General features: G+C 45.4%; 8 protein-coding genes and 4 long non-coding RNA genes across 46 annotated transcripts; 7 read left to right on the top strand and 5 right to left on the bottom strand.

Annotated features, from left to right (window-relative positions):
- Nucleotides 1-28,810: 28,810 nt before the first annotated feature.
- LOC122463024 lies at nt 28,811-35,645 on the bottom strand. Its single transcript, XR_006285971.1, has 3 exons — nt 35,127-35,645; nt 32,622-32,696; nt 28,811-32,186 (listed from the first exon to the last, which is right to left on the bottom strand). It is a non-coding gene; the product is annotated as an uncharacterized LOC122463024 (long non-coding RNA).
- A 107-nt stretch (nt 35,646-35,752) lies between these two features.
- On the top strand, nt 35,753-41,045 carry XBP1 (X-box binding protein 1). Of its 2 annotated transcripts, XM_043529300.1 has the most exons (5): nt 35,753-36,420; nt 36,508-36,604; nt 36,749-36,877; nt 37,662-37,825; nt 39,883-41,045. In XM_043529300.1, the coding sequence occupies exons 1-5, from the start codon at nt 35,885-35,887 to the stop codon at nt 40,070-40,072; spliced, it is 1,116 nt and encodes a 371-aa protein (XP_043385235.1). In that variant the 5' UTR covers nt 35,753-35,884; the 3' UTR covers nt 40,073-41,045. The 2 variants fall into 2 exon arrangements, with proteins under 2 accessions (XP_043385235.1, XP_043385234.1); XM_043529299.1 differs by having other exon boundaries at nt 35,841-36,420; nt 36,508-36,877.
- On the bottom strand, nt 36,294-47,450 carry LOC122463025. The gene is made up of 2 exons (XR_006285973.1): nt 46,475-47,450; nt 36,294-37,927 (listed from the first exon to the last, which is right to left on the bottom strand). It is a non-coding gene; the product is annotated as an uncharacterized LOC122463025 (long non-coding RNA).
- Nucleotides 47,451-52,234: 4,784 nt separating this feature from the next.
- CCDC117 (coiled-coil domain containing 117) lies at nt 52,235-66,018 on the bottom strand. The gene is made up of 6 exons (XM_007058356.4): nt 65,839-66,018; nt 63,827-64,191; nt 59,089-59,139; nt 58,417-58,647; nt 56,159-56,296; nt 52,235-55,448 (listed from the first exon to the last, which is right to left on the bottom strand). Exons 1-6 carry the CDS (start codon nt 65,980-65,982, stop codon nt 55,193-55,195), a joined length of 1,185 nt encoding a protein of 394 aa, XP_007058418.2. The 5' UTR covers nt 65,983-66,018; the 3' UTR covers nt 52,235-55,192.
- Nucleotides 66,019-68,187: 2,169 nt separating this feature from the next.
- Nucleotides 68,188-95,334, top strand: LOC102938834 (solute carrier family 2, facilitated glucose transporter member 11). Its single transcript, XM_043529459.1, has 13 exons — nt 68,188-68,818; nt 69,148-69,238; nt 72,076-72,174; nt 74,340-74,500; nt 76,929-77,053; nt 80,535-80,664; nt 82,058-82,206; nt 87,496-87,683; nt 88,645-88,755; nt 88,865-88,966; nt 91,352-91,427; nt 92,739-92,866; nt 94,703-95,334. The coding sequence occupies exons 2-13, from the start codon at nt 69,194-69,196 to the stop codon at nt 94,874-94,876; spliced, it is 1,488 nt and encodes a 495-aa protein (XP_043385394.1). The 5' UTR covers nt 68,188-68,818; nt 69,148-69,193; the 3' UTR covers nt 94,877-95,334.
- A 2,349-nt stretch (nt 95,335-97,683) lies between these two features.
- Nucleotides 97,684-108,758, bottom strand: HSCB (HscB mitochondrial iron-sulfur cluster cochaperone). 5 transcript variants are annotated; one of them, XR_005222434.2, is made up of 7 exons: nt 108,532-108,758; nt 108,199-108,295; nt 106,255-106,344; nt 105,303-105,447; nt 101,824-101,871; nt 101,121-101,270; nt 97,684-98,141 (listed from the first exon to the last, which is right to left on the bottom strand). XR_005222434.2 is itself a non-coding variant. In XM_037879287.2 (6 exons), the coding sequence occupies exons 1-6, from the start codon at nt 108,756-108,758 to the stop codon at nt 98,125-98,127; spliced, it is 624 nt and encodes a 207-aa protein (XP_037735215.1). In that variant the 3' UTR covers nt 97,684-98,124. The 5 variants fall into 5 exon arrangements, 3 of the variants coding, with proteins under 3 accessions (XP_037735215.1, XP_027676591.1, XP_027676592.1); XR_003564279.3 differs by having other exon boundaries at nt 97,684-98,128; XM_037879287.2 differs by lacking the exon at nt 101,121-101,270.
- A 21-nt stretch (nt 108,759-108,779) lies between these two features.
- Nucleotides 108,780-162,208, top strand: CHEK2 (checkpoint kinase 2). 18 transcript variants are annotated; one of them, XM_037879278.2, is made up of 18 exons: nt 108,848-108,910; nt 110,769-110,880; nt 111,533-111,787; nt 114,002-114,126; nt 121,800-121,947; nt 133,189-133,279; nt 137,433-137,541; nt 139,074-139,127; nt 140,452-140,513; nt 141,363-141,462; nt 144,586-144,672; nt 145,485-145,648; nt 146,891-147,006; nt 152,553-152,638; nt 158,384-158,464; nt 161,314-161,400; nt 161,530-161,652; nt 161,980-162,208. In XM_037879278.2, the coding sequence occupies exons 3-17, from the start codon at nt 111,538-111,540 to the stop codon at nt 161,623-161,625; spliced, it is 1,656 nt and encodes a 551-aa protein (XP_037735206.1). In that variant the 5' UTR covers nt 108,848-108,910; nt 110,769-110,880; nt 111,533-111,537; the 3' UTR covers nt 161,626-161,652; nt 161,980-162,208. The 18 variants fall into 18 exon arrangements, 14 of the variants coding, with proteins under 14 accessions (XP_037735209.1, XP_043385389.1, XP_037735206.1 ...); XM_043529452.1 differs by having other exon boundaries at nt 108,864-108,990; XM_037879279.2 differs by lacking the exon at nt 108,848-108,910 and adding an exon at nt 109,042-109,388.
- Nucleotides 162,209-167,572: 5,364 nt separating this feature from the next.
- Nucleotides 167,573-663,632, top strand: TTC28 (tetratricopeptide repeat domain 28). Of its 3 annotated transcripts, XM_037878986.2 has the most exons (23): nt 167,573-167,816; nt 201,022-201,300; nt 480,250-480,397; nt 487,306-487,578; nt 490,680-490,810; nt 558,695-559,202; nt 580,012-581,353; nt 583,052-583,575; nt 585,942-586,051; nt 586,454-586,583; nt 588,840-589,058; nt 592,925-593,090; nt 612,686-612,826; nt 623,913-624,057; nt 638,843-639,022; nt 642,641-643,361; nt 645,527-645,651; nt 647,163-647,394; nt 647,874-647,950; nt 650,964-650,987; nt 652,411-652,540; nt 654,728-654,835; nt 656,513-663,632. In XM_037878986.2, exons 1-23 carry the CDS (start codon nt 167,721-167,723, stop codon nt 658,132-658,134), a joined length of 7,431 nt encoding a protein of 2,476 aa, XP_037734914.1. In that variant the 5' UTR covers nt 167,573-167,720; the 3' UTR covers nt 658,135-663,632. The 3 variants fall into 3 exon arrangements, with proteins under 3 accessions (XP_037734914.1, XP_043385386.1, XP_037734915.1); XM_043529451.1 differs by lacking the exon at nt 650,964-650,987; XM_037878987.2 differs by lacking the exons at nt 167,573-167,816; nt 201,022-201,300 and adding an exon at nt 342,510-343,356.
- On the bottom strand, nt 602,411-689,614 carry LOC119563792. Of its 5 annotated transcripts, XR_005222403.1 has the most exons (8): nt 689,408-689,614; nt 688,532-688,643; nt 675,102-675,190; nt 666,475-666,612; nt 628,269-628,517; nt 627,467-627,568; nt 620,143-620,231; nt 602,411-602,645 (listed from the first exon to the last, which is right to left on the bottom strand). It is a non-coding gene; the product is annotated as an uncharacterized LOC119563792 (long non-coding RNA). The 5 variants fall into 5 exon arrangements; XR_005222404.2 differs by lacking the exon at nt 628,269-628,517 and having other exon boundaries at nt 688,770-689,614; XR_005222400.1 differs by lacking the exon at nt 628,269-628,517.
- A 1,522-nt stretch (nt 689,615-691,136) lies between these two features.
- PITPNB (phosphatidylinositol transfer protein beta) lies at nt 691,137-769,941 on the top strand. Of its 4 annotated transcripts, none has more exons than XM_037878502.2 (12): nt 691,137-691,262; nt 700,052-700,082; nt 701,085-701,230; nt 706,079-706,170; nt 706,973-706,980; nt 710,264-710,338; nt 711,617-711,700; nt 742,686-742,763; nt 755,723-755,833; nt 762,499-762,621; nt 767,030-767,088; nt 768,044-768,182. In XM_037878502.2, the coding sequence occupies exons 1-11, from the start codon at nt 691,243-691,245 to the stop codon at nt 767,075-767,077; spliced, it is 816 nt and encodes a 271-aa protein (XP_037734430.1). In that variant the 5' UTR covers nt 691,137-691,242; the 3' UTR covers nt 767,078-767,088; nt 768,044-768,182. The 4 variants fall into 4 exon arrangements, with proteins under 4 accessions (XP_037734430.1, XP_037734429.1, XP_037734428.1 ...); XM_037878501.2 differs by having other exon boundaries at nt 767,030-767,115; nt 768,044-768,107; XM_037878500.2 differs by lacking the exon at nt 767,030-767,088 and having other exon boundaries at nt 768,044-769,941.
- A 44,312-nt stretch (nt 769,942-814,253) lies between these two features.
- Nucleotides 814,254-1,004,423, top strand: MN1 (MN1 proto-oncogene, transcriptional regulator). 4 transcript variants are annotated; one of them, XR_006285993.1, is made up of 3 exons: nt 814,254-818,608; nt 853,131-853,206; nt 857,641-857,769. XR_006285993.1 is itself a non-coding variant. In XM_043529376.1 (3 exons), the coding sequence occupies exons 1-3, from the start codon at nt 815,275-815,277 to the stop codon at nt 857,823-857,825; spliced, it is 3,618 nt and encodes a 1,205-aa protein (XP_043385311.1). In that variant the 5' UTR covers nt 814,254-815,274; the 3' UTR covers nt 857,826-863,684. The 4 variants fall into 4 exon arrangements, 3 of the variants coding, with proteins under 3 accessions (XP_043385311.1, XP_043385312.1, XP_027676597.2); XM_043529376.1 differs by lacking the exon at nt 853,131-853,206 and adding an exon at nt 830,324-830,422 and having other exon boundaries at nt 857,641-863,684; XM_043529377.1 differs by lacking the exons at nt 853,131-853,206; nt 857,641-857,769 and adding an exon at nt 1,001,716-1,004,423.
- LOC122463035 lies at nt 950,950-972,887 on the top strand. The gene is made up of 3 exons (XR_006285994.1): nt 950,950-951,102; nt 965,640-965,642; nt 972,810-972,887. It is a non-coding gene; the product is annotated as an uncharacterized LOC122463035 (long non-coding RNA).
- Nucleotides 1,004,424-1,026,036: the final 21,613 nt, after the last annotated feature.

The raw sequence follows: 1,026,036 nt of genomic DNA, 5'->3' as shown, positions 1-1,026,036 counted from the left end.
TCTGGGACACCACCCTGAGAAAAGAGTTAGGTAACAGCCAACCCAATTGGGAAGTCTTTTCTATACAGCAAAATAATGAATGTTAGCTGATTACAAGATCACCATGTGACAGCCTAGGCCACTGACACTCATGGTACATCATGACCTGCTATGGTTATTAACTATATCAAACATGTTGAATGTGGAACACAAGCCACATTTAGAACCAATTATGCCACTACCTACTTAGAAGCTCTTAACCAAGGAAGCAATTGCCAAGACGGTGATCTAAGCCCTGAGGTAAGTGGGGAAGTGGGATACCGGGAGGAAACACAAGGAGGATGGTGCGGGGGGGGGGGGGGGGGGGCACCTGATTCATACTGAGAAAGCAGGGCAATCAGCTAGTTATCTTAGGTGCATGTACGTGAACGCCAGAAGCCTGGGAAACAAGCAGGAAGAATTGGAAGTCCTGGCACAGTCAAAGACATATGATGTGATTGGAATAACAGAGACTTGGTGGGGTAGCTCACATGACTGGAGCACTGTCATGGATGGGTAAAGGGAGGAAAGTTGGGGGAGTTGCACTGTGTGTAAGAGAGCAGCATGATTGCGCAGAGCTCCAGTATGAAACTGGAGAAAAGCCTGTTGAGAGTCTTTGGGTTAAGTTTAGAAGCGAGAGCAACAAGGGTGATGTCACAGTGGGCATGAGCTATAGACCACCAGACCAAAAGGAAGAGGTAGACAAGGCTTTCTTTGGACAATTAACTGAAGTTTCCAGAACTCATGCCCTGGTTCTAAGGGGGACTTCAATCACCCTGACATCTGCTGGGAGAGCAATGTAATAATCCACATTCACAAGGGAGCCAAATTAAGGTTGCATGGCAACCTTGATTCTGATATTTCCTAACTTTTGAGTACTTGATAGTGTAACCTTAATTTGCATACGTGTAATTAGATGAGTTTTTTAGATTGTATTGCATCCTTCTGCCACCCCTCACCCCTTTAGTCTATGTTGCCTACTTTAACTGTAAGATCGTCAGGGCAGGGAACAGTCCTATCTAATGCAAGTTGCACAGTTAAGAAGCACTTCAGTTTGCATCACTTAAGAGCCAACCAGTACCAGCTACCATTGATTTTAATGGGTTAAGTTCCCACACCCCACTTTAGAAATTTACCCATAATGTTCCAAGTAGACACACAGGCAGCAACGTTTATAGTTAAGAATAAACACTGTCTGTGACATGGTGCCCAGGAGTTTATGTACATCCTGGCATATTTGTGCTGCAGTATCCAACAATAATGCTAGAAGAGTTCGAGTCTCAGCTCAAAATTAAACAGGAAACTGAGATGATTAGTATCATTTCATATCAATACTGATAATGTGAATAAGTTTAAGTTCTGTGGAAAGCTGCAGTAAATCTTAAATCAGGGGTGGCCAACCTGAGCCTGAGAAGGAGCCAGAATTTACCAATGTACATTGCCAAAGAGCCACAGTAATATATCAGCAGCCCCCCATCCACTCCCCAGCCCCTAGTGCCTCCCTTCTGCCGGCAGCCCCCAACAATCAGCACCTACTCCCCCTGCCCACCGCAATCAGCTGTTTCACAGGAGGCTGGGGGAGAGGGAGGAGGAGCAAGGGCATGGCAGGCTAAGGGGCAGGGGCCTTGAGGGAAGGGGTGGAGTGGGGGCAGGGCTTGGGGCAGAGCAGGGGGTTGAGCAGTGAACACCCCCCAGCACATTGGAAAGTTAGCATCCATAGCTCCAGCCCCAGAATTAGTGCCTAGGTAAGGAGCCGCATGTTAACCTCTGAAGAGCCGCATGCAGCTCCAGAGCCACAGGTTGGCCACCCCACCTTAGATAAAATAAATACAAATGCCTTCTTGTGGGGGCATGGATCAACATTCATATTACACTCCCTGTCAGGACCTAGCCCTTGCCAGGGAAGCTAATGACCCAACCAGTGGAACAAATTCGGTGATGAATTCTGGTCAAATGCCACCTGAGGCATGTTGCGCATATGCTAAAAAGAAGAAGAAGGCCGCCTTGTTAAGAGAAGAGGGGGCAACATGTAAGAACTCTTGGAGCTTGTCTATACTTACGGCTAGATTGGCACTGCTCCGATTGATGCAGCAGTGCTGATTTAGCGGGTCTGGTGAAGACCTGCAAAGTTGATGGTAGAGCGCTCTCCCATTGACGTCTGTACTCCAGCTCCCCGCAAGGTGGAAGTTAAGTCAGCAGGAGAGTGTTTCCGTTGACACAGCACTGTGTAGACACTGCTGCAAGTTGATCTAAGTTATCTCTACTTCAGTTATGTAACTTAGGTCGACTTACAGTGTTAATGTAGACCAACCCTTAGTAAGTAGCGCTAGACAGAGAGAAAACAGTTACTCACCTTTCATAACTTCTTTGAGATGTGTTGCATGTGTCCATTACCCTGGGCACATGTCTCATGCACCTGTGCTGGAGAGTTTTCCTTAGCAATACCACAGGGGCAGTGTGCCCTGGTGCTCCTCACCAAGGTTACCTAGGATGGGGCTGCCCCAAACCCCTTCAGTTCCTGCGTGTGGACCCTTGGCCCATGTAATGGATATGGACATCGCAATGAACAGTTACAAAAGGTGAGTAACCATTCTCTCGGCTTTAAGTGATTACATACATAAGAACGGCCATGCTGGGTCAGACCAAAGGTCCATCTAGCCCAGTATTCTGTCATCCGACCGTGACCAATGCCATGTGCCCCAGAGGGAATGAACAGGTAATCATCAGGTGATCCATCCTCTCTTGCCCATTCCCAGTTTCTGGCAAACAGAGGCTAGGGACACCTGTTACACTAGGTGACACCCAACCCAAGCCGTTTCCAGTGGAGGAGGGGCTAGGAATCTCGTCTGAAGAGAGACTGCAGAATTCTTTCCTCATATTAGCATCTTCCCCAATGTGTTAGTAACCATATAACATCTAGCAAAGATGTGACCCTTGGAACATGTTGCTGCTTTGCAACAAACACCATGGATGCTGAGTGAGCTCTGGTTGAATGTGCAGACCACAACTTTTCCAGAGGGAGGGTAACACTCTTGTCATTGCAACACACGATGCAGCTGATAATCCAGTTGGGCAGCTGTTGTGCTGGTACGGAATGCCCCCTCATTCAATCTGCCTATGAGACAAATAGTTAGGAAGAGACCCAAACAGGGTTTGTTCTGTCTAGATAAAGAGGTAGGATTCAGCTAATGACCAGAGTAATACAGCCAGAGTAATACGTTTTTGTTTGTCTTTGTGAGCGTGTGGCTTAGTCAGAACTGGTGAATGTACAGACTGGCTGAGATGCAAAATCAGATACTGCTTGGAGAGGAACTCAGAATGCTGCCAAGCTCTACCTTTCAGAAAAAAACAATGTATAGAGAGTCCATTACTAGGGCATGCAGTTCTTCTGTGCCCTTCATGGATGGGATGGCTACTACAGATACCACTTTTGCTGAAAGATGTGACCATGAGTAGGAGTTGGATCCAAAGCAGCTGATAACACGAAATGCAAATCCCATTGTGGGGCAAGGTCCCTAATAAGTGGAATCTGGAAGTCATTGGATTAGGGAAAACGAGCTCCCTGTGATCGGAGAGTGGATTGCTGAGATTGTGCCCAAGTGTACTGTGATGGAGCCGACCACCAGACCTGATTTTTTAGATGTAACAAGTCCAAGATCTTTTGATTTACGACCTGCATAGGTGACACCATGGCTAGTTCCCCAGAAAGAGAGCCATTTTTACTTACTAAGTTAAGTAGCCCTTGTGGAGGGCTGCTTCTGAATGATGTATTTCCTCAGGATCTAGTGACCAAGGAACCAGGCTATGAGGTTCAGATGCAACACCCATCTGTGATCTTGCAATCTCAGGTCCTTGCCCGGAGGCGGAGGAAGAGGCTCCTTGACTGATAGCTAGCAGAAGTCCAAATACCACTGTTGTTTTCCCTGGCTTCAGAAGTGGTGTCAAGGAGCTGAAAGGCATGCTTTGCCTTCAGTACCAGAGGGGCTAGCCTCTGCAGATGAAGAGGCTTGCATGGAGGACTGTGATGATGTGGAAGCTTTCCCTTTCTTTGGCTTCACAGGCCCAAGCAGCTCTAAGCACTTACGTCTCTTCAAGGACTGTATTGCCCTAGTGAAGGGGATCTCCTTTCCTGGCTTTCTGGGAAGGCCAGAGAGTACTTCTGGCCAGGAATGAACTCCCTCCAACTGACTGCAATGGTCCCAGTACCAGGGAAAGGGCAATCTCTGTAAGGATATATCTGAGGTGTTCTTAGTGTCTGGTCAGCAAATTGGACACTGGGTCCTGACATAGCCATAGGTGCCGACTCCATGGGTGCTCCAGGGCTGGAGTACCGATGGGGAAAAATTGGTGGGTGCTCTGCACCCACCGGCAGCTCTCCACTCCGTCTCCCCGCCCCAGCTCACCTCCACTCCTCCTCCCCTGAGTACACCGCATCCCGCTTCTCCCCCTAGCTCCCAGTGCTTGCCGCCACAAAACAGCGCTGGGAGGAGGGGGAACATGGCTTCCATTCCCTGTTGCCCATTCCTAGCTTTTGCAAACAGAGGCTAGGGACAACATCCCTGCCCATCCTAGCTAATAGCCATAGATGGACCTATCCTCCATGAACTTATCTAGTTCTTTTTTGAACCCTGTTATAGTCTTGGCCTCCACAACATCCTCTGGCAAAGAGTTCCACGGTTCAAAATTAGCAAATCACATTCCACATTGAGGACTATGGAAATGTCTAGTTAGCATTTTTAAAAACAAAATAATTTGCTTGCAATGTAGTATAACCATATTGGTCCCAGGATATGAGAGACACAAGGTGGGTGAAGTAATATCTTTTGTTGGACCAAATTCTGTTGGTGAAAAAGACAAACTTTCTAGCTTACACAGAGCTCTTCTTCAGGTCACTTTGTTATTCCAAGCACAAAAACTCAAGACTTCTTTTGTTTCCCCTATCTACATAATGTAAATGCAGTTCATATTTCTTTAGCCTTTCCAGAAAGTTGCCTTTATATTGACAGACTATATTCATTACCCTATATTTCTCCAGTACATGGAAATATGAAAATGTATACTACATAAAGATGAAGTCTAGTAGCTGATATTGTGGCAAACAAACTTATTTCTAAAGGTGTAGCACATTTTTTCTCAAATGATTTCTAACAAAAAAAACTTGTTAAAAGAACACACAAGCCTTTCTGTGCTTCCTGACAATCTACTATTATACTGACATGATGTTATTTTAAATTCTCAATTTTACAATAATTAGAACATTATATTTTATCAAGACTCCAGAGAAGGAGTAAGACTTTCACTCTGATTGCAGTTTTAATTTAAATGTAATAGACTTTTGCAGCACATCACCCTAAAATTGACCATGATAAAGGAAATAAGGAAAGTTGTTGCCAAACTTGACTATGAACCAGGTTAAAAATTCTTCTAGATTCAAGGGAATCTGGAATTTCCATTTGCTCGTGCTTAACTATCGACTCAGTCAAACCTTGCAGGGCTAGTTCATCTCTTTGCAGAAAGAAGAAAATCTGGTACTAGAGGCTGCTCAGATAACAAGGAAAAGCAGTTATTATTCTGGTCTATAACATGACATGTTCCAAACCATCAGCTTGCCCAGTGAGCATCAGTTAGACCAGCGCTACTGATTGCAAGGAGGTTTGGTACTTCAGAATATGGCAACCAGCTCCCCCTGCTGGTCAGCAGTACGTTTGTATATGCTGCTCACAAAGGCTCAAGTGCGCTCATAGGTTGTATGGCATAAGTGGTGTTGAGATTGTTTCTCCTTCTATCACCTGGCATTAAGACGTGAGCTCCCCACTATGTTGCTATCTTAGTCCTGAAGCAGCAGAGGAATTCAGAAACAAAGTGATCAAGGGCATTGGAAGTGACAAGATTGAGAACTTAATCAGCTATTCAAGCAGGCCTTGAAAAGTCCCACTTGCCACTGGTGAGGTGAACTTCCCCTGGTGAGTCTAGAGTAGGGGTGGGCAAACATTTTGTCCTGAGGGCCACATCTGGGTATGGAAATTGTATGGTGGGCCATGAATTCTCACAAAATTGGGGGTTGGGGTGCAGGATGGTGTGAGGGCTGGGGCTAGGGGTTGGGGGTACAGGAGCGTGTTCTGGGCTGGGATCGAGGGGTTTGGAGGGAGGGATGGGGATCAGGGCTGGGGTAGGGGGTTGAGGTGCAGGAGGGGATCAGGGTGCAAGCTCCGGGCAGTGCTTACCTCAAGCGTCTCCCAGAAGCAGCAGCATGTCCCCCCTCCAGCTCCTATAGGGAGGCGCGGCCAGGTGGTTCGGTGCACCGCCCTGTCCACAGGTGCCACCCCTGCAGCTCCCATGGGCCACAGTTCCCGGCCAATGGGAGCTGTGGGGGGGCAGCATGCGTAGCCCCTTGGCTGTCCCTACGTGTAGGAGCCAGAGCGGGGACATGCCACTGCTTCTGGGAGCCGTGTGAAGCATGGCAAGCCCCCGACCCCACTCCCCGGTGGAAGCTCGAGGGCCGGATGTGGCCCCCGGGCCGTAGTTTGCCCGCCCGGGCCATAGTTTGCTCGCCCCAGTCTAGTGGTTGATTCTATCAGCTTCTAAAGAACCTTCATTTTTTAGTATAAAGCTACATTTCTGGCCTCTACAGTTCTGAAGTAAGCCTTCCAAAGGGGAGAATGTCTCTGTCTCTTTGTTTAGACATGTAGACAGTCTATGATTTTAGAAATAAGCTCTTCCTGGTGGTATTGCAAGGACAGAGGGTTAGTTACCAGTCTTGATAAGAACATAAGAATAGCTGTACTGGGTGAGACTAATGGTCCATCTCGCCCAGCACCCTGTCTTCCAGCAGCGGCCAGTGCCAGGTGCTTCAGAGGGAATAAACAGAACAAGACAATTACTGAGTGATCCATCCAGTCCCTGGCCGTGAGAGGTTAGGGACACTCAGAGCATGGTGTTGTGTCCCTGACCATCTTGGCCAATAGCTATTTTGAACCCAGTTATACTTTTGGCCTTCACAACATCCCTTGGCAACAAGTTCCACATGTTGATTGTGTGTTGTATGATGAAGCACTTCCTTTAGTTTTAAGCCTGCTGCCTAACGTTTCATTGGGTGACTTCTAGTTCTTGCGTAAAGGAGTAAACAACACTTCCTTATGCACTTTCTCTACACCATTCATGATTTTATACACTATCACATCTCCCTTTAATAGCCATTTTTTTATAAAAGTTATTCCACAGATGTGGAGCCAAAAGAACAGTACAGACTTTACTCATTCTGCACAGTGTGCGTACATAGGAATCCTTATCCCCACGAGTGAAATGTAGCCACTCTTGGGGAAGAACATGGTACTTTAACTGCCACATATCAGCACTGCATAGCACAGTTTAATCTGGAAGAGGGAATTTAGTTTGGCAAAATGCAATTCCTCAAACTGGAATTTCAGCAGGTTAATTAGGCTAAGACCCAGTTTCCTGTGAAAAATACCATAAGATCTATTGGCCAGGCTCTCAATTTTAGGAGATGTTTGAACATTCATCACACTATCAAAAGACACCATTATCTGGGCCCTTGGGATCCATTTTAAGGTGTTGACCAGAATTACAGTACACTTGAGAGAAGTTCTGCAACATCCTTGAGTGATTTTATGCTACAGCAACCTTTATTCCAGCACCCCCAGTTAGACAAGCAGGCAGTGGTTCCTCTCTAGTAAGTGCATTTTCTGCCCCACAAGGAATAATCACATTGGAAACCCATAGAAAATGAAATCCTAGAAGTGGATCATTGAGTGAATCTACACTTACATATATCTAATAGCATCCCCTCATGTTCTGGTGCATAGGAAGAGTCCTAAGAAGCACAAAAAGGAACAGCTTGAGGCTCAGCAGTCAAGAACTTAGTCATTTGGACAAATTAAATTGAAGTGGTCTTCAATAAACAAGTGAAGGTGGTCAATAGACAAATATAAATTTTAGCACAAGCATTTATAGTGTCTAACTGGCATTAAGCATCTACCATATGCCTGGAACTGCAGACTCCATATACCAAGTCCAAGATCCTGTTTGGGGTGCGATAAATCTTAAGGTCAACTCTGCTTGTGCATCCTGTGCATGCTCCCAGTCTCTCCATCTTTAAGAAAAAAAAGTAGTATTTCTTACTATACTGTGGAGACCTTGAGCCCGAAGCCATTCACAGAGATTCAGATAGAAATACTCACCTCTCTCTCTCTCATGCCAGACCTGCAACATAGGACCACACTTTTGCACACTACCATTGCAACACCTGTTGGCCTCCTAAAAAGAGTTGTACCCAACCCAGGAGGGCCGAAGACACCAGGCAGAATTCTTCATTTTCCCTTCATTCCCCTGGTGTGTGGGATTACTTACACAGAATCTGGGATGGCTTGCAGCAGCCACTCAGCTACATTAAAGTATTAGTAAAGAAATCCCTGTAGTTTCTACAGTACAGAAAGAGCCTTTGCAATGGATAGTACTAGAATCATGTTAGATATTAGGCTACATCTGCACTATACACCACTGGCGGCAGTGCGTAGCGTCCATGTAGCTACATGTCACGACAAAAAGCAGGCTGCTTCCACACTGCCAGAGCCTTTCACTGACATGCTGCACAAGGGAGGCAGCAAGGGAGCCGAACCTTTCCCACTGCCCCCTCTCTGCCAGAGCCAGTCACTGACAGGTACAGCTACGAATCAGTATGGGCACAGCCTGCTTTTCACTGCTCAGCCTTTCCCAGCTGCCTTCCCCCTTTGCAGGGAAAGGCTCCAGCAGGTGGATAGTCAGCAAGACACTACGCTGTGAAAATTAGCAGAGAAGTTGGTGAGGCCCAGCTTGGGCAAATAGAGAGCATGTAGGGTATATGCTCATATACACCCCCCAACACATACTTTACTTCTCTAAGCCAAGCCTCACCAGCTACACTGCTACCTAGACCTACTGCTGAAAGAAGCATGCAGTAGAGATGAACCTTTACATTAAACACAACTTTGTCACACAGAACAGGCAGAGTTGCTTCCCAGTTGGTGCAGATTGTGAAAAGTGACAATTTTTGGCTGGGGTCAGGGTACAGAGCAGTTGGAATGTGGTCAGCTCACTGTAAGATGTTGGGCAATCAGCTATGCACTCTGGACAGCTTTAAATCTTAATCTGTGTATTTATTATGCACTCATCACCATAGTATCTGAGCTCAAAGTAGCTTCAGATACCAAGGAAAGATTTCCAAAAACCCAGACCCTCTATGAAGCATTAAGATTGGAAGGAGAGGGGACAGGTGTAGCACAGCTAGGGGGTAGCACAGCTTCACCAAGGGTTCTTCCTGGACTGGTTTAACCTGTTCCTTCCCGCTCTTTAAAGAAAGAACTAAATGGGCTTCATTAGGAGCCTTTTTGTTCTTTTAAATGTTCAGAGCTAAAAGTCAGTTGTGATGGGGCAGTGTTTCTGCCCAGCCTGGAAAGAGCTGAAAATTACTAAGAGACTGATGTGCAGAGGTCGAGGCAGGTGACTGACAGTTGGCTGGTGAATGAGCAGATGGTGAGGCAGCAAGCAGAGTAAGTGGCTGGCAGGGCGGCCAGGTGGCTCAGCGAGCGGCTGGCGGAGAGGCGCAGCGAACGGCCAGTAGGGTGGCTGGCAGAGAGAGGCCATGGAGCGAGTAAGGTGCCTCATTACTTTCACCCAGGGTGGGAGGTGAACTCTGAATCTGCACTGACCAAGGACAGCAACTGAGAATGGGTTGCAGCGAAGGGATGGGCACGTTAAAGGGACTTTTACGTTGCTGGACTTAAGAATCTGAGGGGAAAAGGACACTGCCCAACTTACGTGGGGGTAGGTCTTTTGCTCATGGTTTATGTTTATGAATCCTGTTTGCTGTGTTTTCCCAAATTAACACTTTTAATTACTTCCCTCCTTTTATTAAAAGTTTCTTTTCTACACTCAGACTGTGCTTGCGAGTGGGGAAGTATTGCCTATCAGAGGTGCCCGGGGTGGTGTGTAATTTTCCCAGGTTACTGGGTGGGGGCTCGAGTCAGTTCTATGTTGTATGGATGGAAAGGAACCCCTAGATATTGAACCCAGCCCTGGTTGCTGCTGGCGCCACCTGGCAGAAGGGTTACACTCATGCAGCCCATGCTGCCATGTCCTCACTTCTGTTTTTAGTGAGCTAGATGGACCACAGCCATTGAGAGTACGTCTCTGTGACCTGTTAATCACACCCTGGCTGCAGGATGATGTACCTTCTGAAGGTTATGAATCTAGCCTAGCCATCTTCTTTCTGCAGCAATTCAGGGAGCTGAGCCAGAGGAACTGATTAAACAGACTGAAGACAAGTCTCCAGGGCACTTGTGAGCAGTGGTGCCCCATTCTAGGTGAGGAACTAGGGAGACAAATGCCTTAGAGAAATCTAATGTTAAGTCAGCCACACCAGCAATATCCTCCAAAAATAATAAAGATTGTCTGATAAGACCTATTCTCCATAAAATCCTACTGACTGGCAATAATTATGTTACAATCCTTACATTCTTTATTGGTGGCATTCCCATATCAGCCATTCAATGATTTTTCCCAGAATCAATGTCAAGCCAATTGGTTATAAATACTTGGGTCATTCCAGTTATTCTTCTTTTTAAATATTGATACATTAGCTTTTTTCCAGTCTTCTGGAACCTCCTCAGTATTCGAGATGTGTTAAATTTCACCCTCAATAGCTAAACGTTTTTAAAGAACTGGCCAAAGAACTGTGAGATGCAGTTATCTGGTCCTGGAGATTCAAAGCTAACTTTAGTAGTTACTGTTTAATAGCCTCCCAAATTACTGTTGCCATGCGAACGTCAGATTGCTGAATCATTGAGTTAACCCTCTTGCTGCTAGACAGACAAAGGTTTCAGTGCTGCTGTTTCCACTGAGCTTTCTGTGAAATTCAGGAGTAGTGACGAACTTGGGCTTCTGTGAAGCAGAAATGAATGCAATTAATCACCTACTCTGTAATAGACAAGAGTGGGTCTGAACAACAATCAACAATGGGAGACATGGAGAGTGAGAACTCAACTACTTTCAATTCTCTATTAGAGAGAAAGTTTACAGTCTAGGTTTAATCCGATTCCTCTAGTAAAAACAAGCCAAACTGCTGTAGTTTCCCAGGAAAAAGATAATTACATGTGTGAAAGAGAATGATCAGTGTTACTTATTCTATGTCATTAGCCCACCAGTTCTGGGAATTCTACTTCCTAGCTCAATTCTCAGCTGGAAAGACAGCAGCTGAAGATGCCAGGGTGCAAGAAAAAGTGAGACAACCACTCTTGCCCCCCAAATAGGTAATTCAATGCAGTAATAGTGTCTAAAAGGAGGTTTCAGTCTCTGTATCCCACAGCCCTTGTCCTTTAATCTCAGGATGACAGCAAGGAGGACCAATTTGTACCAACTATGGTGCAGACATCTGTCCACTAAGAAGTAATCCTTCCAGCCTGGAAATTCAGGTCACATACAGTAAGGGGCAGCAAATGGCCATCATGTGGGATGGCTTTTCACCACCACCAGCCTGGCCTGGCCTCAGACCAACAGGTGAGAGATTAAAGTCTCTGTGTTCCACTAACTTTTCTGAGCAACCCAGTCCTCCACACTAAGGTCTCCAGTCTTCACTTTAAATGAAGCAGGACCTGTAGTGTAATCCCTACATACAGCATCCTAGAAATCTCTTCAATGGGGAAGCCAAATGTCAACAGATTAAGCATAGCAAGGTCAATGGTCAGCACCTACCCCCAGAAGCTCTTTGTTTTCTTGGCAAGACTTGGAGACTAGCTTCTCTAATTTAAAACAGAAATACTGCTGATGCGACTGTGATTATTTTGGTGGTTTATCATTGGGATGGCTGAATCGCCTTATCACTTGACAAATGAAATCCACAGTAAGAGATTATAGCTGCAGCCACTAACAGTGTTGGAGCTCAGTGTGTCAGCAACTGCATTTTAACCCCCAAATTTCAGATGTTCTCTAGTTACCACCAGTGTTTGATTCGTGATGTGTAGAAGACTGGGCTTACTGCAGATGCATGCCGTCGTGGTTGGGTAGGGTGTACCAGCACATTCGTCTCCAGCACCCCTTGCCAACAGTTGTGCTAGTTCTGTGATGAGCCACTTCTTCTCATGACTCAGCCCTCCAGAGTCCAGCCAGGTCATGTTTTAGTTCCACACACCTTTCAGGGTACTCCACTCCCAAGTTTACATAAAACAATGCCTGAAGTTCCAGTGTCTTCCGCTTCTCTGGCTAGGGGTTATTAGGACCCATAGATCCTCAGCCAGGATCTTCAGTGTAGACCATTCAAAGAACTCTCAAGGGCCCACAGCCTCCTTCTGCAGGGTTTCCTACTGGGACTCAGCCTGATGCCTGCAAAATTCCTTCTTGCTTTTATTTCAGAGATCTGCCTCACAGAGCTTCCTCCCTGGAAACTCCCTCCTCAGGGGCTGCCACAGGAGCCTACCCTTCCTACCGCGCCTCTCCACAGTCCCCCAAACTTCAATCCAAGCACCCCTTAAGCTTTACTATTACTGCCTTTTGTGCTTCATTGCCTCTAGCTCCTCACAACTCAAGAAAACATGCCTATCATCCTAGACTTTGCAGCCCCTAGCCTCCCAAACTTCTTTCAAGCTCAGGACCCACTAGCTCTGATATCAAGCCTCTCTCACACAGGTTTCTTCCCTACCTCTTTTTCCACTGCCTTGTGCTTCTTCTTTCATGAAGACCCAGTTGGGTTTGATCACCAGTAATGCCTAACACCCCTCCAGGTGCCACAGTGTGGCCTAACTGGGCTCAGGCTCCTGTTAACCCTGATTAACCAGTGTGGTGTTTATACACCCACCCCATCAAATGACATTTCTAGGGGGAAGAAGGCATGCCACAGGACTGCACACCCAGCTGAACAGGGTGCCTCAACATATTCAGAAATGGTCATGCAAACGCCAGAAAAAATATACAGAGAAGGGGGAAAGCCATTCCATGGCTGGGGGCGTTACTGAGCTCATGTTGGAAAAGGAAATACTTTCCTAAGTGAGTGAGCAACTCTAATTTTACAAGGATGGAATATGCCATTAAAATACTGCATCCCACATTAAACCGCAGATTTCCATTCAGTTCTGGTGTCTCTTTGCATCTCCTTCCTGGTGAGGAACAGTAGGGATCACCATTCACTTACATGAGCTAAAGCCTTTTTGTACTGCCACACTCCTGTTATTGTTCTGTCTATAGTCTTTCTAATAGCGTTACTGCTACACGTTATGGAAGTGGAAGTGCCTTAGTCCAAGAGGAAATTGGGTGACTTGCCTGTGTTATGTTTTATGCTTGTTTGTTATTATTATTATTCCTGATTATTATCAGCACTGCAGTGGCACACGGACATACTGATCAAGATCTGTGCTATGGTTGTGTTGGCCACTGTACGAACGTGAAAGAAAAGATGGTTCCCTGCCCCAAAGCTTTTATGGACATTGATCTGAGTCCAAATGAGTCAAGTAGCAGCAGTGCCTACAGAGATGAGATTCACATTATGGACAAGGCATAGGAATATGTGCAGTGGGCTGCACCGCACACACCCTCATGTGTTAGGACCACCATAGTACTGAGTGGTGGAATAAAATACACACTGTCACATGTTCTGTTTATACCACCCCAAGGGGAAGCTGAGGATGTCCTAAGTTTCAACAGGGGCATCAGATTCCACTGTGGGCCATAGCACTGCCTGGATCTCTGGAGCACTGTGTGCTTTGGCCCCATTCCTGACAAGCCTATTTTGTGCATAGCCGCACCCCATCTCCTAAGGCTTGTGAGGGATTCCCAGAAGACAACTTTACAATGTCGTCTACCAGGACTGAGCTGGAGGAATCTTCCCCCAGACAGTTACAGGGCTTTTCGTGCCCATGTACACCACCCCAGCACTTTTACCCAGCATAAAAGAGCTTGTGATTGGAGGGTGCTGGGGGGAGCAGTGTTCAGGATCTTACCTTTGCTTCTTCATTACCACAGAGAGAATTCAGTGACTTCCGTGTCTGATATTGGGATGTAGTGCTCTCATGCCACACAATGAAGCTTGTACTTGTAATCCACAGAGAATCATAGCAATGTAAGGCTGTAAGTGTTAGATTGGAGCCTTATAGTTAAATATATGTAACAGAAACAACGTGGGCAAAGTCTGCATAAGGAATACCAGGAGATATATTGCTTAGAAGCTTTTGTTTAAAAGTTATTCGCAGTATTTCAACTATATGTTTTCTGTGCATTACATATTTGTTTTACTAAGAAACTGTATTTTAGTCTCTCTTTGGAGTTGACTGGGAAGTACTAACACCTACGAATCAGCATTTTATGTACATAGCCCAGAGGGTAATTCTGTGTCATACTTTCTGAAAAATCTGAAAAGGGAAAACACTGAGCTTCAGCAAAGACTTAAGCTGAGGTGCAGAAGAAAGGAGAGTGTACGAGCATTGTACATAACATTGCCATCCCTCTGCCCTGTTATTCATGATGATTTGGAGGTCATTCTGAGACTTCATACTGCTGTTACTTTCCAATTTGAAAAATCAGGTAGTGTATCCAAAAGTATCCACTCCCTACAGTTACTAGATGCTGTGCTGGTTAGGGTTGTAGGAGTTCCTGAGCAGACATCGACAGATGACTGTAAGGATTTGATAGTTGAGGGAGGGTGGTGGGTCTGTCACCAGGGGTGGGTGCCTGTGAGTTTATCTTTGTAGCATGTATTCAAATCAAATTTGTGCTCCATCCAGATAACAGAACATCTGGAAATACCAAGGAGCTGCACAGAAAATCTGCCAAACTTGCGCAGTGGTCTCCTCTGATACCAACTCAAAGTTGAGCAGAGAGAGAAGAACCTTCCCCCTCTACCTTTCAGATGACATTAGAAGGGAACCAACAGCCCTGGTTCACTTTCAGATGGGCCCTGGTATCTACAAATTCAAATCTCACATAGTCTGTAGGAAGAGTGCATTCTAGGGCACAAGTGCTCAAGGCCTAGCTATTCCAAAGGTAAAAGAAAATGTTATTCCTCCTCCTAACAACCCGTATTGGTAGAAAAGATACTTTTCTGAATAGAGTCAGGCCCATGCACACACCCATTTTTTGACCACCGATGTGCTAGGTGTAAAACTGATAGCCTTCATCTTTTCAGACATGTTTCACAATGGGACTGGGCCATGTCACTGAGTACTGATCAAGAAGCCCATTCTGAGAATCAGTGAGTGCTTAATGAGTTTCAGATTTTGAAATAGCATGAACAATTTTAGCTTTTGGCATCTTCAGATATATTTGCTTTAAAAACTCAAATAGTGTCATCATTTCTGCATATTTCCACTTTCTGGAGAGATACATCCCACAGGGAGATCTCAGCATGTACTTAGGGACATCAACCACTAGATGTCCTCATACCTCTTCAAAAACTCTGCAGTATTTCTGTGCATTAATGTTCCACATTTCACAATAAAAACTAGAACTGACCAAATAGTGGAAAAAACTTCCACAAATATTCATTTGCATTAAAACAATTATCTCTTCCCATGAGCCTTTCATTTTAAAGCATTCAAGCTTTAGTAGTGCAAATACTCACTGCAAACCAAATGTTATGACAAGTATCCTTCAGTGTTTGCTAAAAGCAATTTTTCAGTTCTATAGTCAATTGTAATGTTCTAAATTTGAAATTCATACTGCATTGATCAGTCACTGTTAAAAACAATTAATTTAGATTTAGATATAACACTAAGCATCCTCCAAGATGGCTTAATGTGCCTTGCCATTACATAAAATCACGAATCAGAAATAAATACATTAGGCTGTGTCTACACTAGAGCGCTTACAATGGCATGGCTGTACCGATGCAGATGCGCTGCTATAAGATCTCTTGGGTAGCTGCTCTATGCTGGTGGTAGAGAGCTCTCCCCTTGACATGATTAAATCACCTCCCACCAATCTAGTGCTGTGCACCCCTAGTGACAGACCCACAACCCTCCCTCAATTGCTTAAGCCAGCAAAACTTATGTCGCTCGGGGGGAGGTTTTTTCACACCTCTGAGCGACATAAGTTTTGCCAACATAAGTGGTAGTGTAGACATGGTCTCATTCTTACCTATCTTCAAATACAAACAGTAATTACCCCACAATATCCCAAACTATGCCCTGTCCCTCTCACCTAGCCCTTCTTAAAGCCAAAACTAGGCTAACTAACAAACACTGAATACTGAATATTCAGGATGAATTGTTCACAAGCTATTTGTGTAAGAAAAACAGTATGTGAATGATTTTGGATCTATAGTTTCAGGGCTTCCCTGCACTGTACCGTGTGCAGTCATTTAAATCTGTGCCCAAGTGCTACAATTGTGTTTTGGGAGCATTTCACAGCCACTTTGCACAGATTTATTTGACTACACAAGGTGATGGGGAACAGTCAACATGGATTCACCAAGGGCAAGTCACACCTGACCAAATGGATTGCCTTCTATGATGAGATAACTGGCTCTGTTGAAGGTTAAAGAATGGTGGTGACTATTTTCAGTTGGAATGCCCGTAGCCTAATAGCATATGGACAGGAATTATTAAATTAAATTATTAAATGAAAAATATTATTGATATGAAAACAAAGCATGAGATAATATGCGTACAAGAGACTTGGCTAACAGAAAAACTAGATAATAAAATCCCACCATGTGGTGTAAAGAAACAGGAAAGGATGAGGTGTCTGCATCTTCATGAAGGAGAACCCTGAACTATCTTGAAGTAGAGATTAAAAAGCTAAATATCAAATATAATGTTACTGAGATACTGATGCAAAACAATTCTTGCATCCTTAAGACTTTATAATGTTTATAACCCATGCAAGAAACTAGAGGGGATGGACCTGAAAGAATTAATTACAGATGTCACATGCCCATTCATTATCTGTGCTGATCTGAATAGTTACAACAGATTGTGGGAAAGTAAGAAAAATGATAAAAATGGAAAATGTTTAGAGTAGGGATAGTCAATTATTTTTTGTCAAGGTCCAAATTTCTTGGTCAAGGTCTAGTCAAGGTCCAGACTCCAGAGAAAATAAATACAAACATAACAATCATCATCATAATAAGTAAATAAAAAGATTTTGGGGTCCGTTCAAAACGTCTGGCGGTTCGGATTCGGCCCATTGACTACCACTGGTTTAGAGCAATTCTTTGAAGAGAATAATTTAGTAATATTAAATGATAGAACCCCGGCCAGGTTCAATATAGCTGACAGAAGTGTCACATGCTTGGCTCTGGGAATAGCTTCTAGTACCATAGCAAGTAAATGCAGCTGGGAAAATTACAGAGAGGAGGGAATGGGTAGTGACCACATCCTGACGTTAATTACATATCAAGGAAAAGGAAATATCAAAGATGAGGATAATATCTCTACTTGGAATCTAAGAAAAGCAATTGGAAGCTCGTTAGAAATGAAAATGTGGAATATGTGAATGAGCAACGTGTAAATGACGATATTGAGGAATTCTGTCATAATGCTACTAAGGGAATCATAAATGCAGCCAGCCTAGCTATTCCTAGGATACCAACATCACTTAGAGATAGGCAAAGGGTACCATGGTGGAATAAGGAATGTGAAGTGGTAATCAGGGAAAGGAATAAGGCATATAAGACAGCAAAAAATTCCTTACCTAGCAAGGATTTAATGAAATATTTTTAAAAAATGAAAAAAAGACAGTTGCACAAAGGACTATAAAAAGGGCAAAAAGAGAAATCTGGAGAACATATTGCAGGAAAGTCAATAAAGATGCCAATACTGTAGAGCAGGGGTAGGCAACATGAGCTGATTTTCAGTGGCACTCACACTGCCCGGGTCGTGGCCAACCATCCAGGGGGCTCTGCATTTTAATTTAATTTTAAATGAAGCTTCTTAAACATTTTAAAAACCTTATTTACTTTACATAAAACAATAGTTTAGTTATATATTAAAGACTTATAGAAAGAGACCTTCTAAAAACGTTAAAATGTATTACTGGCACGTGAAACCTTAAATTAGAGTGAATAAATGAAGACTTGGCACACCACTTCTGAAAGGTTGCCGACCCCAAAATCTGTAATTTTCCCAGCTGCATTTGCTGTACAGGTATATAAACAACTTAGGAAAATAAATGGAATATAGAGTAAGACCTACATGATACCAAGCCATGCATTTACAAGTCATGATATAATAAGCACCAGCAAAGAAAAAGTAGAAATTCTGGCCACCATGTTTTAAAAAATCTGTAATGATGAGGATAGAGGACAGAAATCTGGGATAGGAAAAGAACATTAATTATGGAGAATTATGAGATGATGAAGAGATGGAAGAAGGATGTAGATAAGATTTTAAATGAAAACTTTAGTATGAGAGTATGTTTTAAAATAAATGAATAAATAATATATAGAGGTGAGAAATAACAGACCTCAACTTTATTGTCCCTCTGCAAATTTGTGTACACAGAGTCAATCCCTTACCTCTCTCTAAAAGTGCAAAGTTTCAAAAAGTTCAATGAATAGAAGATTGTTCGGGGCGGAATAGATCTGGACAAGGAGAAGTCTGGAGATAAATGTGAGAAGGGAGGGACAGGCAGTAGAAACAAAAGTGAAACTGTTTGAGCAGCATACTCCAGTAATCTTGAGTTCTTTCTGAGTGTAGCCTTCATTGATTCGAGAACTACCATACCATTCTCTCACTAGAAGGGAAAACCTATAATGGCAGCAGGCCGTAAAAGAGACCCAGTTTGGGAATATTTTAATGAAGTTCCTCTATCTGTGGGTAAGACAGGCATGTGTGCAAAATGCAGACAGTGCTACAAATAAATGCAAGGCCTGGTTGCCCGAATGAAACAACATTGTGAGAAGTGTTCCTTCTCAGGAGGAAGCCTTGTTGATAGGGGGGAAATGGTAGATATGGTATATCTTGACTTTAGTAAAGCTTTTCATATTGTTTCACATGACCTTCTCATAAACAAACTAGGGAAATGCAACCTAGATGGAGCTACTATAAGGTGGGTGCAAAACTAGTTGGAAAACCGATCGCAGAGAGTAGTTTTCAGTAGTTCACAGTCATGCTTGAAGGGCATAATGAGTGGGGCCACGCAGGGATCGGTTCTGTTCAATATCTTCATCAATGATTTAGATAATGGTATAGACAGTACACTTATTAAGTTTGCAGACGACACCAAGCTGGGAGGGGTTGCAAGTGCTTTGGAGGATAAGATTAAAATTCAAAATGAATTGGACAAACTGGAGAAATGGTCTGAAGTAAAGAGGATTAAATTAAATAAGGACAAATGCAAAGCACTCCATTTAGGAAGGAACAATCAGTTGCATGCATACAAAATGGGAAATGACTGCCTAGGAAGGAGGACTACAGAAAGGGATCTGGGGGTCATACTGGACCACAAACTAAATATGAGTCAACATTGTAACACTTCTGCAAAAAAAGAGAACATCATTCTGGGATGTATTAATAGGAGTGCTGTAAGCAAGACACAAGAAGTAATTCTTCTGCTCTATTCCGCTCTGATTAGGCCTCAACTGGAGTATTGTGTCTAGTTCTGGGCGCCACATTTCAGGAAAGATGTGGACAAATTAGAGAAAGTCCAGAGAAAAGCAACAAAAATGATTAAAGGTCTAGAAAACATGGTCTATGAAGGAAGATTGAAAAAAATTGGGTTTGTTTAGTCTGGAGAAGAGAAGACTGAGAGGGGATATGATAACAGTTTTCAAGTACATAAAAGGTTGTTACAAGGAGGAGGGAGAAAAATTGTTCTTCTTAACCTCTGAGGATAGGACAAGAAGCAGTGGGCTTAAATTGCAGCAAGAGAGGTTTAGGTTAGACATCAGAAAAAACTTCCTAACTGTCAGGGTGGTTAAGCACTGGAATAAATTGCCTAGGGAGGTTGTGGAATCTCCATCATTGGAGATTTTTAAGAGCAGGTTAGACAACCCCTGTCAGGGATGATCTAGAAAATGGTTAGTCCTGCCATGAGTGCAGGGAATTGGACTAGATGACCACTCGAGGTCTCTTCTAGGCCTATGATTCTGTGAAAAAAGCTCTGAAATGCTTAAACACCTAAGTGAAGGAAGCTTGAGGGTGATACTAAAATTATATAATAGTGTATGGAGAAAAGGTGAAATACCTAAGGATTGGACACATGCCATTAGTTTCCCAGTGAAGAAACCGAGTAGTTGAACCTAAGCCCTGAGACATACATACCAATTGCCCTCACAGCACGTTAGGTAAAACCATGGAAAGAATGGTAGCAGAGAGATGAATAGCACACCTGGAAAGACATATGTTCATAGATGGAACGCAAAGCGGATTCAGAAGGGGTAGGAGTATGATTGACCACATTGTTAGGATAGAGACAGAACTACAAAAAAGCACGAGAACCAAAGGATTCATGATAGTAACCTTCCTGGACATAGAAAAAGCCTATGGAGTGGTATGGAGAGAGGGACTACTTCATAAAGTGGCCTCAATGGGTAACGTAGGAAGAATGTTCGGACGGTAAGGGCCTTCTAAAGCAAAATAACTATACAAGTCCAAATAGAAAAAGCTTTTTAGAACATATATTCAATTGCAAATGGAACGCCACAGGGAAGTGTAATTAGCCCAACCCTCTTTAATATCATGATAAATGACCTCTCTAAGGAAAGGAGTACAGGAATATGGATCACATTTTTTGCTGACAACTTGCCAAATGGGCCCAAAGCAAAAATTTTGAAAGTGCTGCCAAAAGAATCAATGATGCACTTAAGAGAAATGCAGAATGGGGAAACAGGTGGGATTTCAAATTCTCCACAGTCTTCAGATTCTAAGGGAATGATCTTCACAACAAGGAAAATCCAAAATGCTGTGAAGTTATATCGATATGACCAGCAGATAAATACAATGAACATTTTTGAATTTTTAGGTGTGATATTTGATAATAAGCTCACTTGGAGGCACCATATTGAAAATATTAAAGATGAGTGCAAAGGTAGAATTAACTTACGTTAAAGTATCTCTTGAACATCCTGGGCAGTGGATAAGAAAACAGTGGTAATGCTCCCCGAGTGCTAATTAGGCCTATTATTGTGTATGGATGCTAGGCATTTCGGCCAGCAAGGAACACAGATCTGAGAAAACTAGACTATGTCCAAGCATAAGCATTGTATACCATATGTGGTGCCTTCATTACTACACCTCTGTGTGTGTTATACATAGCAGCCACTGAAATGCCTATCACTCTTATAAGAAAGCTCTCTGACTTAACCTTTTGGGCCAAAGTACTAGGTAACAGCAAATATGACAACACAAAGCTAATATATAATGACTGCTAGAAATTAAGTGGAGACTGGGTAGAACAAAAACTCAAAATTCCCTATATAAGTAGAGTACAGAAGTGGATAAAGGCTCTTAATGCAAAGACAGGACTGAAAAAGACCCAAATCTATAGCTATGGGAAAATACTCTGTTACTGGAAAACCATCCCCCTGTGATAGACATGGAATTATATAGTGAAATAAATAAGAGAAGAATGATAAATCTACAAGATGTAGCAAATAAATATATTTGTGATAAGTGGAGACACTATTGCCAATTATCTACAAACAGCCCCAAAGAGGAAGGAACAGGAAGAGTGGGAACAGCTTTCTGCGGGCCCTCACTTGGACTCAAGAAAGCCAGAAGGCTACTAACTTTGTATCCGTCTTTACAGTTGAGCTAACAGGGATTATACTAGCAATAAACTGGGTTTTAGATGTGCAGTCAGTTGCAGTGGCCATCCTGTCTGACTCCTTATCAGGACTGCAGGCAATTTACAGTCCTGGAAAGTCTGACAGCAGAAGTGATGTTCTTAATGAAATATTACTGCTAACAACCAAACTGGCTCAATTGGGTATAACAATAACTATAATTCTGAATATATTTGTTATCAATATAAATGTCCAGCTCTGGTCTGAGTCTTGTTAAATTCCATCTACACACAAAGAAAAACCTGCAGCTGGCCTGTGCCAGCCAAGTCGGACTTGTAGGGCTTGGGCTGCGAGGCTGTTTCATTGCTGTGTAGACGCTCGGGCTGTAGCCCAAGCTCTGGGACCCTCCAACCTCGCAGGGCCCTAGAGCCCAGGGTCCTAGAGCCCAGGGTCCAGCCTGCCTGAGCCCATAAGTCTACATGGCAATAAAACAGCCCCGCAGCCGTAGCCCTGTGAGCCCAAGTCGGCTGGCATGGGCCAGCCATGGGTGTCTAGCTGCTGTGTAGACAAACGATAGTAAGAGCATGGATCCAGGTGCACGTAGGGATAGCAGGGAACACATTGTCAGACAAACAGGCAAAAAGTGCTATTAATCATGAACAAATTGACTTAGGGATCCTCTTAAGCAAACAGAAATTTAATCAACTAATAAAAAATGAACTAAAAAAGGAATGACCAGAACTGTGGGCAAATTAAAGGAAGGGGAAAAAATTCCAAGAAGTATGCCCAACAGCTGATAATGTTGATATAATATAAGGCCCTGACAGGGAGAGCCAAGTGGCTCTATTTAGAATTCTAACAGCATTGTGAATTAACGGAAAATTTTTTTCTAATTAGCAAACATAAAGATGGATTATCCATAACATATAAGGTCCAGGAAATAACAGATCATATCCTTTGAGACTGTAAAAACTGTACCAATGAAAGGAGGTGTTTATATAGGAAACTCGGAGGCCTTGAAGTAACTACATTTTGTAGGCCTTGCATGAACAATGGAAGAAAAGGGAAGTAAGGAAGCAGAGATTAACAATAGACAAAGCATGAATTCACAAGTGGCCTTGTAAATAATATGTAGCTAGTAAATAAAAAAAATAGTAAGAAGAGTAATGTGTGTAGTAGGAAGTGGGCCTGAAACATAAGCCCATGTATCAGAGGCCTGGTATGAGGCCTGAGACCTGGGCTAAAGTAGTCAAAACTTTGTGATATAAAGCAAAGTTAAGTTGTGAGCAAGAGGCAGGCCCTGCTCACAGAATCTGGCAAGAACAGGACTGATACTGCAGAAACCCACATTCCTACGTAGTGCTAGGCATAAGAATATAAATGCAAACACATTCCAGAAAGGTGGTACCAGAACACCCCGATACCAAACACATTCCCCAAAGATAACAGGAACATGCTGCCCCATCTTAAGGATAAGGTCAGGATGACAGCATGATGAATAAAGATGTGTTGATCGAACCTACAGGTACAAGGCAATGGATGGCACCCTAATACATCAGAGGGTGGCACCCTTATACGTCAGGGGCGATACGTAATTTGTTTGTATTGTGTATAAAAATGTACCTGAGAGGGAGTGTCTGTGCCCAGCCGAGGGGACAGTGGAAAGTCCTGCCACTGACTGAGCTGCGTCCATTGTCACGGGCATACATGTGCTAGTGTAACTGTAGACATTGATCTGGGGAGCGAGGACCATGCTTTGCTGACAATAAACCTGACCAAGTGCCTTCGCATCTTCACAGATTTTGTGGTCATTTGGCAGTTCGCTCTAGATCTCCTATGCCAGCTGTCTGCGCACACAAGGAGAACACACACACAGCCGAACATCTGATGACAATGTGCTAGTAGCTTCTTACTGTTTTTTTATCTACTAGCTACATATTATTTACAAGACCGCTTATGAATTCATGCTTCGTCCATTGTTAACCTTTGCTTCTTTACTTCTCTTTTCTGCAAAGTAATGCACATTGGAAAACATAATCCCAACTATACATATAGAATAATGGGGTCTAAATTAGCTGTTACCACTCAAGAAAGGGATCTTGGAGTCATTGTGGATAGTTATCTGAAAACATCCACTTGATGTGCAGCAGCAGTCAAAAAAAAGCGAACAGAATGTTGGGAACCATTAAAAAAGGGATAGATGATAAGACAGAAAATATCATATTACCACTATATAAATCCATGGTACTCCCACATCTTGAATACTCCGTGCAGATGTGGTCACCCCATCTCAAAAGATATACTGGAATTGGAAAAGGGCAACAAAAATTATTAGGGGTATGGAATGGCTTCCGTATGAGGAGAGATTAATAAAATTGGGACTTTTCATCTTGGAAAAGAGATGACTAAGGGGGGATAGCAAAGAGGTCTATAAAATCATGACTGGCATAAAGAAAGTAAATAAGGAAGTGTTATTTACTCCTTCTCATAACACAAGAACTAGGGGGTCACCAAATGAAGTTAATAGGCAGCAGGTTTAAAATAAACAAAAGTGAAATATTTTTTCACACACCGCAGTCAGTCTGTGGAACGCTTTGCCAGAGGATTTTGTGAAGCCCAAGACAATAACAGGGTTCAAAAAAGAACTAGATACGTTCATGGAGGATAGCTTCATCAATGGCTATTAGCCAGGATGGGCAGGGATGGTGTCCCTAGCCTCTGTTTGTGCTAGGAATGGGCGATAGGAGATGGATCACTTGATCCATCTTTAAAAAAGGGAAGGAGGAGGATCCAGGGAACTACAGGCCAATCAGCCTCACCTCGGTCCCTGGAAAAATCATGGAGCAGGTCCTCAAGGAATCAATTCTGAAGCACGTAGAGGAGAGGAAAGTGATCAGGAACAGTCAGCATAGATTCACCAAGGGCAAGTCATGCCTGACTAACCTAATTGCCTTGTATGATGAGATAACTGGCTCTGTGGATGAGGGGAAAGCAGTGGACATGTTATTCCTTCACTTTAGGAAAGCTTTTGATATGGTCTCCCACAGTATTCTTGCCAGCAAGTTAAAGAAGTATGGGCTGGATGAATGGACTATAAGGTGGATAGAAAGCTGGCTAGATCATCGGGCTCAACAGATAGTGATCAATGGCTCCATGTCTAGTTGGCAGACAGTATCAAGCAGAGTGCCCCAAGGGTCGGTCCTGGGGCCAGTTTTGTTCAATATCTTCATTAATGATCTAGAGGATGGTGTGGATTGCACCCTCAGCAAATTTGCAGATGACACTAAACTGGGAGGAGTGGTAGATACGCTGGAGGGTAGGGATAGGACACAGAGAGACCCAGACAAATTAGACGATTCGGCCAAAAGAAATCTGATGAGGTTCAACAAGTACAAGTGCAGAGTCCTGCACTTAGGACGGAAGAATTCCATGCACCGCTACAGACTAGGGACCGAATGGCTAGGCAGCAGTTCTGCAGAAAAGGACCTAGGGGTTACAGTGGACGAGAAGCTGGATATGAGTCAACAGTGTGCCCTTGTTGCCAAGAAGGCAAATGGCATTTTAGGCTGTATAAGCAGGAGTGTTGCCCTGGGACATGATCGTCGCCCTCTATTCGGCATTGGTGAGGCCTCATCTGGAGTACTGTGTCCAGTGTTGGGCCCCACACGACAAGAAGGATGTGGAAAAATTGGAAAGCGTCCAGCAGAGGGCACCAAAAATGATTAGGGGCTGCAGCACATGATTTATGAGGAGAGGCTGAGGGAACTGGGATTGTTTAGTCTGCAGAAGGGAAAAATGAGGGGGGATTTGATAGCTACCTGAAAGGGGGTTCCAAAGAGGATAGATCTAGTAGCAGATGACAGAACGAGGAGTAATGGTCTCAAGTTGCAGTGGGGGAGGTTTAGGTTGGATATTAGGAAAAACTTTTTCACTAGGAGGGTAGTGAAGCACTGGAATGCGTTACCTAGGGAGGTGGTAGAATCTCCTTCCTTAGAGGTTTTTAAGGTCAGGCTTGACAAAGCCCTGGCTGAGATGATTTAGTTGGGGATTGGTCCTGCTTTGAGCAGGGGGTTGGACTAGATGACCTCCTGAGGTCCCTTCCAACTCTGATATTCTATGATTATCTGTTCTGTTCATTCCCTCTGGGGTACCTGGCATTGGCCACTGTCGGAAGACAGGATACTGGGCTAGATGTATGGGTGGCTGGCGAACCAGCTGTTGAGGGAGGCTAACCCCTTGCCCCTCACCTTCTGCCTGAGGTATTTTAAACAAATATCTATAGAAATGTGGCTGACCAAAATAAAATAATTAAAAGAGATGGAATGACTTACTGCCTGCGTTCAATTAACTACTGAAGTGTTCAAGCAAGATTGGCCAAATGGAATTAATGGATTAAAAAAAAATGATGTAACTTTTCTAAAAAATATATATACCTAGTACATTTACTGTGATTTATAATCTGTACTGTCTCAACGCTGCTGTCTTCCTTTATTCATTGTATTTGACATCCCCTCTTTTAATACTTACAACAGAAAATTATTTTACTGACTATAAGTCTGTTAATTTGTAATAAAAAGTTAGTAACTAAATTATGTCAGTAGAGTCTGAACGATTTAATTCTTGGAAGAAAAGAGGCAAATGCCAGTTAAACACCAAGCCACCTGCCAAAGCAATGGCAAGAGGGGATAAAATTGTCCAACACAGGGCAGGGCTTAACATCTTTAAAACCAGAGTTTCTGGATTTCCTCTTCCCAGAACTCCAATAAAAACAGAAACTTTCTGTGAAGTGCCCATCTCTAGCAGGCACTCCTCACTCAGCAGGGGCTCCAGTCTGAATAACTTGCATGTTTCCTCTCTCTTCCTAAGCACTGGCAGGACGCACAGTTTGTTTAATTAGTATAGGCAGAGCTCCAGTTCTGCCTGACTATTCACACAAGCAATGTCATGAAGACCTGGTGCAGCTAAAAGCTAACAAAGTGACTGGAATGAAGCCATCACAAAATATGCAGAGTAGTTTTGTACCTTCCTGAGCACACAGACCACTATATCTGTTGTCCGTAACCCTCATAGTGAGTTTTCAGCACAACAAAATCCAGTAGGGGGGAGGGGGCAAGGAAGACATTACTGACACTAACTGAGTTTTAAGGATCTCTCATCTCTGAACCATTGTTTTGCAAGTTGCATGTGCTAGTTTGAGGCAAAATCTCCTTTGCTTTTTCCTAATACTTTGCCTTTTTTTCCCCTTTGCTTTCACTGTTAATCTCTCAACAGAGCAGGATTCTGGCTAAGAGACGCAGGAGAGAGCATCCAAATGGGGGAATATAATTGAGCTGTTTCAAACAGTGAAACCAGGACTCCCATGGGCTTCCAACAGTGAAAGAGATTTTCCAAATGTGGAAAGTGGTTTGGAAGTGAGAGGAGGAATTTATGCTCACAACCTGGCATTGTTCCAGGAAAAAGCTGGCTGTTACCAACAGGAGGTGGATCACCAAGCCTTCATAAGTACATACATTTACCTCCCATATAAAGGAGAGGTTCCTGTTCTCAACCAGGATATGCAAACAAGGAAACTTACTGGAATGAGACTGCTGGGCCCCTGGGATTTCAACAACTGGCTGTTTTCCCAAGAGAGCTGGTTCAACCTGCTGAATATTTGGACAGAAGCCAGCCTACACACTGACAACTCCCTGTGACCGAAAGCATCGGGTTTGGCCTGTCCCGTGTCACCTCAGTGTGTTCCATATGCAGTGGGGGGCCCTTCAGGTAGGAAAGGGGAGCTTTGCCAGCCCTATTTGGCCCCCAACACTGTGTGATCTTTACCAGTTGCTGTAAACTAGCTCCAAGTGGCACCTCTACACTGTCATTTTTGCCTGTTCACATTCAGATGTCGCTAGTCTCCATTGTTTGTGTGGCGGTAGATAAACTATGTCTGAGCAGATCTTTCTGCTTTCTCCGGAGGTTGCTCTATACCACATATAATAGCACTCTGGAAACCTGATTATAACACAACTCCATTTTGTAGTTTAGATGGGACTTTTACCATGTTCCTGAGAAATGCTAAAGCTTTGGACAGTCCAAAAGCTAGCCCAGGTGAGCCCTAAATCTTGCGTATGCAGCAGTTTTGCCTGAGCCACCTTTGCTCTGCATTGTGGTGTAATGGAAATCCTGCCAGGGAAGCACAACCATTTTGCATACAAATCTGTTTACATGAAAAATGTTTGCAGAACTTTCCAGTAAGCTCTTGGATCATACTGAAGCAGCACAACAGCTGGACCACACCTATTAATTCGTTCATACAGCTATCTTTCCAAACTTGTGAAATGAGGATGGTGGGAGCCATGTCCCTTGATGTGCTGTGGCTATAGAGAGTGAATAGAGCATTTTACTCTGTGTGTGGGAGTTCAGCCTCCCACCTAAAAGAACACAAGGCCTCTTCTGGGAAGAGACTACCAGAGCAAGAGAATATTTGTCAGTTTCTTTACAATGAAATACTTGAATTTCAGCATAAAAGGGATAGGCTTTGCCTTTATAATATGCATTCCATGGATAGAGGGGTTTATTTTCAGCATGGTGCCACAAAGTTCCATACTTGGACTGGTGGTTGTTTACTATATTCATGTTATCTGGGAAAATAGGTAAGCTGTGAGGTGGCAAATTTTGAAGATGACACAAAATTACTAAGGTTAGTCAAGACTTAGGGTACGTCTTCACTACCCACCGGATCGGCAAGCAGCAATCGATCCAGCAGGGATCCATTTATCGTATCTAGTCTAGACACAATAAATCGACCCCCGAGCCCTCTCCCGTTGACTCCTGTACTCCAGCACCGCGAGAGGCGCAGGCGGAGTCGACAGGGGAGCAGCAGCAGTCGACTCATTGTGGTGAAGACACCACAGTAAGTCGATCTAAGTACGTCGACTTCAGCTACGTTATTCACGTAGCTGAAGTTGTGTAACTTAGATCGATCCCCCCCCCCAGAGTAGACCAGGGCTAAGAAGACTGAAAAACTTCAGAGGGACCTAACAAAGCAAGGTGAATGGGCTACACAATGGCAAATAAAAATTAAAGGAGAAAAATGCAAGGTAATGTACATTGGGAGGAATATTTTGAACTCTTAATGTACATTACTTGGTTCTAAATTGCCACACAATTACAATCACAAAAGGAGACGGGCATGACTGTGGACAGTGCAAGGAAGTCTGCTGTTCAATATGCAGTAGCAGTCAAAAAAGCAAACAAACAAAATGTTAGAGTGCTTTAATGAATGGGACTGGAAATAGTGAAATATTACACCATTATATAAATCAATGGGACATCCTCACCTGGAGCTCAGGCCAGTAATGCGTTGAGCACCCTGGCCACAATGCAGCAAAGCACTCAAGCACCTGCTTACCTGTAAATGTGTGAGGAGTCCCACTGAAGTCAGTGGTTAAAGCTAAGCATAAATTGAGTACTTTGCCAGATTGGAGCCAGAGCACTCAGCACCTTGAAGAGTACAGTGCCTGGAATACTGTGTTTGCTTTGGGCCACTCTGTTTTGAATCAGATAGAGGAGAACCAGAGAAATCTTAGCAAAGGTTCAGAGATGGAGGATGAAAATTATAAGGGACCTGGAAACAATTATACCTGGAGATAGTGTGACAAGATTGGGACAGTTTGGTTTAGTGAAAGATGAATACGAGGAGACATGACAAATATATAAAACAATGACTGGTATAGAGAAGATAAATAAGGTACTCCTATTTACCCGTCTCATAACCAGGGATCCTAGAAATCTGTTTGCCATAGAAAAAAGCAAAATTTGTTTTTTTACAGAGAATCTGTAGTTTTTACATTTTGTGGAAAAAATAAAAACATATAAAGTAGAACCCCTTGCCACCAACATACACGCAGAATATGGGATATAGACACTTCAGCCCCGGGTGGCAGGGGTCCAGCTGACAGCCCCACATGGTGGGGCTCCCGCTGTCAGATTTCATTTTAATCATGGAAAAACGTGGATTTTTATGTTTTTTTAATCAGAGAATTTTGGGATTTTTATCACAAAAAAATAGGATCCCTGCTCATAACACAGGAAAAAAGGGGACATTAAAAGAAACTGAAATGCAACAAATTTAAAACTGATCAAAGGAAATGATTTTTTACATAAAATATACTTCACCTTTGGAACTTACTGTCAGTGGGTGACACTGAGGCCAAGAACTTAAAGTGAACATCCACAGTTCCATTAGACAGCTGCCATGGTTCAGGGCTAGCTGCATCTTTGTCCCCTTTCTGGGCTCTGAGTGCACCCCTCAGTGTCAGGCCTTAAGGCTTTACCTCTACTGGGGAGGAATTAAAAAATTCTCCTTCTCTTCGGGCCCTGGGCTTGAGTAGCCTGCATATCAACTCTGCTGACCCAGCTGGTCTGACTGGGTTCAGAATGTGCGGTTTTTTTTCCTTCAGGAGCATGTGACCAGTGGTGTCTATGGTGACCAGATGCATGTTTTTCTTACCTAAAGATCTGTAATAATTATTTATATTACAGTAGTGCACAGAATCCCTAGTCCTGGATCAGGACCCCATTGTCTTAGACGTGATACCAACACTGTCCAGAAAGGCAGTGTCTGTCCAAAGAGCTTACTATCTAAGACAACAGAGAATAGGTGGATATAGACAGATAAGGGAGTACAAAGAAACAATGAGACAGTATTGGTCAGCATGATAGGCAATGGCCTCAGCATAACAGCAACTTAACCATAATCAAGTTTTTTGTAGGCATCATGGAAAAGGGAAGTTTTGAGGAGGGTTTTGAAAGAGGATAATCAGTTACCATCCTGTGAGGGTGACTAGGCAAGTCTAATTTCTTCAGACACCACCCCCCCCAGCAGCAACCTGTGTCAGTTTGGTCCCCGCAAAAACCTCCCTCCAAGAGTACACCGCCCCCCTTCTTCCCCTCCCCCGCTTTTGAAAGAGAATCCCCTTTTACATGGCTAGAGTCCTTTTGATCTTCTGGTTCCCAGGCCTTTTCTAGTCCTGGCATTCTCTCAAGTGTTTGCTGAAAAATGGCTTATCTTGAGCTATTCTTTTCCCCTTCCTGCTTGTTTTCTTTACAGTCCCCCCATTAAACTAAACCAATATATTCATTCAGTAAACATCCCAATAAACAGGTCAACATACAGTTTTCATACATTATTACAGGGCAGCTCCCCTTTCATCCAGAGCCGCCCAGAGGATTCAGGGGGCCTGGGGTCTTTGGCGGCGGGGGTCCTTCTGCTCCAGACGTGTTCGGCGGCACTGAAGGACCCGCTGCTGAAGTGCGGCCAAAAACTCTCGTGGGGGCCCCTGCGGGGCCCGGGCTTGGGGCAAATTGCCCCACTTGCCGCCCCCCCTCCCCGGGCGGCCCTGCTTTCATCACAACAGAATTTTACAAAATGTAGATGGAATATGCCCTCTCATTTCAGGCATAAAATAATCGTTAACAGACGGGTAAGGAAGAAACTTCTCTATGGGCAGGTTATTCCACAATTGTCCACTGGGAGGTTTCTTGAATCTTCCCGTGAGCCCTCAGGTACTGGCCATTGTCAGAGACAAGATGCTGGACGGGATGGACCATTGGTCTGATCTGGCAATGCATGTTTCTGTTTCTTCTTTCAATGTGTGTTTGAAGAGAGGTGCTTGGAGAACTGTGTCTCCTAGTGGTGGGGCTTTGCTGTCCAAGATGAATTCACTGTGTCTTGAGATGAATTGACAGAGCTGTGCGAGTACCTCAAAACTAGACACACATGGAATTCTGCAAATCAAGAGTTAGATGCATTTTGGCAGAGCAGTGGGTGGGCCTTGTTTCAAGAACACCAAGAAGTGCTGTAAATCAAGAATGGCTGAAGCTTACCTACTGTCTTCCAATACCATGCTGTTCTCTTGCCAGTGCTATCAGTCCCTAACTCTGATGAGAACACAGTTACAGTCATCTTATTGACCTCCCAGCTCTGATATGGAATGTTTGGGCCATGATACTACAATTTTAAAATTATGGGAGATAAAAAATGCAATTAAAATAAAAAACAAAATAACTAAGTGTTTAGGCCTGAAACCCAACCAAGTCTCGGAATATCAGAGACATTCTTACTATCCCTCTGACCAGCTCAAACAGACGTGGGAATGCACAAGCTGTTCAGCTGGACTGAGGCCCGAAGCCACTGTCCATATCATCCTGGATACAGGTTGAGCAAACAGGCTCTTTTCTCAGACAATGCCCTTAAATTCAGATGGATTATTAAAAGTTATGCATCTTCCACCCCCTCTCTTCCACTTCTTTCTCACTGCCCGCTTTTCTCTTCTCTCTTCCCCTTCCACTGCTCTCTCCTCTTCTCATGCCACATTCTACTTGTCTATTTCCTCCCACGGCCACCCCTTATAGTAAACAAACCTTCACTCTCCCCACCTTCCTTAAACAAACTGTTGTTTCCTTTTGATACAGTGGCCACCTGGAACACAGCAAATAAGGGACATATCATTAGGAAAAAATGGCTTAATCCATGGCAAAGATTGTATCGCCTTGTCGAGGCTCGGAAATTTTTGCTAAGATAGCCTATGTTGTGGAGCTGAACTAGTGATAACAGGCAAGAGCAATGGTGGGAGAAAACTAGTGTAGATAAGGTGCTGGCAGCTGCCAACTTTCTAAACGTCATGTTGTGTAAAACCTGCTCTAAGCAGGGCAGTGGAATAAACGGCATTTGCCACCTGGAACCTTGTCTGCACTAGCAACCCTGCAAGTGCCATGGGGAGGGGTGCTGTACTGGTGTTTGCAACGGTGAGAAAATTTTGCCAAATAAAAAACCAGTGAAGAGACAGCCAGAGAGGAAAAAGACAAGGGGTGGTGCAAATCTGAATTAACCCTGAACTCCTGCAATAAAACCTACCTGGAGATTCTGTGATTCATCAGTTCAAGACTGAGCTTCTGGTGAACTTTTGTTTCTCACTCTTTCACTCTGGTCCTGCAACATAGCCATATAATTATTAGAGACTGTACACGCAGTGGGAGCTACTAGAGTATTTAAAAAAATTGAGTGCATATTTCCTAGGTCAGGCTTCTCCACATCCTGGCTGGTCTCAGTGGTAAGATTACAAGCAATCAACAAGAACCAAATATATAATTTACTGTGTAAGGGGTTTATTCAGGGTCACAGGGTGTAAGCATTCGGGGGAGTCTGTACAAACTTATGAATTCTGGTTGATATTATAAAGTTGTTATGAAACTTCTGTATGATGAAAGGCCTTTCTGTGTATCCTCCTCTTCTGACAAGCTTTAAGCATGTATCACCCATTGTTAAAGACTATCAGCACCTGAACAGGTCTTACCTGAGGAGAACAAAAGAGCATGCTGGGGAAACCTGTTCCCTCCACTTTTTCTGGGGATTGAGAGAGTAGGAAGTTACCAAGAAGGACAAAGTAAAGTGAAGAAATGACAAAAGCAGAAGGTTATAAAAGTGCTCACGGGGGAAGACTCAGAGAAACACACTGGAAGTTTGGGCAGCGAAGGGGAAGGGAATGAACTAGCCATGGTCAGAGGAAGCGTGTTTGGGGAGAAGGCTCTGTGCCAGAACCTTTGCTAGGCACTGCAAAGGAAGGATCCTGGATAGCCCCAGATTACTCTGACCCCAACCCAAAGAATGCTCTGGAGTGTGAAAAAACTGATACAGGGAACTGCGTGTAGGGTTGTTTATTGTTGGATAGATCTGTGTATTTTTTGTGCTATTAAAGAATGGTGATTCAGAATCTGGTGCCAGTCTGTCTGTTTGTGTTCAGCATTTACACCTACCACGTGCCCTCTTGAAGAAGTAAACCAGAAGGCTCACTTGTGGGTAAAGTTCTGGGACAGGGTGTGTTTTATGCTACAGGGAGGGAATCTGAGGGCCTAGCACTAGTTCCCTGGACTGGGCTGTGGGCTATGTGGTTGAAACACTCAAAAGCAGGTGACAGAGTGTACTCAGAGGCCCTAAGATAGGGACAGTGTAGGGACTCTGTTCAGAGTGTAGAGGCTTAAAATACAGGAGATCCAGCAGCTGGGTTGCCTCACAACAGTCTGGTGAGAGGTCAGGAGAGGGTACTCAACTGCTGTTGTGACAGGTGGCATATTTTGCATCATTATTCACTAACGGGTGTCAAAGTCAATGAAAAATAAATGCCAGAGTCAGAAAAGCCCCATACAACTTGGTTTGCTTTAGTTTGTATACCACTTCAAAAGTTTTGCATTTCTGTTCTCGCCCTCACTAGCTACAAATGTAGAACAGAAAATCTTTGAAAATAAAAGCCACTCAGGAAGATTAAACAAGCTCGTGGTCCAAAACCTGAGTTAATTACTCTGGTTGTATGCAGGCAAAAAGCCCATTGGCTCAGATTCTGAACTGCATCCAATTTGTATGTAATGCAGCTCATCAGGTGAGTGTGGCAAAGGTGGCTGGTTGTACTACACACATCTGTGGCCCCTGGATTCCGAGGCCAGAGAAAATCAGTACAGCCTCAAGGCTGCTCTAGTTTACACCCAGCTGCCTGAGGCACCAAAGAACTATTCTGGCTGCTGGCTATAACTGGAATGCAAATGTGCTCTGGCTATGCTCCATTTTTCCTGGTCATACCCTGTATGGTGACAGGGCTGAGAGGATTAACTGCTTGCTGTACATCTCCTTGGGATTCCCTTTGCCTGGGAATTCTCCTGTCATAGATGGGGATCCTAGTTTTCCAGCCACATTACAAAGCAGCCAGAGCACTGGTAGGGAATAGGTCAGGATCTGGCCAGTTGATTCTATAGGAGTTTTGATTAAGTCATGACTTCAGGATTTGACTTAATTAACAGCTGAAGTCACCTACAAGACAGCCACTAATATTAGTCTGGACTTTTATTTGAAAATAGCATGGTGTGATGAAACAGGATTTTTTTGGAATGTATTTTAGGAATCTTAGGCATGCCTCAGTTTCCCTCTGTATGTTGCACTGCTACCCAATGGGTGCAAAAGGGTAACACTACTCCTGGAATAGCACAGTGTGTATGTGTGTGTGTGTGTATCCACCCTCACTGTCTGGTTGAATTAACAGTCATTAAAAAAAGTGCCTGAAACAGGCCTAAATCAGCAGAGGTCCAGCAAGACAAAGAGATGTCCCAATGACTGAGCAATCAACATCTAATAGCAGGAAACCCCAGCAAGCAAGACTTGTGAACTGAGTTGGGGAACAAGGTGGCAGATGACTGGAATAAAGCTGGAAGTCTTGGAGAGACTCAGGAGCCAGGACTAGGGAAACAAGTGGGGGACAAGAGAGAGCCAGAGCTCAACACAGCTTGGCTGGCTCATCATGACACTGGTTTGACCAGGATGGACTAACCCAAGGACTTTCAGATTCCGTATGTCAGGTGACTAATAAATAGTTACCTGCTTTGAAAAGGCTGCCTGTATCGCTGTAAATACTCCTTGAGAGTGTGGCACCGTGACAGGGCACAGTACAAGCTTCCTGCAGGAGTCTGGCTTGGCGGGATTCTCTGCAAGCAGCCAAAGAGAGATGGGGATAGCAGGTACTGAAGGCCCAGTCTCAGAGTCCTGGAGCCCATGGACCCGCCCCTGTGTGGGTCTCTTGGGCCTGGCACACTCAGGGGGTCACTCCCAGGAGTGTGATTGCAACAGACCATACCCTGTGGCTCTATGACACAACAAAACTATTAATTATATTAAGATTATTTAGTAAAGTTTCCAGCACGATTGCCAAAGCCTCAACCATCCAGAATGACAAGACTTGCTGTTAACAATGTTGCCTGTCTCTCAGACCGATCTTTCTTCTGACCTTATCACTCTGTTCAGCTGGCTCCAGCAAAGCTTGCTTTCGGGACCGGCAATCACAGGAGCCTCCCACCGCTCCCTCCCAGCCCTTTATCATCTAGAACAGCCTCCCTGCGCCTGTCACCCCAGCTCTCTCCCTCCCATATCAGATAGTCCCGCTTTCCCATGTCTCTGCAATGGCCTTGTTTACGATGTGCTCTGGCTGGGGCTTGTGGCTAGGAAGGACGCTGTGCCATGTAAAGACACGGGATCGCCCGTGTTGACGTGCGGGGAGCCCGGGGTGCGCGGCCAGGACTTTGCGAGGCTCGCGCACAGCGCACGGTTTGCGCGCACAGCACAGGCAGCATGAGGAGCTGATGCAACAAGGCGGAGGCCGCCGCAGGAGGCGGGCGGCTCAGCAGCGCGTGCGCGCGAAGCCGGGCCGCGGGGACGACTCTCGCCGGCCGCTGGGGCACGGCACTCGGCGGCTCCGCTCCCCCGCCCTCGGTCTGACGCAATGCATCTGCGCTCTGCCCCTTGTCACGGGCCAATCGCATGCTCCTCGGTGCTTGGCGTCGGACAGCACTGGCCAATGGGGCCGAGCCACGCTGGCAGAACGCGGGCGGAGCGGGCGGAACGCGGGGCGCCCAGCGTTCGGCCAGTGGAACGTCGGCGGCGCCAGCGTTCGCAGCAGCTCCGCGCCCGCCATGGCGGCGCTGCCCGGTTCCGCGGCCCCGCGGCTGCTCCTCATCCCCGGCCAAGCAGCCGAGCCCCTGGGCGCCGCAGCCAGCCGGCCCCTCTCCGTGGCGCTCCCGGTGGGGGGCCCGCGCTCCCCCAGCCCGGAGCCCCAGCCGCCGGCCCGCAAGCGGCAGCGGCTCACTCACCTGAGTCCGGAGGAGAAGGCGCTGCGCAGGTGAGCGGGGCCGCTGGGGCGCCGCGGGGTGGGGCCGGGGGCGTCTCCGCCGGGGCCGGGGCTCAGGGCTGCGCTGTCTCCCCGCAGGAAGCTGAAGAACCGCGTAGCGGCGCAGAGCGCCCGGGACAGGAAGAAGGCGCGGATGAGCGAGCTGGAGCAGCAGGTCTTGGAGCTGGAGCAGGAGGTAGGGCTCGGGGGGCTCGGGCCGGCCGGCTGCGGAGGGCAGGGAGCCCTGCGCCGCAGGGCTGTAAAGCACATTGCAGGCGGGGGGGAACGGAGCTGGCTGCTGCGGCCTGCTCCGCTGAGGTCGCCTGTGGGCTTCTTTCAGAACCAGAATCTCCTGCTAGAAAACCAGCTCCTGCGGGAGAAGACCCAGGGGCTCGCCGTGCAGAACCAAGAGCTGCGCTATCGGCTGGGGCTAGATGCGCCGGAGACGGAGGAGGAGAGAGCGCCCGAGGTGAGTGTCTGCCCCAATCCCACGCAGGGAACGGGCAGATGAGTCTGCTGGCAGTTCCTTGGTGCCTGAGACCGGCCAGCACCAGATACTTCAGTGGAAGGTGTAAGAAACTCGCAGTGAGTGAGGTGGGATGATCTGCCCTTGTACTAGGTTTCATCAAGAGGTAACAGATGGGCTTCACAGCCTGAAGCATTTGAGGCTTAATATCCTTCCAAAATCGTTAATTTGATTGCTGCATAGGGATGGGGGGGCTTCTCTTATCTCCACTGAGGGCTTTAAGTGGCTGCTGGCTGGCACCTTGGAAAAAACCCAGCAGCATTCAAAGAGTTAATTCAGAACCCTCTCAAATCTACATCTCATGCTGGTCTCGGTGTAACCTGCTTTTTATCCTTGCATGCATAGTAGCATTAAATCCAGCCACAAGAGCTGGTGGTGAATAACCAGTATGTGGTACAAAGGGAAAACAATGGGCTGGCAAGGTCAGCCGCCTTCAGAAGATGGTCGTGGATCCAGTGTACTATTAATGGATGTCTCAGACTGAAGTTAAATATACAGTGGTGTATTTAACATGAGTCTTCAACGGTCGTCTCACTTCCAGTCTCTGCAGCGCTGTTCCTTGTTTTGGCTGCTAGCCAAGTGAGGTTGAGATTCAGGCAACAGACTGCCAAAGGATGGTTGCATGATGACACTCAGTATCGTACCCTTGCAATAATGGGAAGAACTTCAAACAGGTGGTTTAGCAGTCAAAATAATATTGGATAATTAGGCTTCTCTTCTTATACAGGTGGTGATGGAATCACAGGTGGATGAAATCAGGATGGTGACCGGGTCCGCTGAGTCCGCAGCACTCAGACTACGTGTTCCTCTGCAGCAGGTGCAGGCCCAGCAGTCACCCCTCCTGACAGTCTCCACATGGATGCTGATGGCATTGACTCTTCAGACTCTGAGGTGAGCAGCCATTCCATGTTTACAAATCATGAGTTTTTGAAAGAATTACAGCCCAGTGTCTCCAATTCATCAGCTATGGTACTAGGGGCATTAGAATTTGAGCTGTAACACACCAACAATGTAGTTCAGATAAGCTGGCATATTTCAAAGGCCCAGATGCTCTCAGATACATTTGTGCTTGTGAATCTTGGGCAGAACTACTGACCTACAAGCTGTGTCCAATAAGTCAAAGACAGGCGGGTGAGGTAATATCTTTTAGTGGATCAACTTCTGTTGGTGAGAGAGACAAGCTTTCAAGTTCTGAAGACGACGTCTATGTAAATTTGAAAGCTTGTCTCTTGCCAACAGAAGTTGGTCCATTAAAAGATATCGCCTCCCCCACCTTGTCTCTCAATATTCTGGGACCAACACTGCATATTAGGTATTCTAAGAGACCATTCAACAGGAAGTGGCCTATTAATGCTCCTGTGGTCATAGGACAAAAACAGGACTATAAATGAAGCGGAAGTTCATTATTTTGAAGGCAGTTAAATAGCGTACCTTATTGTTCCCATAAACATTATCATTCAACTTTTTGCAACATGAAGAATAGACCCCTAGAAATGTAGGACCTTGAGAAATTATCTAGTCCCCTGCACTGAGGCAGGATTTAAGGATATCTAGAACATCCCTGACAGGCTTGTCTAATCTGTTCTTAAAAAATCTCTTAACAGGGATTCTGTGACCTCCCTTGGAAGCCTAGTCCAGTGCTTAATTGTCTTTATAGTTAGATAGCTAACCTAGGGGTTTGTCTACAGTAGCAATTTTGGCGGTCAGGGATGTGAAAAAACACATCTCTGACTGACCTAAGTTTCACCAACAAAAGTGCCGGTGTGGCTAGCACTATGTTGGCAAGAGATGCTCTCCATTGATACAGCTATTGCAGCTCATTGAGGGTGGTTTCATTATGCCAGTGGGAAAGCTCTTTTCCACTGGCATAAAGCAGCTACACAGGAGACCTTGCAGCGCTGCTGCTGTAAGGTCTGTAGTGTAGACATAGTCTAATCTGCAGCCCAGGAGATTAGACTGTTACTACTTGTTCTACCTTCAATGGATATGGAGAACAATTATCTTGTCCTCTATAACCCTTAACATAATTACTTACCTTCTCCCTACTCAGTCTTTTCTGGAGACTAAACATGTGCAGTTTTTTAACCTTTCCTCATAGGTGAGGTTTTATCACTTCTGTTGCTCTTCTGAACATTCTTCAGTTTGTCCAGATCGCGGCTAAAGTGTGGCACCCAGACCTGGACTCAGTACTCCAGCCAAGGTCTCACCTGTGCTTAAGAGAGCAGGACACTTGCTTCATATCTTGCATAGTATACTCCTGTTAATACACCCCCAAATATGAGCCTTGTTTACAGCTGCATCACATGTTGGCTCATTTTCAGTTTTGTGTGCATGTAAAAACCCTGAAAACATGCAATCCTTCAAAGCAAATGCTGTATTTCTACTGTAGCTTTGGACAGGTTTTAAATAGCCTAATACTGTGAAGTCTACTAATTACTGTTCAACTGCTGTCTGTATCCCAGAGTCAGATACAAGGACATGAGACAGCTAAAAGCCAAGGAACAAACAGGTTGATACTGATAACCTTGTGGTCATGGAAACTACTGCTCAGGCTAGTACCTGGTGCTGACTCTTTATTTCCAGATTTTGCCTTTGTTTGTTGGCTCTACAGAGATTGTAGGCAAAGAGTTTTTTGTTCGAATAGTACCCCCCACTTGATCTTGAGTGGGCCCCATTAGGGGTACTGTAATGCAAATCAGTAATGTAGAGAACAGTCTAATGGTGCCAGTCAAGCTCCTGGAAGGGTTAATGGACTAGAAAGCTCAGAGTTAAGTAAATGAGCATATCAAAGTACATATGCCATTCCCACTTGTGCTGCCTTTCAGTACTGATCAGGTCTTCAGGTCCTATTGAGCTTAACCTACTTGAGGTTGGTTTCAAGGGTAGGTTTGGTTTGTGTACAGTAGTTTGCATGTTCCTTTTAAAATGGTGGGTTTTGTATTCTGCAGTCTGATCTCCTGTTGGGCATTCTGGACAGCCTGGACCCAGACATGTTCCTCCGGTATGGTAATTCGGAGTCATCGTGCTTGGAAGAGCTGGAGGAAGAAATCTGTGGAAAAGAATCAGATTCCTTACCAGCCTCCCCCACTCCCTCTGTGGGGTCCTCATCAGCCAAGTTGGAGGCCATTAATGAACTGATCCGGTTTGACCATGTGTACACCAAGCCCCTGATCTTTGAGATCCCTGCTAAAATGGGCAGCCAAGCTGATATGTTAATGAAAATAGAGGAAGCATCTCTCTCTCCCTCAGAAGACAAGGACCTCCCTGAGTCCCCAGTCTCAGTGAAAGAGGAACCTATAGATAATTTTTTGCCTGAGCTGGGTATCTCAAACCTGCTCTCATCTGATCACAGCCTTGAGACCTCTTGCTGTCTGTTGGATGCACGTAGTGACTCTGGATATGAAGGATCCCCTTCTCCCTTCAGTGATCTGCCCTCTCCACTGAGCACAGACCATTCTTGGGAAGATACTTTTGCCAATGAACTTTTTCCCCAGTTGATCAGTGTCTGATTTATTCATTAGTGTTGCATCTCTCTTCTGTGGAGCAACACTTTACAATCTATGCAGGGTAGTAAGAACCATCTCCCCTTTTTCTTAAGCCAGGAGTAAAGTAGATGGCTATTTCTTAAAGAACATTACTCTTTAAAGTGTTTTCACCAAAGCCAGTATTTTGCTAATTTGTGCCCATCTCAGACTCAGAATACAACTGGGTATAATAGTGCCCTTTGTACCACTACTTTCTCTTGGAAAGGAAATGGTTAATCTCCCTTATCAGAGACCAAAAGTAATATCCTCAAAGAAATAAGTGCTCTTGTACCTAAACTGTACCTTGCCCAATTTGGGCAAACCCTCAGTACCTAGGAGAAATTTACTTTGGGGTAGTGGGAGGAGTTTAAGTCCTTGGCACAGCAATAGCCTGCTTAGGCAGTAGGGCTATGTTTCCCTCCATGTACAGACAGTTGGCTCAACATAAGATTAAAAATCTCTTGTAAATTTTACATAACTTACTATGTAAATGCTTATGAAAGTTTTCTATTGCTACTTAGTTTCAGTGATTTGCTTTCTCCATTTAATATTTAAAAGTACCTGTGCAATTAAAAAAGTGCAATGAAGATGTTCTCTCTACTTCCATTTTAAAATAACAGCTGGGGGAGAAGATCTCTGCTTCTGTGTCAACCTCATACTGCTTACATGGTAAAAGGATGGGTGTTGTAATGGTTCCTGTATTGTACAGACATGAAATGGCTTGTTTCAGTGCTTCTTTGCAACAGCTCAGTACAGCTGTGGAACAAAACTGGTTACAAGACCATCTTTGGTCTGATCAGCTATCAAAGCCTTACATGGGTAGGAGCATGCTACATGTGATTGAGAGTAGCCATGCTGCTGTTGAGAGCAGAGACCTTAAAGGGTTCGTCTACACTTAAAACACTAGTGTACATCTAAAATGAAGGGGTATAAATGAGCTATTACCCCTCAAAGAAATCTTATGCATTATGGATAATTGAAAACATCCACTCAATATGCAGTGGCAGTCAAAAAAGCTAACACTAGTGAGAATCAGTGGAAAAGAGAACACAACATATCACAGTGCCTTTATATAAATCCATGGTACACTTACATCTTGAACACTTGTGGAGAGCTAGTTGCCCCATCTCAAAAAAGATGAGAGATTTGGAAAAGGTACAGAAAAGGGCAAAAATGATAAGGGATATGGAACAGCTTCTATCTGAGGAGAGATTAAGTAGACTGGGACTTTTCAGCGTGGAAAAGAGACAACTAAGGAGGGGATATGATAGAGGTCTATAAAATCATGATAGGTGCAGAGAAAGTAAATAAGTGTTAGTTACTTTTCATAACAAGAACTAGAGATCACCAAATGAAATTAATAGGTTTAAAACAAACCAAAGGAAGTATTTCTTCACACAATGCACTCACCATCTGAAACTCTTCACCAGAGGATGTTGTGAAGGCCAAGACTATAACAGGGTTCCAAAAAGATAAGTTCATGGAGGATAGGTCTATCAATAGCTCTTAGCCCAGATAAGCAGGGATAGTGCCCATAGCCTGTTTCCCAGAAGCTGGGAATGGGTGACAGGGGATGGATTACTTGCTAATTGCCTGTTTTGTTCATTCTCTCTGAAGCACCTGGCATTGGCCACTGTCAGAAGACAGGTTTCAGAGTAGCAGCTGTGTTAGTCTGTATTCACAAAAAGAAAAGGAGTACTAGTGGCACCTTAGAGACTAACCAATTTGAGCATAAGCTCAAATCACTGAATGCATCCAATGAAGTGAGCTGTAGCTCACGAAAGCTTATGCTCAAATAAATTGGTTAGTCTCTAAGGTGCCACTAGTACTCCTTTTCTTTTTGTCAGAAGACAGGATACTGGGCTAGATAGATCTTTGGTCTGATCCAGTATGGCTAGTCTTTTGTTAATGCTTCAGTATAGACACTACTACTGCCCTCAGGAGCCATTCTCCTGGTGGTATAAGTAATCCACCTCCCTGAGAGATGGTAGGTAGGTTGATGGAAGAATTCCTAGAGATTAGGTTGGTTTAATTATGCTGCTCAGGGCTGTGGATTTTTCACACCCCTGAGCCATGTAGCTGGGCTAACTTAGCCTTTGGGTAGAGACCAGGTCATTGTAAATTCCACATGCAAACTACTACAGGGTAGAGTAGGTAAGGCTAACAATAGCCAAAGCTGCTTTATACTAGAAAAATTACTGGAGAGCAAAGCAGTTTAGATGAACCTGATCTAAAGCCTCTAGGTTATGTCTACACTTAACACCTAATAATGGCACAGCTGCAGGAGTGTATGCAAATGGGAGGGGGTGGCTGAAGGTAGTCCACCTCCCTAAGTAGTAGTAACTAGGTCAATGGAAGAATGCTTCTGTCAAACTAGTGCTGTCTACAGCATAGCTGTCTCTCTCCAGGGGTGTGGATTTTTCACACCACTGAAACACAGCTGTGCTGATGTAAGTTTTCAGTGTAGACCAGCCCTAAGTAACAAATCATTACAAAACAATGCCTTCAGCTTGCCATTCCACCTGAGGAAGGGTTTCTTGTGACTTCTATTTTTGCATAATGAGTGCAAGAGCTCCTGTTAGGGTTCTGGGAGGTGCACCTGCCCATGATGAACAGACCCTCCCTCAGCCTATGGGGAGGATCCATTGAGTCCAGGACTCAACTAATTACAGGGGACAGCAGAAAAAAAACCCACAAAGACAGGTGTGAGGATCAATAGTAGGGAACCTGAAGGCAACACTGAGCAGAAAACCCCAGGCAGCAAGCCCTGCTCCTCAATGGTGTCAAGGGAGGCAGCAGATGCCACCCAGAGGAACTCTGCCCAGATATGTGAACGGAGAGAGGAACGGAAATAGGCCCCACCATTGCAGAGAACCCCCTCAGCCACCATCGTCTCCCTGCTGTTACAGATAGCCATGTTGGCCATCACTAGGAGGAGGTCCCGTGACTTTGTAAGGCCAGGAGCTGAGAGGCAGAGATGCTTCTCATTCAGAGATACTCCACCCTGAAAACTTATATAGACATAGCTGTTTCTCTCAAGTGTGGAAAAATCTACACCCTGTATAGACAAGGACATGCTATCCTAACCACACTTACTGTTTACAGTGCTAGGTTGATGGAATAATTCTGCTGACCTAGCTACTTCTCCTTGGGGCAGGGGATTACCTACTGTGACAGGAGAAACGCTCCTGTTGCTGTAGTGAATTACTACACTGAAGTGCTACAGTGATGCAGCTACAGCACTGAAGATGTGCAGTGTAGAAATAGCTCTAACTCACTGAGGGTCTCTTGCAGAGCCATCGATTTACAACCTGATAGAAGAAGAAGAAAACTTCCTGACACTAGCTTAATTATCCATCAACCACAGCACCATTTCTCAAATGGGACCACAGCCTCCTGGGCTATGAAAAGTGATATTTGTATGTTTGTTAATGTCACTTCTCATTGCTTTCCACTGAGCTAGCAAATTTGCTGCTGTGAAAAGTGATATTAACAAACATACAAATATCACTTTTCACAGAAGCAGACTTGCTAGCTGGCAAGTCTTAGAAAAAGAAACAAAAGACAAGAACATGTAAAGCATCTTATTTGTGTTCCTATTCTGTTTAGGTCCAGTAAAGAATAGAGATAATAAAAATAATGTATAGTTGAGTCTACAAAAAACCCTACATAAATTACAATGATTTAGGCATATATGTGTATATTTATTTTTCCTAAAAGTTTATTCTGTATTTTAGGAAAAATTGTCAGAATGGCCACTAGCAAGAGTTGGTGGCCATACTCTGAGGCTACCAAAAAATTTGTGAGAACGCTTGCACTAGAGTGCTCTTGCTAGGAGCCTCCTGTATTTGAGAGAGATTTGGTCTTCTCTGATTTCTCTCCTCCTCTAGCAAGGAGGAAGTCACTAAATCTTTTAATAAACCAATAAGTACATTCAAACAATTTCTCCTATTTAAGGGAGAAAACTTCATACCATATCCAAGCACTTCTGTTTCAAACTCAAATCAGCTGTAGACAATACAGTGTTAAACACTGTAAAGAATGAGTCCATGCCTATTAATTTTATAAGCACATATTTACTGAAGTTCAATTTTTTTTGTTCTGAGCTATTTCTGCAGGAATAAGTGTGGGTGCAGTACTATACATAAACTCCTATTCTAATACAAAGATGTGTCTTAAGAGATGAGTGGGAAATTGAGCTAATCAACCCTCATGTAGCTTCTGTTACATGGTGAGCATGAATAGGTGGGAGGGCAACCCTATAATCCGCAGCCATGAAGAAAAGCAGGGAGGAGTAGGCTTGACATTCATTAGAGGGACAGGAAGCTTTCCAAGCTTGGATAAAGGGAGACAAGTCAAATTTGTGAGTGAGAGTTGATAGTTGAATCCATGCAAGAAGATGAGGTGTAGGAGAAGACCAGGAGCACCCAACATAATCGGGAAACCACACACACAAAAAAAGAGGAATATTGATAAGCATGAGCAGCAGTGGCTGCAGGAGTGCTTACAAAAAAAAATTGTAAACACTGAAAAGAAGAGCTTGGAGGAGGATAAAGCTTTAGTTTTGCAAATGTTTACAGGGAGCTCCTCCCAACCATGAGGGGCAGCAAGGGAGAAAGCACAAAAGGTGTGCTTGTTTGAAATTTTAACAAGTAGGCAGAGGTTGCTATCACAGGCCAATCAGAGACAGGAGTCAACATCTTGATACTGAAAGATAAATGATAGGCCTTGAAAGCGAAGACAAGTAGCTTATGTTTGATATGATAGAGGAGAGATGCAAAAAGAGGCGTGACAGTTCAGACACTGAGCTGTGCTGCATCCTGAATGGATATGAGCAGGGGAAGGTTACATTTGTGAAGGCGAGAGAGAAGGATGCTGTAGTCATCAAGATGAGAGCTTGCACCTCCTTCTCTCCACAGCCATTAGAAATCACATATCCCCGTGTCCCCACTGCTGTAGGAGTTCCCTAAACTGGTAGATGTGGCATATACAACATCAGTCACACCATAGGGTTAACAGTTGCAGCTATTTTAAATATTATTTCACGTATGTCAAAAAGAACACATTAAACACTCAAATCCTTCAGACTAGGGGATGGGGAGAGAAAAAAAAATCAGATCTTAAAATGTGACTGTAGATAGAGAATCATTACATGAGGGACATGGGGGCCCCAGCAATAAAATAGAAGGGTTGCTATGGACAGGTTTTCACATTCAAGGTAAGTTTTAACATCTGTAGGTTTAAAAAAAACCCAAACAAAAACAAAAGACACCCCACAGAACAGACAATTTTGTGAGTATGTCAGAAGGGCAGAATTCCCCCCAACAAAATGGACCTTCAGATCTTCTCAACAGACAACCCCTTCCTCCCTCAGACTCTGTCCTTTCAAAATGTACGCCCACAGATCCTAGGCTTGAGGCCAAAAGATTATGTCTATGCAGAAGTATCCACTACCTGAAAGTTGCACATGTGAAGTCCCTAGAATTCTGTACGTTGTCCAGAAAAGTACAATAAGATCAAGAATAGCTCACTGAGGCCATGCAGCCCAACCCACTGCTCTTGTGGCCATGGTCCCCTTCCTGCACAGATGTGTATATGAAAAACACCTGGCCTTTGAAGGGCTGTTTGAACTGAAATACTAGACCATATAACTGATGTCACTATGCTGCTTGCTGCTCAGTTGCTGAATTAGTCACATGCACTTTGCACATTTGATAGGGAGAGTAGCATTCACTTCTTGGAAAGTATTATACAATTGTGACAGTCTCATTATATCCTGAACATCCTTATAACATGAGGTATAGAAAAGTTGAGTGAAAATGCCCCTCCCCTACACAGTTGCAGCAAAGGATTTCCAGCAAGGACTAGAGCTGTTAGTTGCTGTTACCATCTGGAGCTCTCACCATTTCACTCTAGTGACAGCTCTCATTTTAGGTAGAGCTTTTTGTGGTAAACAATACTCCCCTTTACTTACAATAGCATCTTGAGTGAGCTAAAATACTTAAGTTTCACTCACGTGATTTAGCTGAGAAGTTGCATTTCCTATGCATCTGCAGTGGCTCATGACCAGATGAGACACTAAATAAAAGCATAGGACACAATGGAAAAGTCTTAATTGTCTTAGACACCTTACTAGAAAGCAAGGCATTTATTTTTTGAACAAATTACCACAGCACAGCTAACTGCCAAAAATGAGAAAAAGAAGTTTTAAGCTGAGCCCTTTAGCTATCTGAACAGCTGCCATAGTCTAACATGCCTCCTACAAAGAAAGCCTGTCCATCCTCCCTCAGAAAATTGATGCCCCTACCTGTAGAAACCTGCTCACCCTACTCCCAGACACAATTTAGTATAGTTACCAACCTCTGCTACAGAGCCTCTCATAAGGGAGAGTCCAGGGTGGTCTGCCTTGGCTCCTGTTTACTTACTACCCTCTCCTTGTGTTCAGATTAGCTCCAGCACCCAGATTTAGCTGCATTACATATCACTTGTGATGCTACCTGGAAGCCTTCAGGATGAAAGACATTACAGCAGTGTACAGTATTATTTTCTAAGTTATTAGGCCAACTTTCCCCAGACTTCTCCTCTCCAGTCTCTTACAAGTGTTTATGTCAGGGCTGCTGTAGGGGACATGGAAATCCTGGTGTTTCCCTATGAAATCTGAGCAGCTACTGTAATAAGATGGCAAGAGGCAGTTACAGGAAGGCATGAAACGGGTGTGTCTTAAAGCACATATAGAACGCAGTAGCTTAAACATACACGTCTGAACAACATGCACTCATCTAAAGGGCTAAGTTCCTTCTTCTCCAGAGACTGGATCTACACTAATTAGCCATGTTAGGGAAGGTTAAGCCAGGTTCTCTGCAAAGCAGCTAAAAATTAGAGGGAAACCTGCTTCCACTCAGCTCCGTTCAGTTAACGCAGTAACTTTCTCACAGGGCACACGGAGGCAGTCTATTTCGAGAATTTCAAGCAGTTTTCCCATGGTTTATCTAGCACTGGTACAACTTCACCAGTGCTAGCAAGAATCATAGAATATCAGGGTTGGAAGGGACCTCAGGAGGTCATCTAGTCCAACCCCCTGCTCAAAGCAGGACCGATCCCCAACTAAATCATCCCAGCCAGGGCTTTGTCAAGCCTGGCCTTAAAAACTTCTAGGGAAGGAGATTCCACCACCTCCCTAGGTAACGCATTCCAGTGTTTCACCACCCTCATAGTGAAAAAGTTTTTCCTAATGTCCAACCTAAATCTCCCCCACTGCAACTTGAGACCATTACTCCTTGTTCTGTCATCTGCTACCACTGAGAACAGTCTAGAGCCATCCTCTTTGGAGCCCCCTTTCAGGTAGTTGGAAGAAGCTATCAAATCCCCCCTCATTCTTCTCTTCTGCAGAGTAAACATCCCCAGTTCGCTCAGCCTCTCCTCATAAGTCATGTGTTCCAGTCCCCTAATCATTTTTGTTGCCCTCCGCTGGACTCTTTCCAATTTTTCCACATCCTTGTTGTAGTGTGGGGCCCAAAACTGGACACAGTACTCCAGATGAGGCCTCACCAATGTCGAATAGAGGGGAACAATTCGAGTGACCAGTGACGTGGACCAGTTGACCTTTTTAAAACCATTTTATAATCAGTGGGCCTGGCACCACACTGGGAGGTGATGTTCAACAGATTATCCACCATGATCCTCAAGGTCTTTTTAGAGTTACTGCTTCCCAGGATGGGATCCTGAAAATATAGCCTACCTACTTTGTTCCTAGATACATACATTTAGCCATATTAAAATGCTTATTGTTTATGCCCATCTTGCAAAGCAATCCAAATAGCTATCACCCTGTCTAATTCACCACTCCCTCAGTCTTTCGGTCATCAGCAAACATCCTAACTCTATCTTCTCCTCTTTCTGCGATATCAGGATGCTACTGTTCAGTGTCACATACCCATAACACGCAGCCAAGAAACACTGCACTACACCAGCAGAGCAGAGATTTACAGCAGATCCAAGGATTCAATAAGAGAAAGACAACACAAAACAGGGAGCCTCTGTTTCTGCCACTGGATTCCAGAGGGGAGACCGAGAAATGCAGTTGGCCTGATGAGAATTGGTCCAACTTCCATGCACAGAAAATAGTCTCTGTCCACTATATTAAAGAGTTACATTTGCTGAGACAAAAAACACAAAGCAAGCACCTGCTATCTCTCACATCCATGGCGGTGAGCAGGGCTTGAATCTTCGTGAACAGCATCTTTAGAGAAGCATGAACACACCTGAGTCTCAAGAGATGGGTCAGGTCATCATAGGCTAAAGACTTCATATACAAATTTTCAGCCCTTCATATACAAATTCTCAGGCAAAAGCACAGCTGCAAAATCCAGTATTTCAATCAATTCCTATAGACAAAACTCAACAGAAATATTTACTGAGACCATATCTACTTCTGTATCACGCATAGTGCAACGGAGCCCTGATTCTGACCGAGGCCTCTGCATTCTATCATAATATTCAATATACTATATGGTGCTAGAGGTAGGAAATTATAACAAGAAAAGGAGTACTTGTGGCACCTTACAGACTAACCAATTTATCTGAGCATAAGCTTCCGTGAGCTACAGCTCACTTCATCGGATCCGATGAAGTGAGCTGTAGCTCACGGAAGCTTATGCTCAAATAAATTGGTTAGTCTCTAAGGTGCCACAAGTACTCCTTTTCTTGTTGCAAATACAGACTAACATGGCTGTTACTCTGAAACCATAACAGAAAGTGGACTGTTTTCAACTGTAACAGCCCTCCTGCTGTAACAGCCCAATTAATCACAAGAAAATACAGCAATTTTATATCTGGGCTACTAAATAAGGGTAAAGGAAGGAAGTGAACATTTGGGCTGGACATCAGGAATGAGTTTCTTAACAATAATGCCCACTGCTTTAGGAGACAGTTTTGCAAGGGAAGCAGCTGAAACCCTGACACTGGCAAATTTAATCCTGCATTAGAGAGCCTTCAGGAATGTTGTGCAGAATTTGACAACGGTTAGGCTGCTGATGTGCGGACACCAGTGCCTATCACGCTGACCAATATTGTCACACATTTCCTTGTATGCTCCCATCTGTCTGCGTCCATCTGCTGTCTCTTGTCTTTTGCTTAGAATGTAAACTTTTTGGGGAAGGGACAGCCTAGCACAGTAGGGTTCTGGTCCATGACTAGGGCTTGTAGACCCTATGTTAATACATACAGCAACAATCCTGAATTAACAAGGAAAGAGACTGATGTTAGATCTTTACTATGCTCCTACAGAGAACCATGTACAAACATAGTATTGAATGGACTTTACAGAGGTCATACAAGACCCAATGGAGCACATCATCCTTCACATCTTCTAATCAGAAATTTATGTTTACACTGTTATATTTTACCTTCATAGCAGGTTACCTCAGTATCTCAACTGCTGAATAACTCTCCTGAAGGCATTATTTACCAACCAATAAAAGTGCTAGCAACAGCACTATCCAGTGTCCAGCTTCCAGCAGTGTGTGTTCAAGTGGTAGTGCTTTGTTTGTGAGACAAGCAAAACGGCCGTTTCATGTTAATTTCTTACTGACAAAATAGTGAACATTTTAAAAACAGATCTATGGGACTAAAAGGATAGTCTCTCCCTCTAGAGGAAGATTTCCGTTGGGTTGCGCCCTTGGGCTGTGAGCTTTCAAAAGAAAGGCCTCATTTTATTTAGCACAGCAGGCTAAAAGTTCATAGTGAGAAGCATTCCCCATGTCGTGCACCCCTCAGTTTTGCTACCACGAACATTTTATGCAATATTTTTTTCAAATGTCATGGGTTCTATTAGAGTTGCCCTGGAATCTAAGACAAGGTTGAACTGGAGGTTACCACCACCTACTGGGGCCTTATTCATGAAAAGTGTGTTTGATTCTTCCAAAGCATTGGATATTGGATGACATCCTCCTGGGGATCCACTTAACTTTACCTTCTGTGCTGGTATTTCTTCTCTTGGCCTCAGCCATTAGGGGAGCTGGTGAAGCGACATGGATAAGCCAGCCATACATAAATGAGAACCAACCCCAGATCTCCTTTACATCAAATGTAAATGGCACCATCACCCAGCATTCTGAGTGCCTAACATCTGCATCTGGATAAAGCTGAACCCAGGCAGCATTGGTGGGAAGAAGGAAACTGAAGAATATACCTCCTCCGTAACATCCTCCATTGCAACAACTATTATGACTGTTAGATCAGTCTGCAGCCTTGGAGGACATTTGGACTCCCCAGTGCTACTGCAAGACCACATAGCAGGAAGTCCACTTTCATCTGCCTCTGACCAGAAGACACTGCCCCATCCTACTGGGCACAAATCTAGCCACACAGCAAACCACATGTGACACCTCCAGGCTTTATTAGTGCAATTCCCATCTAGGAGTAAAGCCACGTGCCTACAAGCTCCATCTGATACAAAACAGTTGTCCATATACTTAGTAACACATCACCTCAGTGCTCAGCTCTTTGTGCTGGCTCCCTACTGACCACAGAGTCCAGTTAAGGAAACAATCTGCCCTCTCCATGGGATTGGCTCCAGGTACATGAGAGATCGCCTCTCCCTCCATAACCATGACCTCTTATGACAGCTATGCTCCATTAGAACACTGGAACCATCAACTCAGCAAAGGGAGGCTTGCAAGCTATGCATGAAGCTGAATAGGATGAGATACTGGCTTTGTAGTACTGCTTTTTTAATATAATATTTAAATGCAATATAGTGTGTACTATATTTTAATTTTGTCATTGTCACACCTAGCCACCTGTGCATGCTTATGAAGTTTAAGATGGACAGCACTACTAATTCAATTAAAGTATTGCAAATCAAGACTGGGACTGATTACTACTGAAACCAAAAGAACCACCTTGGCTGCTGCAAGCCCTGCTCAGAAGGATACCAGGCAAAGATGGCTGCCCCTAGGCTTTCACAGAAACACGATGGGTGAAAATGAAAAGGCAGACAGGAAACAGAATCAACACTATGACTTGTCAAAATGGCAGGCAGAAACCTTGTAGAATTATAGTGGGACGAACAACAGAGCTGGTGCAACTCTACAATACCTGCACCTTCAGCCTACGTTAATATGGAAGCAGTCTGAACTGATCCAGTCTATGGGGAAGGTCTTCAAACTTACCTGGATCTGGCGCAATTGTTCTGATACTGGGAATGGCTGCCAGACATTAGAAGCACTTGTGTATGGACATGAAGTGTATTGCAAGTGATCCACGTTTGACCTAGTTTGGAGGAACATTAATATTCTTTAATGTAGATGGGTCTAGTCGATGCAAAACATGGACAAATCACTTAATCACTATACTTCATGTTTCCACATCTGTAAAATGGAAATAATATTGACCATGCTCATGGGGATGCCTGCTTAATGTTTGCTGAAGTGATTGAAGGCCTTTAGATGGACAGTGCTAGAAAAGGGTAAAGTATTATTTCCTCTCACATCCCCAGTGAGAAGTTATTATAGATTAACTATGAAACTTGTGTTATTAATCCCATTTCCAACTCTTTTTCCCTATACCTTGAACACAACAAAGGGGCAGAAGGGAGGATTTCAGTGTCTCAAGTGGAACTCCTATTTAGGCTGCACAATGAGCTACAGAGGCACGAGGCTACTTTACCCTAATTTCTGCACAGAAAGGCCTCTTTCAAAACCAACTGAACTCCACCTGTCTAGCTTTCCATCTTAATTTCTGGTGTGTTTTACAGCAAGAACATCGCACAGCAATCTAAAAAACATTAAAAATTTTATTGAAAAACGATGACATACAAATGGTGATTTGGTCCCAACAGAAAACAGACCAGAATGAGATTTTTCATATTTCAAAATAAAACATCCAGCAAGAATTTTCCCAGAACTGCACCATTTGTGCCATCTCACTTGACATGCAGAACTAACCAAAAAAACTTTTAAGAAAGCTAACAATAGACTGAACTGTAACAACTGCAGCCACCCACACCTGCAGCCACCCACACGTTTTCTTAAAGCAAATTTCAGTTTAATTAGCATTTCATTTAGTTTCCGGATGGGAAGCAGTTTTCCCTTTCCCTCATCAGTACAGAAAGAGCTTTGAACTGTTTCCCCTTAATACAAAACAGAAAAGATGTCTGAAAACCAAATTAGATGTTTGCTAATAAAAGCTGAACTGCTTTAGAGATAAAGTCATCCACTGGCTTAGGCCAATGAACACATGGCCAATAATCCACTGAGAAATCTCAATTCAAGTGGTAGAGTAGGATTAGGGCTCAGTGGAAATTGCATCAGCAAAGAATGTAAGTAGTAAATATACATCTGAATAGCAACCTTTGGCACACATGTGACATGCAAAGGAGTTAAGACTATAAATAGACACAGTATCTACACATTTTTTCCTTTAGAAGTTCAGATGAAAAAACAAGTTTTTAAAAATCAAGTAATATTTTTAAGAGGAAAAAAAGAGCCCTACTTGGATTTCACACTTAACAGCTTTCTAACATCCTCCATGTTCCTCTGTACCATAATTTTAAGTATTGACAAGATGGTTCCATTAAACATATGAACGTTTCCTTCTTCTCATTCAGTTAATTTAGGACCAGAGCCATCAAATAAGCGCAATCTGAACTTTGAACCTTTTCCAAAGTCATACAAGCTTGGAGCAGGTATCTGTTTGGAAGCACTGCAACACCTTCTAACCTCACAAAGTGGACGTCGTCGTCTTCCCTCCAGCATCCCACTGTTTTCATTATTTTACACACAGTAACACTGCAGCCTCTTAGATGCTGTAGAATTTAAGTCTGTTTAGTAGGTTAACGACATTCACATGAGATGTTTTACATACTAATATAAGAGGTTTTCACCAACCTCACATAAAAAGTTAGATACAAGAGCAGAGGAAAGCTGCACACATTTGCCCAGTAAAGAAATCAAGGTTTCAGATGTCAAGTTATACAACGGTTTCCAGCCTACTTCAATGCTGGTTCAAAATTCAGAATAATTTTTAACATGTACTTCTTAAACATTTTGTTTAAATATTAAACATTAAAGCTCTTCCAGAATCTTGGGCAAGAAGAGGATAGAAAACTGAGTTAACAGCTGACAGAAATGGAACTTCTCTACCTACCCCCAAAGGCCCATGTCAGAAAGAATGTCTCCTCTCTTATAAAATGCCACTGCCAGCCAAAGGAGCAGAAATGCTGACCGCAAATTAAAGTTTTGATTTTAAAATGCATATGATGGGTTTTTAACTAGAAGAATGTCTCACCACATAAACTATTAAGGTATTGTGCTAAGCAAAGAAGTGTAGATAGTTGCTTTTCCAATAAATCTAAAGCTGCTTTGCTGAGGAGCCATTGCATGGGCTTCCTTCTAGTATGGGGGAAGTCAAGGAAAACAGATTGGGAATTACCATCCTAATACCACCTTTATCCAGAAGAGTATTTTCATGAGAACCTCAGTTCAGATGTCTTCAAGGAAACCTTGAGACTGACTCTTCATTGACTGAGAAGATTACATGGTTTACTGAATACTGATAAATTTTTGTACTATTTTCTAATAAGTAGCTAACTGGATTCCTTTCCTGCAGTATCATTAGCTGGAATAAATTCCTGCAGTATAAATTAATAATCCAGATGCAATCTGAAACTCCAGAAAAACAGAGAATAGTTTTAATGACACAAGTGTTTCTGGTTTACATAAACCACTAAGTCCAGGTTTACTTAGACACAAATTCTGCTCACTTTATAATGCAAGTAGTCCCATCAAAGTTTGAAATTAGTCATGTAGGATTTGGCCCTTACTGAGACATTTACCCAAAGCTCAGTTAAAGCAGCGCCTCTATATCTGATTCACAAATTATCATTTATCAAGATTAAAATCAAAAGGTGTCAGTGAATTCAGCACCAGCAATGTCACAAACATTACCAAGGGCAATGTCTGGCTTTCCAATCTGATGCATACTAAGGGAGAACTGCCACAAAAGATAAAATGCCAAACCAATCAGCTGAAAACATCCTCTAGGCTTCTGCTTTACTAGCTCAGAGAAAACTGAACATTTTTAACTGGCCCTTAGGCAAAATTTAGTAACCAGCTTCCAACTGAGTCACTGATTTAACTTTCTACCAAAACTAGACCATATGAGTCTAGTGTTGAGTTATAACTTCTCACCCCCATCACACTGCAGCACAGATAATTTCTATATTTACATTTTAAGGTCAAGCCAAGTAGATGGAGGGATTGTTTTTCTTCCTGTGACTAATCAGAGATATCTTCTCCTTTCAGCACATTTGAGTAGCCTCTCATGAAGCTAACAGACTGAGCCAAGCATATGCCCCAAAGTCTGAATGGCTCACCAAGTATAAGTGGGGGGTCTGAACCACTGTTACATTCAATCTCTGCATTTTACTCTTTACAAAGGCAATTAAGAGGACAGGCCCAATAAGCCATTTGGAGAACCTCTACCTTGCTCAAAAGGCCACTGAACTTCTTGTAAAAGATGCTGCTTTTAACAGCCTATAAAGCTTCTCTTCAATATCCTAAAGTTGCGACTGCCCAACTCCAGATTCTTCTGGTTGTTACCAGAAAACAAAACAAAACAAAAACAAAAAAAACCAACAACTTCAGGTCCACACCTCATACCTGGAAGGTAGAGGGAGTAAAAATCAGCCACAGAAACCTTCAGAAATTCACCATTTCAGCCTGAAATCTGGCTTCTATAATTCCATCTCCTCTTCTACACATCCAGATGTTCCCAAGCTACTATATAGACCTGGAGACATCACAGTTTGTTGTGCTTCAGAGAATGTTTCAGTTTGTGACTGAAAGGCGGCTCCAAGAGTTGATTGCTTAGCCTGGCACCCTTCTGTCCCCTGCTGCTTGTAGTTTTTAGCAACAGAAACAGATTTCAGTTTGTCTGTGAGGAATTCAGGGAGAGGTTTCCAGAGCACCAGCTCCATGGAGGGACGGCTCCTAGAAGGGATGGAGTCTTAGTTTAATCAAAGCTCTCAATCACAGCTGTGACAAATGAAAACCACCTAATTTCATCATCCACTTAAGTCACTGTCTGTGCAGAAGTGTCCCCCCAAAGCACATGCACTAGTGCTTTCTCCGAACTTCTGGAGAAAGTTCAATTCCTCCCCTTGGGAGATTATTTCACAGCTAACAGGAAGTTTTCCTTATTTTCAACATAAGTTTCCCCTCTCTTAAGTTCATTCCATTACTCTCAATTCTAGCCCAATGTACAACATGAAATAATTCTTCTCTCCCACTGCACCAGCCATGAAGCTCACTATGGTTCACGACACTATGAGACCTTTCCCTTGATATGGAAACTTACATATATGAACAACAGCAGGCTATAAGGTTAGTGAAATTGAGAGAGTATATAACATTATGTATTATAGGGACCATAAATCAGAGTTTTTAGTCTATATGAATTCAGCATTCTTCTGTAAATTGCAAGTACTCTATGTTTAGCAATTACATATAATACCCTGCTATACAATATAGTACTGTACATCACACACATTATCAAAGAGTCTTCCAACAGTAATGCTATAAAAAATTACAGTGAAATCAACTCTTGCTCAAACAGAGGAGAGATGGACTCTGTAGGCAAACCCCTTTTCCCCATTTGGGTACGTTATCTGTGTAGCTCCAACATTTCCTCAAGAACTTACATGGACTCTATTATTTTTTTTGTCAGGACTTGATCAAAATCCCTCCTCAGTCCCTTTTGAAGAGTATCAGACAGGACAAGGGTGGGCAGATTGCTAGTATTCGCATCGGCATGAACATCTTCATCTTCATCAATTATCCTAAGAATGGAGGCAGGAAAGGGGGAAATAATACATCTTATTATTGACCATATCACTGACAAATATGTATACCTACTGCTAATTGAAATCCCATTCAGGGGAGAGTATGCAGTTCAACCACACAATATAGAGTTAAGCCACAATTTCATCTTCTCAGCTCCCTGTAGTTCAGCGTCAAAAATTATTTTCAGCCTCTCTGAAAGGTTCTGAATTTTGGTGACCCCATGCTACAGCTGCTCAGAGTACTCATTAGAATGACCCAAAGCTTTACCACTTAGGATGCACTGCAAAAATTGCATTTTTGGTAAAGCTCTTGTATATAAATTTCTAAGAATATCCACAAATGTACCCCAGCAGAGCAACTGAAATCCTAGAAAAGGGCAAACAGAAAAATCCTGTATGTAGTCCACTATGGACCTCACAGTGCAGATCCAGACAGCTGTTACAAAAGTCAGATCTCACATCACAGACTAATCGATCTGAAGGTGTAACTCACTGCTACAAAACTTTGTTAACACTGATTTAAGGTTGACCTGCAGCACTGTGTACCCTTTCAGAACACTGAGTGCACCTATATTTAAGCTACTGAAATCCAAAAACATACTGTCTTGTGGGCTGAAGTATCATTTTAAAGTGTTCACTGTAGTTTCTGCAATGCTTATTTTTCTGTATGAGATGGGGGGATACCAACTTTGAAGTTTACTGTGACTGATTTAAAAAAAAAAAAAACAAAAACCTATGACTACATTTTTTTTAGACCCTTTTTCACAAGAGCTACAGCACTTTGAAGGATGAAACTGATAAGTGTGAATCCTTGGTTTGTGTAGACTGGATGAATTACAGAAATTTCAATTTTGTTTTCTGTATTTATTTTTCCAAGATCATCATAAAGTTTGTTACTCTTTTGACTGACAACAGTATCCTGGTGCTGCATTAGTTGACCTTATACCAGTCCTTAAAATAAGGCCTTCTATTATGAATGTGTTTCCTGATGCTCAACAGCTCCTTTCACAAGAGTCCCAGCCAGAAAGGATGGATGGTCCACTGGCTAGCATATTAGCCTAGGACTTGGGAGACCCCAGGTTCAACTCTCAGCTCTGGGGCAAATCACTTACGTCTCTCTGTGCCTCAGTTCCACATCTGTAAAATGGAGACAATATCACCTCCCTCCCTGTGTCATGAGAATAAATACATTAAAGACAGATGTTCAAATACTACAACAGGGGCCACGGATGTAAGATAGATGGTGAGAAACAGTGGGACTATTTCCTGAACATGTGGCATAGTTAAATTACCTTTATGCTACTTCTTACTAGTATCATTCATTCAATCTTTCCTCTCTTAATTTATGCTATTTTCCTTGACAATACTTAAGTAAAATCTGAGCATGCATATGGATTTTAGAACACTGAAATACTAGATCTCAAACCAGAAGCTTTGCTCTAAGGGCAAATCTTCCAGAAGGAGCCCCTAGGTAATGCAGGCAGAAAGAATGCATAACACATTCTCAGCAAGCTGCCAAGGGCAGGACTTTAACTTGTAGTACATAGGTGTTGCTCAGATGCAATGGCTACAGGACATCACCCTGAGTTTCCCAGTGACCATGTCAGGCTGCCTGCAAAAATTCCGGCTTGCAACTTTCTCTAGCTTGTGCAACATCGTAAATTTATCTTTAACCCTGAATAACTGTAATACTGTATCCCCAAATGGGCAGTGGGTGCCGGACACTAGCTGAAATCAATCCTGACTCCATAACACCAATTCAGAGAGGATAAGAGGCATAGTTTGAGCTCCCCGTGTGTCAAAATAAAGTTAACTGAAAAATGTTGATATTTTTTGTTTTTGGGGGGACTTTATCTTGAGAATGCCTTGCTCACAATTACCTCAAATTTGGACCAATCACTGTATCTCAGATTCTCATGAGGTTATGACAATCCAAGTCACCATGTGGATTTCAGAGCACTTCAAAAAAAATCAGTTGTTAAACAGTAAGCTAGTCTCGACCCTACTTACAGTGGTGCTGTCACCCCACTACAATAAACTCAGTTATCCCTTAGATGATGCCTATGAATAAAGGGAAAGCTAGGAAAAAACCCACTCTACTCAATCCCTGCGTTTACCTGTCCTCAATTTCCTGAAGCTTCCTGCGGGCAACCTCGCACTGATGTTCCCCCATTGTCTGATCCATATCTTCACAGGGAATTTCTAACAAGCCAGCTTCATGAAGACTACCAATGCACTGCCTTGCTACCTCCCCAGCTGCCTGCTGACCTGCACAGAGAATCTCTTCAGTGCTGGGATTCGGAGAGTAGTGCACAGTTTCAATCAGTCTCTTCTTCTTCACAGGGCAACTAGGAAACAAAGCAAATTTATAGTTGGCAACAGAGAAATCTCTGACACTGTAAAAAGCTATTAAGATCTCTGTCTGTCAAACCTATTTCTACAGAGCTGCATACTTTGTCTGTTGAGAAAGACTTCACTTCCAATGTACAAGAAGAAATTTTAACTCCTCATAAATACAAAAATGCCTTTTCAAGAAAATCAGAATCACACACTCAGTTAGATTTGTATTATACACACTGGAGTGGATTCAAGGTTTCTGTTTATGTTCAGGAAAGAACAAATTGAGAAAGGTTCCAAACAGCAGTAGTATTGGGAAAGATTCCCTCACCCAAGCACAGTGCAATCTTTTGAGCTCTACCCTGGATCATGCATCATTCACCTCCCTCCACCACACAGGACACAGAGCGAATCAGGCTAAAAGCAGATCACTGAAGACAAGTTAAACTTACCCATCCACCTCTTCCTCTAGTTTATGCTTCTTTCCACAGCGAACAGAAACTCTGGAAAGGGAGAATGAACAGTTATTTGACTAGCAACAGTGTTTTACACCTTTGGATAGAATTGAGCATGATCAAGAAAATTAAAGCACATGTTTCTGGTGGGCGATGTTCCATGGCTTTCAGTGTGCAGGTCACCTTGATATAATCAGATGAGGGGAAAAAGAGAGCCAAAGATGCATTAATCTAGAAACATATCTGTTAACTAAAAAGAAGACAGTTGGAGTATAAAGGGAAGCAGTTTACCTTCGCTCATCTCTCCTTGAAATTAGTTACCTGAATATAATTGAAATAGGGCAACATTTGGATCTGGTAACTAGTCTCAACCATGATGGCCAAAGTAGAAGGCAAGTTCAGATAAGTGTGAAGCATGACATTCTAAACATTACACATGTATTTTTGCTCCCAAAAATAAAGACAGAACACTCTAAAACAGGGTTTGCTCAGTTGCCTTTTACTGATTTCCATGACAGTTTCTTTCCTGTACTGTGTTTGTGGGGGAAGGTGGGAAAGAAATAGATGTATTTCTCCTGAAGCATTGCTGTTTCTTGAAGTGAGTGCTTAATTATCATAGAATCATAGATGAGGGTTGGAAGAGACCTCAGGAGGTCATCTAGTCCAACCCGCTGCTCAAAGCAGGACCAACCCCAACTAAAACATCCTAGCCAGTGCTTTGTCAAGCAGGGCCTTAAAAACCTTTAAGGATGGAGATTCCACCACCTCCTAGGTAACCCATTCCAATGCTTCACCACCCTCCTAGTGAACTAGTGTTTCTTAATATCCAACCTAGACCTCCCACACTGCAACTTGAGACCATTGCTCCTTGTTCTGTCATCTGCCACCACTGAGAACAGCCAAGCTCCATCCTCTTTGGAACGCCCCTTCAGGTAGTTGAAGGCTGCTATCAAATCCCCCCTCACTCTTCTCTTCTGCAGACTAAATAAGCCTAGTTCTCTCAGACTCTCCTCATAAAATCATGTGCCCCAGCCCTCTGATCATTTTCCTTGCCCTCTGCTGGACTCTCCGCAGTTTGTCCACATCCTTTCTGTAGTGGGGGGCCCAAAACTGGACGCAATACTCCAGATGTGGCCTCACCAGTGCCAAATAGACGGGAATAATCACTTCCCTCAATCTGCTGGCAATGTGCCTAATAACACAGCCCAATATGCCGTTAGCCTTCTTGGCAACAAGGGCACACTGTTGATTCATATCCAGCTTCTCATCCCCTGCAATCCCCAGGTCCTTTTCTGCAGAACTGCCGCTTAGCCAGCCAGTCCCCAGCCTGTAGCAGTGCATGGGATTCTTCCGTACTAAGTGCAGGACTCTGCACTTGTCCTTGCTGAATCTCATCAGATTTCTTTTGGCCCAATCCTCCAATTTGTCTAGGTCACTCTAGACCCTATCCCTCCCTCCAGCGTATCTACCTCTCCCCCGCAGCTTAGTGCGATCCGAGAACTTGCTGAGGGTGCAATCCATCCCATCATCCAGATCATTAATGAAGATGTTGGGAAAAAAATAGCCCCAGGACTGACCCCTCAGGCACTCCGCTTGATACCGGCTGCCAACTAGACATCAAGCCATTGATCACTACCCGTTGAGCCCAACAACCTAGCCAGCTTTCTGTCCACTTTATCGTCCATTCATCCAATCCATACTACTTTAACTTGCTGGCAAGAATACTGTGGGAGGCCGTATCTAAAGCTTTGCTAAAGTCAAGATATATCATGTCCACCGCTTTCCCTTCATCCACAGAACCAGTAATCTCATCATAGAAGGCGATTAGATTAGTCAGGCATGACCTTCCCTTGGTGAATCCATGCTGACTGTTCCTGATCACTTCCCTCTCATGTAAGTGCTTCAGGATTGACTCTTTGAGGACCTGCTCCATGATTTTTCTGGGGACTGAGGTGAAGCTGACCGGTCTGTAGTTCCCCAGACTCTCCTCCTTCCTTTTTTTAAAGATGGGCACTGTATTTGCCTTTTTCCAATTGTGAAGCTTTAGTCTCTTAACATGGTTTAATAGCACATTAATCAAACTAATCACACAAACAGAATAATCAAAAATCTGCAGTGTAATACTGGAAAAAGGCTAATGTAGTGCCCATCTTTAAAAGGGAAGAAGGAGGATCCTGGGAACTACAGGCCAGTCAGCCTCACCTCAGTCCCCAGAAAAATCATGGAGCAGGTCCTCAAAGAGTCAATCCTGAAGCACTTACATGAGAGGAAAGTGATCAGGAACAGTCAGCATGGATTCACCAAGGGAAGGTCATGCCTGACTAATCTAATCGCCTTCTATGATGAGATTACTGGTTCTGTGGATGAAGGGAAAGCAGTGGATGTATTGTTTCTTGACTTTAGCAAAGCTTTTGACACGGTCTCCCACAGTATTCTTGTCAGCAAGTTAAAGAAGTATGGGCCGGATGAATGCACTATAAGGTGGGTAGAAAGTTGGCTAGATTGTCGGGCTCAACGGGTAGTGATCAATGGCTCCGTGTCTAATTGGCAGCCAGTATCAAGTGGAGTGCCCCAGGGGTCGGTCCTGGGGCCGGTTTTGTTCAATATCTTCATAAATGATCTGGAGGATGGTGTGGATTGCACCCTCAGCAAATTTGCGGATGATACTAAACTAGGAGGAGTGGTAGATACGCTGGAGGGCAGGGATAGGATACAGAGGGACCTAGACAAATTGGAGGATTGGGCCAAAAGAAATCTGATGAGGTTCAATAAGGATAAGTGCAAGGTCCTGCACTTAGGACGGAAGAACCCAACGCACCGCTACAGACTAGGGACCGAATGGCTAGGCAGCAGTTCTGCGGAAAAGGACCTAGGGGTGACAGTGGACGAGAAGCTGGATATGAGTCAGCAGTGTGCCCTTGTTGCCAAGAAGGCCAATGGCATTTTGGGATGTATAAGTAGGGGCACAGCGAGCAGATCGAGGGACATAATCGTTCCCCTCTATTCGACATTGGTGAGGCCTCATCTGGAGTACTGTGTCCAGTTTTGGGCCCCACACTACAAGAAGGATGTGGATAAATTGGAGAGCGTCCAGCAAAGGGCAACAAAAATGATTAGGGGTCTGGAACACATGACTTATGAGGAGAGGCTGAGGGAACTGGGATTGTTTAGTCTGCAGAAGAGAAGAATGAGGGGGGATTTGATAGCTACTTTCAACTACCTGAGAGGTGGTTCCAGAGAGGATGGTTCTAGACTATTCTCAGTGGTAAAAGAGGACAGGACAAGGAGTAATGGTCTCAAGTTGCAGTGGGGGAGGTTTAGGTTGGATATTAGGAAAAACTTTTTCACCAAGAGGGTGGTGAAACACTGGAATGTGTTACCTAGGGAGGTAGTAGAATCTCCTTCCTTAGAAGTTTTTAAGGTCAGGCTTGACAAAGCCCTGGCTGGGATGATTTAATTGGGGATTGGTCCTGCTTTGAGCAGGGGGTTGGACTAGATGACCTCCTGAGGTCCCTTCCAACCCTGATATTCTATGATCTGGATACACACACTTTTCATCCACATTAAAAAAAGAATACAGCCGTCTTCTTTTGTATGGCATTTGAGAAGCAACGGGCTGGGATTATAATTCAATGTTAAGATTTTAAAGCCATTCTAATGCTTTTAGAGTATCTTGGTGGATATCTCTGTACCACCACTGTAAGCATGAATGGGGAATTGTTCTGTGATGCATCGCAGGGTTTGTAGCTCAACATGTGGTTGAGTGCAGTCCACTGCCTACAGGGAAGGCAAAATCTTGGGACTTTAAGGACTTCCTGGTCATAAAACAATGGCAATAATGGCTCATACCTTACTTCAAATAGGCCCATCACTGCAAAATACGCAGCTCAACATTGAGGGCTTATCCATCACAAAGTGCGATTACACCACAATGATCTTTCAGATTAAAAACACCAATGTCCTTGTGCTACAATAAACACACCTGGCGAGCAAAGACCACCAAGCAAACAGAAAAAGCAGTAAAAACGTTGATAGGTTTCAGAGTAGCAGTCGTGAGCTACAGCTCACTTCATCAGCTGCATTCAGTGGAAAATACAGTGAGGCGATTTATATACACATAGGACATGAAAAAATGGGTGTTATGTCGATCTGTTTGCATTTGGAAAGGAAGATGATGTCTGTCTGTATCTGTACGAGTTTTTTCATGAAGTTGATAGATTTCCACTCCATACAGCTAAATGCAGTGCCTTGCATAATGACAGGTTTCAGAGTAGCAGCCGTGTTAGTCTGTATTCACAAAAAGAAAAGGTGTACTAGTGGCACCTTAGAGACTAACCAATTTATTTGAGCATAAGCTTTCGTGAGCTACAGCTCACTTCATCAGATGCATTCAGTGGAAAATACAGTGAGGAGATTTATATACACACAGGACATGAAAAAATGGGTGTACAGACTAACACAGCTGCTACTCTGAAACCTGTCATTATGCAAGGCACTGCATTTAGCCGTATGGAGTGGAAATCTATCAACTTCATGAAAAAACTCGTACAGATACAGACAGACATCATCTTCCTTTCCAAATGCAAACAGATGGACATAACTTTTCTTTTTAGTAAAAACATTATAGCTTTTAAATCAAGCCCACATTTCAGCATCCAATTATGACATTCAGAAAAATACACTATAGATAAGAGATGCTGTCCCCCACCTTCCCCTTGTTTATTTTTGTACTTACTGAGTGCAACTCTGCCGTTGCAATAAGACTGGTGGGTTTTCAGTGTTTGTGAAAGAAACTGTTGCAATAGTCAAGCCCTCATTATAGCTTCCAGTTGCAGCTAGGGAGGCAAGGTCCAGGTTACTTTGCAAGTATGAGCTGCTGAGGTCAGAGCCTTCTACTACATTATTTCTGTTCCCTGCCGTAACCACCATGGTTTGTTGGGGATATTCATGACCAACAGCTCCAGGCTGAGATTCAGTCTGTATGATTCTAGGTTGGAAGGTACTGTCAGGAAGAGTTGCTGGAGCCTGAGGAAACTCCACAGAAGGAACAGGAGGAACTCCTTGAAAGGATCTGCCCAGGGTTGTCATTTTCATCTGTACCTGGGGGAAAAGACAAACCAACCCAGAACAGAGTGACTATAAGCAAACATGCCACATAAGCATCAGTGAGGAAAAGGCCAGGTCTATATTAGAGGTTTTGCTGGCATGGTCTTGTTGGTTAGGGTGTGCTTTTGTCTTAATAATAAAATTATGTCAGTAAGAACCCTAGTGTGGATGCAGTTATACAGGAAAACAGTTCTTTTGCTGGTATCATTTACTAGTTTCTCCAACAAACTAAGGTTATGTCTACACTTAAAATGCGACAATTGCACAGCTGCAGTTGTGCCACTTTATCACTTCAGTGCAGATACTTGCTACAGAAACAGGAGGGGTTCGCCAATTGCTGTGATCCATCCTCAGAGGTGGAAGCTAGATCAAGGGAAGAATTCTTCTGTTGACCTAGTGGTGCCTACAACAGAGGTTAAGTCTGCTTAACTATGGTTACATCTACACCACGCAGCTGTGCCGCTGCAGCCATGCCACTAAAAGATGCACAGTGTAGCCACTGTTTGCCAGCAGGAGACAGCTCTCCTGCCGACAAAAATCTTCCACCCACAATGAACCGTGTTAGCATTGTCAGCAGGAGCAACAAAGCACTGTTCACACCAGTGCTTGTCCTAGACAAAACTTCTGTCTTTTGGGCAGGGGTTGTTGTGTGTGTTTGTTTTTTTAAACACCTCTGAAGGACAAAAGTTTTGTCTTTCAATTGCCAGTGTAGGCAAAGCCTAAGGGTATGTCTACACTGGCACCTCATCAGCAAAACTTTTGTAGTTCAGGGGTGTTAAAAAAATACCCCCCCGAATGACAAAAGTTTTACCAACGAAAAGCGCGTGTGTGGACAGTGCTTTGTCAGCGGGAGCACTCTCCTGCCAACAGAGCTGCTGCCACTCGCGGGGGGTGGAAGTTTTCTGTCGGCAGGAAAACTCTCTCCTGGCAACCAACAGCAGCTACGCTGCAGGGCGTTTAGCGGCACAGCTGTGTCGCTAAAAGCTGCGTAGCGCAGCCAGAGGGTACGTCTTCACTACTCAGCGCCAAAGCGCTGCCCCCCCGCGCTTCAAGGTGGCTGTGGGGTCGCGGCACCGGCGTTGGGAGAAGCGCTCCCAGCGCCCCCAACCCGCCCTGCCTTCCCACGCGGGGAGCAGCCGCCAGCGCCCCGTCCGCACCCCGCTTGACAGCGCTGACGCTCGCAGCGCTCGGGGGGAGCTCTCGCACCCCCCCCCCCGAGCGCGAAATTTTCAGCCCTCTCCCGTGCCAGCGCGGACGAGGCCGAATTCTCCCAGGCGCGGGGACTCTTCACGCCCCGCAAAAACGCAGCCCCGCGAGGAAACCGTCCCCGCGGCGCGGCCCGAAGCGACGCCGGCAGGAGCATCTTCTGCCGGCATAACGGAGTGGACGCCAGGCTCCAGGGCGGCGCGGACCGGAGGGACCCCGGCGGAGGCGTAAAGCCAGCCGCGGGGTCCAGCGGTAACGGACCCAGACACGCGCCGGCGCCCCCGGGCCGACCCCGCGCCGCGGGGACAGACCAGGCGCCCCGGAGCGCGGCAGGCCGCCGCTGCGCCCCCGCTCCAGGGTCCCGCGCCCCCTCAGAAGCACCCGCGGGACTAAAATAGCCCCTGAGGGAGGCCGCTCCCCGGGCCGCGCACCAACCTCCAGGCCGGCGCCGGGGCGGACCGGGCCCCTCAGCCGCGCTCCCTTCCAGGCCTTTCTCCGCGCCCGGAGACGACGCGCAGCGGCCGCGGGACGCTGGGAATCGTAGTTCCGGTGGGAGGGGTAAGGCCGAAGCTGGGGCATGCTGGGAGTTGTAGTTCCAGGGTCTGTATGCGCACGCGTGTGCATACTGGGGCATGCTGGGAGTCGTAGTTCCGGTGGGAGGGGTACGGCCGAAGCTGGGGCATGCTGGGAGTTGTAGTTCCAGGGTCTGTATGCGCACGCATGTCAATACTGGGGCATGCTGGGAGTTGTAGTTCTGGTGGGAGGGGTAAGGCCGAAGCTGGGGCATGCTGGGACTTGTAGCTCCAGGGTCTGTATGCGCACGCATGTGCATACTGGAGCATGCTGGGAGTCGTAGTTCCGGTGGGAGGGGTAAGGCCGAACCTGGGGCATGCTGGGGGTTGTAGTTCCAGGGTCTGTATTCGCACGATTGTCTCTACTGGGGCATGCTGGGAGTTGTAGTTCTGGTGGGAGGGGTAAGGCCGAAGCTGGGGCATGCTGGGACTTGTAGCTCCAGGGTGTGTATGCGCACACATGTGCATACTGGGGCATGCTGGGAGTTGGGGGGGCCATCCTTAGGATTTATGGGACCCTACGCAGTGTTATTAAACTGGTGCCCCACACCCTATGGCAGCCTGGGCCCACAGCCTGGGGGAAGGGGAGGGATGAGGCAGCAAAGGATACCGAGCGGCCCGGCCCACCTCACGGTGGCAGAGAGTCACAGTTCCCTGCAGAGACCCCCAAACCCTCTCCCTCATGCAGAATACACTGCGCCGGCGCATTCAGCTCTGTGAATACGGCCCCTGCCTGTAGCCAGACAGCCAGCCCCCCCCCTCAGACCAGCATTGCTGGAAACACACGTAACAGGGCACTCAACATAAATTCCAGCACAGCCTTTGAAGCTGTGAGAAGCACAGGTGTGCTGCGACAATGTGCCTCTGGGAACGTATACAACGATTAGGCTCACAGCAGGCAGAGGCGCTGTGACAGACATGGCTCTTAGCCCCTACTAAAACAGCATGATGCACACACACCAACATCCTAGGTGGGAAAATATTTACCCTGATAAAAGAAGTGTCCAGTAGTCGAAACTTATTGTTTCTCCCTTGCAAGTGTGAACTACTCTTGCGAGAGCTGGCGTCACCCCGACAGACCAGCCCCAATTTAGCATAGAAAGGAGAAAGAGAATAAAGGAGTACAGAGGTATAAGTAGGGGACCTACAGCACCATGATTTTTGAGTGCTTTTCACTATCTATCTGCTGGTCAGATAAGTGACAGCCTCCCAAGGCTTCTGCAGCTAAGAGGGTCCCTAAGCCTTGTCCCTTATTCGTCTTTCCGCGGAATTGAGTGACCGATCCTGGCTTGGCACCGCTGGAATCGAGAGATGCAAGGAGGGTAAGAAGCACCCACACCTGATCTCCTATCTTTAGTGTACACATATTTTGAAATAGAGCTCTATACTTTGTTTTCTTTCTCTTTCTTTGGGATTGTGGCTTCAGTTTGTAACTTGTTTGTGTGTGTAACATCTCTACATTTAAATAAGTAGGCACTAGCAATTTTGTAACCACATGATTAGAATCTAGTTTAATAAATTTTGGTAACCATTGTGCATAAGCCTGACTTGTTTCTCTGGTTTACTGTAAAGCAGCCAACACAATTAAAGAACCTCAGCCGTTTTGGCTAGAAAGCCTGGCCATTAGGTGAGAGTACTAAGAGCCTAGCGTTGAGTTGTGTCGCCTCCACGGGGCAAACTCTTGGGGCACCTGTCAGTCAATCCTGACTGCCCGCTGCGAAGGAGCTCTGAGCTCTAGCAGTTAAAGTCACGGGTGGTTAGGACCTTGGGGCATCCGTCAGCCTAGCCCGGGCTGCCCGCCGCGAAGGGACAGTGCGTCCTAGCGGTTAAAGTCACGGATGGTATAAAACGGGCATAGCTGGCACCTCACCAAACATCCCTGGCCATCGGCTAACACTGCCTAAGGAGACTGCAGTGCGCTGGGTGTGCGGGAGCCGACGCTCTTACCTGCTGTCATAGGCAGTTGGTGACGCTGCCGCTTGGGGAGGCTAGTCCCCAGCCCACCTCTTCTGCCTGTGGCCCCGCCCCTACTCCACCCCTGCTGTGCCTCAGGCCCCGTCCCCACTCTGCCCAGACCCCGCCTTCTTCCCACTGTCTCCCTCCTCTCTTCCCTCCCCATCCCTGATCACCCCCTTCCAGCCAAATCCCTGAACCCAAATGAAGCAAATGACATTTGAAAAAAACACTCGTCTGCAATTTCTTTCTAAAGAAAATATGCTCCCCACTGCATGCTAGAAGGTGGAGACTGGACATGCAGAGGGTACCTAATTAAAAGCACTAAACTTGGGAATAAAAAATGTCAGTCACAGGTTTTTTTATGTACCCTGAAGTTTGTACATTCACTCAAAATGTTCAGTCTCCAGTGACCTTCTTATATACATGACAAAATGGTAAAGGAAATACTGGTCTGTTGAGTGATGAATCTCACCATCCTCCAGCATGGCTAAGAAACCTCTCAGCAAAGTTGCTTGGGGACAATAAAATAAATAGTTAAATATATTCCTTATTATTTTGAGCTTTTATCCCATACTTTGTAAGCTTCCAGTATTTACAGAAGCTGATAGTAATTAATTCTCCCTCAGAGCTGGTGCCATGCGTTAGTTCAGATCTGGCTCAGTTGTTCTGGGCAGTGTGTTAAATCCTAGTCAGATGAGAAGCTCAGTGCTTCCTACTTGTGCCTGAAGGGCCAGCAGATTAAAGAGTTGTGTTTAGGGACAAGGTCTTCTGGTTTCACACACTGTTTAATTTTATTAACTCCACTCTTCAATCTATAATCAATGGAATGCAGTAAGCAAACTATTACAGGATCATGGACAGTGGGAGACTTGACAGCAAATCACAAGGTAACTGTCCTTTTGCTTTCTTTAGTGGCCAAAATATTGCCCATAACTAAAAGACAGCTAATGTGCATGTTTCCCTGAGTGACTGAAATGAAGGGATTTTTCACAGTTTAATGTCAAAAGGTTTATTGAGAGAGCTCTTCAAACTGTGACTTTATGAGAGAGTTGAATATTTCTGTCACAAAAAAAACTGTTCCAAAGGGAAGAAGCTGGAGTGCCAGAGCTGGAATAAAGAATCTCAATTTTCTTACATTAGCACTAATAGCAAATAATAATAATAATAATTAATAATAACTTCAATGTATATGGCATCTCTCATTCTTGTACTGTAGCTTGTTAAAGTTTGCAAGGGAAATCTAATCCAGCCTAATACTAAGAATGGAGTGCCAGCTTCTGCTGAAAGGTCCTAGAAGCCCCAGCAAGGTAAGCAGAATTATCCTTACCAGTAAAGATGCCTGCGGGGTATGGAGTTTTGTAACTTTACCAATGATTTTCAAATGAAACTTTCTCCAGTTATTTTGTGCTGTACCTTTAAATCAGAATCTCTCAAAGGAAATAATTAGGCTTATAAGGAAATGGATTTGAGACTTTTCCCGCACATAAAGGGAGGTTGTCATGGAACTTTTCCGGAACCTTTCCTTAGCCCCACCATGAAGTTAAATGGAACAGTCTTTTGATTAGTGTCATGTTTCTAAATGGATGTAATAATGTCACAAAATGTCATGGCTGGGCAGCTCACTGAGCAAGTACAGATATGGTTCCAACTTTGAAGAACATAGCTCTAAACAACATGACATAGCAAGTGAAAATGATAGACAGAGATGGGCAGAAATGGGAAAGGAAGGACAATAATCAGATCACACAGTTACTTAGTATGACGTGTGTGTATCTTAATGATTTTGTTACTTTTTTTTAAAGAATGGAGCCCTGCACTCATGTGGTGTTTAACCTTGCCTCGAATACCAGATGTTCCCTGAGGGATCTTTTCAGAAAGAAAAATCAGAACTGAAATAGGAGTCTCAGTGCAGATTATAAGAAGGATTCAACCCAAAATGTAACAGTTTTAGTTCAAATTAAATAAGGCAATGAATATGCTTCCATAACAATAAAATAATAATTCTTATCAGTTTGTCTGTAGAGTTTAAAGTACACAAAAGGTTAAAATCCCTGTTTTACAGATGGTAAACTGAGGCACGGGGTGGTTTAAATGGTTTACTCAGGTCACACAAGGAGTCAGTACCAGAGCTGGGAATAGAACCTATGAGTTCTGTCTCCTATTTCCATACCAGACCTGTTGAACTGCACTGTTCCTCAGTGATGCTGCATTTGTGGATGGCTTGGTCTGCATAACTATTATTATTTGTTGTTTATTCAGCATCAACTATTCAGTACTTAATTTCTTTGTGTCCATATGCTGTAGGTCCAGAACAGTGACCCTATGGCTGTGGTAGGTGCTAACAGAAACCTTTTTGCCTTAGGGTGAATACAGCGTTCTTAGCATTGTAAAGACTTGTCGTGCTCATAAGAAGAATGTGGGGACATTTCTAAGAGTAGAAGCCAGTAATGAGTTAATTCCATCAAATGATTAATTATAAAAATAATAATTCTGTACAATTACAAGTAAGAAATCATGAGACAAGAGCAACAGTTGGTGGTTGTTGTCTGATTTGCCTGCAGCACTGTGCGAATCACATGGAGGTGACACGTAACTGTTGAAAGTGGGGGGAGAGGCACAATTTAAAGGTTTGGCCACCCTCCTGAAAAGCTCACCTCACCGCCCTCACGGGCAGGCCCTTCCCCTTCCCCTCAGTCTTCCCTCCCTGAAAGCAGTAGTCCTTCCCTGCAGCACCCAGCTGTTGCTCTTGCCTCTCACCCGGCCTCCGAGATCATTTTATTGGCTCAGCTCCGCCAGCTGCCATGTGGGCTCGGTGGCACCATGTGACCAGCTCTGAGTCAACAGGAAACCCGGGAGCCCCTGGAGGCTGGGTGGTTTCCAGCCTGGCTTCCAAAGTCCCCCTGGCTGGGGCTCCTGTGCATTAGCCACCCCATGGCCCTGTTTATATCCCCTTTGTGAGTCCTGAACAAACACCAGGGCAGGTGCCTGGTCCCATGGGTTGGCAGTGATCCCATGGTGGGCCCAACCCTGCAAGCCTTGGGCAAGTGCGGAATTTGCCCCACACGCATGGGCCCCATTGTCGCTTGTCAGTCAGCGCCAGCATGAGCTGAGGCTGCAAAGGGGGAGGACAAAGGGGGAGCAGCTTGCGATTGCTGGCATCTCTGCTTTGAAATAAACTACTGTGCACTCATGTTTTTAATCCCCTCCCTGCAAAAAAAGAAATAAAAATATAAACCCTGGCAGAAATCTGGGGGGTGGCATGTGGCCCTGTGTGTCCACCCCCACACATCACGTCTGAATATGGGCCATAGTGGGCAACCGCCCTGTCTTCAGCACTCTTAGTTGCTATTAGTAATGACCTTTTTTCCAGCTGTGAAAAGAGAAGAGCAAGAGGCAACAGAACAATTCTGCATATGGTCAGAGGAAGGCACAGTTCTAAAACCACTGCTTCTCATTAACAATAAAAGTATAGAAACACCCTGCAATGCCTGGTGAGAATCTGTTTGCACAGAACTGCCTCCTGGTTCACAGTGACAGAACAGGGGCCTTATTTCTGCCTCTGCATTTCAGTGCAAGAGAAAATCCTCTGGACCATGGGTTGATCTTTCATGGCTCTATGCCCCCTTGTTGGTTTTTAGTATATATAGTTAATGTTAATCCGTTAATAGTTAAAAGCCATTCACCTCCATTAGATATGTTAGAACCTATGTCACTAGACATGCCTTTGTGAGAACCTAGGCGTTGTATCAGCTTAGGCAGTCACATGCCCTCAAAGTACCAAGCAAAGCTGCTGTTCTGTTTCCTGGTTGCAACTTAGGAGATGTATGCAACTGTTTGGTGTTACTGAAAGGCAGCGTGTGTTACCATCTCTGCTCCAGTTTCACTGAAGCTGTTCCTGCATTGTGCTTAACATCACACGGAGATGAGAGTAGCAGCCATGTTAGTCTGTATTCGCAAAAAGAAAAGGAGGACTTGTGGCACCTTAGAGACTAACCAATTTATTTGAGCATAAGCTTTCATGAGCTACACCTACAGCTCACGAAAGCTTAGTCTCTAAGGTGCCATAAGTCCTCCTTTTCTGTTTCCTAATAGTCTAGGCTCCATCATGTCTCATGCCCTGGTTACTCTTTGTTTCTTTCTATAGCTGCCCAGCTGGACACTGTTTCTGGCTGTTTGTGCTGTCGGAATTGGAGGGACATTTCAATATGGATATAATGTTTCCATTATCAATGCACCCACTGTGGTAAGGCACCATCTTTACTGTTCCCATTCTTGTACATTTTAGTCCCCGTACTGTTCCACTGATGTCAATGGCAAAACTCACATTGACTTCCGTGGGAGCAGGCGACCTTTCATTTGTAGGATTTTGGATGACTCTCTGAGTTTCCAAGCGAGTTTCCAGTGCGTTTGTGTTTCAGTTACATATAACATTGATTTGGTCCATGTCTGATCAATTCAGCAGAGAGTGCCAACTGACAAGTTATCAGAGGGACATAATCCTCCTTGGAGGACTCAAGGGAAGGACCTAGATGATAAAATAAATCTTTTCACCCTTTAACTTCTGTGTCTGGCTTAGCACAAAGTGTTACGGACAGGATCATGGCAGCTGATAGAAAAAAACATTTTTAGGGGGGGGTCAAGAAATTTTGCATTTCTTTATACCTGAAAATGTCCCTCAAAAGCTGTCACCCAACTTTTAGCTTCTGCGCCTGCTCTTAGTGGTCTTGAGTGTCCTGCATATTTACAGTAGAGGACCCAGAGAGAATTGGGGTAGAATGGCCCTGTGAAAAAGATGGGTGTGCATTTCTGCTAACAGCAGACTGATCTGCCAATTAAACTTGCAGCTTTCCTTTGTTACAACATTTAGTGCTCTTAGTATGGTTAAAATATACTAACCATGAACAGATAAGTTGTATGCTGGAAAGAGAGCAGGGGGTGAGAAAATAGTGCTGTTTGTCTGCTCTTTGGATTTTTTGCTGACCAGAAAGTATGATGCACGCTGATTCCAGAGACTCTGAAAGTGAAATCTGCAGTCATTTCACGGTGTTAGGTGCTGACTTCCCCTCTACCTGGGGGGTGCTTGACCTCCTCCCTCAATCCCAGACCCTCACCCCACCCCCCTCTTCCCACCCTTGCTCTGCCCCCACTCCACCCTTTCCCCCAAGGCCACACCCCCACCCGCCTCTTCCCACCCCCTCCCCCCAGAGCACACCCTGTCCCCACTCTTCCCCCTCCTTCCCAGCGCCTCCTGCACGCCGCAGAACAGCTGATCTACAGCAGGCGGGAGGTGATGGAAGAGAGGGGGAAAACTTGATCAGCAGGGCTGCCGGCAGGGGGGACGTGCTGGCTACTGGGAGGTGGTAAGCACCCGCTAATTTTTTTCTGTGTGTGCTCCAGCCCTGCAGCACCCACAGAGTCGACGCCTATGATTTGGGGCATCTAGGATTTTTATTTGGACTGAGACATGGATAGTGGTAAAACGCTATAAGCCACTAAAAACAGGGACTTAGAATGAAATTTCCATTGGATTCACTCAGTGGGTGTGTAGGTTAACAGTTTACAAATAAATGAAAGGTGTATGTCCCAAGGAAGGAGGAAGAATACTTAGGGTGGCTTAAGACAGCATTACTATGAGTCCTGGGATCAAATTAAGAAAAAGAAAATTTAGGCTGATTATCAGGATCAATTTCCTAACAGTGAGATTATTGAGTTGTGGAAGAGTCACCCCTGGGAAGTGACTTTCAAAACTAAACTGGCTAAAAGACTAAAAAGGGAACAAGCCTGCATTGGCTTCTTGGGAGATGAACTGTATGTGACCTAACAGGTCTTTTCCACCTTAGCTACCATCAGTCCAACTAGTCTGGAGCTTCTTGACAGACTCAGTTAATAAAAACCCACGAGTAACTTTCCAAGACTAGTATCACATCTCTTGTCTGAGTAGCGCAGAAATCCTGTCCTACTCTGAGATCTACATTAAGGGGGGGATTTTGAAAAGAGCACAAGTGATTTAGGAGCATGAATCCCACTGAGAGTCACACCCACCCCACCCAGCCACACCCCTTCATTCAGAAGGATGTGAAAGCTCTTTATTAACTTTATATGGAAGGATCATTCATCCATTACTTAAAGGCAGTCGCCCCTGAGATAAAGCATGACAGCAACACTGCACACAACAGTCTTTTTGAAGTAGGGAAACTATGTTTTGGCTGTATGAGTGAGTCAGGATTCTGCTAATTTGCAACTAGTTAGTAGCATTTTTGTGTAACACAGCTCTTCCGGGAATGGCTGATATTCAGTAAGATGTTTCCCCTTACACATGTTGGCTCTGAGGATGGGATCTCAAGCATTTGGGCTAAGTGATCAATTGTTTATTGAGATGCAAGTTGATTCACCACTCTGTATTTTCAGCACATCCACAAATTCCTAAATGAAACTTGGAGCAGTCGCTATCAGACAGAACTGAATCCAAGCTTGCTGACTCTCCTCTGGTCTGTCATTGCTTCCATATTTTCCCTTGGAGGTCTGTGTGGAGCTCACATTGGAGGCAGCGTGGCGATTAGACTAGGCAGGTGAGTTAAGCACATCAATGGAAGGTTTGGCAGCAAATCCTGTTTTCTTTTCCTTTTTTGTGACTGAAAAGTGATAAAATCAAATAGAGAAAGAGCTCAGAAGGAAACATGCTTCATCCAGAAGACTCTTCCAGTTATTTAACTAGAAAGAGAAATCAGTATTAGCTAATAAGGAATGGGAACTTCTACAGTATCCCTGGGACATGATCTCCAGGCTGGCCTCCAGTCACATGAACTTGGAAGAAGAGCTCTGAATTACAACCCGCCCGTCCAGTTCTTCTGATCAAACCCTTCTTTGTCAATATCAAATCAGGTCCCTTTATATTTAAGCATATGTGCACTCCATGCAGCATAAAACACATACAGTCATAGAGAAGATAGACATTGTAGGCGTGCGTATACGCACCCTGTATAGATATACAACCTGCACACTAGTATACACATGCTGCCAGGGTTGGCCCTAGGTGTCCTGATGGCCAGGGTGGAAAACACCCTCTCCCTCTCCCGCCCCCCACATCCCTGCCTGTCTGAGGAGGGAAAAAAGGAGTAGGACAACAGGGATGTGGTGCCCAGGATGGCTGGCAAGCTTTATTTGTGTTGGGCTTTTCAAAGCAGCAGCTGAGGCAGCAGGCACCAGAGCAAGGAACAGTGCCCCATGTTCTGAGAAAGGAGTCTTCTGTGAACATGACTGGGCCAAGGCTGGTGGCTGACTGGGACCAGGACCTAGAGTCCAGCTCTTACATTCTTCTGCCAGCCTCTTAATAAATAACAGTGGAACACAGGTTGCCACAATCCCTCCTGCCCCACAACAGCACATGGCCCAGGGCACATGGCCCACCCCTACCCCACTAGCATCCCCACTCCATTCCCTCCCAGTCTACTGCAGTCCCAGAGCTGTGCTTTCTGCCAAGACCCCAACCCACAGGGGCACTTTGCACAGCGAGAGCTGGGGAATAGGGGCAGAACAGTGTGTGGAAGGGAATGCAGGAACTCTGATTTCCCAGTGTGGTCAACTCAAAGAAGAGGCTGCTGGTGGGAGCCAGACCCACTAAATGAGAGCAGCTGGAGTTGTCTTTCAGATACCTCTCTCCCAGGGCTAGGCAGGGGCTGGAGCCAGGCCCAGCCTGGAGGTTCTGTATCATCTGCTCCCTTCTCTCCCATCCCCAGGGATTTGGTGCTCCCTGAATGTTGTATTAACCAAAGGTGCTAACATAACCCAGTCACTGTCCAACACTAAACAGTGTTAAACAAGGTCCAGGAGTGGTATAGAGAGACCTCAGTCTGCTTAGTACAATGGCAAACGTACCATTAAACATCCCTTTAACCTTTTATTAAAGATACAGAAAAAAAGGAAAAACAGTTAAAACATTTGAAATGTAAAGTATTAAGTAAGGGTTTCATTTTAACAACATCCCTTGTCCCTTTCCATTTAGCTGGAGACAGTTTTAGAAGGGAAAAACCCTTGTCTAACAGTCTCTTAGATGGTATCAAAGACAGTGATACCTGTCCTTTGGGGAAAGAGAAGAGGTTAGTTGATATGGGCTGGAGCTGCTGTTAAAGTGTGATTCTGTCTCATCTCAGTGGGTGCTGGGATTCAGCTGGAGCTGGTAGCAGTGGCAATGTGAACTGGGTCCCTCTCTCTGGCCCGAGATGGTCAGGGCATCCCTCAAGATTAGTATGAAGAAGGTCTGCTGCCAGGAGATGGTGGGGGTGGCAGCTATGATGGGAAGCTCTATCCAGTAGCCTCCATCTGTTCTTCCTTATTTTCCCCACAAAGTCTCTTTCTTTAAGGACCCAAAAAGGACTGATGGGTGCAACAGCCCCTTCCCTTATCTTTTTTACACCAATTAGGCCTAAAATCCAACAAACCAGTTTTGGTTAATTAATTTTCAGTTCCATGTCTTCGGTTTTTGCCAAGCATGATTTCAACATAGTCCTTAAACCATATCAGTAGGCCTTTCTGTTTAGACTAATTGAGTTTTTCTGTCTGCTTTTTGTACCTTTTCCCACCGTTTGTTATTATAGGGTTTTTTGACATCTTATGAACTTTTACATATTTTTGTAGTTGAGCTCACTGTTAGAGAGTAAATGTATAGCCCCAGTTATCACAACACTGCCCAGGGCGGGCACGCTGATCACCTGTCCTTTGAGCCAGTCCTGCATGCTGCAAAGAATTCATATACTTTACAGGTATTCCATAAGCACCTTGCATGCAAATAAAGAAACATACTCCATGTGCATGAGTGAGATCACATACACACACATTATTAGGCATGTCTGTTTTTAAATATAAAGTAGGCAGGCATCAGGTCTCCCAATTTCCAGTGAGTACTGTATTGTTGAAATGCAAAGCCTTTTCTCGGTACTATTGTAAGGCATTTTTCTTATAACAGTATGTTTCTGTGACCTTTGTTATTTTTACTTTTAGAAAAGGAGCTCTTCTGGTGAACAATTTCATAGCGATACTGGCCTCCATTTTAATGGGGATCAGTTTTCCAACAGGATTGTTTGAGTTATTGATGGTTGGCAGGTTTTTGATTGGCGTAAACACAGGTAAATGCATTTCTCTTCTTCTTGCCTTTAATAAATTATGGTGAATGGTATTAGAACATATAATTATTATTATTAATGATAATCCTTTAGATACTGCTGTAAATTTACATGTTGCTTTACAGACTTGGAGACAGGGATGTTCCCCTACAATTGTAATGTAAATGCTACTAAATTAAAACAATATAGACTATCACTACTACAATCTTGTTTCTAGTCTTCTAGACTTTTTGCCCAGTAATCCCTTTTCTATTAAAATCCAGTGCCTAGCACAACCCTACTGCTATGGTATTGGCCTGGGTGTAATATGAACTCATTATACTGGTAATAATGGCAAAGAGAACTGTGTCAGATGGACAATATCCTGGACAAACCTTGTGGATTTAAGATAAGTTAAACCTTACTGAATTAAATCTAATTCAGTAAGGTTTAACTTAACACCTTTGGGGTCCACTGTATTAAAAATGCATGTTGTGTATGGAACTTTATGTAACTCCTCTAGGTGGAAGGGGTGCCAGTGTAATTCCTTTGGCCCCTTTGAAGCCACTTCCTGGATAGGTTTATACATACTACTTCAAACTGGATTCTCCAGGGACCAACAAAGAAAGAAAGGGTTTTTGGATAAATATCCTGGTTTTAGACAGGCTCAGGGCTTTCTTCCTGATCTAGCAAATGCATAGGACTCCTGGTCCATGGATGGCCCCAATACTTACAGAAGAGTTGGAAGGACTGGTCTACTCAGACCCTGTAAAACTCAGTGCTCGTTTTGAACTGAAGTTGTGATGAACCTGGAATCACAAGGAAACCCCTTGGCTAGGATGTTGAAGAACTTCTTCTGCCAGAGCCCATGTTAGGGTTGGGGTGATCTCTAGTAAGCTTATTAGCATGCATGTAGGTTCGTTTATAGTTTTTAAAAAGTTTTCTCTGTAGTCCTCTTACCTTAAGAATAAAAGAGGCTTGCATATCGAAGAGCTGTGTGATAACTCTAACTGGGCAGTCACACTATTCTCTATCTCTGAAGAGAAAGCAAGCAGGCCTGCTGGAGCAGTCTGTCTCTGCTGGGAATAACACAGTGCAGGCAAGGAACTGGTCAGCCTGGAGACATCCCAGTTAGAAAGGAGAGAGGCTGTGTCTCCACCCAAAAGAGGTGGCAGCCAGGTGAGCCAGTAGCCAGAGAGCGGGAGCCATTGCTGAACCACAGAGGGGAAATATGGGTGCAGTTGCCCTGGACTGTGACAAGAAACACTTCTGTTCTGACATACAGGGTGTCAAAGTTCCTCCCCCACTCTGAACACTAGGGTACAGATGTGGGGACCTGCATGAAAACCTCCTAAGCTTATCTTTATCAGCTTAGGTCAAAACCTCCCCAAGGTACAAAATATTCCACCCTTTGTCCTTGGATTGGCCGCTACCACCACCAAACAAATACTGGTTACTGGGGAAGAGCTGTTTGGAAACGTCTTTCCCCCCAAATACTTCCCAAAACCTTGCACCCCACTTCCTGGACAAGGTTTGGTAAAAAGCCTCACCAATTTGCCTAGGTGACTACAGACCCAGACCTTTGGATCTTAAGAACAATGAACAATCCTCCCAACACTTACACCCCCCCTTTCCTGGGAAATGTTGGATAAAAAGCCTCACCAATTTGCATAGGTGACCACAGACCCAAACCCTTGGATCTGAGAACAATGAAAAAGCATTCAGTTTTCTTACAAGAAGACTTTTAATAGAAACAGGAGTAAATAGAAGTAAAGAAATCCCCTCTGTAAAATCAGGATGGTAGATACCTTACAGGGTAATTAGATTCAAAACACAGAGAATCCCTCTAGGCAAAACCTTAAGTTACAAAAAAGATACACAGACAGAAATAGTTATTCTATTCAGCACAATTCTTTTCTCAGCCATTTAAAGAAATCATAATCTAACGCATACCTAGCTAGATTACTTACTAAAAGTTCTAAGACTCCATTCCTGTTCTGTCCCCAGCAAAGCCAGCATAAAAACAGACACACAGACCCTTTGTTTCTCTCCCTCCTCCCAGCTTTTGAAAGTATCTTGTCTCCTCATTGGTCATTTTGGTCAGGTGCCAGCGAGGTTACCTTTAGCTTCTTAACCCTTTACAAGTGAGAGGAGTTTTCCTCTGGCCAGGAGGGATTTCAAAGGGGTTTACCCTTCCCTTTATATTTATGACACAGGGAGTGATGATTTAAACAATAGTATTGGCAATGGGATCCCTAGCTCAAAAAAAAAAAAAAAAAAATCAGCAACAGATTGTGAGGAGAAAGGGAAGATGTAAGGGTGGCTGAGAAAGGAATAGAACAGGCTGGGTAGATTCTCGCGGCAGTAGCATAGAGGCAGAAGAACAAGGAGAGGAAAAACTCAGACAAGATCAGGGCAAGGCACCTGTGTCAGGAAATAGCGTGAGAGTTAAGGGGCTAATCTACACTACTGTGCAACATCAGTGCAGCTGCACCAATGCAGCTGTGCCTCTGTAGCACGTCAGGTGAAGACATGCTATGCTGATGGGGGAGTGCTCTCCTGTTGGCATAATTACGCCACCTCAACGAGAGGCGGAAGCTATGTGGATGGGAGAGCGTTTCCTGCCAACATAGTGCGGTGTGGACAGCGCTTTAAATTGATGTCAGTTACGGTGCTTGGGGTGTGTGTGTGTGTCATTTTCACACCCCTGAGCGATGTAACTTACATCAACCTAAGATGTAGTATGCATCCGATGAAGTGAGCTGTAGCTCACGAAAGCTTATGCTCAAACAAATTTGTTAGTCTCTAAGGTGCCACAAGGCCTCCTTTTCTTTTTGCGAATACAGACTAACACGGCTGCTACTCTGAAACCTACGTTGTAGTGTAGACAAGCCCAAGATGAGGTGATATCTAATAAAACATTCACCCACCTTGTCTCTCTCATATCCTGGAACTGACACAGCTACAACAACACTACAAACAGGAAACAGTGTGATAGGCAAAATACCTCATCATATGTTGCAGCCTACTGCGGAAGACATGTCATGGTAGCACAAAGAAAAGAAGTACTTGTGGCACCTTACAGACTAACCAATTTATTTGAGCATAGGCTTTCGTGAGCTACAGCTCACTAAGTCATCCTAGGGATCATGGGACACTCCCGCTAATGTGTGTTCCATGACTCACTGTCTTGGCAGCAAAGAATTTGGTCCCACATATTCAACAGTAAAATAGATCAGAATGCTTTAAGTGATTCACAGGCCCTTTGAAGTTTTAGGGATGACTAAAATGGGCAATTACAAAGTGTCAAGAAGCCAGCACAAGCTAATGTTCTGCTAAGGGGGTGTCAAAGCTAAACACATTCCCCTGATACTCACTGTCCAAGTAGAACATGATAACAGGACAAAGTGCCTTGGACACAGGTCCATACAGAATGTCATTTACCAAGTCAAAAGCTAATAATGTTTAATTTATAACAGGAAAATGTTTCCTCTTCTATCTATAGGTATTGGCATCTGTGTGCAACCACTCTATATAGGGGAGGTTGCCCCAAAACATCTCCGAGGTGCTATGGCCATGGGCAGTTCCATATTTTTGACTGGAGGAATTCTGACAGGACAAATAATTGGTCTAAGGTTAGAAATATAGTCCTTTAGTGCCTTGAAATTACCAACTTCTAAAAGGTAACCAAACTCAGTAGTCACCTGCATTAGTCACCCAGCTTCTTCCAGTGGCTGTCTCTGTAGGGGGAAAGGGGTAAAATCCCTCCCATACTCCCATTGATCAGCTAACTACTAGGTGACTTACATCATGCATCCATCCAGCTGTAGAGTATCCATGTGGAATCATTCTCTCTTTACCTGAGTCAGCCATAGCGACAGCTGTAAATTAGATACATTTATATGCTGAGATGATATTTCTGCAAGTGTCTAGCTGGAGCTTTAGCGCAAAACAATACAAGTGAGCTGAAACATGCAATTTAAAAGGGTGGGACTGAGAGTAAAGGAATATTTGTTTATATGACATCCTGATAGAACCAGCAGGACCTGCACGTTAGAACATAAGAGCGGCCATACTGGGTCAGACCAAAGGTCCATCTAGCCCAGTATCCTGTCTTCCTACAGTGGCCAATGCCAGATGCCCCAAAGGGGATGAACAGAACACGTAATCATCAAGTGATCTATCCCTTGTCACCCATTCCCAACTTCTGGCAAACAGAGCGTAGGGACACAGAACCTGATCTGAGGATAATAAAATTAAAAATTTATTTCATTAAGTTTAACAAAGGCTTCCAGCGGTCATATCAGCCTCTGCTGGCTCCAGTACTCTGCATAATAGCACAATGTCTGCTGCTTCTCCCTTCTAGTACCCAGAACCTTCTGAAGTCTCCTTTCCTTTACCTTATCCCCAACTCTTGACCTCCTCTTCCCTCAGTGACCACTGTAGGTATGAAGTGTCATCAGTGCTTTCCTATACCAATACTACACAGTTAAAAGGATCACAAGGGTAAGGTGGCCACTTTTAAGAATTTGTCCTTCTAGCTTAGTCTGTTAACATTTTTAAAGCAGCTATCAATATTTTAAATCCCACTGCATTTTTAACAAGTTTACATTGCCCAAAATACATCATGATGCAGGTCCCAGACATAAGCTGAATGAATTCTTCATGTTTTTACTTGTTCTAAATTTAATTTCACATTATTGGCAGGTCCTGGCTTGGCAGGTCCTGGAGGCTGAGGTCGTTAGAAACAGTGCAACATAGACAACAGCAGGGCAAGTTTCCCCTGTTGATGTGTCCCAACGCTTAGTGGGTAGTACCTAGTTTAGGGGTGAAGAGGTAGTTAATTCTCCCTATGCCATTAATTCTCTTGCCTCTCTGTTGACGCTGACAAGAAATGGGTGACTTTTGAAACAGGGAGACCTTTCACCTAGGAACTAGACTATTTTTGATAGGATCAGTATCTCATTTCTAGCAGAGCACTGAAAGGCCACTAGCAGATACTTACTTTTATTTTTGTTTTTCACTCAGGGAATTACTTGGTGGAGAAAAGTATTGGCCTTTCTTGCTCTCCAGCAGCTGTTTCCCTGCATTAGCCCAACTATTCTTTCTCCCTTGGTTTCCTGAAAGTCCCAGGTATCTTCTTATTGACAGAGGGGATGAGATGAAATGCACCAAGGGTAAGTTACAGCACTTATTCTCTCCTCCTGTCCCTAGGAAACCACAAGATTAACATAGATCGCGCCTCTCTCTTCTCTTCATCTCCCCTGTACAAGTCCCATCTCCCTTCCCTCTCTCAAGGGACTCCTAAAACCCGATAGCTCATGTTCCTTTCCCAGCAGGCTCACAGCCCTGACACTGCTGGCTCACCTGACCTCATCTACCTGCTCACATCCCCCTGGCTATAGGTCATTTCCCTCTGAGCTCCGTGCTAGTTTCTTTGGGCCTATATCCTGACCACTGTCCCTTGCAGGAGGGGTTGGGCACTGCCTGGGCGAGGGGTTGAGCATTGCCGTGGCAAGGGGTTAGGAACTAGCAGGAAGGAGAGGCAGGTGGTGTCTGTCGTACAGGCCATCAAAAGAAATGGGTTCATGGCAGGACCGGTGTTGCCAACTCTTCCAGGTGGGAATTGGCTGGAGCCTGTCTGTGATGATCTGAGAAGCAATCCTTTGCATTTCAGCTGGCCTGGGGGAAAATCCGTTTGATTGTCTGTCTGCCTTCCCCGCCTGCCTGCCTCCTGGGGAGGAGCAGCCAGTCAGAGCTGCTGCAAGAAGCAGGCAGAGCTCTCCCCTCACCTCAGGAGCAGAGAAGACATTTTGGGTTAGGGGAGGGAGCAACTTATGCCATTACCACTTGAGGGGAGGGAGGAGCAGAAAGAGCTAAGCAGTTCACAACAGCTCCGCTTTCTCCTCCTCTCTCTCCCACTGTGAATAATGGGTCACTCTGCTCCCTGTTCCTCTCCCTCCCATCCTGGAGAGAGGGTAAAGGACCTCTCGAGCTGCCCCGTTAGGCCTGGATAGGGGGAGAAGAGGACCATACCCCAGCTGCCAACCCCTCTCCTGAGAGACAGGAGTGAAGAACTGCAAGAGCTGCAAGAGGAGAAGAGGTGGGAGGGTGAATAATTGCAGGCTGGGGTAAGTGGGCAGATGTATAGATCACAGAATTAATTAATTTGAATGTTTGGGTTTAGGAAGAATTTGGATCTCTGTGCCATCAGGCTGCCAGTGAGAGCTCTTGCAGCAGGTGACAAAATCACTGTATTCAATTATTTGGACAGTTGGCACACCCATATAATGGGGGTGAGCATGGGGAATTAGAAATTCAAAAGACAGACCACAACCCACAATATATACTTCAAAGTCTTATGATTTTGGGCTAGTCTAATGGTTTTTAAACTTTTGGGGTTGGTAGTACTTCAAGAACACTCAGGATTTACTGCAAGCATGATCGCCAATATGGCCTGTTACTTCTTATTCAGCCAACTGTGGAACATTATAAACTTTAAGAAATGGTCATTCCACAAACCAAAAAAAACCATGGGAGGGCTTGTCTATTGCTATAAGAGTTAATATGGGGGAAATTAATTCCTGAGAGCTGGTTGCTTCTTCTGGCCATCCCAAGAAAAGAAAAGGAATGTGATAGCGGGTTGAAGCAAAGCCTCCAGTTTTAAACTGTTTGGATGTTTATCATCTGGAGAACCATGTGGTGCTCCTGGCCCAGATATGGACTGGTCACAGAGCTTTCTTCTGAGCAAGATACACACTAGATGTATTCATTATAAGATCCTTTAATGCTCTGCCAGGTATGGCTGAGGTTAGCTTAAATAAGATATTTTACACACTGTGTCACCTAGTGGCTGAACGGTATGATCCATTTTGGCATTCCATTACACCTCCAGTCTTGGTTACCTTTTAAATACCTTTTTTTCTGTTGACATCTCATGTATGAGAGAAATATGGGGTCTCAGAATTATTAGCCATAGCTCTTTTCAAGTAGGAAGTACCCTATTCTCCTTAAAAAGAACAGGAGTACGTGTGGCACCTTAGAGACGAACAAATTTATTAGAGCATAAGCTTTCTTGGGCTACAGCTCACTTCATCGGATGCATAGAATGAAACATATAGTAAGAAGATATATATATACATATACACATACACACACATATATACAGAGAACATGAAAAGGTAGAGTAAGAGGCTAATTAAGATGAGCTATTATCAGCAGGAGAAAAAAACTTTTGTAGTGATAATCAAGATGGCCCATTTAGACAGTTGACAAGAAGGTGTGAGGATACTTAACATGAGGAAATAGATTCAATATGTGTAATGACCCAGACACTCCCAGACTCTATTCAAACCCAAGTTAATGGTATCTAGTTTGCATATTAATTCAAGCTCAGCAGTTTCTCGTTGGAGTCTGTTTTTGAAGCTTTTCTGTTGCAAAATTGCCACCTTTAAATCTGTCACTGAGTGGCCAGAGAGGCTGAAGTGTTCTCCTACTGGTTTTTGAATGTTATGATTCCTGATGTCAGATTTGTGTCCCTTTATTCTTTTGCGTAGAGACTGTCCAGTTTGGCCAATGTACATGGCAGAAGGGCATTCCTGGCACATGATGGCATATATCACATTGGTAGATGTGCAGGTGAACAAGCCCCTGATGGCGTGGCTAATCTGATTAGGTCCTATGATGGTGCCACTTGAATAAATATGTGGACAGAGTTGGCATTGGGCTTTGAAACTGCTGAGCTTGAATTAATATGCAAACTAGATACCATTAACTTGGGTTTGAATAGAGACTGGGAGTGGCTGGGTCATTACACATATTGAATCTATTTCCCCATGTTAAGTATCCTCACACCTTCTTGTCAACTGTCTAAATGGACCATCTTGATTATCACCACAAAAGTGTTTTTTCTCCTGCTAATAATAGCTCATCTTAATTAATTAGCCTCTTACTCTACCTTTTCATGTTCTCTGTATGTATGTGTATCTATCTAATCTATCTATCTATTGTGACAAAGTTCCTGCTCTACCTTGGTGGGTCTTGCGTTTATTGGTGGATTTGCTCGCCTTGGTGCTTCACGGCAGCCCTCAGCTTGGCCGTTTTTTCTGAACCCACAGCCCAGGTCCACTCCTCCTGTGTCTGACCAGGAGTTGGGAGGATTTGGGGGGAATCCGGGCCCGCCCTCTACTCCAGGTTCCAGCCCAGGGCCCTGTGGAAGGAAGCTGTCTAGAGTGCCTCCTGGAACAGCTGTGTGACAGCTACAACTCTCTGGGCTACTTCCCCATGGCCTCCTCCCGACACCTTCTTTATCCTCACCACAGGACCTTCCTCCTGGTGTCTGACAATGCTTGTACACCTCAGTCCTCCAACAGTCCGCGGTCTCACTCTCAGCTCCTAGTGCCTCTTGCTCCCAGCTCCTCACACGCGCACCACAAACTGAAGTGAGCTCCTTTTTAAAACCCAGGAGCCCTGATTAGCCTTCCTTAATTGATTCTAGCAGCTTCTTGATTGGCTGCAGGTGTTCTAATCAGCTTGTCTTAATTGTCTCTAGAAGGTTCCTGATTGTTCTGGAACCTTCCCGTTTACCTTACCCAGGGAAAAGGGGCCTACTTAGCCTGGGGCTAATATATCTGCCTTCTATTACTCTCCTATAGCCATCTGGCCCAACCCTGTCACACTATATATATATATATCTTCTTACTATATGTTCCATTCTATGCATCCAATGAAGTGGGCTGTAGCCCACGAAAGCTTATGCTCAAATAAATTTGTTAGTCTCTAAGGTGCCACAAGTACTCCTGTTCTTTTTGCGGATACAGACTAACACGGTTGCTACTCTGAAACCTATTCTCCTTGTTGTTCAAATTCCAAAAAGTGATGGAGTCCTAATGCAACAGGTGCCAAGTGTCCCACGAAAGTGCAGGTGAAGTCCACACATCATAACACAAACTTGACACAAAAACAATGAGGATACTGGTGGCACCTTAAAGGCTAACAAATTTATTTGGGCATAAGCTTTCGTGGGTAAAAAACCCACTTCTTTAGATGGAAGGAGTGAAAATTACAGATACAGGCATAAATATATATTGGCACATGAAGAGAAGGGAGTAACCTTACAAGTGGAGAACCAATGTTGAAGGCAAAAAGCAAATGCCGCTCGTTGAGGGTGGAAGATTTTTTGTCGCCAGGAGAGCCGACAAACAGCGGCTACACTGAGTGACTTTTAGTGGCACAGCTGTAGTGATACAGCTATGTTGCTAAAAGCTGTGTAGTGTAGACATAGCCTGATCTGGATCTGGATCTTCAGTTTAAAATGATAAAAGAGAAGCAAGGAACAAAAGATTACATTCCATCAGCCTTTTGTTCCTGTTCTGGGATCAGATGAAGACCTTTGGATTTGAGAATATGCTCTGTGGAGAAAGTCTGGGATATACACCTGAACACACTTAAAACTGCCTTCACTAAACAAAGACACTCCACCAAAGAAGTAGATTACATTATGGAACAGGCCACCTGAATATCCCGAGAGAACCTGCTTCAATATAGAAATAAAACCCCCTCTGACCACACACCCCAGTAGTCACCTACCACCTCTCGCTGGAACCCATACAGGGAATCGTCAAACAACTACGACCCATACTTGATGGGGACCTCATCATGAAAGAAGCCTTTCCTGAACCCCCATTTCTGGCCTTCAAACAAGCCCCCAACCTCTCCAGCTCAACATCAGAAGCAAGCTTCCCACAGACCAGGACACACCAACTCAAAGCATCACCAGACTTTGCCAGAACAACAGATGCAAAATGCGCAGACATACCTCCACTGCTGCCATGATCAACACTGCATACAACACACCATTCAAGATCCATGGATCCTACACATGCCTATCACAACCTCCTCCAGTGCACTAAATGCCTCAATAACAACTGTGTGGGTGAAACCAGACAAGCACTACATTCTCAAAAGAGCTCACACAGGAAAATGTCTCTGTCTCTTTACTTTAGTCCATTAAACATATTCCATTGGCACAACATAACAATTGGCATAACAAGAGATGTGATGTACTCAGTACTTCCCTTTCAGCTATTTAGAACCTCCCCACCCCCCTTTTTTTTCAATCACAGATTGATGTGGGAGCCTAATGTTTCTATTAGGAAAACACTTTAAAATATGGGTTATGCTCCTTGTGTAAATAGTTTAATTAAGTCTCTCTCCATCTCCCCCACAAAAAAAAAAAAAAAAATTCAAAAAGAAAAATGGACACCAACCTCCACCAAACAGCCCCCCCACCCCCCGCCAAAATAAGGTAATGGCTTGTCTCCCCGCTTCCCTTGAAAATCACAGTTTCTGCTCAGATCCCTGCAAAGGTCAGCTCACAGAGGAGAGTAGATGGATTTTCAGAGGCTAAGGTCGTTTTGGAGGTATGGTGAGGCATACGGAGATATCGTGTCATTTTTTCTTATTAGCTTTGAAGCGTTTTCATGGGCCCTTGCACTATCACGAGGAGATGGAAGATATAGAGAGAGAACGTTTTGCCTTAAACGGGGAGAAACCCAAGAAACCATGGCAACTATTTGGTGATCGCAGTGTAAAGTGGCAGCTCATTACGGTGATTGTGATGACTATGGGCCAGCAGCTCAGTGGGATAAATGCTGTAAGTGAATTCCTCACTATTCAGAAGCCAAACAATTTGTTTTAAAGTTTTGCGTGTCTAATTTCCATCTGGCTTTGATCTTCGTTAAAAACAGGGAACTCTGATATAGGAGCTATGGAGAGCACGGGGTATAGGAGAAGAGAGAGGATCTTTATTTTACTGATGGTGATAGGGAAAAGCCTGATTCAACTGAAAATAGCAGGAAATATTAATGCCAAATTTGGATGATAGAGTAGAAGTTTGTTTTGCTTTGTTTTTTAACTCTCTCTACCCAAAGCCAGCATAATATGTAGGTTTCCTGGAGCAAGAGCCCTACTACTGCTTGTCTTTATGTCTTTGGCATTTGACAAAATGATTAAAGCTCCATCATCCCCTCTCATGTTGCATAAACAGCAAAACTTAAGTTACTACATCTTGCTTCACTTTTCATGACTGAACCTCTCCTGTTTCTTTTTTCCCTTGGACAAATTACTTTTGGGTTTGGTTTTATGTTTTTGTTTTTTTTAAAGTTGAGGTTTACTTCTAGTGCTAGGTTAACACAGTAAGGGGAACCCATTTGCCTCTTGAAGCAGGGTTGGAGTTCAGATTCCAGAATAAGCAGGGCTCCCACTAGGTCTCTGAACTAATGTGCCTTAGCCCTGGTCTCACTCCAACTCTGTGTGGAAGTGCAGGCTGCACACTTTATGTGATCTTTCACACACACTAGAATGTATCATAGCTCAGGCAAACTCTTTCTTATATTGTTCACAAGATAATGTTCAGACTATCAGATTTGTTTTTGTTAGCAGTAAATTTACCTAGAGATTGAATTATAGATTTCCCTTTTTGTTTTCATGGTTTTAGTAAGTTATAGGATGCAATTTACTCAAAGGCTGCTTAGCGTATTAGCCTAATTCTTCCTCTTACTGATGATTTCACTGCTCAAGCACATTGGCACAGCTCTGTTGATATTTTCTTGTAGATTTACTTCTATGCAAGTTACATTTTTAAACAAGCTGGGATCCCTGCAGAAAAAATTCCATACGTTACTCTGGGCACGGGAGCTTGTGAATGCCTTACAGCCCTCACTTGCGTAAGTGATAAATTCTACTTCTACCATACCTGTTGTTTTTATTATAGAAAGAGAGAGATGTGGGAATGTGGCATCAGTGTTAACTGAGAAAGTGATATTCTGTCCACAGGGTTTGCTGATTGACTACATGGGAAGAAGACTGCTCATCATTGGAGGATACACCCTGATGAGCTTTTGGTGCATAGTGTTAACATTCTCCCTGACGTATCAGGTATTAAGAAGCGCTCATGTGGACCGTGAAATGCAATACTGTTTGTTTGAAAATTTGTGAGATTATAGAGCAGCAGAGCTTTTAACGTTGGAGAACATCCTCTCTTGGCAGTCAGAGAAGGAGCAAGAGTTGCACAGTTTAAACAACAATGTAGGTCATGACCAAACTTTTAAAAAAATTGTTGTGTCTCAGCTTGAGCACCGAAAAATCGCTAAAGGTGCCCGATTATCAGAAAGAGCTCTGTTCCTACTCTTTGAAGATCAGACCTTTCTTAGGTGTTTCAGATTGGGCATTCAAAAACCAAGGAATGCAAAATCACTAGTCACTTTTGAAATATTGGCCAAAAGCTCATGGGGTCCTGACATCTTATTACTCTATAGCAGTCCTTCAGAAAACATTCAATTTACAGCTGTGAAGTTGCTATTTCATACATATTATCCTTGTTCTGACTTACATTGATTAACAGCCAATAACCTCTGATTGCACTGACTGCAGGATTCCCAAGAGTTCTGAATTTGTTTCTGGCACCTGATAGCGTATTTGCAAATAATATCATAATGATATCATGCAAGATTTGGTCCTGAGTCTAAATTCTGGAGCTCTGTGTCTAATGCTGGTAGGATTAAATAATGACAAAATATACTTTCTAACTTTAAATTAATAATAATCCCCAGATAAAATACTATCTAAAGAAAAACTTAAGTTTGAGAGTCCATTTCAGTCACTTAACTGTAAATGTCCTGTACAAATATTGTAGTTATAGAAAGAAATACTAAAAAGCCAACCAAATCAGATTTATGTTTAAATTTACAAGAAACTACGATACTTGTAAGTATGGAAGTTCACAGCTAAGGTACTTATACTGCCTTAATTCTGCCCCTGTAAAGATAGCCTCCAATCTTCCCTTCCTTGCTAGTGTTCTATCAAAAATACATGCAACACAAAATTGGTTTTATACAGCTAAATTCATTTATATGTCTCTGATAAGTGTGCTGCTTCACTATGACCCTAACCTTTGTGTTTTTAATGTAAATAAATGTTATTTCATTATTCGGGCCTAGAAAGTTTGTACACATTACTTATGTATTTAATGACACTTAGATAATAGACTGGCCCATGGGACTACAGGGCTCCACTGTGGGAGGCTAAACAGTGATAAAACTATATTAAAGTTAAACTAGTAATAATACAAAAAGAACAGGAGTACTCGTGGCACCTTAGAGACTAACAAATTTATTAGAGCATAAGTTTTCATAGGCTACAGCCCACTTCATCGGATACATAGAATGGAACATATAGTAAATATATATTATATACATACAGACACACACACACACATATACACACACACAGATCAGTTGGAAGTTGCCATACAAACTGTGAAAGGCTAATTAGTTAAGATGAGCTATTATCAGCAGGAGAAAAAAAACTTTTGTAGTGATAATCAAGATGGCCCATTTAGACAGTTTACAAGAAGGTGTGAGGATACTTAACATGGGGAAATAGATTCAATATGTGTAATGACCCAGACACTCCCAGTCTCTATTCAAACCCAAGTTAATGGTATTTAGTTTGCATATTAATTCAAGCTCAGCAGTTTCTCGTTGGAGTCTGTTTTTGAAGCTTTTCTGTTGCAAAATTGCCACCTTTAAATCTGTTACTGAGTGGCCAGAGAGGCTGAAGTGTTCTCCTACTGGTTTTTGAATGTTATGATTCCTGATGTCAGATTTGTGTCCCTTTATTCTTTTGCGTAGAGACTGTCCAGTTTGGCCAATGTACATGAAAGCTTATCCTCTAATAAATTTGTTAGTCTCTAAGGTGCTACAAGTACTCCTGTTCTTTTTGTGGATACAGACTAACACGGCTGCTACTCTGAAACCTAGTAATAATACAGAATTTTACTTTGATTTTACAGACTTAAAGGACAGTTTTGCATCTACTAATTATAAATATTACTAACAATGGGGACTCAAGCACTATTAAGTATTTGTGAAATTGATTGACTAGTGTATTTTATTGCTTTAAAAGCAATAACAAGAAGAAATTGGCTATTACTAGCAATTAATGGTTGATAGTGACTAAATGGAATTTGATCAGTTTACAACAAAATATGGCAAGCTGTGGGATTTGAAACATTTTTTTCATTTATACACTGTAGTATACTAAGAAGCAGGGATTAATTTAAATACACATGACTTTCTCATTCTTCGAAGACACTTGTTTGATTTATTGAAAGCTAATTATTATCTGAGTCAGTAACCAATTTTGTGTTATTTATTCAGAAAGTCATTTATGGGTTCAAATGCTAAACACTTGACTTTATGCCAAATGTTAAGACATGATGACTGAAATCTGAACTAAATACTTTTCATGCTCTTTTTTCAGGAGCTGTACCCCTGGGTGCCTTATTTGAGCATGGCATCTATATTTGCTTTCATCCTGAGCTTTGGGTTAGGTCCAGGTATTGCACATTCGTGAACTTTTGTTTATAAAATTGCCTAAAATGTATCTCTAAAATAGTGCCAATATTGTCTGTAGTGTAAGCAAGACAGCTAATACTTCCCATAGGGATGCTGATGCTCCGGCTAAGACAACCCAAATGCACAGAATGGCATAGGATGATATGACCAATACAGTGCATTCCTTCTCTGTATGCTCTCTTCAAGGCCATGAAGTGGCCTTCATTCTGGTATCTTTGATGCACCCAAACCATATAGAAAGCAAGTATGCAGTACTGTGGAAAGGGATCAGAAAGTCATAGAGGATCACAAGCTACATATGAGTCAACAGTGTAACACTTGAAAAAACAAAAACTAAAAAGAAAAAATCATTCTGGGATATAGCAGCAGGCATGTTGTAAGCAAGACACGAGAAGTAATTCTTATGCTCTATTCCACACTGATTAGGCCTCAACTGCAGTAGTGTATCCAGTTCTGAATGCCCCATTTCAAGAAAGACGTGGCTAAATTGGAGAAAGTCCAGAGAAGAGCAACAAAAATGACTGAAGGTCTAGAAACATGACCTAAGAAGGAAGATTAAAAAATTGGATTTGTTTAGTCTGGTGAAGAAAAGACTGAGGGGGACATGATAACAGTTTTCAAGTACATAAAAAGTTATTACAAGGAGAAGGGAGAAAATTTGTTTTTGTTGTCCTCGCCTCAGAGGTTAAGAAGCAATGGGCTTAAATTGCAGCAAGGGAGGTTTAGGTTGGATATTAGGAAAAAATTCCTAACTGTCAGGGTAGTTAAGCACTGGAATAAATGGCCTAGGGAGGTTGTAGAATCTACATCACTGGAGATTTTTAAGAGCAGGTTAGACAACCACCTGTCAGGGATGGTCTAGATAATACTTAGCCCTGCCTTGAGTGCAGGGGTCTGGACTAGATGACCTCTCAAAGTCCCCTCCAGTCTTATCATTCTATGAGGCTTGTTGTCATTGTACTTTTAATGGGCCCTTACTCACGCTAAGTTGTACCTTACTCCCTGAGCAGTTCCATTGAAATCAATAAGACTACTTCTGTAAAAGGGTACACCTTACTCTGAATAGGGGTTATCAGAATCTGGACCAAAAAAAGTGTCCAAAAATAAAATAAATAAAAAAAAAATTTGGTTAACAAAAAGGATTTATATATAGATCTATCTATATCTTTTACATCCAGGTCAGCTAATGGCACATTCAAAAGCAACTATTTTCTTTTGTTTTTGCTTGAAACTTTCCCTGAAAATGCACACTTACCCTAAGAATCTGTTCTGTTTCTGAAATTGATCCCCAGGTGGTATAACAAATACATTGACTGCTGAATTATTTACCCAGTCTTCACGTCCTGCTGCTTACATGATAGGAGGATCTGTTAGTTGGCTGAGTTTCTTCACAATAGGAATGCTCTTCCCCTTTATAGTGGTACGTATCCATTACATATACTATCTTCTCTCAGTTGCCTCATGTTCACTTGACTTCTTGCAGAGAAATTTTCCTAGACACAGAAATTGCTCTTCTTTATACAATAAAGAACTTAGTGCTTAGATTAAGATAAGTGAAAACTCTCCTTCAACAAAGGTATTATTAGAGTCAGTCACTCTTACTAGGCAAGTTTATTTTAGATATCTACAAATAATACAAAAACACACAATAGAAGACAATAAAGTCAGACTGCATATGGAGGACTAATCTCCAGGTTAGGTTTATGATGAGAAAAAATTGAAGTATAAAGAATTCTCACCAAGTTCAGAGATTCATAGGTCACATCTCCTGTCAGCATCTCTTGTTATTGCTTAGTTTGTTAGATCAGAAAGAGGTAGCCTCTGTAACAAATGATTTACTTCTTATTTGAGGCCAAACCACATTTGTCCAAACTCAGTTGAGGACAATCACTTACAATGGAAAATATCTTTGGTCAAGAGATATTATTTTAGTGAAGACAATACATGTTGCCAAATTCCATTTCTAGTCTAATCATTTCAGTTACTCTACTTGCTCTTGCAAAGAAATTCAGTATATAGAGACACTACTGAAAAGGGATACTGCCTACTGAACTGAGAAACTCTTTTGCGTACAACCCTAAAAAATATCAAATAATTGACGTGTTCTCAGAATAAGTATTTACATGGGGTGGACTCTATGAAGTTACCTAGGTGCCTTGTTTATAGGAGGGAGTGATGGTGGTATCCACATTATAGCTTTTAGACCACTGGTTAGAGTACTCACCTGGAATTTGGGAGAGCCAGGTTGAGTTCCCCCTTCTGTAGCAGTGGGGGAGGGAAGGTCTTTCACACCACCTCTAAGGAGAGTATGCTAACCATTGAGCTACCAGAAAGTCTGATGGGGGGTGGGTGGGTCCTCAGACACTTCTGTTGAAGCTGTTCCACTGTGGATAAATAAGGAGTCATTGCAGCAGGGGGACATGACATAGGGTCTCCTACCTCCTAGGTGGGTGCCTGAACCCACTGGACTAGAGAGTCATTCTTTCACATTCTCGCCCAGTCACTGTTTCATTATTTAATCCACAGTGGAACAGTTTCAACAGAAGGGACCAAGAGACCGTTACCTCAAAATATCCTGGTTTCAGAGTAGCAGCCGTGTTAGTCTGTATCCGCAAAAAGAAAAGGAGTACTTGTGGCACCTTAGAGACTAACACATGTATTTGAGCATAAGCTTTCGTGAGCTACAGCTCACTTCGTCGGATGCATGCCTTTTTCAAAATATCCTGTAGCTCAGTGGTTAGCGCATTCTCCTGAAATGTAGGAAACTCCTGTTCAAATCCTCTCTTCCTCCATCCAGGGAAGGGTAAGTTGAATCTAAGTTCTCCCCCATCCCAGCTAAGTTCTCTAACCAGTGCGCTAAATGTTATAACATGGGCACCACTTCCTACTCCTCATTTTGTGCAGAGCAAGGCAGGCACCCAATTCATTTCCTATGTAAGTATGTAGGCTCTTAAGCCAGGAGAGGGGTTCCTGTTGTGGACTGCTAGTAGAGCTAAGCACCTCCCTGCAGATTTGAAGTGTTCTAAAATAAAAAACCACCAACTCTACTATTGTTTTATAGCTGATCATTTCAGCTAATGATACAACAAAGAGATAGGGAACAGATGGAGCTTCAGTTTACCCTTTTACTTAAAACCTAGATTTGGCACGGTTAGTGTCTGACAATAGAATCTGAGTTAGTATTTTCTAAACTTAACTAGGTATTATTTACTATGATTTTTTTATTAATCTCCAACATCCTGTATTTTGTTTTTAGAATGGACTGAAGCAGTATTGCTTTGTGGTGTTTTTACTGGAAAGCTTATTGGTTGCCAGTTTCCTCTTCTTTGTCATTCCTGAGACAAAAAACAAATCTTTTCTGGAAATCAAACAAGAATTTCAACACCTTAATTTCAGAGGAAGAATCAAAGAGAAGGAAGCAGAACTATAATGTGAAAGAAGGCAGCTCTGCAATTAATTTCAGAGTGCACTTCACATCTCACAGGTGTAAGGCAGCCACATTAATGGAAATTATACACATATGATCCCATATAGTATATAAAAATGTTAAGAACTGTATTCAAAGGCAGCTTATTATATCATTAGGTGAAACTTATTTAAAAGGTAGACTAATCTTGCTGGAATGTCAAAATACTGTATTTTATGTACACATACAGTAGTGCCTACGAAAAAGACTCAATTCAATAAAAATGTTGAGACATTTGGCTAATGTACACATGCAGAAACAGTGCTGATTACCTGCTCTCATGGGAGTACAGACTTCATTGGGGGATTGCTCCAAACATTCAATGTGAATCCATGGCATGCCTCATACTCTCACCATATCAGGTGTCAATATGAAGAATTTAGGAGACAGCGATGGGGTTGGAGCATCACTTCTTGAAATAAAATGTAGCTATTACTTTAATGTGATATTAGAATGCTGAACATTTAAGAATGGCCACATTGAATGCAAAACCTACTGCTAATTGAAATATCCTAGTTCAGCGGTTCTCAAACTTCATTACAGTATGATCCCCTTCTGAGAAAAAAATTACTACATGACTCCAGGAGGGGGGACCGAAGACTGAACCTGCCCAAGCCCCACCGTCCCGGGGGGGGCAAAGCTGAAGCTCAAGGGCTTCTGCCCTTGGGCAGAGGACATGTAATTTTAGCCCGGGGCAGCGGGGCTTGGGCTTCAGACTTGCTGGAGCTCAGGGCCAACACCAGCCTTGGTGACCCCATTAAAATGGGGTCACGACCCACTTTGGGGTTGCACTGCAATTTGAGAACCCCTGTTCTAGTTACTACATAAAAACACTCCTCCTCCTGCCATCAAGACTAATTCCTCTGAAAGGCCTCAGCCTATCTGAGGCTTCTCCTACACAGTCCTATTTCTGGTTTCAGAGTAACAGCCGTGTTAGTCTGTATTCGCAAAAAGAAAAGGAGTACTTGTGGCACCTTAGTCTCTAAGGTGCCACAAGTACTCCAGTCCTATTTCTGTGACAGCACAAAATGGACACAAGCAATGAATCCCATTGGAATGAAGGCAGTAGGTAAGAAACTATATATATGATTCATGATAAAATGTATTACAAGGACCGAATGGCACTGGGGATCAGGATATAACTGGCCTCCCTGAAATTAGTGGTTGAAATCCAGCCTCTATTAGAAAAAAGAAAATCAGAAACTACCGTAACAGATACTTGGTGACCTGTGTGAAAATAATTTGAGTCTCACTGAGTCTGGCTCCTGGTAGATGAAAATACCCGGTCACAAAAAGACAATAAATGGTATCTACAGCAGAGATGCCTAAATTCAACTTGTGATAGAAACTGAACACTTCTCTCATTCCCTAGAGATGGGTCATTCCAAGACAGGACTGGGGAACACTGACACCACAGGAAGACCATGTATAGCAGGGGTAGTTAATTATTTTTATCAAGATCCAAATTTCTTGGTCAAGGTCCAGACTCCAGGAAAGAAAATAATAATAGAAACAATAATAAAAAGATTTTGGGGTCCATTCAAAAGAATCTGGTGGTCCAGATTTGGCCCGCAGTCTACCTATTGACTACCCCGATGTATAGCTTCAATTGTCAATACTGTACCTGTAGTGTGGAAGAGTCCTCTGTTTAATCACCAGGGCTGTCCAGCCAGCACTTTGAATCAAAAGTGAACTCACATTTTAAATTTCCCTTAAAACTGAAACACCAAAGGTCTTAATTTATTACAGCATTTACATTCCCCTTTGATTGTTTTGTTTCCTCACCTTATAAGGATCTATTACAGAAGCTGTAACTTATGTGCTCTCTGGTGGTTTCCGACTGATGCTACCACTGGTGCAGTTCCACAAGTGATATAATAGCAGGAGCACTGCTGTAGAGATGTCAGCATTTTAACCATTCTTGTCTAGATCTACTCAGAACATGCTTAGATGACATGATGATTAAAACAGCATAGGCACTGGGGTTCTTCTCTACATAGACCTAAAGAGTAAAATCAATGGGAAGTTTTAGGGAAAAAGGCTAACAGACAAAGCCACAGTGTTCTTACTGCTTGTCATGAAGTTATTCTAATGATTTAATCATTTGTTTTTACAATATACAGATAAATTAATTTCTACTCTAGATATCTCCTGCTGCACTGTCATGAACTCATCTCTTGTGTGAAATAAGGTCCTATCTGGTTTAGATTCTCAAAAAAAGGCTAAATATCTCTCTCCCTGTTTGTTCAGTGCACAGCTAGAGCTGGCCAAGAATTTAGTTTAAGCATTACAAGGCAACATACAAAGTACACTCAAGTCTCCAGTTTTGCTTACTCCTTTCAACTGCCTCACCAACACACAGTGATGTGAAAGGAAATAAGGGCAGCTTTGAGCAGGAGACTTTGATAAGGTTCTTCTTGCTAGGTTCATGCAAAAGTAAGATATTAAACACATCCTGATCAAAGTGATAGTAAACAAGGTAAGAGCGACTATCACACTGGTTGAAGGAGGCAAATGCGTTCCCACCCTGAATAATCTCTGCCCTCAGTACAACTGAGAAAGTTGTTACCATCTGTCTCCAGGTCCTGCAAGAAACTCTCCAGTGAGCAATGTTTGCTAAAACTTTTCCTATAAACAAGCACCATTTTCCCCATGGCTGTAAGCGTTTGGTAAGGAGTTGGGAAAATCCACCAAAGTGGGCATTCAGGCCTTACTTAGGCAACACTTTTTGATGTCAGTGCAGCATCGGGCCCTGACTAAATCCCAATAGCAACAGTGATCTGCATACTCATTTATTGTCCACTAGGGATAGGTAGCTATACACTTTGGGATACAGAATATATAAGTGTTGACAGTAAGGAGCGTGGCCACAAAGGTAGCAGTTGGAATTCAGGAGTACAGGATCATTATTGCCAGCAACATTCCACTTCCAAGACTTCAAACTAATGACACTGGGTGGTACTTGGATGTCTTTTACACAGCTCTTCTGTTTCCGTAGGTAAGTAAGGACCGAAAAAATCAAGAGGCACACAATGGTTGTGCTGCTTTTAGTTCCTTAATCAGAAACTACAAATCACTACTTTAATCAAAAGTGGATCGGGTCTTAATGGCAAAGAATGTGATATCAGGAAGGATTCTTCTTGCTCTTCACCTTGTCCTCCAAGTTTTCAAAATATTTCATTTTGGCTAGAAGTTTCTTGGCTTCTTGAAGATCATCTGAAATAAAGAACTAAAGTTTATATTAGGATGGAGTCTGTTTCATCTTAGAAATTTAATTTAAAACATTTTGTTGTTGTAAAATGGCCATATCAATAACAGAACTAAACGTGAATTTAAAAAACTCAAATACCACGAGTACCACAGTAAAGCTTATGTTGTAATAGTGGAGGCCTCAGTCAGGATCGGGCGCCCCTTGCAATAGGCACTCTATAAAACAAATATAAGAAATGGGCTTGCCCCAAAAGCTTACAATCTAAAAAGACAAGGTGTACAAAGAATGGGGAAAAAGACATGCAACAACAGTGCCCTCCAATTACTTCTCTGAGAAGCACCAACAAAAAAAAACCCCAGTGGACCATTAGGCATCAAACTGTAAGACTGGCATCAGAGGCGTGCTTGGACTATTTCCATTACAACTATATGACACAGACATAACAGGAGTAAGACCCAGCAGCCTAGCTAGGAACCACTGCTACAACAAAGACTGGCTCCATCCCACCACCACTGCCAGAAGGGCTCTGCCTGTAAAAGGAGCTCTTTCAGACAGCACTGGAGCATGCCTTCAGGCTCTGTATTTCTTTTTAAGTGGTGTTAATATTAAATCCTTCAACATAAAGGATCCACTAATATGTTGTAGTTAAAGCAATTTCATCCACAGATATGAGGCCAGCAGGGCAGGTAATCATTACAGTAGGAAACCCTTAGTAAGGTACCTATGTTTGTGGGAGGGAGGCTGGTTATGGGGGATTGTGGAATTAGAAATATGGGCAGCCTCTAAGAGACCAAGAAAGATTGTAATGTTGAGGGAATCTTAAAATTGAGACAGGGTAGATGAAAGGGTTTGTACCCTGGGGTCAGTGAGGGCCCTGAGATAAGGAGGATCTTAAATTCCTCTTTCCACTGATTCCATGGCAGTGAGACTGGCAGAGTAGGGATCCAGAGACCACAGAAGTAGATGACTGAGTTCTGGCACAGCTTTTACCAGTTAGATGTTTGGTATATCATGAACCAAGGACGGTCAGTAGGGAGAAAGCGTGGCAGTGCTGATTGCATCCCACCTGAACTATAGGAAGTCTTCACCAAACTGGATCTGACAGAGCAAGTGTCAATTTAGCATGCAAGCCCCAGATGGGATTAAGGTGGGACTGATTTTAGTGTACCACTGGATCTGCTGCACTGTCAAGTCCCTTTGTAAGGGGACTACATGCCTCAGCCTGGTGGCAATGGAAATAGAGGGAAGGATTCAAATCACAATCTTCATGTGGATGATGAATCTTCTGAGGTGGTCAGGAGATCCTGGACATCATGAAAGCCATGGGGCTATCAAAGGTAGTTACTGGATCAACTCTCAGAAGTGGCCACTCTTTGGACCTGTTTTTTGGAGTGGGACTGCAAGTTATGCAATTGAATCTTAAACTAGCATCATGGACCAATAGTTACTGCCTATGGTTTGAGGTTGGGGCTCATTTCTCCTGTCAGGGTGAGAGACCTCTTTGAATGGTCTGCCTTGACTGATTAATGGAACTAGAAGGGTTCCAGAGAGTCTTGTTCCATTGTTAGGCCACAATTGTGATGATTAGGGAAGACAATACTTCTAGGTGCCCTCTTTGCTAGTTTCATTCTCACAGTTACCCTGATTTACTGAGGACCTGAAACAAATTAAGCAAGAGGAAGACAGCTAGAGTGCCAGTGTTGGAAATCTCATGCAGAGGCTCAACAGCTGTTTCATGAAGGTTTGGGAAGTAAAGAAAGAGTTATTTTCTTCTACCAAAGCATCTGCAAAATCTTGGACAGCAGGTTTATTCTAGGTTATAGATAGTCTGTTAAATCAGGACAGTCTGAATTCAGTGGCTGGTCTGACTCCCTCCTGTTGAGGAAATTTGTTGTTTTACAGACCAAATTGATCAGATTACGGATGGGGTGTCTGATTTCCTGGTGACAGAACAAGGGCATCATCTTGGCTGGTAGTTTCAGGCAGTAGTTTCAGGCAGTGATTCTCACTGAGGTACTGAAGATGGTGAGAGATTTTTCTTGCAGGCATTGTTTTGGCTCCACATACTTCCTTGCAGGTGATGTGAGGCAAACCTGCAGCCAAACCAGGGCTACTCACTCAGCTGTCCCTCCCACAGAGCTGCACTGAGTCATCACTCAGGCATGTGGCAACATTGCAGTGAATTACCTTTCCCACAGAACCTGCAGTTACTCAGCCATCCCTGAGCAGAGCCTGGGTCAGCTGACCCCCAGGCTCACGTATTTCTCCATCCCCCCCAGAGCTGCAAATCACTCTGTGCAACAGCATTACCCAGTTAGGAACACTGCTACTGCTTCACAGTGTATCAGACTCTCTAGACTCCCACCCCGCTCTTGACCACTTCTTACCCTGTCTCCTCGCCCCCTCCTACCTGATTCTGAACCAACTGGCTTTGACCTCTGTCATATACCTGCACTCCAGCTACAGACCTGTTTTACTTATCTATAGACACTGATTCCTGTTCTGACCCTGGCTGTCCCCAGATCTCAGTTCCAGCACTACCCTTGGCCCAGTGCCAACCCTACGTCCAGCTTTGTCGTCTGCTCTAAGCAGTAGGCCTGACTACCGGGAAGCAGCGCCTGACGGGTGGAGACCAGTGGGGAAATAGTGGGTCCTTTGTTTGCCTCTCTGTGAGGGCAGAGCGCATCCTGCTTAGAAGGAAGCATTAGTGCACACTGCTCAAAAAGTCATCAAGTGACACTGACAATCTAGTTAAATTATTGACCTGTATCCCATGTTAGGTAAGATTGTGGAGAAGGCTGTGGTGAGACATGGCTCACACGATCTAGAATGCTTTTGATCTCTTCAACACTTTGCCAAGGCCAGGTCTGTACTCGCATTGCGGAGACTGCAGTGATTGATTATCTTCTCCAGGAGATGAACGAACATCAGATGTTCACGCTGGTGGTATTCGATCTGTCAGCTGCCTATGATACCATTAATCATAAGATGTCTCACCAGCAGGCCCTAGCAGGAGTGGAGAAGGCTGCTCTTCAGTGGCTTTGTTCTTTTTTCTGGGAAAGATCTCACTGTGTAGTTGGCAATTGCTTCTCTTCCCGAAGTGCTGTTAATTGTGGGGTCCCAAAGGGTACCATTTTGTCACCCTGCCTGCATTCAAGACATATATGGGGCTGTTAGGAGAGTTAGCCAGGAGGCATGGGATGCAGCATTGTCAGTATTCTCTCATTTGACTCAGAGAATGTAGTTCACTGCCACAGCCAGTGTCTAAAATTGGGGTATGGATGAGAGTAAGATGGCCGAGACTTAACCCAGACAATAAAGACATGCCAACTGTGAGTTGAAGGAAAAGAGGTGGCGATGACAGTGGAGGTAATTTCAGTCCTTTTCACGGAAGGTGTACAACTGCCATTAGGGTTTCATCTCACATGGAGCTACATCATAAAACTATTCAGAGACAAGCTGGTGCAAAACACAGCAGCCTGCTCACTGAGCAGGTCATCTTGCTAGAAGCTTGATACCAGTACTCTGGGATCTATACTGGCTTGCCCATCAGTTTCTGGAAGTTTTTTATTTTTAAAGGCAGTGAATGATACTTTAATTCTTAGTTCACTAAATACTTTATACCAAAACATGCTGTTTTTAGCACTCATTACTCTGACATTATAGCAGTAAAAATTCAAGAAGTAACTGAGATCACTACCTCTTTCAAAAGCTTTGCTCACATCCTTGGTCAATTCTTCTCGTTTAACTGTAAAAACCAAAAAATACATAGTCTTATTCAAAGCTGTATATACGCTCACTGAGCACTTTCAGTAACATTGCCTTATGGCTTCATGCTGAGTCAATACAGAGACTAATGTCATCACGAACTTTAAGGGCTAGTAGCTTGGTTAAAAATTCAGCTTCCACTCTGAATTTTATTTTACCCTTTCACAATACTGACTGTTGCTATTATTTCTTGCAGCCAGAATCATTAACTCTGCAGAATGAAAGTGTGAAAATACTTCACCATTGAACTGATGGTTGGCCACTACCTAGAACACATTAATGGACAAAGTAGGCAGGATGAGAAGACACTCTTACAGCACTCTCCCAAATACACGGTTACCATACTTTAAATTTTGTGGGTGAAAGTGTAAGGCTCTTCAAACCAAATACTTTGCTACATTTTCTCCATATTAACATGCTCTACCATAAAGTGATTAAAAACCTTCTTTGAAACTGGTCACAGTGTTGTTATAGTATATATGTTCTCTTGTCATGGTGACTAGCATTAATATTTAGAGAAAAGTTTACTGAGTGACTCCGGCCCCTCTGAGCAGAGGACCTTTCACAGCTCCCTACTATGTTCCATATCATGCTAGATATCCTCTCCTTTGTTCAGTAGATGAGACTTGCTGGACTCAAACTCTACATCTTCATTTCATCAGATTGCACTGGTGTCCCCTGTGGACAGCTGAAGTTCAGACTGTTCATCACTATGTAACCTTTCAATTTATTAACTATCCTTTTGAACCATCATCCACCTAGTACTTCTCCACAGTTGACAAGCCCTCAAACTTTCAGTGCTTGCTGGAGTTCAGTGAACGTTTCTCTGTCACAGAGTGATAGATTGTCAAGCCAGAAAAGACTCCCAAGATTTTCCAGTTTGAGCTCTTGCATCACACAGCACTGCTCCCCACACCATTTTCCTACATGTCTTCTCTAAGCTCTCCTTACATAGATATTAAGGTCAGAAGGGACCATTATGATCATCTAGTCTGACCTCCTGCACAATGCAGGCCACAGAATCTCACTCACCCACTCCTCCGATAAGCCTCTCACCTATGTCTGAGCTTATTGAAGTCCTCAAATCATGGTTTAAAGACTTCAAGGAGCAGAGAATCCTCCACCAAATGACCTGTGCCCCATGCTACAGAGGAAGGCGAAAAACCTCCAGGGCCTCTTCCAATCTGCCCTGGAGGAAAATTCCTTCCCGACCCCAAATATGGCGATCAGCTGAACCCTGAGCATATGGGCAAGACTCACCAGCCAGATACCCGGGAAAGAATTCTCTGTAGTAACTCAGATCCCACCACATCCAACATCCCATCACAGGCCATTGGGCCTATTTACTATGAATATTTAAAGATCAATTAATTGATCTTTGGGCTTCTGCGTTGCTCCACTATCTCTTTGGAGCCAAGAATTACTTCCCCCATCAGTCTTAACACTTTCTCAATCTCCACGCTGAATACTTCCTTCACACTAACCCATTACTCTTTATCCTGACAACTTCAAACACTGAATAATATATTTCTCTTTATAGGCAACATGACCTCAAACATGTTTAAACCATTATTCAAAAGCTACATGCACATTTTCTTATTGCCAAACTAGTGAGAAGCTTGCTATATAGATTATAACAGGCACTAGATACATTTCCTGTTAGTAAGATTTTGTTAATGATATTGCACGTATGGAATTTTGCTGTAAAAAGAACAGAACAGAAAAAATATTTGCTTTGAAAAGGTAGCCTTTATAACAAGCTGTGGCCACACCTGCATCGGACTAGTAAAGCTGAACTAATAAAGTCCTTTTTAGATTGCTTATAAAAAGGAACTCTGTTTTTCAGGGGCACCTTGGCAAGCAGTGTAAGTTATCTAGTTTAAAGTTTGGGTGGAGAAAATGCAAGTGGTTTTGCAGCTCAATCTACCAGCACAAACTGGTATCCAGACCCCCATGACAATCGCTAGTACACTATGTATACACATTCATCTGGGACAGGAGAACTGAGAGGTCAATTAAAAAAGAGAAGTGGTAATGATATTTACGTTCTCTGTAGACAAACAGGAAAATTGCTTAATTAAAAAAAAATTATCCACTAGTTAAGAGAAAATTGGCACAATGAAAGGACAAAAGAGAAATTGGAGATTAGGCACTAGACACTACGTTGGTCAAACCGATATACTGTTCCTCTTCCTTTTTTTAAAAAAAGAGGAACCCGAAAGGAGTCCTATTTCATAGATACCGGGGGAGCAGTCACACAATGCTGAATGTATATAAGCAGAATTCCTAAGGCAGATAAAGTATGAAGTCCACATACATGACAATAGAAACCTTCAGTGGAAATGAAGGTTGAGGGGGAAGGAACACACTTCTAAAAGCAAGCTTGAGTTGATTGTCTGTTTTGCTGGGATGCCCTCTTGTGTTTATAGCTTTTGCAGGCCTCAGTGGGTTTGCATACCATAGCTGAACATAGAAAGATAAATACTGATCAGGTAAGGGGACAAGTGAACAACTATAGTGGTAAGTGTTAGATTAAGAACACAGAGGTGTGTATATGTGCAGGGGATGCAAAACAGAAGGACAGAATGATAGAGGATCTAAAGCAATCAGAATAAAAACAAGGACATGGACTAAAGTTTGTCCTATTCAACATAATGATGAAAAACATAGGAAAATGTGGAAAAGCTATTTTCTTAACTTCCTCCTGTCACAGAGCTGGCCCTTTAAGGGGCATTACGGACCAGCCTACCTGGGATAGCCTACCTGTGATAGAGAGAATGAGCCAACTCAAACCCATCTGGAACCAACTAGATCCCTGGATGACTGACTGGCCATTTATTAATAAGCTTGATAAAGGGTTCCTAGACACAGTATCTCCCAGGAGAGCTCTCTAGAACAAGGAGCCTGGATGGTGTGCTTCTAGAGACAGAAGCAGCAGGACAGAAGCCCAGGGGCTGCAGGTGGCTGGAAAAAAGTGGCTGCAGATAAGTGCTGCAGAAGATTAAGGTAGAGACTGAATTGGACCCAGAGAACCACAGGGCCAAAGAAGGGCTGTGCACCCTTGGGCCCAAGTGGAGAGATCGCAGGCTGGACTAAGAAATACAGTCCCCACGGGGGAGGGCTGTGCAAACCCTGCACTCAAAAGGAGCGACTTATTTCAAGTATATTTAAATTTAATAAAGTAGAACCTTAACATGGGAATTTTGCTTTAGACCCTTTTGAACTGTGTGGTGTTCTTAGGGGGCCCTGGGCAGGGAGCACTTACAGTGCCATGCTCAGGCAGCAGGAGGTGCTATGGGGCAGTCCTTCCCACATTACATCACCTTAATTAGAGAGACTAGCCTTCTGTCACATTATAGAAAATACAACATTGTAACTTATTCCTGTACATTAGACAAGTCTAGACTTCACCTTCAATGAAACTTTCAATCTCTTCTATTTTAGCCTCATTATTAGGTTCTGCCAGTGTCTCATTGATTTCCATGATTTCCTTGAGGAACTCCACATCTATGTCACTGTCTGTCCCTTTTGCCAGTTCCACTCCATTCAGCTCCAGCTGGTGAAGAAGAAAACAATGGGCTCACAGTATCTGCTGCTGCCAGGCCTGTATTTCAATCCCAACCACTTTCCAAAATATCAAGTCACTAAGAGTTTATCAGGAAAAACTCCCTGTGTATACATGCTCCAAAATTAGCAGTTGGCTAATGCACAAAGGGGCATTGGGAGCGGTTAGGGGCAAGGCTTAAAGTAAGTATAGAAGGTACATCTTTGCTCAGAGATAAGTATTCTGTTGGATGGGTGACAGACTATTCGTCCATGTCTACACTGCCACTTATGCTGGCAAAGTGTATGTGGCTCAGGGGTATAAAAAAAAACCCACCCCTCTGAGTGACATAAGTTTTGCCGGCATAAGTGGTAGTTTGCACAGCAATAGGTCAGTGGGAGAGCTTCTCCTGCCAATGTAGTTACTGCTGCTTGCTGGGGGTTGTTTAACATGTTGACAGGAGAACTCTCTTCTGTCAGCTTAGAGCGGCTACACGAGAGATCTTACAGTGGCACACCAGAATTGGTACAGCTATGTTGCTGTAAGGTCTCTAGTATAGACATAGCCTTAGTGAGATTACAGTGATAAAAATAATAAAAGAAAAAAGTTATTCCATAGTAAAGATGCTAACTAGGTGGGACAGAGGAACTCTTTGGCCTTCTTCAGTCTCAAATATTCCTGTTTCCTCTTGTGAAAGTATATAAATGGTGGAAAAACAGTAGAGGAGGTACACAGGATTTGGTTCTTTATACTGTAACAAACTACAGTCATCTCTGCATGTTTATGGTGCGATTCTACAGTATATATTAGACACCTTACTAGGTACAATCCACGTCTCAAGGGACTTAGAAGGGTTTGGTAGGCTCTGTTAACCAAGGAAGAGTGTTGTTCAGAAAAGTCCCGCTCTTTCTGTCAACAGAAGATCCAGAAATATCTTTATTACACAGAATTACCATATTTACAATAAAAGCCATATCATGCCATTTAGTCAGCAGTAAAGAAATAAAATTACTATACAAACAGTACACTTCAGTGCAACCTTTAATTGCAATAAAATCTCTACCAAAACATTTAAGGAAGCCAAAAGAATTAAACGGTTATGGACCTAGATAAGAATGCTGCGTACATTAGAAATACCCAGTGAATACCAGCACTTTATTGGTTCAAAATCTGTTACCTCTGTGATCAAAGTTTAAATTTTTTCGTTATTTTTAAATGCAGGACATCAATTGCTTTTCTTCAGCTAGACTAGCAGTTCTCAACCAGGTGTCTGGGGCCCTCTGGAGGGCTGCAAGCAGGTTTTAGGGGGTCTGCCAAGCAGGGCCAGCATTAGACTCGCTGGGGCCCAGGGCAGAAAACAGAGGCATTAGACTCACGGGGGCCCCTATGATGTGGGGCCCTAGGCAATTCCCTGCTTGCTACCCTCTAGCACTGGCCCTGGCTTTTATATGCAAAAAAGCAGTTGTTGTGGCACAGGTGGGCTGGTGTGTTTTTATAACATGTTGGGGTGGCCTCAGGAAAAAAAAAAAAAATTGTTGAGAACCTCTGAGCTAGACTAACTTCTAATTCGACCTCTTAAATCTCACACTAAGCATGTCTGGGAATAGTCTGTCTTTGCAGAAGATGCTTCCAAACAACCAAACCAAAGTTTTCCAAAAAGGGGATCCAAACTCAAAAACTGTAACTTGGGACTCCTAGGGTATGTCTACGTACTCCATGGCAGTGAGCTTCCCAGCCCTGGTTGACACTTGGATCAGCAGGGCTTGAACTGGTGTTTTAAAAATAGCTCTGGACAATGCTTTGAAGTTGTGGCTCAAGTGCTGAAGCTAGGGAGCGGGGTGGGCTTCAGAGCCTGAGCCACAACATGAAAGTGCTGTCTATACAGACATTTTTAGAGTGCTAACCCGAGTCTATAAACCCAGGCTGGGAGACTTGCTGCTGTGGGCTGTGTAAACATACTCCTGGAAGTATGTATTCTCACCACAGTTGAAAATCTGGCCCCTGGAATCTCAGAGGAGGTCAGACATCCAAAAATGGAGAGAATTAATTAATGGAAGTGTTTTGAAAATTTGAAAACCTTAGGTTCTGGTGGCTGGGTGGACCCAAAAGAAACACCATGTCAGAGGAACAGGGGAAGACTACATAATGACATTGATTAACCGTAATAAGTACACTTTATATCCTCCTAACATCACTGATATAAGCCTCAAGCACTGGGAAAGTGAGAGAATGGGTGCAGATAGCCTGGGGGTGTGAAGGGCTTCCTCCTCTTCCCCAAATTTTAGGGATTGTATTAATAAAGGAAATTGAGTTTGGAATAGAAGCTTGTTTATCTCACTTTATTAGAAGTGGACAAACTCAGTTAGGGACAAAAGTACTTTTTAAAGTGACATTCAACAGCGACTTTTAAAAAAAACTCTAGTCCCTCCAAATAAAAAAGGTCTCTCTCTACTTCAAGTGAAAATCATTCCATTTCATAGGCAGAGAACTTGCAGTGCAAACTCGGAATGTATATGAAGCTTCTGAGCAAGTCGGGGCAGTGATTAGAGAACCCTGGGCTCCACCTCCCACCCCTGTACTCAGTCCATGCAGATGCACAGATTTGGGAGCTGGTTCCCAAATAAATGCACTTGTTGAGCTGCCAATGAGTTGTCACCATGCCCCTTCCTGGGTGACTTTCACTGGAAAAGGTGACAACTCTCCTACACCAAGGCCTGTGCCTGGAGGCCCAAGAGCAAGTCTTCATCACCCCGAACTCCTAACCTGGGGTCTCTGGCTGAAGTAATCAGGGTGCAGGGAGCGTTGCAAGCTCCGGAATCGCTGCTGCAGCTGCTGCACATTGATGCTGAATGAGCGATCGCTGGGGAGAGAGGAGGGAAAGCATGAGAGCGACAGCTAACCAACTACTGTCCCCAACCCCCGAACTCCCTCGAGCCCTAACCTCCGCACCCCCAGCTGCAGCCTCCGAGGCCCTCCGCTGGTTCTCAGCCCCGCTCCGGCCTCCCAGCCCTTCCCCCACCCTCACACTCCCCTCAAGCCCTAACCTCCGAGGCCCTCCCCGGTTCTCAGCCCCGCTCCGGCCTCCCACCCCCTCACCAGTCCATCAGGCGGAAGAGGTCAGGCTGGGACTCCGGCGGCTGCAGGGCCTGGCAGGCCGGACAGAAGCGAGGCAGCCCCCCGGGAGCGGGGAGAGCGATACCACAACTCCAGCAGCGTGGGGCGGGGAGCGAGCCGGCCTCCGCACTACGCGGCCGAGAAGAGGCGGCTGGAGCCCGAGAACCCCACAGCGCCCTGCAGAGCTGACCCCTCCACACAACCCACATCGGGCCGGAACTACAACTCCCAGCAGCCCCCGCGAGACCAACTAAAGCCGGATTGGCTGAGTTTATAAGAAGACTCGCGCGGGGCGCATGCGCAGTGAGCAGCGCGCTCGGGCTCGGAGTCGGGTCAGCCTTCATTCAGTCCGCGCGCGCGGGTGAGTCCGGGTCTCAGGTTCGCGTGGGGCTCAGCCCCCCTGCGCGAGCCCGCCCCGCCCCGCGGAGTCCGCGCGCGCCGGTAGGCCCGGCCCCGGCCTGCCCCCGCCGCGCCGCACGCTCGAGCGTCGGGGCCGGGCCGGGCCGTCTGAGCGGGGCACCCCCCGGCGCCGCCTCCTCCGCGCGGCGGACTGGCGCCGGCTGCGCCGGTCTTTGTTCCGTGGCGGCCGCAGGCCCGGCCCTCAGGGAGCGCTCCAGCGGGTCCCGCGCAGCAAGGCGCGAGGAGACGGGCGCTGGGCGGCGGGGGGGGGTCTCTGTCACCCCACCCCGCAGTGACGTAGCTCCCTGCCAGCGGCTGCAGGTGCCTGACCCAAGCTGCCCGCGCTGTGGGGCGGGGCACGTTACCCCTCCTGTCCGGAAGGCATTTCTCTGCGGGGAAGCCGGGGAGTCTGCGTGTGACGTGAATTCTGCGCCCAGCAGGTGACATGAACTGCCTCTCGTGGCGCCTGCAGCCTTGCGTTTCTCTGCCAGAGTTGGGGCCTTTGCACTAGTGTCCTTGTTGTGTTTCCATTTAGGTAATAGTCTCTTGTCTCCCCATAACAGAGGTGGGCAAACTACGGCCCGCGGGCCACATCCGGCCCATGGGACCGTCCTGCCCGGCCCCCAAGCTCCTGGCCGGGGAGGCTAGCCTCTGGCCCCTCCCCCCCCCCCGCGGCCACGCCGCTGTGTGGGCAGCACTCAGGGCGGCAGGGCTGCCCACTCATGCAGGGCAGCGAGGCAGCGTGTCTGGCTCCGGCCAGGCGGCGTGGCGGCATGGTAAGGGGGTTGGGGCCGGGGGTTTGGATAAGTGGCAGGGGGGCCCCGTAGGGCAGTCTGGGGACATGGAGCAGGGGGTGGTTGGATAGGGCAGTAGTTCTGGGGGGGGCATCAGGGCAGCGGGAGGGGTTAGATAGGGGGTGAGGTCGCGGGGGAGGGTTAGGGGCGGGGGTCCTGGGAGCGGGCAGTCAGGGGACAAGGAGTGGGAGGGGGGTTGGATGGGTCAGGGGTTTTGAGGGGGTCAGGCATGGGGGGGGAAGTGGGAGAGGGCGGATAGGGGGCGGGGCCAGGCTGTTTCGGGAGGCACAGCCTTCCCTACCCAGCCTTCCATACAGTTTTCATAGATTCATAGATATTAAGGTCAGAAGGGACTATTATGATCATCTAGTCTGACCTGCACAACTCAGGCCACAGAATCTCACACGCCCACTCCTGTGAAAAACCTCTCACCTATGTCTGAGCTATTGAAGTCCTCAAATCATGGTTTAAAGACTTCAAGGAGCAGAGAATTCTCCAGCAAGTGACCCATACCCCATGCTGTAGAGGAAGGCGAAAAACCTCCAGGGCCTCTTCCAATCTGCCCTGGAGGAAAATTCCTTCCCGACCCCAAATATGGCGATCAGCTGAACCCTGAGCATATGGGCAAGATTCACCAGCCAGATACCCAGGAAAGAATTCTCTGTAGTAACTCAGATCCCACCCCATCCAACATCCCCGATGTTTTGCACCCCGATGTGGCCCTCGGGCCAAAATGTTGCCCACCCTGCCCCATAACTATCTGTTTTAGTGGCTTCTACAGCACCTATCACAACAGTCCCCAAAATGCTCTCTGTCTCTGTTGGGTTAAAGCATCTTTTACTTTCCGTCCTATGCTCTAGTCTAGTGTTTACAGTACATTGTGAAAGCCTCAGCTGCATCTCAGATGGGGGCTAAGCAATTGCTGCTGGAATGATCAGTAATGTGGAGAAGTGCTTTGGGATCTCTTTAGCTGAAATGTACTATGGAAATACATGATCATTATCATCTTCATTAACTACTTTGCAGGTTATTTTGTGCTCTGATGCCTATTTCTTGCGCATGTGTAGCAGCTGATTTTATAAGCTTCATGTCATTGTGTACCTGTGTAGAGTATCTGCAATCAAGGTTGAGACTTTAGGTTTGTATCCAAAGCTAAGGCAAAAACAAAACAAACAACCTCTCTTGGGCTGTCCAGCATTTTATCAGAGTAGTAAGTAGTATAAAATGAAGTTTGTTTTTTTTAAAATAAACTGTCACCACAGACTGTCCCCTTTTTCAAGAATGGTACCAATAATGGGAAGGGATGGCATCAGAAGTTTTCTATAATATTGAATGTTTGTTTGCTCAGGATTTTCTACTTGTAGCATTCTTTTTGCCAACTTGAATCATTTTCTAATTGTCTCTTTCTGTTTGGAGAGCTATTGTTGTTGTTGTAGGACTGGATAATTGCTGTGTGTTATACAAATGCATATGAAATCCGTGCCCTGAAGGGCTTACCCAAAAGTCAGGTATTGTGGTTTAACTACTGCTGTACAACCAGCAGAGGGAGTGTTACACGCTTTTTTGTTTTGTTTGGTAAATTCTTGTTCAATTGAAGTGGATTACAAAAAAAATAGAGCAAACTGAACATTATCCACAAGCCTGCTGAGTTCTTTAGGCCAGAAATTTCACCTTGAAAACTACTACGTCTGTTTTAATTGTATTTAAATATTTGTCAGCTGAATTAGTTTTGGTGATGAGAAATCCTATACAATATAAAGTAATCTCTTTTTTAAACTTTGGTTCTGAAGCCAAGATGTCTCGGGAGACTGGAAGTGAATCCCAGCAATCTCAAGGTGCCCAGCAGTCTCAGAGTGGTACAAGTTCTTCGTCCAGTGGATCACAGAGTGCCAGTCAGTCTTCTTCCAGTTCTGGGACCCTCAGTTCTTTAGACACAGTTCCTACTCAGGAACTTCCTTCAATTCCTGAGGATCAGGAACCTGAAGAAATTGTTCCTCAGCCATGGGGTCGACTCTTTGCACTTGGAAAGGGTTTCTGCAATTATGGTATGTATATACCATAGTGGGTTCTCTCAAGCCAATGTGTGTAATAGGACAAAAATCCTGAAGAAGTTTAATAAAATGGAATATTTCACTTTTGAATTAATGGTAAAGTATAATTGATGGTGTGATTGCAGCTTTTGTTTGGATTTTTGGAGGGAGTGTATATTTGGTAAGTAATGTTGCCGCCATAGGGAACAAAGGTATACAGCATCTACCGATCTGGAGGAAGAATTCTTTCAAGAATTCTCCTTTACTGCTTCCCTATTTGCCTGGCTAAGAGTTTGTACTATTGAATGTTAGTATAGCCATATATTTGTAGAATTTGACCCCAGAGCAGAATGAGACAAACTCTTTTAAACTCTTGTTTAAAAACTCTTGTCTCATTACTGAACCCAGGGTGGGAAAAAGAATAATGACATTTCTAAGAATAATTTGATGCCTAGATGCATGCCATTTATCTGCTAGAACTAAAAAAAGATGTTTTAATCTGTGTGACTCAGTAACAGTTTGTATGCTCTTCCTGGTCTTAGGCAGAGCAAGTCAAGTGCAGATGAACATACATAGCTAGCAGACATACTGTGAGAGCAGTGCTTTTACCATGATCTCATGCCAGTCTGCTGTATTGATGTGGAGCAGATAGACCTTAAAGCCATAGCAGGCTTCACTTGCTTGTTAGCGATCTGCCATTATGTTTTCCTTCGTTAATAATGCACAATTATCTTATTTTTAAAATAGATAAATAGGAGAATAAATTTATAACAGTTCTGTCACAGTTCTATCAGGCAGTGTCTGCATTTTTCTTGTGGTAACTGTGATTCCTCTTAAAAAGGGATATGAAAAATTACCATGTCTATTATCTCAGAGTCGATACAAAAATATTTTCTTTTATATCAGAATCTAGCTAGGAGTTGCCTAATGAATTTGAAATTCTACCTCCCTTCTAGCTGCTGGAAGGGAAAAGATGCATTCTGTTTCTAGTCTCCTCCCCAAAATCTCCTAGCTGTTGTTAAGGAGAAGGGTTTCCACTATTTTACACATTGTTCAGCTATCTGGGTGCTGTGGGGGGCAGGGGAATGGGTCTCTTACTGTCACTCTTCCCCAGCCTTCGATTTTTGAAACTTCTCTAGTGGATTGATCATTCCATTACAATACTGAATTTGAGTACCTCTGCTATTGCTCAAAGTTCTCCCAAGCACCAGCAATCTAAAATTAATCTTATTCTAGACAATTTCACAGCTGTCCATCAGTGCAACTGACCAGAGCTGTGTTTATCTTACATTGCTGTTGCCTGACAAAGTTGTGAGCAACAGCAGAAGCCTTGGAGCTACCTGCAGAAATGGGGACATCATATAAAACTAGATTCATGTTTGAAAAATTATTATTACAATTATAAGGGCTAGAAACTTAAAGGGACACCCTCAACGTAAAATGTAGTAAATCTTTTTTAAAAAAAACTAAATAGTTTCAAGCATTACAACTGACCCTGAGCCTCCCTGACCATTTGCTTTTTCTATTTTTAAAAAAAACCTTTGCATCTTCCCTGTAGGTTGTGTGAAAGACTCACAGAAATTACTAAACTTTAAGCCCCGATCCTGCAAACAATTATGCACATGAGTGATCCCAATGTAGTTACTTACATAAGTAAAACTAAGCATGTTTGTAAGGATTGAAGCATCATTTGGGACTGTAACATCCCTAGATTTTTGAGAACCTTTTAACTGCTACATCTAGACATTATTTTTTCTTGTTGCTGCAGTTTTGTTTATTACTGATCATTGCTCTAGATAGTAATGTTTTGGTTCTTAAATTAGCTTTTCACCATTTAAAAATTAACTATGATTACGCATAGTTTATTTTAAAGGGGTCTGGTTCTTTACGCGTATGCATGTGAATTCTGGTGTTGCTCAACTAGAATTTGTAATTTTTGGAGTAAGACAGTTTTTATTTTGCTTCACATTTTCATTCTTATACATGAAATGTTAATGTGAGTCATGTTAAAAGGGACAGAAGTGGGGGCAGGAAACAACTGTCTTTTATCTTTATTTAGAAATAAAGAAGTAGCACAGGGTTCAGGCAGTGTCTGATGAATCTTGCTTTGTCTCCTGTTCCAAGTGCTATAATTTGGTACCATTTTGCAGTGGTAGGTCTAATTTACTGGAATTTTGTGTTCTCTCTCTCTCTCTCTCTCTTCCTCCCTCCTTGTCCCCCCAATCCCAGACTGCGTGAATGACGAGTGTTGGTTTGGCAGAGACAGAAGCTGTGATTATAGCTTTGCTAAGCTAGGGTTGACCGAGACAGGCTTATACCAAAACTACAGCAAGAAGCACTTCCGAATCTTCAGGGTAGGTGCTAAAAAGGCCGTTTACCCTTTTCCCTCTGTCCTGTAAAGAAGGAAACTGGATTAACTGAAAAATTCTAAATCAAAGCTTCACTGCTTTTAAGACAAGGTGGATTGATTTAAATCAGCAGCCAGGAAGCCTTGATTTAAATAATAAATTAGAATCTTACTTTGCATATACATTTATTTTCTTAAAGACAAGTTGGTTCTCATTGGTTGGTAACCATTAAAACATACTGATTAGCAACTAAATATAGCTTTTACACTAAATGTAGTACCAGGAGGATGTACTATATTTATCCACATTTATTTAGACAGTTATATAGTGTAACATACATTTATTTGTGTTCTTAATTTTTACATTTTTTTTATTCTGTTAGAAATGGTGAATGGCACATTTCTTATTAGTAGGTGATTTTAATTTTTATTTGTGATTCGTGTCAAGCTCTATTTGGATGGAAACTGGAATTCAATTAAAAATGAGCAAAACCAGCATAACTAATTTACAGGTCTTAAACTGTAACTGTAAATGGAGAATAGTAATTGAGTGGAGTGTTTCCAATGGGGTCCCACATGGATCAGTTATTGGTCCTACACTGTGTAATAACCTAGAAGCAAACATAAAATAGTCACTGGTAAAGTTTGCAGATGAGACAAAAGTTGGGAGAGGTAGTGAAGTAGACAGACAGGTCACTGATTCAGAGTGACCGAGATCTCTTGGTAAACTGGGAGCAAGAAAACATCTAGAAACAAAGAATGTAGGCCATACTTACAGTGTGTGGGCCTCTATCCTGAGAATCAGTGACTCTGAAAAAGATTTGAGCGAGGTGATGGATAATTAGCTGTACATGAGCTCCCAATATGAATACTGCAGCCAAAAGAACTAATGGTATCCTAGGATGCATAAACAGGGGTATCTTGAATAGGAGTAGATAGGTTATTTTACCTCTGTATTTGGCATTGGTGTTACTGCTGCTGAAATACTGTGTCCAGTTCGGGTGCCCACAATTCAAGAAGGATGCTGATAAATTGCAGAGGGTTCAAGGAAGAGCCATGAGAGGGATGAAAAGAGCGCAATCTCTTAAGCTTAACAAAGAGAAGATTAAGGGGTGACTTGAAAAATCTATAAGTACCTAATGGGTTCTTCAGTCTAGCAGAGAAAGGTGTAACATGATCCAGTGGCTGGAAGCTAAAGCGACTCAAATTCAGACTAGAAATAAGGTGTAAATTTTTAACAGTGAGAATAATTAATGATTGGAACAATTTACCCAGGATTGGGGCTGATTCTTCATCACTGAGAATTTTATATCAAGATTGGATGATTTCCTGAAAGATATATTATTTTAGGGAAGCTCTATGCTCTGTGTTATACAAGAGGTCAGACTAGATGATTATAATGGTCCCTTCTTGCCACAGAATCTATGAATGTTTTTTGTTGGTTAAATAAAACTACCTTAAATGTGCTCGATACACAAGAAGATGTAAAAGGTGTCAAAACATGTTTGGCATTTAGAAGCAACTGATTTATTAAATAAAAGAAGTGTATATATAGTTAATGAATCTGTGATGGTTTCTGGTCACTATGTATTTCAAGATTTTAGAACGATTAGATTTCATCCCCTCACTTAGTTTTTATACATAGATTGGAAGAGGAAAACAAGCTTTCCTGCTTTTTCAACTCCCAATCATTTTCTTATCTTTGAATGAACTAGTCATTGATCTGAATAAGCTGAAAAAACTGAAATGAAGAAAATATCCTCTCTGCACATGTAGAAGAGGCTACTGCTGTCAAAAGCTGTTTAGCACTTCAGAAAATTCTGGTTTCAGATGCTTAGCCAGTGACTTTTAGCAGTTCAGAGATTTGACTTTCTATAAAACTTTGGGAGTAAACATGTACTGCTTAATATTTTTTCATTTAATTTACATGATTTTAATAGATTATAGTAAATGTAGGCCTTAACGTCGGTTGTCATAATTTAAAATTTAGTTTTAAATAGGTTTATTTTTTAAAAAGAATGTAGTTAATTTAACTAAAAATTGGTTGTTGTTTTTCTTTTTTTAAAAATCACTGATTTTTATCCACCCTGTTTTCAAAGACTTGAGTCATAGACTTTAAGGCTAGAAGGGACCACTAGGTTATTTAGTCCGACCACCTGTACAGCAGAGACCACTGGTAGCACTCAGCATCCACATACTGAATTCAACAACCAAAATTAGACCAAACTATTACAGCCTCCAGGAGACTAAACTGTTATGTGCCAAATGCAGAGAACAGGGATGCCACAGGTCTCAAACACAGGACTATGGGGCTGCTGAAAGCATGATCTTTTTCCTCTACATCACTGAGCTGCAAGGGGAGATGAGGGAACTGCTGCTAAAACCCCACCACCAAAAGTTACACCCACTGAGTGCACAGGGACAGATGACTAACAGAACATTGCTGATTGGATACCACTCGCTATAAAGTTTGCTCTTCCTGTCCCATCTCTTCTCTGAGCAACATGCCTACTGACTAGTTGCCAGGCCTGTTGCTACGCAGATCTCTGAGACCAAGTCTCTGCTTCCTTGCCTGGTTTCTACTCCTTATTCCTGCTACCATGCCTCATCCCTGCTACCTACCGTGTCTCCTCCCTGCTCCTCTTACCAGATCTGGTTCTTGATTCCTACTTCCTCACTCAGACCCCAATTGCTGACTCCAGCTTTGACCCTTGGCGTAAAGTTTGGCTCTGACTCTGGCTTGACCCTTGGTGTGACCATAGTTTACTCCTGGCTCCAACCACTAGGTCAGAGAGCCCACATTAAGGGCCCTGACAAAGAGGGACTGTAGTGTACCAGTAATGAGGCTGTTGCAACAGCAGAGAAATGATTAAATGAGCTATATAACCACCATCCACACATACTGCAGAGGGAGGCAAAATATCCTCAGGGTCACTGCCAATCTGACCTGGGGGAAAATTCCTTCCCTGCCCCCACATATGGCGATAAGTTAGACCCTGAGCATGTGAGCAAGAACCAGCCAGCTAAGCAACTGAGAGAGAGAGAATGCTTGGTTCCACTTCAGAGCCTGGCCTACCCCGCTAAGTGTCCCATCTCCAGCCATATCCATCTCAGAGGCTTCAGAGGAAGGAAATTAATAAAAAAACAACAAACCCTCCCAGGATATCATCCCAGTAGCTCTTCTCTGGACCTTTCCTAGTTGAGTCTTTCTTGAACATGGGTGACCAAATGAGGTCTTACCAATGTCTTGTACAGTGGTACTAATACTTCTCTATCTCTACTGGAAATACCTCACCTAAAAAATTGTAGGATCACCTTTGCCTTATTCACAGCTGGTAGCAGTTCATAGTTATCCTGTGATCGACCCACACACCCAGGTCTCTCTCCTCTCTCACTTCCAATTTAGGAGCTCCCAGTTTATTGCAGAAATTCTCATTATTAGACTCTAAGTACGTGACCTTGCACTTTGTAGTATTTGAATTTTATTCCATTCCTGTCACTCCAGTCTTCAAGGTCAGCCAGATCTTCCTGTATAATAATCTGATCCTCATCTGTACTGACAATGCCTCCCAATTTTGTATTATCATCATATTTAATTAGCACACTCTTACTTTTTGTGCCAAGGTGTTTATTAAAGATATTGAATAACGTTGGTCCCAAGATCAGTCTTTTAGGAACTTTGCTATTAACCTCTTTCCAGTCCAATAATTCACCTTTCAGCACAACCCAATGTCTTCTCCCCTTTAGCCACTTCCTTATCCACCGTATAATGCTTATACTGATCCCCGTCTTCCCTAGTTTAAGTATTAATTGCCCATGTGGTACTGTGTCAAATGCTTTAGTGAAGTTCAAGTATGTTAGATCTACTGCATTTACCTTATCTAAAAATTCAGTTATTTTCTCAAAGGAGGAAATTAGTTAATCTGGCATGATCTACCTCTGTTAATCCATTTTGCGTTACATCCCCATTACATTTACTTCTATGAATTTAATGATCCTTTCCTTCACAATTTGCTCTAAAATCTTGCAAACCACAGGTCAGACTAACTGGTCTGTAACTGGCTGAATCACAATTTTTGTTTTGGCCTTTTCTTAAATATAGCCTGACATTAGCTATTCTCCAGTCATATGGTACTACCCCCTGAATAGATAGATTTATTAAAAATCCTTACTACTGGACTTGACATCTCATATGCCAGCTCTTTCAATATTCTGGGATGGAAATTATCCAGTCCCTCTGATTTGAGCACAAGTTTTTCTTCCACATCAGATGTGGTAATTTCCATTTCTAGTCACTCATTTCCATCAGCCATACTGCCTTCATGCCCATTCTATATTATCATTGTTATGGAGAGCTGAGGTAAAATATTCATTTAGTTTTTTGGTCATACCTAAATTATCTTTTAATCTCTTTCCCATCCACACTGCATAGCAGCCCAACTTCATTCTTCCTTAATGTCTTTTTAGTTATATAACTAAAAAACCTCTTTATTATTTATTTTAATTTCCTTGGCAAGAGCTAATTCAGCCTGACTTTTAGCAATTCTCATTTTATTCCATTTTCTGACCTCCATGATGTAACTTTCTTTACTAATCAACTCCATTCTTCATTCTCTATATGCTCTCTGCTTATTCCTAATAACCTTTTTAGGTAGATATTCATCCAGCTGGGTCTGAGCCTTTCCCTACAAGTATTTTCCCCTTTCTTGGGAAATTTCAAATAGTTTTTGTCTAGTTGATTTGAAGAAATTCCAAGCCGCTTCCTGCATTTTTAAGTCTTTGAGCTCTTTGGTCCAGCTGACTTCTTAAACTAGTTCCCTTAATTTCCCAAACTTTGCCCTTTTGAAATCAAAAACCGTAGTTGATGATCTGGTTTTGATTATCCTTCTATTTAATTTAAACTGAATCAGCTTGTGATCACACGATCCAAGGTTATTTCCTACGATCAGCTCTTCTATGATGTCCTTACTGCTTACAAAAATCTAGTCTTAAATTGTTGGTTCCATGACAATTTGGTGAAGAAAACTGGCATCTGTCAAACCCAGGAATAAATGGGCCCCAGCAGTATTAATAGCATTTATTCTCTATCTGTATCCGGGAGGGTAGTCTCCCATTATGCCACAATTCCCAACAGTATTTATCTCTTTAATAATATTAAAGAGATAATTATCCATGTCTGAGTCTGACCTGGGGATCTCTTGTTTTGATTTTAAGGGCTAAAAAAGGTTAAAGATGTTTAACTTTTTTATTGTGTAACATTAAAACAGTGACACTTAGTTGTTTTTGTTTTTTAACAGAGGCCTTGGTGTTACTTGGTTTCTTGGCAAACACTTAAAAGTATTAATTTTAAAACTGAAAGTTTATTGATTTAAACACAGAAAAAACTAAAATTAAAATGTGCATTTATATTGAAACTGAAATTGAATGATTATGCAAAACAAACTTAATTTTTTTACAAAATATGATTTTTTATATTTAACCCTTTTCCATCAAAAAAGGGTAATTTTACTTTCAGTTATGATGTGTGAAGAGTATTTACTTCTCCTGTTTCTAAGAAATAGACACAAGGTGGTGGGGAGAGAGATGATAGAAAAGGTGGGGGAAATTCAGCTTTGTTGATGTTTTTGGAACACTGAACGGTTATGAATGAATGCTTTGTTTGGCAGGTTGACCATGACACCTGTTTCTTGGATCCTAGTTCACATTCTGGTCATGAACATCATCTGATTGGGTTTTTCTCCTTAGGGCAGGATTGTGGTCATCTCAACTGCCTGTGCTGATGCAGTGCAGCTGATTTCAGGATTTGATGAAAAGCCAAGAGAATGAGAGATAGGATAGGAGGAAGGAAAGGGGACAAAGTAACACAAAAGGAAAGGAGGCGGAACAGAATCTTGCATGCCTCTGCGGTTCTGGCAATTAGGTATCCACACAGATAGGCTGAGGGCTGGATGTCATGATGATATGATGATTTTTAGGACTTTCAAGTGAAAAATAAAAGTTTCTTGAGCAAGGCCTAATGGCCTTCCTCTCATGCTGAGTCTTTCAGTCTGGTCTGCTCCTTCTCTCTTGGGGTCAGAGAAGATGAGATGAGTGGGAATGCAAGGTGGGACAGGAGAGTGATTTCTCCCCTCCCCCAAAGTCTCTTTTAAGAACTCCCAAAGAGGGAAAAATGGGCTTCATAGTTCATCCCCCTTATTATTTTGTTCACCAGCTAGGCCTAATATTTGCCACACTAATTTTAGTTAGTTCATTTCTGGCTTTACATTTTCTTTTTTTTTTTTACTAAACATGATTTTAACAGTTTTTAAACTATATTAGTAGGCCTTTTTTTGTTTGGACGAATTTAGTTTTTGTGTATTTTTTTGCACTTATTCATAACAATTATTATTAAAAACAACTTGACCTATTTTCTTTTAACATTTGTTGTTATAGGTTGTAACATTTGGTGAACTTTCACTTACTTTTTACTGTTGAACTTAAAGTAAATTTTTAGGCCCAATAATCACATCAGATCTATAGCAGGTCCCTAACACTATCCCCACAGAACCTCTTTTACAATCCTTCCCCAAAGTGATTTTGACCCAAACAGGTTCTGTTTTGTCTGTAGCATAGCTTTGTATTTCTTTCCAATTTACTGCATCGTTGATGTACAAACACTGCCCCTGCACCTTTACCTTTATTCCTGTCTCTTCTAAACAGCAGATACCTTTCAATAACTATATTCCAGTAATGAGTGCTATTCCGCCATGTTTCTATGATCCTTATAATGTCTTGTTTGACCTCCTGCACCAGTAGTTCCAGTTCCTCCATTTTATTGCCTAGACTCTTTTCATTTGTGTACAAGCATTTCAGTTGTTTCCCCCAGGCCTCTCCACTTATCAGTCATGACAGCCTTCGTGCCAGAAGATAAATATCCTAGGTACTTGACTGGAGATCATCTGTTGAGAAGAGTCTTCTTTCCCTAGATGCCTCCCAATGGTTAATCATCCCAAAACCTGCCTTGTAGCTCCAATCCTTGAGCCCTCAGTTGATCTTCATTATGTTGTCATGCCATCACCCTCCTTCTCTAGGGATGAAAAGTATTCCACGGAAAATCATCTGAGCTTCCACATCTGTAAATGTCTTAGCCAGCTGAGTGTAGTCGTCTTTGATCCAGTCCGATGGAAATCTAGCAGTGTCATTCATCCTGACATGCAGAACAGTCATTGGATTTTTCCCTGCTCCCTTGAGGTCCTCTCCAGTCTCGCATCCACTCTTGTATCCTTGCTTCTGCCAGACAGCACACTCTTCTGTTCTCTCGATCTGGTCTGGTAACAGGCTTGTCAGTTCTTCTGAGTATGGAGTCCCTGATCATGTAGACCGTCCTGGTGTTGATATGAATCTGTTTTATGTTCTCTCTCGCAGTCCCATGTACATCATCTTCACTTTTCCTTAGACTCCAGTCCCTGGCTGTCTCCATCATCTCTTCCTCTCTTCTGCAGGGACTGGCTTCCTTTCTTTTTTTCTTCATCACCAGTTGACAGTGTTGCCAAATACATTGTTCAAAACCATTTTCATGATGTATTATTTCCTGAATTAAGGAAAATAAATTGTGTTAAATTCTGATACGGTTCATTACAGCTTCTTGATAAAAGCCATCTTCCTGTATTGTTACCTTTTTTTTTTTTTTTTTTTTTTTAGGAAATGGGACCAAGAAACTCCTATGTTGCCTACATTGAGGACCACAGTGCAAATGGGACTTTTCTAAATAAAGAGCTTATTGGGAAAGGGAAAAGGCTCCCATTGACTCACAATTCTGAAATTGCACTGTCTGTACAGACTAACAAAGGTAAAATAAAGTACAAAGATAGATGCTATTTAAAATCAAGTTTTCTTAAAATTGTGCTCCTTCTAAATGCTTTAGAGAGAAAATAATAGATGGAAACCTTGGATAAAGGTAATATTTTATATTTTCCCACTACTTTTTATACACAAAATCTTGAAGATTGTATTACACACCTGAAATTAGTAGATTTTAAAAAGGGAGTTAAAAGTATTTGCAGGTATTACATTTGATCCTGGGTCCCACCGCCAAAGTTTGTGCTTTTAAAATCACATTTTAAAAAATGCTTTTCTCTCAGTTGTTAAACAGGGAAAACTGATTTACTGTACAGGAGAAGTTGTGAATATGTCTGTGCACATGGCAGCATCTTATGTACGAAGGAAACAAACTGAAAAATTAGAGTGAGGATTTTTGTTGTAGCAGTACCATGAATGCATGATTCACACTCTTGGGTTTTAGATCTGTAGCATGAGACTGACGGGTCTCTCCTTGTATTTTTACTCTTGAGTACAGTGGTAATAGATTATGAAGAAGTGTTGGGATTTGTCATGCTGGAGAATTGTTGTGGAGCAGATGACATTGAAGATGTTACTATTACGGAAGTTCTCTTTCAATAATGAGATCACCTTGTTAATCAAAAGTATTCTTTCAAGTGTTTGCATTTGTCCATTTTACTGTAGGTGTGTCTGCGCCCCATGTACAGGTGTTGGTGATATTTTTTCCTCCGTAGTACCCGTTGGGATGGCTGGTGTGCCCTCAGTCGCCACACACCACTGCCTGCTGGTATAAGAGGGTGGAACCACCATGACTTCCCTTCCAGTTCCTTGCCACCAGTGATGGTGATTCAGACTGGTTAACTTAAGTGCTTTCCTCACGCCTTTTCTGTATATAGATCAGGGGTGGGCAAACTTTTTGGCCCAAGGGCCACATTGGGGTTGCAAAACTATATGGAGGGCTGGGTAGGGAAGGCTGTGCCTCCTCAAACAGCCTGGCCCCCACCCCCTATCTGCCCCCTTCCACTTCCCGCCCCCTGAATGCCCCCCTCAGAATCCCTGACCCATCGAACCCCCCCGCTCCTTGTCCCCTTACTGCCCCTTCCTGGGACACCCGCCCCAACTGCCCCCTGGGACCCCACCCCCTATCCAAGCCCCTCTTCTTCCTGTCCCCTATCCACACCCCCGACCCCTGACAGACTCCCTGGAACTCCCACACCCTATCCAACCCCCCCCGTTCCCCGTCCCCTGACTGCCCCCCCTGCTCCCTGATGGCCCCCCCCCCGAACCCCTGAACCATACAACTGTCCCCTGACTGCCGCCCCGGGACCCCCCGCTCCCCGCCCCCTTACCATGCTGAAGCTAACCACACCACCGCGCTGCCCGGCAAGAGCGGCGGGTAACAGTGGTGGGCCAGAGCGCTGGTGGCAAGGCGTGCTGAGGCTTTGGGGGAGGGAGAACAGCGGGGGAGGGGCCGGGGACTAGCCTCGCCGGCTGGGAGCTCAGGGGCTGGGCAGGATGGTCCCGCGGGCCATAGTTTGCCCTCCTCTGACATAGATCCTGTTTACTAATTTGTCAGTTATAGTTAGTGTAAGACAATTTTTAGTACTAGGTTGCTGCTTTTGGTCTCTCTTGACACTTTCTATCTTGTGATACGGCTACTGGAATGATGCGGTGTTCACCGGGTTTTAAGTCCTGCTGCACCTCTGTGAAACCCATGTCAGTCAGTGACCCACACAGAAATGTTTGGGGGAATCCCATGCTAGTGACAATGTCACATCTGCAAAGGGTTCAAGCTCTGCTTGAAAAAAGATAAAGTGACGAGGCTTAAGTGCTTGCTTATGGATGCAGCACTTTGACCCCTGTCAGAGTCATCACGTGGGGTGAGTGCCCCATATACATTTACTTCAGTCTGGAGCATTTTGCTGGAGATGTCTGCGGCTCCTTGGGATTGTTCTCGAGCACCAAAGGAAATGCTTAGGCCTTCTTCTGGTTTGGTGCCTCGCTTGCCTGTGTCGGTACCCTGACGGAACCAGAAACCGGAAGAAGCGTTTGGGGGATAAATCCCCTCCAGAAATGCTTAATGCTTCTGAAGAGGGGATTGCTGCCTCTGAAGCCTGTGCCAGACATTTCCCCTGAAAGACATTTATGGCGCCAACAGAAGGTGCCGATCGCAGCAACCCTGGAGGCATATGCAGCCACAAGAGACTTGCTTAGCTTCTTGGTACTGCCTGTGGTTCATACCTTGCCTCATTGAGATTGTGTGATGCTGCTACCCAAGCCTCCACAGAAATCCATGTTGTCTAGAGAAAAGCCTCCCATGAGTTCCCTGGTACTGCTGTCCTTGGGCTCAGACTACGTTTTACTAGTCCATTCTGGATTTGCACCTCCACTGTCAGAAGCATCTGACTCTTTTCCTTGGACTCAGAGGTGAGGCCCTCTGTATCCCACCCAGGATGGGGAACATACCTCCCATCAGAGTCGTTGGGACCATGGGCCATGCACTGGGATCCTTCTAAAGGTCAATGGCCCAGGCAAGGGTGGGACTTGGGCCCGTATCGATGGTCATTCTGGACACCCTGGGATGTCCCCCCAGCTAGAACCTCCCGTGAAGCATCTTGCTCGCTGACATGGAGAGTGCACCAGAAGTATTGGTACCAGAAGCACCATTTCCTGGTACCGAGTAGCCAGAAGCCACTCAGGCACCCCCCTGCCACTAGTCACAGACCAATCACCACCTCAGATGTCTGTTTCATCCTTGTCACCTGACGAGGCTGTTGAGTGGTTAAGTGACACTGCCAAAGGACCACAGAGCTCATCAAGATCTTTTAAAAATAGCAACCCCTGTACTTGACATTCAGGCAGAAGAGGTGCGTGAAAGCTCTCACAAGTTGTTGGACATCCTGGTATCAGCGACAGCATCACGGTGCAGCTATGAAACCATCATGTTGCCAGTCAAGGTCCTTAGGCAGGCCCCCTCCTCCTGGGACCTCACAGCAAAATGAGCTGAGAGGAGGTGCTTTGTCTCCTGTAAGGGGTATGAACATTTTTATTCTCATCCCCACTCCGTGATCTCTTGTGGCAGCTGCCAATGAGTGGGATAGAGAAGCTTCTGTGCCATAAAGGAAAGACTCAAAGAAGCTGGATCTGTTTGGTCGTAAATTTTATTCTTCAGGAAGCCTGCAACTCAGGATTGCAAATCAACAAACTGAGTCAACATGACTTCGCCCTCTGGGAGATAATGATGAAATTTAAAGACAAACTATTTGAGGACTGCAGACAAGAGTTTGCAATAATGGCTGAAGAGAGTACTGGTGGCTAGGACTGCCCTGCAGGACAGTTGGGATCACGCAGACTCAGCTGCTCGAATCATGGTGTTGGCTGTCACTGTAAAAAGGTGTTTGTGGTTCCAGTTGTCTGGGCTACCTCTAGACTATCCAGTACTGTACTTTCGAAGGTCCCTCCATCTTTTCAGAGAAAACAGACAACAGGCTTCATAACCTTAAGGATTCCAGGGCAACACTCAATCTCTTGGAGTCTATGCTCAGGCAGCAAAAAGAAAGCAGTGTCGCCCACAGTAGCTATACAGAGTGCAGGGGTTTGCTCCCCAATCCCAAGATCCACAAAGGAAAAAGGACAGAAGTTATAAGAGACACCCTCCACCACTCTCCTCTTCAGCATCAGTGGGCTTATCTCATCCAGCTGTCTCACCCAGTCATTTTGATGGGTTTGTCAAGGACAGTGTACCTGTTACCATAGCCCCATCTGTTTCCCATTGTTTGATACTAATCGCTTATCCCAGTAAGTGCTTGGGTTCACATATGTAAGACCTACCAGTCTGAAAGCCTGGTGGAACTGTGGTATGCCATCCAGTTCAGTTCTACCCCCTTCCCACCCTCTTCCTATCCCTCTTCAGGGACTATTCTCATGAGATTGCCCTTCAACAGGGTGTCTAATCTCTTCAGGCAGGGGCATAGAGGAAGTGCCGTTGTACCTCAGGGGTAAGGGTTTCTATTCCTGCTACTTCCTGATCCACTAGACAAAAAGGGTCTCAGGCCTATTTTAGATCTAAGGGAGTTGAACAAATTCCTGAAGAAAATAAAATTCCGCATGGTTACCCTAGCTTAAATTATTCCTTCCCTGGAGCGGCGGGACTGGTACACTGCCTTCAACTTACTTAAAGGATGTTTATTTCCATGTCGCAATATGCCACCACCACGAGAATTATCTCAGATTCATGGGGAATGGCTGCTATTATCAGTCACAGTGCTTCCATTAGGTCTGTCAGCTGCTCCTCGAATGTTCATGAAGTACATGGGAGTCATAGCAGCTCACCTGTGAAAATTAGGTGTCCATGCGTACCCATGGTTGGACAACTGGTTGATCGGAGGTCAGTCTGAGGCTAAAGTCCTTTCCAGCATATCAACTGTCCTGTCCATGTTCGATGCACTGGGGCTCCTACTAAATCGAGACAAATCAGTCCTAAAACTGGAACAGACAATAAAATTCATTGGAGAAATCTTAGGCCCCGTCTACACTGGCAAGTTTCTGCGCAGTAAAGCGGCTTTCTGTGCTTTAACTCCCGAGGTGTACACACTGCCAAGCCATTTAGTGCGCAGAAACTGCGCAGCTGTAGTGCTCTTAAAAAACCCACCTCGATGAGAGGCGTAGAGCTTTCTGCACTGGGGCTACAGCGCTGCGGTGCCAGTGTAGACACGGTGGTCAACTTACAGCTCTGCGATTGGCCTCCGGGAGGTGTCCCACAATACCTGTTCTCACCTCTCTGGTTATCTGTTTGAACTCTACTGCCCTGCCCTCAGGTGACCAGCCATCATCCCCACTCTGTACATTCCTTTGCAAATTTGAAAGTCCCCTTCCTGTTTGTTTGGTGATGTGTGCAGTGGTCTCCGCACATCTTTCCAGGTGGCCATTCCTCCTCCACGCACCAGGTGATCCCCCGCTTGGAGCAATGCTGAGCTGCTGGACCTCATCGGCATTTAGGGAGAGGAAGCTGTGCAGTCCCAGCTGCGCTACAGCCGTAGGAATTATGATACCTACAGACAGATTTCACGATGCATGATAGAAGGGGGCCATGGCCGGGACACACTGTAGTGTAGGGTAAAAGTGAAGGAGCTGTGGAATACCTACCACAAGGCGTGGGAGGCTGCGCCCATGAGCTGCTGGCTCCACAGTGCTTGGACAAAGAGGGGGAGGGCTCCGATGCCAGAGATGCATGCAGTCAGGAGCACTTTTCTACCCCGGAGGAGCCTAGCCAGTCACAGCAGTCGGATCTTGGCGAAGCACAAACAGAAGAGGAGGCCGCTGGTAAGTGGATCTGATTTTGAGAATTGCTGAAGCGATTGGTTGGGTGCAGGAGGGTAGCAGAAAGCAGGCTTGTCTCCCACCGCATGCCTATTCTGCGTGGTGGAACAGGCTGTTGATAGACTTCCTCGCTTCACTGAAATCTCCCTCAGATATATCTATATCTACAGCATACGCTGTCATAGAATCATAGAATATCAGGGTTGGAAGGGACCTCAGGAGATCATCTAGTCCAACCCCCTGCTCAAAGCAGGACCAATCCCCAACTAAATCATCCCAGCCAGGGCTTTGTCAAGCCTGACCTTAAAAACTTCTAAGGAAGGAGATTCCACCACCTCCCTAGATAATGCATTCCAGTGTTTCACCACCCTTCTAGTGAAAAAGTTTTTCCTAATATCCAACCTAAACCACCCCCACTGCAACTTGAGACCATTACTCCTCGTTCTGTCATCCGCTACCACTGAGAACAATCTAGATCCATTCTCTTTGGAACCCCCTTCCAGGTAGTTGAAAGCAGCTATCAAATCCCCCCTCAGTCTTCTCTTCCGCAGACTAAACAATCCAAGTTCCCTCAGCCTCTCCTCATAAGTCATGTGTTCCAGACCTCTAATCATTTTTGTTGCCCTCTGTTGGACGTTTTCCAATTTTCCACATCCTTCTTGTAGTGTGGGGCCCAAAACTGGACCCAGTACTCCAGATGAGGCCTCACCAATGTAGAACAGAGGGGAACGATCACGTCCCTCGATCTGCTGGCAATGCCCCTACTTATACATCCCAAAATGCCATTGGCCTTCTTGTCAACAAGGGCCCACTGTTGACTCATATCCAGCTTCTCGTCCAATGTAACCCCTAGGTCCTTTTCTGCAGAACTGCTGCCTAGCCCTTCGGTCCCTAGTCTGTAGCGGTGCATGGGATTCTTCCGTCCTAAGTGCAGGACTCTGCACTTGTCCTTGTTGAACCTCATCAGATTTCTTTTGGCCCAATCCTCCAATTTGTCTAGGGCCCTCTGTATCCTACCCCTACCCTCCAGTGTATCTGTCTCTCCTCCCAGTTTAGTGTCATCTGCAAACTTGCTGAGGGTGCAATCCACACCATCCTCCAGATCATTTATGAAGATATTGAACAAAACCGGCCCCAGGACCGACCCTTGGGGCACTCCACTTGATACCGGCTGCCAACTAGACATGGAGCCATTGATCACTACCCGTTGAGCCCGACAATCTAGCCAACTTTCTATCCGCCTTATAGTCCATTCATCCAGCCCATATTTCTTTAACTTGCTGGCAAGAATACTGTGGGAGACAGTGTCAAAAGCTTTCCTAAAGTCAAGGAACAACACGTCCACTGCTTTCCCCTCATCCACAGAGCCAGTTATCTCGTCATAGAAGGCAATTAGATTAGTCAGGCATGACTTGCCCTTGGTGAATCCATGCTGACTGTTCCTGATCACTTTCCTCTCCTCTAAGTGCTTCAGAATTGATTCCTTGAGGACCTGCTCCATGATTTTTCCAGGGACTGAGGTGAGGCTGACTGGCCTGTAGTTCCCAGGATCCTCCTTCTTCTCTTTTTTAAAGATGGGCACTACATTAGCCTTTTTCCAGTCGTCCGGGACTTCCCCTGATGGCCATGAGTTTTCAAAGATAATGGCCAATGGCTCTGCAATCACATCCGCCAACTCCTTTAGCGCTCTCGGATGCAGCGCATCCGTCCCCATGGACTTGTGCTCATCCAGTTTTTCTAAATAGTCCCGAACCACTTCTTTCTCCACAGAGGGCTGGTCACCTCCTCCCCATGCTGTGCTGCCCAGTGCAGCAGTCTGGGAGTGGACCTTGTTCGTGAAGACAGAGGCAAAAAAAGCATTGAGTACATTAGCTTTTTCCACATCCTCTGTCACTAGGTTGCCTCCCTCATTCAGTAAGGGGCCCACACTTTCCTTGACTTTCTTCTTGTTGCTAACATACCTGAAGAAACCCTTCTTGTTACTCTTAACATCTCTTGCTAGCTGCAACTCCAGATGTGATTTGGCCTTCCTGATTTCACTCCTGCATGCTCGAGCAATATTTTTATACTCTTCCTTGGTCATTTGTCCAATCTTCCACCTCTTGTAAGCTTCTTTTTTGTGGTCAAGATCAGCAAGGATTTCACTGTGAAGCCAAGCTGGTCGTCTGCCATATTTACTATTCTTCCTACACATCGGGATGGTTTGTCCCTGTAACCTCAATAAGTATTCTTTAAAATACAGCCAGCTCTCCTGGACTCCTTTCCCCCTCATGTTATTCTCCCAGGGGATCCTGCCCATCAGTTCCGTGTGGGAGTCCAAGTCTGCTTTTCTGAAGTCCAGAGTCCGTATTCTGCTGCTCTCCTTTCTTCCCTGTGTCAGGATCCTGAACTCGACCATCTCATGGTCACTGCCTCCCAGATTCCCATCCACTTTTGCTTCCCCTACTAATTCTTCCCGGTTTGTGAGCAGCAGGTCAAGAAGAGCTCTGCCCCTAGTTGGTTCCTCCAGCACTTGCACCAGGAAATTGTCCGCTACACTTTCCAAAAACTTCCTGGATTGTTTGTGCACCGCTGTATTGCTCTCCCAGCAGATATCAGGGTGATTGAAGTCTCCCATGAGAACCAGGGCCTGCGATCTAGTAACTTCTGTGAGTTGCCGGGAGAAAGCCTCATCCACCTCATCCCCCTGGTCCAGTGGTCTATAGTAGACTCCCACCACGACATCACCCTTGTTGCTCACACTTCTAAACTTAATCCAGAGACTCTCAGGTTTTTCTGCAGTTTCATACTTGAGCTCTGAGCAGTCATACTGCTCCCTTACATACAATGCAACTCCCCCACGTTTTCTGCCCTGCCTGTCCTTCCTGAACAGTTTATATCCATCCATGACAGTAGTCCAGTCATGTGAGTTATCCCACCAAGTCTCTGTTCACATCACCAAGTCCAATCACATTATAATTCTTTGACTGTGCCAGGACTTCCAGTTCTCCCTGCTTATTTCCCAGGCTTCTTGCATTTGTGTATAGGCACTTGAGATAAGTCGCTGATCGTCCCTCTTTCTCAGTATGAGGCAGGAGCCCTCCCCTCTCGCGCGCTTCTGCTCGTGTTTCCTCCTGGTATCCCACTTCCCCACTTACCTCAGGACTTTGGTTTCCTTCCCCCGGTGAATTTAGTTTAAAGTCCTCCTCACTAGGTTAGCCAGTCTGCTTGCGAAGATGCTCTTCCCTCTCTTTGTTAGGTGGAGCCCGTCTCTGCCTAGCACTCCTCCTCCTTCTTGGAACACCATCCCATGGTCAAAGAATCCAAAGCCTTCTCTCCAACACCACCTGCGTAGCCATTTGTTGACTTCCACGATTCGACGGTCTCTACCCAGGCCTTTTCCTTCCACAGCAGTACACCGCTGCCTCGGTCTTCTCGGTCAAATGGCACCATATACCTACGTAGTTTAGCATGCCAGATTACACCTCAGAAAGCTGCAGGCATGGCTAGCATCAGTGCATTCCCCAAGTTGCCACCATTTAGAGAAAATGGTTTGAATGCCAACATTAGTTTTGTCATCTCTAGATTGGTGGGTGGACCCTCTAAAAGTTTGCGTGGGGGATTCCCTTTCTTCCCCCACTACCAACTCTCATTCTCATCACAGATGTGTCTCTTCTGGGTTGGGGAGCTCATATGGGGTCCCTGCAGATTTAAGGTCTTTGATCATTTCAAGATTTAGAGACTCTCATAAACATCAGGGTGTTAAGAGTGGTACATTTAGCCTGTGTGGCCTCCCTCCCCCACATAGTGGGGGAAAAAAATTAATTCTGACTGTTGGATGGGTCATGTTTATGTAAACAGGAGGGGCAGGAAGTAGTTTGCCTCGGAGAGTTCTGTTTAGACAACTTAGTTCATTTCAGAGCTTATTACCTTCCAAAGAAACAGACCACGTTAGCAGATTAGCTGAGCAGATCCTTCTGCAATCAGCATCGGTGGTCACTACATGCATATGTGGTCAGGTCCATCTTCCAACTCTGGGGGACTCCCAAGTGAACAGGGAATGTCAGCAGCTCTGTTCCCAAGGGAGACTCAGCCCAGGCTTGTTGACAGATGCCTTTCTTCTGTCCTGGAAGAAGTCTCTCCTGTGTGCTTTCCCTCTGATTCCTTTCCTTGCCTTTTCTTGCCTTTCCTTGCCTTCCCTTCCCAGAGACCTCTTAAAGTGAAACAAGACCATGCTCACCTCTTCCTTATAGCACCAGTGTTTCCTTATTAATACTGGTACTTGACCCTGATATCATTGTTGGTCACGCTGCCCATTGGGTCCAGATGTAATTTCCCAGGACCATGAGCGCCTGCTTCATCCCAGTTCAGCAGCATGGATGCTTTTATGGCTGACACCCTTTAAAAAGTCCTTCTCAAACGATATTCAGAAAGTGCTGTTGAATAGCATAAAACCCTCAACTAAGAGCACTTTCCTGGTGTGAAGTGGAAGCACTTCTCCACCTGGTGTTGTGCGAAAGGCGCATTTCCCTAGCGGGCACCCTTGGGCCTCATGCTGGACTGTCTACTACTCTGTCTACTACAGAGTTTGCTATTAGCTCAGTAAAGATGCATCTAGTGGCTAATTCAGCCCTCAATGTCTTGGTGGATGATAGATCCCTTGTTTCACACACCATCATCACCCAATTCCTACTGTGCTTGGTCAGATTATACCTCCCCATTCAAGACCACATCCTTCCTTGGGATCTGAACTTAATTCTAGCAAAATTCATTGGGAACCCCACTTTGAGCCCCTGGCAGCTTACTCCCTCTTCCACCTTTCCATGAAGGTAGCATTTCTCGTGGCAATTAACTCAGCCAGAAGGGTGGGAGGGTTGAGAGCTCAGGTGTCAGAGCCCCCCTACGGTTTTCCATAAGGAGAAGATATATCTCTATCCTCATCCAAAACTTCTCACGAAAGTAGTCTCTAATTTTCATGTTAACCAAGCAATCTGCTTGCCCATGTTCCTTCCAAAACTCCATGCACATAGGAATGAGGAAAAGCTTCACTCCTTGGATGCAAGAAGGGCTTTAGCTTTCTACCTGGACTGGACTAAATCTTTTAGATCCTCTATGCAGTGGTTTGTAGCAGTTGCAAACAGAGCTAAGGGCTAACCAGTTTCTGCTCAGAAAATCCCATTTTGGATCTCTTCAAGTATTCGTTTATGCTACCTACTGGCTAATACAATCCCTCCAGCTAGTGTATTGGCGCATTCTACCAAAGCGCAGGCACCTTCTGCAGCTTTCTTGATGCAACTGCAGATTGTAGACATTTGTAAAGCAGCCTCTTGGTCTTCAGTCCACACTTTTACTTCTCATTATGCCATTTCCTGTCAGTCCAGAGACAATGCCATTTTCGGATGGATGGTCTTACACTCTCTGTTCAGGTAGACTCCTAACCCACCTCCATGTGTGTTTGATTGTGTTACCTACAGTGGAATGGACGTGTGCAATCACTCGAAGAAAAAAAAATATTACTTACTGTTCTGTCACTGTTGCTCTTTGAGATGGGTTGCATATGTGCATTCCACATTGGAGTCTGTCCAGTATGAAGGAACTGAGAGGGGTTGGGGTGGCTCTGCCCTTTTATACCAGCATGCAGTAGCGTGTGGCGACAGAGGGCGCTCCAGCAACTCTGACTGGTGCCACTGAGGGACAAAAATCTCCAACATCTGTGCATGGGGCATGCATGTATCTACGGTGGAATGTACATGTGTGACACATCTTAGACGACAGCAGTTTCAAAAAGGTAGGTACCCTTTTTTTAATATAATTTTTTGTTTCAGTTATATGTTTACTTCTAACGTACAGCACTCTCTTAATTGTTGAATATTAAAATTTAGGAATAGTGGTCACTCCTTGTAACAAAATCTTTAGAGTTAGTAACAAAAATTATCTCCACTCATCTTCCCAGTGTTTGTATTTTCTGATCTTATGGTGGATGATCAGTCGGGGTATCCCAGAGAATTCAGAGAGAAATATATCATGTCAAAGACTTTGGGAAGGTAAGCACCATACTTACTAAAATATTTAGGACTTATTTTCCTTCAGTTCTGTGTGAATGGTATTTGAACTGTAACTAGTATTAACTGTTTGCTATTATTTTAGTACTGTTTCAATAATGCTATCCTAGGCACTGTGGTAATAGAAACAAAAACATGTTGCTTTACAGACTAATAAAAGATGAAGGTCCAGATTCTCTCATCCTCCTCCAGCCACTTTTGCCACTTAGGTGAAATCTGGCCTTAACTGGCCAGCTGAGAATTCTCTCAGTGTAGGGCAGTTTTCACCTGGCATATATCAGTGTAAGTATCTCCTTTGCCAGCAGCCCCACCATAACCTGGCAAAATGGGCAGGAGTTGGGTGGAGCACACCTGAATTGTGTCAATTCACAACTTGTGTATTTTCCATTAGAGGAGATCATAGCTGGTTAGCATAGCCTCTAAGATGCTCTGACTTAGATTAGTAGATCAATGCTGGTGCTTAGGCAGAAGGTATTATGCTATATATTATAAACCTGGATGCTAATACTGTTATACAGGGGAGTCAGACTATGTGATCACAATGGTCCCTCTGACTTTCTAATAAATTAATAATATACTGTGAGAATCAAGGAGGTGTAACTTGCTTCCTAATGCACTCAGCTCAGGGAGTGTCTCTGTGCAGGAGAGAATCTGGGTGTGGACCTGTGTCCTGCTGTGTTTACATTAAGATTAGTGTATGAAGGAAATGGGCAAGCACTGGCTAAATATGTGTGTGGGGAGAAACTGAAGACAAGATAATGTGGTTACTGAGGTGATTCTGATTTTTTTTTTTTTTTTTAATCTGTCCTTCACTGTAGTTTCCTTCTGCTTTCCAGGGAGCACTTGTGTATGCAAATAAAGCTGTTAAAAGGAGGAGGTAGGATTTGAAGGCCTTGTTGAAGAAGTTTGTTTTGCGGAGAGTATTTGAAAAATTTTAGGATCAGTGCTGGACAGTAGTTTACATTCTGTAGTGTTCTCCCTCGTAGAATTTTTCTGAGGTGTTAATAGGACAAACTAATTTTTCACTGCAAAGTGTTCTTACTCCTTAATGCAAAGTCCTTTTTTCAGTTGCCTGTCTTGTAAGTGGTTAGTTACTGCCTATTTGAAATATGGTACCCCTGAAAGTAAGCTCCCAACGCTGTCTGTAAAATAAGTCTTCTGTTCTGAATGTCCAAGGGTGAAATAGGTAGCTAACAGCACTCGTGGTAAATCTGAAATTTAGCAGATTTGTTCATTCATTCCCAATCTACATGGCTTTGACATCTCTTATTCCGCTGCTGGGCCATCAGAGTACGGGCTCCTCAGATTGCTGGGATTATAGCTGTCCATTTGCTGGTTTCAGCTCTGAATGATGAAAACAGTTAAAACTGGAACTCTGAATTATGGCACACAGGTAGACCTATTTTCCTTAAAACAGCCAGGTTTGGTCCTCATGCTTCTAATTGACTTGGGTTTAAAACATACTTTTAATTGTGAAACTCAAATATATGATTGGGTACTCACAGTTCTTCGAGTGCTTGCTCATGTCGATTCCATTCTAGGTATGTGCATGCCCACGTGCGTGGTCGTTGGAGATTTTTGCCTTAGCGGTATCCGTAGGGCCAATTGTGATGCCTTCTGGAATGTCGCATTAATGCAGCGGTATATCAGGCGTTGTCTGTCCTACTCCTTCTCAGTTCCTTCTTATTGCCCGTGGTGGTTAGTTGGAGTGCCTTTCTTGCTTAACAAGAGCTAGTGTTTTTTTCTCCTACAAACTTTGTGCCTTAGGGCCATTTATAAATAGTTTGTATAGTGTTAGTTAAGTAGTTGTTAAGTGTAGTTGTTAGGGGCTGAAAAGAGGTATCTTGTTCTGGCCAAAGGGTCACAAGCAGGGTCACACCTCCTTGACACCCAAGAACAAAGAGGCCAAAAAGCTTGATCTCTTTGGGAGAAAAATTTATTAGACTACCAGCTTACAATTTCGGGTGATGAATCAAGTACTGTTGGGCAGATATAATTTTCATCTTTGGGATGGCCTCAAAAAGTTTCAGGAATCCCTCCTGCAGGGTTTGGTTCCAAGTAATAACAGACAGAACAAAGTAAATTACCAAACAAAATAAAATAAAACACGCAAGTCTAAGCCTAATACAGTAGGAAACTAAATTAAAATAAATCTCACCCTCAGAGATGTTCCAATAAGCTTCTTTGACAGACTGGCCGCCTTCTAGTCTGGGTCCAGCAATCACTCATACCTGCATAGCTACTGTCCTTTGTTCCAGTTTCTTTCAGTTATCCTTTGGGGTGGAGAGGCTATCTTTTGAGCCAGCTGAAGAAAAAATGGAGGGGTTTCCCAGGGGTTTATGTAATCTCTCTCTTGTGGGTGGAAACCCCTCTATCCCCCTGTGTAGAATTACAGCTACATGATGGAGTTTCGGAGTCACGTGGGCAAGTCACATGTCCATGCTTGACTCAGTTCTTTACAGGTCAATGCCATTGTCCACATGCTAGTTTGAATGTTCCCAGGAAAGTTCAGATGTGCACTGGCGTCTATCAAGGTCCATTGTTAGCCAAGTACTCCCAATTACTTGAATAGCCCCTTCCCACTATGTTGACCAGATTTGCCTTAGGTGCTTCCTACAGCGAACACTTTAAATACAAGCATAGAGCCAACACTCATAACTTCAGATATAAAAATGATACATGTATACGAATAGGATGAGTACATTCAGTAGAACATAACCTTTGAAAAGATACGTTACATGGAGAATGTAGCATAAAACATTCCATTTGTCATATTTACATTCATAAGCATATTTCTGTAAAGCATTATGGGGTGCAACGGCACACACTAACACCAGTTCAACACATAGAGTTTATTGGAGCAGTTCTTGACTGCACGTGGGCCAGGGCCTTTCTCCTGGAAACACGTTTTCAGGCCATGTCGGACCTGATTTCTCACGTAAGGAGCCATCCGCTCACCATGGCCCCCACCTGCCTGCGATTGATGGGCCACATGGCCGCGTGCATGTACATGGTCATCCCTGCTCGACTTCATCTTCAGCCTCTGCAAGCGTGGCTGGTCTTGGTCTATATCCCCAGCAGGCACCTCCTGTCTCTCTGGCGGAGTTGTCGGCAATTAGGAACTGAAAGGGCATAGGGCTGGCAGTGCCGGTTATACCAACGCATGAGCGCAGCACTCCAGAGCATGCCACGGCTGGCCCTATGGAAGCCGCTAAGGCAAAAATCTCCTACGATCACACACATGAGTGCGCACATACCTAGAATGGAAGAGACATGAGCAACATATCTCGAAGAACAACAGTTACGAAAGGTAGGTAACTGTTTTTTTAGGAACAGAAAGTCAGGTTTGAAATAGTTTGCTGGCAGTCATGTTACTTTCTGAATCAGTATCCCTCTTCTACCCCATGGTTGCAAGCAGGGGGAAGAACTGAAGGTCAGAGTGTAACCCCTTGTGGGACATCACTATTTGGGTCCTCAAGCAAAAAAGAGAGAAATGGTGACCTGATTTTTTTTTATATAAAATGCCTTTAAAGTGGAATTTTCCCCCAAAGTCTTTGTAGGTCGTAGAAGAGCAGCAAAGTGAAAACAGAAGTCTGAGTGGATTTGTATGGATTTCCTCATATAATCTCATAATCAAAAATAAATGTGTTGCTATATGTACTGCTCAGTGTTGTGCAACCTTGTGGTGCAGGACTTTATGTATTATAACGTCCTTTTGCCACTGGGCTATATGAATGGGGGCTGGGTGGGCTTTGTGAGCTTAAGTCAAAACCGTAGAGATACATTTTGAGAGTTTGTTGTTGTGTTTTTAGCCATTTGTGCAGCTGAAATGGCAACAGTGCTTGTCCTCTGTATTCTCTTAATAGCTTTCAGTTTGGAGTTTTGGTTGTAATTTGATTTCTGTATTAGAAGATTGGTGGCTACCAGCATCTATCCTAATCTAATGTGCCTACTACCTATGTGTCTAAATACTGCACACCCAGTCGGCTGCATTCAGCGGGTTAGGAGACAGCAGCATTCTAATCACATGTAATACTCAAGTAGCAAACAAGTTCTGTGTTTGATCTATTTTTATTTGTCACCAACATATTGAAAAGTGCTTGCAAGCTTTAACATAACTAAATTTTTATATTAGTGGTGCCTGTGGAGAGGTTAAGTTGGCATTTGAGAGGACCACGTGTAACAAAGTTGCTGTAAAGATAATCAATAAACGGAGATTTATAACAAGCGCTGTGAGTGACACAGTAAGTATCTATTTTTCAGCTATCTTGCAGTGATTCTGAAGTATTTGGTAATCCTTTGTGAACATTATAAATGTTTATTGCTATAATTTAAGGTTTTCTGGATTCAGATGTATTTTTGTAATGTGTGAAGTTTTGTGTATATTTATATTTAAAAAAATAAATCAAACCACAGCATTTGTAAGAAATTAAGTGTATTAAACAATTAAGATTAGTTAATAGTTTAGGGCAAATGGTCTTGGTGTTAAATATGGCTAGATGCAGACTCCTTTTGTTACCTCTCCTCTGAGATGGAAGGATCCTTCACATCTTGTTGGGACAGACTATAGTGAGTTTTTCCAGAGATAGCCTGAGATCCAAAAGTATCTTAAATCAAAGCTTATTTAGACAATCAAGAAAAGCTCCAGTTAACTCCACGATAAATGTTACAAGAAATATGCACAGGTCTAAGGATCTCTCGCTCTCGTAAGCCCAAATCCTGAAAGTGTCAGAAGAGGGGGATTGGAAAAAAAAAATCCACTTCCAGAGTTCTGTGCCTGCAGTTCCTTTCAGGCTAATTATTTCATCCCTCTCTCCCTTACGTGGTGCATCTCAGACCAGCAACAGCTGTCAGTTTCCTTCCTCGCTTTGTTGATGTTTCCAGGTGCTTATTATCTTACTAGCTAAGAAGATACCCTTTGTATTTGCATCTTGACAATAAGATTTGTACAACTATGCTATTCTGGAAACATTTCTCTGGTACGAGAATAGCCAGTTAGCTATCATGTTTATTCCCCCGCCCCCGCTGGTAATAGCTCACCTTACCCGATCACTCTTGTTACAGTGTGTATGGTAACACCCATTGTTTCGTGTTCTCTATGTATATAAATCTCCCCACTGTATTTTCCACTGAATGCATCCGATGAAGTGAGCTGGAGCTAACAAAAGCTTATGCTCAAATAAATGTGTTAGTCTCTAAGGTGCCACAAGTACTCCTTTTCTTTTTTTGATTCTGTTGCATTTATAGTTACATTTTTCTTTGTATAAACCTTGGTCATTTACTTGTTAAGGGCTCCTTGATTATGGGGTATGTACAAAGAAGAACTCAGTGGACTATATCTCCCATGATGTACCAAGAGGTGAGACCGTGTTGCATTGTGAAAGATGTAGTCTAACCAGGGAGCCCAACCACACAGGAGAATGGGAGCCTTAGGCACCCGAACTATAACTCCCATGAGATGTACTGTGGCAGCATTTCAGAATAAATTTGTTTTAGTTTGGGGCCAAAATGTTAGATTTTTTGTTTTTTCGTCAAATACATCAAAATTTCCCATGGAAGATTTCAAGTTAAGGAATTCTTTTTCCATTTTTGTTGAAATTTTCAGCAGGAGATTTTTTTTTTCTGATGAGCTCTGCTATTTACATTGTAGCCACCTTAAAATTGTTAGGATGGAGCAAATGTATGTTGTGTTTTCATAGGTACATTGCTGCAAAAGTCCATTTATAAACAGTATTACTGCTTGTTCTCTCTGACACTTCAGTTCTCTTTTAAATAGGATCCAGCTTTTAATGTTAATACAGAAATTGAGATTTTGAAGAAAATAAATCATGTGAGTATAGTCTTAAAATCTGATTTATCTTTTAATGTATATTCTGATTTTCTTGCTTGCTCATCTTCTTTTGAGGTTTCTATAGTCTGGTAACTAATGCTTCAGTTACAGTTAGGAGGAACAGCTGCTTAATTTTAATTTTGTCTTTTCCTGATTGGGTAGCAATGGTCACTTATTTTGCCTATTGTAGATAAGGTTACAAAGCACTTTCTGTTCTACCCCATATCTTTATATGCTTGTTGTAACTATTCCAAAACTTGCATCTTTGAAATTGAAATTTGGATTGAAATTTTCTTTACTTGGTCTCTGTTTGAACCACTGATCAGAAAATAAGACTTTCCTTGATACATCTTTCTGTGAATATTGCTAGATGGCCAAGCTTGCTGACCTAGCTTTGGCCTCGACCAAATCTCCACAGAACCACGTGTTTGAAACTGCTTCGGGTCAGAGACCCTAATCCATGGTACTCAAATTTTTCTTTTTTCTTTTTTCTTTTTTTTTTTTGTTCTTGTCAAGGTCCAGACTCCAGAGGAAATAATACCCCCCCCCCCCCCAAAAAAAAATGGATAAGTAAATAAAAACATTTTGGGGTCCATTCAAAAACGTCTGGTGGTCCAGATTAGGCCCATGGTGCACCTATTGACTACCCTTGTCTAGTCAATCAGAACATCCAGTGTGGGAATCTTCAGATCTGAGTTAATTCGATAACACTGTTTGAAACTTTCCATTGACTTAAATAATAAACCCCACAAAAGTAGTACACTTCCAAATATCTTAGACACACCATCAATTTGAAATTGAGTAAATGTAATAGAAAAAAATTAAGTCTTACACCTGCTCCTGAATTCCTTTAGCAATTTTAGTGGATTTACTAAATTTTACCCTTTTTCCTGTTTTTTTTTTTTAAATTCTCTCTCCCTTTTGCTGTATGTCAACCCTTCACAAAAGGGGAACTCAAGTACAGTGGAATAGTATAATTGATTAGACAGAATGCATTGGCAGAGCAGTGTGGGAGCTCATCATAAGAATAACAAGGGGGTTTCAGATTGTAATTGAGGTTCATCGAGAGAAATGTTTTTGGGGAAAACTTCCATGGCACATGTCTGCACTAAGCAGACAACTTGTCACATTAGTCTCACTACGATTAATATAAAATTCACTTGCATTTTTTTAAAAAGAGAAACCTATATCATCATAGTGTCCTGCCACGTATACTTTGGATTGTGCACCATTCTGAAATTATTTTCTTGGGTAATATTTTCTTGTAATATTAGTTTTCATAAAATGATTGTGTTGTTTTGTTGTTTCCTTCCTCTTTTGCTAGCCCTGCTTAATCAAGATAAAAAACTTCTTTGATGCAGAAGATTATTATATTGTTTTGGAATTGTAAGTAATTTGCATTCAGTTTGTTCCAGAGTAAATGTTTTACTGCCATAAATAAAATAATATAATTTTAATAACTTGAACCTGACTTTATGATGATCTCAGATGCTGTCCAAACCCTTGGTAAAACTGGGGGTTAGGATAGACAGGAAAGTCATTCTTTTGGAGCTGCAGAGGCACTCCACTCCGGCAGGATTCTCTGCCCTGTCATCCTGATCAATTGCAGCTGATGTGGTGGATCACATAAGTAGAGAGAGTCTCAAAAAGAGCACAGGCCTGGATTATTGAGAGCTTTATTGTTCGAGGTCTGCTTCTTAACCTGGATCTGGAACTTGTTGGGGAGCCAGAGAAGGGTAAGTGGGTGGCCAGATGATGAGCCAGTTGCAGTTTCTGCATGGCCTTCACGGTCAGTCCCAGGTAGTACAATCTGAAGATGATGAGAGCATGGATTGCTGTAGCTGCAGGTTTGTGTGATAAGAAGGGTGAAGTCTCCTGGCTACCCAAAGAGGATAGAAGGTGTTCCAAGGCTTTGTGCTACATTGACAAGCAATGGCCAGATGGTCTTTTAGGAGATGAACTTCCTTGTAATAGTGCTTCTGCTTTCCTGTTAACATCACCTCCATCTTTTCTGGATTTAGTTTCAGCTAGCTCAAGACCAATTTATTTTTACTGTGCAGGTCAAGTTTAAGAATTTATACACACGTGCCCAATGAATGCGTTTCAGAAAATGAATATACTTTACTTTTCATTGGGGTCTCTTCTTTTAGAGAAGCTTTTCAGTCTCAGGCTTTCCCAGTGAGGTCTAACTTCTGAAACTAGTATATTGAATCTCTTTCTGTATTTCTGTTTCAGGATGGAAGGAGGAGAGTTATATGACAGAGTGTCGAGATCAACGAAGATGAAAGAAGCTACCTGCAAGCTCTATTTTTATCAGATGTTGTTGGCTGTAAAGGTAAATATTCCTGAATGTGTATAAAGAAAAATATGATTTTTCTCTGACTGTGCAATCAGTGCATCCGATGAAGTGAGCTGCAGCTCACGAAAGCTTATGCTCAAATAAATTTGTTAGTCTCTAAGTGCCACAAGTCCTATTTTTCTTTACTTCTATCATTTGTGCTTGCATGTATTTTTACAGCAGTAAATGAAATCTTCTTCTTATTCATAGAAGAGATTTAGGCCAGCGTTCCTTTAGCTGCTACGCTAACCAACCTGGAAAGGATCCATTCTCTTCCACAGGGGTTTTAATCTGGCCCTCAAGTTCCCACTGGGGAGCGGGATCTGGTGCTTGCCCCACTCTGGCGCTTCAGCCGGCGAGCAGGGTCGTGGGCTGTTCCACGCAGCTCCCGGAAGCAGCGGTATGGCCCCCCTCAGGCTCCTATGCGTAGAGGTAGCCAGGGGACTCCGCTCTGCACGCTGCCCCCACCCCAAGCACCGTCAGACCCCACCCCCAGAAACCTCCCCCAGCTGCAGGAAGCTCAGCATCCTCTCCTGCTTCTGGCCCCCATTGCTCCTCAGCTGCGGAGGGAGGGGTCACTGTATGGGGCGACTGCTCCCCCATCCACCCAACCTCTGTGCATCTGGACCTCCCATGCCCAGACACCCCGGCCAGGGCTCACCCTGTACACCCAGATATCCCCCCTAGCCATCCAAACCCCACCTCACTGAACCTCAACCCCTGCATCTGGAGCTCCCCTGCCTCCGGACCCCAACCCCTGCAGCCACCCCACCCCACACTGAGCTCCCTGCTCTCAAACCCCCACCCTGATGAGCCCCACCCCCTGCACCACCCTGAGTCCCCACCCCCAGACCCCCACACCACTGACCCCCAACTAGCTGCAACCCAGACTCCCACCAAGCCCCACTCTCCCAGCACCCAGACCCCTCCACTGAGCCCCAACTGTATTCACCTGGAAGCCCCTGCAAAGTCCCATTGCCCCTGTACCTGGAACCCCCCAAATGAGCCTCTGTGCATCCAGATCGCGCCCCCCCCAACACCTGAGACTCCCCCACTGAGCTGTCTGCACCCAGATTGTCTCCCACAGAATCCTCTCACTCCACACCTGGATCTTCCCCCCACTGAGCCCCTTCACACTTGGATCCTTCCTGGTTGAGTCTGCCTGCCCCACATGTGGTGCTCCTGGCACAGAGGGGCAGGGCCCCAGGGTATTTCTTGGGCAGGTCCAGGCCTTGTGCTGTATCAGGGTCGAGTACATCCTCACCACTCAATCTGTGTACCAGGGGTGGAGGGTGGGGAGGCTGCAGGGTGATCTCCCACCTGCATACGGCCAGTGGCCAGTGCTCCCCACTGCCATGCTGGAGCCTCTGCATTTATTTATTGACAAATAAAGCTTGCAGAATATTGCAGGCTTTTAAAATATGTGCAGAATTTTTAATTTTTTGGTGCAGAATGCCCTCAGGAGTAACAGACTGGACCCCTGTCTCAGTCTGGACTCACCCCTGCCTTTCCCTTCAGGTTGGTTTCTTTGTCCCCTCAGGTACTTTCAGCAGTCTTTCTTCTTGGATAGGCAAAAGAGGAGAGTCTGGAATGCCTTCCCTCCCAGCCTTAAATAGAATTTACATAAGGTGGGAAGCCTTTTGGTTCCTAAACTTGACCACCTCCTCCTGCCAGTGGAAAATTACTAGAAGTCCAAGATAGTGTATTAGGTGATCAGACCACCTGATCTAATAGTGTCACAGTTATGTCCCAGGACGCCTCCCAGGAGGGGGAAAGATTAGTATAATCACAGTCTTGTTGTTCCTTCCTAGTGGACCATCAAATCTGATGGCCTTTCATCTGGTGGGTGTCTTCCCAATACATACCCAGCTGTAATTGTTACACAGTCCATATTGCTAACTTTAGATACAGAAATGATGCATGCATACAAATCGGATAATCACATTCAATATATAATAACCTGAAGTACAAACAGTTATGTCATATCCATATCATAATAATATTTCCATAAAGAATATGGAGTATAATGTCACACCCCCACTATATAAATTGTTCCAACACCACTGCGTAGTGGTGTTTGCCTTGGCAAACTAAGGCAGGGAAATGTACTTAATTTAAGAGGGTTTGAACACAGAAAAAGAGATTGGCTCTTAACATCAAAAAAGAGATCAAGGACCAAAATTCCTTAGTGTCATCATGAAGAATCTGTTTTGATAATGTGGCATATGGATGAACTGCAGGGAAGGCACAGCTTTCCTGTTCTACATAGTCTACCTGTGGAGATTAGAAGCTGCTGTGTAGCATCTGACAAATATTTTAAATCTTTTTTCAGAGTAGCAGCCATGTTAGTCTGTATTCGCAAAAAGAAAAGGAGTACTTGTGGCACCTTAGAGACTAACACATTTATTTGAGCATAAGCTTTCCTGAGCTCCAGCTCACTTCATCGGATGCATTCAGTGGAAAATACAGTGGGGAGATTTATATACATAGAGAACATGAAACAATGGGTGTTACCATACACACTGTAACGAGAGTGATCACTTAAGGTGAGCTATTACCAGCAGGAGAGCGGCGGGGAAAAAAACCTTTTGTAGTGATAATCAAGGTGGGCCATTTCCAGCAGTTGACAAGAACATGGAATAACACTCTGCTTCTCTTACGTATGTCAGTAGTCTTAATCATGGAGTCATGACCAACAAGAACATTCTAGTCGACTGCTGGAAATGGCCCACCTTGATTATCACTACAAAAGGTATCTCCCCCCTGCTCTCCTGCTGGTAATAGCTCACCTTAAGTGATCTCTCTTGTTACAGTGTGTATGGTAACACCCATTGTTTCATGTTCTCTATGTATATAAATCTCCCTACTGTATTTTCCACTGAATGCATCCGATGAAGTGAGCTGTAGCTCACGAAAGCTTATGCTCAAATAAATTGGTTAGTCTCTAAGGTGCCACTAGTACTCCTTTTCTTTTAAAATCTTTTTGTGAACCATATAGCTTCAAATACACACTTTTCAAATGAATCTGTTTTTTACTTGCATCATCATCATTGGAAAGACTTGGAAGTTCACATTTTAATGCATGCATTCTGTGTTTTGTGTGTGTGTTTGTTTGCATAGTATCTTCATGAAAATGGTATTATACATCGGGATCTAAAGCCAGAGAATGTGCTACTTTCATCTTCTGAAGAAACTTGTCTTATAAAGGTGAGGAAGAAACTTCTATATCTGCATTTTTTTTCTTTTATTTTGATGTTCTTTATTCAAAACTTTGGAATGTTCTTCAGCAATTCTTCTCTAAATATTAAATTCCAACACACAAAAAAATTAACATGGCATTAAGATTGCTGACGCGCATTCCTAAATAATAGAGGCTAAAAATACAGGAAATCTTGAGTTAAGGTTCTTTCACAAACTTTAGAAATCACTTCCTCTCTCTTGAATATTTCAATCAATACATACACAAAAGTATGAATAAGAATTTTCGCATTTAATATTTCACATAGTAATGAATGGAATAACACTCTGCTTCACTTGTGTATGTCAGTAGTCTTAATCATGGAGTCATGACCAACATTACGATAATTATCCATGCTGTTTGGTGTCTTGCTGTGTTTTTGCCTGAGAGACTTAAGTATTGAGTAGGTTTGGAGATTGAACCATTCCTGTACATGAAATAGGCTCTCCAGGGTAGCCATGAATGCATAGTGCTGCTACTTATGCTTTTCCTCCATCTGGGGATAAATAGAATACTTCAAACTGGTGTTCAATCCAACACTCTTTGCTAGCACTAAAACTCAAACCTCTTTGTCCCAACCCCCCCACAAAATGAGTCTCTTGTCCTGCTGAGTTTTCTGCTGAAGTCCTCTGCTGGGTAGAACTTAGTACATAGTTGTGTACTGGCAAAATGCCTTGGAAATTAGAGCCATAAATCTCTCTCCTGATACTTGCTAACTAGTATAGTGTATTCTAGTATGTGTTAAAATAAAAACTGACTTACTGTTATTCTCATAAACAAGATTACAGATTTTGGACAATCCAAGATTCTTGGAGAATCATCACTAATGAGAACATTATGTGGTACTCCCACGTATCTCGCCCCTGAAGTTCTCAATTCACTTGGGACAGCTGGGTATAGCCGTGCTGTGGACTGCTGGAGTTTAGGAGTTATTCTTTTTGTATGGTAAGAAACTTCATGGCTGACAGTTCAATTGAACAGTCATACATGAGTGGAGGTCTTAGGCCTTTATTTAAGTACGTTTGCTAATGAGTATGTGTGTCCCATTTTCAATCCTGGAACAGATGTTGTGAAATGCATATTCGCATTAAGGTGGATAGAAAGTTGGCTAGATTGTCGGGCTCTACGGGTAGTGATCAATGGCTCCATGTCTAGTTAGCAGCCGGTATCAAGTGGAGTGCCCCAAGGGTCGGTTTTGTTCAATATCTTCATAAATGATCTGGAGGATGGTGTGGATTGCACCCTCAGCAAGTTTGCAGATGACACTAAACTGGGAGGAGAGGTAGATACACTGGAGCGTAGGGATAGGATACAGAGGGCCCTAGACAAATCAGAGGATTGGGCCAAAAGAAATCTGATGAGGTTCAACAAGGACAAGCGCAGAGTTCTGCACTTAGGACGGAAGAATCCCATGCACCACTACAGACTAGGGACCGAATGGCTAGGCAGCAGTTCTGCAGAAAAGGACCTAGGGGTTACAGTGGACGAGAAGCTGGATATGAGTCAACAGTGTGCCCTTGTTGGCAAGAAGGCCAATGGCATTTTGGGATGTATAAGTAGGGGCATTGCCAGCAGATCGAGGGACGTGATCGTTCTCCTCTATTCGACATTGTTGAGGCCTCATCTGGAGTACTGTGTCCAGTTTTGGGCCCCACACTACAAAAAGGATGTGGAAAAATTGGAAAGAGTCCAGCGGAGGGCAACAAAAATGATTAGGGGACTGGAACACATGACTTATGAGGAGAGGCTGAGGGAACTGGGATTGTTTAGTCTGCGGAAGAGAAGAATGAGGGGAGATTTGATAGCTGCTTTCAACTACCTGGAAGGGGGGTTCCAAAGAGGATGGCTCTAGACTGTTCTCAGTGGTAGCAGATGACAGAACAAGGAGTAATGGTCTCAAGTTGCAGTGGGGGAGGTTTTTCACTAGCAGGATGGTGAAGCACTGGAATGCGTTACCTAGGGAGGTGGTGGAAAATCCTTCCTTTGAGGTTTTTAAGGTCAGGCTTGACAAAGTCCTGGCTGGGATGATTTAGTTGGGGATTGGTCCTGCTTTGAGCAGGGAGTTGGATTAGATGACCTCTTGAGGTCCCTTCGAACCCTGATATTCTGTGATTCTACAACAGTCAGTCTTTCAACTGCTGTAGCAAAAGCTGCATTATCCATTATATTTGTTTCTCTTTTATTTAGCCTGTGTGGATATCCACCATTCAATGAACAAAATACTCAGCTATGTCTGAAAGATCAGATTACCCGTGGAGAATATACATTTATTCCAAGAGAATGGAAGCATGTATCGGATATGGGTATGTTTACATTACAATGGCTGTAGAAGTATTTTGCTGACCCTCTAAAGTTTCCTTTGTGCCTTAATTGGTATCTTTGGGTACGTCTACATTTCAGCTGGGAGGTGTGAATCCCAGTTCTCAGAGACACCTGCACTAGCTCTGCTTCAGCTAGTGCACTAAAAATAGTAGCATTGCTGAAGTAGCACCAGCATTGGCTTGGGCTTGTTGCCCAAGTATGTACCCAGGGATCCGCGCTTGCTGATCAATTGAGGTGGGTAGCCTTAATTGATAAGAGCCCACCTTAATTGATTAGTCTCATTAGAGTTGGTATGGCAACACCCATTTTTTCTTGTTCTTTGTGTCTGTCTGTCTGTCTGTCTATCTATCTATCTATCTATCTATCTACTGTATTATCCACTGCATGCATCCGATGAAGTGGGTTTTAGCCCACGAAAGCTTATGCCCAAATAAATTTTAGTTTCTAAGGGTATGTCTACACTATGAAATTAGGTTGACTTTATAGAAGTCGGTTTTTTAGAAATCGTTTTTATATCGTTGATTGTGTGTGTCCCCACACAAAATGCTCTAAGTGCATTAACTCGGCGGACTGCTTCCACAGTACCGAGGCTAGCGTCGACTTCCGGAGCGTTGCATTGTGGGTAGCTATCCCACAGTTCCCACAGTCTCTGCCGCCCATTGGAATTCTGGGTTGAGATCCCAATGCCTAATGGGGCGAAAACATTGTCGTGGATGGTTCTGGGTACGTGTCGTCAGCCCCGCCCTCCCTCCCGCCCTCCATGAAAGCAACGGCAGACAATCGTTTCGCGCCTTTTTTCCTGGCTTACCTGTGCAGACACCATACCACGGGAAACATGGAGCCCGCTCAGCTCACTGTCACCATGTGTCTCCTGGGTGCTGGCAGACGCGGTACTGCATTACTACACAACAGCAGCTCATTGCCTTGTGGCAGCAGACGGTGCAATAGGCCTGATAACCATTGTCATTATGTCCTAGGTGCTCTTGGCCACCTCGGTGAGGTCGGTCAGGAGCGCCTGGGGAGACATGGGCACAGGGACATAAATAGAAATGAGTCAACCAGGTCATTCTCTTTAGTCCTGCTGTAAGTCGTATTACACGTCTTCTGCTGAGCAGCCAGGAGATGGGGATGGCTAGCAGTCCTACTGCACCGTCTACTGCCAGCCTAAGATGTAAAAAATAGATGGAGTGGATCAAAACAAGAAATAGATGAGATTTGTTTTGTATTAATTTGCTCCTCCCTCTCTCTCTCTCCCTCCCTCCCTCCATGAAATCAACGGCCGACAATTGTTTCGGTGAGGTCTGTTGGGGCACCTTGAAAAGTTTAATGGAGATTCAGTCCTGCCTGGAGGGGGAGGGATAGCTCAGTGGGTTGAGCATTGGCATGCTAAACCCAGGGTTTTGAGTTCAATTCTTGAGGGGGCCATTCTGTGTGACAGTTGTTTTTGTTTCTCCTTGATGTAAAGCCACCCCCTTTATTGATTTTAATTCCCTGTAAGCCAACCCTGTAAGCCATGTTGTCAGTCTCCCCTCCCTCCGTCAGAGCAATGGCAGACAACCGTTCTGTGCCTTTTTTCCGTGCAGACGCCATCCCACGGCAAGCATGGAGCCCGCTTAGATCACTTTGGCAATTATGAGCACATTAAACACCACGCGCATTATTCAGCAGCACCAGAACCTGCCAAAGCGAAACCGGGCGAGTAGGCGACGTCAGCGCAGTAACGAGAGTGATGAGGACATGGACACAGACTTCTGTCAAAGAACGGGCCTTGGCAATGTGGGCATCATGGTGCTAATGGGGCAGGTTCATGCTGTGGAATGCCGATTCTGGGCTCGGGAAACAAGCACAGACTGGTGGGACTGCATAGTGTTGCAGGTCTGGGACGATTCCCAGTGGCTGCGAAACTTTCACATGCGTAAGGGCACTTTCATGGAACTTCGTGACTTGCTTTCCCCTGCCCTGAAGCACAAGAATACCAAGATGAGAGCAGCCCTCACAGTTGAGAAGTGAGTGGCAATAGCCCTGTGGAAGCTTGCAGTGCCAGACAGCTACCGGTCAGTTGGGAATCAATTTGGAGTTGGCAAATCTACTGTGGGGGCTGCTGTGATGCAAGTAGCCAACGCAATCAAGCTGTTATCAAGGGTAGTGAGTCTGGGAAATGTGCAGGTCATAGCGGATGGCTTTGCTGCAATGGGATTCCCTAACTGTGGTGGGGCCATAGAGGGAACCCATATCCCTATCTTGGCACCGGAGCACCAAGGCAGCGAGTACATAAACCGCAAGGGGTACTTTTCAGTGGTGCTGCAATCGCTGGTGGATCACAAGGGACGTTTCAACAACATCAACGTGGGATGGCCGGGAAAGGTACATGACGCTCGCATCTTCAGGAACTCTGGTCTGTTTCAAAAGCTGCAGGAAGGGACTTTCTTCCCAGACCAGAAAATAACTGTTGGGGAGGTTGAAATGCCAGTAGTTATCCTTGGGGACCCAGCCTACCCCTTAATGCCATGGCTCATGATGCCATACACAGGCAGCCTGGACAGTAGTCAGGAGCTGTTCAACTACAGGCTGAGCAAGTGCAAAATGGTGGTAGAATGTGCATTTGGGTGTTTAAAAGCGCGCTGGCGCAGTTTACTGACTCGCTTAGACCTCAGCGAAACCAATATTCCCATTGTTGTTACTGCTTGCTGTGCGCTCCACAATATCTGTGAGAGTAAGGGGGAGATGTTTATGGCGGGGTGGGAGGTTGAGGCAAATCGCCTGGCCGCTGGTTACGCGCAGCCATACACCAGGGCGGTTAGAAGAGCACAGGAGGACGCGGTGCTCATCAGAGAAGCTTTGAAAACCAGTTTCATGACTGGACAGGCTACAGTGTGAAAGTTCTGTTTGTTTCTCCTTGATGAAACACCTCCCCCCCCCCCCCCTTGGTTCACTCTACTTCCCTGTAAGCTAAGCACCCTCCCCTCCCCCCTTCGATTACCACTTGCAGAGGCAATGAAGTCATTGTTGCTTCACATTCATGCATTCATTATTAATTCATCACACAAATACGGGGATAATTGCCAAGGTAGCCCGAGAGGGGTGGGGGAGGAGGGAAGGACAAGGCCACAATGCACTTTAAAACTTAAAAGCTTAAAAAAATTAAAACTTATTGAATGCCAGCCTTCTGTTGCTTGGGCAATCCTCTGGGATGGAGTGGCTGGGTGGCCAGAGGCTCCCCCACTGCATTCTTGGGCATCTGGGTGAGGAGGCTATGGAACTTGGGAAGGAGGGCGGTTGGTTACACAGGGGCTGTAGAGGCGGTCTGTGCTCCTGCTGCCTTTCCTGCAGCTCAACCATATGCTGGAGTATATTAATTTGATCCTCCAGCAGCCTCAGCATTGAATCCTGTCTCCTCTCATCACGCTGCTGCCACCTATCCTGTTCAGCCTGCCACCTCTCCTCGCGTTCATGTTGTGCTTTCCTGCACTCTGACATTGTCTGCCTCCATGCATTCGTCTGTGCTCTGTCAGTGTGGGAGGACAGCATGAGGTCAGAGAACATTTAATCGCAACTGCGTGTTTTTCGCCTTCTAATCTTCGCTAGCCTCCGGGAAGGAGAAGATCCTGTGATCCTTGAAACACATGCAGCTGGTGGAAGGAAAAAAAGGGACAGTGGTATTTAAAAAGACACATTTTATAGAACAATGGGTACACTCTTTCATGGTAAACCTTGCTGTTAACATTACATACATAGCACATATGCTTTCGTTACAAGGTTGCATTTTGCCTCCCCGCACCGCGTGGCTAACCCCTCCCACCGCCACATGGCTAACAGTGGGGAACATTTCTGTTCAGCCACAGGCAAACAGCCCAGCAGGAATGGGCACCTCTGAATGTCCCCTTAAGAAAAGCACCCTATTTCAACCAGGTGACCATGAATGATATCACTCTCCTGAGGATTACACAGAGAGATAAAGAACGGATGTTGTTTGAATGCCAGCAAACATACGCTGCAATGCTTTTTTCTGTAATGATTCCCAATTACGTGCTACTTGCCTGGTGTGGTAAAGTGTCCTACCATGGTGGATGGAATAAGGCTGCCCTCCCCAGAAACCTTTTGCAAAGGCTTTGGGAGTACATCCAGGAGAGCTTTATGGAGATGTCAGTGGAGGATTTCCGCTCCATCCCCAGATACGTAAACAGACTTTTCCACTAGCTGTACTGGCCGTGAATGCTAGGGCAAATTAATCATTAAACACGCTTGCTTTTAAACCATGTATACTATTTAAAAAGGTACACTCACTAGAGGTCCCTTCTCCGCCTGGCGGGTCCGGGAGGCAGCTTTGAGTGGGTTTGGGGAGTACTGGGTCCAGGTCCAGGGTGAGAAACAGTTCCTGGCTGTCGGGAAAACCGGTTTCTCCGCTTGCTTGCTGTGAGCTATCTTCAGCTTCCTCCTCATCATCTTCCTCGTCCCCAAAACCTGCTTCCGTGTTGCCTCCCACTCCATTGACGGAGTCAAAGCACAGGGTTGGGGTAGTGGTGGCTGCACCCCCTAAAATGGCATGTAGCTAATCATAGAAGCGTCATGTTTGAGGCTCTGACCCGGAGTGTCTGTTTGCCTCTCTGGTTTTTTGGTAGGCTTGCCTCAGCTCCTTAACTTTCACGCGGCACTGCTTCGGGTCCCTGTTATGGCCTCTGTCCTTCATGCCCTGGGAGATTTTTACAGATGTTTTGGCATTTCGAAAACTAGAATGGAGTTCTGATAGCACGGATTCGTCTCCCCATACAGAGATCCGAACGGGAGGTACGGGATCTGTCCATGCTGGAGCTCTTTTGCGATTCTGGGACTCCATCATTGTCACCTCGGTTGATGAGCTCTGCATGTCCACCTCTGCTGATGAGCTGTGCACTCACCTGCAGCTTACCACGCTGGTCAAACAGGAAATGAGATTCAAAAGTTCGCAGGCCTTTTCCTGTCTACCTGGCCAGTGCATCTGAGTTGAGAGTGCTGTCCAGAGTGGTCACAATGGAGCACTCCGGGATAGTTCCCGGAGGCCAATACCATCAAATTGCGTCCACAGTACCCCAGATTTGACCCGGCAAGGCCGATTTCAGCGCTAATCCCCTTGTCAGGGGTGGAGTAAAGAAATTGATTTTAAGAGCCCTTTAAGTTGGAAAAAAAGGGCTTCATCGTGTGGACAGATGCAGGGTTAAATCGATTTAATGCTGCTAAATTTGACCTCAACTCCTAGTGTAGACCAGGCCTAAAGTGCCACAAGTACTCCTCGTTCTTTGTACTCAGAACAGTCTTTTAACAGTGAATGTGTGAAATAGCTTACAAAGCAGGAGGTGTTTACTTGTTAATGGAAGAAAACACTTTTGCTAACCCTGAACTTCCAGGCTCTAAAGTGAAATATTTGGATTTATTTTATTAATGTACATCACAATCCTTTGTACTGCCTTAAACACATTGGATAATTTATTTTAAAGTTATGGAGTCATTAGATTATTGGCGTTATGCCAATCACCTTATTTTATTATTTTAGCTTTGGATCTTGTGAAGAAGCTGTTAGTAGTGGATCCAAATAAACGTCTTACAACGGAAAAAGCCTTAGAACATCCCTGGCTTCAGGTATGTGTTGAATCATGTATTTAAAGTACAGTACAGCAACAACATTCTGGGAGGGGTACTGCCTATTTATCGTGTGGCATATATAAGACTTCATTCACAAGGAACATTACGGCTAGTTAGACTAGCTGTATAAGGTGGCTTAGAACAGTCTCTCTCACGGCTTAAAAGCTCTTTCTTAATGAAAATGCAACAATTGTTCAGCGGTTTAACTTTTCAAGACATTACCAATGTCTGAAGAGGAGTGAGCCAGTAGTTGCCCAGCAGGAGAGTATGCTCCACCCGTCAGAGCGTGGAGTGGGGCAGGGGATGGGTAACTGCTAAGGTCATTAGAGGATCTGTGCAACATGTCAGATCCTTGCTTGAATGGAGCACACAGTGTGGAGGGGGTTCCTTTTGTGACTTCATTGTCATAAGACCAACTATGGTGCTTGGAATTGGAAAATTCCTACTCTGCATTCTTCTGGGTTCACTCACTATTCTGTATCTCGCAGTCCTGTCAATCTCCTGGAGTGGATTAACTGAGTACAGATTTACATTTTAGGTTTTAGTTCTGTGCAGTTTATTTAAACACTGCTTGGTGGGTTCTAAAAACCACTGATGGTGGACATAATGGGAAAGGAGGCAATAAATTACAAGGGATAAAAAATAAGTGGGAGTGGCATTATAGACGAGATGAGAATTTGAGACGTTTCAAAGTGTAGTCAGTTGAATCTCTTAAAATTCTGGTTGTATTTCTCCTCTGGGGAGGGCTCTGATTGCCACACTGTAATTTTAGTGAGACTGACAGGCACACTGGTCAGAAAAGAGTTTATAAGAATATCACAGCTGAAAAATGGTGCTTTGGGTTAATGGTCATAATGGGACAGTGAATTCATACGCTATCTTTGCCAAGACACAAATACCAAGCCATTTTTTAATTGACAGATGTGGTCTGGGGTGTTGTCCTGGAAAAGCAATGCTTTGGCCAAAAGGAAATCTGACAGATTATTCAGCATTTAATAGACCATACACATTTGCATCACAGTAGAGTTCTTTGGTGATAACTTGGAAACAGAGTTTTGTATGCAGGATTTTAATCTTGGCTCACTTCACAACTAGCAGAGGAAAGCTGCTTTCATCTGACAAAAATATAGGGGGCAGGAATACTTTACTTTAAGATGGGACTGCTATGGTTTCTACCCTCCACCCACCAAAATCCAAATGTCAGTCAATCCCTATTTTTAGAAATATTTCCTTACATGGCTGGCTGCCATCTTATACGAGTTGTTTGCAGGTGATGTACCCCTGGCTGCTCTGAAGGCCAGCATCCCAAATGTTCAGTTCTAGATGTCAGGCCACTTGAACACCACCAGAGGAGCCACTTGAGCTCCTGTAACTGTGTGCAGTGAGGAGCTGATGGCCCTCCACTCTCTCTGCCATTGTCTGTAAGTATTGTTTTTAAAAACTAGCATAGAAGCAGCATGATGGATGCGTGCATCAGATATACAGATGATGTCTATCAGGCCACAAGAGTTTGAAATGTCTTAGTATTTTTAGCTCCTTAGAGAAATGTTCAGCTATTAATAATAATTCAACCCCTCTGTCCAAATTTTCATTTCTGAACACTACATTTTTTAACCAGTAAGACCACCAATTTAGGGTTGAAATATTTCTCCTGATGTTTAATCTAAAATTAACCGTTTTTTTTTTTTTTTTTTTTAAACTCCAATGGTCTGCTCAAGACATGGAGCAGAGAGAGCAGCATTCAAGATAGGTTTTATAGTGTCCACTTTTTTTACCTGGGCTCTATCAGGCTTTGTATTCTAGTTTCAAGAAACTAATATTAACAAAATGGATATTAAGCAAGAGATTTCCAAAAGTTCAAATGGCAGTTAGCTACTATTTGTGTCTCTGAAAATCTTACTCTAAAATGCACGGTGACCTATTCTGTATCAGTTTTTCGTGGGTGATCCAGGTTTGATATGAATAAGGCCCATATGCTCCACAATTTTACATGGTCAAAGCTGATTAAATGATGCTGCAGGCCCAGTTTTAGCTCAGCTAGTACTAGTTGAGTATTCTGTGATCCATTGAGGAATGAAAAGATGGGAGAATAGCAATAATATTTTGTTCTTACTTGTGATGCACACAGTAACCAGCTGACCAAAATTCATCATTCTGCTGGTACAGAGACCACAGGATTCTATGGAGGATTGTGCAGACAAATTCACTGCACAGTTACTGTTGCAGTCCTCACAGAATGTTGTCCTTGGAAATTTGTTTGTGTGTGTGCGTGTGCGCGTGCTAGCCCATGTCTTCCTGGAAGTGATGGACACAAGTCTTGCCTAAGGAATAAAGAGCTCCCAAAGGACTAGCCACATATTTGACCTAATATCTGGGTTTGCTCTGAGTATACTGTGTCTGTTATTTGCAAAGCTTATGTTGCATGGTTTCACCATCACATCATACAGTTCCATTCAAGGTATAGTCCACACCTGTATTATCACTGGAGTAGTTTTTCTTGTAGCCCTGGACGCTGCTGAACTCAGTGTGTGCCTGTCCTCCTCCACTGGTCATGAGATATGTGTCTAATCCCACTTCCATCTGTTAGGATATAGATATTCAGACCTGTCTATAAAGGCCTATACTCTTAAGAATTTAGGTGTATTCTTATCACTTGGCCAGTTATAGAGGTATAAAAGAAAGAATCAAAATCACTGTCTGCCGGTGTAAGGTCCTTCTCTTACTGTGGCAGTCTGAGACCCTGTTCTTAGGCTAAGGCCTTTGGCTAAGCAGCAGAGGCAGCCATAAGCTGGGAAGCAAACGGTCACATCCTCACATTCCAAACTAGTCACATTGAAAGAAGGTGCTATTGGGTTGTTAGGAATATGGTCCTGTCCTATCACCTCCAGAGAAAGGGAACTGCCTAGAAGATGTAAAAGGAAACTTAGTTTGATAGCATCCTGTCTAGCAAGAACTCACTTATCAATAGCTGGGGTGTGAAATCCTCATTTCTGTGTTTGTTCTATCACTGTCGTCCCCATTTCCTTATTGTTTGTCTGTATAATGTCTGTCTGGTTCTGTGATTGTTTCTGTCTGCTGTATAATTAATTTTGCTGGGTATAAACTAATTAAGGTGGTTGGGATATAATTGGTTAAATAATCATGTTACAATATGTTAGGATTGGTTAGTTAAATTTCAGGAAAATGATTGGTTAAGGTATAGCTAAGCAGAACTCAAGTTTTACTATATAGTCTGCAGTCAATCAGGAAGTGTGTGTGTGTGTGTGGATGGGGGGGAAATGGGAACAGGGAATGGGGGTGGGAAATTGGAATCATGTTTTGCTAAGGGGTGGGGAATGGGAACAGGGACACAGGTAAGGCTCTGTGGTGTCAGAGCTGGGAAGGGGGACACTAAGGAAAGAAACTGGAATCATGCTTGCTGGAAGTTCACCCCAATAAACATCGAATTGTTTGCGCCTTTGGACTTCGAGTATTGTTGCTCTCTGTTCATGCGAGAAGGACCAGGGAAGTAAGTGGGTGAAGGAATAAGCCCTCTAACACTATCCACAGAGTAATTCGTCTCATTAACGGAGATCTGCTTTTCAGATGCTTGTGGAGTTGTCTTGTAGTAGTTTGAGTCATAACTACAAGGTGGGAATTAAACCAGGGGTTCTCAAATGTATTTGTAGTCTGGGTCATATATTAATAGAGAGATTGCCTGCTTGGACACCACCCCTCACATTAATGACTGTGGACCACCTCTCTTTCCATTTGCCATTGCAAGGTATATCTATGCAGCTACAGCAATAGCTTCCCTGGCAAATAACACTTAGACATTACTTGATGTGTTTTTATTTTTTTAATGTGTGGAGTGCCCTGTCCTCTTTTGGGAAAAGTTAATCATGTTATTTTTGCTGCTTTTTTAAATATAATCTCCCATCAGTTCTGTTTCTTTCTCTCCTTCTGCTCGTACTGCATTTCCACTTGTGCTAGTCTCCCCATTTCCATTGCACGTGTTTCCCAGCCATTTGCTTCCTTTCTCTGGCTGTTGACTGGTTCCTCTTTCCTCCCCTCTTCCTCTTATGCAGCAAACCCTGGCCTAGTGAAAGCAGCAAGATTGGCTTCTTCTCCTTGCTTCCAGCCACTTTTACAGGCAGTGAGGAACCTGGATACCTGTAGCAGGAGCTGAGAACCAGGAGAACAGTATCCTGTGACCAATCAGCCTGTCCACAGACCACCACCATATGCTTCATGGTTCACAGTTTGGGAATTACCCTATGAGCAAATTGTGTCTCCAGTGGGGGATTGGGTAGGCAGAATCCTATACCCCGTATTACTTAATGTGTGTGTGTGTATATATATGATGCATCGCGGCTAGATGGTTTCTAAATATAAGGCAGAGTTTCATAAGCAAGTTTCCTTTGTGGCTTGCTTGTTCAGGGGATTTGTTGGAAGCACTGAGTCAGGTTAAGAACTTCCTTAGCTCTTGACAACACTCTTTCCATGGCATCCCCCTGTGTCAGACATAGTACAAAACTGTATTTTCCCATTATGCTATGACCATCTTACAATGGCATCATGTGCCCTTTGTAGGTATGAGACTTGTTTACTGTAATTCCCTTTTAGCAAGCTGTTTTCCTCATCGTTTGCAGCTTGTTTAAAATGCAACAGTGTATTTGAGCTGCTGTGATCATATTGCATGTGCCTTGACTTTTGTATATTGGGTCTCTAAAGTCATTGGCCTTGAGTTTTCAGTCTTGATTTTTAAAGCTTTTAATGGTGTAGGTTCATTAGCAGCTTCCATATCTTCATCCTGACTGACATCTCTGTCCAAACACCACATGCCTTTGCTGTAGTGGCCTCTAGGGTATGAACTTTGCCTCTCAACCCCTCTTTCCCAACTTCTAAATGACACTTAAAAAAAAAAAAATCCCTAAAAATGCATGGTCACTCCAATGCATGGTCACTCCTTGTTAACCCCCCACCCTTTTTTTAACCTTCCTTCTCTTTGTTCATTCATCACTGACTCTGCTTACTCCATTCCCTTTTTTTCTTTAAAGTTTTAATATGGTAGTTCTTAAAGTCTTAGGCAGCTTTCAGAGTGTCTGTTTTTATTGTTCTTTGGTGCCCCAGTCACTTCTGTGTGGTGTATGATGAATCAGTAAATATGTTATAGCAGAAACATATAAATAATTACAGGTTTCAGAGTAGCAGCTGTGTTAGTCTGTATTCGCAAAAAGAAAAGGAGTACTTGTGGCACCTTAGAGACTAACAAATTTTTTTGAGCATAAGCTTTCGTGAGCTACAGCTCACTTCATCGGATGCATTCTGATGAAGTGAGCTGTAGCTCACGAAAGCTTATGCTCAAATAAATTTGTTAGTCTCTAAGGTGCCACAAGTACTCTTTTTCTTTTTATATAAATAATTGTAAGACTTGGTATATTTTCCTGCACCCTTCATAAAGAATGTTACTTTTGAAAGCTCCCTTCAAATTGAAGCTTTTAATTCCCTCTCCCACCATCACAGGCTGAAGAGGGTTGAATGGAGTCTCTCAATACCTTTCCCAACTAACTTTTGTAGGAATTACTACTAAGTGTGCAGCCTTTCAGCATTCCCAGCCCCAGGGAGACTGGTCCTGGGAACCTAATTTGAGGAACACATGGTAGTGCAACGCCCTAACCACAGGACTCACCTAACCAGCCATATCTTAGACTTTTTTCCCCCAAACATTCCATGTAACTAAATGTTTATAATTTTTCACAGGATGAAAATATGAAGAGCACATTTCAAGAGCTACTCTCACAAACAAGAGTCTCTATGCATCCACCACAGACATCAAGACTGGTATGTTTTTTGCTTTGTTGTTTTTTAGTTTGCATTTAAAAACACGCTGAGTAGGTGTTACCCTGAGTAGGTCACAGCTGAGAGTGCCAGATTCAGGACAAACTACTGAAAAATAGGGCAGACTCACCACAAACTGGTGGTTATTATATCATTAGATTATACCAATGCAGTAGCAAAAATAAATTTCTGTCCCCCTGCACTGGTTAACAAGAAGTCAAAAATGAAGTCTCCTTAAGCATTCAGGCCTTTGTCTCACCACCCAGACACTGGACTCTGACAAGTGGTTACTGAAAACCAATTTAATCAAACATAGGGTCTTTCCAGTCTCAAGAAATTGGGTCAATATATAACTCAGATCTTACCCAATAATCACGCCGCTGCTAATCCTTTAACTAAAATCTAAAGGTTTATTAAGAAAAGCCAAGAGTTAAAATGGTTAATAGATCATATGCATACAATAATTGCAGTGTTCTTATATCAGGTTTGTAGAAGTGATGTTATAGACGGGGGCGGCCAAATTTACTGAATGCCGGAGCCGCATACGACAATCTTCAGAAGTTGGAGAGCCAAGGCACGCTTGCTGGGGCTCAGGTCTTCAGCCACGCGGGAGGTACCTGCTGGAACTCGGGGCTTCAGCCCTGCTCCAGCTGAAGCCCCAAGCCTTGGCAGGCACCCCGCCGCCTCCTCCCCTCCCACCGATTTTTGCCAAGGTTTGCTGGCCCTGCTAGGTCACCTGGTGCTGCCAGGTCCCCTTCCTGCATGGCAGCTACTGGCGCTGGCAAGCTGGGAGCTGTGGCCATGGGAAGAGGGAGTGGCCACAGCTGGGAGCTACAGGGAAAGCCACTGCTTTTGCTGATGCATCTCCCTGAGGAGCTAAAGCAGTGGAAGCTCCCTGCAGCTGTTTGCTGCTGTCTCTCCACGTGGAGCTAACACCTGGGAGCTACAGGGAGGGGCCGTTGAGGGTAAGAGGGGGTGGGTGTCTGGGGGGCGTGACTCAAGCTGTTGGGGAGGGGGAGTGAGAATCTTTAAACTGTACCCCCACACTCTCAGCAGGCACCAGTCATCTCTGGCAGAAGCTCCTAGCCCCACCACCCTGCCTCAGGGTAGAAGCCCTGAGCCTCCCTCCCTTCCCCCCCAGTCTGGTAGGTGGAGAATGGGGGTGTGGGGGGGCTCCATGAACCTCACTTCAACTGTAAAAGAGCTGCATGTGGCTCGCAAGCTGGCTTGAAAAGTCTCTCTGGTAACTTCCAAAAAATTGGAAGATCCTCAGTCCATTGTTCAATATCCTCCTTTTAGTTGTAAAACCACAGTCCAGAGAATCAGAGCAGGAAAGAGGCAAAATGGAGTCATCTCAGGGATCTTTTCTTTGCCCTTTGCCATGTGCCTGGAAATTTTCTGTTTCAAACAAAGCTCACAGCTCAGTTTGTGGAAAGTTACTGGCACAAAATGGAGTCCAGGATCACATGAGCATATCATCTGTTGTTACAATGCTTGATGACTCTCAGGGGCAGCCATTGCCCATATCCGTGCTGAGGTGTCCACAGGAAGATCTTCCTGGGTATAATGAGTTTCTTCTGTGGCCCATTATGAAAGCTAAGTGTATTTAATGGGCCATCAAACTTGAATAGTCCATTCACAATGTGCTGGCTAAACTGGATGTAAACTACCTTGTTGATGTTACCCCAGGAACAAACACATTTGAGATACAGATATATAGCCTATGTCCATAGCTTCAGATACAATGATGATACATGGATTTAAACAGGATAACTTTATTTGGAAAATCATAACTTTTCCATTGACACCTTACAAAATATACTTCGTACAAAATCTGTTGCAATTGTCTAACAGTGGCAATAAATATCATTGACATAAATGGTCATATTTCAATCATGCAGTATCACAGTAGGAATAAAATGAAATTTATATGCAGAGAAATTGAGATTAGAAAGAAATCCATTTATAGTAGTAAAAATTGATTTTGAATATTTATCCTGCAGAAACTTATAATTTCAAGCTAGTGTGGCGGGGAGGGATAGCTCAGTGGTTTAAGCATTGGCCTGCTAAACCCGGGGTTGTGAGTTCAATCCTTGAGGGGGCCATTTAGGGATCTGGGGCAAAAATTGGGGATTGGTTCTGCTTTGAGCAGGGGGTTGGACTAGATGAGCTCCTGAGGTCCCTTCCAACCTGATATTCTATGATTACACCCCTGCATGCTCTGTGATTATGTAGCACTGTGCTGGTTAGCTCTGTCAGTTACTATACCTTTTACCAGTAGAATCAGTAGGTATCATCAAAGCACTTAAGTATGTGGTTAATTCTAAGTGCATAAATTGTCCCAGTAGACTTCAATAGGAATATTCTTGTGCTTAAAATGAACCATATGCTTGAGTATATTTGATCATCAGAGCTTTAAAGACCCAGATACTTAATATCCTAGGAAGAACTGACATTAACTGAAGGCTGGAGATTGTGTGCAGGGTTGTCACTGTAAGATGGAAAGAAGGAAAGATAAGAGTAAGATTGGGGAGCTGGGTGCTTCCTTGTATTTTATTTTACCTTTTTGAGGGGAAAGAATGGAGAGAGAGAAGGGATTAAGAGCAGCTGTCTGATGTTAGGTTTCAGAGTAGCAGCTGTGTTAGTCTGTATCCGCAAAAAGAAAAGGAGTACTTGTGGCACCTTAGAGACTAACAAATTTATTTGAGCATAAGCTTTCGTGAGCTACAGTTCACTTCATCGGATGTGTCCACATGCATCCGATGAAGTGAGCTGTAGCTCACGAAAGCTTATGCTCAAATAAATTTGTTAGTCTCTAAGGTGCCACAAGTACTTTTTGTCTGATGTTATAGGATCATATATGCTTGCTGATTGGGGAGGCCATTGCCAGTTCCCACTGTCTTGCGGATAACGTAAGGATCATCCCATCCTTAAAACAGGTAGCTATTTCTGCATCATTGCTGTAAATAAATCCAGCTCAGATGCCTTGTTTGTAATCAGAACTTTTAAAATGTTCTTAAATTGTTTATCACATTTAGTTTAAGTCTGAAAGAAATTATTTGTTGCAGTTCCTTGATCAGATTTTTTGTGCATCATCCCTCAGAGTGTTCATCTGGTTGGTGTCAGTCCAGGAAAAATTGACACATGAGGGGGCTTTGATGTAACCAGGACAAATAAAACTGACAACAAATGTGAGTTTACTAAATGACAGATGATCAAGAAAGAGGGAGAACTAGTCATATTAATTTTGTGAAGTGACAGGCAACCTGATAAATTGTTTTAAGGATTGGTAATGGTGAGAGTGCAGATGATGATGACTGAATCTTTTTCCATGGTTGATTGTGTTTTTGCTCTCAGTTGTCATATGGGAGGCAGCAAAGAGAGTTTTCTTAAACATCTTGAACTCACAGTAGGCATGATAGTTGGGCTCTGCCTCCATTCTGAACATATATTAAAATTAAAGGTGTTAGGTATTTGTGTTTGACTTGCATAGACATGCTCCTGCCTCTTTCTTTTAGCCAACCACAACCAGAAAACGTCCCCATGAAAAGGAAGAGGAATCTGGCTCTTCTAAGCATGCTGTTCCTTCTACATCATTTCAGGAAAAAAAGTGAAGGAAAGTAAACTTACTTGAATTGCTGTTTTTGTCTATCGATTATACAGATTTTTATAAGAAACGTTTTTCTCTTAATAATGGAATAATTGTTCTGTACTAATAATTGATAAATAAAAATAACTTTGTAAGAATGGAGTGACTCACTGAGTTGGACAACAGCTTGTGGGGATTCCCATACATACAAGGTAAAATACCAAGCAAACTACCACCTGCCCTCAAACTTCTTTCTGGGGCAAAGTTATCAAGAGGGTGATGGCAGGCCAACTCCATAAGCAATGGGACCCTCCCTGGTAGTTTGGACCTCTGCCATTCTGGTTTCATAGTGCTGGAATGGCACAGAGATGGTATTCACAACACTAATGGATTACCTCAGGGCTCAGAAGTGAAATATACTTGCTGATGTTGCTGGACTTTCTCAACCATTGACACCATTTCATCATAAGGAAATGCCCTATGGGAACCCATAACAGGAATTTGCTTCAAGGTGATTCAGTCATTCAAATGATCCCAGAGCATGTGATGAACAGCTGATCCTCTTCCCCCACAGGCCGTTACCTGAAATGTACCACAGGTATCAAATTTTATTTTGCACTTATATGAAGCTGCTGGTAGAGACTGAGATGGTATGGGCTTCAGAAACAATTAGATGGTAAATTCTGGGTGACAGGCTCCATGGCTTTCTGTTTCTGTAAACTGCCTGGTATGCTTTCAGCTGCTGTAAAAACAAATGATGCCATCAATATATCGTTGGCATCTAGTTCTGTCTCCTTCTCAACAAATGTTTACATTATTTACCTTAGAAAGGGGATGAATAAGAAGGGACATTATAAAAGTATATAAAATATTTAATATATAGAGAAGTAGGTAATGAGAAGTTCTTTGAGTGCTTGCTCATGTCCACTCCACGTTAGATGTGCGTGTGCTGCATGCACCATCACCAGAGATTTTTTCCTTCAGTGGTCTCCGTGAGGCTGGTCCCGCACCCCCTTGGCTCCTTCTTACCACCCAGGACGGTTGATGAAACAACTTATCTTGCTTTGGCAAGGTGATCATTCAGTGGTTTTTCCTGTTGTTCTCTAGTTTAGTTACATTCAGTTTTAATTTCTAGTAGTAGTGTACATAGTGTAGATATTTTTAATTTATATAACTAGACCCCCTCTCTTAGCTTAGAGGGGTTCCTTTCACCCTTGGGGCGGGACATACCCCAGTCTCTGGACTTCAAACCTTGTGCCTCTTGTGCGAAGTCTATGCTGCTGAGAGACCCACACTGCAGCTGTCTGAAGTGCCCGGGAGAAGCTCACGTACAAGAGTGTTGCCAAATCTTCAGCAACTACAAGTCCTTGTACAAAAAAGGACAGGGAGGCTAGACTAAGCGCTGTCCTAATGGAAGCTGCTCTTAGGTCGGCATCAGAGTCAAGCCGGTCGGACTTGGCACTGAGCACCTCGGCTTTGGTACGAATCTTCCCTCAGGCACTGTGTTTCTTGGTACTGGAGAGAGGGAACAGTACGAAGAAAGAAACACAAGAAATAAGGGTCAGAGGGGGGCACTCCCCGGTACCAAGGAAGGACAAACAAGGGGAATACAGCAGAGTACAACCTGTGTTGGGCCACTCCTCCATTCCTGTTCTGCTAGTGCCACATTGACTCCTCCCTGCTTGCAGGTGCTGATAAGTCCACTGCAGGACCATCCTCCAACTCTGGGAAGACATCATGGAACAAGTAGGATCGCATTGCCTTCCACCCGGGAGGCCTTTGCAGCTGCCAGGGACCTGATGACATTCCTGGTTCCTCCGACCCCAATGGGACAACTACTGGCTCTGATGAGCATGAGCAGAAGGGAGCACATTGCCTCAAGCTGATACCCAGCACTGGGCCCTTCGGTGCTGACTAGAGGAAAAACAGCCCTTCTGTCATCAGTGAAATCTTCCCAGCTCTTCACCAGGGTCTCCTTAAGAGGACTAGTCCTCAGAGTTGGAGGTGGACCCCACCACACAACCAAGGGGTCGTCGCCAATACCCATCCTATGTTCCACTAGATCTTGGTGTGGGCCCTCCCCCTGGCACTGGCCCAGAGGTAAGTGGCCGATGCAGGTCCAGTGGCCAGTCGAATTTCCATGGGGTTTTAGCCCGATACCAGAACCACCACCCAGCTGTTTCTACTAGGTGATGTCCGAGAGGAGGGCTCCTCCACTGCACCGTCCAGCTGACCCAGTAGCAAGCCTGGTACTGACATGCAGGACTTAGGCCTACGTGATATCTTTGGGGCTGAAGAAGAGGAGGAAGGCCCCCCGCACTGGTACAGGCCTCTTCCTCCTCCTCCTACCCTGATGAAGCTGTCTCGGGACCAAGCAGCTTGGTGCCTCAGGACAACTTTAGAGCTCATCAGGAGCTATTCAAAAGGGTAGCTTCTAACCTGGGGCTAGAGGTGGAGGTTCTTAGAGTCCTCACATAGCCTTATTGACATTTTGGCTACAGTGGTCCTGTCAAAGGTGGCCTTACCCCTCAATGAGGTTGTTATGGGTCCAGTCAGGTCCCTATTGCAGACCCCATTCTCTCTCCCTCCCTCCCACCTCAAGGGCAGAGAAAAACTACTAAGTGTCTGCCAAGGGGTATGAATACCTGTACTTCCACCCTCCTCTCAGATCCCTTATCGTCACAGTGGCCAATGAGAGGGACAGCCATGGAGAGCTAGGTGTGACCCTGAAGCAAAAGGACTTAAAGAAGCCATACCTGTTCTGTAGGCAGATTGGGTTATAGCTTCGCATTTCCAACCAAGAAGCCTTGCTTGGGAGGTATGATTACAACATTTGGGACTTCATGGCAAAGTTTAAAGACTTACTGCCATAAGACTCCAGGCAAGAGTTTTCTGCCCTAATGGAGGAAGGGAAGACCATAGCCTGAGCCTCCCTCCAAGTGGCCCAGGATGCAGCTGATGTGGCAGCCAGAACAATGGCTTTGGCCATGGTTATGAGTAAATGTTACTGGCTCCAATCCTTGGGGTTGCCACCTGAGGTCCAACAGTTCACCCATGATCTTTCCTTTGAGGGTACCACCTCCTCCTTGGAGCAGATGGACTCAAAGCTCCATGGTCTGAAGGACCTCAGAGCTACCCTCACACCCCTGGATCTCTAATCTCTGGAACCTTTGAGGAAGCATATCAGGCCTCAACAGCCAACCCACTTCTTGGCTTCTCTGCCCTGCCAGGAGCTGTTTAAAAAACAGAGCAGGGGTTACAAGCACAGGCAACCGCTCCCCTCCACTTCAACCTCACTATTGGGTTCACACAGGTATCTGAGAGGCTCCAAACAAAATGTTTGAGGGTACACCCGAGAGCATTATTAATTCCTGCACTGGATCCTGCCCCATTTTTGTTTTCAGACCATTTTTCCTACGTCAGCCCAGTGTGGTCCCTCATCACCTCGGACTGCTGAATGCTGAGTACAGCAGAGGAAGGTTACACCCTTCAGGTTTCTTCCTCCCACCTGCCACCCTGTCCCTTGTCAGGGACCTTTCTCACAAGCAACTTCTAGTCCATGAGGCACAAGCCCTCCTTCAGGTTGGGACTGTGGAGGTGATGCCCCAGAATGGGAGAGGGGAGGAGATTTTACTCTCATTATTTCCTAATCCCGAAAGCCAGAGGGGCTCTCTGACCCATCCTAGACCTGCACTGCCTCAACAATTATTTCAAAAAACTGAGGTTCTGCATGGTTTCCCTGGTCTCTATTTCCTCTCTGGATACAGGAGACTGGTACACCACCCTCGACTTCAAAAATCCCTATTTCCACATCTCCATCTTCCAGGGCCACAGAAGGTTCCTCAGATTTATCATAAACCAGACTCATTACCAGTTCACTGTCCTGCCCTTGGACTGTCAGCAGGCCCTTGGGTTTTCACAAAATGCATGGACTTTGTGTTCATAGTTCTCGCTCCCCTTGACTGGTGGAGGGATTCCTGAGTGGTGGCTGCAGGTGTTCCCTTTGTCGCCTCCAAGCCTTCAGTATCCCAAATTTCAGATGCACCTGATCTAGGTTGGGGGACTCACCTTGGAATGCTGGGCCTGTTGGAATGCTTTCCTTGCACATAAACTTCAGCCCCAGAGGGCAGGGCTTGGGCTATCAGCCCTGCGTGGTGGGGCTCCAGCTTCTGTGGTTTATGTATTGCCCATGTCCTGGCTGTGACTTTTGCTAAAACTACCTCTGCTAAAATCTTAGCCTTGCTTATGATAGATAGCATCACACTAGGACTTCTGTTGTGTTAGTTATGGGAGTCAAAACCCAAACCTGATAACTGGATGTACAAAGAGGAATATCAAGTAAGATGGAGGTGATACTAGTGTATATGATGGTGAGGAAGCACTGCTGTGTTCATGCCTCACAAACGATATTGAAAAAAGTGGAAAGAGAATCTACAAAAAGGACTTGTCATCTGGACAATACTTCCCCTGAGAGACTAAGGCCTGGATGAGACCAGGAAATTAGGTCACTGTAACTACATTGTTCAAAAATCCACACCCCTGAGTGACAGGGTTAAATCAGCCTAACCCCTGCTGTAGACAGTGCTCGGCTGATGGGAGAATTCTCAGCTCCTGCATCTCAGGTAGGTGGAGTAGCTAAGCCAACAGGAGAGCCCCTCCCATTGGCAGAGGCCAGTTGGTGCCAATTTACTGAGGCGCTGGAGCGGCCTAGCTGCGGCGGTGCCAGCTGTAGCAGTTTACTGGTAGACAAGCCCTAAGTCTTGCATAGCCCTGTTGGTCCGAAGCTAGGAGAGAGAAGGCGGTTGAGGTAATGTCTCTGGGTGAGAGAGAGAGAAGCTTTCAAGCTATGCCCAGTTCTTCTTGAGGTCTGAGGTAATCAGAGCACCCTTCTCCACCCGAGGAAGAGTTCCCTGTAGCTGGAAAGCTTCTCTCTCTCTCTCACCAACAGAAGTTCGTCCAAAAAGGATATTACCTCAACCACCTTCTCTCGCCTGGGCGAGGTAGTTTAAGGGGGTTTAGGGAAGAGGTGACCGACGCAGTGCCTGTAAGTACCGTCAAAGAAAGAAGACAAGTCCTAAATCTTTGAAAGAGCAGCCGCTATCACCACAACCTACAAGGGCTGAAAAACCATCCGTCAACTTCAGCGTCGAGGATACAATTTGTGTCTAGCATCCGTGTGTCATTCGCCCCAGGACCAGCTCCAGGGCCGTAGTAAATGTCCCCTCGCTTGGCATCTTTGAGCCGAGTCGTCCCCAAACTATGCTCTTGTTCGCCCGCCCAAGGGGCGAGAGGCGCTGGCCGCGGCCGGTCCTGCTGCCTGACGAGTCTCTCGGCGGTACCGGCCGCGGCCAGCGGCGCCGGGCGGGAGTTCACCCAACCGGCGCCCGAGTTCGGGACGCGGCGCCGCCTGCCCGCGGCCGAGCCCCGCAGCATGACGCTGGTGCCGCGATGCCCTCGGGGGGTCGCGGTCGAGCGTGTGGAAGGGGCGGAGCGAGCCCAGGGTCCGGCGCGAGCCCAGCCCTGGGGGCGGGGCTGGGGCAGCGCGGGTCCCACAGCAGCCGGAGCCCGGATCATGGCGCCGGGGGCTGGGGAGCCGGAGTGGGAGCAGCCCGGCCCGGAGTACGGGGCGGCGGCGGCCCCCTGAGGAGGAGGAGCCGGAGCTCGAGCTCCATGGAGCAACAGGCGCCGCCGCCTGCCCCGCCGGGGGCCGCAACTGGGGGCTGGGCTCGTAAGCGGCAGCAGCGGCAGGACCTGGAGCCTCCCCGAGTAAGTTGTAGGCGGGCCGGGGCCGTGTGGCGGGGGTCCCGTGTTGGGAAGTGGAGGGCCCCGGCCAGGAGTAACTCCTCTGTCTCCTCAGCAGGCGGGAGCGGACCCCCCTGCCCCAGCCGCGCGCTCCTTTTCCCCCCCGCCGGCCGCCCCCGCCCACCCCCCCGCCACGCGCTCCTTTTCCCCCTCGCCGGCCGCCCCCCCCCAGTCGCGCGCTCCTTTTCCCCCTCACCGGCCGCCCCCGCCCCCAGTCGCGCGCTCCTTTTCCCCCTCACCGGCCGGGAGCGACCCCCCGCGCCCCCCCCCCAGTCGCGCGCTCCTTTTTCCCCTCACCGGCCGCCCCCGCCCCCCCCCCACCCCAGTCGCGCGCTCCTTTTCCCCCTCACCGGCCGCCTCCAGTCGCGCGCTCCTTTTCCCCCTCACTGGCCGCCCCCGCCCCCCCCAGTCGCGCGCTCCTTTTCCCCCTCACCGGCTGGGAGCCACCCCCGCCCCCCACCCCCGTCGCGCGCTCCTTTTCCCCCTCACCGGCCCCCCCCAGTCGCGCGCTCCTTTTCCCCCTCACTGGCCGCCCCCGCCCCCCCCAGTCGCGCGCTCCTTTTCCCCCTCACCGGCAGGGAGCGACCCCCCTCCTTATCTCCCTGGTTGATCAGCCCTGGTTCCCTGAAGCCCAGAGCTGGGACTGGGGAGGGAGGAACTTGGGGGAACAGAGGTGGGGAGGGGGCTGCAGAGTGATGGGTGCAGTTGTGGGCCTCCCGTTGTGGGCAGCGTGATAATAGGGGGTTTACTGTTCTTGCCCCATAACAGTTGGGTAGCAGGGAAATGGCTCATTTCCAGCTCCGCAGGCATACACAGTCACTGCTCTGGCTACAGATGTCGTTTTTATGCCCTTAGCACAGTATTAGGTGTGATGAAAAATACCTTGGATGGGTCTTGTCTACACTAGAAGTTCGAGCACGTGGGTAGAGCATGTTTACACTCAGCCACTTGTGCCAGTGTATTGTGTCCACACAGAATTAAGTAAAGTTGCATTGGCAAAAAATGTGTCTCAATGTTCTCCATGCTGCTTTGAGGCACGTGATCTTGTGGGAAAGTGCTATTGTGTATTGTGGGGCAATCACTGAGTGTTGTGGGATACCCACACCTGTCTTTGGGAATTGTGGGCACTTGAGTCAGGTCTCCACTACCGGTGGTTGATTTAGTGGGTCTAGTAAAGACCTGCCAAATTGACAGCAGATTGCTCTACAGTCAACCCCTGTACTCTACCCCTGACCAGAAGAGTAAGGTAAGTCGATTTCTCCTGTCAGCCCCCTGTGGTGTAGGCCCTGCAGTAACTCATGTCCACTCCAGCTACGTTATTCACATAGCTGGAGTTTTGTAGCATAGGTTTACTTACTGTGGTAGTGTAGACATAGCCTTGGAGTAAAATAATAATCCTTACTTCTTACCTCGTGCTTTTCATGAGTAGATCTCAAAGCAGACTGTCCAAATGTCCTTAACATGTTTTCTGTAGCAGTCGTGATTCTTGGTGATCCCACCTAGCCTTTATTTCCCTGGCAAGCTGGACAGAAGCATGGAAAGGTTTAACTATCACCTAAGCAGTTGCCAAATTAACATGGGGTGGCCTTCGGAGACTGAAGGGCAGATAGAGATGTCCCATGACAAGGCTCAATCTCAGCAAGGAAAATGTTCTCAAAGTTAGTGCTCTGTGCTGTGCAGTGCATAATATCTGTGAGATCATGTTGCCAGGATGGGTATGTGAGGAGTACAGGAGGCTGTCTGCTGAATTCAAATAGCTTGAAAGTAGTCTGGTTAACGGTGTCACTGCCAATACAGTTTGCGTGAGAGAAGCTTTGTAAACTTACTTTGACAGTGGGCAATAATGTGACTATTTCTATGGGATCATTAGTCCAGTAACCTGTGTTTCAATAGACTTGGATTAATAAATTTTAAGGGATATTGTATTGAAATATGTAAAATAGTGTATGTATGTGAGCAACAGTAAAATAACTGCTGATGTATTTCCAGATTGAGCAAAGGCGATTGCTTCTGTAGTATACATGGACTGCTGACTATATAAATACTCATTTTTTTAAATTGAGGTGGGGAGAGCCTTTCTGGCTATATGAATTACTCTCTTGCATTGCAGGCAGTTCTGTAATGCTGGAAAGCACAATAAAAATGCACCAACTTTCACACAGCATTTACTTCATTAACACAGTATGTCCAGCATCACAATAAAGAGGCAGTAACTTTTAAAAATACTTGGACTATACTAGCTATGGTATGCAGTTACTTATACAAAGTGCCATGTGCACACTGGATGCCAATGCATCACAGTTAACAAACAGTACATGTAATGAAAGCAGTTCCCTTTGTTCCCTGCGCTTTTGTCCATTGGAGTAGGGTACAGAGGGAACTAATGTAATAGGGGATGTATAATCCTTGTGAATAATCTGTAAGGGTTATACTTTGGTGTAGGGTGAATGCTGAAGTTATGTCCTTGGTGTCTCCTGGTCAACACTTGGTTCAAGAGCTGGGTCTGCTGCTTCAGTAGCCGCAGCGTGGCTCTCTGTACTTCTCTGTCCTTTCTGAACTACTCCAGCAGCTGTTCATGCCGGTCCCTTGCATTTCTCTTGGAGTCCTCCACATTCTTGGAGAACATGTCCTTTTTGTACTTCCAATTGGCCCTAGTAGTGCTTAACAAGTTTTAGTGAGGCTCTCCTCAAGATTCTTCCCATTAAAGTTGTGGATAAATGCATGGATGTGCTGTTGAGTAAAGGCAGATGATTTCATATGTATTGGAAGAAAGGATAGATAGGTGGATGCCTCCTATCATCTTTTCCTAGCCAATGTAAAAACACAGGCATGCATTTACTAAGAGTTACAGGAGCATATCAACCTACGTTATGATTAGGGCCTTACCAAATTCATGGTTCCCTTTGGTCAATTTCACGGCCACAGGGTCTTAAAATTGGTCAATTTCACGATTTCAGATGTTTACATCTGAAATTTCATGGTGGTGTAACTGTGGGGGTCCTGATCTAAAAGGGGATTGGGGGTGGGGCCCAATGCTGCTGTTTCAGGATTGCCAGACTCACTTCTGTGCTGTGGAGTTTCCTGCAGCTGGAAGAGGCTCTCAGAGGTGGAGACAGGTCCGATCTTCCCAGCCTGGCTCCTAGCTGCTAGTCAGGGCCAGTTGTGGATTAACACATAGGCCCGTGCCCAGGGGCCCTGGACAATTTGAAAAATGGGTGTCCAAGCCTTGGCAAGAGCCATGGGGTGGAAGCCCCAAGCCCCAGCAGGCGCTGCGGAGGCTGAAGCCCCAAGCCCAGACAGGATCCGGGAAAACCGAGAAGTCTGCTAAGATTCGTGATGTGACGGAGAGACTGCCGAGACTCATCAAGCCCTCGGATCGCTACCCCTTCCTGCTTCTCCACGTGGGCACCAATGATACTGCCAAGAATGACCTTGAGCGGATCACTGCAGACTACGTGGCTCTGGGAAGAAGGATAAAGGAGTTTGAGGCGCAAGTGGTGTTCTCGTCCATCCTCCCCGTGGAAGGAAAAGGACGGGGCAGGGACCGTCGGATCGTGGAAGTCAACGAATGGCTACGCAGGTGGTGTCGGAGAGAAGGCTTTGGATTATTTGACCATGGGATGGTGTTCCATGAAGGAGGAGTGCTGGGCAGAGATGAGCTCCATCTTACGAAGAGAGGGAAGAGCATCTTTGCGAGCAGGCTGGCTAATCTAGTGAGGAGGGCTTTAAACTAGGTTCACCGGGCGAAGGAGACCAAAGCCCTGAGGTAAGTGGGAAAGCGGGATACCGGGAGGAAACACAGGCAGGAACGTCTGTGAGGGGCGGGCTCTTGCCTCATACTGAGAAGGAGGGGCGATCAGCAGGTTATCTCAAGTGCTTGTATACAAATGCACAAAGCCTTGGAAACAAGCAGGGAGAACTGGAGGTCCTGGTGATGTCAAGGAGTTATGATGTCATTGGAATAACAGAGACTTGGTGGGATAACTCACATGACTGGAGTACTGTCATGGATGGATATAAACTGTTCAGGAAGGACAGGCAGGGCAGAAAAGGTGGGGGAGTAGCACTGTATGTAAGGGAGCAGTATGACTGCTCAGAGCTCCGGTATGAAACTGCAGAAAAACCTGAGTGTCTATGGATTAAGTTTAGAAATGTGAGCAACAAGAGTGATGTAGTGGTGGGAGTCTGCTATAGACCACCGGACCAGGGGGATGAGGTGGATGAGGCTTTCTTCCGGCAACTCGCAGAAGCTACTAGATCGCACGCCCTGGTTCTCATAGGTGACTTTAATTTTCCTGATATTTGCTGGGAGAGCAATACAGCGGTGCATAGACAATCCAGGAAGTTTTTGGAAAGCGTAGGGGACAATTTCCTGGTGCAAGTGCTAGACGAGCCAACTAGGGGGGGAGCTTTTCTTGACCTGCTGCTCACAAACAGGGAAGAATTAGTGGGGGAAGCAAAAGTGGACGGGAATCTGGGAGGAAGTGACCATGAGTTGGTTGAGTTCAGGATCCTGACGCAGGGAAGAAAGGTAAGCAGCAGGATACGGACCCTGGACTTCAGGAAAGCAGACTTCGACTCCCTCAGGGAGCGGATGGGTAGGATCCCCTGGGGGACTAACATGAAAGGGAAAGGAGTCCAAGAGAGCTGGCTGTATTTCAAGGAATCCCTGTTGAGGTTACAGGGACAAACCATCCCGATGAGTCGAAAGAATAGTAAATATGGCAGGCGACCAGCTTGGCTTAACGGTGAAATCCTAGCAGATCTTAAACATAAAAAAGAAGCTTACAAGAAGTGGAAGGTTGGACATATGACCAGGGAAGAGTATAAAAATATTGCTCGGGCATGTAGGAATGAAATCAGGAGGGCCAAATCGCACCTGGAGCTGCAGCTAGCAAGAGATGTCAAGAGTAACAAGAAGGGTTTCTTCAGGTATGTTGGCAACAAGAAGAAAGCCAAGGAAAGTGTGGGCCCCTTACTGAATGAGGGAGGCAACCTAGTGACAGAGGATGTGGAAAAAGCTAATGCACTCAATGCTTTTTTTGCCTCTGTCTTCACTAACAAGGACAGCTCCCAGACTGCTGCGCTGGGCATCACAACATGGGGAATAGGTGGCCAGCCCTCTGTGGAGAAAGAGGTGGTTAGGGACTATTTAGAAAAGCTGGACGTGCACAAGTCTATGGGGCAGGACGAGTTGCATCCGAGAGTGCTAAAGGAATTGGCGGATGTGATTGCAGAGCCATTGGCCATTATCTTTGAAAACTCGTGGCGAACGGGGGAAGTCCCAGATGACTGGAAAAAGGCTAATGTAGTGCCAATCTTTTAAAAAGGGAAGGAGGAGGATCCTGGGAACTACAGGCCAGTCAGCCTCACCTCAGTCCCCGGAAAAATCATGGAGCAGGTCCTCAAGGAATAAATCCTGAAGCACTTACACGAGAGGAAAATGATCAGGAACAGTCAGCATGGATTCACCAAGGGTAGGTCATGCCTGACTAATCTAATCGCCTTCTATGATGAGATTACTGATTCTGTGGATGAAGGGAAAGCAGTGGATGTATTGTTTCTTGACTTAGCAAAGCTTTTGACACGGTCTCCCACAGTATTCTTGTCAGCAAGTTAAAGAAGTATGGGCTGGACAAATGCACTATAAGGTGGGTAGAAAGTTGGCTAGATTGTCGGGCTCAACGGGTAGTGATCAATGGCTCCATGTCTAGTTGGCAGCCGGTGTCAAGTGGAGTGCCCCAGGGGTCGGTCCTGGGGCCGGTTTTGTTTAATATCTTCATAAATGATCTGGAGGATGGTGTGGATTGCACTCTCAGCAAATTTGCGCATGATACTAAACTGGGAGGAGTGGTAGATACGCTGGAGGGGAGGGATAGGATACAGAGGGACCTAGACAAATTGAAGGATTGGGCCAAAAGAAACCTGATGCGGTTCAATAAGGATAAGTGCAGGGTCCTGCACTTAGGACGGAAGAACCCAATGCACAGCTACAGACTAGGGACCGAATGGCTAGGCAGCAGTTCTGCGGAAAAGGACCTAGGGGTTACAGTGGACGAGAAGCTGGATATGAGTCAGCAGTGTGCCCTTGTTGCCAAGAAGGCCAATGGCATTTTGGGATGTATAAGTAGGGGCATAGCGAGCAGATCGAGGGACGTGATCGTTCCCCTCTATTCGACATTGGTGAGGCCTCATCTGGAGTACTGTGTCCAGTTGTGGGCCCACACTACAAGAAGGACATGGATAAATTGGAGAGAGTCCAGCGAAGGGCAACAAAAATGATTAGGGGTCTGGAACACATGACTTATGAGGAGAGGCTGAGGGAACTGGGATTGTTTAGTCTGCGGAAGAGAAGAATGAGGGGGGATTTGATAGCTGCTTTCAACTACCTGAGAGATGGTTCCAGAGAGGATGGTTCTAGACTATTCTCAGTGGTAGCAGATGACAGAACAAGGAGTAATGGTCTCAAGTTGCAGTGGGGGAGGTTTAGGTTGGATATTAGGAAAAACTTTTTCACCAAGAGGGTGGTGAAACACTGGAATGCATTACCTAGGGAGGTGGTAGAATCTCCTTCCTTGGAAGTTTTTAAGGTCAGGCTTGACAAAGCCTTGGCTGGGATGATTTGATTGGGGATTGGTCCTGCTTTGAGCAGGGGGTTGGACTAGATGACCACCTGAGGTCCCTTCCAACCCTGATATTCTATGATTCTATGATTCTAAGGGGGGCAGAAGCCCCGCGCCTGGGTGGCCCAGAGCCCACACAGGAGCCGTGGGGGTGGGGGCAACAGCCCTGAGCCCAGGCAGGAGCCACGGGGGGAAGAGGAGGCGGAAGCCTGGAGCTCAGGCAGGAGCTGTGGAAGGCAAAAGCTCCGAGTCCCAGCTGGAGTCACAGGGGGTGGCAGTCCCCAGCCCAGGTCCCTGAGATGGGTCAGGAGCTGAGTGGTGGGGGCAGAAGCCCCGAGCCTGGGCAGGAACCACGAGGTGGCATCCGTGAGCCTGGCAAGAGCTGCGGGAGCTGAAGCTGGGAGGGTGGGGGGAGGGTCCTGGCTGGAGCCCAGGTGCCCCCAGCCCTGGCAAGAACCACTGGTGGGAGATGGGGGCAGTAGCCCAGAGCCTGGGCAGGTGCCACAGGGGCTTGGGAGGAGGGAGCAGCAGCTGGCAGGAGCCATGGGGGGGGCGGCAGCCCCCAGCCTTGCCCCCCCCCCCCAAGCCCTGGCAAGAGCCACAGGGGGCAGAAGCCCGGAGCCCAGCTCTGGGGCTGCTGCAGTGCAGAAACCCTCACTTCTGTGCTGCCTGGGGAGGTGGGTCTAATCTCCCTCTGATAACAGCCGTGCAGGGGAAGGACAAGTCCTGTCTCTTCCCCCCGCCCCCAGCCCCGGCTGATTTGGAGGAGATCAGATTTCACGGGGAAGGGCTTATTTCACAGTCTGTGACATGTTTTTTACGGCCGTGAAATTGGTAGGCCTTTAATTATGATTTATTATTGGAGCTCTAATCATCACTTGCATCTATCAGTCTCCCTTCTCTAAGGATGAAACATGTCAGAGCGAGACACTCAGAGTGTGTCTGGGGGGTCTTGCAAGATATCTATCTGTTCCTTGTTTACAGCCATCTCACTGTATTTTGCCTTGTCATCCCCTTCCTGACCCATGAAGAGCTCCTTCTTCTTGTCTGCCCTCCAAGGGGGCCTTTCTCCTCCATTTACAGGACACCGTGTCCAAGGTGGCTACAGGTGTGGTGGTCCCTGATGAATATTATAAAAGGCATAGGTCATGCAGGCAGCTCCACAAGTCATGTTTTTCTCCTTCACCTTTCAGTAGCCCTGCTTCATCTCCTTTTTCTTGGAATGGCACTGGGATTCCTTTCTTGAATATCTGAGTTTTGCCATCTGCTTGGCAAAGTCACTATAAATATTCTTTTTCCTACTATAGCTGTTCCTTCACTTGCTCCTCTTCCCGTAGTGCATGGAAACCAAGCACCTTTTTCCTGGACCAGGTTGGTAGCATGAGACCAAGAGCAGGGACCATAGGGTTGCCAATCCTCCAGGATTGTCCTGGAGTCTCCAGGAGTTAAAGATGAATCTTTAATTAAAGACTGTCATGTTTTGAAACCTCCAGGAATACATCCAAACCAAACTGGCAACCCTCTCAAGGAACCATACTTTCAGTGAAAAGGCAGCGGGTAATGGGACAGATGTAGCTATGAACACTGCGCTAGACATTTAAAAGTGAGATGGCCCTCTAGTCATTTTGGCCCCTGGGCAGAAGAGTTCAAAAGTGCTGGCAGGCAGGTCATTCCTGAAGGGAGTGTTGTATTGTGGAATTACGGTTGGAATACTTATGCCAATACAGGTATGTATGCACCCACATTCGGCCTTGATAGAAATATACTGGCAGGGAGCTTATGTCGTTCGGAAAATGGAGATGATGATGCCAGAAAAAGTGGAAGGTTTTGTCAGTAGGAGGCAAAATACAGTGTGGATATCCATCAGGCTATGTTGAAAAAAGGAATGTTTTGTCAGCACAGCTTTCTAGTGTAGACCATTCTTCAGACTGAATTATCGAGTCATCCACCAATGTGTGACATGCTTGTCTGCCTGTCTTTGGCACATTGTTTAGATGCCATGTTTATATCTCAGCCCAGGTACCATAATTAAATTCAGGACTTCATATTCCTTCCAGTCCACATTGACTCTCCCACTGATGTCCGTGAGAGGTTTGCATGGATACGAAGGGGATAATATAGCCTTCTGGTAATAACTAAACTTGTATTTATTAATTATTTATCCCATGCCTTATTGTCACATTCACTATTGTTCAGTGACAAAATCCTTTTCTGCCTTTTGTTTCTCATCCTTCCCAGTCTTCCTTTCTACATATCTCAGTCTTCTCTGTTTATTCCTACCTCTTTTTTTCCTTTTGTATTTTCTTCTCTGAAGTAACCTTCAGTCCCCACATTTGAAGGGCTTTAGTCTCAGTCCCTTTCATGTTCCATCCGCTAAAATGATCAGCTGTGGAATAGTTAATGAGGACACTGAATTGATGACACTGACGCTGACACTGAATTGAGATTTAAAGATTTAGAGTTGATTAACTGTTTACCAATGGCATATCAGAGTTGATCTATCTTAGGGCTTGGCTATGTGTTGGGGTATTGGGCTCTTCAGGGTCTGATTTCTAAAATTCATTAACATGTTGCACATTAATTGGTCCATGTAAACCCTGCTGGTGCTCGCTAAGCATTTCCTAGTTTGTTTTATCGCAGTGCAGTTTTGTCTTTTATGTTCCGGCTCATAAATGCTTACACATTAACTCTGTTTTAAGCACTAAACAAATAGTTTTATATAAATTACTATTATTTTGACAAGTTTGTGCATGAGACAGTGGATCTAACCGAAATGCATTTCTAAATCAGAAATCTGATGCATTGAAAGCTGTGCAGTTACAAAATGTATATTCTTCTTCGAGTGATTGCTCATGTGTATTCCACAATAGGTGTGCGTGCTTGCCATGTGCACTGGTGCTGGAAGTTTCTCCCCTAGTAGTAGCCATGGGGGGGAGCGCCCCCCATGTTCCCTGGAGTGGCGCCTGCCTGGCGCGGTATAAGGGGAGCTGCACGCTCCTCCCACCCTCAGTTCCTTCTTGCCGCCAGTGAATGTGCATTGGAACTGCTCTGCTCCAGCTTTGCTGTAGCTCGTCTCCAGAACTGTTCATTCGTTCAGTGTTAGTACCCGTAGTTAGTTAGCTGTTTAGTTAATTTAGTTAGTCAGTGAGCCCGGGCTGGGACATGCCCCGTGCCCTGGGTTTTAAGTCGTGTGACTCTTGTAGGCGTTCTATGCCAAGAAGTGACCCGCACACAGGCTGTTTGGTAGAAACCCATATCAGCGAATGGTGCAAGATTTGCAAGTTGTTTAAGCCTCGGACCAAAAGAGAAAGGGATATTAAGTTCCTGGCCACCCTGGCTCTGGCACGCCGCTCCGAACCGGCACCGCGGTGTTGGTATGCGGTGACCCTCTGGTGCCATCAACCAGTCGGCACCATTCCTCATCCACTGGGCACGCCAAGAGGGCCAGGGAGACTCCCTCTTTACAGCATCACTAAGAGAAGTCTGGGACGGAGGCTAGGCCTATGTCGGGCACTCCTCGATCCCCACCGGGCCCCAGGCCTTCGACTCGCATTGAGTGGAGTAGCCTGGCCCCTTCGGAACAGGCCTGTCTGGATGCTACTCACGCCTGAAGCCCTCCAGGTGTCCCGGGACGTTATGTCCGTGCTGGTGCCCGGAGCGCCGCTTATGTCAGCCCCATGCTCCAGAGGCAAGCTGCCGCTGGGATCTCTGCAGTCACCTCCTGCTCAGTACTGGTCTCGGTCAAGGGAACATTCCCGACACCGTTCACCACCCAGCGACCTCTCGGGTCAGAGTCCATGTGGATTGCCCTTGACGCTGACCAGACTGTCTGGCTGAGTTTGGTCCGGCCGGGACTCTCAGCACCGCTCATCCTCAAAGAGCAAATATTGATGGGACCGCGATGGGCATTGCCAACAGTCCTTGTCTCGGAGAGGGTACCGCAGTCGGTCACAGCATGGTCGTCGGTGCCGTTCCCTCTCGGAGTCCCGCTCCAAGTCTCCGCCAAGACATCGCAGCCCCGGGCATCGATTGCTGGCACCTTGCAGTTGCAGGTCTGCCTGTTGAGGCCGTTCACGGAGCAGCGGTTACCGTCGGCACCAGTCCTGAACGTCGAGATCGTGGCATCGCCGCTCCTCCTGGTCCAGAGACAGCAGCAGCTCTTATGCCAGCCCAGTCTCCGTTCGTAGCCGTCCTTCGATGGGCCAGGCCAGCCAACCCGAACAGCCGGCGCCACAGCAGGTGCAGTGGCACCAAGCATCGTGGCCGGCCCAATGGTACCAGTGGGCACTGTGGCCTCCCACACAGCCCCTGGTGGAAGCTTGCTTGGTGGCTGGAACTTTGGAAGCACCATTGGCCTCCCTCTCCAGACCCCCGAGAAAGTAGTCGGTGGGACATACGTCCTCGGCACCGTGCCTGGAGTCCGACCAGGTGGTGGACCCTCCGGTGCCTGCCGACACCCAGAGCACTGCACCGGCCTCCTCTCCCCGCCAGGAGGAGACGATTGCGGCCCCGCTCCCCTCCGCCCTGCAGGAGGACTTCAGGGCCCACCAAGAACTCTTAAAGAGCATGGCAGCAAGCCTCCACCTCCAAGCAGAGGAGGTGGAGGAGCCCGCAGGCTCCCTGTTTAACGTGTTGTCCCCATTGGCACTGGGTAGGGTGATCTTGCCTCTCCATGAAGGGGTGGCTAAGATTTCAAATGCACTGTGGCAAACACTGGCCTCGTTGGTCCCCATCTCTAAAAAGGCGAACACAAGTACTTTGTACCCACTAAGGGGCATGAGGACTTGTATACCTACCCGGTGCCCAACTCCTTGGTGGTTGAGTCGGTCAACCGCAGGGAACGTCTGGGTCAGCCAGCCCCAACCCCAAAGAACAAAGACTCTCAGAGACTGGACTCCCTGCCCTAGTTTGAGGACTGCCTCCAGGAGCGCAATAGCAAGGAGTTCAAGGCGCTAGTGGAGGAAGGGGCAGCGGCCGCTAGGGGGTCCCAGCAGAGAGATGGGTGTCATGGCTCCTGCTCTCTGGGCTGTCCAGCAAGGCGTAGTCTTCCATGCAGGATCTCCCGTTTGACGGGAAAGCTCTGTTTGCAAAGGAAACAGGTACAAGGCTGCATGGCATGAAAGACTCCCGCACGACCCTCCAGACTCTGGGCCTCTATGTCCTGGCTCCGGCAAAACCTAAGTTCAAGCCATAGCAGGCTCCCACCCAGGCCACCCTCCCGAAGTATGAGGCCGCCTACGAGAAGCAGCGGGACTATAAGAGATGCCCTCAGAGGCAGTCTCTGCCTGCCCCCAGGCTAGGTCCTCCAAATGCTAGGACCCCAGGCTAGGACCTCCGGAATGGTCGCAGCTAACCTCGGACAGATGGGTGCTCAACACCATCTTCTGGGGTTACATCCTCCAGTTTACTTCCTCCCCGCCCAACCAACCCCACCCCCGTCCTTCTTGGGGGACCCCTCGCACTAAGCTCTGCTCAAGCAGGAGATGGGGTGGCTCCTAGGACTAGGAGATAGAGACGATGTCCGAGGAGTTCATGGGCAAGGGGTATTACTCCCATTATTTCCTTATCTCGAAGTCCAAAGGGGGGCTCAGGCCCATCCTGGACCTGCAAGATCTGAACCAGTACATGGTGAAACTCAAGTTCCGCATGGTCTCCCTGGCCTCCTCCATCCCCTCCCTGGATCCCGGGGACTGGTCTGCTGCCCTCGATCTACAGGACGCGTACTTCCACATCCACATATTCGAGGGGCACAGGCGCTTCCTCCATTTCGTGGTGGGACAGAATAATTACCAATTCATGGTCCTTCTGTTTGGTCTGTCCACTGCCCCCAGGGTGGTTACAAAATGCATGTCGGTAGTAGTGGCCTACCTTAGACGGTGGGGGGTCCAGATATTTCCCTATCTGGCCAATTCGCTTGCCAAGGGCACCTCCCGGTCACAGGTGAGGGATCATGTGGCCCTCCTCCTGTCCACGTGCACCGCCTTGGGCCTGTTGGTAAACAACACCAAGTCCACGTTAGTCCCGGTCCAACGCATAGAGTTTATTGGGGCACTCCTGGATGCAGTGTCGGCCAGGGCCTCTCTCTCCCACCAGACAGATTCGAGACTCTGAAAGGTCTCATCGACTCAGTCACAAGGATCCCGGTGACAACAGCCAGGGTTTGCCTGCAACTCCTGGGTCACATGTCTGTGTGCATGTATGTGGTCCATCACACCAGACTCAGGATGAGGCCTCTCCAGCTCTGGTTGTTCTCAAAGTTCTTCCAGGCCACGGACAGGATGGACAAGGTCCTCACCGAGCATGACTCTGGGATCACCTCCCTACGGTGGTGGTCCTCCCCAAACAACATGCTCCAAGGGGTTCCGTTCAGGGTCAGCGCCCTGTCATTGGAGCTGGTGTCCGATGCGTCGGACCTGGGTTGGGGGGCCCATGTGGGGAACTTTCAGACCTCAAGACCTGACCCTACATATAAATGTCAAGGAGCTCAGGGCGGTGCGGCTGGCATGTATGGCCTTCCACTCGCACCTGGAGGGAAAGGTAGTCAGGGTGCTCACGGACAACACGGCCTCGATGTTCTATATCAACAGGTAAGGCAGGGCCCGATCCTCTGTCCTCTGCCACGAAGCCCTCAGGCTGTGGGACTTCTGTATAGTCCATGACATCCACCTGAAGGCCTTCCACCTACGGGTGCCCGGAATGAGAGGGCGGATCGCTTGAGCAGGGACTTTTCCTCGCAACACGAGTGGTCCCTCCACCCGGAAGTGGCCCGCCTGCTCTTCCAAAGGTGGGGAACTCCCCAGGTGGACCTATTTGCGACTCGGCAGAACCGGCGATGCCCCTGGTTCTGCTCCGGGGGGGGCGTGGAGAGGGGCGCTATCTCCAATGCCTTTCTCCTGTCCTGGTCAGGCCGGCTTCTTTACGCTTTTCCCCCGTTCCCTCTAATCAGCAGGGTCCTGAAGAAGATAAAGATGTACAAAGGCCTGGCTTGGCCCAGGTAGGATTGGTATGGGACCCTCACGGGCCTGGCGGTAGCTCCACCGTGGCCGTTGCTGCTCCGCCCAGATCTGCTCTCTTAGGACCAGGGCCGCCTCCTGCATCCCAACCTAGCGGTGCTTCACCTCATGGCGAGGCTGCTCAGTGGTTAGGCGGAGAGGAAAGGACATGCTCAGAACAGGTTCAGTGCGTCCTCCTCGAAAGTAGATGGCCCTCCACTCGCCACGCTTATTTGGCGAAGTGGTCCTGGTTTTCTAGGTGGGTAGCAGACCAGGGTGTCTCCCCGGTGGCTGCCCCAATCCAGCTTATCCTTGATTACCTCCTCCACCTGAGGGCCCAGGGCCTGGCGCCTTAATCAGTCACGGTGCACCTGGCAGCCATATCAGCCTTCCATTCACCAGTGCAAGGACACACGGTATTTTCCCATGCTTTGACTGGCCCGTTTGAACCGTTGGCCGTGTGCTCCTGGTCTCACCTCTTGTGGAAGGTGGCCTTCCTGGTTGCAATCACGTCGGCCAGGCGAATCTCGGAGTTCAGGGCCCTGATCTCTGAGCCGCCGTACATGGTCTTTCATAAGGACAAGGTCCAGCTCCTCCCACACCCCGCGTTCCTCCCAAAGGTGGTCTCTGCCTACCACATGGGTCAGGACATTTTTCTACCGGTGCTCTGCTCCAAGCTTCACGCGTCCAGTGAGGAGCGCTGTCTCCACTCCACTCCGCTCGATGTGCGGTGGTCTCTGGCTTTCTTTCTCAAGCGGACCAAGTCATTCAGAAAGTCCTCGCAACTGTTCATCACCTCGGCGGAGAACGTGAGGAGCCAGCTGATTTCCACTCAGTGGCTTTCCAATCGGATCACTTTGTGCCTCTGTTCCTGTTATGAGCTGGCGGGTGTCCCACCGCCACCCATCGTGAGGGCACGCTCGATTCGGGCGCAGGCCTCATTGGCTGCCTTCGTGGCCCACATCCGCATCCAGGATATTTGTAGGGCCGCCACTCAGTTCACACATTCACCTCGCACTATGCGGTCGTCCCCCAAACCAGGGATTACACTGGGTTCGGCAGGGCTGTCCTCCGTCCTGGGAACTTGTGAACTCCTACCCGCCTCCAACATATATAACTTGGAATTACCTATTGTGGAATACACATGAGCAATCACTCGAAGAAGAAAAGCCAGTTACCTTTTCCGTAACTGGTGTTCTTCGAGATGTGTTGCTCATATCTATTCCACATCCCATCCTCCTTCCCCTCTGTCGGAGTTGTGTGGCAAGAAGGAACTGAGGGTGGGGGGAGCGTGCAGCTCCCCTTATACCGCGCCAGGCAGGCGCCACTCCTGGGGTCATGGGGGGTGCTCCCTCCTACGGGTACTGTTAGGGGAAAAACTTCTGGCACTGGTGCCTGTGGCGAGCACACACACCTATTGTGGAATAGACATGAGCAACACATCTTGAAGAACACCAGTTATGGAACAGGTAGCTGTCTTTTAGTAGCTAAAATAAGGTTCTTCTATCACCCTAGTGTTTGCATCTTATTAAAAATAAATCTGTATAGAAAATGAAATGAAAAGAACCCTTCCAGCCCCCACTGCAGCCTGAGCCCAGAAGTCTACACAGCAGTGAAACTGCCTCGGAGCCTGAGTTGGATGATATGGGCCGGCTGCGGATTTTTCTTTCCTGTGTAGACATATCCTTAGTGTGTGGCAGGCCAGTGTGAGATAGATTTACATTCCTACTTGGTGCAAACTGTATTTGTGTAGAGAAGCCTTAAAAATAAAGGTTTTCCCATAACTTACTTCACATTGCTCAAGCCTATCAATTATTTTCAGTAATTAAATTTGAAACTAAATATATTAACAATCAGGCATTGCTTATGTGACCTAAGTTGTGTTTTTGAATATAGCTGAATTAAAAGAAGATTATTGTCTGAAAAGAGATGGTAAAAATGACTCCGAACTCAACTCTTGCTCCCTGTATGTGATGAGTTATAGTTGCTCACTTTAGTATTAAAAGTAGGATTTTACTGGTGTGTTTTTTTTTTTTTTTTTTTTTTACTGATGATTGTTGTTGCACAGGAATAACTAGATAGAGGGACTGCACAGATGTTACTAAGTGTAGAATTTGGTCGGCATAACCTTTATTTTTCATGATGCATCAGCCAGAAAAAAACTCCGCTTGAGCCTTGCAGGCTGTTGCTGGAGTTTTAAACATCATATTATTTAACCTTATTCAGAGTGTGTCTAATTGACACGGTACTTACAGAAACAGGTTTAAGGTTTTGGCCTGTGTACACTAGAACTCCCAGCATTATTAACACAAGTGGAACTGAACTGATGCAGATAAAGACTTAGCAGCGTTGATTTGTTGCATGTGTTTGACTTGTATCTTGTGATTTATATGTTTGCACTCTGTTCTTTAGGAATTAAATTTGAATTCTCTATTTCCAGAGCTGGAAGTTCAGTACTACTTACCATTTTGATGTAGCTACTTAGATGTTTCTATTATCTCTGTATTAGGGCTGGTCAAAAATCAGAAATTCCATCCCACAGGATATTCCAATCCTGCAACAATTTTTTGTCCTGGATTGCCCTGAAAGACTGACACTTTTTGTATAATAGAATGTTCCAAAACTGCATTTTTCTGGAAATGTTTGAGAGTTTCCTTTTGATGCTTCTGATTGAAATAAAACATTTTGACATCCCTGAATCAAAACATTCTATTTTGATATGTTGGCTCCTGAGCCAGAACAAGGGCTCATCTACGCTGGGAACTTATATCAGCATAGCTATATCTCTCAGGAGTATGAAAAATCCACATCTGAGAGATGTAGCTGTGTTGACTTAACTCCTAGTGTTCATAGTGCTAGGTCAATGGAAAAAATTTTCTGTCACCCTAGCTACCACTTCTCGGGCAGGTGGATTACCTACTCCAGTGGGAGAACCCCTTCTGTTGGCATAGGTACTGTCTATGCTGAACCACTGCAGCAGTGCAGCTGTAGCAGTTCAAGTGTAGACATACCCTAAGGCTATATCTACACTACGAAATTAGGTCGAATTTATAGAAGTGGTTTTGTAGAATGCATTTTTATACAGTCGATTGTGTGTCCCCCCACACAAATGCTCTAAGTGCATTTAGTCGACATTTAGTTGGCGGATTGCGTCCACCAGTACTGAGGCAACCGTCGACTTCCGGAGCGTTGCACTGTGGGTAGCTATCCCACAGTTCCTACAGTCTCCGCCACCCATTTGAATTCTGGGTAGAAATCCTAATGCCTGATGGGGCAAAAACATTGTCACGGGTGGTTCTGGGTACATATTGTCGGGCAACCCCTTCCCTCCCTCCGTGAAAGCAATGGCAGACAATCGTTGCACGCCTTTTTTCCTGGGTTTCCTGTGCAGACGCCATACCACGGCAAGCATGGAGCCCGCTCAGCTAACAGTCACTGTATGTCTCCTGGGTGCTGGCAGATGTGGTACTGCATTGCTACACAGCAGCAGCTCATTGCCTTTTGGCAGCAGACAGTGCAGTATGACTGGTAGCCATCATCGCCGTACTCCAGGGTGCTCTTTTAGCCGACCTTGGTGAGGTCGGTCAGGGGCGTCTGGGCAAACATGGGAGTGACTCAGCCAGGTCATTTCCCTTTTAAGTTTCGTCTCATGGCAATTCAGTCTTGCCGGCAGTCCTAATGCACCGTCTTCAAATGAGGAGCCCGGAGATGATGATGGCCAGCAGTCGTACTGCACCGTCTGCTGCCAGAAAGATGTATAAAGATAGATGAAGTGGATCAAAACAAGAAATAGACCAGATTTGTTTTGTATTCATTTTCTCCTCCCTCCCTCCCTCCACCCATGAAATCAAGGGCCTGCTTAAACCCAGGGTTTTGAGTTCTATCCTTGAGGGGGCCATTCTGTTTCTCCTTGATGCAAAGCCACCCCCTTTGTTGATTTTAATTCCCTGTAAGCCAACCCTGTAAGCCATGTTGTCGGTCGCCCTCTCCCTCTGTCAGAGCAATGGCAGACAATCGTTTCACGCCTTTTTTCAGCGCAGATGCCATAGCACTGGGAACATGGAGCCCGCTCAGATCACTGTGGCAATTATGAGCACCATAAACACCGCATGCGTTATCCAACAGAATATGCAGAATCATAACCTCCAAGAAAAGCAAAACCAGGAGAGAAGGAGGCGACTGTAGTGCAGTGATGAGAGTGTTGAGGACATGGACATAGACTTTTCACAAAGTACGGGCCCCTGCAATGTGCACATCATGGTGTCAACTGGGCAGGTTCATGGTGTGGAACGCCGATTCTGGGCCCGGGAAACAAGCACAGACTGGTGGGACCGCATATTGTTACAGGTCTGGGACGATTCCCAGTGGCTTCGAAACTTTCGCGTGTGTAAGGGCACTTTCATGGAACTTTGTGACTTGCTTTCCCCTGCCCTGAAGCACAAGAATACCAAGATGAGAGCAGCCCTCAATTAAGAAGCGAGTGGCAATAGCCCTGTGGAAGCTTGCAATGTCACATAGCTACTGGTCAGTCGGAAATTAATTTGGAGTGGCCAAATCTACTGTGGGGGCTGCTGTGATGCAAGTAGCCAACGCAATCAAAGATCAGCTGATATCAAGGGTAGTGAGTCTGGGAAATGTGCAGGTCATAGCGGATGGCTTTGCTGCAATGGGATTCCCTAACTGTGGTGGGGCCATAGACGGAACCCATATCCCTATCTTGCCACTGGAGCACCAAGGCGGCGAGTACATAAACCGCAAGGGGTACGTTTCAGTGGTGCTGCAAGAATTGGTGGATCACAAGGGACGTTTCACCATCATCAACGTGGGATGGCCGGGAAAGGTACATGACGCTCGCATCTTCAGGAACTCTGGTCTGTTTCAACAGCTGCAGCAAGGGACTTACTTCCCAGACCAGAAAATAACGTTGGGGAGGTTGAAATGCCTATAGTTATCCTTGGGGACTCAGCCTACCCCTTAATACCATGGCTCATGAAGCCATACACAGGCACCCTGGACAGTAGTCAGGAGCTGTTCAACTATAGGCTGAGCAAGTGCAGAATGGTGGTAGAATGTGCATTTGGGTGTTTAAAAACGCGCTGGCGCAGTTTACTGACTTGCGTAGACCTCAGCGAAATCAATATTCCTATTGTTATTACTGCTTGCTGTGCACTCCACAATATCTGTGAGAGTAAGGGGGAGATGTTTATGGCGGGGTGGGAGGTTGAGGCAAATCGCCTGGCCACTGGTTACGCGCAGCCAGACACCAGGGCGGTTAGAAGAGGACAGGAGGCGCGGTGCTCATCAGAGGATCTTTGAAAACCAGTTTCAGGAATGGCCAGGCTATGGTGTGAAAGTTCTGTTTGTTTCTCTTTGATGAGGAAACCCTCCCCTGCCCCCTGATTTCACTCTACTTCCCTGTAAGCTAAGCACCCTCCCCTCCCCCTTTGATCACCGCTTGCAGAGGCAATAAAGTCATGTTGCTTCACATTCATGCATTCTTTATTAATTCATCACACAAATAGGGGGATAACTGCCAAGGTAGCCCAGAAGGGGTGGTGGAGGAGGGAGGCACCGCGTGGGGTGGTGGAGGAGGAAAGTACAAGGCCACACAACACTTTAAAACTTATTGAATGCCAGCCTTCTGTTGCTTGGGCAATCCTCTGGGATGGAGTGGCTGGGTGGCTGGAGGCCCCCCCACCACGTTCTTGGGCGTCTGGGTGAGGAGGCTATGGAACTTGGGAAGGATGGCAGTTGGTTACACAGGGGCTGTAGAGGCGGTCTGTGCTCCTGCTGCCTTTCCTGCAGCTCAACCATACGCTGGAGCATATGAGTTTCATCCTCCAGCAGCCTGAGCATTGGCTCCTGCCTCCTTTCAGCAAGCTGATGCCACCTACCATCTTCAGCCTGCCACCTCTCCTCACGGTCATATTGTGTTTTCCTGCACTCTGAGATTGTCTGCCTCCACGCAATTCTCTGGGATGATGGCTTCACCCCTCCCCCCGCCACGTGGCTAACAGCAGGGAACATTTTTGTTCAGCCACAGACAAACAGCCCAGCAGGAATGGGCACCTCTGAATGTCCGCTTACTAAAACCACCCTATTTGAACCAGGTGACCAGGAATGATATCACTCTCCTAAGGGTAACACAGAGAGATAAAGAACAGATGCTTGAATGCCAGCAAACACCGGCACCATACCCTGCAATGCTTTGTTCTGCCATGATTCCCGATTACATGCTATTGACCTGACGTGGTAAAGTGTCCTACCATGGAGGACGGAATAAGGCTGCCCTCCCCAGAAACCTTTTGCAAAGGCTTTGGGAGTACATCCAGGAGAGCTTTATGGAGATGTCCCTGGAGGATTTCCCCTCCATCCCCAGACACGTTAACAGACTTTTCCAGTAGCTGTACTGGCCGCGAATGCCAGGGCAAATTAATCATTAAACACGCTTGCTTTTAAACCACGTATAATATTTACAAAGGTACACTCACCAGAGGTCTCTTCTCCGCCTGGTGGGTCCAGGAACCCGCCTTGGGTGGGCTTGGGGGGTACTGGGTCCAGGTCCAGTGTGAGAAACAGATCCTGGCTGTTGGGGAAACCGGTTTCTTTGCTTCCTTGGTGTGAGCTATCTACAACCTCCTCCTCATCATCATTTTCCTCGCCCCCAAAACCCACTTCTGTGTTGCATCCCGCTCCTTGGACGGAGTCAAGCACAGGGTTGGGGTAGTGGTGGCTGCACCCCCTAGAATGGCATGCAGCTCATCATAGAAGTGGCATGTCTGAGGCTGTGAACCAGAGTGGCCGTTTGCCTCTCTGGTTTTTTGGTAGGCTTGCCTGAGCTTAATTTTCACGTGGCACTGCTTCGGGTCCCTGTTATGGTCTCTGTCCTTCATGCCATTGGAGATTTTTTTCAAATATTTTGGGATTTCATCTTTTCGAACGGAGTTCTGCCAGCATGGATTTGTCTCCCCATACAGCGATCAGATCCCGTACCTCCCGTTCGGTCCATGCTGGAGCTCTTCGGCGATTCTGGGACTGCATGGTCTCCTATGATGATGAGCTCTGCATGGTGACCTGTGCAGGTGAGCTCACCACACTAGCCAAACAGGAAATGACATTCAAAAGTTCACGGGCCTTTTCCTGTCTACCTGGCCAGTGCATCCGAGTTGAGAGCGCTGTCCAGAGCGGTCACAACTGAGCACTCTGGGATAGCTCCTGGAGGCCAATACCGTCGAATTGCGTCCACAGGACCCCAAATTTGACCCGGCCAGGCCGATTTCAGCGCTAATCCCCTTATTGGGGGTGGAGTAAAGAAATCGATTTTAAGAGCCCCTTAAGTCTGGAAAAAAAGGGCTTCGTCGTGTGGATGGGTGCAGGGTTAAATCAAGATAATGCTGCTAAATTCGACCTAAACTTGTGGTGTAGACCAGGCCTAAACCTTACGGGATGTACGGTGGTCATGTGACAGCCCTGATGCGTCACAGCCGCTCAATCAGAGGAAACACCTCGAGATACAGAGCAGCCAGAGAGTTTGGCCGAAGAGGATACTGCGGGGCATGAGGCCCTATGGTAGCTCAGGCAAACAAAGATTAATAATGAACTGATCTGAAATTAGACATTAGATTCAGTTCAACAGATCAAAAACATTTCAAGTCAGCCTGACATGAAACAAAATGTTACTTTGATTTTTAGAAAATCCAGTTTCTGCATCTCCAAAATATGGTGACAGAAGATTCCCACTCTACTCTAGTATGTGCTCTCCCATAGACACGTTAGGAATAGAAAGCTAAATTTTGTTGGTTCTGATTTTTAATCCATTAGGGAAGAAGTTACATTTACAAATGAGCTTCCCAATCTGAAAATCCAGTTTCAAAATGTTTTTTTCTTTCAAAGCAGTACAGGCCTGTAATTTATGGGTAGGGCTTTCTGTTTTAGGTATTTCTTCTGATTTAAGGTATTTATATTTTTAGGTAAATCACAGTTTATATTTTTAGGTGTAGAAATAGATTTTCATGAGCATCAAAAAATCCCTCATTGAACTTATATGTATAAAGAAGCACTACTTCCAACACCTTATGCATTTTGGGAACGAGCTTGAAGTGAGCATGTGGTGTCTTTAAGATCTGGTAGGTCCTATTCTCAAGACAGAAAAAGGGTAACTTTCGGGTATTTTGGTATATATTTTATTAAAAGCTGTCCTGTTCGCTTATGAAAACCTACCTGTTTTGGAGATATGGTGACATGCTGTCTGTATAATATTTTATAATAATTTTCTAAGAAGAAATCCAGATTAAAGCAATTGCTGTTCTTCATTTGAGCAGATGCCACAGTGGGCTGGGAAATAGAGCTAGGATTTCATATTGTTAAACATACAGTTTCAATGGCTTGTCACCTCTTGCTACGCTATTCCTGTAAAAACTCATACTCTGATTGGGTGAAGGATGTGTGTGGCTTGGCAAGATTTGATATCTGCTCAGAAGTGGAGAACTGGCTGTAGAACATGTATTGGCTGTAAGGCCTATGGAAGTTATTGGGAGGGACTCCAGATTCTTTGTTTGTTCTTGGACTTTTGTCCCAGGCACTTTCTTTTAAAAAACAATAACCCTCCAGAGTTTGGAATAGGAAAACACAAGACTTTTTATAAAAGCAGACCTTTCCAATTTAGGCGAAGAAATGAAAACGTTAGATAAATCTAGTAATAATGTTGGAGAGGAAACTGTACAGTATGATATATTGCAGAGTTATTCTTCAGAGAGTGCAACTTTCAATTATATATTTGAGTTGTTTTTGGTAACATATATTTAGAGTGAGTAAATGTCACTGTACTGTTTTTCAGTGTCCTTCTGTAATGCTAGTTTTCCCTGTTTGGCTTTTTCCTTTCATGTCATGTTTTTTCTGATATTTTAATGAGTATCTTAGGAAGTATTTCAGTAGATGTAAAATATACAACCCCCCTACATGGCATTCTTAAGGTATTAAGATCTTTTTTGTGGAAGTGAAGAGGTTAAAGAAAGGGTTTTGACAGTCTTTCAGATTTAATTATGGACTTGCCACCAAAATTTGATCTATAGAGGGGGTATTTGTTTAAACTACTGTATTATAGTTGCATTTGAGGTGGCTTATGGACAAAAGGTTCAGTTCTCAGGTATGTGATTCAAAGTTCTTAGAGAAATTGAGCATTCTGTCTATGCAGTGTTTCCAGATTCCTGTATCATGTCTGTTTCTTGTTATCCTCTGCTTTTTGTTTAATTGGATTTGCTATATTATCTCTTGTCATTTGTGTTGCTGGATTTCCAGGGGAACCTGCTCCCTGGTAGGAATTTTTCTAAGGCTGCATTCTCCTCTGAAAGTCAAACCTTTCTGCCTTTAAACACACTCTTACTTTAGTATATCTTCCACTTTGTTAAATATTCTGTATACATAAAATCCTACTTTGAGTACTTGACTTTAGAAGCTAAACATTCTTCTAACATAGTTTTGTGTGCTTGTAATGCCTAGGTTTTTTTCTTTCTTTTTTTTTTTTAAGTATGAGCAAATTGTGCAAAAGTAACAATTCCTTCCCCCATCCTGAATCATTAGCAATGTTTGACCCTGCATTTCAGCATAGATGACTCCTACTACTTAAGGTCAGGACTAACATTAGCTGGTGGCAGGAGAAGGCTGTTTTCCCAGAGGTGGGAATGGGTTGCTGGGTCGATGTTTCAGTGGAAGTTGGGGAAGCTCCTGCCCCATGTGTTCCATCTAGAGGGGGAATTGCCTGCTGGCTCCATGTGCTGGATTCACGGGGTGGTGGTGGTGGTGAGCCTGGGCCGCCTCTCTCTTCTTCTCCTCCTCCTCCTCCTCCTCCTCCTCCTCTTGCCCACAGCCCTGGAGTTTGGGGAGCTCCTGCTCTTTGCTATGCCTTATTCTGACTCTTTTCTCTACCTCAACCTCTGCTCTGACAGTTCCCAGTTGTTCCCAATACAGTCTGCTGGTGGTGGTGCTGAAGGTTTGGCACTGGCATGTGCCTGACCTTAGAAGCTCATTGATTTTTTTTTTTTTTTTCCTTGTTGCCACACTTTTTCTGAGTAATGCAAGTGAGAGAAGGGAAATAGAATTTTTTAACAGTTTCTATTTTAGCTAGATTTGAATAGAAAAGCATTTCTGTAGACAATGGAGAAGTGAGAACTTCTCAAGGTTACAAGAATCCTTTTAATAGAAAGTATTGGGTGGCATAAATATAGGGATTGCTACCAGCTCCCCCCATAGTGACTGTAAAGAACGCTATCTGCAAATAGTAAAAAGGAATGGTTTTGTAATGAATACTTGTGTGTTGTTGCAGTACCTCTGATGGTTGTAATAATGCCCTCTTGTTCATGGTTTGGGTATCAGAACTACTCAGCTTTGCTCTGTGGTTCTCTCATGTACCTGATGACATTCTGCTGCCATCCGTAGTTCACCTAACAGCAGGGATTAAATTTTAACATGTACCAGAGTCTATCATAATAGTTTCCTTTATCATGAATCTAATTTTTTTCTTATGATTATTCAGCTTTACAGTATATTAAATACAGAACCTATGATATATGGACTGGAAGTCAGGATGCCTGGATTCTCTTTCTTGCTGTGTTACTGACTCACTTTTGTGATCTTGGGAAAAAGTAGGCATCTCTGTGCCTCGCTTTTTTCTGTTGTCAGACGCCACCACTGTGGTGCTCTGCTCTATCCAATGTTGATAACAGTCGGCTTTGTGCTTGTGTTCCCTCTGTGTGCTGCCCTGGCTCTGCGCAGATAGCTGACACAGCAGACCCTGAGAGAACCCCCAATGACCACAGACTCCAGTAAGGTACAAAGGCACCTGGCCAGGTTTATTGTCAAATGAAACAGTAGCTCCCTTGATCAGATGTCTACAGTTCTGCTCGTACATATGTGCTCCCTGACAATGGACACAGCTCAGTCAGTGGCGGGACACTCCACTGCCCCCTAGGCCAGACAAAGACACCGCTCCAGGGATGCATCTTATCCACAGGTACAAACAAGTTACACATCACTCCTAACGTATTGATGTGCAACCCCTCTACACAGTAAGGTGCAGCCTCTCACCTTGAACATGTTGGTTCGAACAAAACAACTCTTATCCATCATATTACCCTTTTGCCCCTGTCTTTGGGATGGGTCAGCTTGTTCCTTGTTATGAATGTGGAATGTCCAAGTATCGGAGTGTTCTGATATCTCTAGTGTCCAGTACCTTTTGGCTCACAGCTTAACTTTGCTTTATGTTAGCAAAGTCTTGACCATTACTTTAGTTCAGGCCTTAGGCCTCATATCAGGCCTCTGATATAAGGGTTTATGTTTCAGGGTCTCATCTTACTACATGAGTCTAATGATACTTGCCTCTCTAACAGGATGATTGTTGTCCTTAATGTTTTAATAGTTTGTTGAGGTCCTTTGGATAAAAGGTTGCTCTGTAAATGCAAAACATTGTTAATTAAGATTAATTTCTTTTGGGTGTGTCTGAGATTTCTCTACTTTCTCTGGAGGGAAGGACAGAATTAAATGGCTGCTGAAATCTGTGATCAAAACCAAGGTTTCAATTTGAGTTGCTGTGGCATACCTAATGATAAATAATGGCTACTGATCTGTAGGTACAATTTGTATTTTGCTTTTTGAATGCCTTAAACTTCCTGAGGTTTAGCCTGATGAAGTCTGCAGTGCCTGATTTCCTGTGCTGGAGGAATACTGAGCAACTTTGTAATAGGTTAACAAGGATGCTCCAAAGCAAATAGTCCTCTGATACTAAATGCATCTGTCCTCCTTGTTGTGGTTGGATGGAGGTGATGAGAATGAAAGTGGTATATGCTGTGAATTGTGCAGAGCTGAAGATGGTTTCTTCAGAGTAATCCTATTAAGCTTTGAATGAAATCTAGTTGTCATTTCACAGCTGGCCACAGTTCTCTGCTGAAAACAATTTTAACGCTTATAATTGGGAGCTTGCTAAAATACAGCTGTTATAAATGTCTTGGCAGGTGTGTGGGGCTTTAATTTTTTTAATTGAACACTATTTTAGTTGAAGAGGAATTCTGGAACTCCCAATCTGTTACCACTTAAGGTCAAATGATCACAGATGTGGAATTTCACTGACCTACGTTGTTTCATCACCTCTCTCCCCACCTTTCTCTGTAACAAACCAGAGAATGACACTTCTTATTTAAGAGAACACCGTTAAAGAGACAATTGAGAAATAGATGTAGCTTGTCTGAAATCTTGTGCCCTTTGAGATTGTTTGTATTATGACCAGAGTTAGAGTGAAGCCAGGGCCCACCATGGCTAAGTCTCAGTACTGCTTCACATTTAGTCAGGTTAAACAGAGTGGGGGCCCTCCTCCCCTCTTCATTCAAGCAGCTGATTTGCTTCCTTGATGATGTATGCTGTATGCTTAATGATGGAATCGGGCCTGAAGAATACACCCAGGCTTTCTGCTGATAAACCCAGATCCTGTGTTTTTTACTCTAAGGAGTGTCTCTCTGTTTATTGCCTGTGACTAGTCGATAAGATGTTATGGATTCTCTTTCAAACTACATTGCTCTTTCTCTCTCTCTCTCTCACCCCCCACCACATGTGATAAGAATCCACAGTATTTAGCAAGATAGAATGGATTCAGTTCCTTAGAGGGGAAGGTCAGTGCAAAAGATTGTCTGTGATATTACAGTTGCAATGGAGTAGTTAAAGAAAGCTACTTTTGTAGTTCTTCAAAAACAGAAACCCTGCTGTATGCATTTGCTGTACTACAGTAGATCTGTCTTGTCTGAACAAACAAGCAAAAAACCTAATCTTTTTCTGGTCAGAGAGAATGAATGTAGTATAACAAATGTCAAGGTGAAGGGAAATATGCAGTGGGTGTCTGGGAGGTGCCAAAAAAAACCAACCCCTTTTCTGCATAGTATGTGGAAAATCTTGGACAGCAGGTTTGTTTCGGGTTGTAGACCCAGACAGTCTTAGCAGGTCTGACTCCTTCCTGTTGAGGAAATTTCTTTTGTTTTGCAGACAGGATTTCAGGTTAAGGATAAGCTCTCTGCTTCCCCGGTGGCAGAACATGGTCTTGAGGGAATAAGGGCCTCGTCTTGTATGCTAGAGTTTCAGGCAGTGATTCTCACTGAGGTAATGAAAATGGTGAGAGAGCTTTTGGATCTGTTTCCTTCTTGGTGGAGGCCAGTGTGGAATATTGGGTCCCTTGTTTGCCCCTCAATAAGGGCAGGCTACCTCTTCTTTAGAAAGAAGAATTAGCACATGCTTTGTTCAAGCAGTCATCACTTGACACTTAAGAATGTAGTTAATTATTGACCAGTCTCACATTGTCCATTCATTGTAAGATTTTGGAGAAGGCTGTGGTAAGGCCATGCTCACAGCCTCCTGAATGCCTTTGATCTCCTTGACCTTTATTAGTGTGGGTATAGGCCGGGCTTTGGCAGAGAGAGACTGCAATAGTCAGTCTCCTCTGGGTGATGGATGAAGGTCAGGTGTCCCTGCTGGTGATATTAGATCTGTCAGCTGCCTATGATACCACTGATCATGAGGTGTTGCTGACTTGCCAGTGGACCCTGGTAGGTGTGGAGAAGGCTTCCCTTTTATTACTCCGCTCTTTTTTTTCAGAGAGGTAGAGCAGCAGATAGTCATGAGCAATTGCTCTTCTTCTCAAAGGGCTGTCAATTGTGCAGTCCCACAGGGTGACATTCTATTACCTCTCCTGTTAAAGGTGTAGATGGGGCTGTTAGGAGTGATAGAAAGGAGGCATGGAATGCAGTGTTGTCTGTATCCTGACAACCATCTGTGTGTCTTTGTCTCATTCGACTTGGATAATCCATTTTAGAGCCTCAGCCAGAGTCTGGCTGAAATTGGGACATGGATAAGAGTGAGCTGGCTGCAGTGCAACCCAGACAAAAATGACGTGATGATGTGGATTGGGGAAGCAGCTGGAGGAAATGGTAGAGGTAACATCAGTCCCTTTGAGGGAGTATGTCCGCTTTTAGTAGGTTTTTTTTCGTAAGGGGGGTTTAGCGGCCCCCTCCCAGCTGCTGTATGATGATCACATTGCAACTATGGCCCAGTCAGCCTTTTACCACCTCTGTTTGGCTAGGAAGTCATGACCCTTCCTTTTGAATGCAGACCTTGCCACTATCTGGAAAAGCCACAGTGACTCATTTGGTTTTTGGAAAAGAAACCACCTATAAAAAAAATTTAAATTAATCTGAAAACAGGTGTATAAACTGAAAAATATAGATCAGTTTTTGGGCCTTCAAGCATTTCTCCAGGACTTTAGTCTGCTTATTCCATGTATTTAGTAACATTAATAAAGTTGTCATCAGTAATTTTGGACTTGCTTCCTTTTTCCAGAGCTGCTGTATGTGATGTTTTCTAATGGTAAATTGCAGCCCCTCTGTTCAGCTGGTAGCAATTATCCCAGTCAAAGTTCTCTGCATTCACTGTGGATTTCAGTGGGAGGGTTCCTTGTGTTTGGAACTGCAGGCTATGGGAAGTGAACATTGCTTAATGCACTTGGGAAGGAGCTGCTGGTGCATATTTTAGACAGAAGTTGTTCTGGAGTATCAAGTAATCTTTCATGTTAAGACATCAGTATTTTTAAGGGAATGCTTGACCTGTCTTTGGGGTTGATGGTAGCCTCTGCTGGAGTGATGAATGTTGGTCCTGGGTCATTTTTGTGAAATGGCAAAGAGGCTATAGTAAGCAGTAGTCAGTGGCTAGATGAACTGGGAGATTTTCTCCCTTGTGCTTCTTGAGGTTAACAATGTCTTAGTGAAGATGCATTTCTCTGGCTGTTGCAGATCTGGCAGATGAATGTGTCATGTTCTGTGGATGGTAAAAGAGGTAATTGGTGGGTTTGGGGACTATTAACTGCTTAATTCCAATCTCTGGGACAAGGGTTACCTTCATGAACATGTTGGTAGTGTTCCACTGGTTTTGAATTGTGAACCTCCCTCCCCTTACATCATCCTTAGGTGTATCAGAACTACAAGATAATGTGGTTTATTGTGAGAGCACTCAGAAGTTCTGATGGATTTCAGTTTGGTGTGAGGACATCCTTGCTCTGCTCTTAAACAGGTGAAGGGTAATTGTTTGTCTTCAGAATACATGCAACTTGGCCATATTTTTGTCTTAAAATTAAGCAGCGTGTTGCTCTTTTCTCCTTGTAATTGGTTTTTAGTTAATGGGGAATATTTCCAGAAAAATACAATTTATTTGAATTATGTTCAAAAATTTTCTCTTGATTATGTCTAACTGAGGAAGTCACTTGTCCAGTGACACCTCCATATATCCAAACCCTCACTTAAAGAAGTGCCTGATTTTTCCCAAAGGTTTATATAAAGATGATCAATGAGAACAGTTCAGATACCGACACTTCATTTTGTCCTGTGCAGAGCAACACTTCATGCTCAACTGTGAATTGTTGGTGGGACGGGGAGACCCCAGCTTGTAAATTGGGAAAAAAGGAAGAGAATGTATTAATGTTTTCTTGAACTTGCAGTTTGGGTATGTCTCTATGGCAGCAGCCCCAGGCAGCCAGTACATTGATTAAATGTAGCTAATGTTACCATACAAAAAACAATCTATCTATGATTCATGTTGGAATTTGTTAATACAGGGCTAATCCCATCCACCAAAGCCCGAAAAACAGTTCCCATCCGTCTTTAATGCTGAGATTTGACACTAGCCCAGAGGAAAATAATGTGATTTTCCTTCGAGTGATTGTGTGCATATACGTACTGCTGCAGTTACTGCACCAGATTGACTGTGGCTCTGGTAACGGATGCACGTACCAAAGGCTGGGGGCCCCATCTTGTTCAACTGCAGGTCAACTCTTTGGTCACCCCAAGAAGTTATACTCCATATTAATGTGATAGAGCTTTGATGTGTGTGTCAGGCCTGTGACACCCCAAGTTTTATGCACAAGGTAGCTTTCCATCAGAACCAAATTATTGATCTTCTAGTCGTCTTCTTGAAACCCCATTCTTTCAAAGCTGAAGAAAGACTTCATAGCTTAGATGTTCATGGAGATTTGACCACCTTCTTCAACTGCACTAGATTCTTCGGAGGCTCTCCCAGGCTTTTTGTAGCCTGTGCTGAGACGGTTAGAGGTCAATCAGTGTCAGCTCAGAGAATTTCACATTGGGTTTTTTTGAGTACATTAAGCTATGCTAAAGTCTCTCCTCTACTGAGAAAAATGGCTCACTTCACCAGGGCTCAGTACACTTTCATCAGCTTTTCTGAGCAATATTCTGATAGCAGATACTGCAAAGTAGTAACATGGTCACGTGTACATATCTTTTCCACACATTATGTCATCACTCATGCCTCTTGTGATGATGCCAGCTTTGGCAAGTCAGTGTTACAGTCTCTGTTCAGATGACCAGAAGCCCCTCCACCTGTAAGGGAACTGCTGATGAATCACCTGCAGTGGAATATATGTGTGCACAATTACTCAAAGGAGAAAAAAGTGGTTACTTATCTAGATTCATAGATTCCAAGGTCAGAAGGGACTATTGTGATCTAGTCTGACGTCCTGTATAACACAGGCCATAGAATTGCCCCAAAATAATTCCTAGAGCAGATCTTTTAGAAAAAACATCCAATCTTGATTTAATAATTGTCAGTGATGGCGACTCCACTCTCTGTACAGCACGCATTGTTCTTAGAGATGTGTTGTGCACATAAACGTTCCATGACCCTCCCCCTTCCTTACTACTTCAGACATTATGTACAGTGGTGCAAAGGAAAGGAGAGGGAGGCAGCAGACTCATCCCTTGTATGCCATCATCTGAGAGTGCATGAGCCCCTGCTCTCCTCCTCCTATCTACTGATACTGCTGGCAAATATCTGACTTGGGTGTGCATACACCTGCTGTGGAATGTATATGTGCTGTGACAGGGTCGGGCCAGATGGCTACAGGAGAGTGATTTTGTGTGTGTGTTAAAAAGCATTGAGTTTTTATTAATCCATTTTAAATAGGTTTTAAGACAGTCCTCAGTTGGGAAGATATTTTAGCCCCAGGTTAAGCAGGGCCCTTTTCCCTGGATAAGGTAATAAGGGCAGTTCCAGAACAATCAGGAACTTGCTGGAACCAAATAAGGCAGACAGGCTAATTAGGACACCTGGAGCTGATTAAGAAGCTGCTAGAATCAATTAAGGCAGGCTAATCAGGGCACCTGGTTTAAAAAGGACCTCACTTCAGTCAGTGAGGGGCACGCAAGGAGCTGAGTGAGAGGGTGTGCTGCTGGAGGACTGAGGAGTACAAACGCTGTCTGGCGTCAGGAGGAAGGTCTTGTGGTCAGGATACAGAAGCTGTTGGGAGGAGGCCATGGGGAAGTAGTCAAGGGAGTTGTAGCTGTCACACAGGTGTTACATGAAACACTGTAGACATCAGTGATCCACAGGGCCCTGGGCTGGAACCTGGAGTAGAGGGTGGGCCCTGGGTTCCCCTCATCCCCCCAGCTCCCTATTGGATACAGTAGGAGTTGACCTGGACTGTGGGTCCCACCAGAGGGGAAAGTCCCTGGCCTGCCCCTCGACCCACTAGGTGGACCGGAAGAGACTGTGGGGTTTGTTCTCCTTCCTTTTCCCTATGCTGGCCAGTGATGAGGTTAGCTGAGTGAACAGCAGGTTTGAGCCACTAGCAAAAGTGGCCAAACTGAGATCTCTGAGGCAAGCAAATCTGCCAATAAGCGCAGGACCCACCAAGGCAGAGGAGGAACTTTGTCACAGTGCACAACAGATCTCTAGGAACAATGCTTACTGTACAGGTAAGTAACTGTTTTCCCTAGGTGGACTGCTTTGAAATAGGGTCGTTCAACACTTTGTTTTACAGCTTTTGAGTCAGTGTTGAGACAGAACTATATGAAAATAATGCAAATAAAAACAATGAGGAAGGTTTGTCTGTTCACAGATTAATGGGTGGTGTTAGTTCATGTTCTGGATGATGACTTTCAAAATGTCTGTTAAAAAACAAAGTTGTTGAGTTTTTGTCTCTGTTCTCAAGGCACCTCTGACCCCTTTGTGGCCTTCTTGAAGGCACTTACATCTCTATTCCACAACACTTTCCGAAGAGTGGGGATTTAGGCTGCATTTCACTGTGATTATCTGAGCAGGTCTGAGTTTAGTTCAACACCTGCAGCTTTGCTCTTTCTCAGGAATCATCACAGGGTTAACCAGTGACCAGCCAGCATTCATAAAGTATTCAGAACAAAAGCAGGGAAAATATATCTTGAAAAAAAATAAACAGCTCACATGAATGTCTTAGTTTACCAGGCAGTCATCCATCTTTTTGGCAAGGATTTTGGCGAGTTTCAAAGTCCTTCAGGCCCTTTCTGCTGGGCCTATTCCTCTTGGTCACAGCATCATGACAATCTTTTATCATGTGAGAGTGGTGTCCCTTTCTGTATCAGCCTGGTCAGTTTATACAGTTTTCCTTTCTTTGGTTGTCGGTTTCTTGAGCTTGGTTAAATGAGCAGATGAAGTTTTCCCTGTGGGGATGAGGCTTCTCCATTGAGATTTGCATTGATTACGCCCCCCTCCACTCTCACGCCCAGTGACTTCAGTTCCTGCAGGCAATTCCTATAACTCCCCCTTAGAATACCTCTCCCATACAGATACATATAACATTTATACAATTGATACAATAGTCTCTGAATATTCCATGTGTGCATAATGTCTGTTACAAAGTTATCAACACATAAAATAGCCTTTCGAATGAGAAACTACTGCTTGCTTTGCATCCTTAGAGGCTTATAATTGAAAGACGCTAAACAGTGTAATTGCAGACTTCTACTTCTGTGCTTTCCGATACTGTCAGACCTTCGTGAGAGCAGGGAGTCTACAGCACTAGCGAACAAGTCAACAGGATGATTCTTTAGGGTGTGTCCCCAGTAAATCCTGGTCCACCCTCACTCTCAAACTTCTCTTGACATGGTGTGGACCCTTCATAGGCATTAACTTGTGTACATCTGCTCGCCAACCTCTCTGTACGAGTATGCCCACATATTCACACTTGCTTAATGACATCTCAACACATCTTCACACACATACTTGTGTTTGTTGACCCATCTACCAAACCCATTGATTTACCAACCTCTCCCAATCTGCAAACCACTTCTCTTCCACTCTAACCAGGGAATGTGCTTGAAATGATAGTCAAGTAGGACAGCTGTATTTAAACAAAAACTCAATGAGCATGTGGAGTTCAGTAAGTTACAAGGATGTATTAACTAGTCTTATATCTGGAGGAGGTAGTCATCTTTCTAGGAGATCATGAAGACATTGTTTGCTGATCATGCTTCATGGGAACGTTTTTTGTTACCTCTGGTACAAAAAATGTACAAAATGACCAATAAATAACAAATTTAAAAATTGGAAGAAGTTCTCATTCCCTGTCCCAAATTTTAAATTGCTAAAATGTTAATGGTATTATTTTCTATTATACTGTTTCTTCTACTTCTAAAATCTTTAATAAAACGATATGAAAGTGAGTAATCAGTACTTTTGGTTAATAACTTTTTCTGTCTGTAGATTCCTCTCTTTGGATCAAAATCTTTTGGAGGAAGAAGCCCCGATGGCCCCATGTTGAGCAAGGCTGAGTTTGTTGAGAAAGTTCGTCAGAGTAACCAGGCCTGTCATGATGGTGATTTTCATACAGCTATTATGCTGTACAATGAAGCCCTGGGAGTTGACCCTCAGAATTGCATCCTGTACAGTAACCGATCTGCAGCGTACATGAAAATCCAGAAGTACGACAAGGCACTGGATGATGCAATCAAAGCACGACTCCTGAATCCTAAATGGCCAAAGGTAGGAAACCCCATTTCCCTTCTGGTGAGAGACTTTCTATGGGAGTTGCAGCTCCTGCAGTATTATTATGGCTGTAATTATTTTGTTATAATGGAGATGGACATAAATCATTCTTTACTTACAGTTCACTTTGGCGGGGGCTCTGGAGAATAGAAATTTTTCTGTGTTAAAAGCTACTTGACTTATTTGAGTTTCCTGTTAAGAGTTAAACTATTTTCTGTGTAAACAGACGTTGGCCTATTTTTCCTCAGCTTGCCTGGCAAGGATTCTTTTTTGCTGATCCTTGTGAAGATTTTGGATTCAGCCTTTTAAACAAATGTCATTCATGGTGTGTGAAGATCAGACATCTCTCTTAACATTTACACTAATAAACATTCAGCAGCAGCTAGAAGTATCTTGCTCTGAAAGCCTCAGAGAACAGTGTGCAGAATGGAACATACTGTATAGAGATTGTTGGTAACAGGGTATTAGAGTAGAAAACGAAGGACTTCAGCTTAGGTCACCACCTCCTGCTTTTCTTAAAATTTAGTTTTTCTAGAGCTGTTCTGTTTGGTGTATGTTCTTGATAATTTTTTAAGAAATTCCATATGTCCCAACGTCCTCAGTAAGACCTGACAAGCAATGGAAAGGTATGACCGTACATGTTGATCTGTCATAGAAAGGGTAAATAGATGCCCTTCTATAAAATAGGGACTCCCAGAGATAGCACTGCATTTATTTAATGGTGTTGCCTGACAGTGGGTTTCTATTGTGTTCCATTGAGAGAAAGCATTATGTTGTATTTTTCATAGATCACTCTAGTGTTGACTTTCCTGAATCTCACCCTTCAGCATTCCTTCTGTTTTTACAATGTGTGGTGTGATATTTTGGCTGCTTTTCTTCATGTTCAGGTCCAGGGATCTTCAAGTTGGGTTTCCAGTCTCCAGGGAGATTGGGGGCAGATGCTGACTTGGCTGAGTGCTAAGCTGCACTAAGTGGCCAGTTCTGCCTTCACAGCTGCACAGGAAGATTCCTGTCCCTGATATCTTTGAAGCACTCGGTTCCAATGTCTTTCCATTCAAAAATACTCTTTCTGAAGCTGGAAATTTCTCCTATTGAAGTACCTTTCTTCAGTTAATCCTGTCCATGTGTTGGTGCAGAACCGAGTTTTCTGAGCCTTTGCAGGAGCTGATCTCCATGCTGCAGGCTCAATTTAAAATAAACATGACATATACCTAAAAAGGGGAAGCAAAGCTCCTCTCTGACGAGAGCTTTGCCTTTTCCGCACCCCAGGGATGAGAGTTCACACCAGGCAGAAAGCAGGATGTTGCTCTTAGAGGTAAGGATGGGCCTTCTGCAAGTGGTCCTGGATTAGTTGCTGTGAAGCTCCTGCTGCTTCTAAAACTCCTTAGACATCCTACTGCTAACTGGTGCACTCATCTGCTTGTCCTAGGTCTTGAGGAATGGCAGGGGCTGCAACTTCTAGGTGACTTTGGGGATGGGGGAACTGGGCTCAGCAGGTCAGTTCTCACAGATGCAGCCTGCATAGTAATGTCATTCATGCATCAGTCTTCAGTCAGTGTGCACTCCGTAACATCATTTTGAGGGGTGGGTTAGCCTGCCTTTCTTGTGGGACCCCTTCCCCGCATCTGTTTCCCATAATTGGGAATGGATCCCCAGCTGTTGAAAATTGAAGGCTTGTGTCTAAGACAAGATAACCTTGTTTTCTGCCTTGGGCAACTCAAGTTGCCCTTTTACTTTGGTCATTAATTCAACTCCTCTCTGAACCCCTTGTAGGGCAAATGCCTAAAGCCTCAGCCGGGCCAGTGCACTCCCTCTCCATGGAGGAAAGGTTTCTAGTACAGCCAGACTAAGAGGCAGGTTTGGTAAAACATTAGTGGAGATATTCTCCTAAGATCTGCCCACTCATGATGCCAAAAGGAAAGAACACTTTCAGTAGACCTGATGAAGATGATGAGGATGGTATAGGTCAACGTTTCTCAAATGTGGCCACCGTGGCCGAATGCAGCCAACAGGGGGTTTTCGTGCGGCCACGACCGCCTCCTAGGTGGTGATGGGTGGGGCATAGCATTGGCCCTTCCCCATTCTTCCTTTTGCTCCTGGATGCACCATCCTGCACCACCTCTGGAGCGAGGTGAGGTGCAACGCTGCAGGAGCCAGGTGAGTTCTTGACCCACGTTGAGGAGAGGGGGTTTGTGCAACAGGCTCCAGGGGCAGGACTTCAGGAGCCTGGCCGTGCAGCCCTGGCCTCCAACCATGGGGCTGTGGGTATTGACCCTCGTTCTCTCCCTCTGGCTCTGGCTATGCAGCCATAGTCTCCAGCTGCGGGGCTTCAGCCTCTGGCCCCTGGTTCCAGCTGTGTGGCAGCAGGCGCTGGCTCCTGTCTGCAGTCCCGGGCTCCAGCCACGCAGTGTCAGGCAATAGCCACAGGCACCAAACCCCAGCTGCAGGGCAGCAGGCTCAAACCAGATGCCAACCCCTGGCTCTGGCCGCAGGGCAGCAAGTTCTGACCCCCAGCTCCGGTCGTAGAGTTTCAGTTGGCCTCTGGCCCCCAGTTCTGGCCGTGTGGTGGCGGGTGCTGGCCCCGGGCTCCAGCAACGCGACCCTAGCCCATGGTTCTGATCTCCTGCCCCAGCTGCATGGCAGCAGGTGCTGACTCACAGCTCTGTTCTCAGGCTCCGGCCATATGGTGGCAGGAGCTGACTCATACGGCCAACCCCTGGCTGCTGGCTCCAAGCATGGAGTGGTGGGTGCTGGCTTCAGCCACACACTCCTGGGCTCTGGCATCCAGCTCCTTGCTCTGGCCGTGCAGTGGTAGGCACTAGCTCTGGGTGTTGCCCACAGCTCCGGCTGTGTGGCAGGAGGCTCTGATCCCTGGCTCCAGCCACGCAGTTCCTGTCCCCAGCTCCGGGTTCTGGCCACTGGCACTGAGCCCTGGCCCTGGCCACATGGCAGCAGACACCAGGCCTTGGCTCTGGCCATGCCACAGTGGGGCTCATCACCCACCCCCATCGCCCCCGGCCCCTGCTGCCTTCCTGGCCTCGAATCCATCCCACCATCACCTCTAGCCCCTGCTGCCTCTCCCTTCGGTCCCCCCCATCCAGTGTTTACTGGGTCCTGGGGCTTGCTGTGAAAAGTGGTATTAACGAACATGCAAGTATCACTTTTCACAGCAGACTTACTAGCTATCTGTGAAAGGTGATACTTGTTTGTATGTTAATATCACTTACCACTTTTCATAGCCTTCCAGGTAGCAATTAAGTGTGCTGTGATATTAACAAATATACAAATATCACTTTTCACAGCAAGTCCCAGGACCCACTAAACTCTGGATGGGTGGGCCGAAGGGGGAGACAGCATTATTTTTATTGAGTCTGCCAAAGACCCCTAAAAATATACATTACAATGATTTGGATGTGAATCTCCATATTTAATTGATTCTGTGGGGGTCGGACTACATGACCTCCTGAGGTCTCTTCCAACCCTAATCTTCTGTGATTCTATGATTGTAGTTATGAGAGCCTTCCAACCTGGGGGTCCTGCTGCCTGGAGTAGCTTGCCTGAATCACTCCACTTTGTTAATTTTCAGTATCATTCTAGATCTTATCTCAGAACACCTTTTCTCCCCTGCCTCTTCCTCTGTTGTTTTTACTGGAATATAATTCACCATATTATTTGCACCACTTGGTTCTGTAATTTATACCATGTACCACATCCTGCATTAGTAAGGAGAATTCTGCTTTGACAGGGAGATGGACTAGAAATTCATAGGTCTCTTCCATTACTAACTTCTGTCTTGTATTAATGAATACTATAAAACATTTTGGACAGTTTCAGGCGCTATGTAAAATAAAGTTGTAAGTGATCTCCAAGTTTCCAGTTCGTTCAATTGTATAAATGCTCGGAGGCACGGAGTATAAAAGCCAGTACATTTTTGGATAGTTTTGTTTTTTGTTACTGAGAAATCTGGTAACGATTTACAGTGGAGCCCACTTAAATGAATAGTTATGGAAGGACCTCGTAAAAGAATATTTTTCACATGCCAATCACAGACAGAAATACAGTGAGACCTTTGAAATGAGTCTCTGGTAAAGGAATAGACCTGTGCATCAAAGGGAAAATAAACTAAAAGGGAATAGGAAATTCACTAGCTTAAAAGATTAGCTCTGTTACCTGAAGGCATCTTTCTGCGTTATCAAATCAGAGTCTATTAAATGCAAAGAAACCCCTATATTAATGCAATGTTAAAGTTGCATAGTTAAACAAAAATAAAAAATGTAGGCAGTAACAGGAGACAACGTGTCACAGTAGATATGGCATTGGACTGGAACTTGGGAGACTTTTCTGTTCTAATCCCAGCTCTCCCACTCTGTGACCTTGGGCAAGCCATTCCTATTTTCTGTGCCTCCAGTTATCACCTTTTTGCAGGTGGAAAATGGTGCTTACCTCCTTTGTAAAGTGATTTGAGACCTGCATGCGAAAAAAACTATATAAGAGCTAGATGTTGGTACTATTACTATGTTGTTTGTTCCTGCCATTTTGGATAAATTTGAAAAGAACCATCTTGTTTATATTATAAAATGTACACTTGCTTGCAAAGCCCAACAGATCTTTGTTGAGATAAGAAATGAAACAGTCAGAGGAACTTCTCCAGGCTTTCCTGCACAAAGTTGGTCCTTTTCCTGAACCCCCACTTACTCTTATTCTTCCCAGAGTGGTAGCCACTATGAGCAGCATCCCCCAGTGGTCTAGTTTGGAACTATATTTGGTTTAACTTTCCTCTTGACAAAGCACTCAGTTTTACAGTGGATTAAATTTGCCTCTATGCGTCTTGTCAATTCTCGTGATTTTTTTCATGAGTGATGGAATTTTGGCCAGGGCTGGAGCCAATTTTGCAGTGATGAGAAGCTCCAGCCTTCTAGCAAATTTCAGCCCTAGAAAGAAAATCCCCTCTGATTGGTTGTTTGTGCCACTTTCCCACCTCGTGGTGTAGAGCAGCCAAGAAGCAGGCAGAGCTCTCTTCCCATTCCCTCTGCAACCCAACATCATTCTCACAGAAGAGGAAGAGGGAACAGAAAGATCCCAGCAGCTCAGAATGGCTCTATTCGCCCTCCCCCTTTGATCAGGGAGAGCTCCTCTGTGCTACCCCCAGCCCACCCTCAACGTGCAAAGGGAAGTGAAGAACCTCTGGTGCTGCCCCCCTTCCCTTAAAGCTGGAAGGGGAAGAACGGGACACTGCTGCAGCTCCTGGCCAGGTTGGTAGAGGCTCATGAAGAACCCCAGATGGAGCAGATGTGAGGCTCTGGGGCTAGAACTGATGAGAGGCTGGGGTGGGGGGACAGGACTGATTTTGGAGGTTGGGGGAACAGAATTAATTGCTGGGCAGGGGATGGACACATATGGGGATGAGAGCTCCTGCAGCAGGGGTCAAAATCACCTTCCCAATAAATTTAGGAGGTTGGTCAATGTTAATTGTCTCTCACACATACTGTGGATGGGTAGGAGGAATTAAAAATCAAAGCAGACCAAAAAAACACAATATAACATATTCTTTAAAAATCTCATGATTTTTGGATTAATTTCATTATTTCTCTGGGCTTCATTCATGATTTTTGAACCTTTTAGAGTTGGCAGTACTGCTTGTAGGATATGACTATCACGCTATAAATAAAGACTAATACGAAAAAGGCCTCATTCTTCTGTGGCCCTACCTTGGCAGCATGTTAATTGTGCTGTTTTCCTGTAAACAGTCTCAATCAACTCAAGATACAAACCAAATTTAAAGACATTCCTAGCTGTTCATTCTGAACTGTAGTTTATATTGGAGAGTTTATAGTTCAATCAGAAGCATTTCTCTTCTTGAGACAGAATTCCGGTATGCTAGTGGCCTGGTAGGAAAGCACACTTTTTCTCACAAAAAAACAAAAAACAAACTTTTTCCTGTTTTGGTGAATTTTGTTTCAGTGGAAATTTTCTGACCAGCTTTAATGCTTCCCTCCCACTCTAATTTGCAATTAGCACAAATTTCCATATCAAATGTGCCTCTGTCATAACCTCCTCCTGTGCTAGTCCTGAAGCAACATGTCTCAGGTAACTTGCGGAATGACTCTTCCTCCTCCTCCTTCCATCCCTACGCTACCTAGGGTGAGCCTGTGCAGTCAGCCATTCTCATGGTAGAGAGCTAATGAATGACCCCTATCTCCAGCTGATCCTGAACTCAGCCTGTCCCATGTTATAAAGCATTGAAATAACTCCCTTCTCACTGGCTGTTTGTGTGGATTTGAACCTTCTTGCTTTGGAGCACTATGGAATTATCTGTCCCATGTTAGAGCCACAGAATAACCCCTTTGCAAATGACTGCAGGCTTTGAAGCCAAGAATTGAGGAAGATTCAAAGAAGGATTGGCTATTTCTATGGAAAAAAGAAATATCTTAGAATTGTAGTTTACTGCTAACAAATTTTGGAAGGGAGATAAAACCTTATGCTTCAGGGCCTAAGCCAGAGGTGGGCAAACTACAGCCCGCAGGTCACATCCGGCCTGCGGGATCCTCCTGCCCGGCCCCTGAGCTCCTAGCCTAGGAGGCTAGCCCCGGCCCCTCCCCCACTGTACCCCTTTCCCCCGCAGCCTCAGCTCACTGGGCTGCTGGCGCAGTGCTCTGGGCGGGGGCTGCAGAGCCCGGCCTGACCCGTTGCTCTGTTCTGCACGGTGGTGTGGCTGTAGCGCCGCCAGCCACCTGCGTGGCAGGGAGCAGGGGGTGTTGGATAGAGAGCAGGTGAGTTTGAGGGGGTGGATAGGAGTCGGGGTGGTCAGAGGGTGGGAAATGGGGGTTGAATGGAGGCATGGGTCCCGGAAGGGCAGTCAGGAAGGAGAGGGGGTTTCGATGGGGCGGTGGGGGTTAGTCAGGGGCATGGGTTCCTGGGATGGTCAGGGGACAGGGAGCAGGGGTGGTTGGATGGGGCAGGGGTCCTGGGGGGCAGTCAGGAATGAGAGGGGGGGTTGGATGAGGAGGTGGGGGGCAGTCGGGTGGGAGGTCTGGGGGCGGTCAGGGGACAGGGAGCAGGGGGTGGTGGATGGGGAAGAAGTCCCCTGGGGGCCGTTAGGGGACAGGGAACGGGGGGTCATATGGGGTAGGAATCCCGGGGGGGGAGGGGCTGCAAGGGGCCAATCCGATAGGGATTGGGGGCTGGGCCATGCCTGGCTGTTTGGGGAGGCACAGCCTCCCTTAACCGGCCCCCCCATACAATTTTGGACACCCGATGTAGCCCTCAGGCCAAAAAGTTTGCCCGCCCCTGGCCTAAGCCACCCTCTAACTATTAGAGACCAGAATGAGACCTAATATGGGGAGGCAAATTGTCCCGTATCTACCTACTGCAGCGTTTCTTAAACCTTTCTCTAAAGTATCTGGTGCTGGCCTCAGTTGGAAACTGTATTGGAATAAATGGATAACGGGTCTGAGCCAGTATGGCAATTGTTCCTCTGTTTCTGTATGCGAGGATTTAAGATTTTCAGTGTTCACTTGACATAGTGCGCAGTGGATAAAAGAATATGAAATAAACACATTCACAGTGCAATTCTATTTGCTGACTAGACAGCTCGATCAACAAAGTAAACACAGTGGCTGTTTTAAGCCATGATTATCCTGGATGGAGATCTGATGAAAATGTCTCAGCAGGACAATTTCCTTGTCTTTTAAAAAAGCTGCCATCATGCAACACAGTAATTGAGATAATGAAAATCCCCAGCTGAATTTTTTTTTTCACCCTCTGCATTATGTTTTGCTGCTGGCTATGTATTTTTCTCATTCTCCTGCACAGGAATCTCTTTGGCCTAAATTGTTGGTCCAGCAGAAATTGTTTCAGATTAGATTGGCTTTAGATGATTTTGCGAGTATTGCCAAACTCTGCTTTGTCCATGTTTGGCTGCTGGACAATGACAGTTTTGAGTGTTGGCTTATAAAACATATTTGTACCTACGAAACTGATGTGATGTCCAAGAGCTGCCGAAGGCATCTTCCTTTGTTGTTTGTGTCTGTTCTGTGTCTTGAATCTTTGTCAGTTTTGCTGAGGTGAAGCAGTCACTATGGATGCTGAATCTGACTATGGAAGTATTTACCTGCAGTAATACTTTGTTTTAGCACCACAGTAATCTCTAGACATTTCTGCCTTGCAGTTATTCCTCAATTCTGTATTTGGTCATTCCTCTGTACGTGCCCTACTTCATGTCCTTATTTCTTCTCCATTTTCTCCAGTTTATTACTGTTTTAATTTTATCATCCAAAACATTTTATTTCTTTGCACAACTCTTGCCATTTCTATTTGGCTTGTTAAGTAATGGGGCTCTTCCCCTATGTGTTTGGGGTTGGAGCAAATTTATCAGCTGTCCAAGACCATAGTCATACTCATGTCTGTTTTAGAATACAAAAAGAAACAAAATCTGACTTTCCGTTATTTTTAATCTAGAAGCTTGTCCAAAGTTTTGTTCTTTATTCCTGACAAAGTCTCTGTACCTTTCTCTTGAGTAGAACATTCCCCCCAAAGGCATGTTTATCATTGTACAGGTCTGACAAAAACAGGCACCAATATGACTGTATTCAAAATGTCAATTAAAAATATACAGTCTAATAAAAATGGAACTTAAAATGTAAAATCTTTACGAAACCAGTTATTTTCATTTCGTATACAGAAAAGTCTGTGTCATGTTACACTTCTTAAAATTAGTGGTTATTAATTCTATTATCTGTGAACTACCAGCGTAAGCAAGGATAGGGGGCTAGTGTCCCCTTAAAAGTGAGTCTGTCCACATCTAAAATGTGTTGACCAAGTTTTGCTCGCTTCTGATACTACACATTGGAGTGCTGAAGCTAGCTATTTTCAGTGGTCTAACAAGAGCAGCAGTCTTAGCCTCATTAACATAGGTCATGGCATAAAATAAACACTAATTATCTGTAATGACTTTAGTACTGACAATAGAATACTTACTTAAGCGTATTTAATATGCTGTGCTCTGAGAGTCTCTGGGCTGAGCTGTACTTTGTATATTTCCTCTCTGGAGTTTCCCTGAAATGGTGGTGAAATCTACACTGAAGGAAAGGGATTTTGTTGTTTGCAGTGGCTGGGGCTCTTGGGTCTTTTTTTTCCTCCTTTATGGAGGAAGCACAGAGGAGCCTTTGTTGTTTATTTGAAAGGCAAACACACAAGTGAATTTTCTCATTACCCCATCTTGCTGACAGCTATTCTCCAGGCCAAGGATGAAGTGAGACTTCTACCAGGTCAGCGAGGTTTTGTTCTCTTTGTTTTATCATCTTTCACTTATTTTTTTCTAGAAAAATATTCTCCAAAAATGTTGGTCTGAGTGATATCAGTCTGTGTTTCGTTGGGAACTGGAGGACTGCTAGGTGGAATTGGCGTACTTTCTCAATTACGTCTGATTGCTTATGAGGGATATGAATCTGAAAGAAATTATTTGTAAACCATAGTTTGGGGACTACTTAACTAGTTCTGTGTTCTGAGAATGCCATAAATTTCAGAATGGATTTTACAATTTAATATAATCTAGAAAAAGCACAGTATGTCTCACTGTTTTTTTGTTAATGTAAACAAGATTCTGATAAGCTGTCCCTGATCATATACTGTACTGATTACAATCATCTTGCTTCGTTGTGAGATTCATTTTCAATGTGGTATCAGTCTGATAATAAGATGATGGGCACCATGAAAAACCTAATATATATGTTGTATATGTCACAACATAAAATATAGTGTTATATCCCATATCAACATTCTTTTCTTTAAATCTTTGCTCAATTCACCAGTGTATAGGAGTGGAATTTTTCCTTGTGTTCAGTGGCAGAACACACACATCCTTTTGGGAAATTAGAAGCTTAGGTTTTCTTTAGAGTCAAAGCAATTCCATTAATTAGCCAGTACGGGGAGCTTTATGAGTTGTAGAGGTAGTATTGTGTTTTTTAGGAACTGAGGGTTTTTTTTACCTACACAGTATTTAGTTTCCATGTATCTGGGGAGCACAAATCCAAATAGCGTTCAAATCCAAGTTTTTCTGATACATTCTTTACCACAAGCATCTAAAACAGTTGCAGAGAATACAGAAAAATGCTTTGACCTGAGTAGTGTTTGATATCTCTCCCTATCCCCTTCAGGAACTGATTAAAATGAAGCTTGGAGGTAAGTAAAGCTGTTTTTTATATGTAATTATTTGCTATTTTAAAGTTTTCTTGTAGATTGTTTCTAGTTTGGGATCTTGAGTTGATTTTAAAATGATTTTTTAGAGTTTTCCTGTGAGTGCATTGGTATGAGCCCTTTATCCAAAGCTTGTAAAATTTGAGCAGAACTCCATTAGAGTAACATTTTGTCACTTTTCTTTCCTTTCTTTACCGGGATTACTGGAGATGACTGTATTCTCCAAATGAGTTCTTGTTTGGCTGTGTACATGTCGATCCAAGTCGTTTTTTGAAAGTTACAAAAAGGCTCCACTGATTCCTAGGATCATTAACAAAAACCCAACAGCCTCTTTAGTGGTGGAAATTTGAGGCTGAGGACTTCGCAGAGTGGTCCAAAGACATGAATTCCCTTTCTGTTTTCAGCATGACTTTCTTGTAAATTCCTGCTTTAACAGACTCTCTTCATCCTTCACTGACATGGAATAAGGTGCTGCACAAACTTGCACTTCAATAACTGGAAGAGAGTTGAAAGTCAATAGGCCAATTAATGTTACAGATTGGTATAATTCACCTTGAAATACTCCAGGTTTTGAGCAATTATTATGGGAGTACACAGTATATCGTACCAATACGTAGTACTTGTTATAATTTGAGTCTCCGAGGTTGAGTTTTAGTACCTGCTATTTTTTTGTTTAAATATTTATTGTTGGGATGCTAATCAGAAATACAAGGACAATAAAAGTACAACAGAGAGCATAGTATTAGGGGAACTAAGCTGTATTTTGGGAATTCCCTTAAGGAAGATTGGAACAAGAGTAAGAGTTGGATTTTAATTTCCTTTCCTCTATATTTGATTTACAGTTTTTCCAATTCTTTAGAAACTATTAGTTCCTGTGTCCTGTGTTGCCTTTCAACCCCAAGACTGGGTGCTTGAAACCGTCTGAATGTAAATAAAAGGAGTATTCCACTGGTGATTCTAATTGTCAGCTAAACAGTCTCCTTTCTCAGTTCCTGGTAGTAATTCTTAATTCTCAAATTGAATAGAAGTTACTCTCTAGTGCAGTCATGCTTAATTTTGCACAATTTAAATTTTGATCTTAGGCCTGGTCTACACCCAAAACTTAGGTCGACCTAGCTATATCACTTAGGGCAGTAAAAAATTTCACTCCTTGTACAATGTAATTAGGTCAACCTAACCCCCACAGTAGGTACACCTAGGCTGATTTAAGAATTCTTCTGTCAACCTAGCTAGCGTCTCTGGGGTGGATTTACTACAGTGATGGAAAAATACCTTCCATTGTTGTTGTCTGCGCTGCAGTGGCATAGCTTCAGCTGTAGTGTAACATTTGGATCTAAAACACAGATCAGGAACTAATTGTCAAGCCATAATAGATTAACATAACTCTGTAAAACTACCATAAATATAATAAACGCTTGAAAAAAAGTTATTTTTTCACTAATCCAAAGGAAAATTATTCATGAGGACCGTGTAGTGACCCTGAGAGGTGTGTGCATTAGAGCTTAGCCTCTCTAGATCTTCCGCAGTAATCTATATTGCAGGAATAAAACCTCTTGATGACAGTAAGATTGACTTGATAGTGTGTCTAGCAGAGAAATTAAACTATGAATTTGACCCATTTGAGAGAGGACATTTCCAGAAATATTGTGTGTAATCATGTACAATTATAATGTATTAATCAGTGGGACCCTGGTTGCTCAGCAGATTCACATTATGCAACTTCGGAAGATAATATAGAAAACTAGTAAAGAGCATTTTTTGTGTGTGTTTTTAAGCTAGCATTTGGCACTTAAGACTATCTAGGCATATCTAAATTTAGTTACAGATATGGGCGAACTATTGGTTAGATTTTTAACCATAAGTTTTTGGAGTGTGACTCTAGAAATATGAGGGTAATAAAAGTACAACAGGTAAACTTTGTATTTATGTAGTTAGCATTGCATATTCACGTTCTACAGAATCAAACTTTTTTTTGTTTAAAAAAAGTTTATATCCCTGATTTTAAAATTAAGTTTTCAAATATGAAGCCACCGTAAATCAAAGCAGGTTTGTCTTCCAGAGTCTGCAGACAGCGTGTAACAATGGCTTTCATAGAATCATAGAATATCAGGCTTGGAAGGGACCTCAGGAGGTCATCTAGTCCAACTCCCTGCTCAAAGAAGGACCAATCCCCAATCAAATCATCCCAGCCAGGGCTTTGTCAAGCCTGACCTTAAAAACTTCCAAGGAAGGAGATTCTACCACCTCCCTAGGTAACACATTCCAGTGTTTCACCACCCTCCTAGCGAAAAAGTTTTTCCTAATATCCAACCTAAACCTCCCCCACTGCAACTTGAGACCATTACTCCTTGTCCTGTCCTCTTCTACCACTGAGAATAGTCTAGAACCATCCTCTCTGGAACCACCTCTCAGGTAGTTGAAAGCAGCTATCAAATCCCCCCTCATTCTTCTCTTCCGCAGACTAAACAATCCCAGTTCCCTCAGCCTCTCCTCATAAGTCATGTGTTCCAGACCCCTAATCATTTTCGTTGCCCTTCGCTGGACTCTCTCCAATTTATCCACGTCCTTCTTGTAGTGTGGGGCCCAAAAGTGGACACAGTACTCCAGATGAGGCTTCACCAATGTGGAATAGAGGGGAACGATCACGTCCCTCGATCTGCTCGCTATGCCCCTACTTATACATCCCAAAATGCCATTGGCCTTCTTGGCAACAAGGGCACACTGCTGACTCATATCCAGCTTCTCGTCCACTGTAACCCTAGGTCCTTTTCCGCGGAACTGCTGCCTAGCCATTCGGTCCCTAGTCTGTAGCTGTGCATTGGGTTCTTCCGTCCTAAGTGCAGGACCCTGCACTTATCCTTATTGAACTTCATCAGGTTTCTTTTGGCCCAATCCTCCAATTTGTCTAGGTCCCTCTGTATCCTATCCCTGCCCTCCAGCGTATCTACCACTCCTCCCAGTTTAGTATCATCCGCAAATTTGCTGAGAGTGCAATCCACACCATCCTCCAGATCATTTATGAAGATATTGAACAAAACCGACCCCAGGACCGACCCCGGGGCACTCCACTTGACACCGCCTGCCAACTAGACATGGAGCCATTGATCACTACCCGTTGAGCCCGACAATCTAGCCAACTTTCTACCCACCTTATAGTGCATTCATCCAGCCCATACTTCTTTAACTTGCTGACAAGTTTTGGCAAGGTATGGACTCCTCTGGCTCATTAATCTCATAGAGATGTTAAATCCAAAGCCTAACAATGACACCATATGTCACTGACTATTTTATTACTGAGCATTCTATCAGATGGCCTTGGGAATGGGGTGTAAGTGATGCTCCATGGTGCAGGAGAATTGTGAGTTGCTCCAGGGAAGGAAATGCAGAGGGAAGAAAAGCAGTAAGAGAAACGGGAAGGAAGAGAGAAACAAATATCAGAAATGGCAGTGGTCCTAAAAGTGAAAATACTTGATCTCCTGAGCAAGGCTGAATGTGACTTAACAAGGTGGATGGATCCAGCATCCTTATCCCCAGACTCTTCACCTCAGAGCTTGGTTTTTGGATGGGCATCTTCACTAGAGCAAGAAAGTTCATCAGCAGTACAAGGCATCTTCTTGAGTAACAGAAAAGAGTTCACAAGGTGATCCTGTGGGGTCAAGTGGAAGTGGTTCACTTCAGGGGCCCAAGAGAGGGGTCTTGCCCTTGAAGATGTGGACAGTCTCTTCTTTTGGACTATCTCCTCTCCCTGAAGATGTTAGGCCTCGCTCTCAACTCCATCAAGGTGCACATACTTGCTATCACTCTCTTCCACCCCCGAGTGGAAGGGCACTCTGTCTTTACTCACCCATTGACTACCAGGTTATGGAAAGGCCTCCTACGAATTTATCCTCCCATTCAATCGATTGCTTCCAAATGGGACCTCCACCATGTCCTCATGATGTTGATGAAGTCACCCTTCAAGCCTCTGGCCTTACACTCCCTGTCTGTCCTCTCCTTGCAGGTTGCCTTTCTGGCAGCTATTACTTCCATGAGAAGGATAAGTGAAGTGGGCACCATGATGGCAGATCCCCCATTTACCACATTCCATAAGAACAAAGTTACCCTGCGCTTGCACCCCAAGTTCCTAGCAAAGATTGTATCACATTTTCATCTCAAGCAACCCATACACTTAGCTGCTTTCTTTCCAAAGCCTCACGCCTCAGTGGAGGAACAGCGCTTTCACTCCCTCAGCATCCACAGGGTCTTGGCCTTCTACCTGCAGAGAATGAGACCATTCAGGAAGTCCCCCAGACTGTTTATTGCTATAGCTGAAAGGATTAAAGGGCAAGCTGTTTTCACTCAGAGGATTTCTAAGTGGGTTTCAGGGTGCATTACATTTTATCAGTTATCTGGGCTGTCTCCACCCCATGGGATACGAGCAGTGATGAGCTGCCAAAATCTTAACAACCGGTTCCCTCCTCACCCCATGAGGGGGTTGTTGCCTACCCCCACCCCCCAGGACCCCTGCCCCATCCAACCCCTTCCCCTGTCCCCTGACTACCCACAGAACTGGGCAGGAGGGTCTCGTGGGCTACCGTAGTGGGTGCCCACCCCACCCCTAAGAGCCAGAGGCATCTGCCGGGGGGGGCGAGGTGGGGAGTCCTGGAGGTGCTTACCTGGAGCAGCTCCCAGGAAGTATCTGGCAGGTCCCTCTGGCTCTTAGGGGCGGGGGAATGGCCGCTCCCCCACTGATCACATCAAAAGTGGCGCTTTAGGCACTGACTCCCTGGGTGCTTCGGGGCTGGAGCACCCACAGGGAAAATTTGGTGGGTGCAGAGCACCCACCGGCAGCTCCCCATCCCGCGCCTGGCCCCAGATCACCTCACCTCTGCTCCTCCTCCTCTGCTGAACGCGCTGCCCCGCTCTGCTTCTCCACCCCCTCCGCGGCTTCCCGCGAATCAGCTGTTCAGCGGGAAGCTGGGGCAGGCTGAGAAGCAGGTGGCGGCTTCCCGCCTCAGGCAAAGGGTGGCAGAGGTGAGCTGGGGCAGGGAGTGGTTCTCCTGTGGCCCCCCCTCCCCCCCGGGTTACCTGCTTCAGCACGGGCGGCCCTCCTCGCGCCCCCATCCCAGCTCACCTCCAGGGCCTGAGCGGGAAGCTGCTGCCCGCTTCTCAGCCTGCCCCAGCTGAGGGGGCGGAGAAGCAGAGCGGGGCGGAGCAGAGCGGAGGTGAGCTTGGGGCCAGGGGTGGGGCGGGGAGCTGCCAGTGGGTGCTCTACACCCACCAAATTTTCCCCTTGGGTGCTCCAGGCCTGGAGCACCCATGGAGTTGGCGCCTAAGGCACCACTTTTGGCTGGTTAAATTTAGAAGCCCTTTTGGAACCGGTTGTCCCTCCCAGAACAACCGGTTCTAAAAGGGCTTCTAAATTTAACAACTGGTTCTAGCAAACTGGTGCGAACTGGCTCCAGCTCACCACTGGATATGAGCCCACTCCACAAGAGCTTAAGCATCAAATATGGCCACGCTTCACGAAATGCTTTTTACGGACATATGTAAGGTGGACATGTGGCAATCGGTACATACCTTCTCTTTCTATTGAGCCTTGGTGCGAGACTCTGCGACAGATGCCTCATTCGGTGTGGTTGTTTTCTGCTCCACAGTTCCATCATCTTCCTCACACCCTCCTCTTACCTAGGTACTACTTGTTAATCACCCTCAGTGGAATACAGTAGTAGGGACCATCACTTGAAGAGGCGGAGGTTACTTACCTGTAACTGGAGGTTCTTTGAGATGTGTGATCCCTATCTCTATTCCAGTCCCGCCCTCCTTCCCGTCTGCTGCAGCTGAGAAGGAACTGAGGGTGTGGTTGGTCTGCCCTTTATTGCCTCAGACAAAACCCTGAGAAGGAGCAAAGGCGCATGCACGGACCAACGGGAACTACTGCTTTCAAAATCTCCAGCTCCGGGTGCATGGCACATGATGAGACTTTCAAGGACACAGTAGAGAAGTCCCACCCCCAATCTGACAGCTTCTGTGCTGTTGAGGAGGATGAAAATTTTGGGGAAGGAGTACATGAAGTTGGAGTGGAGGGAAATGACCACATTGTTGGGACCCTTCTTCTAGTTGATGTCATAGTATCCTCTCGCACTGAGGTTCTCTCTCCGGGGGTGAGATCCCTGTTGTTAGGAAGAGCCAGGTAATAGTTATCGGGGATTCAATTATTAGAAACATAGGTAGTGGGTTTGTAATGACTGGGAGAAGTGCATGGTGAATTGCCTGCTGGGTGCGAAGGCTGCAGACCTCTCAAGACATCTAGACAGACTTGCAGGCAGTGCTAGGATGAAGACGATGGTTGTGGTACATATATGTACCAGTGAGGCAGGGAAAGGTAGAAGAGAGGTCCTGGAGATAAAACTTAGGCTGCTAGGTAAGAAATTAAATGCCCGCAATCTTTTTTGCAATCATACATGCTGCGTTCAGTGCAATAAACTGGATAGTAATAAGTATACAGTTATGCTTCAGGACATCTACCCATCTCTAACTAATAGAGGTCCAAAAGAGATTTTCTCTATGGGCAGTTTAATTCATAACTGCTTGCTGCAAGGTATTTTGCACCTCCCTCTGAAATATCTGATAAAAGTTAGTGTTAGAGACAGCATACTGATCTTGGTGGACCACTAATCTCATCCGGCATGGCAATTCCAATGTTCCTTCATTCACATTTTAACATGCATTGGGATGAAGGCATAAACTATTTGTAAGATGATCAGACATAATACTTTTGCTATATTAAACATTACTTTGCAATTCAGAGTAGCTGAAATTCACCCAGATACAGACACTTCAGTGTGTGTTGGGACATTGTTCATAGCGCTCTCTCTCGCTCTCTTTTTTTGGGGGGTGGTGGTGGTGTGTTTTTGAGCAGGAGGTGTATTTTATCTCTTCAGGAAGAAATCTTCCTTTGACCTCGAAGGGCTGCTGAAGGCACGTGACTGGATTGCTGTTCTTGTGAAATCCGCTAAATGCGTATGAATAATTTGCAAATTAATTATAAAAAAGTTTAACTGGACAGACTAGTTTATGCTTCCCATGCCAAAATGTATCTTGCCTGTTGTGATGCACAGAATCTTCATGGCATTAGCACGCCCTCTTCTGTTAGTATTGGTGATTGCGCTGTAACCAATGGCTAATTCTTATGGCTGTGCACATTGGTTTGTGTGGCAATATTATTCTTGAGATTGTACCATTTTGAAGGCAGGTTCCAGTCCCACATCTTGTACACAGGTACAGTACCTGGCTTGTACCTAAATAGAGGTCTGCCAAATGTGCTGCTTACCTAAATTCTCTGAATCCTTCTGCAGAAATAAAAATAGAAACCTCCTGATTACTGACTTGAGCAGTGGTCTGGCCCATGTGGGAGCTGTTCTGGTACCTTGCAACTTCCAGAATTTGTCACAGTAACTTCCCTGATTTTTTGGATGTCAGCAATGAGTATTTGCTGTGGCAGAATCTGCCAATAGTTCTGTGTATGTAGTGGTGGTCTGGTATTTCCAGCTTGAAGGGGGGGCCCTATGAAAGGGGTTAAGTTTGTAAGAGGAATACATTCAAAATGATGATTGTGAGTGGTGCGTGTGATGTAAGTAGCAACCCCCACCTAGCAGGTGACTGTCGGATAGACACTTAAAATGACAACGTTGTAGTTTTTTTAAAAAAAAAAATCTTGTTAATGTGTAGGGATTATTTTAAGACACTTAAGATTTCAGGGAAGCATATTTTTAATGCACACAAAGAAACATGTAGTACAGGAGCTACAAAAAGATGATACAGGAGACTGACCTAAATGTAGTTGTCATGGTTTCTTGTTAATATACATTTTAAAATTCCTCAGGAGATCTAGATGTGAGAGGTCAGACTAAGCCTGTTGTCTGGATAGTCTGTGCTTTCCAGGTTCCTGAATGTACACAAGGGGCAGAGGATGCTGGCACCAAAAGAACTGTTAGTATATTCAGAGTAACAGCCGTGTTAGTCTGTATTCGCAAAAAGAAAAGGAGTACTTGTGGCACCTTAGAGACTAACCAATTTATTTGAGCATAAGCTTTCGTGAGCTACAGCTCACTTCATCGGATGCAGCTGTAGCTCACGAAAGCTTATGCTCAAATAAACTGATTAGTCTCTAAGGTGCCACAAGTACTCCTTTTCTTTTTGTTAGTATATTATTCATTTTGCACTTTTATTTACCGTTATATACACAAGGTGCTAGCAGAAAATGCTATTCCAGCCATGATCAAGCAAAATCTCCCAACCACAAAGGTGTCTTCTACCCTTGATATGTACCAGTGCAAAAAATCTTTTCTAAAAGCTTTTAGTGGAGAAGCAACAGCCCTGGGTGTATATATGGATAATAGAGAAAGTGGCTCTAGCTGTGGGTAACAGCCCAGGAGGCTTAGAGGTGTCTGTTGTTGGCTGCGTGCGTGTATTCTCTCTGTGCTCTCCCAGTTCTGCTCAGATAGCTGACACAACAGATATTGAATGGCCCAAGAAGACCACAGACTTGGTTCAGTGGCAAAGCTGCTCCGTCAGGTTTATTGGCAACAAAGTAAGGTCCTAGCATCCTATATGTGTTCGTTACAATGGACTTGGCTCAGTGAACAGTGGGACTTTCTGTTCCCCTCCCAAGGCTGCACAAAGACACCCACTCTGTGGCCCCTCTTTTATACACTGATGCAAACAAATTAGGTATTGCCCTCCTGACGTGGTTAGTTACCACTCTTTACCTTATACCTGTTGGTACAGTCAAAACATCTCTCCCCATCACCCTGACCTTATCTTTAAGAGGTGTCAGTGTGTCCATGTGTCATCTTCAGGGAGTGTGTTTACACCATAACCTTGTATCAGGGTGTTCTGGTGCCACCCTTTTGGAATGTGTTTACCTGAATACTTAGTGCCTAGGAGTGCTTGTGTTTTTGCAGTGCCAGCCCTGTTCTTGCCAAGTTCATGTATCAGATAGCGAACCTGCAAGCAGACATCTGCTTTGTAATAGGGCCTGACTTTTTGCTCATAGCTTGACTCTTGCTAATTTGGATTTGTCTCAGCATGGGGTGACTTTAGGTCTTACACCAGGCCCCTTTTACCAGGCTTCATGTCTCAGGCTCTCTCTTTCTACTACAAGAGGTAATGGAATATTAGTGTAAAGGGTTTGTTTTGAAATTTCGTGAGCCTCTTCCTAAAAAGATTTTTTAAAATAAAGGTCACTGCATGTTTCCATCACTGCATGGTTCTAAGGACACTAGCATATAATTAAGTACATGCAGCACAGTGAGAATAGACACTACGACTGATGTATACTATGGTACATAATTAGATCAGTTGGGGGAGACTTGCACGTGTATCTCTGGAGGAAAAATGTAGCCTTCAGTCTTTTGGTTTCCACCCTCATTTTATCATCCACCATTCTTGTTGCCTCAGTCTGAGTGATATTTAGCTGGATTATAGCTGGGCTGAAGCGTGTGGGGAAGTGAGGTGATTTGGTGTGATGGATCCTTTTGAAGAATATGGAGTCTTTTAGTTTTTAATGCAGTTACTCAGATTTTACAGAGAAGTTCATTTTAAAATGCCAGTTCTGTTCCTTCAAAGGGTAATTTGTGAGTTTCTTGATGCTGAAAAGTTAATCAGTAGTTAGTATCTGAGTGCCTGGGAAGTTATAGTGCTTATAGTTTATCTCTGGAGATACTTAACTGTCATTAATGTTCAGTAATGATTCTTAAAACCTCACTGGGATTTTTTAAAATACTTCAATATTCAAGTGAAACCACCCTGCTAAATTTGCATATAGAACTATAAACCCTACTATGATTACTAGGGCCTTCAGAGGTAGTATTTTATATTGGTCTTGGTGCTGAGGAGCCTATTGTTCCTGACCTTAGCACAGTGTTTTGTGACATTTGGTGTTCTAGATAGAAGAAAGGAATTTCCCTCACCTCCACTGGCACTGGAGAAATAGGGATATCTGTGTTGATTTACTGAGGGGTATTTGCTGTAGGAAAGTACACAACACCATTTCAGCAGAGGATATGGAGGCACTTACGGAAGTTGAAGGGAAACTACTTGGTCTTTCAGTCAAGGTATTTACATCTCCCATTTTGAAGTAGGGAGAACAATAATGAATGGAGAGATTTAATCCAGAGCCAGAACACTGAAATGAAAAAGTGAAAAACAGAAGGCCACTTCCTTCTCTGGATCCATTAATTTCAATGGAACTGTACCAACTTCCCCCAGCCGAGGATCTGGCTCATAGTTTCTGCAGCTTTCTCACTACTGTGTGTGAGTATGAACCCTGCCAGCAACCTAAAATGGATTGGCCCCTGTTTGCTCAGAGAGGGAGGAAAGGAGGGTGTGAAAGTCTTTCTGAATAATCTGTTTAGAAGAAGCCTCTCACTCTTTCCAGTGATCTTCCTTACACACAGAGGGTATGTTCATGCTGCAGTGTGAGCCCAGGCTAAGTAGAACTTGAGTTAGCAGACCATGGGTTTGTTAACCTAGGACTTGAGCATTTACACTCATTTGTAACCCTGGGTTAGGAATTGTTGAACCCTGACTCCAACATCTATACTGCATTGTGTGAGCCCAAGTCCAACCACCCATATCCCGGACTTTCTAGCGCTCTCCCAAAAGACGGCTGCTCTAGTCCTTTGTTCGTGTGCAGTGTGAGAAAACTTGACTGTCCACCAAACTTGACTGTCCAAAGGACAAAGAAAGGGGGCTCTTGGGATTGTGAAATACTTCAGGTGGACTCCCAGAGCACAACTCCAGCAGGGCTACATCTATACTACAAAGTAATAGGGCTTGCACTCTTGGTCCCATCTTGACTCAGGCTTGGAACTTCTACCCTCCTGGGGTTGGGACCCTGGGTCTGATCCCTGGGTTAGTGATATTTGTGTGTAGACGGAAGTGGGGGATTAGGCTTGAGCCTCAGTTCAAACCCTGGCCTTACTTTGCTGTACAGACATTCCCTTATTCACCAGAAATAATATTGGAAAAAGCATGCTTTGTGTTGGACTTGTTTTTCTCAGGCAGTACTAGCTCATATAAGCCTTCAGGAGGCAGTATTGTACCAAATAGTTTATATGTTTGTACGCATTAAAGAGACACTGTAAATCTGTTCCACATCCACCTGTTCGTGATTAGTTGTGTAATTTATAATGTTCAGAAATTACGGTTGTCAAGCATTAAAAAAATTAATCGTGCAATTAATAATAGAATACCATTTATTTAAATATTTTTGGATGTTTTCTGCATTTTCAAATATATTTATTTCAATTACAACACAGAATACAAAATGTACAGTGCTCACTTTATATTTATTTTTGATTACAAATATTTGTACTGTAAAAAACAAAAGAAATAGTGTATTTCGATTCACCTAATACAAGTGCTGTTGTGCAATCTCTTTATCATGAAAGTTGAACTTACAAATGTAGAATTATGTACAAAAAATAACTGCATTCAAAAATAAAACAATGTAAAACTTTAGAGCCTACAAGTCCACTCAGTCCTACTTCAGCCAATTGCTTAGAGAAACAAGTTTGGTTACAATTTGCAGGAGATAATGCTGCCCACGTCTTGTATACAATGTCACCTGAAAGTGAGAACAGGCGTTCGCATGGCACTGTTGTAACTGGTGTTGCAAGATATTTACATGCCAGATGTGCTAAAGATTCATATGTCCCTTCATGCTTCAGCCACCATCCCAGAGGACATGCGTCCATGCTGATGATGGCTTCTGCTCAATAACGATACAAAGCAGAGCGGACCAATGCATGTTCATTTTCATCATCTGAGTCAGATGCTACCAGCAGAACGTTGATTTTCTTTTTTGGTGGTTTGGGTTCTGTAGTTTCTGCATCGGAGTGTTGCTCTTTTGCAACTTCTGAAAGCATGCTCCACGCCTCGTCACTCTCAGATTTTGGAAGATGCTTCAGATTCTTAAACCTTGGGTCGAGTGCTGTATCTATCCTTAGAAATCTCACATTGGTACTTTTCTTTGCGTTTTGTCAAATCTGCTGTGAAAGTGTTCTTAAAATGAACATGTGCTGGGTCATCATCCGAGAGTGCTATAACATGAAATATATGGCAGAATGCGGGTAAAACAGAAAGGAGACATACAATTCTCCCCCAAGGAGTTTAGTCACAAATTTAATTAAAAAAATGTGTTAATGAGCATCGTCTGCATGGAAGCATGTCCACTGGCATGGTGGCCGAAGCATGAAGAGGCATATGAATGTTTAGCATATCTGGCATGTAAATACCTTGCAACACCGGCTACAAAAGTGCCATGTGAAAGCCTGTTCTCACTTGCAGGTGACATTGTAAATAAGAAGCAGTCAGCCGTATCTCCCATAAATGTAAACAAACTTGTTTGTATTAGCAGTTGGCTGAACAAGAAATTGGACTGAATAGACTTGTAGGCTCTAAAGTTTTACATTGTTTTGTCTTGGAGTGCAGTTATGTAACAAAAAAAAATCTACATTTGTAAGTTACACTTTCACAATAGAGATTGCGGTACTGTGCTTGTATTAGGTGAACTGAAAAATACTATATTATTTTTACAGTGCAAATATTTGTAATAAAAAATAAAAATAAAAAATAATATAAAGTTAGAAACTTTGTATTCTGTGTTGTAATAGAAATCAATATATTTGAAAAGGTAGAAAAACATCCAAAAATATTTAATACGTTTCTGTTGGTGTTCTATTGTTTAACAGTGCAGTTAATCACAATTAATTTTTTAAATCGCCGTTAACTCACGCGATTAACTCAAAAAAATTAACTGCAATGAATCGACAGCCCTAGCAGAAATTCATTTTTAGTACTGATCTCTGTTCTCTAATGTCAATAATGTGTCCACCCATCCTTTGAGCTCCCATCTTTTGAGAATATAATTTGATCCTGCAAGCATCAAAGCTCCAAATGTAAGCATCAAAGCTCCCAAGTTCCTTCACTCTTTTCCCTCCTCCAGCTGATGTTGTTACAACACAGAGAATGCTGAGCTGATGATGGGGTGGTGATCTCTTGATCTGAGAGGCAGCACTTCAAACTACATGGGATATAGGGATTAAGTGTGGCTACAGTAATAGGTATCTCAAACACATGCATCTGATATATGCCATATCCAAAATGCTTAAGGAAAGGAAGAGCCGTGTCTGGATAAATTGGAGAGAGCAGAAAGATAATGCTTAACTTCCTGTCTGAAAAATGCATTTGTTTCATTGCTACTAACAATACCTGGCAACACCTGACAATCACGTTCCCTGGAGTGAACTAGCTGTTGTGCTTGGCAGCATTTTAAATCAACATGTTTGTCTTCGGGCAGGTAATTTAACCCATCAGTTTCTTCATCTGTAAAATGGTCAATATATGATTTTGAATGCCCTAGGGTTGTCTTCCCTTAATTGAGTGGACTAATACTAAGCACCTGTAGCTTCTTACCCTGTGAGGATACAATTAGTAAGTGAGAGCTCCTGATATTGGTGTGCATCCCCAATGAAAAGCATCATGTACTCACAAAAACAGTTACTGTCTCAGTTCAGGGCAACTGCACCTGTATTCTCCCTCTGTGATTCAGCAAGGGCACCCATTCGAGGCTTCTGGCTCCCCAGCCATTGCCTCTCTTGGGTGGAGAATTTTCTCTCTCTCTCTCCTGACTGGACTATTTCCAGGTGGCCCAGCTTCCTAACTATAGTATGAATGCACCAGTATCTGCCCTTTGCTTTCTCTTTCAGAGGAAGCACATTTTATTCATAAGATGAAAACAGTACAGAGAGAACTTTGATGAGACTTTCCGGGACACAGTAGAACGGTCCCATCCCCAGTCTAACAGCCGCTGTGCTGTTGAGGAGGATGAAAGTCTCAGGGAAGGAGAACATCCAACTGAAGCAGAGGGGAATGATCCTATAGTTGGGACCTTCCTTCCAGATGATGTTGTGGTATTCTCTCGCACTGAGGATACCTCTCCAGGGGAGGGATCTCCAGTTACTAGGAAGAGTCAGGTATTAGCAATGGGCAATTCGACCATTAGAAACATAGATAGCTAGGTTTGCGATGACCGGGAGAACTGGATGGTGACTTGCCTGCCTGGTGCGAAGGTAGCGGATCTCTCGAGACAACTTGATAGACTTATGTGTAGTGCTGGGGAGGAGCCGGTGGTCGTGGTACATGTAGGTACCAATGACATAGGGAAGGGTAGGCGAGAGGTCCAGAAGGCCAAATTTAGGCTGCTAGGCAAGAGACTGAAGTCCAGGACCTCTATGGTAGAATTCTCTGAAATGCTTCCAGTTTCATGTGCAGGGCCAGTTAGACAGGCAGAACTGCAGGGTCTCAATATGTGGATGAGATGATCGTGTTGGGAGGAGGGGTTTAGATTTATTAGGAACTGGGGAAACTTTTGGGAAGGGGGGAGCCTATACAGGAAGGATGGGCCCCACCTAAACCAGAGTGGAACCAGGTTGCTTGCATTTAAAATTACAAAGATTGTAGAGGTTTCAGAGTAGCAGCCGTGTTAGTCTTTATCCGCAAAAAGAAAAGGAGTACTTGTGGCACCTTAGAGACTGTTTTGTTAGTCTCTAAGGTGCCACAAGTGCTCCTTTTCTTTCTTTAAAGGTTGTAGAGCAGTTTTTAAACTAAGGGCTGGGGGAAAGCCGACAGGAGCAGAGGAGCACATGGTTTGGACAGAGACATCCCTTAGGGGAGGATCTATTAATGGAGATTCTCTATGTCCTAGTAAGGAGGATAGGATGGAAAATGATAAAATACACCTAGGATCTGATGAGAAACAAGTCAAGTGGAAAAAAAGTCCCATTCAATTACATTATGTAAGGGCAGACAGCTAAACAGTGACAATTTTTTGAAGTGCTTATATATCAGTGCTAGAAGCCCAAATAATAAGATGGTTGAAATAGAGTGCCTCATATTAAATGAGGATATTAATATAATAGGCATCACAGAAACTTGATGGAATGAGGATAATCAACGGGACACAGTAATACCAGGGTACGAAATATATCGGAAGGACAGAACAGGTCATGTTGGTGGGGGAGTGGCACTATATGTGAAAGAAAGCATAGAATCAAATGAAGTAAAAATCTTAAATGAACCAAACTGTGCCACAGAATCTCTATGGATAGTAATTCCATGGTCGAATAAGAATATAGCTGTAGGGATATATTACCGACCATCTGACCAGGATGGTAATAGTGACTGTGAAAAGCTCAGGGAGATTAGAGAGGCTATTAAAATAAAAAACTCAATAATAGTGGGGGATTTCAACTATCCCCATATTGACTGGGTACATGTCATCTCAGGATGGGATGCAGAGATAGTTTCTTGACACCTTAAATGACTGCTTCTTGGAGCAGCTAGTCTGGGAACCTAGAGGAGAGGCAGTTCTTGATTTAGTCCTAAATTGAGCACAGGATCTGGTCCAAGAGATGAATGTAGCTGGACTGCTTGGTAATAGTGACCATAATATAATTAAATTTAACATCCCTGTGGTGGGGAAGACACCACAGCAGCCCAACACTGTAGCATTTAATTTCAGAAAGGGGAATGACACAAAAATGAGGTGAGTTAAACAGAAATTAAAAGGTACAGCACCAAAGGTGAAATCCCTGCAAACTGGATGGAAACTTTTTAAAGACACCATAATAGAGTTTCAACTTAAATATATACCCCAAATTAAAAAACGTAGTAAGAGAATCAAAAAAAGTGCCACTGTGGCTAAACAACGAAGTAGAAGAAGCAGTGAGAGGCAAAAAGGCATCCTTTAAAAAGTGGACGTTAAATCCTAGTGAGGAAAATAGAAAGGAGCATAAACTTTGACAAATCAAGTGTAAAAATATAATTAGGAAAGCCAAAAAAGAATTTGAGGAACAGCTAGCCAAAGACTCAAAAAGTAATAGCAAAATTTTTTTTTTAAGTACATCAGAAGCAGGAAGTCTGCTAAACAACCAGTGGGGCTACTGGATGATGGAGATGCTAAAGGAGCACTCAAGAGCAATAAGACCATTGTGGAGAAACTAAATGAATTCTTTGTATTGGTCTTCACAGCTGAGGATGTGAGGGAGATTCCCAAACCTAAGCCATTCTTTTTAGGTGACAAATCTGAGGAACTGTCCCAGATTGAAGTGTCATTAGAGGTGGTTTTGGAACAGATTGATAAACTAAACTGTAATAAGTCACCAGGACCAGATGGTATTCATCCAAGAGTTCTGAAGGAACTCAAATGTGAAATTGCAGAATTACTACCTGTAGTCTGTAACTTGTCATTTCAATCAGCTTCTGTACCAAATGACTGGAGGATAGCTAATGTGATGCCAATTTTTAAAAAGGCCTCCAGAAGTGGTCCCGGCAATTACAGGCTTCTAAGACTGACTTTAGTACTGGGCATACTGGTTGGAACTATATTCAAGAATAAAATTGTCAGACACATAGATGAACATAATTTGTTGGGGAAGAGTCACCATGGTTTTTGTAAAGGGAAATCATGCCTCACCAATCTACTAGAATTTTTTGAGGGTGTCAATGAGCATGGGGACAAGGGGGATCCAGTGGATATAGTGTACTTAGATTTTCAAAGAGCCTTTGACAAGGTCCCTCAAAGGCTCTTAAGCAAAGTAAGCTGTCATGGGATAAGAGGAAAGGTTCTCTCATGGATTGGTAACTGGTTAAAAGATGGGAAACAAAGGGTAGGAATAAACGGTCAGTTTTCAGAATGAAGAGAGGTAAATCACGGTGTCCCTCAGGGGTATGTCCTGGAACCAGTCCTATTCAACATATTCATAAATGATCTGGAAAAGGGGTAAACAGTGAGGTGGCAAAATTTGCAGATGGCACAAAATTGCTCACGATAGTTAAGTCCCAGGCAGACTGCGAAGAGCTACAAAAGGATCACTTAAAACTGGGTGACTGGGCAACAAAACGGCAGATGAAATTAAATGTTGATAAATTCAAAGTAATGCACATTGGAAAACGTAATCCCAACTATACATATAAAATGGGGTCTAAATTAGCTGTTACCACTCAAGAAAGAGATCTTGGCATCACTGTGGATAGTTCTCTGAACACATCCACTCAATGTGCAGCGGCAGTCAAAAAAAAAAACAAAAAACGAAGAGAATGTTGGGAATCATTAAGAAAGGGAGAGATAATAAGACAGAAATATCATATTGCCTCCATATAAATCCATAGTACACCCACATCTTGAATACTGCGTGCAGATGTGGTAACCCCATCTTTAAAAAGATATATTGACACTGGAAAAGGTTCAGAAAAGGGCAACAAAAAATATTAGGGGTATTGAACGGCTTCCGTATGAGGAGAAATTAATAAGGGAATTTTCAGCTTGGAAAAGAGACAACTAAGTGGGGAAGGGGGATATGATTGAGATCTATAAAAATCATGACTGGTATGGAGAAAGTAAATATGGAAGTGTCATAGAATCATAGAATATCAGGGTTGGAAGGGACCTCAGGAGGTCATCTAGTCCAATCCCCTGCTCAAAGCAGGACCAATCCCCAATTAAATCATCCCAGCCAGGGCTTTGTCAAGCCTGACCTTAAAAACTTCTAAGGAAGGAGATTCTACCACCTCCCTAGGTAACACATTCCAGTGTTTCACCACCTTCCTAGTGAAAAAGTTTTTCCTAATATCCAACCTAAACCTCCCCCACTGCAACTTGAGACCATTACTCCTTGTCCTGTCATCTTCTACCACTGAGAATAGTCTAGAACCATCCTCTTTGGAACCACCTCTCAGGTAGTTGAAAGCAGCTATCAAATCCCCCCTCATTCTTCTCTTCTGCAGACTAAACAATCCCAGTTCCCTCAGCCTCTCCTCGTAAGTCATGTGTTCCAGACCCCTAATCATTTTTGTTGCCCTTCGCTGGACTCTCTCCAATTTCTCCACATCCTTCTTGTAGTGTGGGGCCCAAAACTGGACACAGTACTCCAGATGAGGCCTCACCAATGTCGAATAGAGGGGAACGATCACGTCCCTCGATCTGCTGGCTATGCCCCTACTTATACATCCCAAAATGCCATTGGCCTTCTTGGCAACAAGGGCAGACTGTTGACTCATATCCAGCTTCTCGTCTACTGTCACCTCTAGGTCCTTTTCCGCGGAACTGCTGCCTAGCCATTCGGTCCCTAGTCTGTAGCGGTGCATTGGATTCTTCCGTCCTAAGTGCAGGACCCTGCACTTATCCTTGTTGAACCTCATCAGATTTCTTTTGGCCCAATCCTCCAATTTGTCTAGGTCCCTCTGTATCCTATCCCTACCTGCCACCGTATCTACCACTCCTCCTAGTTTAGTATCATCCGCAAATTTGCTGAGAGTGTAATCCACACCATCCTCCAGATCATTTATGAAGATATTGAACAAAACCGGCCCCAGGACCGACCCTTGGGGCACTCCACTTGATACCGGCTGCCAACTAGACATGGAGCCATTGATCACTATCCGTTGAGCCCGACAATCTAGCCAACTTTCTACCCACCTTATAGTGCATTCGTCCAGCCCATACTTCTTTAACTTGCTGACAAGAATACTGTGGGAGACCGTGTCAAAAGCTTTGCTAAAGTCAAGAAACAGTACATCCACTGCTTTCCCTTCATCCACAGAACCAGTAATCTCATCATAGAAGGCGATTAGATTAGTCAGGCATGACCTTCCCTTGGTGAATCCATGCTGACTGTTCCTGATCACTTTTGTTTCGTGTAAGTGCTTCAGGATAGATTCCTTGAGGACCTGCTCCATGATTTTTCCGGGGACTGAGGTGAGGCTGACTGGCCTGTAGTTCCCAGGATCCTCCTTCTTCTCTTTTTTAAAGATTGGTACTACATTAGCCTTTTTCCAGTCATCCAGGACTTCCCCCGTTCGCCACGAGTTTTCAAAGATAATGGCCAATGGCTCTGCAATCACAGCCGCCAATTCCTTTAGCACTCTCGGATGCAACGCCTCCGGCCCCATGGACTTGTGCACGTCCAGCTTTTCTAAATAGTCCCTAACCACCTCTTTCTCCACAGAGGGCTGGCCACCTATTCCCCATGCTGTGTTGCCCAGCGCAGCAGTCTGGGAGCTGGCCTTGTTCGTGAAGACAGAGGCAAAGAAAGCACTGAGTACAATAGCTTTTTCCACATCCTCTTTCACTAGATTGCCTCCCTCATTCAGTAAGGGGCCCACACTTTCCTTGGCTTTCTTCTTGCTGCCAACATACCTGAAGAAAACCTGAAGAAAGTGTTATTTCCTCTTTCTCATAAAACAAGAAGTAGGGGTCACCAAATGAAATTAATAGGCAGCAGGTTTAAAACAAACAAAAGGAAGTATTTCTTCACACAACGCACAATCAACCTGTGGAACCCCTTGCCAGAGGATGTTGTGAAGGCCAAGACTATAACCGGGTTTAAAAAACAAAACAGACAACTAGATAAATTCATGGAGCATAGGTCCATCAATGGCAGTTAGCCAGGATGGGCAGGAATGGTGTCCCTAGCCTCTGTTTGCCATAAGTTGGAAATGGGTGACAGGGGATGGATCACTTGATGATTACCTGTTCTGTTCATTTCCTCTGGGGCACCTGGTATTGGCCACTGTTGGAAGACAGGATACTGGGCTAGATGGACCTTTGGTCTGACCCAGTATGGCCGTTCTTATGTTCTTAAAACATATTAAAAACAATAAAATAATCATGCATGCTAATAAGCTTACCAGAGATCACCCCAGCTCCATCATGAGCTCTGGCAGGTGAGCAGTCCTTCAAGCCCCACCCAGGGGTTGTCCTGTGGATTTAAGTTAATAACTTCCTTTGCTTAGAACAACATGAAATGGTTAGCTGACCCTTTATATAGTTTAGCCATCTTTGATCTTGAGTTTCCAGGAGCAGGTAGTCATTAGACAATGGGTTTTTCTCCCCAAGGCATAGCTTCAAAAGGTCTTCCAAGTATCTTGTAGGAAACCCACTTCACACGTATTGTCCCAAGCAGTTCTTTGAAGTTCATAATGCTTCCCAGAGATGCATTAATCATGTCTTCCTCCTAAAGAAGTTCCATATAGTCCCCGCAATAATACATAAACATTTGCATATTTAATACAATGGACTCCTAATACTTAATTCAGTTAGGTTTAAATTAATTCAGTGAAGTTTATCCAAGATATTGTCATATCTGTCAGTTACTTTTCACAGAAATATTTTAAATAGTGCAGGAGCCCATAGATGCAAAAGTTTGGAATGAGGGCACTTCCCTTGGCATTGTGTAATTAATTCAAGAAGGAACCATCTTCTCTGCAAAATGAACCCCTAGTGACATTACCCAGCAATGTGAAAAGCTAAAACTGACAGTGCTCTTAGAGAACATGGAGTAGTGGTCTCAAGTTGCAGTGGGGGAGGTTTAGGTTAGATGTTAGGAAAAACTTTCACTAGGAAGTTGGTGAAGCACTGGAATGGGTTACCTAGGGAGGTGGTGGAATCTCCTTCCTTAGAGGTTTTTAAGCTCAGGCTTGACAAAGCCCTGGCTGGGATGTTTTATTTGGGGATTGGTCCTGCTCGAGCAGGGGGTTGGACTAGATGACCTCCTGAGGTCCCTTTCAACCCTGATATTCTCTGATTCTAAAATAAGAATGGTCAGACTGGGTCAGACCAAAGGGCCATCAAGCCCGGTATCCTGTCCTCTGACAGTGCCCAATGGCAGGTGCCCCAAAGGGAATGAACAGACAGGTTATCATCAAGTGATCCATGCCCTGTTACCCAAACCCAGCTTCTAGCAAACAGAGGCTAGGGACACTAGAGATGATTCCAAGTTCCCAAACACTGCTAGAAACAAAACTGAGGAGATGCTCTGGATTCTCGTAGATCCTTTACACAGGAGGTGTTAAGATATTGTGGAAATAACCTGTAAGAGGACCTAGAAAACATTACTAAACTCAAATTTTTTCACCAGTATTTTGCATCAATACTCAGGGTATCTACACTACAGTGGCGGTGCTTAAGCTGTGCTAGCGTAGCGTAGGTGCTTGCTTTATCGACAGAGAGGTTTTTCCATTGATGTGGATCATTCACCTCTCTGAGAGGAAGTAGCTAGGTTGATGGGAAAATCTTCCTATTCCTAAATCTAGCCATGTTTATACCAGGGATTAGGTCAATTTAACTGTGGAGTTCAGAGTGTGATTTTTTTCACAGTCTTGAGTGACATAGCTAGGTCAGTCTAAGTTTTAGGGGTAGACCAGGCCTCAGGTATGTGTGGGGGTGGTGTGAGATAACACTTGCCAGGGCCGTAACCAGGCCAGGATGAGCAGGCCAGCCACCCAGAGTACAAAGCCAAGAGGGCAGAAAAATGCGTTGGTATGGGGGACATGCAGGGTCACGGGCCCCCCCAGATTTCTGCCTTCTATTTAGCCCACAGGTTTTCAAACTGTGGCCCTACGGGGGCACGGCCCACAGCTTGAAAACCATCACGTCCTACCAGGAACTGGCAAATCAAAAGCTGATGGGAGCCGCCCAGCCTGCTGAGGCACCTTGCTTTCTGTGCTGTGGGAGCCTGGCAGACCTCCTTGCCCTGCTCCCCAAGCTGGGCGGCCGCCTCTGCATAGTTGGGCAGCACAGCTCTGAGCTGTGCCCTTGATGGGCTCTTGCCTCTCCCTAAAGGAGCCCGGCATCTGTCAGAAATGCCCCTGGAGCCCGGCTGCCATGAAATGCTCCCCAAGGCTCTCTGCAGCAGCAGAGCCAAGAGTACCAAGGCAACGGCATGTCCCACAGTTTGAAAACCTCTGTTCTAAATGGAAGGCAGAAATTTGAGGGGAAGGGGCACGTGATCCCCTACGTCCTCTCTAGGGGGTGCTGATTTGCTTGTTCACCCTGGGCTAGAATGCCTTGTTACAGCTCTGGTGGTTGTAGTAGCTGAGGTGTGATTAATCCATTTTAATAAACTTTTCACAGCCTTGAGTGACTTAGCTAGGTCAATGTAGGTTTTAGGTGCACACCAGGCCTCCGGTGTGTGTAGCAGGGAGGGATGGTGTGTGTGTGTGCGTGCGCGCATGCGCAAAGTGAGATGTGAAGAAGCTAGGTAGCAGTTGCCAGGGCCATAACCAGGGCGAGGTGAGCGGGCCAGCTCACCCACCTGGTGAGCGGGCCAGCCAGGGTACAAAGCTGAGGGGGCAGAAAAATGGGGTAGTGAGGGGGTCCCCCATCCTCCCCCGATTTCTGCCCTCCATTTAGTGCACAGGGTTTCAAACTGTGGAGCGCAGAGAGGCAAGGAGAGAGTTTAGAGAAATTGTAAAGGAAGAAGTGACAAGATTTGGGCTTGAAAGGGATACAGATTTTGAAAATGCAGTATCTGATGGATGGAACTATAACTAGTTAAATCCAGATCCTAATATTGATAGAGAATTGTGACCAAAGGATTGACTTTTGTGATTTTTATTTCTTCCTAATGAAACTTTGTGTCAGTTATGAAAGCATTTACCTTGTATTGGGAGTTAAGTAGCATTCCTTTGACTGTGAGAAGAATAATTGCATCTGTTGAAACTTGGTCCTGGACACTTGCTAAGCCATTGTTGTCAGCAGGTATGCTAATCAGTACAGGATTGGCCTGAAACAGTTCGTTCTAGTTTACTTTCTCTAAATGTATCTGTCTCAAACATGCTTGCCAATATTTACTGATTTTAACACCTACCCTTTTGGTGAGCAGGCAGGGTTTGTAGCTTGTATGACAGAAGTCAAGAATTCTAATTTCTAATTGTCGGTTACAATGGGAGCTACAGAAGACTGCTGGGAGTGGACTGGGTGAGGCTGTGTAAAGGACTGTATCAAATTTGAACTGAGCTTTTGTTCTTCTTGAGAGATGAAGCCCAGTTTCCTCTTAAAAAAACAAAACAAAACAAAAAAAAACAAAAACCAGGCACTAACTAAACAAGCAAAATCTCCCTGGCTTCCGACATGACCTGGAAGCCAGAGGGTTGGAACTCTGCCTCATGTAGAGTCAATGAAGAACAGTTGTTTTAACTTTTGGGTGCAGAGGGTCTTTTTTGTGGAAGATGCATGAACCTGCACGTACTGGCAAATACTCACCAGCAACTACACACCACACAACAAAAACACTAACCCAGGAACCTATCCCTGCAAGAAACCCCGTTGCCAACTCTGTCCAAATGTCTGTTCAAGGGACACAATTGTAGGACCTAACCACATCAGCCACACCATCAGAGGCTCGTTCACCTGCACATCTACCAATGTGATATATGCCATCATGTACCAGCAATGCCCCTCTGCCATGTACATTGGCCAAACGGACAGTGTCTATGCAAAAGAATAAATGGACACAAATCAGACGTCAAGAATTATAACATTCAAAAACCAGTCGGAAAACACTTCAAACTCCCTGGACACTCAATAACAGACTTAAAAGTGGCAATTCTTCAACAAAAAACTTCAAAAACAGACTCCAGCGAGAAACTGCAGAACTGGAATTAATTTGCAAACTGGACACCATCAAATTAGGCTTGAATAAAGACTGGGAGTGGATGGGTCACTACAAGAACTAAAAAAACCTAATTTCCCCATGCTAATTTGCCCCTACTGTTACTCACATCTTCTTGTTCACTTTTTGAAAAGAGCCACCCTGATTACCACTACAAAAGTGATTTTTCATCCTGTTGATAATAGCCCACTTTAATTGAATTGTCTCGACCCTCCACTTGGTATGGCAACTCCCATTTTTTCATGTACTGCTATATATATATCTTCCTACTGTATTTTCCACTTCATGCATCTGATGAAGTGGGTTTTAGCCCACGAAAGCTTATGCCCAAATAAATTTGTTAGTTTATAAGGTGCCACAAGTACTTCTCGTTGTTTTTGCTGATACAGACTAACACGGCTACCACTCCGATACTGGCACATGGTGCCCTAATTCTGTTGCTTATCTGAAGCAAAACGTTGTTCTTTTTGATCTCTGTAATGACCTCCTTTCTAACTCTGTATAACTGCTGTCTTAATTGTTTCCAAGGGATATCAGGCACAACACAGCATTTGTTTCATTGTAGGTCTGAATTCTGAAGTATTTGGCATAGGAAATTCAGTGCATGGAACTATTCCAGGCATGGTAAAAATGTAAAGTAAGGGGGAGGGGCTTATAAAACTCATCCTACCTGCTGGGTTTTATACCCATGCCCTCACTCCTTGCTTCACCCAGCTATAACCTATGAGGAGGTAACAAAACACATGTGCTTATAAAGGGCACTTAAAAGGATGTTCTGAGTTTATGAAAAGGAGAGGTTGTATTTTCACCAACCTATTTTCTAAATCCATCTGAAGGGAGTTTCCTTCACAGCCTTTAGGCTCCAGGAGTCAAGCTCAGATAAGAATTTAAACCCAAATAGTTTGCAGAGGAGCCTAGTGGAAGAGAACAGCTTGATTCTGCTGTTTGATGTAAAGAAAATGAGTGAGACGTTTCTAAATCCTGCTGTTTGCTTCATCTCTTGTGACATGTTTGTGTGCTCTTAAACAGCACCACTTCTGTGGTAGGTGAAGTAATTCTTGGATACACACAATGCACAGTATAGTACGGGTGGGCAAACTTTTTGGCCCGAGGGCCACATCTTGGTATGGAAATTGTATGGTGGGCCATGAATGCACACGAAATTGGGGGTTGGGGTGCAGGAGGGGATGAGGGCTCCAGCTGGGGATGCAGGCTCTGGGGTGGGGCCAGAAATGAGGAGTTCAGGGTGCAGAAGGGGGCTCCAGGCTGGGTCAGCGGGTTGGGATATGATAGGAGGGTGGGGGCTCCAGCTGGGGGTGCAGGCTCTGGGGTGGACTGGCGATGAGGGGCTGGGGGTGCAGGAGGGTGCTCTGTGCTGGGACCAAGGGGTTCAGAGGGTGGGAGGGGGATCAGGGTTGGGGCATGGGAGAGGGTCAGGGTGCAGGCTCCGGGGAGCACTTACCTCAAGCAGCTCCCAGATGCGGCAGCATGTCCCCCTTCTGGCTCCTATGCAGAGGCACAGCCAGGCAGCTCTGCATACTGCCTCATCCACAGGTGCTGCCCTTGCAGCTCCCATTGGCCAATGGGAGCTGTCGGGGCGGCACTTGGGGCAGGGGCAACATGCGGAGCCTCCTGGCTGCCCCTTTGCACAGGAGCCAGAGCAGGGGCATGCCTCTGCTTCCGGGAGCTGTGCGGAGCCACGGCACACGTGGAGCAGGGCAAGCCCCGGACCCCCCTCCCCAGTGGGAGCTCGAGGGCTAGATTAAAATGTCTGAAGGGCCAGTTGTGGCCCCCAGGCTGTAGTTTGCCCACCCCTGTCATAGTACATAAAGCATTTCACATCCTTCCAGATAAGATGTCCCCTTTACGTGCAAGATTAAATTAATACTAGACATGATGGCACCTGAGCCAATTTTTCTGGGCCCTGGCACAGAAATAGGGAACAAACGATCTTTTTGTGCACTTACTATATATTCTGCCAATTAGAAAATTCCAGGCATCTGTTCTGTGTTCATGGATTTAATTTTCTGTAGGCATATTCGAAACTTGGGGTCTGCCATTTTCACCCAGAATGTTACCTCCATCTCATGTTTTCACTCAGCGGTTATGGGGTTAGAAGCTGCTCAGTGGCAGTGTTAATCTGCTGTTTGCACTGAGCAAAAATTCGTTCAGGCTATGAGGGCAGTAATCTCTTTCTTACGTTTGCACAAAGCGCTCTGGACTTGTTGCACAATCTCCACTCTGCCCCTAATGATGAATATTGGTGTAATTTCAGTGATGATGTTAGGGAATAATAGGAATACAGATATTAAAATGAGAAGACAATAATATTGTTGTTCTATAAAACACTATTTGCACTCTCCCTAAGAGAAAATGCAAACTTTTCTAATCCCCCCCCCCATTGTCTTTCTCTGTTGTCGGTTTTGTTCACTATATACATAAGGATGCAGACTCAATGATCTTGAATACCTCATAATTTATTAATGCTGTGATTTTCTTTAATCTCTTGGTACGAGTGTTTGAGGACCAAAGCTGCTTAATACAATTTAGCAAATTATGCCTTTAAAGAGAGAGTAAAGTTAGCTACAAGAGAAACAAAATACATCCACTAAAAACTTAGAAACAAAGAGGATGTAAGAAGGGATTGTGGTGATTTTATGAAACTGTTTATTCTGCAGATGGTGGAAATCTTTTGTTCCCAAAACTGTCCAATTCCTCGGTAACAACCTACCTCTCAGTTAAACAGCACCTTTTCCAAAGAAAGGTGATGAGGTGAGTGGGTTTCTTTTATGTGGAGGGGACCTCACCATGTGTTTGTACCCATATGTGTTTTTTAAAATATTTCATCCAGAATCTGAGTAAAATGACTCCCGTTTCGCATCACACGCATACATTTTTTTCCCCTAGTAATCACCTTTCCAGTGTTCTCTTGCTTCCTTCTACACCTTCTCTTGCTAAAAATGGGACTTTGTAAGTTGAGAAGAATGCTGAAAAGAACTGCACAGAAGGGAGGGGTGGGCGGGCATTGAGCCATAAGGCAGCTGGGTATCTGAAATGGAGTAGGTTTTTTGTGTGTGTGTTGTCATGTAGCTATAGGGAATGCTAAAGAATTGCTTACACTGGTATTTTGTTAAACAACTCCAGCTGCTGATCATGTGACCAGTCTTTTGCGCAAGAAGGGGGCATTTGCACTGCCTCTTGTACTTCTACTGACACCTCACCTGAAATGTACCCCCATATGCTGTAGGGAACCCATGTTAAACTGATTGTTCTTGAGATCTATAGAGAAACTATAATCTCTAATTACACACACAAACTTTTGAGCAAAGAATGTGACTTGACCACATAACTATTTTTTAAGAATAGGACTCTTGTTTTTAATTTGATGAGCAGCAAACTTTCCAGTTCTGTCCTTCTCTTTACAATCTGTATTTAATTTGTTCGAAAGATGCATTCCAGTTTCTGAGACAAAACTGTTTAATGGACTTTTTTGGCTTTGCTAGAGCTTCAGTTGGGATGGGTTACCCTGAAACTGAGCATGTTCACTCTTATATCTTTCCATCTTCTCCTTCTCATTTGCATGTAAATTTACTTCTTAAGATATGTTTTTAGACAGTGGCTCCACCTTTCTTCCTTCCCTCCCAGTAATCCATTTTTACAGCTGGTGGTCGCAAGTTGCGAACTGTACCAATGGGAGCATCATCCATGTGGTATTCTGCTAAAAATAGAATAGAGGAATTCTCTGCATCTTGGACCATTTAGTCTGTTTACTTCAATTTTGTGAATGTCGCTTAATGTATTCTTGGTTCCCTTTTAGGGTTGGAGCTCCAGATTAATGGTGGTTTCTGCTTCCAGGACCTTGTTTCTTTCTTACTCTTACCTTCTAGAGCAGTGTTAGAATTTAATACTGAGTTGCTGTCTGTCTTAGGTAATTACATGGCATTCTTTACCATAGTATCTAAGTGCCTCACAATCTTCTGTGTTTTCCTCCTAACACCACCGCTGTGAGGCAGGGCAGGTCTGTTACTCCCATTTTACAGATGGGAGCTGAGGCACAGTGTGTCTTAAAGGACATTTCCAAGGTCATACAGGTAGTCGGTCAGAGTTGGGAATTGAGCCCAGGCCTCCTGAGTGCAAGGCTAATGCCTAACCATTGGATCATCCTTCCTGTCTGTCCGTCTTTCTATATGTGTGTTTTAAATAATGATTATTGCTGCAGTATCTTGATAGCCTTACAGAATGATATTGTCCCAGCATGCAGTCTAAATATGGGCGTTCTGTAGCATCCTCCTGCTTTCCCTGGACCAGAAAAGGTGAGGGTTGTACTTTCGTTAGGGGAAAACTATAGTGAAGAGCTATCTATGATCCTTTTTTTTTTCTTCCAGCGCCCCTGTTGACTCCAGAATTTGGCTGAGAGTAAGGTGATGAAAGGGTACAGTGCAGTTGTGTTAAATATTACACTATAACTGCTGTCTTAAAAAGTCAAATACTGATAAAATGCCTTTCATTTCCTGCACCTTGCAAAACAAATTCACAATAACTATGCGAGTTCTAAGAAGCCCTGCAGAAGAATCCAGCCCTTAGAGCAGACAGAGGGAGTAGAATGTATGTTCTCAGCAAGAAGCTGTTCCATTTTGAGAAAAAAGGTCACCCGAATTGAGCTTGAAAACCCTCACTGATACACTCAAGTTTTTTAATACAACATCAACACAAAACATCACAGCACTTTCTTCAAACCTTTGTTTGTCTTCCCTGCAGCTTCTGGAGAATACTCGCTGACACTTGGCAGATGGAAGATTTGACATGTTTCTGGTGGAACTGTATTGCAGTTGATATAATCTGAAGTGCATTTCTCTTCTGGAAACGCACTCTTCTTTACTCAGCAAATCTTGTCCGTGTATATTCAGAATTAGATCTTTTTATTTTCCAGTAACAAGAATGTGTATTGCTTTTTATTCCTGGTGGTCTTGGAGAACCCCCTTCATCAGCATTGGTGGTGGTGGTGTGTGAAAAGGAAAAGGACCTGCTTGGCTCTCGGAAGCCAGGCTCAATCTGCAGGGCTGTTAGAAAAAAAGAAATCTTTGTGTGTGTCATCAAACTTGGTGCCCCAGGATGCCATTTTTGTCACTTTTCAGAAGAGAACTCTACTGTAGGCTCTTAGGGTTATCTGAGGACTCTGCCTACTTGGTTTTGTACCTATCTTCAGAAATCAAAGCATGTGCTGTTATCTCTTTTCCCTCTGAGGGGTGGCAGTTAAGATTTCTGCTCAGCTTCAGTATCTTTTCTCTTCCTTTATTTGTTTTCCAGTTTATTGACTTTTAAAGACCAGACATTTATTTATCCTTTTTCTCATCACAGGAGGATTGAGTTCCCTCATCTTGGGGATTATTTTCCTTATTAACATCATCACAGTGGTCCTTGAGAGTCTAATAATGAAGCACTCTTCAGAATTATCATGAGCGAATGCACACATGAGAGGGCGCTGTGCCCTCAGTCATCTTTAAGTTGCCAATTTTAGTAGCAACTTTTAGCACGACATAGATTTGGATGTTTCTAGCAATTACTTGGTTTTCAAAGCACCAGTATCTACTGTATAGTTACCTTCCTCCCCGTTCTTAGCTGAGACTCTGAGACTGACTTTTGTTTGCTAGTTCTTAACTGAGCTGGCTCTGAGACTTTTAGTCCTTAGTAGTGTTGCTGGGGTCTGTTGTTACAAATAGGATATGCCTTATGCATGCTATCTGATACTGTTGGGTTAAAACTATTTATTTCAAAATTTGTTTTGTTTTGCATTCTTATTCAGTCTGCTAAAATTATTTTGCTGCTGTGTTTCTGCAATCTGCTGTGGTTATAAGTAGAACTTTTGCTGTCTTTGGAGTCCTAATGCCCACTGTTTGCAATGTATCACTGTTTCTTTCCTTCTGCTTTTACACCACTCGCTGATTTTAGTAACTGAACCACAAAGAAGCCTATCCCATATTCTCTTTCCTACCACTGCTTTATAAGTTCGGTGACAGGTATATTATATAATCCTAGCTGTAGGGAGAACATTCTCCTGGAATATTGTGTTCTGATCCTCTGTGGACCAGAAATGCAGTTAAGGGTAGTAGAAAAGCTGCAGAAGGAACACTGCTGCCATCATGAGGAATAATCTAAGGGCTTATCTATGTGATTGGGGATTTTTAAGAGCAGGTTGGACAAACCTGTCAGGGATGGTCTAGATAATACTTAGTCCTGCCTTGAGTGCAGGGGACTGGACTAGATGACCTCTTGAGGTCCCTTCCAGTTCTATGATTCTATGATACTTTAGTCTGCACTAGAGGTGTATAAATTTAGTGTGTGACACACTAGTGTGAACTAAGGATGCCTATGTGGATTCTGCTGGCACTCACTGAAAGTTATCCAATACGTGTTAATGTAGGACTGTTTGAAAAGGGACTACATTAACACTCACTAGCAACTTATAGTGCTTGCCGGCATGGTCCACATTGGGCTAGTTTGTCTGACATGCTTGTGCAGACTAAAAGGTACACTATTTTGGTGCAGACTAAAGCACCGTTTAGACCAACTCTTAGGCTATGTCTACGCTACAGCTTATGTTGGCATAACTTATGTCACTCAGTGGTGTGAATAAACCACTCCCCTGCATCTCATAAATTACACTGACACAGGCACCAATGTGGACAACCTCCTCTGTCGCAGAGGTGGTTTTATTATGCTGATGGGAGCGCTCTCTCTTGTCAGCATACAGCGTCTTCACCAGACATGCCACAGCACTGTATGTTTAGACAAGCCCTAAGACATTGCAAGGTTAGAGGGCTGCAGTGAGATTTGCTGTATGGAGACCTTCTTACAGGTGGCTACAATGCAATAAGGAGTGAGAGAGATTCCAAGAGGTTGGGCTTGGAGTCCTGTGTAATAAATAAATAGGTAAGCGTGCTGGAACACTGAGCTCTTGCAGGCACATTTGTAATTTCTTGTTCAGGTGGACAGTTTAGTAACACATGAAGGTATCTCTGGACTCCTTGGGATTCTTATCTCCTTTTTGAGTTGTCAAATATTAAGAACCCACCCTATTTGTCAGTCTAGTCTCTAGGGTAATTGCTGAAATGGAAACGGTCTCTAAATAGAGTAAAATGATAGAGAATCATAGAATATCAGGGTTGGAGGGGACCTCAGGAGGTCATCTAGTCCGACCCCCTGCTCAAAGCAGGACCAATCCCCAACTAAACCATCCCAGCCAGGGTTTTGTCAAGCCTGACCTTAAAAACCTCAAAGGAAGGAGATTCCACCACCTCCCTACGTAACCCATTCCAGTGCTTCATCAACTCAACCTGAGACTGAGAAACAAACTGTGGGGGGGTACATTTACTGAAAAAGCGGTGGAAAATGATCCTGATTAGGAGTTTAATAGTGAAAGTTGTGTGTAATTTGTGCAGCCCATTGCACTGAATTAGTATTTCAAATGTTTTTTAGCCATGGCCATGTCGTTTTCTCAGTTCTACACCATATCAGCCTCATGGAAGCCATGTGCCTGACTTAATTTTCTCATGTTGTTGGCCTTTCAGAGCTCTCCAATAGTTTAGTTAAAGAACAGTATTCCTCCCCTTCCCCTTCCCCCCCCCCGCCTCACTTCTCTATAATTAAGTAGGATCCACAGTGAAGATAATAAAGTAAAGCTTGGAAATGCAACACTTTACACAGATAATTACTGCATTAAATACAGAAATTGTTCTGAGCCGAAAAATGTGATCACACTTCAAATTAGCATTAAATGAATAGCAAAAATTTTGTGGCTAATATCATTACTAATTAAATCTGTTATTCTCTCCAAGTGGATGTTCACCTTCAGTTTCTAGACAGAGCTAATCTCCAGATGCTCAGCCTGTAACCAGAACTGTTACACAAAGTAATGGAGTGGATTCTTCATACTCTACTCCTGGGGGAATTCTGCACCAAAAAATTAAAAATTCTGTTCACAATATTTTTAAAATTCTGCATATTTTATTTGTCAAAATAACACAATATAATCACTCCAGTTTCAATTATTTTGGTAATTTATTTTGAAGTACTTGGCAGCAAGTATGTCTGTAACAATACAGACAACAAAAACAATGTAGGAAATATTTTTTGACAAATAGATTCCTTTCTAAGCATATTAATACAGAACTTTGAATAATAATTCATTTAAACTACAAAGCAGAAACGTATTTCCTGCACTCCTCGGAAGCCGTGCAAAAGTTTTGGGGAGTCAGGGTTAACAGAGGACCTGAGGGAGAGGGAAGTCATCTTTGGAGTGAACTTGGAGAGCTGTTGGGTGTGGGTGGGAAAAGTATGGAAAAGGTTTATTTTTGGGGGGAGCGATTATTAGGGAGTTGGGGAGCATCCCCCATGCAGACCCTGGCTGTGACCCCTAGCATCTCCCATTCAGTAATTCACACCTGCCCCTGTCCCCGTGAGGTCCTGCACCCCCACTTCCATTCAGCCCTGGCTCAGTGCTGTCACTCCACCAGCTCCTGTGCCCCTGCCCCAGTCTGTCTCCCCCCACTAGCCCTTCTGAACCCCAGTCTGTCACCCCGCAGCAGCCCAGTGTGTTCCTTGCTCTGACCACCCTCCCCATCCCGAGCCTCCTCATCTGGCCCCAGGGGCAAGGGTGCTATGGAAAACGTAGCCTCTCCTCCTTCCTTTCTGCAGCTGGCTGCTCTGGTCCTGGCTGCCCTCTCTTTTGGTGCCACAGCAGCCCTTGGTGGGCAAAAGGTATAACTGTAGCACCTTTCTGGCAGATGTATTTTTTGCAGAGAAAATATAATCTGTGGGGGGCATGAATTCTGTGCCTGCATAGTGGCGCAGAATTCCCCCAGGAGTAATGTTCATTAAAGTTTTTCAAGATTTGGCTTCAGCAAAAAAACCAGCAGACTTAAGCAAAGAGTCTTATGGTTTTGGCATCAAGTATTAGGAGCTAAATGCTTTACTCTTACTGAGGCTGCCTTCTGTGGTGCATGCCTTTTTACCAGATCATTCATATATCATGGCCTTTCCTATTCAATGCTCTCTCATTTGCTGTGATGGGCAAATTAGGTAGTCTGCTCTGTTCTGCAGTACAGATGGAAAGAATGTGCCAACACATCTGTTAGTGACTGTGTTTAAGTGAGATTAATCCCTAAATTATGAAACTCTTTGACCAATATGATGCGTTCTGCTCTACAGTGAACAACAGAGATTCATGTTGCTTTTCTTTTCTGGATTTCAGCTAGTTCTGTACTTTTTTCTCTCTTACCTGTTTTACTTGCTCTGAGAAGTTACGTAACTTAACCTCTCTAGAAATTAATGAAGGGTTATAATAAAATCCAAAACATGAAATGCAAGATTTGTAAGATATTTAGTGCAGTTATTTTTATAATCTCTCATGGCACTTCCGGAAGTTTAGCTGTGGCACTCAAATTCTTAGACTGCATGTTCATAGATTCCAATGCCTGAAGGGATCATTGTGATAATCTAGTCTGACTTCTGCTGTAGTACAGGCCACACAACTTCCCCAAAATAATTCCTAGAGCAGGGGTCGGCAACCTTTCAGAAGTAGTGTGCCAAGTCTTCATTTATTCGCTCTATTTTAAGGTTTCACGTGCCAGTAATACATTTTAACATTTTTAGGTCTCTTTCTATAAATCTATAATATATAACTAAACTATTGTTGTATGTAAAGTAAATAAGGTTTTTAAAATGTTTAAGAAGCTTCATTTAAAATTAAATTAAAATGCAGAGCCCCCCGGACCGGTGGCCAGGATCCAGGCAGTGTGAGTGCCACTGAAAATCCGCTCCTGTGCAGCTTCTGGCACGCATGCCATAGGTTGCCTAACCCTGTCCTAGAGTATATCTTTTAGAAAAACATCCACTCTTGCATTAAAAATAGTCAGTGATGGAGGGTGTACAAGGACACTTGGTAAATTATTCCAGTGATTATTTACACTCACTGTCAAAATTTATGCCTTATATCCTGTCTGAATTTGTCTAGCTTCAGCTGCCAACCATTGGAGCGTGCAACATCTTCCTCTGCTAGATTGAAGAGCCCATTGTTAAACATTTGTTCCCTAGGTAGGTACTCATAGATTGTAGTCAAATCACCCCTTAACCTTCTCTTTGTTAAACTGAATAGATTGATCTCCTTGAGTCTATCACTATAATGCTTGTTTTCTAATCCTTTAATAATTCTTGTGGCTCTTCTCTGAACCCTCTCCAATTTATCAACATCCTTCTTGCATTGTGAGCACCAGAAATGGACAGAGTATTCCAGAAGCAATTGTGCCAGTGCCAAATATAGAGGTAAATTAACCTCTCTATTCCTACTCTAGAATCCTCTGTTTATGCATCCAAGGATTGCCTTAGCTGTTTTGGCCACAGCCTCACACTGGGAGCTCATGTTCAGTTGATTATTCACAATGAACCCCAGATCTTTTTCAGAGTCACATCTTCTCAGGATGGAGTCCCGCATTACGTAAATATTATTTGTTTCTAAACGTATATGTTGCATTTAACCACATTAAAGTGCATATTGTTTGCTTGCGCTAGGCTTGCCAAGTGATCCATATCTCTCTGTATCAGTGACCTGTCCTCTTCATTATTTACTACTCCTCCAGTTTTTGTGTTATCTGCAAACTTTCAATTATTTTTTTTCTTCCAGGACATTAATACAAATGTTACATAGCATAGGACCATGAACTGATTCCTGCGGGACCCCACTAGGAAAACACCCTTCATTGATGATTCTCTGTTTACATTTTGAGACCTATCATTTAATGTGTGCCATGCTAATTTAATATATTTATAGTTTTTTAATGAAAATGTCATGGGGCACCAAGTCAAATGCCTTATAGAAGTCTAAGTATGTTACCAGCACTATTACCTTTATCAGCCAGGCTTATATTTTTTGTCGGTTTGTGTGTGTAAAGTGAAATCAATGTTGATCAATACTTCCCATGAAAATCTAATCCTTCCAAGCCTAGAGTGTGTCAAAACATATAATCAAGGCTTCCTTTTTGATATTATTCCAGTATGTCAGAATTATCTCACCAATCACTGTATGTGATAGACTTCCTTAGTATTCTTTTGGGGCACCAGGAAGAGTCTTATTCTACATGCCTAGTATGCCAATGGATTAAAATTGTTATCCATTTTCTTCTAGTAGAAGTAGTGGAGCATAGTCACATGTAGACAGACCTTTCCTCACTTCACCTCTCCTCGTGCTGGAGAAGTTTCTTTGTTTAGATAATTGTTTAAACTCTGACAGCATTTCCCCCCCACATTGCTTATGGACTACTTTACAAATATACACAGAGCCCGAACTGCACCTGATGGGAACATAGAGGATACATACTTTGATATGGCCTATGTGAGTGGAAGCTGCTTCCATTTGTTAACCAGAAAGAAGCCATCTTGTAATACTGCAGAGAACCATATAGTAAGCAAATACACTACGTATATAACTATCCACCCTCCATTCAGAAAGATAAAGGATATTACATTTTTTGCCAGTGGTTACATTCTCTGTGTTAGGTTTCAGAGTAACAGCCATGTTAGTCTGTATTCGCAAAAAGAAAAGGAGTACTTGTGGCACCTTAGAGACTAACCAATTTATTTGAGCATAAGCTTTCGTGAGCTACAGCTCACTTCATCGGATGCATACTGTGGAAAATACAGAAGATGTGTTACCAGCAGGAGAGTGGGGTGGGGGGAGAGAAAACCTTTTGTAGTGATAAACATCCATTTTTTCATGGTCTGTGTGTATAAAAACATCTTCTGTATTTTCCACAGTATGCATCCGATGAAGTGAGCTGTAGCTCATGAAAGCTTATGCTCAAATAAATTGGTTAGTCTCTAAGGTGCCACAAGTACTCCTTTTCTTTTTTCTCTGTGTTAGTCACTCTGGAGACACTGTTACAGGCTTATGGTTGAAGTTCAGGTTAATTGCTTACTGCTCTAATTCTTGTATTACAATTTATTTCTTATCAGTTAAACAAAATAATTCAAGATCCAGCTTCCCTTCTTCTTTCCTTGTGAGGATGCTATATTTTGGGAGACTGTCTCTTGCAAGCAGTATATTTGATACATTCAAGACCTCTGATGTGATAGATCCTTTTCTGATTCAACCAGGCATATAATGAGGTGCAAATGAAATCCCCTTTTTGCCTTTTTTACACTTGATCCAGAAAATCTGGCTCAAGTAAGATACCAAACAGAGAAGCACTTTCAGAGTTCACAAAAGGCATAGGCAGAATTTTTGAGGACTGCAGAGAGGGTGAGGGAGAATACTTAGTAGTTACAGCTAAATTTAGTAGTAGATAGTAGAGTCCTTTGTGGAAAAAATTTCTTATACCTGGAAACTGTAGTGTCAGTGCTTTATTAATTCCTAGCTAACTAATTTGGAGTAATTATTCTTCTGTATGATAGATGCATGCTAATAATAAGTTACCAAACATGTAGTCTACCTTTTCAGTTCAGTCTAAAGGTTCAGGTCCTAACTCCTCGTTTTGCATGTGTCAGTAACAGTTGGAGAACAATGTAACTGTTGTTGGCTGTTGGAACCCAGTACAGAAGGTGTGGTGTGTGCATGTGATGGGGGTCTTAAAAGCCTAGATAGCAGATGGATGACTTCTGGAATACCAGCGTGCAGCTAAGTTTAGCATCTCACAGTAAATTTAAAAGAGAGAACAAGAAATAGCTAATGATTCTTTGCTGCTGAAATCTTGTCTCATTACATACATATTTATTTGTCTCTTGCTAACATGCCTTTCTTTATTTAGTGTCTCCTTAAAAGCAATTTATTCATTAGAAACCACTGGTCTCCTTCTTCAGTTCCTTTGATTCAGATGCTCACAGGATGATATTGGGTCAGAGGAGAGGGCCTGCTCTAGAGAGAATGCACACCTGCCTGCTGCAGCAAGCTGCTCTTATACTTGCAAAATGGTCCTTTCAGAGTATGTACAATGTACCCGACATAAGAACGGCCATACTGGATCATAACAATGGTCCATCTAGCCCAGTATCCTGTCTTCTGACAGTGCCGATGTCCGCTGTTTCAGAGGGAATGAACAGAACAGGCAATCATGGAGTGATCCATCCCCTGTTGTCCATTCCCAACTTCTGGCAAACAGGCTAGGGACATTCAGAGCATTGTGTTGCATCCCTGACCATCCTGGCTAATAGCCATTGATGACCCTCGTGTCCACACCTTTCATGGGCTAGGAGTCTGCACAATGAGGAAGAGCTTCAGTTTTGTTTTGCTTTGAGAGTTACAACACTCAAACATTGCCTGAAATTTGTAAAAATTGCCATATATAGCAAGTGCCTTTTTGTGAAGAACGGAGGCCATGCTCTTTGTCCCCAGCTTTGTCCACCAAAATACAAGTTTGCCCAGGATGCCATTTTACCTAAGGCCGTCCCTGCATAAGACCTACAAATGTTCTAAATTCTGTGCCATTGGTAAAATGGATATGGCATGCTTTCTCCTACTTGAAAGCAGGATTAACTTTTTGAATGATGGTGTCACTCTGCTGCTGCATGGTGTTCTGGGGAAATTCTGGCCCTGCAGGAGAAGTGATTTGGAAGGGAGAGTATGAGAAGATCATTATTTAAATAGAAGTTTGCATGTGCTTTGATCCCAGATTGAAAGGGAATGGTGTTTTTTTGTTTTGTTTTTTCCAATACAAGCCGCATCTGAAAGGGGTTACTCAGATAGACTTGATATAGGAAGTTCTGGTTTTGACATCATGCAGATGGAAGTAAAAAGCCTGTTTTAAACATAAGCCTCTTAATTTAAAACTGTATTTGGGAGACTTTATAGTAGAACTTACTCCCTAAGACAGAAAAGAAAATTGAAATTTGCTCTGAGAAATGAGGGTCTATGTATTTTTTCTGATGTGAGTGATAGCAAAATAGAGAAGCAGCAGAAGCAGTCCTGTCAATTCAAGGCAATGCTTTGAAAGTCTAAGAAAATGAGCATTTTAACCCCCTCTTTCACTTATTTGTGTGTTGTCTAGGGTAGATAAAAATCACTATCTAGAATAAAATGCTTTTTTTGTGCGTTTTTAATTGAATTTCAATTTCTGTCCAAATATAGCTTGCCAAAGTCATGAGTAAAAAAATTAATAATCTAATAAATAAGAAACACATCAGTCAATATTTTCTAACATAATAAAAAAGGTAAAAATTAAGAATTTGAATAAATATATAAGCTACATCATTGCTTAAATAAATATGTATAGATATAGCATATCCTCCTAGTTAGCACAAAGTACCAAATTCAATGTAAAAGCTATATTTAGTTACAAATCAACATGTTTTATCAACCATTGAGAACCAACCTTGCTTTAGGAAAATAACGAAAGTACAAATGCAAAACAAGATTAAAACTGATGATTTAAATCAAGGTTTTTTGCTTGCTGATTTATATTAGTGATTTAAATCCGTTCATCTTGTGGTGTCTGTATGAAGCCTGGTACGTTATCAGGTGCTGGGAGAGCGGGGACAAGGGATATAATAGAACTCATTTTTGAATGGCAGTTTGATTCAGTGAGGTTGAATTCTGGTCCAAGATGCGTTTCCAGAATGATCAGCTCTGTTTTCTGTTTGAATAGTCTATGGACAGCACCATCACTGGTCCCAAATGTGGGGGTGAACTGGGCAGTTTAACAATTCAGCTCAAGCAACAGACTTAGCCATTTGCTAGAATCAAAGGGCAAATTTACAGTTCTCCACTCACCTAGACTGGTTTGACTACTGCAACAAGCTGTATCTGTAGTCATCAGTGAGTACCATATAGAAAGTCAGATGGTACGTTGTGTGGGAGCCTGTTTTCTAACCCTTATGAGGAATTGAGGACAGCTCACCTCAGTGCTCCAATAACTAAATTTGATCTTAGTCTAATACTAGATTCAAATTTAGTGATCTTGACTTATATGTTGTTCAATATATTGGGCCTTGAATATATGAGAAATTACTTCTCTCTGTGTCTGTGATCTGCCACATCAGTTGCTATATTCAGGGTGAAACTCATAAGGAGTTGGGGCCTTCCCATGATTCTGGAGTGTCCATCCATGAGATGGTAGAACAACCCCAGATCTCACCGCTTATAGAATAAAATACTAGGCCCATCTGTTTATATTTGCTTTCCCACACAAAAACTGCTTTGAAAAAAGGAAGATGATGGGGTTTGGGGGGGCGGAGGGGCGGAGTAGAGAACAAAAATGCAAAACTAAGTTATCCTGTTCACTTCTGGACAGACCACAAAAGTAAGAGAAGATTAGTTTTTCAGACTGAATTTTCAAGACTGCTTAAATGTCATCTGAATTAAAAGCCTCCTTTCGCTCTGTAATAGAAAAATAATTTGCATTATCCAGCTGCTATATCAATTATATTTTAAATAATATAAAGTATTATGTTAAACATCTATTTAACTGTCTCGTTGATGCTAAATGATGTCATTTGGGTCCCTTACTGTAGAGTATTGTCCAGACTGTGTCTGAGGATTTATTGGAGCAACTAGATTGATGGATGGATGCTAATCCTGCCCCCTGGTTTCCCTGTGCAGAAAGGTATGAGACTTGGGAGCAGAGGGACAGTATAGACTATTGTGATAGACAGCTGAATGACCAATATGGGTGGAGATCTTCTCATTTTCAATCTCTAGAGGTCAAAGTCTGCTACGTATTTATTTATTTTTCTCCAGAAGCCAGGTGTTGGATCCAGAAGTTGTACAGTTGAGGAGTAGAGTGTCCTCGTGCTGGCAAGGCGATTGCTGTAATGGTTCTGATTTTCCAGAATAACACCAAGAGCATGAGTTACGGTCCCATTATATAAATGTGAATTATGTAGATTGCCTAGAGTGTGGGCAGATCTATGTGTGCACATGTGTTGGGAGTGAATGAATTTGCACCAACCCAGGCCTGAAGCACTAACTGAAAAAATGGAGGCCAGCACTAATAAAACTTGAGCTGCAGTGGAATCATTCACAACATTTTGATTGCTTCTCTAGTTTATGATGTGAACTAATTACCTTAATTAAAAGGCACATTTTAAGCTCTCATTAGAAAAGTACATTATTTGCATGCAGTTCTGTTTTATGAGTCTTTCGAGCATCCCTGAGCTGTTCTATCGGGTCTCTCTGTATTGGGAGTGCAAGCTGCTGCTGCCTGACCATGAAAAGAACTGTCCCTTGTGTTCTCTAGGGCCAAGGGCACATCAGGGATAATAGTAGCTGAGGGGCCTTAGGGTCCCTGGAGTATTTTTTCTGTTGAGATGTTGCTTTCAAGATTGTTTTTAGAAACACAAATGTGTAAAACCAGATTCTATAATCTGAACTCACTTTACAGACTCTGTTTGGGCCCCCAGTTATTGCCAGGTGTCTTGTAAAATTGGTTCACTTCACTTGTGATCTATTGAGCTGTGCACCTGGGTTCTGGAGGGTGGGATTGAGTCTTCTATCTTCTATATTGGCTCCATGCTCTATACTTGCTGAACAGTCCATGTGAGTGACCATTACAAACGAGATACTGGGATGTTCTAATGGCTCGGTGTGAACATCCCATTTGGAATTCCGATCTGAATGCTGCCATGTTTTGTGAATGTAATATAAAATTTGATAGTGTTAGTAATGTTATGGTTACTGCTTATCATATCTGAAGTGATTCAGTTAAATGAACTGTGCAAAATGCATTTTGTTTGGGTTTTTTTTACAATGTACAAATCCAGTCAGTTAAAGAACAGACAAAATAAGGAGGTTGGAGTGTGAAGATCTTATCTTATTTCTGGGATTGACACAGCAATGAGATGTCAACCCTCAATTTAATTTTACTCATTAAAACAAACACACTATTGCTTCCCCCTCAACCCCCTTTATCTGTTGGCTGTGCCTGATGATCAGACATGACACTTCCTAGTTCTTCTTCGAGGTGGGTGCTCCACGGTAGGTGTTGGTGTGCCCCTGCGCCGTTGGTCAGAGATTTTTACAGCAGTACCCGTATTGGCTGCCCATGCACGGAGCCTACCTCACATACCAGTCTTGTCTTAATAGTGCGCATGTGCGGCCGAACTCCTCAGTTTCTTCTCTACCGTCCCTGGCCGGAGTCGGACCTACAGCAGACTTATTAAAACTTTTTCTCTTATGCATTCTACATCCTTTTTCCCCTTACTTTAGCACTCTAGTTACTAGATAAGTTCATCCCTTTAAAAAATAAATAAATAAATAAAAATTTGTTCCCGCTTGTTCCTCCAGCCGATGCTAATATGCCTGGCTACCCAGGATTTAAGCGGTGCACTACGGCAGGGGTGCCATCCCTATGTCAGATGGTCACTCCCAGTGTATAAAATGCCTAGGGGAATCCCTCATTCCTCAAAAATGTGCCCATTGTTCCAAATTAAAATCCAGGGCATGTAAAGATAGAGAACTCCGCCTGAAAATGATTCTTGGGCAGAAGTCACTCGGACCTGCTTCTGACCCAGGTATGGGCTGCTCAGTGAACCGCAGCCCTCCCACCTCCAAAAAGGACAAAAAAAGAAAATGCCTGCCTCCCTCATCCAGAAGGGAAACATTGCAAGCAAAAAGGTTGCTGAGCAGGTCTATTTCTTCTATGCAGACCTTTTCTCAACTCGGCGCCTTTGATATGCCGGTTCCCCTGGCATCGCGCTAATCCCACCTCTGGCTGCGGTGACAGCACAAGCTCCTGGTGCCGAAGCTTCAGGCTTCAAGTTGCCTGCCTCTCTCATGGCACCGTCTGGCACAGCAATGGACATGGTGCCAGCACAGAGGACCTTGCTGGAACAGACCCGGGCTACGCTTACCTTCCCGGCACCACTGATCTCAGCGCATGCATTGAGCGCTATGGTGCAGAGAACGTTGATGCTGAATGAACCTCCAGCACCGCAGGCACTCCTAACAGAGAGTTTATCTCACACAGGCTCTCTGGCACTGCAGTTCATTCATTCACTGTACCTACAGGTGTCACCTAAGCTACAGTTACCTCTATTTGACACCTATTTTTCTCCGGACATTTGCATGCAGTCTGGATACTTGTCTCCAGCTGTATCTCACTTTTCTAGTGATGAGGAAGCCATAGTGCAGGGAGACTTTTCACCATACCAGTTCTCCCAGTCACAGAGCCAAATCAGCACTGGTCACAGAAAATCTATGTCTTTGTTCATCAAAGACCTCCCTCCCTGGTATACAAAACCCATAGATGGCACCACCTATGCCTTTCTCCGGTCCGTGGCAATACGGGGTCCATGAGTACCATATAAGTGATTCCACTATGATTGCCAAGATGCCAAAAATAGGAGTAATGCCACCTCACCACCACCAGTGCATATGGCTACGAATGAGACACAACAACAAGCTGTTACTCCACATGTCGATGAACATGCTACATATGCTTCCCCAACCCTTGTGGAGCCCATATCCACACAGGATGAGGCTATATTGCCTCCCCACCAACATTGTTGGATGATTTCTTAAAATTTCAAGACCTCTTCAAAAGAGTCGATAATGAGTTGAGGATTAATCTGGAGGAAGTTTTCTGAAAACCAGCATGAGTTGACTAACATCCTGCAACCTTCCTCCACGTCCAAGATTGCCTTACCTATAAATTCAGCCATTATGGATCCTGCCAAAACCATATGGCAGACACCAGCTACTAGCAGACCTACCTGTAAGCGAGCTAACTGGAAATATTTTATTCCTTCCAAAGGGTCTGAGTTCCTTTTTACTCACCCATAGCCAAACTCATTGGTGGTAGAGGTAGCTAACCAAAAGAACAAACACCAGTTCCCAGGTGTACCCCAACTGATGAAGACAGTAAAAGGCTGGACCTGCTTGGTTGTAAAGTATATGCTTTGTCCACATTGCAATTCTGGATATCTAATTATGTGGCCGTTCTGGCAAAATATGACCACAGAAATTATGAGAAACTCATGGACTTTATTGATGACATTCCAGAGGGGGGGAAAAAACAACAACAACAACAAAAACCCATCCGTTTAAAGCCATAGTCTCTGACGGAAAGATCATCTCCCGAACCGCACTACAAGCTGCGCTTGATGTTGCTAACACAGTTACGAGGTCCACTGCTACAGCAGTCGTGATGCGTTGAGCTTCACGGCTTTCATCGTCGTCTTTTCCTTGCGAGGTTCAGAATGCCATAGATTTTCACCATCAAAAGGGAGATCTTCTATTTGCCAGTACCACCAACGATGTGCTTCACTCCATGAAGGACTCAAGAATGACATTACAGTCTCTCCATATCCAAACCCCTGCAAACAGGAAGAGACAGTGTAGATACCAACCTTATCAACTTCCATGCTATCCAACGTATACTCAACAAAGTCATAGACCATATGAACAGCAACGTCTGTGACCAAGATATCAATGTCGCCGCACCAGTTCATTGGCTCCATGTCAACCCCCTCCCACTAATAAGCAAATTTGTAGATGTGACCGATGGTATAGAAAACATCATCCCTACTTCAATGCACATTTTCCTCCGCCCCATCCCTTTTCAGGGACCCCTCTCACAAACAACTGGTCCACTAAGAGGTGCATCATCTCCTCCAATTAGGAGCAGTACAACCAGCGCCTGACCAACACAGAGGAAAAGGGTTCTACTCCCATTACTTTTTAACACAAAAGAAAACTGGGGGATGGCGACCCATTCTCGACCTCAGATGCCTCAATAAATTCGTTAAATAAAATGAAAAAAAAAATTGGTGACTCTTGCAACCATAATTCCAGCACTGGAGCAGGGAGACTGGATTTTCAGCCCTCCACCTGTAGGATGCTTATGTTCCTGTGACCATACATCTTTCCCACAGACGTTTTATTTGCTTCGTTCTGGGCTCACTAGACTACCAGTACAGGGTCCTACCTTTCGGCCTCTAAACTGTGCCTCATGTCTTTTCCAAACTCCTTGCAGTCATCTCAGAAGGCAGAGAATCATAATTTTTACTTACCTCGACAACTGCCTTTTCAAAGCCAGGACCCTCCAAGAAGTCATTCAATCCACACCACAGACAGTCCAATGTTTCCATGCTCTTGGGCTGCGAATGAACAAAGAAAATCTTCACTCACTCCCACCCAACAACTGGAGTTCATAGCAACGGATTTCGACTCATGCAAAAGAATAGTATCTCTCCCACTCCACCTTTTTAACGCTATCAACCGTTTCATTCCCAAGCTGTGCAACAGTCCACAAGTGGCTGCACGAGCTTGCCTAGAACTCCGAGGCACGTGGCCTCTTGCAGTTTTGTAGTCAGGAATGCTCACCTCTTCATGAGGTGTTTCCAAAGCTGGATTCTGCTGTCTACAGACCGAATGTCCATGGTCTGAACAAATTTTTATACATACCTCCAAGAGTCTAGGACTCTCTCCACTGGTGGACATTGCCTCACAATCTTTGCTACGAGTCCCCTTTCTACAGGACGTCCCATTGGTTGTCTTAATTACAGACACATCCCTTACGGTATAGGGAGTACACATGCCCCAATACACTACGCAGGGTCTTTTTTCTCCTGCTGAGACGTCCCTTCACATCAACGTCTAGAACTCTGAGCAATACGCAGTGCCTGCCTCCAATTTCTCCTTTCATACAAAACCAACATGTCAGGATAATGACTGACAACATTGCTTACATCTTCTATGTAAACAGGCAGGGGCGTGATCCCACTCCCTTTATACAGAAGCGATGAAACTATGGAATTGGTGTCTCAGACACAATGTCTGAATATCAGCTGCATACTTAACTGGCTTTCTCAATACCACCGTGATGACTTCAGCAGAAGATTTCCCATAGACCACGAATGGGAACTAAACAAGGATACAGTACTAGAGATATTCCACACATGGGGATACCCAACCACAGACCTTTTTGCAACTGCAGCAAACAAGAAATGCCCAAGATTTTGTTCCAGAGCGGGACTAGGCAAACACTCCTCGAGGGATGCATTCATGTTCCCATGGAACACCGAGCTAATGTATGCATTTCCCCGATACCACTCATACACAAATTATTGATAAAAATACGAACACACCAAGCCAGGGTCATAATGATAGTCCCACATGGCCCAGACAGGCATGATACCTTTCCTTACCAAGATGTCACTTTCTGCACCCATCCCACTACCCTCTGCCCGAATCTCTTGTCCCAACAAGAGGGTCTACTACTGCACCCCAGTTTAACCATGTTACACCTCAAGGTTTGGCTCCTTCATGGTTCTCTCATGCTGAGCCAACTTGTTTGGAGCAGGTTCAAAATGTACTCCTTCATAGCACAACAAATTCTACATGCACCACCTGCCTTTATAACTGGACAAGATTTACACACTGATGGGCTGTCACAAACACCACTCCTTTTTTCTGTGCCTTTCCCGCTAATCCTCGACTATCTATTAGAGATTAAATTATCTGGACTCTCCCTGAGTCCCATCAAACTCTACTTGGCCACAATTATGATGTTCTCTGATGCCATCGATGTTAGGACTATCTTTGCTTATCCCATTACTAATTTCTTAAGGGACCCCAAACCCTATACCCACACATCAAACAGCCTAATCCATCTTGGGACCTCCTGTTAGTCTTAACGTGCCTAACCCAAAACCATTTGAACCATTAGCCACATGTTCCCTCCTACATCTGTCTATGAAAACTGTGTTTCTGGTAGTGATTGCCTGTGTGAGACGCACAGGAGAAATTGCAGCACTCGTGGCAGATCTGCCATGCACCATATTTTTAAGAACAAAGTTACCCTACGGTTACTACCCAAAATTCCGCGAAGGTGCACTCCTCTTTCCATGTCAATGAGCCTATCCATCTCCCTACCTTTTCCAAAACCACATGCGAATTCCTTTGAATCTGCGATGTACACTTTGGACGTGCGCAGAGCTTTGTCCTTCTACTTCGACAGGACTAAAACCTTTAGGTGTTCCGACAAGCTATTCGTCCCCATTGCAGAACGCTCTAAGGGCTCATTTATCTCTAACCACTGACTTTCCAACTGGATCTCGAGTTGCATTTGTCTTTGTTATCAACTACAAAATGTGACTCCTCCTACCTTTATCAGGACTCTCTCCACCAGATCCATGACAGCCTCAGTGGCCTTTCTACATAACATCCCCCTTTAAGGATGTTTCCAGAGCTGCCATTTGGGCTTTTGAAAATACGTTTGCAAAACATGCTCTTACGCAGGGACCCATCACCAATATGCGTGTGGGCAGAGCTGTTCGGATCTAGAAGGAATGCAGTAGATAGAAGTTCCTACCTTCTTGAGAGATACTGCTTTTCAGTCACCTACAGTGGAGCATCCACAGGGACACCTCTCGAAGAAAAAGAGGAGGTTACTCACCTGTGCAGTAACTGACGTTCTTCGAGATGAGTGTCCCTGTGCGTGCTCCACTCCCCACTCTCCTTCCCTCTACTTTGGAGCTGGGCGGCCTCCGTTGTACAGAAGGAACTGAGGAGTTCGGCTGCGCATGCGCACTATTAAGACAAGACTGGTATGTGAGGCAGGCTTCGCGCATGTGCGGCCAATACGGGTACTGCTATAAAAATCTCCGGCCAACGGCGCAGGGGCGCACCAACCCCTACAGCGGAGCACCCACAGGAACACTCATCTCGAAGAACGTCAGTTATTGCACAGGTGAGTAACCTCCTCTTTTAAGGTCTTGGCATGTTGGCTAATATTTGTCATGTTTGTAGTGTCTCATGCACAAGAAATTGTTATGAATCCATTGAAACTTTCCAATAACATCATTGTACCATTAAGTATAATATAGAAATACAATCTTTTGTGATCCTTCCTTTCTCTTTGATTCTTTACTTAAAACTATTTTTTTTTAAGTGAGATAAGTTACAGGAGCAAAATATCACACCTAACATAAATTCCTGGCTGTGCCAGTAGAAAGGGAATTGATGAGCAATAGACAATAATAGGGTTCAAAGGAACAGGTATAGGGATCACCGCCTGTTCGTGGCGTTGCTGTTCTGAGTACCATTCTAGTGCAGTTCTTTTGAGGGAGAGGAATTTTTAAGGGTGATGTGTATTGTAGAAGGAACACCACGGTACTGCTAACATGCTCCTCCCTATTCTGCTTTTTCATCTTTGGTGTATCTGGCTTAGGACTCCTTTACTGAGGAATGCATTTCGCATGTTTGCATGAAGAAACATGAAAACAGTTCCTACTAAGTATCCATAGTCTCACCAAATAATCCGTTGTTACCAAGTTCTGGGTTGTAGTAAGCCCTCCCTGTAGTTGAGGAATTAAAATGTAATCTCTATTTTTATGAATAGGCCATAATTGCTTCAGTATAAAAGATTAGTATCGAATTTCCAGGCATGTTGTACATGACTGTGAACATCTTGGACGCTGTGTCGGATCTTTGCTTTCACATTGTGTAAAATCAGTGATTTGAAGATTGAAATCAAAGGCTTGAAAACAGCCATCCATTATCACCAAATACAAGGCAGTTTAATTCAGCTTCAGTTAAGTATAGATTTCAGAAGCTGTGATTTTTCTCAGAAGCAGCCAGTCATAGAGATTCTTTTTCTTGGGAATATTTAAGAAAAATATGCTGTTCTTTTCCCAAACCTAGTGACTGTTAGAGCAAGAGGTGATCTAATATATAGAAACCCATGCTTGCGCTTGTGGAGACAGACCTTTGTCCCTAGGGAACAAACCCTTTTCAGTTAAAGGAGGAAGATTTCAGTGCAAAGCTGGTGTAAAAGTTTCTCTCATTCTAAGTGTTTCTGGTAGATTTTGGAGATTCAGTCCCTATTTTGTCATTCTGGGGTGCTAGCTAATGTAGAACAGATCCATCTTAAGTGTGTCTGTTTGAGAAGCCTGCGCTCACCAACCATAACTGATGCCCTATTGTACTCTGTGGTGCCTTCAGCTGTGCAGTATGTTAAGAAAGCCTGCCTGTTATAACACTCAGTGTGGTCAGCTGTTAGTCGGCATTAATGTTTCAGCTATCATCTATGACAGAGTCATCATGTTGGCGCAACTTGCTTCTTCACCTTTGATCACACTTGTTAACACTAATGTATCAGAAGCAGAATGCTTGGATACAAAATTAACAGGCACATGCAACTGGTCAAAACACGAACGTTATATTACAGATGGAGATGAGATTGGGAAACTGAATGAAGTCAGATTGTTCAAATTATTGTCACGCTGTCTGCAGTGGCTCACGACAGTGGGTGCCAACCTCAGGGCAGACTGTCAGGAAGCAGGGCAGAGACCCCCAAACTGTTATTACTATAATTAAGGCTGCGAGTTTGCCATGGAAGTCACGGATTCCATGACTTTCTGTGACTTTTGCTGCAGCCAGTGCGCCTGGCTCAGGGGCAGCTTAGGCAGCCCCTGCGTCAGGCGCACTGGCCGCTGCTGGGGAAGTCTCCCCCCACCCCTGCAGAAGAGTTTGGGTTTGGGAGGGGACAGGGGATTGGAGCACAGGGAGGGGTGAGGCGGATGGTGCTTACCTGGGTGGGGGTGGGGGGTTCCTTATCTATAATTACTATATATTTCTCCAACTCAGTGACAAGTGAGAACTCCTAAAGCACAATAACAGTCTTACCATGGAGTCACAGACAGTGCCTTTGGGTATTTCAGTCTATCTTGCCACCTAGGCAAGCTGGACATAGTAATAGTTGGTTGTTACTCACCAAAGATCACAACATATTCAGGTTGCTGCCAGTCCCAAGAGACCAGTCACTCACCCCAGGTCAATTCAGACCTTTGATCTCACACCAAAGACAATGCACATAGCCAATCCAATGGTAAACTATCTAAGGATTTATTGACTAAGAAAATAAATGAGAGAGTAGTTACAAGGTTAAAGCAGGCAAGCATATATACACAAAGTAGTTCGTTTATAGTTCGAAAAGGTGACAGAGTTGTAGTAATCTATCAGTTCTGGATATCTTTTAGGGCTAAGCCAAGTTGACCCTGGGGATCTGTTTTTTTTTTCCATAACTCTGGCCGTGTGAGAGTCCAAATAGTAAACGAGATGAAAAATTTTCTTGTCAGGTATTTTTATTTCTTTATTCCTGAATTCGAGCTGGTGGGATGAGCCCTCTTGCATGTAGCCTCTTCATGGATATAAAGGGGCAATTAACAGAGTCTTTGTTTTGTGATGTTTCTAATGGCCCATTTAGTTCGGATTGGCCTTCTTAATGGCCAGGAGACAATCCCTCCTGACTGGTTCACGGTTTCAGAGCAAACATTTTTTATAGTTAGAAAGCAATAACTTAAATATTATAGCGTCTGATAAAGGTATAAGTGAGATTAATGCATGCAGCGCCTTACAAGCATTTTCATAAAGTCTGAACACTAATCACATTATTATAAGTCCAATACCCATCTTAACCATACAAACACACAGGTGAAACAGGCTGATTTCCAGCAATGAATTTGTCAGTGCTCAGCAGAGGCTTAAAGCCTTGGCAAGAGCTGGCACCTGGTCAGCTAGTGTCACAGTTATGTACACAAACTGTGTGTGACTGTGTTTGTGAAGGCAACTCCCTTAGCGGTATGAGATGAAGGAAATGCTAAAGACGTGACTATTAAAACCCATGAAACAAATTAATTTTCTTTTATATAAAGGCCTGGCCACAAGGGTAAACCATAGGATGTCTCTGTGTAATAAGCCACCCTGAATAATGTAGGGGAATATAAAAAATGAGGCTAGTACAATTAGATCAGCTTTCTCCACCATATTTTCAAAGTGTTGCACCAGGTCTTTTTCTATGGCAGATGTGTTCATTTGTTGGGAAACAGAGCCTGTGCTTGCTTGTTAAATATTGCCCACCGACTCTGAGCATGTTCTTCTCAATCAGTATCATAGAATATCAGGGTTAGAAGGGACCTCAGGAGGTCATCTAGTCCAACCCCCTGCTCAAAGCAGGACCAATCCCCAACTGAATCATCCCAGCCAGGGCTTTGTCAAGCCTGACCTTAAAAACCTCTAAGGAAGGAGATTCCACCACCTCCCTAGGTAACCCATTCCAGTGTTTCACCACTCTCCTAATGAAAAAGTTTTTCCTAATATCCAACTTAAACCTCCCCCACTGCAACTTGAGACCATTACTCCTTGTTCTGTCATCTGCTACCACTGAGAACAGTGTAGATCCATCCTCTTTGGAACCCCCTTTCAGGTAGTTGAAAGTAGCTATCAAATCCCCCCTCAGTCTTCTCTTCTGCAGACTAAACAATCCCAGTTCCCTCAGCCTCTCCTCATAAATCATGTGCTCCAGCCCTCTAAACATTTTTGTTGCCCTCCGCTGGACTCTTTCCAATTTTTCCACGTCCTTCTTGCGGTGTGGGGTCCAAAACTGGACACACTACTCCAGATGAGGCCTCACCAATGCCAAATAGAGGGGAACGATCACATCCCTCGATCTGGCAGTGCTCCTGCTTATACAGCCTAAAATGCCGTTAGCCTTCTTGGCAACAAGGGCACACTGTTGACTCATATCCAGCTTCTCATCCACTGTAACCCCTAGGTCCTTTTCTGCAGAACTGCTGCCTAACCACTTGGTCCCTAGTCTGTAGCAGTGCATTGGATTCTTCTGTCCTAAGTGCAGGACTCTGCACTTGTCCTTTTTGAACCTCGTCAGATTTCTTTTGGCCCAGTCCTCTAATTTGTCTAGGTCCCTCTGAATCCTATCCCTACCCTCTAAGGTATCTACCACTCTTCCCAGTTTAGTGTCGTCTACAAACTTGCTGAGAGTGCCGTCCACCCCATGGCCAAATGAAGTGACCTGAGTTGTGGAGAACTGGAACATGCCATATGGAATTTGTACTGCAATTTTATAAGAGACTTTGGGACTGGTATCACAGCGAAGTAACAGTGGTCTTTCAAGAGAACTGTTTCCTGGGAAAAGTCTGGTAAATAGCTTTCTCCAGAAATGCTTAGATTTATTAAACAAGATACATCATGGAGGATAGGTTCATCAATGGCTATTAGCCAGGATGGGCAGGGATGGTGTCCCTAGCCTCTGTTTGCCGGAAGCTGGGAGTTGGCGACGCCGGATGGATCACTTGATGATTCCCTGTTCTGTTCATTCCCTCTGGGGCATCTGGTATTGGCCACTGTCGGAAGACAGGATACTGGGCTAGATGGACCTTTTGTCTGACCCAGAATGGCCTTTCTTATGTTCTTATATATCTTTTAAGCCATATATAATTAACTCGTGGAACTTGCTGTTGCAGTGTATTTTCATGTTCAGTTAAACTTCAAAAAAGAATTCAACAGAAGACAGAACAGCATCTGCATTAGGTATAAAAATTACAGGGGCTATCAATCTTCATGCCTCTGGCCATGAATTTTATCACCAGCTGGCTTCATCCCCTAGAAACTTAGAATATCAGGGTTGGAAGGGACCTCAGGAGGTCATCTAGTCCAACCCCCTGCTCAAAGCAGGACCAATCCCCAGTTTTTTGCTCCAGATCCCTACATGGCCCCCTCAAGGATTGAACTCACAACCCTGGGTTTAGCAGGCCAATGCTCAAACCCCTGAGCTATCAGTCCCCCGATGGTGTAGTATTTCAAAATTAGATGCATCCTGGATGGTTTACACCTTTCTCTGAAGCATCCTACATTTTTTGCTGTCTGAGACAGCATACTAAAGTGGAAGGACCATTGATCTGTTCTGGTACAGCAGTTTCTATACTCTTACGGTATGTAAATTATCATCTTTGGTCATACCTTCTTAATTCAGATCAGTATGCAAAATCCATTTGTCTTGAAGCACCATCCTAAAGAGAAAAAATGCTAGTGGCACATCTGATCTGACATAATCTCCCTTTTCATTCTTACAGGGCACCTACTTTTTCCCTAGCATTTATCCATTTCTGAGAGCCAAGACCTGTGAGCTAGGGCTGTGCTTTCTCTCCTATTGGGTGTCTAGGATGATACTGTCCTTTCTGGTTTCTGTGTATTCTTTGATCAAATTCTGCATTGCAGAGGAGGGCTCCTGGTGATACTCTTGTAAATGTAACCTTCAAACTCCCTTATATATCTCACAAGCATGTGCTTTTTGCAGCTCTCAAATAACAAGTAATTCCACATTCAAGCTTCTCACTTTTCATTCTCTTTTCCTTTTCATTGCTTGGGTTGCTCAGTTTGATCTTGATATTCCTGATGGAATGGGCATTACCCCGATTGAAGGATTGGAGGGCCCATTAGCACTTTAGATTAACAGTAGTTTTTCTGAGTACTCTCCCAGGTCTTTGGAGACATGTGGGGCTTCAAGGTCCCCAATTCCTCTAAATCTTAGCTAGGAAAATGTTGTATTAGGCTGTGTCTACACTATAGCATATGTTAGCATAACTTATGTCGCTCGGGTGTGAAAAAACCACCTCCCTGAGTGACATAAGTTTCACTGACAGAAGTGCTCTTGTGCACAGCGCTGTCAGTGGGAGAGCTTCTCCTATCAACATATAGCTTCTGCCGTTTGCAGAGGTGGTTTTATTATGCTGATGGGAAAGCTCTCTTCTCTCGGCATAAAGCATCTTCACCAGACGCACTGCAGTGGCACAGGTGTTCCGGTACAGCTGCAGCACTGTCCATATAGACATGGCCCTATGTTCACTCCAGGGAATTTGAATGTTCCACATGTTCGTATTTATTTTCTGCTGATCTGTTTTTGTTAACTTACCTTCCTTTCTGAATGTGCTCAAGGAAGTTCCTTTTTGTCATGAATAGTATGGCTATAAAATGCATGCAACCATATTTCAGGGAGTAAATGTTTCATGACTCTAGCACATGGATATTAAAGAAAAAATGAGAACTTCCGGGATTTGGTTGCACTATAAAAGTGTGCCAAGGAATAATGGGGGGGGGGGGAGGGATAGCTCAGTGGTTTGAGCATTGGCCTGCTAAACCCAGGGTTGTGAGTTCAGTCCTTGAGGGGGCCATTTAGGGATTTGGGGCAAAAATTGGGGATTGGTTCTGCTTTAGCAGGGGGTTGGACTAGATGACCTCCTGAGGTCCCTTCCAACCCTGATGTTCTGTGATTCTATGATTCTGTGACTGTTTGGAAAGGGGACAGCTAGCTACAGCACTGAACCCAGGAGAGCAGAAAATGCTTGTGCTTTACTTTCTTGTAAGTATGACCTACATTCTTTGTTCCTAGATACACACCTAAGTATAAATGTATACTAAAATGCATATTGTTTCCTTGCGTCCAGTTTACTAAGCAATCCAGATTGCTCCGTATCAGTGACCTGTTCTCTTAGAATCCTAGAATCATAGAATATCAGGGTTGGAAGGGACCTCAGGAGGTCATCTAGTCCAACCCCCTGCTCAAACCAGGACCAATTCCCATTTTTTGCCCCAGATCCCTAAATGGCCCCCTCAAGGATTGAACTCACAACCCTGGGTTTAGCTCTTCATTATTTACCACTCACTCAATTTTTGTGTCATCTGCAAACTTTTTCAGTGATGCTTTCATGTATTCTTCCAGGTCATTGATCAAAAATTTTAAATAGTATAGCACTGCAGCACCACCACCCCGCCCCCGGAAACAAACCCATTTGATGATGATTCGGCTGGCAAGCATTTGATCCATGTAATGTATGCCATTTTAATTCTATATCATTCTAATTTATTTAATTAACATTTCATATGGTATCCAGTCAAATGCTTAGTAGAAATTTAAGTATATTACATCAGCACTATTACCTTTATCAACCAAATTTGTAATCTCATCACAAAATTTGATAGGATCTATTTTCTATAAACCGATGTTGCTTGGCATTAACTATATTACCATCCTTTAATTCTTTATTAATCCAGTTACATATCAGCTGTTCCATTCTCTTGTCCAGGACCTAAGTCAGACTGACAGGCCTAAAATTAACTGTCATGATGTTTACCCTTTTTAAAATATTGGCACGTTAGCTTTTGTCCAGTCTTCTGGATCTTCCACAGTGTTCCAAGACTTATTGAAAATCAAATTTAAGGTCCAGTGAGCTCCTCGGCCAGCTCTTTTAAAACTCTTGAATGGAAGTCATTCAGACCTGCTGATTTTAAAATGCCCAACTTTAGTAGCTGCTGTTTAACATCCTCCTGTGATACTACTGCAACGGAATGAGTGTTATCATGTGATACGACTACATCATCTGTTTTTCCAAAACACAGAAGAGAAATATTTATTGAACACTTTTTCCTTTTCTGCATTATTATTGATAATTCTACCATTTACCTCTAGTAATAGACCAATACCATTGTTAGAATTATTTTAGTTCCTAAAATACTTTAAAAACTGCTTCATATTGTCCTTAACTCTGCTGGCTATAGATTTCTTTATGTACCTTGGCTTTCCCTTATCAGTTTTCAGTGATTCCTAGCTTCTGATTTATATTCATTACATTCAACTTCCCCTTTCTTCTATTAGTTATAAATTTTTTATTTTGTATAGCTGCCTTCTCTTCTCTAAATCAGGTAATTTTTTAACCTGTATGTGACCTTCCTCAATTGAGAGATTGTAACTTTTGGGCATCTATAAAGCATGAAATTTGTATATTAGTGGTCTGAACTTTATTTTGTTTGCACGTTATAAATATGATCAAGTCATGATCACTTGTACCATTAATTTTTAGTTCTGTGATCAGTTCCCCATTAAACTGTCAGGACACGGTCTAATCTAGAATTCCCCAGTGTTGGTTGCAATTCTTTTTGAGTTAGGAAATTGCCATATATAATATTTAGAAATTCCAAGGATGTTTTTAATACTGGCACTTCGAGACCTTCAGCACAGCTCACTCGGGTTGAAGACTTCCATGATTATACAGGCTTTTTTCTTACGTTACAGGTGTGTAAGGAGCCAGCCATTCTGTTCCCTAGTGTGATTTGGTGTTCTGTAGCATGTACCCCCTCTGTGTTTTTCTCTTAGGACATTGATTTATAAACATTCCAGATCATTTTCATCTGACTTATCAGTGACTCGGAAACAGATAATGGCATTTTTGATGGAGTACTGCTCCTCTTCCCCTTTTGTCCACTTGATCCTTCCGAAATAGGTTATAACCATTGATTCGAACATTCCAGTCATGAGATGCATCCCACCAGGTTTCAGTAATACCACTGAGATCGAATTTATGCCCATAAATGAGCAATTCTCGCTCCTCATATTTGTTGTCCAGGCTTATAACATTGATATATAGGCAATTAAAGAATTTCTTCTCTTCATGCCCTTTGGTTTCTTGATTAATTTTGTTCTCAGCATCTTGATTTCTGTACTTAGTGTTCATAACTTCCCTCTTTTTACCCTCCCCTTTTGTTATTAGTTTAACAGTCTCCAGACTACTCTAGCTAGCCTATCCCTCTGAGAGTGGTTCCCCTTCTACTGAGGCAGTGACCATCCAAATTATACAGCTCCATCTCCAAAGAAAGTTGGCTAATGTTCCACAAAACCAAAACACTCCATCACTTATGTGGCCGATGGCACACTTCCTAAACTTTCAGCCTTCTGTTGTCCTTTGCTTATGGGACAAGAAGGATCTCAGAGAAGATGGATCATTCTTCTTCTTCAGCACACTTCTAAATCATCTATTGTCTGTGAGCTATCCTGCAACACAGAATAATTTGGGCTGATATGCGCCATCATCAATGGATTCTTGCCTGCTGACTTCAGAAGACTCTCATGTCTTGGCTCAAGGAAAATGGTACACATCCTGTTGTCTGCCTGTTCCTGGCAGCATGTTCTTTCAATTCTTTTGAGTATTGAATCTCCAGCCGGATAATCTGTCTTCCGAGGATGGTTGGAGATCTCTTTGTGAGCAAGCTTGGTTTTCTTACAAGTGGCCCCAAATTGCCACCCCCAGCAGTGTCCCGAACATCTCTCTATTTCCTCAGACCATTTGGATCTTGAGAGAGACCTTCCACATTTTCCGTGTTGAGGATCTGGTCTTGACTGGAAACTTCTAATGGTGTAGAGTTCATTCCGGTCCTCTTCTTCCTTGTGGCCACCATCTGCCCATTCTCATCTGTCTCCAGCCATGGAGACTGCTGCTGTGACCTATAGCTTCTTGTGGTTACAAACTGCCAGGCTCCCTCCTGTGACTTCTTCTCTAACTGGTTCCTTTGTGGACATTTCCAATCTTCCTTGAATCTGAGGTACTGATGTTGCCTGAACCTGGCATTCTAGGATCTCCTCAGCTTCTCTGATTCTCAGTAGCATCGCTACTTGTCCCTCCAATCCAAGAAACTTTTCTTCCAGCGCAGCTGCCAGCTTGCACTTCATACACAGGAAGTTCTTTTTTGGCTTGAGGCAGGAAAGAAAACATGGCACATCCATTACAGGTAAACACCACTGTTCCATTGATGGCCATTGTGGAATTGCATGTAGAGCTGATCCTGGAAGGAAAGCATCTCTCATTTCCTTTCCAGACTCCCTCAGAAACTCTTCTGTTAGTTGCTCCTTTTTGCAGCTCTCAAGTTTGCCTAGCAAGTGACTTTTTATACAGTCGCCCCATGAAGCTCACCACCGCTGCACCGCTCACCACCAGGGAGTGATTAACCTCTGAGACTTCAAACCGTGAGATTGATCAAAACTCCAAGGGTCAGAGCCATATGACTCTTAGCAAGGCACCAATAAACAAAGCTGTCTCAGCTGCTTACTCAGGGGCCCATGGCCCAGCTACATGTACACTACATAGCATGATTTGGACACCAGATACGTTCAATTCTGCAGTGCAGCTGTTGGCTGGAAAGCTTGCATATGGCATGCTTCCTTGGTAATAAGGGAGTGTTGGCAGGGGCAGAGATGATTGTTTCTGACCTAGAAAGATGTAATTAGCACATACTTATCAGGAAAAAAGTAACAGAACCAGTGACACCCAAATAGTCCATGATTTTATAATCTAAATGCATTTTCTCTTGTATCTCTCTAGCTGGAAGAAATAGTTGGAAAGGTCTTACTATAAAAGAACTTGTCCTTTATTTCAGTTGGGAGAGTAGATGGACATGTTGAACTCCTGGTATCTAGCCACCTGGACTTCTGGATACCTCTCACCATCTGGCTAAGCATCTGCTGCATGAGGAGGAGCAGCCTGGAAATGGGGAAGAGTATAGGCCATACAAGTATGAAGCAGACTCGCAAAAAGCAGCTGTTAGCCTTAGTTTGGGTATTGACAAGAGCCAGTGATGGAAAAGAAGCTCTAAAAAGCTAGGGTTGTGTGGGGAGAATCTATTTTGTGGCCAGTTTTGTGAACTATATGTCAATTGAAACATTAAACAAGCTCTTGTTTTTATTAGTAAAGGAGATAGAGTAAATAAAATTGAGGCAGGCGATTCAGCCCCAACAGCCAAATGGCTGTCTGTGGGTCAGTGACAGGCTATTGACTTACCTACTACTGTTGAAAGAAGAAAAGGAGTACTTGTGGCACCTTAGAGACTAACAAATCTATTTGAGCACAAGCTTTCGTGAGCTACAGCTCACTTCATTGGATGCATTCAGTGGAAAAATACTACTACTGTTGGTTGCTCTCAGCAGTATATTTCCAGCAAAGGAGCTGTGAATTTCAGCAAGAATGGGGCACACACAATGTTTAAGGGAATGCAGAATATACCAAGATACATCAAGTCTGACAGTCATGATTTTTGTCAAGTTGCACAAGTTACTGAGAAGGATATTTAGGGTTAAGACACAAGGAATTACATGACAGCTGAACAGACTGCAGATAGTACCCCTGCTAGTGGAATGAGTGGAGTATGTAAAGTTGGGGATTCTCAGGGCTCCAAAAGGGGAAGGCAATTGATCCCCTAATCCTTGGGAATAAAAATTTAGAACTATATTATACATGATCATCTGCATTCCTAAAAAAGCCCACAAAGGTATACTTACTGGAGGGGATCTTTAATGGGCTAGATTTAAGGTGTGTTCTAAACACTTTTGCTTTTCACTCTCAGTTTGAGGCTTCTAGTCCTTTTGATGTTACAGACATATTTGGAAAGGAATTACTTGTTTTTTTCCAGTCTGAATCATAGTTATGCCTGTCTGCTTGACAATTTGTCTTCAATATGGATGCCTATCATTAAAAAATTTTCTGCCATGTTGCTATAGAAGATATACTTGCTCTCTGCAATTTAAACTCAATGCATTATTACTATGTAAAATTCATTTCCATGAGATACTGCTGAGGCCTTGAGTTTATCATGATTCAAAAAGGATTGAACTCTTATGTGGATACTAAGAGCTTCTGCAGCTGCATTTGTACAACAAAAATTATAATGGACAAATTGATGCTTCAGGGCATAAGACATCCATTAACTTCTGCTCCTGTCCACTGGTAAAAAAAAGGATAACAGACTAGATGGGCCACTGGTCTGCTCTGGTAGCTAATTTCCATGTTCCTAATAATATATCACTTCAAGTCTTTGGATATACTTTTTGTGTTAAAGTGTAACATTTCAATGTATTTGAAGTAGAATCCCCAACTGTTCCTCTGAAAGGTCCATAGCAGTTGGTTGTGCCAATTTTTGTAATGCGTGCACAAACTCTCCAATGCTTGTCAGGGGAAGCTGGGGCTATTGGCGTGAATGAAGGGGTGAAAATAGTGATGTATTTAGGCACACTGGAGGTGACAGCGTACTGGGGAGGGAATGCATTTCCATTTTGCCTATCTATCTTGCGAAAGTTATTTACAATTTTGTACTTGGTAAATGTTGACCTTGTCTGGCTCTCCTGAAATATCCATGTCTCAAGCACACTGAGAACATAGTCACTGGGATACATTTGAATGGGTTTCCTCTTTTCAAGGCAATTTGCCTTGCTAAGTTAGCGAACTTTTCATACCTGTCACCCTCCTCTGACATACTTGGCTCACATGCTGGTTCTTGCAGCTCACACTCATTGTAAGGGTCTGATAGGTTTATTTGAATTACTATAGCAAAGTGCAATTTCTGAAGGTTGACGAACATCCAAACCTAGCTGGCTTGATGAGATAAAAGCTTTCTCAATTTTGATCACAATGTTATCGTTTGTGTTCCTTCTCTAAGGCCATGTTTTAAAACTGTGCTTTGCATTTCAATGAATTATTCAGTTTTTAAGACTACCATTTCTGCTTCTGCCTCTCTGCTCACTGTAGACTTTAAATGTATAGCCTGTGTACACCCTGAGCCAGTCAGTCTTGCAAACTGTGCCTGTCTGCCTTTGATGTCATCCTCCCCCTTACAGTTGGAATAGGAATAAACAGGAGGCCAGCCCCATTTTTTGCTGTCTGAGATTGCAATCCCTTGTGGTTATATAGGAAAAGAATATTCCAGTAGCAACTATACTGAGCTGTTCAGAATTGATCCCATGGTGTAATATCTTGAGACGTGTTTAAAAAATAATTAATTGATTTTTCACTGTTCATGAATATTTCCTATTAATGACCTGATTACAGATTTCCCCTAATAGACACAAGACCAATGTGAATCATCCCTTAAATCCAATTATTAGAAATAAATTGAGTTTGGGAAAGAAGGTCATGGCTAATTTGTGTGCTTGTGTGACAGTTCAGGCCAGTCCCGAATGTTAACCCTTAGGCTGTCTTTAGCCTTTGGCAGAAGATGCCTGGCAAAGTGCATTTGGCTAGGTCATGGAGAGCTTAAATTTCCTTTTTTCCATCTATGCATTCATGTTCAGGAATTGACAGTATGGTCCATAATAGTAAAGCCTGGAAATAGCATATATATGACTCTGCTACTGGCTTCTATCAGCAGCTTAGCTAGGATCACATCTATTCATCCAGTGGCCTGTGACAACACAATAGGAGAAAATTAGTGTACTTTCATCTCATTTATCTCTGCCATGGGATGCAATAGCTGAGAGTTGTAAACACATTGCTTGGTAAGTATGTCTGAGTATGATTTCAGTAGTGGCAATCATTACATGGCAACTTTCATAAAAGGCACTTATGAGAAGCTGTCTGGTTTACATCTTGGGCTTGCTCATTCACTGCTGGCTACTGAAGAAACTTCCATATTTTTAGACAGCCAAAAGTCTCAACTGAAGCTACCAGTCAGGTGACTGTAACCATTTAATAATTGGCAGAGCCAGATGGGCCAGTCAATTGAATAACTTTTACCCTTTGGCCCAAACTTAGGGTTTGTATGTAGTATTCCATAAACCTTATTTACGGGTAAGAAAATCTCTTATCACACCACAAGTGGCCTCTAACATGGACGTCATCAGCATTTTTAGACGCTTTCGAAGAGCTCCTTTCTGGGCTGCAACTTACCGACCACATTAAGGGCCAAAGAGACTTTTTTTGACCAGAGTTAGGAGGGATGGAGATCCTGGATGAAGGTAGTCACCCTTCTTTCCACCCCCCCCAAAATAATCCAATTATCTACATTTCAGCTACCCCTCCCTGCAGTGGAGATGGACTGAGTCATGGATCTAGTCAGTGCCTCCCTGTATTAGCAGGAGGGGTTGGCACAGGATTGATAGAACTCTACACTGGTGTGGATATGTGTGTGCTGCTCTGCATACTAGACTGTGTAGAGTGTGCTGGGACTGTCACTCACAACCCCTCCAACTTGCATCTGCTTTTTGATTCTCAGGTTCCTTTTTTGAGTAATGTCCCTGTGGTTGCTCCACTTCAGATGTGCATATGCCCCATGCACCTTTGATTGGAGACTTTTGGCAGTAGTGCCTGTTTGGTCTGCGCATGTGCCCCAGTTAGCCTCATGTTCCATACTGAGGATATATAGGGTGGTGACTGATGAACTGCTCTCATTTCCTTCTCAACTGCCTCAGCTTGAAACGGAGCAACTTGCTGTGCCCAGTTCTAGCTAGCTTGCTCGTACACTTTCATGTTAGAAAAGAACCTTTATTTGGTTGGTTGGTTGGTGTTTTTTTAATTTTATCAAGTGTACTTCTTGTTTTTGTGCAGAGTATGGGAAGGATTTTTTTCTGAGAGACACTCTCTCTCTCTCTACTGACCCTGATTCTCCTCCCCATTCCTGAGGGGGGAAGGGTGGTTCTTTGAAGGAATTTTATTTTCCCTCAGGATATGCCTAAAACTCCTTGACTTAAACATCGAACATCATATAACCTGTTGGCATTCTATCCCACTTAGCAACTAGTTGTCTCCATTGTTCAGGGGATGTGCATGTCCTGTTTTTTTCTGGGTAGCCCCGCCCCTAATCTGGGCTTTGCTTTGATAACACTAATTATGGAAAGCTTAACTCTTCTCCAGAACAGCGAGAGCAATTTCAAGCTATCATCATGGCAGGACAACTGGTGGTGAAGACTTCATTACAAACAGCCTTGAATGCAGCCGACACAACTGTGTGATCTGTGTCAACAGAGATTGTTGTGCACAGTGCATCCTGGCTGCAATCAGGATTACTGAGAGAGAGATCCACAACATTGTCTAAGATCTCTCTTTCAACAGTTCTAAGTTGTTTAGAGATTCCATCAATGAATCCTTCCATTCCCTCAAGGGATACTCTTCAGTCGCCTAGTATTTACACACCTGTAAATAAGAGAAAATTCAGCGGGTCACAAGAGTTCTTGACTAATTTAATTTCTGACTTATAGACCATCAGAACATCCCAAAAAGAATCCATGCTTCCACAAAAAGAGACCCTTTACCTCCACAATGGTGACTTTGCAATCCTCTTCACCAAGCAAGTGTTATTTTGGATGCTTCGTTCAAGGATTGTGAACACTTTTACCAATCAGAACTACAGATGCATTCCCCTGTCTGCCTTCACCTACCTTTTGGGGATCATCTCTCCTATTTCTGAAGATCCTGGGAACAGGTAACTGTGGACAGATGCATCCTGGAAGTTGTAACACTGGGCTACACCATGCAGTTTACCTCCATCTTTCCCCCCCAATTCCCCATCCCTTTTCTGGGACCCATCTCATGAACATCTAAAACAAAAAGTTCTATCCCTTCTTCACTTAGGAGCCAGAGAACCAGTACCCTCCCCTATACAGAGGAAGGCGGTTCTATTCAGAGTACTTCTTAGTTCCCAAAAAGAGAGGTGGATGAAGAATGTTCTTGGACCTCAGACTGCCAAATACTTTTATCAAAACTCAGAAGTTCAGGATGGTGATATTTACAGATATAATACCATCTCTGGATCTGGGGGACTAGTTTGTAGCCCTGGTCCTCCAAGATGCTTAGTTTCATGTCCTGTTGCAGCCAATTCACAATAGGTTTCTACGCTTCACAGTCAGGCAGGAGCACATTCAATACCATGTGCTTCCCTTTGGACTCTTTACCCCACCCCCAGAGTTCTTACAAACGTTTTCGCAGTGGTAGCCTCTCACTATGGCAATGAGGAGTGGTTGTCTTTCCCTACCTTGACAGTTGGCTTCTGAAGGCCCCCATGAATGTTGAAATTCAGTCTGTACTCAGGAAGGCCAAAATCCTATTCAACGTGCTAAAACACTCAACAGGGAGAAGTCAACTTTCAGTGCCTATTCAACAAATAGAGTGTATTGGGGCCATGCTCGATACCGTGACCTCCAGATCTTACTTTCTAAGGAACAGGTTTATCAAACTAACAAACCTCATTTCACAAGTTCAGATGAACCCACAAACAATGGCCAGAATATATTTACAACTCCTGGGCCATATGACAGCCTGTACCTTTCTAACTGCACATCAGGTTACCTCTTCACTGATTCCAGTGATATCTGAAAACTGTTTATATTCCCAACAAACAGTCTCGTCAAGCTAGTGGTGTTCGCTTGACCAGGTCTATGTTCTCTGGATTGATGGAAGGACAAAGACGGTGTGTAAGGCGATTCCCCTTTATCCCATCACCCCCCATTGCCACTATAGTGACAGACACATCTCATATAGGTTGGGGAATGCACCATCAAAGACATACTGCACAAGGGAAATGGACCACTCAAGATCTATACTCCATGTACACGTTTTGGAGCTCAGAGAGGTCAGATATGCCTGTAAACATTTCCTACCTATTATCAAAGGTCACTCCATCACAATAATGACAAACAGAGCCACAAATATTACATAAATTGCCAGGGAGGAGCAAGTTCCCCCTTCTGTTGTGTAGAGGCATTGATTCCTCATCTTGGCCATCCTGAATATGACAACTGATGATTTGAGCAGATACTTTTGCCAGGATCATGAATGGGAAATTGACAGTTTTGCTCTGAGGTATTGTGTAACTGGGGTTCTCAGAAAATGCATCTCTTTGCCGATGCTGCCACAACGACCACCAGGAACTAAAAATTTTGCTCAAGAGGGGGCCTGGTCACTACTCTCTGAGCTATGCTTTCCTTGTTCTTGGTTGAGAGATCTCATAGATGCCTCTTTTCCGTCACCATTGCTTCTCAAAGTTTTAAACAAAATCAAAGAGAACAGAGCCAAAATCGTACTAGTTATACCAACATGGCCAAAACAAATATGGTTTCCCCTCTCTAATTTGCCTTTCGTTTCACCTACATGTCTATCTTCTGGTGATACCCAACCTGTTAACCAAGATTAAAGGAAAGTTCTTCACCCCAAGTTGGTGACTTGCATCTCAAAACTTGGCACTTAGCCTCTACTCCTCAGAGCCATCTACCTTCTCTCGGAAAGTGCAGGATGTCTTGCATAACAGGAGAAAAGCATAAACTAGGAAGAAATACCTGCAAAAGTGGAAGAGGTTCCACAGCTGGTGTTCTCAATGACACCTGTTCCATGTTGACTGCCCCTAATCTGGGATAATAAATTATCTTTTGAGTTTGAGAACCTCAGGCCTTTTTTTTTTTAGTTCTGTTAAAGTTCATTTAGTGGTCATTATAGCCTTCCATTCCCTAACTGAGGGGTTTTCAGTGTTTGCTCATATCACTATTTCCTGTTTCATCAAGGATTTGTCAAACCTTTTTCATCATGTCAGGGAACCTACCTCTCTATGGGATTTAAATTTAATCCTCAAAACGCTGATGAAACCTCCTTTTGAGTTACTGATGAGAGTCGTCTTGCACTTGTCTATGAAAACTTCATTTTTTGTGGCTATCAACTCTACTAAGAGAATTGGCGAGTTGGGGGCCTTAATGGCTGATCCTATTTACACCATCTTTTATAAGGTCAGTGTACCTCTTGGGCCACTTAGGCTTTCTGCCTAAGGTATCTTTGGAATTCCATTTCAAACAAGGCATTCAGCTACCAGTTTTCTGCCCTAAACCTCATCAGGCTAGAGAAGAGGCTTCTTTTCACACTCTAGATATCAGGAAAGCATTGGCTTTTTGCTTGGAAGGGACTGAATCCTTCAGAGCAGTGCTACTCTAAGTGGTGGTCCGTGGACCGGAACAGCTGCCGGTGTGCGCGCACATGGAAAGAAAAATTGCCGGTCCCCCACATCAGATAGCTTGAGAAGCACTGCTTTAGAGCATCTTCTAGCTTTGTTTCTGTCTTGGTCAGAGAAAAAGGAGCCTCCATTTCAACTCAGACTTCTCAGATGGGTGTCTGCTTGCATTATCTCTTGCTACAAGGCTGTTCAGATCCAATATCTTCCTTAGGTTTGTAAATAATGAGTTCTTTTGATTATTTATTGATTGGGACATCAACTGGTTAAGTTCAAGTTTGTTTTGTTAATTAGAGTAGACCTCTAAGATCAAACAGAACAGGCTAACTCACCAGTTCTGGGGTAACAGTTTGTCATTCACCCTGTTCTGAGTTGCGGCAGTTTCAATGGATATTTATAGCTAAGGTATTTATCTCACATTACAACTTGCAGTTTTAACTACATAGCTGAGCATCAGTCAGTTAACAGGTGGACAGCTACGTTTCCATTATCCTCCAAATTTTCAGCTACAAGGAATCAAAACAGCTATAAGACTACTTTGAAGACTTGTTTTGAACCAATGTTAAACAATCATTTTTAAATGTCCTATTCCGTCATATCTGCCTGTTCATTGTTTTTTCCTTTTATAATCTTATCTACTTATCCCTTTCTTGTAGTTTCCATTACAATTTATAAATTGTTATTCGGGTTGGTTAGCCAATCGTATTTTACCTAGCAATCACATATGAGATTCTGCTCATTTGGGGTAGCCTGTGAGAAATCACCAACACAACACAACCTTAGCCTGGACCAGTCCACACAAGAGATCCACTTCCTGGACACTACGGTGCTAATAAGTGATGGTCACATAAACACCACCCTATACCGGAAACCTACTGACCGCTATTCCTACCTACATGCCTCCAGCTTTCACCCAGACCACACCACACGATCCATCGTCTACAGCCAAGGTCTACGATACAACCGCATTTGCTCCATCCCCTCAGACAGAGACAAACACCTACAAGATCTCTATCAAGCATTCTTACAACTACAATACCCACCTGCTGAAGTGAAGAAACAGATTGACAGAGCCAGAAGAGTACCCAGAAGTCACCTACTACAGGACAGGCCCAACAAAGAAAATAACAGAACGCCACTAGCCGTCACCTTCAGCCCCCAACTAAAACCTCTCCAACGCATCATCAAGGATCTACAACCTATCCTGAAGGACGACCCAGGAACCTATCCTTGCAACAAAGCCCGTTGCCAACTGTGCCCACATATCTATTCAGCGGACACCATCACAGGGCCTAATCACATCAGCCACACTATCAGAGGCTCGTTCACCTGCACATCCACCAATGTGATATATGCCATCACGTGCCAGCAATGCCCCTCTGCCATGTACATTGGTCAAACTGGACAGTCTCTACGTAAAAGAATAAATGGACACAACTCAGACGTCAAGAATTATAACATTCATAAACCAGTCGGAGAACACTTCAATCTCTCTGGTCACGCGATTACAGACCTAAAAGTTGCGATATTACAATAGAAAAACTTCAAAACCAGACTCCAACGAGAGACTGCTGAATTGGAAGTAATTTGCAAATTGGATACAATTAACTTAGGCTTGAATAGAGACCGGGAGTGGATGTCTCTCCCTGTTCCTGTTCCTGTTAACTGCTGGAAATGGCCCACCTTGATTATCACTACAAAAGGTTTTCTTTCCCCCTCCTTCCCCCCCCCCCCCCCCCCCCCCCCCGCTCTCCTGCTGGTATTAGCTCATCTTAAGTGATCACTCTCCTTACAGTGTGTATGATAACACCCATTGTTTCATGTTCTCTGTGTATATAAATCTCCCCACTGTATTTTCCACTGAATGCATCCGATGGAGTGAGCTGTAGCTCACGAGAGCTTATGCTCGAATAAATTTGTTAGTCTCTAAGGTGCCACAAAAGTACTCCTTTTCTTTCAACACAACACTGAAACTTCACTTCTTATTAAAACAATTTATTCTGAAAAGAGAATAATAATAATAAACCTTTTGAATACCTTCTGAATACTTAGCAAAACTCAGCAGGTAGGTCTGCCTTGGCTTAGTTATAAAATAATAAAAGGTAATATGCAGCATGTCTAGAAAGCAGTTTCCACTCTCTGGGTATGTCTAGACTGGGATAAGAGATGTTTTTTAACAAACATGTTAACTGACGTGTCTGAACTAAACATGTTTTAAAACCTTAGTGTCAAAGGGTCAGGTTATATTTTAACATGTGCTCACCCAGGGTTCACCTCAACCAGCTAGCACATGTTGAAATATGACTTGCCCCTTCTACATTAGGGTTTTAAAACATGTTTAGTTAATTTGTGTCAGCTAACATGTTTGTTAAAAATCATCTCTTACCCTAGTTTAGACATACCTTCTGACCCTTTGTTTTGTCAGATGCCATCCATCAGCAGTTCATTTCCCTTCCTTGTCTCCCAGATATCTTCAGGCAGTACCTGTAGACCTCTTTTTCAAGCACCAGGCCCATATGCAGTCACTTGATGCGCATAGGAGATTTGAGTTCATTATCATATCCAGTACTTTTCACAAAAGGTGTTTATCCCCATGTCCTGGTTCATTATTCTGTCAGAGAGCTCCCACTCTGTGTCCTACCTTACCCTCCCCTGCCCCCAAATAGTCCCTGAAAGGTAGATGCAGGATAGATATATACATCTGCAGTCTTCTATCCTTAAGGTGATTGTCCATTGTGGGGAGAAGTCTTTAGAAATGCTAGTTAGTCTTCTTTCTAATACTACTTTCCTGACCACACAGCTAGCTCTTGGTCTGCTAAGTGGCATCCGTGCAAAATGTTTTTGTATTTATAAATGCAGCTTATAGGATTCCATAATTCTGCTCTGTATTAAATACAATTTTTTGACTAACACAGACTCACTGTTACGTTTACTGTTTCAGCGATAGTACTATTTCGCAACTGTGAGGCACATGGCTCTGGAAGGTTAGTGAAGGGCACCAGCGTTTTTTTTAGGTCCTCCTTAAAGAGGAGTCATGGCAAACTGTGACAATAAAAAATGCAGTTATTCTTATTCTCCCCATTTTGCCAGTTTTAAGGACAGGACATGTCTGTCTGATTAACTTCTTAGTAAATGCCTGTGGGTGTGTTGTGCAATGCCCAGGTAGTGCTGCTGGGTCGTGCTGGTAATATTTCTGGATTATACCTGGCACAGGCACTGACTTTTGTTTTTCCCAGTGGATGCTCTGCCCCTTCCCGGTGCCCTCCCAGCCTGCCGCTCGCTCCTCCCTCATCTCTGCCCCCTTCCTTTCTCAGCACTTCCAGCCAGCCACTTGCTGATGGGCGGCCAGCCCTGGGACCGGAACCAGTGTAGCTACTGAGTCCAGAGCACCCCCTAGTTTTTTTCCTTGAGTGCTTGAGCCCTGGAGCACCCATGGAGTCAGCACCTATGATTAAGGTTATGAGTTTGTTACGGAAGTCACGGATTCCGTGACTTCTGTGACTTCTGCAGCAGCCGGTGCGCCTGGCTTAGGGGCAGTTCAGGCAGCCCCTGTGCCAGGCACACCATCTGCTTCTGGGGCAGTCTCAGGCCCCCGCTCCCTCCCCCCAGCAGCAGAGTTGGAGTGTGGGAGTGGGTAGGGGTTTGGGGCACAGGATGGGGTGAGGCGGGCTCTGGGCAGCGCTTATGTTGGGGGGCTCCCCAGAAGTGGCAACATCCCCCTTGCTCAGCTGCTAGGTGGAGGTGTGGCCAGGCCGTTCTGCGCACTGCCTCTGCCCAGGGGACCACCCCCGCAGCTCCTGCGGCCAATGGGGAAATGTACTCAGAGTGTCATAGCTAAATGCAAGATGGAGCAGGTAAGGAGTTAACAAGTGTTTAAAGAGACCGTTTAAGGTGAAGTGGACAATTAACACCTCTACAGTCATAGGTCAAAGGAGGATTAGTGGGCTACTGATTGTTTTAATAAGCCATAAATAATGAGTCTTTATTAAGTCCATGGTTTTTGACATCTAACAGAGTTATGAATTTGAGTTCCCGGGCTTGTCTTTTGAAGGTGTTGTGCAGGTTTCTTTGAGGTTGAGGACTGAGATGTCAGATATGGAGTGATTGTTTAGAGAAAAGAGCTCACCCACAGGTGATTTGGTGTTTTTTGTTTTTTATTGTTTTTCTTTGTGACTTCATTCAAGAGCGTAGTGATTGTCTCATTTACATACATAGTTATTGTTGGAGTGTTTAATACACTGGATGAGGTACACCACATGTTGTGGTAGGGCTATGAAGGACTCCTGGATCTTGAAAGGTGTGTTGTGGGGGGTGTTGATCATCTCTGCAGTGGAGATATGTTTGCAGATTTTACATCTTTTGTTCTGACAGGGCCTGGTGCTGCTTTGAATTGATGTGTCCTGGTCTGAGGGATGGCTTGGTTCTGGTGACGAGCTGGTGAGGTTGGGTTTGTTTGAAGGCCAGGAAAAAGGCTTCAGGAAAAATTTATTTCAGGATGTGGTCCCCATCAAGTGTGAATTGTAATTGTTTAATGATACCCTGTATGGTCTCCAGGGTGGTTGGCAGGTGACAATTAGAGGTGTGCGGTTGGAGCCGGGGGGGGAGAACCTTTTGTAGTGATAATCAAGGTGAGCCATTTCCAGCAGTTGACAAGAATGTGTGAGGAACAGTACGGGGGTGGGAAACATGGGGAAATAGTTTTACTTTGTGTAATGACACATCCACTCCCAGTCTTTATTCAAGCCTGTAATCGAGTTTGGCCAAACAGGACAGACTCTATGTAAAAGAATAAATGGACACAAATCAGACGTCAAGAATTATGACATTCAAAAACCAGTCGGAGAACACTTCAATCTCTTTGGTCACTCGATTACAGACCTAAAAGTGGCAATTCTTCAACAAAAAAACTTCAAAAACAGACTCCAATGAAAGACTGCTGAATTGGAATTAATTTGCAAACTGGATACAATTAATTTAGGCTTGAATAAAGACTGGGAGTGGATGTGTCATTACAGAAAGTAAAACTATTTACCCATGTTTATACTCCCCCCCCTCCCCCTCGGCCCCCCACTGTTCCTCAGACGTTCTTGTCAACTGCTGGAAATGGCCCACCTTGATTATCACTACAAAAGGTTTTTCCCCCACCCGCTCTCCTGCTGGTAATAGCTCACCTTACCTGATCACTCTTGTTACAGTGTGTATGGTAACACCCATTGTTTCGTGTTCTGTGTGTATATAAATCTCCCAACTGTATTTTCCACTGCATACATCCGATGAAGTGAGCTGTAGCTCACGAAAGCTTATGCTCAAATAAACTTGTTAGTCTCTAAGGTGCCACAGGTACTCCTTTTCTTTTTGATTAATTCATGTAAATTGAAAGTCCATTTTTTTGTGGAAAGATTTGCTAAAGAAGATTGCAAGTCTTTCAGACAGTGCAGAAAAGTGGAGAAGTTTGTATTTTCCTGGGAAGATTGGCAAAGTTATGTGCTTTAGTCACTCGAACATCCTCATTCCTGTGTTCTCTGCTATGAGGATTGATCCACCTGGGAAGTTAAACTGATATCTGGAAACACTTCATTAGCCAGGAAAGCAGTTTTAAATTGGATCACTATTTCTAGAAATACAAGTGGAATCATGGGAGAAATGCATTTATGAGTTGTGTGCAGTCTGTTAAGCCAAAACACTCGCCAATTTGTGATACATTTAACGTATAGCCTCGGTCATATTCCTGCTAGTGACCTTGGGGTGACCCCATCCTGACGGTTGGTTGGCTCTTTGTGTGTTGCTTTTAAAACCTTTTTGTGTGAGAGAGGAAAACTGAATTTTCCATCTTGAACTTAAATCTGTTGCAATTAATTTTCACCATATGAATTTCATTAAAGTTGACAATGCAGTCTGCTGGAATGGAATCTGACCTACAAACTGTATGATGTTTGTTGGCACTGGAGGATTGGCTGTTGGGAAATGTTACTGCTTAGTTTCTCTTTCTGCTACTTGCCAGTTTGTAACTGCTGCATACCTATTCCTATGGACTAGTTCCTCCTTTCGATCCAAACTCATGAATCCAATAAAATGAATATGAAACAGAGAACTGATTTCGGTACACTGCAGCAACAGATGCTTCAGCATATCTGTGTGGGAATAGGGGAGAGTGTTTGATGAGAGAGGCAACCTTAAATAACTGTTATAAATAGAGTTAATTTTTAATTTACATAATTTAGTAATGTGAGAGATGGTGGTAGTGAAGTGCTTGGTGCTTTGTAATGGGGCCGCTGCCACTCCTGGAGTTCAGGGTCTCTTCCCCTTCCCAAAATTACTCCTGGGGGAATTATGTGCTACTGCATGTGTGCATAATTAATGAGCTGCACATACTTTTATTTTTTTGCATAGAAAAAAGCTTCTGCTGAAATGTTGCTGCAGTTCTGCCTTTTGCCCACCAGAGGGTACTGTGGTGCAAGAACAGGAGCAGCTCCCAGCAGAAAATAACTCCTGCAGTTCCACCTTTTGTCCACCAGAGGGTGCTGGGATGATAGAACACAGCAGCAGCTCCCTGCCAGCAAGGGAAGAGAAAGAGCCTGCCTTCTTCACAGCGCCTGTCAGGCTGGGTCGGGAGACAGGCAGCATGGGGTGCTGGCGGGGGGGCATACAGAGGCTCATAACGGCCAGTTGGGGAGGACAGACTGGGGCAGGGGCTGAATGGGAGTGGAGGCACAGGGCAGAGGGAGGTGCAGGGCCACATAGTGATGGGGGAGAAGGTGCAGAGTTACATAGGTGCAGGAGTGGCTGGGTGGGGGTACAGAGACACATGGGGATGGGGGAGGGGGTACAGAGCTGCATGGGGATGGGGAGGGGTGCAGGACCACATGGGGATGGGGGGAGGGGGTATCTGAGTGGGGGTAGAGGGACACATGGGGGTGCAGGAAAACATGGACAGGGGCAGATGTGCCTGACTGAATGGGAGAGGCTAGGGGTCAGCCAGGATCTGCATGGGGGAATCTCCCTAACAATCCCTGCCCTCCCCACCCACACCCCCCCAAAAAAGAAACCTGTTCCATACTTTTCCCACCCGTACCCAATAATCCTTCAAGTTCACACCCAGGCTCCTTCCCAGCAATTTACTTCCCTCTCCCTCAGCTCCTTCATTACCCCAGACTCCCCCAAGCCTTTGCACTGCTTCTGAGGGGTGTGGGAAATACAGTTCTGTATTGTAGTTTAAATGAATTATTACTCAGATTTCTGTATTAATATGCCTACTAAGGAATCTATTTTGTTGTCTGTATTTTTACAGACATACTTGCTGACAGGTATTTTGAAATAAATGACCAAAAATAATTGAAACTGGTATGAGTATATTGTGTTGTTTTGACAAATAAAATATACAGAATTTTAAAATACTGTGTGCAGAATTTTTAATTTTTTGTTGCAGAATTTTAATTTTTTTTGGCACAGAATTCCCCCAGGGGTACAAAATAGAAGGAAATACATTCCAGTCCCAGCTTCCATGGCATTGCTGAGAGGGAAACAAGACAAGCACAGGGTAGCCTCTTTTGCTGAAGTGTCCAGAACAAACCATATTTACTGCATTTATAGCCCTTGGGAGCTAGAAGAGTTCTCAATCAGGCAGGTGGTTTCCCAGTTTTAACTTGCTCTCCAGTCTGGGCTTGGTTCAGGAACAAGGGAGCAGTTGTTTCCCCTTTGTAGGAACCTGCCTAACCATTCCTGCTGGAAGCTTCTGATTGATTTTGTCTCACTGTCACAGCTGCGGGCTGCATCTCCCAACAGCCCAGCAAGACACAGCTGTCAGCTCCTCTTCCAAGCCTCGCAGATCCAGCAGTCTTTATAGACTAAACTTCTTCCCTTGGCCCAGTGAAGGGGTTTAACTTCTTCCTGGTTCAGTCGGAGACAGGGCATATGCACTCTTGCGCATGCTTTTATGGGTAGATGCCGAAACCTGGGTAGATTCGAAACCGAATCTGTCTGTCTGCAGATTCTGCACTGTTGCTTCTGCACTGTGTGTTTGGTATTAAAAATAAATGCCCGAAAGAAGATGGCAACCTGATGGCACACAACAGTGTGTACGTGCCCTAACATGCTAGAGATGGGAATTCATGCACAGATGTGGGGCCTAGCATGTCAAAATATGGCCCTTTGCAATTCCTGGGTTACTGTTTCCCTTGGTCTTCAGGAGGGAGTGGTATACGAAAAAGATATATGTACAGTGGGGTATATTAAAAGCCAGAATCTGGTAAAGAAGAATGCACTTTCCAAGAAATGACAATTGTAACATCATGAGGCACTGCTCAGAGAGGAGTTAAGAAAGGCCTTTATCTGAGTAGCAGGGGAAGATAAACTCAAGAGAGAAAATAGGCTCATTAATAAAGAAGTTGGATTGTTGGTGGGGTCTGCAGGTCTCACAATTTTAAGGCAAAGGAGGAGTTAAAAGTGTGCTGTGAATAAAGGGGAAAGGGTGTGTCCAATGTAGAGAATTTCTGTGAATCTGTATGCTGGGCAATGTTGACAGACAGGATAAAGTAAAGGTAATTTAGGAAAGATTTTCAAACTGTTACTTGGAGTGGATGGGGAAGTTAGATTTGGTATGAGTGGGAGAGAATAAAATACACTGGATGAAACATTAAATAACCTTTTTTTCCTGCAAAAGCCTTTAGTTTGGAACTTGGCCCTCTTCCCCATGGGGACTCTGAAGCTCTGTTTTGGTGGTCTGTACTGTAGGGGCTGAGCTTTGGCAAACACAGAGATGCATGATGTCATTGAATGCATAACATATGCACGGAGGGCTTGTAAATGCTGTTCACACTGCAGTGTACAGCCAGATGTATGTGTTGGAACATGCTTTCAGAAATGGAAAAATAATCTTTATGAAGATACAAAGAAATGAAGTAAGAATATCCTGTATAGAGCCTGGTCAGATCCACAGTACCTGCCAAGTATGAATATTCTCTGCAAGGTTTCTCACTCCCTAAACCTTCAGGTTTCCGCTCTTTAGTTGGCGCCTGGGAGCAGTCCATTCAGAAGACCTTATTCAGCATGTTTTTTCTGTGGCTGAGAGATGAGATCTGAGGAAAAAAACTAATTTTGTCCATAAAAACATAACTGGAGCTTTTTATTGAATGATTTACAGCAGGTGGGAGGCATATGAATCCATTCTGTCTGTTTGCCACATTTTCTCTTTTCCTCTCCTAATATAAATGTGTCACAAAATTATCACAGCAGAGGCTTCTGGTGCCAGCCATTGTTCCAGTTACTAATGTACAGAGGTGGACTGTCTGGTCCCATTGCAAAACTGCCTGATTGCAGAGGTTGTATGAATGTCTTATTTCATAGTACTCCATGTGGAATAAAAGCAAATGTGGGTTTACTAATCTCTTTACATGTGGGTGAAAATACAATTCCTGTATTTTGGACAGGCCCAACAAAGATAATAACAGAACGCCACTAGCCATCACCTTGAGCCCCCAACTAAAACCTCTCCAACGCATCATCAAGGATCTACAACCTATCCTGAAGGACGACCCATCACTCTCACAAATCTTGGGAGACAGCCTACAGACAGCCCCCCAACCTGAAGCAAATACTCACCAGCAACCACACACCACACAACAGAACCACTAACCCAGGAACCTATCCTTGCAACAAAGCCTGTTACCAACTGTGTCCACATATCTATTCAGAGAACACCATCATGGGGCCTAATCACATCAGCCACACTGTCAGAGGCTCATTCACCTGCACATCTACCAATGTGATATATGCCATCATGTGCCAGCAATGCCCCTCTGCCATGTACATTGGTCAAACTGGACAGTCTCTACGTAAAAGAATAAATGGACATAAATCAGATGTCAAGAATTATAACATTCATAAACCAGTCGGAGAACACTTCAGTCTCTCTGGTCACTCGATCTCAGACCTAAAGGTCACAATATTAGAACAAAAAGACTTCAAAAACAGACTCCAGCGAGAGACTGCTGAATTGGAATTAATTTGCAAACTGGATACAATTAACTTAGGCTTGAATAGAGACTGTGAGTGGATGTGTCATTACACAAAGTAAAACTATTTCCCCGTGTTTATTTTCCCCACCCCCCACTGCTCCTTGGACGTTCCTGTTAACTGCTGGAAATGGCCCACCTTGATCATCACTACAAAAGGTTTTCTCCCTGCCCCGCTCTCCTGCTGGTAATAGCTCATCTTAAGTGATCACAGGAGGGATAGCTCAGTGGTTTGAGCATTGGCCTGCTAAACCTAGGGTTGTGAGTTCAATCCTTGAGGGGGCCATTTGGGGATCTGGGGCAAAAATTGGGGATTGGTCCTGCTTTGAGCAGGGGGTTGGATTAGATGACCTCCTGAGGTCCCTTCCAACCCTGATATTCTATGATTCTATGTCTCCTTACAGTGTGTATGATAACACCCATTTTTTCATGTTCTGTGTGTATATAAATCTCCTCACTGTATTTTTCCACTGAATGCATCTGATGAAGTGAGCTGTAGCTCACGAAAGCTTATGCTCAAATAAATTGGTTAGTCTCTAAGGTGCCACTAGTACTCCTTTTCTTTTTGCGAATTCCTGTCCTGAATTTTCAAAGTCTTCCAGGTCTGTAGGAGTGTTGGGCAGTGTGCATGTCCATCTGATATCTCTTATACAAGGGGTTAACTCCAGCTTCACATTCCCCCTCCCCTTGCACAGGCTCTCAGGGGAATGGGCTGCTAGAAGCAGAATGCCTGTGAAAAGGCAAGGCTTCCCTACCCAGCTGCTAAGGGTTGGGTGAACTCCAGGCTGGGGGGGTCTTTTAGTTATATATGTTTTTGCTTATTGTAATTTGTTTTTGATGTTCACTGATGAATTGCTGCTGCTGAAAAATTCTTGCTGATTAATGCTGTTCATTCCTGCTGAATCACCCTTCTCCTCTCCTAGTCACGCAGCTAAAACCCCATGCTGGTGTCTTCTGAAGTATGATTAGGTCATACTCTTATAATGGTAACTTAAAAGAATCTGTAAAGCAACCTCACTGGCTTCCTTCAACCCCTTCTCCCCCTTTTAAATCTCTCCTCAGATGTAGTACCTGCAGAAAAAAACCGAACACAGGTTAGGCACATGTGGAGCTATGACTACTGCTTATCATGCTATTAATAATTATCATTGTTACCTTGTGCTTTCCCCTCTGTTAATTCTTAAAAACAATCCACCTGTTGTCTCTTGTCTTATACTTAATCTCTTTGGGGTAAGAGCCATCTTTTTGCTCTGTGTTTGAACACTCGGTAGCACAGTGGGCCTCCATGCACTTCTGCAGTATAAATAATAATCAGAGCCTGATGGTGTTTTTGGAAATCCGAAGAGACCACAACTGGAGCATAAAATGGGATGATGGTTTGTGAAATCAGATAACAAAAGAGGCAAATAGCTTAGTATGATTTTAATAAAGAAATCGCAGCCACTTAGGTTATCATCTGCAATTGTGCTAACTCAGATAAAAATTACAAACGCTCTCAGTCCTTCTATTTTAAGGCATAAAGCAATCACCAGCGCACTCAGGAAGGATTTTTTTCTTCCATATGCAGGATTACACGATTTGCCATGTCTATTTGTTTTTTCTCCTTCCTTTGAAGCATTATATGCTAAGCTGCTGGAGACAGGGTAGTAAAGTAGGCTACAGACCATTGTTTGATCTGTAACACAGGAGGTAGTTTACCAGACTGCACGGACCATTAGCTTAATCCATTGTGGCAGAGAGGCTAAACTGGTCTTGTAGGGTGTGGTAGGAGGAACGATACTGGACGAAGTGAACAACTTGTCTGATTTGATTTGGTGATTCCAGTGTTCCTCTGACTGCATTCCGTGGCTTTATTTTTCAGTCAAGACTCTGTTAGAGAAGCAAATAATTTGAGAAAAATCCTTGAGCATTAGTAACACTGCTTTGGAATAGGACTCTGTTATACTTTCATCTGTCTCCCCTGCAGATCTTACGGCTAAATCACTACACAAATGAGCAGATCAGTCAGATGGTATTTATTGAAAAGTTACACCAAGTTTCTTTCAGGTAGCTCTATGAGCTTGTTGGGAGCACTTCCACCTATAGCAAACTACTTACACAACTCTACCATGGGGTCCATCTTTCATAATAAACCCTTGGGAAACGGTTGAAACAAGCGGGTATTTATTTTTATGCAGAGTTGCTCTTCACAGATATGAAGTGTTTTATGAATACCTATTGGTGACTTTCAGTCACAATATACAGTTCTGTTCTTAGCTGTGTTGTGATATGCACTTTGTGTGTGATTCAGATATACCTAATCCTATTTGTAAGGTAACTAAATTATAAAAAGATACTTTCAAGTAATGTAAACAATCTCACCTAAAACTGCATATATTGAGAAAAGTAAAGTTATGGGTTAGTCTTCATCCCTCTCTCCCCACCTTAATCTATGGATTGCAGGTCATTGTGACAGTATAAAATACCCCTTTCTGCTGACACTCTTCAGTACCCAAGCACATTGGGGTGAGGATTTACAGGACATTTCACTCCCCTTTTTGAGTTCCCTGGATAGCTCTGGATGTTGCTGGACTGTCCAACGTGGTTTGTGAAGGGATGTCCTATATCCTAGCTTATGAGAATTTGGATCATTTAAAAAATTTATAATATGGAAACTGAAAGGGGTTTTTTGAACCTGGGATGGTCTGTTATGTAAGTGGGCACTCACCAGTTGTGATCTTGTTTGTCAGCGCAAGTGGAACTTGTTTGTCAATGCAGTATTAGAGTCCCAAGTAGGTTTGCTCCAGGCTCTGAAACTCTGGAGATTAGATTGACCATTTAAAAAATAATTACTCCTTTCATACAAAAGTATTATTCATCCTGAAGCAGTGAGCACACGATGTGAGCCATTGGCAGTAAGACTTCAGTTCAAAAAGATGGAGCCAGTTGGGCCTTGGCTGAAAATGAAAAACAAAATCTCTATTAGTGAAACCCCACAAGTTTAGAATTCACTAGGGTAGAGGACTTGGAGAGGAGAGCCTGTAGTTTATTGGAGAGAGGATAAGAGAGCCTTGATTTGTAATAGCAGAGCTAAAAATCTCTGGAAGGTTTTTTTTAAGACACATCTTCTTTAAATCCAGCAGTCCAAGGAGATGATGTTGCAATAAACAATTCTTAGCAGTTGGAAAAATCGTAATGCAATTGATACTCTTCCAAGAACCTGTATCTAACTTAGGATGCACTGGAAGAAGGAGGTTGTTATTGCATTAAAATATCAATGTAGATGTTCGCGATCATTGTTGCCTATTGTGTCCTGAGGCAACAAAAGAGTATTAAAAATAAATCCCACTCCTGTTTTCATTCCATTCCCTTAATGGTTTGTTCTATATATTTCTCCATCCAGGAGAAGGATTTATCTTTTGAGTTTTTTTATTTGTTTGTTTTTGTTAGCCAACAGCAGGTTCATGTGCACAGGCTGATTCCCTTAGCGTTAGCAGACAACATGTAGACCAGCCTGCTGAATAAGGACAAGCAGAGACTTCTGCTCCATCGCATACCCGCAGCTTTATAAGACTGAGATTTGGCAAGTTTTCAAGGACCTTTGGTAAATTACATCAACAACAAATACATTTAAAAAAAATACATATTCCATTCCATTCCATTCCACTTGGAAAATGTAGACTAGGATCCATTCGTCACTGCAAAATATATATAGGCCAGCAGCATTTGAATTAATATTACATTAGAATTGCAGAGACTTGGGAAACCTTTTAGTACATTTTCAAAACTGACAGCCTTAAAACTTAAAGGGAACGATACATGCTGTCTGTTCAAAGCCAAAACTTAATGGGGTTAGATTTATATTTATTGCATTCACAACGAGTAGGTAAAGGGATTTGGGGGGAATTATGTTTTCTCACATTTCTGAGAACAGTTGTAACAGTTAAAGGCAAGTAAATATGAAAATAGCCTTTTTCCTGTCTACTCTGAGCATTATCAGCCCTTTCTGATTCACCACCCATAAACTTGTTACACATCTCCCTAAGTTGTTCAGCATCAGATACTTGAACATAGGATGTGAAATAGGATGTGAAATGTGCCAGATATGGTGTCCTCCAATATTTTTATATAGAAATCCCTTGTGCTGCTCAAACATAGCTGCTACCACTGGCCTAGTTTTCTTTAAGTTCTTTCACAGCTTTATGTTTCAAGGCAACATTCTAATCAGCAGTTTTAAAGTGGGTTTTGAGATGTAATCACATAGGGGTCTGTATATTTTAAAGCAAATTCAACTGAGGCTAACTTTGATCAAAGACCTTGAGCATGGTTGTAAGTGTCAAAGTATAAACGCAAACCTAATGAAACAGTCAAACTATTTGTCCGCCATCCAACGCCAGGCAGCGGCTCACAGAACTAATGCCTTGTTTTCCAGACCATTTTTCTCTGACCACTTTCGTTTGATGGAATGGTCAATGAAGGCAGCATTTAGTATTGATTAAGAAATTTCTGACTCAGAGCCACGCTTGTGGAAGATGTGTGAAACCCTCAATCATTATTACTATTGAAAGTTCTGGGAGTGTAGATATTAGGTAGTGCAGGGCAGCCTCTCTGATTCATACCTGCTATAGGTCTTGATGCAACCAGTTGAGTTCAAGTGAAATGGGTATGTGTCTTTTGCCAGATTAAGTGAAAGATGATTCTGAGACTACTGAATCATAGAATCGTAGGTCTGGAAGGGACCTCGAGGTCTTCTAGTTCAGTCCTCTGCACTCAAGGCAGGACTAAATATTATCTAGACCAGGGTAGTCAATAGGGTCTGTGGGACAAATCCAGACCGCCATATGCTTTTGAACGGACCCCAGAATCTTTTTGTTTACTTATTTATTAAGGCTACGTTTTAGTCATGGGTATTTTTAGTAATAGTCACGGACATGTCACGGGCAGTAAACAAAAATTCATGGCCCATGATCTGTCCATGACTTTTACTATATACCCCTGACTAAAACTTGGGCGGGGGGGGGGGGATGGCTCGGGGGGGCAGCCTGGGTGCTCGGGGGAGGGGAGTGGCTAGGGGGCATCACAGGGGGTTGTAGGTGATTGGGGATGGGCAGGCTCCCTACCTGGCTTCTGAGCTCCACATGCTGCCTCCACTCCACCCCAAGCCCTGGTTCTGCAGCTCCCATTGGCTGGGAACCATGGCCAATAGGAGCTGCGGGGGAGGTGTTTGCCACAGAGGCAACACGTAGAGCTAGGAGCTGAGGGAGGGGAGTTCCTGTCTCCCTTCTGGAGAGCCCGCCCTAGGTAAGCACAGCCCTGAGGGCCCCCCCTCCCAAACTCCTGTTGTTGTGGCAGGGGGGAAGACTGCCCCAGCAGTAGCCGGTGTGACTGGCCCAGGGGCTGCCTGAGCTGCTCAGGTGGCCCCCCAGCCAGGCACACCAGCTGCTGCGGAAGTCACAGAGGAATCCATGACCTCCGTGACAAACATGGAGCCTTACTTATTATCATTATTATTATTTTTTATTTTCTTCTCTAGAGTCTGGACCTGCACTATACCTTGATCAAGAAATTTGGACCTTGACAAAAAATTGACTACCCCTGATCTAGACCATTCCTGATAGGTGTTTGTCTAACCTGCTCTTAAAAATCTCTGGTGATGGAAATTCCACAATCTCCCTAGGCAATTTATTCCAGTGGTTAGCTACTCTGACAGGAAGTTTTTTCTAATGTCCAACCTAAACCATCCTGACTGCAATTTTAGCCCATTGCGTCTTGTCCTCTCCTTAGAGATTAATGAGAACATTTTTTCTCCTTCCTCCTTATAACAACCTTTTATGTACTTGAAAACTATTATCATGTCCCCTCCATCTTCTCTTCTCTAAACTAAACAAACCCAGTTTTTTCAATCTTTCCTCACAGGTCCTGTTTTCTAGACCTTTAAATATTTTTGTTGCTATTCTCTGCACTTTCTCCAGTTTGCCCACATATTTCCTGAAATGTAGCACCCAGAACTGGACACAATACTTCAGTTGAGGCCTAATCAGCGTGAAGTAGAGTGAAAGAAATACTTCTCGTGTCTTGCTTGCAACACTACTTCTAATATAACCCAGAATGATGTTTGGGTTTTTTTGCAACAGTGTTATACTGTTGACTCATATTTAGCTTGTGATCCACTATGATCCCCAGATCCCTTTCCGAGTAGTCCTTCCTAAGCAGTCATTTCCCATTTTGTATGAGTGTAATTGATTGTTCCTTCCCAAATGGAATACTTTGCATTTGTCCATATTGAATTTCATCCTGTTTACTTCAGACCATTTCTCCAGATCATTTTGAATTATCATCCTATCCCCCAAAGCACTTGCAACCCCCTCAGCTTGGTATCACCTGCAAACTTTATAAGTGTACTCTCTAGGCCATTATCTAAATCATTGGTGAAGATACTGAACAGAACAGGACCCAAAACTGATCCCTGCGGGACCCCACTAATTATGGCCTTCCAGCATGACTGTGAACCACTGATAACTACTCTCTGGGAATGGTTTTCCAACCAGTTATGCACCCACCTTATAGTAGCTCCATCTAGGTTGTATTTCCCTAGCTTGTTTATGAGAAAGTCATGCAAGTATCAAAAGCCGTATTAAAATCAAGATATACCACATCTACCACTTCCCCCTCATCCACAAGGCTTGTTACCCTGTCAAAGAAAGCTATTAGGTTGGTTTGACATGATTTGTTCTTGACAAATCCATGCTGACTGTTACTTATCACCTTATTATCTTCTAGGTGTCTGCAAATTGATTGCTTAATTATTTGCTCGATTATCTTTCCGGGTACAGAAGTTAAGCTGACTGGTGTGTAATTCCCTGGGTTGTCCTTATTTCCCTTTTTACAGATGAGTACTATATTTGCCCTTTTCCAGTCCTCTGGAATCTCTCCTGACTTCCATGACTTTTCAGAGAAAACCACTAATGGCTCTAATATCTTCTCAGTCAGCTCTTTGAGTATTCTAGGATGTATTTCATCAGGCCCTGGTGACTTGAAGACATCTAACTTGTCTAAGTAATTTTTAACTTGTTCTTTCCCTATTTTAGCTTCTGATCCTACTTCATTTTCTCTGGAGTCTGGACCTTCACTACACCTTGATCAAGAAATTTGGACCAATTGCTACTAAACGTTTTGAAAAGTAAAACAAAAACGTTGTTTAGCATTCTGCCATTTTCATGTTTTCTATTATTGTTTCCCGCTCCCCCTCTTGTTGAGTAACAGGCCTACCCTGTCCCTGGTAGTCTTCTTGCTTCGAATGTTTTCTTGTTACCCTTTATGTCGTATCTAGTTTAATCTCTTTTTGGGCCTTGGACTTTCTAATTTTGTCCCTACATATTTGTGTTATTTGTTTATATTCATCCTTTGTAGTTTGATGTAGTTTCCACTTTTTGAAAGCTTCTTTTTTTTTTGTTTTTTTTTTTTTTGAGTTTCAGGTCATTGAAGATCTCCTGGTTAAGCCAGGAAGGTCTCTTGCCATATTTCCTTTCTTTCCTACGCATTGGGATAGTTTGCTCTTGTGCCCTTAATAATGTCTCTCTGAAAAACTGCCAAATCTCTTGAACAGTTTTTCTATTTTGACTTGCATCCCATGGGATCTTATCTACCAATTCCCTGGGTTTACTAAAGTCTGCCTGCTTGAAATCCATTCTTTATGGTGCTGTTTTCCCTTCTACCATTCCTTAGAGTCATGAACTCTATCATTTTGTGATCACTTTCAGATTCTCAAGCAGTTCCTCCCTATTTGTCAAAATCAAATCTGGAACACCCTCTCCCCGAGTAGCTTTCTCCACCTTCTAAAATAAAATAAAATAAATTGTTTCCACTACATTCCAATAACTTGGGTGATCTGTGCCCTGCTGTATTATTTTCCCAACAGATGTCTTGGTAGTTGAAATCCCCCATGACCACCATGTTCTGTACTTTGGATGATTTTTTTACTTGTTTAAAAAAAGCCTCATCAACCTCTTGGACTCAAGTTTTCAGGTTACCTGATTCTGTTACTATTTAGTAACAATTTTTCAAACTGAATAACCCCTTTGCATTGATGGCTGGATAGGAGGGAGTCAGATTTCCAATTCAGGACATATTACAGTATTTGGTTTATCTAGGTTTTCGTATTGACACCCCTCTGAGGTTACTTACCCATCTGACACCTAAAAGAAAAGGAGTTCTTGTGACACCTTAGAGACTAACATATTTATTTGAGCATAAGCATCCGATGAAGTGAGCTGTAGCTCACGAAAGCTTATGCTTAAATAAATTGGTTAGTCTCTAAGGTGCCACAAGTACTCCTTTTCTTTTTGCGAATACAGACTAACACGGCTGCTACTCTGAAATCTGACACCTATTTGTCACCAAAAGAGGTGACCAGGTGTACCTGATGATACCTGTTATGAGGTTTTGATACAGGACTGAGTCATGAGAGGATGAAGTCTATGAGAGGTAAAGGGAGTCAGCACTCTCAGAATTGGCCTGCGAACCATGTAGACAAGTGGTCACGGCACATGGATTAGTTAATAGTATAGTCCCTGACAAGGAAACTACAAGTTGAACAGCAACTCTAGGCGAATCCTGCAGCGTGTTGGACTTCTAGGTGCAGACCCTCAGTTGGTGTATATTATCATAGCTCCATTGACTTCAATGGAGCTATGCCAGTTAACAGCACCTTAAGACCTGCCCCTTAGGGTATGTCTACTCTGCAAAGAAAAGATGTGTTGTTAATTTAGGACAAACTTGGATTGACACCGCTGCAGCACTTCTGGTGAAGATGCTCTAAGCCAACAAGAGAGAGCTCTCCTGTCAGCTTAATAACTCCATCTCCATGAAGTGGTAGCTATGTCGGCGGGAAAGCCTGTCCCGCCAGCATAGCACTATCTACGCAGGGAGTTAAGGTCAGTATATCTACTTTTCTCAGTGGTGTGGATTTTTTACACCCCTGAGCAACATAGTTATACTGAAGTAAGTGTGTAGTGTAGACCTGGTGTCAGGTTAGCAAACTTGGATTAAAATAGCAGTGAAGACATGGCAACTTGGCTTTTAACTCAGGGTTAGTAGGACATATTAAAACCTATAGGGGAGTTTGGTGTTGAATTTATGTTGCTAACCTGAGATAAAGCTGGGTTGCCATATCTTCACTGTTCTTTTTACCTGAGATAGCTAATGCAGGTTAGCTAACCCAAGTTAAAGAACATACCTATTTTTTTACAGTAATGTAGACATACCCTTAGTATTGTGTCCTATTTTAAAATAAGGTTAGTTCAGATACAGCAGTAGTAATCCCAGTGTTCTCCCCACAGACAATGCAATAATGGGGGAATTGTTCTGTGCTAGAGGCAACATCTCTTTCTGGAGAAAATTTATTTAAATAATCTGTCAAAGGATCTCATTGGCTGAGCATCCCTAGGTGCTTTGTCATTGTACAGAGATTCAATTTATTCTTTGCTCCCGTGCCTTCCTGTAATGCTGTAGCAGAAAACAGGACTGCTGTATAGCTTCAACATGTTGTGGTTTGGGGAAAAGATGATACTGAATACAGATGAATTGTGTCACATATCTTATTCATATATTCCCATCTGAATATGCAAACAGACACAAACCACATTCCTCCTCCACTTTCTTATAAAAAGTTCAGCAGTAGAACTGCCTATCATTGTAAATCAGTAAGAGAAGACTCCTTTGAGAATTATAAGTGCCGTTCCTGACTGTTATATTATCCTTTGTTGAATACCTCAAGGGCTCAGGAACAGGATAGATGTTGTAATATGCTTGTGTTTCCACAGTGTGGAAGACAAATTTTGAATAGAGAAAACAGATCTTTTGCAATACAACAGTTTTATTGTGCAGCCTTTTCAGAGTGTGAGAGAGTGTTCTGAATAAATCTTAGATTTCATTAAAGTTAGAACATGTACACCTATGGTCTGAAGCATTAGGTGAAGCTTAATATGCAGATTGAGCTGCAACTATGCGCAACTCCCTCCCCCATTTTGTGTTGCAGAGGACCCCTTGTGAGCTTCCGAAGAGCCACTATTTAAAATAGTTTGGATTGTGTTTTAGTTTGTGTTTGTAGGCCTTTTTCAGATGGACTATCTCAGGGTAGTGTGCCCACCTTTTAAAACAGGCTGAAACTTCCATAACTAATCAGCAAAAGAGAACATACACTAGGTAAGAACTGAAATGGCTGTCTTGGTGGCTGAGCATCAGTGATGCAAGTGAAAGGAAGATTTGCTTCTCTGTAAAATTCTTGTTTTCATCCAATACTGTGATTTTGCTTTGCTGGAAATTACCTTCTTTTCTGGAGAGTTGTCATTTATCCATCCTTACTGCACTTGGGTTGCTTTTTGTAAACCTTCACAGCTGGGTTTAAAAGACTGATGAAGAGGATTCTAATGATTATTTTTTAGAAATTTGCTATTGGTGTATTGAGCTATGGCCAAGCTGCCATGGATTCAGAGACACTTATTTTGTGCTAATTAATTAACATGTAATAGCAGAAAGGAGAGAACAGCATTTCTTTGCATGCTTTATGATATATAGAAACTCTACATCCACATGCCCATGACCTGCAATTGGTGAAGAAGCAAACAAACCTGTGACCTTTGCATAACAGTAGAAAAAATTGCAATTCAAAGATTACATGAACATGACAATTTAAGAGAAACTTTGCTTAAAAAAAAAAACCTTTTCCTCTGCTGACGCCCTGTTTGTTCCAGGCACCCTTCAACAAGTGTTAGTGTGAATATCCCATAGATTTCTCCAGATTATGAGAACTAGGACCAGATCTGTGGGATCCATTTCTTGTATTTGTTTTTGTCATGGCTTCTCTGAGACTCTTCTCTCCAGCTGGATTCTTCACTAAGATGCACAACTGTAGTACAAGAAAGGGCCATGATTTGGCCAAACACTTGCTATACTTGACAGAAGTGCTGGATTTGTGTGGAGAGAAGATTTATTTTGATTCTTCAAGGTGTGGGGGTAAAAGAATAGAATTAAAACTTTAGTCCTACAATACTGAAGTAGCCAAAGTCAATGAGTGCCACTTGTGTTAGCTACCTAGAGACCATTTTTTGCCCCCTAGCAGTAAACTTGATGTCTGGTTTCAGTAGATTGCTGCTGTTAGCAATGACTGAGTAAGAACGGCATACTGGCAATTCTGAACATTCTGGCGTACAAACAAACATCCCAATTAGCACTAAAATTAGTTTCCAAATTCTGATATCCTGTGACTTTTGTTGCAGTTTTTGTTGATTATTGACACAATTAAAGAAGAAAAGACACCCTGAAAAACTTGTTGGAATCTTGCCATTCAGAACAATAGAAATTAGAGATATAAAATAAGTAGGTAATTTGCTTAACAGATCACATAGATAATTGTTCTGCACCTGGAATACTGTGGCCGGTTCTGGGCACCATGTACCAGAAATATATTGGCAAACTATAGGGAGTTCAGAGGAGAGCAACAAAAATTATCAGGCGGCTGAAGGGATTGTCTCACAAGGGAAGCTTGAAAGAACTAATGTATGGCTTGACTCAGAGAGCAATGGATGGGATGGAGATTAAGAGTCTGCAAGTACTTAAAGGGTCCCCATGAAATATCTTCTACCAAGGATTAGTTTGGTACATGGAGGTTGTGACACTGAGTACCTCAAAGTAGCGCCCTGGAACCCCCGTATTCACATCTGTCATATAATTATGATATATTTTGTACAAATTATGCCTTGTGAGGTATCATTTTAAAAGTCTTGATCTGTTGAACATTAATATCCTGTTGGATTGTATGTGCTATGATTAAGACTACGTTTTAGTCACGGGTATTTTCAGTAAAAGTCACCAACAGGTCACGGGCAGCAAAGATTCACGGCCTGTGACCTGTCCATGACCTCTCCATGACTTTTACTATATACCCCTGACTAAAACTTGGGGCGGGGGGGTGCAACAGGTGCTGTGGATGCTTGAGGTGGGGGGTGCATTGGTGGGGATGGGGCAGGCTCCCTACTCGGCTCCTGAGCTCCATGTGTTGCCTCTGCTCCGTCCCAAGCCCTAGTTATGCAGCTCCCATTGGCTGGGAACTGCGGCCAGTAGAAGCTGCGGGGGTGTTGCCTGCCGGCCGAGGCAGCATGTGGAGCTAGGAGCTGAAGGAGGGGAGTTCCTATTTCCATTCCAGGGAGCCTGCTTTAGGTAAGAACCGCACTGAGTTCCCCCCCACAAAATCCTGCTGCTTGGAAGGGGAGGGGGGCATTAAACTGCCCCAGCAGCAGCCAGGCTCAGGCAGTCCCCCAGCCAGGCACACCAGCTGCTACAGAAGTCACGGATTCCATGACCTCCGTGACAAAACACGGAGCCTTAGCTATGATTGTATGTCAAGTTATGAAACATTGGTATATGTCAGGTTTCAGAGTAGCAGCCTTGTTAGTCTGTATCCGCAAAAAGAAAAGGAGTACTTGTGGCACCTTAGAGACTAACATATTTATTTGAGCATAAGCTGAATGCATCTGAGAAAGTGAGCTATAGCTCGCGAAAGCTTATGCTCAAATAAATTTGTTAGTCTCTAAGGTGCCACAAGTACTCCTTATTGCTGTATGGGTTATTGAGATGTATTGTGAAGCTGGGATTGAGAGGGTGGCGAACTACTTAATGAACGTACGCTGGCCAGACTTCTGACCATTGCCAGGCGGTACAGCTCTGGGGTGCAAAGTTGGGGAGCTCGGGGGAATTGTTTGGATCCTCCCTGTTGATGGTTCATGAGTGGCTGGGAAATTATTCATGTAACACAGTTGGGTGCGTCCCTGCCTGTGGATGTCTGTGTAACTGTAGTGCCTATCAGAGGTTTGTAGCTTGACATCAGCATCATAGGGTGAGAGGCAGCCCAGGTTGGTGGGTTTGAAGGGCTTCAGGGGCCCCACAGTCCAGATTGCATCCCAGGAACTCTGCCACAGAGGTATAACTAGGAAGAAGTGGATGAAATTAGAAAAAGGAACATGTATGCTGAGAATTAGGAAAATCTTCCTGGCTGTGAGATCTATTGGACTGTGTAACAGTCTCACGAGCGACCTGTTGAGAGTTGTATTATTGGAATGGAACATATGAGCCAAAGGGTGTTACTTGAGTCACTGTCCAATATTAAACTGTGTTAAACAAGGTCCAGGGGTTGGTATACAGAGTCCTCTGCCTGCTTAGTATCATGGCAAACACAGCATTAAAGTTCTTTAGACCTTTTATTGAAGATACAGAAAAGAAGGAAAAACAGATAAAGTATTCAATGCTATCAAAATGGTAATAACTGTCCTTTTGGGGGAAAAGAAAAGAAATTAGTTGAGATGGGCTGGAGCTGCTGCTGCTGTTCGTCTGATCCTGTTTCATCCTGAATGTGCTGGGATTCAGCTGGAGCTGGTAGCGGTGGTGATATGATCTGTTTCCCTCTCTCTGGCCCTGTCTGGTCAGGACCTCTCTCAGGATTAGGATGATGGAGACCTGGGATCCCAGGAGATGGTGAGGGTGTTTGCCATCATGGCAAAGCTTGCTCCAGTTGCCTCCACCTGTTCTTCTCTAACCCTCCGCGCCGCGCCCCCCCCCCCGAAGTCTCTTTCACATAGGGAATGGTGGGAGGAATAGCTCATCCCCTCATTATTTTGTCCACCAGTTATGCCTAATATCAGGCACACCAATTTGGGTTCTTTCGTTTCCGGTTCCACATCATGTGCTTTTACTAAGCATGATTTCAACACAGTCCTTGAGTTATATCAACAAGGCCTTTTTTGTTTGGACTAACTTAGTCTCTGTCTTGTTCTCTTGCACTTGTTTATAACATTGATTACTGACCTACTTTCCATCACCATTTGTTGTTATAGGTTCTTGTAACATCTTATGAACTTTCATATATTTGTTACAATTGAGTTTACAGTTAGAATAAATTTGTAGGATCAGTTATCACAACAGAGCCCCATTCCTTGGGACTTTTGAACTTGACCAGACAAAACTATAGTGAATGAACAATCGGGATCAGTCCTGGACTAGCCCCAAGGAAATGGACTTGATGATGTAACATGTCTCTCTGACCTCTTATTTCTGTGGTTCTAATCGAAGGGTATTGTCTAGAATATAATCATATTCCTGACTATAACAACATAGTGGTTCATGAATACAGCATCATGAGATGCCTGGACTTACATATTGATGAGTCTCTGCTTGCTCCTGACTTTTGTATAATTTCCATTTGGGCCCCTCCCTGCTTACTCTCTGATAGTTTTTCTTTAGAAGGTCACATTGAAATGTAAACCGGGAAAGTAGATGATTTATGATTCTGAATGTATTAATATTTGATATGATGATTTTCTAAGCACCCTGTAAATGGTTAAACTTGAAGAAGTACTAATGAAGAATTACAGAGTTATTTGTTTGACTTCGCCACTCGGGGCTCTCGGCAAATGAGACTATTCATCTCACTGTGCATCCAGTCGCATTTCTTACAGGAAATTAATTAATGCAGTTTGTCTTCCCCCGGTATCTCTGATTATTCTCCTTTTGTTATCCACTCACTATCCCACTTAGCTTTTCTTCCCCAGTAGGTTCCTTTTTTCAACTTCCTGTGTTTCTGAAATGCTGATAAGTAAAAGCAATTTTCCTCTATTTTGTAGTTTCACTTGTTTTTGTACAATTGCCTGTGTCTTCTTCCAGCTAGCTGAAGAATTCCACAGGCTGCATTCTCCTGTCCTTTAGTGATGTATTCAGTTTTCTTTCTTTTCCTTTGTTTTTTTTTCTTCTCAAGATAGGTTACTGTTGCATGCACTCAAACAGGATTACATGCCAATAATATGGCTCAGTTCTTTTAATTTATTATATCTGTGAATTTGTTTCTAAATGTCTTCCCGCCAGTTTAAATGTGTCTGGAATGTGCATCTTGTTTATGAGTGAGTGTGTGTGTGTATAATTTTTTTTTTCTTTCCAAATTTTATTTGGGAAAAGATTGTCATTTCAAGGCTGTGGAAGTTGCTTAGGAGCTGGGCTGTTGTTCACAGTTTCTTTGAATGTTTTTATTATTATTATTTCCACAATAAGATTGGCTCTCTTTAAAGGTACAGCAGCTGTCTGCTTTGCTTCTTGGTCTTGATTGCATACATTTCAGTAGAAAGCCTTTTTTTATCACCATTTGTTCCAGGAGGCAGTTGCTGCAGCCCTACAGACCCAGCAAAGTATCAACTTGAGAAGAATAGGATCGTTACTGATTACACGCTGTGCTATTTGTGTGTAGGGAAATTTAGAATCACTACTGGACACAGCAGGAAGAATTGACATGAGTATATTTAAAGTTTATTGAATGGGAGCAGGCATGGGGAAAAGAGGGATGGCAGTGGGATTAATCAGGATTTTAGGGATATATAAACAACCTTTTATATCAGTCAAAAGATCAGTTAAGAAACAGTAGCAGAAATAATTAACCTGACTCCAGTGTTCTTGGATTTAGACTTTTTCAAAAGGTGCAAAAGATATTCTGAGTTCATCAAACCTAGAATATACATTAGTGCAGTTTTGTGACCCTTTTCCTGCTGACAGGTTTCAGAGTAACAGCCGTGTTAGTCTGCATTCGTAAAAAGAAAAGGAGTACTTGTGGCACCTTAGAGACTAACCAGTTTATTTGAGCATGAGTACTCCTTTTCTTTTTCCTGCTGAGGTTATCAGCTGGTGCTACTCAGAGAGCTTGTTGATGCCTTGGGCATGGAATTATTGAGAATAGGTTGGTGTTACCTACTAGGTAAATACAGACCGCCATATTTCTTCTAAGTGTGGTATGGATGTTTCATTCTAGCTTGTTCAGTAGATGAGCCTTGGTGGCATTGGGTTTCATTGAGAAGTTGGCCTTCTGAAACATAGGCTATGTCTACACTGGAGTGGAAGGTGTAATTTCCAGCTTGGGTAGAGAGATCCATGCTAATTCTGATTGAGCTAGCTTGCTGAAAATAGTGGTATAGCCGTGGCTGCACAGATGGCAGGACAGGATTGTACTCGGGATGGCGAGCCTCTCTGAAACCCTACGTACATACTCAGACCAGCTAGCTCATCCTGCCACCTGTGTAGCTGTGTCTATACTGCTATTTTTAAAACGCTCACTCTGATTTAACTCGTGTGGGTTGGTCTATGCCTCCAGGCCATGTGTAGACATAGACTTTTTGTGGTAAGAAGGCAGCACTGGTGGATTTTCTCTGAGTCTTTCTGTTCAGAGTGACTGCAAAAGCCACTCCTAATCATACGGTGCATATAATGCAATATGTGTAAAGGCATACACTAATAGATACTTCAATTATTTAATGTTGCATTGCTTGACTATAGAAATTCAGAAAGAACTTCACCTTGTTGGAACCCGATGGTTTTTCCTGCTAGGATACATGACTCCGGTATTTAAAATAAAAGGCAGAAAAAGCAGCTTCTGGTTCCAGTGTGACAGGTCTGGGGATATAGTATAGTAAGACTGTGCAGTAAATTTTGTTCAGTAAGACACAGAGTAGTTGAATATCCCTATACAGAAACTAAGGATCATAGCCCATCTAAAAATAAGCTTATTTGGGGAGATGAACTTCAGCTGTATAAGTAGTTAGAAAAACAAATTCTGAATTACAGTTCAGGCATTTCTTTGCCTTCTGCTTGAGTGCCTTTTTGCTGAAAGAGACTTAATTGTGACAATGGACTGTGAGGGTGAAACCTAGTGGCAGAGACAACAAGGCAGCTTGACAATAGAAACTGAACTTTAAGACATAGATACAAAATGGGAAAGTGTTTAACAATAAGCACTTTACATCTGTCAAATTAACATTTTATTTCAATCATAAACATAAAAGTTCTTCTGCTGGCCCCAGCGTGGGGCATCTGGACTGGGAATCAAAGCCATATCTCCGACCTGGTAGTACACAGTATTAACCCTTAAGCACATGAATTGACACTCTTCCTCGCCAACCATCTCATTTTTGCTAAACCATAATGCAAGAGATCAGGAATCAAGCCTGTGGCGCTTGCATGACAATGCAAAACAATAGCCGCAGTCTTCTGAAGAGATAGAGACCCAAAGACTGAAACAGGGAGGGTAATGCTGGGTTGCAGTCTTTTTATTTCTTTAAAAAAAAAAAAGTCTTGGGAGGGATGATCACTGGTGGGGGTTAGTGTGGGGACATAGCCATGTCTTTGACAGTAGTCAGTATTAGATGCTTCAGAGGAAGGTGCAAGAAACTCCATAATAGACAATAGGGTACGTTTCTGGTTTGGAATAAATCTCTAAGTGTAATTTGTTTTGTATTCTGAATACTTGGGTTTGTCATTGCTACCATTTGCCTGTCGGGGATGAATTCTGCACTGGGCTCTCTTATGTTACTTCTCTGAGCTCTTCCTTCATTAATTTCTCAGTACAACTCTCCCATTTCACGTGAGACTCTCCTCTGCTGTCTAATGTTGTAACTGCTTTTTTTTGAGTGGGCAAGGACGCAATAGCATTGTACGTGTACTTAAACAAATCTTACTGGCTATGACACTTTTTAGTAAATTAATGGAATTCCATCATTGGGTAATGAAGGAGAAAGCACTTCTGTGAAACCCCTGGAGCCTTCAGCACTAGTTCTGGGCAGTGATCCTATATCCTTGTCAGTGAGAGACTTTAGCATTGGCTGGTGGGGTATACCCAGAGCACTTTGGGGGTAATGGAAAATGCAGTGCATGTTCTTGGGAGGTGTGCTGAGTGCTTTGGGGTGATAGAGAACATGGTGCTGCCTCTGGGCAGAAGTCCCAGCAGTTTAATGGATTTCATAGAATCAGAGAAGATTAGGGTTGGAAGAGACCTCAGGAGGTCATCTAGTCCAACCCGCTGCTCAAAGCAGGACCAACCCCAAATAAATCATCCCAGCCAGGGCTTTGTCAACGCGAGGGCCTTAAAAATCTCTAAGGATGGAGATTCCACCACTTCGCTAGGTAATCCATTCCAGTGCTTCACCACCCTCTTAGTGAAATAGTGTTTCCTAATATCCAATCTAGACCTCCTCCACTGTAACTTGAGACCATTGCTCCTTGTTCTGTCATCTGCCACCACTGAGAACAGCCTCACTCAATCCTCTTTGGAACCCCCCTTCAGGTAGTTGAAGGCTGCTATCAGATCTCCCCTCCCTCTTCTCTTCTGCAGACTAAACAAGCCCAGTTCCCTCAGCCTCTCCTCGTAAGTCATGTGCCCCAGCCCCCTGATCATTTTCGTTGCCCTCTGCTGGATTCTCTCCAATTTGTCCACATCCTTTCTATAGTTGCGGTCCCAAAACTGGACGCAATACTCCAGATGTGGCCTCACCAATGCCAAATAGAGGGGAATAATTACTTGCCTTGATCTGCTGGCAATGCTCCTACTAATGCAGCCTAGTATGCCGTTAGTCTTTTTGGCAACGAGGGCACACTGCTGACTCTCACCCAGCTTCTCATCCCCTGTAATCCCCAGGTCCTTTTCTACAGAACTGCTGCTTAGCCAGTTGGTCCCCAGCCTGTAGCGGTGCATGGGATTCTTCTGTCCTAAGCGCAGGACTCTATATGTGCCCTTGTTGAACCTCATCAGATTTCTTTTGGCCCAATCCTCCAATTTGTCTAGGTTCAATGATACTATCTCTACCCTCCAGCATATCTGCCTCTCCCCCCTGCTTAGTGTCATCTGCAAACTTGCTGAGGGTGCAATTAATCCCATCATCCAGATCATTAATAAAGATATTGAACAAAACTGGCCCCAGGACCGACCCCGGGGCACTCTGCTTGATACCGGCTGCCAACTAGACATCAAGCCGTTGATTACTACTTGTTGAGCCCAACAATCTAGCCAGCTTTCTATCCACCTTATAGTCCATTCATCCAATCCATACTTTTTTAACTTGCTGACAGGAATACTGTGGGAGAGACCGTATCAAAAGCTTTGCTAAAGTCTAGATATATCACGTCCACTGCTTTCCCCATATCCACAGAGCTAGTTATCGCATCATAGAAGGCAATCAGGTTGATCAGGCATGACTTGACCTTGGTGAATCCATGTTGACTGTTCCTGATCACCTTCCTCTCCTCCAAGTGCTTCAAAATGGTTTCCTTGAGGACCTGCTACCAGTGGTGAGCTGGAGCCGGTTCACACTAGTTCGCTGGAACCGATTGTTAAATTTAGAAGTCCTTTTAGCCCTTTTAGCAGGCGGCGGCTTCGCACTCAGGCCCAGGGAGGCGGAGCTGAGGGGAGCTGGGGCGGGTGGAGGGGGGGCGCAGCAGGTAACTCCGGGGGGAGGTGTGCGCCTCCACCTCCCTGGGCCTGAGCGCGAAGCCGCCACCTGCTTCTCAGCCCTCCCAGGCTTCCCACGCGAACAGCTGATTTGTGGGAAGGTGGGGGGAGAAGCAGAGCAGGGCGGAGCATAACTCTGGGGCGGAGGTGGAGCAGAGGTGAGCTGGGGCCGGGCTTGGGGCGGGGAGCTGCCGGTGGGTGCTCTGCACCCACCAAATTTTCTCCACGGAGTCGGTTGCTCCCCCCGTTCCCCCCCTTAGCTTCACTACCCCGCCCCTAGGAGCCAGAGGGACCTGCCGGATGCTTCCCAGGAGTGGTCCCAGGTAAGCCCCGCCGGGACTCCCCACCTCACCCCCCGGCAGGTCCCTCTGGCTCTTAGGGGTGGGGCGAGGTGGGCAGGCACCCACTATGGTGGCCCATGAGACCTTCCTGCCCGGTTCCAGGGATAGTCAGGGGACAGGGGTGGATGGGGCAGGGGTCCCAAGGTTGCATCAAGGAACGCAGGGGGTTGGATGGGGCAGGAGTCCTGGGGGGGTGGGGGTGGGTCACGACCCCCTCGTGGGGTGAGGAGGGAACTGGTTGTTAAGATTTTGGCAGCTCATCACTGCCCGCTACGTGATTTTTCCAGGGACTGAGGTGAGGCTGACAGGTCTGTAGTTTCCAATCGTCTTTGGAAGATAATGGCCAATGGCTCTGCAATCACGTCAGCCAATTCCCTCAGCATCCTCAGATGCATTAGATCTGTATTTGTTTAATGTTCTCTGGGCATATTCCTAAAAATGCAGTGCATGTTTGAGAAGCCATCACTGTGCTTTAGTGAGTCTTGTTGCAGACTCATTTGAGGCTCTGCTGCCAGAAAAGTGGCGCACCGATGGAGCTGTGCAGGGCTTCATATAATGGGCTATTGCCAGAGGAGTTCTTGTTAGCAACAGTTTGAGTATTGTTTTGATCAATGTAATTTGAATGGAACTATACCTCACTTTATCCAAATGCAAATCCTTGCTTGGAATGACAAATCCCATGTAGATTTTTTGGGCAGTCACACAGAATTCAGCATTCTTACACAGTTTTTGCTACCCCGTTAAATTTATTTTGAATCATATACTTAATAGTGAGCCATAAACCCAGTTTCTCTCTCCAGTGATCACAGGATAACTATATGTTATGCAATTCCTATGACTCAGCATTGCTAGAGAATCCTAATGCAGTCATGAGAAATACTTTGGAAGGGACCTTGCTCCTAGTACCATGGAATGAGCTGTCAGTAGGAGAGCAGGGTATAAGCAAACTAAGACTTGAGAATCATGTAAAACTTTCCTGTTTTTGAGTGCATGGCAACCTCTAGGCACAACATAGAACTCACAAGTTCAAACAAGTAAAAATGGCAAATTCTCTCATACGCTTATCCTTGTAGAAGTTACAATAGCCCACCTGTCCAATAGATGTATGATCTGTGCTGTATATGAACTTGCTGTTCATTTACAGCCAGTAGTGAGGATGATAAATTGGTTGTTTCAATAGAATTTGAATCCTACATACTTAGTCAAAGTAACCTGTTCTCTTTACTTCAAGTCCTTAGAAAATGCAAGGAAACTACATTAGTAAGAGCTTTAGAAGTACCTATGATTCAGTTTTACTTCTCTTATTTGCTTGTGTTGATAGATGTGTGTACAACAGGGTATCCAGTCCTTATTTTATTTAAGCACTAAGAGTGTGCTTCTATCCACCTGCTTCAATTGTGTCATGAACACTTTGTAACCCAAAGGTCTAAAGAAGAAAGATTCTGAGTCGTGTCAGAAGCATACAGAGCAGATTGAACTGGATTTCAGAAATTCAGAGTGCACTAGTGTTCCCAGTGACCCCCTGAAAAAGATGCCAGTCCAAAGTGCAGCAGATGGATCTTGCTTGCCAATTTACTGACGTTATTAAGACATAAAACTGAAAGGGAACTCCTGGGTCATTGAGCACAGTCCCCTGTTGTTGCAGGCCACAACATCATATATACTTTTTTATAAATTTATTAAGCTGCATCTTAAAACCAGTTAGGTTTCTGGCCCTCACTACTCCTATTGGAAGGCTGTTCAAGAACCTCCGTCCTTGGATGGTTAGAAACCTTCTTCTAATTTTCAGCCTAAATTTTTTCATGGCCAGTTTGTACCTATTTGCTGTTATGCCAACATTGTTCTTTAGTTTAAACAGTTCTTTTCTCTCCCTAGTGTTTACCCCCTGCTCTATTGATAGAGCAGTCACATCCCCTCTCAGTCTTCATTTTGCTAGGCTAAGCAAGCAGACTTTTTGGGCTCCCCTTATAAGATAGGTTCTCCATTCCCCTGAACATCCTAGTAGCCCTTCTCTGGACCTATTCTAACTTGAATTTCTTGAACCTGGGTGACCAGAATTGTAAGTATTCCAGATGAGGTCTTATCAGTGCTTCGTACAATGTTTCACTATATCTACTGGTAATACTTCTCCTGATGCAGCCTAGAAACACGTGCCCTTTTTGTGGTTGAATCACATTGGTGGCTCATAGTCACCCTGTGATTGACTTATACACCCAGTTCTTTCACCACCTTGGTCGTTTCCAATTTATGAACCCCCAGCTTATAGCAGAAAGTCTTATTAGTTACCTTGGTGAATGACCTTGCACTTTGTACTATTAAATTTCATCGTATACCTGTTATTCCTGTCTTGTATAATATTCCATCTTCCTCTGTATTGATGTCTCCCAACTTCGTGTCATTAGCAAATTTCATTAGCACCCTCCTACTTTTTGTGCCAAGGTCATTAATTAAAATATTAAATAAGGTTGGACCCTAGACCAATCCAAGGAAGACAAGTTTGGTTTTCAAAAACTTGAGTTTTATCCAGGTAGCAAAATGCAAATGTCATCTATAAATACATTCCCTTATGTTTTCTAGACATTAAATAATGAAACTAGCAGTTGGAAGAGCTTCTGGGTTGCAGAAAGTTTCACACCGAAGCTCACTATGTGCCGTCTCTGCTTTTGCTGTTAGAGGACTCAGCCAGCTTTCTTTTAACTGGTATTACACAGATGGTGGTTGGTCCACTTGCAGCAGTGCCTAGTGCCATTTGAAGGTCCCTTTCTGTCGCAGGTATTCTGAGACTGGTGTGCCCTTAAGCAATACATTTGACTTATGAGGAGAGGCTGAGGGAACTGGGATTGTTTAGTCTGCGGAAGAGGAGAATGAGGGGGGATTTGATAGCTGCTTTCAACTACCTGAAAGGGGGTTCCAAAGAGGATGGATCTAGGCTGTTCTCAGTGGTAGCTGATGACAGAATAAGGAGTAATGGTCTCAAGTTGCAGTGGGGGAGGTTTAGATTGGATATTAGGAAAAACTTTTTCACTATGAGGGTGGTGAAACACTGGAATGCGTTACCTAGGGAGGTGGTGGAATCTCCTTCCTTAGAAGTTTTTAAGGGCAGGCTTGACAAAGCCCTGGCTGGGATGATTTAGTTGGGGATTGGTCCTGCTTTGAGCAGGGGGTTGGACTAGATGACCTCCTGAGGTCCCTTCCAACCCTGATATTCTATGATTCTATGTGCCCAGTGGTATTGTTTGTTAAATCTGCATTTGATTATAGAGAGTGGCAGCGTTCCCTACATTTAGGTTGCCTAACTCTTTCCGATATAAAAAATACTTCTGACCTTTTTTGAAGTGCTCCAACACCTCCCTACTTTCAGACAGTACAGTTACTCCTGCATTGTAACCATATGTTAAGTGTCCACTAGTAGCTGGTCCCAACTTTCTCGTGCTGCCATCTAATCTAGTTAGTCCTAGTTAGTCCTAATCTAGTTAGCTCAAGTAGTAGAGGTCTGTGCTTAGGGTTCAAACCAAATCATGCTGGTGCATGATTGGTGTAGAGGGATTATTATAGTTGCATGTAATGGGTCTTTAAGATTGTATCAAAAGGGATATGGAATAAAGGTTACATGGATTTAAATCTGAGATCTACTAATTTTTGAGTGTTCTGAGTTTGCCACAAAACAACTTTTATTTTTATGTAATCTTACCTAAATAATGAAAAATGTAATGTATAATAATCAGAAAGGAGAGAATCAAATATACTTAATATTACGCCTGGGCTGAGCTACACACTCTCGTTAGAATTATACAGATTTCCTTAGCTGGCTGTTGGATTTTCAGGCTCTGGAACTGTTAGGGATCTTTAACTCTCCTTGATGTTTTCCTATAGATGGTGTTTTTATTGTTTATTAAACAATACATTTGTCAATAGACAAATATTCAGAGGGGAATAATCTATAGCGCTCAGATTTTCCACTTCAGTCCTCAGTTAAGGTTGCAGGGGAGAGGGGAAGGGGGTGAGTTGGGAGAAACAAATCATTAGATAAATCTTACTCTTAATTAAGGTACCTCCTGCTTCCCCTCAGGCCAAGATACAGATGATCCAGAAAATAAACACCATCTTTCAAAGAAAGCCTCATGTTAACCAGTGCATATAATCTAAAACAGTTTTTAAAAGTGTGTTTCATAGAAGTATGAAATTCAAAAGGAAGAATGTCCTGGCTTATATTGGGATTATATGAAGTAATGACTGCAGAAAAGTATTTGTAAATCCATGATATCAGACTAAACTAATTAGTAGTCTTGTGGAATGACATTTTCATTTCATCCCTATCAACCTCTTCTCTTCACCCCTACCCCCCACCTCACAATTCCAGCTGATGTGGTATCCAGTAAAAAATTCACTTCATCATTGTCCAAGAAAATATATTTTCCCCAGCCAATTTAACATTTTTCCTGGAGAAAAACACTGCTACCTCAACCTCAGTCAAAACAGAACTAAGTTTTCAGTAACACTCTCTGTTTTCTTCTTTGGTAAGTTTCCTATGTCAAATACAGGAATGTGAGAACACTCAGTCCTAAATATGTTGCTTTTCTTTGTTTTGATGAATTTTCAATAAGAACTGATTAAATGTTAAACGAGAGTATAAGAATTTGCGTATGCTTCCTGATTTGGGTTCTTAATAGTTTGTCCAGGGATTCTTGTTAGTTTTGTGTATTTCTAATAGTAGAAAACCTTTTCTTCTAAGGCAGTCTCAATTGTAACCTGGACATAATCAGTCATTTCTGGCAAAGTAGGTGTTCTACAATCGTGAGAATTTTTAAATTAAATTTCAGGTTGTTCCTTCAGCATCTTAACTCTCTTTATCTAGCACCCAGTTGTCCTTGTAAGGGGCAGAAAAATGACTTTGTACAATTATTTGCCTGTAAAATGTTTAGTATTTAGTTTGTAGTTCCTCTATACAGAAATAAAAGGAAAAGGAGTACTTGTGGCACCTTAGAGACACACAAATTTATTTGAGCATAAGCTTTCGTGAGCTACAGCTCACTTCATCGGATGCAAGCATGATGAAGTGAGCTGTAGCTCACAAAAGCTTATGCTCAAATAAATTTGTGTGTCTCTAAGGTGCCACAAGTACTCCTTTTCTTTTTGCGGATACAGACTAACACGGCTGCTCCTATGAAACCTATACAGAAGTAGTGTCCGCTTCTGTAAGTCTGGCTGTGTATGTATCAAGCTTAATTTCTGGAGCCCTGTGTGCAAGGGGTTGCAAGGCAATTGTATGTGTCACTCTTTGCTTTTCACCCGTGTCTGCTGTGAATGGGAGCTGGCATCTGAGGTTACACTTAATTTTGGGTTAGAATGGCATTTCCAGGACATTGACATGTTGCTTTGCTACATTTTGTTACAGGGCTGTCGATTTAATCACAGTTAATTCCTACAATTAACTCAAAAAAATTAATCACGATTTTAAAAAGTAATCATGATTAATCGCACTGTTAAACAACAGAATACAAATTGAAATCTATTAAATATATTGGATGTTTTTCTACATTTTCAAATATCTCTTCAGTTACAACACAGAATATAAAGTGTACAGTTCTCACTTTATATTGTTTTTTATTACAGATATTTGCACTGTAAAATGATAAATAAAAGAAATAGTATTTTTCAATTAACCTCATAAAAGTACTGTAGTTCAATCTCTTTATCATGAAAGTGCAACTTACAAATGTATTTATTTGGTTACATAACTGCACTCAAAAACAAACAATGTAAAACTTTTGAGCCTACAAGTCCACTCAGTCCTACTTCTTGTTCAGCCAATCGCTAAGAGAAACAAGTTTGTTTACATTTACAGGAGATAATGCTGCCCACTTCTTAATTACAGTGTCACCTCAAAGTAAGAACAGGCGTTCGCATGGCACTATTGTAGCTGGCATCGCAAGATATTTACGTGCCAGATGCACTAAAGATTCATATGCCTCTTCATGCTTTGGCCGTTGTTCCAGAGAACATACTTCATACTGATGATGCTCGTTTAAAAAAAATATGCGTTACTTAACATTTGTGACTGAACTCCTTGGGGGAGAATTGTATGTCTCCTCTATTTTACCCACATTCTACCATATATTTCATGTTAAAGCAGTCTCAGATGATGACCCAGCACATGTTGTTCATTTTAAGAACACTTTCACTTCAAATCTGACAAAATGTAAAGAAGATACCAATGTGAAATTTCTAAAAATAGCTACAGCACTCAACCTAGGGTTTAAGAATCTGAAATGCCTTCCAAAATCTGGTTTCAGTATGAATCTGATGAAGTGAGCTGTAGCTCACGAAAGCTTATGCTCAAATAAATTGGTTAGTCTCTAAGGTGCCACAAGTACTCCTTTTCTTTTTCCAAAATCTGAGAGAGATGAGGTGTGGAGCATGCTTTTAGAAGTCGTAAAAGAGCAACACACTCTGATGAGGAAACCACAGAACCAAACCACCAAAAAAGAAAATCAACCTTCTGCTGGTGGCATCTGACTCAGATGATGAAAATGAACATGCATCATTCCACTCTGCTTCGGATCATTATCAGGCAGAACCTGTCATCAGCATGGATGCATGTATTCTGGAATGGTGGTTGAAGCATCAAGGGACATATGAATCTTTAGCACATCTGGCATGTAAATATCTTCAACACCAGTTACAACAGTGCCATGTGAATGCCTGTTCTCATTTTCAGGTGACATTGTAAACAAGAAGCAGGCAGCATTATCTGTTGCAAATGTAACCAAACTTGTTTGTCTGAGCATTTGGCTGAACAAGAAGTAGGACTGAGTGGACTTGTAGGCTCTAAAGTTTTACGTTGTTTTATTTTTGAATGTAGGGTTTTTTTGTACATGATTTAACATTTGTAAATTCAACTTTCATGATAGAGATTGCACTACAGTACTTGTATTAGGTGAATTGAAAAATACAATTTCTTTTGTTTTTTACAGTGCAAATATTTGTAATAAAAATAAATATGTGAGCACTGTACACTTTGTATTCTGTCAGGTTTCAGAGTAGGAGCCATGTTAGTCTGTATTCGCAAAAAGAAAAGGAGTACTTGTGGCACCTTAGAGACTAACAAATTTATTTGTGTTCTGTGTTGTAACTGAAATCAATATATTTGAAAATGTAGAAAACACCCAAAAATATTTAAATAAATGGTAGTCTATTGTTTAACAGCGCGATTAATCATGATTAATTTTTAAAATTGTCTGATTAATCACGATTAATTCTTTAAATTGCTTGACAGCCCTACTTGTTACCCAACCATTCTCAACTCCAACAAACAGAGTGGACAGAAAGAAGAGGAACATGGAGAGCGAAGAGAAATCTAAGGTTTTGTAAAGCATGTTAGGATCATTTTAAAAAGGTTTTTTTTATTAAAGAGTAATCTCGTAGGGCTACATTCTGAGAGGTAGAGCACCTGCAACTCCCCTTGACTTCTCAGTTGCTCAGAATACCTTAGGATATGGCCCAAGGAATGCAGTAAAACCGCAGTTTTCTGCAGTAATTACCCACATGAGAGAAAATAATGTATTTCTCATTGGTGTCTTGTATTGCATTATGTTATGCAATTACTTGAAAATAGGTCTGACAGTAAATTAAATATACTTTACATGTTACATTGGCCAGAACAACATATTTAAAATCTATAATGTCAACCATTGAAAAATGAGCTCTAGCAAGGTAGAAACAAGCATTTGAGAGCAGGCACCAGTGCTTAATTTGTGCCAGGGCTTGCCAGGGCTGAGTTCTGATACCTCTAGGCTTGGCAGTTCATGGCACTGGCACCTCTGGGCTTGCTGTGTCAGTTGTGAAAGTAAAAAAAATTCCTTCAGCCTTGGCACCTTTTTCATTACAAATTAAGCACTGGCAGGCACTTGCATAACACTATTTGGAAGTAGAAGAGAGCACCATGTGTTAGCAGTACAGTGTCAGGGCAGAGAATAGAATGGCATGCAGGACAGTAATTACTTTCTTGGGAGAGCAGCTGGTGTCAAACTGGTTGCGCCATGATTGACAAACAGCAAGTTGTATAATTGAAGAGTACAGCCATTAACCTCTCCATCATCGTGCTGTATTGTCTGACTCATAGCTTTGGGAGGAGAGACCTGCTGAATCTGAATGTCATGGATCAGTCTGTAAACTCCACTTTTATTCAGGTTAAAATGACATTTCAATTCTTCTAACACTTGACATAATGTGACTTAATCTCTCTTCCTGCCTGTTGCTCCCATCTCTGCATCCACCAGGGATCTACTCAGTTGGTCTTGGATATAACCAAGGTTTCTAGATACTATATTTAGATTTGGATCGTTTAAGACCCTATGGGAGTTAGATGCCCAACTCCCATGTAATGTAATGGGTGTTGAGCATCCAACTTTCACAGGCTCTTTTGAAAATCACAGCCTTATTCAATGACCCTCCAATATTATATATGGATGTCAGGGTGTGTGTGTGTGATAATATGTATGAATGCTAGTATATTTTGAATCTCTTTGATTGATCATATATTTGCTGAACTATCCAGGTAAATTCACTGGATAGTACATAGGTTCTCAGTACTTTGTTATTTTTATGATGCTAAGCAGAAGTTACGTCCTTGCAGGCACTGACTAGAGGGAATGTTGTTGTATGTCTGATATCTGTATCCATCTGCAGTTGGTGTCTGTTGCTTACAGGGTGTCTGCAGCCTTCAGGATTCCCACAAAATGATCCATGGGCTGAAGGAATGTATGCTTTTCTGTTTTTGACGACATCTGTTTTCATTCTTAAATGTATATTTTTAAAGAAATGGCAATGGTTCTAGCCCTTAAAGCACAAGTCTTGTAGTATGGCTGGGGTTGCTTGGCAACCAGAAAAAGAGCAGGGAGGAGGGGAGAACCAGAAGCTTCGGAATGAATTAACAAAAGCACCTGCTGTGGAGACATGTGATGTGGGTCGGGGGAATCACACCCCACCATAGGCCTGCAGCAGCCAGGGATGATTCCTGAAGTATTAGATGGAGACTGTGACAGAATCACAATTTTCTTCTGATTTAGCCACAATAGTAAAAACTAATTATTTCTAGAGTTCTCCTTTGTGAATCCCCCCCCACGTCCCTGACAGTGCTCCCCATTTGTTCTCTGCTTTCAGTCCTTGTTGATGGCTCCACAGTGTAGCTGCCAGTTTTTTGGAGCCAATCAATGTTGGTGTTTAATTGGCTAGAAGCATGTTACGGGTCACACGATGCTTTCCCTTTCCCACGTTGCTCACTGCATAGGGAGCAGGAGAACTGGGATGGGAATTGAAGCTAATTCTTCCTCAGGCTTTTAACTTAATCACCTAAACTTATGTGGTAGGAAAGATCATATTGAAAACTGAGCTTCACAATAGCATTCTGACATTGCATTAAAGCAGTTCCTTTCCAATAGTTGGAAATCAAAGTCAGCAAACGAGAATTTGTGGACATTAATTCTATTTTAAGGGCAGAAAACCCAAATTCTTGTGTAACCCTTCTGCCCGTCAGAGTTGGCAGCAACAAGGGCCGGGTTCAGTATCTAGGGGTTCCATTCCAATAACACAATGCAAAACCGACTCGAGGCCCCACCCAGTGATCTGGGACAAATATATACCACCCCCACTGGGCTGAGTGGTAGTAAGTGTAGCAAAGCATTTTAATAACAGAGAGAAACAATGTGGCATTATGTTGGGGAAACACCACCAACAGAATTCCTAACACAACCCATGAGCAAAAAACCCACCCCAAGCAAATTGGGGCATTTCCTTTCCCTTTGATTCTTGAGTCCAGCAACCCAAAGTCCCAAAAGTCCAACACCCCAAAAGTCTCTGTCCCTGGTCAGTGCAGCCCCAGAGTTCAAAAGTTTATCTGCAGAGTTTTACCTTCCAACCTGGGTGGAGATGGGGGGGGGGGGAATTAAGGGGCACCTTACGTGGTCCAAAGCCGATTGCCCCACCTCTCCATGGGGCTCCGCTCCGCTCCACTCCACCAGCCGTCCCACGAATTGCTCCGCTCTGCCAGCCGCCCCCATGAGCTGCTCCAGGCATCCCACAAACTGCTCTGCTCTGCCAGCCGTCCCGCGAACTGCTCCGCAATATATCTTCAGGCTCCCCCACTACTTAACACAACACTCAGTGATTTCAGCTCTTAGTAAGTTTAGCTCTTTTGTGATTTCAGCTTGTAGTAGGCGAGCCCCAGTGCTGGTGCACCATTGGCCCAAAGTGAATTCAGCTCAGCAGCCTGTAACTAGATTCCTAATGGAATCAAAACTAGCTCTGATATTCCACAGTGGAGAGAAGAGGAAGTGCAATTAGCATGTAAGGCTCTCACTGTGGGGGCCCATACCCCAGGTATTAATACCTATCCCCAGCTTCTCTCCATTCAGTGGGTTTTGGAACCCATGACCCTTGCCTAGCGAGTGCTGCTTTGTTGATGGTGAGTCCCTCCATCATAACAAAAGGCCAAGTACAGTTCCACTGTCCTTGATTCACATAATCAGGATAATAACAGTTTATTCCTGCCCCAATAACAGAGAAACTAGGACTCCTACAGCAACCAAAGTGACCATCTAGGCAGGGTGGGTGTGCCTATGCAAATGAGATCAGCCCCTGAAGTTCTTTTCCACAACCCACCATGACTCGCCACCAGATGTCAGGGTAGAGCTCATCCTGACTCTGCTTACACTTGTTTGAAAAGCAAAATCTCTTACTATTAGGTATCTCTGTTCTCACACGTCTTGATCAGCCTACACGTGTCTCCCTAGCAGCAGAAAAGTGTGCGCATCCTGGAAATATGTGGGAAGAGGAGCCTCAACTGATTACAAATATCATAGCATCCTAATAAATATTGACATGAGGTGAGAAAACCGCCCAAGAGGGCATGGCATAACCACTTGTTTTTACTAAACTGAATTACGACAGACGTTCCCACTAGCTTCTTTTCTGGGGAAAATATCAGACTGAGTGAGATGATCCTGAAGGAGGACAGCTGATTGGGAATGAGGCACAAGTCTGGACTGCCTGGGGTTTCTTCCTGCTTAAGCAGAGTCTAGATTGAACAGTTTCAATCATGTATTTTATTTTGATGATATTGTGTCCTTGGTTGGCATTATAGCAGTGACTTGAACTGAATCTGCTTCAGTTATTGGCCTTAGAGATTGACACAGGCCAGGGCCATCCCAAAAAAGACTTGTTACAATTGCATGCTCTGCAGTATGCTTTACTTATTATCGTTCCCTTTCCTCTAATCTCTGACTGCTTGTCTGTCTATCTTTAGATTGTTAGCTCCTTGGAGAAGGGCCCATCCTCCTTGAATGTTTGGAAAGGGCTGGACATACAGTGGGCACAAGCACTAATAAACAATAATACAGAAGTTGTAGCATTGGCAGCCAGACCTCGCCCAGCAACCATTGCAGCACAGGGCAGGGTCTCACCAAGTGAGATGGCCTATCAGGCTGAAGAGGGGAGTGTCCTTTTGGGACCTGGCGCAATCAGACAGAGAGAGGAGAAGGCTGGCTCAACTCTTCTCCTGCAAGATGCTGGGCTTGCCTGTCTGTGTACAACTGACAGGATCACTTGGTGATATGCATGGATCCTCTCCCGGTTCTCATTTCAGAGCTGGGGAGGTGCCAGCTGCCCAATTGTTGGGATTTGAATGGATGGATTGGTGTGAGAGGGTGCTAGATGTAGCACCTTGGTCACTGAAGTTGTTGCAGCACTGGGAAGATGGCAGGCTTAACTGAAGTTAATTAACCAGTTTCCACTGGGGATTACTGACATTTGGGTGGCAATTGCTGGTCTAATGAGGCAATTGATTCAGTAATTAGGAGGATATATTTGGGAGGAACTGGGAAGTAAATAGGTGGGCTCAATGAGTGAGCCAGGAAGAGGAGAGGAAGGTGTGTGGAAGTTTACCTATGGTTGTATATCTACGGTTCCTTCTGTTATGCTTCAAAACTGAAGATTAAAAGCACACATGGGAAAAGGGGAACAGCTTATGTGTAACCCTGGCTCTGCGACCACAAGAACAGGCAAGGCAGCAGTGCTCACAGAGTAGGCAGACATGCCACTCTCGCGAATTGATTGTTGCGAGAGTTGCGACTTCTGAGTCAAAAAGCCTCACTCGCGATCTCCTGATAGAACTCTCAAAATTTCAGGGTTTTTTTCTCAGCAGCAGTATATTCCTGAAATGGGTTTCCAGCCAAACAGGAGTTACCCCACCCTAAACAAAGGAATGTGATTTCTTCAGGAGGCAGTTACTTTCAAAGTACTTTGAAAGACCATGAGAATTCATTTACCTATCAGATAAACAAAGCTATCAAGCTAAAACATGGGGGGGAAGAGAAACTTCATCTGAGATATAAAGAAGGGAGTAAGGGCCAAACCTCAAATAAGCAACTGAATCAACTGGGGAAAAAAAAAATCCTGACATTTGAGAGCTCTAAAAGTGATGTTTAATTTTACTTAGAAATCCTGTCAACTGCTCCAGGAGTGGATGGGGCTCCAGCTGTCAGTCCTGGGCGGCTGCTCCCCTGTCTGCCTGGGAAGTGAGAGGGGGTCCCTCGCTGCAGCCCCCCCAGGCCTGCGGAGGGTGAAGAACTCTAAGGAGCAGGCGTGAGGCTGGTGAGGGTTGACGGGGTGGGAGGGCTGTATTGATGGGTTCTGAGCAGATGGGTTGGTGGTGGGAAGGTGAACTGAGGGCGGTAGGGGTGGATGGGGAATGAACTGGTGGGTGGTGATAGTGCTCCAGGGGACTGAACTGAACTGAACTCCAGGGGACTGGTGGGAGGCTGAATTGAGAGGGGTTAGATGGGGACAGAACTGATGGCGGTCTGCGGGACAAGATTAATTATTGGAAAGGAGATGGACAGATGTGGGACTGAGAGCTCCTGCACCAGGGCCAAAATCCCCTTATCTACTACATGTGAGAAGTGGACAATACAATTGTCACATGCACACACCTGGGGATGGGCAGGGGGAGCTAAAAAAAATCAAGAGACTGACCTAAAATCACAATATAATCTGTTTTAAAAAGTGATGATTGCTGGGACAATCTCGTGATTTTTGATCTCTTGAAGTTGGCCTTACTAGGGTAGGTGAAGGGACACCCTGTGACAACAGGGCAGCAGGTAAGGGTTTGCCTGCCAGCTCCTGAAATGTCATCTGGACTTCTGGAGCAGCAGGGGGTGATAGAAATCACTAAAGGAGAATTTGGAGAAGCAGTCTGCCCAAGTGAGATCAGAAACCCCAAGGGGATTCTTGTTCGGAAATCTTTTCCAAAGAGATTGCTTTTGAACCACATCTTGATTAGATTAAACGTGTCTCCATAGCAGCAGTGAGAGAGCTTGCTGTGGAATGGGAGGGGACGGTCACAATCAGAGGCAGGTTCCAGAACAATATATTTTCTTTTCAGAATCATAAAAGGTCAACGAAATAGCTGAAACTTCTTAAACTAATAACAGGGTCACAATTTAAATCTACAAAACAATCACTTTCCCTGGTAAGACACAGTTATTTAAGGCCTCAAATGAAAACAAAAGTTACAATACATTTTCTTTCCAGTGAACCACAGGAATGAACATGTTGTGCCTGTGAATTATTTATGTAATCGTCTCACAGCAACATTATATTTAAATAATGTAACACTCTGGATGCAAACAGTCACCAGCCAGGAAATTCTGATTTACAACTCAAACCTCCATCCTTAAGCTGCCTTATCTGCAGTCCTCACAACCCCTGTTCTAAGGCACAGTATATATGCAGCAGTGCTTTTGCTATATAAAAAGGAGCTATGCCCCTTTATTTTATTTGTATGTATGTTATTTTAATTTTATTTTAATTTTTGCCACCTCTCTTCCCCAGCTCTGTGCTGCTTGTCCCTGCTAGGACTTTGGTTGTCTCTTGTTTTATCCAGGGTAGTTCTGTTCCCCTCTCCCTGTTCCTCTCCCCTCCCGCTCCCCCAATATCTATATTCCTACTCCATGGCCACAGAGGACTGGATGGCACTCCCTTTGGAATCTGCAAATGAAGGCTTAAGGGGTCCTTTGCATTCAATGTGAGGTTCCCTCCTCTGTGGGCTGAGTCCACTCAGCCTGAGTCCTGTAAATTCTTTCTCCTGTGTTCATTCTGTCTCCTGCAGAGTATGGTTCACTGGTGCATCCTGGATGTAGTGTTTTTAAACTGCTCTTTGTCTGAAGTACTTGCACATTCTTGACAAATCACTCATTCTTTCTGTGCCTCAGTTCCCTATCTGTGAATTGGGTGTAATAATACTTACTTCTCCCATGTTTTCTATCTTATCCACTTAGACTGAAAGCTTTTTGTGGCAATGACTGCTTCTTACTCTTTGTATGTATAGCTCATAGCCCAGTGGGGTCCCCGCTTCAGATATGGGCAGTAGGTACTACCATAGTACTTCTATATAAATAAAATAATAATAAAGTAATTTGTCAGTTAAATTTCTTCCTGTGAAAAATTTAAAACTAGCCTGAAGGAAGCACTAAAACTGACAGTAGGGAAGCCAAGGTGGGTGGGAAGGGAGCCCAATAGGACCTAATGGGCATGCTTTTGTAATTTAAGGAAAAAAAGCTACACCTTTAGGAAGGTTCCTAGAGATCCAGAATTTGCTCCATGAAAATGGTAGTTTATTAAGTGTTTTGTGTTCATAAAGATGCCTAAAATGAAAAGAGTGCCCTGGAAATAAGGGGACACATTGGCACAGACATCACGGTCTGCGTCAAACTTCCCTATTGGCCCTAGTAGGGCTCTGGGCTGATAGCTCAGACTTTCCTCCTCTGATGGAGTTTATGCTTCTTGTGGCATTAGTATGTTATGCATGCAGAATTCCATAGTCACTGCAAGATCCCATAGAAGGAGAAACTGGAGTGAAGCTCAGGTTTCAGTAATTAGCATGTGTGGCAAGTAAATGCCTGAAACCCAGGAGAGGAGGGAAGGGATTTTTGTTTCAAGTCTGGGATATTTGACAGTTTTCCCAGTATGAAAGCTCCTCTCCAGAAGTCCTGAGAGGGATGAACTTGTAAACACAGAGCTCTTGTTCTGGGGTTACCAAAGGGGAGGTTCATATGATGGTGGTAATGAGGCATTGTCCATATCTGTAAGGCTGGAGAATCTGCACATTGACAGGGCTTCCTGGTTAGTTTGCTGTTTCTCTCTAATCTTCCTTTTTATGTGTAAAGAATGGAGTTTGCCTACTCTTTGGGATTCTGTAAATATGAAGAGTCTGATATTTAGAATGAAGTTTCAATTGCAACTGAGATGATAGCTGGGTAGTGGGAGCCCCACCGTACTACAGAAGGATGGGAGGGGCTCTGCACCCTTTTCTTCCTTGGTGTTAAAGGGGTTGGGGAAGTTCTCCCATTCAGGATTTCAAAGGGTGGAGTGTAATAACCACATGGTAGGTGCCTTTTTTTTTTTTTTTTTTTTTTTACCTAGTGAACATTAAATGAATAACATGTCATCATGAGAGTCGATCCTTTTTAAAGGAGAAAAAATAGGAGTGGAAGGTGGAGATAGATCTCTTGAAACTGAGGTCCCTGCTGGGAACCAGCCACAAGAACCCCTACTCTCCTTACACTTACACTGAGCAGCTCAGCAGGCAGGATGTAGCTATCTGAACTTGCTTTCTGGTAAGGGACGTGTTGAAATGTGACTGACAGTCAAGAGGTAACACTGCAGCCTTCACAATGAGCAGATTGTGTATCACTCTCTTTCCACGGGTTTCTTTTCACCTCATCATGTTAGACTGCTCTCTCACTTTCCGTTGCTGAAGCATAATGGCTTTAGCAGCATCATGAGTGAGATTTCAGCACACTATTTTATTTGCCTTGTATAAAAATTCATCCCTGCTCCCTGTATTTTGCCACTTCTATTGCATTGACAGTTTTCCATATATGCAAAGGTAGTCCTGGCCTATTGGATTTTCCTTTTCTATTTTGTTCCCTGCACTAATAGGCCAAGCGGAACCAGGTACTAATGCTGTAGACCAACGGTTCTCAAACTGTGGGTCGGGACCCCGAAGTGGGTAGTGACCCTGTTTTAATGGGGTCGCCAGGGCTGGTGTTAGACTTGCTGGGGCCTGAGGCATCAGCCCTGGGTGGTGGGGTTTGGGCTGCTTCAAGCTTCGGTCTCCCCCCTGGGGTAATTTTTGTTGTCAGAAGGGGGTCGCGGTGTAATGAAGTTCGAGAACCACTGTTGTAAGCCTACCACTCCTCATAATGGGTAGGTCCATGCTTCTCAGAGATTGAAACTTTTTTCTGGATCCACATTTGGCTGACAGAGCTAACGTACAAAGTCGAGGGTGTTGGCGGCAGAGCCTTCTCATCATTAGGCCCAAGTCTCTTGATGGTAAGCTCATAGGAAATCAGGAATAGTCCTACAGAATGAGAGCAGGGCATGTGCAGAGGAAGAAACCCAGGATTAATTATGAGGAGAATGGGAAAGAGACTAGACAGTTCTGTTTTCTATAATCCTTGTACAGCCTCTAGATATTATTGTCAAAAGCACTTAAAATATTGAGAGATATCACCAATGTTTTCCTTGCCAATTTGTGAATCCAAAACATATCTGAAGTCTTCACCTGGACTGGGCTGAGAACCCAAGGACATTGTAAATTATATTGCACACATTAATTAAGAAATAATAGTCTGGTGTTTAAGGCACTGGTCTGGCACTCAGGAGGTTCTCAGCTCCATTACAAACTCCCTATTTGACCAAAACCAAGCCACTTCCTGTCTCTATGTCTCAGTTTCCCACTCAATAGAATGGGTACAATAATACTCCCTTTCTCTCATCCTTTTTTATTTTGTCTACTTAGACTGAAAACTCTCTGGGAAGGGAGTCTCAGTATATTTATGCACAATATCTAGCATAATGTGGGTCCAGTCTCACAAAAAAATGAAACCGCAGTAGGTCATAACAAACTATGGAACTTTTAGGAAGTGGTAACAGGGTCGATACAGCCAATTAGTGTGTGGCAAGTTAGAGTACTCTAGATGTACAGCCCAGTTTTCCATGCGCTAACCATCCATGCAGATGTGCCCCGAGTCTCTTCCTGTATGTTCCCATAATGTAGCAAAAATATTTAATGGGGATGCTGTTAGTTAGACAAGTCCTGAGAGTGAACTGAGATACACTGCACAAGAAGTAATTTCTCTCTTCCCCGGCCTCCCTCCCGTGCTCTCTAATAATTGTCTCAAGTGACCCTTTTCTCTTGGTCAGGTTTTTGGCTTGTCAAGCTGGTCATATGTATTTTCATCCAGAACCTCTTTAGTTGCCACCATGATCCCCAGGTTTTCTCTCTAGCAACATGATTTTGCATCCTGTAGCTTGGAGATGCTAGGGTGTTGTTCACCACTGCATACTGAGGATAACATCTCTGCAGTATGCCTGTTGCCTGCAGAATGGTGCAGCAGGAGTTCTGGGGGGTCTCCAGCCCCTTTTTGCACTAGCTGCTAACTCAGTATATTAAAATAATATTTTTGATTTACTGATGTATATATTTTATAGAGAAAAAATCTTTGCTTTCTTTTCTTCCCACTCACAGGGCCTGTTTGCTAATCAAACTATTTAAAATTATTTGATTTCCAAAGGGAATGTATTCACATTTGAATGACTAAAACTCAAGGCACTATACCCAGATGATATCCCTGAAGAACAAAGCCTGGCCTGAGACTGTGGGGGAGAAGCATGGAGCTCTGTGTCCCATGCCCTGTACCAGGCACAGGTGAGATGGCTGTGCACCAGTTCATTCCAAGTTCTAGCTAAGGCTTTAGTGGCTGAGAGGGGATTTTCTATCACAATAAGATTAACCCTAGTCCTGTATTAACCTATTTGATCATTTCACAGTACAACTGAATAATCTGTAATTAGCTACAGGCACCTGCAGCCCGGAGATAATCCTGCTTGTGTGACTGCTTACCTCCCTTGTCCCTCCCAGCCCACCAATCCATTTGCTAGTGATAAATGCTGCAAACACTTTCCTTATCTCCAGTTCAGGGCACTCTGCATCTCTTTGAACTCAATGACACTACAACTCCCTAATTAGTGTTAAGCGGGCAGTTTTTTCTCACCCTTCCCTCCTGTCAGATGTGGAATTTTCCAGATAAGCATATCATCATTTTTCAAAGCCCCATCCCTGGTTTTTCAGGCTGGATTAGACCATTGAGAAAAGAGATTTTTCTGCTTGACTAAACAAAGTATTTTCTGGTTTCAGAGTAGCAGCTGTGTTAGTCTGTATCCGCAAAAAGAACAGGAGTATTTGTGGCACCTTAGAGACTAACACATTTATTTGAGCATAAGCTTTCGTGGGCTACAGCCCACTTCATCGGATGCATAGAATGGAACATAGAGTAAGAAGATATATATACACACACATACAGAGAATATGAAAATGGGGAATAAGAGGCTAATTAATTAAGATGAGCTATTATCAGCAGGAGGAAAATTTTGTAGTGATAATCAAGATGGCCCATTTAGACAGTTGACAAGGTTTGAGGATACTTAACATGGGGAAATAGATTCAATATGTGGAATGACCCAGCCACTCCCAGTCTCTCTTCAAACCCAAGTTAATGGTATCTAGTTTGCATATTAATTCAAGCTCAGCAGTTTCTCGTTGAAGTCTGTTTTTGAAGCTTTTCCGTTGCAAAATTGCCACCTTTAAGTCTGTTACTGAGTAGTCAGAGAGGTTGAAGTGTTCTCCTACCGGTTTCTGAATGTTATGATTCCTGATGTCAAATTTGCGTATGCATCCGATGAAGTGAGCTGTAGCTCACGAAAGCTTATGCTCAAATAAATTGGTTAGTCTCTAAGGTGCCACAAGTACTCCTTTTCTTTTTGCGAATAAAGACTAACACGGCTGTTACTCTGAAACCTGTCCATTTATTGTTTTGCGTAGAGACTGTCCGGTTTTGCCAATGTACAAGTATTTTTTGAAGTAATTTTCAGTCTTTTGAAGTGAGTCTGCTGCTAAAATACATACCCCTGGTAAACTAATGATAGTCATGATCCACCCCAGTACAGAACAGTCAACCTTTATCAGAAAGGGAGCAGGTCATATGTGTGCCAGCAGCAAGAGGCAACAGGAGCTAAAGGCAGGTGGGCTAAATTTAACAGAAAAGGAAGGAAAAAGTATAATTTGTGAGAATTTTGTAAAAGGGCCTGAATCGCCATCCTCTTCTTCCTTTTTTCTGTCTCGTTCACCCTCTCTGATGCTACAAGTGGTCACACGCGCACTGATCCACACGTCAAGACAACACTGAATGACCCCAGAAAACGTACTTTCTATTTAGTAGCTCTGTCTTCCCAACTAACAGCCTCTGACTCTGCCTTTCTCTTTGATTTCCTTTAAGTAAATTATCCCATGATGTGATTTGCATTATGCAATTGCAGTTAAGCTCTTGGCTGGTGTAAGCAGAGTCCAGCCACTATTTCTCATGTTGCTAGGTTTTCTTGTGCTACTAGTTTGCTTCAGTGAGAACTCTGACAGCACTTCTTGAGAGGTGCATCCTTTTGTCTAGTGTGTTTAAGCAAATGCCCCAGGCCAGTTACCTTGAAACTCCCTTTTTACTTCTCATCAGAGGCCACAAATTCATTTTCCTTGTCTCTGGGAATCCTCATTAACAGTCTAATTTTAAAATAATCTCACGTAAAGATTGTTTTTCTGATTATTTCTTTAAAAATTGAGGGGAAATAGGCAGGCAAAATAAAATGGGTTGTAAAAAGTTGAAAGGGACGTTAGTAACTACTCTTGAAATAATTCTTAAGTTTCCTATTTTTCTCTTCTTAAAATCCCCAGGTGAACTGGATAGCCTAACCTCTCTTTAGCAACATTCCTTGTAATTATTTTAAAATCAAGTACAGGTGAAATGTCTTAGTTTGATAGGTCTGGAGACAAGCCCTCTGTTTATCAAGGGGGAAAACTAAGACTTCTCCCAGTCTTCCCCCTCCCCACCTTAGCCAGCCCAAGGAGGGACCGAGGGGTGGCGGGTGACCCCCTGCCTTCAGGGAGGCTAACCTGCCTGCCCTGTGCCTTCCGCTTGCACCCTCCATGGCTCGCCCGCCCCAGACACCCTGAGCAAGTGGCTGGCCTGTTCCAGCTGCACAAGATGGCTTGAGCCCAGGCCACTGGCTGGCCCCAGTGCCAGATCGAACCGCTGGCTTGACCCCCGGGCTGGCCCGACCCCCGGATCGAGCTGCTGGCCCAACCCCCGGATCGAGCTGCTGGCCCAACCCCCGGATCGAGCTGCTGGCCCAACCCCCAGGTCGAGCTGCTGGCCCGAGCCACCCATGGCAGCCCTGGCCACTGGAAGGCCCAAGCTCCAAGCTGCTGCTGGAGCTGAGCCCCCACTGGCTTCAGGGGATTGGGGGAGGGAGATGGGGCTTCAGGGTGGAACATGGGTGGGGCCACGGCCTGGGTTAGAGGAGGCTTAGCCTGCCCTGGCCTTTGATACCCGCTGCCCATGGAGGGACCATCATGTGCAGGTGGGCGGAGAGTGTAGCTTCCATGCCCATTCAGTTCTGTTTCATAGTACAGATTGCAAGGAAGGGGGTCAATTATGCCTTGTCTGGAGAAATTATCCTGGCATAAAGTCACTTTTATTTTGGAATAGCATGTCCACGGGGTGGGGAGTTATTCCATGATAGCTGTAGCAGAATAGTTATTCATAGATTAATAGATTCCAAGGCCAGAAGGGATCATTTATTACAATAATATAGTCTGATCTCCTGAATAACACAGACCACAGTACTTCCCCCAAAATAATTCCTAGAGCAGATCTTTTAGGAAAAACATCCAATTTTGTTTTAAAAATGGTCAGTAATGGAGAATCCACTGTCACCTTTGGTAAATTGTTTGCATGGTTAATTACCTTCACTGTTAAAAATGTGTGCCTTATTTCCAGTCTGAATTTGTCTCGCTTCAACTTCCAGCCATTGGATTGTGTCATACCTTTCTTTGCTACACTGAAGAGCCCATTATGAAATATATGTTCACCATATAAATATTTACAGACTGTAATCCAGTTACCCCTAAACCTTTTCATCACACTCGTGGCTCTTCTCTGAAACCTCTCCAGTTTATCAACATCCTTCTTGAATTGTTGGCACCAGAACTGGACACAGTATTCCAGAAGTGGTCACACCAGTGCCAAATATAGAGGTAAAATAACCTCTCTGCTGCTACTTGAGATTCCCGTTTGTGTGTTCCAGGATCACGTTAGTCCTTTCAGCCAGAATGTCTCATGTCTCAAGTTCAGCTGTTTTTTAATCAAAATGTCATATGATACTACTTTCTTAACAGAAGTTTAAGTATATTACGTTAGCACTATTACCTTTGTCAACCAAACTTGTAATCGCATCAAAAAATATCTAGTTAATTTGAGAGGATCTAAATTCCGTATATCCATGCTGATTTGCATTAATTACATTACCCTCCTTTAATTCTTTATTAATTGAGTTCTGTATCAGTTGCTTCCAAGGTGAGTCAGCAGAAGTTACTCTGTATCTCGGAGCAGGTTCCTAGGATTTGACATTGGGTATATGTGTGTCTACTCTTGACTTCTAGCCCAGTTTTGCAGAGGTAGGTAAGTATCAGTGTAAAGGGGTGAACTCCCCTCTGGAGCACTTCCTCATGGCCAGGTATGGCGTAGCGTTTCTCTCCCTGTCTCATACCCCATGCTGACAGCTGCTCTGGTCCACTGGTCATCCACCTCTTTCTGTGACTTGGCCCTCCAGCCAGGTCATGATTTAAGTCCTCCCCTTCCAGAATAACAAAGGTTTTAGAATATCTATTCCTCTGAATTTCCCCAGTGTTGACAAGGCCTTAGTGTCACTAACTCTAGTGGTTTTGTGATGTTGATATTTGACTCCTAGGATGGACTAAGACCCTCTCCTTATACCTGTCTCATATCACACACAGCAGATTGACCCCCAACACTCAAATATTGATAATTTAGGGCTCATTGCTGATGTGAGCTTGGGTTCAAACTCATGACCTAGAGGGAAAAATGTCCACACTGTAGCTTATTCACAATCCTCTGATTTTCCTAGTTTGGGTTTCTTTTGTTCAGCTCAGTTTACGTCTCTGGGAACCAGCGTCATTGATGGTGTCACTACCCAGAGAATGGTGTTTGTTTGTTCTTCCTTCCTCCACATCAGTTAGCTTCCAAGTTTCAGTTTTGCCACCCAAGTGAGTTCCTTAGCTGGAGTTTTCACAGGCTAGTTGCGGAAGACCCAGCTGTGTTTCTAGTCCCAAGTTCTTGTTCCTGAAAACAATGGTAAATTGTACCCAAAGTGCACAGGGGAAAATAAGGGTATATCTGCAATGCCCACGTTACAGCACTGCACGGGCAGTGTAGACACGCTTTATCGCTGAAGGAGAGCTCTCATGGCGATTTAAAAACAAAACAAAACACACCAAACAGGCGGTGGTAGCTTTATTGCCAGGAATGCAGCTCCTGGAGATAAAGTGCTGTCTATACTGGCACTTTTCAGCGCTAAAACTTTTGTCGCTCGGGGTGTGGTTTTTTAGCGCTGAAAGTGGCAGTATAGACGCAGCCTAATTTCTTGGACGGTAGGTATCAGGTTAGAGCAGACTGATACAAGACTGAGCCAGTGTTTCACTAATTTCTCATGCTACAGAGAGCTGTGATTCCTCTGAGCCCCCAGTTAAGTTCTCTATCTACAGTGTGTGCTTTATGAAGGAGCTCCTTCCTTGCCAATGACTAGACATCCCATCCAAAAGACCAGGAAAGTATTCTGAAAGGAATTTTTTCTTTTGTAGCTCAGGCATATTTGTCAGCTACAGCAGCTCAGATTAAGAATGCTGCATCTGAGCTTTATATAGGTACGTGGTACTGTGTATGTGTTAGTGGGAAGCAGACAGACTGATAGACACAGAGATATTGTAATGAATTGAAAGTCACTTTAATAAATTAAGAAATCAAAGCATTTGATGTTATACTTGCTGAATTTGCCAAGGAACCCTGCTATTAGATGTGTGAACTACAGCCTTCTTGCTCTGGTAGTGTGGTATTAACCTTTAAAGTGCTGTCATTTTTCAGGCTGCTAGTCTAATGAATGCGCAAGAGGATATACATATTCAAATATCATTAGCTGTTGACATTTTACTCTGTATTAACACCAGGGATGCAGTGGTGATATCTATCTGATGAATTGTAGAGCTATGTGATAAATTTAATTTGTTATACACCTTGGACAGCCTTACTGACACACGGCCCATAAAACTATCTCCAACAGGACTTAGTTTTACTAAAACTAGACAAGCCATTTACAACACACACTTTGCTTCTCTACAAAAGAAAAAGGACACTAAACTTTCTAAACTACTACATGCCACAAGGGGCCACTGCAATGGTTCCCTCAACCCACCCAGCAATACTGTTAACCTATCCAACTATACTCTCAGCCCAGCAGAAGCAGCTGTCCTATCTCGGGGCCTCTCCTTCTGCCCCTCCACCCCCACGAACATGATACAGTACTGTGGTGACCTAGAATCCTATTTTCGACGTCTCCGACTCAAGGAATATTTCCAACATACCTCTGAACAACATACTAATAAACAGAGACCTCCCTACCAACACTACAAAAAGAAGGATTCTAGGTGGACTCCTCCTGAAGGTCGAAACAGCAGACTGGACTTCTACATAGAGTGCTTCCGCCGACGTGCACGGGCTGAAATTGTGGAAAAGCAGCATCACTTGCCCCATAACCTCAGCCGTGCGGAACACAATGCCATCCACAGCCTCAGAAACAACTCTGACATCATAATCAAAAAGGCTGACAAAGGAGGTGCTGTCGTCATCATGAATAGGTCGGAATATGAACAAGAGGCTGCTCGGCAGCTCTCCAACACCACTTTCTACAAGCCATTACCCTCTGATCCCACTGAGAGTTACCAAAAGAAACTACAGCATTTGCTCAAGAAACTCCCTGAAAAAGCACAAGATCAAATTCGCACAGACACACCCCTGGAGCCCCAACCTGGGATATTCTGTCTACTACCCAAAATCCATAAACCTGGAAATCCTGGGCGCCCCATCATCTCAGGCATTGGCACCCTGACAGCAGGATTGTCTGGCTATGTAGACTCTCTCTTCAGGCCCTACGCTACCAGCACTCCCAGCTACCTTTGAGACACCACTGACTTCCTGAGGAAACTACAATCCATCGGTGATCTTCCTGATAACACCATCCTGGCCACTATGGATGTAGAAGCCCTCTACACCAACATTCCACAGAAAGATGGACTACAAGCCGTCAAGAACACTGTCCCCGATAATGTCACGGCTAACCTGGTGGCTGAACTTTGTGACTTTGTCCTTACCCATAACTATTTTACATTTGGGGACAATGTATACCTTCAGATCAGCGGCACTGCTATGGGTACCCGCATGGCCCCACAGTATGCTAACGTTTTTATGGCTGACTTAGAACAATGCTTCCTCAGCTCTCAGCCCCTAATGCCCCTACTCTACTTGCGCTATATTGATGACATCTTCGTCATCTGGACCCATGGAAAAGAAGCACTTGAGGAATTCCACCATGATTTCAACAAATTCCATCCCACCATCAACCTCAGCCTGGTCCAGTCCACACAAGAGATCCACTTCCTGGACACTACAGTGCTAATAAACGATGGTCACATAAACACCACCCTATACTGGAAACCTACTGACCGCTATTCCTACCTACATGCCTCCAGCTTTCACCCTGACCACACCACACGATCCATCGTCTGCAGCCAAGCTCTGCGATACAACCGCATTTGCTCCAACCCCTCAGACAGAGACAAACACCTACAAGATCTCTATCAAGCATTCTTGCAACTACAGTACCCACCTGCGGAAGTGAAGAAACAGATTGATAGAGCCAGAAGAGTTCCCAGAAGTCACCTACTACAGGACAGGCCTAACAAAGAAAATAACAGAACGCTACTAGCCGTCACCTTCAGGCCCCAACTAAAACCCCTCCAACGCATTATTAAGGATCTACAACCTATCCTGAAGGATGACCCAACAGTCTCACAAATCTTGGGAGACAGGCCAGTCCTTGCCTACAGACAGCCTCCCAACCTGAAGCAAATACTCACCAGCAACCACATACCACTCAACAGAACCACTAACCCAGGAACCTATCCTTGCAACAAAGCCCGTTGCCAACTGTGCCCACATATCTATTCAGGGGACACCATCACAGGGCCTAATCACATCAGCCACACTATCAGAGGCTCGTTCACCTGCACATCCACCAATGTGATATATGCCGTCATGTGCCAGCAATGCCCCTCTGCCATGTACATTGGTGAAACTGGACAGTCTCTACTTAAAAGAATAAATGGACACAAATCAGACGTCAAGAATTATAACATTCAAAAACCAGTCGGAGAACACTACAATCTCTTTGGTCACGCGATTACAGACATGAAAGTTGCTATATTACAAAAAAAAAAAACTTCAAATCCAGACTCCAGCGAGAAACTGTTGAATTGGAATTCATTTGCAAATTGGATACAATTAACTTAGGCTTGAATAGAGACTGGGAGTGGCTAAGTCATTATGCAAGGTAACCTATTTCCCCTTGTTTTTTCCTATCCCCCCCCCCCCCCCCCCCCCAGACGTTCTTGTTAAACCCTGGATTTGTGCTGGAAATGGCCCAACTTGATTATCATACACATTGTAAGGAGAGTGATCACTTTAGATAAGCTATTACCAGCAGGAGAGTGGGGTGGGAGGAGGTATTTTTTCATGCTTTGTGTATATATAAAAAGATCTTCTACACTTTCCACAGTATGCATCCGATGAAGTGAGCTGTAGCTCACGAAAGCTTATGCTCAAATAAATTGGTTAGTCTCTAAGGTGCCACAAGTACTCCTTTTCTTTTTGCGAATACAGACTAACACGGCTGTTACTCTGAAATTTAACATTTCAAACTCCTTCAAACAGCTACCATAATAATCATAATAATAATTAATTAATAATTAAAGAAAATCAGCAGCCAGAGAAGTGGGGGTTTGGGAGGTGTTTTTTTTGTTGTTGTTTTTGTTTTTTAACACTCAGATTGCATTGGTCTGAGGTGCTCTGTTCTGAGCATAGGCAGTATTCAGTCCTAGACCAATATCAGGGTCACATTCTGATATCTCATGACTCTTCGTGGCAAGAAGCAGTAATTTTATATCACTGGAGAGGGAAGATTCCCAGATTTCCTCTGGGGGGAACAGCCCTTCCCACTGGCTCTGGAATGTCTCAAGATGTCAGACGTTAATGTAAAAACGTTATTCTATGTAACTTTTAGGGTACTTACAATTTAATAGTTAGATTTTTCCTCTCCTTCCAAGGCTTTTACAGTTGGAGTCCTGCTGCTTAGGTAGCCTGGCTTTTCAGGAGGAGGGATATAAAAATAGTACAAATAAAACTTGTAAAACTCTCTGAAATGCTTCCAGAATAGTTCTTCTATAAAATATGTGTTCGTGTGTGTGTGTGTTGTATAGTATAAAAAAATTGGGTTAATATTTTAAATTCGTGTTCAACTCTTACTGGAAATATAGAGCATAGGAGGCAGCTGGTCATTTTTCAAGAAGCTCCCCATGTGGAAAAGAGGATGTTGATAGTAGCTGAGGCAGGAAGTGTCTTGCCAGCAGGGATGCAGAGAAAGAAGCAATAGGATTTGGAGAGGGCCTGGATGTGAGGGAAGAAGGCAAGACAGAGGTTAAATGCATCTGGCTATATGCATTTGTATGTGCAGATGAGAGATGAAAATGTAGTCCTCCAGGCTTAATCACACACTCTGCTGCTCTTTTAGGGCCTTAATGTTAGACTGCATCTGCAGTTTGATTTGTGCTCTGAATGATGTTTTCTGGTATGGCATTATATACTTTGATGTTTTCTCACTTGCACGGTATTGCCTCTAGAACCTCAGGGAATTCAGAGTGAAACTCCTTCCAATGCTAACTTATGCATGCAGAATTCCATAGTCACTGCAAGATCCCATAGAAGGAGATCATCTCTGTGATGATTGCACTAGGATGACCAGGTATCCGGTTTTGGACAGGAACAGCTGGTCGAAAAGGAATCCTGACGGCTCTGGTCAGCGCTGCTCTGGCAGGCTCCCTGCTAGCGCTGCGCCGCGGCCTGCATGGCTCTCGGGTCTGGAAGCAGCCAGCATGTCTGGCTCCTAGCCTTCGGAGCTTCCGGGGGGGTCCGTGTGCTGCCCTATCCCCCGCCCGCAGGTACAGCTCCCATTGGCTGGGTCACGGCAGGGGAGGAACTAGTGCCACTCATGAATGATCAGCAGGTGGCTGTTGAGGAGTCACGTGGTGCACACTTCTCCCACTGTTACCTGGCCCTCGTCTCTTTGCGCTTCTCGTGTGTCTGGGCTTGAGCTGCAGCACATGCGCTGCTGTGAACCGCAGTCTGTCGCCCCATCACCGGCACCCAGGAGATGGAGGTATGTGTATCCCTGTCTCCAAGTGCTGGGAATGGGGCTGCACCCGTATCCTCTTCTCTGCATCCCTCCCTGTCCCAATTCCCTAGGGGTGCAGGGGGTGCTGCAGACCCCCCACGTTTTATGCAGGGCTCCGCTGCTGCTCCCCACACCCGGGGTTCCCGGCTGCCAGCCCTGTGGCCCGGCTGCCAGCCCCGCGGCTGGGGTCCCGGCAGCTGGGACAGACCCCAGATGCGGGGCCGGCAGCCCGGAGGGACCCCAGGCACGCAGGGCAGCAGCCGGGACCCTGGGTGGAGTTTAACTGTTAACAGAAATGGATCAGCATCAAGCTTATCGGTTAGCCGGTTAACCGATTAAATTCTTACATCGCTAGTATGAGCTGTAGCTGCTCCTGCAGCAAAGCCTCCTTGGAGACCAGTTTAATCACCAGAGCTACTTCTTTGGCGTCATCAGTGCCTGCTGCTGATTCCCATCTGTTCCCATGCTGGATTCTGGGGTCAGCGGATCACTTTCCTGGCTGACCAGATCATCGTGCATCACTGATGACTCAGTGCAAGATGAAATATACAGTATCGAGTTTAAGTCCTCATAAACAAGTACCCAGAGGTGCAGTTCTGGTTCCTGTCTTTTCAGTAGTTGTTCTGGAGTGGCTTAATCTTCTCCCTGCACTGGCCACAAGTCTGGTAAATTTCTAATGTTGCCAGCTTCTCTGCTGTTTGCTGGGAGGCATAGTCGTTCCTGGTACTCTTACTAAAATGGAATGTTTTCCTGGCCTCAAATCAGAGGTTCATCAAAATCTGGCTGTGGTCCTGTGACCAGGAAGCCTCATGCTTGGCAAAAGATTTTTGGTTGGTGGTCATTGCAGACTGAGGAGAAGGTTCACTGTGTTTGCAGCTCGGTCGTCAGAATAAAATTGAAGGGTTAAACGCTGAGCTCTACTTGCTGTACTTGAACAAAGAGGGTTGCCTCAGTTTCCTAGGAGTTGATTGGCGACTCATGGGATAGTGAATACAAAGGACACTAGCCAATAGAATTGTGGGATGACATTGGCAGACCCCGCAGGGCTAAGTCTACTGCTGGATCCATGCTGCAAAACAATAGGGCTTGAACTCTAGGTCTGACTGGACTCTGCTTCAGGCCCTCCACCACTGTGGGGTCCTTAGACCCTGGGTCTGAGTCTGAGATTTGTATGTAGACGTAAGTGGCGTTAGGGCTTGAGCCTTAGTCTGAGCAGGGCTTACATTGTAGTGTAGACGTACTCTTAGTGGCCTGGAAACATTCACCTTTGGTTGACCGAGATTATTTTCTGTTTCGTGGTTACACATTGTTAAACGAACTTGGCCACTGATACAGTTAAGTTTCACAGACCTGACAAGCACTTGAACTTGCTTGACTTTTACCAGATTCTCCTGGTGAAGAATATGGCAGCTGTATGCCTGCGCATATTGCAGGCAGGGCAATCATGGATATGAAATGACTCCATACCAAGTGTAGGGAAGAGAAATTGAGGGCTGAATTAAACTGCATTTTTCTTCATAAAGAGTTGAGATAGCTCTCAGACATTGCAAAGGCAAGTAATTGTTGCTGTTTCCTTCAGATACTAGTGTCATTCACATTACATTTATTTCAGATATTTCCTGTGGCTGTGAAAATAAGTATTGAAATTCTTCATCTGCTGTTGAAAAAAGATTTAAGTTTAAATATAGCAGAAATGCCAATCACTGAGTTAAGAATAGAGATTAACAGTGAGCCAGCTCACTTTCCCTGTGCAGTGGGAGTGTGCATCCACACCTCCTGCTTTGCTTCATATTAATTATCTTTATGCAGGGAGAATTTCAATAGCCTTCTGTTGTTGACATCAAAAGAGCACATTTTGCATTCTGCCTGTGAAACGAGCTCTGTTCTGGTAGCATTATGGCAGATGACATGATCTGATGTCTGGGCATCTCCTTTCTGCGCTTTCAGATTTCTCTGGTGTTGGACACTACAGAGTGATACACACTAGTTTTTCAGAGAATGAGAAACAACACATTTCCAAGTGCCTATGGGTCTGTTCTTGGGATGTTGAGGCATTAGAGCTTGTTTCAGAGACACTGGATTGTGACCTTGGGGCCAGTGCAGCAGCATTCAACAGCAGAGGCTAAGAGCCTGTGTGATGGAATTGAGCTGCCCTGTACGCAGGGTTGCTCTCCTTTCCACATGGTCTGCACCTTCCACTAGAGTCAGCCAGAGTCCTGCACTCCTCAAGTACAGGAGGACTGCATGTAGCTAAAGTTGGCTGGTGAAGCTTTAAGGGACCAACCAGTAGGTGCCAAAACATCACCAGCCTCTGCGTAGCACCCAAACATCTAATGACTTTCAGTATTCATCTTCAAACCAAGTGCTCCTCCATGGAGTGCTGTCTCATCCCCATTCAGCACAATGGGGAGACAGAGAGGGAGTAAAGTGACACGGGAATGCTAGGAGCACAAGAGCATCAGGGGACATGTGAGAGCTTTTCCCTTGATAGTGTCTCACTTAATGAGCTGAAACACTATCTAGTGCTGTGACTTGATGTCTGATTTCAGGGTGCTTGCCTTTGCTCCCAGTGCTGCACAGCTGCGGTGTGCCAGGCCAGGACTTCATTGCATTAGGCACTATGGACGTGCACATGTTGAAAAGCTTGTTACACATCTGTGTAATGAATGCAGTCTTACAATTGGGTGGATCTTTAATTTTCCTTAGTCCTCTGGACCCTTTACAGTCTGAGTGCAGAAATGGATACTTGTCCTTACCTGTGACATTGACTTAATTCATCTCAAAGTGAGGAAAGAGTAAGGTGAGGAGGCTGTTGGGCAGAATAAGCTTTGATAATACAGCCCAGATTTACATATTTTGTGCGTAACTGACTTTTCACTTTGCAGTTAGGAACACCACACTCTGAACAAACTGGATGATGGACCCCAGCTCCTTTCTGCTGTATAGAGGGTTGCCCTGCTAGATGCTCCCTGCAACAGTAGGAGCTGCGGTTCTAAATCATTTCAGTAAGCCTGGTTATGAACCTCAGGCAAACCTTGTTCTTTTCATGTGCGTTCAGGAGTTTTGACTCTAAGACCTGTAGAGAAATGGCTCAGAGCAGTGCCAATAGGTCTGGCTAAAGCTCTGCAAGCTTCAGGGCAACTCGGTCTACTGGAGAAAAGAACCTGGATGCTGAAGCCCCCCAAAATCGTGCGTCTAGCTGTGGCTCAGCAGTTGGGAAAATGTTGTAGAGCAAATACTCCAGCCATGACATTTCAGCTGGAATCATATGGGTGTTCCAGTAATAAATCTCTGTGTTAAATTACTTGAACTAGTAAATGAGAACTAAGATGCTGCTTGTCTCCTTAGTTTTCTTCCCCTGAGTTTCACCTTTGACCTCCATTGATGGAACCTCAGGTCAACTGGAGAAGTTGATTGCCCAAGAATTCAGGCAGGCGAAAGCCTCCATTAAATCAGAGACAAGTTACATTTGTTCCAGTGTAGCAAATGAACAGAATGTGTCATGCACCCTTTCCCCTTGGAGCTCCTCTCCCAGAGAATTTTATAGTAGATTACAAACCTCAACCAATGCTTCTGCTGGCAGTTTGTTTGGCTCTCTTTTCTGTGCATCACTAATGGATTTATCTTCTCAACACTTCTGTAAGGTAGGGAAGTGCTATTGTCCCCAATTAACCTAGAGGGAAGTGGGGGCACAGATTGGGCAACCTGCTCAAGGTCACACAGGCAGTTTGTGACAGAAGCCAGATCTGCTGAGTCCTGTCCTAGATCTTGACCACAAGACCATCCTTAGGGACAAAGGAGAGCTACAGTGGTACTCCCTTCCTGGGTGAAATGGGTTTCACCCTGAATTCTATGAGTGAAAGCCCTTGCCTGTTTTGGCAAATAGACGTGAAGTGAAAACCACTGACCTCACTTGGACCTACTTAGCAGCCTATGTATTCGTTTATTCCTCTCTAGAGGAAATAGGTTTACATGAGCATGTGCTAAAAAACTTGTACCCTACTCAGCCCTGTCAGTTCATAATCTATTCTTTATTTTATTTTATTTTATTTTATTTTTTATTTATATGTATTATTGAAGTGCCTAAGAGCCAGAGTCATGGACCAGGATCCATTATGCTAGGTTCTATACAAACACTGAACACATTTACATTCACTTTCTCTTTAAAGCTGGCGGGGACAGAGCAGTTTAGTACCAGCCTGTCCTTCCTGTTCCATCTTTTTCTATTTTCCATGTACAGTCCAAACTCTTTCAGTTTGCAATTTTATATGGCACTTTTATTGAATTTATCACTGAAATTACTGTCAATCACTGTGATCCGATTCCACTGGTTACTGAACACTGAGGCTGTTTATTCCATGAGCGTTTCAACTTCTTTATCTTTTCCTCTCACCATCTCCATTACACCATTAGATACTGTAGGATTAAACTCCTTGGCTTGTTTCTCATGTTAATATATCTGTAGGCAGAGCTACAATCCAGCTGCCTTTTTGGCATCCTGGCCCAAACACTGATACATATACCTCAGTCCCCAAAATCTGCCTTTTCGTTTGTTCTTAGAAGAATCAAAGAAGAAAGATTTAATTATTAGAAATTAGCTGTAGTTCATTCTCTTCCTTTAAATTTTAGGGGTTAAAAAAAATAAAAAAATTGCCAGTAGGAAGATTATGAAATGAAAGATGCTGAAGACAATAACGAAAGAATAATTTCTATTTTCTTAAATAGTATATTCAGAATTGTTCAGGTCTGGATGCCCAAGTCGCCCTTCGATAGTAAGATAAGGTAAGAAATTGTTTAGACAGCACAATTATCAGCCAAATCTCCTAATGGAGATTCTGAGATAATTCCATATCAGTGAGATGTGTATGTGTTTGGGGAGTGGAGAAAACCTTCCTTCTAGAGATGAACAATTGTGAACAGTGCTCTTCATCTGATGCTAATATGAGTATTCTCATTTGTTATTTGGGTTTGAATTGTATGGCTTGTCTACATAGATATTTAGTGTATGTCTACACTTTGAGGTGAAAGGTGTAATTTCCACCTTGAGGAGACAATCCCACTCTAGATCTGATCAAGCTGGCCCACTAAAAATAGAGTGTAGCTGTGATGGCATGGAAGGCTTGCTGCATCAAGTATGTTCCCGTCCAGGATGCTAGGTATGTACTTGGGTGGCTCGCCCCTTCTGCAGTTCGCATCATCGCAGCCATGTTTCTATTTTTAGTGTGTTTGCTCGATAAGAGCTAGGACAGGTATGTTGTCTTAACCTGGAAATTACACCTTCAGGTCTAAGTGTAGACTCACCTTTACTTTGTGACAAGCCAGGATGTCACTCTACAGTGCACTAGCTTGGTATGTTCTGTCTGGCTGTGTGGATCGTGCTACTGTGCACTAAAAGTTCTGTAGTGCACTTTGATGAAACTTTGTGTGTGGTAGCATGGTCCACATGGCCAATTAGTGTGCAGCAAGCTAGTGCACTGTAGATTTACACCCCAGTTTGCTGCACACTAAGTCTCAGTGTAGACAAGCCCTTAGATGCTTATTTGCCTTTCATCAGATTCAAGTGCCTGATCTTCTTTATAAGAGCTTTCAAAAGGAAAAAATGGTAACCCTGTGGAAATGACAGTGCTCTGTGACACACTTTGTGTCTAATGGCACAGGAGACCAGGAAACCTCAGAGGAGTTTGGCACAGAAGTTCTTCCAAAGTGGGGAGACTCTATTTAAAACCTTCTTATGAATACAGCACATTTGCATTGCTCTCCATTTGAAATATTTTCATTATGAGAATTATATCTTCCTGGAGCATCTAAGAAAAGGCATTCATACCATGGTCATGAGCATGGTATAAATGCCTTGATAGAGACTAACTAATGAAACCAAGATATTTCATATTTAGGCCAGTGTAACAGTGCCTTTTGTTTGTATTGAACATAATGCATGAAGCAATGACAGTGTTCCTTTTTTGTAGAACTAGCCCTCTGAACTTACTGTGAAGGGGACAAGCCTTCTGTACCACACATGGCACAAGAACTCAGTGTATATGGAACTAAGGGGGACATCTTGGATTTTCTTCAAAGCAATGGCAAGGACAGTCCATCCCTGGGACTAGCAAATCTGTACTTACTTTCTTTGTTCTCAACTTCTTCCATTGCATCTTGTTGTTCGTAAAGGGTTCAAACATTACAGATAAGGCTGTAGACTGTATTAATAAAGAGCAGGTAATTGATATGTTTCATTACTATTTCATATTTCCTGCTTTGGCAATTTTCTCTAATTTAAGAACATCCATAATTTTAACTGTAACCTGCCACTTTACTATCATAGCTCATTATGGGAACCTGGAGGCATTTGAGGGTCTCAAACACTTTAGAAAACTCCTTTGAAAAAGAATACTTAAAAGTAAACAGTATATAGACCATACATAACGCTGGCTTCTGCTTTCTTACCAGTATCTGACCATGGACTGATGAAATTAATCCTAGAATACATAAGGAACTAGCAGAAGCAAACTTGGAACTGCTAGCAGTTACCTTTGAGGACTTCTGAAGAATGGGTGAGGTCCCAGAGGACTGGAGAAGAGCAAAAATAGTATCTATCTTTAAAAATGGGAACAAAGACAACCCAAGGAATTTATACACTAGTCAGCCTAATTTTGATACCTGCAAAGATATTGGAACAAATTATTAAACAATCATTTTGTAAGCAGCAAGAGGATCATAGGGTTACAAGGAATAACCAACATGGATTTGTCAAGAACAAATCATGCTAAATCAAAGTAATTTCCTGGTTTGACAGGGTACTGGCTTAGTGGATGTGGGGAATATGAATATATAATCTTGATTTTAGCAGGGTTTTTGATACAGTCCCACATGACAGTCTCATAAGCAAACTAGGGAAATGTGATCTAGATGAAATTACTATAACATGGGTACACATCTGATTGAAAGACTGTACTCAGAGTAGTTAGCAGTGGTTTGCTGTCAAACTCAGAGGGCATATTTAGAGGGGTCAATCCTAAGTTCAGTATTATTCAATATTTTAATTAATGACTTTGATAATGGAGTGGAGTGTATAGTTATAAAATTTGCAGAGGACACCAGGCTGGGAGGGGTTGCAAGGATTTTGGAGGACAGGATTAGAATTCAGAACAATTTTGGCATATTGGAGAATTCAGCAACATGAAATTCAGTATAGAGAAGTGCCAAGTACTTCACTTAAAAAGGAAAAGTCCAATGCACAACTACAAAATGGGGAATAACTGGCTAGGAGGTAGTACTGCTGAGAAGGCTCTGAGGGTTATAGTGGATCACAGAATGAATGAGTCAACAATTTGCTGCTAATGTGAAAGGTTAATATTCTGGGGTGTATTAACAGGCGTGTCATATGTGAGACATATGGGAGGTAATAGTGCTGCTCTATTTGGCACTGGTGAGGCCTCCACTGGCATACTGGGTCCAGTTCTGGGTGCCTCACTTTGCAAAAGATGTGGACAAATTGGAGAGAGTCCAGAGGAGAGCAACAAAAATGACCAAAGGTTTAGAAAACCTGTGAGGAAATGTTAAAAATACTGGGGATGTTTAGTCTTGAGAAAAGAAGATGGAGTGGGGACCTGTTAAATCTTCAGCTATGTTCAGGGCTGTTGTAAAGTGGACTCAATTATTCTCCATATCCCCTGAGGATAGCACAAGAAGTCATGGGCTTAATCAGCAGCAAGGGAGATTTAGGTTAAAGATCAGGAAAAATCTTTCTAACTCTAAGGACAGTTAAGCTCTGGAACAGGCTTCCAAGGGAGGTTGTGGAATCTCTGTCACTGGAGGCTTTTATGAACAGGTTGGACAAAAACCTGTCAAGGCTGGTCTAGGTTTATTTGTCCTGCCTCAGCACAGGGGTCTGGATTTGATAGCTCCTTGAGGTCCCTTCCAGCCCTACATTTCTGTGATCTCTGCATAAGGCCCTGGAAAATTCTCCCAATCTGCCTCTACATCATCTCGGTAATCTTACGTGCTCACTGCCTACCTGAAGTGATGCGCTAGACATCAGCCCCTCTCATGCAATCAAGAAAGAAGCAAAAGTGAGACTTTCCTGCAGAGCCAGGTTCTGGAATCTGTTTTGTGCCACTGGCCCTCCTGAGAAGGCCCAAATGCGCCTTGGCATGTGATTACTGTGAGTTTATTGTCCTCAAGCTGAGTCCTGTTGCTGCCTGCTATGGCAGGCACAGTGCCTGCTGGCTGGTTCTTATGCAGAATATATTTTGGCAACCCCACCTTAAGACAACCTGTTGTTTTGGTAACCCCAGTTCCTGAAGTCTGTGTAACCTTTTTCCAGCTCCTGTTCTGCCATGTAACTGTTCACAGAGCTTTTCATTGTCTAAAGAAGCCTGTAACTCCAGCATGCCATTGCTGTGACAGAGGAGAGGACTGCTTTCAGAAGAAATGACTCACGTATTTTGCTGAATTTAGGAGCCCACCTGTTGTTGGCACCTGTCCTCTAGTTTAAATAGTAAAGCACATTGGGAGAATGTGCTAGCCAAACTTATGGGTATAGCAACTGCAGGCTGACAGTAGCACCCAGGAGGTATTTGGGCGGGGACTCTCTCATGACAAACTTAACCCAGTTATGCCCCAAAGCATCAGAACCCTTGGAAATTTTGTGCTGAATGTTTGTAGTGAAATTTGAAACTACCTGATTTGGTGTAGGCACTATGGAGGTTAGGGGGTCCCCAGCCAGGGAAGGGGCACTGGTATGAATATCAGACAGGCAGGCACCACTCAGAAACTTAGCTTAGTTTAATGTGTTTGCTTATATTATTGACTAAGATAGCGTTCAGTGCAGTGGAGAATTGTCTGCTCTTCTTGTTCTTCTCTTTCCCTGCACCTCTTCTTGCTTTCCCATTTCTTTTCTGTCCATCTCCCTTTCTTTCTCCCCATCTCTGATTTTTCTTCTGATTTGAATCAGCAAAATATATGCCAAGAAAAGTATGATTTAATAGAAAATGCTATAACTCTTCTGGTGGGAAAAAGGAATTTCCAAGTGCTGTGTCTGTATGATGATGTCATCAAAGGACAGGATTTCAGCCAACTCCACTCCTGAGCAAATACCTTGTCAGAGGGAGTCTGACCTTGTAATTAATATGATAGTAACACTCTCTAACTATGTGTCTCTGAATATTAATACAGTATGAACACATATCGACTTCAAAGGCATTTTGAAGTAGTCAACTGTAATTAGTAATCCTCTGGGAATTGAGCTGCCCAGCTGAGGGCCTGGGCCCTACAGATGCAGGAGGTAGGGAGAATTCCATACTTGCAGTGTAATATGTGATGATTACATTACAGCGCTGTGTTTGGGGGGATGCATGTTGGTGTGGGGGCTGTTCATTTGATTAATAGAAGTAAGAGAAACCTATTTGCCTGCAGTCCTTCCCCACAGCTGCCTCTTCAGGATGGTTACCTACAGCACTGCTTTTCTTTTCCCACTGTAAAAAATGTTGTTAAAGCAGAATTAATCTGCCTTTAAATGATAGAATACTGCTTCATACATCTATATTCTTCCTACGGAGAGACCTCACAAATGCGAGCAGACAAAACGAGGAGCCACCTAAGGAAATAGCAAAGAAATGCAGTTTCTCCAGCTGCAGGGAACTGACCATAGGGGCTACAGGTTGTTACCTGGTTGGTTTTCCTTTTCTGACTGGTGTCTGGGCTAAGGGCGGCCAGGCAGGAAGCTCTGGGTTTAGTGCGATTTTGTTACTGTGCTTTTGTGTGCATTGTGAGCATTGTGAGATGTCTGTATAGAACTTAGTGTTTGAGCTTTTGTTGGTATTTGTGCATTTCAGATTTGGAAAAGGGCGAAGTGCAAAACTTCTTTAAAATCTCTATTCCACGACCATGTAGTGCCTCAGCCAACCCTTGTTAAAGAAACTTTCAGACACACCATGATCTGGGGCATCTGTCTCATGAGACCATAGTTTGTCATATAGGCTTCAGTCCAGATGCTTGAAAGGGTGCCTTTAACTCGTTTGTTAGTGCTTTCTTCACTGGGTGCCTTTGAAATGAAAGGCTTGTGTTAGACTGTAATCCCTCAGAGGAAGTTTGGCTGTGCAGCGCAGATGTCGGAGGCACTAAGACCCAGGAGGCTCCTGCCTTGTTGGCTGGAGCAGGGCAGGCTGTGCATGTACAGAGGGAAGGAAGTCATTAGTGCAGGCTGAGCCGTGGAGTTTGGGGCTCTTGCTGGATTTCCCCACCAGTATGTAACTTTGTCCTTGTGGCAGTTTTTTGTGGGCAGAATTGGGCACCCAGGCAAGGCTGCTCCTTACACTGCAGGGTCTGTAGGGCATGTTCTCCTGATACACCTTTGGAATTTACTTCGTGAAAATTTGACTGAAGCAGAAATGAATCCCGGAGTTGGGAATTCTTCCAGGCTGCGTGTGAGGGAATCATTGGTTTGATCTTTGTTAGCAGAGTAGCTTGGATGGCAGCGGGAGTGTGTGTGTGTGTGTGCTGATTTCCTGCAGGAGAGAGAATTGCAGCTCCTACTTCACCAAGGCTCTTCCCTGAAGGAGAATCCCTATTCTAGGGATCCACAAGGCTGCAGGTCTCCCTGGAGAATGACCTGTCCAGGCAGTGGAGTTGCGGCTTCTGGGACTTCCTGATGGGCAGGGTTTTTATGGCATTTCCACCAGTTTTTCTTGAGTTAAATTCCAAGAGACTCGAGACTTTTCCCCTTTTTCTGGCTCTGTAATTTCCTTCTCCAGTGACTATGGCAAAGATTTAAAGGGGCAGGACAGAGGCAGCATGACTTGCAGCTGCAGCTTCCCTGCATCCGCCACCAGCATCCAGACAATATCTTGATGCTCAACGTTTCTGCTTTACAAATATGATGAAATGGCAGCCCCGGAAGAAGGTGAGTGATAGTGAGGAGGTGGGATCAGCTGCCCATTGTTCCCCCCCACAGATAAATCCTGGGACCATCCAGCACCCCTCTCCTCTACAGGTGACCATGGTGAGGGTTGAGCAAACCCTTCCCCATCCCCCACAGGTAAATCCTGGGAGTGGGAGCGATCCTTCCCTCCTCTCCTTTATAGGTGACCTGGGAATTGAGTAGTTCCATGCTTCTGCGAGGGCAGCATACACGTTCTATTGCTGTTTTCATTATCACATTGTTTTACAGCACCCAAAGTATGCAGGGTGCTGTGTGGGGCTATGTTAACCTCCTAGGTTGTGACTGGCAGCATTAGTGAGCACTGATTTTTCTTCGCTTCCTTTGTCATTTCTCAACTCTGTTCCCTGCACTTACCCACGGGTAGGAGGCACAAAGAGGAGAAAGGTGGACTAGTAGCTTTGTAATGTAGATTCTGGCCTGGATGCAGCCCCCTTGTGCTGTAACCTGACAGAATGTGCCAAAAAGGGCTTTGAAGGTGATTGTGTACTGGGGAGCAGAAATCTGATGTAGATTTGCAGTGGGCACTGAACCCTGGGGAGGGAAGCACAAGCTCCTTACCTCTCAGGGTTGGGGGGGAACAATGCCTTTTTTATTCATTCCTGGCTCCAAACCTTTGGAGATGTGTAATCAGGGTTTGGAGGAAGGTAAAAGCCTGCAGAACCTATCGTACCTCTTCCCACTGTTTCATTATGTTGAAAAAAGCGCTGAAATTGTACTTGGAATGGCCTAGCCCTGAAGGGGTTAATGAGGCTTTTAGGCCCACAACAGCTTCTCTGGGGTCCCACTGGGGGGCGAGCAGAACATTCACACAAACACAGGGATGGGATGGTTGCAAGGGTACAAGGGGTGGAGCTGCCTCAGCCTGTGTGCATGTGCCTGTGTGGGTGCATAGGTCAGCTTTGTTATTTGCTCTGCTTCTGGCTTAGAATGCATGCACACATTGCATGCCTCCTCCTCCTCTAAGGCCATGAGTGTCTGCTGACCAGCGTGCCTGTAGGAGTGCCGCTCTGTGTGCATTTGCCACCACGATTCCACCTCTGTGCGCAACAGTGATTGTGCCTTTGTGTGTGTCTGACTGTGTTTGGCGACGGATCGTAAATAGTAAATCTCTCTTTTCCGGCTATTTCCTAATATGGCTCCTGTGTTGGAAGCAGAGTCTACAAAGCTCGCTCAGTAGTTACGTAAAAATAAATTGCCATTGGCCACAGAAATAGTGTGTGAGATGAGGGAATGACCTCTCCAGCTGTGTGCTGTGAATGCAGTTAGCAAGTTGTCTGTGTTGTGGAGGCTCATTTTTGCTAACATGCCTGGATTGTGATAACTATGCAGTGACCCTAGTGGTTTGCCGCATAGCAGGACATTTTTAAAAAACACATTTGGCAGTTTGTTTTATTGACATTCTTTAAAGGAAAATCTAGCAAACCGAATGTGCTGTACCCCCCTCCAGCAATGACCCTCTGCTTCTGGCAGCTGTGGGCTATTATATTTCTTTGGAAAAACCTTCTTGAAGCTCTCTTTATAGCATGATGTGTGATATTGTGTTTTACATCAGGGCAGAAATAGAAATCATATGTGAAATGCGTGAGAGGGTCTCCTGCTTTGAGTGTTACTAGACACTGAAATGAACAGTGCTTCAGAATAGCGTGATTGGAGTTCGTATTCCCACTGCAGCTCAGGGTAATGGGTTAGGCTTCCATATCGCGACACCTTATCTCGTCTCTTCTCTCCATTCTGAAGCCCAGAGATGTTCTTTTAATGTTTCCAACCACTGATGTCTCAGATTAAAAACTGTTAAGTAGAAATAACTGAGGGAATGTAAGCTTGTTGGAGGTGTCTGTCCATTTATCAAGCTTCCGCCTCCATCTTCCTCCCTCAAATTGCTTTTAAGATGTCTACAAACTGTACATTCATAAATGTCTGTTTTTACTATTCCACCAAACATACAGTAACTCCTGTGGTTATGGCTGTGCAAAGCCCTCTAGGCCATGCATACAGAAGTATTGACTGAACCACTGAAATATTATTCTTGGCAGCTGGCTGGACTTTTTGACTCTAGAAGATTCTATTTCAAGTGTCCGGATTCAATCCACCGTATTGGCTCACCCTGGTGATGCTTAAATCACAATACCAGAAGCTATATTTATTCTCTGCACTAATGTCTAGTTCATAATCCCACATTATGATATTTCAAGCAACCAAATTTGATTCTGTAGAATGCGTAGGAGATTTTTTAATTCAGCCTGGGCTATCACATATTTTATTAATCTGGCTGAGCTGGTAGTCTGAGTAAAAATAATTCCTTCTGCTGTGATGTGATGGAAACTCTTTTCATATTGTATTCAATTGTAGTATAGTAGCAATAAAAATCCTAGCAGAGATTTGGTTTATTTAGTCACTGTTGCCAGAGTGCTCACATGAGCACTGCCAGGCTTTCTGCTGGCCTTGCGTTAATGCTTTTGTAGTGTTAGGATCATGTGCTTTATTGAGCAGTTTCAAGAAAATAAATCAGGCAAAACACTAACAGATGGTACAGTAGTACCACTCTTACTCAGTAGATCAATATCATTTTAACCAAGCTAAGGAGAAGATACAGTAGCTAGCATTTCTGTAGCCTCCAGCTACGTTTAGGTGTAGGTCAGTTCGGATAATGAAATGACTTGCCTGTCTCTTGCTTATTAAACAAATGTTATGTTACAAAACCAGGAACTGCAAACATTTGTAAATGAGCAAACAGTATATTTCCTTAAATTTACCAAATGAATGCTCTATTTTGATTTATTAGATTTGCACTTGCCCCCTTTGTGCCATGTTTTGTCTAGAGATTTTGAAGGGGTATATTCTTTGCCCAGGCTGTGCCCTTTCAGGTGCCTGGCTAAGTACCATAGGAGTGGTTTAACAGAGCATGCAACTTACCAGCTGCATTAGTACATGGATAGTCCTGTAAATAGACTGAGGGTAAGCATCCTTTTTTCTGATCCTAAGGTGTAGCTATAACTTTTGAAGTGGCAAAGAGTCCTGTGGCACCTGATAGACTAACGGGCGTATTGGAGCATTGCATGACATGCATCCGACAAAGTGGGTATTCACCCACGAAAGCCTTATGCTCCAATACATCTGTTAGTCTATAAGGTGCCACAGGACTCTTAGTCTGGATCTGTAAAAGCGGCAAACACGGCTACCCCTCTGATACTATAACTTTGATTCCATGCATTTTGCACCTGGCAAATAAATATATAAAAGGGATTGAAGTAAGCCTCTGCTCATAGACTATCTGTATGTTCATAAAGTTAGAAAGATTCAAACTTCGTGTAATCAAGCAATTAATGTTAGCTGTTTTAGAGTAAATAGTGTAAACAGAACTTCAATTAAGAACTGTAAGGAAGGAGACGGTGACTAGATCTTCCAATGGCCTATCTATTCTGCCTTACACAAGGATTATGTGAAGCATGGCATCCTGGGAATCTCGCACCATGTGTTGTCTTAGTGGTATTGGCAAGTGGCTCATTTAGAATTCCCCCATGAAGAAGACAATCTATTTCCCATAGGACCTCATTGTTAGATCCCATCTAGCAATTGTCACCACTGGGCGCTTGCACTCTCCACTCCAAGCCCACCTGGTAGGCCAGTAGTGCCATCCTATAGACTTACAGCAGTCACCTGGAAGTGAGAATGGAGGTTATTTCTCCTGTAATGGTCTATCTTGTTCACAGAAATGGGCTCTTAAGAGAGAAGAAGCCATTGAATGAGCAGCTTCACAGACTGACACTAGAATTGGTGAGACCACCAACTTCTGTTGGTGAGAGAGACAAGCCTTCAAGCTTACACAGAGCTTGTCTGGGAAACTTGTCTTCAGATACAGTGCTACAGCTGCACCGGCACAGATGCACTGCTGTCACACTTTAGTGAAGACGTTCTAGTGCTGATGGGAGAGCTTCTCCTGTTGACGTAGTTAATACACCTTTCTGAGAGGTGGTAGCTATGTCAATGGGAGAAGCTCATTGTCTACACCAGGGGTTAGATCAGTATTACTACATCACTAAGAGGGGTGGATTTTTCACACCCCTAAGTGAAGTAGTTATACCAATATAGGTCTGTAGTATAGACTTCACCTCCGAGTGTCACACATAAATACAATATGAAATAGATAGCATGAGTAATTAACACCTATTTCAAGGAACCGTTCAAGGTGAAAAGAAAAGGAGTACTTGTGGTACCTTAGAGACTAACAAATTTATTTGAGCATAAGCTTTCGTGAGCTACATCCGATGAAGTGAGCTGGAGCTCACGAAAGCTTACGCTCAAATAAATTTGTTAGTCTCTAAGGTGCCACAAGTCCTCCTTTTCTTTTTGCGAATACGGACTAACACGGCTGCTACTCTGAAACCTGACATCATTCAAGGTGAAGTGGCCCATTAACAGCCAGTCATAGTGAAGAAAGGAAGAGGGGGAATAGCATTTGGGGGGTTGTAGATTTTTGTAGTAAACCATAAATCTGGTGTGTCTATTCAGTGGGCCATTGCACCTTGAAAGGTCCATTGAAATATGTGTTAACTACTTCTGCTAAACTATCTGTTCCACCTTGTATTTAGCTGTGACATTCTGAGTACGTTTCCTAGACCTGAAGAAGAGTTCTGTGTAAGCTCGAAAGCTTGTCTCTCTCACCAACAGAAGTTTGTCCAGTAAAAGATATTACTTCACCCACCTTCTCTCTTTAATATACTGGGACCTACACACACTGCAACAACACTACATACTAGAATTGGTGTGAGAGCTCTCCTTTCACCAGTGTTAAACCTGGAACACTCCTGAAGCAGGCAGGCTGGGAAGAAAAGTGGGGTGGTTTGTGTTTCTAATGGTTATTAAACCTATCTTGTTTGTGATGGAAGGGACTACCATGATAAATGTAATAAGCGTCAGAGGCTGCTGAATACATAAGAACATAACATAAGAACGGCCATACTGGATCAGACCAAACATCCATCCATTCCAGTATCCTGTCTTCTGACAGTGGCTAATGCCAGGTGCCCTAGAGGGAATGAACAGGTAATCATCAGGTGATCCGTTCCCTGTCTCTCATTCCCAGCTTCTGGCAAACAGAGGCTAGGGACAGCATCCCTGCCCATCCTGGCTAATACAGTTGGTCCAAGTATAAGAAATACACCCAACAGCTGCATTTATGTCTGTTAATCACTGACTGGCCATGTCAGGTGTAGCTCCAATGGAGGATTCATTAAATCATTAATAAGAATGTAGCAAAACTTCTCTGTTATTGATGTGCTAAAATCATGTATGTTTACTGAGCGCTAAAGTGTCACATACCTCTGACACCGGTAGGGCTGGTTCATATAGCTTTGATACCAAACTCACCTGTACATAAATACTTCAACCTTTTTGTAGGAAAGAAGAAAATCTGCTCCCAGTTGATTCAGGCAAATCTTACCCTATTGTGAATTATTTTGCTTTCACAATAAGCTTTATCATTTTAACCAAGTCTGGACCTATTGTAGTATGCTTTGTTTGAATGTTCTGTAAAGATTTTTAAAACATGTATGATAGTTTATAAACAGATTTCAGCTAGCTTTCCTACTTTCTAAAATATTTATTGTTTTTAGTTTAAAAATGTAATACTTGAGGAAGGGCAAAGCCCTTTTTGGGTTTCCCCTTACATCTATGTCAATGGTCTGCAGTCCTAAACTGCTGTTCAGGTGTTAGCCCCTCTTCTTTGCAGAGTGCCACTTGTGGGGTACGAACATCTGCTCTTGTCTAGGTTGAGGAAAGCTACTGACCACTATTCCTACCTACATGCCTCCAGCTTTCACCCTGACCACACCACACGATCCATCGTCTACAGCCAAGCTCTGTGATACAACCGCATTTGCTCCAACCCCTCAGACAGAGACAAACACCTACAAGATCTCTATCAAGCATTCTTACAACTACAATACCCACCTGCGGAAGTGAAGAAACAGATTGATAGAGCCAGAAGAGTTCCCAGAAGTCACCTACTACAGAACAGGCCTAACAAAGAAAATAACAGAACGCCACTAGCCGTCACCTTCAGCCCCCAACTAAAACCCCTCCAACGCATTATCAAGGATCTACAACCTATCCTGAAGGATGACCCAACACTCTCACAAATCTTGGGAGACAGGCCAGTCCTTGCCTACAGACAGCCTCCCAACCTGAAGCAAATACTCACCAGCAACCACATACCACTCAACAGAACCACTAACCCAGGAACCTATCCTTGCAACAAAGCCCGTTGCCAACTGTGCCCACATATCTATTCAGGGGACACCATCACAGGGCCTAATCACATCAGCCACACTATCAGAGGCTCGTTCACCTGCACATCCACCAATGTGATATATGCCATCACGTGCCAGCAATGCCCCTCTGCCATGTACATTGGTCAAACTGGACAGTCTCTACGTAAAAGAATAAATGGACACAACTCAGACGTCAAGAATTATAACATTCATAAACCAGTCGGAGAACACTTCAATCTCTCTGGTCACGCGATTACAGACCTAAAAGTTGCGATATTACAATAGAAAAACTTCAAAACCAGACTTCAGCGAGAGACTGTTGAATTGGAATTCATTTGCAAATTGGATACAATTAACTTAGGCTTGAATAGAGACTGGGAATGGTTGATTCATTATAAAAAGTAACCTATTTCCCCTTGTTTATTCCCCCCCCCCCCCCAACTGTTCCTCAGACGTTCTTGTTAAACCCTGGATTTGTGCTGGAAATGGCCCACCTTGATTATCATACACATTGTAAGGAGAGTGATCACTTTAGATAAGCTATTACCAGCAGGAGAGTGGGGTGGTGGGAGAGAAAACCTTTTGTAGTGATAAACACCCATTTTTTTCATGGTCTGTGTGTATAAAAACATCATCTGTATTTTCCACAGTATGCATCCGATGAAGTGAGCTGTAGCTCACGAAAGCTTATGCTCAAATAAATGGGTTAGTCTCTAATGTGCCACAAGTACTCCTTTTCTTTTTGCAAATACAGACTAACATGGCTGTTACTCTGAAACCTGCTTATTCCCTGAGTTCATGAATTGAGCCCAGGTGAAAAGTGAATGCATTCTATAGGAAATCGCTACTGAGTCTATTCAAACAATGAGATCTTTCAGTGACCTTTTTTCTTACCAGTGATCATGCTTCTGTGGTGTATTGCTTAGAAACACTGTAGGGAAAACATCTTGAATGCTATCTACACCACTTGTGAAATGTCACCAGCTGAAGAATTCCCCCTCTCTGTAGCAAACTAGGTAGACCAATTCCCTTGCAAGAAGAAAATTTGTTTGTAAAAATCTAACTCCATATTGCTTATAGAACTGAAAGATGTTTCCTAGCTTCTGAGAGATTCCTAATTAGAATGAACAGGAACTCACTGAAACGATCATTTCTCCAGAACAGGAAGATTAATTGGCCCTTAGGTTACTTTAAGGGCAAGTTACTTTTGTGAATTGCAGGATGTGGTGGAATCAATTGCATTAAAAGTTAAGTATACTGTCTGGGCTTCTGATTTGCCAAACTAGAGCATCTCTGGCAAAATTCTATTCAGACCAGGTGAAAAAAATCCAGACAGATTGAGTAATGACAGAAGGCATGTAACTAATGTTGTGGCTAAGATATGAACTTTTATCTGTATTTCGAAGCAGTACTGGTACTTGTCAGAAATAGGTCAAAATAATTAATTTGTATAGAAATTCCTATATTCACTATTTAGAGGGTGTATTTAATGACTCCGAAGAGCATTTACAAATCTGAGTCTGACTTTTAATCTACTTTAATTAAAAGGAGTCAGTGTTGTTGGATAGTTAAATATTGTATACGTTTTCCTTTTATGGATATTCTGAATCTTTGCTTTGGAAATGACATCCTACCTGAAAGCACAGCTCTGCCTAGGCTATTAATATATTTTCTGGCCAATGTGATAGGACAGCACTGCTTTTTCTACGTTCCTCCACCAGAGACCTGGAATGGAGATGCTTCCCCCAAATCTGATGGCAAATCTGATGAGAAATATGAGTGGTTCATTGACTGATGCAGCGGTTCAGGGGACTTTAGTTTTAATAACCTTTACTTTGAAGATGCTCTCATGATGAACTGTGGATACCTAGTTCCCTGAGATTTAAGTGAAGCAGCTTTGTTGTTCAGTATCACATACCTAGATTAAAGACATGAAAATTATGTGCACCTGCTTTTGTGTGGAATCCATGCTACTGCTCTTGTTGAAGGTTTTGGACAAAGAGGATAAACTTGCAATGCTTAACATCAAAGGAATATATGGAATAGACTAGAGCCCTTTTTATCAGTGCTAAGATCTCCATAGTGTCCAATGCAGGAAGAGAAGGACAAAGAACATGAAGTCAGGTAAGGTAGTATAGTAATTGTAGGTTACTTGGAGACTTGAAAAGACTCTAGTTCAGAACTCTTGGTACTTGCCTCATGAAGCATCTGTGAGATTCAAGTGTTCTGGGATTCATTTTCCTGCCTTAGAAATCCTGTACATGAAAGCAGATGTGCTTTTTGAAGGGAGGACACTACATTGCTTGTAGAGAATGAGGTAATAATTATATGTCTGAGGTAGTGCAAACAGGTTAGAAGAAGAAATTACCAAATAATGCAAGCCCTATTGTAATGTGACACATCATAATGTAATTGCATTCCTTTTCAGAGAGACTACAGGCTTTCATTTTAAATTAGTCTCCGTTATTTCAGAGACTCTTTTCTGAACAGTTTTCCTGCTCAGTTATCCAGTGTTATCCATCCATACTCCAATGTTTTCTGCTAGGAAGAAACACAGAATCATAAAAATCTCAGGAGGTCATCTAGTCCAACCCCCTGCTCAAAGCAGGACCAATCCCCAACTAAATCATCCCAGCCAGGGCTTTGCCGAGCCGGGCCTTAAAAACCCCTAAGGAGGGAGATTCCACCACCTCTCTAGGTAAAGCATTCCAGCGCTTCACTACCCTCCCAGTGAAATAGTGTTACCTAATCTGACGTCCCCCACTGCAACTTGAGACCATTTCTCCTTGTTCTGTCATCAGCTACCACTGAGAACAGTGTAGATCTATCCTCTTTGGAACCCCCTTTCAGGTAGTTGAAAGCAGCTATCAAATCCCCCCTCATTCCTCTTTTCTGCAGGCTAAATAATCCCAGTTCCCTCAGTGCCTCCTCATAAATCATGTGCTCCAGCCCCCTAATCAAGGAATAATAATATTCCCCTATCTAGACGGTTGTTTACTAAAAGCTTCCATTCGGGCAGACGCCTTTGACATTACTCACAGAACGCTTGCCCTCTTTCTGAGACTAGGTTTACAGATAAACGTACAAAAATCAACTCTAAACCCTGTACAGAAGTTGGACTTCATTGGGGCCCATCTTGACTCCCTGGAAGCCAAAGCATTACCACCAATGAACAGTTTTAACCTCATCTCTTCAGTACTGAAGAGTCCATGTGTATCAGCACAAACCTGTCTCCAATTGTTAGGCCATATGGCGGCAACCACATTTGTGGTATGACATGCATGTCTTCATATGCGCTGCCTTCAGGGCTGGCTAAGAACCATCTACGTACCACACAAACACAGCTTAAGCAGACACCTTACAATGTCGACCAAAGTCAAAGACTCTCTACATTGGTGGACACAACCCAACAACATGTGCACGGGAGTTCATTCCATTCAGAACCCACTCTCAATGATACTCAAAACTGATGCCTTCTTGATCGGCTGAGGAGCCCATCTGCAACACCACACAATTCAGGGCAGGTGGTCTCCCCCCAAGACATAGCTACACATAAATCTCTTCCACACAGTTCGCAACACGTGCTTCCACTTCCTACCATTGATAAGGAACGAGAATATATAAATGACTGACAACATTGCCTGCATGTTTTATATAAACTGACAGACAGAAGCCCTATCACATTCCTTACGCACTGAAGCCCTGAAACTATGGAACTTGTGTATCCAGCACAATATCAGCATCACAGCATTGTACTTCCAGGCTGTCAAATACTACAGTGGGCACACTGAACAGAGAATTTTTTCAGGATCATGAATGGGAACTAAACAACACAGTCCTACAGAACGTATTCCAACAATGGGGCCACCCATCCATCGACCTTTTTGCGACATCCCAGGACTACAAATGCCCATGGTTCAGTTCGAGACCAGATATGGAGCCTCAATCCTCGGGGGATGCCTTCCTCTTCAAATGGGAAGAAGCTCTCTTGATCCCTTTGTTGTTGAGAGTGATGCACAAAATACATACTAACAAGGCCAAGATCATATTGATACCCCAGTGTGGCCCAGACAGACTTGGTACCCTTACCTATTGCAGATAGCGCACCACGCACTCTTTCACTCCTGCCAGACCTTTTATCACAGGACACGGAATGGGTTCATCACCCGAACTTTGAGAGACTTCACCTGAAAGCATGACTCTAACATGGTTCCATCATGACAAACTAGACTGTTTGGAACAGATTATAGACGGTCAACCATGCGCAATACTTACCTTGAGAAATGGAAGTTTCTACCTGTGGTGCCAGAACAAACAAATTGGTGCCGTTTCTGCACCTATGCCCTTGATATTGGACTCTATCTTGGAACTAAAAAAATCTGGCCTCTCCATTAGTTAGATCAAAGCACATCTCACAGCTATTACTGCCTTCTACCAGAATATCAATGGGACATTGCTATTTGCCCGTCCAATTACCAAACGTTTCCTTACGGGTGTGATGGGTTGCACCCCCCTCTCCCCCCCGTTAGGAGTGCCACCTGATGTGCTGGGGACCCACTGAGCCCACCTGTCCCACCAGCCTGGGTTCCCCTTACTCTGTGCTGCTGTGAAAGGCTCTCAAGCCCCCTTCCAGCACACACACAGGTGTAGAATCACACAGAGTCTGCATTCAGATCTGAGTGGGAGGATTCGGCTTGGGGATTTCCCAGCACTCAAGTACACACACCCTCTGGAGCGTAAACCCAAAATTATATTGTCTTGTGTTGTATAGAGACCTATATAGCATAAGCTTATGAAATTTGTCCCCTCCCTGAATGTGGAGGAAAACATGCACAGCTTTTTGCCCCCCCTTCCCCCAGTTATGAATTGCATAAACTCGGTTTTAGAATAAACCAAAAACAAGTTCATTAACTACAAAAGGTAAATTTTAAGCTCTTATAAGGGTTGGTAAACATGACAAAGCAGATTACTGAGCAAATAAAACAAAACACACAAACTAAGCTTGATACACTAATGAATACTGTCTACAAATAATAATTTCTCACCCTAAATGTTGTTTTAAGCATGTTGCAGAATTTCTTGGGGGTTAACTGCAGTGCTTGCAGTTTAAAACTCCAGGTATATCCTTCCCTGGCCAAACACTATTCCCAGCCCGGGCTCAGCCCCTGCCCCACCCAGCCTAGTTCCTTTGTTTGTTCTGGTGTTTTCAGCAGTCTTCCTTCTTAGGCAGGGAAGCAGTGGAGAAGAGCCTAGATTAACTCAATCCCCAGCCTTAAATAGGATTTGCATATGGTGGGAATCTTTTGTTTCCGAGTTTGACCCCCACCCCCTTCCCATGAAAAGTACCAGTATTTCATGATAGTATCCTGTATCAGGTAACTTGATCACGTGACCCTGCAGTGTCAAAGCAGCATCCCAGGAAACTTCTTAGGAAGGAGGGAGATTAGTGTTTTCAAAGTCCTATTATCCTTCCTAATGGCCCATCCAGGCTGATTACATACTATGTGGTGGGCGTTCCCCAAATACACACACAGTTGTAATTGTTACATAGTCAGTATTCCTAACTTCAGATACAGAAATGATACGTGCATACAAATTGGATAAGCACATTCAGTAAATCATAACCTTTCCAATGATACTTCACATGACCCATCTTGCATAAAACTAGGGCTGTCAAGCGATTAAAAGAATGAATCACAATTAATTGCACTGTTAAACAGTAATAACTACCATTTATTTAAATATTTTGGATGTTTTCTACATTTTCAAATATATTGATGGGCAGAGACGGGCTCCATCTTACGAAGAGAGGGAAGAGCATCTTTGCCAGCAGGCTGGCTAACCTAGTGAGGAGGGCTTTAAACTAGGTTCACCGGGGGAAGGAGACCAAAGCCCTGAGGTAAGTGGGAAAGCGGGATACCGGGAGGAAGCACAGGCAGGAATGTCTGTGAGGGGAGGGCTCCTGCCTCATTCTGGGAATGAGGGGCAATCAACAGGTTATCTCAAGTGCTTATATACAAATGCACAAAGCCTTGGAAACAAGCAGGGAGAACTGGAGGTCCTGGTGATGTCAAGGAACTATGACGTGATTGGAATAACAGAGACTTGGTGGGATAACTCACATGACTGGAGTACAGTCATGGATGGTTATAAACTGTTCAGGAAGGACAGGCAGGGCAGAAAAGGTGGGGGAGTAGCACTGTATGTAAGGGAGCAGTATGACTGCTCAGAGCTCCGGTACGAAACTGTGGAAAAACCTGAGTGTCTCTGGATTAAGTTTAGAAGTGTGTGCAACAAGAGTGATGTAGTGGTGGGAGTCTGCTATAGACCACCGGACCAGGGGGATGAGGTGGATGAGGCTTTCTTCTGGCAACTCACGGAAGCTACTAGATCGCATGCCCTGATTCTCATGGGTGACTTTAATTTTCCTGATATCTGCTGGGAGAGCAATACAGCGGTGCATAGACAATCCAGGAAGTTTTTGGAAAGCGTAGGGGACAATTTCCTGGTGCAAGTGCTAGGGGAGCCAACTAGGGGGGGCGCTTTTCTTGACCTGCTGCTCACAAACCGGGTAGAATTAGTGGGGGAAGCAAAAGTGGACGGGAATCTGGGAGGCAGTGACCATGAGTTGGTTGAGTTCAGGATCCTGACGCAGGGAAGAAAGGTAAGCAGCAGGATACGGACCCTGGACTTCAGGAAAGCAGACTTTGACTCCCTCAGGGAACAGATGGCCAGGATCCCCTGGGGGACTAACATGAAGGGGAAGGGAGTCCAGGAGAGCTGGCTGTATTTCAAGGAATCCCTGTTGAGGTTACAGGGACAAACCATCCCGATGAGTCGAAAGAATAGTAAATATGGCAGGCGACCAGCTTGGCTTAATGGTGAAATCCTAGCGGATCTTAAACATAAAAAAGAAGCTTACAAGAAGTGGAAGGTTGGACATATGACCAGGGAAGAGTATAAAAATATTGCTCGGGCATGTAGGAAAGATATCAGGAGGGCCAAATCGCACCTGGAGCTGCAGCTAGCAAGAGATGTCAAGAGTAACAAGAAGGGTTTCTTCAGGTATGTTGGCAACAAGAAGAAAGCCAAGGAAAGTGTGGGCCCCTTACTGAATGAGGGAGGCAACCTAGTGACAGAGGATGTGGAAAAAGCTAATGTACTCAATGCTTTTTTTGCCTCTGTTTTCACTAACAAGGTCAGCTCCCAGACTGCTGTGCTGGGCATCACAAAATGGGGAAGAGATGGCCAGCCCTCTGTAGAGATAGAGGTGGTTAGGGACTATTTAGAAAAGCTGGACGTGCACAAGTCCATGGGGCCGGACGAATTGCATCCGAGAGTGCTGAAGGAATTGGCGGCTGAGATTGCAGAGCCCTTGGCCATTATCTTTGAAAACTCGTGGCGAACGGGGGAAGTCCCGGATGACTGGAAAAAGGCTAATGTAGTGCCCATCTTTAAAAAAGGGAAGAAGGAGGATCCTGGGAACTACAGGCCAGTCAGCCTCACCTCAGTCCCTGGAAAAATCATGGAGCAGGTCCTCAGAGAATCAATCCTGAAGCACTTAGAGGAGAGGAAAGTGATCAGGAACAGTCAGCATGGATTCACCAAGGGAAGGTCATGCCTGTCTAATCTAATCGCCTTTTATGATGAGATTACTGGTTCTGTGGATGAAGGGAAAGCAGTGGATGTATTGTTTCTTGACTTTAGCAAAGCTTTTGACACGGTCTCCCACAGCATTCTTGTCAGCAAGTTAAGGAAGTATGGGCTGGATGAATGCACTATAAGGTGGGTAGAAAGCTGGCTAGATTGTCGGGCTCAACGGGTAGTGATCAATGGCTCCATGTCTAGTTGGCAGCCGGTGTCAAGTGGAGTGCCCCAGGGGTCGGTCCTGGGGCCGGTTTTGTTCAATATCTTCATTAATGATCTGGAGGATGGTGTGGATTGCACTCTCAGCAAATTTGCGGATGATACTAAACTGGGAGGAGTGGTAGATACGCTGGAGGGGAGGGATAGGATACAGAAGGACCTAGACAAATTGGAGGATTGGGCCAAAAGAAATCTGATGAGGTTCAATAAGGATAAGTGCAGGGTCCTGCACTTAGGATGGAAGAATCCAATGCACCGCTACAGACTAGGGACCGAATGGCTAGGCAGCAGTTCTGCGGAAAAGGACCTAGGGGTGACAGTAGACGAGAAGCTGGATATGAGTCAGCAGTGTGCCCTTGTTGCCAAGAAGGCCAATGGCATTTTGGGATGTATAAGTAGGGGCATAGCGAGCAGATCGAGGGACGTGATCGTTCCCCTCTATTCGACACTGGTGAGGCCTCATCCTGAGTACTGTGTCCAGTTTTGGGCCCCACACTACAAGAAGGATGTGGATAAATTGGAGAGAGTCCAGCGAAGGGCAACAAAAATGATTAGGGGTCTAGAGCACATGACTTATGAGGAGAGGCTGAGGGAGCTGGGATTGTTTAGTCTGCAGAAGAGAAGAATGAGGGGGGATTTGATAGCTGCTTTCAACTACCTGAAAGGGGGTTCCAAAGAGGATGGCTCTAGACTGTTCTCAATGGTAGCCGATGACAGAACGAGGAGTAATGGTCTCAAGTTGCAATGGGGGAGGTTTAGATTGGATATTAGGAAAAACTTTTTCACTAAGAGGGTGGTGAAACACTGGAATGCGTTACCTAGGGAGGTGGTAGAATCTCCTTCCTTAGAGGTTTTTAAGGTCAGGCTTGACAAAGCCCTGGCTGGGATGATTTAACTGGGACTTGGTCCTGCTTTGAGCAGGGGGTTGGACTAGATGACCTTCTGGGGTCCCTTCCAACCCTGGTATTCTATGATTCTATGATTCCAGTTACAACACAGAATACAAAGTGTACAGTGCTCACTTCGTATTTATTTTTGATTACAAGTATTTGCACTGTCAAAAAACAAAAGAAATTGTATTTTTCAGTTCACCTAATACAAGTACTGTAGTGCAATGTCTTTATCATGAAAGTTGAACTTACAAATGTAGAATTATGTAAAAAAAGAAAAAAACCTGCATTCAAAATTTGTCACCAAATTTGCAGAGGGTACAAAATTGCTCAAGATAGTTAAGTCCCAGGCAGACTATGATGAGCTACAAAAGGATCTCTCAAAACTGGGTGACTGGGCAACAAAGTGGCAGGTGAAATTCAATGTTGATAAATGCAAAGTAATGCACATTGGAAAACATAATCCCAACTATACATATAAAATGATGGGGTCTAAATTAGCTGTTACCACTCAAGAAAGAGATGTTGGAGTCATTGAGGATAGTTCTCTGAAAACATCCACTCAATGTGCAGAGGCAGTCAAAAAAGCGAAGAGAATGTTGGGAATCATTAAGAAAGGGATCGATAATAAGACAGAAAATATCATATTGCCTCCATATAAATCCATGGTACGCCCACATCTTGAATACTGCATGCAGATGTGGTTGTCCCATCTCAAAAAAGATATATTGGAATTGGTTCAGAAAAGGGCAACAAAAATGATTACGGGTATGAGGAGAGATTAATAAAACTGGGACTTTTCAGCTTGGAAAAGAGACAACTAAGTTGGGGGGGGGATATGATTGAGGTCTATAAAATCATGACTGGTGTGGAGAAAGTAAATAAGGAAGTGTTATTTCCTCCTTCTCATAACACAAGAACTAGGGGACACCAAATGAAATTATTAGGCAGAAGGTTTAAAACAAACAAAAGGAAGTATTTCTTCACACAACACATAGTCAACTTGTGGAACTCTGCCAGAAGATGTTGTGAAGACCAAGACTATAACAGGGTTAAAAAAAGAACTAGATACTTTCATAGAGGATAGGTCCATCAATGGCTATTAGCCAGGATGGGCAGGGATGGTGTCCCTCGCTGCTGTTTGCCAGAAGCTGGGAATGGGCGACAGGAGATGACTCACTTGATGATTATCTGTTCTGTTCATTCCCTCTGGGGCACCTGGCATTGACCACTGTCAGAAGACAGGATACTGGGCTAGATGGATCTTTGATCTGACACAGTATGGCTGTTTTTAATGTAAAATTTTAGAGCCTGCAAGTCCACTCAGACCTACTTCTTGTTCAGCCAATTGCTCAAACAAGTTTGTTTACATGTGCAGGAGATAATGCTGCCCGCTTCTTGTTTACAGTGTCATCTGAAAGTGAGAACAGGCATTCTCATGGCACTGTTGTAGTTGGCATTGCAAGACATTTATGTGCCAGATGCGCTAAAGATTCATATGTTCCTTCATACATCAACCACCATTCCTGGGGGCATGTGTCCATGCTGATGATGGGTTCTGCTTGATAACAATCCAAAGCATTGCAGACCGACGCATGTTCATTTTCATTATCTGCGTCAAATGCCACCAGTGGAAGGTTGATTTTCTTGTTCGGGTTCTGTAGTTTCCGCATCGGAGTGTTGCTCTTTTAAGACTTCTGAAAACATGCTCCACATCTCGTCCCTCTCAGATTTGGAAGGCACTTCAGATTCTTAAACTTTGGGTCGAGTGCTGTAGCCATCTTTAGAAATCTCACATTGGTACCTTCTTTGTGTTTTGTGAAATCTGCAGCAAAAGTGTTCTTAAAATGAACAACATGTGCTGGGTCATCATCCAATGAATATGAAATATATGGCAGAATGCAGGTAAAACAGAGCAGGGTCATACAGTTCTCCCCCAAGGAGTTCAGTCACAAATTTAATGAGCACATTTTTTTAACAAGCGTCATCAGCATAGAAGCATGTCCTCTGGAATGGTGGCAGAAGCATGAAGGGGCATACAAATGTTTAGCATATCTGGCACATAAACACCTTGCAGTACCAGCTACAAAAGTGCCAGGCAAATGCCTGTTCTCACTTTATGGTGATATTGTAAATAACAAGAAGGCAACAGTATCTCCTGTAAATGTAAACAAACTTGGTTTGTCTTGGCAATTGGCTGAACAAGCTGTAGGACTGAGTGGACTTCTAGGCTCTGAAGTTTTACATTGTTTTGTTTTTCAGTGCAGTTATGTAACAAAAAATCTACATTTCTAAGTTGCACTTCCACAACAAAAAGATTGCACTACGGTACTTGTATGAGGTGAATTGAAAAATACATTTTTTATCATTTTACAGTGCAAATATTTGTAATAAAAAATAATATACGTTTTGATTTCAATTACAATACAGAATACAGTATATATGAAAATATAGAAAAACATCCAGAATATTGAATAAATTTCAATTAGTATTCTATTGTTTAACAGCGCAATTAAAAGTGCGATTAATCGTGATTAATTATTTAAATCGTGATTAATGTTTTTGTTAATTGCATGAGTTAACTGCAATTAGCTGACAGCCCTACATACAACATATCTTAGTTAGGTCGTATTCCTGTTGTAACCATTTCTATGAAGAATATCGGACATAGTGTCACAATGGGCATCAGGAACACTTACCGCAAAGTATGCGCACCCACTCCACCTTGGGATTTGAACCTAGTATTACGCTGCCTCACTTGACCCCTATTTGAACCCTTAGCAACATGTTCTCTTACACATCTATTGATGAAGGTGGAATTCCTAATGGCTATCACATCAGCCCATCACATGGGCAAGTTAGGGGCCCTTCTGGCACGCCCACCTTGCACAATTTTTTTTCAAGAACAAGGTCATCCTAAGATCTCATCCAAAATTTCTAACTAAAGTATCTTCTTCCTTCCATGTAAATTAGCCAATCGATCTCCCCATATTCTTGCCTAAACCACAGGGCGTACACAGGATTCAGTATTTACATACTCTAGATTTCAGACATGCACTAGTGTTCTACCTGAATAGAACTAAGTCTTTCAGAAAATCTCCGAGGATATTCATTTCCACTATGGAATGTTCTAAAGGTTCCGCTCTAAAGTCTACACAAAGACTATATAAATGGATCTCCAGATGCATCCATCCATATTATCAACAAAAGAACCTTCAACCGCCATTGGAGATCAGAACTCACTCTACCAGAGCCTTTTCAACTTCAGTAGCCTTTCTAAACAATGTTCCAATCATGGATATATGTAGAGCAGCCACTTGGGCCTTCACATATATGTTCACAAAACACTATACAATCGATCGGAGTTCAAGATCTGCACAGGATGAGTAACCTTCTCTGACTGATTGCTCAGTTGGCTGATGTGGGTAGGACCTACTCTTTTTCAGTGCAGCAAGAGCAGATGTAGTCAGAATGAACAGTCTTGTGTGCTAAACAAGAAGAGTAAAGGCGGGACAATGTGTTGTATCTTCTTAGGCGGAAGTTCCCTTTACGTTTTTAAAGATGTTCTTCATTTCCAAGGCTTTGCAACTTCACTGTGTTAAAGTCTGGAAATAGATGGTAATTGAGCTGAGCTCTAAAGATTCTGCGGAAGTGACTGGCACATAGGGAAGGCAGCATAGCATTTGGCTAACTCTGAGGCTTCAGGGTTAGTGGGTTTTTACTCCTCAACATTTGTTTCCTTCAAATGTTTTACTCAATCTTTAATTAACCGTTTCATATAACTCTTTCACTTCCCTGCCTCCTGTTCCTCTTCCCTATCTCACCCATTACACTCTGAGTGCACACACTAGATATCCATAGCTGTTTTTTTTAACGTATTATTATTTATTATTTGTATTATCGTAGTGCCTAGGATCCCTGCTCCTATCCATAGGTACATGTGATTTGCCCTTCTGTAACCAAACTATTGGTCCATCAAGTTGAGTATCCTGCAGCAGTGGCAAATACCTGATGGTTTAGAGGCAGAGCAAATTATTATATGACCGGTTAACTGTGCAGTGCTGGTCACAGAGGAAATTCCTTCCTGACCCTTGCAGCAGCTATTCCGAGGAATGAGATTTGGTATTCTTATTTTAGCACATAACTAGCGACGTTATTCATTCCCTTTCTGTGTGTAGGATTGTGGAACACTTGTTATTTTTTCATATCCAGATCTTCATAGCATCACTCAAACATTCTGAGGGGAGCTGTTTTGGCTGACTTGTACATCATGATCTGCTAGCACTGAACAGGGTTTGAATGGGGTTACTTGAATTTTATTTTCATTGGTTGTCTTTGTAAACTATTGCTTCTAGGCTCGCTAGTATTTGTGTTTTAGAGTCTTTTCTCTTGGATTATTGATCTGATCCTGTCGATGTATATTTAGAGGCTTTCAAAGTGGTAAATGTTTGACCCTGTGTTAATACTATTTAAGGAATGTAGCAGCTGGTTCTAGGGGAGACTTTACAGCCTCCCTTGTAGATCAGTATTGAACAGAGCATGAACTCTTAACAATCTTCATACAGATAGGCTGTGAACAGGCCCAGTGCGGAAACCAATTCTCGGATATTTTGGATATTTCTCTTTTTGTTGTGTTGGATACTGCAAGAGCTTTGTTTTAGTCCTGGTCCTGAAACATGCAACATTTCACTGTAAAACTGGAGCCCCTGTTAGTGTCATAACAGTGGTGCATAAATTGTAATATGTAAACTGAGATATTAGATCGTGATGGAGATCTGCAGACACAGCAAAAGTCCAACAGACTCAAACCCCGGTGTTGACAATGAGGCATTTAGGGTTTTACATGTTTGCTTATGAAGAAATAATGAGTGACTTGTTTTGCTTACATTTTACTTCTACTCAAGAAGAAAAAACAAATGCAAAGCTCAGAGTTGCTTGTAACCTCTGGTATTTTGTTTGGCTTTGCACAGTTTTTACAAATACTGCAACAGCTGTTTCCATGTTTCTCCTAATTACCCTAAGAAAAAGTGCACATCAAAATAATGTCTCCAGCTTTCCTAGCAGAAACACACTTCTTAGGCTTATGTTGTATTTTGTTTTAATTTTACCTTAATTTTTTCTTTCTTTGCCTTAACTTCTGGAACTAGCTGAATTTTTTTCACGTTCTTTAATTTATGCTTTTTGTTGCTGTGGTGATCTTATGAATCGGTGTTGTAGTTAGAGTTGCGTGCTTTCTTGTTAGGATTAATTTTGATAGCTGCATATTCACACACACAGCAGAACTGTAATTTAATCAATGCAATGCCAAAATATTATTCACAAAGAAACATTTGCTCCTCTATTTTCCAAATAAAGCATTTGAAGGGAACACTCTTTGCGGTAAGTGATATAGTGGGGAGTTTCAGAGAGTACAAGATAATTATTTGTAATTATGGACATGTCTGCAAGGGAAATCATCTTAATTTGTTCCTGCTAAGAAACAGAATTGCCCTAGTTGCAGCATATGAATCCTTTTAGGAGATTAATGCCCTATGCCTTTGATACTGTGCATAGACACTGTAACCTCTTGTTTCAGAGAAGCAGCCGTGTTAGTCTGTATCCGCAAAAAGAACAGGAGTGCTTGTGGCACCTTAGAGACTAACAAATTTATTAGCGCATAAGCTACAGCCCACTTCATCGGATACATAGAATGGAACATATAGTAAGAAGATATATATATACATACTGTGATAAAGCATGGCCAGAGGGCAGCAGGAGAGTGTTAGAAGGGAGCCTTATTCCCTGTAGAGGGAAGAAAGTTTGCTATAAATTAATTAAAGCACCTGAAGCCAATTAAAGCACCTGAAGGCAGTCACATGATAAAACCCCCCTGCTTCAATCAGACAAGAGGAGGAGTTGAAGCAGAGTGGATTGGTGTTGGAGCAGAGCGCAGTTTGGAGGGAAGCAGAGGAGAGTTTGGAGAAGTGCTGTGGTGGGCTAAGACGACCATGACCCTAGGTAAAGGGACACCTGATTTGTGCAGAGGGAGGTCAGAAGCTGAAGGGCAGGAGAGGGAAGTAGCCCAGGGGAAGGAACTGCTAGTTCCAGTGGTTTACCGCTATCCCTAGGGCCCCTGGGCTGAGACCCGGAGTAGAGGGTGGGCCTGGGTCCCTCCCTCTCCACTCCACTCCTCTAGGACACTAGTGAGGCAGTTAATACCCTAGTTCAGGGGCAAGAAACGGTGCCCTGAACTCCGACCCAAGAAGAGAAAGCGTGAGACCCATCATAGTAGTGCCGGCAATTTGCCACAATACATACAGAGAACAAGAAAAAGTGGAGTAAGATATACCTCTTGGTTTATCTAAAATCGCCCCTTTAATCCCACTCTTCAGTCTGAATTTTTGCCAACAGAAGACTTCAATTAAAAAAAAAATACTTAATGAAGTGCAGACAGCCCATGAGACTGAATTCCTACCTTCACTCCAGGATAACTGATACTGAATAGTAAACTTATAGCTAAGAGAACAGATGTTAAAAGGTATAATGTAGAGTAAGGGCAGGTCTACACTACCACTTATGTTGATATAACTTACGTTTCTCCGGGCTGTGAAAAAGCCACACCCCAAGTGACACAAGTTACACCAACCTAAGCACCAGTGTGGACAGAGTAATGTCGGCAAGAGATACTCTCCCACCAACATAGCTACTGCCTCTCACAAAGATGGAGTAATTATGCTGACTGGAGAGCTCTCTCCCATCGTCATAGAGCGTCTTCTCCAGTCATGCTATGGTGGTGCAGCTGCACTGATGTCGAGCTTCTAGTGTAGACTGGTCCTAAGATTCCTCTCTCAGCTGTAGCGTACCACACCCAGTGGTAGAGCTTCACAACATCGACTAGTCCTGTAGTTTAGGAAAGGAAAGCTTCAGAAGTTTTCTTGCCTTGAAACTGTTGGGGGAATGGATGTGTAGCACATTAGATAAAAGAAAAGGAGTACTTGTGGCACCTTAGAGACTAACCAATTTATTTGAGCATAAGCTTTCGTGAGCTACAGCTCACTTCATCGGATGCATGAAGTGGAAGATTCAGTGAGGATGTTTTATACACACATTTTTTCATGGTCTGTGTGTATAAAACATCCTCACTGCATTTTCTACTTTATGCATCCGATGAAGTGAGCTGTAGCTCACGAAAGCTCATGCTCAAATAAATTGGTTAGTCTCTAAGGTGCCACAAGTCCTCCTTTTCTTTTTGCGAATACAGGCTAACACGGCTGCTACTCTGAAACCAGCACGTTAGATAGGCTCGCTATCTGGCATCTGGGAAGAGAATAGAGTCTAAGCTCACTTCTCTTGCCCTGCTGCTGTCTGTGCTGTACCTGCCCTGTGGGTAGACAGAAGACTTCGTTCTCCAAAGTTGTGTATTCAGCACCTTTCTTCAGGGCCAAATCCACTAAAAAAACTCTTTGAATCTGTGCATATTAACATTAGAGAAAATAAACCGATACAAGCACATGCTGTCAGCAGACTGTTTGTTCCATGGTTTGTTAGCTTGCACTGTTACGAGGAATTAGAATATAGAGCTGAACTGCAGTCATCCCGTGGCTCTGGAATCCAACTGAATAAGAGCAGCTCATCTTGCTCCTTTTGTCACTCAAATAACATGCAGAATACCAAATGAAATGATAAATGTGAGGTTTAATCCCCAGACCTGTTTTTGAGAATCAGTATTTCTGCAGTAGCATCACCCATAGGAATACGGTGTAGCTTGTACGTGCACTGAAATGCCATCAGAGTGGTATCATTTTTTATTTAGTTTATTACTGTCTAGAAACATCCATTCCTTTATTACTTTTCATTAGTTTTTAATAAATATGCAGCTGTATGGGATTCATGTGCACTTCGTGCAATGAGCAGAATACAAGTCAAAAGTGAGAACACCTCTGCAAACTGAATACCACTGTCCTTAACTCATAAACAAGGGGGCATTGTTTTAGTGCAGGGATGGGCAAACTATGGCCTGGGGGCCACATCCGGCCCTCCAGGCATTTTAATCTGGCCCTTGAGTTCCTGCCAGGAAGCAGGGTCCAGGGCTTGTCCTGCTCTGGTGCTCCAACTGGGGAGAGGGGTCGGGGTCTTGCACCACTCCACATGGCTCCCGGAAGCAGGGGCATGTTCCCTCTCTGGCTCCTGTGTCTAGGGGCAGCCAGGGGGCTCTGCCCGCTTCCCCTGCAGCTCCCATTGGCCGGGAACCACAGCCAATGGGAGCTGCAGGGGCAGTGCCTGCAGACAGGGCAGGGTGCAGAGATGCCTGGCCGCACAGAAGCTGGAGGGGGGACATGCTGCTGTTTCTGGGAGCTGCTTGAGGTAAGCGCCACCCAGATCCTGCCCCCTGACCTCCTCCCACGCCCCTTCCCTGCCCTCCCGTATCCCAACCCCCAATTTTGTGAGCATTTATACAATTGCCATACCCAGATGTGGCCCTTAGACCAAAAAAGTTTGCCCACCCCTGTTTAGTGGGTTGCCTGGCTTATCCCTAAGAGAGAATGGGCCTTAGGTCCTCATGCAAGACAAAGGAATAGGGGGCACTCTTTCAAGTTCAGTTGGTAGTTTGCTCAGAATACAACATTAATAATAGGAAAGAGACAATCAACTTAACCAAAGTGCCAGTGTCAAGAGGAAAGCTTGTCTAAACAAGCAATTCTATATAATTACAATGATCACCCTGCTTAAAATGGTTCTTTTCCCTTCACTGCAGTATAGCACATTGGCTGTCCATCCCTGCTGAATCAGGGGACACCAAGCACATAAGTAAAAACTGCTTAAACTTGAGATGGAAACAAATGGCACAAGTCTGAATGCCTCAGAGAGATATTTGGAAACCTTTTGGTTCAGTAACCCTGACCAAGCTTCTCAGAATAGCTGAGTTCTCAATATGGATTTTCGTCTGTTCCAGTTGATTTGAAAAAGAACATCCAAACAGAGGACTGACTATCATTATGAGTTTGTTCTCAGTTCCTGCATGGGGATTCCCAGCAAATCAAGATAGAAATTTAGCATTAATGCTTAGGCAAAACTGATTTGAACAGCATAAGGTGTGAGATATATTTCTGTTGACTGTAAGTCAACTTAATAGTGCTGGTGGGGGAATTCTGCATAGTACCTGGACTGGTTGGTGGCAGAATTTAGGGACCCCCCTGGTCAAATAGTTTTCTGCCCAGGTGATTCCCTTAAACTGATGTATTTCAGGGACTATTGCCTCATTTCCCTGAATTGCAGGTGCCAAGGAAGTGAAAGCAAACTCTGAAACTGAAATGTGAACCACAGCAGTGCAGTCTGCTCACTGAACTACTCAGATTCATTATTATTTTCCAGTGTCCAGAGGTGTGCTAGGCTCCTATCTGTGCATAGAAGAAATAGAAGCAAATATGGCAGGCCACCAGCTTGGCTTAACAGAGAAATCTTTGGTGAGCCTAAACACAAAAAGGAAGCTTAGAAGAAGTGGAAACTTGGACAGATGACCAGCGAGGAGTATAAAAATATTGCTTGAGCATGCAGGGATGTAATCAGGAAGGCCAAAGCACAATTGGAGTTGCAACTAGCAAGGGATGTGAAGGGTAACAAGAAGGGTTTCTACAAATATGTTAGCAACAAGAGAAAAGGTCTGGAAAAGTGTGGGACCCTTAATGAATGGGGGAGGCAACCTAGTGACAGATGATGTGGAAAAAGCTGAAGTACTCAGTGCTTTTTTTGCCTCGGTCTTCACAGACAAGGTCAGCTCCCAGACTGCTGCACTGGGCAGCACAGCATGGGGAGGAGGTGAGCAGCCCTCAGTGGTGAAAGAACAGATTAAGGACTGTTCAGAAAAAGCAGGACATGTACAAGTCCATGGGGCCGGATCTAATGCATCCGAGGTTTGAGAGTTGGCTGATGTGATTGCAGAGCCATTGGCCATTATCTTTGAAAACTCGTGGTGATCAAGAGAGGTCCCGGACAATTGGAAAAAGGAAAATATAGTGCCCATCTTTAAAAAAGGGAAAAAGGAGAATCCAGGGAACTACAGACTGGTCAGGCTTACCTCTGGAAAAATCATGGAGCACCTCAAGGAATCCATTGTGAAGCACTTGGAGGAAAGGAAGGTGATAGAAACAGTCAACATGGATTCACTAAGGGCAAGTCATGCATGACCAACCTTCTTGCAGTCTATGATGAGATAACTGGCTCTGTGGATATGGGGAGAGCGGTGGACGTGATATACCTTGACTTTAGGAAAGCTTTTGATACAGTCTCCCACAGTATTCTTGCCAGCTAGTTAAAGAAGTATGGGCTAGATGAATGGACTATAAGGTGGATAGAAAGCTGGTGGGCTCAATGGATAGTGATCAACGGCTCGATGTCTAGTTGGCAGCCGGAATCAAGCGGAGTGCCTCAGGGGTCGGTCCTGGGGCCAGTTTTGTTCAATGTCTTCATTAATGATCTGGATGATGGGATGGATTGCACCCTCAGCAAGTTCGTGGATGACACTAATCTGTGGGGAGAGGTAGATACGCTGGAGGGATGGGGTCCAGAGTGACCTAGACAGATTGGAGGATTGGGCCAAAAAAAGTCTGATGAGGTTCAACAAGGACAAGTTCAGAGTCCTGCACTTAGGAAGGAAGAATCCCATGCACCGCTACAGACTAGGGACCGACTGGCTAAGCAGCAGTTCTGCAGAAAAGGACTTGGGGATTACAGTGGATGAGAAGCTGGATATGAGTCACCAGTGTGCCCTTGTTGCCAAGAAGGCTAACGGCGTATTGGGCTACGTCAGTAGGAGCATTGCCAGCAGATCAAGGAAAGTGATTATTCCCCTCTATTCGGCACTGGTGAGGCCACATCTGGAGTATTGCATCCAGTTTTGGGGCCCACGCTACAGAAAGGATGTGGACAAACTGGAGAGAGTCCAGCAGAGGGCAACGAAAATGATCAGGGGGCTGGTGCACATGACTTAAGAGGAGAGGCTGAAGGAACTGGGCTTATTTAGTCTGCAGAAGAGAAGAGTGAGGGGGATTTGATAGCAGTGTTCAACTACCTGAAGGGGAGTTCCAAAGAGGATGGAGCGAGACTGTTCTCAATTGTGGCAGATGACAGAACAAGGAGCAATGGTCTCAAGTTGCAGTGGAGGACGTCAGATTAGGTAACACTATTTCACTGGGAGGGTAGTGAAGCACTGGAATGCTTTACCTAGAGAGGTGGTGGAATCTCCCTCCTTAGGGGTTTTTAAGGCCTAGCTTGACAAAGCTCTGGCTGGGATGATTTAGTTGGGGATTGGTCCTGCTTTGAGCAGGGGGCTGGACTAGATGACCTCCTGAGGTCTCTTCCAACTCTAATCTTCTATGATTCTAAGGTGACGCATGGTCCTTGCCCCATGCAGCTGAGATGTGACAGTTTGCAAGGGAAAGAAAACAGGGTGGGATGAAAAGAGAAGGCTGTGTTGTCACTCGTTGAAGGCAATTTTGCATACGGGGTAGCAAAATTTAGGTCTTTAACTCAATGTTTGTCAATGTGGTGGCAAAGTAGGTCTTCAGGAGGGATTCGAATAAGGAGAGAACTCAGGAAGAAAGTTCAGTGCACGGGGCCAGCCTGGAAAAGGGTATGGAGATGGTTGTGGGAGAAGTGGACAAATAGGGCTTCATAGGCTGGGCACAGGATGCAATGAGAGACCAGGTCAGATAAGATTTGCAGGCAGAACTCAGTGCCATTTAGAAATATAATGCGTACATGCTAATGTAAATTATGCATTGGTATGGATGGCAGAATAGACCCCTGACCCATTCTGGATCCATCCAACAGTTTTGAATCGCAGTTCTCCATTTTATGTGAAGAAGTGGAGCAACTTTCAGCGGCTAAATGGTATCAAAGTGCTTTTGATATATTGGTAATATTCCTTTCTGCCTATCTACGCGTTGAGCTGAGCTCCTGCTCTGGCTGTTGAGCTCTCATTGAAGTGACTCCTGGATCAGTTTGTAACAATTTCCCCAGTAGATCTCAGGATTGGTGGATGTATTTTATTAAAGGTATTTGTACTGGGACACTCATTAAACTTGGAAATAAGGATTGAGCTATTGATGCTATCTAGATCTTCCCTGATTTAAGAGACTCTACCTTTCAGGAGCATAGATTTAACCAGCGGAACTCTAGAGCATGGTCTCTGTGTTTATCTTAGCTATGACTGAGTAAACAAAAGGGTCAGATGGAAAAAGGCCTTTAGATCACTAGTTGAATAGTATTGTGGTTTATTTACCTTTTGGCTACAATAATGTTATTCTAATCCAAAAACCCTGAGTAAATGTTTGTTGAGAGTTTCTGCAATGTCTAAACATTGAACTGTGTGCAGTTTTTAGTGGTAGCATGACTGAATGGCGAACATCTGCCAGGAGCCATTCCACAACTGATCTAATACATGAGCTTAGGGAAGGGAAGCTGGAGATGCTGCATGGCTGCTACTGCCACTGAGAAGTTGATTATATTGTGGACAACTAGAGATGCAAACTGTAGAGTAAATTTGTTTCCATCAGCAAACCAAACTAAGACATGTAGCTCCACTATAAAACCTGTTCTCTAGAAGCTTCATGTTTGAGAGGCTGGGGAACGTCCATGACAAGAGACAGAGTAAAGAACATCCCAGCTCTTGCTGGAATTTAAGAGTCATCCCTTCACCTTTTGAAAGTGTAAAATACTTCAACAGCCTCAAATGTTGTAGCTCTTTTGCTTGGGAGTAAGAAGACTGTAACTTAACCCACCTCCAAAAAAACTGATTTAAAGAAAATTATATAAAAAATGAAACTGATTCTCCCCATCATGTTAATGGACTTCTTAAATGTTTTTAAAGCTTTTTTGGACTTCATATATTGTGCATGTTTGGGCAACCTAAGCCATTCCAGTAATTTCCTTTTAGCTCACAAAACTAGACAATAGTGACGGAAACCAGGGACTTATTAAGCCCTGGTATTGTTGTGGTTTGTTTTTAACAATGTATGTTGAATCATGTGTTCAGGTGAGAAATACCTTGTTTCCATTATAAAGAAATGTTGCTGTTTTTATTGGAGCTGCTCACAGTTGTTTCTTTTATTCTCTTTTTTGTTGTTTACAGCTTATTACATTTAATTGAGGTAAATGAAGATTGTGAGATGCTACTAAATGTCATTTTGTTGCAAACTGCGCTTACATTCCCTTTGCTGGGGGCATGAACTAGGTTGTTTCTCAGAGCACCTTAGTAATTTCCCTCAGGATTTAGAAATTAAATGTTTCATTTTCATTATACAAACGATCTTGCCTTAAGTACATGAAAACTGGAGCTGAAGTTCGGTATACATCTTCAGCTGAGCAGAAATGTTTCTGGAACTGGCTCACCTAAACTCCTGCACTCAGAATTGAGTTTATGGTTTTCAGTTGCAAATAATTCATGTAATTGTAGCAGAAGATGTTCTGAAAGAGCATTTTTTGCAGTTGATGTACAAATCAGTTGCACCTTCTGTAAAATACAGACAAAACCAGCGCTATCAGAGGATTTAGGATTGATGAAAAGCCCATGTATTATGCTGATGGGAGCCACTTAAGTAATTATCTAAGACATAAAATCTTTCTTTCATCTCTAACTTGTTTTGATTCTATGTATTTTCTGAGAGACATACAGAATTCTTTCCTGTGCCATGTACTCCCATCAAAGGCTAAAAGGACATCTTTCTAGGGACTCATAATAAACTTTCTGCTAGCCTTCCCTCTAACCTCTCCGTTTTTACTTTATATTAATTAAATTGCTTCTGATATAGAACCTTTCTCAGCTCAGTAGTAATTATTATCTTAGTTATTTTCAAATGGGAGCTACAAATACCCTGGATTGAAAGGCTAGTTGATTTTATGGCTGCTTCTGTAAGCATCTCCATATCCTCTGTTAAAATACTGTTCTGTAACTTCTCACAGCAAACCCTGCACAATGGATTTGGAACAATCTCTAGATTGCTTGGTAAAATGGGTGCAACCAAACAACATGCATTTAATACAGTAAAATGGAATGCTATACATCTGGGAACAAAGATGTAGGCCATACTTACTGGATGGGGGAGTCTATCCTAAGAAGCAGTGTCTCTGAAAAAGATTTGGGGGTTGTGGTGGATAATCTGTTGAACATAAGCTCCCAGTGTGATGCTGTGGCCAAAAGAGCTAATGTGATCACAGGTGCATAAATAGGGGAATCTCAAATAGGAGTAGAGAAGTTATTTTACATTTTTGTTTGGCACTGGTATGACCACTACTGGAATACTGTGTTCAGTTCTGATGCCCACAATTCAAGAAGGATGTTGATAAATTGCAGAGGATTCAGGGAAGAGCCACAAAAGTGATGAAAAGAGCTCAGTCTATTAAGTTTAACAAAGAGAAGGTTTAGGGGTGATTTAATTGCAGTTTGTAAATGCCTATACAGGGAAACACATTTAATAATGGGCTCTTCAGTGTAGCAGAGAAAGATCTAGCAATCTAATGGCTGAAGTTGAAGCTAGAGAGATTCAGACAGGAAATAAGGCTTTCATTTTTGACAGTGAGTGTAATGGAGCAATCTACCAAGAGTCACGGTGGATTCTCTATCGGTGAGAATATTTAAATCAAGATCGGATGTTTTTCTAAAAGATATTTTGGAGGAATTATTTTGGGGCAGTCCTGTGGCCTGTGCTGTACAGGAAGTTCAGATTAGATGATGACAGTGGTCTCTTGTGGTCTTAGAATATATGAATCACCAAGGAATATTCCTATACCTCAGTGAGCACAAAGAATTGTTATGCCTGTTCCTCCTAATGTGGAATTACGCCTATTCAGACATGAATAAGTCTTCACTGAAGTGAAAACATTAACAGTATTACTGGAGAAGAAAAAGTGGAAAAATGTCTGGTTCATAAAGGATCCTGCTGGATGAGTTGTTCATCTTGACTCAGACCAGTCCCTCCTGGGGACTGTTAAAATCTGGCCCTGTCCTGTTGTCTGGCACCCATCTATGTGATTGGATCCAGTTACATGTGTCTAAACCCTCCATGTCTGGGTAATGGCTAATAACTGTTCTAGCCTTGGGCCTTGTAGTCTGGTTATCTAGAATCATAGAATTGTAGGACTGGAAGGGACCTCGAGAGGTCTTCTAATCCACCCTGCACTCAAGGCAGAACTAAGTGTTATCTAACTATCCCTGACAGGTGTTTGTCTAACCTGCTAGTAAAAATCTCCAGTGATGGAGATTCTACAGCCTCCCTAGGCAATTTATTCCAGTGCTTAACTACCCTGACAGGAAGTTTTTTCTAATGTCCAACCTAAACTGCCCTGACTGCAATTTAAGCCCGTTGCTTCTTGTCCTATCCTCAGAGGTTAATGAGAATAATTTTTCTCCCTCCTCCTTATAACAACCTTTTATGTACTTGAAAACTGTCATCATGTCCCCTCTCCGTCTTCTCTTCTCCAGACTAAAGAAACCCATTTTTTTCAGTCTTCCCTCACAGGTCATGTTTTCTAGACCTTTTAATCATTTTTTTCCCCTATTCTCTTGACTTTCTCCAGTTTGTCCACATCTTTCCTGATATGTGTCACCCAGAACTGGACTATACTCCAGATGAGGCCAAATCAGTGTGGAGTACAGCAGAAGAATTACTTCTCATGTCTTGCTTACAACACTCCTGCTAATACATCCCAGAGTGATGTTTGCTCTTTTTACAACAGAGTTACACTGTTGACTCATATTGAGCTTGTAATCCACTATGACCCCCAGGTCTCTTTCTGCAATACTCCTTTGGCCAGACCCCTCCCAAGCCACCTTGTTGTTTAGAAACATTCATCCCCCCAGACTCGACCTACCTGTGGGGGCTCTGGTTTCCTAGTTATACCCTTCAGAGACCACATGGCAATAAGACAACGAACAGAGGCTTAGCAAACAAATTTCTACCCTTTAAACAGCCCCAGAGTTATAGATCATAGGAAAACAACAAACTCCTGAATGCTCTCCCCTTAGCCTGACTTCATCACCTCTGTGAGTCCTGGGTTTGGTCAGAATCATTAGCCTGGGCAGTGCCTCTTTCCCTTCTTGCTTCTGGCTGTAGAATGCTCTCCTTGCTTGGAAAAGTGGTCTCCTTTTAAAACTGTTTCACTTTTCTTGCCCATGCACTTCTGCTGGGAAATTTCCAGGGTCTCTTACCCTTTCTTTTCTGCCCTGTCCCCCAGACCTCTTTCCTTTCAGTGTCCCCTCTCTTTTCACTTTTATTTCAGCTTATCTTTTCCTAACTAAACCCCCCTAAAACACCCCCCCCCCCAAACTGGCTCTAACCTGCTAATTGCTGCCATCACACGCTTCTTACTGGGTGTATGTTCTATCCTGTCTTGTCTATTTAGGCTGTAAGTTTTTTGGGGCACGGATTGTCTGATACTCTGTACAGTGTCCAGCACAATGGGTCTCATTCTTGGTTTGTCCTTAGGCTCCACCATAATAAACAATTGAAGGGAGCACAGTATGAGCACATTCTTTAACTCCTGATGAATCTGCAAATGAGCACCTGATAGACTGAGACTCGCACTGTTTCTCTCTTGTTAAGAGTAGGGCAGGGCCTTTTATGCTGAGACTGAGAAGAGCCATTAATTAGGGGGTATATCCTCTGAAGATAAAGCAGCTCTGTATAGTATGTGGATATTTACACCCTCTCCAAGAGAGGAGATGATATATTACTTACTTGGTGAAATAGGGTCTAACCCTGCAAACCTTACTTACATGACTATACATAGTCCTGCTGTGAGTGCAGGGGACTGGACTAGATGACCTCTTGAGGTCCCTTCCAGTCCTACAAGTCTCTGATTCTGTGATTCTATGACTAGTGCCGTTGAAATCAACTACTTGGATTAGCAAGTTCTTGCAGCATTATCTCTATGCTATGGACACACCTAATTACATGCTAGCCATATTAAGTTGGACTTCATTTTTATACAAGTGTCAGATTTATTTCAGTGATAACTTGTTCTCTTTCTTGAAGATGTATTATGTGTTTCACATGTCTGACAGAAGTCTGATCACTGTAGTGTCTGTGTGCAGGCTTTGTTGCCGACTGGAAAAAGCTGTTTCTTAATAGTGGACAGTAGCAGCCATTATTTCCTGTACGGGAGCCCAAGTACCTGATTCAAAGTCCCCTGAAGTAAATGGAAATACTCCTATTGTCTTCAGTGGGCATTGGGTCAGGCCCTGAATCATGATGGTGATATGGTTTATATACCAAAGCTACTGTGGAAATGGATGGAAAATGATTTAGGTCTTTCCTTGACTGCGTGGAATCACAGAATCATAGAATATCAGGGTTGGAAGGGACCTCAGGAGGTGATCGAACCAGCGGCGGCGAACCAGCTGAGCAGCGGGGGACAGCAGAGCAGCACACAGCAGGAGTTTGATTTGATAGCTGCTTTCAACTACCTGAGAGGTGGTTCCAGAGAGGATGGTTCTAGACTATTCTCAGTGGTAGAAGAGGACAGGACAAGGAGTAATGGTCTCAAGTTGCAGTGGGGGAGGTTTAGGTTGGATATTAGGAAAAACTTTTTCACTAGGAGGGTGGTGAAACACTGGAATGCGTTACCTAGGGAGGTGGTAGAATCTCCTTCCTTGGAAGTTTTTAAGGTCAGGCTTGACAAAGCCTTGGCTGGGATGATTTGATTGGGGATTGGTCCTGCTTTGAGCAGGGGGTTGGACTAGATGACCTCCTGAGGTCCCTTCCAGCCCTGATATTCTATGATTCTATGAACCCCCTGCTCAAAGCAATCCCCAATTAAATCATCCCATCCAGGGCTTTGTCAAGCCTGACCTTAAAAACTTCTAAGGAAGGAGATTCTACCACCTCCCTAGGTAACGCATTCCAGTGTTTCACCACCCTCCTCGTGAAAAAGTTTTTCCTAATATCCAACCTAAACCTCCCCCACTGCAACTTGAGACCAGTACTCCTCGTTCTGTCATCCGCTACAACTGAGAACAGTCTAGATCCATCCTCTTTGGAACCCCCTTTCAGGTAGTTGAAAGCAGCTATCAAATCCCCCCTCATTCTTCTCTTCTGCAGACTAAACAATCCCAGTTCCCTCAGCCTCTCCTCATAAGTCATGTGTTCCAGACCCCTAATCATTTTTGTTGCCCTCCGCTGGACTCTCTCCAATTTATCCACATCCTTCTTGTAGTGTGGGGCCCAAAACTGGTCACAGTACTCCAGATGAGGCCTCACCAATGTTGAATAGAGGGGAACGATCACGTCCCTCGATCTGCTGGCTATGCCCCTACTTATACATCCCAAAATGCCATTGGCCTTCTTGGCAACAAGGGCACACTGTTGACTCATATCCAGCTTCTCGTCCACTGTCACCCCTACGTCCTTTTCCGCAGAACTGCTGCCTAGCCATTCGGTCCCTAGTCTGTAGCTGTGCATTGGATTCTTCCGTCCTAAGTGCAGGACCCTGCACTTATCCTTGTTGAACCTCATCAGATTTCTTTTGGCCCAATCCTCCAACTTGTCTAGGTCCCTCTGTATCCTATCCCTACCTGCCACCGTATCTACCACTCCTCCTAGTTTAATATCATCCGCAAATTTGCTGAGAGTGCAATCCACACCATCCTCCAGATCATTTATGAAGATATTGAACAAAACCAGCCCCAGGACTGACCCTTGGGGCACTCCACTTGATACCGGCTGCCAACTAGACATGGAGCCATTGATCGCTACCCGTTGAGCCCGATAATCTAGCCAACTTTCTACCCACCTTATAGTGCATTCATCCAGCCCATACTTCTTTAACTTGCTGACAAGAATACTGTGGGAGACCGTGTCAAAAGCTTTGCTAAAGTCAAGAAACAATACATCCACCGCTTTCCCTTCATCCACAGAACCAGTAATCTCATCATAGAAGGCGATTAGACTAGTCAGGCATGACCTTCCCTTGGTGAATCCATGCTGACTGTTCCTGATCACTTTTCTTTCGTGTAAGTGCTTCAGGATAGATTCTTTAAGGACCTGCTCCATGATTTTTCCGGGGACTGAGGTGAGGCTGACAGGCCTGTAGTTCCCAGGATCCTCCTTCTTCCCTTTTTTTAAAGATTGGCACTACATTAGCCTTTTTCCAGTCATCTGGGACTTCCCCTGTTCGCCACGAGTTTTCAAAGATAATGGCCAATGGCTCTGCAATCACAGCCGCCAATTCCTTTAGCACTCTCGGATGCAACGCATCCGGCCACATGGACTTGTGCACGTCCAGCTTTTCTAAATAGTCCCTAACCACCTCTTTCTCCACAGAGGGCTGGCCACCTACTCCCCATGCTGTGTTGCCCAGCGCAGCAGTCTGGGAGCTGACCTTGTTCGTGAAGACAGAGGCAAAGAAAGCATTGAGTACATTAGCTTTTTCCACATCCTCTGTCACTAGGTTGCCTCCCTCATTCAGTAAGGGGCCCACACTTTCCTTGGCTTTCTTCTTGTTGCCAACATACCTGAAGAAACCCTTCTTGTTACTCTTAACATCTCTTGCTAGCTGCAGCTCCAGGTGTGATTTGGCCCTCCTGATTTCATTCCTACATGCCCGAGCAATATTTTTATACTCTTCCCTGGTCATCTGTCCAATCTTCCACTTCTTGTAAGCTTCTTTTTTATGTTTAAGATCCGCAAGGATTTCACCGTTAAGCCAAGCTGGGCCTGCCATATTTACTATTCTTTCGACACATCGGGATGGTTTGTCTCTGTAACCTCAATAAGGATTCCTTGAAATACAGCCAGCTCTCCTGGACTCCTTTCCTCTTCATGTTATTCCCCCAGGGGCTCCTACCCATCAGTTCCTTGAGGGAGTCGAAGTCTGCTTTTCTGAAGTCCAGGGTCCGTATTCTGCTGCTTACCTTTCTTCCCTGTGTCAGGATCCTGAACTCGACCAACTCATGTCACTGCCTCCCAGATTCCCATCCACTTTTGCTTCCCCTACTAATTCTTCCCGGTTTGTGAGCAGCAGGTCAAGAAAAGCTCCCCCAAATTGGCTCCTCCAGCACTTGCACCAGAAAATTGTCTCTGGTGCAAGTGTTGGAGGAACCAACTAGAGGGGGAGCAAAGGTTAAGGCCTGTCTATATGACCTTTACAGTCTGTACTTTGACTCTTATTAAACTCTGTGGGGATTTTCAGGAAGCAGTTAAGGGGGATTCCCTAACATGTAGTTTTCTGCCATGTTAGATCGCTATTCCTACAGAGGGCAGCTCGCTTGCTTACCAGATCAGCGGTTGGCCAGTGTGGTCAGATGTTGGCTGCTTTTGTGTGTTTTCTCTGTGTGCTATCCCAGTTCTGCACAGCTAGTTGGCACAGCAGACCTTGATCAAACTGCCCAATAACCACAGACCTGTTGGTAGCGAAGGAACTTGGTCAGATTTATTGTCAGTCAAGCACGGTCCTAATGCCCTGGGCTGCTCAATGGTTACAGGTACACTGACACATGTATGCCATTGCAATGGACTAGCTCCGTTAGTGGCAGGACTTTCCATTATCCCGTAGGCCCTCCAGACATGCTCCCTTTGAGGCTTCATTTTATACATCAGTACAAACAATTTACATATTGCCCCTCTGACATGGTTAGTTACTGCCCCCTGGTTTGTTGCCACCCATTACCTTGTACATGCTGGTTCGATCAAAACATCTCTGTCCATCACACCGTCCTCCTGACCTTATGTTTAGGAGGGGATCAGCGGGTTCTTGTTCTCTTTGGGGTGTGTTTGTACCATACTTGGTATCAATGTGTTCTGGTATCACCCTTCTGGAATGTGTTTGTATGAGTGTCCTGTGCCTAGTACCTCTTAGGAATGTGTGTGTTTCTGCAATATCAGCCCTATTCTTGCCAGGTTCTGTAGCCTGCTCACAGCCTGTCTCTTGCTAACTTTGCTTTATATTAGCAAGGCTTGACCACTACTTTAGTGCAGGCCTCAGGCCTCACACCGGTCTTCTGATACAAGGGCTTATATCTCAGGCTCTCTTCCTACTACAGTTGGTTTCAATCACAGGTGTTAAGGCCTGGGTCAGAAAGTTCTAGAGTGACTTTTTTGAGAATCTGTATTTTCATTCCCTTTGGCATTATCAAACACTTTGTTTTGTCCCTTCATTGAAGCAAACATGTCTTGAGATTCTAAAAATAAAATTGTAGACAAACTACAGCATTTTGAGTTCTAAGCAATTCAACTGCTTAGGTGAGGGCGGGTAAGTCAATGCACTTGATTTGTTATAGCTACTTAATTCTACTTGCTAAGCATTTTTAGGCACTTAATTGCATAGCGGCTTAGGGATGCGTTCCATAAGATGCTGAAGACACAGCTTTGCTGAAGTCTGACACGCTTTCCTCCTTGGTTACATAGGCGCTCTGAGATAATTATGTGGGAAGGAGCTCCAGTGGCCTAATTACTGTCTTGTGCAGGCTTTTCCCCTTATAATTCCTCTGTCCACAAAGCTTGAGAAGTTCTGTTGCTTTGGAGTGTGTGTGTGTGTGTGTGTGTGTGTGTGCGCGCACGCGCAAGAGTTCTACATGGGTTCAGACAGGAGTGAAGTAGGACTTATATTTTAGTGAGTAAGGAGCTGTATAAGGAAATCTCTTGCAATTTACATAGGCATAAGATATACTGTGCAGTGAAAGACAGACAGTTAATATTCCCAAAGCCACAGTCATTCCTAGACTTCCATTCCAAATAACACCTCATATCAATGCTGTGATCTGTTCATTTGGGTCTTTTGTCATTTTAGCTTAGGAGACTCTGGTCTTTCGATGGCTTTTCCTGTGCTAGAAATTGTATCAGGAGCCAAATGTCTGCTGTAATGGAGCTTGGCCATGAGGCTTTGACGGCACTGTTGAAAAGGCATCTGTTCATTGCTCAAGCCTGCTTGTGCTAAAGCACCAGCCCCTCATGCTATTTAGCATCTGTGCATGTGCCAAATGAGTCTAAGCGATGCCAGGCCTCGTACCGTCACCGGAGTTCACGTTTGGAACGAACACAGAGTGAACCAATTTTGTCTTCGATCTGTGCACACCGTGGATGGCATTGTGATCTGGTTGGATTACACCCCTATAAACAGGGATATTGTTCATACCTAATGAATCAGGACTGCCTCTAAGCAATGTTCTTTAAGATGAATTTGGATGGTCCAGTTAGCTTCCACAGGTTTCTCAAGTCCTGTTGTAATGCAGCCTGTCCTGGTGGCAGCCAGAACCATGGTGCATCTTTTGCATTCTTCCTTTTTAAGATGCTCTCCTAGTGTGCGCATGATCAAACAGAAGCGAAGGTGGTTGTCACAGAAAGCAGGGAGGGGCTGTTGCTGTAGCAGTCATTAGCTAAAGTAGGATACTAGTAGCTGTTTCTTAAACCAACTTTCTTTCTTTAAAAAGATCAGCCCAAGTTTAAGCTAGCACTGCCCTCCAAACAGATGGGCAAGTGTGATCTAAGGAACCAAGATATCTGTTTCCTGAGCAAAATTCCAGAGAGGGGGGTCTCCAAGCAACAACCCATTATGAGATGCCTGAGCCAGGGGTAAGTATTAGAGGTTGGTTTAATTCTCAATTTCAGGGTAGGGGAAGTGTCTGTAACTGTGCAGGATTGCCAGCTGAGCAGAACTCCTTTTGATAGTTTCCCAGTTTGGTGTGCTCTGCTCTGTGTAATTGTCTCATCTAAACCGCTTACATGAGAAAATTTCAGGTTTCAGAATAGCAGCCATGTTAGTCTGTATTCGCAAAAAGAAAAGGAGTACTTGTGGCACTTAGAGACTAACACATTTATTTGAGCATAAGCTACAGCTCACTTCATCGGATGCATCCTTTTCTTTATGAGAAAATTTAGCACTCTAATTATATCCAGGAGTCACCCCAAAACTGACAATCACAAATTAATAAGATAAATGAAGGCCAAGTTATGTGAGCATAATTCCTACTCAAACTACACGGGACCCTCGCTAGAACACACGTCTATATAGCGAGAATTTGCATATAACGCAGTCGCGGCCATGGATCCCAAATTTAATTACTTTGATTGGAATTCATTTTGACGCTGTCCCTGCGTTAACGCGGTATCATGCATGGATCCCAAATCCTGCGTTCTAGCGAGGGTCCAGTGTACAAGCATGATTCAAGGTCTGTCTGATCTCTGCCTAATGCTGAGAGACTAAAGAAACTCAATATCTTTAGTTAGAGAAGGTTAAGAGGTTACTTGATCATGGTCTGACAAGTGAGAAGATTTCTGATGATAGACCGCTTTTTAATTTAGCAAACAGAAGTACAACAATATCTAATGATTGGAAGCCGAAGTTAGACAAATTCAGACTAGAAATAAGGCACAAATTTGTAACAGTGAGGCTAATTAACCATTGAAGCAGCTTATCAAGGTAAGCAGGTAGATTCTCCATCACTTAGAGTCTACAGCAAAATAGCATCTTTTCTAAAATATCTGCTCTAACTCAACTAGATCTTGCAGGTTTGATGCAGGAACCACTTGGTGAAATTCCGTGGCCTGGGTTATACAGGAGATCAGACTAAATGCCATAATGGGCCCTTCTGGTCATAAAATGGATGACTCAATGAGCTAGGATTCACTGTAGAATTCTACAGATGTTCTTTCTATGCAAACACTCAGCCGTATAGTCTGACAAACATTACTGCAGTTGGTAATCAGGGAACACACACAACTCTGAACCCGTTGGTTGTCCAGGCTCCAGCAAGTGGAGGAGGTATCCCTTGGAAGCTAATGATAGCAGTTGCATCAAGCTGACACAGGGAGGAGAGCCAGCTGGTATGGTATTGGAAAGGAAACGTGTTACGGAGGACAGCAGTGTGCTCCACTAGCCCAGTGACTGATAAATAATTTTTGTAAGAGGAGAATCTTGTAAATGGTGCTTACGTAAAGGAGGAAGCTGATAGGCCTGCCTGTCTGTGGTAAGCAGCCCAAGGCTGCTCCCATTAGTGCACTCCTCAGGAATTCCGCCTAGGTTTTCTCCAGTTTTTTTATGGGCAGAAAAGAAGAGGGTGGGTAGCCTTGTGTGACCTGGCATTATGCAGTAAGTCCCTCCCTTCCAGAAACACACATAAGAAGATGAGACCCAAATACATTCTCAAGCATTGTGTTTCCTATGGTGCTCTTCCGAGTGTGATGCTGGGCCAGCTAACCAACCTGGTGAGGCCTGGGGAACAGCTACTTAATTGATTTTAGAATTGTTTGTTGTTTCACTCGCACCAGTTAGAAAGTTTAATCTCCTTCATGGCTCAAAGTGAATACCTGAATCTGTGCTGCTTCTTTGTGTGCTTGCTCATGTCGATTCCATTGTAGGATATGTGCGCGCCCACATACGCGGTCGTCGGAGACTTTTGCCTTAGCGGTATCCGTAAGGCCAGCTGTGGCGCCCTCTGGAGTGCTACACTCATGCCACGGTATATCAGGTTCCACCGGCCCTACGCCCTCTCAGTTCCTTCTTACCGCCAGTGGTGGTCACAAGTGCTTTACAATTGGTCAGCAGTTTTGTCTCCTATCTCAGCCTTGTCCTTTCAGGCAGGGCAGCGCCAGGTCTCCAGCCCTTTATCGGGAGGTGCTCAGCCTCTGGGTCTTTTGTGTGTGGCATGCCATTCATCTGGTAGCCCCCCACCTGCCTGGAACCAAGAACGTCTTGGCAGATCGCTTCAGCAGGACACCTTCTTGTCTCACCACGAATGGCCGCTCCATCCGGTTTCACTAGTAATTCTGAAAAATTAAAGAAAACAAAACAAAACAGTTTTGGTTTGAACTGAAAATGAAGATTTTAGAAATATTTGAGAAATTGAAAAGTAAAAGAAAATCTTGTATCAGATCAAACAAAGCATTTTATTCCACCTAAAATGAAACATTAAGTTTTGGATTTCAAGCATTTTGAATGTTTTTCAGTTTTTAAAAATAAAATTTAATTTTGAAACAAAGTAATTTTGAATTGGAAAATCTAAACACTTCATTTAAAAAATGTTGAAACAAAGTGTTTTGATTTTTTTTTCCCAGAATTTTTAGGGTTTTTCTTTTTAACCCAGAAAATTCATTGAAGCTGATCAGATCGTGAATCATCATGATCAGAGATAAGGACAACGAAAGAGAAGCACTTGAGAAGACTTGAAGCCATTTAAATGAGATGTTTGAGGGCAGTCAGAAGGGCGATGTTGCTGGACCACATCTGGAACGATGTCATCAGGAGTGAGACCAAGATTTGTGGTATTGGAGAAGAGTTGCAAGAGAGGAGGCTGTAATTTGTATGGGCACATACAAAGGATGGATGAAGAGAATCCTGATAAGGAGGCATTTGAGACTAGCGTTTGTGGGCAGAGAACAGGAGGATGACCAAGAGGTGGATAGACTGTGTATGGGAAGACAGAGTGGATACAGACCGAGTGTTAGGGGGCTTATTCCTTCACCCACTTACTTCCCTGGTCCTTCTCGCATCAACAGAGAGCAACAATACATGAAGTCCAAAGGTGCAAACAATTAGATGTTTATTGGGGTGAACTTCCAGCAAGCATGATTCCAGTTTCCTTCCTTAGTGTCCCCCTTCCCAGCTCTGACACCACAGAGGCTTACGCCTGTGTCCCTGTTCCCATTCCTGCCCTTAGCCAAACATGATTCCAATTTCCCCACCCCCATTCCCTGTTCCCATTTCCCCCTTTAGTAAAACATGATTCCAATTTCCCCACCCCCATTCCCTGTTCCCATTTCCCCCTTTAGCAAAACATGATTCCAATTTCCCCACCCCCATTCCCTGTTCCCATTTCCCCCACCCACACACCCACCCACTTCCTGATTGACTGCAGACTATATAGTAAAACTTGAGTTCTGCTTAGCTATACCTTAACCAATCATTTTCCTGAAATTTAACTAACCAATCCTAACATATTGTAACATGATTGTGTAACCAGTTATATCCCACCACCTTAATTAGTTTACACCCAGCAAAATTAATTATACAGCAGACAGAAACAATCACAGAACCAGACAGAGATTATACAGACAAACAATGGCAAAGTGGGAACTATAATGGCAAAACAATACAGAAGTGAGGACTTCACATCCCAGCTATTGATAAGTGAGTTCTTGCCAGACAGGATGCTATTAAATTAAGTTTCCTTTTATATTTTCTAGACACTTCCCTTTCTCTGGAGGCAATAAGCATTATCAGGACAGGATTGTATTCGTAACAGCCCAATAGCACCTTCTTTCAATGTGACTAGTTTGGAATGTGAGGATGTGACCAGTCGCTTCCCAGCTTATGGCTGCCTCTGCTGCCTTGCCAAAGATCTTAGCCTAAGCACAGGGCCTCAGACTGTCACAGTAAGAGAAGGACCTTACGCTGGCAGACAGTGATTTTGATTCTTTCTTTTATACCTCTAACTAGACAAGTGATAAGAATACACCTAAATTCTTAGAGTATAGGCCTTTACAGACAGGCCTGAATATCTATATCCTAACACCGAGCATTGGACTGGCAAGTCTAGAAAAGATTGATCCAGCAACCTGATCCCAACTGGCTGGGAAGAGTGAAGCTGACACATTTATAAAATGTTTTAGTGTTGCCACATCTTGATTTTTCACCAGGTTTTCATCAAAAAATGTCACCCAGCTCTATGAGGGAGGCCCCAAGTATATTTCTTCCTATCCATAGTGGTGATGCTCCTTATTGCTTTGTTGGAGCTGGAATATACCTAAGACCATCTGCATCAGCGACATAACTAACTAATGCATGTTTTGCCTGAGAGAACAGCCGCATCCCAGCCCTCCCTCAGCGGAATCTTCGGGGGTGTAGGCGTAGCAAATGTCACATAGCAACAACAATGTTAGCTGCTCTTTCTGCAATGAGTGACCCTGTCCAAATAAACATATCTGAGATCTGCATGTTCCTGTGGGCCGAAAATGAGCTACATGATGATACTTATTCCAGTAGTAAAATGGTATTTTCATCTGGAAAGCAGAGGATTTTCTGATGTATGCGAATTGAGCCAGTGTGGATTCCCAGAGTGGAACTGCCTGAACCATTGTGACAACCTGAGCACTCAGGCTGGGGAAAAAATACAAGTTTTTTTCATTTAAACTTCATTTTTTTCATTTAAACTTCTTGGCCCCCTGAATATCCTGAGTGTGCTGCAGAGGTTTTTGTCACAGAGACTTTTGGGCTACAAGGAGCCCTGCTCGCTGGTGGTCTGCGTTGTGCCTTGCTCTGGAGTGATAATCTGTGAGGCTTTCAGGGGCCAGACCTGCTTTGCGAGGGCTGGAATTCTAACAATGGGAGTTGAGTTCCATTTATTTTGAGACCATCATTTAGAAATACAAAATGGAAGGAGCCAGACTGCTGCAGCTGGAGCAGTTGTTGAGTCCTCCTATGATCAGACCTATAATTTCTAGGCAGCAGTTTCATTGCAATCTTTGCTGCCATGGAGACGCATCACCAGTGGCCATTAAACTAGCACTGAGGCTGCTGCTGTGATTCTATCCTTTTGTGTCTGTCAGCATTTTCTGTTTTCTCTCCTGCTTTGATGGACTCCATGTCTTCTGTGCTCAGAGAGCAGTTTTTGGTGTGTTCTTTCAGGCAGTGACCTGTTGAGCATGGTGCTTTGTGCCCAAAAGAAGGCCTCCTCTCTCTCCTGCATTTAAGGGGGTACCTTTTAATTTCTGAAATGCAGCACTCTGAGGTGTCTAGTACCATCTCGTTGTCACATAGGGCAGCTCCACACCATCATATGATGTGTGAGGAAGCGTGAATTCCAGGAAGAACCTGTGCGTGCTCTGTACAAGAGGAAAATGGGTTATGTAGACAGTGGATCCAGATGGGACATGGTTGGTTGGAGTGGAGTACAGTCATTTCTGATATTCATGAGACCCATTGTAATCCCACTGCATAAAATGATCTGTGTGGAAACTTTGCAAAGCCAAGGAAATTTGAGGGTTTACAATAAAAGTACTTCCTCAGCCAACTCAGCTAATCTGCAAATCTAATCCAAGCGCCTCTTGGAAAGGATGAAAACTGGTTTGAGCACTTTGGTTATGTGGATTTAAGATGCATTCTGGGGGGTTAGAATGATTTGAGTGAGAGTTGTGAATTCCTCCAGTGTAGATAAGAACAGGGAGAACTCATGCTATGCAATGTTGAATGCAGACCAATTCTCCAATCCTGTTCTCCAAAGTTTTTGCAACCCCTCCCAGCTTGTGTCATCTGAAAGTTTTATAAACATACTCTCCACTCCATTATCAAAATCATTAATGGAAATATTGAACAGTATGAGACCCAGGACTGACCCCACTAAATACACTCTCCCAGTTTGACACCAGACCATTGATAACTACTCTTTGAATATGTCCTTTCAACTCATTGTGCGCCCACCTTACAGTAATTTCATCTAGACCACATTTTCCCTAGTTTGTTTATGAGAATGTCATGTGGGACTGTGTCAAAAGCATAGCTAAAATCAAGAAGCAGAAACTCTCATGCTTGTCCCCCATCCACTAGGCCAATACAGCAATATTCTTTGCTCATACTAATCAGCCTGCGAAGGCTCAAATATGGAATGCAGTGTGTGATAAAGACCCAAAATGGAGGGGGGAGAAAACAAAATTATTCATGCCGAAGGCTTAAATGCTACAGGATCCCTTCCTTTATTTTAAATAATGACAGGTTTCAGAGTAACAGCCGTGTTAGTCTGTATTCGTAAAAAGAAAAGGAGTACTTGTGGCACCTTAGAGACTAACCAGTTTATTTGAGCATGAGCATCCGATGAAGTGAGCTGTAGCTCACGAAAGCTCATGCTCAAATAAACTGGTTAGTCTCTAAGGTGCCACAGGTACTCCTTTTCTTTTTATTTTAAATAATTCCTTTTACAATCTGTTTCATGATTCATTATTGCAGTTGTATTTCATGCTCCCATTGTCCCTAAACCTCCAAATGTGAGAAGCTGGGACTGGACAACAGGGGATGGATCACTTGAAATTGCCTTGTTGTGCTCTTTCCTTGTGAAGCATCTGGCACTGCCCACTGTCAGAGAAAGGACACTGGGCTGGACGGACCATTGGTCTGACACGTTATGGCTGTTCTTAATTTTCAACAGGATGATCTTTAGAATGGATGTGTTGCTGGTCTTGTGGCCCAGCCTGTCATTGGTTAATTAAAATAATGGCATAAATTTGTATAATTTTCAAAAATAAATTAAAAAAAAGGAAATAGGAGGAGGTTTTAAAACACACAGATTTGAAATAGGCAGAGGGTAAGTTAATTTTAAAAATGAAAATAGGTAGAGGCTTATTTTAATTTAATAAAAGGCAGAGGTTAAACGATAATAGGTGAGAGTTATGTAAACCAATAGAATGCTGGTAAGCTTTTTAAAGTTAATTATACTGCCAGCTTTTTAAACTTTTACTGAATTGCACTCACCAAGATTTATGCATAGGAGCCTATAAAACTGAGTCATTTAACTTGTTCTTTTCCTATTTTAGCCTCTGATCCTACCTCATTTTCATTCACATTCACTATGTTAGATGTCCAATCACCACCAATCTTCTTGGTGAAAACCGAAACAAAGAAGTCATTAAGCACCTCCGCCATTTCCACATTTTCTGTTATTATTTCCCCCCCTCATTGAGTAATGGTCCTACCCTGTCCTTGGTCTTCCTCTTGCTTCTAGTGTATTTGTAGAATGGTTTCCTTTATGTCTCTAGCTAGTTTGATCTTGTTTTGTGCCTTGGCCTTTCCAATTTTGCCCCTTCATATTTATGTTGTTTGTTTACATGCATCCTTTGTAATTTGTCCACTTTATTGTGCTGTTCTCCTTCCTACCATTCCTTAGAATCATGAACTCTATCATTTCATGATCACTTTCACCCAAGCTGCCTTCCACTTTCAAATTCTCAACCAGTTCCTCCCTATTTGTCAAAATCAAACATAGAACAGCACTCCCCGAGTAGTTTTCTCCACCTTCTGAAATAAAAAATTGTCTCCAATACATTGCAAGAACTTCTTGGATAATCGGTGCCCTGCTATGGTATTTTCCCTACAGGTGTCTGAGTAGTTGAAGTCCCCCATCACCACCAAGTCCTGTGCTTTTGATGATTTTGTTAATTGTTTAAAAAAAGCCTCATTCACCTCTTCTTCCTGGTCTGTCTCCTATTTCCATCTCAACCTCAGTCCTAGTGTAAAAAGAAAAGGAGTACTTGTGGCACCTTAGAGACTAACCAATTTATTTGAGCATAAGCCCACGAAAGCTTATGCTCAAATAAATTGGTTAGTCTCTAAGGTGCCACAAGTACTCCTTTTCTTTTTGCAAATACAGACTAACACGGCTGTTACTCTGAAACCAGTCCTAGTGTATACATTTTTTCCCTTTTCCCCCTGCCTGTCCTTCCTGAGCAAGCTGTACCCTTCTATACCAATATTCCAGTCATGCGTATTATCCCACCAAGTCTCTGTGATGCCAACTATGTCATAGCTGTGTTTATTTACTAGCATTTTGAGTTTCTCCTGCTTATTCCCCATACTTCTTGCATTAGTATACAGACATCTAAAATACTGATTTGATCCCCTCCCCACCAAGTTCTGTCTTGCCTCTCCTTTTTCCCTGCTATAACAGCCCATGCTCCCCCCCAAATTCCACATGTTTTTGACTTACCTGTGGGCTTTGGTCACCTGCCCCCTTCGAACCTAGTTTAAAGCTCTCCTCACTAGGTTAGCCCCTCCGTATCCAAATGTGCTCTTCCCTGTCTTCGGCGGCCTTCGTGGCGCACATCCCTATCCAGGACATCTGTAGAGCTGTAATGTGGTCCTCTGTCCACACGTTCACGGCTCATTATGCCATCACTCAGGAGACCAGAGATGACGCTGGGTTCAGCAGAGCTGTGTTGCAATCTACACGTCTGTGAACTCCTACCCACCTACAGGGGTACTGCTTTGGAGTCACCTAATATGGAATGGACATAAGCAAGCACTGGAAGAAGAAAAGACAGTTACCTTTTCCGTAACTGGTGTTCTTTGAGATGTGTTTCTCATGTCCATTCCACAACCCGCCCTCCTTCCCCACTGTTGGAGTTTCCAGCAAGAAGGAACTGAGGGTGGAGGGAAGCCAGCGGCACTCCAGAGGGCGCCAGAGCCACTCTACGGATACTGCTGAGGGGAAAACTTCTGGCACCGGTGCATGTGGCGAGCACACACACCTAATGTGGAATAGACATGAGCAACACATCTTGAAGAATACCAGTTACGGAAAAGGTAACTGTCTTTTCTTTAGAGCAGGGTCTGTCTTCCTGTGTTTATGTGCCATACCTAGCACAATGTGGCCCTGATCCTGATTGGGGCCTTCAAGTGCTACTCTTATGCAAAAAATGCATAATAATACTAATAGCATCTCCATCTCCAGTTTTGGAGGATTGCCAAGCACTTTAGCAGTATATGCAGGGGTCATGCCATTCACCATTGAAATGCAGCCACCACAGGATGGAACATGGTAGCTATTAAACAGCTCACAATAACACTGCACAAGAAGTTAGATAAGGACATGGAATAGTTTACTAGATCCATTTTGAACTTCAGAATGAATATTACGATGCTGATTGTTACATGAATTGCAGTTGTGCAGGACACGGGGGCTGTCACCCCAGCTTCTGCAAAAACTCCAGCAAACAGCTTTTAGTCAATGTTCTGAATCTAGCCTTTACATTGTGTCCTGTTGACAAGATTAAGGTTGATCACTTTATTGTTTTAGTTTGTATTGTGTTGCATTTGTTGCCATTCTGCTTCTGGCGTTGCTGGTGTTTGAGACAATTCTATCTTTGTTTCAGTGTCATGGTCTAATGCTTGGCAGCTGGTGACAGCAGTATGCATGAAGCTTGTGAAATGCCTGAGAATTTACATGCGTTTGTGGGGAAGAACTAAAGCCAAAGCCTCTCCTTTTTGAGGATTATGATCACATCATTACTGGAGGGAGTTCAGAGAAGAGTAAAAAGGTGATTAAGGGGCTGGAGGGATTGATTTATGAGGAAAGATCAAAAGAGCTAAATTGTGTCACTTGGATAAGTGACAACTAAGGGAACATAAAGAAAAGGAGTACTTGTGGCACCTTAGAGACTAACCAATTTATTTGAGCATAAGCTTTCGTGAGCTACAGCTCACTTCATCGGATGCATCTGATGAAGTGAGCTGTAGCTCACGAAAGCTTATGCTCAAATAAATTGGTTAGTCTCTAAGGTGCCACAAGTACTCCTTTTCTTTTTGCGAATACAGACTAACACGGCTGCTACTCTGAAACCTAAGGGAACATAAAAGTTCACAATTATTGGAAGTTTGTAAACAGTGAAAGGGGTGAGAGATTATTCAGGATTTCACAAGGAGGGAATGGGATTATGTTAATGAGGGGAAATGGGTGCTAAATAGCAGGAAAATCTTCTTGATTCAGATGTGTTTCACTGTGGAATTTCCTCCTGGTTCAAGACTTGTCACTTACAACATCACTTTTAAATTTATTTATTTTTAAAAGTTCCAAATGTAAATGTTCGTACAAATACCAAAATCCATAGAAAAATTACTCCTGTGGTTGTACATATTCAGTATCTATGGCTTTTAGGGAAATTAGAGAGTGACTTTAAGTTTACAGTTAAATATCAAATGTTTACATTGTATAGTTCTTAGTATAGGTAGAAATGACTAGACAAAACACAGGGTAATACAGTGTGGGAAACCCCTCCCTCCAGGATCAGCTTATTTCTGTCTGTAATGTTCCATCATTCTGGCGGTTTCCCACTAACACTGCTGCACTGGGGGAGTGTCTGACACTGTTTTTCAGGAGACCTGGATTTTTCATAGTTCTTGGACTCTTCCCTAGAAGATATTGAGCTAGAAACCCAGACATGGGGTTTTAGCTTTCTCCCTGTATGATTTTCAGGCATTCTGAATAGTTTATGCTCATGTGCCCAGTCTGCAAGGCCCAGGGCCAGAGTGACTGCATTCTGCATTACGATGAGATCTGCAAAGCATTTGTTCATTTTCATCTCCTTATGGTGGTTATGTATGTATCTCCTGCCTCAGTTCTCATTCTGCTTTGTTTATAGGTCACCCAGATCCCTTTATTGAGCTTCTGGAATGCCCCTCACTTCCCCATGAGGGACTGATGCTCAGAATACAATATTGCTGCTTTTAAAACAATCTTAGTAGGTTCCAATCAGGCAACAAGATGATGGTTTTTAAAGCTGCTCTCTGTTGCTTTCGTATCTGTTGCCAATTTTTGGTTCTGGCTGTTTGGGTTCCCTTGAAAGCCCAGTTCTTCTGGGTTGCTTTGATAAAGACCTGCTAGAAAAACTATTTGGGAAATATGCAGATGAATATTTTTTAATGTATGTGCTAGATATAGATCTTCCTCCTGCAGCTGTTAATAAAATAACAAATGAATTTTAAAAGTTCTTGGCTTATACTCTAATGAGGAGCCTTTGCATTATATTAAGGCTGAAATTCCCCCCATTGTGACTGGGGAAGGCAGCTGTTCTGGGCTCCTTTGGGCAGGTACAGTAATTTCCTATACCAATTAGCTGAAATAGAAAGGCACAGCAGCTGGATGAGGATGGAGTTCCAGCAGCAGTTCTGCATTTCTGGCCTGTTGGTTTAAAGCAGACCTTGTATATTACTTTATCATATTTTTGTGAGTGTAAACTATCCATACTACCCTCATTTTTCTCTCTAAATGGGACTCTCTAAGTCTGCAACTCAGAAGCAGCTGCCCAGGCTGAGGAGATTACAGCTGCTCTGGACAATTATCTTTCTATGTGCTTTGTAAAAGATTAGAGCTCTGAGGCGTTTAATCAAACAGTGAAATGATTAAATGGATAATCAAACTGTGCACTCTCACACCCATATATACATACAGGTCTCTATATATAATACACATCCACAGTATTTTTGAGTTTAGGTACCTAATTTACACCTGAACAAAATGTGCATCTAGATTAGGGAACCACAGATGCGAACAGAGATTAGGTGCATAGTTACCCACACTGTGTGTACAAAGGCCTCTTATTGCATTAAACAATGTGCGCACTTGTTTTTGCTGGCACAACTTAGACAACATATTTTAAACTTTAGCCTATGCTATGCAAATAACTTTGCCTAAACGGAATGCTGCTTTATAATAATTTCTTGTGCTCCTTTTAATTGAATTTATATACCAGCTTTTGCAAGTAATCATTGTGTCACATATGAGTATAATGTTGCAATGACATGAATTTAACATTCTAATGGAGCTGGTGTCACTTAATTTGATGTGGGGATACATTTTTCTGCAAGCAATAAGATGAGACAGATTTCACATTCCTAGTAGTTCCAGCCTACATGGAGCACACTGGGACTTCTAGGTACTTCAGTTTGCTTAAGACTGCAATAATCACATGGGAATTTACTGCCTGTCAGGGCTTGTTGCTGCTATCGGCTGGAAATACTTAAAATAAGTCGGAAGAAAAGAATGTCAATATGGAAGGTCGTCCTGAAACCTGCTTGGCACCAAATCCACTTCCAGCTGAGTAATATGAGAGAGAAATGTTTCATTGTTTGCATCTTCTATCCGTAGGACCACTTCTGTCTGTGGCACTTCTGTCCACCTGATCATTGTCTTCCTCCCACAAGCTGCTCTCAAACACGATCAGAGTCAAGCTTCATTAGTGCCTCCCAGTTATGGAGTAAAAGAGCATCTCAAAGAGAAGGTGCTACATTCAGGTTATAAATCCTTGTCACAGTTACAGGACAAGCTGCTCGTTAGATCCCTTTTTGTCCTCTGGAGTTACACCCCTCTGGTGACAGGTTTTACTATCTTCACCCATCTCTGGGTGGAACCATGCAGTTCTACCACTCTTAGACTCTGTCTCTGGGCTGCAGCACCCCTACTTACGTGAGAACATGATAGGTCCAGCTGTGTTTGACACCAATAAGCCCTTTTCCTTTGGTAGCCTGTGACCAGTGGCTAATAAAGATACTTAAAAACAGCTTCTTCAAAACCAAATATTATTTATTCAACCACAGGTACACAGCAAGCAGAGAAAAGGGATAAAACAACAAAAGGCCTGTACACCTTACCCAAAACTTGCAAGAAAAGAATAAAGTTTAGGTAAGTTTCACTCAGCCCAGACATCCCTGCTCCTGCCCTGGGAGAGACAGGCAGCCCTTTCATCATCCCCTCAATATCTGTCTGACAAAGACTCACCTCCAGTCATTGCTGCGCACTCACCCCACCCCATTCTCCCACTTCCTCTCTAGAATGGAGTCTTTAACAGTTTAGTACCCTTTTGATCTTAGGTTCAAGCCCGGAATAAGTAAACCTGCTAGCCTGGCTGGAACCCAGCAGGTGCGTGTTTCCTAGTTGTTAAATCCCCCATTGTTCCCTAAAGGAAACTTTGTATTCTCTCTGGTGGTACCTTATCTCTGTCATTGTTTCATTTCCTATTTGTTTCTTCCTAAAAGCTTCCTTTGATTTAACTGCTTGCAGTCAGGCAAGATGATAATCAAGCAGATAAACTACGGTGCTAATAAGCAATGGTCACATAAACACCACCCTGTACCGGAAACCTACTGACCGCTATACTTACCTACATGCCTCCAGCTTTCATCCAGACCACACCACACTATCCATTGTCTACAGCCAAGCTCTACGATACAACCGCATTTGCTCCAACCCCTCGGACAGAGACAAACACCTACAAGATCTCTATCAAGCATTCTTACAACTACAGTACCCACCTGCTGAAGTGAAGAAACAGATTGACAGAGCCAGAAGAGTACCCAGAAGTCACCTACTACAGGACAGGCCCAACAAAGAAAATAACAGAACACCACTAGCCGTCACCTTCAGCCCCCAAGTAAAACCTCTCCAATGCATCATCAAGGATCTACAACCTATCCTGATCTTGGGAGACAGGCCAGTCCTTGCTTACAGACAGCCCCCCAACCTGAAGCAAATACTCACAAGCAACCACACACCAGAACCACTAACCCAGGAACCTATCCTTGCAACAAAGCCCAATGCCAACTGTGTCCACATATCTATTCAGGGGACACCATCATAGGGCCTAATCACATCAGCCACACTATCAGAGGCTCGTTCACCTGCACATCTACCAATGTGATATATGCCATCATGTGCCAACAATGCCCCTCTGCCATGTACATTGGTCAAACTGGACAGTCTCTACGTAAAAGAATAAATGGACACAAATCAGATGTCAAGAATTATAACATTCAAAAACCAGTCGGAGAACACTTCAGTCTCTTTGATCACTCGATTACAGACCTAAAAATGGCAATTCTTCAACAAAAAAAACTTTGAAAACAGACTCCAATGAGAGACTGCTGAATTGGAATTAATTTGCAAATTGGATACAATTAACTTAGGCTTGAATAAAGACTGGGAGTGGATGTGTCATTACACAAAGTAAAACTATTTCCCCATGTTTATTCTCCACCACCCCGCCCACTGTTCCTCAGACGTTCTTGTCAACTGCTGGAAATGGCCCACCTTGATTATCACTACAAAAGGTTCTCCCCTGCCCCCTGTGCGCTCTCCTGCTGGTAATAGCTCTCCTTACCATACACACTGTAACAAGAGTGATCCGGTAACATCCATTGTTTCATGTTTTCTGTGTATATAAAGTCTCCCCACTGTATTTTCCACTGCATGCATCTGATGAAGTGAGCTGTAGCTCACAAAAGCTTATGCTCGAATAAATTTGTTAGTCTCTAAGGTGCCACAAGTACTCCTTTTCATTTTGCGGATACAGACTAACACGGCTGCTACTCTGAAACCTGAGATGTATATGATATAAAAATAAACCAGACAATCCCCTCATCCTTCACATTCCCTTTTCTGTCAGAGCTGCAGCTTGCTTTCCAGCTTAGAGAATCCTAGGTGCCACTGTGGTTTATAAAACAAAAAAGCAGCCACTAAGAGCTTGACATTGTGCAGAGCCCCTGAAACGTGGGGTACGTGTTACTGGCTAGGTTTGGACCATTACTCTGCTACCCACTGAAAAAGGCAGTTATGCGGCTCTCCCTAATTCTAGAAATTAGTGATGGAAAAGGCCTGTGAGGTCATCTAATCGGTCCCTTGGGGCCAGTGCTGGATGGTGAGCACCAATTTCACCAGAGTTAACTCAGAATTATACTTGGCTCTTTCAACCAATTTTTTGTAATTACATAAATTTGCCCAAATGGAGTTTCCCTTTACAGTCCATAAATTTAAACATTTCTTGCTATAATTATGCATAGAAGTAGAAAGCTCATTAAGTAATGGAATATGGATGTCAGAGATTGCTGGGGCCAGAGGGCCCAGGGTCACATGTCTGGAGTTCTCTGACACACAAGTTTTCATCCAAGGAATCGATTTTAAAATGATGAAGTGCGTTTCTGGGGACAATCCTCCCATGCTTGGGATCTGGCCCCTGAACTGCACACTGTGAGGTTAGATACACTGGTGCTTCCGCACATCTGCTTGAGTAAGACCATTAGAGCTGCCACACTGGGTCAGACCAATGGTCCATCTAGCCCAGTGTCTGGCTTCTGGCAGTCAGTGGTTTGCATCCTTGACCCTCTTGGCTAATAGCCACTGATTGGACCAATCCTCAGTGAACTTATCTAGTTCTTTTTTTTTTTTTAACCCAGTTATACTTTTGGCCTTCACAACATCCCATGGCAATGAGTTCCATGGGTTAATTGTGCGATGTGTGAAAAAGTACAACATCTTGTTTGTATTAAACCTACTACCTGTTAATTTCATTGACTGACCCCTCATTTTTGTATTGTGGGAAGAGGTAAATAACGCATCTTTATTCACTTGTTTGATACTATTCATGATTTTATAAACCTTTATCGTATCTGTCCTTAGTCATCTCTTTTCTAAGCTGAACAATCCGAATCTTTTTTAGTCTCTTCATATGGAAGCTATTCCCAGACCCTTGATTATCTTTGTTGCCCTTCTCTGAATCTTCTCCAGTTCCACGATATCTTTTCTGAGTCAGTGATGTAGCTTGAAATGCAGGGACATGATGGCTGTGTTAATCATTAACAACTGATTCAAACCCATCTGACTTTGGACAGTTTGGTGCATGTGGACATAACTAATAAAAATAATTCCAGTCTTGTTAATAAGATAAATATTTGTTTTCCACTGTTTGGGGATTATAGACATCGGATTTAAAGAACAGGAGGTTTAGCAGAGGATTTTCAGCCTCTATCATTAAATTCATGAGAAGTAATAAAGCAAACCCCATTTTTGTAGGTATCCAGGTGTCTTCACCCGGGGTAAGGATATTGCCATTTGGCTTGGGAAGGGATTGTGTGTCCTGGGTTGGCCTTGTCTTTGAAATTGGAGATCTTTCTCTTGTTTATTAATTTCAGTTAAAATACAAAAAAGAAGAAAGGCTTTATTGCCCTTACAATAGTGATTTACAATCATAAAGTACTTCAACAGCAGCAAAATACAGTGAGAAAAATATCTGCTACAGCAGCACATACCCATCCCACTCCACCTTAAAGTCTGTATCATCTGTCCTCTCAAGAAATTCTCTGTTGTTAGTTATCATTTGTACAACACCATTAGTATGCTTGGCACTTTACAAATAGAATGCTTTAAAGATTGATATGGGAACCTAGTCAGAGGCTTGGCTCCTTTGCTTGCTGTACTCTGGTTCTCCCCATTCACTGTGGCACTCTGTCTGGATCTGCTATGACCACAGCTGGAATATTGCATACGTTTCTGAGCAGCTCATTCCCAGTAAAACTTGGACGTTTGAGGATGCTATTTGAGTTTCTTTAAATGTTGGTGATCTGGGAGCTTTGTCTGCTGGCAATTATTGGCAGCTCATTACTAACGTGATCTTAAAACAGCAAACGTGTTGAGGAGATGGGCTTATGTGAGGAGCTCATCTCATGAACGCAGAAATAATTTAAAATGAACTCCCTCCAGTTTGTTCAGAGAGGAGCAACAAAAATGATCTTGGGTTTGAAGGCATTGGGTTAAGAGGAGAATTTAAAAGTGATAAATATGTTGTCCCCAGGAGACCACTCTAGGGAGGTAGGGCAAGCTTAAGCTACAAATACATGAAGGGTGTAAACAACTAGGAGAGGAATTAATTAGTGTGATACATGGGGGCATAACAAGGATTTTAAATATGAAACCAGGAAAGGAAAATTTAGGGAAGAGGTAGAAGTTCCATTCTGGGGGGGACTTTTAAAGCCAGACTGTCTAAAGCCCAAGAAAAAATGTTCTAGAAAACAATTCTCCACTGGCTGCAGCAGATGGGCTGGATGATCTATAGGTAATTTCCAGTTCTAACTTCAGTAAGGCTATTACATTCACTGATAAAGACAGCAGGGCTGTTTGGTTATTGGTAGGTTTAAATCAGCTTTTAGATGCCACAGTGATACTTGCAGACTAAAAACCTAAAATAGGCTGCTTGGTTGTGTTAGGTGGTAGGGTGTGTTTGGGTCAGGATGCCACTCAGACTCCGTGCTTAATTTGTAATGAAAGAGGTGCAGGGGCTGAAGCAATTTGTTTACTTTCATAACTGATGCAGCAAGTCGAGAGGTGCCGTGGTTATGAACTGCCAAGCCTAGAGGTGCCGGGACTCAGCCTTTGCAAGCCCTGGCACAAATGAAGCACTGCTCAGACTGTTCTGGTTTCACAGCTAATCTCTCAATCTCTGATCTATTTCCATGTTTCAAGTATCCGATAGAAGCGACTTAGCATAAAGAACTGCATAAAGCCTGCAAATTTCAGTGTGGATTTATGTCGTCCTGTTTCTCTGTGATACTAACCTCAGGGCTGAGGGGAGTGCATGCTGAGTCACACTGACAGCAGAACTGGCACCTGCCACTGAGAAGGCAGCTCCATGGAGTCAGAGGTTCTTTGCTTTTATGGAAATCAAGCTTGTCTGATAATGCTCTCCCACCAACCCCTGCTGCACAACTCCCCTGTGCAATTAGCTGGTTGTTTCCTTAGACACTTTCTGAGAAGCATTGCAGCGATTATTTTGTTAGGAAATAAAGCCCCTTGGTAACTACAAACTGCATGAAGCCACTTACCTCTCCTGGCACCAGGTGGACTAGAGAGTGCCTAATGGCCTGTTGGGATAATTGGGCCGACAAATTTACCCTAATTGTGAACTCAGTTATAAAAAGTATGTGAAAGTTCATAAGAAATTACAATAACTTATAACAACAAATGCTGATAGAAAGTAGGTCAAGTTGTGTTCAATAATGAATGTTATGAACAAGTGCATTAGAACTAGACAGAGAAACTGGATTAGTTCAGAGAAAAAGGGTCTGCTGATACACGTCAAGGACTGTGTTGAAATCATGCTTAGTAAAAACAAAAAGATGTGGAACTGGAAATTCATGAACCAAAGTTGGCATGTCAGATATTAGGCCTAATTGGTGGACAAAATCATGAGGGGATGAGCTGTTCTGCCCATCATTCCCTTTGTGGGTCCTTAAAAGAGAGAGACTTTGTGAGGAAAAAATGGAAGAAGAGCTACTGGAGAAAGCTTCACTGGTGTGGCCGCTACCCTTACCATCTCCTTGGACTTGCAAACTTTCTTCATCCTAATCCTGAGGGATGCCCTCACCAGATCGAGCCAGAGGGAGGAACCCAGTTGACATCCCCACCCCTACCAGCTCCAGTTGAATCCAGAACACCACCTAAGATGAATTGAGATTAGACTTCAGCAACAATAGCAGTTTCAGCTCATCTCAACTACTTTTTCTCTTTTCCTGTTTGCTATGAAGACCGTGCCGAGTAGAATTTCTTTCTAACACAGTCTGTGTCCATGATGTTACATCCCTAGAAGGCAGATGGCGAAGGCAACGACCAGACAATAGCGCAGCTCAGCTCCAGCCATTGATCTAGCTATTGCACTGCTCCATTATTGAACACGATGTTCAGTGCTGAAGTCAAGATTTTGCTAACTGTGAAACAAGGTTTTTTTTCCTTCTGAAACTCTCCAACTAAAGGGAACAAGGGATGTTGTTAAAATGAAATCCTTACTAATACTTTACATTTCAAATACTTTTAACTGTTTTTCTTTCTTTTCTGTATCTTTAATAAAAACTTTAGACGGATTTTTAGTGGTGTGTTTGCCATGGTACTAAGCAGGCAGGGGCCCCTGCATACCAAACCCCGAACCTTGTTTAACACTGTTAATGTTGGACAGGAAGTGGTTTCTGTTAACACTTTTGGCCCATATTGTCCATCTAAATGAAGATTCAATGAAAGAAGTCCCAAGATTCTGCCTTCCTCACAGTCAGTCGACTGCACTCAGCCGCATTCGGACAACACACAAAGGTGTGGGTATTTCCTCCATAAATGGAAAATCAAAGCATCACCAAATGGTGACTGTGGTGAGGTACAAACCATGTGATTCATCACAGACAATTGCCCCATTCACGTTTAGAAGGATGGTACAAGGGGTATCCAGCTAACTACCCCACAAGCATTAGAATGCCTTTAGAATCTTAAAATTCAGTTATAATCCAGCTCGTTGCTTTTCAAATGCCATAACAAAGAAGTCCATCTAAATTAATATAACATGCTTCTGTGAGGCTTTGGAATCGCCCAAGCCCTTGTTGTTAATATGTGAAGCGGAAGACACAGGCTGCCGTGTGAGGCTAGGGATAATTTGCAGGCAAGAGTCAGGTCAAATGATTGCTGTTTATCTCAGGAGAGTAGGGGGTGGTCTCAGTGCTGCTTCAAAAGCAGTTCTCTGGGAGATTGAAAAAAGTATAACTGGCATCCTTTGGGAGACACCTGAGGTGGAGGACAGCATTGATACAGAGCGCAGCAAAAATATGAGGTGACATGAACAAATGTTAGCAAAACTTTGACTTCAGCATCCTGTTCAATAATGGAGCATTCCAATAGCTAGATTTATTGCTGGAGCTGAGCTGCTCTATCATGTGGTCGTTGCCTTTGCCATCTTCTTTCTAGGGCAGTAGCATCGTGGACATAGTCTGTGCTAGAAGTAAATTTGCTCGGCGTGGTCATAATAGCAGCTGAAATGAAAAAGTGCAAAAGTACACAGCAAGATACTGACATAGAATACAAAATCCCCCCCATCCATGGTGTTACTAAAGGGGAGGAGGGATGGAGGATGGCAGTTCAGTATTGGGACTAGAAGGCAAGAAGGACATCTTTAGATAACGGCCCACTTTAAAAAGAAAATATTTTAAAATCTTCCCCAGTGCAACTCAAACCTGCCCACAGGCCTTACTTTCCATGAGTGCAGCGCTGGGCTGGGTCCAGGATGTTTGGGAACACTATGGTGACAGGAGTACTGGTGCATTTCAGGGTGCAGGACTCTCTTTATGTTTTACTATTAATTTATTCTGCGAAGTGTGATGGGACATGCCCTCACCCCAGTGGTGGAAAGTGGATTGTAAATTGGGGTCTGAAAAGACCCTGTGGGTGACCCAGATTTGTGCTGGGAACGGTAAGATTTCCAGGAGTGGGGGCTCCTGTGGGAGGCTTGGGGCAAGAGACTTCAAAGAGACTGGCTGAGCCCAAGCTGGGGATTCGCTGCCTACAATTGATGGAGACTGCAGGCATGAAGTGCTACACCTGATAAAAGGCATTGAGACCGAAACAGGTTCCTCAAGAGGGCATCAGCCAAGAGGGACCCTGAGCACTGGTGTAAGTAGATGGAGTGCAAACAAAAGCAGGCCAACCAGCAGATGTTGCAGCAGTAGATGACCCAGCAGCAGGACCAAGCAGCACAGCTGCTGAAGGAGATTGTTTCCTAGCAGCAAGAATTCCAGAGAGGCCTTCTGCAATAGCTAAGCCTCCTAGCCGGAGTTATTCAAGATGGGCCCTGAGGTCAATCCAGAAGCATTCCTCACCACGTTTGAGAGGGTAGTGCTGGCCTCTCAATAGGTTCCAGAGCATTGGATGTTGGTTTTAGCACCATACCTGATGGGCCTGGCACAGCTGGCCTACCATAACCATAATCCAGGGCATACTAGAGACAATAATTGGATGAAGGCCGCCGTTTTACATTACCTAGGTATCAGTGTAGAGACACATCAGCAGCACTTGAAAGCTGAGACGTACCCCAGGGGGGCACGGCCCTGGGTAGTGGTGCAACCTTAAAAGAGCATTGCTGGTGGTGGCTTCGAGCCCAAGTTGCAGAGTTGGTCCCAAGCAATTTGTATCCATTGCAAATCCATTGTATCCATTGCGGGTGCTCCAGCATTGCTCTAAGTTGTTGTTGGATGCAGTGCAGCTGATGGAGAGTTTTCGATTGCTCGAGATGGGACCTGTGCAACCTCCATCCACTCGCCACCTAGGGCAACCAACAGAATGGGATGCCTGCCAGCAGACGCTGAGCCCTGGGTGCAACAGAAAGTGTGTACAGATCCCACTCCAGCAACCTGGGCCACCCGCACAGAAGAGGGAACGCTTGGGAAGACATAGGGTTGAGCTCACATGAGGTATTGTCTGGGTACCCGCACAGCAATGAAGACAGCCAGGCTGGAGCCCTTGAGCTTGGACACTGGTCCTACTAAGGGGTCAATCCTGCTCCCTGCCAGAAAGGAGCCCGTGGACAACAGGGGCATATGAAGAACAAGTGCCCACTGATGGACTTTGAGTATGCCTGGAATAGAATGGCAGAAAGGAGGGCCTGTAGAAGGGCTCCCCCCAAGTTGACAGTCCTGGTATGGGTCCAAAGAAGGGGGTACGAGGATGTATAGATTTGGGGTGTAGCCAAACAGTGACGCAAGCTGCCTGCAGAGGGACAGTTTGCTTGCAATGTGTACATGGAGACATGAAGATGACTGGAACTGACCGTGGGAACCCACGCTGATTCAGTTACAATAGTGCTAGTTACTGAATTAACATACCCTGTGATAATTAGCTGAGATTGGTATTCCTTTCAGGAAATCGTAATGAACTGACCAATTGCTGCAGCTGAGCTATGTGACAGGCCCCAGCCTGTAGGTCTGGGGGACTCTGAAGACCCCGCAGGTGGGGACATCCTAGGGTGCAGGACCAGCCAGGGAGACATATGAATGGGTGGCACCTGCCATGGATCTCAAAGTCCTCATGGAGGGGGGACTTTCATCCAAGAACAGCGTGATTACATGACACTTAGCCACATTTTTGAACAGGTGACGTCTGTGGATGGGGAGGCAGCGAACCCTCAGCGTAGTTCCTGAGACAGTATTCCCACATTGTGCTGGAAAAAGAGTATCTGTATTGCATGGAGTAGAATCCACAGTTCAGGCTAATAACTCAGCTACTGGTACCCCATGAGTACCGCCAACCGTAATGCAATTGGTTCATGATGTTCCCTGCACTGGGGCAGCTAGGGTGGGAGAAGACCCTGGAGAGGTACTGACAAGGTAAGGGACCATTGCTCTTCCTGCCCTGAGTATCAGTACTCAGCACCTAAGAATAGCCTGAAGGCCCTGTTGGTCCAAATGCCATTAGTGGAAACACCATTTGAAAGAACAGGGGTATAGTTACCAAACCCTGCTGCTGTAGAACCTTCTTAGTAAACCTGCTTGCCTCAGATCATCTCTTTATATTATCTACCTGTTATACCAATAAAATAAAAACCAGCAGGATCTTATTAAAGGGGAAAAGGCAAAATACCACATTTACTGTGAATACAGAAAGAATCCTAGTAAGCAGTTAGTTATAGGTATAACATTCCATTCAATTTCATATTTATTCACACACACACGGGTCTGCAAGGTTGTTATAATAGTTACCAGCCTTAGAGTTGCTCGTGCCAAGCCACTGGCCAGGTGGCCTGGTCACAAGGAGGGAGCAGGGCCTTGTCAGATGCACAGCTGACACTCCTGGAAGTTGGTTTGCAGAATCAGACCCCAAATTTCTCAGTTTCTAGAGTCCGTTTTTATAGGAATTTATTCCTATGCCAGTCTATGGGAATTGCTTCTTCATGCTGTTGCTGAATCAGTCAGCAGATGGCACATTCCTGATGGCTCCGTGCTGCCAGATGTTATCTTGTGCTTTGGTTCTTCCATCCTTGAGGCTGTTGGGTGGATTCCGTCTGCCCTCCGGGGGTCCTCTAGTTGTTTCCTCTTGACGCCTTCTTCAGCCGATCAACACTGGATTCTTAGGCTGGCACCTCCCTGATCATTCATTTATTATCCACACCAAGCATCCATCACATATATCCTCTATTTTAATCACAATTGTTAACAACGCGAGATAAATAAAACAAAAGGGCGGGGAGTCTCTGTGTGCTGTTTCTTTTGTTACAAAGTATCGCTTTGAGTCTCTCTCTGTGTGAGTAGTTGTAGTTACAAAGAATTGCTCTGAGAACAGACTCTGTCTTAGGATGTACTAACACAATTAGCAGCTTGCAAGTTTCACACAGAGAGGGAGAGAAACAGTAAAAACAAGAGACCTCTTAATTAGTAATACTCTGGAATTTAAACTATGGGGAATCAAACTCATTTGTGATTTTAATACAGAACTTCTTTAATATGATCCAGCATAACATATCTGATGGAATGGCTGTGTCAGGCATTTAGTGTAACCAGGAAATAATCTCCTGTACCTTCCTTTCCTCTACACAGACATTGAACTGGGCTGAATCCAGCCATATGTCTAGACCTAAAACGCTCCTGCATGCGCAGACAGCAAGCCTGCTAGCTTCCCCTGTGAAGTGGTATATTTGCTGGGAGAGATTGCAGGGACCTCCAAACCAAAGGGTAGTTCCAAGTGAGGCAGGAATTAAGACCGTTTTCTGCCTGAATTTTCTGGTATTCCGGGTGTGAAAGGGTAGCAATGGATCGGCTGCTAGAAAGTGTTGTGGAAATTTGGCAACACTGCCACCACCACCTGTGATTCTTGACTTTATTAGTCAAAGTAGAAGTCTTACTAGCTATCTCCAAGTCTCACACAGTGATTGAAGCCCACACTTAGCCTTGGGTAACAGATGGCTTAGCAGCAAATAAGAGCTATAATACATGATTACAAACAACTCTACTCTGATACTGTTTTCCTAATGCCAGGTTTTCTGAGAGTTGACTTTGAGCTCAGCCTCTGTCTGCCTTTGACTAAGGGTTGAAAGATTTATGTGATGCTGGGGGTGTGTACTCTCAGGCACAGTAGGAGTGTGTATATATTGATATTACATCACTAGTCCTCCCATGAGTTTGTCCAGACCTTTTTCTTCCTCCCCTCTTATTCCTTCATTGTCTGACAATGAAGTCGGTAAGGGTCATCTTCATTTCCTGATCCCTCACATTCTCCTAGCATATTCAGTTCCTGAGCTTTCCAGATCTTCATCCCCACCTGCACTGACCCAGTTACTCGGCTTTCGCAGGATGACTGACAGCTACACTTATTTCTACTCGGTTATTCACACGCAGAAATCTACGTTGAAATTACAAGTCCAGCATGAACCACCAGGAGCTCAGGAATTCTGATGGGAAATGGGCCGGACTTCACTGATGGCAAATAAAACAAACGAACAAAAAAAAAAAAACCAAAACCCAGCAACTCCCATACTCCAAAGGCCTGTCTGAAGGTGGAGTCTGTGCCACTCCAGCTCTTGGCCTTCTACCCTGTATGTATGTACATGTGTATGGTATGCAGGGAGGGCTTAGGGAGTAGGCACATGTGTGTGTAGAGAAGAGGCTTTGTGTGCATCGTAGGAAGGGTCTGTGTACTCTAAATCAAAAGGGGGGCATTTTTCTTTCCGATGGAGTATTTCAGAGCAGAGGCTTAGGGCTTGTCTACATGTGAAACTCTACAGAGGCATAGCTGTTCTTCTTGCATCGACCTAGTACTGTCTACACCGGCGTTACGTCCGCTTAACTACATTGCTGAGGGCATGGCTACACTTGCAGTTGTAGAGTGCTTTGAGTGAAACCCGCCTTCGGAGAGCGCAGTAGGGAAAGCGCTGCAGTCTGTCCACACCGACAGGAACAAGCCCACTGGCATGGCCACATTTGCAGCACTTGCAGTGGCATTGGGAGCGGTGCATTATGGGCAGCTATCCCACAGAGCACATCTTCCCATTCTGGCACTGTGACTTGTGGGAAGGGTGCAGGGCATTCTGGGTCCTGTCCTAACGCCCCGTGATGCATCGGTTCGCATCCCAGCAATCCCTGTGCTTCCGTCCACATTTGGCACCATCTTTCAACGTTTTTTGTACTGCACGCTCTGTCTTCCCTTTCAAAGTGCAGGAATGGAGCCCGAACCGCTGAGGAGTCTGCTGACGAGTCTTGCCAGCACATCACGTTTGGCAGTCGAGTTATTCCTTATGATCCAAAGTGACAGTGAGGGCTTCGATGATTATATCGACTCGAGTAATGCATATGACACGAGTTTAATTGTGGCATTCATGGACATGCTCACCATCATGGAACGCCGCTTTTGGGCTCGGGAAACAAGCACTGAGTGGTGGGATCACATCGTCATGCAAGTCTGGGATGACAAGCAGTGGCTGCAGAACTTTCAGATGAGAAAAGCCACTTTCATGGGACTGTGTGAGGAGCTCGCCCCCACCCTGCGGCGCAAGGACACGAGATTGAGAGCTGCCCTGACGGTGGAGAAGCAGGTGGCTATTGCAGTCTGGAAGCTGGCAACTCCAGACAGCTACCGATCGGTTGCTAACCAGTTTGGAGTGGGGAAGTCGACTGCTGGAATTGTGTTGATGCAAGTTTGCAGGGCCATTAATCGCATCCTGCTCAGAACCATCATGACTCTGGGTAACGTGGATGGCTTTGCACAAATGGGTTTCCCTAACTGTGGAGGGGCAATAGATGGCACACACATTCCAAATGTGGCACCAGCCCACCTAGCCTCCGAGTACGTTAATCAGAAGGGGTATTTCCCTATGGTTCTCCAGGCACTTGTGGATCACCGTGGACATTTCATTGACATTAATGCAGGCTGGCCCGGAAAGGTGCGTGACACACGCATCTTTCGGAACACTGGCCTGTTCAGGAAGCTGCAAGGTGGGACATTTTTTCCCAGACTAGAAGAACACCATAGGGAAAGTCGAAATGCCCATCGTGATCCTTGGAGATCCCGCTTACCCTTTAATGCCGTGGCTCATGAAATCCTACACAGGGAGTCTTGACAGCAGCAAGGAGCGGTTCAACAACAGGCTGAGCCGGTGCAGAATGACTGTGGAGTGTGCTTTTGGCCATTTAAAGGGCCGCTGGCGCTCTCTGTATGGGAAGCTGAACCTGGCCAATGACAGCATCCCCGTGGTTATATTCGTGTGCTGTTGTACCCTCCATAACATTTGCGAAGGGAAGGGTGAACGATTCACTCAGGCATAGAACTTGGAGGTTCAACACCTGGAGGCTGAATTTGAACAGCCAGAGAGCAGGGCTATTAGAGGGGCCCAGTGCGGGGCTGCAAGGATTAAGATGCCTTGAGGGAGCAATTTGAGGCCCTGCACGGGAGTGAAGTGCAGTGGTTCCAATGTTAGTAGGAATCTGCGTTTGCTATGTTGACTTGCAGTGCCTGTTTCTTTCTTGGGTTAAGGTTATCTTTTATTTTATGCAATAATAAAGAATGTTTTCAAAGCCAAAAAATCCATTTATTGAAAAGAAAATTCATTTATTGAAAAGAAACACAGCTGCTTGGGAAACAGAAAGGGCAAGGGGACAAGGGGGAATGGTACAATCACAGATTTGCGTATGTCCTGTTATCATACTCAGCCTTTCTGTCTGGAGTGCTGTGCAGTGAGTGCTGCACTTCAGGATGGCTATACTGCATGGTGATGGGGGTTGAGTGCAGAGGGTCAGGGTCGTAGTTTTCAGGGCTGGGTGGTGAAGCTACAGGTGTTGGAGGCAGCTGGTGGCGATAAGAACCCAGAAGTTCGGGAAAGTGGGTTGGAGGTGACATGGGGGCACAAGGGAAAGTGCTTTGGAACAAGGGCTGCAGGGGGAGTCGGCACTGTAGTGTTTCGCCTGCATGGCTACGAGCGCCTGGATCGAGTCTGCTTGGCTCTCCATTATGCTTACCAGATGATCAGTGCTTTGCTGCCGGAGCACCGCTCTTTTTTGCTGGTGCTCCTCATTCTGCTGACGGATCCTTCTTTCGCTGTCCCTCCACTCCTGCACGTTTCAATTTTCATTACTTAAATGCAGCATTGCTTCATGCAATATGTCTTCCTTGCTTCTATATGGCCTCTTTCTGATTCTTCGGAGTCTTTCGGCCCGTGATAACACGGACGGCTGAGTTCTCAAGGTTGCATCTGTAAAAGCAAAATGCAACACTTAACAGAGACAGCATTGTTCACACCAGACAGAGCAACGATTCCCCCGTAGTTAAGGGCAAGCACAGTCTACACAATAGCATAGTTTGCCTGTCCCAAAGCAAACGCACATAATCCACAGGAGCCCCAAAATGGTGAATAAGCACAGGGTCAAGCGTGACTGATTGTTTCACGGCTGTACTGTCCTCTGGGTTTGTGTGCCTTGGGGAGATCCAACAGTGGCAGGGGGTCCCTATACTGAACACTGTCCCCATATTTCCACAGGAATTCATCCTGGAAGATATCTTACTTCTGAGGGTGACCTGGGAAGCAAGGGAGGGTCTTCTACTGCAATGCGGATTCCGCCCTGGCCCATATGCAGCTTACCTGTGTGCAGCAATGGTCCCCCCACCCCTCACGGCACAGTGGCATGGACAAGTTAGCCTTACTGGGACAAGGAACATAGTGGCTCTCCCGAGAAACCTGCGCAAGCACCTTGCCCAAGTTCTGGATGAAACCTTTGAGGAGATCACTGAGGCTGATTACCACGATGTGAGAGAGCCCATCAACACCCTATTCCGCATCTAGGCATGCATGCAGCCCTAACCCTCCTCACCGCAAGAGCCCACATCGAATAACTTCCTTCCCAAAATAAAAGCTGCTTACTGGGAATGTCTTCTAGTGTTTGTCCTTCCCCAAGCACCAGCCACCGTGGCTGGCTACCTTCCTCCTGACTTGAGAACAGCTCCTGGCTGCATGCATCTAGGGATTCCAGGGTGTCTTCCTCCACCTCAGCACCCTCTCTCCTGCTTTGCTGCTGCTCCTCCTCCTCCTCCCGCCTTGTTGAACTGGGCTCTGAAGTGGCCATGGTGGTACTCGGAGTGGAGGTGGGGTCAGCCCCAAGTATTGAGTCCAGCTCTTTGTAGAAACGGCAGGTCGCGGGGGCAGCACCAGAGCGGCTGTTTGCCTCGTGGGCTTTGCGGTAGGCATTCCACAGCTCCTTCACTTTAATCCTGCACTGCAGTGTGTCCCGGTCATGGCCCCTTTCCATCATGTCCCTTGATATCTGCCTGAAGGTATCGTAATTCCTACGGCTGGAGCGCAGCTGGGACTGGTCAGCTTCCTCCCTGCAAACAGTGATAAGGTCCAGCACCTTGCCATTGCTCCATACTGGGGATCGCCTGGCGTGTGGTGGCATGGTCATATGGAAAGATTCGCTGAGAGCACTGCACGCCTGGCTGAGCAAACAGGAAGGGGATTTTCAAAATTCCCAGAGAATTTAAAGGGCAGGTCTGGTGGTTGGTCACCTGAGGGCCAGGCAGTAGAGTTCAAAGTGATGACCAGAGTGGCTAGAACAGGCATTGTGGGACACTTCTGGAGGCCGATCAGAGTGTACTATAAGACCAGGGCATCCCTACTGGCGCCATGGTGCTCCAGCGGGGGCGTAGCTAACGTTATTCCACTCTCTGAGGTGGAGTACCAGCAGTGCTGTAGCCACAGAGTCAGAGCGCTCTACGTGCCTTGCCAGTGTGGACAGGTAGTGAGCTAGTGCACCCGGGGCTCCTTTAATGTGCTCTAACTCGCAAGTGTAGCCCAGCCCTTAGCAGCTGGGATTTCCATGCCACTGAGCAATGTAGCTAGATCAATTTGACTTCTGAGTGTAGGCCTGGCCTCATTGGAATTGTGGTGCTTTGACTCAGGGAGTCCTCCAGGAATGCTAGTGTAAAAGGGCAAAGGAGAGGGGATTAGAATTTCAGCTTCCCTCCAAACCTTACTGAACTGGGTTTTTTAAAGGGGAGCTAGTTACAAAGGAAGAAATACTCTGAGGTTCTGTAGGTTTCATCACCTCCTTAGCTGGGGAGTTACAAAGAGAGAGGTTACATTGTTAGCTGCTAGGTTAATGTGTGTCTGTAATCAGTGAAAGTCTGTCTGCTGCTAGAGGAGTCTTGCACTATGCCCATCATAAAGCAGATAATCCTTGTTCTTCTCAGGGACTGTATGGCCATTGGCTGTGTTTCTGCTGCATGAGTGAAAAGTCTCCAGCTTGTTTATGGCAACACAAAATTAAACACAAGCATAATTGCTTGATGCATCACTTCGCCATCTCCCCAAAGCAAGGATTTTTCTAGATAGATTCTGCCTGGTGACTGAATTTTTATCTTGTGATGTTAATGTAGAAGAGGAATAAATGTTGAGTAACTAAGCAGGCAGTATTCTTACAGTTAACAGCTCTGCTGAGGTAGTGGGTTTTTCAATGTTTCCTGTAGGAAGTTTGGTTGTGCAAAGGAAAGTTTTAGATGCAAGCGGCAAAACCCAAGCACTAAGGATCAAGTAGGAGCCTTTAGCCTAAAATCATCTTGTTCTTCTAGACTGGAGTCAGGCTTCAGAGGGCCCCAGTTTCAGAACTGGTTGGACAATAAAGGTTTGCCTGGGTATTCCTTGACCTCTCTATGTATTTTTGACCTTCCTGTGTGCTGCTTTTTGTGTGTGTGTGAAGAACTGCATGTTGTCATAGGCCACATTTTGTAGATAAGCTGTATGTGTTCATGTCTGCTTGCAGTGGCATAACTGACCCATAGAATCTGAATGCTTATTTTTGGCATCAATATTATAGAGGAATGTCTTTTGCATGCACCTTGTATCAAATAAAAAATCAAATCCTTTTTTGGAGTCCAACAGGTAAAACTAGTTTGAAGATTTAAAAGTTAGTGATTCTTTTTAATCTGTGTGTGTCTGCATTCATTCCCCACAAACCTGAACCCCAGAAGACTGACGTTTGAAGGGCAAGTACAGTTATACATACCCAAATGTATTGGTGCAAATATGTGTTATGCAAGCAAATTCTTGCCCACTCACTCTATTGTGGCCCAAGTGATTGCCTTGCACAACATGTTAAATACCTACTTTAAAACCAAGCCAAGATTTTTAAAATACCTGGTGATTCTTTGTTACTTTACAAGTAACTTGGCACTGGCCAGCTGTCAGAAGACAGGATACTGGGCTAGATGGATCTTTGGTCTGACCCAGTAGGGCCATTCTTATGTTCTTATGATATTTGCTACTGGCTTATAATCTATTAAGTTTGATGTCTGCTGCGAGGTGAAAGGGTTCAGGGTGCAGGAAAGGGGCCATTTATCCCTCAGAGTGCTGTCTCTTTCATGGCACCGGGATGCTGATAGTGGCACTAATATCTGAGTGCATGGGAGTTTAGTACAATGAGCTTTTGCTATCTGAATCCTTTAATTGAAATCCCCAGCTGGGGATTCAAATTAACGATGAGCGTATGGCAGATGTCACTTCCACCAGCACATGGGCTTTTCATCTTATTGATGGGAAGAAGAATGTTTAAGCTGTTTCTCCCACATGAGCCAAAGCAAGTATTGCAGCTCGAGCACATGTAACTGCCTCATTGGGAGAGAGAAGAAATGGAGGAATAGGGAAAATAGTATCAAATGCTGGAGAACCAGAAATTCACACTTCATCCGGGAGCTTGATGTGCAGTAAAAGGATTCAGGAGGTGGGGGAGTTTACCTCTTGGAGTGCTGTCTCTTTCATGGCACTTTTCAGAGTAGCAGCCATGTTAGTCTGTATCCGCAAAAAGGAAAAGAAAGTCCTCCTTTTCTCTCTTCATGGCACTGACATAGATTCATAGATACTAAGGTCGCAAGGGACCATTATGATCATCTAGTCTGACCTCCTGCACAATGCAGGCCACAGAATCTCACCCACCCATTCCTGCGAAAAACCTCACCTATGTCTGAGCTATTGAAGTCCTCAAATCGTGGTTTAAAGACTTCAAGGAGCAGAGAATCCTCCAGCAAGTGACCTGTGCCCTGTGCTACAAAGGAAGTCAAAAAACCTCCAGGACCTCTTCCAATCTGCCCTGGAGGGAAATTGCTTCCCGACCCCAAATATGGCGATCAGCTAAACCCTGAGCATATGGGCAAGATTCACCAACCAGATACTACAGAAAATTCTTTCCTTGCTGATATTGCTATTAATATCTGAGTGCATGGGAGTTTGGTAGATGAGGACACAAAGCTGGAGGCCTGACTTGTTACTGAGAATGGGAAATGGCCACCATTTGCCTGTCATTTCAGATTCTTTTGCTTTCACGACACACACAATAAGCCTTTCCTTATTTAGGTCTCTACCAAATTCGTGGCCATGAAAAACGTGTCATGGACCCGTGAAATCTGGTCTTTTGAGTGCTTTTACTCTATTCTATACAGATTTCATGGGGGAGACCAGCATTTCTCAAATTGGAGGTTCTGACTCAAAAGGTTGTTGCGGGGGGGTGAGGGGGAGGAGGTAGTGTCGCTCGGTTTTGTTGGGGGGGGCCATGGTATTGCCACCCTTACGTCTGCACTGCCTTCAGAGCTGGGTGGCCAGAGAGCAGTGGCTGGAAAGTGGGGGCTGTTGGCTGGGCACCCAGCTCTGAAGGCGGTGCCCCACCAGCAGCAGTGCAGAAGTAAGAGTGGCAATGCCCTACCATTCTACCCTTATTTCTGTGCTCCCGTCTTCAGAATGGGGTGGTTGGAGAGTGGCGGTTGCTGACTAAGGGCCCAGCTCTGCAGACAGCAGTGCAGAAATAAGGGTGGGCAATACCATACCATGCCATCCTTCCTTCTGCGCTGCTGCTGGCTTCAGTTCTGCCTTCAGAGCTGGGCTCCCAGGCAGCAGCCACTGCTCTCCAGCTGCCCAGCTCTGAAGGCAGCGCCACCATCAGCAGCAGCACAGAAGTAAGAGTAGCAGTACCGCAACCCCCCTACGATAACCTTTCCCCCCTCCTCGCCCAACTCCTTTTGTGTCAGGACCCCTACAATTACAACACCATGAAACTTCAGATTTAAATATCTGAAATCATGAAATTTATGACTGTGAAATTGACCAAAATGGGCTGTGAATTTGGTAGGCCCAAGTGATAGATGTAATGTTTCCAAAATACAGAGAGGACAGGTGGGATTCTGCATTTACTGCATTAAGTGAGCAATGGTTATTTTATTTATTTGTTCAGCTCTGACTCGTATTATTATGCTAAAGAAGATGCAAAGGTAAAACAGTGTCTGCCTCTGAAAGCTTAATGTAGTAGAGATTCTGAGAGTGCCGGACATGCACTGGGGTTCCAGAGTACGGAATGACTCAATTTATAAATATGTCACGGTTACTTTTAGTAAAAGGCACGGACAGGTCACAGGCAATAAACAAAAATTCACAGGAGCTGTGACCAGTCTGTGACTTTACTAAAAATAACTGGGGTGGGGGGGACTGAGTGGAGGGGGAGATTGACAGCTGGAGTCACATGGTGGGGAGGAATTACAACTGGAGCCCCATGGGGATGGGGGCACAGCCAAAGCTGTGGGGCGGGGGCGCACAGTCCTGGCTTCAGCCCTGGTTACAGTGATGGGGGGAGGGAGAGAGTGGTGATGCACAGTCCCAGCTGAAGTTGTGGGGCAGGGGCTCACAGCGCTGGCTCTGACGAGGGCCAGCAAAGTCCATAGTCCCAGCTCTAGCTGCTGCTGGGGAGAGGCGGGAGGAGCACAGCCCAGGCTCTGGCCGCAGCCACTGAGGGCAAGGGACACAGCTCCAGCTGCAGGGGCTGACAGCTGAAGCTGAAGAAGTCACTGAGGTCCAGTAAAGTCATGGATTCTCAGACCTCTGTGGATTTCATGGCTATTTGCTGACAGCAAAGGAATATTGAGACAGTTTCCTTGCTTTCAGTTCCTGAGCCTGGCACCACAATGGTGTCAGGTGGCTAGGAGGAGCATGTGCAAGGGAAAGTTCTGCTTACTGGCTGCATCCCTGGGATGAAACCTGCTCAGTACAAATAAAATCTTTGGAGAATTTACTGGCCAAACTCTAACAAGTCTCTAATCAGCATGTGAGAAATGAGATTTTCAGAGGTTTCATAGGTTGGCCAAATGTGGACAGATTTTCACATGGATGGCCAGAGGTATATTCCTGACATGGGGCTGAACTCCTAAACAAATTTGAAGCTGCTGCTCCAATCAATGGGCAAAACGTGTTCCCTAGCCTTGTTTTGAGAAACAGCTAAATCATTTTAGCTAAAACTTTCTAAAAATTGCCAACCTGAGGCCAACACCCTGCATAGAAAATTTCAGCCCAAATGGTTAAAGTTCGGCAGAGTTATAAGCACCAAAAATCAGCCTCTTATAATGAGACGTGTCAGACAACCTGAACTATAGACTGTGCTACCTGCTCTACCTGTGTTATTGTTATGAGCTTGCAACCATGGGAGAAATTATTTTAGACAGTATCTGATGTCGCTGGCACCCAGAAATTTCTTTCTGATGCCCTGTCATATGAGCAAGGAGCTCTGCCTCCTGGATGCCCCAGTAGGTAGTTCAGTTTCCCTGGGCTATTCTTTACTTGTCATCTCCCAACAAGAGTGGCTTTTGTACTGATGACTTTGTGAGGTGGACACCTGCCTGCTAGTAACTGGGCTGATAACTACCAACTCTTTGCGTGCAGGCCCCGAGCAGCCATTAGATACCAGTGACTGACAATCACTACCAAACTGGACTAAATTTTAACCATTAGGGCTGGAAGGCTGTTTAATGCTGAGCCATTCAGTGTCTTGTGTGTTAAATGAAATGTTCCCCTTCACTTGGGTTTTCTGTGGTGTATAATGAGAGGAGAATCACTGGGACCCTTTCAGGATATGAAACTCGTATCGAGGAGGCTGTAAAATGGGAAACAATACAGCTAAAATTCTAATCCCATGACTCCATTCTGTAAAGACTGTGATTTTGACTGTAAATATCTCTGCAAGTGGATTGTGCTACTATTTTTTCATACCATATAAATAGCATTCATTTAAATTTACATTAAATGGAGCTGCCATTACTTACCAGTTTAATAGAAGTTATGGTAATTGCTTTTGTAGTTTCCATTTATAGATCAAGCTTCTATGACTAAATTTAATTACTTACAGCTGAATCCAATAAAATAAGTTAAAAATAACCTCTACAGAGCTGCAGTGGAGGAAACATGTTCCCAGAAATGGGCATTTCCTAACAGCTTTATTTTTCAATTCAATAAAATAATTTAGGCTTTGCATATTTAATGTCAGGTTAAGAGAGAAATCTGGCTCCCAAGACCGCTCTCACATAGGGACAGGCTCCTCCCTGCCTCCGATTAACGGACTAATAGTCTGTAGCACGTATAAAGAAAAGGAGGACTTGTGGCACCTTAGAGACTAACCAATTTATTTGAGCATGAGCTTTCGTGAGCTACAGCTCACTTCATCGGATGCATGCACGTATAGCACTTTTCCCGACATCAACCTTACACTGCTTTACAAAGATGTCTTGATATTATCCCCTAGTACAGACAGACTCAGCCAAAGCACAGAGGTCACGCAGCAAGTGAATGGCTCAGTTGTCTTGTACGCCTTGCAAGATCCAGCACCCTCACATGGAGTAGGCAAATCAGATGACTTTTCTCATGATTAATTCATGCTCAGCCATAAATCCCTGATCCCCACTGTCTACACAATGCAATAGAGTCCCATTCGCACAGAGGGGCTTCTCCAGTTTCTGAGGAATGATTCCCCTCTGCCTCTATTAGAGGGGTCCTTTTGAAAGGGAGTTATCCATCCATTGTTCCTTAAGCTCTCTGACTTCCTTGTTGGGGGAGTTAGATCAGACTGTTCCAATGTGGGGTCACTCAGCTACATCCCTGAATGGCAGGCCTGTAACTGTCGGCCTCTCACTTTTCCAGCAGTTTGCCATTTCTGCATTGGTCTTGGAGAGCTACACTTAATCTCCAAGAGCCTGAAGCTTCAGCAAAATGTAAATATGGGCAGTAGTGGCCAAAGAGCAAACAAAATATGAAGATGTAGGAGAATGGGGTAGAAAATAATAATGAAAATAATATTATGCTATTATATAAATCAGTGGCATGCCCTTATCTGGAATAGTTTGTACATACGGATCTCCTTGTCTAATCACCCTATCCTAACTAGAAGCAGATTCAGAGAGGGTGATGAGAATGACTAGAGACCTTGAAAGATTGACACATAAAGAGAGTGAAAAAGTTAGGGCTGTTTAATAGAGTGGAGACAGTCTAGAGGCGGTTTGATAAAGGTCTACAAAATAACAGATAGTGTAGTTTTCAGAGTAGCAGCCGTATTAGTCTGTATTCGCAAAAAGAAAAGGAGTACTTGTGGCACCTTAGAGACTAACCAATTTATTTGAGCGTAAGCTTTCGTGAGCTACAGCTCACTTTATCGGATGCATTCAGTGGAAAATACAGTGATGAGATTTATATACACACAGAACATGAAAAAATGGGTGTTACCATACACTCTGTAAGGAGAGTGATCACTTAAGATGAGCTATTACCAGCAGGAGAGTGGGGGGTGTGTGTGAAGCTTTTGTAGTGATAATCAAGGTGGGCCATTTCCAGCAGTTAACAGGAACATCTGAGGAACAGTGGGGGGTTGGGGGGGGGATAAACATGGGGAAATAGTTTTACTTTGTGTAATGACCCATCCACTCCCAGTCTCTATTCAAGCCTAAGTTAATTGTATCCAATTTGCAAATGAATTCCAATTCAACAGTCTCTCGCTGAAGTCTGGTTTTGAAGTTTTTCTATTGTAATATCGCAACTTTTAGGTCTGTAATCGCGTGACCAGAGAGATTGAAGTGTTCTCCGACTGGTTTATGAATGTTATAATTCTTGACGTCTGAGTTGTGTCCATTTATTCTTTTACGTAGAGACTGTCCAGTTTGACCAATGTACATGGCAGAGGGGCATTGCTGGCACGTGATGGCATATATCACATTGGTGGATGTGCAGGTGAACGAGCCTCTGATAGTGTGGCTGATGTGATTAGGCCCTGTGATGGTGTCCCCTGAATAGATATGTGGGCACAGTTGGCAACGGGCTTTGTTGCAAGGATAGGTTCCTGGGTCAGTGGTTCTGTTGTGTGGTATGTGGTTGCTGGTGAGTATTTGCTTCAGGTTGGGGGGCTGTCTGTAGGCAAGGACTGGCCTGTCTCCCAAGATCTGTGAGAGTGTTGGGTCGTCCTTCAGGATAGGTTGTAGATCCTTAATAATGCGTTGGAGGGGTTTTAGTTGGGGACTGAAGGTGACGGCTAGTGGCGTTCTGTTATTTTCTTTGTTAGGCCTGTCCTGTAGTAGGTGACTTCTGGGAACTCTTCTGGCTCTATCAATCTGTTTCTTCACTTCCGCAGGTGGGTATTGTAGTTGTAAGAATGCTTGATAGAGATCTTGTAGGTGTTTGTCTCTGTCTGAGGGGTTGGAGCAAATGCGGTTCTATCGTAGAGCTTGGCTGTAGACTATGGATCGTGTGGTGTGGTCTGGGTGAAAGCTGGAGGCATGTAGGTAGGCATACCGGTCAGTAGGTTGCTGGTATAGGGTGGTGTTTATGTGACCATCGCTTATTAGCACCGTAGTGTCCAGGAAGTGGATCTCTTGTGTGGACTGGTCCAGGCTGAGGTTGATGGTGGGATGGAAATTGTTGAAATCATGGTGGAATTCCATGGTGTAGTGTGTCCGTTTATCCTCTCATAATGTAGAAATGAAAAGAAGCTTCTTACACAGTGCATAGTTAACCTGTGGAATTCACTGCCATGGAATAATACAGAGGATAAGAATATAGTAGGAGCCAGAAAAGGATTAGATGTAAATTATACATTACAGGCATAAGTGCATCTTCATCTGGTACTAGCTACTGTCAGAAACAGGATACTGGACGGCATGGACCCCTGGCCTCATCAGGTGTGGTAATTATTATGTTCGTGTGGGTTCCGTTCATGTACACTGACCAAAAAGTGAGTCGTCATAAATTCTTCCATCCATGCAATAAACTGGAGTATTCCCTACCCTGACTAAACAGCTACTTGTCTACTTCCACTGGGCTCCTTTAACGCCATTCAGGGTCTAATTCAGGCTACGTCTACACAATGAGCTAGGGGTGTGATTCCTAGCTCCCTTAGACATACTCCTGTTAGTTCTCATCTGAACTAGCTCACTAAAAGTAGTAGCGGGGATGCTGTTTGATGTGTCATCCATCTTTAATCATCTGACATATTTAGCTACATTTAATATACTTTGTCTGTATGTTGGAGCTAAAGCATTCTGAGGACAGCCAGTTGTGCAAAAGAAAGGGAACTTAACTAGAGTGCAGAATCACTGATCCTCAGTCACTAGAGCAGACCAAAATGGCTCATTTGCAAAGCAAATGTATCCTACAAATGAACAGAAATGACTGGTATCACATGGAATCCACTGCAGGATTTTATTCAACACGGTGGTGGTGGTGAATTCTGTGCTGTCCTCATCATTTCTGCTTCATACTGTTTCATATTCAGTAGAATGTTTCTGACCAGGGCTACTCTTAAAGAATATATTGTTTAAAAATGGTATCAATGAATATTTCATATCTTATATTAAAGTGAATTATTTAAGGTAAAGTTGTTAAACTCTGTGACTTGGTGATTACAGGGAGATAATGCTCTGGTGAAATTGTTCAGGTTTTATGATTTCATTTTGAGTTTTCTCCTGTATACAGGTTAATGGGATAAGATCAAATCAATCTTAGAAATTCTGTCTATTTAATTATAAATCTTTTAAATTTTGTACTGAGCGAGAATTTACAATGTTTCACTCGGTCCACTGGTCCTAGTCATCTGTGCTGGTAGATGCTCGGTGATAGTTCAAGGTAATGAGCCAGTGGCTAGAAGCATGGACCTAGGGCTTTATGGAAAGTCTGCTTGAGCAGAATATTGCCTATTCAGTGTCAGAGGATGGGACTCCAGGAGAGATACCACTGTTTATAGACTCTGTGTACTTTGAGATGATGATACAAAAAAAAAAAAAAATCTCTATGGCCTGCAGCTGCATTTTCTTTCTCTGATGTGCTAACTGCTGTTAAGCAGCTTCAGTTGAGAATGTGGATTCCAGATTCTCTGTCTTGTCTTTCCAAGCATGGCCAATGATTTGTCAAGCAGAGAAGGTCCACTGCTCATGAGTGAATGCATCCGATGAAGTGAGCTGCAGCTCACGAAAGCTTATGCTCAAATAAATTGGTTAGTCTCTAAGGTGCCACAAGTACTCCTTTTCTTTTTGCGAATACAGACTAACATGGCTGTTACTCTGAAACCTGCTCATGAGGAATGCACTTCATTTTGTCACCCGTTCACAACTCCCTGCACAGCACACCAATGCTACTCGCACTACAGTTCTCAAAAAGAAAAGGAGTGCTTGTGGCACCTTAGCGACTAACCAATTTATTTGAGCATAAGCTTTCGTGAGCTATAGCTCACTTCATCGGATGCGTACTGTCACTACAGTTCTTAGCTCCCATGGCACCCAGCAACCACAGGATATAAGATTTCACAATGCAGTGACAGTGAACAGCGAGCATCTAGCAGTAACCAGTGGCTATATTTAAAGCAGTATTTGTAAACTAATGCACATCATTAATTTAAAATGTTTTAAGAGTCTGATGGACTCTTGCATTTTGTGAGAGACTGAATACAGAAAGCCAACCCCTCCTTTCTCACTTTACTCCTTCATTTGAGGCCACAGACCTACTTCATTGATTTTTTTTATGCCAAAATAAATTTAACTTTTTCAAATAGCTTGCCTATCAAAGGTAAGTTTCAGAGTAACAGCCATGTTAATCTGTATTCGCAAAAAGAAAAGGAGGACTTGTGGCACCTTAGAGACTAACCAATTTATTTGAGCATAAGCATCCGACGAAGTGAGCTGTAGCGCACGAAAGCTTATGCTCAAATAAATTGGTTAGTCTCTAAGGTGCCACAAGTACTCCTTTTCTTTTTATCAAAGGTAAGTGATTAATCTGCAAAGCCCATGTGTCCATTGGGCCGCTGCGAGTCTGCAGTGATGACGCAGGCTGCTTTAGATATGTTGATCCAACTACATGCATCTGGGTAGTAGCACAAGGAAACCAAGGTCTCAGTAACTGCATATAGCAGTAAGAGATTCTGGCATATGAGCTTTCCTCTCAGATAATGAGGTTTCTCTCCTTGGAGACTGGTGAATAGGAGATGATATGGTGTAAATTGGTGTGGCTCTGCATTACTTTTTCTCGACCACAGAGGCCAGAATTACAATCCCAACCAAGGTGTGAATCCTCAAAGACAGTTCATGATATGAGACATTTCGTATAAGAGGAGATTGAGGCATGGAGGAGTCAGTCAAAGACTTTTCCAGTTGGGAGAGAGTTGGAAAGCTGGGTTCTGTGTATATTGTTGTTGTTTGTAGGGCAGTAGCACCCAGATGGCCCACTAGGCTGGGTACTGCCACATGTGTAGACACTGTCCCTGGTGTGAGGAGTCTGTACTCTTAAGATGACAGGTAAAATAGAAGCATTGGGGGCGGGGAAGGTGGGAGAATTTTTACTACACAATTTTTAATGTGCAGATATGTCTTCCCTTTCTCCTCGAGCCTACTCATCATAAATTGGCTGATTTCTTTTGGCTGTCCTAGTAGAGTGGGTTGTGAAGAGGGATGGGGAAAAGAAGAATGTGTTGAGGGAGGGTGTCCAGTACATAAGAAACAACACAGAAGAAAGCACAGAGATGTGTTTCTGGGAGAAGTGGACAGCCAATTGGTCGAGGCTAGCAGGAGTTTGGATGGAGATAACATAAGAGATAAAGTGGCTATTTAGCGGTAGTCAGAGCTATGGAGAGTTCTGAATGTGAGAACAGAAACTTGAGCTTGATGCTGTGGAAGAGAGGGAGCCAGAGGAGAGTGAGGTGATTTGGCCAGTGTGATGTGCAAGGAAGATGCTCTTAGCAGCTGCATTTTGAATAGCGTGCAGGGGGGTTGAATATACAAAGGTGAAAGCACCTAGTGAGGAGGATGGTATTGCAGTTGTAAAGATAGGATAAAAGGAGTGTCGGGTGTTGAGATTTAACTCCCTTGGGATGTGTAGTTGAGTCATTAGTGGATGGGCCTAAGACTTGGGAAGTCTGGACTTTAATACCATCTCTAAAACAGACTCACTGTGCAACCTTGGTAAAGTAATTTCCTTCCTTGTCTCAGTATGGTCAAAGTCATGATACTGAGAGGGATAATGGGGCATATGGGAAAAATATTTGCCTCACTCTAAACCAAGTATGGTGTGCCCAGATATCGTCCCGGGGCTGCCATACAAATGCCTGTAGAAATTATATTTTGCTTGGTGGAAAGTAGACTATAGTCTCTCAAACTCCTTTCCTACCAATCTCCTTAAGAAATGCGGGTGGGGAAGAACTGTATATGGAATGCACATCTTTCAGAATTTACACCCCACAGGTAATGGAGGCTCACCTTGGTAAGAGGGGAAGTCACAGCTGGAACATTTGTGCTGCAGATCAGTCTCTGAGAGGAGAGAAAAACTAACAAGTGGGAGAGACGCATGCCAGAGCTGAGATGCACCAGTAATTGGTGTGTTTGAAATCTCTGTAATTATGTACTCTGCTGCTGAGGGAAAACATTCTGTCATGCAGATCCTCTCCACTTACCCAGCTTCTGAGATACATATGCCCTGGTGCATCCTGGGAAGAGCTGCATGTTTTACCATTCGTTCAGGGAAAGGAGGCCTTCTCAGGAGCAGCTGCTCTGTAATTCTCTGGTTGTGAATGATCATGTTTAACTCTTTCTACTCTGATTTATTCCATCCACCACCTTTTAATAATAAAAGTACTTTGCAAGGAGATGAGGCTGTGCTGTTTGGCTGGTATCTGGACTACCCCTTGGCTGCTTCTGCTCTGGGAATTCATCAAGGGAAGTGGCTGCTTGGAAAGAGACCCTGCTTAAATTATTGATGTCAACTGCTACCTTCTATCTTTTTATTAGTCAGAAAGGGGGCATTGTAAAGCAGGGGTCTGAACATAAATAACTCAGACTTTCCTAAATAGAAAATAGTCCATTTAGCACTTAGCACCCTCAAATACTTCCTAAAGATCAGCTGATCAGACCATTGGTTCATTGGTCTCATGTGAGGCTATGCTTAGATAACCATGGTGATGAGCACTTTATAAATACTTAGAAAAACAGTGACTTTATATATAGGTCTTCAGAGAAAGTTTTTAAAAAACCCTCCTCTTTACACCTGGTCAATTGTACTTTGCTGCATGTGGGGGAGTACATTACCCCATAACCCCTGCGTGTCCCGGACATTATGCTGGGAGCTTACATTTGATTTTCCTGGTCATAGTGAATAGTTAAAATGTTGTTGTTGATCATAACTTCTCTCTGTCTCCTTAGGATCCAGCCCCAGGTTCTTACTCCTGGCTGCCTGTGGCAGTATACTGAACAGACTGGCTGTTTGTCATTTGGCAGGGGGGTTTCTTACAGCTGTACTTAATTTGTTGTCTGTTGATGTTGAGTGGCTCCTTATTCTTTTATTATGAAACAGGCTAAAAAGGATGGAAACATTTTTACTAGAACCATCCTAATTTTAAATTCCTCAATCAATTCCTATCAAGTCTTTGTCCTTTCCTGGCTTAAAACTTAGTTTTGCAATTTCCCACCATATCTACCCTTGTACTTTTCTGGACCTTTTCACTCTGGTCATTTTAAAGATAAATCAACAACAATTGAACCATGTTCCTATGAGTGTGTAGCCATTATTTGTTGTTTTATCAATATAATAGGGTGTATATTTCTATCTATCCCTTCTTACTGCACCCAAGAATCCCCTTTGTTGTTTAACTTCTTTTGCAAACTGTGCAGATCATAGAACCATAGGGTTAGAAGGGACCACAAGAGTCCTAATCTAACCCCTGCCATGATGCAGGATATCCTCACTGAGAAACCCACAGTGACTCCCAAGCCTCTTTCCTCAGAGGATCTCATGAGTACAGAGCTTATGTGAAAAATCTAGAATATATTTGCTAGTTTGTAATATCTAAATTGAATGTCACCTGCTCTTGTTCTGCTCCAGTCCCAGTGTATTTAAACCCATCCAAAGTGTCTTATACTCCTCTCTGCTTTATAAACTGAAAAAATTCTGTCATTGACAAATGTCACCAATGGAGTATCCACTTGCTCCAGATCGTCAACAGCTGTATTCAAAGAACATTGGCCAAGTACCTGACCCCTCAGAAATTCCTCTGTTATTAACCTTTCCCTGCTCTGAGCAGCCATTCACTGGCACCTTTCTGTTTTCTTTAACCACTTTTTAATCCATTGCCAGTTATTGCCCTTTTACGTCGGTTATTCATGTAACTCGGGTTTTTTGAGGAGCCTTGTCAAAATGATTTTGAAAGCTATGTCCACTGTATCTCTTTTGTCTATCTATTTAATTAATATTTTTCAAAGAACTTTGCCATGTTAATTTGGATCACTTCCCTATACAGAAACTGTGCTAATTTGATGCGATCAGGTTATGCGTTATCTCTCTGTAACCCTTATTTTAGCCATTGACACAGGTCACAGTAAAAAACCATAAACAACCATCCCTGCTTCCCCCCGAATCACCTAATTTCTAGTCACCCCTTATGATGAAAGTTACAATGTTACGAAACGTGTCCCAGAGCTGATTGTACAGGACAATTGTCATATTATAAAGACTCAAATGACACAAGAAAAGGAAAGTTTGTGTGACCTATAAATAAAACAGAAGGTGCACAGAGACAGAGGTAATGCTTCGAGTCAAGTGAAAATGAGGTTCCAGTAGCATTTTCCCCAACTGCATCATATGGTTAGAGGGCAGAGAGCAGGAGAGCATCTGGACTAAGAGCCCTTCCGGCCTTATTTTCATTTCACCTTTCACCTCTCCCTTCATTCTTATTTAAATGATAAAAGGAGAAATTGGAACCTCCAGAAATGGAAAGAGAGTCTTTCTCTGAAACCAGAAGAACTAATACGTGGGGGAATTATGGTAAATATCCTCCTCTCCCCAGACAATCAATTGAAACTCACTTTGCAAAATGAATGTAAGCATAGGTAAAAAGGAAAATTAATTGGTGAGTGCTGTCCTTCCCCACAGAGAATACTGTGAGCCTACTGTGTCCTGTCAGGCTTTCCCTTCTTTTTGAGAAGATGCTCAGGGGAATGGCTCAGCTAAGAGGAATTCTTCTGTAATTTAAGGGATGAACTCGGAGGTAATTACTTATGCCAGCAGGTCAGATGAATTAGTATTGATGAGGGCTACTTTAGGTGTGTTATATATGGATAAGTCTTTGGTAGCTAAGAACTAACTTAAATCCTGAAAGCTTTTTTGTGCAGAAGAGGGTAATGGTACATTTCATAAACGGATAGCAGAATTCCAGGGCAATTCAAGTAGGCCTGACTGCCTATTTTACTGGGGAACAGCAGATTCTTTCCCCTCCCCAACCCCTAATGCTGCAGTCTCAGGGCAGAATGGCAGACAGTTCAGGATGTTGGAGGGCTCCTCCATTCTCTTCCTTTGGTTGGCTTTAGATTTGGTACAGTAACTCCTCACTTAGTCGTTCTGGTTAAGGTTGTTTCGTTGTTACGTTTTATTACGTTGCTGATCAATTAGAGAACATGCTGGTTTAAAGTTGTGCAATGCTCCCTTATAACGTGGTTTGTCAGCTGCCTGGTTTGTCCACTGCTTGCAGGAAGAGCAGCCCCTTGGAGCTCCGAACCAGGGTAGGCTGGCAGACCCTCATCAGCTCCCCGCTCCCCTAAGTTCCCTGTGCTGCAGCTGTCCAGCAGGCTATCAATTGTTGGCAGTTCAGCTGTCCCTCTCCCCACTGCCATGTGCTGCTCCTGCCCTCTGCCTTGGAGCTGCTCCCTGGAGCCTCCTGCTTGCTGTTCTGGGGGGAAGAGGGGCTAATGTCAGGGTGTCCCCCTCCCTCCTGCACCCCGCTTACCCCATCTTCCATAGAGCAGGGGGGAGACACGGGCTCAGGATGGAGGGAGCTTCCTGGCAGCAGCTGTCTCAGCTTGCTGATTAACTTTACAAGGCAGTGTACGTAAGAGTGGAGTCAGCGTACTTAAAGGGGCAATGCGCAATCTCTCACACAGTGTGTGTGTCTCTGTCTCTGTCTGCCATGCTGTCTCCCCTCCCTACATTTGTGCTGCCTTGTAGAGTGTGAGGCTACATTAGCAACAGTGTGTTAACCCTTGAGGGCTCAGCCAATTGCTAGTTCATCTTAAGAGTAAGGCATCCCCTGGGAAATATCCCCCCACTCTCTGACTTTACCATCGCAACCAAGCTTCACAATCATCATCGCTGTGTACCAGTATTAAATTGTTTGTTTAAAACTTATACTCTGTGTGTGGGTGTGTATAAAATATAGTCTTTTGTCTGGTGAAAAAAATTTCCCTGGAACCTAACCCCCCCCACTCCTTACATTAATTCTTATGGGGAAATTGGATTCGCTTAACATTGTTTCGCTTAAAGTCGCATTTTTCAGGAACATAACTACAACGTTAAGTGAGGAGTTAACTGTATTGAATTTTTTTTTAAGGTTTCTCATATAGTTTCCTTGTCTTTTGTTGCCTGGGATCAAATAATCAAAAATAATTTTTTCAACTTGATGCAAAAAGATTCTTGATCTTCATTGTCTCCTGCTGCATGCTGGGTCTTGGGCTGTCTCCTCATTAGATCTAATTATTCCTGAGAAGTGGTTAGAGCAGCAATTTCTGTTAACTTCCTCATATATTCAGAAAAAAAATACCCAGAGCTCAGCAGCTGATATATAAGGTTTCGAACTTTGTCAATGTGCTAATCACCTGGTTTTTTTCTTGTTGGCATCCTGTTGTCAGAAATTGTCCTCATTCTGAGACCTCAGGGGTTTAGGATCCTAGAATTTAGTAATGGAAAAGACTTACAGGATCATCAAGTCTGTCCCCCGGGCAAAGGTAGGATATATCCCTTGAGAAACTTTTAGAGAAGATGCCTCAGACATTAGAAACGTAGTACACATGATCTTAGCTTAGAGAAGTGTATTCAGGCTCTAAGTTTTTCTTTATTACAACAGAAACCTGTGATATTAGGAAAAAGTGCCCAACAGTTCAGTAATTCTGAATGGTATTATTCATAATAGACTAATTTTGTTATTTAGATAGATGGTGATGTTGGTTCCAACAACTCTCGCTGTTTCACAGATCTTAGCTTTGCATGAGGAAAAAAATGTCTTATGTCCTTGGGAACGAAACACTACAGAGGCTGGAGGAGGATGAAGGAGTCTTTGAATTTAAAAGGACATTTCAGGTCTGCTTCTAGGCAGGGGTTGGCTGCCCCCTTCTTAAAACAGGGAGCAGGTCACAAGGTATTGAACAAGGAAGGGACAGAAGGTCAGGGACCACAGAACACTGGGGCATGTCAGAATAAAATGCCTGATGTTTCCATTTAGGGGCCCTCTGTTGTTGTTGATACAATTGTGCCTAGGAACATCAGTCAAGGATCTGTACAGAAAGACTATAAAAAGACAGTCCCTGCCCCAGAAAGCTGAAAATCTTAGGTGTCAGGTTGTATCGGCTCAATGGTCCATCTGTCCCAGTATCCTGTCTCTGACAGTGGCCAGTGCCAGATGCTTCAGAGGGAATGAACAGAACATTATTGAGTGATCCAGCCCCTGTCATCCAGTCCCAGTTTCTGGCAGTCAGAGATTTGGGGACATCCAGACCATGGGGTTACATCCCTGACCATTTTGGCCAGTGATGGACCTGTTCTCCATGAACTTACCTAATTCTTTTTGGAACCCCTCTATAGTTTTTGCCTTCACAACTTCCTCTGACAATGAGTTCCACAGGTTGACTGTAAATAGTATAAAGAAGTATTTCTTTATGTTTGTTTTAAACCTCCTGGCTATTAATTTCATTGGGAGACTCCCTGGTTTGTGTGTCATATGAAGAGATAAATAACACTTTCCTATACCCTTTCTCCATGCCATTCGTATTTTTTATAGATCTCTATCATATCCTCCTTTAGTCATGTCTTTTTTAAGATGAACAGTCCAAATCTTTTTAATCTCTCCTCATATGGAAACCATTCCATCCCCTACTCATTTTTGTTGCCCTTCCCTATACCTCTTCCAATTCTAGTATATCGTTTCTGAGATGGGGCAACCAGAAGTGTATGGAGTATTCAAGGTGGGGGCATATCATTTATTTATATAGTGGCATTATATTTTCTGTGTTATTTTCTATACCATTCCTAATGGTTCCTAACATTTGTTAGCTTTTTTGACTTCTGCTACCCATTGAGCAGATATTTTCAGAGAATTATGTATGATAACTCCAAGATCTTTTTTGAGTGGTAACAGCTAATTTAGACCCCATCATTTTGAATGTATAGTTGGGATTGTTTTCTGATATGCATTACTTTGCATTTATCAACTTTGAACTTCACTTGCCATTTTGTTGCCCAGTCACCCAGTTTTGTGAGATCCCTTTTTAACTCTTTGCAGTTTGCTTTGGACTTAACTATCTTGATAAATTTTGTATCATCTTCAAACTTTGCTGCCTCGCTGTTCAACATATTCATATGATCTGGAAATGTGGGTGAACAGCACTGGTCCCAGTACAGATCCTTGAGGGACCTCACTATTTACCTCTCTCCATTGTGAAAACTGACCATTTATTCCAATCCTTTGTTTCCTGTCTTTTAATCAGTTCCTGATCCATGAGAGAACCTTCCCTCTTATCCCATGTCTGCTTAGTTTGCTTAAAAGCCTTTGGTGTGGGACCTTCTCAAAGGCTTTCTGAAAATCCAAGTCCACTACATAAACTGGATCATCCTTGTCCACATGCTTATTGACTCCTTCAAAGAATTCTAATAGATTGGTGAGGCATGATTTCCCTTTACAAAAGCCTTGCTAATTCTTCCCCTATATATTGTGTTCATTTATGTGTCTGATAATTCTGCTCTTTACTATAGTTTCTACCAATTTGCCTGTTACTGAAGTTAGACTTACCCACATGTAATAGGCTGCATCACCTCGGGAGCCTTTTTTTGAAAAATTGGCATTACATTAGCTACCCTCTAGTCTGGTACCGAGGCTGATTTAAGTGATAGGTTACATACCAGGTAGTAGTTCTGTAATTTCATATTTGAGTTCCTTCAGAACTCTTGGGTGAATCCCACCTGATCCTGGTGACTTATTACTGTTTAATGTATTGATTTGTTGTAAAACCTCCTCTACTGATAACATACTCTGGGACAGTTCCTTAAATTTGTCAGCTGAAAAGAATGACTCAGGTGTGGAAATCTCCCTCACATCCCCTGCAGTGAAAACCAACGCAAAAAATTAATTTAGCTTCTCTGCAACAGCCTTGTCTTCTTTGAGTCCTTCTTTAGCACTGAAGTAACAATAAAACGAACAGAGTTTAGCAGAACCGAAGTCTTAGCGCACGAGTTGCATAACCAGTCTGAGAGAGTAACAATTTTTAGGCATCACAAAAAAAATTGGTTTTAAGGAGGGATTTAAAAGAGGATAGATGGGTGATGGTTTCACACATTTTGATGTGGAGTTTTTCCCATGTAAGGGGTGTAGCATGTGGGAGAGGACAGAGGTACTAAAAAGTGAAACTGACTAGTGTGTTAGAGTAGTTCAACTAGAATTTATGGCTCACTGCATGAATTGCTGGGTGAAATTCTACAGTTTGTGTCATGCAGGAGGTCAGAATAGGTGGTCACAATGGTCTCTTCTTGTTAAGTTATTGGATCTGATAGGGCGGGGTTATTGACCCAAGTTGTTACCTTCACACCTTCTGCTTTTGATGCCACTCTGCAGCCTTAGAGAGGGAGCCTAGAAAAAGAACAGATTAACAACAATCATGGATGTGGCCACCTGCCGAAATCACCAATACATCTGTATTAGATGCTCTTTGTTCACTTCAACTCTTTGCTGTTTTGGTGAAGATAATGCAAATGGAAACTGAGATTTTTGCAGCGTCTGATACTGACTCATGGAAATTAGAGATCATATAGATTTATTGGTCACCTAGTCTCATCCCTCTGGGTGGCAGGACTGTTCTGTACCAGGCCCTTTTGTATTTTTGTCTCTCATCACTCACGTCCATAACATCTCCCAATCTAGTCTCATCTGCAAATACAATAAAGGGGCTGTTGCCACCTTTACCAGCTCATTAATGAAGATGTTCAGTAAGATTGAATTTAACAGTGATATCTGAGACACGCTCACCCTCACACAGTGCCATTCTATCATTAGGCTTTGGTTATGGTTCATCAGCCAGATTTCAGTCTTTGTAACGGGGTTCCTGCTGAAGCCAATGGAATTAATTTTACAGGTAAGAATGTCAGACTGTAAATGCTGAAAATCCACATAAATCACATCGTTTCCTTTATCCAATAATAATTTTGATCCATAGATTTTGTATTCTATTAAAAAAATGATCAGGGTTGTCTGGGGTGTTTTATTTTTTACATACCTAAGACGCTTCATTACTCATGTTTCCTTTAGCATCTACATACTTCAGTGACAGGTGCCTTACAGAACCCTAAAAATACAGATTGATGTTTAGAAATATTTTTTTCTGAATTTTTGCTCCATTATTTTCCTAGGAATGTGTTTGAAATGACAGCTTGTTTGCACCTAAATATGTTATAGACGTTGTAAATAAATTCTCCTCCAGTATAGATTTCCCTCAGTGTTTACCAGCTGGGGGAGAGCAGATTATTTTACAAGTACTGCTTGAAGATTATGCCCTGCAAATATTCTAGTTCAGCATAAATCCAGGTTCATTGTTCTTTTAAAGCTCTTTTCATTTATTGCTCTTGTTGAGATTTACACAAACTTGAAGTGCTGTCGACCAGCGCTGTTCAGGACAACTAATTTCATGCACATTGCATGGGGGAGTAGCATAGCATGAATTTTTCCTACGTTATATTTAGGAAGAAGATGTAGATTACAGCTGTAGGTTTGCAGCAAATAAATTAGTAGCTGTGGGATGTTTGCGGTATAGAAAGATTTGTTAGTTGATTTTTCTCTTCTCATCCATTTAATCACCTTCGTCTACCTACACAAATGGAAAAAAATATATAGTTTTGTAGGTTCAGGCACTGGTAGATGTGCAAGTGTATACACGGATAAACTTTGCTATGTCCATGATACGATGTAATATAGGAGAAAATATTTATGACTAGGAGGAACGTGTTGTATAGCAGTATAAATTCTGGGCACCGTGAAATTCCTTAACACGTCACACAATGATACTGCTCTGCTCTCATTCTACGTGCTTTATTGTTATCATTAGGATTGTGGAGATTTTGCAAGCCAACTACTGTAATGATCAGATGCAAAGTATGCTTGCTTCCCATAATTAATCTACTTTTCATAATCAGAATGTGTAATGCTCTAAGGGTAATGAGAAATCAAGTGATGTATCTCATTTGATTTCATGTGCTGCAGTGCTCCATTTAAAATCCTTTGGCTAGTGAAACAGTGTTAAAATGGAGGGATAGCTAACCAAATGATATTTTTGTAAGCTTTAAATTACTGTTTGTTTCATAATGCTGAACAAAAATTAAATTATTACAAAAAATCACATTTGAAGAGACTGTGCAAGATTTTCAAAAGAAACCAGCTGACCTGGGGCATAAATCCCATTTACTCACAAGGGAGTATACAACCGCTGTATAAATATATGCAGATAATTTAAACTGTACTTACCCTTTGGATTGGCTCACTGGTGTAAATTTGGTGAAAGTGGAGTTTTAGAAAGGAAAACTTTTAACTCAGTTCATGACCAAACTTTAAACTGAATAAAGGACCAAAAATCTGTGAAAGAGAAGGCTATCAATCTAATCTTAACTTTCTACAGTTCTTCTATCATCTCCACCACTGTTATCTGAATGACTTTGGGGTCTGCTTGCGCATCCTGTTGGAATTGGGATTAATACTTGGCCTTTCCTCGTGGTACTAAATGATGTTGCAGACTTGTGTTACCTGCTGGAACATGATGCTCAAAGTAGCCTTTCACACAGGAATGGCAGTACTCTCCCCCACTCCTCCAAAAGCCTGGACTTGAGCAGGTGTCATGATATTTGAAATCTAAATTCAAAAAACACTTGCTGGATAATGATTAGCAATGATAACACTGGCAGACTGCTGAGGTGGTGCATGTAAGATCAAGGTTCCATAAAGAGCTGCTGTATCTTCCAGTGCTTCCTGTGATGGGGGAAATTGCTTTGGACAGTTTGGTACCACAGACAAAGTGAGGCATAATCATGGAGTCACTGCTGTATATGAATAAAGTCAGGAGTAGCATCAAAAAGGCAGAACTCATTTAATTTTGGTCTGTGCAAGATGTTCTCTCAACCTGGTGACATGCTTATAGGTTTCACTGCACAGGGCCTTGGTGCACTGTTTTCTTATAGGCCTCTGAAATCCTAAATTAAAATCCTGTCCTGGAGTGTAAGTACTAAGGAAACCCCCAGAGTGAGGGAAACTGAAACACAGCAGCAGCAAGACTGCCAAATAAACTGCTGGAGCCTCTACCCAGTCTGGCCACTTGCTTGCTGTTGCTGTAGTCAGGCTTCCACAACTCCTAAGGGTTTGCTTATACAGCAGTAAACGGTGCGTTCTTAACTCAGGCTAGCTAACTCTGGTTAAAGTAGATGTGAAGACATGGCAGCTCGGCTTTTAATGCTGGAAAATTGCCATATTTATTCTGAAGTGAATAAGTGAATGTGTGCTCAAGATCAGACTCTGTTTGAGTGACAGGCCATTACAAAGAAAATAACCATGATTTAAAAATCTGACTGGTGTTTCTTTGGGTCCCTCTATCTCAGAATTTACTTGTTACCATCCCTTTCTGTCTGCTTAATTAAACCGTCCTTTCATTTAGTAAGCTGTCTGAATTTGAAGAAATTAGGTTATAAGTCGGGCAAATTGTATCCAATTGTAACAGTACTAGAGTGTGCGGAAGGTGGCAGGAGTGGGCTCATGATTTAGGATTGTATGCGATGTGATGTTTTATACTTGTATTTGAGATTGTATGATCCATGAAGGTTATGGGATATTTATCTGCCTGCCCTGAACCATTTATTTTTATACTTAAAAATGCTTGTTTTTTCACCTGTAACGGCCTTAGGTGTACCTGTCTATCTTGTGGTTTTATACTGAGGCCCATCACTGAGACATAAGATTTTTTTAACCATCTTAATTTAAATGAAACAGGCACAGAAACAGTTTCCTTACCTTGTAAAATCTTTTTTTAAACTTTCCGTTTATTTTTTTAGTAGTTTATATTTAACACAGAACAGTAACTGTATTTGCTGTTTTGTGTGGCTCTGCTGCTGCCTGATTGCGAACTTCTGGTTCCAAATGAGGTTTCTGGTTGACCAGTCAGTTCGTAGCTCTGGTGTTCGTAACTCTGAGGTTCTACTGGAACACTTCCCAGGGTTTACGTTGGTAATGCTTCTTCCTTAGAGAAGTTACATAGAATCCCACAATAAGACATAAATTTTGCATTTATAATACAATGGTCTCCAAAGCTACTTAAACTTAATTCAATAAGGTCTCCCAAAGATATTGCAGAAAATTGCTATATCTTTCTCAGTTATCTGGCAACTTTAATGATAACAGATTTTTTTTGTCTGATAACCAGGAAACTCTTCATTACAATTTAGTAAACTGAGCTCTGGAATAACCCCTTAAGGAAGATGATGGAAATTCCATCACTTTAGGCTTTAAAAATAGATGGTAAAAATACTTGAAAATCTTGTAGAAGGATTAGTTATGCCCTGGCCCAGAGGCAAGAGTATGGATTAAGCCTAATGTCTTTTCCATCTCTCGTTTCTATATTCTAGAATTAATTGTATTGTATTTCTTTCCTGCTTTATGTGTCTTTGCCTTTTCTATCTTTGAATTATAAGCAGATTGAGGTAGTGCTTTTGATACTGCAAGAATAGTTATTGGTCTCCCAGTAAAGGAGATGATCCAAAACCTGTTAAAGCTCTTCTTCTTCTCCTCACACAGCCACTGAAATGAGTCTGATGGGTAGATAGAAAAATCTTTTATCTAGCCAGATATGCCAGCAGGAGTAAATGAAGAATGTGAGATGAGAGCTAACTCCCAGCCCATTTCATGAGCCCTGTGTTTGACACACACTCCGCATCTTTACATGCTGCACAAAATGTTGCATTGTGTTCATGGATGTGTTGCAGGATTAGCCCTCACAAGCACCCTGACTGCTTCCTGATTTCAGAAAGTGTCTGTCTGTCTTGTAGAGGTTGAGTTTGATTTAATTTTCTGATATTTTATTGTTAGTAAAATAAGTAGCAGTGAATGGACTGTTGATGCTAAATGCAAGAAACTTAGTGAGGGGAGAGGTGGGATCTGTCAGTGGTTGGAGCAGCACATGTGTACACACATTCTCAGTACCATGGGTCCCTTTATTCCTTTGGTTCTCTTGGTTGATTAAACATAGGGGGTAACTGGTTTGGTGGATAGGGGGACTGTGGTGGACATAATATACTTGGACTTCAGCAAGGCTTTTGACACAGTACCACGTGACTTTCTGATAAAGAAGCTGGAGAAATGTGGGCTTGAGATAATTACCATTAAGTAGATATATAATTGGTTAAACAACCACAAACAAAGGGTAACTAGTAATGGAATGATATCAGATTAGAGGGAGGTCTCAAGTGGAATTCCACAGGAATCCGTTCTGGGTCGGGTGTTGTTTAACATCGTTATTAATGATCTGCATGTAGGTATGTAGAGCAGACTGATCTAGTTTGCAGATGACATAAAGCTAGAGGGGGTTTCCAGTATTTTGGTGGGTAGAGCTAAAATTCAGAGGGACCTTGATAAATTGGAGCACTGGGCGATAGCCAACAAAAAGAAATTCAACGAAGACAAATGTGAGGTGCTACACTTAATGGAAGAAAACCCAAATGCCCAAATACAGAAAGGAGGATAACTGGCTTGGCGGCAGCACTGCTGAGAAGGATCTGGGAGTTGTAGTGGATCCACAACCTCAACACAAGTAAGCAATGAGATGCTGTTGCAAACAAAGCAAATGTTATTTTAGGTTGCATTAACAGAGGCATAGCATGCAAGCCACGGGAGGGGATAGTACCGCCCTATTCAGCACTGGTTAGGCCTCAGCTGGAGTATTGTGTCCAATTTTGGTCACCAATATATAGAAAGGTTGTAAAGAAACTGGAAAGGATCCAGAGGTGAGTGACAAAGATGATCAAAGGGATGGAATGTCAGGCATCTGAGCAAAGGCTGAAGTAACTGCTTTGAGCAGGGAGTTCGACTAGATGACGTCGTGAGGTCTCTTCCAACCCTGATATTCTATTATTCTAACTAGGTATGTTTAGTTTGGAAAAGAGGAGATTAAGGGGGGACATGATGACAGTCTTCAAATACTTGAAAGGCTGCCATGAAAAAGATGGAGAAAAATTGTTCTCTCTTGCCAGAGAGGGCAGGACAAGAGGCAATGGTTTCAAACTACACATGGCAGATTTAGATTAAATCTTAGGGAAAAACCTAACTGTAAGAACAGTGGGACAATGGAACAGGCTGCCTCAGGAGGTCATGGAAGCTCCTTCATTGGAGGTTTTCAAAAGGAGGCCTGGATAGCCACCTGTCTGGGGTGGCTTAACACAGCAAATCCTGCATCGTGGCAGGGGGTTAGAGTAGATCAGGGGGTCTCAACCTTTTTCTTTCTGAGGCCCCCCCCGACATGCTGCAAAAACTCCACGGCCCCCCTGTGCCACAGCAGCTGGTTTTCTGCGTATAAAAGCCAGGGCCAGCATTAGGGGGTAGCAATCAGGGCAATTGCCTGGGGCCCCCCACCACAGGTGGCCCCGCAAAGCTTAGTTGCTCAGGCTTCGGCGTCAGCCCCGGGTGGTAGGGCTTGGGGCCCCAGGCTTCAGCCCAATACAGTGGGGCTTCATCTTTCTTCCCTGGGCCCCAGCAAGTCTAATACTGGGCCTACTTGGCGAACCCCTTGAAACCAACTCACAGCCCCCCAGTGGGCCCCAGACCCCTGGTTGAGAACCACTGGACTAGATGACCTTTGCAGTCCCTTCTAACCCTGGGATTCTGAGATTCTGTGGCTGCATGCCACCAAACAGCTCTCTTCTGAGCCTTGGCAAGAGCTGTCTCTCAAACCGGGCTGTGAAACTTCAGGACAAATGGAAACACTAGCACCAAAGATAAGGTGGATGCTTTGTGATTCCAGATAACAATTGTGTGAATTTTTCACTAAAAATAATTTACCAATGTGTGGTTGCACGTTTCTTGATTCCTGTGTCTCTGGTGTGGTAGTTCATTATAGCTCCTAGGGATTTCATTTCTATTGCTGCAAATTGGTCTGTGACCAAAATGAGTGACCAGGCCCAGAAGGTCAGTCAGCCCAGGCTCCCCCAGCAGTGGAACTTACAAATGGAAATGGGAAAACCCACCTCATTCTGGGTTCTGCACAACCTCAGAGGGGCTCGTCCTGTTTCGTGAGTGCAGAACCAGGGTCAGAAATAGTCCGAGTTCTGTCGTGGGTTAGAGTGCACGCTATTGGATGGGATGGGATGTGTACTGGCTGGTGCAGTAGAAGGTTTAGTGCTGGAAATTGATGAGGTTGGTCTGGTAGTTCCCTTTCTGTGAAGGAGAGAAGAACACTTGCGTGGGGATGAGACATTCTAATCTAGCTGCGGGTCCTTTTGGGGACGTTTGTTTGTAGAGCAGTATATTCCTTTTCTGTGTCTGTCCAGCTTGCTGATTAGCTTCTTTTGTATATGTAGAGCTGACAGGCGGCCTCACCTAGAAATAAACACTGTGGCTCAGAGGAAAGAGGAGTTGGGTTCACACTGGCACAGTGACATTTAGAAATTGTAAACCGCCTCGGTTTTCCTGACAAGGAACGTGGTCTGTGTGAATTATTGGTGGCCCGCCAGGAGTTGGTAATACACAGGGTGACTGTTGTGGCTGGGACCTCCCCTTGCTACACTCTGTCCCAGGCATCCCAATCTTTTCTGGCAAAACTGGGCATTCGTCCCGTTTGCTCTTGCCAGCTAGCACGATCAAATGGGACAAATGCCCAGTTTTGCCAAAAAAGTGGGGCACGGAGATATGGTGGGATGGGGTGGTGAGTGGCAACACCAACCCTGCACGGCGGGGCTCGAGTGAGCAGTGACCCCAGCCGGCTTCGGACAGCCCTGCGCAGTGTCCCGTTTTCCGGTTTGAAAATATGGTCACCCTAGTAATACAGCCAGTGATCAGGCTACTACGGAGACATCCAGCTCTAGAGCCAAAAGATTGCGCTATTTAGATCTTACTTCTAGCCAGGTTTATTTTCTCAGTGTTTTCTGCATGATTGGCCAGGGTGAGAGGCCATTGTCCCAAAGCTTCTGAACAAATGTAGTTTTGTTCAGCCAGAAACATTCTCTTGCTGTTTGTGAATGTTGATTGGAAAACTAGGATGAAATAGCCATTTGCTTCTTGTGAGGAGATGGCTGTGGTTACCCAAGCCCCTGTAAGCATGCAACTTCTTGGCCAAATCCTATAGGTGTGTTAGGTGCAACATCTTGGCATGGGATGGGGAAGGGAGCTCCAGTCCCTGATATTGGTACCAGCTGGTGCTGAGCAGCTTCTCCCTCCCTGGTCTCAGCATCAGTATATTATTCCTCTTTGCAGACAGCTGGGTTAGCCTCTCTGTTAGGTCCAGGGACTTGGAACATGGTTGAAAAGAGCAGTGAGTTATACCAGGTACATTGTCAGTTTGACAAGGAATAATGCTGTTCACAATGTCATGGGTGTTGTAGCTGGCCCCTGGTTTCAGCCCCAAATCAAAGCAGAGTATTATTCTCCAAAAGGAGAAACTTTTCTTACTCGGCAAGTTTTGCCTTTATTGTTTTTAGGTTTCAACAAAAAGAAAAACCCAGCTGTCAGAATCCTGAAGCCTGTCACCCCAAAACTTGTCACAAAGGATCCATGTAGTAAAGTTGTGTGGAGGATGGCACTTTCATTTCACAAAGGTGTAGAGATTTTGGAATGTGGCTTTGTATAGAATTAGAGCGAAAATTCAAATTTCTCCAAAGGAAAATTCCAAAGAAACATGTTGAAACATTGAAACATGTTGTTTTGAAACATTTGTAAAAATAAATGATATTGTAGTATAGTTTCTAGTACAACATTTAAAAAATTGGAAGGAAAGCTCATTTCAAAACAAAAAATCAAAATGTTTCCTTTTGGAAAAGTTTAAATGGGAAATGGGACCTTTCAGTGTTGTTGGAACTTTTTTGTAAATGAAATTCTGGCCAAATCGATTTGAATTTGCAAAGTGTTTTGATTTTGATGGAACTGCTTATTCCAAGAGAATATGGTTCCATTATAGTTTCTCCCTCCTCCTCCACTTTGCCCATCACAGGGACCAGTAGGCAGATCCTAAGGAAGACCTAGAGCTGGCCTCAAAACTAGATCACTGGGCAGAGAAGGCTTGTGCTGTGTAACTCACCACATGGAGGCTGTAACATTGTTCTCCTGAGGCCTGTCCTATAGCGATTTATACAGCATTTCACTGTGGTGGTGCTTTCCACTGGGCATGATGGGATGATAAGCCCAGGCTGTGGGAGGGGTGCGTTCTCACTTTGAAGCAGAGATTTACCTGTGTTGTCCCCCTGTACTGGGACTCGGCTATTCTGCTGTGCATTGCTACTGTTAAGGAACAGTTGTCCCTGTTTCTAAACATGTCTTTATGCATGTCACTCATCATCACTAGAGGTTACAAACATGGAAAATGACTATTAAAAATATAAAATTAGCTGTAAGAAACGATCCAAGTGCAAATAAACATCTAGGAAATTCTGGACAATTGCAAGCCAGGAGCTGTGCCATGACTGCTGCTTGATCTAGTAGACATGATTGTTTCACTGATACGCTCATCCTCATTGACTTCTCCCTGTCTATTTCCTATACCCACTTGTTGTCTCTTATCATACACATAGATTCTAAGCTCTGTTGGCCAGGGGCTGCCTTTTTTATTGTGTGTACAGTGTCTCTCACAATAAGGCCCTGATTGCGGCCTGTAAGCACGACAGCTGTACAAATTGCCACCATTTCTCATGCTTGTTTCTGAGATATCTAACTTTCATGGATCCACAGGGCATGCTGTGCCTGATCTTTATATATATCTTTACAAGGGTGAGCCCTGAAGCTGTACTACTCTTTGAGACTCAGCCCTTTGGCTTTGAGCAAGGCCAAAAGAGCTTGAAATCCTGTTCAAGGCTTACCCCGTTGGGAGCTAGGCAATCAGCAGATGTTTGCAGAGACACAGGACAGTCTTTCCAAAACAAAACAGCACTTATAAGTCTGCTGGAATACCACCTTTTAGGCTCATTAAGACAGAATGGAAAAGCACAGCTGACATGTGCTTGTGCATGCTTGGCAGCACACTAGCCTCTCTCGCCCAGCACTGACTGAGCAGGATTCAGATCCCTCATTCCCCCTGCACTGAGCAGCAGTCCTTAAAACAGTCTGCTGGTACTTCACAGGTCCCTCCCTTGGCTGGCAATTGTTAAAAGCTGGTCCTTGGTCTTCTGTTGTCTCTCCAAGGTAACTCCATTCATATGTTGACAGTTCTTGATGGTTCATTCACACCAGCCCAGAGGAGACTAGCCAGACATCTACGCAGCAAAAAAGATAAAAACAAAAACCTGCCGCAGAAAGGCTTAGAGCCTGAGTAAGTTGACCCAGGCTCTGAGACTCACTGTCACGGATTTATTTTTGCTGTGTAAACATATGCTAGGAGATCAACGCCTCTCTCTTATTGCCCTGTCCCAGGAAAGAAAATAACCTCCTGAGTCCTAGTAGGTTACTGTTCAAAAGTGAGTGGCATAAGAATGGACCTACTGGGTCAGACTAAAGGTCCATCTAGCCCAGTATTCTGTTTTTTTGCCAGTGGCCAATGCCTGGTACTCTAGAGGGAATGAACAGAACAGGTAATCATCAATGATCCATCCCCTGTCGCCCATTCCCAGCTTCTGGCAAACAGAGGCTAGGGACAACAACCATACCCTGCCCATCCTGGCTAATTGATGGACCTATCCCCATGAACTTATCTAGTTTTTTTTTTTTTTTTTAACCCTGTTATAGTCTTGGCCTTCACAACATCCTCTGGCAAGGAGTTCCACAGGTTGACTGTGCGTTGTGTGAAAAAATACTTCCTTTTGTTTGTTTAAACCTGCCACCTATTAATTTCATTTGATGACCCCTAGTTCTTGTGTTATGAGAAGGAGTAATAACGCTTCCTTATTTACTTTCTCCACACCAGTCATGATTTTATAGACCTCTATCATATCCGACCTTAGTCGTCTCTTTTCCAAGATGAAAAGTCCCAGTCTTGTTAATCTCTCCTCATATGTTCCATACCCCTAATCATTTTTGTTGCCCTTTTCTGAACTTTTTCCAATTTCAGTATATCTTTTTTGAGATGTGGGGTGACCACATCTGCAAACAGTATTCAAGATGTGGGCATGCCATGGATTTATATAGAAGTAATATGATATTTTCTGTCCTATTGTCAATACGTTTCTTAATGATTCCCAACATTTTGTTAGCTTTTTTGACTGCTGCTGCACATTGAATGGATGTTTTCAGAGAAGTATCCACAGTGACTCGAAGATCTCTTTCTTGAGTGGTAACAGTCACACATATTTTTCATAAAAATGCAGAAATTCTCCAGGATCTCCACACAGACGCATAAACAATGAGGAGTCCGGTGGCACCTTAAAGACAGATTTATTTGGGCATAAGTTTTCGTGGGTAAAAAACCCACTTATTCAGATGCATGGAGTGAAAATTACAGATGCAGGCATAAATATACTGACACATGAAGAGAAGGGAGTTACCTCACAAGTGGAGAATCAGTGATGACAGGGTCAATTCAGTCAGGGTGGATGTGGTCCACTCCCAAAAATTGATGAGGAGGTGTCAATACCAAGAGAGGTAAAATTGCTTTTGTAGTGAACCAGCCACTCCCAGTCCCTATTCAAGCCAAAATTAATGGTGTTAAATTTGAAAATGAATTGTAGCTCTGCAGTTTCTCTTTGAAGTCTCTTTTGAAGTTTTTTTTGTTGAAGGATGGCTACTTTTAAATCTGTTTTAGAATGTCCAGGGAGATTGAAGTAGTATTATACTAGGCTTTGTATTTTACCATTCCTGACGTCTGATTTGTGTCCGTTTATTCTTTTATGTAGAGACTGTCCAGTTTGGCCAGTGTACATGGCAGAGGGGCATTGCTGGCACATGATGGCATATATCACATTGGTAGACATGCAGGTGAATGAGCCCTGATGGTATGGCTCATGTGGTTGGGTCCTCTGATGGTGTCGCTAGAGTAGATATGGGGACAGAGAGTAGGCAATGGGGTTTGTTACAGGGATTGGTTCCTGGGTTAGTGTTTCTGTGGTGTGGTGTGTAGTTGCTGGTGAGTATTTGCTTCAGGTTGGGGGGCTGTCTGTAAGCGGGGACTGGCCTGCCTCCCAAGGTCTGAGAGAGTGAGGGATCATTTTCCCGGATGGGTTGTAGATCATTGATGATGTGTTGGAGAGGTTTTAGCTGGGGGCTGTATGTGATGGCCAGTGGTGTTCTGTTATTTTCCTTGTTGGGCCTGTCCTGTAGTAGGTGACTTCTGGGTACCTGTCTTGCTCTGTCAGTCTGTTTCCTTACTTCCCCAGGTGGGTATTGTAGTTTTATGAATGTTTGATAAAGATCTTGTAGGAGGATAGTGGCCTGTAGAATATGGTGTTGGAGAGTTGCCTGGCAGCCTCCTGTTCATAATCCAACCTGTTCATGATGACTACAGCACCTCCTTTGTCAGCCCCTTTGGTTATAATGTCAGAGTTATTTCTTAGGCTGTGGATGGCGTTGTGTTCTGTACGGCTGAGGTTATGGGGCAAGTGATGCTGGTTGTTCACAATTTCAGCCTGTGCACGTATGCGGAAGCACTCTATGTAGAAGTCCAGTCTGTCATTTCGACTGTCAGGAGGAGTCTACGCACAGCCTCCGGTCCCACTGAGGAGTACCAAAAGAAACTACACCATCTGCTCAAGAAACTCCCTGCTGTAGCATGGGAACAAATCTACACAGACACACCCCTAGAGCCCCGACCAGGGGTATTTTATTTGCTACCCAAGATCCATAAACCTGGAAATCCTGGACACCCCATCATCTCAGGCATTGGCACTCTAACAGCAGGATTGTCTGTTCATCTGCGAGAGAGACTAAATCAATAAACAGCTGAAAGATGGGCTTAAACAAAAGTCAGCGGATGTTGCTTTGTGAAGTAAAAAGCCTCCAGGGACCATTGTGAATTAAGAGGCAGATTCACAGACCAGCCATTATCAGTCATGTTTATTTTTGCATAAAATCTTCTTACATGGTAAGGTGAGCCTAAGTTCTTCTTCAATTGCTGGTTCCTGTGTATATGCCACACGTCGGTGTAACGCTGGCAGACCCTGTGCCAGTTCATGCCAAGGCCCCAGGCCACCCTGAACACTGACAAATACATAGCTGGAAGCCAGTCTGGCTTGCCAGTGTGTTAGTATTGTTAAAATACTTAGTAGAGTTCATAGAATCATAGAATATCAGGGTTGGAAGGGACCTCAGGTGGTCATCTAGTTCAATCCCTTGCCCAAAGCAGGACCAATCCCCAACTAAATCATCCCAGCCAGGGCTTTGTCAAGCCTGACCTTAAAAACTTCTAAGGAAGGAGATTCCACCACTTCCCTAGGTAACGCATTCGAGTGCTTCACCACCCTCCAAGAGAGAAAGTTTTTCCTAATATCCAACCTAAATTATAATAATGTGTTTAATGTTGAGACTTTATGGAATACTTATAGGATGGTGCATGTATTAATCCTGCTTATAATATCTGTATCCCATGTCATAAGGTAATGTTTAAATCTTTGCTCTGTAACTATGGATATGTTGGCTAAGAAGATTGTAGACACCCCATGCCACTCCAGGCATGGGAGAAGCATTACTTAGTGTGAAATGCTAGTTTACCACAAGAGGTGATATCTCCTCCCAAATAAAAGAAGGTCTACAGACATCAGACAAGCTGTTGCAGACAAAATACTTTGTTGGTTGCTTCCTCCACACCTCCCGAAGAGGGTACATGCACAAGCCCACATCCCATCACAACCTGAATGCTGAGAGAAAGGAAAAAAATGCCTGTTAAGGAGAAATTGTCCTCAGTATGCTGCTTGGAATTCAAAGAGGGTAACACTTGTAAGCATAAGTGAGGGATCCCTGAGCTGTTTGGCTTAGGTTAGCCCTAAAGGACATAGAAGCTTCCATTTTCCTTGCAACTTAAGATGATAACTCGTTTGTATGCTTACCTGCTTTAACCTTAGAACTTATTTCCTTTTCCTAGTTAATAAATCTTTAGTTAGTTTATTACGGTGTTGGCTACAAGCATTGTCTTTGGTGAGAGATCTAGGTAGGATTAATCTGTGGTAAGTGAACTGGCCCTTTGGAACTGGGAGTAACCTGAATGTTGTTGTGATGTTTGGTAAAAGGGGCTATCTGTCACAGAGGCAGGGTTTCCTGGGGTGGTAAGATAGTCCCCTTGGGCACTCCAGTCTATCTGTGACTCCGTGGTAAGGCTGTTCTCGTGGTTGTGGAGTTCACACTTGTTACTTAGTTGATGAAAGCGAAGAACATATAACCAATTTGGGGTTTGTGTTCTATTTCCTGACAGTCTGCCCTGAAGTTGGCGCTTGCACTCATTAGCCCTTCCAGATAGCGTGATGGTGGGTATGCACCGCCATGCACCTGAAATCGAAGATTTGTAGCAAGCAGTGTCCATTGGTCTGTGCCTGTACAGTTGTTCTCCTCGTGCTCTGATTTGAGGGTATAAGTGGTGATGTGGACTGACTCCTCCCCAAGTTCCTTCTTATGCTGCATGGCCTGAGTCAGAATCTTCTGTGTGAACAGTATTCCTTGTTCTTCACCGGATCTGTAACTGTATATACAGTACATAGTTTTATAGTTTTAGTAGTTTACTGGTTTAGTAGTTTATAGTGAGTTCAATTCTCCCTGTGCCCAGGAGTTTTCCTTGCGGCGAGGACTTTGTGCCCAGAGTCCTGGGGTTTAAGAACTGTATCTCCTGTTTCCACTCCTCCATCAGCAAACATTAGCACTGCCTTTATTGTCCTGGAGATTGTCCTATTGCTGCCAAGTGAAGCACTTGCTTCTCTTTCCCTCCCTGAACCTGTGAGGGACAGGAGGTTCGTTTGAAGAAACATCTCATGGAGAAGGATATGAGACCACATTCATACCCAGGTCAGGGAGACCCCCACATATAGCGGCCTCAGGCAAGGCTTTGCTGCCCCTTTCAAAGACTTGCATGATTTTTCTAGTCTTCTGCGAGCACACTGCGACTGACACAATTTACAGGGTGCTAGGACTCAGTGTGGGCGTGTTTGTGATGGGGTATACAGAGGCCCCATACTCAGCAATGTAAGGCTAATGTGAGCACAGGTGGGCACGCCCCAAGGTGCACCTGTGAGAGACGTGGGGAAGAGTGCTGACTGAAGGCAGGAGCTCCTCTGTTGGCTGTTGCCGCTCCCTGAAGGAAGGGAGTGCCTGATGCTGACTCACCTTTTGAGGGGACTATTCCTCTATATTTGTCTGTGATCTAAGTTGGGGCCTCAGCTTGATCAGGGCTCTCGGAAGGCAGAGAGCTTTACCACTGTTGCGGGATAATTCATTTGTGTTAATTCCTTTTTTTTTTTTTTTTTTTTGGTTCATGGACAGTCCCGGAAGAGAGAGACTCTGGGGGCTCAGCTGGAGGCCTGAGTCTCTTATGTCTGGAACCAGCATGGGAAAACACGCGGCCCGCGCAGAGCAGAGGCCTGGGTGAGGGCAGGGGCTGCCTGGGGGCCACTTGGGGGAAGGAACCCTAGTGACATTGTTATGCAGAAAGTGAGTCAGAACAAGTTTGGGTGTCAGGGTGGTAAAAATACCAGCCTGTCTACACCTTGATTTCCCACTTTGCTGGCACTGATGGAGCTTCAGCAGTGCTACATGAACAACATGAGAATTACCTAAAATTGCCAGAGTGTGTGTGTGAGAGAGAGAGATCACATGCATGTTTTCGGCCTCATCGTCTGTCTTCCGTGGTGTCACTGAATATGGTATTCAGGTGTTTAAACATCGGAGTTTTCCATCTTCTCATGGAGTCAGCCCTCCCTCCCCCCTTTTTAGTTGCACAGCCCCCTTCAGCAGCCCAGATCATGTTGGATTAACGCTACCTCCAAATGAATAGTTGCTGACCCAATATTGACACAGGAGTAAATTATTCAGCATGTCTTATTTGGGAATTCAGAGGCTCCATGATGAAATCTACAAAACTATATTATGTCTCTGACATTCTGGGGTTTCATTATTTTGTCTTCAGTTATTCACAAAGTCTGCTTGTTAGCCTCTCAAAGCTCTGGTGGAGTTGTAAGCAATCCTGTGACCCCAGGCTGATGAGACGTAAGAGGCTGCATTAAGTACCACTTTCTGCTTTTTTCAGAGTAGCAGCCGTGTTAGTCTGTATTCGCGAAAAGAAAAGGAGTACTTGTGGCACCTTAGAGACTAACCAATTTATTTGAGCATAAGCTTTTGTGAGCTACAGCTACAGCTCACGAAAGCTTATGCTCAAATAAATTGGTTAGTCTCTAAGGTGCCACAAGTACTCCTTTTCTTTCTGCTTTTTGTTTTCGGTAGCTTTTCTTTTCATACCGCTCCTCCAAAGCCCCCGAATCCTTGTGGTTAGAGTAAAATGAATGAGGCTATATCTGTCTCTATTGACGACACATACTGGATGCCTTTAGCAATCTTTAATTATTGGCAGTTCATTCCCTCAGTAGGCATATGCTGGAGAAAGGTCCCTTCCAGTTCACAGTATGTGCCCTGTCTGCAGTGAACATATAAAATGCACAGTAAAAGTAACAAAGAGGCAAAATACCCTCTTTGAGCAAATATCTTAATGGGAATGCCAGGGCAGTAGCCAAACAGGAAGTTACAAAAAGTAGGCAAAAGAATGACATACCCCAGGGAGCTCTGCTTAGTGTATAGCTGCAGATTATAGCTATGGACTCTGGAGTGTGGGAGATTTCCACTATTAACTGTTACTAGGGAGGTGTGGACCAGCTGCGTTGCTAGCTTTTCCCTCACATGGTATATGGGTGCTGAATGTCAGCTGGAATCATTTTCACATACTGAAAACTGAATGGGTTGTAATTTTACTGGGACAATTAAAATGCCAAATATATAGGAAAGTGGTAATATTTTAGATCATCCCTGTTGCTGAATATCTTCAAAAGACACAGATTGATGGTTGCACCTTTAGCAGAGGGAACATGGATGATTCTCTCTGATGCGCTCTCTCACAGCATCCATGGCCTTGGCTGCTGGAAATGCTCTGTGTGTGGTTCTTGTTTCCATTGCTTATTTCGCTTTGATACAGTGAAATTGCAGAGGGTGTCACCTAAAGCTGACCTGCATTGGCATTCACGCATCATGAATTCCCATTACTTGTGCTGCCCCTGTTTGTACTTTTAGATTGTTTAATCTTTGGGGAAAGGGTTTCCTCTTTGGGTTTGATTTTTATAATGGTACCTGTAATTGGTTGGTTTGCCTCCTAAGGGCTGGGGCTAGCCAGCCCCCATTACAGAATGAGCCACACCTTAGGAAGGTCAGGGTGATTGCCCTATAAAGAACAGCAAGAGGCTGCAATGAAGGAGGGACATCTAGGAAAACCCTCATTTTTTCATGTTCTCTGTGTGTGTGTATATATATCTATATATCTCCCTACTGTATTTTCCACTGCATGCATCTAATGAAGTGGGCTTTAGCCCACGAAAGCTTATACTCAAATAAATTTGTTAGTCTCTAAAGTGCCACAAGTACTCCTCGTTCTCTCTGTAGAGAGTGTGAAAGGTTCCTGCAGGGAAGACCCTGAGACCAAGGAAGCTGTGACAGAAGGAGCTGCAGTGAGCAACAGGCACATGCTAGAGATATTGTCTGACTGACAGAGATGGGTTTGGGCCTGGATGCCAGAACCAGAGAGCTGAGGAAGGCTGTGTGTCAGCCAGGTAAAGTCCAGGAGTACTGGTCTCAGCTCCTGCTAGAGAGCCTGCCTGGGAGGAGGGTTTGGGGGCCAGGAAGCTAGAGGGCTTCAATAAGGCAGAGCTCCAGCCAGGTAAAGCCTGAGAGACTTTGAATTGGGACCTAGCTTGGGAAGGAGGGTTGGGGACTCCCGACCGAAAAAGAGAGAGTGAACTGGGGTTGGAATGTGGAGGGCCAGTGTGTAAGGGACCCCATGCGGGGAATGTTGTAATCCTGTGGACTGTGAGTTTAGGGGCCCTGCAGAGGGAAAAATTGGTAGCAGGGCACTGCAGAGTGACCTCTGGTCATGAGAGTGCTCAGTAAACAGCTGGCCCTGTTACACTGCCCTAAAGAGTGATTTCCCCCTGCAGTATGGTGACACTATGGCCAATTGTGGAGAAGTAATCTCTTCTGTCTCATTCTGCATCCCTCATGCGTCCTTTGCTGCACCTATGTGTCCCTCCCTAAGACTGACGTTCTTCTACATGCTTCCTTATGCCTGGAATAGCCTCACAGCAAATACATGCTCCACACTATGCCTTCTCTCTCACTTTCTGCCTTGAAAACACCCACCTTCCCCCTGGATCGATCCATCTATATTGACCATGCGCAATTCAGTATGTGTTCTGTATTGTTCATTGTCCAGGGCAGGGACTTGTGTGTTCACAACAGTTTAGCTATTGTACAGAACTGTTTCTACCTATGCTGTGATTTCCGGTAAATAGCTAAATCAGATGTTGGTCTATTTACGCAGGGAGATCTCCGCAAAGGTGACACAGTAGACACAGAGGCACTGCAGAAATGACTAGCAATAGCAGATTTACATCAAGATAAAAGACAGCGGATAGGGAAAAAAGGAGCAATGTCTTGAGCTATGTGCTTTTCAGATTGAAGTAGATCTGAAAGGATCAGATCATCTGGACTGTGTTGAACCAGGAAAGAGAGACTATGGCTATGTCTACACTACTGCGGTAAGTTGACCTACGCTATGCAACTCCAGCTATGTGAATAACTTAGCCGGTGTCGACGTACCTCAGGTCGAGTTACCGCGGGGTCTACATCCCCATCGACTTACCTTACTCTTCCTGTCCGGGGTAGAGTACAGGGGTCGACTGGAGGGCAATCTGTCGATTTAGAGGTTCTTCACTAGACCCGCTAAATTGACCACCGGTGGATTGATCTCAAATCGTCGATCCCGGCTGTAGTGTAGACATAGCCTATGACAGGCATTCCATGGGAAACTTGCTGTATTATTGGCCAGGTTGTCTGTGTCACTAAGTGAGGTAGGCCACTGGAAGCTGGTTGCATTGGTGGGTACTAAAACAGAGCCCCTTTTCTGTATGTAACTGAAATTTGATACTGCCTGTCATACACAGGCTGTGTATCTTGGGGGTAGGTAGCATTAGAAGCAGAAATGCTGTAGTACTCACATTTGATCATATCTGTACTTAGCAGCGGGTGAGACTTTCTGAATACTAGGAGTTGTTTTCTCCAGTTCCCATTTGCAGTGTTGTGCTTGTGAGTTTAGTGAGCTTTAAAGCTGGGACGCTGGCCTTCAAGTACAATGTCCTGTATTGAGCAAATTTACCTAAAGAAACCATCAATTAAAATGTGGGTGGGGAGGGAAGTAACTTCCTCAGATAAGGGAATGCGAGATTCTAAAGCCTGGGGAAATGCAATGTCCATAATAAGGGAGGCCAGAATCTGTCTAGAGGTCTTGTGTGAGCCCCTCTGTTTCCCCGGAAAGATTATGGCTATTAGGACTAGATAAAGGCACTTTTAACCCCTAAACCAACAAATTTGAGTGTGCGCGCTCAGGAATTAGGGTCTGACTTAAATGAAATCATCTTGAGTTAATGCATTCAAGGATCCTGACTCCTGTTTCCTGAGCAGAAAAACCCAATGACAGCAGCAGCAGCCGCTGGCCATCACCAGCCCCACATTAGACATGGGCAGCAGTAATCTCAGAAGGCTCACTCTTTCCTGTCAAGTGAGTCCCAGCAGAGCAGTGTTAACCTTTGTGCTGCAGTTTGGTGGGGGAAGGGTTTGGTTTACAGAGAGGATTTCAGAAAAGAGAACCAACATTAACAGCACTAACCTAAGGAGAGGGGCACATCCTTCCTGTGCACGTTGGCTACTCTAGGGTCAGGCTGAGAAATAAAGCTGTCTTCATTTTCCCCTGGCTCCCTTTGAATGGAAAGTCTGAATAAGGGCTGGGCTCTCCATATCCAGACATGCCAAACACCTCAGACTTCGGGAAATTTAATTTCAAGCTGAGACATCAGGACTAATGGAGTTCACAGGATACGTGAGAGAGACCAGAACATGTGTATACAGCGGGGAGCAGCTTTTGAATTCTTCACCATCACTTTGTCTGATAGGTTCTGGCGAGGGAGGAAAGGAGAGTGTGTGTGTGTCTGTCTCTCTCTCTCTCCGTGTGCGTATGTACTGGAAAGGGATAGATACCCCTTTCTAATTACTCTGCTCCAAAAAAAGAACTTGGCACGGTTGTCATCGGAGAGCCTACAAGCTCTTGGGCTTGTGTGTGTTCTGTGTTCAAACATTCCTTCCACCCAAGCCCAAATAGATTGTTTTTATTTCTCTATTAGAGTTTAAAAGTGCAAGGTGTTGGAATGGGGATTTCCAGATGCTGCTGCCTTTCTGTCCCTGGAAAGGAAGCAGGAAGTGGCCTAGAATTGGAAAAGTGCTTCTATCCTCCAGAGAGGAAACCACCTTGCTTCACATACACTCTCCTGTTACTCTTGGCTGGTGCTTGTAGGTTTACAGCAGAGGCAGGTGAGAAGCTTCTGAAGGAAAACTGTATGGAATATCAGGAAAGCTGCATGGAAAGAGGTGGATTAATGCAGGGTTTGATTGGAAACAGGGCCCTGTCCTGGTTCTGGGCAAGTGTGGTGAGTTTGTTACCAGAGTTCGGAAGTTTAGCCACTAACCTGGCTGTTCTCTTTCCCCAGAGGAGCATGTGCCACTACCTGGCACATGTAATTTACATGCTAATTTGCACTGGTGAATACATGAGACCAATTTCAGTCACTCTTGCTAGACTGGTGCTGTATGAGGGGTGGGTGAGCAAGCAGGGTGTTCTTTCCCTTGCTAGCCTGGTGCTGTATCCAGGGGTGGGTTGTTCTTGCCCTAGTTTAGCCCAGTGTTGTATCCAGGCTGCCTCCCCATATCACATAGTCACATTCAAATGTTTGGTTTCAGAGTAGTAGCCGTGTTAGTCTGTATTTGCAAAAAGAAAAGGAGTACTTGTGGCACCTTAGAGACTAAATTTGTTAGTCTCTAAGGTGCCACAAGTATTCAAATGTTTGTAAGTTTTTGATAAAATTCAAGCCTTCTTTTAAACAGACCCTGGGGGGGGGGGGGGGGGGCGGCGGCAGGTAGGCATGAATATTTCAGGAAAGTCCAAGAACCTGCATAATATGAAACACTGATTTCATCAGCTCTGTCCGGGAGGAGTGCAGTAAAATATTGTAACTAAACTGTGTCCATATATAGTCACAACAGGAGATGCACTTTATGCTGCAGACTTCTGCTGGCCTAGCTATAGCGGACGGGTGTGAAGAGCTGTGATCTCTGTCTGACATAGCTGTGTTGGCAGAAACCCCTAGTGTAGACGCAGCTATGCCACCAAAGCTGTGCTTTCACTAGCATAGCTTGTTTTGCTCTTGGGGTGCGGTTTTACTACGCTGGAGCATAGTGCAGCTTCGCTGGTGTAGTGGCATCTGCGCTAGGAACGCTTTGCAGATATAGCATCCCTGGTATTCCTCTAGAGTGCTCCTAGTATAGACATGGCCTTACTGTGTTAGGCATTGTCTCTGATGCGGGTTTCAGAGTAACAGCCGTGTTAGTCTGTATTCGCAAAAAGAAAAGGAGTACTTGTGGCACCTTAGAGACTAACCAATTTATTTGAGCATAAGCTTTCGTGAGCTACAGCTCACTTCATCATTCAGTATGCATCCGATGAAGTGAGCTGTAGCTCACGAAAGCTCATGCTCAAATAAATTGGTTAGTCTCTAAGGTGCCACGAGTACTCCTTTTCTTTCTCTGATGCGGGGAGCTGGAATCTCTAGGTCAGCTCCATGACAGCTCATGGGATCTGAATTCCATACTGCAGATGGACCAGCCTATTGGGTACCTTGCTGTACACTCCATGCAACATAAATGGGAACGCAGCAGTTTGCTGATAGCATGTGTCATAGCAGTGACTATCTCTACACGTTGATTTCCAAGGGAGCACCCAAGCTCAGTACTGATGCTTTGGAGAATGTAGTTACTAGACCACCCCCCATTCAGACTTGGTGCCGGTGAGAATGAAGCTGGCAGAATTTCTCACAATGAAGTATTCTGTGGCTAATTAAAGCCAGTGAGTTGCTAGTGATGGACTTACCCTGTCGCTGCATCCTGCAAAGTGACACCAGGGCTGGGGTTTGCCTGAATATTCTTTAATCATGAAGCAGAGAGGTGACAGGGCTGCTAAAATGAAGCACATTTTCAGTCACTAAGGAATCTGTGAAAGATCAGCCTGGCAATATTTCTTGACTCTATGGAGCTATTAAACCCCCTCACCTCCCCCACCCTACAATAGCACACACACACACACAAATAAACCCTCAGGCAGTTACATAGCAAGCTATCAAATTACGTGGTGCTTCAGAGATCTGTGATACAGGAAGTAAATCATCTCAAGGAAACACATGGAGATGGTCTTTTCCCCCTTTGCATTATAGAGCAGGAGCGTCTGGTAGAACTTGCTAGGTGTGAAGCCCCTTTTGCAGAATTATTCCCACGCTCACCTTAGCCAAAGAGATTTGTAAATTTAGTGCTTTTGCAAGTTTAATTTATTCCCCCCGCCCCCATCGTCTTTTGGCAAATGATGCTGAGCATAGATAGATAAGAACATAAGAATGGCCATACTGGGCCAGACCAAAGGTCCATCTAGCCCAGTATCCTGTCTTGTGACAGTGCTTCCGAGGGAATGAACAGAGCAGGTAATCATCGTGATCCATCCCCTGTCACCCATTTCTAGCTTCTGGCAGAGGCCAGGGACGCCATCCCTGCCCATCCTGGCTAATAGGGATGGGGAGGGAACTGTGAATGCAGAGGCAAGGAGCATGTGCTCTTGCAATGCATCTATTTGAGCCTCCCTGTCAGAGTGCCCCAGGCTTCCACAATCTTCATTTAAATCCTTCCTGAAAATTAGCTGTTTCCACAAGCCATTCATACCAACTCATATCCTTAAGGAGCGCTGCTCCCGTCTACATATAAAATGTGTTCTAGGCTGGACCCAACCTATGCTTTGCACAGTGAATTGTTCATCTTATTTCTGTCTTTTAGACTGTAAGCTCCTGGTGCTTTGGGACTGATCTGGTTTGTCTTGTACAGTGCGGAGTGCCATTTCTGCACTTAACGTATAATTAATATGATGGCAGGAAGATAAATCAAGTGAGCTCCTGATGGTCTTTAAAGAGACTATTTGAGATGCATGCTGAGGTAGTGTCATCAGAGCTTCTTGCGTGGACCAAAATGGGAGCATAATTATAAATGTTTTCGAGTGGATCAGAGAATGCTCAAGTCTTTGTATGCTGCTGGAAGAGGTATTTTATCCAGTGCTTTTATTTCACTGTGGAATATGCTTGTTGTCTGCTGGGGAGAGAATCTGTGGTAAAATTGTGAAATGCCTATTTAAAAAGCTGTAATGAATCAGGACTTTTAACCAAATTTAAAAAGCACTTTAAATGTCAAGATCTCAAAGTTCATCTGGCTTCATACAATTATGGAGGTTTTGAGTCACTTAAATTGAATACACTGGCAAGATGAGACCTCTGATTCCGTGACCCTTTCTTTTCAATCTGTTGCCATGGCTGCTTTAGTGAAATCTCTCAGGATTTCTGTCCGTTCTTTTGACTTTTCCATTATGGTGGATGCCACACCTAACAATCCACCCATCATTCTGTGCTGACAACAGACTTATAGGAAATGAGAGATAAATGATTGGCCTGTTTGCTACTTTGCATGCCCCTTGAAGTAGCCTGGTGCCTCTTCAGCTCTGCAGTGATTGTTCAGAAACCATGCTGTAGCTGGATTCTGGAAGGAAATGTCAGCAAAGAAAGCTTTGGGAACATCAGCAAATATGCACTTTAGAGAAATGCTGAGCTGTCATTTCCCCTTTAGCATCTGACTTGGATTTCCAGATGGAATGCTTACAGAAGCTGACATTTGGTTTCTCAGTGCTCAGTTGAGCCAGGAGGCGTGGAATTGGAGGCCATAGGCTGATTTGATCTATAACTGGTAGGCCTCATTGGGTCATGGGGCCAGGCTTTTAATGTTCCTTTTTATGTGTTTGGATTAAGTGTCCAAGATGTGTTAAGTGTAAACATTTGTCAGGTGAAGTGGCCAGACTTGGAGTTACTCTGCTGAAGGCTCAGAAAGCTGGGTTTCTTCTATGTCTGGTGCTGTTTCAGTGTTTGAAGTTTGCAGAAACTTGGTTTGGCTCAAATCTAGAAAACAGAGTGACTTTTTGGGAACAGAGCAGGCTTAGAGCTATTCCAAAGAGAATGGAAGTAACAGGTACAACCCATGTGAGAGACAGTCACCTGTGTTCAAAAACTGACTGGTTAGGCTTAGGTTAACATTCTACACCCCAAATTGACACATTGGATAGTGGACGGTAGGGGGAGATGACTCTTTCCACTATTCCAGATAGAAAGCATATAATTTTGCCGCAGACAAAAGAAAACCACATTGCTATGGAGATTTGGCATGTTGTTTATACAGAAGACACTTCGGAAGAAAATGCTTTGTAGGTTATAAAGAAATCTCCTGATGCAACTAGAATATTGTAGAACATAACTATTCTTAGCAAAAGCCAGTAGGGTATTAAGAAAACTCTTTAATCACTGCTTGAAACAAGAAAGCCCTGGAATCTCAAAGAAAGATATTAATTAGACAAAAATGTTGCATCTTCTGTGACAGTCAGAACTTATATTTTATAAATAGTGTTCTCCTCCCGGGGAATGGAAGGATTTGCACTCAGCAGTCACAATGCTGGATTGTAAAGAGGAAAAACAGCAGGGCTCTTTTCAAAGAGAATAATAAAAGCACAAAGACTTTTAATGAGGGTTTCAAGGACTGTCCTGCTAGTGCTAGTGTTTTGTAACAATTTGGTGTAATCATATGAACATTACATTGCAGTTTCTAGTCCCCTTCTTGTTGTCTGTCTCTCTCCATCTAGCTGTCTGTCCTTAACATGCGTGATGTCACACTATTTAGTGAAGATTTGATGTTATTCCAAATGTGTGTTTTCAAAGCTGTATGATTTTCACCATTCTCGTATATGAAAAATATTTTTGTGATCTTCAGCAACTCTAGTGCCAAAGCAGGTGGGGATAGAAATCTGAGGCCTGGTCTATATCTAAAACTTAGGTTAACTGAGCTACATCACTCAGCGCTGCAGAAAATTTGGTGCTCTCTGCAGTGTAGTTAGGTCAGCCTATCTCCCATGGTAGATGCAGCTAGATCGACAGAAGAATTCTTTCAGCGTAGCTACTGCCTCTCAAGGGGATGGATTCAGCAACAGAAAAACTCTTTACAGTCACAGTAGTAAGTGTCTACACTACAGCACTACACTGGCGTAGCTGCACCTGTGCTGCTGTAGTGCTTGTAGTGTAGACATACCCTAAGCTTGCCATGGAAATAGCCCTCGCTGGGGAGAAGTGCGTTAGGAGTTCTGGAGAGAATTCGCACATTAGGTTGTGTGTGCACCCTTAGCTTTTTCATTTTCCGAACGATTAACTGTGCAGTCTTAACGTTCTCTTTGACTTAGCTGTTAGTCTGAAATATTAACGTCTGACATCATCATCATTGTTATGCATTTTCAATAGATAGTATCTAAATGAGAAGCGGCAACATTAAATTCTAGCACTAATGAGGTATAAAAGCTAAGAGCTGCTTTTCAGACTTAAATATGCTGCCCAACCCCTCTCCTGTTCTTGATCAGACATTGTTAGTTAAGTTGCTCATTGTTTTGTCTGTTCAGAAATGATTTTTTGCCAGTGGTGTTTAATAGACTAAATGAGAAGAAAGCTTTCTCAGAGTCAAAGCTTTCGGAGCCTCAGTCTGTCACTGTTCTTGTATCAAGATCCCAAGCCCCTCCCTGCAGGGCTGCTCCTTTGCTCTGTGCAGTCCAGCTGTGTTGCTTCTCTAGGCCCAGAAGCTGCTGCTGCTTAGTTTCAAAAGCAGTTTCTCAAACTCCAGGTTAGCAGCTAGGCTTGGGGTTGGGGGACAGTTGCCTGAGTGAAGAAGAAAAGGGGCACTGGTTCAGTTTCCTTAGGAAGGCACATTCTCAGAGAACGTGACCCCCAGTATATGTTTTCTGACTCTTTTAAACATCTGCTTCTGTAGCTGCTGAATAATTCTGACCAAACTTCAAGCACAACTGCGACTATCAGCAGCATGCAAGATTCCCAGGGCCCCCTCTGAGTAGAGCATGTACACACTCTGCCCAGAGACCAAGCTTATCTTCTCCCTGGGGCTTGGCTTTATTAATAATTGAACCATGAATAAAACAGAAACTTTAGCCCAATCTTTTCCCCAAAACTTGGTTGTTCCTTGCATTTTCTCTGCAGGTGTGTTTTGTCCCACTCTTTGTTGTCTTTTTTCCAGAGAGATATTCCAACCCTCACATATCCTAGTTAGAGCTAACAAGATGGACCTGCCATTCAACAGTAATTACTCTGCATCTTTGTACAGAGTTCAAACACCTGTTATCAGGATAACTCAACAAGTCAGCTCTGCATCCTCATATAGGGTCCTAGAACCTGCCCGCTCCTTATGAACAAATCAGAAAGAAGCCAGAAACCTTCCTGGCATATGTAAGAGAACACACAGCAACTTTGTTCCCTGCCTGTGACTTTGAAATCCAGTCCTGTAAAAGGAACGAACTATCCACACCACCGGCTTTGTGACCGACATAACACGTTCCTCCTCTAGAATTGCATAGACATACACATTTCATTTGTAATATGTCAGAAATCTTATAGTTTTTACTGGCCATTTTTGTTTCCATATAGATCAGGTGAGCAGGCCTGGTTTCTAAAGGAGCTGAGGTTTCAGAGTGGTAGCCGTGTTAGTCTGTATCACCAAAAAGAAAGAGGAGTACTTGTGGCATCTCAGAGACTAACAAATTTATTTGGGCATAAGCTTTCGTGGGCTAAAACCCTTCAGAAATCGAGTGACCAGAGAGATTGAAGTGTTCTCCGACTGGTTTATGAATGTTATAATTCTTGACATCTGATTTGTGTCCATTTATTCTTTTACGTAGAGACTGTCCAGTTTGACCAATGTACATGGCAGAGGGGCATTGCTGGCAGATGATGGCATATATCACATTGGTGGATGTGCAGGTGAACGAGCCTCTGATAGCGTGGCTGATGTGATTAGGCCCTGTGATGGTGTCCCCTGAATAGATATGTGGGCACAGTTGGCAACGGGCTTTGTTGCAAGGATAGGTTCCTGGGTTAGTGGTTCTGTTGTGTGGTGTGTGGTTGCTGGTGAGTATTCACTTCAGGTGTCACAAATCAGATGTCAAGAATTATAACATTCATAAACCAGTCGGAGAACACTTCAATCTCTCTGGTCACTCGATTTCTGATCTCAAAGTCACTATCCTTCAACAAAAAAACTTCGAAAACAGACTCCAACGAGAGACTGCTGAATTGGAATTCATTTGCAAATTGGATACAATTAACTTAGGCTTGAATAGAGACTGGGAATGGTTGATTCATTATAAAAAGTAACCTATTTCCCCTTGTTTATTCCTCCCCCCGCCCCCCCCCCCCCCCCCCCCCCCCCCCCCCACTGTTCCTCAGACGTTCTTGTTAAACTCTGGATTTGTGCTGGAAATGGCCCACCTTGGATTATCATACACATTGTAAGGAGAGTGATCACTTTAGATAAGCTATTACCAGCAGGAGAGTGGGGTGGGGGGGGAGAGAAAACCTTTTGTAGTGATGAACACCCATTTTTTTCATGGTCTGTGTGTATAAAAACATCTTCTGTATTTTCCACAGTATGCATCCGATGAAGTGAGCTGTAGCTCATGAAAGCTTATGCTCAAATAAATTGGTTAGTCTCTAAGGTGCCACAAGTACTCCTTTTCTTTTTTTGAAAATAGAAGATGGGGGCTTTTCAGCTCCTGGTCACTAGTTTTCAAGTCCTTATCTTCAAGTTCCATGTGTCTTATGAACAGAGTTTTTTATCTCAGTCCGGTACCTGGTGGACAGGCGTGCGTACGTACCACTAAAACAACTGTAATTGGTCTCCTTCTCGGCAATCTCAGTAGAGAGGTGAGAGATGGCCTGGGATAAGGAGATTGAGCTCCCTGCTCCCCTCACCTACAGAGAAAAGAAATGGAGGACTTGTGACACCTTAGAGACTAACAAATTTATTTGAGGATAAGCTTTCGTGAGCTACAGCTCACTTCATCTGTTAGTCTCTAAGGTGCCACAAGTACTCCTTTTCTTTTTGTGAATACAGACTAACATGGCTGCTACTCTGAAACCTGTCACCTATAGAGGTGGCCCCTCCAAGTCAGCGCTGAGGTGCACTGGGGAGACAGCATAGGGAAGCGCCCCCTACTGCTGGCCTTGTGGTACCTATTGTGAAGAGACAAGAACCGTGGCTCCAGAGCATTTATTCTGGCATGTTTCACTAGTGATAAAACGTCACAAAGAACATTTAAAATTGTTCTATCCTCAGAAAGAAATGTCAACTTTCAATTATAAAGTTGATTTTCTTTAATTAGGTTTCACCAGCTGGGTATAGGGCAGCAGTTACTCCCTGTCACGTAGTATTAATGAGCGGGGGAGGCGGGCGGGGGGGAGTAGTGTGCATTGCTAATCAGTTAATGGGCATGTTATAGAAAGCAACACTTGGGAGCCTTTTTATTTACCCAGCTTCACAGGGGAAGGGAGCATGTAGAGAGAAGCGAGGTGTATCATGTGCTGTGTAACTGAATGAGGAAGGAGGGGGTTATTTAGACTGGAACAGGGACTGGAAGGAAGTGTGCACAGGAGAGGATGCTCAGTGTGTTCAGAGAGTTCTTGCTTTGGCTTTTTTAAAGCTTATGCTTTAAGACTGAGTTTATGGCTGGGAAAAAGGTTATGTTTGTGTAACCGAGCAGTCACTGTCTCTCTGACTATGTTTACTTTAAAAAAAAAAAAAAAAATAAGAACTGCAAATGTGCTGCTTTTACAAACCCTCCAAGCTACTTCAAGTGAGAGCACAGAGAGCGAGCTAAGGTCCTTCAGAGCAATTGCCCTGGGCTCTGCTCTGCACAGGGAACGGTAGGAAATGTAGCATATTTAGGGCTCAGTGCCCCTACCCCCACTTAGGGAGATTATTTTAGGGCGCTTATTGGTGTTTTGAAGGCAGCCCCTCCCTTTGTGGAAATCAGTTTTGTTCCTGATTTGAAACTTCTGTCATTTAGCACAGATGAAACCAAACTTTATTGGCTGTTGTAAGGTACTGTCCTGTGTCCTGCAGTATTCCATGAGTCTGTGGCCACTCTTATGCTTTTCTTCTTAATTTTAGCTCCTGCAATATTAATACAAGCTGGATAGAACAGGCACTTCACATGGCCTGGTGCATCTCAGATATTCAGACCTAACTACAATGGCTCTCCATACAACCAATCCTAAAGTTAGTCCCTAAGCTGATTTCAGTGAGAGTTTTGCCTGGGTAAAGATGGCAGGATCAGGCTATATATTAATTTTGAAGGAAGTAGCATAGAACAACTTTGGATTGCTCAAATGTCTGGCCTTTTTTAATAGGCTGCCAATGAGGTCCTACCCTTAGTTGTCAATTATATCAATCCAATGTACAGGACAAATATTCCCAGTCTCTCTTCCTTGTTTCCATTCCCCAGATACAGCCAGGTGTTCGTTGGTGAGCAGTGTTGGGGAAGTTTCTGGGTGTTGCCTGTAAAAACCACTTGTGGTAAAAATTGAATTTTCAAGAGAGCCCGGGGACACGGCTACAGTACAGCAGCACACTATGGCGCGACAGCCATCCCACTGTAGTGCAGATGCTTCCTGCATTGATGGCAGGGTTTTTCCATCAGCGTAGTTAATCCCTCTCCCTGAAGAATTTTTCTGTCAACCTACCTGTGTCTACACTGGGGTTGGGTCGACCTAACTATGTCACACAGGGTGCAACATTGTTAACAGCCCTGAGTGAAATAGCTAGGTCCATCTAATTTTCTAAGTGTAGACCAGGCCTTGGGCTCCAAAGTGCGCTAGTTGCTTTTGACAATGTTACCCTGGGCCCTTCTCACCTTCGATGACTTGTGAGGCAGGGGCTTAGCCACGGGTGCGCCTCAGCCCACCCACTTGCATCCAGGCCCACCCACATCTGAGCAGAGGTGTAGTGCTGCCACAGTGACCTGGAGCGTCACTCGGGCACCCGAGGTGCAGGACCGAGCTCTGTGCCCGCCCTTCAGAAAGCTACACTCTGGCTGCGCTGCCCTGCCATTGTCTGAGCCGCCCATGCACCTGCCCAGCTGGGCAGTGAAGCCCTGTGTCTGGGGGCACCAGGGCTAGGGAGAGGGCGTAGCATCAGCAGAGAAGCTGAGCTAGCACCGTCTGTCATTGCCCGCCCACCCAAAAGTCAGGGCCACCCAAATTTCCACTCCTAGCTAGGCCACTGTTGTGAAATGGGACTCCACTGCCTTCCTTATCACTGTGTCACTGACTCACACATCATGTGACTGGTTCCCCGGGGTGAAAAAGACTTTCTCCCTTCTCCTGTTGCGAGAGTCCAGAAGCTGTCTCTCGCCTTCGGGTTTGTCATGTGCCTCTGCACTTCTGCAGCCTAGTGGAGGTTTTATGTCTCATTTGCTTGCCAGAGGCTTGGCCTGACGCAGTTAGTGGAACTGCTCCTTTAGCTCATTGCCTGGAGGGGTATGTTCATGAAAGTGAAGGATTGTGCTCTCTGCCACAGAGGAACCCAGCATCTGTGGGATATTTGTGTGCATTAGCGGTGACTGTGGAATGCCTTTAGTGCTCTGCTGTGGGATCTCTACAGATGAAGCCGCAGAATGGAGAGTGAGGAACGATGGTCCAGGGGTTTGGGCACTTGCCGAGGACTTGGAACAAGGAATTGAACCTGCATATTCCACCATAAACGTCCTGTGTGGCTGTGGCCACATCACTTAGCCTCTCTGTGCCTTAGTAAAATGTTTATCCTCACACATGTTGTGAGGATAACATTAAAGATTGTGAGAGGCTGGATTACAACAGTGAGGGGGGCCATTTTAGTGCCTAAAACAGGTAGCATATTATAAGTGTAGGTCATGTGATTGTTGGTGCCAGTATTACTGTTGTTTACTCTAAATTCCAGGGTTTGAGATTGCAGCCGTTTTCAGCAATCTCACACCAAGGCATTGCTCATACGTCTCTGCCTGGCAGGAAAATTCCCCTTGGAAGAAAAATGTAAAATTTTTCAGCCATTATTTTAGCTAAAGAGAAAGTAGTTCCTGGTGCTGGTTAGACAAGTGAGTTAGAGAACAGGGAACCATGGCCCATGGGAGCTGCGGAGGACGGTGCCTGCGGACAAGGGCAGGGTGTGGAGCCACCTGCCCCTCCCCCGCAGGAGCTGCTGTCGGAAGTGCCAGCCACTTCCGGGACCAGCGCGGGGTCAGGGCAAGCAGGGAGCCTGCCTTATCCCTGCTGCACTGCCACCCGGGAGCCGCCTGAGGTAAGCGGCACCCAGCCAGAGCCTGAATCCCTCCTGCACCCCAACCCCCTGCCCCAGCCCTGATCCCCCTTGCACCCAAGCTCCCTCGCAGAGCCCACACCTCCTCCTGCACCCCAGGCCTTGCACCCCACTCCCCCTCCCACATCCCAACCCCCTCCCAGAGCCTGCACCCAGCACCCCCTCCTGCCACCCCAACCCACTGCCTGAGCCCCCTCTCGGAGCCAGCATCCCGTACCCCCTCCTGCACCCCAACCTCCTGCCCCAGCCCAGGGAAAGTGAGGGAGGGTGGGGGAGAGTGCGTGATGGAGGGAGGGGGATGGAGCGAGTGGGGCGGGGCCTCAGAGAAGGGGTGGGACAGGTGCGTGGCCTCGGGGAGTGGGGCGGGGCAAGGGTGTTTGGGTTTGTGTGATTACTGTTATTTCTACGTTTTCTTTGAGGTATATCCTAGGTTGCACTAAAATTCAAAAAGTGATCTTGTGCTTAAAAAGGTTGGAGACCACTACTCTATCGAGAGGGAGGATCTGGAGTGTGGACTGAGCAAACTGGAGGGAGGAATCTGAGGAGCAGGCAAGCCTGGGGCAGAAGGTGTGAGCTGAACTGATAGCTGTGTTGTTGTTAATTTCTGTGCTAGTCAAACCAACCCAAAGGTGAGGTGGAGATTTGACTTAATATATTGTGGAAACCATGTTTAAAGCAGGTGGGAAAGTCATCAGCTCACAGAGGTAGAAGCATAGGATTTAAAGGGACCTCGAGAGGTCATCTAGTCCAGTTGCCTGCACTCAAGGCAGGACTATGTAATAATTAGCCCATCCCTGACAGGTGTTTGTTTAACCTGTTCTTCAAAACCTCCAATGATGGAGATTCCACAACCTCCCGAGGCAATTTGTTCCAGTGCTTAACCACCGTGACAGTTAGGAAGTTTTTCCTAATGTCCAACCTAAATGGCCCTGGCTGCAATTTAAGTCCATTGCTTCTTGTCCTATCCTCAGAGGTTAATGAGAACCATTTTTCTCCCTCCTCCTTGTAACAACCTTTTATGTACTTGAAAACTGTTATGTCCCCTCTCTTTTCTTCTCCAGACTAAACAAATCCAATTTTTTCAATCTTCCCTCATAGGTCATGTTTTCTTGAGCTTTAATCATTTATTGCCATTCTCTGGACTTTCTCAATTTGTCCACGTCTTTCCTGAAATGTGGTGCCCAGAACTGGACACAATACTCCAGATGAAGCCTAATCAGTATCAAAAGCCTTACTAAGAGCAATTGGGCTGTGGAATATTCTCCCATTGGAAGTAGTAAGAGCACACTTGGTATTAATATTTAAGTCTTGCCAGAAATTCTGCCTTACACAGTGGACAAAATGGGACCTAGTAGGATATTTCCATCTTTAATTAGTATGGTCTCTGTAGGAGATGGAGATTGTTACAGCCAATGAAACTGGAGTTAAGCTTGATGGCCTACAGGAGCAGAGGAGTAGCTGATACTGGAGAAAGCAGATTTGTTAAATCTCTGTTTATATTTTAAAGTAGGTAGAAGTTAGTGGCTCAGGTGCCAGTGGCATGTTTGGATTCTGAAGTGTACTTGTTGCCCAGTGTGCAAACTGCAGCTCAGTGGAAACAGTAGTGTAACCTACGTGGACTGCAAGTGATATTTATAGATATGCTGCATGTGTTCTATATTAAAGTACATTCCTCCTTCTCCCACATTCCTGAAGTCCCACAGCAGGGATTTGTCCTGTGTTCTTTCCAAAAACCCGATATGGACTGGATAGGATGGGAAGTGAAAGGCTCAGACTAGTGTTTGGCCCCAGAAGCCTCAGTGGATGCTCAAATTTTTGGTCCCTTTCTTTTAGTCACCCTTTCTTGTGCTCGGCAGATGCTGTCTTTTTGTCTGCCTGGGAAGCTGTGAGGGAGTTGGTTAATGAATGTCAACCCGCATCACACTGTTGTGGAACAGATACATCTAATATCATAGTATTCTGTAGGGTATCACAGATAATTCACACTGTTTTTGGCATCCCCTCCAGATACTGCAACTCAAGAGAGCACTGTGGAGAAAGACTTTGATACATTTGCCTTTTCTGCGCAAATAGCTGTTTATCTAGGGTCTGAAGCTGACATGAATATAAAGGTGTTTTACCTCCCTTGAGTACAGGGAAAGTCTTTGTCTAGGATTGAGGCATTTTTTCAGTTTCCCCAATTTGTTTGACAGTTATTTTCTGCTCCAAATTCTTCTGATCTTGTTCCAGTTAACTACTTCTGTCTCTGAGTAACAGCCGTGTTAGTCTGTATTCGCAAAAAGAAAAGGAGTACTTGTGGCACCTTAGAGACTAACCAATTTATTTGAGCATGAGCTTTCGTGAGCTACAGCTCGCTTCATCGGATGCATACTGTGGAAACTGCAGAAGACATTATATACACACAGAGACCATGAAACAATACTGTATTTTTTGTATTGTATTGTTTGTATTGTATTGTTTCATGGTCTCTGTGTGTATATAATGTCTTCTGCAGTTTCCACAGTATGCATCCGATGAAGCGAGCTGTAGCTCACGAAAGCTCATGCTCAAATAAATTGGTTAGTCTCTAAGGTGCCACAAGTACTCCTTTTCTTTTTACTTCTGTCTCTATTATCCAATTACAAACTGGCCAGCAAATTATGTAAATGAGTCAGCCCTGGATACAAAATTACATCATGAATCGTAATCAGGGCTTGGTTTTGGAATAAGCTATATAATATTAGTGCTTCAAACAATCATGTAGGACTACCAACAGCAAAAGAAATCTCTGCTTTAAGACAAATTTCAAAACCAACTGTTTCCATCTGGATTAATCCAGTAATCGGGTCATCTTCTTGAAGTGGATTAAACTGCTTCTAAGAGAAAGAAAGGTTTCCTGTTTGCCTCCACTGCTCTCACTATAGCTGAGCAATCCATCTGTTTTGCTGAGTGCTGGTTACAATCTATGAGGAGTATTCTGGCTGCTGAGCATTTTTTAAAATTTGCCACTGTCTCTGCTTAAATTAGCCCTCCAAACTTGTGCTCTGCTGCTTAAAGGCATGGCTACAATTAAGATGCTACGTGTAGCGTTTCAGTGTAGATACTACCTTCTCCCATCGGCACAGGTGCTCAGCCTCCCTGACAGGCGATATCTAGGTTGCCAGGAGAATTCTTCCTTGGATTAGTGCTGTCTACACCAAGGGTTAGGTTGGTATAGTTACATCGCTCAGGGATGTGGATTTTTCACTCTCCTGAGAGATGTAGCTATACCAATGTAAATTCTTAGTGTAGACCAGGCCTTAGTAAGAGTCATCCTGTCCAACAAGGGATACATGTTAATTAACATACCCTCACATGAGAGAAGGGCTGTCATCCCTGTTGGTGAACGAATGACCAAGTCAGACATCAGCTTGTGCTCCAGAAGAAACAGGAGAACTTGGTCAGGAAAGAATTGTAACCTTTCCAGCTGCTCCATGCTTATAACTTTCACAAGAGTCACATGTAATACATGCGAAGGCCCTGTGCTAACTAATGCCATGAAAGCTTCAGTGGAAAAGGAGGAGGTTTTAGACTTGGCCAAGTGGCTGTAGTCGAGGGCCTGTTGCAGAGACCAGTAAAACAAAGGTGGGTTGCTCCAAACACTTAGATCGCTGGTCGAGAAAAACTGATTAAGAATTTTAATGTGGCCACCTGTCTGGACAGAGAAACACCCAATTAACTCCAGTTTCCCTTGTTAGGGATCTTCAGTTTCTAATCATCAGGAGTCTCAGGAAGTATAATTATGCAAGAGAAGGACAAGGAAGAACATAGAGGAGAGGAAAGTGATCAGGAACAGTCAGCATGGATTCACCAAGGGCAAGTCATGCCTAACTAATCTAATTGCCTTCTATGATGAGATAACTGGCTCTGTGGATGAGGGGAAAGCAGTGGACGTGTTATTCTTTGACTTTAGCAAAGCTTTTGACACGATCTCCCATAATATTCTTGCCAGCAAGTTAAAATAGTATGGGCTGGATGAATGGACTATAAGGTGGATAGAAAGCTGGCTAGATCATGGGGCTCAACGGGTAGTGATCAATGGCTCCATGTCTAGTTGGCAGTCGGTATCAAGTGGAGTGTCCCAAGGGTCGGTCCTGGGGCCGGTTTTGTTCAATATCTTCATAAATGATCTGGAGGATGGTGTGGATTGTGTGCAAGTTTGCAGATGACACTAAAGTGGGAGGAGAGGTAGATATGCTGGAGGGTAGGGATAGGATACAGAGGGCCCTAGACAAATTGGAGGATTGGGCCAAAAGAAATCTGATGAGATTCAACAAGGACAAGCGCAGAGTCCTGCACTTAGGACGGAAGACTCCAAGGCACCGCTACAGACTAGGGACCGAATGGCTAGGCAGCAGTTTTGCAGAAAAGGACCTAGGGGTTACAGTGGACGAGAAGCTGGATATGAGTCAACAGTGTGCCCTTGTTGCCAAGAAGGCTAATGGCATTTTAGGCTGTATAAGCAGGAGTGTTGCCAGCAGATCGAGGGACGTGATCGTTCCCCTCTATTCGCATTGTTGAGGCCTCATCCTGAGTACTGTGTCCAGTTTTGGGCCCCACACTACAAGAAGGATGTGGAAAAATTGGAAAGAGTCCAGCGGAGGGCAACAAAAATGATTAGAGGGATGGAGCACATGATTAATGAGGAGAGGCTGAGGGAACTTGGGTTATTTAGTCTGCGGAAGAGAAGAATGAGGGGGGATTTGATAGCCACTTTGAACTACCTGAAAGAGGGTTCCAAAGAGGATGGATCTAGACTGTTCTCAGTGGTAGCAGATGACAGAACAAGGAGTAATGGTCTCAAGTTGCAGTGGGGGAGGTTTAAGTTGGATATTAGGAAAAACTTTTTCACTAGGAGAGTGATGAAGCACTGGAATGGGTTACATAGGGAGGTGGTGGAATCTCTTTCCTTAGAGGTTTTTGAGGTCAGGCTTGACAAAGCCCTGGCTGGGATGATTTAGTTGGGGATTGGTCCTGCTTTGAGCAGGGGGTTGGACTAGATGACCTCCTGAGGTCCCTTCCAACCCTGATATTCTATGATTCTATACAGGTTCATAAATGCTGTGTTTCCTTGCACTTTTATTGCAAGTATTTGTAGGTTGTTAACCAGTTAATGCTGTACTGTCTGAAATCAATCCATGCAGATAGACATTTGAGTAACCAGTGTAAAGAACAATTCCAGAATCCCTGTTACAGTGGGCATTTCAACAAATGGTATAAAACCCCTAGTACATGTGTTTATTGTTTGGGTGGTGTAGTGACTGGTCCAGTTAGAAATAGGTAATAGAATAAGATACAAATTCTCAGCGAGCAGTTAAATGGACTGCAATGAACACAAAAAGCTGAAAAATACTAACCCATATAGAAACTACTGTAATCAATAATGTGAGCAGATCAAAGAGGATGTTGTAGAATTATCATTAAGAGACATTAAACCCATGAGGCAGACTTCCAGATTCTGCTCTAGCCCAGCTGCCAGGCTTCTCCACAGAACTAGTGTTGCTGATTAACAAGGATCCTTTCTCACTTGTCTTTAAAGTGTGCTATTGCAGCAGTTCAGCTCAGAAAAAAAGCAAAAAGCCATGTTCTTCGCCCATGAGTCATGCATTCTTTGGACTCGATCAGTTCAGCACAGGGCAATAGGCACAGACATGATGTGTTTATCATGAGATGTCATGTTTTATTGTATCATGGATAGTTGTTTTGTTGTCTTTAAAAAGCTCATTGTATGCTATGGAAACCTCATCTGTCCATCATTCTCAGTATCCGCTCCAGCATTTCAGGTTCTGTTAGACTGGGAAAGATTAGCCCAGCTAATAAACAAGGGGATACTGATGCAGCTTTAAACCCCTGAAATGGGAACATGTGTGTCTATTACTAATGCTAGTCACCTCAGAGAAGCCCTTGATTGCAGAGCTCTTTCTTAGGGATTTATAAATGCATCAATCAGTTTTGATGTTTTCTTTGTCCAATGGCAACATGACTTAGCAGTAATTTGTGTAGTAATTAGCCAAATAACAGAGAGTTATGACTTGGGATCTGGTTTCCCTTAATTAGCACTTAGTCGGTTTGCATCACTGGAGAACAGGATTTGCTAGTTTGGAACTTAGCTGACATTATCATTTGGCAATAACTAGTTAATTAGCACATTAAGCAGACAGAGACTCTGGCTCAAGTCTTTGTCAGATACAGGTTTGCCTATAGTTGGAAAGTTGTGTGGGTCACGCAAGAAGCAGTTTTACTCACTTTGGGCGGAGTGGGGACGTGGGGGAGATGAAAAGAGCAATGTACAAACTATAGTAAGAACCCCATAGAATTTCAAACCAACATGAAAAATAAAATGGGTTTGGGGTGGAGATTATTGTGAGGAAGGCAAGTCTGATGAACAGGAGGGCACAGAGGAAGCCCTAGTGAAGAAGGAAGGATGGTTACCTCACTCTGTGTGGGGTGGGTATCTCACAAAGCAAGGATCAACTCCTTTGTGTCTCATTGTGAGAGTTGTCTCTGTTGTAGGACCAGTGCTGTGCAAAGAGTGACCACTTTCTGAAGTGCCACAGCAGCTTCCCCAAAAGAAAGAATTTAACTGATTTGTTTTGTTTACAGAACATCAGGTATGAATTAGTTGCACCAAATGCCTACTGTATCATCTCCAAAGCTCAACTCCCCTGCACTCTATAGAATGTGTGCATTAACTGGAGGTGAACTTTGGAGATGAGAACAATTGCCCAGTGGTCTGAAAAATGACTGACACTGCGAGGCTGGAACATACTGTCTGATTCCCCAAAGCCATGGATTTCACTGAAGAAAATTCTGTCGCTCAGGACCAGTAGTTTTGCCTATAAGCTGAAAACTGATTTCTGGTAGTCTTGCCCCAGTGTGGTGCATAAGCTGAATGCCGCTGCAGCATACCTGGGACACCACACCTGCACACATTACTTCTTTGGGGTGAGTGGCACCATGTGTAACACAGACTCTGGCTGGAGGAGCCATATGATCCTTTCTCAGCCAGTGAGTAGCCAGTCCATAGATGGAAAAACTATTGCCCAAATAGGAAGGCAATAATGCCAAACTCTTCCTGGTCTCAAGACCTTGTCACAGCCTTTTGGATTGTGTTTGCAAGCAGTGATACACATGAACAAACATGCACCCACCCACATTAGTATGGGGAAAGCTATAACCAAGCCAAGGCCAAGTTTCAGCCCAGAGCAGGATTTTTGTGGTCTGTTATATGGGTATTATTCACTGTAACAGGTGCTGTTAGGAAAGGTGCCCTGACCGGAATTTGAGAGGGCACGTGAAGAGGTGATGGAGAAGTCACTGAGAACTGGCTAGGCTCAGTTTCATTCATTTGTATTTCTACAATGCAGGGGATGAGCCATTTCAAAGCAGGAATATAGACTGGATAAAGAAGACACCTCAAATATTAGAGCCTTCCCACATTAACTGCGAGGTGTGTTTACATATAAACCTTTTCGACCACTGAGAAATGTAGGAAAAAAGGAACGTGTTAACTTCGTAATGTAAATAGCACCTTTTACAATTCTTGCAGCTGGTGTGTGTAAGCAAAGCAGCATGAAGGGTCATGTGTCAAGTGTATACTGGAGTCTCATTGCCAGATTGATTTGATGGACATTAATATTTGGATATTAAGATACCAGTTTATATTCAGATATAAAGGAAGCACTTAACAGTGCTGTAATCCTCTCAGATGGCTCAGAAATAACTGGAAGGGATAAAATTGCTGGGCCTCCTTTTTTCTTATTGTTAAAGGTACATTTACAGTTGTCAGGTCTGCCGCTTTGTTGTTCATCCCAATTGTTTGCTTTAAGCAAAACAAAAATCTTAAGTTTTCCAACAGTAGGGCTGGTTCCGCTGCTGTAACTGTTGATGTTGCTTAAAAAATTGATTTGTTTTTCTTTATGTTGGCTCTTGCTTGTTATATTTAAACTATTTCTCCAGTAAATCTCATTCCAATCAAGAGAGTCTTTTTTACAAGGACGTCCTGGCAAATGAAAACAGTACAGCATGCACTGAAATTCAGGCCCCTGGTTTTATAATGTAACCTATTGCTCGTTCTGCTGTGTGAATGACTCACGCTGAAAACTAGAAGACTCACCTACCATTCAGATTAGAAGCAGTCAGAACTATTGATTTTTATCTTCAATTAGAGATGTTAGCTGTTAGTTTATTGCTTAGCAACCAATATTTGTTCTTCTATATTCTTGTCCTGCTAGCCACATGTGTATGGTAGCTATTTCCATCAAAATCAGCATATTTTAAAATAAGAGACTCAGAAGAAATACATGAAAGGAAATTGCTAATAATCAAATTAAACCGTTAGGATTAGTCACTCATTCTAAAGGGAGCTGGTTGCGATCCCTGTATTTAGGTTGCTTAACACCTTTCATTGTAGAAGATTTTTTTATCACTCTCCCTTTTTAAAAAAAAAAAAGTTCTTATATCCCCATTGTTTGCAATAGGCCTTTTCTGTCTGGTAGGGCAGAAGTGCTTTGGCTAGGCAAGTTCCTTTTCTTTGTCCCATGAAATTCCATTCAGGTTTAGCTGAGTTATCAGCTGTTAAAAACCAGAGCTGGTCCAGCCTCCGCTTCTGGAGCCAGCACACAGGCCCAGCACCTGGGCTCATCCCACCCTCTCTCCGGGGGCAGCAGTCCTCTACCTTCCGAGGGAGAGAGAGAACTGGGCTGGATTTCCACCCCAAACACCATTTGGACCGATTTGCATGGTGTCAGCAGCCCATCGCCACCCTTTTCTCTTGCTTGCAGCCAATGTCATTAGTCCATAAGCTCAAGTGAAAGCAGCCTGTGCCTCAGTGTTGGAAGTTCAAGGTTCAACCCCTGATGATGATGCATGATTTAGGGAGATGGGATGTTCCACATAATAGGTTTCAGAGTAGCAGCCGTGTTAGTCTGTATTTGCAAAAAGAAAAGGAGTACTTGTGGCACCTTAGAGACTAACCAATTTATTTGAGCATAAGCTTTCGTGAGCTACAGCTCACTTCATTGGATGCATTCAGTGGAAAATAAGGGTTGGTCTTTATCCTTTTCAAAAACACACACTCACCCCACACCACCACCACTGAAAAACCCCACCTGCTAGGAAGCTACATTAAAAATGCACATTAAAAGAACACTATTTAGGTTGCAAAGTCAAGCACTTGAAAATTAGGAAGTGCCAGATTTATAGCTGTCTGTGCAATCTTAATTCTGTCCCTGGTGTGTATATCTTATAATACAGTCTTTAATTACACAAAGAATTAAGATTGCCCAGTCAACCCTAAAATCTAGCATTTCCGAACTTTCAAGTGCTTGACTTTGCAACCTAAATAACATTCTTTTAACAAAATATGTATGTATGTAATTAAAAGTATAAATAAGTAAAAGTAAAATGGTTAATGCATAGCTCTTGTTTTTGCCTCAGATCAAGGACCAAAGCCAGTCACGTTAAAATGCACAGTTTGTTTCTGGGTTTTAGAATACATTCTGCTTCTCCATCTCAGTTCATTGTGGCACCAGCAGTGTGCATGTGTGACTTGCTGGAGTTTGTGATCAGAATGTAGAGATGTAGGATGTCTCGCAGCTGTTGTACACATCATTATATCTGTTGTTCAGGATACTTTGGAAAAAAAGTCAGCCCAGTTGGTCTTGAATATTAATGGACTCAGCTGGCTACCTGGTGAAAGTGATTTGACTTTTACCAGAGAAATTGCAAACATATCTAGTGTGTCTTCTGTGTTTATTTCAGTGAACTCATGTTTTTGGAAATAATCAGTACTCCTTGCATGATGTGCCAATAAAAATGGGGTTAGTATATCAGCTAATGAGATGTCCAGTCTGTATCTTTAGTTGTGTGGAGCTTCTAAAACTGGCTTCCATTACCAGCACAGTATCTCCTGAAAGGAGATTTGACTTGTTAATGGAGTTTCAGGTCTATATAGACAACTGAGCTCTTCTCAGCCTGTTAGTAAAGCAGCATATTACCCTCTGTCACTGCTGCTTCTTTAGAACTATGTCCATGGTGCTCTAGGAAAGCATTGCCAGTCGGTTGTTTCACTGATTAATGAGTGTTCCTCTCTCCTCTGGGCAGGCACTAAGGAGCAAGCTGCAGGTGACCTCCAGCATCACGCTGGAGGAAGAGGCGATATTAGGGAAATATGTGCAAATTGTCAGGAGACAATCAGTTGACTCCAGGGTAAGAAATGTGCAGGGGAGGAGGAGGAGGAGAGAGCTTGTTCAATTAATCATTACCCCAAGCTGTGAGGAGATTATGTGCAGTGCTGAAATAAACCTCTTTGTTCCAAACACAGAAGAAAATGGGCTAATGGTTTATGCCCCGATTGGCCTATTTAGTTACAGTGACAGTTGTGTAAATAGTGTGACAAACCCAGCGGGGAAGTCGAGCCTCTGGTGCCTGGCCTGTAAGGCCTGAGTGAGCATCCTGTCTTGAACAAAACCTCCCTCTTTGTCTGTGAGGACTGTCAGTTTGGGTGAGCTGGAGCTGTGGTCATGTCTCTGTGCCTCAGCTCCTCCACCTGGGCGGCCTCACAGGGATATTTGGAGACTTTGTTCAGCACACAGTGTTGCTAAAGCACTTCAAGGCCCTGCCTGAGGGGAAGCTCTAGAAAGAGGCAATGTTCCACTATTAAATATTTCATTGTTTTGTTACGGTTAAAGGACAGTGCTGTCTGTAGGAATCTCTGCAGGGCTGGGGGCAGAATCATCCCTACCCCAAAAAGATATGATGGAAGTAGAGGGATTCAGAGATGAGAGACGAGGATTAGGGTCAGGGCTGGCCTTAGGGAAAATGGCACCCTGGGCAAACTTGCATTTTGGTGCCCCTGGCCCCGTGGGCTCCCTGGGCTCCCCACCCTCCCTTCACCCTAATCCCTGTACTGTGCCCCTTTTACCCCTACGCCTGCTGCCCCTCCTGTGTCCCTAATCCCTACACTCCCTTCACTCCTAACCTCCGCCCCCTCCTGTACCTTAACCCGTACACTGTGCCCCCTTCACCCCAGTCCCTGCACCCCAATCCCTATACCTTCCTCCTGCGTCCCTAACCCCTACACTGTGCCCCCTTCATGCCCAATCTCTGAACCTTCTTCCTCCTGCATCCCAAACCCCAATCCCTGTGCCCCCTTCACCCCAATTCCTTTACCCCAATCCCTGTACCTTCCTCCTGCATCCTGAACCCCTACACGGTGCCCTCTTCACCCCTAATCCCTGCACTCCCTTCACCCCTAATCTCTGCACCTTCCTCCTGCGTCCCTAACCCCTACACTGTGTCCCCTTCATCCCCAATCCCTGTCCCTAACTCCTCTATTCCCCTCCTGTGCCCCAACCCTTGCACTGTGCATGCCCCCTTTACCCCAATCCCTGCACCCCCTTCACTCCTACCCCCCATACTTCCCTCCCGTACTCCAACTCCTGCACTGTGCCCCTTCACCCCAACTCCTGCCCCCTCCTGTGCCCCTAATCCCTGCCCCCTCCCGTACCCCAACCACTGCAGTGTTCCCCCTTTGCCCTAACCCCTGCATCCCCCTCTTGCACCCATGTGGGAAAACTGACCTGCATGCACGAAGCAGCTGCATTGCTGCTTGCTCCACTCCCCCCTTGGACTGCTGCTCCTCTGCCCCGTGCACCCCTACGGAGCTCTGGGGGGGGCGGGGGGAGCAAGGAGCAATGTCAGGGCTCCCTGCATCCAGGTCACTTTCCCTGCCTGGGCTGCCTAAGGAGCGGGCAGGAGAGCAGCAGCTCCCGAGACCTCAGCCCAGCCCAGGTGGGGAAAGTGACCTGGATGCAGGAAGCCCTGGTGTGTGTGTTGGGGGGACTGTGTGACAGAGTATGTGTGTGATAGAGAGAGAGAGTGTGTGTTGAGGGGAGTGTGTGTGTGCCTGAGTGAGTGTAGGAGCATGCTGTCTCTGTAGGAAAGCTCTCGGGTCAGGAGCCTGAAGGTGTGTTCAAATACAAGCCGTTGCTGACAGCTCCTGACCCAGAGGAGCAGCAGCACACACAGATTCCCCCTGTCCCATCCCCTCAGCTCAGTGGAGACCAGGCAGAGGGGAGGGGGACACCCCGTTCATCAGCCTCTGCACCCCCCGCACAACAGACAGGAAGACGCTCCCAGTCCGTAGCAGCGTGGCCGGGGCGGCTCCGGGGAGAAACGGAGCGGGGCGGGACAGGAGCAGCAGCGGCTACACAGGGTGGTGGAGCGGGGGGAGGCACACTTGCTCTGCAGGAGTCACCTAGCTGGTCCTCCGACTGCCCCACTGCAGCTCCGGTCCCTCCACCCTCTCCAGACACTTCCGCTTGCCTTCCTGCCGCCTCCCTCAGCCCAGCTGGCTCTCGGCAGGTCAGCTGGGAATCAGGCAAACCCTGCCACCCGGACTGCCCACCCTAAAGGCTGGTCCTAATTAAGGCCATGAAAAAATCCTCAAGTGAAGAGAGGTTGAAAAGATTGGGAATGGTTACCACAGAGATGAATAAAAGGGAACATGATAAATGCATATGAGCCAGTTAATGGAAGAGAGAAGGGAGACCAGGTTCTGGTATTCACCCTGCCTCTCAGCACAAGATCAAGGACTCAATCAATGACATTGAAAGGTGGCAGATAAAAAACATGCAATGCACAATTAGTCTATGGAACTCACTGCCACAGGATATCATTGAGGCCAAGAATTCAGCAGGATTGAAAAAAGAATTGGCATTTATGTGGGTAAGAAAAAGGTCCAGCATTTTAATGATAAAAGTAACAACACATGAGTTTTGGAAAGAATTTAAACCCTCCTGGTTCAGGCCATGAGCTATCTTTTGACTATTGAAGGTTAGGAGGAAGCTTTCACAGGGGACAGGTTACCCCACATTTGTCTATGGCAGGTTCTTGTACCTTCATATGAAGCATCTGGTTCTGGCCACTGTTTGGGATGGGATATTGGATTGCATTGACCTCTCGTCTGATCCAGTGTGACAGCCTCTATATTTCTAGAAAATCTGGTGCGGAGCTTGGCAGCAGGAGCAGTATTACACCCACAGTTGGGACCTGCCGGGCCACAGCTCAGAGAACACCTGCAGTTTGTCCACTCACTCATTCTTTTGTAGCACTTCATTCTGTTGCTGTTTTAAGCTAGGTGGAAGGAATCAATAGGATTTCCACCTGGATCACTGGTAAATAAAAGCATCATGTTTGTAGTAATGAAGAGAGCATGCTTGTGCTCATCACATAATCATGGAGCAGGTCCTCAAGGAATCAATTCTGAAGCACTTAAAGGAGAGGAAAGTGATCAGGAACAGTCAGCATGGATTCACCAAGGGCAAGTCGTGCCTGACTAATCTAATTGCCTTCTATGATGAGATAACTGGTTCTGTGGATGAAGGGAAAGCAGTGGACATGTTGTTCCTTGACTTTAGCAAAGCTTTTGACACGGTCTCCCACAATATTCTTGCCAGCAAGTTAAAGAAGTATGGGCTGGATGAATGGACTATAAGGTGGATAGAAAGCTGGCTAGATCATGGGGCTCAACGGGTAGTGATCAATGGCTCCATGTCTAGTTGGCAGTCGGTATCAAGTGGAGTGCCCCAAGGGTCGGTCCTGGGGCCGGTTTTGTTCAATATCTTCACAAATGATCTGGAGGATGGTGTGGATTGCACCCTCAGCAAGTTTGCAGATGACACTAAAGTGGGAGGAGAGGTAGATACGCTGGAGGGTAGGGATAGGATACAGAGGGCCCTAGACAAATTAGAGGATTGGGCCAAAAGAAATCTGATGAGATTCAACAAGGACAAGTGCAGAGTCCTGCACTTAGGACAGAAGAATCCAATGCACCGCTACAGACTAGGGACTGAGCGGCTAGGCAGCAGTTCTGCAGAAAAGGACCTAGGGGTTACAGTGGATGAGAAGCTGGATATGAGTCAACAGTGTGCCCTTGTTGCCAAGAAGGCCAATGGCATTTCATAGAATCATAGAATATCAGGGTTGGAAGGGACCTCAGGAGGTCATCTAGTCCAACCCCCTGCTCAAAGCAGGACCAATCCCCAATCAAATCATCCCAGCTAGGGCTTTGTCAAGCCTGACCTTAAAAACTTCTAAGGAAGGAGATTCTACCACCTCCCTAGGTAACGCATTCCAGTGTTTCACCACCCTCCTAGTGAAAAAGTTTTTCCTAATATCCAACCTAAACCTCCCCCACTGCAACTTGAGACCATTACTCCTTGTCCTGTCCTCTTCTACCACTGAGAATAGTCTAGAACCATCCTCTCTGGAACCACCTCTCAGGTAATTGAAAGCAGCTATCAAATCCCCCCTCATTCTTCTCTTCTGCAGACTAAACAATCCCAGTTCCCTCAGCCTCTCCTCATAAGTCATGTGTTCCAGACCCCTAATCATTTTTGTTGCCCTTCGCTGGACTCTCTCCGGTTTATCCACATCCTTCTTGTAGTGTGGGGCCCAAAACTGGACACAGTACTCCAGATGGAGGCCTCACCAATGTCGAATAGAGGGGAACGATCACGTCCCTCGATCTGCTCGCTATGCCCCTACTTATACATCCCAAAATGCCATTGGCCTTCTTGGCAACAAGGGCACACTGCTGACTCATATCCAGCTTCTCGTCCACTGTAACCCCTAGGTCCTTTTCCGCAGAACTGCTGGCCACGGTTCCTTACTTCCTTGACACTGGCCATCCCGTTTTCGGTTGGACTTCTAGGTGAGAACTGGCAGTTATTGAGACTTCATCCGTCTGGTTCATCCCATTGCATTCCCCATTGTTTCCCCGCCTGGGACACGTGAACAATGGCTGCCACACCTGCAGTTGGACAGTAGCCAGGAGTTGGCTCGCTGAGACAGAGTTACTTACATTCAACTGTGTGACGACTCTGTGTGAGATCCCATGCATCCTGCACCATCTGGTTCCCTTCCAGGTGTCAAATCATGGTAAACAAGAAGTGGGGCAGAGGTGGAATGCCTGGGGGTCGATGAGGCCTGATTTAGCTGTAGTGCTGTGGCAGGCAGCATGTTTGCTAGGGCATGTGCAAGCATTTACTGAGTCCATTGTCCTGAGGGTGGATACAGCAATAGGATTCTGGCTCACAATTCAGTACAAGTGTAAGGTCATGCATTTAGGGATTAATAACAAGAATTTTAGTTATAAGCTAGGGACGCATCAACTAGAAGTAACGGAGGAGGAAAAGGACCTTGGAGTATTGGTTGATCATAGGATGACTATGAGCTGCCAATGTGATATGGCTGTGAAAAAAGCTAATGTCGTCTTGGGATGCATCAGGAGAGGTATTTCCAGTAGGGATAAGGAGGTCTTAGTACCGTTATATAAGGCACTGGTGAGACCTCACCTGGAGTACTGTGTGCAGTTCTGGTCTCCCATGTTTAAGAAGGATGAATTCAAACTGGAACAGGTACAGAGAAGGGCTACTAGGATGATCCGAGGAATGGAAAACTTGTCTTATGAAAGGAGACTCAGGGAGCTTGGCTTGTTTAGCCTAACTAAAAGAAGGTTGAGGGGAGATATGATTGCTCTCTATAAATATATCAGAGGGATAAATACCAGAGAGGGAGAGGAATTATTTAAACTCAGTACCAATGTGGACACAAGAACAAATGGATATAAACTGGCCACTAGGAAATTTAGATTAGAAATTAGACGAAGGTTTCTAACCATCAGAGGAGTGAAGTTTTGGAATAGCCTTCCGAGGGAAGTAGTGGGGGCAAAAGATCTATCTTGCTTTAAGATTAAACTCGATAAGTTTATGGAGGAGATGGTATGATGGGATAACATGGCTTTGGTAATTAAATATTCATGGTAAATAGGCCCAATGGCCTGTGATGGGTTTTAGATGGGGTAAGATCCAAGTTACCCGGGAAAGAATTTTCTGTAGTATCTGGCTGATGAATCTTGCCCATATGCTCAGGGTTTAGCTGATCGCCATATTTGGGGTCGGGAAGGAATTTTCCTCCTGGGCAGATTGGAAGGCCCTGGAGGTTTTTCGCCTTCCTCTGTAGCATGGGGCACGGATCACTTGCTGGAGGATTCTCTGCTCCTTGAGGTCTTTAAACTACAATTTGAGGACTTCAATAGCACAGATATAGGTGTGAGGTTTTTTTGTGGGAGTGGTGGGTGAAATTCTGTGGCCTGCGTTGTGCAGGAGGTCAGACTAGATGATCATAATGGTCCCTTCTGACCTAAATATCTATGAATCTATAAGTGATTCTATTCAGACCTGGGCTGGCAGGCTCGTTCTTTATCAAACACACACAGCAGTCTGTTCCCCAACTTATTACTGGGTTCCTCAGCCCACACACGCTACAAACACTTCAGTGGACAAGAGTCCCCAGGCCAGCTGTCTAACCATACTATTCTGCTAACCTCTGTTAAGCAATCTGCCCTTCCCTTGCGTGGCCTCTCCCGCCCCTGCTGATAGGGTTTCTGTGTAAACAGAAGCCATTTTCTTGGTCCCTTCACTCATGCAGCAAGGTCACAGTCCAGTTGGTGTGACACAGCCACACTGGCTTACAAGGTGCCCCTTCAGAGCCAAACTACCCAGGTGTAAGCTCTTGCATGGTCTTTCTGTCATCAAGCTGTACAGAAGGGAAACTGATTTCAGAGTAACAGCTGTGTTAGTCTGTATTCGCAAAAAGAAAAGGAGAACTTGTGGCACCTTAGAGACTAACCAATTTATTTGAGCATGAGCTTTCGTGAGCTACAGCTCACTTCATCGGATGCATCCGATGAAGTGAGCTGTAGCTCACGAAAGCTCATGCTCAAATAAATTGGTTAGTCTCTAAGGTGCCACAAGTACTCCTTTTCTTTTTTAGAAGGGAAACTGAGGCTGTGTCCACACTATGGAGACTATGCTGGTATAACGCCATACTGTAGATGCAGCCTACAGTGACATAACAGGTTTTTTCCGTTGGTGTAGGAACGCCACCTCCCTGAACAACAGTAGCTACATCAACAGAGGCATTCTACTGTCAACATAAATGCATCTGTGCTGCGGATTAGGTCAGCATAGCAGTGTTGGTTAGAGGTGTGTTTTTTCCTTCACCCTTGACTAACATAGAATCGTAGAAGAGACCTCCAGAGGTCATCTAGTCCAACGCTCTGCTCAAAACAGGACCAACCCCAACTAAATCATCCCAGCCAGGGCTTTGTCAAGCAGGGCCTTAATAACCTCTAAGGATGGAGATTCCCCCACCTCCCTAGGTAACCCATTCCAGTGCTTCACCACCCTCCTAGTGAAATAGTTTTTCCTAATATCCAGCCTAGACTTCCCCCACTGCAACTTGAGACCATCCAGAGCTCCATCCTCATTGGAATCCCCCTTCATGTAGTTGAAGACGGCTATCAAATCCCCCCTCACTCTTCTCTTTGCAGATTAAATAAGCCTAGTTCCCTCAGCCTCTCCTTGTAAGTCATGTTCCCCAGCCCCCTAATCATTTTCGTTGCCCTACTGGACACAGTACTCCAGGTGTGGCCTCACCAGTGCTGAACAGAGGGGAATAATCACTTCCCTTGATCTGCTGACAATGGTCCTACTAATAAAGCCCAATATGCTGTTGTCCTTCTTGGCAACAAGAGCACACTGCTGACTCGTATCCAGCTTCTCGTCCACTGTAATCCCCAGGTCCTTTTCTGCAGAACTGCTGCTTAGCCAGTCGGTCCCCAGCCTGTAGCGGTGCATGGGATTCTTCCTTCCTAAGTGCAGAACTCTGCGCTTGTCCTTGTTGAACCTCATCAAATTTCTTTTGGCCCAATCCTCCAATTTTTCTAGGTCACTCTGGACCCTATCCCTAACCTCCAGCATATCTACCTCTCCCCGCAGTTTAGTGTCATCTGCGAACTTGCTGAGGGTGCAATCCATCCCGTCATCCAGATTATTAATGAAGATGTTGGGGAAAAAATGGCCCCAGGACCGACCTCGGGGGCACTCCGCTTGATACTGGCTGCAAACTAGACATCAAGCTGTTGATCACTACCCAGTGAACCCAATGATCTAGTCAGCTTTCTATCCACCTTATAGTCCATTCATCCAATCCATACTACTTTAACTTGCTGGCAAGAATACTGTGGGAGACGGTATCAAAAACTTTGCTAAAGTCAAGATATATCACATCCACAGAGCCAGTTATCTCATCATAGAGGGCAGTCAGGTTGGTCAGGCATGACTTGCCCTAGGTGAATCCATGTTGACTGTTCTTGATCACTTTCCTCTCCTCCAAGTGCTTCAAAATGGATTCCTTGAGGGCCTGCTCCATGATTTTTCCAGGGACTGAGGTGAGGCTCACTGGTCTGTAGTTCCCCAGATTTTCCTTTTCCCCTTTTTTTAAAGATGGGCACATAACCATGTCAACTTAATTTTTAGGTGTAGACCAAGCCTAAATGAGAGTGTGGGAAACAGAGACCCCAAAGTGTGCATCATGCTTCAGAAGACAATGTTCTGAGACCACACAGTGGGTAGCCACTGCATGCCACACACTCCTTGTTCCTGGGGTTTCTCTTTGATTTAAATCATCATGCCTGTCATCTAATTAACACGGAACTGGGTTTCCAGTACAGTTGCCTCTTTGGTTCAATAAGAACACATTTGTACTAAAGGTTAATTAAATGAATTTTGCCTCCATCTAATTCATTTAAAATTATAGAATCAATCAATGCTTGCTAATGGAAAAGAGATTAAATATTTATGTCTATAAATTTCCCATGTCATTTTTGATTTTTCTTAATCTTTACTTCCATTGGCTGGGTTCTGAAGGTGTGTGAAAGCCCTAATGAAAAGTCCGTTTTGGATATTAATTGCAGATTTATCCAGTTTAAGTAAAAAAGACTTCCACATGTGTCTACTTAATGTACCTTGAATACAGGATTAGTTTCTATTACAAATGGGAAGGAAAAACAGCCGGGGTCTGCCCATGAGTGCAGGGAGAGACTGCGGCTGAAGGCCCTTGAGAGCCAAAGACAAGAATGGAGCTGACGGGGCACCATCCTGTTCTTACAGCAGTTGTAGTCTTTTTAAGAGAGTTTTCTTTTACCATAACTGTGCTTGCTTTGCTTAACTCCCTCCAGACACTCGGTAGTACAGTGAATGTGGCAGAGCTTGCAGCAAGGAGATTTTTACTGGAGAGCACAATAAAGGGTTATCCATGAACAGCAAAGCTTTTGTAAAAACTAGTTGAAGCTCCTGAATTATTAACGCAATCAGCGTGCAGACATAAATGTTACAAATATGCTTTCATTTTATAAGTGAATGTTAGACAGTAGAGTCTTTGTTCCCATACCCACCAGCTCCCAAGCACAGAACTTCATGTTTTCTCTGGGAGAGGCACTGACATTGCTACCCCTTTGTTAAGGCAGGTTTCTCCTGCTGCTGTGTGTGTCCGTGATCTTAGCACCTCTGGCTGGGAACGTTCAGAACCTGGAATTGCCAGTGGGAACTATTTGCAGTTGCACATTGATGCAGTTGTTGGTTTGGGATTGCAAATGAGTGGTGACGGGGTGTTGGATTTATTTTAAAAGCATTGCATCTTCCCTTGGATGTCAGTGAGACAGAGGTGTGTTTGCTGCGACTCTTCTGCGGTAGCCTCTGGGGAGACTTGCAGAAAATGTGAAATGGAAAAAGTAAAGCAAAATGTCTATAAACATATTAAAAATGAAGAGTGTCTATGTTCAGCGGGGGGAAGTGCCTGTCAGAGTTAGGATTCTAAGTGCAGTCAGATACAGCTCTCTGCTGCCTGCTCAATCCACTTCTACCAAACATTTGCATAATGCAGTAGTCACTGTATCAGAGGGGTAGCCATGTTAGTCTGTGTCCACAAAAACAATGAGGAAGTGGGTTTTTACCCACAGAAGCTTATGCCCAAATAAATCTGTTAGTCTTTAAGGTGCCACCGGACTCCTCGTTGTTTCTGTAGTCACTGTAGTTCACCCAGAAGGTCAGCAGACTCCAGTGCTACCAGGCTGGGTGAGGAGTAGGAGGGTGAATTCCAGAGTCAGTTACTCACTGAATCTGAATACAGAATCATTCTCTGATCATTGATGAATGAAAATTACAAAATATAATTAACAATGAGAGCTGACATGTCACTGGTGGTGATGGAGGCAAGGGAAGTGAACGCAGGGCATGCCTCCTGAACTCTACTGAGCTGGGATGGTGGAGGAGGTAGGCTGTACGTGCATACAGAGGGAAGGAGAGGTTTCTGATCGGATGCTCTGGGCAGTGATTTTATTGCAATTGTGTCTTGGAGATTTTTGGTTTCTGTTAATACAAAGTTCTTGTTGGGTGGTGAAGCTCAGGTCTTGTTGGCAGGAGTGAGAGATGAGGATCTCCATTCACAAGTTTTGCGAGCCAGGCGATTAAAAAGAAACAAGCAGCCATTTGGGGAGGCGGGGGAGCTAATTCTGAGGAAAAACCTTTATTTTAAATTATTGTAACTTTGGCTTTAGACTGCAGAGCAGCATGTGAGAATTGTCAGTATGGGCTGGGTGAGCCTTTCCTCAGCTCTGTGGGGATTCGGGAACCAAACTACAGCTTTAGAATTGCCAATATTGACCTGACCTGAAAATGCTTTAGGGAAACCTGAGCATGTTCTTGCAGCCCCTATATTCCCCAGCACTAGCTCCCTGATCATGTATGTTTGAGCTCTGGGATCACATCAGTTCAATAACTCACCTCTTTCTTTTGGGCTTGCAGGCGTACTTCCGACAGGGTGTTGCCCTTCAGTACCTTGGACGCCATGCAGACGCACTGGCAGCATTTGCATCTGGGCTGGCTCAGGATCCCAAGAGTCTGCAGCTTCTTGTTGGGATGGTGGAAGCCGCCATGAAATCTCCCATGCGAGGTAAGCAAAGCGATCGGTGTCCAAGGCACTGCAGTTATGCTGGCTGCAAGCTATGAATGGACAGCAGTGCTAAAGGATCAGCATTTCCGAGGAAGGTAGGAAGCTGATTTCAGTTGGAAACTGATGCTGAGTCAGCACTTGAGGCAGGAGGAAACCTACGTAAGTGATGAGGGGCAGATTATAAGCGTTTTACATCTTCCATTGGGTCACCTGCTTCTGCGCTCTCTGAGGGGAAACCAAACTAGATGAGCCTCTTGTCTGATTCAGTGGGGCAGGGAGGTGGGGATGTTGGAAAGAGGGGCTTTGGCCTTGTCTGATGAGGCAGGGATACTGGAATAGGTGTGGCCTGATCGAGAACAGCAGTTCTTGTGTTCCTGTGAAGTCCAGCTGTGCTACTTGGGAAGTAATGCATGGCTAACATCTCTGAAAAGGCTGAACTGGCCACCCAGAACTGGTATTCTCCAGTCAGGGGAACACATGCATTCCCATCTACTAGAGCTCAAACACTTTATCCCTTGTGAAATTCTTCTTTTCCACAGACAAGCGTGCTAATGTTTCACAAGTATTCGTAGTACAACTGCAGCAGATCACAGCCTTCCTGAAACTGTTTCAGTGCAAGGGCGGACTGGAAACGCAGGCTTTGCAGCAGCACTGGCTCTGTTGACCCTCCCAGTTGTGATCCCACAATACCGTGGTACCTGTGTGCCCCTTGAGCTCTGCAAGAGTTCTGGCACTTAGGTAAACAGCTTTTTGAAATCCAAGGCTTGTGGTAGCCAGCAGGGCTCCGCAGAAGCTTTTGCTTATTTTTCACGTCTCTCAGAACAAAGCCCCAGAAGAGGCAGATGACCAGGCTGCTAATTCACTTTTGTCCTTGACAAGTATGGAAATGGCTTGGTGCATGTGATGCTTTCAGCGCCCATGGTGTCTTGCCTCCCCTGTATATAACATCTCCACTTCCAGGGGTGGGGATTTCACTCTCTTGAAGGGGAACTCCCTCACTGAACTGTTTCTAATCAGTTTTGTTGCAAGCACTTTGCTCAAGTGGTCTAATGCCATTTCCCAGTGGGGAGCATGGAGCGGATCAGCTCTGACTCTCAGCAGACGCTGCTGGGAGCTTTGGAACTTAGGGCCAGCCAGAGCTGAAATATGAGAAGAATATTGCAGTTTCCCTTTCACAGTGTTTTCTTATAGTCTTCCAAAATGAATTAATTTGGAGTTTTTTCTATGTAGCAAATACCTTATGAGGATAATTTCATCTATTCCATCCTGTGGTGTTGCTGCTGCCTAAAATATTGCCATAAATATGACATCAGGTTCATCCTTTTTGCTTTGTAGTAATTTGTTTTGATAAGTGAGACAATCTGCTGCATGCCTCGGTATTAGCCGTGAGCTCCTTCTGTCCGTATGGTGATGTCGTGGTGGGAGTCTGCTATAGACCACCGGACCAGGGGGATGAGGTGGATGAGGCTTTCTTCCGGCAACTCACGGAAGTTACTAGATCGCAGGCCCTGGTTCTCATGGGAGACTTCAGTCACCCTGATATCTGCTGGGAGAGCAATACAGTGGTGCACAGACAATCCAGGAAGTTTTTGGAAAGGGTAGGGGACAATTTCCTGGTGCAAGTGCTGGCGGAACCAACTGGGGCAGAGCTCTTCTTGACCTGCTGCTCACAAACAGGGAAGAATTAGCAGGGGAAGCAAAAGTGGATGGGAACCTGGGAGGCAGTGACCATGAGATGGTTGAGTTCAGGATCCTGACATAGGGAAGAAAGGAGAGCAGCAGAATACGGACCCTGGACTTCAGAAAAGCAGACTTGGACTCCCTCAGGGAACTGATGGGCAAGATCCCCTGGGAGAATAACATGAGAGGGAAAGGAGTCCAGGAGAGCTGGCTGTATTTTAAAGAATCCCTATTGAGGTTACAGATACAAACCATCCTGATGTGTAGAAAGAATAGTAAATATGGCAGGCGACCAGCTTGGCTTAACAGTGAAATCCTTGCTGATCTTGACCACTAAAAAGAAGCTTACAAGAAGTTGAAGATTGGACAAATGACCAGGAAAGAGTATAAAAATATTGCTCGGGGATGCAGGAGTGAAATCAGGAAGGCCAAATCACACCTGGAATTGCAGCTAGCAAGAGATGTTAAGAGTAACAAGAAGGGTTTCTTCAGGTATGTTAGCAACAAGAAGAAAGTCAAGGAAAGTGTGAGCACCTTACTGAATGAGGGAGGCAACCTAGTGACAGAGGATGTGGAAAAAGCTAATGTACTCAATGCTTTTTTTTCCTCTATCTTCACGAACAAGGTCAGCTCCCAGACTACTGCACTGGGCAGCACAGCATAGGGAGGAGATGACCAACCCTCTGTGGAGAAAGAAGTAGTTCAGGACTATTTAGAAAAGCTGGATGAGCACAAGTCCATGGGGCCAGATGCGCTGCATCCGAGAGCGCTAAAGGAGTTGGCGGATGTGATTGCAGAGCCATTGGCCATTATCTTTGAAAACTCATGGCCATCAGGGGAAGTCCCGGATGACTGGAAAAAGCCTAATTTAGTGCCCATCTTTAAAAAAGAGAAGAAGGAGGATCCTGGGAACTACAGGCCAGTCAGCCTCACCTCAGTCCCTGGAAAACTCATGGAGCAGGTCCTCAGGGAATCAATTCTGAAGCACTTAGAGGAGAGGAAAGTGATCAGGAACAGTCAGCATGGATTCACCAAGGGCAAGTCATGCCTGACTAATCTAATTGCCTTCTATGACGAGATAACTGGCTCTGTGGATGAGGGGAAAGCGGTGGACGTGTTGTTCCTTGACTTTAGCAAAGCTTTTGACACGGTCTCCCACAATATTCTTGCCAGCAAGTTAAAGAAGTATGGGCTGGATGAATGGACTATAAGGTGGATAGAAAGCTGGCTAGATCATGGGGCTCAACGGGTAGTGATCAATGGCTCCATGTCTAGTTGGCAGTCGGTATCAAGTGGAGTGCCCCAAGGGTCGGTCCTGGGGCCGGTTTTGTTCAATATCTTCACAAATGATCTGGAGGATGGTGTGGATTGCCCTCAGCAAGTTTGCAGATGACACTAAAGTGGGAGGAGAGGTAGATATGCTGGAGGGTAGGGATAGGATACAGAGGGCCCTAGACAAATTAGAGGATTGGGCCAAAAGAAATCTGATGAGATTCAACAAGGACAAGTGCAGAGTCCTGCACTTAGGACGGAAGAATCCCATGCACCGCTACAGACTAGGGACCGAATGGCTCGGCAGCAGTTCTGCAGAAAAGGACCTAGGGGTTACAGTGGACGAGAAGCTGGATATGAGTCAACATGTGCCCTTGTTGCCAAGAAGGCCAATGGCGTTTTGGGATGTATACGTAGGGGCATTGCCAGCAGATCGAGGGACGTGATCGTTCCCCTCTATTCGACATTGGTGAGGCCTCATCTGGAGTACTGTGTCCAGTTTTGGGCCCCACACTACAAGAAGGATGTGGAAAAATTGGAAAGAGTCCAGTGGAGGGCAACAAAAATGATTAGGGGACTGGAACACATGACTTATGAGGAGAGGCTGCAGAAACTGGGATTGTTTAGTCTGCAGAAGAGAAAAATGAGGGGGGATTTGATAGCTGCTTTCAACTACCTGAAAGGGGGTTCCAAAGAGGATGGATCTAGACTGTTCTCAGTGGTAACTGATGACAGAACGAGGAGTAATGGTCTCAAGTTGCAGTGGGGAAGGGTTAGTTTGGATATTAGGAAAAACTTTTTCACTATGAGGGTGGTGAAACACTGGAATGCGTTACCTAGGGAGGTGGTGGAATCTCCTTCCTGAGATATTTTTAAGGTCAGGCTTGACAAAGCCCTGGCTGGGATGATTCAGTTGGGGATCGGTCCTGCTTTGAGCAGGGGGTTGGACTAGAAGACCTCCTGAGGTCCCTTCAAACCCTGATATTCTATGATTCTCTCACCAGGCTGCAGTGCCTTTACATGCCTCAGAGTTAGGAGACTCTACAGCTCTTCATCATTTGGTAGCTCTTTTGTGAACTGCCTCCAACCTGTAAATATCATTGTGGTGTTGAAGTGCCCGGAAAGGAGCACATACCATATTCTAGGAGCAATCACACTGCAGAGAGACTATCCCCTCCCTGTTCCAGGACGTGATTCTTCTGTGTCAGCAGCCCAAAGCTGCGACGGCCTTTCTTGCTGTCTTATTGTCCAGTCTGATCTCTAGGTCTCTCAGCATTACTGCTCTCCCTGTGTCTCCCTTCCATGACTATTTTTGCCTCATTAGTATTAATTATTGTTATGCTAATGTTCAGAAGCCCCGCTCAGGATGTGACCCCATTTGTGCTGGGCATGGTACAGATACATACCAGGGTATGGTCCCTACCCCACAGAGTTCACCTTTGAGAGAGACAAATAACCACAGTGGGTTGGTGAGGAGGGAAATAAATACCGGTAGACCTGCAGAGAGACACCTCTATTTTTGTCATTGTTCCTGTGGTAATAAATAACCAAAGTACCGATTACCCAACCATCCCTGGAGCTCTCAGTGATTTCTTATGGGCTTCGCTGCAGAGCTGGGTCTTGCAGAGGGAGCTGAAGGACTGACGAGTCGGCTTTTGGCAAGATTAACCTGATTTTCCCAAGCTGAATCTCACTTTGTTACCCTGACTGCATTTCTAACCCTTTTAGGCCCTGTTACATGAAATCTCCCTGCTCACAGGTGTCCAGAACCTCCCAGTTTATGTTCATTAGTGTGTCATTTAACCCCCACCTCCCCTTCACATCCTTAACAACATCATTAAAGAAGATCAAGCCAAGCACAGATCCTTTCTGTATCCTTCTGGACGTGTCCCCCAAACTTCGTACAATGCCTTTATTATTATTTATTGGTTATATTCCTCCAGCAGTTGTTCAGTCCATGTAAACCGACTTATATATAAGCTGCTTTGAGCTAGTTTTTCAGATAAGATCTTGTGACCTGGGATATCCACAGAGGTAACATTTACTTCACTCCCTTCATCCACTCTGATAATTTGGTCACCGAAAGGCGATGTAGTTTGGGTGACATGATGTGTTCTTGTAACTCCACAGCACTGTATATTGGTCATGGTGCTGTTACCCCTACAGAGTTACAGTTTTCTCCTTTCATAGGTAATTCCATTATTGTACGAGAGGTGGGAGTTACAGTCAGACTTACAGGGATAGTAATTGCTAGGATTTCTTTCCTTCAGAGTTCAGAGAAGAGCAACAAAGAGCAAAGGAGCTGGAAGCATTGAGTGACTTCTGAGGAAAGATTAAAAGTTAAATCTCTTTAGCTTGGCTCACTACGGGGGATGTGGAACTTAAGTTTGCAGTACAGATCGCTGAGGCCAAACCTCTCCTCCTACAATAATACCATTCTCTTCCCTCAGTGGGTGGCACACCTTGGACAGGTGATCTCTGCTGGGAAAGCCCTGGTTCCAGCACTGCCTTCACAGTGTAATGGTTCTGTCTGCATGGTGCTTCATGGCAGCTTTCCACCACAGACCCAGGACAGGCTATGCTGTTCCCCCATCTGATTGTAGTGTTATGTTACACATGGAACAGCTCACGTGACATGCTCACTCTTCGCTCTTTTTTCCAGGAGCAGTCTTCACTTCCTTTTGTTTCTATTGTCTTTCCTCCCTGAACCCCCTCCCCCACAAGGTGTGTTACATTTTCTAATTAAAGCCAAGTCTACACTACAGACCTATATCGGTATAACTATGTCGTTCAGGGTTGTGAAAAATCCACACCCCTGAGCAACGCAGTTATACCGATCTAACCCCCCGTGCAGACGGTGCTGTGTCGACGGGAGAGCGTCTCCTGCCATGGCAGACAGCGCTGCATTGGTGGGGAGGTGGATTAACTTCGCTGACAGGAGATGTTCTCCTGTTGGCATTGTAGCATCTTCACATGCACGCGAAGACAAGCCCTCGAACTGTAAACTCCTGATGGCAGGGTCTGTCTTTGTACTTGTTTGTACAGTGCCTTGCACATCAACAGCACTGTATAAATAACAGTTAATCTGTATATGCTTATGGCTTCCTCTGCATCATCTGCCACTGGCCACTGTCAGAGACAGGATCCTGTATTAAACAGGAACTGCAGTACCAGAAGAGATCATCATCTTCTGTCTGTATTTAACCCCATCCCTGACTGGAATGTCACTCGTAATATACAACATAGATAACTGTTCCTCTGCTCAGAGGGCTGTTAAAATGGTCTCTGCTTGCTGTACATACAGTTAATAATTGTAGGCAGAAATAATGAAAGTAGGGCACAAATGGCTTTCTCAGGTTGCCATGGTTATGTTGATTCAGGCGAGAGCAGCCTTGTCAGGAAGTGCAACCATCCTAATTTTTAAAAATTACATTTTAACACTGTATCGTTGCCTAGAGAAGAGAGCTGCAGATTTTAAACCCCAGCCTTACTATTGTCCTTTAAGGGACATACTATGGCAGGATTCATGTGACTAATAAAACAACTAGTTATAACTGCACTGCAGTTGCAGTGGCTAGCCTAGGTCCAGTTTGGTCACTCAGCATAGCACCTATAGTCCAGGGGCACCCTGGTACTCCTTGTTCTTGTGGCCAGTTAAGCCAACCTGAATGGGTTCCTTGTTGCTGAGTGGCTGCTTTCCCTTTTTGGTGGGTTTCTCCCAGTTAATTTTCTCCTTCTGTCTTGCTCTTGAGTGTCACAAAGTGCAGGACTGTGACACCCAAATAGCTGATATTTCTCGATGTGCCATTGAATACATATTACAAAATAGCCGCATGTTACAAAATTTGCATGTGTCACTTTGTCTTTCGCCTCTCATGGGTGTTAATAGACTGACTTCAGGATGCTTGTGTACCTTTGGCCTGTGGAGTAATTCTGCCTTCCCTTCCTTATTTTAGAGTCACTCGAGCCAACCTATCAGCAACTTCAGAAGATGAAGCTGGACAAGAGCCCCTTTGTGGTGGTATCGGTGGTTGGCCAGGAGCTCCTGACTGCAGGCCACCATGGTGCTTCTGTGGTTGTGTTAGAAGCTGCCCTGAAGATCGGCACTTGCAGCTTGAAGCTGAGGGGATCAGTGTTCTCTGCTCTGAGCAGTGCTTACTGGTCTCTTGGGAACACAGAGAAAAGCACAGGATACATGCAGCAGGACTTGGATGTAGCCAAGACATTAGGTAGAGTTCTCATTTTCACTCACTCAATCTCTGGTTTAGTGCTGAATTGATATAAATGGAGCAAATTAACAGGAATGGCAGTGGGATAAATCGGTAGTGCTGAAGCTGCTGAGCCACACAGACAACGTTCTTATTTGCAACAGAATGTGTGAGTTGGGTCGGGTGACCAGACAGCAAATGTGAAAAATCGGGATGGGGTGGGGGGGTCATAGGAACCTATATTAGAAAAAGACCCAAAAATCGGGACTGTCCCTATAAAATCAGGACATCTGGTCGCTCTAGTTATGGGGATCCCGGGTATGTGCTAAAGGGACATTCAAGGGATTTCTTTGTGGCATCGTGTGTCTGTGAACTGGCTTTTCAAGTGAGGGGTGTGCTCAAATAATCTGAACTACTCAGGGCTTGTCTACACTACAAATGCTTTGGTGCCATAGTTAAACCAGTCTAGCTATGCTGGCAGTGTGCCCTAGTGGAGACACGGCTTATACTGACAAAAGTTCTGCTTTTGGCATAATTAAACCACATCCCTCCAAAGGATGTGTCATGGCAGCAGGACTATCTTGCTGGTATAACTGGGTCTGCACCAGTGTTCCCTCTAAGCTGTGCAGCCACACAAGAGTCACTCAAGTAGAGCTGCACACATCCAATGACTTGTGTTTAGGTGCCCCCCCTCGCTGCTCCACGGCCGTGCTGCTCCTGCCCTCTGCCTTGGAGCCCATGGCCAGCTGCTCCCGGGACCCTCCTGCTTGCTATGGGGGGGGAGGGGAGGAGAAGGGGAAGGGAGGTGCTGATGTCAGGGTATCCCCTTGCCCATGTACCCCATCTCCGAGGAGCAGGGGAGGGGCAGACAGGGCTCGGGAGTTAGATGGAGCTGCTGGTGGCTGCTGCAGTCTGAACGAGCCTACAGACTGATGAGTGCCACTCTGCTTAAAGAGACAATGCGTGGTCTCTCATACACTTCTCCAGAAGCCAGCACACACACACACATACACACACACACACTGTGTGTGGGTGTCTCTCTCTGTCTCTCTCTCACACACACTGTCTCGGTCTCTCTCTCACACACATGCACACACCCGCTCTGTCGCACGGACACACAAACATGCACAGTGTCTTTTTCACACTCACCTCCCAATAGATACTTGTGGTGGTGGTGGTGGTGTGGGTACTTCCTGCAATGCACATATATTCTCTGTAATTTTATTCTTTCAAAGTGCTGGGGTTTTTTTTTAGTTTTTTGACTGGTCTATGCATTTCATATTTTTATTTCTCTTACTCTTAAATTTAATTCTTTGAGTAGTGAGCCCTAAAATGCCTAACCTGTCCTGGCTGGAGTAATTATCCCTATGGTAACTTTTTAAAAATATATATTATATCTAGGGTTTTTGTTTCTGCTGGTGGCGCACACGCACATTACCTCGATATTGGTGCACATAAAATTAACTCCACACAGGGATGGAAAAAATTAGAGGGAACATTGGTCTGCACTGGTATTTTTACTGGCATCGCTATGTCAGTTAGGGGTGTGGTTTTCTCCCTCATCCCTACCCAACAGACATGCTGGCAAAAGTTTGTAATGTGGACTAGGCCTACGGCACCTCACAGGATTTTGAAATAGTTGTAATAACTCAGGAGAGAGGCTGAGGTATCATTGTGGGCCGCTCAATGAAACCACTGCTCACTGTGCAGTGGCAGTCGAAAAAGCAAACAAGATATTAGTGTTCACAGGAATTTGATGGAAAATAACAATTAAAACCATTCCGTAAATCAATGGCATGCCCTCACCTGAAATGGTATGTTCGTTCCTGGTTTTCCTATCTCAAAGGATAAAGCAGAAATAGACAGGGTTCTGAGGTGGGTGACAGAAATGATTAGAGGCCTAAAACAACTGCCATATGGAGAGAGATTGAAAAAACTGGGATTGCTTAGTTAGAGCGCAGGCAAATAAGAAGGGGCATGCGAATTGTGCAGAGCAATAACCAGTGCAGAGGAGGTAGATTGGGCACGGCTATTCACTCTGTCCCATAATACAAGAAGAGACCTGCAGTGAAATTGAAAAGCCACAACTGTAATATTGGTAGAATGAAATGCTACTTCGCACAATGTATACTTAACTGGCCGAGCTCACTGCTACAAGATATAATTCAAGCACAGAGCTTAGCAGAACCCAGAAAAGGAAAGGCTGAGAACATCCACAGTCACACTGGACAGGATTGAACATCAAATCTTGTCAGGGATAGAATTTCCCTCTTTTGTGATTTCTTAAAGCTTTCTCTGAAATATCTGACCCAGACCCTTGTCAGAGCCAAGAGACTGGTCTGATTGTGAAATCGCCAAGCACTATGGCACAGTTTGACATGGCTGTTAGTCTCTCCTCCAAAGTGGTTCAGGACTGGTCTAGCGAGCGGCAGAACAGGTTGGGAGGGAGGGACGTTGGCGGAGATGGAGATGGAGGGGCTGACTGGGAAGATCCCTGGGTAAAGGTTACCATGCTAGGTGGAATGTACATTACTTGGGAGTGCTATAGGTCCGGATTGGAGGGCATTGCCTGCAGGGTGTGGGACCACAGGGGTTGGGGGTGTCACTGCTGAAGATCAGTGGTTAGAGAAGTTGGGCGAGCTATGTGAGGACTCCGAAATAGAATAGCAGGTGTGCTGCAGGGCAGGACTGGGGGCGTTAGCAGAAGTGTGTGTGTGTGGGGGGTGTTTGCTGAGAAAGCTGGCCCAGTGCTTGTCAGCATTATGCCTGGACCAAGCCTGTCCAATCCAGCCTAGCATTTTCGTGGACACAAATTTCTCACATCTTCAACAAAAAGTAAACAGGAAAAAAAGAGAGGCTGTTACCAAGGTGTTAAGCCAAAGAGGGGTCTAAGGTGACATCAAAGTGGAGTCTGGGGGTTAATTTGGAGAATTGTCTGCTTCCCTCTTCAAGGACTAGGAAGAGAGGAGAATTCTGGCTGCGTACTGAGTCTGTGGCCAGGTTTGTTCTGAACCTGGCTCTCCCAGTGGAGCATCCTTTGCATGATGTGTTCCACTCTCTTGGCTGGACTCTTTCAAAGACCCTTCGTTAGCTAACTTTTGTTTTGTTTGCATGTGACTCAGGTGACCAGATGGGAGAATGCCGAGCTCATGGGAATCTGGGCTCCGCATTCTTCTCCAAAGGAAATTACCGGGAGGCCCTTACTAACCACAGACATCAGCTGGTGCTCGCCATGAAACTCAAGGACAGAGAGGTAGGAACCTTGCTAAATAGACTGGATTGGGAATTGGCACTGTGTGGCTTTCTGGAGAAGCACGAACGTCCCCCTGAGATCCCAAGAATGCCTGCCCCTTTGACCTTCTGGGAAGTTTGAAGCTATGTAACTTCTTGTCCACCTAACATGTAACAAGACACTTAGTCCTGCCCTGAGTGCAGGGGACGGGACTAGAGACCTCTTGAGTCCCTGCCAGTCCTACGAGTCTATGATTGCTATTATGGAGACAGCATGGTCCAGTGGATAGTGCATAGGCTTGGGCATCAGGAGACTTTGGTTCTATTCCCACCTCGGCCTGTCTCTAACCTGCTATTTGACCTTGGACAAGTCATGTCACCTCTCTCTGCCTCTGTTCCCCTCCCACCCTTTGTCTGTCCTGTCAGTTTAGACTGGAGACTCTGTGGGGCAGAGACTGCTCTTACTATGTGTAGCACAAAGGGCCCTGGCTGTGGGTGGGGCCTCTAGCTGCTACTAATACTATTAATTTGGAGGCATTAGCACGCACCATGTGCTATGCGCTTTCCATCCATGTAATACAAGACAGTCCCTACCCCAAGGAGCTCCCAGGCTTAATAAAACAAGCAACAAGCAAAGCAGGAGGGAGGAAGAGAAAGCATTCAACAGTTATATGTAAATAAGCAAGTCTGATTGGTTTAGCAATCCGGAAAGTATAAAATGACATGTGAGCTGCAGTGTTGATGTTAATGGCTGTTATTTACTTCATTTGAATCTCCTTGGTATTTACCCCACAGCCTCTCAGGTGTTAAACCGGGCCTTCTGCCAGCTCAGAAGAGTGTACTGTATGCAGGCTAAGAGATCTTTGAGGAGTGTATGTCCCGAGAGCTAACCTCTGTGAGTTCACTGTAAGGACAGAGGCATCATTTTAGTGTACTTTCTGGAACAAAAGATTTTGTATCCAATAGTTCAGGAACTTACAGTGAGCGGTTACAGAGGGTAGGATGGGGGGAGTTGAAGGGAGGTTGAGGGTGAGTGGATATGTTTGAAGGCAAATTGTAGGTGAGGGGACATGAGTGTGTGAGTGATTGTGTTTGAGGCCAGATTTGAGTCTGTGTGAGTGGGGGGGAAAGGGGTGTCTTTGGGGCCAGATATAATTGAGGGTGTAAGAGTGACCTTACCAGTGCTTGGTTGTGAAGCCCCGTTTTAGGTGGCTGTCAGGTTTACTGACGTGTAAGCCGTTAGGAAAGGCACCCTGCAGTGGGTAGTGGGGGAGCTGTGATTGGGGGCAGGGAGCTGCCAGACAATTTCATGATTATTTACCATCTGGAAAATTTCCCCAATCACTTTCTGATTCCCTGTTTCCGTTCACACACGGCTGGGAAGCTGTTACCCATCATCTTTTTATAGCTGTGCTGATTAGGGCTCCCTGTGCTTTGTAAGTGGCAATCTACATAGCTGCAACTCTTCCTGGGGTATTTCTCAGCAGCCCCATGGGCTTTGCAGGGCTGACCCCAGAAGCTGATGGAGATGTAAGGTATGAGGAGGACCATGGGCAGATAGTGATACTGATTGTTGGAGGACGGAAGCAGCTGCCACCTGGATAGCAAGGGGAAGTCTAGGGCCTAGTGTAAATGCTAATGGAGCCACAGGGTGCTGAAGGAGGTTGGGGATGGAAGTCTCTGAAGGTTCCTCCGGTGAGTGAGCTCAGGCTGCCAGCCTAGTAGTGCCGGGCGCCCAAAGCCTATCTGTGCTCCAGGTGTTAGGTAGGCTGCTAAGACAGTCAGCTCGGTGTCATCTGGAGTTACACAGCCAATGGCTGCTATCTAGAAATGTATGCACTGCATTCAGCAGGTACACGGGAGCCTGCCAGGCAGGTTGGATTTCCTGGCCTCTGATGCAGAGCTCGTGTGAGGGATCGCAAATCTTGAACCTGGGTCCACAGGTCCCCCAGGCAGTCCTCAGACTGCAGCCACCACCCAGCAGCAAGCAGGGAGTGTGGGCTGGTGGGTCCTAGTTCACCATAGCTGTTGCCCAAAAAGCTCCCAATTGGAGTTGTCCAGCCTCTCCAGTTGGCTAAGACTCACCCTTTCAGCCAGAAGGAAGCACAGGAAGTTATCCGAGCAACTAGGTGATCCCTGGCTTGCTGCTACATTGGACCTTGCCTTCTCGCCTGACTCCTGCCCTCCTGCTTTGTTCAGATCCCTGCTTCTACAGCCCACCCCAAGCTACCGACTCCAGCTTTGAGCGTTTGCTTGGCTCCCAACTCTGTCTCTGGCTCAGACCTCTGGGTCCTGGTGCCTGATTCCTGCTCTGACCACTAGGTCTGACCGCCTCATTCTTGGTCTACTACAGCTCCTTCACTGGGTTTTATGTTCTATTGAGAGACCATGGTGTGAATCTGAGCGAGCTAATGGCTGGTCTTGTAGCTGGCTGAGTGCTGGAAATGGGCCCTTAACACTTCCAGAGCAACGCAGTTACCAGCCCCGACAGACTCACCAGGAGCACTGTGAAAACAAAGAAAAGGACGTAACACAGAAGCAAAACCCAGACCTTGCTGATTGGTGGGGGAGAGAACTACATCGGATGTCTACACTTCGCAATACTGGGAAAGGGCTCAGGCACCATGTTGAGGGAGGCCATGTCAGAACCTAGAGAGAGAGCTAGAACACAGATTAGCTCGTCTGAGAAGTGACCCTGAGCAGCGAGTGCTGAGTGCTCTGTTTCATTAACATTAGACCAGTAATGGAAATAATTCCCAGAAGCTGAGCTGGGTGGGTTTTATTTTGTCTGAGGCTAATGCCCTGGATCCAAGAGCATTTTGTATTGAAACCCTATGCACTAGAATTCAGGGGAATGAAGCTTATTCACAATAGTTTTCAATTTATGACACATCTGGGTACATAATTAACCGTTACTGACAACAAATGGCTACTTGGGTTTGTGAGAAAGCTGAGCCTCTTGGATTTCCTGTAGGATGTAACCACAGGAAATTAATTTGGCGCTTTCTGATGACATCATGTTGACCACAGACCTTCCACTGAACACAAAGCTGTTTTTCTTGGCCTCCGTTGCAGACGTTTTTAGAACATGAATATTATTCTAAAGTTGCAATGGTGTTGCTGTGAATTCCACCAGAAGGCAGTTTTGTGTGTGTGTGTGTGTGTGTGTGTGTGTGTGACTGTAATGAGGTAATTGTTTTACCTCCAGCTGTACAGGGAATTGGCTTAGAAGGTAAAAATGCTCCTTTGTACCAGAGTCCTCTGTCCTCACAGGGAGTATTGGCTTCTGAAGCCTCTGTAACAATGAGTGCACCACAGGCTTCTGCTAGATCTAATAGACCATCAGCCCAGGGGCTTTGTATCTGCAAGACCCAGGGCCTCTCTTCTCCCTGTAACGTAGGTGTCAGGAAAACTTGTATCAGCTGAGTGGGGACAGGTGGCCTTGTGAGGAGGATGAGAGGTTTTTCTCCCTGGTGATGGGAAATGTGCAGTAGCTTCTTTATAAAGGAGAGAGAGTTTGTGCAGCTCCTGTTAACTGCAGTGTATATTGCGACCTGTAAAGTGCAGGGCCTCTTCCCCACAAAGAGAATGTGTTAGCAGATGATTCTGCCTTTGGAGGTGGCAGTGCGTGATAGGAGAGGGACAAGCTGGGGTTAATGTGGTTTTCCCAAACAGACTAATGTAAGAGTGTGCATGTGTGTGGGGGGGGGGGGGGGGGGTTTGTTTGTTTTTAAAGGCTTGGCATTAACATGCCTTCACCAGCATGCACCCAAGAGACGTCAGGAGTTAGAATGGACTAGAAATTAACTTGACTCCAGTAGAACCTCAGACAGACACTGGAGAGAGAGCAGTTGGGGATTAACATGCCTCCAGCATTGCCCCAAGAGATACCAGAGCAGTGAGCATAGTTGTATGTTCAGGTGACTGGGATGGAAGCAGCAGCAGGTGACTGGAGTCTCTGTTTCACTAACTCTGTCCTAGTAGGATTCAGATTCCCAGTGTAAATGCAATACATAATGGAAAGTGTGAGGGAGTTGCCTGTGGTGTGTAGAACGCAGTACTTTCCATTGCCAGTAATGATACTGTATCTATAGCAGGTTAAGAATCTATTTGGCTACCTGCAGTTTATTGACCTCATTAGTGTTCATTAGGAGGGATTATACCTGCGATGACAATTGAGTAGACACCAAGGTAAGAGATGAAATTATTGAATGGCCTTGTGTTACTGCATCATGCCCCACTGGCTTCCCACCCAGGTACACGGGGTGGTCCTGACTGTTGTCTGGAGTTTCCATGCTTCCAGTTGAATAAATAAGCAGATGCCACATTTGTCTTTATGGTGCTCAATCTGAACTTGAGTCCCACTCATGATGAACGGACTCTTTTTAACAACTAGAAATACCCCCCCCCCCCCCCCCCGTTTTTGGACATTTATACAGGATGCAACTGTCTGAATTACAATCACTCAGATTATAGGATCAGTCTCTTATTTTTGCTGCAGATGAAAAGGACATGGGTTTTGCAAATGTGATGTTACCAATCTGTCTCCCCCTGTAATTTAAGAGTCTCAATAATTATATCATGATTTATCAAGATCATAAGAAACAATTAGAAAGTCTCTCCTGGTCCTGTAGCATGGTTAGGTTTGCCTCTCAGTCTTTCATTTCTGACCTCCACTTCAGTCTGCCAGCCACACATGCTGTGACTAGAGATCACAGATGAAGCAAGTTTCATCAGGGAGGTTTGGCTCTAACTGGGTGAAGTGAGGTTAGATAAACCTGAAAATTGCTGGCTCTGATTCTGCTGCTGGAGTTGGCCAGCAAGATCAGGTGAAATCAGTTAAGAACCAGGCAGTCTGCGAAGAGCTACAAAAGGATCTCTCAAAACTGGGTGACTGGGCAACAAAATGGCAGATGAAACTTAATATCGATAAATGCAAAGTAATGCACATTGGTAAGCATAATCCCAACTATACATATAAAATGGTGGGGTCTAAATTAGCTGTTACCACTCAAGAAAGAGATCTTGGAGTCATTGTGAATAGTTCTCTGAAAATATCCACTCAATGTGCAGCGGCAGTCAAAAAAGTTAACAGAATACTGGGAATAATTGAGAAAGGGATAGATAATAGGACAGAAAATATCATGTTGCCTCTATATAAATCCATGGTACACTCACATCTTGAATACTGTGTGCGCAGATGTGGTCACCCCATCTCAAAAAAGATATATTGGAATTGGAAAAAGTTCAGAATTTTAAGGGCAACAGAAACGATTAAGGGTATGGAATGGCTGCCATATGAGGAGAGATTAATAAATCTGGTACTTTTCAGCTTGGAAAAGAGACGGCTAAGGGGAGATATGATTGAGATCTATAAAATCATGACTGGTATAGAGAAAGTAGGTAAGGAAGTGTTGTTTACTACTTTTCATAACACAAGAACTAGAGGTCACCAAATGAAATTAATAGGCAGCAGGTTTAAAACATAAAAGGAAGTATTTCTTCACACAACGCACAGTCAACCTGTGGAACTCCTTGCCAGAGGATGTTGTGAAGGCCAAGACCGTAACAGGGTTCAAAAAAAACCTAGAGAAATTCATGGAGAATAGGTCCATCAATGGTATCCCTAGCCTCTGTTTGCCAGGAGCTGGGAATGTGCGACAGGGGATGGATCACTTGGTGATTACCTGTTCTGTTCATTCCCTCTGGGGCACTTGGCATTGGCCACTGTCGGAAGACAGGATACTGGGCTAGATGGACCTTTGGTCTGATCCAGTAGGGCCATTCTTATGTTCTTATGAAATACTCTTTGTAGGATTTATTGAGAGAATAAAAGTCAGTAAGTCAGAAACAGAACAAACACTATTCACCCTGCCTTGCCTGCTTCGGCATTGTGTTTTTGGGGTTCTGGAATAAAGAATTAGAGGCCTCTGCAATATACACCCTGCATCGGTTGGATCTTCAAAAAGAAGCACAGTACAGAAAAGTTGGGGTGGGAAAATTAGAGCAGCCAGGATGATCCGGCAGGGCAGTTTATTTCTCTCTTCATCGCATTCCAGAGGAAAGATGAACACAGGAGCTGAGCACTGAGACTGCAAAGGACGAATTACTGAAGCCAAGCTTAAATCCCACTCTGGGTGAAAAGCACATAGCTTGGCCACTTAGCTAGCCAATGTGCAGGGTGCTGTGCAGCTTCATTGAATACTAAGCAGCCGTTTGGGTGTGTTAAAGGTCAGCTGCCCCAGAGCATTGTGTGTGTATGAGTGAGCTAAATTCAGGATAGCCCCTTTAGCACTTGTCAGATCTTGACCTGTTTCATTGACCACAGAGGTGAAATATGGCATCCTGAGATGGTGGGGGTTGATTTTGGACTTTCTGTGCGTTCCCTGGCAAGTTCACAGCCAGCTGGAGACAGTTAGGGTTTAACTGCCTCTACCTTGAAAATAGGACAAGCTGCACGTTTCTGGGGTCACTAATGGCTGAAGGAAGGAACTGGTCTCTTAGCCACCCTACCTGCAGTGAATTTGTTTCCTTGGTGAGTGAACATTCAGTGGCGAGTAGCTACACAAATCTTAGGCTGCAGCTTCACTTTTTTTGTATCATCTCTTGCATTTTCTCTTCTTAAGGCAGAGATACACACACTGACTGTAGACTGTCTTGCTAAGGAAAATAACAAAGTACCCACCAGCCTGCCCTGCCCACCAGCGTTTTGATTTACATAGGTCTAGGAGGGTTACAAACAAGAGTTCCATGCCCCAGGCGCTGATAGACAGGATACATGAGAGGGAGAGAACGCTTGGTTTTGATCGAGCGGGGAGCTCGGTGCATATATATGTAGGTCTGTAATATTGTAGGCAGTGTTGTAGTAGCTGTGTTCATCCCAGGATATTAGACGGACAAGGTTGGTGAGGTAATATCTGTTATTGGACTAACTTCTGTTGGTGAGAGAGGCATTGTCTACACTGGAACCTGAATGACACAACTTTTGTTGTTCAGGGGTGTGAAAAAACACACACCCCTGCACCCCCCAAATGACAAAAGCTTTGCTGATGAAAAGTGCTGGTGTGAACAGTGCTCCTGCCGACAAAGCTACTGCTGCTCTTCGGGGGGGGAAGCTTTTCTTGGCAGGAAAGCAAACAGCGGCACTGCGCGCCTTTTAGCGGCACAGCTGTGTCACTAAAGGTGCATGGTGTAGACGTAAACAGAGACAAGCTTTCGAGCTTACACAGAGCTCTTCTTCAGGTCTGGGAAAGGTCGTCTTCGGCTATCCCTCGATGCGAGGATGATGTCTGCCAAGGGGGTTCACTGGTGAGTTTTTAAGTTGCTGAGGAGCCCATTTCTTGCCCTGTAGATTTTCCCACCGAAGTGACAGGTGTAATCTTGAAGGAGACATAATTGTTGGCTGGAGTGTAGTGCCCTTTCTTTCCTCCTTTGTTGCTTCTCTGTCTCATGAGCCTGTTTGTTCTCCTCAAAGTGAGCTTTCAGAGTAGTAGCCGTGTTAGTCTGTATCCGCAAAAAGAAAAGGAGGACGTGTGGCACCTTAGAGACTAAGGTGCCACACGTCGTCCTTTTCTTTTTTTCAAAGTGAGCTGTGGCTTGGTGCATGAGACTTACAGCTAAATACAAGGTGGAACAGATCGTTTAGCATAATTAGTTAACACATAGTTCAAGGGACTATTCAAGGTGATGTGGCCCATTAACACCCTTCCAGTGATAGGAAGGCAGGGAAGGGGAGAGGGGGAAAAAGCATCTGGTGGGGATTGTTTTCATCTGCCATAAATCCAACGTCTCTGTTCAGTCCATGATTTTTAGTGTCTAGCAAAGTTATGAATTTAAGCTTATATGAAAAATGTTTAAGTTTAAGCTTAAATAAAAGAAGTTGGTCCAGTAAAAGATATTCCCTTACCCACCCACCTTGTCTCTATATTATTATTATTTTATTACATTAAAATTAATAATATTTTAATTTGACTGTTACACATCACAGAAGTTGTGTGTGTGGGGAGGGGGATAGCCGTACTGTGAGAGCTCAGGTTTCAGAGTAGCAGCCGTGTTAGTCTGTATCCGCAAAAAGAAAAGGGGGACTTGTGGCACCTTAGAGACTAACAAATTTATTTGAGCATCAGCTTTCATGAGCTACAGCTCACTTCATCAGATGCATTCAGTGGAAAATACAGTGGGGAGATTTATATACACAGAGAACATGAAACACAGGGTGTTACCATACACACTGTAACGAGAGTGATCAGGTAAGGTGAGCTATTATCAGCAGGAGGGCCGGGGGAGGGAACCTTTTGTAGTGATAATCAAGGTGGGCCATTTCCAGCAGTTGACAAGAACGTCTGAGGAACAGTGGGGGGGGATAAACATGGGGAAATAGTTTTACTTTGTGTAATGACACATCCACTCCCAGTCTTTATTCAAGCCTAAGTTAATTGTATCCAGTTTGCAAATTAATTCCACTTCAGCAGTCTCTCCCTGGAGTCTGGTTTTGAAGATTTTTTGTTGAAGAATTGCCACTTTTAGGTCTGTAATCGAAGGACCAAAGAGATTGAAGTGTTCTCCGACTGGTTTTTGAATGTTATAATTCTTGACATCTGATTTGTGTCAATTTATTCATTTACATAGAGACTGTCCAGTTTGCCCAATGTACATGGCAGAGGGACATTGCTGGCACATGATGGCATATATCACATTGGTAGATGTGCAGGTGAACGAGCCTCTGATAGTGTGGCTGATGTGATTAGGCCCCATGATGGTGTCCCCTGAATAGATATGTGGACACAGTTGGCAACGGGCTTTGTTGCAAGGATAGGTTCCTGGGTTAGTGGTTCTGTTGTGTGGTGTGTGGTTGTTGGTGAGTATTTGCTTCAGGTTGGGGGGCTGTCTGTAGGCAAGGACTGGCCTGTCTCCCAAGATCTGTGAGAGTGATGGGTCGTCCTTCAGGATAGGTTGTAGATCCTTGATGATGCGTTGGAGAGGTTTTAGTTGGGGGCTGAAGGTGACGGCTAGTGGCATTCTGTTATTTTCTTTGTTGGGCCTGTCCTGTAGTAGATGACTTCTGGGTACTCTTCTGGCTCTATCAATCTGTTTCTTCACTTCCGCAGGTGGGTATTGTAGTTGTAAGAACGCTTGATAGAGATCTTGTAGGTGTTTGTCTCTGTCTGAGGGGTTGGAGCAAATGCGGTTGTATCGTAGAGCTTGGCTGTAGACAATGGATCGTGTGGTGTGGTCTGGATGAAAGCTGGAGGCATATAGGTAAGTATAGCGGTCAGTAGGTTTCCAGTATAGGGCGGTGTTTATGTGACCATCACTTATTAGCACCTTAGTGTCCAGGAAGTGGATCTCTTGTGTGGACTGGTCCAGGCTGAGGTTGATGGTGGGATGGAAATTGTTGAAATCATGGTGGAATTCCTTAAGGGCTTCTTTTCCATGCGTCCAGATGATGAAGATGTCATCAATGTAGCGCAAGTAGAGTTGGGGCATTAGGGGACGAGAGCTGAGGAAGCGTTGTTCTAAGTCAGCCATAAAAATGTTGGCATACTGTGGGGCCATGCGGGTACCCACGGCAGTGCCGCTCAGCCTACGTAGTTTATCCAAGAGAAGGTTAAGCGGTGACTTGGCTACAATCTGTAAGAACCTGGGGAGAAGATATCTGAGAGTAGAAGGGTTGTTTCATCTGGCAGACAAAGGGACTAGAAACACCAATAACTGGAACTTGAAATTAGACAAATGTAGGCTAGAAATAAGAGGTAATTAATCACTAGAACAACTTACCAGGGAAGTGGATTCTAAAGACTGGGGCATCTTTCTAAAAGATCTGCTCTAGCCCAACCAGAAGTTGTGGACTAGCTGGAGGAATCACCTTATGAAATTTGTGGCCTGTGCTCCGCAGGAGGTCGGACTAGATGATCATAATGGTCCCTTTTGACCTAAAAATCCAGGGCAGAAATAATTAAGGGTTAAAAATACAGTCATAGCTGAATGTATGGGGTTACCTGTGACAGTCATAGCTGAACGTATTTAGCTAATGGAAATATAATTTATTTTCTGGGACCAGCTGCAATGACTGGTGCAGTGTCCCAGGGAGAACTGAAATGGATTTCCATGCCTGAATGGAGATGATTCTGCCTGTTTTTCTAAGGGGGTGATAATATGTGGGAAGGAGCTGAGCCAAGGCAGTCTTGTAACTAAAAGGTTAAATTAATCTTTGGTGTACCTCTGGTGAGGTAAATTTGACCCCAGAACCCCTTTATTCCCTGCTGTCACTGCTTAGGAAAAGGCAGGTGATAGATAAATCTCCTAGGCTGTTTGTTTCTTGGGACAGGTCTACACTTAAAACACTGCATTGGCACAGCTGCAGCGCTCAAGTGAAGACGCTCCTGTGCCAGTGGGAGAGCTTCTCCTGTCAGCATAATTAATCCACCTCCATGAGAGGCGGTAGCTGTGTCACGGTGAGAAGCTCTCTTGCTGACATAGAGCTGTCTACACCAGGGTTAAGCTGGTATAACTGTCACTCAGGGCTGTGGATTTTTCACAACCCTGAGCGATGCAGTTACACCAATATAAGTCTGTAGAGCAGACCAGACCTTGATCACTGTAGTTCCTTGGAGAGCAGCAGGTGTGCTCATCAAACAGCCCATTGCAAAGGTGCAGATCTCCCTGCTGTTTGCTTTCAGGGGCAAAGGGAAGTAACAATGGTTGCTACTTTCTAAGTCCTTGTCTAGGTTGGGATTTCAGGTGTGATGTTAGCCTGTGTTAAATGTGTGCTAATTAGGGCTATATCTTCACTGCTGTAAAAGGTGTGTTTTTGAGTGAGATACTGAACATGCCAGAACCATCTCCCTGTAAATCCTACTACAGACAGGGCTCTATAGATTTTACTGCAGGCATGGGCGGCAGGTATAATAGGCCAGGGAAGGCTTAGCCTTCCCTAGCTCAGCCGCCATCAACCCGCCGCTGGACACCTGGGCCGTGGTGCCCCGCCCCTTCCCCAAGGACCCCACCAACTGCTGCTGCTGCCTGCCATTCCTGGTAAGTCTTCCTCCACTCTTTAGAGGTCCCTGCTGCTCGCCGTGTCCCTCCTCCTCGGGGGTGGGGGAGTGAGGAAAGATGTGGCGAGCCAGTGGCAGGTGGGTGGGGGGCAGGCATGTCTGGCAGGGGAATGAGGAGGTGAGCGAGCAGGCGGGGGAGGGGAGCGTCTGGTGGGGGAATGAGGAGGTGATCAAGCAGGTGGGGGAGCGGGGTGCTTGGGCAGCAGGGGTGGGGCCAGTGGGCTAGCCTCACCAAAGCGAGGGTTCACCCACTGCCCACGACTGCAGTGTATCTGGGCCAGGTATAGTGGGAAGTATAGTGTTGACCTTGCCTAGATACACTCTGGTTAAAAACTTCCAAACTTTGTCTCCAGTAACGATTTTACAGTGAGATCGCTAATGTATGTTGTTTATCTCGTGTAATCCCCCTGCCTCCCACCCCCCCTTTTTTGGCAGTGAAGACATGGACTAACGTGTGTAAATTTAGAGTAGATAAAGCACACTGTTTGTCACATGTTAAATTGGTCTAGTTAAAGTCATGAAAGCGCCTAGCCAATATGTGTTCTGGGATTAAGAAGATAAAGACTCAGACCAGTGTAGCTGGTGGAAACAATGGATTCAGCTTTCAAAGCTTCTCCTTCTACCGCTAGCTCATCTGTCCAGGGCCTGGCATTATGGAGGAGAATAGCCAAATACTACATGTTTAGTCAGGCTGTTTGTTAATTTCCCATGTCCTGTGATAGGTAACGTGGTTTGAGAAAGGTGACAATAAATCAAGCTGCATACAACCTTGTACTAAGAAAACTGTAGCTGATTGGAGAGGTTTTCATAGAATCATAGAATATCAGGGTTGGAAGGGACCTCAGGAGGTCATCTAGTCCAACCCCCTGCTCAAAGCAGGACCGATACCCAATTAAATCATCCTAGCCAGGGCTTTGTCAAGCCTGACCTTAAAAACTTCTTAAGGAAGGAGATTCCACCACCTCCCTAGGTAACGCATTCCAGTGTTTCACCACCCTCATAGTGAAAAAGTTTTTCCTAATATCCAAACTAACCCTTCCCCACTGCAACTTGAGACCATTACTCCTCGTTCTGTCATCAGTTACCACTGAGAACAGTCTAGATCCATCCTCTTTGGAACCCCCTTCAGGTAGTTGAAAGCAGCTATCAAATCCCCCCTCATTTTTCTCTTCTGCAGACTAAACAATCCCAGTTTCCGCAGCCTCTCCTCATAAGTCATGTGTTCCAGTCCCCTAATCATTTTTGTTGCCCTCCACTGGACTCTTTCCAATTTTTCCACATCCTTCTTGTAGTGTGGGGCCCAAAACTGGACACAGTACTCCAGATGAGGCCTCACCAAAGTCGAATAGAGGGGAACGATCACGTCCCTCGATCTGCTGGCAGTGCCCCTACTTATACATCCCAAAATGCCATTGGCCTTCTTGGCAACAAGGGCACACTGTTGACTCATGTCCAGCTTCTCGTCCACTATAACCCCTAGGTCCTTTTCTGCAGAACTGCTGCCTAGCCCTTCGGTCCCTAGTCTGTAGCGGTGCATTGGATTCTTCTGTCCTCAGTGCAGGACTCTGCACTTGTCCTTGTTGAACTTCATCAGATTTCTTTTGGCCCAGTCCTCTAATTTGTCTAGGTCCCTCTGTATCCTATCCCTACCCTCCAGCGTATTTACCTCCCAGTTTAGTTTCAACTGAAGTTTCTAACCCTAGAAGGAGGAATTGTTTTACAAATGTTATTTTCCAGAGTTCAGCCTGGTTCCTCAATCATAAGGCAGCCTTGATGCCTTATATGCCTTTGCTTGGCTCTAAATGTTGCACACAGGTTATGTATTGTTTATAGTGTACTAGTACATTTGTTTCTTCACAGATTTAAAACAGCAGCAACGGCTGCTCCTTTTAGAGTTACGTGGGGTTAAATGGTCCCTCTGCACTTACCACCTTCAGAGGTATCACAGGAGTGCTGTTTTTGAAGGTACCTGTCCTGCTAGTGCTTTCCCATTTCTGTCTATTTCATTTGTACCGCTCTCTCATACTTGACTCAGACTACATGCCATATAGGATTTGCTATTGGGTGATGGTTAACGCATATTAACCTGCTCTGAGCTAATACTTTCTTCCCGTATGTTTCAGTCCCATCTTGAGATTTAGGGTTAGAGGTTCCTGTGGTTATCAGAGTGTTTGACATGACGGTGTTTTGCTTGTATCACTGGGTGCGATGCTTGGTGCAGTGGACAGGGCTTGGGTTCCAAGTAAGTGTTTCCAAGTTTGGCATTTGATTTTTTTTTTTTTTAATTTGTCCAATAGTACATAGGGGGCAGGTTTCCTGGAGGTACAGAGTAATTAAATTGACCTCCTCTATTACTAGCTTGTGCCATCAGGGGCCTTCCCTGGGGTGGTGGGACTGGGGTGTTGGTGGAGTGGATTGGAGGCATATTTAAGTGTTGTTGTAATTTTTCACCGTATTATTAGTCCTAGTGAACTGTTACTGCCTCAGTTACGTCATTTTTTAACACAGAACAAAAGCCTGCTCCCAGACTGCTGCATCTTGACCAGAAAAGCAAATTCTATCCCTGCTCCACTGGCCTCTGCAATGCTAAGTGCTAGGGTTGTTGTTTTGTGATACTGCAGTTGGAGAAGGTGTAATAAACAGGAGCTGCACACAACTGCTGCGAGTATTTTCATGACACTGGGTGAGCTCTGGGACAGCCAGCTGGGTTTATGGGTTTGCAAGGCCGCTAACAGCCCCGCATTGAAATCTACTTGTTTGGTGATGCCTATACAAAATTATAGTGATAATTATTACAGTTAACAATGTCCATTGATTGTGTCTGTCCATCCATATCAAAACATGGAACCAGCAAGCCGTGTGCCCATCATCACCTGATCGTTATGTTTGTTTGTTGCACCCTTTTCTCCCCTCCTTTTGTCTGCTGCTCTTTAGCTTGTGAGCCCTTCGGAGCGTGGACTGGGTGTGTCCCTGTTTGTGCAGCACTGGCACACTCTGAGCACTCCTGCAATAGACCTGATCGTGGTGAGAAGCAGTGCCAGGGCCAGCTGGGCTGGGGATCAGTAGGCTAAACCACTTACAAAAGGTTTTGGTGCTGCTTCACCCTCCCTCTTGTGTGTGTAAGTATCACTGGAAACTGCCCCTCCCCTGTCTGTGTCCCTGTTTGTCTGGCTCTCTCTCTCTCTCTCATCGGGATCCAGAATTTTCCCTGCTGAGGCTCTGAATGGCACTTGGTGTGATGCAGAGCAGAGAAGCCGTTTCCCTTTGCTCATGACTTAATCCTGCTGGCAGCATTTGCTGCTGCTCTCTCATGCTCCAAGCTGGGGCGCTGTGCTAGCTGTCCACATGCTCTGCATTCAAGGGCCCATTCTGATGCCCGTCTCTTCCAAGCCATTCGGTCTGGAATTGTTGCTCGAGAGCAGACTGAAAAGAGTATGGTACAGCCACAGGGACTTGTAAGTAGAAATTAAAAGGAAAAGGAAGAATGTGGAGCAGTGTGTTTCTTGTTGGGTAGCCAAGTTCCCCTCAGGGATTCAGGATTTAAATGCTGACTGACATGGCATTTGAATTCTTGTCTTGCAAAGGCCACTGATACCACAGAGGCTCCACAGTGTAATCGCTCCTCTGTCTCTGAGGCCTTCAGACGCCTTCTATTACAGCCCTGCATTTAAAAATAGAAGGGAAATGAGGCAAAATCATAAACTAGCTATAATAAAATTAGGGCTTGTGTGAAAGCGTGTTGCCAGTGCAGGGCTTTGGGGCAGTAGAATGCTGCCAGAAAGCCACTGGGTGCTGGCAGCATTTGTGTATTTACTGGCTAGTACGTTTAGAACTGAATTGGGCCTTTTATTGTCGCTATAATATTCCCCTCTTCTGGGTGTGAAGAAATGAAAGGAACTGGGGTAGGAAGAAAAGATTGTGTATTACCTGACTTCTCCCCAGGGAGAAAAATGGAAACAAAAGCTCACATGGCTCGAGTTTGGCTGAGAGAGAGTGTGTTTCCGACAGAGAGAGCATGATTAAAGAGAAGGAGAGGGAGGCCAGGCAGACACAGCCTCCAGATGCCAGGATAGTGCATCTGCCCCTTCAGGCTGGCCTGCGGGCTGGGAATAGATAGCCTCATACCTGTATTGCCTTGTAATGTGCAGCACCTTGGAGGAGGCCTGTCATTCTCAGTGTGGTTTTGCCTTAGAAGCAGCTATTTTCAAGGGAAAGGGTTAGAGAACAAGCTGGAGTTAAGTGTTCTCTTGTTGCTAATTATGCATCACTGTGATCACAGGCTGCCACGCCAACATGTCTTCCTTCACATTTTTGATTCTCAGCGACCTCTGCACCAGATGGACATGTTTCCATGACCAGGCTGACGTTGTAGAGTCTGATGTCACAAGCCTGCTTGCCTTGGACTTTTGCTGAGCCAGAGAGAGCCTGAACTCCCTAGGGTGGCAACTGGAGGTGGGCTTGCTTGTTCTGAGCCTGCTGGATACTGAAGCAAGTTTATCTGCAGTGTGTGTCTTTTGAAGACAATGAATGTGCTTGAGGTTTAATTGCTAAAAATATCGCAAGAGCATCTTGTCTTAGACTAAGTGGTTCCCCATTGCTTTCCTGTGAAATAAACCACCACAAAAAGGTCATCACTACCAATCTGGCTAAATATTCTGTTACACTTTTTTGAACAGCCCTAAAGTATGCAGTAGATTTCGACATGTTGAGCTGACAGAGTCTGCTCTGGGCTCTGGAGGGGAATTGGGATTAGACACAGCTTTTCTGGGACAAGCAGAATGAAATACAAGATCTCAAATTTAGAAGAATCATTTTGGAAGGGTTTTGTTGCAGTCAAGCAAACAGTATTACAGTCTTCATCCCCCCCGGAGGTTTGATCTCTCCCCTACATTGTTACATGATCATGTTGGACATGGATCATTTCGGAAGGATGGCAAGTATAATGAATGACACACCAGACAAACAAATTGGAATTTGGCAGCCCTCTAATTGATTTCATTGAGTTACAAAGTTTTGGGGAATAAAGGCCCCATTCTGAACAGAGCCTCCAGTCATTCAGTTCATGTGCATAATCACAGCAAATCTTGATAGTCTTGTGTTTTCCTTGTGCCCCAGTGAGTTTCTGTGCCATGTGCCAAATGCCCTGGGTAACTGAGAAGGAATTATGAGGCACTCTAATGATTTGCTTATTTTGGAGCTGCCATTCAGTCCCTGTATGCAGCTCTGGAGTTTGCCCTCTCTGGAACCATTTGGGCCTTTTCTCAGTGCCTACAACGTGACTTGCCCTGGTAACTGGCTCCATTCGGATTGGGGGCAAGTTATTTATTTTACTCCCTTTGGACAGATTTTCTGTAGTGTGAAGTTTTTTCTACTTTGATTTGCCAAAATTAGATTCTTGGATAATAGAAGTGGACTTGCCAAGGAGCTGGTGGGGAAATTCAGCTGCTTTCTGAGACCTCAGCCTTATTCTTGGCACCCACAACTTAGGTTACATTAATAGTCATTAACAGCAAAGTTAGGCAATAAAGTGCTCTCTGGGTTTTAGCAGTGGAGCAAAGAGCTAAAAATCCAGTAGGTGGTGAAACTGTTTTAACAGAGAAGCACCACTCCCCTGGCCAGAAACCTCTGCAGTGTCCTACTCTGACTGCGGTGGGCAGCAGGCACATGTGGCCTGGTAGGGAAGAACCACTTGGGGATAGTGAGGAGCTGCAGGACCGAACAAGCCAGATGAGTTTCACCTGCAGGAACTCCAGTTGTTACCTTTCCACAGAGAGGGATTCTATTAGCTGTAATACTGCTGACTTTTGATGCGCATACCAGGAGGCAGTTTGCTTTGTAGTAGTCTCCAAGAACAGGGCACTGCACCGGTGAATGGCTGCTCACAGAACTGGATCATTTCTCTGATCCATGTGCATTACCACACAGGAATACAGCTATGTGGCTGGATTCTAGGGGGCTTTCATTGCTGACTGCTGATTAATACCCCTCAGAACAATCCCTTCTGTCCAGCTGTTATAAGCACATCCTCTCAGATTGAATATTCTTATCCATTTGGAGCAGTTTGTAAAACATGCTTATCACTTCTGTGTGTGAGAGAGGAGCTGTGCACTTTGGCCTGTAACCCTGGCTCAGGGCTTAGCTTTGTTTTTGAGTGATACGATTTTTTGGGAGGGTGTAGAATTCCCAGAGAGATGCAGAGAACTGGTCTCTGATGGAACAGCTTCTGCAAAAGTGGTTAATTCAGAAACGCTACAGGATGTTTGCCAGCAAGTAGTGAAGGAAGGTGCTGGCACTGGTGGGCCTCTGCTATGGTGCTGGCCATTAACTAAGCATTAACTAAGCTGGGCAATAACTAAGCTCTAGTTTGAATTTTCAAACCTTCGTGACTCAGCAGCACGCCCCCTGAAGCATGGGTGAGAAGCTGGGGCGGTGGGAGTGCACTTGGCTTAACAGTGAAATCTTCGGTGAGCTTAAACTCAGAAAGGAAGCTTACAAGAAGTTGAAATTTGGACAGACAACTAGGGAGGAGTATAAAAATATTGCTCGAGCATGCAGGGGTGTAACCAGGAAGGCCAAGGCACAATTGGAGTTGCAGCTAGCAAGGGATGTGAAGGGTAACAAGAAGGGTTTCTACAGGTATGTTAGCAACAAGAAGGAGGTCAGGAAAAGTGTGGGACCCTTACTGAATGTGGGAGGCAACCTAGTGACAGATGATGTGGAACAAGCTGAAGTGCTCAATGCATTTTTTGCCTCGGTCTTCACAGACAAGGTCAGCTCCCAGACTGCTGCACTGGGCAGCACAGTATGGGGAGGAGGTGAGCAGCCCTCAGTGGTGAAAGAACAGGTTAAGGACCATTTAGAAAAGTTGGATGTGCACAAGTCCATGGGTCCAGATCTAATGCATCCAAGGGTTCTGAGGGAGTTAGCTGATGTGATTGCAGAGCCATTGGCCATTATCTTTGAAAATTCTAGGCGATCGGGGGAGGTCCTGGAGGATTGGAAAAAGGCAAATATAGTGCCCATCTTTAAAAAAAGGGGAAAAGGAGAATCTGGGGAACTACAGACCGGTCAGCCTCCCTTCAGTCCCCGGCAAAATCATTGAGCAGGTCCTCAAGGAATCCATTTTGAAGCACTTGGAGGAGAAGAAGGTGATCAGGAACAGTCAACATGGATTCACCTAGGGCAAGTCATGCCTGACCAACCTGATTGCCCTCTATGATGAGATAACTGGCTCTGTGGATGTGATATAGCTTGACTTTAGCAAAGCTTTTGATACGGTCTCCCACAGCATTCTTGCCAGCAAGTTAAAAAAGTGTGGATTGGATGTATGGACTATAAGGTAGATAGAAAGCTGGCTAGATTGTCGGGCTCAACAAGTAGCGATCAACGGCTCGATGTCTAGTTGGCAGCCAGTATCAAGCAGTGTGTCCCAGGGGCTGGTCTTGGGGCCGGTTTTGTTCAACATCTTTATCAATGATCTGGATGATGGGATTGATTGAACCCTCAGCAAGTTCGCAGATGACACTAAGCTGCGGGGGAGAGGTAGATACTCTGGAGGGTAGGATAGGGTCCAGAGTGACCTAGACAATTGGAGGATTGGGCCAAAAGAAATCTGATAAAGTTCAGCAAGGACAAGTGCAGAGTCTTGCACTTAGGAAGGAAGAATCCCATGCACCGCTACAGGCTGGGGACCGACTGGCTAAGCAGCAGTTCTGCAGAAAAGGACCTGGGGATTACAAGGGATGAGAAGCTGGGTATGAGTCAGCAGTGTGCCCTCATTGCCAAGAAGGCCAATGGCATATTGGGCTGCATTAGTAGGAGCATTGCCAGCAGATCAAGGGAAGTGATTATTCCCCTCTATTCGGCACTGGTGAGGCCACACCTGGAGTATTGCTTCCAATTTTGGTCCCCCCACTACAGAAGGGATGTGGACAAATTGGAGAGAGTCCAGCGGAGGGCAATGAAAATTATTAGGGGGCTGGGGCACATGACTTATGAGGAGAGGCTGAGGGAACTGGGGTTATTTAGTCTGCGGAAGAGAAGAATGAGGGGGGATTTGATAACTGCTTTCAGCTACCTGAAGGGGTGTTCCAAAGAGGATGGAGTTCGGCTGTTCTCAGTGGTAGCAGATGACAGAACAAGGAGCAATGGTCTCAAGTTGCAGTGGGGGAGATTTAGGTTGGATATTAGGAAAAACTTTTTCACTAGGAGGGTGGTGAAACATTGGAATGCGTTACCTAGGGAGGTGGTGGAATCTCCATCCATAGAGGTTTTTAAGGTCAGGCTTGACAAAGCCCTGGCTGGGATGATTTAGTTGGGGATTGGTCCTGCTTTGGGCAAGGGATTGAACTAGATGACCTCCTGAGGTCTCTTCCAACCCTGATATTCTATGGTTCTATGAAACGAGCCTTTGTTTTTCACCAGCTCTATTGCACTTTTTCATTTGTGCAAAAGCAGGGCAGAGGTCATTGCAAGCTGTTATAGTCCGCTGCAGAGTGTACTGGACTCCCTCAGGCCTGAGAGAGTGAGCGATGCCCACTCCTAAAGGGCAGTTTTCTCTGTGCCCCTTTGCAATGCTGACAGTGATGATAGTGTAAGGATTTTCCCTATCACCCTGTGTGTTCTATCTCCAAACCCCGGGACTTGGTGGAATTGAAACAGAGAATAAAGCCCGCTGCAGCCTCTGTCTTTGCAAACCCATAGTGCAGTGTAGGAGGTTTCCTCTACAAGTGGTATTCTTGTGTATTTTGTGCAAGTTGACATTAGATTTAACAGTCCAAGATGCTGTTGTACTATAAATAATCCTGGATTGTCAAACACTTTTTCTTGTTGTTCCTTGGGGAGCAGCCCCAAAATGTGTTTCAAATGCCAGAATTTTTGTAATTTACAATCAGTGACTATTGTACACAAGTAGGAAACATGGTATCTTCTGGTCTCTGATGGAACAGATGTTCAAAAGCAAACCACATGTCTGAAAATAGGAGTCCCTCTCCTGAGTGGTGGGAGATAATTTATCCAGAGAACAAAACTTGCCTCAGATAGTTCATGTGGCAGCAAAATTCGTATATCATTTGCAAGATTTTCAGAATGGAGGGGCAATGGGAACACTCACAAAACTGCACACATGCCTGTTGAATCAACGTGCTCCCACTGTTTACATGGACCAGTGTTCAGTTTCGTAAAACTATCATCACAGTTGAACCCACCTTTGTTGACATGCTCAGCAGATGTGCTCCAGATTAAATGGGCCATGGAAACTGACCTCCCCTGTCCCACAGATCCATGCCTCAGGGGTTGAGGCATGGACATGAATAACTGGGGAGGAAGGCTAAATTGCTGATGTCTGTGCTGCTCTGTTGGTAAAGAGAGGCTCAGGATCTCCAAGGCTGTCAATCTGGCACCTTCTCACACACACAATAGTTTGTAGAGAAGTTCTGTGAAAGACTGTGCTCAAAGCAGAGTGCTTAGGGAACTTGCAGGATCCATAGGGCTGCTCCTGGTCATTCCGTCTGGGTGACTGGGAACTTTGTGTGCATGGGAGACCAGTACAGAGACACTTTGAAGTGAATGGGAAAAGATCAAAGAAACAAACTGGATAATGAACATATTATTTTGAAGGATCCATTAATTTAGGCCTGCTGCAGTGTGGAAAATTCTCTTTTTCTAGTTTAGTGGCTCAGAACTATTGTTTGCATAAAATCCCTAATTTACGAAGTCAGTAGCTGGGCTAAATAAACATTTGTGTCAGATATAAATGACTGCAAGGGAGTGTTAGCTATTGTAAGAGTCAAAGCCATACAACTCCCATTGTGTAATAAACAGCAGTTGCAGGGGCTTCTCTGCTTGAACTGGTGACCTCTGGTTTTGCTTTGCCAAATGTTGTAATGCTTTGCAGAAAGTTTTAACCCTAATGTTCCCACCTGCTGCTCTCCTTCCCTGTTGCCCTTGTACTACATCTGCTTCTTGGGGTTATAAAAAAACATAGGCTGCTAAAGCCCAAGTTGGTGTCATCCTCCACCGTAGCATCTTCTGTGGAGCACTTGGTGCTCAGTCACTGACTGAATGTAATCGAACCTCCTGGCCAGAGTCAGGGTTCTGGTGCTCAGCTACAGTATAAAATGGTTGTTTAGTGGCTTAGCCTGTTCTCTTCCATCCAGGCTTTTCCCACCTTTCTGTAGGAAACAGTCTGGTGTCATCATGGGGCAGTACTCAGGCCCATTACTGATTATTAAGGCAGTGATTTAGTCATGGAAGTCACGGAATCCATGACTTGGAAAGACCTCTGTGACTTCAGCCATCGCTGGCTGGGAGCTGCAGGCAGCAGGGAGCTACGGGAGCCCCTTGCAGTCCTGGGTGTCAGGGAGACCCCTGCTGCTCCTGGGCAGCACGGGGTAAACCACGGAGCTCCTGGGTAGCACAGGGGAACCCCTGCAGCTCCAGGTGATTGCTGATGGCAGGGGAACCCCTGCAGCTCCAGGCCCCCACGGGGGGTACGGGGGACCCCCACAGCTTAGAGCCACCAGTGGAGGGGGACCCCAGCTCTGAGCCGCTTTCGGTGGTGGGGGTCCCTGAGGCACTCAGCCCCCACACAGTTGCCCAGGCTCCCCATTTAGTCAAGGATATTTTTAGTAAAAGTCAGGGACAGGTCACTGAATTTTTCATTATTGGCCGTGACCTCTGTCTGACTTTTACTAAAAATGTCCGTGACAAATCTTAGCCTTAGTGATTATTAGAGTTCTCTATTTTTAGCTTTGGGTGAAATGAGTTTAAAGGAACAAAGTCACATTTTAGAACCAAAATGTAGTTGTTTTTGTTTTTAAAAAAGACTGGCTCTGGGCCAGGGATGAATGAGAAGCAGGGCTGGGATCAGGCTGGGAAGGGGATGGATGAGAAGAATGTAAAGAGAAGAGGGTCTCACATCTCCCCCAGGAGTGTTTGCTTCACATTGTTTGCAGCCTTGGGTTCTTGCATGACAAAGAGTGGGTAAGGCCCTCTCTACCCATTTTCTCCCCTTTGCAAAGGTCTGTTCAGTGTCTTGGTGTAGCTGGGCTAGTGGTTACCGCTGCTATTTAAGTACAGGTCAAGTAGACCTACTCTTGATTACGCATAGGTGTCACAGTGCTTAAATGGTGGTGACAGCCTGCACTCTGCTTACACTGGCATGCTGAATGCTGTCAGCCCAAGAATGGTGGAAGCTCCCTAAAAGTGGGGGGGCCACCAGTGCCCGAACTGTGGCCCTGCCCCTTCCCCCAAGTCCCTGCCCTGCACTGCCCCTTCTCCCGAAGGTCCTGCTTCCAGCAGCCTCTTTCCCCAAAGACTGCTCTCCCTGCTCGCTCCTCCCTGCCCCTTCCCACTCATCGCTCGCCCTTACAGCTGGTAAAAAGTTGTGGGGCCATGCCCTCCTGGTCCCCCCTGTTCCGATGCCCGTGTCAGCCCCAGAGCAGCTGAACCAGAGTTAGCAATAGTAGGCATTTTTTTTAAAGCATCCCTAGTGTAGACATGAAGTGACTAGAAACTCACTGGTCTTGTCATTCTCCAAGTCAAACTAAATACATGACCAAATTCATCCCTTATGGAAGTCCCTTGACTGTATTAGGGGATGCAAGTGGCCTGTCATATGGGGAGGAGGATGTGGAATCAGATGATCAGAACTGACAGTGATTAATAGAACAGGTGAAGAGTCTAAATCATTTAGTCTGGGATATTTCTTAAAAAGTAAAAACCAAAGGCCCTAAAAGTTCTGTGTTTCTGTGAAAGGGCCCAACAGGCTGGGGAATCTTAGAATACAGCAATTTCAGTTCTGAAGGAAAGATCCCTGGCTCCCAACCCAGGAGGTGAGAGAGGGCACCTGAGCACCTTTCTCTGCAAAGGGCACTAGCACTGGGGAATGACAGGGGCTCGTGCTGACATCAAAGTATTGTCATGATGAAACATTGTCCAGGGATAATAGTCCATAGTCTGTGACAAAGATCACACTTGCTGGCAAGAGAATTAGTGAAATACAGCTGCTGTCTAACACACATAATCTGTGTGTCTGAATTCAGACAGAGACTGTGAATTATGCAACTGTAAGAACATTCTCTGGGTACAGTATAGCCATGGGGACTTACTCATTTTTGTAATATATGCATAAATTCCAAGGCCGGAAGGGACCATTGTGATCTTCTAATCTGACCTCCTGAATAATCCAAGCCAGAGAAATTCCTAGAGCAGATCTTTTAGAAAAACATCCAGTCTTGATTTTAAAATTGCCACTGATGGAGAATCCACCACAACCCTTGGTAAACTGTTTCAGTGCTTAATGCTTTAACCCTTGCTGTTAAAAATGTACGTCTTATTTTGTCTAGCTTCAACTTCCAGCCATTGGATTGTGTTAGACCTTTGCCTGCTCAACTGAAGAGCCCATAATTAAATATTTATGCCACATGTGGATACTTATAGACTGTAATAGTCACCCCTTAATCTTCCCTTTATGAAGGTAAATAGATTGAGCTCCTTGAGACTATCACCATAAGGCAATGCTGGTACTTTTCCCAGCCCCTGTAAAGCAATATCTGAGCCAGCATTGGCGTTCAGCTTCTAGCTTCCTACATTTTGCAAACTGTAGGTCCTTATGCTCCAGCTGTACAAGTCAAAGATCAAATTTAACCTTCTCCTTTCCAATAAAAGATGCAATAGGAAAGATAGGTCAGTGCCTTAGTACCAGAATCTGTAAATTCTGCAAAACCAGAGTGTCTCTGTCTCTTCCTGAAGAGAAGCGCAAATGCTTTCCAGGTGTCCTCCCTGCTGGGCTGCCTCTGCCAGGGTAACGTCTTTAACAAATAGCAAGGCTCCAGATATTTGGCCTTTCGTCTGAACCCCCAGTGTGTTTTCCTGTTCAGAGAAGCTTATATTTTATTCATGTTCCTTGCCAATCATGTCAGAAATACCTGCTCTGCTGAGTTAGATAAGGAAGGGCTGGAGCACCTAGTCAAAGTTACAGATGCCACTGCCGGTGCTGCAGGACCGACTCACGTTGCACCTTCCCCAAAACGTGTTCTGTGGACTCCTTAATGTGCTGTGAGCTGTGACTGCAGAATGCTGAGCCGCTCTTAGTAAGGACGATCCTGCAGACATTGGGTTACGGAGCAAACCCTAGTCCAGTAGCTTTTAGCACTCCAGGCTGAACTGGCACCAGATCCACCCTGTTAGTGCAGGCTTCACCAGCAAGAGCTCCTGTCCCCAGAGGAAGTTCATCCTTAGGAGAGAGCAGATGGTGGTTGTGCTTGGGGCTCCCATGGAGCTCAGCAGTGATGTCTTGAATCAGCGCATCCCTGGCTGCCTGGCCACACTGCCTCCTTGCAGTGCTACTCACATTTGGGCTGTGCTGGCTGCGTGGAGGCTCCTGGTAGAGGCAACCTTGCAGCTGTTTTGTGCTTCTGCATCATTCTCCCTAGAGCAGTGGTTCTCAAACTTATTTGATTGGGCTCCTCTTCTTTGTGTCTGTAGTCATTTATGCACCCCCTCTCCGAAAAGTACATATACCACCACCCAGCTCTCAAGACTGACTGGAGAGCAGCGGCTGGTGCCGGGGTGCCCGGCTCTGCAGGCTGAGGGGAAAGCAGTGCTGCCGGTCAGGGCCCTGGCTCTGTAGGCTGAGAGGAGAGCAGCGGCTGAAGAGAGCAGAAGTAAGGATGGCAACGTGAAAAGTGATATTCATCAATATCACTTTTCACAGGGGATTTAGCGTTCCAGTGCCACCCTTACTTCTGCACTGCTGCTGCCACCTCCAGGTGAGGGATTGGGCGGGGTGGGGCGGAGAGCTTGAGTCTGGGCTGCCTCCCAGTGAGGGATTGGGGGTCGGGGAGAAGGAGAGTCTGAGCCCGTGTGGTGAAGATTTGGCTGGCAGCCCCGGAGCAGCAGGGTTCTGGCTGTCCCCTTTATCCCCGCCTCTTGGGTGTGCATGGCCCTTCTGCATGAGCCCCAGCCACCTGGGGCTGACAGCCAGAGCTCTTAAAAAGCACACAGCTTGTGCCTTCCTTCGGGGAGGCCTGCTGCCCTAGAGGCTCTTCCACTGCTGGGTCCCTGCACTCTGCCTTCACTGGCAGAATTGGCTTGATGTGGAAATATATTTTGCCCTCCCTCTCTTGGGAAGCCCAACATCGGGCATGTTAACGTGGAGTGAGCTCATCAGCACTTGTGCAGTGGATTAGCTGTGGGGCCAGATTCTGCTCTCGGTTATGCTAGTGTAAATGCAGCCCACTGACTGCACAGAAGTTACTCCAGGTTTACACCAGTCCAGCCTGGTGTGGCCATGAATGCTGCAGGAGCAGGACTCAGGCCTGAAAGCAGGTTCTTTGTTTTTCTGACTCTAGCCTCACTCCCTTTGTCTGTCCAGCAGCGGTGTGAGCTGTCAGTGAACTCCAGCATGTGACTGTGCTGTTGAAGAACCTGTGAGAAGCAGGACCTCCAGCTCAGTTCCAGTCTGTCACTTCCGTTCTCCCTGGAGCAGGCTGAGGCACTTTATGGTGCTCTTTGGATGGCTTGGGCTCAGCTTGCTGAAACGCTCCTTGGAGGAGGGGAGTGGGCGTGTGGTATTGCAGTGAGCTAACAGAGCTGGGCTAGTTCTCTCCATGCCTGGTGCTGTGGCTCCCTTTCAGCAGACACAGGAATCCGGCATGTTGGCATCTGCTGGGAGCCCCAGCAGCCAAGGGAGACCCCTAACTACCTCAAAGACCATAATGGTTTTCAAATGACGAATGTGCCCCCAGCACCCATGAGACTCCGCTGGTAGGTGTCTGCCTAATGGTGTGAGGATCTATACTAACTAATCTGGTTCTCTCTGCCCTGCTGGTGGCCGGACCACATGGGAGGCTTATGAGCAGGGGTGCTGGAATAGGGGGAGCCAAGGGGCCCTGACCCTCCCACTTTTGGGAAGGCTCCACTGCCCCTGCTTACGAGTCTGCTTCTGGGTCCACAGATAGTAGCTCAAGGACCAGGTTTCTAAGCTGGGAGGCACTAGGAGGCTCATTAGCCTCTGTCCGTGGCCCATCAGCTGAGGGGACAGAGCCACACGGTGTTAGTGTGCACTAGACACTCATGATCATCCCTCCTGAAAAGCTTTTCATGGCGTGGGCTGTGTATGCAGTACTCAATAGAAGAGGGTACTGCTACCACCGTACAGATAAAGTATAATACAAGATTTTGCTAAGAACTTAGGCCTGGCTTTTTCCTGGTCAAATGGAGCACGGAGGAGGGAAGATGCCAAGGCTCCCTATGTACGAGAGATGGCCTCTATCGGGGGGGGGGGGGGGGGGGGGGGGGGGGGGGGGGGGGCGGGAGGCTAACCTTGCCCAGTGCTCCTGATGGATGAAGACTCCTAGCTCCATCCCTGCTGAGGGATTCCTAGCACATTCAGCAGAGGCCTGGCAACCAAACCTAGTGTCCTGCTGGTGTACGTAGGTAAAGTCTGAGTTTGCATTGCCGCCAGCACTCAGCTCAGAGAGTGCCTTTCTCACAGGAGCTGTCTGGGCTTTAACACAGGGCTCTTCAGATCAGTTCCTGACTTTATATTGCTAACTGTTCCCTTACAGCTGAAAATGGCAGTCCTGTCTGACCTAGAGAGTAAGTAGGGATGCTCTGGCCCCCATGCTGCCATCTGTCTTTAGGGAGCAGGGGATCTTTTCTCATTGTGTGCGCCCGTTTGCTTCGATTAATTTGCATGTCATTCCCCACAATAGGATGTTACTTGATGGGTCTGTGTTGCTTGTGATTCCCCTGCTGTGTTTCTAACCCAAACCATTGAATTGTGTAATCAATAGCTCCATGCACCGCCTAGGCTCCAGTGTTTTGTCTGTCCCCATTGTCAGGTGCTGCCGGCAGGCTGGTGCCAGGTCCTTTGTCCTTTCAGTGCAGGCTCACGTCTCTTCCCTGCTGTCCAGCAGCGCAGTGGAGAAGGGCTTGGGCTGTATACCCAGCACAGTGTGAAGCAGCCAGAGATGCCAGGTCCTCACTTTCCAAATGGGAGGTGACGTTCTCCTGACTTCAGCTGTTCCAGGCTGATAAAATGCTCCTAGGGGGAGAGGGGAAAGCCTTTTGCCTTTATTGCTTTAAACTCTGCAGTTACAGCTGAACTCTCTGGCTTCAATTCTGTGAAAATATGCACCATCCCCCCACCCACAGCCCTTCTGGGCTTTGCAGGGTTCCAGTTATCTTGGAGGAGAATGGCCAGTTGGACAGGCACAATGGAAAGTGTGGCTGTCCCATGTCATGGTGGTGCCTTGAATGCCCGTGTTTGTCAGGAGAAAGGCATTCCTGTTGCTTCCCTGTGAGAGGGGATTGCCAGGGGTAACGGGCGGGACACTCAGGGCTCCTGCGTCCATAGTGCCAGGTTTGTGGGGAGAGATGAAAGGAGCCCGTCCTCCCTACTCTCATTAAGATTGGGGACTGTGTGCTTCCCAGTGGTACCCAGGATTGTGAGGCACCTCACTGCCACCTGCCCTTAGCATGGGAAAGCCTTGTCTGTAACTGCCAGGCAACAGAGCGCTCCCCTCTCATCCCACACAGGCACCACCGTCCCTCCTGCAGGTCCCGATACCCGGGCTGGCCTTAGAAAAAATGGCACCCTGGGCGAATTTGCGTTTTGGTGCCTGTGGGCGTGGTGCCCCCCCCCCCATTACCCCAAGCCCCCATGGGCTCCCCAGGTTACCCACCCTCCCTTTACCCCTAACCTCTGCACTTTGCCCCCTTCACCTCTAACGCCTGCTCCCCCTCCTGTGCCCCTAATCTCTGCCTCCTCCTGTGCCCCAATCCCTACACTGTGCCCCCTGCACCCCTAATCCCTGCACTCCCCTCCTGAATCCCAATCCTCGAACCCCCTGCACCCCTAATCCCTGCACCTCCCTCCTGCACCCCAACCCCTTCACTTCTAACGCCTGCACCTCCCTCCTGTGTCCCAATCCCTTCACTCCCCTCCTGTGCCCCTAATTCCTGCACCCCCTTCACTTCTACCCTCTGCACCTCCCTCCCGTACCCTAACCAAAGCATCCCCCTCCTGCACCCACGTGGGATAACTGACCTGGATGCACGAAGCAGCTGGCATTGCTGCTCGCTCCGCTCCCCCACTGGACTGCTGCTGCTCCACCCAGCACACTCTTAAGGAGCTGTGAGTGGGGGAGCAAGGAGCAATGTCAGGGCTCCCTGCATCCTCCTGGGCTGCATAAGGAGAGGACGGGAGAGCAGCAGCTCCTGATGCTCACCTTACAGCACAGGAGGATACTCCCAGTCCGTAGCAGCGTGGCCAGGGGCGGCTCCGGGGAGAAACGGAGGGGGGCGGTACAGGAGCAGCAGCGGCTGCATAGGGCAGTGGAGTGGGGGGGAGGCACCCTTGCTCTGGAGGAGTCACCTAGCTGGTCCTCCAACTGCCCCACTGCAGCGCCGGTCCCTCCACCCTCTCCAGACGCTCCTGCCTGCCGCCTGACTCTCCGCAGGTCAGCTGGGAGTCAGGCAAACCCTGCGCAGGGCACCCTCTTTGGCGGGTCACCCTGGGCTGCAGCCCAGACCGCCCACTCCAAAGGCCTACCCTGGCAATAGGCATGCTCAAACCCCAAGGCCTCCGAACATCCCCCTGAATTACCTGATCTCACAGCTTCCTAGTTACGCCTTCAAATCCAGCTCCACTGAACACACAGCACTTAGATTTGTGCCTAGAGGAAGCAAGTACATGTTTATTTAACAAAGAACAGATTCAGATGATAGCAGACAGAGATCTTGGAAACAAAGGTACCTATCAAACAAAACCATTACATGCAATCTGGAGTCTAAACTCACCTAACAAGATGCCTCATTTCATCAGTTACTGGTCACCCAATGTCTTTTTCACAGTGTTTTTCAACCAGGAGGGCTGAGACCCTCCTTTCATGAGATCAAGCCTCCTGGCAGCTTGTCTCCCCTGATGAAGGATGCCAGGGTATCTTTCTGCACCCTAGATATACTAGACCAGTCCTTTGTTCCTCACCTCTAAAACAGGGCATCTCTTTCAACTCCCCTCCACCCTTACCTCTTCTTGTTAATTTTAATTCTGAAGTCCCTGCAATCTCCTCATAAGCGTTTGACTCAGTATGCAAATAGACTCCCATTGTAAAACACAACACAAGTGATCAGCCAAGGAGAGAGCGTCTCTGAGCTCCTACCTGGAGGAACATGACTTAAGGCATACTCTCTCTGGGGAACGTGCCTTTAGCTACAAGGGCGTAGGAACGTAATTTCCAGTATAAATACCTATCTCCTTATATATTATCTGCACGTACATTTTGCAAAGGTTGTGATGTGGCATTGTGACACAGGCTTTCAGCAGAAACCTGACCTGATACTCTTTGGGGAAGTAAACTGTAAATACCAGATCTAGAGGATCCCTGCACCCCTCGTGCACCCCTGTGTTTGGATCAAGAAGTCGTTGGGTCACAGTGATCTTTCTCTCGCCCAGAATGTGCTGCTGCTTTCCTGAGTCCTCTGTCATTGCGTGCCTGTGGCACCATGGGCTGTGCTCTGAATTCTCTCCCTTTGCCCACTGCTTCCTTCCCCCAAAGAGAGAGCCCCTCTGAAATTCACACACAAATTACTGCATTCAGCAAGGGCCTCTGGGGAGTCAAGTTTGAAAGCCCAGCTGGCCCCTCTTTTGCAGTTAGCCAATAGAGAGCTGTCAGCAGATCTATGAGGGCTCTGAGGTGTCCTGGTGCTTTCAAGTGGGTGTAGGCTCCCCAAGGGGGCAGTTCAGTGAAGACAATGCCAGGAGCACATGTTGCTTCCATTGGTGGCATTTGGCACCCCCTCCATCTGGTATTACTTGTGAACACTGCCTGGGCTCTTCTCACTCTCCATTCGGGTAAGTGTTTGGTCTGAACTAGGCATTGAGGGCCTGGGACTGTTTCCCTTGTGCAAATCTGAGAAATGAATCCAGGGAGTGGGAGCATCCAGGCTGTGCTAATAAAGTGCTAGCCACTGTGAGATCTTCTCCCTGCAATGCGCCTCCATGGGGAGTACTCACCTGTAGGAGAGCAAAAACTGTGCTCGGAAACTGTCTGTTATGCTTCTGCAGAATTTCAGGGCTGAACAGTATCTCAGCCTGTTTGCTTTCTTTGAGTGTTGTCTTTAGAGATGCTATCATTCACTTGTGAGCACAGCTCTGGGAACAGGCTTTGGATGTTGCTTACCTGATGTATTTGACACAAGAGTTTATCTTTGGAATGGTTTGTGTGGTGAGGCAGCCAAGGTCTCTTGTTTAATACCTGCCACCACCATAGCACATGGAGGGGTGGGATCCATCTGTCAGATCATGCACAGGTGAGTGGTGGGAGGCTGAGCCCTGTTCCAATCAAGTACAAGAGCCGGGTGGGTCTGGAGACCACTTTTACATAGTGAACAGGTGGAAGGTTTCACTTGCTGTACTTCCCAGGATCTTCCCAGGCACTCTGAACTATGTTGTCATCTGGTTGATGCTCTAGGCCCCATTCATGGCTGTAGCTGCACGAGTTTGGTCTCTGGAACCATCAGGGAGATTAACAATCCTGTGTTTAGAAACTGATAATTAGAAATCCAATTGTTTGAAAGGGCTAAGTTGCAGATTTAAAGACAAGACAATCCTGTTTCTCTTTGTTCCAGATGGCTTTAATGTGAGGAAGAGAGAGGGAAATTTTCTAAAAACTCAATATCCTGGCAGGCTGAGGCAAGGGAGGGGTAAATACTCTTTGGCCCTGCCACCCTCAGCACCTAGACCCCACTCCTGTCTCAGGTCATGCTACAGAAGTGTTCGGGTCTCCCATCCCACTCCCAAGTCCCCCCAGTCACATTCTGAAAAATGACCTGATTCCAGTAGGACTGGTCAGGGAATTTTCAACAAAACGCTGATTTGTCAAAACTGAAACTTTTTGTGGGACTGTACCAGCTTTGGTGAAGCTTTTGTTGGGAAATGGTTTCTCAGGTCCAGCATGGAATTTCTGGAGAGAGAGAGAAAGATGAAGGCTATGGCTGTATTATAGAGCTTTCTGGTTGACTTCATTACTCCAGCCCCCATGAACGGTGGTAGCTGTGTTGGTGGGAGAAGCTCTCCTGCACATACACGCTGGCACTTAGGTCGGAGTAACTTACATCACTTATGGGGTGGCTTATTCGCTGCCCTGAGCAACATGACTTGTACCAAACTAACCTGTAACATGTACGTAGCCTGAGTCTATATCCCAGCGGTCCGAGCACTCACCTAGGGTGTGGTATACTCAGGTTCTAGTCCCTGGTCTGAATCAAACAGAACAGGGACTTGAACCTGGATCTGCCACATCCTGCGGTACTGGAAAACAATTTCCCAGCCAGCTCTGATTACCAGGCTCTGCTCAGGAGCTACTCAGAACTGAAAAGATGTGGATGTGCAGACCACAGCTGAGCTGCTTGGGCGAGGTGTGTGGCTCTGCACGGCTGGAATAGCAGGTAGTATTGCAGGTCGAGTGAGGAGCAGTGGAAACAAACGATGCCTGCTTGTCTGGTGCATTTGTGTCTGCCTTTGCTGTGTCTAGTTCTAGTCACAATGCTCTTGGTTTTCACGGAACATCCTCTCAAACATTAATCCCTGTCCCTCACCCAGTGAGTGTTTACAGAACAGTAACCAGTGAGAGGCTGTATAGTGCAGCTTGTTGGAGAGAGGCCTGCTACTTTCTGCAGCACCAGGAGAATTTCATCCTATTGTAGAGCCAGAGAATGCAGGAGCCCTGTGTCCACGAGGGCAGAGAGGTGCTGCATCTGCACCAATGACAAGGTCTTGTGAAAACCAAAGACTAATTAGGGGTGCTGGTCAGGCTGTTAGGTGGACTGGCTGGGATCCAGCAAGTTTGGGACCCAGGCTGCTCTTTGAAAGAAATGTGACTGCATCTTTTTACAAATGTTATTAAAACACTTAAAAATAAAATCAAGAAAATATATCACCTAAGCTAAAATACTAAAGCATCATAACTATCAAATGAATATCAAATCATCAAATGAGGCTCAGTATTGGGTTTGAATTAAATCTGTAAAATGAGTTACATCATCAAATTCATAGTAAAAATAATCCTTATAAATACTAAAGAGGATTCTAAGAAGGTGGCTGTCCATTTGCTTATAAATCCCAACTAAAGAATGTTATCAAAGTCAGTCACATCTATAACTTGGAGCTGGATTACACGTCTTAATTCTGAAACCCAAATGATTATCTAATATCTGAACCACAACATCAGAGCCTATTACAGTATAAAGCTTCCTTGTTAGAATGCTGTTCCTGTGTGGTGGCTAACCCTCAGCCCTACCTGCCAGCAGAGAGAGAGAGAAACACTTTAGCAGAGCACTCTGGACCAGCAGAAGTTTGACAGCTCTTGTCTATTAGAAATTACAGATGATGATTTCAAGTCTCTCAGGACTTTTAACCATAGGACACAGAAGACATTTGAATGAATAGTTTTTATGAGATAATAATTAGGACTGTTTAAACCTGGGGAAGTTTCTTTGTGGGCTTTGAGCGTTCATCTATACATCCATGCACACAGCCACACTTTCACATCTTAAAATTGAAGGATATAAAAGTCTGGGACGTCTCATAACTAATAAAATCAAAAGACAAGAATAAAAGAAAACTAAGGTACTACTTTTGAGGGGCTCAACAAGCATGTGGACAAGGGGGATCCAGTGGATATAGTGTGTTTAGATTTTCAGAAAGCCTTTGACAAGGTCCCTCACCAAAGGCTCTTAAGCAAAATAACAGAGAGTTGGTGGGATAACTCACATGACTGGAGTACTGTCATGGATGGATATAAACTGTTCAGGAAGGACAGGCAGGGCAGAAAAGGTGGGGGAGTTGCACTGTATGTAAGGGAGCAGTATGACTGCTCAGAGCTCAAGTATGAAACTTCAGAAAAACCTGAGCGTCTCTGGATTAAGTTTAGAAGCACGAACAACAAGGGTGATGTCGTGGTGGGAGTCTGCTATAGACCACCAGACCAGGGGGACGAGGTGGACGAGGCTTTCTTCCGGCAACTTACGGAAGTTACTAGATCGCAGGCCCTGGTTCTCATGGGAGACTTCAGTCACGCTGATATCTGCTGGGAGAGCAATACAGCGGTGCACAGACAATCCAGGAAGTTTTTGGAAAGGGTAGGGGACAATTTCCTGGTGCAAGTGCTGGAGGAACCAACTAGGGGCAGAGCTCTTCTTGACCTGCTGCTCACAAACCGGGAAGAATTAGTAGGGGAAGCAAAAGTGGATGGGAACCTGGGAGGCAGTGACCATGAGTTGGTCGAGTTCAGGATCCTGACACAGGGAAGAAAGGAGAGCAGCAGAATACGGACACTGGACTTCAGAAAAGCAGACTTTGACTCCCTCAGGGTCAGCAGCACTTCCCTCAAGCCTGGGTCGAGCAGCACTTCCAAGCTGCCACCCTTATATGTCCCAGGTGCAGCACGTTCCTTTCCCCACTTTCTTATTACAATTGTTCTGGTCGTAACCCACTTGATGAGCAAACCCCACAGGATTTTTGGACGCTGCAGGGATCTTTAGCTTAAGTACAAGAAGCGTTGCTGCAAAGCGAATAGGGAAGCCAAAAAACACCCACGAAGTCGGGGGGGGGCGGGGGGCAGAGCGAAGCAACCAGCCAGCCAGCTTAACCATGAAAGTTATTTATTGCCAGATAATAACCATACAAAGGGAGCCAAAACAAACAAAACGGTTATAATATTAAATCTAACTTAAATCTGATTACAAAAGTCACGTTTAGAAAACTATAACTGATCGCACAAGTCAGGGTCCGAAGGCTATACCTAGAGAGAGAGAGTGAGTTAGGTTCTCACCACTCCATGAAGCTTGAACTGATCGGGAATCCCAGGTGGTGGTGGTAGCTGAGGGTCTGGAGTGTTGGAGACAGGCAGAGCCCCCAGCACAATCAGTCAGGAGAAGATGAAGTCCCAAAGGAACTGATGCAGATTTTGGATCCTGGCATCAGAGCACTTACTTGATGGGTAGGGGGTTTTGTAGGGCAAGAACAATGGTTAATGGGAGAACACTAGATTTGTTTATGGGTAAAGTGTTGGCTCAAGGGAGGATACCAAAGTTGTTTTTTTCAGGCTATACAATAGGAACTGATCATTCCTGGCTATGGGTGGTGTTCCTTCAAGGGAGCTCACAATGCAGTTACGCAGCTTCAGTATTTTGGATACCAAAAAAAGGATTTATTACTAGAATTGGTCTGATAACTACTGAGCTGGGGGTGTACAGGCTTGGGGTTATTAACATCTGGAGCAGAGATTCCCCTTCATGCAGTGCTTTCCTGCTTTTCTGGTCCCAAAGTTCAGTGCGGTTCTTGCCTTGGAATCTCTGTTCTCCGCTCTGTATGCTAATGGAGATGCCTTCCTGTCCCATCTTTGATGCAAATGAGGCTAGGGGAGTTTCCTTAATCCTGTCACCCTTGTCTGGAGGGGTTTAGGTGTGTCTCCCACTGCCTTTTCAGTGCTTTTTGTAAGTCTTTCTTCTGATCGGCTTTGGTTCAAGGAGAGGCTGGGGGTGGGAGAGCCAGGGGGAGACCTTTTGTGAGTCAGACAGGCTGGATACTGCTCCCTGGTTCCCAAAAAACACAGAGCTGGTAGGTAACAGAATGGATTATGTTTGGGACTTCTGCTTACAAAATATTTGCATTGTGTTTTTGTAATAAACTAGCTCCAAGGAGGGTACTATTGAGGCAGAAGAGCCTCTTGTGGAGTCCTTGGGGTGTCGGAAAGGAGAAATTAACACAGACTGGTGTTAATTAACACCTGGTGTGCTGTGGCCTGCTGCAGGAGGGTGCTCCAGGCAAAACGGTCTTATCACCCCCTCAAGCATATCTAAAATCTAGATACATGAGACCACTTTTGAGGAAGCTGGCATGGTCTTATCCAGGTAAAAAGGTCTCGAGAATATATTGTGTCACCAGTTTGCAGAAAATTCAACGTGAGACTATTGCTTCTCTCTCTGCTCTTGAATGCCCGTTCAGATCTTTTACGGTACAGTTTCTCTCAGGGCCAAGTGGCACCATCTCCCAGTGTTTCTAATGGAAGTGACCATGGCTGTTCATTTACTTCCTTGTTTGTGCCTCAGCGCCGTCAGTCACACACACAACTCTGGAAATAGCATTTGTTCATTAGCTGCAGCTGTAGGGAGCCCCTAATGATCTTTCTACCCACGGCGTGTATGCAGGGCCCATATAAAGGTGATTGTTTTCTCCCAGGGCAATGGAGTTTTTAGAATGGAATAATTCAAATTCCAGCCACTTGGAACCTAGGCTTTAGACTCCCTGTGGAATGTGTCTGGAAAGTCCACTGACCCCACTAGACTTGTTAGGTTTACAAGGAGCCTGGAAAATAAGGACAAGATAAAAATATCTCACAAATGAGAACAGGAAAGAGAGTTTAGGCTAAATCAATATATTTGAAAATGTAGAAAACATCTAAAAATATTTAAATAAATGGTATTCTATTATTGTTTAACAGTGCGATTAATCGCCATTCATTTTTTAATCGCTTGACAGCCCTATCCCAAACACTTCAGTCCAAATACACACTGGTCTAGATAAAACAAGTTTATTAACTGCAGAAAGAGAGATTTAAAGTGATTACAAGTAATGAGGCATAAAAGTCAGAATTGGTTACAAAGAAATAAAAGGTAAAATGTGAACTAATACTTAATTTAACAAGCAAAGTGTATTTAAAGCAGAAGATTTCTCTCACCACATGATCACAGCAGTCTGGCTGGATCCTCTAGTTCCATGATGCTCTTTTTGTCTTTCAAGTGTTTGTTGATGGTGTGAGTAGAGATGAGGGAGGAGAGGTGATCTGAAGCCTCTGTTCCTCATTTTAAAATTTTTTCTTCCTCTTTGAGAATTATCTCCAGTTGAGGGTCAGGCGACAGCCAGCCTGTTCCTTTGCCAAAATGTAAATTACTTGCTCACACCTTCTTCCTGCCAAAGAATGGTCACTTAACCAGGTGGTTGTCCATTTGATTATGTTGACACCTGGCTGAGGTGCTGGCTAACGTTTTGTCTGTGAGTAACAGGTTTGGGCTGCTTCCCCAGATTTACACTATGCCTTAATAACATCATATTGTAATATTATAACTTTACAGACAATGTTGCCACGCACATTTTACCATGACAGTAAAGATCAGCAAATTATGAGTTTTCAAATGATCCCTTACAAGGCACACATTGTGCAAAATCTATCATGGTCTTATAAAAGTGGTGAATATAGGGATACAGTCTGTCACAGTGTTTAATTGCTGCATAGATATACCCTCTGTCCGATTCCTGTTTCCTAGCACTGTCCATTCTGAGATTTTCAGCACCTGTAACTGGCAGAATTCTCTCCAGTCACCTAGCCAAAGCAATAGGCTGAAGAATGTCCATTAGCTGTGATCCTGTTTGAATCTGTAATGCAGTAAATAACACCTGGCTGAGTGTGGCTAATGCACTGATGATAAATTGGCTATGTCTTCATTCTTTGAAATCACACTGTGACTTTTTTTAGCAGTTTCATAGTGGATAGATGTTCACAGACTGAACAATATGTTAATTACGAGAGGTGATAACTTGTTTCTTTCTCTGCCTTCCCTGGGGGTTGTGGAGCGATGTCACTGCTGAGAGTATGGGATATTTCTAGATTGTGATGTGTGTCACATTCCTGTAGGAGCAAGGAGGATAAAACAAAAAATTGATATGTCACTTCAGATCAAAGCACCTGTCAAAGTGGTATGTTAAATAGAATTCCTAAGCAAATCTCAGAGAAAAACATCTCATGGTTTGCACTGACTGAGCCCTAGCGGTGAGATAATAAATCTGCTGTGCATTTACCTAACCTTCGGGAAAATAACCTCCCCAGATGCCACTGCTAGGCATCAGCCCCATGCTGTGGCTCCCACAGGGAGCAGAAGTGCCTGCTCATTCACACAGCTGTTCCTGCAGGACAAGGTGTCATCTGCACTGACTGACTGAGAGGAGGAACTTGACTGGAAAAGTCGCCCACTAATTCCATTCCATGTGCTCTTTGTAGTTAGGGAGGGGAACTTGATATCAACAGCTGAGGAAAAAGGAGAGATCCAGACTTACATGAAGTGAGCTGTAGCTCACGAAAGTTTATGCTAAAATAAATTTGTTAGTCTCTAAGGTGCCACAAGTCCTCCTGTTCTTTTAATCAGAAGAGAGATTCATAAATACATATTTGTCTTATGTAACGCGTATGATATAATTATAGTTCATTGCCTCTTGCAGTAGCAGCAATCAGTAAATGTTTGTTTTATTCTATTGTGTTTTATACGTGATTAGATGCTGAAGCTATAAAACATCATCTCCCTTTCAGATCTATGATCGTGTCATGGATTGTTGCTGTATTTTCATGGTATTTGACAGTTTTCTCAAGAGGACTGTGGTCCATGGATGAGTACTGCGCTTGTGTTTGCTTGACAGGAGTGTGCTGTTTTGATGTAAGTTAAGTGGGAGAAACATTGTCTGTGGTAGATTTGCTTGCATGAGGCTGACAGTGGTTTTCCCTTTCCTTAGTCCCATTACCTCTCATACATCACTATTTTCATTCTCTTCTCCCAGAGTAATTCCTACCTCTGTGCTCACTAAATCAGTGAATTTGGGATAGGTATAGCCAACCTAGGTTCTGGCCCAATCCTATAGCAGAGTAAGGAAAATGTATAAACTCCTCATATTTAGAGATTGCAAACAATGTGTGTGTGAGACAACAGAGCAACCTGGTTGTCTGAGTTCTAGGGCTGCCTTTGTGCCCCTGAAAGGTCTGAATGGTGTATGGAGAAGATTGCTTCCTTCACTCTTGCTCTGTTTATGTCTTCTGCTGGCTAGCACTGACGTTCACACTGCCCCCCAATAGCACAGCCCCCGGACCCATTTTCAGGTGACTGTGTGCATCAGACACAGGTAGGCCCCACGCTGTCAGTACTGGAGTAGCAGTATTAGCCCATGAAAGCAATATGGTGGGATAATCTCACTACAGGCCATTGTCCCAGTGATGGGGGGAGAATGGACGGTTAGACTGCATAAGATAGAAAGGGCTTATCCTGTCTCAAGTGGTCAACCTTCTAAAGCTGCAATCCTACCAGTTATTTTTAATCAGCTTGTGTCTAGACCCCCAGAGTTAGATTTAATAACCTTCAAGAAGCTAGAGGAGGATCCCTCAGCGTTGTACTTCCCGGCATACAGCCAAGGTGTCTGCCCATGGCCAGGCATAATCCAGACCATGTTTGTCAAGGATCCCATACCTCGTTCTGTCACTAGTTCTGCCTGCTGTTTTCAGAGGGAGAGAGCTGTACCACCACGGAGAGTTGCCATGGGAATTAGAAGGGTCCTTCCAGGTTGAGCTGGTTGGAGCCTGCTGGTCTCAGCTGGGAGTTGCGTTGCCTCTACCATGTTATTTTTTAGGGGTGACCATTGACCTCACTCCATTTCCGGGGGGCTGGCTGCTGTGATGACAAGGAATGCTGAAAACAACCATCAGCATGATCTCTGTCTGTGGAGTGGATGGGGGGGAGATGCTTAGTGAGAGAGCAAAGAAGCTGCCTGAGTGCTGGCTGGAGGGTCCTGTTTTGGAGCACTTTGTGCTCTGTTCCCATGCTGCGCGGAAGGCTGCCTTACCCGGCAGTCTCGTGTCACTTTTCAGTCTCATTCACTCTCTGGGCTCTTTTCTTTTGCCAAGAAACCAACAATTTTCCATGTTGATGCCTCAGAAAGTTAGTAATTGCTGCTGCCGTGATACCTGTGCCCAGCCCTGCAGGCTGCATTCTGGGGTAGAGTTCCTCTCCACCTGGACCCCTGGAGAACTGCCAGCTCTCAGTGTAACGGATGCTGTGTAGTCAGAAAAACTTCCTGTAGCTAAAGTCCTTGAGACCACCAGCCACAGCTTTTCCCCTGTTTGAAGGCTGCCTTGAAGGGAACTCATCCAGTCAGTAAATTACCCAACAAAACCCCTTTCTCAGTACCTGATCCCAACACGGATTAGAACCCTTTCCAGCAGAGCAATGGGGTGTTGTGAAAACACTCAGAACTGAATTTATTTTTCAAGGGAAGTTATTCCCCCCATAACTCATAGTTTTTATTCTTTCCCTCTGGCCTGCTGACATGTGTCTGGAGTAACAGGAGGGAGACCCGTGGTCCTGACAGACACAAACTCACCCACTCCAGCCCAACAGGGGGAAGGGGCAAAGCGCTGCCTATGGAGTTAACTCCTGACTTTCCATCTGGGAGTCCCTAAAAGTCTGGAGAATGTGGCAGGAGGTGTTTAAAAGCAGGAAGTGGGTCACCTGATGTGGAATGGTCCCGTTTTTGGGAAGGAGTGAGAGGCAGTTTGAAGACTGAGAAATTTAATGTGGCAAAATAGTGCGACCCTGCTCACACTCACATAGACTGTCCCGGAAAACACAATCTCCCTTGATGGTGCATGTGGGTTTGTTGCAGGTCCATATTGTGGCTTCCCAGGATTAGAAGGGCCTCCCTACATTGACAGTTGAGTTTGAGCTGGGTGAATATATAGTCAGTAATTGTGCATTAGATGACCTTTGCTTCTTTTCTGTTGGGAGACAGACAGTGCACCCTGCCCTCCTCGTGCACTAAACCAAGGGCATAAGGGGTGTGGCTGCCACCTCCCCTCAGTTCCTTCTTACCCCCTGTGATGAGAGCTGGATGCTGTCACCCATACATTTCCCCTGGTCAAGGATATCAGAAGCAAAGAAAATCTCTACATCCCAACCTGAAAATATGTCCACCTCATTCAGTGGATGATTTATGGTTGAGTTCTCGGGAGAGATTATGCACCTGAGATATCCAAGGCATCTGGTGAGCAACAGAAAGGATTCCACCAGAGCCACATGTGCAGCGAAATGGAAGAGGTTTTGGTGTGTGTCGAATCTCACCAGGTATCACCAATTCATGCAGAAGTTAAGCACGTAACAGACTATCTACTGCATCTAAATTCCTCTGACCTTTCAGTTAGTACAGTGAGAGTCCACTTGGCTTCTGTCTCTGCAGTACACTATCTAGAGGGGATGTTTTTTCTATCTTTTCACACCCGTTGGTGTCCAGATTTCTTGTTTACATCTACCCTCCTGTATCCAACTTGGTACCTTCCTGGGATTTGAATCCAGTGCTATCCTGGTTAATGGGTCCCCCCTTTGAACCTCTAGCAATAATACCTCTGCTGCTACTATCCAGGAAAACACCATTCTTGGTTGCCGTTACGTATGCTAGGAGAGTCTCAGAGCTTCAGGCTTCCTAGCTGGCCTTTCTTTTTGCAGTCTTTCATAAAGATAAAGTTTCTCTTAGGCCGCAGCCTAAGTTCATGCCTAAGGCAGTATCAGCTTTCCACCTTGATCAAAACAATTCATCTCCCAGTATTCCTCCCGAAACAGAATTTTTCCAAACCTAAAGAAAAGCTGCATACCTTTGCTGTTTGCAAGGCTTTGCCATTTTAGCTGGACTGTACAGTCTTTCGGTCCCCTCATAGACTCTTTGAAGCCTATGCTAAGAGAATCAAAGGTCAACCCTTTACAGTATCGTGCATTTCAGGCTGGATTTCTGACTACATCAAGCTTTGCTACAATCTTGCTAAAGTCTCTCCTCCACCAAGGATGACTGCCCACTCCACTAGGCTTAGTCCACATCATCGGCCTTCCTGAGCAACATCCTTATAGTACATATCTGAAAAGCAGCCATGTGAACATACCTTCTCCAGACACTCTGTTACTCAAGCTTCCCAAGAAGACACAAGTTTCAGCAAGTCAATGTTGCAGTCTCTGCTCAGATAATCAGAACTCCTACCACCTGTAAAGAAATTGCTGGTGAGTCACTTACAGTGGAAAGTACATGTGCACCACACATCTCGAAGAACAACAGTTTCTGTACAGGAAAGTAACCGTTTTTTTTCCCCCTAGAATGTTCGTCTGGCAGCTTGCTCCCTACAATGTTTGTCTCAGGCGAAGGCAAATGGCACAAACCCAGCCAGAGTAAATCCACTTAGAAACACTTGCAGAACGTTTGAGCAGTGTTTGCCTATCCTCATAAATGCACAAAGCAAATTGGCTGTCACCTGAGTAGTCAGGGCTCTTGTCGATTTGCCTCCTTGCCAGGAGATGCTGTGGGATGATGATTCTTCTTATCAGATGCAGAGCTTGCCAAGCCAGTTTGCGACAGCCTCATTGGTGAAGAGCGGAGCCCTCAGACCACCATTGGATCTGATCAGAGGGCAGCCGTCAGTGATGTGTGACAACATCCATATTTGGCCACAGCCGCAGTGGGATCCTCTCCTTGGGCCCAGGTGTGAAGGCAGGCTGCACCTTGACCCTGGCCTGTTCAAAAGTGGTTCAGAAGGGCCCAGGAGCAGCCTGGCAAATCAAAGCCAGGTACATGCCCCATCAGGTCAGTTATAAGAGCCTGGTTTCTGACACCAGCTGCAGATTGTTCTTCACATGATCACATGTACGTCGCAGAGAAGTCTGGGCAGGGCACGTCAGCCCATGACAGGGGTCTCATTGACAAGTGCACTCTTGGATAGTCAAAGGGGTCTGCATATAGTGCTAGGCTCGGGTTTGCCTGATCTTCTCAACCATTCTGTCTCTAGCATCTTCACAACACATATGTGGAGGAGAGATGTTGTTTAACGTGGGGAGTCATGGTACTGGTGTGGGATTGAAAAACACATGTCCCTGGGATCTTCCATATTATCCACAGTGGCAGCGGTGGATTTCCCACAGACAGACTTCTGCGTGAACACATCTGGGTGCAGTGTACTGCTTTGCCTCTGGCAACTGGTACACAGTGCTCAAGGTCACAAGGTGGAATTGTCTTGATTCTGCTTATGGATTTGACTTTGCATAAAAGAGAGTGGTATTTTCTCACCTCAGAGCATGTGGCTTCTGCTGCACAGATCCAGGTGCTGTACAGAGAACGGCAATACAGATGAGACGACCCAGCTTCATTTGGCCCCAGAAACTCTAGGTTTTTACCCTTAACAAACAAATTTCTTCTGGTAACTTCTTCCTTTGATCTCTGAAACATTTACTCAAAGAACCACCAGCTCCTACTGGGACTTGGTTCTGTGTTCCCTATCAAATCCATGGGTTTCTCTGCTGCATCCTCCACCCCGGAGTGGGAATCCTCTTTGTGTGACTTCACAGTCATCCCCACAGCAACTAGTTGGGATGTCACAGGATGATAAGAACTCTGACCTAATGGGTTATAGGTGGTGGCTGTGGAACCAAGCAATCTGGGTTCTGTTTACATGATGATGGGGTTGGTATAAGAATCTGAACAGAACAGACACCAATTAGGGAATCTCCCAAGCAGCAATGATCCTGAAACGTCCTTGGGAATGAAAAGCAAGCGAAGGAAGAAGCTAGGAACAGCTTCTCAGTAAAGCATCATGCCCCTCAAAGATTCCCACAAAGCAGCAGCAGCTCTGGCGGCTGGTGGGTGATAAAGAGATCAGGATAAGTGTTAATGTGTCAATGAATGCGGAACAGCTTTTAGGAAATCCTCTCGTAGCCCCACACTGTATTACCAAGTCAGTGTAATAATCTGATCCTTTGGCAAGGCATTCTCTTATCTGTCTAATCTATTGGGAGTGGTGGTGTAGCCTGTTGGTCCCAGATATTAGAGACAAGCTTGTCTCTCACCAACTGAAGTTGGTCCAATAAAAGATATTACCTCACCCACCTTGTCTCTCTAGTCTGTCTGGGGTGATTAACTGCTCTGTGCAGGATGTGACATTTTCAGTAGTTTGTCAAACTTTAATAGACAGCAGCAGCCGCTCCTGGGAGCCGGAGAAATGTGGACTTACTGTTGCCTGTTGCTTGCATTCAAAGTGAGGATATGAATGTGAGGAGAGCAAACTGAGCACTGCATCCCCCTTGCCCCTTGGAGCGCACTCTCACCTCTCACAAGGGGCAATCACAAGGCAACAAAGTTCTTCATTATTTACTGAGGCATGTTCTCAGTGGTGACAGAACAAGGAGCAGTGCTCTCAAGTTGCAGTGATGGAGGTCTAGGTTGGATATTAGGAAACACTATTTCACTAGGAGGGTGGTAAAGCACTGGAATGGGTTACCTAGGGAGGTGGTAGAATCCCCATCCTTAGAGGTTTTTAAGGCCCAGCTTGACAAAGCCCTGCCTGGGATGATTTAGTTGGGGTTGGACTAGATGACCTCCTGAGGTCTCTTCCAACCCTGATATTCTATGTGTAATCCCCACTTATAGAAATGCTGAACCCACTAGGTCTGGGAATGACCATTCTGAGCTGTGGTGAGGACTGTTCTCCCCTGCTGTGTCAAGTGGGCATGGGCCGCGGGTGACATGGCTGTTGGGGGAGGCTAGCCTCCTCCCCTTCACTGTCTGCCCCCCATCTTCCCCATCGCTTTTTACTCCCCCTCCCCCACAGGAGCCAAGATCATCCCCGCCCCGGTGCTCCGGGCGGCGCGGCCGCAGCGCCCCCAGCCCCGGTGTTCCGGGCGGCACAGCCGCAGCGCCCCGGTGCTCCGGGCGGCACAGCCGCAGCACCCCCAGCCCCGGTGCTCCGGGCAGCGCAGCCGCAGCACCCCCATCCCCGGTGCTCCGGGCAGCGCAGCCGCAGCGCCCCCAGCCCCGGGGCTCCAGGCAGCGCAGCCGCAGCGCCCCCAGCCCCGGTGCTCCGGGCGGCACAGCCGCAGCACCCCCAGCCCCGGTGTTCCAGGCAGCGCAGCCGCAGCGCCCCGGTGCTCCGGGCGGCACAGCCGCAGCACCCCCATCCCCGGTGCTCCGGGCAGCGCAGCCGCAGCGCCCCCAGCCCCGGGGCTCCAGGCAGCGCAGCCGCAGCGCCCCCAGCCCCGGTGTTCCAGGCAGCGCAGCCGCAGCGCCCCCAGCCCCGGTGCTCCGGGCGGCACAGCCGCAGCACCCCCAGCCCCGGGGCTCCAGGCAGCGCAGCCGCAGCGCCCCGGGGCTCCAGGCAGTGCGGCCGCAGCGCCCCCAGCCCCGGTGCTCCGGGCAGCGCAGCCGCAGCGCCCCCAGCCCCGGTGCTCCGGGCGGCGCGGCCGCAGCGCCCCCAGCCCCGGTGTTCCGGGCAGCGCAGCCGCAGCGCCCCCAGCCCCGGTGCTCCGGGCGGCGCGGCCGCAGCGCCCCCAGCCCCGGTGCTCCGGGCAGCGCAGCCGCAGCGCCCCCAGCCCCGGTGCTCCGGGCGGCGCGGCCGCAGCACCCCCAGCCCCGGTGCTCCGGGCGGCACAGCCGCAGCACCCCCAGCCCCGGGGCTCCAGGCAGCGCAGCCGCAGCGCCCCGGGGCTCCAGGCAGTGCGGCCGCAGCGCCCCCAGCCCCGGTGCTCCGGGCAGCGCAGCCGCAGCGCCCCCAGCCCCGGTGCTCCGGGCGGCGCGGCCGCAGCGCCCCCAGCCCCGGTGTTCCGGGCGGCGCGGCCGCAGCGCCCCCAGCCCCGGTGTTCCGGGCGGCGCGGCCGCAGCGCCCCCAGCCCCGGTGCTCCGGGCGGCGCGGCCGCAGCGCCAGGTGAGGAGCTCAATCCCAGCTCCAGCCACCCCAAGTCCCTGCAGGAGGCAGGGTGGTCAGCCCCAGCCAGCCTGGGCCAGGGCAGAATGCTGGGGGGAACTGCAGGAGGGGGCCTGGCCTGGGGGCACAGTGTGGGAGGGGCCATGCTAGGCTGTTTGGAGAGGCACAGCCTCCCCTAGTCTACGATACACGCTACCCATGCAAGTGGGGTGAAATTGGAGCTGGCTTTCTTCACTTGCTCAGTAGCCATGTTAGTCTGTATCCTCAAAAACAACGTGGAGTCCGGTGGCACCTTAAAGATTAACAGATTTATTTGGGCATAAGTTTTCCTGGATAAAAAACCACTTATTCAGATGCATGGAGTGAAAATTACAGATGCAGGCATAAATATACTGACACATGAAGAGAAGGGAGTTAACTCACAAGTGGAGAACCAGTGCTGACAGGGCCAATTCAGCCAGGGTGGATGTGGTCCACTCCCAATAATTGATGAGGAGATGTCAATACCAAGAGAGGTAATATTGCTTTTGTAGTGAGCCAGCCACTCCCAGTGCCCAAGGGTCTGTGGTTTTTCTTTTAGTTAACAGGAAATTTGGGTGTGTCTTTCGTTGCTTATTTGTATTGCAGTAGCATCTAGAGGCCTCAGCCCAGTGCACTAAACATATTTTGAAGAGATGATCCTCTCCTAGAGAGAACATTTGCTACTCAGCAGTCATTGTCTTTGGATGTCCAAGGAATAAAACATTACATGAAAGAGATCTCAAAGCAGGAGCGGGAGGAGGTGAACTGGGTGTGCACTTTTTGTTCTGTGACATTTTCATGGGGTTGGATTGTCTACTGATTTGTTTTCAGTTTTCTTTTGCCCATCCCTGCAGTAACAGATCTTTGTTTCTCAAAGCCAGTGACCAAGAATTGAAACCAGTCACTTTTGATTTAATCTGCCAAGGGGACTGCTGTTGAGCAAAACAAAGTTCTTCCTCCCTTCCACACTCCCAGTCCTTGCTAGCTTAAAGGGTGAAAGAAAACTCCTCTAGGAAACTCAGCAGAAAACTACCCACAAAGCCAGAGGCAGGTAATAGGATCTGAGCCCTCCATGGACTGAAGGTTTTCAAAAGGAAAGCTCCATCTCTCTTTTAAAAGCTGTTGTGTGAGCCCAACCTTGTGAAGTATGGATTCACAGTCTGCTAGCTGTTTTCAAGATGATTTTAATTAATGTTTTCATTGTTACTGAATAGCAGCTTGAATAGGGATCAGATTGCTGAGAGTCACTCATCATTCTGCCTACAGCTCCAGGACATTCCAGAAGTGCGCCATCAGAAATGGAGCTGATGCAAGGACAGAACAGACTGAGAGGCTCCCTACAGGTGCACACTGCAAGGGAAGGGCCTCAGGTATGTCTACACTGCAATTAAAAACCTGCAGCTGGCCCATGCCAGCTGACTTGGGCTCAGGGCATGGGGCTGTTTCATTGCAGTGTAGACTTCCGGGCTCTGGCTGCAGCCTGAGCTCTGGGACCCTCCCACCTCGCAGGAACCTACAGCCTGGGCTCCAACCTGAGCCCAGAAGTCTGCAATTAAACAGCAGCCCTATGAGCTGGAGTCAGTTGGCACAGACCAGCCATGGGTGTCTAATTGCAGTGTAAACATATCTCAATGAGCAGCTCAGTGAACTGAGCGGTAGGAGAAAATTAATCAAAAAATGCTCTGTTGGGGAATCCTAACAGCTGTGACTCCATTAATCCTGTATTGAGACTGACTGCAGCCAGGATGTTCCCTTGTATCACAAGTGTGAAAAATTCCTCTTAAATTCAGGGTGCTTTATCAGCCCCCAGAGCTACTGAGAAGTGATGAGTAGATTCCAAGATGATGAAGGCTACAAGCGGTGCCTCAGAGAACCTTGGCTGGTTGCATGCTTGATCCTTCTGGAGAATGATCTGATTCATGGGACAGTAATAGACACAGTGATGATAAAATGGTCATTTGCAAGAATCCATCCAGGCAGGTCAGTTTAGCAAAGTTCACAAGGGCTCCATCTACAGCGGCACTGAACTCCTCCCCGAGAGGAGCCTCTCTGTGAATAAGGTAAGACAAAGTATGTGAGAAAGGGGCAGATCTGTTCTCCAGATTTCACACCAAAGCAGCAATGTGTTTCCAGCTGGCCTTGGAGTACAGAGTTCTGCAGGTGTTTGTAACTTTGGGAATGGTTAAGCCAAATGAGAGCTTGTGAGAGAGAATTGATTAAGGCCATGTCTACACTACCAATTTTTGTCGACAAAAGTGATGTTGACACCCAAAAGTCAACATAATAAAAATCGGAATCTCTTATGTTTTCACTTGCTCCCTCTGTTGGCATATTGCGTCCACAGTGGGGGCACGATCGACAGTATGAGTAGTGCACTGTGGGTACTCATCCCACAGTCCAGCTCGACATCTTGTGTCGCTAGGTGTTGTGGGAAGGCGGAGTGGATCCCTGTGCATCTTAGGACCGGGCTAAATGTTCCGTGATGCATTGCTTTCTGAACTCCGTGGGGTTCTGGCTTTTTTTTTTTGCAGCATTTTTGCAACGGCCCTTCTTTGATATATACCCTGGCATCTTTGTGAGAAGGGATGAATCCTGCACTGCTCTCTTGTGCTTTGTTAACTGTCATGAAGACATCGCAGATGGCAGTGCAGTTAATCATGAAGTTCCTAACTGAAGAAGACTCGCAGGCACCTGACATTGTGCATGATATGGATAGGAGCAATTTTAGATTGCTTTTGGCATTCACAGAGCAGCTGCATAGAGTAAGCCATTGCTTTTGGGCTCGGGAAACAAGCACTGAATGATGGGATTGTATTGTCATGCAGGTGTGGGATGAAGAGCAGTGGCTACAGAACTTTCAGATGCGGAAAGCCACCGTCCTGGAACTATGTTGGATCTCGCCCCAGACCCATGATGCAAGGATACCAGAATGAGAGCTGCCCTCTCAGTAGAGAAGTGTGTGGCAATTACTGTGTGGAAGCTGGCAACTCCAGACTGCTATCGGTCGGTTGCAAATCAATTTGGAGTGGGGAAAGTCGACCACTAGGGCTGCATTAATGCAAGTGTGCAGGGCAATAAATTGCATCCTACTACGAAGGACCGTGACTCTGGGAAATGTGCGTGAAATAGTGGACAGCTTTGCAGAAATGGGTTTCCCTAACTGTGATGGGGTGGTAGATGGCATACACATTCCAATTTTGGCACCAGACCACCTTGCAACAGAGTACATCAATAGGAAGGGGTATTTCTTTATGGTGTTGCAGGCGCTTGTGGATCACCGTGGGCATTTCACTGATATCAATGTGGAGTGGTCTGGGAAGGTGCATGATGCATGCATTTTCAGGAACACTGGGCTTTGCAGAAAGCTGCAAGCGGGGACTTCCTTTCCAAACCAGAAGAATACAGTGGGGGATGTTGAAATGCCCATAGTGATCCTGGGAGATCCAGCATACCCCTTACATCGCTGGCTCATGAAACCTTACATGGGACACTTGGACAGCAGTAAGGAGCAGTTCAACAACAGGCCGAATAGGTTCCAGATGACAGTTGAATGCGCCTTTGGCAGATTAAAAGCACGCTAGCGATGCCTTTATGACAGGTTAGACCTTAATGAGGATAATATTCCCATGCTCATAGCCATGTTCTGTACGTTGCATAAACTCTGTGAAGCCAAGGGTGAAAGGTTTGCTCAGGGGTGGAGTGCTGAGGCAGACCGCTTGATTTTGAGCAGCCAGATACCTGGGCTGTCAGAGGAGCCCAGAGAGGAGCTATTTGAATCAGAAAGGCTTTGAGGCCACACTTTGACAATGACCATCAGTAACATGTATCTGTGTCTGAGTTGCTTCAATGTTACCTGACGTAGTTTTCCTAGGAGGCAATGGTGACATTTGGGGCCTTATATTCCAGTGATAAAGTGATTAAAATGCCTGTGCATGTGTTGGCAGTAGCTGCAATCTCACCTCATAGAAAAAAAATAAAGATGATTTACCATTATAAAACTTTGCTTTTATTGCACAAGAAACAGCACACACAAGCACACAGATGCCTGCTGGGAAAGAAGGAACCAGTGAAGGGCAGAACTTTCACAGCTGTGTGTAGGTCCAGCTATCATTGTGAAAGTTGTCCGAGGACATGGAGTGAAAGGGAAACTGAGAAGTCTCGGAAAGTGGACAGGAATGTGCGGACAGAGTTGCGGGGACAGGCATGGAAAAGAGTTCTGAATGTGCTGCAGGGGAAGGTTGGCGTGGATCTGCTTAGTCTGCAGCATTATTAAGGACTTCGGCATCTGCGTTTGCTCCTCCATTACTTTAATCATCCACTCAGTTGCGTCCTTAACAAATGCATGATTCTCTTTTCTGTCCTGCCATTCGGCTTTCCAGCACTCCTTGCATTCCCTTTTTTCTGCATTGGAGCACTGTAGTACCTCCTGGAACACGTCGTCTTTGCTGCATCTTGGACGCTTTCTTATCTGGCGGAGACGGTCGGTCGGGGTGCATTTCTGAAGTCTACATCTGGTGAAGCACAGGGGACAATGCACAGAAGCGGGATTCTTAAATTCATGCACAGCATTGAAACATTTCAGTTAAATACAATTTTTGCAACATTTCAATCATTTTATCACTGGCCCTAGCCAGGCACACATCTCTGTGAACAGCCAAAGCATCATGAGTATTTGCAGGAGGGGGCCCCCGCTCCACTGCACTCGGGGAAAGGAGCACACACACTTTGCAAGGGTCGTGGTGCAACATTCTATGGAAAAAATTCTAAAATTCTGCCACACTTTTCCACAGGCAGGGGTCATTCTATCAGACATCTCACTGCTAAAGGTAAGCAGGGAAATGAGGGTACATCTACTACATGCTTGTGGCTTCTGCCCTGCTCCCTGTGCTGCTCACCTATGTGCCGCTTTGGTCCCTGCACAAGTGATTGCCGAACTGTGCGGGAAAGTTTCCTACAATGGGGGAAGGAACAAAGCTGCTCTGCCATGGAACCTTCAGCAGAGGATGGCCGAGTACCTCTGGGAACCTCTCCTGGAGACCTCTCTGGAGGATTCCCGTGAGATCTCGGCGTGTATCAACACCCTGTTGCGCTGTACCGATTAGCTACACAGGGAAACATCCACCTCACAGAAACACAGCCAGCCTCCCACATTTCTATACCCTGAACCCACCTCCGCACTACACAGGCCACAGCCACTTACAAGGTGTCTCATCTCCTGCTTTTTGCTCCCCGGAGAGCAACTGCTGAGCCTGGCTAGACACCTGTAGAATGGAGAACAGTTCCTGGCTGCCTGCCCCACAAGGCGACTGCGCTGGGAGCTGCACGTTCTAGTCTAACTCCACCTCTTCATCAATAACTTCATCCTCTGGGTTAGGTCCTCTTTCCGCTGTCTCCATTCCCTCCCAAGTATCCACGGGGCGCTTGGCAGTGGAGGTGGGGTCGCCACCAAAGATAGCATACAGCTCCTTGTAGAACCGGCAGGTCTTAGGTGCAGGACCGGAGTGACGGTTTGCCTCCCTCACCCTATAGTACGCCTGCCTCAGCTCCTTTATCTTTGCTCTGCACTGCAGCGTGTCCTGATCACAGCCCTTTTCGCACAAGCCTCGAGAATTGTGCCCATCGGTATCAAAATTCCTACGGCTCAAGCACAGCTGGGATTGCACAGCCTACTCTCTCCATATACTGAGCAGACCCAGCAGCTCTGCAGTGGTCCAAATGGGAGAGCATTTGGTGCTATAACCCGCCATGGTCACCTGGGAAGTTGCGAGGAGACCTTTCCACGCCGAGCCAGCAGGAAATGGCATTTCAAAAATTCCTTGGGCTTCTAAGGTGGAGGGGCGGATGGTCGCTTACCTGACTGCAGGGAGGTGGAGTTCAAACTGCTGGCCAGAGCGGTCAGGATGGCCATTGTGGGGCACCTCCTGGAGGCCAGTTAAAGCAATGAAATCAAGTGTGGTGTCTACACTGGCACTTTGTTGAGAAAAATGATGAGGAAAAAGATATAAGTCTCTTGTTGGGGTGGATGTATTTAGTCGCCAAAACCGGGAGTTTTTCCTGACAAAAGTTGTATTGCAGTATGTACACGTTCACTGTTTGGTCGACAAAAGGCAGTTTTTGGTAACAAAACATGGTAGTGTAGACAGGGCCTAAGTCTGAAAGGCAGAACGCTCCTGACTATCAATTGCAGCACCACTCACATCACTGAAATTTCAGGCTGGCTCCTGCACAGGGGGTTGGCTCTTCTATGAGGTTCACATGGTTACTAGCTTAATTTTGTGTAGTTCTTATTGTTCCCTTAGACACTTGGCCTTCGAACAGCTGATATTCAAGGGGGTTGTGATTAGGAACAGGGACAAGAAACTAACCATTAATTTTAGGAGTAGATTTTAGATCAGAAATATTCATTAGGAAATACACTGTTAGCCTTTTCTAGCTGATTTAAACTCCTTGTCATAGTTGTTGGTCTCAGTTCTCTAGTTGTCTAGGTCTGAACTCATCCGTCAGCTGAATTCTCTTCACCTTTCTGAAGAATTGAAAGACCCTTCCAAGTCAGAGCTGGGATTCTTGGTTTAGCAGTTCTGGGAAACGTGGGTAGCAGCTGCCAGGAAGGTGTGTGCTCTGTGAGTTATGGTGAGTTCAGTTCGTGGCTCTCTTAGGGCACTAATATTTTTGTTAAATCTCTCACTGAAGGGGAACCTCCCTTACTGGAAGGATGAGAACACAGTTGTGGGTACAATATTCATGGGCAAAGAGGTGGTAGCAAGTGTTATTGTATACCAAAGGAGAAATACAGTCCGTAGTGCTGCGGCATTGTGTAATTAGATTTGTATAAACTAAGTTTCAATTAATTGCATTTCACTTTCCATCATTCAGTTCTTTCTAAAGGAAAACCAGCTTGAATGAAATGATGCAGATTCATACACAGTATGTGGGGGGGTGGGAGGAGAGTGAAAGGGGGAAATTAAGTGGCGTGGTGGGAACTCAAACCCAGGGAAGGGCACTGAGAAATTCACTGGGGACCCAATGCAGTGGGCTGGGGGAGGATTTGGTATTGTCAGGAATTGTGAATTGTAATGGAATGGTAAGAACCCTTTGGGATTGCTTAAAAAAGTCCCCAGCTGTGCTCCAATAATACATGACTTAGCCAGCAAACATGCAACGTTACCAAGTTTTATTTAGCTCTCAGAATATCTACAAAATTGAGCACTTCTCTCCAGTTCGTACTTGAGGTCAGGGTTGCACCAAGAGTATAGGGGCTGAAAGGCAACCTAGCATAGCAATCTGCAGAACCAGCAATGCGAAAGCAGGGGAGCCAGCACTTGCTGGGCCAGCAGACTGGCATGAGAATGGGCGATTTGTTGGCCCATGTGCGAAATGTATGTTTCAGGGAATGGAAAGCTCCTAGGGATGTGAAAGATTCCACTTTTAATGTTTCTGCTTGGGTCTGAGACAGCCTGGCCTGTGCGACCTCTGATCTGCCCTCCCTGGGCCTGGCTCTGTCCCCAGTATGAATCCTCTTTCAATTTCACCATTTCTAAAACCACCACCCTCAAGAGTATTTTCAAACAAGATGGCCTCTTAACCAGCAAGCCACCCATCAGGCCCTTCATAAATAGATGGGAAATACATGAAAGCAGTGACCTAGAATGGTTAGAAATCTGGGCTCTCTGCCTGTGGCCCTCCCTCCCCCCAAAAAGTTAGATGATGGAGGGAGAGGAGAAGCCCTGATCCCAGACCACTCAGAAGCAAACCCTCAGCCTTCTCCAAAAACCCACTCAAACCAGATGTCTTTTGCAGCATGACCTGAAAGTCACTAAATTTGGGCTCTTTTGGACGAAGGTGTTTGAGTCTAAGGGTGATGCCTGGATTTTGCATTATGCTCTATTTTCCCTGCTCCTTGATTGGATGATTCTGGTGCTGGTTCTCTTCATAGAATATCAGGGTTGGAAGGGACCTCAGGAGGTCATCTAGTCCAACCCCCTGCTCAAAGCAGAACCGATCCCCGACTAAATCATCCCAGCCAGGGCTTTGTCAAGCCTGACCTTAAAAACTTCTAGGGAAGGAGATTCCACCACCTCCCTAGGTAACGCATTCCAGTGTTTCACCACCCTCATAGTGAAAAAGTTTTTCCTAATATCCAACCTAAATCTCCCCCTCTGCAACTTGAGACCATTACTCCTTGTTCTGTCATCTGCTACCACTGAGAACAGTCTAGAGCCATCCTCTTTGGAACCCCCTTTCAGGTCGTTGAAAGCAGCTATCAAATCCCCCCTCATTCTTCTCTTCTGAAGACTAAACATCCCCAGTTCCCTCAGCCTCTCCTCATAAGTCATGTGTTCCAGTCCCCTAATCATTTTTGTTGCCCTCCACTGGACTCTTTCCAATTTTTCCACATCCTTCTTGTAGTGTGGGGCCCAAAACTGGACACAGTACTCCAGATGAGGCCTCACAAATGTCGAATAGAGGGGAACGATCACGTCCCTCGATCTGCTGGCAATGCCCCTACGTATACATCCCAAAACGCCATTGGCCTTTTGGGATGTATACGTAGGGATTCTTCCGTCCTAAGTGCAGGACTCTGCGCTTGTCCTTGTTGAACCTCATCAGATTTCTTTTGGCCCAATCCTCCAATTTGTCTAGGTCCCTCTGTATCCTACCCCTACCCTCCAGCGTATCTACCACTCCTCCCAGTTTAATGTCATCTGCAAACTTGCTGAGGGTGCAATCCACACCATCCTCCAGATCATTTATGAAGATAATGAACAAAACTGGCCCGAGGACCGACCCCTGGGGCACTCCACTTGATACCGGCTGCCAACTAGACATGGAGCCATTGATCACTACCCGTTGAGCCTGACAATCTAGCCAGCTTTCTATCCACCTTATAGTCCATTCATCCAGCCCATACTTCTTTAACTTGCTGGCAACAATACTGTGGGAGACTGTGTCAGAAGCTTTGCTAAAGTTGAGGAACAACATGTCCACCGCTTTCCCTTCATCCACAGAGCCAGTTATCTCGTCATAGAAGGCAATTAGATTAGTCAGGCACGACTTGCCCTTGGTGAATCCATGCTGACTGTTCCTGATCACTTTCCTCTCCTCTAAGTGCTTCAGAATTGATTCCTTGAGGACCTGCTCCATGATTTTTCCAGGGACTGAGGTGAGGCTGACTGGCCTGTAGTTCCCAGGATCCTCCTTCTTCCCTTTTTTAAAGATGGGCATTACATTAGCCTTTTTCCAGTCATCTGGGACCTCCCCCGATCGCCATGAGTTTTCAAAGATAATGGCCAATGGCTCTGCAATCACATCCGCCAATTCCTTTAGCACTCTCGGATGCAACGCGTCCGGCCCCATGGACTTGTGCTTGTCCAGCTTTTCTAAATAGTCCCAAACCACTTCTTTCTCCACAGAGGGTTGGTCACCTTCTCCCCATGCTGTGCTGCCCAGTGCAGTAGTGTGGGAGCTGACCTTGTTCGTGAAGACAGAGGCAAAAAAAGCATTGAGTACATTAGCTTTTTCCTCTGTCACTAGGTTGCCTCCCTCATTCAGTAAGGGGCCCACACTTTCCTTGACTTTCTTCTTGTTGCTAACATACTTGAAGAAATCCTTCTTGTTACTCTTAACATCTCTTGCTAGCTGCAACTCCAGGTGTGATTTGGCCTTCCTGATTTCACTGCTGCAAGCCCGAGCAATATCTTTATACTCATCCCTGGTCATTTGTCCAATCTTCCACTTCTTGTAAGCTTCTTTTTTGTATTTAAGATCAGCAAGGGTTTCACTGTTAAGCCAAGCTGGTCGCCTTCCTTCGCAGTGACCCCCGAAGGAGCAGCATGCCCTACCCCAGGAGGCCAGCCCCCGTCTGCCTGTGTGGTGCTGCCTTTACCTGCACAGTGAATGAAGCTTATTGGTCTCCATGAATCACAAGCACCCAGTTGGTTTTGAGCAAACGTACTTGAACTGCTGCTGAACAAGCTACACTATCCTGGTCATGGTGCTGGTGAGCTGGGCAGCTGCTCCTTTCCCTCACCCACCGCTGCCTGACACACCCCCCACTCCCACGTCACTAACTTTTGGCTATGAAGCTTCCCAGTCTTCTGCTGATACAGTGACTGAGGCTGGTTTTTACAACTCCAGGCAAAACTAAACCCCCAGCTCCAAAATAACTGAGATGGAGACGACTGATTAGAGAGTGTCTCCTTCTAGGGCAGTATTATCTTGAGCCGCAAATGAGCGGCTGACAGCCAGAGTTCTCTGTGCAGCCTGGTGTCAAGAAAAGACAAACTGAATTACCCTGCTCTGCAGTCTAGACACTTGGTGCTGAGCTTTGCCTGGACTCGCACCTAGACTGTCCTTAGCAGCTGATGCCATGGAAGAGGAAAGATGATTAGTGCTTTAAAGCAGAGGTTCTCAAACTTTGATTTAAAATTTTTTGCAGACCCCCAAGCCAACTTCTAATTTTCCCCGGGGGTGCTCAATCCCCACTCAGCCCCAGGCCCCGCCCTACCCTGACTCCACCCCTTCTCCTAAAGCCCTACCCCCACCCCATGTCTTCCCGCCCCTGCTCCATTACTGCCTCTCCTCTTCCCCGCCTCTTTCAGTCCCCTCCCCAAAGTGCACTCTGTCCCCACTGGGAGGAAGGGGGAAGAGTTGATCAGCGGGGCTGGCAGCCCTGTACATGACTCACGGACCCCCTTGGGTTCGTGGACCCCAGTTTGAGAACCGCTGCTTTAAAGCATAGTCATTCCTTTGTATAATTAAACAAAGAGAGGGCTAGAAATGTATTGTCAACACACCTTGTAGCATCCCTCTGATGAGGATAGAGTCCTTTAATCATGCAAGGCTGTGGAATTTAATCCATTTATCAACTGGGAATTGGAGTTGTCTCTCCTTGCTGTGTTTGTACATTGTTCTAGTGTGTCATCAATTCCTGGGAGTGGGCTGCTCTGTTTTAATCAGCAATCATTACCACAGACTAGCTCAGCTGTTCCACAACGCTGGGTGGTTCTGTGTTTGCTTTTAATGTTGATGTTTCCTGAACTGTTTCTGTGCTGTTGTAACCCAGGAAAATAGACGTGGGTTCAGTTCCCTGCTCTGTCACAGACTTCCGGAGTGACCTTGGCCGAGTCACTAAGTCTCTCTGTGCCTCAGTTCCCCACAAGTAACACAGGGTCATGGCTCACAGGCATGCTATCAGGATAAAGGCATCGAACCCAGAAGTGATGGGGCCATGTAAGTACCTGTATCGAGAGACAGGTTTCAGAGGGGTAGCCGTGTTAGTCTGTATCAGCAAAAAGAAAGAGGAGTGCTTGTGGCACCTTAGAGACTAGCACATTTAGTCTGAGTGCACAGAAACATCCCAGGGCCTTTTCATCACAGTTGACACAAGTGTCCTCAGCCAGAATTTCCCCTCCCCTTGCCATTGTGCTATATGTTGTGAACCGGCTTGGCTGCCACCCTCCACCCCAGAGGGAGCTGCAGTGCAGTGCTGCTGTACGGATACAGGGGTAAGTCCTTCCCCTTCCCTTTTTCCATGGTAGTGGAGGTGCTGTGCCCGAATGAAAAGCCTGCAAAGTTGGGTCCCAAAGAGCTCTCCATATGCTTCCACACAGGGAGAGGAGCAGGGCTGGGGCCAGTGCATTCAGAGCAGCTGGAGATATTGGAGCGTCAGAAGGCTGCAGCAGCAGTGGAATGACTCACCCTGGGAGTGGGGGAGAGGCACTGAACATGGCATGACCTGTGTGGGATTTGTCCCATAACAGATGAAGGTGCTATAGAAATACAAAACATGCTTATCTCCCATCTAGTACACAGATGTTACATGCGGGCAGGTTTGGCTAGGCAGGTCGCTTGCCACTGAACAGATGCAAACTCTCCAAACATGCATCATTTTTCTGCTCTGTTGGTGCTTTCACTAAGTGACACTGGGTGCCAGACTGCAGTTCGCACTGCCTGTGATAGAACATGCCTTTGGGATGCTAAGGAAGGCTCCCTTCTTGCTGCTGCAGGAAGCATAACGCTATCACAGACTGGGAAGTCTAGGTTCAGTGGCACGGCGGCTACTCAGTGATGTTCAATTTACTGCAATGCACAACCTGCCGTTTTGAAAGGATGAAATACAGATTCTGAGAAGGAGAATCATTGAAACTAGGGAATGCTATAGAAATAAAAGGCCAAGCCCTACTACAGAGAAATAAATTAGGTTTGACAGGGTTATTGATTCCAGTGTATTTTCACAAGATAGAATCACCTTAAAACAGAGCTGCTCCTCCTTTCTGCATACAAATAATGTCTGGAGGGAGAGTCATGCCTGCTGCTTCTTTTCTCATCTTCAGATGAGACACAGCCCGCGAAGTCTAGCACCAGCACTTCAGCCTGGCTTTCAGGGGGCAGTTTTGGGGATGGTGACACTTTTTGTGTATTGTCTGTTAAATTCACATTTGTACCTAGAGCACATTCAGGTCTTTGAGATTGGTTCTGAAATGCTGGTAATTTCTGAGCAAATGATCAGCGGGTTTAACAGAACTGATGGAAAATGTGTGTAATAAAGTGCTGCTGACAGCTGCTGGGAGTCCTCTCCTCTTGGTAGAACTGACAGCTAATCCTCTCTGAATGAGCATGTAGATCCTGAAAGCACTCATCCCTTCTTACTACCACCCGGACCTGTACAGCAAACTGAGGAAGCATCCATCGTTAGCTAATCCCCATGGCTTAGTCCCTGGCCAGCACCAGCGATCTGAGTATCTGCTAAGCATCTTCATTATTTGACTTTTCCGTTTGGTGATGGACACACCGAGAATGCCACACTGTCTCCAGACAGGTGTGGAGAGCTGCTCTTCTGTGCCCCGGGAAGCAGCTTTGGGGTGGATGTGAGCATTAAATACCAGTCACCTTTGATAGCCTTCCATGTCTCTCTACCTAGAGCTCTGAGCTGACCATGTTAAGGGTTGTAGTGACCACAGCCTGCAAGTGTGGCTCAGCAGGGACAAAGTGGCACTGAATTCCTCTGCAGCCACTGTCCCAGTTCCCTCTTGCTGCTCTCTGGCAGGGCTTAACTGGAAGTGCTAAAGAGGGGACATTTTGGGGCACTTTCTAGTGGCTCTTTTTCACTTGTCTTGATGGCAACTAAACTCTGCTTTCCCCATTACCAGATATCCTTGCCAGGCAGCTAGAGCTCATTGGGCAGTTGCTTGATCTTATCACATGCTGGTGGCTACCCCATCCATTGCCTCAGTTTAATGACCCAAAATTGAGTTAAAACAATAATCCCTCAATGTTTGCTCCTGGGAGCTGCTGTAAGAATACAAACTAGCAAACTCTACAATCAACTAGCACTCCCAGCTACCTTTGAGACACCACTGACTTCCTGAGGAAACTACAATCCATCGGTGATCTTCCTGATAACACCATCCTGGCCACTATGGATGTAGAAGCCCTCTACACCAACATTCCACAGAAAGATGGACTACAAGCCGTCAAGAACACTGTCCCCGATAATGTCACGGCTAACCTGGTGGCTGAACTTTGTGACTTTGTCCTTACCCATAACTATTTTACATTTGGGGACAATGTATACCTTCAGATCAGTGGCACTGCTATGGGTACCCGCATGGCCCCACAGTATGCCAACATTTTTATGGCTGATTTAGAACAACGCTTCCTCAGCTCTCGTCCCCTAACGCCCCTACTCTACTTGCGCTATATTGATGACATCTTCATCATCTGCACCCATGGAAAAGAAGCCCTTGAGGAATTCCACCATGATTTCAACAATTTCCATCCCACCATCAACCTCGGCCTGGTCCAGTCCACACAAGAGATCCACTACAGTGCTAATAAACGATGGTCACATAAACACGACCCTATACCGGAAACCTACTGACCGCTCTTCCTACCTACATGCCTCCAGCTTTCACCCTGACCACACCACACGATCCATTGTCTACAGCCAAGCTCTGCGATACAACCGCATTTGCTCCAACCCCTCAGACAGAGACAAACACCTACAAGATCTCTATCAAGCATTCTTACAACTACAGTACCCACCTGCGGAAGTGAAGAAACAGATTGACAGAGCCAGAAGAGTTCCCAGAAGTCACCTACTACAGGACAGGCCTAACAAAGAAAATAACAGAACGCCACTAGCCGTCACCTTCAGTCCCCAACTAAAACCCCTCCAACGCATTATTAAGGATCTACAGCCTATCCTGAAGGATGACCCCACACTCTCACAAATCTTGGGAGACAGGCCATTCCTTGCCTACAGACAGCCCCCCAACCTGAAGCAAATACTCACCAGCAACCACATACCACACAACAGAACCACTGACCCAGGAACCTATCCTTGCAACAAAGCCCGTTGCCAACTGTGCCCACATATCTATTCAGCGGACACCATCACAGGGCCTAATCACATCAGCCACACTATCAGAGGCTTGTTCACCTGCACATCTACCAATGTGATATATGCCATCATGTGCCAGCAATGCCCCTCTGCCATGTACATTGGTCAAACTGGACAGTCTCTACGTAAAAGAATAAATGGACACAAATCAGATGTCAAGAATTATAACATTCATAAACCAGTCGGAGAACACTTCAATCTCTCTGGTCACGCGATTACAGACATGAAAGTTGCGATATTACAACAGAAAAACTTCAAAACCAGACTCTAGCGAGAGACTGTTGAATTGGAATTCATTTGCAAATTGGATACAATTAACTTAGGCTTGAATAGAGACTGGGAGTGGCTAAGTCATTATGCAAGGTAACCTATTTCCTCTTGTTTTTTCCTACCCCCTCCCCCCGACGTTCTTGTTAAACCCTGGATTTGTGCTGGAAATGGCCCACCTTGATTATCGTACACATTGTAAGGAGAGTGATCACTTTAGATAAGCTATTACCAGCAGGAGAGTGGGGTGGGAGGGGGGGAGAAAACCTTTTGTAGTGATAAACACCCATTTTTTCATGGTTTGTGTGTATAAAAAGATCTTCTGTACTTTCCACAGTATGCATCCGATGAAGTGAGCTGTAGCTCACGAAAGCTTATGCTCAAATAAATGGGTTAGTCTCTAATGTGCCACAAGTACTCCTTTTCTTTTTACAATCAACTAGAGCCTCAGGCAATGTTCTGTCCTTGATAAGATTCCAAGACCCAGTTCATTAGCAGGAGGGGCACATTTTCACAGCAGCACACAGTTTGCAGCCTTGCAACTCCTCATCAGACTGCCCAACAGACTAGCATTGGGGTAAAATTATTTTGCAAGATATTATTTCTCACTCTCTCTCTTCCTCCCCCTCCCCCCGTACCTCTCTGTTCCACATGGAACATAAAACCTTCACCACATCATTGCCTGTCTCCTGCTGCAGTCTTAGGAGCCTAAGGCTGCCTTTGTGATGGGGGAAACACAAGGGAAAAGAATTAGGGTTACAAAAATGCTAATTAGGGTTACAAAAATGGAATGGGGGGGGTGTTCAGGTGAGGTGAAATAAGGCGTGAAGGCTCTTGAGCGTGGGAAGGAGTGTGCCATGAATGCTAGCCTCCTGCTCGAAATCAGATCCACAGACTGGAGGAAGGGGTGCACAAAGATGGCAGGATGTGTATCGAGTAGGGCAGAGACTTCCCCAGAGAACAAGTGCAAAACAAGAGCTGATGCTCTCTTGACAGATGAGAGCTAATGTGGAGACCGGCAGCGTTAACTTGCACAATGAGTCTGGCACTTCTTCAGAGTCTCCCAGGCTGAGAAATGTCCCAAGAGTCGTTCATGGGCAGTTGCTTACATTTGATCAGACATACACATTTTAGGGTGTCACTTCTGCACCCTGATTGGATGAACACTCGTGGGTGTTGTGGATAAATTCAGAATTTTTATTTTGTTATTTACAATCCTTTTTCTCCAAGAGGTTTTACTTTTCTGGTTTGGCCTTTCTCCTCTGTCATGTTTTAAATGGCCATGTTTTCTCTCTCCCAGCCTCCCCCACCGTTTATCTGTCTCTCCTCCTCCATTTCAAACTGCTTTTCATTTATCTCTGGTCCCCTTCCCCCACCCCTCCTCTACTTGGTTTGCTTGGTATGGGGGTAGGGAGTTATTCACCTTACAAATATCTCTTCATGGCCCCCATTCTATATTGTCTGGGGGCTTGTCTACAGAGGAAAGGTATGCCAGTATAAGCTAAGGTGTGAATTTAAACTGATGAAGCTACACTGGTATAACTCCCTGTGTAGACACTCAGGGTATGTCTTCACTAGCAACGTTAAAGCGCTGTTGTGGCTGTGTAGTTGTGGCAGCAGCACTGGGAGAGAGCTCTCCCAGCGCTGTAAAAAAACCCCACCTCCACGAGGAGAGTACAGCACTGCAACTTTCTCGCTCAGCTAAAGTGCCAGTGTAGACAAGCCCTTAGCCCTGGTCTACACTGAGGGGGAGTCGATGTAAGGTACGCAACTTCAGCTACAAGAATAGCGTAGCTGAAGTCGACGTACCTAGATCGACTTACCACGGCATCTTCACGGCGGTGAGTCGACTGCCGCCGCTCCCCAGCCGACTCCGCTTGCGCCTCTCGCGGTGCTGGAGTTCCGGAGTCAACGGGAGGGTGCTCGGGGATCGATTTATCGCATCTAGACTAGACGCGATAAATCAACCCCTGATATATTGAGGGCTACCTGCCAACCTGGCGGGTAGTGTAGACCTACCCTTAGACTGCTTTGGAAGGGGATTAAGCTTAACCAAAAAAAAGCCATTCTTATTCTGAAATTAGTGTGTCCACAGGGAGTGTCGTACCAGTTTAACTATATTGATATATTACCGGTATAAATGGTAAAACTTTCCTGGGTAGACAAGCCCTATCTTACTTGCAGTCTTTAATGTATTATCTTCACAGCATCCCTGTGAGGTAGGGAAGTGCTGTCCCCATTTCACAGATGAGGAAGCAAGGCACAGAGCGACTGCCCAGGAAGTCTGTAGCAGAGGTCTCTGGCCCTGGCCCCATCCCAACCCCCTCCCTACATGCCAGCCCACAGTGGCGGGTGAGGAAGTTCTGACGGGTAAGTGGACAGCACCATGACTTTGCAGGTGTAATTGAGAGTCCTGGTTTGTTGTTTCGCCAGGGTCTAGGAAAGGCTCATCTCAGATGCCTTCTTCACACCTGTGTTAGGTGAATTTCATTTTACTCTCTTCCCCTCAGCTGGCCCCTCCCATCTTCTTGGCTTTGCAAGTGAGCTATAACCCCTTTCCCCACCACCCTGATTGGGAACCAACGCCACCCTGGTCAGGGCGGAGATGAAGGGGAGATGACAAAATTGTTAAGGCTCCCACTATTTGGTTCTGTTTAGCATTAGAACTCAATGGGAAGTAAGAGAAGGAAGGTGATCCAGGCCCCTGTAGGCCAGTGGCAGCTGCACACTGATGTGTGTGTGTGTGTGTACTTTACAGCCCAAGAAAACAGCTGCAGTCCACCAATTTAAAATATTATAAATCCAAAGGGAGGTGTTGAGCCTTGGTAACTCTGTAACTCAGGGTCCTGAGAGGTTTGCTTTCTTTGAGTCCTGCATTCCCACACAGCTCCCCCAATCATCCACTGCTTAAGCCATGCACGGGAATTCAATCACTGTGACCACTGGCTCCCTGCTAGAGTGGTGTCTGGGGATGGGGTGAGCCCCAGCTGCTGCCAAGTGCCCCCCTGGGGGGGGAAAGGCTGGGCTCCCACTCAGCGCTGCCCCTTGGGGACTCGCTTCCAGGCATGCCTGATCTATTTCCAGTTCTTCTGTCTGCGCTGCTGGAAGCCGTGTTTCTGCTGTCCAGACCATCATCTTTGGCAAGTGCTTATGCACTGGGGCTGGAAGGAGTCTTCTAACAATCACTACAGACACAGCAGTGTTTGTGGCTGATGTGCATGGTGTTCTCATGCTTATAGGTGTTGAACTGTAACTCAGATAACTTCTTCCTAACAATATAGCTGTGACATGGCCACCTTCTGGCTTGGATGAAACAGCTCAGGCCCCTGTGTTTCCCTGTTATCAAGTCCCCCTGTAGCTGTGCTTCTTTATTATACGTCTGTTTAGCATCAGGCTCTTTACCTCACTCAGCTAGAAAAGCTGATCTGGCTGTTCTCAGGAAACACAGAACAATTAGAAATGATTTTCTTCTTTAGAACTTCCTTCTGTGCCTCAGCTTGGTGGCAGGAGTGTCTGCTTTCTCTGAAAGGGATAAATCGCATGATTACAGGTGGAAGCAGCCTCCACTGTAAGATATGTCTTTGTCCGCTTTATAAAGCATTCATTTTCTTCATGTCTCCTGAAGAAAAACCCCAGTGGTACCAGGTCGGAGTCTCCCATCCCCCTGATGCAAAGCAAAGCCACTCCTGAATATGCATCTGGAGTCCACTTCAGGCAGACACCTCTGGGGTCAGCCTTGATGCACCCCTTGTGGTGTTGTGAGGCTCCTTCAAATGCAGATGGAATTCCCTTCCTCTGTTAGTTCTGTGCATGAGCCACTGGAGTTCCCAGAGGACATTATTGTGTGGAGGATTTTATTAAGTATCCAATGAATATATCTGCCCCAGTCCTACTACTAGCCCCCAGCAGCATGTCCCTGGTGTCCCTCAGCAGATTTAATCACCAACTTATTCCCAAACACTAGTTTTATGTCAGGCTCCACAATCTTCCACTAATGACCCCCATGAGTAGTGTGTGAGCACTGAGAATTCTCTTACTGCAGGAGAGATGCTGCAGGGAACCAGCCCAGAAGAAGCCAAAACCACCCTGGGCTCTCCTCATGCAGCCATGAAAATGATGGCGAAAATTGCCTCTGAAACTGCACAAAGCACATGGATCAGACATCACTCCATTTAACACAATAAACCACAGGGCATATCACACTGCGAGCACTGCAGTGAGAGTGAGGGGGCCCCCTTCTGCCCTGGGCGTGAGAGAGTCACCTGTGTTAGCAATAAAGACATCTGTGGAAGTTACAGGATCATAATCCATCCTTTCCTTTCCCAGTCCTCCATCCATTTCTCCCTCCTTTTTCCCCTCCCCACCTCACAACTCTCCTCCTCCGCTCTTCCCCTCCATTATCTGAAGAGTTAAATCCTGGGCATTCAGTGGGCCAAGTCAGGCCCCTTCTGCCGTGCCCCAAGGGCCTTGGCCAAACCACAGACCTTAGGGTAGCTCTTCTTGCTGTGCCTGGGGATGATGTTGGACTAAGTGATTACAAGCCCTGGGAATGAACTGCTGCAATAGCCCAAATCGCTCTCTAAGGTAATGATCTGGGGACTTTCTAAATGCTGCTTCTCAGTGTGCAGTGTGAGAGGTCTCTGGAGTTGTGCAGCAGTGCTGAGATTCATCTAGCCCTGTCATGCCCCTCTCCCCAGCTACTGCTCTTTGGACAGGCTGAGTCTGTTCCCAGCTGTGATCAGTACTACCTGGCCATGGCTCTTCTCGCTGACTAATGTGCAAACAAATGTTCCCAACAAGCCTTGCGAGGCCGGTTCTTATTGTTCCACCACACGATTGTCAGGTTTCCCGAGTGGCACCGTGAGATTCTAGCTGCGTCGCAGTTTGCTGTCATGGCTGCTCAGGGACTGAGAGAGTTGCCTGCTCCTGGCCTTAGTTGAGGCTGCAGTGCTAGTAGTGCAGGGGGTTGTACTGCACTGGGCTTAACGATGACAGGAACAGGCTACCAGTACTTCCTGGTCAGTAATGGGTACTTCACATGTCACCAGAGCTGGTGGGAGCCCAGGTGTATTGTATGGAGTCACAGCCTGTGCAGGGCCTTACACTGTTGTGTTTAGAGCCTATACACAGTTTCTGAGTGCATACGTTTTACCGTTGGGCTGGGAATTTAGACACAACATTGAGCCATTTTCACTTTAATGAAATTTCACAAAGCAAAAAAATTCTGATTTCTGCCTCTAGTTGTATAGCAGCCTCAGAACAGGCTCCGTCAGACCCACCCTCAAATAACTGCAGTGCCTTGTTAGAGTTTGCCAAATAGTTACTTCATTAAATTGCTTGAGAACTCTTTCCAAAGAGCCAAATCTCTTTCAAGATGGCGTGAAACTAACATGAATGGAATGAGGCCTCCTCCCAACTCTGCTTGTTGCTGCTGCTACATGTATGGAAACAAACTGGCCCTGCTTGGGTGGATAACCCTGCATACGGCGCTCCGCCAGCCTGTCAGCAAGCGTGTCTGGGAGGCCACCATCATGTCCAGGGTAATGAGGTACTGCACCTTCTCACTTAGTTGTGGGGCTTCCATTCCCAACAAATCCAAGTCCGTTCCCAGATACATTAATATTCTGCTGAGACCTTTCATCTTATGTTCAGCTAGCTGGATGACAAACTCTTGGTAATGGCCTAAAACTTTCCAGCATGGGGAGAAGTTAGAGATGGGGCCAGGAGCCAGTCCAGGAATGTTCTGTGGGGTGCCCCATAGAAAATATTTTTCTGAGCAAATATTGTAACTGCCTTTTTGTCAGGACTCCCTCTGCACGTGAGACAGGTGCCTTCATGTCTGAAGAGAAGTCCTCCTTTTCCACCCTATCATTGTTCAAAACATGTCTGTCCAGCAGTTCTGCCTGGGCATTGGTGCAGCCCACCAGACTCTTGATCCCAACAGAAATGGTCTCTTCCTTTTTCAACAGCCTTCCCTGCTACACAACGTAAACCCTTCCTTTTGAAGGAGTACAGTCAGGCCCCAACCCCCCTGCCAAAGCCTGTCTTTTAGGCTCGTTCTGGTGCACACTAGCTGTAGAGGGTGGATTGGAGCAACATGTCCCACAGCCAAGTGTAACTTCCAGCCCAGGCCAGCGTATTCAGTCTCCTCACCCCCACAGTATCAGAGGTGTGAGTAAGAGCAGGTTAGGAGAATTGCTGCTTGCTGCTACATTTTCCATTCTGGGGCAAGTTACAGCAGCAAAAGTAACGTAACTTTCCCTCCCTTACAGCATGAATCGAGAGCATTAAACCCTGGATGGCAGCATCCGTACCAAAGACCAAAGCCTGTCTCAGCTGTGCCCCTAGTGTTGGACTGCAGGAATTCCCGTCCATCCTGTTCTCCTTGGCTAGCAGATCAGGCCCAAGGCTAAGACTCAGGAGATGTGGAAGGGGAATCCTCAGGACTCTAACGGGAGCACTTTAGAGACCCTGAGGAAAGGGGGAAGGTTTCATCATCTGACTTCCTATCCCAGGAGTGTGCATCAGCCTTGCCAGGGAAATCACAATGTTTTTAGCATCAGCTGCAACTCTGCTGGTCTCAGATATTTGCTGCCTATTGTGCTGCATGAGATTCATCTATAGCATCAAGTGAAAAAAAATGAAGTCATTGTAAATTCTGGCAGTTTTTATGGTATAATTAAGCTGCCTACAAGGATCCCTCAGGGAAAGCAAATGCAGCTTTGCTATTTATGGAGCTGGCCGAGGTAGTGCTTTCTGGCCAACTTTCATATCTTATGACCTATAAATTGTGTTTAATAGCTAACCTGTTGCCTCAGATTCTTGTATCAGAAAAACTGGTTTCCTTTTTAATCTGTTAATTTGCATCAGCACAGCATGTTTACAAATCCTTGATTTGGAAACATTAGTCCATTAATGTTGCTAAGCGTGGAAGTAATTTATCGTCTGCACTATCTGCCCTTTGCTCTGGCCCATAGATCTTCCTGACACTGCATTATTCTTCCTCCTGTGATATAATTTTAATAAAAATAATCATTAGGAAGGCTCCTCTGGTCTTGGTTGTTGAAAGCCCTGAAAGACGAGTTGCTGCTGTGAGACTGTAGCTAGTAGTAACAGTCTAGTGCAGCTCCCAACGCAGGGACTTGAACCAGCTTTCCTGCTAGAGAGGAACCCTCATCTGCTGCCTGTTCACAGCTGGGTGCATGTGATGGGGTGCCCAGGAAGGGGTTAATGGCCTGACAGGACTGAAATGGAACCCTCTTGCCTGCTGGATGTGTCCAAGCTGGATGTAGGGCCCAGCTGTAGAGAACAATCGGGAAGATCTCAGTATATCAAGGACAAGTGGCAGGCAGGCTGGGAGGGAACTGCCTTTGCAAAGGCCTGTATCTGCTGGGGGAGGCGTGGCTTCCATGGGGAGAGGATGGCGGTTCTAACAGCCTCTTCTGGTGGGGTGAGTGGGAGAGGTTTCCAGGGTGGCTGGGGACAGACCCAAGCACACACTCAGCGCCATGTTACTACTTGGACATGTAAAAAGCAGGGTTTTCCTCCTAACCTTGCTTGGGGTGAGTCCATCTTGTGGGCTAATGCTGTTGTCCTTCGGGCTTTCACTGACGCAGCAGCTGCTCAGTGCAGTTCAAGGGGCAGGTTTAATCTACAACCACCTGAATAGTTTGGGTTGGTAATGCTGAGCATGCTGGCTTAACTGTGCAGGTATCCCTGTCTGATCCCTTATCCCTGCCTGATCGCTCCCTGCCCATGGGTCAGAATTCCCACAGCAGATGCCATGAATCTAGCGCAGGAATCTCTGCAGGCTCAGTATGCAGAGGGATTGGGAAGCTCTGCAGTGTGAACATGGTCAGTCTGAGCTGCATCCTGCTGCAATTTCCCACAGACCATCCTCTTAGGCTCCTTATTCAGAGCCTGAGACCTCTGCTGCTGTTGGAAAGGAGCTCATTGTGCAGGAAGTGGCACAGAAGCAAGCAATTCATTAGTCATTATTCTGCAGAGAAATGCCATTACATATCTGTCTGCCCAAGAGCCCTGTGGACAGGACTTTGCTGTGATAACTGGAATGACTGTAGAGATGGGCTGAGATGCAGCTGCCTTCAGGGCAGGAACCCAGCTCTCTGAGGCAGCTCACACAGCCTGATCTCACCTTGTGGCTCCTGATATTGCCAAGTTCCTGCAGATTCCACATTCTGTATTACCCCAAAGTCCCCAGGCTTTGCAGTGCCATGGGTTTCCCCGCGACGTCTGTCAGGGGATGGGAAGGTATTGTGCATCAATGAGAGAATCCCAGTCCAGTTCTCTCTGCCAGCCCTCCAGGTGCCCTCCCTGCAGCCCCTCATTGCCACAAGCTGCCCTCAGAGAAATGCCCTAGCTGCTGGAGAGCCACAAACAGCACGTTCCCCTGTTCGGCAGCTGGGGATTTTTCTCCTGAGTATCGTGTTGCAGGTGCAGATAGCCAGGTTTTCACTGGACCCTCCAGGAAGCAGAGCTGGAGTCTCCCTGGAAGAGTTTGTTAGAGGCTAACAGGTGACTGTTGTGTGTCCCTTTGACTTGACTCTGTTTCCACAGGCTCTCACTCTCACCCTCTCTCTCTTGTCTTACAGGCAGCTTCCTCAGCTCTGAGCAGCCTGGGCCATGTGTACACAGCCATTGGTGATTACCCCAATGCACTGGCTAGTCACAAGCAGTGTGTTCTCCTTGCAAAGCAATCCAAAGACGAGCTCTCGGAGGCCCGCGAGCTGGGTAACATGGGGGCAGTGTACATTGCTATGGGGGACTTTGAGAATGCGGTGCAGTGCCACGAGCAGCACCTGAAGATTGCCAAGGAGCTGGGGAACAAGCGGGAGGAGGCACGAGCCTATAGCAACCTGGGCAGCGCCTACCACTACCGGAGGAACTTTGACAAGGCCATGTCCTACCACAATTATGTGCTGGAGCTGGCTCAGGAACTGGCCGAGAAAGCCATTGAGATGCGGGCCTATGCTGGCCTGGGCCATGCTGCCAGGTGTATGCAAGATCTGGAGAGGGCCAAGCAGTACCATGAAGAACAGCTGGGCATTGCTGAGAGCCTGCAGGACCGAGCTGCTGAGGGCAGAGCCTCTTCCAATCTAGGTAAGTGCCCCAGGCTGTGTGGGGAATAGTGTAACAATGCCTAACCACATGGTCTACTGCAGGGAACTTCGCTCTGTGTCACCTTCTCAAATCCCTTGCTTCCCCTAAGGCAGCTGCTCATCTCAGTCCCCTTCATTCATAGGTGCTGGAACTAGGGGAGCGGGGCACTGCAGCACCCCCTGGCTTGAAGAGGTTTCCATCATATAGAGGGTTTACCATTTGGTTCAATGACTCTCAGCACCCCCACTGTACAAATTGTTCCAGCAGCCCTGCCTTCATCCCAGCAGCAAGTGGGCACTTTGCAGGTTCAAAGTGCCAAAGCAATATGCTCCTGGGGCAGCCCTTTAACATGTCCAAGTGGTGGAGTGAAAAGCATGAGGTGACTCCAGAGCAGGGAGTGAAATGGTAAGATGATGAGTTTGGGGGGCTGCAAAGGTGAGCCAAGAGAAGGTTTTAGGGGAAAAGCAGGTGCGGCAGCACAATAATGTCCAGTGGGGATGAGGGCATCATGATTTGCCATCTTGTCATAGGTTTGGGACCCATGCAGGACGTCGGGCCCAGCTAAGCACTCAGGTGTGAGGGTGGGGACGTTTCATGGACCAAAGGTTGGCTCTGCTCGTTAACCTTACAAAATGCAACTCCTCACGTCCTTCTCGCTAACCCAAAGGGTGCATTGTCCAAATCCCAGCAGAGCTGATTTTCAAAGCAAGCGCAGAACCCAACAAGTTTTGGATGATGTTTGTTCCTGTGGGGAGGAGACGTTAGTGTCCTACAGTTACCACTAGAAGTAGGATTTAGAGCAGGGGTGGGCAAACTTTTTGGCCTGAGGGCCACATATGGGTATGGAAACTGTATGGTGGGCATGAATGCTCACGAAATTGGGGGTTGGGGTGCGGGCTCTGGCTGCGGGTGCTGGCTCTGTGGTGGGTCCAGAAATGAGGAGTTGAGTGTGTGGGAAGGGGCTCCAGGCTGGGGCACAGGGTTGGGGTGCGGAAGGGGGGGTGAGGGCTCTGGAGATGAGAGTTTGGGGTGCAGCAGGGTGCTCCGGGCTGGGACCCAGGGGTTCAGAGGGCAGGAGGGGGATCAGGGCTGGGGCAGGGTGTTGGGGCGTGGGAGAGGGTCAGGGACAGGTTCCGGGCGGCACTTACCTCAAGCAGCTCCCAGAAGCAGGGGCATGTCCCCCCTCCAGCTCCTATGCAGAGGCATGGCCCGGCAGCTCTGCATGCTGCCCCATCCACAGGTGCTGTCCCTGCAGATCCCATTGGCCATGGTTCCCGGCCAGTGGAAGCTGCGGGGGTGACACTTGGGGTGGGGGCAGCATGCGGAGCCCCTTGGCTGCCCCTACGTGTAGGAGTCGGAGGGGGGACATGCCGCTGCTTCCAGGAGCCATGCAGAGCCACAGTACGCACGGAGCGGTGCAAGCCCCCGCTCCCCGACTGGAGCACCAGAGCAGGGCAAGCCCCGGACCCTATTCCCCGGCGGGTGCTCGAGGGCTGGATTAAAATGTCTGAAGGGCCGCTTGTGGCCCCTGAGCCGTAGTTTGCCCACCCCTGATTTAGAGGGAATGCCGCTCTACTGCTTCTCCCTTTCCCTGGTCCCAAGGTGGGAATTCAGAGAGCACAGATGGTTCTTGCTGCTTTTGCTGTGACTTTCGACATTGTGGACTTTCCTGTCGTAGGCAACAGTATCCTGGCTGTAATTCCCTTCAGCAGTCCAGGTGTGGCGGGGGGGCGGGAATGACAGAGAAGGGCAGTTGGGATGATGAAATGCTGGCAGCCCCCAGAAGTGCAGTTCTAGCAGGCAGCCCTGCACTGTGAATTAGCTTCTGTTTCTGCCTGGCAGTTCGCACTTGGTTCATTTGTTGATGCTAATTGTACTCTGATGTTATCTGCGGCAGGTAATTGAAATGGGCTTGATGAATTACTTAATTTCCTTTAATAGCTGAGTCTTCAAGAGCTGAATAAAGAAGATAAGGTGAACTGGAGAAAACACAACAGCCCCAGCTTTCTAATTAGTGCGCTGAGTTTCCTTTTTCTTTACTCAAATTATGGCAAATGTGTAAGGCTAAATGGGTTTATGATGCAAGAACCCCTTTGGGGCATTGACCTTTAAAGAGCCAGTACTGAGCATTGATAACATTTCTGTTAGTATGACAGGGGATCTGATGGCCAGGAGGGTTGGAAAGGATGATGCTTTGAGTCTGACCTTGTATAAGGGATGTTTGTATAAGGAATTTAGCAAAATACAAATGCAAATACATTTAGCAAAAAGCTAATTACATTCCCCGTGTCTCTGGCAGGTGCTGGGAGATGTCTTTTCTGCGGGTGCGCATGAGAACTACTCTCTGGGTTCGGCTGGCAGATAACAGGGCAGGAGAGGCATGTTCTGGGCTCTGCTGGACCGCAGTGTGGAGCATGCGCCCAGGGCTCTGCTGGGGTTTGGGGCATGCACCCTGGGCTCTGCCAGCTACAGTGGTGGAAGTGCTTCTGTGGCTCTGGCGGATGTGGGGCTGTGGGCTCTGCTGGCCATGAGCAGGGGGAACATATGCCTTGGGCTCTGTTGGCAGTTGGGGGCTGGGGGCATTCATCACTGACTTTCTCCAGGTCACTTGGAGGAGGCCTCTGGATTTCTGCCAGTTTTGTACGTTAAGCAGCTGAGCCCTCGGGCCTCTAGGCCAGAGTCCGTTATCAAGAGGAACATGGCACTGCCTTCAGAACTCATCAGAGCAGTTCCCTAAACCATCACCCAGCTAGGACTGTGCCTGGACTAAGTCCCCAGTGTCTTCCCCAGGTGAACAGAAGTGAATCCCGGATCTCTCCCACTCATGTAGTCATTGTTCAAACTCAGTTTTACAGGTGTAGAATTAAAGGCAAGTTGCTGTCGATAGCCGGTTTTGCCCAGTGTGGCCTGGACACTTTCCTTGCATGAGAGCAGAAAAATAGTGTTCAGGTCTAAGTTAAGTATCACTGTGTTAGTTTGATAGTGGGAGAAGGTCTCCATTAGGGTACCCTGGTAGCGTGAGCGCCTTCCTGAGGCGTGGGGGACATGGGAGTGGGAAGAAAGTGAGCAAGAGATGATCTGTGGGAGATGGGAAAGGAAGATTCCATTTCTAAGTCTCTCAGTCTAGCTGAACTTTGCGTTAGCTTCAGCCACGCTGTCCATCCCTTGTATGAACGAGCCAGTGGACGCTATCCCTCTGGTTTGACTTCAGGAATCCTAGGCCAAATAGAATCCCGCTGACCATGGAACACAGCTGTTGGGCTGCAGCACCCTGGTGCTTCTCCAGGATATTGCTGGGGAGCTGCTCAGGGGGTTTAGTCCAGCATGTATCAGTAACAAGCTACTTACAACTAGTGGTGAGAACTGGCTGGAGAAAGCGGGAATCCGGAATCCTTTACTGAAGGGTCTTTGAAGGGTGCCAATGAGAGGGCACAGCCACATGGGGGTTCTTACCAAGAGGGACTGCACTGAAATGGCCTCTGTACGGTACAGAGGACAGATTGTGTGTGTCTTCAAAGGAGGCTAAACCTTCAGCATGAGGATTTGCTGCTGTTTTCCTCCTCTGCAAAGCACTTACTCCTTTGTGGGGCGCTTCCCCATATATCTCTGCATGTTCAATTTCTGTTGCTGAAAATGTAGTGTGGGGAAGCAGAAGCTAGAATTGGTTTCCTCAGCATTGTGATTCCCTGCATGAGTGTTAAGAGGTGTGTGTTTTCTGGGTCATTCTCTCCCGTCTCATCCTGTGTGACACACGCAGTGGGGCAGAGTGAGTCCCCTGTAGGCTTGGGGGGGCGGAGACGTTAGGTCTGAAACTGAACAACATTTCTTCTTACTTGCCTGTGCCTTTGATACATTCTGATGCTCTGTTTGTCAGAGCCATGAAACAACCCTCTTGGCACAGAAATATTGCAAAGAGATGGGATTAGCAATCCTCTGCAAGCAAAACTTTTAACTGTGGCTGCTTAGCCTCAACCCTGAAGGACCCCATGCACCACTGGCTTGTGTACACGTGCTTGCTCTCTCTTCTGCAGACCTGACACAAACTCACTTAGGTTCTTAATGCTCTCACCATTTTGCCAGCTCAAAACCGCATGAGGCAAGTTTGGATTAGAAAGTTCTTCTCAGTACCATTATTATTCTTATAGCAGCTTTATATTTAGCGATACTTTCATCACGTGATTCCAGAAATTTTTCTGTTGAACAGTGAGGGGTTTCAATGCAGCAGAAATATTTTTCTTGAATTGGGTTTAAGCCTAAATGTAACTTTGTCAGTAGTGCTGACTCAGCCCCTCCTTGACTTTGAAACAGCCTTCCTAGCTTCTAAATGTAGGATCTCACGTATCAGTTGATACTTTAGCTGTACCTTTCTGCCCTCCTCTCTGTCAGAGTTGTTACTTTGAGAAATCAAAATGTGTAGTTCTTGTTGAGAAAGTCCATTAATGTTATTTAAAATGCATCCAGTACCAATTAAATGTCGTCTTAATTGTCTTTCATCTAAGCCACATGTAAAACAAAACCTCATCAAAATAACCACACTGCCAGCCAAAAATGTATCTGAATGTGTGTTTCTGAGCCAGAATGTCAGTGCTGGCCTCTTTGCTGAAACAACAGAAATTTTTGTTTGTGTTTCAGTGATTGAGATGGAAGGCTCTCCTTACTGTATTATCTAATGCCGAGTGAGACAGAGACAGCATCTAACATAGCCCAGCTGCTGGTGTGCTCTGCAGGAGATAGACTGTGCTCTGAGAGTCAGTAAGCAGAAGGTAATGGACTGAGGGCAAGTCGCAAGTTATCAAGCCCTTCATAACAAGGAGATGTGGAGTTTAACCAGGACTCTGAATGTCAACCTTTGCAAAGCAGATGGTGTTTTCAGATTCCAAGGCCCCATCTTGAGAGTTGGCTTGTCAGCCTCTGCAACTCTTAACTCTGCTTACTGCCATGTAGAAAAGGCACTTTGTATTATGAGCAAAGGACTGTTTATAGTCTCTATAATTGCATATGGATGCTAAGCTTCTATTTCCCTCTGCATCTGCTTCCCACTAAATCCTGTATATGCTGCATGTATTGAAATGCAAAAGCAGAGAGAGGAATTTATACTTCACTCTCAGAGCTAGGGCTGGAGGGCTCTGCTTTATTTTCACAGAGTGGAAGATTATAAGGGATTTAGCTCATTTTGAGAGAGAATCGTTTCAAATCTCAAAGTACATCGAATGTACTCAGCAATAGAACATGGTGTGTAGCATGTGTGTTGTGTATTACGTATGGGAGATACATCGTATGCCACCTATACCACTGGCAGATGTAGCAGGCATGACTCCACTGAAGGCAATGAACTTTGCCCATGTGCATGTACTGCAGGTGTTTTAAGTGCCGTATCTCAGAGGGATGCAGGGTGCAGTCTCAGGCTGAGGAGTTGCAGGGTGTTTTCCCCAGGTAAGTACAAGTAACTCTGCACTGAAGAACTAATTGTACTAATCCAGTCTTTAATCATAAAGGCAAAGTTGCATGGTACCTACAGAGTTGCAGTAGTGAGGTTCTATTTGAAGAGACACTTTAATTATAGGCCCCAATGTTTTCAAGCATCTTGCAACTTTTTGGAGAGATAAAAAAAGACTCAGGTAAAATGTCTCAGGTTTATCCTCACCCATGGTGATATTTTTAAAGTAGTTAAAAATCCATGTAACCATTTTTGAGATTTACAAGCATGAAAACAGTTTTCCAGTTAAGGCTCTCCAATTAAGGAGATTTCCCAGACCCCTTTTTAGCACCTAAATGTCTAAAGAACAGCTTCTTTTGTATGACACTGTCTGACGTCTCAGTGAGAGTCAGTGGTTTAAGCTGTTATTTTTCTCACTCTTCTGACCTTCCTGATATTGCAGATCAACACTCAACAATAGAATAACTTCAGTTATAGTGAAAATGTGTAATATACAGCAATTAAAAATAGAATTAAATACATTTACACACATTAAATACATTAAGTTCTATAATAAGGGCCTGGAAATGCATCAAAATGATCAGAATCATAGAAATGTTGTGCTGGAAGGGATCTCAAGAGGTCATCTAGTCCATCCCTTCCATGCTGAGGTTGGACCAAGTAATCCTACACCATCCCTGACAGGTTTTTGTCCAACCTGTTCTTAAAAATCGACAGTGATGGGGAGTCCACAATCTACCTTGGAAGCCTGTTCCAGAGCTTAACTATCCTTTTAGTTAGAAAGTTTTCCCTAATACCTAACCTAAATCTCGCTTCCTGCCCATGATTTCTTGTCCTACCTTCAGTGGATATGGAGAACAATTGATCACAGTCCTCTTTATACCAGCCCTTAACATATTTGAAGACTGTTACCAGTCCCGTCCCCCCCCCCCCCCGACTTCTCTTCTCAAGACTAAATGTCCAGTTTTTTTAACCTTTCCTCACAGATCAGGTTTTCTAAACATTTTATTGCTTCTGTTGCTCTCCTCTGGACTCTCTCCAATTTGTCCACGTCTTTCCTAAAGTGTGGCACCCAGAACTTTAGTTGAGGCTTCAGCAGTGCTTGAGTCGAGCGGGACGATTACCTCCTGTGTCTCACATACAGCACGCCTGTGAGTGCACCCCAGAACGGTTTTAGCCTTTTTCACAGCTGCATCACCTTGCTGACTCATATTCAGTTTGTGATCCCTATAATTGCAGATCCTTTTCAACAGTACTACCACCTAGCTACTTATTCCCCATTTTTGAAGTGGTGGATTTGATTTTTCTTCCTAAGTGAAGTACTTTTCATTTGTGTTTATTGAATTTCATCTTGTTGATTTCAGACCTATTTTCGAATTTGTCAAGGTTGTTTTGAATTCTAATCGTGCCCTCCAGAGAGTTTCCAACCCCTCCTACCTTGGTGTCCTCTGCAAATTTTATAAGCATGCTCTCCACCCCATTATTCAAGTCATTAATGAAAATATTGAGTAGACCCAGGAAAAGCTCCTTCAGGACCCCACTAGATATGTCCTTCTAGTCTGACAGCAAATCATAGATAACGATTTTTTGAGTACAGTCTTTCAACCAGTTGTGTACCCACCTTATAGTAATTTCATCTGGACCACATTTCCCTAGTTTGCTTCTGAAAATGTCATGATTATATGTTCAACATCTGAGGTTTAACCACTCATTATGACCATTCTGATGTCATCAGGATTATTTTTGTAGGTTTGCAGAATACCCAGTAGGAAGTCTTCTGAGACCTGTGATGTGAAATTAAATAGATAACAAACATAGCACAGATGATCCCACTGATGCTCTTAAAATGCAGCTAACCAGACTGGGTGCTGGCCGACAGGGATGGATTCAAATACAACCTAAGGTCTTGGGTAGAGTAGGATTTAAAATGTGATGTTAATATGTGCTAACTAACGCACTAAAAAAGTCTAGTGCCGACAACACTCAGTGCCTTTAACACATGCTAAATGAGGCAGTTAAAGACATGCGGGAGCCTAGCTAATTTGTGTAAACATCAGGCCTCCAGTCCTAGACTAGACAAAGCCCAAGAAGACAAGACTTGTAAGGTTTCTTTAGCTCTCTGGAAATGCAGGCTGCCTGTGCAGGGTTGTCTTGCCTTTGCTTTGTGGTCAGTGAGGGGAGAAGGATCTTGGTCCACTGTGCTGTTTCAGCTCTTTAACCTCTTTTAGGGTTGATGGTTCCCATTCATGCTTGTGCCCTTCAATATCTGCTTGTAGCTTAGGTTGCATTTATAATGATTTATACTTGTGTTTTGTAGACACTACAGCTGGTGCTTCAGATGGCTGTTTCCCTAGAATCCGTCTCTGCCCTTAGCAGTAATTGTTAAGCAAAGGAAGGAGAAGTCCCCATTGGTCCTAGGTTGTGTATATTTTGCTCCAATTTCACAGGTCTCAGAAGTGCTGTATGAGCTTTCTTTAGCTTTCCTTGTTCTTCCTCCCTAGACTCTGTTTGGTTCTGTGTTTGGACCTTTTCCCTGTTGCATACTACTCCTGGATGGGGCCCGGCTGCCTAGCTGCCTGGAAGAGAGCCTTTCTTTCCTTTTGAAGAATACAAGTATAGCCGTGTGAATGAGTCAGTAGCTTTGTGTTTTGAAGTGACAGAGTGTTTCTGGATCCTTCATGCTCGAGTGACTGGCACAGATGGTGAGACAGGCTCCCACCAGGCTAGCTTAGTGATAGGGGCTGCGGAGGAGGAGATTGGAGACTCCAATTTTCTGCTCTGTTATGCCACTTCCTCAGCTTTGTCTTGGGTAACCATTTGTAAACATTTGCTCATTGCTTGTTTTTTCCCTGTGGTGGTGGTAAAGAGACCGACTGGAACATCTGAAGCTGCATTGGCTTCATCTCCCATCTGCCTACAAGCCTTAATTTTGGCTGTTAAGGAAAGCAAAGAGATGTAATTGTTCTGGTATGTGAGTGTTTCCCCTTCCTGATCTTAGTTAATCTTGCTGTGGGGCCTGCTAATTGCATTGAGTGTGTGGCTTTTCTAGAACCTGCAGAGCAAGAAGTTGCAGGATGTTCCCTGTCAATGCAACTTGTTAGTGTCCCTGGTGCCTTTAATCCCAGAGCTCTGCCTTGGAATCATCATCTGTCGGGGGAGAAGAGCTGCACCTGTGCCTCTGAAGGGGTATGCCAGATTCCCTTGTCCTCAGGAGCAGCCTCTGTTTCCAGGTGGTGATCTGTGAATGTCTGCTGCCCAGGGCCCCTTTTTGCAGGCAGCAGCCCTTCTCTGAGAACAGCGTGCTCTCCCCAGAGCGTTCCCAGGTTCTGCTGGCCCACAGAAGAGCCTTGCTCTAGGAATCCAGTCCCAGGAACTCTTCTCTGCCTCCCTTCCTGTGCAGGGCAGAGTGCTTGGGACAGGCTCCTCATCAACAACTCTGCCATCAAGGAGTTACTTCCCTTCTAGAAACACAGCATCACATCTCACGTTGCTGCCTGTTGAGGGGATTCAGGATGCTAATGTCTTATTTTCAAACTGGACACAGGCTCTCTGCGCCAGGGCAGTGCAGCTTCTAGTTACAAATGACCCCATTGGAACTGGGTGGGTGAGGAGCAGATTATTCTGCAGGCCCCATAGCTTTGGTCAGTTCAGCGGCCACTATCACAGGCACTGACCAGTAGGGTCTGAGAGAGCCCAGCTATCTCCTAGTCTGCAAATAGTCAGATCCTGGTGGGGGTGGATCATGGACTCTTAATGGCAACCAGTATAAATTATTTCCTCCCATTCCTTCCAAGGAATCTGCATCTCTGGGGGTGCGTGAGCTCCAGATTGGGGAGCCAAAGGGCTGTGGCCTGCTGACTGTGCACCAGGCTCTCCTTAAAGGGTTTATGAGTAAGGCTTTGAGTCTGTCACGGAAGTCACGGATTCCATGACCTCTGTGACTTCGGCAGCAGTTTGGGTGTGTGGGAGGGGACTCAGGGCTAGGGGCAGGGGGTTGGGGAGTGCTGGGGGGCACTTACCTCAGGGTGGGGGGCTCCCTGGCTCCCACTGGCGTGGCCCTGCAGCTCCTAGGTGAAAGCGGGGCCAGGGGGCTGCATGCGCTGCCTGCACCCCCAAGCCCCACCCCCACAGCTCCCGTTGGCTGCGGTTCCCGGCCAATGGGAGCTGCACAGCCGGGGCTTATGGCGGGAGCAGTGTGCAGAGCCTCTGGACCCCTCTGCCGCCTAGGAGCTGCAGGGATGCGTGGAGCTGGGTAGGGAGCCCCCGCCAACCCTCCCCTCCAGCACCAGTGGAGGTCCCGGCCCGAGTGCCGCTGCCTGCCCCCCACCAGCACCAGCAGGGTCCTTGGCCACCTCCCCCAGCACCTGCAGCACCCCCGGACCACCACTCCTCCCGAGCACCCGGGGGCCCCCGCCCAAGTTTTAGTTAGGGGTATATAGTAAAAGTCATGGACAGATCATGGGCCATGAATTTTTGTTTACTGCCCATGACCTGTCCATGACTTTTACTAAAAATACCCATGACTAAAACGTAGCCTTACTTATGAGAGCTCATTCTTGAAGGTGAATGATTCCCCCCACCACCACCACCACCAGCTTTGCAAACAAACTAGATCTTTGCGTGGTACTGTTTTGGAGTGAAGGCAGAGCGAGGTCAGAGAAATGAGGAGAAACAGACAGCAGGGAGGAGAACTGTGTAGCATGAATCTGATTCAGATCACAAGCCTGTGGGGCTTTTGAGAAGCCAGAGGAAGCTCAGCCTGAATAAGAACCTTGTGGTCACCGTGCAGCAGTGACTTGGTCAGAGGAGACACAATGCTAGTCTATGCCCCACTGCAATGGTCCAGAAACCTGGCTGCTGCTCCAAGCAGTCTTCATTGAGAAAGTGTGAGCTTTTGGTAACAGAAGAGCTGCTCTGTCTGAGAACTGTAAACTGAGGCAAGAGTTTTCACACATGGGTGCCTGTAGCAAGGGGGCATGGCCTCCCTCCGACACCGATAGGGAGGCATGGCCACAACCTCCTGCAGTGCCTCTAGTTGGACTTTTCCAAACCCCTGAAACTGAAATCAGTGTCCGGCTGGTGCTCAGCACTCCTTTCAGTCTGGCCACTCTGGATTAGGAACTTGTCCTTAGTTACCCAGCTTTGCAAGTCTATTCTGAATCTTCAGTTTTTCATCTCAGTGCTACAAGGGCGGATGAGACATTAGCTCACAGGCCTGACCTGCTGGAGTCCCGCGCAGTTTCTCAGACGTTGGTTCTGAAGCTGGGATGTTTTAGTCAGGAAACAGGAGCTGATCTGGGCTCTGGGGAGATGGAAGTTAAAGGAAGTGATGACTGCACATCCCATGGGGCCCCAAATGGTCCAGCATTCCCTGCACACGCACACATGCACGTGCTCTCTCTCTCTTTCCAGGGTTGTTATTGAGGGGCGCTCATGGATGCATCAGATCAGGAAAGGAGTTGGGTGGGAGGACCTGAGAGGGGACAGTGCATGAATTATTTTTAAATTCCTTGATTCCTTTTATCTCACTGATGTAACTTCAAACATGTCAGACTCAGGAGAAATTCGCAGAACAACCAGCTCTCTCCTAATCTCATGTTGTTTATATTTGTCAGCCTTTCGTGTACAGATAAACTCTCTGTGATGTCTCACTCCATTCACAGAGGGAAATTTCAGCTTCCTTCATCAGCAGAGTGGGTGCTGAAGGCTGGGGAGCTGAGCAGTTTATATGGTCCACACAGTGGTATATGAAATAGGAACATTGCAAAGGGGAGAGAGCAATTGATTGCAGCTGTCCAGTTCTGGGTGCTCTTCAAAGGCCTAATGGGCATCTCCTGCCATCTGTATGATTTGAGTGAGTTTCTTCCTGATGATGGCTTTGCTCCAGTAGCCCAGTAGTCAGGTGACAGGGGCCTCTTGGTCATACTGCTGCCGCACACCTTTCATTCCTGCACAGCTCACTACAACCCCACACCTATTTCTTTGCAGTGACAAACCCCCATCATTTTGAACCTGATCTCTCCATCTGAAATGTGTCAGTAAAACATCATTTCCCGCAGTATGTGGAGGGACCAGTAGCTGGCTTGACTCAAGGGGAGGGTAAGTTGCGGGAGAGCAGCTTGCAGTGGCTTTCTGACCAGCCATCATTTTTCTACAGCAGCGTTGGCCTCCCACGCACTTAGTTCAGAGCCTGTGGTGCCTGGAACACTCTCTTGGAGCTCCTCTATGCATGAATGGTTTCAGAGTAACAGCCGTGTTAGTCTGTATTCGCAAAAAGAAAAGGAGTACTTGTGCTCAAATAAATTGGTTAGTCTCTAAGGTGCCACAAGTACTCCTTTTCTCTATGCATGAAGCGTTTCTCGAAGCTTGGACCTTTCATGGAGCTCTTCTCTCCGCTCTGGTATTTATGTGCTAAAGCCCAAAGTTATGCTTCTGCTTTGTTGTTAGGCTGTAATGCTTTGGGGTCAATCCAGACCACTTAAGGCATTGTCACCATCTGCCCTGAAACTCTGGGTACCATAAATACTATGCCTCTGTTGCTCACAGCCCTGACACCAACAGCCAACATACAAGCATGCAGGTCACTCATCCACTGCCCGGTTACTTTTCATACAGTGACCCTAACACCCTCCCAGTCCCGAATGTCCCCAAAAACATCTGCTCTGTGACAATCTGCTGGGGTACCCAGATTTGTGAGTTACTGTGTTACTGCACTCAGCCTCAGCAAATCAGAGTTTTGCTACCGCCGAGCTGTGTGACAACTCCCTGACACACCAGCTTGTCTGCCTTGTGAGCAAAATCTTCAGGATTCTGCCAGTCCAAACCTTGCCTTAGAGGTAACAAACAGTTTCTGCATTCCCCAGAGATGTCTCCCTCAGTGCCCAACCCTCTCCTGGAATGCTGACAGATATTATTAAGTTCCTTGTTCCTTTCAAGAGACAATACACTGCAGCTCATTAATTTAACTTGACAAACGCTTGTATTTCAGTCATAGCACTGATTTGGTTTATAGTAAAAATAAAACAAGTTCATTTAACAAAAAGACATAGAATTAAGTGATACCAAGTATAAGGAATAAAGATATAAAGGGTTACAAGCAAACAAAAGTAAAACTACACTTCTAAGACTAAAACTTAATTTCAGCAAGTTATAGTCTTTATCTAAGCAGGTTTCTCATCTAAGCTCAGTTCCCAGAGACTTCAACCCCCTTGGTTGAAGGATCAAATGTTCTGTGACTGCAAGAGCTCTGGCCCCTAATCCCCCCAAGTGATGATACTAAAATGGTTTCTGTTTCTGTGTATAATTCCCAAAGTTCATTGACCCTGTTACAAGAGGCAGGAAGGTTTCCTGTTGTTCTTCCCTTCCTGTGGGCTTCCCATCCTCCTGCTGATTCATATGTAAATGGGGCTTCCATTGTTTTGATTCCATAATATTCAATTGACGTTGGAGACAGATAGATAGCTGCCATCCCTTCTGTCTGGGAGAAATCCTGTTTCTCCCTGTGTTTGGTCACAGACTCTAAAGCATAATATCAGTGAGTATCCATAATGCCTCATATAGTGTTAATAGACATTTCATAATGATACCTGTCACCAGGGTGTCACCGGTTTTCATAAAAGACCTTACTCAATATACTTCTATAATATGATAATATTGTATGCAATCAGTTGATTCGGTTGCTTACCATTTGAGGTTCAGACCCCCTGCCTTCATAGCCCAGTAAATCTTTGAAATGTGTTCTTTGAAGTGTATGCCCAGAGAAAGTTTTTCTCCTACTGGGGTGTGGACAGCATGCTGTCTTCTCCCTTGTTTATTAGCTTGATAGCTTTGGTACCTTATATGTAAATGTACCTTCATTGTCTCTGCCTGATGACCAGGCTGGTCAGAAAAGCAAATATACATTCCTCTGTCTAAGGCAGACTGTGCGTACTCATTGCTTGCTAATCTCATTTTAAGAACATAATCGTAGCACTTATTAAGAACCTTTTGTTACACCAAACAGTGATTTTCGGGATCAGCGTTTGTATATGATTCCTTACATGACACCTTTGACCTACAGATTATGAAAACAGTGTGTTAGGTATAGTGAGTTGCTGACACAGAGTACTGAGCCACCAATGGGCCGCTGTCACCAAGGTGTTTATGGACTAGTTCTCTTGTTGTTGTGGTAGCACCCAAAGAGGTCAGCGTTGGGCCTCCTTGTGCTGGGCACTGTACAGAGAGAGGTAGTGAGAGAGTCCCTGCTCCAGATTGCTCACAAACTAAAAATACGTCTAGCAACCCTGGGCAGGGGGAGCAGGACACGACATCCATGCGGAGTGATCCAGATGGCAGCAGGCCAGGACCATGGCTGTATCCACTTGTTAGAAGAACTTAATTTTAGGACATACTTGAGGTTGGAGTGTGGGAGAGCAGGAGTTTATTTATGAGGGGAACGGGGGGGGTAAAGGGAGGAGGCAGACAAGTACGTTGGGTATGAGGAGTGAGATTGGGCAACTGAAGAGCTGCAGTGGTAGGAAAGGGGTGTGAGGAAGAGGACCAAATCACCAATGGCAACACAGCAAATGAGCATAAAATGGCACAGTTTGGCCTCCTGTTCAGAACCAAAAAACAAGATCTGTTACTGAACTCTGCTGAGGCTGCAAGATCTCCGTTGCTGAAGTGTGTCCCTCTTCCTTGGTCCATGCACACATTTGGTAGGGTGTGCACATCTGAGGCCCCCACCTTCTTTCCAAAGATCTGTGGTGCTGGGTCATGGAGTCCAGTTTCTTGTGAATGTTTTCATCTGTGTAATGTAAATGAAGCTGGAATTCTTATGTAATTCCCAGTTCGTCTGAGTGGGATCACATTCTACACCACGCCTCCCTCTGCCTGTCTGCTCTTCCTTTTACCTTCCTGAAAACTCCAGTCCGAGCCCTCTGGTGCTGCTAAACTGCTGGCCTTTGAAAACCCCAGAGAGACAGTGATGGGATGTGGCACCTATCCCCTTTCTGATGGCTCTTGCTCTGCTCCCGGAAATGTTGGTGCTGGGTTGTATTATTTCCAAGCCTGATGCCCTTAGGATTAATGAGGCATTTGTGCTGTGTGAAGAAGCGATTTACGAATGTGCTTTTGCATCCAACAAGTCTCACTGGTGAAATCATTAACACCCTGCAGAAGCCACTCCAGTCTGGGCAATGACTGGTGGTTGCTCTTTCTGAGCAGGGTTTACGTTTGATAACTTAATGCTGTTGGTATAGTGCCTGATAATGAATGGGCTTGGGTGTCATGGGACACCGCAGTCGGGTAAGTTGCTGGTGTACTGTGCATAGGCGGCAATCTGAGAGCATGTGCTGTTGCTTGGGAAGGGCGGTGTGGGCTGTTTGGGTACAAGTGGGTCCAGGCTGTCGGTGGGTGAGTATTCAGGGTTTTGTAATGTTTGTGTGGGTAGGTGTATCCAATTGTCTTGCAGTTTTGGGGTGTCTTGGACATGTGGCGTGAATACGTAAGTGTGCGTGTGTAGGCAGAAAACTGCCAAAAGAGTCACATCTGTCTCCTGAACGCTCTAGTGAGCGTTCCTAGGAAATTCTGCACTGAGTCGTTGTGTGTGAATGTCTCTGGCTATTACTCTCCCAGAACAGCCAGGACTACTCAGAGTTGCCAAGGGAGCCTGCAGCTGACCTTAATCCCACAGAAAGGAGAGCTTGTTGCTTTTTGCAGCTTTGGGGCAGATGTGGGACGGCTGCAATTCCCTTGTGATTGGTTCTGTTTCTTCCTTCTCCTCTCTTGATGGCCATGATGTTGTGTGTAAATCCAGGCACAGGAGGGATTTTGCCCAGATGGATAAGTGTGAATTTGTGTTGACCTGGAGAAGGTGTCCATGGGAATGTTACCTCCCCGTAGAATGAGCTTGTTTCCCCTTGAGTCTGCAGTGTTCAGAGCCACTTGTTACTCATGACTGTGTCCCCCAGGAAGCTGGGAGTGTTTTCATGGCCTCTTCCAGTGACACTGAGTTTTGTCCTGGGTTTTGAAAATCCCTGCACTCGGGGCCCCTCTGGGAGCTGGTGGGGGGCTATGCCAGTGGCAATGTCCACAGGCTGGCTGAAGACGTGCACCCCAAGGAGCTCCCCCACCAGACCTGTCGCATGTTGAGAGTGTGCCCTCAAGTGAGCGCCCCTCCCCCCCATGCAAGTCCTTGACCAAGGGTTTCCTCCCCTGCATATCCCAGCAAGTCTTCAGGATGTCATCATTTCTTGGCTGAGGGCATTGGAGGAATGAACATCTTTCCCTCTCTCCTTCATGAGGCCAACACCCAAACACCTTCTCCACCTGACCCAGGACAGAGGTTCTGTTTTTTATTTCAAAATCTAGTTACCCTAACTCATAACCCCCACTGAAAGCATCTCAAATAATGTGTCTCAGTGCATTAGTACAACCTCCGCCCCACCCATACCCTTTGCACACACAGCTCCCATTGCCTTCCGTGTTGCTATTATATGAAGGATTTCCCCATCTGATGGTTGCTACCTTGGAGGAGATGGGTGGGGTTCTCTGTGACTATACTGCCTATGATGGGAGTGGTTACATGTCTTGCACCTCAGAGGACTCTGTCCATGCAGTAGGAACAGGTTAGGAAATGTTTACTGGTCCCTTTATTTTGGAAACCAAATCTTTCTCAGTTGTGGTTTTCAGTGAGCCATGTGTTTTTAGCTTTTCCATACATGGGGCCTGCTGCATTATGTCACTTTGGGATGGGCTTGGTTCTCACACTGATGTCATGGAAGCTCTGCTGAGCCAAGGCACATGGAAAAGCTGGCTGAAAGGAAAAAAAGTGATTAACAAACTGAAAAGTGTCTGCCTGTCTTTACTGCCAGCAGAGGCTCTATTTATTCCCAACCTGGCCACCCCTTATTCTTCCCGTGCAGATCTCCCAATTCATTTTTCTCTCTATAGCTCCTAAGGACAATGTGGTATCTTTACAATGATTGTTCTTTCACAATATTAACTCTTAATTAATGTGGTGTCCTGGTCAAATTCCACCTTGGTAGTTACACTGTCTCCAGTACCTAACTGTCCCTTTCTGATACATGATTCTTCTTTCCTACCTGTGATATCCTGCTGTGTGCAGTTCAGTAGCTGCCTTCTTACACCCCAGAGGTAGCTACATTTCAGTGGTAGGTTTATGTCTTCATTGCTTGCCTCTCAGTGGGGTTATGAAGGTGTTAGCTGGTGTTTGTAAAAGCTTCCCAGCTCCCAGATGGAGGAGGGCAAGATAGTGTCTTTAAAAGTATATGAGGCTCAGATCTAAATCTGTTTTATAAAGTCTCAAGTTATCATGAATCCCAAGATGACTTCCCACCTCAATGCTTTGGCTGTGAGAATGGAGACTCTGAGGCTTGGGGGTGTAATGAGGGAGAGCTCTAGAGCCTTGGTTTCAGATCCCACTTAGGGCACATGTGAAGCAGGTGAGACCCACCCTAGTGTCATGTGATGTTTGTCCGGTCTGCTGTCCCAAGACTGGCATAGCAGGAAACTACAGGTTAGGATTGAAGGGCAGGAGCCCCAGGAAGGAATAATAGGCAGTGCTAGAGGGAAGAGCTGAGGTGCAGTGGTACAGTTGTGGGTCCCAGGAATGGAATAGTAAGGGGTATGATAGGTCAGGATTGGGGGGCATTGGCACAGTTATGGGGGGAGCTTGCATGGAACTTGGCCACTCAGGCTAGTCCCATCAGTCCCTCAATTTCATAAACTTTAAATTTGTTCACACAGTGCAAAAAAAGAGAATTGTCAGCAGCAGCCCAGGCCTCGTTATTTAAATCCTATTTCACTCTGCCCATGTCTTGTAAATTGCCTTATCCTGAAGCCTCATGTTGGTAGGAAAATCAGTAGAATTTATAGAACAACTTGCTTTGATAGAAATACGGTTAATCTGGCCAGAGTACATATTGGGACTTGTGGTTTTCAATCCAATATGAATTTTAAAAATGAATCTGTTAAGCTCCAAATTGCCTCAGGAAAGCAAATTTCAGCTATCACATTCCAGCCCTGCTTGTAAAGCCATCTGTCTTCACATTTGTGTTTGTAAGTACAAAACAAGAGCTGGATCAAACACGCTGCCTAATTGTAGCTCCCAGTGTCTACTGGACCTGTGAAAGCCCATCTCTCTCTCATCCTCTCACTGCATCCTTTCTTCTTCCACCCTCAAGATGCCTGTTGTCATATGTTCTGGAGTCAGCAGATTACTTCTCTTTGGGGTGAGGTGCTGACAGTTGCCACCTATTTGCATTTGTCGTCCTGGCCCAGATATCATGTTATGCAGTGCCCTCTTCAGCAGCAGGTTTTGGGGCCACAGGCCTGTTCGTGAATGTCTGCAAAGGGCCCAGAGCTCCTTAGAAGAAAGCGCAGAATCTCATTAGTCCCATTAATGCAGAGTGCACCAGTCATTGGAAGGAGACTCAAACCTGAGGCTTCTTACTTATCCTGCAGGCATAGGACAGACCCATGGAGATTGAGCGTATGGCCTTCCACTGCCTCTCAGGTGTGATTGTCAGTCACATCTCCACACTTGCTCCTGGGGATGGCTGTGCTATGTAGGGCACGCTTCATTGGCACTTCAAAGTTCTTATATTCAGATTTATTGTTAAATCGTTTCTGTGTAATTCTCAAAATGTTTGGGGCATCAGTTGAAAAGCTGATAGCCTTTTGTAGGAACAAACCAGCACTGGCCCCTGGTTTGGGGGAATGGACTGTACAGGACTTGCCAGGGTTAACGCCTGTGTCTGTCTGAACCTCCCAATCCACATCTGAAAACTTAGCAACATCCCCTTGGGTGAGCGTTTTAGGAACTCAGGGACAAGATGCTGGGGTATAGATGTAGGAAGGCCCATCAGAGCTGGTGCAGGGAATGTGGTCCCCCTCCCCACCGAGACCCCCGCTGTCTCTGTCCTAAATGCTCAACTGAACTGGCATTTCACAGTGATTTGTGTTTTAAATCGGAGCTAATTCCAGGCAGCCTCTCTGGGTTTAGTGCCCTGGAACTGTCTCATGCAGAGCCAGAGCTGCAACTGGCAGGTAGGTTTCTGCTCCGTAGGATAATGGCTAGTGTGACAGCCTGAGGAAGCTCTCTGTGCTTTTGGGGTTCTCTGCTGCTTCCAAGCTGTCCCTGCTGGCCAGACTCCCTCCCCGTAGCATGGCCTCACTGCTTCTCTGGTGCTTCATCCATCACTGTGATTGCTTTATTGAGCCACCTCAGTTATTTCTGCTGCTTCTCTGGAGCACAATAAATCCAGCCCTGGGCACTGAGCACCCAGGCAGCTCAGAGGGTTTCTGGGAAGGCTGCTTTACCAGGCCCAACATCTGATGACTTTGAGCCTGGAACTCACCTAGGACAGTGTTGAGATATTCAGGGTACTTGAGCCACCACTCAAGCTCCAGCAGAAAGCCTGTTTTCTCCCCTGCTCTAGTCACACGCATCCTTTGGAGAGAGTGGAGACCGCCTTCTGGGGGATGAGGCATCCAGCGGTGAGGACCTCATGACAGTGCTTTTGCCTTCTAGTTTTCCTTCTAGTTTTGTTTAAAGGGTTAGGAATGGAGGCATCCAGGGCTCTGGTTTATTGATTTCCCAGCACCTTCATGTGCTGTCCATTTTCTAGAGGATCCTGTAGCTCCCTGAGCTCTTAGTGGAGGGTTTGCCAGCCGGTCTTTGCCCCGGAGCACAGAATTCTTTGCACGTGCCCAGGATTCGAGTCCTGCCATCTCCTCTCCACTTTTTGGCTGCAAAAATCCTTTGTCCTTCTGCGCTAGTTGTTGCAGGCTCCAGATTGTAGCCTGTGTGATGCTGTTTGCTGAGTAGACGCATGATTTGCAGTCACAGACAAACCTTTGCCGGGGTCCAGGGCATGCTGCCTCTGGGCCTCCTCACCCCCACCTGGGCCCTCTGCCCCTTACCCCTGCCCCCTCAGTCCTGATCCCAGCTGCTGGCTCTGTCCCGTAGCACCCTGCTGTCCCACAATCTGCTGCAATGTCCCCAGCCACTCACTGTTCGTGGGCACCGTGATGGTCTCATTCTGGCTGAAGTCTCTGCGACCAGGCTGGGAGTCCTGGGGGCTGCTCCCAACTCTGCCATGGACTTGCTAGATCCCTTTGGACAGGTCCCTTTTAGAGGTACTGAGCGCCCAGCTGCCAGTGACTCCCATCTCTGCTGATCAGGCCTTTCTCTGTGTCATAGAGTGAGGCCTGAGTGAGGTGCCTCTCCACTGTGGCTCCATGCACTGGTCTGGTAGGATCCTAGCACTGAAACACCCTTAAAATGCTTGAATACTGGGACTAGAAGGGGAAAGAGCATCTGTAGCTAAAGAACCCCATGAAATGCGCCTGAAAAATGTGGGTTTTTCCCATACTATGGGGCTGCAGGGCTGGGCCTGGTGCTGTGGGGAAGGGTTGCTGGGTGAGGCTTGGGGCTATTCCCAGTATCAGGCGGAAGGGATGGGGTTGTGGGGCTGGGGGCCGTGCCCAGTCCTGTGGGGGAGGGTCAGTGTGTGGGGCTGGGGCCCGTGCCCAGTGCTGTGGGGGAGGGTTGCAGTGTGAGGCTGAGGGTGGTGCTGTGGGGCTGGGAGCAGTGCTGTGGGGAAGGATGCTTTGTGGGGCTGGGGGTGGTGCTGTGGGGGTTGGGGGTGGTGTGTGAGCCTGAGGGCAGTGTGTTGGGGGCAGTGCTGTGGGGGAGGGTTGGTGTGTGGGACTGGGGGCAGTGCTGTGGGGGAGGGTTGGTGTGTGGGACTGGGGGCGGTGCTGTGGGGGAGGGTTGGTGTGTGGGACTGGGGGCGGTGCTGTGGGGGAGGGGCGGTGTGTGGGGCTGGGGGCGGTGCTGTGGGGGAGGGGCGGTGTGTGGGGCTGGGGGCGGTGCTGTGGGGGAGGGGCGGTGCTGTGAGGAATGGTCAGTGTGTCGGTGGGGGGTGGCGCTGGGGGGGAGGATCGGTGCGTTGGTGGGGGGTGGCGCTGTGGGGGAGGATCGGTGTGTGGAGCTGAGGGCGGCGCTGTGGGAGAGTGGCAGTGGTGTGTGGGAAAGGGTTGTCGTGTGAGGCTGTGGGGAAGGGTTGCTGGGGGTGGCGCTGTGCGGAAGGGTCCGTGTGAGAAGCTGAGGGCAGTGCTGTGCGGGAAGGGCGGTGCTGTGGGGCTGGGGGAGAGTGCCGGTGTGGGGGCCAGAGGCAGCACTGTGCAGCAGGGGGTGGTGTTATGGGGCTGGAGGTGGTGTGTGGGAAAGGTTGTCATGTGAGGCTGTGGGGGAGGGGCGGTGTGGGGGGCAGAGACTGCGCTGTGAGGGAGGGTCAGTGTCTGGTGCTGGGGGAGGCACTGTGGAGTTTTAGCTATTTAGTTTCTGTTTCTGTTATTTCTCAGGGATCATTCACCAGATGAAAGGCGACTATGACTCTGCCCTGAAACTCCACAAGACTCACCTCTCCATCGCCCAGGAGCTGAATGACTATGGTGCGCAGGGCAGGGCCTACGGCAACATGGGCAATGCGTACAATGCCCTGGGCATGTATGACCACGCTGTGAAATATCACCGGCAGGAGCTGCAGATTTCTATGGAAGTGAATGATCGGGCCTCGCAGGCATCCACCCATGGGAACTTAGCAGTGGCATATCAGGCCTTAGGCGCCCACGACCGAGCCCTGCAGCACTACCAAAACCACCTCAACATCGCCCGGGAGCTGCGGGACATACAGAGCGAGGCCCGGGCCCTCAGCAACCTGGGCAACTTCCATTGCTCGCGAGGAGAGTACGCACAGGCAGCCCCTTACTATGAGCAATACCTGCGCCTGTCCCCTGAGCTGCAGGACATGGAGGGGGAGGGGAAAGTTTGCCACAACCTTGGCTATGCCCATTACTGCCTTGGGAACTATGAGGAGGCTGTAAAGTACTACGAGCAGGATCTCGCCTTAGCAAAGGATCTACACGACAAGCTGAGCCAAGCCAAGGCCTACTGCAACTTGGGCCTGGCGTTCAAGGCCTTAATGGACTTCAGCAAAGCCGAGGAGTGCCAGAAGTATCTGCTGTCTCTGGCCCAGTCTCTGAACAATTCCCAAGCCAAATTCCGGGCTCTTGGGAATCTGGGAGATATTTTTGTATGTAAAAAAGATGTAAATGGTGCAATAAAATTCTATGAGCAGCAGCTGAGCTTAGCCCATCATGTCAAAGACAGGAGATTGGAGGCCAGTGCCTATGCAGCCTTGGGTTCTGCATACAAGATGATACAGAAATATGACAAGGCCTTGGGGTACCATACACAGCAACTGGAGGTTTACCAGGAACTAGGGGATATGCCGGGTGAATGCAGAGCTCATGGCCACCTTGCTGCAGTGTACATGTCCCTTGGGAAGTATACCATGGCATTCAAGTGTTATGAAGAACAGCTGGAACTTGGACAGAAGCTGAAGGACCCCAGTATAGAGGCCCAAGTCTATGGTAACATGGGCATCACCAAGATGAACATGAATGTCATGGAGGAAGCTATTGGCTACTTTGAGCAGCAACTGGCCATGCTACAGCAGCTGAGTGGAAACGAAGCTGTGCTGGACAGAGGCCGGGCATACGGAAACCTGGGGGATTGTTATGAGGCTCTAGGAGATTATGAAGAAGCCATAAAGTATTATGAACAGTACTTATCTGTAGCTCAGAGTTTAAATCGCATGCAAGACCAGGCGAAGGCCTATCGGGGCCTGGGAAATGGACACAGGTAACAAATGCCAAAGGCTGGAGTATTGCATGGCCTTTGGTATTGAGAACTGTCTTGAAAGTGAATGAGTGAAAATACCTGAATGATCATAGAATCATAGATTAATAATAGAATATCAGGGTTGGAAGGGACCTCAGGAGATCATCTAGTCCAACCCCCTGCTCAAAGCAGGACCAATGCCCAATTTTTGCCCCAGATCCCTAAATGGCCCCCTCAAGGATTGAACTCACAAACCCTGGGTTTAGCAGACCAATGCTCAAACCACTGAGCTATCCCACCCCCCCGTTGATTATACCATCGCTACTCATGTGATTCAGTGGTGAGCAGTGTCACAGCGAGTATATGGGTGCATATGCTCCCAACAGGGAACCAACCTGAGAACACACAACCAAGACAATATGCTGGATTTCTCTCACACTGTGCAGTCACTGGCTAGCAAGCTGTGTTTGTGCTGGGGGACGATAGAGGGGTGTGTGTATGTGTTTGTGTGTGTAAACAGAGGTGGATGGGCAGCTAGGGGGGTGGGTATGGGGCAGGGTATGTGTACATCTGTGAGAGATAGGAGTATGGGTACATGGGGGAGGGGGAACTTTACAGATGCATTTGTGTGGGTTGGGGTTACATGTATGGATGTTTGGGTGTAGAGCTGTGCGGGATGTGTGTACAGATGTGTGTTGGGTGTATGTGTGTGGCTGTGAAGGGTAGATGGGGTGCTGTGCAGGTATCTCTACACGTGTGTCAGAGGGGTATATGGCTGTGGAGGGTACATGGAAGCTGCGCGAGTGTATTTGTACAGATCTGTCTGGGGTGTATGGCTGTGGGGGTGTATGTGTACGGATGTGGGGGGGCTAGTGGCTGTGAAGGGTATGTGGAGGGCTGTGGGGGTATATGTGTACAGATTTGGGGGGTGGCAGTGGAGGATACATGGGAAACTGGCGGTGCATGTGTAGAGATGTGTGTAGGATATATTGCTGTGGAGGTGTATGTGTACAGATGTGGGGTGTACGACTGGAAGTATATGCGTACAGTTTTGTGTGGGGTGTATGGCTGTGGGGATGTATGTGTATAGATGGGGGGGTGTACGGCTGTGGAAGTATATGTGTATAGTTGTGTGTGGGGTGTACGGCTGTCGGAATGTATGTGTACGGATGGAGGGATGAATTGTTGTGGGAGGTGTATATGTGGGGCAGGGTGTACACACTGGGTGGTGTGGAACGACAGCTGTCTGGGTGGTGCGGGAGGGTTGTGGGGGTGTGCGTGTATGAGTGTAGGGGAGCTGTACAGCTGTATGTGTATGGCTGTGCGGGGCAGTGTCTACACACAGGGTAGTATGGAACGACAGAGCTGTCTGGATGGCGAGGGGGAAGGTTATTCAGGCTGTGCTATTACCCTGAATAATGAAACTTAGTTTCCCTGCCCCGGACCCCCTGGAGTGAGGAGTTTACAGGAGATGCAGAGGAGGCCTGGACAATGTTTTGGGCCTGGTTGTGGCCTTCAGGGTCTCTTGTACCATTGACTGCAGGGTTCACTGGCAAGTTCACTGATGGTAGTTCTGAAATTCCCTACATCTGGCAGCGGGGACATGGCAGATCTGAGCTGGCTGCAGAACAGAGGTTCTCTGTAGGACGTGACGGTGAAAGATGGTTTTCATGTCACACCTGCCTAGGCAAGATAAATGCTCCTTTTCTCTCCACACAGGGCAATGGGAAGTTTGCAGCAGGCTCTCGTGTGCTTTGAAAAGAGGCTAGTGGTGGCCCATGAGCTCGGGGAGGCGTTCAACAAAGCCCAAGCCTATGGGGAGCTGGGGAGTCTGCACAGCCAATTAGGAAATTATGAGCAAGCCATCTCCTGCCTGGAACGGCAGCTAAACATCGCCCGAGAAATGAAAGACCGGTCTCTGGAGAGCGATGCTGCCTGCGGCCTGGGGGGAGTCTATCAGCAAATGGGCGAGTACGACACGGCACTGCAGTACCACCAGCTGGACCTGCAGATTGCAGAAGAGACCAACAATCCTACATGCCAGGGCAGGGCCTATGGGAACCTGGGATTAACGTATGAGTCTCTGGGCACCTATGAGAGGGCAGTGGTTTATCAGGAGCAACATCTCAGCATTGCAGCTCAAATGAACGACTTGGTGGCCAAAACTGTGTCCTATAGCAGCCTCGGGAGGACACACCATGCCTTGCAGAACTACTCTCAAGCTGTGATGTACTTGCAGGAAGGTGAGTGGATGAATTATCCAGTGGCTTTACGTCTGCACAGGACGGGGGAGAGGGCATATCCGTGTGAAAGGGAGCGAGGTGTAGGAATGTGAGCATGTGTGTCTAAGACATTCGCTAGCTCTGACAGTATCCTGCAGACCCGTGCAGTTACCACCCAGGGCACTCTGCCCTTCATTAGTGGCCAGGCTGCCCAGACCTTCATGTAGCAGCACGTTGTGACAGACAAGGGAATGGCAAAGCTTTAAAAGCTTATACTGGCATTAGAAAAGGTTCAGAAAAGGGCAACTAAAATGATTAGGGGTTTGGAACAGGTCCCATATGAAGAGAGATTAAAGAGGCTAGGGCTTTTCAGCTTGGAAAAGAGGAGACTAAGGGGGATATGATAGAGGTCTATACAATCACGAGCGGTGTGGAGAAAGTGAATAAGGAAAAGTTATTTACTTGTTCCCATAATATAAGAACTAGGGGCCACCAAATGAAATTAATGGGCAGCAGGTTTAAAACAAATAAAAGGAAGTTCTTCACACAGCGCACAGTCAACCTGTGGAACTCCTTGCCTGAGGAGGTTGTGAAGGCTAGGACTATAACAGGGTTTAAAAGAGAACTGGATAAATTCATGGAGGTTAAGTCCGTTAATGGCTATTAGCCAGGATGGATAAGAAATGGTGTCCCTAGCCTCTGTTTGTCAGAGGGTGGAGATGGATGGCAGGAGAGAGATCACTTGATTATTACCTGTTAGGTTCACTCCCTCTGGGGCACCTGACATTGACCACTGTCAGTAGACAGGATACTGGGCTGGATGGATCTTTGGTCTGACCAGTATGACCATTCTTATGTTCTTAAAGGTCAGTGAGTGCCTTGCAGGGGGAGGATTAATGACTAAACTTCACTCCAAGCAGCGTAAGTCTCTTTGTAAAGCCAGTTTGCCCTGAGTCAAGAGAGGGAAATCTCCTCAGTGGGTGACATAGCAGGCCAGGGAATGACTTGGGTCCACAAAGCCTGTTTGTACTGAGGACAAACAGCCCCGCAGCCCACTTGGGCTGAGCTTTCCTCAGCTGGGAGCTACCTGTTTATCCCCTTCAGATTAAAGTGGGGATGGGGCTCAGAGCTGGAAAAGTTAACAGGCCCCTCAACCGTGCACCATGACAGTGTTGTGGGGGATGATCTGAGCGTCTGGGAGCCAGGGGACAGATGGAGGGCCCCCATTGATCCAGCCTTGCACGCCTTACCCTTGATGCTGCTGCACCATCTCCCAGGATAAAAGCATTGTCTGTTCAGCATGGCAGCAGCAGTGTGAGGAAGAAGACAAGCTGAGTGGATTGAATGGTGTAGGGGGAGCTGGGCTGCAGACTGATAGATTAATTACCCGAGTTAGCCTGGATTTCCTGGAAACTGACCTGAGCAGGATTTCAGTATAGTAGAGGGAATTTCAGTTAAATTGGTGGGGGGGAAATCAGTGCGGCCCCCTTTCCTGATAGGAGGTGACCTTCCTGCTGCTCTGGCTGCTGAGAATCCCTGCAGGCCACTCTTCTGCAGCTGAGCCCAGCAGCCCTTACCCCGCCTGGGCCTTTCCCTTACATTCTCTGTGATGCTTGAGACTAACCTGCTGGATGTATCTGACAACACTGGGGCCCATAGAGGTGTGACGTGTGGGGGCATTGTAGGAAATGCCTGTGGGTGTTGTTGGAAATGAAATGAACGTTCCTGTGATAGGTCAGATCAGAATCCCTGCCCTGCCTCTAGCTGCAACAGAACCCTCCTGTCTGCCAGGAAGGTGCTGGGAGACCTGGGGCAAGGGTGGGTGCTGAGGCATGTCCTGGTTAGCTGGATGTATTAGCAGCTGAGAGAGGGGGCCTCTCAGCTGAGGAGGGAGAGGAAGAAAGACTCCAGCAGCACTTGACAGCTCAGTGCAGTTTTGTTCGTCTGCAGTGTTTGAAGGGTTAAAAGCCAAGCGGCTATGGTGAGAGGCTGCCAGTTTGGGTGGGGAGAGGCTGGAGTGGCACAGAGGAAGGGCCTGGGTCCTAGCTCTGGTGCCTTCTCCCTGTCCTCTCCAGGCACTCCGGCTAGCCTGCTCCCTGCCGCTTGTGCTGGCGCACCCCTTGTGTTACTGTCACGCACCCTCCTGCTGACCCACTGACTCGGACAGCACAGGGAGCACGTACAGCACTTCTCTTCAAGGTGCTCTCAGCCGCAGCAAATCAGTTACGCCTGCACACGGATGAGTGTCCTATTAGCACTGCCGGGACCTAGCGTGAGCCTACTCCTGTCTGCAGCCTGGACACACCACTCCCTTCATCCCAACCCTACCCTCTTCCAGCAACAGGGAATCTTTTCTCTTGTCTTCACTTACTCCACTTCTCTTTCAGGACTGAGGCTTGCAGAACAGCTGGGGCGTAGAGAAGATGAAGCCAAAATCCGCCATGGCCTGGGCCTCTCCCTCTGGGCTAGTGGGAACCTGGAGGAGGCCCAGCACCAGGTAGGCAGCAGCTCCAGTGATAGGAGGCTCTCTCGTCCCCTATAATGCATCTCTCATCCCCTGTAATGCATTCTCTATGTGGTCCTTTCTTACACATGGTGCCCATTCAGAGATGACTTGTCACTGCCCACCTGGGTGCAGTCTCCTGGCCTTCTCTCCCTGGACACAGCTGTCTCTTCCCCTACAGAGCGGCCAGCCCCTCTGCCTTGGACACTGCAGCAATGGGTGTGATGAGCTGCTTGCAGACCAGGACTGGATGGGGCAGACCTGACCCCCGCTGAGAGCATGTTGGTCCCAGCTTCTTCCCCTCTCCTCCCTAGTCCCCCTCACTGAAGTGTCAGTGTCTGCACGCTGGGCCAGCTACAGTTCTGAGTGTCACCATGGGCTGTTCTCCCCTCCCAGCTCTATAGGGCGTCGGCACTGTTTGAAACCATCCGCCACGAGGTGCAGCTGAGCACAGACTACAAGCTATCGCTCTTTGACCTGCAGACATCATCCTACCAGGCCCTGCAGCGAGTGCTCGTCAGCCTTGGTAAGAGATTCCTGTGGTGCCCGTGGCTGTTGGGAGCTAGGCGTCTGAGTTCTTCCCTGGCTCCAGGGTTTGACCCAAGTTCCAGGTGTGAAGTTCCTCTCAAATGTTTCTAGTCTAGTAGTTAGAACAGGAGATTGGGATCAGGGTTCCTGTGCCTTTTTGTGCTTCTGCTGCTGGCAAGCTGAGCCAGTCCCATTGTGCTCCGTGCCTCAGTTTCCCCATGTGTAAGGCTACGTTTATGTCATGGAATTTGTGACTTCCAGAGACCTCCCTGACATTTTCTGCTTCAGCCCCTGGGGCTGCGGGACTGGAGCTGGCAGCTAGTGGGGCGCCGGCAGGGTTACAGCGACAGCCTCCTCAGGATCCACCTACAGGATTCCAGCGACGGGCAACAGCCCGCAGGAGGGTGGGGTGGGGAGTGAACCCTGCAGCTCCCAGCCACCACTGTGGCAGGAGAAACCATGGGAGCTACAGCAGTAAAAGTCACAGACAGGTCAAGGCTTCTGTGAATTTTTGTTTATTGCCCATTACCTGTCCGTGACTTTTAGTAGAAATAACCATGACAAAATCTTAGCCTTACCTATATGTAATGTGAGGATAATTCCTCACGGGAGCCTTGTGGGGCTGCACTTAACATTTGCATGAAGCACTGAGATCCTGGGATGAGGCATAGTTCAGGATGTCCTTTCCCTGATATTTCATTGCTTTCCCCTCTCAGCAGCACTTCCTTCAGCCCCTTGCTTGTGTACGATTCACTCCTGTGCCCCACAGGGCTGTGCTGGGTCACATCACAGAGCCCACAGCAGCACTCATCTCCCTCCCATTTGTGTGTAGACCCTTCCCTTACAGGCTTGGGTAGGAGATTTCCCTTCACAAATCAGCATCTTCTGCTCCCAGTGCCAGGTGCTCTTGTTCAACCTGCCTTTGCTAATACAAACAGAGCAGCCTGGCTAAAACCCTGCCAAAGCAAACCACTTCCCAGCACATACAATCCTCTGGAGGCCTGGGGAGAGAGTGAACCACACACAATGGATGTGAGTCACCTTGCTTAATGCACGACTGGAAGGTAGGCGATCGGACCCATGGGGATGAGGGTGGGATTAAAACCTTAGATAGAAGAGAAGAGTGTGACAAACATACGAATTGTCTGTAATGTTTTTAAGAACTATCTGTAGGACTCTGTACTTATTGCCTTGGCATTACTACCCAGTGGGTGCAGAAGAGTTAAGATTCTGCTCCTGGCGCAGAGCAGGAGACATGATGTATTTGGGGTGTTAGGAATGGGTCATTATGGATTGGGTTCAGCCAGTCTTTATTGGTGGCAGATCCCGGAAAGACAATGGGAATGCTGAGCAATTGACACTTTACAACAGGAAGTTCTGGCAAGGTGAACACACGAACTCAGCCAACCTGGCTTTGCAGCAGGAGGACACTGGACTGAGAGGTGACAGGAGGCAGTGATAAGAACTGGGCTCACAGAGACACAGAAGCTCACCTGGGACTGACAGGCAAAGAGATCAAGAAAGAGAGAGAGAGCCTGGATGGTTTCTGCAGCAGCATGGCTCGGCGTCGCCCAGGCATTGGCTAGTCTGAACTCTGTCTTACCTTTGCCTCTCTATCTCACCAAAAGACTTCCCGAGGCTGGGTTACAGTTGACTAATGAACCCTACTCTGTTCTGAAAAGGCTGCCTGAAGTCATTTCAGATACTTGCTGAGCTTCTTTGATCCCTGAAGAGCATAAATGTCTCTGAACAGCAGTCTGCTTCAGTCAGACTCTCTGGGCAGAGCTCTCAGTGAGAAGCAGGGGCACTGGATCCCAGACGCTCCGTTTCAGAGGTGTGGAGGCCATGTGGCCTACCCTTGTGGAAAAGTGTGACCTCTTGGGGTCTGGCACACTGAAGGGACAGCTTACAAGTCAGAGTGTAGCATAGATCCTGTGGATCTGTGACCGTGGTACTGGATATCTCGGATGTTTGATGTGCCGGGGAGTCCCAAAGGGCACTGGGTTATAGCCAGGGAAGAAGCAACATGCAGGCTGCGTATGATGACAGAGCAGCCAGCCAGGATGCTTGGGGTTGCTGGGGAAACAAAGACAGTCTGCTACCCTGTGACCTGGAGTGCTGCTGCCCAGCCGCCCAGTGGTGCTGGTCTGGACTGGAATAACTGCCAGGCTCTCTACCCCTTTACAGTGCTCTGCAGGGTCTGGTGCAGGCCTGAGACATGTCTTTGTTCCCTAATTGTGGCTCTTCTTCACAGGCCACCATGACGAAGCCCTGGCTGTGGCAGAAAGGGGGCGAACAAGAGCATTCGCTGACTTGCTGGTGGAACGTCAGACTGGACAGCAGGACTCTGACCCCTATTCGCCCGTCACCATTGACCAGGTTCTGGAGACTGTGAATGGCCAGAGGGGACTTGTTCTCTACTACTCGCTGGCTGCCGGCTACCTGTACAGCTGGTTGCTTGCTCCTGGGGCAGGTAAGGTTCCTTTCTGTAGATTAGAGCCAACTAGCAGAGCCTGGAAATCAGAGTTGGGACAGACCCATTAGGCTCTCGTCCTGTCCACCACCCAGAGGCTGGGCCTGTCACCCAAAGCCTCACTCTGTAATGTGAAATAGGCCCTGGATTATGTGTGCTTTGCTGCCACATCCTTATGCTCCCTGCTCTCTGATAGTGCTATGACAACTTTTCAGGGTGCTTATTCTGCAGTTGCTCATCACAGCTAATTTTACTGCAACTGATACTCGACTCTTGTTGGGAATTCAGTTAAATCTTGGTAGCTTTGGTGGCAATTCAGCTGCAGAGGTGCTGAGGGAATAGAGCCCTTGTCACCTGTACATGGGAATTGGCAGCTGCTGGGGGAACTTTCTTTCATCCTTTATCTAATATTATCATGAAAGCAGGAAAATAGGCTCATCCGTGTAAGCTGGATCAAGAGGCAGGCTGGCTCAGGGGATTGGTAATTGGAGATGAAGCCTTTCACCCTGAGGGCACTGGTTTGAATGCACACTCACAGGCCAAATTCATCTCTGCTCTAATTCTGTTGTAGTCACTGGTATTACTCTAGGGAGGAATTTGGTCTGAAGACAATAGTAACTAAAAGGTGTCTCCATCTGACAGCTGCTTTGGGGGCCCTGGTAAAATGAGATAGGGGCTTTGTCCAGTTCCTAGTGTACAAATATCCTCTCTACAGAAACCAGTGCTGCATAGCACCTTGCGGGCAGGCCAGGAGAGAGCCAGCCATGGAGACTGGACTCCCCTCTTAACTCTAGAGAAGGAGGCCTCCCCTGGTCAGGGTTAAGGTATGCTGGTGGGTCGGTGGGGTGGGGTGGGGTGGGGTGGGGAAAGGTTCACACTGCTGTGCTGGTGCCATACCTGAGGGAAGGTCTTGACATCACCCCAGAGCTGTCTGTCTATCACCTTGCCACCTTGGTTCCAGGGACCACTAGGGACATAAATTGGCAGCTCCTTCATGGAGCCATGAGCACAGATGTGTTGTTGGTGCAGTTTACGCAGTCCATGACACCTGTCCCTTCTGTGGCAAGAGAGAGACCCTAGAGCCTGTTTATTTCAGTGCACCAGGTTGCAGTAGGGTTGCCAACCCTCCTGGATTGGCTGGGAGTCTACTGGAATTGCCATTGATCTCCCGGTGACTATTGAAAGCAATCCAGGAGATTTTAATAGGTACAGTACAAATAATGACATTACATCATGTTGGGAAAAAAATCTCCTGGAATAGCTTCAGTCAGAGTTGGCAACCCGTTTCCTGCCTCCTCCAGAAACTCCTGTTGAAGCTCTGGCTGCACCTTTCCCTGCACATTTTTATTGATGTACTGTCCATGTGTGGCCACACAAAATCTCGGAGCCTCCCTGTCATCTTCCTCCTGGCGCTGGGCAAGAAGGCTATTTACCCGGCTAGGAAGAGCGAGTTGGACTGGGATGTTCTCTGGGACTGTGGAGAGGAGCCAATTTTTGTTCACTTTTTTTATCCGCGCATCCAGGCAGATTCCTCTTGGTGGCTTCCACTGTGGAGAGGTGGGCACTACCTGGGCTTCTCAGCTCAGTGTTCCTTTCTTGTACCCTAGTTTTGACACCTTCTTCCAGCATTTTTCATTCTTTGTCCCCTGTAACTACTCAATACCCATGTTTCTTTTGGTCCATACCCCTCTGTTGAGCGGGAGGACTTCATGGTTTTGAGGACTGATCTCCCTTTGGCTCATGGGGCCCAAATAGGCCAGCACATGCAGCATGCACAGAAATAGAGGAAAGAAAAGTTCAGTCAGAGAAGCATGTTCAGGGCTTTGACATTCACCCATAAATGGGAAAGTTTTCAGGTGCTTAATTTACCCATTTTTCAACAGCCAATCTGTCTGGATTTCCCACAGGGCAATGCAAAGAATGATAATGAGATTCCAAGCACGCTGCCTCCAATAGAGAATCTTTTATGTAACGAAAAGTCCTCACTTTAATTACATTTCTCTGTTTTATGCTTCCAAATGCATTTGACATGTATTAATTGAAGTGGATTACAGATAACAGGAGGGCAGCCCAGCTTCCTGATATGCCATCTAACTGTCTGATCCTCTGAATCTTCTTCACATGAACGTGGAAACATTTATCACAGAGGAGCAGAGCAGGAAGGATTAATTGGAAGAGGATCCCTTTTTGCAGGCAGCTGTTATTCATTATCTAATAAAGTGATGACTGTAAATCTTCAGGAGTTCTTCTTGTATATAATTTAATAATTGTAACCCTTCACCACGACAAAGCTAAAGAGATAAAGAGCACTAATTCAGATTGCATTGAACGTGGTTCAACAAGGAAAGCAAACACAAATGAACTTCTTCAGCTTGGATGACATATTTTTCGCTAGATGTATCTCTTTGGTTACTTACTCTAGGAGTGACTTAAATCCTTTATGGATCTGAGTGAAGAGACGTTACTGTCCCATTACACACATGGTCACTAATTGCCCTCTCAAACCATACATTTTGCCTAATAAAATGGTGGTGGTTTTACCACACTGGAGACAGACCTGGGCCTGGTAAGATGGTATCCGCTGGAGGAGCAGGGTTTGTCACTGGGATTCATAGAGATTTAGTCATGGCCCCTCCATCCCCCACCACAAGTTAGGGGCTTGTAGAAGAGCAGCCGCAACCAACCTCCTGGGGCACTTGGGTATGTAACTGCCCGGCCCTTGGAGGCTGTTCTGTGTAACTGAGCTTTGCGAGGCGGTGCTGGTTACACTGTCTGCTCGGACTGTCTCCCACTCTCAGACCCTTATTCTGCAGCTAGTTGCTGTTTCCCCTTTGGCTGCCTTACTGTGGGCTCTTATGTGGGAGTTCTCAGGCACTGACTCCAGCTCTCTACTTTCTTCTTGCCTTCTCCAATACGTACGCAGAAACTTTGAGGGCATCTCAGGTTCCTCATTCTAGCATAGGTAATATTCCCTTAGAACTCCCCACTCACCCCTTGACCATTTCAATGGATCCATTTGTGGCTGTTGCTACAGAATAGGTTGCTTAAGTCTTTTAATTTGACCGTCTCTTCTTACCAACTTGGTTTGTTGTTCATGTTGCCACTGCAAACAGGGTGCTCAGGGTAATCTTTTAAGAGTGATCACAGGTGCTGTGGCACTGCAGGGTTACTCATATTAGAAAGGGTGTGCTGGTCTGAGTGGAGGAGGGTTTTATCTGCAGTAATAGCTGAATCCTTGACAAAATGTTGCACTCCTGATATGAATGTTTCCTTTCTCTGGTGTGCCCCATTGTGTAATGTTCTTGCTTTAGTATTTTAATATGCATTAATCTACCTTTTACTTCTTTGCATGTGTTTGTTTTTGTGCATACGGGTGAAATGAGAAATCTCCATGTGACACAAGGAGATTCTGCTGTAGTAATAACATTTTTGTTCAGCCTTTCAGCCTTTGTGTGTCCAGTTTATGTGGTCAGATACTATTAATAGACATTTTTCATATGCTGCTATTGAAATGTGAATTTCCCTGGTAGATGCTTGCGAGAAACATCTGTTTTATAATTCATATGAGGCTGCTGTGATAGTAAGTGCCTTCTGAACATCTCATTAAAGCCCTGCTCAGTTTTCTTCCCTTGATCCATCATTTGCAAAGTACAAAACCAGATTTTAAAAGCAAAGTCTTAATATAGCATATTGGACTAACTCCTGGAAAGCCCTCTGGAGACACGGCATGGCATGCTTTGCTCCATTTCTGCTGGAGATGCCAACCCCTCAGGACTTGTAACAGTTGTACTGCTTTCTTTGTCAGTTGCTGGCAGTGCACTCTCTTCACACAGTTGATAATGCTGGTGATGAATGTGTCCTTGCAGGAATTCTGAAGTTTCATGAATACTATCTGGGTGACAGCATGGCAGAGAATGCCGGGGACATCCATGAAGCAAGCAGCGTGGGCTTCCAAACGGTTACCAATTCAGCACTGGAGCTCCACATCTCAAGTGTACGAGAGGCACTGGGCGTGGACTCCTACTATACCCGGTGAGTTAGGGGTTCATATCCTGATTCTCTTGCTCCCACCTGGAAGTCATGTATCCAAACAGCCTGAGAGGAGCTGATGGCTGAGAAGACTGAGAACTCTGATTTTCTGGGCCAAATTTTAAATAAGCTTCAGCCAAGCTGCTCTATTTTGTATCCACAGCCATCTGTGCTGCAAATAATAGATTATGTGCATGCAGATGGGGTTTGCACCCATAGACTCGATGGTTAGATGTCTCATTATCTGCTATATATGGGCAGATTCTGTTCAGAGGCACCCATGTAATTAATTCACCCTCAGAGATTTGCTCATAAAAAATTGCAGTTGCGACTTGGGGGAGAACATTTTTGAAATATGTCCCTTTATGGCTAGCAAATACCTCACGGGGAATGAACAGTCCCTCTGATCAATGTAGCTGCTATCTGACAACAGGTAGAGATTTCCTTCAGTTTATCCATTGTACAGGTATACGCCACAAGTATTTTTACACAATTTTTACTCTGTGGCTTGAACATGAATAGCTTAAATTCAAGCTGTGTGCTTAGCTGTGATTGGTCTCATGAGTCACATAGTGTTATTTGGTTCCCTGATTGGATGAGCACACAAGCACTTCCTGTACTGATACTTGAACATGCAAATTACACTTTGTCTTCTGCAAACACTTAAGCCTGCAGGAAGGAGTCAGGGACATCCCCATCCTTGCACCTGCTCTGTGAATTGAACCGGTGGGAGGTTCTACCATAAAGGATATGATGACACTTAGGCCATGTCTGCACTACCACTTATGTCAGCAAAACATATGTCACTCGGGGGTATGGGAAAAAACACACCCCTGAGTGACATAAGTTTCGGCAGCGTAAGAGGCAGTGTGCACAGCCCTATGTCGGCAGAAGACATGCTGTGCCAACATAGCTGCTACCGCTGCTCCTTGAGGATGATTTAATTATGTCAGTGGGAGTGCTCTCTCCCTTTGGCACAGAGCAGGTATACAAGAGATCTTACAGTGGTGCAGCTGCGTTGGTACAGCTGTGCCACTGTAAGCTCTCTAGTGTAGACGTAGCCTTAATCTTCTAATTAAAATTGAAACCCACTGTACAGTCATAGACTGTATGTTCTGAGCAGGTTGGTTTCATCTCAGGCATTGTTTGTGCCGTCAGAAGCATATGGCAGAAAAAGAATCAGGTTAGTAACCAACTTGCACTTTGTCTGATTTACCCCCGGTGAGGGGAAGAGCAAGTGTATTTGCTGGCCTGGGACATGTAGGAACGGCGGCAATGGTTTGTTCTGTTTTATTGTGTTTTAAATTTCTTTAAACTGAATCCACATTCTCTTGTAACTATAGCACTGTTTCTGCGGTACTGAGAATTGTGGGTGACTTTCCTGTGGTTGGATCACTAACACTAACGCAGGGCACTGCAGATGCTGCACTATAAGAAACTTTTTGCAGATCCCATCTTGCTTCTGATTTCAGTGATTAGTCCTGTGTGTTGAAGATCCATTTGTTTGTCTGACTCTCGTATTAGCAGGGAGGGAGTTCCCTGCTGGCTGGGGGCAGGGCATGCAGGATCTGCTTGCAGTGGGAATGATCTCATTTGTAATCTTGAAATCTTATGTTGCTGCCTTCATCACAGAAGTATGCGCTAGGTCATGGAAGGCTCTGCTCTGACTGAACTTCCTCAGGCCTGGACCCCTGGGGGCAGGGGGCAGTGATGGCTGAGTAGGACATCACTCAGAAAACTGATTTTTCATGCAAATAGTTCTGGCAAAGAAACAGAAATTTCATTTTTGTGGAATTGAGCCAAAAAGTAAATTTTGCTCAGGATTTTGTGGACAGTGCAGAAAAAGTTGCAAACACCTCCACCCCCCCACCCCCCCCGCAATTAATCTCTATTAATAGCTGTACTGGTGCCTGCCCCAGGAACCAGCCAGATCTGTGTACCTGGTGCTGCAGTAACGTGAGTCAGACCTTCCTGTGCAGAAGCTAGTAATAAAACCAAGAGGTGCTGCAGAGACCTCTCCCCAGCAATGCCTGTGCTCGCTCTGTCCCACATTCACACCTCAGTCTGATTTAGTTGGATTTTCCATTTGATTGTGTTAAGAGATTCAGGGTGATTTTTGCAATTCTGTCTGAGATGTTTTAACTGTGTGGAGTGTGATCAAATTTCCAGTCAGCTTCGTCTCTGATTTCTCTGACATCCCTGCCCTGTGATAGGATGGGACATCCTGGGGACACACGGTGGACAGCAATTAGCAAGCCATGCTGAGTTACTGAACAGATGCAGTCAGCATCTTAGAAAGGAATCCCTGGGGAGGCTGTGAATTCTGTTACCAAATGTGGGCATGGAGCTTGTTCTTCCCTCTGTGTCAGAATCTATAAGGAAGATGGAAGACCTGGGTAATTCTCAGCTTGGGCCCTAAAGATTTCTGAAACTACTTACCCTGGTGTGATCTCAAACTAAACTGAAGGGTGAGTGTCTGAGAGAGATGAGGGTACGTTGGAAAGGTTTGCAAGGCAGAGTGTTTCAGACTCGGACACTATAGTATACTAGCTTAGCCTCACCTTTTTTCTTCGGATGACTGGGGAGAAAACGCAACCTAAAAAGGTGTTAGAGAAAATGCCTAATTTTTGAGCTAGTGGGGAAAGGTGCCTTTGTCCAGGAATTCTGGCAACAAGTCACAGAACCAAAGAAATATAGAGCTGGAAGGGACCTCGAGGTCATTGGCCGTTCCCCCACACTGAGACAAGATTAAGTCATTGCTGTGTTTCTGGGTGTGGGAGCGCCACATAGTGGCGGGGGAATGAATGAACTCTGCTGTGCAGATTGGCCTCTTGCTCTTGATTACCGGAATTTGGATTCAGTCCAGACGTGACAAATTAGTTCAGAGTTACAGCCAAGCTGCTTAGTGCAAGCAGTGGATTACAAGGAAGGGATCAGCATTGCTCATTTTGTGTGTGACCTCCAAGGCTGCTTGAACTACATTGCTGCTGTCATGCTTTCCAAAGGCATGAAAACAAACCCCTCAGCTCAGACACAAGAGGGGAGTTCTGTGCCCATACCCGATTGAGATGGCAATCTAACACATGGTGGGTGCAACGTCACAGAGTCAGAGGAGGTTTCTCCAAGCAGTGCAGGAGACACACAAAACTCAGATTAAAAACTTCTTTCTAGGCGTAGGTGGGGCCTGAGCCCTGCTTTCCTCCCCTGGACGAACATCCTTTTGGACCCAGTGGCCTCGGAGGGTGCAGGGGATTGCAGCTGACAATTCCTTTCTGGTGGAGGAATGAGTTAAGGCCATTGGACATGCTTGTCAGGTTTGCAGCTGCCCATATTTTGGAGGTGTAATCCCCATCGGATCAGCCTTTCCATGGATTCCATACTTCCCATTTTCTTACTGGGACTGTCCCCTTCAGTCCGCATACAGGTGTGCCAGGCTCCTCAGCAAGTGAGTTCTCTCCTCCATAGTCAGAAGGAGACAGTGAGACACTGCTGAGGTGGTTAGAAGCAGTTTGTTATCATCAGGCATATCCAGGGGATAGGTCAGTGGTTTTGCTTCTGGTTTTCCTGGTTTAGGCCACTATTCCAAACACAAGCTGAAGCAGAGGGCACCAGACGTGGCTGGAAAGAGGAAAGTAATCTAATGATTTTGCTTCTTCTTTTTAAACTTTGCTCCTCAGCAAGTGAGTTCTCTCCTCCATAGTCAGAAGGAGACAGTGCGACACTGCTGAGGTGGTTAGAAGCAGTTTGTTATCATCAGGCATATCCAGGGGATAGGTCAGTGGTTTTGCTTCTGGTTTTCTTGGTTTAGGTTTAGGCCACTATTCCAAACACAAGCTGAAGCAGAGGGCACCAGACGTGGCTGGAAAGAGGAAAGTAATCTAATGATTTTGCTTCTTCTTTTTAAACTTTGCCAGGGAGCCTTACGCAGCTGCTGAGATTGGAAGCTGCTAGCAGATGGAGCACTCACAGGGCAGATGGCAGGAGCATAAACTCCATCCGCCAGAAGTAAATGTATTTAGTTTGGTCATCTCTCTGTGGCGTGGATTCTAAAGTCCTCCTGGCCTCTCTGCTTCTGGGTATTGAGATGTGACCTATCCACTAAGACCCGAAGCGCTACTTATGCAGGTAGTAATGGGAGGAGTAAGTTTCACCTATGTGGACGGCAACCAGCTCCACACATCAGATGTGGCAATGGGGCAAAGGGGATGATATGGGGGATGAATGTCATTTACTTATCTGCTAGACTAGCCACACTGCCAATCTCACTGGGTTTGTGTCTTTTACAAAGGCCTTAGGTATCCACAGGGCTCCAGGTGTCCAGTTTTGTGTTCAGGTATAGAAGCGAGGACTCAGGGACTACAAGCCAACTCTATGGGCATGACACTTACAGCAGCCACTTCTATAATTTAGTATAATGAAGGTGATGGGTTTGAAGTGACAAAATCTCAGGTTTCCTGGGGCTGTCACAGACAATGAAGGCCTTTTATTAGTGTTTGATGAGCTCAGACAAATAATACAATGTATGATTCTTAATCAGCCATGAGAGGTGGAATTGGCTTTAAAAAGTCAGTCACTTCCAATAAAATGTGTTGGCTACACAAAGACAATCTCATTGCGACATTCCTTAATTGCCTTTTCCTTTATCCCTTTGCTGGTTTTCCAACTGCATGCTAATCAGACACATGCAGGGAGGGAGTTCCCTGCAAAATAATGTCTCTCCTGATGCAAACTCCTTGCAGCGAGGAATGCAGTGGCTGTGACTGGCACCCTGCACTACACCCAGAGGCACTCCCACTCACAGTGTCTGCAGCGTTGTGTGGCATTCACAGCTAGAGACAGCGCAGGCCAGACTGACTACTGTCTCCTGGCAGCCGGGCCTATGCACTGAAAAGGATGGGACCCTCTGCAGGTGGGTCCCGGGGTGGGAATCTACCAAGGAGGAAAGAATGAACCTGCTGCAGGGCAGGACACAACTTCTCCTCCAGCATATCACTGAGCACACCACCGTGAAGGTTTGCCATATAAATTGGTGCACTTTTAACCTCCTGCCCGATACTGCCTGGTGGTACTCTCCAGAGAGCCCAAATTCAATCTGTCTTCTTAGCCAACTTGCTAGGAAGTTGCTCTCAGCCAGAGGGCTGTGGAGTTCTCCCGTCTGCACAGAACAGGTATATGGTTCCACTGGGCCTGACTTTGTTGTGCATTCTGCCAGAGAGAAAGAGAACAGCTTCCTTGCCACTGTCCCTACCATGATAGCGAGAGACAGAAATGCTCTCTGTGATAAATGACCAGACATGCAGTAGGGTGACCAGATAGCAAGAAAAATTGGGACAGGAGGTGGGGGGTAATAGGAGCCTATATAAGAAAAAGCCCCAAATATTGGGACTGTCCCTATAAAATCAGGACATCTGGTCACCCTAACGTGCAGTGAGTTCTGCACCACTGGTGCTTCAGCCTTCTCCCTCATTGCTCCATCAGTTGCGGGCCTTCTATGAGTGACCTCCAAGGGTTGGGGACAGTGTTGATGGGATCTGCCAGTGTTGGTATACAAGAGGATGTCCTGATATTCCACTAAACTATCAGCTAAGTGTATTTCCCCTACTGTTCTCTAGACAAGAGTTTGAGTGGTGGCTGGTGATTTGCAAAGGGGGGGACCACTGGGTTGAATTTCCAGAGACCTTTGGATGTTTCCCTTGCTGTCTCAGATGATGGTTCAAACATAAGAAACAGTCCTTTCCAGGAGAAAAACTGAACGCAAAAAATGTGTCTCCATTCAAGTGTCTGAAGCCTTGAGAAGCAGCTGGGCTCTTGTCTGTGGTTGGAAATACCTGAGACAGGAGAGTAGCAATACTTCGAAAACTGGCAAGAAACAACCTGCAGGGCTGCAGAAATCCAGCCTGACAGACAGTGATTTGGGCCCTTGATGACTTCAGCTCAAGTACTTCAGCCAAGAACACTCATACATAGAAAGACAAATTACAGCCCAGGAACTTTCAGGCTCTTTATATTCATGGGCTGCTCAGAAGATTCTTGGAAGCTGCCTGGAAATTTATGAGCAGTTTGTGAATGAAATTATTTTGCCAACAGCTCTCTGCATTTGCAAAGTCTTCTGGCCTGATTGTAATAACTGGCATCAAGTCCAGCGTGAGCAGAAATATTTGTCACCTGCATTATGAGGAAGGGGCCTGTCCAGAGCACTACCAAACAGAAAAGAAACTTTCCCTTATTGAGCAGGATGCCATATCAGGACCCTCGTGAAAACAAGTCACTTTCTATCTGCCTTTCAGTGGAAATCTGCCAAGTAAAACCCTGCCCTTCTGCTAGAGAAATCACTTGTGGGTTCCTTGAGACTTTCCAGCCATTTTTGTTAGCATGAAAATTATTACCTTAATCCTGAAAAAGCTAAACATGCTGTGCAAGCTCTGGAATATGTTCCTGTCTGAAGAGTGTGGTGGTTCCAGCCCAATCTCTGAGACTCTGTAGCACAAAAACACAGCAGTTCACAGCCCAGGACATTTTTTAAAGGGGAGCAGACAGGCACAACACAAACAACTCTGGAGCCATATTTACCTGGCCAGGGTGTGAGAGATAGGGGAAGGTGATGGGGAAGAGAAACAGATCAAAGAAGGTAGCCTCCCCCATGTGTCAAGAAAGTTAACTGGCTTCAAAGGCTTTAAAGAGAACAAGAGCGAGCATGCAGCAGGAGCAGTTAGCTGGAGATGGACTGCATGTATCTCGGAGAAAACTGATACTTGCCGCTCTCTGCTTTGCTGCCCAGTGTTCTGGGGGTGGGGGACCGGTGATGTCAGTGTGATCCGTGTGGGAAAAGGAGAAAGAACTGGGGGCTCAGGCTCAGTGCTGTGTGGAGGGTTTGTGTGTCTGGAGGGTGCGCCGGCAGCACCATGAATCTCTCATCCTTGCTACTTATGCAGCCACTTCCTGTAACTTCATTCGTGCGCAGAACGTGGCTGGGTTAGAAGAAGAGGAACAAAATACAAGAAAATGTTAGAGGTTTGGCTCTGGGATATTGCTGGATAATTATAAAGAAAAGAAAAATGAGTAAAAACCTGGTTACAGAAATTCCCAGCTGTGAAATGTTTTGTATGAAACTAAAGTAATAGCCTGGAAAATTCCTTTGCAGCATCCCAGATATTGAGATTTGAGCGTTCACATTTAGGAGAAGCAGGTCTACATGAGGCAGAAATCCAGGTGGGTCTTGTGGGTACCTATCATGTGTGCTTTCCTGGGATACTGGCTGTGAATGCAACATGTGGTGGTGTGTGCACAGACACATGTTCACATGCTTGCCCTGTAGTTGTCTGATGGAGGAAGCCAGTATGATCTAGAGGAAAGAACACAGGACTGGGATTCAGGGAGGTCCTGAGTTCTGATCCTGTCTCTGCCACTGAACTCACCATGTGGCCTTGGGCAAGTCACTTCCCCTTTCTCTTTCTGAGCTTCCCCATCTCTAAAATGAGGATAATATTCACCCACCTTCCTTACTGGGGTTTTGTGGGATTATGAATGTTCAGTGCTTTACACTAATGTGGTGTCTTTTAAGTAGCTATAAGTGTATGTACATGAGCGACAGGCACTGCCATGGGGAAGAGTAATAGGTAAACTATATAGCTAGCAATTGACTCTGTCCCCGACATTCCCAAATCCGCAATTATTGAATTCTTAATTATCCCTCATTTGAATAAAAGTGGAATTCATTCTGCTGAGGGGGTGTGACCTTCCAGGAACCTAGGGATGGCTCCCTGAAGGGAATCCAGAGCTCTTCACAGCTGCGCAATTAGGTTATTCATTTCACTGAAGGCTGCAGCTGTCAGAAACAAATGGCATGTGAGCAATTTTTTTAAAAAGGGCTCCTGGCAGAAGTGATGGGAGTATACCTGAGCTCAAATATCTCTAGGGGACCAGATGTAAGAGTGGAGGCGGCATCCTTCCCACTAAAGCCCAGACAAGCTTGAACCACGGTATCAGTGATATCCAAATAATAATAAATAATCACTAGATTAATGCCAACCCAACCAGCACCTTACAAGAAATGGAGGCACCAACTCCGTCCTCATCCTCCGTGGTGTGGCGGGTTCCGGAGCTGTGGAGATTTTATAGACAATATAGCCTGGAGTTCTTTTGCTCCTGTTGGTTGCAGACAGACCCTTAGGGTTACATTGTCCAAGCCATGCTTGGAGACTGGGCTGTGTGATTCCTTTTTTAAGTCAGTGTCTAAAATCAGTTCCCTCCATCCCCAGCTGACATTTTCTGGGCTTTGGGGATTGTATCCTGCATGTGGATGCTGCTTCCAACATGCCCTGTACGTACATGTTGGCACTGGATCTTTTCTATAAGAATTAGAACCATCCTTTCCGGACAGTGGGTAGTAACAAATAGGGCAGGAGAAACAGAATAGAAAGTGAGCTCCTTAAATCTGTCCCCATGTCTCCTTTTACCAATGGGGTTACAAATTCACCAAGGTTTAGGCAGCTGAACCCCGCCCTCTAGGAATGCAGAGACCCTGTCATCTCTGATGCAAATCTCCATTATGCTCTGACCTCTGTTTGCACAAGAGATTCACTGGATCACTCACAATTCCATCCACCATCAGTTCCCATAACAACATATAAGAACGGTCATACTGAATCAGACTCATGGTTCATCTAGCCCAGTGTCCTCTGTCTGATGGTGACCAGTGCCAGATGCTTCTGGCAGTTGGAGGTTCAGGGACATCTCGGAGCATGGGGTTGTGTCCCTGACCATCTTGGCGAATAGCCATTGATGGACCTATCCTCCATGAACTTACTTTATTCTTTTTTGAGCTCGCTTACGCTTTTGGCCTTCTCAGCATCCCATTGGCAATGAGTTCCACAGGCTGACTATATGTTGTGTGTAGAAGTACTTCCTTTTGTTTGTTTTAAATCTGCTGCCTATTCATTTTATTGATTGACCCTTAGTTGTTGTTTTATGTGAAGTTGTGACTGAGGTCACAGGGGGGCCATGCTGAGATTGCTCAATTAGGGCAAACTGTAAAGAATGGGGCAGGCAATCCCCAAAACTGGTGGTTATTTTAATACTTAGCTCCATCAAGCTACCAACAAAACAGCTTCTATAATACCTTATTGATTACCCAGAAGCCAAAAACATAGCTCCCTTAAAGCAACCCAGCCTTTGGGCTCCCACCCTGACAGCCAAGTCAAATATGATGAGGATTATTGAAAATCTTGTTCATCATATAAAAGTTCTACCAATCCCAAAGGAAACAATACCTCCCCAGGTCAATGAATATTTTAGATCTTACCCAAAAACACGCTTATAACCAATTGTTATTAACTAAAATTTATTAAAAAAAGAAAAGAGAGTGATGATTGGTTAAAGGATTATTATACATACAGACATGTATAGAGTTCTTAGGTCATTTTCATAGTAGAGATGATGAGCTTTAGAGTTGCATAGAGTTCTTTCAGAATTAGTCCACTGGTTCGTTCAATCCAGTGTTCAATATTAGGGTGACCCAGAATGAAACTGGAGATCTCAATCTTGTGGCTCAGACTTCCCCTGATGAAGCATAAGCAGATTTGAGATGAAAGGATCAGGTCCCAAAACGCTCTTTATACTTTATTCGGGCAGCCTCTTGACCACATGCAGTGCTTGGGTGAACAATAGTGTCTTTAAAGTAACCTCCTATTTCCTAAACATCACCAGTAATTAGCTACATGTATTAACATAAATCTCCCACCATTTGCAGGTGATTTGCTTTATACTTCAAAGAGAAATTACGACAGTGATATTACTACATTCACAGTTCATTTAAATGTTAATATCTCCTTTTGATCTCTGAATTAACAGAATACAGGGATAGACAGGTTTGGTTACATTGTTAACCTCTAACAATATATATGTACACATACAAAAACACAGATATTATCTACTAAAAAGATGGAATATGGGTCAATTAGCCTTTCTGACCCTGTGTCACAGAAGAGTTAAATAACACTTCCCTACTCACTTTCTCCACATGTTCGTGATTTCATACAGATTTAGGTTATTTTATCTCCTCTTCGTCATCTCTTTTCTAAACTGAACAGTCCCAGTCTTTTTAATCTCTCCTTGTACAGAAGCTGTCCTATACTCCTAATCGTTTTTGTTGCCTTTCTCTGCACCTTTTCCAATTTTAATATATTGGAGCAATATAAATATGGGGCAATGAGAACTGCACACAATATTCAAGGTGTGGGCATACTATGGATTTACATAGCGGCATTAGGATATTTTTGTTTTATCTTTCCCTTTCCTAACATTTCCTAACTTTCTATTAGCTTTTTTGACTCCACTGCTCATTGAGCAGATGTTTTCAGAGAACTATCCACGATGACTCCAAGTTTTCCTTCTTGAGTGGTAACAGCTAATTTAGATCCCATAATTTTGTATGTATAGTTGGGATTCTTTTTTCAAATGTGGATTACTTTGCATTTGTCAATACTGAATTTTATCTGCCATTTTGTTGCCCAGTCAATCCAGTTTTGTGAGATTCCTTTGTGACTCTTTGCAGTCTGCTTTGGACTTAACAGTCTTGAGTAGAATCAGAGAAATGTAGGTCTGGAAGGGACCTTAAGAAATCATGAAGTCCAGCTCCCTGCTCTGTGGCAGGACCAAATAAAGCTAGACCACCCCAGACAGGTGTTTGTCCAACTTGTTTTTAAAAACTATCAGTGATGGAGGTTCCACAACCTCCCTTGGAAACCTAGTCCAGAGCTTAACTACCCTTATAGTTAGAAAGTTTTTCCTAACATCTAACCTAAATCTCATTTGCTGCAGAGAAAGCCCATTACTTCTTGTGCTGCCTTCAGTGCACATGGAGAACAATTGATCACCATCCTCTTTATAACAGCCTTTAACATATTTGAAGAGTGTTCTCAGGTCCCCCCTGTGTTCTCTTCTCAGCACTAAACATGCCCAGTTTTTTTAACCTTTCCTCACAGGTCAGGGTTTCTAAACCTTTTATCATTTTTGTTGCTCTCTTCTGGACACTCTTCAGTTTCTCCATGTCTTTCCTAAAGTGTGGCACTCAGAATTGGACACAGTACTCCAGCTGAGGCCTCACCAGTGCCAAGTAGAGCTGGACAGTTAGCTCCCATGACTTATGTATGACAGTCCTGTTAATACACCCCAGAATGGTATTAGTCTTTTTCACAGCCACATCACATTGTTGACTTATATTCAGTTTGTGAACCACTATAACCCCAGATCCTTTCAACAGTACCACCACCTAGCCAGTTATTCCCCATTTATTGAATTTCATTTTGCTGAATTCAGATCAATTCTCCAATTTGTCAAGGTTGTTTTGAATTCTAATCCTGTCTTCCAAAGTGCTTGCAACCCCTCCCAGCGTGGTGTTACCCACAAGTTTTATAAACATACTCTCCACTCCATTATCCAAGTCATAAATGGATAATCCTGGTCCCAGGATGGACCCCTTCGGGACCTGACTCAACATTTTTTTTGCTGTTAGTATTTGTGTCCTTCGCTAGATTGTTTTTTGAATTCTTTCTTGGCCTCCTTTATTATACTTTTACGCTGGACTTGTCAGAGCTTCTTTCTGTTTTTCTCGCTATTTTCTCTTTGTAGGTTGAGCTTAAAGAACCCACCCTAACATCAGAGCCCAGGGGGTCTGCGTGCATTGGAGGGCAGGGAGGGGCTTCTCCCCGTGCTATGCCGTTCCTGCAGCCAGGCTGTCATTCAGCACTCTTTCAGGGCCACACCCGATAATGGCAAGTGGTTTACCTAAGCCATGAGCTTGAGGAAAGAATCCTCCCTGGCTCAGGTCATGACAAGTTCGGGAGCATCTGATGATGACTGAAAAGGAAAACGGTTTTGCCTAGGAGCTAGAGGCAGAAGAAAGTTCCCTTGGCAGCTGCTGGGGGCCTGCGTTGCAGTCACGGATTCACTGGTTGGGATGGAGTGTCCTTTGGAAACAAGGTTATCAGGATTTGGGGGCATGGAGGGAGGCGTTAGCTCGTAGTGTGTTCCTAATGCAGCATGCAGCTTTGTCGCTAAATGGCTTACAGGATTGAGAGGGCAGCAAATGGCTAGGGCTGAAGCTCCTGGTCTGTCCCTGTGGTCTCAGAGCTGGCTTAGTGTGATTTGCTGCAGGGAATTAAATGGACAGATTCTTTTCACTTGGTGGCTTTATGTGGAACTTCATACACCACTTTGAAGCTACTTCCCAGCGTGTACCCTGTGGGGCTCTCCTTTGCTTGTCACCAGACCTGAGAGTGCCAGGCCCCCAAAAGAGATTAGAGCAACTGCTCTCCCGGACCTCCTGCTCTCTGGGAGTTACTCTTTTCCTGCCAGCAAAGAGCAGAGAGGGTTAAATGTGAAACACAGCACAGGTTTAGCACAAACCCGAAGACTGCAGTTTGACTTTGACTCCCCAGTTCATGCCCTGGCCATGTTTTGTTTTGTTTTGTTTAAAGGCAGAGCGCAGTGCCTCGTGGCCTGTGCTGGGAAGGGATTCCCGAACATCCTTCTGTCGGTGTCTATAATTCTTCAAACACCGTCACAGTGTGTTAATCAAGGAGCTGCATTTCTATGAATAAAGTGCCTTAATCCTGTGGTGTTAGAGCAGGGGTGGGCAAACTTTTTGGCCCAAGGGCCTCATCGGAGTTTGGAAACAGTATGGAGGGCTGTGTAGGGAAGGTTGTCCCTCTGCAAACAGCCTGGCCCCCGCCCCCTATCGGCCCCTTCCCACTACCCGCCCCTGACTGCCCCCCTCAGGACCCCTGACCCATCCAACCCCCCCTGCTCCTTGTCCCCTGACCGCCCCCTCCTGGGACCTCCCGCCCCTAACCACCCCCCCCCCAGGATGCCCCCCATCCAACCCCCCGTAATCCCTATCCCCTGACTGCCCCGACCCCTATCCACACTCCTGCTCCCTGACAGGCCCCCCGGGACCCCCGACCCACACAAACCTCCCCCACTCCTTGTCCCCTGACTGCCCTCTCCCGGGACCCCACCCTCCATCCAACCCCCCCTGCTCCCTATCCCCTGACTGCCCCGACCCCTATCCACACCCCTGCTCCCTGACAGGCCCCCTGGGACCCCCGACCCATACAAACCTCCCCCACTCCTTGTCCCCTGACCGCCCTCTCCCGGGACCCCACCCCCTATCCAACCCCGCCTGCTCCCTGTCTCCTGACTGCCCTCCCCCCGAACCTCCGCCCCATCCAACCGCCCCCTATCCCCTGACTGCCCCCCCGGGACCTCCTGCCCCTTATCCAGCCCCCCCGCCCCCTCACCATGCTGCTCCAGCGGCAGAACAGGCTTATGTGGAAGCCTGGGAGGGGGGCGGGCGCAAGCCGCGATGCCTATGCAGTGGCAGGGGAGAGGGAACAGTGGGGGAGGGGCTGGGGCTAGCCCCCCCGGCCGGGCAGGACAGTCCCGCAGGCCAGATGTGGCCCACGGGCCGTAATTTGCCCACCTTTGTGTTAGAGGATCGTTTCTGCATTCAATAAGATCCTCACAGCAAAAAATCCAGTTGAAAGGACTTTGAAATTTGCTTGTGTTCTGTTTGGCCAGATTATTCCCAAGGATGCACAGGGCCTGCTGTGCTGGGCAGATGAATTCAGGTTTCTATCTTCTCCCAGGAGCTCTGCCCCCCTTTCTGGGAGACTGTGCGATGTGAACACCTCTATCTGCAGCTCGGAAATAAAACCCAAGGAAGGGGAGGCTGTTGGGAAACGAGCTCCATCAGTTATGTGCTGATGTTCAGTCAGCTCTTTTTCATTCTTCAGTAGGGTAACCAGATAGCAAGTGTGAAAAATTGGCACGGGGGTGTAATAGGAGCCTATATAAGACAAAGCCCTGATTATCAGGACTGTCCCTATCAAATCGGGACATCTGGTCACCCTATTCTTCAGGGGTTTCTTTGGCTTCGGTCCGGACTTAGAATAGAATTTCATTGGTGGAAAGAACATTGACCTGGAAGCATATTGACAAGGCAACCTGTGTCTAGTGCAGAGATGCTGAGAGATTCCAGCTGCCAGTGGCGGTGCACACACATTGTAAATCCTGTTGTGTGTTAACCGGATTTGTGTGCTCTTTATTTTGAAAATTTGCCCTAAAACCTTTTCTGTCCGTGGTGTGAGATTAATTTCCCTTTGTTGTTTTATGAAGTGATTTTCAGTGACAAAAGACGGCATGGTGACCACTAGAGTGAAGTGTGGCAGGGCGGATGGTCTTTTGGAGCAAACCGGAGCTGCGGCTGCATTTAAGGAGTGGGGTGAAGCTGCTGAGATGCTGTTGTGTCAGGCTCACACCCTCCAGTCTTTCCCTGTCCACTGGCTGAGAGCCTCCTGGTTCTGGACTCCCACTTCTCGTTCCTTGGAACACATCTGACCACACAGTCAAATCAGTCATTGCAATATCAGCCTGATAATATCAGACTCTCCTGTGCTTGTGCAGCATCTTCTCTCATGTGGAACCCAAAACAGTTTTCCAAAACTACAAACATGCAGGAATCATTTCACCGCTGTGATGTACAGAAGTGAAATGATGAACTGGAAACAGCACAAGCGCCATTTCGCAGGCTGGGGTGGAGAGCACGTGACACACCCTTTTGCTTAAAAGTAAACCTTTACGGAGAGTAATTAGGGAGCCTGCAGTGCCACCTATTTCTGCAGCTGGGAGTAGGCTGCAAACACACCACTCACTTCTGGAATAAGGAGGTTTGTTTTTGCAAAAACAGTGTCTGAAGTGTGAGTACTTCAGGGACATGTAGCTCCTTGATGAAGGAGTCTAATTGGTGGGGAAGACACAGGAAGTGAAGCAGGAGTGAGATGCAGAAGTGTACAGAGGCTTACAGCCCTGGCTCCACATGTTTGTTGGCCACAGTAAATATTTTCCTAATGTCAGCCCTTCTGAGCCACTTCCAGCTGCTCTGCAGATAGATGAATAACTGGCCTCCTCAGAGCAGTCAGTTATTGAGCATTTAGCCTCTTTGAGACTTCGTATGCATTCTCTGCTGCCAATGTACAGAAATCACAGCAAAATGGGTACGAAATAAATCCCTTTGCAATGGCCATCTTGAAAGCAAAAGCCAGAGTTGTCATGCTCAGTGACGAGAACACAACTCCAGGCAGCAGAGATGTGTGCAGAGAGAAGAGATTCCTGCACTCTTCATTCCTGCTAAAAGAAAAGGAGGACTTGTGGCACCTTAGAGACTAACAAATGTATTTGAGCATAAACTTTTGTGAGCTACAGCTCACTTCATCAGATGCATTCAGTGGAAAATACAGTGGGGTGATTTATATACACAGAGAACATGAAACAATGGGTGTTACCATACACACTGTAACGAGAGTGATCACTTAAGATGAGCTATTACCAGCCTGTCCTGTAGTAGGTGACTTCTGGGTACTCTTCTGGCTCTGTCAATCTGTTTCTTCACTTCAGCAGGTGGGTATTGTAGTTGTAAGAATGCTTGGTAGAGATCTTGTAGGTGTTTGTCTCTGTCTGAGGGGTTGAAGCAAATGCGGTTGTATCGTAGAAATTGGCTGTAGATGATGGATCATGTGGTGTGATCTGGGTGAAAGCTGGAGGCATGTAGGTAGGAATAGCAGTCAGTAGGTTTCCGGTATAGGGTGGTGTTTATGTGGCCATCGCTTATTAGCACCATAGTGTCCAGGAAGTGGATCTCTTGTGTGGACTGGTCCAGGCTGAGGTTGATGGTGGGATGGAAATTGTTGAAATCATGGTGGAATTCCTCAAGGGCTTCTTTTCCATGGGTCCAGATGGCGAAGATGTCATCAATGTAGCGCAAGTAGAGTAGGGGCATTAGGGGACGAGAGCTGAGGAAGCGTTGTTCTAAGTCAGCCATAAAAATGTTGGCATCCTGTGGGGCCATGCGGGTACCCATAGCAGTGCCGCTGATTTGAAGGTATACATTGTCCCCAAATGTGAAATAGTTATGGGTGAGGACAAAGTCACAAAGTTCAGCCACCAGGTTAGCCGTGACATTATCGGGGACAGTGTTCTTGACGGCTTGTAGTCCATCTTTGTGTGGAATGTTGGTGTAGAGGGTTTCTACATCCATAGTGGCCAGGATGGTGTTTTCAGGAAGATCACCGATGGATTGTAGTTTCCTCAGGAAGTCAGTGGTGTCTCGAAACAGAGTGACAGAGCCGGAAGAGTACCCAGAAGTCACCTACTACAGGACAGGCCCAACAAAGAAAATAACAGAACACCACTAGCCGTCACCTTCAGCCCCCAACTAAAACCTCTCCAATGCATCATCAAGGATCTACAACCTATCCTGAAGGACGACCCATCACTCTCACAGATCTTGGGAGACAGGCCAGTTCTTGCTTACAGACAGCCCCCCAACCTGAAGCAAATACTCACCAGCAACCACACAACAGAACCACTGACCCAGGAACCTATCCTTGCAACAAAGCCCGTTGCCAACTGTGTCCACATATCTATTCAGGGGACAGCATCATAGGGCCTAATCACATCACTATCAGAGGCTCGTTCACCTGCACATCTACCAATGTGATATATGCCATCATGTGCCAGCAATGCCCCTCTGCCATGTACATTGGTCAAACTGGACAGTCTCTACGTAAAAGAATAAATGGACATAAATCAGACGTCAAGAATTATAACATTCAAAAACCAGTCGGAGAACACTTCAATCTCTTTGGTCGCTCGATTACAGACTTAAAAGTTGCAATTCTTCAACAAAAAAACTTCAAAAACAGACTCCAGACACCAAATTTCCTGGTGCCCTGTGCAGCTGCGTGCTGCTCCAGCCCCTGCTCCAGCTCTTCCCCAGGCCCCCGCCCCTGCTCCCCCCCCCCATCCGCCTTTACCCCTGGGACCCCGCCCTAGCCCCCCCTCCTGAGCCCCCCAGCACTCACTGGTGGTGTGGCTGAGGCTGGGTTTCTGCACTCCCGCTGCTGGTGAGTGCAAGCCCAGCCCCGCCCCCACTCCCCTGAGCTCTGCAGCCGGGCTGCACTTTCTGGCAGTGGGAGTGCAGCGACCAGGCCTCAGCCACGCCACCATGGCCGAGGGGGAGCTGTGTAGGGCCCCAGAATTGCTAGGGACGGCCCTGCACACACACACACAAACACACCACACCCTGGGAAATACCAAAATGTGTGTTAAAAAAGTATTATTTAGGTCACAAAGTCAAACACTTGAAAGTTAAGAAATGCCAGATGTAAGGAACATTACTGCTGCCTCCATTGTTTATCCAGTATGAAGAATTTGGCACAGTCTAAAAGGCAGTGTGGTCAAGCGAGATTTGGGCTCTGTTGCCAGCTCTACTAAGTGTCCTTGTGCAGCCGCAGTGACCACTCTGTGAACTAGGTGAGTGATAGTTGCCTTCTCTGGAGATCGGGTTTGAGGCCTTGGTTAATAACAAGGCAGGTGAAATGCACAGAAATACTGTACGCTCTGGAGAAGCTGGGCTACTACTCAGCCCTCCTGCCTCCCGGCACAGTGCACTCTGTTTCAGGGGACTGTGTGTGGTTCTTGTTTCCTCAACACTTCACTCAGCATGCAGTGTGGTATGAATTTAGATGGAACATATGGGCCAAAGGTGTTAATGTGACCCAGTCACTGTCCAGCATTAAACAGTTCTAAACAAAGTTAGGGGTTTGGTATCCAGAGACCTCAGTCTGCTCGGTACCATGGTGAAAACACCAGTAAAAGTTCTTTTAAACTTTTAGACACAGGAAAGACAGAAAAAAGAGTTCAAACATTTGAAATGTAAAGTGTTAAGTCAGGCTTTCATTTTATTAGCATCCCTTGTTCCCTTTCCCTTAAGCTAGAGTGAGTTTTTAAAAGGAAAGCCCCCTTGTTGGATAGTCGTTTAGGTGGTATCAAAGATTGTAAGAACTGTTCTTTTATCAGAAAAGAGAAGAGGTTAGTTAAGATGGGTTGGAGCTGCCATCATTGCTGCTGCAGTTAAAGTCCAGTCCTGTTTCCTGAGAAGACAAAACAAGACAAACAAACACAAAAGAGAAGGGAAAGGAAAGGAAAGAGAAAATGCAGCTTCTGTCTCTGGTGTTGACTTTCACTTGCAACCTCACTGCTTGGAAAAACACAGGCCTAGCACGTGGTTTACTACCAGCCACTCCGAGACCTGGCAAACTTGTACCAGCATAGGGCTGTTTAGGGCATTGCTTTTAGCCACCTCTTTCTAGCCATAGGCTTACAGCAGTGTTGCAAAATATACAGTCTTGGCCAGCTAAGCCAGACTCGTATTAGAAGAAAAAAGGAGAGGGATGGGAAAAAGAAGAAATAAGATGGGGAAGGAAAAGGACTCAGGGGGTGGAGGAGAGAGACAGTCTCCCATCCTACAAGCCAGTGGAGGTGGCCGTGTCGTCTGGGTCTGGTCAGGAGGAAGGAGGTGGAGGATGGCAGCCGTGATGGTGAAGTTCACTCCTTCCCCTTCTCTCGTCTTCCATTCAGCCAGAATCAGCCTCCATCTGTGCCCTTATTTTCCACCCCAAAGTCTTTTTGAATAAAAACCCAAAGGAAGTGATGGTGGGCCCAATTTTAACAACAGCAGGCAGACATCACAGAGCTGTGTGACGCTCGGCAGGTCTTCGATGCCTGTGTGGCCAATGGGGAGCATGTAGAGGTGTCTGCGCCAGACAGAACCAGCTGAACACGTTGCAGCTGGTCACTGGCCCAGGGTAGTGAGTTGTTAATTACTGATTGAGGGCCAGGAGCATGGCCGGGCTTATAGGTGTGTCACACTCTGCTTGCTATTGGGAGCCCTCCAGGAGGGGGAGGAGCATGAGAGGTTACAAACAAGGGGAGGAAGGCAAGAGAGTGGGAGGGAAGGGGTAACTTGTGCATAATCCTCCATTGGAGCATCTCCCTCTGATCTCCCAAACATGAGGAAGAGGCCATGGGAGGAGCTGCCCCAACTGTCCTGGCTGAATTGCTCTGCGCACAGGGCAGACATGGTGGACAAGCTGCCAGTATTCGGCTGAACACCCCACTGCTTGTAGTTTCTATGAGGCTATGTGTCCTAGTGGATAGAGGATTGGATTGGGACTCCGAAGACGTGGGTTCTACTCCTAGCTCTTCTGGGTGACCTGGGACAAGTCCCATCCCTGTTCTTTGCCTCAGTTTCCCCATCTGTAAAGTGGGGCTAATCATACTGGCCTGCTTTATGATGCACTTTGAGATCTGCTGACGAGAAGTGCTAGTGAGAGCAAAGTCTGAAGGCCTCAGCAAGACTCCAAGGATGTGAGTCACACTCCGATGTGAGTCAGGGTTTCGCAGAGGCTCCTGTTTCAGGCTGTGGCTTCAACCCCCAGTGCCTGTTACAAGCTGTGGGATTTTGGTTCCAGGATTCCCATCTGTAGGAGTCATGCAGCCAGAGCCCTGAGCAGTGCCCCCTGGGCAGAGGAGTGGGTCATTCTCCTCCTGTTGCTGGGTCTCCTTGGGAGAACAGAACAGACCTTAGGCTAGAGAGTTCCTGTCCTCGGCCCAGGTTCTACTCTCACCCCCCAAGTGTTTACAATGAAGCCGATGCTGTGCTCTGCCCTACTGACCTTTCTCTGCTGTTTCCTCCTCAGAGCCTGTGCCAGCAGCGAGACAGAGAGTGAAGCTGGGGACATCATGGACCAGCAGTTTGAGGAGATGAACAATAAGTTGAACTCAGTAACTGATCCAACCGGCTTCCTGCGAATGGTCAGCAGGAATAACCTCTTCAACAGGTGAGAGCTGGACCCTTCACCCAGCAGGACGCGGGTGCAGCCAGCACAGCAGGGAGGTGCTTCGTTCCTTGAGGGGCTTCTCTTTGGTGTGTAGGATTCCGCCTTCTGGTGTGACACAGTGTGATAGAAATGCTGTTGTGGAACAATGTGAACTCGCTCCCCAGGGGCGCAGCTGAGAACAGAGCTGTTCAGAGTAGGAGCCATGTTCTGTGATGTGCTGCCCCGCCAGGAACCTCCCGAATGCTCTCTATTAGGCCTCTTAAAAAGGGTGGCAGAGGAGCTTGTCCATGCTACGAGTACTCCACAGCCTGTGAGTGTGCATGTGTGTCCATCATTTCACCATCAGCTGTCACTGCAGTCCCTGGTGCTTCCCAGGTGCAAAGTCTGCATGGCAGGTTCCTGGTGCGCATGAGGAATCTGCTCTTCTCCCGTCTCTGGGATACACATTGGTTTTTTGTCTTTCTACCCTTCCTTTCCCTCCCCGGTTAATTTAGTTAGACTGGGAAATGCTTGCTCTGAGAGGAGGATCTTGCACTGCGCCTTGACAAGGGTCAGACTGGATGAGTCTGCATGGAGCGTGTGGGGAAGGGATGCCCAGCAAGGTGCTGGCCCAGCGTGGAGCACGAGGGAGGGGCACTTGGTGGCCTGTCAGTGAGCAGGTAGCCGTTGTACGCGAGGCTTGCTTTCCATCTTAGATCCAGCTTGGGGGGGGGTGTCTGGCATAGCTGCTAGAAACTCAGATCCTAGAAGTTAGAGGAGGGAAAGCCCTGCTAGGTCTTCGAGGGGCTATGGCAGTGGCATGCCCATATCCCCATGAAACCCAACAGCTCTGCACAGCTAGGTAAGGAGAAGGGGCAGTGAATGGGGTGTGGGGCTGCCTTGCTCACCCAGAAATACAGCGCTGGCCGGGGCTTTGTTGTCATCTGAGCAGTTAGGTTTTGGGGCCATTGTGGACCATGTTTCTGGGAGGGGATCAGAGATTTTCAGGATCATGGAGCGAGCAAGAAGGGAACTGTAAGTCAGGTTAAGGTGTGGCTCTGTCCCAAGGAGCATGTGGCAGGCACTCTGATAACCTCACCCTGCCCTGTGTCCCCAGCCCCTCTGATGTGTGCTGTTCTGGGCAAATGGAGATTGCGCAGACCGAGCTCATGTCTTTGGAGTGTAGAGCTTTCTGTTTGTTTGCCGACTGTACTTTCTCCTGGAAATGTTTGCTTCCCATTAATTTTAACGATGGCATTAATTAGCTGGGAAAATTATAGCACTGTACACCAGCTGCCCAATCTTTGCTCATTTTCTGCGTATTTGGAACTTGCTCAGGTCTCAGCCAGTCCCATCTCTGCGTTGATTAAAGCCAGTGTTTGAAGTGAAATTGGAGACAGAATCTTACCAGGGTCACCAGTCCCCAGATAATGGTGCTATGTGGAGCTGAAATAAGCACTCACTGGCTGCTGCTGGATCTGTGGCTTCCACACTGAGTCTGAGGTCAGGTACATCGACACCTTTGCAGCTGGAAAGGAGTCAGGCCTGGTTGCAGTGTTTAATGTCACTGCTGGAGCACATCAGCTGGGGCAGAGGCTCCCCGAGTGTGAGCCTGGGGCTGAAATGCTGGCACCAGCACTGGTCCATTTCCACTCTCAGAATCTCCGTTTGCTCCCATTCAAACTTCCCCAACAATGATGACCCGGGCACCAGTTGGGGATCAGGAAGGAGTTCCCTGGGGGCTGCTGGGACGTTTTGCTTGCTTGTTTTCCACACTAGCTATTGGGATTGCAGGAGGGTGATGCGCATCAATTCTATATCCGGGCTCACTGCAAGTCAGTCATGTGGTGCCTGAATGTCTTTTCTGTCACGTGGAAGCCAAGGTGTGTGAAGTAAGTCTCCTGGGAGTCGCACGCGCAGTAAGTCAGTTTGCAGATGCTGGGAGAGGCATGGGGACTGCGACTCCAGGCGCTGACCTAACTTCCTCCTGGAGAGAGATGTGGAGTAGCACTGGAAATGCTCCATATCTCCTTGCTGATCTCATTAAATATGTTGAGATCCAGTAGAATAGCAAACTACCCTTCTGTGGCCCGTGTGAGACCACACCTGCTATGTGAATCACTTTCCCTGGAAATTAGGGAAGTTTTAGTGACCGCCATAATCCTGCCACAGCCATTTGATTCCAGGCTCAGGCTTGGAAACGAAGTGAGAGTAGGGGCCAATGCTGGAGTTCAACTGCCCTCTGCCGGCCTGGCTAGGCCTCTTCTCTCAGGTCAGCTCCTGACAGACAATTTAACAAAGCACTGTGCACAGCGGGGAGGGCAGAGGGAGCTTTGCAGACCAGTGATAGTTTTCTGTGTTCAGTTCTACTGTACTGTGTGTTGTGGACTGTGGAGCTGGTGCCATGTGACACACACAGCCCGAGACAATGGGGAGAGCTTGCTCGTCACAACCCCAGATTGAGCAAGGAGTCAGGTTAAGTCAGGGGTGGCCGAACGATGGCCCAGGGGCCACATCCGGCCCATCAGACGTTTTAATCCGACCCTCGAGCCAGGACCGGCTCTAGGCACCAGCAAGCACCCTTTTTTTTTTTTTTTTGCTTGGGCATTTGTGCTCTTGGAACTTGGGGCAGCAAAAAACCTAGAGCCGGCCCTGCCTCGAGCTCCCGTAGGGGAGCGGGATCTAGGGCTTGCCCTGCTCCGCATGTGCTGTGGCTCTGCGTGGCTTCTGGAAGCAGTGGCATGTCGCCCCTCCAGCTCCTATGTATAGGGGCAGCCAGGGGGCTCTGTATGCAGCCCTCGCCCCAAGCGCCGGCTCTGCAGCTCCCATTTGCCAGGTACCGCAACCAATGGGAGCTGCAGAGGCGGCGCCTGCGGACAGCGCAGCACGCAGAGCCGCCTGGCCGTGCCTCCACATAGAAGCCAGAGGCAGGATATGCTGCTGCTTCCAGGAGCTGATTGAGCTTAGCGCCACCCAGAGCCTGCACCCCGACCCCCTCCTGCAACCCAACCCCCTGTCCTAGCCCTGATCCCCCTCCTGCCCTCTGAGCCCCTTGGTCCCAGCCTAGAGCACCCTCCTGCACCCCCAACCCTTCATCCCCAGCCTGACCCCCGAGCCCACACCCCCATCTGGAGCTCTCACCGCCCCCTGCACCGCAGCCCCTTGTACCCCAACCTCCTGTGCCAGTCCAGAGCCCCCTCCCACACCCTGAACTCCTCATTTCTGGCCCCATCTCAGAGCCCTCATCCCCTCCCGCACCCCAACCCCCAATTTTGTGAGCATTCATGGCCCACCATACAATTTCCATACCCAGATGTGGTCCTTGGGCTAAAAAGTTTGCCCATCCCTGGGTTAAGTTCTTTGTGACAAAGAATTAGGCTGGAAGGAGAGAAAATGGGAATGGATAGTGTTCCCACTCTGCTGTTGCCCAGAATGAACAAGGGATGTCTGGCCTCTCAGAGAATCACTGTGGGAACACTGTCCATTCTCATTTTAGCCTCTCAGATTAAAATCAACCAACTGAATCAAATAGCGAGCAAGAATGAAAGCCACCCTCTAGTTCCCCAGGGCATGATTACTAATCTACCCAGGCAGCATTGGCATGTTAGTGCCTCCTGCTGGTTGCATATGTGCTGTGAGATGCAGAAGCAAAGTGCAGGGTGTTGTACAGAAGTCAGGGGGACTATACACCTTTTAACAGGAAGCTGTAAAACGTGTGGACACCCAGCAGCAGGCTGGCACTGAGGCTCCTGCTTCGTTGGCACTAATGCTGCGGGGGCAGGAAAGTGAAGTCTTTTGTCTATGAATAGAGAATAGAAGGACATGCTTTCTAAGAACCATGCAAGGCCCAAGCAGGATGCTCCGGTCTTGCATTTGGATGCTTAAGTTCATCAGAAGGGTGTTTGCCTGGCGACATGCCAGTGTGAATGCCCCCAAAGGACATAGCACAGCAAAGCGGGGGCTGAAATTAATGAAGGGCGACAGCAGCCCATGACCCTACCATAGCTGTACACGCCCTGTATACCGTCTCCCAGACGCAGTCGGTCTTATCTCATTCAGGGTTTTACCTGCTGCCCATCCCTGTGGTATCTGATCATGCTCACCTCCCCCGTACAACATGCATTCCAGCACAGAGGAGAGCAGAGCTGTTTGCCTGGTAGTTCAGGGCTCTCCTGCTGTGGCTGTACCCTCATGGAGGAGAAGCATGTAGTCAGTCTTTCTGGAGCAGTGTCAGGCCTGATCAGGCGGTGGAGGGGTGTCTGGCTGGCCTAGGCTGATGTGAGTTTTTGGGAGACAGATGAAAGCAGTGGCCGAGAAGCCCCTTATCTAATTGGCCCTGTGCCGGCTAAGGGTACTGGCCTGCTCTGAGCAGCACTGGGGCTGCCTGAACACAGGCCACGTGGGCAGAGAGGGCTGGGTGGTCTGTGGGTTCGGGAACCAGTTGAAAGCAGACCCGGGGAGCTCAAATCTGGGTATTTCTAGCACTCCGTGCAGCTCGATGTGAGAGTGAGAATGATCCTGGCTGTGCATCCGGGGTGGCATCTCTGGGATCAGGCTCTCTGGGTACCAGTTTTGGTGGAGGCATGTCCAGTGGATGTCTGCTGTTCTGAGGCTGTGAGAGTGCTTCTGGCGGGCATGGGCTGGAGAACAAGAAACTCGGTGTGTGAAAAATGGTACTTTCTAAATTTGTTTTCATGGCGTTTCATCACAAAACCAAGACCTTCACGTTGATTTGGGGGAACTGTAGCCCAGAACAGCCAATCGCCCAGTGGTTGGGGCGCTAAGCTAGCTGAGATGTCAGCCACATCTCCTGCTCTGAAGTTCCATCCTGGTCCTGAGAAACCTTTTCCAAGGACAGAACATTACACTGAACGCCAATACTGGGTCAGACCAAAGGTCCATCTAGCCCAGTATCCTGTCTTCCGACAGTGGTCAATGCCAGGTGCCCCAGAGGGAATGAACAGAACAGGTAATCATCAAGTGATCCAACCCCTGTCGCCCATTCCCAGCTTCCCTCTCATCAGTTCCCACCCAGCTCGGCTGCCGCCCCCAGACTCCTGTCTCATGGTCTTTGTCCATGCCTGTGAATACTGTCTGACTTGCTTGGAGTCCTGAGTGGTGCCAGGCCCTGATGCATGGAGGTGGGATCGGCAGCCTTGTCTCTGGTGCTCCCTGTGTGACCCTCTCCCACACCCAGGTGTCCTACCCAGGCTGTCCCTCTTGGGCCTGCCTTAGACCAGATCAGTGGGAAGTGCAGCACGTGATCTCTCCCCTTTTCTCTGCGGAGCTTGCAAGGTCACTCTTGGGCCTCTTCGAGGGTCAAAGCAGAGTGACACTGATATGCAGTCATCTCCACAGCCTGGTTTGAGATCAGCAGCACGGCAGCGTCTGTGTAGGGTTGAGGTGTTGTTCCAGGCATTAGGGGAGAACACACAGCACACAGCCAGGCCAGGAACGCTGCAGCTCAGGCCTGCTGTTAGACAGCAGCAAGAGCATCTGCAGGAAACCAGCCCCGGGACCCTGTAAATGGGACACTTGGCCAGGCCTTCTCACGGGCACAGAGAGCTGCTGGGAGGGGGAGTGTGTGCACATGAGAGAGGGGGAAGTTGGCAGCAGGTGCCAGATCTCACATGTCATGCACAAAGGAGCTTTGTCCTTCCTCCCCTTGTGCGAATTTGTTCTCCTCCTGCTCCAAGGGTTTGGAAAGTGAACAATTTATGTTACTCCTTTGGATTTGGACTAATAAAAAAACATCTGAGTGGTAAGCTGATAAATCCAAGGCTGCCTGGCTGCAAAACCCTTTCAGATGGAGACTTTGCTGATTAGAGTAATCAAGCCGCCTGTAATAAATGTCTGTTATAATTATTTAATGGTGAGAGAGAGGATAATAGTGCCACCTGCTGGCACATAGCTGCTTTCTGCAATGCTGGGACATTACTCCAGCCCTCTAGTCTACAACCGTCCACCCCAAAGAAGCAATTGGACACCCCAGTCCTGTGGAGGTGTAGAAGTGGAGTGCTGAGGCCTGGGTGGAGCTGGGGAAATATCACTTGGATTTCCTGAACTGATTTTAAAATCTGCACTTTGCAAAGCGTGAAAACAGTTAAATTCCATGAAGGGAGATCAGCTCTCTCAGCCAGCACAATAGAGCCAGGGAGCAACCTGGTCCACTGGGGCGAGCACAGGGCTGGGGCCAGTCCTAGCTCTGTCACAGACTTATTGTGCAGCCTTGCGCAAATCACTTCAGTCAGATTATCAGATGTGCTGAGCACGCATAGCTCCTGTTAGGTCCCATCAGATGGCTCAGGCCCTTTCAGAAATGGGAATAATCTCTCCCTCCCTCATTCAGGGGCTGCGAGGATGAATTAGATCATCTTTCTGTGGAATGCTGAGGACCCAGTTCTGTGCACAGTTTTGCATCTGTATTTGTGTATGTGGTTGTATGTGGTTGCAATTGCACATGCAAATGGGGAACTGTGCACACAGTCAAGCGTCTTGCAGGCACAGTCCTGATGCCTGAGCATACATGTGCAGTTCCAGGCACAAGCAGACCTCTCATCTTCGTAAAAATGTAGGGGGAGTTTTCAATGGCTCAGAGAGCCTTAGGGTGCTAAATTAGGGCTCCTAATTGCCATTTGAAACATCTCCCCTTTAGGCCATGAATGTAAAGTGCAGTTAATACTGAGCAGCTTCCTTCCTTCCATGAATGGAGTGCAGCCAGCCCCAGGATAGCAGTCAGGGGGCTAGGGAGGGAGAGGTGTTAGTCACAGCAATGGATTAAGGTCTCGTGGGGTCCTGGGCCGGAGCAAATCGGGGGGGCCCCCAGTGCCAGAACTGTGGCCCCGTCCCACCCCCTTCCCCCTGTGGTCTCACCCCTATTTCACCCACAGCCCTGCCCCCTTCTGCCCCTTCCCCCACAGCCGTGCCCCCCACTCACTCCTTTCCCCCCACTCCACTGCGGCCCTAAGACTGGAGAAACTCTGTGCCTCTGCTGTGGCCCTGGAATCGTGGCGGGGAGCAAGAGGCCTAGGGCCACAGCAGGGGGAGATTTTTCCAGGGCCCCCAGTCATGGCCCCATGGGCCCATGCAGTAATCCACCTCCGGTTAGTCAGAGTCAATGAGATGAGAGGGTGTTTCTCAGGGGCAGAAGGAGTGTAACGTGTTGATTCTGTGGCTTCACCGGCATACTAGCCTAGTGTGTAAGTGTAAAGACACACCAAGGATGCATGGTTCACCCTTGGCAGGGTATATAATCTGCTAAGAAAAATCTATGCTAATAACAGAGGCTTTGTTAATGTATTTCACTGGATTGATTGGCCTGTCCATTAGGAACTTACTTTGGCTTTGATTTCCTGGGTTTCTGAGTACTTCCCACTTCTGGCTTTTGTCTCTGTCATCTGTTGATAGCGCTGTGGGTGTGTGTGACCTGCACAGAGAAATGGGGACATTCAGCACAAGGAATAGAAACATGCAGCCCTGGGAATGGGGGGGGTTGTTTGGTGGAGGGGCCATGTGCCCATGCAGCACATGAGGGGGTTGGCGGGGGTTGTTTGGCAGAGGGGCCGTGTGCACATGGGGGGAGGGGGTTGGCGGGGGTTGGTGGAGGGGCCATGTGCCCGTACAGCACATGGGGGGGTGGGGGGGTTGTTTGGCAGAGGGGCCCTGTGCCCGTACAGCACGTGGGGGGAGGGGGTTGTTTGGCGGAGGGGCTGTGTGCACGTGGGAGGAGGGGGTTGGCGGAGGGGCCATGTGCCCGTACAGCGGGTGGGGGGGTTGATCTGCAGAGGGGCCCTGTGCCCAAGCAGCACGTGGGGGGAGGGATTGTTTGGCGGAGGGGCCCTGTGCCCGTACAGCACGTGGGGGGATGGGGGGGTTGTTTGGCAGAGGGGCCGTGTGCACGTGGGGGGAGGGGTTGTTTGGCGGAGGGGCCGTGTGCACGTGGGGGGAGGGGTTGTTTGGCGGAGGGGCCGTGTGCACGTGGGAGGAGGGGGTTGGTGGAGGGGCCATGTGCCCGTACAGCGGGTGGGGGGGTTGATCTGCAGAGGGGCCCTGTGCCCAAGCAGCGCGTGGGGGGAGGGATTGTTTGGCAGAGGGGCCCTGTGCCCGTACAGCACGTGGGGGGGGTGGGGGGGTTGTTTGGCGGAGGGTCCGTGTGCACGTGGGGGGAGGGGTTGTTTGGCGGAGGGGCCGTGTGCCCGTACAGCGGGTGGGGGATGGGGGGGTTGTTTGGCAGAGGAGCTGTGTGCCCATACAGCGGGTGGGGGGGGTTGTTTGGCAGAGGGGCCGTGTGCACATGGGGGGAGGGGGTTGGCGGGGGTTGGTGGAGGGGCCATGTGCCCGTACAGCACATGGGGGGGTGGGGGGGTTGTTTGGCAGAGGGGCCCTGTGCCCGTACAGCACATGGGGGGAGGGTGTTGTTTGGCGGAGGGGCTGTGTGCACGTGGGAGGAGGGGGTTGGCGGAGGGGCCATGTGCCCGTACAGCGGGTGGGGGGGTTGTTCTGCAGAGGGGCCCTGTGCCCAAGCAGCACGTGGGGGGAGGGGTTGTTTGGAGGAGGGGCCCTGTGCCCGTACAGCGTGTGCAGGGGAGGTTGAGTCCGGCCCCGGGGTCTCAGCACTGAGCAGCGTGGGAACGCCAGCAGGAGAGGGAGAGGGCGCCTCTCGCTGGGGTCGTAACTCGCTGCGCCAGGCAGGGTCACTCAGAACTCCATCAAGGGGATGGTTCATGCTCGGCTTGGCTCCCCGTGACCGAGGTCTAGGTGGGTGCTGCAGGTGCTGATGGCCAGCACAGGCAGACGTGGCTCTGGGCTGTGCCTGGAAGGGAGAGCCGCACGCTTGGCTTAAACACCTTCCTCGGACTCCAGCTGGCCTGGCCAGGACCTGATGGTTCAAAACATCCTTCTTGTTCTTTGTTGGGTGCTGTAAGGGCCCAGGCAGAGCTCACATCCCGCTAAGGAGCTCATAGTCCAGTTATTGCACCCAGACCAGCCGCTGGGCATCAGGGGCCCTGGCAGTTACTTTTAATTCCACTTCCTTCCTTCTGCTGATACTGGGGAGGAGAGGGCAGCCAAGGGCGGGGAACCTCACCCACGAGGGGGATGTGATGAGGAGTGGATGGGGCCTGGCACGCTGATGCTGGGAGGCTGTTCTGTCCACAGTGATGGGAGCTGGGGAAGGGCACTGCGGGAACAGTGCAGCTGGAGTGAAGAGGCCCAGGGAGAGGAGAGATGCCATCCAGGTGGAGTTGGGGGGGCCACAAAGACGAGGATCTTGAACTGGATTCAGGGTACAAAGGGAAGATGGTGAAGGGCTCAGTAGGAGAGTGATGTGCTGAGGTGGGCTGAGTTCTGGGGGGCCAGAAGGCAGGAGATGGCTAGGGCCTGGATAACTGCAGGAGCTGTTGGACAGTGGGGTGGGTCTCACTTTCAATACTGCAGTACATGTTGTGCAGGAAAGAGCCCGGCAGGCTGGGGAGAAGCAGAGAATGGCCCCGGATTGTGAGTCTGAGTGGCACAGAGGATCGTGTCAGGCTGCAGCCTGCTGGAGGTCACCGCATGCTCAGAGAAAGCCAACTCAGAACAGCACTAGAGGCGACTGACCCTTTGCTGAGTGTAGAAGGGGCTGGCAGGAATCCAGCCCAGCAGCCCCTCTTGGGCCAGGTCTGGGAGAAGGGTTCGGTGCAGTGGCACTGGGGCATTGTGGGGGCACAGCTTTGGGTGCTGGCATTTGGCACTGTACAGTGGCAGTAGCAGTGCTCACGTCTGGACCTCAGCAATGAACCTCTGTGTCGGCTAGCGCAGAGGGAGCAGCTCTAAATGTCCAGGCGAAGGCTGGGAGAAGCAGCAGTTTGTGAACTGGGAATAGGAACAAGGGAGCAGAGTAGCTCCCAGCAACGAAATGAAGTGGCAAAGATGGAACACCAGCCAGGAGACGAACCTGCAGGGCCATGGATTGATCGGCAGCCTTGTCTCTGGTGAGTTTTTGTCCTGCACTCACTTAAGGAGGAAGCTGCAGTGAGGCAGGCTGGAGTCTTAAGTGCTGGGGTTGGGAGGCCGAGCTCTGAACTCCCCCCTGAAAAGTGCTTGGGTAAGAGGTGTGAGAGGGGCCACTCGCTGATCCCTGGGACGCCCATGTCCAGCGTCTGCTCCCTCCTGCCGGCACTAGGGCTGGGTCCCAGAGCACCTGATTCCCTCTGGTCTGCTTTCAGAGTAGCAGCCGTGTTAGTCTGTATTCGCAAAAAGAAAAGGAGTACTTGTGGCACCTTAGAGACTAACCAATTTATCTGAGCATAAGTTTTCGTGAGCTACAGCTCACTTCATCGGATGCATGGTCTGCTGTTAGTTAGCGTGTGTGTGTGTGTGTGTATCCTGCGGCTGTTTCAGGTCAGATTCCAGTGCTCTGACTGGGCCTGACGGAGAAATGCTGTGTGATGCTTGTGGCCGTAGGTGCACAGGACTTACCCTGGGCCCAGTGCTGTCCGCTTGGGTTTAGGGGGATGTTGGGCATTCTCAGGGTCACTCTTGCAGCTGAAGGACGCAGCTGTGTCTAACAGAGGCTGTAGCTCCAATTCAGCAGCTTGCTGGCTCCCAGCCCAAGGGGAGGGAGCTGGGCTCCCTCAGGGAGGCTTTCCTCTGTATGGGACCATGCCGACTAAGGGCAGCAAGCACAGGTGTCTGCCCAGCGCTCCCTTTGTCATGTTTGCCTTTTGATGCCATCTCAGATTAATTGGTGCCTAGCGCCAATGTAAATGTTCCTGCGGCTGCAGGCAAGTCTTAATGGGTCTCACGTTCGCCTGCACACAATCGCTGCACACAAGTATGTAATTAAGTGCTTTGAACAGCACTTTGGGACATTTGATTCTGTAGAGAAACTCCATAGAAATGTAAGCTGTTGTCTGCAGCTGGTTCACCCTGCGATTTCTCTCATTGTTCTGTGTGGTGTGCAACTGAATGGGATAATCAAACCAGGGAGGAAAGCTGCTCCTGGAATACCAGCCTTTCCTGGGCAGGCCTGGGGACTGGCTTCTGGGCAGCTAAGGTTATGCCAGGGCAATCCACTTCAGATCTCCACACGTTTCCAGTTAACCTCTCGCTTTCCTTCTATCCACAGGAGCTGTCAGAGCATGACCAGTCTGTTCAGCAGCACCATGTGTCCTGCTAAGGATGGAACATCCTCTCTTCCCAGGAGGCAGAGCACCTTCTCCAAACCCCCGCTACGTGCGCTCTATGACCTGTTGATAGGGCCCATGGAAGGGGTAAGTGCCTTGGTACAGGCAAAAGTTGCAGAGTCCAACTTACCAAAACTTTTTGGGGCTTGGAAAGGAAGAGGCTAGATAACTCAAGGCCTGGAAACGAAGCACAGAACCTTTCCCTGGTGGGTGCCTGGTTCTAGTGTGGCCCAGCTGGGTGACTGGATAGCTCAGGGAGTTGATAGTACGGAGCATTGCTGGATTGAATCCAGGAGAGGAATAGCGACTGCAAGTACTTCCAATGGGTGGCTGTTCAGTGGACCCTACGTGAAATGAGTTTGGTGGATCTCAGTCCAGTTCCAAGTGGGAGACATGTCCATATGTCCAGCATCACCACTTGGTAGCCTTAGCAGAGAGGCCAAGGGTGGACTGTTTCATAAAGAGTGAACTCTCTTCTCACTCCCAAGGAGATCCCTCTAGGACAGGGATCTCAGGGAGTGGCACGTTGGTGAGGAAGCTTGCCCTGGTAATGCCTATGCTGTATCCATTCTTAGGATAAAGACTGCCTCAGTGTCCCAGGCTCTCAGCCCAGGACCATTCACTGTTACCTCCTCCTGTGACTTGTTACCAGACAGAACTCAAACCCTGCCGGTGTATATGTTCCCGCATACAGCGATAAAAGAGCCCTCTGCCCAACTCTTCTCTGTACTTTCCACTACCTGGGGCTGCTAGTGCAGCTGCATTAATGTGTTCACTTATCCCAGGCTGGGGCGCTGTCTGAAATGCTGAGGGTGGGGGGTTGTGCCTGTGGGTTTCCATGTAGGATTCCCACGTGTTTGACTCATCTTGGTCTGTGCCGGTGGGTCTTCGGCCATGGGCATGGCCTGCCCCTGGGTGCAGAGTGAAACATTTTTCTTGACCCACCAGAAGAGGGGCTGGGCGAGGAGATGAGATCTGAAAAAGGGGGCAGTCTGGCTACAGGGTGATCCGCAGAATGGAGTAGCTGCAGGTTGAATTCAGCCCTGGCTCCCTCAGTGAGATCCCAGGAGGGTCCCCACGTCCCTTTCTAAGGATGCTGATAAGTGTGACATCTGCTGAGCTCTGACTGACTGAACATCCTGCGCAGAGCACTCCCAGGCAGCTTGTCTCCGCAGGGGGCGGGAGAGGGTCTGACTATTACTATCTTATTAGATTCCTCAGCTTTCCCCCATGTTGTGTTTTTATCAGAGAGCCTCTCCAGGGCTTTTAATATTTTTGCTGCCCATCTCTGAGTCTGTGAATTTCTGCTGCATCTTTTCAGAGACAGGGTGCTCTGTGGCAGGGTGTCCCATGCAGCAGGTATGGGATGTGTGGAGTGTCTCATGCAGAGGGGTTGGTTGCTGCATGTGACACCTTTCAGATTCTTTGCATGTGATGAACTGATACCTGGAACACCCCGTCACACACACAGCATGCAGAGTGGCACGGTGGTCATACGCAGGAGCGCATCGCATGGAGTGGATGCGAAGAGAATTCAACCCGTTGGTGTGGAAGGGAATCCTACCAGACTAACCAGATCTCTGACACCACTTGGGCTAGTGCCTGAACTCTGGGTGAGGAGTCCGGGGGCTGGGATTCCAATCCCAGCTCTACCAGCGACTTGCTGAGTGACCAGGGGCAAGTCATGTCCCCTCTCTGGGCCTCTGGTTTCCAACCCTTTTCAAACTCTGAAAATGCTCGAGTTAGTGATCAACGAGAGTCGACACCCAAGGTTAAATGCGGAATGTGTAGCAAGCAGGCCAGGGGTAAAAGAAGGCTGAAATAAAGAAGCCTTTTGCTAGTCACTCCCTGGCCTCTTTGCACGTGTGCGGGATCTTTGCTCTCCCTTTGCCTGCTTTTTGTATATTTGGCCTATAAGCTCTTTGGGGCAGAGCCCATGCCTTACTCTGTGTTTGTATCACACCCATCCTGATGGGTAGGTCTAGGCACTGCCTCAAACATAAATGATAACCTGCATAGTAAGGATGTTCCCTTACCCCTCTCCTGGGCTGTGCAGTTGGATAGCTACTGTTTGCAGAGCCCTGGAGTACACCAGCGTGGAATTGCTGACTCCTTGCCAGTTGCAGCTGTTAACTCCTGCCCGTCAGCCTGCTGACCTTGTACTTTCCAGGACTGACTCTAAGGTGGCTCCACAGCCTTTCTGCAACTTGCCTTTCTGATGCTCCTCCTGCACCCTCATTAGATCCTGCAGAATTCCCTTCCTCAAGGTTGAGAGAGGCCAAGGCTGATTCCTTTCCCCGAACTCCAGCCCAAACCTGGCTGTCCCCTGCCCTGCCGTCTCAATCTCAGCTCTGTCCTTCCGAACAAGAGGTGACCAGAGCTGCAGAGAGCATTCTAACTAGAGGCTTACTGAGTCCATACTAGCTTGTCCTGATTTATACTCCACATCTATTGCAAAGCCATGTAAGTTATATCCTCACAAGGTCGTTCTCATTTCCTTTTACTGCTGTTAAACAACGTGCAGACGGAGTCAGTGAATCCCCAGAGCCTGCTTCTCCACTGCACGGCCATGTGAAGGGTGTTTTCACCCCAGGTTTCCTTAGGCTTCTGTATATTGAATGATGTGAGTCTGAGTAGACCCGAAAGCCTTGTCCTCCTCTCCGTTTCCCACCCATCCCGCAATGCTGTGTTACAACAAGAGCCTGGCATAGTCAGTAGGAAAGTGCTTCCCAGGGCCCTAGGCGCAGGCTGTGACGGGAGGCTGCTGGGCGCAGTGTAGCATTCATACAGGGTTCATGCACTTGGCAACATTCAGGGCACACCCGGAGTGTTGTGTAGGAGCAGTGCACACACGGCTCCTCTCAAGGGCATGAACCTTGGAATCTCGCCCAGATGACATGAAGCGTGGGAAGCCTCCCAGGACTGGGCTCAAGGCCCGAGAGCAAGGAATGCGGTAGATAGATATTGGTAAATAAGGATATTAAACAAAGCCAGTGTATTCCTTTTATCTGTTGGAGTATGTAATGCGCGGGGGGAGAGAGAGAAATAAAGGAGAGGGTGGAAAAGCTGATAGGCAGACCAGCCCATCGGCAGACCAGCCTGCTTGCTTGCTTAAAGCTTGTCCTGTCTTGTATTTGAACCGCAACAGCGCAGGTTGGGTTGCTGGCTGTGCTGGAGCTCAGACAGGATATAGCTCTGGTGGTTTGGGGCACCTGGAGGCGTGAGGTTTCTGGGCACTCTTGTCAGGCTGATCTTGAGTGTACACTGCAGGGAGAGCTGCTGGTGAGCAGTGGGGAGAACAGGAGAGAGCTGACAAGGAGAAGAACCAGACCATGTGGCCTCATTGCTCCAGCCACGTGCTGTTAAAGGGCCCAGACAATGTGGGGTGCATGGGAGCAGCGCCGTGTGCGAGAGACCCGCAGGGAATGCGGTGTGTGGACAAGGCAGAGCTTCTGCGCATAGGAGAGAAATCGCGCAAGAAGAGGACTGCACTTACCACTCACACACCACCGCTGTAGACAGGGAGTGACTTCAGGTGCCTGCTGAGATGTTTGCTGTGGGGTGTTGAGATGTGACAGAATCACAGTGACCTAAAGAGCTGAGAACAATTTTACAACAATGTATTATCAGAGACAAGACGTCTGGGTTTATCTGCCAGCTGGAATTGTGCTGAGGCATTAGGAAAGTCTGCAGTGATTCTGCATAGTACAGGAGGGGGGCAGTAGCTGAGAGTGACAGACTGCACAAGCTTTGGGGGTTCGCTGCAGGAAGAGTTAATGAGGGGCACTGTCATCTCGCCTACATTCCTGACTTCTCTTGGGGGAGGGATTTAATTGTTGTATTTTTGTTACTCAGAGTAGTGACACCTCTTCCCTAAGAGATGCAGGGAGCCTGTGAATGTCAGAATTCCCCTTCCCCATTTTCCTACAGGTCTTAATTCTCCCACCTTATATGAAAGCCAGAGAGATAGCTGTACTAGCTGGTACCCGTATTTCCCTCTGCAGCGGCTACATGATTCTGTCCAGTAGGGGGAAGTGCTGCACTGTCAAAGTGAGCTGACCTGGGAAGGTGGCTGCAGGTTTCCTAGACAGAATATAGACTTGTGTTTTCAGCCTTTCAATAAAAATATTGAAAATAAAAGTCTGACATTATAAATCACAGACACTTCAAGACTAAAGAGATTAGCCCCTTTATGCAGTGCTCATAATTATTTGAACAACTGTCTTTGTTTAGCAGCTGTGATGTTGTTAAGGGCCTGGGTCAGAGAATCTGGAAAGCGGAATGGAATAATACTTTACCTTAGGCGTTACGCCGCTATTTGATTTAATTTTTGCTTAAGGGGAAAGCGCTGCCTTGGCGGCTTCCTTGAAACATGCTGTCCTTTGCTGTCAGGAAGGCAGCCACACTTGGACTTATCTTTAAGAAGTACATAGTATAGTCGCATACATCAGCCATCATGAAGCATTATATCAGCTCCAGTCTGATCCTCACAGGAGAAAGGGCTTCGGTTCTAAAGCTGCCACATCAGAAAACTTGCAAGGGAACCACTGTGGGTGCAAAAGGAGATGGAGAGCCATTTGCACCTGCAATGCTGACGACAGACAATAGGCTACAAGGAGCAGCAGTGGGGACCTGCTGAGTTTCCAGATCGCTGGGGTCACTGCTAACCTACCTGAACATCAACTCTGGAGTGGCTTCTCTGGCTCTGCTGCAGCCTGTTCAGCTAGAGGGTGACAGCCTTGGGAACACCCACCCTGTGCCTCTCTAACATTTTTCAGTTGCTGTGGCATCTGCGTGCTGCTCAGATGTCCTGCTCCTTTCCAGTCAACCTGCAGGGGAAGAGCAGGAGCTTGGGGCTGCCTCCAGGCTTCTGGTTTGCCCCTGGTTGAGATACTTGTGGTGAGGTGAGCGCAGACTCAGGAGTGATTAGGCAGGGGTGGGAAGATGATTTCTGGCAAGCTGTCTGTCTGATATACAGTAATGATAAGAACTCCCTATGAGATTTCCCAAGACCCAAACAGCATTTCTGGAGAGCTGCCCAAGCAGCCAGCACTGCCACCATCAGGTCTTGTGAGAAGGTGTCAACGGTTTGGATTTAGGTGTCACCAGAGATTTCTCATTTCTGTCTGACATCTAGAGACCAGACTATCCGTTCACTGTGGTCAGCTGCCGATCCTTTGCAATTCAGGCGCCTTAAAATGTCCACTGGCATCTGTGGTCCACAGGAAGTCTCTGTATCAAGTTGTATTTGATTATCAAAGTCGTTTACTTTTCCTGTGATTCCAGTTATTCCAAGTTCCTTAGGGAGGTGTGGATCTGGTTCCATGGCAGCAGGACAGAGAGGGAAGGAATGTCTGAACTGTGGAGTTTATTCTTTATATAGCTAGTTTGTAATTAATTAATAGCAGACTTTACCAGGAGCAAAGTGTTATATCATACCCAGAACGTCAGACCACCTGATGTCTGAGATCCTCAAGCAGGGTCCAGTGTCACAAAACAATAACTCAACAGGACAAATACAGAGTCTAACTCTCCCTTCTTGAGTCTCTAAGCAGACAAGATGAGGATAATTTTTCAGACATTAATGCTCTTTTCTAAAGCTGGGACAGCAGGGAGAACAGACACGTGATTGTGCTGGACCACAATGCTGGCCGTATGAGAAGAGAAACAATTCCCAGCCACCCCAGGGAGCCTCTGGGATACAGCATTATTTTAGAGAGAGTGGCTTTTTTGGCACATTGGTCCTGCCTGAACAAAGTCTTTCACAGCTGGAGATGTAACTGCCATGAGCCTGGACCCAGTGTCTGCCAATTTAAGCTCATCTGTACCTCCGTAACAATGCATGAAAATCCTAGAGAACATGGCCAGGATTCTGTAGCCTGATCTATAGATGATGTAATAATTACATTGATTACTTAAGAATTCCCAGTTATCACTTCGAGGGTTGGGAGGTATTTGTCCCAAGATCAGGCCCAGTATTATTCAAATTATTATGTGCACAGCAGCAACACACACTCTGTAGGAGCTCTTCTGTATTTACAGATACTTTATTAACACATTTATCTCAGTCACAAACACCCCAACTCAGGAAGATAAACAGAGATACCACAGAATGTACATCTGCACATCGTATACTCACACCATCTCCTGTAGAACAACCTGAAATGTTAGCCATCATCTTCCACATCACCATCACCTTCCCTCTCATCATCAGTGGCCGTTGTTCTGGCACCTCCCAGGGGCTACATCTTTCTCCTACTGCCCGTAGGCTGGGATGCAACTTTTATAATATGTTATGCTGATGCCACCATGTCTAATGCATATTCACTAGGGGTTTCTCCTCTCTTCTTTATTTGTATTTCCTCACTTTACTAATGCTGGAGTGTCCTTCTCCTATAGGTTAGTATATCAGTGATCTCAACTTATTCTCATATACATCAATTCGTTGCCATAGCTCTCTTGTGGTTAGTCATATCGGGATGTTTACTCATATTTCTGTGGTTGGCAGGTGTCATTATGGTCAAAATCCCCCTTGCACACTTTATTTTCAGTTCCCAAAACTCAGGGGTGACCATTAAATCATTTGTCTGTGCCAGAATTCATGGGCCCCAAGCTTTGTGCTAACTGCTGGAGGTAATGTCTCACAGGGTACAGGCCTGTAGATTCCTTGCATTACTGCTGAACATAATGCAAACAGAATATAATGAAGGCAAGGCAGTGAATATAATGAAGGCAAGCTAGCCCTGTGGGCTACAATTAGGAAGGCGGCACCTGCTTTCAGGGAGGGGAGTAACGTTACTGGTGATGATTCTAGTGCAAGGCTCCTAACAGTCAGAGAGCTCTGAGAGGAGCCATTTGCTGAGCAGGCTTTCTGTGCTGGCTTCTGCAAGGTCCTGGAATAAGCTAAATCTGGGAGCTGTACTTCAGCCTTTGTCCAAAGGACTAGGGCTAGGCTGGGAGTGGATCTCCAGGTGTTCTTGGCACCTGCTATCTCCCTCCAGCCTGAGGAGCAACACGGCTGGGCCCTGTGTTGTGATTTTGTGAGACTGACTCGAGGTACCCTGTGGCTGCTGTCCCTGGTGTTAGGGGCTGTAGATAAAGCCTCGGAGAGCCTGCTGCCCAGCATTACAATAACTAATCATATGTGGGGATGGACAGAAGTGGCAGACCATATATGCATCACCTCAGCAAATGGCAGCTCCGTCTCTGCCCAGATATCCAGTCCCCTCACTAGTGTCCATAGCGCAGTGACTGCTAAGAAGAGGGACCACCCAGACCAGCAGCTTGTTGGCAGTTTAGTGGCTGACCCCACTGCTGGTGCCCAGCAATTTGTCGATCACAAAGGCAAACAATTATGTGGCCTTTACAGCGACCATCATGTGTGGGACCTGGAACCCCATGGCTGCCAGTGGTGCCCATGTCCTTGGCCTGATGCAGAGCATGGGATCCCATGCTTTGCACTTCAAACCTTGCATCCATTGCTTTCATTGAACAGCTTCTTTTTGTTTAAACTCACTCCTGAAAATAGCTCTTGGAGGTATGTGAAATGCAAATGTGCCTCATAATTTTATTTCTGTTTCCCTAACACACATGCAGCTAACATGAAAAAATATTAAACCCTGGGGGTTTCCCATACAAATGGAAAATTCTGCTAGGCACATGTCACTATGGCTTAGATAGTCTCATTATGTTGCCTGCAGCTAAAGCTCCCGGAGCAGTAAGTCAAACGGAATATATAAAAAAAACATTTCTGGAAAACAACAACCCCCTGGTGGGAAGCTACTGCTTGTCAACTTGGTCTCTGCAGAGAGAGGCAAGATTGAGCAGAGGCTGGTAAATTTAGCTGCAGAGCACGCAGGCTGGTTCACCACAGGCAGTGTGCAGGGGGAGGCCTCCCTCAAGGAGCTGTTGGTGCTTGTAAACAATATGTCAGAATGGAGAGGACATTTTTCTCAGGAAGGCTCCTGAGGCAGCTGGATGTCAGAGTGACTGACCCTGTATCTTTGTCTCCAATCGGTGGAGCAGGGTGAGCTATAGAGCTGCAAGGAGGGCAGGAAAAACAGCAAGAGGTCAGTGACTATTTTTAATTCCTCTTAAAAGAAAATCTCTTTCTTTTCCTTCTGCCGTTTTATTCCCATTTCAAATGGGAATGTTTCTTGTTCTCTCTCTCTCTCTCTCTCTAGCCGCCTACCTGTGTGTCTAGCCTGCCTCCTTTGTGTCTGACCCTTCCTTAGGTGTTGCCTCAGCGTCCATCAGTGGGTGGCGGCCAGAGGGAATTTAAGACCCTTATTAATGTTGCTCTGTTTTTGCTGTGGTCTGTGTGCTAAGCTTAGAGAATCCCACAGGAGAATCCTGTTACTTTTCAAGTCATCAGTGAAGTGAGATCAGTGGGTCTCAATCTGAGGTACAGCTATCAACATTAAAAACTGCTGCATGTCATGACTTGAAATCTCTGCTCAGAAGAGGCCAAGGCCTGGGATGAGGGAGCTGTGGGTCAGGACAGAGATGTATCATCCGAGCTGTTTGAGGAGAACTTGGCAGAAGCAATAAAATGCACCCAGTCTCTCTCTGTCCTAATGTACACACATCCAGTCCGTTCCCTCCCGGTTCCCTGGTTACTCAGCACATGCAGGCCCAGTCACTGCTGCTGCTTTCTGACCCCTTTTTATTCAAAGGGGTTTGTTTTCTCATTTGACAAGTCAGGCCGTGAACTGTTTGGACAGGGGAAAGAGACACTTCCAGAAAGGAGATCCTGCAGCCTCCAGTTCAGTGGGAATGAGAGAATGAAATTGGCTCTAAATCAAGGAATCTAAAAAGGGGCAAGGTAGGTCAATAATGTGAGAGAGAGGCAGAATGTGAGTGTCACTTCTCCCAAGAACAATGTGTCTGTCTGGAGCCAGAGAGGTTATCTAGGTTGTTACCTTCACAATACCGGTCAAAATGTTTGAGAGAGCCATGTCTAGTGCTGCCCGTGCTGGAGCCAGGATTTTTATTCGGAAGAAATGTTCGGAGCGCTTGGAGTGTAATTCAGAATCCCACTCCGAACGGAGTGGGCCAGTTTTATCTTCATTTGCTGAGCAGCATGAGTAGCTGTCTTTTTCCTGTCAAAACAGATGTTTGCCATGTCTGATGGCAGCTTAAATGGTGTCACTCAAAAGAAATTACAGCCCAGAGTGCTGAGCCCTGGTCTCCATCCTGCCAGTGACTATGGAACACCTGGCTCACGCTGGGGAACAAGAGGTCTCAAGGGAAATGCAGCAACACATGTTGACCTGGTTAATTCCAAAACCAGGTCAAGTTGAAGCTAAGTCCTCTCTGGGCATGTGCTAAAGGCCTCAAGTTTAAATGAAATGTCGATTTAAAGGCCCGCACTAAACCTGCTGCTCTAACATTGAGGCATCTGTTTGCTCAGCAATTTGTTTTCCGTTTTGTGGTTGAGATTAGTTTTGCTGCTTTTGGTTTGTTTGGTGTTGATGCTGTTTCAGTGCTTCTTGTTCCAAGCTGTATGTGATCTACAGAGCTCTTCACTTTAGGGTAAAAAGAAAAGGAGTACTTGTGGCACCTTAGAGACTAACCAATTTATTTGAGCATGAGCTTTCGTGAGCTACAGCTCACTTCATCGGATGCATACTGTGGAAACTGCAGAAGACATTATATACACAGAGACCATGAAACAATACCTCCTCCCACCCCACTCTCCTGCTGGTAATAGCTTATCTAAAGTGATCACTCTCCTTACAATGTGTATGACAATCAAGTTGGGCCATTTCCAGCACAAATCCAGGTTTTCTCACCCTCCGCCCCCCCCCCCCCCCCCCACAAACTCAGTCTCCTGCTGGTAATAGCCCATCCAAAGTGACCACTCTCTTTACAATGTGTATGATAATCAAGGTGGGCCATTTCCAGCACAAATCCAGGTTTTCTCACCCCCCATCCCCCCCCCCCCCACACACACACAAAAACACACACACACAAACTCACTCTTCTGCTGGTAATAGCTTATCCAAAGTGACCACTTTCCCTACAATGTGCATGATAATCAAGGTGGGCCATTTCCAGCACAAATCCAGGTTTTCTCACACACACACCCCCACACACACACACAAACTCACTCTCCTGCTGCTAATAGCTCATCCAAACTGACCACTCTCCTTACAATGTGTATGATTAGTATGTATATACTAATCCACAGAGGCCTCCCTACCAACATTACAAAAAGAAGGATTCTAGGTGGACTCCTCCTGAAGGTCGAAACAGCAGACTGGACTTCTATATAGAGTGCGTCCGCCAACGTGCACGGGCTGAAATTGTGGAGAAGCAGCATTGCTTGCCCCATAACCTCAGCCGTGCAGAACACAATGCCATCCACAGCCTCAGAAACAACTCTGACATCATAATCAAAAAGGCTGACAAAGGAGGTGCTGTCGTCATCATGAATAGGTCGGAATATGAACAAGAGGCTGCTCGGCAGCTCTCCAACACCACTTTCTACAAGCCATTACCCTCTGATCCCACTGAGAGTTACCAAAAGAAACTACAGCATTTGCTCAAGAAACTCCCTGAAAAAGCACAAGATCAAATCCGCACAGACACACCCCTGGAGCCCCGACCTGGGATATTCTGTCTACTACCCAAAATCCATAAACCTGGAAATCCTGGGCGCCCCATCATCTCAGGCATTGGCACCCTGACAGCAGGATTGTCTGGCTATGTAGACTCCCTCTTCAGGCCCTATGCTACCAGCACTCCCAGCTACCTTTGAGACACCACTGACTTCCTGAGGAAACTACAATCCATCGGTGATCTTCCTGATAACACCATCCTGGCCACTATGGATGTAGAAGCCCTCTACACCAACATTCCACACAAAGATGGACTACAAGCCGTCAAGAACACTGTCCCCGATAATGTCACGGCTAACCTGGTGGCTGAACTTTGTGACTTTGTCCTTACCCATAACTATTTTACATTTGGGGACAATGTATACCTTCAGATCAGTGGCACTGCTATGGGTACCCGCATGGCCCCACAGTATGCCAACATTTTTATGGCTGATTTAGAACAACGCTTCCTCAGCTCTCGTCCCCTAACGCCCCTACTCTACGTGCGCTACATTGATGACATCTTCATCATCTGGACCCATGGAAAAGAAGCCCTTGAGGAATTCCACCATGATTTCAACAATTTCCATCCCACCATCAACCTCAGCCTGGTCCAGTCCACACAAGAGATCCACTTCCTGGACACTACAGTGCTAATAAACAATGGTCACATAAACACCACCCTATACCGGAAACCTACTGACCGCTATTCCTACCTACATGCCTCCAGCTTTCACCCTGACCACACCACACAATCCATCGTCTACAGCCAAGCTCTGCGATACAGCCACATTTGCTCCAACCCCTCAGACAGAGACAAACACTTACAAGATCTCTATCAAGCATTCTTACAACTACAATACCCACCTGCGGAAGTGAAGAAACAGATTGATAGAGCCAGAAGAGTACCCAGAAGTCACCTACTACAGGACAGGCCTAACAAAGAAAATAACAGAACACCACTAGCCGTCACCTTCAGCCCCCAACTAAAACCCCTCCAACGCATTATTAAGGATCTACAACCTACCTGAAGGATGACCCAACAGTCTCACAAATCTTGGGAGACAGGCCAGTCCTTGCCTACAGACAGCCCCCCAACCTGAAGCAAATACTCACCAACAACCACATACCACACAACAGAACCACTAACCCAGGAACCTATCCTTGCAACAAAGCCCGTTGCCAACTGTGCCCACATATCTATTCAGGGGACACCATCACAGGGATTAATAACATCAGCCACACTATCAGAGGCTCGTTCACCTGCACATCCACCAATGTGATATATGCCATCATGTGCCAGCAATGCCCCTCTGCCATGTACATTGGTCAAACTGGACAGTCTCTACGTAAAAGAATAAATGGACACAAATCAGATGTCAAGAATTATAACATTCATAAAACAGTCGGAGAACACTTCAATCTCTCTGGTCACGCAATTACAGACATGAAGGTCACCATCTTACAACAAAAAAACTTCAAATCCAGACTCCAGCGAGAAACTGCTGAATTGGAATTCATTTGCAAATTGGATACTATTAATTTAGGCTTAAATAGAGACTGGGAGTGGCTAAGTCATTATGCAAGGTAGCCTATTTCCCCTTGTTTTTTCCAACCCCCCCCCCCCCCCACAGACATTCTGGTTAAACTTGGAGTTATGCTGGAAATGGCCCACCTTGATTATCATACACATTGTAAGGAGAGTGGTCAGTTTGGATGAGCTATTACCAGCAGGAGAGTGAGTTTGGGGGGGGGGGGTGAGAAAACCTGGATTTGTGCTGGAAATGGCCCACCTTGATTATCATCACATTGTAGGGAGAGTGGTCACTTTGGATGAGCTATTACCAGCAGGAGAGTGAGTTTGTGTGTGTATGGGGGTGGGGGGTGAGAGAACCTGGATTTGTGCTGGAAATGGCCCACCTTGATTTTCATACACATTGTAAGGAGAGTGGTCACTTTGGATAAGCTATTACCAGCAGGAGAGTGAGTTTGTGTGTGTGGTTTTTGAAAAAAAAAAGGGGGGGGTGAGAAAACCTGGATTTGTGCTGGAAATGGCCCACCTTGATTATCATACACATTGTAAGGAGAGTGATCACTTTAGATAAGCTATTACCAGCAGGAGAGTGGGGTGGGAGGAGGTATTGTTTCATGGTCTCTGTGTATATAATGTCTTCTGCAGTGTCCACAGTATGCATCCGATGAAGTGAGCTGTAGCTCACGAAAGCTTATGCTCAAATAAATTGGTTAGTCTCTAAGGTGCCACAAGTACTCCTTTTCTTTTTGCGAATACAGACTAACACGGCTGTTACTCTGAAACCTGTCACTTTAGGGTGCTGTTTCTGGTCTTGTTCAATAAAACATGATGAAACAGATTAAAATGGAATTCACTTTTGCATCCTTAAATAGGACCAGAGGCAGCAGCGACTGTATGTGCCCTTTGTGTCTTGGTCTGTTCTGGTGTCTTGGTGTCCCTAGCCTCTGTTTGCCAGAAGCTGGGAATGAGCGACAGGGGATGGATCACTTGATGATTCCCTGTTCTGTTCATTCCCTCTGGGGCACCTGGCATTGGCCACTGTCGAAAGACAGGATAGTGGGATAGATGGAACTTTGGTGTGACCCAGTAGGGCCATTCTTATGTTCTTACGTTCAATACCAACCCAGAAACTAAAGTAAACTTCTGTCTCACCACACTGGTTAAAAAGAAGTCCAAACTGCAGTCTCCATAGGCATCCCCACTACCCAGACACTAGACTTAATGATGAGTGGCCACTGAAAACCACTTTCGTCAAACAAAGGTTTCTTCTGAACTCAAAAGATCAACCACATACCCAGGTCAATATATAACTTAGGCCTTACCCAATAATCACACTGTTGCCATATCTTATACCTAAAGGTTTATTTATAAGAGAAAAGAATAAGGAGAGAGTTAAAATGGTTAAGGAAATCAGATACATACAATCATTGCAGAGTTCTTGTATCTGGTTTGAAGCAGTGATGTTACAGAACACTGGCTTGTAAAGTCTCTGGTAACTTCCAAAAGATTTGGAAGGTCCTCAGTCCATAGTCAATATGCTCCTTTTAGTGTAAGTCCAGAGATCAGAGCAGAAAAGAGGCAAAATGGACGTTTTCAGAGTTGTTTTTTTTACTTTCTCCCATGTGGAGGGACTGCTTTCAGTCTTGGTTTGTTGAAAATGATAGGCACAGGATGGAGTCCAGGGTCACATGAGCAAGTCACACAGCCTTGCATGCTTTGATGACTCATAGGAGAAGCCATTGCCCATATTTTGGCTAAAGCGTCCACAGGAAGGCTCACCAGGCTGGGACAAGCTCTATGGCCCACTGTGTTTTTTAATGGGCCATCAGTTTGAATGGTCGGTTCAGAATGTGCTGGCTAGACTGGATATAAATTACCTTGTGGGAGTTACCCCAGGGGCAGACACATTTGAAATACTGGTACATAGTCAATATTCATAACTTTCTATACAAAGATGATATATGAATACAAACATGATAATCGTACTCAGCAAATCATAATTTTTCCATTGACATCTTACAATGGTATATTTTGTACAAGATTTGTTGCAATTCTCTAACAGTGGCAATATTAATTATATAAATGGTCATGTTCCTTTCATACAGATCACATGGGGCTAATGTATGTGGAGGTGGGAGGGGCGGCTAGTCATTTTATGCATAGCAAGAGAGGGGATTAGCAACTTTCAAAGAACCAAATCCAGATTATGCAGTGTTGTTGTAGCCGTATTGGTCCCAAGATACTAGCGAGACGAGGTGGGAGAGGTAATATTTTTTATTGGACCAACTTTTGGACCAAGCCCAGATTAGTGAGCCAGCAAATAGCTTCAGAAATGGCTTAGGAGACTAGTGATAAGGCAGAGACCAAACATGAGCCTTTGCATCCTTCGGTGGATAGGAAGGTTTGCATTTAAGTGGGAATGATAGTTATAATACAACAAGGCTGGAGATGCCTACTGAGATCTTTGCAGCAAAGAAGTGGAACCCAGTCCAGTGTATCTGGCTAGAGATCTTCTGTCCATGAATGAATTGTTAATCAGTGCAAACATGGCAGGGTGATAGGTGTTGCATCTGAGGTCAAATGTGGTCTGCTGAATAGCAGTTTTAAAACAGATGTTTCAGGCTTGCTGATTCTGGGAGCTAGAAAGCCTGACACTTACAGCTGGGCCTCAGCATAGAGTGTTTCTTTGGTTGTGTAGACAAGGGGACTGAGCTGCCTGTGTGTCTTTCCTCTTCAGGGTCTGATGCATTCCAGTGGTCCAGTTGGCCGCCATCGCCAGCTGATACTAGTTCTAGAGGGAGAACTGTACCTTATCCCCTTCGCTCTCCTGAAAGGAAGTTCCTCGAATGAGTACCTCTACGAGCGCTTCAGCCTCATCGCAGTACCATCCATCCAGTCACTGAACCCCAGTTCCAAGGTACTCTCCAGCCCCATGCTCCCAAAGCTCCTGCTGTGAGGTGAGACGTGCAGGGCCCCATCCGTGCCATGTGAGAGCTGAAGCTGCTCCATGCCACACAGGCCCTGCGTGGGCCCCAGGCTGAACTGCAGGGATTGCTGTCTCTTCCAGCGGCATCGGCTACAAAAATGGAAATCACAAACCTACCAACTTCCAGGGTACTGGTGCTGAATGAGCTGAGCACCAACAGTGTACTTCGATGCTTTCCAGAGCAGAGTCAGGCGCGGTCCCTACCCCACGGAGATCACAAATCATGTCAAGGCAGTGGTTGGGATTTCTTTCTGAACTAGACTGCAGGTTCTGGGTGTGTTGAGCTCCCATGCAGACAGAGTGACCTAAACTGAGTTTCCCTGGTGAGTTAATCACATCCTAGCAATCTGCTCATATGTTTGCCTCCCTGCCTGTTCCCCTGTGATGTTGGCCACTGATTCCTCATGACATTAAGGACATATGTAAAAGCTGATACTTTAAGCAAATCCTGGGGAAATACCGTTTTCACTGATATATGGTAATAACCTTCTGCTTCTTAAAGCCCAAAAGTCTGAGGAGTTCAAGGCCAACATCATACCATCAAAGAATGCCACAGGTCTTGGTCTCATTGCTCAGAACAGAGTCTTGTGGTACATCCTGCATTATTGCCATGTGAAATCGTTGTCTAAACAGGAGGATGGGCCTGATTTTATCATTGTTGTTGATGTGTATGACTTGGAGTTTCCCATTCTGGATTCCCATTCCCCAGGAGTCAATCTGTCTCTGGTCAGTACTTGATCTTGAACTGCCACAGCACATTTGTTGGTCAGAGGTTTCCATTGACCTGACTGCAGTGACACCCAGCTACAGTTAATTTAGAGCCCAGCAATGTGTGATCATTCAGATGATTCCTTTCAATGTTTATTACTTAGTGTTTGTCAGCAGTGAACTTCATCAGCCACTAGATATAGATATAGAATTTAAGGCCAGAAGGGATCATTAAATCATCTAGTCTAATTTCCTGTATATCACAGACTGTTAAAGTTACACCTGCATTGAACCCAATAACTTATATTTGACCAATGCATGTCTTCACAAAGGCACTTCTGAAGACATCAAGAAATGGAAAATTCACTACTTCCGTGGTAGTTTGTTTCAATGGTTAATCACCCTCACTGTTTAAAAAAAAAAAAAGCCTAATTTCTAATTTTAATTTGTCTGGCCTCAGCTTCCAGACGTTATTCTTGTTCTGCCTTTCTCTGCTAGATTAAAGATCCCTTCAGTACCTAGTATTTTCTCCCCATGAAGATACTTATACACTATAATTACACATATTTGAATATTGCCACAACATTAGCACTTATCCAGTGTTCCTGAATTTCCCCCGTATTGCAAGATTTGTTAAGTTATTATCAGCAGGCTAGAGATTTCCTCAGCCAACTCTTTTAGGACTCTTGGGTGCACGTATCTGGGCCTTTTGATTTAAAAGTATTTATCCCTAAGAGATATTTAACATCCTCCCTAGTTACTAATGGAATGGAAAATATTTTATCCTCATGTGATATATCATACTGCTTCTCTCCAAAAACAGAAAAGAAATATTAATTGAACTCTGCCCAATTGCCTAATTTGGTTAGGTTCCTCTGAAGCTCCTCACAGTCTTTTCTAGTCTTGACTAATCTACATAATTTTGTGTCATCTGCAACTGTTGCCAACCGAGGAATTATTTTTTTCATCCTTTCTAAAGCACTTTTCATCCTGAACATCCCAAAGGGATTTACAAGCAGGAATTGGTTCATTCACCCTTCACTGTACTGACTGTTTCAGAAACAGCTCATAATAGATTCCGTAAATTTCATAACCTGACAAATATAAACAAGGTCAACAGGAAAAAATTATGCTGAATGGGATAAAAAAACTTCTGAATGGTAAAAACAATTAGTCAGTGGAACAAGGATTCTTTTTCAAGTAGTGTCCCTATGGGTGCTCCTCATCAAGATATGCATGCGCCTATGCGCTCTTCATTGGAGATTTTCATCAGCAGTGTCCACTGGTCTGCACCTGCGCCCTAGGCACCCTCATGCCCCTCCTGGGGCTTCCAGATTTGGTGCAGTCACCGAGCTATACCTTCTCTTGAGCCTTGTCTGACACACATTCTCGATTACCTGCTCAGTTAAAAAACCTCTGGATTATCATTGAGTTCTATCAAAGTTCATCTAGCTACAATCACACCTCTTCATCCCCCTAATTGAAGAGTTTTCAGTTTTCACCCACTCAACCACAACAAGGTTTATCGAAGTCGTCTTCAACTTCTTCCCTCCTGTCAAGGAACCAGCTCCACCATGGGACCTCAGCTTAGTCTTCAGTGCCCTGAGAAAACCCTCTTTGAACGTATGTTGAATTGTTCCCACCTTCATCTGTCCCTTAAGACTGTGTTCATCATAGCTGTCACCTCAGCCAGGAGAGCTTGGAGCTTTGATGGCTGACTCACCGTATACAGTATTTCATCATGACAAGGTGTTGACATGTCTACTCCTTGCTTCCCCTTCCAAGAGTCATTGCTCATTCCACCAGGGATCAATCTAGCACAGTAGCCCTGCTGAAAAACATACCTATCCTGACAGGGCAGCCACCTGGTCCTGGGTTCATGTTTTCCCAGGAGTACACTCTTGTCAGCTCTGGATGCAGTTACATGGCTTTTGGTGAGGCTGTTCTACAGTCTGAACTGAATCCACCTCCTTGGCACCCTTCTCCAGGATGGAAGTACTGCTCAGAAGTCTCCTAACGTAGAGCACCCATAGGGACATTAGTCAAAGATGGAGAGGTTACTTACCTTGTGTAGCAATGGAAGTTCTTTGACATGTGTGTCCCTGTGAGTGCTCCCCTCTGCCTTGGAGTCTGACTCTTTCTACTTCCATGCTTGAGAAGGATTGGGAATGGCGGCAGGTCCACCCCCCTATCTCTCCTCAGATCGGGGCAGAAGGGTGTCTAGGGCACAAGGCATGGACTCACAGACACTGCTGATGAAAATTTCCAATCAAGAGCACACAGGTGTGCGCATATCATGAAATGGAGCACCCAAATTACACAAATCTTTAAGAACTCCAGTTACTGTACCAGGTAAGTGACCTTTTCATCCTGTGGAATCCCCATTTCCAGAGCTCACCGATGCCAGACTAGATAATTAAACTACTGGGAGATAGTGGGATAATTAAACTACTGTACAGAGCGACTGGACTGAGGAGGAAGCATGGGCTTGTGGTTCAGCACAAGGCTGGGAGTCGAGATTTAGTTAATATTGCTGGCTCTGCCACAGACCTCCAGTGTGACCTTGGATAAGTCACTTCCATTCTCTGTGGATCCATTTCCTCTCCCCAGAAAAGGAAGTAGTAATCCTGCCCTGCCCCCAAATGGAGCCGGTATGTAAAGGAGTACAGCTTGGATGGAAGTGGCTAAAGAAATGCAAGGCATTGTTCTAATGATAAAACCATCTCACTGTTACAGAGCCCTGGCCACACCAGACATTCCTGGGGGGAGGCAGGACGCTTGCAGGGCCACGGCTACAACAGACAGTTCTTTGATCCCTATTTTCTCTCTCTCTTTTTCTAGTCCCTTTTGAAGAAGAATGCTCCTGCTTATTCCAGTTCTACCTCAATGGCAGCTGTCATAGGAAATCCCAAACTCCCTGCAGCAGTGATGGACAGATGGCTTTGGGGGCCTATGCCCTCTGCAGAAGAAGAGGCCTATATGGTATCTGAATTACTTGGCTGCCAGCCTCTGGTTGGCAACGTGGCAACGAAAGAGAGGGTCATGAGCGCACTCACTCAGGCAGAGTGTGTCCATTTTGCAACCCATGTGTCCTGGAAGCTGGCTGCCTTGGTCCTAACGCCCAACGCTGACAGCAACCCAGCCAGTAGCAAGAGCTCCTTTGGGAATCCCTACACAATTCCAGAATCCCTCCGGATGCAGGATGATGCCAGTGATGTGGAGAGTATCTCAGACTGCCCTCCTCTCCAGGAGTTCCTGCTCACAGCAGCCGACGTTCTGGATCTGCGGCTTCCTGTCAAATTAGTGGTTTTCGGCTCCTACCAAGAATCCAACAGTAAAGTCACTGCTGATGGGGTCGTTGGCTTGACACGGGCATTCCTGGCTGCTGGGGCTCAGTGTGTCTTGGTGTCACTCTGGCCTGTTCCTGTGGCCGCTTCGAAAATGTTTGTGCATGCCTTCTATGCCTCCCTCCTGAATGGAATGAAAGCCAGTGCAGCCCTCGGAGAGGCCATGAAAACAGTGCAGAGCAGCAAGCAGTTCTCCCATCCATCCAACTGGGCAGGTAGGAGGAATCTGCTTCTTGGGACGGTTCTCATAATAAACAGGAAACAGGAGAAACATTGACACCAATTTGTTTGTGTTGAGCAAGGAGCTGTGCTAGCAGCAGGTGCCTGAGTAACACTCTGTGCCATTACAGTGACCAGAAGCTGTGTATCAGACCTGGTTCTGCTCTGAGTGTTGCTGAATGACTGGCCAGTGGGAAATAGTCATTCTTCAAGGTAACAATGGGGAGAGCATGTGTTCGACATAATTTACAGCGTATGAAATGCACCTGTCTCATCAGGGAGGTTTAATCATTAGGAAGACCTGATATGCTAAGGGCCATGCAGGCAGGAAATTACCCAGGATCCCCAGCTGATAACAGACAAGATTCCTTTTCTCCCTACAGATTACAGACCAGGATGTGTTATTCTTACTGATACGTGTCTAGCACGGTACAGCAGAAAGATTTGATTCCCATTAGTCTAATGGTGGGGTGGAGGGTGTTTCTTGAATAGAACTGTAACAACAGTGCTGTAATCCACTGAGAAAGATGTGTATTTAATTCAACATTTTAAAATTAAATGGCTAAATAGTTCAGTGATGAGAAATAAGGAACTGAGACTATTCACCCTTGTTGTACCTTAGCTAGAGACTGTGAGGAACAGCGCCCACCCTAAGAACGTCCCAGAATTCCAGAGAGATGAGGCTTTTCCGGAGTTTGTAAGAATACTGGCAGTATTCCCATCACAGCAGCATTTTCCTCTAGAACTGACAGTCTCGTTCAGTGCGTGTCTTCTGCACACTTAGGTTAGATGTGTAACCTAGCCATGTTGAGGACAAGAGTGTAACGTTTCTTTAAGAGGCGGTGCCAGCAACAGCAGCAGGTGTAATCTACAGGAGAAAACATGACAAGACTTGCTTCTGCGCGCCTCTCATATGTGAGGTTTCTGCTGACATCAGTGGGAGTTCTACAAGCAGAACAGTTGAAGGATCAGGCCCCCTCAGTGCCAGTCAGGAGTGGTTTGATTAATCAAAGGAGAGTCAGAAAGAGAAAGACATTGAGGTTAACAACAGAGCGACTGGAATTAAATTAAATATGAAGCGTATTTTTCTCAGCAAAAATCCTCCTTTCCAAAAGCTGTGCATGTGTCCCAAGCATGTCCCCAGTGTACCCAGCTGTGCTGAAGTGCTTAGATTGGGTAGCTGCTGTGTGCAGAACCCTAGTGCCAAGTGTTTGTTACCAGAAGGACAGAGAGCTCATGTGCTGTTTACCAAAGTGAGCACCTGGGATTAAACCCACGCAGAACTGTCTTGTCTCGCTGAGTCTAGTATTAGGAGGTGATCCAAGGAAAACCAGAGGGAAGTTGGACTTAAACTGAACTTTGGTCTGTACCCTATCCTTGTTTTTCCTTCTAAGGGAGTTTGTCAGCCTGGCAAGAAAGAGAAGAAATGTGAATGGCTTTCCAGAGCAGATCCCTCATCAGAGGCGTAACAGAACAGACATGGGAGCTCTCCGCGCGATTACCAGCAGGGGCAGGCAGGAAATGGCACATAGGGATCCCTGCTCACAGGCTCCTCCCCTGAATCCATATGCAAATCCTCAACCCCCATGCTTCTCTTGAGGGTTGGGAATTGATATTTCAAACAGAAATAATGCCTCACACTAGAGATGAGCACATGCCCATCCAGCTGCAATAAACAGGGGAGGGAGGAAGAATTCCTTGTACTGCCCCTGGGGGAGTCTGATATTTGCATGGTGCACAAGCTAGCGGCCTGGGCAAAGTAGGCATCTTTCCCCAAACAGGGACAGCTCTCCATTTTCAGGGTTCTATTGTTTGCTGGCAGTATTTAGCTTTTATTGATTTCTGCTCCTGTAAAGGAGACGAGGAGCATGCTAGGCCAAGTGTCTCTGCATTGTCACATTTTTCCACATATGTGAGCAGGAAAACAGTATTGATTTCATAAAGGGGGAGAGCAGAGAGCATTGAAGAAGCATCCTAGAAGTTAGGTCCCTGGGCCTAGGCGGCGTGGAGGCAGCTGTTCTGGATTCTCCCTTCTCTGTGGGTAGGCACATAACTAAACAAGGGGCAATGAGCTATTCATTTCTGTTAGCTTGAGGAAGGCAGAGTATTTGTTTTTCTGGGAGAAGAGGAGATTAAGAAGCTCTTTGTCTGAATCCTGCAGGCTTCATGCTCATTGGGAGTGATGTGAAGCTTAACAGCCCTTCCTCACTAATTGGACAGGCCCTGACAGAGATTCTGCAGCACCCGGAGAGAGCACGAGATGCCCTGAGAGTCTTGTTACATCTGGTAAGCAAGAGAGAGCTGCCATAAGAGTATCCCCTGCAACCCGAGAGAGGCAGCAATAAGACCCTTGCAGTCTTGCTTTGGAGAGGCTGTCAAGGCTCCTTCCTGCAGCCTGGAAAGTGCCATCAAAATTTACAGACACAAAATATGGGTCCCTGCTTTGGAGTATGGCAGATGCCTCCTCTTAACTTTTGGAAGATGATGTCATCTGTGGCTAGGTGTCTCTGAATGTTGAATGGGTGGGGAAGCATTTCGATTTAACTTCAGGAGTAAACCCCCAACCCTCCTTCTCCTCCCTCCGCCTGTGTAATCCCTGCAACTACTCCCTGTCCCTGGGATAAGAATGGGACACCAGGCAGAGATTCACCTTACTAGCATGACAAATAAAATCCCTCCATCAGACCCAGCTGATTTGCATATGCTGCTGAGCGGGTCTGTGCTTTGAAAATGAGATTGTCACTCAGGTTAATTGTTTTTATGACAGAATTGCTGTGAACTAGGCAAGAAGTAGGGAGGTGAGAATGAAGACACTGTGTAGTGTCTCCTTCCTTGCTAGCCAACTGACCACCCTCTCTGTACAGATCTTAAGGACTGATGGCTTCGAGCCAAGAATGAACACTGCAGTTTAGAACAGAGCAAGCTCTAAAGCAGCAAGGTTTGTTAGGCAAAAGAGCTGACTCTTTGGGTCCTTCCCTTCTTGTCACCTGATACTGCATGACGCAGGACATTCTGTTCAGTGGACAGCTTTCACCAGAAAATACCACACTGAAATCCACAGGGTTTAACCCCAAAACAGCAGCACACATGGAAGTTTAATGAGACTCTGGTGTTCCCATAGGTACCAATAACCAGCTTTGGGGAGCAGTGAATGCTGTGAGTGATGTGATCTGTAGGTAAAACTCTGGGATGGTTATAATACTATCCTCTCACATCTGTGTAACACCTTTCCTCCTAAAGGACCCTCCTAGTTTCCTTAGGGGCAGTGTCTATGTTGTAATGGCAACACTAGTCAACTGATGATGATAATCCCAGCTGCATCAGGCTGGAAAGGGAGGAGGGTTCTATTTACCATCTAAGTGGTAAGTCTGCACATGAAACACTATAACCTGGTAGTCAGCAGCAGACCCAAGAGGCTGGAAACCGTAACTCAGCAATTCTGTGGGGACAGATACGGCCACCTGGCTTACGGGAAATCATCCCTTCAGGATAGGCTGGAAAATGGGCAGATTCCTCCTCCCAGTCAAACATGTAGCCTAGTTTTCCATGGCCCCCATCTGCCCAAGATGCTGCTATAGGCTGCCTGACTTCTCATTTTACAGCTATACATGAATTAGTGGAGCCTCTAGTTCCAAAGGGCCCTGACCACCTCCTGTCTGAGGCTGATTGCCATATTGTCTGTCACCCAGCCCACCCCTTGACCTGAGATGCCTTTCTGCTCCTGACACTGCAGAAAGAGGAAAGGGTTAATGATAAACTTCCTGCAGAATAAGCTAATGCAGTCTTTTGTCCTGGAGGTGGAGAAATCACTGCAGCGAATCCAGAATGGGCAGCACAATTCCATGTACACCTCTCAGCAGAGCGTGGAGAATAAAGTTGGTGGCATTCCAGGCTGGCAGGCACTACTCACTGCTGTGGGGTTTCGACTTGACCCTCCCGCTAGTGGTCTTCCAGCTGCAGTGTTCTTCCCGACTTCAGACCCCGGTGAACGGCTACAGCAATGCAGCACCACCATCCAGTCCCTCCTAGGTAAGGAGCAAGCCACAGGGGGCTCTGGCATCGTCCGTGTTAGCAGGCTCTTGTCTACTTGCTGCCTCTTGGATGGGAGGAGTGGGAAATCTTGCTGTTCAGCTGTTGTTCTGTGCTTTTACAGGGACTAAGTAAAATCATGGAATGGGACTTGAGTAAGACCAGTTGCTCCCAGCATAGCCTAGAGCAGGCTTTGCAGTGAGAACATGGCTGCTTCAGCCACAGATCCCGTTCATTTCCCTCTGGTCCCAATACCCGAGGAGCCAGGATGTTATTCTTCCCCTGTCCCTGCTCCCAGACGGGAGTTCGCTCATCAGGTGCAAAGCTTGTAAAATCCTTACTGTTTGTAGAAACCACAGCCCCTTTCAGGAGCCCTAGTTAGTATGGGAAGCTGGGTCCAGGTGTTGGTTTGGGATGGTTTCTCTCAGGCAGTTCAGAGGCAGCTTTGGACAAACTTTATGGTTTCTGATTTTTTTCAGGTTTGCCTAACCCAGCACTTCAGGCACTTTGCAAACTTATTACTGCTTCAGAGACTGGAGAACAGCTTATCAATCGGGTGAGTAGGGTGGTGACACTACAGCACCATGCCTCAAATCCTTCCTAGGGCAAAGGAGTCCCAGAGCCACGAATTGCTTTGTAACTAGCAGAGCAAAACAGACAGAGTGGCTTTTGTGCCCAAAGTTCAAGAACTGTCTCTCTTGTCTGCTCGAGTGAGTGAATGCCTTGGCACGTGGGGGGCGGGCACACTGGTGGACTTAGCTCAGTGACAGAACTGAGAGCATGTGACATGCACACCAGTCGAGCTGTACAGTACAGCTGAGGAAGGTGGGATCCTAGCACTGAGGGATGGAAAACTTGATTAGGTCCCAGTCAGCCCATCACCCTACGAGCTTGTACTGGGCTGTTCCCTTCAGGATATTCCCTAATGCTTCATCCAGTGCAGTTCCCTTGGACAGTGCCTCTCAGACCTGTGCTGTTATGTGTGGGCAGCTCGCAGCTCTGCCAAACAGGTTTCCAGCCTCTGTAAGATCCGCTGTTGTGTGGGAATGCACTGCTGCCTATCGCTCCATGGCCTCCATTACCCCAGCATTCCTGACTCTTCCACCCTGTCCGTCCTGACGCAGCTCTGATCATCGTGCCCCCGCATGGCTGGCATGCTTCAGCATGTTCCTCATCTCCTGAGTGCTCTTCAGACCAGGCCAGTTGTCTGCCCCAGCAAGTGGGCGCACAATGAATTGTGAACAGGCATGTAGCTCACCATCCCTGTGTCTTGCACAGATATTTTCCTGACCACCAGTATCAGGTTTTCTGGAGAAATACATCAGTGGGCAGCTGGGACCTGTGCCCTCTCTGTTAGGCATTCCCACTTCAGCTAAGAGGGCTTCCTTTGGATCGTCAGGCCAAGAGTCCCTGTTCAGGAATCACGCTGCCAGTGCTGCGTCTGTGCAGACAACCATTAGGAGGGGAGCCCAGAGTAAATGGAACAGGTGGTTTAAAGGACAACAATCCAACATTCTCTATAAAAATCTCCACATGACTGTTTCCTGCTTGTGCTCTTGCTGCAGACAATTAAATCACCCAGAAAAAGCAGACTTCAGATGGCTGCATGCAGCTAACAAAAGATTTACTCACCATTTCCCCAGCCGCCTGCTGCAGTAAATATCAGAAGAGATGTTGCATTGTTTCTGCAGATGTTCTTGTGCAGGCCAAACCCCAGACAGATTTCTCTTTGCACAGGAATAGTGCTGGGTTGTTCAGCCCAGCTCTCCCCTCTGCTGCAGTCCATTCCCCCCAGAAATTCTCTTGAGGTCCCTTCCAGTCCTACAGGTCTATGAAAACCACAGGGGCACGATTGACAGGCACAGCCCATTGACACTATTTCCTTCCCAGCTCCAGCTTGTGCCTCTGTAGTATGGATGGAGCAGGACTTGTTCTCCTGAATGCTTCTATCATCCCTTTCCCTTAGGGACACCTGGCATTGCCCAGGAAAATACAGCAGACACTGCACCCGGGTACACGGGTTGATGGAAGCCAGGCTCCTTGAAATGCAAAGCCCAGAACCATACTGTCCCCCACAATCTGAGAGGAAGGCAGCCAGTTTGTAATGCTACTTCCCCAGCCTCCCTGTCAGGCTCAGGAACTGAGTCAGGAATGTTGGGTCCCATCTCTTGCTATCTTGCTTCAGCCACATCCCAAAGTTACCACCCTCTGGTACCAGGGCTAAGATCATGGCATTTTCACTATGACCTTGTGGTGCTGAGACCTCTGTCTTAGCTGCCCAATCTGTGAATAGCGATAGTGATCCTCCCTCCATGGGGGCTGTGAGAGTAAACTATGTAAGTACTGTAAAAGCAGCAAATAGTCCTGTGGCACCTTGTAGACTAACAGACGTATTGGAGCATAAGCTTTCATGGGTGAATACGCACTTCGTCAGATGCATGTAGCGGACATTTCCAGAGGCAGGTATAAATATGCAAGCAAGAATCAGGCTAGGGATACCAAGGTTAGTTCAATCAGGGAGGATGAGGCCCTCTTCTAGCAGCTGAGGTGTGAACACCAAGGGAGGAGAAACTGCTTTTGTAGTTGGCTAGCCATTCACAGTCTTTGTGAATGGCTAGCCAACTACATTCTGAGCATTCATTAAGGAAACAATGGTTTCTACTTTGCACAGGCCAGTATGACCTGGCCTGCAAAATTGCTACAGAGTGACTGCTCCATCCAGTTTCCTACGTGTACAGAGATCAGGCGCCTCGGGAGAAGCTGCTTTGCGTGTGAGTTGCGCTGCTCCTCAGTCAGGTTGTTTAGTTCTAAAAGAGCAGCTCCAGCATTTGACACAGCGCAAACAGTCCCCACTGCAGCATCCGTTCGCTCTGCGCACCCCGCGGGGCTAAAAGTTACACACACTGAAAAGACCCTTTGGCTTGGGAGGTAGGTGGTGCTGCACAGTTCTAGGGTGCGTTGCGGGGGAGGCTTCTCAAGGTGGATTTCAAGGCTGCTGTAATGCGCGCTGCCTTCATCCCTGACTTGTGTTCACTGCAGTGTCTGAGTAGGAGAAAGTGTTCCTGGGAACAGTGAAGCACTGAGCCTGCGCCCTTCTCTCTAGGCTGCTTGTGTGTATATGTTATGGAAGAGATAAGGACCGTAACCCTTGTTTGCATGTGCAGTGGGACTGCTATGGAGTAAAGATTGCATCAAATTCCAGTAAACAGCCCCTGAAAGGAAACTAGAGGAAGGTTGTTTATGTTCCACCTCCTGTCAAAAGATGGATGATTCTGGGGCTCATCTCCTCATTGGCAGGGTTGTAGCTGCCTGTGAAGTGCCAGCTCTGGTTTTAACAGCTTAGGGACTTCCAGATTCCAGCTGCCTGTTCCTGGTTGTTTGGTCTCTTCACTCCCAGCCCTCATTGTCCCTTCTCCTCCTGCTCTGTGCTGTGCATCTTGCAGGAGGGGGCTGGCTTGTGATGATCTACTTTGGCCCTACAGGGCTTCATGCCATGCTCACTTCATAATGCAGAATAACCCATGTTCTTTCTTTCTTTCCTTCTCTCGCTTCTTATCTGCTACCCGAAGGCTGTTAAAAATATGGTGGGAATGGTGAGTACAACAAACATCAAGGAACATTACTCCTCTGCAGAGGCAAGCCCTGGGCTCTGGAAAACTCTTCAGCCCCATTTCCCTGAGTTACAGTTTAATAGTCACCAAATTTTTAGGCCTGGGGTTTGCTTAATTACTTCTAATGGGGAGAAAGGACATTGTGGTGTTGGGCCTGTACCGCAGGCGTAGTGTAGATGAGGCTGGGAGTGGGGTTTTGTCCTTCCCCCTCCTCCCCACCCAGGCCTTCCCCTTTGTGCGTGAATGCAGTTCCCTGTGGGTACAAGAAGGGGAACTGCTCCCCGGAGGTCCTGGAAACATGAGGGAAATCTTGGGCTGTTTCACATGACTGACTTTGTCTTGTTTAGTGCAGCTGGGGTGTTCCTGGGTTTGGCCTAACACCCGATCAAATGGCCCAGTTACAGAATGGCCTTTAAGTGTCCATGAGCAGCCGCTAAGCACCCTCCTCCTTTTCTTTCTTCCTGCAGTTTTCGTACTGTGCTTCCCTCCTGCCCTTTCTCTGAAAACAGCCGCACTCTAAGGGCTTGGCTACACTTGCAGATATAGAGCGCTTTGGGTTAAACCACCCTTCATACAGTGCAGTAGGGAAAGCCCTGCAATCTGTGCACACTGACAGCTGAAAGCGCACTGGTGTGGCCACATTTGCAACTGCATTGGGACTGGTGCATTATGGGCAGCTATCCCAGCGTTCAAGTGGCTGCAACATGCTTTTCAAATGGGGAGTGTGTTGTGTGTATGTGGGGGGGCGAGAGAGTGGGTTTTTGGGGTGCTGATAGTGTGTCAGCACACTGTCTTGTAAGTACAGACCCTCCTCCCTCCCCCAGCTCTCTCTCACTCACTCAAAGCAAACATTAGCTGTGGGGCCACTTCTGCATTCCTGTTTTTTGTTCACAACAAAGAGAGGCCACTTCAGTTAATGGGATTATGGGACATTTCGGGAGGGCAATCAGCGCTGTAACGTAACTCCTTGTTCACACTGACACTGTAGCGTCTCACCCAATACGCAGCAAACCTTATCCCTCTGGGGGAGGTGGAGTACGAGCAGCGCTCTAGCCAGGGAGTCAGAGCACTCTACGTGCCTTGCCAGTGTGGACGGGGAGTGAGTTAGAGCGCTCTGGGTGGCTTTATTGCGGTATAACATGCAAGTGTAGCCAAGGCCTACCTCACCTCACAAGGGTTCACGTGTCCCTGCTGGAGTCTTCCCAGCACTAGTGCAGAATGTCTGGCCAGTTGTAGGGCCGCTCCCTCTGTGCAGAGTGTGATCCCACTCAGGCAGCACCTTGACTCCTGTACTAGTCAGCGTACTAGTGACTATCCAGGACAAAGGCAGATTAGGTGTGGGAATGTCAGCCAGGAGGTGAATGGGTTGGTATGGAAGGGCTGATGTTTGTTCTGTCATCCTCAGCTACATCAGGTCTTGGTTCAACTCCAAGCAGGAGAGAAGGAGCAGGATTTCTCCTCTGCACCGATCCAGGTTTCCATCAGTGTCCAGCTCTGGAGGCTTCCTGGCTGCCACGAGTTTCTGGCAGCCTTAGGTAAGAGCATGTTTCCTTATTTTATTGCTGCTGTCTGGTGTGGCCATCCAACACCTTACACTTCACAAGCAACTTCACTGCTTACATCATTTGGTATGTAGGACATGATGGCCCAGCTGCTCATTACCTGGCCGAGTGAATCCTTCTCTGGTCACTGTGAGCAGAGATTGCTCTCCCTGTGTGATTGCCACATGGAGAACTTTGTGTGTATGTGTTACTCCTGGGGGAATTCTGCACCAAAAAATTAAAAATTCTGCTAATTTTATTTGTCAAAATAACACTACATAATCCATAGATTCAAAGATAGATTAATAGATTATGATCATTATGATCATCTCGTCTGACCTCCTGCACAATGCAGGCCACAGAATCTCAACCACCCACTCCTGCGATAAATCTCTCACCTATGTCTGAGCTACTGAAGTCCTCAAATCATGGTTTAAAGACTTCAAGGAGCAGAGAATCCTCCAGCAAGTGACCTGTGCCCCATGCTACAGAGGAAGGTGAAAAACCCACAGGGCCTCTGCCAATCTGCCATGGAGGAATATTCCTTCCCAACTCCAAATATGGCGATCAGCTGAACCCTGAGCATATGGGCAAGATTCACCAGCCAGATACCCAGGAAAGAATTCTCTGTCGTAACTCAGATCCCACCCCATCTAACATCCTATCACAAGCTATTGGGCCTATTTACCATGAATATTTAAAGATCAGTTAATTGCCAAAATCATAGCATGACATCATGCCAGTTTCAATTATTTTGGTAATTTATTTCAAAATACCTGTCAGCAATATTTCTGTAACAATACAGACACACACAAATTCCTCCAGGAGTAGAGAGTTAAAGAAACCCGTATGACAACCCAGTTCCTGTTTCTCTGCCCGCTTCTTCCCCCCCAGAGCCCAGCCGAGGGCCAGATACCCACAATCGCTCCCCCCCAGAGCCCACCTGTGTGGGCCTCCCTCAGCAAATACACCCGAACCCCTTCCTCCCCAGAGCCCAGGGATCCAGAGGGAGAAACAGCCTGATATCCAGTTCCAGGTTTGCATGGAGTTTCCTGCATGCCACGCTCTCCTTCCCTCAGGGTATGCTAACCCTCTAGCTCCCTCCCCCTCTCCCCGGCAATGTCTTCTATGCGTGAGCTGGGCTCTGCCAAGTCCCGTGGCCCCTAGTGGTGGCTAGCAGCACTGCAGCCCATTTCTGTGGGGGAAGGGAAATTCTGCGTGCACGTTAATTTCTGCAAAATTCAGCATTGCGCAGTGGCACAAAATTCCCCCAGGACTTCTGCACCCTAACACCACCTCAGTCAGCAGGACCTAGGTTATATTGACTTCAAGTGGCAACTTCCGTTTGATTTGAGAGTAGCCCAGTTTTGCCTTGGCCCCATTTCCTGGCAAGGGTATGTAAGTAGGTAATTAATGAGAGGGTACAACTGCTTAGAAGGAAATGGAGTGGAAAGAAGACAAAGATAAGTCATTGCCTTCCTATCTGCCCTCCACCCTCATCCTTCCATGCGTCAGCATCTCATGCCTTCTCCAGACTGCCCCGAACCCTCCCTGCACTGAATTCCAAGGCCATTGCCCTCTCCATAGACCCACCGCTGCTACGATCCCCTTAAGAAATCAGACAGCTGGAGGGGGCACATGGGGCATAATTAGCACTGACTCTATTTATAAATATTAGGAAAACATTTGCTAGCGTGTATATCTATAAAATAGAACATATTTGGTTATTTTTCTTTCCTCCATCCGGCCCAGGTAAGCTCCTCAGGGCAAGGACTGTGCCTTCCTATGTGTTTGTACAGCGCCCAGCACAATAAGGCCCCTATCGTTATGGGACACGTGGGCACTTACTGGAATAGACATATTAAATACTAACCAGGCAGCACATTGGCACAGAGGAGACAGCCCTGAGCAAGGCCACTGCAAGGTCCTCGTGTCTGTTTGCTCTATGGGGATTATATGCAGCATCTGATGAAGTGAGCTGTAGCTCACAAAAACTTATGCTCAAATAAATTTGTTAGTCTCTAAGGTGCCACAAGTACTCCTTTTCTTTTTGCGAATACAGACTAACACGGCTGCTACTCTGAAACTTGTCATTATGCAGCATCAGTAACTTACTAGGACCAGTTCAAGGTACAGAATCTTTGGGTGAGAAATGGTTTTCTGCTCTATGTTCTCCTACAGGTTTTGACCTTTGTGAAGTTGGGCAGGAGGAGGTGATACTGAAAACTGGGAAACAAGCTAATAGGAGGACCATGCACTTTGCTCTCCAGTCCCTGCTGGCACTTTTTGGTAAGGCTACCTGCAGTGACATTATTTGATCTTGTTCCATCTGATGGCTGGAGGATGATGGTATCTATTGAGGTGGAGTATTACCATCTTCTGCACAAAGAAAAGTGTCACACACAGTTGCTTATCTAGTGAACCAGGGTGTGTGGCACTTCCCAAGCCTGTGCGTTGTCTGCCAGAGAGCTCCCTGTGTGTTTAGACAGGCCTGAAGCTGGGGCAGCTAGCTCTCCACCACTGCTCTGACTATAGGACTCACTGCAAACATTGAGAAGTGGAGATTTAAGGAGGAGAGGGAGTTTATTTGGCAAATACTATGGGTGGGGTGTCTTAGGCCCATGGGGGTGCACTGAATTAGGCACAACATGGGGGAAGGGGACACTTAATGGACAAGGATTGGGCAGAGGATAGAGGGTGTGGATGAGCAAAAGGAAATCTGGAGAGATTTCTGTCTCTCCAAGGAAAATTTGGGAGATAGGTTGGTCACTTCCATCTCTAACTTCTATGATTCGTATAGTCACTAGTTCCCCTGGAGCTAAATCTCTTTTAGAGTAAAACAGAATGGCATTCAGTTCTCTACAAACAGAGAGCGGCTATCAGTCAAGCGAATATGGATCGTGTCCCTTAAACAGTTCAGGGGCATCACCCAGTTTCTACTACTCTGTAGTATGAATTAGTGCTGGGACAGCACTGAAGTCCTCTATTTATATAAAACAGAGACCATAGGGGCAGTATGGACTGCCACCTGTCAGCATGCCTCAGTTACACTCTGGAGAGATCAGATTGATGAGAGGGGAGTTTAGGTTCCATCAACTGGCCTTTCACTCAGCTGAGTCTGCCAACAGGGGTGCAAACTGTAGTAGTATCTTTTTGTGCTGTGGATGCTCGTAGACTGGGATCAAGCTCCACCAAATACCAGCTCATTCCTGACCTGAGCTGGCTTTGACTTGGTGTCCCATCAGTGCAAGGTGTGATATTTCTTAACAGTCCCGTGTCCTGTCGCTCTCACACTATTGCCTTGTGTGCCTACAATGGCTGCAAGCTGGATTTGTTCTCATTCCCTTATGGTACCATATAGGACTGGGGCAGCTAGAGTAAGGTGACTGCACCAGCAGCATGTTTAGGTATTTGTCCTAAATGAGCCTGCCATAGCCATGGCCCTATGACCACAGCTGTAGAGTGCTCAGCAATGCAGAAATACTCTTCTAACCCTATGATTCTATTAGTCAGCACTTTCCTTCCAAGCATCTCAAAATGCTTTTCAAATGTTAATGGATTAGACCTCACAGCACTCCTGCAAGAAAGGGGAAACACTAGCCTCATTTCACAGACAGGGACATCAAGGCACGGAGCTTTTGTCTTGCCCTTGGTCACACAACCAGTCGATGCCAGAGTTAGGAATAGAACTCAGGTCGGTTGGCAGTTGGAGTCTTATATAAAGAGGTGATTTGGAGGGCTAAAATATCAACTCAACCAAGTTCTTTTCTGGCAGAAGCACTGAGTTTCTGCATGCTCCTTTCCTGGGATGCACACATTATGTTTCTCACATAATTAGTAGTTGTGTAGTGGAAGCAGCACTGGAGTTGTTAAACAAATGAGACTAGATCGTAGCAGTGAGATTGGGTGCATATACTGTGCCATTTGCTTTCATTGTAATAAGTGCTGTTGTTTTCATTTATTTAGATTCTACAGAGTTGCCCAAACGTCTTAGCCTGGACAGTTCCTCATCACTGGAATCACTGGCTTCTGCTCAGTCCATTTCCAACCCAATGCCTTTGGGCTATCAGAACCCTCCATTCTCTCCTACTTGTCCAGACAGTATTGCATCAGACGCCATTTCTGTGTACAGCCTGAGCTCTATCGCTTCTTCAATGAGTTTTGTTTCCAAGCCAGAGAGCACATCAGAAAGTGCAGGGCACAGAGGGCGACAGGACTATGAAAGGCCTAAGAATGTCTGTCCGCAAAGGTCCTCTGTGCCACGGAGCCAGCTGTCTCCACAGACCAATGCTGCAGCCAGCAAAGACAATGAGGAGTATGAAGGATTTTCTATAATCAGCAATGAGCCTATGGCAACTTATCAAGAAAATATAAAATCAAGATTTTCCCCTGATCACAAACAATCCAAAGCTGGTCAGTCTAGCGGGATTAAAGTTTCTGTCAGTTCCAAAGGGAGCATAAGTACCCCAAATTCCCCTGTTAAAATGACTCTTATTCCCAGTCCAAACTCACCTTTCCAAAAAGTTGGAAAACTTGCTAGTTCTGATACTGGAGAATCTGACCAATCTAGCACTGAAACTGACAGCACTGTCAAATCCCAAGAGGAGAACAATCCAAAGCTTGATCCACAAGAGTTGGCCCAGAAAATTCTGGAGGAGACGCAAAGTCACCTTATTGCTGTTGAACGTCTTCAAAGAAGCGGCAGTCAGATGAGCAAGAAGAACTCGGAAGATGGAGCAGCAGCTGGTGCTTCTGTATTCAGAGCCTCAGAGACCAGTGCGTTCAGTAGGCCACTGAGCTCCAGTCAGAGGAGTCATCCTTCACCAGTTACAATTAAACCAAAGCCTCCAACAAGGAGCTCATCCCTTCAGAAGGTGAGTTCCGGATATAACAGCCCCACAACATCGGAGATGTCCAACAAAGACGGCACAGGCCCATACAGTGGGCAGCCTTCTCCAAGTTCTGACTCTCATGGCTCGTTAACTGAACAGTCTCACTTTAAACTCAAGTACCCTAGCTCTCCTTACAGCGCTCATATTTCTAAATCTCCCAGAAATATCTCCCCAAGCTCAGGACATCAGTCTCCCGTGGGCAGCACCCCCTCTCCTGCTCTCTCTTACTCCTCAGCTGGTTCTGCTCGCTCCAGCCCCGCCGATGCCCCAGATATAGACAAATTAAAAATGGCTGCCATCGATGAAAAGGTGCAGGCCATCCACAACCTGAAAATGTTTTGGCAGAGTACTCCCCAACATTCCACAGGCCCCATGAAAATTTTCCGAGGAGCTCCTGGAACAATGACTGCTAAGAGAGATGTTCTCAGCTTGCTGAACTTATCTCCACGGCACAGCAAAGCCGAAAGTGCAGACAAGCTGGAACTTAAGGAGTTATCTATTCAGCAACACCTTGCTTCTCCACAAAAGAATCCTCCAAATGGACACAGGCGCCCTGAAACTACCAATGCAGTGACTTCATCCCATTCTCCACCTTCCAATAGCATTCCAGGAACGGTACGCCCCTTGAGGCTGCCATCTGGAAATGGTTATAAATTTTTGTCACCAGGGAGATTTTTCCCTTCCTCCAAATGTTGAAATGTCTTTTGTACCAGTTGATTCAACTTGCAATCACGTAAAGGTTCTCAGTATTTGCTTCTACCCACTTGCCTTGATCAATACAAAACCACAGAATATTACCCGAGAAGCCATGGTCACATCCACGATTAGGAGTGCTGAGTAATGAGACAAATTAGCCTGGCACAGTGCATTACAGTATATGACAAGGGCCTTATGCAAATAGGTTTCAGTTCCTCTTGTCAGTACTTTGGCCAGACGCACCTGATGACCGTTTTGTGTAGCGTTCACAGCTAATTCTGTGCAAAATGTTAGCCTTTAAACCACTTACATGTATTTCTTATCCTGAAAGGATGTTTACAGTTGGATTTTTATACAGAATTTATACATATCCAGGGATTGGGGAAGGAGGCGAGACGAGGCAAATCTTCCATTTTATGCCACAAGGATAATGCACACAACGTTCTGTCCAGAGAAGAAGTACAAGCCATTGCTTTTATGCTTCCAGGGGCTGCGCGGGGGAGTAGATGATGATGTAACTTGGTGAAATTGCTGTTAGCCAAATGCAAGCATATGTGAGAAAATGCTAGCAATGTACAACTCCTTGGCAACATTGTATTGGTGATTACAACACATCGTTCTGGTGCTGTGCTGGTGACATGCCGATAAGGTAGAAATGGATGTTCCATTCTTAATTCCTCTTTCAGTTAATTTTTTCTGAAGAAATACCTTTTAGGCTGAAATTTCCATTGAGTGATCTGACCCCAAAAGAACATTTTGGTAAGTAATGAACAAAATCCCATATCTGAGTAGTGGGAGAGTGACAGATACAAGTTCTGGTTTTACAAAGTGATACCTTTGTTGCACATAATTTTACAGGGGTAGGTTTTTCATATTGGCAGGTAGCTGGTCAGCATTAAACTTTTCTGTTTAATTCTGAAAACGAAAGGGAGATGCACAGTGAATGTGAGAGAGGGTTACGCAGTATGCAGGTCCTCAGCATGCAGAAATCAGACATTGACATGTGATCTAGTGATCACATGTTCAGGGAGCTCTCTCCATTACTGCTAGATCTTCCCAAGCGTCTTCCCAATCTCTTTCCCTGTTATCTTGCTTTCAGGGCCAATATATGCAAATTAAATAGGTCTGTGTCATTGTGCAAGCAGACCGCACATGGGATGGAAAGTGCAAACTGACTGCACATTAAAATCTATGCATCTGGGCCTGTTAACCCCTTCTCCCTGGGCCAAGTGGGAAAGCCAGGAGCACTCCTGCAGCTAGGAGGGGAGGACAGGCTGGGCAACAGCCAACACAGAGTGAGGCAGAGCTAAGGCAGCTGGGAATCAGGCTGGGGACACTTGTTGTTTTTAAAGAAGGCCATTAAATACAAACCACAGAGTTAATGTAACAAAGACAGAATTTACGTGCACTGAAGTCAGGACATACACAACAACATAAACTCAGCCACACTGCACATCTAGCTCGAAGCAAAGTATTACACAGGTAATGTGCTGTGAGTTTTTGAGCAAGGAACAAAGTGAAGGCACCTGGCTTCTGCTCTAGACTCTTCCCCAATTCACTGTGAGACTTTGGACTAGTCACTTCACCCCTCTGTGCCTGAGCGCCCCCATCTGTCAAATGGGGGTAGTAATACTTACCTACCTACCTCACAGGGGTGTTGTGAGGCTTAATTAATTAGGCCTCGATTTTTAGTTAGACTTCAACTCAGCTCCTGGTATTGTGCTCTGTAGTAGAGGCCTATCTACATGAATTATGGGTGCAATCAACTGGCTCAGCTTCTAGCTGGGCACAGCTGTAGATGCATAAAATTGTGTCACCCAGACCCTGTTTGAAGCTCTAGGTCTTAACGTTTGTGTCACTCTTTGAAATCCTGGATGAAAGGTGCTACAGCAGTACAAAGCATTAAATTCTCATGGCTATAATATAAAATACTGGCCCTGATTAGCATTTAAAAACCCTATGGTTTGGAGAGAAATGTTTGCCTTATCACAACTGCAAGAAACTAAATGCAAGCACCACAGATACCAGATGTCAGGGCATGTGCATGTAGACAGTTAACAGAGAGAGGGATGATCATGAAACTTTCAGTGCAAAAGACCAGGAAGAGCTTAATGCTCCACTTACACATATTAGAAAATGTGGCAAAACAGTAAGCTAAATCTAGTACACGTCTTACTAGATGAAAATTATTTGGCTATTGCATTACAGCTTCCTATGTGGGTGAAATAATATATTTTATTGGCCCAACTTCTGTTGGTGAGAGAGAGAAGCTTTGAGCTCCACAGAGCTCTTCCTCAAATCTGGGAAAGGTATGAAAGCCAGGTCTATACTACAGACTTATATTGGTATAACTACATCACTTGGGTGTGAAATATCCACACATCCTGAGAGACATAGTTATACCCAAATATCCTGAGAGACATAGTTATACCAACCTAACCTCTCGCCCCCTTGTAGACAGTACTATGTCAACGGGACAGCTTCTCCCATTGACAGAACTACCACCTCTCAGGAAGGTGGATTAGCTCTGCTGACACTTCTCCTGTCGGCACAGGAGTATCTTCACTTAAGCACTACAGCAGCACAGTTGCAGTATTTTAAGTGCAGACCTAAAAGTATGACAGCTAAATACAAGATAGACTAGATAGTTTAGTATAAGCAATTAGCACATATTTTAAGGGACTGTTCATGGTGAAGTGGCCCATTAACAACCCTGCTGCTGTAGCACAAAAAGGGGGGTTAGTGGGTTATAGATGGTTGTAATAAGCCATGAATCCAGTGTCTCTGATCAGTCCAGGATTTTTAGTGTCTAGCAAAGTTATGAATTTAAGCTTCCAAGCTTGTCTTTTGAAAGTGTTGTGCAGGTTTCCTTTGAAGATGAGGACTGATAGGTCAGATATACAGCGATCCCTTTGAAAAGTGTTCATCCACAGGTGACAGGGTTTTTTTGTCCTTTATCGTCTTCCTGTGTGAGTTCATTGAGGAGCATAGTGATTGTCTGGTTTCACCCACGTAGTTGTTGTAATTGTTGTTAAGGCATTTAGTACACTAGATGAGGTAATTCAAAAAGACACGCCTGTGAACTTAAATTCATGACCTTCCTAGACACTGAAAATACTGGCCTTAAATAGACACTAGATTTGTGGTTTATTATAACTATCTGTAACCAGGCTACATCTACACTACAAATTACTTGGATATAATTTACGTCGCTCAGGAGTATGTCCTATGTCTACAGGGGTGTTAACAGGTCGCTTCAACTTTGAATGGTCCCTTATAATATGTGCCAACTACTTATGCGAAACTATCTGTTCCATCTTGCTGTGACACTCTTTGGGCTTGTCTTCATGTACAGCAGTGCAGCTGTGCCGGCATGAAGACAAGCCCTTAGGCTACGTCAACACTGTCAGCACAGTTGTGGTGCTAAAGCCTTGCCGCTGTAAGGCACGCAGTGTACCCACTCTGTGTGGGCAGGAGAGAGCTCTCCTGCCATTGAGGGGCGGTAGCATTGTCGGCGAGAGAGCATGTCCCACAGACAAAGTGCTGTCCACACCAGCGCTTTTCGTTGGTAAAACTTTTATTGGTCAGGTATGTTTTTTTTCTCCACCCGAGCTACAAAATTTTACAGACTAAAGTGCAGTGTAGACATAGCCTTAGTACTTTTCCCAGACCTGAAGAACTCTGTGTAGCTTGAAAGCTTCTCTCTCACACCAACCGAAGTTGGTCCAATAAACAATATGACCTCACCCACCTTGTTTTTCTAATATCCTGGGACCGACATGGCTACAACACCACTGCCTTCAGCTTCCTATGTGACAGTTTGGCCCAAGGGGTTATCCTTTCTTAATTAGCCCAGAAGCATGAGAATAAGGGGAAGAAATACGTCAGTACAACAGCTAAGAAATGTAAATGACGACGAAGATGTTGATGATGCAAATTAATTTAGCCACATTTGTTCAGGCCACTGAGAGACCCCATAGGTTCCACTCCAGTTCTACTCAACTTTACCATTTCGGTACAACATCTTAGAAACATCAAGATTGGAGGTGGGCAGGTTTTCATTTACATAACAGTACATACTCCCTGCTGTGCTGCATGATATGCCAGAAATCCCCCCTATATATGTTCCATACATGGTGCTATAATCATACAGAACTGATACAGTTCAAACGCTGTTATTTTGGTACAGCCTATTGTCACACCTCCAGAGGGCTTCATACTAGCAACTGAACTTTCAGAAAATCTGGATCAGTAAAAATGTATTAAAGAGGAAAGTGATTAGGGTGCAGAGAAGAGGGGAGTTCAGTATTTGGGGAACTGGTGGTGTATAAATATGGATGATTTGGGGACTGCATTTCTATGGACACATGGCACTTCTACTGGTTTTACTGAGAACTGTGAACTTCACACATTTCCTGCCTGCTCCTGGGCTGGAGACACCTCACAAACCCTCAAACCTCACTTCCCCGCCCCATAGATGAGAAATGATCAGATTTGCCATTTATGTGGTAAAATTCAGGAAGTGAAAATAACGCATTGTTCTCCTTTTGATATTAGAATCCCTTCTGTGGAAGTTACATGCGTTTGTCGTCGTATTTGTGCATGGTACAAGTGATAACACTGCTTAATAAGAGCAATAAGAACTAGGTATTATCCACTTTCACGATAAATCTCCCACATGCAAAAAATATCCCCAAGGCAACAGAATATATTTTTGTTTAGTTTTGCCCAGTGTTTTACTGTGTGAAATACTAATTATGAATATTTTGTTGACTGTCTTTAGCTAAATGGAAAGAGCCAAAAGTCAAATTTTGTCCTTATTTCATTAGGTGGCCTGAACGAGCCAGGTGCTGAGTCTCCTTTTTACCAGACCCTTATTTAAACAAGAAAACAAAAAGGTTCATATTGAAAAACTGTTGAGGTAAAGGTAGCGAAGGGGACACTCCAACCACGATCCTACCCCTCAGCGACAGTTCCCTTCAGCTGGTACCACTTTTTCACTAAACATCTGTTTTAGGTTGTAGGGTAGGTACCAAGCTTGCAGAAAATCTGCATGCCCATTTAAGAAGCACTGATCACTTGAGGCTGGGTGACAATGAATTTGAGCGATTTCAGTAAATATGGGAATATTGCAATGCATCTATTCTGCCATGTTGTCCAGAAAGGCTGTATGTGTGTATTGTGAACTGGGCTCTTATGTTGCAGAAATCTTGCAAAAGAACTTTGAAGATGGTAACTCAAGGAGGACTAGTCAGCTAAGACCCTTCTCCCATGCAGCAGCTCTTTAGCACTCACTCTCCTTGTATGCAGTATTAGCCATGTTTGGCCTATATGGACTTTTTTGTAAATTAAAACTCTGTTTCCAGACAGCATTAAACATTTTATATTACAAAATTTACCATGTAAAAAGAATTTCATATTTTTATTGAAATTGCTAGGGCATTTGGCCTTCTTTCTTTGTGATTTCAGTGTCTATTAAAGCATGAGTTCTCTCAGTACTTCAGTGTTGTGTCCTAGGATCACATTTCTAATGGATTGTTTAGTCCTCTGACTTCCCTACTCCAGACATCTGGCCATGGACGACTGCTAACTACCTTCATCCTCAGCCTCCAAATAAGACATTTGTCATGCAATAATTTACATGCTGTGGCTACGGAACATCAGCGGCCAGTTCCAACACTATGGCAACTGCAAATGTCTTCTAGTGTGGCAATGGGAGGGTTAGTGAGAGCTCCCTTTGCTTCCCGTTGTAGAAGACAGTACTCCAATCAGAAAGAGAAGTAATGGTATAGACGCCTACTCTTCCACCAGCATGGGATGGTAGAGCCAACATTTGCTCAATTTCCTTGTTTCTGCCAGCAGCAATGAGAAGTGGAGGGGTGATATATCCCCCAGAATCTTTGTCTGCTGGAGCTGTGGTAGGGGGCAGAGTTAAACAAGCTTGTTTGGTTTAAGCTAGTCTTTCACAGTGATGTATGTAAGGTCAGTTACTGCTTAGATGCTGTGACAACATGGGCAGCAGACAATAACTAGAATTTGCCTTTTTATTGTATGTAAGGTGTGTCTGTGGGGCTTATCGGGCAGCTATCTGTGCGATCTCTAGTTGTACAAACAGAACAGAACATCTATGGGGCCTATTGCTCAGCTATCTGTGATCTCTAGTTGCACAAGCATAACACACTGTAAGAGGCTTATCCCAAATATCTGAAACACCAGGGTTCCTCACCCCCAGGGTCTCCAATTAGCAACTTAACCCGTGGTAGCATTGCTTGGACAGGCTGCTTGGTTACCACTGAACTCCTCACCTGGTGGAAGGAGCTTTCCCAGGAGCGAGTTCTGTATATTTGGAGTGCCAAGTACTGCAGCCTTCAGATGGGAGTTTTGTAGCTCTGCTCCTGATTGCACTCCTGCCCTGTCAGCCAAGCACCATATTTCCATGGTGATGAGCAGAGTGGTGTTAATGGGATCGGTCCCATTGTTTCCTATTGGCTTGCCTCATTCTTGTTCCTAAGGTGGTGGCACCTCCTCACAGATGCATAAAGAATACTGTGTCTATTCCATTCAGAGATGTATTTTTACAGTGCCAACCATTGCAAGATCTCATTGCACCACTGGACAAACATCAGGGATTTGGCTAAAAGTTTAATATCTAAATTGGTCCAACTACATTTCATGGGACAAAAGCAGATGATTAGGGACACTGGCATTTAGACAAAAGCGAGTGCAGCCTTTCTCAGAATGAGACATACAGTACATTCACCTGATGTACTCTGTGCATCTGAACCACACCCCTCAGTGTAGCCTATTTGCTGAAACATACAACTTTAGTCTTTTGACATAACGGGGAAAATGGCTACATTTAGAAAATGTTACATTATTTACAGTCAATTATATGACCATTTTTGATGTTATATTCGTAATAAACCCATCCTTTGTCTTGGAAGCCAATCATCAAGAAAGAATACACACAGGAGCAGAATCAGTGAAGGCAGGAAATCAGAATTCTTCCTTTTAGTGGAATATTGATCTCTCTACAGTCTTGTAAAGCCCCCAGATTCCACGCTGATAATCACGTTCAAAAGGCATAAAAATAATATACCTTTTAAGTGGATGGTGAGCCAGGCTATGAGCCCAATGTAGTGTCTGAACTTTAAATGTGAATTTCCTGTCTTTTAAATGCTCAGCTATTTTCAAACACTAATTTTGAGGTTGTTATAAAAGTAATTTTAGATTAACAGTTTTGTGTATGAAAAGTCCTGAATTTCAGAGATACCTGATAGTCTGTAGCAACTCCCAGTTGGGAGAAACATTATTAATTTTGGAAATGCTTGTTCCTTCATTGCAAGCGAGAAGAATTTAATTTATCCTCCCTTTGTGTCTGGGTTCGCAAAGGCTAATGTGTTTCGCTCCTATTCTCTGACCTGATTCTTTTGCACTGCTTACGTGGGACAAGGGAGCTGGAATCTGGCCAGTTGAGAATTCCCCAGTGCTCTCAGCTGATGCAGAGCTGGCTCCTGGGTGAACCATCCTGGCCATTGCCCCCTTGTGTTCTACTCCATTCGGCCAATTTTCAGCTGGGCTATGGTCCCCTAGGGGATAGATGCAACTGTCATAGATTAGAGCAGCCACTAAGCTGACACAGACCTGTCCACAGAATCAAGGAGCCATAATCTGCTCCCAGATGGCACTCACAGCAGTTCTTAGTGTAGGTGAAAATCTAGCCTAATATACCTATTAGCAAATCTTTTTGCAAGGCTCACAAAATGAAAAAACTTTCCATTTGTTTTACCATTAATAACCATATGCACAGGCTTGTAATCATTTTGTAAATCTGCAGTAGGATATTTCTACTAACTTCTCAGTTTGCAGATGAAATGTGTTTCCATCTCTTGGAAGGTACAGATTCTGCTGCAAATAGCCAGGAGCCATTGAGGTGCTAATACCTTTAAAAATGTTAGATTCACAATCAAGAATGGCAAGCCCAACCAATGTTATTTTCATTGAGAAACTGAAATCCCTAGGAAGTCAGCAGCTCTATAAGAAACTACAGCAGATAAGGTACTGAGTCTGCATCTGAGTTGTGGAGCCTCCAGGATGCGGCCACTCAAGACAATACTATTGTGTGTGGTATAATCTGGATATAAACAAAGAGAATGAGGGTTTCAGAGAAAGCATAGACTGTAGCTAGCTGGGTAAACAAAAGACAAATGTTGTCCATATGCGGGGAGAGTTGCAACAGCGGACGGCAGTCCGTCTATATTTTGAAAACCACATAAAGGAATATACTAAAAGCTTGAGAGCTTAGTGCGGCCCTTGCTGGGCACTTTATCATTCTCTTACCTTCCAGACAAAGTCAGTGGGATGTATATCCCCAACCATGTCCAAGAGACTCAGATGGGAGGATCTTCTTTGTGGCTGTGAAATCTGAAATCTCCTGCTAATATGTTTCCTTTAAAGCCTGTTCTACCATGGGCCTCTCTAGATCAGGAAAATGAGATATGTTTAGCACACTTGTTTATTAACATGTTTTTAAATACACATCACACCTTGTAGGCAAAGGCAGTGGTGTTTAAAAATGTGTTAGCTAATTACAGTCAGTGCACCATCTTCAGTGCTGCTGTAGCTGGTTCTAGGTTACCGCAGGGGACCGACAGTGCGAGAGGAAAGAGACCTTCGGGTGCCCTTTACCACACACTCTTTTCTATCTGAAAGGGCTGGTTAATGGGTGATGTTAGCATTAAAGGAAGCTACTGCACTTTCTAGTGCCTGGGTGAGTGCAGAGATTGGAGCTTGGCAGGATTATATGAGGAGAAATGGGCCTAAGGATTCTGATTTGGGCAATTAACATTCCAAGTAAGGCTGTCAATTAATCGCAGTTAATTCATGCGATTAACTAAAAAAAAATTAATCACGATTAAAAAATTAATCGCAATGAATCGCACTTATAAAAATTGAATACCAACTGAAATTTATTCAGTATTTTTGGATGTTTTTCTACATTTTCAATATTGATTTCAGTTACAACACAGAATACAAAGTGCACAGTGCTCACTTTATATTTTTTTTGTTACAAATAATATGCACTGTAAAAATAATAAACAAAAGAAATAGTATTTTTCAGTTCACCTCATACAAGTATTGAAGTGCAATCTCTTTATCATGAAAGTGTAACTTACAAATGCATATTTTTTTTGGTTACATAACTGCTCTCAAAAACAAAACTATACAACTTTAGAGCCTACAAGTCCACTCAGTCCTACTTCTTATTCTGCCAATCGCTAAGACAAACAAGTTTGTTTACATTGACAGGCGATACTGCTGCTTGCTTCTTATTTACGATGTCAACTGAAAGTGAGAACGGGGGTTCGCGTGACACTTTTGTAGCCGGCATTGCAAGGTATTTATGTGCCAGATATGCTAAACATTCGTATGCCCCTTCATGCTTCGGCCATCTTGCCAGAGGACATGCTTCCATGTAGATGGTGCTTGTTAAAAAAAAAAAAATGCGCCCATTAAATTTGTGACTGACCTCCTTGGGGGGAGAATTGTATGTCTTCTGCTCTGTTTTACCTGCATTCTGCATACATTTCATGTTCTAGTAGTCTTGGATGATGACTCAGCACATGTTCATTTTAAGAACACTTTCACTGCAGATTTGACAAAACGCAAAAAAGGTACCAATGTGAAATTTCTAAAAATAGCTACAGCACTCGACCCAAGGTTTAAGAATCTGAAGTGCCCTCAAAAATCTGAGAGGGATGAGATGTGGAACATGCTTTTAGAAGTCTTAAAAGAGCAACACTCAGATGCGGAAACTACAGAACCCAAACCACCAAAAAAGAAAATCAACCTTCTGCTGGTGGCATCTGACTCAGATGATGAAAATGAACATGTGTCAGTCTGCACTGCTTTGGATTGTTATCAAGCAAAACCTGTCATCAGCATGGAAGCATGTCCTCTGGAATGGTGGTTGAAGCATGAAGGGACATGTGAATCTTTAGTGCATCTGGCACGTAAATATCTTGCAACACCAGTTCTCACTTTCAGGTGACATTGTAAACAAGAAGCAGGCAGCATTATCTCCTGCAAATTGTAACCAACCTTGTTTGTTTGAGTGACTGGCAGACCAAGAAGTAGGACTGAGTGGACTTGTAGACTCTAAAGTTTTACATTGTTTTATTTTTGAATGCAGTTTTTTTACATAATTCTACATTTGAAAGTTCAACTTTCATGATAGAGATTGCACTACAGTACTTGTATGAGGTGAATTGAAAAATACTATTTTTTTGTTTTTTACAGTGCAAATATTTGTAATAAAAAATATAAAGTGAGGACTGTACACTTTGTATTCTGTGTTGTAATTGAAATCAATATATTTGAAAATGTAGTAAACATCCAAAAATATTTAAAATAAATGGGGTTCTAATGTTAACAGTGCGATTACTCGTGACTGATTTTTTTAATCGCTTGACAGCCCTAGTTCCAAGTTACTGCCAGGGTAAAGGCCCCACCAGGTGTTGCCTTAACCAGGGCCAGCGAAGTGGAGCAGAGGCAATACTCCGGGCTCTGAATCAGTCTCTCTGCACTTCCTAGTCCATATTCCAGGCTGCAGGTAATTTATAGGAAGGATCTGTCAGCTGATACTATGCAAAGTGAGTTCAGAGTAAACACCCCCCACACACACAGCGCTGTTTTCTGGATGGTGTTAATCAAGTTCGAATTTGACAATTTTTGGGAATTCTTTTCTAACCACAAGGGAATCATTTGCAAACTAGAAATTTTCTCTCTATACCCAATTATTTACTAATTAGTCCAGGTTGGGCCCGAGTGTTTATAAATAAAACAGGAATGTGACTGAAAGCAGTTTCATGCATTGCTCCCCACAAGCTCTCTTACAGACCTACTGCATGCTTAACGCAGTACAGAATTTCAGGGGCTGTATTCATAAGCTGCCCCTTCCCACCCCCAGCACAGGAAACAGGAATCCAGCAGCTGTCAACTAAGAGTAATGAAATGTTACTGAATGACAAATGACTAGCAAGTAAAAGCTAGAGTTAATTGTTCCTAAGGCCACCCCCTGCCAGCAAAGAAACCAGGGTGAGTGTTGGTTGGTTCATTGAGAATACCAAGAAGTGAGACCAGAGCTAGCTGGCAAAGCTAATTTAGAGGATTAAGGTGGATGTGCCTGCAGTAACTCAGAACCATTCTGCCAGTGCCATGGCCACGGACTGCGGATCAAACACAAGGACTAATCTTTGCATGATGCAAATCAGCCCAACAAAGTGAAAGGATCTGCAGTATCCAGAGAAGTCAGGCACTGACCATTATCCCATAAACAGGGCGCTACCAAATTCACAGACATGAAAAACACATCACGGACCATGAAGTCTGGTCTTTTGTGTGCTTATACAGATTTCATGGGGGAGACCAGCATTTCTCAAATTGGGGGTCCTGACCCAAAAGGGAGTTGAGGGAGGGTCGCGGTATTGCCAGCCTTACTTCTGCACTGTCTTTAGGGCTAGGTGGCCAGAGAGTGGGGGCTGTTGGCTGGGCACCCAGCTCTGAAGGCAGCGCCCCACCAGCAGCAGTGCAGAAATAAGGGTGGCAACGCCCTACTGTGCCACTCTTACTTCTGTGCTCCCGTCTTCAGAGCTGGTCAGCCAGACAGTGGCGGCTGCTGACTGAGGTCCCAACTCTGCAGGCAGCAGCGCAGAAGCAAGGGTGGCAAAACCATACCATGCCATCCCTTCTGGCAGTGGTTCTGCCTTCAGAGCTGGGCTCCTGACCAGCAGCCGCCGCTCTCCAGCTGCCCAGCTCTGAAGGCAGCGCTGCCTCCAGCAGCAGCACAGAAGTAAGGGTAGTGGTACCCCAACCCTCTCTACAATAACCTTGAAACCCCTCCCTCCCCACACAACTCCTTTTTCGATCAGGACCCCTACAATTACAACACCATGAAATTTCAGATTTAAATAGCTGAAATAATGAAATTTACTATTTTTAAAACCCTATGACTGTGAAATTGACCAAAATGGACCATGAATTTGGTAGGGTCCTACCCATAAATGAAAAAACATCATTAAAAATTGCATGCTGTCCTGCTTCATACCTAGAGCTTCAAGGCTGGCCCTGTAAAACTGGCTCACTGCCCTTCTCCAGTAGCAGAGTAGCACTACACCATAAAATCGTTTTAACTTTATCATTCCGTGAACTGTTTTGTAAGCAAGAGAAAGCCCCTTCCTTGAGTCATCTCCCTTCCTTGCTGCTGCCAGCTTTCACAATACTTGGTGTTTTTCTCCAAGGCCCAACTACCATAGTCCTGTGATTGTGTGAGAATCTCAGCTTTTACTTTAAGTTTCTAGCCCTTGTGGCTGTGGAGAAAAAGCTAGGAAATATGCCTAGCGTGTAACCGACCAGCTCAGAAACCAAAGAAAAAGAACCCTAATGTATTATTTTAAAAAGTCACAATGGGGGGGTGACTCATAATTTTCAGTGCTTGGGACTGGAAATGCTGCTCCCCCACATGGTTCTGAATGTCACTGTGCAGCTACCAGGGCATCACAACGCATAGCTTGCGGATTACAGCACCAGGGAGCAAGTCGAACAAAACACCCACGTATGCAACTCAGCAAGTGTCTCCTGTGCAGTTCAGTCTACATTCTGTGGTGAAGGGAATGCTGAATCTCAGTGATAAAATAAAAACAACAAGGAGTCCGGTGGCACCTTAAAGACAAACAGATTTATTTGGGCATAAGCTTTCGAGGACTAAAACCCAATTCATCAGATACATGGAGTGAAAATTACAGATGCAGGCGTTATTATACTGACACATGACGAGAAGGGCGTTACCTCACAAGTGGAGAACCTCAAAAGTGGACTCTTTCTGCCCCACCACCCCCATGAACATGATACAGTTCTGTGGTGATCTTGAAGCCTACTTTGTCGTCTCCGACTCAAGGAATATTTTCAACACACCACTGAACAGTGCACTGACCCACAGGAACCCTCCTACCAACACTACAAGAAGAGGAATTCTGCATGGACTCCTCCTGACAGTCGAAATGACAGACTGGACTTCTACAGAGAATGCTTCCGCAGACGTGTACAGGCTGAAATTGTGAACAAACAGCATCACTTGCCCCATAACCTCAGCCATATAGAACACAATGACATCCACAGCCTCAGAAACAACTCTGACATTATAACCAAAGGGGCTGACAAAGGAGGTGCTGTAGTCATAATGAACAGGTCCGATTATGAACAGGAGGCTGCCAGGCAACTCTCCAACACCACATTCTACAGGCCACTATCCTCTGACCCCACTGAGGCGTACCAAAAGAAACTACACCATCTGCTCAATAAACTCCCTGCGATAGCATGGGAACAAATCTATGCAGACACACCCCCAGAGCCCCGACCAGGGGTATTCTATCTGCTATCCAAGATCCATAAACCTGGAAACCCTGGACACCCCATCATCTCAGGCATCGGCACTCTTACAGCAGGACTACCTGGAACTCTCTCCTCAGACCCTACGCTACCAGCACTCCTAGCCACCTTCGAGACACCACCGACTTCCTAAGGAAACTACAATGCATTGGTGATCTTCCTGAAAACGCCTTCCTGGCCACCATGGATGTAGAAGCTCTTTACACCAATATTCCACATGAGGATGGACTACAAGCTGTCAGGAACAATAACCCTGATGAGGCCACAGCACACCTGGTGGCTGAGCTTTGTGACTTTGTCCTCACCCACAACCATTTCAGATTTGGAGACAACTTATACTTTCAAGTCAGTGGCACTGCTATGGGTACCCGCATGGCCCCACAGTATGCCAATATTTTTATGGCTGACTTAGAACAATGCTTCCTCAGCTCTCGTCCCCTAGCGCCCCTCCTCTACTTGCGCTACACTGATGACATCTTCATCATATGGACCCACAGGAAGGAGGCCCTTGAAGAATTCCACCTGGATTTCAACAACTTCCACCTCACCAGCCTGGACCAGTCCACACGAGATCCACTTCCTGGACACTACAGTACAAGTAAATGATGGTTACATAAACACCACCCTATTCCAGAAACCTACTGACCACTATAGCTACCTACATGCCTCCAGCTTCCATCCAGGACACACCACACGATCCATTGTCTACAGCCAAGCCCTAAGATACAACCGAATTTGCTCCAATCCCTCAGACAGAGACAAACACCTACAAGATCTTTATCAAGCATTCTTAAAACTACAATATCCACCTGGGGAAGTGAGGAAACAGATTGACAGAGCGAGACGAGTACCCAGAAATCATCTACTACAGGACAGGCCCAACAAGGAAAATAACAGAACACCACAGGCCATCTCTTACAGCCCCCAGCTAAAACCTCTCCAACACATCATCAATGATCTAGAACCTATCCTGAAAAACGATCCCTCACTCTCACAGACCTTGGGAGGCAGGTCAGTCCCCGCTTACAGACAGCCCCCCAACCTGAAGCAAATACTCACCAGCAACTATACACCACGCCACAGAATCACTAATCCAGGAACCAATCCCTGTAGCAAACCTCGTTGCCTACTCTGTCCCCATATCTACTCTAGCGACACCATCAGAGGACCCAACCACATCAGCCACACCATCAGAGGCTCATTCCCCTGCACGTCTACTAATGTTATATATGCCATCATGTGCCAGCAATGCCCCTCTGCCGTGTACATTGGCCAAACCGGACAGTCCCTACGTAAAAGAATAAATGGACACAAATCGGACATCAGGAATGGTAACATACAAAAGCCAGTAGGAGAACACTTCAATCTTCCTGGACGTTCGATAACAGATTTAAAAGTAGCTATGCTTGAACAAAAAAACTTCAGAAACAGACTTCAAAGAGAAACAGCAGAACTAAAATTCATTTGCAAATATAACACCATTAATTTGGGACTGGGAGTGGCTGGCTCATTACAAAAGCAGCTTTGCCTCTCCTGGAATTGACACCTCCTCATCTATTATTGGGAGTGGACCACATCCACCCTGATCGAATTGACCCTGTCATCACTGGTTCTCCACTTGTGAGGTAACTCCCTTCTCTTCATGTGTCAGTATAATAATGCTTGCATCTGTAATTTTCACTCCATGGATCCGATGAAGTGGGTTCTAGCCCATGAAAGCTTATGCCCAAATAAATCTGTTAGTCTTTAAGGTGCCACCGGACTCCTTGTTGTGTTTGTGGATACAGACTAACATGGCTACCCCCTGATACAGTGATAAAATAGCAACTAGTAGCAAGTCTCAATAGGAGGTGGCCCTACCAGGCCAGCACTGCTATACTGAATTCTGTATATAACTCTTCTCCTTTCTTCTCATGCTCCTAGAGAACCTCATCTGTCGGCAACGCCCGAACACCTCTCCACCCAACCCTTCCCTCATATTCAGCCCATCGATTTCCATGACTTCACTACTGCACTCATCCCCTCCTCCCTGGTCCTCCCTGCACCTTCTCTGCTCATGTATTGTCTCCTCCTTCTTTGCTCGCTCCTCTAATTGTGACCTGGCATGCTCTTGCCCACCAAAATCCTTTTCACTAACCTCCCAGCCCTGGGTTACCCCAAACAGCTGCTTCCTCCACTCCCATTTCCATGCCACCTCTGAGCCAGTAAGGAGGGAAAAGACGGGCTAGTGGATTGGTCATTAGCCTAGAACCTGAGAGACCCAGGTTCTAGTCCCTGCCCTACCCCAGACATCTTACATGACCTTGGCCAATTCACTTAGCCTACCTGTGCCTCAGTTCCCCATCTGTACAACACAGCAAATAGCCCTGCCCTACCTCCCAGAGGTGATGTAAGGCTGAATACACTGCCAATTGTGAGGTCCCAGCTACTAGGATGATGGGGGCCACATCTGTGCCTCAGGTAGCCAAACTGCCTTGCTACGTTCCCCAGCATGCATTCCCACAACCATGGCTTGGCTCCCTGCTGCTCCTCCTCACACATGCCCTTCTCCCTTTCTGCAAGTGCTTACTGACATTCTCAAAGGAAAATCAACAGCTGTGGTCTCCCTGCTCTCACCCAGACTCTCTTCTCCCACCACAGCAAGGTTTCTCTACAGCACACCTCTCTTGCCACCAACCTCAAGCCTTCCGCAACCTATTGCTATCCTTTGGCTTTCTAGCCTTTGCACTTACATGGCCATTTGTCCAACAGCATGTGTCACATGACGTGGCATTGGGAGGGAGGCTCCCCTTCCAGGGAGGGAGGGAAAGTGGCAGGCGTCTCTGCACAGCCCCTTTGGAGTGGCATCAGGGGCCCCTCCCCTCCAGAAAGATATATATGGCAACATGAAGACCCCCTCCCCAAGGCTCCCAGTAGCACCTTCTGTCACCCAGTCTCCTCAGCTGTGCTGGTGCTGTCAATGCCCACCCTACTTCCCCCAAAGCAGTGGATCTTGGCGTTAACACCTCAGAGAGATCCATGGGTCACTCAGATCAGCGCTACTGGTTCAGGCTGGCTGTAGATTCAGGCAGATGTGACTGTATCCGTAGCTTGCGTTTTCAAGCTTTTCTTAGCAGCCAAGAGAACTAGAAATGTACTTTTGTTCAAGTGAACACTGAGGCTGTGATGTAATCACATGGTGCAAGGAGCTGGAGCCTTAGGCACAGAGGCCTGTGGTACCTACGCTTTGATCCAGCCCTTGCAGCATGTGTCCAAATTGAATCAACTGTTCAGTTCATCTTGAGGGAGCGGTGTTATATGGCTATACAGGCTAACCCTAGAATTCTCACACAACAGGGCAGCATTGGTCACACTTGCTGCTGATTACTTACATTACATTAAAATGATAAAGTACAAATATGTTTCCATGTCAGACAACAGTCAACCTTCCTGTCCGATGATTCATTGTGTCTTTATTTGTACAGACACATGCTAAAGAAGGGCCTTCATTCACACTTCACGCAGGCATCTCATGAACCTACCTAACTCCGGGCCTTCAGTGAGAGAGAAGAAGAGGGGTCTGCTGGTTATTGCAGGAGTGATCTGGGCAGCTCTAGGGCATGAATCACACCTATGTAAGAGAAGGGGAAACATGTTTAAAATCTTACAATCAATAGGTTCATACGGCCAGAAGGGGCCATTGCTCTTATCCTGTCTGAACTCCTGTGTAACACATGCGACAGGTCTTTCCTTAACTCCTGTTTGAATAGGAGCATCTCTTTTAGACAAAGCGCCAGTCTTGCTTTAAACATTGTCAGTGGTTGAGACTGCACCAAAGCCCTTGGTAGGATGTTCCAATACTTACTTACCCTAATTGTTGAAAATGTGTGCCTTATTTCCAGTCTGAATTTGTCTAGTTTTAATTGCCAGCCATTGGATCATGTTATACCTGTGCCTGCTAGACTGAAGAAACCATTATCAAATTACTGTTCCCCATATAGATACTTACCAACTGTGATCAAATCACCCCTTAACCTTCTCTCTGTTAAAATGAACAGATTGCGCTCTTTGTTTCTATTGCTATAAGGCATGTTTTTCACCCTTTAATCATTCTTGTGGCTCTTATCTGAACCAGCTCAAATTTATCAACGTTGTTTTTGAATGGTGGATGTCAGAACTGGATGCGGTATTCCAGCAGCAGTCACACCAGTGCCAAAAACAGAGGTAATATAAGCTCCCTTGTCCTACCCGATATTCCTGTTGGTACATACAATGATCACAGCCCTTTCAGCCACAGTGTTACCCTAGGCGCTCATGTTGAGCTGATTAGCCACCATGATACTCAAGTCTTTTTCAGAGTCACTGCTTCCCAGAAGAGAATCCCCTATCCTGTAAATATGGCCTTCATTCTTTGTGCCTAGATGTGTACAGTTACATTTAGCCACATTAAAATGCATATTGTTTGCTTGTGCCCAGTGTACTAAGCAGTCCAGATGGCTCTGTGTTAGTGACCTGTCCGCTTGCTTTTTACCACTCCCTCAATCTTTGGATCATCTGCAAAGTTTACCAGTGATGGTTTTATTTTTTCTTTCAGGTCATTGATAAAAATATCGACTAGCATACTGCCAAAAACTGTTCCCTGTGGGACACCAGCTCGGATGATTCTCCATTTACAGTTACATTTTGAGACCTGTCATTTAGCCAGATTTTAATCCATTTAATGTGTGCCCGTTAATTTTGTATTGGTCTAGTTTTTTAATCAAAATGTTGTGAGGTACCAATTCAAAACCCTTACCGAAGTTGTACTATATTGCAGCGACACTCTTATCGTTATCAACCAAACTTGTAATCTCATCAAAAAAAGATATCAAGTTTGTTTGACAGGATCTGTTTTCCATATACCCATGTTGATTGGGAATTATTACATTATCTTTCTATACTTCTTCATTAATTTAGTCTCACATCAGCCATTCCATTATTTTGCTGGGAATCAATGTCAGATTGACAGGACTATAATTATCTGGGTTGTCTCATTTAATCTTTTTAAATATTAGTATAACATTAGCTTTCTTCCAGTCTTCTGAAGCTTCCCCTATGTTCCAAGATTTACTGAAAATCAACATTAACTGCTTAGCTAGCTCCTTGGCCAGCTCTTTGAAAACTCTTGGATGCAAGTTATCCAGACTTGCTGTTTTAAGAATATCAAACTTTGGTAATTGCTGTTTAACATCCTCCTGCGTTACTAGTGGAATGGAAAGTGTTTCTTCATCATCATCACCATCATATGATATGACTACATCATCTGGCTTTTTCCCAGATACAGAATATTTATTGAACATTTCTGCTTTTCCTGCATTATTATTGATAATTCTACCATTTTTATCTAGCAATACTAGTGTTAGGATTCTTTTTTGTTCCAAATATACTTTAAAAAATCCTCTTATTTTCCTGAACAATGCTGGCCATTGAGTTCTCCCTGTGTCCTTTAGCTTCCCTTATCATTTTTTTTTTACAATTCCTAGCTTCTGATTTATGTTCATTATGATAAACTTCCCTTTTATTCTTTTTCTTTCTTTCTTTCTTTTAAACCAATGCAGTCTTCTTTCTTGACCATGGCTTTTTGGGGCATTTAGTAAAATGTTCTTAAACAATTCCCAATTATCATTCCATTTTTCTGTTTAACTTCAAGTATATATATTACTGAACCCTGAGTAGTGCCATTTCAGACACACTGCTTCTGCAAGACATACACAGCTGCCTTTCCAGACGTGCCAGTACAGCTGAAGTCAAATGGCTGCTCAGCACCTCTGAAAAGGTAGTCCCCAGTCCCAGCAACTATATTAAAATAGATCTGAAATTAACATGGAGATGAAGTGAGCTTTATTTGTGAGCTCAAATAAATTTTAGTCTCTAAGGTGCCACAAGTACTCCATTTCTTTTTGCGGATACAGACTAACATGGCTGCTACTCTGAAATGTGCTAAACCTTATCACTGCTGACTTGCCTTTCTTTTTGCACCAGTGTTCTTTGTCTCATATTCTGTGCAAATGCACCTACAACCACCCCCTCCCACTCCACACACACATACAATTATATAAAATCCGTGATTGGGAGCTTGTCTTCATATTTGTCTATACTGTACCTAGAACATTTTTTGAACTAAATAAATAATATTTCAACTTCTGATTGTCCATATGCTGGATGTCTTGACAAGAGGTAACTTTGCTTGAAAAGAACTTTCCTCCAGTGTACTTTATGTGACCAGATTCTACACGCAGACAAAACAGAAAATGCAATTACATTTTATTACAAGGAATTTGGAAAACAGATTTTTTTTAACAAAGTTAGCTATTTTAAAGTGTTACCTGGGGCTGTATATAATGGTTTTCACTCACCAGTGTGAAATGTAATGAAAGACAGCAAAGTTTATTAAGCATGATTCAAACTGCATCTTAATTACTAGCTTCATTTTCTGAGGCAACAAGAAATAAAATGAAAAAAGAAATTAGTTTTACAAATGTTGCCATATATCTTTAGGAAAAGCCAATCAAAACCACCACCCTTAAAATTCGCAGAGGGTGCATAGCTTGAGTTTCCCAATGTTTTAAGCTATTTCCTTATATGGTGGCCCATAAGAATTCTCTTCTAAAATATCTGTTGGGGGAGTTAGCAGCATATGTATCTGAGTGCATGAGCTGCAAGGGCTGCAGATGCCTAAGAAAAGGCTTGTACATTCTTTGATGGACCAGTAGGAGTCTCTGTTTAGATAATTTGATTTAATTTGGAAAACTGAAGCTTAGATTTTCAGGTTTTGCAGCAATGCAGAGATTCTTGTGAATTTGCTGTTAGATTCTTTTCTATTGGATGTATTATCAAATAATTAAAAAAAATAAAAATATCAAATTATCAAACGTTTTGTTTAGGCTGGAGGTCCAGCAGTTGGGCAGCTGCCACTGTCATGTTATTCCTATTGTTCTGTCTCAGGGCTTTGTCCTACCACCCATCACCATAGTATTTGGGTGCCTTCCACATAAAATAAATAGCAAGAGCAAAGTCCCTTATGAACTTCATAGAGCCTTTGGTACCTTTCCCTTTTTGGGGTAAGAAAACTGCTTGGGGAATGGGTTCTCTTATTATTCATTTCCTTTTTTTTTTTTTTCCTTTTGGTCGGGGTTTATAAATATAAGGAGGTGTCCATGACACTTTTATGATGAAAAGCTTACTGCCTTATTTGACTCTGCTGGCTAACACGATTTCCTTGTCATAACATGTGTGGATGGAATGTGTAAAATGGTTACTACTAGAATGCTGCTGTCTGTTACTATTACCCAGGCAACAGAGACTGACGGAATCTGATTTCTGTGACATTCAAAGGGCAGTTTCTCAAAGCAGCAAAAGTCACTAAACTGGAGAAAATTATTCCATGATCTCCAGAACTGCAGCCCCACATTTGTGAGTGATGAGTTGAAAAGATGCTTTTATGTAATCCAAGGCAGCAGTGTGTATGTGAGGGAGTGAATTAAATTTGCCCAACACCTGCCTATTGTGTAGCACATCTGGCTCTGGCTTATCAGCCATATTTGACCTAGGATCTTTAACTAGCCTATACACAGTATGTTTGCCCTTTGTATGTTAATAAATAACAATTTGTGCTTCTGCAGTATCTTCCATCCAAGGATATCGTTTTATGAACATTCATGAAAAAAATCTCACAGTTCTGTGTGGAGTAATTATTATCCACGTTGCAGAGAAGCTACAGAGAAACAAACTGACCTTCCCAAGGCTACAAAGCAATTCAGTGGTATAGCTGTGACAAGAATACAGGACTCTACTTCGGTCCTGGCTTCACCACTATACCACACTCCCTCCCCAAAGACCACACCTCACAAGCACTAATGACAACTATACAATGACAGGTTTCAGAGTAACAGCCGTGTTAGTCTGTATTCGCAAAAAGAAAAGGAGTACTTGTGGCACCTTAGAGACTAACCAATTTATTTGAGCATTAGCTTTCGTGAGCTACAGCTCACTTCATCGGATGCAATGGGTGAAATTCTGGTGCCACTGAAGTCAAAAGGGCTCTTTCCAACTGGCTGCAGTAAAACCAGGATTTCATCCTATATTCTCTGAAGAATATAGAAGTTTGTGCTGAGCCCAAAAGGTGACACACCAGATGAAAATCTGGTCTTCCGAAACAAATTTTTAACAAATCTTTAAAAGTTGCTACTCTGAATGTGTTGGTCCAAAGAAACATCGATACACTCTGTGTGCAGGAGACCAGATGGTTAGGAAATACAGCCTGAGAAACATCGATACACTCTGTGTGCAGGAGAACAGATGGTTAGGAAATACAGTCTGGGCTGTAAGCTGTACTATGCAGGTGGTGGTGGAAAGAGAAATGGTGAATGAGTGGTGATGTACAATGACCTTTGTAAAAGCGTTTGGGACATCATTAGCGTGAATGACTGTTTAATGGTCTCCGAATACAAGGAAAGGAGTGCAGGTTATTTGTGGTATTGGTAAACACCCCACAACAGAGAAGGAAGAGATCAGGCAGAGCCTGCAAAACCTAGCAGATATGGCTGGACCAGAGAAATTACTGCTGATCCTGGGAGATTTCAATGCTCATGCGTAGGGCCCTACCAAATTCATAGCTATGAAAAACACATCACGGACCATGAAATCTGGTCTCCCCCTGGGAGATCTCGCCTTTTGTGTGCTTTTACCCTATACTATACAGATTTCATGCGGGGGGGAAACCAGTGTTTTTAAACTGGGGGGGTCCTGACCCAAAAGGGAGTTGCAAGGTTATTTTATGGGGATCATGGGGGCCACCTTTGCTTCTGCACTGCCTTCAGAGCTGGGTGGCTGGAGAGCAGCGGCTGATGGCCAGGCGCCCAGATCTGAAGGCAGCGCCTTGCCAGCAGCAGTGCAGAAGTAAGGGGGCCAATACCATACCATGCCATCCTTACTTCTGCACTGCTGCTGGCAACAGCGCTGCCTTCAGAGCTGGGCTCCTGGCCAGGAGTTACCACTCTCCAGCTGCCCAGCTCTGAAGGCAGCGCCACCGTCAGCAGCAGTGCAGAAGTAAGGGTAGCAGTACCACAACCCGCCCTACAATAACCTTCTGACCACCCCACAAACTCCTTTTTGGGTCAGGACCCTTACAATTACAACACCATGAAATTTCAGATTTAAATAGCTGAAATCATGAAATTCATTATTTTAAAAATCCTATGACCGTGAAATTGACCCAAATGGACCGTGAATTTGGTTGGGCCCTACTCATGCGGGTTCAACTCATTCAAGCTCTGAGCAAATACGGGGACAGTATGAGCTGGGATCAGAGAATGCAGCAGGCGCCGCACTACTTGACTTGCATTTAGACAATCAGTGGGTGACTGCCAACACTCGGTTTAAAAATGAGTCATTGCTATACGTAATGAAGTGGTGGAGTAAGCACACAAATAGATTTCTTGCTAACCTGAATGAACCAAAGGAAGATGGTTACGGATTGTAATGTCATCCTGAGTTAAATGGTCGCACCCCAACACAAGCCATTGTTGGTAACAGTAGCAACTTGCAAATGGACCCAGCATAAGCTTTGCTCTAACAATACACGCATCAGATTGTGGAGACCGAGCAGGGCAACTTCAGATAAGTTTAGAGAGACAGTCACAAGGTTTGAGCCAAGAGCTACTCAAACTGGAACAGCAAAAGAGGAGTCGTGTATCTTCAAGAACGTATTGATCTGAGAAGCTGAGATCCTACACGTGCTAAGCTGAGCAGACCACAATCTCATGAAGAACAGCAGTGGAATGCGGAGGTGCAGAAAGCAGTAAAAAAATAAGAGAGAAGCCAGAAAGGTGATGGAAAATAGCTATAGAGCCTCTAAGAGAAAAACAGCAAAGCAACAGTCAGAAAGGCGAAAAACCTAGTGTTAGACGAGCTGTATAATGAGTTGATCAACTGCCCTCAACTTGACAAAAAAAAATGTGTGTGATTGTGTGGACAAGAAACGAAAGAAAGGAAGACAGAATGAACATACCATTTGTCAAGAATGTAGGGGGCAGACTGCTTGTGACAGGAGACATGGTATGTAACTGATGGTGAGAATACTATGAGAGTCTGCTTAATGTGGAGAAACCTTTTTATGCTACACTACTATCATGTCAACTGATAATACAGCTGTCAATGACCTGTCAGAAGCAGGCATCAAGGCAGCACCGCTGAAGATGGCACTTGGAAAACCAGCAGGTCCAACAAAGTCACGACAGAAATGATCAAAGCCTTGAGAGAGGTTTGGTGAATCCCAAAAGTCCTAAAAGAATGAAGAAAGTCAATACTGGAAATGATATACTAACAAAAATGTGATATAAATGACTGTTTGAAATACCAAGGAATTAAATTGCAGTCCCGCTGCATGAAACTGTTAGAGAGAATCATAGACAGTCACATTTGCCAAAAAGTAGAGCCTATTTTAGGAAAGAAGCAGTGGTTTTAAAAAAGAAAAAGAGGCAATTGAGGATATGTTCATAGCTAGATGGTTGGTGGAAAAGAAGCTGGAGGGAAACACGGAGTATGGTCGGGCTTCCCTCAATTTGGAAAATGCATTCGACAAAGTACCTAAGCAACTGCTACAATTCTGTGGGGTACTTAGGAAGGAATAATCAGTTGTACACATGGAAATGACTGCCTAGGAAGGAGTACTGCGGAAAGGGATCTGGGGGTCATAGTGGACCACAAGCTAAATATGAGTTAACAGTGTAAAACTGTTGCAAAAAAAGCGAACATCATTCTGGGATGTATTAGCAGGAATGTTGTAAGCAAGACACGAGAAGTAATTCTTCCTCTCTACTCCACGCTGATTAGGCCTCAACTGGAATATTGTGTTCAGTTCTGGGCGCCACATTTCAGGACAAAGTGGAGAAACTCAAGAGAAGAGCAACAAAAATGATTAAAGGTCTAGAAAACATGACCTATGAGGGAAGATTGAAAAACTGGGTTTGTTCAGTCTGAAAAACAGAAGACTGAGAGGGGACATAACAGTTTTCAAGTACATAAAAGGTTGTTACAAAGAGGAGGGAGAAAAATCGGTCTCATTAACCTCTGAGGCAAGGACAAGAAGCAATGGGCTTAAATTGCAACAAGGGAGGTTTAAATTGGACATTAGGAAAATCTTCCTGTCAGGGTGGTTAAGCACTGGAATAAATTGCCTAGGGAGGCTGTGGAATCTCCATCACTGGAGATTTTTAAGAGCAGGTTAGACAAACACCTGTGAGGGATGGTACTAGATAATACTTAGTCCTGCCATAAGTACAGTGGACTGGACTAGATGACCTCTCAAGGTCCATTCCAGGCCTATGATTCTATGATCTTGTCCAGATGGTGATGGGTTTCTGTGATGGTTCCATGAAAAAAGTAGAGATGCCCTTTGGTGTAACACAGGTTTTCGAGGTGAAGGTTGGGCTCCACCAGGGATCAGTGCTTAGTCCATTACTATTCATAATTGTGATGGACTTCATCAGTAAGCAAATCCAAATGGAAGGTGGTACAAAGTTTATCTATGCAGACAATATTGCACTAATGGCTGATACTAAGGAAGATTTTGATGCCTGGAACAGGGAACTAATAAACTCTGGCCTAATAATGAGTAAATAAAAGACTGAAGTCATGTGGATGACTTGTTCAGAAACAATACAGATTAGTATTAACATTGCAGGACAGAACCTAACGTGGGTTTCTGCATTTTAAGTAATTTGTGGTCTGGTTAGTAGCAAATGGAGAAATCAAGAGAATTACAAGCAAGGCTGTTGAGCACAGGGGAAGTCTGGCGCAAGATCAGTGGAGTGATTTAGGATAAACAGATGCCCAGACTACTTAAGGGACGATACAAAAACATGGCAACCCCAGCTCTTGTGTACAGATCAGTCAGGTGTGACCTGTTGTATTAACTTAGATGGAAAATAGAGCCAAGTACATTAACATAACCCAGTTACCGTTAAACATTAAACAATGTTAAACAAAGTTCTAGGTTTGGTATACAGAGATCTCAGCTTGCTTAGTACCACAGGAAACCACCATCCAAAGTCCTTTTAACCTTTAATTAAAGATAAAGAAAAGAAGGAACTGGCCCAGGGAAATGTAGATCAGCAATTATTAAAGGGATGCAGCACACAGCTGCCATACTTAAAGGGTCCCTGAGTTGGGACCTGGAGCTGTGGGTGGGACCAGGTCTGGGGGAAGTGGCTATGCCCTAAGGAAGAGAATTAGAATTGTGGTATCACAGGGAAGGGGGCTGCACTGGGACTGCCTCAGCAGGGAGTTGTGATCAGAGATCTGAGTCCAAAAGGGGTGGCTCAGCAGGAGGGCTGGGGTCACTGAGGACTCAAGTAGACATAAGGAGTCCCCAGGGAAGAAGCCCATATGGTGCTACTCAATTCCAGTAGGAACCTGGCAACCTAGCCAGACCACGCAAGGGTACCATGATGGGCCCTGCTGGACTGTTAGAAGACTGGGCCCAGGGAGAGCAGCAGGACATTTTGAACTGTGTACCACGGAAGGGGTTTGTTTGTTTGTTTTGCACATGGACTGTGTGAGACTCAGCCAGAGGGCTGACAAGCACAGCGGCCAACAGGGGGCACCGTGAGCAGAGAAAAAAGTGCAGGCATGCATACACTCGACCAGGGGGCGCTCACGAGAAGTGGGTGCCACCCCGTTACAACCCCTCCAACATCTCCCTTTACAAAAGAGTATTGACTCTTCCACAACAAATCATGTTCAGCTTCGTGTCTGAGCATTCTATTCTTTACTATAGTTTTGACCAATTTGTCATCTGAGTCCTTCTCTTTCTGGCTCATTCTGGTCACGAAACCTGTAAGCATCAGGATGATGAAGGCCTGAGATCCCAGGAAATGGCAGGGGTGGCAGCCATGATGGTGAAGTTTGCTTCAGTAGCCTCCAGCTGTTCTTTTCTTCCAGCTGTTCTTTCTTTTGGTCTGTTCCTTTTTTTGTTCTTTCGTACTTTCCCACAAAATCTCTTTCTTTTAAGAACCCAAAAAGGGAGTGATGGGTGGAGTAGCCTATGCCCTCATTAGTTTGTCCACTAATTAACCTAATATCTGACAACCTAACTTCCAGCTCCTGTTTTTAAAATGCATAATTTTAACATCGTCCTTGAATCTTATCAACTTGGCCTTTTTGTTTAGACTAATTCAATTATTCTATCTCCCTTACATACCTTTTCCCATAAACATTTGTTGTTATAGGTTGTTGTAACATCTTATGAACTTTTACATACTTTTTACAGTTGAGCTCACTATTCGAATAAATTTATAGGCCTAATTGTCACAACAAACCAAAGAGAGGCACTTAAGAAGACTTTAAACCATTGAAATTAGATGTTTGAGAGCAATAAGAAGGGTGATTTTGCTTGACCACATGTGGAATGATGTCATCAGGAGAAAGCCCAAGCAGGAGCGGATTTACCGTGAAACAAACCATGAAGTGGCACACCCCCGACGACAGGAGGGCCCCCAAAATGCAGGAGAAATATCTGACAACCTGCTGGCGGTGCAGGAGGGCTCAGGAAGGCAGGCTGCCTGTAACCTGTGGCTGGTGGCCCCATGCCGCTCCTGGAAGTGGCTAGCTGCTAGCACATCTCTGAGCTCCCCTGGTGGAGTGGGGGAGGTGGCAGCGCATGGAGGCCTGCTGCCCCCCAAGCGCTAAGGTGGCTCCCTGCCTGCTCTGCTTCCCTTCCCCCAAACCACTCCCAGAAGCGGACAGCCTGTCCCTGTGGCCCGTGGATGGGTGGGGGAGGTCGCTACATGCTGCCTCCGCCCCAAGCGCCGACTCCACAGCTCCCATTGGCCAGAAACTACGGCCAATGGTAGCTGCAGGAGTGGCACCTGCAGGCAGCGGCACACGGAGACCCCTTGGCCTCCCCCACCTAGGAGCTGCTGCTCTGCTCCCCTCCCGCATCCCAACCCCCTGCCCCAGCCCAAAGTCTGCACCCCGCACCCAAACTTCCTCCCAGAGCCCACACCCTTCACCCTCTCCCAACCCCCTGCCCCAGCCCAGAGCCCGCACCCAGCACCCAAACTTCCTCCCAGAGCCCACCCCCCCGCACTCCAACCCCTTGCCCCAATCAAGGTACCTGCACTGATCTGGCAACTCAACACCAACTAGCTGGGAAATGAGGAAGAAGAAGAAGTTGTAGAGCCCGATTAATGCCATTTGCCCTTTTGTGGATGGTATGAGTAATGCAGCCAAGGCCTCTTCTCTTTCAGAAGAGTAAATCTAGTTTTCAGATGACACAAAAATTGGGAGAGCGGTGAAGAATGAAGAGGACAGGTTACTGATTCAGAGCAATCTTGCACACTTGGTAAACTGAGCACAGGCATACAATATGTGTTTTGATACAGCTAAATGTTAATGTCTAAAAACAAAGATTTAGGCCATACTTACAGGACAAGGACTCTATGCTGGGAAGCAATGACTCTGAAAAAGATTTAGGGGTGGTGGTGGATAATCAGCTGAACAGGAATTCCCAGTGTGATGATGTTTATGCACCAAAGAGTTAATGCAATGCATGTGTGCATAAATAGGGGAATCTTGAATAGGAGTGGAGAGGTTATTTTACCTCTGTATTTGGCTCTGATGAAACCACTGCTGAAATACTGTGTCCGGTTCTGGTGCCCACAATTCAAGAAGGATGTTCTTAAACCAGAGAATACAAAGAAGAGCCACAAGAATGATAAAAGGATTAGAAAACATGCCTTTAGTGAATGAGCTCTTTGAGTCTATCTATTTAGCTTAACAAACAGAAAGTTAAGGGGTGACTTGATTAGTCTATAAGTATCTACATGGGGAACAAATATTTAGTAATGGGCTTGTCAGTCCAGCAGAGAAAGGTCTAACATGATCCAATGGCTGAAAGTTGAAGCTAGACAAATTCAGACTGGAAATAAGGCATAAATTCTTAACAGTGAGAGTAATTAACCATTGGAACAATTTACCAAGTGTTGTGATAGAGTCTCCATCGCTGACAATTTTTAAATCAAGATTGGATGTTTTTCTAAAAGATCTGCTTTAGGAAGTATTTTGGGGAAATTCTATGGCCTGTGTTATACAGGAGATGAGACTAGATGATCACAGTATTGTTTTCTGGCCTGAGAAACTCTGAATATCCCCCACTCCCTACATTGCCTGTCTCTGAACGCAAACAGAGAAAAACCCTACCATGTCTTATTCATTCATCCAGATGAGACACAGAAAAAAACTTTATAGTATGTAATCCATGTGCCCAGAAACCAGTGTAGATGTAAGCAGAGTCAGGATGAGCTCTACCCTGACAGCTCGTGGCGAGTCATGGTGGGTTGTGGAAAAGAACTTCAGGGCTGATCTCATTTGCATAGGCACACCCACCCTTCCTAGATGGTCACTTTGGCTGCTGTAGGAGCCCCAGTTTCTCTGTTATTGGGGCAGGAATAAACTGTTGTTATCCTGATTATGTGAATCAAGGACAGTGGAACTGTACTTGACCTTTTGTTATGATGGAGGGATTCACCATCAACTAAGCAGCACTCGCTAGTCAAGGGTCATGGGTTCCAAAACCCAGTGAATGGAGAGAAGCTGGTCCAGTGCCTCCATTGTATGATTCTCACACTCTGGGGTTTGTGTAGGGGCCTATATACCATGTGGCCATCTTGCAGCCCAGCATGGAGGATTCATATAATATGTACCACAAATAGGGAAAAGTGTGTATGGTGCATAGCACTTGCATCTTAGGATGATAGAATGTATAGGGTGTGGCACTGAGGAAATGAGGTCTAATGTAGTATGTTGTGTGAGCATACTGCTAGGGTGAAGGGGATGGGTATGAGCCCCTACAAAGGTGCTATCCCCAGGTAATGAGCGTAGAAGGCCCTACAGAGTGGGGTTGCTGGGGTGGGGGAACTCTACAGCATTTAGTACTTGGTTGGGGATTACAGAGTGAGCCTGCAGGATGTGAGATTCAGGGGAGGAACACACCAGTTTAATTTTTTCTTTTGAAAATCTTTTCAACAGAACAAGGTTTTTGATTGAATAAAAATTTGTTTTCATTTATTTTTTTAATTTCTCAAATAAAACTTTCAAATAAAAATTTTGATTTTTTTTAACATTTAATAGGTGTAATAGAGCTAAAGTCTCATTACTAGGCCAGGTAGTCTCATGGCCCATATACCTCTCAGCAGGAAGGCCTTTCTGACCAGTTCCTCACCTGAGGATGCATTTAGCTTCACCTTGAGTTGCAATGTCCTTGCCCTCTTCTTAGCAGAGGAGCTTATGCCTTGCTTGCTGAAGGGGCAGTTGGTAGGGGAACCCGGGCCCTCCCATTCCACCAGGCTCCAACCTAGGGTTCTATGAGAGTCAACAGGGTCAGGCCTGGAGTACCCTTGGAGTTATCCACCCTGGGTCACTTCCTACTATCTATGTCTCCTCCATGACTTCAAGTGTAACATATGATAACAAAAGGAAAAGAAGCTTTAGCCCCAACTGGGCTCAGTATGCAGTCCTACTCCCCACAGGGAGGCTTCTTCAACACCCTTGTCCAGGAGCTCTCAAGATAAGTCTGTCTTCTACCCAGCCTCCCAAGACTGAGCAGGGTTCCTGCCTTTTAAGCTTCCTGTCCAGTTGTAGAATGCTCTGCAGGTCTGGAGGGGCATGGCTACCTGGAACCAGTACTGTCCTTTAACCCTTTTGGGCCCCATGTCGGGTATGTACATCCCATCAAAATGGGAAATCATATTCTTTCACTTTAGCAAAAAGTATGCCTCCTTTTTTCCACTAGAAGAGAGTAAAAGAGGGAGGGTACACACAGTGAAAACCATTTTTTTAAAAATTTGTTTAGAAAATTTCTTGTAAATCCAAAACAATTACTGTACCTAAAATTTCAAACAAAATGAAGAAATTGTCTGCAAAATCAACTTACCTTTTTCGAAAAGCTCTAGACAGGAGGATATATAACTTGTTGCATCAGCAGTACGGCCAGCTCCAAACATTCAAAACTCATGAGTCACACAAATCTCATGACTTTTTGGGACCTAAAAATGATAAGATTAAAAAAAATGTTGGATTATTTTTATTTGCCTTCTAGTTCCTGAGCCTCCAGAGTCACTTGGTTCATATTTTCAAGCTTTTATCTGCAACCACCAGAGATAGAAACTTACTCTTTTTCTTTGAACTGAAAAAGAGTCTCTCATAATCTCATTACTCCAGGAGCTGGAGCTTTAGGACACCACCACATATCACAAGACTCTCAATATAATCCTCTACGTGCACACACGTGCATGCCCATAGGCGATGCAGAGTCTAGCACCCAGCTGTGGGATGGAGATTCCTATTGGCTGTGATACTTGCACTGCGGGAGCCATACACTTAATGGGGAGTGAGAGGTTTGGTTTAGGGTGTAACACTTAGTTGAGAAACTGACGTATGGATGGGCTTGGCAGAATTCAATTTATTTATTTTTGGAATTGAGCCAGACAATCATAATACTTATTTGAAAGCATTTTTTTATTTTTATCAATTGAAATTTTCAAAATTGCAGGAGATAATGGATGTGTGTGTGCGTCAGAACATGATTAATGACAGTACCTGCTGAGATTCTGAAAGTTAAAGCTTCATAACAATAAAAACCACAAATTGTCAACATTACATGTCAAAACATACAAATATCCGTAAATCAAACTTCAGCTCTCAAACAATATTTTTCTTGCTTTGCCTTGTCTATAAATTTTTGTTATCAATGGAAATATTTTTTCAGCAGTTTGTGTGCGTGTGTATGAAGAAATCAACGTTTACTTACATTTACTGATTAAAATCTATGCCTTCCAAGCCTACCTATAGAGGACGACACTGTTGTGGGGCCCTAAATTGTGTGACACCAGTTTGAGGAACTCTACAAGCAGTGGTTCTCAAACTTTTGTACTGATGACCACTTTCACACAGCAAGCCTCCGTATGTAACCCCCCCATATAAATTAAAAACACTTTTTTACATATTGAACACCATTATAAATGCTGGAAGCAAAGCGGGGCTTGGGGTGGAGGCTGACAGCTCATGACCTCCTATGTAATAACCTTGTGACCCCCTGGGGGGTCCCAACCCCCAGTTTGAGAACCTCTGCTCTATAGGGTGTGATCTGTGTTTTTGGGGGTGGGGGCTCGCTAAGGGATGCTACCCAAGTGGGGAGGGCTCTATAAGGGATGTTATCAAGGTGGGGGAGGGGAGCTCTATAAGGGATTTTATCAAGGTGGGGGAGGGAAACTCTATAGGATGTGGCACAGGGGGTTCTATAAGGGATGTTATCGAGGTGGGGGAGGGGAACTCTATAGGATGTGGTATGGGGGCGCTCTATGAGGGATGTTATCGAGGTGGGGGAGGGGCAATCTATGAGGGATGTTATCGAGGTGGAGGAGGGGAACGCTATAGGGTGTGGCGTGGGGGGCTCTATGAGGGATGTTATCCAGGTGGGGGAGGGGCGCTCTATGAGGGACGTTATCCAAGTGGGGGGGGAATGCTGTAGGGTGGGGGGGGCACTCTATGAGGGACATTATCCAGGTGGGGGAGGGGCGCTCTATGAGGGACGTTATCCAGGTGGGGGAGGGGAACGCTTTAGGGTGGGGGAGGGGCACTCTATGAGGGACGTTATCCAAGTGGGGGGGGAATGCTGTAGGGTGGGGGGGGCACTCTATGAGGGACATTATCCAGGTGGGGGAGGGGAACGCTTTAGGGTGGGGGAGGGGCGCTCTATGAGCGATGTTATCGAGGTGCGGGAGGGGAACGCTGTAGGGTGGGGGAGGGGCGCTCTATGAGGGACGTTATCCAGGTGGGGGAGGGGAACGCTTTAGGGTGGGGGAGGGGCGCTCTATGAGCGATGTTATCGAGGTGCGGGAGGGGAACGCTGTAGGGTGGGGGAGGGGCGCTCTATGAGGGACGTTATCCAGGTGGGGGAGGGGAACGCTGTAGGGTGGGGGAGGGGCGCTCTATGAGCGATGTTATCGAGGTGCGGGAGGGGAACGCTGTAGGGTGGGGGAGGGGCGCTCTATGAGGGACGTTATCCAGGTCGGCGCTTCTATGGGGCGTGGCTCGGCCCAGGCCAGGGGCCCTACGAGGGCGGTACCGGGGACTCCTCGGGCCCTGCCAGCAGTACCCAAGGCGGCCCCACCAGGCAGCGCCATCGGCGGAGGCGCCCGACTAGGCCGGGTGTGGCCCCTGGGCGGCCTCGAGGCTCTCGAGGGCGGGGCCGCAGGGGACCGGGAGGGTCCTGGCCGCGGTGATTGGCTGGCGAGGAACGAGGCGAGTCTCTCGAGGGCGGGGCCGCAGGGGACCTGGAGGGTCCTGGCCGCGGTGATTGGCTGGCGAGGAACTAGGCGAGTCTCTCGAGGAGCGGTGCCGCAGGGATTGGTCGAGCAAGGAGCTCGGGGTTCCTAATTGGACTCGATTAGGGGCGGTAACCTGCGATGCTGCTGGCATCGATCATTGGCTAGTTTGGGAGGAGGCTGGCGCGAGCCGGCTGGCGCTTCGGGGATTGGGCGAGCGGCTGCGCGGGGGCGGGGTTCCGATCCCGGAAACAGCGCGCTGAAGTCTGGGTAAGCGGTGCCGGTCGCACCTGCGCACTGTGGCTCTGCGTGCGGGAAGATGGTGCTCATCAAGGAATTGTGAGTCGGGGGCCGGGGATCGACCGCGCCGCACATCGCTCGTCTCCGAGGGGAGGGGCCCCCGCGCCCTGCCCCCCCGCGCCTCTTTGCCTCTGGGCTCCGGCCGGGCTCCTCCCTCCGTCCCGGGCTCCTCTCCGCCGCCGCCCCGCAGTGCCGGGCTCCTCTTCGCCCCCCCGACCCCGTCCCGGGCTCCTCTTCTCCGCCGCCCGCCCCCCCGCAGTGCCGGGCTCCTCTTCTCCCCCCCCCCCCCGCAACCCCGTCCCGGGCTCCTCGCCGCCGCCCCCCCGCAGTGCCGGGCTCCTCTTCGCCCCCCCGACCCCGTCCCGGGCTCCTCTTCTCCGCCGCCCGCCCCCCCGCAGTGCCGGGCTCCTCTTCTTCCCCCCCCCCCCCGCAACCCCGTCCCGGGCTCCTCGCCGCCGCCCCCCCCGCAGTGCCGGGCTCCTCTTCGCCCCCCCGACCCCGTCCCGGGCTCCTCTTCTCCGCCGGCCCGCCCCCCGCAGTGCCGGGCTCCTCTTCTCCCCCCCCCCCCCCCCGCGACCCCATCCTGGGCTCCCCGCCGCCGCCCCCCCCCCCCCCCCGCGACCCCATCCTGGGCTCCCCGCCGCCGCCCCCCCCCCCCCCAGTCCCGGGCTCCTCCCGCCCCGTCCCGGGCTCCTCTCCTCCGCCGCCGCCCGCCCCCCCCCCCCCCCCGCAGTCCCGGGTTCCTCTCCTCTCCTCACCCCCCGACCCCGTCCCGGGCTCCTCTCCCCCCCGCTCCCGTCCTAAACTCCTCGCCGCCGCCCGTCTCCTCTTCTCTTCCCCTCCCCGGACCCCGTCCCGGCCTCCTCTCCGCCGCCGCCCGCCTTCCCCCGCCCAGTCCCGGGCTCCTCCCGCCCCCTCCCGGGCTGGCCGCCGCCCCCCCCCCAGACCCCGTCGCGGGCTCCTCTCCGCCGCCGCCGCCCGCCTCCGCAGTCCCGGGTTCCTCTCCTCACCCCCCGCCGCCGCCCGGGCTGGCCGCCGCCCCCCCCCCCCCCCCAAGACCCCGTCGCGGGCTCCTCTCCGCCGCCGCCGCCCGCCCCCCCGCCCCCCCCCGCAGTCCCGGGTTCCTCTCCTCTCCTCACCCCCCGACCCCGTCCCGGGCTCCTCTCCCCCCCGCTCCCGTCCTAAACTCCTCGCCGCCGCCCGTCTCCTCTTCTCTTCCCCTCCCCGGACCCCGTCCCGGCCTCCTCTCCGCCGCCGCCCGCCTTCCCCCGCCCAGTCCCGGGCTCCTCCCGCCCCCTCCCGGGCTGGCCGCCGCCCCCCCCCAGACCCCGTCGCGGGCTCCTCTCCGCCGCCGCCGCCCGCCTCCGCAGTCCCGGGTTCCTCTCCTCACCCCCCGCCGCCGCCCGGGCTGGCCGCCGCCCCCCCCCCCCCCCAGACCCCGTCGCGGGCTCCTCTCCGCCGCCGCCGCCCGCCCCCCCCCCCCCGCCCCCGCAGTCCCGGGTTCCTCTTCTCTCCTCACCCCCCGCCGCCGCCCGGGCTGGCCGCCGCCCCCCCCCCCCCCAGACCCCGTCGCGGGCTCTTCTCCGCCGCCCCCGGCCCGGCCCCTCTCCGAACGGGCCCCCATAGGGCCTGTCTATCGCCCTGTGGGGTCCTGCAGCACCTGCCTCAGGGGGCTTCTCCCTCACGCCTGCAGACAGGTGGTGAATCCTCCTCCCTTTTCCCCTCTCTGTACCATGTTTCCATCTTGCCCTGCATCTCCACTGGCTATTGTGCCTGGCTCTTGCCTGCTTCATGCCCTTGAGCGATACTGCCCCTGGTCACCGATTAGCTGCCTGCCTCCCCTCTGCCCCCGGGGCTAACCCAGTCTGTAACAGCTTCGACTAACTGACCTGCCCACAAATGGTCAAATCGTGTCTAATATGGGACTGAGTGCCCTGTTTGTTCTTAATTAGTAATAAATAATACTCCGGCAGCCATGGGTTTCCGCCGCCCAAGGCAGATGAGATGCGCCTTAACTGTGATCTGGGTTTCCCCTGAACCCTCTTGGGGGAAGGGAAGAGTAAAGAGGAGATTCTGAGCCTGGACTGTCTTGGAGGGATGAGTACTGAGCCTGATTCCAGAGAGGGCAAAAGTGAATGAGTTTCAGTAAGTCCTGGAGCACTGGGGAAGATCCATACAACTGGAAGAAAGCTAATGTTGTGGCAATTTTTAAAAAGGGTGAATGGAATGAACTGAGTAATTACAGGCCTGTGAGCCTGCCATTGATTGTAGGCAAGATATTGGAGCAGCTGATGTTGCACTCCATTAATAAAGAATTAAAGGAGGATAATGTCATTAATGCAAATCAGCATGAGTTTATGGAAAATAGATCTTGTCAAACTAACTCAAGATCTGTCTTCATGAGATTGCAGGTTGTTAATGACTATAATAGTGTTGACATACTTAGATTTCTATAAGGCATTTTACTTGGTACTACATGACTTGTTGATTAAAAGGATGAATGGGATACAATGATCATGGTATACATTAAGTGTATTAAAAACTGGCTAACTGCTAGGTCTTAAAATCTGTAAACAGGAATAATCATCAAGCAGGTGTATTTCCATTGAGGTCCTGCAGGGATTAGTTGTATGCTAGAAGTGTGCAAATTGACACAAATTTGGAGAGTGATAAATAAGGAAAAGGGACAGGTCACTGATTCAGAGAGATCTGGGATTGCTTGGTAAATGGGGCACAAACTATATGTTTTAATATGGCTAAATAGAAATGTGTAAATCTAAGAACAAAAATGTAGGCCATAGTTATAGGATGGGGACTGTGTCCTGGGAAATAGTGACTCTGAGAAAAAATTGAGTGGTGTGGTAGATAATCACCTGAATGTCAGCTCCCAATGTGATTCTGTGGCAAAAAGAGCTACCTAATGCAGTTCTAGGGTGCATAAACAAGGGAATCCTCTAGTAGGCATAGAGAGGTTATTTTACTGCTGTATTTAGCACTGCTCTAGTGCAGCTGGAATACTGTAGTTCGGTTTTGGTGCCCAGAATTCAAGAAGGGAATTGATAAATTGGAACAGGTTCAGAGAAGAGTCAGGAGTGTGATTAAAGGATTAGAAAACCTGCCTTGTAGTGATTGAGCTCTGTGAGTCTATCTATTTAGCTTAAGAAACAGAGGTTAGGGTGTGACTTGATTACAATCTAGGAGTGTCTACATGAGGAACAAATATTTAATAATGGACTCTTCAATCTAGCAGAGAAAGCTCTGACATGGTCCAGTGGCTGGAAGTTGATGCTAGACAAATTCAGACTGGAAATAAGGTGTACATTTTTGACAGGGTAATTAACCACTTGAACAGTTTACCCAGGGTCATGGTGGATTCTCCGTCACTGACTATTTTTAAGTCAAAGTTTGATATTTTTCTAAAAAAGATGCTCTAGAAATTATTTTCAGGAAATTCTGTGACTTATTTACAGGTCACACTAGATGATTATAATGACCCTTTTGGCCTTTGAATCCATAAATCTGAACTATTGGTTAGCTCTGAACTGTATTTATGTTAGACATAGAATCATAGAATATCAGGGTTGGAAGGGACCTCAGGAGGTCATCTAGTCCAACCCCCTGCTCAAAGCAGGACCAATCCCCAATTAAATCATCCCAGCCAGGGCTTTGTCAAGCCTGACCTTAAAAACTTCTAAGGAAGGAGATTCTACCACCTCCCTAGGTAACACATTCCAGTGTTTCACCACCCTCTTGGTGAAAAAGTTTTTCCTAATATCCAACCTAAAGCTCCCCCACTGCAACTTGAATAACTGAGTTTTAAAATTACCCTGTGAACCTGGCCTAATAATTGCCAAACAGACAATGATGATGATTGTACTTCCCATGTTCTTTACTCCTTTTTCATTTTTTGTAGCAGGAGAACCAACTGTAGGTTTCTTCTCTAAAGGAAAGAATGTTCCCTTGGTATCCCTTGCAGTGTGTTGGCAACAGGTTTTAACAAATATGCCAGATTTATCTATTCTATTTTGTTGTTTACGGAGCAAAGTGTAATTGTTGAGATTGTACTATAAATATGCAAGTGCAGATACTAGAACAGTTTTAAGTATGGAATTACAACTTGTGGTGTGTTATGCATTGTTTACCTGTTAGATAAACGAAATGCTAGAAGCACTAGAAACCGCAATAACAGATTGGGATGAAATAACAGTTGTCAATTGCGAAGACCGACTCAAACTTTTGCACTTTCTTAGATTAAGCAGTTTTCGTATATCTGACAATGTCTCTGAGTGCTCAGCTTCTCCTAGAGCTCTTTCATACAGCAATGCCTTAAAGTGTTGGTTTTGCTCAAACTTGAGGGGTGGAATTGGCAGTGGACAGCTGGCTTATAATGATGGTTCTGAGTTTTAAAATTAGCTCTTTTCACCTGTCCAAAGTAATGTCAAAGTTGATGTTTGGAGGCCATGTCTAAAATATCTAGTAGCAAATGTAATTGCCTCATTCCCATTATCTTGAAATGTCTCTTCCTCTGCTGGGCATTGCACTGAATTTTGTTTTGTTGAAGAAATTCCCACTGTGTCCAGAATAAATCTTCCCTTATGTTGCATTTCCAAGTCAACTATGGTGACTTGTTAAAGGAACGTACTTCTTCCTTGTACATAACCTGAACTTCTGGCCAGGTTTGTGATGTTTGGAGCCCCAGTGTTAACTTTAGGACTTAATGCTGTGACAACTTAAGCAATATTTAGCAAATTCCTCTGCCAAGCGAATGAGTTAGTGCTGGAGTGTCAAATGTGGACCACCACCAACAGTCATAATGTACAGAATAATGCTTCAGCTCTTGTCTTTATAGCACAGATACTGATGATCTTGTTGATTTGTGGTTAATATACACTGTCATCCTGTGCTTTACTTTGTTCTATCCACTCTCATTTGTCCTCAGCCTCCATGAGAGGGGAGAATTGCATCCCAGTAGAAATGAACATTGCAGACTGTGTAGAGCATCACTGCACTGAGACTCTGCTGTTTAGATGGCCCACTTGTTTGAGAGAGAGATGGATACGGATGGACTCATCTAACAGTTTTCTTCTGACGGGTTATGAGTAATCAGTCAGCTAAAGAAACCTCCCTCTTACAACAGCAGTTGGGAAAGAGTCCATAGACTTTAGGCTGCATTGTTGGCACAATGACTTACAGATGTCACTGCTTGAAAAGACCAGTTTCATTTCTCTGCCTCCCTTGACCAGTGCAGGCTTGTTCCCTGTGTTGTTTTCTAATGGTTTTTGTAGTGTCGTTTTGAAGGGTTCAATTATGGGGCTCTCACCATTTCCATTAGGAGAGTGTTTTTCCAAGTAATGTACTGAAATTTTTCTGTTGCTTAGCTGTATATAATTGCACCTACTTATGCCCTCTTTGACCTCTCCAAATAATTTGTTTCTTCTGGTGTTTATATCCATTCAGTGCAGTACAATATAATACAACTTTATTTGCATTTTGTATTTGGCACAAACTGTGTTCCAAAGCCCTTGGATTAAATTTCACAACTGCATCATTGTTATACTATACAAAGTATTACATACTTAACTTTTACTCTTTTGGCATAAGAAATTATTTCAACCTCTTTATGCTGCTTTTATCAGAATTTGTTCCAGTTTTTGATTTTAAGCATCTTTGCAGTGCTTGAGATGTGGAACAAAGAGTTAAAAATATACAGCATTAAAATACAAGTAAACACAAGATGCCAGCCAAGACTCTCCAAATAATTGCTCTCCAAAACCCAGTAAACAGTACCTCATCATCATCTCCAAATTAATCCCATCAACCCATCTCCCTATATGCTTAGGGGACAAGATGAGCCCTGGGAGAGTGTCCAGAAAAGTAACGAATCTGAGGAATGGCCAGGAGTGCATTCTGGAGTAAGGAGCACCACCTCCGATTTAGACCAAAGTGGCTCCAGTTTGAGCATTTCTGTTGCTTGCAACCACAGCAGTATGCACAGGGAGATGGGCTGTCACTTAACTAGCCATAATAATTAATTTTTATTAACCACTTTGCACTTTATAGGTCAAAGCAGCACTTTGAACTCCACCTGGGAGTCAGCAGATGGACTGATCAGCTGTATAATGTGCTCCCTGCAGGAAACCCCATTTAGCAAGTAAACAGCCACATTTGCCACTAACTTTAGCTTCCAAATCATCCCAAGGTCTGTCATCATGTGTAGCATGCTGCAATAATCTGAGCTCAGGGTGTCAAAGGCATGAATAATTGTAGCAAGGTCTATGTCTGATAGAAACAGTCACTCCTCAGGCACAGATTGGGTTGTGGAGGCAGTGTTCTTGGCCAAAATTCTTAGCTCTGAACAGTCCCAGAATTTATAAAGAGCTGTGTATTGTATACCTATGAGAGAACTGAACAAGTACCAGTAATTTCAGCAGTCAGGTGCCCAGAATTGGATGCATAGAGCATCCTAGCTGTTTGTGCATGCCACAGCTCTAGTAGGAGAGACAATTTCCTCCTTGCTACAAGATAAGGGTGATGCGATTGTTTTACGCATGCCCCAAAACTTCATTGGCCTTTTTTGCTGGTCTCTCCCTTTGCACACTCTCGCCTGGTGTGCTCTCTGCTTGCAGCTACTGCTTCCCAAGTTTCTCCTTCCCACCGACTATCTGTATTTCAGATTATTTCCCCCTCAGGTATTTATTAGCTGTATTTTCCCAAATTGAACCTCATTTTATGTTTTGCCCTGTTATAGGCTGGAGAATGAGTCACTATTGCTTAAATGAATTAGGGTGGGTGAATTATTATTTTTTAGGACACAAACTGTTTTCTAAAAAAGAAAAGGAGTACTTGTGGCACCTTTAGAGACTAACCAATTTATTTGAGCATAAGTTTTCAAGTACTCCTTTTCTTTTTGCGAATACAGACTAACATGGCTGCTACTCTGAAACTGGTTTCTATTACTCACCCTGTTTCATTCATATAGCTTTCCAAATTATTCACTTTTAGGGCTGAAATCTTCTGTTCTTGGTTTCTGCTTCAAGGTGAATTTTTGGAAAGCTCAAGCAAAGTGCTTTCAGTTATGGGATAGGATAAAATATTCTCTGTGGGAAGGAGAACTTCCAAGATCCTTATACAGCTGAAGTATAAAAAGTAAAACTATATATGGGTAGTCCTTGGGGATTAAAATCCTAGCTTGTTGTAGGGTTGAGGCAAAGGAGAAATAATTTTTATAAGTAATTATAAACCATTTCTAAGCATGCATGGTGTGAATCTCAGGCCCCCCCACCCCTCCCTTGTGGCATCACTGCAAAATTATGCCTTACTGGAGGCTTATGCAGGCACAGAAGCTGTAGCTGGGGCATTTTGTCTTTAAAAAAGTTTGCAAGTGTCTAATTGAAAACTCCTCAGCCCAAAAAGTGTCTTAACATTTGGAGCAAGAAAAAGTTGTGGGTGGCAAAAAATAATAATTCAGTCTTTGATGGGTGTGCAACCGTTCCTGCATTCTACAAATACAAGCTTTTACTTACAAGAAAATTATGCCATTCTGTTGCAGAGATGCAGCTCTTCCCAGCGGCAACTGATGTGATGTAGTTTTATTAACCCAGTTTGACAGTGTGGCCAAAATTAGGAGCAACAAAAATGGGGCATTAATCCCTGTCGTCTTTCCATATACACTTTGTTAGTTTAGTGTTTAAATACAGAAAATTCTCCAATCCCCTTTTCTTGGGAAAAACAAACCTTTTTAAAAAAATGCAAATTTCTTAATGCAATATTAAGTTGGACAATTCTTATGGAATTTCTACATTCTCGATAATTGTGATTTTAAGGTTTTTACAGCAATATTAAGTTGGCCTTATTGCACATGTGCTTTTAGTGTAAAACCGAATTAGTAAATACTGTATTACAGAAGCTTAATTGTTGCTGTTGAAATATTAACATTTCCTGATATTTGTGATTTTTAACTCTGCTATATTAGATGTATCAACACTGTATGTAAAGTACCTGCCCAGTCATACGCACCCTTTGCTCTCCCAAATTCAGTGAAGGGCAATCTGTATTTACTTTTTGTAATGAGTACTTCATAGTTGCAATAATGAAAGAAATTCAGTGCACTCAGACTTGTGGTCACTCTCATTCATTATCTTAGGGCTAGTCTACACTGGCAACGCTAAAGCGCTTTAATGTGCCTGTGTGGTCCCGGCGCAGTGCTGGGAGAAAACTCTCCCGGTGCAGTGCTGGTGCACTGTCTACACTGGCGCTTTACAGTGCTGAAACTTGCTGCACTCGGGGTGTGTTTTCACACCCCTCAGCGTGAAAGTTGCAGCGCTGTAAATTGCTAGTGTAGACACGCCCTTACTTTGCATCAGCAGTAATAATTCAAGGATCTCAAGGTACTGTACAAAATCTTCATTCCTGTTTTACAGATGAGGAAACTGAGGTCCATGAGTGCTGGGTGGTGGTAGTGGCCTGAGACGTACAGGAGATCAGACTAAATGATTTGACCGTCCTTCATTGCCTTAAACGCTGACTCTCTAAAGTGACTTGCCTGAGGTGTCACTTCATGTCAATAGCAGAGCTGGATATAGTTCTTGGGTCTCCTTACTCCTCCCCTGCTTCAACCACTCAAACGTTTTGCCTTATAACAAGTGTTTAACATGGGGTTGTACTTGGTTGATTACTTTCTACTTATGTAATTTTACTGTCTGCCTAGTATTTTATAAAAGGTCAATGAACATAATTGATTCTGCCATTTTTATGAATATCTGTGGAACAGATGACTGACTATTTAGATGCTTATTTTATACATTCAGTTTGTTCCTTTTCTCTTTCAGCCGAGTGGTTTTACCATGCTCAGTGCAAGAGGTATGTACTCTCTACCTTTCTAGTTGGGCTTTGTGGTCTTCTTTTAAAAACTGATTAGCCTGGATCCAATTGTCGGTTTGGTGCTGTGCGTCCACTAGTCTACCAGATGTGAGATACTGTCCCATCAGTGAGGCAGAACAAACTTGTCTCAGCTCAGTGAACTTCAAAGCAGACAAATGACTACAGGTCAAGAAACTTTAGCTGCTTCCAAGCCAATCCAGTGCTTATGATCAAGAAAAGGAAACTGTAAATCTCTTCATTGCTGCAGAAACTTCCTGCTGATGAGGCATTGTGTGACTCCAGCTAATATATTTCTGTCTCACATAAAACAGGGATAGGGACACTCTTTAAGTGTCTGAAACTGAGGATTTAAATGGCACTGAAATGCACTTAAGTAAAACTCACTCCCCCAAGTTGAACAGAAAACTTCCTGTTCTAAGGGGAAATGCAGCCTCTTTCGTTTACCTTCTGGTAGCTAGTTCCATCCACCTAAATAGCTTTCTCCAAAGAAAGCTGTGTTATATACATGTGTAGTGACCTCTTGAATAACTGTGTGCATGTTAAAGCTGCAACACTGGAAATAAAACTAATCATTTCACAATTTTACTAAACTAAAAACACTTAAATAGCCATACTTGCATGTCTTTTGCCAGAACAGAAATAGTGTTTCATAGTTCTCTTGGGTATCATGGAAAATTAATAGCACAAAGAATAAAATTCTTGATCTGTCTAGTGAGGCCCAAGATTGTATGCTGTTGTATTAATGTGGAACAAAACAAATAGATCACAGAGCCTGTTTTCATGATCCATTAGACATATTTTTCCAATATTTTGTCATTCTCTAGTGTGCACTTTCCTTATACTAAAGTGTCAGTTTACTTGCATGTAATTATGTCCATACAAAGTTCTCTGGTCAAATTGAAATATCTAAATTCTGACACACTAAACAGTTTTCCTCTGTCCCATTTTAACGTTGAAATTTTTTGTATCTCTTAATTTCAGTATCAAGTTGGGCAACTTTACTCTGTGGCAGAAGCTAGTAAAAATGAAACAGGAGGTGGTGAAGGAATTCAAGTCTTAAAGAATGAGCCTTATGAAAAGGATAGTGAAAAGGGACAGTATACCCACAAAATCTATCACTTAAAGAGGTAAGGGATCTATTTGGGTTCTTTCTGTGGGGGAATTACTGACCCATGATTTCCCAGCTGCTATTTTTATTATGTAAAAGTACAATACCCTTCAGTCTTGTCCAGGAAATATTTAGAGCCAGTTTGGAATTTTATGAAGGGTAATGGGGAAGAAGAAGAGCACACCATAAAATGGGTCTGGACATCAAAAAAAAGTAAGTTTTAGGCACTTGATTCAGAGGAGACTTCTGCTGTTTTATACAGCTCATCAAATTGCTGATGTTAAATACATGAGTTTTCCCAAAGCTTGTGATACTTCGGCCTGTGCTTTGGTTAGTGAAGAAATTCCATGGCAGCAGGATATCGCCACGAACATATATTTTTGACAAGACTTGACTTGATGCCGTTCCCTGTGCGATGTGAGCACTACCTCAGCCAGGCTACAGGTCCCTGGACTGTTCCTGAAATTGGGCCATATTTGCTGCCAGTGAGCTATGTTTTGTTCTCTTTACAGTTATGGAGGAGGAGTTCCTCTGAGGTCATTTTCTTGCTTACTCTTTTGACACACGTGCACCAGTGTGATGTGTCTAGTATAAAAAAGTGGTTTAATATCTTGGCTACAATTGTCTTCCACTTCTACTCTTGAATGGGAAATGTTCATTAATATTTGCCTATTAAAGTTGTTGCTGGAATCTTGCTACAGCTTCTGGGACCCCTGATCTATTTTGATCTTGTCAATACTGTAAACAGACTGTCCAGTGGACCAAAGAGTACAGTTCTTATCTATTACGGTTTTCTTTGAGGGCTTAAATGATATAGAACAGAAGATTGTAGTTAAGACCTAGAAAAAATTGACTAACAAGAAATGGATTGTTGAACAGAACCTCCTTCTAGTTTTCTGTGATTGGTAATGTCAAAGTCTTCAAAGTTAGGAATATAACTTTCTGACCTAAGAAATTCCTCCTTGGTTGTCTTTCATTTTCCTTACCTAAAGTGGATATGGGATTCAACTAATCCCATGTTTTGTGTTAGTGTTTAATTTGGTAGGTGTATGCAGTACAAATTGGTAATGGAGATGTGCCAGGGCTTCATTTCGTCAGGAAGCTGTACTTGTTCTACTTCAGTTTAAAATTAAGATACTGGTAGTTAAGTGTGTTGCTGCAGTTTTCTGGTGTAGCTAGTAGAAATTGACTTGTGCGGAGTTTGCTCACCAAAGTTTGAGGAGTGAAGCCCTCCTCCCTTATTCTCTGTTGGACTACTCAGCATGCTAGTCACCGGTGTTGTTTTGCATGGCTTACTATATCTAGTTTACCGTTTTACAAGAAATCAGAATTTTCAGCTCTCTTGTAATTGTTTAAACTGCTCTTCTTTTGTTCCTGCAAAAAATTATGAACATGAGGCTCCCAGCTGGCCTGTCATATTTCTAGAGCCCCTGTCACAATAGTATTTCGGAACTAAGTGATTTAGAGATGTGTATTAAATAAGAAGTCTTAACTTGGGTCATTAGAGTATGACTTGTTTATAGACTGCTTTTAATGTGGGGTTTCTTACAGCTTTCCAGTTAGTTCACTGAGCTCTCATGTTCTAAGAATAGGTATTACCTTGTTTAAAAGAGATCTGGAACTCAGTAACGTTTCACTTTTTGATCTGGTTCTCTCAGAATATATTATTCCTGGGGAATTCTGCGCCGCAGTGCAATGCAGAATTTAGCGGAATTCCCTGTTTACCCTGCAGAATTTCTGGCTGTCAGTAGGGGCCGCTGGACTCTGCGGAGCCCAGCTCAAAGTGAGCAGATCGCCCAGCCTGGGAGGGCTGGAGGCTGCACGCTCTGCTTGATCCCCATTGTCCCAGGATGGGAGAGAGCCTGGGAGAACCAACCAGCTTTGGCAAAGGGTGAGGGAGGGCAGGGCTGTATCACAACACATCCCCCTGTGGGACAGTAAAGAAACTGCGGGGAGTAAAGGCTCTGGGTGTGCTGGTGCCTGGGGGCTGCCCTGCTGCTGGGCTCTGTGGGGAGGGAGGTGCTGGTGTCTGGGGCGGTGCCTGGCGGCTGATCTCTGCGGGCCCAACACAGCCCCCTCGAGCACTCCCAGCTGGGACTGGGTTGTTAACTGGGGGAATCTTTTTTGCTGTTGTCTGTATTGTTGACATACTTGTTGACAGGTATTTTGAAATAAATAACCAAAATAATTGAAACTGGAGTGATTATATTGTGGTATTTTGACAAATAAAATATGCAGAATTTTGAAGAATTTTAAAATATTGTGTACAGAGTTTTTGGTTTTTGGGTTTTTTTAAATTTTTTGATGCGGAGTTTTTAATTTTTTGTTGCAAAATTCCCCCGGGAGTATAATATATAATAACCACTTTCTGTGATACATGAGGATGTAATTCCTATGTTTAAACTTTAGTATTTTACGTACTTAAAACTAGAGCTGGTTGAGCAAAACTCCAATAATTTAGCTAACTCTATTCCATCAATTCATGAAGAAATTATTCATGAATAACTTTGTCAAACAGAAGAACTCCTTAAAAAGTGAAAAACCCAAAGGCACTTTTGCAAGTGCACACACATTCATTAAATTAAATGTAGAGTTAGGTATGTCCTAGTGCATATTAATCTCTGGATGGGAATATCCCTTAGACAGGAAGGTATATTATATTTGAAGGACTGTAGTCTAAATGGAAAAGGGAAAGGCAAACTGAAGGCACAGGAACAATAGACAAACTAGGGTGAGGCAATAACAGCAGGGAAGGCTGCAGATCTCCTTGTCAGACCTGGGCACAATGCAGAGATTACACTGGTGGATGTTGTTGAAGGTCTCCTGGCAATGAATGAAGATCCACTGTCCATTGCAGATATTTTCTATCATTGGTTTTCAATACCATTGATTATGAGGTGTTGCTGACTTGCGTGCAGAGGGAGTGTATATGACTTCTCTCAGGTTGCTGACCATTCCCAAGGGAGGAGGATGAATTCTTGTTCATCATCCCCAAGAGTGCTCCCATGTGGAATCAAACAGATTTCAGTTTTATCTCCCTGCCAGTTCAAGACCTACTTCATCAGATGGGTTTTAGCCCACAAAAGCTTATGCCCAAATAAATGTTAGTCTCTAAGGTGCTACAAAGTACTCCTCGTTCTTTTTTCTGCTAATTAGAATAATTTGGTCATAAAGTTTAGTAAGTAATACCTTATCTATTCACTTTAAATACTGAAATCTCATGTTTGCTATCAATCAGTGTTTTCCTATTCAAGATTAAACTTGTTCATGTCAGATAATTTTTTTTTTATTGCCAAACAGAGGTTCCAGCTTGGCAGCATGAGCCAAAACGTGAGCTGATCTGTTGGAGCTAACTACAAGCATATGGAAAATTATATCTGGAACTTGATGTACAGGGTTGCTGTGGCTACTGTGAAGTTGTTAGAATATTTTTGTTGGGTTGGCTCTGGCTGACCCATTTAAATCTGTTTCAAGCATTAAGGTTGAATATTTGAAAATAATACATTATTTTGCCATTTTTTCTGGATCTCTCCATGTGGTCAGTCACCAGTGGTACCTATTGAAGTGTGAACTCACTAACTCTACAATCATGCTGAAGAGGTGATCTTTACTTACCAGCCATTCTTTAGGGAAAAGATGACTTTTCCATTCCATTTGAGGTAGAAAGAACCTTGAATGATTGTCCTGAGTGTTGGACTTCAGCATGGGTTGCTGGCCTTGTTCTTAGCCCCTTCATTCTTTTCTCCAGGTAGCCCCACTGACTTTTCAGCTTGCTTTCTTGATCTAACAGGGCATGGGACACTGAAAATATTCTCCATTTAAAGGGAATCTGTTCAGGAACTGGGTATCATCAAACACTAGAGGTAGTGAAATGATAAGGAATTAAAGCAGGCCATAGAAATAAATTACTGCTTAAGATGGCACTTGAACCTTTCTCCTCAAGAAATCAGATAAAATCCTAACTTGAGTTGCAAGAGGTAGCAATCTAACCACATAGCAGATAACATGGCATTTGTGAGTAATAATTATGTGGGATCAGTTGGTGTGAAAAGGAACAACTAATTCCTGGAAGGTTGTTGCTGGCCATTCTTTAAGTGCATGGGCAGAGCTGAGTGCAGATGTCTGTACTATAACTACCTTAAGTCTGTACCACTGATTACAATTTTATAAGCTACAAACTCGCAGTCTTCAAAAAAAGAAATAAACGTTTTAGTGTTGGAGCTACTCCTGATCCATTATGGATAATGAGAACCACAACTGTAGATAGAATCTCTCCTGTTTCAGGGCATAAACCAATCGCTAGTTGCCTGGGGTTCAGAAAAACTTATCTTTATGGGGTTTCTGTACTTTACTCTGAAGCATCTGGTCTGACCGCTCTTGGGGAGAGAATTCTGGATTAGGTGGGCCTTAGGTTTATTCAGGCCTGACAATTCCTATACTAAGAATCAAAATTTACTGAAGACATAACTGGGATAATTTAATTGATTCCTATCCAGGTTCTAGATCAGAGCTAACTGAGCTACATGACTTCATCTATGTCATGTCATGCTGCTAGAGAGATCAACAGACCAGAACCTTAGAGCAGAGTTTCTTTAGACAATGGTGTTTACGGTAGTTGAAGAGAAAGGAAAGCTAAACTAAATTTATGATTGAGATCATGCTGCTGAAAATGTTTAATTGACTCCATTACTTTGGGAATGGGAACATTATTGCAGTTCATACAAATTAAACTGATTGCTTGTGCATCATAATTTTTAATATGCTTGGGTAAAAAAATGTGCCTTTTCAATTAGATTGCTAGAAATCATTGTGGAATCTCATTCAGTTGGCAGAGCTGTAACAAACCACACTATTTTGCTCTTCACAGTAAAGTTCCTGGGTTTGTAAGGATGATTGCTCCAGAAGGCTCCTTGGTATTCCATGAAAAGGCTTGGAATGCATATCCATATTGTAGAACAAGTAAGCTTGCTCTGAATTGATTCTTACCTTTTTGCCATACAGCATAGAGATGCTATCAAGTGGTTTAGGCCCCAAAGTTTTGTAATTGGGTGGAAAATACCTTACAGGTCACTTTTTGGCAAACCTACTCTGGCTGAGCTATGCAGCCATGAAAGACAACAAAAGTTACCAGCAGATTCTAGTCCCAAGACATAATTGTGTGCTAGTGCATGATGTCTCCAGTACCAGACTAAAGAGTCTGACTAATGTCTCTTTCCAAATCCAGGATAAAACTTGTTAGGAAAGAGACATAATTTACAGTCCCTAAAAGCTTCTGCAAAGGATGAATGTAAAGGTTAAAAATGACAATTGTAGATAGCAATCAAAGTTCCTTTGATCTGATGCACTATTCATGTTTACTGTCCAGAAAACGCTTTGGTCTTTAGAGGAGGAAGTTGCGTAAAGGAGATGCATTCACCATATTCCATTTCTGAAGCTTTGATTTCTTTAAATTCCAAGAATCCTGTCCCTTTTTTTATTTTTTGGCCCGTCTTGTGTCAGTGTTTAAAATACTTTAAAGCATACTTCATCTTTAACATTAACAAATTGTTTCACAGAAGTATGCTGATGAATGGTTTTATTGTGGGGTTATCTTATTGAACAAGGGGTTTTTAATGAGCAATTGTTATACCTTCTGTATATAACTCAATCTATATTACAGATTGCTTTAGAGTTAAGACTTTTGTGACAGTCCTGTTGCACATATTAACACTATTTTGAATGCCTTCTTTTCCTTTCCGTTGCATGTCCCTCTGGCTTTCAGTTGTGACGGTGAGTACCTGGATTATTATTTGTTTATGAAATGTGTTTTAATGTGGCTCTTGGTTATTAAAGTTATAACTGACTTTCTGATGCTGCATATCTGCCAATCCAGACTCTGGTTTACTTATTAGGTAAGATTCCACCAGTCAGAAATCAGAATTTTCAGATCCTATACTTGCCACTACTTCTCTTCCTTATTCTCTTGTTCTGCTCTCATCACTCACTCTGCTCTTCATAATTCCTGATATTGGAACAGTACACCACAGCTAAATGATTTAATAGCTGTGAATATACAGTTTAAAATGGCAGGAGTTCCACAGGAAGCTATCCAGGAAAGGGAAGAAAGTGCCTTGGGGTCTACTTTCCTCCAGCTTAGCATAGCAGACTAGCTTTGCCCTATTGCATCAAACACTCTCCAGGCAATTATGGCAGGGTCTGGGCATGTGACCTGTTTGAAATCGATAGCCAATGTCTCTGGAGGAGCTTTCTTTCTACCAGAAAGTGGTAAGTACTCTCAAGGATAGTCAGAGGGATACAAACTTTCTCTAGTTCGGTGGTCCTTTTGTGAAGGCTGGTGCTAAGGAATGCCGATTGTGTGTCCAAAATGCAAGTACATAACCTCTTCCTGAAGCTGAAGTGAAAAAACCACCCAGCCTAAAACATCCCCCAGCAGTCCCTCATAGGAAGCTTTAGTTTTCACCGTAGTCTTTGAGAAGGGTAAAACCTCCAATAACGCCTGAATCAGCATATAGAGAGTTACCTGAGCTATGATACTCTGTTCCCTGTATAAGGCCAAATTAGCCATACTGTACTCGTGCATCTCCTCTTGTTGGATTCACTCACTGAATTTAGAGGTGGAAAATACTTGGGTCTTTGAACTTCCAGGAGACAGAATACTGAATTAGATGGAGCACAAGTCTAGTCTGGAGTGGCAGTTCTTGCTGTGGTTCCACCCCAGAGCCAGCTGCTGAATTTTCCTGCTGAATGTCCTGCTTGGAATCATTCAAGTTGAGTGCAGCTGTAGAAAGGGAAAAGATTAGCACTTCCTCATTTGATTTATTGTGTAGTGCCCAAGAACTCAGAAGTCTCTTCTGTAGATATAGACAAGAAATGCTCAAAACGGTGTCATTGCACTGAGCAAAGTTAGTATCCAAAGTAGTAATGGTTTAATGAAACGGACACACAACTGCTATCATAATTTAATGGGAATTTGTGTAACCTCCTGCATCACTTTGCCAAATTTGGCCCAAATTTTCAATGCAGTAAAGTGAATTTTAAATGAATGTTAGATTTCTATAAATGAGCAACTTCCTTTGTGACTCTAGTTTGGCCCATCCTGCAGCATTATAAACCAGTGTGTTAAAGCTGGATTAGTCAGAGTAAGAATGACACCAGTGGGTATTTAAACATTAAGCTAATATCAAACAAAAAAGCCCTTCTCATTGTTAAAAACTGTTGTAATGTGTAAATCAGTTTTTGGTCTCTTCTATAGTATATAGCCACTGTAGCTTGAAATTAGTCAATTGACCCTGGGATGCTTGGCAGAAATACACCCTGCCAGCATCTGCAAATATAATGGATCCTGCCTACAGAGATAACACTGATACTGTCAGAACTCACAGCCCAACCTTTCCTCCACATGGAGAGCTAAAATGTTTGTAAAACATTGAGGTGAGGGCATCCTATCCTCCCTGGAGCAGATGATGGGTAATCCAGCATGGAGTGAGTTAAGCTTTCTGTTACAGAGAAGGGCTGGGAAGTTGGGAATGCTTTGAGGGACCAAGCATTCTCATTGGGAAGCTCACATTAACTCAAGCTCCACTTCTATAGTCCTTTTATGTATGCCATGACAACAGTTCATAGTTCTTTGTGAAACTGACATCCAAGGTAATAGCTGTAATGTAAAAAGTGTTTTTCCCTGACAAATGAAACTCCTTCATTTGCCACACTTTTTTCAGTCTTACCAGTAGGCAGTTAATCTGAAAAGTCAGCTCTTTTGAGGCAGTATGATGAAGGATCACAGGTCAAATTTATAGGGTTCCTTGACTGTGGGAATAGCTGGGTAATAAGACTGGCTCATGTGCAAAAATTCCTATTCCTGATTGGTGAATGGGCTAACCCAGAATCTGGATTGGTATCACTTAATGACTTAAATTTGAAACTAGTGCTTGTCATAATGGTAAGTGTCTCTTCAAAGACTAACTGTTTTTTTAGTTTTTGTAAAGTGCCTTGCCTCCTTTCTAATATTTTTATTAGTTGGAAGTAATGTTAAATTGCTTGACTTGCTCTCTGTCAAGCAGATTTCATTTCTGAATCTGAATTTATTGTGGAATCACCACTGTGGACATTCTATGAAAACAGCTCAGCTCTCACTAGAGACCAGCTATACAAGGAGTTGCAGATGGGGCTGTAAATCAGGTTTAGCTTGACCAATCGCAGTATGTGTGCACACATACATGCATGCAAGTGCATGCTTTCACTTTGTATCAATAACTACTTTCCTTGCTACTCGAGGGGGGCGGAGGAGGGTGTGGAAATTTGTCTGTTAGGTGGAGTTTCATGATTAGGCTGATTCTTGCTTGCATATTTATACCTGCCACTGGAAATTTCCACTACATCATCTGACGAAGTGGACATTCACCCATGAAAGCCTATGCTCCAGTACGTCTGTTAGTCTATAAGGTGCCACAGGACTATTTGCCATGATTAGCTTTGTTACGTTAAATTTCATGTTCCCTGGATTTTAGCATTAACTCACGGAATATTAAAAAAAAAATAAAATTGAAAATTCTTTTGGGACATTTCCTACATTTTTAGTACTACAGGAAAGATCCCACAGCAGAATAGTATTTTTGCATGGGACCTTTTGTTAAGATGTCAGTCAGTCTTAATAAATAAAATCCTGACTTTAGAAGAAATAGAAAACTTGCTGTGACATGGGGTGGGGGATATTGAAACCACTTGGAAGAGTCCAACTGAAGTGTTTACAAATTCTCCATATTTGTATGGGTAGGTGTCCAGGGTATCTAGATTTACCAAATGGCCATCGTTCAAGTTACTGCTTATGCTCTAACCAATATTTCAGGTTGAGGTGTAGGGCATCTAAACTTGTCTGTTTCCATGTGCAGTAGTGAGGCCTCTATTTCTGTTCCTATCAGAGTTAAAATCAGAAGCAAAGTCGCTAGTCAAGGCCTACAGTGCCTCCTCTGGTGGAGAAATGAAGTTGTTAAATGTAAGATTTAAAAGGGGAAAAAATAGTCACCCTTCTGCTGCTTGGTTTTGTTTTTTACAGAATGAATATATGAAAGATGACTTCTTCATAAAAATCGAGACCTGGCATAAACCAGACTTGGGGACATCAGAAAATGTAAGTCAGGGTCCAGTAGTAACCCAGCATTTGCCATACTTACTGCACGCATTGAACCTGGTGGACCAATATCCCTTTTCTGGCTGTGGCCGATAGTTGATGCTTAAAGGAAGGCAGCCTCGCTCCAATAAATAACTACTCCTCTAAACCAATGAAGCTATTTCTCCTACAGGCGTGGAAGGAAGAGGTTAGAGAAAGGGAGATGTTTTTATTTATTTTCAAAGCTTAAGAGATCTTCAGATCATTCAGTGAATGGGAATTGTGTAACTACCCTAGATATAGCTCCTGAACACTTGTTCAAGGAAACTTCTTATCCTGGATGTCTCCTATCCCAGCGGCTCCAGCAAGGGTTTTAAATGAATCGTACTGGTCACTTTGAAAGCACACACTCAGTCCTCTTTGTTCAAGCATTTTATTAATGTTTCATATTGAAATTCCTTTTTTCAGCTAATTTTCTGTCTGGAAATATCCTGGATTGGTCCCTCTCAGTGTAGCTGGTTCAGTGCCAGTACGGTGGTGCGTGATTTGGGCTGTCCCCTTTCTCTTCTCTAATGAAAGAGTAACCAGATACTAATGGTGGGCCCCTATACAAATATAATTGTCCATTTTCAGTGTTTGGATGACTTGCCTGGACCCTTGTTTTTCACGCAGGCTAGAAACCTGCAGAGGGGATGACTTATGCTAGTGAAAATAGAAAGTAAAAAGTGTTCCCAGACAATTCTGCTTGTGCTTAATCTGAAGTGTATCTATGGCTAACAGCTATATGTATATGACACATGCTATGTATCTGGGCCCTTTGGTTTGCATTAGGTCACGTCTTTCGAGAGAGAAATTTTAATGGATACATTTCAAAACACTATATGGCTAACAAACTTCAAAATGTGCTGGGGTCTCTAATGAAGTCATTTGACGTACGGCAGGTTACTAATAACTGGATCACTTGCATTTCAGAGCTTTATGTGAAAGTTGCTCACTAAAACATCTGCCTAGCCTAATTACAGTGTTTGATGTCATTATCTGTAAAGAAAGTGACAGAAGAATACAATTTAGTCTTAAAACCAAGCTCCTCTGAAAGCACAGAACTGAAGGTTTAATAAAGCTACAACTAGCTTCAGAATCACTTAATTAAATAAATGGTAACTTCGGAGTGTATTCCCCAGATGATTCTAAGAAAACTGTCCATCTCTGTAGAACTCAGAAAAATCTGCGTAATACAGAACTAATGCAGTACTGCAATAAGGCGACACAGGGTAAAGTCCCTTCTTCTCCCCATTGCAGGTGCACGACTTGGATCCAAACACGTGGAAGAGTGTTGAAGTTGTCCATATTGACATTGCAGACCGAACTCAAGTAGAACCAGCAGTAAGTAGACTCTGTGCTTATTGGGAGATGGTTGTCCTGTCATGCTAATTATTTTGGCCTAAATTTGCACCTTTAACATTGTTTTCCATTGATTGAAAATAAACTAATATAACCAATGTGTTTCATCCCACAAGTAAATATAAAATTGTTTTAAATAGAAGTATTAATCTAAATTAGGGGATGTCAAATGATTTAAAAAATTGTCATTAATCACAAGATTAAAAAAATTAGTTGCAGTTTTATTTGCACTGTTAAACCGAATACCAATTTAAATTTATATTTTGATTTTTCTACATTTTCAAATATACGGTTTTCAGTTACAACACAAATACAAAATGCACCATGCTCAGTTTTTATTTTGATTACAAATATTTGCATTGTAAAAAGATAAACAAAAGTAGTTGTATTTTTGAATTCACCTCATATAAGTACTGTAGTGCAATTTCTTTATCGTGAAAGCGCAACTTACAGAATTATTATTTTTTATGGGCTGTTAAATAATCACAGTGAACACATTATTTTTTTTAAACCAGTGTTAATCACACACCTCTGTTTTGACCCTCTTCACTTACAGTACTTCATCACTTGGCAGAAACTGGCACAGTTCTACTGTGTTCTCCTGATCTGGAGTGATTAAATATCAGAAAAAGCTAATGGAGCAAATCAGCAAAAGTTCAGGTCTTTTGAATGGGAAGTTTATTTATAAAAACTTCCAGATGATTCTCTTAGATGGTTATCTGTAGCCATTGCAAGGCTGAATTCCAATACCATTGAAGTACTCTGAGTCTTCAGTACCACCTATGCGCTAAACATGCTTTCACCTCCAGTTCTTGTGCTCCAGGTAACCCACCGACTGCAAATAAATCCCGCCAGCTGCGACAGAGTACACTTAAGAGTTTCAGGGTTGCTGCAATCTCATGGATCAAACAAAGTACAACAGCTTAACCAATGGTATTGCAAAGTGGATAGCTATGGACTGCAGACCACTCATATTTTGTAAATGAGAAGGCTAAGAGGTGGTGTTCAAATTTCATCTTCCAATCAGTCATACACCCTGCCCTCCTGAGGAACCATTGCATCAGGGACACATGACCTATATCACAACGAAAAGACTACAAGTTTGGCACTTCTGAAAAATGCACTAGCTATTTGCTTTGATTGATGATCATTGGACATCCTTGAGTGATCACAGCTATCTTGGAGTCACAACACACCTGATTGATGCTGCATGGATACTATAGTCGTTTGCTTTAACAGTAATACATAAACCTGTGATTAATTGCAACTAATTTTTTAAATCTAGTTAGTTTTGCATTAATCGCTTGCATTAATGGCAATCTAATCTAAATGCTCAGTACTTTTAAATTTTGTGGGTACTTGCTAATCTATCAGGTTTGATTTTTATCAGCACATTGAGGGCAATGGATTTTTGGGAAACAGCTGACTTGATCAAACTGACTTGATCAACATTAGTGTGCTGGTTTCAGGGTGTGAGGCTGAAATTGAAACAGGAATTGAATCCAGCTCTTCTGCATGGCCTGGAACAGAGCTCTGACCTGGCCATCCCTTTTTGTCGCTGTTTTAGGAATATATATTCTTAAATAGCCCTCCGTTGGGTTATGGCAGGTTCAAACAGGTCTGTCTTTGCTGCAGAAATCTCTGTTGGAGAATTGTTATTGCTTCTATCCTTTCCAACTTTATTGAACACTTCTGCCCTTCAGTGCAGCAATTATCACCAGATGGGCTGGTCTTTCTTCTCTGCTAGCAGATAGATGGGCCAGCTGTAGCTAGAGAAACACCGGTGTCGTTTCTTCAGCTTCCCCTCTCCAGTTACTGCTTGGTTGCTGCTATTTATTATTTTGAAGCACGTATTATTTTGCCAAGCACCTCCCATGGTCCCTGCCCTGAGAACTTACAATCTAGTTTCAGATGAGATGCAATTCAGGGATAATGCAACAATGAAAATGGCAGTGTGTACACTTGTAAGGTTACGCAGTTATTTAGTGTAAGTGTGTGTAGTTTGGGTGTTGCAATACTGGAGGTGCTCAAGGAGCATAGAACTGGAAAGGACCTTCTGGGTTGTGGAGTCCAGTCTTCTGCTATTGCTGGCAACCCCGTCATAAAATGTTCATAAACTTAGCAATCTCCATCTTAAAACTAGTTAGGTGTTTCGCTCTCGCTTCTCCTATTGGGAGGCTGTTCCTGAACCTCACTCCTCTGATGGTTAGAAACAATCTTCTAATTTGCAGCCTGGCTATAGGCCTGGCAAGCTAACTTGGGAACGGCAGTGCTTGTGTGAGGGGCGGTGAGTGACCAACTAATGGAAATGATTGCAGAAGTATTAAATGTCCACTCAATGTGCAGCAGCAGTTAAAAAATCAAACAATGTTGGGAATCCTTAAGAAAGGGAGAGATAATAAGACAGAAAATATGTTGCCTCTCTATAAATCCATGGTATGCCCGCATCTTGAATACTGTGTGCAGATGTGGTCGCCCCATCTCAAAAAAGATCTATTGGAACTGGAAAAGGTTCAGAAAAGGGCAACAAAAATGATTAGGGGTATGGAACGGCTTCCATATGAGGAGCGATTAATAAGACTGGGACTTTTCAGCTTGGAAAAGAGACGACTAAAGTGGGAATATGATTGAAGTCTATAAAATCATGACTGGTGTGGAGAAAGTAAATAAGGAAATGTTGGTTGTTCATTCCTCACAAGAACTAGGGGTCACCAAATGAAACTAATAGGCAGCAGGTTTAAAACAAAACAGGATCTGTGAAGGCCAAGACTGTAACGATTCAAAAAAGAACTAGATAAGTTCATGGAGGATAGGTCCGTCAATGCCCATTAGCCAGGATGGGCAGGGATGGTGTCCCTAGCCTCTGTTTACCAGAAGCTGGGTATGGGCAACAGGGAAGGCATCACTTGATTACCTGTTCTGTTCGTTCCCTCTGGGGCACCTGGCATTGGCCACTGTCGGCAGACAGGATACTGGACCAGATGGACCTTTGGTTTGACCGCTCTTACGGTCTTATGCATAAAACCTTAGAAAAGATCAAGTGGCAAGTAAATGTTGTGAATTTCCTATTCCAAGCCTGAAATTGTGGCAGACAATACCAGTGCTATCGTCTGTAAGAATGCTAGTTCTGACCACCGTATAGGTTTGTGTATAAATATATGAAGCTATGCTAATTATTAGACTCCAAGGAAATGAGTAGTACGTAAATCTTTCCATCCTGAGGGATTCTCTTAATGTAAATGCTGCTATTTACTATATGCCCTTCATGCACCATTAGAGAATAGGCACTACTGTGCTTAGCTACAGTATCAATGCATTTTGTATTGAAGACTGACCAGGCGGCGTTGCTAAATATCTGTGCTCGGAACTCCTCTTCCTATCTGAGGCATTCTTTGCCTGGTTCCTTTGACTAGTCTGTGGAATGCTTTGTCTTGAACTAATGTTTTTTTTTTAGTCACATTGGTTTTGGTTTTGTTGGAGTGTGGGGATAATGTGAGTGCCTTTCCTGTCTTTTTGTGTGGTATCTTACTGGTACGCTGTGGAGAGGGCTTGCCGCTCTCCTGTCTGAGGAAAGTTATATATATATTTTTCCATTAATTCACAAATTTTTCTGAAAATAAGGTAATTACATCTGTAATTTTCTAGCAGTTTTTCTAAACTCCTTAAACTTTTGCCCTCCATACTAAATGAGTAAACTTTAGCCAAACTCTGTGTGCCAGTTCCTTTAGTTTCCAGCTATAATCAAAAGTATAACATATAAATATAAAAATAGTAAATTCCTTAAAGATTCTAATGGCATGCATATACTAACCCACACCCAAGTAAAAATGTATACAAATGATTCAGCAGACATCTGCTATTCTCTTAAGGTATACATTTAAACCTAGCCTCTCTTAATCATCTCCAGCACTTTGAGTAGCTTTTGTGATTTGTATACAAAAGTCACTTCCCAAGAGAGGATGAAGCATTAAAGCATAAGCAGAAGTGTCCATACAATTAACATGAGAAGAGGTTACATTTTTGGAAGTAATCGGAAGGAAAATGAGCATAGTGAAAACAATGAAATTGAAATCGGGTTTGTAGCTATTTCTGAGGAGATTACATCTGCCTTGTTCCAGACCATATTTGATTCCTATTTTGTTTCTAGAACACCATCTGTGTTTTAGTAATGTCATTTAGTACAGATCAGTAAACTTTCTAGCAATGGTGCACAAATACCTGAGGCGACAGAATTTCTATGGAGCATGTGGTACCATCCCTGTTCTCAGAGTGGTAGCCGTGTTAGTCTGTATCAGCAAAAACAATGAGGAGTCCTTGTGGCATATTTGGGCGTAAGCTTTCGTGGCCTAAAACCCACTTCATCAGATGTATGGAGTGAAAAAAAAACAGTAAACAGAATATAGCACATGAAAAGATGGGAGTTGCCTTACCAAGCGTGGGGTCAGTGCTAACGAGCCAATTCAGTTAAGGTGGAAGTGGCCTATTCTCAACAGTTGACAAAAGGTGTGAATACCAAGGGAGGGAAAATTACTTTTGTAGCGCTAACGAGGCCGGTGCAATCAAGGTGGCCCATTTCCAACAGTTGACGAGAAGGTATGAGTATCAGCAGAGAGAAAATTACTTTTTGTAGTGTCCCATCCACTCCCAGTCTGTATTCAGGCCTAATTTGATGGCGTCTAGTTTGCAAATTAATTCCAGTTTTGCAGTTTCTCATTGGAGTCTGTTTTTGAAATTTTTTTGTTGAATTGCCATTTTTAAGTCTGTTGTTGAGTGTCCAGGGAGGTTGAAGTGGTGTTCTACTAGTTTTTGAACGTTACAATTCTTGATGTCTGATTTTGTGTTCATTTATTCTTTTGCGTAGAGACTGTCTGGTTTGGCCAATCTACATGGCAGAGGGGCATTGCTGGCACATGATGGCATATATCACACTGGTAGATGTGCAGGTGAACGAGCCCCTGATGGCGTGGCTGATGTGGTTAGGTCCTATGATGATGTCCCTTGAATAGATATGCGGACAGAGTTAGCAACGGGGTTTGTTGCAGGGATTGGTTCCTGGGTTAGTGTTTTTGTTGTGTAGTGAGTATTTGCTTCAGGTTGGGGAGCTGTCTGTAAGTGAGGACTGGCCTGTCTCCCAAGGTCTCTGACAGTGAGGGATCGTCCTTCAGGATAGGTTGTGGATCTTTGATGTGCTGGAGAGGTTTTAGTTGGGGGCTGTAGGTGACAGCAAGTGGCGTTCTGTTACTTTCTTTGTTGGGCCTGTCCTGTAATAGGTGACTTCTGGGTCTGTCAATCTGTTTCTTCACTTCACTAGGTAGTTCTCACTAGAAATGTAGCTTGAACATTTGAAATAACTTTTTCTTAAAGTTGTTAAGAGGACTTTTAAAATATTCCCACTTGAGAATGGATACTTGTTTCTTCTGAAGGTAGAAGGGAGCTCTGCTCTGAGTACTCTAGTCATGGCATGTTGTGGAGCTAAAAAATTCATTTTGTGAGCTCAGAAGCTAGGGTGACACAACATCTGTTGTTCGAAGAGGCCTGGGAACTTCTTGTCTGGCTCACAAAAGTTGAGTCTACATTACAAAAATGATCATAGCATACCCAGTGGCTTGTCAAGGGGTATAGACATTGTGCCTGAATGAAGGGGCGAGTGAGAGCCCTAGTTGTTCCAGACTGGCTCCAGATCCAGACCTTATCTTGTGAATCTCTCCAGTTCCAGCAGGCTTGGCTAAGTGAAGGCACTCGGTGCCAAGACTTCCCCGTGCAGACAGTGTGTTTAATCAAGAAGTGAATTGCAGAAGCTTGGAAAAAACAAGCTAATCCTATAATGTGCAGATGTTTCTTCACCAGTCCCATGAAGCCCGGCTGTCTACTTCTCTGAAGTGCCGTCACTCTAGAACACATTGGTTTTGAAGAGTATCTTATTTTAAAGATGTTTTGAAGTGCTTGCTCTTCTTAACAATGTTTTGTTTAACCACTGCTAGCCTGAGCCCCTGTGCTCGGACTCCATTGCTCCAGAAGAGATTTTGGGAGCTGTGATGTCCCCAAGTGATCCATCCTAAGGTGTGTTAGTGATCAGTAGCCAGGCAGCAGGGTGTCATGGAATCTAACATTAACAGGTTAGTTTGGAAAAAACGCTGACTTTGTTTCAGCTCTCTGCTACTTGGGCATTCAGCACAGAGTGGTGGGATAACTAATGTTCCAAACACTCTTGCCGTTTGCTGTATTTTCTTGAAGAGCTGTTGTCTGAGATGGTTGTGCCTGTGGTCACCAAAGTTCTCTTGTCCCTTCAAGTGCCCAGTAATGGTGTAATGGAAAGGACTGAGGAAAACCTCACTCTTCGTGCCCAGGGTTTCTTCCCTGCTTTGCTTGACATTTCTCTTCTATTCCAGAAGACTGGGCTATGAACTGTGTTTGATTTTACAGAACCTGCAGAGATTTTCTCATTCTCTTGGAGCAAGGGTTGAAAGGATTAAATTGGTTTGCTGAGCTGCTATCAAACGCCACATTTACCTTGTCTGCTGTGTACTACACCATGTAATTCTCTCAAACTTTAGCCTGCCTATAGGAAGGATTGTTATATCTCCTGCGATGCTGACATCAGGTATTGGCTTTGAAAACTGAACAGCTTTAACATGCCTTCCATGATTTGGTCACCCCTTCTCAGTTCCGCCCTATGGACCCTAGGCTATACACCTTATGGTACAAACCTGCCTGTCCTTGTGTTATTCCATGGGGCTCATAAAAACCATGGGGCTTGAGTCTAACTTGTTCTTCCCACTTCTTATTATACCATTTTTATCTCCTTCATCTATCCCTATCTCATGTCTTCTTCCAACTTGCCCTGCTTGCCTGAAATAACCTCCCTTTCCCCATCCATCAACTCATTTAAAATCTTTCTAAAAGACCATCTCTTCCATGAATCTGTCAACCTCTGAATGCTGCTCCCTTCTCTTCTGGTCTGCTTGTATTTCTTTTGCTAGTGCATTTACATTGTAAGTTAGCCTGTTACCTCAAATATGAGACTTAGAGAACAGGAGACAGGGCTAGCAGGACTGTTCCAGAAGAGATCTTAATAAAAAGATGAATCTTGCTAATTTATTGCTTAAATCTCAGCATTTTTACACTGAAGCGTAACACTCATTGCTTCAACCAGTCTTTCCAACATACCTCCACCAAAACACTCATGCACACACTCTTCCTGGAGAATGAGCAGAGTAGTGGTAAAAGCTTGTATATAGTTGTACCTCCCTGAAGCACCGTGGTGAGAGGGTAGGCAGTATAGCTGTAAAAAAATCTTCTTGGTACTGACCTGTTACTGTGTAGTGAGGCCTGTGCATTTGCAGTGCTGGATCAGTCAGATTGGATGGAAAGTCCTGGCATTCAATCTCTGCCAACAATGGCCATGTAGCATGATGTGTCTGCTAACCAACAAGGATGACACTTAACAGTCTAAAGCTTAAAGGTAAAATTTAACACAGGGCTGAGGTGAGAACTTTGAGAGATTCTGTCCATCTGGGCTCTCAGTGCTGTGTCCGTTCATGTTCAGGAGGTTTTCTTGAGAAAGTCATATGGAATCCTAACTAAAATATGAATGGTTCCATGTAAAACTGGCTTAAGGTAAGCCCAGGGATAGAATTTTCTTCCTTCTGTAACTGCCCTTTTTACACGTGCCTTGTGGGTGCTACAGTCCTGGGAGGCTGAACTGAGGTATGGGCTCAATTATAACTTCTAGCAGTTGTGGTGACTCAAGCCTGTACCACCTCAATAGTACTGTTTTCTTCTACTACCTTGGTCTCTGTTGGTGTGGCCACGGGCCCAGGTTTTAGAACCATTTCTCTAGGGAGCCTGGGATGGGTCTCTGTCACTCTGAAAAGAATGGCAAAGATGGAAGCATCTTGGTTCAGGGTTTCATGTTCTTATTGCTGTAATTTATTTAAGTAAAGGCTGAAGTTTCTTTAGAGGGTCCTCTATTGCACTGTTGCAAATGATGCCAAAGGCACCTTTGAAACACCATCCTTTGAAACAGCCTTTGAATCCCCCACATGCTGTTGCCCTGTTGCATTATAATTTTGTTTCCTGTCTCTCTTCAGCTTTCAAGAAAAGCTTTCCATTTTTTTTTTTTTTTAGCTGTACTGTTTATTCAACAGTTGCCTGTTTCACTTCCTAAGAAGGACTTGCTGCTGTTGGGAATTATGCTCTGGCTGGATATATATTTTCCTTAAACTCTGAAAAGAGCCTTTGTTTATTTGTGATCTGGCTCTAGTCCAGGCTCCTTCTTTCAGGCCTGGGAGGACGGCCTGTATCTGAGAAGAGTGCCAACAATTCTGTCTTGTGCATCAAGAGGTTTTAATCCAGACAGTCTCACTTTTTCCTTCTACTCTTAACCAGGCTTGGGTTAGGTGATTCAGCATCTTTGCACAAATTAGTCTTTCTTGTTCCAGAAAAAAATTAAAATGGATTAATCATGGTAATTTTTGCTTGAATACCAGATTTTATTTCTCTGTGACTCTTCATTTGCAGTATTTTCTCTTGTCTCATCTCATATTGCTGGTCTTTCCCATCCTTCACAAGAGGAGGTAGATCTTTTCTTTTGCTCTCTTCCCCTGTGCAAAGTGCTAGGAGAAGGCCAAATATTTCGTAGAATAGGGTGTTCTAGTGGTTTCTGGCCAAATTTCAGAAGATAGAATGTAAATTCTGTCTATGGAAAAAACAAAGCTGCATATTTAGGTACGCAAAAGTGATGAATTGCCAAAGCTAAGGTTGCACATGCAACCATGACTCTACTCCTTAGAGTTGGTTTACATGGCGGAAAAAGCCTGGAATAGCTATTTCTGAGTAACTACTCCTCGCTATCTCCTTATGTGAACATTGATTCTCCACTGAGTGCCCTTGTGTAGTTTAAGTTAAAGCACTTCGGAAACTGATTAATCCACAAACAGGCATTCTCAGTGCCGATGAGAAGTTAGTGTGGAATAGTTGTTGCACTTTAAATTCACACAAACGTCCCCATGACTTCTGTTGTAGGCAAGACCTTAGTATTCGTTATGATGTCTGTTTACTTGAGAAACTGTATGGGATCATGTAATGTCCCCTACAACTTTTCCTGCAGGCTTGCTGAGGAGATGCACAGGCGCCCTGTCTCATTCACTGCAGGTATTGTATGATGAGCTGAGCATAAGCCCTTGCCTTATTGACTGACATCTTATATGTGCCTTGCATGGACTCCAGCATTCAGTGCACTTAGTAGAAGACGCTACATGTGTTTCTAAGACCATAGAGAACTATGGGTAGGACAGTGAGGTTATATAAAGACTGTTGTAATGTAAATGCACAAGAGGGCAGAGATCAGGTTGTACAAACCCACCTGGACCCCATAGATACATACTCGGGATGTCCAGTATGTGCTGATGTGGGTTGTGATCTTTGATTTAAATATTTTCAGTCAGTCTTTTTAAATATAAATAATACCAATAACCAAATTTAATTCTTTAGGTTCAAGCCTCTGGGGCAGTCAGATTAATTTAAATTTAGTGGAGGACTGTGAATGATACAATGAGTGATACAGTTAAAGACTCTAAAATAAAGTAGCTGAAGCAAACCGGTATTACAATATAATCATAGATGCTATTTTAAACTCTCGTTCCAAGATGAAATGGTGCATCTAGGGGTGAGAAGAATGGGTATATAATCCTTTCACTAATGGTACCGTGATGGTGGGTGAGCACTTTAATCTACCCTTTTTATAACACCCCCTAATTATTTAGGATTTAACCTGCCTTTTACCAAATCTGTTTTTCCACTACCATAATTAAAATACCTTCTACTCCTTTATTAGCTATTTAATATTAAACATTACCTTAATTAACATCTGCATAGACACCATTCCAGTAACTATCAACATAGATAGTATCCTTCCAAAACATATGCATTTTGTCTAAAACATTTTTAAAACAAGTTAGAACCAAACTTGTTTACAGCATGACCTGGTGGTATGGCCTAACTTATCTCTAGCTTGCCTCTGAGCTGTCTCACTTCACTTCACCCACAATTTACCAGGCCTCATTGTTGTCAGCCCTATATTTAGGCCCCAAAACCTGTTCTCTACTTACATTTAGCTCATTTCTATTTAACATCACTCTTATAGATCACAGGGCACCAGCACTGTTTTTAGTGTGCTGGCTTGATGAGCTAGCACAAGTATCCAAGTGCAGACGTAGCCTCGGATCTGCATGTCGATAGATCATCCCAGCACTGTGCTGATTGAATCTGCCCTGTGCCTTACCCAGAATGGATTGTTATAGCACTAATCCTTTAAATATGCCTTTTCTTGATTGAACATTTGTTGCTTTAGTTTTCATACGTTAAATTAAGTTATGATAATTGTGAAGTAGCAGTTTTGCCGAAGGCAGTGCTCTGTGTTGACATGGAGCTCTTACTGACACACATACAGCTATTGACTTTAGTTTTCACAATTTTTTAACATTTTAAAGAACTTATTAGCAAACACATTAGACTGCTGAAAATACAGTGGAGTTCACTGACATCTTTATAGAAATACTGTCCATGAGTCTTAATGTTAAGTAGAACATCTTAAAAGAACGAACTTTCCCTTTAACCTTAGAATATCACTTGTGCTTCAGGCATTCATCATTTATTTAGCTGTCTGTGTTCTACAATAACATTCAGCTAAGTGCGCTCTTCTTTGTAAAAATATTTTGTAGAAGAAGGTTAATGCTGCTGGATTATGAAAACCTTCCATTAGATGCTTGTTTTCAGTAAGTGGCTTTTTCAGTGTCTGAATTAATGAACATTTGGCAATCTGTCAGAAGACTTAGATAGCATTAGAGGGATCACATAACTTTTTTGTCTGTAGTTACCTTTCCTTTCCTTCCGACAAGCAGATCTCAGGTTCACCATTTCTTTTTCAATTGTTGTAGTGGGGTTTTTGCTTGTTGAATGGCCAGTTTTGGTAAATTGTGTTTTCTGGACTGTTTTCACATACCTGAAAACTTCTTCGTAATGAAATCTCTTCCTGTGCACAGCCTGGTGGTGATAATGTCAGAACAGAGTCTCATCATGTTTGTTGCAATGCTGTGCATTTAATAGGAAGGTGAGGAACTGGAGCCCATCTACTCCTCAGTGAATAGTCTGTCTGTGAAAGTTCTAAAACCAAATTTGAGCCTTCTCATCGCTGAGCTAGAATGCTAATTTTCCATAATCCTCCTGATTTTGAAATGTAATAGCAAAATTACTCTAATTCAAGTTTAAATCTAGTAATTTTGCAAGTGTGTGCATACATGTACATGCATACATGTACACTTATGTCACTCACCACCACTTGTGTCCAGTGAACACAGCAAATAATGATGCGGTCTCAGGGGTTGGAGTCTTCCCCACTGATCCTGTGGCACTTGTGCAGACTACCCAGTGAGGTCTGGTGGGCAAACCATGACAATTTTGAATGGGTTGGGGTGCCTCTGGGTTTACCGCCCAAGTCACAGGCTTCTTTTTGTGCTCCAGCTGCTCTGTGTGGACTCTGTTGGACTACGTTAGCATGCTCTAGCTAACATAGCTAGCTAAAGCATGCCAGCAGGGTCCATAGAGGATAGAGTACACACGCAGCCTCTGGCTTTCACTGAATTCACTGTCCCTTAACTCCACAGGTAATTGCTGCAGCTTTTCTCTTGTCACACCCTCACTAACCAGTAGGTGAGGAGAAACCAGAGGGGCAGAAGCAGGTGACTGCACCAGAGGAGAGAGGGAATGCAAGGGGGGTGGGATGCTGGGAAGGAGGCTCAAGTCTGGGACTGGCTTAGGTAAATAAGAGCCCTAGGTAGCAGTGGAGGGCAGCTTTCCTAGGGTCAGTCCTCCCCTTCTCGCTGTTTGGGGCTGGGAGCCAGGGGTGCAATGAGGAAGGGGCCCAGAGGATCCAGGCCGCCCCTTGACCAACAAAGAGAGGAGGTGGGAGCTGGTTCCAGTTCCTCTGTGGGAAAAGAGCAGAGAGGAGAGGTCCGAATAACCTCACTAATTACTCCCTAATTTTCATAAACCTCCCTAAAAGTCTCTGTAGAACCACATGATTTACCCAGCCCCCAAATTAGCAGTTTGTAAGCTCTGTTGCACAGAAGTGTCTTAAGTGACCATAAAAACCAACATGAAAAGCCCTCTTACCTGCATCTTCCTTGTTCTTCATCAGTGTTCCAGGCAACGAACTGAGGAGCCAGGTAAACCACAATTTCTCTGTACTTCCTGTGGTGAATGTGATGGTGGCATAGGGGACTAAATGTTGCTACCTCATGCAAGCGTCCATGTGTACAACCCTTCAAAAAGGGGTGTCCACGAGAGACTTTTGGGACTAGTGCTTAAATGGTTGGGCCCTTCTCTGGGCTGGGGAGTGCAGAGCTCATACTGCAGAGGTGGTGAACACAATAAACTCAGTTATGTCCTAGTGCTGACAAAGTGCTTGGGATGCTGAAAGGCTAAATTGAAATGCCATTTTAAGAGCTGCTTACACACCAATTCTAAGAGTCTGGGTAACGAGGAATTGGAAAGTCTCATTAAGAAGCAATTTGATATAATTGGTATTACTGAAATCTAGTGAGATTAATTGCATTGATGGGATGTTAAAATCACAGATTACAACCTGTTTAGGGATGATAGAATGGGTAGAAGAGGTTGGGTGGTGGCCCTCTATATTAAACATTATCTGTTTCTGAGTTATTGATAACTCAGAACCACAAGATATTGAATGTTTATGGATCACTGTGCCAACTACCAAAGCCCAAAGTGGTCCAGATGGAGGTCTGCTGGAGACCACAGAATCAAACTAGGGAACAGGATGAGTTACTATTTAAGCAACTTTCTGTAATGTGTGGAAAGAAAAATTGTGGTATTATACGGGACTTCAGTTTGGAGATATATACGGGATGTCTCGTGCAGCCAGTAGTAAAACATTCTAGATTATGGTTTTGTAACACAAAAGGTATTGCACCCAACACAAGGTAACATTATTTTGAATCTCTTTATGATGGATCAATGTGAATTAAATTGGACTGAAAGTTGGTGGTTACTTAGGGACTGGTGGTGATGACAAGATTATATTCAATATGTACAACAGAGGACAATCTCAACCAGTACTATATATATTCTTGGTGCTTCAAAAGGGCAAATTCCCCAAAGATGAAATTGTTAGCAAAATTTCACAGTCAAGGAAGAGGACAACTTTTGGTTAATAAATTGGTCTTAGTTTAGCAGCAAATTGAAGGCAGCAATTCGAACTAAAAAAGCAATATGTAACATGGAAAAAATGGGGAAATATAATTAATATAAATGAATAGTTATGAAATATAGAAGGAAGGCTAAAGTCATCAGGGGGAAATCCATCACTGGCAGGGGTAAGGACAATAAGGAGTTATATTAGGAACAAAAGAAATCCCTTGTCATAGGATGGACCAGTTACTATATGGAGGTGGTAAAATTGTTAATGATTCAGAAAAGGCAGAGGTGTACCATAAATATTTATGTTCTGTATTTGGAAAGAAGCACAATGATATGCTTGTATCCTATGAGGATGAAGTACTTTCCAGTCCATTAGTAACTGAGGATGTTAAACATTTACTAGGGATAAACTTCTTTAAAATTAGCAGACCCAGATAACTTGCACCCAAGAGTTCTAAAAGAGTTGGCTCTTGGGATCTTTGGCCCACTGATAATTTTTAATTAATTGGTTCAGTTAATAGAAAGAAAGTGATATAATACCTGTCAATGTCTATTTATAGAAAATAGGTCTTGTCAAGCCTGATGTCATTCTTTGAGATTACAGATTTGGTTGCTAAAGGTAACTGTGTAGATGTAATATTACTTAATGATCTAGAAGTAAATATAAAGTCTCTGCTGATAAAACTTGCAGATGACACAAAGGCTGGCAGGATGCTCTGTAAGACTGCCCTGTTATTTACCAATCTAGATTGCTGGGTAAGCCAAATCCCATTCGAACAAAATGTGTTTAATATTGCCAAATGCAAAGTTATACATCTAGGAACAAGGAATGCAGGCAGTATTTACAGAATGAGGGACTTTATTCTGGAAAGCAGGGATTCTGAAAAGAATGTAGGCATCATAATGGACAATCAACCCAACAGGAGCTCCCAGTGTGATGCTGTGGCAAAAGGGGCTAATGCAATCCTCGGATGTATGAACCAGAGATGTGACTTTAGTTGGGTATATGACATTGGTGGGAGTGTACTGAACACTGCATACAGTTCTGGTGTCAACATCACAATTATATGGAAAAATTGGAAAATGTGCAGAAAAGAGCTACAAATTTGTCAAGAGCTAGAAAAATGTTACAGTTAGAGCTCAGTCTGTTTAGCTTTTCGAAAAGGATTGAGAGGTGACTGACTGATTAAAATGTTTAAATGCCTTTATGGAGAGAAAATTATTGGGTATTTAACCATGGGAGCAAACTACTCATGGAAGTGGTGAGGGAATTCTCTATCCCTTGATGCCTTCAAATCGAGATGGAATACTTTTCTGGAAGATATTATTTAGTGAAACACAAGATATTGGTCTCAATACATGGGATCAGTGGGTGAAATGTAATGGCCTATGCCATACAGAAGGTCAGACTAGATGATCTGTTGGTCCCTTTTTGGCCTTAAAAATCTATGAAAACAAATTTTAAAATATTGGAAACATACAAAATGTTTGTGGGTTTAAAACCACAAGCTCAGAGTCGGGAAAGGGGAGGTTTCAAATGCAAACATGGAAAACTGGAGAGAGGAAATATTAAGGTGGAGCCCATGTCTTTACCCCTTCTACCATCAAGTCACAGCAGCTCTGCAGGTCCATTCTGGCTTATGTTTTATGGTCCTAAAAGCTCATTCTTCAGGGCTTCAGCGGGTCACCTTCAGGGGCAGGACAGTATTCTCTCCTCCTCATCCTCCCTCCAAAATGTGTACAGAGTGGAAGGTCAGTCTCCTTTCTCTGAAGCATCAGAGACTGGTCACTGAGCCGAGTGGGCCTGTGCTCTGAGATGGCACTGATCATTCTTTCTCTCAGATGCTGGGCTGGCTGGTTCTTGTTCACATGCTCAGGGTCTAACTCAGGGGTTCTCAAACTGGGGGTCATGACCCCTCTGGGGATTGCAAGGTCATTATGTGGGGGTCACGAGCTGTCAGCCTCCACCCCAAACCTACTTCACCTCCAGCATTTATAATGGTTGCTAAATATAAAAAATGTTTTTAATTTATAAAGGGGTTGTCAGATTGTCAGTGACCTTAGGGATTTTTTTGCCTTCCTCCACAGCATGGGGTGCAGATAACTTGCCAGGATTATCTGTATATGCCTTACTTAATCAATTTCCTGCCCTTGTAGGGGTCCTCCTGTCCTCTCCATATAGCACATAGTCTGTTCTTCTGTGGGCTATAATACTTGGTCTAATTTCAGTTGTTGGGTTTGGTGTGCGGGTGTCTGTGACCTGCAATATATAGAAGGTCAGACTCAATTATCTGGTTGTCCCTTCTGGCCTTAAACTGTATGACTGAGTTCTGTTGTAGAAGTGGGGTGAGATGGATGTTGCAATATACCCTACAGTGTGGAACTTGTCTCCACCAACAAAGGACTTGTTATCTGCCAACCTAAGATGCAACTCTGAATTTGCCTAAAAGGCAGGTGTTGTCAGAAGGTAGGTAGATATTCATTAGGTCGGGGGGGTTGGATGGGTCACAAGTCCCAGGGGGGCTGTCAGGGGGTGAGAAGCAGGGGGGTCGGATAGGGGACGGGCCATGCCTGGCTGTGTGGGGAGGCAGCGCCTCCCCTAACTGGTCCTCCATACAATTTCTGAAACCTGATGCGCCCCTGAGTTTGCCCGCCCCTGTTCTGGAAGGTGCATTTTCTGCTAATGACTGGATTCTGACAACTTTCTGACTTGGTTATAGCCCTGGAGGACTTGCCTGATGTTGAAGAATGGACAAAAGAAAGCCAGTACTATTTTCTTGAGTCTTCAAAGGCTGGTTTTATTGCCAATGAAAAAGTTTTAATGTTCCAACACAAAGATGGAGTCTGAGCTCGGATACAACTGTTCAGAAATCATATTTTTAATAATTATATTTGTATATTCAGTGTTACTGCAGATCAGACTGAAATGTCATTTGTTAGACTGGCTTATGCTGTAGCTTGATTAGAAAGTTAAACATTTACTTAATTAAATGTGAAATACAGGTTGAACCTCTCTAGTCCGGCACCCTCAGGACCTGACCAGTGCCGAACCAGATAATTTGCCGAACCATGGGAGGTCAATATGTAGCAAGCGGGTCTCTTTATTTTTATCTTGCTGAGACGAATAAACGGAACAACGCTTGCACCGCCACCTAGCCAAGGCTTACCGGCTCTCTTCATAACAAAGTGTTAGTGTTACAGAATTTTACTGTATTTGCACAAGGAAATAAGTAGATAAAGCATAAAAAACATAAAATAAAATCATGCCAGACCATGGATGTTGCTGGACCAGAGAGTGCCGGACTAGAGCGGTTCAACCTGTACTGTCGTAATTCAATATCCCGTAACTTTTTTTCTCCATCCAACTCTCTTCCTGTAGCTTTTATTTTCAAGGTGAGCAGCTTACTTTTAAATATATTGGTAGGAACATTTTTAATAATCTCTCAGACATTTTTCAGAGGCTCAACTTGATTCACAAATTTTGTAGAGCAATTTAGACTAACAGCAGCCTGCAAGAAATTTATTTTTGGTCTGGATTCAAATTGAAGAGGGTTACTCAGTACTCACTTTAAAAGCTGAAAAGAAAAAAACAGCATTTACCAAAACATGTATTGCTTATGTGTAACTTAGAACTAAAAACTCTTCACACAATGGCCATTTTTACTTAACAGGTTTAAAAAAATTTCTCCTCTAGAAAAACTTTCCCCAATGGCTACTTGTAGCACTCTATTTCTTTTTTTTTTTTAATTATCAAAATAAAGTAAACTAAATAGATATTTTTTTAAAGACTGTAATGGCTTGGTGGAATTTTTTTAATTTGCTATCTAGGAAGGTGACGTACAAAACTGCCACTGCACCCTTAAGAATTTTGGGGAAGGAAGGACAACAGCGTGAAATAAAATTAGTGGCCAAACTCTGCTGGAATGGTTCGGTAAATGGCAGAGTCATTTGGCTGAAGGCTACCTCTGAAGCAAAACGAGGAGGGGTCTTAGTTGCACTCTAGAGAGAACAGTCTGTGGGAGATGGGAGTCACTCTATTAAGTGTGGTTGTAGTACAGAAAGGACCTTACAGTCCTCACTGCTGATTTTCTCTTGAAATAGTTGCTGCTTTGCGTGAAACGTTCAGACCAACAGGCCTTTGAAAGTCAGTGCAATTACCTGGGCAAGTTGCTGATGCAGAGGTTTGTTTGCTGAGGGTTCAGCATACAAGATAAGACTGCAGTCCAGCAATCTGGAGACGTATGCAAATGAGGTGACACCATAATCGCCATTTTGATATGTATTACCTCATTTACATAAGTTCACAGTCTTCCCAAAGATTCTCTCTATCCCCTTTCTGTAGCTCTGTCCCCTTGAGGTCCCCTCCCTTCTGCCTCTATCTGGCGCCCATCTCGTTATCTCTGGCTTCTCTCTTCTTACCTGTGTTTCTTCTGCCTGCCTCCCCTCCCCAGTGAGTTTTCATGCTCAACACCGCATGCTCCCCAAACAACCTGTGGGCATAGAGATAGCTAGAGTGAATGCTTACGTAGTGCTGCTCTTGCTGTGTCTCTGGCTATGGGCTCTAGGCAGGGTGTATGTCTCCAGGCTTCCAGTCCTAGAGTAGTCCTTAAAGATTCTAACCATACGGATGTGTATTAGAGTGTGCGCATATTCATGTATGCAGCTCCCTGGCTCTTTTTCTGGAAACGAGGTAGAAGTAGGTACTGAGGATAGGGTGGCTGAAATAAGAAGCATCAGACTACTGCAGGAGGCAGACGAGCTCTGGGCTTGGGGAGTTTTTAACTATGAATATGAAAGGCTGTGTTACCAGCGTATTACAATAATAATGTCTATCCATTTGTGTAATGGGATAAGGGCCATTGCAAATTGTTCTGCATAATTGCATATTTTATGCAGATAATTGAAACTGAGACAATTAAACAGTAATAAACAGTTATTTCTTCAACAACAACAAAAAAAAGTCTGTCTTCTAAAGTCTATACGTGCACAAATCTTAACTGTTAAAATTCTCAGCTGATACTTTTTTAAAGATTTAAAAAACCCTAAAAGTCTCAGAGGGTTCACTGTTCTGATCAGGTGACTATTGAATGACTGTCACAGGTCTCCTGATAATTAGCTTCTAATAATTTGGTATAGTTGATGATTCTGTAAACTTAACTTGAATTGGTAACTGATTTTATACTTTAGTGTTTATCTGACTTGAATTATTCTACTAGGCAGGTGGCCACATGCTAGTTTTACTGCTATCTCATTCTCCACCTTCATAGATTCCAAGATTAGAAGGAACCATTATCATCCATTCTGATCTCCTATGGCCTATTATACAAAACTTGCACCCAAATAATTCCTAGAGCAGATCTTCTAGAAAAATATCCAATCTTGATTTAAAAATTGTCGGTGATGGAGAATCCACCACAACTATTGATAAACTGTTCCAGTGGTTAATTACTCACTGTTAAGTATTTATGCCTTATTTCCAGTCTGAATTTGTATCTAGCTTCAACTTCCAGCCATTAGATCATATTATCCATTTCTCTGGTAGATGGAAGAACCCCTAATTAAATATTGGTTCCCCATGTAGCTACTAATAGACTGTAATCAAGGCACCCCTTAACCTTCTCTGTATTAAGCTAAATAGATAGACTCAAGGAGCTAAATCACTATAAGGTATGTTTTCTAATCTTTTAATCATTCTCCTGGCTCTTCTCTGAACCCTCTCCAGTTTATCCACATCCTTCTTGAATTGTGGGCACCAGAACTGAACGCAGTATTCCAGCAGAGGTCACACCAATGCCCAATACAGAGGTAAAATAACCTCTCTACTCCTACTTGAGATTCCCCTGTTTATACATCCCAGGATTGCATTAGCTCTTTTGGCCACAGCATCATAGTAGGAGCTCATGCTCAGCTGATTATCCACCACAACCCCCAAATCTTTTTCAGTCATTGCATCCCAGGATAGAGTTCCCCCATCCTGTGAGTATGGTCTACATTCTTTGTTCCTAGATGTGTACCTTTACGTTTAGTCATGTTAAAAATGCATATTGTTTACCAAGTGATCTTGTTAGCTCTAAATCAGTGACCTGTCCTTATTATTTACCACTCCCCCAATTATTTTTTCATCTGCCAACTTTCAGTGATTTTGTTTTGTTTTCTTCCAGTTTATTGATTAAAAATGTTAACTAGCATAGGGTCAAGAACCAATCCCTGCAGGACCCCACTGCAAACACACCCACTCAATGACAATCCCCTATTTACAATTACATTTTGAGAGCTATCAGGTAGCTTTTAATCTGTTTAATGTGTGCCATGTTAATTTTATATTCTAGTTTTTTAATCAAAGTGTTGAGCAATAGCAAGTCAAAAACCTTACAGAAGCCTAAGTACATTACATCAACACTTTTATCAACCAAATATGTAAGCTCATCAAAAAAGGGTCACGTTAGTTTGACAGGATCTATTTTCCATAAACCTCCTCCATTTGCTTGTATTTGGTCACCTAATAGAGTAAATTGTAATCCAGACTGTAAGATCTTTGGTACAGAAACTATCCTTTTGATAACTGTTTGTACAGTTCTAGCACATTGGAGCCCTGACTGCAATAATATTTATGCAAATAAATAATATCCCCAGTTCTGTCAGTAGTTTCCAGACATATCCAGAAGGAGAATATACTTCTATAATAGGAGAATAGCATATCTAACACGAACTTCTGGCCCAGATTCTGGGTGCTATTTCCAGTGTCAGCCATGTTTGTTTGGGTTTCCAGTGGCTCATCTCAATTCTGTGCATTTGCTGGCTTCTCTAAAAATGCTTTTCTAGCCTGTTCTCTAACCATGAAATACAGATCATAGGATTAGGCTCCTTAAAATGATTGCACTCCCTTTTCCAAGGAATTCTACTGAGAAGTAAATAAATACCGAAATATATTATTATAACATTCCAGTTAAATAAAGTCTAATGCTGCAGTGGGGATATTCTTCCAGCCAGGGTTGTGGGTCAGCAGCACACTTCAGAGTAGATGCTGATGCAGCTGGAGAACCTGTTGGTGACACTTGTATGCACCAGAAGTGACTTGTGCCATTGTTCACTCAGAATGTGTACGGACCACATTTGAAGCACTTTAGGTCACCACCATCCTAGGAGATTCCAGGCTGTTTCCCAATGCAAAGACTGTTCTTATTTGCAAGAACTAGGATTTGTGCATCTGTGTTTATTCATTCACTTCCTATTGTATTTGCTTTTTTTGAGAATGAATAGCTTTTATATGACAGTATAAACCAACTTTAATTTCTGAAAAACTTCATTTAGTATATCCCTAAACCTAATATGCTACCGTTCTTACATAGCTTAATAAATAGTCTAGAGAATTTCTTGAATAAATTCTATTCAATCCTTAATATAATTTTATATAGTTAGACCCCCTCTCCTATGCCACCCAGTCAACATGAACAGGTTAATTACTGTTTATCAAAGTTGTATTTAAAAACATTAAATACACAAAATAACTTGGAGAATAAGAACACTTCTGTACTGTTAATGTAACTTGAAACTCATTTAAAATATGCTTCTGTTGCAAAGCAAATTTGCTTTTGTTCTTTCCAAAGGATTGCAGAAAGTGCATACCAAATTCAGCCTTCAAAATACCCAGGAGCTGGAGATTCAAGTAGGCTACAGCTGTCTTCACCCCCAGTATTCAAAAATAACTAATGAGATGAGAAGTCTACAGCTGGTGGCAAGCACCATAAACCGTGAGCCAAGGGCTTCTTTACGTTCGCTCTTCCCTTTCCCCTGTGGGATCCTAAAAGAGACAGAATATTAACAAAGCCAGCAGGCTGTCTCATTCCATGCTATTGCTCATTTGCAGCTATAATTGGGAGTTAAGGTTGCGTACTGTATGCTGAAACTGTCATATATGAAGGAATGTACTGGCTCACTGCAATACGCTTATAGAAAGAAAACATGCAACAACTTTCACTGCTGTATTCCAGCAAAATCACAAATGAACGTAAACTTCGATATTTAAAAAGTCAATATTTTACTATTGTATCAGATACTGGGATTATCATCATAGTAACTCAGTCTCAGGGTTAAATGTGTGGGTATACATTTAACAGACGCTGATTTTTGAATGCAAACGTGCAGTGGTTATGCTCCTTCCTTAGCTTGTCCGTGTGGTGAATAAAGCACTCTGACCAAACTTGTCAGCAAGTTAAAGAAGTATGGGCTGGATGAATGCACTATAAGGTGGGTAGAAAGTTGGCTAGATTGTCGGGCTCAACGGGTAGTGATCAATGGCTCCATGTCTAGTTGGCAGCCGGTGTCAAGTGGAGTGCCCCAGGGGTCGGTCCTGGGGCCGGTTTTGTTCAATATCTTCATAAATGATCTGGAGGATGGTGTGGATTGCACTCTCAGCAAATTTGCAGATGATACTAAACTAGGAGGAGTGGTAGATACGGTGGCGGGCAGGGATAGGATACAGAGGGACCTAGACAAATTGGAGGATTGGGCCAAAAGAAATCTGATGAGGTTCAATAAGGATAAGTGCAAGGTCCTGCACTTAGGACGGAAGAACCCAATGCACAGCTACAGACTAGGGACCGAATGGCTCGGCAGTAGTTCTGTGGAAAAGGACCTAGGGGTAACAGTGGACGAGAAGCTGGATATGAGTCAGCAGTGTGCCCTTGTTGCCAAGAAGGCCAATGGCATTTTGGGATGTATAAGTAGGGGCATAGCGAGCAGATCGAGGGACGTGATCGTCCCCCTCTATTCGACATTGGTGAGGCCTCATCTGGAGTACTGTGTCCAGTTTTGGGCCCCACACTACAAGAAGGATGTGGAAAAATTGGAGAGAGTCCAGCGAAGGGCAACAAAAATGATTAGGGGTCTGGAACACATGACTTATGAGGAGAGGCTGAGGGAACTGGGATTGTTTAGTCTGCAGAAGAGAAGAATGAGGGGGAATTTGATAGCTGCTTTCAACTACCTGAGAGGTGGTTCCAGAGAGGATGGTTCTAGACTATTCTCAGTGGTAGAAGAGGACAGGACAAGGAGTAATGGTCTCAAGTTGCAGTGGGGGAGGTTTAGGTTGGATATTAGGAAAAACTTTTTCACTAGGAGGGTGGTGAAACTGGAATGCGTTACCTAGGGAGGTGGCAGAATCTCCTTCCTTAGAAGTTTTTAAGGTCAGGCTTGACAAAGCCCTGGCTGGAATGATTTGATTGGGGATTGGTCCTGCTTTGAGCAGGGGGTTGGACTAGATGACCTCCTGAGATCCCTTCCAACCCTGATATTCTATGATTCAAAGTTAACACCATTGAGAGCACTTTTGTAGAATTGTCTGGTTAGTGGGTTTGCTTGGGCTTTTAATGTTTTTTCAAACTTTTTTTGTATCATTTTTTTTCAGAAGTGAGACAGGTGAGGTAGAAAACCTTCATGAAAGGTTATAAAACATGATTAGACATGAAAACAGTTTTTGAGCCATCCGAGTCTTTGGATAAAGAAGTATTTAGGCAGTTTTTGAAGTGCATATTGAATACACCGGTGAACAAGGAAATGTTGCAATCTGTTGGATACATGTTCATGGTTTGTTTTGTTTTTAAGTGTATTTACTTGGTGGCCCAGAATAGCTTCAGAGCAGCTTCTCCAGTTTATCTTGTTGATATGTGCTGTGTTTAGATGTATCAGTAGTGAAAACTGCACATGAGCAAAAGCTGAATTTCCATGGGTATCAGTTGGTTGAAGAGGACCTTCTGAGTCTTCCAGTTCATCTGTTGCAAGAAATAAGTAATAGACCACTACAAAGTCTGCATTGTCTGACCTCTTTTCTAGCCTAATGATCTTCCATAGTCTTGTTAACCAGGCTGCTAGAAAGATGTCAAGTTAACATTTCCTTTCTTAATGTCATTACTTCCAACTGTACTTCAGTAATTTGTGGTTTTAGTCATCTTTCATCCCCCTCATCTGTTCTTACTGCAATATTAAAATACAATCATGAAAACATTTCTATATAACTTTTAAAACAATTTTTTCTACAAAAAGACAACAACCTTGCAGTGTCTCCTCTTATGAATTCTACAGTGAGGAAGAAGAATCTAAGTTAGTCTCAGGCATATGTCAAATTTCCATTGTGGTCAATTCCTACTTCCATTCTAAAGCTCTCAAAATGGGGGTTATAGGTGGTATCACTGGCAATTACTAACAATAGTATTGGTAAAGTGCCTTACCTATTATACACTTGGATGAAAACGACTCTAAGCAGGACCTCCAACAGGCAACCCCACTCTTGAGGACTTTTAAAAATATCCTTAGTTAGTGCTGACCAGTTGATAGACCCACCTCTTTTGTTCAGATTTTTGCTAGTCCTTTGGATGGTTGCTGAAGTCAGGCTTCATTGTAGCTATAAAATTAGATACATCTTTGTCATTTAAATCAACCCAGTCATTTGTCTCATTAGTAAGTGGTGCTTAATATTACAGGTGTCTAGGTAGTGATTTATTTACACACTATTTTTGAAAAATAAGGTCTGAGCAAGAGACTGTTTTAGCTGCTAGGTTTTGAAGTGGATTTGACAGTCCCACTTTCTAGGGTGGTAACAATTATGCATGTTCTATGCTAAACTGCACAGCATTCTTTGACAGTGAATCTTTGCTGCCTCTCATATGAAGCGGCATGAGCAGTGGCTCATTGTCACTGGCAAATTGTCTTTCTTTTCAACACGAGCTTCACCTTTTGTGGATGAAATTTGGAAGTAAAAGCAGTGGTGATAGATAACTAATAACAAACAATACCTTGTATTTATGAACAGTATGGCGTTGTCTGGCTTTGGGCTGCTCCAAGACACCCTATGCAACCCCTCAGTGTTTAAGTCCAACTCCAACATTTTAGGTTCTTCTAAACTAATCTGTTGGCCACTCTGACTTGCTGACTAGCTACCTTGATAGCGAAGTCCATAGTCTTCAAAAACTTAGTTTTGGATAATGCTTGCTTTGACTGCAGTAGACTACTGAGGTAAGAGAAGCAGTCTCTCCTGAGATGGTTATAAAAAAAAAAAATACCAAAGTGTACCAATTCTGTAAGAATTTTGCATTTTCTTTACATTGCCAGTAATGTGGATTGTTGTCTTAATGCAAATGATTCAAATCTGTCACGATTCTAAAATACTTTATTATATGGCATTGATTATGTATATAAAACCGGTTTGTCATTCAGAATATTGCAACATCACTTAACAGTGAAATAATATGGGCTATAATCTCTGCTCCCAGTGGATCTGTGCACATAGTTAATTAGTTTCCATTTTGATTATTCCTATTTTGATTAAGAAGTAAAGCACAGATTTCCCATTAAGTTTGTGAGCAGCGATGCTGACCTCCTAAATGGCTTTAATTTGTGTAGCAAATGAATAGTAAGAACTGACTAAAACCAGACAAGGGCTTAACTTAGAGACTTAAATGTGCAAGCAAAATAGCTAAACAAATAACACTTATTTTTTCTAACTTCATTTTAAAATTGCTATTGAAGATTTTTGTAAACCCAGTTCATCTCATCTCTTCATCCTGTCAGTTCATCCAGTTTCTCTGCTTAATACATTAGTCATCACTGAGGGTATGTCTACACTTAAACTGCTGTCACTGTAGCACTTTGGCAGACAGAGCATCTACACTCATGGGAGGGGTTGTCTCATTGGCACAGATAATCTGCCTCCCTCAGAGGTGGGAGCTACGTCAACAGAAGCATTCTTCCATCGACACAGCGCTATCTACACTAGGGGTTAGGTTGGTTTAATTACGTCTCTCAGGGGGAGGTAGATTTTTCACACCCCAGAGACATAGCTATGCTGTGGAAGTTTCCAGGGTAGACCAGCCCTAAAATGCCACAATTAGAGTATTTATTTTTAATTTCATTATGTGAATAAGCAGCACGAAGTGATTTGAGAGAGATTCCTTCGGTTGCAGATCTATTTTGATGTCCCCCTTTCTTTGTTGAGGGCACCAGGCCAACTTAATGTTCAGCCTACAGTCCTCATCAAGCCCAAACATGTTTTTAAACCCACCTGACTAGATTTTTCTTCTCCTGAAAACTTCATTCTATTCTTTATCCAACTTTGTAATTATATTTTTGAATGATTTGCTGTAAAATCTTCCTAACTAGATTTCTATCCACCCACTAAAATGTGGAGACAAACTGTTTTCATTTTGAAAATGCTCATCTCGTGCCACCCAATAAAATGGTAGTTAACAGAAAATTCTTCTGCAGGAATAACTAGCTGTGTTGCATCCTGTTTTATCAGACAACACTTACTAGCTTGCTTATTAGCTGCACTTTGGCAGCTGAATAGGCTGCCATGGTCCAGTGAAGCTGAAATTTCAAATTGGAGCTCGTTTTAGCTCCCTTCTACCTGTAGTGGAGAATTCTAGATTTAAAAATACAATATGCAGTTGAGTTCTTTGTATGATGGTATGACACTAACTTCAGTGTAGTGAAGGATGGATGCATATGCCAGCTACAGAATTTTCAGTCTTAAATTAGTACTTCTGTCTCTTGAGTTCCTGTGGCATTTGTTGCAAATAAAGGATGAAGAAACAGAACTGGTTCTGATGGGTTGAGAAATGCTCACCAGGGTTGTGACCATCATATGCTGCTTGTTCTTTCCATCTTGAATTGTGACTTTGCCTTGCATTCAACAAGAATGAATGGTATAGAGAAGACCTGGTGGGAGTTCCTACTTGCCCTGTCTTATAATACAAGATCAACGGGAAATCCAGTGAAATTGAAAATCTGCCAGAAGAGATCACTGAGGTTAGGAATTGATGGTTGAAAGAAAGGATTAGATACTTTATATGGCACCTTTGCAGTTACATTAGTCAGGATGTTTTTTGTTGTTGAAGTGATATAAACCCTTATGGGATAAATCAATCACTGACTACTATTTAGAGTTATTCCATAATTGTCCACAATTGAATTTTTGGTAACATTTCCTGAAGCATCCAGTGCTGGCCACTCTGACACAGGTTACTGGGCTAGGTGGGCTCTTGTATTAGTCTCTTCTGGCAGTTCCTGTTAGTAAGATCACTTTGTATAAACAACTCTGTGTGTTTTGTATTATAAGATCCTGAGTGCTATATTGTATGTTTGTGCCAAATACAATTGCTCATGCCCTTGACTACTGGGACCTGATCTAGCCACAGAGAAAATGGACTATTCTAAACTATGTACTTTCTGCAATTGACCCTTATCTGGTTGTCTTAAACTTTTTTTCCAGGAAGGAGGAAAGGAAGGTGTTCTAAGTTTAGTATTAAGTGACTTGTTTGATTCAGTTGCTATGTCTCTGCCTAGGGATTGATAACACTTAAGGGATGCAGTAAAAGAGATGACAGTTTAATTTCACTTTTCATCTTCAAAACACTCTGCAAACATTATTCCCTGCAACAGCCTCTGAGGCAGGCTTCAGGAAATACCTGTAACTTCTTTGTGATAGTTCTCTCTTCTCACTCCACAAATCTTATCCTGATTAGGCATCAGTCCTATCCCCTCAATCTTTTAAAAAAATGATATAAACCAAGCTTCATTTACATTGTCCATAGTTATATCCCCTGTGTCTCTCTGTTTCTTGTGTTGGGGTTTTTTAATAGTGTCTGCCACTTTTGTATCTAATTGTTTTGAACGTAGCATAAAAATTAAATGAAGTTATTAACGTTATTTTAGCAATGATAAGTTAGCATTTAAATGTGAATGTTGTTCAAGACTGAATAGTTACAAAAGAACTGAAAATTAAACAAAACAATCAAATAGCAACTATAAAAGGTAAGAAGTCATTAGTGGATTTATGCAACATAGGCAGCATGCCAAGTCCTCAGGCATCTTGCTTTTCATTATTTACTTCATCTATATCTTTGTGGTCATTGCCTTCAAATTCATCAGTAGCTCAATCTTCCTTTTCAACCATCTTGCTTTTTCATTATTATCTTTTTCTGAATCGGCTTCAATTGCTTCATCTATATCCTTGTCATCTTCAAATTCATCATCTCCTTCCTCGTATCTGATGAATATTGAGTCAACTCTTCAGCTGCCATTTACTTCACTAATCTTAAATTGTGATACCTGGTGACCAGTGTCCCCACAGTAGAGATCTTCAGTCTGTTTCTGGTTTTTGACTGGATGACTCCCCAAACTGACCGTTTTCATTCCATACATGCAGTAGTATATGGAAGTGTTAAAATAATTTTTGTCACCATAGCTAGAATGGTTTCAGAGTAGCATCCATGTTAGTCTGTATTCGCAAAAAGAAAAGGAGTACTTGTGGCACCTTAGAGACTAACCAATTTATCTGAGCATAAGCTTTCGTGAGCTACAGCTCACTTCATCCGATGCATCCGATGAAGTGAGCTGTGCTCACGAAAGCTTATGCTCAGATAAATTGGTTAGTCTCTAAGGTGCCACAAGTACTCCTTTTCTTTTTTCATAGTTAAAATGCAACCCTTTCCACTATGCTGAATGAGCAAGCTGTTTAGATTCAACTGCTGAGCTTGCATGCCACCTTCTTTTACAACTTAATGGGATACTTCTTGCTTTATAACTTGCTACCTCCATGAGAATTGTTTGTTCATTTGTATAGTCTTTAAAAATTGTAACAGCCACTTTGAGGTCACAAGCTGAAGCGAATTCATTGTCAGAAAGGTCTTAGCCCTGGAAGCCTAGATCAAGATTATGTCCAGGAGTGATCTCTTGTTTTTTCCATGATACTATTTTATTATCTTTTTCTTCAGCATTTTTAAGTGAACCGTGTTCGGTGTTCTCATAAATGTTCAGGAACTCATTCTTGGCACCAGACACCGTAGAACTATAATTTTCCATATTCGGAATGGACTGAGCTATGGTTTCGAGCAATAAAATGAATTTAGAGTTTTGCATCCAAAAGACCATCTTCAAGAATGTCAGTGCTGATTTGGGGGTAACACCCAGCCACCCCTTCTTCAGCAGCAGCAAATATGAGGAGACTTCTTGCATATTTGAAGATCTTTTAGACATTTAATAGATACCCATTGAGTATGTCAGCGCTTCCTCAGTGTAAGTAAAGTACTAAATGATGCTGAAAAATGGCTGCTAGTATATATTTTTTGGTTTTTGAGAAACTTGAAAATGCTCTTGATTTTTGACGCATGATGAGAAAGTTGTCTTGTCCTAATAACCAATGAAAAGCAGCATCATATGGGCATCACATCCATAATACAGATGATGTGGATGCTCGTTTATCAACAAAGGCCAAGCATCTTTCATATTAGCCTTGTTGGTCAGAAGTGAAATAACTTTCCCTGGATCCAGTTAATAGTTTTAAGCAGGTCAGCGATATATTGGGCTGTGTGGTGATTACACATTCCATTGCAAAAGTGAGAAAACACTGGTTGTGAAGTTTTTACTGTCAAGTTGATTGCGCATATTGCTCTGTCCATCAGACACTAGACACATGAGAATGCCAACTGTGTTACTACACATCTGCTTTGGAACTCCGATTTCCTGCAAGCCATTTCCTACATGGTACTTTAAAATTAGGCACAATTTATGGAAAAAATATAGGATGTAAGGAATTTTGACTACATGAAATGATGTGTAACTGTTATAAATTCATCTAGCAAATGTACAGTCAAGTTTGTTTCTGGTCATGGGACATTCTATCCGAAAACCTCTTAAAACCAATTTGATGAACATCTGAAGACGTTCCAGGAGTTTTTTTCCTTTCTCACTGTCCGGCATTTTGTTGGTGATGGCTTCTATCCCTATGGCTTCACTCCTAGGTCCTAACTTCCTAATCAATATTGTGCTCAGATACTATAAACATGAGGCCTATAGAAATGCTTAAAGTAAATTATAGCTCATAAACATTTAGCACCTTTGGTCTTGTTTCGCTTCATTTTAGTTACTTGGCATTTTTCTATATTGTGTAAGTTGGTGGGAAAATGTTCTGTGCTCTTGCTTAAAGTGAACTGTTCAAAGCAGTTTACAATCTGAGGGTAGTGTAAATGGCCTAGCACTGGATATCTGCCCCTTCTCTCTCAAATATTATATACCTACTTCCTCCGTAATGTAAAAAATCAGCCAATGTGTGATTACTAGCCTGAGGGGGAGTTGCGGAAATTTTGATAGTTATGTAATTACAACGCAAAACAGTTCATGTATAGATGTTTATACTTTGTCGATTCAGTTCGTAAACTCTGTGGACCAAGGATAGTGTCTACCTTTGTATTTGTACAGTATTTAATACATGGGGTATTGGTCCAGAAAGGGACTCCTGAGTCCTAGTTATGTAAACATGTAACAATAACAAGGTCTTTGTCTGCAGGCAATGGAGAAGCAATTCTGGGGGAGGGGAACCAAATACAAATAAAAACAAAACTTTGTTCCAGAGTGCCCCAAAAGGATGCAAAGGAAAGATAGGAAGAATAGTAGGAGGCCAATATGGCTTCATCAAGAGCTCTTTAGTGACCTGAAAATCAAACAGGAATAATACAGAAAGTATAACTAGGCAAATTGCTAAGGAGTAAATAGAATAGCCCAAGAATTTAGGAACAAAATCAGCAGGTATTTTGTGCAGTAGCCTTTCTAAGGGACATAAAAGGCAATAAGAGGTTCTTTAAATACATTGGAAGCAAGAGAGTGACAAAGGAAAGTGTTGGACTGCTACTTATCGGAGAAGGAGAGCTAATTACTGAGGACATTAAAAAAGCTGAGGTGTTCAATGCCTATTTTGCTGCAGTCTTCACTAAAAAATGTATGGAGTATCTGGTTGCCATTCAATGAATATTAATAACAAAGGGGAAGGAATGCAAGCCAAAATAGCAAGAGAACAGGTTAAAGAACATTTAGATAAATAAGATGTATTCAAGTAAGTGGGGCCTGATTAAATTCATCCTAGGGTCCATAAGGAACTAGCTGATGCAATCTCACAACTGTTAGCAATTATCTTTGAGAAGTAATGAAGGACAAGTGAGGTCCCAGAAGACTGGAGGAGGGCAAACATAGTATCTGTCTTTAAAAAGGGGAATAAAGAGGACCTGCGGAAATATAGACTAGCCAGCTGAACATCAAAAGGATCCTGGCTTATATTATTAAATCAGTTTGTAAACAACTAGAGGATAATAGGGTTATAAAGAATAGCTAGCATGAATTTGTCAAGAACAAATTATGCCAAATCAATCTAATTTTCTTCTTTGACTGGGTACTGGCCTATTGGATAACTAACTCCCCCTATTTACATTAATTCTTATGGGGAAATTGGATTTGCTTAACATTGTTTCGCTTAAAGTTGCATTTTTAAAAAACATAACTAGGACGTTAAGTGAGGAGTTACTATATGGTAAGGGCTGTTTAAAAAAAAAAAAACAAAAAACACGATCAATTATTCTCCATGTCTACTGAAGGTAGTACAAGAAGTAATAAGCATAATCCTCCTTCTGATGGAAAGGAGGTTTAGGTTAGGTATTAAACAAAAAAACTTTCAGGGTAGTTAAGCTCTGGAACAGGCTTCCAAGGGAGATTGTGGAATCCCTGTCATTAGAAGGTTTTTAAAAACAGGTTTGACCAACACCTGCCGGGGATGGGGTAGGTTTACTTGGTCCTGCCACAGTGCAGGGGCTGGACTTGATGACTTCTCGAGGTCCCTTCTATCCCTATTTGGTTCAGTAATTTTGCTGCTTTGCTCTGGTTGTGTCTTAGCTTTTCCTCTGACTGTCTAGCTTTTCTCTCTTTTCAGGACTATAAAGCTGATGAGGACCCAGTATTGTTTCAATCGGTGAAGACCAAGAGAGGACCTTTGGGGCCTAACTGGAAGGTATTGTGAGCTGACCTTACTGAAAGTAAACATTTGACAGCTCTTGAGGGCCTTGAAGAGTTTGTGGTGTCTTAAGTTAATACTGAGATGGCAGGAATATACTTCAGTTTCTTTTCTTTTCAAATCCAGTTAAATAAAGTCAGTGCATCTGTTACGTTAGCAAACAAAATATACCCAGTCTGTCACTATTACAAAAATACTGTACTAATGTTAAACATAGACAGTGATTTAATCTTTTGGGATCATAAGATTAATTACGGAATTGTTATATTGAAAAAAGTAATAACATCTTTGTTATAAATGCACAGCTGAATTTCGTACTACAATGAATTCTATGTGAGTCCATGTCCTAAAGACACTGTCCGAGGTTTGCCATTTGAAGTAGTTTTAGACTGCAAGAAGCTATAATTGGGAGTAACTTCGTGTTTTTAAATTTGAAGAATCCCTGGGTAAATCTGATGATTAGCTAACTTAACTCTCTCAAAAGAGATCATAAGAACAAGTTAACTTTTCTGACCCTTGTTTAATTGTATTTGGAGGGGTGCTATTGGGAGGCTGATTTATCTGGATGTGCATCTTTTATAAATACAAACATTTACTACACGAGTTGGTAAACAGAAAAATATGCTGGTTCACTGATTTTTCCCTGGTTCTGCATCAAAATGATATTAGAAGTGTATTACGGACTGTGTGTGGATTCCTTGAGGCAAATTTTCTATACTGGCTGATCAAAGAATCCAACATGCCTCCCAGAGTTTTTGTTTTGGTATCTGACCATCCCTACTGCTACAAAACCTTCCATTACTCAGCTTCTCTTAGCGTTGTATGACCCATTGTCTGTCCTCCTGATCCTTTGTTGTTGTGTGTCTCATTTTATATTGCAAGGTTCTGTAGTCTGGGACCTTGCCACCTTTCATGATTGCCAAGCCCTATGCATCCTATTATACTATGTAGGGCTATTGCTCGCTTTTTTAAAAAATGAACCGTGCACTTTAAATAAATAAATAGAATACCATTTATTTAAATATTTTTGGATGTTTTCTACATTTTCAAATGTATTGATTTCAATTATAATACTGAATAGAGTGGGTACAGTGCTCACTTCATCATGAAAGTTGAACTTACAAATGTAGAATTATGTACAAAAAAAAACTGCATTCAAAAACAAAACAATGTAAAACTTCAGAGCCTACAAGTCCACTCAGTTGTATTTCTTGTTCAGCTAATTGCTCAGACAAACAAGTTTGTTTACATTTGCAGGAAATAATGCTGCCCGCTTCTTGTTCAGAATCTCACCTGAAAGTGAGAACAGGCGTTCTCATGGCACTGGTGCAACTGGCTTCGCAAGATATTTACATGCCAGATGCACTAAAGATTCATATGTCCTTTCATGCTTCAGCCACCATTCTAGAGGTCATGCGTCCATGCTGATGATGGGTTCTACTTGATAACGATCCAAAGCAGTGCAGGCAGACCTTATGTTCATTTTCATCATCTTAAGTCAGATGCCACCAGTAGAAGGTTGATTTTCTTTTTTTGGTGGTTCGGGTTCTGAAATTTGCACTTTGGAGTGTTGCTCTTTTAAGACTTCTGAAAGCATGCTCCACACCTCATCCTTCTCAGATTTTGGAAGGCACTTCCGATTCCTAAACCTTGGGTTGAGTGCTGTGGTTATTTTAGGAATGTCACAGTGGTACCTTCTTTGCGTTTTGTCAGATCTGCAGTAAAAGTGTTCTTAAAATGAACGATAGGTGCTGAGTCATCATTCAAGACTGTTATAACATGAAATATATGGCAGAATGCGGGTAAAATAGAGCCGGAGACCATACAGTTCTTCTCCCAAGGAGTTCAGTCACAAATTTAATTAAAGCTTTATTTTTTTAAGGGGCATCAACAGCGTGGAAGCATATCCTCTGGAATGGCGGCCGAAGCATGAAGGGCCATATGAACGTTTAGCATATCTGGCATGTAAATACCTTGACATACCTGCTACAAAAGTCCCCTTGCAAACACTTATTCTCACTTTCTAGTGACATTGTAATTAAGTGGGCAGCATTATCTCCCGTAAATGTAAACCAACTTGTTTTTCTCAGTGATTGGCTGAATGAGAAGTAGGACTGAGTGGACTTGTAGGCTCTAAAATTTTGCATTGTGTTTTTGAGTGCAGTTATGTAACAAAAACAAAAAATCTACATTTATAAGTTGCACTTTCATGATAGAGATTGCACTACAGTATTTGTATGAGGTGAATTGAAAAATACTGTTTTTATCATTTTTATAGTGCAGATATTTGTAATAAAAAATAATGTGAAGTAAGCAGTGTACACTTTGTATTCTGTGTTGTAATTGAAATAGATATATTTGAAAAAATAGAAACATCCAAAAATATTTTATAAATTTCAATTGGTATTCTGTTCTTTAACAATGTGATTAAAACTGTGATTAATTGTGATTAATTTTTTGAGTTAATTGCATGAGTTAATTGCAATTAATCGACAGTCCTAATACTATGTCATTAACAGATGCTTAACTCCCTTTTTGTCCAAAGAAACTTAACTCTGTTCACTCTTATTCCTTGGACTAACAGGAGCTGAATAGGAAGAATTTATAAAAATAAGAGGGAAGTGGCCAATGGGGAAGGAAAAAGTAAGGTGCTGGTAAACGAAAACAAAGAAAGCAACAGTTGAATGAAAGCAAAGCCCAACCTCTCTTTGCCCTGTTGTGTGTCTGGTACTCTAACTCATAGCTATAGTTCACTGAGGCCCCTGCAACAATGGAGCTGCTTATGCTGGTGCTTAATTTATGAGTTTAGATGAGATCATACACCTTGTTTAGGTGTGCATTTGGGTTCTTGAACTCTTGGTTCTGATACATGTACACACTTATCCTTTGGAATATGTGTCTCTCATATTTTTCATTATTTAGGAATCAACCTTCTATTACATGGCTTGTGTGCATAGTGATGAGTGATTTAAACAGTAACTTGACTCACATTTTTGCCTCAAGGCAGAGCCTTCAGGCCTGTGTCTCAGTAGTCATGGCTACAAATACCATAGTGGTGGTCTTAATTGCATTAACATGCTGCTTGTTCACATGTTTAGTAAAAAATAATAATAATAATCGTGCCTGGGTTGATTGAATTTTAGCTTTTCTCTTAGTTTTATGTGGGGAAAGGTTTGTTTTGTAAAGAGAAATATTAAATTCTTTGAAAGCTCTGTTAACATTAGTGTCACCTTTCTGTGTAAACAGGCTTAATTTATTGGTATTATTTTGGTGCATAACTTGATGGGTGGTCATCCAGATATGGTAGTGGCTCCCTTGTTTCATTCTTGAGATACAGACCTGCCTTGGAAATCTTCTCACAGAAGCTGGGACCAATAATTCAGCTCCTTCTGCACTGTATAGTCAGCAAGGTGCTTTATAGTGTTGTCTTTTTTGCCTTCTGAAGCATCAGGTTGTGGCTGCCTTACTAGTAGTGGTATTCTGGACTTGATAGACCAGTAGTCTGATCTAGCATGGGTAGCTTTCTATCTTTCTCAGAATGGTTGCTCATCTCTGAAGCTGAGATCAAGCCCTCTGTGATTAGAATTTGCCATATGGGGGCAGCCTACGTCCCCTGAAGCAGCCCTCGAATAGAAGGATAAAAATATACTTCAGCTAGAGGCTGAGCCATTGTGGGTGTGGCTTTCATGGTAGAGCGATCTTAAGTTTTCGGGTGTGTTGAGACTTGTGTTCTGTGGTGTTGCATGTCCTGGGTGGGAGTAAGTTCAAATGACGGTGCTTTAAATGAGGTGAGATTTGGAGTGAAACATTGATATGATTTTATATGCTCTGCTCTGGTCTGCTCTGGTATGATGAATTGGCCTCAGCTGGCTGAATGTTTCTTGTAGAAATGTATTGCATAATTGTCCCCAGATTTCATTTTAAAAAGTTTCCTCTCTTTGGTTGCAAAGAATCAGAATGTGAAATGAGTGTACTTGAGTCTGCAGACAGCATAAAGTAATAGCTCTGAGTGTTACGAACTGTCCCAAGTTCTAAGTGTAAACCAGACCTTAAAGAGTTCAAAGGCACAGTAAGGCTAAATTGCTCACCTAATGGGAACTGGTGGCAGTGTCTGTGGCTGTATATCCTGATTTGCAGCATGGTGAAAGAGTGGATCCCCTGACAGTCAGGCTGTGCAGACCCTGAAAATCTGTATTTTATCTCAATGTTGTAGCAGCAGCTTATTGGCTCAGTAATGAGTGCTTGTACAGGGGACTCCATGGGAGAGGGATTTCAGCAGTTGATGCTCTGTGTACTGGTTTGTGGGATAAAATATTGACACTGGCTGCTTGCTGTTCCCAGGAGGAAAGATATGGTGACTTCAAAACATCAAGCTAGCATTCTAGTTTAAACGTGTAACTTGGCAGCAAGGGCTTTCCACTACCATGAAACATGGATGTGGATAGGTGTTCATGGCCAATTTAGTGACTTATTTGCACAGAAGGATTAATTGGTTAATTGATTTTGTATCTTAATTTCTCTGTAGCCTCAGTAGAATCAAGGGATTAAGATGCAGTGTTGGTGGATGCATTTTCCATTCATTGAGGAAACTGGTGGAACCAGCTACCAGAGAAGAGTAGATTGGGTCTGAGGGCTGGCTGATTTTTTTTCTGAGCGTGCGGCAAGGCCTCTTTGCAAAAGTTTCCTGTGATAACAAGTGTTTGTATTAACCGAGCTTAACCAGGCTGTAGGAAGTGGACGAAGAGTAGCATCCTCTTGGAGGTCAGCATGCCGATCTAGGCATCTTGTTCAACACTCAGATCCTACAGTGATGAGCACTGTAGAAAAACCCAAGTGAAAACAATCCTCTGTGTGTGCGCCTTCCAGTACTCTGCAGTGTTCAGTGTCCCAGTAAAACGCAGCGAGAGGTGGAAACATTATAATTCTGATGTACCACTATTGGTCTGGAGCAAGATCTCCTACCCCCCTTTCCTCAAAGAATGCTCATAGCCCATCTTTTGGTATAGAATTATCTGGAAATTTGATTTAATTGTATTAACTAGTCCAACTACATCTCCGCTGTTTTCAAACAAGAGTGCAGTGTTCAGTATTACTGATGACATTTAAAAAGAATCCCACACTTCACTCAGAATGTTCAAAGGCAGAGTAGTTCTGATGCCCATATTCCTGCATTAATCATTCCTGCAGCAGGCTTTGGCTTTGCACTCTAAGACAGTTTGGATTTATCAAGCTTCTTAGAAATGATGAAATATTCATTGAAATAAAAAATATATACATTTTGATGTAATGGTCTCTCTGTTTGCAGATGTTTTCATGAACTTAATTTAAATATCTTGTGAAAAACATGAAATGAAATGTTGTGAATTGATATTTGGCTTCCTGTGGAACATTAAATGATTGATTAATCCTACCTTTGAAGTCAGGAGCATCAAGGGAATAAGGATTTATTCAGTACTTGCTCTAGAGATTTTGCTTTAAGTTCTTTCTTTATCTGTAGATTGTTTAAAACATCAAGCAAAAATGGCTTTCTCATCAGGAAGCCACTAGTTTGAATGTTAAAACTATTTCTTTGGAGGTGTCATGTTTATTATATGTAAAGTGTTACCGCAGTAAGTGCCTAGCATTTTAATCAGCTAGTCATGGTGCATTTGTGCTACAAAAATAACTGAACACTGGGCCACAACACACTTGCAGTAATCATGTTAAAACATGGTTTCTTCTTGCCTGCATGGGCCACCTTGAAGAATTATTTCTAGACAAATGCACCACGAAACCAGAGGTTTATCTGAGATACATCAGTGATGTTTTCATCCTCTTGACAGATGACCTAAACTCCCTCACAGATTTCCACCGCCACCCATCCATTAAACTCGAGTCTAGAACGCTACCATAATAGCATATGTGCATATCGAGGCTGTGGTACTGTGGAAACGTAGTATGTGATCATGTAATTAAAGGTTGTATCCTAATGCATGCACACAGAGTTAGTTCTGTAATAGACCTCTACCCCTCGAGCTACAGGGCTAACAATACTAGCAAACAGCAAGAGAAGTCTGTTATCCCAGAGTGGGGCTGGACTTTTACCACATATACTGGTCTCTGAGGTTAGAGCACCTGGCCTGGCTGACCTTTCTTCCTCCCTTGCTGAAGAGGTGGGGGCTTCCTGCCCCATGTGGTGCCTGTGGGGGATTGGTTGGGGGAACAACTTGCTTGCTACATCTAAGGGTTGTGAGGTAGGGTGGAAGAGGGTCTGACTGACCATCAGCGGTCCATAGCCTCAGGGTCCTTCCAGACTCCGTGCTGCTCCTGGACTTCCAAATTGCCTCAATATGCTTAACAGCAGACTTGCACCTGGAGCTGACAGACCATGCCCTTCCTTTTGCTTATCCACAGCTTTGTAATGTCTCAGTGATGCTTGTTTGCCGTTTAAATTCCCGGTGGTGGTCAAAGTGCGGGTCTCTATACAAAGCTGCAAGTTGGCCAGTGTCATTTCTGAGAATTAGTACACTCTAGATGTGGGGCAGGTGATGGCGTATCAGAATCTCATGCGTTCCCTTATACATCCTTAATGTTTAGCTGTGACCTACTCAGATGGAATTTTTCCTGTTCTGATCAAAGTAACTGAAACACTTGACCTTGATCAAATTGGGAGAAATAAACCTCTCACCTTCTCTCTGCATTCTCATCCCCAGTGTTCTCTGTACTTCTGCCTTCTGTAACAGAAAGCTCCAGTATTTCCATCTCATTACTTCATTCTGAGTCTTACAATGTTTGGTTTATTTCTTAAAGCTTCGGTTTCTAAAAAGTAACCCTCTAGCCCTCGTGGATGCATAGAAGCTTGAAAACATAATTCCCTAAAGGCTAAAAAATCAGAAGGCAAATAAAAACCCAACATTTATTATTTCTTAAGTTCATTATTTTAAGCCAAACTCGTGATTTTTGGTCCTGACTCAAGATTTTTGAGTGCTGGAGGTTGGCTGCTGAAACTGTCCTCTCTCTTTCCCTCTTTTAGTGGTACCTGGGTTGAAGATTTGTGCAGTTTCAGCACATAAAGCAAACATTGCATTTTAAATCTTCTGTTTGTAAACAGAACATAAGAATCAATTCTGGATACACTTATTTTCACTTACTACTGATAACCAGAGCTCTGTAGTGAGAAATTAGTGTAGTAAGTAAATGCACATAATTCAGCTCTAGTGTCCTATATTTTTAAGTTTCAGAGTAGCAGCTGCATCAGTCTGTATTTGCTAAGTGAGCTGTAGCTCATGAAAGCTTATGCTCAAATTTGTTAGTCTCTAAGGTGCCACAAGTCCTCCTTTTCTTTTTGCTATATTTTTAAAATCTAGAAAATTTTCAGCAGAAAATCTGTCATGTTAAAGAATGTTAGTTTCAAAAATTAATTTTACTCTTGTCTGGCATTCCACCTTTAATAAGTCCTTCTGATGTATTTGCCATAGATATAAGAAATGAGAACTTGTGGTCTTCATATACTGACTGCTTCCTATTCTAGCCAAACACACAGCTTTTTGTTTAGTTATATAGCCCAAATATACATTACTTTCCCTTTGGTATGCAGAAGAGGCCTTAGAGTAACTTAATATGCATTGTTAAATTAAAAACATGGTTTAGCCTCTTGGATTACATTTAAAGCTAGACATACAAAATCTAAAGAATCCAACAAAAATAAAATGTACATTAAATACTCTGGAGTCACTTCGCAACTGCTTAGTAGTAAGGAATATCCCAATAAAATAAGTTTTGTGATATTCACATTTTTCAGGATTATTCTGATTTAATAGTTCTTCTGTCTTGCTAATAGCGTTTCAGTGAAATATGTTCAAAGATCTTGGTATTAAAGAGGCCTCCACTAATTGTGTTTTTCATCTGATTGTTTCAGAGGGTCTCTAATTCGGATCATGTAAACTAAAAAGTAATTTCTTAGTGCAGTATATTTATAGGCTGGGTTTAACAGTTTGCAAGAAGTGCTTCCAAACCTTGTAAATTGTAGGTAAAGAACACTATATAAATTATTTTGAAATTAAAGTGTTTGTTGCAGTAATCATATGTAAATGGAAAAACATTCCTATAAAACAACCTACATATTAGTCGTTTTTAAAAATGGACAGGTATATAGTCAGATGAAGGAGGAGCTAGGCAAAATACTTTCCAAAACTAAAATTGCTTAATTTCCCCTGCAAATAATTTTGAATATTTTTTTATTTTTGTTTTTCCTCAAGAAATAGAATTTTTATATTCATTTTTAATAGCCTATTTTAATTTTAACATGGAAGGGAACAGACAAAATGGATGCTAGTATTCTTAATAATTTGCCTAAAATAGATGTGCTCTAGCATGAAGTTATCACAAATGCTCACAGCGTTCAAGTACAGTTAGAGGGATTTTTGGAAGCAGAATAAATATTGTCAAGCAAGTTAGTTGAACTTCACTTTGCTGTCACTTGTTGAATTGCCCTTATACTCTGGATGTCCAGAAAACAAAGCAAACCTAATGTAAGTACAAATAAACTGATTTAAACGTGTATTATCTGTCCTAATTAGGATGACTAATTTCAAACCTAACGTACAATTTCAATTGAAAATGTATTAAGTGAAGTACTTGTTGCTTCTCTAACAAAATAAACTTGGCATGCTGTGACTTCAGGTGTGTAAGAATAATGGACTTCATAAAAGTCACCTCTAACTCAGGTTCTATTGAATGGACCAAGGCATTTAGGCCAAAATATGACTCGTCTTAAAACTTGGCGCGGGGTGATGAATATCTTCCCAGTTCTAGAATCTGGATTTAAATCATTAGTCTGCTTAACAAATAACCACAAGGTGTTGAGTTCTCCTAGTGCAGTTATGGCAGAGGGAGCATCAGGTTAACATGAGGCTTGTAATCCTCAGTGATGCATGTGCGCAAACAAGGAAGTAACCAAATATCACATTAATGTCGAGGTTTGTTTAAAAGCCTAGCTGAATAAATCAGTGTCCCTTTTAATCAAGGGTGACATTAGTAGGGAAACTTCAGTGAATAATACAAATCCCATTTAAAAAAAATTAAGTTCTTTCTCTCTGAAGCCCCTTTCTAATGTGAAGCCTGCCCTGACATGCAAATAGGGCTTATAAATTGTTACATAATTTCACCATGTGAAGCACCAAAGTGTTACTTTGCTTACCAATGTTACAGTTATAAACTGGTGATCATGAAAACTCTGTGGAGTTGTGTAATCATGCCTTTTTATATTACAGAAGCCTTGGAGTTCAATGTGTGTACTTGACCTTGTGGCACTCTCCTTTTGTTTGTAGGCATTTTGGGTGCTTTACATTTGTTCAGCTGAAATTGTGCTTTGACTTGCTGCTTTTGTGCAGATATTTGAAAATGCCAAAATAGCCTTTCTACTTTGCAGTAAAAACTGTTTTTCAGATCAGGACTAGTCAGCTAAAGTGGTGCCCCAGACTAAAGCCTCTTTCCTCTTGGAAGTCTCTAGAGTTCAGCACCTGATACACTGGACTTCTAAATTTAATTAAGCCATCTTAAAACTCACCTTTCACAGTGAATTTAGAAATCCTGTTTTAACCTAGGTCCTGTGTTTAAAACTGGCTTCAGTGCAGTTAAAGACCACGAGACGAGACAGGGTGTTAAACTTCCTCTTCTTCAGTGCCAATTACTAATAGTCAGAGAAGTGGTCAGCAAACAGCCATCTTCTCAACTCATTTTGCAGAGATCTGGAATAGCCTCTGAGGTCCCAGATCCCTGGGTGTTGCAATCCTTAAAGGGCTCAGTGTGAGTTGTCTGACAGTAGGTGGTATGTGGGTTAAGAGAACGTGTTTGTTTGCTCCAGTGACCCGCAGGCTCTATGACCAGAGTGAGGAGGCAGACCGCGGTGCAGGGCCACAAACTTTGATTCACTTTCAAAGAGGCTCAGCACTTTGGGTTTGCAGTTACGGGCACGTCCAGCTGAGTGGTCTGTTTACATTACCAGGCTTTCTTTTGGGGGGCCCGACTGGCTTTTCTGGGGTCAAGGGGGCAATGTGAAGAGTACTCATGAATTTACTTTTTGTTAAAAGAACAGGAGTATTTGTGGCACCTTAGAGACGAACACATTTATTTGAGCATAAGCTTTCATGGGCTTAAATAAATTTGTTAGACTCTAAGGTGCCACAGGTACTCCTGTTCTTTTTGCGGATACAGACTAACATGGCTGCTGCTCGGAAACCTTACTTTTTGTTAGTCACTCTTGTATTTTTATGCTGTGACAGTGCTGGAGAAGACAATCCTCTGTCCGCACTGTGGGCAACAGAGAAAACTTCCCCATTAAAGTGCCTCGCTGTTAATATGAAGAGGCCATCTCTTGTGTGAGAAGGAATTATCTCCGCAGCCTTCCAGCCTGTTGTCTCTAAGGCTGCTAGTCAGTTAGTGCCATTGTAGCTTTTTTTGTTGGTGAGGAGCATGTCTGGCCCACTGGGAGTATCCATGTGGTTCTGGGAACTGGCTGCTAATTGAAATAAACTGCAGTTTTTCAATATTTTAATTAAAGCACAAGCAATGTTTGTCAAGCTTGATTGAGACTCAAAGATTGCAGTACATATAGGACTCTATTTTGATGTCCCAAACCTTATCTCCCCGGATAATACTGGTCACCTGTAACTTTAGATTTTTTTTTTAAGCTAACTAATTTTGTTTCACCAGAGAATGGAAACAGTTTCTGTCAGAAGTGTAAATTCAAAGTCCAGAGTTTCATTGTTAGGCAAGTAGAAAGAAAACAGCATGCAGACTAATCCCATGGGAAAGAAAACTCGTGCTTTAACTCTCTCTTCTAATCAGGCCTTGTTAAGTAACTGATATTTTATGATGTAGTGAAATACTGTTACTACTTAATAAACTGCTGCAAGGTAAAACATCACAGATTGCTTTGCTTCTGTCTTGGATGACTATACCTCTGAGACCTAGGGAGGTCTTTCCTCATCTTTAATTTTTCTTTTAAATAAGATGCATCTCCTTTTCCTCAGTGTTGACAGGCTAAAACTTGAATCTTGGCTAAGTCAGTGTAGTGTTGCACTCTTACACTTGAAAGCAGGATTTAACTGTTGTTCACCTGGTCACAAAACTAGTCGACCACCATAGTATTTTTAATAAATACAAAATTACCTGTGTGTGTTCAGAAAAAAAATTAATGGACCTATTTGTTACCACCAACGGCTTACATATATTTTGATGTAACTAGTGTTACAGGAGGCAGAGACTGTGAAGTCACAATAGAAGCTTTTCAGTGAAGGTTGTAGGACAGTTTCTGTTATGTCTGTTTTTTGCCAACCTACCCACTCCCAATTTCTGAAAAGTTTTCTGCTTCTGTACAGAATTTGTTACGACATTGTCCCTTATCTGAGTATATTTCATTTTGAAAGTGGGGGTTAATTGGCCAAATTGTTTGTTATGGCACTTTAACAAGTGGTGGTTTAGCACCTTCTGAAATGTCCTAACTTTTTTTGTCCACTCATAACTTGGGAACAAATTAGAGTAAAATCTTCAGTTTTGTCTAGTCCGGAATCCTCAATGAGAGCAAGTAAGCCAGGTGTAAGAGTCCTTGGTCATCAGTGTTCTCCAGGGGTGTGCGAGCCTCCACAAATGGTCAGCAGACTACAAACTCTGTTCCACCTAATCTGAGCTTTTCAGTTAAACGATTTTAACCAAATACTAGGCTTCTAAGTTTGTAGTGGAGAATTTTAGGAGATATACTGCTTCCATCCAGCTGCTCTCACTTGCTACAGCTGGCAGAACTCCAGTAATTCCCTATGGCTGCATCTCTTGCTGCAGGGAGGGCAGGTGATGGTAGGCAGCTTTTCACTCCCCTCTCAGTTCAGTTTCCTGGGGGGCCCCACTCTCCCCATGTCCCTGAGTCTGAGCCTCTTTCCATCGTTCCTATGAGATGAAGTCTCCATGGGGCTGATAGTCACTTGCCAGTACTGCTGGCCATTAAGGAGAATGGAGTGCCCCAGCCTGATTTACTCCTGCAGGCAGAAGTATGAGTATTCAAATTTGCACCTACAATTAACTGAGTGCAAACAGACATGCAGATTATGCTAAGAAACTGGACACTGACTAGTACCATTTCCCAGGAAAGGAAGAAGGGTATGACACTTACCTGTCTGCACTGCAGTGTGTAGGCACAATACACGGGACGTACTGGTATTCTAACAAGCCTACTGCTAAACTGCCTTGGTTCTTGGGTTTTATGTTTTCAGTGGATTTGTGTTATGAAATGTGGAGAAACTAACTTGGGTTTTAAGTGTAAATGTTGTGTTCCAGACATTGTCAAATGGGGGTTAATGTTTAATGGGACATTGTCAGGTCAAATTTGTGAAAAATAAGCTGCTACAAAACCAATAAAAACATTAATCTCTTTTCAATTCAGTGGAAGTAGTTTCAACAAATATTCCCTTGTAGTGTGTTAGCTACCCAAACAGTGCAGAATTGTTCTACTAATGAAGAACCAGAAAGGGAAGATGATTTGATATTGACTTAAACCAAAACAAAACCCACCACAGTAGTCTATTTTAATTGTCAAGCTTGAATACTCAAAAAGTAACCTGTTGGCATAAATCATGACAAGGAAATGTAATTTTAAATTATTTCAGATTTAATTATAAGACATTTTTGTAACGGAGGTAAAGCATTTTTTTTAAATATGGCTTTTAACCTGACAGTGTCTTGTTAATCCTAGTCTCTAAGGTGCGACAAGTACTCCTTTTCTTAATCCTTGGCACTCTGCGTGTTCAAATGGCAGTACAACCATTGTCTAAGCCTTAAAATGGTGATTTGCAATAATAATACTAAATGCATACATCTGAAATCCTTGTTTATTCACATTTATAAATTTCCATGCTAACAAGTTTTTATTCAAACACTAACATGAAATGAAGAGAAGAATTTTTTTTCCAATTCTCCACAAACAGAAAGAGCTAGCAGCTGATGAAGACTGCCCTAAAATGTGTGCCTACAAGTTGGTGACTATCAAATTTAAATGGTGGGGACTACAGAACAAAGTAGAAAACTTTATCCAAAAGGTAAGAGCTGCTTATTAAATACTCTGCGGCATACTTTTTTTAAAGTAGAAGTGAAAAGTTGGGAAATTTTTCTTCTATTAAAATTAAATGTTAGTGAAGACATTGATCCATTCAGTTTTTCAGCAGATCAAACCATTGACTTCTAAGGTCCCAAACCTGCTGCCACTTATGGCTTAACTTGACTTCTGTGAGTAGGCGCATTGATTTAATCAGAAGTACTCATTATAGTAAAGTTAAGCACATTTGTAAGTATTTGCAGGATTGGGGCCTAAATGTATATGGCACTTAGGAACGTCCTTTGCTTCCATTATTCTCTCTAGTTCAAAAAAAAAAAATCTATTTACATAAACATGAGCCCTTTGATGCTTTTCCAGCAGTATGTGCACCAAAAGTCTTGTGAAGTATCTTATTTTTGGTTGCTACTAATGCTATAGTAGTCATGCTTTTTTTTGTAGCATTAAATTTTACAACAGCCACAGAGATTGAGGGATTACAACGCAAAATTTAACATCTACCAATGACTTAGTTGAAAGCTGCACCATAACTGGCTGGATAAGTGTCCAGAGGGATCCCTCCCAATGTGGTCAAAAAACAAAAATGTATCTTACAACTTGGAATATCCATATACTACTAGACTAATCAAAAAGTGAAAGACCCAAATGCAGAACAGCAATTATTGCCCGAGAACTCTCAAGGTAGAACATAGACATTGTTGCTCTCAGTGAAACAAGACATGCAGGTGAAGGCCACTTGAGGGAAAAGGGTGATAGTTACACTTTCTTCTGGAAAGGAAAACCAGCAAGCGACAGGTAAATACACAGTGTTGGCTTTGCAATCAAAAACCTTCTAGACAGGTTTCAGAGTAACAGCTGTGTTAGTCTGTATTTGCAAAAAGAAAAGGAGGACTTGTGGCACCTTAGAGACTAACCAATTTATTTGAGCATAAGCTTTCGTGAGCTACAGCTCACTTCATCGGATGCGTACTGTGGAAAGTGTAGAAGATCTTTTTATATACATACAAAGCATGAAAAAATACCTCCTCCCACCCCACTCTCCTGCTGGTAATAGCTTATCTAAAGTGATCACTCTCCTTACAATGTGTATGATAATGTATTACCAGCAGGAGAGTGGGGTGGGAGGAGGTATTTTTTTCATGCTTTGTGTGTATATAAAAAGATCTTCTACACTTTCCACAGTACGCATCCGATGAAGTGAGCTGTAGCTCACGAAAGCTTATGCTCAAATAAATTGGTTAGTCTCTAAGGTGCCACAAGTACTCCTTTTCTTTTTGCAAAAACCTTCTAGTCAACTGCCTGACTGAGCTCCCCATTGGCATCAACAAGCACCTTATGACCCTCCACATCCAATTGGTCAATAAGTCATTTGCCACTATCATCAGTGCATATGCACCAACTCTTGACACTGAAGAACAGAAACAATCTTTCTACACTGACCTTGATAAATTTTTGTCATCCATTCCAAAAACAGATAAGATCATCATCCTTTTAGGGGACTTTAACGCAAGAGTTGGCCGAGATTCTAACCTACGGAAAAGCACCATTAGGAAGGAAGGAGTGGGCAAAACCAATTCCAATGACATCCTTCTACTCGGCAAATTTGCAGAGCATGACTTTGTGATCACAAACATCTTCAGACAAAGCAACAAGTACAAAACAACTTGGCAACACCCCTGCTCAAAACAGTGGCACCTCCTAGACGGTCATTGTAGGAACACAGGATCTATGAGATGTCCACATCATCTTTGTCATGAGAGAAGCAGACGATTGCTGGACTGGCCACCGTCTGGTGAGGTCTGTCATGTCCATCAGGATTGCACCGAAACACAGAAAGCAATCCAAATCACACAGACAGCAACACAACATCCAAAAACTTCAATCCTCAGTGCACCAAGAGAACTTCCAAACATTCCTCAGTGGAAGACTGGCCATATGCACACTTGGAAGTGACAACACAAGTGTCAAAGAAGACTGGGAAGCCCTAAAACAGACCATCCATGAGGTTTGCGAGGAATCCACTGGTCTTGCTACCCCCCCACCCCCCGTCATCAGGACTGAATTGACGACAGCATTGACATTACAACCCTTTTGGAGCAGAAGAGAAAAGCTTTCTGCAACTGGCGAAGCCAACCACTATCCAGTCAGAAGCAGAGCTCTTTCCATCTATTCAAAGCTGAAGTTTAAAGGAGGATCTGAGAAATCAAAAACAAATGGTGGGAGGACAAAGCAAAAGAAATCCAAACATTTGCTGACAGACATGATATGCAGAGCTTTTTTTGAGAGACAAAAAACCCCTGTATGAGCCAAGCTCATGTGGCCTCACACCTCCGAGATCCAAAGATGGTAGTGCCCTTCTTAAAGATAACTAATCCATCAAAGAGCGCTGGAAGGAACACAACCAAAAGTTTCTAAATCGAGAATTGACTGTGACTGATGACCCCATCGACTCCATCCCTCATCACCCAATCTGGGAAACCCTTGCCAACCCACTAATACCTGAGTAGGTCTGCAAAGCAATTAAACAAATGAACAATAAAGCACCAGCCCCTGATGGCATACCAGCTGAAGTACTGAAAGTGGGGGAAGAAACACTGACTAACAAGCTTCACTTGCTGCTCCTCAATCTGGTGCATCAAAGAAATCCCTGCTCACTTCTGTAATGTGAACATAGTCACCATTTTCAAAAAGGGAGGCAGGGCCGACTTTGGCAGCTATTGAGGCATTGCCCTCCTCTCCATTGCTGGGAAGATTCTTGCTAGAATCTTACTGAATTGCCTGCTCCCTCTTGCAAAGGAAGTACTTCCAGAGTCCCAGTGTGGCTTTAGACCATCACAAGGCACAACTGACATGATTTTCGCAGCCAGGAAGATCCAGGAAAAATGTCAAGAACAACACCAGGAGCTCTGTGTGGCCTTTATTGATCTGACCAAAACGTTTTGTAGTGGCAAACACCCATTTTTTCATGGTTTGTGTATAAAAAGATCTTCTGTACTTTCCACAGTATGCATCCGATGAAGTGAGCTGTAGCTCACGAAAGCTTATGCTCAGATAAATTGGTTAGTCTCTAAGGTGGCACAAGTACTCCTTTTCTTTTTGCGAATACAGACTAACGCAGCTGTTACTCTGAAATCTGTCAACTGTGAGGCTCTATGGAAAATCATGTAAAAGTTTGGCTGCCCAGGTGAATTTATCATTTTAGGACTTCTCCATGACCAGATGACTGCCTCCCTCCTGTGCAGTGGCTCTATCTCTGAGCCCTTTGTCATCTGAACTAGCACCCACCTTTCCTCCATTTTCTTAGCTGCTATGAAAACATTAACCCAAGACCGTCTACCCCAGGGCATTGGCATCCTATATCGAATTGACATCAACCTCGTCAACCTTTCTCGTCTCCGTGCCAGAACTAAAGTAATATCAGCATCAATAACCAAACTCCAGTACACTGAGTGTGCAGCTACAGCACAATCATCTAAGGAGGATCTTTAAACAGCCCTTAATTGCTTCTTTGAAGCTTACAAAAGCCATGGGCTAACTCTGAACACCGGCAAAACAAAAGTTCTCCACCAGCCAGTCCCCGGTCAATCATCAGACCCAGCAAGGAAAATCTATGTCGACAGAGCAGAACTGGAAAATGTAGAATACATTGCCTATCTTGGCAGTCATCTCTCACAGAGGACAGATATAGACATAAAGATTCAGCACAGAATTCGGTGTGCCAGCCTTGCCTTTGGCGCAGACTATCTCGCCGGGTGTTCAATAATCACAGCATCAGAACACGTACTAGACTTTAATTTATAAAGTGGTTGTATTCCCAACTCTCATCTACGGCTGTGAGACTTGGATGATGTACAGAAACACCTGAAAAACCTCGAACACCAGCACTTTCTTCGGAAGATCATCAGCATAAAGTGGGAGGATCATCGCACTAATGTCAGTGTCCTCACAGAGGCCAACATCTTCAGCGTTGGGGCCCTGATTATCCAGCACCAGCTGAGGTGGAGCGGGCGCTGTGTGTGCATGCCTGATGTACTCTTACCAAAACAACTACTGTATGCCCAACTCAGCAAAGGAGAAGGGAAATGGGAAGGCCAAAAGAGACACTTTAAAGACATCCTCAAGATAAACATCGAGATGTGGCATCGACACCACACATTGGGAGATAGCAGCCCAGGATAGCGATAACTGGCGAAGACTTGTCAGAGAGGGAACATCCATTTTTTAGGAAAATCACCTTGCCCTGGTCGCAGGAAGACTTCAGAGAAGAAAGGAAAGACAACTGTCATGCAGCAATCATGGCTCAACCCTGTCTTCCAACACTACCCTGCAGTGTCTGCCAACAAGCCTGTGGCTCAAGAATCGGACTCCTCAGTCACGAAAGGACCCATGAAAAATAAAACCTGTGAAAGATCATCCTCGACCTTGAGGATCACAGACAACTAGTTTTGTCACAGTTTGCACTGTTTACTTCCTCTTGTTACCTGAAGCTGTTCTGGGTGAATTCTGGGCAAGTAGCATGCATTGAGATCATAGTACTAATCTATGGCTTTCTTGCATGTAGGGTATAACCAGCATGTTCACATCCAATATTCATCCCTCTGATTGATGTGAACAATTTAGGAATTCCAAATTCAATAGGTGAGAGAGTGTCCATAATTGATGTTCTCTCTCCTGTGAAGAAATACAAAATGGCAGATCCTGTGTAAGAACTCTGTGCTGTGTAATTTATTCTCTTTATAAGGTAATGGGTAAGTAGAGTGAAGCTTGAATGACACACAACCTACATACAGGCAGTGTGTTGCACCTTCATGTCAGTTATTCTGTACCATGGGAGAATGTGCTGGACCAATGGGTTATCCAAAACTAGATGTTTTGTAACTTTTTGGTAGGGCGTTGGCCTGTGAAGGACCAAAGTGGAGCCAGCTGCTAGTTTCTGTGCACAGGGGTTATCAGCTCTGACTGAGAATACACCTGCAGCTAGCTGCCTTAAAGCTGCATGTACTGCAATATGTACTTTGGCAAGAAGATTGGAGACCACAGCAGTAACTTGGAGTGAGACAAGGAAGATGGAGTAGCCCATGATAGCAGTGACACCTAGTAAGGACCAAAAGATGCTGGGACCACACTTGCTTTAGGCTTGTACTTGAGTTGTTCGCTCTCCCAGGAAGAGGAGCTGCACATGTCAGATTGCAAACCAAAAAATACAAGAGGATAAACCAAGCAGAAGATCCAAAACTGATTCCCTGATACCTGGCCTCATCGCTTACATTCTAATGCATTGTGTTCTTTCCGTCACTAACTCATGTCAGTCCACTCCCCTTCACAGAGAGTTAGTCTGACTGTTTTCATTTATTGGCAGTAGCCATAACCTTGCTTTATGTAATCAGCATAGTTTCTCCAGAATGAAGCATCCCAAAGGATAAGAGTAGAAAAAATCCCATGAGTAATTACTATTTACATGGTACCACATGTGTGCATGGCATTTACAGATAACACTAAGGCAGTGCTCTTAGGAGCTTACTGTTTGTGTTATATGCACCTAACGTCGTGACCAAAGCGATCCACAGTCTGGGGGGTGGAGGGAGTATCAATGAGGTGACAAAACATTGTGTGTGAGAACTTCGGGTTGCAACCTTGAGTAGTTCACTACTCTTTTTGTGTGTGTGTGTGTGGTACAACACAGAACTATACCTATCCATGTAATTCTAGCAAGTTAAGAAGCGGGGTTGGCAATTCTACAGTGAGCAAAGTTTGTGTCATTGATATGAGAACAGTATCTTACTTTGCAACTTGAAAGCTCTCACAGCACTACAAGCTTTACAGGAATTGCTACAGCCACTTTTGAGTTGGACAGTTACAGCTCTTTAACAGAGCAATACTACAAATGGTTTAGGATTGGCAGGAATGCAATATCCAAAGGAAATCACCAGGTACCTTAAATATAGCAGACAGATGGAAATACCCAAACTGGAACTGGTCAGGACATAGAGGCTAACCCCTCTAACTCCTAAGAAAAGGTGCTAAGGGATCCTTGATTTGACTTACATGTGCACAGTTAAGTCTCTTAAAGATGTCCTTTGAAGCCGCCAATTGTTCCTTGCACCATACTGGGACATAATTCAGTTCTAATACAAGAGGGGAAGGGAGGAGGCTGGGAGTGTAAGTGTGCCACCTACTGAATTCCCAGTGCCATTTTCTTCTTCCCCTCATTTTACCACAGATGTTTTTATTACTGAGCTTGTACACTAGCTTTGGGGTTTTTTTAAAGTGGATTCTGTCTCGTGTAGCTCATGCCTTAGTGTTTTAGTTCCTGTGAGGTACGTATATTCTGTCTAGGATCAGATTCAGTGAAGTAAATGTATTTTGCGGGATGCGTCCACAACCTTTCCAAGTAACAAAATTGCCAAACTTTTTTCTAAGAACAAATAGTTATTACAAAGTGCATTTCATTTTCCTTGTTGAGAGGCAGAGAAGAGATGTGAAATCTTTAACTTAAACCCAAGAGTCTGGGGAGGCTGGATAGTGCTATTGTGAAATAAAGAGCATGTGACTATATAGCTGCAACCGCCTTTAAAATTTAACACAATTCTCCTTTGGACATTTTTGAAAAATCATGAGCATATTTTCTAATGCTGCTTTGTCTCCTTAAAGCAAGAAAAGAGGATATTTACCAACTTCCATCGCCAGCTGTTTTGTTGGATTGACAAGTGGATTGATCTGACTATGGAAGACATCAGGAGAATGGAGGATGAAACCCAACGAGAGCTGGAAGCGGTGAGAATGCTTTGAGGGCTGTTTTTAAATGTAGAGTCTATGGTAGTTGGGGCTGTATAAGAATCAAAGAAGGCTAAATAAATTGCTTGTGTCCATCTGTCCAACTCTGTGTGCTATGGGATAACACTGATAAATGCTACGCTCTTCACTGGATCTCCTCCACAGAGCCACACTCGTGGAGCTTCTGCATACCATGCTGTAAAGAGCCAGGAGTTGTTGAAATGTAAATGTTTCTGGTAAGTATCCCATGTCTTGAATGCCTGCACTGAGCATCTCTTTATGCTTGTATTATATACCTAGTGCACGCAATCCCACAGCTCCCTTTTTACCACTTGTCAGTCGGACCTTGAAGCTGTCACCTCACTTCTGCATCGTAAGCATCTTGTTTTGTTCAGTTTTCAACTTGTAATTAGTTGATTATTTTTCCCTTCAAACATGTCTTGAAGTGAGTTTGTCACATGAGGACAGTTTGACTTGTCTTGATGAGCGTGATAGACCTTGAGAAACCCATCCCTAAAAAAAACTCTCATCAGAGAATTAACAAGCACTGGGTGTTGCCTCCCTCCGTGTCTTGGAGGCTATGAATGCTCATAGTCTGACCTGTCTGTATGATCCCAGAGGTGTCTGAAAGAAATCTCATCCTTCAAGCAGTTTTATCCCTCTTCTTTCAGATGCTGAGGAACACAACAAGCTAGGAAAGGACCTTTCTGCTGCAAAGTCATTTTTCAGGGTGTGGTTCTCCCACTGTGAGCCTCTCTGTAAATTCTGAGCCTCATTCAGATTTTTTAGCATCTGCCAAAGCTACAGTTTGATCTTTGTAAGGTGCTTGGTGACCGCCTTACTGCCCAGCACCTATGTGGCTTGCGGTCTTCCTCCTAGCACTCTGGTTCTGCTCAAATATTTAGAGTAATGAGCTGTGAGACTTCAACGCATTTGGTCTGCCAAAGACCCTGAGACAGCCTGCCTTTCTCGCCACAGACCCGTATTGCTATTAATACTAGTTCTTCTCCAATACAAACTGTGGCTCAGGTCAAGCAGACCTGCTTTGCTATTGATCTGAACACTACCTCTGACTCTCGCATCGCCGGTGTTACCCCGGGCATGTGTGGCTAGATCAACCTTGTACATTGCTGTTTGCTTTGTGTGGAAATGTTTGAGGAGGAATAGAGATGCTTCTGCTCATCCCCATGAACTTGAGCTCACCAAACCCTCCTTACCTGGGAGTTTGAACAGGCTCTGCTCTGGAGACTGGAGAGGTTGTAGGAATCAGTCTTTTAGCACAGGAGTCCCTGAGAACGGCTTTGATCAGCTCTTAAGAAAAGGCCAGATATCCTTCACTCTGCTCGCCCTTACAAGACACTTGATTCTTGGACCATTGGATGGGCACAGTCTTGTATGTCTTAGCCATATGGAATGCCAAGTACAGTACGTGACCACCTAATGCTGAGAAATGTCTGTCTGTGTCAAAATATTTTGTCTTTTTTTGGATAAGTACAGATCATTGGTTTCAGAATGGCCAATTCCATTTCCCCAATTGACCAAGGGTTTGCTAGACTTTTTTTTCAGATCACAGAATTGGGTATTGCCTTGATTACTTTTAGTAGTTAAGCACCTGCTGTATTCCTGAGCTGTCTTAGATGCCTGACTTTCCTTTAAGAGTTAGCACTAGTATAATACAGGATGACTGGAATTTCCTACTCACAGACCTGTAGATGGCAACAAACCCAACCACCTTCAGGACAAAATATGGAGAGACTATCAGACAACCAAGGCCAGAGGCAGTTTCCAAAGGCCACATGACCAATAATGGCTCTCAGCAATAAGCTTTTTTCAAGCAAAATACCACAATCAAGATGGCTCAAAAGCATTATGCATGGTTACTTGGACAATGTTCAACTGTATATTTGCAATGTGAGATGCATCTGTTTTGCCTTTGAGGGGCAAAATGCCCCATTTACTGATCCTGTAGAAGGAGTGGGTGGAAGAAATGTATTCAGCGGTTTACTCTGGTTCAAAATGCCGTCCCATATTTCCTAACTTTTAAGCCAAAGGAAAATAAACTGGCTGGCTGTTTTATCAACATAGCTGGGTGCAAAATGTCCTTCCTCTTCCAGTAAGGCAAAGGAAGGGGCTGCTTTGGCAGATCCCAGAAACACTTTCTGGAATAAGATGGATCTCTCCCTCCCCTTATGAACACTCCTGCCTAGATGCCAATATGAAAGTGGATGCTTGTTATGGAAGGACATCTCTACATCAGAAATTATTTCTTTTGGAAATAGTTAAAGTTCCCCTTGTACTCCCGCTTTATCCCAGACTGACCAGTTTGGAAACTCTTCCATCAGTAGGGATCTGTGAAAGAGGAAGAGTGGTTTCCTATCTGTAAGGAGTTCATCAGAAGGGTTCTTTTTTTTTTTTTTCTTTTTTTTAACAACCACCTCAGTTCCTGATCTGGTATGGGCCAGACATCATCCAGTTTCTCTGGGAAAGAAGGAAATATAGTATGAGGTGTGCACACTGCAGGTATGTGTAGGACAAGCCTCAGAGATCATGGAAAACTTCCCTAAACCTTCCCCTTTTTGTGTCTGCATGGATTGTAGATGCTTGTCTTTGTGGAGGAGGCTACCCGTTGATACATATCTCATAGGTGAGTAACTGCTGTTTTGACTTTGCAAAAGTGATCTCAAAAATCAAATGTTCAGATTCACAAATGTTTCACATAAATAGAATGTGCTCTCTGATCTTTTACTTCCAGAAGTACATGCTAGTTTGTGAAGATTTTCCTCTAACTGGGAATAAAAGAACATGGACTAATGAGAAATTACCAGTAACTTTTCTGTTTGTGTTCACTGCCATGTAACTACTTTCATGTTGTCACTCTACTAGCAAATATTTTAATCCCTAAAATATTTGCTGTACATTAGCTCTTATCTGCCATGCTGAAGTTAAACCAGGTTTTCTTGTTTTCAGGGTATAACTCTTAACTTCGTCCTTTTTTTAAGGATTGTGTCTGTCCTGGAAACTGGCTTTTACTTCCCCTTTCATTCTTTGCAGAATAAAGCAGATGGTTTTGTTTCTCAAGATTTAGGAGATTTAAAGCTCCTTATAACTTACTAAATCACTTTTTTTCAAATATGTACTCTGGTGACTGTTTAAAAAACATGTGGTCTTGTAGCTGGAATATCTTATTGTGAGCCACATAGAAAGGGTTGGCTCCTGCTGTTAGAAATACTCTTACCTCTATTACGTTAGTAAAGAAAAAGCAGTATCTGCAGGCACGTATAAAACACACATTCCAAGATAACTTAAGGGCAAAGTGTAACCACGCATTGGGTCACCCACGATAAAGTTGAACATTCCTTTTAATTTTATCCCAAAAGTATTTCTGCTTTCCCCATGCCACATTTAACTAGGCACTTGCTGAAATATTGTGGTAAATGGTAACTTTCACTAAATCTCAAATACTTCAAGGCTGACATTTACTATTATGGGCTTGGACCACCGGAGAGAAGGGGACTCAGTGATGAGATGCTCAGCATGATAGGAATGTCCTTGCACTTCCAGCCTTGAGCAGTATTCAGCTTCTCTGGTGATATAGTCCAGGAGCTCACAGGTGTCTGCAGTTTTATGTTGTTACAAAGAAACAATTTGCAGGAAACAGCCCAGTGTCTAATTGGGTTGGCAGTTTTGCATTCTCTTGTGTTGCTTTCTGTTACTATTTGCTTTCTTTAAAATCTTTTCTCCTTTTTTCATTTCTGGTGTTACTTTTCTTTACTTCATTAGATTCTCTGCTCCTTTATGTTGCCGGGTTTTTTTGGTTCTCCAGTTCCTCATCTGGATCTGTTTTCATTTTGTCAGTCTTTGTTTCCTTTACTATCCATTGTTTGCTGCTTCCTGGATGCCTCTTCTCATCCTTGTTCAGTGGGCTTCTAGTCTCACCTCACATCCTGTTCACAGTTTTTCTGCATTTACCTCTATTTCACTCTTCTGTATGATTGCTCTCCTTATGTGGTCTGACTCTGTGGACAACCCAGAGCACTTCTGTCATATTACACGCTCTCCTTCGGCTGACTGCTGGACAGAGTGAATCCTAATCAGAGCATAAGAAGGAAGCAGCTTGAAACTGCCAAGACTGTGCTCCCTATCAGCCCTGAGCAGCAGTGCAAGTGCTGTGTGCTTCAAGCAGTTTGGTATAGGCTTCAGATGGCCCTTAGGAATTGAGGGGCTGCCTCCCTTTACAGCAGCTGTACGTTGCCCACTCTGACTTCCCTGTCCTACAGAGTGCCCCTTGCACCTAGCCTGCTCACACCTTCAGCTGGATCTGGGACTGGCTCTGAGCCATTTAGTTCTCTCCTAATAACCTCGTGACAGGTTCTTTATTTGATAGCTTACAGTTTTATTTTACATTTAGATGCGTAAGAAGGGTTCCGTTCGAGGCACAGTGGCTGCTGACGTCTAGAGGAATCCTCTGTAAGTTCAGAGGCAAAATCAAGCTGTGTAAGTGACTTCCTGGGAGAAAAAGGAGGAATCCTTTCTGGTCATGGGAGTTCCTGGCGGAAAAAATATTCTAAGGCAGTGTAGCCAGTTTCCTTTCTTGGGACTGAACCCCTGCTTTGACAAAATCAACAGCAGGACAACACCCCCAAGGCGAGGATTCATTTGAGACCTTCAGCATGCTTTTGGCATCATGATGGGCTCTGGGCACATGCTCAGTTCAGTCAGCAGGATGCTGTAATTGTGGTGCAAGCTAGCTGTCTCATCATACTTACGCTTGTCTGGTGCAAAGGCTCACAGTGCAGGCTCCACAGTTTGTCTCCTGACGTGTGCTTTGGATCCAGGACACTTAGACTCCAAAGCCTGCAAGAGGCTTCCTGGACAAAGTGACGTTGTGCTGCTCTATTAGACCCTCTCTGTGGTTAAAGAAAATATAACTGCGTTTAGAAACCTGTACAATCGAAATGGGTGTGTGGAGGGGACACCAGTCTGTTTCCCAGTTCAAGAAAAAAAATTCCCTAAAATGCTGCCGCTAGGGACTAATTTCCTCAGAAGTCCAAACCTTTATATTCACACCCAGTACCTTAATATTCATATTTCCTACTCTGAGCATTTTCTCACATGCTTTTAATGGTGGATCCTGTATCTGCAGCTAACTTCAAATCCCAGAGATCCAACATATGGGAGTGCTTTGTATTTATTTCCATTGTTTGTTGTCTGAGTTGCTGTTCCAGTCACAAGACTGGTATCCAATCTAAAAGATTCCCTAGAAAATTTGAACTGATACAGTATGATCCAACTCAATGCTGGTGAAGGTTTGACTGCACTGCACTAACTATTTTTTTAGAGAATTAGTAAAATCTGCATTTTTAGACTTTAATTTTACTTGAGTAACTGTTAGCACTTATTGTATCTTTTGTTTTTTCTACAGTTACGTAATCAAGGCCAAGTGAGAGGAACAAGTGCTGCCAATGATGAATGATGATGGATCTGACCTGTCACTTGCAGTGTTGATACACAGATGTGTGTGTGGATGCATGATTATCTGTATATAATTATATATACATACACGCATACTGAGGGGCTGTTACAGTTTCTCTAGGGTACTATACCCATCTTCAGCAAAGATACAAAGGAAACTGCTTTCATTATAAACCTGAAGCAAATACAGATTGACTGAGTAGTGTCATTTAAAGGATAAATTGACTGCAGAATTATGCTAACTGGTATGTTTCCTGAATGTCAGTACTGGACCAATTTATTCCCTACCTTTATTTTATTTCCCTCTTGAATCACTGCTATAATTTGCCTGTGTCTCATTATAAGCCAACAAATTCAGATAAATTAATTTTCAATTTTGTGTTTTCCCTATGTGATTTTGGAATAGGAACTATGAATGTATTTATACCTATTTATTTCTGGATTGTCATCTAAGTCAAATCAGAAAATTTTTTTCTATTAGTGAGAATTGGAAGACTTTTTCCTGTTGAATGAGGAATACAATAATGGCCCAACTTTTACCCATCTTGCTGAAAGAAATCACCTGTTTTATTGGAGTTTTGTACATTCAAATGTTTTCTTCATTAAAAATTGGCAAAATTAAGGAAAAATGGCTTGTGATTTATAACAGTTTGAACAATTTTCCAGGAGGCTTTCAAACAAAGTGACTGACAATACTGGTATTGAGCCTTTAAAGTATATTTTAGGCTGTGTAGTTTAATTGAAGGTGTAGCACTTCCCTAGAATGACGTTTATTTCTGAAATCATTTTTTCAAAGTTTTAGTTTGGAAACTATGCAAATGGTCTCAATTTCACACAGATTGCGCAATGGAATATAACGGTGACTTTTAGCTCTTTTCATGTTGAAAATTCACTTTTAAAAAAGATGTTCACTTTCAGATATGATGAAAGTTTATATTGTAGCATCTGACATGTTTCTCTGATTTATTAGAAGTAGACAAAAGGAAAGATGGTATAATAAAGGCCTTTTTTAGAAGTTCTCAAATAGTAAGTTGTCTTCATGATTTTTTTTAAAGAAAAATATTGCAATGGAGCATATCATAGATATATTATCAAAATACTTGTTAAATCAGGAACAACTTATTTTAGGACCACTAGTTAGGTAAGGTTTCCTCCCAGAAGCCTCTGTAGGGCGAGGTTTGCTGAAGGATCTCTGTCTAGTTTTTTCAACCCCACACCAGACATTTGGGACAATTGCTTATTTAATTAGCTGATAGCGGGAGTGATTCCTCTTCCTTTACAGTCAGCGGCAAAACTCTCATTGATTTCAAGGGGAGCAGATCAGGCTTGGAATATGACTAACCCACCTAGTCCATCCTCCTGCAATGACGGTCAGGCACTGCAATGACTGCAGACAAGTGGACATGGATTTTTTTTTTTGTATGTCTGTACTGTATTATTGCCTCACTATCGTCCATGCTACAAGATCAGTCTTCAGTTAATCCTTCCTCGCCTAGCAATGAAAATGGATGTCTATTCTCTGTACCAGCAGAAGATTGGTTTTGTAAAAACTTTTAAACCATGTTTATATAACTTGCTACAAGGAGGGTTTTTGCAAATTTGTGAAACTAAGGGCTCAGTTCTCTTTTCAGTGCTGGAATGTAACTCCCGCTCTCACCAGTGGGAGCCGGAATACATTCCGAGGAGGGAAAGGAACCCCTATCACTTCTATTGTTTTTTGGACTAGCTATGAAAATTTGAGGGAACTTTGTAGTGATTGTAAATGTTTAGTTTACTTTGGCAGTCTCTGATGTGAACTACAGTAAAACAGTCAATGGAATTTAATTAAATAAATTTGATCATAAAATATCCTTTGTGTCTTGTCTTAGGTATCATTAATGTCACTTTGTGGCTTTCTCATATTGCCGTCATTTTAATTTTCTCAATCTGTGGAAACTCTGTATGAGACGGTTCAAAATCTGATATTCTTCAGTCATTTAAGCTGAAAAAGAAAAAAAAAATTCAGATGGTGATGGAAAGCCTGGAACTACTTGGAATCCAAATGGAGTAATGTAACTGCTTAGGTGGGATGTTATTGGTAGTTGTGGAGTGCACTGGTCAGCTGACTCTGTGTTGCTGCCGTGCTGTATTTTGTGTGTTCTGTTGATAACGGATGCTTTTTTGCTGTTCGCCTTCAGAATTATTTGTCTGGAAACAGTGGCACAGTCTGCAGTAGAAAATGAGCAATGTGTTTGAATCCTGATGTTCAGCCTTCTTTCCTCCATCTCCCCGAGGAACCCCTCAAAGTAGCTAAAACAGTTTAGTCACTGATGTGGACAGGGCCAAAATTTCTTCAACCTCGATACAGAAAGCAGCAGCATCCCCCTCCTAACGGTTTAGTCGTGTTTTCTGCAAGTTATTGCAGTAGCATTCAAAGGTCCACTGAGTATCCCATAGTGCTAAGTGTTTGTGCAGATGCAAAGGAAGACCTTTTCCATGCCCGAAAGAGATTATGCTTTTGTTGCATCTTGTTTTAAATTACATTTTAATGGACAATAGTTGGCAGGTTCTTATAGGCACACTAGCAGAAGTGGCTGCAGGAGGGATTTCAAGGAGAAAGGGTAGTGACTTCACCAAGTTTGGGAAGAATGTTCCATATGTTAGGAGCGATATGGAGAAAATGAACATGCTTTGGAAGAAGCAGACTGGTAGATAGCTGCGGCTGACATCATTAATTTTTGTTTCTCTCTCATATCAAACTCTCAAATTATAGTGATGCAGGGCTGGGGAAACAGCCCTACTCCTTCAGCAGACACAGTATTAAGCTCTTCCAAGGCTGATACCTCGTCAGGACTGGCATGGGAATATGGCTACACAGGGACAAAAAACCTGTTGCTGGCCCAGGTCAGCTGACTCAGGCTCATGGTACTTGGGGTTGAAAAATCACTGTGTAGACATTCAAGTTTTGGCTGCAAGAGTGGAGGGTCCCAGAGCTTGGGCTCTAGCCTAAGCCCAAACATCTACACAGAGATTCTTAGCCCCACAAGCCTGAGTCAGCTGACCCAGACCAGCTGCAGCGTTGCCACAGTTCTTTTATCCCTGTATAGACACATCCTTAAAGTCCATCTAAAGCCTGCACTAGAAGGTAGCCAGTTCATGCCAAGGACAGTGCATTGTATTCCCACACATCTTTTGACCTGTGGCCGCTAGCCTAGTTCTAGTGAATTCTGTGCTAATCCTGGACACCAGAAATATTGTGGAGGCAGGAAACCATGACCACTGTGGTCACAGTAATAGCAGTGTGCTCAGAGGAGCTGCTAATTCATGTGGGTTGTAAGGCGGGGATAGCCATGAGAATATTCCCATGCGTGTTTCAGCACTTGCCATGGGGGCAGTACTGTTGTGGGGTGATATGCCAGGTGACAAAGACCATGACTATTTTTATTTATATAAGATGCTTGTCTAGCATTCTAAGTGTATGCATAAAGATTGAAATAACACAGACTCTTCAGCTCAGACCTCCCTGCCCTGGTCTGACAGAAGCCTCAGTAAGTGGATGAGCCTGGAGCGTGCCGTGAAGGGCAGCACTGGGGTCTGCTAGCCCAAAGGGAATCCAATTCGAGTGCTAAGGGCCTTGTCCTGTGAACTCTGTGACCCCGTTGTTTAAATATAGGGCTATTGGATTGGGCACTTTGGTGGGTCTCTGCTGCTGCAAAATTGTGGGGGAGAAAGTGTGTCTTGGGTAGACTAAACCCAAACAAAGCAAGTCTTGTATAGATTAATCAGCAGCTTCAGCTTGCACTGGGGAAGTAACAGAAAGTCAGTCGAGCCTTCAGCCTAGTGGTGGTTAAATTTACTCTGTGGGTGATGCTGTTCAACAGGTGTCAGCTGTGTTCTGTGCTAGCTGGAGACAGTTACCTCCAGGCAAAGCCTCACATAGTAGGGGTAGAAATGTGTTGGAAGTGACGATGGGTAGCATTGGCAAGTTGGACACAATCCTCTAAATGCTGGTGGGAATAGGACACGAAGAGCAGTCATGCCCAGAAACTCCATCGGATGGGTGAACCGCTATACCCATGATGTGAGCAGCATGTACTATTTTAAACAGGCAGGTATTACACCTGTTTCCCTCTCAATACTTCATGTTGCCTGCCGCGGGCACCTCAGCCTTGCCTGGACTGAGCATCAATCATCTTGCTTTGATCCAAGCCCAGTCTCCACCTGGTCAGTGTCCAATCAAAGAACCCTGTGCAGTGAGAAATATTCAACTCTGCTTCAAGATGAAGGCAGCTTGGAGCAGCAGAGCACATCCATGGGTTCGAGACTTTGTGGGCAATATGGTGGAGGAAAGTCTCCGCCTTCCACGAAGTACAGGCTCCCAATATTGTGAGAGCAGTAGAATTCTTTAAACTCTGAGCACATTTAAAACTACCTCGTATGCAGGGTCTATATACAACGACAGTCTTTGAGGAAGCCATAGGAGTCTCTGAGTCAAGAGATGCTAGTGAAGTTTTAGTAGGCCAGGACGATGATGCTGTCTTTAATCTTACTTGGTATTTCAATAGTACCTTGCTGTTCTGTAGGCAAAATGTCTCTCATTGTTATATCAGCTGCCCAGAAAAGGCAGAAGTTGGGTTTTAGTCTGTTAGAACCCAACACTTTGAGGGCTAAAAAGCCTAGAAAAAATGTTTGTGCGAATACTCATGAATGAGTAAAATGAGTTCTAATAGGATCAAGTGAGAGCTGCTGAATTGCAGAAGTCAGTGAAAATTCACACCTGTAAAGGTTTTCATGTGTTGTGATAGTGAAACCAACACATGTGGCTTCCCTGTTTGCCTTTAATGCATTCTGACACTGCCTGTGAATCAGTCAGAAGCAAAACTGTCCTGTGCAGCAAGCCGAGGCAGGACTCGGAAGGGGAACAGAAAGAGTGACTTAGTGTTTATCAATATATTTGCTGAACAAAAGCTTTGCCTGTGGGTATCCCATTGCAAGCCAGCTCCCTGCCCTCCCATACTGACCACACAACCTCAGTGCTCTCCCTGTAGAGCAGTTCTGGTAACTATTTTCTCAAAACATGGAGTGCCAATTGTCTAAATGCATGTTCTTCTGCTCTGACTGGTGTGTGACTGACGGTTTCTGCTTATCTAGGAGGGGCACAACACTAATTGTGTTCTTTAGCTTGGTTTTGATTATTTCCAGTGTTTAGAAATAACGCAAGAAAAAAGAACAAAATGCCCACGTGTGGGGCTCCGAGTGATGTCCAGGCAGAAGGGAAGTGCAGCAGAATCTTTACGGGAAGAGGATTTTGTTCAGTCAGTAAGCTGGTAAGATACAGAGAAGCTTAGAAGCTGTGGCTACTGGAACATGTGTCTTTTGAGGTGCAGTCGCTCAAATACTAAATAATTGACTCATTCCTATTTTTTCCTTCTGTTTGCTTTCTCTCTAGTCACTGTTTTCCATTGTTACTTTATGGTGTCATTGAACACCCAGCATTCGCACCACACCTTGGTCTTGTCTGCCCATAAGAACTGCCATACTGGGTCAGAGCAAAGGTCCATCTGGCCCAGTATCCTGTGTTCCGACAGTGACCAATGCCAGGTGCCCCCAAGGGAATGAGTAGAACAGGTAATCGAGTGATCCATCCCTTGAACTTTTATTCTCCATATTCCTACTGCTGCTATCACCAGTGCTTCTAACTATGGGGGAGGGATAATGTAGATAATGTCACCAGCTTTACCACCAGTTTATCTCAACCTTATCTGGGCCAGGTTAGACTACAGAACAAATAACGTGGTGACCGTTGGTGCCCTTTCTCTCCAGACTATGGTCACATGTGCAGCTCCCTGGTGGTGCTAAAGGAGAGATTAGTGCAGGTGCAGGCAGAACAGCAGTTGCCCTTACCTCAGTTTACCTGCATATTGACCAGGGCTGTGTGGTCAAGCTGAGGGTGGGTGTGTCTCATAAGAAATTTAGCATGTTATTAAAACAGTGGTGTTCGAGCAAGGCTGACAGAAGAACAGTGTTTGCCTGTAAAATAGTAGGTGACTTTCAGAGTGAGAACAAACCATGTACCAACAACAACAAAATCAAAGGGGAACTGGCTAGATGTCAGAGGCTGCCCATTCTCCCAGCCCCATCCCAGTGGCAGTAGTTGTGTTTGGAACTGCACCAAACTAACAGTGTCGTCATAGCCCAGCTGGAGCAAGGAAAGTTTAGCCTCTGGCTGATTTTATTCTGCTTGCAGCAGTTCCTCTATCAGCAGGGATGAAATTTACATAACCTGAAAACATAAGTCAAATGGCTACTTGCAGAATACAGTGCAAGCTGCGTGTAAAGGAGACCATCCTTCCTCCATCACGTGGGACGAGTGCTGCCATCTAAGGCACTATTCCAAAGGCTGAAGAACACAGGCCCAGGAGGGTTAAGGGCCGCTCAACATTCCCCTGGTGCTGCGGATGCTGGCTTTGGAATCGTAGCCTCTGTTCTCTGCCTGAGAGTTCAGTGCCTCTAGATGCAAACTGACGCTTTCCAGGGCTGTAAGGCACCTCACTTTCCCCTGCCCTTAGCGTGTGGGATCCTTGTCCGTGCCTGCCCAGGGTTCAGCTCCTTGACACTACTAATCACAGGCAGCGCAAGGACTCCCCCCTCAGACCACTCGGGCTCCGCTGGCCCTCTGCAGGTTAGCAAGAGGCACACTCCAGCCCTGCAGCCCTCTGCATGCGCCCCTGTAGGGCTTGTCTCCGCTTATTGGGGGATTGATGAGCAGCGATAGATCCACCGGGGGTCAATTTAGCGGGTCTAGTGAAGACCCGCTATATCGACTGCCGATGGCTCTCCCGTTGACTCCGGTACTCCACCAGAACGAGAAGTGTAAGGTAAGTCGACAGGAGAGTTTCTCCCATTGATCAGCGCGATGTAGATGCTGCCGTGAGTCTACCTAAGCTACGTTGACTCAGCCACATTATTCACGTGGCTGGAGTTGAGTAACTGGTTGAAAAGGGATCCCGGCGGCTCCAGTCAGCACCGCTGAGTATTCAGTTGGCGGCGCCAAGCAGCAGGGCTGGCGGGCTCGCCGTGCGGCTCCGGGCAGTGCCCAGCAGGGCTGGCTTCTAGGCTTAGGGCTGGGTGGCCAGGGGGTCCCTGTGCTGTCCCGCCCCCTGCCCACAGGTGCGGCTCCCCTTGGCCGGGGCAGGGCGGGGGCAAACTAGTGTGCCCAGCAGGCGGCAGCTGGGGGCTTGTGGAGCACACGCCTCTCCCGCTGCCGCCGCCCCTCTTCTCGCGCTCCTCCAGTGATTGGGCTCGAGCTGCGGCTCGTGCCCTGCAGCAAACCTGGGTGCCGGCGATGGGGCGACAGACTGCGGAGTTCAAGGTATGTATCCCTGTCTCCGTGTGCTGGGAATGGCGCAGCAGCCCCATCCCCCTCACTGAATCCGTCCCATCCCGCCCTGTCCCCCACACCTACCCATCCCAGACCTGTACCCCTTACAGTGCTCTCCCACCCATCCTCTCCAGCTCCCAGAGCTGCCATCCCCATGTCCTTCACCCCCCACAGCCCTGCACCCCATTCACCTCCATATACTGCTGCACTCCCGTTATGTCCCTATACACCCCTGTGCCCCCCACATCCTCATGCATCTGTAGCCTTCTGTGTCGCCCCACAGCCCCTCCTCTCTTTCACTGCTCCTTCTCACCCCCACCTTGCTCTTGTCCTTGGCCTCTTTCCCTCCCCATCCTCTCTCCTACACATGCGCACACACCCCTTTTCCCTTCCAGCCCACTCTCCTCCCTTCCCGGCTGGGGTGTGTGGGGGTGTGTGTGTGTGTGTGTGTAGGTAAGTGTGTGCATGCATGCATTGTATGTGTGTAAGAGACTGGACCTTTGTGTAGGGAGGTGCGTGTATTGTCGCATGTGTGTGTAACTGTGAATAAAATTTGCGGACTAACTTTTACTTTTTTATTCCTTTTGTTGGCTTGTGCACAAAAAAATTGATGACATAAAATGTCTTCGTCTCATAACAAGTTTTTAAAATAGAAGGGAACCCTAAAAGAAATGTATTTATTAAACAGTGAATGTTGACTAGTAATTGCAAAAGAGCCGATGTATCATACGTTTCTCCTCACCTTTGTCTAGATACATTATAAACTCTTTGTTGCAGACTCTCTTTTTATGTGTATGTCCAGCACCTACCGCCCTGGAACCCTGATCTTATTGGGGTCTATAGGCACTAAACAATTGTAGTAGTATATAATATGAAAGTATATGTGTTAGTGCATGCTAGATGTGTACACATGAATACACGTGTGTATCTGCATGTAGGTGTAGGAATCAGTTTCTACAGGTTTATTTTTATAGGTATCTGGACAGGGGTGTGTTTCTGTGGTTGTGCTCTATGGATTTGTATTTGGGCTTCAAGAGTGGGCCTTTAATGGGCCCATTGCAGCTGTGATAAGGTGTGGTCCTAATTCCACATATAAAATTACAATAACTTTAGTGAACAAAAAACATGGAGCTCGTTAAGAAAAATAGGAAGACGGGCTGGAAAGAATCATGGAAACCCTTGTGAAATTTCTTTTTTAAATGACCCTTTTTGACTATTTTGCTGCCAGCTCTACCGTCCTGTAACAAAATTCAGTATAATACATCTGTCAAAACAATAAATATGCCTGTTTGGGCCTTGCAGTGAAAATGAGCATGTGAGCGAGGGTAGGGGAGAGCAAGCGATGCGTGGGGGGTGGCTGGAGTGAGCTGGAGGCAGGGCCTTGGGAAGGGGAGGGGAAGTGGGCGGGGCTAGAGTGTTTTCTGGAATTCAAAAGTTGGCAATCCTAAACTAGTCCAGTGTCAGCTCACTTCCTGAGAGAGAGACACCAGGGCATCCCTTTGCAATCCTGGATATATCTCATCAGGCTTTCTAAACTTTATTCACAAACCAGACACCCTCTGAGTGGGTGTTTCTTCTTGTAGATTTTTGCCATCTCTTGTTTATTTCTTAATCTTGATTAGCTGGTAGCTTAGTATGCAACTAGGAATCCATTGTGCAGTATACAGTACTCAATTTGCATGTAACCCGACAGATAGAGGAGTGTCTGACCTGACTGAAAGGTACGTGTTAGTCACCTGGTGACCAGCTTTCATTCAGACCCTAAGAACAGAATTTCCAGTATGTCTCTAGCTCATTATCTTTACATACATTGCCCTGGTTATCACAACCAGTGAGTTAGTCAGTAGAGACCTCACAGGCCACCCTTTAATGAATTATGCACGTAACTGACCCAGAGGATCCCTGTAAAACACTGCATTCCCTGGGCCCTCTGCCAGTTGGTATCAGGAGGTTCCTGGGGGTGTCAAACATCAGCACCACTATCTCATTCAGGTGCACAGTCCTGAGGTCATCTCATGACACTCAGTGAGAATTATTGGGATGAAGGCATCAGCTTGCATTGTTTGTCTCTAGAGCGTCTCTCTAAGTAATATTCCTCTTTATTGCACGTCTTAGAGCCGATCCGGCAAGACTTGCATAAAAATAAACTTGTATGAGTAGTTTCAGAGCAGCAGCCATGTGAGTCTGTATTCGCAAAAAGAACAGGAGGACTTGTGGCACCTTAGAGACTAACCAATGTATTTGAGCATAAGCTTTCGTGAGCTACAGCTCACTTCATCGGATGCATGTGGACGCATCCGATGAAGTGAGCTGTAGCTCACGAAAGCTTATGCTTAAACAACTTGGTTAGTCTCTAAGGTGCCACAAGTACTCCTTTTCTTCTATGAGTAGTTCCATTAAAGTAAATGGGATCCCTCGCATGCATGAGCATTTGTAGGGTTGGATCTATAATGTGTGAATAGTCTTTAGCACCTGAAGTTTTTTCTATAAATGCATCTACAGCAGTAGAGAATTCCGTGCAGGTTCCTCTTGCAGCACTGGTGTGAACCTTATTCTCTGTGGGGAGACTTTTGGCCTGCTAAAGTTGCATAATATCTGCTATAAATTGTAACTTGTATGGTTCATTTTGGTAAATGCAAAATTGGATTCTCTTTCTTTTACTACACACCACCTGTTTAGTTTCCAGATGGCAACAAACCTACAGGAAGTAATGGGAGTGCAACATAGTTTTGTTATAATGAATATGGAACCCTACTATTTATTCACTGCAATGGACTGCTGCGAATGATAGTTTAGTAGCAGCATTTTAAGTATATTACTTGGCTGCACGAATGTGTTTCTAAAAGGGAAATGCAAAGAATTTTTTTAAATCGCGTGTTCCCCTATTTTTTCTGCTTTGATATAAAGACCCTGAAAAGTTTTTTCAAAAAAGGTTTGCAGAGGGGGCTGGGTTACTTTGGCATTTCTTAAACAAAGTCTGAGTCCCCATCTGGTTTTTCTGGGGTAGTCCCTGGCGGGTGCTCATTCTGTGAACCCATCGCAACACTGGCAAACCTCGATACAAATTTCCCAGTATTATTAGCACTAGTTTAGCTTCCCCTGGAGGAGCAACATTGGGACCTATGGTGCAGAGTTGTCTCTGGAGCTGTCAGACACTCAGGCCAGCAGCAGCCTTAGCAGGTTCTGTGGCACCAGATTCTTGTGGTGTCACTATTCCTCCAGTTTTCCAGTCACCACAGTCAGAACACTTCTCTCTCCTAATGATGTGTGTATAGACTGTCCTAGCACCACAGTGTCTGAGTGTAACACTGACAAACCCCAGTCGTGGGCAAGCAGGAGCGAACTGGGGCCTCTGGAGCTTAGTGCAGGAGCCTCCACCGCATGAGCTAAAAGCCAGCTGGCTCTTAGCTGAGGCTGCAGAGCAGACTCATTTCTCTCTCTCTGGTCTCGGTGCCACTGGATGGGACAGAACCCCACCCTCAGTAGGTGTGTGGTTTACATTAGCACTTTTCACATGTCTAAAAATAGAAACACCCTGCTGTCCTCCCTCCTCAGTAGCTTACCTAGTTTACGAGCTGGTGTGCGTATATGAGGAAAGCGGGAAAAGTGACGTGATCAGAAGAGGTTTGCTCTCTGCTCTGAAGGGGAGAGGGGGAATCCCAATCTCCTGAGGGAGAGAGTCACGTGCTCGCTCCTGTGATCTGCAGATCACTGTCAGGTCATGTGGGGTTCGCTTCTTCCATGACCCCTCCTTTTTCCAGATGCTAAACTGCACTGAAAGAAACTGAAAATGCGTCAATGCTTTCCCAGTGTTACTCTTCCCCCTTGGCAGCTGCTGTAGGTGCCATGGGGATGTGTGCAATGGCCACAAGGGGGGAAAGTATTGGGGGGGGGGGCGTGTTAGTCTGGGTCTGTAAAAGCGGCAGAGAGTCCTGTGGCACCTTCTAGATTAACAGACGTCTTGGAGCATGAGCTTTCGTGGGTGAATACCCACTTCGTCAGATGCACGTGGAAATGTGCAGGAGGAAAAGTGTCCATGAGTAACACGGTCTCAAAAAGAGGACATTGGGCAGTGCGGGGGAGAGGGTACCTGCGGTGGGGGCACTCATTGGGGGCAGGGGGCAGTGTCGGTCCCTGTCACAGTAGCAGGGCGGCTGGTGCAAGCCCTGGACGCAGAGACAGCCACCAGTCAGCGCTTCCCTGTGCGGCCCCCTCCCCAGGGTTGGGAGTCAGGAGTTGGGTGGGCGGGATCTGGCAGCTGCGGATGCAGGGGAAGGACAATCGGAAAGTGGAGCAATCAGGGCTCTTTCTGAGCTGCAGCCTCTGCTCTGCAAAAACCCTGGACATTGCCTGTTTGAAAAATTGCCATGGAGGCTCAAAAAAAAATTGGCTTTGTCTGGGAAAACGTGAACGTATGGTAATCCTATCCAAGGGACAATGTCTCCAGTCAGATGTGGCCCATGCTGGCAGGTTTTTGGGAACCCCCGAGGTAGCTGCCAGTATCCAGCTAGATCAGAATGCAGCATTGTACTGGATGCATTTATTTTTGAGGATGATGGTTTGAATATGAAATAACTGAAAGCCAGAATCCATGCCAGGGCGCTGTCTCAGTGTGTAACGGGTTAAGGTTCTTGATCAAAGAACTGCATGCTCTGTCCCTCTGAGCCGGAGTCCGCCCAGGCCAGCTCTCAGTGTAAACAAGTGCACAGGAGGGAACTGGCTGAGATCTTATTTTTAACATGAGCTTGCAAAGCAGCCAGCTGTAAGCTATTTCTTTCTCTTTCTGTTCTCAGCCCTGACATGGGACATGGGGCCCTGGAGGCTGGGAACCTGTGGGGAGGAACTGGGGTGTGAAATACAGGTTGCCAAATTCAAAACAAGCAAGGAAACCACTTAGCACTTAATAAAGCATCAGGAGAAAACAACCCCCAACAAGATAATGTTCACAAGCTGTGAGAGCTAACAGCCGTTAGGTCCAGCAAGCTCGTGCTGCTGTCAGTAATGTTCCAGAATGAATAAGCTAGTGCTTAGCATGGGAGAATGAGGGGCTAATGAGATCTTCTGTGGCAATTGCAGAAGTTATTACTGGTCTGTTTGCTATCCGTCACCATCGGAGTTCTGCAGCCTCTTGAAATAAGGCCGTAGGAAATGTTAGCCAGCCTCCATCTGTGGCCCAGAGGTGATTTAATACCTTTATGCAGGGGTGCTTTTAATTAAAACTCTGTTACCTAGCTGTGTCAGTGAGATTTATATCACAACTCATTGCATGAAGAGAGCAGGAGTTTATAGTAAGCTGCCTTAACGGGAAATGTTTCAGAGTAGCAGCCGTGTTAGTCTGTATCTGCAAAAAGAAAAGGAATCCTTTTCTTTTAACAGGAAATGCTTGTCTTAACAGCTACCTCAATGGGTGCCCCATGGCCATCCTCTCTCTCTGCTTCTAAATGCAGCCGCAATGCAGACTTCGGCTTCGTAAAGGAAAGGGCGGTGTTGGGAGGTCCAGAGCAGAGAGGAGGAAGTGAGTTGCTAGTTGCATGTGAGACTGCAAAGTTCTCTCCTGTCCTTTCCTGGAACTTTCCTGCATGTTGAGTGAGCTGCTGCCTTTTGCCATGCAATTATGGTAACCTTCGTTTTTGTGTCTGATTCATAGGTGAACCTAGCATTTTACAACCGATAAAATGTGCTAAGCAAAGAGCAGGATGCTGTCCTGAAGAGCCCTCTCAAATGGACATTATATGGCAGAGAACAATTTGGGTTAGTCCCATGTAGCCAAACATAGGACTACAGGCCACTTGTTGCACCAAGGCAGAGAGGTGCCAGCACTACCAGGCCTCTCTACACTGACTTCCCTGGTGCAGCTCCGCTGATGGTAGCAGCAACGGGTGCAGCATGAATTTTGCAACAAGGCAACACTCGGGTGCCATGCAGCACTGAGCAGGTTCCTGCGGTTTCAGGTCCCCCCCCCCCCCCCCACCAGTGTGCGCTGTCTGGAGTCGCAGGGCAAAACAAGAAAATTAATAAGAATAAATAACCAGCTGAGGGAGTGTTACAATATTGAAGGAATAACTAGCCATAAGGTAGGCAGCATGTGCCCCTGCGCCGTCCTTCGACACCAGGGAGCTGATGGTACCCAGTGCACAATACCAGTGGCGAGAACATTGCACCCCATTCATGTCTCATCGTGCATGGCACACGGCAAGCCAATGACCCGTGGGATGATCATGTGTGGCAGAAGTCAGTGAGGCTTTGTGTGTGTGAGAGTCTGAGACTGACTGCCATTTGTCACAGGTAAGGGGAATGCTGCTCTCCTGCCTGGCTGCAGAGGGAATCACCCGGAGAAGGTATCTGCCGGGAGTGGCCTGGCGTGCGTGTGAGGCTGTGGGAATGGGGGTCAGCAGTCTGGCATGCAGCAAGGAGGGAACTGAAAGGTGGGGCTGAGGTTCTGTGCTCCCCGAGTTGGTGCTTTCTATTTTGAAAAGCTTTTCCTGTTTCACAAGCTGCTGCACCTGTCCTCGTGGTGGAGAGGAGCTGCCCAGGCTGGCCAAGCAACAGCAAAGGAAGCAGAGGGGTTGCTGCCCCAAGGGGGAGGTCTAGATCACTGTTTTTCACAGAAGAATCCTCTGCAAAGCTGAGACTCCCAACTTTGCAGGCAACTTGCTACGAAGGTCTCAGTCTGGTGATGAGGAGCATAGGGGCCTGGGCTTACTGCTGGAGTTGAAGATTGTCTCCAAGGCTGGGGAGATGGAGTAGCAACAAATCAGGCCAGTAACGTTTTATACCAACATCTGAGCATGCCATAGCCACTGCTCTTGTTGTGCCTCGGCTAATGGCCTCTCAGGTCCCCTCTCTGCACTCGTGCAGCCATCATTCTCTGTGCCTCTCGACAGCATGGCCCCATTGAGGAACCTTGACTCGAAGCTAAACAGGACCCATCTTTTAATCTCTTTCCATACGACAGTCTCTCTGGCCTCTAAAAAGTCTTGTTGCCATTCTCTGAAGCTCCCCCAGTTTCTGCTCTGTCCTTTCTGGGATAGGGCAGCCAGAAATGCACATGCAATTCTAGGCCTGGCCTCCCACTGGTTAATAGCAATGTGGTAGCATGTTTTCAGGCTGGCTTTCTAGGGCAGGGCTCCCCCAGCCTTTCAGCTGTACCTTAGCAGAGTGTCTCATGGATCCCTAGGCTCCTGTCTTTCATGATAGCACATGCCACTTCCCTTCCCACCTTTGACACCATCAGCTCAGGATTAAGCAAAGACTGTGAACGGCTAGCCAACTACAAAAGCAGTTTCTCCCCCCTTGGTGTTCACACCTTAACTGCTCGAAGAGGGCCTCATCCTCCCTGATTGAACTAACCTTGGTATCCCTAGCCTGATTCTTGCTTGCATATTTATACCTGCCTCTGGAAATTTCCACTACATGCATCTGACGAAGTGGGTATTCACCTACGAAATCTTATCCTCCAATACATCTGTTAGTCTAGAAGGTGCCACAGGACTCTTTGCCACTTCCCTTCCCGTTTGTAATCATCCTTGGGCAACCACAGCTCTTGCTTAGGGTGACCAGGCATCTGGTTTTTGTCCAGAACATCTGGTCGAAAAGGGACCCTGATGGCACCGGTCAGCACTGCCGACCAAGCTGTTAGAAGTCCCGTCGGCGGTGCTGCAGGGCTAAGGCAGGCCAGTCCCTGCCTGTCCTGGCACTGCGCTGCGCCCCGGAAGCAGCCAGCAGCAGGTCCTGCTCCTGGGCGGGGAGAGGCTACGGGGCTCTGCACGCTGCCCCCACCCCGAGCACCAGCTCCACACTCCCATTGGCTGGGAACTGTGGGCAATGGGAGCGGGAGAGAGCGGCACCCGCAGGCGAGAGCAGCGTGCAGAGCCTCTTGGGCCCCCTGCCTAGGAGCCGGACCTGCTGGCTGCTTCCGGGGTGCAGCACGGAGCCAGGTCAGGCAGGGAGCCTGCCTTAGCCCTGCTGTGCTGCTGAGCAGGAGCTGCTCAAGGAAAGCCTACGGTCCCTGCCCCAGCTCTGAGCCCCTTCTTGCATCCCCGGCCCCACGCCAGAGCCCATGCCCAGAGCCTGTACCCCCTCCTGCACTCTAAATCCCTTGGCCACACCCCCCAGCCTGAAGCCCCCTCCTGCACTCCAAACCCCACACCCCCACTGCCTTCCCCAGCCCTGAGCCCCCTCCCACACCCTGAACCTCTCACTTATGGCCCCACCCTGGAGCCCGCACCCCCAGTTAGAGCCCTCATCCCCTCCCGCACGTCAACCCCCAGCCCAGTGAGTGAGGGTGGGGGAGAGCGAGCCACTGAGGGGGAGGTAATGTAGTGAGTGGGGGCAGGGCCTCAGGGAAGGGGCAGGGCCCCAGGAAGGGGCAGGAGTAGGGTGTTCGGTTTTGTGTGATTAGAAAGTTGGCAACCCTACCCTGGCTTACATGGCAAAGGCTTATTAGCACAGTAGTTAGTCGATTTTTAGGTTGTTTAATGTGGTTTTTCAGTGGCAACAAGGTGAGCCAGACCATGAACCTGATCACTGGGTGGAGGAGTCCTGCAGAAGGGCTCCACTCAGCTCTCCTCCATGCTGCCTCTGAATTACAGTTTAAGGAAGGATTGCTGGCGCGTTTAACCCTGCTCCCGGTCGTTAAAGCTGGCGGCGGCTATGACAGGAGGCCGAGGACAGACGTGTCATTTTCTACGAGTGGCAGCAGATTCCCATGACATTCCAGAGCAGCAGCCGCGCTCACTGTGTCTTGGTGTCTGTGCAAGGGACTTCCGGAAAGCCCTGGGAGAACAGACTGGTTCTTACAGCAGCGGTTCCCAGCCACCACACAATACCCGACCTGGACCTCCAGCCTCCATCTACCTCCCTCGGGGCCTGAGTCAACAAAGCACTTAAGCATGTGCTGAAGCCCCCGTTGATGTAAATGGGACTTAACATGTCCAAGGGCTTTGCTAACTGGGTCGAACCAAGGTGCAGTGCTGCTCACTTCCCATTATAACGCGTGCACGTTGCAACACAAAGCCAGCTTGGCCTATCTACGAGCTAGGGGCACAGGCTACCTTACCCTAAGTATCGCTGCTCACTAACATCTGGGTGTGGCCCCAGCACCGTGGCATGCAAAAAGGAAAACGTGTTTAAAAATAGAAATAACGTTTTTTCTCAGCCTGCAGGAGAAACATCTTCAAGTGTTTGCATTTGTCCATGATGCTGTAGGTGGATACACTCCTTGTGCACCAGGACCACAGAGCTTTCCCTAGGAGTGGCCCTACCCAGCATCAAGCTCCTTGTATTGTGAAGGGACAATGTAAAGGGCGGAGTCGCCCCCACCCCGCTTTAGTTCCCTCTCATCGTACAGGGTCCAATATTTAGTGTCCCTTGTGAACGGCTCACCTAATGGTACCATACATCCCCAGTGCTCAAAAACTTTATTTTTTTCACTTTTTGTTTTAATTGTTTTAATTTTCTTTAATTTATATTGAACCTGTTTTGTTTTTCCACTTAACAGGGCCTCAGGGTTCAAGCCATTTGCGGGCTGCAGAAAGCAGTCCGTGATCCTCATCCATGCTGTCTTGGGTGCCTGGGTGAGGGTCACTTTGGAGGGAAAGTGTTTCATTTGTCATTGCTTTGAGACCAGGCCAAAGGAGCTGAGGAAAGCGCCTGGAGGCAGCCCAGAGGCTGGCGTTCAAACCCCTTGGCCATTGAAGGGCAGTTCCTTAGCAATGCCTTCCCGAAGGGCTCCTTCAGCCTTCCTGGCAGATCAGAGATGACCAGGACTCTAGGCCTTCTGAAGCATCCCCACCTCCGAAACACAAGAAAAAATTGGTCTCCAATTCCTTGAAGTCCAGAGTCTGGGACTCCTCCTCAGAAGGCCGGTCTGGTTCTGATGGCAGAGCATGCCCTTCAGCTCGCTACTCCCTGGCGCCAGCTCATCCAGAAGCCCCGAGCTACCAGTATCGATGCCCTCGCAGGAACAGTCAAGACAAGCTATTTCGTTGGCTGCGACAGAGCAGTTGTCCTGAATTTCTGTAGGTCAACAGCCCATGTCAGTCCCAACCACACTGTGGGCCTATGCGGGGCTAGAGACTTGCTGTGCCTGTCTGTACGATGCTCTCCCGGCTGGAGACGGAGAACCCTTGTGCGGGTTGGTACAGCAGTCAAGGCCATTCTCTCTGGAGAGCACCACTGGTACCCCCCTCAGCCCTGGTACCCGTTCCTGCCTGGTCTTTGGGCCAGTACTGGTTCATCCATCCTGCCTCTGCCAGCAGCTAGGAAACCCTCTATGCCTACTCTGGCAGTGTCCTTGGCACAGATCCATATTGCAGTCTGAGTCTCCTCCTTCCACACCACGGACTCCTCCTCAGACTCTCGGAAAGCCCCGTACCAGGAGTCTAGCGCTTCCTCCCATTCCTGTTCCCACACTTGGCGTGGTTCCAAGAGGATGTCTGCTAGAGCCTGGGATGCTGGGGCCAGACATGCCTGGGGCCTGCTACCAAGACACTCCCACTTCACCCCAAGAGACCTGTGGGATGCCTTGTGGGATACCTCCAGCATCCAGATCTACTTCAGCACTTCCTCACACAAGTCCATCTTCTGAAAGGGAAACTTCTTCCGCAGGTGCCAATCAACCTTTGGACTCTCAAGCCCAGGACTTAGCCTGTCCCAAAGCCACAACACATCCTCGTACCACAAGAGCAGCTCAGGGAGAGTCCTCCCTTGCCTCCACTGTGGCTGTCGTCCTGCTTGCCGCCACCTCCACCTTACAGTCATCTGGCGCGGGGTGCCTGGAGCGCCACAAAAGAAGAGTAGCCTCCCTGACTATGCGAATGGAGCAAGTGGAGGAGACTATCCCCAAACTCCTGGACGTTCTCCATCCCACCATGGTGGGGCGGTGAGGCTGCCTGTGAATGAGACCGTTATGCAGCCAGCCAAAAGAATCTGGCAAAGTCTTTCCTCCAGGCTGCTGGTTGCTAAGAGAATGGAACAATCACGATCAGGTTCCATCTAAAGGGCTTGAGAAGTTTTATTTATACCTGACACCTGGGTAGCTAGTGGTAGCTATAGTGAATGAGAAGAGTAGACCGGGCAGAGCTAAGGCTACCCCAAGGACAAAAACACCAAGCGACTTGACCTTTTTGGCAGAAAGCTTTATTTTGCAGCAGTTCTGCATGGCCAGTCCTGGATCCTGCCATTGGCTCCTACTCTGTTACCTCTGGCAGCAAAGGCAGCCTTTTCGCCACCACTATATGTGGTTTTCAACAAGGCTCAGGTGCAGCTGAGATCACACCTACAAGTTCCTTCCAAAAGTGGGTTCTAACTTCCACCTGAATCAAGTTACCTGCCAGTGGTCTTCCTGCAACTGCTTTTACATAGGGATGAGTGAAAACTCCACCCCTCGACATTGGTAGAGCCATTAGCTTTTTACTTTGGTAGGACTAAGGCCTTTTGAGTTTCGTCCCAGCTGTTTACCCTGTACACAACATACATGTGTTCTTATGTTCAGTCACCACTCAGCCTCTCAAAATGGATCATGAGCTGCATTACTATGCCTTACGCTTCCCAAGGGGTAACACAGCTTGACAGACTCACGACACACTCCAGCAGCGTGCAATTGACCTCGTCAGCATTTGTGACGCATGTCCCTGTTATGGACACCTGCAGAGCAGTAGCATGGTCCTCCATTCATGCTTTCACCAGACATTACTCTTTGTGCAAGCTGGAGAGGATGCAGATGTAGGCAAGGCAGTCCTTAAAGTCCCTCTTCCCATGAGAAAATGCTAGAATGCCAGAGAGGGAGTTCTAAACCGGCCAAATGAGGTGAGTGAAGTTGGTTTCTTAGCTTCTTAGACTTTCTCAGCATAGCCCAAAAGGTTGACAGTTTTCAAGGTCACACTACAAGGTTGTCTTTTTAAAGATGTCAATTTTTCCATTAAATACATTCCAGATTTTCTGGAACAAATTGCTTATTTTAGGCTGATGTATAGAATTTCTCTTTTCTGCCAGTTCTGTAACAGAAAGTGAGTGAGTTTAGGAGAGGCATGAATGGGGTTATTCTCTGTAAATTGAGAGGGCCATTTGTACTTCCCAGCCTGGTGGAGAATCTGTTAAAATTAGATATGTTGAAAGAGACTCCTCCAGTAATTTAACTGTTGGTAATCACCCTGTGAGAGACAGTTATGCCAGAAAGAATCAAATGTTAGGCATCCCATGTGAAACACTCAATATCAGATAGAAGCAAAGGATTTTGCGTTGGGTTTCCGTAGAAGTTGTGGAAATGGACAGATTTTAGTGTTGTATAACAGGGTAAAAATCTACACGGCAAAATCTTCGCTTCATAAGGTGTTGGGGAAGGATTTTTTCCTCCTCCATCATACTGGAATTAGAATTCTAGCCACTAGGCCTGAATTTTTACAATGAACAGGTTTGTTTGAATTGAGTTAACTTCAGTTGTGATCATCCCCATTAATCTTCCATTTCCGCAGTGATTTCAACAAGTGAGTTTGGTGACAGGAAACGGTGGTTTCATTGGTTTCATAACTGTGAGATTTGCACCAGACACTGAGTTCTGTACAATCAGGTCACATCGTAGGTGTGTCCCCCATCAAAACAGTGAGCTCAAGATTGAATTGTTCAGTACTTGCAATGAACTGCTCGTGACCAAGAATTCTTCTTAAAAAAAATAAAAATAAAAATTATTCAGTGAACAACAAATTGGGGATGATGTTAGATTTGCAAACAGAGGTGAAATTCTTCCGACAAATTAGCTGTCGATTATTTGCAAGCCTTGTTCCTGACTCCTGCTGCTTCTGAAGCTGTGGCTAACACCAGTATAAAATGTTACCTTGTTGTGTGCAGTTCGTGCTCTCTAGGTTCCTGGTAGATTTGCAGGTTTTAACATCTCAGGGCACCGCTGTTAACTGCCTACATCCACCAGCGGAAGAGAAGAATTAATATTGTTCCTGTCACTTGAAACCTTTGTGGTTGTAGCAGCTGAACTTGTGACCCCCAGCAGGCTGGCCTGGCACCAGGTATGTCAGGAAGCACACAATGCGCTGGATAGTCAGATAGTTATTTGCGGGGCCCTGATGATGAACATGTTTCCTTCTCTTTGCATTGCACCCCTTTAAATCCCAGAACTATTGAACAGCTCTGTCTGACGGCCCTATTCTTACTTTATTTTTAACCATGCTTGACAGATGCATTTTAACATCTCAACCTTTGCTAAAAGAGTTGGAGTAAATAAGAGTTTCACTTCAGATATTGAAAAATTATGGTTGTTTATGTCAAGAAGCTTGAAATAGCTTTGTAACCTTTAAGAAGCTTGTAACCATAAGAGCTTCATAGCTGTCCTTTGTAGTGGCCAGTTTAGGCCTGGATTTTTTCCTTTCTAGATACCTAGGACTCCTAGCTGGTACTATTGTGAAAGCTGGGAAATGTGGAGAGAACTAGTTTGTAAAACGTGTCTAGCTCCTTGCATGGCAGGTGCTACAAAGCCCAAAGTTTGGGCCGGCCATTTGTAAGGACTCATTGCTGCTCTGCATTGAGTTAGTCACCCTGGCAATTGTGTGGTCTTGTGCATCCTGCTTGAGTCTGTTTTTAATACCACACTCTTCCAGTTTTTAAAATCTGACTCCATCACCATGACATCAGTGAATTTAGCATCATGGTTCTTGAATGTGCGGTTGCATATTATGAAAGATGCTGAGGAAAATGATTGATAGTGGAGTGTACACAGCTGCCAGACAAACACATGCCTAGTAACCGTGCACATGGCCCTCATAATGAGAGCAGTAGAAATGGCGAAATAGCCAAGAACCTTAGTTCCATGCTCTCCATCAACTCATTTACCCCTTTTGCCACCACTTTGCAGCCACTACTGTTCCACAAACCCCAAGGGCTGGCTGCCACCCTGTGTCCCATTCCTCCCTGCTGTACTGCTGAATGTCTCTGGGAAAAATCCAGGTATCCCATTCACTTTCTCCACTTTCTGCCCTCTTCCTAAGAAACGGCTTTGCTTCCCCTCTCCCCAGTCAGCCCCACTGCAACAACCCCGATGCCGTTTTCCTACCTGACACGCTCCCTTGAAGCCCTCTTCACTCTCTGCTCCCCTGCAGCCAAAACAATATGAAGAAACTCCCCACCTGGGCACAGCTGGATCTGAAACAGAACCGTGTTTACTTGCTAGACACAAACCTGCAAGGACCAGCTACAGACACTGCTGCTGTGGTGCCTTTTTGGCAGCTTCTGGAGCACAGTGAACACCACAAGAGACTCTCCTACCACCCTCTTCCGGTACATTACCGCTGGTACATTGACCAGCAAACGGCACGGCCAGACGGCCTCCTCGCCGGTCTCCCACTGGTTCATGCCGTATCAAGGTACCAACTGTGCCAGAGCAAGTCTTGCAGTATCGCCTAGCCAGGCCTTGTGAGACATGCGAGGTGGGAGCTTTGTCTCCTTCCAAATCATTGATACCTTCTTGGCAGTCAGCAGAAACTGACGCCCAGGATCCTCCTTCATTGACATGCTGAGGAAAACGGGAACTGGAGATGCAAGGCAGAGGCATGAGTCAAGGTGCTTCACCATATTATAACCTCCTTATCTCTCCACGCCCGTGCCCATGGCCATCACCCCAACGGCCAAGGGATCCAAACCGTCACAGGGGTCCACATCCGCAGCTCACAGCAGTGCCGCTTTACCCTCATCTCAGCCATCACAGGGCTCTAGCGGGGCACCAACGTGAGGGCCTCCAGCGCAGGCTGCCAAGGGGATCTCCATGTAACTACCAACCTCCCCGCGAGCAGGTAAAACACCTCTGCAAAAGGGCTGTGATAACCCCAACCAAGTCAAAGAAAAATATTCTCCCCCATCTAATGTGGCCCTGCCCTGGCCCAGCTGAGACATCCTCAGCTCACTCACCCCTGGGGGAGGTGCTCGACACACCACTTTTGTAGTGTAGGTGTAGCTACATGCCGCAATGAAAATTGGGCTGCGGCCACACTGCGGCCCATAGCTGTGTGTCAGCAAAAGGGTCTGGCAGCTGGGGAAAAGCTTCCCTCTGCCGGAGCCTTTCACTGCCGCAAGGGAAGGCTCTGGAAGTGGGGAAGCAGCTGGGAAAGGCTTTTGCCCGCTGCCAGAGTCTTTCCCTGCACTGCCAAGCACTGCAGTGCAGATAGGGAGGCAGGTTTTGCCAAGGGGGGTGGGTGTGTGTGAGAGACAGAATACACACACACACACACACACTCCCACCCCTCTTCAGGCATGTTGTTACTCGCCTCAGGCATGCCTCGTTGGTGGCACTGCTATTTATACCTGTGCTGGGGGGCTATATGGGTAGCCCTACACTACACGCCGCAGAAATCCTTAGGCCCAGTCCCTCTCTTGTTGCAGGGGCTGCTGAGGAGTTGTGGAGCTGTGGTTTGTGGGGCCCTTGCTGACACATTCTGTGTGACACTTTCCAGTGGAAGGAGGGCTAAGCACTGTGTGTGCACCGCAATGTGGCGCATAGGGCTCTTATTTTACAGGTAAGGTTTCCTGTAGCCACAGTAAAGTCATCTCGTCCTTTCTTCTGCTTCCAGTTCAGGAAATAAACAAACCTGCCAGTGTAACAGCACCTCTGTGCTGCCCACAAGCACAGCTGGTTTTGTTTTATTTGTGGGATGCTTTACAAAGTTACCGATGGAATGGAGGAACCCGTGGCTGATTTGTGGTTGGAGTGGTTGACATTTCTATGTATCACTAAATCATAATTGCTAGGCCAGGAGTAATTGAGCATTAAAAATAAAATAGCCATGTTGGTTACTTTCATAAACATCTTTATTTGCATGGCTGATGGCCTCCGCTGAGATGGATGTGATATGAATGCTGGGTTCCAGGGATACATTAAAAGGTCAGATAATGTTAACATTGTTTCTCGGGCAATTGCTTATTGGTGTTCAAGGATTTAATACCTAGTCTTTAATCTCCAGTTGTAGGTCTTTGGTATGTGAATTTTAATATCTTACATGGAAATAGTTAGAACTATTTCCTACCTTCTGCTGTGTAAAGCTCCCTGAAGCAGTGCAGACGTCCTTATCAAGAATGGCATAGATAACTGCATCCATATTACTGGCTAGCAGTGAAGTTGAAGATCTGGAAACCCTGGATGCCTCCTATATAAAATGATTAGTTAAGATGCCACAGTGTCGTGAATGGGAAAAAGGTCTGTCTCACAACGAAACACTAGAGTGGGAAGAACACCGATGATGCTGTTGTTAGTCAGTTTTTGGACAGGCCCTTTGCTGCTCCCTAGGCTTTGGTACACTGCTCGGCAGTGAGTCTGCACTAAAGTACTGTATAGAACTGTTTGTTCCTCACTGTTCTGACGCGTAACCTACCTGTCTCACTGTACAAGGGCACGTCTATGCTGGCAGAGGTACTGTGCCGGCAGTTACAGCGCCACTCAGAGCGCTGAAGGGCAACTGCTGTTGTGTGTTCACACTGTCAGCTGCCTGTGCAACAGCGTGTTCACACTTGCAGCACTTGCAGTGGTATTCGGAGCAGTGCACTCTGGGCAGCTGTCCCTTCCTCTGCTACCGCGAAGAGTTGTGTGGAGGGGGTCACGGGCATCCTAGGTCCTGTCCCAATGCACCGTGATGCATTGCTTCATATCCCAGCAATCCCTGTGCTTCCGTCTGCATTAGGCACCTCAATGGTTTGTGTCCTGCGCGCCCTGCCCCGCCTCTTCCAGGCTGCAGGAATGGATCCCGCGCTGCTGACCACGATGCTGCTTGCTCTGACCAACACCTCACGAGTGGCAGTGGAGTTATTCCTTAAACTACCAAGGCAAGAGGAGTGTGACATTGATCTCGCCACACGTAGCTACGACACAAGATTGCTTGTGGCATTCATGGAGGTGCTGACCACTGTGACGGGGCAGGTGTGGAATGCAGCGGGTACAGACTAGAGCAAGGAGGTTGACAGGAGTGTGTTGGTGTCTGGAGGGCGCATGGGAAAGAGTTTTGCGACAGCAGCTGCAGGGGAGGGCGGGTGCAGAGCTGCTCTGTTTGCAGTGCTCGTAGTGCCTGGAGCGTGTACGCTTGGCGCTCCATAACGGTTAAGAGCCGCTCTGTGGCTTCATTCTGGCATGTCGCGTTCTCCTTTCAGTCCCTCTCCTTGCTGTCCCGCCACTCCTTCAATTCCTGCTTCTCGGTGGCGGAGTGCATCATGACATCATGCAGACAGTCCTCTTTTTTGTTCTTCATGGTCTCTTTCTAATTCTGCGCAGCCGTTCAGCCGGCGATAGCAAAGAGGGAGGCTGGGCTCCCAAGGTCAGATCTGTGAAGCCAAAATATAATATTTTATAGAAGCAGTGTTTGCAACACACAGACCACTTATTTAAAACATAGCCACTATTCACATACCTGTCTCTAACTGGCTGACCCCAGGCAAGCACACGTGAGCCACAAGACCCCCAAAATGGTGAGTAGCCACAGGGCAGGGGAAATGAGTGTTCCAGGACCATACTGTACATTGGGCATGTGGCTTTTGGGGAGAGCCAGCACTTGGAGGGGGGGGAGGCGCTTATAATCATTCCTGTCCCCACATTTTCCACAGGCTGTGTTCATTATGGAAGATATCTCGCTGCTGATGGTGAGCAGGGCATCAAGGGAGGGTCTTCTCCAAGACTGCGGCTTCTGCCCTGACCCTTATGCGGCTCACCTGTGTGCAGCAATGGTTCCCCCGCCCCGCCGTGACAGCAGTGTGGAGCGGAAAAGTTACCCTTAATGGGGCAAGAAACAAAGCGGCTCTGCCAAAGAACCTGCAGCAGCGGATTGCCCAGTATCTCCGTGAGAGTTTCCTGGAGATCTGAGGCAGATTCCCGTCAAGTGAGGGAGTCAATCAACACCCTGTTCTGCCGCTCAGACTAGGCATGCGGTGGTATGTGCGTCATACAGACACAAGCCTGTTTTCTGCAACCCTCCTGCCCCCAACAACTCGCTTCAGTGATTCCCAGAATCAAAGCCACTTACCAGGGGCCTCCTCTCCTGTTTGCATTTTGCCAGGATCCCACAGCTGTGACTGGCTAGCCTCCTCTGGGGTAGAGAAGTGCTCCTGGCTGCATGCATCTCTGATCTCCGAGTCGTCCTCTGCCTTGGGGTCCCCCTCCCCCTCCACATCCTCATCCAAGATTTCCTCCTGGCGCAGTCCACTCTTGGCTGGCGCACAAGACACCGAAGTATCCACAGGGGCCTTCGCAGCAGAGGTGGGGTCGCCACCGAGTATTGTGTCCAGCTCTTTGTAGAACTGGCAGCTCGTGGGCGCAGCACCGGAGCGGCGGTTAGCCTCCCGCGCCTTGTGGTAGACGTTCCTGAGCTCCTTCACTTTGACCCTGCACTACAATGTGTCCCGGTCACGGCCCCTTTCTCTCATGCACTGTGAAATCTGTCCATAGGTATCATAATTCCTACGGCTGGAGCGCAGCTGGGACTGCACAGCTTCCTCTCCCTAAATGCCGATGAGGTCCAGCAGCTCGGCACTGCTCCAAGCGGGGCCTGGCCACCTGGAAAGATGCGCCGAGACCACTGCATGCATCACCGAGCAAACAGGAAGGGGACTTTCAAAATTCCCAAGGAATTTAAGGGGTGGGGCTGACGGTTGGTCACCCGAGGGCAGGGCAGTAGAGTTCAAACCGATGACCGGAGAGGCGAGAACAGGCATTGTGGGACGCCTCCCGGAGGCCAATCGCAGCGCTGTCATCGACCAGGGTGTCTACACTGGCACTGAAGCACTATAGCCACGGCGCAGAAAGCTCCACGCCTCTCGTCAGGGTGGTTTCTTTACAGCGATGATACTGCGCAGTTTCTGTGCACCAAGTGGCTTGGTAGAGTGCTCACCTTGTGAGTTACAGCGCAGAAAGCTGCTTTACTGTGCAGAAACTTGCCAGTGGAGACGAGGCCTAACTACTTAAGAATAAGCCCCCAAAATAGAGCATTTGATTTATTTAGTCTACAGTGTCTGAGATCTTGAAAATGACATTCTTTTCCTTGAAAGACAGGTGGGTGAGGTAATATCTTTTATTGGACCAACTTCTGTTGGTGGAAAAGGCAAGCTTTTGGACTTCACAGAGCTCCTCTTCAGGTCTGGGAAAGGGAACCAGAGTGTCCCAGTTTAATATGTGGTGGGACAGGTTAACTGTAAGGAGTTAACAGGTATTGCAAGAAACCACTTAAAATGAAGTGGGCAATTGACACCTCTGTTGTGCAGGTTTCCTTTCTCGAAAGAAGTGAAGAAAGGCTGCGTACTTGTTCCAGTGCTGTTCAACTTGTTCTTTGCCTGTGTCCTCAGGGGGCATTGGATCAGGGGATATACATCCACTACTGACTCAATGACTCCCTTTTTGATCTTCGAAGATTCAGTGCTAAGACCAAGCCACTGGAGAGACTTCTCGTTGAGGCACTTTTTGCAGGTGTCTGTGTCTTGATGGCCTATAGACATGACCACCTTCAGGTCATCATTGATAGGTTTTCTGAAGCATCCCAGATCTTTGGCCTCACCATCACTCTCAGGAAGACTGAGGTCTTGTTCCAGCCAGCACCTCATTCCAAAGCCCCAGCACCAGCCATCTTCATACAGCATACAGCTGAAAATATGGATCAGTTCCAGTATTTGGGCAGCACCATCTCAAGTGACAGTTCTCTTGATAAGGAAATTGCCTCCAGAATTAGTAAAGCCATCCAGACCCTTGGCCAACTCCGAACAGAAGTCCTTAACCAACACATTAGTCTCTCCACCAAATTGAAGATACACAGTGCAGTGGTTCTAACATCTCTCCTGTATGGATCTGAGATGTGAACTCTTTATAGACGGCACATTTAACAGCTTGAGCAATTTCACATGCGCTCCCTCTGCTCAATAATGAGCATTCACTGGCAGGACGGAGTGACCAATATTAAGGTCCTTGAGAGAGCAAACACAACCAGAACTGAGGAAATGCTATTGAGAACACAATTTAGGTAGACCAGATATGTCATCAGAGTGGAAGACCACCATCTCCCCAAACCAATTCTGTATGGGGAGATGAGTCATGGTTAAAAAAAAAAAAAAAAAAAAAAAAAGGGGTCATTCATATAAACACTTCAAAGATAATCTGAAGAGCAGTCTCCAGTGGGCTGGCATCAATCTCAAAGAACTCTAGCAAATGGCTCGGAACAGGACTCACTGGTGGTCTCTGACAAGATCAACATGTAACAGGTTTGAGCAGGATCGTTTCCAGGCATCACAGAGCTGCATCATCCAACTTCATAGATACGGACTTCCCATGTCCTCAGTGCAGCCAACTCTGTGCATCAGGGTTCAGACTTCAGAGTCCATGCGTAGCCATAGATGAGAATTATGACCATGCTGTCGTCATTGTCAGCGATTGACTGCCAACAATATGAAGGTTTCCTTTGAGGATGAGGACTGAGGTCAGATATAGAGTGATCACTTTGTTACAAGTGTTTGCCCACAGGTGATTATTTTTATCTTATTTTTCTATGGGAATTCGTTCAAAAGCATAGTGAATCTCATTTTGTCCACATAGTTGTTACCCACTGGATGAGGTATACCACATATTGTGATAGGCATGTTTAGGAGTTATGGATCTTGAAAAGGTTTGTTTGTGGGGAGGGGGTTTATTCATCGTAGCAGTGGAGAGATGTCTGTAGATTTTGTATCTGTTCTGGTAGGGTCTGGTGCTGCTTTGAGTTGGTGTGGTGTGGTCGTGAGGCATTTGCTTCTGACCATGAGCTTGGAGAGGTTGGGGGGTGGTTTGACGGCCAGAAGAGGAGGTTCAGGAAAGGTTTCTTTCAGTATGTGGTCTCCATCAAGTATGGGTTGTGACTGTTTGATACTCCATATGGGTTCCAGTGTGGGGTGGCAGGGGTGTGCAGATTGGGTGCGGCGGTTCTTTTTCTGCATTGAAGCAGGTTCTCTGATGTGATCTACTTTTCTGATGGCGTGTCCTTATTTGGTGAAGGCGGTTAAGGTGTGTATCCCACACTTTCTCCTTGGAGTATATTCTGTGGTATCTGAGTGCCTGGCTGTAGATAACAGATTTCTTGGTGTGTTTGGGGTGGTTACTGGATCTGTGAAAGTAAGGGTGGTGTTCTGTGGGTTTCTTGTCTATAATTGTCTGTAGGGTTCTGTTGCTGAAGCTGATAGGAAGTTGATGCAGGAGCATTTTAAAGAGTTTAATGGACGGGTGGTGGTTGTTGACGTTGTGGTGGCAGGATATGTCGTCTGTCCAGTGAATAAAAATATCAATTTATCTCAGATATAATATTTCATGGTGTATTTTTTTCCATAAATTCTTCCTCAAGGTGGCCCGCGAAGCGGCTGGCGTACTGGGGAGTCATCCTAGTACCCAGGGCTGTTCCCATGGTTTGAACAAAGTGCTTGTTGAATGTAAAATTGTTCTGGGTGAGGATGAAATGGATGAGTTTGGTGGTGATTGGGCTGGATATCTGAAGGTTGTCTGTAGTCTTATAGATATTTGAGGCAGGCAGTGATTCTGTCATTGTGAGGGATGTTGGTGTATAGGGAGGTAACATCACTGGTGGCAAGGATTGTGTTCTTAGGAAGGCTGTTAATGTTTTGGGGTTTCTGGGGGAAGTTGGTTGTATCCTGGAGGAAGATGGCCTTTTGTCTCTCTGATATCCTGGGACCAGCAAAGCTACAATAACACAGCAAACATTCCTTTCCTTCACTTTTTGTGTTTTCTTGTTAGCAAATATTTTTTCCCTTTCCTCTTACTTGAGAAGCAAAAGCTCTGTGGTTCAGCTTTGTTTGCTTCCTGGTTATACACCCACATCATCAATGATATTATGACAGCCTTGGAAACATGTTGTTAGTTAATTTTCTGCTCCCCTTGCAAGCTGGCAAAATTTGCTATAGTCAAACAAAAGCACTGCAGGATTTGTACAACCCATGGTTATTGGGCGGGGGTTGAGAGAGAGAGAGAAGGGGAGTTGTGCTGTATTTGTTGTGTGTCTTGCAAATATAAAAATTTAGAAACTTGGAACATTCTCTACTATATTAGAACTATTTAAAATCAAGTATTGGTCCTGAACTAAAGCAGTCCCTTGAAGAGGGTAAGAAAATGATTCCTTGTACCAAATATCTATAGGATGCAGTTTATCTATATTTCCATCTGAGCCCTATGGTGCACATAAAATACACAAACCAATGTGTTCTAAAATAATAGAAGATTAACACTCGACTAATGCAATGAACAGGAAAAGCTAAATATATGGTTCTCATCACCATAATTATTTCATAACTTTTCTCATTAGATCATTGGTAAATTGCCAGCTTCTTGAATAGATATAACCTACTCTAATTAGAATGAAATGTCTCCTAACTCACTTCGTGTGTTTAAAATAAATAGAAATATGACTGGGGATGTAAAGGAAAACCTGCCCAGTTGATTTGGATTAAATGCATTTTGTTAGCCAAGAAGTTAGATACTTGTAACTGGCAGTTCATCTCCTCCACTTCTTGTTGGTCATTCACTAAACAGATTTACATAAATGCACATACGGTTCACTTTCATTTTTCTCAAATATCTGTGTTCCTGAACTATTTCGCAGACCATCTTGTCTAGGGGAACTAAAATGATGCTTTAGTACCTGAGATGTTGATATGAGAGAGAGATGTGCAGACAGGGGTGAGGTCTACAACCCTGAGGCTGGAGAATGTGTTTGAAACTCTGTATCACAGGGAGAGTGTCCTGATCTCCCTGGATTCTAGGATTAGACCAGACCTGACTTAATATGAACTTTTTATTTAACGTGTTCGCGTCAGTGGTTTTGCTGCTGCTGGCTGTTGTTGTTTGCATCACTGCAGCAGCTTTAGCTACAACCAGGTCACGGCCCTGGGACTGTACGTGCACTTCGTCAGAGGTAATCCCTGTTCCAAAAAGTTAACAATCTAGCTAGACAAGGCAAGGATGGGGGTATTAGCCCCATTCTACACAGGGGGGACTGGAGCCCGGGGATTAAGGCCCAGATCCTCACACTGAAATCAATGGGTGTTAGGAACCCAAATACCTTTGAGGATCTGGGTGTAGGTGACTTGTCCCAGGTCACATGGGAGCCCATGGTAGAGTCAGGACTTGAACCCAGACATCTTGAGTCCCACAAGACCATCCTTTCTTTGGATGACCATTCATGTCCACTATGGAAACGCGAGTCATGAAAACACAATCAGGATTGGTATCTTGAAAACACACTGGTGATGCCATTGAAATACCGTAAGAATGAGCTAATCTTACATTTTTATACAATGCCCATTACCAAAACACGTTGCTGGCCAGACCGACTGTGAGCAGAAACATGCCGGTGGAACCCAGGCCTGCTGGTGTGGCACTCTGTCCCCCTCTACTGTGACCTAGCCCAGCCAGAGACTGAGTCGCTACAGCCTCGGCTACAAGCCCCAGGGCTTTTAGCTCAAGCACTAAGCTTCAGAGGTCCCAGGTTTGATCCTGCCTGCCAACAACTGGGGTCTGTCAGCGTAACACAGGCACACTAGAACATGAAGAAGACAGAATGAGCCTAAGAGTGCCTGGGCCATTCAGGTGCAATATTGGGCCTACGTACCTTTGAACCTGTACATATAAGCATGCTACAAAATCATTAGCAAAGCTGTGGTGGACAGAGACAAAGCGGAAGCCCTCCACAGGTACCTGAACACTTAACAGGCAAGTCTTGTTTCTCCATACTAGTAGGTCTCACTTAATCTTTAAGAAATATCATGATTAAAAGTGACATGGGGTGGGGAGCAGGAAATCTGTGAGTTCCCACCGCTGACTGTTCTGATGTCTAATATATTTCGGGGAAGTGGGGGACAAGGGAAATATTTTTGTTGCTCCTGTTGTCAAAGTAACACAAGTTACAGAAAGATAATTGCTTTTGGGGATGCTAAAAACGTAGGTGAGAAAAAAAAAAAACTTTTCATGGTTTATTTTTAATGTTTCTGATTGTGAGTAATGATAAAACAGGAGATGAGACTGGAATTCAGAGTGAGTTCCAATTGAAAATGCTCTGACTTGTTCTTAAAATCAATTAGTGTTCTTCTCAAACATCTTACAGAGCTACCATGCAAAGTAGGAGAAGTGAATGTCCAAATGGTGCCAAGACAAGTTCATCCAAGTTGGAGCAAAGTGTCTGGTTCCAACACACCAAGGGAATAAGCTGCAATTACCACATTTCCTGGCTAGTAATTTCTTGTATTTTATTTAGTGAAAGTATCTTCTGTACCGTAGGTATTTCTTTAAAATGATTTTTTTTTTCCACTGCTACTTTAATATTCTTTCTGCAAAGAGATGTACTTGGGCTGCTACTAATCTGGTGGCCAGCAGGGGTCACTGAATACTGAACATTTGTAGAAAATCTTAGTTTCTCTTTAGGAATGAAAGTTATAATACTACTAAACAGGGTGGTGGGATTTGTTTAGTTAAGCACAGAAAGGAAAACCCATCTTTTCCCTTGCTTAAGTAACCGTGGCTTATGTGGGCTCCAAACATTTAATAAAAGGATTTGTGAATGAGAGGAGAAAAGATTTGAATGAATTAACTATATCTTAAGTAGTATATACCAGTTTACTGGAAAGACTATTCGGTGGAGAAACACAGCACTGTTAGAATGGTCTGTTCCTGTTCATACAAAGCTGAATTATGTTGAATGTGAAAATAAAAAATGCTGTAGATTTGCTGACACTGCTCTGTGACTTTACTACCACAGCTCTGATTCTGGGCATTCTTTAATTCTAGCTGTTTTAAAATCTGTGCTGGTTATTTTGAGCCTTTGGCCTACTGGCACTGTGCAATATTTATATAAATCCCCAAACACAAGAATGTAAAAATTCTGTACTGGCATTCAGGATTTGAACCTGAATGTTTCTGAGTTAGGCATACCTTCCCCCTAGCTAAGTGATTTAACAGCTTTTCTGAAATATAAACATACTGTCTAACTGCAAAGCAAATATCCTACTGGGACTTTATTCCACTATGCATCGAATCATAGCAGGGCTTAGAAACACACTCTGGGTTCATCCCATCTCACCCAAGCATCACATACAGCTCCTACCCCCATTAGTATGAGTTCTGTATTTAAATTGATGCTTTAAAAAGTTTTTAAAAGGACTTCCATCTCAAGCCTTGGGCACCCATGGCAATCTCTTTGTATAATTTTAAAGAATAAAAGTTCTGTATAATGCCCATCACCATGGTATCTGAGGGCAGGATTCTCAAATCTGTTCTGGGATCTCTGCAATGGCAGTGCTTATTTGACCTAAACCATTGTATCTTTAGGCCTCAGCCATTTTATAGAATCGTAGAAGATTAGGGTTGGAAGAGACCTCAGGAGGCCATCTAGTCCAGCCCCCTGCTCAAAGCAGAACCAACCCCAACTAAATCATCCCAGCCAGGGCTTTTGTCAAACTGCGTCTTAAAAACCTCTAAGGATGGAGATTCCACCACCTCCCTAGGTAACCCATTCCAGTGCTTCACCACCCTCCTCGTGAAATAGTTTTTCCTAATATCCAACCTAGACCTCCCCCACTGCCACTTGAGACCATTGCTCCTTGTTCTGTCATCTGATACCACTGAGAACAGCCTTACTCCATCCTCTTTGGAACCCCCCTTCAGGTAGATGAAGGCTGCTATCAAATCCGCCCCCCCACTCTTCTCATCTGCAGGCTAAATAACCCCAGTTCCCTCAGCCTCTCCTCGTAAATCATGTGCCCCAGCCCCCTAGTCATTTTCATTGCCCTCCGCTGGACACTCTCTAATTTGTCCATATCCTTTCTGTAGCAGGGGGCCCAAAACTGGACACAATATTCCAGATGTGGCCTCACCAGTGCCGAACAGAGGGGAATAATCACTTCCCTCGATCTGCTGGCAATGCTCATACTAATGCAGCCCAATATGTCATTAGCCTTCTTGTCAACAAGGGCACACTGTTGACTGTCATCCAGCTTCTCGTCCACTGTAATCCCCAGGTTCTTTTCTGCAGAACTGCTGCTTAGCCAGTCGGTCCCCAGCCTGTAGCGGTGCATGGGATTCTTCCGTCCTAAGTGTAGGACTCTGCACTTGTCCTTGTTGAACCTCATCAGATTTCTTTTGGCCCAATCCTCCAATTTGTCTAGGTCACTCTGGACCCTATGCCTACCCTCCAGAGTATCTACCTCTCCTCCCAGTTTAATGTCATCTGTGAACTTGCTGAGGGTGCAATCCATCCCATCATCCAGATCATTAATGAAGATGTTGAACAAAACTGGCCCCAGGACTGACCCCGGGGCACTCCGCTTGATACCGGCTGCCAACTAGACATGGAGCCATTGATCACTACCCATTGAGCCCAACAATCTAGCCAGCTTTCTGTCTACCTTATAGTCCATTTATCCAGTCCATACTTCAACTTGCTGGCAAGAATATTGTGGGAGCCCGTATCAAAAGCTTTGCTAAAGTCAAGATATATCATGTCCACTGCTTTCCCCAAATCCACAGAGCCAGTTATCTCGTCATAGAGGGCAGTCAGGTTGGTCAGGCATGACTTGCCCTTGGTGAATCCATGTTGACTGTTCCTGATCACCTTCCTCTCCTCCAAGTGCTTCAAAATGGACTCACTGAGGACCTGCTCCATGATTTTTCCAGGGACTGAGGTGAGGCTGTAGTTCCCCGGATTCTCCTCCTTCCCTTTTTAAAAGATGGGCACTATATATTGCTATCTTCTTTCAGATTTCCGATGTACAGCTGTCCTCAGTGTTTCTTTGATTTTTCCTTCCCAGAGGTGTAGAGTTTGTTTCAGAACTGAATCTTTAAGTCTTGCGCAATGAGTTCAGTATACACCACAAAACACTTGTCTACACAGAGAGCAGCAACGCACACTAATGGGGTTGGATTTCTAAAGTGCAACAGCGTGTCTTGCTCTAACTGGCCTGTACGGACCCTGCTGGTGTGAACAAAAAGTTTCCTAGTGTGCATTAATGCAGTGCCGTTTCAAAGAGTGTTACATTAATGTGCACCAGAAAACTTTTAGCTCATGCCAGAGGGTCTGTACAGGCCAGTTAGTGGGTGACACACTGGTGCACTTTAGAAATCCAACCCCATTTAGTGTGCATTGCTGCTCTGTGTAGACAAGCCCTAAATCTGAACTCCACAATGCTCCATATGGCCCAATTTGAATCTGGGCACATGAATTTGTTTTACTTAAAAAAAACAAAAAAAGCCCCGTAATTTTAAAAGCTCTGGTCTTTGTACCATTAGAGAGAAGTAGCTAATACTGCTACTTTTAGCAGTGGGCTGTCAACCTCACATGTGCCTTACGCAGACATATTATATAGTCTAAGACAAGTGATGTGAATGTGATTAAAAGGTTTCTGGAAAACTAGTAGTCAGACTAATTTCTCTTTATTAAAAAAAAAAAAAAAAAAAAGTTCTGAGCTGTACCAACCCGGGGAATCCCTACAAAAGCCTGGAGGGAAAATGGTTATAATTAAAACCTGAAAGCAAAGACTTCATAAAGAAGTAAACGAAGAGGTGGATTCTCTGTAAATGATGATCTAGAAGTGTTCTGGGCTGTAAGACCTCATTTCAAATGAATTCATTAAATAATATTTGAATCATTTAACAGTTTGAACTTTACTGCACTGTTAATATCTTTAGGGAATTTTTTTTTTCTGTAACAAAGTAGTCTTTGTTCCTAGTCTCTGCCTGGGCTGTGCTTTGGATATTCGCTGGAAACCTGATAGCCTGACATTGCTCGAAATCCATGAGTACAATTGAGTCCTCTGCAACTGGGATTAAAGCAGGCCTCTTGTACCAAGCTGGGATAGCCTTGGAAAAGTAATGATTATGGCTGGTAAGGGATTTTTAACCCTTGATAGTTATGGCAAGGAGCCAAGCAGGTTTGCTTTTGGAAAGCTGGAATGCCAAGTGTCCTTGTCAGAGCGGGTGGTGAGTGTTGTAATAATTTCTCTAGTACATGTAGCCTCCACAGCATCACTTATAAAATAGGAGCATGAATGGATAATTTAATTAAAACAAATAAATAGCTCCTGGCCCAGGGGTGTGGGGATAGGCTCGGAATGAAAGCGAGTGCCTTGCAAAGGGGCAGGCTACACTGGGGTTCCATGGACACTGGGACAGGCCGATGCAGCTCTGCAGAGGCTTACGCTAAAGATGAAATTTGAATTTTCAAAAATGAAATCTGCAAAGACTAAGAGAACAGTGCCCCCCCCATGCCACCTCCTGCCGCTCCCCCACTGTGCCTCCTTCTCACCCCTACAAGCTTAATGCATTAATCTAGTTATTTCAATTTAATGTTCTTGTTTTTAGAATGGTCTGGATTAGGGAAAATGGTATGCATTCAATATTGTGACTACTCAAGAACCTCCTAATGCCAGCTGGCAATAGGGTGCACAGGTGTTAATCTCCTGTGTTTGAGCTGTACATTCTAGTTCACTAGAGAATATCATGGGAGGTCTTAAATGAAAGCTGGTGTCACACCGGTCATCAATATCGTTGAGAAATGCCTGTCTGGATGTTGTGAAAGGAGTTATGTATATACACTGAAAATATATTCTTGGAGTCTGTATCAAGGCACTGGTCCATCAGCAAAAGTGAAAAACAGGTTTTCTGTCAGACAAGAAGAGCTGTTTATCCAGCTGTTTACATGTAAATTGAGTATTGGCTCACTAATCTGAACTGAATGCAAATGAAGGCAAGAACTTCATAAAGAAACTAACAGGGAAGAAAAACGGCAGGAGGGGAGAACCTTATCTTGAGGTGCACTTCAAAGGTGTGCTTGAGAAGGAGATGCTTAGGGTTAGCATAGGAAGTAAATAGACAGCAAGACGCTTAATGAAAGTGGGATCTCAACCAAGGTTGGTTAAAAACACTGGAGAAAACTCTTGGTGAGATAAGCTTCTTTAGACAGGCGGTTAACCTGTTCGTTAAGTTTAGTCTCTAGAAAGCTGGTTATGATTTTTTTTATATGCAACCATTTCTTTCCAGGGTTCTTACTATCACTTGAATCTCTTTTGGTTATAAACTTCTTCTTGTTTCCACCATAAATATATCTCAAGTCTGTGGTGTTAAGCAAAGTGCTGGTCCTGAGCTGACTCTTACAAGCTGGTGTGTCCTATTCCTTTGGGAACAGCAGATCTGGTAGTTCTGTGGGCATTCAGTGGATGAGGGGCTGGATACTACAGGGGATGCTTGGAAGACTCAGGGGTTGATGTGGGCCTCGCACTAACCTGTGTGGAGAGCGAGGCCTGCAGGGGCCTGGCAGGCCGTGCTTGTGCTATCAGGGGCTGGTGGTTTCAGGGAGCTGATCCACAACAAGCACAGACAAGACCCCTTTGCAGTAAGGGTAGGTGATGGTGAGGTGCCTCCCAACCCTGGTACCCCCCAGGGAGCATCACACACATGTACATAAAATAACCCAATTAGGCTTTGAAGTCTACCTCTGGCTGAGGTGATTGGCACAGAACTCATACTTAACTGGGGAAAATCAGCCTTTGCTATGTAGATTTCCATGGGACACTTACAATCTTTCCTGTGAAAACTGTTCTAGTAGCAACTTCCCTTGTGCCTGTCAGGACCCTGGACAGACCAAATGTACATTGTGAGGTCACAAAAGGTGTAGACTTGTATTAGGGTTTGTTTAAAATCTTTGCAGGTCCCTACTAAGAATGGTCAGTACTTTTTCAGTCACTTAACTTTGTTGTTCAACCATTTTTTTTTCATGTGTGATGAGGAATATTTACAAGCCAAGTTTCAAAATTCAGCTGGTCAACTAGCCGTGTGTGTATGTAAATGTGGCAACTTATTTTGTTTAAATGAGAAATTTTTTATCCACAGAGAACTCAAATGACAAAGGATTTTGCACAAACGCTCAATCATAATTGACGAAGACTAATCACAGAATAGTTCAGTCTCAAAGGTGAAATTTTCAGAAAATTAGTACAAAACGGGTTTAAAACCAAAACTGTTTCAATTTGAGCTATACGCAGTCACTCCTCCCACCTGCTAAAACACAGAGACAACTGAAAAGAGTTCTCGGGGGTGGGAGTCGTGGTGGTTCAGTGGAACTTGAGGGGAAAGGAAGGAGTGCTATATGTTGAGGGAGAACCAAAGCCAAGATCCCGAACACCTGTACTGCTTCAGACATCCCAGAGCACTTCTTGTAAGCGTCATGGTTCAGGGTGTCCTTTCAATGTGCCTAACTTATGGATTTGCAGCTGTTTACAAGAAATGTCTCTACAGTTTTAACCAGTGAACTTATTTTTCTTTTCCCCTTAAACTGTTCTGAAATTTTGTTGCATAGTGTTTATCATGCCCTGCCCTACAGGGGGCTGCAGTTCCTTGGTGGACAAACAATCCTCTACAGAAAGGCGGGTGGGTGGGCGGGGGGGGGTGTTTGCTAATCCTGCTCTGATTTCACTGCCCTGTTAGTGTTCTCTACTGATTCAGAACATTTGCATTAGATTTGAGAGGCATGTTCCTTTTGGGTCCGTCCATCCAACACACCGGTTTTCATGTAACGTGGACTGGCTAATGCTGTTTTGGTTGAGGTAGAGAAGCTGTAATACGTCCAGATTCCAGACAGAAATGTTAAAAACTTTCCTGCTACTATTAATGTCAGCCACTACACTTAGACACCTCTTCCCAGAAGCATTCATGTTTCTCTTGCTGTGCAAAGTACAGAGCATTGCCAGGAAAAATCAGTTCAATGGGCACCTTTTATGGGACCATGCTCTGACCTTAAAGCTCATCACTTTGGCTAGTACAAGACAGGAAACACTAACTAAATGCGGTTTTTGGTATGCTTTCAGGTGAATAAACAATCAAAACTTTGTAGTGGTATAGCAGTAAAAAAATATTCTTGAGGCCCTGAGACATCTCACTGAAATGATACCTTTACAGAGAATTGGAGGCATAAAAAGCAAGCAAAGGTAAGATTTTTTGTTTTTGTTTGATCGTGATTTTAAAGTCTTTTTGCTTATGATTGGCCAAGCTGAAGTTTCTCCCACACATGTGCTTGTTTTGAACAGGCTATGGTAGCTTTTAGTTAAATTCTCAGTGGTAACGAGCCCACATAGTTAATTGCTGCAGGGAGGAAAAATCATTATGAATAGATTTGCTGAATAATTATGAACTGAGCTGAACTCCTGCCTTTGCTCACTGCTTGCGCCAGGCGTTCTGCTTCTGTGTGACGCGCTCACTTCGTTAAACAGGGGCGGGCTTTGCTGAGCAGCAGCTTTTCTTCGTGCAAGCTGAATAGGCCCCTTTCTAGTCCCGCTTTCTTCTTTTTAAACCAGTAACCCCTTTGCTTGGTTTCAATCACCAGATTTAGAGCTTGTAAAAGGAAACCTTACCTCACAATATTGTCTTGAGAATAAATATAAATAAATCCTCCAAAGTTTGGATTTGGCAGCAGCAATCAGAGTCACTTTCAGAGAAAACAAAACCAATGAATATAACAGAGGATATTTCTACTTTAAATCTTTGGGTACAATATTTTCTTCAGTATTTGGGACAACTTAAGAGAAGCCTCATCTTTACTTGGCTGGACAATCAGTATGACCCTCTGATTTTCTCCTGACTGGGACGGTAGTATGGACCATCATTTGTGCAGTGGCATTCTCATAATGTTTTGACACCATGTTGAGATGTACATGTTACTGACTTCAATGCTCTGGGTGTGTTTTGGCCAAAACACCCTGTCAAGCACTAGAACTGAGCCTGGTGATGGTGTTCGATTAAATAATAGCCGTATTGGTACGGGCCAGTGGCGGACAATTGCTTGATCATAAGTTACCTTGCAATTCCGGTCAACTACATCCTCTTTTCACTGTCAAGACATTGAGGCTGGTATCACTTTGCTCGTTGCCATTTTTTGCGTAGTCAGTTCTGTAGTACAGTGATTCTCAAACTGTGGCTGGAACCATGGAGCCCTCCCTGATGCTCTGCAGATCTAAACACTTTGAGATTGGTGGTGGGAGTTTTGGATGCTGGGGAAAGAGGTGGATCCATCTGTAGTCCAAAAAATTAAGAAGTTGGATCACCCTGGCTAGCTGGGTGTGCTGTGCTACAGTGTAGTGTGCTGGCACTGTCACGTGGTGCCCATCTACCACCACTTCCACACACCTGGATGGACTCTCTGCTCTTCCTAGTATTGGCACCGTCCTGTTTCTTGGGGAGTAACTCTTCCAACTTGCCAAAAGGAAGCCCCCTGCTGGTCACACTAGTAGTTACTTCCTGATGAGAAATGTCTGTCCCTATATCATGTGGTCCAGTTTTCTACTTAACTAGTTATCAGAGGCTGACAACTCCTTTCCCACTGGAAAAGAGAGATTACATTGAATGGAAATGGGAACCTGATAGAGGCTATTGTACCCTTACTATGCAAGTGCAGCTGAGTACTAATGGGAACGCGAGTAGGATGTGTGCATGGAGGGGGAAAGACAAACATTGATTCTGCAGCATCGCAGTTGAGACCTTCTGCCGAAGAATCAAGGAAATGTCCAGTTGCTGAATTTTATTCTTTCAGTGTTGTTCTGCACTTCAGGAAATATGGCTTTTGTAGCCACTTGGAGAATGAGTCCGAGTTTTGATTCCTCCCAGTAATTTGAGTGAGTCTTCCTTCTGAGTAGATGTCTGTCTCACTGAAACAATTGGTTCCTAATTACCCTTCCTTGGATGCTAGCTTGCATTTTTTATTTCAAGAGAGAAACCTAAAAATATAAGCTGATTGTGATTTCACTGGGCCAGAAGTCATTTGGAGTTTGTGGGGGGCTTTAATGAAATGACATTACGCAAGCGTGCATGCGTGCGTACACACGATTTTTAAAGTAACATTTGAATACACTATACAGTTTAGAAAGGAAAGAAATTGTATCAGGCAACAGAAGTATTAGTATTCTGCAGTGAAGAATTTCTGAATATCCGTCTTGCTGCAGGTAACTAGCCTTTTCACGCTGTTTATCAAACGGCGGTCATAGCTAGCACTAGTGCAGGGAAGATACAGCATTCTCTTTCAGAACAGCCTGCAAACCAGGTAATGGGACTGTGGTAAAAAGGGACAGTATGCAAGTAAAACTGGGTTTCAGCTAATAACCAAAACACAAGTATTGACGTTTTACCAGCAGGAAAGAGCCCAACTATCTGAACCTAGCCTTGTCTGGTTTAGCTTAAACTGGGCCACATAACCTTCCCCCCGACCCAGCTGGAGGGCTTAGTCCAACAGCCTCAACCCTGTATGACCCCTGTGAAGACTGACCTTGAGAATCTAATATTGGTCTGGTTTGTTTTGTGATTTTTGTATTTATTTTATACGCACACTTTTAGAAAGGCACACAGATAACTAACTAGATGGCCTTTTGGTCTGAAAATGTCCCTAGTATCACCAATGAGTATATTAGTAAGGATCAAATTAATAACATAACACATCCATACTGAGCCAATGCCATAACAGAATAAAATAAAGAATTGAGTGCCTGGCACTTCTATAGGTCAATGAAGTGTTGGAGCTAAAACCTCAAAGCATAATACTTTCATATCGCTGTAGGCTAACACCCTTGCCTTCAATAATAACCATATCCGTGCTCAGTTCAGCTGTCTTACTGTTGGTAAAGGTGAAAGAGTCTTCAGAAGAGCAGAAAACAAAATATGTTGGGCCTGAGCTTTGTGGGGAATAAAAACAGCAAGTTTCATCTTCATCTCTTGGAACAGTTGTTTGAAACTGACAAATTTCTTTCTCTTGGACACCAGTACTGAGGTCTGGCCAAGGTTTTATGTGGATTATGTTAATTACAGTGGAACCTTCCTCTGGAGCTAGGAAAACAGAACTATGTCCACACCGTACTTAGTATTCAACAAATGCAAATTTCTTCCTTTTGGAACTTAGTGCAAAAGCCTGGCCAGGAACACCAAGGTGCCATGTACGCTACAACTTCTAACTAAGAGGTTCCCTTCCCTGACTTGATTCTAGAACTAATTCAGACAAGACCAGCGTGATGGGATGTACCAATTGGCTTTCCTGGAAGAATAATGTATCAAGAGACCTTGCTTGTTTCAAGATCTTGTTTCTTAGCTGGGACATGATCCCATTCCCACTGAAGTCAACAGAAGTCATTCACATGCTGCCCCCTGAAGCTCTAGCTCTTGCAGAGGACAAGAGGTCTCTTGCTGCTGAGCAGGGCTGGCCTGCACCCTTAACTCTCTAGCTGTCGCTGCTCAGTGCCCTAGGCTGGTACTCGGCAGGGCAAATGAGGCCTCAGCTCTGGCTAGGCTCCTCTTTCCATTGCTCTTAGGAGCAGTTCAAGCTGCTGCCCCATGTCACAGCCACCTGCCCTGGAGCTGTGCTCTGGCAGGGTTCCCCCCCTTGGCCTGCCTGGAGAGGTGGTGGTGAGGTCCTCAGGCCCCTGCTCAATTAGCTAACAAAAGGAAACAGAAAGGGGCCTTGAGCTCAGTGTTCAGGTGGCTCTTGGTGGGAGGAGGGGAGGTGAAAGGGGTTGGGGGGGGGGTCTAGAGAAGTGACTTTGGATGAAACCTTTCTGGTGAGGGTAACCTTTACACCTGCACCGATCCTGGGCGTAGGACTGGCTCTGGAGTTGCTCGCTCTATTTCTTGGTTACTCAGGATTTTAAACTGAACTTCTCAATCTTTCCATCGTTCGCTGTTCCCTTTCTAAGCCCCCTTTCCAGAGGTGCTATTGTTGAGGTTTAAGCATCAGCCTGAACTCAAACTGGCCACGGGGTCTGTGAAATGTAAGTTGTCAGAGGGATTGGTCTAGAGTTTAGGCTCATAATTTCACTATTCCTTAAGCTAACCAGTAATCTGGGACTGGTTCCCCTGCACTACTTTCAAATAGTTCATGCAACTCCCCCAGCCATGGTCTATGAATAGTCTAAATCGGTAGCTATCAGGTGAGATGCACTTTACATATGCAAACACAGCCTCTTTGCCCCAGTACCACCTCCTACAATTTGGGAGAGGGTTGGGGGGGCCTGGGCCCTGTTTCTCCCTCATTTTTCCTTGGTACAAAGGGACAGTCAAACTGCGAGGCTGCCCCAGAACAGGCCCCTTCCTCAGCCAGCGCCTCTCCCCAGCCCTGCAAAGTGGAATTCCTGCTCCCAGGGGCTTCGCTTCAGGTAGCGTTCGGGGCGCCTGCCCAGCTCCCGGGGCCTCCTTCCACCCCTGTAACGCCCAGCTGCCGTTTGTTTTCAGGCGCTGTTTAGTCCCGTCCGGTGCAGCGCGGGCGCTCTAGCCCGGGCTGCGTGTGGACACGGGCGGCGGCCATGCGGCGCCCTGGGGGCTGCCTGGCGAAGCCGCGCCTGCCCGCGGCGGGCTGCAGGCACGGCCCGCTCCGGCCTCCCCCAGCCCGGGGGTGCTGCGCCGTGCGGCCGAGGCTCGTCCCAGGGCCCCAGCCGCAGACCGGCAGGCGCCCGGCGCGCCCCAGTCCCGTTCCGGCTGCGCCCTGCCCGCCGGGGCCGGACGGACCGAGCCCTCGCTGCGGCCCCGGCTCGGCGAGCGGGAACAGGGGCGGGAGAGCCGCCGGCGAGGCCGGGCTTAGACAAGGGGGACGAGCACCAGGATCAGCGAACCGCTTCTGCGGGGCCCGAACCCGGCGTGCCGGGGGGCGAGGCGGCCCCCTTCCCTTTCGGGGCAGGCAGACCGCCTCGCACACGGGCATGGACCCCCGCCGCCCGCCTATTTCAGTCTCAACGCATTGCCAGATTGTAAATAGGCGCCGTCTAAACGGAACCGTCCGTTCCACACTGGTTCTGCTCTGAAACGCTGGGCGGAGATAAGGGATCGGCACCGTAGTCGCGTTTCAACACAAAGGCTGATAATAGCACCGATCTGTTCATACCTTCCACAAATAGAGGGTTTGAAATAGTTTACAATCATCTCACTTTCAGCACTGGCAATCAGGAGGCGGCTGAGAATTTATATTGTGAAACTATCTTAGAGGCGCAGCTTTGAACATCCTTTCGCCTGATTGAATTGTTTATCACTGAAGCAGAAATAGTGCATTTAGTACAAGGGCTTTACCGCGTATAGGAAGAAAAATCTTAACAGGAGCGGGTTGAAAATGATGCGAGAGCCGCCTTTCATTCACAGCCTTTCTCCTGCGGGGTTTGTTTCTTTTCTCCCACAATCTGGTTGGGATTTGCAGGCATCTGTGCACTAGGGGGCAATGTGTCTGTTTCAAAGAAACCATCCCACCAGCACCATTGCAGGCACAGGCTGACACACAACCCACCACTCACTCTCCGAGAAATTCAGGGTCTCCTACACACACTGACCGAGAGAGAGACACAACCCCTCTTTTGCACACACGCCTGAAGACAGTTTAGCCTGAACTGCCTGAATGCAGCACTTGGTACTTGGGTGCCCCGTAATTAGGTTTAGAAGTGGGGGGTTTGGGGAGGTTAAAAAAGCCACCACACGTCTTCCCATTCCTGAGCGGGGTTCTGTTGGGCTCCAGTCCTGTCCCGTGAAAACGGGGGCATGTGTAAGCACGGGTATTTCTGACAAACAGCGTCAGGGCCGCGCTGCTGTAGACTAGGGGACAGCTGTTGCCAGCCCGGCGCTGGGACATTCCTACATACCCCACCCGGCAGTGTTGGATAAGACTCGAACCTCCACCTTTATTAAAATAGAAATCCGTTGTTTAAAATGCTGTTTTTCTCCCCCGTGTAACGTTTAAAACTGGGTTAAATTGTGTTAGCCTCGGTCTGGGGCGCTGGCATGTTCTTTTGTCACTATTTCCCCTGGAATCGGTAAGATTTTCTTTTATTCCTTTGTAGCACTGTCAGGCTTTTCTTATTTCATTTTCTGCCCATCGCCGGGTCTAAACTAGGCACCCCAGGCCTTCCCCAGCTCTCCTTCCCCCTGTCACTTTGCTAAGTAATAATTTCCGTGTCCAATTCCATTTCTTTTCTAGTTCTGAAATCTCTAAGCCATCAGCAAGGAGGATAGTTCACATGAAAACTAATTACACAAAATCAATATTTAATCACAGCCCGGCATCCTGATCCTGCAGAAAAATCCTTTTAAAACTCTACTGCCATATACAAATACTTCTTCTTGGCCGCTTGTTTATAGATCTCATTTTTTTGGCTGGAGTAATTTTCATTTTTATTTTTTTAAATCTATTGACATCTAGGAGATGCGAACACCTGAACGGCCTTAGAGCTGTAGTTTCTCTCTAGATCCTCGGCTTTAAAACAACAACACAAGTATTTGGGGTTGGAAATGCGGTCGCATACCCACAAGTGCCAGAGACGTTCCTCCAGATATTTTTGAAGGCTTTGGATTCAGCCTAACCCAGCCGTAGCGAGCAGCGTGGGAGGGGGAGAACCGGGTCACTTCTACCGCCCCGGCTTGCTTGGCCTGTTTGGTTCAAGCCCCCATGGACAGAGGCCTGGGTTGGGAATAGTTTCGGTGTCACATTTATTTAACGCGCAGTTTAGAAAATACATAGAACGAACCGGACCTACACCGACCTTAAACACGTGTTTAAACGCAGGGTCTAGGTAGTATCTGTATTTCTATTTAAATGAGTTATCGGAACTTTAGTTGAGTTTTTTTAATGTTACCCTGTTGCCAAGATCCCCTTTGACTACCTGATTTCAAAGCTGTCCACCCTTTTTACAAACTTCCACTTGCGGGGCGGGTTTCAGCCCCAGTGGAGAGCCGAAAGAGCCAAACATTTTAACTAAGGTTATTGGGATAAATATTTCATAAAGAGCAGAGCAGATATTAAATTACACTTATTGATTTTGGTATCACAACCCGATTCCTCTCCTTAGCCCCTCTAGACTAATTGATCTCTTAAGGAGGCTTGGCTGTCTGGCCATTACTTTGAATGATAATAATAATAAAAAACACTATAAACGTTACAACAGAAGTCTTGCTTAGACACGCTGGTACTTCGCGTAGCGCTCGAAGCAAGTGGAGGAATAAAGCCCAGCAATAAAATATCGAGCCTGTACTTTGCGCTGGCCGATTCTCGTGCTCCTAACGGGTTTTCAATAGATCCCCCCCCCCCACTTCCCAGTCCTCTTTCCTTGCAACCTGAAACATAAAGGTGGGGAGAAGGGAGGCAGGCGTCTTTCATCCTGGTCAGCCGTCCTGCGCCGAGCCCCTAGCGCTCAGCAGCGGCCGGATGGAGAGAGGAGAATCTGAGATGGGAAATGCGTCTCGAGGCGCGCTGGGGGAGTTCAGCCTCACCCGGAAAACTTACCCTGCACAGAAACAGTGAGCGCGGCCCCGCGGGCAGGCAGCGCTCGCCCGCCGCAGCGGAGGCGAACCTGTGTGAGGTCGGGTGAACATGTCACCCACACCCGGGCACCGCCGCGGGGAGCGGGGGCACCGCGCTGTCAGGCGGCGGCGGCGGCGGCGCACGGAGCCTGTAATGTCACAAACTCTGTCCCACCAAAACCGCCCCCCGTGGCAGCCGGTGTTTGCTTTTACCGCCGGCGATGCGCCCCCGGGACGCCGGCGCCTCACCCGAGAGTGTGACCGCCCGGGCGGGCGCTGCTTAAACGGGACGCGCAGAGATCAGGGCCGGCGGCCGCCTGCGCCCGGCGGGGAGCCCTGCGCGCCCCCGGGGGGCCGGGCGGTGCGTCCCCGCTCCGCGGAGCCAATTGCAGGCGCTAACAAAGGACCCGCTTTCGGGCCGACATGTGTTGATCGCCTAGTTTGCAACGGGGGCTGGAGGGGGAGGGGGTTAAAAGGCCGACAGGCGCGGCCAGAGCCAAGGCCGGGCAGGAAGGTGATGGGCACAGGAGCGCAGGCGGAGCCCGGCTTCCAGGGGCGGCGGAGCTACAGGGGGAAGGAGCCACCTTAACGGAGAGCCCCGCCCCGGGCCCGGAGCATGCGTCCCGCTCATTGGTGCAGCTCTAATGGCTGAAATTGATTGCTGAAATGCAAAACTTGTTGCTGTTTCTCCAGCTCTGGGTGAGAGAGGGAGCGGAAGAGCGGGGAGCGGAGACCCTGCAGCGCCCCAAGCCGGGCACCCTGCACCGCCTGCGGCCGACGGGACCCGCCAGCAGAGGGGAGCGGGGACCCTGCAGCGCCCGAGCCCGGCCGACGGGACCCACCAGGAACCCAGAGCCAGCGCCAGGAGAGCCTCGGTCCGGCCGCCGGGCGGGGAGACGCTCGGAGCGCCCAGCCCCGAGCGCGGCCAGGCGCGGAGAGCGGAGCCCGCCGGGACCCCGCGCCGGGCTGGCCGCTTTGCGAGGCGAGCGGAGAAGCAGAGGCGGAGCCGCGCTCCCAGCGCCTCTGCAGCCCGGCGATGCGGAGCGGAGCTCCCGGGGACTGGAGCCGATGAGCCGCGGAGCCGAGCCCCGCCGGATGTCGGGGAGAGCCGGCCGCCGCACGAGGTGTGAGGGAGCGGGGCGCTCCCAGGCGTAAGTGCCGCGGCCGCTCGGAGAGCCCCGGGCTGCGTGGGGCGGAGGCCCGGACCCAGGCCGGTAGATTTCATTTCCTTGAACTTTGTTTGGAAGCCGGGGCTGACGCTGCCTGCTGCTTCCCCGTGCCCGCCCCGCCCCGCCCGAGCGCATCCCCGCTACGCGCCCCCACGCCCTGGCCACCTGCCCCTGCAAGATGTGAGCGCGGGGACAGCTCCCTGGGGACCCCGGCTCGCCCGCCGCTGCCTGCTGCAGGGACGCCGTAAGTTGGCTTTGACTTTGGGGCGCTCGCTCGCTGCGGTTCCGAGCGCGCTCCTGGCGGAGCCGGTCCGAGTCGCGCACCGGGGCACGCGGGGCGCCATGCCCTGCTGATCCCCAGAAGTATGTTTGGGCTGGAGCAGTTTGAGCCCCAGATCAGCAGCAGAAACGCCGGACAGGGAGAGAGGAACTTTAGCCAGGCCGGACTGACCATGGGCTCTCACTTCAAATCGCCAGCTTTCCACTCCGGGGGCCCCGCGGATCCGGCCATCAGCGCCCTGGGCGAGCCTCCCCTCCTGGGCATGAACATGAACATGGCTGGGGAAGCGTACGGCTTCCACGCTCGGGGACACTCCGAGCTGCATGCAGGGGGGATGCAGGCTCAGCCGGTTCATGGCTTTTTCGGCAACCAGCAGCCTCACCACGGTCATCCCAGCACCCACCACCCGCACCAGCATCACCCGCACTTCAGCGGCAACTTTGGGTCCGATCCCAGCGCCTCCTGCTTGCACGGCGGGCGGCTGATGAGCTACAGCAGCAGCATGGGCAGCCAGCAAGCGTTTGCGGAGGGATATGAACATATGGCCGAGAACCAAGGAGGCGAGGGCTTTGGACAGCAGAGGTCAGGTAACATGCCCGACTTCCAGCACCATAACTCCAGCGCCTCTAACCACGCCGTGCCCGCACCCTGCCTCCCACTGGATCAGTCTCCCAACCGGGCTGCCTCCTTCCACGGGCTTCCAGCCTCCAGCTCCTCGGATTCCCATAGCCTGGAGCAGAGGCGGCTTCCCAACCCGGGAGGCGTCGATTCTTTGGAATACAATTACGCCAGCGATGGCCCTTCAGGACACTTTGATTTGCCCGTGTTTTCTCCTTCCGAGTCTGAGGGGCAGCTTCCTCACTATGGCGCTGGCCGACAAGTTCCTGGGGGTGGCAGTTTCCCTGGCACATCCGTTTTGCCCAGAGCACCAGGCCTCGCGGGGATGTCCAAAGTTCACCCGCAGCAGCAGCACGGTGTATTCTTCGAAAGGTTTGGAGGTGCTCGTAAGATGTCTGTGGGCATGGAGCCTGGGGTTAACGCCAGACATCCCCTGATGCACCAGCAGCCCCAGACCGGTTTGCTGGCCAGACAAAACTCCTGTCCGCCAGCAATCCCTAGGCAACAGCAAGCCGACGCCAATGCGCCCAACCCCGGCTTGCAGGACAATGGGCCCGTACTGCAGAACCAGCACGCCCAGTTTGAATACCCTATTCACAGACTGGAGAACAGGAATATGCACCCGTATACCGATCCCGTGTTTAATATGCAGCCCCCACCTCCGCAGCAGCCACCAAATCAAAGACTGCAACATTTCGACGCCCCGTACATGAGCGTGGCCAAGAGGCCGAGGTTTGACTTCCCCAGCTCCCCCGCCGTCGACAGGTGCGCGGCCTGGAGCAACCCTCTGCACGGCGCCGGCATGGAAAACCACCTGTCGCCTTCCGCCTACCCCGGCCTGGCGGGCGAGTTCACGCCGCCGGCGCCCGAGAGCTTTGCCCCGGGCCCGCCGCTCCAGCACCCGGGCCCCGACCCGCAGGCCCTGCAGCAGCGCCAGAACGCCGCCCTCATGATCAAGCAGATGGCCTCCCGCAGCCAGCAGCAGAGACTCGGGCCGCCCAGCCTGCAGCAGCTGGGGCACCACGGGGACCTCGGCCAGAGCGGCCTGGGCCACGCGGGCCCCGTCGGGACCATGCCGCAGCCCGGCTTCGAGCGCGAGAGCGGCGGCCGCGGGCCCGGCTTCGAGCCGCCCGCCCCGCACCTGGCCCAAGACAGCGGCTGGTTCCCGGGGCCGCCCCCGCCGGGGGGGGAGCTGCTGCCCCCGCCGCCGCCCCCGCCGCGGCGCCTGGGCGGGCCCGCCGAGCCCGGCCCGCACGAGCTCGGCCTGGCGCCCGGCGGCTCCGGCCTGCTCTTCCGGCCGGCCGCGGGCGCGCTGGGGCTGGCGGGGGAGGGGCGCGGGCCGGCCCTGCACTCCCCGGGCGTCCACGCCCCGTTCGGCGCCGGCCTGGCCCCGCTGCCCTCCCCGGGCGCCGGCGGCGGCGTGGGGCTGCCCAGCGCGCCCGCCGAGCGCCGGCCGCCGGCCGACTTCGCCGCGCCCCCGCTGGGCGGCCCGGCGGGCTTCGGCTTCGGCGCCTCGGGCCGCCCGGCCCCGCCGCCCAGCGCCAGCGGCTCGCCCGGCGCCTTCCCGCCGCCCGAGTTCCCGCCGGCGCCGCGCGCCGCCGCCGCCAGCAAGCTGGGCGCGCTGTCGCTGGGCTCCTTCGCCAAGCCGGCCAAGGAGGCCGCGTTCGGGCAGAGCTGCCTGGCCGCGCTCTCCACCGCCTGCCAGAACATGATCGCCAGCCTGGGCGCGCCCAACCTGCACGTCACCTTCGCCAAGCGCGGCCCGCCCGAGGCCCGGCGCAAGCCCGGCCCGCCCGAGCCCGACGGCGGCGCCGCGCCCGGCCCCGCGCCCGGCCCGGACTTCTTCCCCGCCAAGGCCGCGCCCGAGGCCAGCCTCTCGCCCGGCTTCCCGCCCGAGGCCGCGCCGGGCGGCGAGGGCAAGGCGGCGGCGGCGGCGGGTGGGCGCGGGCGGGGCCGGCGGAAGCGGGACAGCGGCCACGTCAGCCCGGGCGGCTTCTTCGACAAGTTCCCGCCGGCCGAGGGCGGCGGCGCGGCCAGCCCCGGCCCCGGCCCCGGCGCCCCGCCCGCCGCGCACGACCGGCCGCTGGCCTCGCCCTCCTGGGCCAAGGGCGGCGAGCGGCCGCGGGGCGAGCAGCCCGACCTCCTGGCCTCGCTGGACAGCGGCCTCCCGAGCGCCAGCCAGTCGGACGGCGGCTCCCCGCGCGGGGACTTCCCCGCCGAGCCCAGCCCCGCCTACGGCCACGAGGACGAGGTCTCCTCCAGCTCCGACGGCGGCCCGGCCAAGCCCCCCACGCGCAGCCCGCTGCTGGGCGGCTCCCCGCCGCAGGCGCTGCTGGGCGGCCAGAAGCCGCTGGCCCTGGGCCTGCTCGGCGGCCCGGGCCCGGCCCCGGACAGCTACGGGCTGGGCGGCGGCGGCGGCGGCGGCCACCCGGGCACCCCGGGCCTGGAGCAGGTGCGCACCCCGGGCAGCAGCTCGGCGCAGGACGAGATCCACCCGCTGGAGATCCTGCAGGCGCAGATCCAGCTCCAGCGGCAGCAGTTCAGCATCTCCGAAGACCAGCCGCTGGGCATGAAGAGCAAAAAGGCCGAGTGCCCCAGCCAGAACGGGGAGGGCGAGCTGAACAGCTGTTGCTCGGATACCGGCAAAGGTGCCATGAGCACGATAGACCTGGACTCTCTGATGGCGGAGCATAACTCTACCTGGTACATGCCTAGCGAGAAGTCCTTGATGGAGGGGCAGGAGGAGGACAAGCCTATGGCACCGTGGGAGAAGTCGAAGCCCCAGAATCCCAGCAAAGAAGGTATCCGTTTCTAGTCCCTTTCTGAGCATGAATTTAGGCTGGTGGCACGCGTTGCTCTCTCCAAAAGTTTGCCTAATTCTAATGCGTGGCGGGGACCTTCCTCCCGCTTGGCTGAGGGCCCGATAAGGGGAACAGGGCTGCTTGGGGTTCCCCTCCTGCCCGTGGAGCTCCTTAGGTGGTGCGTGTTAAGCTGGAGTCAGGTGGGCCGTCTGTCCTGTTGTTCTGCAGTTTTTCCACCATCCCGAGCAGGTCAGTTTCTAGTTAAAACACAACAGGCTTTCGGCACCCACTATTTCTAGAAGCACTGTTGAATATGGAAATGTAATGACCTAATCGGGGTTGGTAAAGAGGCGTTAGGATTGTCACCTCTCTCTCTCTGCAACACCCTAGATAAACTCCTGACTCTTGCGTAGGGACCTGCTAATAGGAAATGCATAGCTAACAGCAGTTTGCTTGGATTGTTGCTTTCCAAGACTAGGTTGGGCATCCCTTCATACACAAAGGAACAATTGTTCCGCTGTGAACTCGAAAGAGGAAAATATGTTTGGTGGGGAATTTAACAGGGGAGTTACCGGTAGGTTAGGTAGGTGATCAGTGACTTAGGGAACCTTTGCTGGTTTGGGTGAATGGACTCCACAGATCAGATTAGGAACAAAACACCGCCCCTCCCCTATAAACCTACACACTTAGAGCTTCATTGACTAAATGAATGGTGGCTCTTTGCTACTTAAAACAAACAGAACTCTTACTGTAGAAGAAGCAGACAATCGGTTTCTTTACAGCTTTCAGGATGATGGCTTTAAAATCGTAACTTGTTTGTGCCCATAACACTTTAATTCTAATTTCAATTAGGCAGTATTCTAAGCCATGTAATTTCTGTGTTAACATGGGTGAATTCAACTATTTTTTTCATATTGGATTAATTAAGCAGGGAAAGTTTAAATGTACATGGCAAGTGTTCAGATGGGGCTCTCAGTTTAATTTGCAGAAATACATATATTGACAGAAGAGAACTTCCTGCTGTGGGAATGTTTACTTTTGAATATATATATGTATTTTCTGTATTATAAAGGTTTTGGTGAATCCAGCAAAAACGTGTTTGGTGTCAATGTTACATAGTCTCTGTTTCTAAGTATTTTCCTGTTTATCTTTTAAAGATGTGGTGCTGAGCTAAGAAGTTTCTACCATTGTTAACATAAAGAAAATAAAATCAGACTCAGTGTCTGTCAATATAAAACCATGCTTAGTTGACAGATGTTTAATATCAACATTTAGTTTTCATTCTTGGTTTTCTTTATTATCTAGAGGGCATTATAATGCTAAGATGAAAAAAATACATGGGTGGAAAACAGTTTTAGTTATAAAAGCTCCTTAACAAAGATTTCAGATTTAATCATTTCCATTTTATCAAAGCCGTTTTTTCTAAGCTCATTGATTTAAGGGGTGTGTGTGTTTGCGCACCCTTCCCCCACATACTATATATGTAAAATTGTCTATATGTATGCACCTCTGCGCGCGTGTGTGTATTTTATATCATGTATACACATACATGTATCATGTATTTTATGTTGGTGATTCATTTTGCTAACGTTAGGCTGGTTCAGATCTATTTTCACGATCTCCTCTTAAGAGCCATTTTTGTAGTACCCTTGATTGACTTTGGAATTTAGGTAAAGAGAGATGTTATTAAAATGAAAATGGAGTTTGGGTGGTTTGAAAACTCCATAACTTCATACTTCCAGTTCTGGTGGGCTTTCCTGCTTTCGTTTTCTGAAGCATGAATGCTGGCCCCCACTGTTTGTCTCTTTGTTCATGTTTAATGCCCAGCACTAGAGACTCTCATTTGAAGCCGGAGTGCTTAGCATGCACAGCAGACTCTAGGAAACGCATCAGCATTCTCCATGCTTCACCCAGGCAAGGACATAAATTGGTTTGTTTGGGGCCCTTCTTTCCATTTTTAAATGGAGTTGCACACAGCATCCTTCCTGGCCTCTTCTTTTTTATTGTTTCTTGTACACAACATCTAGATCTGACTGGATCAATAGCTAGTTAGCACAAATCACAGTTCCTGTCAGTTCTACCTTGTCAGACATACACACGCTCATGCACACTCTAATTAAAAGCAGATTGGGGTAAAATGAAACTTAAGTTTTTTAGATTTTAATTTATTGGATTAAAAAAATCTAAGTGAAATATTTTTGGACTTTTTTTGTTACAGCTTGGCTTAATATTACAAGTTTTTCTTGTGTACATGTGACTCTGTGGCAGTGGGTTTTTTTTTTTTGTTTGAGACAACTCCCCTACACACAGTTTGATGTTTTAAAAAATGGACTTGTTTGATAGTCACCAGTACTTTTAAGGAAATAACTCTTCCTTCTCATATAATGATAATCATAAATATTATTACAAGAGCCAGCTCATCACTCTTGTGCTGGTGTTCCTGGAAGGAAAACTAGGTAACTTGTATTCCTGTATAAGGATAAGTTTTAGTACTTAAACCTCTTAACATAAAATAAGATATTGATCTAACTCTATAACACTGCATAGATACATTCATTTCGATTTCCATTTTTACCCCTTGGAAGGTTTAAATGGACCAATTCTTCAAATGAGACAAGTGATATAGATAAGTAGAGAATTAACTTTAATTGTTCTTTGAAATGATAGGAGGCAAAGTAGATGAGTTCTTTTTTTCTGTCACAAAATAAGAATTATTATATTTTTAATTAAATCATATCTTTACGTGCTTGAAGTTGTGTTTAAGAAAGGGGTTTTATTAATCATGTGACTGAAGTTAAACCCATTTTTAGTCAACTGGAATTTGCCTAAAACAATGTAGGTTTCTAAGTATTTCCAGTTGTGCATATACAGAAAATGTATGTAGGTTTCAAACATCACTACTTAGGATCCACACATTAGTAATACTTAATACAGTACAGTGTGAAAGGTTATAAGTTTATTAAAGCATTTAATTTTTTTATACTATTAAAATACTTGTATTTCTGAAGTATAGCGTAACCTCCCTAACAAATATTTTGATTTTTTTTTTTTTAAGTTATACTCACTGGGGTCAGAAAGAACCTCTTCTGTTTTGTACATAACACACAACTACTGTGACATGCATTGATTCTTCTATGGACTTCTTTTGAAGGTTATAAATAGGGTGAATGGAGAAGTTCTAACTCATGGAGCATTGAAGTCAGCATTTCATGTTCTTGAGGCCGTTATCCAAAGTGTGTGTGGTTTTTGTGTTTTTAAGTTTAGTTAGTTCTACTGTGACTACAGGAGCTTTGTTTGTTCAAGTATTTTCTGTCTGTAGAAGGCAACTCTTTAAATATTCAGTTAATACCCACACTAATGGAAGAAACAACTTGTCTAAATAATTGTTGCAGTGACAACAGACTCTTCTTTGCTGATGCTCTGTAGTTTTTTGATAGTGGTACTAGAATGAGTGTTTGTGTGAGTAGTGAATTTAGGGATAGATGACAATAGATAACACCATGCATGTGTACACACACATATGCAACCTGTTTGACATTTTGTGTTTATATATTTGGAAGTTTCATCCTATTAAGATATTATCTTTATTAAGTGTCCTCTTCAGTTAGGAATATTTCCGGTATTAAGTTTTTTGTACTAAAATAACCTTTTTTGAGGTGAATAGTAGGATTTTCCATAAAGCTTAATAGAATTGTATGTCTTCTCTGTGCTATCCACCCGGGATCTAGTGTTGAGGGGTGTTAAAATTGTGTCTGTAGAAATACTGATGACTCTTAAAACCCTAGATAAGTGTAATTAGGAAGAGCCAGACCAAAATCACTTGCAAAGCCCAGGATGAATTGAGTGTGTTTCATTTTACCTAGTTTGATTAAATTAGGAAAACTTTTTACTCCAGTGGAGTTTTGATTAGTACATTCTGGGAGGCCAATAGTTAAGTTCTTGGTTTTTGATCCTCCCCACCCCCACCACTGAAATTTCTAAGGTCCATATCGATGCCTTCACTTGACATTTGCACCACAGGAATATGTAACCTAAAACCACACCGGTGTTAATCAGGGAAAATGAAAATAGATGTGGTTACCCTTTGTGGCTCTTACATTGGTGGTTGCCCATTTTCATTTCCAAGTCCAGCTCGGTACGTTTAATTTCTGATCTTTAGGTTCTTAAATATTTCATAGCAGTAATAAACTTGTCTTTGGAGCAAGCCAACAGACATAAAATGCTAACCAAGCAAACTATTTAAAACTGTACATTTCTACAGCATATTAAAAAAGGACTTAGATTCTTTCTAGATACGGCTGTTAGTCCTTGTCAGATTTTCTTTTAGGTCCCAATACATTCTTTGGTGAGTTTTATTTTAGTAAGCTGCTGACTTATTTAAGAGATTTTACCAAGGGAAATAGATTTGTTTACTAAGACGGAATTTGTCAAATTTCCTGTGCGGCCTTTCAAATGCTGAAATAACATTAAAAGCAACATATGATTTGAAATTGACTTATACTGTAATAAGGACTATAGGAAATGAGTTAACACTGACTAAACTTACTTTATAGCAGTGAAACTATGATTCCTGATGCTATTTTGTTTGCTTGATAAAGGTATTTAAACTTCCATGAGGAATTTTAAGTTACCAGAAATGCAATTATCTTTGCCAAGAAGTTATGTGATATACTCTGCAGATATGAAATATACATCTTTAATAAATGATCTGGGTTAGCTGGCTGATTTATGGGGAGAGACTACTCCCACTGCAGATTGCAATGAAGATTTCATTGTGCATTTAGATTTGGATTTAATATGATCTCTTAAACTTTTCTGATCTCTAAAAATCTAGCAAGGTCGCTCCTGACTGATTTGGCTTCATTTGAATGACAATAGCACTGTTTCATTTACTCTGACCAACCATTAGCTTTGCAGTATAATCTTATAGAAAAATGTTCCTGTTCAGAAGCACTTGCTTCTATTTTATATACTATTAGAGATAAAATATTTGCAGCTTTATATGCCAAATATCAGATGAGACTGGGAATAAGGGTAAGATTTTTAGTATCAATTGCTATAACTATTTTAAAATACTGACATATTTTAATGCAGGAAGTATGTGGATTTATTGGCTTCAGTAACTGTTGTACTTGTCTGTATTTTTCTTAGTCTTGCATTTCTTTTTCTTTAGATTTTTCAGTCCAGAGTAATAGATGATTGGCATGAATTCAGATTTGGCTTGCAGTGTTAGTAGGCTAATCTTTTTTGGTAACAGATTCTGTTATTTTCTAATGACCTATTTGGTTGTGGGATTGCCTGTAACAGGAATATTGTTTAAACTCTGTGTGTGTGTGTGTGAGAGAGATGGAAAGATCGATATATTTAGAATACCCATGGTCTCTTCAAATTGTCACATACAGTGTTAAAGGAACTGGGTGAAACTAGAGGTATAGGTCAAAGCAGAGATTTATTCTGATCTGTGATTCTGTTGCACTATGTTCCTTTTTAATTTTGTATGTGTACTACATGTCTTTCTAACAAATGATCTAGTAGTGTTTGAACCATTTATTATAAAATAGTAATTCCATTTTTTGTAAGACTCTTAAGATATTCTCTTGTTCCGTTGTTACTTCTACCCAACAAATTCTGATTTTTGTAAGGCATTGAACAAAGGAGTGATTAAAAATAAACAGGCTTCCGATGATTGTAACAATTAAATCACAGGCTCTGCAGTCCTCTGGAGAATGGAAGGGTTTTGATACAGCAAAATGCTTTTTTATATATTCATATAAAATTGTAGTACTAGACAAATGTGCATTATTTAGTATTTATATATGTGTATGTTAATGTGCATCTCTGTGTGAAATATGTATGTATATTTTGTGTGTGTGTGTGTGTGTGTGTGTGTGTGTGTGTAATACTGGCTTAGTCAGAACCTGATTATATCAAAGTATGAATTTCTGCATATCCTGCAGGCTGGCTTTATTGTCTTTTTAAAGAGAAGTTTCATGTTGTTCAGTATTTACATTTTTCATTTTAAAAAAAGGATCTGACATCTCCAAAACAGTTGTTATTTGATTCTAACGTATTTAAAATATCTAGAGTAAGAGGTTAATTCTTGGGCAGTGGAATTGTCGCCTGTCTTGTAACTACTGTAAAGGATATTCTTTTCCATATTTTCAGGCTGGAATGCTTTCTGTGCATAATGATTTAGATAATCTATGTCAATTTCAGAATACCAATCTGTAGTGGGAATCTAATTCAACCAGTAGCAATCATTCCATCAGTTTGTTTTGGCTTTTTTTCTTTTTAAAGGAAAAGCCCTTGTATTTTAAAGAAATACAGTGTTTGAGGGTTTTTATTTATTTATTTATTAAAGTAAGACTAATTGAGATTCACTTACTTCAGGGAGACTTTTAAAAGATACACCTTTTGATTAGGGATGTACTTCGAACATGATGATTTGGTAGTTCCCGTTTTCTTAGTCTATATTTTATACTGAGGCTTTTAATTTTGAGATCAGTGACACAGCAGTAGATATCTTATCAGAATTAACATTGAAGATGCTATCACTTTATCTAAGACATACGAAATCCAAGCTGACTCTTCTTGCCATAGTTAAATAGTCCAATTCTTAGTTTTGATTTAAAATGGATGTTAAACAGAATTTTCCTCAATATTTTGTAGCTGGATCCCACACTTGGCCCATGTTGATAATCCTAATAATTTAGACAAAAATTTTGTAGTTGGCTGCTTTATCTTCCTGAGACACTTAAGCCATCTTTTCTGTTGAAATGTTGATAATTAGTAATGTAAAAACCACTGTTTTCTTTCCTTTTGCGGAAGAACACCACAAAGAGGTTTCTTGCAATGTGAAGTATGTTTAAGGATTATATGCAAGAGTTGCAAAGTTAAATACCTTTTAAATGTAAGGCTGTGAATTTAACAGCTGGAGGTCTAATCCATTAATTTTAACAAGATGACTTTCTTAATACTTCAAAGAGAACATTTTTAGATGATACTGGATTGCCAAAAAAAAAAAAAATCCACAAAACATCCAGCCTTTGTTTCACTCTTCTGCTTTCAAATGACAAAAGCCCACTTATGCGAGGAAGGCATTAATGTGTTCCTTAATTGGCGTAATCAGTTGAGAGTTTTTTTAACTGCACTTGGTCAGTGTTGCACTAAATATATGTTTTAAAAAAAGAGAGCCATTTGTTTTATTAGTCTTTTTCTGACACTTAATTTCATATATCTGTAACAGTGCAGGGGTTGGTTTAGGAGACGTAGAATTTGTGTTGTGTTCAACAGCAAAGGATAATGAGTTTGTATCTCTTCAGGGTTTAAGTGTATAGTGTAGCCCTTTTAGATCGGAGCAGTGCTAATCCAAATACTATCATTTCCAAAGAAAGTTTTCTCTTGACTATATTAGACAGTAACAGATTCAGCATAAGCGAGTCTTATTTAAAACTATTTCATTCCCAAAGGTACACACTGCATTGGTTACTAGTAGTTACTGAAAACAAGACATTTCTTGTCTTTGTGTGTTTAACTTTACTGGAAGCATCATTCATGCGTGCTAATAAAATTTTTGCAAATTTGTCTTTATTTCTGTATAGTATTTTAACAAAAAATGTAGTGCACGAAGTTGCAGTGTCTAGATTTCTATTAGGTTTTGAGGTTTGTCTGAAGAAGCCTACTCTGGCTCGGTATGCAGAAATCTGGTCATGTTTAAGTGCTCCAATGATAGATTTTGCATTAAAGTAAATATAGTTCATTTGAGATTAAATGCAAAAATAACAAATGTACAAGCCCTAAAGAATTCTGCTGGTGCCTCACTGCAGAATGTTTTATTAGACATTGCACTTACCATCTTTTCCCTGTAAGCTAGTTTACTTGAACTTTTGTGCATTTGATTTATTTTATCTTGCTATGTGCAGTGTTTGAAGCACCTGAAAAATTAGATGATGTGAAATGAGTTACAAGCTAATTCCCCCCCCCCCCCCCCCCGGTTTGTTTGGCCACTTCTTGGTCATTTTCCCAGGAAAGCATTTAATCATTCAGTTGTTTTGAAATGGCATTTTTATATGGTAAAATGATGTTTTAAAATTAAGGCCAATAGTCATGAAATATTTTAGAGAGTTTGTATTGCTAATGAAAAGATTATACTAAGGGTGAAGAAGGGCTGATCCCAAGAAATATTGGGCTTTTTTAGTTAAAAATGAAACAAATATAAAACAACTTTTTGGTTTAGAATCCAGACTTTTAATTCAATGAGTGAGGCAAAATGCCTCCCCCCCAATGTAATTGTAAAGATTTAATACCTTTTACTATTTTATATTTTCTCTTAGAATCAGTTCTTTGGTGAAAGTGCAACATGAGGAAGTTGATGCATTCTCTCTCTCTCTCTCTCTCTCTCTCTCAACTAAGGATTATAATTATCTGGTTAGAATCTTAGGGTTTTGCATTTTTTTCCCCCCAGAAAAGCTCTTTCGCATTTTTACATCATCTCCCATTTCAGTGACATTTTGTGCCTTTTGGTGTTGTGTGTGAGAAATGACAGAAAGGGAAGGATGGGAGTAATTGAAGGAAATTCTAAAAAGTAAAATAAAAATGCACTGTAACCACTTAACTGCTTCTGGAGAGACTATGCTGCATGTGTTCTACTATGCGCTGTTCTGGATGCAACTTTTATTGTCTAGGATATACCAGCCAGAGTGAACAGAAAATATGTATGTGGGTAGTCAGTCTCTTGGCTAGATGGCACAGTTGATCAATTCATTACCATTTGGCTTGTGGTGACTTGAGTTTATATTTGCTTTTGATCATAATGGAATCTATTTTAAAAAGGTTTCCACTCTATTATTATTTAAAATAATTTTTAGAGAGCTATAAATTGACATGGGCACTTCATAGTGCCCTTTTCAAACTTAAGAGCTCTTCCCCACCCTGAATGATTTACAGCCCCAGTAAGAGAAGATAATCAAATCCAACACAAGAGAAGATACTGGGCAATCCATAGTGTGTATGCAGCCATGTGACAAAATGACCACACAGAACCAATTTAATTATTGCATGGTACAGAGCAGCCAAACATTTTTAACTTGGACGAAACATGACCAACCTTGTACTCCTGTTTTGAAAACAAAATGAAAGCAATGTTCTGGAAAGCAAAATAGTTCCAATCAGTATGAGGACTTCTGTGCTGTAATGGCCTTCCCCACCCCTAAATATAGACACATGGTGCTCTTTTTATGGTCACTGGAGCAGCCAGCACACCATCTTTCTGTGCTCTTCTCATATAATTCCTTAGCTTTAGCAGCAGAGGAAAAACAGGACCACTTGAAATACAATTAAGACTGGGATGGCTGTTTTGAGATAGGAAAGATTACAGAAGAACAGGCAGAAGCAAAATCCTTCATATTTTTTGTTCCAGTCAAGGGAGAGTTTCAGAACATCAACTTTTAGTTAATTCTAGCTGTCAAAAAATGGGTATCGGTTATCTGGATTTCTGACTGTGCTGAGAGATGGAGGCAATGAACATGTAAAAAGTTACAAAACTGAAACCTAAAGAAACCCCCAAATCCTTGGAGTTAATCACAGTTTTAACTTCTCTGTGCACATAATTGTATCAAATGTTCTAGATAAAGAAAGGTGTTTAGTGGACACATCATTCTAATGCACTTCATTGGTTTTGCTTTCTTGGACTGATGGACATCCAAGAAATGACACATGCATGTTTTCAGAAATGAAGAGTGTAGCTTGCTGCTCTTACTTGGACTGGGTCTCAGATATCCACTATTGGAGGCAAGATTTGTCGTTAGTTCTAGTTCTGAATTCTTTGCCATTGGCAAATGGAAATATAATTTGACCTAGCTTTGTTGCCAAAATAGAAGCCAAGATTCACAGCACTAGCTGCTGACAGATCTGTTGCTTTTATAATTTGTTTGTGTTTTCTTGAGAGAGCGATTACTTTCTAGTTCAAATAATTACCCAAAGCCTCTCACATTTGGATAATTTATTTTAAACCTCTTTATACAAATGACTTTCAGATATTTTCCATCACAGAAAGAGTAGGTTGAAAATCTCTTCCTTGAATCAGACAGATACGAACATCAAGAACTGGAAAAACATGCAGTTGGAGAGATGGTGATACAATGACATTTTTATGTCTACCTATTAAGCATAATGGAGGGTTGGTTGCTGGCCCTAAATTTGGAACGGTCTTTATCTAAACCCTTAAAACAGAAATAGTTTCCTGTAATTACTGTATTGCAGGGAGGACTACAGCTAGGTAAATGGGATAAAAACTGTTACCTGTCCAATTGTATCAGCCATAATTACTGTATTTCTGAACTTCTGTTTTCAGAGATAAAATGTATTGCTATGGTTGTCAAAAATAAATAGGTTAAAAGAAGACGCAGAGATGAGGAATATCAAATGAATAATGCTCAGAAAATGGTTTAGTCTTACCTCTATTTTTTGGCGATTATTACTTTATCTCAAAGGTTTAGGATCAAATGTTTTTGGTTTTTTTTTAAATACGTGCACACTGGATTGTTTTTATGTTGGTCAAATTTAGGATACTGAGGTATAAAATTTAGAACTGAGGATCTTTTGTCAGTTTCATGTTAATATCTAATCCTGTTGTTCAGGCAAAGCCTAATTAAACAGGCCTGTTCAGTTCTGGGTTCTGTTTTTACTTTTTGATGGAGCGTATTTCTGCTGCTTGTTGTATGTGGATAAGGCCACAACATTAGGACAGTGGTCATTTGCTTGAAATTGTTTAGATTATATTCATTTTCAGATTGAAGGAACCCTAGTTTTAATGGGAGAGGAGCAATTGTTTATAGTAATTAAAATAGTTTTTCGTATCCTACATTTTGTTTTGTCTTTGTACATAGTGGTAACGTTGGATTCCTAACTTACCACAGCAAGAAAAAATCCTGTATAATTTTCAAAGCGGTAGTGCCACTTGATTGTGGTATTTGATCATATTGGGCGCATATATTCAATCGAACAATAGCTGTTCCTAGTTCAGGTCTGAAAAAGGAACCAGAAAAAATTGCTTTAAAATTTTGTAAAGCAGGTTTGGTGTGTTTCTCCTTTCCCCTCCCTATCACCTTGCAAAATGTACTTTACTTCTCTCCCACCCCCTGCCCCCCGCATGGAATAGATTTTAAAGGGTTTTCTTTTTAATGGTTTTTGACGACTGCTCTTGCTTTCAGTAGTGATCTGGCCCAAATAAAAATGGCGAGGAGTGCCCATTACTGAGCTGCAAAAGAATGGGTTATGCCGAAAAACCATTTAGATAAAAATGTAATTTTCCCTTCCACATTCAGTGCTAAGAATTAATAGTACATTCTTCCTAAGTGGGCACTTTTATATTATATTTTTGCCTTTAATGAAATTCTTTCCTAAACAGGAGTGTTTCATTTAAAACTTTAAAACAAAATTGATCTCTCTTTATCCCTTCAGAACTGGTGCCCCAGATTTTTCAGCAATTTTTTTCTCTAGTTAAATCCTGCTGAAAAGTATCCTGGAATTTTGTTGAAACTCTTTTTATGTTGGGTCCAAAGGTGTATGATTCAAATATTAGCACAGTTTGATTCTTCCTTGCTTCTTCAGGAACTAAGTTACTTTGCATTTCTTATGTATGAAATTTTGTATCTTCATTTGTGCCTTTTGATTGATTGATCTGAATGTCAATTGTGTTCTTACCGGCTTTGTTAGGCGCACTCAGCCCCTGGCCAGAAAGCAATGAAGACACCAATATGTCACTTACTCGTTTTTCCAAGAAATACTACAAAAGAGGAAATATGAAAGTCAAAGGTTAGATGGTTTACTTTGTGGTCACTACCTAGTTTATTTGTGTGTGCGTATTGGATAATAATCCATTTTAATAAATCTTGAGCACTGATGGTTCACTTAAATGCATTATTATACTATGAGTGCATTGTTTTGTGAAAATAATACCCAGAACAATTTCTTTAAATGTCTTAAGAATCTTCAAAATGATTTTAACAAACAGTTTTCTCTTGAAATAAAGAAACACCTAATGGAAAAGAAGGAAATCATTGGCTAGAGTAATGGGAGAAACGCTGGTGGAAAGCCCCATTGAAAGAATCACTCTGTCAAAGAGTGCTTCTGAGGAACTTGTCTGTCTTCACTTTTGTAGTGTTTACAGTTTGTCTGGTCTGTCGTTGCTCTTGCTTTCTCATTATTAAAGTAGCACAAGGCCAGTGTCCCCATAAAGGATTGTTGTTGTGGCTTTTGTGCCAAGTAGATCAGTGCAGTACATCCCACTAGTATTTTTGGTCACTAGCCTGTGAGGCATGGCTGAGAGTAGTAAAATCTGTGCCGGGTTAGTCTCCGTTGGACACGATGACAGAAGATTTTATGCAGTTTGGAGGTGTGCACACATACCCACACACCCCAATTTTGGGTGACAGTAATTCTTTTCCTCTACTTGCACTTGCGGTTTTCTTTTTAGGGCATTTATGTCACTACCAGACCCTGATGTGCTGCTGTCATTGACTCTGGCTTCATGCGGTCATGGGTCATTAGCTAGTGTATGTGAAAGCCAAGATATTTTTTCTTCCCTGTGACAGCTTTTCCTTGGATTAGAAGGAACAGTTCCCTGATATGAGTGAGTAATGGTCATTCTTCCATTGATGTAGGTATTCATAAGACAAGCAAGCACATTTGGGTTATAATAGCTTTCCGGCAACCATGCAATAGTCATAAATAACCAGTCTCAGGCAATAGAAAATTAGACCTTATAGTAATGCTTTTTAACATTTTCTTTTTTTTTAATAAAGGTGGTTGAATATCACAATAGAGAACAAAATTATATTTTAGGAGTGGGACTAATGGAAAAAGCCCCCTGCTTCAAGCAGATTTTCACTGCTCACACTTACATAGAAAAAAGCATTTAATTAAAAACTTGTTTGGCAATGTTCTGATGAATATTATTAACACACAGTCTATATTTAACAAATATTCATGATGATTAAAAAAAGAACAGGAGTAAATATACCTCAACTTCTCACAAAATAAAAATCTACATAAGCAATATCTTTTAGACAGCCTTGGAATATCTGTTGGGAGAAGTGTGTCTTCAGGTGTCTTTCTTTACTGCAAATTGTTTTTCTTACGATACATTAAATACAGCAAAAGAGACTTCCTTATTTTGCAGCGCACAGGCCTCTGAAATATTTCAGCACTAGGCTTATAAACCAACAGCAGACTTAATGTCCATAATACTGCTTAGAAAATACATCTATCTGCAAATTTTATAAGAACTAGCAGTTCTGTTGCAGTGGACCTGCAATTGGGGTCTTTGTTAACTTCCCTGGCCTTGCCCACTGGTGGGGTTCAGTTCAGTTCAGTTGCTCTTCCACTTATATTCAAACGGTCTGATCCTGTTCCCATTTAGGTCAATGGCAGAACTCTCTTTGACTCTAATATTATAGGATCAGATGCAAAGAGAAGAGGAGGTGGGATCCTGTTTGTTCAAATTTATTAGTCTTTTAAAATTTTTATTTTAATTTACAGTTATTCCTCAATTGCTTAAACATATTCAGAATAGCCTTGAGCATGCATCCGACGAAGTGAGCTGTAACTCACGAAAGCTTATGTTCAAATCAATTGGTTAGTCTTTAAGGTGCCACAAGTCCTCCTTTTCTTTTTGCGAATACAGACTAACACAGCTGCTACTCTGAAACTTGAGCATTTGTTATCTGATTTATTTTAGTTTCTTAATAGTAAAAATGTGCATAGTCTGCAACTGGGCATATCTCACAGACAAAAGAATAAAATGTTGCAGTTTTGGTGACAACTGAAGAACCCTAAGCAGAAGCAACTGCCAAAGCTTGACAAAAATGTAATGTTTCTTTCTTGAGGTGACAACAGTGCTTTATTCAAAACCTTACATTTGTCTTCAAACACGGGGGGAGAGAAATTCTATTCACTAAAAATAAATAAATTTTTAAAATCCTCCCTGTATATAAACAGTATATTCCAAGAGTCTCCCCCCCCCCTCCCCCCAAGACTCTTGCTTTACCATCTGAAAAAAGATAGAAATCAGAATACTGTGGGTTAATCTATTTGGCAGACTACTATTTGGTAGACCTAATTTGCAAAGAATAAACTATTTGTTGAATAGCCCCCCCCCATTTGCATATTAATAGTAAAGAGATAAAACTCTTCAATTAAATATTCAAAATTTCTTCAGCAAATAATTATTGGTTTGCAGATTGTGAATTTGCAAGTATTTGTGATTTTCAATTAGTGTTCAGTCTTGGTTAGCTATGTAAATCACTTAGCATTGTTTGCTCTTTGACTGGAGGATTTATGTCCCTAACCAACATGCTAGTTGCAAATTATATTTGTGTGTGTGTAATATTTACAATTTGCAAATCATGCTTTTGACTAGTTAGATTTTCCAATCTATGAAAAGAAAAATACTACATAATGTAGGTAATTTACCAACACAACTTGAGGTACAGATTATATGTGCAATTGTATAATTTCCAGTTTCATTCATTTTGTGTGATTCATGTAGCCAGTCCAGTGCAGATTACAAATCATGGATTTTGCAATCAAATATGTAATTCACTGAAAGCAAATTTTGAGAATTTAAGCTTTTTAGTTTAACATTTGCTCTTTGCAAATATTGTGACAATGAAGCATGAGCTCTAGAACGTTGTGGAAAATGAAAATAAAAAGGTCACAAAAATGATTGAATCAAAATAATTTAAATTTAAACATATTTGTGAATAACTATTCCCGATGTTTGCTCAACTCTAGTATAGTGTAGTATAGAGCGTATGTTATATCTGAACTATCCCAAAACATGCTGCTATTATTGAATATTTATATTATCTTAGTGGTCTGAGGTATTGATATTGGGTGTCCCATTGCGCTAGCTAGCGTATAAACACACACAAATATGCAGTTCCCGAATATGCAGACTCTAAATATGCAGTAAATATCATTGCATAGCTCTGTTCTTCCCCCTGCTCCATTCCCTAAAACAGTGGTTCTAGGACTTGTGCAGTCACCTTGTTGTTGCAAAATGTCATATTTTACGTTTCCTTATCTTCTAGATTTTAGTGCATTTTCCCCCACTTTTTGACCAACTCTAGCACTTAGAACTAGTGTGCTTTGCAGTCTTGTCAGTCACCTGCTTGCCCTTTGAGAATGATGCATGCAAGCACACACACCTGCCAGGAACTGTAGTCTGCGTTCAAATGAGGTTTTGATGTTTTTTTGTTTGTTGGGGTTTTTTTTTTTTGTTTTTTGTTTTTGTTTTTTAAAGGGTAACTGCATGGCTCAAAGGATTGGGTATGGGCTACGGGACCTTTCCCCTTTAGATCACCGGGTCAACTCCAGCCCAGGTCAGTAGTGACCAAAGTCATTTCCATCTGAATCATGTTTGTTGACTTATGTGAAATGTGTTGGTGGTCTGTCTCCTCCTTAATGGACAAGTGTGCACATCACAAAGCCACTACGGTGACGGGCATTAACAGGCACTCCTGTTGGCAGTCTCAGCAGAGAGGCCAAAGACTGAATGGGCCAAGAAGTCTGAACTCCCCTCTACTAGCTGTCCCTCCAGGTCAGGGGTGAGTTAAACTGGTGAGGAAGAGTTTTGAGAAGCTTGTCTGTTGTGTGATGTTCCCTGTTCCATGGCTTGAAATCTGGCCTCCTGAACGAGCATGAAATTTATATTAAAAATAAACAGAACAATGTTTTAAAATTAGGCTTGGAAGGATTAGTGAATGAATATCAATGTAATTGTACACACGCAGACTGACAAAATATTTCTGTGATCATCAAAATTTACAGATAGGCAAAGTAAGAAAAATGCTGTGTGAGAACTTCAGAGTTTGTTTTAAGACTATTTATTTTGACCCTCCCATTGTCTGATTCCACATAATTTCCTGCAAATGTAAAATTTTAAGTAAATAACAATAGACAAAAATCTTTAAACCCATAATTTTGAACTGAAAAATTACATTGCTAAAAATAAAACAAAGCTTAAAAATAAATGTTGATATTATCTGTTGAAATTATAAAATATAAATCGAATTTTGCCAAGCCTATTTAAAATCAAGGTAGGGGCAACAAACGATCTGAAGCCATAAGAAAACTCTTTAAGAATATTCTGTTAAGCCTTCAGGCAGGAACTGGAGTATGAAGTTTCAGCTCAGTGCAAATAAAAATTGCCAGGGTCTGTGATTGTTCCAAGTCCGTTGGCTCCATGAATGAGGGTGGAGCCAATAGGGTGGTGGTATGGGTAGCCAGAGCAGTGAAAATTGGAAGGTACTGTGAGTGCATTAGGGCTAGACACACTAGTGCTTGAACTATAACCTCGTTAGAAACAGGCTTTCTAATAAAAATGGCTAGGAATCCAGAGCCTGCATGGGGCCTGTGGCACCGCAGCGTCTCTGATGACAATTCTGTATTTGCATATTTTTATTAGGTCAGAGTAAAAATGCATCTGCTTAATATGAATTTTGCTGCTTAGGTTTAAATACAATTAAATCTGAAAATAATCCTTTAATTAGGGTTTGCCTATTAAATCTCGTTTGATAAACTCTTTATCTTTAAATCCTGGTAAGGTTTTTGAGCAGGGATTTTTGTTCCCTAAGGTTCTTCAAACACTAAAAAGAACCCACTGTGTCTTTATACTCTTATATCACCAGAACCTCCCTTACGAAGGAGAACGGGGGAAAGGGGCCCTTTCAGGATTAATTAAACAAACATCTAGCCAGGCATGCTTCAGGTTTTTACCACTGAATGTCTGCCCCTCACCCAAGTCAGTTGCTGATTATTATTATTTTATTATTTAATCACAGCCATTAAAGGAAATTTGAGAGAGATCCCTGTTCTCCTCCTCCGGTGCTCCTCTGTCTATCTGCACAGCCTGTTTGTTTGTGTATGCCTAAGTTTGTACGCCAGTGAGAAGCAGAGTGGAAATGTCAGGGGTCAGACTGCAGGCAGGCAGGGGAGCAATCAGGGCGGCTTCAGCTGCAGTCTGAGTTTCTGAGAAATCGGAGATGTGTTCCAGAAAAGGTTAACTCTTTCCAGCACAGCTGCCTCTCTGCTCAAGGAGAACTGAAGAATGTGTATAGTAGCAATGATCTGACTCAAACTAGTTTATCATTAGATTTTGAGTTGCTTTTATGTCTCTCACTGATGTCCACAAAGGTACAAACGGACTTTTTTTTTACAGACTTCCCATCTAATTTATGTTGAGTATATCAGCTTTTTTTCAGGCCTCCTGCCTCAGTCAGTAGGCCTAAGAATTTGCCTACTTTGACAGCATTGTATCTGGAGGATATGTCTGCATGGATCCTGGCATCTAAGAAGGAAACTGCAGAAAACTTCACTGTGCTGCCCTTCTAAACCAACAAGAGCCACTGGACGTACAACTTACTGCACAAGTCTTGCAGTAGACAAAGCAGTACAGGTGCCATAAAGGACATAATTGCCTTTTTAAGATTTTTTTCAGTGTTCCACTCACAGCATCCCTGGAGGCTGTGATGCGCCAGCGCTCAGAAAGACGGCTGTCAAGTGCCAGTTCAGGCAGCCTACCAACCTTCTTTCCCTCTAACATGTCGTCTTGAAGTTGTGTATGTCGTGCTGGCTTCAGTGTTACACAGTGATGAGTAAACAACTGACTGGTTACTCAGTGGAGTCCTTCAAACATTCTGATTGGATGAACCACAGCGTCCCACCTCTGCACCATCCCATGTGCAGGGAAAGGAATATTTTAGCCCCGCTACTCTTGTTATGTTGAGTCAACCCCATGTTTTACACAGCACAGGCTCCCTCGAGTGAAATCCTAGCTACGCTGAGGTCGATGGGAGTTTTGCCATTGATCAGTGGGGCCAGGATTTTACCCCCATATTAAATAGCCTTCATGATTTCGCTCAGACCCATGTGTTGGTCTTGCGGTAGCTTGGTTGTAATAGTATTGGCAGTCCTGGGGTGACAGACTGGATTAAGTTCTTCTATATCTTTCTTCTTACACTGCTCTGACAAAGTCAGGAGCCACAAACAGTACACTACAGGAGCAAGTCAAAATGGTGGCACTGTGGGGTGTCACATACTCTTCCGAACGTGGATTATAGGCAGAGACCTCATTATACTGATTTTGATGATGTTGGCCCCAGACTTTAAACTTTGTGTACACGTGGTTTCAGTGCGCTTGTTTGCACATGCATACTTTGCGGACCAGAAAGGATGTTAAGTTGGCAGATGTTAGCATAGAACTACAAATTGCATTTACAAGGGTAGGCTATTTTCTTTGCTCTAAAACACACAGTCACTTTTAAAAGTAATTATGAATATGCCAAAGCAATACACTCCACTGTAGCTTCTCAGAGTTAATTGTATCATTCATACAACAGCTAGGACAGTCATGCTACAGCTCCACTTCTAATGGCTCCCTGCTATGCCTAGACTGGGTGTGATGAATTGGGAATATGTCTGTACAATTTATGAATTTTATGAATTATGAACTCAGTGTCCCTGTGTCAGGCTGCAAATTCCATTTTGAATGTGCAGTCTGTTGCCTTCTCTATGGTCTGTTTGCTTCTGTGTTGGGCTGGAACTCCAAAGGCTGGTGGCAAAAGAGTGACAGAGAATAGTTGATGTTAACTACCGTGTTGTTGAAATCTAGTCACTCGAGACAAAAAGTCTGGTCCTTGCCCAAAAGAACTGGTTGCGGGAGGAGGAGATGGGTGTTGGCTTGGCAACAGTGCCCTTGGCAGGGGTCTGTGCTCATATGGGGAAGCTGGCAAGAGTGAACATCACCTGACACAGGGTGGTTTTAAAATTGCAGACTCTGCTTGGGGGCCTTCTCTCCGGGCACTTGCCATGTGCCAGCCTGCCTGAGGCAGGGGGCACTGTAATTGCTGGGACACAGGTGATGCATAAGCATTCCCAAGAGAAGGGTGAGCTAATGAGGGGCATTGTGGTTTCAGAGTTTTGTTTTGTATGGTCTGTACTCTCCTGTACTTTTATGTGATGAAGGATAAAAAAGCGCAAATGTGTTAGACTCTGTGCCAAGTTCACTGACTGCATTACAGCTACTGCGTGCCCCTGAGAGAGTTAAACGGTAAACCATATGCTTCATACCTTTGGGGTGGAGCTCTGGAAGTGGGTCAGCTTAAGTAACTGGAGTATGTCCGGGTTCAGTGCTGATCCGGGGTCCTAGAGCAGGTGGCTGAGCTCCATTTCTGAGAAGGGGTGACAGACTGAGAGTCAATGCCCAGGGAATATGCCAGAGAGGCCAAGGGAGGAACCAGGGCTGTAGCCTGCTGAGGCTCTGGAAGCTTAATACGCCCCAGGGGAAGCAGATTAGAGTCTTGGACTCTGCTCACAGAGTCCAACATACACCCTCCTCATGGGTGACCGGCTGGGAGCTCTCTCTAGAATCTGTGACACTGGGGTTTAGCGACACCTGGGGTGATGCAGGTGCCATTCCCCAGTGTATATTTGGAGACCTGAGTATGCTGAGGTGGGTTGAAAAAGTGATGTGTCTCTCACTTTTAATGTTGTTTACACATAGTATTTGCTTTAAAATTCCCCCTCGTGTTAGTTTGTTTAATGAAAGTTGTGCCACTTGGCTAAACCTTGGGGAGTATGTATCAGGAGTGTGGGAAATGAGGTGGGGTTCAACCACTAGGAGTAGGGTGATCATAGTAGAAACCCCAACCCTTCAAATGCAGTGGGGTAGTCTGTGTAGGGTTAGCATATTTCAGGTTCCAAAAAGAGGACATTGGGCAGTGCGGGGGAGAGGGTACCTGCAGTGGGGGCACTCATTGGAGGCAGGGGGCAGTGTCGGTCCCTGTCACAGTAGCAGGGTGGCTGGTGCAAGCCCTGGACGCAGAGACTGTCACCAGTCAGCGCTTCCCTGTGGGGCCCCCTCCCCAGGGTTGGGAGTCAGGAGCTGGGTGGGTGGGATCTGGCAGCTGCGGCTGCAGGGGAATGGGCCAGTCAGCTGCGGAAGCAGGGGAGGGACCAATCGGAAAGTGGAGCAATCAGGGCTCTTTCTGAGCTGCAGCCTCTGCTCTGCAAAAACCCTGGACATTGCCTGTTGTTTGAAAAATCCCCATGGACAGAGGCCGGAGGCTCAAAAAAGAGGCTTTATCCAGGAAAACGTGAACATATGGTAATCCTAAGTCTGTGCCTCTGTTATGAATTCCATAAAGCACGTGTCTGCAACCCTCCTGATAGATGGGCTGAATAGCTAGATAGATCTGCTTCCTAAATGTAGACATTTAATGCCCGCATAGATTGTCTGTGATTCCAGAATCCAGCTTGGACTTTGTGTGGTTAGGTGTTGATGTTGTTTTCAGTATTTAAATACTCAAACTACACTTAACCCAAACAGTTCTACACCTTTCTGTCTTGCTTAGTAGGCTGTACATATTATAGAGCACCTCCAATCTCAGCCTTGGGTGGAATGGTCATAGCCAGATTAAGAAAAGTACAGAATCTGATCAAATTCAGGCCCTGGCTGATCCATGGTAAAAAGGGGACTCTTACCTAGTGAGAGCCAAAATCGCACCTGGGTGACAATGGAAATCTTAATAACTTTAACTCCTATATGAATGGCCCGTGGGAGGCTGCCAGAAATACTATATGATTTGATGTTTCAGCCCGACAGTGTTCCATTTATGCTTGATTCCACACCTTCTACCTGGCATTTCTATGTGGCGATTCTGGGGAGGACCCATGTCATCTCATTACTTTAAAGAAAAAATGTAGTGCTGCCTGGGAAATGCCAAATTAATTGCATTTAATTATCACTGATAAACCCCCTGAATAGTACTTGCAATTGTTTTGGGGGATTTTTCTACAGAAAGTCAAAGGCCTCATAATTGGAAAGAGAGATGGATCAGTGTCTTTCTGGTTTGCAGGTAGATGGGACTGTGTCCCAGCTACAATCTACTGGCACATTTCCCTGATATGCTGGTCTTGGAAACCTTGTAGTTGACTTTGGTTCAAGTGGTGAGAGCTTGAGGAGAAAAAAAAACATCATAAAGCTCGCTGAGCTTGCTCCCCGTAACAGCTGCTTGCACCTTCCCTGTTGCGATTTTGAGAGTTAGCTATGGGGACTCCAGGGAGATATGGCTATTGGAGAAAAAACAGGCTTATTTTCTTCCCCTTACACTGCAGTGAAAACCCAGGACCTGGTTAACAAATTCCATTTTTTAAAAAGTGAATTTCTGTCATCTGTGGCCCTCCTTCACATAACTGCATACTTCTGTCTGATCATTTTTCATTTCTTCTTCTGAGAGATTTCATATAAAAATGTTCAGTACAAACAAACCTTAACCACATCAGTTTGAGCTTCAGCTACCTTGCCCGCCAGATCTTCCCACCCGTTTCACCTGGCTATTTCTAGATGGACCAGTGCTTGGTGATGTTGTCTCAATCTCCTTTCCTGTATTTAACTCCAAGCTGTGCATAATAAATTTGGGATTTTTAGCTACTTAAATAGCTGGAAAATGACTAACAAAAAACACACCTAAAAATCCATCTCTGTGCCCTGTCATCCTATTGCATGCTATCTGCTTGAATGGTGTATATCAGTAGCATACATCCATGCAGTCTGTGTTTTGGTAGATTCCCAGCCTTTGTATTTGTCTGGTCTAGTTATTTTTCCTTGCTGTGTTGAGTGGTGAAATTGATTGAACTCCTTTTGATTTTAGGGCAGACTGTTTGCTAGGGAGTCACTGTATAACCTGTTCTGAGAAAATAAATTACAATGGAGGCCCCCTAAAGCGGATTGGGAGATATTTCAAGGAAATATTAAAAAATAAATGGGACTAAAATAGCTAAAGGTACTGGACACTTTCCTTTAGTTTATTGTAAGCCTGTTGTGAACTACAATTATATTTTCACAAATGTGCCTGTGCCACTTAACCCAGACTCTTCACACGCGTTATCACCACCTCATGGCATTCGAAGACCTGAGTTGCTCAAGGTGCATGGGAGCTATAGCCTTTGCCTGTCGTCGTTGTGTATTGCAGTCTCTTGTGATTGTGAATTATGGGAATGGCAGAGGCACCTACAGGAGTTGCAGGCAGAAATGGAAAACATTGAGAGGTGTGGGAGGGACTGAAAGGAAACCCAGAAACATGTGGAAAACTTTTCTTCAGTAGCCAGTGGACTCTAGAGACAGCTGCTCTAGTGATTTAGAGTAGACATTGTGCCCAGGTCCTCCAGGCCAGGGAGATGTGCAGTACCACAGAAAAGGAAGAATGGTGGTAATGTGATTCAATGAGCTCATTTAATTTGTGTCCTAAAACTAGGCAGCCGCAAATTCCCTTGAAAGGAGTCTCTCACCTTTCACTTCAATTCACTTCAGAAAAGTAGAGATTTCAATAAGTTATATGCAGGATTCAGTGTCCTACTTAGCGTTGCCATATCTGTGCATTGCCAGCAATTATGTAGACACTGCTTTATGAATCTGGCGAGAATAAGCTGAAATTTACATTTCACTCTGTGCATAATGACCATTTATTTGTTGCTGTTACGAGCTCCATTAATACACTCACTTCCCTTGCCAGTGTGAGTGGGCATTTTAATGCTATTTTTGGAAGCTTGTTCCATGCACTGAAGCCCACATTAGACTGAAGGTAATATTAGCGCTTTTGACCTGTGTGTCCTCAGGATGAAATGAGCTGCAGCAAAGCTTACCAAAATGATACAACTGGTTATAGAATGAACTGACTGTTAAAGTAAATATTGCTCTTTCAGTTACCATTTTCTGGCTGATACTAATGATTATGGCTGTGCTCTAGCCTGCAGGCCAGCATTCACAAGCCAGCACTGGGCGCATTTTAAATTTCACACGTATTAAAGTAATTTAATAACCAAAAAGAAGCACATGAATTGATAAAATCTGTTTTCAGACCTATGCTTCATTCACAGGACGCCCTTCTTGAAGTTGTTTAAAGCTTTTCAGTGACTAATAACTTGCTTTCAGAAATGTTGCGTTGTTGGTTGTTGGTTGGTAGGTGGCTCCTGCGGGAGGGCAGGGGGCTGTGAAGTAGAGTCAAGTGCATGGGAATTGCAGGCATTAGTCATCATTAATGGGCTTAGCTTCTTGTTAAATGTCAAGGTGGCAATTTAAAGCAGTGCATTTAAGCATAGTTTCTCTCAATTTCAGTCTGTCCTGAAATAATGCTAAACAGCCTCTGGGAACGGGTTTCAGTTAAATGAACCAATATTTAACCATTCTTTTGTGGCTTTGGTGGGGTCTGAAAATTCTGCCCTGAATCTTATGAAAGTCTGTAGATTGTCTCGGAGTTCTGGGATATCATGAGATGGTATTCACTGGGTTTGGATTGGTGTGGAAAGTTGCCATGTGGTGGTTTTTTTGGAAGCCACCTAGGAATACAAGGCAAAGTTACAAATATTGGATGCAAAAGTCAGCATCCCATCTGTTCTGGGTACACAGGTTGTGGTGTAAAGTAGGCTCAAAATATTTAAACTGCAAGTGAGTGAAGTAAACTAACAGCATGGGAAACATCTTTTCAGTCAGCCAATATTCACTGCAACCAGGGAGCTGACCCCTCCTCTCTGCCTTGTATATAGGAGTGGATAGGTGACTGAGACCCCCCCTTAAGCATAGTTGTCCTAATCTGCATGCACAGCCAACAACCCGTGTATGCGCACGTGTGTGTGTGTGTGCGCGCGTGCGCATGCATGCATGAGTGATGGACTTCCTGCCAAGCTGATATAAGACACAGGGCTTAATTTCCTTTTCTGTGTCCCTAAGTGAGAACATTTGGAGAACTTGAAATGCAAGACACTAAAAGTCAACAGATTAGAGAGAATTTTTTCTTCGCCTTTGTCCAGTCTTGGTCCCCTTTCAGAACAGCAGCGATTTCAGAGTTTCTTCCAGGGAGTCACAGACGGTAAAGAGGAGATGGTGCTTTGTGTGAAAGCTTGCTTCCCAAACTTGGAGTTGTTAGGGAAGGTGGCAGTGTTTCACTTGAGGAGCTCTGCAACTCATAAACACCCATCTATTCTTTATGAATGGCAGCTTCTTCTGTGAGTTGCAGGTATGTTATTGGCATAGAGAGTGGCATCCATTCTCCTCAATAACACTTTTACACAATGTGTTTCATGCCTCCCCAAAGTGAGTCATAAAAAAAGTCTTTATTCCCTGTTCTTTGGCACTTTCAGTTCTATGGTGAAGGGAGGCGTTGGGAAATAATGCAGAGCTCCCTATGGGTTTAGTGGCTTCCAGTTGGTATGACATAAATGGCAGTGTACAATTGAATCAACTGTAATGGGGCATATTCTAATTTCTAGACTGTCACTTGCTTTCTCTTAGAATTGTACAAAAGCGATTTGGTCTCTGTGGGTGTTCTTTTGAGCAGGATGTCATAACTTGGGCCCAGAGGAAGATTGTAAAAGCATGAAGCTCTTTTGAAAATTCAGGCCTGTATTCAAGAATAGTATGGAACGTCTCCAAGGGTCTGTTCTCGTGTGGGAGTGGATAAATGCTTGGCCACTTGTTCAGGAGACCTAAGATGATGTCTGACTAGATCAAGTAAAATGAGTTTTGTTCTCGGTTGCTCAGTTTTTAACCAGCATCATAGAGTTAGCCACGATTTGCCGGTTCAGGAGACGGCCAGGACTAGAAGCAGTGCATGTTAGCAGAGATGCGTTGTTGGAGCTGTGGAGCAGGTTTGTCTGAATTCTCTCTAGCTTTTCCACATAGCTTTTATTTCATGAGCACTAAAATCCCCCAGATCACCCCTAAAGAGAGGGCAGAAAGCGCTTTTCTGTGTGAGTTGCAGATGATGCAGTAAACAGTCTGTCTTGAGTTGAAAAGAGGAACTGGCGGCCGCCAGAAAAGAGGAAGGATATCGGTTAAAATCTGTCCATTGTCCTCTGCTCTTGCCATCTAAGGGGAAGCAGAAGCTCCTCCTGTTCCAAGGAAGAAAACTGAATTTTCTCCAGAATTTCAGACCTTTCAAATCTGACCCCGTGGATGTGTTGCTTCTCAGGGAGCCACATAGTTGGGAGAGAAATAAAGTAGTAACTCCCATGGAGATAAATAGGAGGAGGCTTACCTGCTGGCACCATTCCCCGCTGGGCAGTGGGGGAGTGTGGTCGGAAGAGGAGGAGCCTTTCGCCTTTCCCTGCTGGATTTCCATGTCTTTTTTCCCCTGATCTTGATTAAAAAAAAAAAAAGAACAAATCTGTTTAAATTGTATCTCTCCTTCCACCTCCACACACTCTTCTCTCTGCAAACTCAAGGTCATGCTGCACTGGAAGCTTACTGCTGCCTCCACTAACAGTATAAGTCATTTTTCCACTTCAGGCATTCACTGCCAGGCACTGCACACACTGTGTCTGGGCATAACATTAGTGACTGAGTGTGCATCCAAGAGACATGCACCCTTACTTGCACATTGGGGCTTTTAAAGCGGGAGATTGTGAAATGACTTCAGGCCATGGTGAGGGAGGTAATGACTTGCTGTTAACTCTGCCATACACACTCAGGGCGTCTTTCCTCTTCTGCACTCTTCTCCTCCTGCCATTCCTTGTGGAAATACAAACAAAAAGGAGTTAAGAATAAAATAAAAATTCATATATACAGCAAGTGTTTCACTGTGTTCTATTACCTAACTTCTGGGCAGGCAGTGAGGATTAGCAGAGCCCCTTGCCAGCTCTGACTACTTAAAGCAAAATAAACATCTTTGCAACATGGTCTGATACTTACTCCCTTTAGAATCGCAGGCACCTCCAATTAATCATCCTGTCCACAGAAGAGGAGTTGGTGAAGATTAGAGGATGCTTGCCAGATTTGACGAGCTGACGAGGAAGTGGGGCACTGACACAGCATTAGGGATAAATAGGCTATGTTCCCACACTGGGGAGCAGTGGTGGTGGCCCTTGCTTTTCTCTCTCCGAGGTGAGTGATGTCTCTTCTAGCTGAGGCAAAGTTTAATGCTTTAACGAGCAAAGCTTTTTAGTCTTTTGTTGTGGGATATATTAGTCTAGGACAATGCTCTGTTTTAGGCACACAACTTTGACTAAAGAACCTTTCTTCCTTTGTGAGAAAAGGTTTCTACAGTGTCACTCGGCTAGTTATAAAAATTATTAGGTTTGATCTCTAATAAATCCATGGGCTGGCCAAGCCAAATGAGTTCTTGAAAAGTTAATGAAGAAGATGTGGCCCATACATTGCAGGTGGGGAGTTCTGTGCATGCCATTCCTGGGCAAGAAAGAGGGAAATCTCCTAATCCATATTTAAACTGTGCATATAATTATGAGTCATAGGCTTTATCCGCTCATCTGAGCAACCACATAAACCTCATCTTGTTCTTTAATTTTATTCATATGTAGATTAAACAGTAAGTAAAAAGAATGTTCCACATATACTTGTTTTATTGGGTTTAAATAAGAAGCATAGATTGCACAAATTACAAAAAAGGATGGAAGGAAAGAACCATAGTAGGAAGAATAGGTCAGTGATGGAACAGATTACACTTCTTATTAGGTGGCAGCAGAGTGCTTGGTGCTGTACAGAGTCCAGAGCAAAACACAATTCCTGTTCCTAGGTGTTTACCGTCACAATAGACAGTCCAGTGCATGAACACAATGTGCGGGGGGAGAGAAAAATGGATTTATCACACTTTTTTTTTTTTAAATAAATCTCATGATATATTTCATTGTATTTATAGATGAAAGTGGAAAAAATGGAGTATACTTCTACTCTTAAGGCTCAAGAAAATATTTTGTCCAACACTTTATCAGCATAGGTTAGTGAGCAGTTAAGTAGCTCATTTGTTTACAAACATGAACAGACTGAATCTGTTCTACATTTCAATTCTAAGGGTAAATTGATCTAGAGAGACTAAATCCAATGTGTAGATAAACATGAAATGTTTTCAGATGTTTTTCTTGAAAACTGAAGAAGATTGTTCTATAGTGTGCACAGATGCAGAGCCATGTGCCCAAACCAATATGTCAAACTGTCATGTGGGAGATTTGGTGAAAAACATCTTGTCCTAAGGGAATCATTTTAAACACTATATGTAGGCTTGTAGCCCATAAGAGATCATAATTCAAATCTAGTCCCTCTTATGGTAGTTTGGCCCTTACTTAGGCTCAAAATGAACAAAAGCCTATTAATGCAGCCTTTGAGTTGTTCTGGAATAGTAGGGGGAAACTGATCTTTGATCAGGGAGTACAGGATTTTGAACCAAAACATCTGATTTAGCCTTAACAAGATCAGTAGCAATGTGAGAGCTTCATGCTTGGCTAGTCATTGAGGGCGTGCTGCAGTGCACTGAGCCCACGCTGTGCTGGGTAGATGGGACTCTGGGGCAGCCAAGGAGCAGTAGCAGCGGCTTTGTCAGAGCCTTTGAAGCAGTGTAAGGGACAAGCCCTGAGGCAAGTCGCCATTCCAGGGATCTTTACCTCCTGTTTGTCACTTTAATCTTACAGTAATGCTGCAATGTCGAGTGGAACCCATTCCAAACCAGACCTTTACCAGACTGTGATCGTACGCTCTCTCTCGCTCCTTGTCTGCATCTCTCTCCCCCTCCTTTTTGTCACTGGCAAAATTAGAGAAATGACACAGGCAGGACTCCATATCCAGAGGAGCATAAACTCTTATTGCCTTTATACAGCATCTCATACTGCTTTAGCTGTGAGCTCCCCTAATTAACCTCACTTTTGGTGTGGGGATATATAATATGTGTTCTACCAGAGCACATGGAGATGTGTTTTAATGGAATTAGAATTTCTGGAAATGAAGTCAGGGCACATCTTTGGGTGAGTGGTACCATCCAACTGAATAGAATAGGTTTTTATTTTTAAAGTGTCTTTTTATGTAGCATCTCCATGTGCAGAAGCTTCATGGAGAAGTTAGTTGTGGGTTGAAGAGAAAAAGAGAAGACGGAAGCTTTAAAGAAAGGATGTGGTTCATTGCTTCAAAGAAATAGGGTATACTAGGTTACATCTTCATTAGGGAAAAAGGTGTGCTTTTCCTAGTGTGGACGAAGCAGTTTGTCATTTTCACACCGGACAAGTGTAGTGAGTTTCCTGGTTGAACCCTGGGCTCCTCCATAGTGTGTGTGTGTGTGTATATATATATATATTAATTTGACCTGCTCACACATATGAAAGCCGCTGCCTTGTCCACGCTAGGATTTTACCCTGTGTTCACTAACACACGGTTACAAAATACTCACTTCCTCTTTTAGTATGGATGCAATGCTAGACAAGCCCAGCAGAAGCGAAAGAGCAACCTCTTAAATGTGTAGGATCCTGGCGAATGGGTGTGTATTTGAGGTATGAGAAGGGCTGCATGACGTATGCTGTTGTAAACCCTGATCTTTTGAGGCTTTATAACTTGGCCATAAAGAGTCAGTCTGGGCTGAAGCTTGGCGTGTAGTCTTTTTGATAAATGTTTTGATTAAAAAATGTATTCTCTCTTATCCCTTTGCCTACTGATGCTATGTGTATACATTTTTCTCTGCCTTCATTTGGTTGTCAGTCCTGAAAATGCCATTTTATTAGTTGGAGAATGAAAACATGGGAAAGGATGGAAGAGAAACGTGGTATTTCTGTTCCCTCACTGATTGAGCATAATTTTTAGGCCATGCTCACGCTGCTGCAGTGTGGACTGTGGGGCAGAGCCCTGCATGGGTGGTGGGACTCTTTTTTTTTTTTTTTTTTTTTTTAATCCCGCTCTGCAATACCCACTCCCGCGTTGTTTCTTGCATTATTATCCCATTCCCACCTGCAAAAACCTTAGATTTCACAAGAGAGACAGATTCCCCTATGCTACTGAAAACCAAAGTCAGTTAATATATTGTATATAAAAAAGAAATTCAGACATAATTTTTACCACTAAAAGAATAAAACACATGTTGCTTAAACCGTGTAAAAAATAGTTCCTGTTACAATAGACATCTAATCTCTTTCTGTCCCTCACTTTAAATTTAAGTATTAAAAGTTTTAAAGTGTTTTCCCACAAATTACCATAGTCTGTTCCCCCCCCCCCCCATCCTGCCAGAACAAAATACGTTTTACCTGCTGCCGTTGTTATGGCAGCAGGTCCTGCGGAATCCACGGTATCCCAGTCCCGCTGCAGTTGCACTCTGGCTGCTCTGTGTAGACGCTGCTGGCACAAATGTTAAGGTACCTAGTTTGCGTTAACGTAGTCCTCTTTCAGACCGTGTAGATAAACCCTCAGAATGTGTCTGAATACTCACGACTTCATAAAAAGACAAGTCTTCAGTGAATGTTCTGAAATAGTTGCTTAAAATTTGCACTTTGGACAAATATCCCTGTCAATAAACAAGTTAATTAGAATGTTTGTTGAAAACAAGCACATGTGGGTGTGAACGTAGTCAGGCTTCATTCATTTAAATGACTGCAGATAATTTTTTGTAGTGTTTACCCAGCTCTTCAGATGTTGTGGCTGGCTTTTAGAAAGACCTCTGTGCAGGTTGAGGGTAATAATTGTCCATGTTAGCTTCTATGGCATTTAGTGTTTGGTGCAGGAATTTTCTCCATCGTGTACAGTGTGGTACTATTGGCCTGGGTACATATATTTTTTTTTCATCTTCCTCTGAAGCAGCAGATTCTGGATGCTGCTATATGCAGGATAATGGGTTTGATGGGACATGTTCAGAGGATAGTAAGGAGGAACACACATTTTCCAATGTTAAACTTGGCATTTGCAATAACCCAGCATGGTAGATTTAGAATTATCAGAGCTTTTCCCCATTCCCCCTTCAGGTGAGAGAGCCAGAGGACCCTAGCTGCAGCCAGAGGCAAAATGATCACCTTAGCCATACAGCTGAGTGTGTTTCCCAGACGTCAAGTTCTAGACTCCTGGAGAATATGCATGGAAGTGCTCCTTTGAAAGGGTAAATGCAAGCTGGGGACTCAGCAGGTGGTCACGAAGCAGGTAGCTCTTAGGTACCAGCTGAATGCCCACTGTGGATCTGGATGGAAGAGAGCTGGAAATTTCTAGAAAGGAAGTTGGTATGCTATCAACTTGAGCTAATCTTGCGTTTCTTTTGTTGTGCTATGATGTTATGCTGATGCAGTACGTATCCAGACTCCTTTGTGAACGCTAATTGCTTCATTTGCTTGAGGTATACCACCTTACTCTGTACACATTATATATCTTAAACATTTAAGTTTTTATCTGTAGTTGAACATTGACCAACAAGAGATGATCATTTTCAAGTGGCATGTCCTACAAATCAAATATTTTTCCTTCGCACCCATCCCAGGTTCTAACTCATGATAAATGTTGCTGTAGAACAGGGAGTCTCCAACACGGTTACCAGGGATCCAGCAGGCAACACAGCTCTGTTGATGCCAGAGTAACAATCCCATTGCTTTCATGAAGAACTTTTACAGCTTTCTTGCAGCAGTTATTTATAGGATCAGTTTTATATTTTAAATGTAACTCCTGTGTGAAAAGCATCTTTAAAATTCTTTGCTTACAAAAAGTTAGGTGCACAGTGTAATTGACCATCATTTATCCTAAAATTGGCCACTCTCAGGCAGTGAAAGGCTGATGACACCATATTGTTGTATCGGATTAATTTTAACCTGCTGACCATACCCCTCAGGACAGAGCATGTATTGCATAAAGCAGGTGGTGTGGCGTGGTTAGTTTTCAGTGAGGCAATGAAATGCTGAGGCAGGCCTAGTGACACATTTGCTGAGGCTGCATCATTGTGTTTGGACAAGTGTCATAGTAGAGTTCGCGATGTTACTCATCAAGTGGAACAGACTCCCTTCCATTTTAAACACAGAACAGGATTCCCACAGGAAAATATTTGTTTGCTGACTTTAAAAGATTGCTGCTTTTGTTAAGGCAAAATCTATATTAAAAAAAAACCGAAACACACAGAAAACCCCGTATGTTAACTCTCACCCCTAAAATTGCTGTTGAACTGGCTCTTGTCACCTGAAACCCATCTGCAGCACTCACCGTCTTCTCTGCCACCCCCAGTATTAGATCTATAACATATTCAGTGTCTAACAAAAGAGCAGCCAGTGCCAGCTAACTCCTCATGCAGCTGAGTTTACTACCCATCCAGATGATGCCTGTAAATGATACTTCACCGGTTTAGGGCTTTACTTACTTAAGTAGCTGCACTGCAGTCAGTGAGTTATAATAGTCTTTGGTGTAGCTCCATTGAAATCACTGGGACAGCTTATGTGAGGAGGGGAGCAGAATTTTGTCCTTATTGCTTTGTCAGGGGCTGACTTTGACACACTGAGTGTGAAAAATTCTGTATTGATTTAAATGAAAACAAACATAACTTTGTATTTTTAAGCACACTTCTGGTACAGAAATATTCTCCACTGATTATCAGTTGCATTACCCGCTTTGCACTGGATCAGTGGTGCCTGCCTCTATTATTTGTGTTACGGTGCTGCCCGCAGCCTGCAGTGATCTATCTGATGCACAGCACCCCTGTGCTTCTGTAGCGCTCCAGTGAAGATGCTAATACGCTGACAGGGGAGCGTCTCCTGTCGGTGTAGTTAATCCACCTCCTCGAGAGGCGATCACTGTGTTGAGGGGAGAAGCTGTCCCGTTGACGTAGTGCTGTCTACGCCAGGGGTTAGGTCGGTATAACGACGTCGCTCAGGGGTGTGGATTTTTCACATCCATGAGTGATGCACCATGGTTTACCAGTGTAAGTTTACAGTGTAGACTTGGCCTGGCCCGAAAAGCCCCAGGCTTGCACAGCCAAAAACCCCAAACTGGCAGCTGGTTGTTTGTAGGCAGAGTCCTGGGGCTTAAGACCTTGAAGGATGGTAAGGCCAGATTGCTCCTATGCAAGTTTCTCCGCTTTCTCCGCTGAAATGGTGTTTTATATCTTTCTGTGCCAATTGCTCCTCACTGAACCTCCACAGATATCCCTGTGCCACCAGGGAGACTCTTCCTCTTTTTCTCCCCCAGCAGAGGAAGAATTCTGCTGTCAAACCCATCACAAAGCACTGGTTGTTCCTATACTGATACCAGTGTGCACTATACTTAAAGGGAGACCTAAAAATAGAAAAAAATTCAGGTCCTGTGTATTATGTAATAGGCATGAACAAGATATAGTTGAGAAAAATAGATTTTTCCATTTGATCCTTTTTTATTCCTCTGTTGCCTCAAGCAGGTTTATTTTTTAACCCAGCATTGCAAAAGTGTTTAATTAGGGCAAATCATTAAATAAAAAAATTTCATTTTTTAAAGTCCCTAAAAGAAACCCGAGTCCTTGCCTTGTCGTTTTCTTGGAGTGCCAACGTGTTAGTATTCTGGGTTCCACCTGATAGGCTTTGCTATTGATGTAGTTAATAATAAATCCTGAAACTGCTGTTTGCTATTCTTTGGCCTGGACAGAGTGTGGCTCTGGCATGGCCCGTGCTGCGGGATGCCTGAGGTGGGCCAACTCCACAACAGAGAAGTGACTGTTGTGCACATGGCAGGGGTTGGAATGCCCAGAGTGAGGTAAGACGTCTTGTAGTAATTGTTCAGGGAAGCAATGTTTTTGGGAGAGGGTGGGAGAAGTCCAGAACCGTGGTGATGAGGCAGTGTTCAGACCAGGAGGGGATGTGATAGTGTAATCTTTGCTAGCTGCAATGGTGCGTTTGGTCATGTGGAAAATCCTGTTCTGTGCTCTGGCTTTGCTGGTCCAAACTTTTACTCAGAACTGCATTTAGCTAACCAAAACAAAACGCCAGCCAACTGGTGGAAAAACCCTCACTCAGCTCTTCCTGGCCTTGAAAGGAGGTATGCTTTGTCTCTTCTTTGAACCAAATTGACTCCAGGGTGATTCCGTTATAAATACAGTTTCTAGAAGGAGAGGAGAAGCAGGGGTACATCAATGACAGGAGGTGACATAAAACAACAGCCAACGACCACTGCTAAAAACAGTGTCTGTCTTTTAATGCCCTTTATTCCCTGTTTATCTCCTGCTCTCAGCAGTTCCTGCTATTTCCCCATGCTTTTCCTTATTTGTAGCCATCCATCCTTCATTCAGATCCTCGTAGGACTTGTCTGTACCATGACACCTACAAGAAATAAATCAACCAAGCATTTTTTAAAAGGAAAAACCAACCATGCTTTGTGCACACCTTGTTGAATGTCCACATTGCCTGGATTATTGCCTTGGCCACTGTCTCTTTTCCTGCACCTTCACTCCTCCAGCTTGATGCCTCTTCAGTCTTATGCCATTTAGATTTTAACATCTGGGGCAGACCATGTCTCTTACGAAGGGGAGGGGAGGACTAGCTCTGGGTGCTCAGCGAATAAATAATTTTCACAGTTTTGTAAATTACAAGTCACTCTCACCCACGTCCGTGTGTAGAAAACCTCAGCATCTTTGACCTAATGATACTTTTTGTTTATTATCACAGCAGAGAGTTAGGAAGTCTCATCTTCGCTTAGAAATTCAAACTGAAAACACCAATTGCTAGGCAGGCTGCTCTGTAATATAGTTTTGTGTTGCCTTTACAAATTATCATACTGATATAGCACCTTGCTAAGTAGGTATCTAAGTCACTAATCCAAAACAAAGCTCGCATTCTTTTCTTGTATAGAGGCTCCACATAGTGTCACCGTCCCCAGTTCTGACCTATTTCTCCATGCTGTGTAGTGATCCTGTAAGAGTAAGAACGTTTCTAATATCCTGAAATAATCCGCATTAAAAGCATTTTCAGTTTTAAATCAGGTACTGTCAGATTGTGTTGGGATTTTTTTATGATTAATGTAAAAAATGATATCCTCATGATTTTGTAACAATTCAGGTCCTCTTCATATTTGATTTATTTTAGCAGCAGGTTAAATGAGGGAAATATAACTTGCTCCATGATGTGTAATGAGCTAATACTAGTTAAGCTTATGGAATACTAGTGAGAGAGAGAGAGTGGGGGAAAGCCTTAATAGGGTTCAACATTCACACGAGTTTTCTGACCGTCTCATCACTACCCATGCACGTGGGATTTGAATGGGACTTAGCTCTGAGTTATATGTAAAGGTTTATACAGATCCCTACTTCCTAAAGCAAGAGGCTCTCCTGTCTGCTGCAGATGCTTATGCTTTATTTTGGAGAATGGTCATTTGATTCAAGCTCTGTGGTGACCCTGAGCATTGACTGGCATTTGAGTAGCGAGTGGGTGTGTTGCGGTTATGACTAATAACCCAAAGAGCGTTCTTGTTATTACTGATGTAACAGGTCATTGGAAGCAGTGAAATTCCATGTTGATGCGAAGGGCCAGCAATCTCTGCTGGCACTCTGTTCATGTGTGTTAATTCATGCTGCTGTGTGAATGTGTAAAATTTGGGTTAAATAGTCAAATGTGAGAGAAAATGAAGACTGCCTGCCTAGATTTGGTTTTTAGCCTGCATTTACAATAATAATGTAAAGTACAGGGTGGGTTTTTGAGCTTGATCTCTGCAAGGCATCCTTGCAGGGGCTGAAAAGGACCTTCCAGGCCAACTAGTTCATTCTTCCTTTCTCAGGTCTCAAGTAAATTTAAAGCTGGAGTGATGCCAGAACTCACCTCCTGTTCAGGACCTGGTATGCCTGTGATGGAAGGTGAAATTGAAAGAAATTAATCTGCCCTCTTCCCCCTCCCCATGTCTGGCAATTGAATTTTGACCCAGGTGTGAATATGTAATTCATTTTCTTTTCAATGACTGTCAGTTGAATTTTAGGAAGTTTGTTATTTAATAGGTGTGATAGGATATCTCCAGATAAAGTCAAATGAATAAGCCACACCTTTCTGTTTCTGCACCCCTGAGGCCACATTCATTATAAACTCTGTCTACTGGGTCAGTCCAGCTCTAGTAGTTGAAACCTCAGGGTCTGTGCTTTGTTTCTCTGATGGCAGGGCTCAGCAAATAAGGGATAGGAAGCAGTGCAATCTGGCTGTTGAGCATCTTTTGTTACTGTGAGCCAGCCCTCATCAGGCCCTTTTGGGGAGCTGTCTCATAACAGGCTTCAGTGGAGAGTTAAAGGGTGCTTGTATCTTGGGATGGGAGTAAAAATGTAAAAAGTCACAGATAATCCTGCAATCCATTATCTTTTATTTCTTTCAGAAAACAGAATCTTTGGCTTTCATACTACAGAGCCTACACAAGCCCTGGGAAAATTTTGCGAGGGATGGAAGTCTAACTGCAGTGGCTTTTCTAAATTAAAATGTAACTGATATTGTGCCCTGTTCTGGGTTTTACAGACTAGTGATCTGAACTTCCCTATGTGGCAAATAGATTTAAATAACAATTAAGAGTTCTAAGACACCTAGGTGAACATAATATGGGGGGTGGGAGGGTAAACCAGCATGGCTTTTCTAAAGGAAAATTGTGTCTCTGTAATCTGTTAGTGTTCAACACAATAAAGCATTTTCAGTTACATTATTGGCTGAGCGAAATGAGACCTAACACAACTCCAGTATTGCCCTGTTTGTCTGAAGGTGATAATTTTTGGAGACCGTATGCAATCTGTTCCAGAACTTCAGGGAGTGTTCCTGGCATCAGTGGAAAGAATCTATTATTCTTTTTTGGTGGTGATTAGAAAACCAGAAAAGCCTGATTCCACTGAAAGCAGGTGTAATTGTGATCTCAGCTGCATCTCAGCCAATCACACTGGGGAGCTGGGTGCTGAGAAAAGGGAGACTAGAGGAGTGTTTTTCAAACTGCGGGTTGCGACTCAGTATTGGGTTGCAGAATGTAAGGCACTGGGTCGCGGCAGCTCTGGTCAGCTTCGCCTACCGGGCCGTTAAAAGTCCCATCGGCAGTGCTGTCCGGCTAAGGCAGGCTAGTTCCTACCTGTTCTGACGCTGCGCTGCGCCCCGGAAGCGGCCAGCAGAAGGTCCAGCTCCTAGGCAGTGTGGAGGAATGGGGCTCCGCATGCTGCCCCTGCCCTGAGTGCTGGCTCCACTCTCCCATTGGCTGGTTTCCGGCCAATGGGAGCTGGGGTGGGCAGTGCCTGCGGCGAGAGCTGCACAAAACTGCTTGCGTGCCTCCACCTAGGAGCTGGACCTGCTGCTGGCCGCTTCCGGGGCGCAGCGCGGTCCACGGTGCCAGGACAGGCAGGAAGCCTGCCTTCGCACCCCCTCTGCACCACTGACTGGGAGCCGCCCGAGGTAACCCCGCACCCAGTACCCTGCTCTGAGCCCCCCATACTGGAGCCTCTTCCTGCGCTCCAAACCCCTCATCTCAGGGCCCACCTCAGAGCCTGCACCCAGAGCCCTGACCCCGCCTCACACTCCAACCCCCTGCCCCAGCCCAGAGCCCCTTCCCACACCCCGAGCCCCTTATTCCTAGACCCACCCCCAGCTCTGTTGGGTCGTGGGCATCAACAATTTTCTTCAACTGGGTCGCCAGAAAAAAAGTTTGAAAACCACTGGAATAGAGGGAGCGGGGTGCCCGGCATTGGAGGGCTGGGAAGGTGCGACACAAGGTAGGGGTAGAGCTAGTTGGAGATTTTCCTATGGAATGTTTTCTGTCAGAAAATGCTGATTCATCAAAATCAACCTGTTCTGTGGGTATATGCCGATTTCAACAAAACTTCACTTGAAATTATATAGGTTGGCTGATCCTGCCTGTCCTCCCTCCATCCATCCAACCTACCAGCCGGGACCTGTTGGTATGGGCCATGAGTTTGGCGTACAGAAGCAGTGAAGTATATGAGTCTCTAGTTCGTTTAGATTTTCAAAAAGTGTTTGACAGAGTCCTGGGAAAATGGATACTAAGGAAACTAAGTAGTCACAGGGTCAAAGTTAAGGGTCTGTTGTGAATTGAGTAAGGAACAAAGAGTAGAAATAATTGATCAATTTTCAGGATGGAAAAAGGTTTGAGGGGCTACAAATATCCATGTTTAATATAGTTATCAATGATCTACAAAAAGCAGGAGAGGTGAGCAATGAGGTGGCAAAATTTGAAGAGGCCATAAAATTATTTAGAATAGCCAACACTAGAGAAGGTCGAAGACCAAAGCTAGGCAGGTTGGTGCACAAGGACAGATGAAATTCACTCATGACAAATGCAAGTTAACATGCATTGGAAGGAATAATTTGTACTATTGTGTTACTGGGTGCTAAATTAGCAGTAAGATCTCAGGCATTGTGGACAGCTCTTTAAAATCCTCTCTTTTTTTGTGTATTGGTGGTGGTTAAAAAGGGAACAGACTATTACAGGGAATAAAGCATGTGATAGAAAACATTGTAATCTCATCCCATTCTATTCTGTGCAAACCCATTTATTAACAAATCTATAGGATGCCCTCGCCTGAAATGTGTGTTCATCTTTGGTCACCCTAGCTGAAAAGAAAGCAGTAACAGGAGAAGAAAGGACCCAGAGACAGGTAGTAAACAAGATTCAAGGACTGTGGTATGAGGAAGTATATTGAGAAGAGAGACTGTTTTTAGGTCTTTTATCATTATTTTAAATACCTCATTATTAGGTTTATCATTATTTTAAATACCTCTACTGAGATAGAGGTATTTAAAATAATGCACGGTGCAAAGGAGATGCATTGGGCACTCCTAATCACCAATCCTTATAGGAGAGCAAAATGTTGTTCAAATTGACAATCAACATATTTAAAACCAATAAGAGGAAATACTTCCTTTGCACAATGTGCAATTATGGTGGAACTCACTGCCACAAGATATTAAATCCTGTGATTTTTTTGGACTCAATAAAGTCATTTAATACATAAATAATGAAAACGTTTACAATCATAGAAATATTGATCTGGAGGGGACCTTAAGAGGTCATCTAGTCAACTCCCCCATGCCGAGGCAGGATCAAGTATACTTAGCCCATCTCTGAAGGTGTATGTCTAACCTGTTCTTAAATACCTCCACTGTTGGCAGCCTGTTTCAGTGCTTAACTGTACTTACAGTTGGAAAGTTTTCCTGACATCTAACTGAAATCTCCATTACTGCAAACTGAGCTGATTACTGCTTGCCCTACCTTCTGCTCATATAGAGGAGAGCTGATCACCATCCTCATTATAACAGTCCGTAACGACTTTGAAGACTGTTGTCATCTCTGCCTTCATTCTTCTTTTCTCTAGTCTAAACTTGCCTATTCTTTCAACCATTCCTCAAAGGTCAGGTTTTGTAAATCTTTGATCATTTTTGTAGCTCTCCTTGGGACTCTTTCCAGTTTCTTGACTGCTTTCTTAAAATATGGTACCTAAAACTGGACAGAGTACTCCAGGTGAGGCCTCACTAGTGTTGTGCAGAACAGAACCGTTACCTCCTGTATCTTGCATAGGATGCTCCTGTTAATACACTACATTACATACAGTTACGTCAGACAGGAAAAAAATACAAGGGCTGTAAACTCTCATGACTGAAGGGCATAAGTCTAATGATGAAGGTTAGGAAGAAACTTTCTTTATGGGGAGCTTACTACATAAGTATCCATGATGGGGTTTCTAGCTCCTTCCTAACTGGCCACTGTTGCTGACGGTATATGGAACTAGCAATAGGTACCTTCATGTATGTAGAGCCCTACTGTAAACCAGGAGCGGCAGAAGGCCCCTAAAAGTTGGGGAGAGGCACTGGCGCCTGAGCCACGGCCCTGCCCCCATGCTGCCCCTTCCCCCGAGGCTCCCCCCCCCACACCACCTCTTCACCCACTCGCTCCTCTCCGTCCCTCCCCCCTGTTGCTCGCCCTTACGGCTGTTAAAAAGTAGGAGGGCCTTGCCTCCTGGTCCCCTCTGTTCTGGCACCCCTGCTGTAAACCCCTACAAACAGAGCACTACTGAGTAATGAAACTTCTGTTGAGTTACTGAGAGAAGCGAGAGTTTCATCTTCTGTAGGCCAGGCATGTCCCCCCCCTTCGTGGTCAGTGCTGCAGCTGGTTTGTTTTGATTCCAGTTCTCTATGTGTCCTGTACCTTGATTGATCACAAAGTATTCAGTGAACTGTGTTCCTTTTTCTTTGCTGCTGTTTTAAATTTGTAAGTGGTTATGTTGCACAGACCTTATAATAATCTCTCTATTAACCCTTTCCAGCCCACGACCTTCCCCAGAACAAGACCTCAGCTGCGGCGCAGACTGGCAGCCATTTGCAATGCCTCTCAGTCCACTGCACGGATGACATGGGCGAGTCGAAGGGCCGGACTGCGGTGCCGACATGGAGATCCCTGCACTCAGACATCTCCAACAGATTTGGGACTTTTGTGGCTGCCCTGACTTGAACAAAAGGACATTATTTTTTTTCTCTTTTTAATTTTAAAGGGCCGCTACTGCTAGGTGGACTATTTTTCTAGATTGGTACCTGCTTAGTGGCATATGGACTGGAAAGGGTTAATTTAAAGTAAACCTCAATTTTTTTAATCTTCTGCCACAGTATGTTACCAGTGTTAACCCTTTTGCAGTTAGCACACTTTTGCTTAAGATTTTCCTGCTAGATCATTTTCCCCTTTATTCTGTAATCTTGGCATACATTTGTAGATGAGGCCTTTTCCTTTTTCATCTCAACGTATGTCCAAGTAGTGTGTGTCATAATGAGGCAAAAATACTTCTCCTTTTTCTTTCGTTTTTTCTTTTTTTTTCCCCCTTGCTTTGTTCAATGCTTATTAAAATGGAAATCCTGAAGAATAGCAGTTCAGGAATAAATGCCGGTTGAAGTGAAATTGTCATCATAATATTATATATTGACACCAAGCTTTCGTCAGTCACATACAAACCAAACAATTAATGCTCTATTAAGTATTCAGCCTGTGATTTTTATCTTTCCTGAGATCATTTATTTTTTTGTTACCAAGAATACATTCAGCCTTCATCTCTTGCTGTTAAGTGGAAACAACTGTTCAGTTTATTTGCTGACTTGAAGCCCAGATATAGAGTTATATGCTGAACAATAGGGCTTGTAGCAGTGAAGCCTGGTTGACCAAACATGTTTAAAAAAAATTGAAACTGCCAGTTAAAGCATTTTAATCCCTTCTCCACCAAGGACCAAGGTTTGAGTGGAATTCCTCACACCCTTCTTCTATTACTGGGGAGTACAGACCACCTCCAGGACACAGCATATATCTAAAGTTCCCACATCTTTAAATTTCCTTCCAGAAGAAGAGAAGTTTAAGTACCACATTATCTCTGTAACTGTTGAAGCAGGGGCTTCTTTTAAGGAAAATCACATATCAAACCACCGTTGTACTGTGCTTTTCCTGTGGAACAACTTCCTGGTTACATGAATGTAAGAAAACTCTGATTCCTTGACATGAGGAACTCCCTTGTGCTAGGCTAAATTTAAATCAGCCATTCAGCTATTCCTTAGGCCGTGTCTACACTATCACTTATGTCGCTCAGATGTGTGGAAAAAAAACACACCCCTGGATGACATAAGTTTCACCAGCATAAGTGACAGTGAGCACAGCACTATGTTGGTGGGAGAACTTCCCTTGCAGACATCGTTACCGCTGCTCGTTGGGGGTGGTTTAGTTCTGTTGACGGGAGAGCTCTCTACCGTCAGCATAGAGTAGCTATGTGGGAGATCTTACAGTGGCACAGATAAGGGTTGCTACCTTTCTAATTGCTGATAACTGGACCCTTCTCTGCCTCTTCCCTGCCCAAGATACCTTCCCCCATTGCTCGCTGGATCATCTCCACCTCCCACCCCACCCACCAGCTAGGCTCCCTCTGCTCTGGGGCTGGGACGGGAGCTGCTGCAGCCTGACAAGAAGCCTGCCTGCAGGTAGGAGGCGGCCCTGGCTGAGCAGGGGCTGGCATGGGTTAATGACTCGGCGCCTCCCCACGGTAACTGGACTTTTGGTGTCTGGTCAATACATCTGACTGAATGCTGCCAGGTCCCTTTTTCAACCAGACTTTGCGGGTGAAAGCCAGGCACCTAGCAAACAGACACAGAAGTCGATAACTGGATTGCCTGGGTACAGCCCGGTTGGGTGGCAACCCTAATGCAATTGCATCAGTACAGCTGTTCCACTGTGAGCTCTCTAGCGTAGATACAGCCTTAAATTTACCAAAGGTGTCACAAGTCGGCACTGAAGCAAAGGCCTCATTTTTTGGCTAAAGAAAAAGCCCCCTCAGATTGCTGGTAACGTTTTTAGTATAGCTGCTTGTGCCCTTTTTCCACAGCAGGGCTTTGGTGCCATTGCTCGAAGTGCCACCCTTTAATGTATGTCACTGAAAACGTTGAATGTCTGAGATCAGGCATTTTCAGGAGTGGAACCAAGCATGAAGCTGGGAAATTTGGTACATATCAGTACATACCGGTGGGTATCCTTTTCATTCTAGCCAGTTCCCACATTTGTGCACCTGTATGTCAGAGATTAGCGTTCTCTAAACTGCCAGGCTGCTAGTGCGGCCTAACGTGGATCCCATAATTCCTGCTGGTAAAGACAGTTTCTATTCGCATTTGTGTCGTGTTTGAAGGACAGTATTATTAGATACATACAATAAAAGGAAACCATTCTTTCCTGCCCTTCACAGATAATACTCATCAGGGCGGAAAGCTGGAAACAAATGAGCTAAAAATGAAAAGATGGTCGCACACTGGTGTGGTTTTACATTTGTGTAGCCTCTGCTTACAGTAAGACTAAACGGTCCCACCCTTGTTCAGACGTGTTCAATCCAGTGGTGCTGGAACAATTTTTATAGTGGGGGTGCTGAAGGTGAAAACCATATATTTGGGGTGTTACTATTTCAAGTCAGGGTGTGGCAGCACCCCTAGTTCCAGCACCCTCCACTCAGTCTCCTCTTCTCCTTTGCAGTTAGTAAGAGCATTGGAGGATTAGATCATAGCTGTGAAATAAAGGACTGGAACGCCGTGATTATTTATCCCTTGTTTCATGGATTCACAGTGTGCCCCTTTTTGAGAGCTGGTGTTTAGAGGACTGTCTTGAACTTATCTTGGATGGTCGCATTGGGCCATTGGTTTTAAAGCAGAGTTCTGTATTGACACCACTGGGGAGGGAATTGTGCTTAAAAACTCATGGTACATTGTGGCCCTGAAATCTTTCAATCATGCTGTTTCAAAACTCACAACATTTTAAATAAAAAGAAAAGGAGTACTTGTGGCACCTTAATAAATTGGTTAGTCTCTAAGGTGCCACAAATTATTCCTTTTCTTTTTGCGAATACAGACTAACATGGCTGTTACTCTGAAACCTAACATTTAAATGAAGTTACAGATGGTATTTAATTTGTCACACTCTCCCTGCTCTCTTATTTGGAACAAGCTCTCCTTGGCCTTATGTGGATTTATTTTCCTGCTGTGTCACTGCTCACTGACTTGACTTGGGTTAATTTTTTTTAAACTAGGAAATTATAATAAGGGTCACTGAATTTTAGTTGGTCTTTGTTTCAGAATTTAAAAAACATCCCTGATTTTGAGACGCTTTTAATCTTTTTTTAAAAAAAGATTGTTTTGATGCTGGAATGGTGACTGGAATATGGAGCTCACTTGTATTCCCGGGCCTAGAACAAAAAGGCATGACACTTGGCCGGATCCAGGTGAAAGGCTCAAATCTTCTGCCCTTCACCTGCTCTAAATAACATAGTCTGAGAGAATATATCTCCTGGTGTAACAATCGTTACCCAGACTCGCTTTGGAGAACACGCCCCAACCCAAGAAAGCACAGTTTCTTAAGTCCCAGTTCAGCAGAGTACTTACTTATGTGCTTAATTTTAAATGTAAGTAATTCCATTTCTCGTCATCCAAGCACTTAAGCATGTGCTTTCCCTGAGGCACGTGTTTCTCTCGTTAGATTTCATGGAATTTAAACCAAGTTTTAAAAAAAAATGAGTAGGAGAGGGGAGGAAACTTGGTTCTGCCTCTGGAGCTGCCCGTTTATTTATCAAACCTGTCTGGACATGCTACAGGGTCTGTTTAGCCTTTTTGGTAGCTTTGTTCCATCCACGTCTCCCTGACTTGTAAATGGCTTATTCTCACCTTAACTGAGGGACAGAATGCCAGCTGCCTAATAGTAATTATTGAAGTGATACCAGTACGTTGCAATGGGATTTCAGGACGTCTGTTTGCAAAATTCTGATGGAATAAGGTGTATGCAATTACTGACCAGGTTAATGTTTATTACTAAGCTTTTATTACCTGTGATAAATTTTCTGTCCAGCTTCTCCATTGGTTTGATAAGTGCACTGATTTTTTTAAACATATACAAAATATCAGCAAAGCACTAGATTATCAAAAAGATTTAGTTTCTGGAATAATGATACTTGTCTTCATTTTAGGAATGCTTTGAGAGCTACAGATGAAAAATGCTGAGAGAGCTAAAGTATCACTAGATCTCCATTTTACAGGTCAGGAAATGGAGCTGGGGAAGGGGGGAGTGACTTGAGATGAGTCCCAGAGCTGGGACTGTAACACTGTTCTCCTGACTCCTAGTTCAGTGGCATACACATTGGCCTATCTGCTTCTTCAGTATAATTTTAAAACTGCTGCCTTTGAGGACAGTCTAGTCCAATAAGTAATGAAATTCAATGAATTGCAAGTGCTGCAAAAATGACTGCATAAAGCCAAGAAAAAAAAGTTTAAAGTGCATCTGCATATTTTAAAAGACTTCATGGGGGTGAAAACATGGCACTAAAAAGCCAGTAATTTTATGATAAATATGCATTTAACATGTGTACAAGCTTCATTTTGTATTGCAAACAGCAGCTTAAAATAATATGGCTTCATACTTGTACTGCAGAGTCCACTTTGACCCGCCTGGCATTTTCAGTTGCTGTACACAGGCGTGTAGTCTAGGCAGCAGTCTAAGCAGCATTTTAGAAATTAAATCTTTTAGTTCTTACCCCTCGAGGGTAAATTTCTCCCTGCACAGTGTTTGCTGACTTTTTGTGTGTGTGTTAAAAGAAATTTCATACTTACACTTCGAGTGTCAGCATAGTAGCATATTGAGCAAAATATCGTTTGTTTGTTTGTTTAAGTTATGGGGAATGATAAGTCATTTTTGTCAAAAAAGAATGAATAGGCCTTATTTATTAAATGCTCTTTGGGAGTTTTCCCCAGGGCATGTTCTCATAGGGTTAATATTTCTCCGTCACTGTAATTCATTTGTTAGCTCATCAGTGACAGGAGTTTAGATTCATTTTCATTTAATTAAGGTGAATTTCAGCAAATGTGTAATGATTCCAGGATTAATGTGGTATGGTGGGTGGAAAAGAAATAAAAATGAAAATTTCGTCATCTATTTCGTTTAGCGAACTCCTTCTAATGCTGCATTTAGAGATGGCCGTTCTAAGGCTAGTTAACCTTTCCAACCAGGAAATCAGTTTGAAGGCTTTCTGGCACAACACTACGGCTAAATGTTCATTAACTCCTTAATGAAGAGCTGTGTAATATGACCACAAATCTATCTGCTGTAGAGCAAGTCATGTTTGCTCTAATACTAAGAAGAAATAGAATTGGTAAATTTGATTTTTTTTTTAAAGCTGCAGTGTATCCTTTTCTTGAATTCTAGATTCACAGCTGTTCAGTGGATGGGGTATAAGAGCTTAATCCATTGTTATAGAATTGTTTCTCCTTTATTGCTTAAGGCTAATGGAGGAAATAGTCTAATTTTGTCTTAGAATTTTTCTATTAAAATTGTTGGTTTGAGTCCATCCGTTCATAGATTTTGACTGATGAAACTGCAGGCTGTGAATTCCGGCAGTTATAACTTTATCACTGAATATTCACTACTCAAGAATATTACAGCTTTAAAACAGCCTTAAGCAAAAGGATGTTATTTCTTTGTACTAAATTTGGTTCATGGATAAGAAAAAAAAAATAACACTGGTAATCCGTACTGCATAGCAAACTCTTCTGAAAAATGTTATTGCACATGTAAAATATGAAAACTTGACTCTGCTGTGTGTTAGGCAATCCTGTAATCTTTTTTTTTTCTCTCTTGTTAAATTCATTTCTTAAATGCTTGGTTGGAAGACTGTGACAATAGCTCATGAAATTGAGTGTTATTTTTCTTTCTTTTTTTAAATATGTAAAGTGCAGTCTTCTGTATTCATGCATATTGTATATATCTGTATATGTTTTACTGAGCAACTAAATAACAATAAATATGATGTTAATGGTGGCTATTGTATATTTCATACCATGTTTTAAAATTATTTGAATAAAGTCTTTCCTGAGATTCTTGGGAATAGTGAAATGATGCAGCTCAGACATTGTGAGAGTGAAATCTTTGCCCTGTTGAAGTCAGTAATAGTTTTGCCATTGACTTCACTGGAGCTAGGATTTCCCCCTGCCTGCCAGGTGCCGTTTGTTTAGGGTGAAACTTGCTCCCGGGTGGAGGCAGGACTAGATGGTGCTGAGACCACGTGCTGCTCTCTGCACAGGGGTGAATTTCATCCTTGGTGAGTCTTGCTACACTTGACAGAATGCACAGCAAGTTTCCTGCTGTTCACATACTAAAGTTCCCTTCTTTTATTCTTCAGCAAGATGGCAGTGCAAATAAATTCTTGTTACAGATCCTTAGCCAAATCTTGTGCTTCTATTGCAATTCTAAGGATCTTTGATTCTTTTATATCTGACCTTTGTCATATTGGACATACAATTTAGCACGGGTTAGGGCTAAATTGGACGATTATATCTTAGGAAAGTGTTTTTAACCTTTATAATATCTTTCCTGATGTCTCAGGGGGTAGTTCTTTGGCTGGAGCACACTGACAAGCATGGCATAGACTACTAAATCCACGGTAAAGGTGACTGGTACTGGAAAGAAATATACATTTGAGTAATATCAGGGTGATCAAGTCTTATCTTCCCTGTTTTCCAAGGGCTTCTTGGAGGACCAGAGAACTGAAGTTCTCTGAGTCAGGGGAGCAGGCGTGTTGAATTTTTCACAAACCGAGCTTTTTCTCCCAAGTGTTTGTCAGGATTTTGAGTGAAATCAATGGAAGCAAAAAGCAAGACAGACCAGAATTCCAAACATATGATCAAAATCTCTTCTCCTATCAGTTGTTCAGGTTTCAAACACTTTTATGCTACCACATTCCTGTTAGTCTTCCAAAGAGTTCTTCAGCAAAAACGGAGAAGTGAATACCTGGTATTTTCTAATGTGGAAAATGAGAAAAAACCCAAGCAACCCCCATAAACATATATTTGGGTGAGGAACAACTTTTTACATCTTTATACTCCTAGCAAAGCAACACCAAAAAAACACGCAACCAAATTGTTTTTCATTTGGGAGTTCCTTTTAAGAGTGCCATTTGGATGATGCTGGAGACAACTCTGCAATTTTCTCCAATTAACAGCTTAAAAACTCAGAATTGCACTTTTTGGTGAGCAAGTCCAACAGGAGGAACCAGCTACTGTGAGCTACTATGCCTATGTCTTACCAGCATCTCTTTATGCTTCATTAGGTAACTAGTAACTCAGACATAATGCATCTGAGTATCAGTATAACTAAACTACCAATATAGTGTGTCCCATAGAAGGCCCTCTATATTTTTCAAGGCCCTCTGTTGTTTTCTTTAAACCAAAGTCCTGCTGAAAATGCAAGACCCTCAGCTCAAGTAGAATAGAAAAATCAAAAATTGTTTTGAGACCCTCTTTAAGCCAGTGTAGTGAGACTGCTTTACTTCCTTTTGAAATTGTGATTGAGTCACTAAATGGGTAAAGAACAGTGGATCATATATACATGTAATTTACCTGCAAAGATATGTGATCATCTCTCACTGAATTGGTTAGATCCAGGGATCAACAGGGAGGGGAATATTTTAATCTTGATCTGTGAAGACCTCACTATCTTTACTGCATTGTGTTAAACTGGTAATAATGCTTTAAATAGTTTGTAACTTTGATCTCTTAAAAAATCTTCTTAGCTTTTATTTTTTGAAACCCTGTTGAGGTGTGAATTTTAATGTTCTTCATGATTCTATGGACTCATACTTCTTGCCATGAAAAGTACTGTCGAGTACAAGACTGGAGGTCCAGGGAAAACATGCAAAATGGTGAGACGAAAAGCACACCTTTTACTTTCATGGTTTTATTAAGATTTTAGTTAATGTGGTTTTAATTTTCTGGCTCATCTGCAATCTTGAGAGAGAACTCTAGGCAAAGTTCCTGGATTTCCTGGAGTTCTTGCCTTAAAGGTGAAATGAACATAGGATGAAATACATCTTCTACTACCTACATCTTCTCCACAGAACCAGATTTAAAAGGTGGATCTGTGGAGCTGCTCGTGCTCCTTTTTTCTCTGAAGTCCTTGCTCCGTATAGTCGTAGGTTCTAAGACCATCTGGGCTCGTCTGGGTGTGGGGTTTAATCCGCAGATTTTCAAGTTAATCTGCTTTGAAAAAATTTGTGTACGCATGAGGCAGTTCCTTGTAGTTCTGACTCTGTGTATATTGTGAATTCTGGAGTCCTTTTTCAAGGTGAGCTAACTTGGTTGTGAAATGAGTTAGTTTGGTCTATTGTTCGTGGGTACTCCATGCTGCTGCGCGCTGCGTTGGCAGTCGTCCAACAGCTATCCCACGCTGCTTTGCGGGTGACTGTTACAGACCTGTCTGTTTATCTGGCTGACCTCCCCTGCTCTGGGGTCAAGTTGACTGGGTGGCCTCTCCCCGTTTATAAGCTGGTGCATGCCCAGGTTTTTTTCAATTGCCCCTAGGTTCCATTTTCTAGCAATACCTGCAATAATATTCCAGAGGCCCTACAACATGCCTTAAGCAGCCAGCTGGTGCTTTGCTGACACCCTGGATCTCTGCCATCTGGGACGTCTCAGCGTAGGAAGCTCTTGGGATCAGTTAAAGGGCTTTGTGGATAGTGCTAGGCAGATGTCTGCCACGCTCACGATGCTGAGCACTAAGAAGATCTCCGAGGTCCGAGCGTTCAGATCTTCTGAACACCCCCCCCGCCCTAGAGAGCTTGGAGAGCTTGCTTCTTGCTTCTCCCACTCTCTCTGAGGAGGAGCAGCAAGAGTTTCCTCCGGATGAGCACCAAGAGGCCAGTGAAGAGATCTCCCAGGAAAGCCAGGTTCTATTTGGGGACTTACGATCCTGATGCCAGTCAGGCAGAAGGCAAGTCTGATTCCCAGGCAGCACCCCAGACCAGGACTGAGGAGGCAGATCCTATGGCATGAACCTTGGCATGTTTTTATTTACTAGTTGAGTTTAACTTCTTATTGCACTGCACTGCTAGCTTCTCTTCTGGGTGCCGTATGGCCACAGGCAGTGCAGTCGGACGTGAGTTAGAAGCATTTCCAAGTCTGAGGTCCCTGCCTCCGTCCATCAGCCCATGCTATCTGATGGCCGCTCTCCTCCCCTGGACATCTTTCCAAATTGCAGCTACTGCAGCCGGGCAAGTGGCCTCCATCTCATTCTAAAGCCCCCGGCCACTGGTTGTTTTCAAGCCCAAACCGCAAAAGTAGGTGGGCCATCCTTCTGGTTTCAAGCCGAACAGTTCCTTTTTTGTACAGTTTATCCCATCTGATACTGACAAAATGGGATGTGGTTTTGTCAGTACAATGCATGGAGGGCACCATTCTGCCAAGTGCTCTGCTCTGCCTGGGCACTGTCACTTCAAGGCCAGGCTGGCGAGGGCAGGACCGCATGCTCTGCAGAACAGTGTCCTGCATGCAGCATGATCTCACATGCATGGGTCATGCCTGCAGGCAGTTAGGCCACACAGGCAGGGGCAGGAACAACCAAGGGGCTGTTGTCCTGTATTCTGGGGATGTCAGTGCCCACCCTACCCAGAAGGCACATGCCTGTATACCTATTTTTCCTTTCCTCAACCCTCAGCCATCCCCCCAGTTTAGCCCACAACTCCCTTCAACTCTTGCAGCACTTCTGGGGAGACCGTCTTGGGGGATGACTTCACAGCATATCTCGCTGGTCTGCCTTTTACCTTTTTGAGTAAGGCCATTTTCAGCCTCCTAGTCGCCTGCCTTACTGTAATGGTACCTAGAGCCAGGAGAGTCTAAAGGGGATACAGAGAGGATTACGTCCAGCTCACCCCAGATTCACTCAGCTACCCCTCAGACACCATATAGGCACCTCCAAGCAAACCTGCAATGCCAGACTAGGAACTTAATTCCCAACTGTTTCCCCCCCTCAGCCTCCAACACACAACAGCAGTGTCACCTAGCATGCACTACATGGTCAGAAATCCCAGCGCACACACCACTGATCATCTCCAAGATTCCCCCAAGACTGAGAAGTTTCTCAGGGAGGTAAAGCCAGAAATACATGTTAAAAAATTGCTATGGAAGCCTCCCTGCAATATAAACAACAACCACTTGTCATTTTTCAAAATAACCCAGCAGTTATGGCGCTTGCACTGGTCAGGCCCTTAAGGAGATGGCCCTTCTCCACAGCCGAGCGCCTGGGACACCTGAAGGGGAGAAGATGGAAAACTGAGGATGAAATGTTCATGGCCATTGTTACAGAGTGCCAACTCCCCCACTCCTCCAAAAATAATACGGAGAGGTGCAGGGAGTATCAGGGGAAATCTGAGGAGGAGCTTTCTAGGGAGATTGTTGTGGGGGCTGAGGACAGCATGGCGGTTGCCAGGGACTCACTGTTGCCATGGCCAAAGACAATATGGAAAAAAATTGGGAGTTGCGGAGACAACTCCCTGAGGCAATGTAAAGTCAAAATGCCCTGCTGCAGCGCAGTACTGCAGACCAGCACCCAGCCTTGTTCTGCAGCCTCTGGACAACTCAGGCTCCTGGGAACAACTCCTCTCCTTGCAGTACCCTTGCAGCGGTGCACTCGGAGACCACTCTCCCCTCCCAGACCCCAGCTCAGGGAACTGCGAACAGTGAGAGCTGACACCCCAGCTCTTTGGAGCCAGCTACCGCCCTTGTAACTTTGAGCCTCGACACTCCACACCAGTAGTCCCATGAACCAGAAGAGGCGGAGCCAAGACATATTCTCACCTGGTTTTGTGCCATTCACGGCACTGTTGAACTTTGCTGTTTTGTTTCAAGGCTGGTTTAATTTAAGGCGCCATATAGTTTAATATATTGTGTCATAATTCAAAGCCATTTCTTCATTTTTGTTTCAGTTGAAGGTCCATTTCTGGTTGTTGCATAATAGTGTTTAATAAAAACCTTTTAAAATTTCATTCTTAAGGAGTCAACAGTTCATTTTACACAGAAATAATTGTGCTAATTCATGAGGTTTTACAAACACGGGCAGGCAAAGACTTGCTGCAGTAGGGGTGGCCATAACATTACACTTTCGCCGTCAATAACGCCTGCACTGCACAGAAATCTTGCAACCCCCTGGTTAACAACTGGATGGCCAGCTGCAGTTTCAGGCCTGAGACTCGAAATAAGAGCAATAGGCACCCTGGACAGTATAGCCTGACTCTTTGCATTTTGGGTTGGTTGCCTTGCTGGCTGCTCAAACTGCTGAGCAAGTCTCCACACTACATCCTCCCACCCATCACTAAGACTATCTCCCTTAGTCTCACAAATATCGTGCAAAATACAACATGCTGCTATAATCTGCGATTTTTTCCCCCCCTATTACTTCCAAGCTAGCCTATAAACAGCACCTTGTCCCTTTTCAAATGGGCAAATGCACTCTGCTGTCACTGCGGAGGTACTGAGGTGGTGGTTCCTTTCTTCTATCCAAACAGCCTGTGAATGGCTTCATTAGCCAGGGAAGCAGAGGATCAGCCAGGTCTCCCAGGAGAACTGGACTGATGTCCATGCCATTAATGGCCATAGTATTCCTGGGGGCAGACAGCCCTTTCTTCATTAATTTGAATACAGTTGAGTGTCCAAAGATCCTAACATCAGCTGTTGTTCCAGACCACCCAGCATGTGGGTCTGTAATCCTGCCACAGTGGTCAACCAGTCCTTGGAGCACCATGGAGAAATCCCTCATTCTGAGCCCTGATTGGAGGAGGGAGGCAAATAATAGGCCCATGGGTCCCGTCAATTGCCCCAGCACTGTTTGTGAATCCTGTGGGTGCAGTGTCACCAATAACCTGAACATTACCAAGCTTTATAACGCAGTGCATCAGTAGCTTTCCCGTGGCATCACACCTCTGCATGCCAATGGCCCTAGTGGTCAATCTCCCCACACTTATTTGATTTGTTATGGACCTGTAGCATTTGGGGGTGGCAGATGCACCCTGTTTGTCCAAGGGTTTAGGGCTCCACACGCTGGTATGCAGCACCTCATGGGGATGGGGCACTGCATGCCTCTGTAGTTCTGGGGTTCCGCACATATTTCCGAAAAGGTTGCTTTCTGTATCTGAAATGGTTTTGCCACTGCTGGTCATCCCAGGGTGCAGAACAATCCATTCCCATGTATCTGTGCTGGTTTCTGGGGCCCGGAAACAAGTCCCTCTGCTTCCTCTGACGCTTTAACTTGCTCAGGGTCTTCTGCTTCTTCCATCTCCTGGTGCTGCTGCTGCTGAAGGCCCTGCTGCTGCTGGAGCCACATCATCTGCGTTTGGGGCAGCAGGTGAAGCCCCAGGCTGAATTCCTCCACCTCTGAGTGCTGAGATACAGGCCGAGCAGCTGCCGTGCCTGGGAGGCTGCCGGCGTAGCGGCACGGAGTCCAGGCTGGCTGACAGCAGCTAGAAAATGGTGCTGGCTTGCCCAGAAAGGAAGCATGAGGTGGAGATAGATGACTCGTGGGATTTTGAGCGAGCTTTGCTTCAGCTTCTGCAAAGCACAGGAAGAAAAATCCCAGCAGCAAAGCCGGGGAGAATGGGGCGTCCTCCGAGAACGCCATGCCTTCAGTTTGCAGCAAGCTGCTGCTGTGGGCGCCCATGGTACCCGTGGGCAGAGGGCATGTCGTCCGGTACACACGCTATTACTACAGCTTGTCATGCGCGCTACCTGAATCACAGCGAAAAGCTGCAGATTAACCCCCTCCCGCTATGTAGACCAGCCCCAAGGGTTTTCTACTGCTGCCCATCACCACAGTATCTGGGCGCCTGCCATGTAAAATCTGCAGCAATAGCCAAGACCCTCGTGGGGTTTGGGGAGCGTGGCCCCTCTGCCTTCGACGGGGCAGATCAGATCTGTTAGAGTGGCAGCATTTCTGCATCTCTCTGAGAGACCCTAGTTTTTCAACTGCATCTAAAAATCCATAACTCCAAGCGATGGTCACTGATTTCTTCAAGGTCCCTGAGCTAGTGCTTTTAAAGCTATTTGCTCGAGTTCTGCATGGAGGGAGAGATGACCCAGTTCACCAGCCTAGGTCACTCCCTGTGTGTTTCACTTAGGTCAGTTGAGGAAAAGCAGAATCTCACTAAAATCAGAGGCTGTAGCTTAAATGTAGTTTCCCTGAGTGAGTACCTTACAGCAGAATTGTAGCCCATGGCGCTCTCCAGAACAATTCAAGATGGATCCCCCATAGCAGAGCTCTGTAAGCGTTAATACTTCCTTTTTTAGTCACTGGATTAGGGTTGCATACATTTGTGGGCTGTTTAATGTGGGCTGATTTAACTGGTCTCTATGTAATAGTTTCATTTTTTATTGGTACCTGTATTGGAATCAGACTGTTTCTCTTGTCGCTATTTCCTAGGTTGCTACAGCTGTTTGTGCCTGGTGGCTGGCTGTGATTCTGTGGCAAGGGCCTATTGAAAATAAACCGTTTGTTTTGTAGCTGGAAGATTCCAGCTTTCCTCATTTCATATCGGTAGCTTCGAGCTCCTTTCCAGTCCTCTGTTTCTGGGAAAGATGTCTGCATGATGGCACCTTATTGCCACCTGGCTCGTTCCTACTTTGCCAGTCCTATGGCTCTTTGAGAGAGATTGGTTTGGTTTTTAACATGGGCTACCTCAGTCTGCGCCCTACCATCTCTGTCTTTGGGATTCGCAATGGCTTTCATCCAAAAAGGGGCGTCTCTTGATTTTTACTGGGTCTCTTTACTACTTCTATTACTGCGGGCCTGGAACTCATATGAAGAAAGTTGACTTCTTTACAGCTCCATCTAGTACTGTCTCTGTATGGCCCTCAGTGAGTTTGTCTGGCTAGGCAACGAATACAAAGAGGACTTTGCCAAGAGGCGTGATTCAGGGTGCCATTGGCTCCATCGCAGCCTGTTTCATTTATTTTTTTCCTCTTTTTTGGTAAATGCTCTTTATTAGCTTTGTTTCATGGTGAGTAATCCAGATTCATGTAACTCCTCTAGCAGGCCCATGCACTGGCTGCTGCATGACAGCTAGAATTGCTTGTATCCAAAGGGAAAAGGAGTACTTGTGGCACCTTAGAGACTAACAAATTTATTTGAGCATAAGCTTTCGTGAGCTACAGCTCACTTCATCGGATGCATTCAGTGGAAAATACAGTGGGGAGATTTATATACATAGAGAACATAAAACAATGGGTGTTACCATACACACTGGAAGGAGAATGATCAGGTAAGGTGAGCTATTACCGGCGGGGGTGGGGGGGGGGGAGACCTTTTGTAATGATAATCAAGGTGGGCCATTTCCAGCAGTTGACAAGAATGTCTGAGGAACAGTGGGGGGGGGAGAATAAACATGGGGAAATAGTTTTACTTTGTGTAATGACCCATCCACTCCCAGTCTGTATTCAAGCCTAAGTTAATTGTATCCAGTTTGCAAATTAATTCCAATTCAGCAGTCTCTCGTTGGAGTCTGTTTTTGAAGTTTTTTTGTTGAAGAATTGCCACTTTTAGGTCTGTAATCGAGTGACCAGAGAGATTGAAGTGTTCTCCGACTGGTTTTTGAATGTTATAATTCTTGACGTCTGATGTGTGTCCATTTATTCTTTTACGTAGAGACTGTCCAGTTTGACCAATGTACATGGCAGAGGGTCATTGCTGGCACATGATGGCATATATCACATTGGTAGATGTGCAGGTGAATGAGCCTCTGATAGTGTGGTTGATGTGATTAGTCCCTATGATGGTGTTCCCTGAATAGATATGTGGTTACAGTGTGTATGGTAACGCCCAATGTTTCATGTTCTCTATGTATATAACTCTCCCCACTGTATTTTCCACTGAATGCATCCGATGAAGTGAGCTGTAGCTCACGAAAGCTTATGCTCAAATAAATTTGTTAGTCTCTAAGGTGCCACAAGTACTCCTTTTCTTTTTGCAAATACAGACTAGCACGGCTGCTACTCTGAAACTTGTATCCAAAGGTTTCTCTTTATTGGTACCAACTATGAACTCTCAACAGCTGCTCCTCTGGCTTTAGTTGTTAATGGTGATGATCTCCTTCCTGTTTCTGGTCTGAGAAGCTGGGAGTTGCTTTTCATCCCGTGGCAAAGTTAATAGTTGAAAATAAGCTGATGGGATCTCTGTGATTGGCTAGGCTTTATGGTGGATTTACAGGCAGCTTTTGATAGATTCAAGATTTCTGCAGTCATTGCTGTGCTTAGCTAGCTCCCTGGACATTTGGAGTCCATGGGCACTAGTTTCCCGTTTGTACTGGAATTTAATGAAGAAATCATATCCCTGTTTAGGAAAAACCCATAGTTGGTTCTAGAGCTTTTGTCAGTCTGACCTCCTGCTTATTGCTCCCACTGTTTTAGATTCTGTGCTGAGGTTTGAAAGCTGGCTGTAGACTCGCCTGTTTTCCCAAGCCATTTAATGGATGTAATTCTTGTAATTGTCCTTTTTGAATTGTTTTCTTCACCAGGCTTTGGAATGCTTGTCACAAGGGCCTCTCTAAACATGTGTTGTACACACAACTCTCAGAGATCCATCCATATCCCAGCTGGGTCCACGGCAGAGCATCTGCGGGGCCCTCAGCAGTCACCTGATGATACACGAACAGCCTGCAAAACTTGTAGCTGTGTGTGTGTGTGAGGGCACACACTCAACGTGCGTGCTTCTTAGAGGAGGCTATTGTGAATGTGGCAGACTTTTAGTATTGTTCATGTTATTTTGGGGTAGTAGGCGTTTAGGTCTGATCTCTTAGGGGACCCTCATGTCTGAGAGTCTTTGGCCTCTGAAACATGCACATCTTACCCAGCACAGCAGAAGGAAAACAGATGATCCTAATACTGCATTTATTACCCCAGCATGTATGACTTCTCAAAGGGTCTTTTCAGACCATTGTGTTTCCAGGCTCCTCTGTGTGGTGGCGGATATTTGAGAATAGCACCGACTCTGTGTTAGCATGGATGCGGCTCAGGACACAAATGTCACTAGCAAACTACGGAAAATAAACGCGGCAATGGTCATGTGAGTCAAAGGCTTCATTTTGGCAGCAGAACTTGTAAACTTGTGAAGATGGAATCATGGTTATAATCTGTTGTTTTAATAAAAAATAATCAGGTGTTTCAGATTCTTCAGGTGGGTGCCTTGGAAGCAGTCAGCTCCCTGCTGGGAGAACTTGGTTCATGCTCTCCAACAATCATTGCTTTATGGCTAATGCACATTGCGTATATTTTTTTAATGAAATATGTGAGAACTATTTGTGCAGACATTATGATGTGTCTGTCTGGGCCTCCAGGTGCAGGGCAGCTCTCAGGTGGCTGATCTATCTATTCTGCACCTTACTTGTGTTGATGAGATGGTGCCAAAGTTAACTAATTATGTTGTAGAAATTAGAGATGGAAAAGACCTAAAGCAAATCATTTAGTTCATCCCCTGGTGACTAGTGCACAATTCTTTCCTTTAGTCTAGTTCTCCATCACTCTATCCGGCATAGTTAAAACTGATCTGAGCAAATAGGATCCCACGCCCTCCCTGGAGGTTCTGTCACAGAAGTACAGTTGGGCCATTTTTAAATGCATGGAATGTGAGCAGGTTTTATATTCTCATCAGCTTTCCTGGGGCACCCTGTGTAGATTATCCTCTTGTGTTAGGCAGCATTTTTCCTAACTGTTATTGTGACATACGTATTTCAGACAGCATTAGTTTGTCTATCTGAAGGGGTCTTGTTCAGTAACACTAAGGGACACCTCCATTTCCTGAGGGTTGGAAAAAAATTTAATGGGGGAAAATATCCCCTGACCCTAGCCTTGCCTTGGGAGCCAGTGTGTTTTAATGAACTGAAGGTAGGATTGGGAGCCAGGACTTCTTCTTATAAACCCTCCTTTGAGACTTACTTGCTACATGGCCTGTAACCAGTCATTTAACCTGTTTCAGAGTAACAGCCGTGTTAGTCTGTATTCGCAAAAAGAAAAGGAGTACTTGTGGCACCTTAGAGACTAACCAATTTATTTGAGCATAAGCTTTCGTGAGCTACAGCTCACCTCAAATAAATTGGTTAGTCTCGAAGGTGCCACAAGTACTCCTTTTCTTTTTTCGTTTAACCTGTGTGTGTCTTAGAGTGTGCAACTTAAAAATGGGATAGCAGGGATGTTGTGAAGCTTAGTTAATGTTTGCAAAGCACTTTCTACATGGCAAATATTGTTATTAACCCTAGACAAAGATTCTATTTAAACATGATGTAAAGTTTACAAACAATAAAAAAAAAAAAAATCCCCTGCATTTTTTTTTTCTGGGCAAGGGTAGAATCAGTTCTGAAGTGTAGCTCTGCTGACAGAGGGACCCCATCTTCTGCTGAAAAGTCCTTGGAGGTTTTTCATACATTGGAGCTAGCTGGCAGGGAGGTGGGAACTTTTCTCAATTTCCTTTTATCCCCTGTAAAATGCCCCCCCATACACTCCCCTTTTCTCAGCATAAAGCTGGAATTCTTCCAGACCCTGCACTGGGTTTGCAAGAAAACTTTACTGTGTAAATTTGCTCTTTGTGTACGGAGTCCTTTGTTTAAACAGCATTGTGAGTTTGCTGGGGAGGGATGGAAAGAGGGGGAGCTGGCAGGGAAGAATTTGAAAAGCCCTGACCCCTGATGAATAAAATCCAGCACATTAACACATTCTTCAATCAATTCATGATTGCAGATAAGGTGGGAGTCCTCAGGGTTGGGCTTTTCATTAACCCCCTGCTGGCTAACCCAAACACATTGCCCTGTTTTGTTAGTTCACTAGGACAAGCACAGCCCTTTTGTGGCTGAGGGTTGAGTGTGCATGGAGAGATCTCATATAGGGAGCCAGGTTAAAAAATGGGACACTCTATTTCAGAACAAACTCCTTTTGGTTAGTTTGATGAGATTACAAAAGGGAAAAGGCTTTAACAAGGGGCTTATTGAAGCTAAGTAACTGTTTCTGAATACAGTAAGAGCCAGGGCGGAAAACATATGACTGTCAAGTAAATAGAAGTCTGTGAAGTATGGCTAAAGCACCAAGACTGGACATATTCAGATTGGTTACGGTGCAGATCACTGGGAAGGTTTCCGGTGATACAGTTTGGAGCTTCTGCTCATAACTCGAGGATGGCGTTAGGAGAGGAGCCCAGATGTGTGATCCTTTGTTCCAAAGATGGGTTACATTATTTTATAATAAGAAAAGGAGGACTTGTGGCATCTTAGAGACTAACCAATTTGTTCTCCTTTTCTTTTTGCGGATAGAGACTAACACGGCTGCTCCTCTGAAACCCATTGTTTTGTAACGTAACCTTTGTCCCAGGCACCAGGATTCTAGTGTGTGTGAGAAATACATCTGAGGAAGAGGTGAAAATATTTACACTTTGCACTGAATATAACTGAATGTACGAAGTGCATCGCGTCGCTTGGTGATGAGACGTCCTTGTCCGGGTCTGAGCTCCTGCTATTTCTTCGTGTGGCTAGCGGCCGCTTCCTCCCCCCTCTCAGAAGAAAGGCTGTGTTGTGCTGCAGCAGAGCTTTCGTCTAAACGGCGTCGCCCTCCCGCTCGGGCGTTCTCGCTGGGCTCGGCGCTCTAGGCCCCTGGAGATTGCAAACTGCTCTGAATGCCCCCTTCTCCTAGGCGCTATGGAACACAAATAGTAACCATCACGTCTAGTGATCAAATAGCATCTAAATACCCTTTGGCCCAAGTGGATGTGTGGTGGGTTGGGAACAATGAGTTCAAGTCTCACTTTTTCTACTGCCTGCTGTTAATAATTCCGTCCCCTTCATGTCCCTTATTGATGTCCAAGATCTCTTACATCACTGAGCATTTACGTAAATGGGAATAGACTCCAGATCTCTAGTAGGGAAGAGCCTATCTTTTGCCACACTATTCCCCAGAATGAAACGGCCAAATCCTAGTATTTGCCCATACTACATGTAAACAGGGGCAACTCATGCAAATACCCACTGTTTCAGTATACCATGAGTCCTTCCCTTATGGCAATGCACTGAGGAAAACAGCCTTCTCTTGCTGCCAGCTGTTGTAATTAATTCTTTAGCTGACATGGTAGAGGTCTGTGCTGCAGTGTTGAAGGTCTAAGGTTGCCTGGGCAATCTTAATTATGATATTTCCTAACTTTACAGAGCTTGACTTTCCAACCTTAACATTCGTTAACATAATCTTTTGGTATGTAATTTAATTTACATATAATATATATAATTCTTAATTGTCCCTCGAATTTCCATTATTAACTATTTGATGGGTGGCAGAAAACCAACTCCCACTCAAAAGAGGATACATGAATGCTCAAGGTAGAATCACAGGTCTCTTCCAACCCTAATCTTCTGTGATTCTCAGGAGGTCATCTAGTCCAACCCCCTGGTCAAGGGAGTACCAACCCCAACTAAATCATGCCAGCCAGGGCTTTGTCAAGCCGGGCCTTAAAAACCTCTAAGGATGGAGATTTCACCACCTCCCTACGTAACGCATTCCAGTGCTTCACCACCCTCCTAGTGAAATAGTTTTTCTTAATATCTAACCTAGACCTCCCGCACTGCAACTTGAGACCATTACTCCTCGTTCTGTCATCTGCCACCACTGAGAACAGCTGAGCTCCATCCTCTTTGGAACCGCCCCCTTCAGGTAGTTGAAGGCTGCTATCAAATCCCCCCCCTCACTCTTCTCTGCTGCAGACTAACCAAGCCCAGTTCCCTCAGCCTCTCCTCGTAAGTCATGTGCCCCCGTCCCCTGATCATTTCCGTTGCTCTCCGCTGGACTCTCTCCAATTTGTCCACATCCTTTCTGTAGTGGAGGGCCCAAAACTGGACGCAGTACTCCAGATGTGGCCTCACCGATGCCAAATAGAGGGGAATTATCACTTCCCTCGGTCTGCTGGCAATGCTCCTACTAATGGTACGAAGACCCTGTCAGGCCATACAGCCTACATGTGTTTGATCAGCCAACTCTGGCAGTAAGAAAATACTGCACATTTTGTTGAGCCTTCTGAGGGGAGGGGCTGTAAAGGAGGCTCTGCTGTCCCCAATCCCTCCCTCCCCAACCATCCATGGCTGCACAGCCCTGTGAGAACCAATGTTATTTCTTTCACAGGAGCTAACCCAGTCCCATAGGCGCCAACTTCTTCTGGCACCGGTGGGTGCTCGACCCCCCCCCCCCCCGCGCGCTGCCCCAACTCCACCCCTGCCATGCCCCTCCTGCCCCCATTCCAACCCCTTCCCCAAAGTCCTTGACCCTATTTGACTCCTTCCCCAAATCCCTGCCCCAGTCCCACCTCCTCCCCGCCTCCTCCCCTGAGCGCGCCACACTCCCACTCCTCCCACCCTCTCTCCCAGCGCTTGCTACAGCTGTTTGGTGGTGGCAAGCGCTGGGAGGAAGGGACGAGGGAGACGCGGCATGCTCAGGGGAGGAGCCGGAGACCGAGGAGCAGGTGAGGTGAGGTGGGGCGGGGCAGGGAGCTTGGCTGCCAGTGGGTGCAGAGCACCCACTAATTTTTCCCCGTGGGTGCTCCAGGCCTCTAGCACCCACAGAGTCAGTGCCTATGCCCAGTTCTAGACAGGAGTGACATGGGATTGTGGTGCTGGTGGGATAGGATTGCTTGGGGGATATCCTCTGGTTGGGGTTGTGAGTATCGAGGGTCTGGAGCACAGCGGGGGCTCCAGGAGGGGTTTCTCTACAATCATCCTTTTGGCAGGGTGGTGGTGGTGGGGTTGCTTTGGGTTTTGCATCATTTCTTATTTGCTCTGCTTTTTTGGCTGGCCTGCCCTACTCTCTGGAGAGGGGACAGTGGAAGACTTCAGCCACTGACACTTTCGAGATTTTTCCCATCTGATGATGTCCTCTGTGGGCTTCCCTCGCAGAGCTGCCTTTGGGCAATAGCTGCAGAAGTTGTCCTTCCCAGTCTATTTAAAACAGTTTAAATTTCCAGGGTTAATAAAGATGCAAAGGGACCATGTGTTGTATTTATAATTAAACCAAATAGTTTTAATTGATGAACCCACAAGGTTTCTGTTCTGGATGCATTGAGATTAGGAATTAAAATGCCAGGCTCCCTAATTAACTACCACTATACTCAGTGTTCGGCTCTTTCCATGCGCAGTGCATTTCAGCCCTAAATAACCCCAGAGGCTTGCACTGCTTTGTGTGAATAACCTCCTAGATATATTTGCTCTGTAAACTTGATACACTCTTATCAACTTTCTTTCTTGCAATCACCGGTAAAGGCAATCCATTGTGGTGAGAGATTGCTGCTGTCTTAGTGCAATTTAATATTTTACCATTGCTGCATCTTGCAGACATGGAGCCACCTGAAGGGAGCAGACGCGATGTTTCCTTTGGATAAATAAGAAACAATAAAGACGCATTCTGCCTGTAAATTGTTGCATGTTTATATTGTCCTGTTGGACTGGGTATTTTTCTCTCCAAAATATGCAAAATCACTTCCCCACTGAAGCATTGCTGTCCTAGCAAATGCAGTGGATTTAATATTTTACAAGCATGGCTCTGAGGAGCTGACACATTTGACTGAAAGGAACAGTCACAGCTCTTGCCCATGGAAAATCCATCTGTTCCCCTTGTATTCAGTGGCACTTTGTTTCCCCGGGGGGAGGGGAAGAGTCACTGTAGCTCAGTTATTACGAGCCACGCACTCTCTGCTGATGGGTAATTCTGTGACGCTCGGGACTTGGTTAAGGAGGGTCAATCAGGCATATGCTGCTCCCTCTTTATTCGACTTTTTGCTGTGCAGGAAAGCGGTTTTTTACATGTTGAGGCTGCTGTTATTTATTCCCCTTGGCTGTGTGCATGCCTGACAGAGAGCTGCTGAGCCCCGTGCAGGGGCCCTGAAGCCCAGCCTTGTGCTGGAGGCATGGGGCCCAGGTGCGGAGACCAGTCACGGTGGGGGGTGGGGGGCTGGAGAAAGGCCCTTTCAGAGGAGGTTCTTGGATTAAGTTGAAGGGGGGAAGGGTTTTTTTGTTTTTTTTGTTTTTTAAACTCGCTCTCTGGCAGGATTGTAAAATGCCTGGTCAGATGGGGGGGAACTGCAGCCGTGCTCCCAGCAGCCCAGCCCGCGGGGAGGGGAAATCTAAAGGTGAGAAGAGCAGCCTGGAGGGCTGGCTGTGGCAGCAACTGCCTGAGCCATCCTGCACTTTGTCAGTACTTGGCTAATGTTTGCTTGTTTAGGCCAAGATTTCAATTTCAGATTGGCCTCCTGAATGAAAACGGACCAAATACAGCTGGCAGCTGTGCGGCATGGCCAAGGTTTGTTTTGTTCTCTGTCTTGAATGGGCTGGTATTGAAAAGTCATTAACTAATGATAATTGGCCTAGTCTCTGGCTCTGAAGCAGTGGGCCAGGGCACTGGGGCAGGAAATCACTCCAGTCTGGTGACCTTACCAGGCCAGCAGTTAACATTTACTGTTCAACCCCAGCCAGACTGACAGGCCCATGTGAAAGTCACCTTCCTCCCTGTTCAGGGCTTAGAAGGAGTAGCTTGTCTCTGCCACACTGTCACAGAGCAACAGAGCATGGAAGGCTGAGGCCTGATCCCTTTAGAAATAATATACGGCCTGGGGACAGCACAGGTAGCTGTTGGCGTGATAATTAAGGCATTTTGTCTTAATTTGAGCTGTTAAGAAGTATCCCTTTTTCTGTGATTTATGGCCTCAAAATCTGGCCAAGAGACTTATCCAGGGTCTAATACAGCTTACATGGAATGTTCCCAGTTAGACCCCAGTGGGCCTATTACACAGTATATAACAGGGGCTGGCTCAGTCTTTCAGCACTTTAAAGGCTGTTTGTCTTTGATTGGCTGATGCGTATCAAATGCAATCCAGCTTCCCACTGTCTGCTCTGTCGGCCCCCTGGTGCTGCCCTTTGACAGAGAAAGCACCCCCTCCCCGAATTTCTGATTTCACACTGATGCACAAACATTCTTTGGCAATTTGAGCCTATTGTATTAAAGCTCGTTAAATTCCTTATGCATGTGCCTCTCCCAGAATGCAGAGGCAATAATTATTACAGAAATATCAGTGTCGCAACAATGTCAGATAGACCATCTCCGGAGCCTCCGTAACCCTAATGGTTCCCCTGGACTTAGAGATAGCCGATACATCCCTTTAATCTGCAAATACATCAAGGTCACTGATACTGTAATACACTAGATCAAAGGCAATCATTGTAACTTTAGAAATAGTCCAGTGTGCACTACAGAGCGACAGTGTGAGTGTGTGGTCTAGCTAGGTATTGTGCTCATCATCTGTGTATTTGAGCACCTCAGCACAAATATTAGGATTGTATGTTCGATAAGATATTTATTTTTGGGCTATCACTTTTTATTTTTTTTTTTTAAGGTTAAGAGGCAATTTCTGCTCTCTCTTTGGCACAGTAGAGATTTCTTGTTGCACTGTTTTGCTGTCCCTGGGAGGTCTGTACACAGGGTGAGATCAGAACTTCAGAATCCAGATCTGCTGCGTGGACCGGGGAATAGAGCATTGACCCACCAGTGGAGCTGCTGTCTCTGTCTCCTGTGGCACAGCCCAGATCAGAGCAGGACTTCTAGGGAAATCCCTGGAGTTGAGGAACGCTCCAGGAGAAAGCGTGCCACAAGCATCCAATTAAAACTTATAGCCCAAGGAGTTTGGGGTATAGATTAGAGCATATTCCAAACTGATGGACAGGTGGTACAGAGATCTGTGGATGGGAGGGATTAAAAGGCAGGGTTTTCTTGCAAAAATGTCTCTATCCACTTTGAACCTGGGCTACTGAGGGCTTTGGCTGGGCTACCACCAGACAGTGGATAAGACCTAGCTATCAGTCTTGCTCTTGGTGTTTCTCTCTGAGCCAGATCAACTGGGAGGAAGAATTTAATCAGAAAAATGTGAGTAAGTGTGAATTAGTTAAGAACAGCTTACTAGATGCCCAAAAAACCCACAGTCCCAGAAATGAGGAAAAAGGCGGTGCTGGTTAAAAAACCAACCTGGTTTAGAGGGGCAGTGAAGGCAACTATAAAAAATAATATATAACAACTGAAAGAAAGGGGAAGTTGGGAGTAAGCAATATAAAGCAGAAGTTAGGAAGTGTAGACAATTGATCAGGGAAGCAAAGGGACACAAGGAGAACTCTCTAGTCAGTGGCGTTAAGGACAATAAGACCTGCTTATTGACCTGCTGCTCACAAACCGGGTAGAATTAGTGGGGGAAGCAAAAGTGGACGGGAATCTGGGAGGCAGTGACCATGAGTTGGTTGAGTTCAGGATCCTGACGCAGGGAAGAAAGGTAAGCAGCAGGATACGGACCCTGGACTTCAGGAAAGCAGACTTCGACTCCCTCAGGGAACAGATGGCCAGGATCCCCTGGGGGACTAACATGAAGGGGAAGGGAGTCCAGGAGAGCTGGCTGTATTTCAAGGAATCCCTGTTGAGGTTACAGGGACAAACCATCCCGATGAGTCGAAAGAATAGTAAATATGGCAGGCGACCAGCTTGGCTTAATGGTGAAATCCTAGCGGATCTTAAACATAAAAAAGAAGCTTACAAGAAGTGGAAGGTTGGACATATGACCAGGGAAGAGTATAAAAATATTGCTCGGGCATGTAGGAAAGATATCAGGAGGGCCAAATCGCACCTGGAGCTTCAGCTAGCAAGAGATGTCAAGAGTAACAAGAAGGGTTTCTTCAGGTATGTTGGCAACAAGAAGAAAGCCAAGGAAAGTGTGGGCCCCTTACTGAATGAGGGAGGCAACCTAGTGACAGAGGATGTGGAAAAAGCTAATGTACTCAATGCTTTTTTTGCCTCTGTTTTCACTAACAAGGTCAGCTCCCAGACTGCTGCGCTGGGCATCACAAAATGGGGAAGAGATGGCCAGCCCTCTGTGGAGATAGAGGTGGTTAGGGACTATTTAGAAAAGCTGGACGTGCACAAGTCCATGGGGCCGGACGAGTTGCATCCGAGAGTGCTGAAGGAATTGGCTGCTGTGATTGCAGAGCCCTTGGCCATTATCTTTGAAAACTCGTGGCGAACGGGGGAAGTCCCGGATGACTGGAAAAAGGCTAATGTAGTGCCAATCTTTAAAAAAGGGAAGAAGGAGGATCCTGGGAACTACAGGCCAGTCAGCCTCACCTCAGTCCCTGGAAAAATCATGGAGCAGGTCCTCAAAGAATCAATCCTGAAGCACTTACATGAGAGGAAAGTGATCAGGAACAGTCAGCATGGATTCACCAAGGGAAGGTCATGCCTGACTAATCTAATCGCCTTTTATGATGAGATTACTGGTTCTGTGGATGAAGGGAAAGCAGTGGATGTATTGTTTCTTGACTTTAGCAAAGCTTTTGACACGGTCTCCCACAGTATTCTTGTCAGCAAGTTAAGGAAGTATGGGCTGGATGAATGCACTATAAGGTGGGTAGAAAGCTGGCTAGATTGTCGGGCTCAACGGGTAGTGATCAATGGCTCCATGTCTAGTTGGCAGCCGGTGTCAAGTGGAGTGCCCCAGGGGTCGGTCCTGGGGCCGGTTTTGTTCAATATCTTCATAAATGATCTGGAGGATGGTGTGGATTGCACTCTCAGCAAATTTGCGGATGATACTAAACTGGGAGGAGTGGTAGATACGCTGGAGGGGAGGGATAGGATACAGAAGGACCTAGACAAATTGGAGGTTTGGGCCAAAAGAAATCTGATGAGGTTCAATAAGGATAAGTGCAGGGTCCTGCACTTAGGATGGAAGAATCCAATGCACCGCAACAGACTAGGGACCGAATGGCTAGGCAGCAGTTCTGCGGAAAAGGACCTAGGGGTGACAGTGGACGAGAAGCTGGATATGAGTCAGCAGTGTGCCCTTGTTGCCAAGAAGGCCAATGGCATTTTGGGATGTATAAGTAGGGGCATAGCGAGCAGATCGAGGGACGTGATCGTTCCCCTCTATTCGACACTGGTGAGGCCTCATCTGGAGTACTGTGTCCAGTTTTGGGCCCCACACTACAAGAAGGATGTGGATAAACCGGAGAGAGTCCAGCGAAGGGCAACAAAAATGATTCGGGGTCTAGAGCACATGACTTATGAGGAGAGGCTGAGGGAGCTGGGTTTGTTTAGTCTGCAGAAGAGAAGAATGAGGGGGGATTTGATAGCTGCTTTCAACTACCTGAAAGGGGGTTCCAAAGAGGATGGCTCTAGACTGTTCTCAATGGTAGCAGATGACAGAACGAGGAGTAATGGTCTCAAGTTGCAATGGGGGAGGTTTAGATTGGATATTAGGAAAAACTTTTTCACTAAGAGGGTGGTGAAACACTGGAATGCGTTACCTAGGGAGGTGGTAGAATCTCCTTCCTTAGAGGTTTTTAAGGTCAGGCTTGACAAAGCCCTGGCTGGGATGATTTAACTGGGACTTGGTCCTGCTTCGAGCAGGGGGTTGGACTAGATGACCTTCTGGGGTCCCTTCCAACCCTGATATTCTATGATTCTATGATTCTAAGAAGGAATTTTAATAAAAGATATTACCTCATCCACCTTGTCTCTCTAATATCCTGGGACTGACCTGGCTACAACAACACTGCACACATAAAATTAACATGGCAAACATCAGATGGATTAAAAACTGGCTAACTGACTGATAGGTCTCAAAATGTAATTGTTAACAAGGAATTGTCATGAAGTGGCAGTGTTTCCAATGTGGTCTTGGCCCTACACTATTTAACATATGTATCAATGACCTGGAAGAAAAGATAAAATCGTTACTGATAAAGCTTGCAGATGACACAAAAACTGGGGGAGTGGTAAATAATGGAGAGGATAGGTCACTGATTCAGAGCCATCTATATCTCTTGGTAAACTGGGTGCAAGCAAACAATATGTGTTTTTAATATGACTAAGTGTAAATGTATACATACAGGAACAAGGAATGTAGGCAATACTTAGAGGATGGAGGACTCTGTCCTGGAAAGCAGTGACTCTGAAAAAGGTTTAGGGGTCCTACTGGATAATCAGCTGAACATGAGCTTCTAATCCAATCCTGGGATGCATAAACGGGAGGCTCAATTAGAGACATTATTTGTATATTTGGCACTGGTGTGATTGCTACTGCAATAATGTGCCCATTTCTGGGGTCCACAATTAGAGAAGGTTCAAAGAGCAACAAGAATGAATAAAGGATTAGAAAACAAGTCTTATGATAGGCTACATAAATTGAGCATTTTAGGACTAACAAACAGAAGGCTACGGGCTGAGTTTATTACAGTCCATAAGTATCTACCTGGGAAACAAATATTTAATAATGGGCTCTTCAGTCTAGTGAGAAAGGTGTAACATGATCCAATGGCTGGAAGCTGAAGCGAGACAAATTCAGACTGGAAATAAGGCATACATTTTTAAGAGTGAAGGTAATTAACTATTCAAATAATTTACAAATGGTTGCGGTGGATTCTCCATCACTGACCATTTTAAAATCAAGATTTTGGATGTTTTTCTAAAAGCTCTGCTCTAGGAATGATTTGGGGGCAGTTCTCTGTTCGGTGTTACACAGGGGCTCAGACTAGATATTCATAATGGTCCCTTCTGGCCTTGGAATCCGTGAATCTGCACAGGAAGGGCTCTAGGGTGCCTTGGAGGTCTGGGCTGGAGGAGGAAGAGGAGTTATCCATAACCTTCACTGCTCAGAAAGGACAGTGCCACTGTGAATATGAGCGTTTCTGCAGAGGAAGGTAGTTGCTCTTTGAGGGATGGGTTGGGTGGTGGTGAGGTGTTGGGTTTTTGAACTGGGCCATGGCATCTGGATCAGTTATGATTCCACAGCCACTATGCTGGCCTTCATTCCAGAAACTACCTCATGTTATGTGGCCACTTGTGAGCTAAGATTCATTTTCAAATGGCTTAAATCATTATCAATGCTTAAAAAGGTTACATCTGCAACTCATTTTCTATGTCATTGACATTCTTTTCTGACAAATAATTTCAAAAATATGCAGCAAAACGTTGTGGCCTATGAATGCTGCAGTCCAAGATGAGAGCTGCACAAAGTGAGTGCACAGATCAACATCAAGAAAAGGAGGACTAGTGGCACCTTAGAGACTAACCAATTTATTTGAGCATAAGCTTTCGTGAGCTACAGCTCACTGCATCGGATCAACATCTTTACTTCATCTCTTAAGGAAAAGCTTAACTCCTTGTTTGCTCCAGCTGGGCATGGCACAGCCATACACGGAGGCCATTTGCTGCTGCTGCTTAGACTATGCCTTTAGAGCACTGTGTTCCTGACTGGTGTGCAGCTGGGTGAAAGTGCAGAGGGCACCAAACCTTGTCCTGTGATGGGCCTCATTTGTACAGCCGCTGTCTGTGCCACGTCTGTTCTGTGAATGGAGAGAGCACGCCTTCAGGCTCCAGGACCGTCAGTCCGGTGATAAATGCCCAGTTAAAAACAAAGTTGACGAAGCAGGTAAATGACATATTTTAATGACAACTTTACACATTTCCCTGTGGAGAAACCTGGCTCAGATGAAGGAATGTCCCAGTCTGATTAGAGAAGGCCTCTCTGTCCATCCAAAATGCAATAGTTATAACTTGTTAATGCTCCAGCTTTAAACTCCAGTTATTAGCAACATCAGGACTTCTGAGCACTTGGTGCTTTTGAAAACTGAAGCAAGAACCAAACCAGAGAGAGAGAGATAATCTGGTCATTGTACTGGAATGGCTCACCCCGCATTAGTCAGTGTAGTGGCTTGGTTGGAGAATAGTTCACACTGATTGATTTTCCTACGGTACATGTGCTCGCAGTGGGGTTGCTGTCTGTTGCAACCAGTGATAACTTGTGCAGATTGCTGGTTCCGATGATCCCTCAGAAGTGGAGTAAGAGAAGGTGGAAGACCGGAGTGGTGTAGGAGGGGAGAACCCGGGACATCTGCATGGCTGAGAGTGGAGGGAGTGAGCTCTTCGGTTTGGTGCTAAGGAGACTCTAATCCGGGGGGGGAGGGGGCAAACTTTTTGGCCTGAGGGCCACATCAGGGTGTGAAACTGTATGGAGGGCCGGATAGGGAAGGCTGTGCCCCCCAAACAGCCTGGCCCCTGCCCCCTATCTGCCCCTTCCCGCTTCCGGTCCCCTGACTGCCCCCCTCAGAACCCTCGACCTATCCAACCACCCCTGCTCCTTGTCCCCTGACCGTCCCCCGAAGGACTCCCGCCCCTAACGGCCCTCCCTGGAACCCACCCCCTATCCAACCCCCCTGCTCCCAGTCCCCTGACTGCCCTGACACCTATCCACCCCTCCCCGACAGGCCCCCCGGGACTCCCACGCCCTATCCAACCCCCCGTTCCCCGACCCCTGACCGCCCCAGAACCTCTGCCCCATCCAACCGCTCTCTGTCCCCTGACTGCCCCCACGACTCCCTACCCAACTGTTTCACCGCCGCCCCCGCGCTGCCGCTGCCCCCTTACCATGCCGCTCAAAGTGACAGGAGCTCGCAGTCCCACTGCCCCCGCGGCGGCATGGCTGTGGGGAAGGGGGGACACAGGGGAGGGGCCGGGGGCTAGCCTCCCCAGCTCGTAGCTCAAGGGCCGGGCAGGATGGTCCCGTGGGCCGGATGTGGCCTGCAGGCCGTAGTTTGCCCACCTCTGCTGTAATCTCTCTCCTCACACTATTAAAGTTAACCGTCCTGGCGGACAGTGCTACACGGGGTCCAGCTCTGCTGAGCAAATGGTGAAATGCAGAGAGGAGGAGACCGCCCTCTTCAGCAATTGTTTTTCCATCATGTTTTGACCTTTAACCTTATGCTGGAGGTAAATGTACAACACTAGGTATTGTGTTGGAAAGTCGAGTCACTTGTGAATGCCTCAAAGAGGGCACTAGCGTGAATGGAATCATAGAATCATAGAATATCAGGGTTGGAAGGGACCTCAGGAGGTCATCTAGTCCAACCCCCTGCTCAAAGCAGGACCAATCCCCAATCAAATCATCCCAGCCAGGGCTTTGTCAAGCCTGACCTTAAAAACTTCCAAGGAAGGAGATTCTACCACCTCCCTAGGTAACACATTCCAGTGTTTCACCACCCTCCTAGTGAAAAAGTTTTTCCTAATATCCAACCTAAACCTCCCCCACTGCAACTTGAGACCATTACTCCTTGTTCTGTCATCAGCTACCACTGAGAATAGTCTAGAACCATCCTCTCTGGAACCACCTCTCAGGTAGTTGAAAGCAGCTATCAAATCCCCCCTCAGACACTATTCAGTGGTCTGTAAGATACATGTCCCTGTTCTGGAGAACTTTTGGGAAACCCTCTGTGTTCAGGGACCTCTCCAAGCTGCAAGGGACCCATTCGTGGTTCATGCCTGGGAACTGCAATTTAAAATGTTGCCTTGAGCCTCTTCCTCTCCTTCACTGCGGTGCCCTGCATGGCCTCACTGCACTGGACTAATCTACGCATGGTGGGTTTGGAAAGATTTCTTCTCTTCCTCTGATTTCAGAATTGAGAAGTGGTCTGTTCTGATGTGGTGATAAGAGATGCTACCTGCCATTGATTTCTGCTGCACCCATGGAAGCAAAATGGTTGCCACTTGTCCACTGTTCTCAGACGTTCAGCTTCATTTGCACCCCTTTGAAATGGCTGTTACCAGAAGAAAACTGCAAATTCCTCCAGCATAGCTGCCTTGTGGCTTGCCAGCCTGTGCATGATTCCTAAAGGATTGTGGAAACATTTCCAGACAGCCAGGCATCTGGTGATGAGCCACTGCGCTATGTCTGATAGTGCCATTCAATACATATGAAGCACCCGGGTGATTTTCTTCTTACCCTTACATTTTCAAGGTGTGCCCCAGAGTGTGTCCAGTTGGAGACCAGGGTGCGAAGAGCAACCAGGAGCAGAGAGGACACACAGCACTTGTGGGTTCAAAGGAAAGCTTGCAGAAGGAGGCAGCTGCCAGGCAGAACTCCTTAGCCCTGCTGCAGCTGCATGTGCCTCCCTCCCTCATTGCTCTAACTTTGCACAACAGAAAACTGCATGCAAAAAAGTGACAGCGGCAAATATGAATCTTCCCCCCCACATCGTCCTAGTATAGTTCCATTCACCCCAATGAGGTATCAACTCTGAAGTTAATCCTAAGAAATGCTCTATCCACCAGCACCCCTTTTGTCTCCCTTCACTTCCTCACCACTTCTGGGTGAACTTTACAGTTTCTAATTCACTTCACTTACACAGGCATAGAGAGAACTATCTTGAAAAAAGTGAAAAGACCATTTAAAAGGTTTGTCCATTGTGGAAATACTGGCAGGACCAATAATATAAGCTAGTTCCATACTTTCATTTTGTAGGGCATTTTAAGACTCCTTTCAATGAAACCAAAGGTTATTGAAGACTTTGTGATCAGTTAATCTTGCTGACAATTCCCGGTTTGCCACATAATTCTGTGCTGCTTTGCTACATGGGGGGGCTGGCTGCATAATGTATGTCTCGCATGCTGTGTAGCAGGAAGTGCCATGCATGTGACTACATCTCAGTGTTTGTGCTAAATGTATCCTATTTTCTGAAGAGTTGCATGAAGTTGCAACCTCAACATGAGTCGTCAATGCGATTCTGTTGCAAAAAACTAATGCAATTTTAGGTTGCAGTGAGAGAGGCATAGCATGCAAATCTTGGGAGGGGACAGTACCGCTCTACTCAGCACTGGTTAGGCCTCAGCTGGAGTACTGTGTCCGGTTTTGTCACCAACATATAGAAAGGATGTAGAGAAATTGGAAAAGATCCAGAAGTGAGCGACAAAGATGATCAAAGGAATGGAATGCAAGCCATCTGAGCAAAGGCTGAAGGAACTGGGTATGTTTTGTTTGGAAAAGAGGAGATTAAGGGGGGACATGATGGCAGTCTTCAAATAATTGAAAGGTTGCCATGAAAAAGATGGAGAAACTAGTTATCTCTTGCCACAGAGGGCAGGACAAGAGGCAATGGTTTCAAAGTACACACAGCAGATTTAGATTAAATCTTAGGGAAAAACTTCCTAACTGTAAGAACAGTGGGACAATGGAACAAGCTGCCTCAGGAGGTCATGGAAGCGCCTTCATTGGAGGTTTTCAAAAGGAGGCCTGGATAGCCACCTGCCTGGGGTGGCTTAACACAGCAAATCCTGCATCGTGGCAGGGGGTTAGACTTGATGACCTTTGCGGTCCCTTCCAACCCCATGGTTCTATGATTCTGTGATTCAAAGAGTTTTATCCGCACAACTTGCATCCGAGTCACTGGGATTCAACTACAAAATCCATTGCAGATCTTCAGCAAGGAACAAGTTAACATCTGGGGACAATAGCTTCTTCTTCTAAAATGAAAGTGTTTTGTCCAGGCTGAAGCTGTGGGGATCTCCTGCAGTTTGGGCAATGGGACCCCCTTTCTTTCCTTGAGCAAGGAATTTGTTTGATCTCATTAGATGTTGGGCCCCACTTTGGCTTTGTCACTTCTTGTAGTTAGGGTGCTTCATTCCCAATTCTGCTGCCAACGATGTCATCGTGTTTCTGTCCCCTAATTCGTGGCCAAGTTAAAGCTGATCATTATATGATTCTATCTTGATGGCTGTGCACTCAAGACATGTCCAGTGCACTCCTTAAGTTAGTGTGCAGTTCTGAGCCTCCTGCGCTGGGCTGTGGCCGGGCCTCTATTTTACACTCTGATCACATGAGCATATCTGGCAGCTGTATAACTGCAGAGTGAAGTGCTTTCACAGGGCTTCCCAGCTGCTGTCACAATGTGGTAATGATTTCAGGGAGACACAATCCAGATTGTTTTGAATGAGAAAGCAATAAATGACCTTGGCTCCCTGGTTAATGCCCAGGTGTACGGAGGGGAAATAATAGAGAGTTGCCTCACAGGAATCCTCCTCAAAGCCAAACATCGTTTGTGTAATTTGCTTTGGAAGGTGGGATGTGTCTCTTTATTTATGGAAGGCTGCTGATGTCCAGGATAAGGTTTACATCTGATGAAAGCGTTTGAAGTGCTGCTCAGACAGGGCAGCTGACCTTCCTCTGGCCTTATTAGGCATGATGCCTTTGACACTTATCTGAATTGCCGGCCTTGTCGGGTAGGGTGGCTCAGGTAGCTGGGGGGTGAGGCTGGATGTCCTTCGAATGTCTGCTTGGCTGTGCCCTCCCTCACAGGCAGAGCTCTGCTGGACGTTTGTCTCCTGGGGGGAAGGCAGGAGCGTAACCCGCTGGGAGGCTTGAAACAACTGCTTTGTGGAGCTGTCCACAGGAAAGGTCTCCATTGCCAAGCTGGCCTCCCTACCAGATGGCCTTGTGATCTTCCTGAGGTGGCTGCTGTCCCACTGAAGGAATTGCTTCTGAGCCCCCCACTCCACACTGAGTCAGGCGCCCTCCCACGGTGCTGTCCCCTTTGGGCTCCCTGCCAATGTGAGGCAGTCTTGGAAATCCAACAGAAGCAGCAAAGTGCTCGGTTCACCAGCATGCACCAGCTTTCAGAGCAGACCACTCTGGGCAGCCCCACTCACTGCAGCCTAAGCAGAGCTAGATCTTCTCCTGGAACACGAAGAGGAAGTCCAGCTCAAGATAAATAAAGCCTGAGAAGTCCAGTGGCTGACAGGAAAGCCTGGAAGATGTAGCTGGAATAACTGCCTGGGGCAAAATACAAGACGCACAGAAACGAACTTTCTAAATCAGAATCACTGGAAATGTGTGTAAGAGTGAAGAGCCCGCAATAAATCGCCTAAGAGAATCCTCCCTGAGGTTCACAGTCAGAGTGCCCTGAGCTGCACTCATTGTCTGTATGCTCTTGACTGGCTGTCCGCCAGTCGCTGTTTTAATGCCTGGCTCTTTCTGTGTAAAGGATGCTGTTGCTTGCATACTCCATTGAGATTACAGAGCCCTGTATGTATCATTCATTCATTTTGGGAAAGGCAAAGAGGGAGACCTGGTTTGATGATGATGATGTCTTTTCTTGGAGACCATGATAATATGTGAGCAAGCCTAAAGATGCAGATTCCTCTGTGTTCCCTAAACTGTTTTTCTGAAGAAAGCTTTGGCAAATTTCAGTGAGGGGTACACCTTAGCATCGGTTCCCTTACTTACTGTCTGTGCATAAGGCATGCTTGGGGGGACAGAGTGCCACACAGAGCAGGCGTGGCTGATGTGTGCATTTGTGGGTGTAGTAGGAGGCTGGCAGTGGAATCTCAGCTTGACGTATCTCCAGGACTCTGTAATGATATTCATAGATACTAAGGTCAGAAGGGACCATTATGATCATCTAGTCCGACCTCCTGCACAACGCAGGCCACAGAATCTCACCCACCCATTCCTGCGAAAAACCTCTCACCTATGTCTGAGCTATTGAAGTCCTCAAATCATGGTTTAAAGACTTCAAGGAGCAGAGAATCCTCCAGCAAGTGACCCGTGCCCCATGCTACAGAGGAAGGCGAAAAACCTCCAGGGCCTCTTCCAATCTGCCCTGGAGGAAAATTCCTTCCTGACCCCAAATATGGCGATCAGCTAAACCTTGAGCATATGGGCAAGATTCACCAACCAGATACCCAGGAAAGAATTCTCTGTAGTAACTCAGATCCCACCCCATCTAACATCCCATCACAGGCCATTGGGCCTATTTACCACGAATATTTAAGGATCAATTTATTACCAAAATCATGTTATCCCATCATACCATCTCCTCCATAAACTTATCGAGTTTAATATTAAAGCCAGATAGGTCTTTTGCCCCCACTGCTTCCCTTGGAAGGCTATTCTAAAAGTTCACTCCTCTGATGCTTAGAAATCTTTGTCTAATTTCAGGTCTAAATTTCCCAATGACCAGTTTATATCCATTTGTTCTTGTGTCCACATTGGTACTGAGCTTAGCTAATTCCTCTCCCTCTCTGGTATTTATCCCTCTGATATGTTTATAGAGAGCAATCATATCTCCCCTCAACCTTCTTTTGGTTAGGCTAAACAAGCCAAGCTCCTTAAGTCTCCTTTCATAAGACAAGCTTTCCATTCCTTGGATCATCCTAGTAGCCCTTCTCTGTTCCAGTTTGAATTCATCCTTCTTAAACATAGGAGACCAGAACTGCACACAGTATTCCAGGTCTCACCAGTGCCTTGTATAACGGTACTAAAACCTCCTTATCTCTACTGGAAATACCTCACCTGATGCATTCCAAGACCATCCTACACAATCCACTAGTGCTAATGAGACTGACATCCCTGGACTTGACATCATCATAGCAGCCAATAGCAATGAGGCCTCTTTGTTTCTCCTCTGCATCTTTTGGCAGCTACTCACACAATGACTCTTGCTTGCAGGCCTAGAGGGGCACATCTACAAGAGGGAGCCCCCGAGTTATTTCTAAAAGCTGGGCATGTATTCATTGAAAACAAGGTCAACTAGCAGGAAGGTACAAAATCTCCTCACCCATTATTTTCATCTCCTTTCCCATGTGGTGGTTGGAGTCACTCACAACAATCAGTCTTGGGGTCTCCAATGCCACTGTGGAGAGGAACTCAGCCAGGGCTTCTGTGGTGCTACCAGGTGGTCAGTACCCAAGGTTCCATCTAAATTCCATCCTGGGTCTCGCACACATGCACTATGCATACTTCATTAGGTCTACACTGGGATGTGTAACTTTGTGCATTTGGGGCTAGCTGCAACAACACGGCCACACCACCTCCTCAGACCTCCCCCAGTTTGTTCTGAAACCAGCAAGAGACATGTGGGCTCAGAAGTGTCAGTCAGTCAGGTCTCCATTATATATGCTAAAGCAAGGGCCTGAGCCATGGCCCGGTCACAGATGGTGAAAGCCTCATTAGAGGCTGACTTTTGGTCGAAGAGCATGAATGACCTATGGTCTTGGAGTCGCATCCCCAGAGCTAGAGAAGGCCACCTTGGCTGAAATGTGCCATGGATTCATGCAGGTTAACTGTTTGTGCACATGTTCGCTAGCTGGTGCCTGATGCTTTGGCTCATATCTTCATCCTGTAGACAAGGGGTCCCTGTGCCAGGGGAATGCATGATGGCAGCTATTAAATTGCTGTTATTAATAGTGTGAATGACTTTTTTTCTCTGAGTTTGGTTCACAAGAGTTGAGTAATTGTATTGTTTATTGTGCTTAATGGGACATAAATCAACAAGCCTGGAGGAGCCAATGCACTCCCAATAGGCTACGTTCTCTGCTTATTATCTTTATAGCAGGTGTAGTGAAAATTATAGTATAAGCTGTAGAAGCAACTCAGTCTGTTTAATATCCATCCTCACAATCTGTGGCCTCACAGGGAGAAGCTGGAATCTAGTGTCCCGTCCTCCCCTCCCCCCTCATCTTCCCAGCTTTGCATCTCTTATTTCATACCCAGTCCCTAAGCCATAGCTGTGGACTGCATGGAGGAGCCAAGGGCTGCAGGGTTTCCATGTAGGTGGAAACATGGAACAAGAAAGAATTTTACTGTCACCTATGGTACAGTGACGGGAAAGGAAAACAGGCTGATTCCAGCCCCTCAAATTGCAGAGATCAATGAACATTACAGTTGGTGTCCAGAGTGGGCTTTCATCTAATGGCCTTAAAGTTCTTGACAACACCAATTAATTAACCCTCCCAACCTCCCTGTGAGGTGGGTAAATAACCGTATCCCCCATTTTACAGATGGGGAAAGGCAGGTAGAGAGAGTTTAGTTTACTTACGACCACACAGTGACTTAATGACAGAGACAGGAATAGACTACAGGAGCCTTATTCTCCAACCAAAGATTTTAGTATCTTCTAGTGAAGCCAAACTAGCCTACAAATATACTAGAGGTTAGTGCAAAAGGCTGGGGGGGTCAGATCCTGTGGATGCCTATACTCTCACCACAGTGTACCGTAATGCCTGCTGAAGTCTGACTTATTCCCAATCCTTTGTTCTAACTCTGGTTCATGTCTCCCACATTCTAAGACAAGGTACCGAATGAGGTAAGAGGACAACTGTTAACATTTAGCTGTCTCATTAGCAGTGTAGTTTAGGTTGGGAATTCCTTATTCAGGGCTCACGTAAAGTGGTTTTAGGATACTTTTTAAAGAAGCATAATGTAGAATGGAACAAAAACTGTTTCTGTCTCTGATCTAGCTGTATTTTGAGCTCTCTCCTTATGGGCGATGTGACATTGATGGCTCGGCCCTAGGAGTGTGACATTATACCATGCTCTTCGAGCCATCTGCCATTCATCTGGAATCGCGGCAGTGTAGGGAAAATCACCCCTGCTCCGATAGTCCATGCTGTGCAGCCTCTTTTGGGAGAGGAAAGCAGATCATGGTTAGCTTTGCACAAGGTCCCTGCCCTATCAAGACTCGAGAGCGTTTGAACTTTTCACCATTTAGAGGTCTGCTTCATGTACTGTGGAGCAGTCAGAGAACGTTTACTATTTCCCTCCATTTTCTGAGGACATTCTAAGGTTTTCCCATTAACTAAGTTTCTTTCAGAAGCACAGCACAGGGCTCACACTGCTTAAGAGAATCTGGTCACAGTGTTGAAGCATTATTCATGAACAAGGATGAGATGCTGGATAAATTAGTAATGAAAACCCAACTGGTGCAGGATATGTGTAAGATGGTAACACACAGTGGTTGTGTTACTTATTTTGTGTTGCAAATATGCTAGCTGCTATGATTTTGAGGGTCTTTAATGTTTCTCAATAATAAGGAAAAAAGTTTATTTTTTGTCGCTAAAAAGAATGTCTCCAGTGAAACAAAGACCGCTCGGGTACAAGGTCTGGGATCAGTTCCTTTCAGCTGGTCTGAGTTTGGGATATTAATGTGTGCAATCAGATACCATAGTGATGAGCATGGCTTATATACCTGCACAGATAGATGTACTGGCTCGCTGCCTCCTTCTTTGTGAAACCATGGGTATATCTGTCTGTCTGTCCACGCTGTCCTAAGGTACCATTTATGATGGTTTGTCAGTAAGATAAACTTACCTGAAAGCAGGAATATTACTTCTAAAAGTGGCTGTAGTGAGGCTGAATTGCTCTTCCAGGCCATTCCATTGCCAATCCAAGGTCCATATTTGCTCACACAGTCACCTATGCCATCCTGAGATTGCTGCAGTCATCATAGAATCATAGAAATGTCAGGCTGGAAGGGCCCTTAAGAAGTCATCAAGTCCAGCCCTCTGAGCTGAAGCAGGACCAAGTAAACCTAGACCTCCCCTAGCAGGTGTCTGTCCACCTTATAGTCCGTTCATCCAGCCCATACTACTTTAACTTGCTGGTAAGAATACTGTGGGAGACAGTATCAAAAGCTTTGCTAAAGTGAAGGAATAACACGTCCACTGCTTTCCCCTCATCCACAGAGCCAGTTATCTCGTCATAGAAGGCAATTAGATTAGTCAGGCATGACTTGCCCTTGGTGAATCCATGCTGACTGTTCCTGATCACTTTCCTCTTCTCTAAGTGCTTCAGAATTGATTCCTGGAGGAGCTGGTCCCTGATTTTTCCAGGGACTGAGGTGAGGCTGACTGGCCTGTAGTTGCCCGGATCCTCCTCCTTCCCTTTTTTAAAGATGGGCGCTACATTAGCCTTTTCCCAGTCGTCTGGGACCTCTCCCAATCGCCATGAGTTTTCAAAGATAATAACTCCTTTAGCACTCTCGGATGCAGCGCATCCGGCCCCATGGACTTGTGCTCGTCCAGCTTTTCTAAATAGTCCCGAACCACTTCTTTCTCCACAGAGGTCTCTATTGTGGGTCCATAAGCCATTCCAAGGCTTGCTGTGTGACACTGTGGATATCCCCATTTCACCTTTGAATCCGTAGCTGGGGCACTGCATTATGACGTGTTCCATGGTTTGGATGTTCTCACCGCAGCTGAACGAAGGGGAGTCTCTGATTTTCCACTTGTACATCAAGTAGCTGCATCTTCCAAGGTTTGTTCAGCTGCGGTTCCGTGTGGTCCAAAGTCTGCGTGGCAGGTCGAAACCAGAAGGACGACTTGTTGGGTTAGTGCTAATGTGCTTGTTTGGAACAGTGGATGAGGGCCAGACACTTTGTCATTGCCTGGCAGGATTCAGACACATTAGCTGGTCAGATGTGGTCCATGGTAGGTTTTGCAATTTCAGGCATTGTTGGGGTATGTTGTCCATAACTTGCCGGATGGGAAATTCTAGGTAGTCTTCAGTGCATTTAAGTTCTTGTGCTGTGGCTCTGTCTCGAAAGATAGCTGGAGGTCTGATGTTTACTAAAGCCATGGCAGAGGTGTTGTTTTGAAGTTCCCATGACGATTTGCAGGGTCTGATTCAAGTTGCCTGTCTGCAAGGTGCATATGCAGCTCCTTGTCCACACCGGTGCACAGTACTGGGCAACTGAGTACACCAGGGCCCAGTGTGATGCTGCAGCTTGAGTGGAGACTCCGGCTAGCCACCCAAACTCCAGCCCCGGGGTTCATGTGGGCTTGAGAGCCTGAGCTGCTACGTCCGCACTGCTACTTTTAGTGCACTGGTTTGAGCCCTGGCAGTATGAGTCTGTCTATCCGGGCTGGGAGGCTCACTCCCTGCTGCAGTGTAGACAGGCCCATCCAGGCCTCCCCATGTAATCAGCTGTTTTGATTTGATTTGATTTGTTTGTTTGAAGGATAATTTCCTGTCCCTTGGTAGGCTCAGCTTAGAAATGCTAGATAGTCTCTTTTGAGTTTCACCATATGCCTGTTCGAGAATCCTTGGCAGTCAGATTCTCAAAGTTGTTTCTCTGAGCCAAGGAGCCGAGCTTGCTGGCCCAGGTCCTAGTGTTTTCCAGTGGGAATTAATAGAGACCACTGACTATATAAGTATTCCAAGTGGAACTTCTTTCAGCTATGGAGTGCGCAGAATGTCAGAGTGAAGGCACATATTATCACTACCTTCTGGGCTCTTTTCACTTGCTCTGGAGTATGTGTTTGGTGGGTAGATTTAAAGAGAAATTTATAGATGCTAAGTTACTTATAATATAGTTCTCACCATGACCAAAGCAGATAGTATCCAGGTTAAAAGTTGATATATAAATAAGTCCTCAGAGCTTTCTGCTTCTAATTGGGAACACATTGTAGAAACTGGCACTGCAGAGGTTTTTATTCCATGCTTTATTCTTTAAAAGAAACTCTTAACTAGAAAAATCTGAATGTTCCACTCTTGCTGTCTGACTTAAATGTGACTGTTTCTGTAGCCTAATTTCAATCATATGGCTCCTGCTGGCTCTTTAACTTGGGAAAGGTTCAGGTGTGTCATAAAAAATGATGATTGCATCTTGGAAGATCATCTCTGCTGGGCCCAGATGAGAAGAGGAATCCGGGGACAAACAGCTTTCTTATTTATTTACTTTAACAAAACCTTTCACCCAAGTGTGAGGCGATGGACAGATTTGTTAGCCAGTTAAAAGCTGCAAGGAGCAGAGCGCTGTGGGACTGTGACCCACTGTCCCACCAAACCTCCTTGTGCAGCAAGCTTTTCTGACCCTTTCCTGCCTACCAGACTCCTGGATTTTGCACTTTCAAGGAAATACATGATGTGATGAAAGATCAAAACTTGCTTTTGAGAACTTCAGGTTTCTGTTGAATCCATTGCAAAAAACAAAACAAAACAAACCCTGCTCTGGGCCAGGTTCCTGCATGCAGGGTGATTGTGAAGCTGCCGGATTCTCAGCATTAGGGTTGGTTTGAGGGCAGTTTTCATAACAGGATCCTGAAGTGTCTGTTTCCAGCATAAAAACACCAGACTTGAATGTGCTGGCAACCCGAAGGGTCTCTGAAGTCTCCCGGGAATGCTTGTGGCAGTATCACAAGGTTATCTAAAGGGGAGTCACAGTATAAGAAGGAGCGCTCTGCCCGGTGCTAGGTAGACCCTCCAACGGAATTCACATCGGCCACCAAGCTGCCATCAGTCACTGGTAAGCTGGGTCACACTGGACCAGTGATCTACAGGTGAAAAGCTCTGCATTGTGACCAATGCCCAGTGACAAGTGACATGACACTGTGCTTCCCAGACTCTTAGCTCAGGGAGCCCATGCTGACGCCTCGCCCTGGTCTCTCGCTCAACGCTCTGAGCCAGGGATGCTCCCATCTTACATTAGGAACAAAGAGCAAGTCACCTCTTCCCAAAAAGCCAGTTTCCTACCTGGATGTGGAAGAACAGCCATACTGCAAGGAAGGTGGGTGGACATGGTTGACCCCTCCCCTTTGTGATCGCAGCTGCGGCTCCATGTGTGTGGGAGGAGACGTCAAATTCTATGGTACGCTTACAGCACCAGACGCAAATGTATTTCCAGGAATAATGCTGCTGTTGAACAGACTGGGAGAAGAACTCTGACACATTCTGTCCTCCAGCTCAGCCCCATGGGCCAAGAGCCTGAAAAAGAGACACTAGAGAACGTCAGCAGCTTACTGGAGTTCTCATTTCCAGTAGTCCAGAGGTAGAGAATAATAATGGGAGAAGAGAAAGGAAACCTTAGTAACAGTGTAGGAGCTGCTCTTGGCCACCAGAAATGTGGACACGTAGGAATGCTAGCTGCCAGGCTGCGTGGCTACACAACCATGGCACAGCAATGGGTAGGAACGCTCCCCAGCCACCAGTGGGGCAGGACAGAGTTATGCAAGTGTCGGAGCGGTCATTATCTGCACCGGTCCTGTGACAAAGCGTTCCTTGGTGGGTAGTTGATGTGCTGTAAATGAGGAGCACTATGGGGAGGAGGTAATGACACAGGAAGAGGTGGAAGAGGAGATGGCACGAGAATGAAACCAAATTCAAAAAGAGCTTTTCTTTGCTATGTTCAAATCCTTGTGCTTTTGGCAGTTCTGTAGGCAGCGTGACTACTTCTGAATGCTGCTCTCTGTCCTTGGGGTGGGCCCTGCTCGCCATGCTCGGGGCAGGACCTGTTCTCCGCACCCGGGGTGGGGCCCATGCTCTCCACCACTGTGACTTGGCTTTAGCCCTGTGTGTAACCCTTTCGGTAGAAATTCCTTTCCCTGAACTGATTCTAATTCTTGCTCAGAAGGATTTTCTTGAGCAGCGACAGGGATGGATTAACAGGCATTAGCGAGGGAATCAAAGGGCCCAGACAGGCAAAAAGGCAGCGGGGGCCCAGCATGAGGTTAGGTGCAGGGCCGGCAGAACCTGAGGACTTTCGCAGGGCCCAGAGGGGAGCTGCTGGTGTTTGGGGGCAGGAGCACGTGGGGCCGGGGTACAAGGCCGTGGAGGGGGATGGGGGGTGTGAATACTGTTCAGAACTCCTAACTTGTGAAAACATTAAGACTCAGGGGCTTCTCCCCCACACTCCCCCCTTTATTTTTCACATTTCTAGCAGCACAATTTAGGAACCAGCAGTTGGTCCTGAACACAAATATTTTGTCCCTGTGTCAGTAGTGCTCCTGGGTGAGGCATCCTGGATGGGGCAATGCATCCTTTGCTATACTGGCTCCCACGGGGAGGGTGTGGCCATGTCTGTGGGTTTGTCTGAGAAGGAAGATGATGAACCTGAACTGCAGCACTTTGCAAAAAGCTAAGGGGAAAAAACAGCCTTCAACTGCAGCATTAAAGCTGAGAATCAGGCAGCCAAAGAGCAGGAGAGCCCAGCTTTCCAGTTGCCCCAGCGAAGGCAGCTCCATTTTGGGGCATCTCAGAAACACAAAGAATGATATTTAACAGGACAAACAGGAATAGAAAACCCTACAAGCCAGATCCTGCTGTCCTGGTCCCGGGCCCCATGGGGCCAGTCAGGCGGGCTGAGCCTGGGGGATGGGCGAGGGAGGGGTTGGTGGGTGGGGAGCTGGGAGGGCTGGGGAGAGGCTGGTGGAGGGAGAAGGGAGGATTTAAGATAATTTAATATTATTTGTGGACACCTTTTCTGTTTTATAAGCTTTGTATCTGCAGCCAGAGTATTAGATAGGAATGCTTTAAAAAATCAACAGAGATACAAATAAATAATTTAGGAATCTGAGAGGCAATACCTTCCCTAAGGGTGTTGTAGGGCATCCCACTCTAGTGCCCCAAAACAGCCCTGAATCCGTCATCAGAACAGGAGTCTTCAATCTGCTTTGTGCTCTTGGCTATTCTCAGGGCGGAAATGCTGCATTCTTGCAGCCTTTTGCTCTCTATCAGTTGCAGCCTTGCTAAACTGGAGGCTAGTACAGTAGATTCTGCCATGGAGAAGCCTTTGACTCCGTACTCCATGTCAGGGTGTGATGGGGATTGCCCCAATACCAGCAAACCTGTTCTGTAAGCAAACCGGGAAAGAGCTTTTATGAGTGTGAACTTCCTCAAACGGCTACATCCAATGGAAGCCCAGTGCTGAGAGACTGAGCAAGAGCGTGCATTGTTGGCTGGATTACCCAGCACTGAATCCCTGGGCATTCTGCACCGCACTCTAGAGTAAATGTGGTTGTGAGACCTAGAAATATCTAACTAGACAAAAAAGGATGAGCTCTTTCTGTGGGGATTACAGCATGCTTTGGTCTAATTGTTCTTGGCACCTTGCCCATCCCAGAGCTTCTTCAGTGGAGAGAAATAACAGCTTGACTAGAAAACACTCTAAAAGACAAACTGCCATTAACACATTTCTGTTAACTCCCTACTGAGGCTCAAAGTAGAAGTTTTAAACATTTGTAATAGAAGGAATTAAGGCTGGTATGAACTCGCCGCAGTGTGCAAACATAATCATTTGCAAATACACAGAAACCAAGGGGCCAGGTGTCTTTGGATCTCATGTCTGTAGGCCCTGAACTGGGGCAGATAGCTCTGCTGTCTGGGCCATTATTTTCCAGGTCTCTTGTCCCTAGAAGTGCCATTCAGGAGTGTAGGAGTGCTGTCTGACTAACCCTGAGCTCTCATGGCTGGATAAGGAACATGCTGGAGTGGACAACATGGAAGAGCTATTCCACTTATCTGAGGCTCTTGCTTGGGGGGAAAACACCTGTAAGTATGACTAAAGAGCAAGGTACAGTCACATCTCTGCTTAAAAAATAAATAAATACATAAATAATTTGGATACTGTGTGAACAGGACAAGAGTCTACACTGGCTGAGTGACCTACGTGTGAATTCTGCACTTAGTGCTACTTTCCAGCAAGGAATGGCAGAGTGATTGATGTTACTCTCAAATGCATTTCACTGTTTGTTTTTGGTGAGGGGCACTTTTGATCTGCTGAACTTTGACCTGACCTGACCTAGTGAAGTGGGCAGACAGTCCTTGGAATGGGCAGGTAAAGAAGGGGGCACGCTTTGGTCAGGACTAAAGGGGAACTTGGATTTCTTTTGACTGACAGGTTTCAAAGTAGCAGCCGTGTTAGTCTGTATTCGCAAAAAGAAAAGGAGTACTTGTGGCACCTTAGAGACTAACCCATTTATTTGAGCATAAGCTTTCGTGAGCTACAGCTCACTTCATCGGATGCATCCGATGAAGTGAGCTGTAGCTCACGAAAGCTTATGCTCAAATAAATGGGTTAGTCTCTAAGGTGCCACTAGTACTCCTTTTCTTTTTTTGACTGACAAATTCTCGAATGTGATGATTTTCAAAGAATCCTTAGCTGACAAGCATTGGGAAATAGCCATCACTTCCTGTTAGAAGAGTATGACCATTCCAATTGGAATAGCAGAATGTTGGAGCAGGGGAATTAATTAAAATTAACTGATGGATTTAAATTAAATCCAAGTTAGAAACTATCTTCAGATTGAAAGAAATCTTGATCTATTGGGGAACTTTGCTCAGAATTAACATTCATTTTCCTTTGTTGTGCAAGGTCTGAATGAGCATTCTTGGTTCTCATGAGATTGGTGTGCATGAGGGTTTGATGGAGCTCATCACAAAGTGTGCCTTTCCCAACCAGAGCACGTTATCTGAATAACGAATGTTAGATCCAAGTGTTGTCCTCAAACTCCTCCCAGCCGCTTATAAGGGCAGAGAACCAGGCCTTTTGGGACACTTGTGAGTGCCTTCCTTGGGGAAGCAATCACTGAAATCAAGCAGAGTTAACATTCCTGTTCTGTGAAATCCACATTCTGAAATGAACCCGGTCACCCAGTACCCCCGGTAGCAAGCACGGGCCAGACTTCGCTTCTTCAATCCACATGGCAGATCTTGACATGGGTATTCTGCACTCTCTCTGTCTGTAGGTCTTCCCGTTGACACTGCCAGGAGATCCCCCTGGTAGGGACAAAGGACTACTGGAGCTGGGACTCCCCTTGGGGAGGGGAGAGAAAATTTTTGCCCTCAGAGTTTTAAATGAAATTTTTGCACTTTCTTAAACAGCAATTTAGAGAGAATTTCCTTGTCATTCCCAAGCTGTGTGTCTGTGTGGTGGATTTAAAGCTGGCCTGTTTTCCTCAGTATTTTTCTCAATCAGATAATGGAAAATGCCTCTCTTGACTGAGGTTAGCTCAGGGCTTGTGGGAAGATCATTAATTCAAAGCTATAACCATTACTAACAAATATATTGCTCCTCACACCTCCGCTTCATTGCCCAAATAAAAAATGGCACCAAGCAGGCGTTCTTACAGTGAGACTTATGGCAGGGGTTTACTGCGCGAGAGTGAGACAAGAGACCTGCATGTTTAGCTGAGTTTCCGGAACTGGGTAGAGTCTGTGCAAATGTAATTTGTGGTTTAAGAGAACTGACACATAGTTACTGTTGCACGCAGTGATGTTGTAGCCATGTTGGTCCTAGGATCTTAGAAAAGGTGGGTGAGGGAATATCTTTTATTGGAGCAATTTCTGTCGGTGAGAGAGCCAAGCTTTTGAGCCACACACAGCTCTTCTTCAGCTCTGTGTAAGCTTGAAAGATTGTCTCTCACCAGCAGAAGTTGGTCCAATAAAAGATATTCCCTCACCCACCTTGTCTCTCTAATATAGTTACTGTGTTTTTTCAAATCAGTCCCTTCACTTCAAATGATTGTCTCGACCAGACCTGCTCAGTTTCCGAGCCTACTCTCTCCCTTGGCTTTCAGCTTGGTAATTCTTCCGGATGGGCAGGGAGACACTCTCACGGTTTGTGATCTTACCTGCAAGCGGAAACCCCAGTGTCTGCTCTGAATGCAGCGATCCAGCCAGACTTCTCATTACCAGCAAGAAAACGCTGTTTGTTTTTTATTCTGGTCGTTGCTTTGTAATTGGCAGTGCAGGGCCAGGATCAATAGGGTCTCTTTGTAAATTGGTGATAGGAAACATAATTAACAGTGTTTGTGATTTAGTTAATGACACTGGTTAAGAAATCTAAGTAACCTAATTTGTGACTGTGCTTTTGAGTACATTTTTGTCCTAACTGAGCATATGAAGATAATAAACGAGACAGCTGTCATTTATGTGTAGAAGGGAGTATGAAATAACCTGAAGCAGTAAACAATTCTACACAAGTGTGTAGTTCTGATAGTCCTGAGTGCATCTAAAGATGTTTTAGGAACCTTTGGGTAACACATTTAAATGCTGGGTGGAAACAAACAGAAAGCTGCTATTATGCCGGCAGTGAACAGTTCTTTGAGTTGCTGACTGTCGTTGTTAAGGAACTGGATATCTCCAGAAGGCCTTCTCTCTAGATCAGGTTTCAAACTGTAAATAATCTATGAGGTTATCAGACGGACAAATGCGGAATGTCCAGAGCCAACATCAGCCTAAGTACAGACATGTGTGGGTATGCTGTGAACATGGGGGAGGTCATTCCACTTGTCCTTAGAGGTGCTCAGCCGAGCTGAGCTATCATTTAAATGGAGAATATAAAGATTTCCGTGTATGCATAAGTCTCTCAGGGTTGCGCTTACATAACTCACTTAAAACTGTCTTCTGTGAACTATGGGCTATTTCCTTACTGGTCAAAGAGTTCCATATAATACAGGGGTTTATGCATTAGACATACATTCCACATCTGTTGGAAATTAACTTTCTAGGATATTTTGGTTTAAAGAAAATTGTGGTTTGGGTTAATGATTATATAATAAGTCACCTAAGCTGATTTTAACATGCAAAACAAGAGAGAGATGAAAAGACACTGGAAGGTATTTCTGAGATGTCTCCAAACTCCAGAACAAGCATCGCTTCTGAGCTCCCAAGGTGTGTCCTCAAAGCCCAGCAGATGTGGTGCTACTGAGCTTCTAAAGTGTCATGCTCCATTGGCAGTTTTGTCAATTCTCCTGCCACAGTCCCACTTGACATCATATAAACAGTGGCCTGTTTCCAAGAAGATCCATACAGATCTGACTTTGAACTCACTTAGGCTGATGTAAATCAGAAGTAATTCCAGTGCAGTCGGTGGAGTTACATCAGCGTGAAACCAGTGTCGGGACCAGAAGAATCAAGCCTTGTGTCCCTTTCAAATGGGATATTTACAAAAGACCATATAGCATCCCTTCCCAGAGGGAGAAAGCAAAACTGATTCTCCACTAAGAGACAGTCAGGGAGCTTTTTTTTCTGTACCAGCTTTTTATCGGAGTCTTCATGTGTACGATCGCAGGCAAGTGCTAGGGTACCGTTAAGTCGGGAAGGATGGAGTGAGCTCTGTCCTGCTGCTGGATGTGGCCCTCCTTAGTCTCTTCTTTTTCTTTTCTTGGGGTATTCTGATCTTTGCAGACAAACAGACATAGGTTTGGAAATCTAATTTACGAGAAGAAATGGTGGTGAATGGTCTGTTTACATGTGAGGATATGCTGCTAATCCCCTAACCAGAGGCTTCCTCACACTGGTAAGTCGTCGGTCGACCTTAGCTGGATTTAACTTGCAGTGAGCTAAACCCTAGCGACTAGGTTTCAGTGTGGAAGTTTTATTGGGCACTGTCTCCTGTGCTGGGAACTGGTATTGTCTCCTACACAGGGCTTGGGCATTGGGTGTTTTTTCCACGCAGGCCCTGGGGATTATCTCTGGATGCTGGTGTTCTGGCTCCTCTGCAGCCCCCAGTTCAGCACCCAGCTCTGTACAGGGGTCATATATTTCCCGTGTGCAGGAGACATTGGGTGTAGGGCTGCTTCGACTTGCTCTCCTCCAGCACCAGGGTGGGCGTGGGTGCTGGGGGTGCAGCAGCACCCCCTGGTTTGAAGTGGCTTCCATCATATACAGGGTTTACAGTTTTGTTCAATGGCTTTCAGCACCCCCACTACAAAAATTGTTCCAGTGCCCCTGGTTGTGGGTTCCCTCCCAGCCCAAGGTGCTTTACAAACCCTATATGAATACATGGTCCCTGCCCCAAGGATCTTACACAAAGCTGCTTCCACCCCCCCTTTCGGGTGGGGCACACTGCCAGCTAGGCTTGTTCACAAGTTGCACTGAAGTAAAGAAGGAATTGCTCCAGGGAATTGGGAGTCAGGAGACCTGGGCTGTTTTTCCTGCTCTGCCACTGACTTGCTGGATGACTTTGAGCAAGTCATTTCCCCTCTCTTTGCCTCAGTCCCCCAATCTGTAAAATGGGGAGAATGCCCTTGTCCCGCCTTGGTGTAGTGTTCTGAGACCCAGGCATGACAAGCCCCTCATAAGAGCTAAGTATTATAGTCTTGTATTATGATGCATAAATACTATGGGCAGAATTTGGTTTAGTGCTTAAGTATTTGCATTTCTTCTCTATGTAAATTCAGGAGAGAGCCCTATGTGCACGCAGCTCACAATGCAAATGGCCTTTATTGCTATACACTGATTGCATTGAGAGCACATACTCAGTTCACCAGTAATTGTCCCCAGACCTTGTGCTTCTCCTGTGCTGACTTGAGCAGGACCCTGGTTCCTGTCTGTGCTGTTCTTCCCCAGGAAGAGTCCTGCACTGATAAGTATGTTACCTTTACACTTCCTTACATTGCATCTTGCATCAGACTGACGTTGGAGCTTTGGCTGGACCAGACTGAGATATCGGTGTCTTTGTTTTGTCTTCCTTCATACTGGCGGGTCCCTCGGCTCTGTCACCAGTGTGTGACATGAAGCACGTACTGCATGAGGCTGGACACTTGGTAGTTAGGTTGTGTCGGGGTTGTGGCCTCAGGCCTCTCCCCACCGTCTGTATGGAATGGGAGAGAGTGGAGGAAAGTTATGGTAATTCCATGCAAAACACAGCAAAGAGGGCTGGTCGATGGGAGCACTGTCCACATGGTATGTCCCCCAGCATGGGGCAGCCTGTGGCCTGTCAATGCTCTCCCCATGTCTGCAGAGCTTGTGAGTGGAAGTGCTGGGGAAGAATGTTCCCACCGCTCATTCAATATGCGTCATGGGTTTCTGGCGCTGTGAACAGCAGGATGTTCAGTGCCATAGGAGCCCCACTGAGGGAGCCCCGGGAATGCTGCTGTGGAGACGGAGCCAGTGGCAGTGGGGGTAACGTGCCACCTATTTGCGGTATCTGCAGCATTTGGCAAATCTCAACCCCATGGGTCATTTTCCTGACGATGCCCCCACCTCACTCCATGCTGCTGCTGCTGGTTCCTGGCTTCCGCGGGGCAAAGCACAATGGCAGAGCTCTCCCTAGTCCTGACCCCTCCGTTTGCACATAGGAAGGGGGAATGGCCCTATTGACTCCTCTAATGGCGTCCATGGGCCTGAATGTGAAACTCTGCTAAGGCTGCCAGAGCGCCAGGATTCTAGATTCCTGTCTGGGTGACTCTCTCCTGGGGCCACAAAATCCTCTCTCAGAAAAACCAGGGTAAGCTATTTAGCAATGGCTTAAAAGGAGGATGAGACTGTGGTGGGTCCTTAGGGAGATGGTTTGTACAGAGTGAAAGGAGCAGCTCTGTGTCACAGCGACTCTCACTGAAAGGCCATTGTCCTCCCGCTCCCAGGCCAGGAACACCAACACCACTACACTTAGCATTATCTCTGTCTTCACTTCTCATGGATCACACTTCACACCCGAAGGTTCTGCAGCCCGCAGTTCGTGGTCCTGTCGTAGGCCGGAGACCAGCCCCTGGAGCCTGCGGTTGGTTTGCACAGCGCAGGGTGATGGAAGGGAAGACACACACTCACACTTTTTTCTGAGGTGGGATACAGACTTGGGGGAATTAATAATGTGATGACACCAGGACTTAAACGCTTGTACAGCTGCATTGATTTCATCCAAAGGGTCTCGCAGTTCTATTGATCGGTCTTTCTCTGCTCCGTGCAGCACCTGGGGAATTACAGGGCCAGTCCCTAACACGTGCAAGTAAATGTGATATTTCACTAGAGCCTTCTCTGCTCTGCTTAGGTTTGCTTAGGTTCCTGTGCGAGAGAAGGAAGTCTTCAGAAGATTATGGAGTTAATTGTTGCCATCTTTTGCTAAGGACGTGGAAGCAAAAACCTCCTTTTTACATATTTTACTCACCTCACTAGAAAGAAGGCAAAAGGAGATTGGAGCGGTCGTCTTTGAATAACCACTTTCCGGCCAGGAGCATTAGAATGGAAAAAACTGCCTTGAGGCGCCTTTGCTCACATTCGCCCTGTTAGGCCTTGTGTCTTCTTTCTTCCTCCAGCCCCTCCTTGCTAGCCTCCTTATTCTTACCGGGGGGCTCTGCTCTTGTCTTTCAAGAGCTAAACTTGTTAAAATGAATCACATTTGGCATATCTCCCTGTGGTGCCTCTTCAAATAAAAGTGGGTCCCAGCTCGCATGCTCTATTTTTGTTTTGTTTCTGTATGTGGCAATTTTCTCTATACAAAACCCTCTTTTGTCAGTTTGCAGAAGAGATTATGGGGAAACAAGAGCCCGCCTTTTTTTATACCCATCTTGCATTTTCTCAGGGCTCCACGAATGGCATTGTTCACGGCCAAGGAACAATGACATTTTTCAGTTCCCATATCTGATGTGATTAAAGGAGCTGCAGAGCAGAAGTTACACAGAAGAGTATAATTAACAGCGAAGAAGCTGCTGCTGGATGTGAAATGCAAAGAGCCCAAGACTTAGTTCCTGTGACAGAGAACCCCTTTCTCTGGTCTGTAAAAGGGAGAAAAACTGTGCACCTGACAGAGACTGCAGAAAGCACCAGGCTCTTCTTTCAGAGCCCTTTGGCACCCGCAGCCACCTCTGGTGCTTAGCATGCTGCACAGCTATGAGGGGGAAGGGAAATTTCTGGCCAAAACCACAAGGAAAAGCCCTAGCTCTTATGCAAAGTGAGCTGGGACTTCTAGAAGGGACCTCAATATAAAGGTCGCATCTGAAAGGAACCTTTCAAAGATCTTAAGAGGCAGAAATGATGGAAAGGCAGGCACCTCGGAGCAGTCAGTCACATAGCCCTGGCTCCCTTTCTGTACAGCCCTTGGCAGAGAGCAGCATCCTGCAGCAGGGAATGGTTTAAAGACTTGTGAAACCTGTGAAGATTTTAGCAAGTGGCAGGAGAGCTCATGAGCTGAGCAGTGCTGAGAAGAGGTACAAACGGATTTGGCAACAGACACTCCGGCTCTGATTCTAAGCTCTTGTACGCTGTTGTAATTCTGCTGATTTCAGTGGAGTCACTCCTGATTTGCATTAGCGTAAGTGAGAGCACAATCAGGTCCTGTGTTACCAGGTTCTACGTGCCTGAAGCTGGGTGTTATCCAGAGGTAATACAGCGTGTTAGGAGGAGGGACAGCAATGCACTCTGGAAGCAGGCTCTGGGCAGATGAAATTCAGGAGGTGATGGAGCAATTGAGAGAGGCCATAAAAGGATTAGGGGAGGGATCAGGCAAAGGGGTAAACCTGCAGCAGTGAATGTGCAGGGCTGTCAACAGCTCTGTGTCCAGCGCAAACGCAGCTCCAGCAAAGATACAGTGAGAGGTCACTTACGCAGAATGTGAAGTACAGTGTCTGTCTTCCTGTTATTTCAGACGTGGGGATTACCGTGCGGGAAGGGGCTAGTTCTTCTTACAGCGTTGCTGGCACTGCCATTGCTAGGCAGTATTTCACAGTGCCCACTGGAGATTCAGGGAAAGCAGGTGAAAGGCAGATGGGCATCTGCTCGGTGGAGCTCATGGTCCTGGCCATGAACTTGGCAGAGCAGCATGGCTCTGATGGATGTCAGGAAGGGAGGGGCGAGGAAAGCATCTGTCACGGAGCTATGCTGACATGGTTACTCACCAGGGCAGTGTGTGTACATGAGGAAAACTCCCTTGTGCCTGTGGAGGCGATGTTGCAGGAGCCGGTCGGCCAGAGTAACTGAAGCATATAGTGGGAGGGAGATTCCGGTGAACAGGTGTGGGAGGGCATTCCAAGCGGAGCAGGTGAGGAGCTGACAGGAGAATGGAGTGGACAGGGAGGAATCCTCCTCCCGTAAGGCTTTTCCTTCGTCCCCCTCCCAGACTGACTGTTCTGGATGGTAGATGCTCTGTCAAAGCATCCCTGACAGGCTGGCTGGCAGAGACTGCCACGCCAGGGAGCCTCCCTTTCTCAGTTGTTACCACTAACACAGAGCAGTATTATTCCCTCTGGAGTTGCAGCTACCCTGAGTGCCAGAGCCCCTGGGGCTTTGCTGAGAGGCCTGGATTCAGATGGTCCAGTTCCAAGAGAATCTGAATTCCCGACTACAGGAGGCCGAGAATAATCAGGACCAACTGTGCCGGGTAATGGGAATCCCTGATGTTCTGTTTATGTGAGCTCTGTACAGCAGTGCTCTGCAGGCAGCACAATTAGAGCAGCAGTGACAGTGTGTATCCAGGAAAAGCTGTTTAGAGCTTCCTGAGAGTGTGACTAATGGACATTTGGGCACATGCGTGCAGTGCCAGTGAGGGGTGCTGCCCAGAGAGCCCAGGAGGCTGGACACTGCAGGTACCCCTGGGACGCCAGATGGGCCAATGGCAGCGTCCACCAGCCAAGAGGAGAGGTGCACAGGGGACTCTCCACAATGGCTTTCCACACTGGGTTCGTTTGTCTCTCCAGCCTATTGGCTGCTCCCTGGCCCCTGGGGTGCTGGGTCCAATGGGTCGCCTAGCTAGTCCCAGCGACACTGTCCTGTGGGCTCCAGGTCATGCTCTCATCCCCTGGGACAGTATACAGATAGAGGCCCAGCACTGGATGGGCACCTGAGCTGACGTCCATCAAAGAGAGCCGTTGTTTACCCACAACACAGAGCTGCCATCACACTTGGAAGAGGAGTGAGATCGTTTCACACTGGGCACTGAATAGCCGTCTGACTCTGGGTCACCCTTCTCCTGGGTCTGAATGGGAGATGCTGACCCAGAGGTGAAAGACCCCTTATCTCATTCCCACTTCCCTGAGCCCTCCACTCCTCCTGACCCGGCTGGATTGGAATTGGTGACCTGGGGAGAAAGGCTCTGCATCTCATCATCAGTTCCCTGAAGATCCCGGTCTCCTGACAGTTAGGTACGTTTTAACCGGCTCCCTGCAGTGCCTGCAGTATTGAAAGCACCTCCAGTCTTTCAGGCACTAAGTCGATTGCACTGAAGTCCTTTGGCTGTGAAGCTATTCGCGTAGTCTCTGGGGGAAGCTGCCTTTGTTACATGAGCTGCACAATGCTGCCTTGAGACAAGTGAGAGTTCCGGATGAGAAGGACTCATTCAGCAAACTTCCCAGGCTTTGCCACAGCCTCCCATGTCCCCCCAGAATGTGGCTCTGCCCTTGTGTCCCCTCCCCCCCCTCTGCTTTTCTGTAGTTTGCATATCAATAAATACATACATGACAATGCAGAATGGCCCCTTTGTAAGGGCTCAGGCTCTGTAGAAATGTTGAAAGGACAATGGTTTCAAGATGTAGCTGTATAAGGGCCAGCACTGACTGAAACAAATGCACCCCATCTCTCCGTATGGCAGTGCCTGTGGAAACAGATGCGCTTTGCAGTGAGATCTGAACGCCAGCAGACTTGGACTGTGTCAGGCCAGTGGGGTACGTGAATTCCACAGTCAGACGGGTGACTGTGTAGAAGCCTTGGGGACCCGCCTGAAAGGGGTCTCTGGCTAAAGGAGCAATTGCCCAGCCGCAGCCTCCTGGATCTCCCTAAGAGGCAGGGACTGAACCCCTCTAATGCAACCTCTGCACCTGCAACAGGGCCCACAGTGCAGGCAACAGAACTTGGAAGTCACAGAAGCAAGGACTGCAGATAGCTCTGGTAAAACACGCACAGACAGCGTATGGTGCACGTCACTCGGGACCAGTTAGAGCCCCACAGTGCACCCACACGCCCACCTGAAACCAACCTGATGGGGCAATCTGAGGACTGCAGATAAAGCCTTGCTGCCTCCTTCTTATTAACCGTGCCCTGGAGGGCAGGCTAGGAGCCTGGCAGTAGTTAACAAGAGCTCCATGTCAAAAAGATAATGTCTTGAGTAAGGACCTAGTAAGTGCTGACTTCAGGGGTGCTGGCACCCTGCCCTCCCTTAGTGAGGCATTAGCAATCTGCATTTAGCAGGGCCCCACTGTCTCTCTGCCAGGTTCTATTTTCTGCCTAAAGCTTCCCGGGACTGACGATAACTCCATATGTAATACAGGTGAAACTCAGCTGAGCTGATGATGTTTGTCCCTTATGGATACCCATGGGCATCCCAGCCATTTTCGCACTTTACCGTGAAGCCTCGTCAGCTTTATCGCCAGGCAGTGCCAGCCTGGATTCACTAGTGTGTCCTCTGCCTGGAGAGTTCACTGGCCAGGATTTCACAGATGCTGTCACCGTGCAGAACAAAGACTCCTTTGCTTCCCTATTTTAAATGCCACCGTTGGCTTTAGAATATCCCCTTAACTTCCATCTCATGTGTTTAATCTGTTGCAGATCATCTGAATACCATGGTGACCCATGAGTACTGACATATGGGTAGAAGATGTTGTAGGAGCCATTGTATCAGTGATTGTGGAAAACAAATACCCGTAATTATCCACCAGGCCACTGACTGAATGGCTGGCTAGCTGGCTGTACAGACCTATCTAAAAGAGATGTTCTGAAGCTGTCTTGTGTTTGTCAGTCCCAGTGGGCAGAGGTAAGGCTTCAAACTGAAGATGGGATAGTGATTACTTGACAAAGAGGTAATTCTCACTTCCCCAATCACCAGCCCCAGGGCACAAACCAAGATCCAAAGTGTTCCCACAAATATGCATTGAGTCAGGTGCCATCTAGAAGAAGCCCACAAGAGCCTGAGCCCAATAGTTCTGGGCAACTCCAACCCCAGGCCCATGGAAAACTCTGTCTGTTCTTCTAGGGCAGGGACTGCCAACCTTTCCCTAGAATGGGACATGTCTTATTAGAGAGACTGGCTCGTGGACCACTCTTCTCCCATTCACAGTTGCACAGCCTAGTTCCCTTCCCATCAATGATGAAACAACATTCCTGTGGCAGCTGCAGCAATCACTTCCATGGAAAGTAATATTGGCAAATGTTTAATACATTTTTAGATTCTTCTGATGTCATTGAGCAGGTCCCACTCACCCTCCTTCTCTGGACTGCTGACTAAAGCTGGGAAATAGTTTTCTCTTCCCAAGCTGGGATGAAAGGTCAAATTTGTAAAATGTTCACTCATAAACTGAAAATTCAGGTCAATTGAACCATTTAGTTTTGATCATTTCAAAAATTTTGTTTCAATTTTGATCTTAAAAAAATTTAAAATATTTGTACTGTAAGTAGCCTCAAATTTGAAATGAAAAGTAATTTTGAACCAGAAAACTGAAATTTTTCATTAAAAATGTTGAAATGGGACAGTTTGACAATTTTGAAACTTTTTTTCAAAATGTTTCGAGTCCACACATTTGTTGAAACTGACTGTAGCTAGGAGGCGTGGCCTCCCTCGGAGATTGATGGGGAGGGACGTCCACACACTCCTACACTGACCCTTCCCTTGAAAATATTCAGGTTAGAAGAAAACACGTTCAGTCGAACAATTCCTGACCAGCTCTAGTGCTGACCCTCCCAAGGTCACATCGAACCACTGAGGTAGGCATTACCCAGCGGGCAGTAGAGCAGCCTGTAAATCACAGCTATTCCTAACTGAAACCTACCCCCGAGTTTGCTAACAAAGGCCCTGCTGTGTCATCCAGTGAGGGATGCATTCAGCCAGCTTTTGCTAACTATATCATGACACACTATTACTTGACTCCATGGCTTTGAGACCTGTAACTTCCTCCCTTCTAGGGGGTTTTTCAGATCGATCGGAGCCATACACTCCGTATGTCTTCGGGGAAATGTGGTTCAGCTACACTGCAAGTGGTGGTGTATGCTTCTCTTAGTGCTCCCCACCCCTAGTAAAGTGCAGAGAAGGGATTAGTAACAGATCCAGGGTGCATATGTTCTAGAGGTGATGTTTGGCCCTTGAGCTAGTCTCGTTGTGGCACTAGGAGAGCTCTGGAATGAGTCATTCTGGACACGAGGGAATGTCTCTTGGATGCACATGTGGCTGAGCAGAGCGTTAAAGTGGCTCCATTGGAAGCATGCCTTAGATCTTGTTTTTATTTGTTTTTTTACATTTTCCTTAAGAACCAAAGTGCTGAATTTGTGCTACTTTTTGTGAAGGGAGACAAGCCCTGGGAGGTTTTGATAAAGTGGAAAGATCTGGGATTTCCACTGGTGGATGCTTTTTAATGGACCTAAGTACGCTGATGATACACTGCTCTTTGCTGCAGCCATCTATGCAATGCAACAAATAATGGAGTCTGTAAAAACAGTGAGAAATATGGACTGTTCTTGCATGTGATGAAAACGAGATGCATGGACGTTGACACTATCAATAATAACAGGATGCAAGTGCACACGATGATTAACAGTCAAACTGCAGAAGCAGCAGATGAATTTGATTATCTGGGATCATATGTGTCCAACCAAGGGGGCTGCAAATTCTGCTGTGATGTCACCAATAGTCAGACTTGAATAATTGGACTTTACTTATGTGAAGTGGAAGTGATGGGGAGAACTGAATATGTAACAGCACAGAGGCGGAACGGACTGAGCACGCAGGAGTGTCTCGTCCAAGCCAGGGCATAAGGGCTGAGTGTGAACTTGACCTGGGAGCAAAACTGTTAATGGTTTGAACACACATGGCTATGGGAGTAACTGAATCAGTGATAAGCCCTATGGGCGTCTTACCTGCTGGGGTAGAACACTATCTGCTTAGAGCAGACTTCGCTGGAGTCTAATTACAAGGATCGTTCTGTCTCAGATCTTTCCTGGGCTTACTCTGGTTCATTGTGGGAAAAAATAAGAATCCTGAAAGGAACTGCAGCCTCTGCTCTGAAGTGTGTTTGGTCTGAATGGAGCGAGATGGTCCAAAGGCTCGTTTTCCGTTAAAGAAAAGTCAGGTGAAGAGCAGAGCTTGAGTGTGTGTGTGTGTGTGTGTGAGGAGTTCTTGTGAATTACTGTGTGTGGTGTATTGTATGGGGGGGTGTCAGGGAAGGAGAGGGAGGTGTGGCATGCTACTTGTCAGACTGGAACTGGCACCTTGTGCATCTTCTTCTATTGAGGAGGCCACAGTGCAGGAAGGACTGATTGTGCATGTCAGTGAGTTGCGAGTTCAGAAAATAATGAGTTGCTTTGTGGTCCCTGAGGTTTCAGTAATGAACCTTCTAAAGAGCTGGTTACGCTCGCCAGATAGGAAGCTGAAATCTGCTTTTCAATTAATTTAGTTTTTGAAATATAAACACAGCCAGAATTGCTGGGACCATGTGGAAGGGTTGAGCTGGATTCAGTCTCACACTGGGAGATGATGAGAGCATGGCTGGGTTGGGCAGTATCACCCTCTTGCAGTGCTTCCTAGTCTGGACCAACATTAGGGAGCCTGGCTGAATTAAATGGCCATGCACTTGAACTTGCTCTAGGGTGGAGCTTGGTATTGGAGGCATGAGAGGGCTACCCAGGCCGTAGGCTCTCGGACACTCTTGCTATTTGGCATCTGCAGATTCTGCTTTGGACCAAATTGCTCTCACTGTCTTCAGCATCGCCACCAACATTATGTCTGATGCCGAGGTAGATCCTCCAGCATTTTAGTCTTTTGGGGGGAATTCTTCTCAGAGCCTAAATATCACCCCACTAAACCTCTTTCTGCCCCGGAGTCCCCTGTCCTCTGGCCGAGGTCTGTGTGGGACTCTATCTTCAGAGCCTGACCTGAAGGGGACGCTCCCTCCCCTTGGGTCTCAGCTGAGCAAAGGGTCTCTGCAGGCTTATAGCCGCAGCACAGCAGTGCAGAGCACTAACCGGCACCATCTGAGGCCCTGCTTGCACGTCTGGCTATCGCCAGTGCAGCTCACCCACGGGCAGCAAGAGGGACAAGATGCCGGGGGTGCCCAGGCTGGAATGGGAGGTGGAGCGTAGGGCAGGTCAAGAGGAGGCTGCTTTGGTGGAGCTGTATAAGCGCTTGGTTCCAGAATAGCAGAGTGGTGCAGGTCAGAACGGAGGTGCATCGGCAGGGCTGTGTGCTGGGCGGTGGAGGTTCCCAGGACTACTGTAGTAAGAGTGTTTCAGGTGATTTAGTCCCTCCCTTTTATTTCCGTTTTCAAACTGATTTTTCCCCTGTCGAGAAGTAGTATTTAAGGCCTCTGTTAGTGATTGTCGTTGCCTCGTCGAGTCAGTCAGTCACTGTGCAGGATAAAAGGCTTGCTGAAGGATATGCTTTGTAAAGTAATTGTATTTTGCAGTAAATGTATTTGTCACCGTGTACAATGTTTGCCCTCTTTGCCAACGTCTCTACTTAATCTCACACCAATATGTGACATTTATAAATGCACGTTTGATACAGTTAATAACATGAGAATGTAGCACTGAAATACCGAGCCATTTCCATAACTAGACACAGCTGAGTAAAGCAGCACTAGCCCTTGGACCTTTGTTCAGCCCAGCTGTTTGAAGTCTCTGAGTTGTTAATCGTTCCCTGGTGTTGAGGGGTGGAGCTGAACTGAGCTAAGGAGGGAAGACTTGGTAGAAAAAGTCACTTGCTAAGTGAACAGAGGCAGCTAACGGGCATCTTGAAGGGAGCTTGGAAATGGAGGGTGAGAGGCTTTCCTTCCAGGTTCAGCCCTACATGTGGTATCAAGATGGCCAGAGATGGAACACTGGTGGTTACCTGCAATGGATATGCCATGTTCTCTTTCCTGCCTCAAGACAGAAGGAATTCCCTGTGCATGAAGTGCAAGTTGGTGGCTGTGCTAAAGGAAAAGATTCTTGGATTAGAGAAGCAAGTTGAGAGGCTACTAAGAATCAGAGATGCTGAGAAGTTCCTAGTCAACTAAATCAAGATTTCAGGATGTCAGTAACTCAGCCAGAGGTTAGGGGTCTGTCACAGGAGTGGATGGGTGAGGTTCTGTGGCCTGCAATGTGCAGGAAGTCAGACTAGATGATCATGATGGTCCCTTCTGACCTTAAAGTCTAGGAGTCTAAGAGCCATGAGAATGATTAAAGGATTAGAAAATACGTCTTATCGTGACAGCAGACTCAAAGAGCTCACTCTATTTAGCTTTACAAAGAGAAGGCTAAAGAGTGACTTGATTACAATCTGTAAATATCTACTTGCGGAACAAATATTAAATAATGGGCTCTTCAATCTACTGGGGAAAAGTCTAACGTGACCCAATGGCTGGAAGTTGAAGCTAGACAAATTCAGACTGGAAATAGGGCATGAATTTAACAGTGAGAGTAGAACATAAGAATGGCCCTACTGGGTCAGACCAAAGGTCCATCTAGCCCAGTGTCCTGTCTTCCGACAGTGGCCACTCCCAGTGCCAGAGGGAATGAACAGAATAGGTGGTAATCAAGTGATCCGTCCCCTGTCGCCCATGCCCAGCTTCCAGAGAATAATTAACCATTGGAACAGTTTACCATGGGTCATGGTGGATTCTCCATCATTGACAATGTTTAACTCAAGATTGGATGTTTTTCTAAAAGATAGTCTATAGGAGTGATTTGGGGGAAGTTCTACGGCCTGTGTAACACAGCAGGTCAGACGAGATGGTAGCCATGGTCCCTTCTGGCCTTGGAATACAGGCGGTCCTTGACTTGACGACGACTGACGTACAAACCTGCCTGTATATGACTCTATAGCACACTTAGCCATGGCTGCAGAGTTCTGTGGGTCCTGCTCATCAAGGGTCTCTTTCTCCAGAGGCAATGGGTGTTCATGGAAGCGATTGTCCCTTTCTTCCTGACATGGTGAAAGCTGTGGATATAAAAACCGACAGCAATAACATGTCTTTAAAGAGCCAGCTTCTCATTGGCTTTGAGTCTCCTTTGGAAAGGCAGTGGTCAAGAAAAGAGACTGTGATCGGGACTTCCAACTCCAGCAAAACTATCTGCCTTGCTGTGCAAAGTGACTGCTGGCTGGGTCTATTGAGAGCACCTCTTTAGCAGGGACACTGTAATTGCTAAGGCACAGTCACTGTGTCAGTGTTCTCTGACAATATCCTGCTTTTCAGTGCCTTGGAATTTTGGAGTGGTTTCCATGGTTTCCAGGTTGCAGATTTACAGCATTAAATTTTTCTTGCTGAATCTCTGAAAGTTGCTTCTTGCAACATGCTTCTGTTTGTTTTCCTGGAGGCAGCTGTGCCCACTACATATGTACGGACCAACAACAGAGAGTTACTAATATTATTAATCATTATTACAGTAGCGCCTAAGGGACAGTTGAGAATAGGGCCTCATTGTGCTAGGCGCTGTACATAGAATCAGAGGCAATCCCTTCCTTGTAGACCAGACAGATACAGGGTGGGGGAAGGGAGGTGACATTCAAGCAGAGTGAACAATGTAATGGTGGCAAACATAGTGTTACTTTCATGACTGTTTTGGCTTTGTTTTGTTGTTTAAATCCTTTCAGTGATGTTATGTCAGCAGGGGTAAAACCTCAGTTTGCAAAGGAACTGGGACTGAGTCTGGCAAACATCACATGTGTGTTAATAAAGCTAAATGTCTTACAGGAGGGGAGAAGAGCTTTTCTACCCACAAGGTAAGGCAGAAATAAAATGAATCAAAGACAGGTATTTCATAAAGCGTGTGGCAGGAGGCAGCCCTTGGGTTACTAGAAATAATGTGATATATTAGCCCTTGATTTGGCAGAGTCTGCTTTATACTAAAGAGGAGGAGACTGTAAATTGTGATGATTTGTGTAGACTTTCTGATGTTATCTTGGCAAAAAAGGGCCATCTATAGAGATAAATGCACTTGATCGAAAATGTATCTGTGAATTTTTATGTATGCTGGTTTTCCATGATTACACAGTCTGGGGATGGGTATTAGCAGATCTGTATAAAATGATACTTTGTAAAAACGTCATCTGCAACCTTGGGAGAGAGACTCCAATATGTTTTTACCCCTAGTCCAGAATCTCAACAGATCTGGTGCATTTGCCAGCCAAGGAGGTGATTCTACCATAGCTAGTAGCCTCAGAATTTTAACACTCAGGAGAATTCCGGGTGAGGGGCTGCGGGTGTGGTGGGAGAACGTCTCCTGCCTGTTTGTAGAAAGGATGGGTACTTCTGGGTAAAAACGGGAGAGGAGAAATGAAGGGGAGAGAGAGTGAAAAACAGGTTTTAACCTGAAAATATAAAAAGGAGATTTGCAAAAACCCCACTTCCTCCTTGCAGAAGCTGAAGGGCCAGGGACAGGAGTGAAGCATTGTGAGTATTCCAAGTGTTCCCAGCACAGAGCAGCTCACAGACATAATCCTCTTTGGAAAGAGTTTCTGGAATTCTCCTGGTAGGAGATTTTGAAAGGAGAATAAGAGAACCTTGCTCCCAAAATGAGGCAGAAGTGAATCGTGATTCTAGCAGCCAGTGCTGTTGAGAACCCCACTAATGAATCAGGAAATATCCTGGAGATGAGCAAGACACCAATTAAATGCCAAAATGTTTATCGGCACTAGGTTTGATGGTACATTTCACAATGGTAATTGGGTTATTTACTTTTCCCCACAAACTTCCCCAGTATAGATTGTAGATTAAAATAAAATTGCTTATAAATAAAGGAGGCTCCTGGTTCTCTTTCCCCCTCATTTTAATTCAGTGCCGTAGTGCTGCAAATACCACCAGGTCTGTGACTGTGAGAATAAGCAAGAACCTTTGTGTTCCCAACTTCTTCCCACTGCTGGTTCTGAACACTCCTTTTGCCCCCAAACCCACATTTGTCTCATTCTTGTTAACCACAGATTCGCAGTCTCAACATCTGGACCCTCTCTGAAACTGAACAGGTCATCAGCTAAGGACTAAGACCATCGTTTTCAGATCGGGGTGTTTTAGCTCTATTATTTTTCTTAAGAAGATATTCTCTAGTTCAAACAGGAATTAATTCAGGAAGTCCTATGGCCTGCATTATGGGGGCGGGGTCAGAGTGGTCCCTGTTGGCTTTATAATCTATGACTCTATATTTAGGTGCCTAACACCAAGTCTCTACAAGTTTAACAATTTTGGTGTCAATTTGTAATAATTCAGGCTCAGAACCACTCAGGTTTTTGTAAATAATTCAAGATCCATTTTCACAGCTGGGGAATTAGCAGAAATTAAGGATGGAGTTATGCTGTGTTCTTACTGAGTACTTTGATATTGCAGCATGGCAGGTTGTTTGGGGTTGTGAGGTACGAGCAATAGATGAATGGTTTTCCTAAAGTAACCATCAATGCAAAAGTGAAGTTGATATTTTAATAGCCACCATTGGGGTTCAGCGTTAACATGCCATTTACATGAATGGGGATAGGTCACAGCTCTGAACCATTGTTTCAGGGTAGCCAGGGTGAGTCCTGCATCTTGTATGTTAAAACCCTTGGAACTATGCACAAATTCTGGAGCAACTGCTACAGGCACCTTATTTATTAACTATTTACACATATCCAGGTATAGAACACTCCTGTAACTGTGCACGCAGTTGCATTTGGAAAGTTTTCTTTGCAAACATAAGCCTAGAAACATAATACTTTAAAAAGAAAATATTCATTCTGGAGTTAAATTCTGCAGCAAGGTGGTGGATTCTGCTTCCAATTTTGTGACTGTGGAATAGCAGACCGCGGGAAGCCCTGCCTATAGCACGTATTGCTGTGATGACTGTTGCAATGAAATCCAGCAGAAAATAAGGCGAGGAAGGGTATTTACAGATTGTATTTAACTGCACAAGTTTTCCTTGCTGGGCTCAGCGTGGCATGTTTATTAGACCAAAGTGTGCCACTCTTGAGTGGACATGGCGATAAAGGAGACTTTGGCTGGTAGGAGCAGGTGGGTGCCGATATCCTACACTGCCAGCCCACAAATGGGCTGCACAGAACATTTTAAACAGCTAATGTGGCTTTTGTGACTATAATTCTTTCTCATCCATTATTTCACTGGCTCTAAGCGTTCCCGCTTCATAGAACCCAGCAAAATCAACAGTTGAATTTAATATGACTGAGTAATTCACATGGAACAGGTACTGACAGTGGTAATTCAGCCTCTAAATTATGATCATAAATTTCCACTGCATGGCGCTTCTGGGGGTGGGGGGTGGGGGTGATGATTTTACTGGGTAAAGCACAGACACTCAACTAATTAAACAATGTAAGAATTCTGCAGCTGACATCGAGTGCAGCCGGCCTGCTTGGTGTGCATGCAGTCGGCTCACAGCATGGGTGCCTGGTAGGGTGTGCTTGCCTGGAACCAGTCAGAAGCCAGCTTGGATGTGTTTAAGTGCACTGTCAGAAATTGCTGCACTTCACACTAAGACCTTAACTCCAGAAGAGCTACTGATCAGATGATGAGCTCCGAGCTCCCTTATTTAGTGTCCTGATCTGGAACAGCACGTCCTAGGAAATAATAAGGCAAGCAAATCAGAAACACTGACAGCTGAATCAGCCTCAGGAGGTGCAAGGGACAGAGAGTGGAAGGGAGGAACTGCGGGGGCAGAGGGGTGACTGGAAATGGCACCCATGGAATTGTTGTCATTTCTGACTCCCTGCACGATGACTCTGGGGTGTTAGTATGGCTGGGAAATGCAGTGCTAACAGTTGGGATTTACAGGTCCGGCCTGATGTCGAGTAAGCTGTGAGCTTCTGTGCTCTGGTCCAGCGCCTGCAGTGCCACACCTGTGGATGTAGAAGAGAAAATGTTTGACCAAGCAGGGTATAGTTGGGAGTTAAAACAAAAAAGAATGATAACACGTTTGAGCCTTCACCTACTATGTTAGAAAACAGCAGCTTTGGCAACTGCATAAAATGCAGGGGCTGGCCTATGGCATGAGACAAGTGAATAAATACGATAAATAGTTAGAACAAGAAGAAAGCATGAGAACCAGAAGAGGAAAGTGACACATCTCATTTCCTTGTTGAAGCTGAGTGCAAGGAAGAAACAGTACAGCTGATAGCAACTGCATTTGATTGATAACAATATTTCAGTGTGATCTGTCACAGGCATTGTTAGTTACACCGGAAACTGTCGTCGTCTCTGATTTCCATCTAGAGCATATCAATTTAAAATGCACCCAGCACCCTGAGTGGCTTGGAGATCTCCTGCGTCACTCCCAGGAAGCCTGTCTCACTAGCGTTCTGGGAGGAAATGGCCTGATGCTCCAAAAGTGGAGATTTTCTTTTCCCTTTCGTTGTTACTACATTGATGCTCCCACTTAGCCAACTCATTCCTCTCGGACTGCGGGGAGTTTGAGCTTGTCAGAACCTCAGCTGATAAACTCCCCACCAGTGTAAAGTGAGGTCAGCACTCCCAAACTGCAGGCTCGGTGGGCGGGACCACTGCCGGGGGGCTGCCGCGTGAGAAATTTTCTCAATACCTGGTAAAGCTGCAGCAGGACGAGAAGGAAATACCTACCAATATTCAGGGCTGGTCTGGAGATTCAGCATCAGTAGTGGGGCCAGTTCCTTATTGTGTCTCCAGAGAGAAGCAACCTCGCAGGTCACTGTATTTGTACGGTTGTCCTGTTTGGCTGATTCACTTCTGGGTTCCTTCCTCGACTGATAAATATAGACAGACAATAAGTTACTGAACCATGGCAGGGGTTTATGAGCCAGACATGCAAGAATGGTTGAAAGTTAGAGAAAATATATTTATTACAACACTTTTCATGGGCAAGTTATCATTTTGTCAAACTTTATTAGAGAAAGTAATTAATGGGCTGTAAAAGGTGCTAGTGCGTAGCCAGTAAAAGAGCTAGTCCTGTGCAAATTGGCAGTTTATAGATTTATGGTTCCTTCTTTCCCCATTTATTAATATGGAGAATGCGCAGGAAGTCTGTTATATATGGGCTTGTGAGCCACTGCGCGTCTGCACAGGGGCCACGACTCCTACAGCCCTGCAATGGGAGGGGGAGGATGAGCGCCCAGTGTTGGTGGGATTCCCATGCTTCTCCTTTGGTCACCACCAGGTTCTGTCTTCATGTGGCCGACAATCTTAAAGATATGTGGGAATTAAATAAATAACACCCCTTCAGATCTGGGGTGAAATCCTGGCTGCTCCGACGTCAGGGGAGTTTTGCCAGTGACTGCAGCGGCGCCAGCCTTTCACACTTGGAGCCCTTGGCTGGGTGCAGACCCACAGCCTGCAAGCACCTGGATGCTCATTTTGCACAGATTTTCCAGGCAAGCCCTGAGTCCAGGATTCAGTGTTTCCCCTGTGAGAATACCCTGGCAAGGGGCACCAAGGCTCTCCCTCAGAGACCACCCTTTCCCCTACTGGGGCACTGGGGCCAGCTTACTGCCCCTTGATGTGTCTGGCAGGGGTTGGCCCTGTCCAGCTGTTGGGGTGTTGACTGGAACGTTGGGGCCCAAAGGCTCCCTGGCAGTTGGAGCTGGTGGTTGGAAATTCAGGTCACTATGTGGTAAAGGGGCCCCACCGCAAAGGCTGTCCAGCGAATGTGCTAGGAGAGACCATGTCCCCAAGCCTTGAACCTGCCATCCCACTGGGGCAGGAGAGCCTTTTCCTGGAGACAAGACTCTCCAGTCAGAGCAGAGCGGAGCCTGTGGTCCAGAGGTGCACCCAAAGTGATGGTCCTGCAGGGTTCGAGGAGGCATTTGGTCCATCGGCCTGGGAGACCTGAAAGGGGAAGAATGCTGAAATCACCTGTTGGGGACAGGAAAAGGGAGGTGGCGTGTGCCTGCAGGGAAGGAGGCGAATAAGCTGCATATTAAAGCATCTGAATTTGAAGTTTGGGTCTCTGCTCCGCTTTCTCTGGCTCTGAGGAGGTTCCTGCAGGTTGCTTCTATGAGACGTTGGCGATGTATTGCTCATCATAGCAAAGCTCCTTTTAAACATGCTATTTATAAACACCACTTGTCACAAGGTTGCTCTTGAGAACTGGGTTATGAGCAGCTTGTTCCATGGTTACTCATGAATGCCTGGCTGGACACACTGGTTTGTTGTTATAGGACTGTACATGTGTGTGCATTCTTTATTGTAGGGTTGTGCAGGAGCTTTTTTCGTTCTATTATTTTGAAAATAAAAAGCATTGGATTGATTGTTCAAAGTAAGGTTCTACTTAAGAGCTGCATGGACTTTGCAACTAGATATTAGTTAAAAAACCCACCCAAACCAGGTGCTGTAGGTTGGAGACCTGCCCTCTTGACCCCAGTGCCCCTTTTAATTCGGGCTGCATCCCAGCAGTGTCACACCTGTGCTCTTGACCGATGGGGTGTGCTTCCAGCACGTCCGCCTACGCTGCACGCCATCTCTCTCCTGGGTTGGGCTGATTGTCATTTTGTTTGGCTCAATGCTGCTGATAAATTCTGCAGGATGTTCTCCTCCGTTCATCGGACTAGGTGATATTCAAAGTGGCTAAAGCAGCAAAACTAAACCCTTTGCTTCAGATTGCTTTGTAAAGATGCTCATTATAGATGGGACTCTGTAAACTAATTCACTGCCCAGGCCCATCCAGTTCCTGAGTGCAGTTAGGACAAAATGCTTGGCCCACTTCAAGAGTAAAGAAAAGAGTGCGAACTACCATCATTTCACCAATTATTTCACCTTTCGAGCTGGAGATCTGGATCTTTGGATTATCAGTTTCCAGATGCCTTCTCCTCAGTGTTTACAAGTTCAGCTCCTTCCCTTGTCACCATGGCCAAGCAGCATAACCTCGGCGTTAGCTGCAGCGTAGCACAGCAGAGCTTCCTATCCTCTCTTCACTGCCTCGGCCTGACTTTGAATCCCTATGTGGGACTTGCTCTCCGGAGATGGAGTGTTAATGTAATGAAATAGGAAGCAATCATGCATGCTGGTCTTATCTATGGATTTCTCTTTCTCTTCCTCTCAGATATTTAAAGGAATCCCCAGTGTCACTTAACTGTGATCAAATGGGGTAAAAGAACTGGACCACTTGCTGGAAAGGATAGTGAGTTCCAAGCAATTATTCATCTTTACTTAGACCAGGGGTGGGCAAACTTTTTGGCCTGATGGCCACATCTAGGTATGGAAATTGTGTGGCGAGCCATGAATGCTCATGAAATTGCGGGTTGAGGTGTGGGAAGGGGTGAGAGTTCCGGCTGGGGGTGCAGGCTCTGGGGTGGAGCTGGGGATGAGGGGTTCAGAGGGTAGGAGGGGGATCAGGGCTGGGGAAGGGGGGTTGGGCCATGGAAGGGGATCAGGGGTGCAGGCTCCAGGTGGTGCTTACCTCAAGCAACTCCCAGAAGCGGTGGCATGTCCCCCCTCTGGCTCCTATGCAGAGGCGCGGCCAGGCAGCTCTGCACACTACCCCGTCCACAGGCACCGCCCCTGCAGCTCCCAATGGCCGCGGTTTCCACCCAATGGGAGTTGCGGGGCGGCACTTGGGGTGGGGGCAGCGTGCGGAGCCCCATGGCTGCCCCTATGCATAGGAGCTGGAGAGGGGATATGCCGCTGCTTCCAGGAGCCACACAGAGCAGGGCAAGCCCCGCTCCCCGGCAGAAGCTCGAGGGCTGGATTAAAACGTCTGGAGGGCCGGATGTGGCCTCCGGGCCGTAGTTTGCCCACCCCTGCCTTAGACAGTGAATATGAGGAAAATACAATGTCCAGTGTTTAACTGCAAGGAAATGTTAGGGATGCCCGTGCCAGTCAGAGTGGTGCTGCATTCTCCCAGTCTCTGTCGTCTAACTTCTAAAAAGACATTGTCAGTGCCTTGAACCTGCCCTCCCCAGCACTGTGGGTTCTGGTTCTGTCTCTGCCACATGCTTTCTATGGGCCCATCAAGTCACATGATCTTTCTGTGCCCTGGTTCCCCTCTGTAAGATGGGGTACAGAAGGGTTCTCCAGCTCATCAGTGTTCTGTGCATCAGTCTGGATGTATCTGGAGCCCGGAAGACACACACGGATATTATTTATGGATGTGAGAGCTGCTGCGTCTCTTCACTGACAGGGACCCCAAGGATGTCGCTCTCCTCCCTTGAAATAATGGAAATATTTAAAATCAGTTTTGAAATGAAGCTAGACCTCTGCCCCTTGGTGTTGTAATGCGTTTCCCATAGCACCAAGCATGCAATGGAGAGATTCATCCTGTTTAAATATATCTGCCAGGCCGTCTCTTTAACGTGACCTTGGATACAAATGCTGCTGCTTTTCTGCAGCAGGAGAGTTACTGCTCTGCTTTCCTCCTCGATACCCCGGGTGTCAACTTCATTTAAACCAAGTCATTCATTTTTTTCTGCAGCTGTCAGACTCCCGATCTCAAAGCCCCCCAAGACTCCACAGAGTTCATTTCTATTTTGATAACACTGGCATCTGATAAACTCCCTGGATGGAGAGGGTGCCTTGGCAGGAGGTTGTGGTTATTAGAACAGTATTTGTAAGGCGTGCAATAAGCAGAGCCATGAACTTTAACAACTCTTTCAGCAAGGGGATAGGAAATGGTTCCAGCTTAAAAAAGCTTACCTTTTTACAGCCACACTAGCCACCACTGCCCACTTTATGCTTCTCTCACCAAGACAGGGGGGGTTGAGAAGCTGTGGGACATAATCTTGGTGCCCAGGACAGCGGCGTGTCCTATCATGACGCTTATGGTTGAACCGTTGCGGTTAAAATAACAGCAATTGCTTTCTGGAAGCAGAGTGACTCCCAGCAGCCCCGGCTGTCCCATCTCTGTGCTAGGCTCTTGGCACAGCAACTGGCTTTAGGCACAGTGGCCCCCATGGCTACCAGAATGATTCCTGGGTTTGGGGTCCTGCCTCTACAGGGGCCTGCTCCACCCTGGCAGAGTGACGGTTTAGATGAGATAGAGGAGTTGCCGTACAGGATCAGGCGAAGTCTCTGTAGTCTGGATCCTGCTTCTGGTGAGCCTGGGGAGCTGGGCTGTGTTCAGCTGGGCAGCTGGGACGGTGGAAGGCAATTCATGCTCTACACCAGCTGAGGCCCTGCAGTAGGAAGACTGATCCCTTAACACTGGGGCCCTTCCCATTGGTCTCTCTCACTGTCAGCTAAAGGTCCCTCTCTCCTTGGCCTGCCTCTGTTCCTGCCCCAGGACCAGCTCTCTGTGTGGTGTCTTGTTTTCTCCTGGGGATTATGTTCACACAATTGATTGGTTTGTTTTAAATAGCTCTGGCTGCTGTGTCATTTTTACTAGATGCTGCTGCCTAATTTATTGATAGAAATATTGGCTGACGGGCAGAGGGGGGCATCGACTTCCACCTGTTAACTCTTTGCGTGCCCACGTAGCCTCTTGTCGTTTTTACAGAACCACAAGTGGTCTTGCTTCTTTCTCCCCTACAGGAATCAGGCAGGTGGGCTCTGGGGGCTGCTCTAGGGCACAGTGGGGTGGGCGGGCAGGTGAAGCAGCGTATCTGTCTATCATGATTCTGTTGAAAGCTGGGAGTGTGTCAGCACCCCGGGGCCTGAACTCCCCATTCCCAGAGAGGTGCTGGAAGGAGCAGCAGTCTCCATTAGGGGCTTCCAGCCAGGATTGGGGAGAGAGAAAGTGCTTTTTCCTCCAGGGAACCAAGCCTCCCTCCCTCCTACATGACACTGATGATTGACGGGGAGCAGGGATTGTTCCCCAGCTCCTTGCTTGGAACTGCTAATGTGAGGAAACCTCACCACGAAGCTCAGCTGCCTGGCAGCAGAGTAACTAAAGCGACTTTGGGGAGCTGCTGGCCAGATTCTGCTGAGCGCCTGCTGTTTAAAAGATCAGAAACATGAAACCAGAACTTGCCAGTGAAAACAGGGTTTTTTGCTCAGGAATTGATGCTGCCAAGGAGCCAGTTAGAGAATCTACACTTGCTGCCTGCTGCTCCTGGTTCTGTTATTATTGCTCCTCTTGCTAAACCAAGAGCCTGGCCAAGACACCACAGCTCTGACAGACCTCCCTCCACCCTGGGTGAGAGAGCTGCTGCGAACACAGCCAGCATCTTAGCAACTGCTCCAGACACCGGTTTGCTAGACCCCAGGTGGGACCACTCGCTGGTTTCAGGTAGGCCTCTGAACAGGTATCAGAGGGCACCCTGCCATCTTGGTCCAGATCTGAGCCAGTGACCTAGAGAGGAAGGTCTCTGAGTTCTGCTTTCATTGCTGGAGACCAGCAGAGAGTTTACAGCAAAAGATTATTGGTTCTGCATCAGTCTATGGGAACTGGGAGATAGCTAGTTACATACCATCCTAAAATGTCTTCCATCTCTCATGATCTCTGTTTGCTCTTTCTGCAATGCTGACATTCTTGTGGATGTTAATTTCTATCTCCCCAGCCTGTGGTTCCAGCACGGGGTAAATATTCCAGGTATCTTTCCTGTCACTTCCTTCATCTGGCTGGTCTCCTGTTGACCACTAGACCACTCTGGGTGTGTTTCCAGCTGAAGTTTTGCTGCTGTCAACAACAAAGATCCACCCAGCTGTTAGAAGCCAAAAAGCTAGTGCAGAGGGAAGGCAACTGGACCTTATAGAATCAGAGACTTGTAGGACCGGAAGAGACCTCGAGAGATCTTCTAGTCCAGTCCCCTGCACTCATGGCAGGACTAAGTATTATCTAGATCATCCCTGACAGGTGTTTGTCCAACCTGCTCTTAAAAATCTCCAATGATGGAGATGCTGTAACCTCTCTAGGCAATTTATTCCAGGGTTTAACCACCCTGACAGTCAGGAAGTTTTTCCCAATGTCCAACCTAAACCTTCTTTGCTGCAATGTAAGCCCATTGCTTCTTGTCCTGTCCTCAGAGGTTAAGGAGAACAATTTCTCTCCTCCTCCTTGTAACAGCCCTTCTTCTCATTCATCTCTTGGGCTCAGGAGTCAGGGAAATGAAAACAAAGCTTGGCCAGCACTCAGTGTGGTTCGCATTTCATATTGCCACCATGCTTCTCTGGGCTGATGGATGGCTCCCCGCAACACAGCCCAGCCCCTGGCCTCAGCACGCTGCTGTGAAGGGACACGAATGAATGAAAGGGGGGGGGGGGTCCAGATTCAGCGTCCTGTGGTTTCAGTGGGAGATCAGTACATGCATCGAAGGACAGCATTTGGCTCTAGCTGGGACAAGTTTGCAGGCAGCCCTGGGTGAACTTGAGGGGTTTTATAACTTTGGTTTGGGTGCATTTTCAGACTTCCCTGAATCACCCAAACCTCTTGTGTGTGTAAATGGGGATGGAAATGTGAAATGATTGAAACTGCATTTAGGCCAGAAAGGCTGTTTGCATGGCATCCTGGTGCTTCCAGGCTCCCCTAGAACCAGGAAGGGCAGAAGGATGTGAGAATTGAGTACCAGTTGTCGCCATCCTTACAAAGTTATCTGGATTTACTTGAGCTACCACAAGGCCTTGTATTGGTCTTCGCTGTCCAGCCCACACTGGTTCCCACTTCCTAGTCACTGGCTCTTAAAGCCTTGGAGAAAGTGTTTTGGGATGAATCTTTTCAGATGGGCAATATCCTCCCTAAAAACACATGAAATATGTTTAAATAGCAGAGGGGCAATTAACGTAAACGTGTGGCCCAGTTTCTGCCAATGGTGACAGTTTGATGACAAATTGCTGTGCACCAGAAATGTGGTGAGCCTCACAAGAGGCCCCTGAGGGCGGAAGTTTAACCCATTCACCAGGACTGAACGGGGCACATGCAGTTTGTAGAGATCCTGGCACTCACTCCTGGCCTATAACACAAGTGTTTCCATTGACTTTGGTTTTGACTGCTCCACTTCCCCTGAAAAGTGCATTTTAAACCCCACCAGGGTTGTTTTTCAATAAGTTGTATTTTTTGCTTTGGTGTTAACACTGGTTATGATTGCAGTTTGTTTTTCAAGTTGGCTTTTCCGTCATTGCAATGAATGGGCAGTGCAGCCACGTGCCCATTGCTAGGTATAAAACTGTCCTGTCATGCATACGTCGTTCCAGCCTGGAGTAGCCTGACTTGGATGGCCCGCCCTGGAGGCCCATGCGTCAGTTATTTTGTTCTACAGACTTGTTGCTGTGAGAAGGCAAATTCATCATTGTGATGAACTGATGTGGGGACCACATTCGTAGGAAGCAGTTACTGTATTTTCTCCAAGTTCATAGCTATAGACATGATATTTAGAGCATTTCTGGTGAGTTATGGCATGCGATAGGTTCATGCACCTTGGAAGATCCTTATCCAGTGATTGCAGCAGCTCTTTGACTTTCCATCTCTGCCCCCGTTACTATGAAAGGGTCAGAATTACAGCTGAGACTGTCACCGGCTGCTGCAGCCACACTCCGCATATCAGTTCACTGTTTTCTTGAGAGACAGTAAAGGGGGAAATCAGCTTTGGCCAGCTTTGGCCTTTCATCTCGCGCTGCTAATCCTGCCCCGGGGTTAGCTCTCTCTGTCAGACCAGGGTTTCTTAATTCACAACATCCTTTCCAGCAGCTCTGTTTTTCTTGGACATAGTCCTAGCTCTAGGATCCGAAAGTGCTCACTCAAGAGATCCATTTAGTAAGGAGGTCAAGAGCTGGCTTGCTCATTTGCTGGCGCTAAACCGAGAGGAAATAGGTACGAATACTTTGTGGTTTGAGTAAGATATCTTATAGGTCAAATTCTGCTGTCAGGTGCACCCATGCACCTCCACTGACTTCACTTCAGTGACTGCAGAATTTGGCTCCAAATATACACTCCCACATCCCCCTGACCCCCACACCTCTCTATCCACCTCCTCACAGAATACTGCAGACTAGCAGCTCACGATTAATTTGCCAAAGAGGACCATGGTCTGTTCTCTGATGGAAGCAGCCTGGACACTACAAACCCCTCTGCCGTTTTCACTGGAAGATTTTATATACTATAATTTATAAATTCCCACTACTTTGTTTATTGTGATATTATTTTGCCATTGTGTATTTATTACCACCAGTTATAAAATCCCTCTATAGACAAGGAATTTGAAAAAATCAGACTGAGTATATGGAGGGATAAGTCTGTTTTCCTTATTCTAATAAAGTTCCTTGTTCAGTGTTCGAAGAAAGAGACTTTGTGATTCTTTACCATCGTCACATGACAGTTTCCATTACTTCTCATGGGAGACTAGTCCACAGCCTTATTGTTTTTACTGTATGTTTTGTACCTACTGTCTATAGTGCCATAGGTGTGTATGGTTCTTCAGAAACAGAAAGATACAACTCCTTGCCTCAAGGAATTTAAAACCTTAATTTGAACAGAAACAGAACAAACAGTGTAAGGGGATGCAGGCAACTTGGAACCTAGCCATTGAAATAAATCGAGTTACCAGTAGTTTTAGGTGCTGCTGCTGAGTTCCTCTGCCAGTTCTTGTGATTTTTAAAATCACATTCTCCTGCTTGTAAAATGTTTTCCCCTCCACATTTGCTGCATGAAAGACCCCAATAAACAACAAAATTGACTGACTGAGCAGGGAAACAGCATGACTGCCTGTATACAGACTGAAGGAGCAGAGACAAATATTTTTCTCTTTTTTTTTTGTTTTAGTGATGAGTTTAATTTTTTTTAATCTACAATTATTTTAAATTAGAGGGAAGTGTGATTTATAAACTGCTATTGTCCCTTTAAGGACAATGCGTGAAACTCCCCTACACCCGTGCTGCTCCGCTGTGTAAGGGTGGGTAGGGCCTGGAGTTTAGGAGATCAGACACTGGAGGAGATATGAATGTGGAGTTATTAATTATGCTAATTAGAACCTTCCTTTATAGAGTGCCGTCATCTAGAAGGATCCCAAAGGTCTTTATAAACTGCGTGGTGTGTGCGACCCAGAGGCATGAGGGGATATCCCAGTGAGGGTGCGGATGAGGCATAACCGCCTATTGGCAGGATATTGCAGATGGACTGATTTTAACAGCATCTGGTGTTTTTTAATTTGATTTTCCTCATTATGGTCTATTTTTTTAGAGTTCTGAAAACCTCAAAAAGGCAGCTTGGGCTATTTACCCTGAGCTTCTAGGTTCAGCTAGAAATGTGGAAGCAATTAGAAAATACAAAGTCATCTATTGATGGGACACCTGAGATCACAGCTTTACTCAGCACCACAAATGGCTCATTTTGGCTAACCTAGTGCATCATACACAAAACCCCAGGGTTTTAACCAGTAGCCCATTCAGGGGTGGGGGAGGGGGATTTCACTCAGTACAGATGTTGCATTTCATTCAAGCTTTCACTTTCAAATCAATATCTGTGGATCCAAACCACAGACTTCTACCAGCGATGAAGAAAGCACTGGACATACCCAGCCCACTTGAAAGCTTCTTGATGCAGAATCAGAACTAAGGTGTTTGTAGCTCAGGAGAAAGTGGGGTGGTGACCCCTTCATAACACCACCAACTGCTGCTACCAAAGTCATTTCTGCTTGAACCATCTGAACACTGTAATCTATGATTGCCAATTAAATCAATTCAAACCAATCCCTTGTATCGTAGGGAAGAGGAAAGCAAATCCAGCTGTGAAACATGAGAGAATTGAGACTCTGCCACATAGATTCACACAAAAGAAAACATAAAACACACCAGAAGCTGGAGAATTCTGGGCAAGAAGGTACTGTATATTTTGTGAAAAATTCAACATCCTCTAAATTCCAGAAGAACACTTGGAGCTTTGGCCTCCGGAAACACAAATGCAAATTTCAAGGTACAGTTTTAAAGCTGTGCACAGGAAATGCTCACACAGAAAATCCAGCTCCAGGAGTTGGTAAAAGGATTTATGCCTTAATGCCCACACTGCTTTGTAACTGTACCCATTCAAATAGCCCTAGAGGGTACATCTCATCCTAACGGGGCTGGAGCTCAGTTGTGTTCTGTTTGGGATTTCTGGGTGCTTAATAACAAAAATCAAACACTCTTGTAGCAGTAGAAATGTATAAAGCAGACTTGAATACAGACTGTCCTTACAATATGTTATTAGTTAGGGAAGAATAACTCATAAACCAAAGTATTACCAGGCTATCTAGTGATTCTTCAACTGTTATACACATAACAACAACAAATAAATGAAGCATTTGATAGTGTTTCTCCATGTGCCAGGAAATTCCCCTGCTTCCTTTCCTGACCTAAAGAAGGGCAGACCTAAGGCTGTTTGGATTAACTCAGTGTGCTGTGACAGTGGATCCTTTCTAAGGCACTGCCAAGAATGTGTAATCTGACTGCAGCAGAAAATACATGTATCTTCCCCTCTAGAAGAAAGGAGGGAGCACAACATCTTGATTAATCAGCAATGCAGAGTCTTTTGGACAACATGAGGCAAAAGCCGTTTTCCTCATAGGTGTTAATAGGTGCCAAGACTGTCAAATGAAGTGTTTGATTTAGTATACTAGCAGGAGCCAGTTATTGCCAAGCTTACCTAAAATCATCTCTCTATTATACTATGCCAGCTAATACGCCTCGTGCCTTTCATGCTCAATGGCAATAGGCTGTTAGAGTGCAGTAGCTCTTTCTCTGTCTCAGCACAAGTCAGCATTGCTGCTTCCTCCCCTGACAGAGCAGGCTCCTAGCGTCTGTCTTCTTGCTAAAGATGATACCCCGCCACTAAATCCATTTCTGGTTCTCTTCTTCCCCAAGTGCATCGATTCTGCGCCCTGTGCACAGAAATGGAGAGCTACCTGCAATGCTAATGGTCCTGCCAGCATTCTGACTCCTCCCGCTCCAGCCTCTCATGCTTGGCACCTCCCTAGAGCTGGCGTGTCACGTGTGCGAGCTTATTCTGATACACAGGCCGGGGGTGGAATTTGGATTCCTAGTTGCTGTACTGATCCAGAGTATGGGTCTGTCTCATTGGTTATCCCATCTCCTGCTGTGCTGTTAGACCACTGGCCCCGCTAGCCTGTTTGTATAGCAGCAGAAGTCTGCTTAATGCTTTACAGATGGCGAGAATACAAGGTACCTGCCTGAACATCTGAAACCTACATTCGATACCATACAGACAAAGGGGGTTGGAGGGGCTGTGCCATAAAAGCCCAGCGGTGGAGCTATGGGTGTGGCAGCCCCTTGTGTTTTGTGTTTGTGATTGAGGGGGGCCCAGCAGCCCAACACCTTGTGTTCCAGGCAGGGGAGAAGCACAGGCTCTGAAGGGAAGGGCAGCCCTTCCCCCAGTACAAAAGGGAAGAATGCTTTCCTCAGGCTTCTGATGCAAAGTGTCAGCACCATCCCAGGCCCGTTATGGGTGAGCGGGGCACCAGGATGCATTCTGATTCTCAAGGGGAATCCAAAAGGGACCCTCTGACCCCTCGGCCAGGATTGGCAGTACTTCCTTCCTTCCCGCAGGGCAGCTGGTCCCTACGGAAAGGGACAGGGCAGGACTTGGTCCTCGAGACTGCTCGGTGGGATGGAAACTGGTGGAGAAGATGGACGAATCTATGTTATTGTTGCCCCTTTCTGAACCAAGCAGCTAGTCAGAGTTTGGGGCCCTGCGGGTGTGTCAGCTGGGAGTAGAAATCGGTGGTTGTCCGGTAGTTCTTTGGTGCAGTTTTGTTTATTTACAAAGAATGTACAAAGCCTGCTGTCTCCAAACGCAAAAGGAATCAAATATATTTTAAGCCTGCACCTTGGCCCCAAAACCAATCATAGGATTTTTCTAGGGTCAGCCATCCACTTTTAGCTGCGCCTGCAAGCTGTCTCGCTGCCTCAGTCTGTTACTGTCTGACTTCGGTTTCTGAACTCGCATTCTCTCGCTCTGCACGCATACGCCCCCCTCCAGTACTCAGCCAAAGGCTCGTAGTGGGTTCTCACACACCTCCTGTCTTTGGGGGGCTTATGCTTGCAGTTATATTAACGGAAGGGTGAGTTCACACGTACTAATCTCAATGGGGTTTTAAATCAACCCCTAACAAGATTTTACCCAGCTCATAACGTTAATTTCTAGCATCCATTGCCATTGCTATTCAGGGCTCCCAATGTAAAAAAACCCCTACAACAGGCCACTCAGCTTCACATAATGGCCCTTGGGGTGACATGCTGCATCTAGGGCGCAGCACACCCCCAGTGACCCGGCTGCACATAGGGTATATGGGACAATGCCAGCCAAACACATGGGACTGCGTGGAGTGTAATAAGCCCTGAGTTCGGCCCCAGGATGTGAGTGAGGCACCAGCCCACCATTACATCATGAGGTGCAGGTGGGGAGGGCAAGAAAGGTCTGTCCAGTCTCTGCCCATGGGTTCGGAGCCACACAGCCAGAAGCACTGAGCCTTTCTGCTGACTAGGGCATAGTGCCGGGTGTAGTGGGAAGAGCTGTGAAGAGACCAGTGCTTTCATTGTGCTTGTGGTCCTGCAACTAGTGCGTTACAAAGGACACGTTGTCTTGCCAGTGTAAACAGCACAACAAAAGCATCAGGCTGACCACTCCATGGTCTCTGGGGCAGTGCGTGGTTGTGACTCTGTCCCTCCATGTCGTGTGCAGCCCATCGCACCCACAGCTTAGACTGCTCAGCAGGCCGACGGGCGTCTCCCTCACCGCCTGTGCTTCGTTGGGTCTGGTTGGGGTGGGTTCTTCTCAGCCCCTAAATGTTCTTTTCTAGCCATTCTGGCCTGTGAGGAGCTGAGAGCCTGTGGCCTGCACGTCCTGATGGTGCAATGGCACACTGCTGCTCTTAGCCACATCTCGAAGACGTGATGGGAGGCTTCTCTGCCTCGCCCACAGCCCTACTGGTGGGTGGTCCCGCTCCTATGTGGTATGTATGTTAAATCACCAGGGGGCAATGCAGTGGGTGCAATGTCAGCAATATGCTAATGGTGTGCAGTTATGCCTTGTCCTCATCTAGCCCCACTGGGCTCATAACCCTGTAGGAGAGCCTGGCCTGTCAGTGGGTTGGATAGTCCAGGGATGGGCTGGTTGCCCTGGGAATAAGCTGGTTGTCTCTCAAGGACTGGATACCCTGGGGCTGTGCCTGGCTGTGCACCGCTAGTATTAAAGGGGAATAAAGCAGCTCATCTTAGATTGCTGGTATTTTTTTCAAAGATGCTGTTTATATTGATAGATTTTTGGATGATGCTCTAACAAAAAAAATCAATGTCCCACTGATTGTACCAGGAAGGGCAGTCGATTGGTGAAAAAGCTGCAGCAGGCGTATTGGGAAATAGATTTTTCTGCCCTACAGACATCAGCTTGAAATTCTTTGAAATGAGGGGAAAACAATCTGTGTCAGAAATGAAAAATTAAGGAGGTTAATATGTGGCTCCTTTTCCACTTTTTATTTTTGTTTTCCAGGATGTCCTTGAACTTGTATGGGGGCCTTGGCCAGTGAGTTCCATTCACAGGCCCTGTGTTGCGCCCCTGCCTCCTGCTGCTCTCACCCCCTCAGTCAGGGAGGACAGAATTTCAGTGTATTTAACTGTAGATGTGTCACCTGTAGAAGTATAAAGTCCTCAGAGTCCCCCAGACTAAGTGCTGGGGCCCGAGCTGTTCTGTGTACCCATGACTGCACAACAGCAGATACAGCTGCATGAGAACACAGATGATAGGTGCGGGGCAAATGGTTCGGTTAGTTTGTCTGTTGTTGAAGACACCAGGTTGTTGCACCTTTCAAAGGGTGGCTGCTTCACTGAGGTCATTTGCTGTAGGGCATTAATGAGCAATTATTTAGGGTCACCCTAGGGGAAAAGCAGCGTAAAGTGTCTGTGAGCTCCTCAGTCCATAAGAAAATGTTCAGACTCAATTGACCCATATGCACCCAAATTCATACCCCCCCTCCCCCCCCCCCCCCCCCGCACCTATCCACCCAGGGCAGTTTGCTCAACTTCAAACCAGTGAGTGCCCAGAGTCTGGTGAGCTCTCTCTCGGTTATCCACTCTCAGAGGGAAAAGCCGAGCAGGAAATTTCATGCTGTTGTTTTTCTGCTTTGGATAATTGTCTGTGCCTCAGCCTTTCCAAACAAAATGCCCCTCTCTGTCTTTCTGTCCTGTGGGACCACTTGTTCCCAGTCCCTTGGGTGGTCTTTTCATGCCGCTTTTTATCCACTCTGTGGTAGGCTTATAGGCATGTCTCCAGAGAGTTGGAAAACCTCTGCTTGCTCTACCCTGCTGCAGAGAGAAAAATGAACTCCCAGAGCCTTATCCAGGTGAAATTAAAAAGAGGGAAGAAAATGAAGAGAGCTTAAATAATGAGAGGATTTTTCATCCCCACCGAGCTGGGGGTTTGATTTCTACCTGCTGCTGGCAGCTGCCTGAACGAGATCCCTGCAAACGTTTGCACACAACAGAGCCATGCATACACTGGACTGCAAGCATGTTGTTGTCTCTGCAGAATTACCACTCTAGGTTGCCTGTGCCTGCTAACAGGGTCACATACCCATCTTTACTGGGCAGGGCTCTATGAACAGGACTTTCTGATACTGACTACACTATCAACAGAGAGAGTCAGAGGTAGAAAAGGCTTGTTGGGTCCCACCTGGTGAAGAGACCGCTATCCATGATGGATAATTTATTCCCGGAGATTCAGTGGGAACCTAGTTCAGCCCACGGGCTGTTTGCAAACTTTGGCCAGGCATACCCTACAAAGTTTTGCCACCATAGAAAAATGTTGGTTAGGGGTAGGAAAAAAATCACCTCCCTAACTCAGAGCTATGCCAACAAAATCCTTGCTGCAGACACAGCTTATACCAGCACAAGACTCCTGTCCCCAGTGTAGTTGTCTGGGGAGGTGGTTTGGCTGTACCAGCAGAAGAACTCCTTTTGCTGGTATCAGCTGCGTCTCCACTGAAGGGCTTTGCTGGTGTAGCTGCATGCATAGACTAGCCCTTAGCCACCTACACTGTGATTCACCGTTTGCTATTCACTGCTCCTGTGCAGCTGTGTGTGATCGACTGGTCATTTAAGTCACATGGCATTTATTCTGCTCCCTGCAGGGAAGAGTGAAACTTCTGTGGCCAAGAGGCAGGAAATCAGAGATTTGAAGATGGCCATATTTGCCACAAACCTTTGTGTGACCCCATCGTCCCATGTGTGTCCCATGGTTCCCCTTGCCTCAGAGGACCCTCTGAGCCTAAATGTGAATGATGTGCCAGACCCTCCCATCATCAGCCCTTATTACATCTCCAGGCTCTTTTGGGCAAGGTGTAGAGACTTGTGCTTTTTCGTTCTGGAGGTCCCTGGTATAGTTCTTGGTGTTGGCCAAAATCGTAGCTGTAACATGCAAATTCAGGTCCACACTCTGAACGTCTTCTACAGGAAGCAGGAGGGAATTACAAAGATGGCTGCTCCCCGAGTCCTGCTTCTCCTCAAAACTTGTGAGTGTGAAACGGGCAGATTGTTTGTGATTTGTGCATGATGTGATTATGGGAAAACATCCATTGTCCTAACATTTTTTGAAAGAGCGGCGAGTAGTGAAATTGCCCAAAAATCAGTGGAGAATTTTTGTTTGCACAAAATTCTGTCTATATTATAAATGTATCTGCCCTTACTGTCTCTCAGCTCTTCCCCTGTGACTCAGAGAAGTAAAGCCCTGGGTATGTAGAAGACAGCAAACTGGCTAATTAGTTTCCAGAGTAGTGCAGGGAGGGAAAAGGGGTCAAGGAGCCATGATTCTTCTGCATTCTTCCCTCTATTCTGCAGGCATGCTGGAGCCTCTCTTCTTTCAGGAGAGGTTCTGTGAGTGGGTGTGAGACGTGGGCGGTAGGCAGAAAGGAGCAGCTCTCTTCATGGCATGCTTCCCTTGGGCCAGTTGCATTTCTAAGGAGAACCCTTGGAATCCCGGTGCTCCTGCACTAGAGCCATGTGTGTGCGTGGTGAAGGTAGCTGGAAGACTGAGATAAATCTGCCAGCCGTCACTGTCCCCCACCCCCAGGTCTGCAAACCCCTCTTACAGGGGAAAGGGGCTCTGCGGCTGGCAGTGCGGGGCTCCTAAGGCAGCTGTACGGTCACGGGGATGGAAATCCAGGGAGGGGTGCAGAGCCCTCTGTGTGAACACCCCTACCCCACCTAGGGGGCTGTGCCGTATCCCCTCTATGTGACTTGGACGTGTTGCAGGTTTCTCACAGGGGAGAAGCATGCGGCACCTGGCGCTTTGTTTTCAAAGGGCTCAAGCACATTCTTTCTTTTCAGCCACCCCTTCCCCTAGAAATAGGCTAATTCCAGCTCCAGGGGCTCACAACACCCTCCGCTGCCTTGCTGTGCTTCTGAAAGTCCCCCAGCTGGTGTCCTGGGTAAGCACGGCCTGCGGCGATGCTCTCAGCCAGCCCTTGAAGCAACTAGCTGGGGACGAGGGAAACGGTAGTAGTGGGACGTGCTTTAGGATCTGAGTGAGGGGTGTCAGCAGGAGTGATGGGAGGGGCCGTGTGCTGACACCCACTGCTTTTATGATGAGGGAAGCAGCCCAGTGCTTACTGAGGGGGCAGGCAGGGCTCTGGGCCTTGCTGCTACTTGGCAGTCAGACGGTCTTTGGCCTTGCAGGGCTGGATTGTCCAAGAGTTCAGCATGGCGGGTGCTGGCCATCAGAATCTGTCTGTCTGTCCATCTGTCAGTTGGCTTGTGGGCGCTCGTCCTGATGAGCGAGAGACGGAACAAAGGCAGAAGCAGACAGGAGAGGACTGGTCATTGCTGTATCACATAATCACCTGCAGGCTTAGGGACAGGATGCAAAACAAATGTGTCACACAGTTATTGGGTGTTCTGCATCAAAGGGACATGGCATGCCTTTTACTTGCCCGTGCCTGAGGCTCTGTGTTTCACCTGCAACAGCCAAAGGCAGCCTCATAGAGACGGGGAGTTGCACGGCTGACATTGCTTTGGCTTGCTGTGAAATCACGCTTAGCTGTAGAGGGCAGCATGAAAACCTGAACTCAGACTTAATAGGCACAGTGTGTGTGACGAGGTCCCTGCCTCTGTGGTCCTGATTTAAGAGAAAGTTCAGCCAGTGAGTGTACCAAAGCATGGGCAGGATGGTGAGCAAGCGGGATTAGATCATACAGCTGGGAATCCACTGGAAGTATTTTTTAAAGTATAAATATGTAAAAGAATAGGAACACGCTTTCCCCAAGAGTCCCTCAGCGTAGGCTGCTGATTGCTTCTGTCATGGCGGAGGTGGGTCCCAGGGAAGGAGCTGAAAGAGGAGAGGGTAGTGACTTTGCAGGTTAGTGTGAGAGGGTGCTCCATGTGTGAGGGGCAATGTGCAGCAAAGAATACTGACAGCTCGGGGGGAAGTGGCCAAATGGGTGACCAAGGTCGTATATACCATGTGTGCAGAGATGGTATCCATGTGTTAGATAAAGGTATCACATAACTGAGGAAAGTGTCACAGGTCTATGGCCCCCGTCGCCTGCCCAGTAATCCATCTCCTTGGGACATTCTGTAAAACCAACAGGGTCTAGCCCTGTAAACAGAGAGGTCCTCTGTTTGCAGGCAACATGTTCCCTGTTTGTCTACAATAACAGAGCACTTGGAACTCATTGGTGTTAATGCAGAATGGGATGTGTGCCTGGGAGACCAGAATCAGGCATGTTGTTTGGAGTGGGTGAAGGGGGGAGAGGAATCAACATTTTTGCTAGACTTGCCAAACATGTTGCCTTTAATCGTCCATCCCCTCGAAAAAAATTAACTCTGGCCCTCCTCAAAGCAGCACAGACCCAGAGGTATTAGACTCTCTGACCACGTGGGATTGGGAGCAAAGCACCTCTCTCTTCTGTGTCTTCACATGCCATCTGATCTGATCTGCTGCTGCCCTAGCTAGGTGGGACCAAGCCATCCTAGAGAGAACGGCTCTTCAGCAGGAATGCTTGAGCAAACAAGTCCCTGGTTTAAAAGGAGGAGTCTGCAGGCAAGGTGTTCTCCAAAGAGCTCCCTCTCTGCCCTGGTCCTGGGTAAATTGGCATCGTTTCCCTGCCACAGACCTTATCTCATGTTTGTGAGGGGGGATGTGCACAAATATGGGCCTTTGGCTCCTAGCAATGGCAAACCTGGGGCTCACCCGACTGCCTTTGGAAGGGAAGGGGACACCTCAGCTACTGTTCATCCCTTTGCAGATCTCCTTTCTAGCTGCTCTCTTCTCCTCTCACTGTCTTGTCAGACCTTGGTTTGTTTAACTGCACACGGGATGTTGAGGGAATTTATACAGAGGATGCTCAAGGACTCTCTCTCTGAGGCAGGAAGCAGACACCTCCCATCATGCAAAGCAGCTCTTACTCCTGCTGGGAAAGTTTCCATCTGGGATCCAGTTAGTCACCAGAATCCATTTGGTTACAATTGCAGCCTTCCATGCTGAAACCTACTAAGTAAGTGTCTTGTCATCCTGTGTCCAGCTTTCAGGAGGGGCCTGGCTGGAGGTGGGGAAAACCGTGAGATTCAGGTTTGAATGTGGACGCTTGGACTATGTTGGTGAGTGCACTCAGTCTGTCTGCGCCCTCCCTAGTGTGGGCATGGCCTGTGCGTGCTTCTCCATGCACTGTTGCCACTGCACCTTGAGACTGATTGGCCCCACCCGGTCATTCGACTCTCAGAGCCCAGGTGAGTGTCCCTTGCCAGCCCCCCCCAGCTAGCACCCAGGTGCAGCCCCTCCGGGTGTGCAGCAGCCTGCCCCTCCCCTTCCAAACAGGGCGAAGCAGAGAACTAGCAACGCTGGCTTGCAGCCTGAGCCACTGTAAAAGGAGTAAAAAGAAAAGGAGGACTTGTGGCACCTTAGAGACTAACCTATTTATTTGAGCATAAGCTTTCATGAGCTACAGCTCACTTCACCGGTACACCTTCATCAGCATTGCAGCCTGAGCCAAGATTTATTGGTAGGGCCCCTCAGGAGCGAGATGGAGCAGGGGGGTGGCCTGGTTTTATTGTAGTATTTAATATCTCCTGTTGCATTTATTTGGAATTTGCTGATTAATGACATAATTGAACTGAACCCATTATTCTTACATGTAATGAAGAGTTGTGACTAAAAGTTAACGGACCATTTACCACCTTCTGGAGACTCTGCAGCTGCATTTCCACAGCTGCATCCATTTCAGTAAATACACCGAGCAAAGTCACGCTGAATACGGCTTGTTGCTGCAGCTCCCGCTGTACTCGGAGCACAGGGCGGTGGGATCCCAGAGACTGCCGAAGTGCCTGTCCTGCAGCTCCCCCACCCCGGCTGCTGGAGGAGTTGGAGCCAGTCTGGGTGGAGTGTGGCCCTGGGGGAGCGAGTGTTTGTCACACGTCCGTTCCCCAGTGATACCTTTGACTGAGGAGCCTTGCAGGGGGGAGCCCCTCCATGGTGTGTCGGAGAGCAGCTGATGTGGGCAGTGGGCCAGGCAGCAGCTCCACCCTAAACCCGAGACGGAAGGGAGGCCGCCAGCAGAACACGCCGCCGGCGCCAGGGTCTGGGGTTCCAGAGCCCTCGGAACACGCCGTCGGCTCCGGGGTCCGGGGTTCCAGAGCCTGCGGAACACGCCGCCGGCGCCGGGGTCTGGGGTTCCAGAGCCAGCGGAACACGCCGCCGGCTCCGGGGTCTGGGGTTCCAGAGCCCGCGGAACGCGCCGTCGGCTCTGGGGTCCAGGGTTCCAGAGCCTGCGGAACACGCCGTCGGCGCCGTGGTCTGGGGTTCCAGAGCCCGCGGAACGCGCCGTCAGCGCCGTGGTCTGGGGTTCCAGAGCCCGCGGAATGCGCCGTCGGCGCCGGCGCCTGGGGTTCCAGAGCCCGCGGAACGCGCCGCCGGCTCCAGGGTCCGGGGTTCCAGAGCCAGCGGAACACGTAATTGCTGGGAATCTGGGCTCAGGCCAAGAGCTGTAGGCTGGGACCTAGGAGGGGTAGGTGACCCCTTTGGCTGATGGGATGAATAAACCTCCTGGGTCCCAAGGAGAGAGTCACTCTGCGGGTGTCATTGTAAAGAGTGGGAGTCCCCTCCTCCCCTGAACCAGGGGCCTCTGCAGAGACTCCCGTTCAGCGTTCCTGTGGGCTGAAGCCAGACTCAGTTTCTCTGTCACTGCTGCTCTTGGAATGGGAGCTGCAGGAGCTTCGGCTGGAAAGCCGGCCAGTTTCACTGCAGCTGCTGTAACCGCCTCCATGCCCTCTGCTGAAATGCTGCTCTGCTCCTTCCCACAGCAAACGCTCCCCGCTGAATCACCACAGGTATCACTGAGCCTCAGTCCAGTGAAACAGTGAGGGACTGTTTTCTCTGGACATGCCAGCACACACCAGTCCCCAAAGCTGTGCTCGCTGAGGGTGACGAGATCATGTCACAGCAGAGGCTCCGGTTCTGTTTTGTTCCAGGGATGTTCCCGCTGCTGTTTCTTCAGGGACAGTCTTCATTTCCTGCATGCCCAAGCACGTGCATGCGCCATCTCCCCAGTCTGTACCACTCTGCCACTCATCCAAGAGGTTTCGGATACACCTGAAAGCTGCAGAGAGCTGGGGATGTGGCAAAGTGGAGGAGTGAGACAGGCTCTGCCCCTGTGCCAGGGGATGGGCCCAAGAGCTGTGCTGTTGAGGGTTCATTACGCTTTCTCATGTGATTTAGGGGATGCTAGTGGTTTGCTCAAGGATGCCTGGGCTTGCAGTACCAGTGTGCAGAATTGGGACTGGGACTTCAATACTTGAGTGTCGGGAAGGCCCTTCCCTCTGCCACTTTCACTTTTTATCCCTGAAGTACCTGTATTTCAAGTACTAGAGACCCACTTGTTTGTGCTGTTTTGCATCAACAGTTTCATGCTGTAACTCTGCATGCGGATATGGTATTGGCTTGTGCCGTCAGACCTGTAGGCACGTTAACTAGCAATAAGAAACGTCTCAGTTTCTCCTCCAGCCTTTAAAATCAGGACCCAAATGCAGCAGAGCAACATGTGCTGCAGGGTGGGGATCACTGTGCTCAGGGGCCTGCCCCACTCCTCTGAATGTCGAGGCATTGGCATGAATAACCCAGAGGGGGAGACATTCTTCTGTCCTGTCACCTGAGTCAGGTGAGCTGCACAGATGTAAGTGAAGGTAGGATTTGGCCCATTCACTTTTTAAGATGGATCTAATTAAGTGGAGGGGTGTGTTCCTTGGATTTCACAAGGGCTACTTCATGCATTAACAAGGAGGCACAGACAGTGGCCACTTCACTTGTCCCCATCTGCATCCGCATGAAACTTCATCGTTTGATTCATTCTCTTTATTTTAGCTTCACAGAAGTAAAGAAGAAAATCACTGAAGGTAACTGTGAGATAGGAGGGGACAGCAAAGGACATATGGGTATGTAAGGGAAGCAGATGGCCTATCTGACTAAACCACATCATATAAGTTTATGAGTCAGGCAGGTGCTCTTTCCTGCTGTTTTATAGTGATGTCTTAAGGATTTCCCTTTTGATATATGAGGAAGAATAGTCAGCCGAGCCCTTCTCTATCAGAGGCTAATCCCAAAGTAAATCACTCTAAAGCAGCAGGAGAGAGGGCTAGCACGGCGCCCACTGTACAGATATTCTTTTGCTATAAATCATCAGTCATGTTCTTAAGAGATTATGCTGGAAAAAGCAAACAATATAAAAAGGTCAAATACAAATAGTAAAAATGAAATAGTTTGTTACCTCTCTCTTTCTCCTCGTAGAGGAGAGACTGCTCGGCCCTGGAGCAGGAGAGCAGGCGACTTCCGCCGCAGCAGAGCTCAGGCCGGGGTCAGCGAAGGAAGATTTTCGCTCAGGACCAAACTACACACAAACAGTATGAACCTCGGGGGTGGCCGCCTTTACTGCACCTGCGGTGCGTGTGTTGGGAGAGGAGCTTTCACCCTCTTAGCCTGGCCTCTCCTGCCCCTCGCTCCTGTACATCTGACATCACAGCTGATACGAACATAAGAGCAGCCGGACTGAGTCAGACCAATGGTCCGTCTAGCCCAATATCCTGTCTGCCACCAGTGGCCAATGGCAGGTGTTTCTGGCGGCTGGAGGTTTAGGGACACCTGGAGCATGGGGTTGTGTTCCTGACCATCGTGTTTAGTCGCCATTGATGGACCTTATCTGATTCTTTCTGGAACCCAGTTATACTTTTGGCCTTCACGACATCCCCTGGCAAGTTCCAGAGGTTGATTGTGTGACTGTGGTTTGCCTTCCTTTTATTTGTTTTAAACCTGCTGGCTATTAATTTCACTGGCTGACCCGCTGGTTCTTGTGTGATGTGAAGGGGTAAATAACATGTCCCTGTTCCCTTTTCCCACCCTGGGCACGGTCTTATAGACTCGATCCTGTCCCCTCCCACTTGTCTCGTGTCTTAGCTGAGCCGGCCCAGTCTTTTCAATCTCCCTTCAAATGGAAACTCTTCCAGACCCCTCGTAATTTTTGTTGCTGTTTTCTGAATCTGTTCATCTTTTTTGAGATGTGTCGACCAGAACTGCCTGCCTTATTCCAGGTGTGGGGGTACCATGGATTTATATAGAGGCATTAATAAAATAGAAAATATCATATCTATCCCTTTCCTAATGGTGCCTAACATTCTGTTCGCGTTTTTGACGGCTGCTGCACATTGAGTGGATGTTTTCAGAGAACTATCCACAGTGACTCCAAGGTCTCTTTCTGGAGTGGTAACAGCTAATTTACGCCCCATCATTTTGTATGTAGAGCTGGGATTATGTTTTCCAATGTGCATTAATTTGTATTTGTCAACATGGAATTTCATCTGCCTTTCTGTCGCCCAGTCACGCAGTTTTGTGAGATCCCTTTGTACCTTTCGCAGTCTGCTTTGGACTTAATGATCTTGAGTCATTTTATACTGTCTGCAACCTTTGCCACATCACTTTTCACCCCCATATCCCCTATTTATGAATACGTTGAACAGCACAGGTCCCAGTACAGGTCCTTGGGGCACCTCGCTATTTACCTCTCTCCTTTTTGAAAACTGGCCATTTATTCCTCCCTTTGTTTCCTATCTTTTAACCAGTTACTGATCCATAAGAGGACCTTCCCTCTTAACCCATGACTGTTTACTTTGCTTAAGAGCCTGTGATGAGGGACCTCCAAAGACACTGTAGTCACTGGATCCCTCGTGTCCACATGCTTGTTACTCTCTCACAGAATTCTAATAGATTGTTGAAGCATGATTTCCCTTTACAAAAGCTGCGTTTACTCTTCCCCAAAATATCGTGTTCATCTCTGTGCCTGACAGTTCTGTTCTTTGCTGTAGTTTCAATCAATCTGCCTGAGACTGAAGTGAGGCTTCTTGGCCTGTAACTACCAGGGTTGCCTCTGAAGCCTTTTTAAAAGAATGGTGTTACATGAGCTCTCGTCAGTCAGCTGGTAGAGAGGCTGATTTACGTGATAGATAAGAAAATGCAGAACTACTCATTCTGGTATGTAATCTGCATTCCTTCAGAACTCTTTGATGAATAACATTTGTTGCTGGTGATTTATTACTGGTTAACTCATCACTTTGTTCTAAAACCTCCTCTTTTGACACCTTGATCTGAGACAGTTCCTCTGATTTTTAACCTAAAAAGGATGGCTCAGGTGTGGGAATCTTCCCTCACATTCTCTGCATTGCAGACAGATGCAAAGAAGTAATTTAGCTTCTTCACTACAGCCTTGTCATCCTTGCGTGGTCCTTTAGCACCTCGATTGTCCAGGGGCCCCACTGGCTGTTTGGCAGGCTCCCTGCTACTGATGTACTTAAAACTTTTTTGCTGTTAGCTTTTGTTTCCTTACCTAGTTGCTCTTCAGCTTCTTTCTTGGCCTGCCTTAGATGTCATACTTGCAGAAACTCCAGAATGGTCAGAAACCCTCTGCTGCAGCACACCACGTGCTGAGGAGGTGAACGCAGCAGGTACAAAGGAAAGTCTGAGTCGTACATGGTAATGGGGGGTAGCAGGGATGCTATGTGAAACTTCCTCAGTGAGCAGCTATCCATGTCAAGGAACAGTCACAAAGATGGGGGTGCACATGTATTTTCATGTTGTCTCTAACGTTGTAAACCTTCACTGCAGAGGATGGGTGCAGAACAGAGTTATCAACAGAGTTATAACACGGAGTTATCCAGGCCCAGGTGAACCTTTTGTCTCTAGGTCCGTGGTTCCAATGCAACCCAGAGCAGGAGGGGCTGGCAGGCGCTGCGCTCTCATGGTTGTTCAGTGGCTTGGCAAGTGAGTGGGTGGTTTGAGGCAGATGCCCAGCGCAACCCCTGTGGGGAGAGCTTGGTGCACTGTGAGGAGGGAGTACATGCAGGGGTGTCTCTCTTGCGGGTTTGTGACCACAACGTAAGGATGGTCACGTGGCTGAGACACTGGATGGGACACTGGAGATCTGGATTCAATTCCCAGCTGTGCCACAGAGTCCCTGTGTGACCATGGGCGAGTCACTGAATCTCTCCATGCCTCAGTTCCCCTCCATAGTATTCTTCCCTCCCTTGGGTGGCCTGTAATCCATTCGTGTTTGTGGGGTGCTGAGACTGTGGAGGTGAGGGCCACAAAGAGAGAGACAGCGATGGGTGCTGTCAAAGAGAGCATGCATGGTGGGGGGAATGGGTATAGAAATGTGTGTATCTCAGTGGGGGTGGGAGGCTCTGCTGTGGGGCAGCACGTGGGGAGGAGCTGCCTGGAGCATGCCTGCCTCGTGGTGTGGCTTGCTTGTTAATGTCAGAGGTGCTGGCTGCCCTTCTCTCTCTTCCCTGATTACACTGACACTGGTCCAAAGTGCTGCTGGATTTGCTGCTAACGCAGCCTTTCCATGTGGTCAGCCGCCAGCCTTTAAACATCCCCTCTGAGAGACACTGGGGTTCTGCCTGCTCTGGCCCAGAAGCCAAGGAGAAAGTTAGCCCCAGGGAGCGCCGGCAGCGGGGCCTCTCCGTGCAGCAGAAACACCGCCCAGCGATAACTGACATGATTGTTGCTGCCCGCCACGGCAGCCTGTGGGGTGTCCTGCTGTGCTCGAGCACACGGCTTCTTTCTGTAGGAGAGATTTACTCCTTAAGTGTTAGGAGAACATGAGCCTGTACTTTGCTAGTAGGAGAAGCAGTCCCAGGCCCCATGTCTTCCTGTGAGAAAAGACAGCGATTTCCTTCTGGGGAGTGTCCGTCTCCTAGCACCTCTCACTTCCCTGCAGCCATGGTCCCACTGTTCCGGCATCAGTTGGTTCTGACCCGCAGCCATGTGCCATAGTTGTTTGTTCCCTTCCAAACCCTTCTGCCATCCTCCTCCTTCTGCCTTTGTTGCTCTGAAATTCACTGTCCCTGAAGCTCTCTCATCCTGCTGACACATACAGACTGTGTAAGAACCGGGGCCAGGACACTTTGGGAGGACGTCATCCACGACCCAGCCTCTGCTGCAATAGTGAGGTGAAGCTGGGTTTGAGGAGGACTTCCACCTAGACCAGCCCCCAGCTGATCCATCTCCTGAACAGTTGTCATTTACCCAGCTGATATGAGCGGGGGCTTATTCTGCACCCAATCCCAATGCATCTTGCAGAGGTCTCTGGGTTCCTCCCTGCCTCACTCGATCAGGAGACCTGCCTCTTGCTTTGGAAATCCAGTTTTCACTTGACTGCTGGAGTGGGGCAGAGGATGGAATGTGCTTTAGAGCAACTCACTCTCTGCTACAGAAACACCTGATTTCTCTCCCCCTTGACCTGGTACTGGCTGCTGGGGCAGAGAGGTGCTAACACAGTGGGGGGCATTTTAACTGTCCTCAGCTGCAGGACCATGTTCTGCCCACGGCCCAGGGGACTGCACCTGCATGGCTCACCTGTGCAGGGCTCTGTGTCCCTCTGTTCCCACCTGACTGGATGGCTCTGCTCTGCCAGGAGCCTGGTGTTCGGCCTTTCGGATAAAATGTAAAACTGTGCTTTTGGTTCTTTGGGATGTCTAGTGGCCACAGTGACCTTGTGCAACAGTCAGAGGCTGTTCTGGTGTAATTGAATTCTGCATTCTTAACTCTCCCTTCACTTTCAGTTGGATATGGTATTTACCTTCACTTCCTGGCCTAATATGTCGGGGAGACAAGGTGGGTAAGGTAATATCTTTTATTGGACCAACGTCTGTTTATGAGAGAGACAAGCTCAAGCCACAGCTCTGTGTAGCTCGAAAGCTTCTCTCTCCACCAGCAGACGCTGGTCCAGTAAAAGACAGGACCTCCCCCACCTTGTACGTGTGCTGCTCCCAGGATATTGGAGACAACACTACTGCAAACTCTAATACGTTGGATAAGTCGGCTGTGCGCTGTTAACAGTTGCCATATGATGCCTCAAAGGGAGCCGCATTTCACTGGTGGTTAAAGTGATTCCTGTACTCTATATCTCAGACCTACGTCACAGTTGCTTTGTGAATCTTAACTGGCTAATGTCTGTACAGAGCTTTGCCACTTTCATCCCAGCACCCCCAGGTATTATCAGTATTTATCTGGCTGCAGGGAGGCTTTGGAACATACCTTTGCTCTGGACACGACATCTCCACATGGCAGGCTGCAAGTTTGCTGTACTAGAAGAGATATTACACACACAACGGCTTTTAAAGTGGGAATAACCCAGCAATGTAAATATTCCTCAGATGACCTCAGGACGAGGCAATCCCTTCTCTGTGGCTTCACTGGGTTCCTTGCTGTCTGAAAGTTGGTGTTAAATGCATAAAAACCTCCTGCTCTCTCCCTGGGTGACCCCAACCTTCACCACTGGCACCTTCTCTAATAAGAGCATGCAGCGAACCAGCCTGGAGCAGAAGGAAGGAAAGGGCCATCTCCGTTCGCTGCGATCCCTGCCCTCTCCTTCCCGCGCTGGTGGTGGGGCACCATGGCTGCGCGCAGCAGCTGGGGAGACGCTCCAGTGCTTTCCTGGCTCCCGCACTGTGGCCTCAGATCAGTAGCAGTCTCTGTACGGTCAGAACACGGGCATGCGCCTCCCTGCAATTATATGTAGGCTGTTGGCTGTCCCCAACACAGACACAGATTAGGAGCCCCAGTGTTGACATGCTGACAGGTCGGCCTTGTTCGGGATCCAGTTAAGTGTGCAATTCATCAGAGCACGAATGCAGCCAACAGCTGCTACTGCAGCTGGACTGCTTCAGTGTACACAGTTGCTAGGCAACACCACTAGGCCTGCTTCCTAAATCTTCTGTCTGAGGCCTTGCTGAGGCTGTGTCATTGCAAAGCCAGCTGGGGAAGAGGCAGGTTGGGGTTTACGTCACCTGGGGTCCATCCCCCATCTCCTTCCCGGCGGTGGGGAGCCTGGGCAAGTCAAGCACTGGGCGTTCAGTCACCATGTCAGTGGCTTTGTTTCGGAGCTGCTGGCACTCTGAACAATCCGATCAGAGCTGTAGCCTTGGGAGCGGGTACCCCTCTCCAGCACGGGCCTGACCTTTCACTCCAGCCTCCCAGATGCTGGTAGCTGTTGTCCAGAACGTGGCTGGGTGCCTCTGACTGCCCCTGGTCTCAGCCTTCAGAGACTGAAAGCGTGAGAAGCTCTGGAGTGCACTTGCCCCGGTTTGGACCAATGCATCTTGAATTGAGGCCCGGGGGTAGAACAGTGCAACCAAACCATGCAAGTTCTGTAGCTTTCTTAATCTCTGAATCCTGCTCTCCCCTTCCTCACTCAGCTCTGCATACAGCATCCCCTTTTCCCCCACAGCCCACCACATATCTCCACATACTAAGAGCAGTTTGCACTGTCCCCTGGAGGGAGCTGAGGCCCACGGATGCCACTGTCTGATAAAATAACTGCTTTGTCTAAGTTTTCATATTTTATTCCTTCTCCTTTCTTCTTACTACGCTGTTTTTGTAGAATAGTAATGAAATAGTCCATTAACAGTGACCCAGCTCCTGTATCCAACGTGTGCACGTATCTGACACCATTCGCTATGGGTAAGTTTCAGAACATTCACCATGCTAATGACCTGCATTCACGTGCTGATAGTTTGCATATGAATGGCCACACTGGATCAGACCAATGGTCCATCTAGCCCAGTGTCCTGTCTTCTGCCCGGGGCTGGTGCCAGATGCTTCCGAGGTAACGAACAGAACAGGGCAATTTACTGAGTGATCCATCCCCCGTTGTCCAGTCCCAGCTTCTGGCAGTCAGAGGCTTAGGGACGCCCAGAGCATGGGGCTGCAGCCCGTCCAACTTGGCTAATAGCACGGATGGATATATCCTCCATGAACTTACCTTATTCTTTTTTTGGACCCACTTGTAATTTTGGCCTTCACACCAGGCCCTGGCAACAAGTTTCATAGGTTGACTGTGCGTTGTGTGACGAAGTGCTTCCTTATGTTTGTTTTAAACCTGCTGCCCATTAATGTCATGGTTTCCAACAGTCTGTTCACTTTTTGGACTGCTGCTGCGCATTGAGCAGATGTTTTCAGAGAACTGTCCCCAATGACTCCAAGGTCCGTTTCTGGAGTGGTAACCACTAATTTAGACCCCATCATTTTGTAGGTAGAGTTGGTATTATGTTTTCCAGTGTGCATTACTTTGGATTTATCAACACTGGATTTCACCTGCCATTTTCTGGTACTTGTGAGAGCCCTTTGTAACTCTTTGTAGTCAGCTTTGGACTTAACTCTCTTGAGTCATTTCACATTTTTTGTTTGACTGTTTCTCTTCAGTCCCTAGCTGCACTTTATCAACTTCTCTCCTCTCCTCTGGGATATAGAGCATCCCCTTTAACAAACCCTCCCCTTACAAGTGTGTCTGTCTGAACTGTGTGCTCTTCTGCACCTGTCGGCTTTCCTCCAGTCCTTAGTTTAGAAACTCCTCCACAATTTTATATGCCAGCAATCTGGTTTCATTTTGGTTTAGGTGGAGCCCATCCTTCCTGTATAGACTCCTCCTTTCCCAAAATGTTTCCCAGGTCCTAATAAGCCTAAATCCCTCCTCCCTACACCGCTGTCTCATCCATGCACTGAGACCCTGCAGCTCTGCCTGTCTAACTGGCCCTGTGCATGGACGTGGAAGCATCTTGGAGAATGCTACCATGGAGGTTCTGACCTTTAATCTCTTACCTAGCAGCCTATATTTGGCCCCCAGGACCTCTCTCCTACCTTTCCCCATGTCACTGGTACCTCCATGTACCACGACCACTGGTTCCTCCCCAGAATTGCACATAAGTTTATCTAAATGTCTCAAAGTCTGCAACTTTTCACACCAGGCAGGCAGTTCACCAGGCGGGATCCCTGGTCATCTCAGACCCAGCTATATATACTTCTAATACTTGAATCCCCCATTACTGTTATCTGACTCTTCATGGTAACTGGGGTTCTCTCCCGCATGGGGGTATCCTCAGTGCTAGAGGATACCATGGTGTCATCAGGAAGGAGGGTCCCAACTATGGGCTTGTTTCTCTCCCCTCCAGGTTGATGCTCTCCTTCCCTGAGACTTTCATCCTCCTCAGCACCACAGAGGCTGCCAGACTGGGGATGAGACCGCTCTGTTGCTTCCTGGAAAGTCTCCTCTGTGTACCTTTCTTTCACCCTCAGCTCCTCTAGTTTGGCCACTCCAGTCTCAAGAGCCCGTACTCAGTCTCTGTGGGCCATGAGTTGCTTCCACCGAATGTACACATATACCACCTAGCCACAAGGCAGGTAATCATCCATGTTGCGTTCAGTGCAATAAACTGCATAGCCCCAAGTGTGTAGCTGGACTTCTGCCTGCATTCTCTTTCCTCTCGCAGGGGTTTTTGTTTGGTTGGACGTTTTGGCGGGTTTTGTTGTTGATTTTTGGCAGGGGAGAGCGTTTATTGGCCCAAGTTTAGAGAATGTTTGTTGGGTGTATCTGGCTCTCACACTCCCTTGCAAAACTCCCATTGGTTGGTCCTGTTCACGAGCTCCTCTGCTCGTTTAGGAGCTGGCTTTTTAAACCTCTCTTCTCCCTGGGTTAGACCCACCCTCTTTGCAAGAGACCCTAAAGGGATCAGTCATCTTCGAAATGCTCCATGTGTGAACTCTACTCAACAATAAATTGGTGGGTGGGGCATGAGAGAATGGAAGTTTGAGAAAAATCTATTCAGCTATTTGTGGCTTCAGAACGGATAAGAAAATGGAACTTCTCAGCTAAACGGCTTCTCGCCATGTTGTTTGGGGCAAGACTGCAGCAGAGGTGCTGCCGCGGGAAGTGAGACCTGCAGTCTTGGCCTTTGCTTAGTTTGAAAAATGAGGTTTGATTTACCAAAGAGACAGCTCTTTGACAGCTGTGCACTGAGCACGTGCAGCAGATTATGTGGTTCAGTTTAGAGCTGCGTTCTTAAAGCGACCTGCACGCTGCATGCATATGTAGCTAGTTACATGTTTGCACACTTCAAAACTTGCCAACTTTAAAGGCTCATAACTTTAAGGTCTCAATAAAATCTACAGAGCTAGCCAAGCTCGAAGGAAACAGGCTCGGTCGTTTCACAGCCAAGGCAGAGCTGAGGAATAGCAGTTCATCAGTTCAATGCTGCGAATGTTTAAGCTCAGCAAGGGGCCATTTGAACTCCTATGGACTTTACTGCACACAAAAAACTACATTAAAAGAACATTAGTAAGGTTACAAAGTCAAATAATCAAACGTTAGGAAATGCCACAGATAAGGTAGCCTTAATTCGGCCTCCTTATGCATGTGCCTTAAATACAGTCTTTAATTACATGATGACATTTTTTTTTCACAGACCCCTGTCTCAGTCAGTTTACAGGCTGGATGGTGCTCACTTCATGAGCAACTATTCAATGTTTTGTTTTATAGGCTCTGTATTCAGCTTGTAGCTTCCGGCCTTATTTACTGTGCCCAGTTCAAACCCTGCTCTGAAGTCAGGATTATTAATTTTCTCATGGGTTTTTCTATGGGGCTCATCACCGTAATAGCTGAGTGCCTTTCAAATATTTATCTTCACAACACCCTGGTGAGGCGAGGGGGTGGTGTTATCCCCATAGGACAGGTGGTAAACTGAGGCAGAGAAAGATTAGGGTCAAAAATATCGACTCATTTTGGATGCCCAATTTAAGATGAGGAGAACTTAGCATTCTGTAGTGTTTTGTATGTTCACTATTGACTTCAATGAGCGCTCAGCACTTCTGAAAATCAGACCCCTTGGTCTCAAGTCAGGCACTCAGAAAATGAAGGACACAAAATTAGGGACCACCTGTGTAAAGTTTGGTTGTTAGTGACTTGCCCAGCATCACATAGGAGCACTTTGACAGAGGCAGGGATAGAATCCAGTTCTTTGTGGCAACATTCAACTGCCTTAATCGTGAGACTGTCTTTTCTCGACCTGCACTCCCCAGCCTCATTCTCTATGCACTTTCCAACTTCTGCGGCAAACAAACCAGAGGTCCTGTGACAGCCTCCTTTACTGCAAACACTGCAGTGGATCTAATTTACCTAGATTTCAGTAAGGCATTTGATACCGTGCCACATGGGGAATTATTAGTTAAATTGGATAAGATGGGCATCAATAGGAAAATTGAAAGGTGGATAAGGAATTGGTTAAAGGGGAGACTACAACGGGTCCTACTGAAAGGTGAACTGTCAGGCTGGAGGGAGGTTACCAGTGGAGTTCCTCAAGGATCGGTTTTGGGACCAATCTTATTTAATCTTTTTATTACTGACCTTGGCACAAAAAGTGGGAGTGTGCTAATAAAGTTTGCGGATGATACAAAGAGTATCTGGGAGGTATTGCCAATTTAGAGAAGGACAGGGATATCATACAGGAGGATCCGGATGACCTTGTAAACTGGAGTAATAGTAATAGGATGAAATTTAATAGTGAGAAGTGTAAGGTCATGCATTTAGGGATTAATAACAAGAATTTTAGTTATAAGCTAGGGACGCATCAATTAGAAATAACGGAGGAGGAGAAGGACCTTGGAGTATTGGTTGATCATAGGATGACTATGAGCCGCCAATGTGATATGGCCGTGAAAAAAGCTAATGCATCAGGAGAGGTATTTCTAGTAGGGATAAGGAGGTTTTAGTACCGTTATACAAGGCATTGGTGAGACCTCACCTGGAATACTGTGTGCAGTTCTGGTCTCCCATGTTTAAGAAGGATGAATTCAAACTGGAACAGGTACAGAGAAGGGCTACTAGGATGATCCAAGGAATGGAAAACCTGTCTTATGAAAGGAGACTCAAGGAGCTTGGCTTGTTTAGCCTAACCAAAAGAAGGTTGAGGGGAGATATGATTGCTCTCTATAAATATATCAGAGGGATAAATACCGGAGAGGGAGAGGAATTATTTAAGCTAAGTACCAATGTGGACACAAGAACAAATGGATATAAACTGGCCACCAGGAAATTTAGACTAGAAATTAGACGAAGGTTTCTTACCATCAGAGGAGTGAAGTTTTGGAATAGCCTTCCAAGGGAAGCAGTGGGGGCAAAAGATCTATCTGGCTTTAAGATTAAACTCGATAAGTTTATGGAGAAGGTGGTATGATGGGATAACATGGTTTTGTTAATTAACTATTCATGATATATAGGCCCAATGGCCTGTGATGGGATGTTAGATGGGGTGGGATCTGAGTTACCCAGGAAAGAATTTTCTGTAGTATCTGGCTGATGAATCTTGCCCATATGCTCAGGGTTTAGCTGATCGCCAAATTTGGGGTCGGGAAGGAATTTCCTCCAGGGCAGATTGGAAGAGGCCCTGGAGGTTTTTCGCCTTCCTCTGTAGCATGGGGCACGGGTCACTTGCTGGAGGATTCTCTGCTCCTTGAAGTCTTTAAACTACGATTTGAGGACTTCAGTAGCTCAGACATAGGTGAGAGATTTATCGCAGGAGTGGGTGGGTGAGATTCTGTGGCCTGCGTTGTGCAGGAGGTCAGACTAGATGATCATAATGGTCCCTTCTGACCTAAATATCTATGAATCTATGAATCTATGATTCATCCCCAGAGCAGGTCCAGCCTGTGCACTGAAGGAGTCCGGGGGGGGTCCTGTGGGAAAACAGTATGTGTTCATATAGTTAAAGACCTTATCATAATGCATGTGCACAAGAGGTTCCACAGGCAAAAAAGGCAAACTGGAAAAACAGAATGTCCAGCATGTGGCATTATATTGACACCCAGCTGGGTCACTGGCAGGGTTGAAACCTTGAGATCCACCGCACAGACCTCAGCCAGATGTGCTAATGAAGTAACTAACAGCAGTAGTAAGTAGTGTGGACTGGCACTAGAGGCCATGGGACACTTTGCTGGTGGTTTTCACTGACATTTGGTGAAAGCAGAGGTGTGGTGAGAATCAGGAATCTCGCATTCCATCCTCTGGAGGGGAGTGTACTCTAATGGTTGCAGACTCTCCTGCTCATTCCTCCCACGCTTGACCCCTCCAATCTGTCCCTGTCCCAGTCCTGCTCTTCCCCACCCCTGGTTTCTCCTCCCAGTCCCAGTCTCCATGTCTCATCCCAGTACCAGCCTCCTTGCTCAGCCAGTCCCAGTCTCCATGTCTCGTCCCAGTCTCCATGTCTCATCCCAGTTCCAGCCTCCTTGCTCAGCCAGTCCCAGTCTCCATGTCTCATCCCAGTTCCAGCCTCCTTGCTCAGCCAGTCTCCATCTCACCCACTATCCTCAACTCCCAGGTTCGGTTTCCTTTTTCTCCCTGCCTGCTCCAGGCTCATGCATGCTCACTGCAGATGGATTCTTGGGGAATTTAGCGGCTAAAATCTAAGAAGTCTCTTCTGACCATATGCAAACTGAAATTTTTCAAAGTCCTATATCTTGGCCACATTTGAGCAGCTTTTCACAGGCACATGATTCCTGACCCAAATAACTCAAGTCCCTGCTCCAAAGCATAGGGCTACTAGACCTTTTTAGAGAAAAGGTCACCAGAATTTTGTTATCATGGGCAAAATAATGTCCCCCCACCCCCTTTGACGTGTTCTTAGAAATGTCAGGAATGCTTTGGCTGAAATTTTCCATAGAAATTCAGCTGGAGGTAAACAACTGGCATGGAAAAGTTCTGCTTGAACAGTTAACTTTTGACAAAGTTATAAACAACGCAAAACAGTCTTACACTGGGAAGTGCTGGACAGCCTTAGCAATTGGCAGACTCACCAGCCATGCGGTTAGTAGGAGTATCTGCAGAGATGGAAATGTCAGCACAGCATGCAGGACTGACAGGGACCTATCACACTTTAGTTGACTAGTGCCTGTTAAGTCTACAGATGTGTAAGTCTCTAGGTTTGGGCACTGGTAGCTGCAGTTGGCCTTTCCTTAGCATCATAGAAAAATAGAAGATCAGGGTTGGAAGGGACCTCAGGAGGTCATCTAGTTCACCCCCCTGCTCAAAGCAGGACCAACACCCACTAAATCATCCCAGCCAGGTGCCTGTTAAAACAAGACAAATCTCAGTTTCAATAACTTCTTCCCTTTAAAAAAACACCTAGGAAATTAAATGCAAAGATGCATGGTAAGGCAACTAGGGCCGTAATGTGTAGCATTCAAAAGTTGAGAAATGCAAAAATTAAGCTTCTCTGCAGAGCTCTAACTCTGCCCCCTTGTGCATATTCATTAAAATACAGAGTTTAATTATGTGCTCTCAAATTATCTGAGAGCAACATTTATATTTAAGGTTACAGGGAGGAAAGTGCATTAGATTGATTTCTATGGTAAATCCTGTTTTATCAATAAAGAAGGCATAAAGGCAAAGAGTTGAAGGTTGCACATTCAACTTTAACTTTCAGTGTGCAACCTTACATCACTTTGCATTGTATCTAGGTATATGGCTATCTAGCAGTCACAGTCATCAAGCTGTGCACATTCGTGGGGATTAGAACTTGGCAAATAACAGATTGTTGGGTTCATTGGCAATTTCAAAAGATAAGAAAATAATTTAGGGCCAGACAAATCAAAAAGTTGAAAGAATTTGTGTTTGGAATTGAACAAAACATTTAGTTTTGCGAAAATTGAAATGTTTCATGCAGATTTTCATTTTAATTTTGACTACTTTAAAATGTTTTTGAGTTTTTTAAATACATTTTAAAAAATATTGAAACACATCGTTGTTTCAAACAAAGGAATTAGAAAATTCCATTTGGAAAATGTTGAAACAAAATACCCTCCCCCCGCCCCAATTCCATAAAAATCTGAAGAAACAATTTGGCAAAATTGACAGAAATTCATTAAATGTTTTGGCTTCACTGAATCTGCGTTTTTCCACCCCCAAACAAACAAACAAGTGGTGCTGATATCTGTAACTCTCTGACAGCTAGAAGTATTTATTCCTCAGAAAATACCCGTTTCTGGTTGTGCTTGACCAGTGTAAACCAGGAGTAACGTGACTGAAATGCACAGATACCCAGTGTAATGCACCTGAGACCAGTCTAGTCCCCCACTATAAGTGCGCTTAGAATCAGGCCCCAAATAATCCTTGTACGTTGTTTCACAGGCTAAGGAAATGCTGTAACGTACACCCAGGGCTGCCCGGAGATGTAACAAGTGCTCTGTAGTTAATTATGAACACACCAGCTTATTTGAGCAACAAGGCAGGGTCTGCAATCATGAGTCATCATCGCTTGCCTTGTGTGCCGAATGAGCTCAGCCACCCAAAAAGTGCAGTGCATTCCCTAGCAGGATTTCTTGGGCTCAGAAAATGATTTGGAGGATTTCAAAGAGTCTGTGCTGTCGTCGTTCAGCACAACCATTGGACAAAAATGAGAGGAAACAGCTTCAGAGGTTTTAAAACACAGCCAGTGTCCGACAAGCTGTAGGACCATATTTGCTTTTCTGTTCCCAGTTTGCTGCCTGCCTGCCTGAAGCGTGCTCACCATTGCAGTGTCTCTGTAGTGAGGGTGTGTCACCGCCGTGCAGAGAGCTCACCCAAGCACCGTGCACCATTCGGGTACGTCTGCACAGCAAGCAGGAGCCTGCAGCAATGACTCTCACAGCCCGTACCCACAGACCCGGGCTTGCGCTGCAGTGCTAAAAATAGCTGCGTAGCCAAAGCCGAGGGAGGGGAGTGGGCTTCGGCGCGCGAGCTCCAGCCCGAGCATTTGCACCGCTGCTTTTCGCGCTGTAGCACCGGCCTGACAAACACTTAACATGCTGCTGCAGCGCAGCTGTCGTGCTCCAGTGAGCCGCTCCCTGTGCCGAGGAGAGGGGTTCTGCCGCTGGCCTAGGTACCCCAGCGCCCGAGAGACTTCTCCCAGCAGCGAGCACTGTCTGCAGCGGGGCGTATCGCGGTGTAATTGCATCGCTAGGGGGTGGATGTGCCACTCCGCTGAGCAATGTAGTTACACCGACCTAATTTCCTCGTGTAGACCAGGCCTGAGCCTCACTGCCACGGGATACTGCTTGCTGTGTAGATCCACCCCTTAAGTCTTAGGGAATGTCTACACTGCAGACTGTCGACAAAACTTTTGTCTTTCACGGGTACTCTAAAAAGCCCCCCCTCCCCCCGCAAAAGACAAAAGTTTTGCCGATGCAAGTGGCAGTGTGAACGCGGCTTCGTTGGCAGGAGCGCTCTCCTGCCGACACAGCGAACGCCGCTTACGGGGCTGGAAGCATTTTGTTTGCAAAAGTGCCGACAAAGAGCGTTTACACATCCTGACTTTTAGCGACAAGGCTGTGTCGGGTCGACAAGCCCTCACTGAAACCCATTGTTATGAGCTGGGTGAAGCCTTGTCATGGGTTGGGTTAAATTTCCATTGCGATTGAGAGGTGTGAACTCACCCTTCAGTTACCATAACTATAAGCATAAGGTGTGTATGTGAACCCACCCAAGAGCTTTTGGCTGCCTATTGTTTTGGGTAGGGGGATGGGAAGAAAGAACGCACAGAAAGTGAGAACAGGCAAGGCCAGAGAGAGAGCGGCAGAGGCAAAAGGCAAGAAAGCCCGGCAGTAGCCTGTAAGCACAGTGTGACTCTGGGACAAGCCAGAGAGCTTTCAGGGCTGTTGGCTAAAGAGGCTGGGTGCTGCAAGGTAAGAAACTGCTCCTTTTCTTATTAGCCCTGGCTGTGTTCAGAGACCCAGAACTTTGTACAGTCTTTGTAAATAAACAAAACCGCATCAAAGAAATACCTGACTTCTGCTCTCAGCTGGAGCATCACCAGGGCCCTGAAATTTGATTAGCTGCTCCAGTCAGAAAGGCGCATCACCACCATCATCAATGGACAGCAGTCATTAGTCACTGTTCTGCTCAGAGCTCTGGAGGACTTTGCCCTACCCTGTGTGTTCCTGCAGCTTCTCACACCCACAGCTCAAGCAGGGCTTCCTTCCTCAGGGGCCCCTCTACAATCCTGCTTCGGTTTCAAAACGCTCTCGTTTCTTCTGGGCCATAATAATATGATGGGAATTTAAAATCATTTATCCCATGCAGATGTCTTGCTGTCTATGCTTCCAGTAGTCTATCTTGGATGAGCTCTGTTGAGACCAAGTTAGTGCAGGGTATTAGAAGTAAGCTGGGGGTTGCTGCCTATGGAAGATAAGGGCATATAGATTCTTCACTGCTTACTTGCCCATGAGTGGAAGTTCATTGTTGGTGGAGTCATAAACTGTGCCTTGTATGAATACCCAAGTGTAGTTGCTAATAACTGTCGAGCTTCCCTGATTGTAATTTGGCTGTTTCCCCCCCGTTACATGGAAGAGTATTGCATTTCATTCCACTCAGGACTTGCACAGTCCATGAAATAAATGATCTAATAGCCATGTGTAGCAGTAGCTCTGTGCCTGGCTCATGAACTTTCCCAGGTAAACCAAGAAGTCCTTAAATGCACTTCAAAAAAGAATCAGGTGCAATGTTCTACAACTACCATCTCAAGTACCAAAGCTGCACACGGGGTCAGACTGGAAGGGAAAAGGGATTGCCCACAACCGAAGCTCCTGCCACCAAGCAGTCACCAAGTGAGACACCACTCAGAGCTGACTGTGCAAATTTCCATACTCTGGCTGTCTCACTTCTTTCCTCCTGCACTTCGATTATCAGTGAACCAGTTAACAGTGTTCACATTTAAATGGTCCCGATTAGATGTCAGAGTTAACTCTTCATTGAGGTGGATAGGAATGGTTCCCAGCACTGGTGTTAGACTGTAGGAAGCTTTATATTCGGTTTGCATTTGAAGGTTTCCTTGCATACATAAGGGCTAAGATCTGAAATGAGAGCTTAGATTCTGGAGCACAAGAGAGCAGCCACCAGGAAGGAGTACTGGCTCCTCACTGGGCCAGTTTGGTTCCTGGAGCTCCTGCATTCGGAACAGTTCCACCAAAAACCCATATAAAGGGGAGTATTAAATGTCAGACTATTTCAAGAAAGAACGTGCCCATCCCATCACGGTGTCCTTGCTTTCCATTGGCATCCCAGCCCTGCCTCCTCCTGCCCAGGTGACCGTTTGCTTCAACAGCCTGAAATCCCATCCCATGGCCGGCGTTACTCATGTACTGGTGCCTCGCTGCTGTTCATCGCCACGCTGACCACGTCACTGAGCGACAGCACGGCTGTCCTCCTTCCACGGAGGGGAACAGAGAGAGGCATGGATTTCAATGGGTGTCAATTCCTTGGAGAAGCTGGTCCTAAGTGACTTGCCCGAGGCCACACACGGGAGAGTTGAGCTCTGAACCCAGGGCTGCTGAGTCCTGATTCAGGGCCTCACTCACCATCCTATCCTTACCTCACAGCTGGCCGAAGATGCGTTCCAGTGCCAAGGAGCCCCCTTTCCCCAGGGAGCAGCATCTGCTCCACCAGGATTTGCTGCTTCTCTGTGTTGTGTGTTGCTACGAGGGTAGGATAAAATGCTTTCCCCCCAGGTTGGTAAACCAGGCACACCTGGGAACGAGTTAATGCAGAGTCCTGTGCAGATGTCCTGGCAGAGTGGAGGCAGGTAGTGATACTGTGTATTGTTTTGATATCTGGCCTAAATTAAGCCTGAGGCAAACACTGTGGCCCATCTGTTGGATGTCATTACTCTCAGCCAACTTTACTTCCCAATAAATATGCATTTTATGTTTGAACTATTAAACGGTGGACTTAATCTCTAGAGAACAGAGAGGCTGCTGTGACCTCTGTAAGCTGTGACACCCTACCCCAAGAAGGGAACCTTCGCCCTGACAACCTACCCCGAGACAAGAACCTCACCTCTTCCACTGCAGTCTGACAACCGCCCCTGAAAGGGGAAACCCCACTACAGCGTGGGGCTCTCCCCCCAGAGACGAACTCAGTGCATTCCATTTGGTGTGAAGGGGATGCAGGAAGCTCTCTGGCGTTGAAGCCAGATAACCTCTCTCTAGTATTGATGCAACTTCAGGTGTTCAGTTTCTTCTGTATCCACCCAGCCAACAGACAGTGACATTCCTTGAACAATGCATAGGCCAGAGTGAATCACTCTGTAATGTGCTGGCACATGCCCTGCATATCTGAAGAAAGGGAGAGGTTTGGACAAAAGTCTAAGGATAGTTGCCTAATGTTTCACTTAGTGCATACCAAGGAACCAAAGTTAACTAACATACTTCTGTAGCTTCTCTGTCTGGTGACACATTGATCAAAACACCCAGATACGTGTATGCAGGACCCCAGCCCCTTGCCTTACCACTCCATGAACAGTGATAATGTCCCACTTATCCACAGGCTGCCAACAGTCAGCTGAGCAATCTGCTTACCCAGCCTCATCTGAAACAAAACAGGGTCCACTGACACTAATGAAATTGGCCTTTGTTCCTTCTATACCGAGAAGAGAATTTAGCCTCCTGATTCACTCTGAGGAAGGAAACCTGTCACTACGGGGAATAATCTTGCTAGGATTGCAGATTTCTTGCTGCAGTACAGAAAACCCCAAACTTTTGCAGAAACTTCCATTTTCACGGCATCTAAGCTGTTTCCCTGTGCTCTGGCTCTCATGCCTCGGCAGGTGTCAGAGACTTGTTGTTTGACACATTGGGATGTATTGAATTGGCTTTGTTGAAATAGAGACTAGAATTTCCAACCTGCTGCAGAGCAGTGCCTTTCAGTGCTTTCTCTTTCTTTCATTTTGTGTAACTCAGAACAGAAATTACTAGTTGCTGTTGCACACACTGCCACCTTCTGTAACGGAGACTGAAATTTACAAATTGCTCCAAAACGTTGCCTCCCATGCTAGCTATTCTATGAACAAGTGATGTAGTCTCCAGGATTTATAGTAATTTTTACCCAGCAAGTAATGGGACCATTTGGATTCCTTACTTTTGACATCTGAATGTGTTAATACATAGAGCTGGTTTATTTGGGTACCGATGCACAAGTGCTTGCTGAGAAATGGGAATCAAGCCCAACAAATTCAGGAAATAATTAACAAAAAAGGGAGCCATTAAGGACCAGGAAGATTTGGGAAGCATTTCTCCTTTGATCAGCTTTTAAAGAACTTAAATTTGAGATACAGGTGTCCTGTGTTATAGAATAAGAAAAAAGGAGATGGAAAAGTCCTGTTGAGCTATATCAAGGTGAGGCTGTTGCAGGATTTGACCCCTGCAGGTTGTATCCTAGCTTTGAATCCTGTGTTGTTTTATACGAACAATGGAGCTTCTACCATTTGCTTCTTCCATTTCCCTCTGTTGGTTGGAAATGTAAATTCCCAGCTTTAGCCCACTCCACTTATTGGAATAACTCCTCCGATAAATGCAGAAGAATGTGAGGCTTTGTCTATGTGAGAAAGTGGTAGCAGTTTAATCAAGTTAATGTAAAACCACACATTATGTTAAACAAGTGCGAAAAGCTGTGTGGATACTCTTATTTCAGTTTGAACCATGCTTTTGGTTTAGCTTACGTCAATGAGGGATCATTTCAGCTAAACTGAAAAGAGCCACTCCTAAATGGAAATAAGTATGCACACGAGGATTTGCATCTGTTTAACAATAATTAAGTTAAACAAGTACAAGTTCTGTGGGCAGCCAAGCTCTGAGTGAAGTTACCTTTTCCACTGCGCCTCCGGTCTTCGGTCCTAGTCTCTGTTCATGTTGGGCCTGCAGAGCCCCTCCATGTGCTACCCCAGGTCCCTATTGTCTCAATGTTCAGTATATTGAGCGGAGTCACCCTATCTGAACGTGGAGAGTCCCCTTTGGAGGAATAGCTCTGAAGCGATCCTTTTAAGAAGATTTTTGCAGATCTCTCATTTTGCTGTAAGCTCCCTTTCCCAGGTGTCTGAGCTGGATGAAACGATGTCTGCAGGAGGGCTCCCTCTTCATGCCTGTATGTGGATGTGTGTCGTCAGGATACTACACAGGGTAAAGGCTTTGGTTTAAAATTAATATTTACCAGGGACAAACCAGTAAAAAAGCAGAGCAAACCCATATTTACCATTATGGGTTAACAGTGTGAAAAACAAAGCCATGAGTTTTCATCCTGCTGGTCTTCACAGCTGGGCCCATTTTCAGATACACTCAGTACCCATCAGAACTCAGACCTCTGAACTACAGCCACACAGAGCCCCTGCTCGTGCTAGGCCATGACCAGCGCCCTCCTTGCTTCTAGTGCTCACAGTCTGTTACAATGTGTGGGTGCTGGTGTGTTTGTCACTTTAAAATCATGCTCCATAGGGGCAAAAAATGAAGTAAAAGCATCATATGTAGAAAAGGGCTGCAAGGGAAAACTGGGGTATTAGGGTGGGGTCCAGAGTCTTGGTTTGATTCATAGAATCGTAGACGTGTAGGACTGGAAGAGACCTCAATAGGTCACCTGCATTCAGTATATAGAGATAATGACAAAACAGGATGTTTGGAACTGGATTTCCCCAAAGATCAGGGGATTTGGATCTAGGATGATGGTTAAGGCCCATTGCTAGTTATAAGCACAGCTAAAATGTAGAGCTAAATGTAAAGGTTTTAGGAGATGTAAGTGTCTTCGAGCTTAGTCAGACTACAGGACAGCCTCTTCTGTGCAGGCTCCACCACTGGATTAAAAATAAAATTTCTCTCTCTTCCCTGCTATCACACAGGTGTCCCCGGCTTTTTGTTTCCTTCCCCATGGAAAGGACCGAAAGGTTCAATAAGGAGACAGCCAAAATGAGAGAATGTAGTTGAGACTGATGGGCGAGCCAATTCGCCGTTCCAACACGCAGAGCGTCCAGTGTTTCTAGGTGTGCCCAGCCCACTGTTAGGTAAGCTGCTAAAACAGTGCTTATGAATAGCCTTAACGCTGCAATCCCCACAGAACCCTATTAAACAAAGTATCTCTCTACAGTCGGTGGTTGCATACAGGTAAGAGGACACAGGAAACCTCTGACTGAGAAAGTCGGTGCTAGAGAGTCCCCTGTGTGTTTTCCTCAGACCCTTATTCTCAGCAGGGCTTTAGGACATATGCTGGATTTTTTTTCACTGTCTGCTTTTCTAATTATAACTGCCAGTCTGACCTGGGGTTTGGTGGGAGCCGAGGGGCAGAGTTCCAGGAGCTTTTGTGTTGAAAGGCAGGAACTGGACTTTGAAAAGGGATCATTAAAGAGAGGCTACATTGTGCTATCCAGCACTAACGTACCTATGGCCCACCACCAACCCCCTCCCCTCAGTCCTGTTCTTTTCTACCCTCTTAGAAATATTAAGTTTCTCTCCTGCCCATTAGTTCCATATTCTTCTTTGCCATCTTCCCAAGCTCACAGCTTGCACCAAGCCAGAGACAAGAGGGAGTCAGTTCGGAACGGAGGAACCTTTCTCTTTTTGATGCATCCACTGAGCTGCATTCAGGCCAAGAAGCTCTTTCCCATGTACTGCATCACACCCTGGCTCCAGGGAGGGCAGTCCAAGGAGCTGTAGAAGATGCATGGGGTTTGCTTTCCAATAACCTGCTACTGCAAGCAGGAACCCCCCAGACTCAGCACCCAACTGTGACTGAGTTCTCTTGGCTTGCTCTTCATCGTCTGTATGCCCCGCAAAGAGATGTTCCACACTGAGATTAGCTCTAAGAGAAGGTATAGGAGCAATGAAAACCTGCCAGGCAACTGGGAGGGCCGCACGTTGGACTGGGCCGGAGGGGTCTGTCCATCTGGAAAACCAAAAGTAAAAAGGATTAAGGCACAAAGTCTTGTTTTCTAATAAGTCCTTAGCCAACTCAGGTTAATAAAATCAGAACTAGAGATGGTGGCAAATGACCCCGCACTCTGTAGTGACAGGCTTATTCGTTAACCATTACCAAATATTTCCCCGAGTCCATAATTTTCACTTTCTTCAAGGCTGTTCTTCCTTGGATCACACCTTCTTTCACCCACTGTCTCTCTCATGCCAGTTTCCTGACACCACTGACCTGTTGGGTACAGGACTGCGGATAATCATGGTTTTCAGGTGAACTAAATACGGGCTTTTGGAGGCGTCATACTTTATTGTTCACTACAGCTACTGGGTTGAATGCTTTTATACACCTCACCATTATTCCAGCAGGTCTTTGTAATGAAACTGTACGAATAAAGTGACCATCCTGAGACCTCCACACGCACATCGTGTATTCCCAGACATCCCAGCCCTGCCCAGCAGCACGACCTCTCCTCGGTCACAAAAGCCATGGCTGTGAAGCAGCGAGGGTCACTACCTACAATGCACTCGACACAGACCCACAAAAGCAAGAGAATGAAAAGTGAAGCCGCCTAACAGTAGATACTCACTACTCCTTCCCCACAGGCACACACCTTACCATTTCCACAACTACCGTTCACCACAGGCCATGCACCTTAACTCTGCCCTCTTTCACTGTTCTGTGCATGCCCCGTGACCAGGTCACACTGCTCCCAGCAGCGGAGGGAGCCTGGCGCAGCTAGTTTGCTGGGAGGAGTAGTTTGGGAAGTGGAGTGATGGCTGGCGGGAATCCCGAGGGTTGAGAGAGAGAAAATGGATCATTATGTACACGCCATTGGAACCATCTGTCAAGACACTAGTGCATCTGGGTGTCTAAATGGTGGTAATTCCTACTCACAGTGACTGGGCTTGAGAAGGAATTTCCCCACAGCGCTCTTGGTGTTTTCTTGCCCTCTGGGGCAACCAGCAGCAAGCAGCTGGGCGTACCCTATATGATAGTGTCCCTGAGAATGCAGGGGGCCTGGGGCACTAGGAGCCTTTCCTGCCCCTTTCCTAGTTACATTACTGACATCTGGTTGGAGCAGTGTGTGTTCCCCTGCAGCTGAGGGGCCTTCTCTGGGGCCGGAAAGCCAGCGTGCTAATAGGTACTCCTCGTTGTTCGCGCTAACAAAGTTTACATTGCTAAATAGCAAGCTTCAATGCACCCAGACTGCTTTCCCCCTTAGCTGAGAGTGATTTGAGCAAGTCTGAACTCTTCAAAAAAGCCAAAACAACCCACACCTTGTTACAAGCAAATAGGAAATGAGTAATGATGACTATTCAGCAATGAAGTGACTGCACAGGGCTCCGGGACCTGAGGCTTTGATGAAGGGTTAGCTACTCAGGCTGTTTTTCCTGAGCGTTATCAGCTTGGAAGGGGTTTCTAGGCCGGGGATGATGTAGCACAAACTGTGGGTTCCTGTTGCAAGAAGCCTTTCCAAGAATCACTGGGTGGATCCAGTGAGAGGGGCCTCAGGTTTCCTTGCAAGATGAAAGCAGCTGAGGTTCCCATGTGGTAATCAGGCTGCCTTTCTATGCCAGTCTCCTTGTGCACTCAGCATCTGCCATGCTCTTTGGCCTCTCTCTTAAACTGACAGGCCACGCTACCTTCCAGGAGGGTCTGGCCGAGGCAGTGGAGGGCTTCCTCAGCACCAGCTTCTCCGGTGGCTGTTTGAAATGGACCTGGGGGGGGGAATGGAACCAGCCAGGAGTGACAATGAGCGCTGCTTGGAACCTGGCAAAAGGCTTTGCATGTCTACACATTGTTCACAGAGGGATGTTTGTCACAATGTAATCGCACATGCAGATGGCTACCGATGGGGAAATATTTCTGTGAGCGTCTCCATCTCCTACAGTGAGTGACTGGTGCATATCCTGGCAGTAGCAAGGCCCCACTGCCCGACTGGGGAAGCTGGGGACAGCTGGTGCTGTGTACACTGAAAATCATGGGAGTCCTGTGCTCCAGGGGGGCGCCGTGTGCTGGTGGCTGAGTGATTAGCAGATGAAGCACGCTGGTAACCTGTGCCTGGAGGACGAAAACAGAGCTGGGCTTGCTCCCTGGAACCCAGCGTGCCTGGACTGAAAGCAGCAGCTGGCAATGCCAGGGAAGGAGGCTCTGTCTGCAAGCAACAGAAGAGAGAAGGTGAAAGTACCATGGGGCAGTTCCTGAGCAGTGAAGCGTGGGTCAGCACACAGGTGTCCTCTCAGCAACTGCATTGCCCCAGAGCTGAACTGCAGACAGCAGCAAAAGGAGCCATCGCTTCAGGTGAAATGACAAGACAAAGGTAGCGAGAGGGAGTCGGCAGCGATGTGAGCAGACTGCAGCATGGAACAGCCTCGTGCACAGGGCCGAGCAGCTTGGCAGGTTTGAAATGTGTCATCGAAGTGCCCTGTACAATACTATGCCCAAGATGGGAGAGACTTGTGTAAGCGGGGGAATAGTCCCGCTCTTGTGGGGAACTTTCCTGGCTTCTTCACTACCCCGGTGAAGTGGGCTAGCGAAAGGATCTGAGTCCTCGCTCCCACTTCCTTTACCCAGTGGCCTCCCTGCCCTTGAGGACTCCCCTTCCACTCTCCTGTCTGGCAGAGTCCTCGTAACCCCAACAAGGCTGGGCCCAGGATTCCTGGGGGGCTCGACCCCCAACCCTGCTGTGGTCACCTAGGACAAGGGCTAGGGTGTCCCCACTCCGGGGGGCTCTCTCTGCAGTGGGCACTTCTCTGACCCACTGACCATTATATACAATTTGAAGCAAATACAAGTTATTTAATCAACAATTAATTTTAAAAAGAATAAGGAAACATGGGAAAGGTTGAAGGAAACACATCACCCCGCTCTGTGGCAGGGAACATCACAAACAGCGTCTCTGGAATGTCCGGGCAGGTCACAGTCTGCTCCTTGTAAGTCCCAGGCCCCTTCTCAGGCCCAGGCTGTGCTGCAGGGATGCTGTGGGTCGGACACTCGCTCTGGTGGTGGCCACACGCTCTCAGGCTGTAAGTGGCAGGGCCCTTCTGCCCTGTGTCGCCCCCGCCCTGTCGGGGTTACCAATCCCCCTCCGAGTCTGGCCTGCAGAGCCTCTTGGCTGAGGTGTCTCCCTGTGTTGGGCCCACTGGCCAGGGTCCCCCTCGCTCTCCCCAGCTGCTCAGGATACCCGGCTCTGAACTGCTCCAGCCCCAGCTCCAGCTCCACTCGGTCTCAGCACGGCTGCTGCTCTGCCTCCAGCTCCCTGGGCTGCTTCTCTGGCCCCTCTGGCTCTGGTTGCTTCAGCTGTGCTCCCAGGACAGGTCTGCTCTGCAGGCTACTTCTGTGACTCTGCTCCCAGCACTGACCTGCTTCGTGGGCTGCTTTTCTGGCCCCTCTGGCTCTGGTTTCTGCAGCTCTCCTCCCAGGGCAAGTCTGCTCTCTCTGGGCTGTGCCTCTGGCTTTGGGGCTGCAGCTCTGCTCCCAGGACAGGGTCTGCTCTCTCTGGGCTGCTTTTCTGGTCCCTCTGGATCTGGCCCAGCTCTGCTCCGCAGCTCAGCTCAGGCCCCTGCTTTCTCCTTAGCTCGGCCCCACTCTGTCTGACCCAGGCAATTCCAGCTCACATGAGGACGAGGATGGGACCTCCCTGGCCTCCTGACTCCCTGATTAGCCTGTTCATCCTGTCATTCAGGCTGACCTGGAGCATTGGCCTCTCCCCATCGAGCCTCCCCATCCTGATTCCCCATCGACCCTTCCCCCTTTTAGTACTGTGAGCTAGCAACTAAAACACCCCACTGAATGTTAGTAAGGGGGCAACAGTCCCCTTACACTTGAATCTCGGCTTGAGGGTGCCCCCTTCCCCAGGAGTGAGACCTAGCAGGTTGGGCTTGTTTGGGCCAGGGGTGATGTGGATTATCTGCCCCTTCAGTGCCAACTCCTGCATGTGGTGAGCCATGCTGGCCTTTGGAGGGTCTGATGCATGCTGCAGCAGCTTGTGTTGTCCTTCCTAGCTCTCTGCTTCCCACCTCTGCTCTGACACCTGACCTGAAACATTGCACCAGAACTCCAGGCCATCAGTAACAAAGAGACATTCATGGCAAGCCACCACAAACCGTCCTGGTGAATCCTAAGGTCTGCAAACTGAGACAAAAACAAATGGCTAGCAACTGCAGATAGGCCGTAGGCAATAGATGGTTCTGGCCTTTCTAGGACCTATCGCAGATCTCATTTTTGTATAGTAACATAATGCGCTATTCAGGTCTGCTGTCTATCAGGTGCACACAGCCTCACCTGCCAACAGTTTGCTTAGTTCACAGTCTCCCCCTGGAAGTTACTGGCTCTCACAGCCACTGATTGTCTTGACTTGTTGAGAGGCTTCGTTGAGAGCAAGCTGGTTGTTGCATTCCGCATGCCGCCTGGTCTCATTATTTCATTATTCCTGCATCAGCTTTTTGAGCATCTCTCTCTTTATTTTCCTCCAATGTCGTAAAGGTAAGGAGGTCAAGCGCTAATGCAGTATTTCTTCCCTTTCATAAAACGTACCTAGCAGATGAGGAGTGTCAACACGGATTTGTTTTTCAAGTGTTTCCACAGGATTATTTTCTTGTTAAAAGTGACAAGGAGGTGCGGAGCTGTCGGCCTTTAGCCAGAGATGTCATCTCATCTTTGCGCAGGTGAATGGGCACATGATGACAGAGTACTTTTTGTGGGAAAGCTGAAAAGTGGGTCTTGCTTTTGTTGTTTGTTTCAAAAATAGTTCCCCGTCCAATCTATTCCCAGAATTAGGTAATGCAGGGTCAGAGATGGGGAAGACCATTCGGCCACAGCCAGTGCAGGATTGCTCCTTGATGTGTATTTTCCAGGATGCTGTCAATCCAGGTTGGAATGTCTCAAGCAGAGTTTAGTTGTCTATAATCTTCTCAGATTTCACTGCATCTTCCAGCAGCAAAGTCTGAAGGTGCATTCAGCAAAAGCACAGTGTTTTGAGAACATCTGGGGAGGCAGTTCTAGATTCCTGGCTCCTTTCTGCCTTTGTGGGTCTGGCCTCCCTATGTGCTTGTACAAAATCTCTCATCCAGACAAGGCACAGCTGGTGCATATAGAGAGAGGGAAAGAGACGCTGAAGAATCTCCTTGGATTCTCACCACATGGAAATGAAAGTATCCCTTCTTACCAGACGGTATTGCTTTGCCCTGTAACCCTGTCCAAGAGGGCCCTGGTCTCTGCTGCCAAGTGGCACAATACTGAATAAAGTGACCATTGCATGTACAGTCTGGGGCTGTTTCCATTATCTGTAATGATCCGGCAAAGACTGACCCACCAATGAAGGTGGAATTTAATTGCAGACACTCTGGCTTACCCAGGAGGATTCGACGTTGCTGCTGGTCAGATCGCTGCGAGGCTCATGCAGGCGGCCGTGCAGTCCTGTCCTGCAACCTTGCTCTCCAATCCGAGGGGCCAGCTCAGCGTGCCGTGGCACTTGATGCAGCGCAGTGCAAGTGCAGAGTCTGGCACTCGTAGTGCGATGAGTTTGTTTCCTATGAGCTGCGCACCCAGCTGGACACCACACAGAGTCTGTGCCTGGGTGCCAGGAAAGCTAAGCCCCTGGCACAGCCCTCTGTAAGCCTCCATCCTCTGTCCCGATAGCTCCCTTGTTCACAAGAGAGCAGTGTAAGAAAACAGGAATAGGGCCTGGGCAGAGAATGGATGTGTCTGAGGAGACATGGGTTTAGGAGTGACCCTCAGCAGGCTGGTGCTCCCTTCCAACCCAGCCCTCGGGTGGATGACAGGGCTCTGACGGGGCCCCAGCCTTTGTGAGCGCCGTCTGTGAGGGCAGACACATCTGTGATGCTGCAGCAAGGAGCCATTGGCCGGATGGAATAGGCAGGAGAAGACGACGACGACTCGGGCTTCAGTTCAGTATGGAAGAGGGAAAAAGCTGGGGAGAACCCTGTCAAGTATTGGTCCCAGTGGAGAGCACAAATCCAGCTCTTGCTGTTCCCGCTGGCGCTGCCTGCCTCGCACCTTCGGGCCCCGGAAGGCTGAATTCCCTGTGGAGAGAGTCAGTTGAGTGTCTCCAGCAGAGGGGAAGGTGTGCGCCGAGCCTGTGCTGCCTTTCCTTCAGAGCTCCCTATATGAACTGCCCGGTCGTGGTTCTGCTCACAGCCTGGCTCCAGAGGGGCCAGGAGACATTGAACATGGAACTCTCCGCTCCTTCAGACCTGATGTTTTTCTTCTGGCAGCTAAGGAGACTAACAAATGACTGGCCTCTTGACGTAATCATTAAAGGCTCTGCCTCGCTGTTAAAATCTTCTCCTCTCCTGCCTCTGCCCGGGCCTTGAGTGACCCTCTGAGAAAGGGAATGTCCTTGATTAATGATGTCATCAGCCGCGTCATTTGTGGGATGGAGCTGAGTGAGCCTGTCTCACGTTCTATAGAATCTCTTCACAGCAGCTTCTCCGGGTGACTCAGAAATGTGAACTTTGGTGCCCCAGAGGGAATGAGCAGAACAGGGAATCAGCAAGTCATCCATCCCCTGTCGCCCTTTCCCAGCTTCTGGCAAACAGGCTCGGGACACCATCCCTGCCCATCCTGGCTAATAGCGATTGCATGAACTTATCTAGTTCTTTTTTGAACCCTGCTCTAGTCTTGGCCTTCACAACATCCTCTGGCAAGGGGTTCCACAGGTTGAGTACGCATTGTGTGAAGAAATACTTCCTTTTGTTTGTTTTAAACCTGCTGCCTATTAGTTTCATTTGGTGACCTCTAGTTCTTGTGTAATGAAAAGGGGTAAATTACTTTCTCCATACCAGTCATGATTTTATAGACCTCTATTGTATCCCCCCTTAGTCATCTCTTTTCCAAGCTGAAAAATCCCAATCTGATTAATCTCTCCTATACGGAAGCTGTTCCATACCCCTAATAATTTTTATTGCCATTTTCTGAACCTTTTCCAATTCCAACATATCTTTTTTGAGATGGGGCGACCACATCTGCACGCAGTATTTAAGATGAGGGTGTACGGTGGATTGATATGGAGGCAATATGATATTTTCTGTCTTATTATCGATCCCTTTCTTAATGATGCCCAACATTCTGTTCGCTTTTTTGACTGCCGCTGCACATTGAGTGGATGTTTTCAGAGAACTATCCACAATGACTCCAAGATCCCTCTCTTGAGTGGTAACAGCTAATTTAGGCCCCACCATTTTATATGTATAGCTGGGTTATGTTTTCCAAAGTGCATTACTTTGCATTTATCAACATTGAATTTCATCTGCCATTTTGTTGCCCAGTCACCCAGTTTTGAGAGATCCTTTTGTAGCTCTTCGCAGTCTGCCTGGGACTTAACTATCTTGAGTAGTTTTGTATCATCTGCAAATTTTGCCACCTCACTGTTTACCCCTTTTTCCAGATCATTTATGAATATGCTGAATAGGACGCGTCCCACTACAGACCCTTGGGGGACACCACTATTTACCTCTCTCCATTCTGAAAACTGACCAGTAAGTAAGGAGAGTAAGGAAAAAAGAAATACACAGCCTCAAAGATTTCCATGAGGTGCTTCTCAATGCCGTCTGCTTTTTTTCCACTTGGAAAAGCAGTGGAAATGACAGCAACCACACCATATTTCATAGAAGGCGAAGGAAATAACCTCCTTCAGCAAAGGCTGACACTCCAGAGCTCTGTCGGTGGTTATAAAATTAAAAATATCAAGTGGCAAGTGTTGAGTAAAATATTATTTTTGTTTTCTAGTCGGTTTTTTCTCTTCCGAAACGCAGTGCTATAGTTTCACAGCAGGAATACCATAGTCTTTAGGGGAGAAGTTTTTATAAGCTCTACCGCGAGCTCTGAAAAAAAGGGACCCATTGGGCTGAAAGTTTCCCAGCTTGTTTTCAGCCCTCATATGGTTTGTGTGCATAGAGAGCTTGTTAACATGTTAGCATAGATTATTTTTCCCATCACCTACTCATTGTTACTGTCTCATCACAAGGACTAGGGAGTTTTAGGGCAGCCTTTCTGAAGGCTTTTAGCAGTGTGCCTGTTTGTTCAACCTGCCAATAAACAATTTTCTGACTTTGTAAGAAGATGAGTCAAAGGTCGTGTTTGGGAGGGAACCAGTATGAAGCTAGAGCAGAATGTTTCTCTTGAAGCCTTGCAAAACCCTCTTGATTTGAAAATCTGTTCAGAATCAAACAACTTTGCCTTTATTTTTTAAAGAAGAGACAACTGTATAAACTGATCTCTGAAGGAAGTTGTCAAACAGAGTAGATAGGAGTGTGAAAATGGGAGAATGTCATTGTACTCTTTTGTCATGAATTTAATTCCAAAATTCACAAATGCAGAATAACTTGTAAGTAAAAAATTATGGAAAAGGAACTATGTCACCTGGAAACATCATCAATTAAATAAATACACACAAAGGCAGAGGGGCAGGGTTCAAGATGCTACTGGAGAGACTTTCAGCATTGGTGGGAGAAATCAGTATCTGAACATCTATGCAGGGAGAAACGCAGTATCATAAGGCACTATTTGCAGGCATAGCCAGGTACAATAATAAATTAACAGAGGTAAATAACATCCATGCCACGTGAGTTCTGGTTTTATTAGCAGTGACAACTGGTCTTGGTTTTGAACAGCATTTTATAATCTTGGGGCACAATGTCAAAAATCAAGAGCGTTCCTCTATTTAAAACCCCCACAAGCCCTGAAGTGACCTTTTTTTTTCTAAGTGAAGGAACAGGCAGACTGATGACTTTTTCAGATATGAACGGTCATGGCAAAGAAACCCAAATGCTAACCAGAGCTCTGACAGGGGAGCATTGCAGACAGCACACGCTTGGCCCGAGTGTATCTGAGCTTATATGTACTGGACTGTGGGAAATGAGGTATTTCCTTTTTGTTGCTTGCTTGTATTAAAGGATAGGAGCCAGATCCTGATCTCACCCCACCATGAATCCAACATAACTCCATTAGCTTCAGTGGTGTTTCCCTGGGCTTACTTCAGTGCAGGTGGAATCAGACTCCGTCCACAGGTGTCTGGGAATCTATGATCTTTTTGGTCTTTTGGGGCATCATAAGCGAAACATTTTCTTATTTGACTGTATGGTGATTCCAGGTTTTTAATACACTCCATATGTGAGAGCCATTCTAATAAGCCAACGTGTAAGAACAAGCAATCTGTTTGGGATGTGCATGCCGATTAGCAGTCAGACTGTGCTCTGGTCCCTGTATCGCGGCCATTCATGTCACCAGACAGACATTTGCTAGTGTGTGTTTAGCTCACGGTAATATCCATTTTTTGGCTGTATTGTAGGATTTGCAATGCAATGAAAGCATGCTGGTTTCACACACTGAAGTGATTTATTAGTGAAATGGCACGTCTGCATAAAGTGACAATTGACTCGTGGCTCCGGAGGCTGAGCGGGAGGATAAAGGCACATGGGGAAGGCTGGCTGTGCGCACTGTTGGCCTGTTGGGAACTTCTGTGTATGATTTTACTGCAGGCCAGCCACTGAGAAAGCCCAAGCCCTGGTCACCTCAGTGCTGTTAACTCAGCCATCCCAGAGCACTATAACTGGCCTGGCAGGCCAGCAGCATACAATGAGACAGACAGGAGTAGGATCAGGCCCTTGTAGTGGGTCCTGTGTTGGGCAGGGAGCTGTGAGGTGCACGGAGCGCTGGGAGACTGGGGTGGCAACTCCCGTGTTACTCAGAGGAAAGGCTACCACGTTTTGCACCCTCTGGTGTGTGGTGGCTCTCAAGCCTGGGTTTGACAGCTGATTGGTCACTAGGGCCAGGAAAGTTCCTTGTGGAGTTCCTGGCTTCTAAGACCATTTAGGAGTCTAGCTTTCAGAGTAGCAGCCGTGTTAGTCTGTATCCGCAGAAAGAAAAGGAGTACTTGTGGCACCTTAGAGACTAACGCATTTATTTGAGCATAAGCTTTCGTGGGCTACAGCTCACTTCATCGGATGCATTCAGGAGTCCAGGAGCTGCAAAGACTGTGATCCTCCCGGCAATGTGAGGGCACACACCTTCCGTCAGGCTGTGTCCTACTTCACTCCAATATCACTGCTGCCTTGGCAAGGCTTATTTCAGCCAGCTCCTTCCTTCCCCTCGGGCTCTCCTCCATCAGCTGCTGGGCGAAGTGCTGATGTGGAAGAGAGGCAGAGCTACATGCCATGTGTCAGCTGCTGCCCCAGGAGCCCGCAGCATGGCATGACCTCCCCAAGGCATTTCATGTCTCTGGTGGGTGAGAGGAGAGAGCTGTGTGCGAATGGCTCCACAGCCAAGTTCAAGGGGGAAGAGCAGCTGCCATTTTGAGTCTCTGGGCTCTGTCTGAGAGGGACAACCAACACCGCCTCACAGAGACTCCCGCAGGTCCGCAGCAACTCATCATCCCGTGCTGCTGACAGGTCTACCAGCACATGCATGGACATTTGCCCCAACCCATGACTAGAAGCAATCATCCACCAGTGTGTCCCAGTGCCATACCCAGGGCAGAAGCCCAACTATGGGGCGCAGAGATGTTTGCAATGGGAAGGTGCTGTTGCAGACAGCCCTGCAACAGAAGCAACTTCATCGAAGTCCATGGAGCTAATGCGATGGCAGCTGAACTAGGCCCATTGTGCTCCTGGGATGGACACAGTGTCGCTGTTTTTCAGACTGTACTAAGTGTTTCAGGCCTAATTCTGTCTCTCCTGTGGAGTAACTCTGATTTACAGTGGCACAAGTGAGACCAGAATCCGGCCCCCTGACTTCTTGGCTAAAACAGGACAAGTTGCTAATAGAATGTATTCCAGTGAGGCCGCTAACTGCAGCTTCAGCGTACGGAATAAATAAAATAAAATACAAATAAAAAGGGAATCCGAGATTTGTTCTCTGAAGGCAACTAGACTCTGGAAAATTGCTGAAGGAAAAGGAAAGTTCAGACTGTGTTCTGCTCCTTACAATTCAGCTTTGAGATTGAATTATTTCCTTTCTCGTAAAGATTACAAAAACCGATGGCCAACTAACTGGGGAGCCCTTTATCTCGATGTTTCAGCCATTATTTCTGTTTCTACCAAGAAAACTATGCTGGTCCCTTCATTCAGCAAAATATTAATTCTCTGTGGCTGGCATGAAGAGGGCATTGGGAAGGAAAGTCACAAGTGCTCCTTAAACAGTGTGGGAAAGTTTTTCTTTTCTTTTTAAAAACAGACTAATGTAGCTTTTCCAAGACTGAGCAGAGTGATACAACTTAGCACCTGCATAGAGTGCCTGACCCGGGAAGATCTCAAAGCCAGATGAGTCAGGCATAGTAAGTGTTACTATCCCCACTTCGCAGCTGTGGAAATAACCATAGAGGAGGGAAGTGTCAGAGCCTGGATTAGAAGCCACCTCTCCTGGCGCCCAGCCTTCTGCTCTAACTACTGTGCCCCGATGATCACCGACAAGGGCAAATCTTTTCCCCACTCTCTCGAGGTATTTCTTGCAAAGATGCATTTAGATGAAAATGAGGGAGCCCAAGTGACCCACTTTTCCCGGAGTTTTAAGAGCATCTGGATTGGGGTTATAAAGCAGGCGGCTTGCACTGGAAGCCAGAGTCAGGATGCAGGGTCTGAAGGAGTGTTGGAAAGCATTTCCAAGTGGGAGTTGCACTCTGCCATCCGTCATTTGTTCAGACTGAGAAGAGGGAGTCAGTGTGAGGCATGGCAACCTCTTCCTCCCTGTCTCCAGCATTAATCTAAATGCCAAAAAGCAGACCTTGTGGAATGCACCGGCATTATTGAAAGCACTAGCTTCTAATTCCATATGGCATGAAAATATCCCCCAGGTAGTATTTAACAGACACCCAGCACTGTCTCACAGCTTGTAGGTTAATGCAGCCAGCTTGGCTGTTTATTCATTCCGGTATTAGGCCATATTGAAGAGCCGTTACATTAGGCTGCCTAAGGTGACAAGAGAGCACAGGAAGAGACGAATACGGAAGAGACAATCAGAACACAGTGCTGGAAATTGTTTATTGAAAGGAAAGGATCATATTACACTCCATTTTTGCTGAGTTTATCTTGGTTTTTATCAGATTACACACAGGATAACTCATCAATATTGTGATCCTGCTGACATGTAGGTGAGCCACTGCATAATTCATGGCTGCTGCAGAGCTCCAGTGATGGGAGGCACATATTTAATTAGACACTTAGCAGTTTCACTCCTTTGGAGAAACTCCTGAACTGCACCTGTTAAAGTGAACGCTGCAGTTCCTGCACCAGGAATGGCCAGAGGCTGCTTGTAGGAGCAGCCTGGTGTTTTCTGACTGTGCTCCAGCTCTTTGTGGGAGAATTCGTAAGTCATAGTTTCTTGGCACATTGATTTCCTGGCATGCTTCTATGCTATATTCTAGAACATAAGACCATAACAGGGGTCATACTGGCTCAGACCAATGGTTGGTCTAGCCCAGTATCCTGTCTTCTCATAGTGGCCAGTGCCGGATGCTTCAGAGGGAATGAACAGAACAGGGCAATTTTCGAGTGATTCATCCCCTGTTGTCCACTCCAAGCTTCAGGCAGTTGGAGGTTTAGGGATACCCAGAGCATGGGGTTGCACCCCTGACCATCTTGACTAATAACCATTGATGGACGTATCCTGCAGGAACGTATCTATTTCTTTATTTTAAACCAGTTATAGTTCTGGCCTTCACAACATCCCTGGCAAGCCCCCAGGTTGACTGTGCGTTGTGTGAAGTACTTTGTTTTAAACCTGCTGCCCATTAATTTCATTGGGTTACCCCTAGTTCTTGTGTTATGAGAAGGGGTAAATAACACTTCCTTATTTACTTTCTCCACATCAGTCATGATTTTATAGGCCTCTATCACATCCCTCTTTAGTCGTCTCTTTCCCTAGCTGAACAGTCCCAGTCTTATTAATCTCTCTCCATACGGAAACTGTTCCATACTCTTAAACATTTTTCTTGCCCTTCTCTGTACCTTTCCGATTCTAATGCATCTTTTTTGAGATGGGGCAATCAGAACTGCATACAGTATTCAAGATGTGGGCGTACCAGGGATTTATATAGTGGCATTATGATATCTTCAGTCTTTATTATCTATCTTTTTCCTAATGGTTCCTAGCGTTTTGTTAGTTTTTTTGACTTCCACTTCACACTGAGTGGATGTGTTCAGAGAACTTTCCACAATGACTCCAAGATCTCTTTCTTGAGGGATAACAGCTAATTTAGACCCTATCATTTGTATGTATAGTTGGATTATGTTTTCCAGTGTCCATTACTTTGCATTTATCAACACTGAATTTCATCTGCCATTTTGTTGCCCAGTCACTCGGTTTTGTGAGATCCCTTTGTAGCTCTTTGCAGTCTGCCTGGGACCTAACTATCTGTAGTTCTCTCTCTAAGGCATCTGTAGTACCGGGTGGTAGGGCATTACAGTCCACTAGAGGATTATTTTCAAGTATTAAACCACAGTTCCAATAAATTTGCATTGCAGAGCAGAGAACTCTCCAGATTATGTTGCCCTTGACGTGACCTTGTATGCTCCCATTACACTTCTTCTGGTAGCGACCTCAGCTCATGCTTGGAATGGGAATATTCTGACTTGAGATTGCACAATAACCATTAAGTAAGCAATACGATACTGGAACATACCAGTCTTGACACTGTTGACCAACCACTTTGCTGCCATAGTGAGTATGTCACCATGGTGAATGCTATTTTATCCATAGAGACTATGCGTGAGCGTTGGCTAGTATCTATTGGGATCCGGATCACGTGTGAGTGTTAGCTCCCTCTTAGTCTGGATAACACCACCTCTGGAACTTCCTCTCAGGTAAGGCCCTCTCACGAATGTCTTGCTCAGACACAGTCAGTCAGCATGGAAAGAAGTGAGATTTTCCCTTTGCAAGCTGAGTCCCTTCCTCACCCTTGGAAAGCCCATTGACATAAGTGGTGGTTCCACGTCAAGCCACTGGGGCTCCAAGTGAGGGGATCAGAATTGGCCCTGCTGGCTGGCGTCATTAAATGGCATTATACGGCCCCGTACATGTTGCCAGAAAAAGCTCATAAAAGTCAGTGAGGCCATGTTAATTTTCTTATTGCTTTTACAGAGTACAGCTAACCCTGCTCTTCCCTGAGATGAACAGTTCCATCAATTAGACGCTAAACAAATCACAACTGGATCAGAGTTACAGGACTTTAATTCTGTCACTTCAGATCTTGCCCTAGGGAGGGAGACGTGGCTGAGGTTATGGCCTAATGCCCAAATAGATGCATCAAAGGAGTACTATTCTGTACTTCTCCCACAATGCTGATTATCTCAAGCTCTCATTTGTGTCTAAACCAAGAGCCAGAAATGCAGACAGTGCTCCAGAAAACGGACCGTGCTTATTTCACTGGAGAGTGTCTTACTGAAAATATAGATTTGTCTAGCTATCTGTTAATGCTGCAGCCATCCCACAGTATCTGAGCACTTTCACATTGGTATTACAAAGTACATCGTTTGGAAGGGTTTTGCGCTGCTTCTATCGACCCTGAAATGCCCCTGTGAACTGAGCTCATGTGAAGAGGAACAGGTGTGCTACCTCTTGCGTGAGGTACAGTAATTTGAGAGGTATATTGTGTCCTGTGGGGAGAAATATACTTAGAGTAGGTCAATACATTAGGAGTGATAATATGTACAGTATATGGTATATGTATAGTTCATTGGTGACATCTCTTACAGGGCTCGATTTTCAAGCATGAGTGAATTAATAGGATGCTCATATGAGTACTTGGACACCTAAAATGAGTATTTATGTGATTAAGTGCTGCTCCAGATACAGAATGTGGCTGTCCTATCAAGGCACCCCATTTCTGAATGGCTCCCCCAGCACTACAGTAAAAGATACACAAGCTGTCTGCAAACAGATCCCGTAGATGCTGCTTTAGAGAGCACACTAACGTTATTCACACTGCAGTGTTAGTCTCATCACCTCTGCTGGCACTGTACACAGAGGAATCTCGCGGCAGTTCAGCTTTTGCATTGACCATAGGAGGTGATATATGGGTATGCAGGTCTATGTGTCTTGCTTCTCTGGGTGGGCACCTGATCAGGTTTCTCAAATCGGGGGTCCGCACCTCTCAGCTATTAAAACAATGTTCCTAATTGGTTGAGGGAGTTTGAATTTGTGATGTTCTGACGTTCCCATCTACCAGCATCATTCCCCCTGTGCTGCCTGATCCCTGTGATGGGCTCTCTTTCCAGTGGCTTTTCATTTTACATGCCCCAGCGGCAGAGTGGTAGAGATGCCCAGAGGAGGAAGAAAGGATGTGTTCTTCTCACCTGCACATTGCCCCTGGCAATTGAGAAATCTCATTCCTGAAGATTAAAACCTGTCCTCCCTTCTCTCTGACCATGTCCCACCTCCCCACAACATGTAACTGCCTACAGAGCTTTGTGGAACATAGGGCTTGCTGGATGAGATCCGTCTGGGCTCTGAGCTCCACCCACGCCAATGTCCCGTCTCCGACAGAGACCAGCACCAGGTGCTTCAGAGGAGGGTACAAGAAACCTTACATTAGACAGATGTGGGGTAATCTGGCCCCCCACCTGCTCCAGGCCTCCTCTTATTCCCTTTAGCAAGAGAGTAGTTTAAATCCCAAAGCATGAGGGCTTTAGTAGCTCTTCCAAAATGTATGTTCACACTAACTGTTATAACTCTGGATAGTCTTGTTATCTATATAAATGTTCAGTCCTTGTTTGACTCTTGCTAAATGCTTGGTCTCAGTGACTTCTTGTGGCAATGAGTTCCACAGCTTAATTGTATATTTTGTGAAAAAATAGTTCCTTTTATCCATTTTGAATTTCCCACTTTTCAGTCTGAGTGTTCTCTTGTTCTTAAGCTGTGAGACAAGAAGAAAAGAAGCTCCTGATCAACCTTCTCTAGACCATTCATTTTTTATATACTTTTGTCTTGTCCCCTCTTCTAATCCCTTTCTTAAAGTAAACAGTTCTGAACCAAAGTGGGGTGCCTTTTCAACTGGGGTGCAGCTGTAAATCCCTGCCATACTCCAGAGACCTAGACCCAGTTGTGTTCAAATGTCTGCCTTTGCCAGAGAGTGATTGAAAATGTATCTGTGATAGTGAGAGATTTTTTCATTTTTCTGGTGCTTCCCTTCATTAATTTCCTGGTTGTAGTACATTACTCATGGATAATTAAGAGTGAGCTATTAATACAACATTTAATATTCAAGTGCAGCCAAGAGGAGAGAACAATAAGTCAAGGAATTCTTTTCAACAAGACATTTTGGTCTCGAGATGAGGTGGGGTGTTTGCTTTTTTTTTCGTTGGCTTTGTCTACCAGAGTATAGTGCTGCTTCCATTTAAGTGTGGTTCTGAGAACTTCATTTATTGATAAAATACAAACAGGACATTAAATTAGGGGGAATATATTTGGATTGCCGTTCACAGAAATAGCCAATACTACTCACAATTGTCTTTATCTAACGTATCTTAAATTGGGGAATTATGTTAGATTCAGCTAAGAAATGCTCAGAGTGTGTTAAAATTAACAACATTGAAGTCTGTCTAGGAACAAAATTAATTCTAAAATGCCAGCACTAGAGATAAGGACATTAAAACAAAACCAGACAGGGTAGTCACTTTGGGTCCAGGTGAAGAAGAGCTGAGCTGGTATTTGGGGAGCCTGCCCTGAAATTGCTCATACTTTATACAGTGTATCAAGTAAATTAATACATTTCAGCCTCTAGTGTTCCTCCTAATCCCACCCCCTTCACACGATGGAAACGAATGATTTGTCGTTATAAATGGAGAGGAGAGTGAAACTTACAATCTGTCTTCTCACTTATTCATAGGCAGGAGAAATGGCTGTGATTTAATACGTCGCAGTCTCTGTCAGTCTCAAGTGGCTAATCCTCAGCACTGAGCCCCATATTTTGGCATCTGCTTTTTGACTGAATGGGTCAAATATCTGTACTTCCCACTAAAGTCACACTATTTGGGCTGCCCCGTATGTGACATCCCCATATACCCAGAGTGTGATAAGTCTTAGCTCTGTGGGATCCACAGGGTCGCCCTTCTGTGAGCAAGCCCTGGTTTTGACCATCACTTCTGTATGACGATATTATGGGATATTTTAAACGAACAAAGGAGCCCAGGAGTGTGCTCACATGCTCACTTGAGTCCTAGAGGGAACTGAGATAGGCACATAAGCAGGTCTTGTATACCCCGTTCCACAGCGGTCAGTAGCATGTGTGTACACACAAACATCCACTCCATACCATTCTTCTTCCCCACGCCCAGCTAAAGCAGAGCCCATCCCGGGGGTCAGAGCAAAGCATCAGGCATTCTAGTCAACAGTCAAGCCCCAGTCTGCACATGCTGACGCTGTGTTGATAGCTAAAAGGAGTCTTGCCTTTCTGTTCAGGTGGCTTCATGAGCTCTGAGGGCGCAGCCAGAAGAGTTGTTGTGCATGGGATGTGATCTGAGCAGGTAGACCTGCTTTGTAGAGGGAAGAGGAAGGTCAGACGTGCCTTTCTGCCCAAAGTTTGGCTGTGAAATGATCACCTCTGCAACAGGATATTAAGGCCTGTCTCTTCCGCCACCTACAGAAAAGTTTCCTGTATTGGTCCAACCCTGGCTTCAGTAACGGTGGATGCAGAGTTTCTTGTTTCTGCTCACTGGACGTTCCCAAGAAATGGAAAAGCATGTGTAAAACTGCCACCAGTTAAGCATGTCCAGTGGTTGCCATTTACAAGGCAGCAACTGCGAGCAGTTACTTCACAAGTATATGTGAGCTAGCACAGTTTATTAGTATTTATTTCCAGTGCACCCAGAGTGTGCTCAAATCTATTCATACTCAGGTTCCTGCCCCAAACAGGAAATGGCAATCTATCTGCTGCTAGCAAATGTTGACTTTTTTATGGCAACTACTGTAGTAACCCTAGTTGAACAGCTGTATTCTTTGTAAGTGGGAGTTCTATAAATTAGAGAAAAGGATACTAATTCCTAGTATCAGTCAGACATCGAGTAGTTTTTGTTTTCGAAATATGACTCAAAAATCTCTCCCAAGACTTGTTTCAGAGTATCTAACATGTTCCCTCCTGTGCTCACGCATACACACCACACACATGTGCACAGACACATTATTTTGTTAGATGAGCTGACTATTTGGTTATTTACAGGCAGTAAAGGGTAACTGTGTCTTTGGCCTTTCTTCACACAGCTTGCTTAGTTAATAATGACCCCACTAAGTACATCTATTTGTCTAATGGGGCCACTCTTTTCTACTGGTATTCAGTGCTCCTGGGCTCTCTGAATCCTGCATACAAACTCCTTCCCCTCTGCAATGTAGCAAAGGGAGGACAAACCAATTCCCCCAGCTTCCTGCTGAAGTGGGGAGTGTAATTAAACAGAGGCACCATATTGATTCCAAATTAAACAGGAACAAAACATATTATTTACTAGTATAATAAAAATGTTAATGTTAACATGAGTTAAGCACAAAGCTTTCGTGACCCCATTGTGTACACTCATTTCTGTCATATAAATAGCTACATTTGTCACTGAGAAATCTTATACAGAACTATGTGCTATAAACTGGATTTACATTTCTGGATGTCAGGGCCTGGTTGGCCATTAGGACAATGATTACGCCCAGTGCTGGCTATTAGCCGATATTGCCATTCCCATTTCCAGTCCTCATGCACCTTTCCTAAAGAAAGGGGATAAATACTAAGACGGGTGAACATGAGTGCCTGGTATTCAATGAGGCATCACAGAAACTTAGTAGAATCAATAGGACACCACAATACCAGAGTACAAAATATACAGGAAGGACAGAGTAAGTGGTGCTGGTGGGGGTCTGGTCCTGTAAGTGAAAGAAAGAATAGAGTCACACATAGTATAAAATCTTAAAACAAACAGTACCACAAAAGCTGTATAGATAGAAATTCCATGCAAGAGTATAGCAGTCAGAATATACTACTGCCCACCTGACCAGGATGGTGACTGTGATTGTGAAATACTCAGGGAGACTAGAGAGGCTACAAAACCAGAAAACCCAATAATAAGTGTGGTTTCAACTATCCCCATATTGACTGGGAACATGTCACCTCAGGACAGGATGCAGAGAGAAATTCTAGCTACCATTAATGACTGCTTCTTGGAGCAGCTAGTCCTGGAACCCACAGGGGGAGAGGCAATTCTTGATTTAGTCCTCAGTGGCGCACAGGAGCTGGGCCAAGATGTGCATGTAGCTGAAGCTTTCGGTAATATCGACCATAATGTAATGAAGTTGAGCATCCTTGTAGGGCAGAAAATATCAAAGAAACCTACCACAGTAACATTTAAATTAAAAAAAGGGGAACTACACAAAATGAGGAGGCTAGTTAAACAGAAATTAAAAGGAACAGTCAAAAGAGTGAAATGCCTGCAAGATGCAGGGAACCTTTTAAAAAACACAAAAATGGAGACAAACTATGTGTATGACTCAACTAATAATAATAATTAATAAAAAAACAAATAAGAAGGTCAAAAACACTACTATGGCTAAACAACAAAGTACAAGAGGTGGCTAGAGACAAAAAGACACCATTTAAATACTGGAAGTCAAATTCCAGTGAGGAAAATAGAAAGAAACATAAACCCTGCCAAGTCAAGGGTAAAAATGAAATGAGGCAGGCCAAAAAAGAATTTGAAGAGCAACTAGCAAAAGACACAAAAACTAACAGCAACAATTTATTTTAAGTATTTCAGAAGCAAGAAGCCTGCCAAGCAGTCAGTGAGGCCACTGGGGACGACTGAGGTGCTAAAGGAGCATGCAAAGAAGACAAGGCCAGTGCGGCGAAGCTAAATGAATTCTTTGCATTGGTCTTCACTGCAAAGGGCGTGAGGGAGATTCTGATAACTGAACCATTCTTTTTAGATGAAAAATCTGATCAACTGTCCCAGATTGAGATGTCATTAGAGGAGGTTTTGGAACAAATTAATAAATTAAACAGTAATAAGTCACCAGGACCAGATGGTATGCACCCAAGAGTTCTGAAGGAACTCAAATATGAACTTGCAAAACTACTAACTGTGGTGTGTAACCTATATTGCTTAAATCAGCCTCTGTACCAGATGGCTGGAGGACAACTAATGTAATGCCAATTTTTAAAAAATTTCCAGAGGTGAAGCTGGCAATTACAGGCCAGTAAGCCTAACTTCAGTACCAGGCAAATTGGTTGAAACTATAGAAAAGAACAGAATTATCAGACGGATAGATGAACAAGATATGTTGGGGAAGTGTGAACATTGCTTTTGTAAAGGAAAATCATGCTTCACCAATCTATTAGAATTCTTTGGGGACTCTGAAGAAACATGTGGACAAGGGTGATCCAGTGGATATAGTGTACTTGGATTTTCAGAAAGCCTTTATTTAAGAGTCTTTGATGAAGGACCTTGTCAAAGTAGGCAGCCTTGGGATAAGCAGGAAGATCCTCTCATGGACCAGTAACTGGTTAAAAGACAGGAAACAAAGTGAGAAATAAACAGTCAATTTTCACAATGGAAAGAGATAAATAGCAGGGTTCCTTGAGGCTCTGTATTCAGTCCAGGGCTGTTCAATATATTCATAAATTATCCGGAAAAGGGGGTGAGGTGAGGTGAAGTGAGGTGACAAAGTTTGCAAACACTACAAAATTACTCAAGATGGTTCAGTCCAAGGTAGACTGCAGAGTTACAAAGGGATCATACAAGACTGGGTGACAAAATGGCAGATGAAATTAACTGTTGATAAATGCAAAGTAATGTAAATTAGAAACACAATCCCATCTATACATACAAAGTGATAGGATCTAAATCCACATACTCAAGGAAAAGCTCTTTGAGTGATGTTTTCAGAGAACGACTCCATGTGCAGCAGCTGTCAAAAAAGCTAGCAAAACGTTAGGAACCATTAGGAAAGGGACAGATAATAAGACATTCTTATGATAAGAAAATATCATAATGGCACGGTATAAATCCATGGTACACCCACACCTTGAATATGGCATGCAGTTCTGATGGCCTCATCTCAAAAAAGATATATTAGAATTGGAAAAGGTGCGGAGAAGGGCAACAAAAATGATGAGGGGGTCTAGAACAGCTTCCATATGAGGAGAGATTAACAAGACTGGGACTGTTCAGCTTGGAAAAGAGACGACTACGGGGGGATACGACAGAGGTCTATAAAGTCATGACTGATGCAGAGAAAATGAATAAGGACGTGTTATTTATTCCTTCACATAACACATGAACCAGGTGTAACCCAATGAAATTAGTAGGCACCTGGTTTAAAACAAACAAAAGGAAGTACTTCTTCACACAACGCACAGTCAACCTGTGGAACTCATTTCCCAGGGGATGTTGTGAAGGCCAAAACTATAACAGAGTTCAAAGAAAAATTATATAACTTCATGGAGGACAGGTCCATCAATGGCTATTAGCCACGATGGTCAGGGATGCAACCCCATGCTCTGGATGTCCCTAAGCCTTTGACTGCCAGAAGCTGGGACTGCATGACATGGGATGGATAACCCAATAAATTGCCCTGTTCAGTTCATTCCCTCTGAAGCACCTGGCACTGGCCAATGTCAGAAGACAGGATACTGGGCTAGATGGACCAGTGGTCTGACCCGGTATGGCCGTTCTTGTGTTCTTGTTTAACAGAACAAATGATAAAGTGAATGGAACTCTTGGAAATCTGTAGATTCAAAGAGCATCTGGAACCCTTCTTTAGTAATGTGAGCATAATCCTTGTGCCAGCTGTGGGTAGCAGTAGCAAGCGCCAGGTTCAAGTGAGGTCTAGGGGCTAAATCACGAAAAATGATGAGTTCAAGCCCTCCCATAGAACCCTCTCTACTCCCAGGCTTGAGGGACTGAAAATATAACCACCTGATCCCCTTTAGAGGTATTCCTTCCCTAAAACACTCAGCCCTGGGTATGTCGATCCATAAATAGCTTTTATTTGGGAGAAATAAAATAAAACATCTGCTTTCATTGCAAATGGAATGAGCAAACGCCCGGGAGCATGGGAGGGGTGTGGTTGTCCCACTAGTCACTGCCCAGGCATGAGGAGCCCGCACTTCGGAGTCCATCTGCTCCGAAGGCCAGTGAAGTCAGCGCCACCAGGTCTTGCTCCAAAGTCTGGTTCTGCAAAGTCTGCTCCTCCTGGCCTACCACTGCCAGGTGCTGGTTCCACGAAGCCAGCTTTACTGCTACATGGGCTAGTCTCACAAAGCCCGACCCACCCACGGGTCTCTGAGCCTCTTGTTGACATTGAGTTTGCTCCCCCATCCAAGTCCAGGTCAGGCTGACCCACTGTCCTGACACTGGACCTTTCACAATTCCCACTCCTTTCATAAATACCTTCTGACTGCCATTTCGTATCACGTTCCAAACCCCAAATGATACAGCCCCAAACCGTGACGAAAACTGCATTGGGCAACGTGCCAATACGTAAGTGAAGCCTGCCAGAGCTAGCTCCCGCCTTCTCCTATGGGGGAACAGAGAGCTCCTTTTCCCTGGAAGCCTTCCAGCTTTGGGGCTTCCCTGAAGAACATGTAGACGGTAGAGGATGGAAGGCCCTTAAGGAAACAGCTCCATTACACGTGAACAATCTTCGCTGGTCAAATATTCCCAGCTATTCTCTGTCCTCGTTTGTGCTGAAGAGAATTTGCTGGCTGTTGGGCTGAATTTTTCCATATATGCTTCTCAGCAGTAGAATATGCTGCCTGCCTGCTACTAACCGTAATTCCTAGTCAGTACTAGAGCTTACAAGCAGACTGAAGAGCTACGTGTATGCAGCTAATTGTTCTTAATCGTTGAGTTTATACAGTTATAGCGCTCACTCGGCTCTCTCGTGGGAAAGGGACGTTACAAATTCCAATTTTGTGTTGTAAATACTGTATTCAGAAAATAAAATTAACTCCCAAACTAACTGTGTGTGCGTGTGTGTGTTTGTTTGTGTTCAGACAGCTCCATTGTTACATTTGCTTTAAAAACCATCTGACTGTTTGGGTTTTGTTATGAAGAGCTAGCACTGTCTAGCTGCAGTTTTCACGTTTCTTTAGACTGGAGAAGAATAGCTTAGTTCGTGTCTGTGTGGGAGGACGTGGGGAGCGGGGGAAGGAGAGGGCTCTTGGGGAACATGTCCTTGCGACATGCCTGATGCTTGCAGGGCCAGATCTGTCTGACACAGCAGGCTGAACCTTGCCAGGGTGAAGATTCCACCTGACCTGTTTCAGAGCAGTGCATTAGCCCCAGTGTTTACCCTCAGCTCCTAATCTGTGTTTCTGATATAATGGTGGAAAGAAGAGATTTGTGTGGCTGAGTATTAAAGCCGGAGATGCAGGATGGTCCTAGCGGTCTCTGGCTTTCCTGAGGTGTAGTTGGGATTAGCACAGATCAACTGCTGAAGGGCAGTAACTTCCCCTACAGGGATTAAGGTGCTCAACCACGAACTGTCTATGTTCATATGTACTGCGCAGCCAGCATGTGGCCCAGGCTCACTGGACTGAAGCACTGCACAAGACTCATGAAGGGGCAAAGGAAGCAATGCCGGGGTGCAGGCCACCCTTCGGTCTACAGGGTAGCTGCAGCAGTGGCTCGTAAAGCTGGTTCAGCCAGGCTGTTATCAGTTTGCATTAGGAACCTGAACAGTTGACAGGACTCTCACTGCCATTTCCATCATGGAGAGAGCGAGACATGGAAACCAATGGAAAGAACAGGAGAGACGCGTGCCATTCCTCTCAGAGGCAATCACAAGGCTAGCAGCAATGGGCTGCGCAGAAAGTGGCTGCCCAAACTCACACCATTGCAGGAGGCCTCCTGATCCTTTTGTGCTGGTGATTTGTCCCCTAGATAGGTGAGTATGTTGATGTCCTGAGAACATCGAGACAAGAAAATCAAGTCAACCGGCTCCTTCTAAGTGAAGAATTGCTGCAGACTTTGGGGAAGTTGTCTCCTAGTCTCCTTGGTGTAGGCTGTGGCCCACTGGCTGGAGTCAAAGGGGGAGAGTTCTAGCTGGGTAATGGCCCGGCAGAATGTTTGTATTCTGGGGGAGGTGCCGTCGTTTTGATCGTAAACAAGAGAGTTTGTTTTTCTGTACCAGGGCCTCAAAGACAGTTAATTGAAAGCAAGCAGGGAGTTTATTTGTCTGTACCTACAGTGCACTAAATAGAATCATCATGCTCCAGGGGCATTTGGGGGATCATTGTAAAGATGGATCTTCTCTGCATGGCTTTCCAGCAAACTAGCTGTTAGTTAAAGGAGATACTGTTGTTTCTGTTTCCTGCGGTGAATAAAATTAAACAACTCTTTATTTCTGAATGACAGCCCAGGGACCGTACTTGTGCTGGAGCGCCGTATGAAGTGGCTTCATCCCAGTGCAGGTCCTCTGGGGCCTTAAGCCTTCAATTCATTAGTTGTCAGGCTTGTAGGAGGATTCCGCATTAGGCCTTTAATTTAGTGTATTGCCATGGGCTACTGACCACATGACACCGCTCAAATGTGAGCAAATCTAACCAGGAGCTGGAGCTGCTCTTTCATTTGACGAGAATAACAGAGCGAGCAAGGGCCCCAAGAGTGTTAATCATAAAGGAAAACATATTGAAAACCTGCACCAAGTGACCTGGTTTCAACTAAATATGGAGGGAGAAGGTGATACCATTTTATTTCAGTAGCATGTAATGTAACAATGAAATTAGAGCATCCGAAACAGGCTCCAGCCAGATGGGCTGTGTGCATTGAATGAAGTTGTGTGATGAGGGGGTCGAATATTTCTTTCTGTTACATTGCAGCCGTAGCTAGTTGGCACATACAGATACAGGATGGTGGAGGGCGTCTAGGCATCGGTTTGGGACGGGCTGCATAACTCATGGCATCACCTCTCCCAAGCAATAGAGCCATGCCAAGCATATGCCAATAAAACACACGATCTTTACATGGCACACCATCAGATGCTCTCGCCCTGCTCGCAGACCTGTGCCGATGTACGAACTTATGGCGCGAGATACCTAGTGGAGCAGCTGGTGGTGTGGCAGGATGGGGCTGCATGAGGATCCAGCACAGGAGCTGCAGACGTGCTGCCCGCCAGGACTGAGTTGTGTTGATAATGCTGACACCTGCCTGCACTGTACTGTTCTACCCAGTGCCCCACCCTAGCTACTCTTGGCAATCGGAGAACGCCATTAGCGCCATTCAGAAGATCCGCTTTCCTCGTGTCAGACAAAGCAGGAAGGTCAGTGCCAAACACAGCCGAGCTTCCACTCACACGGCCATGGGTGGTACTTGGATGCCCTCACTGGAAATGCTCCCTGCAGCCTCCTGCCTGCCTCCTAGCCCACTGAACACCAGTAAGGCCCCACAGTCCGAGTGGTTCTTGTGCTAAAGCATTTTCACACAGCACAAGTGTTTGTTCTTCATTTACAAATTCACACTCCGCTCCTGCTGGCCATTCCCCGGCCAGACGGGTTCAGCTCCCCTCTGCACGAATCGCACAGATTTATTGCATTATACTGGAGCTTTGCCGAAGCTCAGCTGATTTCTTTAAATCTTCTTTTGGGGGGATTTGGGGGAAGGAATACAAAAATCCTCTGCAGTCATTCCTGTTGACTGCAGTGACTGGTGAGGCAGAACTGATCAACTGCAGACTTCCCTGCTGCTGAACTCTGCCAACAAAGTGCTTACATCTGCTTTTATACTACTAGGAACTTCATGGACTGGTTCCCCCTCCCAAGAGTAAATTCCAGCAAGGTCAAACTCCAGAAAGTTGCCACTTGACACCAGCAGCGAAGTATTGACCCAGCTTGCGGAGACAACGTTGCATCAGAGGTCTTCTGGAGCAGGAGGTCTAACATTATCACACAGTGCCGATAACCCAGAGCCTTCCCCAAATGAGCTCATTGTAATTCTGCTTGTTTACTACAGCAGCTCTTGATTTATTCCTTAGTGATTTCTGCAGTGAGAAAAGGGCTTTTTTCTGTTCGGGAGGAACGGGCTGTGCAGTAACTTGCCACTCTTTGGCCCATCAGTATTGGGCTGTCTGTCAGCACTAACAGGGATGCACTGCAAGAACAAGTCAGAGAAACCAGTCTGCTGCAGGCAATGCCAGGGACACATTCCCCTGGGCAGCAGCCCAGGGCTGTTACCCCGACAGTGCCAGGCTGCGCTGAGGCATTGTCTGTTTCCTTTGAATCTTCTTTTTCTCCTTCTTTCACTCCCTGCGGCTGCCCCCGTGCCAGCAGAGCACTGGGTATCGGGGTTGGCGGAGTCGAGGAAGCCTTGTTTACTGTCATGTATTTGGAAGAGCCACACCACAAAGCCCTCTGAGGGGGTTGCATGAGAAGCAGCATATAAATAAATGCCATGGACAGTGAAGCATCCATGAGTCATGCCCGTAAGCTTTGTGCAGGCTGACGTATGGCAGAGCTTAACAGAGATATGGTGAGGAGAGGCAAAACTTGCATTACAAATTTTGTATTTCAAGAGATGTTGGGCCAAGTTCACTTTGGTGTAATGTCATTGGTGTTGCTGGGAGGCTCAGGGGCTCAGCAGCTCTAAGAATCAGGCCCTGGATTCATGGCTCTGTGCATAGATTTAGAGGTGTAACTTCAGGCACCCAAGTTTAAATATTTTAACCTAAATGACTTGCCCAGAGCCATGCACTGAGTCCGTGGCCGAGTGGGGATTAGGGCCTGGCTCCCAGGCACGAGCAGTTGTAAAGGCAGAGTTCTCCTGTTGGATCTGACCATGAATTTCTGACCCATTCCCGCTCCCTCCACAGATCACTGTTTAATAATGCCCACTCGTTCTGTACATGGGCGGTGATGGAAACGCTGCTCAGGGAACGGCTGCTGAATATGCAGCTGAGTTCACACATGCTCTGCAGTGAGGGAGCGAGAGGGGAGTTCTGTTAGTGGTGATATGGAAAACCTACCGCAAAGCAATGGGTGAGGCTGGAGGGCGTTTTGCAGCCCTGTCTTGTAGAAATCTGGGGGTACAGCGAGAGCACTATCCATCGCCTTCTTTCTTTGTTTCCCACAGTAAGTCACGAGCCTCACTAGAGGATTCCATGGCAAAGCTGTTCTGAACGCTGACTCCTCGGAGACACTTTGCGCATGAAGCCGCTGGTGAAGTGCTGTCCCTAGCAGACAAAATGTTGGAGACAACCCACCAGGCCTCACCATGCTACACTCGCGCCTGCACAGAAGCTGGTCTTCCCCAAAGGAAATATCTTCAAGATGTGCACAAGGTGCTTGCTGTCTGCGAAGGGACTGCAACTGGGCCTGGTTGGAGGAGCATCTCCTGGGCTCTGTCAGACACAGTCACCAGCTGAGTTGGAAGCCGTCGTCTGCATGCAAAAAGGAGACGAGGTTTAAAATGATTTCTGCTGATTTTCCTCCCCCCTTTCTACCTCTTTAAGTTAGAGTGCTTGCAGTGCTCTCAGGGGAGGGGCAGGGCAGTCAAACAGCCAGCTTGTAAGCAGCAAAGTCAGCAACAATGCCTTAGCTGCTGGGTGGTGAACGGGGTATGTGGTGCAGCCACTTTCCTGAGTACATTTACATCATTTGTTGACCAGTGAAAGCAGAAGAAAAGGCCTGTGTCTGCTAGGTTTTGGAGATGGTGGGTGTGTGTGTTAGGGGGACCCAGAGTGTGAAATGACTGCTCTGAGGGTGTATATTTTCTTGAACGTAATAAATGACTATTCGTAGTAATATTTGTTACGGTGATTAATACTTTAATTTGTGTGGAAGAGCGTTTGCAGAAACATAACTTGCGTCTCCACAAGAGTTACTGTTCATTTTTCAGGAAATATAATCAGTCCAGACAAGGCCTGCTGAATTGTGGCCTGGCTTGGCAGGCTGGGTGTGAAGGATTATGGACTGTCTCCGATAGAGCTGTCTCTTTTTTAATCTAACTTTGCAGAGCTCTAATTGCTTGGACTTTTAACTAAACAGAAGATGGTTTCCATAATGGCACCCTATGAAATTGTGCCTTGTGCTGCCCTGGAATGCTGCTGACTTGGGTGCTGTCACTCCAGCCCCATGGCGGGCTGGGAGGGGAACAAAGGGGGACCACCTTGGTGGCTTGGCACTGTACAAATGTACAAGGAACTGTGGTTCCTTCCCCAAGGCATTTACAGTCCTGTGCAGAATCAGACAAAGCAACACAGTGTGTCAAAGCTGGGGAAAATTTTCATCTGCAAAACAAATTTCCCACTGAAAAATGGGATTTTGTTTAATGCTTTTTCAGGGTGGGTGGGGAGTCATTTTATTTTCAGTTCAATGTGTTGGGCTTTTTCAATGACAATTTTTGTTTCATTCCAAACGGAACTTTTCAGTTTGTTCTGGTTTTTGAAAACAGCATTTTTCAAAGTGTTGATGTTTTGCACCATCCCCCTTTTCACACTGGAATGAACGCTGGCTGGATTTTTGGTTTGTGTTTTTTCATGTTTTCCTTCTTTTTGTTTTTCATTTCTGCTTTTGTCATCCTTGTTCAAAACATCTCCAACACCAGAAAATCACAGATTGGAAGAGGGGAAAACCAAACAAACCGGCTGTATCACAATCCATGCGGTGGGGGTCAGTGGCAAAATGGGGGGAGGGCAGGACAAAACTCTGAACTGTTGAATGGTTTCATGGTTTTCAAACCCGAATCAAAATGCGAAGTTGTGAATGACAAATTGGCTTTTTCAATTTTTTTGCGAGAAAAAAGAAAAAGGTTCAACCCAAATCTCCATATCGTGGCCTGTTCGGTGCCATGTAGGCCCTGGCCTAGCTGGGGAGGATGGGACGCGGGGTGTCCTAAGGGGAGTGCCCCAAGACAGGCACGTGTGCAGGGAGGGCACTGGCAGCACTGTACTTTAATGTCTCATGACAAGCCGCCCCAGCCTAACGAATCACAGACCGTCACTCTCCTCCAGCACTGAACAAGCAGATTTACTAGCCCCGGGTAAAGGTACCAGCCCCAACACAACTCGGCCTCTCTGCTTCATGGCAGAGCTTCTGGCTAGAATCCTCCCCTTGCCCCACGTGGCACACAGTGGCTGGTCACACAGCCTGCACTCCCAGGTGTGGAGTAGGCCAAGGCCCGCGTCTTACCAGCCCGTGGGTGACCTGCCCCCAGAGAGGGAGCATCGCCAAGTCCCTGTCTGGCCCGGCCGGCACTGCCCGGTGTGGGCGTCAGAATGCCGAGGTGTTGGAGGAATCTGCAGAGCTCTGAGAGCGTGGGAGGAGAGGCTTGCTCTGGCCAGGGGCAGGGAACAGGATGGAGAAGTGGGCAGTTGTCTGCAGCCCGGCTGCCCAGCCAGGAAGGGGGCAGGGTGTGGTGCTGCCCTAGGCATAACCAGAGCGTTACAAAGTGCTGGTTTCTCCCTGCAGTTCATGCCTGGCCATCAGCAGCAGCAGATCAGGCTGCAGCCCCATGCACCCATCCGGGGTGTACACTGACAGCCTGAGTTCACTGCTGCAACGTTTATCACCAGTCACTTGTCTGTCTGACCCTGATGAGGTGGCAGGGCCATGGGCTCCATCCTCCAGCAGCTGCCCTGCTGACCATGCCAAGGAGATGGCCAGCATGACAGCCTGCTGACCGCGTGGGAGCACAGCCTGAAGCCCCAGCAAGGCCCTGGCACTGCAATAATTGGGTACACATCAGTGCCATTATGCAGACAAACTTCAAGGACCTGCCCAGCTTTAATTGGCATCTGGGGGCTGCAGAGCTGGGGGCTGGGTCAGCTCCTTCACTCACACCTGCTGTCTCACAGAACCTTTCCCAGCTGGGTCGGCTCTCTATCCTCTCTCTTAAAGAACAGACACAGCCACCGGTGCCAGAGATGTCCCCAGGCTCTCCTGGCCTACGGAGGGCTTGGAGCTTCTGAGCTCTGTACAGCCCTGGGGAAGGCAGCCCAGGCTTCTTAGGGACTGTGCAAAAGCCTGGTAGTGTGCAGAACCCTTTTCAGGATCAGGGCCCATTGTGCCAGCTGCTGTGTGTACACAAAGGAAGGCCCAGTCCCTGCCGTCAAGAGCTACAGTCTAGTGCTGGAGCATCCAGCCACTGGCTTTCCCAGCACCTCTGGAAGGACATGTCTTGATGCTGCGCTAGTAAAATCCTTGTATTAAACCTCTGCGGCCAGGAACCGTTTCTAGTGTCACATCCCGGCAGGTTAATTTCTCACTCTCCCTGTCTCTGTCTTCTGGTTTCTCTCTGCGTCTCGTGGCTGCAGTCTCTGGCCAGGCTGTGGCAAGCTTGTTAACACGCTGCCTTGATTTGCTGCTTCACATCTTACACACCCCCAGGAAGAGCCAAGAGGGGTTTGTGTTTCTGCAGCGCATGGAGGGACTGGTGTGCCTGCCATGCATCACACCTGCAGGGACAGCGCACAGCGCAGTTAACCATGGCTTGCTGTCAATGGGTAAAGGGGCTCCCACCTGTATAGTCTTAGGCTGCTTCCAGGCATCCTAAGTGGGGCTGGCCGATCTTCATTACATGCCATGTGTCTGCGGCGAGAAGGGGAGGTGAGGCTTTTGTTCTGAGCGTGGTCTCTCCCCATTAACCAGGGACCAGCAGGCACTAGGGGATGAGCTGCAGGGAAGGCCTGTACAAGATGCATTTGGAAGGTGAGCTGCTGGCATGGCGCTCTGGGCACTATGGCTGCAGGAGTGTGACCATGTGCACACGAATGTGTGTGCACCTGGGTATGTGTGCGTTTGCAGGAGTTGGTGTATGCTCAGGTGCCCTTGTGGTGGGTGTGTGTGGTGCTATGCAATCACACAGGTGTATGCATGCTTCTGTGTAAATGTGCACGTACTCGGGGTATGCACTTTTTAGTATATGTCTCTGCACATTTGCTCATGTTTTTCTGTACTTCAGTGCGTACATGTGTATGCTAGGTGTGTGTATATATACACACTAGTATCTCTGTGTATGTATGCACGCTAGTATCTGGGGGTGCGAGTGTATGCACCCACTAGTATGTGTGTGTGTGTATGTGTGTGTGTGTGTGCATGCACACTTGCACACTAGTGTCCCTGTATCAGTATTTCCGGGCAGGGAGGGTGAATTCTTAGTGGGCCTTCAGCCTCCTGTCAGTTTTGTGCTGAGTTACTGTTGGAATGTTTGGCTGTGCACGCCGGGATGACATCTGATGAGGAAGGCTCGGGTGCGTAAGCCTGCGTGGAAGGGGCTTGTGGATAGCATCTCTCTTTGGAGAGACAGTGCCGATCCAACGTGCTCCTCCCCCGATCCGGTTGCTCTTGCTGCGTTGTGCTGGGGGGAACCATGCCAGGACCAAAGGCAGCAGCTGCTGCAGGAGGCAGGGGACAGCAGAAGAGAGTGACCAAGTCGGACGCATCGTGGCACCATGAGTGACTTAATATTGGTGCCCTGAGGGGCAGCTTGTTCTGAGTCTGCTGTGGCCATGCCGGCACCGTGGCTGTGTCTCATCTGGTTGTGACCCAGCCTTACCTCCCTTGACGTCTCTGTTCTGTTCCCCCGGCAGTCTGGTGAATGGACTGGTGAACTGCAGCTCCGGGAGCAGGATGAGAACGCTGCCCAGAAAGGGGTGCTTGCCTGAAATGAGCAAATTATGCCCTGGGGCTTGTTTCTGACCCGAGACCTGCTGGAGGCCCTGCTCCATCCCTGCTGCTCTGGGGGGGGGGGGTCTCCAAGGGACAAGGTGTCGGGGGGCGAGGGGGAAATCATGCCTGCTCTTTCTACGCACTCTCATGTGCTCTGACACCAACCTGCACGCAGGCACGGCTCCAGCTTGTCAGCAGCACCTTCGGCTGGCTTCGTAAAAGCAAAGCACCCCCTGTCCTCCACCCTCACCCTCAATAGCTTAGCCCCAAGTAGGCTCTCCACCTGCCTCAAGCAGAGATGGGCTCTGTGGAGCTATTTTGTCATGCATGACATTGAACAGAACTAGGCTTCGTTCCTGCTCCGGGCACCGCACAGCAGGGTCCAGAGCCCGAGTGCCAGCGTCGGGTACCAGCAATGCACATTCTGTCTAGCTAAGTGCAAGAGCCAGAGAGTGTCCAGCTGCAGCTCACACATAATATAGAACCCACTTACTAAGGGCCCTGCTCTGCAGCCTTTCTGCCCTTGCACTGAGCCGCACTCACACAATCACAATGGTCCCGTCTGGCCGTGGAATCTGTGACCTGATGAATTCAGTGGAGTGACTCATCTCCTCTGGTCCCCTGTGTAGTACAGGCCACAGGACGTCCCCAAAATCATTCCTAGAGCAGTTTTTAGAAGAGCATCCCTGAGAAAACTCCAGGGATATGGACTGATCCTGCCAAAAAGTGCCACTTCCACCGGACCCAGAAAGAGGGCAGACAGGGCCTTTTGAAGAATCTCCTCAAAGAAACATCACGCCTAATGCCACAGCCTTTGTTCTGGAGGGGCAAGAGCTCTTGGAGAGACCTTAGACAAGAGTTCCCACAGAAGTACTCCTGCGCTAGTGAAGTCAAAGATAATTTATTGTAGCTGTACTATACTTCTCACTGCCCTGAGAGGTACGACTCCAGCAGACCTCAGGGTTATCATGCTTGGGGTAGATTTACAATGCAGTCCTTTCCTGTAGGTAAATTCTGCTGAATGTGCTGTACAAGGCTGGCTTTGTTCTGAGGGGGAGTTGCACAGTGGGGTTGACCAAGTGGACTACACACACTATAAACAATCTCAGATGTACAGAACACGTATCTGTGGAGTTTCTCCAGGTCAGTACCAGGCACCAACACACCTATTCCGCCCAGGGCGAGAGACGTCGACAGAAATGGGGAATGGATCACCCATGCGCCACTGTCAGGATGCTCAGAGCATTCGAGAGCCTTGCTCAGGATGGAGACCAGGGTGGGTCTTGCCCGTTGCCTGTCACTGCTGGGGAGCACACAGCTGTGTCCTTTTCACTAAAAAACCGAAGGAACTGGATGGTAGGGAAAGTGCATGCTCTCTCCCGGAGCTACGCCGCAGGCTGACATGTGCCCCTCATTACAACTCTCCTTGAAAGCCCCCATTTCCTGATGCCTAAAATAGGTGAGTCAGTAACGTCCCTTCGCTTTAGCTCCCTTCCAGGCCAACGCTGGCTAGGTAGGGGAGCAGCTGGGGCTTGGATAACAAGGGTTGTGCCAGTCACTGCCTGCGCACTTTGCCGTCTCTCATACTGTTTTCCCCCACCCTTGGTCTCTTTATTGTCCTTTTAGCTTTCAGCTCTTCAGGGCAGGGCCTGTGTGTCCATCAGCACAGGGCACTCTGCGCATGTGAGCGTGCAGGGCTCTGGGTGTGTGCAGGTGTGCACAGTGTGGGGATGGCTAGTCACAGCAGAAGGACTAACGAGCGGGCTGGAAGCGGAGCAGGGGGCAGGCTAGACGCCAGAGAAGGAAATAGTGAGGAGCCGAGGCAATGGAGGAGCCTATGGGGGGCCAGGCTCCATTTCTGAAGGGGTTGGAGAGCTGGCCAGCCGAAACACCGGTGGGATGAGGCAGGGAGGAGTACGAGCCCTGCAGGAACTGCTGGGTGACCCAGCCGCTTTGCTCCTCCAGTCCCTGACACTAGCCGTTCAGGAGGGGCTGGGTCACAGAAGTTCCCTGCACAGAGCTCATTGCAGGACTGGGCCAGAGAGCTCAGCGCATGGAGTAGGGCTCTGCAAGGCCCAGCCGTGCCCCTGCGTGCTGCGTATTTGTTACTGGGCTGCTCCACAGCTTTGGCAAGCAGAGGAGCCCCTGGCTGCATAAAAGGCGGGGGTGTCAGCTCTCTACCCGTCGGAGATGGACTGCTTTAATGGCCCTCCTCCTTGGAACGGGCTCCAGGCTCAGCTTTTGGTCTGGTGGCCTGGCTATCTGAAGGGAGCGTGGAATGGAGAGGCCATATACCGGGCGTGCAGCTGCTGGCTTCCAGCTCCTCGTGTGCCAGCGGGGTTTGCAATGACAGCTGCCTCGAAACACACTGAAAGGCGGCTTCCGAGCAGGCAGCTCTCAGTGAATTGGGTGTTTCTCCGACATTGACTGTTGCTTTCCGTGTTCTCCCAGCCCCTGTGAGCAGACTGCACAGCGGGGGCACGCACATGTGTACACGGAGCGTCACATGAAAGACAGAGGCATCTCGAAAGCCATAATAATGCTGAGTGCCAGTTAGGGGATCTGTCACTGAGAGAGCACTTTACAGATAGAAAGAACTTATTAACTAGTGTGACTAACGGCTTGCAAGGGTTAACCGATGCGTGTTTGTTGTTCTTTTATCTCTGTCTCCCTTTTCTTCCTGTTGGCTCAGGCTCAGGCAGGTATAGGTGTGAGCAGCAGCTACTCGGCTAATTATATGAGTACCATAAATAAAGGTTAATCTACGGTAAAGCTCACAGCAGCCCCCAGGAACTCTGTGTACCGAGCCCCAGCAGCCGGTGCTGCGGAAGTCCTGGCATAGCTTCCTTTCTGCTCTACTCGCCACTGAGATAGTGAGGCTGGATTTATTTTTCTGTTCCGGGTTCTGTTATTCCTACCTAAGTGACAGTGAGTTTTTGAAGATAAAGCTTTTCAGTGCATGAGGCGTACGGATAATTAACGTCTCTGTCAGACAGACTACTCATGGCAAGATTGATTGACTGGGAAGGTCATAACGCAGAAGCCACCCACATGAAACAAACAGTCTAATGTTAGACTTCAGCTTAAGCTGAGAGTTGGTCAGCTGTCCACGGTCACAGTGGGGGCTTCCAGTCATCTGTCAACACGTGATTGATTGATGTGGACACCTTCCAATCTTATTCTGATTATTCTCAGCAGCTTGCCTGGTGGCCATTTTTCAGGAGTTGGCAGCGTTCAGACCTCCAAGACTCAGTGGAATGACTGCGTTGGGATTAACCCTTTCCTTTGATTTGAAATGTCTTTGTTACGGGGAACAGCAGCAGCGCACGAGGGGATGATTGTGCGTATGAGCCCTGGTTACAGAAGTGGAGCAAATACACGGAGAGAGTCCCAGAGATTATACTAGAAACCCAATGGCTTGTCTTTCAGACATTTCTGATGATCTTGGCCTGAGTACAGCAGCAAACTGGGCCATTAGGAGCAGAACAGATACTCCAGTTTTTAACTTACTTCTTCATTGGTCTGTCTTTTGTGGGCAGTTTGCTCGAATGTGCTACAGGGTAAGTCATGTGCCTGAAAGTCACCTCGGCAGGGGATAAACATCCTGTAAACATATACAATGATAGGAGCGAGTTTGGAATTCACAGGAAGAATTGGGATTCAGATTCAGTCATTCGGGGAATGATCCTGAGGGGGAGAAAAGGAAAAGAGTTTTAGGACAATGTCTCCGTGTACAGTTGTTTCCATTTCACTAGGAGAAAGGAGCTGCTTGTGCGCTCTCTGTGTGTACATATGTAGATTCCAATGTGTATGTCTATGTAATAATGTACAGATACGTTCTGAGCATCCAGGTGTGTACCTACGTCAATGTGTCGGTAACTGTAGACCTGATACTGTGTGTGTCCAGAGCACGTTCGGGTATCTCCGGCTACGTGGGGGCTGCCTTCTCTAGTTCCTTTCTCTTCAATGTTTTGATGAGCTGCAGGTTAGTCTCTAAGGTGCCACGAGTACGCCCTTTCGTTTTTCTTTAACTTTTGATGAGGGCCCCGGTGCCCAGCTCTCTTGCTTTCCTGTGCACTTTCTGTTAGTGGTGTTAACATTCAGAACGGACCCACACGAGCCTGCCAAGTGCCTTTCCTCAACAAGGACCTGGATTTGCATGTAACGCAAGGGCATCATTTCATTTTGATGGCGGTATCTAAACGCTATGGCTTAGCCGAGCTGACGCTGGGCTGTTGCACACAAGGAAATCTGGAGATCCTGTCGCGAGATCCAGTGCCGTGCGGCTCTGAGTGTCCATGCAGTGACACTGACAAATTAAGACACAGGTGCAGCCTACTGGCCCTTTAAGCTGACACAGCGTGTGAAGAAATTGCATGCAAAGCTTGTGTCTGGAGGCTGCGGCACCAGGGGCCTGATCCAGCACCCTTGAAGTCAGGGAGTCTTCCCACTGACTACAGTAGGCTTTGGGTCTGGCCCTAGATGCTACGCCCGTGCTTCTCTGGCCTTGGGTTGTATTTTACTGATCCAGTCTGCTCTCCCATTCCTTTCAGGTTGTGATTCATCCCAGACTCAAGCGGCTCTGCTCCCAGACAGCACCCCCAAGCAGCACCCCCCCAGCCTCGTTGCTGAACGTCTCGTCGACTCCAAGGAGCACAGCACTGTTCATGGCTGTGGGGCAACCCGCTCAGAGATGCTGTATCGGGCCGGGTCGTTGGCAGCTGCCCTGACCTGTACATAAGTGAGCGCGGGCTTCCCAAGCCCTGGGTGGAGCTGTCAGGCTCGCAGCAGGAGGAGCAGAGGGCGGAGATCTCAGCCGTTCTTTACTGAGCTGCAGAGGCACCGTGTGCATGCTGGTGGGGAGGGGTGGGCCGCATGTAAACGGATCTGTACGGTATGAAGTGGGGAGCTGTATCCATTTATGGGGGTTAATCGGACAGAATTGCCAGCTGGTTTCTTTCAGAAAGAGGCTGATTCCCATGTGTGTTATCTACAGGCGGGACGTCATTTGCTGTGGGGGAAAAGGGGACAGATGCCCCTCCAGATCTTGGTTTGCTCCCCCCAGACTTTTCATAGGACTGTACGTCACGTCTTCCTCGTGTCCCCCTTCCCCGTCCCTCCCCCTGACTTTGCAGGATGTAATGTGATCACATAGGATATTTTATGTGCTGACACCCAGTCTATAGGGGCTATTTAAACAGGCTGGGTGTGACTCGGTGCTGGCAGGGGGGCAGGGCAGCAGCCTCGAGGACTGGGGCCTCTGCTCATCCATGGGCCAGGTCAGCCTGGGCAGCAGCAAAAGCTGCCCATGTCTTCTGCCGTGAGGCTCACTCTCCTAGTCTCCCCAGGGTCCCCAGGCAGCTGCCAGCATCCTGGGCTCTGCGGGCTCTGACGAGGGCCCCTGTCCCTTCGGCACTGGGCTAAGACCCCCCGCCCAGAGGCAGTCCAGTATTTCCCATTAGCACACTCTGACGGGGCTCTGTTATTGCAAGTGGAGCCCTGGGTTAGTGCTCTGCTGGGCTCTGCGCATATTAACATCTCCGACCTGGCGTCACTCCTTTACAAACATGGACTTTTCAGCTGGGGGCTCCAGTGATTTGCCGCCCCTGGAGAAATGGAAGTGAGTCCTCGATGGAGGGGTGCAGCTGCAGAGGGCGTAATGCCCTTTCGTTCAGTATCAGGCTTGGCTCTTTACATCTTCAAAGCACTTTACAAGGCTCGCTCCTTCCAGCACCCCTGTGGGTCGGGGAGGGAGGGAGCCATGGGGAGCCTCATTCAGTGACCAGCCCAGAGCCAGAGAGGGAGACAGTGAGAGCCGGTGTTAGGATCAGGAGTTCCTGGCTCCCTGTTCGGAGGCCAGACCACGAGCCCCCCCTGCATGCCCCTCTGGCTGGTGGGGGCTCAGGTGACTCTCAGCCTCTCGCAGGGTTAAACGCTGTGATGACTGAGCCCTAGTCCGATGTCACTTTGAGGCTGTCTGATTCCCCCAGGCTGAACACCCCTGGGGCTGCCTTGGGACACCCTGCCCCTGGGAGGCCTGACAGGCGCCCCCCTCCCCCCCCGAGCTGGTGAGCCCTGCACCGTAATCCTCTGGCAGCATCACTGGTGAGTCGTTACAAACATCAACCCTGCCCTCCCTTCCCCGGGGCTTGGCCCAGGCAGCCCCTGTTGGCTGTGGGAATGAGGGCCCAGGAACTGGCCCTCGCCCTGCAGTGGCGCATGGAGCTCAGAGCACCCGTGTCTGACAAGTCAGTGGTCTCCGCACCCTGGAGCTCACCCTATTAAAGTTCTGGCCACATTAAACAGGCAAAGGCTGAAATGCACCTCGCCACGTCCAGGCATGTCTGTGTCGCCCCACCTGCGCGCACACACACACACACACACACACACACACACACAGAGCCTAGCCCTTGGGGCAGCTGGCTCTGCCTGGTGATCCACCCCGATGTTCGTGCTCAGGGGAGCGGAACTCCTGGGATGGTAAGAAAACGGAGCTGTTGAAAGCAAGTGGATTATTTCTGTATGGGCATTGATTAGCCAGGAATTCCTGACTCTTGGGGCTCGGCTGGGGGCCCCCATAGCTTGGCGCAGCACAGCAGCCGGGGTTGTAGGGCCCAGTTCTCTGCTGACTGTCCCAGTAAGAACACAAACACGCAAACTGCTCCAGCCCCCAGAGAGCTGAGTGGACATGCCCGGGTCAGTGAATCAGCCCCCGAGAGGTAGCCCATCCTCCCATGGGGCAGATGGGGGACCGAAGCATGGAGCAGAGAAGTGACTTGCCCAGGGAGGATCATGCAGTGAGTCAGGGGCAGAACTGGGAGGAGAACCCAGCTCAGCTTCTGCTACCCGGCTCTGTGCTGTGAACACAGGACCCTCTCTCCTCGCCCGGGGCAACGCCTTCGCCTCTCCCAGCTCCGGCCGGTAGGGGCACACTATAATATGCATTGATACGGAGTGCACTCCGTTTAGCTCTCTGGGTCCCCAGCGTGGATTCTGACTGCCAGACCAAGAGCAATGGTTTCAGAGCATGGGTGCAAGTCACCTGTCTAATGGGATTGTAAAACAACGGAAGCATGCCGATCTCTGCAGCGTAGCCTGTCCTGTTACATTTCCTCTGCTCCATGGGCTCAGCCTCGCCTGCAGCGCTGGAGTGGCACATGCAGACGTTGGGGACATACCTCATAACGAATCCCCACTGCCTGCGGTCATGTGCGATGATGATGATGTAACATGGATTTGCATAATTAAAAAACTTCTTTTGAACAATGGTGCTGTGGGCTGCCCTGATTCCAAGACCTTGATCCCTTGGTTTTCTATTCACTCATTTATCTACAGCAAATGCAGCCTATGCTTTGGGATACAAAATGGTTGCCTGCCAAAACCCAAAGTTATTCCTTAGTTGTTTAGTGGTAGTAATTTAATACATTTATGTCCGTCACTGTCACCTGTGGGCCAGGTTGATCGAACCACCCCAGAAAAACGGGGATGAAGGAAATAAAAACAGTAGCCCGAGAGAATGCAATCATCCTGATAGAAGAGTGGAGCAGTATTTAGATGATCATCATCTGCACCCAAAGTCTTTGACCCCATTTCTCCAGATGTTCTCTTCCCTCTTGGGCGCGTCCACAGTTCTCTGGGGAGGTAGACCCCAGCTGGTGCCCCACACTCAGGGCCTTTTTCTTGTGGTATTTGCCTCTCCCTCTGCCCCATTCTGGAGCTGAATTCCCCTGGGCTCTCTGCCAGCCTGCCAGACTTCTGCCTCAGTTTTCTCTCCCCCTGGAAGCTGAGTCTGTCTTATATAGCCCCAGAGCCCTCCCACACCCAGCGCAATAGCCTTTGCGAGGACTGGCTAATTGGACTCAGCTGCTTGAGTCTTCTTTCCTGCCCTCCCCCACTTGGCAGGAACACATCTCAACATACATACAGAACACACAGGTGGGTTCTCTGCCCCGGGGCATTTACAGTCTATGTTCCTGACCCCGCACCTCAACCCACACAGGCAGAGCCATGCACCTGCACACAGCGCCAATGAGGATCCACGCGGATCTCCCTGCATGGCCCCAGTATGGCAGGCTATGGGCCTAAGTGCAGCCGGGAACCAGGCGGGGGTAGGGGCTGGGGAGGGCGAGGACACAGAGGAAGGCAATACGGTCGTGTAGCCACGAAGGAGAGTAATGCTCATGTCACGAGGAATAGCAGGGCATTCTGATTTGCCTTTTTGGCTGATAGGCACCTGCTGGGAGGAACTTGAGGGACAGAGGCTGGAGGCAGGGCAGATGGGGACAAGACGGGAGGTTGAGGTGCTTGGAGCCATGTGAAAGGAGGCACAGCGGTGGGCCTGGAGAAAGGAGGGGAGGAGCCTGAGAAGAGCCAGGCTCTCCTGGGCCAAGGGCGAAGTGATTTCTTCCCAGGCAGAGATCTAGCCATGCAGGCTTCATCCTGGCATGGCTAGGAGCTCCTGACGCTAAGCTTTAAAATGGTGACAGTGACAGACCCTTAATTACAGTGGTCCTGGCTTGTGCTGCTCTAATGAGTCAGGCTCCTCTGCGCAGAAGCAGGGCGCTGTCCCTCCATGGAATACATACTGTGCGACGCCCAAGATCCCCGGCAGGTTTTGTGCTAATGCTCCGTCCCATGGGCCTCCAGAGGCAAAGGCGAGCGAGTTATCGATGGGGATGCTGTTCGGCCGTCCCCAGGCCTACGCCTCCCAACCAGACAGGCAGGGGCAGCTCGCCAGGAGGCTCAGGAAGGTACATTTTCATCTATTGAAAGTCAGGCCTGGCTGTTTGGGGAGGCACAGCCCATACAATTTCGGAAACCCAATATGGTCCTCGGGCCAAAAAGTTTGCCCGTCTCTGGTGTAGTGGGTAGCAATTAAATGAAACTCAGGACTAAGGCTGGCCCTGGGGCGCTCAGAACTAGCTTCCACTTGGGGCGTTAGACTCCAGAACCAATGGCCTTGTCATTCCGTCCCGGACAGAGAGACGGGGGCACTTTGAATATCTACCCACGCCGCTCTTGTTGAAACGCTCCTTTTCCCGGTGTGTTGCTGGTGGGCTCTGCTCTGAGAGACGCTGTTGTGTCCGGGCAGCGCTCGCCCATCTCCCAGCCTCAGGCCATGTTAACGAGCAGTGCAGAGCCATCAGACCGTCCCTTTCTGTGGGAAAATTCAGTCAGAAGCTGCTTTTTTTTCTTCTTCAGAGGAAAGGAAACCATTAAAAAATGTTCAGAGAAGCACTGTGGTTGGAGGAGGGAACTGGGGGCTAAGGAGAGGGGGGAAGGCCCCACTGTACAGGTTCTGGCTGAATTTGTAGCACTTACGCCAGAATGCCCAGTGCAGGCAACCAGGAAGGACGTGTGAGAGAGAGAGAGAGAGTTGTGTGTGTGTGTGTGTGTGTGTGTTCTCCTGTTGTTCCCATTTAGTGCCAAGTTTTTCCACTTTCCTTAGGGACACGCTGAAAGTCAATGAGACTCTTTTCATTGACCTGAGTGGGAGCTCGACCTTAGGGCCCAACCCTGCTTCCACGGATTTCAGTGAGCAGAGCTGTGGGCTGTCGGTTTGGGGACACTGCACACTCATTACGTAAATGCAGTGATCGCTTGGTGACGTCATGCCTGTCATTTGCGCAGAATCATAGATTTCACAGCTGGAAGGGCCGTTACACTCAGTCTGACCTCCTGTGGGATATGGGCCAGAGAACCTCACCCAGTGATTCTGCACCAAGCCCGCTGCGATTTGATTCGATTGGCATCACTACAGCTCCGCAGCTGGCTTCAAGCCGCCCCAGACGCATCTTATAATCTCCAGCCTTGGCTTGGAGTAGCCAGTGGCACAACCTAGGGGCATGATCTCACCAGGCATTGGCCCACTCAGTGAAAGACAAACTCAGAGCCTGAGCCTGCATTTTTTCCCCAAAGTGGCAAAAGGCTAGAAAACTGGGGTGGAATCTCTGTGCTTTGAGCAAAGGCCTTGCCAGCCCTGTTGTCTACAGGGGCCTGAGCCACGTGAAAGAGGCCTAAGCATTCCTTCCCAGGGTGGCAGAGGCATGATAACATTGATGACAGGCTGATTAATCCCAGTCAGAGCAGGCTGCGATAGCTATCATTTAGAATTGAAGAGATTATCACTGATTTGTCATCCTGATTGTTTCAATGAGCGGTGCAATTAGTTGTTCTAATTTAGCATCACTTCTCACTGAGTGGCGTGACAACGGGGACGTAATCAGCAGATTGGTACATGATGGCAGCTCCTGGCTGGTGCAGCTGTGCCTGCTGCCATTTTGTATTCACAGGATGGTCACCAAAATGGTGGAATATTACACATTCGTGTGCAGAGGAGGAAGGACCAAATTCTGCTCAGCAGGACACCCCTTAATGGGGGTGCATGCAACTGAGAACAGGATGTGGCCAATATAATAAGTGTCCGTGGCCCCAGGCCTGGATGCGCCCTGTTTCAGTGCTGCGGCTCGACTGTCGAAGAGAAGCTCAGGAACTGGTTATGGAGCCTGAGCCCAGATTGGAGTCAGGCAGCATAACCCAGGTGATTTTCCAGGACTGCAATTTATGTTCTAGCCCAGAGAAGAAAACTGTTGCTCTCTATCCCATCAATATCTTTCTTCTTCCATTCACTGTGCTGGAGGAACTTTCCTTTCCAGATGTCAAAGATCCTACAGCTGTTAGACTGGCCACTTTTAAAGGTGACTAATCTGGGGCAGTTGGTTCAAGCTGGGTGCGTTCAGCTACTCATTAGTATTTAATCTGAGAGCCGTACATTATTCCACCGTGAAGCAATCATTCTTAGAGCCGAGCCAATTGTGTAAGAGAATTAAATATCTATGCCACAATATTTCTGAGATTCCCTAGACATAACCTATATCAGAATCAAAATAGGTCTTGTGGACTGTGGATGGACTGATGTCCATAAATATCTGAACTAAAATTGATAACAGGAGTGGAAGAAGGGCCTAATACAAAGGGCCTGTGCTGAAATCCAAGGGTGATGCTTACACCTGCAGGGTGGTGCAAATGTGGCAGTAGGCGTCTCACCGACACAGTAATAGCAATAGCTCCAGGATGTTCCTGAAGGAAATAAAGCAAAAGAAGAACCTGTAGCTTGACCGACAGACAGGTCAAGGCAATACAAGGGGAAATGTAAAGGCTAAGCAAGTGGAACTGCCAGCTGCTATGAAATATAGCGAATCAATCTGGATTAGGCAAGTGCTGTGGATAGAAGCACTAAAGCGTTAATAATAGGGGCCTATGACCCCCTAGTCATGCGAATGAAGGAAGCACTGGGCAATGACGATGCTAGTGTGGAGACGGCTGCGACCTGCTCACACTGTGAAATCCAAGTTAGAGCAGAAAAAGGAATAGTGTCTTCCTCCAGTTCCCCTCACCCTGCCCAAACAAACTACTGAGGCTAGTGCAATCAGTGTTGAAAAAAGCGGGGGTGGGGGGGAAGGGGAGAAAAGGGGAAAAAAAACAAAAATCTTTCCAAAAAAATTTACTTAAATTGAAATTTTTGCTTTTTTTTTTTTTTTTTAATTTCAGTTAAAATATATATTTCATTTAGAAATTTCCAATGGAATTTTTTTTTCAAAATTTTTCCCCATGAAACGTTTTGGTTTTGCTGTAACCTGAATTGTTATTGGGAAAGTTTTTCAGTGGAACAGTTTGGGCCAGCTCCATTGTACGCATCCGGGTCATACCAAGTGCAGCTGCTAAGATCAGATTCCTTCCCCGTCACTGTGGCCACATCACCCCTCCGCCCCGTTGTATCCCTCCCCGGCTCTCCCGCTAGCATGGCATCAACGTCAAGCATTTTTACTCACATCCCAACCCCTCGCAGTGCTGCCCCGCCTGGCTTGTTCCGTCAGGTCTATGGCTTTGCCTCACCTCACTGCCTTTTCTCTGCCCGTGAGTCCAGCCCGGCTCACGCCTTTGTCAGCCTCTTCCAAGACATCGCCATGCCGTCTTCACACTGCCCCAGCACTGAGCCCCAAGGCCGTGTCCTCTCCTCTGACCTGCCTCTGCTGGGAGGCCTGAGAGATACCAGCCAGTGAACAGTGGCTTGCGGGCCCTGTGGGGTTAATTGGTACTGTAATTATGAGAAACAAGAAGACAGGGGGACGACGACACCTGGTCAGAAAATGGAAGGCCCATTTCGTGGAGAGTTCTGACATTTCAAAACCTGCTTCGTTCTGAAAAGACAAAATTTTGAAATTTCCCACAGAACAAAAATTCCAAGACATTTCGATTTTGAACCATTGAACCATTGGCACTGTATGAACAAGAGCAAATGTTTCATTTCAATAACGTCTAACTATTTTGTTTTGATAATGTCAAAACATTAAAATATAAAAAAGTAAAGACAATATTAGGTTAATCTAGTGTGCATTTATCTGTTTGTTTATTTGCCCCCCTCATTACCATGGACTCCAAGAGCCTTTCCCTCATTAATTAATTTTATTCTCCTAACACCACTGGGAGATAGGGAGGGACTCACAAAAGCTCAGACAATCAGCATTTTCCTAGGGGAGCCCCTGCTCTTGTTTCCTGTCAGGTCTGGAAGCTGAGCTATTGCAGTAGCCCGTTCTTGCGAGGCCCCAAGATCAGGAGTAGCGGGGTGCTACGTGAACATCCACCTTTGTGAGATTCAGACTCGAAAGGGGCTCAGCTAAACTCCTGGATAAGAATACAAATCCTTGTCTTTTACTTAAACAAATGGTCCTAGCTGTCCCTGTCGCTCGCCTGCAGCACTCTCACCTCTGGGCCGGAAGGCCAAGCGAGAACAATAATGCTGCAAACCAGGACTTGGCGTCCTGCCCAGTGCAGAGCCTGGGGAGGCCTGTGCTACCTTGTTAGTTTTAAATAGCATCTACTAGACCATACCACTAAGATCATGTCAGTCCTGTCTCTGGGGCAGCCCTTACAGAAGCTAAAGATCCCTAGATGCTTCTCCAGGAGAGTTAGGGATACCCTGTGCCGGTAGCCTACATTTCCTCACCAAGTCTGGGTGTGAGGAGCTGTTTCTGCGAACACAGTGCTATCCACTCACTGTGCAGCTCTGCAAAGCACTTTGGGGTGCTCAGTAATTGTTAGGATTTAGTATTTGTCATGCACTGATGTTGTGCCTAGCACTATAGAACGGAGAGCCAGCCTTGCCTTGAATTGCCGGTGAAAGAGTACCCCCAGAGTATGAAAGCTGTATTCCAAGCGCAGTCCTGTGGTCCACAGTCAGAGTCCTTGTTATCGTCAGCGTAAAGGCACAAGGGATAGTTTCGTTTTGTTGTTTCAGCTGAACCTGTGTCTGGAGACCATTGTGTTTTTTGTACACTCTGCAGTAAACACACTGAAAACCAAGGGGCACTTTCCTCATTGCAGCTCTCATTCTTGCTTGTCATGGACAGGGGCTTTTTCATAGAATCATAGAAAGGTGGGGCAAGAAGGGACCTCGAGAGGTCATAAGTCCAGCAGGTCCAAGCAGACCATCCTTGACAGGGGTTTGTCCAGCCTGTTCTTAAAAACTTTCAATAATGAGAATTCACAGCCTCCCTTGGAAACCTGTTCCAGAGCGTAACTACCATTAAAATTAGCAAGCGTTTCCTAATATCTACTCCAAATCTCCCTTATTGCAGAGTCAATCCATTACGTCTTGCCCTGCCTTCACTGCGTATGGAGAACAAGTATTTCCTGTCCTTTTGATAACGGCCCTTAACATATTTGAAGACTGATATCAGGTCCCCACTCAGTCTTCGTTTCTCAAGACTAAACATGTCCAGTTTTGTTTCCTCACAAGTCAGGTTTTCTAAACATTTTATTGCTTTTGTTGCTCTCCTCTGGACACTCTCCCATTTGATCACATCTTTCCTAAAGTGTGGCACCCAGAATTGGACACAGTACTCCAGCTGAGGCCTCGCCAGTGCTGAGTAGAGCGGGTCAATTACCTCCCATGCCTGACAACCAACACTCCTGCTAATACAGCCCACAATGGTATTAACCTTTTTCACAGCTGCATGACTCATCTTCCATTTGTGCTCCGCGATACCCCTCAGAGCCTGTGCAGCAGCATTGCCCCCAGTCAGTTGTGCATTATGTGTTTTCTGATTAAGTGAAGTACTTGGCACTTCTCTTTATTGAATTTCATCTTGCTGATTTCATAGCAATTCTCCAATTTGTCAAGGTCGGTTTGAACTCTAATCCTGTCCTCCAAAGTGCTTGCAACCCCTCCCAGCATGGTGTCATTTGCAAATGTTATACGCTCCCTCTCCATTCCATTATCCAAGTCAGGAATGAAATATTGACTAGTACCAGACACGGACTGATCCTAGTGGGACCCCCTAGATACGCCCTCTCAAAGTGACAGTGAACCATTGATAACTACACTTTCAACCAGTTCTGTACCCACCAGATAGTAATTTCATCTAGACCACATTTCCCAAGTTTGCTTTTGAGAATGTCACGTGGGACTGTGTCAAAAACTTTACTGAAATCAAGATATATCATGTCTACTGGTTCCCCCATCCACTAGCCCAGCAACCCTGTCAAAGAAGGAAATTAATTTAGACTTGTCAAAAACAACCCGCGCCGTGTCACCCTCACGTTGAGTCCAGTTACCGCAGCATTGACATGCCAGGCGATCTAAAGGGCAGAGAGTCCTGGAAAGGGCTACGTTGGCTGGTGGTGTGAACGTTTGTTGTGGAGGCTGGAAGAGCAAGCAGCAGCGGACCAGGACATGTTCTTTCTGATTTGATGGCTTAGGTCAAGGCTGCATCTCTGTGCAGTGGCTGAGGGGACAGGGTGGCTGAGGAACCAGAAGGACGACCTTTTAGAATGACTATGCTGCTCCACAGCTAAATATAAGCCCCAGTAGAAAGACCACGTCTCACTAGTGTTCTGTTTCTTTGCCTCTGCCTCTACGCTCTCTAAACCTGGCAGCGGTCCCAGCTGGCTCCAAGTCTAAGATGAAAATACTCTTGCAAATCCCACTCATAAAAATACCTGCTGTATTCCCCAAACATGCCTGAGATAGCTTCCAGAGGGGCTAGGGAGCTAAAATAAGCTGCATGAGTTCAGAGCCCCAGACTAAGGAATGGGCATTTTCCACGAGGCTCTCTGTTCCTGGCAGTATAATGCACTGGACTGAACAGCGTCACAGAAGCTGTCTGGGTGCAAGGTGCCATTTAGCGAAGACACAAGAATCCCTCAGGAGCCATGTCTGGGCTAGCAGGAGAAGCCACCTCACCTTTGCAAACTTTAAATGCAGCCGGAGGAGCCAGCAAACCTTTGCACTCAACAGACTCCCGCAAAAATAAAACAGTTTTGCTGGTTAGCAGGAACCCGGACACCTGTTCTTACCACAAAGCTCCCTTTGTACAGGTAACCTGAGCCCCTGGGAGCCGTCAAGCTATGGGGCAAAGGTTTGGGCCCCAAACCTGACGTAGTCATGTAAAGGGTGGGATAAACTATATAAAAGGCTCCAGTGGAAGAACAAAGGCAGAGAGGCCTGCTCGGAGCTGCAAGGGGCCTGTGTGGCCTTTTAACTTAGCTACATTGAAATGCACACAGCCCTTTGTATGGTGACACCCAGCATGCTGTTATTGTTGGCTGCCTTAGACTCGGGGGGGAGGCGTGTCATTCTGAGCACACCCACAAACTCTCTTCTGTTTTGCTTCTTGGGAAACTTTCAGCCCCAGGAAATAAAGAAAAAGTGGGGAACAAATCTGGCCTGCACGGTGAAAGGAATGATCCTGAGAGAGAGCCATGGCAACCGTGGGGCAGGGGGAGGAGAATGGTGGTCAGAGCCTCTTCTGCCTTGCAGCTTGCTGAACGTCTCACTGCAGCCAGAACGCCAAGGAGTAAAACGCTGCGACGTTAATAGAGCCACTCAGGCCCCCGCGTGGGCCGCACAGCGCTGGGCTTGGACACTGGAGATGGGAGAGTCCCAAGGCACAACAGGAAATGGCACTGGGGCCCCTCTTCCCCATCAGGCCTAGGCCACTGCCCCGGTGTGGTGACAGGGGGCCTTGTGCAGCGCGAGGGGCCTGCTCTCTCGGGGGAACTTAGCACATATGCCCACAGCAGGGTCCACCTGCTCTCAGCTCGTTGGAGGGTCAAAATTTTAATGATCTTCCTTTCCTGTCCCAAAGCATTGGATAGTTATAAACAGCTGCTGCGTCATGCCACCCCAGAGGTGGCTGCATTGCATCACTGGAGGAAACAACCCCTTTATACGTAGTTCAGCGTCCCCTGGCATGACAAGTGCGTTACCGAACAGCCATCCATGTATTGTATAGGAGAGGGCAGGGCGGGGCTTGGTTTCTTTCATGCCTTACCAGGCTCGGGTTTTGGTGAAGGGGATGCCTGCTCCAGCACCTGCCAGGAACTCACAACAATTCATAACTAAAAAGCAAAGACGTCCAGCTGCCCGAGAGACTCCGGGCTCAGGGTCGTCCCTTTTTTTTGTTTCCTGCTGGGGCATCTGAACAAGACTTAGGTTGTTCTTTTTAATGTCAGATCTACAGCTTTACTTCGAAGCCAGAAACACTGCCTGGCTCACTTACAAGTGTCCCTGTGGTCACATCCTACGATTGTCTCCAGGTCTCAGCACTGAGCAGCCAGAGACACCGGCGTGACCAGCCCCGGTGATTTCCCTCCCTAGTTCTGAGTGGGGTAGGGCCGCCTGAGAGCGCCAGAAGGTTCTGCCTGCCCCAGGGTAGCACAGGTTTCAGAGTAGCAGCCGTGTTAGTCTGTATCCACAAAAAGAAAAGGAGGACTGTGGCACCTTAGAGACTAACAAATTTATTTGAGCATAAGCTTTCGTGAGCTACAGCTCACTTCATCGGATGCAAGCAGTGGAAAATACGGTGGGGAGATTTTATATACACAGAGAACATGAAACAATGGGTGTTACCATACACGCTGAAACGAGAGTGATCAGGTAAAGTGAGCTATTACCAGCAGGAGTGAAAAAAAACCTTTTGTAGTGATAATCAAGGTGGGCCATTTCCAGCAGTTGACAAGAATGTGTGCGGAACAGTACGGGGGGGGGGGGGGGGGGGGGGGGGGGGGGGGGGAGGGAGGAGGGGGGAATAAATATGGGGAAATAGTTTTACTTCGTGTAGTGACACTTCCACTCCCAGTCTTTATTCAAGCCTAAGTTAATGGTGTCCAGTTTGCAAATTAATTCCAATTCAGCAGTCTCTCGTTGGAGTCTGTTTTTGAAGTTTTTTTGTTGAAGAATTGCAACTTTTAGGTCTGTAATGGAGTGACCAGAGAGATTGAAGTGTTCTCCAACTGTTTTTTGAATGTTATAATTCTTGACGTCTGATTTGTGTCCATTTATTCTTTTACGTAGAGACTGTCCAGTTTGATCAATGTACATGGCAGAGGGGCATTGCTGGCACATGATGGCATATATCACATTGGTAGATGTGCAGGTGAACGAGCCTCTGATAGTGTGGCTGATGTAATTAGTCCCTATGATGGTGTCCCCTGAATAGATATGTGGACACAGTTGGCAACGGGCTTTGTTGCAAGGATAGGTTCCTGGGTTAGTGGTTCTGTTGTGTGGTGTGTGGTTGCTGGTGAGTATTCGCTTCAGGTTGGGGGGCTGTCTGTAGGCAACGACTGGCCTGTCTCCCAAGATCTGTGAGAGTGATGGGTCGTCCTTCAGGATAGGTTGTAGATCCTTGATGATGCGTTGGAGAGGTTTTAGTTGGGGGCTGAAGGTGACGGCTAGTGGCGTTCTGTTATTTTCTTTGTTAGGCCTGTCCTGTAGTAGGTGACTTCTGGGAACTCTTCTGGCTCTATCAATCTGTTTCTTCACTTCCACAGGTGGGTATTGTAGTTGTAAGAATGCTTGATAGAGATCTTGTAGGTGTTTGTCTCTGTCTGAGGGGTTGGAGCAAATGCGGTTGTATCGCAGAGCTTGGCTGTGGACGATGGATCGTGTGGGGTAGCTCAGGGTAGCCCAGTTACTGGCCTCAGCGACAGTCTCTGTAGCCCATGACCCTGCTGTATGAAAACACCTAGAGGAAATAAAGGGAGCTGGACTAAACGCATCAGGTGCTGGAGCGGCTGCTGCCCAATAAGCAAATAGACGATGACAGAAAGGAGGAAAACTCTTTTAAGCGCAGATTCTCAATGGAGATCAGGCCCAAGTTCTGCTCCGAGGGACACCTGTATGCCCCATTCACTGGTCTGGGGCACAGCATGGGCACGCAAGAGCAAACTAGGGGTAAAGAGCCCGGGTTTCCCAGATGATAACATTATTTCTTAAGGTTTTCATGGCTGCTCTTCACAAAGCTTTATTTGGCAGGACAAATGCCATCCCACCTCTTTGGACAATTACTTTCTGAATCTCATTTAACACTGGGATGGATGGCAGTGTTCAAAGTTAACCACTGCACTTGCATTGCCTTATATGTCAGCAAGTGCTACTTAATGATCTGTGAATGGAGGGAATGCTGGGAATGGGCCGGGCTGTGAGTGAAATATCTATCTGGAGTCTATAAATAATGCAGCCTTTTTATGCTGTGCACCGTGCCGAGCTCCCCGGGAGGGGCAGCTCCCTGCTACGACTGGAAGAGTCTGCCAGTGAGTTGGGAATGAAACAAAGAAGATGAAATACAGCAGGGGAAACTGTTCGCTTTCTGAATGACTCAAGAGCATGCTTCAGATGTTTATGGACAGGTCCTCAGCAGATGTAAATCAGCACCGGCGCTCATGGGGCTCTGCCAACTTGCACCAGGACCTGGCCGTAATACGTATCCGATATTTAATCAACGCAGATCCCTTCAGTAGCAATGCCCCAGGCTCCCCCCATCGCTTTATTTCTCACGTGTATTTACAAACGACTAATGCTGGGTGGGTCCAGCCCATTGTTGTGAACATCAGCTTCAATTACCCAGCAAGCAGCAGTGTTCCCCGGATTGTACCACTTCCCACTTGCGCTCTCTGCTGCCCGTGCAGACGAGGGGTTCTGCTTAAACGCCACTCTGCGCACGGCAATAAGAGTCCGTTCTTCCCTCTTTCCCTAGACAGGGAAAGGACCTGTCAGTAGGAAAATAAACTAAGATTTTTATTAAACTGTTTTTCAATCCAACAGGCCCTTTGGGCAGTGGCTGGGTCTCCCTGGGTGCATGGAAGTGACCAGCACATTTTGGGGGCACCAGCAATCTCCATTGGTGGGGAACTGCCTGCCCACATGTCCATGCTGCTTTCCCTGAGGCGAGCTAATGGTTGCGTAAAACTGAGCGTAACTGTAACTGCTTCAATGCTTGACAGAAACTCTTTTTTCTGTAGCTAAGGCGGGCCGCTTTCTACCTGCCAGCGAATAAAGCCTTGCGGTGCACAGCGTGTGTGGCTCCCAGACGGACGGTGTAATCGCAGGCTATGCCCGGCTTCCAGCCTGTGGAGAGGAGATTGCAATGTCTAATGAATAAAGGGTTAAATGCATTCGATTAATTACAGGATGCATTCCTGTCATAAACAAATATTCTGTCATTGCTGTGCATCTCCTGTGAAATTTTACTGTGAGCAGCGCCTGCGATGACATCTGTATAATGAATAACAGCAAAGCAGGAATAAGCTGGTGTTGCATCAACAGTGCAATGATTAGGAAAAACTAAAACCCCAGCTCCAGTGCGGCCCTAATGTTATCTGCCCTGGAGCAGGTGGAGCAGCCCAGCGCAAGGGCTGGCTGCCTGGGCTGTGCCTGGCTTTTATTTTTAACACCCTGCTCCCAGGCGGTGACAAGCCCTCGCTAAGTGAGGTAATAGCCAATTGATTTTGTTCCGTTTTGCAGTGGGCAGTAATAAATCACACGGCTTGTCAGGGGGTGTTTCATGTTTTCAGTGAGAGTGTGCCAGCAATTAACCAGCAGAAAGCTCTTGAAGACGTGGCTGCAGCCTGAAACCGAGGGACGAAGGGCCTGTCTCCACCAAAACAGAGTGACAAGAGATTTAAAGGGACTTTTTGTGTGTGTGCAGGCACTGAAATGGACAGACAAGTAATTGATTGATGAGCTGAAGGACCCAGCCACACCATTCAATGAAACAGCTGCCTGCAAAGGGACATCAAGGGAGAGGAGCCGAGAAAGTAAATGAAGAGCAAATTCACTTCCTTATTGCCAAGGTCTTAGCTCTCAAATGCAGCCTCCTTCCTGGAGGGGCTGGAGGGATCCTGCACTGGGCTGGGCTCACTATGAAAGTGGAGCACTGGGCCTCCTGCTGCAGGTTCCCAGAGTTACTCTCTGTGGCGCGGTGCAGAGGGGCTGCCTTACCATGTGCGCGTTTGTTGCCGACGTTGTGCTCAGATTTGTAACAAGTACAAAACTCTGCCCTTGGGCATGTGATTTCCGCCTCTAATGGATGGAGGTTGATCACAGACAGAGCCCACTGTGGGGTCCCACCAAAGAGGAGAATCCAGCAGTCACCCGTGAAAAGAACTGTTCCCATAGAGGATGACTTGCCTGGGGAAGCCCTGGTCTGTAGGTTTGCTAAGGGCCTTCCAGTGGAGCTGGCTGTGTTAGCAAACTGGCAGCATTAGACCGAGCAGGCCAGGGGGTTATTGATATCACTGCGGGGCACGGCACTTCCTTTCGCTGGCGCTGCAGCCCGGCTGGCTTTGGCTCCAACGTGGCGCTGGCACGTTTTAACTGGCTGAGATTTAGCTGCTGGGCAGTTTCTGGCTCCTTGGCCTAGACAGCAGCAATGTGTCACTGGCCACAGTCCCTGTACGACCAGTGGGGGCTGCTCTCGCCCCAGATGGGAAGGAAGAGCCGGTATCGTCTGGACTTGTGGGCAGAAGAAAGGGGACGCACTGAAGCATTAATCAATGGGTGACCCTCTTGTGCTGGTGGGTGCCCAGTGTGCGATTCCAGGCAGCTCTGTGTGTGTCTGCAGGAGAATGCGCCCGGCTCTCCTGGGGTAGAGAGAGTGCTCACGCCTCACTGCCTGCTAGGATAATAGTTCAGGAAGCCTGTAAGGATTAAGCTGCTGAATTGTTTTACCATGTGAGACATTTCACCAGCTTGAAAGCAGGGATGAGAGAGGAAACACAAACGCTTTCTGCGGCTAGTGTTCTTTCTGCTTCAACCGCTGACAGCTGCAAATTTCCCTTGCTCGCAGCTTCCCTGCAGACCTGAGCTTTGGCTGCTAATCTGAACACATGCTTCACCCAAATCCAAACCGTGCAGCCTTGCCCAGGCTTCCCACATACAACGGGCTTGCGCCTGCATTTCAAAGCACTAGGAAATACAAGTCACAGTGGCCTTTGCAGCTGCTTTGCCTGCTTGGTTCCCAACTGCTCAAGCAGGGCTGGCTTTGCCACTTTTCCTTCCATTTGGCAGATGTTGCTCTCTCTTCTGTCACCTCATGGCGCAGAATGTAGGAGACTCCTGTCCTATCTTGTCCCCAGTCCATTCGCTATGTCTGCAACGGACCACGAGTCAGACAGGCTCTGGGCGCCACTTTTATTCCTGTTACTAGAGAGCCCCAGTGGCAGATGTGGAATTAGAGAAAGGAAATGAAATGCAGAAAACTCCAAGCACTCAGTGTTCAGGGCACTGGAGATGCTGCCAAAAAAAGCTTGGACTTTTGGCCGCAGGACTGTGGTTCTACAATTCTATGTCGCTCACCAGCCTTATTCACTGAAGGGGATTTCCCACCCCTGCCTGCCCCCCGTTCGACTCTCCTGGGCACAATTAGACGAATACGTGTGGACGCTGACAGATGCTGGGGGGCTGATGGGCTGGTCTGTGGGTGCACCCAGCAGTCTGGCTCTTCAGGGCCATAGTAACCAACAGGCCCAGGAGCCTTGGGTCACAGGTGCAGCAGTTCTGGGGATGCCATCCTGGCAAGGCAGTGAGGCCGGCAGGCGTGTGCGGGGGAACGAGAGCAAAGGGAGCCGGGTGGAGGTGGTGTGCGGGACAGCTGGCACGGGCAGAGCTGCTGTGGCTGGCGTGCTGAAGCACTAGGCCTGAGCTGAGGGCTGGGGGAAGGACGCGAGTGGGTCCAGGACGGGGCAGCAGGGCTGGCTGAGGCCCCCTGGCTCTGTGAGAAGATGGGGCTGCAGGGCAAGGCAGTGGGTGTGCTGCAACCCTGTGTGGCTGAGTAGGCTACAGTGTGGCCTGTTGGCACTAAAGGATGAAGAGGGGAATGTGAACGGGGGTGAGGGTCCGGCTCCTAGGGCTGATCCCACCCCGTGGGTCTCCGGAGCCCCACATCACCTGGGGGAGCGTTGCCAGAGGCACGAGGCCTTTCAGGTGGTGAGGGCTCTGGGCAGGGACCGTGTCTGTTTACACGATACAGGGGACCCAGCACATGGGGACAGCACCAGAGTTTGAACAATGAATAACAACAAGGCATAAGGTCGTCCCGCTCATGCAGTTTCCTCCTGTCGCCTGCAAGCAGAGCGTGGGAGCTGCTCCTCCAAGCTGGGTGAACCAGGCCTTCGGGGAGCAGAAGGCACCACTTTCCAGGAACCTCTGCAAACATTTGGGCTGCTGGGGATTTTCGCTTGCACCAGAGCAACCCACAAAGCCCTGGAACCAGACACTGCAAATACCCAGTGTCGGCCCCAAGCTGGGTGAGGCGCTTGGGAGAAACCGACAGCACAGAGCAGCAGAACGCGGGCCTGAAATCAGAGCCATCCTGCCAAGAGGTGAGCCAGGATCTGAGCAAACCGCTCCTGTGCTCAGGTCTCACCTGCTTTGCCTGGCCCCCTACAGATGTGTCCCCAGCTAGCGAGCGGGTTCAAGGCCTGGCTCTTGTGCCTCTGCTGCTCAGCCTGGGGCAGCCAACAGCCCCATATTACCCGGGACTGCTTGTCGTTCTGCACGAAGAACAGGAGGACTTGTGGCACCTTAGAGACTAACCAGATTATTACAGCATAAGCTTTCGTGAGCTCATGCTCAAATAAATTGGTTAGTTTCTAAGGTGCCACAAGTCCTCCTGTTCTTTTTGAGAATACAGACTAACACAGCTGTTACTCTGAAACCAATGATAATCACATAACAACAGGAGGCAGGGAGTGCAGGGGGCGCTAAGAAAACAGTCCCTGCTTTTTGAAACACAGGGTTGGCAGCCCTAGCTCAGCCTGTGCCCCCAACTCACCTTTGGATTTTGTTTTGTTTCAGCGAGTGACTCTTGGACCGTTATTGAAGTAATTTCCTGGGCTGCTTGGCTGCCAGCACTGGCTGAGGAAGGCACTGGTGGTGAGCAGTTGGGGTGACTGCCCGAGGCCTTTGCAGCCAGCTCTCTGCGCCTTGTAACAGCAGCACGATTACCATCTGGGCCTCCTCAAGCAGGAGTTATTTCCCTGTAACCTTTGTTACTCTGGGAAGGCAGTGAGCAGCCTCGGAGATAGAGGGTGGGGTGAGGGGCGAGTCCCTGGGGAATAATACCAATTTCAAAGCAAGGGCCTTTCACAGAATTCATTTGCATTGGGAATTAAGGAATGACTATGTTTTGCATTCAAGCTGAAGGAAGCCAGTCCCAGAAGAGAACAAATGGGAGCAAGTGGTCAATTGATCCCCAGTCAGGATAAGGAAACCATCTTGGGGCTTGCTGCTCCCTCTCTGCGTCCTCTGACAGCAGGGTTCTCTTTCCTGCCCCATTAGTTTAGCCAAGTTTTAGTCTCCCACCCTGTTTCCTTGTTGCTGTTATGTGACTAAAGCATCCATATAAACCAGGCTTGAAGCAGGAACCCGCCTCCCTTCCCCCCACCCCCGAACACACCCACAGCTTGTGTGTCACGATGAGTTAAATGTTCGCAGTACTGTCTCTGCCCCAGGGACACACTGCCCGCCAGTTTCTGGGGACACTGCTGAAGATGACAGGTTAAAGCTCGAGTCTCTTTCTTAGGGAAAATAATAAATATAAAAGCTCAGCTGCACTGAACCGGGTCAGATTGGAGCATTCTGATGCTTTGAACATTTTTTTATTGGTTTTGCCTAATCGGTTACATTACGAGGTTCTCCCAGCATCATCCCACTGCAGAGCCAGGTGGCAGCATCGGTGGCTTCCCGGAGTCTCGAACTCTCCCAGGAGGGTCAAAATGCATTGGTTTCTTAAGTTGGGTAGAAAAATGCATCCCTAAAGTGATTGTATAAATGAGAGATTTGTCATTGACTTCCAGAGCTATGGATGACATAGAGGATTTTACATCAGAGCCAATTAGAATAGCCCATGAAGCAGGACAATCACAGTGGGTTTTGGGTACCAAATTTGTAGCCCGAATTCTTTGCCACCTGCATGGGAGCCCTGTTCCTTTTCTCCGGTGCAATTATTAGAGCTAGAGGCTGTGACATAAGTAAATACAGGTTTCGCTCATAAGCAATTCTTAAGGATTTTGGTGCATTTTGAGGTTGAAAACAACAAGTAGAAGCAGCTTTTACCACTTCAAAGTCTTTATAAAATAGATTTTTCGAAAGGCTGTTACTTAACTCACCTTGATCTCATCTTGTATCCTACCAGGTGCTACGTCTTGCTATACATTCTCCAGCTGTTAGCTAAGTATAATTAAACTTCTTTGAGTTATAAAAAAGGAAGTAGTAATTATTCACCCAAGTTTACTTTTCGCAAACTGGCTTTCAATTGGAAGACTGATTTTAAAGGAAGAAACACATCAGTTGATATTAGAGACTGTGAGATTAGATTGCAATATAAAGACAGCATGTATAAAGTAGGGCACATCGTGTACATAGGATAAATGCTTAAATTGATGAGTAGGGATTTCTGCATGAAGTTCACCATTCGGAACCACAGACTAAGTGACCCTATTCCATTGCTATTCCAGTCCAGAACTCTACACATGACTGTGACAGACTATCCCCCCTATGTTCATCCTTTTTACAAGACTATGTTGCATTTTCTACAAACTGTGCCTTGTGAAGTATCATTTGAAAACTCATAATTTGCTGATCATTACTGTCATGGTAAAATATGTGTGGCAACACTGTATGTAAAATTATAAGATTCTACTGTATACCATTGCTGTAACATGTTCCAGAGTTAGAAAGGGAGGCCCAAACCAGTTCTTCAGAGACACAGACACACTGACGCTCTGGCCAGGTATCAGCATTACCAAATGGAATCTCATGGGCTATCAACTGGCTAAGCAGCTATTCTTTGGCAGGAAGAAGAGTGTGAGTGAGAACTTTACATACTGGCAATGGAATAGCTGGGGGTTTTGATACAAACAGACTGGTTGTTGCCTGAACCCCTGCTGGAGCTGATCCTCAGAGAGAGTAGGAGGGTATAAGAATGAGAAACAGAGGCTCTCAAATCACCTCTCTCCCCTCATCTCTACTTACAACATCAACAATGTTTGAAAGACAAAGGAAGCATCATTGAACTGGGGGGAGGTCCTGGCTGAAACAATCCAGCCAGACTGCTGTAAGCTATAGTAAGAAAAACCTTTTTTGCTTTTAAGTTCACTTAGCTTGCTAAGTTAGATATTACTTTACGTTTTATCTTTTTATTTTCTTCTTAACCAATTCTGACTTTTATGCCTCATTACTTGTAATCACTTAAACTCTGTCTTTCTGCAGTCAATACACACTGGTTTAGATAAAACAATAAGACAAGTTTGTTTGGATTGAAGTGTTTGGGAACCTCCACTTGCGATAACAGGGTTTGTGCGTAGTATTTTCCATTGATGAAATGACGGACTTTCTTTGAGCTTGTAGTGTCCAGGAGGGTGCTGGGCAGTACAAAACACACATTTCTGGGGGAAGGTGTGGGGCTAGAAATGTGCAGGTACCATTCTGTAATGCAATTCATTAAGGTCAGGCTTGACAAAGCCCTGTCTGGGATGCTTTAGCTGGGGATCAGTCCTGCTTTGAGCAGGGGGTTGGACTAGATGACCTCCTGAGGTCCCTTCCCACCCTGATATTCTATGATTCTATGAGTGACTGGCCAAAGCATTCATGTAATGGAACTGAGAATTATTTCGCCCGCTAGAGGCTGTGTGTGAACGGACCAGGAGCAGTTATTCTCACAGCAAAGCCGTGTAAAAGGCACCCTAGGCTGGAGGGTTGAGGGGACACCGCTGTTCAGTGGTCCAGATTGTATCCTGGGTAATGGCACACCAACTTTACCAATGCACCTGGCTCCTTGCCAGCAGCCCCTTTGCTATTCCAGTCCTGGCCCTCGTCAGCTGGGTCTGCCAGCGGGTGCTGGTTGTGAGAAGTCACCGAATGCCCGGTTGTGGGACGCTCCCACCTGCTGTCCCTCGTGGCCCTGGACACTGGACCCTGCCTGCCCTCACGAGGCTGTTGGCAAATGTTGCGGCCGCCAAGCGCTACTGAGGCTGAGCTGCCTGTTCATAAAGCACAGAACTGCTGAGGCAACGGCCCTGCCGCGGAACGGGGCTGGAGGCCCTGACTCGCAGCTAAGCCTGGGATGCTGAGACAACGGACAGTTCATTTCCTCAGGTTTGCGCTGAGTGGGGGACGGGGATCCCCGATCCAGCCGCAGCCGTCAGCTGGACAGAAAGTGGAAGACCACACTGGGAAAAAAACGGTTGTCTCTTTGCCAGAGGGGGGCCATCTCCCCTGCTGTGCTGTGCAGCGCGCATCCCGCGTGACGGGCCTGGTGCGTCCCTCCCACGCGCCGTGTGAAGCAGGAATGCCTCTCCTGAGCCCAGTGACGCCGGCCTGGGCGAAGACCTGTGCGACTGAGAGGAGCGCCAGGCCCCGCTGCACGGCTCTTGCTGTCAGACCTGGAGCCCTGGACTCTGTAGGAAATGGAGCTTCCCCTGCCCAGAGACACAGCGTCCATAGGCAGAGACATAGCTGGCTGGCGTGGCCTAAAGGAGTGAGCTGCCCCCCACCATGGACTTTCAACGGGCACCTTCGGTCTCGACGACACCTCTGGAATCCCGATGTTCCCTGGGTCTCTGCGCTGACTCCGTTCATTGACGTGTCCTGCTCATGACATTGTCGAGTATTTGGGGAGAACCCCTCATAACGATTGAAAAGTAAAGACAATGGCTGGTCTGATTCCTAATTTGTCTTTTAATTATGCCATGGGCGAGGGTGTGAACCTGCCTCCCCATGCAAAAATGGAGGGAGCTGCTGCAAAGCCTATGAAGGAAATGGAAAGCTGCCCAGCGATGTGAGTGGGCTTGGATCACTCTGTTCAGCTCACCCCCATGTCAGACTGGAGGGACACCACAGACGACAGTAGCTGTGCGTGGGATACACGGGGAGAGGAGGGGGGGCACAGGAGAACAGCACTCGGTACTATGTGACAGTAGCCTGCTTACGTCTGACATTTTCAGTCATTTGTGCTGTTGGGTTCCACGGGGGAGGTGGAAGTGGGGTGGGCTGGCGGGAACTCGTGTAAACATGGGGGGGGGCGTGTGCGTGCGTGTCCATGCGTGTGCCAGGTTTGATAAAAGTAGAGACGGCCTCTGACTCCCAGCGCTGTGGTTTTGCTCCAGCTGCCTCACCTCTGCACCCTTCCCCCACACAGCTGTAAAGCTGGGGAAAGTCCAGCTGTGGGGCGCACGGCCTTGTTAGGTCTGGGCAGCGCTGTGCGCGGCTTAGACGGAAAGAGTTTGTTTTTAAGGTCAGGCTTGACAAAGCCTTGGCTGGGATGATTTGATTGGGGATTGGTCCTGCTTTGAGCAGGGGGTTGGACTAGATGACCACCTGAGGTCCCTTCCAACCCTGATATTCTGTGATTCTATGATTCTATGAGCTATAAAGGGCTACAGGACTCATTAATGCTACTTTGTAAGTCACAAATGGCTGCTTTATTTTGCTGGTACCTCACCAGGGTAAGAGGAAAGAAAGGGGTGTGTGTGTGTGTGTGTGTGTGTTTTGAGATGGGGTGGCTCAGTGATATAGTTGTACCAAGGTTCTGCAGAACTCCCCCCAGAGAGGTTCCCAAGCAATTGGATGAGCTGGCCTGGTCTGCGTGCCGTGCTCCCTTCACCTCTGGTTGTTTCCGTGCTAAGATCCGCTGTTCTCAGGCATGTCTAGGAATCGGTTGGTGATGGCTAGTTGCTGTCATTGTGGTGCTGTCCCTGATGCCCGGGAATCCCACAGTGATAGGATGTGGCAGATTCTAGGATAGACACTGGCTGTTTTCATGATAAAGCATCTGAAATTTCACAGCTTTGTTATGGATTAAAATTCCGGATTTGGCATTTTTGTCGTGGGGCTTTGGCCTGTTAAAAACCACAAATTAAAAAAAAACAAAAACACCAAAACCTTACACTAAACTCACAGTGCCAGATTCTGCTCACTTACAGCAGTGTCAATCTGGACCAACCCTCCTTGGCCCAGTGGCGTAACACTGGCTTTACACTGAGTAACTCAGAGAAGCACTGGGGCCATTGACTTTAAAACAATGTCGTACGGTCTCTAACGTGCTGGTGACTTTGACCCAGCCACACACATGTGACTAGGGAGGACAGCGCCGAGCGGCACAAGTGTGGACTCAGATCTGGCGTGTGTAGCAAGCCGGGGCTCTTTGTTGTGACTGGTTGCACCAATGAGCTTTATATCGCCACAAAAGCAGGTGTTTTAAAACTGCTGCTTGAGGCCCTGGGCAGAAGGGAAGGGGCAACAGTTTTGTGATGTCATGGGACCTTCTAGCAAAAAGTACAAATTTCACACCAGTCTGGGAGGAAACATGTGTCCCGTGGGATTTCCTGGGCCTCTGGGTGTGCAAGGACCAGGCGCTGTTCCCGGGGATGTAGCTGGCGATATAGGATACAGCCTGGTCTCTGGGAACAGGCCGCAGTCAGCAGAGATGTTGGCTGGGACTCCCAAAGAGGAGCAGACGTTCTGGCAGGTTGGCATGTGGCTGGAGATGTCGGCTCACGTTCCTTATTAAGTAGCGATGTCTAGGAGAGAC

Source organism: Chelonia mydas, chromosome 15 (assembly GCF_015237465.2).
Source record: "Chelonia mydas isolate rCheMyd1 chromosome 15, rCheMyd1.pri.v2, whole genome shotgun sequence".
NCBI classification, from domain to species: Eukaryota; Metazoa; Chordata; order Testudines; family Cheloniidae; genus Chelonia; species Chelonia mydas.
The sequence above is the reverse complement of the archived record's forward strand: the minus strand, read 5'-3'. Positions and strand labels throughout refer to the sequence as shown.

What these genes read in the sequence shown, in the direction of transcription:
- CCDC117 (XM_007058356.4), bottom strand. Translation starts at nt 65,982, where the DNA reads ATGCCCCAGCTTCGGCCTTACCCCTCCCACCGGAACTACGATTCCCAG. An exon ending in CTTCAGGAAATTGAGGACAG is followed by an intron (nt 56,297 to 58,416) that starts GTAAACGCAGGG and finishes CTCCATTCTTAG; the next exon opens with GATAATTGATGAAGATGAAG. An exon ending in AAAAAAATAATAGAGTCCAT is followed by an intron (nt 55,449 to 56,158) that starts GTAAGTTCTTGA and finishes CATCCCTTCTAG; the next exon opens with GAGCCGTCCCTCCATGGAGC.
- HSCB (XM_027820790.3), bottom strand. Translation starts at nt 108,758, where the DNA reads ATGTGGGTTGTGTGGAGGGGTCAGCTCTGCAGGGCGCTGTGGGGTTCT. An exon ending in CTCTTCCGCCTGATGGACTG is followed by an intron (nt 108,296 to 108,531) that starts GTGAGGGGGTGG and finishes CTCTCTCCCCAG; the next exon opens with CGATCGCTCATTCAGCATCA. An exon ending in TGAGACGTGGATTGTACCTA is followed by an intron (nt 105,448 to 106,254) that starts GTAAGGTGTCTA and finishes CTTCTTCACCAG; the next exon opens with CTGGAGCTGAATGGAGTGGA.
- PITPNB (XM_037878500.2), top strand. Translation starts at nt 691,243, where the DNA reads ATGGTGCTCATCAAGGAATT. An exon ending in ATGGTGCTCATCAAGGAATT is followed by an intron (nt 691,263 to 700,051) that starts GTGAGTCGGGGG and finishes TTTCTCTTTCAG; the next exon opens with CCGAGTGGTTTTACCATGCT. An exon ending in GAACTCAAGTAGAACCAGCA is followed by an intron (nt 711,701 to 742,685) that starts GTAAGTAGACTC and finishes CTCTCTTTTCAG; the next exon opens with GACTATAAAGCTGATGAGGA.
- TTC28 (XM_037878986.2), top strand. Translation starts at nt 167,721, where the DNA reads ATGGAGCAACAGGCGCCGCCGCCTGCCCCGCCGGGGGCCGCAACTGGG. An exon ending in CACCATCCAGTCCCTCCTAG is followed by an intron (nt 647,395 to 647,873) that starts GTAAGGAGCAAG and finishes GATTTTTTTCAG; the next exon opens with GTTTGCCTAACCCAGCACTT. An exon ending in GAGAACAGCTTATCAATCGG is followed by an intron (nt 647,951 to 650,963) that starts GTGAGTAGGGTG and finishes TGCTACCCGAAG; the next exon opens with GCTGTTAAAAATATGGTGGG.
- CHEK2 (XM_037879281.2), top strand. Translation starts at nt 111,538, where the DNA reads ATGTCTCGGGAGACTGGAAGTGAATCCCAGCAATCTCAAGGTGCCCAG. An exon ending in ATGTCAAAGACTTTGGGAAG is followed by an intron (nt 133,280 to 137,432) that starts GTAAGCACCATA and finishes TTTTTATATTAG; the next exon opens with TGGTGCCTGTGGAGAGGTTA. An exon ending in AGATGTTGTTGGCTGTAAAG is followed by an intron (nt 141,463 to 144,585) that starts GTAAATATTCCT and finishes TTGTTTGCATAG; the next exon opens with TATCTTCATGAAAATGGTAT.
- LOC102938834 (XM_043529459.1), top strand. Translation starts at nt 69,194, where the DNA reads ATGGAGTGCCAGCTTCTGCTGAAAGGTCCTAGAAGCCCCAGCAAG. An exon ending in TGAGATGAAATGCACCAAGG is followed by an intron (nt 82,207 to 87,495) that starts GTAAGTTACAGC and finishes TTTTCTTATTAG; the next exon opens with CTTTGAAGCGTTTTCATGGG. An exon ending in GAGCTTTGGGTTAGGTCCAG is followed by an intron (nt 91,428 to 92,738) that starts GTATTGCACATT and finishes ATTGATCCCCAG; the next exon opens with GTGGTATAACAAATACATTG.
- XBP1 (XM_043529299.1), top strand. Translation starts at nt 35,885, where the DNA reads ATGCAACAAGGCGGAGGCCGCCGCAGGAGGCGGGCGGCTCAGCAGCGC. An exon ending in AGGAGGAGAGAGCGCCCGAG is followed by an intron (nt 36,878 to 37,661) that starts GTGAGTGTCTGC and finishes CTTCTTATACAG; the next exon opens with GTGGTGATGGAATCACAGGT. An exon ending in TTGACTCTTCAGACTCTGAG is followed by an intron (nt 37,826 to 39,882) that starts GTGAGCAGCCAT and finishes TGTATTCTGCAG; the next exon opens with TCTGATCTCCTGTTGGGCAT.
- MN1 (XM_043529376.1), top strand. Translation starts at nt 815,275, where the DNA reads ATGTTTGGGCTGGAGCAGTTTGAGCCCCAGATCAGCAGCAGAAACGCC. An exon ending in CCAGAATCCCAGCAAAGAAG is followed by an intron (nt 818,609 to 830,323) that starts GTATCCGTTTCT and finishes CGGCTTTGTTAG; the next exon opens with GCGCACTCAGCCCCTGGCCA. An exon ending in AGGAAATATGAAAGTCAAAG is followed by an intron (nt 830,423 to 857,640) that starts GTTAGATGGTTT and finishes AACCCTTTCCAG; the next exon opens with CCCACGACCTTCCCCAGAAC.